Below are 1,153,433 nucleotides of genomic sequence, written 5' to 3'. Positions count from 1 at the left end.
CCCTAGGGTGCCTAATGCCATGAACTGTGTGTGCCCCCGGTGGCTGGGGGGACACACTTGCACCGTGGGAGGTGGGAGCCCAGCGGCAGTGAGTGGGGAGCTCCTGGAGATGCCGCTGGCACTGTCAACGATGGGGGTGGGGGGTGGCGAGCGCCAACTAGAGGTCAGCAACCACCTGCAGGTGCCACCGGCAGTGGCGGCAGCAGCCAGGGGTGATCAGGGACTGCCTGCAGGCAGTGCTGGCAGTGCTGGCAGCAAGGTGGCGAGAGGCGACCGCCCACAGGCACTGCCAACAGTGTCCACGGCAGGACACTGTTGGCAGACTGCCATGTGCCGGGGTGCATGTGGGTGCACATGCACCCCCTACATGTCACCCCTGCCTAACTTCGGCACCTCTCCTAGGAGAAATAAGGGGAGGGTTCCAGTACCTTCTCAGCCCCTGATGGACCCCCCCCCAGTCACTGATCTCTTGGGACCCCCCTCTCAGGACTTCCTCTCCTGTGGGGACCCGTTCCCTGGGTACTCACAGATCCAGGGAGCAGACTGGGAGGGGTTCCTGGAGCCACAGGTGCCTTGTTGGGGCCACTCGGGGCCCTGCGTTCTGTCCTCCATTGGGGATTGGGCCGCCTCGTGAGGGTCCTGAAACCCAGGCCTTGCCTTCTGCCCTTCATCGGGGCTCAGGTTACTTTGTGTGGGTCCTGAAACCCAGGCCCACATGTGGCTCCCGGGGTCAAGTGACCCAAGCTGCTCACAGGGTCTGCCCCTTGCACTGCGCTGTGCACTGGCAGGGGCTGTAGCCGAAGCTGCTTGCTGCTCTGGGTCCCTCTCAGGGAATCAGTGGGGGCTCTTCTGGGCTACAGCTGGTGGGCAGCTCTCCCCAGCTCTTCTTAGCCCTTCTGCCACTTCTCTGTCCCTCGATGCATCTGCCACGTGCTGTTCACTCAGCTCCTTTTATTCACTCCAGAGGCTCTGCCTCTGAAGGCTTGCCACACCTGCAAGATGCAGGCTTTAATTAGGTCCAGGAGGCTCTTTCCTCACCCCACCCGTGTAAGGGGCGGTGCTGCCCCTGCCCAGCCCTTACCTGATTGATGGAAGGGCTTCACCAATCCACATGAAGATTTTCCTAGCCCATTCGAGCCAGGCTGAATTGTTAAGTCCGCCACACAATATTTTTTATACTTGGTAGTACAGGTTGCCCTTGCTTTATGTTGTACGTGTTCCTGGAAAACAGCACATAACTTGAATTCGCATAAAGGGAGCCCACTTTACAATGTAACAAATAGGGATACGTTCCAAGACCTCGACTGTACAGACCGCCAGACCCATTTCTACTGCTTTTTCAAGACAGTTTTGGTACTCGCCAACAGCAGACAGTACACACAAGCCCAGGGTGGTGGTGAATGTTTCCATAATGGGGATGGCAACTACAGAAATACGTGTCACAGACAAAAAGTGAGGAGCAAGGATCCACACAGGAGGGTATATTTTGGTGTGCATCTTTCCCACAATGCACCACACAAAGCAGCTGACTGTGGGCTTCCACCACACCAATCACATGAGAGTGAATTTACCTCACATATAATGAATTTTTGGTATAAAAAGGGTCATTGCATAAAAGCGATTTCACACATACAGAACCTACATAAAGCAAGGGAAACCCGTATACCCAGAGAGTAAAGCCCCTCATCTGTCAGGCCTCCCACAATTGTGGAATTTAGCTCCTGGTGGAGTGGACTATTTTTCTTTCCTTGTCATAATTTACACACCTTTTATGTGTTGGAATACAGGCACAGAATGAATTTTCTAAACTATATAACTAAGTATATGTGTGTTTTCAAATTCTTGCTCATTGTTTTTATTATTCTTTATATAGCTATAAATTACTGAGCTGAAGATAGTAAAACTTTAAATTGAATCTGATTCATTCTGAACCCAGCATGTATAGGTATTAGATTATATTTCTTTTTTGTTCACATTTTATAATCTTAGAAAACAATGCTAATGCTGTTGTATTATGTATTATGGTATTTGTCAGATAGCAAACTTTAGAAAAGGTTGAGAATTAATTTCAACTTTCTTTCTCCCAGAAAAGAAACCAAACCAAACCTTTGAAATACCCAGGACTTATTATGAGCTTGATAACTTTAGGGTAAATTATTTTCATACTTGTGTGATTGACGAAAATACACCTTTCTTAAATGCTCTATTTGCTTGTTTGGGTCAAATATTTGTGAAGAGAATGATGAATACATGCCATCTTCCATTTATTCCTACTCTCATATTAGTTTACCATTGTCTGTGAATGAATAGTTACACAAAGCAACTGAAGTGTTTGAGAGATTTAGAAATGTCACACAAACAGTACCCTACATTGCATTCTTAAGCAATTACAAGGGGGAGGTGGTGACATAAACCACAGGCAAAGCCATCAAGATAGCATTAATGAGTTTAATTATGCATAAAATGACAACTTCAAATGTTCTCCAGTAGTTTGCATATTGTGTGATTATATAAATCAGGTAAATCAAATAGGGAAAAATCTCATCTACCCATCTGTGTCGGAGATACCTGTTCTTTGTGATGTTGCATGGCATGTTGGTTAGAATAGTAGTTAACAAAAATAGCCCTTCTGACATTGATCTATATTCTATTTACCATAGTACACTAGACCTTAACAGAAATTATACTAATAATTTTAGCTGCCATGGATAATTAGCTGATATTGTAGCATGGATTTGTGTAATAATGTGATTTCAAATGAAAATGCATTCCATTTTATATATATATATATATGCAGGGTGTCTTTCTCACTATGGAAAAACACTTACTTACTGAGTCCAAGTTAAAAGAATCCAGTATTTATAATTATGAAGAAGAAATATTGATTGTTAGATAGAAACTTGTTATCCTTTCCAAGATTCTTTTATAGAGTGGTCTAGGCTAGAGAGTTGCTCCCAGTAATTGACTGTGGGTCTGATGCAGATGTTGGCAGTCTATAGGTGTCTCTACTGGGATCTGTGGAAGCAAACTACATCTTTTGAAGACAATTTTTAGCCTTACAGGTAGAATGAAGACATTTGCTGAGAGCTCAGTAAGCCAGAACAGCAGACCGAAAATGAGCAAAGTGTCTATTTCTAAGTCTGTTACCAGCTTACCAGTCCCTTTACAATTCTGTGCCTCAGTTTTACCATATCTAAAACAGGGATAATGTTACTGGCATGCAAGGTGAAGTCTCTGATATCCACTGATGAAATACAAATAAGAGAGCTCAGTGTTCTTGCTAATTACTTCAGCCATTTAATTTGGGTTCGCTTTCCCCAATTTTTTACTTCCAGGTTGTATGTTACATCGAATACAGTGCTGAACAACTGCTAATGGTTCAAACAAAGTTGAACTGGTGCTAAAACAGGTGCTAAAAAAACAAGAACCCTGTTTTGATTCAGTTTCACTGTCCAAACTGGTCTGCTGAAGGTTCATATAGACATCTGAACTAACTTACTTATACTTAAGGGAAGCAGATTCCCTGGATTCCTGAGGTCCATCCATCAGTATTCTTGATTTTGTTTAAAAAAACCCAAACCCCACAAAAACCTCATTAGGTGAGGCTTCATACAAATAACTGTTGAAAAATAATTTTAATGAGGGAAAAAGAGTTGTTTGGAAATTTGTGATAGAACAACACTTGTCCTTCTTTAAGCACGTTTAACTTTAAGCACATTGATAAGCATAACTTAAATTTAAATACTCTAAGCCAGCATTTCTCAACCCGTGGGTCACAAACCAAAAGTGGGTCGCAAGAATATCTGAAAGGGTCATGATCAAACTTTAAAGATGGATTCTCCTTTAAAGGAGAAAAACTTGGGAAACCCTGGCTTTGCCCTTGCAGGCTGACAGAGCTCCAGCCTGTGAGGGGCTGCTCAGGGCCCCCCTGCCCCACACACCTACCTCTGCCCCACACACTGGGGGGCTGGGGCCTGGAGATGGAGGGATAGTGGGTCGGAAGTGAGGAGCATTGGGTCGGGTCTGGCCACTGATGTTTACAAATGGGTCCTGGTACAAAAAAGGTTGAGAACCACTGCCCTAAGACAGGGGTGGGCAAAATGGCATATACAGAGGGCATCTGGACTCCATTTTCCAGCAGCCCCTGCCCGTATCACTGCAGCCAGTTTCCACGGGGACCGCAGCAGCAGCAGCATGGCTGTGACAGCATGAGGCCAGGGTTTCCCTGAAGCCTAGCCCCAGCAATGCTAGGAGGGCATGCAGCTGGGTGGGGAGCTGCTCCAGGGCTGGGGCCAGGATCATGCAGCAGTGACAGCATAGTCCAGATCCAGGTCAGAGCTGCAATCCTCTGCCTGCACACCCGTGCTTGGGGCATGTGGGCAGTGGATCGCAGTCTGTCCCGGCTCTGGACCACACTGTCACTGCCACAAGATCCTGGCCCTGGAGTAGTGCCCTGCCCAGCTGCATACCCTGCCAGCACTGCTGGGGCAGTCTCCATGGAAACCTTGGCGCTGCACTGCCATGGCCCTGCTGTTGCTGGGGTCTCCATGGAAGCCAGCTGCAGTGACATAGGCAGGGACTGCTGAGAAATGAATTTCGCCATGGGCCAGACTTTGCCTGTACCTGCTCTCAGACCATAGCCTTGATTGGGCAAAAATCTCAACGAACAGTTTTCTGAGGAGGATTGGACCTTTTGTGAGCTGTTATAAATGAAAGTTTAATATTTTAAACAAGAAAATATAAGTGGATTATTCTACATTGGTAGCAGCAAAGTAAACCAACATGTGATTAAACTATGTGTAACCTGGTAGAAACTTTTTCTTCAGCAAGAACCTTCTAATTATTCCCCTCTATTCAGCAGTGGTGAGGCCACATCTGGAGTACTGTGTCCAGTTTTGGGTCCCCCACTACAGAAAGTATGTGGACAAATTGGAGGGAGGCTAGCAGAGGGCAAGGAAAATGGTTAGTGGGCTGGGGGACATGTCTTCTGAGGACAGGCTGAAGGAACTGGGCTCATTTAGTTTGGAGAAGAGAAGACTGAGAGGAGGATTTTATAGCAGTCTTCAACTACCTGCAGCGGGGGTTCAGAGAGAATGGAGCTAAATTGTTCTCAGCGATGGCAGATGACAGAACAAGGAGCAACCATCTCAAGTTGCAGCAAGGGAAGTTTAGGTTAGATATTAGGAAACATTTTCTCACTGGGTGGGGTGTGGCCTTTGGGTGGGGGGGACCCAAAAGGTAGGAAGGGGAGAGTGTGATCCTTTCTCTCACTTGTCCACAATGAATGACTTACAACAAAAAGTAAAAATAAAGGAGGCTCCAAAATGACATGTTCTTCCCTACCTTCCAGACATGGGTCCCCAAGGGCATAATTAATGAGGCTCCACCTACACCTCTTCCATATGCCAACCCGGATGTTAATTCAGTAGTGCTTCCCAGCGTGAGGTTTCAAGGACACCTCGCCACTTCGAACATACAGATATCTCTGTCTTATGCTTTTCTTTTATACTGTCTGTTTAAGGGCACTTAACAGGTCTTAAGTATCTAAGTATGTCAATAATGATAACAGATAAAGGGAAACAAATATTCCCTGTTACCCCGTGGTTCCATGCATCTGGCATGCAGGGAGGATCCATTCACATGACCAATTGGGCTGGGATGATATAGTTGGGGATGATCCTGCTTTGAGCAGGAGGCTGGATTAAGTGACCTCCTGAAGTCCCTTCCAACCCTAATTGTCTATGATTTTAATGTTTGAGAAGAAGGTGGATCACAAGAGAAGTGTGTTTGTACAAATAATTAGATCAGAGAAAATGCATGCAAAATTCACACTATTGAAAAGTACCAGTGTTGCATCCTGTGTTCTATACTAAAACAGATTTAAGGACACCCATTTTGCAATGTGTTGTGCATATTTATATCCTTTCTAGCCAGAAAAAGTCTAGGCTTCCTCAGGTTGTAGGTTAATGCAAAAGCCAGTCCCAATTATGCAAATGGCCATCATACAGATGCAAGACCAAACAGACTTTAATGCTCAAAAACACAAAACATTCTGAAACAATAATACCCAGGAAAAGTTCAATTTACCATGCAGGATCTAATGCCACGTCTAATGCTTATTAATGACCACATTCTGACAGACCATAATGTGGTGCCTGTCACGGAGCTTTGCAGAGATCTTCCCCTTCGCACCCAAGGGCCTCTCAAAATGAAAGTCTTTGCTCCTTTAGTGCTCTTCTGAGGGAGGAGGACAGGGAGTAGCCCGCTTAGTTTCTCTTGGTTCTGAGTAGCAGGTGTAACCCTGCCTGAGAAGCAGGCAGTAACAAAGGCCAAATTCACCTCAGGGGTTTTACACAAACTGATTATCTTGACTCAAGCCCCTCCCAGAAATATGAGAAAATAATTTCTGCCTGCGTGTTCCAATGTGAACAAGCTTCCCCACTCACAAACAGTATCAAAACTATAACAGGGTTTATTAATGGAAGAAAGGGAGATGGGATGCAAACAGATTTAAGAACCCCTTAATAATCAGTAGCCCACCTCAACCCACTACTAACAGGTCAGCACAGTAAATAGGTTCAGAGTTATTGCTTAGTCCCACACAGGGTGAACAGTGCAATCAGTAGTGTAGCGTTAGTGTGCTGTTCCTCGCCACTGTTGGTGGGGGGAGCTCTGCTCCTTTTCAGATTGCAGAGACAACCCAGCTCTTTCAGATGCAACCTCAGTTCTTTCAGGATCTGGCAGGTACAGGCACCCTCCTTGAACTAGCTGTGCTGTGGTCACACCAAGAGCTAGAGACTTGCATAGGTGCCGGAGTGCCGGCATGCCAGAAAAACAAAATGAGGGCAGGGGGTCCATGGCAGAATGCCCTGCATGTGCCTCTTGCCCCCCACCCAAAGCCCCTGCCCTCCAGCCCTGCTGCCCCTTGCCCCCCAGCCAAAGCCTCTGCCCCCCAGCCCTACTGCCCCTTGCCCCCTACTCAAAGCCCCTGCCACCCAGCCCCGCTGCCCTGTGCCCCCCAGCCCTGCTGCCCCTGCCCTTGTGGCTGGCAACAGCTACCCAGAGCCGGGGCCGGCTGCAGCTGGGAGGTTACAAACAGCTGTGGTGGGCTCCAGGCTCTGGCATCAGCTCTGCACCAGCGTGTGCTGGCGTGCCTCAGAGCGGGCAGTGGGGGAGGGGCCTGAGGCAACGCAGCCCCGGTCTCTCCCCCGCGCCTGGCACAGAGCTGGTGACTGGGTTCTGGAGCTCGGTGCAGCTGTTTGTAGCCAGCCTGGGCTCTGGGCAGCTGCAGTAAGCAGTGGGCAGTCTGCAAACAACTGCACCGGGCTCCACAGCTCCGGCATCATCTCTGTGCTGGTGACAACAGCACGGGCACCTTGGGGACAGCAGTGGGCCCAGCCCGGCCTAACCCAGCCCAAGACAACAGCTGTAGGGGGAGGGGAGGAGAGAGCCTCCTCCCTCTGTTGGGCCCAGGCCCACTCCTCCCCCACCCCAGCTCTTCTGTGTCAGCCCCGAGCCCACTCCTCCTGCCCCCCTGCTGCCATAGGGTTGGCCTGGGCCTGCTGCCCCCCTCTCCCCCCACTCCTTCTTCCCGCCATGGCAGCTCAGCTTCTCCCCACCCTTGGACCTGGTCCTCCCATCCCCCCCACTGCTGCGGCAGGGATGGGGGAGTGGGCCTGGACCCCAAGCAACAGGAGGGAAGGGGGAGTGGGTCCAGACAGGGGCGGGGCAGGGCAGGGCTCCATCGCCGCCTGCTCCCCCCTGTCATACTTGATGGGCAATTGGCTAGTGTGTGTGTGTGTATACACACACACACAAATATATATATATGTATATATGTATATGTATATATTAGTAGTGGTGTTTCATTTTAATCATGGAAACGTGGATTTGGGGTTACTTTTTTTAAACTGAAAATTGGGGATTTTTTTAAAATCAGAGAGAAAACCAGGATCCCTGGTGATTGGCAGGGGTAGGACCAGGGAGGTATATAAACACAGGCCTTGAGCCAGGAGGGTGGTCTGGCCCTGGAAGTTGCTGAGGGAAGAGCTCCAGAGCAAGACAAATGTGGCAACTCTCCTAGCTGGCACTGGGGCTGTCTTGAGGAAGGTGACCAGATTGCTTCTGCCCTACAGGGGAATATTACCTGGGGTAAGTGGAAGCCTTGTTATGCAGGCAGGTAGCCATATTTTTATATTTGGACCTAGAGGCACCTTAGTTGGTTTTGTCAGAAGGCTATACTTCTGGCTTAGTCTGAAAGGGGAGTGAGTGGAACCATGGTGGGGTTCCTGAGTGCATTGGGGATTTAACCTACAACAGAGTGCTAGGGGCGTGCCAGTGTTTAGGGCCCTACTAGAGGTCTTGATTCAGAGTACAGACCTGAGGGTAAGAAAGAAAGGTTGAAGCCTAGCTTGGATAGGAGCTGGACAAGAGCCATGGGGTTCAGTGGAGACAGCCCTAGAGAGGTGAGACTGGACCCAGGGGCCCAGATGGAGCCAGAGAAGGCTTGGTGCCCAAGGCAGGGCAGAGATAGCACTAGAGAGGTGAGATCAGGGACAGTGGCCTGGAGCCCAAGCACGGCACAACCTGGGAAGGCAAGACTCAGGCTGGGACCCAGAAGTCAGACCTGGCACAGTGGGCCTAGCCTAAGGAAACCAGCAAGAGAAAAGGGGCTGAGGCTGGGAAGGCTGAGGCCTTGACAAGGATGTAAAGGCCTGAAGTAGCCTAGTATCCGATTGGGACCAAGTGACCACCAGAGTCATTAACTGGAAACTTCTGGAAGGCATAGACATGGTGTAAGGCATGGTCAGAGCCATGTAATTAGCCATTAAGGCTACAGGTGCCCTGGGGCACAGATGGCCTGAGAGTGCCCAGTTAGTTTAAAGGCAGAATTGAGACCAGCAGGGTCCAAGAGCAACCTGCTGGTGGCTAAAGGAACTGGGGCTCACTCTAGGACCCTTAGGCAGCTGCCCTTCCAATCAAACCATTACATCAAATGAGTGGCAGGTGAGTGAGAAGGGGAGGGCACCCCAGAGATGTAACAGGGTGGCTACCAGGGGACATTGCAGGTACCCTTGGAGCACCAACTTGGTTATAGTACCCTAAGGATTTCAGCTCTTTAGGACCAAGTGGGTAACAGGCTAAGACTGAACCAACTAAAGAGTTTTGTACATCACTAGCATTTATTACTTTATGGTTGCATGGTGAAATACAATACCATCCTCTATTTTATTTATTTATTTATTTTAACTTCCAAGGCCAAATCAGTTCTGAATTAGTTCCGAATTTCAACTGAGCAGAGCTCAATCATTCAAGTCTGCATGACACTACCACCAGCAAGTATCCTACCTCCCAGGCTCTTCACACTGGGGCTTTAGATACACTCAAATCCATAGTAGGCATCTTACATGCAAGCCCCAAGCCTGGCGTCCTTGGAGTTCAGATGCACCCTATCTCACTTAAAGCAAGCTAGAAAGAAAGCCTGAAAGTAATCCCCAATCACAATAAGTTGTGTAGTGGAGATCCTCGTATCTGAAGGCATTTGTAGACTCTTGCAGAGGTCATCCTGCCCACAGTGCAAGGGACAGGCCTTCACCTTCTAACTATACCAAGTCATTCAAGGATGAGAAGAAGGGTATTTCCCCTGCCGGGTAAGTAAAACCACTTGGGCTGAAAACCACTTCCCCCTGCCACCTAGATCATGGCATTTATATATATATATATGAAAAATTGTTGTGTTCCAGGTCAAATTAGCCAGATCAGTTTCAAATCCTTTGAATCATTCAAAAAACCATACGTGGCCCACCTGCCAGCAAGTATCCTCCACCCTGGACTTTTCAGTCTGGGGCTTCAGATACATCCAAATCCATTGGCAGGCATCATACGTGCAGGCCCAAGCCTGGAGGCTTGGGGTTTGGATGCCCCCAAGTTTTGCTTGGCCTCAGCCAACAGCCGCAGGAGCAAGCTAGGGAGGAGCCCCCCATTCCCATAAAGTTGTCATGTACCCGAGATCCTCCCACTGAAAGCTGGCCTGTGGGAAGCTAACTATTAGGCTTTCGCAGGGAGTCCTGTCCGTATTTGAATCGGGGTGCAGCCTTCACTACACAGTGTCATTTTAAATCTGTCTCAGCTCAGGTATCAGACCAGTGTGCCTCCTGTGGGCCTAGATTATGCTTTTCATTTACTTATTTATTTTTAAGGAAAAATTTTCATGCCCCAAGTCAAATCAGCCAAATCAGTTCCAAATCTGTGAGTCATTCAAGAACCATATGTAGCCCTTCTACCAGCAGGCATCCTCCACCCCAACCTGGGGCTTCAGATGTTTCCAAATCCTTTGGTGGACATCCTACATGTAGGGCCAAGCCCAGAGACTTGGGGTTTAAATGCCCCCAGATTTCACTTGCCCTTAGCCATACAGCTGCAGGAGCAAGCTAGGGAGGAGTCTCCCATTTCTATAAAGTCAGAATATAACCAAGATCTTCCCACTGGAATTGAAAGTGGGAGGCTAACTATACATTACCTTGGTCAAGGCACTATCCCCACCAAGAAAGTGGTTTTCCTCTGCAACAAGGAAAACTACCTGATTAGTCACAGTATTTTCCCATGGTATCTTTTTTTTGGCTAAAATATTTATTTCTATATAGAGATATATAGAGATGGGTGCACAGTTGCACGGTGCAAACTGTTTAACAGATTTTTAATATGCTTTGAGATGCCAAGTGAACCACAAGGGCCACTTGGCAGAGTGTTGGGTGGGATATATAACCCACCCAACACTCTGCCAAGTGGCCCTTGTGGTTCACTTAGCAGCTCAAAGCACACTAAAAATCTGTTACACAGTTTGCCCTGTGCAACTGTGCACCCATCTCTATAACCTAAAACCTCTCTTCCCTACCTCTTGATTTCTGAGCTGAGGGTCCCTTCACCTTAAACTTCCACAAAAGTCATGGTGAGCCCTGACCCCTCAACTACATTTACTCAACTTTCTCTCACCACAGACCCTTATGAATTTTACAATTTTAGAAGGCAGGGCCAGCACACACAAGCTTGACTTCCCTAGCCTCTTATATTCAAAATTTAAAAGCTGTTAAAACATGTTATCGCAGTCAAAGCAAACACAGATGTGTTTTTCATTCCCTCACCCTGCATGCCAATAGAGGACATGCAGATAAGAGGTATAGTCCCCATAATCCAACCTTGCATACCAATGGAAGTATGCAAATAAGCACTCCAGAGAGGTTGTCACACAGATATAGTAGCAACAGGGTCATACAGGGATGTGTTCACCGCATCAACTATACCTCCCTCAGCTCTGAGCCACTTCTCAAGTGAATGAATAGGCCTGAACTGTACATTTACAAGTAAAGCCAGTGACCATACAATGTTCTTTATGGGCTCAGGCTGGAGCTGATCAAGAGTCTCTCCCTGGCAGCTGCAGAGGAAGGAGCAGCTGCCCAGGAGAGCCACCCAGGGATGCTAGGCCCACCACTTTGCTGCCTGTAGGAACAGTGAGGCCTGGGGAGCTCACAAGGAGCCCAGGCTAGGAGGTAGGCTGTATTAGGGAATGAAGGTTTACACTCTTAAAAGGATAACAGCCCTCCACCTCTTTATGTTTATGTTCTAGCCCAGGGGCTTAGTGTTTACATTACAGTTTGACCAGTGGTCTGGACTGGGAAAGGAGGTCCCATTAGTGCTTGTGGGGCATGTGATAGCCTGGAGTCCTGCCAGGGGTGGCTCAAGGTTTGAAGTGACTATGGAAGCCTGGAATGGGCTTGAAGCCTGGAATGGGAAGAGACTGTAAGTCCACAGAGCAGATGAAGGCCAGGGGCCTGGCACCTGAGAGGGTCACAGACAGATAGGGGCCAGGTGCCCGAAAGGAGCCAAACATCAAACAACAAGGCTTGGGGTGGGGTGTAGGGGAGGTTAAGGAGCCCCTAAGGTTATCAGTGCCCAGCAGGTACTGGGTCTGCTGGTCTGGGGCATAGGACCGTTACTGTAGGGACTCAGGGGGTGCCCAGTAGGGATTGGCATAGGCTCAGGCTTACATAGAGCTTACAGGAAACCTCCCTTTTATAATCTTTGTTAAGATCAAGGAGTGGGGGGCAAGATCCAAGGGAAGGACTGCAGCTGAGCCTTTTGTGTGATATATCTATCCAGGCAGGCACTGCAAGGCCACCAGGGGGCATCACAGCCACCCTGTGGCCATGGACCTGCTCCAGTAAGTTCTATTTAAGCTCGTTCAGATCACTGCAACTCTTTTAACTTTCACGTTGCTTTACCAGTTTCTCTCTGCTAAAGCTTTGGCCCACTGTAAATAACTAAATGACCCAAGAGATTATATTCCATGAGTGTGGAGGGGGCCTGAGTGGTGTCTGTTATGACAAGAACTTTCTCAGTAGAATAGCAGTTGCAAGAAGCACCACCTCCTTCTCTTATGTGATGCACAATCCTGAGTCCTGTCTGAGCTACTCCCTGCTTTACTCTGTTCTTCTTCATGAGACTTCCAAATTTTATTTCTCTTGACCCCCCTCACAAATCTTGCACCATTCTAACTCTTTTGCTTCAATTCACAGGTCACGTCAAGACAGCAAATCTACTGTGCTGAGCTGCAAAGTCCCAAACATACTTGTGGGCTGAATGAGTGGCCCAGGGTCACAAATGATATTTTTGCTTCTGAATAGCAAATTTGCCCTTGCTCCTCATTTTATCACCTGAAATCTGAATCCCCTTTGATTATAACCTCTGCATTGCAATCAGGAACATCATAAGCAGCAGGAGCTGACTTCAGGCATAGAACAAATGAAAAAAATCAAAAGCACAGAAGCATCTAAAACATTAAATGCTTACTTATTATATCTTACAATAAAAAAAAGTAAGGAAGGGAAATTTACCCTCTGGGACCAGTAAATCCAGGATTGCCTCTGGATAGAAGAATGATTAGTCTGTTCTTCAGAGTCCCCACCTTGAAGTCAATGAACAATCCTGTTTAAAAATATCAGTGGCACAATAGGGCTTTTGGAGCTCTTGGTGGCAGTGAAGTGTCACAAAATATTTCAGAGAAGAATTGGAATTAGAGCCTGCAGTTTGAATTTTGAGTGGTATCTAAGGAAGTATAATTTATGCCAGCTTCCTGACCCTTTTACATCTCTGTTACACCAAATTACACCCCCCCCATTGCTTTTTAAATGTATACTTCTGTCTTTAAATATCACAGCAGAAACTTCTCAGTGGAACACATTTGCTTAACACCCACTGCAGAGAACTGGTACAGCACGAAGAGCATCTAAAATAAAGGTATGACTTACATTAAGCTATGTGCACTTTTTGGCTGCTAGGTTACACCAATTCCTTACATGTGAATAAATTGACGTCTTTCTACATAAATGAACTCACATAACACATTCCAACTTACGTTATTTCTGAGTTTGGTCTTGAGCCTACACAGGAAGATATCCATATTCAAAAGAAAGTTCAGGGCCATCATTTGTGGTTGAAGGCTTTTAATTGTTCATGAGACTTCTGCATTTAGTGGGAATAGTATTTTAAATAGTGATGCAAATTAATGTTATATGTATACAACTAGTGCTTAGCTATGAAAGCTATTATTAATTCAGATTTCATCAGAGGAAAGACTCATTTTTGACCAGTTTTAAGTTGGTGGGTTCCACTTGTGCATATATCAAAACAACACGGGGGGGTGGGGAGAGGAAGGGGGAAGGGAATTTTGCTGTTTTCAAGAGATTTGCTAATTCTGCTCAATACATTCCAAGTAAAATGTCATGAGCCAATTCTAATTTATACTTTCTACTTGACACTTTGGGGGCTTGTTCAAAATGTGTTTTTTTTCTTGAATAGTATCAACCTGAAATTGTAATTTTTTTGTCATTTGGTGTCCTATCTCTGTAAACGTCAATACAAAGTAGAGATACCCAGGCTAGTGTTAAATAAGTTTGTTCACATACTGGACCAAAAATAGTCCAACCATGATATCATGGAAGTAGTAAATTAGCCTATGAAGAGGTTCATGCTACCATGGCTAGATTGCTTCTTGTACCTCAGCAAGCTCATTTACAGCTAACACAAGTACCTATAAACAGCACTGCATTGTGAAGTATCCACATTCTCTTATTCTAAATGGATGTCTGGACATTCACCTTTGTTTGCCCGCAGCAAATCAGTAGCATAGAAATATTTATATTTGTAGCCTGATCCAAAGCTCACTGCAAAAGCAGTTAAGGGTGTCATTTTGATTGTCATCCTTATTCCTGTGTAATAATCACTTACTCTGGTAGCAGTAAGAGTACTGGAATAATAAGGTGCTACTCAATAGTGTAGTAGTAAGAATTGCTGAATTGGATCCAAAATTATTCTATGGCCATGTTCACACTGAGAGAGATGCATGCCACTGGGTTCACCTTCATGCCCAAACCACCTGCTCAACCACATTGAAAGCTCCTGTTTACTTAAAAAAAAGTGTGATTTAAAAAAAAATTTTTTTTTGCAGCATAGTTGTTCATTACAGGGCTTGAATACAGGCAGTCTTGCACTGGCATTCCCACAGTTCCTCTGCTCCTGTGTCTTCCTTTTCTTCTGTATGCTTTCTCCTTCTTTTACAGCTGGATGGCATTTTAACTCCCTGTCATCCCTCTGTCTTCCTTGTGTAATGGTCCCAGAGTGCAAGCACAGTGCCAGCCAGCTCCAGACTGCTAACTAACTCCTCATTCTGTCAGTCAGAACACATGCTGCCCTTATGTGCAGCTATCTGACCAGAGAAGCAGAGCAAAATCTCAGTCTATATTCAAACAAAATGCATTAAATACCAAAATACCAGCCTCGATTTCAAGAACAGCCACCGTTACGCTATATGATTTCAAAGTAACTTGCCCCAGTGGGCATTCTATGGACTGGTTCACCATGTCAGAAGTGTATCAAACACCTGAAGCAGTGTTACCAAAGGCAAGAGATATCAAAAACGAAGCTCTGGACATGGCTCAGTTTTGTATGCCTGATCCATGGAGCATAATTTCTCAGAGCACCACATCTCATTGGGCACATCTACACAAGATGCATTAATGCACAGTAGCCTAAATTAATGCACATTGCAGGCACACATTTACACATGGACACCCTAAATGCACATTAACTTAGGCTATTGCACCTAAATTTGATACCTGAAAATGCAGGTATCAAATTTGGGTGCAATTAGTTAATGTACATTAACACACATGTAGATGTGACCTGGCACTAACTTTAGTGCTGGATCTGCCCTGCCACTAGGGGGCCAGCCTGAGCCCAGCCCCAGGGAACATCCATGGCCTGGGGTGCTGGGCACCTACCCCTTAGCCTCCCCCATGGCCCCCCCACTCTGGGCTTGAAGACCTGAAATATAGTATATAGTTTCCCACTTGTAATCGGGTTTTTTATTGTTGGTGGGTGGGAAGGGTGGTAGAAGGGCTGTATTGGTTGATGGGGGAGGGGTTCTGTTTGGTGAGGGGGGATGGGGAGGAATGGGGGTCAGTGGTGCAAGGGTAATAAAGTTTCTTTATTTTATCTATGTTTGTGTCCTGAGAGTGGTGCAGGGGGTGAGGGGTGTATGGGTGGTGGGGCAGGCAGGCTGGAGTAAGGAACGCAAAAGGAGGGGGTCAGGCAGGGCTTCCCACAGCCAGTGCCATGGCCCCCACTGGCAGGTGCACGGCTGTCCTGGGGCCTGGACAGTGGGGGGGCCTGCTGGGGCCAGTGGGACCAGCACCATGGCCAGCAGGAGTGCAGGGTGCTGGCTGTCACTGGCAGGGACTGGACTGGAACAGTGCGGCACTGGGCATCCTTGGCAGGGAGAGTGGCAATGTGTAGGGGTGCACGAGGGTGCACGTGCACCCCCTGAGAGCACTGGTGCGCCCCTTGACAGCTAGCATCGGAGGTCCTTCTCATGGTCCTTCTACAGATTCCAGGAGAAGCAACCCTGGCATGGTACTTGGGGCTCATCCAGGAGCCAAGCCACCTGCTCTGTCCCTCTCAGCTCCCTTCTCTCTTACTCTGAGAGCTCTTTTCTTTCACTGGCCAGCTAATTATCTTTATCAGCTGGCCAATCCCTCTGGGCAGGCTCGCAATTGCTGCTTACTGCCTGTAGCTGTGCTGCAGTCTGGAGGCATGCAGCCCGCTACAAACGACTTTTCATTAAACATTTTTTTTTGTTTAAAAGTATAGCATAATAAAATGTGAGGATTGATGTGTTAGAAGGACAATTTGGTACATAAAGGCATTATAGTATTACATTTCTCTCAGAACAATGCATTGTGGCTTGTAGAAATGCTTTTGCTCTGTGTTTTTATTATGAATAGATCTTTTCATCAGTTCACAAACAGTGAGATTGAAGGTAGCTAAAAAGGAAATGTAATAATCTCACCACTTCAACATAATAGATCAGAGCCTCATCTAGTGCAAATGGACAGAATATCATTTACATGCATTCAATTTAAATCGGGAAATCAGCATTGTAGTTTTCTGGTTTTATTACTAACTGGTAAATATTTTCATATTGTGCATACATTGTAGCTTGATTTAAGTTCTGTGACGTGCCAGCATCGGGGATGATGCTCAAGGGCAACCAGCACGGTTTCATTAGGGGCAGGTCATGTCAGACCAACCTGATTGCCTTTTACGATCAGGTCACAAAAGCATTGGATGCAGGTGTCACCGTGGATGTAGTCTTTCTGGACTTCAGCAAGGCCTTTGACACTGTCTCCCACCCCATCCTCATTAAAAAACTCAGTGACTGTTGCATTGATGCCTACACAGTCAGATGGATTGCAAATTGGCTGAAGGGTCATACTCAGAGAGTGGTGGTGGACGGGTCATATTCTACCTAGGGGGAAATGGGCAGTGGAGTCCCCCAGGGCTCAGTCCTTGGGCCCACACTGTTCAATTTCTTTATCAGAGATTTGGATGACTGGGTGAAAAGCAACCTGTTTAAATTTGCTGCTGATACCAAAATTTGGGGTGAGGTGGGCATGCTAGTAGGGAGGGAAAGACTGCAGCATTCCTGCAGCTTTCTAGGTTGCAGGGGTGGGCTAACAAAAAAAGGATGCGTTTCAATACGGACAAGTGCAGGGTGCTGCACTTGGGCAGTAGTAACCAGCAGCACACTTATAAGATGGGAAACTCCCTTCTTGAAAGCATGGAGGCAGGAAGGGATCTTGGAGTCATTATTGACTCCAAGATGAACATAGGCTGACAATGCAAGGTCATGGTCAGCAGGGCTAACCGGACCTTATCGTGCATCCACAGGTGCATCTCAAGTAGGGCCAAGGAGGTGATCCTCCCCCTCTACGTGACGCTGGTCAGGCCACAGCTGGAGTACTGTGTCCAGTTCTGGGTGCCCCACTTCAAGAGGGATGTGGACAACATTGAGAGGGTCCAGAGGAGGGCTACCTGCATGATCCGGGGACAGCAGGGCAGACCCTACAACGAGAGGCTATGGGACCTGAACCTGTTCAGTCTTTACAAGAGAAGGCTGAGGGGGGACCTTGTGACCGTCTATAAACTCACTAGGGGGGACCAGAAGGGTTTGGGGGAGACCTTGTTTCCCCTAGCGCCCACCGGGATAACAAGGAATAACGGCCACAAGTTGTTGGAGAGTAGGTTTAGATTAGACATCCGTAAGAACTACTTCACAGTAAGGGTGACTAGGATCTGGAACCAACTTCCAAGGGAAGTGGTGCTGGCTCCTACCCTGGGGATCTTTAAGAAGTGACTTGATGCCTACCTGGCTGGGGTCATTTGAGCCCAGTTTTCCTCCTGCCCAGGCAGGGGGTCGGACTTGAAGATCTACAAGGTCCCTTCCGACCCTACTTCTATGATTCTATGATTCTATGAAGTTAATATATTGATGTCTCTGCATCTTGAATGTTGCATCACTATCTGTGCTATGATACAAAAGGGGAAATTTACTTGGGATTAGAAAATGTATAAGTGAGGAGAATTAGAAAGTAACAATAGGAAAAAATAAAGAATAGGGGAAAAAACCCCCAAAATGAAACAGTGTAAAGTAGCCAGGTGCCATTTCAGTTGTCATTTCATTCTATTATAGCCATGAGAATTATAACAGCATAGCAAATTCATAGAGAAGGTTGGGTAGGTTTTTACGATAAAAGGCCTAATTTAAAATATGAGTAATAAAGCCTACTTAATTAGGGCAAGACAGTGAAATGCTTGCTCATATTTAGTAGCATCTTCTTCCACAAATAGTCTCGCTAAAATGAATGGGGCTATATTCTGATCAGATTGTAGTCAACTTGAATATGGATCTTAGAATAGGAAACTAATTTGCTTGGAACAGAAAGAAACTTTTTATCAAAATGTGCTATTAGCTTTTAAGAATTTGGGGTTATTTTAATATCTCTTCTTCTTTACTCCTTGGAAAAGAAGAAATGAATGTGCTCTGCATGTATAGGTCCTCAAAGTGCACAGATGCCAGTGTGAGCAAGGGAGAAATCATTGAGATGAGCCAATAAAAGTGAAAACCCAAGGACCAGACAGCTGACAAGAGAACTTAAACAAATAGCATGCAATTAATTCTTGCAGTTTTACCTAATGCTCCATGACATGCCTATCACTTGGACTGTCAGAAGCTATAAGTGAAGAGGGCTGGGATAATTTTCAGGCAAGACTAGGACCATTGCACAGTGAAAGTGTGATCTTCTACAATAAATGGCTCTGGCATTGTATATAACTCATGTATTTATAAAGACATAGGAGTTTAACAAGCTTAAGTTGTTCAGTATTGATTTTTGTCTCGTAAACTGCCACTTTCATTCCAAGCAACGGTATTTATTTCAGATGATACACAAAAATGTATTTTATGCTCTCAAGGGGAGTTTCTGACATTACAGAAATGGCCATAAAAACATTTTAATATGTGGTTTTGGTAACTTACTTATTTTCAACATTGTCTTTCCTTCTATTTGAGAGAGACTTACTCTGCCATTAATGCACTTAGGATTGATGTAGGCTATTATGAACACTGATAGGAGAATAAATTCTACATTTTCTAATTCACTAGGCACAACACATGTAAACATGAAAGAATGTCTGCTTTCCATCATTAGTGTACCCCTAAACAGATGCATACATATAAAGCTATTAATTATGAGTCAATGTGACAGCTTACCCTCTTTTATTGTTCTGTTGAATCTCTTGGGTCTGTTACCAAATTTGCCCATTACTTTGGGGTGTGCTCATTTATTAGGGATAGTTTCTAGGGTCTTGGTGATTCTGTCAATGTGCTGCTTGTGTTACTATATGGAGCTGTATTTCTCCCTTCTGCAAGCCCTCACCCCCAGTGGAGCTATCTTGCAGGACTCAATCTCAATGGGACTGGGTTCCTCCAGTCACCAAATCAGTTATACACACAAACACACACAAATTAACGTGACACGCCTGATCTGGCCAGGCTGATCAGCATGGACAGGCTGACACCCTCATATGCCAAGAATCAGTTCATAAGAGCAACAATAAAATGCAGTCAGACACAAGCACACAGGTAAACAGAATCCCTCTGAATCCGGCTGGGTGTCCAGATGACACCCTCATGGGCCAGCATTCAGTTCATAAGGGCACGTCTGAGTCAAACTGGGACAATCAGCCTGTACAAGCTGATCCCCTTATGTGTTTCAAACTCAGCACGTCCCAATCTTTGGCCTCTTGATGAGCAGACCCCACAATAATTTAGGCTTCACAGGGATCTTTAGCATAGGTAAAAGAAGCGTTGCTGCAGAGCACAGGAGGAAAAAGAAGCAGAGAAGGAAAAATATACCCAATTACTACCAGTTTGCCTATAAAAGTTATTTATTGCTAAGCATATGAAATATATAATAGTACTAGTAGTAATAGACATGCAAAAGAAAAACAAACACAAACAATGACAATAACATTCTGGTTTCACTAAGTATTTGGGGAAACTTAGCTCAAGCTTAACTAATACAGTGCAGGTTCAGAAGTTTATGCCTAGACAGACGAGAGAGAACGCTGGGAATCTCACCTAGTCCACGGTACGCAGGCTGCAAAGCTGACAGGCACAGTCTGTAGCACAGTCCTTGAAGAGAGAGATGATCTGTTCTTCCAGCATCCCAAGAATGACAGGGGATGGTGTCAGCACAGGAGTTTTCTTCTTCTTTTCTTTTCTCCCTCTTTCCTCCTGCTTCTTCTTCTTATTTCTTTCTTCTTTTTTTAAGCACACACACTTACAGATTTTTATACCCTCAGTTCAGCTGCTTCGAAGCACCCCCAGTAGTGTAAATCATTGTCTTTTCTATTGACAAGGGGTTATCTGGTTTGGACCATCTCAGGAAACTGATTGACAATCAGGAAACACTTAAGATTAGGGAGTAACCCAAATACTTGGGAGCCAGTTTGAGATTCCTATGGATGGCAGATATACTGATGGGATATCTCATGGTTTCTTCAGGAACAATAGATAGCTTGCAGCATCAGGATTTGGGATTTTTACTTGTTGTGCACAAGCCTCAGTTTAGCATGACTTTTCCAGATTAAAGCAATTATTGGGGTGCTCATAACCTTTTGTGGAGAGGACTCCCACCAGTCGTCTCGGGAAAGATACGACAACACCTGGGATTAGGGCTCCAGCAGGCTGGATGCTGTGATGAACCCTTAACCATTGTTCAAATGTTGCCCGTACCCCCTCGGACTCGGTCTCTTGCCTCAGCATTCCCTAACCCGGCAACCGAGTTTTAGTCAATCAAGTTTAAATAGGCCTCCCATAGTGGGACCGGGGAATGTATGGCCCGAGATGCCTATTAAACTTAGAGCTGTGTGTGTGTGTCTGGGGGGAGAAAAGTCCTTAGCAAATCCAGATTAGAACTGGTCTGATAAATGCTGAGCTGGGTGTGTGTGAACATGGGTTAATTAACATTGGAAGCACAGATTCCCCATCATGCAGCGCTCTCCTGCTTCTCTGGTCCCAGAATTCACTGCAGTCTCTGCTTCAGGCTTCCTGTTTTCCATCTCTCATGTAAATGAATGGTCATCTGGTTCCATCTCGGATGTAAATGAGACCTAGGACAGTTGTTTCACTCTTATCACCCTTATCTGGAGAGTTTTAGGTGCGTCTCTCACTGCATCTTAATCAGTTTCGTTTATGTAGAGGAGGGGAGGGAGGGGGGGTGAGTCCTTTGTGAGTCAGACAGACTGCATCCTGTGCCAGGGTTGACCAAGAATACAGAGCTGAGGCGTAACAGGTCCTAGCTATCACAGAAACTTAAGTGTCAGACCAGCAGTCAGTCAAATCATAGCTGGAACTGACAGCACAGCCTTTAGTTAAAGTTGTGCCACACTTTCCATTATAAGATGCAGTTGTTTTTTCAGTTGTCTTTTCAGTTGTTTGCAATTATGCCAAACTTTAACTATTTATGCCACAGTTTTCCAAGACAAATATCTTACTTAGCCCGAGTTCTTTTGGAAAATTTAACCTAAATGTTTCAGTCACTTCTGTGAATGAGGCTATTGAGAAGCATGTTGTTTTGTCCATGTTAAAACACTTCCTATTTTTGTTTTGTTGACTAGTTTGAGTGCCTTTTGCTTTCATGGATTTCATAGACATTAGAGCTGGAAGGGACCTCATGAGATCCTGCCCAAGGGGCAGGAAGTCAGCTGGGGTCAGCAAGATAAGCATCTAAGTGTTTCTTAAAGGTATCCAGAGTAGGTGCTTGCACCACTTTTGGGGGGAGTCTATGTTAGACTCTGGAGATTCAGACAGTAAATAAGTTTTTCCTTATGTTCAATCTAAAACAGTCTTCCAGCAATTTATGACTGTTGGGCCTTGTCTTCCCTTGGGGTGCCCTGGTGAACAGACGTTCTTCCAGGTCCTGATGCACTCTCCTTATGTACATATAGGCTGCCACCAAGTCACCCCTGAGCCTTCGCTTCTCCAGGCTGAAGAGTCCCATGCCGCTCAGATTCTCCTCATAAGGCCCGTTCTCTTGACCTCTAACCACGCACATGGCTCTCCTCTGGACTCTCTCAAGCTTCTCCACATCCTTTCTAAGTTGAGGAGCCCAGAATTGGATGCAGTACTCCAGCTGTGGCCTCACTAAGGCAGAGTAAAGCAGGAGGATGACTTCTTGGGTCTTGTTTGAGATGCATCAGAAGATGCAAGCCAGAGTTTTATTTGCTTTGCTGGCGCAGCATTGCATTGGTGGCTTATGTTCATCTTGTGGTCAATCATGATCCCCAAGTTTCTTTTGGTTGTGGTACTAGTGAGTGTAGCTTTGATGTAGGAACTTGAAATTTGCCCAAAAGGTGGCTTTTGTGCCAGGACTACACCTTTAGCCATCTCCATGAAAATTTGCCCAGATTTGGCCAAATTTATAAACCTTTGAAAAATTGTGCTCACAAGAGATTGGTTAAAGTTGAGTATCTAAATTATTTTAAAATGATACCTAGGAATTCTCCATCCCTTACAGTTCCTACATGCTGACAAACTTGTATATGCAACACCCCCACATGGATTATGCTATAGGTAACTGAGGCCCCTAGCACATGTTCTGTTCGTGTAATAGTGCTATGGGATCTGACTCCTGCCATTCCACACATTCATGTCAGGACATAGAATTTGATATCAGGGATCAGATCCCAATCTTATCATTTCTACTTGCCAGTGCAAGGGAAGTCTGAGATCATGAGCTTGGGCTCCCCCTTAACCAGCAAGTTGAAAGCTGTGTGCCTAGCCCTGCATGAAGGACTGATAGCCAGCCTGGACAACCCTGGGTGCAATTCCAGATGCAGCCCTGTGGACTGGGGCCAGAAATGAGGTGATTGTTGTCCCTGGTCAGACAGCCCCAGGTCTGGTTTTAAGAACTAGAGTTGGTTGGGGTCTGGGTCCAATAATCAACTGATTGCCAGCCCTGGCCCAGATAGCTTTGGGTTTTCAGCTCCAGTCCACAGTCATCCTTGGGTTTCAAGCCAGACCTGGGGCTGTCTGGTTGGGGCTGACAATCAGCTGATAGTCAAAATTTCTGCAACCTGCAGAATTTCTGCTCTGGCCTCACCAGCTGAGCATGGGTTCCTTGGTGGGGATGCCCTTCAGCTCCCCTCCACTCCCTGCAGCCAGAGCCAACAATCTAGTTCCTATGTGGTCCTAGCTAAAGGCTTCTGCATAACTAGATCAGCTGCATTTAATACACTAAGCAGACCCAGCTGAGCCCCAGCCCTTCTCTCTGATTGGTTGTGGGGCTGCTTTTAAGGAATGGCTCTAGCACCTGAGCCCTGATGCTCAACTTTCTGGTCTTTGGTCCTTGAGTGGCTCTTCTCTTAGTAACTCCTCTGACTTCCTGATTCAAGTAACCTATGGCTTGGTTTTTGGACTTTGGCTTGATCTTGGCTTGCTACCTGACCCCCTGATTCTGGTGAGTTCTCTGGCTTGGTTTCAGATCCTGCCCCTTTCATTTGGAACTCGCAATTATCCTTGGTTGCTTCCAAGCTACAGTTCAACCCCACCAGTTCTCACTCCCAGCTCTACCCACTAAGCCTGAGGCCCTTGTGAAACTTGGCACTGGCCCTGGGACTGACAATTGACTGATTGTATGCCCTGAGCACACCTTAAATTTAAAGTGCCACACAAACCAGCCATAAAACGTGCCACACAAACCAGCCATAAAAGGAGCCATAAAATGAGGAACTGCACCTGGGGAGGAAGAACCAGCAGTATACCTACAGGCTGGGGAACTCCTTTCTCATCAGCACAGCCAGCAAGGACATTGAGGGACCCCTGGCACAGCTCTACGAGCACTCGTGGTGCTCTGGTGAGGTGCCAGAGGATTGGAAAAGGGCTAATTGTGGTCCCCATTTTCAAAAAAGGGAGGAAGGAGGACCCAGGTAACTATAGGCCCGTTAGTCTTACCTCAGTCCTGGGGAAGCTCTTTGAAAAAATTATCCAGGAGCACAACTGTCAGGGACCAGCAGGGGAGATTATGCTTAGGGGCAATCAGCATGGGTTCATTAGAGGCAGGTCCTGTCAGAGCAACCTGGTGACCTTCTACAACCAGGTCGCAAAATCCTTGGACACAGGTGTCGCAGTGGACATAGTCTTTCTGGACTTTAGGAAGGCCTTTGACACTGTCTCTCACCCCATTCTCATAAAAAAATTAGGTGACTGTGGTGTCAATGCCTACACAGTCAGATGGGTCGCAAATTGGTTGGAGGGCCGCACCCAGAGAGTGGTGCTGGATGGGTCATTTTCGACCTGGAGGGATGTGAGCAGTGGGGTTCCCCAGGGCTTGATCCTCAGGCCTGCACTGTTCAACATCTTCGTCAGTGACTTGGATGAAGGGGTGAAAAGCACCTTGTTCAAGTTCACAGATGACACTAAGATGTGGGAAGAAGTGGGCACGTTAGAAGGGAGGTACAGGCTACAGCTAAACCTGGACAGGTTACAAGGGTGGGTGGATGAGAATAGGATGGATTTCAATACTGAGAAGTGCAAGGTGCTGCACCTGGGGAGAAAGAACCAGCAGCATACCTACAGGCTGGGGAACTCCCTTCTCATCAGCACAGAGGCAGAAAAGGATCTTGGATTCATTATTGATTCCAAGATGAACATGGGCTGCCAATGTGAGAACACAGTCAGTAGGACTAACTGCTACTCCTCTGGCCTGGTCTGCCCACCCTGGAGAAGAGGATGAAGGGAAGAAGGCTGTGACTGGTGGGTACAGCCACTCCTGAAGTGCCAGTTGCTGTTCCCACACCTCTCTTTGCCAAATCCTGGATCTGCTTTTGATGCCACACATGAACCCAACTTAAGGCACCATAAAGTGACAAGCAAGCCATTAAAAATATTCCTTCTATAGTGTACAACATTTTCAGTTTCTTAGTTGGTAGGGTCAGAAGGGACCTGAGCAGATCATCAAGTCCGACTCCCTGCCATGGCAGGAAAGAATGCAGGGGTCAAACAACCCCTGCAAGGTGAGTATCTAGCCTCCTTTTGAAGACCCCCGGGGTAGGAGCAAGCACCACTTCTCTTGGAAGTTGGTTCCAGATCCTAGCTGCCCTGACTGTGAAATAGTGCTTCCTGATGTCCAGCCTGAACCTACTCTCAGTCAACTTATGTCCATTATTCCTAGTTACTCCTGGTAGCGCTCGGGGGAACAGGTGTCTTTCCCGTTCCCTGCTGGTCCCCATTGGTAAGTTTATAGACGGCCACCAGATCCCCTCTCAGCCTTCTCTTGTGCAGGCAGAACAGGTTCAGGTTCCATAGCCTCGCCTCATAGGGTCTGCCCTGCTGACCCCTGATCATGCGAGTGGCCCTCCTTTGGACCCTCTCGATGCTGTCCGCATCCCTCTTGAAGTGGGGTGCCCAGAACTGGACACAGTATTCCAGCTGCAGCCTGACCAATGTCGCATAGAGGGGGAAGATCACCTCCTTGGACCTGCTCGAGATGCATCTGTGGATGCATGACAGAGATCACTCAGATTTTATGTCCCTAAAGCAGGTAAAATTTTTCTCCCTTCCCCTCACTGCATGTCCTCTCCTCTTTCTCTGCCTGCTGCCGCTACTGCCACTGTCTCTACTATCCTGGGAGTGAGGGGAGCTTCAAAGATCCATCTTCAGACAGGCTGCACAGGGGCTGGTCTCAGCCCAGGACAGGAGTGGTTGTAGGAAGGGTTACCATCCCTGTGCTTGCTCCCAGACTGGTGGTTATTACCCATGGGGAGCGAGCAGGGAGGGGGAATCTGCCCAGACTGCTGTCCTAGGGTGAGCCTGGGCCCTGTACAGCCCAGCTGGAGTAGGCAAGAGCAGCTCTGGAGCCTCTCCCCAAACCCAGATCAGCGGGGACAGTGGCTGTGTTGGGTGGCAGAGGGAGGAGAGGAGAGGAGAGGGGAGGGGTCATGCTTTTGATCATGGAGGGGAAGGGAGAGGGTAATCCTTACCTGCTTGGGGGGCTTAAAGTTCCTGGCTGCTTCTCCTGTGGTCTGATCAAAAAAGGAGAGGGGGTGTGGCAACTGCACCCACTTTGGATCCATCCCTACAGAGCATCCTTGCCATTTATGCTGCAACATGTACATCATAGTATAAATGTAACATATAGAGTTTGCCTGAATGGGACTTTTCCTGCAATTGCTCATGACATCTGCCAGGGGCCACTGTGGCAGTAGGTAAAATAATTCAGATCAGGGAGACTGTCTCTGTTGTGTTCCTGCTGCTGATGGCCAGTTAACATGAAGTACATAGCCTAACTGAATGCAAAAAGTTGCAAAGGTGTCATGAACAGAGGATGTTGAAGAAGCAGAGGGAAGGGATGGAAGCTAATAGAGAGACAAAAAAGGGAGAAGGGGAGAAGAGCCAGTGGAGTCACATGGAGAAGATCTGAGAAGAGATGGGGCTAGGGATTATAGACATAAAGGGCAGAAGCATAATGACAAGGGAATGGAAAGGTGAAAAAAAATTAAGGGTAGAAGAACAGGATCTGGGGGATAGTTAGAAGTGAGACTGAGGCAAGGGGCCAGAACTAGATAGGAGAAAAGGAAAGTATCAATGCATGTAAGTCTACTTAGAAGTGAAAGAGCAGAAGTTGGGGAGGATAATGGGGAGGAGCCAAAGTATGTGGAGCAGCCCCTATTTGCCTCTATAGGCAGTCCTCAGTTTGCAATGTTTCGCACTTACAGCATTTCTGAATTGACACCCTGTTTCAACTTTCTGACATCAGTTTCGACTTTACAACGCTTGATCTGATGTGATGCCATGCCAGAGAACAAGTTGCTGTGTCACCCATCTCCCTGGAGAACATCTGTCCAAATTTCCTTGGACACTTTCTTTAAGAAAGCAGACTAGACTCCAGAAAGATCTGTAACCAAGACTCCTGAGAAGAATCCAACCAAGAACCCTTCAAAAAGTCCAGCAAAGTCACCTCAAAGAAGTCCTTCCAAATCAATATGATTGCTATTTACAATATAAATACATTAATGTAGCTATGTTACTCATCTATAATTGATTGAGTACAAAATTCTGGGTTATTTTTGGTGAAAACAGGTTATCAGGCCTTGGTTCAGGAACCAATCCCCCATATATAACATTGTTTCCTATGGGAAAATTGGTTCCGAGTTATAACATTTCGACTTAAGATGCCGTTTTCAGGAACCAATTGTGCCATAAGTCCAAGGACTGCCTGTATATTTTCACAGAATAACAAGATGGGATCAAGAGGCACTCCCTGAATACCAACAAGGTCATAAATCAGAGTAGTAAATTCTGCCCTTTCTTACAACCACACAATTTCTATGTATTTACATAATGGTAGAATTTGACCTAGAATCTTGACTCGAGATGCCTGACAAGGAAAGGACCTCAATTCCCATGTATGTTGTTCAGGACAGAAATGGAATATTAGATTGTTTGCTAAACTTCCAGAAGGCAATTACACATTGTAAATTACAATTCAATCTTGATGACTGCTTTTTTGTCAGTCATGCACCTGACTATGAGGATATGATTGTACGCCCTGATTAATAAATGCTCATTTGTTTTTAGTGGTGGTTATAAAATAGGTTTTATTTATTTATTTTTTAGAATTGAAGCTTTTTAAAAAGTATATCTACATGGAACACACATTTTTAAAGATGGTGATTTTATTCATTTGCCCATAGGGTTGGGGAGAGTACTCACTCTTCTGTGCTAAAGGCCCAAAACACCACAATGGTCCGATTAGTTCCAACAGTAGTTTTTAAGACTAATGGATGGGATCTTTACATAGTGGAACCTAGTCTAAAGATGTCCTGAACTTGTAGGTACATGATTACACTTGGCTGAGGAGATATTTGGGTTGTTGTTCTCTCATTTATTGAAGTAAATCATTCATTGTCTATCACAGGGCTGTCCAACTGGTGGCCCACATGAAGTCAGCCAGGAGTTAAGTTGCAGCCCCCCAGGGTTTCTGTCTGTCCACCATTCCTCCCTATCTCTTCAGTTGCAATAGCAGCCGGAGTCTCTGGTATCCCCCTCCTCAGAATTTTGCTTTCTTCCCTTCCCCTAGAGATAAGGGCAGTAGAGTATAGCATGGACAGGGGAGCTGACGATGAGCATGGGGCCACATGGGCATGTGGTGTAGTGGAGGTGGAGGGCATCCATGTGGCATGTAGCCAAGGATGCCCACAGCTTGATGTGGAACAGCCCGTGAGTATGGGGCCTCCACTATTGTGGCCCACAGTGCATTTGGCCCCGGCTGCTTAGAAGTTGGACAGCCCTGGCCTATCAACCCAAAAAAGCTGTTGGTGGATGCCTACTTCATAGTTGGTGAATGCTAGTCTTTTAAGTGAGTCATTTGACTTTATATTTATACATTCATTCCAATACATGAGGAAAACATTGATGTTTCTATATTGTAGGATTCCTTGGTTATGAGCGTAAAAACTTAATTGAAAGCTCTGGCTCCAGCTGTATGGAGTAACTGAATCTATGGGATATTTATTGAAAATTAAGAATATTGGATTAGAGAATATTGGTATCGGCTGAATGGTCAGGAATTGCTAAAGAGACAAATTTATGGAGATATACAAGTATTGTAAAAATAATGTAAACTCATGTGACTGCAATAAGTCTAAACCAAGGCTGTCCATATGCCAGCCTGTGGGCTGCATGCAGATGGCAAAAAGTTAAATGATGGCCCACAATGTTGTTGGTACAGCTCCCACAGTCACTGCATTGGCATGGCTCTGGAACCCCCAGGGTGAATGCTGCCTCTTCTCACCCCACACCCACCTTGTCCACCACCAAATTCAGGGTCTTTGGTCACCGACGGTGGAAAGGGGGAGAAAGGGTATGAATGGCAGTTCATCCTCTGGGTTCCAGAGCCACATCAATGCAATGGCTCCAGCCATGTCAACAAGCTCTGCTCTGCCACTGGAGGCAAGTTGTCTGGCCCATGATAAGCCCTGCAGTAATCCAAATTATTTGGACATCCCTGGCCTAGATTATGTTTACACTGACTTCTTTAAAAATCCAAGAATGAATCCTATAGCACAGTATCAGATTTGGGAGAAAAGTATAACATTTTTGAAGAATTCTGGCTTAAAAGTGTCTCCACTCTGATAAAAGTAATTTTAAGTTGAGGTAACCCTATAGCCTAGGGTTTCTATTCTAAATAGCCTCATTTTCAATCGGTATAGGTCAACTTCATGGATGTGCACCAAGTAAGCAGTACCAATTTTTCTCAGAAGGGAATTTGTGTTAATGCCTAGAAAATATCTAGATTGGACACTTTGGATAACTTATACATCTGGCAAAAAAAAGTAATCTCTGTTCAGTTTCAGTTACTGCCATTTGCCCCGCCTCCCTCAACTCTAGACCACTAATGCTATCTCTTCACAATTTGCACTGAACATCTGAAAATGATTCTTAATTACATTCTAGCTTGAATTAAGTCCCCTTCTTTGCAAGAAAATGAGTCTTTAATCCACTTTTAAATACATCAAAGGATGAAGCAGATTTTTACAAACCATGGCAGAAGTCCAAAATAGAAGAATTTTTGCAAAATAAAGAAGTAGCCAAGAGAGATTGTATAACTATTGAAACCAATAATTACCATCAGGTGCACTGCCTACTGTATCCTCAGCATATTTGAAAAACATCCAGTAAACTGTTAGTAGGCAGTTTATAATTTTTGTGGAGAGCATCACAACTAGTTTTCTGATGGTATGACAACCACGCTTTTTGTGTCCCAAGGTCAACAGCAAGGTTTGAAATTCTCTATTCATGTTCTCATCTTTGGCTTAATACTTTCATTTTACCAAGTTTGTTGTTAAGCCACAGACCTCTAATGGAAACTATGCTGAAATGACTGTGTAGTAGTGCCATTGTGTCAATGACAGAAAAAAAATCAGAATTAAAACAACGGTCAGGTCAAGAACATCCAGTGAATCACACTGTGGCAATTCAAAGACTAGTGAAGTTACCTGTTCCATAACCACCGAGTGGGATAGTCCTTAGTAAAAGGAACCCTTTGAAGATGGAATAAAGATAGTTCAAATAAAACCATGGGGTGATGTGACAGCAGAATTGTATTAAGAACTATGCTTTGTGACAAACCAAATATAACTTTAAAGATGGCTCATACCAAAACTTCAGTCACTAGCCTCATCAGATAGAAATCATCCCTGAATTGGAGGGTGAAAAGGACATTTGCACCACTGGGCATAGTCAGAGCCACCAAATCCCATGTGTAGGAACTCAGTGATATATCTATCATTCAGGTTTAGCAAATAGCCATAAAATCTGTCCCTTTCCCTCAGTAAACTGTGAGATTCAGCAGAAAGTGAGTGCTTTTAAACCAGCATGGATGTAGCATGTCACAGCATCCCCTTCAGTGGCAATGGTCAGTGACTCTTTTCTCTGTAATCTAAAACCATGCAGGAGGGTGCTTATGCTGTGTTTGATCTCTCCATGCCTCTGGATGAAGCCATTGTGGAGTATAGGTAATGGAGATGTAAATATGAACGTGGAAAGATTCATTGAACCTATATATTATGCCACATTTGTATGCCAGCATGGTATGCCAGCATGATATCAGAGCACCATCCAGTAACTCATCAAGTGTCATGACTAAGACTTGTTATTTATGTCATTTTCTTTCTTGTTTTGGTTTCCCCTCCCCATGGTGAAAATATGCATGTAGATTATATCAAACAAATTACTCTTTATTTTGACTGTGCTGTTGTCATCATTGATAACAAGTCAAGAAAGTGTATTTTACAACTGGAAAGGCAGATAAGAATGTTTGTAAAGATCTCTTTCACCTTGATAAGGTTAGTTCATGAAATTATTCATGATATAACAGGGATATATTGATAGAAGTTTGTCATGGGCTGGATTGACCTTTTAAGGGATTTAGGCTCTGCTCCACCTGTGCCTCTGTCCCAAGAGATGGGCACTGAGACATCTTGAACCCTGTGTGGCTCCATGGTGAAAGATGTATATCTTGTAGAGCTGTGCGAAATTTTGCTGAGTGTTTCATTTTGAAGCTGTTTTGATGCATTTCGAGCTCAAAACAGCAAAATCAAAATGAAACAAAAGGCTTTGAAACAAAACGAGGGCACTTGAAATGTTTCAAAGACGGGTTTACTTGGCTTCAGCACCAGTCCCAAGCAGCAGCGGCAGATTCCTCTCATCCAGCACACAGATCCGGGGGCTCGCACCCCTGAGAGGAGTCCAGCACAGCTCCGCATCCCTCCTGAGGGTGAAAACCCCTGGGTCTGTGCCCTGGGTAACAGGAGGCTTAGGCTGCCTCTCCCACCTGGGACTGGAGCTGGGTGCGGGTCTGTGCCCAGCACCAGATGAAATTCCTGCTGCCACAGCCTGAGCCTCCTCTCATGTGGCACAGATCCAGGGATTCGCACCCCCATGGGGAGTCTATCACAGCCTGACAGCCCTCCTGGGGGTGCGAGCCCCTGGATCTGTACCCCAGATGAGAGGAGGCTCAGGCTGCTGCTGCTGCCTGCACCAGGCAGCAGCAGCAATTTTGTCTGGTACTGGGCGCAGCCCATGGCCAGCGCTGATCCCTGGTGGGAGAGGCATCCTGAGCCTCCTCTCATCTGGTGCACAGATCCAGGGGCTCACACCCCCGAGAGGGCTGTCGGGCTGTGCCAGAGTCCCCATGGGGCCCCCGGATCTGCACTGGATGACAGGAGTCCCAGGCGGCAGCAGCAATCTTCTCTGGTGCTGGACGAGGGCTACGCCCAGCACCAGTCCCAGGTGGTAGTGGCAGCCTCCTCTCATCTGGTATGCAGATCCGGGAGCTCGCACCCCCAGGAGGAGTCTGACACAGCCCTCCCGGGGTGCAGGACCCCAGATCTGTGTGCCAGATGAGAGGAGGCTGCAGCTGCTGGCGAGTGTCAGGACTTTTGGTTTGTACAATTTGAAGTGCAGTTTCCCAGAAACTTTTCTGCACCTATCTCCTTGAAACTTGGCAGGAATCATGCCCTCAGAAGGCATCCCTGCAATTGTCATCCAAATCAGGCAAGAAATTACAAAGTTTTAGGCATTTTTATGATTCCCCATTATAGCCTATCGGCAAAACATCAAAACTCATTGAAAGAGCAGAAATTTCAATGAAACGAAACAGGACAGTGCTTCAAAATGAAATGAAATGACAAAACAAAACACTGTCACTTCAAAACGGTGAAATGGATGTCAAAATGAAATGATGGTGTTTTGCACAGCTCTAATATTTTGCTGGTAATTGACTTCCCTCCTCCCTACAGATATTTCTCTCATTCTTACTGAAAAGTCAAAAGTGTTTTTTAGAAGGTGGTAGCAGACACTTTACAATGGACCTGGGAAAGTAGCCAAAAGAGTTCAGAAAGAGACTGAATAGGCCCACAGATAGGTGGAGGTAGAAACTAGAGTTGAAGCAGTGTCTAAGTAGATGGAATTTTATTGTTTTCTATAATGTCTCTGGACTGAAACATGGAATAAAAGACAAGCCTGGGTTCTTTGAGGAAGTCGGCATGAAAGCCTCTGACACAAAGGACTAGTTGTTTGTAGTCCTGCGTAAAGGGTGTTTGTAAACATTACACAGTAATGCAAGAAGTTTTACCAAAGTCCCCATATTGAGAAAATTGCTATCTGAAACAGAACCCACAATATTAAGAGATGTCAGTGGAGAGATTAGGAGCAGCTCCTGTCCATATCTATCATGTATGATTTCTGTAGCTCAGTCAGACAATAAAAGCATTTGGGGCCCTAAGTAGCATTGGGGTGATGTCATAGCCATGATGGTCCAGGAATTTTGCAAGAGGTGAGTATGTTTGTGGGGGATATCTTTTATAGGACCAATTGCATGTTGGGATAGACAAGCTTTTGAATGCAATGCATTCTTCTTCAGGCTGTTTTGAGGCCCTAAGTTGTTCATGAAACACAGTTTGCCTGCTGCATGCTCATCTGTAGCAAATATATATATAGCTGAGGACCATGGACTACATTTTATTGTTGATAAATGATAGTGTTTGAAAGCTTGTGGCATGAATATTTATACTATGGAAGGGCCTGTGTGGCCCACAGCATATTATTTATATACTCAGGAGAATGCTTGGTAAGAGACAATTGTCATTAGGTTTGTGATTGTAAAAGCTCTCCAAAGGTCATAATGTCTCAAGTTGAATACAAATATAGAAGCAGCAGAACAGGGAAAAGATTCATGAGAGTTACAGTATACTCTCTCTTCAGTTGTTGTCTTCTTTGCTAATGTTTTGCAGGAGAGTTATAATGAGGAGCAAGCCCAGAGCTTTCATAGATTTAAGATGCAAAAGGGATCATTAGATCATCCAGGCTGACCTTCTGTGTACCACACACCATTACATTTCCCCCAGACATTGCTATGCTGAGTCTGATGACTTTTGGTAGACCAAAGCATTTCAGTTCTTAGGAGGCTAAACAGCTGTTTGCCACAGACAGAGCACAAGGGAGACTGAGAAACTATTTGAAGAAAATATTCATTCATCCTTAACTGGACTTTTTACATAAGACAGAGTTGTATTCTGACTCTTCCCCACACACACAGTTAAGGGTGAAAGTGCAAAAGACAGATGGAGGAGAAGAAGCATGTGTAAACCAGGTGGTACATGGAAGTACCTCTTCTTCAAATGGAAGGGATGTTAGCAGGAGTGTGGATGCCCAAAGAAGAAATAACAACCCAAGCAAGGACCCCGTCACCTAATCGAACACCATTACCCTTTCTAGGTTACTCAGATAAGCAAGATCCTAAACCAGGGAACCCCTCATAACAAATAAGAGCCCAGGATTCCTCTTTATGTCCCAGGGTGACTAGTCCCCTTCCATCATGGGCCTCCCCTCAGCTGCTCACAGTGCGGAGGGCCCCCTTCTCCCCTGTGGGAATCCCCTTCCTGGGTGACTCACGATTCCCACAGCTTTTCGAAGGGTTGGACTCTTCTCCAGTGGTGTGTTGGGGGCAAGGCATCCCCCTCTCACTGCAGTGATCAACCCATGCCGCTCGCAGTGGGAAGACCCGAGCTGCTCCGTGCAGCTCTTCTGGCCAGTCAGTCCGCTGCCAACTCTGTGCACTGCCTTGTGTGCCGAAGGACACTGGCCTCATGCAGGGGGTGTAAAGGCCCATGCTGCTTAGTGCAGCCCCAACATCCCATCAGCTCTATGGCCCTATGTGCTGCTCTGTGCACCAATGGCCCCACTCCTGCCTCATGCAGGAATGGGGACTCGCAGTGCTTTGTGCAGCTGCCACGGTCCCATCCATTTCTGAACTGTCCTTGAACCATTCTGTGCACCAGCTCTCCAGCCCTGTGCAATGATCCATGCACCGAGGGCTTCTGCCCCTGTCTTGGGCAGAGTTGGCGACCCGCGCTGCCTCAGTCCCATCTGCTTCTGGATTCTCCATGCACTGTTCCATGCACTGGCTCTCCAGCCCTGGGCACCAGTCTGTGCACCAAGGGCTTCTGCCCCTGCCTTGTGCAGGATTGGGGACCTGCGTTGACTCGTGCAGCTGCTGTGGTCCCATCTTCTCCTGGACTGTCCATGCACCAACCAGTATACTGTCATCATGGCTTTCTCTGCAGCAGGGCTGGGATGCAGCTGCCTGCTGCTTTCCTTCTGGGTGCTTCTGGGGCAACTGCTCCGCCCCACTGGTCAGCTATACCAGCTCTTCGTCAACCCTCTTCATCATTCCTCATCGAAGCCCGCCATGTGCTGGGATCACTGGCTTTTTATTTCTTTTGGAGGCTCTGCCCCCAGATTGCAAATGGACCAATCAGGGAGCTTGAGGGTTTCATTCCCTTTCAGGTCCTCGTTCTCATTGTCCCTGGGTCAGGGCAGGGATGCCTTCATTCTGTCATTCCCTGATTGGTGCAGAAGGGAAACTGCCTCCATCAACGGGAGCCCGAGCCCTTTGGGCACAAGCTAACAATCTGGGCTGCTGGTGAGGCTGACAGCAAGTCTGCCACACTTGGGAATAATGAAAAATATGGCTTTATTCCTTATTGGTTGTCAACCTAGGCCACCAAAATTGACCTGTTCATAGGCTCAGGCAGCTGGCCTGCAGACAAATAGAGTTTTCACTAAATTTTTTGCTGCCAGTTCTAATGAGGTCATTTCCTGGATGGGCTAATGCTAGGCTGTGTGTAGATGAAATGAGGGGCATGTGTGCACGACATTTCCAAGTGGGCTAAATGCTTTGCACCACTTTAATGGTGTTGGTGTTTGCATGTCTTGGCAGTGTATTGTGCAGTAATTACAGCCATTGTAGCAAATTTGGTGGCATAATGTACCTAAATGACATAGGGTGCAGCAAACTAAAAATCCTCCAAGGTGTTTTAGTGTGCTGCCTTACTAGCTGTGGAGTGAAGCACCGGGCTCTGCAGCTCAGTGGCTCTGAAGGAAGCCCTGCAGGCAGCCTGGCAGCAGCCTGGGAAGACAGGCTCCATCCAAAAAAGGAAAAAAAGGCAGCGAGCCCCCTTTTGCCACCCCCGCCCCCAAGCCTGCCTGCCTGCCTGCCTGAGCTGCATGGGAGCCCAGTGCTTCCCTCCACAGCTGCGGTGTCCCTTGGGACTGCCCGAGCCGGGTGCCTGCAGGTGGGTGCCACCTGCGGGGGGCTGCCACTGCCACGGAGGGAAGCACCAGACCCCCCCCCCCCGGCAGCCCAGGGACCACTCTGCCCGCTGGCAGTTTGCCCATGCCCCCCAGAGCCAGAGAGACAGGTAAGTCGGTGGTATGCACAACATATCGGTTTAAATGTCCCTAAATTGAAGCAGTGTTTTTAAAAACCCACTGCTTCAACTTAGGGCCCCCATTTTGTCTACACATGCCCCGAGACTGCACAAAAGTAAATCAACCTGTACCAGATTTGTTTATAGTAGTTGGGCTAACACTTATTGGTCTTGACTGTAAACTTGAAATAGATGGTTAACATGTTAATCACACATTTAAAATTGAAGAAAGAGTTTGTTTTCACAAAAAATCAAATCTAAATTGGGCAGATTCACAAACTAGACTTTCTGCTATAAAGCAGAAGACTTCTACAATAGGAGGAAAAATACAGAAACATCTACTGGGAAAAGAGTCTGACTTTTTTCAAAACGTTTGAACAATTACAGTTTTCATTGCCTTTATTTGGACTCATGGGTATTCAGCACTTCTGATAACCATTTTGATTTTGATTTATTCTTTTTTAATGGAAAAAGAAGATGCACAGCAAGTAAGAGCAACATTTTACTTTGATCAGAGTATGGAAAGGGATAAAAGTTTAAAAGGTCAGATTTTTTCATGGGTGTCTCAGCCATTTGTTTTGTGAGTTAAATACAAATAACCATTTGTTTCTAGCTCATAAGGTAACATACCGAATGTTTTTGTTTATTTTTTAAATTTAATATAACCAGGAAATCCTTAGATATTGAAATTCCTTTGCTGTTGTGGGTCTGTATTGACCTTGGTTTTCCATTCTTATGAACAACGACAAACTGAAGGCTTTTTTTTATCATCCTATTTTTTTTCTTTTTTTTTTTACATTTTTTTGGTTGTTTGTTCACGTGACTTTTTGCTGTCACTAAGGAACTGCACTGCCAAGCTGATTCATACCTAGTGTTCAAGGACATTTAGGTTTCAGACTAAGAGAGCTCAGCACAGACCTATCAGTATACACTTATTTCAACAGCCCAGCCACCTGCATATGAAGTGAAAGTTAAAAAAATGCAAATTGTTTTAACTGTCTAAATTACTAGAGAAAATCCAGAGTAGATTTAATTACAAACACGGCATGAATGATGACTAAATAGGGAATGATTTGCAGGAACTAGAACATAGCTTGGCATTGATCAAATGCTTTTTTTGTTCTTTCAAATCAGATAACCTCAGCTACAAAATTTCAATCCAGGTCTCAATTTTAGATCTGTTCTCTCTGACACAACTGAATAGAGGATTTTGGTTTTCTTCCATCTTAGAGTGAGAAGGGAAGAAAATACCACTAAGTTTATACAAAGCTTTATTGTAGGCAATCTCACTGTAGCACATATGGGAAGGGTAGTACTACCATGTGAAGCAAGGCAAAATATAATGTTTTCAGTACATTGGCAAATATGTAGTACTCTGGAAAATATGAGAGGAAATTTACCCTTGTCACCTGTGGTTTATTCAATAGTTTGTTTTGACCTAAATTGGGCCACAGAATTTGATAGTAACAGCTTGTAAACATGGTTAAAGTGCTTATGGAGGGAAGGTAGATAATGTTTATATAACATGGCTTTTCTATGAAGAGTTTCTCATGCGCTATATAGAATATAACTAACTGCTGTAACAAGCTTCTAGTTTCTACCTGTAAGAAATGAAGCACCAACACTCATTTTTCAAACATCTTGTCAATTTTGTTGTGTTTTCTTTTTTCTTCTAGTTTTGTCACTATTATCTGTGCTTATCCAGTATGCCTCACTGCTTACTTTCTCAGAAGAACTGCAGTTTCTCTGTCTTCACTACACTGTGCAATAAGGGACTTTTTCCTGGTTAGACACCTAAATGGCATGTGTGTGGGCATATAACTTTCATTTTTGGCACTTATGCATGGATTGCAAGTCATGTCCGTCAGGCCAGTTAGGTATGTAACTGTTGAGCATGCTCAGTGGGGCTGCTCTGGCTGTGAAGTACACAAGTACACAGTGAAGTAGTATCACTCAGGTATACCTGAGCAAGTCCTGTAATGGTATCTGGGTTAAACCCCATAATTAGTGCATGTTAGATGGAGGAGGAAAACCAGGTTCTAGGCTCTCCTCATCCAAAAAGAATTTGAATCTCTTTCTCATGCCATCCAGCAGAGTGCTTCAACTATTAAGCTACTAGTTTGGCATCATTCAGATCTGGTTCTAGCTGTTGTTTTGAAGGTCACCTAGAGAGAGTTATGGGGATTGAAGGAAAAGAACAAGTCGTGGAGTGGATAATTCATTAAGATGGAATCTGCCTTGAACAGGTGGTGGTGGCTGTGGGTTCTAGTTTGGGCCTTTGCTACACACACACTTCCTCTCTGCTCTCTCTCTCTCTTATTTAGTTAATGTTAAAGGCAAGGTGCAGTGGGTCAGCTTGAAATAGAGGGTCCTGAATCATTCCTACCCCAGTAGTTTACAGGTTTTTTTCAGACTCAAAGCACCCCTCCATATCTTTTATTAATTTGGCAGCACCCTGGGTGACAACCGCTCTTCTAAAGTCTCAACTTACCTACCTTACCTCTAGGCTGCCATGCCCTTGCCACCAGCTGGAACGATTTTGTGTATGTCTGCTTCCAGAAAGGGCATGTGGAGATGGACCAGGAAGCAGCTGTGGCAGAAGTGGATTTCTCCTGTCTGCATGAGATTTATCATAACAGTTTCAAGTGGCCATGGCAGTGCAACACCCTCTAAAGGTTCTTGAGGTACCCCAGTTGAGCACCACTGGCCTAACCTGAGGCATGGTGGTTGCTGGGAAGTAGGGAAAGTTGGTTCAAATGTTCTCTGGGTGAGAGGGGCCTAGAACCTGGGTCTTATTCACTAATAAGCAAGCACATCAAGCATTTCATTACTGAGCTAAAATGTGTGTGTGTCAAGGGGTTCTCCTTCAGCCTTGGAGTTGCATGTATAGGTCAGATGTATTATGCTACAGTTGCACAGCTTCATTTCAGCATGTAAAGTGAAACAGGATTCTGCTCTAAGACTTTCAGAAGTGACTAACTTGCATTTTCAAGAGTCAGTTCAGAACTTCTGAAAATTTTTACCCAGGATTTTCCATCCTATTTACTTCCTCATTACTAATGCAAAAGACTAACACCAACAAGCTGCCTGTGTAATTCTGTAGATGTCCCAGTAGAAGAAGGAAATTTATTATAGGAAAATATTGTAATGTATTTAGGATTTGGCGCTTTTCTTTTTCTCTATCCCTCTCAACAGGCTTAATCATTTTCCATTTTTCTTATTTTTGTCTGATTTATGTTATTTTTTTCTGCATCTCAATTGCTCTCTTCCCTCTTTCAGTTGCTGCTTTTTCTGTTCCTCTGCTGCTCTCCTTATTTCCCAGATGTGCACTCTTCTTAAGGTCAGATTCTGCTGTTTAATTCATACAGTGCTCATGAACCCCAGTGAAAATATCTCAACAGCTTATGCCCATAATTCTTACTTAGAGACAATGAAGATGGAAGATGTTGTACTACTGTTGCCAGAAGCTCACTGATGAAAGGCTAACAGGGGTCTTTGTCCTGGTTCGCTTGTGGTAGATTTTGTCAGATGCAGCATATTTTTGTATACTCAAGGGATGGTGCACATATTCATAAAGTGAAATAGCCTGATCTGGCAGTCCTTATAATTCCCTTCCTTATGTGGATCATTCCTTATGCAGTTTTAGTAAAATGACTTTCCTTTGGCAGCACTGCAGGCTCAAACTCCATGAGATTTGTGCAAAAATAGCTAAGAAAAAATTATTTGCATTACTGTCTTATAGATGCACACAACTTTCAAAGGGCAAGATTTTGCTTGTAGTTTCCTAAGTAAAGAGCAATGTTATTTCCTGACTTCTAAAAATATAACCCTTCATATCATGATGCCAGTGTGAAACATGTAATGCAATACCATCTAATTTACAGTGAAGAATCATTACCTTCTAGTTACATTACAATAAGCTATAAATAATGAAGTCTAACTCTATGGCACTTAAACAGGAAAATGTTCAAAATAATGTGAAATATAAATTGACAAAACCAATAACATACATACTTAAAACATTCTGTCTATGGGCACATACAGACACTATGCTTAGATGGGCCTACATGAAGGTAGATCAATCTAAACCCGTAATCATACAGAAGTTCAGCGTGCATAGACCGATCTAAAAATGGTGCAAGTGATCTAAGATAGACCTGGTGAAAGGTAGGCTCTATGGAGATTGATTTTTAGGTTAAACGGATGCATTGAACATCTACACTATTTCCCTATTAACTCAAGTTAGATCACTGTCTTTTGGAATCCCATTGAGCTTTGTGGTCTCCTCTTCCCCTTCCTTGCAGGGAAGTGTGCTAGCATTTGGTCTGTACTCAGCTGCTCTGGCCCAGCACCCAGTAAAGCCCCACCTTTGGGCTTGTACCAGCCCTGAACAAGCACAACCCCTCTCCCTAGCCCCACCTCCTGCTTCCAGGTATCTGTCAACTGCAGGCAGGAGAAGAGAGGCACCTGTGTCCTCCACAAAACCCTGACACCTAGGCACCCAAGTCCCCAGGCCATGCCTCCGCACCTCCAACACCCTATTGTGAAGTACCTCACAACATACTCACAGACCCTAACACTAAGCCTAAGAGAATCCCCCCACTAGGCCACAGCCCTTCTGACCCTGACCCTGGCACTCACACCACATCTCAGTGGACAGAGGGTGGGTCTGGGTGGTGTGAGACACAACAACTGCACTGCTTGATAACACTGCGAGCTCTGTGGCTTGACGACTGCCAGTAGGTATCTGGATTATGTGCACCTGGGGTGCTGCAAAGGTGTTTTGGCTTGCAGCTACAGGGTCCTGGAGTACTAGTGCTGGAGAAAGGGGAGGGGGCACTGAACATTCCAGCTAGTCCAAGCAGGTGGATGCCCCTGGAAACTTAAAGAGCAGGTAGGGTATGGCCATCTGCCTTGGTGTTGCAGAGAGGACATGGAAAATTTCCAGGTGTGGGTATGGGCATTTCCAGCATCACAGGGAAGCCCCTGGAAAATTTAAGATCATGGGGGTGACCTAGCCAGTGGAGCCCTGGTTGCTCGGGAGCAGGGGCTGCACCCAGCTGCAATGAGAGGAAAAGCCATGTACTGGGACCTGCATCTATGAGTACCTATTGTTCCATCCATCCATCTGCGCAGCCAGACCCTTACCCATCCGTGGATGCCAAGACCCCACAGGCACCACAATCAACCATTGAAGAAACTATCCCATCCTCCTTCAGTACCCAAACACAGTCACACAACTGGGACTACAGGGAGATGAGGGATCTCATTACCATCTGCGACAAGGAGGAGACCCAGGACCAGCTCTGCAAAGGGCACTGCAACAGGGATGTGTTCAAGTGCATTGCCCAGCAGATGCAAGCACGGGGCTACAATAGTGATTGGGTGTAGTGCCAGGCCAAGATGAAATGGATAAATATCTAGTACAAGTGCATGGATGATACCAATAAAATGTCTGGGGCCATGAGGCAGATTATGACCTCATACAAGAAGCCATCCCACCTATTCACCATGGACAGGGCCATGGGGCACAAGATCTGCTGATGGCAGCAGTTCTTGAGGACTCTGGCCCATTGGTGCTAGTCCCCAGATCATTACAGGATCTGGAAGCAGAGATGCACCTGCAGCTTGACCTAAGCTCTCTTGACATATTTTTCAGCATTGTCAAGCATGGCCTGCAGGAACAGGGGGAAAACTTTAATGTCATGGTCACTGAGACCCAAGACCTGGACCCTGAGCCTATACCCTCCACATTTCCCTCCACCTTGTGGGACCCTCTCCCCCTCCTTCCTTGGCCCTATGGACCAAAGGCGAACACGTGGCCCTCAGGACACCACTGATGACACAGCTGCCATGGGTGTTCTGCTCCCACTCCTCCAATACCTCCTCACTGCCCCCTTTCCGGACATGCAGGGTGCCCCCCCGAACCCTAACTGCCAGCACAGTGGCCACTGCTGCAGCACCACCCATGGCATGCATGCCCATTCCTCCCCTGGTTTTGATGAAGACTCTGGCACCAATTGAGGATGCCATCCTGCCCAAGATAGTATGGCTCTACCCTGCTCCATGAAGCCATGATGGAGATCCAGACACCAGGGTAAACATGAAACTCCTGGAGGGAAGGAGGAGAGGGAGCAGGTGGGACATGCCCACAGCCAGCAGGGTAGGGAGGTAGTGTTCAGTCCCTGTGCATTCTGGGGATGGGCTAAGTCCTGCTGGGACCCCAGGTCCCCAGACCCTCTGAGGAAGTGGAGCAAGTGCCCACTACAGTCCTTGGAGAAGGACCCAGTCCCTCTGTCCTCAGCAACCTGTCTGAGAACCACTGCAGAGCCTGCAGCCACCTGCAGCATAGCTGGGACCCTGGTCTCTGTTGTGTCAGGTGGAGAGCAGTGGTATGGCTCCTGGCCCCAGGAGGGGTGGAAGTGCCAAGAAAGAGGATTTACCATAGCCACCTTGCTCTCTCCACGTGAGTGCCCGCCAAGGGCTGGGAGGGTCCAAAATGCCTGCCCTTATACTTCATTTTACCAGCAAAACTTGCAACTTCAGACAAAGGCTCTGTGTCTCCCCTGTCAAACTGCAGAAACACCACCTGTGTAAGGGAGGACAGCATGTAGAGGATATGATGCTGGCTCAAGGACAAGGGGCCGCAGCTGCAGCACACATGAGGGATGTCTAGATGAGGCATTCAAGAACCACAGAGGAAATGCTGCAGGCCTTGGTCACTGCCTCTGAGCACCAGGCATGCACAACTGACCCCTGGCACCAGAAGCTGTGGAAGCAGCATTAGGAAAGACTTCAGATGTGGAGGAAGGACATCCTCAGGCTGGGAGATGTCTACACCGGGGCTGTTGAGATGGCCACCCACTGTTTTGAGGAGGCAACCTGTGCTTCTGTGGAGCTGGCAGAGTACCAGTGCCAGAAGGTGGAGTTTGTAGACAGGATCCTGTACCACTTATGACACCCCAACTGGCACCAGTGCTACCTCTCATAGACAGCCCATAGTCTCCCAGGCTAGGGGCTGTGAGTAAGGCTACCACCTAGCCCACAATCATGTGCCATGCCCCACTCAAGGGAGGCTTCCCAGGGGTGACAAGAATGTGTCCCACAGGAGGGACCTCTCGATCCAGGTGGTGAGGAACAGTCCCCACTGCACCCTGACTGGGTGCAAGAGGAATGGGAGGTGGACCTGGAACAGAAAGAGTGGCATGCAGGAATTGATTAACTGTGGCCTGAGGAAGCAGGAAGGCCCCTGGTGTGGTCCGCTCTGGTGAGCAGTGATGTGCAATGGGAGAAGGACCTTGGTGCCTAAGGCCAGGACCATCTGTGCCACCACCCTCCTCCCTGAGCTGATTGTTGCTCCTCCCCGCCACCCCCCAGCTCTGGCAGTCACCCCACAGCCCACTAGGCCAGGCTGTCATTGGGACAGCAGTTGGCATCAGAGCCCACCTGCCTCAGCTCATTCACCTTCCAGGTGAGAGGTCTGGGGGGAAGTTTTTCTGCTCCCCGTGACCCATCTTCTAGCTCAGGTCTTGCTGCTGTGAAGCATCCCTGCCATGGTGGGAATGGGAAGCCCCCAGGCTCGGTACTGTTGTATTAGGTGGGGCCCTGGCTTGGCCAAGGGTCACAGAGTGGGATCCTTGCAGAGGGAGACTGGATGCCAGGGTCAAGGGACAAGAGGGTGGGAGGTCCACGAGGGAGCTCCAGGACTCCGTGGCCCCTACTGTACCAATGCCTCCCACCCCTTGTGACTAATAAACACCCAGGCACCTGGGGGCAGGCAGAGGATGGGGATAAGTGTACCGTTCATGCAGTGGTGGATTAAGATTTATTGAGGCCCTTGGCAAACAGAAAATTGGAGGCCCCCCACACCCTCCCCATTATAAACTTGAATGTATGGACTCCAGCTGGGGGAGGGGCCCCTTCCCCTCCTGGTGCTGCCACTCCCAAGGGCAAGGGAGGCTGGGTGGATCTGGCTAGGCTGGGGATGGGGTGGCAAATGCCCACCTCTTCTCCCTGCTTCCCATTCCCCCCTCCCCTCCCCTCCCCCCCATGGCCGGAGCAGAGCTGAGTGGGTCAAAGGCAGATACGAGCTGTTCATTGTGGACTTGGGGATCTCCACTTTGCTGTTTTTCCCTCAGGAGCCCCATGCCAGCTGTGTGCCCACTGTCCATCCTGCAGCAGGAGGCACAACTCAGTGGCCCTGCTGCTGCCGGGCAGGCAGGAGGCATACAGCCGGCACGTGGCTCCTGAGGAAAAGGCAGAAGAGCCAAGAGCCCTGAGCTCAGAGCACACAGCCCACATCCACCCCATGCACAGATCTGGGGGGCACATGCCCCCCAGTGCCTCCCCTGGGGAGTGTGCATAGCAATGGGGTGCTGCCCCCTTCCCTGCCCCTCTGCTCTCCCTGGACAAGCTGCCCATGGCTCTGTCCCACTCCATGCCCTGGTCCCAGGTCCCACGGCTAGGAAGCACTCCCTGCCCCAACCCCAGCCCCTACGCCTGCCCCATTCTCTCCCTCACTACGGGGGCCTCAATCTCTGCCCTGCCACATCCCTTCCCTTCCCCACACCCATTCCTCCTTTACCTGCAGGGAGATGCTCTCCATGCTGCCCAGCTGTATTCCTGGCCATGTGAATGCATGCAGCTGCACACATATACACGGTGCCCCCTGCGTCTCACTCCCGGCAGCCCCAACAGGACCCCTTGCAGGCTAGAATGCTGCCTTCCTGCAAAGGGAAACCTGCCATTTCCCAAGGAAACCCAGGCACCCAGGGGTTAGGTCCTGTGTTAATCAGCCTATGCACCCATGGTCCCCACACAGTTTGGTAAGCCCATGTGGCAGAAGCCAAAAAGCACCTCCTGTAGGACGATGAGTTGGATGAAGAAGTTGGCAAGAACATTTAGGATGTCCCATAGGAACCACTGCTGTATCGTGTCCAGATGATTTTCCACAGCCTCCTTTGAGAGTTGATTAGGGTAATAAGCAGAACATGCTACAGCTCCTGGGTCTGCATGTTTGGGCATGGGTGTTAGGGTGCCATGGCGGAGTGCGGGCAGGCTGGGACAGAGGCAGAGTACTCACTCTGGGGCTCCTTTGGAAGACTAAGGGCAGGGTGTTGGGTAGGGTTCATGATGAAGTGGTGGGACGTTGGGGGCAATGGCATGCCTGGCAGCCAATCGAGGTAGCCCAGGTGCTCAACAGTGCTTGGCTCTCCAGGGAGCACACCGGACATGCTGGGAGCCATTCAGGAGTGCCCCCTGCCTGTGGGCCAGCAGGCATAGACTGCCTATGGGCCCCCTGTCCACAAGGGCTGTTCACCCCCAATCTAAACTAGACTGCTTAAAGAAAATTATGTAATTTAGATTAATTCCTCCCCGGTTTTCTGAACCTCTGTATGTGGCCTATGACATTATAGATTATTTTATTTCTTTCCTCTTTAATTTTGAGAACGAGGCAGGCTGAAATTTCTTTGCATCAAGAAAAAAATATGCTTTTATTTGACAGGCTAGCTTAGAAGACAAGGATGCTTATAAAGATTCTTTTGTGATGCAAGACAACAGCAGGGTAGGGCAGAAGAGGTAATTCTGCACTTTTGCAGGGAAAAAGGTACAAAATGCTCAGCATCTCAGCCTACCTAGTGACCCTGAGGTGGACTGAGGTCTAACAGTTCATTTTAGAAACACGCCAAGAAGAGCCATATTCTTTCTCTTTCAAATTAACAAACATGTGGGCAGAAATGTTGCTAGCTCCAAGTCACTCTGATACATGCTCGTCCTCTGTGAACAGTTCCATTAACTACAAATAGCAGATTGAGTCTTAAAAAGACTGAGATATTAAAGGTGCTTCTACTACAAGTCCCACATTTAGGTTGTCTGTCACTTTTGATGGGAAACAATCACAACCATTATGACTAGCAGGCCTCTGAAATTCACCTAGGGCAAAGCCTCTCACTGCAGCAATACTTTTCGTTTGTCCCTTGAAATCTTGTTCAGGTTTGGCCAAGAGAAACTGCTTCTTTTCTCTCACTTGCACTCCTTGGGGACATTTTTGAAGAATGACAAATTAACTCAACACAAACATTCCCAGGTAGGACCTATACTGCTGCTCACTCCACAGTAGGAAGGCCTGGGAATTGTCAAGGTATCTCAAGAGATAGGTTAAAAGTCAAACTGGGCTTTCTTCAACCACCCCTTCTGCACAAACCACAGAGTCCAATAATCCACCCACAAATCTGATGACATCACATGGAACAAGAGCTTCTTCAATTTACAGGAAGAAGAGAACAGAGCACAAAATCATCCCTTTGTCAGATCCAGCATTCAGCCCCAACAGCCCATTTTCCCTCTGGATGCAAACCTTTTCCTGCTGCACTTAATGAAACTAATCCAGTTGGTACAAAACCAGTACTGAAGATTTCAGTGTTCAAATCCTGTTTGTGATATATCAGAAAGAGTTGTTGCACCTTACTTGTGACAGTGGGGTATTGCTTTTTTTCTTTTAAAAAATGACATGCAAAAATGTTGCTTAGCTTTCAAAGTACTTGAAAGTTAGAAAATATCAAATTTAGGATTGTCTGTGCATTTGCATTAGATTCCTGCATTAGTTTTGCAATCATGATCTATTTGCCCATGGATTTTTGCCTCCTTCAGTTCATGTGATGAGCATACACGGGTGAAGAACTGAGGTTGCAAGAATGCCCTTCAATCTGGCATTGCCTACATTTTGGCACCCCAAATAGTACTATGTTTTTTATAATAGGTTTGACACTGATGATGATGGGATAATTCAGTCCTGTTTCACTGTGCAGAAAAGAATGGGCATGACCCCATACAGAAGAACAATCAAATCAAGGACGGCCGTCTCTATCATTCATATGTATTGGATATTGAAGTTCTAAGCTCCTGAGAGTGAATTCTGATCACTGTGTCTGCCATTGACTGCTACAAACTGTTAACAAGTCTTAATTTTTGTCTTTAATAATGCTTTCCAAAAACACAAAACAGAACCTAAGTTTTCATGAAAACAGTTTCCTGTGGAAGGTATTAGATTAATTATCTAGGACCACATGGTATCATAGAGTGCCTGTTCCTGATTATACTCTAGGGAGTAAGAAAGATGCAATAACTTTTGTGAGAGAAGAAAGGAAAAAGTGAGGGCAACAGTAGCACTAATGCTGGCTCTTCCCTTCAGACTTCCTCCATCCTGGCAACAAAGCATCTGATCCTGCATATTCTTATGTATATTCTTACCTTTAGGCCTAGGAATATTCCCTCTGAAGTCAGTGAGTTCTGTACTCCTAAATTAGTTATATACTTTTGAAAATACCACTCTTATGTGTCTAACTGAGACAAATCAATGCTAGGGAGCCAGTGTACCAACATAACTAAACCCTCAACATGATGTAGCTGAGCTAGACTATGCCGTATAAGAAACTCTGCCTCTAGATGAACATGCCTTATCTTCAAAGTCAGCCATAAAACCGTTGAGCAAATTGCTGACAAGACTCTATTCAATGCATCTCCTTTGGAAATTGGGCAAGCTCATAAAGACTAGGCCAAAGCCTGTCTCCAGGTCCTACCCTAGATCCTGTCTATCCAGCTTCCTTCTTCCTGGCCTCACCTTTGGCTTCCTGTTCCAGTTCTATTTTCTGATTTCTGGGTAGATCAGTATTTCTTGGCCTTGACTTGCTCTTCAGACTTCTGGTGCTGACTCAGAGCTATGGCTCTTAATTGTGGTAACTGTTGCTCTCAACTGCCCACACCTCTGTTTCTGACAATTTTGGCCAAAGTTTCAAAAAAAAGAAGTGTAATGTGACTATTTAAACATATACCATAACCGTATGTATATAAGAGGCATGGGTAGACATGCAATATAAAAAAAGACAGGGAACTCTATATAGTGGTTGCTTTGCAATAGTTGCCTGTATAGGCACTCTTACCCCTGCCCTGACCCTGGGAAGTGAAAACTATACCATGGAAGCTTAGCTGTCAGCGAAAGTTGTGTTTTGGATAGGAGTGTAAGGGAACTAGATAGCTGGTTTGTGCTTGGGAGTAGCATACATACTAATCTTACTTTGATTATTTTATATTTAAAAATGGGTACCAAAAGTTCTTCTTAGCCACACCACCAGGTTTTGGCTGGGTCTTATGCAAGGTTTTAGCCAGGAATGATGATATGGTGTGTGTGTATAAGTATATGTAAATATAGATATATGTATGTGTGTGTATATACATACACACGTGCACATGCACACACACGCATACATACACTCACATACATACACACGAATACACATATACATACATACATATATACACACACACACACATATTTTAATCTCGACCTCACAGGTTTATAATAAAAATAAAGAGATGACTTTAATAAGATTGCAACTGCTAGCCTGAGTTCAAATTATATCAATATAGTAATGAAGAGTTATTTTTTTTACCTGGTTCCTCGATTCACTTTAAGAATTAAAAAATTAAATTCTCTGATCATATAGATCTATATTCTACACCTCATATCTACAAAGAGAATACATATTTGCATATTTCCTGCTATTAATTTCTAATTATGTGAATTAGAACTATAGTCATTCAGCAGCCTTATGATTGCACTGTCCACCCTAATTAATGAACTGCTTCCTTCATAAGGAGATTAATGGAGGTAGTCGTATTACCCAGTTATTTCAGTCATTGTGTTACAGTGTACCTCATTAGAGAAAGGTAAAATGAGGCAGCATTTCAATTAGCTGTTATACAGTATCTGTTTCTTTTCAGATTCTCAGCTATTTTTTAAATGAGTTTTTGAAAAGATTCCTGACCACTCTCTGTCATCCCAGTGTACACCAAATAGAATGGCTTTTTATAACATGTCACTGCACTTAAAAACAAAATTGAATGTGATCAATTTCTCACTGTGTTGCCAAAGAAAACTGTAAAATGAAATTTTAGGCTGCTGGCACACATTCATTTAAATGGTGAAATGGGATTTTATCCCCCAATCCCAATAACTGATGCACATGTCTGGCAGGATGTACAATTTTGGGATCAGGGATCAAATCCCAATGGCACCATTACTACTTGCCAGTGAAGAGGAAGTGCCAGATCACGATCCCGGGCTTCCTCTGCACCAGCAAGTTGAAAACTTGATGCCTGCAGCTCAGCAGTCCCAGGGGCCCAGATTAACCATCAGTTGATTGTCAGTCCCAGCCCCATCACCACACCAGGGCCTTGAACTGGCACAGGCGTGGTCCCAGGGCTGGGACTGGCAGCTGACTGTTGGTCCCGGTCCTGGGACCACATGTGTGTCTGGAACTGGCTCTGATTTGTCATTACCCTGCCACACCTTCATTTTTAAGGCACAATGGAAACAAACTACAAAAATAGTACATATATTTTGTGGAAAATAATTTATTTAATTATTAATTCCTTGAATGTGTGGCCAGGTTACCGTATTTGGTAACATCTGCCAGCAACTTTAGATGCATTTTAGCTAATGTAAAGAAGTGCTTCAGGGTTTGATTGTCCATGTACCTCATCTAATCAAAATGGTTGTACCATTTTAACCTAGTAGCGTCCTATGATTACTTTACCAAAGTGTACATGACCATTCATGATCAGTAAAACCTTGAAACATTGGATCTTTCATCTATGAATAATTTGTAGCTTTGACACACAGAACGTGAGAAAGATGGCAGATCAGGTTATCACATTCTGTGATTCTAGGGCCTGATTCTACTAGCATCTAACAACAGTTTGTCTGGTCCAGAATATCCTAGTCTGACACTGAATTTCAATGTAAATCACTTAAGAATGGGGTTAACTCCCAGTAGAATTTGAATTTAAGGACATGTTTACCTTTAGTCATGTATTATGTGCTTCGCTGAAGCACAAAGAAATCAGAGATTTCCCAAAGCCTTGTTCTGCAAGAGAAATACAAATTATTTCACATTTCAGCATGCTACAGCTTGCTACTGACAGAATTGGACTTATCAGAGCATGTGTCTCACATCTGTCTGATAGTTATAAGGCAGAATCTGCCTTACAGAACTGTTGTTTTCTTATTCTGGCAATTCAGTAACATTGAATCAAAGAACATATTCAACACATTTAATACATACTCGTACTGGTAGTCATCAAGGGCTCAAGCATAAACGTGATAAACCTAGTGGAGCTAATGGCAGATTTTTTTTTTCTGTCTGAGTTCTTCCTGTGGCCCCATCCATAATCATGGTGTCTTTAGCTGTTGAAGAATCTATTAACAAGCACATGGGATGCACATATATCTGTATGTGAGTGAATGTATGCGACTAACCTGAGGGAGAGACTAGAATGGTAATTGTTCTCTTCAGATGACAAAATAAGAGGAGGACACGAAACAGTAGGGGGAGGCAGGGCTGGCCCCCTGCAAGGCATAGCTTTGGGGCTCCCTGACATGAAGAAGGCATTGGTGGTGGTGGGGTGGTGAGTGCAGAGGTGGATCAAGGTGTACTGGGACCCTGGGCAAGCACAAAATTGGAGGCCCCCTCCCCCCATGGGGACTGGGCTTGGGGGGGGTGCTTCCCCTCCCCTCCTACCGTTGGCAGGGGAGGCTGGGTGGATCCTGCTGGGCTGGGGGGCACATGTGTGCCACTTTTCCCTGCTCCCTGCCCCCACTATGGCCAAATGTACATGTGGTAGACAAGGTTCTTTGGGTAAATCTGATATATTTTATTAGACCAACTAAGTAGTTGGAAACATTTTTCTAGCAAGCTTTTGGGTTTAAAAACCCTTGGTGAGGCTGAGGAAGCATCTGCAGTTGGTGCTGGTGCTCTTCCTGGATGGAACAAATAGTAAAGAGGCCAGAGGCTTGTATGCGTGCAAGGCAGTCAGTGAAAATGTAAATTAGGGAGTCAGTGGGTGAGAGAATCAGTGTGTGAGGGTCAGTGGATTTCATGGAATCAATCCTTAAACTGCTTGTTACTGAAAGAGCGAGTTTTGTCCAAGGCACTACAGACTTTCTACAAAAACTTAAAGACATGGACCACCTTCCCAGCAATACCCTCCTAGCCTCAATGGATGTTACCAGCTTATACACCAACATCCCACACCAGGATGGCATTCGAGCCTGCCTTACATGCCTACAAGAGCAAGATGACAACTCTGAGTACAGACCCAAAGATATTACTGAAATTATATGCTTCATCCTCACACACAACAATTTCATTTTTAATAACCAACACTTCCTCCAGATCACGGGCACAGCTACGGGCACCAAAATGGCCCCACAGTATGTCAACCTTTCTATGAGCCACCTGGAAGAAGAATTTCTCAGACTGTACCATCAAACCCTTGCTATACTTAAGATATATTGATGACATCTTCAACAAGTGTAAAAACAGGTTCTAGACCTTTTACTTTCACACATCTGCATTTACAGTAGGTTTACAGTAGAAAGGATCATCTTGATGCCCCTTCTGAAGCAAGAGTCTAGTATACTGAGAGCTAAAGGTACTCTTCCAAATCCCAGATTCAATCACTTGCCATTTTTATGTAACTTTGTGGCAAGTTACATTGCGATGAATCATCTTACTAATAATTCTAAGGTTGGTGCTCATGTATGGGGAGGAAGGTTGGTGTTCCTACTGTAAATGGGGAGTGTGCGGGCCGGGAGCGATCCGGGGCCCTTTTGCACACGCGGGCTGTGGCCAGCAGCCCGGGCACGCGGGGTCGGAGAAAACCGGCAGCGAGCTAGAATTAGTCACGGACGCTTAGTGGTTGATTCAAGATTGTTTACTTACACCGAAGATGGTCGCGGTGTAGGCTGGACAGTTTTCCAGGCACAGCTCCAATTAAATCCTCGTTTGAGGACTATGACAAGCTCGGTTCTCTCCCACGGAGTTGTTGAAGCTCCGTGGGTCCGTCTCTTTTGCGCGCAGGGGAAGGGATACGTCTAGGAATCAATCGGTGAAGGGGAGAGGCCAGAGGCTGATCAGACCTCTGTTGCCTGCTTGAAATGCGCTGGGTCCGATAGGCTCCGCTGTGCTTAGAGATCTTCACACAGCATGAAGATCCCTTCTCCTGGTGTTTGTGGAGTCCTCCAACTTGGGCGGAAACCACTCAAGCTTTTTATACGGCTAGCAAGCCAATCACTAGCCGCCACGTGTGCATATTTTAGAACTAGCCAATAATGGGGCTCGAATTCTAATACAAATGGCGGGAACTCTTTGCAACGAGCATTTCTCAGATGCAAAAAGAAATGCACACTGCAAAGAAAGCTACAAATTTGGCGGGAAAATAATTTAGCAGTGCCAAAGCGCACACAAAACAAAAATCACAACTTTGGGTTGTGACAGGGAGTAAGAGCAAGGGTTAGTTATATAATACATAGAAGTGGTGGTAGAATTCAGAAATAATAAGGCTGCAGTGAATGGTTGGATTTTTCTTCATTCCTTTCTATAAGGAGAAAATGTATTTTCAACTTTACAATTGTAGTCAGAGCTTGTAATTTAAGCAAAAAAAGTCATTCTACCAATTATATTAATTTTTTGGGGCAAGGTCTAGAAACAAATGTTTTTGGTTGTGGAAGGGATTCTATTCAAGTTGGTTATTTTTTTTCAAATAGAAAACCCTATAATTTACAAGAATTTATAGTCTTACTATAAAACATTTCTTTCCTTTGAGATTAGACAAAATGTATGAAAGTCATTTTGGGTTCAGAAGAAAATGATCAATCTGAGCTAAGAACCCAGTATAAATCTATCCTATACTAAATTCTGTTGCTCACTGATGCTTTTCAATTGCAGTCATAGCTTATAGTTTAAGGGGGAAAAAAGTAATTGTATGTATATGCATTTCTTGTAATGAGCAGACCTCTTCATCCATAAAATGAGCTAAGTAGAATGCAAACCATAAAAAAAATCTTTGGCTGTGGCCTCAAACCTGGATTTGACCTTAGTCTAGCAGCTCAGCCACTCATCTCAGCTTGAAGCCTCCAGTAGGGCCTAACCCTCCACCTACTCCCTGTCACCAGAGTCAGCTGAACCCCACATCCCCATATAAACCTGTAAGCCAGAACAGGAAGTGTCCAGGCAACAGGGCTCAACCTGATGCAAGACTGCTTTGCTGTTCCCTCTGACTTGCTTCTCAGTTTTGCTTTCTGCTTGCCCTTCCAGCAATTTGAGCTGGTTTGGTCCTGGATCTCACTCTCTGACCTTTAGCCTTTTAGATGCAGCTGGCTCTTAGACCCCACTTTTGGATTGATCTACTGGCTTATACCAAACTACTTATGTAAATTGAAGTCAATAAAGCTAGGCTTCCTCCAAGGGGCTAAGCCTATTTATTTGATGTGTTTGAGTTCTGTTAATTGAAAAACAAAAGAAAAAGTTTATTACTTTTTTTAAAATGTTGTTTCTGGAATGGATTTAAGTAAAATTGTTCTGATGTTCATGTGGAGTGAGATAAGTTTATTCAAGTGCAAGCAGTATGCTCAGTATTGTAGAAGACTTGAAAATGATAGGGTATCTCTCTGAAGACATGGAAAGATAGTGATACGAGAACCTGAAAAGAGATTGAGAGGACTAGACTATTCAAATTTAGGGCAATTTTTAAATAAATAGTTATTTGCTTTAGCATAGTGATGGAATGAACACCCATACTGATACATAGGTCAAATTTTAAAAAAATACATATTACTTTTTCCAGTTATAAAAACATTCTCAAGTTTATTTCCAAAAGTCTAGGAAGAATTCTGACAATTTGTGCATGGAAAGTGGCATGCAAAAATTAAGATGTTAATGTTTTTAGGGTTAGGAACCCACGTATTGGTTGATTGGTAGGGCTTTATTAGTAGGGTATCTGTTGCCATTTTTGTTACAATTGTTGCATCATCATATAGACAACTTGGATCAAGAGTTTAATCGAGGCAGTTCTTAGATTTGTAGGAAATTTAGTTCTTCCTTTTATTCCTGTTTGGAAAATGCAGCATGTTAGGCTTTACTGCTTAACATGGGTTCATTGTAGCTCCACATATGCTATTTATGATAAATTTTAGCTACCAAGTATTCATATCTCTCTAATAGGGAAGACAAAGATTTCTCCCGGACACAGTGCTCCAACTGAGGCCTCACCAGTGCCAAGCAGAGTGGAATAATTATCTCTGACTGTTTCAAAAGAGGTTAACCTAATCTGTTATAATATTCTAATATCTTTTAAGCAATTTTATACCACTCTGAGATGTTTTTCTCTTTTCTGAACTCAGAACATTTCTACTGCTGAGAAGTGCCACAAATGGATAGGCATTTAAGCAAAATTTTCCTCTTGCTTGAATAAACCTCCTAGACTTTCATTAGTCTGCAGAGGTCTACAATTGTAACTGGCTTTTAATATTTCCCTAAAATGTTACAGAAGTGGAACAAGGTTAATTATTTTACAATTGCTGCTCCCATTTCTTAGTCTAACAGCTCAGATGTGCAACATATTAGCGTTACAGTTTCACAGAGCTTACATAATAGTTCCTATTACAGTCCTTACCCACTTGCATTAGCTGCTTTGTTAATTTATTTAAATTTTTAAATAAATATCATCTGCCAAAGAACTCATTGAAATCATCTAATTTTTATGGCTAGCCAGGGATTTTTTATGTCACCTATATCAATTATTTCTTTTTTGACACCACTTACACCTAATATTTACAGTACACTTGGACCAAGACTGAATGATAACTTAACTTAAAGACAATCTCTGCCATGCTGTAACAGGATCCCACCTCTGAGGGTGACCATGGTTCCCCCTAGCAGCCATACTAATCCTGTCTCCCTTCCCACTTGCCTCTCAGGGTATCCACCCTGTCCTCATCTGCCATACCTTGATGATATTAGAAGTTTGGGATGCCACCCCAAGAAACCAGTGAGCCTTGGGGTGCTCCACTTTAACCTGCCTTAACCTGAAACAATCTCTGCCTTGAGTAAGGTGTTGATCTCAGCCTCTTCACTACCCCTGGCCCTACCTCACTGCTCTGGGCCCTTGGACCATGGGTCCAAAATGTGGATTTCCTCACTGGCACCACACCATGGCCTCCTACCTCCCCTTCAACCATGCCTCACAACTGTAGCTCAAACAGAGACAAGCAACAGTGGAATTTAGATTCTTACCTCTCTGACACTCCCTCTCTCCTTTTCTTGTGGAGTTCTGGACCAGACTGAGCCTTCAGTCCTCAGGTCAGGCTTAGATGGCCTTTTTCTCCCTGCCTGTCTGGGTGCCTGGCCTATGACTGCTTTGCAACAGGACTAGGTGTTGTTAATCATCTAAATTAGCAGCTAAAAATTCTTCTGTCTGCAGTTTCAAGGCTACAGCCCTGTAAATGAGTCATATTCCTTTGCCTTGGAACTGTGCCAAGTTATTCAGACCTCAGGGTATCCCCCTACACTCACCTGGCATGCCTTGATGGAATTTATGTCTGGGAGGATGGATGTTATGGCTTGCACATCTGTCTGATTTCATCACGGATCTTCTGCAGGGCTCCAACCTTCTCTATACCCAGGCCCTTTCCTCTCCAGTGGGTGTCCACTGTTCTCCCTGGATGGTGAGCAGAGACAGTTTAGGCCTGTCTCTCTCTCTCAGACCCTCAGGTCGTGGTAGCTCATCCTGGTTTCTCCTCAGCTCCATTGCTCTATGAAGATTCTCCTTAAATCAAAGAAGCATTATATCTCCGAGATCCCTTGGAGTTCTTCCTTTGTAGGTCCTTCAGTTATCCTCTTTTGGGTTTGTAGTTTCCTTTCCCCTTTTCTTTAACTCAAATCAAATTGATGGGCTAAGGGTTCTTCCCCTCCCCATTTCTTGCTATTACTCCTTAGTGCAAAGGGATTTAAATCAAAGGTAGGGCCCTAGCCGGGTCCTTTCTCACTCTGTTTTCTAACTCAAAATGAACCAGTACCTCTGTCAGGTCTCTTCTCCCCACTTCTGGGTCTATTCTGCCATTGGCAGCAGGGACACCCTGCCTCTCTGTTTTCTAGTTAGCAGCAGAGTTTCTTCTGCCTGCCATCCTTCTCCGCACCTCTCAAGTAACAGGTGTTAGAGGACCCCTATTACACATACCTTTAGCATAATCATATGCTTTTAAAAAAGACTTCTAAGTGCAAAAAATACCCAGCCAGTTTAAAAAAAAAATGAATAGTAATTCTGCAGTTTTTTAATTTCAATTTTGGGTTGTCTATTCTGAGACACTTCAAGAGTTTGTCAAGAAGCAAAATTTGGGTCCTATTAAAAAAGTTCTCTTTCTGCAAGGGCCAAGTCTCATTTCCAAAGCTAGTCTAGCTCCTAGTAATTTTTTACTCATGTCAAGTGATGTTGGATCAGGCCACAAATGCGAACCCATGTAAGTTTTCCTTTAGAGCAAAATACAATGCTGATTTTTTCACAACTTCATTGGTGAATGTCATTAATGTGCTGCTTACATCCTCTACTAATTCACTGTTGAAGATGTTAAATAAGACCATTACTAATACCCCTTAGATATATCACCCAGTTCAATATTTTGTAGTCAAGTCTCATATGGAATTTTGAAGCAATTCACTGGAACATCCTTAACTTTGTAGTTAATGGATTAGTTTCCTTGTGATTTTACATGCCTTGCTGCTCATTTGAAGATGACAATATAAAATTAATTACTCAAGGGGTGTGTCTACACATGCAAATGCTGCTGGATGGGGATCACTCAGAGCAGGGGCTGGGAGTTTCCTGCTGCCATTGTCTCCACCTGGGCCTCACCACCAGAGCCTTCCCAGCAGTAGGAAGCTTCTGGGGGCAGGCATTAATCGCCCAACCCCCTACTCTGATCATGGAGCCAGAGCCAGAAGCTCCCTGCTGCCAGGGCAGGGGGACATTGTCTGCACCCAGGCTGTACCACTGGAGTCCATCCCAGCATCAGGGACCTCCCAGGTGCAGGGAGATATCTCTCATCCCTCTGCTGCCTAGCTGGCTGGGAGCAAATTTGTTCACAGTCAGCCATCTACACACGTCTTTCTGCACAGTAACTATTCGGCAGTTAATTTGCTACCTGCATTTGGTAAATTAACTGCTGAGTAGAGCAAATTACTGCACAGTAAGGGTCTGTACATGTAGACAGTGATGCTTACTGTGCAGTAATTTGCTCTACTCAGCAGTAAAATGTCTCATGTAAATGCACCCAAGAATAGCATAATTTTTGATACTTTGGGCTCTGGCATACATTACATTTAAGACATGACTAAGGTGTTAAGTGTGCCATAAATAGTATCCTGGCCACACATTAAAGCCAATTTATTCCACATGTAATATTTACATCAAGCCACAGCTGCAAACCTGGGGCTTTGGCTGCTCATCTCAGCCTTCCACCTGTGGCTAGCTACCCAAGTTGGTATAAGATTGTGTGATGCTTCTGGCAGGTCCCAACCCTCTGCTGCCTCCCTGTCATTGGAGTGGTTAGCTGAAGTCAGCTGACCTTCTATTGACACTCCCATATAAAGTCCTGACCTGAGACAGGAAGACTCTGGGCAACAGGATTCAGCTTGATCCCATACTACTTCCTGTTCCCTCTGGCTTGTGCTCTCTGCCTCCCTTCTCTGCCTGATTCCCTAGCTGCCTGACTTGGCTTGTTCCTAGACCCCATTTTCAGATAGACCTCCTGGCTTCCTACCTGGCTTGTACCTGGATTCTGCTTGCACATCCTGAACCTGGTTGATACCTTGATCCCCAAGAAGACCCATGGCCCAGCAGAACAGTGTAAAATCTTTGTGGCTTGTTTGTATCATGCCTTGAATTGAACATGTGGCATATCTGGACTGGCCCTTGACAGATCCTAATGTTCAGCTGAATAGGATCTAGGATGGGGTGACCTAGGGTCTGGAACACAGCTGTCCCCCACTTGATCAGTGAGATCAAACTAGGGCAGGACTGGATCCTGGACCTGGTATCCTTACCCGATGCCTAAAGGCAGATAGGGGATGTGCTGTGAGCCTGATATCAGGGTGTGTCTCCTTGATGTTGGAGTCACTGTGCCCTGGGCCTTTTAAAAAGTGGGTGTGTAGCTGGGAGCACCAGCTCCACACCCACTTCAAGTTCCTGGGTCACCTGCAGCAGCTGGGTTGCTGAGTGCTCTGCTGCCCAGCCTCAGGTGTCACTTCATTAATGGGGTGTGGGCAGCAGGGGAGCCAGGAGTTCCCAGCTGTCTGTGCCATGCACCGTGGGGACATAGGGAACTTCAAAGAGTGTGCCTGCAGCAGGACTGCAGACATGCTTTTTAAATTTCTCAGGGTGCTCAGACCCAGACTGCAGGGAAAGGATCTCCAGTCTCTAGCTTTCCTGCCAGGGATTTTAAACCTCATACCCCTCAGCTACTCCCAGGCTGCCAGGGTGCAGGTGATCAAAGAGTCCTAGTAGGGCTTAAAGTCCCTAGTGAAGGAAGCTCTTTGGCTTCCCCCCACACTTCCCCTACCAAGAGCCTCTGATCCCTCACATCTGGCATCTCAGCCAGAGCTGCTAGGCATAGGGTTTTGACAATCAGCTGATTGTTGGCCTAGCCCAGACAGCCCCAGTTTCAAACTGGACCTAGAGCTGTCCCAGATGGGGCTAACAATCAGATGATTGTCAGCTCACTGCACTGAGGACTTGACCCAGCTCCAGACGATACCAGGGTCAGTTCAACATAGGTCCAGCCCCAACAATCAGCTGACCCTTCCCACCTACCCCCAGCCTTACTCCAGACTGTACCAGAGCCAGAAGCCCTCATGCAGTCCTGGAGTTGGAGCCAATGATCAGCTGATTTTCAGTCCCACTGGATCTGTGGGCACTCTTCTTTCAGCTTGCTGGGATCATAAACCCAGGTTCCTCCTACACTAGTGAGTAGTAATGGCAGGATTGGGATCTGATCACTGACTTCAACAATAGCACATCCTGCCATGCACATATGGCATAAGCAAAGACACAATTGTTGAGGTCAGGGATCAAATTCCATAACACCATGAAATGACCATTTGCTGGGGGCCTTTATAGTAAATGATGCCCTGACATAAAACAATGAAAATATCATACTATAGCCTTAGTTTTGTATTATCTGTGAGAGATATAGTGTTGATGAATCTCTCCATTTTAACAGACCATCCACATTTAATTGAAGTCACCAATATAAATTAGCTATATCTTTTATTTTAATTAACTGCTGGGATATTTATGAAAACATTCACATTTAAAAGGCATAGGAACGTCTGTGTTTTCGCCGAGTTCCAGCACCACCTAACTACCGTTTTTCCCCAAAACTTCAGGAAAGGTTGTTTTCCTTTTACTCTTCTGCAAAGCTGATCTGTTTAAGCTAATATTTTCCAATGGCTCTGTTAGATTCATCTTTATTATTCTATTCACAAATACACTCCTCTGTTAGCCCTTGATAGTGAACAAGTTATAGGAAATGCAGTATCATATTTGATTTGGTATGGTTTAGGTCTAGGTTATATATAAGAGGCAAGGATTTTTATGGTATCTTTTCCTGGATCAACTGTATGGGACCAAATGTCCTTCCTCAGGTCTGAAGGCACTTGATGCCCAAAAGCTTGTCCAACAGCTTTGCCAACTATATAGTTGGTCCAATGAAAGATGTCACAACTAATCTTTGCCTTTAGTAGGTTTACTGACATAATTGCACTATATGGCTATCTACATACTAGTGACTAAAACTCCTGTTCTCACATTCACTGTGTTTGATTAAAAACTTATTATAGAATATTTGACTGCTGCCTTTTCCCCAATTGTTCTTCTCCTAGCCTGGAATTTAGAAGAATTGGTAAAATACTGGATACCACTACAAAATAGTAGTTGGCAAACAAAGTGTGCACAGGCAGTCCTCGGACTTATGACACAATTGGTTCCTGAAAACTGCCTCTTAAGTCGAAACGTTGTAACTCGGAACCAATTTTCTCATAAGAAACAATGTTATAAATGGGGGATTGGTTCCTAAATCAAGGCCCAATACCCTATTTTCACCAAAAATACCCCAGAATTTTGTACTCAATCAATTATAGATGAGTAATATAGCTACATTAATGTATTTATATTGATTTGGAAGGACTTCTTTGAGGTGACTTTGCTGGACTTTTTGAAAGGCTCTTGGTTGGACTTTTTGAAGGGTTCTTGACTGGAGTCTTGTCAGGAGTCTTGGCTGCAGGTTTTTCTGGAGTCTTGTCTGCTTTCTTAAAGAAAGTGTCCAAGGAAGTTTGGACAGATGTTCTCCAGGGAGATGAGCAACGCTGCGAACTTGTGCTCTGGCATGGCATTGCATTGGATCAAGCATTTTAAGTGGAAACTGGCACTGTAAAGTTGAAACAGGGTGTCAATTTATAAATGTTGTAAGTCGAGGACTGCCTGTAACTTATTTTGAAGTACCTAATGTGATTAATTATTTGTGTGGGTTTTAAAACGGTGGTTTAGACATGCATTCATATTGATACATACTGCACAGGGAAGGCAGATTTCTATTTTCAGATGGTGCGTGTACCCCACTGAAGTCAGTGGTTTGAGTGGAACACATAGACAGGAAAGCAGAATTTTGCCTAGAGCAGCCAAGTTTCTAGCTACTGACTTTACAAACAGAAAAAAACCAAAGCTTAAATTCCTTTTATCTTGCTGTTACGGAGAGTAAATCACAGGTATTGTGCATTGTGATACAGTCTTTCATGATGACAAAAAAAAAAATCTCTCTCTTTCCTTTGGACCACACACTGCTGCACACTGCTCTCAGCTGACCTCAAAGACTGCTCTGTACTCTTTAAAGATTGTTTCAATGAGAGCACAGAAGACCAGTTCAGTGATACCTATGGGCCAAGGTCATTGTTAGCCTTTTGTAATTAAGAATTTGTATTGACTCTTTTGTACGAGCAGCTTTCAGTGAAGAAATCTGAAATCTCTGTGCAGTGGACAAAGGTAGACAAGGCATGTACTGTTCCTGGCATAGTGCTACACCATTTGTCAACACACCACACAGATATTATGATCCTGCTCAGAAGCACAGTGAGAAAAGATCACTAAACCCAGAATTGTCAGTGAAAAAAACCTAAGATGCAGTCACGCACAAGAGACCTTTAATTAGTGTCATAATAAGACTTCTAGGAGCTCTTCTGGAAACTTTACTCATTTTTAAATAGAAGGGAACAGAACTTTCCTCATCTGCTGCCTCTTATAAAAAAGTTGTGCCCAGCAATGAAAGAGAAATGGAAGTGGCCCTGGGAGTGCCAGAGGCAGAAACGATATGATGGCAGAAGTAATATTTGAAGTTGAGATAAGTTTTACAAAGACTCCTTCCTCCATTACCTATCTAGGTATGGATATGGCTTCCACTGGAGTAAGATCAGAGTTTTTCACAGTTGCACAGCAATTTATGTTCACCAGTATTCTTCTGAGACAAGGATGTATTAGGGACTTGATGTTACAGATAGGAAACTGAGACAGAGATAGTAAATGACCTGCCTGAGGTCACATGACATCTGTGACAGAGTTGGGAGTTGAATGTAAATATCATGAGCCCTAGTTCAGTATTCTAATTACAATGTTTTCACTCTTTCAGATTTGGGGATGTATGCTGGATTTTGCCAGATATTTGCAGCATATAAATCATACTCATTAGACTACTGTATCCCTAATTAGGTGCATACCTCAAATTCATGCATGCCCATATTTTTCTGTACAAGTTTAGGCCCCTCTCTAATTAGCTCTGGCATATACTCAAGAAGACAAAACAAAACTTGGACAAATTATCTCACCATTTTAGAATTTTTAAATCTTTTCATTCATGGATGCAGCAACAAACACTGCCATGGTTACAGTATAGCTGCACCGGAATGGTGACTAAGGAAAGCCTGAAACATGGAGCAGGAAAAAAAAAGTTCCATTATTCATTTTTGATCTCTACAGGCAATTTACTCTAGTGTTAAGTGACTGAGACGCACGTATATTTCATGTCCGTATGCCGCAGAAATAACTAATTAGGTACAATGTGCTAGGGCTAATTATAGGAATGATGATGGTTGGATATGAAAGGCTGAACAGAACAGCTCACAGCTGGCAGTATATTAGAATCCTTTACTCCGGAGATCTTGCTGAAAGTTATATCTTGCTAGTGATTTTTTTCATCTTCTCTTGACAAACCCGTGTAAATGTTTTTTCAACATTCCATAATAAATTACTTCAAGGCATGACCTGAACAAATGTTACCTCCTATACTCAGTGTGTCATATTTACATAAATTTCATTCCACAATACATCAGACTGACGCAGAGCTTTTTAATAGCCTCTGAATGTTCTGTGTTTTTTCTTTGCGGTTTCCTAGTGGAATAAATGAACTCTGTTTTGTTGTGCTTTTTAAAATATACTAAAAGACCCATTACAACTGTATCATGCCCATCACAATGAAGTTATTAAATCAGTCAGTTAAAGCTGAGATGTAGCTGGAATGTACTACCTGTATTCATAAATCACCCTTTATTCTAGGATCTCAAAGCACACTGTAAAAAACAGTCATTATCCTGCTAAGAGGATAATGAAAGGAAGGGGACTGTATATATGCAGTAATTGCTAGTCTGCCCCCAAACACTTATATGTCTTCACAGTTCTTTGAAGATGTACAGTGTAAGATAAAAGCTAACTATTATAGCTGTGGTCCCACTTTAATGAAACTTGCATAACATTTTCCATTCTGGCTTTCTGTTTTCAGGCACTCATAATGATCTCATAATTTCATCTCTTGGGTTGACATTTTCCAACAGCGTGGCCTCCATCTCAAGGTGAATATTTTTTCAAAAGTTTGAACAAAAACCATTCAACCACTTTTCAGAGGAGGGAAAAAAGAGAACATTCTTCCATTATAAGAATAAAGCATACTGCCTTATTTTGAAGCCCCCAAGAAGTGAAATAGCTGATATTTAAAAGCTGAAATTTGGCAGGGAAATGACTTTGTGGAACTGTGCATGACCTTATTCTGAAAGAATTGACTTTGATTTCTCAGTTTGAGGTATATGAAAAATGTTCACTGAGTAGGTGCGGTAGACTTCTTTCTCTCCCTCTGTGCTCTTTCAGGGAAAGCTGCACTACCTATGCACTCAAAACTACAGCAAATTAGCTTTGCCATCAAGTGGCTTGTCTTCTATATTGCTGTATTCAGCAGAGAGAACTAAGAATTCAAGAAGACATCATAAGCACCTTGTAAATTGTTCAGGAGTTGAAGAACTTGAATAATATGTTGATAGGTGCTAAAGCTTTGCATATGAGTAAGTCAGATAGACAAGCAAGGACTCCTAAAGCATCCTTACCTATGCCCATATACATCTTCTCAGGAGTCAGAGAGGTAAGGAGGGGCAAAGCTCCTAAAGTATGTAGAAGAATGGCTCCGTTCTGAGGACCTCGGGTTTAGTGAAAGATGAACTTCTTCCTGTGGGCCTAATATCAACTTCATAATATGTGAACCCTGTGTGAGATAATTTTAGATTGTATGATGATTTACCTATTGAGATGCTCAGGTGAACTCACCTATTTCAGCTTCCTGAATCTGTTTCTTAAGTGTGTAATATAGATATGCTGTTAACATTTTTCATGGTATGTTTTTGTATATGGCAGCTCCAGCTTTGAAAATGATTACAGTGGAAAACTCCTTGCAAAGAAAGATGCTGACAATACTGAAGTACACAGAACTCTATATTTACTTCATTGTTTGCTGGGTGAAAGATTAGTGCTCACCACTGCAGTCAACAGATATTGCTCGGTAAGCAGTACATTTTAACAAATGCCTTTTGCCTACCAGTCATCTAACTAAAGAGTTACGGGAGGGAGGGAAGGAAATGATTTAGGGGAAGGGGCACAAAAATAACAGGTGTCATCACAGCTGGCAGCCTAGCATCCACCACTGCTCCATGCACTGCCCTGCTATACCTCTGCTGCCTATCTTTATAGCCATCCTTGGCTCTAAACTTATGCTTACCGTACATGTAAGAATCTGAACCCACACAGATTTGCTCTTGCATTTACCTGACACAGCCATGTTTATGCACTGACCTGCAGTCAGACTCTCTGCTTTGGATCTCAGAATTCTTTTCAGTTAATTCAGGCTACTAAATATCATTAAGCAGTATTACAGTTCTAGGATAAAGCATTACCATCTCCATGTAGCAGTCTTGAGATTCACCCAATTTGAAGCTAACTGCTATACACTGAGTGATTTCTTATTTTATATCAATTGGGTTTAACCTTAACTGGATACTTCTTTCTTTTGGGAGCTTCTGACCAGCAATGTACACAACAATCAAAGCACTGTTTAACCTTAGCAACAAGGGCTGAGGGAAAGATGTACAGATGCAAAGATGTAGAGATGCAAAGAGTATATACAAACAGCCTGTTCAAACATCTATCTTACCTAACATTATATAGCATTATAATGAAGTAGCACAACCTGGATCTGTGGGAGTTGAGAATCAGGGTTGGGTGGCCTGGGGAATGAAACCTGAGTTTGAAAAGAACAAAAGGCAGAAGAAAAAAATGGTTAGAAGCCAAAAAAAATTGTATACCAAATCTTACCTACTTCCTTGCCCTGTGCTCACCCTTTGCCCATTCCTTTAGCCTATAGAAACTTCCATTCACTTCCAGAAAAAGTATGTATGATTTAGAAGTGGCACATCAAAAGGCAGAAGTACATGGATCAGGCATGACTGAGTCTGGAACAGAAGCCGAAGGTACTGCAAATGATGAGAGAATCAAGCATAGCAAAAGCATCTCACTTCAGTCACAAGATTCTCATTTTAGTATAATCTAGCAACACCAGTTGTATTAATCTAAAGTGTAAATGAGTAGACTGTGGGTACATCCACATGTGTCCCTATGGTGTCTTTGTTACTGCGCTGTCATTTGATACTTCCATTTAGGAATGGAAGTACCAAATGACAGCGCAGTAACAGCCCGTACTGCACTGTGTGTGCCACGCATGATTATTTTTAGCTGGTACATCACCATAGCAACACACTATAATGAGGGAGCACATTGCTATGGTGCCATAGCTGTAGCATCATGGTTTGTGACTGCCAACGCTATGTCACCATAGCGTGTTGCTGCGGTGATGTAGCATCATGTGTAGACGCGCCCTGTGAGAAGTATAGAATTAAACAACACTAAGGTCACTTATATATCTTATATTAGCAACTTCTGATTACCAAGCAGAGGTGCACCATCCATCAACTTTATTGGTCTGAGTCAGCCTCTACTACTTCCTTAGCTTCTGATGTCGATAGGTAAAGTGCTGCAAAGATGGCCTGGGTAATACTAGAAACCAACAGGGTACTGTTGATGCTGCATCAGTGGAAAGAAGTTGGAAAAATAACACTGTTGAGTCCATGATGATTTGCGGATGACTCTAGTACTGTGTTTTGGGTTTTTATTTAGTTGAGGACAAGGGACTATGTGAGACACTAGCACTTAGTGAAAAAGAGGTTTCCTAATTTAGATATAGGGCACCTAGATGCTGCAGTGATATAAAGCATCAGTGTTTCAGATGTTTAAAAGGAAACACCAACCTATACAAGTACTTCATTTCCTCACATATATAACATGCCCCCAACTACAATGTGCACCCTATATTTGAAAGGCAGCATGAAGAAAAAAAGGTTTTACCTGAGGTAAATAACTGAGTGGCAGGCAGCAGCAAGGAGAAAGGTGGGAGGGAGGCTTCCTCTGAAACTTTCCTGACAGCATCTGGCTTGACATACCAGCACAGCTGGAAGGGGCAGCCACTCCTGGCCATTTGTACACACCACGGGGGTTTACTTCAGTTTAATTCTCCCTAAATTGAAGTGGGTTTTTAAAAACACCACTTCAATTTAGGGTGAAGTAAATCCCTGTGGCGTGTACACAAGGGTCAGGCCCGATCCTTACCTGCCTCTCTGGCAGCAGGGAGGGGAGGGTGAGCTGCTGGTGGGCTGAGAGGTCCCTGAGCTGCAGAGGGGAGGCTGCTACTTCCCTCCGTGGCAGTGGTGGCTCCCCCGCAGGTGGCACCCAGCCCAGGCGGTCCCAGGGGGCACTGAAGCCATGGCAGGAAGCACTGGGCCCCCATGCAGCTCAGGCAGGCAAGCAGGCTCCAGGGAGGGGGAAAAAAAAAAGTTTAGGTTTTTGTTTTTCCTTCAGTGGAGCCTGCCTGCACGGGCTGCCTGCACAGTCCCTGAGCTGCACGGGGCCTGGTGCTTCCCTCCGTAGCGGTAAGGTAGCAAACTAAAACACCTCGGGCATGTTTTATTTTGCTGTATCCCAAAGTCATTTAATGCTCATTACACCGCCAACATGTGAAAACAGCTGCACCATTAAAGCGCATTACGCTGCTGATGTGTTAACAGCTGCGCCATTAAAGCGGTGCAAAAGGGCATTAAGCCTCCTTAAAGGCCAATTTTGTGGCATGTACAAATCACCCCTGAAGCCAGCCTGCTTGTCTCCCCACTCCTCCATTAATGTGCAAAGAGACCCAGCCTGCAGCCTACAGCCACAGGACAATCTAAGACAGAGTCACTCATAGGCAGTCTGGGGCTGCAGGCTGCTCCATCTGCCACCTTCTCCTCAGCTCTGGGGGTACAGATCCTGGGGAGAGGCAGGCAGTGGCAGTTGCACCTCATCTCCAGGCATCAGCCCTGAGAAGGTTCCCCATCTCTAAGCACAGGAATGTGCCATGTCCAGCCACTGACTGACCCTGTGTGCCTGCTGGTGTGTCCAGAGCTGTGCACCGTGCCAGATCCAGTACCACGTGCCAAGTCCAATCTGACGCATTGGGTCTGGAACCATACTCCACATCCAGCCTGGTGCATGCCCTGAATCTGGTACAGTACAATACCCCAGACCTGGCGCATACCAGGTCCAACCTAGCATACAGCACCAGAATCCAGCATGTGGTCCCACACTCAGCATGCCAGGTCTGACTTACATGTGGCTCTGGACCCAGCATAGGGGGTTGGACCCAGCATCATAGGTCTGAGGCCATGTGCCAGGTCAGGGTCAATATGTTGGACCAGTATGTTGGTGCACACTGGCTCAATTTGGTACACAGATGGGGAAGGGGGCTCCCCCTGGGTCCTGAAATTTGGCAGTGGGGGAGGAGGAAAATGGTGGCAGTGTTCATTGTCATAGCTCCCAAAGCCACAGTAATTAATGATGCCTTCATTCAGGGTCAGACACAGGCATGGGTGAATTGGGTGGCTGCCCGGGGTCCAGGCAGAAAGGGAGCCTGAAAGTGGTAATTTAAAAATTATTATTATTATTATCCTTGGCCAAGGGGCACCCGATAGTAAAAGTTTGCCCGGGACTGCCAGGAGTCTAGGTACAGTGCTCCCTCCAATTTACATCCCCACCAAACTCCCTGACCCTTTCCAACAAAGTTCGAGACCTGTAGGGATCCATTTTCTTTGCATATAATGCATGCCCCAACTTTCCCCAGGTGATTTCAGGGGAAAAGGTTATATGCAAGAAAATACAGTATGCCATGGCGATAGTTACGCTATCTCTTTTTTTTTTCTCTTTTGAGGTCACTCTTGCTAATCACCCTTCTCTCCTCTTCACTATCAGGGAAAATCATTGAAGGAAATGCCACTGTCTACATTACTAACCTGAGAAGTGCTTTTTTCTCTTAGATGTTTGTGCAATTACTTAGTGAAGATAACATTTCAGAAAATACACCAAATTGACCCTTGTTAAAGGAGACATAATTCCATCTGAGGTCAATTGACTTACAAACCAAAGATGAACAAGGCAAAGAAACCACTTTGCCAGAGCCCAGTTCTATAGGTCAGCTTGTTTAACTATGCAACCTGATCCTATAACATTACAGGCAATAGGAACAGTTTCAGAAACTTAGCTACAACAGCATTTTGTTGAAGCAAACCTCCATATTGTTTTCCCAATTGCATGAGGTCCTGTGAACCTGACATACCTATTAAAGTTTGTATTCTCCTTTGGCAGAAAATATATCACTATGATATTTAAGTGCAAAAATAAAAGAAAAAGAAATAAAAGAACTCAAATGCCTGCAGAGGACAATAAGACAGACAGAAGTAATAAGAACTTAAACCTCCCAGCTCAGGAGAAGTCAGTCATCCTGTATGTAAGCAGGGCCATCTATAGGGGGCGTGAATCAGGGCAACTGCCCCAGGCCCCACACTTTTGGGGGCCCTGCAGAGCTGGGCAGAACAGCAACTCCGTGCTACCGCTGCAGGCTTCGTGTCCAGCTGCTCGCTACTCCTCCTCCCCCTGCCACCAACATTGCTGCTGCAAATGGTGGCAGCAGCTTCTTTGGATCTGAGGCTCATGGGATGAGCAGGGGCAGGGCCCCACATGGACTGATTTGCCCTGGACACTGCACCCTGCTTGGGTCAACTCTGCATGTAAGAGATCTTGGCAAGTTGTCTATTAAAGTAAAGTAGTGCCGACACAGTGCATGTGCACCCCTTGAGGGTGCTGGTGCACCCCCGACAGGCAGCTCTCCCCACTTAGGCAACCAGCCATGGGAGAACCCCTCCCCCAGGTCGCTGACTGGCTGCTGGGGGGGGCACATGCCCCTTGACTCAGGTGTCACCAGTCACCCATGGTACAAAGTCAGTGAGGCTGCACAGCTGTAATTGAGAATGGAACGTGACCCAATATACTTTCAGTTCACAGTTTCAGAATGACAATTATTTATGCTTTAAGGGGTGTGTCTACACATTACAATTAATGCTCAGAAAGCTTTCTGCTCAGTAAAATACTATGCAGCAAGATTTCCCTGAGTGCTCATCTACCAATTTGCTCCCAACAGGAGCAGTTCAAGACAGGGATACTCCTGACCTGCCCTGCTACTATGTGGTATCCAGGGGAACCTCTAGGCTCCCTAGTCTTCCAGGCCCAAGCTGGCAGGGGGTACCCATGTCAGGCTTGGGCTCTGGGGTGGGGCGGGAGATAGAGTGAACTGTCCTGCCTCCAGGACAGCTGCCTCTCACTCCCACCCCTGCCCCAGGCAGCTCTCTGCTGCCCAATTCCTGCTCTATTTGTGAAGTCAGGTGGGGACAATGTCTGCTATCCCCATAGCAGGCAGGCCCTGGCTCCAGGATCAGAGGGGGATGGGACATTGTCCCGTACACCCAGGAGCTGCCTGCTGCCATGGCCAGCTCCAATCAGCTCCAGCAGCTGGGGAGCTGGTAATTGCCCAGCACCCACCTCCAATCTCAGAGCTGAGGCTGGAGCTGCCTGCTGCAGGGACAAGGGGACATTGGGGACATTTTCCCTGCCCCGGCTCTGGGATTGGAGTTGCCCCTGGCAGCAGGCTGCTCCTGGGGGAGAGGATTTTTTTCCTGACCCCTGCTGCCCAGGCTGACCAGGAGCAACTTGCGTCCGGTCAGCTATGTAACCATGTGCTACTGCGCAGTAGCTGCTGCACAGTAAAGCTACTACATATATGCACAGTAAAGCATCTCATGTAAAGACATCCAAAAAGTTATTTTATAGTCTTGCACTTATTGATCTATATCAGATTAACTCCATGTGTTAATTGATCCAAAAAGCTTTATATTTAAACAGCAAGTTATCAAAAGGAACACTTAGTATCAAACAGGCAGTTTAATAAATGCTTTTCCAAAATGAGCAGAACTGTAATTATAAAATAAGCCAAACTATGTATTTTTCTGAATATAAAAATGAATGTGTATTTTTGCTGCTAAGCCTCCAGGATCTGTGTCTGTTAAATGAATTCTGACAAACATTTCAGCCTTTAGATGCTAATATTCTATAAAGAACTCATTTGTGCTTACGTTTTTATCAGCATCTTGGCCTTTTGACATTTTTGTTATGATCACCAATCACCATTTCATAGTGCCAACCAACCACACATACCGTTACACTCAAATCAGCTATAATGAACCTACCTACAAAAAAGAAGATATCCTCCACATAGCTGTAACTCTTTTTCTCTAGATCAGCCAGGACTGTTTGGCTTCCTCTCTACCTTATATTTCTCTCTTAATTTTCCATTCTAGAAAAGTGGAGATGAGCTGTACTTGGGATTTGTCCAATCCTAGTTGTATTTAGGCTTTTGCAAGGGCAACATAAGACGGCGAGTGGGTAAGGTAACTAGTAGGGTGAAAGTGCTAGACTTTAGGAAAGCTGATCTCATTGCACTCAGGCGATTAGTCAAGGAAGTACTGCAGAGTAGGAGTTTTGATGGGATGGGTGCCCAAGAAGGGTGGCTGTGCCTAAAGGAAACGATCCTTTGGGCACAAAGCAAGACGATCCCCGAGCGAGGCAAAAAAGGGAAAGGGGCCAGGAGGCTTCCATGGCTGACCAGAGAAATCCAGGGCAGCCTAAGGGCCAAAAGGGGAGCACATAAAAAGTGGAAACAGGGTGAGATCACTAAAGATGAATATACCTCCTCTGCTCGTGCTTGTAGGGAGGCAGTTAGGCGGGCCAAAGCTACCGTGGAGCTGAGGATGGCAACCCAAGTAAAGGACAACAAGAAATTGTTTTTTAGATATATTGGGAGTAAAAGGAAGGCCCAGGGAGGAATAGGACCGCTGCTAAATGGGCAGAAACAATTGGTGACAGATAGGGGGGACAAGGCTGAACTCCTCAATGAGTTCTTTGCCTCAGTGTTCCTAAGCGAGGGGCACGACAAGTCTCTCACTGGGGTTGTAGAGAGGCAGCAGCAAGGCGCCAGACTTCCATGCGTAGACCCTGAAATGGTGCAGAGTCACTTGGAAGAACTGGATGCCTTTAAGTCGGCAGGCCCAGATGGGCTCCATCCGAGGGTGCTGAAGGCACTGGCCGACGTCATTGCAGAGCCACTGGCGGGAATATTCAAATGCTCGTGGTGCACGGGCCAAGTCCCGGAGGACTGGAAAAGGGCTAACGTGGTCCCCATTTTCAAAAAGGGGACGAAGGAGGACCCGGGCAACTATAGGCCGGTCAGTCTCACCTCCATCCTTGGTAAAGTCTTTGAAAAAATTATCAAGGCTCACATTTGTGAGAGCCCGGCAGGACAAATTATGCTGAGGGGAAACCAGCATGGGTTTGTGGCGGGCAGATCGTGCCTGACCAACCTAGTCTCTTTCTATGACCAGGTTACGAAACGCCTGGACACAGGAGGAGGGGTGGATGTCGTATACTTAGACTTCAGGAAGGCCTTCGATACGGTATCCCACCCCATACTGGTGAACAAGTTAAGAGGCTGTGATGTGGATGACTGCACAGTCCGGTGGGTGGTGAATTGGCTGGAGGGTCGCACCCAAAGAGTCGTGGTAGATGGGTCGGTCTCGACCTGGAAGGGTGTGGGCAGTGGGGTCCCACAGGGTTCGGTCCTTGGACCGATACTCTTTAATGTCTTCATCAGCGACTTGGACGTGGGAGTGAAATGTACTCTGTCCAAGTTTGCAGATGACACAAAGCTATGGGGAGAAGTGGACACGCCGGAGGGCAGGGAACAGCTGCAGGCAGACCTGGATAGGTTGGACAAGTGGGCAGAAAACAACAGGATGCAGTTCAACAAGGAGAAATGCAAAGTGCTGCACCTAGGGAGGAAAAATGTCCAGCACACCTACAGCCTAGGGAATGACCTGCTGGGTGGCACAGAGGTGGAAAGGGATCTTGGAGTCCTAGTGGACTCCAAGATGAACATGAGCCGGCAGTGTGACGAAGCCATCAGAAAAGCCAATGGCACTTTATCGTGCATCAGCAGATGCATGACAAATAGGTCCAGGGAGGTGATACTTCCCCTCTATAGGGCGTTGGTCAGACCGCAGTTGGAGTACTGCGTGCAATTCTGAGCGCCACACTTCAAGAAGGATGCGGATAACCTGGAGAGGGTACAGCGAAGGGCAACTCGTATGGTCAAGGGCCTGCAGACCAAGCCCTACGAGGAGAGACTAGAGAAACTGGACCTTTTCAGCCTCCGCAAGAGAAGGTTGAGAGGCGACCTTGTAGCTGCCTATAAGTTCATCACGGGGGCACAGAAGGGAATTGGTGAGGTTTTATTCACCAAGGCACCCCCAGGGGCTACAAGAAACAATGGCCACAAGCTAGTAGAGAGCAGATTTAGACTGGACATAAGGAAGAACTTCTTCACAGTTCGAGTGGCCAAGGTCTGGAACGGGCTCCCAAGGGAGGTGGTGCTCTCCCCTACCCTGGGGGTCTTCAAGAGGAGGTTAGACGAGTATCTAGCTGGGGTCATCTAGACCCAGCACTCTTTCCTGCTTATGCAGGGGGTCGGACTTGATGATCTATTGAGGTCCCTTCCGACCCTAACATCTATGAATCTATGAATCTATGAAAATCCTCCCAGTTTTATTTTTTAATTTGCCTTACACCTGAGGCATGTGAACAGTTCTTGTACTTGCAAGGTATCTTCTCTTTTTTGTTCTGAAAAAAGTTTAACTGAAGCTAAATAATTACTTTGCTTCTTGAATTAGTGGAGCAATAAACTTAAAATCTACATGCCCTGGGCACCACATTGCAAATCTACTTTTTACCTGGGAGCATGCAATAAGCTGAACCCTAACACTGCTTACTTATGCAATGAAGTGTACAGCAAACCAGCCTCCATCATTAGCTCAATAAGAAAAAAGCCTCACACAGTAAATGCACAAATAAAAATGCAGTACTATTAATAGGAATATTAGCAAGTGCACATAAAGTTGTAGCAAAAATCATGCAGTTTTGTTATGTAAGGGATAACTGCACTGTTTTGTATGAATTTTCTGTTTAAGATGACCTCTGAACTGACTCAAACATAAAAAAAAACAGTTTTCATATGTTGACCCTGGTTTATATAATCCTTTGGGCCCACTTGTTAGGGTGTATAGAAAAATAATCCCATCATAAGAAAATAAAGAAAGTTCATAATATATTGGTGCTTGTATATAGACCTGCAAGAATGGAGTGTGTAGGAATAATGCTAATATTCTCTTCTTCCCAAACTAAAAGCCAAAAATGGATTTTCTTGAATTTGGATCCAGTTTAAATCTGGGTCTCACATCTATCTGCTAAAACGGAGGTAGTTAGGATTAATTTTCCAGAGGATAGTGCTGAACAGAGCAGAATTCATGGTGACACGCTGTGGAAGTGCTGCTACTGATTATTGCCCAACATTTAGTTCCATGGTATGAATTACATTAATTGTTACATTTATAGATAGCCTAATCTAGTAATAACCTCACTTGTCATAGCTAAATAATAAAATGTTTGAGTCAGTTCAGTTGAAATTTCCCCACAGTATACATCAGTACTCCATGTAATTCAGAATAGAAGACAAGAACAGGAATGAGGAGCAAAAACAATGAAGGGTAGAAGATTTTATCTGAGCAGCTGCTGCTACTGGTCACAACCATAGGGAAAAATCTTGAGGCCTTTTTCTTCCCTTGTATTTGTTTGTTCCTCTTCTTTCTCATTCACCTTCTTGGCTGACTGAACACTTGAAAGAAGGTACCATTTTTCAACGTGTGACTCATACATATTCATGGAAGAAAAATGCTTATGCACAGAGAAGGGTGCGTACATGTGCAGCCTTTGCCTATGTACAAGTGACGTGCGTGATATACTGTAAAAGCATTTAATTTGCTAACTGTTTTTCAAAAAGGTGTGGTTACCACAGCAACTGCTCTATACTTGTGATTTACAGCATGCTACTTCTCGTACATTGTGCCAGGCGGATTTTTGTCATTCCAAAGGTTAATTTACAGAATATATTCTGATGTATATAGATATAGATATATTTATCTACCTATTTTTATATATAAATATAATCTGATCCACTTAAACAGGGTCTTCAGTATGCAAAACAAATTCTAAATTAGAGGGTCAGTTTAAAGGCACTTGATACACTTTTAATATTGGAATTGAATTTGGCTTGGATCAGGGTTCTTGTAGAATCCAGTATTTCAACCTAAAAACTCAGTGCTCATGCCATCTCCATGGTTATAAAAGCTTCATACAATGCAGCTAGTAGATCCTGATATGAACAGTGGACTCCAGTGGATTGACAGGCTGGTCAGATTAACAGCACACAGGGTTCAAACTGGATTACCACGAGCTAGAATGGTAGGTGTTTACAGTGTACCTAGAACCTGTTATACTCTCATGGCAATATTCTCATATTTCCATTGTTTTTATGGCAAAATTACTTTGTGTCACTGCCACAGTATATACGTATCAAACTGCTGCCTGAAGGTCATGAGGACAATGGACATGCGTTCTGATTAAGGCAAGATACATATGCATTTGCCTGTTTGAGCTATAAACTTACAGACCCTCATCATTGTAGTATTGTGTTATATTAGAGTAATACATAGATACAATGTAATTAAAAATATTTACTGATCATTCTCCATTTTCTATCAAAGATGAAAATTTTGCATGGTTTTCATGGTGTACTTCACTGTCAAGGTTTCCTTAGTGAAATGGAGCGAATGTTTTTTTGGTACCTCACACAGTCTGTCTTATTCATAAGTGTTTTTTGCTAAGGAGAAGCTTAGTCTGTAGTTTTTGTTTTAGGAAGTTATATCTTGTTCAAATATCAAAAATGCTAGATCAGAATATCTAAAATAACTAGAGGGCATGAATTTATGGACTGGATTCTTCCCTGTTGTGTCTTAGTATAGCTTGAAAGAAAGGAAAGTTGATTTTAAAGTATCATTAGAAAGTCAACTGTAGTTCTCCCGCTCTGCCTTACTCAGCCTACCTGAAGCTGCTGAATATTATGCTTCAAGGAGCTGAGCATACATCAAGCTGGTGTAAAATCATTTTACTTAACTTGGTGCAACTTTTTAAATATAGACAAATCCTAGAATAAGAAAGGAAGAAAGAAAAACTGAGACTAGAGAAGAAAGCAGAGACCATAGAGCTGACTTACTCTGGATTCAGAATGACCAGTATTCCATTATTAATTCCTTAAGGGAGCCAGTTCCTTCAGAGATCAAAACCACAGATTTTTGGTATTCTGGTTCAGGTTTTTTCATGGACAAAACAAAAACATTGTACAATCTAATAAAAAACCCCTTCAAAATAAAACCCAGAAGGAAAATAAGCAAGTTTATGATATGAAGCCAAAAAACTCCATAAAGGAGTTACTTTAATAGCAAGGAAATTGTTTGACATATTATTAGCCATCAGTAATATAATATCTAGGGAATACTCAAAATACAACACTACCACAGTGCTATTGCTATAGCATACATTTCCCAAGCCTCCTTGTCTCATTAGTGGTTTAGATTTCACATAAAATACTAATAATGTGACAAGCAACTGGGTAACAAGACAATTTTTACATAGCTCATCTCTGCCAAGATATAGAAATCAAGAGAAATAACACTAATTTTGTGTTTGTTAAAGTTTAAGAAATTCTGGCAGCTTTTCCCAAATTTGCTTTGGAAACACTTATGCTTTAAAGATTATGGCTGTAAATCTGATGGAGTAAACTCCCACAAAGTTAAAAGAAAAAATAAGCAATTGGCATATCCTGCATTATCCATTCCATAAATGCATACTTTCATGTACCAATATTACAAGATATTTATGTAACAATATTATTCATGCATTATACAAGAGTTATATTTCATGAACTCAAGGCAGAAAGTAGAAGGTAGAGCCAATTCTTATGCATCTTAGAAAATAAATAGAATTGTTTCTTTTTTATATAGCTTATATAGTGTCTTTTAAATATATTTATTTCCCAGTGCAATAGAATAGTATCTATTCTAAAAGAAGCTGTAAAAGAGGATTTCAAGTCATAAAGAGGAGAAAAAAAGATTAATAAGCTACACAAAATGTTTCAAGCAAAATGAACAAATTAATTTTTACAGCAGATGCTCTTAGACTATACAGCTGAAACATAGGTAGTACCAGTCCCTTGATCTCAGTTGTTTCCGGTGGATTTATGCAAGATTTAAACAGGTGTAAATGAGACCAGCATCTGGATGATTTTGATGGCATTATGAAGTTTTTTTTTTTTGTACACAGGTAGACAGCTTCCAAATATAAATAAGCTTAGAGATCATCTTTTACTCTTTTTTTTTTTATGATTTGGTTTATTTTGAGACCAGTATCTAGACTTTCTTAAAAAGAAACAGGGTGCCTGAAAAATCTGAAGTAAATAAGTAGTATTTTCCAGATTTTTAAAAAATGTATCTTAGAAGACAGCTTCTACAAATTTAGATGATCTCTTGCTGGTTTAACAACCATGAACAAATGCTTTTGTGTTTGTGCATGGAAAAACAGGAGCTGAATAGAAACAAATCTGAAAATAGTCAGTTTTTACATTGACATTTGGGGAAAGTAAATGAAGATAGTACATTTTGCAAAGTATACTATATTTTTTTATATCCATTGAGTTGAGATAGGGATGTCCAACAGGCAGCTCACAGGGAACACAGGGATTCATAGATTCATAGATTGTAGAGTCAGAAGGGACCACAATGGATCATCATGTCCGACCCCCTGCCCCTGGCAAGAAAGAGGACCAAGGTCAGATGACCCCAGCCAAGTGACTATCTAGCCTCCTCTTGAAGACATCCAAGCTAGGTGAAAGCTCTCTTGGAAGCCCATTACAGATCCTGGCCACCCTTACTGTGAAAAATTTCTTCCTGATATCTAACCTAAATCCACTCTCAGCTAGTTTACATCCATTATTCCTAGTAACTCCCTGGGGCGCCTTAGTAAACAGCACATCATCTATTCCCCGTTGACCTCCCCTAATAAATTTATAGGTGGCCACAAGATCTCCCCTCAGCCGTCTCTTGTGAAGGCTGAAGAGATTCAGTTCTCTCAACCTCCCTCTGTAGGGTCTTTCCCAAAGGGCACTAATCATGCGAGTGGCCCTCCTCTGGACCCTCTCCAGATTCTTTGCTTCCCTCTTGAAGTGCGGCGCCCAAAACTGGACACAGTACTCCAACTGCGGCCTGACTAGTTCCGCATAGAGGAGGAGCATCACCTCCTTTGATCTATTAGTCACATACCTGCTAATGCACGACAAGGTGTGATTGGCCTTGTTGATGGCCTTGTTACACTGCCGGCTCATGTTCATATTGGAGTCAATTATGACTCCAAGATCCCTCTCTGCCTCCGAGCTGCTGAGACGGACACTCCCCAACCTATAGGTGTGCTGGGAGTTCCTCCTTCCCAGGTGGAGTACCTTACATTTATCTTTAAATTGCATCCTATTTCTCTCTGCCCATTGATCCAACCTGTCCAGGTTGGCCTGAATCTGCTCCCTGCCCTCCGGTGTACTAACTTTGCCCCATAACTTGGTATCATCAGCGAACTTGGAGAGGGTGCTCTCCACGTCCTCATCCAAATCGCTGATGAAGATATTAATTAATACTGGTCCGAGGACCAAACCTGCAGGACCCCACTGCCCACCTCCCTCCTGGTTGAGAAGGAACCATCCACCACCACTCTCTGGGTGCAGTCCCTAAGCCAGGTGGCCACCCACCTGACTGTGTAGGCATCCACTCCACAGTCTGCTAGCTTCCCAATGAGGATAGGCTGCGAGACTGTGTTGAAGGCCTTCCTAAAGTCCAGGAAGATGACATCAGCCTCATCTCCCACATCCAGGCAGCGTGTGACCTGGTCATAGAAGGCTACAAGGTTTGTCAGGCAGGATCTACCTGTGACAAACCCATGCTGGTTTCCCCTCAGCATCGTTTCCCCTGCTGGGCCTTCACAAATGTGTTCTTTGATTATTTTCTCTAGCATTTTCCCAGGGATAGAGGTAAGACTGACTGGCCTGAAGTTACCTGGCTCATCCCTTCTCCCTTTCTTGAAAATGGGCACCACATTGGCCCTTCTCCAGTCCTCAGGGACCTGGCTGGAGCACCACGAGTGTTCACACAGCTGTGCCAGCGGCTCAGCTATGACACTGGCCAATTCTTTCAGCAGCTGTGGAAGGAGGTCATCCGGGCCTGCTGACTTGTACCCATCCAGCTCCTCCAGGAGCTCCTTAACTATTTCAGAACTAACTGTAGGCGGACTAATGCCATGTGGACATCTGTCAATGATCGAGGTGGGGGAATTGGCTTGGTCGGTACTTAGAAATACTGAAGCGAAGAACTCATTGAAGAGCTCTGATTTTTTCCCCGCGTCAACCACCAGCTGCCCTGATTTGTCCTGCAGGGGCCCTATGTTGCTCTGAGCTTTCCTTTTGCCCGCTATATACCTGAAGAAGGACTTTTTATTGTTGTTGATTGTTGAAGCCAGCCTGAGCTCAAGCCCTGCCTTGGTCTGTCTAACTAATTCCCTGCAATAGCGCACCAAGGAGATATATTCCTCCTTGGTGGCTGCCCCCTGCTTCCATTGCCTATACATCTCTTTCTTTGCCCCCAGACTCTCCTGGAGTTCCCTGTTCAGCCAAGGGGGCTTTTTTGCGTGTTAACTTGTGGCAAGTTTGCAAGTTAATTTGTGATGTGTTCATCTGTTAAGTTTGATTTATGCTGCACAGCATTGTATTCAGGTTGTCTAAATTAATGTACAATATAATGGGCCACAGTTTCCCTTTACATACCCTCATTCTGGGCCCAGCAATTTAAAGAAGAGACAGATGCAAATTATGGTAAAATGTGGATCTGTGAGTGTAGGTAAAAACCCATGAGGGTTGGAGGTATCTCAAGAACATGTTAATTTGTGGACTCTTGACTCCCACCCAGCCATCACTTCTCTTTACTCCAGTTACAGCAGCAGCTGGGGTTTCTGGGCTCTCCTTCCTTCCTCAAGGCTTTAGCTTCTTGCTCCCACCCCAGGGAGTAGGGCAGGGCAGAGCAGTCTGCAATGCCAGGGGAGCCTGCAGCTTAGGGTGCCTATGGAGCAGGGAAGCCAGTGGTTGAGGAACTGAGGGTGAGGCTGGGCTACCTCTGAGTCTGTGGCTTGAGTTGTTGCAGCCCATGAACCCCCCTCCCCATGTCCCGTGCCTCCTTGCCCTGGCCGGGCAGCTTGTCCTAGCCCCAGCCCCAATCCCTCCTTCATGGGGGTGTTGATCTGCCCCTGCCCCCACGCCCCTTCCCTCCCTGCTCTGCCCACCACCACAGACTTACCAGCTGGAGGAAGCTGTGTGCAGCATCAAGGACTGCTGCCTGTTTAGTCTATGGCTGAATCTCTGAATCAGTGCCGAATCTTTGAATCCAATTTGGCTGAATCGAATTGGGACAGTGACTTGAATCACCAAATTAAATCACTGTCCTTCCGAATCAACCAAATCTGAATGTGAATCGAATACTTGCCACTTTGCACAGGCTTAGTAGGTAATAACTGGCTGCTTATGCTGCTGACTGCTTGCATGGGGTTGCATCCCCTGGGGGAAGGATGGGGAGACTTGGTGCCAGTACCACTCACCGGGTAAAAGAGTTTGGGGGATGGAAAGTTTTTCCATGCAGAGCAAGAGGTAGAGTGAGGGAAGGGGTCAGTGCATCCTGGGGTGCTGGAGGACTGAAATGTGATTGTTTTATCTATGCAGAGCTGTCACACGTTACTGTAATACAAACTGAGTAACACAGCTCAAAGATAAAACTTGCCCAAAGTGACATAACTTTAAGAGGCCTAGAGAACGCTTAACACTAATTTTCATTCTTTACTGTGTGAACAATCTGGTATTAAGATCTTAGTATAGCCTGAGGGCACCATGTAACAGCAGCCTTATAGTGTAGTAGAGATTTTTCTAAATAAAAGTTTTAGATGAAGAAAGTATAAAAACTCATTTAGATCTGATACTGGCTCATTCAACCCTGAAATGCTGACCTTGATACATGAGGAATGTGCTTTTCCTGAGCCTTTTAATGTCATAACTCTTGCCAACAGTAGATTTTTCTTCCTGAAGTATTAGTGCACTTTAAGCTGAATCTCACTTCTCAGTCTTCTATGAAGAATGTTTCAAACTGTTAAGTTTGATTGACACTGCACAGCATTGTATTCAGGTTGTCTAAATTAATGTACAATATAATGGGCTACAGTTTGCCTTTACATACCCTCATTCTGGGCCCAGCAATTTAAAGAAGAGACAGATGCAAATGATGGTAAAATGTGGATCTGTGAGTGTAGGTAAAAAGCCCTTACTTTGAATAATTTTTAAATCAGACTGTTAGGATCTGATTCAGCGGGGGGTCCTTCATCAGTAATAAATGCTCAATGTTAGACATGTATAGAAAAAGAAAGCTAAGATTTTTGTATCTTAAAAACTAAATGTTTTATTGTACTGTGATTTTAAAAACATTGCAATTTTAAATTATTGTTTTAGAAAAACATTTTGTGCACTGGGACTGTGCCAAACTTTTAATCTTATAGGCTAGGGGTCAGCAACATTTTTAGGCAGAGTGCCCAAAACACCTTCAACGTCTACTTTTAAGATGTTGCTGTGCCAGGGGCAGATGGCAGGGGAGCCACAAGGGGGGCCCAATCCTTCTTATGGCAGTGCAGCCCCCGCTCCTTCCCCACTATTCATCTGAGGTGTGCATGCCATGTAAAATGTTTTCATGTGTCATGCCCTGGCACCCATGCCTACTGGGTTTCACTTTTAGATTTTGCTGCAGCTGACAATGAGGAGTTTTGTTGTGTTTTCTTGTTTTACTGTTTAGAGAGCTTTGGCCAGATTCTCTTGAAATAGAACTGATTTACACCCCGTGAGGATCTGGCTGATCTTATGCACTTCAAAATAGCCGACTCAGACACTGCATGGCAAGTCAATTAATCTTTTTGTGCCTTTATTTATCCTTCTACAAAATATTTCACATGTCTCATAGATATCCTTTAAAGCTTAATGAATATTTGTTAAGTGCTTTGAGAATCTTTGGTGAAAAGAACTAGATAATTGACTCTGCAGTTCACATGTATTTTATGCTTCAGAATTACACAATGCTTAATAACAATGATTTTTTGTGGATGATAACTTTTATTGGACCAGTTGCATAGTTAGGATAGACTTAGATAAAACTTCAGGGAAGAGCTGGATGCTCTCTCTGCTGCAGAGGAAACCGAAAAGGCACCACACATGTGCTGTACAGGGGCTAGACAGCTGGTCACCCCCTACATGGCATCTGGGGAACTAGCTGTATACCTCCTGGTGGAGACTCACAGAGAAGCTAGGAGTACTATGTCCACCAGGAGCACTTGAGAAATGCCACTAGAAGGCCACTTGGCAGGAGGAACTAACCCTAACCACAGCACAGCAGGGGCTGGGAACTCACCCAGGGATCCACACTTGAGGTCCTTAGCCCAGTGGGGCCGGAGGCAGGTGGTAACCAGAGAAGAGCTCCCCAAAGCAGCATCCAAATCTCACAGGCCCATTGGGGATTCCCACAAATCAGGAACTCACCAACAGGTGGCTGGGAGGGTTTCGTGGAGGCACAATAGCAGCTATGCTGAGGTGAAGCCAGACTTGGCCTGGCAACAGTTTGGGAAGGGTCTGCTCAGAGAGGGCATATTGCTAAGAGGCCCAAGGGACCCAGTAGGGAGACAAGAGGGGCATGCAAGGCCTGAAGTAACTCATACCCCAAGAAGGGGAAGAGGCTCAGGGCAATGAAGCACCAATTCACTGCCTGGCTACCAGGCCAAGCCATTTTGAGTTCATCTTATCCATTTAGTTACCCTTCTTTTTATGTTCTTGCACTAACATAAGCTGTGACTGAACCCACAAGGATCCAAGCCTCAATGTACTCCAGTGGGGCAAATCAAGTGACAAACACCTACAATGTCCCAACAAGATCAGCAAAAACACCCGAGCAGAAAGGGGGGGGGTGATAAGGGAGGAGGAGCCCTGCAGAAGATGCACCACCATGGCTTGCAGAGAACCACTGTATCACCTCCAGATGAGTACAGGTTCACCTTTTAGAACAGCAAGTCATGGAAAGAAAGTGGGTTAGGTATGGCATGGCCCAGGGGTGCAGGGCATGCCCACAATGTTGGAGCAGCAGTGCCAGGTATGAGCTGGTCACACACATGCTTATTTCATTTTTTGAGTATCAGATGTGATTTCCCCTACATACAGAGGGACTGAACAAAATGCACTTACATTTGGAAAGCACGCAAATTATATAAAAGACTGCCTATTGTAATATCAAGTGTACAATTGAGGCTGAGGATATGGCTGTATGAACAATTGACTGATAAATGGGGATGGGTTTTTTATGTAATTCTCTCCTTCAGTAACTGCCCATGTGCATGGTCATATACCATGGCAAGTGGAAGCTAAACCACAGAAACTTACCTCCCTTTTGTTGAGGTCTGTAGCTTCTGCTCACCACAGGATGAGAGTAGATATGTGGCGGGTACTGTAGAACAGCTGACATATAGCAAACCCCATTTTGTCCTGTCATGAATTGTTGATATATTCATAACCTGAGATGGCATCTTGCAATTCCAGACTTACTTTTCTACCTTGACATTGATTCATTTCAGGGGTGGAAAGAAAATTTATAATGCAGTCTTGATGTATCGTGTGCTCTTATAAAATCAACAGACTTGCCAACTGTTTGACACAAATTAAGATTCTTGATTTTTTTTCCAATATAGAGAAAATAGCCCCGATTCATATATGGTTTAACTCTTCTGATTTCAGCAGAATTAAACCATAAATGAATTAGGCCTATTATCTCTTTCTCAGTATACTTCATATGCATTTTGCCCTTCAGAGGGCTGGTTAGTTTTCCTTCTCCTCTGGTATATTTTGCTAATATGTTTGTCACTATTTGGCTATTTGAAGACTAAAGCCCATGCCTGCTGCTTGGCAACAGAATGCATCATTTTAACACATCTTTGATATGTCAATTATTCTCTTCCCAGCTGCTACAAAAAACATCTGCCAGTCCACCAAATATAGTAGAATTATTGAGTAATGATCCTCCTTACTTCTGCTGAAGACTGTGCTAATCTACCTACAGATTTCAGGTTCATAAGTAATGTCTCTCTGGACATGTGAACACCATGAAGGTTAAAGGCAAAGTAAGGCATGTAAGTATAGAACCAGATTTTTAATATCTACCTTCATTTCTTTTTAAATTATTTATTAATTTTACAGTATGATTTAGGGAAAAGCCAAAGAAGAAATAAGTATGGCATGAATTATATTTCCACAACAGAAAAAAAATGAAATTGAATGTAGTGCAGATTGTATTATTTTGAGTGAGAATGACAACAAGTGCTGTTCATGGACAGGTAAGTGGATAGTAAGTAACAACTGTTGGTAATAACTAGACATCTTGGTTTTCCATTAACCATGAAAAAAGTTGATAAAACCTGGTTTTTCTCATTTTAAGGAGAAAAACTTGGGAAACAGTGGGTTTCCCCTTGCAAACTAGCAGAGTTGCAGTCTGCAAGGGGAAATGGTGGGTTTGGTAAGTCTGGCAGCAGTAGCAGAGGTGGGGGGAATTGAAGGGCCCCATAATGAGGGAGGGAGGGAGGGAGTTGGGCTGGGGCTGGGGCTGCTGCCCAGCTGCAGTGGCGTATGGGGCTTGGGGCCCCTGGGCCAGAATGCGTGGCTGTAGGGGAGTGAGATGAGGCCCTGGGCAGTTCATCCAGGGGGTGGGAGCTGGTTCCCTGCCACTCCGCACACTTCCAGGGAGGGCATAGGGAGCACATGCCCCCCAGATTTGTGCACAGGGCAGGGACAGGTGTAGGCTACACACTGTGGGCTTGGGCTCTCCACTCTGCTGCCCTCTACCCGGGGCCTCCATGGCCCAGCATGTGAGAACCAGCGTGGCATTGCAGGACAGAGCAGGGCTGGGAGGGGAAGCTTGGTGCCACCACTGTGAGCCCTGTGCTTCCGTGGTGATGTGCCCCATGCCTGCCCAGCAGCAGTGGTAGTAGTGGCACAGAGTTGTGCCCTTGCTGCTGCTGGGTGGGCAGGGGGCACCTCACCATGGTGATGCTGGGCTCATGATGGTAGCACCAAGCTTCCCCTCCCAGCCCCACTCTGCCCTGCAATGCCACACTGGGTCTCACACACTGGGCTGTAGAGGCCCTGTGGGGAGGGCAGCAGTGTGAGGAGCCCTGAGGCCACAGAAGCCAGGCCACATCCACCCTCTGATGGGCTTGGGGCCTCCTGAAGGGCTTCACTCCAGCCATGCCATCTGTGGAGGAGGTAGAGCTGGGCTTTGCACTGTGCTCAGCCACAGCTGCTGCCTCCCACAGGTGGCAGCTGGGCTTTGGGCGCTGCTGTGGGGGGAAGGGGCTTTGGACCCAGATCCCTGGCCCCATAGCCCTGGCAGCTGGGGGCCCCTCTGGGAGAGCTGGGGGAGGGCAAGGGGCAGTGAGTGGAGAGTGACAGGCACTGACAGGGTCCAGGGGGCTGTGGGTGGAGAGTGAGAGGCACTGGCAGGGGTGTGGGGGCTGTGGTTGGAGAGTAAGGGGCACCAGCAGGGGTGGGGGGACAGTGGGTGAGGAGTGAGGACCACCAGGAGGGGCAGGGGGTGGTGGGTGGGGAGTGAGGAGTAATGGCATGGACAGGGCACCAGTATATCAGGGCTGCTTAGTGCCACAAAGCAGTGGGAAGTGGGGACAGCTACAGCTGGACCCATGTCCTGGTGATTGAAGGGGGCAAGGAGAGCTCTGATTTTCCATGATAAAAACCCCAAAATCAAACTGTTCAACTAATACATACATACGTACATACATACACACACACACACACACACACACACACACATATACATATATATAGTGGTGCTTCATTTTAATCATGGGAAAATGTGTATTTGTGGGGGGTGGGTTATCAGAGAATTTGCAATTTTTTAACAGAGAAAATCAGGATCCCTGGTAATAACCAGAACCAGAAACATAGGCAATGTGTGGGGGGACATGGGGGGGCATGTGCCCCTCCTGAGAACACTGGTGCCCCCGCTGAGCAAGCACTCTGGCTGGTAAAGGGGCATGGAGAGCAGTAGTCCCCCCCCAAAAATTGGGTCTGTTGGTGCCAGACCCCACTCCCCCTCTGTTGCCAGCTGGCCACTGGGGGACTCCCCCCGATCACGCCCCACTGGTGCCCCCCCGGACTTGGGCACCAGTTGCCCATGACCAGAAATTTCATGGATTACCCAAGTGCTTGACTCCTGGACAGGGAGCAACAAAGTTCCTAGTCCCCTTCTCTTTCCATTTTGTGTGTACTTATAAAGCAGCATATTACAACTTGACCCTAAATCAGCTAATGAGTTAGTGCCAGTCCTGAAAGACCTACACATGTACTCCAAACCCTTTCTTTCATAGCTAGGTCTTCACATGAATTAAGTTCAGCATATCAGTTTTGCAGGATCAGGGCCTTATTTGGGTAATTAACTTTTCTTGTTACTTTTCGAAATTCTGAGTGATGATTCTGTAATAATTCCATAGAAAAATGCTATTTCATTTTATGCACCTAACTGCTACTTTATGCATCATAGTATAGCCACATAAGTACCAGTTTAGGTACTTACGCAGTGTTTAGATTCTATTTCCACCTGTGTAGCTATGTTCCTGCCCTTCACATTTACTGTTTATTGGAGAAAATAAATAAACTGCAAGATAGCTAAACCTGCCTCACTAAACCTCACTAAAGTAGCTTACTATACTTCCTTTAAAGAGGGACCTAATTTGAGGCACTCTGCACTTGGGATTGCAACCGTAAGCTCTCCTGGCATCTCCACCAGCCTTTTTTCACAAAACACAGCTGAATGAGACAGTTGCCACCTTTCACTCAGTGGACAGAGCACACAACTGGGATTTCAACCCAGGGCCAAGTTCAACACTCTAGCCACTAGGAACTTACATAAAAAGGCGGTTGCTGCATCCTTCTACTTCAGTTGTGTTTCACTTTGGAAGAGGCATTTAGTTGCTCATAGTGTTGGGCTTAGGCAGTTTTGGGTATGCCTACAGGCAAACACTTAGCAACCTAGAAAACTTTAACTGGTACAATCTGTACATCTCCAAGCTTAGCAGCTGAGTATGTGGTTTCTGAAGACTTATATTTTGGATTTAGATAGCTAAAGCCTTTCATGGAGCCAGCTATATAATTTTTAAATGCATATTGCCACATTTCTATTCTAGGGAAAGAATTAGCCCAGTGAACCCCCTTTAATGGGTAATCTAAGTTTGAACCCAGTTTATAGGTAAAGTTTAGCCTGTATAATGGTATATCTCTTTATGGCTGCCATATGGCTCTAAGTTGAAGATTCTGTTAATGCTGTGAGTATCAGTGATTAGTACATGAGTTGAAGTAGAGTGGGAAGCAGACTGCTATATCTCTGCTAATAAAATAACACTGGACCTGTTTCTGTGCGTGAATTCATTTTCCCCACACCCTCCAACAAACTGTTTTTAACTTAATAAGTTTCCTTCTGTCATTCACACTTCCTCTGAGTCACTGTACTGCAGGCAAGATATTTCAAAATTAAATACCTCCAATATCCTGTAGAAGGTAATGTGAACATCTGCAGTTTTGTTAAGCATTTTAGTTCCAAGACTAAACCTAATGATCATGAAGATGAGAAAAATGATCTTGGGCAAAATAAAATGGACACGCTTTACCCATCTCTGAAAAACACAGGAACAAATTCTATCCAAGGAGACTTTTGCATTCTTCGCCATTCACTTTAATGGAAGTTGTGTGTGTGTATCTGAGGGTAGAAATATTCATCTCAAACATCCATCAATACTTACTTGATTAGTGTATTCTAAAGGTGCATTATAAACCACTTTCCACCTTCCTGATACATATGTATTCACAATTTCCAAAACAGGGGAGCTAATGAGGTTGTTAGGTTCTCTGTAGAAAATATGCATTTTTAAAATGAAAGCTGTATGCAGCAAATATACTGAATTGAGAAAAGGAACCCCTATGCTATCAAAAGTAATCACTCTGCAAGTATACACCTGAGAGATGATTAGATCCAATTGTGGGGTTTTTGCTGCTTTCTTTTTTTCTCCCCCCTATCCTCACAGGTGCTTACAATCAGTACTGTGAGTTAGTAGCAGACTTTCAACTGGAGAAGCATGACTGAGAAGGATTGAGGTAGGTAAGTATATTGGGGAAAGTCTCTCATAACATAATTTTAGGAAGGTTTGGGTTATTTTTCAACCTTGCTTTGTAGGTGTTTTGATATAATGTTGATCCTTTAGAAGCTGTAATTTGTCTAAGAAAGTTTATCCGTTTCACAGAGTTCTAAAGGCTCTTTGGTGTTTCGTAGGTGCATCCTTTTCTCCTGTTTCAATTTCTGGTTGCATCTTCAAAACTGTACAGTGCCTGCTTAGCATGAATGATCAAACCCAGGAAAAAGTTGTGCTGTAGTGCCAAATTTTTATGTCCTTGCTGTTGCATCCAGAACTTTGACTGGAATGCTTGACTTCCTTTAGTGAACATGGGAAAGAGTAAGGTGCCTTAGAGAGGGATCTGAAACAGCCAGTTCACTCCATGTGTAATTCCTTAGAGCATGTTGACTAGCAATGAAGCAACAAATGCAGGGCTGAGTATAAAATACTGCTACAGACACCTTACTCCTAACACCAAAGAGTTGCTTCTGCCTATTTGGAATCCACTTCCTGCCCTGTGTACCAAAGACTGATACCTATGCTCTTTCTTTAAAAGATTTGGTCAGGCTCACTCATTTGTTTCAAGACATTTGTTAACAGGGGTGGGTAAAATGATGCTGGTACTACCACCACCATTGTTCCCTCCTTATAATATGAGACGGTCTTATATAACCTAGAAACAAAAGTCTTTACCCAAAAATCGGAGACCAAGGCTCGTTTCCACATTGAAACACTAGTGGAAGCAAATCTTTGCGCTCCCAGATGAATGCCCTAACTATTAGGCCATGAAGGTGTTTTTACTTTGTCCCATAATCTCTTAAATTCTCTGTACCTAGGCCTAGCTTCAAAAGAAAGGGTGAAAAATGTTCCCACTTGGAAAAGTTTATAGTCTGCTGGTGAGGGTACTTTCCTGGGCATGGCAAATAATGATTTAATTCTCCTTCAGCAGCGAATGGATCAAAACTGAAGCTCCCACATCCTACATGACAAATATAACCATGAAGAAACTTCAGAAAAAGTTGGTGCTTTCCCCTTAACCTTCCCCCCTGTGGCTCTATTTTAAAAGAAAGTAGTGGATACCAGTGTATTTTTTAGAGTCCAACCTTGACATGGTGATTAGGCAGAGTAATGCCTAGTTTTTGGCTCTTATTTGGCCAAGCTGCTCAGCTCTGTCAAAACTGAGCTAGGGCTTTGTGTGTGCTGATATATAATGTTCAGGTGCCGTGGGAATAAAGTAAATAACTGCATTGCTTAATTATGGTGTTTAGATCAGGGTGCTCACCCCCCTCCCCCGTGGGCCAGATCTGACCCTCAGCGCCATGTCATCCAGTTTGCAGGGTTCCCCACAGATCCAGAAATTTGATGACAGGAGAGTGGAAGTACCATTCCCCCACCATCGAATATCTGGACCCATGGGGGTCTAATATGTTTGGTTGCTATGGTAATATAACAGTTACTTGAATTCATTAACCAGCAAGTCCCTACTATTTTTCTGCTTGCTTATTTATAAAATCATCTTTTTTTTCCATAGTGCTGGACAGGATGCCAGATGCCAACACACAGGGCTGGATGAGGATGGTGCCTGGCCCCCACAACCCAATCTCAGTACAAAGGGGTGAGGGCCCTCAGAGCCCAATCCAGTCTTGAGTTGTCTTCATCTAGGCCACAACAATTTGAGTAAGTCAAAGGCTTGGAAAACTCTGGCTTTAATTAAAAAAAAAGCCCCAACTAGTGGGGCCCTCAGCTTGTTTGTGAACAGAAAACTGGACTGCGCACAGCTCATCAATTGCTAGGACAATTGCTCTGCAGCTCAAGTGGTTTTGTAGCATAGCCACTCTCACTTGGGCCAGGCTAACTTCAGAGAAGTTAACTCTCTAGTAAAGTTGTGACCTAAGTGACTTGTCTGATATTGCACATCAGTGGCAGAGGTAGGAATGGACCTCAGGTGTCCAGACTCTACTCAGTAGACTCCTCTCTCTTCTCAAGCTGGCTGACCCAATGCAGCTGAGCTGCTCAGTATTTCTAGAATGTTTTCTCCATGCAGGCTATTTCTCTGACTCTGGGAGAATATGTACCAATGCTTTTATGACCTCTCATTATTCTTGCATGGTCAAAGGCCATTTTTCTTCTATTTAAACAGTTCAAAGCTCAAACACTTCAAATAGCTTACAAATTTAAAATTGTCTACCTTTGGTTTTCCTAAACCTGTTTAAAAACTAAGTTTAATCATTAAAATATTTTGGGCACTTCATGGAAAATGTGAAACACAGTCTTTGTTTTTGACACAGCGTGTTGATCCGTGAAGTTTCTGACAGCACAGGTTTCCCTTGCTTTATGCAGGTTCTGTATCTGCAAATTCACTCATATGCAGTGACCCATTTTATATGAAAAATTCGTTATATATGAAGTAAATTCACTCTTACGCGATTGGTGTGGTGGAAGCCCACAGTCAGCTGCTTTGTGCAGTGCATTGTGGAAGTGATGTGCACTGAAATATACTCTCCTCCATGGATCTGTGCTCTTCACTCTCTGTCTGCGATGCGGTTTCTGTAGTTGCCATCCCCATTATGATAGTGCCCTGTGCTTGTGTGTACTGTCTGCTGTTGGTGAGTACCAAAATTGTCTTGTAAAAGTGATAGAAATGGGTCTGGGGGTCAGTACAATCAAAATCTTGAAATATATCCCTATTTGTTACATTGTACAGGGGTTCCCTTCATGTGAATTCGAGTTGTGCTGTACATGTGTTCCTGGAAAACAATGCATAAAACAAGAGAAACCTGTATTAGTTTCCTGTTCACTGAAATCCCACCTTATTCCATTATAGAGACCCAGCAAGTCAGATGCGATCCACAGAGGCAGTGGTGAATTCTGGCTGCTGCTGTGCTGCCAGTGTGGCCATATGGCTATGGCAACAGCTGCTATTTTTTTGTGCCCCATCACTCCCTTTCATCCCTGGGTTGCCCCACCCTAGTTATGCTACTGTTCCATGATATTACTGTAATGAAGACAAGAATGCCTAAAATTCTCTGATTTTTTTTTTCTTTTGTCTAATTCTGAGAAGTCATTCAAAATTCCTGGCTGCAAGAAAGCTAGTAGTATCCATAGATGGCATTAGTTTCATTCTATTCTGACACCAGCCAATATTTGGCATCTTATTCAAGTATACTTGAGGGGAGGAATTGTTACTCTAACTCACTTCCATCTGCTCATTTATCTCCAAATGGAAGATTTCCTCACTGCATAAAAGAAGTCACTCTTGCCAGGTGCAGTTCAAAAAGCGCATAGTGTAAAGAAACAGATTAATGCAAATGACATTAGCACATTCTGTTACAGGCTGTAGTTGTAGCTTAATTTGCAGATTTGAATATCATCAGAAAGACTCCCTGCAAACCCTATGCTGGTTTTCTTATTAAAGTGAAGTAAAAAGTTTGACATGCAAAATACATCTGACAGATTAGCAAAACAGCTCAGAAAATTACTTTCTTGGATTGCAAGAGTAATGGAAAATTCTCCTGCATATGCCAATATGTGTTGCTCTGGAAAAAAAAAGTGTGATGCTTAAAAAATTCTTATCTTTCATTTCCCTTATCCTGTGCTCATTTGTCTAAAGGAGAGGGGGGGAGGGGAAGAGGACAGGGAATCCTGGAAATGACATCTCAAATAGCATCAGATATCCTTGTTTGGGGAGGAGAAGGGTGACCTGCAAGTTAACATTAAAGTGTGAACATACTTTTGTTTCATGATAAATGCACACAGAGTAAAAAGAATAGAAGAATAATACAACTAGATCCTAGGCTAGTGGGAAAACCCAGGCACAGTACAAACTTTAAATAAATAATTCCTGAACTTGGACTCCCTCCTCTTGCTCAAGAAAACATCTGGATAAATTATTCTGACCTTTTTATCACCATGTTGATGAAGAGCAAAACTTTATTTGCCATCAGTAGATTGTTGAAGCAAGCATTATCTAGAGTGTCCCAAACTGATCACAGGCAAAAATAATATTAACTTTGTCATGCAACAGGTTTCTAAATTGGACAGTAATGAAAAAGAGAAACAGAAAAACAAGGGAGTATAGGACAGGGCTGAAAATAAAAGTTACTAAGTAATAGCAATAGCAGAAGGGTTTTTTCATATCTCAGAAGGGAAAACAGTGGAATTGATGACTTATCCTGCTGCTCCTCTTAGTTTAATCTGCCCAGAATAGACTCAGTGCATCTTCTTCCAGCATTAGAAAGAGGTCACAGCAGCATCAGGGTGACTGTCTGGCACCTAAAGTGTGGTACCAAGTGATTCTGAGAATGGTTAAGGCAATATAGTGCTAGCAAAATTGGCAGGAGTTCTGAGAAAAAAAAAGACTGTATAAAGGAGTGTCCTCAAAAGGGTTTCAGCAGAGTAAATATCTCCTGGTAACCTTTGTAGACTGAGGTTGTTAATCATGCAGGTGAATAGTCTTACACTAGTCACTGTGAAGTGAATGGAGCTTCCCAGGAGTAGATGTTCCTGAAGACTCCATAATATCTGTGTTCAAAGAAAACTGGCTTGTAGTCCTATCTACCACTATAGTTTCACTGGAAGTCTTAAACTCCTAAAGAACAATATTTTTCTTGTTCAAACAAACTCTTTCCTACCATTTCTCTGACCCTATTGTGTACCATACATTGCTTATCATCAAGTTTAGCTGCTGTCATCTATTGAAGTTCAGATATTTTGAAAACACCCACTCAGCCTTAATGTAAGCATTACATAGAAAATGAAATATCCACAATGCAATATCACAAAGCTCCTAATTCGAGTGATTTGCAACACACTAAGCCTGCAGTTTTTCTGGACTCTGAATTGGCTGTTCTGCAAGTTGTCCTAATGCATTCTTGTGTGTGGAAATTCTGTGGGTTTTTTGGAGAAAGGCAGGAAGAAAAATATACCATTTATTTATTTCAACAAACAAAACCAGTTTCAAAGATGCTTAGAGATTTGATGTGTTTAAATAATCCTAGTAAAAACAAATTAGTGTATAGGATATGGGTTAGGACAGATGAGGGAAGATATAAAGTGCAGATTAAATGAAGTCATTATCATTGTATAATAACTCTGCAATTTATTTTTTGGGTGTCAAGAGCAAATATGTGCCATGTGTTTGTGCATTATATGTAGGCTTCCCTCCTGGAGCAGGAAGAGTCCGTTGCATGTAAAACAAGGCCAGCATGTCTTAGTGACCAGTGTAGTAATAGGTCAATTCATATATTGAATTTTCCTTTTTATTGGTGATTTTATAAATAAGCAAGCAGAAAAATAATAGCAACTGCTGGTTAATGGATTCAGCTAAATGTTATATTACCATAGCAACCATACATACTATAGCCACACTGGAAATGCCTGGCTTTTCTTGGATATTAAAAATGCAGTTCATTTAAAAAAAAAAAAACCCAAACAAACAGGCACAACAGACTAAGGATGTTTTTATTGCATGTGAAGGAATTCTTCATTTCAATTGCGTTGCCGAGACAAACATGCGAATATAACACGTGCTGCATTGCTATGTTGGCTTAGAGTCTCTGCAAGTAAGACCATATTTGAATTACAATAAGAGTACTGTGCCTTGCAAAATATTAGCAAAATTAATACCAGATGATATTTATGAAAGTTATTGTCTCCACAGTAAAGAAACATGTCCCTCGTACAGAGGTCCTTGAAATCAATGGGACTCCTTCCATTGACTTCATGGCTTTTGCATCAGGTCTTAAAGTTGCAGCCAAACTATTCTTTTTATAAATACTTTAGTATTTTGTAAATAAAATGGAACAGACATCCTGTAAAATTTCACGATGTGCCCAGAGCTAGGAAGAGCTGTAGATGTACCAGATATTTGCAAAATAAATGCAACCCAAAAGGGCTAAGCAAGCTTAAGACCCAAAAAGCAACCAGAGCTTTTCAGGTGAGACCCTTGCCCCAACATCTGCATGGTAAATAGTTATATTTACAATACAGCAGTAGAAAATTTGGCATGCCTGCTTATTGGCTATTCTTTTACAACACATTTGCTGTTCTAGGTGATGGAAACAAATGCAATTTTCTTACTGATTAACAAGAAGGGAAATTGTCATCTTAAAATAGTGTAAAAGTGCTCTACAGGACAAGTGCTCTACTTTCTTCGTTCCTTCTACTCACCTACCCCTCCCACTTTTGATAGAGTTGTCATTGGAATCTCCCAATAAAGAACAAGGAGGTAAAGAATAACTATGGTTTCCTGTGACTTAAGAACAGTTGAAGATCTATCCAAGACTTCCTCTGAGACCTTGATGTGCAGCTAACTCTATAAAAAATGTACACCAAACTTGAGTGCTTAAAACATCTTTGGCCTCATTTTCAGGGATACTGAAAGCATCTGTAAGCATCAGAATTATGAGCAGTGATCCAAGTTTCCCATTTGCCAAAGGAAAACGGATTTTCTCCTTTAAAGGAGAACAACACAAAAAAACCACAGGTTTCCCCTTGTAGGCTAGCAGACTTCCAGCCTAGCAGGGGCTGCTTGGGGCTGGGTGGAGTGGGAGGACGGCAATCGCAGGCAGGAGGCACCACTGCACCAGGGGGCACCAGTGTACTGTGGGATCATTTTGAGATGATCCCAGGTATACTACCTGCCAGCACTGTGAAAGTCAGATCAGCTGGGGCAAGAAGGTGAAACACTTCACCACCACAGCAATGCTGCTACATCTCAGGAGGCAGCACAAATTTGCTCTTCTTCCTCCTCAGCCTGGCACCAGTAGGAGTGTGCCCAAAGGGAAGTCCCCCTCATGCTTCAAAGCCCCCCACCCCTCCCAAAGCAGAGGCAGGACACACTGGAGTGGTGGGGGAAAGCCACAGACAAAGGGGGGTGAGTTGCAAGGGCAAGCAAGGTCACCCAGAGCATTGGGAAGATACTTGCTCTGGATGGCCAGCCCTTTTCCTTAGTTGACCATCCAGGGTTCAGGCAGCTCATGGCCCCATCCTACCAAGTGCCCACATGCACCACCTTTAGCACGATGGTGGTGCTTTCCCTGTATGAGGCATGCAGGGAGTACTTGAGGGAGGAGCTGTGCAAGGCAGGTCTGCAGGTGGGCAGGCCAACATTTGGAGCAGCTGGGGTCGAGACCACTCCTACATCTCCCTCACAGGGTACCGGTGTGATCAGTCAGGCAGTTGGTGGGCTCTCCTTCAAGCCAAAGTGATGGATCAGTCCCACATGGCAATGGAGTTCATGATGGCCATGAATTGCATGGTACAGGGGTGACTTGTTAGGCAGGGCAAGCTCATCTGTGGGTTCATGGTCACTGACAACAGGGTCAATATGGTCAAGGCCGTCTGTGATGCCAACTTTGTTCCCCAACGTGACCAGCCAGCTCATTTCAAAATGCAGGAAGTTGGCAGACTACTTCCACCGGAGCATCAAGATGGGCAAGATGCTGCAGGAGAAACAGGCAGAGCTGAACATCCCATTATACAAAATCATGCAAGATGTGGAGGCTCGGTGGAACTCCACATACCTGATGCCTGAAAGGCTGGTCGAGCAACAGAAGGCAATCCATGAGATGGCCTTGCTCAGGGTGATTGGGATTAGCGGCCCCCTTAACAGAACTGAGTGGGTGTAACAGGGGGCCTTCTCAGGTCCACTTTCCCTGTGGCCCACCCACCTGTTTCTGGGCTAACCGCCTGCCTTCTTGCCCACCATGCCTTGTTGGTATAATTAATTAACAGATGTTAATTAAGCAGGAGGCTGCCCATTTCCTGCCCCGATGCCAGGGGGCGCTATCTGCAGCTCCATTCCTCCCCTACACCGCAGCCCAAGCCTCACAGATGGCATCTAGGTGTTATCACAAATCACCAGCCCCCACTCTGGGCCCCAGAATCCTCCGAATTGAACCCTGCCTGGATTCCTCATATCAGGCGGTCTCATCTGCCTTCATACCAGGCAACATAGCTCCCTTAACCACTTCCCCTTTGGGTGTGATTCCCCCCACCGGGACCTTTGGCTCACTAGCCCTGGCCCACCTGCAGGCCAGTTGGAACCCCAGGTCTTCAGCTCTTGGGTGTTCCTCACAGTGGGTTCCTGGCCCTTTGACCCTTCTGGTCCTGACCCCAGCATGGACCAGTCAGGGGAAGTTCAGACAGGCATTGAGTCTATGGCCCTTTTTCTCTCTCCGAGGGTTCACCCTCTGGGCCCTCCAAACAAGGGGGTAACCCACCCAGTTGTGGGGACTAGGGGTTAAGGCACCCCTTAACTAGGGATTAAGGCACGTTTCACCAGGGTGGTAACTGGCCTGGCATTTCCTGGGGGCTCCCATGCCACTGGGAGCCCCACTAGGCCACCCACTCCTGGCAGGGTGCAGTTTTAGGTCATGCCCAGGACTAGGAGCCTCCTGACCATCCCCTACAGCTCCTCCCTTACCTCCAGATGACTACAGCAGCCCTCCAGCCAGGCAATGTTGTTGCCTGCCCCTCAGCAGCCAAACTGCCCTGTTTATATGGGCAGCCCCTGATTCCAAAAGAGCTGCCCTCATCAGGCACCTGGCAGCTGCCAGCTCCAGGCCCTTAAAGTGGCAGGCACAACCAGTGCCTACCACAGTGGGATACCATCTTCCAGATCTTGGTGGTCCTCAAGCTGTTCCTCAAGGCTACCGAGACCCTCAGTGCTGGCGACCCTCCTTAGCCAGGTGATTCCCATAGTGAAGGAGCTTGAGAATCAAATGGAGATGTTCCAGGGGATTGATGTTCCTGGCTGGGGCAAGTCACTTTCACCAGAGGTGCAGGCATTGGTGAAGTGGCTGAAGGAGGGCATCAAAAATGGCTAGATCCCTTGCAGTCCAGTACGGTCCACGTGCTGGCAGGCATGTCCAACCCAAGGGTGAAGGGGAACATTTATCTGCAGCAGGAAAACCCTCAATCACTGGATGGAGGTGATAGTGAACAGAGTTAGGGAGGCAGAAGGGCAGAGGTGGGGGGACGTGGAAGAGGGGGATCCTCTGTCCCATGCCAGCACTCCAAGCACCAGTCAATCTCCTCCACCACAGCGGTGTCAATGTGGGCCAAGGGCATGGCTTTGATGGTGGGGTACAGAGGCACCAGACCCCACCATCTGGCAGGTAGCTCAGAGGCCTTGGTGGCTACCTATCTTGCTGAGGATGTGGAGCTGCTGCACTGCTACCCCTTCACCTACTGGGCAACCTGCAGCCACATGTGGCAGAATCTGGCCACGGTTGCCCAGAACACCTGTCTTGTCCACCAACTAGTGTTCCAAGCGAGAGGGTGTTCAGCATTGCTGGTGATGTTGTGACACCCCACCGCACCTCCTTGGATCCTGGTTTGGTGGTACAGCTGGTGTTCCCAAAGGTGAACCTCCTGCCAGGTGGTTGCAGGAATGGTGATGATTCTGTTGTGGGGTGTAGAAAATGTGGGGGTACTGGAGATATGTTGGCAGGTTTTAGATTTCTTGTCATGGCATAGTCTGAATCCATTCAGTGTATTTTAGGCTGTAGGAAGTTTGCTTCTGGTGATGAGGTTAGTGAGGTTTGGTGCTTGTTTAAATTTACAAAATACCTTTTGTAGACAAGCCTACAAACGTCATTTCATAAATCTACTGGATATAAAAACTCATGGACTCAATACAGACATTAGATTTATGACAAACTATAACCTGCCTGACATCTGACTCCCTAGGTACCTCTCCACTTTTTCCTGGTTGCTACATCCCCCCTTCCCCCTCCCCCCAACCTGTCTCTCACCCTCTGACATCTGAATTTACACTTTTACTGACTGGCTTTCTTTCCTGCAGCCCAGCCTCTGGCTTCTTTACTATTCCAGGAAGAGCACACACACCAACTGCAGGTGCTTCCTCAGCCTGACAGAGGGTTTTTAAACACAAAAGCTTGCCTAGATATATTTCTCCAACTATTCAGTTGGTCTAATAAAAGATATCACATCTACTCAAAAACCCTTTCCTGCCTGTTCCTTAGTCCAACACAGCTACAACCAGAAACCCAGTTAACACACATAAATGATACGAGTTTTGCTTTCTACAGTTTGAGGTGCACTTTCAGAGAAGCCCCTGTACCTATCTCCTTGAAACCTGACAGGCTTCACGCCCTCAGAAGGGGCTACCATCCCTGCTGCTATCAACCTGCTTTGCCTTAACATACACATGAGTTTTACTTCCAATAGTTTGAGAGGCACTTGCACAGAAACCCCTGCACCTTTCTCCTTGAAACTTGTCAGGCTTCATGCCCACAGAAGGAGCTACTATTCCTGCTGTTTACATCCAATTCTGCAAAACAGTGACAAAGTTGTATGTATTTTAGTGATTCCCTATTATAGTCTATGGCTGAATCACTAAATCACACCTAATCAGCGCTGAATCTTCCAAATCCGATTTGGCCGAATCAATTTGGGACAGTGATCTGAATCACAGATTCAGATCACTGTCCCCCAAATTGGCCGAATCTGAATCCAAATACTGGTTGCTTTGCACAGCCCTAGTGCATACATTTATGTGGCATCCAGGCGGTGTGGTGGAGAGCAGTTCCCCTCAGGTAAGTTTATGGTGGGGCATAGGTGAGGTGTGGGGAAAGTGTAGGGGCATAGATTACATGTCAGGAGGGTATGGGAGCACATTACTCTCCAGATTTCTGCACCCACAAGGGGCTTCAGCCTGGCTGAACCAGGATAAGCAGAAGGCACCTCCACCACCCAGTGGGTGGGACGCAGCATAGAACAATGGAGCAGAGTGGCAAGACAGCCTATTCTTCCCCCTACCCACATCCCCTCTGGGGTTGAGCCACAGCCTGAGGGGAGCAGCAGTGGCAACCCAACCATGGCAACAGGATAGTGCCATGGCCCAGTGTCTGAGTGGCCGGCAGCAGGAAGAGGTGAGGGCAGCATGGCCCTTCCCCATTCCTTTACTCTTTGTGTTGCTGGAAGCAGAGCTGGAGTGGGGATTCTGGCAGCATCAGCAGTGGCAATGAGTCTTGCTGCCCTGCTCTGCCGTCATGCACTGGGTCCCACCTGCTGGTCCCTGCCAGTCCAGCCAGGCTGCAGCCCCAAGCTCTCTGTGGGCACACAGATCTGGGGGACCACATGCCCCACCTTTCCCCCTGCTGCATGACCTATGGTGTCACCTGTGGTTGGACACACCTCTTGCCCCACACACCTCCTGCCCCACATGCTGAGGGGTCTGTGGCCTGGGGGTAGGGGCAGCAGGTCAGGTGTGAGGGGCACCAGCAAGGCTTGGAGGGGTGGAGGGCTGCAGGTCCAGAGTGAGAGGCACTGGTGGGGACAAGAAGCTGCAGGTTGGGAGTGGGGGGCACCAGCAGTACTAGTGGGGGACTGTGGCTTGGGAGTGAGAGGCACCGGCCAATCAGGGCTGCTGAGCACCACAAAGTGGTGGCGGGAACAGCTGCATCTCGACTCGCATCCTGGTGAGTGAAAGAGGCAGGGGAAGCTCTGATTTTTCTATGAAAATAAAACCAAATCAAATGCAGAAGTATATAGGTATATGGAATTTATTTTATTAAATTGATTGAGGCACTGGTAGACTTCCAAACTGCTTTAAAATTGTAAATATATGAATAAAACATTGTGTTCAACTGATATCTATCTATCTATCGATCTATCAATCTATCTAGTGGCGTTTCATTTTAATCACAGAAAAATGCAGATTTGGAGGTTTAAAATCAGAGAATTTGGGATTTTTAAACAGAGAAAACTAGGATCCCTGATTATAAGAGCCCTATGAATTTGTAAGTTGTGTATAACTAAATGTCTAGGCCATGTTTCAAAATGTTGACTTTTGTCAGTCTTTCCCTCAACTTTATTATTAATAAAATAGACCACTAGTATCCTTTTCTACTGAAAAAAGGAGTTCACAATCACTGATACTTGGATGGGAAGTGCAAAGCATTACTTCAATTACATACTAGTAAGCATAACAGATTAGCATCTCTGAAGACACTGGCAACTGAATCAGGTGTTTCAGTGTGGCCCGTTGACTTAGTTGTGATATTTTCTAAATTGTAAGGTTTAAAATAACATTTAGTCTGTCATGTTTAGCTTAGTTACTTTGTTTTTTGTTCATAGGCACCTGGCAGCTAAAAATAATGCCTAGCTGGCCAGATGTAGCTCTGGGATCAACAAGGACAATTCTTCCCTCCAAGGGAAATCTGAGTTATGAAATAGCTGGCTTTCACTGTGCTCTGGACTTACTCTTGAAGAGGTATAACTCCATAGAATTTGGCCTGCTCTTGGGGAGTTGGGAGCAGCCCTAATGCAATGCAGGTGTTCTGTTTTCATAAGAAAGTTCACTTCACTGAGGATGTGGTTTAAAGTACAAGTATCAGGGGCCCTAACAGGCAGTCCAGCTTGAGCTAACTGCTTAGTGAGCCGCACCTGCATGGGGCTTGGACTGGCAGCCCTAACCCAGTTAATGACTCCAGTTGGCCTTGGTCTGGGCCTTCTGAATGACTGCTGGGAGATCAGTTTCTCCATTTATCTCCAGCTGTGGCAATAGCCATTGCAAGGGCAAGCGAGATCACTCAGAGCATTGGGTAGATGCTTGCTCTGGATGGCCAGCCCTTCTCCTTTGTTGAGCATCCAGGGTTCAGGCAGCTCATGGTGCTTGTGGCCCCATCCTACCAAGTGCCCACACACATCACCTTTAGCTGGACGGCGGTGCCCTCCCTGTAGGAGGCATGCAGGGAGTACTTGAGGGAGGAGCTGTGCTAAAGTCTGCTTTAAGTCTCCTTGTTCCTGTGCTTTCTGGTTTTCCTGGTCCTGCTTGGCTCTGTTCTTGGACTCCAGCTTGTAGACTTGCTTGGGTCTGGTAACTTGGTCTCAGCCTCCTGAACCTTGGTCTGGTCTATGTTTTGGACTCTGCCCCAGGGTTTCCCCCTTGGATCTAGTAACTTCGCTCCCAAACCCTGACTCAGCCCATGTTTTAGACTATGCTCCTGGTTCCTTTTTTCCCATCAGTGACCTAACCACTAGGATAGGCTACATATAACCCAGTCTCTCACAGTGACTAACACACAAGTTGTATAACCTGATACTATGACCCAATGTTTCTTTTAAATCCATCTTTCAGAGTTTTCCATGTATAATGTTTCTTGATATCAGCAAATTGGTGGAGAATGGGATTTCATGATGGGCTTGTAGGGCAAAAAGGAGAAGAGGGTTGCAGCCCTGACTAGAAGGCATTTTCATAGATTCATAGATTCTAGGGTCAGAAGGGACCTCAGTGGGCCATCTAATCTGACCCCCTGCCCCTGGCAGGCAAGAAAAGGGTCACCAAACCGGGAATCATGATCCCAGCCAGGTGCCTGTCCAGTCTCCTTTTGAAGACTCCCAAGGATGGGGTGAGCACCACCTCCCTTGGAAGCCCACTCCAGATCCTGGCAACCCTGACCATGAAGAACTTTTTTCTAATGTCCAGTCTAAACCTACTCTCCAGTAGCTTATGGCCATTGTTCCTTTTTGTTCGAGGGAGTGCCCTGGTAAACAGATCATCTCCTACTTCATGTTGCTCTCCCCTTATGAATTTGTACGCCACCACAAGGAGAGGCTGAAGAGGTTAAGGTCCCTTAGCCTTTCCTGATAGGGCCTTCTCTGCAGGCCTCCAATCAGATGAGTGGGTCTTCTTTGGACCCTCTCCAGGTTGTCCACATGCCACTTGAACTGTGGCATCCAGAACTGGACACAGTACTCCAGCTGTGGCCTGACTAGTGCTGCATAGAGAGGGAGAATCACCTCTCTGGACTTGTTTGTGAAGCACTTACAGATGCATGGCAAGGTGCGATTGGCTCTGCTGATTACTTCATCACATTGATGACTCATGTTCATCCTGGAGTCAACAGTGACTCCAAGATCTCTTTCAGCCTGGTGCTGAGAAGGTCGCCCCCCAGCCTATAGCAATTCCTGCTCCCTAGATGCAGCACCTTGCACTTGTCCTTATTGAATTGAATCCTGTTGCTCTCTGCCCACTTCCCCAACTTGTCTAGGTCAGCCTGGATCTGGTTCCTCCTCTCCAGGGTGTTAACTTCACCCCATATTTTTGTGTCATCTGTGAATTTGGACAGGATGCTTCCCACCCCCTCATCCAGATCACTGATGAAGATGTTGAACAGCACCAGCCCCAGAACTGAGCCCTGAGGAACTCCACTGCACACAGCATTTATTATTGGCTACTGTTTTACTGAATATACACTTTTATCTTATTTATTTATTTGTAGGACTGGAAAAAATCAGCTCTTCTGACTCCCCTTGCAAAAACCAGTGAGTTACTAGGTCATGCCCTCAATAACCATATATGGAGAGAGGTTTTCATGTAGAAGTCTCACTTCTTCCCACACACACTGTAAATTCACAGTATAATTGCTGGAATGATTTTATAATGTAGAAAGTTGCATTTGTCAGTGGCTTTGGAATTTGTGTTAATCTCTGTTTTACTGATGATATTAGATGCTAAAGGTAGCACACTCTTTCACCCATGAAACAATGTGAGAGACTCCCTGGAAGCAAATACTTACACACATTTCCTAACCTACTCCTCTCACCCCTTATCATTTTTATGGGCTTTGCTGTGGATTTCTGGCAACTTGTACCTTTGCTTTTAAAAGAAAACTACCAAAAAAAATATATCATTCAGTAAATTTATTATCCAGGAAAGATTAGAAAACTGATTTAGAGACTATTATGTTGTGTATAACAGGCCTTTTACCCTCTCTTTACCTTTGCTTATAAGTTTTGCTTCATACTTCCAATATTTTACATCTATCAAATTTAGACTATTTAAGGAGAAGAGGTTATATTGTAATGCAGGGATTGGATAGTGCTATTAACAACTGAGGTATAAACCCATAAAATGAGAAAACAGACTTTTAGGAATGTATGGTAGTAAAACCCAGTTAGCTAATGAAAGATAACAAATTGTGTTGTAGGTGGAAGCATTAGTCCAGATAGATTCAGTTGATTAAAGTTACACTCAGATGGGCATGATTGATGTAGTAAATTGTCATTGTTAACTACCTGAACAGCTCTAAATTTAAGTTAAAAACGCGTCTCCATCTTGAAAAGAATTCAGAAGCTGAATAAACCAAATGAAGTGAGGGATCAAACACAGAAGCAGCAGATCCAGATAATAGTTGTCATAAATACATTTTATATGAATTTTTAAAACATGTTTGTGAAAAAACATATGCTATACCAGTCACCCTCTAAACTTGCTAGCTATTTCTAATTGTCCTTTTCCATTGCTGTCCCTTCACTTTTTGACCATTATTTTCACACTCAAGTGATTATCTTCTCTTCCACTCCAGACACAAAAAGACTAGGTCTTGGAAAGGGGGTAAGAAGGAGATGATCACACTTTTTGTAAGTTATTTATGTTCAGAATGACTATTAGAAATGTTGTTAATTAGGGCTGTGTGAAGCTTTGGTCTCTGATTCAATTCAGCAAAGATTCAGCCCGATTCAGTGGCTGAATCTCCGAATCCAAATTGAATCAAAGGATCCTTTGATCTCTCTGAATCAAATCGGAATGCTCCAAATCGACTCGGAAAGAATCGGTGATTCAGACGTAGAGAGAGCTTTGCATGTTTTTTCTACATACCTCTCAGTAGCAGGCAGCATGTGAATGCTGCAATGGTGGGGCAGATGGAGCATCCCACAGAAGCGAAGAGGGCTCCCCAGTGCGCTCAGCAGCAGACCTAGAAGTAGACCAGAAGCACTTCCAGTCCACTTCCAGGTCTACTAGACAGCACGCTGGGGGATCCCCCACATGCCTCTCTGGCTTGGCGACTGGTGCCTCTTGGGTCTGGGGGTGGCACTTGGGGTCCCTCTGTGGCCAATCACCAAGGCAGGGGGGATGTCAGTGGAGCCCCCTCCCCCCCCCATGCTCCCTGGTGGACCCTGAAGTGGACCAGAACTGTTTCCGGTTCACTTCTGGGTTTGCTGCTGAGCATGTGGGGGACCCCCCACGTGCTACTGTGGGATGCTCCATCCACCCCGGCATCACAACATTTATAAGCCACACCTGGTACCTCGAGGTATGTAGAAAAAACATTTAAAGCTGTGTCTATGTCCAAATCACTGATTCTCTGAATCAGCATCGAATCTTCGTATTCATATTCAGCTGAATTGAACTGGGGACAGTGATCTGAATCAACAATTCAAATCACTGTTCCCAATTTGGACTGAATCTGAATCTGAATTGAATAGGGCCCATTCTGCAGACCCCTATTGTTAATGTATTACATAAATATAACGGGTACACCTTCTTTGGCAATCCTTCTCAGTTATGGATGATTGTCCTCCATAAATGTCTTATCTGTGTATCCAAAGATGGCTGATAATGAGGCCTATTTGGGACTGACAGACTCTACTGCAGCTCAGACATGTTTCTGTGTGGGGTGTGTGGCAGTGGATTCTTGATTGGATCTGTGATAGATTGTTTCTGCCACTCCCAATTTTCCATCTCCTGTTGTTGAGGTGTTGTCGAGGTTTCACAGTACTGAGACCCTTGCAGCAGGAGTGGTCCTGGGCAATAGTCTCCCATGAGTTGGTATCAGTGTTGCATTTTTTTATGTTGGCCTTGAGGACGTCCCTGAAGCACCTTCTCTGCCCTCCTCTTGAGCATACACCTTGGCTGAGCTGAGAAAATAAAACTTGCTTTGGAAGTCTGGAGTCGGACATCTAGATGACATGGCAGCCCAACGAAGTTCATAGATTTCATAGACATTAGGGCTGGAAGAGACCTCGCAAGATCATTGGGTCCAGCCCCCTGCCCAAGCATCTAAGTGTTTCTTAAAGGTATCCAGAGTAGGTGCTTGCACCACTTTTGCAGAGAGTCTATTCCAGACTCTGGAGACTCGGGCGGTAAAGAAGTTGTTCCTTATGTCTAGTCTAAAACAGTCTTCCAGCAGTTTGTCACCATTAGACCTTGTTTTCCTCTAAGGTGCCCTGGTGAACAGATGTTCTCCCAGTTCCTGATGCACACCCCTTATATACTTATAAGTTGTCACCAAGTCACCCCTGACCCTTCTCTAGGCTGAAGAGTCCCATGCCTCTCAGCTTTTTCTCGTAAGGCCTGTTCTCTTGACCTCTAATCACGCATGCGGCTCTCCTCTGGACTCTCTCAAGCTTCTCCACATCCTTTTTAAAGTGCGTGGCCCAGAATTGGATGCAGTACTCCAGCTGAAGCCTTACCATGGCTGAGTAAAGTGGGAGGATGACATCTTGGGTCTTGCTTGAGATGCATTGGTAGATGTAAGGCAGAGTTTTATTTCCTTTGCCAGCTATGGCATTGCATTGGATATTCATCTTGTGGTCAATCATGGCCCCCAAGTCACTTTCGGTCATGGTGCTAATGTGTGTAGCACTGCTGCGCCTTAAGTATGATGTGGATTTTTTTCTCCTGAGGTGGAGCACCGTGCATTTCTCTGTGTTAAATGTCATCCAGTTTTAATCCACCCACCTTGCAAGCCTGTCCAGGTCAGCCTGAATTGCCAGCATGACCGCACTTCCCCATAATTTAGTGTCATCTGCAAACTTAGCCAGTCCACTTCTGACACCCGAATCCAGATCATTTATGAATATATTAAAGAGTAGTGGTCCAAGTGCTGAGCACTGGGGAATGCCACTGGTCACCATGTGCCATGTTGACTCAGATCCATTGACTATCACCCTCTGAGTCTGAACATGGAGCCAGTTCCCCAGCCATTGGACCATAGGTTATCAAGGCCCACAGTTCCCCAATTTTACCATGAGGACATCATGGGAGACCAAGTCAAAGGCTTTTTTGAAATCTAAATATATGACATCAACCTCTTCTCCTTTGTCCAGGTGATGCATCACCTGGTCATAGAAGGAAATGAGGATGATCAGGCAAGACCTACCTGCAATAAAGCCATGTTGGCTATCTCTTAGAATGTTGCCTTCCATTAGTCTGTTGTTGATGGTTTCTTTGATGATTTTTCCAAGATCTTTCCAGGGATTGAGGTCAAACTTATTGTCCTGTAGTTCCTTGGATCTTTCTTCCTTCTTTTCTTGAAGATAGGCAACGCATTGGCCCTCTTCCAATCTTTTGGAACCTTGCCCGAGCACCATGAGTTCTCAAATATCCTTGCCATTGGTCATGCTATGATGTCAGGAAACTCTTTTAGTCTCTTGGGTGTATTCCATCCATACCAGCTGACTTGTGGGTGTCCAGTCTCTCAAGTTGTTCCCTCACAAGGTCTTCACCAAATATAGGCGTATGATTGCCCTTACCCTAGTAATCCTGCATCCTGTCAGGCAGGGTGATCCCCTTGGGCTGGTGGAAAACTGATACAAAGTAATTGTTGAAGAGATTAGCTTTTTCCTGGTTGCTGGTTGTCAGCTGCCCCATTTGGTTCATCCAGGGTCTGACATTGCCCTTGTTTGTTTTTTTTCCAACTTTCCACATGTTTGAAGAAGGACGTTTAGTTGTCCTTGATTTTTGTAGCCGGTTTGAATTTGGTTTCAGCCTCGACTTTTCTGGTCTTCTCCCTATAAGTGCAGGCCAGTGTTGTATAATCTTCCTTAGTGGTGGTTCCTGACTTTCATCCCTTATAAGCTTCTCTTTTCAGATTCAGGAGGTCCACAAGTTCTCTGTTGAGCCAAGGGGGTCTTCCATCCCTTTTGCTACCTTTCCTATAGGTCCGAATACACTTCCCTTGTACTTTTAGGATCACATCCTTAAGGAGAGGCCACTTATTGTGGACTCCCCTCCCTGTCAGATCATGGTCTCTCAGGGCATCAACAACTGACCTCCTGAGCTTGCGAAAGTTAGGTTTCCTAAAGTCAAGGATTTCTGCATTGCTGACTGATTTGCCAGCTTTGTGATAGACAGAGAAAGCGATCAACTCATGATCACTGTCACCAAGCTTCCCTTCAATCCTCAGGTCACTGACTAGATCATCCCCTTTGGCCAGTACCAGATCCAGCAGCGCTTTGCCTCTTATTGGCCCATAGACTTCTTGAGTCAAATACAGCTCGTCAATGCAAGTGAGGAAGCTTTGCAACCAATCAGATTTGGCTGAATGCTCTTCCCATGAAATGTCAGGGTGGTTGAAGTCACCCATGATGACCATGCACTGAGAGTGTGCAGCCTCTACCTCTGACCCTAATGAATTTGTGGTCAAACTCTTTCTCCTGGTTAGGAGGTCTGTAATAGACTCCTACAGTTATATCCCCATCACCACATTTCCCCCATATTCTAACCCAGAGGGTCTCAAGTTGCCCTCCTTGGGTGCCTATCTCTGCTTGTAGGAAAGTGTATATTCCTTCACATAGAGAGTTACCCCCACCCTTCCTTGTAACACGATGCCTCCTGTACAAGTTAGCCATCAATACCTGTGGTCCAGTTATAGGTAGAGTCCCACCATGTCTCCATTATCCCTATGAGATAATATTCATTTTTGCTTAGCAGAAGGGCCATTTCCTCCTGTTTGTTCCCCATGCTCCTGGCATTTGTGTACAGGCAGCTAAACCTGCCATTGGAAGCCCTGGGCTTCATAGATTTCATAGACATTAGGGGCTGGAAGGGACCTCATGAGATCATCGACTGCAGCCCCCCTGCCACAGGCAGGAAGTCTGCTGGGGTCAAATGATCCCAGAAAGATAAACATCCAGACACCTTTTGAAAGAGTCCAGAGTAGGTACTTGCACTACCTCAGGGTGAAGTCTGTTCCAGTCCCTGGGCACAAGGACTGTAAAGAAGTTTTTTCTTATGTCCAGTCTAAATTGGCCTTCCAGGAGTTTTGGCTGTTAGACCTTGTTATCCCTTGGAGAGCCCTGGTGAACAACTGTTCTCCCAGGTCCTGATGTTACCCCCCTTATATACCTGTAGCCTACCACCAAGTCTCCCATGAGCCTTCTTTTCTCCAGGTTGAAGAGTCCCAAGTCCCTCAGCCTCTCCTTAAGCTTGCTTTCTTGGCCTTTGATCATATGGGTAACTGTCCTTTGGACTCTCTCAAGTTATCCATTTCCCTCCTGAAGTGGGGGGGAGGGAGGCCCAAAACTGGGCATGGTACTCCAGCTGTGGCCTCACTAAGGCTGAGTAAAGTGGGAGGATGACATCTCTGATTTTGCTCAAGATGCATCAGTGGATTCATGCCAGGCTTTTGTTTGTTTTGCCCACCACAGCATTGCATTGGTGGCTTAAGTTCATCTTGTGGTCAATCAAGACCCCAAGTCTCTTTCGGTTGTGGTGCTAGTAAGTATAGCACTGCTGAACCTAAAGGTATGCTGCTGGTTCTTTCTCCCAAGGTGGAGCACTCTGCACTTTTCTACATTGAAGGCCATCAGGTTTTGGTCTGTCCACCTTGCAAGTGTGTCCAAGTCAGCCTCTAACCCCAGCCTGTCTTCCAGTGTGATCGCTTTCCCTCATAGTTTAGTGTCATCCACAATCTTTGCCAGCCTGCATCTGACACCCAAATCCAGATCATTAATGAAGATGTTGAAGAGTACTGGCCCGAGTACTGATCCCTGAGGGCTGAGCACTGGTCACCTTGCACCACATTGATTCGCTCCCATCAACTAGTACTCTCTGGGTCCAACCCTGGAGCCAATTCCCCAGCCATCGGACCATGTGATGGTCAAGGTCACAGCTCCCCAGCTTAACCAATGAGGACATCATGAGAGACCAAGTCAAAGGCTTTCTTGAAATTCAGATATATGACCTCAACCTCATCTCCCTTGTCCAGGCATGCATCACCTGGTCATAGGAGGAGACGAGGTTGGTTAAGCAAGATCTACCAGTGACAAACCCATGTTGGCTGGCATTCAGAAGGTTGCCTTCTGTTATCCTATTGCTGATAGATTCCTTGATGATTTTCTCCAAGATCATTCCAGGGATGGACATCAGCTTGATTGGCCTGTAATTCTCTAGATTCTCCTTCCTTTCTTTCTTGAAGATTGGGATCACGTTGGCTCTTTTCCAGTTTTCTGGAACCTCACTAGAATGCCATGAATTTTCAAATATCTTTGCCATAGGATGCTCTATGATGTCCTCCAGCTTCTTCAAGACTCATGAGTGCATTCTGTCTGGGCCCATGGACTTATGGATGTCTATGGCTTCCCTTTCCCTCAAGTTGATGTTGGATGATCATTGCCTCAGTACTCATGGTGTTTGCTTGCAGAAGGATGCTAACATTGGTGTATCTATCTTCCCATTGAATGTGGAGGATCGTCTGCAGGCAGGATTGATGGTACTTCTCCAACATCTTTAGATGTCTCTTGTATATTCTCCATGTCTCAGTTCCAAACAGCATGGTGGGGTTCATGACTTCTTGATAAACCATGAGCTTGGTTTCAGGTCTGATATTGTAATCTTCAAACACCCATTTCTTCAGGAGTCCAAAGGCTGCACTTGCACATTTGAAATTATGTTGAATTTCTTCTTCAATGTTAGCCTTCTGTGTGAGATGGCTTCCAAGGTATGGGAAATGCTCAATGTTCTCCAGAGTCTCACCATAGATCTGGATTACCGGAGCTGGGAACTGTTCATTTGAAACTTGTTGGTGAAGCACCTTAGTCTTTTGAATGTTAAGCACCAGTCCTATTTTCTTATACACCTCAGTAAAGACATCAAAGATTGCCTGAAGGTCTGCTGAGTGAGCACACACTACAGAACCATTAGCATTCTGGAGCTCAGTGGTTGAGGCTGGGGTGGTCTTGGTTTTGACTCAGAGTCAGCTTAGGTTAAACAGCTTACCATCCATTTGGTAGTTTATCTTCATTCCTTGTTGGTGGTCAGCAGGGATCCTGGGTTTTTCTGATTTAAAAAAAAAATCCCAAATTTTCTGATGTAAAAAACCCCCCAAATCCACATTTTTCTTTGATTAAAATGAAGTGCCACTTATCTATAGATAGATAGATAGATAGATAGATAGATAGATAGATATAATATATTAGTGGTGTTTCATTTTAAACACGGAAAAGTGTGGATTTTGGGGTTTTTTTACAACAGAGAATTCTGTTGGTCAGATGTAGCATTGTAGCAAAGAATATTGAGAAAAGCATTGGCGTGATAAAGCAGCCTTGCTTCATGCCCATTTTAACCTCAAAGGGATCTTGATAGGTCCATTACTGAGAACCAACCACTCAGAGCAGGGCGGATTTCAATGAGGTAAGGAGAGTACTCGGAGGGACACTGAGGTCCTGGAGGGGAAGGGAGTTGGGAGTCCAAGAAGAGTAGTCGTTCCTTAAGGAGATGATCCTCCAAGCCCAAAGGGTGACAATCCCCACGTGGATCAAAGGGGGTAAGAGTGCTCAAAAGCTCCCATGGCTTACCAAAAGCATCCAGGAACATCTCAAAGCTAAAAAGGAGGCATACACCCAATGGAAGGGAGGAGCCATCACCAAGAAGGATTATACCTCCATTGCTCAAGATTGTAGGGGGGCTGTTAGGAAGGCTAAGGCAGAGATAGAACTGGGACTAGTGACCCAGATCAAAGATAACAAGAAGTCCTCCTTTAAATACATAGGGGGTAAAAAGAAGGTACTGGGTAATGTGGGGCCTCTGCAGGACACACTTGGAAATCTGGTGGTCTCACCAGATGACAAAGCTAACGTCTTTAACAGATTCTTTGCTTCCATTTTCCTAAGGAGGGACCAGGATATCCCCGCCACCAGGATCCTGAACTGACCCACTGGAGGCACAGCCAGGCCCAGGGTCAGTGAGGACCTAGTCAGGGAACTTCTGGTGGGACTAGATGAGGAGGAGGAGGAGACGAGTGGTCGTCATAGGCTACTCCATCCTGAGAGGTATGGAAGGGCCCATCTGCTGCCAGGACCCCTCAGCACGAGAGGTATACTGCCTCCCTGGAGCAAAGATTCGGGATGTGACGGAGGTAATCCAGACCAGGATCAAGCCCACCGATTACTACCCCATGGTCCTAGTCCATGTGGGTACTAATGATGCGGCCAGGAGAACCCCCGATCACCTGATGGCGGACTACAGTGCTCTGGGCAGCGTGCTGAAGGAGTTTGGTGCACAGGTGGTATTCTCTTCCATCCTACCAGTGAACAGACACGGAAGACGGCATGAGAACTGCATCCGAGAGACCAACTGGCGGCTTCGGCAGTGGTGTCTCGAGGCAGGCTTCGGCTTCCTGGACAACGACCCGCACATTACAACGAGGGACATGCTCAGCTCGGATGGGCTTCACCTGTCCTCCAAAGGTAAGTGTGTGTTTTCTTCTAGGTTGTGGATCTCCTCCAGCGGGCTTTAAACTAGGCTCGCCAGGGGGAGGGGAATATGAGGGCGGGGGAAGCTGTGGACCTCCAAACCATGTGGCACCCACAAGGAAAGCCCAGCCTGAAGAAAGAGAGCATTGGGAACCTGAAAGCCATGGGGAGGCCAGCACTACGGCACAGGTAAGAAACGAGAAGGTAAGAAACAAAGGGCACCTTGGGACTCGGAGCGGGGGGGCAGCAAAGGCACCAGTCGCAGGGCTCAAGTGCCTATATACTAATGCTAGGAGCATGGGAAACAAGCAGGATGAACTAGCGCTCCTGCTTGCACTAAACATCTATGATTTAGTGGGGCTAACAGAAACCTGGTGGGATTCATCCCACGACTGGGCAGTACATACTGAGGGCTATAGATTGTACAGAAGGGACAGGGTGGGGAAGAAAGGGGGAGGGGTTGCGCTCTATGTCAGTGAGCAATATACATCAACCCTCATCAAGACAGAATCCAAGGTTGAGGAAGTAGAAGGATTGTGGGTTAGGCTACACGGGGGGCAAGGAGAAAGGGATTTGGTGGTAGGGGTCTGCTACAGACCCCCACATCAAGGGGAAGAAAGAGATTCGGGGCTCCTGAGGCAACTCTCGGAGACCATAAAAGCTAAAGAGGCGGTAGTCATGGGGGACCTAAACTACCCGGACATCTGCTGGGAGTCACAGACAGCAAAGTCCCACCACTCACGCAGGTTTCTAACCTGTGTACAGGACCTCCACCTGACACAGGAGGTACACGGTCCCACTAGGGGGAATGCCATACTGGATCTGGTATTGGCAATGGGGGATGACATGGTAGGGGACCTCCAGATCAGTAGCCATCTGGGGGACAGTGATCACCTAATAATAGAATTCACCATAAGACGTCGAGTGGGTAAGGTAACTAGTAGGGTGAAAGTGCTAGACTTTAGGAAAGCTGATCTCAGTGAACTCAGGCAATTAGTCAAGGATGCACTGCAGAGTAGGAGTTTTGAAGTGATGGGAGCTCAAGAAGGGTGGCTGTGCCTTAAGGAAACGATCCTTCGGGCACAAAGCAAGATGATCCCCGACAAGGCAAAAGAGGGAAAGGGGCCAGGAGGCTTCCCTGGCTGACCACAGAAATCCAGAGCAGCCTAAGGGCCAAAAGGGGAGCACATAAGAAGTGGAAACAGGGAGAGACCACCAAAGACGAATATACCTCCTCTGCTCGTGCTTGTAGGGAGGCAGTTAGATGGACCAAAGCTACCATGGAGCTGAGGATGGCAACCCAAGTAAAAGACAACAAGAAATTGTTTTTTAGATATATAGGGAGTAAAAGGAAAACCCAAGGAGGAATAGGACCCCTGCTAAATGGGCAGAAACAATTGGTGACGGACAGGGGGAACAAGGCTGAACTCCTCAATGAGTTCTTTGCCTCAGTGTTCCTAAGCGAGGGGCACGACAAGTCTCTCACTCGGGTTGTAGAGAGGCAGCAGCAAGGCGCCAGACTTCCATGCGTAGACCCTGAGATGGTGCAGAGTCACTTGGAAGAACTGCATGCCTTTAAGTCGGCAGGCCCGGATGAGCTCCATCCGAGGGTGCTGAAGGCACTGGCCGACATCATTGCAGAGCCACTGGCGGGAATATTCGAACGCTCGTGGCACACGGGCCAAGTCCCGGAGGACTGGAAAAGGGATAATGTGGTCCCCATTTTCAAAAAGGGGAGGAAGGAGGACCCAGGCAACTATAGGCCAGTCAGCCTCACCTCCATCCTTGGCAAAGTCTTTGAAAAAATTATCAAGTCTCACATTTGTGAGAGCCCGGCAGGACAAATTATGCTGAGGGGAAACCAGCACGGGTTCGTGGCAGGCAGATCGTGCCTGACCAATCTAGTCTCTTTTTATGACCAGGTTATGAAATGCCTGGACACAGGAGGAGGGGTGGATGTCGTATACTTAGACTTTAGGAAGGCCTTCGATACGGTATCCCACCCCATACTGGTGAACAAGTTAAGAGGCTGTGACTTGGATGACTACACAGTCCGGTGGGTGGCGAATTGGCTGGAGGGTCGCACGCAGAGAGTCGTGGTGGATGGCTCGGTTTCGACCTGGAAGGGTGTGGGCAGTGGGGTCCCACAGGGCTCGGTCCTTGGACCAATACTCTTTAATGTCTTCATCAGTGACTTGGATTAGGGAGTGAAATGTACTTTGTCCAAGTTTGCAGATGACACAAAGCTATGGGGAGATGTGGACACGCCGGAGGGCAGGGAACAGCTGCAGGCAGACCTGGACAGGTTGGACAAGTGGGCAGAAAACAACAGGATACAGTTCAACAAGGAGAAATGCAAAGTGCTGCACCTAGGGAGGAAAAATGTCCAGCACACCTACAGCCTAGGGAATGACCTGCTGGGTGGCACAGAGGTGGAAAGGGATCTTGGAGTCCTAGTGGACTCCAAGATGAACATGAGTCGGCAGTGTGACGAAGCCATCAGAAAAGCCAATGGCACTTTATCGTGCATCAGCAGATGCATGACGAATAGGTCCAAGGAGGTGATACTTCCCCTCTATCGGGCGCTGGTCAGACCGCAGTTGGAGTTCTGCGTGCGATTCTGGGCACCGCACTTCAAGAGGGATGCGGATAACCTGGAGAGGGTCCAGAGAAGGGCCACTGTATGGTTAAGGGCCTGCAGACCAAGCCCTACGAGGAGAGACTAGAGAAACTGGACCTTTTCAGCCTCCGCAAGAGAAGGTTGAGAGGCGACCTTGTGGCTGCCTATAAGTTCATCATGGGGGCACAGAAGGGAATTGGTGAGTATTTATTCACCAAGGCACCCCCGGGGGTTACAAGAAACAATGGCCACAAGCTAGCAGAGAGCAGGTTTAGATTGGACAGTAGGAAGAACTTCTTCACAGTTCGAGTGGCCAAGGTCTGGAACGGGCTCCCAAGGGAGGTGGTGCTCTCCCCTACCCTGGGGGTCTTCAAGAGGAGGTTAGATGAGTATCTAGCTGGGGTCATCTAGACCCAGCACTCTTTCCTGCTTATGCAGGGGGTCGGACTCGATGATCTATTGAGGTCCCTTCTGGCCCTAACATCTATGAATCTATGAATCTAGATGTGTTCAAGTCAGCAGGTTCTGATGATCTCTACCCCAGAGTGCTGAGGGAATTAGCAGAGGTCATTGCGGGACCCCTGGCACTGCTTTACGAGCACTTGTGGTGCTCTGACGAGGTGCCAGAGGACTGGAAAAGGGCCAATGTGGTCCCCATTTTCAAAAAAGGGAGGAAAGGACCCAGGAAACTATAGGCCCATTAGTCTTACCTCAGTCCTGGGAAAGCTCTTTGAGAAAATTTTCCAGGAGCACAACTGTGAGGGACCAGCAGGGGAGATTATGCTTAGGGGAAATCAACATGAGTTCACTAGAGGTAGATCCTGTCAGACCAACCTGGTGGCCTTCTATGACCAGGTCACAAAATCCTTGGATGGAGGTGTTGCGGTGGACATACTCCTTCTGGACTTTAGGAAGGCCTTTGACACTGTCTTTCACCCCATTCTTATTAAAAAACTAGGCGACTGTGGTGTTGATGCATACACAGTCAGATGGGTTGCAAATTGGCTGAAGGGGCCGCACCCAGAGAGTGGTGGTGGATGGGTCATTTTCGACCTGGAGGGATGTGGGCAGTGGGGTTCCCCAGGGCTTGGTCCTCAGGCCTACACTGTTCAACATCTTCATCAGCTACTTGGACGAGGGAGTGAAAAGCACCTTGTTCAAATTCATGGATGACACTAAGATGTGGGGAGAAGTGGGCATGCTAGAAGAGAGGGACAGGCTACAACTAGATCTGGACAGGTTACAGGGGTGGGCAGATGAGAATAGGATGGGTTTCAATACTGACAAGTGCAATGTATTGCACCTGGGGAGGAAGAACCAGCAGCATACCTACAGGCTGGGGAACTCCCTTCTCATCAGTGCAGAGGCAGAAAAGGATCTTGGAGTTACTACTGATTCCAAAATGAACATGGGCCACCAATGTGGGGACATGCTTAGGAAGGCTAACTGCACTTTGTCATGCATCCACAGATGCATCATGAGTGGGTCCAAGCAGGCAATCCTCCCCCTCTATGCGACATTGTTCAGGCTGCAGTTGGAGTACTGCATCCAGTTCTGGGCGCTGCACTTCAGGAGGGATGTGGACAGCGTCGAGAGGGTCCAGAGGAGGGCCACCTGAATGATCAGGGGTCAGCAGGGCAGGCCCTACAAGGAGAGGCTACAGGACTTGAACCTGTTCAGGCTCCACAAGAGAAGGCTGAGAGGGAATCTGGTGGCCATCTATAAACTTGCCAAGGGGGACCAGCAGGCATTGGGAGGGTCCCTGTTCCCCCGAGCACTACCGGGAGTAACAAGGAATAACAGCCATAAATTGACTGAGAGTAGATTCAGGCTAGACATCAGGAGGCACTACTTCACAGTCAGGGCAGCTAGGAGCTGGAACCAACTTCCAAGGGAAGTGGTGCTCACTTCTACCGTGTGGGTCTTCAAAAGGAGGATAGATAATCACCTAGCCGGGGTCGTTTGACCCCAGCGTTCTTTCCTGCCCATGGCAGGGGGGTTGAACTTGATGATCTGCTTCGGTCCCTTCCGACCCTACCAACTATGAAATTATGAAAATTACCATCACAGAGCAGGTAGAGAATGGTGACAAATTTTGGTGAGCATCTGTACTTCTGAAAGGTCCTCCACAACACTTCTCAGCTAACAGAGTTGAAAAATGTCATAAGGTCATAGAAGTCAGCTAGGTAGAGAGGCTTATGTTGTTCCTGGCATTTCTCCTGCAGCTGGCAAGCTGTGAAGATCATGTCAGTTGTGCCTCTTGATGCCCTAAGCCCACACTAAAATTCTGGGAGGAGCTGTTCAGCAAATGGAAGGAGATGGTTGAGGAAGGTTCTCACAATGATCTTTCCTGTAATGGACAGCAAGGCAATCTCTCTGTAGTACCCAGTGAGACTTGTCTCCTTTCTTGAAGATTGTCACAATCATGGTGTCCCTGAGGTCATCTGGGATTTCCTCATTATTCCAGTTCCTTAAGATGAAGGCATGGAGCTGTGATGTCAGCTCCTCTCCCCCCTCTCCTTGAAGATTTCTTTGGGGATTCCATCTGCTCCGGATGCCTTATCATTCTTCATCTGTTTAGTGGCTGTTGTGGGATGGAGTTAAGAATGCTCTTGCCAACAAGAGTCTCAACTGAGGTCTTCAAAATTATCTTTTCAAAAGGCATTGATGGCTCCCTTTTCCTTGATCAGGTATCCTCCATCCTTAGATCTCAAGGGGATTGGTCCCTGAGTGATTGGACCATAGATGGCTTTGGTGGCACTGAAGAAACCATACATATAATAGGTGTCAGTGAGAAGTTGAATCTTCTTAGCCTTGTCTTCCAACCATTTGTTCTTCATATTATGGATCCTCCTTTGGACCTGTTCCTTGGCTTCTTGGAGATTGAATTTCTTATGCTTGGAGTTGGTATCATTTTGCCAAACACAAAAGGCCTTGCACTTGCAATCTATCAACTCCTGGATCTCCTCATTGTTCCCATTAAACCAGTCTTGATGTTTCCTGGTAGAGAATCAAAGTGTCTCCTCACAGGTGCTGAAGATGGTGGCCTTAAGGGCACCCCACATGCTTCTGATGTTCTCCCATTGTTGATTGGAATTCACCAGTTACAAGAAGGTTGTCTAGAATTGGATGAGACAGGACCATGACTTGGCAGCTGTACCATGACTGAGCAGCATTCTTCAGGATATGCTCTGCTCACCCCACATGGGAAGGGGACTAGAAAAGGTACCCCAAACATAATCTGTCTAATACAGTATTCTGTATTTCTTTCTGAATAGATAACTGCATCCAGTGGGATCACCTTTACTGCAGTTGAAAATACCAGCAAAGACGAATCATCATTTTCAGGACCTAGAACATCAGGACCTGGATAGCCCTAACAGTGAATGCACAGAGTGCCGCACTTTAGTTGTGGCCCAAGAAATCAGGCAACACAGTATCTGTGAAGCTGCACTGAAGGAGACCTAGTAAGCAGGAGATGGACAGCTCAAATAATATGGAAGTGGCTATACCTTCTTCTGGAAGGGTAAACAGAAATAAAAATGCTGACTCCTTGGAGTTGGTTTTGCCATTTAGAGTGAACTCATAAACTAACTCAATCAGTTCCCTATTAGAATTAATGAGTGCCTCATGACTCTCCATCTTAAACTTGCAGGGATCCAATATGTTACTGTCATCAGCGCATATGCCCTGACTCTTGACAGCGCCAATGAAACCAAGGAGGAATTCTATGCCAACCTTGACCAAGTCCTTTCTGGTGTTCCAGAGGGAAACAGAATTGTTCTTCCTGGAAATTTCAAAGACAGAATCAAAAGGGACTCTAAACTCTGGAACAGAACAATCAGCAAGGAGGATTAGGAAAGGTCTACTCCAATGGCATCCTCCTCTTAACCAAATGTACAAAACATGGACTCACCATTAACAACATCCTGTTCCACCAGAAAAACAGGCACAAGATATCATGGCACAGACACAAGACCCCCATGTTCTAAACATTGGCACCAGATTAACTATGTCATCATCTATGACCAGGATCACAAAGATGTCCATATCACCTGACTTTTGCTAGGAGGTGATGATTGCTGGACTGATCCAGCAATCAGTCCACTTGGTTATGTCACTCAAACTGGCTCCCAAATGAGAGCTGTAGCAGAAACAAGGCCGACAGAAGATCAGCATTGATCTCGTACTGGTACACAAGGAACTGGTACTAAATGCTCTAGTGGATTATATGCAGTGTGCCTTAAAAATAAGGCCAATGAATCTTTCCCTGAACCTCTCAAACTAATTATGAAGCCAAAATAAGTATTTCTAAGTAGTAGAGTTAATGCATTTTTGTGATGTCTTTTCTAGTCTGGAATTCTGCAAATGGATAAACATCCCACTTTTTAAAAATAAGCTAAATTGGCTTGGAAGAATTCACGAGTATTTTCATCAACTTAAATGTGAGTGTGTGAGAGAGTGCACATGGTAGGATCTCTTGCTCAAGACAGCTATTTTACTGTAATATCTTTTGCCTATTTACTGTGGGTATAGGGTCCCCCACTCAAGTCATGGTGCATAATTGTAAAACAGATTCTTGATTTCTACTCCTGACAAGTTTTTATCTTTTATTTGCTTATCATTCAGTTTTGGAGTAGGGGGGGAGGCTAATGACCATATGCATAAATTCGATTAAGTTAGTTGCTTTTACCAATGGAATTGTATCGTGAAAATCTTGCTGCTGTTTCTCTTTAAAAATATTGCGCATTTTTCCAGGGTGAACATAAAGATCTATCCCAAAAAAGGAAATGTTAACGTTTGTGATGTTGATAAGCAAGGGGGGTGGGGTGGGGAGCGGGGGAAATAATGTATAATCCTTTGGACAATTCCCTATGTTGACTACAGTCATGAGCTAGAGGAGAAGTTAATGTCAAGGAAAGAGCAGCTATTACTATTTGTGTATTCTTCACTGGAGACTGACTTGTTTGTTTTCATACACTTATTTTTCTATAAACAACTGAAAACATGGTTATCATACCTAAAACAAGAAAAACAAAACAACATACCTTTATCTAGAGGTGCTTGCTGAAACTAGTAGAAGCCATCCTAAAAAAGCGTTCACCCTAACTTTCACTGATAAATGCCTGTGGAAAATCACTATATAAGCTTCCTTGCTTGTTCTACAACTTCAATAATTTGGGTCATTTGTCAAAAAATATATAAATTTTGAAGGTCATATTATCACCTGACTGAGGTATTTACAGTCATTTCCCCTTTTTAAAAAGGCAGCTCTTGGACTGTTTTTCCTAATCACAGTTGTCCTTCATTTTCTGTTGTCTGTTTTTACAGTTCCCAAGGGTTTTAGGGCTGATTTAAACTGAATTTTGCAGTGTTTGCTACAAATCTAAGGTCGTCTCTCTTCACTGTACCTATTAAAAGTACTTTTGAAACTACATCTACTCCATTTTAGCTGACCTCTGAGGTTCTGTACCACTCAGAACAGTTGCATCCCATATAGTATCATCCTAATATTACCATAAGATGTCTAGCCCTGATGGTCCAAGAATTATGGGAGGCAAGGATTTTTTTTGGGTAGGGGTGACATCTTTTAGTGGATCAACTACATCATTGGGATGAAGTTAGACAAGCTTTGGAATGTAGACCTGAAGAAGAATTCTTTGCATTCAAAAGCTTGTCTGTCTTTATCCCAACTATCCAATTGGTCCACTAAAAGATACCAACCAAAAAAAATCTTTGTCATAGACATGTTACTTCTTGCTGGAACAGCTTCCTCTTCAAAGAAGCCTTTGCTGCAATTATATTTATTTATTAAAAGGAGCAGAAGCCAATGATGCTGTTTAAGTTTCATGATGTAGGTGATAATAACTAGAAACAATTATAAGGAAGCTGCTGGAGTTGCTTAAGATCCTCTGTCATCTAGGTTCCCATAATTAGTACAATTATGTAGAGACAAGTATGTCCTTTAAAAAAAAATCTATTTACTGCCTAGCACAGCTGCATCAAATAAAAGGCTCATCCCATTCCCTATTTAGAACTGAGCAACCATGGCAACAGGCCTTTGAAGAGTAAGCTCTATCAGTAAGTCCAAAGCTGCATGATGGTTCTACGCTCAAAATGCCAAGGAATGGGAATTTTCCAGGGAAAGTCCAGATTAAAAATCATCTGTGGAAACAATGAGGCTCCTACCCTGAATATTTCAAACAAAAGTACCAAGAATTTTCATCCTTCTTAAAAATAAAGTAATGGAATCACAGCCCTTCCATTACTAGGGAATAGTAGGTAATTGTGTGTGATGGTGAGGTGATGCATATTTCTTTTTCTCTGATTTGTAAAAATGTTTGTGAGTAGTAATTTCAGTGCTTTGTATCCTCCAATGTATTCTGTATTCCTCATCTACCTCTCCCAGCAGTGGTTTAAAAAAAATCCCTGGCTTTCAAATATTTTCCTTCTATATTATAACAGTTATATGCTGGATGTTGTGCACGATGAAAAGGCAGCATTGTCCAGATTCCAACATCTTTTCAGAGATGTTATAAAATTCCATCAGAGTTGTCATTCAAAGCTATTTTATGATTTTCCTAAGATCATTAAGCCAGCACCTTTTCTTAGAGTGGGAATAACTCCTGTGTAAATATTAAAAGAATTTGAATATAGGATGGGAAGAAACCACCTATTTCATCGAACCTAGTTCCCTACAATATCAGGTAATCATGTAATAGATGTTTAGTCCATAATGTTTTGTATGATCATTGACTTTTCCTCTTGCTTTGCCTTCACTCCCTGCATACCACAAAGTACCTCTTTAATACCTGGAAAAAATTAGGAGCATTAGTAGAACAAACCTTGCAATGTGTCACAGGAAGAAAGCAGAAAAAGCAAGAGTGATTCTAATGCTTTGGGGCCCCAGGAATGGCAGGGTATTTGGTAGGTCAAATATGACTAAGTGATCTCAAGAAAGAAACACCATCCCTCTCTTTCCCTCTTCCCCTTCCCCACTTCCCACACCCATGTCAGAAAATGGCTTTCCCAATCCAATGCACAAGAAACTTTTCTCATGACACCAAATATGTGCTTAGTGTTAAACAGACTGCCAGATCTTTAGGCGTTGGCCAATATCCAGTGCTTCAGAGTAAGTTGGGAAAAAAGCCCCACAAGTCAGGTAACTCAATCAAGAAGGAAAAACAATTTCTTTTTAGACTCTAAATCTTTTTAAACAAACAATCAGCAGAAGCCCTGAAGCATATGATTAATACAGTACATAACAGAATGCAACAACTATTGTAACACATTAAAAATCAAGGGAAGGAAATCTAATACAGAAAGAGCTGTCACAACTACCCAGCCCATTCTCCTTTACTTGAACTTACAAGTCATAATATCTCCTGGGGTGCATCTCCACGAGTACGTACATGTAGGGGCATATGTTCTATTAGGGACAAATAGCAGTGGTACATATTTGTGTCACTGCTATTTGTCCCTGGGCACACCCCTGCATGTGCACTCTGGCATGCAGCAAAGTGATCCAGGCAGGGTACGGGAGGCTGGAGCCAGCACCTGTGCTGGCCCCAGCAGTCTTACTTGAGGTCTTGGGGGCCTCCCATGGAAACAGAAGTGCCAAGGCAGCTTCTTGGAGCCTGGCTGACAGCCAGAGCATGGCTCTGGTTTCTGGCAGCACCATGAACGGCAACCATATTTGTGGGGACATGCCCCGGTAGCCCAAACTTAAGCACAAATGTATTAAACTTGTCTCAGGAAACTTGTCTCAGAATATTGTAAGATTGTTACTTAAATACAAAATTATTTGAACACTTGACCTAAGACCACTTTTCTTAGTTTTGACATTTGCTACCAGATTCTTGAGTTTGCTGTTGGGGTGAATGTGGCAGAGCACCTTTGGGTGCCTGCCACTTTAAGGGCTTGAGAAGGCTGAAGATCAGCCTGCAGGTGAGATCAGACCCAATCAGGCAGTCAGGAGGCTGCCTGATTGGTGGAGGGCTGGGCAGCCTCAGTATAAGACCAGGCCCTGAGAGCAGAGCTGACAGTTGCTGCAGGGATGCTGCTGAAGTAACGTCACCCAGTCGGAGATCTGCAGCTCCCAGAACACCTGGAGATTAGGGTAGGAACTATGGGGAAGGAGGAGGTTCCTGGTCCTGGGATATGACCTGAAACTACACCCTGCTGGGCTTGGATGCTGTGGTGGGGCTGCTGGTGGTAGGGCAATCTCCAGGAAATGCCACACCTGTGCCTCTCCAGTGAAAGGAAATGATGGGGTGCCATCTAGCCTCAGCCTCCATGATCTGGTGTATTACCCTATAGAGGGGACAGGCATGTTGACAGACACCTGAGGCCTGAGTGGGCTGTAGGCCAAGTTTGAGACACTTGAGGCCAGAAAAGGACACAGACCAGAGTCCACCTGGAGTGTGGGGCAGTAAGCCTGGTGGCCTGTTATAGAGTAGGGCTTGAATTGGGCAGCCTGAAGGCCTGTGAGAGGCCAGGACCAAGCGTGAGAGAAAGGAAGCCTGAAGAGCTGTATGGAGTAGGGCCAAGGGGGCCTGAAGGGCCATACAGAGTAGGGCAGAGTGAGTGCATGTGGCCCATGGTATAGTGAGAATGAGTGGGACCCAGAAAAATGGGCAGTGTGAGTGGGACCCAGTTATGGGATACTAAAGAGGCCCAGAATAGGGGCTGAGTTCGGCCCTGGAAAGGGCTAAACAAGAGTCAACTGTTTGGATGCCCATGTATTATGCCCTTGGCCATCAAGGCATTAAATGGGCAGCCTCCTGCCTAGAAACAACTTTTCTAGTTACAACAAAGCTACAAGTAACAACAAAGTTACAAAGGCAAGGCAGATGAGTTGGGTGGCCAGACTGCCCTGGACAGGTGGGCAGGCCGATATTGTGACTGGCCCTGGGATGGCCCCGTCACAGTGAACAAGAGACCTATGCTACCAGACATAGTGATCAAGTGCAAGTAGTCCAGACACTGATCAAATCTCTCCTTTCAAGTTCTTCTTGGGTATATTGACCAACTGAACACTTGAAGTTCTATATCGCAGGCTGTAATTACTAAAGGTCACCCCTACCTTACCATATAGTTCCTTCCAAGATCTTAATAGGCTTCATTTGGAAACAACGCAGTTGGAACAAGAAACCCAAATTATTTGGAAATCCTTTGTAGAACTTCAGTCTTATGATTGGAAAACTTCTAATTTTCAATCTGTATCCATTTGTTTTTATACCAAAGTTATCCTTAAGCTTGAATAGTTCTTATCCTTCAGTATTCACTCCTCCCTCCCGGCACACAAAGTATATTTTTAAAAAGTAATAGTATGTCCTCCAAATTAGTGGTACTCCATGCTGGATCTGGCATGTAGGGCCATTTCACATGTGTGATCCAGTGCACCAGATCAGGGCATGTGCAATGGGGCCGAACTTGACCTAGCTGTGTGGTGGAACTGGTTGGCATTTATAGGTGTGCTCTGGGAGGCGGGGCCTTTGGGGCTTTAATTAGCCCAGAGCATCACATGGATCAGCATCCCTGTGCTGAAAAATGGCAGTGGAGCACTTTGAACTAAATCTCATCACACAATTTTTAGTTTAAAGCACCCTGACATCAATTTTCAGTGTGGGGATGATGATACATGTGATGCTGGAGCGCAGTAATTACCACGCTCCAGTAGACTTGATTAATAGTCTGCTCCAACATGCTGGAATTACAGCTCATCGGAGCAGCCTCTCTACAAGTGTAAAAGAGCTCATAAGTAATCCCATGCACTGGCCCGACCATGCACCAACATTATCTAATGCCTAGGGCCCTGTCATTCAACCTGTGGAGCTCTCCACAAGTCTGGAAATTTGGTAGCAGAGAAGCAGCAAGTGATACTGCCACTGTTCCCCCACTACCAAACTTTTGGACCTGTAGGGAGACACTTAGGATGGATGACTTTCATTTTGCTAGCCAAGTTCTTTAACTGGATAATCCTAGTAGCCCTTTTCTGAATGTGTTCCAGTAAATTAATCTCTTAAACATTTGGGGTCAGACCAGTACACAGTGCTCCAATGTGCAGATGCTAAAGCTTGGTAAATATTGGTTTTGATGGAAACCTCTATACTTTCAGGTTTTTTTTACCGATTCTTTAAAATGTGTCTGTACTGCTGAAGAGATTTGGAGCTAGAGGTAGCATGATGCAATTTAGAATGCATAGCAACACTTGTGTACTAATTATAATCTTGCCACTAGCAGTTGTCACAGTTATAAAACTGCCAGTCTGTCTGTTGGTGGGCACTGGCAGCACACTTTCACAGACATCTAGCAAGATCGGCAGAGGATTGGCTTGCCAGACTACTGGCTGTGGGAAGGAACAAATAATTCAGTGTCAAAACAGCATGGAGCACTAGTTGTGCTTTGCAGCTGAGGTGTCATCGTGTAATGAAATATCTTTTGGCGCTGAGCAAACAAATCTGTGAATGCACTGTCACGTTGGCTGTTGCAAATGCTGCTATTGTTCTCAAACTGCTGCAGCATTGCTTAGAGTACAAATGACTTGAGTTTCTTATTTATCTTTTAAAATGCATACTGTGATTTAATGCTAAGTGGTCAGTTTGTCTGTCTTTGCAATATGGCATGTAGGGAAGCATGAAGCCATGCTACTGTAGAAAACTGAGAAGCAGACTACGATTCAGTCATTTTTCCTTCTGGTTCCCATAGCTCTGGGGTTATGGGGATGTATTTTCCACCAGTGTTATCCTTACTTAAAGTTAACTAAAAATTTTCACATGGAACATTTTTTTTTCTATTGGAAAATGCTGATTCTGTAACATAAAAACATTTCCTGAAATGTCTGACTTTCATAGGAGCTTGACAGGAAATTTGATATGTACTTTCCAACAATTTGAAATACTGCTTTTCAACTCCAAATTTCATTTTTAATTTTATATTACAAACATTTTGATCGTGTCATTGTGAAATCTCTCAGAATATTTCATTTTGCAACAAATGTATGGTCTTCTCTCTTCTGACCTGAACAGGGACATAATGCAGTTTCCAAAAACAGAATTTTCTACGGCCTGGTAATGCCATTTTTCAACTAGTTCTATACCTGGTACCAGGGGCAGCACCAGCCTCTTCCCGGTGGGAGGTGCTGAGGTGGGCTAGACAGAAAATTGGGGGCAGGCTCAGCTGCATGGGATGGGTGGCAGTGGTCTGGAAGGTAGGGGTGCCTACAGGGGGGCTAAGGTGAATTTTGGGGTGGTTATAGCCCCTTCCAGCACTGCCCCTGCCTGGTACAGTATACCTCTTCCAACACACTTGCACAATTTAGAGTGGCGCCAAGCAGAATTATTGCTTTTCTCATTGTCTTGTTTCAGTCATCCTAGTTCAATTAATTAATTTCATTCTATTAATGTAATTGGTTAATTTACACTAATCTTTATTGTCATTGCCATATGCTAGGTGTTGTTCAACTGTCTGCATTGAAAGGGTTGCCTTGGCTCATGTTGCTCTATGGTTCAGGTTAGCCACCTGAACATTTACTCTGACAAAAAAATTACTTGTGTTCTTTCTTGGAGATGTTATGAAGTAACATCTGCCCTCCATGCTTTATCTGAGGATGATTTAAGGACACCTTGTTCTGCAATTTTCTTTACCAGATTATTAACTGTAAATGAAAAGATATAGGGCATGGCAGAGATTTGTTCTCCTAAAAGAGAGAATGAGCACAATGTGCCCCCATAACAGGCTGGGCAAGCAGGCACCACCCCTGGGTTCTGGGATCCCCCCATACTTGGATTTTCATTGGTGCCATTATATCAAATAGTGATTTTGGGGGGCAGTTTCCAGTGTTATCAAGGATCAAATAATGTATTGCAAACACTGTGGAAACACATGCTAAGAGGAAAGGGTTTCTACGAGAGTAAAAACTGAGGTAGAAATAGGACTTAGCTTATTCACATTCTGTATGGAAACAGGGCTTTGTTTTGTGTGCTTGGGTCCTGGCTTTTATACACCATTTCAGTACATTGTAAACTTCTGGCTGTTAATGCTACTACACAGAAATGTATAGATTAGGAGGACCTCCCTAAATTTAATTCTTAGGAAAATTAGAACACATCTTTTTAATTCAATTTTATTTTAAAAATTGGCTTCATCACTAACGTCATAAACTGGGGTAAGATTTTTGCCTGGTTAATTACTCTTGTTTAAAAAAAATCAGAAGAAATGTTTTTCATAAGTAATACAATCAATTCAAAAGTAATTGTTACATGAAAGTAGTCTCTACAAATAAAATGGTTGTATTGTCTCATCTGTAACTTACAAATTATATTCAATTAATCTCTCCTACTTAACATTCCAGAGCTAGCCTAGATAATAATGTTAAGATTATCAGTACATTGTAAATGCCAAAAAAAGATGTTGGTAGGTTTGTTTTTTCTCTGCATGATCTGTGTTGCTCGTTACTGGGTGGTATAAAAAGAAGCAATGAAACTTTCTTTGTTGGCATGGTGAATTGCAGTGAAACTGTAGAGAATGCTCCTCCTTTAATTGAGCACTCATGAACAGCAGATCTGGGTTTGCTTGAGACCTACACAGGAGAGATGGTTGACTAGGACAGAAATATAAGGACCAACAGCAAAGCAGTTTCTTTCCATAGAAAGCCATCCCTGGGTGTTTTGTGGCACTGAACAAATGGCTTGGTAGCTCAAATTCTTTTCTGCATTTCCTTTTCTGCCACAAAAGGGTGAATAATTTAACCAAAATGCAATGGGGAAAGAGGGAATAGTTATTTATCCTGAAGCATTCTCTGTTGTCCTAGTTTGCTATCAGTGGTGGTTCAAGGGAAACTTTTTGTGGGGGAAATCATCAACATGAGATTGTGAGGATAATACAATAAAACTGGTGCATTCTGATTCAGTGGACTTCTTGGCTACTCTGACACCACTACTTTCTCATTAACCCATCAAAAGTGTCCACTTCTAGTATTGGGTTGGTCCCTTGTGCTGATCTCTATGCCTTGCACACCAGGTAAGTGGTTATTAGATAACTGTTGCTGCAGCTTGACCCACAGATACCTGGTAGGAGTTATGCTTAATGTCTGAGACTGCATAGTGAAAAGTGCTTTTTTGATTTCTATTTGTCTGGAGCAATTTTTTAAAGTACCAGAGTTCATGCACTTATCAGAATTAGCTTCACATATAGCATGTTGATGCTTTTTTTTTTCATTTTTTCCTTCAGTCCTGATTCTTTTAACTTTCTCTCTGATATTTTTGTTTGCTATATCTTCTAGTATACTTTTCATCTGAATCGATTCCATATAGTTAGATACCTTTTTGGAATATGCTTCAAGGGACTAGATTAAAAAGTTGTATATTTGGATTTGTTTTTAAATTAATATATTTTGACCAAGTTGTTATCCAAAAACACTTTATAATGTTTCATGATTAATGCAATTAACTTGCCTACACAGGACCTCTAATTAAGAATAGTAAGAGATAATTATTTCAGTCAGGAACTAGCTTTCTACATGCTATTTTTATACCACTGCAGGAATTTCCCATGGAGAAGAGGGGCTACTAAATACACTTAGAATTCAGAAGTGGGAAACAACCCTTGTAGGGCTTCCTATGACCTAGTGAATATTGATGAAGGGTTATAGTCTCAGCTGGATGTGAAGGACTTTCATTAGCAAATATGGAAATTGCAACTTCAGTGTCCATTCACTAAGTTAAGTTAAACACCAAAATACTTTACAATAAAAGAAGCGTTTATGTGGAATTATTCCAGTTAGTCAACAGAAGAAAGGTTTGGGAGGTAATTCAGAAGAACCTAATGAAGATAGGTGACTGGACACCATAAAACAGATGAAAATAAATACAGACTTTATGCAGCTAAAGCATATTTGAAGGCACAACTTGGACTACGTGGATATCTTAATAGGTTTTAAATTAACTGTAACTACCTAGGAAAAATAACTAAGCGTCAGTGAGGGTAAGCAAAAGAGAGGAAAAAAATACTTCAGTATGCAAAAGTTGTTAAGACTTCAAACCAGCAGTTCTTAGCCTTTTTAGACTCAAGGCATCCCTCAGACGATGCCAGCTCTTAGTTTTCACTCTTTTTTTGACTATTGAAAACTAAGTTGCATATCTGCAGATGGAGGGGGTGGGGACAAACAGGCCATCTGCCCCAGATGCCAACTTAAACAGGGCAACAGAATGGCACTCCCTGCCCCTGATAATCTTTGCTATGGCAGCCCTGGACTGCCTGGCTGTAGAAACCATTTGCTGGTACAATGCAGGCAGGTAAGACCACCCCCCTTCTCTATACGCCTTTCCCTCTTCTGCCGCAAATGGGAGTTTTTTGCCTACGACATAAAAATCATTCGTTAAGCCTCTGGGGAAAAATAGTAGAGTAATTCTTTTGTCGCAAATAACTCTGAAAGACCACATCAGGTAGAATGTTTTTGACACTATGGATCCCTATTTAAAATCTGTGGGTATAGCTTGTGAATCATGCATACTTGTTTGCACATCTGACAATGCTAAAATTGCGTGGTGCCCTACTTGAGAATCCCTGCTTTGGACAGTGCAGTGGAATCTGGCTAATTAGTCACTGGGATAACTCATCACTATGGTCTGATTAGTTGCTGCACTGAATCCCCAGTATATTGATTTATATACAAAATACCTTGGCTAATTCATCATTTATTAAAGCATAATAAGTCATTTCAAAATCTATGTGCCTTCTAAATAACTACGGAACTTGCTTTTGATAATTAGTCAGCTTAAATGGTGTTCTCCCACAGCATCTGTCAAGCCAACTGATGTTTGCAAAATGCTGGATACTCTTCAGTTTCTCTTGGCTCCATAAGACACATGTGATCAACCATTCTGCAGAATAAACTTCTGTTTTGGTGATGTGTGTAAGAGTGCAAAGTAAAAAATCATTTTTTATTTTATACCATCATAATCATGCAGTTTTCATATACCAAGCATATTGTGCATTTCTCTGTTTAATTATCTTATAATAAGCCAAAGTGCATACAGTTTGGACTCAGAAGTTTGATAATATTTTTGTAATATATTTTTAATTTGTTAGAAATGTCAGAAATCATTCTTGGATTGAGAAACTAACCCCTGGATGGGTTTGTGACAACAAGTACCAGAGTAAACAATGAAAGAGTAATGGGAAGATAGCCATTTATGAGGAAGACTGGTAAACTTTGGTATCTGAGCATGAAATCCTATGGTGATATGTGATATAAGGAATAACAGAGACTCTGTGGGATAGCTCACATGACTGGAGAACTGTCATGGCTGGGTACAAACTGTTCAGGAAGGATGGACAGGGGAGAAGAGGAGGAGGAGTTGCACTTTATTTAAAAGAGCCATATGATTGCTCAGAGCTCCAGCATGAAACTAAAGATAGGCCTGTTGAGAGTCTCTGGGTTAGGGTAAGAGGGGAGAGCAACAAGGATGATGTCATGGCAGGGTCTACTATAGACCACCAGACCAGGAGGAAGTGGTGGTTGAGGCTTTCTTCATACAGCAAGTGGAAGTTTCCTGGTCACTGGCCCTGGTTCTCACAGGGGACTTCAGTCACCCTGACATCTGCTAGGAGGTCAATACACAGGCAATCAAGAAAGTTTTTGGAGAATATTGGGGACAACTTCTTGGTGCAAGTGCTGGAGCAGCCAACTAGGGGCCATGCTCTTCTTGAGCTTCTGCTCACAAACAGGGATGAGTTGGTGGGGAATGTAGTAGTGGATGGCAACTTGGTGATTTGCGTTCAGGATTTTGAGGGAAGGAAGGATGAAGAGCAGCAGAGAAAGACCCTGGACTTCAGAAAAGCAGACTTTGACTCAATCAGGGAACTCATGGGCAGGATCCCCTGGGAAGCCAAACTGAGGGGGAGAGGAGTCCAAGAGAGCTGACTGTACTTCAAAGAAGCCTTATTGAGAGTGCAGGAACAAACCATCCTGATGCTCAGGAAGACTAGCAAGTATGGCAAAAGACTAGCTTGGCTTAGCAGGAAACTTTTCAGTAAACTAAATCACAAAAAGGTAGCCTATAAGAAGTGGAAACTTGGACAAATAAGTAGGGAAGAATATAAGAGCATTGCTCGGGGATGCAGGGATGAAGTCAGGAAGGCCAAAGCACAATTGGAGTTGTACCTAGCAAGGGATGTGGAGAGTAACAAGAAGGGTTTCTACAAGGAGCTCAGTAGCAAGAGAAGGATCAGGGAAAGTGTGGATCCCTTATTGAATGGGGAAAACAACCTTGTGACAGAGGATGTAGAAAAGGCTGAAGTGTTCAATGCCTTTTTTGCCTCAGTTTTCATAGGCAAAGTCAGCTCCCAGACTACTGCACCAGGCAGAACAGTTTGGGGAGGAAGTGAATAGCCCTCTGTGGTGAAAGAACAGGTTAGGGACTATTTAGAAAAGTTGGATGTGTACAAGTCCATGGGGCTGGATGGAATGCATCCAAGGGTACTGAGGTAGTTAGCTGGTGAGATTGCAGAGCCACTAGCCATCATCTTTGAAAACTCATGGTGATCAGGAGAGGTCCTGGATGATTGGAAAAGGGCAAACACAGTGCCCATATTTAAGAAAGGGGAAAAAGGAGGATTCAGGGAACTACAGACGAGTTGGCCTTGCCTCAGTCCCTGAAAAAACCATGGACCAGATCTTCAAGGAGTCAATTTTTAGGCATTTGGAGGAAAAAAAGATGATTAGGAACAGTCAGCATGGATTCACCAAGGTCAAGTCATGCCTGACCAACCTGATCGCCTTCTCTGATGAGATGACTGGCTCAGTGCATGTGGGGAGACCAGTAGATGTGGTACACCTTGATTTTTAGCAAGGCTTTTGATATAGTCTCCCATAACATTTTTACAGGCAAGCTAAGGAAATACAGGCTGGATGAATGGACTGTAAGGTATATAGAAAAGTGGCTGGAGCATCAGGCTCAGAGAGTAGTAATCAATGGGTTGATGTCTAGTGGGCAGCTGGTATCAAGTGGAGTGCTCCAGGGATCGGTCCTGGAGCCAGTTTTGTTCAATGTCTTCATCAACAACCTGGAAGATGGCATAAAGTGCACCCTCAGCAAGGTTTCTGATGACACCAAGCTGGGGGGAGTAGCAGATATGCTGGAGGGTAGGGCTAGGATTCAGAGTGTTCTAGACAAATTGGAGGACTGGGCCAAAAGAAATCTCATGAGGTTCAACACGTATAAGTGCAAAATCCTGCACTTAGAACAGAACAATCCCATGCACCAGTACAGGCTTGAAGCAGACTGGCTGGGCAGCAGCTCTGCAGAAAATGACCTGGGGGTTACAGTGGACAAATAAGCTGAATATGAGCCAGCAGTGTACCCTTGTTGCTAAGAAAGCTAACGGCATACTTGGCTGCATTGGTAGGTGTGTTACACAAGGGGAATAATCACAACAGAAGTAATTATTCCCCTCTATTCAGCACTGGTGTGGCTACATCTGGAGTACTATGTTCAGTTTTGGGGCCCCCATTACAGAAAGAATGTGGACAAATTGGAGAGAGCCAGCAGAGGGCAACAAAAATAGTGAGGGGGATGGGTCACACGACTTATGAGGAGAGGCTGAGGAAACTGGTCTTATTTAGTTTAGAGAAGAGAAGACCAAGAAAGGATTTAAAAGCAGCCTTCATCTACCTGAAGAGGGTTCAAAAGAGCATGTGCTAGATTCTTCTTAGTGGTGGCAAATGATAGAACAAGGAGCAATACTCTCAAGTTGCAGCAAGGAAAGTTTAGGTTAGATATTAGGAAGAATTTTCTCACTAGGAGGGTAGTAAAACAGTGGGACAGGTTACCCAGTTAGGTGGTGGAAGGTCCATCCTTGGAGGGTTTCAAAACCTAGCTAGACAAAGCTTTGGCCAGGATGATCTAGTTGGTGATGGTCCTGCTTTGAGTAGGGGATTTGACTAGATGACCTCCTGAGGTCCCTTCCAACCCTAATTTTCTATGATTCTATGATATAGAAAACTCTAAGGACCCCTTTGCATGTGCAGGTAAAGACGTGATGGGGTCTAATGCATAATCCACACAATTGTGCCTCATGCCATCCCACACGTGTGGCAGGAGAAGTGATTGTGGGATTATGAATCGGATTCCAACATGCCTTATTGCCAGTGCAGGGGGGGCTGATCCTGAGTTCCCCCTGCACCAGCAAGAAGCAAAATCCTGTAGCTGCGAGCCCCATGCTGACAGAGCTCCCAGACATGGGGGTGCCCCATGTACCCCCATGGCTGGGAGACCATAACGCTCCCAGAGTGCAGGGGCACAAGCTACACATGCAAATCAGAACTGTTTAGAAACTAGCTATCAGGTTATTATACATTTTCCAGCAAAAACTATAGCTGGTTGGACCCTTTTAAGGCACCATCGTTAATTTGCACAGGCAGCCAGTTTAAATTATTTGCATAATTAACTAGGTAATTGCCTAATACGTGTAATGTATAGAGGGTAAGCAGGTTAGAGATATAAGTCAAATAATATGAACTGAGATGTAACATGATATAAGCATAAAGAACATCAATCACATACTTTTATATGTACTTTTCTGCATTAATGGGCACCTAGTGAAGCTTAAAAGAAATTTTGTGTAGAGGAAAAAGATTTCTTTACCAAAGCATGTAGAAGAATGGTTGCTCTGCTACAGTTAAGGTTGAGAGTTGCTTGTTTAAATAGAGACTACTATGTGCTCTAAAATTCATATTCTGAGTCAGAATGTCTCCAAACTTAATGTGTTTCATGGAAATGGAACACTGGCATTGGTCAGGCCACAGTTGGAGTACTGTGTCCAGTTCTGGGTGCTGCACTTCAAGAGGGATGTGGAGAATCTGGAGAGGGTCCAGAGGAGGGCCACTCGCATGATTAGTGGCCTTCATGATAGACCCTATGGGGGGGAGGTTGAGAGAGCTGAATCTCTTCAGCCTTCGCAAGAGACGGCTATGGGGAGATCTTGTGGCAGCCTATAAATTTATTAGGGGAGGCCAACAGGGAATAGGGAACTTGCTGTTTACTAAGGCGCCCCAGGAAGTGACTAGGAATAACGGGTGTAAACTAGTTGAGAGTGGATTTAGGTTAGATATTAGGAAGAAATTTTTCACAGTAAGGGTGGCCAGGATCTGGAATGGGCTTCTGAGAGAGGTGGTGCTATCACCTAGCTTAGAGGTCTTAAAGAAGAGGCTAGATAGTCACCTGGCTGGGGTCATCTGACCTTGGTCCTCTTTCCTGACAGGGGCAGGGGTTCAGACACAATGATCCATTGTGGTCCCTCCCGACTCTACAATCTATGAATCTATGAAATATGAATAGGTTAAAAATTCAAATTTGGGCTTATGGTGGCAAGGTTTCTCTCAGATATATGCCTCCTAGAAAACATACATGCAAGAATGTGCATGGCTCAGGGGCTAGAGCCCAGCTGCATGGGGTTAGGGGATAATAGCATACCTGCTTAAGAACACTGGATCAGCTGACAGAAATGATTGGGCTGGGCTCAGAGGACATTAAAAGCACCCAAAAAGGGAAGCCAGGTGAGGTGCCTGGTGTGAAGCACAGGACCTGTGTTGCTCTTTCTGGTCTGAAGAAAAGACCCAAGGTTTGATTTTTGTTTGTTCTTTGCACCTACTGCTTTTGTTTGCTGTGGAAAGAAGCTATCTCCTTGTATAATAAATGGACTGGCTTTTGTTAGGAAACTGGTTCCTGAGTTTGCCTAAGGGAGTGATAACCTGATATAATACATTGATAAATAATCTGGTGTTGCTTCATGAATACTGTTTTTGAAAACTTAATGACTAGAACTTTGTCTAACCTATTGGTAGAACTAATTTCCCAAAGGTCAAGCTTCTTCTCCTGTGATTCTAAAACAAATAAATACTCATCCTCAGAGAGACCTTCACTCTTTAGAAGCTCAGAAGTACTGACTGGGTGCATCTACATATTAATTAATGTGCAGTGGTTACTGTGAATTTAATTTAGTACTTATATAACCAAATACTAAATAAATGAGCAGTAACCAGAGTTTCTGTGCAATAGTGCTGTCAACCACCTTTTTAGTGATGCTGTTGCACAGTGGCCTAATAATACTGCAGTAGCATATTAGCACTGTCTGTGCAGTGACCCATTACTGCTCAGTGTTATTAGGCTACTGCGCAGTTAGTGTCTTGTGTAGTCACGTCCACAGAGGAGACCCTTAAGGGAAGAAAGCTGGGTACTTTTCCCTCCAGTGATGTGCTTGAGTGTGAAGGGACAGGGAAGGAAGAGAAATGGAGCCACCTCTACACTCTCCCAATTGCAGAAATCTTCTCTATAGTTTCTTCACAGAGCCAAAGGAAAGGGTTCTTCTTTCTTTTACTGTTTCCCATTGAAGGAATAGCCCATGTTTAGCTGGGTTTAAAGGGAAAATGAATGAATTTCCTCCTGTGCAGAGGAGTTACATCAGGTATATCCATCACGTGTCCTCTAAAAAGCCCTCCAAAAGGTTCTGGCCCCCAGCACAACACTTTGCTCTTTGAATAACTATTTCAATTACATTATGTAGTACAAGGGTTGTCAACTGGAAGTACTTGAGAAGGCCCCAGGGGGTATGTATGGGCAGGCAGGAACATAGTGCCACTATGTACCATCCCACTCTGCTGTGTAGGCACTGGGCGCAGGGGGAAGGGGAAGCTTGCCTGCTCTGTCCGGCCACGCACCACCTCCTCTCCCCTGCTCTGTGTCCGGCTGCTGGGGGTACACTGATCCAAAAAGGTTGAAAACCCCGGAGCTAGTATACAAGCTTAATGCTTATGCTTCAGGATATAAGGCAATAACTGTATGGGAAAAGGAAGAAAACCTTCCTTCCCTGGTGCAGTGCTCCATTTTCGTTCACTTTAGGATGTTGCCTTCTCTAACAAACCTGGCCCTCATCCTGTTGTAGATGACAAAAAACAGTATTTTAAAACTTATGGCAGGTTGTGGTCAGTAGGGCTTCCTATACTAAGGCTGGTTTGCACTCTAATTAGAACACAACAGAGCAGACTTGATTAATAGCAGACTTGATTAATAATTACCTAACCAATCTCCTTTCCTATGACCAGGTGACATATCATCTGGGACAAGGGAGAAGAAATTGATGTCCTATACCTGGACTTTAGAAAAAAGCCTTTGATCTGGTGTCCCACAATCTCCTCTTGGAAAAATTGGCCAGCTGTGGCCTCAGCTACATCACAGTCTGATGGCTGGGGAATTAGCTCTGAGGCCGGACACAGAGAGTGGTGGTTGACAGAAGTGAATCATCATGGTGCTCCATGACAAGTGGTGTCCCCCAAGGCTCTGTCCTTGGACCTGTTCTCTTTAACGTCTTTATCTATTACGTGGATACTGGTGTCAAAAGTGGACTGGCCAAGTTTGCCAATGACACAAAACTTTGGGGTAAAGCATTCACACCTGAGGATAGGCTGGTGGTCCAGGCTGACTTTGATAGGCTGAAAAAGTGGGCAGATACAAACCTGATGACACCGAATACCAACAAATATAAGGTACTCCACCTAGGGGGAAGAAAACCCCACAGCACACTTATAGGCGTGACAGTGTTACGCTCACTAGCACCAAGGCCAAAAGAGACTTGGGGGTGAACATGAGCCACCAATGTGATGTCACAGCTGGTAAAGCAAGCCAAACTCTGGCTTGCATCCATAGATGCTTCTCAAGTAAATCTCAGGATGTCATCCTCCCACTGTACTTGGCCTTGGTGAGGCCACAGCCAGAATACTGCATCCAATTCTGGGGTCCACAATTGAAGAAGGACTTGGAGAAACTTGAGAGAGTCCAGAGGAGAGCCATGAGCATGATCAGAGGACAGGAGAATAGGCCTTATGGAGAAAGGCTGAGAGCCATGGGACTCTTTAGCTTGGAAAACTGCAGGCTCAGGGGTGACCTGATGGCAGCCAATAAGTACATCAGGGGTGTGCATCAGGATCTGGGGGAACATCTGTTCACCTGAGTACCCCAAGGGATGGCAAGGATCAACAGTCACGAGCTCCTCCAAGGCTGTTTTAGGCTGGACATAAGGAAACACTTCTTTCCAGGCCTTAGGGGCTCAGACAATAATAGGCTCCCTCCAGAGGTGGTGCAAGCACCTACTCTGGACTCCTTTAAGAAGCATCTGGGCACTTATCTTGCTGGGATCCTTTGACCCTAGCTGACTTCCTGCCCTTGGGGCAGAGGGCTGGACTCATTGATCTCCCAAGGCTTCTTCCAGCCCCAATGTCTATGAAATCTATGAAATAGAGTCTTTTCCACCTTCTTATTAGAATGCTTCAGCACAGCCTCAGCATCATGTGTATAAGCTCCTGCATGTTTAAAAATGTCCGTAGGGGTGATTTATCTAAATGTTGTCAAATGAAGTTTAGATAAAGTGTCCTGAGGCCATTTTTAAACCTGTGGGGGCTAATACACATGATGGTGAAGCATTTTAATTAGAGCACCTCTTTGGAAACTGCTCTAATTAAAACAACTCTCCCCCACCTGCAAGCATGTATATAGGCAGCCTAGGAGATTAACCCCGAGCCTTTTTGGAAGGACAGCATATAGATCTGATAAACAATTTTTTTTTTTTTAACTCTGAAGAAAATTCCTAAACAATATTTTTCATTGTGGGGGAGAGAAATATTGATTAAAGAGTGATCTGTTCCCTTCTTTATGTACCTCACTAATAGAATTCTAGTTAGTGATAATGAAAGTAGTTTTTATTTACATCCCTTTCCACTTCAGAAATATGACTTACAATGGGCTGTAAGGTTTGGGGGTTTTTTGGTGGATTTATTAATTAATATTTTTTTTCAATCTATTTTTTAAATGTAGAAAAACACAAGAGCTTAGGAGCCTATTTGATAAGATTTCAAAGACCTCATTTAACTTTCTGTACTTGACAATTTCCTGGGTTGGGGCAGAAATTACACACAAACTGGTATAAGTATTGGAAACTGTTTCAAATCTGTAACATAAAAGAAGCTCAGTGCACATAAATCACTTTCAAAATGACCAAAACCAATTTAAAATAAATCTGGATGGATGTAGCATCAGACTTAACTGATTTAGGTTAAATTGGTTTATTGAACCTCTGTCCTAGATCCACTCCAGATTCAATTTAACTCTCAGTTCCCCAGCATCCTAGGGTGATTTGCACCTCCCCGAGAACCCCCTCCTCCCTTGCACTGGGGGGGAGGGGGGGGGCAGGAAACTAGGCTTGGCCTAAGCTGTCTGCTCCGGCAAAGCAGAGAGGCATGCTGTAGTGCCCCCTGACTTCTGGCCTGGGTGTTTGCAGGCATGTGGCTGCATTTTTGGAATCAAAAGTGAATGTCTATTTACTTGCTTAAAGGTTCAATCTACGCAGCTTAGACTACCCTGCAAAGATTGAATCGATTCAGCCTCACGTTTTTTGACTGTCTGTACTTAGCCCTGATCTCTAACCTAATGCCCTTTAAAATAACTCATGGAAAATTCTAGAATAGATATTTTTCAAAAGGTTAAATAAATTCAAACATTTTTTCTCTTGCATAGTGATGAATGAAAAATGTAAAAAAAGTAGGGTATTCGAATCTTTCTAGCATTGATTTTTGTTTTCTTTAATGTAAAAAGTGGAAAGGATAACTATAATCTTCAGTATAAATATAAAAAGTTGTTCTTATTGGATAAATGAAATATTTATAAACAGTAGGAGGGAATTTGGAGACTTCCAGTGTATGAGCACCTTGGGTGGGAATTTTAACTTGAACACATGTATGAAACTTTGTCACAGGACACTAAGGTGTGCCTGCTTCTTCAAGAGCAGAGGCAGCTTAGCTAGGGAGCCCTGAGAGCTAGGCAGGACTCCATAGTTGCAGGTTGCCTTGGCAGTAGGCTAATCAGGGTATTAGCTGACACCTGCACCTGGTCACCATTTTACTAGTGGCTTACAGGGCCCTGGGCGCACATAAGTCCTAGGGCTGAGGCTGGCAGGGAGTTAGTTCTCTGTCAGCAGCCATGGGGAATGAGCTCTTGCAGAAACACTATGCAGATATGCTTGGTTGCCTGTTCTGATGCTGGTAAGACTAATGGGCTCTAGGAGCTCCCAAGTATCTGGGGCTAGGAGGCACACATAATTGAGGGAAAAGTTTGCCTCCTTAAAGGGACAGTGTGTGACCTCCAATGTTATTGCTGTTATGTTATAGCCCAGGGGCTTGTATTTACATTGTTATTTGAATCTGGTGAACTGGGATGAGGCATTTTGGGGAAGAGGAGGCCTGATTAGGGCTGAAGTGAGCCCAGTGCCAGTGAGGGCACAATGACAGGGCCTCAGTGAGCCCAGCATCAGTGAGGGCACAGCATTAGGTCTCCAGGGACCCCAGTGCCAGAGGGCACCGCTACAGGGGGTGAAGGGAGCTCAGTGCCAAAGGGCGCTGCTACAGGGGGTGAAAGGAGCCCAGTGATGACAGGAGGCTGAGCTAGATGGCAGCCTCATCAAAAAGAGACAACATTTAAGTAACATTTATGAAGCATGGGGCATGGTAAAGGAGCAGTTTTGGAGCCACACATCTAGCCCATAAGGGTTAGGGTATCTCTTTGAGTGAGACGGGGCAAGGGATCCAAGATCAGCAGAATCTAGTGGGTTCAGCAGGACCGTGACAACACATACTCATGGGCAGCCTCCCAATTTATAATTTCAACCAACAAGACATGGCAGGTGATAGTAGAAGGTGCCCGCAGGGTGGAGCAGGCACGGTCATGGAGCCCTAGGGTCATCACGGCCATCCCTGGGGATGCCATGCCGTGCCACTTCATTTTCCCTAAAGGTTATTGTGAGCAAAACTTCATTAAGTACTATCCTAAAAACTGGTTACATGAGTGGTTTTTTTAGTAAATGATGTTATGTCTTCTATTTAATGAAAACCCTAACTCTACATTAAGTATTAGCATGTTTAAGATAAACTATTTTTAAACAGTGATTTTCCCCTCCCCCCCTTTAATTAGGCTAAAATCTTACTTAGTCAAATATTTTACTAAGTATTATGTAAACGTTTTATCAAATCATAAATATTCATGAATGGTAATATCTTCCTTGCAATAAAGAGTAAATTTTGTTTCTAAAATGAAGACTGAAAGAAAAGAGTCTCATACAATAATGTGATTCTAGGAGCTGGGGATTAAAAAAACAACTTTTATGAAAAAAAGTTAGCATGTATCATGAGTTCAAATACTTATTTAAAGTATTTCCTATTAGCATCAACCAGTAGTATTTTGGAATTAAAAAGTATGAATAAGAAAAAATTGTTTCAAATACTGTTAGCATAGCTTCTCTGTTATCATGATGTCCAGGACTTTGGACATGAGATTTACTAGACTTTACTAAGTATAAAGTAATCCTCTTTTGCAAGGTAACATGGATTCTTTACAATAGCTTAGATGGTAATTAGGTGAGGATCTTGGACTCACTGCCTGGATACAATTATAGCTTTGGGGAAGTGTCTGTCCTATGCTTCAGATCTAAATGCACCTTAGCACATACACTCTAGGTGTAAATCCATCAGAGGCTGACTCTCAGATTGGCTTTGTCAGTGATCCATTCTCTTCCTAAGTATTTGTAGTATTGTGGTTGTTGATTCTACCTGTTAGTGTTTGTTATTGCACACTGCGCTTGAGAGGTGGGTTTTAGAGGCATGGACTGTGAAAACATTTAGACTATAATGTTTCATTGTGATCTTAACTAAGACTTTAGTATTGTGTAAAAAAACAAAAACAAAAAACAAAACCTCAAAAACCTCCCACTGCATTCAGTTACTACCTCTAATCCCCAGGTGATTAATGCTGGTATTTTCACTCAGTGAATATTAAAACTACTGCATTAGCCTCTTACTACATGCTTAGCCATGTAACTGACAGCAAGAAGATTTTGCTTCACACCTCTGGCCTAGTTCAATATGGTTCTTTTTTCCCAAATCTTACTTCTACTTAAAAAAACCCAAAACCTCTGCTTAAGGACTGCTCAGTTGCATCTAGAAACTTTTCAAAAATTGTGCATAACGTGTTAAATCTTAAATGAAAGGTTTCTTGGTTAAAACTTCACTCTGCTTAAAGATTAATGCTATCTTATGTGCCATATCCACTGTACACAGCCTCTGAGTAACTTCTTTAGAGATAATTTCAGTAGGAAAACAGAAGACAGAATTTTTTTCTTTGTCCCTGGGGGTGTACTACACAGTGTAGGATGAACTGGCTTTCCAAGATGGCTGATATCTGTACAGTGCTTGCTCTTGTTGAAAAGATAAAACTTGCTGGCAACATTAGAAGCTCAGGTTTTCCCAAGTCCTTTAACTTTTCTACATTATACATGTCTGTACTGAAGTAAGAGAAAAGCCTCTTTCTTTTGCTAAGACATAGTGATGATGGCTCTTTTGGGAACAAATATGTATAGAAATGAGGTCAGTGTTTGAAATCCTCCATCAGATCTGTTCATGCTTCAAGTCCATCCAGGATTTCAAAAAAGAAAAATATATGAATCAGAGTTGACATGGAATTAAAAAACCAAAATTCAGATATATGGGATTTCCATTGTCCTGCAACCACTGTCTACCTGTCACTCTGCATAAAAGAGTTAAGGTCATTAGTTTGACTGGAAAGGAAGGTAGAAAGAGAAAGCATAAATGTTTTAGTCACAAGATGAGTATAAGTTAAGTAAGATTTCAATAAAATGACTACATCTTTGGTAAAAACAAGTTTAGAGCTTTTGTGAAGTTCATAGGGAATGTTTGGTTTATTAAGGGCATTGTGATAATATGAATTTCACTAGGTGTTAGATAGTATAAGCACACACTGTCAGTGTTTAGTAGCACTAATATTAAGTTCCCATCCTTTTCTCTGACCCATGGAAATAAGATCTAGGATCCCCGTGAAGGTCAACAGGGCTGTACAGACTTAGCTCACATGGATCAAAACCTACATGGAAGGGGGAGTCCTCTTATGCAGCAGACACTGATCTGAGGTAACTTAAGTCAATGAAGTGTAACTTTGGTGACAGGTTTGGGGAATAAAGAAACTTTTATTTGTGCTGCTACTCTTTCTGTTGAAGGTAAGTAATGTGTATAACAAAGTTTGAACAAGTAATGATTTCCAAAATGAAAGAAACTTGTTGGCATCCAAGGCTATCTTAGGACTCTTTTTTTTTTTTTAATGAAATTGGATTGTTTAATCTGTAAAGCTGGGGGGGGAGGGGAGTTCACCTACAAATAGTAATTTGCTTTAAAAAATGGTGTTCAAAACCATCTGTTAACTGGAGTCAAATTCATTAGATAATGTTATGGTTTGGGAATTTTTGTCAAGGGGGAGAGGGACTAGATTCACAGATATTCATAGTAGTAGTTCTTATTTACTAGAGCAATGACTAGAACATAAAAATCTCAACTCCCAGGTGAGTGCCCTAAACAAACTAAGGCTGAGGAATCATTCTTTTCCACTGTACTGAAATGGACCAGTTCCAAGAGAACAGATTCAGAGAGTCCCATTAAAACTACCTTATAGGATGCTTCCTTGGTAGGAGGGAGATACTAGGTTAAAATTCTCTCAGGCAAAGGTGTGGGCAGATCTAGGATTTTGAAATGGGGGGTGCAGATAGTGTGGTGTCTCATTGAATATAACATAACACCTTTTTCTCCAGGTAAAAAGAAACTAGAAGATTTGGTAATATGCTAGGGGCCTAGGGCTGCATTATGCAGATGAAGATTGAAACAAAAACAAATATAACTTTACTGGAATGTGCATTAATTTGCTATAGCTTCTATTATGTATAAAACACACCACGAATTAGGCAAAAGCAATTAAAAGACGGTTGTTTCTTTAGTCCTGTAGTCAGAATTAGATTTATAAAACAAATTCTGACATTTCTTAAACTTATCAAACAAAATCAAGTCTTCTTGAGCGTCTTGACAGTACATCCAATGCTTCACTGAAAGTTATTTCCATACCTGAGTTAATGTTTCTACCCTTGAATTAATGTTTTTAGCTAGAGTTAAAAACAGTCTGCAGGGCTATGAGAGAAGAGCTACATTACCAGGAACAGCAGTAGGGAGAAGAATTGCAGAACAAAGGATAGCTTGATTTGTGGAACATTAAGACTATTAAAAAATGTGAGAGGGTCACTGACACCTGCTGAATGAGAAGTTTAGAAGGAATCCAGATTATAACAAGCCATGAAGTCAAGTGACTCCCTCATTGCTGCCTGACTAGAAATGCTGCTGCCACTGCCAGGCAGTTTGTTTTTAAACTTTGGGTAAGGCAGGATTGGGGGAGGGGAAGGGGGGAGGGTAGCGGTGCGGTGCGGTGCTACTGCACATCCCAGCCAGACCCACCTGAGTGGATCCTTGGTGAGAGCTATTGAATCAAAAGAGACCTCTGCAGCTACCTGCTGTTTTGATGCTAACCATATATTTTGCTTTGCTTTTCTGATAAGTGCTTGAAACTAAATGTTTTGGGTCAAATAAAATGACATATTGGTTTTTATTTTGGCAGGAAAAACATTTAAATTTGATTGAATCCAAAATTAATTCTGTTTTGCTGTTTCTGTTCAGCATCTGAATTACTATTACAAGATTCTATTAAAAATTATATATTTTTTCGAGTTACTATTATGAAATGAATAACTATATTCTTTGAAGACTGTCATTGTAATATTTATTGCAGTATAGCCTGATGACATGTACAGTTTTAAATCTGAGAGAAGTTTGACAATCTGATTATTTTGAGTCAGGTGCACTCACTTTAGAAGGCAAATAAAAGGGCTCTAAAATAATTTTTTTTTAAAAATGTTGTATTATTTTTAAAATACTATTATGAGTCACCCTTTCCCCCCATAATCATATTTTTTGAATGCTTGGTTGGCAATACTGGAACAATCAGAAACTTAAACATAGAAAATAAATCAAAACAGCATTTACTAAGTGAATTTCTTACTGGTTCCTGACCTGGGATAGTTAAAATTAGCAAGAAATATATTTGCTAAGAGTAAGTGCAGCTGTAAAATAATCATTACAGAAGTACTTACAAGAAAACTTTTAAGAACACAATTGCTTTACTCTCTAAGCAGGAAGTCTGCAGAATCTTAGCATGGCAAGGATCAACGCTGGCTAATTAACTTCCATGTGAACTTTTGAGAAATAATTATTGCAAGGCACTGATGGGAAAACAGACAGAGGAGACTAGTTCTGAAGACAAAATAGTGAAATAATTGCTTTGCAGTAATGAAATATGAAGAAGGCTCTTGTCCTGTGCCTGTATAGGATGTTACTACAGTGGGAGAACAGATTTAAAACTTTCATTAATGAATGTTAAAAATTATAGCTATTTACATAGCTTTGTACAGCTGGAAGAGAATATAAATTCCCATGCCTGGTAGCTCCATGGTATGTAGTTGGTATCTGTTTATGCAGTCTGAGATATGTAGTTAGTCGTGCAGTCTACATTAGCCCACACTTACAATATTGCAGTCCCATACTATAATAGAGGTGAGCCCTACATATGATAGCTGCATTGGCAAAGAGATGTTTCCCAGCACTCGGGAACCAGCAGCGGGAAGCAGAGGAGTCAGCACACGTGTGTCCCACATGCATGTGTGCCCCTTTTGCCAACTGACTGACCGGAGGCAGCAGTGGCAGCAGCAGCAGAGGAATCGGCAGCGGAGGCAGCAGCAGCTGATCCCCCGAAGGTAAGTGGGGCGGAGGGACCCGGCACAGCTGAGCCGGATCCGGAGGGGAAGCCCCCCGGGTCCCATATAGCTGAGCCGGTAGGGAGCCGCGCTCCTGAGCCGCACGGCGCGAACAGAGCGCGCAAACAGGCGCGCTCTGTAAGAGCACGCCGGCATTTGCGCAGGCGTTCGTGCCAGCGGGCGGGCAGGAAGGGCTAGGAGTGGGACTCCTGTAGGGGTAGGGCGTAGACACTGCACAGGTCTACAAACAGCAGCTTATAGAATGGTGTCTACGAGGAGTGCTGCTAGGGCCTCTGCCCAGGGGGACAAGGCTAGCCGGGGCAGGTCTGAGGCCTCCACCCAGACCGACCCCATGGGGGAGCTGATGTCCCCCTAACTCCTGGCCTGTGGGGGATCCCCAGCAGGGCCGGGGGGGCAGAGATTGGGGGCCCCCACACCTGTCCGGCAGGTGCCCATCTTAGGGCTCTGGAGGCGCAGGTGAGGGAGCTCCGGGAGGAGGTTAGCAGGCTGAGGGGGATCAGGGAGGTGGAGGATGAAATTGACAGATATTTCCTTTCCCTGCAGGCCCAGGCACCCAAGGAAGAAGCAGCCCAGGGAATGCCCTCGACAGCAGAGTGGCAGATGGTCACAGCCAGGACCGGAGCAGCTCGCAGCGAACCGGTACCAGCTTCTCCACTCTGACGGGTGAACAGGTATGAGGCCCTGGTGACCCTGCAGGAGATGGAAGGGGAGGAGGAAACCCTTGGGCAAGAAGAAACACCACGTTCTTCACACTCCGAACAGATCAAGAGATCCACGAGGACTCAGAGGAGGAGGCAACGAGTGCTCGTCATAGGCGACTCCATCCTGAGAGGTACGGAAGGACCCATCTGTTGCCAGGACCCCTCGGCACGAGAGGTATGCTGCCTCCCTGGAGCAAAGATTCGGGATGTGACGGAGGTAATCCAGGCCAGGATCAAGCCCACCGATTACTACCCCATGGTCCTAGTCCATGTGGGTACTAATGATGCGGCCAGGAGAACCCCCGATCACCTGATGGCGGACTACAGTGCTCTGGGTGGCGTGCTGAAGGAGTTCGGTGCACAGGTGGTTTTCTCTTCCATCCTACCAGTGACTGGACGAGGAAGACGGCAGGAGAACTGCATCAGAGAGACCAACTGGCGGCTTCGGCAATGGTGTCTCGAGGCAGGCTTCGGCTTCCTGGACAATGACCCGCACATCACGACGAGGGACATGCTCAGCTGGGATGGGCTTCACCTGTCCCCCAAAGGTAAGCGTGTGTTTTCTACTAGGTTGGTGGATCTCCTCCGGCGGGCTTTAAACTAGGCTCGTCGGGGGGAGGGGAGTACGAGGGCAGGGGAAGCTGTGGACCACCAAACCATGTGGCACCCACAAGGACAGCCCAGCCTGAAGAAGGAGAACATTGGAAACCTGAAAGCCATGGGGAGACCAGCACTACAGAACAGGTAAGAAACAAGAAGGTAAGAAACAATGGGCCCCTTGGGACTCGGAGCGGGGGGCAGCAAAGGCACCAGTCGCAGGGCTCAAGTGCCTATATACTAATGCTAGGAGCATGGGGAACAAGCAGGATGAATTAGCGCTCCTGCTTGCACTAAACACCTATGACTTAGTGGGGCTAACAGAGACCTGGTGGGATTCATCCCATGACTGGGCGGTACATATTGAGGGCTATAGATTGTATAGAAAGGACAGGTCGGGGAAGAAAGGGGGGGGGGTTGCACTTTATGTCAGTGAGCAATATACATCAACCCTCATCAAGACAGAATCCGAGGTTGAGGAAGTAGAAGGATTGTGGGTTAGGCTACATGGGGGGCAAGGAGAAAGGGATTTGGTGGTAGGGGTCTGCTACAGACCCCCACACCAAGGGGAAGAAATAGATGCGGGGCTCCTGAGGCAACTCCCGGAGACCATAAAAGCTAAAGAGGCGGTAGTCATGGGGGACCTAAACTACCCGGACATCTGCTGGGAGACGCAGACAGCAAGGTCCCATCGCTCACGCAGGTTTCTAACCTGTGTACAGGACCTCCACCTGACACAGGAGGTGCATGGTCCCACTAGGGGGAATGCCATACTGGATCTGGTATTGGCAACAGGAGATGACATGATAGGGGACCTCCAGATCGGTAGCCATTTGGGAGACAGTGATCACCTAATAATAGAATTCAACATAAGACGTCGAGTGGGTAAGGTAACTAGTAGGGTGAAAGTGCTAGACTTTAGGAAAGCTGATCTCAATGCACTCAGGCGATTAGTCAAGGAAGCACTGCAGAGTAGGAGTTTTGAAGGGATGGGAGCCCAAGAAGGGTGGCTGTGCCTTAAGGAAACGATCCTTTGGGCACAAAGCAAGACGATCCCCGAGCGAGGCAAAAAAGGGAAAGGGGCCAGGAGGCTTCCATGGCTGACCAGAGAAATCCAGGGCAGCCTAAGGGCCAAAAGGGGAGCACATAAAAAGTGGAAACATGGTGAGATCACTAAAGATGAATATACCTCCTCTGCTCGTGCTTGTAGGGAGGCAGTTAGGCGGGCCAAAGCTACCATGGAGCTGAGGATGGCAACCCAAGTAAAAGACAACAAGAAATTGTTTTTTAGATATATTGGGAGTAAAAGGAAGGCCCAGGGAGGAATAGGACCCCTGCTAAATGGGCAGAAACAATTGGTGACAGATAGGGGGGACAAGGCTGAACTCCTCAACGAGTTCTTTGCCTCAGTGTTCCTAAGTGAGGGGCACGACAAGTCTCTCACTGGGGTTGTAGAGAGGCAGCAGCAAGGCGCCAGACTTCCATACGTAGATCCTGAGGTGGTGCAGAGTCATTTGGAAGAACTGGATGCCTTTAAATCGGCAGGCCCGGATGGGCTCCATCCGAGGGTGCTGAAGGCACTGGCCGACATCATTGCAGAGCCACTGGCGGGAATATTCGAATGCTCGTGGCGCACGGGCCAAGTCCTGGAGGACTGGAAAAGGGCTAACGTGGTCCCCATTTTCAAAAAGAGGATGAAGGAGGACCCGGGCAACTATAGGCCAGTCAGTCTCACCTCCATCCTTGGCAAAGTCTTTGAAAAAATTATCAAGGCTCACATTTGTGAGAGCCCGGCAGGGCAAATTATGCTGAGGGGAAACCAGTATGGGTTTGTGGCGGGCAGATCGTGCCTGACCAATCTAGTCTCTTTCTATGACCAGGTTACGAAACGCCTGGACACAGGAGGAGGGGTGGATGTCGTATACTTAGACTTCAGGAAGGCCTTCGATACGGTATCCCACCCCATACTGGTGAACAAGCTAAGAGGCTGTGATGTGGATGACTACACAGTCCGGTGGGTGGCGAATTGGCTGGAGGGTCGCACCCAAAGAGTCGTGGTGGATGGGTCGGTCTCGACCTGGAAGGGTGTGGGCAGTGGGGTCCCGCAGGGGTCGGTCCTTGGACCGATACTCTTTAATGTCTTCATCAGTGACTTGGATGAGGGAGTCAAATGTACTCTATCCAAGTTTGCAGATGACACAAAGCTATGGGGAGAAGTGGACACGCCGGAGGGCAGGGAACAGCTGCAGGCAGACCTGGATAGGTTGGACAAGTGGGCAGAAAACAACAGGATGCAGTTCAACAAGGAGAAATGCAAAGTGCTGCACCTAGGGAGGAAAAATGTCCAGCACACCTACAGCCTAGGGAATGACCTGCTGGGTGGCACAGAGGTGGAAAGGGATCTTGGAGTCCTAGTGGACTCCAAGATGAACATGAGCCGGCAGTGTGACGAAGCCATCAGAAAAGTCAGTGGCACTTTATCGTGCATCAGCAGATGCATGACGAATAGGTCCAGGGAGGTGATACTTCCCCTCTATCGGGCACTGGTCAGACCGCAGTTGGAGTACTGTGTGCAATTCTGGGCGCCACACTTCAAGAAGGATGCGGATAACCTGGAGAGGGTCCAGAGAAGGGCAACTCGTATGGTCAAGGGCCTGCAGACCAAGCCCTACGAGGAGAGACTAGAGAAACTGGACCTTTTCAGCCTCCGCAAGAGAAGGTTGAGAGGCGACCTTGTGGCTGCCTTTAAGTTCATCACGGGGGCACAGAAGGGAATTGGTGAGTATTTATTCACCAAGGCGCCCCCAGGGGTTACAAGAAACAATGGCCACAAGCTAGCAGAGAGCAGATTTAGATTGGACATTAGGAAGAACTTCTTCACAGTTCGAGTGGCCAGGGTCTGGAACGGGCTCCCAAGGGAGGTGGTGCTCTCCCCTACCCTGGGGGTCTTCAAGAGGAGGTTAGATGAGTATCTAGCTGGGGTCATCTAGACCCAGCTCTCTTTCCTGCTTATGCAGGGGGTCGGACTCGATGATCTGTTGAGGTCCCTTCCGACCCTAACATCTATGAATCTATGTATAATGGCAAGGTAGTGTCAGATTGAAGTAGCCATGATGGCCCAAAAGTTATGCAAGAGGCAAGGATTTCTTAGGTTGAGAACTCTTATTGGACCAGCTATGTACTTGGGATAAAGTTAGACAAGTTTTTGAATGTCTAACTTCTGAATATCTAAAGCAGTGGTCTCCAACCTTCTTAAGTAGATCACCTTTGGCATTTAAAAGCAACTCAAGATCTACCATGCAGTGCTGCCACCCCCTACCCTTGCCCCCCCGCCCCCCTCCACCCAGCAGGTAAGGAAGTGTGGGGGGGAAGGGGAGGCAGATTGAGGCAGAGGCTGAAAAAAATATTTGTGGGAGTGCCTCTGTGGTGGTACCGCTTATGTTTAAGGGTCTTACCCTAGCCCCTTCTTTCAGTGATCTTTCCAATCTTGGGGCCTTTGCTGTATATTTCAACTCTTACCTGCCATGTCTTCATTATTATTTCTTTTATTTTTGGTGTTATTAGTTGGGAGGTGTTATTTATTCTCTACCACAGTTGAACGCCAGCAATCCGTGTGTGGATTTACTTGGGCCTTTCTTGGGGAAACCTTTCCTGGGTTTCTTCCAGACGACCCCAAAATTTACATCATTGATTGAATTACAGTCTTATTTGGGTTAAACAATTTTCTTTATGTTTGTATTATTATTATTATTATTATTACATCTATTACCAACCCACAGTTAGCCAGAATGCAGTTATTTTACTCTGTTCAGGTAAATTGTAATTTAAACTTTGGAAATATTTGGCTGACTCCACTTAAGCAATATACGGTTTAGGATAATTTTTAATTTAACAGTTCAATCTAAACCATGCAGTGCTGGATCCCAGCTCAACAGGATCCAGTCGAGCTCTTTCCCACCCTAAGAACCAGTCCTAGAGGCTCTCCTTTCCTGAGCAGCCTTCTTGAGCTTCCTTCGATGGAGCTGTCCCCTGCTTCTGGCTCCCTTGGCGTGCCATCCCTCCCCTCCCAGGGCTGCTCTATCTTCATGAAACAGCTGCTCGGGAAGCAGCACTCTCCCTCTGTCTTCACTCGTCGCCGCTCGGTCTCATTTCCTGCTGTAAGTATTTGATTTATAGCCATCTCCTCTTCACAGCCTCCCCAGCAGGTAAGTCCCACCCAGCCAGGGCCTCACTCAACTTACCTCTGCTCCTGCCTCTGCAGCACTGTCCTTCACTGTGGGGGCATCAATCTAGCCCCTGCCCCTTTCTTCCCCCACGGATTGAGCTGCTAGGCTGGGGCTCATGCATGCTTGCATGCAGGCACTCAGCCACCCACCCAGGCTCAGATCAACTCCAAGAGGCTCTGAGATCTACTGGGGGATCAAGATCCACTGGTTGGTGACCACTGATTTTAAAATAAGACATTCTTCCTTAGGTCTCTGATTATAGGAAGCTAGGTACAGCAAGTTAAGCACAGCATAGAGGAAGAGCTGAGAGAAATTCTCTGGTGTAGCAGAAACACAGCCAAAGAAAAGAAGCTGAGTACTGGAAGATGAAGGTCTATCAAAAGGGTCATTGGAAGGGTGGGAGGGCCAGTTTCAGCATACTTTTCTTGTGTGGAAAGTATTCAGGAGTTGGATAAATTATAATGGGTCATAAATCCAACATCAGTGTTTAGTCCTTTTTTCTTAGTTTCCAGCCAGCTTATGAACTTTTGTTTCCAAATTCCTTTTGAAAGGTGTTAAATAGATTTCTCTTGAACTTAAGGTAGCGAGTCAGAGAAGGAGTAGTGGTTCTGTGAGAAATGTGCTCCTAGTGGTGGGCTTATGTCTCTGTCCTTCATAACTTTTTTGTGACAGTTGTACTTATGGAGTGAGAAGACATTCTTAGACAATGGCTTGAGCATGCAGTGTACAACTATTGGGGTACAGAATAGTTCCACAAAATAGAAGTTCTGGCCTGGATACAAGATGCTCCCCATGTTTGCCAGCAGGGTTCAGGATATACCATCTCCCTCCCAACTGTTTATCTTCTTCTTGGTTCTGGATGTGTATCCTCATCACCATTTTTTCTCTGCTTGTCCTTAACTTTCATCTATTTCTTTTTAGCATAGTCACTTGTCATGCCAGAGAAAGAGAAACAGGAAGGGAATTCAACAGCTGAGGTTTATGGTTTCAGCATCAGGAAACAAAGTAAACTGAGCGTGATATGTAACTTTGGATATCTCAAGCAAGACATGCAGTTAATTGTTCCTGTATTGCCTACAGATGCCATTGTAATATGATTTATGAATTGATTCCTTTAAGTGGCTAGAAAAGAGGCAATGCCCTAAGCTAATTTGTTTAAGTTAAGATTTTTTTAACTACCATCCAGAGATGCTTACACAATTCTACAGGTGAAACATGCAAAGAGGAAATATGGATTTTTCCCCTATTGTTTCAGAATAGTTTTAACTTCTTAAATGATTGAGAGAATCCATTTTTTTAGGGTGGCAGGGAGAATACATTTAAGTGTCTAGGAACAAGCCCACTCCACCAGCTATGTAGGTATCATGATTTTTCTCAAAAGAAATACCTTCTGCAGAGAAGAAAATTCCCTGTGCTCCCTTGGCTAAGTTCCCTTATGACTATTTAAACTTTGTCCTTCATTTTGCAAGAGGCAAGGATTTTTGTGGGTGATAGCTTTATTGGACCAACTGTATAGTTGGAAGGGATACAGATACATTTTTGGGTACCAAAGTCTGAAGTAGGGAACCTGATACTTGAAGGTGTATCTACATCCCTCCTAACTATATAGTTGGTCCAATAAAGCTATCGCCTACAAAAATCCTTGCTACCTCCATTTTTCCTGGGCCATCATCACTACAATATCACCTGAACTCATCCTTCACATTGCACTTTTGAAGATCAGGAAATTCCCAAACATGCTTTGTCTCTATTTTACTATCTCCAAAACAAAATTGAAATTTCCTTGCAAGTAGAGGATATCTCAATACATGGGTAATGGTGAGGAGAGCTGTGCAGACATAGTGTGTCACATTTGAACTTCTTTCCATCCCTTCAGAAATTCACTATGAGATCAGAAATCATGTTGTTTTTAAAAATAGCTTCTTCCTCTAAAATGAATACTTCAGTAAAAATTTGAGAGGTCTCAAAACTGTGGGGCTATATGTAAATTTAACTTGCAGGATTTTATACTTCTCTCCCCCACAAGCACCTACAGCCTGAATTTGTAAAGTACTATAGTAAACATTAAAAGTCCTAGCCAGCCATTGCCACTACCCTATGGTATTACAGACTCGTGGCACTCTTGATTGCTCAGTAACATTTTAAAGAAGCAGGACATTGGTTGCTGCGTTTTCCCTGATTTACCTGTGGCAGGCTAGCATGTTAGGTCTATGTTGTGTCAGGGTTGAGGGTAGTCTTATGTAGAATTTAGATTATGATTTTATGGGATGGTTTAGATAAGAATGATCTTGCCTCAGACAAAGGATTGGACTAGATGACCTGGATGTCCCTTTCAGCCCTACTTCTCTATGACTCTCTGACTTTCCTTATATGTTATCCCCTTTATTTATCAGTTTTTGAGATCTCATTCCTCCAAATATCCAACTTCAAGCATAGAACTGTGCACTCCCCTATGCACTGTTTTGAATTCTTCTACCTAAGTACAGGTCTCTAAGAATAGGTTTGTTTTTTAGAGGGTTTGAATCAATATCAGCTGCCTATACTAGAACCATCTCTTAGGAGCATTCTCCCTCTCCCTCTTCCCTTTTACATATAACTTGTATTTAAAATCATTCAACACTTGCTCTCATGGGAAAAACTGAGTGTTTTAACCACTTTTTCATAATGATTCTTTTCTTGTGATTGGTAAGTGCACATAGCTAGAAAGATGTCAATTGCACAATTATTTCATATTTGCATGTGTTTCATATGTACAATCTCTGCTTTGGTCTATGGAAAATGATTGAATATCAATCCCCTATTTGGCAAGCTGTATACCCAATTTAATAGATATGAATAGCAGTCAGATGTCCTGCACTTGTATTCTTCTTCTCCTTACTCCTAGCTCACATAGACATACTTCATAAGCTTCAGTTTCCCACCTTTGCATATTCCTGTAAGATCTTTTGGCTAGTTGGCAAAATATACTGGTACCAAAACAGATAAGGAAAAATTATGTTCATTATGATCATATAAATCACACAAGTAGTGTTTAGAGGGTTACATTAAACCTCCAAAGATTGTCTGAAACATTATCTATAATCAGGAAAAAATGGGTGCTTGAACACTCATGCTAAAAAAGCACAGATTTACAGTTTTACTCGTTAAACAGAACTATTCTGTAGCACAATGTCCATTCCTTGAACACACAGGATTAAAATGACCTTTTTTTGAGGCATAAGCCTCTTTGGTACAGTAATACACATGGATTCCTAACAACTTACATTAGAGTTGGTGAGCATTTGTAAATTCATTGACTGAATGCAGTTATGGCTGTCTCTTATCAGATTTTTCTAACCTAGACCTTAGATTGTCCGTTACCAAGAATCAGCTACACTCCTCATCATTAAATGATTAGTGATTATGTTAGTATGCTCGCTGTAGTATTAAAGAGGTTTCCTAAGCGAATGCTAGAACCCCTGTAAGTAAACAAATGTCATGGAACAGTAAATATCCATTTTAACAGCTCTACTATTTCCCCAGGAATTGGTGCCGTAGGGCTGAAGTCCAGAAAAGACTGATTGGCTCAGTCAAAGTACTATATAAAATCAGCTTGCACTTGTAAAGTACCACTCTGTGTTAATGGCCATTTAGAACTGTTTTCACTTTGCACTACTGTTCTATTATAAATTCTTTCCTAAGACTCAGGAGAGTCTGTTGATTTATAGTATTGTGGATACTAGCATGAGGAATCATTATGGATAATGCTTCTACTGTATTAGCTCTCTGAACTTTTCAGGTGCTACTTTTCTTCAGCGATGACACAGTTTCTGATTACAATTGCTTCTTTTAGTCCTATGTTATTTTTCTGAGAAACTGAAGGGAGACTCATTCTGGTTATGGTTGCTATTATTATGTAGTTGCACTTGGAGCTATTGCCTAGGTCTAGGAGCAATGGCTTAAAACTTCATCAGAGAGAATTAGGTTGGATATTAGAAAGAACTTCCTGACTATGAGGGTAGTAAGGCATTGGAACAGGCTACCTACTGCGGTTGTGGAATCTTCATTTCCTGGATATTTTCAAGAGCAGGTTAGGAATATACCTATGGAATATTCTTGATTCAGGTGGTTTAGTCAAGGATAATCTTGCCTTGAGCAGGGGCTGGACTAGGTAAGGTCCACAGACTCCTTTTTAGCTCTTGTTTACTATTAGCCTATGAACTAAGCAGGCTTCTGCTTGTAACCGTGGTCTGCCACACTAGGGGCATGCTGCTGCCAATTTTGGATCTCTGGAGTGCCAATGGCTTCGCTGTTTTTCCCAGTCCACCAAAGAAATGGTAGCAGCCAAGCAGCAGAGTACCTCGAGGTCCCCTCCTCCAATGCAAGACATGATTCAAACCAATATATACACAAACTTTAACACACACACACACACACACACACACACACACACACACACACACACACTCTAATTATAGGCACTTAACTTTATGAAAAACATAAAAAGAAAAATGCATAACTAAGCTCCTAATACTGGTTAATAACCAACAATAAACAGCCCAACATTCACCAATTTGACCACAACATACTATACTTCACATTGGTAACACAGCACTTCAAATGTATGAATAACTTAGTAACACAAAGCTCAGAGTGACAATAAAATGCATTTTGCAATCTCTCTAGCAGACAGCAGGGCAGCACAGCTTGGGGTCTGCTAGGCTTAGTACACACAACCTGGTCTTCAACTGAGTTTGCAGACAGCAGCCAGTAGAGGACGCCGTGCCCTCTCTCTCAGAGCTGACTCTGGCTCTAGATACCTTCACACAGTGCTGTCTTGCCCTGGTACAAACCTTAAGTCAAAGGCAAACACAAACAAGGCAACAGAAGAGCCACCGTGCTTCCCAACCCCTTTATCACACAGCTTTCCTGTGTGCCGCCCAATACCCCATTCCCTTCAGGCCAACCTGATCTCTCACAGATGCCTAAGGTGACCTGAATTATTGCCTTCCCTCACACCTCACACAAGTCTCATGGGGTCCTGGTGGATGGTCCCTGCGGCGATCAGCCTGTCACACACATCCTAAAACCCCAGCTTGGTTGTTCAGGTCTGTGTGCTCCTGGGTCCTCCAGAGCTCCCCTCTCAAGCTCCAGCCACCCTAAGGGGTGGATCTGCCAGTACCAGGCTCCCTCTCCCCTCTGGCCCTGCATTTGCACCTTCTCTTTTAAAGGATCCCTTCCAGCCAGTCAGGAGGCTGGGATTTTCTGTGGGCTTGCTGAGGGATCACTTGTTTTCCAGCCTCTTATCGGGACTTCCCTCTTCTAAGATGTCTCCACTGGGGCGGGTTTTCATTTGCCCTTAGTCTGACATCCTTAGAGAGACAAAATTCCTGCTCCCTGTTGTACTTGAAGGAACAACCCTCCTCTGCTGCAAGGCACACTGTGCCCAGTGTGGCTCTCTCTGCATCAAGGTACGTGCATGTTATGCTCGTTACATGTTAATGTTACTTTTGCTAAAAGGGTCACTCAAAAGTCCAGTAGTGGATTCCCTGTGCTTTGGCTATATTAAATTATAAGGGTTCTAGTGATAGCAAGGGATGGCATGGAGAGTATTGATGTTAATAATGTGCTAATTTACATGTTTTAAATTTGGTCTCTCTACTATGGCTCTTAACTAGTATGAACTTCATAAAAATCAAAGTGAACAAGGTGGGAATATAACTGATTAGTAACAAGGTTTTTCTTCCTTAGGTGTCTTTTCCTGAGAGCAAAATTTCAATGCTGATTTTTTTTTTTTTTTTATAAAGTATAAAATTAGTTTTACTCTAATAAGGATCCCCCCAGAAGGGGGATTACCAAAGCTTATTGAAACCTGAAACTCACACTTATAACTTTAAAGATTCACTGCCCCTTGAAGTGCTCTCAGCAGCTTTGACAAACTCCTTAAAGAAAAGCCCCAAAGTCTGTGCAAGGCACTGGGATTCTATGTTTCTGCACTACTTCTCAAAAGGGGTTGCGTGTGGCCTATATTGGAAGTCAGAAAATGTAGCTAATGATCAGAAAGAATAATGTGAACATTGAATTGTCATACAATCTGTCTTTACAGCAGTATGCTTAGTCAGAAAGGGCAAGATCATGTCACTGAAGCATTAATGGCGTGGGCAGATCCAGGGTTTTGTGAAGGGGGGTGCAGAAGCAGCAACTGGTGCTACGGGGGTGGTGGCACCCCTGCTCCCAGCTTCACACCTTCCCCCTCTGCCTGCCCCCGCAATCAGGATGAGCAGTCCAGACTGCAGGAACAGCAGCTGGTGACTTTAGGTTCAGAATCTTGCTCTCCATCCCCATCCCCCTCCATCTACTTTCTCTGGACTCTCTCAGCTTCCCCTCTTTTCCCTTCCATGTTCAGGGGCACATCACTACCCCTCCCTTCTGATTTTCCCCCTCCCCTGTCCACCACTGCCACTGTCCCTGGCTGTCTCAGAGGTGGTAAGATCTCTCCTGCTTCATTGCAGCCAAGTGGTAGGGGAAGTGAGGGATGGCAGCAGCAGAAGAGTGTTCCTCCCTGCTCTTGCTCCTGAGCTAGCAGAGATCACCTGGAGGGGGGATTGGGCAGGGAGAAGTAACCCATTTATTGCTACCACTGTCCTACGCGGAGCCTGGCTTCTCCCACAGCCCAGCTGGAGAGGGGCAGGAGCAGCTCTGGAGCTCCCCCACAGCAGTCAGGAACAGTGGCATCAGCCAGCAGGAGGGTGGGACAGGAGTGGAAATAGGAGAGGAGGAGCCATTGATCACAGGGGAAGGCGTGCTGAGGTGCAGAGTTGAATTCTTACCTGGTTGGAAGACTTTACAAAGAATAAAAATTACCCCAGCCATCACTCTCTTATGATGTGGCTTGAAGGGGGAGGGGGGCAGGGCAGTTTGTGCCATTGCTACCTGATTCATAGCAAAGTGCCTTGTGAGCAGTTTGAAGGAAGGATTGTTTACCTAAGAAATAGTGGTCAGGGATTTTTTGTTTGTTTTTTGGGTTTGGAGGGGCTTATTTTGGGCGGGGGCAGCGGTTGGAGGATTATAGAAGGAGAAATACTTTTTTTATCATTTCTTGGGGACCAGGGACTGTAATTGGGATGTGCATCTTGAGAAGGAAATGATTACGATTGAGGAGATGAAGGGTCCAGAAGAAGACTGCTTTAATATTTTTTATAATCTCATGTACCAGTCACAATGTCCCATAATGTGAAATGCACAGTATTTCTGCATAGCCACTTGAGGCTCTGAGACTGATAACAAAGGTACTTATAAAAGTGTATATGTACCTCTTCTTCCCTCTACACCCTTACAGAAATAACATGGGGGCCAATGGTAAATGTACACTTATTTTCTGTAGGAGCTCTACTGATATTCCCATGGTAGTTCCACGGAACACTAATCTTACTACATGTGACTCCGTTTTCAGAATTTCTGTTCATAATTTTAACGCTTAGGTACGTGAGGTGGGCTGAAAACAGACAGATTCAACCTGTATATTTACTGGTGTTTATAGTCAATACAGTAGATAAGTGATGAAACTGGAAGCAGAAATTAAAGATGACAGTCCTGTAAATGTTTTAAGCATGTGCTTACCTTTCCACATGTGACTAATCTCATGAAGTCAATGGGTATATTCCTAAAGGACAAAAGGGGAGCACATAAGAAGTGGAAACAGGGAGAGATCACCAAAGATGAATATACCTCCTCTGCTCATGCTTGTAGGGAGGCAGTTAGACGGGCCAAAGCTACCATGGAGCTGAGGATGGCAACCCAAGTAAAAGACAACAAGAAATTGTTTTTTAGATATATAGGGAGTAAAAGGAAGGCCCAGGGAGGAATAGGACCCCCGCTAAATGGGCAGAAACAATTGGTGACAGACAGGGGGGACAAGGCTGAACTCCTCAATGAGTTCTTTGCCTCAGTGTTCCTAAGCGAGGGGCACGACAAGTCTCTCACTGGGGTTGTGGAGAGGCAGCAGCAAGGCGCCAGACTTCCATGCGTAGACCCTGAAATGGTGCAGAGTCATTTGGAAGAACTGGATGCCTTTAAGTCGGCAGGCCCGGATGAGCTCCATCCAAGGGTGCTGAAGGCACTGGCCGACATCATTGCAGAGCCACTGGCGGGAATATTTGAAAGCTCGTGGCTCACGGGCCAAGTCCCGGAAGACTGGAAAAGGGCCAAAGTGGTCCCCATTTTCAAAAAGGGGAGGAAGGAGGACCCAGGCAACTATAGACTTGTCAGTCTCACCTCCATCCTTGGCAAAGTCTTTGAAAAAATTATCAAGGCTCACATTTGTGAGAGCCCGGCAGGACAAATTATGCTGAGGGGAAATCAGCACGGGTTCGTGGCAGGCAGATCGTGCCTGACCAATCTAGTTTCTTTTTATGACCAGGTTATGAAACGCCTGGACACAGGAGTAGGGGTGGATGTCGTATGCTTAGACTTCAGGAAGGCCTTTGATACGGTATCCCACCCCATACTGGTGAACAAGTTAAGAGGCTGTGACTTGGATGACTACACAGTCCGGTGGGTGGCGAATTGGCTGGAGGGTCTCACGCAGAGAGTCGTGGTGGATGGCTTGGTTTCGACCTGGAAGGGTGTGGGCAGTGGGGTCCCGCAGGGCTCGGTCCTTGGACCGATACTCTTTAATGTCTTCATCAGTGACTTGGACGAGGGAGTGAAATGTACTCTGTCCAAGTTTGCAGATGACACAAAGCTATGGGGAGATGTGGACACACCGGAGGGCAGGAAACAGCTGCAAGCAGACCTGGACAGGTTGGACAAGTGGGCAGAAAACAACAGAATGAAGTTCAACAAGGAGAAATGCAAAGTGCTGCACCTAGGGAGGAAAAATGTCCAGCACACCTACAGCCTAGGGAATGACCTGCTGGGTGGCACGGAAGTGGAAAGGGATCTTGGAGTCCTAGTGGACTCCAAGATGAACATGAGTCGGCAGTGTGACGAAGTCATCAAAAAAGCCAATGGCACTTTATCGTGCATCAGCAGATGCATGACGAATAGGTCCAAGGAGGTGATACTTCCCCTCTATCGGGCGCTGGTCAGACTGCAGTTGGAGTACTGCGTGCCATTCTGGGTGCCGCAATTCAAGAGGGATGCGGATAACTTGGAGGGAGTCCAAAGAAGGGCCACTCATATGGTTAAGGGCCTGCAGACCAAGCCCTACGAGGAGAGACTAGAGAAACTGGACCTTTTCAGCCTCCGCAAGAGAAGGTTGAGAGGCGACCTTGTGGCTGCCTATAAGTTCATGACGGGGGCACAGAAGGGAATTGGTGAGTATTTATTCACCAAGGCGCCCCCGGGGGTTACAAGAAATAATGGCCACAAGCTAGCAGAGAGCAGATTTAGATTGGACATTAGGAAGAACTTCTTCACAGTTCGAGTGGCCAGGGTCTGGAACGGGCTCCCAAGGGAGGTGGTGCTCTCCCCTACCCTGGGGGTCTTCAAGAGGAGGTTAGATGAGCATCTAGCTGGGGTCATCTAGACCCAGCACTCTTTCCTGCTTATGCAGGGGGTTGGACTCGATGATCTATTGAGGTCCCTTCCGACCCTAACATCTATGAATCTATAAATAATGTTCAGCATGCCCATGGGTTTGCACAGCAGGGGCCTAAACTATTCAACTACCAGTTTCTAGTGAAGTCATGAGAGGAAACAAATTACCTGTCTGAGAACTTGAAAAGGAGATGTATAATAAAATGAGACTCATGTTTGTGTTGAGCAGGCATTATATAATCCATATGATTGTTTGGTGGTAAACCCCCTGTCAACTTGTAAAACTATTGGTCCATTGAATAACTCTTTATATAAACAAAGCCAGCTAAATGCAGAAGTGCATAGAGCTCCATATTTAAATAATTTACTATAAGCAGATAGCGGAAACCCCTGTGGAGCCTATAGCATTTTCTTGCTAATGTATCAGTTCACTCAGTTAATAAGTGTTTCTGGCAATTTGGTAGATATTTGGAGGAAAATAAATCTGTTGACAAGCCCAAAGACATTTCTGTAGCTTCAGACTGCAAGAAACATGGCACATCTATTTACAGAGGACGGGATTGTTGAAGAAACAGATGAAGTGATGCTCCATCTTCAGTATCTCTCAGCTTGAAATATAGTGAAATCTGGAATATCCCTGTAGCTGCAACTGGCTTCCTCATAAATATTGCTGATGTGCTGAATCATGAAAAAGAATGGAAGTCATTAGGCTTTTCATTAATGATATAACCATTGGGGGAGAGTGCTAACAACTGCTGAAGACTAAATGACATACTAGTAACCTGTTTGGGTTTCCAAATGTGTTTTTCATTAGAAAATAAGTTGCAAGGACTTATACTGATGGCAGGGGCATGGAGCATTAAGCAGTAAAAGAACTTGAAATATGAAATTAATTCTTTTCCTAATTGGCATGCTACAAGATCTGCTATCTTTCAATGTTAAGCAACAGTTTTGGGCATGCTGGCAGCTTGTCATTGTCACATTTGAGTTCTCTTGATAATGCCATGTCCATCTCATTGTGTGTGCTTGGTCTTGCTAATAATGTGCAAGAACTACACTATAAACTACAAAAAATAAAAATAGTTTTTATGTCATTTGATTCATGTTGGCATTTCTGTTGTTTGTAACAGATGGTAAAAAATCTGAGAGAATGTCAGGATTGTGAGAGACAAAAGTAAACTTATTTCTAAATAAGTGAAAGGCCCTGTAAGAATTAATTACAGTTGAGGGATATTCAGTCCATAGCTGGAAGATTATTTCTATATAGTATGTGGGCACATTTGATGATGTAAATATAAAAATAGCTTGTGTGTGATGACTCAGATGCCTTTTTATTTTTGATATGCAATAACTTTTAAAAAATTCCTTTGATGTAAACCAAACTTTTTTTCCCCCCTGCATCATCAGTATGACTTATTTGGATGTTTTGTTGTAAGATATGAAAAAGTGGAACATGACTGTACTTTGACAAGCTGTCTACAAACAACATTTATCCTGCAATATGATGAAAAGCTGGTAAATTTTCACAAGAAATGGGAACATCTTTTTTGTTTTTTTTCCTGAAACTTACCTCTAGTCCTGTGAAAAAGAGGATAAATTTCTAATATCTTCCAAACAAACATAGTCCCTTAGTAAATGCAACAATTTAAAGCTTTTGTTTCATTTTCCTTCAATAAGGTCACATAGCATTTTTTGCTATTACAAAGGTAGAGGGGATATTCATTTAAAAATCAGATCCTCTTATACTAAAGACTATGGGTTAGAGGCTGAAAACACATACTCCTCCCCGCTTCAAGAAGTCATTGTCTACTGGTTCCCTTTTCCCTGAGAAATGAGGCCAGAGGTCATCTTTATCCAATGGGCAGTGTTTCATAAGAGCCTGGAAGTGGAGGGTTGTTTTGGAGGTGACATCTACTTGCCACTATCTCCTAGCTCTCCCATGTCCACTTTACAGACTGCATCACACATCTTTAAATCACATGGGGGAGCAGGGCTTTTGGGCACCCAGAACTCTGTATCACTACTACTCGTAGCAGAGGAGGGTTCTCATTTCCACCAATAGTTAGCCTACAGCCTGGGTTGTAGTTCCTGGTAGTGAATTGATATTGCTCTTAAAAATGTAGTCCATCTCTGGTTTATTTGCTGATGACGTTTCTGCAACATCTGACTATGGTCTGTAGTTACTCTGCTTAGTCAATCAGATTGCCGAGCCTTTCAAGAATAGAGCCAATGTCCCTGATATAAAAATATGTGCAATAGATATCTCTCCAAGGGCTGAAAAAAGTCTCATAATCATAACGGAAGAATATTCACTGAGGTAATGATACTCAAAACAAATAAATATTTCACTAGATAGCTTTTCAGTTTGTTTTTAGAGTATAGAGTTAACAACCCTATGCATACATAAATCATTGCCCCCCCCACCCCCCCAAGTATCTACTTGCTGGTTACTTTTCATGCTGCTTTGGTTCAAAGCAAATGGATAATTTATCTGGGCCTCATACATTAGAAGTCAGCATGTTTGTTCTTTTGTCTCCATTTGGTGGACGTAATGCCCATTTTCCAGACAAACATGATTAATGCAATTGTTTTATTAGTGAGTTAATTTGATCTGCTGTTCCACAGGAAACATTACCATCTTTTTTTATAGTTGAGAGCTCTTATTTACCTTAAATCCAATTTGTTTAAAAACAAAAAAGGAACCAACTAGTGTGACTGACAATTTGGTGCAGAGAGTGTAAGGTTTGACCTAGAAACTACTATGCAAAGCCTAAGCAAAAGTGAATGTTGTGTGTCAAATGCCCATCTGCAATGATAAGGGGCAGACAGTCTTAGATAGAGGAAGCTTGAAAACAAAAAACAGAATCAGAGGTACTGGAGCAAACAGCTCATTAAAATACTAAAAATCACACCCCGAGGCGGGGAAGATATATGCTAATGGAACATATATGTACGTTAATGAGATACATAGCTAAAACACAGGTATAGAGACATGCTCAGTAAAGAACTCCTTGCGTCACTCCTTTATAACCAATTAGCAAACAAGGATGCTTATGAAGATTCAACCTCTGGTATATAAGGGGCTCAGTATTGAATGTGCTTGTGCTTGTCTTGGGAGATTATTCCGCTTGCACCTTTTATTGCTAGCAATAAATCATTTTTATACTTTCACCCCTGGTATCTTTATTGGCCTTTGCATACCGGGCACGAACCCAAACTTGGGCTGGGGCCCAACAAGAGGACCAGTGGCACACATGCTTCCTTCAGCAGGCCTGATTCCTGGTTGTGGATATATATAAATATATTGAGAAAGACATGGAGAAAAAAGTAACTGAGCTTACTTTGCTTGTTATACAACCAAACAGGCTTTTCAGGCACACAGATCTTATGGAATACTCAATGAAATCTTGTTCAGAAGCTTCCTTCTGGAGTTTGGCAATGCGATAGAGAAGGGTCTTGGAGCTGCTGGCCTCTAAGGTTACTCCTCCACCTTCTTGAACCTTTCAGGCAAGCTGGCCTGTTGCATACATTTTTTTTTCCTCCCCTGCTCAGTGGACTATCACATACAAATTCTTACATTCAAATTTTAGGAGGTGTTTGAATGTAAGAATTTGCTGGAGGTCGGGCATCCCGGAGGCTAGGGGTGGCAGTCGGCTCCCCACTCCACTGCGGAGAAGAAGCAGCGGCCAGGAGCATAGGTATCATCCTTATCCGGAGCAGGGAGCTGGGCTGGTGAGTTGAAGAAACCCCTTACCTTCTCCAGGGAAGTGGGACAGCAGCAGGCAAAGCATGGGGATCCATGAATTTCCCCCTGTTGCTTGGATAAATCTCTCTTTGTATGGTGTATTAGCATGACATTTAGGCTTAAAAAAAGGAGTAATAATATATAGTGATAGATATGGGACTAATATTTGTACTTACAGGCATTCTTGTACTTTCAGTTTATTTGGGGTTTTCTATCCCCCCCCCCCCGCCCTCCCCTACACACACTCTAATCCAAGTTGCAAATATAAATGGAGAACGGGTTCAAATGATAGCTTGCCATGAAGATCTTTTGTTTGAGGGTCACTACAGGTGAGGCTTATCACAGGTCTGAGGTCCTGAAATTTATAAATGTAACAGACTGCCAATGTGGGCTCACCAGATTGGCTTGAGATACTTACCCTGGGCTAGAAACAGTGCCGGTGAACTCTGAGCGACCCCAAGGGTGGAGCAGGGGAGCCCCTCCCTGTGGAAAAGGAGAAGCCAATTGAAAGAAGGAGTTTTCAATCCCCTCATTCGCATGGAAGGGGGATGGCCAGGGTTGTGGGCCAGCCACCCTGAGCCCTGGTTGGCCAGTTTGCAAGCCAGGGAGGGACTGCCGGAGGAGATAAAAGCAGCAGCCGAACTGGCGTGGGGGCTGCTGACAGTGACTCCGGGGAATGACGCAGGAGGCCTAAGAAGAGCTGGGGTGAGCTGACCCAGCAGAGGGAGCAGAGAGACCCCTCTGAAGAGCCTTGAAGGCCCTGGGAGAAGAAGGCAGTGGCAGTCGGCTGTGCCTCCAGCACTGCAGCAGAGAGGGAGCCAGGGCTTGGGGCACAGAGCTGGTGCCTCAAGCCCCCATCATGGTGTGCTGGATGTGCTGGACATCCCAGAGGCAAGGGGTGGCAGTTGGCCCCCCACTCCACTGCGGAGAAGAAGCAGCGGCCAGGAGTGCAGGTGGCATCCTTATCCAGAGCAGGGAGCTGGGCTGGTGAGTTGAGGAAACCCCTTACCTTCTCCAGGGAAGTGGGACAGCAGCAGGCAAAGCATTGGGATCCTGAGGAGTGGCAGAGCACCAGGATGAGAGTCCCCGGGAGCTCAGGGTGCAGGCCAGCGCTTGGAGCAGGATTGGCAAGCCCACAAGGCATGTGGGGTGCCTGGCCAGTCATCTGGAGCAGGGGTTTAGAGCAGTGACCACTGGGAGCTGCCTGTGCTGCTGACCCCCTGCCACTGACTGCCCCAGAGGGGACTCAGTCCTGTCCCTTATTCTGCAGCTGATTGTCATCGGATGGAGTCCCTGAGCTTTGTGCTTGGGTCATGCTGATTGCTGCAGGAGCTTACTCTATTGCTTGTTGCTTGTCTTTTTGGTTGCCACAGAGGGTTACTCTTCAGACTCTTTGCGGGGTTGGGTTTGATACAATATGATTGCTACAGACCAGAAGAGCTTAACCTGTTGCAGTGTAAGCTTATTGGGAAGCCTGTGGGAGCTGCTGGAAAAGAGCACCCTGCTTCCTTGCTGTAGCATCTCAGCAGTAGCTGAAAGCTGACAGTTAACCTACCTGTGGTTCTTGAGTCAAGGGTTGACTAATGCATTCTGGTTTGTTTTGCCATTTAAGTTTACTTGTAAATAACCTTTCCTATTATTCATGTTTTGTAAATAAAGTGTAAATAGTTAAATCAGTTAAGTGTTAGACCTTCTTGGGACCACAGACTGCTCTCTGGGGAGCCAGAGCCGGCTGGAAAGTAAATGGGTGCTGGCCGGAAGCCCTGCCCCACTCTCACCACACCATCCCTGATATTTGGGCAGAAGTGGCAAATATTGGGCCACCACCCGGGTTACATAAAGATATGTCTGACCATGAGCCAGGTTTAAAATAAATTGACACAGCTCTTCCCCCCCTACCCCAAGCAGGTGCATTAGAATATCCTGATAGCCATGATAGGCCCCAGGACATAGATTTTTATGTCCTGAGCAAGGAAACAAATGACTCACACTCATCTTTCCTCAGTTGGCTTTTCAAGGATGGGGTCATTCAGTGCAATATTTTGAATTTTTTTGGCTTTTGATATTGTGGTCAGTGCTCTGTCACTGAAATGGAGAGAGATATTGCTAGATTTTGGATTCTTGTAAGGAAGACATGAAATGTCAAATGTCAGATGGGCTCCTCTGTAATAGCAGAGAGGAATTCTGAACGGCATCTAGATCTTTTCTCTTTTTTATATTGGTATTGTAGTGATGTGCTCTCATAATACACAGATTTTATCATCTGGGCCCTCTGAATTGAGATAACATCTTTGATGCAAAAATTTGCATAGGAAGTTTAAATCCAAAAAATTGGGATTACCAGTGTAGTTTTTCTTAAGACTTCATCTGGAAAAGCTAGCATTTTGGAAGATGTGGACCTGTGCCTGAATCATTTACTCAACAATAGCCAAAATTATAATAGAAAAAAAAATCTTTTGGAAAAGGGGGATGCCAGGCAGAACAAATCATTTTGACACATTAGAGAAGTCACTTTACTAAGTAGTCTTGATGGAAGTGAGTCATTTTGCATGTTGTGAAGCAAAGATGCTTCATAGAAAATCAAGGTCTATAATCCCCATGCCTGGTGTAAATTACATTTGAATGACAGCACAGAGACCCATGCTATTTATAAAGATGAGTAGAATGAGTTACCGTGTTGATTAAATGGTAAAAATTTCAAAGATGTAGATTAATTTCAGTGAACTGCAGAGTTCGGGGGAAACGCCTTTCAGTTTAATGGAGTTCAAAACTATGTAGTAGTAGCAAGAGATATATGTGCATTGGGCTCATCTTCCACAGGCTTTAACAGAAAATTAAAATGCTACTAAATTAGAATGGAGGCAGCATGCACATTTGCCATTGAAGTACATAACTGCACAATATGCAAGGCACATGGAAATCCCCTTAAAAATTGGTTCTAAAGTTAATAAGGCAACCTTAAATATCCTGCAATAGAATTACTTCAACCAGGGATGCTGTATAGACTCACATTATGAAGGTTATTTTTCCTTATCCAGTTTCTTGCACTCTGACTTGAGTATTGCTATCATATGCCCAGAATAAAAACGGCTGGCTTAGCTTCTCTGCTCTTTGCAGCTGCTGCCTGTTTCTGAGCAAAGGGTTATAACTTGAAGGAATCTGAAGTGCAGAACGAACTGGCTACACTTAAATTTTTCATTGCTGGCTGCCTTGTCAGTAGTGCAGTTTGTAGCAAACTGAGCCGCATAGTACAATCTCCCCCCTCCCCCCCCCACACAAACAAAACACAGCACTTTTTTGTTGTTTTGTTTTATTTGCTATGTTCACCTTTTTAACAGGTTTCTTCACAACCCTCTTCTGGAAATAATTTTTCTCCAGGGAGGAACGAGTGCAGCACCATAGGTGGCATTTGGGGACTGAATGCCACTCTTTGATAAAAATAAATGGGAAGAAACTTCCAGGGAGAAAATCTCAAAGAGGTATTTTTTTGGCCTGCCTGCCTGCCTTCCCTCCCTCCCACACAAGTTTTTCCACAGGAGAGTAATGTGGTTCTTTCCAACTTCAATACACAGGGCTAACAAATAACTAGACTTTTCTCCATTAGCCCACAATTTGATTATAGTCGGTTAACCTGAATTACTCTTTAAATGAAGTATGTTAAAACTTTCAAGTTTATAATTTTGAAGTAGTACAAAGTAGTAAACATTTTTACTATTGAATGGCTGGACAAAAAGCTTTGATAAATTAAAAAGAAATCCATTTATGGGATCCCATTTCATTTTATTATTTCCTCTAACTTAACTATAGCTGTGTCCCCAAGCAGCTGGTGAAGTTTTACGTTATACTTGTAATAACAGATACATCTTGTTGTTTTACGTTGATTTTCAGAACTGGCTCGAAAGGGGTGGCTGGGAATCAGTTTGCAAGGATTAACAATCTAGCTAAATCTCACTGTTATTCTCTGTTAAGAGTTTTGCTGATGTGTAAATTATAGGAATGCTGGACCAGAAGATGGTTTTGGGAAAGACTTTAAAAAATGTGACCTGTATATATAACATTTTCCTTTCCATTTTCTTTTTTTTTAATGTTGTTTTTCCATTTCAGAGGAGGCTTGAGAAGAGGGTGAATTGCTGATTATGGCCATGTGTAGATGAAACAAGAGGCATGTGTGCACGACACTTTAAAGTGAGCTAAATGCTTTTGCACCACTTTAATGCTGTTGGTGTTTGCACACCTCAGCGGCGTATTGCACATTAATTCCACATGCTGTTGAAAATTTGGTGGTGTAATGCGTCTTAAATGACTTGGGGCACAGCAAACTAAAACTTCTTTGAGTTCATTTGCTGCCCTACAGCCACGGAGCTCCAGGCTCCATGCAGCTCAGAAGCTCTGCAGGAAGCCCTGCAGGCAGCCTGGCAGCAGCCTGGGAAAGCAGGCTCCACCCAAGACAAGCAGTGAGCCTGATCTTCCCCTTCTCCCCACTCACCGCCACCTCCTGAGCCTGCCTGCCTGAGCTGTGCAGGGGCCTGGTGCTTCCCCCCACGGCTGCAGTGCCCCCTGGGACCGTCCAATCTAGGTGCCTGTGGGCAGGGCCATCCCTCGGGGGGGGTGCAAATCGGGGTGACCACCCTGGGCCCCATGATTTGGGTGCCCCACGGAGAGGGGCAGAGCAGCAGAAGAACAGAGCCAGGTAGAGCGGCTGGTCTGTATCCAGCCACTCGCTCTCCTCCCACCACCACTGTTGCCACCGGAGGGCGCTCTGCCTGCCAGCAGCTTGCCCTCCCCTCCCCGCCAGAGAGGCAGGTAAGTCGGTGGGGTGTGTGCACAACATGGGGGTTTAATCAGCCCTAAATTGAAGCGGTGTTTTTGAAAACCCACTGCTTCAATTTAGGGCCCCCATTTTATCTACACATGCCCTATCTTGAAAAAATTCTGAGTCTTGATGCTGCTCAGTGTGAAGTGTTCTACTGCAGTCATTCAGAAGTGACTCTTTAGAGTAGGATCTTGCTAACCTCTGGTTTGATGGTACCATATACCATCAAACCAGAGGTTAGCAAGATCCTACTCTAAAGAGTCACTTCTGAATGACTGCTCCATAGGAACTATAGTTGTAGATTATGGTCTACAAGATTTATGCAAATTCAATTATAATATAAGCCATCTAAAATGTAGCATTTTGTGTTTATTTTCAATGTGATACTTCCAACAGGAGCCACTATGTTGCATTCCTGAATTATTAGATCACATATACATCCTGATCATATTAAATTGTAACCTTGTGAGCATCTTTCTCTCTCTCTTTTTTTTTTTTTTACATGTAGCACAGAAAACAGTTCATTAAACTAGCTTTGCCATTTTCATTCCTTAATTATTTGTCTGATACAAAACAAAAGAGGACGAGTACAATGTGCAATATCCACAGAATTTAGATTATGGCAAACACTTTTTTTTTTTTAACTAATCAACATCTCTCTGAACAATATTAATTGAGCACTGGAAAATGCAGAGTGCTTGCTATGCAGCATGACTTACCAGCAGGAATAACAGAGACAATAAATAGGCCAACTCTGCCAGGAAGGAGTCATTTAGCAGCTGTTAAAGTTGCTGGGAGAGTCTCACAAGTCTGGGAGGTTTAGGAGCATTCCTAGCATTTTTAAAGACAGAATTCAGTCCTAAAGAACAGCAGCAAAACAAGAACAAAATGTCCTAGACATATAAATGTCATGTTTTTATTTTTAAAGTGACCATATTGCTTAGAGTGGTGGTTCAAATCAAAAAACCTTTTTTCAGACTGGAATATGACTCATCAAAACTGAAAATGTACTACTGATGTTTACCTCTTTGTGATTATGTATATATTGAGAGAAAAAAGCAGACACTAACCAATGGTTAGAATATTGGTAGGAGACAGAATTGGTAATTTTTTAAGCTGAATGTTCTGAAGTACCTAGTAGCTGCTAAACTTTATGGTTAGGCCCTTTGGGTTTCTGTACTGTGAACTAAGTGTGATCTTGACCTTTCAAGAAAGCAGTCATAAAGGACAACAAAGTCTGCAGGAAAAGTGCACTACCAAACCTTTTTGAATTGTAGGTGAATGACACATAATCTATGGGCTTGGCCAGATGTTCGGCTTCTCTAGAGAGAGTCCCTGCTCTCTCTGGGGAAAACATGAAAGTACAGAAGTTCAGAATTTTTCTCCCAGAGTTAGAGTGGATGCTTAGGGAGAAAAATACTTTGAGAAACCATCCAAGTAAAGTGGTTCCTCTGAGCATCTCTCTTGGGAGACGGAACTTCTGAACAGGCAGCAGATGCACAGCCAACCTCCGTGATCCCTCCCATTCTCTTCCTCCCTCTTCCTCTTCTCCACTCCATCCCACCAGAGAGAGGGAGAGAATGTATCAATTTCAGCCAAGCAGGGAGCATAACACTCCATCTGAGTACTTTGGGCTGCAAAATCCCAGTGATAAAGCAGGTAGGGGGCATATTATGCCTCTGATTTGTTCCCTGCCTGAATGTATTGCAGCACTTGTGTGCAGGGAAAGGGTGGAGGACTCTTTTGTGCATGGAACCTTCCCTGACCCTGATGATCCCTGCCTACCTTCACTTAAAAAACAAACAAACAAAAACAGTGCGAAGTTCTCTGGGTTGAATGCTCTAGGGACCTTTGGCAGCCCAGAGTCTGCATAGTAGGTTCTTTGCTTCTTTGCCTGAACTTCTGTGTAGGTGGTTGTTTTTTTTCTCCTCTCAGAAAAACAAACTGGACAAGTTGTTCTGGACAATTTTCAAAATGTGTATGGAGCCGATGTCATTGTCAGCAAATCCTAGGTTATCTCCTGGAGCATGTTACCTAGGTTAACTACTTCTAAGGCCAGCCTTGAATATTATGCGTCTGTCTACAGTGGGCATGTCTACACATGCACAGTTACTGCACAGTAGCTTAAGTTATTGAGCAATAACCAAAAATTACTGTGCAGTACAGGTGTGTGTCTATATGTGTATGCCCATACTGTGCAGTAATGATGGCGACTGATGCCAACTTGGGTGTAAATTTGCCACCTGCATGATGCGGGTAGCAAATTTACACCCAGGTAGTTACAGCATAGTAAGGCAAGTGTAAATGCCTTACTGCACAGTAACCATGTGTGGACTGACTTGGGACTCACTTTAGCCTGCAGGGCCACAGGCTTAGGACTAGAGTGAGCACAAGGTAGGGCAGCAGAGAGCCTGATCCTTATACATGGGGCTGATCAGAGGTGATACAGGGCCCCAAAGCCTGATCCCAGCACATAGGGCCCAATCCTGTGCACAGACTGGCCCCATGCCATTTATCTGGCCCCCTTGAGCCCCACTTTTGTACATCATCATAATTAGATACCACATGATCAAGACCACTGTAAGAACGTTTCCCATAGAGTAAATTGCTTCCCTATGTAGTATTTTTATTTTCATCTCATCCACACATGGCACTGGATACTACAACATTGCACTTGTTTTCAGTCTCCCCATCTGAGAAGTGAAGGTTTGTTTTTTTGGGGCGGGGGGAGAGGGGTGGAATAGCGTGACCAGTACTGCCCAAAGCTATTCTTGGTGAGGCAACAGTATCAAGTCATATAATGGCATAATTACTTCCATATTACCCTCTGTCCTAATATCTTATTTGACTACTAGTATCTTATTTGAGCAGTTCACAATGATGCCCAGGTCCCTTTCTTGAGTTGATATAGTTAATTCAGGATGTAACAATGCTTAGACAGTATTCACTTCTTCTCCCAGCATAATATAGCTTTAATGCTAGGGAACCACTCTAAAATGACCACTCTCAGGAAGCTGATCCTTTGGCACTCTTTGACCATGGCACTTTTTCTGGTAGAAGCAACACCAGAGAAGTGCTACTGCAATATTGCAGTATTGAGATCAAACAGTGGGTACAACAGAGCAGGTGGAAAATGTCCTGAGGCTATGACCATCCACATGTTCAAAGAGAGGATGGTACTCCACTGCAGTGGCCTATGTGTTTGCTCCTGGCCTAAGTCAAAAAGCCTAAGGCTGAATCAATTCAGTCTTTGCAGGTTAGTTTAAACTGCACAGATTAAATTGAAGCAGAAGTGAACAGACATCTACCTTTCATTCAGGAAATGTAGCCACATACCTGCAGTGGCTCAGGCCAAAAGCCAGGGGGCACTAAAGTACAGTTCTCTGGCTGTGAGTTAATTTCCTCTTCCTGCTGCCCTGGAGGTCTCTGGGATTTGCAGCCCAGAATTACAGCAGGAGGATACTGCAGGGTTGCCCATCACCAGGGATCCTGGTTTTCCCTGATAAAAAAAATTACAAATTCTCTGCTTAAAGTCACAACCCCCCCCAAATCCATTATTAAAATTAAAGGTCCCCCCACAGCCTGCCCAGCCCTGCTGGTGCCCCTCACTCCCCACCCACAGCCTTACTGGTGCCCCTTGCCCCCCATCCACAGCCCCTGCTCCCTCAGCCCTGCCAGAGGGGGCCTCCCACTGCCAGGGGTACCAACCCAGGTCTGTAGCCCCCTGCTCCCCCTCCTGCTGCCAGCTTGGGCAGGGTGGCGGGTGGGACTCACACTCCCCAGATCTGTACCTGGGGCAGGGGTTAGCTGAGGATGCTGCCCAGATGGGTAGGACTTGGGGCCACAATACGCAAATGCAGGGTCAGGAGTAGGTTGGAGTCACAGATGGCTTCTCCATGGGAGGGGGAAGGGGAGGGCCCACTCCTCACTGCCACAGGCATTCCCAGGGAGCAGAGGAGACCCGCACCACCCAGATCTGTATTTCGGGCAGGCACGGGCTACGGACTTGAGCTCTCACCCCGCTTCCCTCCCCTGGGGCCTCTGGAGCCAGTGAGCATGACCCAGTGCAGCTGGAGACAGCAGTGTGGCATAGGGATTCCTCCCCGTTGTGAGCTTCCCCCCCGCCACTGCACCTCCAGTGCCTGCTGTTGATTTGTGGGGCACAGCCCTGTGCCACTGCCCTTGCTGCAGCCCCACATGCAGCAGGCGTATTGCCGGGGCAGCAGGGGGGGGGTGAAAAGCAGTGAGGAGGTTTTCTGCGTGGCTCCTCAACTTACTGCTGTGCCCAGTCATGGGGGGGGGGGAAGGGGCCAGGAACTTCAACGTGCAGCCTGCCCCAGGTACAGATTTGGGTACAGATCTGCCCCACCCAGCTGGGCAGCATCCCCAGTCCTGCCCAGCTCCTTCCCTCCCTACTGAGGCCTCAATCCTCCTCTCGCCCTGCACTTACCTGCTGGAGCTGCTGTGCAGGCTGCCTGGAGCCACATGCATGTCCATGCATGTGGCGCCCCTTGTCCCACTGCCTTCTTCCTGCTCCCTGAAGGCTGGAACTCTGCCAGCCTGCAGGGAGCTCATTGGAAAATGGCAAAATCCACAGGTTTCTCTGCTAAAATGAGAAATTTACATTTTCCTCTGGTAAAAGGCAAAATCTGTGGTTTCTTCCATTTTTCTGTGCGGAAACAGAAAACCCAGATCCCTGCTCATCACTTCCTCTTCCTGTTTCCAGGTGCCATTGGGATTTGTAGTCCACAGTTGCAACCAGCAGTAAGTCTGAGCAGGGGAAGGGGTGTTTAACCTCCCTCCCTGACCCCCGGCCCCAGACCCCAGCCACGGTTTGCCTGGGTGGGGGGCAGTCCTGTCCCTCTGCAGACTAGGCTGCATCCCCAGCTGGGCTTGCACCCTGCCATCCCCTTGTCAGCCAGCCCTTATTGCTCCAGCTAGGGAGCAGAGGGGCAGGGTCAGCCCTGCTCTCTGGAGTAGACAGACCGACCCATCCCAGGAAAGCATGCTGGGATGGTGGGAGACTGTGATTTAACTTAAATCAGGAAGGGGTCTGGGACAGAAGTTTCATAAACTAATTTGACCCAAGTCAGTTAAGTCTGATACTACATTTAACCAGGTTTATCTTAAACCAGTGTCAACCATTTTGAAACTGGTTTATGTGCACTGAGCTTCTGTTCTGTTATAGGTTTAAACCAGTTTCCGATCACTTAAACTGGTTTGTGTAACTTCTGTCCCTAGCCTTAGTGTGTGGCAACTGAAAACTATACTGTGGTAGTTTAGCCTGCAATGAAAGACAACTTTAGGCTAATGAGTCCACAAGGGCAGTTACTATCAAGCAGCTGATCAGTGGCAAAACCCTCCCCCATTTTTTTTGTGCTAACTACTTCATGTGTCCACACCCTTTCCAATTGTTCTGTTCTGCCAACTGTTTGACTTCTGGCTTCTGTTGAACTCCAGAAGAAGGGAAAATGCATGTATATGTATGCATGAGAGATGGGATAGGGTAGGGACCATCATCCATTAAAAAAAATTAGTCTGACAAAAGGAAGCTTTTACAGAGTCTGAAGCTGACCAACATGTTCTCCAGGTATAGAGCTGTTTATAAGAGGCCTAAAAACTTGCCTGTGGGGGAAAAAAAGCATAATAGTTATAGTGAGAAATGAGATTGTATGTGTTTTAACATTTTTGTTGTTCCTACATGTTAATTGTTTTTCCCCATATATAAATAGAATAATAAGGCAAAATTCTGTTACTTTGCAAGAGGTACGGGTGAAAAATTAATTCTTAAGAAATTGTCTCTGTTCTTGCACAATGAAACAGTCTGTCCACTTAAATATTTAGTCTTGTCATTAGCATAGCCATAGAAGATTAAATAATCAACCAGGTTATCTCAGCATGTACCTGCAAATCATGGCAGGTAAGAAAGCTGATCATTAGTAGCTTTGTAGAGTACCCCTAAAGGACAGAGGGTGAATAAAGCTAGAGTAATGTAAATATATTTTTTTTTTTCTTGAGAGAGCAGTTCTTTAATTCAAAAAATTATCTCTCTCAGCAGATAGCTGAGAGAGTAACTTTTCTGAGGAAAAAAATAAGCAGCTTAATACTTCCTGGTTTGGCAAGGTGTATGAATTTCGCTGCCACTCATTGCACAGACTTCTGTGTTGGGATAACAAACTTTAACTTGATATGGACTTGGGGGTTTCCTGTCCTATATGCCCAGAAGTAACAGATGCCTGAGTTTCCTTCTGCCAGAAATAGTGAAATAATTTTGCTTTCTATGGACACAAGATAGAATTGTGGGTTCTTTGTGCATTTTTTTTGTTTCATCCTTTAACTTGATTGTAAATGTTTTTTTGCTGGGGATTACAGTTTAGTAATTTTTTTTGGCAAATATCAAGTTCAATAAATCTACTATTTGGGGAATGGAAGCTATTCAGTTGAACATTTTCAGCTGGGAAAAATGGGGAGGGGAATTGAAAATGTCAAAACATTTTGTTTTAGGAAACTTGAAACATTTTGTTTAATGTTTTAAATGAAATATTTTGACTTTTCATGTTGAAGCAGCCTTTTCCTTTGAATGTCTGAATTTAGGGAAGGAAGAAGTAAAGAATGGATCAAATAAAATGGAAACAAAATGAAACATTTTGCTTAAGATCAGACCAAATAATTTGAGTCAACCCAGAATGAATGTTGGGGGGTTATTTGCCCTCTGTTTTTATCTGGAAGAATGAAAAAATACCATTTTGAGTCTAGTTTTGTTTTTTGCTTTTTTTTCTCTGATTACTAAACCAAAAAATTCATTCTTTACAGGGCTCCCCAGGGGATATACTTGACAAGTTTGAAAGGTCAAGTCTATTTTGAGTTCTGTTTCTAGGCAGTAGAAATACTAACTTTTATAAAACGGGTTAAATTGTGGGATTGAAGTATCAGGAGACTCCAATGTATTTGAAAGCAACAACAAAGCAGAGCTAATAATTTAAGGGTAAAATTATATCTGGAATATGTCCTTATAATACTTATAACAGTGTCCTTTTTCTCTCTCCTGTGTGATTGTTTGTGCTAGATTCTGATCTCACTTCAGTGACGGGACAGGAGTGTGACCACCCCCCACCTCACCCACCAAAAAAGTGAAAACCCTGTTAATGCATTTAAGCCCATGGATGGCAATGCTTTTTCCTTTCTTTGGCAGAAAAGAAGCAATAGCAAACCAAATAGATGCATTTACATAGTTTGGTGAATCTTGCATTCAGCAGAGACATAATACTAGTTTTAAAGAATTTTTAATACCAGCCAGCCCAAGTTTGAAGAGACCAGCAGTTAAACATGTAAGTGGGTCTCCATTGTGCTTGCTTTCAAACCAGGAGATGCAGAACACTGATCCCTGAAGGGAGAACTGGAAAAGGCATTTCCTCATATTGCTCCTTAGGATATCATCTGTCTGTCTCCAGAGAAGTACTAATGGGCTCTGAGAAGATTATTCTAGATGTATACAATAACAATAATTTTAAATGATGTTAATTCAGACCTAGAATACACTTCCAGGGCCTTTCTACTTCCTTTTCTGAGATTTAACATTCAATTGCATTTTTACCTGGCAGAAATTATGAAACTCATACTTCCGTTACTTTGATGTGTACGCAAATGATCGAATGAGTGCTGGGATCTGAGGATGGACTGACCAGGCAGGTTGCAAAGAAATATTTGGATATATTTGGTGCCCTAATCCTGTATTCTTAACAAGTTAATTGAATGAAAATCACCTGATTGGGTTGAGAAACCCTCCTTCCCTATTTTCCACCCCTCCAAAAAAATTAAAAAAAAAAAAAAAAGGGGAAGGGGGGGAGAGAAGGGGGACCTGACTTCAGTGATGAGAAAGTAAGGTATATAAAAGTAAGTATATAAAAGAAAGTAAGTATATCCCAAATGATATTAGGTAATGCCACTGTTAGCTTTGTGTTTTCCATAAATGCAAATTTGTAATAATTGTATGATTACTTCTAGAAATTTCATAAACATTTTTAATATATTTGCTTTAGTCAGGTACCTGTATTCTGTTTGCTTTCCCTTAATGTTCAGGTAAGTGAATTTAGTGAGAAGGAATGTTCCCTCAAAGCAAATTGGTATTAGTAGCCATGACTATTTTTGCTATAAATTCATATGCTGTTATAATCAGTGTGCCATAGTCATGATGGCAGTGCCAGTGTTGGGCAGTGCAGTTGAATCAAGCTTAGTAGGCACACAGTTGCCTGTGTAAGCCTATGCATAGTAGGTAGCATTTGTCATACAGGCTGCGGTGTTGTTTAGTGTAGTGTTGTTTAGTTTGTGAGCCCATAAATGTATGCCTCCTGAGACTGGGGGGGGTACCATTTTGTAGGTCGCAGTGGGGACTGCCTGCAGACGCCAGCGGTGTTATGGGCGGCAGGGAGAGGAGTGGTGAGTGGAGAGCAGGGTGACCATGTTGGCAGTGGGAGGCAACTGCCCACAGAAGCCGGCAGCAGCTTTGGCGACGGTCAATCTCGGGGGGTGGGGGGGGCACATACCCCCCCATGTCCCTCCTACACATCACCTATGTGTGAGCCTGTCCATTCCTGCTGTATCCTTTTTAGTCAGCAAACAGAAACAATATTCCTGACTTCGACTTACTGCAACTACTTAATGAAAAAAATTTTCAGTAATTTATTTTGCAGAATTATTTATTTTAATACTATGTGATTATATATAAAGAAGGAATTTGCTGTAGTGGTAGTCTACTCATAGAAATTCTATGAACAGAAAGATGTTCTATTCAGAAAATTGGTTTATTTTGGGGGGATTTTTTGTTAGTTTCGTTTTGTTTTGGGGCTTTAGGGCTTTTTTGTTTTTCAATGATCAATCATTGTGTTATGTTGGGGTATGTCTACATTGCATTTGAAGGTGTGATTGCAACAAAAGGAATGTTTGAGAATTATTCTGGCTAATACAAGTGGAAATAGCAGTGAAGATGTAATTTTATGTACTTAAGCATTGGGTACCCACCAGAGTGGGTACAAATTCACCGTGGTCTATAAAGGACAGCTTATGCTAGTGTGTGTGTGTGTGTGTGTGTGTGTGTGTGTGTGTCTGCAGGAACAATTGACAAGGGCAGGGGGAGGGGTTGGTTCTTTCTTTTTCTTTCTAGGTAGTTGTCCAATTCAACATCTTAGTTTGTATTTTCAGCTTTGTGTATTGGCTACATTTGTTTGCCGATTTGCTTTTTCTGCTTTCTGGAGGAAAACTTATTTCTTACTGTTTCTGTATGAAAAAAACACTTTGATAATGTCACATTTTTCTTGTTTGAATTCATGCCTTTCATAGCAGGTGCCTAAAGTAAGGGTAATGTGACATTTTCATAGCTAGGTAAGAGGTAAAGTTTTCAAGATGGTTTGAGTGACTAACACCTTACTGAAAGCTAATGAATTGGGTCACTCCTGTGTGGTCAGCATTCTTGTCAAAAGCTTTCTTTATTGTATTTCATTCAACTTTTGCCTTGATTCTTTTCTAAATTGTCTTAGCCAATCTCAAATACTTGATGTCAATGAACACTTATGTGCATCAAAACAATTTTTAGAAGTAGTGTGTGGTCTTGATTCGTTGTTCAATTAGCACTGCTTTGTCTGTGCTGGTTTAACAAACAACCTGGGTATTCCCTGCATTTCCTGTGTGGGATACACAGTGTCATACTCCATGCCGCTTTTATTTCAGCCTGAGGATATTTACTCATAGTTATTCTCCAAGGCACTATCCTGCCTTGCCTTTTGCCTTATTTTTTAACTGAATTTTATCAGAGTAGGTAGAACTAAAAGTATTTCCATACTATAAGCAGAAATGTTAACTCTTATAGCTAACTCTGTTCAGTAATAACTCTCTCAAGTAATTGAAAAGAAGCCAAAGGGTAATTACTTACCATATTAAAATAATGCAATACAAGGTATTACAACTGGGCAGTAAGCACCTCTTCCATCCTGTTTAGTGTTTATGCAGTGCTGAAAAAAATATGGTCTTTTCCCTGCAGATCTGAATCAATATTCCTTGAATTTTTTACCTAGTCCCCAACTACCAGAAAAAAAGAGGAGACTCTTACATGTGAGAAATGGTCATCTAATGTGTGCCTCAATGGTTACAAATGGTAGATGAAACTTCACTTTCCCTTCTTAACCTAAAAAAACCCCATATAAATGCGTGTTCTGAGTAGATCCAGAAACAACTACTGCTTCTGGAAGGTATGGTATAGGTTATCCAGGGATACTTGGCACACCTGAATTTGCAGCTACTGGTGTTGTCCAACTCTTGGCAAACAATGAACAAGTAGACATAAGTGCTTAAAGGGTAGACGCTTTCTCTGTGATTTGTTGTTGTGCTCCCTATTCTACTTTTGCTTCAGTTCTTTGGCTACTACTTCATTTCCTCCATATCCTTGGCTAATATATTTGAAGTAGGGTATTTTGACACCATTCTTGCAGTAGTTTGAGTGCTTATCAGTAGTGCATTATGCAATATGACTAACATTTATCGTGTTTGTCTCAAACATCTTCCAAGGGAAGAATTGTGCAAGTTATTTAGTATTGGGGGACTATTCTTTTTAATGTAAAGACTGCTCTACATTTCTGTTTGAGAAAGCAAGGTGGAAGAAGTGTGCTATGCATTTGTCATTAGAAGGTAGTGATATTCGCAGTATTTTAATGTTCTGGAGGAGTACACTGTAAGGAATAGATAATAGGCTAGTGGTCATTGTGGTCTATGACTAGATCATAGAACAGTGATCATAGGCCACTGAGGGAGGGCAGAAGCCAGGGGGCAGAGTCCATATTGCAGGGCAAGTCAGAGGTCAGGAATCAGGGACTAAGTTGCCAGAGCCAAGAGGGAATTCCAGAGGCAGATTCCAAGTCACAGGCCAAGTCGGGATTCAAGATCTAAATTACCCAAGCTGAATAGAATTCCCAAAATCCAGAGTCCAGAGGCAGAGCCAATCAGGGTCAGAAGCCAGAAAGCACAAGGTCCATAGAGGCTTACCACATCAGACCTACGAACGGAACTGTTGGGTAGTCTGCAGTCTCCTGCCATAGATGGACTTAAATGGGGAGGCTACTCTCCCCAGTAGCCAATCAGGAAGCCCTAACAGTGGTCAGCTGGTTCATCAGCATGTGTGGGCCACCAGTTCAAGCCTTAGGTAGGTTTGACCAACCAGGCAATTAGTCTGGCTGGGCTGCCAGTTAGGGCCCCTGACAGGGACCAGCCTCCAAGAAAGTGTTTTCTTCTGTATAAACAAGCTTCAGCCTAAAAAGTCCCATTTTACCTTAGGAACAGAGTTGTTGACCACACACTTCATCCTGGACTTCTATGGGCTTTTAGATATTCTAGGCCCAGGTTACCCAGAAATAGACTGAGATTCCCAAAGTGAACACAGGATAGTAAAGTCTCATGTTAGAGGTACTTAGTGTTGTCCATGGTTCTATGGAGATGAGATGCAGTATTCTGTAGCAGTTGGAATTTCCTGAGAGCTGTAATATAGTTGGGAGGTGACACACATACAACTAAGGTAAGAATATTATCTGCCAGCGTGACAGTATACTACTCAGCCTATGATGGTAAAAAGCATTTCACAGAAATGCTGCTGTGCATGAACTTAAGTGAGGAACATGAGAACTTCAGTGTAATACTAGAGATTTCATTGGTCATGGAGACCACCCCATGCCTACAAACTCCCCCCAGAAATGGACACAAAGTCTCTTTTCCAGTATGGTTCCCTTGTCTGGAGACTCAACACCTTTAGGAGCTCTGTATTTGGATGAGGCTTCATAGGACAAGAACTTCTTCAAAAGCTGTACCCTAGTGCCCATATTTTTCTTAAGGACTCTCATTTTTTGCTGCCTTGAAACAAGCAGCTTCTCTTTCAGATCTGCTGGGATGATCACTTAAGTAGTCTGTTAAAGATTTTGTGAGGCAGTTTCTTAAAAAGGAGCCATGTGCAAATGCATGATCAAGCAAACTCTCTGGAAGTCATATATATTTTCCATCTCTCTGCAAAGCTGTCAGGATGAATTCAATGCAAGTGTTTTTTAATTATTGTGTAGTTCCATTATATTTTTTATTATTTGTATTAATAAAATTCATAGTTTTTCATTATCGTAGGGACCTCTGGAACACCTGCATGATTCTACATAAAAACCTCTGCAAACCTTGGGTGCTTAAAAAGCCTAGTATCCAATTTTGAGATTTTAAAAGATAAGTGGTGGAGTCTTTTTATAACACTTCTTTTTAGCTGTTTGTGTGCACTTGTGGCATGTTTTCAAGCTTTTCTTTACAACCAGAAATGTGCTCTTTTGAAAAAAATAAAAGCTAAGGTTCTCATGTAATCTCTGGATTTCAAGAGCTCTGGGGCTTGTTTGAAAATTAGTTTATTGTGAGATTAGGTAATATAATTGTAAGTTTCCAGTGCTACAAAGTAATTAAGTAGTTTGATATCAATGTTTTTTCTGTTATAATATGTGATTGAATGTTAGTGAAGTTCAGAATCAGTTGTAGAATGAGTAGCTTTTGGACATTGCATTTATTTACCCATCCTTTATTTCCCAGTTGTCTTTCACACTTGCATAGCTTTTCCAGAAGAACAAGAGAGAAGCCCCAGAGTTTCCCCAGCTTCTGGTTGGGATTATCCTAAGTAATGATGAGATCTAATTATTAGATGAGCCTTTTTTTAAAATAACACTTTTATTGTTGTATGCTTTAGAAGGCATAAGTGCTGTGGGATAAGCTTTCTTCTGTCTGATGCAGAGAGCTACATCCACAGTGAAACAGTTACTTTAATTAAAGTTATGCAGTTATCAATGTTTTACGTACACAAAGAACATTTTTAACATACAGGTGAAGAGACAACTATACCTATCTCAAATAATAGTTTGTTTTTTATTGCATATGTATGCTTTTCATGTAAGCATAGAAGAAATCTCTTGGCAAAAGCTTTAGCAAATTAGAGATGAACCTATTAACAAGAATATTGAATGAAATCATTTCCTTGGGCAAAAATATTTATATGTGAATAACATATTCCAATTTACGTTTAATTAGTTTTAAATGTACCTTCAGGATTACTGTTAATACCTGGATTAGTAGCAGGAAACCCTGAATCATGAATTGATTGGAAGACCATACAAAGTTCATAAAACTAGAAAGCTTAGTTGTGTATCTATGTTAAGTCTATCACATAGTGCTCCATATAATTATATAACCCTTCAGAAAAGGGTTGTACCTTTTTAAAGAGATGTCATCTCATTAAGAGCTGAATAAACCTGTTACACTTGTAGTTCCTGACAAAACTTATTAAATTCCACAGGAATTATAAATATATGCATACATTAAACTTCTTTATGTGTATGTGTGTGTGTTTCATTTTGCCGGGGGGTGTGTTAGAATGATAAAGTGTTTTAGAGATCTCACTTTATTTTGTCTTCATTCCCTGTACTAAAAAGATTATCACATCACGATGAAAAAGTATTTTGAAGGATTTGGGGCATACAAACATCTCGGCATAAAGAGGCAAGATGCATTGCACTGCTGACTCTTCAAAAAGATCAAAAAGTATCATTTCAAAGAGAGAATGGGGAAAAAAAAAAACCCCAAACCTGAGATTAAAATGCCTAGAGATAAAATGAAATAGTACTTGTGATAACTGAATGTAATGTTACTCTGTATGACTCCAAACTTCAAAAGACAATTGATTCCAGTGAGTTCTCAACAATAGATTAATTTTTATGGAGAAGTATATGTAGAAAAATAATTATAAACTGATAGTGTGATCTTTCTGTACACACTTTACTAACTGCTGCTGCTTGGTAATGGCAAAGGAAGTGATCTGCATGTACTATGTCAATATGTGAAGTGCAAAGGCCTTTTTTTTTTAAATTGAGGTGAGGCATGTATATCCTTAAGATTGGTAGCTGCATCCTGACTTTATAATTCTGCCAAGCAGGTACTTTCATGCACATATCCTGCTTTTCAAGAGGTAAAGGAATATTGAAAAGATATTTACCATATCTAGTTTGAAATTAACAGTTTGCCAAATATTTAAAACAAAGCACTACTACAGTGTGTGTGTGAAAGAGAAATCTTATTTTAAAAAGAGAAAGACAAAGAAAGCTCCATTTTGCCATTCTTCAGAACAAGCTAAGAATTCCATTTTATGCCTTGAATATTGCCTCATATTGTAATACTACCTGGTCAGTGGTAAAATATTGTATGTCAGCTATTTGTCCCATTATCAGAATTGCTTATCTGTGCCATTGCTGACAATCAAACCTTTGTGAGTGGCCAAACTCAGCTGGAAAAAAGAGAAGCAGTGGCTAAACTTTCTATAATATTTTGAGTGCAAATTCATGTTTGTAAAATCGCATTTGGATTAAAACCTGGAGTTACTGTTGGACAATTGTTAATTAATGTCAATTATTTTGCTTGTGAATTGTTTGAGAACAATGAAGACATATTGGATACATATGATGGCATGTAAGACCATATATGTAACGTGTAAAACAGTAACATCCTTTATAATTACAGTGCTGTTTTCTAGGTTTTGCTCTGATAGGTAAAAACTTTTAAAAATTTTGGTACATTAAATTTAATCTCATCTTATTTTATTGAATTTGAAAGCACTGCTTGCATCATTTCAATGTCCAGCACCATAACTTAACTTCTTTATTTTAAAGAATTAAGTTTTTTGCTTCCCTTTTGACTGTTTTAATTACAGTGACATAAGATGGCATGTGTTGAAATGAACTAATTAAACATTGCAACACCTTTTCTTCCATATGTCAATATGAAGGTTGTCTTGACCTCACTTGTGCTATTTAGATACTGTGTTTTCCAAATGTACTCTTTAGATTTTAAAATGGTGGTTGTGGTATTGGGAGGTTTTGGTGGCAATATGATCAATGGTCTGTACTAGTTTATCAAAATACAATATTAACTTCAATTAAATCTTATTCCATAACTGACTAATCAGCAGGTTGATGTTTTATGCTGGCCATAACTTGGCCAAATCTTTCTCTCTTTTTTTCTTTTTAATTCATCCTACTACTTCTAGTCTGTGTTTCCCTATGTACAGATAGTTTTAGAATGCCAAAGCCTAAAACTGGTTGAGAATATAGGTAGAATTTCTCCAGTTTTCCAGTAAAATTGATGTAAACTGTTTCCATCATTTGCCAGGAGGAGGGATGGGCTGGCAGCAGGGAGACCAGTAGGGAGGGAGGAAAAAACATTTGGATATATGACTGAAGCTTACAGTCCACATTTTAGGATGTGACACACAAATGTTTTCATAGTGAAGGTCACAACCCCATAGTATGTTCATGCACTACTAGATCTTTCATTTGTGGTAGCACAGATTTTTTGTTAAAGAAATTGTTTGTGGTGGGGAAAAATAACATTTGGCACATACTTAAGTCTTTAAGCCCCTGTAAGGAGGGTTTAAAGTCTTTTTAACCTCCTCCCCCCCCCCGCCCCCCCCCAGATGCAGGTAGATAGTAGAGCTGTGTGAAATGGCACCGTTTCATTTAGACTTCCGTTTTGATGGGACAGTTGAAACTGTTTCTCTGTTTCAATGTTTCGCCCATAGGCTATAATGGGGAAGCATGAAACTGCCTATAACTTTGTCATTTCTTGCTTGAGTCAGATGAAACTTGCAGGGATGGTAGCCCCTTCTGAGGCCATGAAGCCTGGCACATTTCAAAGAGATGGGTGAAGAGGTTTCTGGGAAACTATACCTCAGGCTGCTGACGAGCAAAACTCGTGACATGGGTGACACTGTGTGTGTGTGTGTGTGTGTGTGTGTGTGTGTGTAAGGTGCATCAAGGTGAAAGCTGCAGGGATGATAGCCCCTGCTGAGGACATAAAGCCTGACAGGTTTCAAGGAGATAGGTGTAGGGGTTTCTGGGAAATTGCACCTCAGGCTGCTGACAAGCAAAACTTGTGACGCATGACTGTGTGTGTGTGTGTGTGTGTGTGTGTGTTCCATCTCTCCCCCAGAGTACTGGGATTAGAAGGGATCTCAGGGAAGGATCAGAGTCACTGGCCAGCTACACAGTCAATATGAGAGCACTCCTTCCCCCTTCTTCCACCTCCATCTCCTTACTTTCTGTTTCCCTGACAGCAAGCCCAGCTTGAGCTTTAAACGTTTTGAAACTTTCAAAATGTTTCGACTGCCCTCGTTTCATTTCAAGGCTGTTTCAGAGCCCTTTGCTTCATTTTGATTTCGCTGTTTCAAGCTCAAGATGAGTTGAAACAGCGTTGAAACAAAACAGCCGGTGAAATTTCACACTGCTCAAGTAGATAGCAGTTAACAGTCTGTCTGGCTGCAAGGCTGGGAACCAGCTGCAACTCATGAATAAGAAATGAGGGTGGAGGTAAAAGAGCGTTAAAAGGTCCAAGAGCAGAGTGCAAGGGTAGAGAGGAGGTGGTTGTGCTAGGAGAGAAGCACAGAGCCTGGACTGCCCCTCGAAGTCCAAAGGAAGACAGCAGGTTTTTTTGTTTGTTGTCTGCATGTTTGCTTGCTTTGTTTGTTTCATTTACTCTGGGGATGAGGTTGTTCCACGTAAAATAAACAGACTGGAAACCCAAAATGCAGAGCAGAATGAACTAGATAAAGAAGCTGGATGAGTAAGCTACTTATACCACCCACCAAGCTGCTTCCCGCCCATATCCATTCCTTCTCTTGTCTTCTTTAGGTTGGTTCCACTCAAAATATAAGCCAGGTTGTAGTCTTTCTTTTTCTGAAAAGCACCCTTGTTCCACATACCAGTTGACATGTTTGCAGCTGTTGCTTGAAGCTCCTCTCCTTCAGTTCCATTCTAAATCTCTTGTAGGTCTCTCTTCTTTGGTTTCCCTGAATTTGATTGAATTAAAGACTAGAAGAACTTTAAGGCATTGGTTCTATCTTAGTCATAAAGAAGTTGGGCTGGAAGCGACCTCCATAGACCATCTAGTTCTACCCCCTACCTTGGGTACTATCATTCCTATTCAAACCATCCTATACGAATCCATTGTCTAACCTCTTAGCAAAACTACACAGTCAACCCTGATGTGACACAAGACATAGCACTCTAACCTGCCATAGATAAAGCAGGGAGACCATGGAGGCCAACCTCCTGCTGCTTTAAAGGTTGTTAATATTAATTCAAGAAATTGCAGGAAGAGGGCCATGCTCCACTACAGATGAAGGCAAAGACCCCACATATACACCAAGTAGACAGGCAAGACACTGTAGTCAAGAACCTCTTGGTTTAAGTCCCAGCAGAAGCACTGGCACACCCCAGTCAAAATCTCCTGCCTTGGCTATAGCCAACACCCAATGCTTCTGAGGAAGGCTTTAAAAAAGCTCTGTTACACGTGGCAGCAGGAAGGGGAGAATTCCCTCTAAACCCTATGCAGCAACCAGCAAAGCCCAGAAACATAGGACGTACCCATTAGTAGAACATAAATATAGCTATGCTTAGATCATCCCTGACCATTGGCTGTCCAACCTCTTTTTGAACACCTCCTGTGATGGAGAGTCCAAAACTTTCCTAGGAAGTCTATTCCACTGCCTCGCTGCTCTAACCATGAAGAAATTATTCCTGATATCCAATCTAAATCTAAATCTTGGAAAAGATTCGGAGAGCTTCGATGATTCGGACAGTCCCCACCCATTGCAGTACAGAGCTGCAGCCAGACTCGAAGCTGGTAAGTAAGGGGGTGGGGGAGGGGACCATGGGGGGACCCCTGCCAGGCCCCATCCCCTGCCTGCTCTCCCAGTCCCCCTGACCTCACCCCTCACTCCCCCAGCCCTCCCACAGCAGCCCCACCTGCCCCAGCTCTGGCCCTTTAACAAAAAAAACCCAGAGAAAAACCCGGGGCCTCACCACTCCTGCAGTGGCCTTGGAGTTTCATGGGGGCTCATGCAGAGCCCCCCACATGGTGGGGGAAAGTAGGGGGCAGCGGGGATTGCCTCCTGCTGGCAGGAATGGTGAGTCCGAGGTTTTTGTCAGGGGGGGGCGGGTTCTTAAAGGGCTGGAGCGGCAGGCAGGGCAGTCATGGAGGGCAGACTAGGGGAACAGGGGGGTGGTCAGGGGGCTTATGCAGAGCCTCCCCCCCCCACAGCATGGGGTAGTGGGAGGCAGCAGGGATCACCTCCCCTGTTACCTCTCAGCTCTCTGATCTTGGGGAACCCTGGTACAGTACACAGCCTGTCTGACTCACAAAAAAACTCTGCCCCTCCCCATCTTTGCCTGAACAAGAACTGATTAGAGGAAGGACTTACAGAAGACAAAGAAGATGGAGTGGGAGACGCACCTAAAGCCCTCCGGACAAAGGTGGCAGGAGTGAAGCAACTCCCCTAGTCTCATTTGCATCTGAGATGGCACCAGATGACAACTCATTTAAATGGGAAATGGAACAGGCATGCACCTTCACTAGCATTCAGGATGGAAAGCAGAGATTCCAAATCGAGGACTGCACTGAATTCTGGGAACAGAAAAGCAGGGGAGCACTTCATGATGGGGAATCCTTGCTCCAAATGTTAATCAACCCACATCTACACACACCCAGCTCAGCATTTATCAGACCAATTCTAGTAATAACTCCTCTATTGGTATCCAAAACACTGAATCTTCCTGTGTGTATTGTGAGCTCCCTCAGAGTAATACCACCTATAGCCAGAAGTGATCAATTCTTATTTTCCAGCATATGAACCATTGTTTACTCCTAAACCAACCTAGTGTTCTCCCTTGAGCCATTGTTAGTTCTCTACAAAAACCCCTACCCACGCTCAAGTGTCTGTTCTGGTGCTTGGATCCAAAGCTGTACCAGTTCCACTCCTTTTCTGCCTGGAATCTTTCCATTGATCATGCTGAGCACTCTGCCCGTCTGCTGGCTCCAACAACACCTGGGACCCTCGACTGGTTCAAGCTTCATTAAGTGGTGAGACCCCAACACTCGCTCTCTCTTCCCTGCCCTACCCTCCAGGCACAGCTTTCTAAACCTGACTTTTGCTAATCAAACTCAAGCTAGACTTCCCCAAAACCCTAATTGAAACTATGTAATATTGTAACTATTTATTTGTCTCTCTCTTGTATGGCTATTATTACTGGTATCATCATAAATTCATATACCTGGCAATAAATAACTTTTATGGTCAAGCTGGTTGCTATACGTTCTCTCTAAACCTCACTTACTCTTCCTTCCCCTTGACCTCCACATTTGCTCTGCAGCAACACTTCTTTTACCTAAGCCAAAGATCCCTGTAATGCCCAAAACCAGAGTGGGGTCTGCTCATCAAGGGGGTTACTACTAGGGCCATTGTGACAAGAGATTGTGACATGCTAAGTTTTGAGGCACATGGGGTATCGACTGAAAGTGCTGATCAGACCCAGCCTGCTCAGACGTACTCTGTTAGTCTGCGTGTATGCGTGTCTAACTGCATTTATTATTGTCCTAATGAACTGAGTTCAAGGCACATGAGGGTGTCAGCCTATCAATGCTGAATAGTCTGGCCTGACTCAGATAGGCTCTGTTAACCTGTGTGCTTGTCTGCCTGCATTTTATTGTTGCCCTGATGAAATGAGTTCAAGGCATATGGGGGTGTTAGCCTGTCAATGCTAAATAACCCGGCCTGGCTCAGACATATCCTGTTGATCTGCGTATGTATATGCGTATATGTGTTTGACTGATTCGGTGGTTAGAGGAACCCAGCCCCATTGAAACTGAGTCCTGCAAAATAGCTCCACTGGGGGGTAAGAACTTGCAGAAGGGAGAGATACAGCTCCATATAGAAACACAAGCAGCACGTTGACAGAATTACAGAGACCCCCAGAAACATACCCCTAATAAATGAGCACACCCCAAAGTGACGGGCAAATCTGGTAACACCCCCGCCTGGCAGCACCCACTGAGTTGGGACTTTTTTTTCCCCAAGTGCCTGTAGCTGGGGCAGGCAGGGCAGCCATTGCTGGGGTGGAAGAATAGACAGGGGGTAGGTCTGCCTGATTCAGAGATTCAGCCACAGCCGAATCTCCAAATCAGATTCAGCTGAATCGATTTGAGACAGTGATTCAAATCACCAAATCAAATCGCTGTCCCCTGAATCAGCCAAATCCAAAGCGAATACTAGCCGCTTTGCACAGGCCTAGTATTTCACCTTTTGTGCAGCTGTCTCTTAGTGAATCTGCAATCTCCCAAGAGTCTTGTAGCCTTCTCCATAGTTTTGACATCCAGCCAGGTGTCACCTGTCACTTAGTCTTCATGTGCTTGTAGTTTTTTATATTATTCTTCCTAAGGTGTATCTTAATACTTTTGACACAATTGATCATGAACACACTTCTCTGGTTTCCATTCCTTTCTTGAGGTCAGCCTGTTGCTCCCTAACACCTCTAATGGATTTGTTTCCACTAGGTCCATCATGACATAGATATACCTGAATGCTTGATTTCTTTTTAGTCCAAAAGTCTCTTGATAACTGTAACTGCTTTTCTATCTTGCTCTTAAAGAAATGAGCAAATATACTCTCCAATTACATGTGGAAGGAAGAGAAGTGTAATAATCTCATTAAGGAGTATTTATATCCTTTCTTCCACTTAAATGCATGTTTTCTTTTATTTTGGTGGCTTTTCCTTTATTATGACTGTGATTTCATATGAGAGACTTGGTATCAATAATCAGTTAAAGAAAAGTTTAGAAAATTGGAGGCATACCATAGACTATGAATTTTCCTTTGTTTACCTGCTGGTACTTCTATAAATGAAATTCTAAGGTTAGGGTCTAAGCTACTTTATTGTTAAAATTGCTGGGAGTGGGGGTTCACTTCAAAACTTCTTTTGAAAATAAGCCTCATGACGCTGTGCTGCTGTCTATTTTCTCTCTTGTTTTTCTATTTTTGTATGGTAGTTGAGCCACCTTTGTTCTTCTCTGGCTCTTCTCCACCATGCTCAGGACAGAGATATAGGTAGTACTTGGTTGCTTTTATTTAAGTGTTTTAAACTGGAACACAGTAGGAAGAGTTTCTGTTCATCTGCTGAATGTAACTATTACAAGAAAAGGTTTACTAATATAATAGAACTCAGTCCCTGCTTATTCTGGTAAGAGTCCTAGGGGAAGCGGCTAGGATCTGGAACTAACTTCCAAGAGAAGTGGTGCTTCTACCCTGGGGGTCTTTAAAAGGAGGCTGGATGAACACCTTGTCGGGGTAGTTTGACCCCAGTACTCTTTCCTGCTATGGCAGGGGGTCAGACTTGATGATCTCCTCAGGTCCCTTCTGATCCTACCAACTATGAAACTATGAAAAGTGTGTGTGTTGTGGTGGTTTGTTTTTTCAGGGCTTGATGTTACCCTACACTTATGCAGTTAGAACAGCATGGTTTGAGGAACAGATGCACAGCAGTGCGCTGGAGCTCACAGAAATTCCTACTTAGAATTATTAAGCTGTTAGGATCTTCCCTAATTAGAAAGAAGCAATTTTTTTTTATGGCATGTTTCATGTGAGCGGTGATGGGCTTCCAATTAGTGGTCTACTTACATGTTAATGTGAGCAATAGTGCTCCAAGGACTGGTGAGACTACCTCAGTACTTGTTTCCTGACTCTTTCATGTTCAGAAGTTCTCAGCAGGCCCTACTGCAAATATTACTGCAACAAGATTTGGTCAATAGTAAGGGTATTTTTTCTTTCTGTGATAGTGCATATGCCTCCTTATGAAAAAAAATAACTTTAAAGAGTGCTTTAAAAAGTTATAATAATTTTCTGCAAGTCATAATGCTATATCCTTCAAATACTTCCCATGAGCGTGATCTTCTTCCTTCAGCATGCAGTCTAGTAATATTTAAGTCTTTCAGCTAATAAATTAAAAAAAAAGCTTATAAAAAGTACCATGATTGTTGCATTTCAACTGAGACCTTCTTACTGTTACTTGAACATCTCTCAGTTTAAAAGTGTTGAATGTGTTAGGTCACCCACGCACACACACACACTTGTAATGCTCTAGGCATCACTTTGCACTTAAGGTAACAATAATTCTCAGGTCTTTAGTTCCAAATATTTATTTCACAAATACAAGATGCCTTAAGTTGGCACAAAGAGAACTTCAGTTACCTGTTATGACAAATGGAGCGTCAAATCATATCCACAGCTTTGTACTATTATATACAGGACAAGAAGAGGAAATGATGATTTTTTGGTCAGAAGCAAAAAGTACTTACTACCAGTAATCAATAGCAGAATACATCACTGCACATGTTAGGGTAATTCTGATTTGAATCTGAAAGCTATTTTGTAGATGGACTGGTAATGCAATCCTTTTCTTGCCCTGACATTTGTTACTAGTGTGTCAGTTTGTCTCATACTATCATAATCATAATCTACATATCCATAGTTGAGAGAGGCAGAAAATGTACTCACTATTGTATGCATCTGCAACAAAAAGATAAAGGTATTTAATTCATGCCTCTTTGTTTCTCTTACTTTTCAGTAGACTTTTCCTCTTCAGAGAACTCAATAAGGTCTTTAATTTCGCTCTTGAGCAAAGGCCTATATTATACCTAAAATTGCCATTTAAAGGAGTGTTCAAACCACAAAGGAAGAATGGCATCAGAAACGATGCTTGCTGCTTAAAATTATTAATTATATGTAGATGCTAAGAAAGTAGTAGCAATGACTTGGAGAAAGGTCACTAAATTGATTTTGACCTGGATACATCCCATAATATGGAAGTGGACTTGAACAGTACCTAATATGCAAGAGGAAAAACACATAATAGGCACTCTAAGGATTAGAAGGTAACTGTAATTAGTCTCTAATCTGCATGCAAAGCTATGATTGTACTCCAAATGGTAACAAAAGGGGTTTATCCAGCTCTCGTTACAATTAAAGCTGAAATTGCGAAGCTCTCAAAGAAAAATTGTAAATGTCCCTATAAAAGACTTACAAATTATCTCTAAAAATTGACTGTGGGACACACAATCACAAGTTGTGTGCCTTGGTAGTTAATGTAAATAAAACCAGTATCTAATATGGTAAAAATGCTCCAGTTGAAATGGGAAAAATTATGGTTCTATTTCCATAAAGTCTTAGTATTTCCTTCTCAGTTCAATTAAGTTAGAAATTGAAAGCAAAGGGGCAAGGTTTAGAATCTGAAGGAGAGGGGGCAACTTCCCAAACCTGGAATAAATTATTATATTAGGCTAAACCCAAACTTGGATTTAAGTGTTTTATCCAGAAACCTGTGCCTATGTAATTTTATCTGGGTTGGGATCTTTTAGCAAATTTGGCCCAAAGTGTGTCTGTGTATATGCATCTTTATATCCATAGCTCATTTCTGTGAAGAGATGTATCCAAGTTGTATAAACTGGATCAGATAATAGACACAATTCATCAATCTTCAAAAAGTGACTGCCAATGGCCTATCAGGCAATGCTTAAATGAAGTTTGAAAACACCACTGACTACTGTTTTATTATTATTATTATTATTATTATTATTTCTTACTTCTCATTATGTCTTTCTTTCCCAGGTCTCCAATTGTATTTTCTTATGAATGAGAAGTGAACATTTTAGATATATAATAAAGAAGTCTGTCTGTTCTAGAACTACCCCCTACCCCCAATTTTGCCCCTTATGCAAACTCCTGTTAAAATTAATCAGGGATACGTTTGCAGGGCCAGAGTTTTACCTTTAAAATAGATATGAACTGTTTTCTACAGGTACTTATGTACATTGGCAGAGAATTTTCTTTTAAAATAATAACTCTCCAAGATCTAATGAGAATATAGCTGAAGTAGTCACATACATAAAGGAATTTTGGGGAAAGACAAACACACAGAAATATAAGCGAACAATTCTAAGAAATGTATAAGATTTAAGATGTATGATGGATCACTATGGCTAAGTACAAATAGTCAAAAAGCCCAAAGCTGAATTGATTCAATCTTTGCAGGTTAGTCTAAACTGCACAGATTGAACCATTAAGCAAGTAAACAGACATTCAGTTTTAATTTGAGAAATATAGCCACATGCCTGCAGTGGCCCAGGCCAGAAGCTGGGAAGTGTTAAAGCACACCTTTCTGCTCTGCTGGAGCACACAGCTTGAGCCAAGGCTAGCTGCTTTGTTGGGGAGGTGTTGAGCATCCTGGAACGCTGGGGGACTGAGAGTTAACTTGTATCGGGACGATGGGATCTGAGACAGAAGTTCAATAAAACATTTTAACTTAAATCAATTGAGTCTGTTAATACATCCATCCAGGTTTATTGTAAACCAGTTCTGGCTATTTTGAAAGTAGTTTACATGCACTGAGCTTCTGTTGTGTTACAGATTTGAACTGTTTTCCAATCACTTATACCAGTTTCTGTCATTTCTGTCCCAGGCCTTTAGGTGAAATTCAGAGGCTTGCAATAAAACCGAGCAACTTAAAAATTGGAACAAATAGGAAAGGATCCAAATCTATAAATTGGCTGGTCAACACCACTGGTATCCAAGATATTTAAAAGGCATAGCTAAGGAACTCTGGACCCTTAATGTTGATTTTACCAAGTATTGGTTTTACATTGGTGAGGAAAAAAAACTATTATTGCCAAAAATAAAAAAACAGTGCCTAATGAAGAGTTCAGGTCATTGATATTAAGTGGTTTGGATTATTTGTAAACTGGAAACAATATAGACAAATAAAGGAACCTCTGCCAAAGAACAAAGAATAAAGGCCATGCTTTCCAGCTGAGACTATCTGGGTAAGCAGTAACTTTGAAAGACTTGTGCATCACAGTGCATAGTTGGCTAAACATGAGCCTCCAGTATGACTCTGTCACTAATTAAAGCTAATGTGACCCTTAGTTACAGAGGAAGAAAATTACCAAGTAGAAGTAGAATGATGTATATAACCTATATTTGTTATTGATTTGGCCAGTACTAAAATATTGAGTCCAGTTTGGGTGTCTACATTTTTAGGATGCTGAAAAATTGACAAGCATGATTTAAAAAAAGGAAAACATGCCTTATGATGAGAGACTTAAAGAGATTAATCCAGTAGTTTGATGAGGGGTGGGCAAGAGGGGCACCAGCCCTGGGTGCCAAAATCATCCTCCCACTGTGGAGTCCATGCCCTGACAAGAAGAGCAGCCCCACAGTGATGCTCTTGTCTGTGCATCAGCTTCTGCTGCTGCTTTTAAAGCAGAAGGTGGGGTGGGAGGGGCATGTGGCAGCAGCAGCAGCTGGGGACTGAGTAAGACTCCTGTATGTTCCCCCTCTTCCCCTTGTAACTTCACCCCTTTCCTCCTACCCTTTCCTGCAGAGTTCTCTGGTAGCTCAATCTCCTTAGATCAGTGCCTTTTAACCTGCAGACCCCTGGGGGTCCACAGACTATGTCTAGAAGGTCCATGAAAGATAATTATGTTCAATCAGAAGTATGTGAATACCCCCACTTACAATTCAAGGGGGTCTGTACCTCCATTTGAACAGTTTTAGAGGTCTGCAAATGAAAAAAGGTTGGAAATGACTGCCTGAGATGATAAAATAGGGTATTTGTTCAGTATATGGCAAAGAACAGAAATTGGATAGTTTAAGGACTGTTCAGTTTAGCAGGCAAAACTATAACAAGATCCAATACCAAACACGTTCAGACTAGGAACTGTATACAGACTTTTAACATTGAGGCTAATACTGGAACAAGTTCTAAAGGACAGTGGATTCTCAAGCATCAGAAACTTGTATTTAGGATACTTTTCTAAAAGATATGCTCTAGTTCAGTCCCAACTCAGACTTGAAGCAGTAATACAGTTAGAAGAGTCTTATGACCAAGAGAATCAGTGAGATGATCATAATTATTACCTCAGGCCTTAAGATCTATGAAAGTTCTCTTCCTTCTTACTTTGTCTCCAAACATGTTCATTTATAAGTAACTTCAAAATAGCACCAACCCAAAATTAAATTGCAACTAAATTAGCAAAGTAAACAAGAAACAATTGGAGGTGTGGGGAGAAATACAAATTCAATTTAGTGCCTCTTTTAAAATTAATTTTCATTTCCTTTTTGAGAGAACCTTAGCAATGTTATTTAGATTATACTAAATGCAGAATTACTGTATTTACTCAAACACCACATGTACCTTTCTTCCCTCTGACCCCAAAAGTCAGCCCTTCAAAATTGGGTTACATATCTTAAACAGGGAGGCAGGTTTTTTTCCACTGGAATAGAAGCAGGGAAGACTAGAAACAAGCAGATAATGTGCTCTAATGGCTGCCAAGATGGATGTTGCTTCTTTCTGGCTTCAGCAAGCAGAAAAATTGGAGTCCTGTGTTAACCCTCTCATAACAACTAAGGATTTTGCAGTAGCTATTAGCTGAGAACTGTAGCTTCCACCTGATGCAGCAACTGAGCTAGCTTAGGACAAGTGAGCTGCTGCATGCAGTCTGTATCTTGCTGAGGCTTGTGGCACAAAAACAACATTTTTTTATTTACAGGAACTTTATACAGAATTATTTACAGTAAATAATTTAGTCTTGCTATCATCCTTGCAAAGATCTGGGTCCTAATTTTGTTGTCCAGCTAAACCAGGAAGTTTCCACTGCCTGACTCAGATTCATTCTCTGTCTCTCTCTTTAAGTAAAGAGGTTACTTTACTTTTGGATACAGCTTTTGTTTTTATCACTGACAAAAATCTTCTTGGATAATTATCATAGAACCTTACACAGAAAAAAAATGTCATCTTATTTCTAAGTATATTCTTGCTAATGGCACCCATAATTCATAATTAGGCAATATAGGGCTGTCTAATCCACACAAAAGTGTAAACTTTTTTTTTTTGCTATGAATTCTGCCATCAACCAGCTCCCTTGGTACTTGGCAGAAATAGGAACCTGAATGACTATTAACTGGCTCAAATTCAACAGAAAAAGAACAGGAGATTTGATAGGAAAAGGTACATGGATATGCGTCTTGAAGACCTTTAAATGAACTACATCCTCACACTTGGCCCACCATTTTGCTAACCTGTCAGAGTCTGGACTAATAGTAAATGTATTTTACTAATTTCACCTTGCCAAAAGATTTAACCTTTCCCATTCTTGATATGTATCTGAATAGACCTATGGTTGAATATACTGAGCCCTTCACTTGGTTCATTGTGTAGGAGTCCAAATCCAGATAGACTGACTGAGAGGGCATACTACTGTCCTACTGAATTGAAATTCCTCAACAAGGTTCTCTGTTTCCATTTTAATGTATCCTCTGTCCAAAGTCTATTTTGATATTAGAGTCGGCACAATAAACCGCAACTGACTCTTTCCAATAAAATAGTACTAAACATCCTCCTATGCAATGATCTGCCACTGGAGAATAATCAAAGTCAAAATCTTGGTACCTTCAGAGCACACTATAAATATCTCCTTTTTCTTACAATTCTACTTTATTATTAAAATTGAGCGACAAAATGTCAGTCATATATGTGTAGCAGAGGGGGAGGGTCCCCATCTTCCCAACACCCTTAGTAGCTGCCTGGATCCTCCCCTTCCCATGCCCACTGACCTCACAGGGCTCCATGCTGCCATTTTGTCTGCCACATCTTGATGTTGTACTTGGATTGGGAGGCTTCCTTTAGAGGTCAGGCAGTTTTGCTTCAGGCCTTAGATTCTTGTTTGGGCTGCAGGCCCCTGGTCTTGACCCACTTTACTCTGGCTGGGCCTCTCCAACTGAGGTCTGCTGTCCAGGACCCTAGGCTCCCAGGCCCCTTTGTCTCCTATCTCTTGCCCTTATGGGCTCTGGGCTTGTGTCCTCTTTTCTGCTGCATGCTACAGTCCTCACTTGATAGCAATGCTCCTCTCAAAAGCAGTCTGTGGCCTATAAGCCTCTCAGGACTCACAGCTGGGCCTTGGGAACTCTTGGACTTAGTCCATTTACCCCTTTAAATGGCTTAGGACCTGGGGTGCCCCTGGCACCCTTCTTGGTGGCCTCCTCTTCTCCTACATCCACAACTCAGTCCTCCAGTTGAAACTTCAACAGAACAAAAGATACGAGCATCACCTTCCAAACAAAAGGTTTCCTCTCCACTCTGGGTCAATGACACATCATGCTAACAAGCTAAAACATAAGGGCAAAATTCTTAGCTCTGTTGCCCAGTGTTGCAATGGCATCCTTGCAGCTCCCTACAGTCTGGAGTCCTTCCTTCTTGGCAGGTCAGACCATCCATGCCTGACCAACTTGATTGATTTCTAGGATGAGATGACTGACTCTGTGGATATGGGGATAGCATAGACATGACATACCTTGACTTTAGCAAGTCTTTTGATATGGTCTCCCACAACATTCTTGCAAGTAAGCTAAGGACGTACAAGTTGGATGAATGCACTGTTAGGTGGATAGAAAACTGGCTGAATCATTGGACTCAAAGGGTAGTAATCAATGACTTGATGTCTAATTGGCAGCTGGTATCAAGTGGAGTGCACCAGGGGTTGGTTCTGGGGCCAGTTTTGTTCAATATCTTCATCAATGACCTGAAAAATGGGATGGACTGCACCTTCAGCAAGTTTACAAATGACACCAGGCTGGAAGGAATAGTAGATACACTGGAGGGTAGAGCTAGGATTCAGAGAGACCTCAACAAATGAGAGAGAAATCTCATGAGGTCCAATAAGGAGAAGTGCAAGTCTTGAACTTAGGATGGAAGAGTCCCATGCACTGCTACAGGCTTGGAACCAGGTGGCCAAGCAGCAGCTCTGCACAAAAGGATCAGGGGTTACAGTGGTTAATGAGCTGAACATGAGCCACCAGTGTGCCCTTATTGAAAAGAAGGCTAATGCCAATCGGGGCTGCATTAGTAGGAGTGTTGCCAGCAGATCAAGGGAAGTGATTCTTCCCCTTTGTTAGACATTGGCGAGGCCACATCTGGAGTAATGTGTCCAGTTTTGGGTCCCCCACTACAGAAAGGATGTAGACAAATTGGAGAGAGTCCAGTGGAGGGCAGTGAAAATGATTAGGGGCCTGGGGCACATGACTTCTGAGGAGAAGCTGAGGGAACTTGGTGTATTTAGTTTGGAAAAGAAAACTGAGGTGGGAGTTAATAGCAACCTGGAGGGTGGTTCCAAAGAGGAACCCTAGTCAAAACCTTGATTAGGATGATTTAGTTGGGGATGGTCCTACTTTGAGCAGGAGGTTGGACTAGATGATCTCCTTAGGTCCCTTCCAACCCTAATTTTCTATGATTTTATGAAGCGAAGAAGTCAAGTTTCAGTTAGTTAACTCTAAATCGTTCTTCAACTTACAGGTATAAAAAAATCACCATCTAAATTTTGTAATATTGTTTCTTAGACTTCAATTTGATACAGGCTGTCATATGTTTCTTCAGTACTCATATCTTTCCCAGTTATTTGGACAATTTAATAATATTGTGTATATAATGTAACCGACACCTTTTTATTTAGTACCCTAATTCAATAATTTAACTAGAACCTTTTAAAATAAAGATCCTGTCTTCCTCAGCATATTTTCCCTTATTCATACACTTTCTCTAGTATTTATTAGATATCAGTTCCATTTTAGCTAAAGGCTGTCAAATGTGCTCATATTTCCAACTCCCATGTTGTTGTGGCAAAGCAAATTTAAATGCTACAGGTACTGTTCTGGTGTTATTTTAAGAGACAGTCTTTATAAATATATTTTTGTTATATTAGAAATTAGTGGGCAATCAATGATGTTCATCAAAATATTCTTTATTTGCATTTTTATTTATTTTGCATGCTTAGCATGCTGTAGATATTATATTTAGTTTCAGAATTGACAATCTGTTGAATGAATTGGAGCAGTTACACCTTTGAGCGCTTGTCAAGTTGTCTTCCTGAAGTATTCTGTCTACCTCATGAAGACAACCTGGCTTCAGCTGCTTCTTTTTTCTCTTCTTCATATTTCTCAAATATTTCTGTACAACAAAGATTAGAATCATATATGCATAAATGTATTATTTCAATGGTAGCGAAAATATATTGGAGTGCAAATTTGAGGTTGTGTGAATTCTGAAGCCATCAGCCCATAGCATACACTGCTAATACTTAACTTCATTTTTTTCTCTTTGTCTTATGTTTTGTATTTAACAGAGCGCAATTAAAATTTTATTTTGTTTTTGCATAGAAGTTTTTATTTTTATTTTTCAGCAGGGCTGAGTATTCTGATGGCAAAAAAGAAATGGGTTTCCCCATATTTGATTTTAGTGGAAATGCACTGTATAATGCAAATTATGCTTTCCCACTTCTCCTGCAGGAAATAATGTCCAAACCTATGTCACAAATTTTTCCATTTTAGCACAAAAGTTAGTGGCATTTTGTACATTTGCGAGAGCCCGGCAGGACAAATTATGCTGAGGGGAAACCAGCATGGGTTCGTAGCAGGCAGATTGTGCCTGACACAGCACAAGTATTCTCTTTTTATGACCAGGTTACGAAGTGCCTGGACACAGGAGGACGGGTGGATGTCATATACTTAGACTTCAGGAAGGCCTTCGCTACAGTATCCCACCCCATACTGGTGAACAAGTTAAGAGGCTGTGATGTGGATGACTGCACAGTCCGGTGGGTGGCGAATTGGCTAGAGGGTCGCACCCAGAGAGTCGTGGTGGATGGCTCAGTTTCGACCTGGAAGGGTGTGGGCAGTGGGGTCCCTCAGGGCTCGGTCCTTGGACCGATACTCTTTAATGTCTTCATCAGTGACTTGGACGAGGGAGTGAAATGTACTCTGTCCAAGTTTGCAGATGACACAAAGCTATGGGGAGAAGTGGACACGCCGGAGGGCAGGGAACAGCTGCAAGCAGACCTGGACAGGTTGGACAAGTGGGCAGAAAACAACAGAATGCAGTTCAACAAGGAGAAATGCAAAGTGCTGCACCTAGGGAGGAAAAATATCCAGCACACCTACAGCCTAGGGAATGACCTGCTGGGTGGCACAGAGGTGGAAAGGGATCTTGGAGTCCTAGTGGACTCCAAGATGAACATGAGCCGGCAGTGTGACGAAGCCATCAGAAAAGCCAATGGCACTTTATCGTGCATCAGCAGATGCATGACGAATAGATCCAAGGAGGTGATATTCCCCCTCTATCGGGCGCTGGTCAGACTGCAGTTGGAATACTGCATGCAATTCTGGGCGCTGCACTTCAAGAGGGATGCGGATAACCTGGAGAGGGTCCAGAGAAGGGCCACTCGTATGGTTAAGGGCCTGCAGACCAAGCCCTACGACGAGAGACTAGAGAAACTGGATCTTTTCAGCCTCCACAAGAGAAGGTTGAGAGGCGACCTTGTGGCTGCCTATAAGTTCATCATGGGGGCACAGAAGGGAATTAGTGAGGTTTTATTCACCAAGGCACCTCCAGAGGTTACAAGAAATAATGGCCACAAGCTAGCAGAGAGCAGATTTAGATTGGACATTAGGAAGAACTTCTTCACAGTTAGAGTGGCCAAGGTCTGGAACGGGCTCCCAAGGGAGGTGGTGCTCTCCCCTACCCTGGGGGTCTTCAAGAGGAGGTTGGATATGCATCTAGCTGGGGTCATCTAGACCCAGCACTCTTTCCTGCCTATGCAGGGGGGTCGGACTCAATGATCTATTGAGGTCCCTTCCGACCCTAACATCTATGAATCTATGTATCGCAACTATTGAATTTCAGGAGCTGTGGTGGCAAAATATTTTAGGTCAGGCAGAGCTGCAAAACCATAAAGCTTATCTGCATCTCACATCTAACTTAAAAATAACAGAAAAAATTACTTCTGAGCAATATCAGGTCGTCTCTGCCGCTGCTCAAAGCAGCAGAATATACTAGTACCCTATGGGTATTTTAAATTACTAGCTTTTGTATTTCCTCTCTGGTCATTGCAAATATGTATCCCCTATCTATCTTGAATAGTAAATTCCTATACACCACCTAAATGGGGCCTTGATGATTCTTCTAAATAATCTCTAATTGCCTTTGCGCATATCTACATGAATTCATTGAGCTTGTTCTAGAGTAAGAACTGACTACAGTGATATGTGATGCTGGATGAACTTAGTTGTTTCCTCCCCGCCCCCCAAATTGCTGAATGACTTTAACTACAAGGTGGTGGCAAGGTGTATTAAACACCCATCATCCTTTCAGCTTTTCTTTCTGTATTTATCAGCAGGTTGTATGGTGTTTTTCAAATTGGTCATTTCACTACTATGTATCTCCATAATTACTGATCCAACATGGTTGGATGAATGACCTGGTGTTTGAATGAAATTGGGGTTGGGGTGAGAATTAGCTGGGTCAAATTTAAAGCAAGGTAAGACTGAAATAATACCAGTGGCTAGAGGAAACAGCAGAAAGAATGACACAATCATAGCACAGCCTGAGGGAGCAATGTGTGCATACATGTACTGTTATTGTTCCTTCTTTCTAGGACATAAAGTGATTCCCACAAATCCTGCATATCTTATGCACCTGTAACTCCTTCTGATATCATTGGCAGTTCTCTGAACATACAATTAATATTTCAAGTATTTAGAAACTTCTTGACTGGGGACCCAGTTTTCTGCTTTTTCTCTTTCAATGAATGTCAATGTCACTTAAAAATAAGATGAGCTCTCTGAATTACCCAGTTCCCTGATTTATTACAGCTTCCTGAAGTGGATTGCTATGGTCTCTCTCCCACCCCCCACCCTGCACATCATCCTCTTAATTAATGAGTTTTTGGAGATGAAAAGCTTTAACATAATTAAATAGTTATGCTACTAAAAATGGGGATGAAAAAAATTAGTCAAGATCATCTTCATTGTGAACAAGAAGCAGAACAAGAGAGGGAGAGACATGAAAGCCATGGATGTCTGGGATTCTAGCATCAAAATTCATTTTGTCTTATCAAATGAAATTTCAGCTAACTTCTGTATAAGCAACTGGAACTGGTTTCACTAAGTATTTCAAGGTTCGATTCATATATTATGAATCTAACCCTTCACATTCCAGCACTTCACATGATTTTCCAAACCTTCGACCCAGGTGCAAAGAGATAAATTACAAGACTTGCTAGAGATGTTTTCAAGGTCAGGCATTTCACTTAATACCAACGGTTATTTCATAGTGCACGAAGTAGATAATCTCCAGTACACAGCAAGCAAGAATCATCTAGAGAGCAGATTATTGTGTGATTTAATACATAGTATGGAGGAAACAAAAAGGCAGCAAATGTTGGGGGGTGTGGAGAAAGGGACATAGTGATGCAGGTGTTATAGGGACACAGGTGTCATAGGACACAGTCCTGGGTTAGGAGCCCATTGTGGTAAACACTATAGGTGTAACAAAATGTTGTATGGTACCTTATAAATATAAAAGACGTGTGGAAAGTGAAATAAATCTCTAGGAAGAGATTGACTCGCTACTTTCATGCTGCTACTTGTTTTCCATCTATCATTATCTGACACAGCACTTTTCAATATCGTGTGTCATGTAAGCATTTGAGGATTAGCATTTCAACATGGGAATCTTTGAACTTCTACATTAAATTCCTTATTTCAGAAACATTTTATCAAAGAAGCAATAAACTAAAAAGATCAAATGGAGGAAAATTTAATTTTGAAGTGGGGCTTTGAACAAAATGGTGGAAGCCTCACCATTAGCTATATAAATGAGAAAATAGCATTAAAATAAAATTATTAAGCCCCAGCTTGTAACTTGATAAGCTTTCATGAAGTTCCAGGAGCCCAAAATGCCTCCTGAAATGTAATAGAAGTTAAAGGCCTCTTTCAGGTAGTGACAGTTTCAGCGATATGAGAATGGAATTTGCTGAAACTCCAAGCAGAGAGAGCGTTTTATCTTGTATTACACACACAAATATTTTGTAAGAGAGTTACTTGAATGTTTGACTTCATAATGCTAAAGTTAGGAAATGCCAAAATTAAGGTTTTAACTTAGCCCCAGTGTGAACATACATGTTCCAATGCATGTGCTACCTATATCATTACATATGCTTCATTGGTGAGCTTGTAACATAATTCTATGATGTTTTGAAGACAGTATGTCATGAGCCTCTTCATACAGTTGAAATAGATGACAGCCTTTCCTGAGAGGCACCTACATTACCAATACTCTGATGAAATATAGTTTTCTAGGAGGTAGGGGGAAAGATTGACATGGTTGTGGGTGGAGATAGATCCATGCAATCTGTTCCCCTTGAAATCTACTGTCATCTAATGGTATATTTTACTGCAGATCTGAGCAGCCATTACACTATATTCTGTGTACGTAAACCTCAGAAGAACTGAATATATTGGGCATCTTTGGGGAAGGTGCAGCATAAGTTAATCACATCTCAGTAGGGGCTGGAAGCACCATGGTTACTAAATCTGCAAGATTGTCTCTGCTGATTCCAGTTTCTATAAATCTTTTGCAGGAAACTCTCCATCCTTGATTTGCACTCACAGATCTCCTATTTCAATCAGGACAATGTAGGAGAACAGCAACTACTTACAAGATATGACTCTGTTCTCACCTTCCCTGCCTTTTATCCTACAAAAGGAGAGAGTTGGTCTTGCTGTTTGCTTTATTAATGTGATTAATGTGATCTCTCCAAGAACATATGTGGACATTAATTCTGATTAGTTTTTATTGCATTGCTAGCACACCCTTAACTTTGTTCACTAATTGGCCTTGTTCTTTAGAGTTTTATTTCTTTTCTTAAAGAATAACTGTCCATGACTAGTCAGTATTGGCTGCCAGCCTTTTCAGAACTAGTCGCTGTATCATTTTCAGCCTTTCCTTACCATCTACCTAGAGTAAATCTGGGAAAATTTTCAAGGCCAAAATTTGGGCAGATGCACATACAAGCCATTTTGGAAATACACTTGCTATTAGAATTTGAATTATTTTGCTTAAATGAGAGAGGCTGTTTCCTGTTAATCATAATATTCCTCAGCAGTAACATTAGTGATCTGACCAGCATTGAAAAGAACTTCTGCCAAATGACTGACTGAGGCACTGGATATTTGGCCTTGATCCTGAAGTTTTTTCACATAGGCAGAGTGTCATAGAGTTTTACTCTCACCATTCCCTTGTACTCCCTTATTTGTGTTCATCTGTTGTCTCTTGTCTTGCACTTTTAAACTCGGTGGCATAACAGGCATGGTTTGCACCCTGGGGAAATGCTGAGGGAAATATTTGGGCAGGGCACATGTTCACATTCAGGAGAGCAGTGGGAGAGGGGTGGGGTCCACGTAGGTTTTGAGATCAGGTGAATGGAGCACAGTCCCTGGCAGCTGCTAATGCTGCTGCTGCTGTTACATGCTCTGCCCGTTCCTGCTCTTGCTCTTAAAGCAGCAGCAGTGTGGTGTCTGTGCACTAGGGGTGTGCGAAGTGGGCCCTATAGCAATTCAGATTTGGATTTGGCCCAAATTAAGGACAGTGATTCGATTAGTTGATTCGGATCACTGTCCCTGATTTGATTTGGCTGAATCCAAGTCTGAAGATTCAGTGCTGATTTGGAGAATCAGCAATTCGGACACAGACACAGCTTTATATGTTTTTTTCTACGTACCTCAAGGTACCAGCACAGACGTAAATGCTGCGATGCTGGGGTGGATGGAGCATCCCACAGGAGCACAGGGGGGCCCTCCACATGCTCAGTGGTGAACCTGGAAGTGGACCAGAAGTACTTCCAGTCCACTTCTGGGTTTGTTGGGGAGTGTGTGGTGGGCGGCACCCCCTCCCCCCATGGCCCCTGGCTCAGCGATCGGCCGCAGGGGGACCCTGGGTGTATCTATATCCAAATCGCTGAATCTTTCCGGTTCTCTCCAAATCGATTCAGAGGGTTCCAGTGCGATTCACAGAGATTTAAGGGGTCCTCTGATTCAATTTGGATTCAGAGATTCGGCCACCGAATCAGGCCAAATCTCCACCGAATCAAATCGGGGACCAAAGCTTACACGTCCCTATGGGGCACAGACTGCTTTTGAGGCTGTTCTTGCTTCTGGGTACAGACTACCACAAGCAAGAGCATGGGCATGGGGACAGGTTTGGCACCTCTCCTAAGTCAGCATCTGGGGCTGGTACCCCTCTTGCCCATGCCTATTTACACTTTGTTACTGCTTAAGCTTTCTAGGCACATCCAGATAACCAGGAATGTTTGTTTTATTGGGGACAAGTAGCAGTGGCATGCCTTGTGCCCCTGCTACTTTTCCCTAGGGAATGCTAGTGCCATGTGCACTCTGGCACACAGCAGGTTACCCTGGGTGGGGTAGGAAATGCTGGGGTCAGCAGCTGTGCTGGCCTCAGCAGCTTTACTTGGGGTCCTGGGGGCCCCTGGAAGCTGCAGCCATGGCAGAAAGTCTGGCCAGCAGCCACAATGTGGCTCTGGCTGGCCAGGCTCCAGTTTTGGATGCTATGCTGCCACCACATAAGCTGCCTGGTGTTTTTTTTGGAATAGATTTTTTTACCCCCAGATGTCCTGGGGTCAACCCCTCCCTCTCCCTCTCCCCCCAACGCTGCAAAGTAGTAGTGTGGGGAATGCTTGCATGTGCAGTGTGTGGTGCCACAGATGGATCTGGCTGCATGTCTGGATGCACCCTAGGAGGCAGAGGTCATCATTTTATTCTATGTTTGAGTCAAGCCTAGCACAGTGAGTTCCTGGTCCATCAGGGCTCCTGGACCATTTGGTAAATTGAATAACGGTTGGGTTATATTGTTTTTACATGCTGGCTTACTTAGGATATCACCTGTTAGCTTGATAACGTGAAGAATAGTAATGCTCATGTCATTTAGAGAAACAGCCTGATGCCTGTATTTTAATGAAAAAATTAAGAAATGCAGCCATACGTTTCTGGACCCCTGCCACTTTTCTTTGGTGAGACAAGTATCATGTTATCCTCTGTTAAGAAGACGTAGATCCTAGAGGATTATAGTGGATGTCTGCCTGCTATCCATTAGCAGCAGGAGACTGTTAATCATTCTTTCATTAGTGCCATTAAAGCTCTTTCCAACATAGAATGGTCTGGGGTCAGGTCAGGAGATGGTAGTCAGCTAGATGGAATGCACTAAGGTTCAGTCTCTTTGATAAGATTACAAGTTTGGTTGAAATAGTAATTCCATAAATATAATATCCTTAGACTTTGTAAGATGCTTGACTTAAAATCTAAATGCTATGTGGTGTTAAAAATAGAACACTGTACAGGAACCATAAAGTGCACATTAAAGGAATAAAAAAAATGACCAACACATTTCAAGCAGAGGTTGTGACTGGGAAAAGTTCAGCAATTGGGTGTGATTTCTAGCAGTGTTCTGCAGGGATTAGTGCAAGATTTGATGATAATGAATATTTTTATCAGTGATGTGAATTAAATATAAAATAATTGATGATAAAATTTGTGGATGACACAAGGATTGATGAAGTGGTAAATAATGAGAAGGTTGGGGTAGTTCTATAGAGTGATCTGAATAAGTTTGGTAACTACATGTACTTTTGATGAGGCAAGTGCAAAATTTTACTCTTAGGAATAATCTATTTTCCTTTTTCCCCACAGAATAAAGAAACCATATGGTGTATCATAAAGCAATAGTACCCAATTCATTTGGCCTCACAGGTGCCATCCTATCTGGCCAAAGGGGCTGGAATGTGGAGACAGTAGTGTTAATTGTTTTGGTTCTCAGAATGCTAGCAGCTGCTGCTCCTCCCACACCCAAATTTGCAACCCCATTGCCAGCCCTGCGGGCCAGATGATGTAGTTCCACACTCCAAATCCAGTACATGGGGCTCTTCACAGGACTGGAAATTTGATGGCAGAATGAGCAGTGGCAGCATTAATTGTGATGTTTCCGGCCCATTGGGTTAATGTTGCCAACACTTTTCCATGCCACCATGATTCCGGATCCATAGGGAGTCCTGCAGGTTGAATGATACAACTATGTCAGCTGTATGTTCGTCACCCTGATGTAAAACATTGATTCTGAAAAGCATTTATTAGTTTCTCGTGGGCAAGCAACTCAGCATGAGCTTCCACTGTGGTGCAGTAGCAAAATGCACTCATGCATTGACTATATAAACAAGGTAATGGTGTGTAAGAGCAAAGAACTGATTTCTGAAATTGGTCTCACCAATATTTTATATACTAAAAATAGTTCTGGTCTTCCTATTGAAAAAAAAAGGAGACTGTGAAGAAAAAAGCCACAAAACTGATTCAAGGGTTTGGAGAAAATTTTATGCCAAAAAAATTGATTATATTTATTTATAAAAAAACAAGAATAAAAGGCTTTAATGAACATATAAATACTGGCTGTTTATACATTAATGGAGAAAGGCATAACAAGAATCAGTTACCAAAAGATGAAGTCAGACAAATGGGAAATAAGGTAAGAAACCCAGCAACAAAAATATTAACTGTGTGTTTGATGAATCTTAGGGGGGGAAAAATCTGTTGTGGGCAAAAAAAAAATGTGGGGGAGGGGGAAATCTACTGCAGCTCCTCTATTTTATTTGAGGAGAGATGCCTTTCTGGAAGACTGGTTACCTGAGGATAGGATTGGCCTGTAGTCACACTGGACTTATGAAGCAGTTTGTGGCTTCTGAAGGCCCAATGACAATACAAGCTCTATGTATGGTAAGCACTGACAATTTATGCATCCATCCTAAAAGGCATATCACTCTGTCAGTTTATGTACACTTGTACCTGTCACATCCTTCTAAGCATAATCAATGTTTATCCAGTTATACTTGCAGTAAACATTTATTAATTAGTCTATGTATTTGACTGACCCTCAATAATAGGGTTAAGAATTTAGGCATGACTAAGTTGTATGTGAAATGAATGGTTGCTTGTGGATCACAAGTGAAGAAAATAAACAATTATTCCTGAGTTTAACAGTGAATTGGAGGAGCAAAATATACTCCCAAATGTTTAGCAGTAAAGGTTTACCACATGTGCTTCCCTAATGTTACTGTTGGCAAGAAACGTAATGATAACTGGCTCTTCACAACCTTGCCCACAACGTCCAGTGATTATCCTCAAAACAGAAACATGTAAAAAGTAAATGCAGAAAAGCTGAAAAGTAAACAAGTTACTTTTCCTAATTCTGGAAGTATTTGCTTGCAATGTTGGATTTTTTCACAATAGTACAAATCTGTACCAAAAAGAATAATAATTTGAAATATACTGACTAGTGGGAGTGTTTACTAGCAGCTACAGACTTAAAAATTTTTTTTTTTTTAAGAATAAATTGGAAATCCTAAAGATTTTGAAATTGTGCAACCAAGAACATGATAAGGAAGATTGAAGCCACATCTGTAGATGTTGAAGGAAAAATGAAAGTGAACATGAGTTCATCATTTTGTAGTTGGACGAATTTACATATCTGCAGTTAATAGTATTTATTAGAAGAAATAATTCCACTGAGCTGCAAGACTTGTGGAGAAGGCATTTACCAACAGTTCAAGAGATTCAGAAAAGAACTGGATGTTGTTGGCATTGGATTTATGACCCAGGTACCTTGTTTCAGGTGGACCCAAACCCTCAGACCAACCACGACTTCTTCCGTTCAATAGTAAGCAAATTTTACTGATACACAGTGACAGCCTAAAAGAGTAATGCAGGCAAGCAAACAAAATATTCCCACACTCCCCATTCTACTTATCTACCAGTTCCTAAGGCTTCACAAGGAGAATGGTATGCTTGGCCAGTACACAAATTCTACCCTGTGGTTCTTGCTTCAATGTCTTGAAGGTCGAGAGCCAATACCCCTCTCCCCAAGTGGGGTGGGTGATATGGACTGGTGGTATGCTCTCTGTCCATGGTGGCCTCAGATTCCCTCCCTTAGGGACCTTTTGTTGCTCTGAAGCCCCTCCTTTTGTATTCCTTATTATCTGATGACTCTCTTTCCATGCATAATTGATCGGTCTCCCTGTGGTCATCGTACCGTACACATTCTGTTCTGTCAGCATAATTCTTTGTTTCCCAAACCCATCAGATGCATACATCTTAATTTGGTCATTTATCAGTGTCTCAGTTTGGGGATGCTCAGCCTCCTAATTTGGTCCATCCACCAAAACTGGAAATCCAAGGGGCTTTGCAGCTGGTCACTGTGACCTAATGCCAATGCTGCAAAGTTATCTTTGTTATAGGTTTTCAGATGACACTGTGATACGTCTTTAATTTCCCAAGCTGTTTGTCTGCTAGCTTCAGACACAGTGACTGAGAACATGAAACTTTGTCACAGACAGATTTTTAGAAAACAATTAACCCTTTCCATTCCTCTGAACCATTGTTTTAATGCATATCTACCCTACCTACAGGCCAGTTCCTAAAAGCAAATCTCTAAATATCTTTTTCTAGCCATCAGATTCGTAATTGCAAAAAATGTTTTCAGTAACTGACAGTGGTACTGTTACATTTGGTGGCACTATTTGTTTTTCTTTTGCTTTGCAGGAAAGATCCTGGTTTCTCAGAATGCCCACATTTCCATTTCATTATCTACAATCAGTCATTTTGTATAAAGGTAGCTGTCAGGATGCCTTGAATGTGCTTCTGAAAATGGTGAAGTCCATCTATGCCAGATCTCTGCAACACAGACTTTTCAAAAAACCCTTGTATGAACTCTGTGTACACGATAGTCATCCAGTCTTGCACTTAGAGATACAAAAGGTGTAATTAAGGTAATGTATTGAAGTGTCTAAGACCTTCTTCCAAAATGCATCTTCTTTTGTAATAGAGGTGAACAGAGTGAAGTACTCATTGGTGGTCTGATTTGGCTTTTCTCATCCATTGGAGGTCTAAATTGTATTACCTTAATCTTAAAGTTCAATGTGAAGGGAAAAATGTAACACACAATTGGATCAGTAAATGCCTTCAAACGGATCTAGAGCTATAGATTAATCAATTTCAGAAAAGTTCTTTTTCTTACTTTCCTAGCCTTCAAAAAGAAGTTGTGAAAGAATTTTTATTAGGCTATATATTTCAAGTGTCTTGACAAGATCATGAAGGTCTTTGAAACAAGAACTTCTGATTTCATCCATACCAAGCCAGTACCCACCTTCATTATTAACTCGTTTGTTGTTAGTAATGCACAGCGCACTTTATTTAAAGACTGAAAAAAGCTAGGTACCTACCACATTTACTCAAATCCAAGATGAGATTTTCACCCCTCCGCAGTTGAACATGGGGGGATGGTGGTGGGAGAAACACCTTATCTTATATTCATGTACAACTATGGGGGGTATGTGCAGATGTGGCTGGATCTGCAGGTCCAATTCTGACCCTAGGCTTGGAGTCATTCGCAGTTGGTGACTCCCCACCACCTGCTCCCCACCACTTATTATCCAATTGCAGCTCTGGCTTCTGATCCTACTCTGCCTACTCTGCCCAGGGCAGGAAGCACAGAGCATGTACTGCCTCTGGCCGCAATCCAGTTGCATAGCGGCAGTGGCAGCTTTGGCCCCAGGACTGGGGCCAAGGCTAAAACTGCTACTGCTGCCACAACAAATTGCTGCTATGTGCTGGGCCTGGAGGCAGCACATGCTCCATTCTCCCTGGCCTTAGGCAGAGTGGGACCTGGATGGAGCCAGAGCTGTGAGGGGAACGTAAGTGGCAGTGGCAGGGTGGGGCAGCTCAGGGGGCAGGCAGCAAGGCAGGTGGGAGGTGTGGGGGGGGACAAGTGTATGGGGGAGGACAGGTGCTGGGGTTCCAGGCACTGTGGGGCAGGTGTCAGGGGGACAAGTCAGGGGGACCAAGCAGGAGGGAAGGCACTGGGGGGATTAGGTGGCAAAGGTGCAAGTGGTGGTGTAGGGGCAAAACAAGTAGCAAGGGGCAGGAGTCAGGCCACTTGATGGCCTGCCACCTGTTCCTCCACCACCTGCCCTGAGGTCACTACTTGCCCTGCTGCAGTGGTGGGGAGAAAAATTCAAGATGACTCTTCAAAAATTAGAGTCTAGACATGGAAAATGTATCAATATGTCATAGATTCTAATTATTAGGATCATCTTAAATTTGAAGTCCTCTTGGATATGGTCTCCGGATCATGTGTTTATCTGAAGTTAATGTAAATTATCAGTGCTTAGTAAGTACATGGCACTGTCAGTGGTATTGTATTAGTAGCCTGAGTACTCAGTAGCTCTCCATATTTTCAGAGCTTGTAATAGTAGGGAGAGTGGATATTAGGAACTTGGAAGTCAGTTTTGGGACTGCTAATATAGATGTGTTGCTAATGCTGTCTATTGAAGGAGCATCATTTACAGCATTGTCAGTACAGTGGAATTAACCAACACAAAACTGACTAGTTCCATTTGGCATGTAATTATCCATTCAGCTTTGACATGTTACATGCTCAGCTAGAAAAAAGTGGCTGAAAATATGACATTTGTACTCGAATTGCTCTGGAAAACTGCTTTTTTAAAATAGTTTGCAATAATATAGTAAATAACATCCTTTTGTGTCTAATGTTGCAATGTTATGTTTCTGTTCGTGTAGTACTATGAGAAATGTAAAATTATATAGATGAGTTGAATTGCCTTTTGACTGTTGTTTTATTTCTTAGATATGGCTAAACTGAAGATACAGTACAGGCATCATGATAAAATTAAATTGTTGTGGCTCATATCAATAGCTCTGAAATTTTAAAGTGGCTCGTGTCTAATGAAAGGTTGGATAACCTTATCTAAGCTATTAGACTCAATATAGTATTAACTGTGGAAACTAAGGGCCTGTGCTATATAGCAGATCAGATGAAATGAGCTAATGGTCCCTTCTGGACTTGAATTCTAGCCCTGAAAGAGGAATTGACAATTTCACTGGGCCATACTTTCTCCAGTCAGTAGGACCAGGAGCCAGAATTACAGGCTTTGGGCTTAAATTTCTCCAAGGATCATCTAAGTGAATGGAATTATATACGGGAATAAACACAAACTGTTGGCTCATATAGTCTGTTCTTTTCCCCGAAAGAAGTGATACCCAATGAGGGAAAAAAAGGTAAAATATTCTTTAGGATGGAGAAATGTCAGTCTCTCTTATCATAGGTCGGGGTAGGCAACTTCTAGCATAGGTGTCAGAGCATGATATGTGAAGGCATTTTGCTTGGCACATACACCTCGGGGTGGATGGTGAGGAAGGGGCCAGGACTGTGCTGCCACAAGGATAGGGCCCCTCGTGACCTCCTCAATGTCCACCCCAGCATGCCAACATCTTCCAAGTAGATGTTGCGGGTGTTTCTGGCACTCTACCCAAAATCGTTACTGATGCTTGTCATAGATAATAAAAGTTGATTATAAAATGTAACCACTTTCTAATCCTTAATTTTTACTGTAAGGATTTTAATAGTAATTTCCATGCATATTTACATTAAAGTTCATAACTAATTTTCTGAACAGACAGACATATTCCTACACTGTTTTCTTAATTAAGAAATAAAGCTTCACCACTTTCTTCATAAATCTGTTCCACACAGTAACAATAAATATGTATAGACTAAATATTAGGGAAAGCATATTGTGAGGTGTATGTTTCATCTCATTTACATTTCATCCCATTCTTTCCAAGGACTGTTTTGCAATGAATTTATGGTCAGAAAATAAAGCACAATTTAATGTTAAAAATAGCATTACTTTACACAATCTTTGTCCTTAGTTTGTATTTTCTAAGATCTCTTTAGTTTTCTGAAAAGTAAATGTAAATTTCTACCTCCTCCCCCTATAAAACAATAGAACAGTAAATTGGTTTATTCCTAGCTCAAATATAGAACAGAATTATTAATCAGGTTCCAATGGCATAATTGCTATTATTTGTGCAGTTCTGTGAGATAGAAAGAGCACAGTTTGACTTTCAGCCCCAGACTCAATTTGAAGGTATCGCAGCTTGTAAAGATAACTGAATATATATATTGAAAAGACATTGAAAGGAATAAACATGGGATCCTACCTTGCCATTCCTAAGAACTCTTGTACAGATAACTGTGGTTTAAAACACTTGGTCTCCTGTCTTACATTCTTGTACTAGGTTATCACATGCCTTTAATCACCACTTATTGAAGCTATACATATTTAATTATACTTTAATCTTTTCTCACAAATCCAATTCTCCCTAGTTCAAGACATGATTCCTCTGTGTATGCAACCCAAAACTCTATTAAAGGGTTTTTTTCCCTCTACCGTCTCTCCAAGGTAATCAATTAAGCCATCTTTATGGCCCCTTTGTGTCACCAAAGCAACTGTACTGTACAGAGAATTCCTCCCCCATCCATCCTGAGTGTAAGTGATTATAGAAATAAAAGAATTGCTCACTATGCCTATACTGCAGTGTTTTTGGGAGGGGGTGTTGTTTTGTTTTGGTTTTTTAAGTACAGGAATTAGATCTGGTGTCATTGAGCTAATTCTCCTTCCTTTCTTGTTATCCAGTATGCTGTACACCAGTTCTGGAACAGACCACATTTATATAAATGGCTGTCTCAGATTGGCAAAGTACCTTATTCAAGTCAGATTTCTATCCTTTGCCAAATACTGCTTTTTACCATATTTTCTTGCATGCAACAAGCCCCAGAATAAGTTATGCACCTTGTTTTTTGAAAGGCAGAATGAAGAAAAAAATCTTTCCTTGTAGTAATTAATTGAGTAGCAGCTAGGGAGCCCAACCTACTCACTGTTCTGCTCCCTGTGGAGTGTGCACAGAGTTATTTTTGTTTTCCCATAGCAGATGCTTAAGTGACAGAAACTGCTGTTACAACATTTACTTGCTTATAATGCATCATGCACAACTCCAGTTCCAGTAGCTGGTGGGGAGGAGGGGAGGGGGGATGTGTTGTAGATTTTAAAATACCATATTTTACAATACATTTAAAACATTTTAGAAAGACAGAAGACATTACATGATCTATGAACAGATATTTATCTCATTCATGTATTGTATATTGTGTCAAATAATCTTTTGCACTGGTACTCTGTTATGCAACAAATGGCATTGGCAACAGCAATTCATAACACTGTTGTGATATGAATGTTTCCAGAAGTGTTTTTATATAAGTCTCAAAAAACTGTGCAAAGTATGCTGGGCTGTATAAGAATTTCCATGTATCTACAGTTTCTCCATAGCTGTACAAATTCTTCAGTATAATGGAACCTGGCCCTATCAAAGTTGCCTGGTTCTGGAGGGAGTTCAACTTGCTGAGAAGAAGCTCCAAGTGCTGTATTTACCGTCTTATAGAAGTTGCAAGTTCTTTGACATCTCACAAATCAGGTACTAGTGTAAATCTGCCTCAACTGCTGGGAAGCAACTATTCAACAGCAAAAGCCGAATAGTTGAACCTGCAAGAGATAGGAAAGGAAGTTGTAATTGGAGTTATGTTGGTGGCTGTGCAGACAAGAGAGCTGCCATGGACAAGTAGGAAGTGCTAGCTTTCTTCCAGTAAACCAAGCATACTAAATGAATTGTTCCCTCTGCCTCTGCGCATTGAGAGAATGAATACTTAGCAGACGTGTCCAGCTGGGGCAAAGCAAAACCTCAGCTGCTCATGTGATAGTAGGTACCCTAGCTGCATGTCCTATATGGGGTCCTCATGTCCTCTCCTTCAGCAGTCAGCAAATAATCTGCTAAAAAATGAACAGTATATATTAATTCAGGTTTCAGTGTGTTAGGGGCTTATCAGAGTGATTAGCTAGGGATGAAGTGACAGAAGCCTGAGAGGCAGGATGGAGGAATTCTTGCCTTCTGGTAGAACCTGAAGGGCAGATGATTTTGGAGGCTGAAATCCTTTTTTCTCATGGCTTTTAAGGGACAAATTTCAGCCTAAAACAAATAATGATTGATGGTTGAAATTGTTGATGTTTTAAAACAGTTTGGTGTGAAATTTCAATTAAAGTTATACCTTTTTTCCTTCAAAATATAAATGAAAAATACATTCGGTTTTCAAGAAAGCTCTGGGAAGACCACACAAGGGGATCTTTGTAAACTTTTCCACCCTCTATTTTCTGTAGTTGTTTTTCCCTATTTAAAAGAAAAACCTGAACCTTGGTTATTGCTACCAAACTAATGCTGCAGTATCTACACTAGTAGTTAGAAAATTCTTTGCCTGTGCATAGGCATACTCACAGGTAGCATCAGAGAAGCATGCAGTAAGTAACAGATCATATTCCTAATGAGCAAAAGCTAAGGGATAGCAATCAGCAGAAGCCACTAAGGAGCAGATTTGAAAAAGGTATACAAGAATATGCTATGTTATTCCTAACATAAATAGAAGTGTCACACTACAAATAGTAGTGGATCCTGGTGGATGTCATGGTGTGGTCACACCCCATTTTGGCTGTGTGCTGCACATGCAGTGAGCTTTCTGAGCACACCAGCATGTCAGTGCCACTCCTGGGGGCTCTGTATGTGCTGTGATCTCTGAATGCAGGAGTTAATCAGCATGGAGTCTGGTCAGAGCTCCACAACCCAGGGGGTGAGTGCTGCTGCTGTTTGCCTTTCTTCTTCCTCTTCCCCCCACCCCGCAACTTCTTACCCTGCACTGAATTTAGTAGCAGGGGAAAAGAGCAGGCAAGCAGCATGACACTCTCAGCTCCAGAGGTGCAAGAAAGGAGGGACTGAATGCCACTGCTGCTTGTCCCCCTTTCTCCTGATGCTGAATGCAGGGTTGAGGGGAGGGAGAGAGTGGGTGAATGGTGGTAGCACTGACTTTCAGGACTCTGTGAAAGCAGGGACTCCAGCTAGACTCCTTCCTGACCAGCCTGAGCTCTGACTTCAGTGGCATCCAGATGACCCTGGATCCACCCATACAGGTGTGTCACACCATATCACTTAATTTAACACATTGATATTTTTGAAAGAGCAACTTCAATGTAGGAAGACTTCAGTCAGACTGGCTACATTGAAATAATGGCAGAATTTAGGTGCCAGGGTTCAGAAACCTGGTAGGTTTAGGAAGGAACTATTTTAATTCCTAATACTAATATTACTTTTGTATTCTTCAGTAGTACGTAGAGCCATTGGTGATATATAGGGGTGTACGTGCACCCCCTGAGCTTGGTGGTGCACTCCCTGCAAAAAGGCACTGCCAACACTGCCGGCGGCCCCTGCAGGCGGTCACTGCTCACTGCTACCCCCCTCCTTGCTGCTAACACTGCCCACGGTGTCTGCAGGCAGTCCCCAATCGCCACTGGCCGCTACCGCCACTCCTGGCAGCATCTGCGGGTGGTCACCAACCACTGGTCGGCACTCGATACTCCCCTCCCCCCGCCGCTGATAGCACTGCAACTGCCTGTGGTAGCTCACTGCTTGGTGTCACGACTGACAGTGCCACCACTGCCTGTAGGAGCTCGCCATGCCCCCCCAGCCTCCGGGGGCAGGCGGCATTCATGCCTAGAGCAGGAATGGGCAATTATTTGGGTTGGAGTACCACTTAGGGAGTTTGGGGGGCTTTTCTGGATTGGATCAGCATCCTACTCCTTCCCCCGCCACCTGCAACACCTCACCAAAACTCCTTAAGTGGGCCCTGTGGGCATGGCATGCTTAAGGATGGAGCTGCAGGCAAATTGGGAGTGACATCTGGGAGTGGGGTAGAAGGCAGGGTTAGCGGTGGGCTTGGGATCAGGATCATAGGGTACTGACAGCACAGGGCTGAGGACCAGGAAAGAGCTGAAATCTGCTTCTTGCATAACAGATTGTGACTGGCCTGACCTGGGTGGGAGTCAGAGTGTACAAACATAACCTGAACCCCTCTGCCCCCACCCCAGCACAGGTGTGCATGGACAGCCCTAGTACAGCACAGCTATGGAGCAGCACAGCCTGGCAGCATTGGGTGGCTCAAATGGATCGTGACTGGATTAGGCTGGTCACAATTTATTGTGCAGGGAGCAGATCATTGCTCAGCCCCAGGACCTGGCCCCACACTGCCACCACCTTGTGATCCTACCCCTAGCTCTGCCAGCCCGTCCCAATCCTGCATACCACTCCCTGCCCACCCATCCATGGCCCCATCCCATTCACCCAGCCAAATTCACCCTGCCCACAGGGATCCTGGTCTGGACTGGTCTCCACAGTGACCCCACCCACTCCATCCAGTGTGCCTGGCAGCAGGTGCAAGGTGGATAGGCCAGGATTCCCAGGCAGCAGGGATGGATCTAGCAGTGATACTGGTTGAGGCAGCCAGAACAAGCTGCTGCCACTGGAGCTGCCAGGAAGTGGACTCTGTCTGCTGTGCCAGCCCACCCCTGCTGTGTGCCTGGGAGTGGTGGGACCAGCTGCCCATGCCGTGACTGGGCTGCCCCAAACCCTGGGCTGGATGGGGTCAAAGGAACTGCCATGGGCCAGATAAAATCCTTTGGCAGCCCAAATCCAGCCTATGGGCCATATTTTGCTCACCCCTGACCTAGAGTCTTTGCTCAATACCAAGGTTTTGTTTGCACCAAGTTCCATACAACCATGAAGATGCATGTGTTTAAAAATCTAAGAAAATGACTGTATTTTCTTCTAGAAACGTTAATAGTTGAAAATTTTGTGCATGCTCTCACATATTTTTCTTTCATATCTTATGTAATTTGTTCCTATGCCACTAGAAAGTTACCCCTAATTTAATTACACTTATCCTATTTTAGGTAAGATATTTTTATGTGATGAAGTGTACATTTTATATCTCTGTTAGAAAATGAAGAAGTTAGAAAATGAAGAAGTTTAATTTATTCCCAAATTCTCTGATCCTTCCATTGAACTGTATTGCAAAACTCCTATTGACTTTCATAAGAGGCAGGAACAAGCCTGAAATATCATCTATGCCACCTGCACTGACGTTATCGGTTCTTCATTGCGCCTTAAAATAATCCCTTTCCCATGCTTGACTGACACCTTTATTGATGTAAGTCTTAATTATCGGTCTTCTCTGGAGTGTAACTCTGTTACAAGTTCCTGTTAAAAGCTTTCCTCAAAACTACCCTAATTGTGAGATCTCAGCATATTCTTCTGGTGTGAAATGGAGAGCAATTGAGCATGTTATAAAATATGTTTTTAATTTTGGATATGGGTCATTTTGACAGCTTGGTAGCATTTTCTTTAGGCAGATGCTTGTCATTTGATTTTTACCAAAAGTCACTTGTCTATGCAGTAATGTCAAATAATCACAAATAGTTTTCTTCCAGTAATGAACACAGGACATCAGTAGAATGAACAGCCTTATATCTAAAGCAACTGCAAGTTTATTTCTGTTTCAGAGCAGAGAGGCTGCTTAGCTGATTCTTTCCTGCCTCCCTTCTATAAGTTTAAGAAAAATCAAACAACTTTATATTCCCCATTCATGTCTTCTTTCCTATGTAAAATGATCTTTAACAATTACTACAGTAACAAAAATTACAGATCTGGATAGGTCATTGGCTCCCCTGTTTGTTCACATTTTCGTCACCCCCTGCAGGGGAAATGTTGCTTGAATTGTCACATCAGCATGTTGTAAACTCCTGTTAAATGGTTCAGTGCTCCTCTCAGGGCTGAGAATCATCATTCCTCACCATTGCTGTGAAAATCACTTGGTAATTCTGCTGGATGGAAAATCACCAAAACTCATTAAGGAGCCTTCCACCAGAAATAATTGCCCACCCCTGAGCTAAAGGCATGATGGGATCTGATGTGTGATCCCCACAATTGTGCTTCCTGCCATGCCATGTGCGCAGCAGGAGGTGTTGTTGTGGGATTGGGCATCAGATCCTATCACATCTTATTGCCACAGTTCCCCCATAACTGGGAGATCAGCTACTTATTCCTTACTTTATCATGCTATTAATTCCATTCATGTGTGGCTGGGTAACAATTTAAAACACAATTGACTTGTTAATCATGTCTTAAGTGTCATGTGCGCCAGGGGCCTCAAACTTCTTTTTTTGTCCTAGGTCTCTACCTCTAAAATCAAAACAATGCTTTTTTTCTCCTATCCTTGTTTTTCTCTTAAGATTAGATTTTAGACTCTTCAGAACAAGGACCATCTCCCCCTATATTTTTATGGACAGTGACCTAGTCTCAGACAAGGTTTCTCAGTGCTACTGTAATATAAAGGACCATTTAGGACTAATATTTACTTCTAAGGTTGTCAGTATTGTTCTGGTATGTTATCCCTAACACATGAACAGCTGAGCTGAACCTGTATAAACTGATCTCCTTGCTGACACAATAGTCCTTGTTAATTCTTTTGTGCTTCTTCTATATCCCTGTGCACAGGGATAAAAATGTATATTGTTAAGGGCCTGCAGACCAAGCCCTACGAGGAGAGACTAGAGAAACTGGACCTTTTCAGCCTCCGCAAGAGAAGGTTGAGGCGCGACCTTGTGGCTGCCTATAAGTTCATCACGGGGGCACAGAAGGGAATTGGTGAGGATTTATTCACCAAGGCGCCCCCGGGGGTTACAAGAAACAATGGCCACAAGCTAGCAGAGAGCAGATTTAGATTGGACATTAGGAAGAACTTCTTCACAGTTCGAGTGGCCAAGGTCTGGAACGGGCTCCCAAGGGAGGTGGTGCTCTCCCCTACCCTGGGGGTCTTCAAGAGGAGGTTAGATGAGTATCTAGCTGTGTCCACCTATATCTGTAGCTTATTGTCAAGCATGACCACGCTTTCCCATAACTTGGTGTCGTCCATGAACTTGGCCAGTGAGCTATTCACCCCCACATCCAAAACATTAATAAAGATGTTGAAAAGTACTGGATGAAGCACCAACCCCTGTGGGACACCATTGCCCACTGTTCACCAGGATGACACAGATCCATTCACTGTGACTCTCTGGGTCCTATCCTGCAGCCAGTCAGGTGGGTGAGAAACTGTCTCGAAGTTAATCCCACAATCCTCCAATTTTCTCTCAAGGACATCATGGGACACTAGATCAAAGGCCTTTTGGAAGTCAATGTCAACCTGCTCTCCCGTGTCCAGGTGGTAAGTTACCTGGTCATAGAAGGAAATGAGGTAGTAAGGCAACACCTGCCTGCAACGAAGCCATGGCTGGCTGTCATTCAGAATCTTACCTTCTGCAAGTTTATCGCAGATAGATTCCTTGATGAATTTTTCTAGAATTTTCCCTAGGATGGAAGTTAGGGTGATAGACCTATAGTTACCCAGGTCCTCACTCCTGTCCTTCTTGTGGATGGGCATAACATTGGCCCTCTTTCAGTCCTCAGGGACTTCTCCAGGGCACCATGAGTTGTGGAAGAGTTTCGCCAGAGTTTCCGCAATGACTTCAGCCAGTTCCTTCAGCACTCTCAGATAAAGATCTTCTGGTTCCGCTGACTTGTATATGTCTAATTTCTGTATGTCTAATTTTGGGTGGCATCTAAACTATTTCAGGTGGCATCAGACACAGGAGGTAAAAGCAAAGTGATCATCTTATTTGTGCTTCTGGAATCAATGCAGGAAGCAAGGAGAAGGACCTCTGTTACTGGGAGTAGTGCTGGGCAGGTGGCTATTTAATGCTGTGGGTTTTCCTCAGCAGAATAATTAAGGGGAGGTGACCAGAGCAGCAGCCGCAGGTGCACCATCTTTGGGTGGGGAGGGGCTGCAAAAATAGCTGCCATAAGAGGTTTGTGACTGACCGTGGCTCTGCTGTCAGCAGCTGGCTTTCTTCTGTGCACCAGCCACTGCCTGAAGTGCAGAGTTCTGCCTCTGGTCTGCCTACTTCCTTCTTTGCTTTTAAGGGCTATTTAAGAAGGGAACTGAGTGAGAAATGGCAGTTTTAGTCAGGCCACTATAGAGAAAAGAACTCCTAAAGCAGAGGTGTCAGGGAGACCACTGAAGCAGAGCAGTGGAAGGATAATGAGCTACAAGGTGCAATGGAGAAGACCAGAATAATGCTTCAACAATGAGGTGTTTAAGGTGTCGAGTACATTTCCTGTATCATGCAAGACTAAAGAACTGTGGATATAACAATAGGGGGCCTGACTGCTGCAGTCCAGCCTGGAGAACAAGAGATTAGCAGCCTACATAAATGTGATAAATGGGATGTGGGATCGCAGATAATGGAATAGCTGGAGGCAAGAACTGATCAGGAGCAAAGAGGAAAGGAAGGACCAGGAATTTATTTTTGGATAGGAACAAAAAGGTAGGAACATTAGGCACACATCATCATGGAAAATCTTGTCCCAAATAGGTTCTGTGGCAAAGTGAAAAGCAACTGAAGCCAGGGACTTAAGAATGAGTTGGACAACCTTAAACAACAGGTGGCTATTTAACTCCATCCATGATTAGTATCCCAAAGAACTAGTCATAGAGCAGCTCTATAGTGGACACACAATGTCAACACACTCCCAGGTTTTACATTTTTAAGGAATACTGTTTTCCCATTGTCATATGTGTACTAGGTTCTGTGTGTTTTACGTGGGATTAATGGTAATGATCCACATCTTTGTAACAAAAAGGAGACTGGCCCAGGGGAGTGAATTCCAGTTTTGGAAAGTGGTAGGGATAAAGTTAAAAATTAACACCAATCAATTAACACTGGTCAACATTTTCTCAGAGATGGGGAATTAAAATGCATTTTTCATTTAAATTAATGGAAGAGGTGTCTTATTATTTACATTTTAAGGTTCTTTTGTTTATTTGTTAGGAATAATTGCAGAAAGTAAGATTCATGAACAACTAGTTGAAACAATGTGTACAATAAAAATAAATCAATTGTTACAGAGGGTGGTCACCCAGAATATTATGGTTGGAAACATGGATAGTGGTAATATTCTTCAGTTACAAAGGATTGCCAAGACCTGATGGTATTAAGGCTTATGATGTAAATGAACAGTTCTGACTTTGTCCAGTAGAGGGCCAATGGTTCTTGAAAACTAACCATATATCACAAAAGCCTAGCTGCCTACAATATGAATTGCTAAATTCTAGCAATTTGAAGGATGGCCTCTGAGCATTTACACAATCATTTTAATTTGCCTGTAATGAGAACCTTTCTCCTCAGCAGCCACACAAAAGTGCTGCTTTTTAAAATATATGCGTGAAATGGAACATAAAAATAATAATTAAAATTGTCATTCAAACTTGAGATGACAGTACTGAAGGAAAATGAAAATATCTCCTCTCTCTAGTTTCTTGTCAAATCTGTGGTCACCTTCCCATTTTCCCATTCTTGATCTAGTCTATACATTGTTTATGATCTCTTCCTTTTGGATTTTTATTTTATTCCTTCTCTTCTTCATACCTTGTACACATCTATACCTTTCCTCTTGTGGCTTGCTCTTTTGACCACATTTATACCCCTACTTCTTATTCTGTGAGGTTTAGGCTCTTTTATAGCTTGGCCCAGAAAATAAACTTTTTATTTGGAAACTAAACCAAAGCCTAGTAAGGAAACTGGGAGGACTTAGAAAATTAATTCACTGTTTACAGAAACCTGGGAAAGCCACAGCACTGAAGCCAGTATTTGATGCAATGATAGACCATAAAGAAAGATAATCATGCAGGAAAGTCCACCTTTTCTTTCCAGCTGTTTTTAATCTTGAAAGGAAAGTAGATCCATCTTCTTTCCTGGAGCCCTATGCCAATTCTCTCTCTATTACCACATGGTACATTCTTTACAAATTTTCTCACTCTAGTGAATGGATAGAATACACATTCTTCTCTAGGCATACTGCAATAGATAACTCTGCTAACAGCTCCAGAGCTGTAGTGAAAGCAAAAGAGATCATAATTATTTGGGAAGATTACATACATTCTAGCATGAATTCTTTATATACTTTTCTCACAGTCATAACAACATTATGATGGGTTTGAAGCTAGCAGTAAAATACAGCTCATGATGAAATGTCAAATGATTCCTATTAAGACAGACCAGCCTATTGCATATGATACATGATTATACAATTTCATGTGACATGTGAAATTACTTAACTGATACATGTATAAGTAGGAAAAATCACAACAAAGCTATTATTTGTAACAATTTATCCAAGTTAGTTCAGATCAGATTCAGCATCAGGATCCCAGTTATACCAGCTCTTCAAGACTGCTGTGAGCTGTTGTTTATTTTAGTTTTATTGTGTTGACAGGTCTGAAAGGTTTTGTTTTAATTTAGTTTTGATTTATTACCTATACAGTATAAGAAATGTCAAGGCTCCAGTTTGTTGGTTTTGCTGGAAGGACCTTTGAGAGGCCTCAGAAACATATTGTGATCACTAAACCTTACTGAAAGTTCCTTTATCCAAATGTTAATTGGTCATTGACACCAATAAGTATTAAAAACAAGGTAAGATTCTAAACAGTTAAAACCTCTTTTTACTTTCTTGGTTCTTGTAATAGTTCCATTTCACTAATTTGTCTGGCAGCACAATCTTCTGGTCTAGATTTGACATGAATTTTTAACATAAAAAGCAACAGGGAAAGAGATGTAGGTACACGTTTGTCTGACAAAAAGAAGCCGCACTCCCGAAAAGGGTGCAAGTAGAATTCCTCTACCTTCACCCCTGTGCAAGTCCTCTGGCTGGTTGGTTATTTAACATTTGATACATAACACAATATCTGCTTACCTGATTTATCAGAAAGTGATATTCCACCTGGTGTGAAAGGCCAATATCAAATCTGCACGTATTTATGCATTGAAAATGCCACAGAAGTAGTTCCAATGCCAATCTAAGCATGCCTCATGTGCGTAAGCAACAGGAATAGGTTCACAATAGGGGGTATGAATGAAAAAGTTACAGGTTGTGTTTAACCAGAATCCAGTGGTCCTAACAATGCATACGTGGCATGAAAAGTTGCTGTGGCCTCTTGTATTCATAGTCAAAGAAAACAGCTGTGGGAGAGGCATTGTGTTTGCATCAGATTGAAGTGATGGATTTAACTTTCCTAGCATTTCTCATTCAAAAATATATATTTTTATTAAAGTGTCCCTCTCCATTTGGAGACAGGTTTAAAGTTGAGATGCAAGATGGGAATAATTGAAATTATCCATACAAAAAGAGATGATGAATGTAGGGGTTGTTAAACCTTATTCATCTACATAAATCTGTCTAGATATCAGTATTCCAGTTCCCATCCTAATAGGGTTGTATCAAAGATTGAAAATCCTAAAATCTAAGTAGGGTTTTTGAGGCATGAGAGGGGGTAAATGCTCCAATCAAGGGACAATTTGCTACAGACCTTCCACTCACAGAAATGTATTGGCAGGAATGTTGCAGAGTAATAGAGTATGAGTGATTATTGGCATGAAATGTTTTATTAATCGAATCTAAATTTCTTATGAATTTATTTTTGAATAGATCAACATTACCATGGATTTGTTTATTGTTGATTAATTGGAAAATGTTTAGTTTGCATATCCTGCTTTTCATTATATATATTTTTCGAGAATTCTTTGTTACGAGCATTAAGTACAGTACTTGAAACTTGAGCTCATCTGATTGACTCTGGAGGCCAGGGGCACAATTTGTGGGTGGGCCCTGGGGCGGGCCAAAAGCCCCATATCCATGCCTATACTTCTGTGCCACAGCTTACTGCCCGTCCTCTCCCCACAACATGCCTCTGGCCCACACAGCAAAAAAACTGCCCCGTCCTGAGCGGTGCTGAGTTGGGGGGCATGTACCCTCCCTACCAGTCACCTGTGCTGGAGGCTTTTGTAGTGTTTTCTGCTGCGGCATCCCATTTCCAGTGCAATGGGAAGGGGGTGAAAGAGGAAAATTTATCTAAAGAATTCTTATAAATATTCACCCATGACATGAGGCAGTTTTTCTAGAGCATTAGCCAGCACCACCTACCTCCTCTTTCTTACAAGGTGCTCAAGAATCAAACCCAGATAGAGCAAGAGGGGTAGTGGCTCTGGGTGTGTCCAGATGAGTGCTCACATGTGGTTTGTGGCGCTGCAAAGCTGTCTGACGCACTGCAAACTGCACGTGGTGCACATGCAACTGTTTGCCACGTGGCACCACAACTTGACACTGGGACATCATAGAGACAAAAAAACCTGCTGCTAAAAAAAGGGGTGCAGCTCATACGGCAGCAGCGTGCACCGCCAGAAATGAAGCCTGACTGGCCAGAGCCACATGCTGGCTGGTGGCCAGGCTCCAAGCAGCCAGAGTGGCACTGATGCTGCCCTAGGAGGCCTTCAGCTAAGGCTGCTGGGGCCCCAACACCACCCTGGTCAATTTGCTGTGTGCCAGAGTGCACAGGCAGGGGCACGACCTGGGACAAAAAAGCAGCGGCATAAACATGTGCTGCTGCAATGTGAAAACGGCAGAAAACACACACCCCTGCATGTGTGCGCTCACCTGGACCTCCGCTTTATGCGGGTTCTGTATGTGCAAATTCACTCTAGTGCGATTAACCTTTTTATACCAAAAATGTGTTTATATGTGAGGTAAATACACTCTTATGTGATCGGTGTGGTGGAAGCCCACAGTCAGCTGCTTTGTGCAGTGCATTGTGGGATTGACGCGCACCAAAATATAGTCTTCTGTGTGGATCTGTGCTCTTTGTTCACTCATTGTCTGCGACACGTGTTTCAGTAGTTGCCGTCCCCATGATGATAGTGCCCTGTGCTTGTGTGTACTGGGTGTCATCGTTGACCACAAGATGAACATGAGCCTTCAGTGCGATGCTGCCGCTAGTAAAGTGAGCAAAATGCTGGCTTGCATCTATAGATGCTTCTCAAGCAAATCCCAGGATGTCATTCTCCCCTTGTACTCGGCCTTGGTGAGGCTGCAGCTGGAGTACTACATCCAGCTTTGAGCCCCACAATTCAAAAAGGATGTGGAGAAGCTTGAGAGTCCAGAGAAGAGCCATGCGCATGATCACAGGTCAGGAAAACAGACCTTACAATGACAGGCTGAGCGCTATGGTGCTCTTTAACCTGGAAAAGCGCAGGCTCAGGGGTGATCTGGTGGCCGCCTATAAGTTTATTGGGGTGACCAGCAGTACCTGGGGGAACGTTGGTTTACCAGAGCACCCCAAGGGATGACAAGGCTGAATGGTTATAAACTTCTGCAAGACCGTTTCAGGTTGGACATAAGGAAGAATTTCTTTACTGTCGGAGCCCCCAAAGTCTGCCATCGGAGGTGGTTCAAGCACCTACATTGAACACCTTCAAGAGAAAATTGGATGCTTATCTTGCTGGGATCCAATGACCCCAGCTGACTTCCTGCCCCTGGGGCAGGGGCTGGACTCAATAATCTTCCAAGGTCCCTTCCAGCCCTAGTGTCTATGAAATCTATGAAGTCTGCTGTTGGTGAGTACCAAAACTGTCTTGTAAAAGTGGCAGAAATGGGTCTGGGGGTCAGTTCAGTCCAGGTCTTGGAGCATATCGCTATCTGTTACATTGTAAAGTGGGTTCCCTTTACATTAATTTGAGTGATGCGCTGTTTTCCAGGAACACATGTACAGCATAAAGAGAGGGGAACCTGTATATACTTTTTGGGTTCCTGTTGGCTCCCAAGGAGTAAAGGACCCCTATCCGTATCTCTCTCTGCACGCAGTCCTTCAGTAGCTACAACCAACCTTTCTTTATTATTTTGGGTGCAAGAATAACGCCTGAGGCTTCCCATCAGAATTTAGGTCCGGCTTGCACAGGGGCACTGACCGAAACCCGTGTTTGGCGGAGTCCCGGCCCTGAGGTCCGGCACGGCCTTGGCCAGGGCTCGGAGCTGGGTGCAGGTGGAGCGCCGGCCAAGAGCAGGGCGTGTTGGGGACTAGCTTTTCAGAGCAGCCCTGGGAATGGGGTCGCCAGGACCCGGTTCCAGCAAGGACTGGGCTTGGCTCGGGTTGCTGGGCAGAGGAGGGAAGGCCTGCACTAGCTCCCTCCCCAGGGCAGGCGCTGCCCTTCCACCCTGCGCTGCCCCGAGGAGCTGAGCGCCGGCGGCACCTGGTGAGCGCCCCGGGGCGCAGGAGCGGCCGGAGGGCAGCGCCGTGCCGGAGGCGGGGGTGCAGCCGCCTGCCTGCCCTGCGCGGGGCCGGGCCAGGCCGGGCCGGGGCGGGAGCGCGAGCCGGCGCCTCACCGCCACTCCGCGCGCTGCTGCTGCGGGAAGCCGCTCTGGGCTGGGATTAGCAGCCGCCCCCTCTCCGCTCTCTTCCTCTCCCTCCTGCCTCCTCTCTCTGCGCGGCGGCGGCGGCGGAGGTAAGTGCTCCCCGGCCGCATTGTGCTCCGGGAGCGGCTTCCCCGTCTCGGGGGCTGGGGGGCGGCGGGGTTGCTTTGTGACGAGCCGGGGAAGCCCCTGCGCCCCCTCTGCTGCAGCTGCCTGTGGGGAACCCCCTGCGCCCCCTCGGCTCCCGCCCCCGCGCCGGGGCTGCCCCTTCCAGCCCTTCTTCCCTCACGGGGCTGCGTCGCCTTTGCGGAGCGGGGCACTGCCCTCCGCGGGGACAGGGGCCCCGCAGGGCCCGGGGGCGCGGCGCGGAGCCGCATGCAGCGGGGAAGTAGAGCGAGACCCCCCCACCTCGGAGAGGCTGCCTGAAAAAAAGCCTGGATTGATCGCCGCTCCTTTGCCTGCTGCTGCATTGCTCCCCGCTCAGAGGGGCTGGGGGGCCTTGGGCAATTGCCAGCTGCCCTTTTGCCCGCCTACCCATCAAGGGGATGGTTCACCTCTGCCCCTGCTTGCGAGCTATCATCCCAAGCTCGCTGGGACCCCGTAGCATCTCCTAAGGATGCTATGGATACACGCTTGCATTTTGCTCTGGGGTTTTTAGTCTCAGCCTGGGTACTGATCAACCGCTGCACTTGCCTTTTGCTCTGGGGTTTTTAGTCTCAGCCTGGGTACTGATCAACCACTACACTTGCTTTTTGCTTTGGGGTTTTTAGTAGCAGTCTAGGGACTGATCAACCACTGCACTTGCCTTTTGCTCTGGGGTTTTGAGTCCCAGCATAGGGACTCATCCACCACCGCATTCAAATACTGTTTTGTAAAGGTCCTAAACAATAACCGAAAAGGCGGTGGAAATTCAGAGCTGCTTGGTTTCCCCCCTGCTTTGGTAAGCAGCCAATATTGCAGGACCATGTGGGATAGGACCACCGGAGCACAAGGCATTTGGAGCTGCACTTAGGGGACCACAAGGGGGATCTCATTTGTGCTATTCTGCTAGAAATGAATGTGCCTTTATTGCTTCAACGTGGTCTAGGAGCAGGGTAAGCATTCTCCTGACCTTCACCAGGAGGATTTTAAACTGATTTGTGTTTTTTTGCGGAGGACTGGTGATTATTCCGCTTGGGATTTGATGAGTAGGATGCTCAGGCATTCAAAGCGTTTCCAGAGCAAATTTTGGAGCCCATGCAAATCTTGCATGGATTTGGTCGTCTTACAGCCGCTTCAGAAATTACTGAAAAGGTAGAAAGTCATAACACATTTTGTTCTGGAAAATTATTCTCCTGCATATTTTGAGGAGGCAAATTTATATAAATCCATAGCTACCTTGTAGAGGGGGAAATGGCTGATTATGTAATTAGGTGTCTTTTGACAAGTACAGCTAAAGATCCCAACCCATAAATTACCTTATCATGCTTATTTTTGAATAAGATTTATATTTTTATTTGAGCTTTGAGGAGAGGGGGGAAAGTAATGTTGGGTTACAAACATTTTTCAGGAAATACTTTGATGTTGGTTAAGCTTATTTTATTCATGTTGTTTTTTCTCATTTATCAAACATGCACTCATTCTTATTAAAGATTTATGTAGCAATAGAAACAGACAAATTATAAGATCAGAGAAGTACTGTGAGTATTTGTCCAACAGGCTCATAATCTGCCTAATGTCAGGAGCATAGATGTAATCACAGGGAGAGCATATTTCTCACATATAATGCACTGTACAGTATTTCTTTGTTAATAATAATATAATCTGCCATTGTCATCAGCTATAAAGATGTCAACTAGATCTGTGAATATATCTGAGATACAATCAGTGCTCTTCAAAAGTTTCTCCTAACCTGAAAGATACTACTATTTCAATCAGTATTTGTTCTGTTAACGTAAGGAGTTAAGTACAGGTGGTATCTTGAAATAATTATAGTGTCATTAGTTGTTGTTAAGTATTTAACTTATGAGATTTTTTAATAGGACCCACTCTATTTCTTTACTTCTTTTTGCACTGTTTACTTCAATAATTCTGAAATATATGAGGAAAATGGAAGTCATGTCATCAACACTGAAAACAAATATCAGCAAAAATCTTGTTTAATAAACGGGTAATTGGGTAACTTTATATATAATTCTGAATTACAAGATTTTTATTCTCAGCAGAACTGGTCGTTTGATACTATTTTTTTGTAGAGACTTTGTTTTTAGAATCCATTCTAGTCTCTTGTGTTGGATGGATACTGTTGTCATGTATACCTAAAGAAAGAGTAATGTTGCCCTTGATAAGGACAGCCAAATTCAACCTGAACTAGTTAAAGTATCACCTGGAAATAAATACAAGTGTAGTGTGCATATATTGAATCTCAGTTCTTTACCAAACAGCATTTGAAAATACCACCAGCTTCATGTTGTGACTTTCATTCTATGGATTTGTATAGTATCCTGAATCAAGTTTCACAGTAATGAAGGGACCTAATGCTGCCAGAACTGTAGTACTATTTTGGGAAGAAATAGAGTGTGAGCTCAAGGATACGAGATGTTTTATCCAACCACAATCTTTATAAACTTTTTTTTTTTTTTTTTTTTAATAGTTCCTATGGTATTACCTTTCAAGATCTAAGAGGGATTTTTCTGATAAAATTCACATGTTTAGTCCCCTGTTAATTCTTACTTCTGGATCCCTGCACAAAGTTTAAATACAGACACCCACATAGGGAGATGCCCATGAGAACTAGAAAAGTGAAATACTTTCCCTTTGTCTAGGCCAGTCAAGAATACAAGTGTATCTACTCTTTAGCTTCTAGTAACCTTCTCTGGCACCTTCCTCTTCTGTGGAGGCATTTTAACTAATGGGCCTATGCCCTTGCTGTCCTCCTAATGCTCCCCCTGTATTATTTCAAAGAGACTGTATCTCTGTTGTGTATCCTGTCTCCTTGCATGGTCTCTTCAGAACTTGGATCACTCCTTTTTGGTCTTTTATTTAACCTAATTTTTTAGATACGAATCTACAAAATAGACCTTTGACAAAAGGTCTTATTTTCTCCATCAGACAGTTGTTTGATGATCTGTGGAATACTGGACCAAGCTATGTATGAAAACTGACAGAACTCCATTTATATCATTTCTTTTTATTCTACCTCTGGGAAGGGTGGATCTTTGTTCTCACTTTTCACAGAACTTTCTTGACCAAAGCATTTTTTATGCCCTTCCAGAGGATTTGAATATGAAATAAGCTATCCTGGTTTTTTTCTGATAAAGGAAGAATACCTTTTCTTTTTATATTGATATTGGATGTCCACATTTCTGTTGGGGATATCCAAGGTTAAACAATTAATTGTTTAACTGATAAGCCCAATGATAACCGGTTAGCTTACCTGTTATCATTTAGCACAGAGTGAGGTGCAGTCCGGTGGGGAAAGGAAGCCACGCGATGCCCCAGCAAGAACCGGAAGTTGGCAGGGCAGGCAGGAGGGAGGAGAGTCAAAGGGAGACTAATACCCCCCACAGCCTTCCATGAAGTTAAAGAGGAAAACAATGGGCACCCTGATGGCTTGTCAATTAAGCAATTAGCTGTTGGTTCACAGGTGTGGCCCTCCCTCCCAGCACATGGCTTCAGGTGAACTGTGCTGTCTGGTGGGGCTTGCCACCCTCTCCTTCACGCTGCCCCCTTCCCTCTGCAAAGGGCCCTTGGAGCAGCTCTCAGCCACAGCTGGGTCTGAGCTGCTGTATGATTGGTTAACTGTTTAACTGATACAATTAGAGTAGGTTAAATAGAAAAATTTTAAAATGATATTTACATCCCTAGTTTGTGTTTGTATATATACTGAATAGGTATTCCCTGCAGTGACTGTATTATCCCTATCATTTAAAATGTAAGAGAATCTAGACCAGTGATATAGAACTTTCCCAAAAAAGTTTTAGACCATTGTTTTCTTGAATAAAGCAGATTTATAGAACCAGAAAAAGCATGGACATATAGTAGAGTTCAAACTGAAATACACCTCTCACATGAATACTTATTTATTTATTTTTACCAGGTAGTTCTAGCAAATTTCAAAAAGGAAGACAGTTAGTTCTCTGTTTTTTTCTGTGTGCATCTTATGTAGCAAAAGGCCCCACAAAAGGATATGAAGTGACTATTTAAGATGTTCCCATAAGCTGCTGGTGTACCAGGTCTCTCTGCACATACTTCCAATTCTGCTGCCTATGACATGGCTTTGGATAATTTGAAAACATCTGCTAGTGTAACCACTCAATGCAAATCCCAGACATCATTTATGACCCTATAATTGGAAGACATGCTAATTCTGAGTCTGGCCTTCGCAAACTTACCTTGTCCTTGTGGCAAGGTGTTTGTTCTGCACTCTCTCAAACTGTTTAGAATGCTCTGCAATCATGGAATGTAATTCTGTCCCAGGAATTCTTTCTCTGGAATATGCTTTGGCAAGAACTTCCTTGATACCTGTTCTTTGGGAATATTTGTCATTTCTCTCATTTCAATACCTGCCCAAAAAGCCATCATCCCATTTGAAAACAGTCACATTTGCTACGAGGCCTACTAAGCACATGTGACTTTGCCCAACTATTCACTGTCTTCTAATAGGTAGCAAGCTTCCTTCTTTCTTCTTAAAAACTGAGGAACAATAATTGACAGGTTAGAAACTATTTTTAAAGGTACCCAATAGACTTTTTGGAGTTGCCCTTTTCATATAAGAGACTTTATCATTCTAGTTCCTTGTCATAGGCTTGTATGCGTGTCAGTGTTAGAATTTCAGATAAATGTGGAGTCTCATAGTTCCTCAACCACCTCAAACTCAGACCAGTGCATACACTTGTTATCCCTCTAATTTCTCATACATAAGCAAACTGGGGATCTGAGAGCTTTTCTGGACTTGTGAACATGTATATGATAGAAGAACTTCTAATGCATACTGTTTTTTCCATTCAAATTCTGAGTTGTGGTTTCTACACTATGTTTGAATCTCAAAAAGTGTGTATTGCCAGTTCAAATCTGACAAATCCACAAGTCTTGTCCCCCCTATATAAAAAGACTAGGGGTGGGAACAAAGTTGTATGCCTACCTGTCCTTTCCAGAGTTGCTAGGTACTAACATGAGCCCTAGCATAAGCTTAAACTGGTATAGCATATGTTGGTGTGTGACAGTTCCCAGCTTATACCTCTGAGGTGGGAATAAGATAAAAATATCTGAGGTAGAGTTTATAGTACATAGAGTATAAGCAGTATAGTGCTTATGCTGGCTGATACACAGTTTATCCCCAGCTGAGGATAGTTTAGGCTTTTTTTCTATCCCAGTCTAGTCTGAGAAACCTGCTTTGAAATCAAGTTCTTTTAGGCTTGAGTTTAACAAAGAGGTGGTTTAATTTAGACAGTACCGTAGCTAGTAAGATGGGAGCCCAGTGTTTTTTTTTTTAATTCTGCAATAGTGAGTGGAATTTCTTTGGTGGATTCCCCTGCCAATGCTAATTCTATAATAGCATATGTACAGGTTCTATGCAGCTTCCTAATAAGTAATTTTAAAGACTGAACATGTAGAAATCTCTGACTGGGGATACAGTTACCTGGAGGGCCTCATGTTTTACTTGCTTGCTATAAACTCATTTTTTTTGTGATGTCCATAGCACTTTGATTAACACGTTGAGAACTGCTGTTTTTAATGTTCTCACTTTTTCTCTATTTTTCCTTGAACAATACCAACCATCAGTTAATAAAAGCATGTTGAAGAGAAATGAAAAAGAAGCCGGGCTTCCATTTTCTGCTAAGTGGCTCAACAGTACATTTATGCATAATTTTAAAGTGGTATTTATAATTATATAGTTTCAGCAAGAGGATGAGGAGGTATCACGTCAAAGAGAAGCACAGTTGCCTAATGGAACTTGCAAATGTACAGGCAGATCATATATGTTGTGGTACCCTCTTCAAGGGGTCCAGAACTTTTTCCTTCTGTGTGGTATTGAATGGAATTACTTTTCCCCTTTCAGGTGGTTTGTGGCCTGGGGGATGCTAGCAGAGTTCATTTTATGCTTGATAGAGCACAGAGACTACAGTTGTGTGTAAGCACTTCATAAGGATGTTGAAGGGTGCTTGTTCTCACTAGCTTGTATCCACTCTCTGTCCATGGACCTGTGTTGTAACTAGGCAAAATCTCACCAATCATTTACAACTCTCAGCAACTGTACAGCTGCTTTATCTCTTTAGTTTCCTTTTTTGTGCCTTAAAATCTTTTAGAACTCAAATTTGTCCTTTAAGTTCTTACAAAAAGCAATCCTATTTTGTCTACTTGCTTGCCTCAGCAAGACCCAGTCCCCTTTGTTTTGCTGAGTAAACTTGTGGTCAGTGAAGATAGTAATTTAAATGCATTTTCTTGAATGTTCTTGGTAAATACCTTTATCTGGTGTTCAGTGTATACAGAAATGTTAGCCAAAGTTCTTTTGGTAAATGTGATATCTTTTATTAGACCAATTAAATACTTGGTAAAAACTGTCCTTTGCAAGCTGTTGGGTACTATGCCTGAAGAAACGTGTTTGTGACCTAAAGCCTGCAAAGAACAATTTTCCCCAACTATTAAGTTGGCTTAATGAAAGATGTCACATCTACCCAAAGAACCTTGTCTGCCTATGTCCTTAGACCAACATGGCTACAACCAACACCACAGAAGTATTACACATATTGAGCCATTTGGGGTGGGGGGAGGAGGGGAAGAAAAGGGGAAAAGAATGAGGAGAAGGTAAAATAACTATGAATAGGTAGTATTCTTGCTTTTTAGCATTGATTCAAATAAATGTGTTCCCAGTATATTTTGTTATATATGTATAATATGTGCAGTGCCACAATTAGCATTGACAATTGTTCTATTAGCTATTATGAATCCAAAAATATAGTATATATGAAATATTTGTTCACTGATAACTGCCTCTACTATTATAGGGAAATGTTTAAATTTATTTAAGAAAATGTTATTCTGAGTGGAAACGGTTGTTATTTATCTCGTCTTATCCCTTGACCACATCCATATCTTTATCCATATTAAAATAGATATCGGCTGTTGAAAACAAATTTAAAGAAATGGACATTGAAGAAGCCTTTTCTTTATACCTTCAGAATTTTTTCTTTCTAAGGGAGATGGGTAAAGCAAAAGTATTTATAGTAAAGATACTGATGTAGAAGTCAGGGAAGGCTAATGTGTGGTAAATGTACAATCTGGATGTCCATTTGTCCAAGGAATAGCATTTATAATTAACTACTAAAGATGTAATGATAAAATTATGATTTGGTAAAATGCTGTTTACTACTTCTATTTTGTTTCTCAGGTTTCCATTTTAAAAACTGTGCTCTGACCCTTATAGCTAGACCTACTTAATTTGCAATTTTGGGGATTTTTCACAAACTGTGAAATCCACAATTGTCCACAAAATCAACGTAAAAAAAAAACTTAATAAAAATAAAATATTGTCTCCCCAGTGGGAGCCAGCAGTCCTTGCTGCCTCACAGCCTACCCGGGAGGGGAAGGTGCTAGCTGGATGGGTGCCACCTTGTCCCTCCTCCTGCCCAGGGCCTCTGCACTAATCAGTGGCACAGGGTGGGACCAAACAAAGGGCAGCCAGCAGCCACGATGGCGGCCACCCCTTCGTTTTTCTTCCCTCCCTGGGGCCTCTTGGCCAGCCAGCTACAAGGGTTGGGGCTGCTGGGAAACGCCCATGAAATCAGCCGTTCGTGCTGTGACCAAGCCACAAAAATTCCTTTGTCTGGCTGTGAATTAAGTAGGTTCCCACTCATAGATACAACATATATTTTTTTAAAAAAAGACATACACTTTAAAAATACAAGTTTTTCTTTTCCAAGGAATTCTTTTGAAATGTCCATCTCGTTTCAATTACTGTATTTATCATGGAATTGTAGTTGAATAACATTTCACATGGCATAAGATTGTAAATTAAGATGTGTTCATTTAACATTCTCCCATTTTTTAAATCTTCAAATCTATGCAGTGTTTGTTATACAAATAATTGTCTCTTCCCATACATCTATGGCTTGCTCTAATATATTGTGAACTGTAGAATACTTGCATCTCTCCAGCTGAAATGTTGTCTGTGTTCTTCCAGGATGAGTTTTTACACTTTGTTTTAGAATGGGAGATGCATAGTAAAACGGCATGAACAATGGCATATGTACATGAAAAGCTGTTATTTTTATTTGATCTGTTAAGTCATCCAGTCAGCAGATAAACTGAGTGCCACACATATGACCAATTTTGCACTAAATAACAAATGGACTAGTGAACAGTCACCCTACTAACTCATAGGTATTATCAGCTTATTTTAGTTTAAACTATGTAGCAGCTTTTGACATCTCTAACTAGATATATTTGAGAAATCAGGATTAGTCTGTAAACACAAAAGGGATATATGTAATCAGATAATCAGTTTTCAACTAATATTTGTGCAGTTCTATAAATAAGAACTCTCCTATTAATAATAATCACATTGGTGGATTTAAACAAATATAAGTATCCTGAGGAGGAAAAGTCATATGCCTTCAAATTCATGTGGACAGAGACTCATTCCTGTGACTATTATAACATAGCACATAAGGCAAAAACATGAAAATGTTCTGGTGTATTTGACTAGCTCTAGTTATTGACAAGGTGCCAGTAGTGAGCAAGGTTCTCATAAAACCAGTAAAGCTTATTTTGAATCAGTCTGCATACTTCTAGATTTATAAAGACAAACTGAGAAAATAAGAAAAAGAGAAATTGGGGAGGAATATTCCACAAAAATCTTTCCAAAGTTTGAGACTGCACCTGACTAGTTCCTGATCCTGCATTCTTTTTAGTGGGAAATATTTTGAAGAAAAAATGTGCACCAGGTTCCCAGTCTTATTGAAATCAGGTGAATTTGTAATATGAGCAGCAGTTGATAGGTATTAGGCCTGTACGAAGTGGCTAGTATTTGCTTTGGATTTGGATTCGGCCGATTCAAGGGATAGTGATTCAATTCCATGATTCGAATCACTGTCCCGAATTGATTTGGTGGAATCTGATTTGGAGATTCAGCCGCCGCTGAATCTCCAAATCAAACAGGCCCCATTCCCCACCCGCTCTCCCAGCCCTGTCAATGGCTGCCCTGCCTGGCCCCAGCCCTGCACTCACTGGCTCCTGCCAGGTGGGGGGGAGCGATCCCTGGTGCCCCCCACTACCCTGTGCTGTACCCCTAGAAGCCCTGATGGCCACTGCAGCACTGGTAAGTGCGGGGCTTTAAAAAAACAAAAAAGGCCCACACACAGTTCTTTTTGTATAGGCCAGCATTACATTTTCCCAATTGTGATTTATGGGTGGGTCATTTTATAATTCAAGACAGATACATCTGTGGATATGACATGAAAATTAAGCTGAAGTTCTAAATTCTGCTTAACATATTATCTCACCTGTAACTTGGCCTGGAATATAATAATATTCCTTCCCTTTTTTTGAAAGGCAGCATGAAGGAAGAAAGATCTTACCTTGTACCACAGATTAATAACTTGAGTAGCAGCAGTAGGGAGCTGAGCCTGCTGCCAGCTCTGCATGCTGGATGGGGCCTGTGGACTGTGATAGGTCTGATCTGGTAGGCTGGGGTTGGGGCTGTGGCTGTGTACTGGATCTGGCCATGGACTGACCTCACATGCTGGGGTTGAATCTGATTGCCAGGTCTGGCTATGGACTTGACCTCATGTGCCAGCCCAATCAGCCAGAAGAGACAATTCTGGGGCTATGCATGGGGCCCTGTCATCCAGCTGAAGTGGTGCCCTTTAGATCTTGAAATCTGGTAATGGAGTAATGGTGGCAGCATTAATTGTCATGGATCCCAGAGCTGAGGTAGTTAATGCTGTATCTGGTCCCCCACTGCCATATTTGCAGACCTGTGGGGATCTGTATTCTCACATATGTACACCCCAGTTTCCCCCAGCTTGTTTTGCTGGGGGAAAGGGTGTGTGTGCTTTGTGAGAAAATATAGTATGTTCCATGTCCAGTGTTACTTTCACTTCATACCCAGTAAGCATGGGTCAGCAACAGGGATAATGATTATTGAGTATGTTAAAGATGAGGTTTTCTTCTCTCATATTTTGCAGTTTTATTAAAGCAGGATGGAATTTGGGGTTAGGTAACCTTTCTCAGCCAAGCAAGGGGTGAGTTTTTCACATCTGTAACCTCCATTTCTTCTTGGGCTGTACAGAGCTTGAGACTCCTCTTTGGAAAATCTGTAGTGTACAGAGAAAGGGTAAAGAGAGGCTTGGCATTAGGCTCAAGGGGAATATAAGGAGTACCTTTTCAAGAAACAGAGGAGCTTATTTTCTCCCTGGAAAAAGAATGGAGCAAGGGACAAACTGTGTCTGAATTTCTTCCCAGGGCTTCTTCTGGAGCAGGGCACTTTTGTGTGTTGCCCCTTACTCTGGCCAAAGGCTGTCTAGCCTTTCTTAGCAGCTTCTTCATACTACCCCATAAAACACAAAATCTCAATGTTAATAATTAACTCCTTTATTATGACTTTTAGTATAGTATTATAGTCAACCATATAGTGTCCTTGGACACTTCCATCTCAGAGAGATGAGAAAATTTGCTGTTTTTTTATTGCTCATTCTTGTAATAAAAACAGTAGTTTGGCAGTGGCAGAGAAACACTACTTTTAGAGAATTTTGTGTAGGCAGATGTGTGCCCCATACAAATTGTAAATAACTATTTTGTTATTTAGTGTTCCATGATGTATGATTGAATAAAAATTGATGTATGATTGATTATATATTGACTACATTTGTACTGTGCAGCCTAATATGATAAAGCTTTTTCTACCACCACCAGAGGAGCCCAATAATTTATTACAACAATTTAGGTTTATAGATGTGATTCATTCAGTCTTATCAGATACAAAAACAAATTGGCTTACATTTGTGTAGCAAATTATTATTCAAAGCCAGAGCTGAAGGTGTTCTTTATATTATGTTTAAAGGGGCACCAAACACAGTTTTGGTAAGAAGAAATTGTAAAATTTTCTAAGTAAACTATCAAAATGGTCAATAGCCTGTGTTTTAGTCTAAGTAATTAAAAGTCCATTCCTGTACCTTATCAAATGAATAGTGAATCTCTAACATTAGTTTCAGTAGGGATTGGTCCTAAATTATATGCTGTAACACAATATTTATAATCCCAGTGGTGCTCAACTCTTTGGCCTCACATGGGGTCAGTCTACGGGCTGGATTAGACCCCTCATGCCAAGATCAAGCCCTGAGGCCCCCTGCATGCCACATTTAGGTTCCATGGCCCTGTGCCAGTCCTGAACACCAGGATTGGACCCTGAGCATCCAACCTAGTATGCAGGGCCCAGTCCCACAAGGCTCCCCATGGACCCATGGAGAACTCTGCAGGCCACGTGGTATAACACCAGGGGCTGAATTGCCTACAGGCTGGGGTTGAGCATCCCTGTGTAATTCAGATATCTGGTCCAAATAGTTCATTCATCCTTACTAGGATTATTTTAAGGCTAACTGCCTCTGGTGTATTGTACATAAGACTAATAATAGATACCCCACAGTATAATAAACAGAATTTTTTAAATGAATGAAGGAAAGTGTGTATTGTGTTCTTTGAAATCTGTCTGAAATTAGATAAACAAGACAAACAAATGCTCCTATTTTACTTTGCTGTCTGAATTTTATGATAAGTGACAGGGTTTTGTTACACACTGTACTTACTGCTGCTCAAATGTTGATCAGTGTTAGTGCTAGCTTGAGTTGGGAGCAGTCGCATCTGAAAGCTAAAAGCTCCCTCACCTGCTAGCTGTGACTTGCCACTGGAAGGCTGGTGAGCAGAGACTGGACTAGGAGCTGGCTGGTGATCCAGGACAGGCTTCTATCACTGCTCTAGGTGGGGGTATGTGAGATGGGTTAGGGGGTGGGGTGCGAACATGAAGCTGATGGATATGGAGTTAATGGAATGGGAGGTGGAAAAGAAATGAGGGTGAGGGAATGTTAGTGAAATGAAGGAAGTCAGCCACTGAGGGACAAAATAAAAAGTTAAAAAAGAATTTTAAAAGAAATGAGGAAATAAAAAAGGTCTCATGTTTTAATAAATTGGGATTTGAGATTGGGGTGTGGGGGTGCTAGTCATGCTTTTTGGGGTGGCTGGGAGGTGGGAGCAGTAAGGAAAGGTGCTTTTGGGGGAGCTCCTGACCCAGGCCTGCAAGGGAAGCTGCAGTTCATGGGGATCCAATCTGTTCCCCTACCTTGTTCCCCTTGACCCCCCAGACCCTGCTCCTGGACCCTGCATCTGTGGCTTGTGACCTGGCTAGCTGCCATGTGCTCTGCAGGCTGTTTGTATTGTATTGCACCCCTGGGGGTAGGAAGGGGGAGTTGGTTTGGTGCCAGAATTGCCTTCTGGGTAGTAGAGTTCAGGGAGTGGAAAGTTTGTTCATACAAAACAGGAGGGTGCGGTATGGAACACTACATCCTGGGATTCTGGAGGACTGAGCAACTTGGGTGGTTCATCTCTGGGGAGTGGCCGCACATTAATGGAACATGACCTGGATAACACAGATAGAAATAAACCTGCCCTGAAGTGGTGTAATTTTAAAGCTGCCTAAAGTGTAGTTGAAACTAGTTTCAGTTGTTAATATGTGTGCAATCCAGGAGTTCAGAGTTCCAGGAACCACCTAAAATTAATGTGTGAAAAGGCCCATAGATTGTTGCCCACAGTTTTATGGAACTGAAAAAAGGTCTTTTGTTGTTTCTTTGATACATTTCATATTATCTTTATCCTAATTATACTCAGCAAACTCTTAGTTATCCTCAGTGGAGTTTCATTCAGTTTGTATAGATACTGAAATATCTTAGCGTGCCTAACTGCAGTAAATGTAGTTTCAAAGTATTTTCCCTGAGCACTTTTTGTGGAAATCATGTAAAAATACTCTCTAAAAGTTGGATTGATTTGGTTGAATAGGATAAATATTTTTTTAAATAAAGTTTCCCCATAATAGCAATATTTATTTATTGTCTGTTTTTTAACCAGCTCTGCCTCTGTTAAATATGAAGATTTGAGGAAACAATTCTGCTGAAGAGATTCATGGTCTAGTCCTAATATCAGAAGAGGTCTGACCCTATCTTCTTGTGCACTCAGAATCCATCAATTTGAGTTAAAATCCCACTGAAAGCTTCAAGAAAGTGCAAATTACATTGGTACTACTCTATATTATATAGAAAAGGCGAGGTTTGCTTCTGGTGTATGGTTCCTGAAGTAAATGGAGTTTTACCAGGGATGAATTTGGCATTTAGTGATATTCAAGTAGGTGTTAATTTAATGTGGCATCAAGTCAGCTCTTTTGTTTTTCCAAAGGTTTAACTTCTGGCATATATTTGGTTGTGTAATTCTTTCCTTGTCTAATGATTTCCTAAAAAAAGGGGGAAGAAAGGAAGTTTACAATTTCCCAACTAATGGGAAAACTTCACTTTCTCTAGAAGCTTTAGTGGCTGTGCCAGAGAAGAATTTGGCCCTAGAATATTCAGTAGGTGTCACATTATGCATCAGAGTAGACTGAGATTAAGGCAAACAAGGATGGAATGTGTAATGGAATCATCTCCCCTTCAGTGTATTGAATACCACAGTATGGCAAATCAACTTTATCATGCAGACTACAGTAATAAGATATATTTATTATCTCCTTGGTGACTAATAGCATATTTTTTCTCCCGACAGCTTTAAAGAAATGTTTGCTTTCTGGTACAACTATATTTTTAGGGTGATGAATTTGAAACAACTATGTACTTCGTAAAAGGAAAAGGATTTATATATCAATTATGACTTAAAACAGAAGAAGACTATATAAACTGAAACACTATGTATTTTGTGTTTCTTCTGTAGCTTAGTTGTAAATTAGTACATTGTTTCATAGTTGATAGGGTCAGAAGGGACCTGAGCAGATCATCAAGTCCGACCCCCCTGCCATGGGCAGGAAAGAATGCTGGGGTCAAATGACCCTGGCTAGGTGTCTATCTAGCCTTCTTTAGAAGACCCCCAGGGTAGGAGCGAGCACCACTTCCCTTGGAAGTTGGTTCCAGACCCTAGCTGCCCTGACTGTGAAATAGTGCCTCCTGATATCTAGCCTGAATCTACTCCCTGTCAACTTATGGCCGTTATTCCTTGTTACTCCCGGTAGTGCTCGGGGGAACAGGGACTCTCCCATTGCCTGCTGGTCCCTCTTGGCCAGTTTATAGAAGGCCACCAGATCCAGCCTTCTCTTGTCGAGGCTGAACAGGTTCAGGTCCCTTAGCTTCTCCTCGTAGGGCCTTCCCTGCTGCCCCCTGATCATGCGAGTGGCCCTCCTCTGGACCCTCTCGGTGCTGTCCACATCCCTCCTGAAGTATGGCACCCAGAACTGGATGCAGTACTCCAACTGTGGCCTGACCAATGTTGCATAGATGGGGAGGATCACCTCCTTGGACCTGCTCATGATGCATCTGTGGATGCATGATAAGGTGCGGTTAGCCTTCCTGACCGCGTCCTCACATTGTCGGCCCATGTTCATCTTGGAGTCAATAATGACTCCAAGATCCTTTTCTGTCTCTGTGCTGATGAGAGGGGAGTTCTCCAGTGTATAGGTATGCTGCTGGTTCTTCCCCCCAGGTGCAGTACCCTGCACTTGTCAGTGTTGAAACCCATCCTGTTCTCATCCGCCCACCCCTGTAACCTGTCTAGGTCTGAGCCTATTCCTCCCTTCTAGCATGCCTACTTCCCCCCACATCTTAGTGTCATCTGTGAATTTGAACAGGGTGCTTTTTACCCCCTCATCCAAGTCGCTGATGAAGATGTTGAACAGTGTGGGCCCGAACCCTGGGGAACCACACTGCCCATATCTCTCCAGGTCGAAAATGACCAGTCCACCACCGCTCTCTGGGTTTGGCCCTCCAGCCAATTAGTGACCCATCTGACTGTGTACGCATTGATACTACAGTTGCCTAATTTTTTAATGAGAATGGATGAGGGACGGTGTCCAAGGCCTTCCTAAAGTCCAGAAAGACTACATCCACCGCGACACCTGCGTCTAAGGATTCTGTGACCTGGTCGTAGAAGGCCACCAGGTTGGTCTGACAGGACCTACCTCTAGTGAACCTATGTTGATTGCCCCTAAGCATAATCTCCCCTGCTGGTCCCTCACAGATGTGCTCCTGGAAAATTTTCTCAAAGAGCTTTTCTAGGACCGAGGTAAGACTAATGTGCCTATAGTTTCCTGGGTCCTCTTTCCTCCCTTTTTTGAAAATGGGGACCACATTGGCCCTTTTCCAGTCCTCTGGCACCTTGCTGGAGCACCATGAGTGCTCATAAAGCTGTGCCAGGGGTCCTGCAATGACCTCTGCCAATTCCCTCAGTACTCTGGGGTGGAGTGTTAAAGGGTACTTTTTCAAATTCAGTAGTAAAAACATAAAACAATATAAAAAGTGTAGTACAAAGTATCCAGCATTCCTAGGGCTGTGCGAAGCTTCAGTCGATTTGGTGGAGATTTGGCCCAATTCAGTGGCTAAATTACCAAATCTGAATCGAATCAGGAGACCCTTTAATCTCTCCAAATTGAATCAGAACTCTCTGAATCGATGCTGAGAGGTTCAACAAGATTTAACGATTTGGATATAGACACAGCTTTTAAATATTTTTCCTACATGCCTCAAGGTAACAGGAGGCTTGTGAATGCTGAGATAGTGGGGTGGATGGAGCATCCCACAGAAGCGCAGGGGTCTCATGTGCACGGCAGCAGACCTGGAAGTAGACCAGAAGCATTTCTGGTCCACTTCCAGGTCTGCTGCCAAGCATGCGGGGCCCTCCCCGAACCTCCCCGGCTCAGTGACTGGTGCCTCCTGGGTCTGAGGGGGCACCTGAGGTCCTCTCACAACTAATTGCCAAGCCAGAGGGGTGCGAGGAGCCCCCCTGCTCACTTGGCGGTGGACCTGGAAGTGGACTGGAAGTACTTCCGGTCCACTTCTGGGTTCGCCACCGAGCAAGCAGGGGGGCCCCCTATGCTCCTGTGGGATGCTCCATCTGCCCCTGCATTGCAGCGTTCACAAGCTGCGCCTGGTATCTTGAGGTACGTAGAAAAGACATTTAAAGCTGTGTCTATGGCCAAATCATTGATTCTCCAAATCAGTATCAAATCTCCAGATGCAGATTCAGTCAAATTGAATCGGGGAAAGTTATCCGAATCAACGAATCAAATCACTGTCCCCGATTTGGGCCAAATCCAAACGGAATACGGCCTGTTTCATACACCTCTAATCACTGCCTTCGATGCTTAAAATATTTGGGATTTTATTTATGAAGGCAATTCCAAAATGAATTTTGCATTTTATAGATTAGTGGTACTTAAAGTGTGGCCTACAGGCTGGATTCCACCCACAGAGCCAAGTCATCCAGTCTCTGGGGCTCCCCATGGCTTGGAAAATTTGGTAGCAGAGGAGCAGTGACAATGTTAATTGTTGAGGCTTTGGGAGCCCCATGGCAATTAACACTACCACCACTCCACTGTTGCTAAATTTTTGGATTCAGGGGAGCCCCATGCACAGGGCCACATTATTTGGCCTGCTAGACTGGGCTAGTGTGTAGGGTCAGTCCACAGCTGGGCCCTGCACATGGCTTTGAATTGGTGCACAAGTTCAGCTTGTGGCCCTAGAGCTGGTGCTCAGGATTAGACCAAGCACATGGGAATAGAGCCAGCATGCAGCTCCAGACCAGGCATATGGGGCTGGTTTGTGGCCCTGGACTGGTTGGTGTGCAGGACCACTCCATGGCTGGATTTGGTGTGTGGCCCCACACCTGATCCATGGCCTAGCATGTGGCATGGTCAGACCCTGTATGCCAGATCTGGCTCATGGACCAGCTGCAATTTACTCATCTGGCCTGTGTGCTGGAAAGATTAAGCACCCCCTGTCACTGATGTGGGGCTGTGCATTGGGTCTCGCCATGAACCAACCCTGCGTGCCAGGTCCAGAGCACATCCTGGATCTATTCCTGTGTGCTGGGTCTAATCAGGCTGCAAAACAGGCTGCAAATTTACCCTGTGCACTGGTCTGGGAGTTTAATGGTAGCAGGTTGCTTAAGTTAATTTAAATGAAAATACTACATTGATTTGAAAATGGTGAACTTAAAAACAATTATAATTTATAAACAAGCCATGTAAATTATCTTATTTTCTACATAACTGTGTAAAATATGTAATAAATAGAATGCAAGATGGAAAAAACACACTCATTTCTAAGTCATTCATTAATCACAAAATATATCAACTACACTAAATCCAATCTATTTATATTAACTCGGTGTTCAGATATCATTGTAATGAATACAGAAGTAAAGTCCTTGAAGTCAGTGACAAAGCTGTGATGGACTTGAATGGGGTAAGGATTCTATCCCATGATTTTTAATGCATAAAAAGAAGCTTGTCAAGAATCCAACAGTAAAATATACATCTACAGTTTTTATTGTATGGAAATAGTTCATGGTTTGGTATAAATGTTACAATCCATAGCAGTCTGAATAAATACTGTTGAATCAAATGGTTCACCCTGAGGTGAACGGAGAAACTAGCTTTTACATCCGCAGGGATTGGGCCCTCTGTTCATATTTATTAAAGATCAGTGCCCCTTCTTAGAGTTTCTTTACTGATTAACATGTCACTATGTAATAAATGTATTTATTGAACTTCAGACAGAATATTTTTGAGAATTTTAGTGTCAGAATTGAAACAGCAATACTAGTGTGTATGAGTAGCAAGTTTGGTTATATGTCTCTGTGACATGGGTGGAATTAACATAAAAATCAAGGTTATGCTGAAATGGTAGGAAATAAGCCCTCAAATTTACTTTGTCAATAAATAAAACTGGTGTTGATTGACAAAATAAACACATTAAACCCCCCCCCCCACCTAATTAGGTAAAAATTATGAACACATCCAGAAAACCACGTAATTTTACCAAAGGACAATATATTCAGTATAAAATGGATGTATATAATAAAACCTTCTAAGCAATCTTAGCAGGATTATTGGATTCTAAGAAGACTAGTCTCTCATTCGTTTTGAAAATGGTGCCATTTTGTGACAGACACCAAACACCTCCCTGTTTTTGAGGTGGAAAACCTAAGTCTACACAAAATACTTTTTGCTGATACTTGATTTCTCAGGTATCTAAGAAGACAGACTTATAAGTAGGGATCTACTCAAATTGCAATTTTGCAGAAATCACAAAATTGGGTGATCTCTGTGAAACCTGTGGGGGAGCTAAATAAAAAAAAATAAATGCTGGGTCCCCAGTGCTGGCTCCCCACCAGGGAGAAGGGGGGAGGGGGCTGCCAGCATGAAGGTGAGCACGCAAGATGGCTGCTGCCCCACTCCTTGCTGATGATTGGTTGAGAGGGCTTCCTGTCATGCAGCTCTGCTCCTCTCCACCAGTCAGTGGCAAGGGGTAGGGTGCATGATGGGTAAACTCCTCTCAGCCAATCAGTATGGAGGGTGGGGCCACTGGGGCTCCTCAGCCAATCAGAGGTGTGGTGAGGCCCTGCCACAATAAGCCCTCAAAATCAGCTTGCCACTTCCTCCAGTTTGGGACACCCCTACTCATAAGCAGCTTCCTCCTTTTCCAAAAATAGTTATAAAACAGCTTGTCTTAGTTCTAAATGTGCGGGCCGGGAGCAGTCCGAGGCCCTTGGGGGTTTTTTTTCGCGTGGCGGGCTGTGGCCAACAGCCCGGACATGCCGGGTCGGGGAAGGCAGGTGGAATGCTAGAATTAGGCACTGACGCTTAGCGGTTGATTAAAGATTATTTTACTTACACCGAAGATGGTCGTGGTGCAGGCAGGAAAACTTGCTTGAGTTGCAGTTACAGACAGAAAAGAAGAGAAGCGGACTAGAGTTCCTTCCCGTGAACCTTCTAGCCCAATCCGGTTGAAAGCTCTAAACCGCGAGCCTGTTGTGTCAACCGAAGAAAGTAACTCGAAGCAAAGAGCTCTGAATACACTCACACGAAGTTTGCTAGGCTCCGTGGAACTTGTGTGCAGGGAAGGGTACGTCGAGGGATCAGGCGGCGACGGGGAGAGGCGAGAGGCTGATCAGACCCCTATAGCCTTCTTGAGATACACGCTGGGTCCGATAGGCTCCGCAGCGCTTAGACATCTTCACGAGATGTGAAGTTCTCCTTCTCCAGATGGTTGTGGAGTCCTCCCTTGCGGGGTTTTCCTCGGAGTTCTCCAACTTGGGCGGAAACCGCTCAAGCCTCTTATACGGCTAGCAAGCCAATCGCTAGCCACCACGTGGGAATAATTTAGAGCTGGCCAATAGTGGGACACAAATTTGCATGCGAATGGCGGGAACTCCTTGCACCGTGCATTTCTCTTTTGCAACCTAGAAATGCACCCTGCAAGGAAAGCTGCGAGTGGCGGGAAATAATTTAGCAGTGCCGAAGCGCGCACAAACAAAAATCACACCCTTGGGTTGTGACACTAAACAGTTAAGGAAATAAGTTGCAAAGGGTAGCTCTGTGCTCTACATGAGTTCCACTGACTTCATTGTGTCTTAAACACAAGCTTAAAGATATGTCTATATAGCACAAAAACACTGCTGTGCTGAGACATGCTGTGCTACTTCCTAAACTGGAAACAACATAGCAGCAATAGTCCAGTGCTCCCAGATGCAGATCTACTTGGCCCATATGCAGCACCACGCTAACATGCTATTCTGCTTCTAGTCTGGGAGCTAGTGTACACTCTGTTCTAAAAAGAGCTCCTCACTCATAAGCTCTTATGAGCTCTTAATGAGAATTGCTGGGTCCTGAACACTTATGAAAATCTGACCCTTAAGCAATATTCATTTTAGTTTGTTTGTTTTTTTATTCCTCAAAGCATTGTCCAGAGGCACTTTGTTGCCACCTTGTTTTCTTTGTTATTACTCTAGTGCTTGTGAGCCTCTAGTTATTCTTATCTCACTTAGAATATGCTTAAGCTGGTACTCATGCAAAAGGCATTTTTAACATATTGAAATAATGTGCAGGTGTGCACTCTGGATGCCAGTCTAGATTCAACTTTTGAACATGTTAGCTAGTGGTTTTAGACTTTTCAAAGCAACTAACTTAAGTGGGGTAAGAGTGAAGCAATATACTGTCCCTGATTTCTTCCAATCTTAAGATAAAAGATATCCCTGTGCAATGGGCTTGCATAGGTCCCATGCATGACATATGCCCCATATTAGAGGTGCTTTGAGGGCTTAAGTGTGGTTTAAGTAGTGCCTGGTGCTTTCTGTCCAGAGATGATTTTTTTTTTCCCCATCAGAATAAAATTCTGGTTTTTAGTCTAAATACCAGAAGATTAAGGTAGTATGTATATCTCTTGCTAAGGTCTTGTAGTAGTTAAGACTGTCAAACTCAATGTCGATTAAACTTCCAGGGGTGAAAAGTCAGCCAGCCTTCAAGAAGAATTTGCTAATTAAAGCAATGAATATTGCATTAATATTCCATTAGTCATATATGATAATTACACACTGATGGGCTGTCATTTTCAACCACATACAGAATAAGATCACAGAGAAATTCTGCTGTTGATATGCACTTGTCAGATTTTGGAGCCTATCAACAGTCAACATTATGCATGTGTCTGCTGTAACATTTCTGAACGACTCTTTCTGTAAACCTGTTATTTATTGCCACATTCCACACTTTGCCTTTTGATCTGATGTTTATCATTTGCTTCATTTAACTTCTTTTATACCTTTGACATTTGCCCCTTGACATTTTATTCTCTGGTTGTGCCTGTAGGGAACAAAGCTTCACTAGTCAAGAGATTTGGCAAAAGGATAAAATGTGATATGTTATGGAGGAAGAGGAAACATAAAGGGGAAATGAATTGTTTTTTCTTTTTAGGCATTAAGAAAAATCCTTAGAGTAGTGTGATTACTGAAATGTAATCCAGTACTGCCAGGGATCTGTGTTTCCTTCCTTATTACCTCACAAAGCTTCCCTGAGGGCATTTATTGCTTTGCATTGTTGTTTGTGCAGCCCAGTCCTGTGATTCTGAAGGTTGAAGGGTGGAAACGGAGTAGGTATGTATCTGAGATCTCTGTCTTCTAAAGTGATTCTTGGGTCCACTGTTGAGGTGAAAATCCTGAACGCACAATTAGGAGCTGTTTTTGCAGGAAAAGGGAGGTTTGTGAACATTATGTGCTTGGCATAGCATAGCATAAAATTGCATGCACCAGTGTAACTAAGGGTGGAGGGAGTGAATGGGACTGCATCCACAGGGTACCAACTTGGTTGAGGAGGGAGGTGCAAAAATAATAACCTTTACCACTGCCAGCTGGCCATGCTGTCACCTCTGGCAGCCGAGAGCCAAGCTGCCTTATTATGCATCTGATTGTGGGGCCAGACTGTTTTGCAGAACCACTTGCCTACATCCAGTCAAGTAGACTTTGTGAGATGGATTCTGTTTCTTCATGGAGTCTCTTTAGCCCAAAGCCCATTTTCCTAGATTTAGCATGCAGTTGAAGGTTCCTATAGGAAGGAGAGTTGTTATATTATTTTTGTTCCATAGCTGAAAGCAGAAACGTTACAATTTCTATGGGTGGATATGTTTGGGTAGACCAAACATTAAATGAAAGCTAAGGTTGTAAAGTTACACCTCCACATGTATAACAGCGCGGTCAAACTTTCTTTCAGGTACTTGATTTTTCATTTGTATTGCTCTTTCAACACAAGGGGGTGGGGGTTGGTCAATATAAAGTACTATTTTCTTTTTGATGAAACAGATTGGGGAAAATAGTGTTCCATCTTGCAGAATAATGCTGACTTCAACATAGGTTAAGAGCAGTGGTCAGATCTCTACAGCACAGACCTTTAACATGTGAACTAACAGAGAATAACCAGTTTTACCTACCAGTATTAGGCTCTTACCTGTTTATGTGGTCCAGCCATTAGTGAAGACTAAGGCACATGTTTTGCAAGTGCATTGAACAGGTAGCTGCTGATGGCAGAGGAATGCTGAGAATCCTGAATTCTGTTTCAAGTTCTGGAGGAGAATATGTTTCAGTGGTTCTAGGTCTTCTGCTATTGCTCCATCAGCTCTCCCTAACCTCGTCACTTATGCTTGTGTCTCCTACTTCCTAGGTTCTGTTCCTTCCTAGTCTGTAGTATTGCTGAGATGGCCTACCTAGTCTCTCTTTCAGTGCCTAGTATCACGGTGGCCCATACGATGCTGGTTAAGCAAATGCAGGAAAAGCCCTGCTCAGCTGCTGAATGGAGCATATTCAATCACCATTGTAGGAATGGATTATATGCAGTAAAAATAGAATGTTAGCAGAGTTCTTCTGTTCACTTCCAACAAACTTCTGTTTATGTGCAAGATCTGTAAATATACATGTGCAGTCAGAGCCTTGTATACACATTTAGGTGAATTTTCATATGGATAGTGTGTTGTTCTGAAAAGACCAAGGAGTTAAGCTTATAGAATGATAAAGCTTGTTTATTCAGAGAGTAGTGCCTTGTCTCCAATTCTGCTGTTCCCTCCTGCAATCCACAGGCAAATATAACCATTTATAACACTCTTAAAGGTATCCACACATCTTCCCGCTTTTACATGTAATGTATCCCCTATAATACTAACATTGGCAGTTTAGTTCAACCCATAGTTAAAGCACATTTTAACTGGTTTCTATTAGTCTTTGTGTTGGCTCTTTAGCTTTAAGTGATCTTCTCAGTTTCTCTGCGTTCTCCATCCTTATTGGTTCAGTTTTTATTTAATTTCCTTGTTCAAATGTCTCTGAAAATGACACAGAAGTAACCTCCTGTGTCATTTCTTGTTACTTTGATGTTAGCTCTGTTTCCTTTGGTGAGTCTTGTGATGCTGCTTCTTTTCTCCCTTTTTTGAGCTGCAAGTGTTGTCGGTTTCCTCTTAACACCTGTCCTTCTGGTATAACTACTTTATAGGATCTGGGCTTGATGGGAAACTAGTGTTTTTTGTTTCCACATTTGTCCATCTGAAGTAAGCACTGTATCTTTGTTGTGTAGTGGTGGTAACTCCCTGGAACCCCTTTTATAGTACCGTTTTTTTGTTTGAGTTTGTCAATTTTTAAAATGTTTGCATGTTTTGCTTCAGGTTTTTGCAATCTTGTAATCCTGTATAGTTCAGCTTGTTCTGTTTTTTCCTCCAGCTTGTGCAGCCTGGCATTTTTATCTCAGCTGCTTGGCACATTCTAACTGCCTTGTTCAAATTAAGCTTAGGATTCTCTAGCAGTCACTTCCTGCGGCTTGTATCCCTTATACCCAACACTATTTGGTCTCTGATCATAGGTTCTTTTAGGTCTCCAAAGTTGCACATGTGGCTCAGCAGTCTGAGGTCTTTGACAAACTCCTCTATTATCTCACTTTCTTTCTGCTGTCTCATGTGGAAAGTATACCAATCAAATGTTTCCTTTTGTTTGGATATACAATATTCCTTAAACTTTTATAACTGTGCCATAGGCTTTCTGTTCTGGACAGCTTGAACTCCTCTGAAATTCTGAGATGCTCCATTTTTTTTAGTCTTTCTTTTTACCCCACTCCTGGTATCATGTGTTGCTCTTAAAAGGCCAAGGAATTAAGCTCATAAAATGATAAAACTTTTTTGTTCAGAGAGCAGTATCTTGCCTCCAGTTCTGCTGTTCCCTCCTGCAATCTCTGGGCAAATGTAACAACTTATACATATCACTGTTAAAGGTATCCACACAGGTAGTAAAAGGCATCCCTCTGACAGAGCAACCCCCTCAATCAAGTTTTAGGCTCCTGATCTACACAGTGGAAGTATAGCAGTGTCTCAGTGAACAGTTTTAAGAATCTAACATCCCCAAAAGTTTCATTTTTGATAATAATACTTATCGTTTCCTCTATCACCTTTTTAACTTAACTAGTATTAGGAGCTTAGCTGGAATGTAATGAGACTTACTTAAAAATGGTAACAGCTGATCAGATTTTCAACAAAGGAATTGCTAAATTTGTCTGTGTGTTCATGCTTAAAATGTTATTAAGATACTGTCCAGAAACTAGCAGTTTTTAACTATTTTAACATAATTTTGTAGCAAAAAGATGAAACCAAGTTAAACAAAAATCCTTACTTGGCATTTTAAAATTATGTCTAACTTGTTATACCTTCCAGCTGAGCTAAACACTAATGCCCACTGTATCAGCTTGCTCTAATCTTTCATCTGCTTTGTATGTGCAAATCTCATGTAAGTTAACAGATTTTTTTGTGCATAAGGGTGTACTGAGAATGTCTCCACCAAAAGATGTACACATCTCTCCAATATATTGCATCAATTCTTTTTTCCTCATATATTTGTATTTTCTTAAAAGCAAGTGACTGCAGCTGTGGCTTTAGATGTTTTCCAGTTCTGTCTTTAGAGAATAGTTCAACATTCTACTCCTACAAAATACCATACGTCTTTCTCCCTGTCAACAACAGTAAAGTCTATATAACAGAAGTCTCTAATGTTCATTACTAGCATATTTCTTGTATCATGTTCAAAACTCAAAAGTTATTTCTCATGAACTGAATGCCATTAAATCATCATGACTTACTAATAACTACCATTCTTCATATGTGACATAATACAATAGTTCCTGCATTTATAGTTTAACAGAACGGTGGCACCTGATGTTGCAGCTATTGGAAAATATTTACTTTTTTTAATGGTTCTTATTTATTCTATAATTATACCTGCTTATAAGATCACAAGGCCTTATGAGAGAGCTCCTTCATTTACTCATTTGTGGTGGAAACGCCGCCATGAACCAAAACTTGCCTCCAATGTCAGAGTGGAGGGAGAGGCGGTGACCACAGAATGCCGCTGAAGATCAAAGGCATGGTGGCAGAGATGCCGGCACCAGAAGACCAGCCACACTGGTGCAGGAGTGGAGAGAAAAGCGGCAACCTCAAAGCGCTGCTGGAGATCAGATGTTTTCTCCTGCACCAGCATGGGCATGTTTTGTAGACGCGTGCTGATGTTGGTTCGTTGGTCAGCCCTCGGAGTGTGGGATAAAAGCACCACCAACCCACATTCAAGGAGGACCAGAAGTGAGGCCTCCTGAGAGCCCATTGTGGCAGGAAGCAAACTAATGCCCTGGCAGGGGTGAGTGGTGGTAACCCCAAGAGTTGGGATGCCCAGCTAAGGCTGGCTCAGAGGAGGCCAGGATATATACCTCTCTTGAAGCTGTGGATTCCAGCCGAAGCTGACAGAGTGGGACAGTGCACAGAGCTTGTGGAGAGAAAAAAAAAGGATACTAAAACCATGAGTTGCCCCTTGGGGGAGAGAGAGTGTCCTGAGGGAAGTAACCCTGGGGTGAATGCAGTAACGAGTCAGACCAATGTGAAGCATGAATAAGGATGATACAGTGTCTGAACCAGGACTGAGATCAGATAAGGGCTAAAGCCCACCTGTGACTGATTGACTTTGCGTTAGCCTCAGCCAAGGACTAACGTCATTGCTGCTTGGCGCTAGGTTGGGTGTAGGGGAGGCAGAGCCCCGAGACCAAGACCTAAGCAAGAGACTGAAGAGGAAACCAGGAGAGGCAGGATTAGAGAACTTCTTCCCAACCATAATCCTAACAACAAGATGTGGCAGGAAAGAACCCCTGGGGACCTTTTAGGAAATCTCGCTGAAGGGCAACTTGCTGACCCAGAAGAAGGCAGTTGAGTTCTATCAGCTCAAAGCTAAAGTGTTCAAGTGAACATCATGGGAAATTACAAATTGGTGCATTGGCCAGGAAACACGAAAAAGGTGTGACCCTGGAGGGCAGATGTAGAAATGGATGTGAATCTGGCACCCCAAGTCGACATATTAGGCCAGACACTACATGTTGTCATCAAAGTGTTGTCAATCCAACAGCAGCAGGCCATTCAGCAACAAGAATGGGAGATGAAATTGGACATCCTTTCAGATGCACGAGATGATGAAAGAAGATGACACAGAGACTTGCATACAATCCTTCAAGAGAATGGCAATACAAATGGGGATCAATATAATGCTGTGGGCTAGCCAGTTGGGATCCCTGTTAGTGGGGAAGGCACAAGCCGCATACTGTACCCTTCCTAGGGATGATGACTACGACAATGTAAAAGCCACCATATTGCACTGTTTAGAATTAGCATTGGAGCATTACTGACAATTGTTCAGGGCCAGGAAAGGGAAGGAAGATAGAAAGCCCCGAAAACTGATACAATTACTAAAAGATCTCATGAATAAGTGGGTACCACCTCAGAGAGTTGATAGGGCCACTGTAGCAGATCAAATTTTATTAGAGCAGTTTATAAGGGATGAGACCCAACTATGGGTGTAATGGCATCTTCCTAGGATGGTGGAGGAAGCCCTAAGGGTCGCTGAAGCCTTTGCAGCATCTGAGTTAGAACCAGTTAAGGAAAAGGGACATAAGATTATGGGAATTAGTTCTAGAAAAGAAGATGAATGTGTTGAGAGGCATTGAGATATTTGAGAAAAGTGATAGTGTGTTATAGATGCTGGAACTCAGGCCATGTATCCTGTGAGTGTACGCTTGGTGCTCAAGAACAGTGGAAACGAGAGCGATGCTCCTGGAGTTAAGGAGAAGTCAGGGGCTGGTAAAGCAGTCATAGATTCATAGATGCTAGGGTCAGAAGGGACCTCAACAGATCATTGAGTCCAACCCCCTGCCTAGGCAGGAAAGAGTGCTAGGGTCAGATGACTCCAGCCAGATGTCTGTCCAGCCTTCTCTTAAAGACCCCCAAGGTAGAAGACAGCACTACTTTCCTTGGAAGCCCATTCCAAATTTTGTCCATCCTTACCATGAAGAAGTTTTTCCTGATATTTAGCTTAAATCTGCTCTCTGTCAGTGTGTGACCATTGTTCCTTGTTACCCCAAGAGGTGCCCTGGTGAACAGAGCATCTCCGATCCCTTGCTCCATCACCCTAGTGAATTTGTAGGTGGCCACAAGATCATTGTAGGAGGAAATAGACTGCAGCTTTGGGTGGAGCAAAGAGGTAGCAGTATGGGATAGGCCCATGATGGTAGCCTGTGTGGTGGGCCAGGTAGTACAAACCACACTCAATACAGGCTGTTCCAAATGCTGTTGAGGGCCGGTAGAATGGTGTAGGCCAGTCAGACTGTGCTGCATCTATGGAGGGGCGGACCAATATGAGAAGGGCTATATTGATATGAGAATAGGTAACCAGAAAGGTAGAATGAAAGTAGGGTTTGCACCTGATTTGTATGGGGAAATGATCCTAAGAAGGGACTGGCCACCGTTGTGCGAAGTACTAGAAGAGGTCCATAGAGCAGAATTAGAAAGAAAGGGTTGGCTCAAGGTAGAAGGGTGGGTTGACAAAGAGGAAACATCATCCTTGGATGAAGAAGCTCTAGCAAACCTCTGGATAGGAACAATAGGACTTCAGTTCAAAACTGCTCAGGAAGATGAAGAAGAATTCCTGAGGATTCAGGAGGAGGAGGTGGCCAGTATACAGGACCAGGTACTACAGCCTGGACTAAACAAAAGTGACCCCCATTTTGAGATTCATAATGTGTTATTGTATAAAGAGATGTCCAGCCAAGGGGGATTGGACCCGACAGTTGATGGCACTGCGCCTTTTCTGTAGGCAAATATGGGACTTGTCCCATGCCACACCATGAGGGGACATTTCAGGAGGGACAAGACCATCGCTAAGATTGATCAATAGTTTTTCTGGCCGGGGTTGAGGGAAGAGGTCATGCGACATTCTGAGGTGTGTCCTGGATGCCAGAGGGTGCAAGAAAGGCAATTGCCTAAGGCACCTCTACTGGTGATGCCCCTTATTGATACTCCATTTGATAGAATTGCCTTGGATATTGTAGGCCCACTGACAAAAAGTAGTGTGGGATATCAGTATATATTGAGCATAGTAGATTATGCGACCCGCTACCCATAGGCTATAACTCTGAGGTTGGCAATTTCTCTCGGGATCACAGAGGAGCTGCTAAAATGGATATCAAGGGTAGGTGTGCCCTGGTAAATCATTGCAGACAAGGGCACGAATTTTATGTCTGGGGTTATTAAGGTAATGTGCCAAGTGCTAGGGATTTGGCAGTTACAAACCACCCTCTATCATCCGTAAACCAGTGTTCTGGTAGAGCACTTGAATGGGATGATTAAATGTCTGCTCTGTCACTGTTCCCAAAAAGAACCCAGGAAATGGGACTTATGATTGATACCTCTGTTGTTTGCATTGAGGGACACTCTCCAGTCGTCCACTAAGTTCTCACCATTTGACTTAATATTCGGGCATAATCCAAGGGATCTGTTGCAGGAAGTAAACGAGGAATGGGAGAGTACAGGACAAAAAGAAGTTGGGGCCCAGCAACACAGGAAAAATATGATGGAGAGGCTCAGTCAAGCAAGGCAGAGAGCACAGGAAAACTTAGCGAGTGCACAGCAATGACAGAAACAGGAGTATGATAAAAAAAACGCATGAAAGAGAGTTTCACATTGAAGAATAAGGTCCTAGTACTGCTTCCTATGACTGTGGATAAGTTGCTGAGAAGGTGGCAGGGGTCCCTTTGAGCTTATCCAACAAAGAGGCCCGGTTGATTATGAAGTTTACTGTCCAGGTCAGCAACAGGAATGTCAGATATACCATGTTAACTTACTGAAGGCTTGGCAGGAACCTGAGGGTTGGTTGCTTAGCCCAGAGGATCTACCTGAAGAGCTGGGGCCAGAAGTAGAAGAACAGTTGAGAGGGGTAGAATTACTAGGGAAGGTAAAGCAAGGACCTGAACTGAACAGGGACTAGCAGGAGCAGTTACAAGCCCTCATAAATAACTTTAGGGATGTGTTTAGTGAAATACCTGAGAAGGCCAGAGGAGTGAGGCATGAAATTAATACCCGAAAAGGGACAATTGTGCAGGAGAGGTGGCGACCGGTCCCTCATTTGCAAGCTAATGTGTACCAGGAGATAAAGAAAATATTGGCCCAAGGAGTAATAATACCATCATGTAGCCTGTGGCAGAGCCCCATGGTCATGGTACCTAAGGCCAATCACTCAGTAAGAATTTGCATAGATTTCAGAAGGGCAAATGAAATTGCCTGCTTCAATGCTTTCCCTATGCCGCATGTAGAAGAGCTTTTGGAAAGGATAGGTCAGGCCAAATATATATCCACGATTGATCTGTCAAAAGGATATTGGTATATCCCCATGGTGGAAAAGACCAGCCTAAGACCACTTTTGGCACACTTGGGGACTTTTTGATTTTATGTGGATGCCTTTCGGTCTCCATGGGGCCGCCGCTATGTTTCAACACCTTGTGAGTCAAATACTTACTCCCCATATGATGTATGCAGCTGCCTACATTGATGATATCGTCATTTACTTGCAGTCTTGGTCCCAACATATGCAACATTTGAAGACCATGTTACAAGAACTCTGTCACATAGGGATGGCAGCCAATCCTAAAAAGTGTTCATTAGGCATTCTGGAAACCAACTATCTAGGGTTTAGAATTGGACAAGGGCTCATATGGCCCTTGGCATGTAAAATAGCCCTAATAGAAAATTACTAGCCACTGCAGACCAAAAAGCAAATTAGGTCATTCTTGGGTTTAGCCAATTATTATAGAAGATTTATCCTGAACTTTACTGAGAAGGCAGCGGCCTTAACAGATGCAATACGAGGTAGGGTCTGCGGTTCTATTCAGTGGACATTTTGAATGGAAATGGCTTTTAAAAATATTAAAGAAGCACTGTGCAGCAACATTTTGGTTATAACGCATGATTTTTCTGAAACTTTTATCCTCCAGACCAATGCCTCGGAGACAGTGGTTGGAGCAGTGTTGTACCAAGAGCAAGAAGGCATGGAGCGACCTGTAGCCATCAGTGGTAAAAAATCGAATGCAGCTGAAAAGAGGTACTCCACCATTGAGAGGGAATGTTTAGTGATAAAGTTGGCGGTGAATTATTTCTGATATTACTTAATTGAGAGAGAATTTAGGCTGGTGACTGCAGTGCCACATGGTCAATGGTTGAATAAGATGAAGAAAGATAATACAAGGATAATAGCCATTCAAATTTTCTGTTAGCTATGGGCCTGGTTGTGGATTTCCTGTCGAGGTGTGACGAGACTGAGATGAATATGGGAGAGTGGCTAAGGGCAGGTGCCGGTGACAAATACAACCAGAATAGGTGGATTGCACCGCTACAATGCAGCTTAGGTAGGGGGATATGTGGCAGGGACGCTGCCACAAACCAAAACTTACCTGTGCCAGAAGACGAACCCCGTGTCAGTGCAAGAGCAGAGAGAAAAGTGGCAACCACAAAGTGCCACTGGAGATCAGATGCTCTCCCCCGCACCACCGTGGGCACGTTTTGTAGATGCAAGCCAATGTTGGTTCGTTGGTCTGCCCTTGGAGAGAGGGATAAAAGTGCCACCGACCCTTATTCAAGGAGTACCAGAAGTGAGGTCTCCTGAGAGCCCAGAATGGTAGGAAGCAAATGAATGCCCCAACAGGGGTGAGTGGTGGCAGCCCTGGGAGTTGGGATGCCCAGCTAAGGCTGGCTCAGAGGAGCCAGGATACATACCCCTCTCAAAGCTGTGGACCATGGACAAAGCTGACAGAGTGGGACAGTGGTGAGCCTGTGGAGAGAGGAAAAAAGAAAGGATAAGAAAGCTGTGAGTAGCCCCTGGGGGTAGGGAGAGTGTCTTGAGGGAAGACACCCCAATGTGAACAAAATAACAAGTCAGGCCAACGTGAGGCCTGAATAAGGACGATACAGTGTCTGAACCGGGACTGAGATCTAATAAGGGCTAAGGCCCAGCCATGGCTGATTGACTTTAGCCTTGGCAAGGGCTAACATCATCACTAGTTGGTGCTAGGCAGGATATAGGGGAGGCGGAGCCTCGAGACCAAGACCTAAGCGAGAGACTGAAGAGGAAACCAGGAGAGGTAGGATTAGAGAACTTCCTCTCAGCTATAAGCCTAACAGTAAGACATGGCCTGGGAGAACCCCTGGGGACCTTTTAGGGAATCTTGTTGGAGGGCAAGCTGCCGACCTGAAAGGTGGCAGCTGCGTCCGATCGGCTCAAAGGCAAAGTGTTCAAGCGAACATCATAGGAAATTACATCATTCAACAGAAAATATTAATGCTCTTCTAAAGGGGTCTTGAAGTGGACCTTTTTGTTTAGACTATAACTATGTTTTTATTTGGCCTAAACAGTGGATGAAATTGATATTTCACTTCAGAAGCAGAGGCCTGTTAAGGACTTCTCACATACTGTATTTACTTGATTACAGGACAAGGTTCCCCCAACCCAGTCAGCACTGGGGAAAAAAGTTCCTCACCTTGCATTTCCATACAAGGAAAATGTATTAAATACAGTGTCTATTTTTGAACTGCTACTAAAAGTAACAAGTGCTCAGTAATGAAAACCAACTATGAAGTTGATTAAATGCAGCCAACACTGGGCATGACTGTAAAGTACATGACCCACATTGGGCAAACATGCTGATGGGAACTACCACAAGAATAGGTCAGAGCAACCCATCTGAAAAAGATATATAATAGTGCCTACTGAGTGCAGTCCCCTTTAGCACCAACTCCTTTTCAAGTCATGGTGAGTCACTACATTGGATATATTCCAACTTCACTTCCACAGTTAAGCTGTGCCTTTCTTTTCTGTTTTCAATTATTCCTGTTTCTGCATCAGCCTTAAATGCCTGGCAAACATCACAAAATTTGCCCTAAGCAGTTCACACAGAATCCCTCTGTCACCTTCTCTCTCAACCTGTCATATATGATTAGTGTGGACCAGGTTGTCTTGCACCTCATCTGCATATAACTTTTTGGAGTATCCCAGAACTCATGACAAAAACACCCCCAACTAATTAGCACATGGATCCTTTGTGCGGGGGGTATCTGGACTACACATACACAATGAGCAGTACTGAGCTCAATGTTGTAACAGAATCATAGAAAATTAGGGTTGGAAGGGACCTCAGCAGATCATCTAGTCCAACCCCATTCTCAAAGCAGGACATCCCCAACTATATCATCCCAGCCAAGGCTTTTTCTAGTTGGGTCTTAAAAACTTCCAAGGATAGAGAGTCCACCACCTTTCTAGATAATCCATTCAAGTACCTGAGAGGAGACCTGGTAGCAGCTTACTCCTACACTAGGGGAGTACATCAAGGGCTCAGTGAGAAACCATTCACCAGGGTACCCAAGGGGAAAAGGAGGAGTAATGGCCACAAACTCCTGGAAGACTGATTCAGGCTCAATATTAGGAAAAACTTCTTCACAATCAGGAATTCCAGACTATGGAATAAGCTCCCTCCAGAGGTGGTGCAATCACTTACCCTGGAAATTTTCAAGAGGAGACTAGGTAGCCACCTTGTTGGGGTTACCTGGCCCCTCAGTTATCTTTCCTACTTGGTGCAGGGGGCTGGACCCGATGAACTTCCGAGGTCCCTTCCAGCCTTACAATCTATGAATCTAAGTGCTTCACCACTCTCCTACTGAAAAAGTTTTTCCTAATATCCAGCCTAAAGTTCCCTTGCTGCAACTTGAGACCATTGCTCCTTGTTCTGTTGTTTGCTACCACTGAGAACAGACTAGCTTCATCCTCTTTGGAACCAGCCTTCAGGTAGTTGAAGGCTGTTATTAAATTCCTCCTCAGTTTTCTCTTCTGCAAACTAAATAACCCCAGTTCCCTCAGCTTCTCCTCAGGAGTCATGTGCCCCAGCCCCCGAACCATTTTTGTTGCTTTCTACTGGACTCTCTCTAAATTATCTATTTACTTTCTATAGTGGGGGGGGGGGTGCTGTACAGTACTCCAGATGTGGCCTCACCAGTGCCAAATAGAGGGGAACAATCACTTCCCTTGACCCACTGGCAGTGCTTGTTCTAATGCAGCCCAGTATACCATTATGTTTGTTTGCAATGGGGACACACTGTTGGGTCATATTCAGCTTATTGTAACCCCTAGCTTGTTTTCTGCAGAGCTGTTGCTTAGCCAGTTGGTGGAATGATCCCACCGGTGCACTGGGATTGTTCTCTCCTAAGTGCAGGACTTGCACTAGTCCTTATTGAACCTCATGAGATTTCTTTTGGACCAATCCTCCAATTTGTCTAGGTCTCCCTGAATCCTAGCCCTACCCTCCAATGTACCTGCTACTCCCTCCAGCTTGGTGTCATCTGCAAACTTGCTGAGATTGCACTCCATCCCATCTTCCAGGTCACTGATGAAGATATCAGGGAAAAAAAACAGCTCCAGGACTGACCTCTGGTGCACTTCACTTGATAACAACTGCCAACTAGACATTGAGCCATTGACTACTATCTGTTGGCACTGGATTTACAACCCAGCCCTGATACCCTGCTCTGGGTGAGCAGAACCTTCAAACAGACCACAAATCCTCTGGTTGATAATAGGTGAATTATATTGATGCACGTGGATAGGAAATAAGAGCAATACAGGTAAACAAGCAAGATTATTACAATATACATTACCAAAATTGATTCTCCAGTGCCCAGAATACATACTAGGTGAGTGGTGTGTCCAGCTGGTCCGTAAATGCCACCTTGAGGTTCTTTGCTTGAATGTCTGATGTCAGCAATCTTGGAGGCCAGGGGCTGATGACAATGTGTTGTTCTGAAAACTCTTTTTGTATTCCTTCTCCTTTGACTCTTTATTCCCAGATATCATTGATTGGTTTTCTTGGGGATGCCATGCTGCTCACGTTCTGTTTTGTCAGCCGAAATCCTATCTTTATAAACCTATCACATGCACACACCTTAATTTGGTCATTTCATTTGAAACTGAAAATCCCAAGGGTTTTTGCAAGTGGATACTGTAACCCTCCCCTGAGCCAGGCCTATCTCTATTATGAAAATAAAGTTTGGATGTTTTTAATTTTCCAGGATGTGTATGACTAGTGGCATCAGATACAATGTCTGCCTTTGCGGCTGTGAAACTGTGAGACAGACAGACTTTTAAAAATCAATTAACCCTTGCTATTTCCCTAAACCGTTGTTCTAAAGCAATATCTATTTTACCTAGAAGCCAATTCCTAAAAGCAAACCTCTGAATATCATTTTCTAGCTATCACTACCCTTTGAGTGTAAAATGATCCAACCAGTTTTTTGTCCACCTTATATTCCATTCATCTAACCTGTACTTCCTTAGCTTGCTTGTGAGAATGTCATGGGGGACCATATCAAAAGCCTTGCTAAGGTCAAGGTATATCACATCCTTTGGTCTCCCTGCATCTGCAGAGTTAGTCATCTCATCACAGAAGGCAATCAGGTCGGTCAAGCATGACTTGCTCTTGGTGAATCCATGCTAACTGTTCTTAATCAACTTCTTCTGTTCCAAGTGCTTAGAAATGGATTCCTTGAGGACCTGCTCCATATTTATTTCTGGGATTGAGGTGAGGTTGACCAGCCTGTAGTTCCCTGTATTCTCCTTCTCTTTCTTAGAGATGGGCACTATATTTGCCCTTTTCCAGTTGTCTGATCACCATGAGTTTTCAAAGGTGATGGCCAGTGGTTATGCAATCACATTGGCCAACTCCTTCAGTACCCTCTGGTTCGTTCCATCCAGCCCCATAGGCTTGTACACATCTAGCTTTACACATCTAGTTTTTCTAAATAGTACCTACACTGTTTTCTCATGACTGTTGGCTGCTCACCTGCTTCCCAAACTGTGCTGTCAGGTGCAGTAGTCTGGGAGCTGACCTTGCCTGTGAAGACTGAGGTGAAAAAGGCATTCAGCATTTCAGGCTTTTCTGCATCCTCTGTTACTAAGTTGCTACCCCTACCTTTAGTAAAGGTCCCACACTTTCCCTGATCCTGCTCTTGTTGCTGATGTACTTGTAGAAACCCTTCTTGTTACCCTTCATGTCCCAACTGTGCTTTGGCCTTCCTGATTTCATCGCTGCATGCCAGAGCAATACTCTTACACTCCTCTGTAGTTGTTTGCCCAAGTTTCCACTTCTTATAGGCTTCCTTTTTGTGTTTTCCTTTTGTGGGTCACCATGGCTTGAAATGCTGTTGACTCTGTTGGGGCCCAAACCAATGAACTATATGGTAAATCATGAGCCTTTTGGCTTTGGACTAATATCATGCATTGTTTGTTCTATATATAAGTAGGTGCCAAAGCGCTCCTTAAAAAGTGTCTTTATGGAGCACCTGTGCTAAAACTTGCAGCAGTTTCAAAAGAGGTAAGATGTATCAATTTTGGATTAACTAAGTCTGTGGGTACTGTATGCAAATTACTACAGCTATGCTTATTTCAAGATAAGTTATTTCAAATTTGGTTTTCACTTCTTTGTGATCTGTAAGGGGTGTAGAAAAGGGCTGCAGTGGAAAGAAGTTGGGGGGGTGGAGCACAAAGGGGCTATTTGACCCCCCAGATTTATTTCCCCTGCTCTATAGTAGTGCGAGGGGGAGACATTCAAGACAAAACTTCATAAATTAGTTTCTATACCTGAAAATATACATAAATTCAATATAAAATTGTCCATATATAGAATCTAATTATTGGGGGGTCATGGTATAATCAGGTTGTCTTATATTTGAGCAGATATGGCTATTGTATAATTAAATGTTCTAAAGAGAACCAGATACCATCTAGTTAGTTAAAGCTTTGTAATGTTTCTTTTATTTAGTTAGGTAGTACACTGGGGCTTGTTGTTTTGTATGGAGCTTGGAAGTTACCTGTAGATTCAAGTCTGTTTTTATTAACTGTAGGCACAACAATAGCTTAGTTTTGTGACAGACTAATTAGATGTATTTGTTTTCCTAGCTGTTAAAAATGCTATATTGATAAGATTGTATTTAAGGAACATTGTTTTTAGGTATGAACAGAGTTATAAGGGACTAGATATACTGTTACTGAGAATACATGGATTTTATGCTTCAGCAGTTAATGCATATTAAATTTGACAACCACTAACATGGATTTCAGAACAGACCAAAATCAGGTGTATAACCATGCCTGTGGTTGTTGCTCTACGGCACTATTACCTTTCCATCATTTCATAGGCTTATCTTTCTGAAGGACAGAAAGTAAGTTAGCATTATTTACTTTACAAAGGAAACTTTTTGAAAATGTAATACTTTGGTGTGTATGAAGCAGCTTTGAGATATAGATGTAGGTAGAAATATGATTTGCATAAAATAAATGCATTGAAAAAATTGGAAAGTTGTTACTGCATGGAATTTGTGATCTATTTGCAGAGTTTTTTGTAATCAATTTTAGAGGCTTATTTTGATGGTAAACTTACTATGGTTTGCTCAGATCTCATTTGAAGACTGATTGTAGATAGATTGGAAGGGAGGGTAAATGGAATTAAGTGGTACTAAAATATTTCAGAGATTGGCTGAAATTCAGACTTCTTTAACATGAGTTGGATGTGAACAGTGACAAACTGTCTGTCTTTGAATACTTAAGGTCCTTGCTCCTGGAAAGCTTCAGGAAGAATAACTACTCAAGGTTATATTTTATTCTACTGAGTAGCAGAATCATGAAGGATTATTTGATTTCAGTACTTAATGTAATAAAGATTAAAATGGTACCTTATATAAAACAGATACTTTCTCCTACACACTTGCATTAGAAAATATAACTGATGATTCAATTTCAGATAAAAATGCACTTAACTTTGTACATGCTTTCTTCTCTGTTTATATCACCTATATTTAATGAAGCTGCTCCTTTTCATGTGTGTGTGTGTATTATTAGTTGTGACCTACAGTAAAATATACTAAAAAATGCACAGGCAGAAAATTGCACTAAGTATTATGGCCCATTGGATCTAAAATTAATAGAATATAATTGTAGGTGTTACTCTCCTAAGTATGAGTGCTTCAATTCGCTGTTTTTCAGGCAGGGGATGCCATGTGCATGTATATGTGCATGGCTGCCGGGCAGCCTGGAGAGCAGCTCCTGCAGGTAAGTGGAGTGGGGGGATTGAGGCCCCCTTAGGGGGGGAGTTGGGTAGTGGTGAGGCTGAGGCTGCTGCCCAGCTGGGCGGTGCATGGGACTTGTGGCCCTGGACTGCAATGTGCAACCGCAGGACCCCGGTGGGGAGTGGGACGGGGCTGCGGCAGCTCATCCAGGGAGAGGGGCTGGTTCCCTGCTGCTGTACACATTGCTGGGGGGCAGAGGGGAACCCATGTCCCCAGATCTGTGCACAGGATGGGGGCAGACACGGGCTGCCAGCTATGGGCTCTGGGTCCTGCCTTGCTACCCTCCCTGGGGACTCTGCAGCCTGGCAGGTGTGACCTGGTGCTGCAGGGCACAGTGGAGCTGCACGGTGATCTCATTGCCGCTGCAAGCTCTGTGCTGCCCTGGTAATGCATCCCCTGCATGTGCGCCTGTGGTGGCAGTGTGGGGTTGTGTCCCTCGCTGCTGCTGCATGGGCAGGGGATGTGTCACCAGGGCAGTGCAGAGTTTGCAATGGCAAGGAGATCCCCATGCACTTCTGCTTTGCCCTGCAGCACCGGGTCTCACCTGCTGGTCAATTTTTTATCACAGAATTTATGATTTTTTTTATCAGGGAAAACTAGGATCCCTGATAATAACTGACTATGTTAAGAAATACATCAGGATTTATTAATTTGAGACTACATTGAATGATGTGACTTAAACACTTACTGGTATTCATTCTCTTTTTCTATAGCTACATGAAAAAACACTCTCTTTTAGCTTAATTATAACTTTTTAAGGAACTAATACTATAAAGGAAAAGTGATGTTAAATTCAAAGGGAAAAATAAAATACTGTTGAAATTGAGTACAATCAGGAACAAGAATTTGGTGGGGAAAAAACGTAATGTTATCTCAGGAGAATCATAGAATAGTAGGACCGGAAGGCACCTGTAAGATCATCAAATCTGGTTCCCTGCCATGGGCAGGAGGTAGTTGGGCTCAAATGACCTCAGTGAGGTGCTTGTCCAGCCTCCTTTTGAACACCTCCAGGAATGGTAACTGCACCACCTCTGCTGGGAGTGTGTTCCAGTTTTTAGATACCCTTATGGAAAAGAAGTTTTTCCTTATGTCCAACATAAATTTTTCCTCAACTAGCTTGTGCCCATTGGACCTCATCTTTCTGAAGAGTTGCTCCTCTAGATCTTGGTGTTCGCCCCTGACATACTTGTAGGCAGCTATCAAGTCACCTCTCAGTCTTCTCTTACCCAGACTGAACAAACCCAATTCCTGGAGTCTCTCCTCGTACAGTCTATCCTTCAGGTCCCTGATCATATGGGTGGCCCTTCTCTGTACCCTTTTGAGCTTATCCACCGTCTTAGTTTCATAGTTTCTAGGATTGGAAGGGACCTGAACAGATCACCAAGCCTGACCCCCTGCCCTGGGCAAGAACGAGTGCTGGGATCATAATACCCCAGCCAGATATATATTCAACCTCCTCTTGAAGACCCCCAAAGTAGGGGAGAGCACCACCTCCCTTGGGAGCCCATTCCGGAGCCTGGCAGCCCTAACTGTAAAGGAGTTCTTGAAATGCGGTGCCCAGAACTGAACACAGTAGTCCAGCTGTGGTGTCACCAATGCTGAACAGAGGGGAAGGAGCACCTCCCTGGATCTATTGGTAATGCATCGACTGATGTACGCCAGAGTTCTATTTGCTCTGCTGGTGACTTCATTGCTGTGAAGGCTTATATTCATCCTCTGGTCGTTAATCACCCCCAGGTCCCATTCAAATGCAGTGTCAGCCAGGGGACCACCACTCATCATATAGTTATGATAAGGGTTCTTCCTACCCAGATGTGAAGGACGCAGCACTTGTCTCTATTGAACCACATCTGATTGCATTAAGCCCATAGGATCAGCCTGTCAAAGTCATTCTGGATCCTTACCCTGTCCTCAGATGTGCCCACATTTCCCCATAGCTTGGAGTTGTCCACAAATTTAATCATTGAGCTAAGAGGATGTTGAATCTGGTGAGAGAAAATCCTAATGGTTTCTGAGGAGCTAAAGAGGATGTAGTCATGTGCATTTCTGATCTCATTAGTTAACATTATTCCAGATGTCAATATTATTGACCTCTGAGGAGGAGCTGAGACAAACTGATTTGTCATATGCAATACTAAACCCACTGCAAGCTAGGATGTTATTTGTGTTGGCAAAATGCTCCTTTTTCAGAAAGGGAAAATGATTTATTTAATAAATGCAAAGCAATTAATACTGTAAAATATGCCAGCAATTAACTCATTGATGGGAGAGGCTACTTACTGAAATGATTTGGTTAAAAAAAAGCCCTTTAATGAAAGAAAAATGATTTCTTACAAAGCCAGAAGGGATTAACTAGAATTCCATTTCTAGGTCCTCCCCATCCCCCCCATTTTATAATGTCTCGTGGTTTCAAAATTAAAATACTTTGGGATCCAAATGTTTCAAATAGTTTGTGGCCACCTCTGAACTGTGGATCAGGGCATCCTCTTGGAAACATCATATTTTAGTGAAACAGATTCTAATTTGAGATGGGAGGTGAAGTATTAAAATTTTAATTAAACAGCAAAATTTCTGTTTTGTGCTCTCTGAATATTGATGGTTTAAAAAAAAAGAAAATGAGTTTTCACCAGAACGTTGGAAAAGGCGGTCCTCAGTCCTAATTTCAGTTTTGTCATTGAGACCATTGGAGTGTCACTTACCAGTTCCACTTTAATTTCCCTTTCTGTATAAAAGGTATAATTATTTTTATATTTCAGAAAGTGAAGTTGTGAGTTTTAATAGTTCATTATTATAAATCACTTCAAAGACAAGGCACTATATTTTACTTAAATTGCCTGCAAATATTTTAGTAGTGGATGCTGTGGTAAGTAGCAGTAGGAATTATTCTTCTGTGGCAGCTTTCCTAATGCCTGTGACAAGCCCTTCTTTGATGGAAACCATGGTCATTGGCAGATATTGCTTTGGGAGTTCTTGACTGGAAGAGTAGTGAAAAAGAGGACAGCCTTGAGGGGATCTAATTTTCCCTTTACTTATAAATTTTACTCAAAATCAGAGTAGTTTTTCACATGTATCAAGAGGGCAGTAGTAATGAATGTAAGAAATCATTTGTTTTAATAAGGAACTATTAATTGGTATTTGGATATAGTTTTGCATGGCACTCAACTGCCGTAGCATCTGGGAATTGGGTAATTGGAATGCTGTAAAGAGAGATTTTTTTATAGGGGTGCACCAATAGAGGTTTTTTGGGCTAATACTGATGGCTGATATTTAAGGAGATATATCAGCTGCTACCAATCTGATTCTAATATGCAGCTGGGCAGCTTGGAAACCAGTGTCAGGCTGGTAAGTCTGATATGAGGGAGGGGGTGAGGGGAGGGAAGGGGCATGGGGGGTGCAGATTGAGGCCCCCACGGTGAGGGAGGGAGTGGGGCTGGGGCAGATGCTACTCAGCTGGGGCAGGGTGGAACATGGGATGGAGCCATGAGCGGCTTATCTGGCGGTCGTGGGTGGCTCCCACCCTGCATGCACCCCAGGAGGGCATGGGGGGGCATGTGCCCTGGATCTGTGTGGGGCGAGGTGGACTGCCAGGGTGGCACTGGGCTCTTCCTGGTGGGTGGCTGGGCCAGGTGGTGCTGGGTGGGAGTTATAGTATGGGGGGCTGCAGCCACCCCAAAATTCACCATAGCTCCCCCCTGTAGACTCCCTACCAGCGTCACTGCTGCCTACTCTGAGTGCAGCCCAGCCTGACATCCCCCGGGAAGAGCCTGACACAGCCCCCAGGCCCAGCCTGCAGTGACAGCCTGCCCTGCCCCATGCACAGATCCAGGGGCAGCTCCTCATGCCCTCCTGAGGTGTGCCCGGTGGTGAGAGTTGCCTCCCCCACGCCCTCTGGATGAGTTGCTGGTGGCTCCATCCCACACCCCTTCATGCCCTGCCCTGTCTGTGCACCACCTGCCCATGCCCCAGTTCACCGCGGGGTCCACTGTTTGCCCCCCTACACTCCTTCCCTTCCCTTCCCTTCACCTTTCCCCCACACCAGACTTACCAGACTGATGCTGCACTCCTGGCCATATGCATGCTGCAGCTGTGCACATGCATGGGGCATATATTGGCCATGTTATCAGCCACATCAGGCAAAAAAAGCCAATTTCCAATACTGTCAACTTACCCTATATTGATGCCAATCTGATATGGGCCCAGTATATCAGTGAACCTTTATTTATTTAGCAGATTGTAATGTAGTTTAGTGAACATGAGAGTGTAAATATAGTAGTCTAATATACTCCAACACTTGTATAACTTGCTGTATTCTTACAGAGTTCCACATCTGAATAACTACTTTAATAGTCTTAGCTATGATAACAGTTCCTAAAGAACACACAAGTTGTGAAATGTTGTGTTGATACTGTGTTCATATTTCTTTAACGGAATCTTGCTTTTTCCCTTGATAACCATCTTCAGTAAGTCTCATCAACTATGCTGACAACTATGTGATGTTTAACTATTGTGAAGAAATGAGAAGGGAATGCATGGATCTGTTTGGGTCAAACTCCTTTTGGAGAAGAATGAGAAAAGAGATTCTTCTTGGATCCGGCATCTACTATACACCCTTAGATTTGGATCTAGAACTAGTTAAAGATCTGTAACATTTTTTAGAGAAATACTACAGGAAATTGTATAAATATATAGGAGACTTAAACTTCCCAGGTATAGATTGCAGAACAAATTCTGTTTGTAATGGTAGACACGTTTTATTGCTCAGTGTGCAAATCGGAAGTTTCTTCACCAAATTGTTCCTGAACCGCCAAGTGGTGATGTTATTTTAGAGTTGGTTTGGGTAAGTAGTGAGTAAATTAAAGTAGAATTAACAAAATAACCTTGGACTGAATTATTTCAATTTAAAATATGTAGAAAGATAAAGTATTGAAAACAAAAAAGGTTTACATAAAGGAGTTAGTCAGTGAAATCAACCTGGCTGAGGAGCTGAGAAACAGGAATGTAGAGATGTAAAGTAGGCTTGAATTTTCTTTAAGTCAGTTGTGTAAAAATGATCAGTAATGTATATTTCCAAAAGGGAGCAAATGTGCAAGGAAAAACTCCACACCACACTAGATGAGTGACCACCTCAAAGAAGAATATTCATTTTAAGTGGGAAGCCTGCAAGAAATAGGGGAAGAAGACTGATCAGCAGAGAAGGATATTTCTGGGAGGCTATTTGGTCTAAGTAAGGATAAAGTGAGACTTGCCAAAAACTCGAGCTGAGTTAGGCCTTGCAAATGATACTAGAACAAATAAGAGGTTCTTCAGCAATACAAATAAAATGCAAAGAAAGAAAGAAACAGAGTTGCTGAGATTATCCTTAATCTCTATTGTTGAGTAGAGATTGGCTCCAGAACTAAATTAATACTTTGCCCCAGTTTTCAGTAAGGATGATTATTTTAATAGTTGGGAGAACATCAGGAAGGCTAATCAGATTAACAGTTTAAGCTAAGGTAGAAGCAAAACTCAAAGAGCTAATGCAGTCTGGTCCAGGAACTGGAGAATTGCTATCCCAGAAATATAAAAGAACTGGTACAGTTTAAAGTGTTTTGACAATCCTGTGAAGATAAGGTAGTACCAAATGATTAGAATAGCAACTGGTAGTACCTGTGGGTGTCTATACATGTGCTCTGGGGCAAGGGGAGATGTTAGTTAAAGCAGCTCTCAGGAGCCGCTCTAATTAAAATGCCCACTCGTTCAATGAGCTTTACGTAAAGTGTCCCCCCCACTTCCATTTTGAAATGTGGGACACTGAATACATGAGACACTGCAGCATGCAGGAACGTTTTGATTAGAATGTTCCAGCAGACTCAATTGATTGATTAATTGATTAATTTAATCAGATAAATTTAATCGGAATGCATTGGAGCATGTATGGAGGCACCCTATATCTAAGAAAGTGGTGGTGGGGGGGGGAGGGGAGGTAGTGATCCTAACAACTGTGAAAAGCTTTAGAATAAATTTTAAAGGAAAGAATTAAGATCATTTTATGCCTGACCAATCTGATTTAATTCTGTGACAAAGTGAGAATTCTGGATGGGTGAGGTGCAGTGGATATGATGTACCCTGATTTTTAGCAAAGCTTGTGATACTGTCTCCCATGATATCCTCATGAATAAGCTAAAGAAATACAGTGTGGATGAAAATACTATACTTTAGGCCTGTGGGAATAGGGAAATATTCTATTCGCATTTGGATTTGGAGATTTGGATCACTGTCCCAAATCGAGTCGGCTAAATCGGCTTTGGAAGATTCAGCACTACTTTGGAGGGATTTGGTGATTTGGCCATAGGCTATGATGGGGAATCACTGAAATACCTATAACTTTGTCATTCTTTTGGCAAATTTGGATGAAAACAGTGGTATGGGTAGCCCCTTTTGAGGCTGGTAGAGTATGGACTGTATTCTTGAGGAAGGCATAATTATTTTACCTGGGCAGCTGGAATAAGACAGAAACAGAGGAGGAAGAGAAACAGGGAGATTTCAGTTGGTTCAGATAGGGATTCAGTTTTCAAATGCTTACGTGTTTCAAACTTCTGAATCCTCTGAGGTTTATCCTCTGTACTGTGTGCAGTAGTTTGGAAAGAAGACCATGTTGGGATTTAATAGTCTACATTATTTCATATCTAAAAAAAAGCTTGTCACTAAAACCTACTTTTTAAAATATCCAAATTATATTAAAATATTGTTGAGTACTGACTTGCCTGCAATTTTTTAGCCCTGAGTGAATTTTTGTAACTGATGCACGGATCCATGAACGGTCAGTGAAAATACTGGCATTTTTAATAGTGCATCATCAACTCTTATGAACTAAGTCTGGTTTCCAAGCTCTCAATTGTCTATGATTTTTCTATATTAAGTGTTTCATTCCAGTAGGCTTTCAGAAGCATATTAACTTTAATTAGCTAGTTAAAAGAAGAATTTTTTTCTTCTTATATTTGTGTAGATTAATTCGCTATTGAATTTACTTAATCCAGATAATTTATTAGTGAATACTGTTTCCATTACCAAGGGCCAAACACTGCAGTCTTTAGGGAGAATACTCATTTACTTCAGTGGGAGTTTTGCTTGGGTAAGTATTATGGGATTTGCCCCTAAATGACATCATGTTTACAAATGTAGTAAGTTTAAAGGGATAATTAGATATACGTGTTTAAAGGCATGGTCTTCTAAACTGATGGTACTATTAGTTAATGTCTTTCTAAATGATGGCACTCTACTTTAAAAATAACTTTCTCAAAAGATTATTCCAGACTTGTCTCCTTTACTTTAAATCCAATTTTAGATAACCCTTTTATATGTACCTCCAGTATAACTCTGGGAAGCTTGTGAAAATAGCACTTACAAAGTCTTATGACAGTAGATACTTTTTGTTGTCATTGCTTTAACAAAAGGTTTTGTTATGGTTTGCATTATTAACTGGTTTTAAATCGTTGTACTAAAAGCAATGCTTTATATCAGTGGAATATATTCAAAATTAACTGAGTATTATGCCTATTAATTCTCCTCCCCTGTCCCCTCCTCCTACCTCCCCCTTCACTTCTCCTGTCTAAACAGGGTCACTGTTGTGGATCCTGGCTATCCACCAGCTGCAGTCACATGTATCTTCTTCCAACTCCTCTCTCATGTCCCTTTCCACTGTCACGACCCAAAGGTCTGAATTTTTGTGTGTGCTTCGGCACTCGAATTATCCCCGTGGGTTTATGGCTTCATTGCACGGAGGAGTTCTGCTGCGCAGAGAACCCGCGTGCAAAGGAGTGTTCCCGCCACTTTGCAGCTATCTTTGCAGGGTGCGTTTCCCTTTGCAACACAGAAATGCATGGTGCAAAGAGTTCCCGCTTGTCGTATGCAAATTTGTGCCCCGCAATTGGCTAGTGCTAAATTATTCACACGTGGCAGTTAGCGATTGGCCTGCTAGCCGTATAAGAGGCTTGAGCAGTTTCCGCCCAAGCCGAAGAGGACTCCGCATCCATCTCGTGGGGACTCTGGGTGTGCGCGGCAGGGTAATAGAAACCCTGTGTGTCGCTCAGAGGAGTTTGGCGGCCTGATCTACCGCCCACCTCTTCCCGTCTTCAAACGGAGCCTACTATAAGACGTACCGACGAGTTTTATGCGCGCTTGTCCTGGACATCCGGAGTTCTGTCTGCGTGGAGCCTAGCAAACTCTACGTGATTGTTCGTGTTTTGTCTGCGTGGAGCCTAGCAAACTCCACGTGTGTTCGTGTTTTCTGTTGTAACCGCAACTCAAGCAAGTTCTTAGCCTGCACCGCGACCATCTCAGTGTAAGTAAACAATCTTAAAATCAACCGTTACGTGTCTGTGCCTAATTCTAGCTCGGCGACCTCCCTCTCCGACCCGGCCTGCCTGGGCTGCCGGCCACAGCCCGCGTGCAGAGCGACGAAAAGGGCCCGGGGCCTGACCCGGCCCACACATCCACTATATCTCTCCATCTCATCTTTGGTCTCTTTCTTCCCCTCCTCTCTGGTAGTGCCATTCTGGTAACTTCTTTTCCCATGTAACTTTTTTTCCAGACTCCTTTGAACATGCTTATACCATGCCAGTCTTCTCTGTCATACTTTCTTAGACTTTTCCACTACCTTCACTGATTCTCTGATGTAAGTATTCCTCACTTTATCCATTTTCATCACTCCACACATCTGTCGGAGCATTCTCATTTCTGTTGCATTGTCTTCTTTCTTGAATTTTCTTCAGGGGCCATGTCTCAGCTCCATACAATAACTCTGGATGCACACATGTCTTACAGACTTTCCCCTTCAGCTTCACCGATACTCTTCTTTTGCATAATATTCCTGTTGCCAATTTCCAGTTCATCCACTTTGCTGTTATTTGATTGGTTCAGCTCTTCATCTAACTCTGCATTCTCCTGAACAGTTGATCCCAGATACTTAAACTTGTCAACTTTTTGAATGTTTCTCATTGATTATCACATTTCCAACATCAAATACCTCGTAGAAATCACAGTGCATATATTCCAGCTTGTATTTCCTCTAGACTTGCAATGCAAGTGACCACATCGTCTGTAAATATCGCATTCCAGGGCGGTCTCATTTGTTCAGTAAACATATCCATCGTGACTGCAAACAGGAATGGGCTCAAAGCTGACCCTAGATGTATACCTACCTTTACCTCAAAACTCTCTATCTCTCCTGAACTGCTCCTTGCTCTTGTTGTACATTTCCAATACATATCCTTGATGGTTCTGCCATATTTCTCTGGCACCTCTTTAACAGGCAGTCCTATATATCATTCCTGGATACATAATTGTAGGCTTTCTTCAGGTAAATAAAAGCAAGATGGATATCTTTGCAGCCTTCCCTGTATTTCTTCATCATCTGTCTTATTGCCTTTATGTCTGTTAATTCATTAGAACTTAAACTGGCTTTCTCTTAGTCCTTCCTTTTTTGCATCCTTGTTACAAGGTATTGGCAGAATTCGCAAATTCATTAGACTATGACAGGCCATGCTGTGAACACTTCTGTTATAGCCTCAAATTTGTGATCTCTGGGCTGCCAACCATGTACATTAGTGCCTGCACCACCCCAGTTTCTTTTCTTAGTATTTTATATTTTAATGTCAAAAATTTAATTTCACAGTTTTAAGGTGGTAATCACCTATTTCAAAAAATCAGGGCTACTACTGCAGGAATGAACTGTGAAGACAGTTTCGTTAGTTTTCTGTTCTAGAAAGGAGCTTAAGTATCTGCATAAACAAATGATTAAGTATCAGCTGGCCTGGAACCTAACTCTGTCGAATCTCACAAACTTAAGGGAGAAGTCCTATTAATGCTATAATTCTAATATATTGCACAGTTATAATCTTTGAACCATATACATTCCAGAGGTGCTGGTAATGCCTGCTAAGGGCAAGACTCCAGAATGGTGTTGCTTCATCAGGACTATAGGGATGGGCTAGCACAGAGCTACCATCCTTATGGAGGGTTGGCCTTTCTAATGAGAGAGTAGGGCCAGGTCAACTCAGAAACATATTGTTTTTCTTTCCCTGGGATCCCGCACCAATAATTATAGCTTTCCTTTTCCTAAACTTTACCCGCCAGTGCTGCAGCAGCCTTAGTAGGGGTGCAGTCTGTACCTGCCACCTGACTTGTGACCACTGAGGTAAATCTGACTCAATAAGCCAAGATTCAAAGAAAGACTATTTTAAAAATAAGTTCATACATTTAAAAGGAATAATTTACACATTGCTAGGAATCCGTCCTCTTCTAAAGTCCTTTAAATTTCTCATGCGTTTAGACCAGGAGTGTGCACGTGCTTTCTGTGTGTGTGTGTGTGTGTGTGTGTGTGTGTGTGTGTGTGTATTTAAGAGAGAGATATATATAATCTCTTAAATGACAAAATCGGGTTGTGGTTCTTACGGTAAAATGGCAGCTCCCCCTGGGAGCAACCAACTTTCTGCAGAGTCATGAAGATGTGGAAGCATTAACAGCAATTGCTAAAACTGTGTACACACATTCAAATAATTTGGGAGAATTGTCCCAGGTTTATTCTCTTGGTAGAAAAACTTAGCCAGAGCCGCATCTACAGACATTTGAATGCTGAGGCCCTGAAGAGTGGAGAGCTTGCAGTGCTGACACTGCAGGCAGGGGGAAGGAGGGAGCACTCTGCACACATCTGTGTGCTCTGCAGGCTCCCTTAGTCTGCTTAGATGGAAGCAGTGTACAGAGCAGCTCTGATTGGCTGACCCAAACTGCCCATGGTTAGCCTGTATTGTCAGCATATAGTCATTTGCTCTCCCAGGAGAAACTCTCCTGGAAGTGATTTAACCATTGTTGTTCCCAAGTTATTTTCCCCCAGTCTTGCCATTTTTACTCTGCGAGAAAAAGCCTGAATGGTTGTAGTTTCTCTTGGGAGAGCTGTGATTCTCCCAGGAGAATCTGAATGTCTTTAGGAGACCTAAAATTGGTTTATACAATGTGTTGTGTAGAAAACCTTACACTTGGCCATCTAAGGTATTAAATAACTTCCTGAGCTTGTATCTGAAGTTCAAGACTTATACTTTAGCAAAACTTTGCTACTGAAGTAGTGAAATTCTTAATTTGCATATTGGTCGTGAGCTATTACCTTTTGTGCTGGTGTTACTGTTTCCATTTCAGAGATGTGTTCTTTGTTAAGAATTTCTCCTGTTTTGATTGCATAGAAACAGCAAAGTGATTGCCTAAAGTAAGAAGGTTGAAAGTTATATAGGAAACATTCAGGCATTTTAATCCAGTATAGGGCTAGTTATTAGTATCTGGCAAAAAAGGAGATATCATAAGTTGTATGACTGCATATGTAAAAGTAACAAAGCTAACTTTTGCATTTTTTATGGAAACAGGGATGATCTCTAGGTATACATCTGAGGACTGCTCTGACCTGCACGCATTACTAACACTCTTAATAGGCTACAACCACAGCTGAGAGATGTTTTCAATAAGTCCTAGACCTTATAATATTTTCATATGGTCAATTTGGTCAAAAGTTTGACCGTTTTATGTTCTGTGAGCAAAACTATTATTTTAAATAATAAATTCAAAATGGAGTTTCAGCTTAAAACATATGAAGGCAATATACTCAATCTTAAAAGAGATTTCTCTCTGAGCAGATATCAAATATAAAAATGTTCAAGCAGACAGGAGGATTTTTCAAAAAAGTCTGAACTTGTAAACTGGTGTTTAAAATAACAGTAGTTAAAGTCTTAACTAGTAATATTAATTAGTCTGATTCATAGCAATAAAACCTTGTACTCATTAATTAAATCTTTTGTAATACTAAATCTTTAGACAGAGATTTTCAAAGTTGCCTCTTAAAATTAATGGCATAGGCATCCAGATTCCTTAGCTGGATTTGAAAATCTTCATATCTGAAGTCTTGAAAAATATAAAGATACCAATCATTGGTTGTAGTGTTACTTTGGAATCTATATTCCATACCAACTGGTAAGTGAATCCTAATATGCAAACGTACAACACTTTTTTCCCAATGGAACTGTAAAGAATTTTGTATATTGATGAAAGTCCCATAGGTTCTGAGCAGTTATAAAGCAGCTACCATTCCCATTAATTTTCTGTTGGTTGGTTTTATTAAACCTGGAAAGCCTAAATTATTACAATTTAAACTATAAAAAGTAATTTAATATGCCATAAATTCTGTTTCTACCATGTAAATATATGTACTATACTGCCACAGTGAATTAGATTAAAATTTTAATCTGACAGAAGATAATGACTTCTAAATCAGATTTCTATTTGAATGTTATTCTCTAGGTAATATTTTCTCATATTTAGTTTGTTTGTAAATGATATCTCTGTCAGTCTTAAAGCATTTAGCATCTTAAGTAGGAAGCTAATTAGCTGCAAATTTCTTCTTGGTAAGCTCAGTTATTATGTGGATAGTATGTGTGTGGGGGGGAAGATAAAATGTTAAAATAAAAAGCAAACAGTAGAGAGAAACACTACCAGTCTTTTCCTTAACATTAATGAGGAATATTCTGTTGCCAGTGAGAACTGTCCATGTTCCTGGAATCCCCTGCCCCCGTCACATGGTATTTGGCATCAGAAAGTCCACCCCTTGTGTGGGAAACATTACTCCTCCATGGGGCCTGCCCTCATGGTGCATGGCTTTCTCCTGGGTCCCAGAAGTTCTGCCTTCTAGGCCACGAGGCACAGGCATGATCTATCAAGTAGTGAGGGGTTATGACCTGTCTAACAACCTGTTCCATCATCCTCAACCAATCGGTGCCTGTTTTAGGGGTGTTGGACCTCCGCAAGAATGGTGCCAGTTGAGTTGAGGGCCACGCACACAAAATTTTTCAGAAGAAATTATTTTACAGAAGATTCACAGATTTACAGAAGTTTAGGGCTGGAAGGGGCCTCATGAGATCATTGGGTTCAGCTCTCCTGCTTGGGGCAGGAAAGACGGCTGGGGTCAAATAACCCCAGCAAGGTGTGCATCCAGTGTCCTTTTGAACATCTCCAGGATAGCTGCCTGCACCACCTGTGCTGGGAGTCTTTTACAGACTCTGGTCACATGAACTGTGAAGAAATTTTTCCATATATCCAGACTAAAACCTTCTTTTAGGAGTTTATGACCGTTGCTCCTGGTTTTCCCCTGGGGCACTTTGGTGAATAGTTGTTCCCTTAGCCCCTGATGCCCTCCCCTGATATATTTGTAAGCTGCCACCAAATCACCCTGAAGTCTTCTCTTTTCTAGGCTGAACAGTCCCATATCTGACGGTCTTTCCTTGTATGGCTTGCTCTTCAGGCCTCTAATCATACCAGAGGCTCTTCTCTGGACTCTCTCAAGCTTCTCCACATCCTTCTTGAAGTGTGGCACCCAGAACTAGATGCAACCTCATCAGTGCTGGCCAGTGGTCCTGCAATGACTTCAGCTGTCATCTAGTCCTGCTGACTTATACATACGAAGCCTCTCTAGCTGTTCTTTCACCAGCTCTACATTGACTGTTGGTAGGTGATCATCCCTACTGTGACTATTTTGTAATATTTGCATTCGGCAACCTATCACTCTTAGACTGGTGGAATACAGATGAGAAGTACTAGTTCAGGACTTCAGTTTTCTCCTTGATGTCAGTGATCAGGTGTCCAGATGCATTGAGCAGTGATCTCACGTTTCAACCTGGTTTTCCTCCTGTTACGTACGTACCTCTAGAAGGACTTCTTAGTGTCCTTGATTTCGGCTGCTAACCTGAATTTGGGCACTCCATGTGGTAAAGTATTCCCTCAGCACTAACCTAAGGTTTGTCTTTACAATTCACCTTTTACCTATACCTTCTACTATGGATAAACTTTTCTCCAATGTAGTAGTAATATGTTTTATGTAGCAGAAATTTGTGTGGCTTTCATTGTATGTAATTAAAGTCACATCACTTTTATTTATCCTAATCCTATCCTAATTCACATAAACCTGGAAAGGGATATATATTGGAATGTTGGCTCTAAGTATGACTTTTGCAATCAGAGCTAATGAAATGGGAATTCAAATAGGTGCATCCAGGAGTCTAGGTCAAGGTAGGATGTCAGGTATTATAGCAGATGAATGAAACAGAGTCTTGTCCCCTGTGGATAGTAAGGGGAGGGGACGTGGGGATTGTACTACACAGTGACCAGTTGATTATACAGATATGTCCAAACTTTAGCAAAGTGAGGATCAACTGGACTTCATAACTAACTCTTATTTCTGTTGTGTTCCGGGCCAGAAACCTGGGTCTGAGCAAAGCTAAACTTTGAGTTAATTCAGATTCAGATATAAACTTTGCATTTAGGATCCATCTCCTCTATTCGTAATGATTGCAATTAAAGTAAACCCCCATATCTTGCATTTTGAAGAGATCTGTTTTCTTAAACTTTGCATCATGATAGACAGATGTAGGTACATCTGTCCCTGCAACAAAGCTTCACAGATAAATGGATATTCCAGTTCCTCCTTGGAAGGAACTAAATAACTTGTACAACTTACTTGTAAATGTTTTTATATGTTAGCGTAGAATAAGACTAATATATGCATCTTTACTATTAAGTTGTAGCTGCTGTATTAATGAAAATATAAAGTGATTTGGATGAGTAACTGAACAAGAATTTAATTCAGAAACCCTTAAGGGTACTTTCTCATTTCAGTGAGAGAGGTGGTTGATCCGTAATGATAGGTTTATGCTTAACTCTGTGCACTAAGATGAGAATATATCCAAAACTAGTTAAGCACAAACTACAAACAATCTATTTAAATGTTTTACAGTTAAAAGAGCTGGAATTTAAAAAGTAACTAGTTAGTTCACATTTGTATAACAAAATCAGTTGAAATTCAAGTCTCGGAAGAAACTTCAAAGGGTTATATCACTACAGCTACTTTGGTATCTGATCAAATCGGATGTGAATGCAAATGCCCTATTTTTTCCTATTTAATTCCAATTTACCTTACAAATTTGATTTTTTTTAAATTGTAAAACATTTTTTTTCAAGTTGCATGTCTCCTAATCTGGAGTATGAACCCATATGAACATTGCTTTTTCAACTGTTGACTAATATATTTCAAATGCAAGCTATTAGTAACTTTTGTATTTGTTTTAATTAAGTAATATCTATTTGTGAGTCAATCTGTTCTTAAGTAATGTAGTTAATATTTTAACGAGTCCCAGTAAGGCATGTCTATGTCTTAGTTTGCATTAAAAAGAGAATGCATGTTAAAATGGAGGTACTGATTGTGAAATGATCAGATTTATAACAGGGACATGAATCCTTGTAATTTCAGCACCATGGACAGGAACCACCGTGACTTTCCTAGTTCTCAGTCTCTGCTCTGGACAGGCTTTGAGAAGGTTTCCTGTCTACTCAGTCTTGGTGTCTTTGTTGAGACCTAGCAAGACTGGTGTCAGGTGTGATGCTGATTATGTGATCTAGATAATATCTGTCAGGAAGTACACAGAGACAACAAACTTGTATCAGAGAGGTCAATAAACAGCCTTCAGAGGACTATAAACGTTAATTATGATAGAACTGAGGTAATGACCAAGCAGTGAAAGTCTTCTTAGGACGATACCAATCCCAATGCACTCAATTCCTGCTTTTTAAAATTATGTCAAATATTAAAATATTGAATATCCTTGTAGCAATATAAACTTCCACTAATTTTTATCCATAGTCAAAATGAATTGTTTGTACTATGTTCATTGGGGTATAATGGTTTTCCAATTATATTTTTTTTCATCTACTATCAATGAACTGGCATTTTACAACCCCATACACACAAAAAAGATTTGATTCAGACCAAAACAGTTGAAACAAAAGACAACAAGTGGCGGCATAAAGTGCACCACTGCTAGTTTTCCCCAGGGAACCAAACGTCCACACTCCTCAGATTATGGGCTATGATGTGGCTAGCTGAAGGAAAGAAGAAAGGGGACATTTTACAACTTCTAGTATCTCTGCAAAAGTTGGATCAAATTTTGGTTCTAAACTCTAAATTGTATGTTCTGATTTAAGGACCTAAATTCATGGAATTTAGTAGAAGTGCTTTGACTTCTTTGGGTTTGGGATTAGACTCCAGCCTTTTCCCCCCTTTAAAATTTTTTTTTTGGTACTATGCACAGATAATTACAAGAAGCAAAACCCACAAATTACCCACAATAACTGAATAATTCAGTGGGACTAGTGAATCTTCTTTGAACTATATTGTATTTGCATGCAGTATATAACATAATACAAAGGAAGGCAATGCTGAAGTCTCACGTCTACAACAAATAGTTATTCTAGACTTGACCAGTTTGGAATTTAGCGTTTACATATTCAGTGGAATAAAAAATATGGATCTGTAAGAGAAAAAAATATTTAAGGTCCATTTTAATTTTTTATGTACAAAAAGATAAAAATGATTTAAGGTCCGTTTTAATTGTTCATGTACAAAGTACATATTTTATAGCAGCAGGAGAATAGTCAAATTAGAAGAAACTGCTGCTGAGATAATAGAGAACAGCCTTATGAAATAACACCATGTACCAAAAGAATCTACTGGCAATACTGGAAGAAATTTATTTTAGAATGTTATGTAGGAGACTACCACATTTTTAACAGCTGGTTATTGCTTATGCCTACGTAACTGTTTAAAATAACTGAATTGTATGCAGTAGGTTTATTTAGACTTCAGATTAATCAAAAGAGCCATTTGGTGCTTTTTATAGGTCTGTATGCAGTTCAATATTCTCATATTTATACTGAATTCTAATACCACTTCCTTAAATTTCTCCTTCCATATTATGCTGTGTATATGAATATCTTTTATTTTTCTAGTAATTAATTAATGAAAAACATTCAATTGTATTTACAGAGGTTTCATAAAATGTACTCCTAAAAATGTAGACAATTAAGTAAATACATTAAGGCTTGTCTAAGTTTTTAACAACTGATCAAGTAATAATGGCTAACTGGGCATAACTAAAAATTCCATCTTGGGCAATGGGAAGCTAAATATAGTTCTTTATTTCACAAATGTAGGTGAATAACAATATATTTTTCCATCTTTTCACATGGTAAAACTTCTGTTGACTTCAGTAGGAAAAGTTAGGCTAATATTCTGCACTTGAGAAAACCTTACTCAGTTTATATAAATAGAAATACTCCTCATTTTACTGCAAGTGTTCCAAAAGTCATTTGCAGAGAACCAGAAGTATTGATTTTTTCCATTTGAATCATATTATCAAGACTTCTAATTTTATTTTGAGTGAGTACATCAAGGCTCATTCTAGTCCTGCTCTTACTCAGATGCAGGGTTTGCTATTTAAGTTTTAAAGCCCAAATAGAGGCCTATCTAGCCTCATCTCTAATGAAGCAGATTCTGCAACTTCCTTAGGTAGTTTCTTCCATTGTCCTATTACTCTTAGGAAGTGCTTCCTGAGATTTGATCTAAAGACTTTCAAGATTGCAGACTTTCAAAGATGTCTATCGTGTCCCCTTTTAGCATACTTTCCTCCAGGCTATATGTACTTGGTTATTTCAGACATTCCTCACACGGATTGCTTTTAAATCTCTTTACCATCTTTATCAATTATCTCTCTCCAAGTTTCTCTGCATCCTTTTTAAAATGTGATCCACTAAATTATACACAGTACTCCAGATGAGGGCTAACTGGTACTGGCTAGAGTAATACATGTTTCCCTCGCTTTACGCTGTCCATACTTTCCTGGAAAACAGTTCACAACTCAAATTCGCATAAAGGGAACCCACTCTACAATGTAACAAATAGAGATACATTCCAAGACCTTGACTGTACTGACCCACAGACCCATTTCTACAACTTTTACAAGACAATTTTGGTACTTACCAACAGCAAACAGTACACACAAGCACAGGGCACTATCATCATGGGGATGGCAACTACAGAAACACGTGTCACAGACAATGAGAGAGGAGCACAGATCCACACAGGAGACTATATTTTGGTGTGTGTCACTCCCACAATGCACCACACAAAGGAGCTGACTGCGGGTTTCCACCACACCAATTGCATAAGAGTGAATTTACTTCGCATTTAATTAATTTTTGGTATAAAAAGGGTCATCACATAAAAGCGAATTCGCAAATACAAAACCTGCAGAAAGCGAGGGAAACCTATACTGCCACTTCCTGTCTCTTGAGTTCAGTGCTTCTGTTATTGCAGCCCAAAATAGCATTTGTTTTACGACAGCATCATACTGCTGACTTGTGTTGAGTTTGTGATCCATTATGAAATTTTTCTCAGCTGTGCTACTACCAAGCCATTTATCCCCCATTTTTGTTTTTGTGAATTTGTTTGTTTCTGTCCCATGTGGTTCTTATCTTGCCTCTTTATTAGAATACCTTAATGTTAAGCCTCTAATATTTTGCCTTTCAGGAAGTGCGATTCCTCTTGTATACCTCCTTCTTTTTAATTTTTTTAGCCAGGGTGCCTACATAGTTTTTTGCTGAATCACTTGAAATCTGCTATTCCAAAGTCCAAGTTCCTCACTTTGCTATCCTTATGCCTTCCTTTCCTTAGAATAAATAATTTTACCATTTTCTGTTTGCTTCTTCCCTAAGTTAATTTCTTTCACAGTTGCCTTTGTTGATCAGAACTAGATATAAAATAGATAATCCCATATTTATTTCCTCAACTTTCTGTTCTAAAAAGTTGTCCTCTGAACATGTTAAGAAGTGGCTGAACATTTTGGTATCCTGTATTTTCCTTCCCATGTGGATTGGGGAAATTAATCTCCCATTATAACTACCTAATACATTTTGGATATGCTTGTTAGCTGCTGGAAGTATGCCTTCTCTGTTTCTTCTTCCTGCTTTGGTGATATATAGCAGATGAATACCACTATAACATTACTACAGTTCCTTTCCTTTATCTTCCCCCAGCGGCCATCAACAGATAAGTTATATTCTTGCTCTTGGATTGTAAAGCAGATGTATGTGTTCCTGATATGTGGTCTGCTTGATTCCATACCTTTAACTGTCCCTCTGGAAACAGATATACCCCTTCAAGTTTATTTTTCAATTATGGGAATCACCCCGATAAGTTTCTACAATGGTAGTTAAATTGTTGTCATCCTGATGGAATTTAAAAAAACAAACAGATTTTTTCCCTAATTTAAAATTCCCTTGCCAAGAAATTGTGTATATCCTCATTAGGGTGCCAAGCCGTGCCATAGCGAAATGGGTCATGTCACCTCCAGGTGTGCTTCCTTCTAAATCAGGAGTATAACCATACATGAAAATAAGTTCTCCTGAGAGGCAGAGGCTATCTGTACCAAGGGCAGTGTTGCACTAAGGCAGTGATTCTCAACCAGGGCATTGGATCACCCTGGGTTACTGCCAGATTTTTTGAAGGGTGCTGTAAGGGGTGATGAGCTAAGTGAAGCATTAGGAAATAAGCAGATAAACTAAGCAGATATGCACAGGTTCAGGCTTGTTCCTGCCTGTGATCCCCTACCCCTTCTGCAAAGAAGTATTGTAATATATAAATTAGTTTTTGAAATTGCGTGTCACTCAATTCACAAGTCATGGAGGGATGCCAACAGTCCAGGGAGGGGTGCTTCTAGTCTAGTGAGGGGATGCCTTGAGTCCAAAAATTTCGAGAACCTCTGCAGTAAGATGACTGTGCTACTTCTGGTTTGCGTTGTCTCACCAACTGGAGATATTACAACCATCCTAAGTTAGCTGTCTTTTACCAGGTAAACTACTTTTAGAGTGCAGTAGTATTGACTGGTTTGTAGCTTCAGCCATATCAGAAATTCTGATATTGTGATGATTTTATACTGTCAGTCAGTGTAGATATTTCATTTCAACTTGAAATGTTTTCTTTCTTTGAATCTACTCTCTTCCTCTTGCTTTAATGTTTTATCCCCAGAATAGTCAGACATGAAGGGCATATGTCCTTTTAATAAATGCTTTCTTCTGTGCTCTTAAATTCAAGAGACAGAAATTGAAGGCTGATCCAAAAGTGATTGAAGCAAAGCATAAAATACACTTAAAATAGTTTGTGGTTCATTTTTCAGGTAGGTGTGTACAGGGCCAGGTTATATCTGGAACAAATGTCAGAAGTTATAAAGGAGTGTTAGTGAATTGATATACGCACCAGGCTCTGAAAAGAATCCATGCATGCTATAGTTATGAATACTCCTTTCCTGGTGTTTAGTTCTATTAGAAATTGAAATACACACAGCAAGACCATAAATCTCTGGCTGTGCTTTCTTCCCAGTCTTGATTGTTCTGAGGGTTTCCATGAAAGAGCAGTCTTCCACCTTGACCTCAATTTTCTATCCTTAAGCAACCATCTATCTTAGGCCAGTGTTAATGACCTGTATCTACTGAAATGCTGTCAACTCTGTTTTAAGCACACCTGCTTGTGGAGTGTATTAAAAGAAAACCCTTATCACCATGTTACCGGGGTGTAAGAGCAAAGTCTATACAAAAGTTGTATGATTTTGGAATGGTTGGTATAATAAATACACAGTATGGGAATGGGAAATTTAGCAGAACTCATACAAAAATGTGTACATATAATATTTTAATGTCTAGATTTAACCAGATGGCACTGTTACAGTAACATTTTTATTATTCTTGCTTCAAATGTTAATGGCAGACAGCAGTCAAGAGAGTAGAACGTGAGGAGAGTCCTCACCAAAGGAAGGGGTAGAAGAAAATATCTAATTAATATGTTGATGAGTATTTGCATAGCCAAAAGAATTTCAGTGCTACCTCTGAATGTCTGGAAGAATCTGTTCTGCAGGATGAGTTTGCAGTATAAACTGCACCCTGTGAAGGAGTGCTTCCTTGTATTCCCCACGGGACCCATTCATATGCAAATGTACCTACATGGTATAACTGAGCTCCAAGTAAGGATTTTACCAAAATGGATAGCATAGTTTAAGTCAAAAGGAAACCGTCACTGTCATCTGTCTACCTCAGATGCTTGTGAGAGTGTCCATCAGTTTAGCACGTAAGCCTTAATGAGCACTCCCTTTTTTTGTATAGATGGGCCCTCTGAAATCTATAAAGTAACAATGTCAAATAGAATCAGATGGGGCATGGCACAGATGAACCGTATGAAAGTATCCCTTTACCAGATAACAAAATACATGTGCCAGGAAAGAAAAAGGGTGGGAGAAAAGAATCTCTCTTTTTAGGAAGACCCTTACCAAAAAAAGTGTTTTGCTAATCATCTGAAATCCCTGTGTGTAGTACTAGTTGTATTGTAATGTAAAGTTAGAGGAAGCTAAGAAAATACCAATGAGAATAATTAGACCCCGAGACGAACCATAATGAAGAGAAGTTGAAGAGGATTGAGGTGGTTGTAACTGACAAGAGGGCACATGATAAAAGCACAAAAAATAACAAATGGTATAGAGAAAATATACTGGGGACACGTTTTCTGTTTTTCTTTCATACAAATGCATGGATTGGCATGCTCTATGGGACACGGTGTTTAAACCAGTTGGCCAAGCTCACTAAATGACCTGTGTAGGAGAAGAACCAAAAACTTTCCATTGTTTTTACCACAACACCTGACCACCTTTCATATTAACATAGAAAAGTATTTAATATATTTAGTGTATGTGGAGAGTGTGATTCCATTGCAAATTACAAAACAATGATAATAACATGAATTTCTGTACTGAAGTGGTAAGTGAATCAGAAAGAAGTTTGTTTTTTGTAACTAGACTACAAAAAAAAGATATATGTGAACATAAATACACCATTTAAGACTTCTGTAATTATGATATGAGTATTTTTCTAATATATCTCTAATGCTTTTCTGCTGGAGACCTACTTACAGAATGTATTCCACTGAGTATTTGAAATTTATTTTTTATTTACTTGAAGTTGGTCTCTCATAATTTAGGTCAGGAAAGAAAATGCATGTATAAGAACCAGTGCAGGTTTTCAAGCTCTTGCAAGAAATGGATCTCCACTGTGACCCTAGAGACAGAATTTTTGTAATATTCATTAGAGCATTTTTCAGGTGGAGGATAGCAGAAAGCAATACAAAGATGCTTTGGGGAAAAAGTATATTTTAATAGTACCTTGTATAACCATAAGGACTATTTATCTATGATTTCTTTTTCTGCATAATCTGTTTTCTTTAGGAGGCAGCTTTGGAAATGAAAATGAATGACTATTGATATGATTATAAAGTAGTTTTAGAAATGTTTCATTCATGTATATCTAGTGATGGTAATGGAAATTGCACAAAGGCACTGAAGGAAAATTAACCCCTTGTCTACAGGTTTTATTAACACCCAAAAGTTAAAGAAAAACTTCATACTGTTTGGGATATTGGCTAATGTGGAACATGTATGGGTTCAATAGCAATTTCTGTGCCAAATACAGATGAAATTACATTTGTTTTTATTCATTGCTGATGCTTGGTCATCCAGAAGTAAGTGGATATCTGTTATACCTCCTAGGCTGGAGCTGTCTCTTGCAAACACAGGGCAAATTCCTCAGGCTAAGAATTTCAGGTAAACTCTCTCATATCTTTTTTTGTTTTTTCAGAGAAGAAACATTACCTCAGTCTGATCAAGACTGCATCCAAGTAGTCTTCATCCAGCCTTTTCTGTAGTTTTTGTGTGATATGTTTGCTATCTATGACTTAATTTGGAAACTCTTTTTAAATTTGTACTGCAAATAGTTAATGCATATAGTTCTCTTCCTACTTGTCTTAGTCATATGTGTCCATGTGTTGTGTGGTGTCAGGACTGAATGATGAATAATTTTGTTTTCCTTTTATGAACAACAGTTTTTCTTTTTTAATTGTTATGACACACAACTGTACTTTCCTTAGAGGTAATGCATTCCATAATATGATGGAATTTGTGTGGTGTTCAGCTTGAAAGCCCAGACTGGGAGATTTGGATTGTCTGCTCAAAGAAATTAGCACTGGTATCAGATGGATAAGGGGAAGGGGGAAACTGTAGTGATGATGGCAAAGTATTTTTGGGGGGAAGGAGGTAAGCAGAAGGACAGATGGGAAACAAAAGCATCAAGGTCTATGACTGCTGTAGGGAAGATAGGGAGTTGGGGTTGTGTAGTGAAGAAGACTTGTTTATAAGACCCCTTCCTCACATTTACTGTGTAAGCTGGAATATTAGTTGTGAATGAGGCAGAGGACTATAGGAAGAGAGAAGATGATTACATAGTGAAGGAAACTGAATGGTGTTCTGAAAAAAGGTTTCTATTAGGGATGTGCAAAACAGGCTGTATTCAATTCAGATTCAGATTTGGCTCAAATCGGGGACAATTATTTGATTCGTTGATTCGGGTCACTGTCCCCAATTCGATTTAGGTTTATCTGAAGATTTGATGCTGATTTGGAGAAACACCGATCTGGCCATAGACACAACTTTAAATGTTTTTTCTACATACCTCGAGGTACCAGGTGCAGCTCATAAATGCTGTGATGCTAGGATAGGTGGAACATCCCACAGGAGCGCAAGAGGGGGCCTGTGTGCTCGGCAGCAAAGCCAGAAGTGGACTAGAAGTACTTCTGGTACACTTCCGGGTCTGCCACCAAGTGCGCTGTGGGGCCCCCCTGTGCCCCCCCGGCCCAGTGAATGGCGACAAGGGGACCCTGGGTGCCCCCCCCGACCTAGGAGGAACCAGTCACCGAGCCAGGGGTGTGCGGTGGGACCCACGGTGCTCTCCCCAGCAGACCCGGAAGTGGACCAGAAGTGCTTCTGGTCCACTTCCGGGTCTGCTGCTTAGCACGCTGGAGAGCCCCCTGCACTCCTGTGGGATGCTCTATCTGCCCCACCATCGGAGCATTCATGAGCTGCCTGGTACCTTGAGGTATGTGTCATATTGTATCATTTATAGTTGTGTCTGGGTCTGAATCATTGAATCTTTCTGATTCGATTAGGAGAGGTTAAAGGGTCTCCTGATTCAGTTTGGATTTGGAGATTCAGCTGCTGAATTGGGCCAAATATCTGCTGAATTGAATCGGGGACTGAAGTTTTACACAGCCCTAATTTCTATCGCTTCTGCTGACCCAGTATAGTTGTTTGATGTTAGGGCAAGTCAGTGGAGCTGGTTCTATTGGATGCCCAACTTGAGAACCTGGGTTCTGCTTTGCAGAAGTTCTGAGCACTCACATCTTTTACTGAAATCAAGGGTTACTGGCAGCCTTAATTCTCACATTTCTTAACATTTTAGTATTTAACTCTGCAGCCTTAACATGATTTTTTAAGTGTAATGTCTCATACACATTTCTATTTTGCAGTTTGCATGTTAGCAGATTCAGTGCAGCTGACCGAACTGGAATCTGTTCTGTTTTCCTGTATTGTCGTTGGTATGGTCTAACTTGCTAGATGCTTAGAATGACTCTTAGTTCCTAGATTGAGTTTCCAGAAGTGATAGAAGAAAGATAATTCAGCTTAGAAACTGAAGACTCCCTATATATGGGAAGAGTATTAAGAGGTTGTGCAGAATGCCATCTTTACAAGTCAGACCAAAGAAAGAAGCAAATTCCAGGTTGAAAGTCTTTCACTGGCAGCACCTTCTTTGTCTATGTGTTTTCTGTGTATATATTATAAAGTACACTTTGATTCTTTAAAAAAAAGATTTTTTGTTTATATGCCATATACAGTAGACTTAGGCTATTATTAATGCTGGAGAACATAAACAGATTGAATGCTCTAGAATAGCAGTTGGTAACCTTTTTACGATGGTGTGTTGGAATGACCTGGCGTGGGTCCAAGGTGGGCTGACACTAAGATCTGGCTGCTGCTGCCTGGCCATGGCATAAGCAAAGCTCTCTCATGCTGCCAAAGCTCTGCAGTTCTGCTGGCCTGATCTACTGGCTCCATGATCTTCTGTCCTCTTCTCTGGAAACCATGCGCCCTTAAAAGAGTAAGTGAAAACAGGTAGGGCAGGAGAGGTCACCCAGAGATTCATAGATTCATAGATGTTAGGGTCGGAAGGGACCTCAATAGATCATTGAGTCCAACCCCCTGCATAGGCAGGAAAGAGTGCTGGGTCTAGATGACTCCAGCTAGATGGTTATCTAACCTCCTCTTGAAGACCCCCAGGGTAGGGGAGAGCACCACCTCCCTTGGGAGCCCGTTCCAGACCTTGGCCACTCGAACTGTGAAGAAGTTCTTCCTAATGTCCAGTCTAAATCTGCTCTCTGCTAGCTTGTGGCCATTATTTCTTGTAACCCCCGAGGGCGCCTTGGTGAATAAATACTCACCAATTCCCTTCTGTGCCCCCTTGATGAACTTATAGGCGGCCACAAGGTTGCCTCTCAACCTTCTCTTGCGGAGGCTGAAAAGGTCCAGCTTCTCTAGTCTAAACTGCAGATGTAAAGCATAAGATGATTTGTGGTCCTTTTCTATAGAGATAGTTAAGATAGTTAAAAGCATCTGTACTGCGATAAAGAAAAGTACTTAGCAGTTCCAGTGTATGGCTACCCACAGGTACCATTAGCAATGATTGTATTATGTAGCACTGTTTTATTAGAAATGTACATTTCAGAAAAAAATTAATTACTGGCATTTGTAGTACATGAAATATTTGCATATTGATAGTGTTGTACTGATGCTGCAAGAAAAGCCAGTATGAGACTGGGTTGTGTTAAAAGGAAGAGGTAGTTATCCATGTTAGTCTAGAGCTTGGTAGAAGGCAGAGTTGATTTGCACTTTACAGATAAACTAAATCAGAGGCCTAAGCTTCCATAAGCAGCAGGTTGCTTCATCAGATTCTGTGCTTTCAGGTAGAGGTGCACTGGCATATCACTCACATATTGGATCGGCACCGATAAATGAAAAATTAACATTATTGCCAATCAGCTTTTTTTGCCTGGTGTACCCGATAATGTCATCAATAAATGCTGTGTGCATGTATGCAGCTGCAGCATGCATGCAGCCAGGAATGCAGACCAGCAGCTTGGAGAGCAGCATCCAGCTGGTAAGTCTGTGGGAAGAAAGGGGTGTGGGGGGGAGCAGATCAAAGCTCCCACGGTGGGGGAGGGAGTGGGGCAGGGGCAAGTGCTGCCCAGCTACGGTGGTGAATGTGACTTTGGGGCCAGAAGTGGAATGGAGCCACAGGTGGCTCATCCAGGGGCTGCAAGGTGTGTGTGTTGGGGGGGGGGGGTTCCCAGCTGCTGCATGCAACCCTGGACCAGGCATGGGGTGCATATGCCTCCCTGGATTTGTGCATGGGGTGAGGGAGGGCTGCCTGCTGCAGGCCTGGGGTCAGCGGCTGTGTCAATCTCTTCCTAGTGGGGGGCCAGGCCAGGGCTGGGCTCTGAGTGGGTGGGGGCAGGGTGGGCAGTGGCAGCAGTGCTGGGAGGGGTGACTATGGGGTGGGCTACAGTCACCCCAGAATTCCCCATAGCCACCCCTCCCAGTTCTGCCATTAACTGCTCTACCCCTGCTCACCCCAAGTACAGGCCTCCCCAGCCCCACTCCACCCTGCTGGGAAGAGGCTGGCACAGCCCCTGGACCCAAGCCCACAGTGGGCAACCCTCCCTTGCTCTGCAGACAAATCCAGGTTAGACGTGCCCCCTGTGTCTCCCTTGGGGGTGTGCGCAGCGGCAGTGAACCCCCCTCTCCCCACACCCTGCACCCCCTGAACGAACCACCCGTGGCTCCTTCTTGCTTCCAGCCCCAGGGTCACATTCACCACCCTGGCTGGGCAGCTGCTGCCCATGCCCCACTCCCTCCCTCACCATGGGGGCCTCAATCTGCCCCCACACACTCCTTTCCTCCCCCACTTCCTCCCCACAGATTTATCAGCTGGATGTTACTCTCCAACATGCCAGGCTACATTCCTATAAATTGGCTATTGTATCAGTATTGGCCAATATGGCTGGTTAATAATTGGTATTGGATAAGAAAATTTTTATTGGTGCATCCCTACTACCAGATGCATTTATGAAATTTGCTGCTTACAAAAGCTTATGCCTCTGATTTAGTTAGTCTGTAGGTTGCAAATGTACTGCGTCTTTTCCCTGTATTAAACAGGAGAATTACCTGCAAGTCAGAGGAAGTGATTTTTCTGTTCTATTCAGAACTGTTGAGGTCTTATTTGCAGTATAATGTCCAGTTCTGGGCACCACAGTTCAAGAAAGACACAGACAAATCAGAAAGAGTCCATTAGAAAACAATAAAAATTATTAGAGGTCTGGGGAGCATAGTTTATGAGAAAAGGTTGGAAGAATTGGGATTATTTGGTCTGGAGAAGAGAAGATGGAGCGGGGATTTGATAAATCCTAAAATACCTGAAGTGCGATTATAGAGAGGATGGTGATAATCTACTCTCTCGGGTTTGAGATGACATCTGGATGTTTATCTTGCTGGGATCCTATGATCTCTGCTGACTTCCTGCCCCTGGGGCAGGGGGCTGGACTGGATGATCTTCCGAGGTCCCTTCCTGCCCTTATGTCTATGAAATCTATGTCAGCTATGAGATGAACAATGGGCAATGGTCTTAAATTGCAGCAAGGGACACTTGAGTTGTATATTTAGAATAATTTTTTCACTATATGATTGGTTAAGCAGTGGAACAGGCTAACAAGAGAGGCTGTGGAATATCCATCCTTGGAAGTTTAAAAGCAGGGGGTTGGACCAGGTGACCTAGTACTGCCCTTTTTCTGCATGATTGTGACACTATATTTAATAGTTTTTTTCTCATGTGTTCATTCCTTTCATTTGTTTTTGTGTTTATATTTGATGGAAATTATATATTTTAAATTTACTTGTGGTTTATCTGTTGCTTTAATTAGTTTATGGTCACTAAAAGAACTTATGGGAGAACATTTAATTTGCTGTGTATGTTGAAATTGATGAGTGCAGTTAAGTGTTTCAGTTGGATGAAAGACCCCCAAACCTCTTGCAATGATGATAAGAAGTGTAGCTAAAATTTTGATTCAGTTGAGTAGCTGGGCTAGAAACCATATTTTTTCAAATAATTGATTACCTAGCCTTAGAAATTTACCACAAAATAATTATTCTTGTTGCCAGATATAGCCAAAACTTCTTGTGAAACATGCAAAGTTTATGTAAATAAGCTTCTTGCTGGGAATTTTGTGGAAACTGAATTCAAAGATCAGTAGCCACTACCATATGCACTAGACCTGCTATGTACCCCTCATGTGGGAATCTTTGACAGCTGAACTGTGGACACTTTATATGGTTTGGTACCTCCTGTAACAAGAGAAGTGAGAAACATTTGGTCTATGTTTCCATGGTAAGTGATGGTGCTGATAGACATGGGGGAAAAAAAACAGCAAAAAATGTGCTTTAGCAGAAGAAGCAGTGCATTAGTTCAACCCAACTCTGCAGCATCTGCATAGATTGGGTGCTTCAGCAGGGCTTTTTGGTGCTTTTATCTAATAGCTGATTCAATCACCTATTAGATAAAAGTGCCAAAAAAGCCCTGTTGAGGTACCCAATCTTTACAGACATTGGGTGAGCTGGTCCAACTGAAGCAATGTCTCTACTGGGTGTGCATTGGGCTCAATGCGGGGGTGCACAGAGTTAAAAGTAAAGTGCCGTGGGGGGGGGGGGAGTGGGGAGGGTTACATCTGTAAGCAGCACAAAGTCCAGTGCATGTGTGAAGCTAGGTATAGTATGGACATTCTCTTTCAAATATCCTCTTAATCTTCTGCTCACATGCTCTGCCCACTTTTCTGCTTATAATTCTAAGGCAGCTAAGGCCAAAATGTGTGTTGTTTGGAGTTTCACTGTATAAAGGAATGTATTTACATTTTTTCTGAGTGGTTTTTCATTTGTTAGCTGATTGATTTGGTTCTTTTTTTTTTTAGGGTACTTTAAAAAAAAGTATGTTTTGCAGTCCCAAATATTCAATGGGTACTATTAAAGAACAGCAGATTCCAAATAAATAAATTCCTAACATAAGCAGCATTTCAGAAGTGATTCTCTTAATTGCATCTGCATAATCCACAACTTGCACCAAAATTTCCTTCTGGTAAGGTGACAGGCACTGTGGATGGAAGAGCAATGGATGTAATATACCTGGATTTCAGCAAGACTTCTCAGACAGTCTCCCATGGCTTTTTCATTAACAAACTAAGGAAATACAGACAAGACAAAAGCTTGATGTAAGGTGGATCACAAGTGGTTAGATCATTGTACTCAGAGGAGTCATCAATGGCAATGTCTAGTGGAGAGGAGTTATTGAGTGGGCTTCTCAAGGGTTTACTTCCAAGTCCAGCATTTTTTAACTTTGGTATTTTCAATTGTTGATAATCAGTCACTGCCTTGGCAATAGCCTGTGTGAGGTATAGATGACTGTAGAGTACAGGGGTGGGAGGGTTGTTTTCTGTTGGGGGGGGGGGCGGTATTGGGATTTTAGGAAATGGGAAATGTAACACTGACAGATCAGCTTGTCCAGGCACTACCAATCTATTAAAAAACATATAGGTGCCTGAAGCTGATCCTGCTGTTACCCTGAAAATACATAGGTCCAGACACTGCACAGAAATTCTGAGTATTGACAGTGTTTCCAGGTAGATTTTTTTTTTTCTAGAGGGACAAGCCAACGTAGACGGGTCTGACCTATTTTGGCAACAGACAGATCATAGAATCTGTTTGATCTGTTACACATAAATGTTTAAAGTATTACTTTGATGAAAAAGTGTGTACTGTGGCAATATCAGTACTCATCGAGTCAATGGCAGCTCTTCCATGAGACAAGAGCTTCCCCTTGGTTTACAATTTCAGTTGTATGTAAATAGAATTAGTACTTACTGGGGAAACCAGAAAGCTAGGTTTAGTGCTATCTATCATACAGCGCTTGTCTAGGGATTTTTACCTCAATTTAATTGCTATCCAGGGAATCGAAGAAACTTAACACACATATAAGCCTAGCATTGACACTATACTGCTTACATATTCAATCTAGACTACAAACGTTTATTCTTTACCCTAGACTGCTTCCTAAATTAAGTGCCTTGAGTTAATTGTCAGTCAATTAACTCAAGGTAAAAAGGGCATATTCTTAGCATCATCTGCTGTTTCTGGTGATTACCTGGCAATAATCCCAAAACTGCTGTTAGTTTAACATGATGAATTGTTGCCCTACAGTATGTATTTCAGACAAAAAAATGTAGTTAAATGAACATTAAAGATAAACAGAACTACTCTGAAGTTTTTTTTTTTAAAAAAAGCTCTTTAAATCATAGGATCACAGAAAAGTGGGGGTGGAAATAACCTTTGGGAGGTCATCTACCCTCCTGTTCAAGGTGGGATCTTCCCTGACTAACTCACTGCAGCCAAGTGTTTGTCTAATCTGCCGTTAGTAACTTCCAAGGATGGAGATTCCATTTCCACAGTCTTTCTGGGTAGCCTGTTCCAATGCTTAACCAATTTTATAGTGAACAAGTTCTTCTTACTATCCAACTCAGATGTCCCTTGCTGCAGTTTAAGACCTTTGACTATCATTGTTCTCTGCAGCCACAGAGAATAGACTATCACTGTCCTCTTTGTAATCGCTTCAGGCATTAGAAGACTGTTATCAAATCTCCTCCTCCCACCACCGTCTCTTCTGCAATAATTCCAGTTCTTCCAACTTTTTCTCATGAGCTATGTTCCACAGTTTCTAATTGTCTTTTCCAATTTGTCTGTCTTTCTTGAACTGTGATGCCCAGAACTGGACATTGTACTCCAAATGAGGCCTCAACAGTTCTGAACAGAGCAGAAGAATTGCTTCCCTTGACTTGTAAGTGACACTTCTGCTAATACAGACTAGCATGCTGTCAGCTATTTTGGAACAGGAGCCACACTGTTGGCTTATGTTCAGCCTCTGGCCCACCATAACTCTCAGGTCTTTTTGTGGTATTGCAGCCTAGTCATGTATCTTTATTTCGTTTTTTAAAGATACGTTTTAAACCTCAAACCTTTTTAAATTGTGGAAAGGCAAGGACATTGGAAGTGACAGAACTAATGTAATCCAAACAACTTTACCTTTGCTCCTTCCATGCTTCAAGATTTATGTGCATTTCACACATTTAAGTATATTTACAGTCATTTTGGTGCTCCAGAATTTTACATAAGTTTCATCTTTGCAGCAAAATGCAGATTGAGTACTGGAAGCAGTGTAGCTGGACTAGCATAGCGCTCCGTTTGGTATAATATACGCCTTTCAACATTACTCTACATTATTACATTTATGCTCAATTGTGCCATTATGTACACCAGTGATTCTCAACCTCATTAGAGTTGAGGCAGCTCTTGGAAAATCTCAGCTTTTAGCTCTCATTCCTTTTTTGTCTGTGGAAGAAAAAAAAACAACCCAGGAGCAAATTTTGTGTTGCAAGAAACTCAGAAATACTACAACAGGTCAGAATGTTTTTGAAACCGTGGATTCCTATTTGAACCTTCTGGGTTTATTTTATGAATCATGTGCAAGTGTTTACACACTTAACAGTACTAATATTGTGAAGTACCCCAGGATGCCATAGCATATACTGGTTGAAACTCACTGGGATATGCTCTTCTGATTGCCTAATTGCCTTTGTGTGCATGTATGCTTGCACTTGTAACACTGCTCCTGTTTAAAGCAGGGGTCAGCAGCCTATGGCCAATGGAGCCCTGGCTTTGGTGCCTTTTGGGGCCGTGGGGTGCAGCTCTGTTTGGCCCCACACTGGGATCCAGGACTTCAGCAGAGGGGGAGTGTGACAGGGGTGGGCTTTCATGCCCGGTGCAAGCACTGGCCTGCCCCCTGTCTATGAGTCAGCCACCCACCTCTCTTACCTGCCATGCCTTGATGTAATAATATTGATGTAATAATTAGGTGGGAGGCTGCCCATTGTAGACCCCAAAATTGGGGGGCTATCTGCAGCTTCGTTCCACTCCTACACCATGGCCCAAGCCTCACAGATGGCATCTCAGGTAGCCAACTCAGTTGTCCCCTTCGCCCATTAGCTGTGGCCCCTTTCCCTGGGACCTTTGACTTCCCTTTAAGCCCTGGCCCCATCTCAGGCCAGTTGGGAGCCTGAGCTTCTCTGCTCTATATGGGCATCCCTTGTTGTGGGCCCCTGGTCCTTTGGACCCCTATCTGGGTCCTGGCCTCAGCATTGACAGGTCAGGTCCCTCGGGTTAGGCCTAAGCCCCCTGCATGCATTCAGGGATTGGGATCCCCCATTCCTGGCTCAGGTGCTTCACCCGTGGGGTTACTCACCCCAGCAGGCTCAGGCGCTTCGAGAAGCTTATTTGACTTTCGCTGGATTGGATGGATCATATAACCCACCCAAAGGTAAGGGCTGGGGTTAAGGCACCCCTACCCGCCTTTCACCGGGGTGGTTACTGGCCTGATATTTCCTGGGGACTCCCACACCACTGGGAGTCCCACCAGACTACTGACTCCTGGCAGGATGCAGTTTTAGGTCATGCCCAGGACCAGAGCCTCCTGCTCCTACTTGCAAGATAATTCCATGCAGCAGCTCAGCCAGACAATGTTTCTTGCCTGGCTCTCAGCAGTAAACTGCTCTTGTTTATATAGGTGGCCAGAGTTCTAAAATGGCCACTGTTATCAAACACCTGCTGAGTGTTTGATCTAGCTCTTAAAGTGGCAGGCACCACTGGCCTGCCCTTAAAGTGGCAGGCCATATCATAGTTGGTCGGCATGGACCCTGTAGCAGAAGGTGTTCTCCTTGCTGCATGCCACAGCTGGGCAGCAAGTGAAGTAGTGGAGGTGGCCAGGTCCTAGTGGCTGCTCATTTTATTCTGGGATTCTTCTTATTTCCCCTGCTGGGAAATATTACCAACCCCTGGTTCAAAGGGTGTATTGTCTTAGTTGCTTTGCTCCACACATCCCTTTTTGCAATCATTTACCAGCCAGTCATATCTCTTTCCCAGTATCTCTAGAGCAGAAGATCAGGGCAAAAAGGGACCCTTATCCTCTGACCTTGCTTTATGTATACATAGTATGTGAAAGCCCATACCAATATAGACAGAAGGGGAAGACTTAACTCTTCATTGGGTTAGCAGTTCCTTGTCTTTTCATATTTGTTGGGACTCAGCACCAGCATTCTCTAGTAATTCTATTTGAAGAGGAAGGGTGGAATTTTCCCAGAGCTCAGTTTGTCAGGGACAGAACTGCAATTCACTTCTTTGCTTTGGTGGTGGGGTCTGGAGTCTGCTGACTAGGGCAAAGGACAGCAATTACATATAAATTGGTATAAGTGATTGGAAACAAGTTCAAATCTGTAACAGAGCAGAAGTTCAGTGCATATAAACTGCTTCCAAGTGCCCGAAACCAGCTTAAAATAAACCTGGATGGATGTAGTATCAGACTTTACTGATTTAGGTTAAATCAGTTTATTGAACTTCTGTCCCAGCTCCCCTCCAGATTCAAGTTAACTCACAGTTCTCCAGTCTCCCAGGATACTTTGCGCTTCTCCTGCAAACCTCCCCTCACAGGGTGGGCAGACTAGTCTTGGCCCAAGCTGGCTGCTGCAGCTGAACAAGGAAGTGTGCTCTAAGTCCCTCCAGCTTCTGGCATTGCAGGCATGTAGCTGCATTTCCAGAATCAAAAGTGAATGTCTGTTAACTTGCCTACTAGTTCAATCTATGCAGTTTAGACTAACCTGTGAAGATTGATTCAAATTCAGCCTCAGGCTTTTTGACTCTTTGTACTTAGTCTAGGAGAAAGACAGAAACATTTTTCTCTTGATTATCTCTGCAAACATATGGATGGAGAAGGGTAATGGTCTTTTGACTGTTATTGATGTGGCCAAGTTAGAGGAATGAAGAGGTTGCCCTATATTAGGCTTGTTTGAGGGCAGACCAGCAGGTGAAGCAGTTGCTTTGTGATCCATGCTGCCACAGCTGTGGAGCTGAGCTGCTGCTTAGCTGTATTGTGTAGGGCTCAACTGCTGAACCCACCTCTGTGGTAGCAATCTGGAGCCAGCAGCTCTGCTTTTCCCAGGGTGAGAGGCATGTATGTATATTTTTGAAAATCTAACCTTCATAAACAGTTTATTATTGATGTTTTTAATGCAACATTATACAGATACTAATCTTAAATTTTGTTCTGCTATGCTTTCTTTAGGTTGATTGATAGCTACGCCAGCCTTAGGTAATTTATGCAAAAAAATGCACAGAAAAGTGGCTTTATCTTAACCATTCATCTTGAAACCTGCGTCATTCTAGAATAAGCCACATACCAAGTGAACTGACAGGAAACTAGGGAGGGTTTTTTGGTAGACTCCTGCCTACATTTCTTTGAAAGTTAATAGTTATTTTGTTATGGGTTTTTTTGCATAAACACATTAATGCCTCACCTTTTTCTAAGAAAATTTTCTCTGTGTCCAGAAGTTCTGGACCCCTTACAAAACAAGGAATGAATGTTAACCAGTCTAACTTTTACAAGCCTGGATGTTATGGAAATATTTTCTGAGAAGCCTATATTAAAAATAGAAATGACGACAATGGCTCTGTCTAGAGAACTGAATATCAATGTTAGAGCTAATCTGCTGATTTTGAGTATGTGTTATGTTAAAAAAAATATGCAGCCTATCTCAGCGATAGTTCCTTAGAAGTTATAGATGTGATTTTTGTCATATGTATTAAGATTTATATAAATGCTACTAAATTGTAGGATCCCTTCCCCCAAAGTCTGTCAAATTTAATTTTCTGCTCTGTGAAGCACAGCTAGTGAGACAGTGAAGCCAAGTGACATTTTACACAGTGTTTGCTGCCAGCTGCTAGAAGCCTATGGCAGTGGATGAATCCACAGTAAAGTAGCTACCAATTGGTCAGAAGAATAGATTATGTAATTCTTTCTTAATATTCTTTCTCTTGGAATGTTCATCTTTGTCCATCAGAATTATAAAGGCAAAAGTAACGAGACTCTGAGGAGCATGATGGAGCTCTATCTAGCTTCTTAAAGATTAGTTACGAACAGGGATCCTGGTTTTCTCTGATTAAAAAAAAAAAGTCCAGAATTTTCTGATTTAACCCTCCCCTCTCCAATCCATATTTTTCCATGATTAAAACAAAATGCCACTTCATATATATTTATTTAGTGGTGTTTCATTTTAATCAGGGAAAAATGTGGATTTGGGGTGGGGGGGTTTTAATCAGAAAATTTTGGATTTTTTTTTTTTGTCAGAGAAAACCAGGATCCCTAGTTTATAATTACTTGAGGCTCCTCATAGACTGTTTTGGATTAAACATTGCATCTTTTTAATAGAGTAATAATCAGTGGACAATGGGATGTCTGGATATAATGCTTATTCCTGGCCATTAATAAGCTGCCTTAAAGAACTGTTGAAACTTTCTGAATTGTTATTTATTACTTTTTTGTTTTATATTTTATTCAGTAGCAGAAAAAGACTATATAAATTTTGCATCTTCATGGCCTTTTTAATTTCCCTTCATGTTTCATTAAGATCATTTTGAATACTTGCTTATATGAAACTGAAAAGGAATATAGACATTCTGAATAGGTCAACTTTACACAAATCTAGATCTTCAGCTCACATGCCTAGAACTTGATAGATCTAGTCTACAATGCTCTATTTTCTTAACTGAGTTAGAACAAAAATCAGAGATAGGCCACTGTGAATGGCAGCACATCAAAACACCACGATAAATGTGATTCCACAAACAATTTATGCTGTTTTTGTTTTTTACCCATTGAGGAACATTTTCCCTACTGGCTGAAAAATAGGTCTACCTGTCATGTCTCGCAACATATTGCATATGTTAATCACAGCAGAGCAGACAGGTAATGTATTTAATTTGGATTTAGTTCAATCAAAAAGCAGTTATATCTTTTTCATTGTGCTGCTTGCTGTGGAAGAGCTGAGCTGCGTATAGCTGATTCTTTTGTACTTCCGTCAGTAAGAATTGAAACACATGAATAAAACATCATTATAAATATGCTAACATCAAAGTTACCTTCTTAGCAATTTTTCTACATTTGACTCGGTATAGAAATAAGCTTTTTCTTGCTTTTTAAAAAGTTGAGAGCCATTTAAAGAACTACTCTAAATTTCTAAACTTGCCATGTTCCTCTCGTATCTGGTATCTAATTCTGACATGCTTGAGAGAACCTGCCTTTTTTTTAGAAGAAATGCAATAATGCAAACAGAAGTCCACAATAATTTGTTTCTGAATTCTGGTCTACATTAGTTTGCATCCTCGGTTTTGCAGAAATAAGAAGCTGTGCTACTTCAGAAATCCCCAGAATAGCCCCACAGAAAATCATGGGGAATGTCTTTGTCCTCTTTGTCCTGAGAGGAGGAAGCACAGATGCTACATAGGGGTGTCAGGAAGCTGGGTTCCCTTCCATCTCTGCTACTGACCCTGCTGTATGAGTTTTTGGACAAGTGATTTCATGTCTTTGTGCTTTGATTTTCCCCAGTTCCTCTTCTTGTTTTTCTTGTCTAATTTAGACCTTAAGCTTTTTGAAACAGGAGTTGCCTCCTACTAGTTGTTCATTCCATGCCTAATGTGGTTGGGCCTCTGGACAAATAAATAACATTCTTGCAGCAGAATTACTTCTCTTGGTTTAGGTCCAGATGTTACACGTATTAGATAGGTGTGCAGGAAGCACCATACAGCTGTAACTGAACAGAACCTGATGGCAAATAGTCCTTAAAAATGGCAGATCCCACTTTAAGTCAATGTCTCAATGTAGTATCAGACTTAAGTACTTTAGATTAGAGTATTTTATCGAATGTCTGTACCAGATCCCATCACAAGTCAAGGTAAGTCACATTCCATTGGTATCCCAGGGGCTCCTCATGGTGTGGCCTGCTAGCATTAGCCGGTGCTTCTCTGCCCCAGGTGAACACTGGCCCAGTCCCACCCCACTCCCAGGCTGTCACAGAGAGGAGACAGAAAAGGCTGTCTCCTCTCTGCATGACTGGACAGGCATGAGGGAACGGAGCCCCCCTGCCACATGCCTCCCCCCTTTCCCCCACAGCTTGCTGGCTTGGCTCTTGGCGGTGGGGAACTGGGCCAGGTCTATGTGACAGGGGGCTCCATCCCTCCCCACCTGTTCCAGACTCCTGACACCTGCATCTAAGAGCCTCACTGGGTACTAGGTGTGGGTGGGTATAGGAACAGAGACCCCTTGCTGTGCAGGCCTCCCCCTGCTTGCTGGCTTGGGTCTTGGGAAGGGATGGGCCAGGGCTATGGAACAGGGGGACTCTGTTCCCTTGCCTGCCTGCCCCCAGTTCCTGGCACAGCAAATAGCTGCATGCAGCTCTGAGCTGCAGCCATCAGGAGGCTGGGGCATTTGGGTTAGGGAACAGATTGCATGGCCCCAGCTTAGCCTTTCCCAAGACCTGAGCCAGCATGCTGTAGGGGAGAGCCCATGTGGGAGTGGGGCTCCGTTCCTCCCCTCTGTTCCTTGTGCAGCAAAAAGCCTGGCAGTTCCAAGCTGCAGCTCAACCAGGAGGCAGGGAACAGAGCTCTCCTGCCATGCTTTCCTGCCTCCCCCCTCACCTCCCCCAGACCTGAATCAGCAAGCTGGGGCAGGGGGGGCATGGAGCAAGGGGTCCCCCCTCCAGCCACCAGCCTGGAGGCTGGACAGTAGGCAGGTGGTGTGGGGGTGGGGCTGGGATCAGGGGCCATGCTGGCCAATCAGGGGTGCTTGGCATTCTCTGGCCGCCTCCTGGGAGGAATGCAGGAGTGCCCTCAGCCTGCTGGCCTCAGCCAGTGCAGGGAGACTTTGACAGCCTCCCATCCACCCCCCCCAACAGCAAATGTCTGTTCTCTTTGAGTAAAGCGTGATACTTACAGTGCTTCTGCCCTTGGCTTTTTGAGTACTCGTACTTATCCTTGGTTGTTGTGCAAAAAACCTTTTACAGGATAATGGCTACTGGAGCACATGGACCCACTAATTGATTCTAATATAACAAATGCTTACATACTTACATGACTTTGCTTTTTCTTAATAAACCAGCCTCATTTGTGAGCAAGTCATTCCCATGATAAATTTGTTTCATGCTGTAATATTCCCTCGGTAAGGAAACACTTCCACAATATCAGTTTCCTCTATCATTTTTTAAGATTAATTCAACTTCAGGACTACAGGACACAACAGTCCTCCACAGTGGTCTCACCTATTCTTATTTTTCTCGAGTAAGTCCAAGTACTTCTCCTGCCACAAATATGCTAGTAATTTGGCAGGCTTTATGATACAGATCTTGATGAATTTTTAATAAGTAACCAATATTTAATGAAGCTTTGTGCTAGAATTTTTAGTGCAAAGAGGATGAACTGTTTAAAAAGTTCCAAGCTATGGTTGACATTTATTTTCAAATATGTTATCCCAATTATAGCAGGAAATTCTTAAACGTGGCTTTTATTTTAAAGATTTGTAACATATCTTAATCATAGCAATCTGCTGTTTAATATGTTCTATTTGGTGAAGGGTTGGAGTGGAAAAGACTGCACAGGTGCTTTTCATGCTGTACCTGTTCTCTAGGTAAATAGAGAAATACATTATCCTGTGTTATCAACACAGAAGCATTAAAATAAAATGCCCTCCCTTCTTCCCCATCTTAAATTCAAAAGGCAAAAATGGCTAGTAGATTTACATTAATATCGTCATGTTTTATCTACTGTTAATTCCACCATATGTAAGTTACTTGTGGGATACACATATAGGATTTTGGTTTCTGCTTGATTGTGTCTATTATAGTCTATTTATATTCTGGCAGTAAAGAGACTTCAAGATGTTTGTAAATAGTGGCATGTGATTTAAGCAATTTTATGTGCCAGTAGTAGAAATGAGATATGGATCCTTGAGGTTTGATTTGATTTTGTTCAATACTCATATTGAAAATGCAAACCCTTTTTGTTTTTTGTGGGGAGGAATAGAATATAATACTCTTAAACTTTTATTGTTGGAATGTTACGTTATATTGCACTACTATTATGGTGCACAAATCTATTTATAATTTTTGGGTTATCACATGTAATTCAATTGATCTGATACTATAAAACTGAAGGAGATGGCATAATGTTTTGTAATCACATTATTAACTCTTACTGTTTAAGCAATCTAAAGTGGTGCTGATAAATTTGCTGATACATTTCTTATCTCAGTAACTTTTTGCATGAAGAGAAATAATACTACTAACAACAAACTGCTTACAGTGTTAACATTTTCAGCTACCAGTTGTATGAGAGTAGTGTTCAATATGCATGAGATATGATGGCTGTTACTAGTTCCTGATAAAATCTATGTTTTTTATAAATTGAAGAGAGAGCTTGTTTGGTAATAGGTCATTATTTTAACAGATATCAAACATCAAGGTTATGAGCCCTTCTGACAATCTCGAGTACTTCAAGTTTGGTATTTTCTTTAAAAATAGTTATCTGTATACCTAGCTCTCTCTTTAGGTTTAGTATGACTCATCTTTGTCACAATGATATGTTCTGTCCACACACACACCAGCAGGTGGCTGCCTCACGTCTATCATTAAATATCAATTGATACATATTTAATCTGAAGTGGTATTTTGGGGTTGGTGGGTCTTGAATTTTAATCCTCTATATGTTCCCATCTGATTGCTTTGACTAAAGGAAAAGAGCACTTCTTGCTCTACTTAGCAGAGATTCTTTCCTATATAGAACCATAGCATCTGAAAATTAGGGTTGGAAGGGACCTCAGGAGGTCATCTAGTCCAACTCCCTACAAAAGCAGGATCATCCCCAACTATATCATCCCAGCCAAGGCTTTGTCTACCCAAGTCTTAAAAACCTCCATGGATAGAAAGTCTACACCTTCTTTGGGTAACCTGTTCTAGTGCTTTACTACCCTCCTAGTGAGAGAGTTTGTCCTAATATATAACGTAAACTTCCCTTGCTGCAACTTGAGACTGTCATCTGCCACCATGGACAACAGTCTGGCTCCATCCTCTTTGGAACCACCCTTCAGGTAGTTGAAGGCTGCTATTAAATCCCTGCTGAGTCTTCTCTTATGTTTGTTGCCTTCCACTGGACTCTCTTCTATTTGTCTACATCATTTCCGTAGTGGGGGCAAAAAGACTGGACACAGTACTCCAGATGTGGCCTCACCAGTGCTGAATAGTGGGGAATAATCACTTTCCTTGATCTGCTGGCATCACTTCTACTAATGCAACCCAGTATGCTGTTAGGCTTCTTTGCAGCAAGAGCACACTGGCTCATATTCATCTTATTGTCCACTGTAACCTTTTCTGCAGAAATGCTGCTTAGTCAGTTAGTGGAACAATCCCACTGGTGCATGGAATTCTTCCCTCCTAAGTGCAGGACTTTGCACTTGACCTTGTTGAACCTCATGAGATTTCTTTTGGCCTAATCCCCCAATTTGTCTAGGTTACTCTGAATCCTAGCCCTACCCTTCAATGTATATACTTCTCCTCCCAGCATGGTGTCATCTGCAAACTTGTTGAGGATCCACTCCATCCCATTTTCCAGGTCGCTGGTGAAGGTATTGAACAAAACCAGTTTCAGGACCAACCCCTGGGGCACTCCACTTGATATTGGCTGCCAACTATTCTAATCTGTATTATAGATTACTGCCAACTGTACTAATTGAACCATTGATTACTACCCTTTGAAGCCAATGATCCAGCCAGTTTTCTATGCACCTTACAGTCCATTCATCCAACCCATGCTTCCTTATATAACAAATAGTGAACTAAATTACATGGAAGACAGTGAGAAAAACTAGATTTAAGGTTCCTTTTCTGTCCTTAATCTTTATATTACAGCACATAAAAATCACTTATGGCCTTCCATTCCCTATAACAGGTAAAGAAAGGTGAGTATAGGATCAGTTTGATCTTGAAAATGCCTATGTTTAGGTATCTTAATGCTAAAATCTAATCACTGTGGCTTAAGCAAGTGATCCATTTGATAATTTGGTTTAAGTGCTGAGGATCTCTACACAAGCAGTGAGGGGAGATATGCCTCAGAACAATCTAATTTCCCTAAGTACTTTTACAGAGAATGAAGAGTTAGGCTCCTCTAACAGGTGATCCAGGTAACCCAGAGCTATCCAATAAAAAATGCCAAGCCAGGGGGGTTTCTCACTCTGCCACTTTCAAGAGCATAGTAGATGCCTCCATTCACTTGTGAACTATTATGCGTCATTCCACGTCTGAATTTGGACACCTAATTTCACTGGCTTGTGAGACAGAGCTATGCATTATTACTCTTTGGAACTGAAATGCCATTATGGTGCACCTCTACCTTGCATTCTGCCTGCCTTAACTCTGTATAACTCCTGCTTCAGTGCCTCTGAGGCTACAAACAGATGTTGTCTTTGGAGTGGGGTCAGAGGACTGGAAAAGGGCCAATGTGGTCCCCATTTTCAAAAAAGGGAGGAAGGAGGACCCAGGAAATTATAGGCCTGTTAGTCTTACCTTGGTCCTAGGGAAGCTCTTTGATAAAATTATCCAGGTGCACATCTGCGAGGGGCAAGCAGGGGAGTACATGCTTAGGAGCAACCAACATGGGTTCATTAGAGGCAGGTCCTTTCAAACCAACCTGGTGGCCTTCTATGACCAGGTCACAAAATCCTTGGCTACAGGTGTTCCAGTGGATGTAGTCTTTCTGGACTTTAGGAAGGCCTTCGACACTGTCTCTCACCCCATTTTCATTAAAAAATTAGGAGCTTGTGGTGTTGATGCCTACACAGTCAGGTGGGTTGCCAATTGGCTGGAGGGGCACACCCAGAGAGTGGTGGTGAGTGGGTCATTTTTGACCTGGAGGGAGGTGGGCAGTGGGGTCCCCCAGGGCTCGGTCCTCAGCCCGCAGTGTTCAACATCTTCATCAGTGACTTGAACGAGGGGGTGAAAAGCACCTTGTTCAAATTCGCAGATGACACTAAGATGTGGGGAGAAGTGGGCACGCCAGAAGGGAGGGACAGGCTGGAATTGGATCTGGACAGGTTACAGGGGTGGGCGAATGAAAATAAGATGGTATTCAATATTGACAAGTGCAAGGTACTGCACCTAGGGGGAAAGAACCAGCAGCATACTTACAGGCTGGGGAAATCCCTTCTCATCAGCACAGAGGCAGAAAAGGACCTTGGAGTCATTATAGACTCCAAGATGAACATGGGCCGGCAAATTGGGGCTGCAGTCAGGAAGGGTAACTGCACCTTGTCATGCATCCACATTTGCATCACGAGCAGGTCCAAGGACGTGATCGATCCTCCCCCTCTATGTGACATAGGTCAGGCTGCAGTTGGAATACTGCATCCAGTTCTGGGCGCTGCAGTTCAGGAAGGATGTGGACAACATGGAGAGCGAGGAGAGGCTACGAGACCTGAACCTGTTCAGCCTCCACAAGAGAAGGCTGAGAGGGGATCTGGTGGCCATCTATAAACTGGCCAAGGGAGACCAGCAGGCAATGGGAGAGTCCCTGTTCCCCCGAGCTCTACTGGAAGTAACAAGGAATAACGGCCATAAGTTGACGGAGAGTAGATTCAGGCTAGATATCAGGAGGCACTACTTCACAGTCAGGGCAGCTAGGATCTGGAACCAACTTCCAAGGGATGTGGTGCTCACTCTACCCTGGGGGTGTTCAAAAGAAGGCTAGATAGACACCTTGCCAGGGTCATGTGACCCCAGCATTCTTTCCTGCTCATGGCAGGGGGTCAGACTTGATGATCTGCTCAGGTTCCTTCTGACCCTACCAACTATGAACTATGAAACTATGAGTGCCGGGATGTGCCCCGTAACAGCTGATACACTTTACTGGCATCTTCAAACATTGGCCAAGGATGTTGTCCTGCAGACTCAGGCTCCCAGCATTCCCAAGGTTTCAGGGACCCAATCCCCACTGCCATGCCCCAACCCATAGGGGTCCCCTGCTTGCAGATGTGTACCTCGAATTGGGGCACAGCAGCATAATGTGTGCCATGGGAACCCCCTGCAGGTATGCATGGGGAAGTGCCCCAAGCTGGAGCAACAGCATGAAACAAGCTGAGAATCCCCATGCAGGTTCACTTATCCAGGGAGGAAATAAGGGAATCCCTGAGAGATAAGAAGGGGGCAGAGAGATATGACAGAGCCATAAAGGACATGTACAGGAAATATACAATGAAAGTGAGGAGCAGTTCAGGTGAGACAGAGTTTTGAGGTGAAGGTGGGCATATATCAAGGGTCAGTTTTGAACCCATTCCTGTTTATGGTTATGATGGATATGTTTACTGAACAAATAAGGAAACCACCCTGGAATGATGTTTGCAGGCAACGTGATCATTTACACTGAGAGCCTATAGGAAGTGCAAGCTGGACTGGACCAATGGAGAGAAGTGCTAGAGGGAAGAGAAATGAAGATTAGTCAATCCAAAATGGAATATATGCGCTGTGATTTCTCTGAGATACCTGATGTTGGAAATGTGATAATAGCTGAGAAACATGTTCAGAAAATTGTCAAATTCAAGTCTCTGGGGTCAACCAGTGGAATGCGGAGTTAGACAAAGAGTTGAACCATCAAATAACAGCAGGGTGGATGAACTGGAAAATGGCGACAGGAATATTATGCAAAAGGAGAGTATCAGTGAAGCTGATGGGGAAAGTCTACAAGATGTGTGTGTGGCCAGTGCTATTGTACAGAGTGTAGACATGGCCCCTAAAGAAAACTCAAGAAAGGAGGCTAAACATGACAGAAATGAGAATGCTCTAATGGATTTGTAGAGTGATGAAGATGGATAAAGTGAGGAATACCTGCATCAGAGGGTCAGTGAAGGTAGTGGAGGCATCTAAGAAAGTACAAGAGAGAAGACTGGCATGGTATGAGCATTCAGAAGAATACATGGGAAACGAAGTTACCAGAATAGCACAACCAGGAAGACAGGGACTCCCTACTTGTGGAGCATACATTCTCATCATTGGCCTCCATTGTCCAGTTTCAATCTCATGCCCCTGTTGTTATTCTTTTCAACTTCCAAAACTTTGTCCTTCATTTCTTTGTGCAGGATGATCCCAACTCCATTTCTTCTTTTGTCTCCACCACTGTTGAAGAGTTTTTAAATATTCCTCCAATCTATTTTGCTTTGTTTCCATTCCATTTCTTGTTTCCTGCACACACGCAATATGTACTTTCCTCCTTTCCAACAAGTCTGACACTTCTCCACTTCTCACTGTCATATTCCCTGCATTGAGCATCACAACTCTCAAATCCTTTCTTTGGACTAGCTTCTTCAGCTGCACGCATCCTTGGTGTGATAACTCTTGCCCATTTCCCTCAGAATCCAGACATTGATCCTGTGCATCACCTGTGAGGTACACCCTAACTAGGTTTTTTCCTTGGATCCACATCATGATGATTGGGCAGAGGTTTTTACAGCTGGATGCCCTTCCTGGTGCTAACCTCCTCCTTTATCTGGGTGTGGATGGCTAGAATTGCTCAGCCATGGCAGAGGAATTGGATTCTATATATGGGACATTTTATAAATTTGTTATATCTACCACATATAGAATCTAGTTATTGGAGGTTTGCCTTGAATGTGTCCCCCTCCCACTGCTATAGCAGGGAAAATAAATCTGGGGGGGCAGGTAGCCCCTTTGCTCTCTGTCCCCCCACAACTTCTTCTCCTGATGCCCCTTCCCCTACCTCCTTATGGTCAGACCCTTTTTTCCCTGAGCACATAGAAGTAAGGGGAAAATTTGAAAACACTGAAATAAACATGTCTATAGTAATTTGCCTATAGACATATTTCTACAGGTACTTGTAGACTTAATTCATCCAGAATTGATATATTTTACTTTTTTTGAAAATTCTGCAATGTTTAGCACAGGTACTCCAGAAACACACTTTTAAGCAGCATTTTTGTATCTACTTATGTAGTACAAACTGCATGATATTAATCCAAAGCCAAAAGGCTCATGATTTACCATCTAGTTCATTGGGCTGGGCCCCAGCATAGTCAACAGTGTTTTAAGCCATGGTGACCCCATAGCTCAGCAGTACTCAGGAAGTGTGTATACTCCAGATATACCCCACACAATGAAGGATCCATGTGCAAATGGAGGGAACCGGGAGTGCTTTTTACAAGTCCTAGGATCCTCCAAAAATGTATATGCAGATTTCACAGATTTCATAGACATTAGGGTTGGAAGGGACCTCGGAAGATCATCGAGTCCAGCCCCCTGCCTGAGGGGCAGGAAGTCAGCTGGGGTCATAGGGTCATAGGAGGGTCAGATGAGGTGCAAGACAGCCTAGTCTGGCTTTACCTCCTAGAGGCAGGGCCTCACTAGTCATATAAGATAGGCTGAGAGAGGGGGGTGTCAGAGGGATTCTGGATGAACTGTTTAGGTCCCTGTTTGGTGATGTTTGCCAGATATTTAAGGCTGGTAAAGAAAGAGAAATCACTGGAAATGGGAAAGAAAAGTGCAGTTCAGTTGTGAGAGTGAAGCGGAAGTCAAAATGTATTCAAAGTAGTGGCTCACCATAACTTTACAAGAGTCAGCACTGAGAAGAATTTTGATCAATGGGCATTACCATATATCTTATTTAGATGTGCTGCATCTATCCTTTAGGTAAGTTTTCATCTGTATGTCTGCCCAATATGGGCCATGTGTTTTAGTCATGCTCGGTGTGGGCTGAATTTAATCAACTTCCTAGTTCGTTTCCACTACTGAGCACATGCTGCTTTTGGCAGCAATTTAATTATAGACAATGTGTTTAATGAGTATTTCTTGTATGTGAATATAAGACAAGGAGCTTATTTCCACATGCTGATTGGGAGAAAAAAACCTCATCTTGTATTTCAGTAAATATAGCCCAACAAATTTCACTAATGTTGGAATGGATTTGTGTGTCTCTTGTAGCTCTGTTATTACATAATACTACCATCTAGCTTTTTTGTCTATGTTTATAAAGCATACTTTATAAAGGAAGGAAAGCATCATTATGTGCATTTTACCAATTGGGAAACTAGGGCACATTGTAAAGATACAACCTTGGGAAAGGGACAGAGCTGGGATTAGGCTTTGGGTCAACAGATGGTTATGTAGGTAGCTGCTTTTACCTGGCACATGGCTTTCTGACCCATTTTCCTTAGATTTCTGTGATTTTATTCTTTGCACTGGTTAATGGTTGTTTGACCTCAATTGTGAATGCCTCCCCCACCAAAAAATGAAGTAATTCTTCAAGTAAATTCTGAGAATGGGAGTGGGAAAAAAGTCTGATATCAAAAGATGTTGTAGAATTTTCATAGAACAGAACCTTTCCAAACAATCCGCCTGATTTATTAAAGCGATGCCATAAATTCTAGGCAGTATGTGGTGATGTTACTGATATATCAGGAAATGTGTTGTCCTAAAGCTGATTGTCTCACTGAGTTATGCCTTGTACCAGAGATACAAACTGTACTTACAGGTGCTATCTTTACATTATGAAGCAAACAGGGAGGGTGAAGACATGTCATGGGATTCAGTCCATACTGTCCAAGTACAGATGGTCAAAAAGCCCAATGCTGAATCTTTGCAGGTTAGTCTGAGCTGTGTAGATTAAACTGATAAGCAAATGAACAGACGTTTACTTTTGAATCTGGAAATGCAGCCACATGCCTACAGTGGCCCAGGCCAGAAGCCCAGGTGCAGTAGAGCACGTCTTCTTGCTCAGCTAGAGGAGACAGATTGGGCCAAGGTTAGCCGGCCAAACCCCGGCTTGCAGGGGAGTTGCAATGCATCCTGGAGGCTGAGGGACTGAGAGTTAACTTGAATCTGGAAGGGATCTGGGAAGAAGTTCAATAAAGTGATTTAACCTGAATCAGTTAAGTCTGATACTGCATCCATCCAAGTTTATTTTAAACTGGTTTTGGCCATTTTCAAAGTGGTTTACGTGCACTGAACTTCTGTTGTGTTACAGGTTTGAACCGGTTTCCCATCACTTATACCTGTTTATGTGTAATTTCTGTCTCTAGCCAGTTTGTGTTTCTCTACTAAAAACCCCTAGAAAAGTCTTGGTCAGCAATAACTGTAGGGAGAAGATGTTTGTGCTAATTTAATTGACTATTATACCATGTGTGCATGTGTGTGTGTGTGGGAGATCAGGAACTGTCTGATTTATACAAGAGGCAGGTCATTTATTCCGTTTCAGAGAAGAATCACCACTGACCACAATTCTGTCTGGTGCCCCCTCTCTTCCTTCTGCCTCCTTCCAAGAAACAGGAAGAAATATGAAGCCTCTTCTCTATACACACTCAAACATTTTGATTCCAAATCATCAAAATACAGAAATGATATTATAATCTGCCAAATATGTTGTAAACTACAACATATCCAGATACTTCATGTTGTGCTCTTTTGTCACTTTTTGGGTAGCTTTAGCAGTTTGAAGATTGAGAAATAGGTTCTAAAATACCATTGCCTCATGACAAAGTTGCTGGGTGCTACCATAGTAACATACAGAAGAAAAAATAGCAGCATTATATGTTTAGTATCACGATCAGTATGTTGTAGGCACTAGAGCTCATTACTTAAAATGTAAAGTGATTATCCATGGCTAAAATATACATGTAGGAATCCTACTTCAGAGTGTCGAGTAGCTATTTGTTTCTGAACGTGCATGGGCATATGAATAAGAGTGCATAAGTGCTTTCTGGATGCACATTCTTGTTTTTAAAAAAGGAGATATAAACATATATTAAAAATAAATTTGCAAAACACAGTAAATCAACCCAAGCTTTCTTTCCTTTCCTTTACTTCTTCCCCACTCAATTATTTTTTTGTTTACTTTTTGCATGCTGGCCTAAGTTTATGGGCTTGCTCAACTGTAATTGAAAAGAGGGCAGAACAGTATCTTGACTGCCTAGCTAGCAGACTATTCACTGGATCAAATTGCCTCTAAGACTGGGAAGCTAATTTTAAATATTCAATACTTTTTATTATTGCAAACTAGTGAAAGAGCCATTAACATTCTGTCTTATGCTTCTAAATTGTTTCTGTTTTCTGCTATTATTTTTATCTAATTCTCAAACTTACTCTGCCTATGAAAAAAGTTGCATGGAAAGGACTGCACATTCATATGATCAGCATTAACATCTGTATTAAAAAAAAGAAAGTAAGTACAATCCTGGACAAACCAAGATGCAGGTAGCAAGAAAACTCTTTTGGAATGCACTCTTATGCTGATGGTACCAAGCAAATCCAGTTCTGCTCTCTGTGATATAGCTGTATGCCACACACTGAAAATTTAAGCATCTCTTGTGATTTCACTTGAAGCTTTTATAGCCAATGTAATGAGCCCTTCAGCATTTTTTTTAAAAAAAGCACATTCAGCTGTAGTATACTGCAAGATGCACATCAAGGGGGCTGTTAATTGATAGCAGATATCATAAATTCATTCCATATGAATGAACTTATGATGTTTCAGCTATTTTATTTGATACAATCTCAGATGAAAACCAAATGTATGAGAGAATACCTATAATATATAGTAGTTAACCATCCATGCCACTCTTTCTTTTTTTTTTAAAGTAGTATATAACTATAGTAATGTTGAGGGGATATTGCCACAGTGGTCCAGGGAATATGTGAAAGGCAAGAATTTTTGCAGGTGATATATTTTATATTATATATTGGGGTAGAAGCAAGCACAGCAGATGGAGCAAAAGCTTGTTTAAAACTATATGTAATAAAATAATGAAAACAGAATATAAGAAAAGTTAGCAGGTAGCCAACAAGCAGGAGGGATGCAGTAAAAGCCTGATAATGGAAAAACAAGATTGTTTAGGAGGGTTGTTATCCCCTGTGAAGTCCAGAGATTACTGAATATCATCAGGTACAGAGTATAATGGACCATGAAGTCCATGTCTGTGTTAAGTCACTGGTACTTAATGTCCAATAGGCTAATGGATTTTTGCCCCCCACGCTCATCTTGTAAAGGTGTTGGGTAGATTTCCTTTGAGCATAAGAATTGTGAGATCAGACAGGGAGTGATTTCCTGTCCCCACTTACCCCCATTTCCCCCCCCAGTGAAAAACCTGTGTTCTAGTGCCCGTGTCCTTTATTTTCTCTTGGTGATCATTATTTTGGTGCTCAATTGTTGTCTGGTTTCACCCACATAGTTGCCATGAGAGCATTTAGTGTACTGGATGAGGTATACCTTATTCTGGGATAGATATATATATATGATTAATGGATTCTGATAGTTTTGCTATGGGGATTATTATGGCAATAGAGATGTCTTGACAGGTCCTGCATTTGTTTTTAGGCAGATCTGGGTCCCACTGGGTACCTGTTGGTCAGCAGGGGTTGTGTCTACATGAGATGCTCTACTGAGCAGTGGACTAATTTACTGCTCAGTAAAGCATTACCATCTACATGTGTGCAGAATTTACTGTGCAGTAAATCATTGTACTGCACAGTTAGGTACTACCTGTAAATGCAGGTAGTACATACTGTGGAGTAGATTCATAGATTCATAGGTTGACTATATGAGGGTTGATGAGGGTTGATGAGGGTTGACTATATGTCTATATGAACTCTCCAGGTTATCTGCATCCCTCTTGAAGTGCGGTGCCCAGAACTGCACGCAGTACTCCAACTGCGGTCTGACCAGCGTCCGATAGAGGGGAAGTATCACCTCCTTGGATCTGTTCGTCATGCATCTGCTGATGCACGATAAAGTGCCATTGGCTTTTCTGATGGCTTCGTCACACTGCCGACTCATGTTCATCTTGGAGTCCACTAGGACTCCAAGATCCCTTTCCACTTCCGTGCCACCCAGCAGGTCATTCCCTAGGCTGTAGGTGTGCTGGACATTTTTCCTCCCTAGGCGTAGCACTTTGCATTTCTCCTTGTTGAACTGCATTCTGTTGTTTTCTGCCCGCTTGTCCAACCTGTCCAGATCTGCTTGTAGCTGTTCCCTGCCCTCCGGTGTGTCCACTTCTCCCCATAGCTTTGTGTCATCTGCAAACTTGGACAGAGTACACTTCACTCCCTCGTCCAAGTCGCTGATGAAGACATTAAAGAGTATCGGTCCAAGGACCGAGCCCTGCGGGACCCCACTGCCCACACCCTTCCAGGTCAAAACCAACCCATCCACTCTCTGGGTGCGACCCTCTAGCCAATTCGCCACCCACCGGACTGTGTAGTCATCCAAGTCACAGCCTTTTAACTTGTTCACCAGTATGGGGTGGGATACCGTATCGAAGGCCTTCCTGAAGTCTAAGTATACGACATCTACCCCTACTCCTGTGTCCAGGTATTTTGTAACCTGGTCATAAAAAGAGACTAGATTAGTCAGGCACGAACTGCCTGCTATGAACCCGTGCTGGTTTCCCCTCAGCATAATTTGTCCTGCCGGGCTCTCACAAATGTGAGCCTTGATAATTTTTTCAAAGACTGTGCCAAGGATGGAGGTGAGACTGACTGGCCTATAGTTGCCCGGGTCCTCCTTCCTCCCCTTCTTGAAAATGGGGACCACACTGGCCCTTTTCCAATCCTCCGGGACTTGCCCCGTACACCACGTGCATTCAAATATTCCCGCCAGTGGCTGTGCAATGATGTTGGCCAGTGCCTTCATTACCCTCGGATGGAGCTCATCTGGGCCTGCCTACTTAAAGGCATCCAATTCTTCCAAGTGACTCTGCACCATCTCAGGGTCTACGCATGGTAGTCTGGCGCCTTGCTGCTGCCTCTCTACAACCCCAGTGAGAGACTTGTCTTCCCCCTCTCTTAGGAACACTGAGGCAAAGAACTTGTTGAGGAGTTCAGCCTTGTCTCCCCTGTCCGTCACCAATTGCTTCTGCCCATTTAGTAGGGGTCCTATTCCTCCCTGGGCCTTCCTTTTACTCCCTATATATCTAAAAAACAATTTCTTGTTATCCTTTACTTGGGATGCCATCCTCAGCTCCATGGTAGCTTTGGCCCGTCTAACTGCCTCCCTACAAGCGCGAACAGAGGCGGTATACTCCTCTTTGGTGATCTCTCCCTGTTTCCACTTTTTATGTGCTCCCCTTTTGGCCCGCAGGCTGCCCTGGATTTCTCTGGTCAGCCAAGGAAGCCTCCTGGCCCCTTTCTCTCTTTTTCCTCTCATCAGGATCATCTCCCTTTGTGCCTGAAGGATCATTTCCTTAAGGCGCAGCCAGCCTTCTTGGGCTCCCATCACTTCAAAACTCCTACTCTGCAGTGCATCCTTGACTAATCGCCTGAGTTCATTAAAATCAGCTTTCCTAAAGTCTAGCACTTTCACCCTACTAGTTACCTTGCCCACTCGACGTCTTATGAAGAATTCTATTATTAGGTGATCACTGTCCCCCAGATGGCTACCGATCTGTAGGTCCCCTACCATGTCGTCCCCCGTTGCCAATACCAGATCCAGTAAGGCATTCCCCCTAGTGGGACCGTGTACCTCCTGTGTCAGGTGGAGGTCCTGTACACAGATTAGAAACCTGTGTGAATGGTGGGACTTTGCTGTCTGTGTCTCCCAGCAGATGTCTGGGTAGTTTAGGTCCCCCATGACTACAGCCTCCTTATCTTTTATGGTCTCTGAGAGCTGCCTCAGGAGCCCCGAATCTAGTTCTTCCCCTTGGTGTGGGGGTCTGTAGCAGATCCCTACCACCAAATCCTTTTCTCCTTGCCCCCCATGTAACCTAACCCACAATCCTTCTACTTCCTCATCCTTCGATTCCGTCTTGATGAGGGTCGATGTATACTGCTCATTGACATAGAGCGCAACCCCTCCCCCTTTCTTCCCCACCCTGTCCTTTCTGTACAGCCTATAACCCTCAATATGTACCGCCCAGTCGTGGGATGAATCCCACCAGGTTTCTGTTAGCCCTACTAAGTCATAGGTGTTTTCTGCAAGCAGGAGCGCTATTTCATCCTGCTTGTTCCCCATGCTCCTAGCATTAGTATATAGGCACTTGAGCCTTGTGACTGGTGCCTTTGCTGCCCCCCAGCTCCGAATCCCAAGGGGCCCCTTATTTCTTCCCTGCTTAAATAGAACAGATACTGACTGGGAGCAAATTTGTTCCTAGTCTGCCACAACAATAGGGGGGGTACAGAGGATGGGGAACTCCCCTGGCCAGCTGCTGGTTCCCCCAGAATCTGGGAGCTGAGCAGTGCCTAGACAGGGTAGTTCATGTGTTCTCCCTGAGATTGGCCCCCGAGTTGACACTGCTCAGGATGGGACAGTTTTTTGTTGCGTGGGCCAGCGGAGTGTTGGGCAGGAGACACTAAGCCACAGCACAGAAGTATAGGAGTGGATATGGGGCTTTTGGCCCACCCCTGGGCCCACCCACAAATTGTGCCCTCCTCCAGGAGGCACCAGTTACTCCTGCCGATCACTTAAACTGGTTTATGTGTAACTTGTGAACCTAGTCTTTTGATTCCAAATAGCAGAATGGAATCAAATGGTGGGTACTCTTTTGAAGACTTAAATGCTACTTCAGTAATTTCTTGTTCTCATCTTTTACTTGTCTGGAATGTGAATATCACAACATCTCTCCTGAATTCAGGTGTCATGTATTTTAGATACTTGCACAGGGCTAGCTTAGGCTTCTGCTTTAAAATGTCTTCTTGATTTCACCTGGGCTAGGGACAGACATTACACATAAATCAGTTTAAGTGATCAGAAACTGGTTTAAACCTGTAACAGAACAGAAGTTCAGTGCACATAAACCAGTTTGAAAATGACTGAAACCAATTTGAGATAAACCTGTTTCAGAGTAGGGTGGGGGTAGATTTAGCCCCCAGTGTTGGGGGAGGGAGTGGGGATGGGGCTGGAGCAGGGGCTGCTCAGCCGGGGTGGGGCACCAGACTGAGCTGTGTGGAGGGTGGTTCCCACCATTGTGTATATCCTGAGAAGGCATAGGTGGGTATGTGGCCCCAGATTTGTGTGGGGCAAGGCAGCATGCTGATGCAGGCTGGGGCCAGGGCTGCATTGGGAACAGCCCAGCCCTAGCCCCAGCCCACCCTTCCCCATGCAAATCGAGGGCACATGCCCCCATGCCCTCCTGGAAGTGTGTGTAGCTGTGGGAGCCACCCCACATGGCTCAGTCATGTGCAGTCCTTGCCTCTGCCGCAGCCCAACTCCCTCCCCCACCACTGGGCCAGTCTGGCCTTGTCCCACATGCAGATCTGGGGGCACATGCCCTCATTCCCTCCTGGGGTGTGAGCACCAGTGGGATCCACCACCCCCTCCCCATGCTCCCCTGGATGAGCCTCTTACAGCTGTGTCCCATGCTCTACCCCGGCTGCACAGTCTCAGCCCCACTCCCTCATCATGGGTGCGTCAATTTGCCCTCCCCTCCCCCACCCCTTAAAAACAAGAAGACAATATAAAGGGGTACCTGAGCTGGAACTTCAAGGGAGAAGGAGTACACTTGTTAAAAAAAGGTTGAAAACCACTGTGCTTGCTAATGCTGAGAGGTGTCTGTGTAAGGCAGACAGGACAGTGTCCGCTTAGGGCTTTTTGGAGCTAATTAACAGGTAATGTCCCTTCATTCTTTCCTTGGAAACAAGCTGTTTAAAAAGAGCTTGAACTAATGAGAGAAGCTTTTGCTGTCTTGATGGGGTGCTAAATTCACTGTTATCAACACCATGCTGGCTCCCTTGTTGGTCAGGAGCAGCAAGGGGGGAGGGGACCCTTCTCTAATCAGAGCATCCTGCCTGGGCCTGTCCATATCCCAACTCAGCTCAGCACTGTACAAGGGAAGGGAGAGATGCTCCCGCGCCCCCTGGCTTCTACCCATGCGCCTGCATTTCTTCAGTCCATGTCTATGTACTTGCAAACCAGTTCAGCCTAGCTAGGTTAGACCAACCTGCAAAGATCGAATCAATTCAGGCTCAGGCTTTTTGAATGTTTGTCCCTAGCCTTGTTGCCTAAATCTCCATGAGTGCCAGCACTCAATAACAATTAAAATGTGAAAAGTATCCATGGTAAATTTTTCAAACATAAGACCAGAATAGAAACAAATACTTAAAAAATATTTTAGGTCGCTAAATAAGCATTGATTTGATTTTAATTTTTTTTTTATTTCTCCCTGCAAATTTCAAAACTGTAGGCATTGTTTGGCATTTGCATTGTCATGGCAAATTCTTTGTAAATATTCTGCTCCTTCTATGATCATAATTATTCACATTTAAAAATGCTCTGGAAAATGGAAAAGTATGTTGTGGCTCAAATGTACCCCCTGGCAAAGACTGTGTTTTTAAGAGTGTTGATTCTGAGATCTATCTAAATAAATAGCTGAATGACTCTTTACTAGAGTGTAGGGCCTGATATTATTTTGCTCCATTTTACCCTAATTTTAAATATTAGAAGGCAGAATTAAGAGTTCTGCCTGTAAAAATCTGATATACAGTTGAATGTGATAGTATAGATGTTTTGCTGTCACTGCTTAGATCCCTTATAATAGAAGGAACTACAAGATAATTTAAAGCATCTTGTTTATGGGAGCTGAATCCTTGAAGCTAAAAGTGGCTTTTGAATGTATTTCAGGGAGTAATCAATGATTGGCAAGGTTTTAACAAGAAGATCTGCTAGCTCTTTCTCATCCCAACTAACCTCTCTATCTTAAGGTCCCTTGACCCACAGGGGTGCTGGATTTGTCCTAATGTGGATAATTGTTGGAGAGTATGTTAAAAAGAAACAAGTCTTCAGTGGAGTGAACTGAATAGAAACATAGTGATTAAATAAACTGTCAATAAGAATTTGTGTCAATTACAAGAAGATACTTGAATTATCTAGTCTCTGACTGAAGTCTTTTCGTTGCCCCATAGTTCATTATGAAAATGACGGTGACAATTTATATCTTTTGAGTATTCTCCTTTCAAATATAACAAAATACTTATTACATTTTGAGACTTCTTTTTTAGTTAGACTGGTGTATGCTTTTAACTATGTATGGATCCATTTCACAAAGAAAGAGAGCTAGTACCATTAAGGTGAATAGTGTTTTATGACTTTTGTGTGTGAGAACAGAGATTTCTGATTCTAGGGAGTTCAGAGGGATGGTTATAGACTCTATTCCTGGTGTACAGAACATCTGTGTTCCACTGCTGCCTTTGAAAGGGCTGAAAGCAGGAAACTATCTTGAAGAGGAAGCAAAAATATGTCAGCATTTGATAAATACTCCTAAAGGCTGAAGTGCAGCACCAGTCATCAGAGCATCCGTTTCACATGTTTCTAACTACTCTGTAAATAGTCCTGAAAAATATTTATTTTAAAATAATTTATTTTCATGAGCCTGGGAGTTAGGGCTACAGCCTCTGAATTAGAACTTCCTCAACCTTAAATGCCGAACGCTGCAAGTGAGAGAGGAACAACAGGGGGAGAAAAACCTGAATCACACCCAGCTCACTCCCTTTCAGCCTTCAGTCTCCGTCACTGTGTTCCACAGGATACTGGGGAGGATAGACCTCTGGGTCTGACCCAGTTAATGGCCATTCTTATCTTCTTATTTAACTCTGTTAACAGCTATTAGTATTTATATATTATTTATTATTACAGCTGACATGAAGTAATTATATGTATGTGTGTATGCATGTGTGTGAGTGTATATATATCAAAAGTTCATAAAATATTTTAATAACTATATTTTCTTGTTTAAGTAGCTGTTTTTGAGAGGGACTTCATGAGTAGTTGAATACAAAGTAGTACCCTTTTTTATGAAAGCAGAGTTGAATGAAATGTACTTCTTCAAAATCCCTTTTATGAAGAAAATAGAAAAGGGATAATATAGTGTGTGTGTGTGTGTGTGTATATGTATGTATGTATGTATTGATGTGTAAACACACACACCAATATTTAAAATATTTAACTTTTTTTTTAAGATTTGGAAAATGTGAAAATATTGGAAGTTTTCTTTGTGACTCAGAAATGTTGGCAAGATCCATAGCTGACTGAAACCCAGAAAAACTGGCAGATTAATTTTTTGGGGTGAGGGAGGGAAGTTTTTTTGTTTGTTTGTTTGTTTGTTTTTAAATATAACATACCAGTCCAGTTTCTTACGTCAGAATTCAGTTCTGGAAACACTGTGGGACTAACTTAAGTCAATGAGGCTACTCACAAAAGTGATGATGGAGCCAATAGCCAGGAATCTTTCAGCTAGGCAACTTTGTGTACTCCTCATTTAGTTCATAGTTTGGTTTCAAGTCTCTCTACCAAATCATTATTGTGTTCTTTGTTTAAAAAAAAAAGGAATATTGTTGTGATATAATAATTGAATTTTGTTTGAGGTATGGTAACTATATCAGCAATATTAACCCCCCTCCCGTCTTCCCCTCCCCCCCCCGATTATATTGGTGTCATTTCTGACTAGCTATCTTTATCTGAATGAAAAAAGAGATTCGGAATCACAGATGTAAATTACTGATTTATGAAATGACTACTTAAAATATCAAAATAAGATGAATTGCTGAGCTGAAAGGTATTTAAATTCTGAGTGCACATTTGGTTTTTATGGTGCTTTTTTTTCTTCTTTTAAATATGCCAGGCATTGGCTTGGTGGGGGAGACAGGAAAGGCAATGGAAGCCAATGGATTTGATAATAGCACAGATTTTAGTTTAGATTTTATTAACTCTGCTTTTTATGTTATAATTGATAATACAACATAAAAGCCAGAGCAATCAAATCAAAATGAAATATTTTGACTTTATATAAATGAAACTCTTTGACTTTATCAGAGTAATTTGTTTTTCCATCTGAAAATTTCAGTCAGCCCTAGTCAAACAGTCCCTTTGACTGACTTCATTTCTTTTTAATTCTTACCACTATTAGCATTGTTGTCACGTTTCCTTATGGGCTACAGCATGTTGCTGTGTGACTATAACTGTACAAGGTGTTTCAAAAGTAATGGAAAAATGGCTGCCCAAGCTGTATGTCTGCAACAAAGTGGGAAGCTATACAGCAGTGGCAACATTGATGGCAGCCTTCTCAAAGATTCTTGTTGTTTTGTGCTGAACACATGTGATGCTAGTGAGCATGTAAACAACATGGCTACACAGATATTAATGTTCATCAAAAAAAAACAGTGTTCTATCACTTGTTTTTGTGGGGGGGCAAAAGTATGCTGCCTAGTGAAAGTTGCCATAGGAAAACTATGGTCTATGATTAGGTGGAGAAGTTCAAATACAACCAGAGTAGATCAGCCAATTTGTGGTGCAGGAGCTGCTGTCACAAAACCCATAAAACTTATCTGAGGATGATGTCAAAAACCTTGTGACTTACTGGAACACCCATGCTGCAAAGCAGAGTGACTGTGTAGAGAAGCAATGTGAGTCAGTAAATGATCATTGCATACAAAATAGCTTTATTATGAAATTGCTGTTAGTTTCTGAAACACATTTGTCTGTGCATGTGGAAGATATCTAAATACTTGAAAAACAAGGGTGGTCACCTGCCTTATGATACTATACTGGATCTTAAATAAGCTATGTCTTATGTGAAATTTTTTTACTATAATAGGGAAAGGACATGATTGTCTGAATGTTGGTCTTTGCTTCATCTCAAAATGTCTTGTATAGACTTCATAAACATTAGGGTCTGGAAGGAACCTCATGAGATCGAGTCCAGTCCCCCTGCCAGAGGAAGTCTGCAAGGATCAAATGATCCCAGCAAGATAAACATCCAAACGCCTTTTGAATGAGTCTAGAATGGGTGCTTGCACCACCTCTGGAGGGAGTCTGTTCCTTGGACTGTAAAGAAGTTTTTCGTTATATCAAGTCTGAATCAGCCTTCTAGAAGGTTGTGGCAGCTAGACCTAATTAACCCTTGGGGAGCTCTGGTGAACAAGTGCTCTCCCAGATCCTGATGCACCTGCCTTACATACTTATAGGCTGCCACCAAGTCCCCCCTGAGCCTTCTCTTTGCCAGGCTGAAGAGTTCCATGTCCCTCAACCTCTCCTCATAAGGCTTGCCCTCTTGGCCTTTGATCATATGGGTGGATCTCTTCTGCACTCTCTCAAGCTTATCCACATCCCTTCTGAAGTGGGGGGCCCAAAACTGGATGTAGTACTCCAGCTGTGGCCTCACTAAGGCCGAGTAAAGTGGAAGGATGACGTCCCTGGTGGATGCATGCCAGAGTTTGGTTTGCTTTGCCAGCCATGGCATCTCATTGGTGGCTCATGTTCATCTTGTGGTCAATCAAGACCCCCAAATCTCTTTGGGTCATGGTGCTAGCAAGTATAGCACTGCCGAGCTTTGGTCTGGCCACTTTGCAAGTGTGTGCAGGTTGGTCTGTATCCCCAGCCTATCCTCCAGGGTGACCGCCTTCCCCCATAGTTTAGTGTCGTCCGTGAACTTTGCCAGTCCTCATCTGACCCCCAAATCCAGATCATTAATGAAGATATTGAAGAGTACCGGCTCAAGCACTGAGGCCTAGGGGACTCCACTGGTAACCTTGTACCACATTGATTTGTTCCCATCAACTAGTACCCTTTGGGTCTGACCCAAGAGCCAGTTTCCCAGCCATCAGACCATGAGATGATTGAGGCCACAGTTCCCCAGCTTGGTCATGAGGACATCATGGGAGACCAAGTCAAAGACCTTCTTGAAATCCAGATAAATGACATGAACCTCGTCTCCCTTGTCCAGGCAGTGTGTCAGCTGGTCATAGAAGGAGATGAGGTTGGTCAGGCAAGACCTTCCAGTAATAAAACCATGTTGGCTGGTATTTAGTAGGTTGCCTTCCATTAGCCTGTTGTAGATGGATCCCTTGATAATTTTCTCTACGATCTTTCCAGGGATGGATGTCAGACTGATAGGTCTGTAATTCCCTGGATCTTCCTTCCTCCCTTTCTTGAAGATTGGGATCACATTGGCTCTTTTCCAGTCTTCCAGTACATGACCCAAGCGCCACGAGCTTTCAAATGTCTTGGCCATAGGGCATGCTATGATGTCCGCCAGCTCTTGTAAGACTCTTGGGTACAATCCATCTGGGCCCGTAGACTTATGGATGTCAAGCCTCTCAAGGTATTCTCTCACTTGATCTATGTCAATTTTGGGCCCATCTCCTGAGCCCTGGATGCTTTGCACCCTGCCTGGCAGTCTGACCCTTTTGGGTGGCTGGAAAACTAGCACAAAGTAATCATTTAGGAGACTGGCCTTTTCTTGGGTGTCAGACATCAGCTGCCCCATTTGATCTTGCAGGGGTCCAGTGTTGCTTTTGTTCTTCCTCTGGCTTCCCACATATCTGAAGAATGACTTTTTGTTATCCTTGATTCCAGTGGCTAGCTTGAGTTCTGTTACTGCTTTGGCTTTTCTGGACCATTCCCTACAGGTGCGGGTTAGCACCGAGTAATCCTCCTTGGTGATGATTCCAGTTTTCCATCATTTCAATTTCTCTTCCTTTCATTTTCTTTGGCCCCTGGCAAACATTAATTTAAAGATGCGACAGGCTTTGATCCCAGGTCCCAAGAATCATGTTTCCTGCAATGCAACACATGCCTGGCAGGATGCATGATTTTGGGGATCAGCTCTCAGTTGCATGCTAATGTCCCAGTCAAGCCCAGGAATGCAGTTTTGGTCCCCACATGCACCAACAATTTGAAAGTTAGGCATGGTGCAGCTCAGCTCTGTAACTGTTGGATGGGTGGGGGAGAGCTTGGGGAGTGAAAGGGAAGTTCCTCAGTCATCTTGGGCTCTTTCAGACTCCTGAGCAATGCTGTCCCAGTTCAGGCTGCCCATTCTTCCTGCTGACACTTAACTGATTGTCAACATGTGGACCCAGAAGCCCAGGGTCTCAAACTGGGCTGATGCTGTGCCCCTTCTGATTGGATAATCATTGATTGTTGGCATGAGGAAGGGCATAATACACACTGCCACAAATATGTGGAACATCTTTGTGATTGGTTTGCCATTTTATACGGCGGTAAATTGACTGAATGGTAATTGAGACATAAATGCAATGTCTGCCAGGGGCCTTTGACTCTGATTTTGGTGAATCTGACTCATGTTTTGTATTTCAAAATCTGAAGATTTGGTTTTGTGCTTGTTTGGGCCTCTTGTGTACCTGTTTTCACCTAAAGATCAGGTTGCTAGACAGAAGTCAGAAGCTGTACCTGCATATAATTAAGGAGAGAAAATATGTGCCACCTTTTCCTCTGGCTCCTTTTGTTGGAACACATTCCTATCTGACATGCATTGAGCTCCTACCCTCTCTTCTTTCAAGGAGCTTCTAATCCACTTCCTGTTCTGTGAAACCTTCTAAGTGCAGTGATTACACCTTTCTTTTTTCGTTTCTGTTCTTGTTGTTCTGCACCCACTCATGCTTCTAAGCTGCAAGCTGCTTGTACTAAGAATTTTGTTCTTTCTGAGAGATTTGTCCTGTGCCAAGAGTCATATGCACTTAATAGAACAACTGGATAATAGTATTTTTATATAAGTGGTTGAAAATGAAAGAGCTACAGTTCAAAATAGTTTTAAATTGATTTATAGAGGCAGCTTGTATTTATAATCCTTTACATTTTTTAAGGATCTTTTAATTTTTGTATTTAATACCACATATTTTGCATGTCAAACGCATGCAGAACTTGGGGTGAGTTGAGACTAACTTGATGTCGTTTCATAGTTTCATAGTTGGTAGGGTCAGAAGGGACCCGAGCAGATCATCAAGTCTGACCCCCTGCCATGGCAGGAAAGAGTACTGGGGTCAAATGACCCTGGCAAGGTGTTCATCCAGACTCCTCTTAAAGACCCCCAGGGTTGGAGCCAGCACCACTTCTCTTGGAAGTTGGTTCCAGATCCTAGCTGCCCTGACTGTAAAGTAACACCTCCTAATATCTAGCCTGAATCTACCCTCTGCCAGCTTGTGACCATTATTTCTTGCCACTCCTGGCAGTGGGGCTGTCCAACTTCTGAGTGGCTAGGGGCTACAAGCCCCCTGGTCACATATCACATGGGCTATGTGCCCCAGACCTGCATGTCATATGTGCTATAGGCCAAGCCATGGCAGCAGCTCCATGGTGCACCATGTGGGCACCCACCCACCCTCTGCAGTGCACTGGCATCCTTGTACTGAGTGGTGTCCCTGGGTCCCCTGGCTGTGGGCTCCCTCAGCCATGTGCTACTGTACTACTCTGCCCTGCCAATGGGGGGGGGGGGGAGGGGGGGGAGGGGCAGGCTGCAGAAGCTAGAGGAGGAGGTAGAGCTGGGAGATTCCAGCAACAGTAGGTATTTCAGCAATAATACATCTGGGTGATTCCAGTAGGAGAGTGATGAAGGGAGAGGTGCTTGGTCTGGGAGCCTGGTGGCCATAGGTTAACCCCTCAGTGGCTGCATACAGCTGGCCACCAGTTGGACAGCCCTTGTATAAATAAATGAGCAGCTTTTTAAATCTCCCACTGTATTTTTACAGGCATTTTATTTTCTTTTATCTGGACTTCAGAGCAAAAACAGCGTCATTCGAGTTAGATAAAGGGCAAAATTATTGTCCATAACCCACAATCCCCATTCCTGTTGCAAATCATCTTGGCCCAGTTACAGATGAAGTGTGAAATGTTTCAAATGAATAGTTGTTCACAGTTGAAGTAGCGTGCCAAATTGAGGCTGTGAAATGGAGAAGAGAGGGGGAAACAGTTTTAACTGTACAAGTTCAGAAGTCTTCTAATATCTTAACTTTATTGGAACTGTCCCTTCAAATTCTGTAATTCTGGTGTCTTTATAAACTGATTTCTTGATGGTATCTGCTACTTTTTTAGATATATCAAAAGTTTACAAAATATTTTAATAACTATATTTTCTTGTTTAAGTAACTGTTTTTGAGAGGGACTTCTTGAGTAGTTGAATACAAAGTAGTACCCTTTTTTATGAAAGCCGAGTTGAATGAAATGCACTTCTTCAAAATCTCTTTTATGAAGAAAATAGAAAAGTTATAATGTATGCATTTTAATATGAGTGAAAAATCTGCCTGTGGATTGTTTTTTAAAGTGTAATGCAAATGTAAATCTGTTTTTTAACGTTAGAAGTGTTGGAGATATTGTAATGGATGCTTCAACAGATGTCCAGGCTTGATTAAACAATTTTATATTTAATATTCAAGCAAAAATGGCATAGTTTGTCTTCCTTGTGAAAAATTTATAAAGTTGCCATTTTTCTTTGACTCTGGTGGTTTGTAGGCTTGTACATCCCAAGGTACTTCTTTGAGCCATGTTCTGATTTCAGCAGCACAGTTGTAAATCCATAGGGTCTATCTCATTTCCTTGAGGTGCCTTTATACTACACCTGATAGTATTAAAAGGCATTAAAATGGGTGTCACACAAGTACAAAAGAGAATGTAGCCCATTAAGCTTATTGGGCTGAGAAATGGAAACATCCTAATAACTGAGCAACATGTGCATGCCTACAGTGTTACTGAGATGCTTTCTAGTGTAGGATGGGTAGTGAGGCATGTCTCCCTTCTCGGTAATGGCATTTAGGTTTACACCTCACCTTCTCCACTCTTGCCTGTTTTAGTGGCTCTGAGACTACTTGCAGTATACAGATCCTTCAGTAGAATGAATCAACCTCTAGTCTATCTTTATTCTTTTGACTCAAGAGTAAAACTCATCTGTCTATGGGAGAGAACCAGGTAGCCCTTGAGAAAGCTCTTGTTGGAGTTTCTCCTATAGTCTTTCAGGACTAACACAAACTTCATCACCTTCCACTCTAAGTACAAAAACTACTTTGACTTGCTTTCTTTTAATATACTTAGCTGCATGTACTTTTTCTTTTAAAACACATACACGCATCAAAACCAAAACTACCAAAACAAAGTAGTACACTCCCATTAAGTTCACTCTGAGATCATAGGGTCAGAGAAAAACAAACATCGTAAACAGATATTAGTCACGTCACTTACCATGCACTGCTGGAAGGTGTTGAGAAATTATAGTGAAGAAAACGCTGAGAATATAGGAGAAGATAGTGCAGCAGTGTGCTTAAATGAGATAGTGCTTAGTTTGTGTTGACTGATTATTATAGTTCAATCAGAAATTCCATTTTTTCTTATGATGGGAGATGAGAGTAAATCACTGTTGGTTTCCAGGTTTCATGGCTAACATTCAGTGCTAAGTCTTTACAAGACCTATGCAAATTATGCACAACCTTAGTTCATATTTAAACTGTATCCACAAATGAGTACCGGTTTGCTCAAATTTATCATCTCAAATTTGTATGAAAATTACTGTGATGAAAATGTATTTTCTTTACCTAGCTACCTGCAAGTTTGCCCTGCTGTGCTTGAAGATCTGTTTACTTGCTGGAATAGATCACTTGCTACAAATCAAGAGATAATTTTCCTTTGTTTAAGATTCCTCATGTGGTCCAGAGGCTAGATCTTGCTTAATAGAAGTCATTTTCATTAAGATACTGAGAGGGAAGTCTCAGCATTTTAATTGTTCTCTAAGTCATTCGTAATGATGTAGTAGGGAGTGGGAATTTTAAAAAAGAGCTTCTGCTTTTCTTCAAGTCTGACAGGATGTGATCTAATACACTGATTTCTGCACTTCACCTATTATGGGACCTGTAGGTAATTTTTGTACAAATATGTGCAAGTGCTGTATTACTCTTCTTTTAGAACTTTTGTTATATCAAGGAGTCATGTCTCCTCTCCAAATCTGATACTTTTGTGGGTAGACACATATTCTTTGCATTAGGCACATCAGTCAGGGTGTGACTACAGCACAATAAAATGTTTTTACCTATGTGTCTCTCTTGATTTTTTTGTTTTAAATGTAAATCATTGCTATTTTTAGATGAACCATTTGATATATATTGCCAGTTGATGCCACAGTATAAATGTGGCAGTACAATTCCTTTTAATATACAGTAAATTATTTCTGTGTTAGCTGTAAAGGATGATTATAGTGTTTTCTGAGACGGGCATCTTTCTTATTTAAAATGTACTGTATTTCACAGTGTATAGGTTGACTCCAGTTTTCCAATGTGAAAAGTTAGGGTTTTCATAGGCACAGTGTATAAGTTGACCCACATTTTATTCAGGCCCAGGTAGTGCTGCTTGCAGGGGATGGGGTTGTGCTAGCCAAGTGCTGAGCCCAGTCCTGCTCATAGGGGATAGGGCCAAGCTTCATGCTTAAGCTGGCACAGCCCCACCCCCAGTGAGTGGTGCTGTCTGGACTGTGCCAGCTGAGCACTGAGCCTAGCCCCATCTACTGCGAGAAGTGCTGCCAAGCCCAGCCCCATCCCCTGTGAGTGGCACTGGGCTCAGCGTTTGGCTGGTGGGGCCGGGCTTGGCACTCAGCAGTGCTGCTCACAGCAGACAGGGCCAGGATAGTACACCCCCATGCCCTGTGAACCTGGCACCACTCAGAGGGGATGGGACCACGTGAAATGAGCGCCAAGCCCCGTGCCGTCACAGGGAATGGGGGCGGGGCTGCACTCAGCAGTGCCACTCACAGTGGACAGGACCAGGCTTGGTGCTCAGCTGGTGAGGCCCAGGCACTGCCACTTGTAGAGATGGGGCTGCACCAGCTGAGTGCCAAGCCTGGCCCCGTCCCTGTCCCCTGCAAGCAGTGCTGGGCTCGGTGCTTGGCTGGCATGGCCCTATTTCCTGTGATCAGCATTGCCTAGGCTGCGCCAGCTGAGCACCAAACCCAGCACCACTCACAGGGGATGGTGATATGGTATATAAGTTGAGGTTGAACTTTAAGAGTTAAAAATTGGGCTTCATACCTCGACTTATACACTGTGAAATACAGTAAGTCAAAATGAGAAAAAGCCAGAGACTGCTATGATAAATGTATCTCATTCTCTTTTCCCTGTTCTTTGGTAATTTGTTTTAAATAATGTCAAACTTTATAAACATTGACCCATGAAATGATCTACATCTGTAAATTTTCTCATTAATCTTCATATCTAATGAAGGTTGGGACCAGACTAGACTGTCCTTCATTGTGGTTCATCAAAGACCTTCCCAGTGTCTGGGGAAACTTGCGAAGGCATGGTAGTTCCTCCTGGAGCTCCATGTAATGCTGAGTCAGTTCCTTGCACCTTTTTCTCACCTCCACAGTATATCTGAAACAATTGTTAGGCATATTCCAGCTCCTAGTGAAGGAATGATATGCTACATTGTGACATCAGTGAGATGAAATTTAATAAAGGATAAGTGTAAGTATAAAGTTTAAAGATTATGTTTAGAAAGGAAAAATAACCTATAGAAATACAAAATAGGGATTAACTATTTAGTAGAAGTAATGATGAAATATTGATCTATGGGTTACAGTGGTTTACAAATTCAACATGGGATGCAATTACAAAAAGGCTAATATCAAATTATTAATGGACATTAACATAAGGTTGTATGCAAGACACAGGAGATAATTATTCTACTGTACTTGATGCTGGAGAGACCGCAGCTGGAGATCTGTGTCAGTTTTAGGCATTATGCTTTAAGAAAGATATAGGCAAATTGAAAAGTCCAGAGGAGAGCAAAAAGAATCATAGGGGTATTAGAATACTCTGTCTGTGGCCCCTGGCAGAAATTATACTTCACTTAAGATATGATTAGCCAGTTAATCACACCTTAAGTAGTAACCCAGCCACACATTCATGGAATTAATAGCCCAGTAAAACAGGGAATAAGCCAGAAATTTATTACACAAAATATGTGCAATAAGCTTTGTGGCTGGTTCATCACACCTTAAATTGAATGTATCGCCAGAATCAGCTTTTCAGGGCCATCAGCCTCTGCAGTGTCAGAGTCAAGGGATCCAATGCACCCCTGAAGCTGGGAGCCCTGATCAGCTGACTGCCACTACCAGCCTCAGGGGTGCATCAAAACCCTTTTCTCTCGTTCACCTTCAAGCCTGGGAGTGCTGATTATCTGACTGCTGCTCCCAGCACTTGGTTTGCTACTAACCAGTACTGGGGGAGCCCTGGGTTCCCTGCGCACTGGCAATAGGGCATGATTGGGATCTGATCCCAGATCCCACAATCATACCTCCCGCTATGCACATATGGCATGGTAGAAACTAGAAAGCACACTTGTTGGGATTGAAATCAGATCCCACTGCACCTTTAATTGAACATCTGCCACGGGCCTATGAGAAAAGTTGAAGGATTTGTGTTTAGCAAAGAAAAGTGAGGACTGAAAGTGGGATATATAATTATATGTAAAAAGCTGTTATCAAGATCATGGTGATTAATTGTGCTCCATGTCCATGGAGGATAAGAGAAGAAGCAATTGACTTAATTTACAGCAAGGGAAATCTAGGGTAGATATTCAGAAAGACTTTCTAATTGTATGGATAGTTAAGTACTGGAACAGATTACCAAGGGAGATTGTGGCAGCCCTGACATTTTGATTAAAAAAAAAAAGTTAGATAAACTTCTGTCAGAAATGTTATTAGGTCTACTTGATCCTTTCTCAGATCTAGGGAATGAGCTGAACGATCTCTTGAACCTTTCTAGCCTTACATTTATATTGTTTTATTTGCCTTCATATTGCAGAATAATATTTCTTCTTTCATTCTTTGCATAACAACCAGCCCCCTATGAAAATACAAAACTCTCTTGCTTCTAAAACAAAAATGCACTGTGCTTAAATGCTTTACTTGCTACTGGTACATGGTATTTTCCCAGTAGAGCAGCAGATTAAAGAGAATCAACATATTTTTAAGGATATTATTAGTATGCAGAAGAAGGTGGAATGATGATCCATGAGAAGACTCTCCACAGATTTCACTATTTTTCTGCAGTAGAATAGGTAAAATGTTAGGTGTGCTAAAAATACATTGCCCTTTTGAGAGTTTCCATGGATGTCAGGGGTTTCCACGGATGTCAAGAATTTTCATGAACACAATATTAAGCCTATTAAGGGCATCTTGAATTGTTTATAATGAGGGAACAAGAATGAATTTAAAACACTGGCTTTGATTGATTATGTTAGTAGTAGGGAGAGAAGAAAGCATATGCAAAATAGTGAATCTCACATTCACCAAATCATCCATTCTCCACCTGCTTATTTATCACTATTTCTTTGCTAAAATTCATCAGAAGAGGAGGAGGGGTACATTGTAGAGGTGTATGAGAGAAGAAGAGAAATGAAAAGCAAGAAAAAAATCACAATTAATTGCAAGAGAAAACACAATCCAGAAAATTGGGGAATCTTATATATAAAACCTATTTAAAACTCCAGGAATTTTGGCTGTAATTAACTTTATTATAGGCTTTCTTTAGTGGGTTTTTATTTTGAATGTAATCTTAACTGAAAGTAAAGTGAAACTAGCTCATAAATTGGTATACTCCTTGGCTAAAGAAGAATATTGCTCTTTTCCAGTGTTGCCTCCAAAGGAAAAAAGAGTGCAGCAGCAATATATTGGGTCAGGATCGTAAAAGAAAAGGTGATTGTATTCTACATTGCATCCAAACAACTTTGATTGCTTTTGGTCTGTCTTATTCAAGGCCATACCCTCACCTTTGCTACAAGGCATGGAGGGAAATAAACCAGTGCTATATCAGGCTGGAAAAATTATGGAGGGTTGGGGGCAGAGAGAAGAAGCTGTGAGGCATTCTGTCTCTCTCCCCAGAGATGGCAGAAATCTTGCATACAAGCACAATATGGTAGGACTTCTATGGGCTTTTTAGGTGAAGTGGGGAATGGCCAGCTAGAAAAAGAAAACAAAGTGATGGGCTGAACGCATTTTTAACAATGGACTCAAGCAGTCATGTATCCTTCTTGGTTTATAATTTATAATTAAACCCATGTTTGGGATGCACATACTTACAGAGTGGCAAGGAAAAAGACTAGAAATCCATGATATACTTTTTCCTTTAAAAAACACTGTTTATGATTATAACAAAAAGTGTTAATATGATGAGGCAGCACCATTTGCCAGACCAATTGATATTAAATGCACTTTGTAGGAAACATTAGTCCTTTATAGTTGGAAAATGTAAGATAGCAGATTTGTATATTTCTCATATAATATGACATGAAGATTCATTTTAAGGATATTTTTTGGAATTATTATATTAAGGAATCCAGAGTTCTCCATTCCTTAATGTTTGCTGCAGTCGGGACCATTCTGCTTACAAAATACTTCAGACAGGAATTAATAAAGGCTCAGCATAGTCATAAGTCTTCTAAGGCTTCTGTTTCTGAGCTTGTGGAATGGAGGGGGAGGCATATAGCACAGCAGCAGGTGGGAGAACTGAAGGCAGACTGATTCTGAAGCACAAAAACAAGCCACGACAGATCTGTTGGTTCTATGAGCATAAGCCTCAAGATTTACAAATTGTCCTGTAAATGATAGGATTGTCAGAGGGTCCTGCAGCGACCCTTTCTGCATTGCTACAAACCACTTCTGTGAAATGAATAATCTGTTAAAAATAACAGAGCTATCAATGTGAATTCCCCCTGCCCAGTTTTTTTTTTTTCTGTAGAAAGGGATGAAAGGACTTTAAATTACAATTTGGGGGCAGAATCAGGTAAATAAGGGCAAGGTGAGTTGTGGGGAGGGGCTGAAGGGAACAGAGATAAACAGGAACCTGTGGGAGGGAACATGAAAACCGAAGAAAAGTGGAAGAGAATGGAGAAAACAGGGACTTGAAGGGCCTCTAACCATTAGATTCTTTACAGAGGGTTGTTCAGAGATTTGGAGTGTTAAATGTACATGGTTTCCATACTGTCCCCCCATATTGGATAACCCCTTGTTTGAGCTGGTCCTCCATTCTCTCTTTATCAGGTAAGGTATTAGTAGTACCCATTTCAGATTATTGACTTTCCAGTAGGGCAGATTTGATTTGCAAACCTGAGGCCTCACATTATGTTTTAGCTTAAAAAAGGTAAAGAAGTGCAAACAAATTCCTACCACTCAGCAGCCTCTGCTCACCCAGGGTCTCCAATTCTGTTACTGTACCTAGATTACAGGTAATCTTGTGGGTAGGCTACTGATAAGAGGCAGAAACAGGTCTACAGCCTAACCTTCTATTTGCTTGCACTTGGGACAGACATTTAAAAAGCCTGAGCCTGAATTGATTCAATCTTTGCAGGTTAGTTTAACCTGGCTAGGCTAAATCACTTTGTAACTGAACAGACATCCCAGACATACAGGCACATGCATACAGTGGCTCAGGCTAGAAGCTGGGTAGAGCTAGAGAAGCCCTCCCTTTCCTTCCACGGTACTGAGCTGAAGGGGATTGTGGCCAGGCAGGGAATTGATAAGTATTTATCACACCTAACTTAGTGTTTATCACCCCATTAAGAAAACAACAGAGGGACATTACCAGCGACCTGTTAATTCTGCCTGTTGTTTCTGTCTGTTGATTCATCAGAGACCATTGCCAGCATGTAGTATGCTAGCTAATACACAGACACTTACTCAGCAAGGCGGAAGTGAAGGGGGAATTCCTGCTTAGCAGGGAGTGGTGAAGGGGAGTGGGAAGAGCTGCAGCCAGGGAGGAGAGGGGAGGGGCCAGCCCTGCTGTGGAGCAGAGAGCTTTGCCCAGCCCAAAGAGCATGCTGGGATGCTAGGGGAGCCTGGTGTATCTTAAACTGGAGAGGGGTCTGGGACAAACATTGCATAAACCAGTTTGACCCAAATCAGTTAAGTCTGTTACTACATTCAAACCAGTTTCAGCAATTTTCAAACTGGTTTATGTGGACTGAACATCTGTTCTGTCACAGGTTTAAACCAGTTTCTGATCACTTAAACCAGTTTATGTGTAATGTCTGTCCCCAGCCTAAAACATAAAAGCAAACATTTATCCCAAAGTCTAACTGGTTACCTGTGACAGCACAACATAAATTCACACCTATGCTGGCTGTAGAGAGGTGGGAGGAGGGTGGCACAGATTGGCAGCAGGTCTTCTTGAACTTACTGAGTTCTCCACATTTTCCTCCAGCCTATACCCAATATTTATAGATAGCTGGTTCTAATATTCTAATAAATATCTCTGATTGGTTTTATTTAAATTTCTTTGTTTCACTGAAACTTTGGGAACAGAACTGAAACAGATTTCATAGACATTTGGGCTGGCAGGGACCTCGCAAAATCATCCGGTCTAGCCCCCTGCCCAAGGTGCAGGAAGTTGGTTGAGGTCATATGATCCCAGCAAGATAGGCATCCAAGTGTTTCTTGAAGGTGTCCAGAGTAGGTGCTTGCACCACTTCTAGGGGGAGTCTATTCCAGACTCTGGGACTCGGACAATAAAGAAGTTTTTCCTTATGTATAGCCTAAAATGGTCTTCCAGGAGTTCGTGACCGCTAGACCTTGTCTTCCCTTGGGGTGCTCTGGTGAACAGACGTTCTCCCAGATCTCTTTTGGCTTTGGAAGTTGTCAATTAGTTGGGATTTATATTCTAGGGAAACTAAAAAGGAGGGTTTCTTATCTCCTTTCTTTCCCCAATGTGGAATGCTGTTCAACACTTGGCTGTTTCTTCTTTAATTTATGGTCTTCTCTGACAAGGCTGCTTTGTGTTTATAAATTAAGCATCTTAACAAAATATATCTGTTATAGTGAAATAACATCTAATACATTTGGTTACATCAATCACTACTACTATTATTTTAAGATTAAGCTATGATATACTGGATTTGGATTATTTAATTTATAGTATTCCCTTATAATATCTTCTTTCAGGCCTTGTGCCCTGTTTAATTGTGTTTAGTTAGACATGCGGATGGCTGCAAAAGTTCACTCTATGGTCACTCAGAAACAGGTTTTGAGGCCTTGTGCTTAGCCATACATCTGCAGTCTGGCCTAGGCTCCTTGAAAATGTTCAAGGCTGGCACCAGGGTGCAGTGAAAGGAACAGAGATAAATAGGAACCTGGGATAGGGAACATGAGAACAGAAGAGAACTAGAAGAGGCTGGAGAAAACAGGGACTGTAATCTAACAGCTAGATTAAACTCTCATAGACTCCAGTGCTATCAATCCTGAATCTCAGCAGTGCTTTGTTCCCTGGCAAACAGTTGTGAAACCCATTTGAAAGGTGCCCCCATTCTGTATCTGCTGAAGACCATTGTGGGAGGTTGAGTATGGTTTCAAATCACTGATTTTTGTTTTCAGTTTTTTTTAATTTAAAAATGCTGGCAACAAATTCTATAGACTCTTAAATTTGCAAGGTCAAGTACTCACAAATTAAGACTGCTTAATTTTGTTCTTTTATATGTGTGAATCATGATGCAGCTTTTAATTAGATGATCTTGTGCCCATTTTTCTCCCCACAAGACCTCAGCATAGTAGCCTTTCTTTGGACATCAGTGTTGTATAGTAAAAGATGCTTTTTTCTGTAGGACCTGTTCCTCGTTTGTTGTAGAAGATGATGTCCAATGAATAAGGTAAGGAATTGCAGGTTGAGAAAGGATGGTCTTGTGATTAAACTAGTTAAATGTCACAGTGAAGAACTGGATTCTGTCCTTGGCTCTGCCACAGTCCCTATGTGATGCTTGACTGCTAATTGCATTGTTTCTTTTCTGGGTGTTCAGTTTCTGACGACTTTGGATCAGATCTGCAGAAATGCTGAGCGCTACCAGTTACAACTGAGGATAGTTTATTGTGAAATACCCTGAATATATGAAACATAGTGCAGTGCTAAGTACTTTGAAAAATCTAGCCATAAGCTTCTCAAAATGTGCTGTCTAAAGCTAGTTGACATTTTTGATGTGCTTGACTTCCTTGTATCAAATAGGTATAATGTCATCTTTCCCTCTCACAGCTATGAAGATAAGTTTTTTAATTAGGAAAGAAACTAAGATAATGACAACATTACTTCTGGCATTAGAATTCTGGTAGAAAGTACTTTGCCTTGAAGTGCAAGTATTTTGGCTTATAAGCAAGTATTTTAACTTATTATTCATTGGTGATGTAAAAAAGTGAGTATTTTTAACTTGGATTTAAGCAAAAAGAGGGTTTGTTTGCATGTTTCATACATAGGAAGAACCCTGGGAAGAATCCTGGGTAGATTGAATGGCATGTGGTTGGATGCATTGCTCTGGGTAAATGTTGTAGGGCTCTGAAAATAAGCACCAAATTCTGGAACCCACAAAAGACAGTTAAGAAGGCTTATAATAGGAAATTATGTCTGATGTGAATTCAAACCACTTTTGTTCTAGGGGGGGAGGTGGGACATTTGAGGAGGAAAAGCCTACTCATACTGATTTTTTTTTCTGTAATATTAGTTCACCCACTTCCCAACTTGTAGGGTGCTTACAAACACAGCTGACATGTCAGTTCAATAAAAAAAAAATCTTGTTTAACTTCCTTGAAAAATTTTTAGGCAAAAATTGCTGAGGACAAAAAAATGATAGCGAGCATGTGGACAGCCATAGAGTTGTTTTGTTTTTTTTTCTGGTAGAACTAGTAGAAAGTCACACTAATTTTTTCTTTCAACTCTTTTTTTAATATAGCAGTCTTGTGCTAAATACAGTGTTTATTCATATTATACAGCAAGTTGAGGGAGGTTGATTAGAAAATATTTTTTGTGTCTGCCGAGAAATAGACCAGTGTATTTATAATAATGTAGTTGATTTTAACTACATCCAATTTATTTAAAATATTGATTAATTACTTTTCAAATACATTGGTTGACTTGCTAACTTGTTTTTAATTAAATCCTTGTTAAATTGATTGACTTAATTGAATTGACTGTAACACCCTGGTGAGAACTGGGTTATTTTGAATCCAGTTAACCTTCAAATGAAGGTGTGTGGGCTTTTTTTCTGCAGTGTAATTATGACTGGGATTAGGTTATGTGCATAATGGGTGACCTTTTATTTCATGCAAGGTAAATAAGTGATCTGAGGTATTTATAGTATGAACAGAAAGCACATGAGTTTTAAGGTAAGTTTTATAAATATTACTAACTGTTTAGACCCTAAAATATTTTTTTTAATGGTAAAGTGCTGAAAGGTATTAATCAGGATTGCAGCCGAATTTTGTTGGGCACTCTATAAAGCTTTTAAAATAATAGTTGAGTACAACCCCCAAATCTGTCTTCATTTTCAGAATGAATTTTAGGCTGTCTCTCATACACTTGGGCCATGCCTTAAATAAAAACAAATACAATACTTTATAATTGTAATTTTTCATCATTTCTCCTACCATTAGACTTGTCAATAATATTTGTTACAATAACTCTGGAGGGATATGCACATAGGTTTCAAATGCAGAAACATCCCTGTCAAGGCTTCTATGTTTTCCAGGGCTCCATTCATCAGGAATGCTTCTGTTAATTTTTTTTATAGTCAGAATTATACATGTTCATATTTCAATTAAATAGTGACATGGGGTCTAATAGTGCAGGTTTTTAATGAGTGCAATAATATTTCAGGCACATCAAGTAAGTAGAAGGAGTAACAATGAAGAATATAATTATGCCTTAGCTGATGGTGGATCATAATAGAAAACATCATGGGGTAACATCATAGTCTAGTGACTGGATCAGGAACCTGTAATTCAGGATACTTCTTTTCAGCATAATGTCCTTCAGTTTTGCCAACTGTATATTAGGGGATATTTCTTCTCATTTAGCTTTGCAAAATAACTATTTAAAGCTTCTATATAACTACTTTAGCACCAGTAATCATTCTTTTTTTAGTGATATGCTCTGAGAATTAGAAAATAATAACCCCAAAAGGTCATGCTTCACTGGTTTGTCTGAATACCAGAAATGTCAAAGATTCTTATATTGCCCTGTGGGGTCAGGCCAACTCTCAGGATCTCAATATTGCGCTGTTAGACAGGAGGGTGCGACACAATTGCACATATACAAACACACAAATCAATTAAGTGCATAAACACACACACTACCAGCTCATACACATCTAAACCAGCCTCGGCACATGCATACTTATCACCAATTCGAGCACATTCACTATACACCCCAAAGGTTAGACACAGATCACTAATTCGTATATCATGCACACAATGCCACACACACACACTCACCAGTTCATACACATTCAACCCATCTACACATGCATACAGGTAAGTTCCTAACTTGGATGGTATAGTGTGTGTGTGTGCGCTTGGGGTACCTGGGGGAAGGTTCAGGTAAGAGAGAGTTAAAGTGTAGGGAGTGAAAGTTGCCAGAACCGGGATTAGAACCAGTGGACTACAGAGAAGCTGGCTGAGGAACTGAGGCTTGGGTTTACTTAAGGTAGACGGGGGCTGGAAACTGAGACAGACAGCTGAGATATTGGGCGGGGACAGATAAGTGGTGGCAAGGAGGAGACAGCCAGGAAAGAAACTGAGGCAGAAACCTGGTTGCTCAGGGGAAAAGGAAAAGACAGTGGGGATAAGACAATGACAATGAAACAGGGGGTTTGGAGGCAGAGAGGAGCTCAGGATAGGTGTTGGAGGCGGCAGTGAGCCAGAAGCAGGAGAGGGAGAAATGAGACAGAAGTTAGAGGGGCGAGGAGCAGAGATTGGAGCAGGGCCAAACCATAGCAAAACCCAACTTAGCAGTTTTATTAAACAGACAACACACTACACAGCCCCGTGAGGTTATTGGTACGCACACACGCACGCACAATGGCAGCAGGAGAAAGAGACTCAGTGGAAGGGCTGGAGTCCAGGTAGGGAAGAGAAGCAGAGTAAAGTCCTTGGTTGAAGAGGGGATGGGGGGTGATAGCTACCTATCCAGGCTGGAAAGGGGTCCAGTAGGTGTTGTCCAGAGGGGGGTCGCTGGCAGGGCCTCTGGGTAGATAGGTGGTGTGGCATTGTGCTGGTCCAGATGGTGAGGGCATCCCGCTGGGTCTGTCTTCACTGCCCCTTTTTATAGGGGCAGACCTTGTGTGACCCTAGTGACCGGAGGCATGCCCAGGCAAGGGTCAGCCCCCTGGCGTACTGAGTATGTGTGCTCCATGCAGGGATATGCAGTTTCGGGTGTCTGTAATGGTGGGGTACAATGGTAGAGTTTCTGGTTCTGCAGGGTCTTTTGTCTTTCAAATGCTGGGTTCTTGTCTTTATTCCTGGGTGAGGTCCGTGGTTCCTGGATGAATCAGTGCGAGGTGATGGCCTGGTTGTTACAGGTCGTTCAGTAGAGGCCTGCTACAATTGTATTTCAATCATTCCCAATCACTGTCATTCATCCAGGAACCAATTTACATGGGAGGGGTACATGACTCATACAGTTGCGACACAGGGGATGCCCGGGCAGAGGACACAAGATGGAGGCTTGACATACAAAATGGAAACTTGACATTACTTATGCTAACTTACATATATAGGCCTAAAACAGTAATAACACAATATAAAAGCAGTACAAACATAATAATTATCACTTATAAAACAGTGGGTATCAATATCAAAATAGCAGGGAACTTATTTGCAAAGTGGGGAGAGAAAAATAAAACTTACTACCTAAAATAAAACGTTAAAGCTTATCTTACATCTTAGCTTACTTATACTTATCTATAGGGAATAGAGAGGGAGAGAAAAAGTCAGAAATGGTTGGAGAAGAGGAGGAAATGCATTTTAAAATAAATAAAAAAAGAAAAAGTGGGGGTTTTGCTACACTTAGATTTGTCTAGCAAAAGGATATTAAGTGTCATTGTTAGTAATTAATTTTTCATAATTAATGAATTGGGAATTATAAACAAAAATGATGTGTTAGTATATTATGGTCTGTGAGTAATTGTGTAGGAAAATATTTCTCCTTTATCTTTTCTTATATGTTTCAAGGACTCTTTCCAGCCTCCAAATGAAAATATAACAGTCTATACTATAATACAATATATACAATAGTTATCATTATAGAGCTGCTTACAGTGAAAACTCAAGTCAAGAGCTCCGTTGCAGATAGTATTTTAATGTTTAGTATTTACATTTCTATTAGTATTTCAAGGCTCTTTCATGATTCCTGTTGCTATTGGAACCTGTGGTTGTGGATGTTCTTGATCCACATAGTTATAATCATCATAGATTCATGTTTAACAGCCATGGCATGCTCCACTACATCACTGGGGACCCTCCCAGTGTGCTAATCTGATCCTGTTTCTCTGCCTGACATGCTGCTCTGCTTTCTGATTCCTGACCAATCTGCTGTTCTGCTTTCTGCCCTGCGTTCTCCATTTGATATGCTTCTCTGCTTTCTGCTTCCTGCACTATCTGCTGCTGTGTTGCATGTCCAATCTCTGATCTGCCATAGACACGCTGCCTGTGCCACTTATGGTATGTGTACCATAAGTTGGCTACCGCTGCGCTAGGCAATCCACAGCTTCCCTCCTGATAGCAATTAAATGATTCTGTTAGTCTTCATTAAGGTCAAGTTTGTAGCTGCTGGAAAAGAGGTAGGTTTGAAGTCTCCTTGAGAGCACTTGAGATGGGAGTGTGTGTGCAATCTTCCTCACATTTTTTAAAACAAAACTTTTTTCACATTTTTAACAGCAAGGTGACAGTCCCATACATACATGAATTCTTTGCTATTTTCACCTCCCTTTACTAATCAGGTTTTCGTTTTGAGGTGGCATTAAGTTGTTAAGACATCATTCAAAGTTAGATGAGAAGAGACTTTTAGGTGTTGATTAGCTTATAAAGTGACTAAATCCATATGTGATAGTCTGTCTATAAGAACATTTATTAATGCAAAAGTGTCAGCTAATAATTTCATAAGATGAAAAAGGCACATTTTCCATTTAGTTGTCTGTGGCAAATATTTCTAAGAATGTATCCTGAGATATCCTTTATGTGGTTTTTTTTGTTCCATTGTCTTACCGTGAATTGCAAAATATGAAAGCAAAGTTTTGAATAGACAAACTAAAGAGTTGTGTGTTGTGAACTATGTATAATATAATAAAATAATACTTATCTAAGTGATAAGTAATTCATATCCAATAAAATGACAAAGAAGACAACATTCAGGATTATAAATGAATCTCTAGTATTGTTATGAGTACAAGAATATCTAAGATGAGAAAAATGCCTGATGAGGCATCTATCCAATAATCACTCTTGCAACCAGCTGTTAAAAAGTGATAATTTGTCTAATTTGTAATTTATTTAGGGCTGCTACTAAGCAGTTTTGAAGCATTAGACTTGATTTCAAACCTCAAACTTAGCACTGGTTCAGCCTTAGATCCAACATACTAACTTTGCCCTACCACTGCTGCTTCAGTCAAGTCTTTGTTTAGTAACTACTCCCTGTGGACAAACTTTGTCTGGCCTGATTTTGAAACCATAGTATTTGAATGGCTGGATGAAGCCAGCCATTGTCAATATCTTGAAAACTATCACCTTCCTCTTCTCCAAATTCCTTTTTCAAAGCTCACCTTTTCTGTGATGCCTACAGGATGCCTTAATCTAATAAAGGCTATGCAGGTGATAAGGTATAATTATTCTTAATTACATTTTATTATGGTCACCTCATAAGAACACAAGAAATAGCATCTATAGCAGTGGTCTCCAGCCTTTTTAAGTAGGAGATCACGTTTAGCATTTAAAAGCAACCCAAGATCTATTGTGCACTGCCGCTGCCACTCCCCCGCCCAGCAGGTAAGCCTGTGGGGAGGGAAAGGTGGGGGGCAGATCGAGGCAGAGGGAGAAAAAAATATTGGAGGTGCGCCTCCCCAGCGGGTCAGTCCCACCCAGCTGGGGCCCCATTCAACTTACCCCTGCTCCTGCCTTTGCGGCATTGCCCCTCATCACGAGGGCCTTGATTTAGCCTCTGTCGCTTCCCTACCCCACGGACTGACCTGCTGGGCTAGGGCACGTGTGTGCACGCACGCAGGCACTCAGCCCACCACCCCAGCCTCATATCGACTCCAAGAGGCTCTGAGATCTACTGCAAGAGCCTCTGAGATCTGCCGGTGGATTGAGATCTACAGGGCCAGAAAATAGGTCCTTTTAGTTTAGTATCCTGTCTTACAGTGGCATTGTGTGGATGCCTAGAGGGGACGGTGAGCATGACATGTCCAGGATCTTCCACCCCTTGATCCTGCCCCATTGCAGCTTCCAGATTTCAAAGGTTTAGGGAGCTCTGATTCAGAGCTTCTGCCTCTATTTACATATTCAGTGCCTACTCATGGGGTTAATATCTACTCGTGGCTCCTCTTCACTTACCCAAACTGCATATTTAGATTGTTTTCTCGTGGAAGAGAAGTGTCATTCAGTGTAAGTTTGTTCAGTGCTTAATACAATGGTGCCCTGGCCTGTTTGAAGCCTTTAGATACAATTGCAATACAAATAGTAAATATGAATAATAGCAATTAAAATTTGTTACCATCTGGCTGCTGGTAGAGGCCTTAGTGAATTATTTGCTGACTGTCACAAAATCATTACTCTGTCTGGCACTGATTTGTGCCTTTGGTAACATTTTGACAGGTCAATGTTGAATTGGAACGATGGTTGAAATTCTTGTCATTAGAGGTTCTTCTAGGTTGGGGATGAAACACATTGCATGGACAATTTTGGGGTGGGAATATATATATATATATATATAAACTGTATTGTACTTGTTATGGAAATAAATAGAGGACTTTTCATCACAGCCAATCCCCTACTGCAGAAGAGCACCAATCTCACTTAAAAAATGAAAAACAACCAAGTAACTCCTCCCTCCCCCCACCAGCAATAGTATTTAAGAAGGAAAGTTTTATAGCATTATAAATGCTAAGTGATGATGGCCCTAATCATTTTGTGAAAAACAAATTCATTTGGAAGCAAAAGATAAACCATTAAAGAAAACCATCAAAGCTAAAAATTTTAATGTTTTACATCATTTAGATCTCAGCTGACTATGTATGACTTTCAGTTGTCCCAATAAAAATACATTATTATTTTAATTCCTCTGTGGTAGGCAATAAATTAAGCTATTATACCTGTCAGTTTGCCCTTGGTTGTTCTAAGGGGCTTTTATTTAACTTTTCTTGGTGCTTAATAACTTGGTTCTGCTTGGCTGAAGCTTTGAAGAGGTGAAATTTCTTATTTCTTAAAAAGGGTATGATCAAAGTTTCCCTACCTTCAAGCCTTGATTTCCCACCCCCCCTAATTGGAGCAGTTGCAGGTTTTTTCCCTTGTCTTGTTAAAAGTTTCATACAGAAATTAAAGTGCATTTTTCTCTCCTGCCACCTTCTCCCTCCTCCCCTTCCAATTATCTGATCTTCTGGAGAGAAAGAACAACAGTTACAGGTCTGATTAATTTGCAAGGCTTCAGACTTGGTGTTTTTGCACTATGGTCGGATGATCTTCTTCTGTAAGATCTTTTGTCAAGGAGACCCTGGGGTGGGAGGTTGAGCCCTGTTTTTCTTTCACAATCAAAATGTTTTAGAGTTTTTTCTTGTTTCCGTAAAGGAAAGACTTCCTTCTGTTTTGGCCAACTGAACAAACAGCAGCTAATGTCACTAAATGTTCATATCATCATGTGATAGGATCTGATCCTTGATCTCAACAGTTGCACATCTTACCATGCCACATGTGCATGGCAGAACAAAAGATAATGGGAATCGGGGACATATCCCAATCATGAATCATGCCAGCACCTCAGACTTCGCTGCCAGTTATGGGACACTAGAAGCTCTCCTACGGGTGGGCTTTCCCTGCAGTGGAAATTAAAACCCTGGTGCTGGGAGCATTCGGAGGGCTGTCAGGCACTGGGGAATGTTGAGAATTAAGGGCTTTGTGGGATGTCTTGCATGATTTCTTGAGTTTTACTGAAATGGCATGTGTTGCCTCTACATAAAGGTAATGTTAAGCTTTATTTAGCCATATTGTCCTAGTATTTATATGCCTTGCGGTATCTGATATAAAATATATTTCTTATGTGTCATATTAAGGCCAGGTTTGCACAATATTTCAGGTACTAAACAATGAGTGTCTCTGACACCTAGGGAAGACTTCAAGCTTAAATAGCTGAGAGTAATAATGCCTTAGAATTAGCATTTGACTTGTGTTGTTTACTCATCTCTCATGCCAACCTGTGCTGAGGTATGGGAGCAAGGCTTTGCCAGGCAATGATGAATTCACTTTTTTAAAGAAGGAGCTTGAAGAATAGTGAAACTAGTGTAGTCAAACTATTGGGGGAAGATGAGCAGTATATTGTATTAGCAAATCTCCATGTCTGGAAGGATGCATATGTTCCCCTGGTCCTAATTAGATCAGGAAAGATTTCTGCTTTGGCAACCATGTACCTTTGGAGTGGGGAAGGAAGATTACAGGTATATAGCATTGACCACCCTCCTAAGAATCCAAGAGGTAACGCATGTGAGTAGCCACGTAAACAACTGTACATAAGCCTGCCTCAAGAGCATGGTTTTGTCTTCAGTCTTCCCTTGTACAGGGGAGGCTGTGATCCTTCAGCCCAAGAAGCTGAGTAAAGTAAGCTGGCAGGGGAAACTGCAGGATGCTCTGACAGAGGTTGGAGATGTAAACTGCTTCTTAACCTGTTGAAGCTGGCTAAGGATCCTGAATCCTGGGATTTAAGGTGCAAAACAGATTTATTCTTCTGATATTTTCTGTCCATATCTCAACATATGGTTACTGATTTCTTATGCTTGTTCTTCTTTTATAACGCATCTTTCTGTTATCTTTTTCTGCCTCACTTGTGATTCCAGAGTTTTTGACTACAGATGCTGCCCCATTCTATGGAAAAGGGGATCCCTCTTTTCTGAGCGAGACTAGTAAGGCTGAGGCACCACAGGCCAAGGAGTTGGTCCCTGGCACATCTCAGCTGGTTCTCACTTGTTGAGCAGCAGAGAGCAGGAAGGGGTTTGCAGGTGAAGAGAACCCCTGAAGGTACAAGAGCACCCTGGGAAGGTCTCAGAGGCATTCCCAGTTGCACCTGGGGCCAGGGTGTGTCATAGGGGGTTTAAACTCCCTCAAGGAGGGGAACCCCTTGTCTTTGCCAGCTCTGGACTGGATCAGCCCATGGAGACTGGGGGCTGCCATGGGGTCTGATGTGGACCTTCAGGTGATTGTCAGCTCTGGCTGGTTCATATTATCAGATTCCAGGCAGTCCCAGTGTGTGGATATACCACACATTTAATTTAAGACTACATACACACCAGTCACAAATATGTTCTATATTATATGTGGAACAGCTTTGAGACCAGTTTGCCATTTTATGGAACAGTAAATTGGGTAAACACATGGCACCATTGCCATTTATGGCATGATTAACATGTTAATTGTCATAAAAGTAACTTGTTTCAGGGACCTTAGTCATATTGTTGGAAAATGTCAGGAAGGATTTTCCTGCTTTATTTTTTCTTAAATCCATCTCTCAGTTTTGTGGATCATAGGGATGCTAATCTAAAGATTCACCTGTTATGCTACTTTGGGTACAATTAACAATCATAGTATGTTGTCATTTTTAAGGTGGAAAAGATCTGTGAAAGATGCATATCTGTATAAAAACAAGAATGCTTAATCTAAATTGATATAAAATTTTCAATCTGAAGATCACAGGCTGCTAGTATAAATTCTCATTCATTTAGATTCATAAAACTGTAGGGTATGCTTGTTCACAGTTACTTTCTTGATGAATAAATTGAAGCTCTGAGTTGTGATTTACCAAAATTCATAATGCATGAGTGTGGACTTTAAAAGGAAGGATGGATTTCTGATTAATACACTGGTCTAGGACCAGCTGCATTAAATTCTCAGCTCTGTCACAAACCAATTGTTTGATAGTAACTAGATCACTAAGAATTTTTTTTGGCATAGGTCTTTCCTTTCTCCTCTCCTTAGTCAGTTTTGTTTGTTGAGACTAAGACCTTCAGGATGGGAAGTTCTTTGCATTATGTGCATTTATTTACATGTCCTGCCATGGTGGGACCTCTGATCTCACTTGGGTTGTTTACACTCTCGCTCTTGTCATTTGGGTTTTGATAAGAGCAGCAGTCGTCCTGCTTGAAATAGAAAATTAGAAATAACAGAACCCCAAAATATTGAATTTCAACTTGTTGCATTATCCCCTGGGGGCAGCCAGTACAGAATACTTTTCACCTTCTATGGTAAATACTGCACTTGTTTTGTTCTCGGTTCCAAGGAGATGGTGGGCTTCTTTGAAAAAAAATCAGTTGTCTTTTCATATGCGTACGGCATGTAAACTATTTACTAGAAGCTAAGTTTTTTTTCAGAAAAAAATTTGAGTACATTCACGCTCAGATCTCCTCTACATCAGCAGAGCCATCCTATACTACCTCTGCCTGACAGTATCCACCAGCCAGAAGAAGATGTATCTCTGTGTGTGTAGGCACTCCTACACCATTAGCTAGCTATAGCAGTCCATTCAGTAATGGAAGGTGCACTTAATTTTCTGGTATCACAGCTGCTGCAGTAGAGCTATGGGGAACTGCCAGAACTGTGTGGATGTGGATGTCTTGTATTTTGTAATCTGCCTTTCTTAGCTGGATATAAACATGTGTGGGCCGAGCCCCGATCCCGCCGCCAAGTGCGAGTCGGGGGGGGGGGGGGGGCGATCCGCGGCCCGTCTTTTGCGCACGCGGGCTGTGGCCAGCAGCCCGGGCACGCGGGGTCGGAGAAAACCGGTGGCGAGCTAGAATTAGTCACAAACGCATAGTGGTTGGTTGAAAAGATTGTTTACTTACATCCAAAGATGGTAGTGGTGTAGGCTGGACAGGTTTCCAGGCGCAGCTCCGCTTAAGTCCTCGCTAGAGGACTGTGACAAATTTGGTTGCTCCCACAGAGTTGTTTAGGCTCCGTGGGTTCAGTTTGGTTCCCTGGTCCCCCGGAGTTGTTTAGGCTCTGTGGGTTCGAAAATTGGGTTTACAGGAAAGGGATACGTCTTGGATCGCGATCGGTGACGGGGAGAGGCTAGAAGCGAAAGCTCCGCGGGTTCGGTTATTAAGCTTGAGAGAGGCGCGTTGGGTCCGCAAGGGTCTGCAGCGCTTGAAGATCTTCACACAGTACGAAGTCTCCTCCTCCTGGCGAGTTCTATCTCTCTTTCCAGTTTTCTCTCTCTCTCTCTTTCCCTCTCCCTCTCCCTCTCCGACTTGGGTGGAAACTACCCAAGCCTTTTATACGGCTAGCAAGCCAATAGCTAGCCGCCACGTGTGCCTACATTTGGAACTGGCCAATTATGTGGCGCGAATCCAAATACAAATGGCAGGGACTCCTTTGCAACGTGCATCACTAGTATGCAAAAGAAATGCACCCTGCAAAGAAGCTGTAATTTGGTGGGAAATCCCCCGTTGCACCAGAGTTCTCTCCCGCAGCAGAGAACTCTATCGTGCAAAGAAAGCTACAGTCGGCGGGAAAATAATTTAGCAGTGCCGAAGCACACACAAACAAAAAACCACAACTTTGGGTTGTGACAAAACACAGTGAAGAAAGCAAGTTACTGAAAATATGTTGTATTTGGTGGTAGTGGGAGAATTTCTTTCACTTTTCTCACATAATATTGGACTACCATTTTCCCTCTATTTAGTGATGCAGTTTGGTTATTACAGCCATAAACCACTCTGAGTTTATTCCAGCTATACACAGTTGTATTGAATCTGCTTGCACATTCGTAGGTTGCATGCTGTTCAGAGCAGTGGCTTTTTATTTATTTGGTACACTTCACATAATCTACACCCCCAGCTGTGTTGTGTAAATAATCAGACCCATGAGAAGAAGGGCCTGAAATCAAGAAAATTTATGCTATTAAAAATATTTTTGTTACTTTAAGATTCTGTCTGTGTGGAGCTTGTAACCTTTGCTAGAACAGTATATGCCACTGACCATTAATGCCCAAGGTTTAAAAAAACAGCTGAGAACATAAGCAGTAACTCTGGTACTTTATGTTGAGCCTGTTAACCAGGCTTGCAGGTCATCATTTAAACATGTTTCTTGTAAGTTTTTGGAAAGGTATTCATTAAATATTTATAAATTAGAGAGCTTTCAGGATCAAGGCTGGTGCATAAAGCCACAGACATAATGCACAGTTGAAACCTTTTTGAATATATAAGCGAAATAGATTCTCCTCTCTCTTTTTTTCCAGTGCCTGATTTACTTTATTTCTCTTGTGTAAAAATTAAAGGTCCATTTTTCCCATTAACTTGCAGGAGACTTATGCATATAATTCCCATTAATGTCAACAGAAATTACCTGCATTGCTCCCCTACCCATAAATAAGAAAGCAAAATGATCTTAGGTGGCAAATAATGTTACCTTTGTAATGCCATAAATATTTTTATCGAGGCACAAAACCAAAGTGAATAGACATCTAAGCCCTTTGTCAGCCCTTTGACACAAATGCCAAAATTTGTGAGCTGGGCTATTCCTAGTCAGGGTTTGTGCTGCCTTTTTGTGGCTGAGGTCTGTTCATGTCCGGAGAGACATTTGCTTATGTCTCCAGCCATTCTGGGCAGGTACTCCCAGGGCTTCGGAGGCCCAATCATGTGCACCTTGGGAATCTCTTGGGAGGAGAATTTCCCAGGGTGTATGTCTGCTGTGTGGACAGGGAACCCCCATGCAGGGGATTCCTGCAGTGCATGTATCTCGCTGCTGTGCCCTGACTCGGGGTGCACATCTACAAGTGAGGGAACTGCGGTGATTTCCCCACTTGCAAATATGCCCTGAGTTGGGGCATGGCCACATGGCTGTTCTTCCACAGTATTGGGCCTCTGAAGCCCCAGAAGTGGCCCCACCCTCTGGGACAACAGCTGCAGTAATGACTTTAGATGCATCCTGACACAGCTGATCCTGCTTCAGACATGTCTGTTTATACGCTTAGATGATTTTGTCATTGGTATTTTATGTACAGGATGTCTCTTACAACTATGTACTGCTGCTACAAAGCAAACAAAACCAGAACATCATTTATCGGTGAGTTCTGTTAGGCAGAAAAATATTCTCCGAAAATAAAGGTAAAAGGAAAATTGTAATTATTTGGTGTCATAAAACTAAATGGGACAAACCAATAGGAAATGTACTGTAGAGATCAATTCAGTATTGACTGGGAGTTAGATTAGATAATTGTTGGGCTGTTTGTAGATAAGTAAAAGCATTCATTAAAGTAATTTGAACCTCTCAATAATAGATGACATTCGCTTAAGGCTTCTCTACCACTTTACCACCGTTACCATTTCATTTTGAAACAGAAAAATGAGGGCATGTATACCAATTCTAATACATCTAGCCTAGCATTTACTGTTCTAGTGTTAAATCCTGGGCCGTTGCAGTCAATGGAAAAATTCCAAATGGTTTCTAGCACCAAGATTTCACCCCTTATGAAATCCTGAGATCTGCATTCCAGTTTGCTGAAGTGACCCTTATAGATTTCATAGACATGAGGGCTAGAAGGGACCTCACAAGATCATTGGGTCCAGCCCCCTGCCCAAAAAGCAAGAAGTCAGCTGGAATCAGATGACACCAGCAAGATAATCATCCAAATTCTTCTTTAATGTGTCCAGAGTAGGTGCTTGCTCCACTTCGGGTAGGAGTCTATTCCAGACTCTGGAGACTTGGACGGTAAAGAAGTTTTTACTTATGTCCAGTCTAAAATGGCCTTCTAGCAGTTTGTGACCATTTGACTTTGTCTTCCCTTGGGGAACCCTGGTGAACAGACGTTCTCCCAGATCCTGATGTCACACCCCTTATGCATTTATAGGCTGCCACCAAGTCCACCCCAAGCCTACACTTCTTCAAGATGAAGTGTCCCCTACTGAAGAATCTTTTATGTAAGCCACTCAATATAGTCATCCTCTAAAAGGAAAAACCTGCTATTCACATTAGTTTGTTTTTTTTTACTGACTGTGATCAAACCTCCAAGTCTGTATAATGGAGGAGAATGGTGTTTGCAGCTTATAACGGGGAAACTGCAAACCATATAAATAGATTCAAGAACACCTCACAAATTGAGCTGTATTTTGACATAATAAAATAGCATTTAAACCCTGTCTAGTATTGCAGTTGATAACATTTTCTGCTTGGTGTCCAGGCACAAGACTTGAGTCCCTTTATGGACTATACTATTGTAAATAAATAAAATAAATCCTCAGAGGCCGATTTGTGCCATGTGAGTAGAAGGATTCTTTGATTTTTTTAAGACTAGAAGGCACCCCTTTTGATCATTTAAGATCTAAAACTCTACGTAGTACATGTCAAAGAATTTCATCTAGCAATTCCCTCATTGTGCCAAAATTCTGTGATTTAAGCAAGAATACTTTTTTTAGAGATACCGTCTTGATTTAAAGACCACAAGTGTAGAATTAACAAATTGTTTTACAGTTTAATTACCCTCATTGTTCAAACTTTGGAAAATTATCTGTAGTATGAATTTATCTGTTTTCAGCTTCCATCTGTTGCAAGGGTTTCAAACTCACCCCATTTTCCAGGCCAAATTGGGACCCTGGGGCTCCATGTGGGCTGGATATGGACTTTGGGCCTCCTTGCTGGATCTGCGGAGGAAGTGGTGCAGGCAGTGGTAGTAACAGCTGCACTGGGGCTGGTGTCAGTGGCAGGGCAAGCTGTGGCAAGGTGAACAGCCACAAGCCAAGTGGCTGCAGGGCAAACAAAGCTATGTTAGCACCATCTTCACTCTCCCCCCGGCCACCAACAGCCATATAAAATTGGGCCCCAGATTTCTCAGCCAACTCTGCCGTTCCCTGACCTATGTTTCTGGCCCAGTAGGAGACCCATGGACTGAATAGAGTAGGTCCAAAGGTATCTGGACAATGGGCTGTGCATTTTATACCCGTGATCTGTTGGACCTGTTGTTATGCCTCTTTTGCTAAATAAAGAGCCATCCACACAGGTACACTCATACATGTAGGGTGCAGACAGAAGTTACAATTTTTGTCTGATCTGGCCACAGAAAGCAGTTTATAGCCATGACAAAACACAAGCTGTGACCAAACATTGCATGAGGGGTCAGATGAAGATGTTTCAAAATAGTGGAGACAGAAGTTACAGAAGATGCTCTGTCTGCCAGGTTTGAGCTGTTTTGAGAATGGGAGTGGGGAAAGAGAACAGAGAGAGTTCAGTCTGGGGGCTTTTCGGCCCTTGCTGGAGGATGGGATGGGTGTATTGAAGCCCCCCACCCTGAGGTGGAAGGGCTCCAATTCACCCACCCCGCCCTCCAGTATTTTCTGGGGAACCCTTAGGACAAGCTCCCTCTGCTCCCTTTCCCCTTCTCCTATACTGAACCACGAACAGGTGGGGAGAGAGGAGGGGTTGGCTGGCTCGCAGACAGCAGCTTGATTCCCCTAACCCCTGGAACCAACAGTCAACTTCCATTTGTTTCAAGAGATCGTTGCAACTCAGAATGATTCCTGCAAAGCGTTCTCAGTTCCAGCGGGAAGCTGCACTTCTGTCTGCACCCATCAACCAACCTTTTGGGAGCATGCCACAAGTTAATTGCAGAATATGAAATAGTGTCATTCTAATAATAAGCCACCATCATTGCCCAGTGCTATTGAATCCCATCGCAGTCAGGAAGCAGCAACCCTGAATTCAGTGGAAACCCCTGCAGCTCCTGTGGGGCCAAACTCTTGAGCTAGCACCAATCTGCAACCTCTGTCCCCTCCCTAAGTGCTGCCCCAAATCCCATTGCCAGTGCCCCTTTAATTTGGTACTTGGGGCTTGTGCGGCAAAAACACTAGCTTTCCATATCACTCGTGGCAGGCCATAGATTGGCCACCACTGGTATGGACTATGATGAAGCCACTATTTAACTTTCTCTTTGGTAATCTAAGTATTAAGTTCCTAAGTCTTTCAATGTAAGGATTTTTTTTCCAGACCTCAGATAATTTTTTATAGTTCTTTTGTACAGATTCCTTTCAGCATCCTTCTCTGTTTAGACTCTAGAGGTAGACATCTTACTTCAGTAATGATTTTCTGAACACTGTATTTAGAATAGTGTCATCTCTCTACTGTTAAATTACCCTGGAAGGACGTTGCAGGATTGTATCAACTGTCTTAATCACAGCATCACTCATAGGGGTGATTCTCAGCCAGGGTAATATGGTACCCCTGGGGTGCCATGAGGTCCTTTTAAGGGTGCCAAGGGGAACCATACAATATTAGCACTGTTAGACATGCAAACACCTACGTGATTCACAAGAACCCAGGGATTTCAAATAAGAATCCATAGTGTCAAAAATATTCAGAACTGGTTATGGTCTTTTTGAGTTCTTTACAACAAAAGAATGCTCTATTCTTTTTCCATAGTCACAAAAACAAGTGGGTGCCTTGAGGCTAAAAAGATTGAAAACCTTTACATCAATGTAACCTTCAGTCTTTGTTGCTTTGTCTGTCCTTGCAGTTGACTGTACTAAAATGCATGGTATTCAGATGAGCCTAACTTACTAAGTGATCCAGACCTATCATTCCACTTCCAGTCCTTTAATCAGTTTTAGAATGCAGAAATATATATATCAAAAGAAGATGCACTAAAGCAGGGGAGGGTTTGGGACACCCCCCCCCCAACCCATTAATTCCTTTCCTTTGAGTCAGTGGTTTAGACTCTTGATACTTGGGGTCCTAAATAACCAAGCTGAACCTTTGATAGATCTCCCTATAGTATTATAAAAGAGAGAGAGGGAAGTTTCCTGCTTTAGTTTTCAGAATGCCTCTTAGAAAATGGCTTCACTTTTAAAGGGATAAGGTATATTGTTGAGTGAACTATTGCAATTCCCTCCTCCCACAAATAGCCCAAGTTCCACAATAACGTTTTTATTTTTATTTTTTCATGTGCATGTAACATAGTTCTTGGCAGGTCATTTTTGCATTGTTTTAAAGTGAATGATTACCCCTTATTAGAAATGAGCTATTTTTGTGTTGAATTCAATGTGCAATGTAACAGAGAGGTGTTTTCAAACTATAATTAAACTTCCTGATCAAAGTTCCAGATGACACAAAACTGGAAAGGGTTGCAAGCACTTTTGAGCATAGAAGTAGAACTCAAATGGTTCTTGATAGATTGGAGATTTGGGTTACACACAGTGGAATAAAGTTCAAGGCAGACAAATGTAAGGTGCTCTACTTAAGGGGAAATAAGCTAACATACTAATACTGAATAAAAGCTGAATGAGTTGTTGCTTTGTTGAGAAGGATCTGGGGGTTTTAGTGGATCACAGACTCAACATGAGTCATGGGTTGCATCAACAGGAGTATTAGGTGTAAAACATTAGAGATGATAGTATCACTGTTTTGGTGGTGGTTAGGCCTTCTGTTCTGTTCTGGGCTCTACATTTTAATAAGGATATAGAGAAGCTAAAAGGAGTCCAGAGGCAAGAAAGAGTCCAGAGGCAAGAAAGAAAATGATAGCAAGGTTATAAGGTAAGCTGTATGAGGAAAAGTTGAGAGGTCTTGGCATTTTTAGTTTGAAGAAACAGATTAAGGGGTAACAAGATAGCAGTCTTCAAATATTTGAAAGGCTTTAGTAAAGAAGAGGGAGAACAACTGTTCTTTTTCACATCAGAGGACTGGACATAAAGCAATAGTTTTAATTTACAGCAAAACATATTTAGGTTAGATCTAAGGAAAATTTTCTATACTGTTGGAACAGTAAGGGAACCATGATAGACTGTCAAGGAAAGTGGTAGAATCTTCTTCACTGGAGGCGTTCAAGAGGCGGCTGCATAAGGATTTAGTAGAGAGAGTTTAGGAATAGCATTTCTGCATTCATGCAGAGGGTTGGATCAGATGACCCTGGAGGTCCCTTCCAGCCCTGATTCTATAAGCACATACTTTGAACGTGCTTTCTGTTTTCTATATACTTGTAATTTTGCAATAAACATCTCTGTAAGACAACTTAAGCCCAGAAATAAAGTGAAGATGTAGTATGCCAGCTTCATATTGTGTTAGTATGTGATACTTACTGTATTTACTTGAATCTAAGATGAGGTTTTCTCCCCTCAATCAACAGGGGAGATTATGCTTAGGGGCAACCAACATGGGTTAATTAGATTCAGGTCCTGTCAGACCACCCTGGTAGCCTTCTATGACCAGGTCACAAAATTCTTAGATGCAGGGGTAGCAGTGGACGTAGCCTTTCTGGACTTCAGAAAGGCCTTCAACACTCTCTCTCACCCTGTTCTCATTAAAAAACTAAGAGACTGCGGTGTCGACACCTACACAGTCAAATGGGTCACTAGTTGGCTGGAGAGCCACACCCAGAGAGTGGTGGTGGACGGGTCTTATTTGACCTGGAGGGATGTAGGCAGTGGGGTTCTGCAGGGCTCGGTCCTTGGGCCCGCACTTCAACAGCTTCATCAGTGACTTGGACGAGGGGGTAAAAAGCACCCTGTTCAAATTCACAGACGACACTAAGTTGTGGGGGGATGTGGGCATGCTAGAAGGGAGGAATAGGCTGCAATCAGACCTAGACATGTTACAGGGGTGGGCAGATGAGAACTGGATGGGTTTCAACACTGACAAGTGCAGGGTACTGCACCTGGGGGGGAAGAACCAGCAGCATACCTACAGGTTGGGAAACTCCCTTCTCATCAGTGCAGAGGCAGAAAAGGATCTTGGAGTCATTATTGATGCCAAAATGAACATGGGCTGACAGTGTGGGGACACGGTCAGGAAGGCCAACCACACCTTGTCATGCATCCACAGATGCATCTCAAGCAGGTCCAAGGAGGTGATCCTCCTCCTCTATGCAACACTGGTCAGGCCGCAGTTGGAGTACTGCATCCAGTTCTGGGCACCGCACTTCAGGAGGGATGTGGACAGCATTGAGAGGGTCCAGAGGAGGGCCGCTCGCGTGATCAGGGGTCAGCAGGGCAGGCCCTACGAGGAGAGGTAAGGGACCTGAACCTGATCAGCCTCCACAAGAGGAGGCTGAGGGGGGAATCTAGTGGACTGTTACAAACTAGATTTGGAACCAGCAGGCATTGGGGGAGTCCCTGTTTCACCAAGCACTCCCAGGAGTGACTAGAAATAACAGTCACAAGCTGGCAGAGGGTAGATTCAGACTAGACATCAGGAGACACTACTTCATCAGGGCAGCTATGACCTGGAACCAACTTCCAAGCGAAGTGGTGCTGGCTTCTACCCTGGGGGTCTTTAAAAGGAGGTTAGACGAACACTTTGCTTGGGTTGTTTGACCCCAGTACTTTTTCCTGCCATGGCAGGGGGTTGGACTTGATGATCTACTCAGGTCCCTTCCGACCCTACCAACTATGAAACATGGGGGCATGGGATTCTCTCATCTTAAATTCACATACAAAATGGAGGGAGGGGCAGGTAGCTGTTGCAGCTCTGGCTCTGACCCTGAGTTTGAGTTAGAGTCAGATCTTCAGGAGCTTCCTGTCCCCAGTTCTGTTTGCCCCCTGCAGCTTCTGCCTTCTCCCTCTGCCCCTTCCCTCCCCCACTCCCCATTACTGTCAGGTGCAGCTTGGCTCCAGCTGGGGCTGGGTTCCTTCCTGGACATGGAGTACATAGAAACTCCTTCCCCTGCCCAGCCAATCAGCAGTGCCAGCACTGCTGCATGCCTGGACAAGGGCTGAGCTTCCACTTGCTGTTCTTTGTGAGTGAACAGAGCCCAAGCAGTGTCTGACAGTAAGGAGTAGGGGAAGAGGCAGAGAGTGGGATGAGTGGGGAGGGAGAGGTAGAGACTAGGAGGAGCTGGGGTTGGGGGGAATGCAGAGAGCAAAAGTGGAGGTGGGGTAGAGTGCAAGGGTGAGTACCACTGCTTACCCCACCATTGCTTGCCCTATTGTACCAGTATGTGTGTGTGTTATGGGTGGGGAGGGAGGGAGCAATTTAAGAAAACCCTCTAATACTTAGATTCTATACCTGAAAAATTAAAATAAATTTATACATTTTCCATGTATAGCTCCAAAGTGAAGTCAAAGTACATGTCATCTTAAATTTGAGTAAATACTGTAATTAGGTGATTTCAGATCATGTCTTCAAAAGTGGTGATGGTGATGGACTTTTCTAAGTTGCCTTGACAAATTGTTTTGCAATTTTAATAGCTTTGGCATAAGATCTGCTCTTCAGCTTTTTTGTTGAAGATTTATGACAATGAAAAAGATTTCTGAATTCACTGCCCCATCACAATAAATTGCTTACTTTGGGTGAATGCAGAATCTGATGTTTAAAAGCTGACTTTGGTAGACTACATTTTTTCAGTAATAAATGCTTTATTTTCATTTAAAACTTCTGGTACAGTTGTCTACCACTTAATAAACTGATTTTTTTCCACTGGATTCCAAAGATATGTATGGCTGAAAATGTTTTACTGACATCTAGAGCGTGTGTGATTGCATAGTGCAATATCCAGTTTTACAAGATGTAGGAGTGTGTGTTTGTATTAAGTCTACTTGACTATATTTGCATTATAATGGTGCATTTCAGTAGTTTTCCAGGATTTTAGGAAAAATTTAATAGAGGAGGACAGGAATACTGTATTCATGAATACAGTAATTTATATATGATGGCCCATACTGACATCTTACTGATAACACTACGAGTGTGTGATATAGATATGCTATCTTCAAAACATTTTGTGTGTTTGTGTATGTTATTCTTTGTGAACTATTTGTGAATCACTGTTTTGCACTGAATGATTTACATGAAACGTTTCCATTTCCATATATATTTATTTATATTATTTGTATATTAAAAACAACAACAACAAAGAAATAGGGTTTCAGGTGTTTGTGATGTATTGTGACACTTTCCCCCCCATTCTGGAGGATACTACCAGATAAGAGTTTATGAGTAGCAGTTGCATACAGAATAGCATGTACATAATACACAGTTTAGTACTAATTTAACTATTTAGTGGTGAAAGAGAAGGAAAATGTTTAGCATGCCTGTTCATCTTGTTTCAGAGCAAAAGAAAAATACATTTTAGGCTACTCAATATTTTTGTGTATGCTTTAAAAAACTAACAAAGTCCTTAAAATAGAAACTCCCTGAGACTCTCACACTGATGTCACAATTGCAGAGCTGAGACCAGTGTCAGAAGGTCTGCAATAAGGAGCAGTGGTTATAGACACACTTTAATGTAGGTTGTTCATGAACTTTCCTTCTTCTGTGTTGCACTAGAGAGACAAAGTAATGGAAACAGTATTTTAGAATAACTGCTTCTATTAGGTTATAGTTACTCAAGCAGCATATTAGCTCACCTAAACAGATTTTAAAGAGTGAAAAAGTGCAAAGAAGCCATGCCAGAAGGGCTTTATTTTATTCTTGCTTTAGTTTAGTATGTAATAATATTAAAGAGGCAGGCCTTCTTGGCTTTAATAAAAAGATTAATTCTGTCACAAAGATTTGCCACACAAAAATCATGCACCCAAACTGGAAAATTATATAAGAACAGCAAAACACTCCAAATAAATATTCTTCCTTGTTATGGGCAAGAACCTCTCCCATATACTTCCTGGGATAAGTAGAGGGATACCTCAAAAAGTCAAGTCTGGAGTACCTTTCTTATTGCAGTGTTTTCAGATTCATCCCAGGCTCATAAGAAGTAGTGTTTCTAGGGCAGGGCAAACAAGGCACCAGTACTGGGCACTGACTACAAGAGGATGCCAGAACTCTGTCCCAACCCCCGCCCTGCAATGAGTCTTTGCCACAGCAGGAGCAGCCCATTGGAGATGGGTAGGGCAACACTGCACCAAGCAGTATATCTGGGGGAAGAGGGGTGGTAAGTGGAATGAGCAGAAAGGTGTTCCCCCCACATTCCCCCGGTACTTGCAGTAGTAGCCCAGGAAGGTAAGCTTTCTTTCACTCACACATATCCCTCCTTCCGCACCAACTACAGTGGTCAGCATACCCCTTCACCCACTTCTCCCCCAGCCCTGGGTGCTCCCAGCTTGCTGTGCTTTGGCTCCTCTGCATTTAATTAACTATGTTCTGAGACAGGAAATGTGTAAGAAGTTTACAACACATTGAAAGATTTTGTGCTTACTAAGTAGCAATGATACAATAATAAGAGTCAAAACCAATTAATGCTTCTCTCTGCAGTAACACTGCTGTGAAATAACAACTTGCCAGGTTTAATTTATTTTGAATTTTTCAGGAGCATACTGCTGCTTTATCTGAATAAGCTATGAAGCCTTGTACTAGATAATTATACAAGAGCCACTTAGATTTCTATAGGATGTGTGAGAATAAGCCACCCTAAACCACTTTTAAAACAAGTTTTAAAAATTAACACCATGTGTTAATGACATTTGCAGTACCGTTGCTAAGTTGAAACTGCCTTCCTATTTTAACCCCTAGGTTCAACATCCCACCAAAAGAAACAAATCCCTTAACTTCTCATGTGGGATCATATCCAAGAGTAGAATTTTTCTTGGAAGTCTATAGAAATTAAGAGTTTAAAAGGTTCTTTCGCTTCTGACTCTGACCTCCTGAAGATTTGTCTATGTCATGCTTAGGTGTTCATAGCTCCAAAAAACTTGGCCTATAACTACCAAGTACATTTTCTTTAATTGATCTCACTGATAAGTCCTGCCCCCCCCCAACAAAACAAAACAAAACAAAAAACCAAAAAACTCTTACTTTTTTTTCCAGGTGGCACTAAATTATGAATATTCTGAATATTGTCTTCAGGTATACCAAACTTCTGAGCTTGCCTGTATTCTGTGCTAAGACAGACAGAAAAGTTTAGCTAGAGATTCATTAGAGAAGAAATCTTCTGTCTCCTCTTTATGTATTTCTCTTTCGTTGCGCATTTAGGAAATGTTAGAAAACTTTAGGGTTCAGATAAGGCAGGAGGCAAGGGCTTCCCAAAAACGACCATTAAGATGAGGTCAAGAGACAGATCATTGGTACTGTTTCATGTCAACCATTTGCATCTACTTATGAGGAAAAGAAGAAACTCATGGTCAACCCACACTTTACAGTGGGCCTCTATTCCAACTGCATGCTGTTTTTACATGGAGAAATAGGAAGTATGATAAAACTTGATCCACTTTGGGAATATGGATGATAAATAGAAAAAGAAAGATAAGAGGTCTTGTGGAGACCAGAGGTCCCTAGGCAATGCGTGTATACAGAGAAATCTTGTCTGTCATTGTATTTACATCTATATTTGATATTAAGAAGCACTGGATAGGCACTTACTGAAGTCTAATTTATAGCACTTCTGTTGGATCTTCAGCAAGTGTCTCTAAATTTGTGTGGCTAAGTATCTCAATCTATCTTTGATTGGCAAATCAGCCACAAAGATGGTCTACATTTCATGTCAATTCAGTGCTATTTAACGTGGACCATCTTTGGTGCTGTTTTGAATTCTGCTTTAAGTTGAATATGTGATGGGCTCCCTCTGCCCAGGAAGTTTAAACCTGCGCACAGGTCAGCCCTACGCTAATCTGTGTCACACATGCCTTTCAACTTGCCAATGCACAAGTATTCATGCCAGCAAGTTAAAAGGGTGCCTCAGGAAGTGCAGCATCGGAGACTGGTCCCTGTCCCATGCTCCCTGCATTAGCTCTTGTGCCATTAGGATCTGACAGTTTTATCACTGATCCCAAAAATCAAGCCTCCTGCCATGTACTTATGGCATGATAGGACACTCAATTGTAGGGATCCAGTTCAGAACCCATTGTGTCATTAAATTAGTATCTGCCAATGCTGTTCATTTACTCTTTGGGGCCTAGCATATTTCCTACTCTGTGTCTATAGGATACCAATTATAGTGGAGCTTGATTTGTTTTGTGGGCGCTGATAAAATTGTGATACAAATAAGATCTAAGAGAACAACATGGAAGATGAATGGGATGTATCCAGTGGCATGATTCCTTAATAGAACAAAATGAAAGGGAAAAGTTCAGAAAGAATCTGGGATGCCATATTGGCAATAAGTTCCTCTTTTGCGGCCAGCAGAGTTTAGGAGATCTCTTAATTATGTCTAAGCAGGTGCCAAGTTTAACCACAGATGACACCCTTTATCTTGTTTGCTTACATCTTTAAGAAAACACAGATCTTGATCATTCAAATTGGCTCTGTGCATAGTTTCCAAAAAATCACACCTTGTACTGTTGTAACTGCTGTCCTGCTTTCTCTGCTCCCTCAAATTGTATTCCAGCTTGTTAAAACTTGATTTAATTTAGATTGTCTATTCTTTGGGGCAAGAGGGGATGGGGCGGAGGGGGTGGAACTCTCTTATTGTAGTGGGCTATATCATTACAGTCATTTCTTGGTCATACAGAGGGGTAAAGAAGACCCTCCATCAGTTGTTCTGCTTATCTCTGATCATACTGTGATTCTGATAGTGGTAAGGAGAGGAGGAGCTTTTCACCTGATACTCCCTGCATGAGCAACTGGAGAATATTTTTGGCTCCACTCTACAACTTACTGGCAAGAGCAGCTGACTGAGAACACAGTGGAAGTATCTTCTGCTACAAAAAGGAACAGTAACATACTCTGTCTTGGGAAGTGCCGGGGAAGGAGCCAGGGATGGATTTTGACCAAGTCACAGTAAGATTTCTGGTTTTCTCCTGCAGCAGTGAAGCTACATACCATTCCTTTCAGGTTGTAAAAGTCATAGTTTGGCTATATATGTTTATTTAGTATCCAGTAACTATTAACAGGCTAAATGCCTGCTAGAATAGATTAAGCATATAATGCATTAACCTGGATTCATGGTGTTTCAAGTCCTTATTAGCATTTCTGACAGATTCCATATGGAGACCCTGCCATTTCTTCTGCAGGAAGCTTTTCCTCTGACAGCACTACCACAGTGGTGACATGTTTATCTTCCATGCCCAAACAAAACCAAACCAAAAAATCAGCCAACTGATAATGGGAAAAAGAAAATACAGTATTCATGAACACCTCAGGCTTATGGTAGGGAAACTCATTTGGATTATGCAGGGAGTCAACTATGAAGTTTTGTGAATGTACATCCTTCAGGCCATCAGAAGGAGGATGAATGGCATGTAGGCATTGGATTGAAGTTAAGATTCACTGAAGTATCACCTAGGGTCTTGAAGGAGCTCATACCCAAAATTGCCAAACTCTGAACTGCAGTATGTAACCTAGCATTAGAAAACAGTCTCGGAACCAGAGAACTGAACAGTTCCCAGTGTGAGTCCAGTATTTTAAAAGAGCTGTAGAAGGTACTTGGGGAACTACAGGTCAGCAAGTCTGACTTCTGTTCGTGGAAAACTGGTAAACACAAGACAAAAGAATTGTTCAGCACATGGATTAACATGATTTGCTGGGGATGGATCAGCATGGGTTTGTTGAAGGGAAACTACCTCACCAACCTACTGGAGTTCTTTGAAGGCATCAATATGCACGTGATCCAGCTCACATAGTATACTTGGACTTCCAAAAACCCTTTGACAGTGTCCCCCATCAGAGGCTCACAGGGTAGGTCTGCTGTACTCAGTTTTGATTTAATGAGTGGCATGGATAGAATAAACTGATAATTGAAGCAATTCTGGCCTCAAATTCAAAATTTATGACACCTTTAAGCAGTACCAAAACAAAACTCCAAACAGATTACAAAGGTATCCTTAAGTAAGTCTTCTAAATGATGTGGCCAGGTGTCGTCACTGGACCAGGGTTACAATCACAGCAGCAGGTTGTTATTTCCTTCTCTGGTTTTTCAAATGTTGAGCTGCTGCTTTGACTATGTATGTCCTTACAACTTTTTTTTATCTTTCACGTGATTGACAAGCTCCCACTGGTAGTTACAGGCTCCCACCATTCACCCCTTCATAGCAACTATCCCTGTTACTTTGTTACTCACAGTCTGTGTCTCAAGTTTCTTATTGCTGGGTATTTCATTGTTACAGCCAAATAGGTCATATAAGTAGGTCACCCTGCCCAGCAGCTACATGCTTGCCCCATATCCAGCTAATGGCGTTAGTTATGTCAAGGCCTCAAAATGGCATGGGTTCTATCAAGGCATACAGGCCCACTTATGGATTAGAAATTAAACCAAGGTGGACTGTGAGGAGCTACAAAAGGATCTTGTACTGTTGAGCAAATGTGCAGCTAAATGGCAGAACACATTCAGTATAGGTAAGTGTAAAGTTGATACACATGGACAAAAATAACCCAAATTATACCTACACTTCGATGGGCTCTACATTTAGTTGTTAGCACATAGGAAAGAGATTCCCCCTCCCCACACACACACATACTTAAATTTTGTGTGCTTTAAACAGTTTACAGTCTAGATCCAATACAGGTAAGGAAAGGTTTTTAAACTTGCATGTCTTGGATCTGGACTGCAAACTGTTTAGAGCTGGGACTGTTAAAAAAAAATAAATAAATAGCTTGCTTCTGATGTCCCATGATGCTCCCAGACAATATTGCTCCTTTGAAACTGCCCAGGCATGGTGTTTCTGTTCCAGTGGTCTTCTTGGGTCCTCCTCAAGTGAGAATTTTCCTGTGTCTGACCTGAAACTGGGAAAACCTCAATTTTCCTGCCTAATCTACACAAGGCTGGTAAAAGCTTATATGTAAATAATTATTTATCCATTTAATTTATGTTAAGGAAAATCCTTTATCTGAAATTATTCAAATGTTTTCTCTGCCATTTTTAACCTCACTCCTTCTTCTTCACTTTGCTTAGTGTGTATGGGTAGGTGCTTTGAGAGTAGTCATACCAGAAAATGTTGGAACTGATGCTGTTAGGGGTGCACCACTAAAGATTTTTTGGGCCGATACCGATGGCCATACTGACTGATACCGATCCGACTGCCAATATGCAGCCCAGCAGCTTGGAGAGTAGTGTCTGGCTGGTAAGTCTGTTGGGAGGAAGGGGTGTGGGGGAGGGAAGCAGCGGGGTGGGGGGGTGCAGATTGAGGCCCCCATGGTGAGGGAGGGAATAGGGCTGGGTCAGGGGCAGGGGGTAGTGCTGCCCAGCCAGGGCAGGGTGGGGCATGGTACAGAGCTATGAGCAGCTTGTTCAGGCAGCACAGTAAGGGAGGGGTGGCTCCCGCCACTGCGCATACCACGGGAAGGCATGGGGGGCATGTGCCATCCAATCTGTGCGTGGAGCAAGGGTGGGCTGGGGCCAGGGGTGGTGCTGGGTTCTTTTAGGCAGGGGTTTGGATGGGGGCTGTGCTCAGGGCAGTCAGCAATGGTGCTGAGAGGGGGACTATGGTGGGGGGGGCTATGATAAATTTGGGGGTAGTTGTGTAGCTCCCCCTGCAGCTCCCTCTCCCAGCACTGCCGGTTCTTGCCCTACCCTGCCCAGCCTGGCCCGAGTGCAGCCCCAGCCCGACCCCCCCACCCCCCCTTCCCCTCCCCCAGGAAGAGCCTGGCACCACCCCTGGCCCTAGCCTGCAGCAGCAGCCCACCCTTGTCCCACACACAGATCTGGGGGGCACATGCCCCCCCTCAAGCCTGCTGAATGAGCTGCTCATGGCTCTGTCCCACGCTCTACCCTGCCCTGGCTGGGCAGCCCCTACCCTGGCTGGGCAGCCCCTGCCCCAGCCCTACTCCCTCCCTTACTGTGGAGGCCTTGATCTGCACCCCCATGCCACTTCCCCCCTAGAGACTTACCAGCCAAATGCTGGTTTCCAAGCTGCTGGACTGCACTCCTGGTAATGTACATGCTGTGGCTAAGCATATGCACATGACATTTATCAGTGACATTATTGGTTACATCAGCCAAAAAAAGCCGATTGCCAATAATGTCAATTTTCCTTTTATCAGTGCTGGTATGTTATGGACCGATGCATCGGTGCATCTCTAGATGCTGTATTTATTATTGGCACTACAAAAACACCAGGTAGATAAATAGAATAATAAATTGAAATCAGTTTTCTGGAACCTACATTTTCTTTTTACCTTGGAATCTTTGAAAAGGTCAATAACTGAAGTGTACCAAAATGACTTTAGCAGTTTGGTTTCTGTAAGCACTAACAATAAATATTAGGTATTACTTTAAAATGATCTGAACATATTAGTATTTCCCTCTTCTCCTCCCCCCCTCCCCACCCCAGCCCCAATTTGGACCTTCTATTTCGTAGTGCACACCATGAAATAGTGAATGCTCTTGAAGGTATCCTCTTTCCTATTTCACAGGAGGAAAAACTAAGGTATAGAAAAAATAATGCCTTGCCCAAGGTCACAAAAATCAGTAGCAAAACTGGGGATAGACAACAGATTTCTTGGCTTCTTGAAACTGCCCTGTCCACTGACACATGCAACCACCTACTCCATGTAATCATCTATTTTGAATCATTTTTATAACAATTTATACCATAGAATATATATAACAAACAAATTATAAATATGTATTTATGTACCTGTGAGCTATTATGATCACAGGTAAAGTACTTCATTATTCCTTAAGAAAGATGTCTCTGCCCACACTTCTGCACTTTATCTCTACTGTTTAAAAGATAAATTAAAACATGATGGTTTTGACACAACCTAGTCAAAGCTAGAAGATTAAGGCTTTTGATCTTTCTTATGATAACTAACCTCTTCATTTCATCCTCCCCCTTAGTGTTTAACTTGATCTTTGTGAATAAGTGTTAGTTTGAATTGTATTGTTTCTGTGAACATAGGCCTGGGACGGTCAGGTCAGGTTACTGAGTTCTAGTTCCATTACTGTCGTGTCAGGTCCTAGGCAGTCAGGTCTGCGGGTTACCTCAGGGCCAGGGGTATCAACCAAGGTGTGAGGTAAGCGTGATGAGTCAGAGTGTAGGGAAGCCAGAAGATCCATGTGGAGAGCTGAGTCAGAGATCCAGAGGGTCAGGCAGAACATGGGGTCAGAAGGCTACACAGGTCAGGTATCCAGCAAATCAAACCAGAACTGGGTCAGGCAAAACTCAGGGCACATGGGCAAGCCAGGTCAGGTGTCTGGAGGGTCTGTCAGGAAGCCAGTAGCAGCACAAGCCAAAGCTTCGACAGCCTGGGTACAAGATTGAAAGTCATTGCCCAGACACTTCCTCTTCCACATCAGGGGTTTATTTGGAAGGGATGAAGGGTCAGCTGACCCTGGCTGGTCACTTTGGGGCAGGGAGTGAGCATCTGGCTAGGCCCAGTTGGAGGGTTCTGGCCATCTGTCTGCCCCAGTGCTCTGTGGCGGCCCAGATGAGTGGCTCTGCCAGGTTGGCTGAGGCCCCAGGTTCAAGGCTAGAGCTGATAATTATGATAGCAGGAAAGCATGTGGTAGATCAGGGGTAGCCAAAATATGATCTGCAGGCTGGATTCAGCCTGCCGAGGGTGCTGCCTGGCCCATGGTGCATCCTGCTGTGCCCAGGCATGCAGCGGGGTTGGGGAAGCTCCATGACAGGACTCCATTTCTAGGCTGCCCCACAGCTGGCCCTGGCTCTATGGAGACTGGTGGGTACCTGCTTGCTCCAGGCCCACCCCAACTGGAGTGGACCAGCTCCAGATCGGCCAGGACCCACACACACAGCCTTGGGCCTGGTCCGGACCCTTCTGGTCATGATGAGCAGTGGCAATGGTGGTGGCCAGGCAGAAGCTACTACTAGGTGCGGGCGGGGAAATGGCCACCTCTCCTCTCACTGCTGCTGGGTCCTTCTTGCTGTAGCTACCTGAAGCCTGCACCTAGGCTGCCCTGCAGCACCTCTCTGCCACCACCTCCAGGCAGCAGCAGTGGCAGTGGAGAGGAGCTGCAAGGCACAGACTCCAGGCAGCTGCAGCAAAAAGGGCCCAGTAGCAGTGGCCACTTTTTCCCCATGCTCAGTAGCAGCTTCTGCCTGGTTGCCACCACAGCTTGTTGTTCACTGGTCAGTCCAGAGGAAGCGCAGGGCTGGCCAGGGTCAGGGCTGTGCACGTGGGGCCCAGCTAGTTCGGAGCTGGACCACTCTGGCTAGGGCGAGTCTGGAGTGAGTGTGGGCTGGGGTTGGGGCTGAGGCTGTGAACTCAGCTGCTGCTGGGTGCTGGTGGCGGTAGCAGGGAGGAGATGCAGGGTGCATGGGCTGTAGGCTGTTGTGGGGGGGGGGGGAGGGTGCTGACTGGTTTGAGACAGCTCCCCAAAATTGCCTGTGTGGCCCACAGGCCCAAATAATTTTCTGCCCTTGTAAGAGATATTTTGTCCAAGAAGGCCCATGAGAACACCCACATTGGCCCCTTCTACATATCACAGCCACAAAGCATCCTAATTACAAAACTTGGGTGCCTGGATGCAGAAACAAGCAAACAAACAGCTCTACAAGAACAACAATAATAACCAGACCCTCAAACATATAGTGTCTCACAGGAACAGAGAAAAAAGTGCTACCTCCACAATGTCCGGAAGTTTGTTAGGTAAAAATATACGAACATAATGGTTCTTGCCAATCTGACCTGGAGAAGTTTCCTTGCTGTTCTCAAATTTGACAATCCATTATCCCTGAGCATGAACAAGATACACCAGCCACAAACTGAGAGTTTTCTGAGTACCCCAAAATCACCATTACTCTTGAGCAAGTCTCCTATAGTAATTCAATAACTTATGCCACAGAGGAAGGCAAAAATACACTCCCATAAACCAGGAAGCATGTTCAGGGAGAAAATATAAATGCTTTTTGTCTTGTGCAGGTGATAGGCAGAAGCTCTGAAACATAGAATTTACATACTACATTATCAAACAGTTTCGTGAGCCATCAGTAGTGTTATCCCTGGATAGAAAGTATTCTACATCTCTTCAGTAATTCCTCCCTGACTGAAGAAATACCCAATGTCCTATCACAAATATTTCCCATAGGACCCTGGAGAGTGGGAGAATGTTTTTCATCCCATCATTAATAGGTCCTCAGCTACTGTCCTCTTGGTGATGAGCTCCAAGTGCCATTATTAGTGTTCCCCCCAGAAATGGGATAGGTTCTATATCCCAATAACTATGCTCTGCATCTCATCTCTGACCTCTCAGAAAAAAAGTGTGACCTGTGTTTTACTACTACTTCAGGGGTGGGGAGTTTTTTGAGTTGGCAGGCCACTTAATGAGTTTTGGTGACGTGTCAGGGGCCACACCTCTCCCTCCCTCCTAGGGCTACAACCAGTGTGGAAGCCTGAACCCACCTGCAGCATTAGCATATCTCTCCCCTCCCAGCTTCTGAAGTCCACCCACCTGCAGCTTTAGTGTACCCCAGACCACACCTGAGTCTGGACCCAGCAGCTGCTGGCTGTGTCCACTGCCCAAACATGGCCAGCATCTTCTGGGTTGGGGCAAGGGCAGGGAGGGGCCATGCTACAGCTGCAAGCTGCAACCAGTGTGGAAGCTGAGCTCTCCTGTAGCTGTAGCATACCTCCCTCCTGCCACCCTGCACACAGAACTCTAGCCAGGAAGCTGCCAGCTGCATTTGGGTAACTGCTGGATCTGAACTTGGGGGGGGGCGGGGGCAGGTGTGGGGCATACAGCAACTGCAGGCAGGTTCTTGCTTCCACTTCCATGCTGGTGCAGCCCTGTCCTAGAGAGGGAGAGCACCCAGCATGCTTGAAGCAGCCCTGGCCACCCAGTACTACGCAGCTGCCAGCACTGCTGCCCGCCCATGGGCTGAATCCAATCAGTTGGTGGGCTAGATATGGCCCGTGGGTTGTATTTTGCCAACCCTTTACTACCTCATGTTGTGTCAATAGTATCCTCACAAACAGAAGCAATCTTCTGTCCCTGCCATTATGTACTGCCCAAAAAAATAAACTGTTTTGTATCCCATGAATAATTTCCCTCTGGAAGCACAAGAACTGCATGTCTTAGCAGTAGTGGTCCACTCGAAATGATTTCAGTTTTTCACAATCTTTTCAGCATGCTGTTTTAAACATTTTTAAAGGATTTAATACAATAATAAGGATGGGAATGCTGATTAATGGTTAGAAACAGGGATGTAGAGCCATGACTACCTGGTACTATTTTACTGTGTCATATTGAAATGAAACAGAGATCTTTCAAAACCAAGAGGCGGCTAGAATAGACAACAGTCTGGTGTTAGACTGCTTGCCTGATCCATGTTCAGGTTTCTGCTTTGAAATTGGATTTGGATCCAAGGTAGTTAGGTGTGTTAGTCTGAAGTCAGGCAGAAGGCAGGGAAGGGTGGTACCTTAGAGACTGAATTGTTCGGAGAGGCATAAGCTTTTATAAGCCATGCCTTTTCTCTATATTTCCAGAGAGTGCTGTAACTACCATACTACTGGCTACTTTGTGAGGATGGAGGAAGGATGTCCCCATTCTTTTTAATTCCAAAAAGATTAATTTTTTTCCATTTTGGTGTGGCATGATAAACTATTTTTAATTTTGGAACATTTTGCTCAATTTTATTTTCCATTAAGACCTTTGTTTTCTGGCAATGCCCTATATAGTACCCATGCATTTTAGATCAAGCAAAGCTTTCCTTCAGTTCTAATTCACAGGTTATAACCAATGTTGTAGCGCCCTGTCTTTGTTGTTGTTCACAGAAACATTAAACTTAGGGCTTTGTCACAGGTTGATTTAACCATCATAAAGACACTTGAAATGAAACCGTTCACCTGTTAAAGCATGTTAAACTGACATAAGTACCCTCTACATGTTTTAACGATAAGCCACTGTAAAGGAAGTTTATTTTGGAAATGTTTTACCCATGCCATTCCAGGGTATTGTCTGAATGGTCAGGGGAGGTAAAACACTTCACTTTCTCATTCCTCCAGCATCCCAGGATGCACAGCTCCTAGCAACACTACTCATTCCCATCCTCACGTTCTGGTGGTGTCCCCTGCACCCCATTGAGACCAACTGCTCTGAACAGCTTAATTGCAGAGAGTCCATGGAGCTGGGGAACCTGCTTCCTTCCCCTGGCCACATGGTCTCACTGTTGAGAGGCTCAATTTTGGTGACACCAGAGAGCCATAAGGAAGTGTGCTTCCCTGAGGCTCTCTGGTTTAGCTGAGCTGCAGCTCTGCACTGAAAGCAGAGTCACCACTGCAGCAGTTTCAGTGAGACCAGAGAATGCAGGGGAAACAGCTTCCCTGGGTCTCTCTGGTCTTACCAAGGCACAGTGGCTCTGCACTGACAGTGGGGCTGCCAGAGCTTAAGCTAGTTAAGTAAGCACTGATAGAAGCATTAGAAATTCTGCTGATGGTTATAAAGTTGCACTGGTCTTTTTAATAGGCATACTGGGCAACTGGTGAGCTGCATGCGTCACAGTAACCCGTCTACTATTGTGCTTCACAGGGATCACTGAGGAGGATAAGAAATCATGGCTCAGAACAACCACACATGCCCACAATGTGAGTGGCAGCACCAAACAGCAGTGATTCATTCCCTTGATGCTCAAATTGCCAGCATCCAGAGGAGAAGGGATTAGTTTTGAACAAGAAATGTTTTATCCAACTGAGAATGTGGACATTATAGAGCTGTTAATCAGGGCACTCGGCCTGAAAGTGGATTCAACTGTAGGATTTAGTGTAGAGGGAAACTGGAATTAGACTTTGAAGTGGTTGAGAATTGTAGGTAGTAGATTGAATTGCATATTTTAGGTACTCCTCAAATTGCACCTAGGAAAGTTTCACTCTGCAAATGCTAATGAAATGTTTGCATGGTTTGGTATTTTCTTCAAATGACTTCCCCCTCAGTACCACTACTGAAGCTGTAAAACAGGAAAACAGCCAGTTTAATTTTCTATGTGTTTTTTGCAGTACTACCACCTCAGGCTGTTGTTTTACTAAATCTTATAAATTAAGCAGAGTCCAGCCTAGTCACTAGCTAGGAAAACTCAAAGGAAAACCTAGATGCCCTAGGCAGTTATATTGGTGATTTCAGCAGGTGGTGATCTTTCCTCCTAATTGCTACTGAATGTTAGGTCACAGTCTCAAACCAGGGGCCTCAGGCTGGCCAGTGCAACCATTTGTCTCAGCCTGCTGCCCTTCAGCAGATCACCTGGACTGGTCAAGGGTAGCTTGAAGCCTCCATCAGGGCTTTAACTCTCTTCCCACTCATTGCTGGCCCAGTATGCCAGCTGGAGTCAACTGACTCTTCCCCTTCATCCCCTTAAAGCCTTAAGACAGAGCAGGAAGTGTCTCAGCAACAGGGCTATACCTGATCCATGACCCATGCTGCCTCTGACTTGATCCAAACTCTCCTCTCTGATTGACCTCTCAGCTCCCTGACCCTGTCTGTCCCCAGAATCTGCTCACCCACCTTGATCCCTGAGTGGTCCCAGACCCAGCTGCCCACATCCCATCATGATACCAAATTATATCTAAGCTAAGTGTTAAGGACGTTATATTGCTGGAATTGGGTGTTGTTACACACTACAATTTGCACACGTTAACTCTCATCTCCCTGTTAGGCGGTATTAAATTTAGCACGTGCTACAAGCTGTCGCGCTTAGGGTTACAGCTCTGACTTGCTGTGAGAGGGCTGGCAAACAGGGGCATGGCTAGGAGCCGCCAGATTTGCTCTATGGCTTTCCAGCAGTTCCTGCTCACTTGTGGCTCCCTGGCAACTCCCTGCTCACCACCCCATCCTCTGGCTCCCCACTTACCTGCCAGTGCCTGACTTTCCTCTGGTCTTTGTCAGACTGGGGCAGTAGAGTTCTGGATGATAGATTGTCCGGGGGGAGAACATGCTGGGGGCAGTGTATCCTGGGATACTGGGAAGACTGGTATTGGTCCCATGTAGCGGATTGATGTTACTGCAACATGAGCTGCCTAACACCAGCTAGAGATAATCCTTTCCTGAAAAGATGCAACTTTGAGGCTCTCAGGCCATGTCCAAACAAGTGGGAATCTGTTTCCCCAGGGACAAATAGTAGTGGCACACCTTGTTCCACTGTTGTCCCTAGGGAAAACCTGTGCCATGTATACTCTTGTGCACGGCTGATTACCCTGGGTAGGGTAGGTGAGGCTTGGGCCAGCAACTGTGCTGGCCCCCACAGCCTTACCTGGGGTTCTGGGTGCCTCAGGGAGCTGCAGCTGTGGCACTCCTGCATCAGGGAGCCTGGCTGGCAGCCAGAGTGTGGCTCTGGCTGCCAGGCTTTGGTTTTGGGTGGTGTGCTGTGCTGCCATGTGCACCGCCCCTCTTTGTTTTGGCATGGGTTTTTTTTGACCATGGGATCTCCCAGTGTCACAACCCCCCCCCCCCCCCCCCCATGTTCTGCAAGGTAGCATTGCAGGGTGCTGCAGGTGGGCCTGCGGCACCTAATACCACACATCTCCACTTATCTGGATGAGGCCTCAGAGGGCCTTTTCTTACCTTATCTTTTCTTACCTTAATATGTGGACACTCCAATTTTAAGAGCATTTAACATGGAGCGATGGTAATAATATCTAGCAATACCCTGTTATATAGATAAGACATAAGGTATGTTCACATTCATTTATGGTCATTTCAAAACAATTCAAATGATAGGACCCAAATACAGTATATTAGCTTTCTGGTTCAGTGTCAGTTCTATCTACTTGCATTTCTCTCTTTCTCACGTGCTCTCTCTCTAATCTAATTTGAACTGTAGCTTGGGAAGCTGATGTGCACTATATATGTTAATACAGGTGTCTGAATTTCACTAGAAAGGGAAATGGTCTTTACCTTAATTTTGTGGTTTGCTTTATCAAGTTTTCAGGTAGATAAGATTTGTTTGTTGTGTCTTTCCTCATTATTACTTTTCCTTAATTATGTTTAGATGCAGGGACTTATGATTGAAGTTCATACTTTCTTGTCCTTAGTACAGTAATGATATCAGTGGGGTTTTATGCAGGTGCCAGGGTGTATCTGCAAAGAGTTTGTTGAAGGTCTGGGACCTTGATTACAACTGTGTGCCCCAAAAGTTCTCATCACTGTAGCCATAACCGTAGCGGAATCTTTGGCTGTATGGAATGTAAATGAATGCCTGTGAGTGCATTGGTTTAGTGTGGTACAAGAATGTGTGCAATAATACACTACAAATACTAAAATAAATGTAAAAAATGGTCATAATAATAGATTGGTTGAGAACCATAGAAACTTTAATAACTAAAAAACTTTAAAAACTAAAACTGAAGCTGAAACTCTCAACTATAATTGCTGTTGTGATACTGCAGATATATTCATAGAAAACTAGGACTGGTGTTTCAGCTCAGGAGATCATCTAGTTTAACCCCTTATTCAAGGCAGGATCCGTGTCTAAGGTATTTCATCCAAACGTTTGCCTGACCTGCTCATAGAAACTTCTGAGGATTGAGATTTCACAGATTTTCTAGAGTTGGCAACCTGTGGCTCCTGGGCCAGATCTGGCCCAGAAAGCTCTGATATTTCCTGGAGGATTGAGAGCGTGCAAATGCATGGATCCACTCATCCCCTCTTCAGCACTCTACTCATGAGCCCTCTTTGTTGATCCCTTTGCCCATGCTTGCCATCACTGGAGGGTGGTTGGGTGTCTGCAGCAAGTATAAGAGTAGGCAACTTGAGCTCTCGCAGGAGCCAGGGGGTGCCTGTAGCAGGGGGCCAGGTCAAAAGCACCAGCCTGGGGTGAAAAATATTGTTGGCCTATGCTCTAGGTATTCTGTTCCAGTGCTTCATTACCCTCATAAAGAGAAAATTCTTCATAATAGCCAACCTAAATTTCCCTTGTTGCAATTTGAGATTGATGTTTGTTGTCCTATATATCTTGATTTTAAAATAGCTTTCGATCTGGTATCCCATGATCATCTCATAGAAAAACTGGCCAGTTACAGCCTCGGCTACATCACGGTCTGCTGGCTGGGGAATTGGCTCCACAGTCAGACCAAGAGAGTGGTAGCTGATGGAAGTAAATCATCATAGTGTGCTGTGACCAGTGGGGTCCCCCAAGGTTCCGTGCTTGGACCTATTCTTTTCAACATCTTCATTAATGATGTGGACATTGGTGTCGGAAGCAGACTGGCCAAGTTCGCTGATGACACCAAACTTTGGGGTAAAGCGTCTACACCCAAGGACAGGATGGTGATCCAAGCCAACTTGGACAGGCTCGGAAAATGAGCAGGTGAAAACCTGATGGCGTTCAACACCAAAAAATGCAAGGTACTCCACCTTGGGAAGAAAAACCCGCAGCATGCTTATAGATTTGGCAGTGCTACACTTGCTAGCACCATGGCTGAAAGGGACTTGGGGGTCATGATTGACCACAAGATGAATATGAGCCACCAATGTGATGTTGCAGTCAGCGAAGTGAGCAAAACTCTGGCTTGCATCCATAGATGCTTCTCTAGCAAATTCCAGGATGTCATCCTCCTGCTGTACTCGGCCTTGATGAGGCCACAGCTGGAGTGTTGCATCCAATTCTGGGCTCCACAATTTAAAAAGGATGTGATGAAACTTGACAGAGTGCAGAGGAGAGCCACGTGCATGATCAGAGGGCAGGAGAACAGGCCTTATGATGAGAGACTGAGAGCTATGGGACGTTTTAGCCTGGAAAAGTGCAGGCTCAGGAGGGACCTGGTGGCTGCCTACAAGTATATAAGGGGTATACATCAGGATCTGGGGGAATGTCTGTTCACCAGAGCGCCCCATGGGATGACAAGGTCAAATGGTCATAAGTTCCTCCAAGACCATTTCAGGCTGGACATAAGGAAGAACTTCTTTACTGTCTGAGCCCCCAAGGCCTAGAACAGACTGCTGCCAAGGTGGTGCAAGCACCTACTCTGGGCTCCTTTAAGAGGCATTTGGTCATTTATCTTGCAAGGATCCTTTGACCCCAGCTGACTTCTTGCCCCTGGGGCAGGGGGCTGGACTCGATGATCTCCCGAGGTCCCTTCCAGCCCTAATGTCTATGAAATCTATGAAGTGATGTGTGCGTATGTGTGTCTAGAGCAGGGCTCTCCAACCTTTTTGAATGTGGGGCCAGATCATGAACTTTTTATCACCCAGTAGGCCGGTGAGCCATATTCAAAGACCTCACAGGAAGCGGTATCACATCAGGAAGTGATGTCACGTGACCTTTGACACCAATGAAGTTGCAGGAAGTGAAAATGAAATGTGGTTAAAATCCAAAATAAAAACAATATAAAAGCAACAATGAAATAATACCAAACACTTGACTAAAATAAACACTTTCGCATCTACTCACTTCTCAATGAATGAAAGAAACATAATGCAAGTCGACAGATCAAATGTGGAAAAGATTATCAGCCAGAATGGAAACTAATCAAAGCAACAAAATATGGGCATTTTTGAGAATAATCTTCAAGAAGATTTACTTTATTGAATTAATAACTTGTTAGTAACACATCTTTAACAAGTAGTAACAAGTTGAACCCCCAATCCTGCACAAAGAGAAACAGAAGCAAACACAATCCAAACACTGGACAGTATTTTTACAAAGATTTTTACCTGCTCCAAATTTACATTGGAGCCCAGATCATTCATGCTCTATTCTTAAGCATATTGTTCAGTCTTAAAGGAGCATACAGCACAGCTGTAGGTGGTTCAGCCACAGCTTTACCTCCCCTGGTGTGGCCCGGCCAGCCTATCCTGTCCCCTATCAAGCAGTGGCTTCCCCCCATGCTGCTGCACTTTCCCCTACCTGCGCCAGCTGGTCCCAAAAGGCAGGAGGCTCCACCGCCACTTCTGCTGGCCAGTGCCAACCCAGCCAGGCATCCCCAGCAGCACGTGGGAAACCAGCTTCAGCCACTTACTGCCCTGGATGGGATGGGCCCAGCCGGGTCAGCACCAGCCAGCAGAAGCTGGGGACGGGAGGAGCCTGACCGGGTCTGCACTGGCCAGCAGAAGTGGCGGCGGAGCCATGTGCTGCTCGGGACGGGATAAGCCTGGCCAGAGAGGCAGGGGCTCACCTGCATTTTCCCCCCTGCCTGCACCAGTCAGTCCTGAGTGGCACATGGCTTCGCCGCTGCCTCTGCTGGCTGGTGCCAACCTGGCCAGCCTCCTCCCATCCCCAGCAGCATGTGGGAAGCCAGCTTCAGCTGCATGCAGCTCCGGATGGGACAGACCCGCCCGGGTTGGCACCAGCCAGCAGAGGTGGCGGCGGTGGAGCCGTGTGCCACTCAGGACTGACCAGCACAGGTAGGGGGAAAGTGCAGCTGAGTTCCTGCTGCTCCGGCTAGGCTCATCCTGTCCTGAGCGACACATGGCTACTCCTCTTCCCACACGCACTGCATTGGCAACGTCAAGCTGACGTGGTGCATGTGGGAACTTTGTCCCTTCCCTAGCCCTTCAGCAGCCATTAGGAAGCTGCTGAGGGGCTGGGGGAGGGACAAGGGGTGGGAACAAAAGTAAACAGTGTTTACTTTCATTTCCCGTCACAGCACCTCGGGCCTCAGAAAATGCCTTGGCAGGCGGCATGGCCCCCCACAAGCCATATGTTGGACAAGCCTGGTCTAGAGAATCCATAAATTGGGTTCACACAGCAAAGCAAGTACCAAGTAGCTTAGGAAAAGTCACAATGATAAGATGATTCACAAACTGTTCAAGTTTTTAAAATCAGCAGATACTGCAAAACATTGTATTAATGGAGGTCACAGGGAAAACTAGATAATTCGTTTGTAATAACTGTTTTCTAAAAAAATTAAATGACACCAATTCATTCACTCCTGTCTCTCCAGTGCATTGTCCCATGTTTCATACTAACAGCAGGTGATTATGATGGATACATTCTCTTTCATATTTTATTGATTAACTTATTCTTTTGCTGTGATGGCCTATTTGGCATATTTTAAAACAACTATATAACACAGTATTATGAGATTCTAGTCAGATTTAAAATATAATGTTTAATCGCTGAAGGAATGGAAGAAACAAAGAGAGACTGGGATAAATTTTGAGCCACAGCATCCAGCAATTTTAAGTAATGGAGGGATAATTATTGCATTTAGAACTCGTTTTAATGCCACAGGTTGCTGTTTCCTCTTTTTTTTTTTTTTTTTTTTTTTTTTTTTTTTTTTTTTTTTTGGTGCATTTCAGATAAGATATTAAAAGAAACATAATGTAAATATCAGTGGATAATTAATAAAAAGGATCTTACCAGAGGAGGAAGGATATTATGCATTCCATATCAGAGCATGTGTGTGTATGGGGGGAGGGGGAGAAATATCCAGATAATATGGAATTTCTATATTCCTTCTCTGTTTTAGAAAGAGGAAAGCCCCAAAAGGTTTTTTCTTCAGGGTTCCTGGACTTTGTCATAGTCCAAGGAGGGTTCATAACATCTCTGGCCACAGTTATACATGTTTTCAGTTTCCATATATACTGAACCAAATCTAACTTACACACTTCTTTCCCACTTTTGATGACACAACGTGTCTAAGGTAGACAAAAGTTACCTGTATGGAAATATAATATCACAGAAACTAGCAAATAGTAATTAGTAAAGAGCTAGGGGATCTGGATAAGAACCCAGTTACAGGCAGTAATATCAGTATCTTTTATCAGTGTTCTCAGGGAAGAATTAGTACAGTTGGTTACTACCTGAAAGTTTATATATTAGTGTGAGAAGCTGTTGGCTACAAAGTACCAACTCATGGGATCATAATCTAGTTTATTGGACAGGATGTGAAGTTACATATAAAATCATAAATGCAAACTTTGAGTTATGGGTGGTACTGGTCACCTTAGCACGACACACACACACACACACACACACACACAGCGCCATGTAGTATAGTGTATAGTAGCTGCTGTAGTGATTGTGAGAGCGTTGGTGTCAGTATATCTACCCAAACGAGGCCCTGGAGTCTGCTGTTGATGGTCAGCTTCCTTCAAGATGATGTCTTCTCCAGAAGGGGTTTGCCTGCTTGTCCTTCTGTCTCGGTAGGTCAGATGCTGGATGAGAGGGCGCCCCAAGGAGGTCACGCTCTACCACTCCATTTATAGGGGTGAGCTACCTGTGACTTCAATGGGAAGGACATGCCTAGGCATGGACCAGTTCTGTTCCGATGAGGTTATGCAGTTCCAGGTGTCCTCATTGTCCGGTGGGATACAATGGTGGAGTTGCTGGTTTCTATCCATGTTGCTGGTTTCTTGGAGGGTCTTTATCTTTCAAATATTGGGTTTTGTCTCTGGTTTTGGGAGTAGGTCTGTGGTTTCAGGGAGAGTCAATGCAAGGTGGTGGTCTGGTCATTAAGTTGATGGTCTGGTCATTCAGCAGGAGCTATTTTTAGGCCTGCTACCATTATGTCTCAAGCACTCTCATTTATCCAGGAACCAATTTACATAGGACAAATAGGTATGAATCATAGTTGCAGCACAATTACAATGGGGTGTGCCTGGGCAAGGGACACAAAATGGAGACTTGACATCTCAAGATGGAGACTAGATATTACTTTGGCTAACTTTACAGAAACAGGCCTAAATCATAAAATATCAATATAAAACAGTAAAAATCAATACAAACATAATAGGAATACAATATAAAACAGTAAAAATCAATAAAAAAATGATTTACAGTGATATATGGACAATATAAAAGGGGCTTGTTACAGTAGTGGCATACAAAACTTGTCCTATGTTTTAACTTAACTATGGCTTATAATAACTACTTATAAGGGATAGACAGGGCAGAGAAAGAGTCAGAAATGGTTGGGGAACAGGAGGGGGATGTATTTTTAAATTAAAAAAGAAAAACTGTGGGTTTTGCTACAAAGCATGGGGAATAAGGAGGAAGAATTGGAGGTTCTAGTACAGTCATGGGATTAAGATGTAGTTGGGAAAACACAGATGTGGTGTGATAGTTCACATGACTAGAGTACTGCTGTAGATGGATTTAATTTGTTCAGGAAGGACAAGCAGAGGAAAAAGAGAAGTGTTCAGGTATTGTCCTATATATAAAGTTTTTGTTGTAGTCATGTTCGGTCTAAGGGCATAGGCAGACAAGGTACTTTAGGTAGATGTGATATCTTTTATTAGACCAACTAAATAGTTGGAAGAATTGTTCTTTGCAAGCTTTTTGGCACAAACACCCTTCTTTAGGCATAGGGAGAGTTTTGAGTATAGTAGTCATTGCGTATCCTTCCTATAACACCAGCTTTCACTTCTAATAGCAGGCAGGATACTCTCTACAGTTCCCACCTGATTTCCATGTAAATAAGATAGCAGAGTTTGATGAGATGTTGAAGATGCGCAGTCATTATTTGATGTTCATAAATTGACTGAGTATTAAAAAGATGTATAAACAGGATGCAGGCATGATTATTTCCCAAAATATGACATTATAGAATGCATAAGATGGGACACACATTGTAAAGCGCACAGCTATTCTGAAACAGCACCACATTCAGAAGTTTCTGAGTTTGAGGACTGCTGCCATTGGAGACATGTGGGGGGTGCATGTGGTACACATGGTGCACCTGAGATTGGCGGTGCACCCCCTGCAAAAAGTGCTGTCGACACTGCCAGCGGCGCCTGTGGGCAGTCGCTGCTTGCCACCCTCTCTTGCTGCTGATGCTGCTGGTGGTGTTTGTGGGCAGTCCCCAATTGCCACTGGTTGCCGCCGCTGCTGCCAGTGGTATCTGCAGGTGGTCGCCGACCACCGGTCAGCACTCAATACCCTCCCCCTGCTGCTGATACCAGCGCAGCTGCCTGCAGGAGCTCCCCACTTGCCACCATGCCCCCACTGCTGACACTGCCGCCGCCTGCGAGCAGTCACCATGCCCCCCCAGCCTCCAGGGGCACATGGTGTTCATGACTGCTGCAAAAGAATTTTGACCAAACAGGCTGCCTAGATTCAGACCAGTAGAAATTCATTGCTGGATTGTATAGATTTTGCCTTTTAAATCTATAACTGCAGAAAATGTGTTGTTGTGGGGTTTTTTTGTAAAAACATGACTACAGATTCAAGCTGTATTTAACATAAAGCACAATAGCAAAAATATCTATTTGAAGCTGTGTCTATAGCTATGGTTATTTTCCACTTCTTGACTCTTTTTCTCTCTTTAGATGTAGCACAACAGAGACACTGATCTTCAAAATAATACCAGAAACAGAACATATATTCATATGAAAAAGTAAAAAAAAAAAAAAAAAAAAGCCTTAGTTTGTGACAACCACATAGTATTCACACAGAAAGCTTACCCTAAGGATCTTTGTAATAACTTGATTATAAATAAATTGTTGGCTCATGACTTGCTTACACCAGTAGGCTGAAGAATCTAGACTAGAGGCTATTCAACAAATAATTTAACAAAAGCAAATAGGGAGAGCAGAGAAACTTCAAAGAACAATGCACATATACTGTAGCTGTGAATACGTGCTATGGTCTCAGTTTTTGCTTAAGTAACACATTTCCTTGGTTTCACAGTCTCCATGAATTTCAGTGGAAACCAGTCCATTTATCCAAGGATGGAATTTAACCCTTCAGTTATATTTTTAAAGCATATTATCCAATGCCCAAATCACGCAACTAAAAATATTGCCTGGCTTGTCCCAAATATACATGTATACACACATACATGGCTTTATATAGATACATATACACACACATTTATACATCAGTGAGTGCGTGTGTCTATATGTACAGATGTTTTTGGGACACAGCAGGCATATTGTTAGTATTATGTTGTGTGTGTGTGTGTATATATATATATATATATATATATATATATATATATCATATTTTCAGTGGAAAAAAACATTCCTAATCCTTCAAGTTTTTTCATAAGTTTCCCTGTTTGTATCAAATGCTATTTTTTCAAAATCTTACCTTTATTTCTTTTTTCATTAATTATCTAGTTCTGTAAACATCTAATAAAAAAGGCCTTGTTACTGAGATGTTCAGATATCATATGCTTTAATTATCTACATGGATGAGTATAAGTATAGTATAAATACCTAGATGTGGATCGAGAGTTTCTTGATTCAGCAAAGAATGGCAGCGCATTGTTAAATGTGACAGGCAAGAGTTTGTGTTTAATGTCTTTTATTGGGCCAACTACATGGTTGGGATAGATTTATTTGATTGATAGCTAGATAACTCTACCTTGGGATAGATTTAGACAAGCTTTCAGGTATCTCAGTACCCTTTCTCATGTCACATTATTAAATGTCATTCACATACATCAATGGCTGCTGCTTTGCTATTTAGTTTGACATTCTTTAATACTTTTAATGAAATACTCTTCCAGATTTTGGAATCATATGTCTTAATGACATCCTTTTGTAGTTTCAAATTAAGTTGCAGTTATCTAATCTCTTTTTGTTTCAATTGATTCTATGTATTTATATTTTTTCCTTTTATTTCTTTATCAGGCACCTTTCCTAGGAGACCACAAGGATCGTTATTGTTCAGGATTTCAAAGAGCCATCATTTATCTTTGTGGACACAAGTGAATGGACAATGGTGCCCCAACCATCTGTTCAAGCTGTTTGAAAGAGAGGCTTCTGTACAAATGGCATAAAAGGTAATTTAACCTCAGAAGATCCCTTGGAGAGCTTTAGTTCTACTTAATATCTTATTCTTCCACTTCCTTAAACAAACAAATATATATAAAAAAAACCCTCCAAACCCAAAACCTCATAGATTCTTAGTTTGAAGAGCTGTTAATCATACTAGCTAGTTCTGGTTTCTAAGTAAAAAAGGTTTATTTCTTCTCTACTATTTTTCTAAGTAGAAAAGAGCTCTCTGAGATAAATGGGAGATGTCTTATAAGTGGTCTACTTGCTGTAGGGGGTCATTGTGTTTAATGATTTGTTTCTTAAAACTGAAGTAGTAAGTAATCGGGAAGTGCTGAGTAGTGGTGTGGAAGATATACACTTTCATCACATTGAATCCCTGTTAGCCATGACACTATTGTTATCCAAGTAAAGTATTCAGTGTACTCTTAAAGTGAGGGAAGCTTTCCCTGGTGATGGAAAAGAATGCCCTTTATACTGTCATGAAAATTATGAATTCTCTCTCAGGCTGTTCTACTTTTCCCTACCATCGTCAAGTAATAGTTTTGCAATCTAGTCTTGTATCCCCAGCTGACCTAGCCTAACATATTTTATAAGCTGAATCCACCTTCAGTTTATCTCAGTAAAGGATCTAAAATAGTAAGAGTTAAATCTTTACAGTAACAGTAAGAGGGGCAGATGGGATGTTTCTTTCCAAACATAAGTGTTTCAGGGACAGGGAAGAAGAGCCAGATTGTGAGCTCGTTGGATGTAAACTGGTGCGTCTTTGTTGACTACAGTGGTTAACAGCATTGTCAGTAGAAGGTGGCTTCAGTTTTGTGAGGCATACCACAAAAAATATACTCCAACCTTAACCTCTTTCCCTATTAAGATGTTTGTCTTCTAGCACCTCTATTCCTAGTTTCCTGAATTTCCACTGCAACGTATTAGAACAGTCTCTCTCTCTCTCCCTCTCTCTCTTTCTTTCCTTCCTGTCTCTTATTTCCTTACATCTTTTCTTCTGCATAGATCTGAATCTACACTGAGATTTGAGGAGAGTAATGCTGGAAGGCTGGTATCCCTTCTGGAGCAGGATTAAGGTGGCAGTACAAGTAGTTTGAAATATGGTGGTTGTAGAGTTGAACTATTATGTGCTGTTGGAAACCTCATTTTTCATTTATTTTAAAGTTGTGCCTTACGTTATGTTTAGACAAACCTTAATTGATGTACAACTCAGTGGGGTTTTTGTATTCATTTCTCAGTGTTTCTTAAAGACAGAATTTTAAACAGTACAGGGTTTTCTTTAGATAGATCTTGTTCTGCAGCAAAGGAGCTGCTCTTATGTTAAGGATCGTGCTCATAATTAAACATATCCATTAGTTCAACAGCTCAGCTCCTCAAAATATAAGTGAATTTTTTACTCGGGTTCACTAACCTAAATTAGCTAACATGAGTTAAAATGTCTGTGAAGGCAAGGTAAATTCCTTCACTTTAAATTCACTTTTACCTCACATTAACCTGAGGTAAAACTCAGCTACCATGGCCTGAAAAACTGTTACTTTTGTAGCATGTCTTCGATTTAAGACTTTAAGTCACAAAAATGGGTGATAAGGAGAAGGACCCGCCTACTTTATGCATTATTGGATTTTCATGAATGTGTGTCCAGTGAAATAGGACTGTATTTAAATTCACCGGGGGTGTCCAGATGAGTGTGTATGTGTGCCTCTTGTGACGTCTCAAACCAGTTTACCAGTTTGAGACGCCTCAAGGAAGGCTAACAATGAAAAAATGTTCCCCACGCTGCATATTTGCAGTGCGGGCTCAAAATTTGATGCTTGGATTTCCAGGGATCAAATAAAAACACCCCAGAGAAAAGCAGTGTAGGGCACAGTTCACCACCGTGCTCTGAGGCAGGCTGGGCCTTGGACCTCCAGAGACACCCTGGCATCTGGCCAGAGCATCTCTATGGTACCCCCTGCTGCCCTAGCACACTGCTTTTGCATGTGGGGCAAGCAGGAGCGGCATAAGGCTGTGACCCAGGCGCTGTCCTCGGTAAGTAGGGACTGGGGTGGAAGGGGTCTGGGGGGGAGATGTAGATTCATGGGGGTTGTACGGGGTGGGAACCTGGTCGGGGGGTGTGGGCCCCCCGCAGGACCCACAGCCCCCCCCTCCCCCCACACCAGCAGCGGCCATGGGGTGCTTAGGGCCCTCTGCAGCCAGAGCCCAGAGCAGTGCGGGCCCAGTCACCTTGGAGCCTATGCCGCTTGTCATTGGGCTGGCGCGGCACGGTGCGGGGCCATGTGGCTTCAGGCAGCACCAGGGCCTCTCGGACTGTCACCCAGGAACTGACCCCACTTACAGGGACTGCATGTTGCGCCGGGCTGGGTCCTGCCTCCATGGAATTGGCCTGGCCTGACAGTGTGTAGGGCCAATGGAGTCAGGACCTGGCCAGGCATGACATGCGGTCCCTGTGAGCAGGGCTGGGCCCCAGGTGACAGCCTGAGCAGCTCCGGTGCTGCCTGAAGCTGCACGGCCATGCACTGTGCCGCACCAGGCTGCCCCACACCAGGCAGTACAGGCAGCGCTGGATCTGAGGCGATCAGGGTCGCTCTGCATCGCAGGGGGCTCTGGCTGCAGTGGCCCTGAGTGCCCCATGGCTGCTGCTGCTGTGGGGTTGAGCTGTGGGTCCTGTGGGGACGGGTGCCGTGGGCCCTGTGGGGGAGCAGACCGTGTGCTGTGCAGGGGATCTGTACCCTGTGGGGGGGCAGGAGACCAACCCCTCCTGAGCAGCCCCCCCCACACAGCACCACACACCCATTGTTCCCCTACAATCCACCCACAGCACCCACATCTCCAAGCCACCCCCACAAACTCCTCACCCATATACTGAGCTACAAGCCCCATATTCCCCCCAACCTCACCCTATACCCACCAACAAACTCCCCGAACCCCCAAAATTGCTTTACACTTTTAAGTATATCAATAAAACATTGCTCAGATGATCTCTCTATGTATAGTGACATTTCATTTTAATAGCGGAAGAAAGCTGTTTTGGGTATTTTAATGAGAGAATTTGGGTTACTTATCAAAGTATTTGCAATTCATAAACAGGCAACACCAGGATTTCTGCTGGTGAGACAAGTGGTGAGACCCAGGCAGAGGAGCCTGTCAAGGGCCAGCACTGGGGACCCAGCTGGAGGGCAGATGAGGTGGCTGAACTCTGGGCCATTTGGGGCCCAGAGGACATGCTTTGATAGTTCAAAGTGGGCCACCACAAGAAACGCATCTTCTGGGCTATAGCTGCCCAGATTGCAGAGCAGGGGCACCCCATCTGGGTCTGGCAAGGGAGCAGCCTTGGGGCCACAGGTCCAAGAGGGTGGATACTGACACAGGTGGCAGCAGGTCACAGCCAGGGAGCATTCCCCACTGCCAGATTGCTGCAGTGGGTAGAAGGGGCAGGGGCCACTCCAGGTTAAGGCTGCTTCAGCAGTCCAGCTGGCACAAGGGGTTGTGTCCCCAGATACCAAGTGGTTCGGCCTCAGAAGCTCCTGAGGGTAAGTAGCCCTGAGCTGCTCTCCAGGAAAGGTTTTTCTATTGCTGAGGCCAGCACAGGACAGTTTTTTATACTTCTGGGGCCAGCACCTGTGCTGGCCCCAGGCTCTAGCTCTCTGTAGCTGCAGATCCGGGAGGAGCTGGGCAGGGTTTTTTTGCCCAAAGTGGCACAATTTGCCCCACACCAACATGCATGTCTGGGCATGTGAGCTGAGGCAAAAGTCCCTAGCTCCAATTTGTGCCACTCCTATTTGAGCTGTTGCAAGCGCACGTGCCTGCATGTGCGGACGTGCCCATAGGGTGTGTCCAGATGAGGGCGCACGTGCATTTCCCTAGGGATAAGTAGCAGTGGCATGTAGTTGTGCTGCTGCTCCTTGTACCCAGGCAACACCCCTGTATGTATGCTCTGCTGCGCTGCAAACTGCCCTGGATGGGGTAAGAGAGGCTGGGGCCAGCACTTGGGCTGGCCTCACCAGCCTTACCTGGGGTTCTAGGGACCTCTTGGGACTGCAGCGGCAGTGATCCAGGTGTGTGGAGCCTGGCCAGCCGCTAGAGTGTAACTGGCTCACCAGCCTCCGATTTTGAGTGGTACGTGCTGCAGCCATGTGTGCCACCCTGCTTGCTTTTTAACCCTTTTTTTTTAGATACTGGGATTTCCTGGTATCTAATTTTGGTTCCAACCTTTTGATGCACGCCGTGTGCGTTTTGCCATGCCTCAAAAGCCTTGCACCTGCGCACTCATCTGGATGTGCCCCTAAGTGCCTCTTAGATACCTAATAGCTGGAACAGGATTTGGCCCATTGTGCTTTTCAATTAAAATAAGCAAGTGTTGAAGTCCTGCGTTAAATGTGAAATATAATGCAACCTTCATAATTACATCACTCCTACTGCACAAAATTGATCCAGATTTTGCTTTTCCTTTCCCCTTAAAGAACTCTGAACAAACCCATCTCTTAGATATTTTTAAAAAGATCCAGAAAAGGTGGAACATGACAGATTTGAAAATGTTTTATATAACTTTCAACAAGAAGCAATTTATAGCAACTCAGACTTATGTAACTTCAAACTGAGATTTTTTAGTGGCATAATTCAGAGCTGCTTTGGTGCTTTCATGATAATTCAAAGGGATATGCAATCAGTCTATCTATCCAAACTATTTTCAGCATTTCTAAGGTAACCATCATTGTAGTTTCTAGGTGCTAAATCTGAAAGTAAGTGACAGCTTGCCATAAACTTGTATTATGTAGAACATCAAAAAGGAATATGTCTTTATTTGTTTTTCAAGAGAAGGCTGCTGGCTCCAGTTGAGAATCTACAATGCTGTCATACACGTGGCCTGTATTATTAAGGAATCTGTATTAATTTTTTAATCACATTCGGTAAGGTGGGAAAAACTGAATTTGTCAAGGAACGGTGATCTATTTGGTCTCAGTTAGCCTTGAGGTATATAATACCCTGGAATGTAAGAAACATCAAGCAGGGCTGATTTCATTTCTCCTTAGCTGAAAAAGAGCATGCAGGCGACACATTGCAACACACTAGATTGGGGATATAATGAACAGCATGCACTTTGGAAATGAAAATATACCTAGCACTTCAACTACAGCCTAGTATCTAATACATATACCTAAAGAGTATTAAATTATATAATTGAATAATTTATTCAATGAATTTTGAGTTATTATTCAAATTATTCAGATATTTTTCATAAAATTTGCTTGGCTTATGGAGCTGGATGAATAGTTCATGTACACTTGCATTGCATAGTTTAATTGAGGGATCATCTAAATTTTTTCATTATTCACTATGCTCTGGATATGGCCACATCAATGAAACAGTTTAATCAAGCAAACATCTTAAATATTCATTTATTAATATTCTGCTTATCACCTCATCAGCCCATTAGTAGTTGCTAGACTTGCAATATGCTTACTCTACTTTGTAGCTTGTAGAGTTTAAATACTCTTTGGCAGGGCACACTACCCATTTGGTTCTTTGGAGAAGCAGGAAAAAATGTGATTAGGAAGCCTAAGGACTTCCCATTTAAGTTCCATGCATAGGATATCTCATATGATCAAAACAAATATTTTAAAATAGCTTATTGATTTGTAATTGCCGTGTTCAACATAAGCCATTTTAAGGGAATTACATTTTTAAAGGTTTGGCCATTTGAATCAAGTATAATTAAAATTTTAAATGGCATTCTGAATAAGGGCTAGTTAAAGAATTTCTTGTAGCTGCTAACATACCAAAACAAAATAAAAAGCACACGAATACTTGGTTAAGTGTGTACATACAGATAATATCAATATCATTTGTTGTATGATTTACTTTGTGCAATTCCTCTATACTACCTTTTTTGTAATTAACAGTTGTCACCCCACTCTTCCATCTGTTTAAATGAAACAAAATATAACGAGATAGTTGAATATTGAAGTGTGAAGCGATAAAATGAAATAAACCTAATTGAAAAGCAGATTAACAACTCTCTTTGTGCCAGAGTTCAACAGTATTTTAAGCAGGGTTTTTTCTTTTTCAATTCGGTCTTTACTTATGTGTCCTGTTTTATAGACCTCTGATAACTTTTGTTCTTCCTCTTTGGATTTTTTTCTAATTTATCTAGATCTCTCGTAAAGTGCCCTGTCCAGAACTGCACACAGTTATCCAGATGTGATCTTACTAGTGCTAAACAGAATGGAAGAACCACTTCCCCTGATTTGCAGATAATACTAATGTTAATTAAGCCCACTATACTGTTAAGACTTTTTCTTAGTTTCAGTTCATGATTCCTGTTCAGATTTTGTTCCACCGTGACCTCCAGCTCCTATCCAGCTGTACTGCAACCTAGCCAGATTGTTTCTGCTGTGTACTTAGGAGAAGAATTAAGGAGCTTGTTACTTTACGAGGGGTGTGGATAGGCTTTATGGAAGGACTGGAGATATAACAAAGGGAGGGGGACCAAACAATGAGCACATGAGTCGGTGGCATGAGAAGAAGGAAGGAAGCAGAGCAAGTTGCGGGGTGCCTGGTTGTTTTCAGCAAGAAAAGAGGAACAGTGTTGGGAGATACAGAGGATTGAGGTATTGTGGAATGAGGAATAGTCTGGAATTGTTTGGATGGGTCATTTGGGAATCGGAATTATTTTGAAGAGAAGGGTTAGGGAAAAGATTGTATTGAATTGCCAGCTCACCACTTCCTTTCTGTCATCAGTTGCTTGTACCCGGGCCTTCAATCAGACATGATTCATAGATTTTAAGGCCAGAAGGGATTCTTGCTTGTCACAGGCCAGCTGGGCACTGTGAGCGTATCAATTTTATCAGAGGCCAACTGGGCTGTTTGATTCAGTTTTGGATCGAGGAGGCAAAGTTGGGAGTAGAATAAAGGCAAATTTATTATAGCTTACACACACACAACAGTTAACAGAAAGATAAATGCAATAAGCAGATAAGACAGTATAAAAGAGCTAATAGTACATAATAACAACAGATAATAATAACAGATAGATAGATCAATCTGTCACAGGCCAACTGGGCACTGCACGGGTATTAGCTACACTGGGCTGTGTGGCAGAAATGCCACCATCGGTGCCCCTCTCCAGAGATCTGTCTCAGCCAGCCTGGGAGGCTGCTGTTGAATCCCTCAGAGCAGGAATCTCCCACCTGGTCTGCATGACAAAGGCCTGGCACCTGGGAGGCGGATGCTCTAGTCACCTGGGCAAGGGGGGGAAAGACCCGGCCCTGCGCGGGCCCAGGTAGCCAGGGATGCTTTGGGAGATTGGTCGGTTTGTAGCCAGTATTGGCAGCTTCGATTGGACCGGGCTGCTGAGGTCAGAGAGGTTATTTAAGGGCTTTGTCCAAGAAGAAGGCAGCCATTAGCCATGTGGTCATCCAGGTGAATCTGAACCTGGCTCTCTCCTCATCACCGCATGCTCCAAGAGTGCCTTGCCTCCAGAGGAAACAACAACCACCTCTGGATGATGCGAGTGAGTAAGCTACCAGAGATCCGATTAGATATTTAGCTTCAGTAACTCAGATGCGTGTTTAAACGGCTACCTCAGCCACCCTGGTTTGCTCTATGGGATTCCTTTGATATTCCTGTAAGATTTCTATGTTATTGCTCTACCTTTTACCCTGTTTCCGCCCTACCCCCTGTAATCAATAAAGTTCTCCTTTGTGACCGGTGTGGGAGACTTATTGAGGGGTGGGTCTAAATTATGCCGAGGAGGCCCCTTAGGTCTGTGGACTAAGGGAGACTTTCCTAATAAGCCCCTGACTTGGGGAAGGGCCCCAAGTGCTTATATTGGGTCTAGGACCCATTGGACGATCAGGCCTGCGTTTTCCAAGGTGCGCAGAGCCAGAAGTGAGTCCAGAGCCTTGGATGGTGGCAGCGGGAACCCCAGGCCTAGCGGGTGTGCTCCAGGGAAGGGGTCGGCCGGACAGGAGGCACCCCAGGGAGGCACTCGGAGCCTGGAAGGTGGTCGGGCGCAGGGAGGTGGGCGGCTCAACGCAGGAGCGCCCCCTACTGGCCCGCCACACGTGGTGATAGTGGTGGGATCCGAATACCCTGCTGTATTTGAGGCATAATTTGGGGAAAGGAATAGAGTCACTGGAATCCCTTGAGCAAACAATTTCTAATTTGACATCGGGTTGACTGGATAGGTAGAGAGTCAGGATGGCGGACGAGTATGTCCGGATGACTGTGCCCAAACTGAAGGAACTGGCAAAAGAGAGAGGCCTTCACGCAACAGGAAGGCTAAAGAAGGATGAGCTGGTTAAACTTTTGTGTGCCAGTGAGTCAAGACCAGCGTCAGCTTCATGCTTGTCAACTCCTGGGCCTGACCCAGGACCACACTCCCGCTCGCCAAGCCCAGAGGCTGCCGGGAGATCACTCTCTGAGAGCGAGCGACAGAGACTCCATGAGATAGAGCTGAAAAGGATGGAGTGGGAAGAAAAGAAGGAACAACGACGGCTGGAGGAGAAAAGGTTGGAGCTGGAGGCCCAGCGTGAAAGGGAACAGCGGGAAGAAAAGAAGGAACAACGATGGCTGGAGGAAAAACAGCTGGAGGCCCAGCGTGAGAAGGAGCAGATAGAATTGAAAAGGCTGGAGCTGGAGGCCCAGCGCCAGCGTGAGAAGGAGCAGATAGAATTGAAAAGTATGGAGCTGGAAGAGAGGAGGTTGGAAATGGAAGCCTGGTTGGAGGCACAAAAGCTGGAAGCACAGCTCCATTTGCAGACCATTGGGGGAAACGCGAACCCTCCGCAAGCGTCCGGGGAACAGCCCAAACTGGACGTCTCCGCCTTCGCTCGCTACCGAGAGGGAGACGATCCTGCGGTGTTCCTAAGCAACTTCGAAAGACAAGCCCAGCGGTGTAAGGTGCCGGAGGAAAAGATCATGATGTACTTGTCTGCTCTGGTAGAAGGTGACATGGCGGTGATCCTGAACAGCCTGCCCCCAGATGCAGCTGATGACTATAATGCCTTCAAAGCTGCTGTGTCCAAACGGTTCAAGTTAGGACCGGATTATTTTCGGAAAAAATTCTGGAATACGCGCCCACAACCCGAAAAGTCATTGAATGATTATGCGGTCATGTTGTACGACACATACTTTAAATGGTTGGCTGAAGCCAAGGTTGACAATTTAGATAAGGCAAGCCATCTCCCGGTGCTGGAACAATTCTATTTTTGGTGTCCGAGAGAGGTTAAGACCCTGGTCAGGGACAGGGACCCCAAAGATGCTTACGAGGCCGCAGACATTGCAGACCGACTGTTGCTAAACCGTGAGAAGCCTCCCTACTCTGGGAAGGAGCAAAAAAGGTTCCAAAGAGGGGGGAAGGGAGGCCCAGGTCAAAGAGGGGAAAGAGGGCCACCTCCTGCCGAGCGCAAGGCGGCCCCAGATTCGGACAAACCACCCAATTCGGAAAAGAGGGGGTGCTATAACTGCGGGGAGCAGGGCCACATCAAGCCCAACTGCCCAAAGCTAAGCAATAGACCCAAGCCCGTCAGGCGTGCAACAGCCGTGAGCAGTGAGGGGGAGGGCCAGAGCCCCTCTGAGGGGAGTGTCTGTTGCTACAGGATCACAAACTCAGAGGAGGTGATGGCCCCCCACCAGACCATGATCACGGTGAAGGAGAGGACCCTTGTGGGGGAACTGGACACGGGGGCCAGTGTGACACTGATTAGTTCCAACCTGGTCTTGCCTGCAGACATAATCCCGGGGAAGACCCTCACTATTCACTGAGTGGGGTCCACACCCCTGAAGGTACCGGTATTCCGTGCCCCTGTCATGTGGAACGACTGTGCAACGTACCTGGAAATGGGGGTACTGGAAGGGGCTGCGGTCCCCATCCTGGTGGGACGGGATCTTATAGAGCAGGAAGCCCAGCTCCGGAGGTGGGAACAGATCCAAGAGCCAAAGCCCCGCACCGTTCATGCGGTGACTCGCCTGCAGAGCAGGAAGGCTAAAGAAGGGGGGTTGGAAAACTCCCAGGAGAAAGCCAAACCATTGGCCACAGGGGAAGGGACCCCTGCAGATGGTGATCGCACCCTGGTCCCGGAGGGAACCGGTAACCCCGAGGGTGGGTTAAGTGACAGTCCCGGGGAGGTGTGTATTCCGTCAGTGGCAGAGGGAGGTGACCCTAGCAGGGAGGAGACCCAGGAAGTCCCTGTGGGTGAGTGTGCACTCCCTGCTGATTGCCTAGACGGGCAAGAGGAGTTCAAGCAGGAGGTTTGGGAGGACCCCAGCTTGGAGGGACTCCGGCAGATGGCTCAGGAGCAAGAGACAGAGTTCACTCCGGACAAGAGGGAACAGGTGGTCTGGGATAAGGGGCTTCTCTATCGGTTGTGGGTGCCAAAGAACCATGCCGAGACCAGGGAGCCCCAACGCCAGCTCATAGTACCCCGAAAATACAGACAGCAATTGCTTGCCCTGGCTCATGACCTACCGTGTGCTGGTCACATGGGCAGGGAACGGACACGCCAGCGGTTGCAGGTGAACTTTTTTTGGCCCAGAATTGCCCAGAATGTGACGGACTATTGCAAATCCTGCGAGACATGCCAGCGGACGGGCAAAAGCGGGGACAAGAGAAGGGCTCCTCTGCAGCCCCTCCCTATCATCGACCAACCCTTCCACAGGGTGGCAGTGGACATTATGGGACTGCTGAAGCATAGGACTCATAGGGGAAAGAAATACATACTGACTCTGGTGGATTACGCAACGCGGTACCCGGAGGCAGTTGCCTTGACCTCCATCGAGGCACCCGTGGTTGCTGATGCCCTCATCAAGGTTTTCTGCCAGCTGGGTTTTCCCTCCGAGATCCTGACGGACTGGGGTGGGAACTTCATGGCGGAGGTGATGGAGTGCCTGTGGGACTGCTGTGGGGTGCAACACCTTAAGACCACAGCCTACCACCCTCAGACAAATGGGCTGGTGGAAAGGTTCAACGGGACATTGAAAGGGATGCTCAAGGCCTATGTGGACTCCAACCCCAATGACTGGGATGAGAAACTGCCGCATCTGCTCTTTGCCTACCGGGAGGTGCCCCAGGAGTCCACTGGGTTCTCGCCCTTCGAGCTGATGTTCGGGAGGCGAGTGCGAGGTCCTCTCGATTTGGTGAGAGAGGAGTGGGAAGGGAAGATCGCTTCCACCAAGACCTCCGTGGTGGAGTATGTGCTTGACTTTCATCAGAAACTGACTGCCATGATGAAGGTGGCACGGGACTCCCTCGGACAGGCCCAGGAGAAGCAAAGGTCCTGGTATGATGAGAAGGCCCGCTTACGTACCTTTGAGCGGGGTGAGAATGTGATGGTTTTCCTGCCACTAAAAACAGACAAGCTGCAAGCTGCTTGGGAAGGTCCTCATGCTGTCCTGGACAGACTGGATGATGTGACCTATGTAGTGGGTATTAAGGGTAGGAAACCTAAGACAATTCATGTGAACATGCTTAAACCCTACTACGACAGAAAGGAGATGGTATTCTGGGTCCCCTCCATTGAGGGAACTCCGGAAGACCCCGAGGAGCCGGTCATGTATGGAGACTGGGATGGCGAGGCAGGGATCGAGGAACTCCGCCTGCCGGACCATCTGCCCTCCCAAGACAAGGACCAGCTGCTTGCAGCGCTCAAGGACTTTGAGATGGTGTTCTCTAATAAACCAGGTAGAACGGACCTGGCGGTACACTCGATAGAGACGGGGAGCCATCGCCCTATATGCTCCCGGCATTACCCAGTCAATGAGAAGGTGAGACAAGAAATAAAACGGGAGATCACAGAGATGGAGGAGTTGGGGGTAATCCGGCCTTCGACGAGTCCCTGGGCCAGTCCGGTGGTACTCGTCCGGAAGCAGGACGGGACCATCCGGTTCTGTGTGGCCTACCGGAAGCTGAATGCCATTACCACCCCTGATGCGTACCCTATGCCCAGGATGGACACGTTGCTGGATCGCCTGGGCCCAGCTAAGTTGATCTCAACTCTCGATCTGTCCAAAGGATTTTGGCAGATGGCCCTGGACCCAGATGCCATAGCCAAGTCTGCCTTTACCACACCTACGGGACTATACGAGTTCACAGTTTTACCTTTCGGTTTGCGCAACTCTCCCGCCTCTTTCCAGAGACTGATCAATAATCTGCTGCAAGGATGTGAGCAGTTTGCCATGGCTTACATCGATGACATCACCATATTCAGTCAGGATTTCAAGTCGCACCTTACTCACCTGACCACCGTGCTAGGTAAGATCAAGCAAGCTGGTCTTACGGTGAAAGCCAAGAAGTGCCAGTGGGCACTATCGGAGGTAGTGTACTTGGGTCATCGTGTGGGTGGAGGTCAGATTGCTCCCTTGTGGGACAAGATTGAGGCCATCAAAGACTGGCCGCCTCCACAGACCAAGAAGCAAGTCAGAGCCTTCCTTGGCCTGGCGAGTTACTACCGAAGATTTGTCCCGGGGTTTGGAGCAACCGCAGCCTCGCTGCACGAGCTGACCAAGAAGGGCAGCCCAGACCCGGTGATCTGGAAGCAGGGGTGCCAGGAAGCTTTTGACACCCTCAAGGCTGCCCTGGCCAAACAACCGATCCTGAAGGCACCGCTCCAGGATAAACCCTTCTACGTGGCAACGGATGCCTCCGACTTAGGACTGGGAGCTGTGCTCTTACAGGAGCACCAGGAGACATGGCACCCCGTGGCGTACCTCAGCCGGAAGCTAATCCCTTGGGAGCGAAACCTGTCCTCCATCGAGAAGGAGTACTTGGCCATCGTCTGGGCCCTGAACAAGCTGAAGCTCTACTTGTGGGGACAACAGTTCACCATCCTGTCGGACCATGCCCCACTGCAGTGGCTGCAGACCATGCACAACACCAATGCCAAGCTGCAACGTTGGTCTTGGCAGCTGCAGGAATTTAATTTTACTGTCCAACACATAAAAGGAAGCCAGAACGTGATAGCGGACGCCTTGTCATGAAAGGACTCTGGATAGTGGGTCCTTGGGACTCGGGACTAGTGAGGAGATCACTAGTGTAAGACTGTCATCAAGTTTTATGGTTTCTGTATGTTAATGTTTTAACTTGTTTCATGTTCCAGGTTTTTCCCTTTTCCTTCTTCTGGCATCCCGTGGGAACTCCCTGACCTGACACGCCCGGACCCACGGCCCTGAGAGGCCCCGTGTCCGAGCTTGTAAAGGAGGGGGGGGAAGTGTGGCAGAAATGCCACCGTCGGTGCCCCTCTCCAGAGATCTGTCTCAGCCAGCCTGGGAGGCTGCTGTTGAATCCCTCAGAGCGGGAATCTCCCACCTGGTCTGTATGACAAAGGCTTGGCACCTGGGCAAGGGGGGGAAAGACCCGGCCCTCCGCGGGCCCAGGTAGCCAGGGATGCTTTGGGAGATTGGTCGGTTTGTAGCCAGTATTGGCAGCTTCGATTGGACCGGGCTGCTGAGGTCAGAGAGGTTATTTAAGGGCTTTGTCCAAGAAGAAGGCAGCCATTAGCCATGCGGTCATCCAGGTGAATCTGAACCTGGCTCTCTCCTCATCACCGCATGCTCCAAGAGTGCCCTGCCTCCAGAGGAAACAACAACCACCTCTGGATGATGCGAGTGAGTAAGCTACCAGAGATCCGATTAGATATTTAGCTTCAGTAACTCAGATGCGTGTTTAAACGGCTACCTCAGCCACCCTGGTTTGCTCTATGGGATTCCTTTGATATTCCTGTAAGATTTCTATGTTATTGCTCTACCTTTTACCCTGTTTCCGCCCTACCCCCTGTAATCAATAAAGTTCTCCTTTGTGACCGGTGTGGGAGACTTATTGAGGGGTGGGTCTAAATTATGCCGAGGAGGCCCCTTAGGTCTGTGGACTAAGGGAGACTTTCCTAATAAGCCCCTGACTTGGGGAAGGGCCCCAAGTGCTTATATTGGGTCTAGGACCCATTGGACGATCAGGCCTGCGTTTTCCAAGGTGCGCAGAGCCAGAAGTGAGTCCAGAGCCTTGGATGGTGGCAGCGGGAACCCCAGGCCTAGCGGGTGTGCTCCAGGGAAGGGGTCGGCCGGACGGGAGGCACCCCAGGGAGGCACTCGGAGCCTGGAAGGTGGTCGGGTGCAGGGAGGTGGGCGGCTCAACGCAGGAGCGCCCCCTACTGGCCCGCCACAGGCTGTTCAAAACAACAAATAGACAGACATGGGTTGGCAACTTATCGATTGTCCCTCAATGCCAGGTGTGAGCCAAGTGATTCCAGTGAAGTCAGGCATCCCTGATGATCGACGCTGTCAGAGGGATTACCGGGGAAGGTCCCTTGATTAGGATCCAGTCCTCACTCACACCTGGAGTCTGGGGTCCGGGTATGGAACAGAAATCACTGTTCTGTTCCCTCCTTCCTGCTGGTTACCTGATGCATGTGATTTTTATACCTAGTCTCATCTGTTGGCCTCAGGGCCACTCACAATGTTGCCCTATAGCTGTTACCCTATGGGATTGAAAGGTGTTAAAATTATCATAAAAGGTTACTACCCAGACTCACGTTTATCCAATAAGCAAATTATGATGTAGCACCTTTAGGTTTGAAACTGATATCGCTCCACCTAAATCCCAACCCCTTTTAGGCTTTATTTGAATATGCTTTCTTGGGATATGCTTTCCTGGAATGTGTTGGGTGTGCCAAGCAGTTATATCCAGTTTTTATCACTCAGGCTGAACCCTGAGCAAAAAACCATTAGGCCAGCTAATCTCACAGCGACAGCTTTGCCTATGGGCCCAGTCAGTTCCATGAACAGTTAATTTATCATTTTGGTTAAACTTATTGAATTGTGTATATTTTATATTATGTGTGTATGTGTTATATTTCAATCAGAGGACGTCTGGAAATTTATTGCTTCAAGACCTATAGCTGTGTGTGAATGAGGTCATGTCTTCTAGGGGAAAAAAAATTTAATTTTGAAAACAGTAAAACAGTCTTTTGTCCCCTTATCACACATACAATACTCCAGCCAACTAGCACTAGTTCTGATCCAGTGAGCCCTCTCTTTAGAACTGCCTATGTTGTGTTGCACTTAGTTATGTACATATTTACCATATTTATGCTAATAGACGATGACCATGATTATAAGATGACCCACCAATAATTAGATTCTGTATAGGGAAAATGTATAAATTTGTTATAATTTTCAATATATAGAATCTAATTTTTGGAGTCTTGCCTTGAATTTGTCGCTCTCCCACTGCTGCAGCAGGGAAAATAAATCTGGGGGGTCAAGTAGACATTTGCTTTCTGCTTTGTCCTAACTTTTTCCCCTGGCATCCCCCTCCCACTGTTTTTTACTGTCAGACCCTGTGCTCTCTGAGCCTGTGGAAATGAGCTAATTTGAAAGCAATAACCTTGGAGTTAAACATGGCTATAGCAATTTTCATATAGTACCCATGCACATAGTTTATTCAGAATTGATGCATGTTACCTTTTTTTGAAACTGCTGCAAGGTGTAGCACAGATTTAGCACATGGACACACTTGAGCAGCACTTTGGCACCTACATATATATTGTACAAACTGGGTGCATCTATACATAAAATTAATACAAATGAATAAACTCTGGTGCATATTGTGCCAGAGTTTATTGTTCCCAGGAGCCGCATCTTCATAGGCAGCCAGGACCGCAGCATGGTGAGCCGCGTTGGAGCAGCCCTGGCTGGTATGGGGCCGCAGGTGTCAGCTTGCCAGCCCAGAGCTTCTCCTCCCTGGGTCAACATGCTGTGAAGGGGTTAGCTGGGGCACGAGCGTGCTCCAGTGTGGGGCTAATTGGCAGGCACTGAAGCACCCTCACACCCCAGCCAGCACCATCCGCGTCTACACATGCATTGCTGCGCCCTAAAGAACGCCACTGCAGGATAGTACTTGTATTTACTAAGCTGCAGCAGAGTTACTTATTTTCCTGCAGTTTAATAAAGCCACTCATCTAGATGTTGAAAATTTACTGTGGAGCTAATTAGGCAGCTCCACAGTAAACTGCATGTTCTTATCACAAGTCCTGGGATGCTCCAAAAATGTATATGCAGATGAGAGACAGGGCAACCTGGTCTGGTTTCATCTCTTGGAGAGTTGGGCCATAATAATTACATGCAACGGGCTGAGAGAGGGTGCAGTAGAGGGATTCTGGGTGAACTGTATGCAATGCTGTCGCTCACCATGACATAAAATACTGTAGTGTCAGCAGTGAGGGGAACTGTACTTAATGTGCACTACCATATGTCTTATTCAGGTGGGCTACACTAACGTATTCTTGTGGTAGGTTCCCATCAGGATGTTGCCAACAGCATTTCCTAATGTGGGCCATGTGTTTTACAGTCATGCTCAGTATTGGCTGCATTTAATCAACTTCATAGTTGCTTTTCATTGCTGAGTGCATGCTGCTTTTGGCAGTTTAATGATAGAGAGTGTATTTAGTGAGATTGTTGTTGTATATGATATGAGACAAGGGGCTATTTCCCCCATGCAAACGGGGTGGGGGGGAGGAAGGGGGGAGGGAAAGAACCTCATCTTGTATTTGAGTAAATATTGTAAGTACTTGTTGAGAGTGAATCCATTGTTCCTACCTTAGCCAGATCACAGTCATTCAGTAATAGTATCTCCAGTTGTATACATTCTTTAATTCCTTGAAGTGTTTTGTGGATAAGTATCCAAGGAAGTACCTGGAAGAGAACCTCTACCTGTCTGTTTTGCTGGTTCTCTGTTAGGAATAATGTTAAAATATAAGTCTATAGTTTATGTATATTCTTATTGGAACTGCTATCCCTTTTCATAATTGACCCTTATAGTGGCTTGATGATTGAGGTATTTAGTATTATGAAAACATTTACCATCTATCAAAGGGCATCTTTCTAGTCAGGATTTGTAGTTCCTGGAGCTGTCTAACTTTTCTCAACTCAGCCTTTGTAATTTCCATTTCAGAAATGATTACTGAGCTGCCAACTCCATTTTTTAGGACCTTCTATGATTGATTCCTTTATATTAACAGTAAAACATTCTAGAAGAAAGGGAGGGTTATCGCATAATACAAATACTTTGGGATTCTTTTATGTTAATGAAATTGCAGTGCAGTGGATTTAGGATAATGTATTAAGAAAAAATAGGCACTTGTTTTCAAAAAGGTCAAGAAGGAATTTTGCCCATGGTCAGATTGGCAGGGACTCAGGGAGGGCAGGAGTTGCTTTCTTTTGTAGTGGGATGTTGCTCTCTTCTTTAGATTTCTTGAGCATACTTTAACAAGACTTTCAGCAACAGGACACTGGCTGCCAGTGTCCCCCCTGCCTTACTCGTGGCAGATTAGGTGCTATGTGTTGTGGTTGTGTGACAGGGTTCACTGTGTCATTTAGTAATAGATTCATAGATTCATAGACATTAGGGCTGGAAGGGGCCTCGGAAGATCATTGAGTCCAGCCCCCCCGCCCAAAGGCAGGAAGTCAGCTGGGGTCATAGAATCCCAGCAAGATAAGCATCCAATTTTTTCTTGAAGGTGTTCAATGTAGATGCTTGAACCACCTCCGATGGCAGGCTATTCCAGACCTCGGGGGCTTGGATAGTAAAGAAATTCTCCCTTATGTCCAGCCTGAAATGGTTTTGCAGTAGTTTATAACCATTCGGCCTTGTCATCCCTTGGGGCGCTCTGGTGAACAAATGTTCCCCCAGATACTGGTGGTCACCCCTGATAAACTTATAGGTGGCCACCAGATCACCCCTGAGCCTGCGCTTTTCCAGGCTAAAGAGCCCCATAGCTCTCAGCCTGTCGTCATAAGGTCTGTTTTTCTGACCTCTGATCATGTGCGTGGCTCTTCTCTGGACTCTCTCAAGCTTCTCCACATCCTTTTTGAATTGTGGGGCCCAAAACTGGATGCAGTACTCCAGCTGTGGCGTCACCAAGGCCGAGTACAATGGGAGAATGACGTATCGGGAGTTGCTTGAGAAGCCAAGGATGAGACAAGGATTTATATGGAATGGTTTAGGGTGGTGGTCTCCAACCTTTTTATGGTGAAGATCACTTTTTATAAGTAAAGGGCACCCCAAGATCTACTGCCTCCACCCCACGCCCCCCACCTCCCAGACAAGCCACCCAGGCTCTGACCCCACTCACCCAGCCCAGCCTGGGCGGCAGGGGGTGTGGCTCAGCCCAGCCACATGTGCGCTGCCGCTCCCAATCAAGATCAACTGGTTGGTGACCACTGGTTTAGGGGGTTGGACTAGATGACCTCCAGACATTTCTTCCAGCCCTACTTTTCTATGATTCTATGATTTCTTTCTCATAGGGAGTAAGTGTCTTGTTTTTTTTCCAGGAAGATAATGTTCTTCTGCAGAATTCACATAGTTCAGAGGAAGGAATTAATTGACTGCACAAAAATGGTGCATGCTGTAAACAGTGTTTATATTCTTACTTGGATGTTTTAATTTTTTTAAAGTATAAATAGCTTAATTTGGGAGTTAAATGTCACAATTAACTTCTGCTTTAAATACCAGCTTTTCCTTTTCATTTGTTAATTTGATACAAAGTCCTTAAACAGGAGGATTAATTTGTCATTGGAGTACTGATCCTGAATAAGAAAGCAGATCCTGGAGAGAGGCCATGTACACTGGGTTCCTTAAAAATGAAGTCTGATAGCTGCGTTTGGATTTTATAGGAGGTGATTCAAAATATTCTATCCAATCATTTCATACATGATGTAGTGACATACACTAGAAATGTGAATAGAGCCTTAGCTGTACCAGTTTGTTTCTGAGTATGACTACAGTTAAGTAACAAGGCATGGCAGATAGAGCATTGCTAAACAGTTTTAGTATGATTAAAACAGAATGCTGATACTCAAGGGTCCAAATTTGCTATTAGTAGTCCTCTGATTTCAGTGTGAGACCATTTACATAATAAAGTACCATTCTGTGCAAAGGCTGATAAAATTGGACCTCAAGTGATTTTAAATCACATGACAGTTATTATTTGACCATCTGAGAATTGTACTGTTACCAAGAAGTGTGCTGATAATGGAAGCACTTCTCTGCATTTAATATGTTGCTTATATGACATCACTGACAGCCAACTAGAGAAATCTATTGACGTTGTCAATTTTAATAATTTTACAGTAAAAGTTTACTATGCCGTTTAAAATGCATGTCTTGTTTTTTCATTATGGTAAAGATTATAGCTTTTTGTTTCACCTTCATGATTTGCTTTATTTTTAAGGTTCAGTTCCACCTGTTTTATATTGCAATATTAATTCTTTCTGGTACCAAATCCTTTTATATTTTACAGTAATGTTTTTTTAATTGTTTCCTGGTTTTATTCATGTTTGGATTAGTCAAAGATAAGATTGCTAGATTTGATACATCAAAATGTGTGACTTTGTTCTGATACTCAGTCCCAAAAGGAGAGAATCCCCAAGGCATTTTTCAGCGTTCCCAGACTACTTGTCAGCACTGAAAATGGAAGTCAACCTCACATTCCCAAGCAAAAAAGGATTGTAGAACAAATGTTTCGACTGATACCTACTGCTTTGCCTACAGCAGTATCTTAAAGCAAACAATGCAGTAGGAGAGCAATGAGCTTGAATAATGTGATGTAGAAAGCACATAGAAAATCTGGGCTGCCTCTAAAGACTGGATTTTTGACCACCTCTCTCAGATGCATGCTTGTAACCTGTTAGAATTGAATATGGTTACTGTATTCCTGTACTGTATGTTTCCTGGGCTTGTTTTGGTTTGTTTTTTCCCCCATATTGTGCATAAATTTCCAGGTTAATCTAATCTAATCTGCTCTCTTGATATTAGGATACAGCACCGTCCTTTGAAACTGCACAGTTCTGAAGAACTATATCACATGTTAGATCTCTTTTGGTATTTTCACCGTTTGAACAATTCCTAATCTTTTATAGCAGCTTACTTCCTGTTTCCTGATTTTTATATATTTATTAGAAAACTTTAAAAAGGTACCAAAAAACACATTAGAAATAAACCATTTAAAAATCTCAGAGCTGAATAACTTTAAGGAAAGGGATAGAAAGAGGGTTAAATTTCAGTTCTCCAGATCCATAATGATAGTGTGAATTGGTAAATGAAAACATTGTAGAAAGGCTATTTTTTTTCTAACCAAATGTCATTTTTTAAAAGCTTCTAAAGATGCCTCAGCTGATTTTAGCAGAGACATTTCTGTGCAAAAACTAGCTGCAGATGCATTCATTTTACTGTTTTCATCCAAAAGAATAACAGCATAAGCACATACCTGGGGTAGAAGGTAGTCAACCAGCTGGTTACTTGGCCACTGCCATAGTTCACAACAATAGAGGGAAGGGAAATGTTTGGCAAACACTTCCCTTCCTTCTATTGTTGTGAACTATGCCAGTGGCCAAGTTTTAAAGATCCGGCTTTCTCAACTCACAGATATGGCAAAAACCTCCCTCTGGATGGGGGAGGAAATCTGACAGGAGTATGGTGAAAATGGAATTAAAGGAAGAGTTACTTTCTTTTTCTTTTTAAAGTTTATTAAAATGTTGCAAATCAAGTTGCAACAGTGTAGCTGGGCATGACACACTTGTCAGGAACAATCATCATCACCAGAACTTGAAACCCCCTCCCCAATGCTCTTCATGGGATCACATGTTTAAGACTAAATATCCATTTTCCACCATGCAAAGTGTCTTCTCAGTGGCCCAGCACAACATAAACTGAGCCATGATCTGTTGTAAAACGAAGTGTCCAGACTCAAGGGAGAGACTGTCTTGGACCACGAAGCAGAACATGTGAGGACATCATCAGAGACATCTCCTGTGAACTGATTCTTATGGCTCTTCTGGGGCACCATCTTGGCCTGACCCAGCAGAAAATTGGCCAAGCAGATAATATTCCCTTCAGGCATGTGGTATGGGAGACAGAAAATATAAAACAGTTTCACAGACAACAAAGTCCAGTGCCCTAAAGAGGGTGATGAGGGCAGCAAAGAGTGGATGCAGCCCGGGGTAGTCCAGGGAGGCATGGAAGTGTCATCTCTACTTCCTCTGTGCATAAAGTGCAGGCTTCAGTTCTGTTAGGTGTAAGTGATTGACAGAGATGCTGGTGGCCAGGGCCCCTTGCAGGAGTCACCACTGGAGATTGCTGAACCATCTGGTGAGGGGCAGCTTGTACAGGGTGTGCCAAGCCAGGTGGGCTTGCTTTGTTGCTGCTGCCATTAAGCACCACCTCCACGTCATGCCACGGTAGATGGCAAGGACTCAGGTGAGATGCACCTTGATTGTGCACATGTACAGTGCCTTCCTAGACAGGACCGCAAAGCAGATCCCACTGCTAGTCTTGTTGGGCATGAGGAACAGCAGGGTACTAGGCTTGCCACTTTTATTGTTATCCATGGCAGAAGTTAGGCAGTAACAGCATTGCTTGCCCAGTACCCTACCATCACTTGTGTGCAGAAGTGATTCTCCAGAGCAGTGACAGCATCTATGGGAAGGGCCACCTTCACCATGGCCAAGCGGTATGAAGCAAAGAAGACAGGAGTGCAGACCCAGTTGGGCTGTCAGAGCTACAATCAGAAGCCAAGTAGACTAGTCAGGGTTAAGAAGGTGGATCAGTTTGATGATGTGTGATGGGACCAAGGAGGAAACAAGGCTTCCAGAGGCTTGGCTCACTGTTTCCCACTGCAAGGCCAGGTTGTGGACCAGGGGATCTTGCAACAGCTCTGGAAATCACAGGTGCATGGCCTGGGGTCTCAGGCAGAGGGAGACCTGGCAGGCCTGTGCAATGCTGCAGTAGAATGGCAGGAAGGTGTCCCAACCAAAGTGATCAGATTCCAAAAGGAAAAGTCCCCAGTCAAAGTCAATGCCCCACCTGGCGCAGGAGCACAAAGGCTAACCATTGTCCAGGGAAATGGTTCACCAGGAAAGAGCAGATGCTGAAGGGCCTGCAAGCAGAATTCAACCAGCCTACTCTCCAAGTCTATCAGGCCCTATCACACACCTCACTGGTTGGCAAGTAGAAGATAGCTCACTGAAGTCAGTTTTACCCATCCCAAAATAATTCCACGAGGAGCTTCTGGAGCTTCTTAAGCAGGGTCACTAATGGATCCAGGATGGCGCACACATGCCACAGCACAGCAACTACGAGGTTCTTGATTGCATGGACTGAGGCATAGTAGGAGAGGCTGGGCAGGCACCAATGCCACCTCTAAAATCAGGTCTTAACCTGATGGCCTTCCCAGTTCTTGGCTAGATAGTCCAGTGGGCCTTGGAATATACCCCAGTCTTTGAAGCCATAGCAACACTAGGACAGACCTCCAGGCAGGTCACAAACTGATCGTTGGCTCAGGTGCCCAGGAGAACTGTCTCACTTCTGGGCCAGTTGATATGGGCTGAGGAAGCATGCTTGTAGGTGTCCTCACAGTCTATCAGGGACTGGACATTGTCTGATGGGAGTGCCATAGGCTAACATCAAGAAGGTGGATTAGATAGAATTCAGCATTTACATAAGATTATATAACGGAATACAAATATGCATTTGAAGACATTTGGAGAAGCAATCCAGATTTTCTTTGTGCAATTATGGCTCTTGGAAATTGCTAATAGACAAATCAAGCCATACAGAAATATTTTTCCCATTTCATATAACTCTATTTAGGGCTATGCACTGCTTACCAGTTTTGTTTACAGTTGTTTTATGAGGAAGATAAGGAATATGTAGCCATTCCTTCATTATCATTATTATTTCTATATTTATACAAATCTGGAAGAGGCACACAAGAGAAGGGAATTTTGACAATAGTTTCTGTTGTTTGATAAAGCGTTGCTGATTATTAAAAAAGCAGCTTACTTTATGATACAGGATTTTGAAGTATTGTGTATGAGGACAAAGTAATAGTTTCATCCATAGTTGGTTATTCAGTAGTTGACTGCACAGCTGAATCGAAAGTCAGAGATCTTAATACTACACATCTAAAACACTGATTGCTAGCTATCCATTATTGCAAGCAATAATAATGCAAGAATTAATTTTATGGCAATTTTAAGGATAATTTTAAAGCAGAATTGCAAACTAATTGTTTTGGCAAACTTAGCATGTCTTGCACATTTTGATTATTGCCTGGAGGAAAAAAGAGATGACAGCAACCTCAGGGGAATGCTTTTACCTCTTCCAACTTTATTACTTTAGTTACCAATGTAAGACATGGGCTGATTGTTCACATACAGAAAAAGTTTTCTAATGTTGGTTTTTAGATGAAAATTACATTTCCCACAAGAAGTATCTGAAGCATCTTTGTCCCTAAATGGTAATGGAATCTCAATTGTACTGCAGTTTCCACTTCGTAAACCCTATGTGTACAACAAAGCACTTGCCCTTCTACTTCAGCTGAGTGCATCCATGGACACTAATGCTTCTTTCTTTAAGTAAGCCACATTTTATGACTGAGTAAACTGTGTTTTATAATCTATACTACATAGCTTTTACTTTCCCCACTGCTATGTACTCAGCTTGCACTCTTTTCACTCCAAAAGAGAACTTCCATCTTCATCTTTCTTGCCAGTATTTCTGACTCGATTACAGTTTTGATTAGAACACATACCCCATTGAGCACTGTTGTACTGAATGTTTAATAGCAGAGATGTTGTAGTATTTTTCTTCTCTGAAATATTTTCTTTTATAATCAACACAACATGCATTGTTAGATAGAATTGTCTTTCAGATCTTCACATTTTGTCTTTGAAATTCAACAATAAGGGACCATTTAGAGGAAACCTAGTTCACATGACATCAGTTCTGTTATATTCTTCATCAGTGGATTTTTTGTTATAGAAAATTCTTAGAATGTTGTGTTTTATCTCTTTTCTAGGTACAAACTCTTTGCAGTTGGCTTTAAAAGAGTTGGGGGGAGGGAAGCTGAAAGAAGACAGAACCATGCCCTAAGGTGCATCTGAGTGTACTTGAGAAGAGTGCAGATATTTATAGTGTGACACAATTACTTTCAGTGCTAAGATTTATTGGTAATCTGAAAGTGTAAGCCTCAACTGCGGAGGATAAGTTCATATACTTTATATATAAAACAGAGCTGCTGCTCTTCAGGTAATGTCCTTATGTGAGCCACGGAGGGATTTTTGCAGCTAATGTCAAAGGAAATCAGCCTTATATCTGTATTGTCTGAGAAGAACTGGATTGTAATCATATTTATCATAATTTTGGACACTGCCTGGTGATAATTCCAACAATTTACTATCACAGATTGTTTTCAATGTATTTCTGTGGTCTACCTAAATGGAGTGATAAATGAAGTGGACAACACTTTTGAGTACAGCACAGAAAGATATAATAGGAAGTTGTGTTTATGAATTCTTTTCATACTGACAATGCCTGGTTTCTGATTTTGTGCATATAATGAGAAAAAATAGTAATGTGTATAATTTTTCATAATAGAATACAGCTTGAAAATGTCATTAGAAAGCCATGAGCTACTGTTTCTTTCTGAAGATTAAGCTTTCGAGTCGATACTCCCTTTGTTCATTGTTTTCTTTCTTTAAAGATGGCTATTTTATTTTCATTTTATTTTGTTTTTATGGGGTAGATACATTCCTGATGTAAGTTAATTGCACAGAAGATAAATAAGCAATATTTAATTGTTAAAGGGACATGACTGGCTAAAGAGCATATACTTTAAATAAACCAGTTATTACGAATAATACTGCTAACCCTGGATATTGTCAAAGTGAAAATAAGTGTATAAATCAAATCTATTTTCTGTCAATTTTTGCTGGTCTTTAGTGCTGGTTGGTTATACTTTCTGCTTCTGTTGCTATTATCTTGGGGTTATAGCATTCTAGTGAATGTTTATATTTTAAAAATATAGATTTTTAAATGTCACAGCAAATATTTATATGAGTTTTAACTCTTTTCCTCTGTTTTTCGAGATAATGGTGGATGCTGCATACAAACAAGATGATAGTGTCCAAGTAAACAGCACAAGCCTTTTGAGTAATGTGAAGGGATAGGTATTTCAGAAAGATACACTTGGGCTGTGGATGTAACTGTATGTTGCACATCTAGCCAGGAGTGTGAGTGAATTTGCCTGGTTTCTAGAGGATATGCTTAAAGAGACAATTCTCACACAGCCAAAGCAAACAAACGTTGTGTGGATTACCAAGGGAGTTTTGTAGAAAGGAAGCAATCCTGCAATCTGAAGGTACAGGCCAGGTACCTGTGCAACCAGACTGCAGCTGCCTAGTACTCGTTGGGCACTTCTGTGTGCACTTAACCTACAGAATCTGTAGATGTAATGACTTACAGCTATTACCTTACAAACTTGACTGCCAAAGCTTCTCTTCCCACATGCTGCCACTGGGAGACCTACAACAGATCTTGGCCCTTGGTATAGATGGTTGTTTTCAAATTTCCTGAAGTCATGGAACCCTTTCATATCACTTTGCCACAAATCCCTAACCCAGGCTCCACAGGCTGTGAGTGCAAGCAGGGCTAAGCAACTGGGTCAGCAATGGAGGTGCACCACCTCCCACTCCTTTCCATAATTTACCCCCAATCACAATTACTTTCATTCTCAGGAGGGCCTATCATGGTGATCTATCATAGAACTTCAGCTTTCCACAGAAGAAAGCTTGAAAAACACTAGAAAATAGGAGGTTGTAGAGTTCCCTCTTCAGTCTCTTAATGCCCACCTTCTGTCTTGGATCTAGAATCTACTGTTTCTACTGCACATTAGAGCTTCCACAGCTTTGAAAGCCCATGTGAACTTTGCAGGGCTACTTAGATATTTTGTACCAAAAAGCCAAATAAAGTGTTTGAATTTATCCCTTTAATTTGTTTGTCAATAACTTGTGTTTGCCAAATAGAATGGTAGCTGATCACTGCATCTGTTCATCGTTGTTTCTTGGTATGTGATTAATCACCTAAATTCCATGGTACTGTTTCTGCTCCCTAGTATGAATTACTGAACAATTTTGAACTGCTGAATAATTCTGATGTGCAAAGAGAAAATATAAGAGTGAAAACTTATTTTTGTGCATAAGTGTCTTGGTTGTCATGCTAGAATTGATAAAATAAAACACAGTCTCATACAGAGGACCCACACAAGACCTACCCATCACTTCAGGCCTTTAAAGGTATGGCATAAACAACAGAATAGGATCCCTTTAAAGTACAAAATAAATTTAATAGCAAGGAATAGATATTCCAGAATTATACACGTGGGTAGTACATGTAAGTGAGAAGTTGCACTCATAGGAGTGAGTATATTTGTCTGGTTGCAATAGGGGAGGCTTAAGGGGCAATTATTAAACAAAAAGCCAAAGCAAATGGATTTTGAGTGAGAAGAGCAAGCAGCTACTGTAGAAGATAAATCATCATGCAAGCTGAAGATACAGCCCAGGTGCAACTAGATTGCACCTGCTAGACTCTCAACATCTAAAATTACATGGAGAAACTGGCTTAAATGGTGCTTTGGCCTCCTTCCAGACTTTTGCCCATGCTGCTGTAGGTGAAGTTCATCCTTGAAAAGAAGTCATTCCTCAAACACGCATGTTAACAAAAAACCATGTCTGCCTGTAAATATTTACAAATAAAAAGGTGCATGGTGAAAGAGGTGGAATGCGAAAAATCACTGCCTCCTGCCCCTTCCATAGACCTGAGTTACCCTGGTTTGTGAAAGGCATAGAGGTATATCCCCACCACTCAGTTCTTCCTGAAGAATGGGAGACAATGAGCTGCAGTTACCCCTGCACTTTCCACAGAGAAGGGTGATTTCCCCAAGGCCAGATCTCAGACCTGATTTGCCCACAGAAGAAGGGGGATTGCTGCAGACTGGAATGCTTGTATCCCTCCCACCAAGATTTCTAGTGCTGCAACTTTCCTGGATATTTGCAGAGCTAGAAATGAATACCTTAGTTAACAATCAGTCAGAAAATACTAACACCTACAGGGGGAATAATACAAAAAGCAAAGGCAAACAAACAGACAATGAAAGGCTAACCTGTCATGTTCAAAGTCATATGGGGAAGTTAAGAGGGGCTTGCCCTTACCCTTTCCTGCAGGCTACCTAGATACTAAATCCAGGTACACAGGCTTAATGTGCTGTGCACAAACCTCTACATTCTCAGTGAGAAGAGGGATATAGTAGGGAGAAGAGTAAGCAAGCATGGACTTGTTCCCTTGAGTAGAGCTGAGACACTGGAGAAATAATAGTTTGCCACAGATATCCAGGTCAGTAGCAAATTACTATTTTCTTGAAATAATAGGTAGTAGGTAATGATTATAATCTGTACCTGGGTGGTGCATGGATGTGCTGTCCCTTGCAAATTTGGACCATCTCCTAGGAGTGTAATTGGTCACTAAGCAATAAATGGGGAAAATGGGGAATAATTCAAGGGCTATATGTTGTAGCTGTCAAATACTATTATAATTGGAATATTGTGAGGGACACTTGAGAATGTATGTACTATATTAATAAAATCTTTATCCATGTCTGATCCAATGCTTATTCAGATGATACATTCATAGAGCAAGAGCCTAACCTTTATATAAATATGCTATTAGATTTCAAGTACCTACAGAAAGGTTGCCACCTTCACCTTTACAAATCTAGACCAATCTGTCTTGATAAGTCCAAGCAAGCATGTTTTCAGCGTGCTCTCCAAAAAACTGACAGAGGAAGCGAGATGTTTTCACTGTGGTAATAGAGTATGACAGCATTCAAGGGCATGAACTGATCCTCCTGGAACCAAGGGGTTAACTGAAGCTCAATGTACCACTCCTACACAGAAAATTTCAAAGGGGTTAATACATATTAGGCCTCATGACTGTACAGTATGACTCCCTGACATCATTTAATTTCACCTGGATTTTCATATGTTGAGCCCAATAATTTCAGTGAGACCACAGCATTTCAGTCCGTAGGTGAAACTGCTGTGTGCCATAGGCAACATAGAGGTATCACCAGTGCCTAAAGCTCCTATGATGGCAGGATATTGATTAGGTGTTATATGTCCAGATAATCCCAGCAGGCCATCCATACCCCATGCTGCAAGGAAGGCAGAAAAAAAGCCTCAGGAGTTGGTAGGATCTGTACTCATTCATATTAGCTGAAAAGCTTATCAGAGAATGGAAAATAACATTTGACTGCAGAACTCCGCACCCAGGGTCATAGGACTGAATTTAATGCATTCTGAGGGGATTTCTGGTTACTGATTTTCCTTTTGTTAACTCGTTTTTATTTCTTGCATATTGTTACCCAAATTACGGGTAATCTTCCAGGCAAGCTACTGATGAAAGAGGCAGAAACAGGTTTACTGCTTTCTGTTTGCTGGACTATCCAGTTCTCCAATTTTCCCTCCAACCTATATGCCATATTATAGATGACTGGTTCTAATATTCTACAAAATTATCTCTGATTGGTTTTATTAGTATTTCTTTGTTTCACTGAAACTTTTGGAACTGGATTGAACCAATTTTTGGGGGGATGTGAAACGCATCAATTAGTTGGGATTTATGGACATCTATACAAGTGCTCTGGGGTGGGGGTGTTTTAATTAGGGTGGCTTTTGGGAGCCTCCCAAATTAAAAACCTGTAGTGTTTCATGTATTCAGCGCCCTGCACTTAAAAGTGATGGCAGGGATGTTTTAACTAAAGCTGATTAGACAAACTTTACTTAAAACGCCTCCGCCATCGTTTTGAAATGCAGGAACGCTGAATATATGTGACAGCAAGGCTGCTGGAGTTTTCTAATTAGAACGGTCCAGCAGACTCGATTAATCAAGTCTGCCCTGATGCATTCCAATTGGAATGCGTTGGAGCAGGTGTCACACACATGAACTGGTGCCCTATGTTTTTGTGAAAATTACACTTCTGGAGGGAAGAATTCCTATCTCCTTTCTTCACCATTATAAAAAACTGCTTGCCCTCATCCTGTTTTTCTCTTTCCCAGAAATTATAGTATTCTGTAAACAGGGCTGCTTTGTTTTCTTTACAACTTACCTAGAAACTTAACAAAAATATATCTATCATAGGAAAACAGCAATTAATATATTTGGTCACATCAATTACTATAAGATAAAGCTACAATATAGTGTGTTTGTATTTTCTTGTATTGTTTCCTTTCAGAGCTTGTGCTTTATTTACTTGTATCTCATTACTGGCTTAGTTAGGCATGTCAATGGCTTCCTTTACTTTCCTGATCAAACTGGTTGTCATGTCTGCAAAGGTTCACTCTATGGTCGCTCAGAAAACAGGCTCAGAAAACTCCTACACTTCTGCAGCTTGAACTAGGCCTCTCCCCTGGAAAATGGCCAAGGCTGGCAACAGTGTTTGTGTATGTGTGTGCATGTCCGTACACACGTGCTATCATTTGCTTCCTTCAACTTTGTGTAAATTATATATATATTTTTCTTTTTATCTCTCTATAGATAGATAGATAGTTTGTACAAAGTTAAAAGAGAAAAGGAAAAAAACTGATAATGTGTATGTCTTAAGGCTTGGTCAGTATGTTAATTGCTATGCAGCTTTGAGCCCAGAATACCTTCCTGAATTCATTCTGATCAGGTAAGTATGTGCCCATACTCTGATCCATAAAATTAAGTGAACAAAGCTTTTAATTCTACAGTGGTGCCTCCTAATCTATCAGACTGGGTACATTTTAAGGGTCAAATTCTGTCCTTCTTGGCTGCTGATGTTGAATTTAGTAGGAGTCCCTCTTGTGCTTGGTAGGGCAATGGACCGAAAGGATTATCATCATGCTGACAAACCAACTAAAGGTCTCCTCGGAACACACTTCACTGTAGTGGAATAATGGGGATAGCTTAAATGTACATGCCAGCCACAGATAAAACATCCATTATTTTCAGTTATTAAATAATTACTGAACTCATTGACCTTGAGCTATCTGAAAACAACAGAATATATTGATTCTACGTCCTCCTTTTCCCTTGTGAAATCAGGCCTGATAAACATGGGTTTTTGCTTTTTATAAAGTAACTATGATAAGTTTTACTACTCACCTCCTGCATAAGCAACTAAAATAAATATGGTATTTCTTTTAAGGCTAACATTTTCTGTAGCTCGCTTTATAACAGAGTTAAATTTGTGGTCCTGAAGATAAAGGGTTTTTCCATGGAAGCATTAACAAACTTTTATTTATATTGCTATAAAGGACAATAACATACCCTGTGGCCATCACACAGACTCTCTTGAAGGAGCGTTACTGAATTTGCTGCCCAGGCTGAAATAGCGTAGCATGCAGGTTTAACAGTTTCACCTCTGGCAGTGCTGTAGGGCATCCTCTAAGCCTTAATGCTAAACTCTAATTAGTGTAGACAGGATTGCAGTGCTGGATTTTGAAGGAGCATAAGTTAACATGCAGACAACTTAAATTTCCAGTGAAGTAGCATGACAGGCTTTGACACTACATTCAAATGATTTACAAAGAATACATCTGTCCATTCTATCACTTCTTAGTAATTTGGCTACCAAAACAATTTGCACCCTGAACTATAAGTCACCAGACTTTTGGGTAAGCACAGAACTAGGAATGTAGCTGGAGTTTTTATGGTAATTCTGTAAGCAGTGAAGTGCCTCTGCAAGGAAGAGATAAACAGCTAGTAATCCTCATAATTCCCTACTGATAGCCTATCCATCTCTGCTATAAATTAGAAAGCTTAAAGATTAGGAAACATAGGCTGGGTATAGCTCACAGCATTAATCACAGTATTAGGACAGCAGTGTGCTGAAATACTATGTCCAGGGGGTTGATATTTTACTTCAGGTTAAAGTGGCATAATGTAGTTTAGAATAAATATTGATCAAGCTGACAAACTTTGGCAGAGATGATTGCATGAAACATGGTTACACATTCTTTAGAACTAAAAGATCAACTACAATCTCCATAACAGTTGCAATATAAAAGATGTTACCATGTTGTACTAATATTCTTCCAGTGTGCTAAATTACAGGTACTTGATTTTTAACATGCAAATTTTCATTTAAGCATGCAGAATTCCCAGAATATATCTAAAATATGGATTTTAGTGGTAGAAGCAAGGGGATGAAACAAATATCACACTTAGAGAGCGCAGATGTTCTTTTAAAATGGTAGAAATTATTTCAGAAATACTATTTAATTGCATTCAGATGCAAAATAAGTAAATAATAAAACTTTCAGTGAAATAAGGAAATGGTTTACTTAGCAGAAATGTGCCATGCCAATGTGTTTGATGATAGCAATGCAATATTGATACGTGAAGGAATTTACAGTCGCATGAAGAAGGAAATCAAGTCAGGTGACCAAACCATGACGTGCACAGAATGAATGTGCATATAAGGACAGTTTTCACCTTCTAAAGATTAATTTATTTTGGTTTGCTTTGTTGATATATCACACTTAGCACTATGGCATCGTATAGCCTAAACCTAATATGAAGTATATTTATTAAATAAACTGCATACTTTATAACATTTAATATATTATAAAATTGATATTTGAAAATGATATATTTATAATATGTCAAGAGTCCCAATTCTTTCCCAGATCTTTCCCTTAAATATCCTTTTGCTCCTGGACATAGATCCACATTTTATTTTAAAACTTTTACAGCTGTAATGTGAAAGCTGTATTTTTCTATATGCTTCATTTAAATGTTTGCAATTTAATGGGAAGACTGCAGTTTGATACTTCTGAAAATATCCACGTTTCATAAATAGTTGCTTATCCATTATGGAAAGTGAAATGTTGATAAATATTGACATACAGAGTAAAAATGTGCTAGGTATGTCTGTGTGCCATAGTGGACCACACTGGGGAGCTCTGCCATGAAAATGTGCCCTGCCCACTATTACCCACTATGCATACTGAGTGCCAAAAATATGTAATGTAGTCACTTTTCTGATGAAAGCCTAGCACTAGTCTGTCTCAGTGGTGCTGGGTACAGCTGGCACTACTCTGCTGGCAGCTACATCATATTTTTCAGCAGCTGAAACACATGGTATAAGTGGGAAGGGCATGTTTTCATGGCAGCATTCCCTACCACTGTCTGATGCAATGTAGACGTGCTAGCCGGCTCTTCCTGTGGCACTCCCTAGAAGGATACCTCTACCTAGATTAGCCCTACACTGAAGGAATTATTGAAAATCAAATGCTGGAATAGAAATCTGATGACTGAAAAGCCTTAATGTTCACCCCCAAACAAAAGTTACTACCTGAATTAAGACCAGAGAACATAGGCTGGCTCAGAAATTCCCATGTGATTTAGATTGCTCAGAATATGTTGGTATCTCGCAGGTCCTGTCCTGAGGAGCAGTTGCTTTTGTCTTCATGAGATGCGCATGCCCCTTACAAATGCATGAAGTTGATCCTAAAGTGTTTGACAGAAAATCACCCTTGTTTTCATATAGGATTCCATGAATGATGCCAAAGTTGCATAGTTAGAAAGGCTAGATTTGGTATTGTGGGCCAGCTTCAGACTGAGATGCAATATAACAGGCCTTGAGTGAGAGCTATTAGATGCTGTGTCACAGGAAAAGTGGATAGAAAAATAAATAAAGCTCCCAAAGCAAATCAACCAATTAAAACAGGTTAAAAAATCTGTAGCCACAAATATGGAACATTCACATTATTATAGAAGTCCTCAGAAAAAGGGATAGGTATTATATTACATTTTAAGGGAAACACTGCATTGATCAGATTATATCATTTTAGCATGGTAGTGATTCCTAATGGCTTTAACATTCCTCTAAATATGCTCAATAAGAATCAGATGTTCCTCTAAGATTAAGTATGCAGAATCAGATGCTCATGCATTCCTCAAAAGTGTAATGATCAACCTGTCTTTTTAGTGTTTATTAAGAGTTTTGTCTATCTGCTGATACTTGTCTTGTATATCAGCTGTAAGGTTAAAATCTTGGGTCACATTCTGTCATTAATCTACCTTGGATAATACATTAAATGAGGGGTCAGTGATCTATGGTCTGCAGGCTGCATGCAGCCTGCAAAGTAATTTTATCCATCTTGTGGGCACACGCATGCTGGGATGTTTCCAGATAGGGGAATCCGTGGTGGTGGCAGCAGTGAGAGGATTGGTGGCCAGTAACATGCTGAATGCTGCTGGCCCAGCCATCCTTGCTCTCTTTTGCACCCCTCAATGTAGCCGTTGCTTCTCTCACTGCTAAATTGGCCCTTGGCAGCAGTTGGGGCAAGGAGAAGGGTGGCTGCAGTAGGGAGGTGAGAGAGCAGCTCTTGGCACAGAGCAGAGAGGTCTGGAGTGGCAGCAGGTGGCTTGAGCAGAGCAGGTTGGAGGAAGGGGTTGCTGGCCTAGGGCATACCTTCAGAACCATCGCCAAAGCTGTCACTTTGGCATGTCATTCTTAAAAGGTTGCTGACCTCTGTGTTAGCTTAAAACAAAAGCCTTACTTAAGTGTCCATTAGCAAGTTTGGTTACTAAACCAAAAAGAATTTAAAAAATCTAAACTTTTTACTGCAACGCTACTGATATTTTGTATTTTGTTCACCTTGGGCAATGAAATCAGGTTAGCTGTATTCACTTTCATGTTATTGTTGTGCTCTAACAGAAAGCTGCTCTGTTCTCACTGGACATGGAATAAGCATGTTGTTTTCCAAACACATGATCTAGCCTGAATATTATTCTTCTAAAGATGAATATTTCCCAAAAGAGGGGATGGGGCATGTTTCAAGGTTTTTTTTTTCCATCTTTGTATTTTCTCTCAATAGTTTCTTGTGTAAGAACCTGGATTCTTTTCAGATACAACAGATGATGAATTAAATCTATTAGTAGATTCCAGATAATGAACTTGAGCAAGGTGCTACAGCAAATAAGAGCTGTAACAGATGGTGGATTTTGTATCATCTTTGCAGTATCAGGTTTGTCACAGTCCATATTGTCATACTTTAGTGATCATAGCATGTTTTGCTTACTGCCACTCTAAAAGTGTTTCCACCCTGTTGTCCCATGACTGGAGGCAGACTCTAAAAATTCTGTAAGACCACAGATTCTAGTGATGTCTGCCAGAGATGGCAGATTTCTGCATGGTCCTGCTGTCCTGGTCTGGATCTCAGTACTTTGAGAGTGGGCAGACAAATTAATATTCTAGTACAGTTTCCATTGGTACATCCAAGATTGAAGTGCTCAATGCCTTTTTTACCTCAAGCTTTACAGGCAAGGTCAACTCCCAGACTACCACACCAGGAAGCACAGTTTGGGAAAGAGGAGAGCAGCCAGCAGTGGCAAAAGAACAGGTTAGGGACTATTTAGAAAAGCTGGACATATACAAGTCCATAGGGTCAAATGGAATGCTCCTGAGGGTGGAGTTGGCTTATGTTGTTGCAGAGCCACTGCCACTTTGGCCACTTTGAAAACTCATGGTGATCAGGGGAGGTCTCAGATGATTGGAAAAGGGCAAACACAGTGCCCATATTTAAGAAAGGGAAAGGGAACTACAGACCAGTCAGCCTCATCTCAGTCCCTGGAAAAATCATGGAGCAGATCCTCAAGGAACCCATTTCTAATCACTTGGAGGAGGAAAAGGTGATTAGGAACAGTCAGCATAGATTCGCCAAGTGCAAGTCATGCCTGACCAACCTGATTGCCTTCTGTGTTGAGATGACTGGCTCTGTGGACACGGTGAGACCAGTGGATGTGGTGTACCTTGAATGTAGCAAGGCTTTTGATATGGTCTCCCACAACATTCTTGTAGGTAAACTAAGGAAGTATGGGCTGAATGAGTGAATGGTAAAGTGGATAGAAATTTGGCTGGAGCATCGGGCTTAGAGAGTAGTAATAGATGGCTTGATGTCTAGTTGGCAGCCAGTATCAAGTGGAGTGCCCCAGGGGTCAGTCCGGGGTGTCAGTTTTGTTCAATGTCTTCATCAATGACCTGGAAGATGGCACAGAGTGCACCCCACCAGGTTTGCAGATGACACCAAGCTGGGGGTAGTAGTATATACACTGGAGGGTAGGGCTAGAATTCAGAGTGACATAGACAAATTGGAGGATTGGACCAAAAGAAATCTCATAAGGTTTGGCAAGGACAAGTACAAAGTCCTGCACTTAAGATGGAGCAATCATATGGACCCCACCAGTACAGGCTGGGGACTGACTGACTAGGCAACAGCTCTGCAGAAAAAGGACCTGGGGGTTACAACAAACAACAAGCTGAAAATGAGCCAACAGTGCACCCTTGTTGCAAAGAAGGCTAATGGCATACTGGGCTGCATTGGTAGGTGTGTTGCCAGCAGGTAAAGAGAAGTGATTATTCCCCTCTACTCAGCTCTGGTGAGGCCACATCTGGATTACTGTGTTAAGTGTTGGGCCCTCCACTACAGAAAAGATGTGGAGAAATTGGAGAGAGTTCAGCAGAGGGCAACAAAAATGGTGAGGGGGTTGTGGCACATGACACATGAGGAGAGGTTGAGGGAACTGGGCTTATTTAGTTTGCAGAAGAGAAGACTTGTGGGGAGTATTGATAAATGCCTTCAACTACCTGAAGGGGGGTTCCAGAGAAGATGGAGCTAGCCTGTTCTTAGTGGTGGCAGTTGACAGAACAAGGAGCAATGGTCTTTTAAGTTGCAGCAAGGGAAGTTCTGGTTAATATTAAGAAAAACTTCCTTACTAGGAGGGTAGTAAAACCCTGGAACAGGTTATCCAGGGAGTTTGTGGACTTCCGAATCCTTGGAGGTTTTTAAGACCTGTCTGGACAAAGCTTTGGCTGGGATGATCTAATTAGGGATGGTCCTGCTTTGAGCAGGGGGTTGGTTGGACTAGATCTCTTGAGGTCCCTTCCAACCCTGATTTTGTATGATTATGCCAATGTAAGTTGAATTGAGATCATGAACAGACATATTTACAGCTATCCTGGGGTAGTTGCATGTGGCTATTACTATGCCACACGATTAGGTGGCTGGAGGAGCAGGTTCTAGCGTGTTTTCCCTTAGCACAGGGGTTGTCACGGGGGGGGGGGGGGGTACGCATACCTCTAGGGATACTTAGAAAGACCATAGTGGGTACACATGGGCGGGCAGGTGGACGGGGACAGAGCACAACCCAGGTTGTGGTGGCAGCATCTCCCCTGGCATTCCCATACTTCGCTTCTTACTTGCGGGAGGGGGAGGGTTGTGCCAGGCGCTGCTGGCTCTACACAGTACACTGTAGCGCCTCCCTGACCCTGACTTCTCCCTCTCTGTGCCCTCTCCCAGGAGCAGGGCTGGGGGGGCAAGGGAAGCAGTACCCCTCTGCGGGCCGCACACATGCTGCCTGGCCAGCTGGACGGGGGGGCTTGCATATGGTAGGTGCCACCGCCACCATCACTGCCCCGTGCTGCCACCACTGCCATGCCCTGTGCTGCTGTCTCATGGCTGGTTGCACGTGCAGCTCCACGTCCGTCCATCCATCCAGGCGGTGTGTGTGCGGCCCACAGAGGGGCACTGCTGCCCTCGCCCACCTGGCCCTGCTCCTGGGAGTGGGCACAGAGACGCACTCCTCCCCTCCTTCCTGCCATTCTCGATTTGTCCCCGCCCTGCCCTTTCCTCTTGCCCCACAAACTTCCCTGCTGGGGGGGTGGGGTCTGTGTGTGTCTGCATCTGCATTTGTGTGCATCTGTCTGCATCTCTGTGTCTGCATGTGTCTGTCTGCATCTAAGTGTGTGTGTGTCTGCACCTGTGTGTCTGTGTGTGTATCTGTGTCTGTATCTACGTGTGTGTCTATCTGCATGTGTCTGTGTGTGTGTCTGTGTCTGTATCTACGTGTGTGTCTATCTGCATGTGTCTGTGTGTGTGTCTGTGTTGGCATGTGTGTGTGCCTGCATGTATATGCATGTGTCTATGTCTGTTTGCGTCTGTGTCTGTGTCTTTGTGTATGAGTGTGTGTCTGTCCCCTGCCTGCCCAGAGACAGCAGGCGCATGGCACTGAATGGCTCTTGGGGCAGTGGGGTGCAGAGTCCAGCCTGCAGCAGTAGCTGCCTCTACCCCACACACAGATCTGGGGGGCACATGTCCACTGGGCCTCCACCAGGGTGCGTCCAGTGGTGGGAGCTGCCCCCCGCCCCACCCATGCCTCCTGGATTAACCGCTCTTGCAGCTCCATCCCACACCCTGCCCCAGCTGTGCAGCGCCTGCCCCAGCCTCAGCCCCACTCCCTCCGTCACCACGGGGACTTTCATCTGCCCCCCTTCCCCACTTTCTGTAAAAACAAGAGAAAAATATAAAGGGGTATGTGAACTGAAACTTTGAGGCAGAAGAGGTACACTTGTTAAAAAAGGTTGAAAACCCCTGCCATAGCATATGGCTATCTGAGGATATATGCAGGAGCCATACCTAGCCAATAGAGGGCACAGACAGAAGTTCAGCTCCTCTCTGTAGCTGAGAAAGCTTTGCAGGAAGTGTTTCAAGTTACTAAGGATCGTGTGGACCAAACAGAAGTTTACTGTTAGTCCCAGGGGGGAGGGGAATCTAGCTGCTGGCCTGAAGCCTGCATCTGGCTTCCATTAGCAATGAACCCTCCTCTCTCCCAACCAGTGCTGTTTTCAGAATGGGATTTGAGGGGCAAAGGGAGCAGAGGGAGCTCATACTAGGGGTTCCCCAGCCAGTATTGGAGGGGGGGGGTGTCCAATACACCCATCCACCCTCCAGCGGGGGCTGACAAAACTCCAAACCAAATTCCCTCCACTCCCTTTTCACCCTCCCATTTTGAAAACAGCCACTGACTGGGAGGCAGTGCAGACAGAAGTTATGGAAGACACTGTGTTTTGAAACATCTTCATCTGAATCCTCATGCAGTGATGTTTCAGATTTTTGCAGGATCAGGCCCTTGTAAAGTGCTTTGCAGCCATGCACTTCTGTTTGGTCACAGCTAAAGTTTTACCCTGATTCTTTGAGGGGTAATTCTCCACTACACTGGACAAATGTTCTATAGGTTAGAGCTACTTTTACACACCAATGTAACGCTGATTACACTAACGTGTATGTGTTATGTGAAAGCATACCTAGTGGGGAGGCTGAATCTAATGTTTATTTATATACAATTTTCAAAGGTAGATGTGGACTGTATTTGTCTTCATAGGTTGTCGATGGTAGAATCTTAACTGTTTATCTCACTGTCTTGGTCATCTCAGCATTTTCATTGCATTATATAGTATACGCCTGCCCATATTAAGAAGGCTTGCAGCTATTTTCAGTTGAGTCTTGAGAGTTGCATTGTATGGCATTACCAAAGGAAAAACCCCAAATCTCCTTTACTGCCAGGATTCCAATATTTCAGCTATAGTGAGGAGAAATTAATACAGTTATGTCCCATCTTATTTTTCAGATCTTAACTTCTTCACAAAGGCAGCTCTTGTATAGGGTGACAAGGGATCTGAATGGCTCTGAAAAAGGAAAATACAGTATAATACATTCATTTTCATTTGAAGCCATGTTGTCTGTCAGAAAAAAAAGTTGTTCTGAATTATGTGCTTATAATTCAATGAAGCATAGTCTACATGAGCATTTTTTTTAAACTCCACAGACAGGTAAATATGTAATTGATATGTCTGAAATTTCATAGGACAGAATTCTGTTCATTGTTACATGTATGTAGTTACACCAGAAGTTAATAAAAGTTGCACATGCTAATGTACGAGCAGAATTTGGCCCAGAATTGGCCAGGCTAAATCCAAACATTGTCATAGTAAATAATATTGGAATTCAGGCATGAATGTGCATTTTTAATGTTGAATGCATATATCTCAGGAATAAAATCTGATCTACATGTTTTTTTATTTTATAGTAGCTTGCACAGGAAAAAAATACTTATGCCAATTTGCAGCCATGTCATATGTGGGTATTTTTTTGAAGAAGAAAAGAGAGATTTAGAGAGAAATTATGGTTTTTCAGCTACAGTTTTCTAGAGATACACCATTTTAGCCAAAGTCCGTGGTGTTGTGCCTGACTAAAGGACAGTGATTCTGGGAGTAAGGATGAGAAATTATTGCTGTCTTCCTGGAAGTGTTTAGTGTATGCTATTCCAGCTAAGCTGGTTAATATGAAGAGTGAGAGGGAATGTAGTTCTATTCATTCCCCTTAAGGTCACTTTTGGAACTTGCCTTTAAATTCTCTAGACTCCTTGAACACAAGGTCTGTACTTGTTCTTGGCCTTTTATATAGACTTTCAAGAGGCTAGGGGAACTTTTCTTGTATTCTCTTCCACTTTTTTGGGTGTTTACCATATATGTATCCACTATCTAATCTGTATGATTTGAATATGTAGAGGAGCTGTTTTGAGCAGTAAATTCTGGCTTTATTATAGCTGTGAAAAATAAATTTATGTTATACTAATGCTTTGCACTGTCCAGTATAGTAAAAGATGGAACTGGTGGTCTTTGTGATATTGATTTCTTTCTATAGAATCATAGAATATAGGGCTATAAAGCACCTCAAGGGGTCATCTACTTCACCCTCCCCTCTGCAAACCCAAGGCAGGACCAACTATTTCTAAACCATTTCTGACAGATGTTTGTCTAGCCTATTCTTAAAAATCTCCAATGATCAAGTTCTACGTCCTCCCTCAGTAATTTTTCCAGTGTTTAACTGTTCTTAAGTAATGATATTTTTTTCCTAATCTCTGACCGTAATATTTATATAGGCATGGAGCATAACCCTCCTCTTTAATCTTTTACACATTTGAAAACTCTGACTGCTTCCCCTTAGTCTTATTTTGTCTGGACTCAAAAAATGCAATTTTTTCAGTCTCTCCTCATAGATAATGCTGTCTAGACCTTTGATAACTTCCTCTTTTGACTGTACAGTCAGTCCTCTGCAGATGGGAAGGGGGGAAATTGGTCCTGCCTAGCACAGGGCCGGGATGTTGGGGTACTTTGTTAGTAAGTGGAAGAAGTAGATTCAAACCCTTCTCTTAGTGAAGAGGGGCTGAGAATGGGGGTCTCCAGCATCCTGGACAAGTGCCCTGAACATAGGCTAAAAGATGAGTGGATCCTCTTCTTCCGGGGCTTAACACAGAATTATATACTTTCTTAGATGAAAAAGTATTGCCAAAAAGTATGAGTAGCAATAGAAGACACTTTCGATATTCAGAAAGGCCAGCCTCATTTTAAAGCTGAAAATAGCATCTAAATCTGTGCCACTTAGATATCTAGAGGTGAAACAGAATTTGGGCCTAAGTTGTTTAACCCTTTTCCTGTTAACTATGAACAATTTTGGGGTTGCTTCAGTCAGTCCCCTAGGGGGACAGTAGGGTGAATTTTATTGAGCCGAGATCATTTGAAAACATCTAATTTTTCTAAGGTCCCTGGCAGATGTTGTACATAAGACACAGTCAAGCTGTTAATCATGCCTTGAATAGTAACCTGGCCACATGTTCCCATCAATTTATGGCATGATAATACCACAAACAAGCCACAACATTATTCCACAGATAATGTGTAACAGTTGTGGTTCATTTGTATCATGCCTTAAGTTGAACATGTGGCAGGTTGGGGCTGATTTTTATTTATTTTTCTTTTTAATGGGAAATTTTTCATGTTCCATGTCAAATTGGCCAAATCAATTCCAAATTCACGAGTCATTCAAGAACCAAATGTGGCCCTACTACCGACAAACATCCTTCACCCCTGCCTGAGGCTTCAGATGCTTCCAAATTCTTTGGCAGACATCTCAGCTGACTGGTAGGATCCAGCATGATGCAGCCTGCTGGTCCCGGACACAGTCGATCACTATCCAGTCAGGGTAGGGGCAGAATTAGTTCCTGGACCCTGCCCCACCCTCCCCAGAGACAGATAGGGTGTGGAGGTGGGAGCATGAGTCCAACATCAGGGAGTATCTCCCTGAGCTGAGCTGTACACAGATTTTAAAGGTCCTGACATGCTGGTACCCCAGGATCAGGAACCTCTTTCTGATCCCAGGGTGCTTATGCATTGGGGATATCTGAAAACTGTGCATGCAGCCCAGTCACACATGCAGGTTTCAAAGGGCCTGGGGGAACTGGACCCAGGATCAGGGAGAGGCTCCTCAATCCCAGGGTTCCCAGGTATAGCTGGGACCCCACTGGAGCTGGTTTGAAATACCAGTGCATTTCTTGGACTTGGCTGGCAAGCAGCTAATTGTCAGTCCAGTGGGGACTACACAGTTTCAGATCCTGGTGCAGTCTCTAGAACCAGCTGACAACCGATTGTCTGTCAGTCAGGGACTGCACTAGGCCTGGTTTAAGACCCTGTTGCAGGCACTGGACCTGGGCAACATTCAGCTGATTGTCAGTTTGGCAGGGACCACACCAGGGCCAGTTCCAGTCCCTGGCCTGAGCTGACAGTCAGCTAAATTGTTGGGCACTTGGCTTTCAACTTGCTGGTGCACGAGGAGCCTGGGATCGTGATCCTGGGCTCTCCCTGGACAGGCAAGTAGGGTGCAATTTGGATCTGATCCCCAATCGCAAAATCAAACATGCGGCAGGGTCAGGGATTAGATCCCATTTCACCTTTAAATGGATGTCTGTCAGTAGCCTAACGGGAGATTTTCTTTTCTTTTTTTTTTTTTTAAACCTAACTTGTTCATTCCCTCTTCTAGGCTGAGTACTTAATCAGTTACTGATACCTCTTACTGCTAATACTGACAGCATGACCAACTTGATCATGTGACCACAGTTAACCTAAGTAAAAACTGAAACAAAAAAGACATTAAACATTTGACATTATTTCATTAGCTTTTTTTCCTCACTGGGCATGTCTACATGTGCATTTACATTGGCTTATATACACTGTGCAGTATATTACTGTGCAGGAAGTGGGTTTAGGCTGGCATCTACACGTACAGATGTTAAAGTGCATTAATGCTGTGTATAGACTGACTTGGGACTAAAGCTAGTCCCAGGTCAGACTACACACACGATGTTACTGTGCAGTAAGGCGGCTACACGTGCATTACTTTGCAGTAACTAATCGGGCGGAAATTTGATACCTGCGTGATGCAGGTATCAAATTTACGCTCAAGTTGGCATAAGTCATTATATTTATTATGCAGTATGGGTGTGCACGTGTAGACGTGTACCTGTACTGTGCAGTAATTTTGATTAATGTGCAGTAAATGTGCACGTGTAGATGCTCCCACTAAGTAGTGGACCAACTCCCTCCTTTTACTTACTACTAATGAACTTATAGAATGTTTTCTCTTCACCCTTTATCCTTTCTAAATGTATCTCGCTTTGTGCCTTGGACTTTCTAGATTTGTCCATACGTAGATGTGGTATAACTTCATACTCAACCTTAGTAATTTGACATAGTTTCCACTTTTTGTGGGATTCTTTCTTGACATTTTGGTCATAGAATAACTTGTGATTTTTACATTACTTTGCACATATCCCCTAAATATTCTTTTTTCCTTAAGAAACTTCCAACTCTGTTGAATAACTTTATCCTTTTAACTTCCTTCCCATGGCAAATTACTTGCCAACTTTCTGACATAATTTAAGTCTGCTCTCTAGAAGTACATTATCTTTATTTTGCAGTGTTTTCTCCTTTCTTTCCTAAAAATCATGCGCTCTGTCATTTCACAATCACTGTTACCCAAACTGCCTTTCTCCTTCACATTCTCAAGTACTTTCTCCCTATTGCACATTCAGATTTAGAGGAGCCTTCCCTGTAGTTGTTTTCTTACCTTCTGTGTCAAAAGTGTGTCCCTGATGCATTCTAAGAATGCGCTGGACATCCTGTGTTCTGAAGAATTACTTCCCCAGCAGATGGCTAGGGGTTTAAAGTTCCCCATTACCACCAAGTCTTATGTTTTGGATGCTTCTCTTAGTTTTTAAAAAAACTCTCTCACCAAATTGGTTCCAGTCTTTCCATCATGAGGCTGACAAAATACTGGAAATAATATAAAATAAATTCATTAGCAGTTGTACAGAAGTAGGTTCCTTACACAGTTACACAATGCCATTGCCTCACAAACATGGAGAGAATTTTAAGGGGGGAAGTTCCTCCCAGTTCTCTTAGTGAGCTGTGATATTCTGTGGTCCTGAGGTTTGGAATGTAAAGTGAGAGAAATGGGATCTACAGACTAAAAATCATTCCCAATGCAGTGTGGATATCATATTAGCTGAACAGACTTTTCTTTTTTCCCAAGAAAGGGAAAAAAAATCTTTGGAAAAATGGGAGGATATCATTTGTGGCAAAATGTCTGGTAAAAGTATATTGCTATTAAATGTTATTTTTTACTGATCCTTGCTGCCTTAGAGAGACTATTTATTGTAAATCTAGAACTGTGAGATATTTTAGAGTTAACACATAATACTGTACTAGTGCTTTGATCTTTCACGTTATTATTTTATATTGCATCTGGGGACCAGCCCTTTCCTTTAAGAATTTTTTTTTCTTCCTTTTTAGAAACAAAAATTGGTGGTTTCACTCATGTTCCTCAGTCTTCTTCCTTTCTTTCTCTCCTGTGCCATTCCCTATTACTCAGTTATGGTGACCTTTTCTCCAGGGAGGGTGAATGGCTATACAGGATCTGTCAGTGATATTTCTTCAGTCATCCAGAGGTGACTGCTGAAGAGCTGTGTAACACCCACACTCCCCTCAGAGATTGGATGCGTTTTTTCTATACTAGGCAGCTGGACTAGATGATCTTCCGAGGTCCCTTCTAGCCCTAATGTCTATGAAATCTATTCGCTGCCTGGGCCAGTGTAGGGATGGGGGATTGATGTGAGAAGCAAATTTTTATCTCCATTATGGCAACTTGATACAAGGGACATCTCATTAGTACTGATTTACACCTATACGCTCATTTTCTTTAAAATATCTTCAGCATTATTTTCCCTGCCTCATATGCCAATAAAAGAAATGCATTTATTAATTTTATAACATACACACACACCTAAATGTTCATAAAATTACCAACCTATCTTTATTAACATCTAATGAAATATTCTCTTAATTAATGCTAAAATACAGTGCTCATACTGGAAAAAAAAAGTGATGGGTTTGCCAGAGAGCCTTAACCACAATCTAAATCCTACTGTTTTGTGATGGATCAACAGGAAGCCAATCACATAGGATCATGAAAACCTTTGAAGATATGACACCTTATTTTAGGATTAGTATTGTTCAGTATAATAATGTTGACATCTCAGTTGTTCTTGTCAAGCCTGAGTGTTAAATGGGAGTGCTTTGAATCTCTCATATATGCCGCTTCAGGCTTCTGCAAACTCAAACAGGTATGAAACAGACATAAAGTTATGGAGCAATTCTTTGGAAATTCTCTGTAGAGCCATAGGGGTAGGAGTTACTTTTAATATAATAAAAATGAAGATTCTGGAGGACAAGATGGAGAATTGCCAGATTGTTGACCTGCTGAGAGCCAGGACAGTCCAATCTCTGAAGGCCTGACTGGAAACAATGCTCAAAGTACATTTTGTGATGCTTTATATTTGCATCTGATTGTTTAAACCTGTAACAGAACAGAAGTTCAGTGCACATAAACCAGTTTCAAAATGGCTGAAACTGGTCTGAGATAACCTGGTTGAATGTAATGTCAGACTTAACTGATTGAGCTCAAACCAGTTTATGCAACTTCTGTCCCAGACCCCTTCCTGGTTTAACTTAACCAGAGTCCCCCAGCATGCTCTGCAGCCCTGGTGGAGCTGTGCTCTCTGCTCCAGTGAAACAAGGCTGGCTCCACCCCTCTGCTCCCTAGCTGGAGCATGGGTGGGCAGGGGTGGGGGCATGGCCAAATACTGGCCCCATTAAGGTGAGGGGGGCAGGGAAGAAGTTTATTCCCCCCTCCCTCCCTTGCACCACCAGCACAGACCCCATGGGGTCTGACAGTCAGGTCACACCTGCCCCTGCCAGGCATCTCTCTTCTCGCTGCCCAGCAGTGGGGGCATGGCCAGCCCTGGTAGTTGCCTGAAGTGAACTGGCAGGGAGGAGATTTAATTCCCCCCTTCCTGTCCCCATGGCATGGACCCACACTGGGGTCTGCCTGGTGTTTCCCCCTCACTGCTCTAGTGGCAGGGATGGGGGCATAGTCAAAAGCCAGCTGACATGGCCACCTGAAGCAGAGGGGCCAGGGAGGGGGTTTATTTGCCCCTCTGCCCCCAAGGGACCACAGCCAGGATTTGCTCACCCTGACCGCTGCTGATCACTCCCTGCATGGGGTGATTGGTGGGATAAACACCCTCCCTGCCCCCTCTGCCAGATGTCAGAGGTAGGGGGGACCTCTGGCTATGCCCCCACCCCTGCTGCTGAAGTGGTGAGGGGGCAGGGACCTTGATGGGGGCGGTACCCCCTTTCATGGTTTCCTGGGGAGTGCAAGTCTCTTCCTGGTGGGGAGCTGTGCAGTGGGTGGGAGCAGGGCACAGCAGGGCAGGCAGAACTGCTGCAGACTGCCATGGTCAAGTGGCAGAACTGGGGCTTGGAGGGGTGGCCATAGCCCTCCAAACCCACCTTGCACCACTGCCTTTCACCCCACGTTGTCTGTGGCAGCTCTGACCACCCTGCAGTGCAGTCCTCCTGCTGGGAAGAGGCTTGCAGTCCCTGGGAAAACATGAGAGGGGCCTCATCAGGGTTGCTCCTCCCTCATCACTCCAATGGTGGGGGAAGGGGGGTGGCCAGAGGCCGACTGGCATGGCTCCCTTAGGCAACAGGGAAAGGGGTTATTTCCCCTCTGGCATCTGGCAGAGGGGGCAGGGAGGGGGTTTATCCCACTTCTCACCCCGCACAGGGAGCAATCAGCGGTGGTGGTGGCGGTTTGAGATGGGAGACCCTGGTTGTGGTCCCTCAGGAGCAGAGGGTGTGGAGGGGATCATCCAGGGGCCATCCTGGCCAGCCTCTGGCTGTGCCCCTGCCCCACTGCTGCAACAGAGGGGGGAGCACCAAACAGGGAGCAGAGACTTAAACTTGAGGCTACTCTCAGGATTGCCCAACCCCACAGCACAGCTTCCCTACAATCAAAGGCATGCTAGCTAGCACCCCCTAGCTTTTGGCCTGAGCCACTACAGGTCTGTGCCTGCATTTTCTGAATGTCTGTTCACTTGAAAATTGATTCAATCTGGGCAGGTTAGACTGACCTGCAAAGATTGAATCAATTCAGGCACTGTTCTTTTTAATGTCTGTCCCTAGCCTGTATGATTTGAGCCCATACACACAAAGTAATTTGCAATATCCGCCAAGTGAGAGTGGATTTTTATATATATATATATATATATATATATATATACACACACACACACACATATATAGTGAGACAAATAGATAATTTACTTATTTTTAGCTGTAACACGATCAATTGCTTAGGTTGTGTGCTAAGGACTATAATTCCAGGAAAAGCTATGATATTACAGTGACTTTCTTCTTCTGTAAAATCAAATTTATGGGGAATTTTGTTTTGGGGCCTGATCCTACTATATTCGGCTAGGGACAGACGTTGCACATAAATGGTTTAAGTGTTCAGAAACTGGTTTAAACCTGTAATAGAACAGAATTTCAGTGCACATAAACTGCTTTGAAAATGGCTGAAACTGGTTTAAGATAAACCTTGTTGAATGTAGTATCAGACTTATCTAATTTAGGTCAAGCCGGTTTAAGGAACTTCTGTCCCAGACTCCTTCTTGGTTTAAGTCAGGGGTGGGCAATTATTTTGGGTGGAGGGCTGCTTACCAAGCTTTGTCAAGCTGTCAAGAGCTGTATGAGTTGCCCCATCCCTTGACAGGTGCCCCGCCCCCTGATCACTATCTTGTGACCTGAAGTTGCACTCTCTAACCCCTGACTTTTACCACCAGAAGTCCCTTCCCTTGCCCTGGAAGTACTCCTTTCAGCAAAGGGTCTTGCTTTTTCAGAACCAGAAAAATATCAAATTATATACTAAAAATTGAACATCTACAATATTCATTAATTTGATTTCAAAATTGTTTTCCTAATTTACATGCGTTTGTGTAGTGTACATAGAGATGATTGCACAATAGCTTAAAATGAAGTCTTGCTCTTGTATGTTCTGGGGGGGTGAGTATAGGTTTGTGGGGGGCTGTGGGTGTGTGGGTATGGAGGGTGTGGGTGTCGGGGGGGTGGATATGTGTACGGGGTGTGGAAGTGGGGTGAGAGAGCATGTGGGTGTATATGTGGATACATGGGGTGTAGGTGGGAATGGGGTTTTTGGTGGGCTGTATGTGGGGGAAGGGTGGCTCGGGTGTGTGGGGGGTGTAGGTGTGGGGGTCTGCATGTATGGCAGTGTGAGGGGGGTGCATGTATATGGTGGGATGTGCATGTGAGACTTGCCCAATGAACATACCTACACACTCTGTCCCTCTCTCCCTCATTGCACACACACATGCACACACACGCACACACACCCTTCTACTCGTGACCCCAGGGTACTGATGTAGGCCCTGTGCTCCTGTAGTCCACCCATGCAGTTAGGAACCACCTGGTGCAGGAGTGGCCACCGGTCAGGAAAGCAGTGAAAGTGGCAGTGGGGGAGAGAGAGACAGCAAGTGGGGGCATGGAGTGCAGCAATAGCTGGGTTGGAGCACAGAGGCCTGGACCGGTGTTCTGGGGCCAGTGCTGGTGGAGCCCAGAGCAGGGCACCAGGAGCATGGGGCCCAGATTGGCAGGGGCTCTGAAGCTGGGCCGGCTCCCCCGTCTCCCTGCTGTGCAGCTTGGCCCAGCTCAATAAAGCCCTGCCTGCCCAGGCCCCGTGCTCCTGCTGCCCTGCTCTGGGTCTCACCGGCGCGGGCCCCGCACTCCCACCTAGCTGTGGCTGTGCTCCCATGCACCTGCTCACTGTCACCCAACCCCACCTCCAGATGCTTTCACTGCTTCTCTGCCCTTCACCGGCTGCTCTGGCACCATGTGGCTCCCGGCTGCATGGCCGGACTACAGGACTCAGAAGGACCCAGACTGGCCCTGAGGACTGGGACAATGCCCTCCACCCTCCCCTGCCTCTCCCCCACTCTTATTTGAATTTTCCTCTGGCACAGGGAGGCAGGAATAGCCCCAGGGTCCCAGGTCAGAAGCCTTCTGGGTGGTGGAGTGGGGGTAGGGTAGGGCCAGGTGGGCCTGGCTGCTGGGTCCTGTCAGCTTCCTTCCTTCCTTGTCATCTTTGACAGGCAGCCAGGAGCAAATAAATATTAATTTTCTAAGTTTTTTAGCAGGCCTGCAGACTGGATAGAATGGCTTGATAGGCTGAATTTGGCCTGTGAGCTGTATTTTGCCCATCCCGGTTTAAGTTAATTCAACCTCCCAGAATCCCAGGAGAGGGGGTGTGGGCTGGGTCTACTGCAGGGGCGGGCAATTATTTTGGGGGGAGGACCGCTTACCTAGTTTTGGCAAGCTGTTGAGGGCCGCATGGGTAGCCCTGCCCCTTGACAGATGCCCCGCACCTTGACAGGTGCCCTGCCCCTGGTCACCATCTTGGGACCAGTGTCCTAATGTCATGGGACCAATGTCTCAGGGCCAGCACTGGCAGGGGTCTGTGGAGCTGGGCTGGGTTGGGCTGCACCAGCAGGGGGAGTGGGGAGCTGGCCCGGCTCTATAGAGCCCCTACTGACAGGGACCCTGTACTCCCGCTGCCCTGCTCTGGGCCCCACTGGTGCAGACCACTGGACACTGGTGTGGGCCCCATGCACCCACTCACTCCCAGTGCCCCCCAGCCATGTGGTAAAGGCGGGGGGCAGTGTGCAGCCCTGACCCCTGCTCCATGGCAGGGAATGAGCTGGTGCTGAGTGTGGGGAAAAACAGTCCCTCCCCCAACACGTGGCTGGCACTTCTTGCTGCAGCCGCTTGCAACCCATGCAGGGCTGTCCTGAGCAGGCACAGGCAGCCCAAGACAGGCTGCCAGTGGCTGCAGCACGGGGCGGGTGAGGGGCTGTTTTTCCCTGAGCTCAGCACCAGATTGTAACTCACCCCTGCTGCCAGCCTGGGCCCTGCACCGGCTCTGGGCTTGCCCGTTGGGGCTGTGCCACAGTGGCAGCAGCTGCCTCCCCACTTGCCACACTGGGCAGTGTTTGCCACTGCTGCCTCTGGGCTGCCCAGCACATGAGTTCTGGGCAGGCAGCAGCAGCAAACACTGCCCAGTGCAGCAAGCGGTGGGGCTACAGCTGCTGCCACCGTGGTGCAATCCTGATGGGCGAGCCTGGAGCCGGTGCAGGGCCCAGGCTGGCAGTGGGCATGGTTTACAAGCTGGTCTGGAGCGCAGAGAAAAGTGGCCCCTCAACCGCCCCATGCCCGGTGCCCCGCTCTGCAGCCACTCACAGCCCGCATGGGGCTGCCTGTGCCTGCTCAGGACAGTCCCATGCAGGCTGCGAGCGGCTGCAACGGGGTGCCGGCCACAGGGCTGGGGAGGGGCCATTTTTCCCTGGGCTCAGCTTTTCCCCGGGCTCCTTCCCTGCCCACGGTCCTCCCTGCCCCTCACTTACCTGAGTTTCCAGCACGGTGCAACCAGATGGTCCCAGGCCAGAAGCCCCTGCTGGGGCTTCTGGCTGGGGGAATGGAGCTGGGTGGGCCCTGCTGTTGTGGAAGCCCACTGTGCTTCCCCTGGGTCCTACTGCCCCTGGTTCCTGCCATTTTTGACAGGCACCAAAGACAGATGCATATTAATTTTCAAAATTTTTTAGGGCCCCGTGGAATGCATCTGGCCTGTGGGCTGCATCTGGCCCATGGGCTGTATTTTGCCCACCCCTGGTGTACTGTGTGCTCCAGTGTAGCAGGATTGGTCCCACCCCTCTGCTCCTTTACCTGGAGCACAATTACTGCTCTGGCTGGCTGAGAAGGGGGTGGGGGGTGGGAAACCCTGCTTGGGACTGCAGTTGGGGTCTGCCTGGAAGGGGTGCAGCAGCCCCTGCCAGGCTCCCCCCCCCCCACATGGTCTGGCCATGCCCCCAGCACCCCTGCTCCCACCACTCAAGCAGGGAAGAGGGTAAAAGCTTGACAGGGGCTGCTGTGCTCCTGCCAGGCAGACCCCTCTATGATCCCATGCCAGGGGGAGAGAGGAAGGGAGGGGGAGATAAACCTTTCTGTCTCCCCCCACTTCACCTCAGCAGGCCAGGACCCAGGGTCTGGCAACGCTCCTACCACTGGAGCAGCAAGATGCTTCCTCCTTCCCCCTCCAGGCACACCCTGGCTGTGAACCATGCAGGCCAGGGTGGGGGATTAAATCCATCCCCAATCATACTTAGCGGCCTGACCATGTCCTAGTTGCCTTCGTTCCCAGCTTCCCTGCAGCCTTCCAGCCACTGTGGAAGGAAAGGGAAGGCTTGTTGTAGCACCCCTCAGCTTCTAGCTTGAGCCACTGCAGGCATGTAGCTGCTTTTCTGGAATCAAATGTGAATGTCAAATTTGCACATTTCAAATGTGAACTTGCTTCTTGGTTTAATTTATGCAGTATAGCCTAATTTGCAAAGACTGAGTTGAATCAGGCTTGGGTTTTTTGGATGTCTGTACTTAGCCTTGGAGTTTCTTTGATATTAGAAAGAGCCAGTAACATATCCTTCATGTTAACACAATTTAAGTCATCGAGAGAAAATGTTTGAGAAATAAGTGAAGAAGAAAGATAACACTTGAAGAAAGATAGTAAATCTGCCAAATACAAATTAATTTATGAAATAAAATATACTTCTAGGACACTAACATTGCAGCACTTGTAGCATACTAGAACTGCAGAGATATAATTCAGATTTATATTAGTCTGAAAAATACGCTAAATAGTATCACTGATGAGGAAATGCATTTGAATTTAAAACCTCCTGAAATGTATATGCCTCATATGAATTACATAGCCTGCTGTACATGAAAGAATTGTGACACCGATTTGTCCAGATGACAAGGCATATGGCAAGCTCTTTTATGGTGCCTGTGATCTGTAATGATAGCTGTATGTGTAGCTGTACCATTCACTGAGTGAGGATGGAATAGTGATGTAGCACACCCTGCTAAATGGAGCAAGTTGCTTTTATCAAGGACAAAAAAAATTGAGGAGCAACATTTCAGAAAGAGGAAAGAAGAAGAGAAGCAATGCAATCACCCAAGGGGGTTGCTATAGAAGCAGTAATCTGAAGCATCCAGGCATATTGCCAAGAGCTCCAGCATGTTGTGTTAATCAAAACTTCCAAGTTTCCTGCCAGTCTATGGTGCTGCTTTTTAACAACTCTGTGCATCAAAAGAAAAAAAAAAGCTGTGAAATATTATGTGAAGTAAAAGTATATTTTAATTTTGTGTTCATGAGCATTATTACCTTTTAGAGTTTTCGTTTTCACCCATATCAAAAAATTTCTCTAATATCAGGCTTAAAACAGAAGTTGTGTGCTTTTATAAAGATACAGGATAACTTCAAATACTCTCATAGATGATTTTTTCTTTATTAGTTGTAGTTAGTAGCAATAACATACAGTTTCTGTAGTGCGCTATAGAAACAGAAAAAATAGTGTAAGAGTCCAGTGTATTTATACAAGAACACATTTTGATTTTGGTATATATAGCTTTCATATATATTACATACAACCATTTCACTTATCTGAGTAGTTATTAATTTCTGTCTTCAATTTGGGCATTAAACAAATGTCTTTATATTAATCAGAATAAATAGAACTATAAATTGCCAGTATATATAGGTGTAGAATTAAAGTGTTTTGGTTTAATATTATCAGACACTAGATGCTTTACTTTGTAATTACTTAAGATGAGCATTGCATCTAGAAAATATTTCTTTAGGATAGTCTTATCATACTGAAGAGGTGAATTGTACCATTTATATATTTTCCACTAACATTTCTGATGGGAAATGCTTTTTCACTACACTCCTAGCAATAGAAAGTAGAGGAATGATAAAAGGGAGAGTCTGTGGTGTGATTCTCCCATCCTGTCTGCCAGACAGGTTCTGTGGGAGAGGCTGCACACAGAGAGGCAATCCAAAGGCTAGAAGGGATACGGTATGAGTACCATCATTCTTTGAGATGACAGCCTTCCAATATCCCTCTGCAGTTTCACATAATTTAGAGATTATGGGATCTGAACTGACACACAGTGAGTCACATCTGTTTTGTAGCAGTGAGCTTCTTGGGAAGCCTTTTTGGACCCAATTCTGCTCCCATTAACATTTGTCATTGGTTTTACAGGAACAGGTGAGCATCCTTCATATTAACATAATCTGAATCGCATGAAAAACTGTGGGAAAGAAATGTATTGAAAGGCTACAAATCTGCTCACCACAAATGGGTGCATGAAACAAAATTCAGCATTAAAGGATCTCTGTGTTACCGCTAGGACATTATTAACTACAGTTAATAAAAGAGGATGAATTCTCTGAGGAGACCTGAATTTATACTGTTTCTTTATAAAAAAAGCAACACATGACTTCTTCTAAAACTCATTTTACAGGGGTGAAAAAGAAAAAATGGGAGTGTAAGAAATGCATTTTATGATTATGTGGTCTGACAAGTTTTAAAATGTAATCCTTCATGAGCATGTGGGAAGCCTGCAAGCCTAAGGAATAAGGATTTTTGGAAGCTATGCTGCTATGGAAACTGAGATGTTGAATTGAAAGGGTATTGGCTCTCCCAGTGGATGGCCCTGGCTCCCGAGATGTAGATCACAGGAGAGGTATGCATTTATGTGAATTTAAACCTGTTTCCTCTAAAATTCCCCTTCCACATCATCGCATAATGAAATTATTTAAAAGAAATTGTTTGAGTCTGGATTAGATCTCCCACTGCCTTTTGCAGGGTAGCTGTATAGAGAACATGATTTAACCCAAAGATTTCATCAACAAATATTTAATCCTGGCCCAATGAGCCAGGGATTTTTTATGTGAAAATATGATTTTGTATATTATAGGATGCACCTGTAAGGTCATTTTATATTTAACTTATTCCTGAGATTTCCACTCTCTGAAACTTCAAATGGTGATTATACTGACAAATAGGCCTATTGATATCATAAACATGTTGGGCATCATTGTAGATCAGTTTCCTTTTCTAGGCTTGTCAATTTTCAAGAAAATCAAGGCAAATTAAGTAAAGTTGCAAAAGTGGCTACACATAGGTTAAAGTGTGTGGTACCCTTGTTTTGGAAATTCCTTCATTCAATTTGTAGTTTGCTGAAGTTTAATTTATCCTGTATCTGTATAAAAAACAAAAAATGACTTCTGCTAGGCCCTCTCTACACATTCAGGTAAAGGTACGATGGGATCTAATGAGCGATTCATGCAGTTGCACCTCTTACCATGCCACATGCCTCAGCTGACAGGGCTCCCAGCCGCTGGGAAGACCCAGTACATGTGCAAATAAAAGCTCAATAGTAATCAACTATAAAGTTAATACACATTTTTGAGGTCCAACTTTATACAGGAAACCCTCGGTATTCACAGTTCAGCATTCAAGGTTTCAAATATTCATAAATGCTGATGCCACCCGGGGCACTGCGTTCATGAACACAGTTCCCTATTCATGGATTTTGCTCTTCATGGGCATCACGGGAACGTATACCCTGCAAATGGCCAGGGTCGCCTGTTGGTTGGAGATTTTTATGGTGTGATAGCTACTTCGCATATGTAGTTGGTCTCCAGATAATTGCACAATTAACCAGGTAATTTCATGATACCTGTAACATGTAGAGGGGACATTAGTTCACTGTTGCTGGTTAGTATTCTAAAAGAAGTCATTTTGGACAAATGCATGATAAATAAAACTACAGTAAATAAATACCATTATTTCTAAACCGAACTGTCATAGCTGTGCTAACTTTACAGCTTCAGTTGATTTGTCTTAATTTTCCTGAGGGCATGCCCAGATTGGAGTCAGAGGTATAACTCCATATTGGCACCCCCAGGCTGCTTTGTAATTTGCCTCACTCCATTTCCAAGAGCAGCAGTATAGCTCTGGTGGCATGTGTTACTAGTGTAAAGGCTTTCTGAGCAAGTAAATAGAAGTGGCCTGAACCAAGTAGCCCATACAGAGGCAGACCCTATTTTGATGGCTTCATTGCCATAACAACTGAGCTAGCTAAATTAAAGCTAGCTTGGATATGCCCATATATGATTCAATCAGTCATGCACCCTAATGTCAGTGTAAACATATCTTGCCTGTCTCATTCTCTTTTTAAGTGAGAGATAAAATGGTTTTTTGGTGGATTGAAGTTTGGCAAAACTGGATTCTGATTTTGTATTCAGTATAACCCTAAATCCCCAAGCTCTACCTCTAGAAGCAGCATAATCATACTAATTATATTAGTAGTCTATTACTTTTTTAGAATGTTTTACACTTTCCAAACTAACATCTAGAATAAAATAATTTCTGTGCCAATACTATTTCATATGTCTGTGTTACATAACCATTTTAAGCTCTGAATTGGCATCCGTTTTTTTCAGAAATATATGAGAGAGATGTTCATTACGTCTGCTCGATCTTCTAGATTGCTACATTGTGTATGAATTCCATAGAGGGTGGGGAGAGGAAGACAAGTATATAAACAAATTTCACTAAAAGAGAACAGTCAGCAGTTATGCCTGAGCTATTTTCAGTGATGATTTGCTGAACAGCAAATCAAGACACTGGAAAACTGTTCTAAAATATTGTTTCTCTTAGAAAGTTTTTTGCCTTTACAGTCTTGGGTTTTTTAATAACACAAGTGTTTCACTAGTGATTTGGTTTGATAAAGTGCAATAGCTACTGTTAATTTTAAATGCAGTTTCAAATGCTTTTTACCTGCTTGTTTGACAGAGGTTATTGATTTACTTTTTAATTTAAAATAATCTGTCCTTTCATCAGGTGTGTACCCAATTAAAAATGGAAATCTCACCATGACAAAAGTCAGTCAGTTTTTGTCTTGCAATCAGCCACACTGCATTTCATTCATATGACAGTTTATTTTGTTACCAATTTGGGCCTAAAAACACGGGGAAAGCAATTAGCACAGATTACGAGACTGAAGCTGCCCAGGAGGAACTTTTCATTAAAATTAGATATGATCTGTTTTTAATAATATTTGCTGTAATACCATGAATCAGCAAATCCCCAAAACAGCTTTAAAACTACTTTGCTGCATTTATCAGGGAAGCACCTGGTGACTGGAAGGTCATCATTCTGGATCATTCATTTTTCAATAACATTTTTGATTTTGCTATGTTAATGGTAAAAGAACATAAACAGTCACTGTGATCCTATAGTCCTAGAAAAGCCAAATTTTGCTCCTAGATTCACATTTTCAATTTCAGCTGACTCCCGAGTATATAGAATCATAGATTCTGACTATGCTTTTATTGCACGTCTTTCTACTAACAGGAAAAGGGTCTTTTCTCTGAACATCATTTAATATACCTTTGCTAATTTGCACCACACTCAGGCCACATGCTTCAGTATCTGAATAAGTGCAGGTTTGCTTGGCTTTTTAAGCCAGACACTGTCTGAATTCTACATGCAAAGAAGATCTGTATCAAAGTTAACACCTCCTATAAGCATGTATTTTCGCTCAAGAATCAGGCCCTAACTGCAGTTAGGAAGGAGCTATATATATATATTTTAACCCTTTCACATATTATGTCATGTGGCAGACTTTCCCATTTTAGAGTTGGTAGTAATACCCAATTCTGATGGGCCCAGGATGCCACTTTTCTGCCAACTTAAATAAAACATTAGTCCTACTTAATAATAAGTATGAATGAGTGTTTACCAGATGCTGGGGTAGTAAAGAACCAGTAGAGGCTTTGAATATAATATAAAAAGATTACTTTTTATTGGATCTCAACCATAGGAAGCTGAGAAAAATGCGTGGTGTTTAATTATTAACATTGCATGTAAATCAATACTAAAATAGACTTTGATGGTGATCTTCAAAAGGGTTTTCATCATTACTATCCCAGATATAGAGAAAGCAATGCTGAACACTAGAGGTTTAGATTGTTTCTGCTAACTGTATTAGAAGGTTACAGCTGTGGGAGATTATGCTAACATTGATATCACTAATTAGTTTAGCACCAGGCTTTAAAAAATATCAGTATCTTGGGCTTTATTGTTACTTCACTGTACACATGGGTAACTCCTAAAGAACAGATGACAGCCTAATGACTACCACTCCATTAAGTCCCATTGAAATTAATGAAATTATATAATGGGGAAGTCACTGTAGAACTTGGCCCCATGTGGTTTAAAGGCAGCACACAAAAGTGCACTGCAAATAATTAAAATATTGAACACAGTTTTAGAATGATGTATATAATCTACTTAAGCCTGGCTAGACTTCATTGGCTCCTATATGAAAATAGATGTCTAGGATTATCCATACATTCTGATACTATATTGAACTTTTCACAGCGCTACTCCTGTATTATAAGTTAAATTCCTATGCTTTAAAACATAAAAATCACTGCTATAGAGAGTTGCTGCACTGACATTTCTGGAGATACCAGTCTTTAATTTATAAACAGAGAAGATGCAAGGGAACTGGGGGTAGGAGAGAAGTTTGAGAAACACGGCAAAAAGTTTTGAAAGTGTTGGTTGGTATGCTGCTTAAATAAGGGAAGAACTGTTTAGCCAAAAGGCTGATGATAAAAGAGAAGGAAAAAAATCTATAGTGAAGTGTCTGCAAGATGTCTAGATTTCTTCCCAGTGTGTGGAGGCAGAATAATTTTGATAAAGGAAATCAGTATGCTTTCTATTTTACCATGTGGATCCTCCAACAAAATTTCCATCTAGTGAGTGTTTCTGATCCTTTTTATTTTTTCTGATGATGTTACACAGAGGAGAAATGAAACATATCATTTTTATATGTTAGCTTTTATGGTCTTTGGTGAAATCAACATATTGTTATGTTTGTGCAATTGGCCCAGCAGGACTTTGGTGTCTGTTCTCTTGTGTGATAACATTAGTAGTATAAAAAGATTCCCTCCACTTTTTCCCTCTGCATAGGGAGCTGTAACAGAGGCAATATAAAATGCCATTCCTTTTTCTTTCCACCTGCCGTGAACTTTGCCATTGCTCTGTTGACTTCAGTGTACTTTATTTCAGCAAGTAAATGAGCTTCTGTTTCAGTTAACATGGGCCATGTATTGATTGGTCTGGGGGTAGTGGTAAAAACTGCTGCTGGTGCTGCTTCTTTTCTATTACTAAGCCAGCAGATTAATTGAAGCACCATAGGATCACTCTCTGTGGCTTCAAAATTGTAGATTGGTTCCTGGATTTAAAATTTGGGTCTTCCAATGAAAAGGACAAGACACTTCTACCAGGATATAGAGTTTTAATAGGCTAAATCATCTAGATCATCCTACCCTACAACTCAAACTGATAAATCTTCTAGAGAGAAATTAACTTTCTGTTCCCTAGAAGACTCTTTTATCTTGAAAATGTTTTTCAGGAGAGTTTTACGCTACTATAAATTATTCTTCTGGCTAGTGCCATTTTTCATGAGTTATCTATCGGTATGAAATTTTATTTATATGTTGTTTGTGAAATAATTTTCTTTATACTTTTCTTATGTCATCTTAAGTGCAGTATTTGAATATCGTAGTTTCCAAAATCTGTATTTCTTAGTTACTCTTTGTATAAAGTTACTAGCTTTTTTATCAGTGTCATTCCCACCCCCCTTTCAGTTAGTTTTTCACAGCCCATATCCCATGTATACTGGCTAAATTATAGACTATTATATCAATACTAGCCAATTGCCCATCAAGAATGATGGGGGGGAGCAGGTGGGGATGGAGGCCCGTGGCCTCCCCCCCCACATCCGGGCCCATTCCCCCTTTACCTCCTGCTGCTTCGGATCCAGGCCCACTCCCCTCCCTTGCCACTGCAGTGGTGTGGGGAGGGGAGGAGTGGGCCCAGGGATGATGCAGGGGGGACCGGGCCCAAGGATGGGGAAAAGCTGGCCTGCTGTGGCAGGGGGAGCAGCAGGCCTGGGCCAACCTGGCAGCAGGGGAACAGGCAGAGTCAGCTCAGAGCTGATGGTGGGAGGGGGGTGGGGGAGGGCTGCATGGGCTGGGCCCACTGCTCCCCCCCACTGCTGCGATGTGCCTGGTTCTCCCCCGGCTCTGGCTTGCTTCTCCTCCCCCCCCCGCATTGGGCCAGGGTCCCTCCCCCTGCTGCTGCCACATTGGTCCAGGGCCCGCTTCTCCCCTCCTACTGCTTCAGCGAGCCAGCTTCTCCACCCCCTGCTCAAGCCTGATCCTCCTCCACACCCCCCCTGCATCAGACCCAGGCCCAGGCCCGCTCCTCCCCTCCCCGCACTGCTACCACATCAGCCCAGGCCTGCTTCTGCCCCCCCTGTTACTGTGGGCCCGCTCTCCCACTTCCTCTTGGGGTCCAGGACCTTTCCTCTGTTCCCTGCCGTGGCAACAGGGGGATGGCAAGAGTGTGTGCAGGCCTGCTCCTCCCTTCCTTGCTGCCATGGCCGGTCCTGCAGGCAGCGACAATGGAAGAGGGGAAGGGCGGGCCAAGGCCATCAGCACTGCCCTCAGCCCCCACAGCATCCCGACTCCACTCCCCTTGCCCCCCCTGCTCCATCATTGCCACCTGCAGGGAACGGGGGGGCAGGGCCTTGCCCCTTCCTCCCCCCTGTGTCCCTACCATCATGGTGGTGGGCTGCCACCTGTCCAAATGCTTCTTCACACTCTGATTGGCTGTTTGTCAGCCAATCAGAGTGCAAATAAAGCATGAGAGATGGACGGATGGACTTAGGCTTTTATAATATTAGAATGTATAAGGCCCTTTTCTAATCCTACATTCCTCTTAGAAATGACAGATCTTTAGACTCTTCCTAAATATTTATGATATGCTTATGAGAAGAACTCAAACTATTGGGAAGGGTTCACAAGCAATCTTTATCAACCTAGGGAAAAAATCAAGTAAAAATATGACTTTATAAAACTAATATTATAATATTCAGGAATCCAGAAAGAAAATCCCTTTCTGTTTTACATTGTGAACTCCTTGCCCAGAGATACATGGTGAGGTAAAAATGCACAGTCCAAAACAATTATATATGAAATACTAATGTGTAGCAGTGAGGCACAGATAACCAATTAGCTATGCATCCTTTTTTTTGTCCTCAGATAGACTTTAAATGACATACAGTATAGTAATAAGATCAGACCAATCCATACAATAGTACAGTTTAGTACAGATTACTGCTAACAGAATTATATTTTATAACCCCAAAATGTGACATCTGATGTTTGAGTCTTGGCCACTTAAAATTTGGATCCAATCTGTATCTTAAACTTGTTGGAATGAATGCAGATTTTGCTATCACTGCCATAAACTGCAAGTACAAATCTAATGAGAACAGGTGCTCTATAGAACATAACTCTTAAGTGTTTATGCTCTGTTGAACAAGCTTCTTGCCTGAAAGATTATGTATGGTGATTTTTCCAGCATATGTGAGGAATGACTGTTCTATTTCTCTTCTCTGAGAAGCTGGCTGACATTCAGAAAAGTGTTCATCATAACTCTCTTCTATGGGTTCTGGGAAGGTTTAGAAAGGTATGAATCAAGTTGTTTCCAGTGTGGGTTAATTTGTTCCCAGTTAATCTGATTTCTTGAATTTGTGAGGATATGGTATCTACTAATTCAAGACTCCCATATTTCTTTGAACCCAGTGAATCCAGGTATACCATTTATGTATTTATTATGTTTTAGTTATGGATTTCAGTCATTTAAAGGAATCATACTAAAATGTGATTGGACCATGTAAGTTTTCTTTGACTTGATATGCTCACATCGATTCTGAGCCCTTCCTCTGCCCCTTTCTTTTTTGGAGGTGCTGAATTGATTGTGCATAGACTTGTCCCCTGCCTGAAGATTCCTTAGAGTCCATATTCTTCAAAATAGAATTTGGATACTGATGTGGTTTTTTTCAGATGTGCATTTAATCCATCAGATATTGTACAACTTGTAGCATATATCACTTCCTCAACATTTTTATACATATACAGTTATTGAGTGGTGCATTTATATTTGGAGGAAAAAAACCCTCCTGACCCAGCAAAATGTTCATATGTCTAAATCCACTTTTCTACATGATCATGTTGATGTAAAACACCTTTCTGAATCGTATTGTTTGTCACGTTCATTGCATTAGATGTTAAGCTCTTTTGGAAACTGGTTATGGTTTTTTTGTTGTTGTTTTCTCTAAAGAGAAAATGCCCAGGACATTTTTTGAGCTTAGAAAATAATAGTAGGAGCAGCTGTTTGCAGTAAGAGAATTAGATTTATCACACTGGCAGACTGTTCAGGATATTTTTTCTATTCAGTGCTATGGAAACAATAGCACTTTCTGTCCACTTTAATGTAACAGATGGTATCTCTTCATTATCAAATAAAATTTTAAGTAATAAAATGTAAAGTAATTGGTTTATAATTGTTACCCTGTAAAACACATGGCATATGCTTAATTTTAAGCATGTGAATATTCCTTTTTATATGCTTAAAGTTAAATAGTATATTGAAATATTTTCTGGATTGGCATCTAATTCATATTTGTCCATCCTAAAATATGAAGATACCTGTCAAGGCAAGGCTTAATTCAGAAAGTGATATGCAAACACAGACATTGATGTGGGTTTTTTTTGGTGAGATTCAGACCCAATATAATTCAACCATACATTGGGATTACCTGCTGAAGGTCTGCCACCATAACTCTTCTAGTAGAGAACTGGATTTTAATATCCTTTAATTATGTACTCCTTAAACGATAATGCTAAAGTTGTGTAGTCTTTGCAAAACAATTAGTTAGAAGTGCATGATAGGGAAAGATATCTTCATTACAGTTGGAGGTCAAGGACTTTGAATATATTGATTATTTGTTCTAAGTTGTGGCATGTTACCATAGCTGAAATTGTATAAAACCTGATGATTGATTATGATTAATCTTCATTAGATTAAATTTCTAGGAACTGCCACTTGCCATTATCAGGGTGATTCTTATCTTCCAAATATACAGAAAGCTTTCCATAAAGATCTCTTTTCCTAGTTTCAAAATGTATATCCCTTCAGCCAATTTAATGGCCAAACATGCAATCTCATTTAATAAAGATTGCTTTAAAAGTTCTCAGTTTGACTTTCCCAGTCTTTCCAGATGATATGAGTCATATTGGCATAATTTTCATTTGTTTAGTTCTCTTTCAGTGCTTGAACATCAGTTGTTTAAGTAAATATTTTTATATTATACTCAGTTCTTGCAATCTATTTTTAGTTCTTAATTCCTGTATTTTTCAGGTTTTACTCTGTATTTTAACAGATAAGGTAAATCATACTATATTTCTTAAAATTCTTGACCAAAATGTGATGATTTTCAAAACTCTCTCTTCATTCTCGTTTGGTGCTCCAGGATCATCATCATTTAGATCTTCATAGTTATCGAATACATAGATCTTGATTCCTTGTTCTCAGTGAAATGAACAAAGTCTCATCAAGGAAGTGATAAAGTCTTATAAAATACATTTACTGTAAATGTAGAATGAAGCCTAATAGAACCACTAAAATATGATGGATATTTATCTCTAAGCATCTGCTTTTTCTTCTACTACTTATGTTGGCAGTTCCCAGATCAGGCAATGGTCAGCTGATATTTACTGCTGAGCATTTAAGAAGAAAACTTGCACATTATCCCCAGTATATTTCCATTATTATTCCAGGAGTCCTCATACATGGGAGCCTAGTCTGTAGTAGGCAGACATGCAAAAATATAGCTGACCCTTGTAAAAAGCTTTTTTTTTCTTTTTCTTTTTTAATAAAATAATTTTTCAGTGTAGCTTGACACTTCTTTGTAAAGACAACAGAACTGAAACTCTGTCGAGCTTGTGCTGGGCTATGTGTCAGGTCTGTAGTCATTAGGGCTGTGCAAAGCTTCGGTCCCTGATTCGAGTCAGCAGAGATTCAGCCCAATTCAGTGGCTAAATCTCCAAGTCGAATCAAAGGACCCGTTAATTTCTCTGAATTGAATCAGAACCCTCCGAAGCAATTTGGAGAAATTCGGAAAGATTCGGTGATTCGGACATAGACACAGCTTTAAATGTTTTTTCTACATACCTCTAGGTAGCAGGTGGCTCATGAATGCTGCGATGCCAGAGCACAAGGAGTGTCCCACAGAAGCATGGGGGGCTCCCCAGCGCACTTGGCAGCAGACCTGGAAATGGACCAGAAGCACTTCCGGTCCACTGGGGAGCATGCTGGGGGCCCTCCCCCACCCCCTTCCCCAGCTTGGCGACTGGTGCCTCCTGGGTCTGGGCAGGGGCACTTGATGACCCCCGTGGCCGATTGCTGAGCCAGGGGGGCCCCCCAGCGCACTCCCAGCAGACCTGGAAGTGGACCAGAAGTACATGCAGGAGATCCTGGGTTGCACTTTCATTCAAAAAGTGATCTTGTACTTAAAAAGGTTGGAGACCACTGGACTCCAGCTATTCTGGGATTGCTGGTCATCTGTCTGAACCTGATCCTGGTCTGTTTGCATCAGTTTCCAAAAACAATGTAAACTCCCATTCTGTTAGTGTTGTGTGTGTCCTTGTCAGCCATTTTATTTCTTTCTGTCTATATGCTGGTGATAATTTTTTGGGGGGTAAATCTTAGTAAAGCAGTACCATGTCTGCTTGTTCAAGACCTCTCTGAATATCTTTGTAAAAAGAATACTTTCTAACATCAAATCCTGTCAACTCTTCTTTTCTAACCTCTATTGACTTCAAATGTAGTTTGGCTAAGTAAAGTCTGTACTGCAGTGTGTGAGCTTTGTTCTGCAGTAGCCACTATTCTAAGAGCTGGGCTTATTGATTATGCTAGTACATGCAAAAAAAGAACTGTGCAATGAAAAACATTACCAAATACAGCACTTGCCAAACAGAGAGGAGAATCACTAAGAGAGCAATTTTAATTTAAAGCTTGAGAATACATTGCCAAAGAGCTTTTAAAACTGTTTAAACCAAAAATGCAAACTATAAAAAAGAGTGCTTTTTAATAAGGAAATGATACTTAGTAATTGAATCCGAAGAATGAAATCAGGGAAATTTCAAATTTTTGTAAAAGTGTTGTTATGACTCTGTGCAAATTATTTAGCATCTCTTTGCTACATTTCTCATCCATAAAATGGGATGATGATATCTACATTAAAGAAATACTGAGCCATAATTCATTAAAGATGACAAAGTGCTTGGAGCCTTGAATCAAGTGAATCTTTCTATTCAGGATGTGCCTAAGTACTTATCTAAAGAAGGATAGACATGAGCACTAACGTAAGTGCTTTTCTGAGTCAGAGCATTGGTAATTTTGGAGTGCAAGGCATTATACATGACAATTTTTTTTGTTGGTTTTTAACATGTACAAATGTTTCTATTTTCATAGAGAGCAGGGAGGGAGATGGGAAACCAACAACTTTCAAGCACCATCTTACTTTATGTGGAAAAATAACATCTGTAGTTTATATTTTTGCATTGCTAAGCTTGTGGTCTACATAATATGAAACAGTATGACATAGGTTGGAAACAAATGTTAGAGGTGAATAGTGCAGATATTTTTCACTGTACTTATATTGGTGACATGAGTTAATTACATAGATATTTCATAATAGCAACAGCACTGGCATAGTATTTGCAAGTGGAAACAATAGTATTTGCAAGTGAAGCCTCTTAATGCCATTTCTTATTACCCAGTAAGTTTACAAGTTTCCTTTGCTGCAAAATATATTTCCTCAGGTAGTTCTAGCAGTAGTACCTTATCTCTTCTGTAGATGTCATTTTTTTCTTAGGTGAGAATGGTGTTAAGCATCTGAATAAAGGTTCCTATCAGGCATCTCCTTTCTGTTTTTATTTGTAATTACCAATATCTGGCACTCTAGATCTAGGCTGCAGTGTCATTGTGTTGAGTGCTATATGTTCCAGGACATAGTCTCTATCTGAAGTCTGTTAATAATACTTAGTGTTTGTTAAGTATTATACAAGTTCTATCTAAGTCTCTCAAAATACCTCTGTGAAGTAAGTTAAGCCCAAATGAGGCTGAGAGGTTAAAGGGAAGGCCATAGACCGTAGAGTCAGATTAAGGAAATTTCTGGCATTTAACCCTGCCATCAGACAACTTGCATGATGAGTTTATTTGTACTTCTACATTATACATTATCCTGGACTGGCCAACGTCTCCTTTCATTCTCCTTCATTCTCTCCTGTATTAAGAGTATAGAGTAATTTATGTTAAGTCTGGTCCAAAGAAAAAGAAATAATACATTATACTGTAACACATGTACAGATATTTAATGTAATTTTGTATTGTTATTTTAGAGTGCATTTATGGATCTTCAGCCAGGGGGAGCTAGAGACTGGGGCCAGTACCTGTGCTAGCCCCAGCAGTATAAAAAGCTGCCCTGGCAAGCAGCTTCAGGAGCAGGAGCTTCTGAGATTTGGCCAGTTGGTCTCTGGGGACACTAGGCCCTTGTGCCAGCTGGGCTGCTGAAGCAGCTCTAACCTAGAATGGTCCCTGCACCCTCTACCTACGGCAGTGGGGGCTGCTGCCTAGCTGTAAACTGCTGCCACCTGCAATAGCATCCACCTCGTTGAACCTGTGACCCCATGACTATATATGTGGCAGATCCAGGTAGGGCCCACATGGCCTCCTGTGATGTGGAATGGGCACTGCAGCAGAGCTGACTGCACCTCTGAGCCAGCTGACAGGGGCTGTGGCTACACAGTTGGCCTTCAGGAAGCACTGCAGTCATGTCTTCTGGTGCCTCCACTCTGCCATCTGCACAGCTGTGGCCCATAAGATGTGCTTCTTGTGGTAGCCTACTTCGAACTGTTGAAGTGTGTCCTCCTGGGCCCAAATGGTCAGGTCAGCCACCTCGTCTGCCCTAAAGCTGGGTCTTCGGTGCTGGCCCTTGGCAGGCTTCTCTGCTCGGGTCCTGCCACTTGCCTCACCAGTAGTGATCCTGGTGTTCCCTGTTTAAAACTTGCAAATTCTCTGATACCCCCCCTCCCCCAATTTTCACATTAAAATACCCCAAATCCTTGTTCTTCCATGATTAAAATGATATGCCACTATATAGAGAGATCAGTTCAGCAATATTTTATTGATATATTTACAAGTTTAAAGCAATTTGGAAGCCTACCAATGCCACTGTCATCATAATAAAATGAATTCTAAATATCTATACACTTTGGTGTTTGCTTTTGGTTTTTTATCATAGAAAAATCAGAGCTGACCCTGTCCCCTTTGCTCACCAGGATGTGGGGTGCTGTGCAGCACTGATATGCTGGTGTCCTGCACCTGCTCTTGCCTCTCACTCCCAACCCAACAGCCCTGCCAGTGCCCCTTAGTCCAGACCTGCAGCCCCTGCCTGCCCCCACAAGCTTCCTTCTGGCAGCAGCTCAGTCCCAGCACCAGGACATGAGTCCAGCTGCAACTGTCCCACCTGGTGCTTTATGGCTCTGAGCAGTGCCAGCCCTTGCTGTTCTGCTCCCTGCACCTGTGCCCAGGCCTCAGCAATCCCCATGCTGTTCCTGGGAAGCCCTCAACTGGGGCTCAGGGACTAGGCTGGGCAAGCCCCTTCCCTTCCAAGCTGGCCTTCCTTTATGCAGGCAGCTTTAGGGAGTCAGGGGGGCTCTAAGCCTGGCTGTGGTGGCCTCTCCTGTGTGGAGCACTCCCCCAACCCCCTTTTCTCTGTCTCTCACACACACCCCTGCTGCCACCTCCACCCCTTTCCCCAACCCATGACACCCCACTAGCGGTTCCTGGGACCAGGAGCCCCCACAGGCTGGGGGCACATGTCCAAGCATCAAGGTGTGGTCATAGGGCAGGACTGCACTGTGGCAGTTGCCCCTACAGCCACAGGTCCTGTCAGCAGTTCCCATCCTGTCCTGTCTGGCAACTGGGCATGCAGGGCGTGAGATTTGTGGGGGGATGTGTGGTATGGAGGAAGGTGGGGTGTGGGGGGGGTTTATGGATTTTGTGGGTAGGGATGAGGTTTTTGGGGGGATATGGGCCTTGTACGGGGGGCTTGGGGGGTGTGGGGTTTGTGGCTGGGTATGAGAGTGGAAGGGTTTGTGGGGGTGGTTTGTGGGTCCGGGGGTGACTGTGTGGGTGGGGGGCAACTGCCCATAGGGTGCACAACTGCTCCCAGCCCCCCTCCCCCCTCAGCAGCAGCAGCAGCGGCCATTTGGGGTGCTCAGTGCATATTTCTGACAGTGGCCAAAAAGAGCTGAGCATAGAGAAAAACATTGATTGGCTGACTTTGTCACTGAAGATGTGAATTCCAATCCCTTCTTGGCCTGACCCAGGATCTCCAATCCCTCAGTGACTGATTGTCCCATCTGGAATCAGATCTTCAGCAACTTTCTGAAGAGGGCAGTGGTGGAACTGAGCAAATCCTTGCTTTGGCCACTGTAATCTACAAGCGCTCTGTGCTTTGGTAGCATGAGCTCCTGGCCCTGATGAAACACTACTTTGAGCGCTGTGATGCTGCCAGGGACATTATGTTTAACCGCTTGTAGAAGGCACAACACAACATCTTAAAAGCTGCAGTAATGTGGCTCGATATCGGATGCCACCTCACTGCTGCTGGGCATTAACAGCAAGCTCAGGCTGGTGGGATCAGCCCATGCTTGAAATCTGGGATGATCATCAGTGATAGCAGAGCTTTAAGATGTCCTGTGGCATGTTTGCACCATGCTCACTACCTGCTGTAACACAAGAATATTGGGCTTTGGAGCCCCATGCCCATCAAAAGACATTTGGACCTGGTGATTAGGAAGTTCGTGAACACTGACAGCCTGTCACCAGCTAATTTGACATGGAGCAGACAATGGCAACAATAGCCATGCACAACATGTGCAATACCAAACTTGAGGCTTGAGCCTTGAATAATCTGACTCAGTGGTCTGCAGGAGGTCATTTCTGGGTTTGAGCAAATGGGCTTCCTGAACTGTGTGGGGGCCATTGATGGGACTGCCATACCATTCTGTGCCTCCATATCTCATATTACTTAAAACGTAATGGATTATTTTCAGTTTTACTCCAAAGAGTTGTGGAGACCAGGGGTGCTTAACCAACATCAGTGTTGGGTGATTGGGGTGGATGTGTAATACCCATGTATTTAAGAACTGTGATTTCCTGGAGATGCTGCAGCAGAGGGGTTTGTCTCTGGTGCTCCCACCATGGATTTGAGTGTCTGACCATTCCCTCCTTGGTCACTAAGGACCCAGCCTATATTGGGAGTTTACAAGGGCTGGCTGAGAGGAGGAAACTGAGGCACAGGCCACTGGGTGGTTCAGAGTTGTGAATGACTCAAGTTAAAGACTGGACACAAGGAACACATTTCATAATTGTGAAAACTTAATTTTTTCAAATAAATCTGAGATAAGCAGTCGAAAAAATAAGCCATCTCACAAACGGGTTTGCTAATAAAACTCTTTAACACTGTGCAAACTGCACTCTTTGTGCAGTTGGGCTAAATGTACTGCAGGGTGGTTTGGGGTCCACCCAAGTTCCTTGTCTCTAGACCTCCCTGCTGGAGGAGGAGAGCTATGTGGTGGAAGCATGCTGCCCCAAGTCTGAGCCAGGTGGTTGCAAGGAGCAAAATAGCTGCATTTCCGACAGTGCATCCAACTCCGTACTGCTGGCAAGCTGGATGGGGGCAAACAGTGCCAGGATCTGTCCTCCTATCTCATCATTGAAATTCAGGTACCTTTTTGTGATACTGCCCCCTGCTGCTGCAGTTTAGGGACCTGGGAGGATAGTGGCATTCCTGTCACTTGAGGAAAGGGAAGGACTCCCTCTACCGGGACATTCAGTGGACCTCCATGGAGGCCACTCAGACCTCCATGGTTTGTTTAGCATCCAGGCATGCCAGGGGGTGCAAGACTCTGGCCAGCCAGGGCAGCTGGAGAATAAGGAAGTGCACCTGGACAGCTTCCCTGTACTCCCACTGACCATTGAGGGATGTGCTTAAATTCCCCACTGACCATCTAGGATGGAGGTGCAATTGGGAGTGCAGCAAGAGTGTCCTTTGTCCTCTTTTTTATTTTTATGTGTAATGGAACCACTGTTTGAAAAGATAAGAAGTGACTGGGTGATGAATGGAGTTCCGGTACCTAAGAGAGATGGGGACCAAGCTAAATGTGTGGCATATATGAACAATTTTAATGTTATCTGTCAGGATCACCTGTCTGTGGAAAGGGTGCTGAGGCATACAGGTGAATATGTGAAGATGGCAGGAGATAAATTAAATATTCCAAAGAGTACGCACATGGTATGTGGTGATGCGGGAGATTTAAGCACACTGGAGGTCAAGATTGTTAAAGAGAGATGGGTGTTGGGAATTGATTTTGACCCAGGGCTGGAGGGACAAACCACGTGGAGGAAAGTAAGCAGTAAAGTGATGTAGTTACTGGGGCTCTGGAGTTCACAAAAACTAGCTTTAGCTGGAAAGGTGAAGATAATCAAGGCATTGATCTTGTTGTTACTGCTCTATATGGGGATAATTTTTCTACCTCTGTGGAGGTTGGTATGCAAGATTCAGAAGGATTTATGTGCCTTCTTTGGCAGTCCCATAAAGAACAATTGGCAAAAGAGATGCTATATAGGATGCTATATACAGAGCTGTGTGGGATTGGGGTTTCCCAAATGTATTTTTGTTTGTCTTTGTAAAATACCATATTTACTTGAATATAAAATAACTCTAATAATTAGATTATATATATGGAAAATGTATAAATGTGCTATAATTTTCCAGGTGTAGAATCTAACTATTGGAGATCTGCTTAAATTTGTCCCTCTCTTACTTCTACATTAGGGAAAATAAACCTGGGTGCTCAGGTAGCCCCCTTTTCCTCTGCCTCCCCCCAACTTCCTCCATGAAGCCTCTTTCCCTCCTCCTTACTGAGAGACCTTGCTTTCCCTGAGCACTTGGAGGACAGGAGCAAATTTAAAAACAATTACTTTGAAATAAACATAGCTGTAGTAATTTACATATTGTACCCATAGACTTAGTTCACCCAAAATGGATGCATTTTACCTTTTAAAAGCAGTTACAGGCTTTAGCACAGGTACTCCATAAACATACTTTTTAAGCAGCACTTTTGTACGTACTTATATGTAATGCAAACTATGCGTGGTAGTCCAAAGCCAAAAGGCTCATGATTTAGTATAGTTCACATGTATATACTGCAGATAGCGCCCCCACAAAGGAAGAGTGTGTATATGTGTGTGTGTGGGGGGGGGGGGGGTTGGTACCTGGTGAAACACAAAACTGGGCACTACAACTGCCAAAGTGTTACGCTATCTTTGAGGCCTTCAAGAATAAAGGTAAGTCTCAGCCAGCAGGACAAGAAATATTGAGCAAATGCTGGAAATAAGTGTATCTGATCCAAGGGCCATCTCACTCTGGTGGGTTACCTGAATAAGGAGAGATCATGATTGATATAAAACAACATTTTTTAAGATGGCCTTGTTGAAAGAGCACAGAGATTTTGAATGGCTGATGGGTATTTCCAGCTTGGCACCTGCAAAAGGCTTGGGAACTGGATAGTGCAGTTGACTGCCCAATGGCTAACTGTGGGGAGGAAGAATCTCAAATGCATACCTTCTGGGGATGTCATGTTATAAGGAGGGTATGGGCAAGAGTGGAACATTCTTGAGATACTGGTGGGAATGCAGAGTGTGACACAAACGATGGTGCTGTGGGGTGAGTTCCCAGAAACTAAAAAATTGCATGCAAGAAAAGGACAGAAATTGATATTTTTTTTAAAGATATAATTTGTAAATTTGAGACATTTGATTCCAACATATTGAACTATCAATTAAAGGTATTTTAAAGATAGGGTAGAATAAGTTAAACATTTACTCTATAAGGGACCAGGAAGAATTAGGAGAAGAAAAAGCTGAAAGTGTGTGACAGAGGGCTAAGTGGTTGATTCTGTCTCTATGAACTTTATGCATAATATACAACATTCCTGACTCAGGGCACTTTTTTTGTGCACGGTATTGGCCTACACGATTTTGTGGATTTTATTTTGGTTTGTTTACTTTCAGTCCCTATGTTTTGAATACTATATTGTGTTAAATTAGGTTTTGGGTAGGAGAATGAATACATTTCTAGTCTTTTGTTGGAGTGGGAGAGAGATATCTTAATGTTAAATGTAATGGGTTGTTGGGTTTAGTGGAAAGCTTTTCTGAACCAAAGAAAAATATTTGGTTTTGATTCTTTATAAAAAAAAAAATCCTGTTGTTTCTATGTACCTGTTCCCAGATTGTAAACCTGATGTCCCATTGTCAACCCTGCCTAGAATCTGACCTCTACCTCTGCCACACAACTCTGTTTCATTCTGATCTCCAGATACCTGATGCAGCTTGCTCCCTGACTGTGCTCTGCCTATTATCTCAGCCTTGTCTCAGACTGTGACCCCTGTTTTTGACCCTGCTATTCCTCAGATCTCCGATTCTTATCTTGTACTAGCCACTGGGCAGACCACCCATGCCTCAGTGCATGATAATTTGTTCAGACCATTCTTGGGCAAGGAGGCTAGTGTCTGTGGAATTAATTCTGCAGACCAGCTTGTAACCCCAGACTCTTCTGAGTGGGAGTTAACAGTGGTGCTGAAGCAGGTCAGTCAGTTAGCGGTGGAAAACCAAAACTCAGGTAGCCACTTCCCTCTGACCAACAGCATTTGCAGAAGTGCATACAGCTACTGCAAACAAAGAATTACTCCCTCTGAGGGCATCTGTCAGAAATGCACCTGATGGCTTCCCTGTTCTCCCAGATCGATGGTGATCATTGTCACTTCTAGGGCTTTATTAACCACTGACATCTTTTGTTTCTGACCTAACCCATACTTGTGCCAATGACCAAACAAAGGCAGCCCTAGTTATCAACCTGTTGTCTGGGATGCCCTGGAGTAGACCTCCCAATCTTGGGAAAAAATAGTCTGATAGTGAGATACAGGGAAACATTTCTTGGGCCATGGCTTTCATGTCTGATGATTCCCCATCATTCCTGAACAGTGGGCTACAACCACCCCAAAATTTGCCATAGCATCCTCACCCCCTAGCACTGACACTGCCCACCCCAAGAGCAGCTCTGGCCCAACGCCCTGCCAGGAAGAGTCCGGTGCTGGCCCCAGCGCCAGCCTGCAGTGGCAACATGCCCTTGCCCCATGTGCAGATCTAGGTGGCACATGCCCCCCATAGCTCCCCCGGGAGTGCATGTAGTGGCAGGATCTGCACCCCCTAGACAAGCCTCTTCCAGCTCCATCCTGTGCTCTGCTCTGGCGGGGCAGTGCCTGCCCCAGCCCCACTGCCTCCCTCACTGCAGAGGCCTCGATCTCCCCCCCCCGCCCTTTCCCCCACAACAGACTTACCAGCTGGACACTGCTTTCCAAGCTTCTGGGCTGCATATCAGCAATTGGATCGGTATCAGCTGATATAGCTTGTTAATAATTGGTCACCAGTATCAGCCCAAAAAATCTTTATTGGTGCACCGTTACTTTTGTACAGTGGAAGTTGCAAGAGGTCTGTTTTATCTTGGACTACTTCCAGTGACACTGTTGGAAGGCCTGGAAACTAGTTGCCATGAAGTTTTCCTCAAGGGTGTCTAGGACCTTGATGTGAGGACAGAGTGCTCCTTAGATGATGACTGGCCTTCCCTTCAAGTATGGGGGCAAGGCCAACATCTTTCAAAAAAGAATGTGGCTATCCTATCCCGGGGAGGGGGAGGGGAGGGGCAAAATACGGCCTGTGGGCCAGATCCAACCTGTCAGGCTGTTCTGTCTGGTCTGCAAGGCCCCTAAAAATTTAGAAAATGTATATTTATCTGCTCCTGGCTGCCTGTCAAAGATGACAAAGTCCAGAGGCAGTAGGACTCGGGGGAAGCTGGCAGGATTCGCCAACAAGGTCAGCCCAGCTCCACCCCACCCCCCTCCCTCCCACCCCCTCCCACCAACTGGAAGTCTCTCCTACTGCAGCTTTCAGGCTACTCCAGCAGCACCTGGCCCCCAGCTGCATCAGCAGACTGCGGGAGCACAAGACCTGTGCCAGTACCCTGGGGTATGTGTGTGTAGGGAGAGAGAGAGTTCATAGGGTGAGTCCCACACACACACCCCACCATACACATGCACCCACACCCCCCCCACACTTCTGTATATGCAGACCCCCACACCCATACCCCCTCACACAACCCAGCCACCCTCTCTGCACACGCCACATATCCACACACCCACATGCTCCCTCACCCCACACTCATACCCCCATACCCACATCCTCTTCCACACCCCATATATCCACACACTAACAGCCCCCCACAGATTCTATACCCATGCGCCTCCCCCCCCCCCACAATATACAAGAGTAAGACTTCATTTTAAGCTATTGTGCAGTCAGTCACCTCTATGTACACTACACAAACACATGTAAATCAGGACAAAAATATTTTTTGAAATCAAATTAATAAATGTTGTAGATATTTGAATTTTAGAATATAATTTGGTATGTTTCTGGTTCTGAGATGGCAAAACCCCTTGCTGAAAGGAGTATTTCTAGGGGCAAGGGGAGGGACTTTGGGTGGCAAAGGTCAGGAGTTAGGGGGTGGGACTTCCAGGAACACAAGATGGCGACCAGGTGATGGCACCTGTCAAGTGGCGAGGCTATCAGTGCAGCCTTTGACAGCATGCCAAAACTCAGTAAGCGGCCTTCTGCCTGAAATAATTGCCCACCCCTTTCCTGTCTGTAAAGAAAAAAGATAGAAGTCTCTGCATTTAAGTAGCTTATTGGGCACTAAAACAAGTATCTGATATCCCATGGAGGCTGGAACCACCTCCCTGGGTAGATGAGTTCTTACAGGTGGATAGACTCTCCCATGGAGCAGGAGTGAGGGGGCTGGGAGTGGTGCATCCTGGGATGCTGAACTACAAGTTTCTTGTACTACCTCAGTGAAGCAGTCTGACAATAGCTGCACATATGTTTCTTAATATGATCTGGAGATAGTCCTCACGCACAAAGTCATAACTTTACTAAAATATGAGTGAACTTAGCATGTGTTTAACTGCTTGAACAAACAGTTGCTGGCACTTTAAATGCATTTAACATATACTAAGTGTAACATGCAACACAGCCCTAACAGTGCAACATGAGCATGTAAGTATGTGAACAGAAAAATTCTCATATCATCTCCAGAACTGTGGTTGTATTATTGGAACTCTAATATGTGACATCCCTACTGTTTTCTATTACTCTCAATGGCTTAATTTTTAGGAATATTCATGAGAAAAATATTTTATATTGGTTTGTTTGTAGTAGAACAGCTGCACTATATTAAGCATTTGAATGGCAAGAATTCATTATAAGAATAATTCATTTTAACGAGAATTCATTATAAACTCATAATAACCATAAACTGTTTTTTCTGTTTTGCTTGAACTTTGAGGTCCTGTTTTTCTTTCATTTTACCTGACTGGCCATCATTCAGATTGTGAAATTCCTAGAAAAGATGTAGAATTGTGTTTTCAGGTCATCCATTATCTCCGTATGTTTAGTATATAGTTGTGCACGGCAAACTATATTTTATTTGTGGAAAAATTGTTTTGAGGTATTATTTTGGTTGTACAAACTGAAATTAATATGCTGTCTTTTCAAACTTAAACTTTACAATCATAGTTGCTATGGTACAGCCATAGGAAGAGACTTAAAGTAGCTCAGTTTTGCTGCTGAATTGAAGTACAGCCTTTTAAAAATGTTAGTACAATTTCTATCAGAATATGTAGCAACAGCAAATATTTCTGTAATTAAAACCAGTATGCCCTGCTAGCTTTCAATTTTTCCTTGCTTTCAAAGAAAATAACATTTTAAATCAACTGAAGTAGAAATAGTGCTAGGAATACAGAGGCTACCTTGTGTTAGCTCTTGCATTATGTTTGAAAAAAATTAAAGTATGTTTGCTTGTGCTAATGAAAAAATCTTAAGAGTAAACACTGTTCATTTTCATAAGGGCCTGGTTCTGCACCTTTCAACACCTTGAATTCAATGAAGTGTTACACAATTTTTATGTAAAATAAAAATTCAACTTGCAGTGTGTGATACTTAAATATTTTGAGACTGATACTAATCTGGCATAAATGAACATAGCTCTGCCTATAGAAGTATGCCAGTTTATTTCTGTGGAACATATATTCAATATCAAATACATAATGTATTAACAAAAACAAAGCATGCAGATATTTTGAGCATTTATTCCTGAGTTTTGATATGTTTTCTAGCTCCCTTGGTTTAAAGAAAAGCCTTTAATAATTCACTACAAAGCTGCAAGAACACTGGGACAGCATTGAAACTGCTTCTCAAAACTATACTACTGACATCTAAGCTGTCAAACTTTGCACTTTCAAATGAATCAAAAATATCTAAAGCTTATAATGAATATAAAATTAAGGCAGAGTAAGGAAATGAGCCATAGTAAGTAAAGAAAAGGACCATAGGTTTCTTTCTGACATCAAATGCAAAATGACACTTATTTGAGGAAATTTATCTTCTGGCAAAAATGTATTTATAGTTCTTTCTCTTCTGATACTATAGGTCATTGTTCAATGGTAGCTTATGAACATTCAGACATAGAAAAATTTAAAAAGCTATTTGCTGTGAGGAGCACATTCAAAAACATAGCTAAAAAAGGTGCTGATTGAGTTGCTTAAAAAGAAAAGTATGGTTAGGACTCAAAATGGGCCACGTTTTGAGCTTACTCCCATTTGCATTATATACCTATTTTTGTTCATGTGATTCATCCCATTAGAAAAACAAAAGATGGATCAAGTCAGAGCAACACTGAGCTGTTTCATGGCATGACTTTTTTAACTTGCATGTTAAAACTAAACGTTTATATATACAGTTTGGAAGTCTTTTATTCCACTTAGTTCTATATGTATGTATGTATGTATGTAGATGTATGTATGTGTATGTATACATGTGTATATGTGTGTGTGTGTATATGTATTTATGTATATATAATATACATATAGATATATTCTAGCCAAAATAGTCCTAGAAACCAAATTAGAAACTCATGTAATGGAACCTCATGTGTAATGTCTTGTTTTAATGTTGAGTGTAATGGTTATTAAATGTTGAATGACAAGCTGGTTTCCTTGCTGTTTTCAAATGGAAGTACAAATTAAATGTAGCAGGAGTTCTTGAGTGTCTATACACTAAAGCATTCTAAATTATCAATAAAACAGATAGGACGTGTCATGCCAATAGAAACAGAAGCTAGGATCTGACTGTATACATTATTTTTTAGTGTGGTCTATGAACCATTCTAATACCTGTCAGGTTTTCAAGCATACCTCAGAACAAAATTACATTTACTGCCCTTTAGAACTCTGGTAATGTTTCCCAGTTTCATTGTATTATATCTTCTCCATTTCCAGTTGAATTGGACTCTGTACCCAGGGTACTATTTCATAACAAGAGTCAAATCCAAAGCCATATGAAACACATCTGGTGTTTCATTATACGTTTAAGATTTCAGTTTCACAAGAAGTTGTGACCTTTGAGTAAAAACTGTTTATCCTTGAGTTTGGGGACAAAATTTATGTAACTATATCAAACTCTACAGCTCAGCTCCTCTGGTGGAGATTCCTCCTCTGGTGGAGCTGTAAGAGTTATTGTCTTGCTTCCTTAATGAAATAGCCTCCTGTTTTAAACAAGAAGCATAAGCTTTTTATGGGGTCATTTAGAAATCTGCTAAATTTAATTCTCTAAAGTATTGCCAAAAATGTTTCCTGTTGCTGGCAATGTGTATAGAAAATTACAAATATGCCTTTCAAAAGATTTTAAAATCCTTTGTACTTTATATTGTAAACCAGGTGTATTTAGCATTTCACTAGCTGCTGCATTATGTCCTCCTGGCCTGTTGCTTCTAAATGAGATGCACTACTTTCATAGATTTCATAGACGTTAGGGCTGGAAGGAACCTTGGAAGATCATCGAGTCCAGCCCCCTGCCCGAAGGGCAGGAAGTCAGCTGGGGTCATAGGATCCCAGCAAGATAAGCATCCAATTTACTCTTGAAGGTGTTCAATGTAGGCGCTTGAACCACCTCCGGTGGCAGGCTATTCCAGACCTTGGGGGCTCGCACAGTAAAGAAATTCTTCCTTTATGTCCAGCCTGAAATGGTCTTGCAGTAGTTTATAACCGTTCAACCTCGTCATCCCTTGGGGCACTCTGGTGAACAAACGTTCCCCCAGATACTGATGGTCACCCCTGATAAACTTATAGGTGGCCATCAGATCACCCCTGAGCCTGCACTTTTCTAGGCTAAAGAGCCTCATAGATCTCAGCCTGTCATCGTAAGTTCTGTTTTCCTGACCTCTGATCATGCGCATGGCTCTTCTTTCTTTAATAATGTACAAAGTGTCCTTAGAAGAGATTTATTTTGCTGCACAAGTACATCCCTCTGAATCAATGCAATGTTGAGCCTGTTTATGTGTTTGTGGTATAGTGAGGAAGCACTGAGTTTATATCCAGAGCCCTTTAATGCACGTAAATGGCAGGTAAAAATCTGTTAAACTATAGTTTTTGGCACTTGCAAACAATTCAGGATTCAACATAGCCTGCGTTTCTTACGAAGCATCCTTAGGGCTTGTGCTCTGGGGCAACAGAATTACTCAAACACATGCATAATGTCAGGTAAGTCCCAAAACTTTAGTTAGAGAAAAAATGCAGCTATAAGGTGTTAGATGCTGAAGGAGGAGGACCAGGATCAACCAGAGGTTGAACTGATGATTTCTGCTGCAGGGGAAGATGTCACTTCCTTTTTTTTTTTCTTGTGACATGTTCAGTGGCCACTTAAATACTGCTTTTCAGCAACAGAAAGGAAGGTGACATCTCCCTCTGCAGCAACCTCTGTCCTCTGCTTCTGTGCCATGCATCACCTCTTTTGCTCTGCCCTCCCTGCTGCCAGAGCTGGAGCTGATGCACGGAAGATGTGGGTGTGTGTGGCGGGGGGACAACAGGATAATTGCATGGGAGAGGCATGTGTCTCCCCAGATTTCTGCAATGATGGCAGGGCAGGGAGCTCCAGCCTGGCTGGGCCCAGCACCTGGCAGGAGTGGGAGTGGCGGTAGTAGCATGGACTTGTGCTCCCCTCACTGTCACTACTGACACGTTGTCTATGAACTGGAGGAGGCATCCTTAGCTCCATTCTGGCCTTTTCCAAATAGGGAGCACCTAGGTTTTGTGCCCCACTCACCCACTCATTATTATGCTAGTGGGATCACCCCTTGTGTGTACCTGTCGCAAGTAAAATAGAGTTGTCCTACTTTTTAGTTCAGTAGCCTAGTAGCCAGGGCATTTGTCCAGGAAGCAATAGACCTGTGATTTCTGATGCCTGTCACCCATGTAGTTTGAATCTGAATCTCCTACTTTCCTAGCACCATGCTCTAACCACCAGGCCACGAGGTAGAAATTGTCCAGAGTGCCCTCCAGGCTTCCTTTTGAAACTGGCCCACTGGACAGCCAAGTGAGAGATGTGAGGCCAAGAGAAAGAAAGTAAGATACAAAGGGACCAGTCAGACAGATGCTGCTTTGGGAGGGAGGACCCCATATATTCTAGCCTGGTCCCAGTTTCCAGTGGGTCAGAAACTTTCTCAGTTTTGCTTATCCATTTTATCACATGAATATTCAAGGCAAGGTACAGTAGAGCAGTTTCAAAGTGAGAGCTGGAGAGTATTCTGGTTAATGTTTGGCTGTGGCCAGGTGGTCAGAGTCCTTTTCTTGGGAAGAACAAGATTCAGCTTCAAACCCACTCTGAGTGAGGAGGGGGCCTACCTGAGGCTCCTGCTTTCTCAGCAAGTACCCTATCACTAAGTTGAGCTAAAAGGCGGGAGGCCACTTATCCTCCATTTTACTTCTGGTAAGTATACATATGCGTGTACCAGAATGCATTGTGTCCCATCCTATTCTGCCATGGAGGAAATAGAAACCCAAACCGTGCAAAAAGACTAAGAACTGAAGTTCCATAGTTCCGTACTTGCCACATAGGTGCATTAAAGGTAAATAAGATCTGGCCCAAAGTTATCACATAGTAAAATTCATGTCCTGGTCTAAGTGCAAAGAAAATTACTGTTAAATCATCCACATAATTATACACAGACATTAATCAAGATTTGCAAAAGTACCTAGGGATTTTGAGTGGCTGTTTTTGGATGGCCAAATAGGATAATACATTTCAAAGACTTCACTTTCAGAGGATGGGTGTAAACCAGACCTCATTAATGTGCACTGGAGTAGGCTGCCAAAATGGGACACAGCCTGTGCACACTCAAATATCTAGTTGCATGTGAAAATGTTCACTTGTCTTTTTGTAAATTCTGCTGTATATTCAAGTTACAGTGTTATCACTTGGAGAGTTGATAATGTCCATAGGAGCAGTAAAATCTTAGTACTTCTGTCTAGAAGTACTGTTAGTACCTGCTTTCTTTACCCACAGTAAGCAACATTGTGTTCTGTTTCCTGAGTGGAAATAAGAGTTTTAAAGTAACCAAAAAAAGGTTACTCTTGGTTTAAGAGCAAATTGTCCAATTTCCTGTGACAGCCAAAAGCTTACTAAAAATATAAGTGAAGAGAGTATCCCGCTACTTGTACTTGAAGTATTTACCTTTTGCTTAAAAAAGATAACAACTGATGCTACACATTTTGATCTCCCTTTTTTTCAGGTAATCTGAATTCCAGCACTTTAATAGTGCTAAAACCCCCAAAAAGAACAGATCCACTGAAGCAGAAAAGCCTCATTAGTGGAGAGAGCTATGATTCCAGCTTTGGAATGGTACTTGACCGCTCAACTGTAGTGATTCAATCATTCCACACAGCTAATTTAGCATGTTTCTCAACTCAAGTCATAGAAGATTGTGAAGGCACTGACCATTGTTTTCCTGTATAGTCAAATTGAGATAATCTGTGCTCCTATGTGTGAGGAGAAAGGTGCTAGATTATAATCAAACTCATTAGCCTCCAAATGGAAGACCTAAGTGTGATTGGAAAAATAGGATTATATTGAGAAGTAGTAAAGCTGCTTATTTCATGAACATAAAGAATGTTTAGTCCTAATTTCTAAAGGTCTTTGCATCCTTTCCCAGGGGCAAATTTAGCTTTATGACAAGTAAATAATTTTTCTTGATCATGTATTATGCTGTACTTTAGTACATGTTTACCATTTTTTAAAATTGAGCCACTTGTTTAGGCAGCTGATGTAGATTTAGCTGATGAAGATGGAGGAACTTTAGATGTTTGATTTTGAAAATCTTGCCTGCTTGGTAGGTAGGTTACTACTCAACATCAGTAATTGTATCAGAATCTATACTGAGATACTGAACCTGAACTGCCTGTGCACAAAGAGGAAACCATGACACTGACAGAAATCAGTCTTTTTTTATGTTCTGTTTTTTACATTTTCTGACCTCCCAGCCTCATCACCTGTAGTCAGAGCCTGTAAACAGCTATTAAAAAGAATTAACAGAAAATTTCCAAGTGCACATATTGCAGTTGCAACCCTGGATGTTAAAAATGGATTATGAGACCCCAAATTTATCAAGTATTTTGAGATAGATGCTATGGATTTCAAAAACCATTAAAACTTGAAATACAGTAAAAGGTCAGAATTAGAAAACAGCCTTTTTATCTTACACTGTTAGTGCAGTTAGAAAACAGAATAAAATCTTCAACTATAAAGTTGAACCTCATACTGGCTAAAAATTTTAGATGACTTTTTTCAGATGGTGAAGATGACTTGCCATTATTTATGGAGCAGCTGGCTTCTGAATTACTGGATTTAAACATTAACAAATGATCCTATTCATGCTGAAAAGCTTATGTCACAGTAAGAGTACCATCCAAAATTCTGAATGACTGTATTGCAGAACAATTATTTTTAAAGTTGCTGAGCTATAGGATAAATATAGGTTTTTACTAAGATTCAGACAAATGAGAGGTCCTCTGTTAAAAAAAAAAAAAAAAAAGCTGGATTTTATTCTTTCCAGACTCAAGTTCAAATACTCAATAAAAAGATACTGCACATTAATCAAAAAAGTTTTTTTAATAGGAAGCAAGTTGAAGCTGCACTGCTTTTCCTACACAATACAGGCAGATGTTCTAGAAGGCTCTTAGTTATCTTAAGTGCAGAGGGCTAACACAAAGGAGGACCAAGGTATGAAGGCTGTCTGTACATCTACCACTAAAATGGTCTCATGAAGGACAACATGAGATGTTGCACAGAGACTGGGCCATGGTGGGGCCAAAATCCATTCTTTGTAGGCATAGCACAGTGGGTCTCAATCTTGTTAGATCCAAGGAACTACTCCAAAAATACCAGGCCTTAGCTTTCACGTATTTTTTGACTACATAACAATAATAGAGCAATGCTAATGCAGAGAACTCAGAAAGACCACAGTAGATCAGAATGTTTTAACATTGTGGATTCCTATGCCTTAGGCCATAAGGGCAGACTTCATCCTTCAAACCACTCTTCATCTGTGTAGAGCTCAAATATTTAGTGTTTCTGTGAATAGAACTGATCTTATCAAAGGGAAGTCTTGTATATGCTTATTTGTTATTTTCGGCCACCTAAAATTACTGGCAAAAATGATCAAGGTTACTAGCTCAAACACTAATTAGGAATTTTAGACACATGGAGAGTTGTACTGTATTTATTGGGACTATGAACATACTTAGAGCTAAACAGAAGCTTAAATGCTCTACTGGATCAGTGCCATTACTGAATTACTAAATCAGTAGCTCTTGGGAACTTTTTCTAACAGTTGGAATTGTTGTTGGTCTGATTTTATCCATCTTGCACAACCAAAGGGCATCTTATTCTATTGGTTTTGAATAGATGATCTGGTTCTGACTGGCCTGTGGCAAATGTAGACGTCACACTGGAAAAAATGGGAAGGTTGCAATTCATGTTTCAGCAAAAGCAAGAAAGAAAAAGAAATGATTGTGGATATAAAGAAGTGGAGAGTTTGATAATCTGCATATGCTACCAAAATTGTCTTTAATTAGATTTATCAGGAGAGATAAATGAAGACACAGGCATAAATAGATAAGGTTTGTCTTTTAAAAAGCTTATTGGCTAGAATCGTCTTAAATTGCTGGGTGTTTCTAGCATTCTCTGTAAAACTGTACTAACTAAGGGCCTTGTTACATGGTAATTTTGGGTGGCTCCTGTAGTTCTTACCCCCTGGATTGTCCACACATGAGCACTTTAGAGTGGTTTAAATCACTTATTATGTGGCTCAAATTACACCACTCCAGGGCAGGATTATCCCTGATCCGTACAACTCGACTCCTGTTCCATTTCATAGATTCATAGATGTTAGGGTCAGAAGGGACCTCAATAGATCATCGAGTCCGACCCCCTGCATAGGCAGGAAAGAGTGCTGGGTCTAGATGACCCCAGCTAGATGCTCATCTAACCTCCTCTTGAAGACCCCCAGGGTAGGGGAGAGCAGCACCTCCCTTGGGAGCCCATTCCAGACCTTGGCCACTCGAACTGTGAAGAAGTTCTTCCTAATGTCTAGTCTAAATCTGCTGTCTGCTAACTTGTGGCCATTATTTCTTGTAACCCCCGAGGGCACCTTGGTGAATAAATACTCACCAATCCCCTTCTGTGCCCCTGTGATGAACTTTAGATGTGGCCACTCCCCATCGCTGTGCTGCTCAAGTTCAATTCTTCCAGTATCCCATGATGCAGTAGCCCCTCCCCCACCCTCTTTTTCTGATGGCTCTTATACCCCTGGCTGCTTAGTGGAGCAGCCCATGGACTGGAGCCAGAGATTTTCTTTTTCCTTCAGCCTCCTACAGCATCCTGGGGCACCTTTCTCCAGCATTAGCCTGCCTGGCCGGGTGGCAACTGCTAGATCCCCTGCTTCTACACCTTCTTGCCAGGCCCTGGGGAGCAGAGGAGAATATGGCCAATCTGAGAGAGTCCCCAGATCTGGCCAGGCTCTAGCAAGCCACAAGCTCCAGCCCCATGGCTCCAGCAGTGCCCTGCTCCATGCACCTGACCCATATGCAGCATGGTGAGAACTGATGGCATCTGCTGCAGGGTGGGAGGCAGCCTGCTGCTGGGGCAGCCATGCCTCTGGAGCAAGGGTGCCTGTGGGTGGATCTTGGCTGTAGGTGTAGGGCCTTGCTACTGCCCATGTAGATGTGGGAGCTGGCTGCAGGTGGATTCTGCTCCCAGGTGTGGAGTGAAGCCAACCTGGGAGGGAGCTGGCATGCCTTGGCCATCCCTGCTGCCTCTACAATGTTCCCTTTTTGCTTCTCCACATTGGAACAGGCACAGCTGTCTGCCAGTGAACTACAGACCAGCCCTGAATCCCAGGGACAGCAACCCACAAGGGAAGCTGGGAGTAGTGCAGCCATCCTGCCAGGCCTGGGTGTTCTGGACCACCCAGTGAAGCGCCCAAGCCTCAGCCCCATGGAAATGGTCCCAGGGGCCAGCTGCTACTTCGGTTTTATGGGAGGTGCTTTGGATTTTACCTCCATCAGCTCCCATCCACCTTGCAGCAAACACAGCTTCAGCCTCCCACTTCAAGCCCAGGGGAGCTAGGCATGAACACGTCCAACCTCAGCCTTAGAAGCATAGAGAATTATAGAAAAATAGGATTGGCCTCTAGTGGCAAGTCACAGCTGTGCAAGTGAGGCCAGTCAGAGAAGGTTTCTAGACTCAGAGTTGACTGCTCCAAACTCTAAGCTAGCACTAAGCCAATCAACATTTGTATGGCTCAAAGTACAATGTGTAACAAGGCCCTAAGCTCTTGAGACTTTCCTGCCTAAGCAACTCTGCAAGTGTTGGCATAATAAAAAATAATAGACTGTCGAGTGGTAGGATTGTTAGAAATATGGACAACTTGTATGTGTCATTAAGGGATTTCATTGGCTCGTATCAGGCTATTAATTCTTTATGCCTCACTTTATATCTCCCTCTCACTATCCCTGCAAAGTAATATTATAACATGTTAGTGATGATTTATAATAAGGCTAAAACTTTATGGGACTAACCATTTGTCTTCTTGAAAAATTCCATGCATTCTTTTTTTTTTTTTACTTGATGAAAACTAGGATTGTGTTCTATACAGAACTGGAAATCCATTTTGTTACAGGACTTCTGTATTACGTGCCATAATGGTTTTACTGTTTGTCCTAAAACAAGATTTGTTAGCATGACTCAAAGTAGCCTTGTATTCTGAAACAGAGCCATGGAAAAACACAGTATCTTACTAAATGGATCTACTTGTCTATGAATTTTGGTTGAAACTTAATCTCAAGGCAAAAATATATATTTTTAAAGCCAATGCAGCTAAGAGAAAGTAATCTAAGTTATGTCATACTGATTTGTTTACTTGGTTCTGATCAGTTACATTTAGGCAAACTCACTGAAGATAATTGAATGGCCTGGAATGATAGAAAGAAACTCAGCTTAACTCTGATCATTCATGTCCAGTTTCCAGTAGTAGTGATTAAGTAAAAATCTTTTTACATCAGATTTCAGTAAATTTGAAATAAGTCATTGAGCAAAAATAAACATTGAGCCTCACTTGTATCAGCATTCAGATAAGAGTTGGAGTTAAAGCTGTAGAATCTGTAGCAATAAATTCCTACCTCTCTAAGAAGTATTTCATAAACACAAAACCATTCACTAATCTCAGCAAGAAATTTCTTCTCGTTAAAAAGGAAAGTACATTTTCAGTGAAACTACAGATAGGCAGTGAATTTGGAGATGGCAGATTATTGACATGACTCTTATGTGAAAAAAATTAAATGAATGCAATTACATCAATTAACTCCTTTAAGTAAATAAAAGCGACACAGTAGTCTAAAGGGGAAACACATGTTCATTGTCCCATTGCTGAAATCTTCCATCCTTACAGGATAATAATTGTATGTGTTTATATATATTGCACAGTAATGTTTTGTGCCAGTCAAACAAGCATCAGCATAGTCACATCAGTTCAACTTCTCCTGTTATACTCAGGTATAGATCTTCTATTCTGAAGTTCTCATTTTATGTTATAACTAATATTTTTTATCTTAAAATATAAAACAAACGAAGTAGATCTAGTGGGACTAACTGAAACCTGGTGGGATTCTTCTCATGACTGGGTGGTGGGAATAGAGGGCTATAGATTGTATAGGAGAGAGAGAGTAGGGAAAAAGGTGGGGGAATTGCTCTATATGTCAAAGAACAGTACACATCTTCCCTAATCAAATTAGGGTCAGAGGGTGGTCAAGCAGAGACTCTGTGGGTTAGGATCCAAGTGGCTTGGGGTGAAAGGGATCTGGTGGTGGGGGACTACCACAGGCCGCCGCACCAGGACGATGAACTGGACCAGGAATTTTCCAAGCAGCTGAAGAGGCTATGAGGTCAAGAGATATGGTAGTCATGGGGGACCTTAACTACCTAGACATATGTTGGGAGGAGCAGTCAGCTAGATCTAACCCCTCTCACAGGTTCTTAACCTGTATTCAGGTCCTCCACCTAACACAGGAGGTAAGGTGTCCCACCAGGGGCAACGCTTTGCTCAACTTGGTGTTGGCCACAGGGGATGATCTTTTGGGGGACCTGCAGATTCAAGGCAACTTAGGGGACAGTAATCACCAAATGATTACATTCACTATCCAGTGAAGGGTGGGCATTATACCCAGCAGGGCACGGGTGCTGAACTTTAAAAAAGCTGACTTTAATAGACTCAGGGGATTGGTTAGCAGGGTGCTAGGAGCTAAGAACTTGGATGCATAGAGAGTCCAGGATGGGTGGACATTTCTCAAGGAAACCATTCTTTGGGCTCAGAGTGAGTCAATCCCATGGCAGAGGAAAGGAGGCAAGGGGGCCAGGAAGCCCCTTTGGCTAACCAGGGGCATCCAAGATACCTTAAGGGCAAAAAAAGAGGCGTACAGGAAATGGAAGCAGGCGGTAGCTAGCAAAGAGGAGTATACTTCTTTGGCCTGTACCTTCAGGGAGTCGGTCAGGAAGGCCAAGGTAACTCTAGAACTCAAGCTAGCGTCAGGGATTAAGGACAATAAAAAGTCCTTCTTTAGGTATGTTGGGAGCAAAAAGAGTGTGCGGGGTAGTATAGGACCCATACAGAATGAGCAGGGGGGCTTAGTGACAGATAGGAGGAACAAGGCAGAGCTCTTCAGTGAGTTTTTTGCCTCCATCTTCTTAAATGGGAATCTAGATGACCCCTCAACATACATCACGGACACCAACAAAGGGAACATCAGCTGACTAACTCTCAGTGCTGACACGGTAAAAAGATACTTGGAGGGACTGGACGTATTCAAATCACCAGGGCCGGAGGGACTCCACCCATGGGTAATGAAGGAATTAGCGGGGGTCATACCTGATCCACTGGCAAGGATATATGAGTGCTCATGGTGCTCAGATCAGGTTCCGGAGGATTGGAAGAGGGCTAATGTCATCCCAATCTTTAAGAAGGGGAGGAAGGAGGATCCAGGGAACTGAAGACCAGTCAGCCTTACCTCTATCCCTGGGAAAATCCTAGAAAAAATTATCAAGAAGCACATCTGTGGGAGCCCGCTGGCTAATGTGATGCAGACGGGTAACCACCATGGGTTTTTAGCAGGCAGGTCCTGCCTGACTAACCTAGTTTCCTTTTATAACAAGGCCACCAATTGTTTAGATGCAGGAGCTGAGGTGGACGTTATCTATCTGGACTTCAAGAAGGCCTTTGACAAGGTATCCCATACCATCCTTATAAATAAAATGAGGGGATTTGCCTTGGATGATTACACAGTAGACTGGGTAGCAAATTGGCTCAAGGGTCACGCTCGGAGGGTGGTAGTGGACGGGTCAGTGTCAACCTGGAAAGATGTGGGCAGTGGAGTCCCTCAGCTCAGTTCTGGGGCCGGTGCTGTTCAACATCTTCATCAATGATCTGGATGAGGGGGTGGGAAGCACCCTGTCCAAATTCACAGATGACAAAATTATGCAGTGCAGTTAACACCCTGGAGAGGAGGAACCAGATCCAGGCTGACCTAGACAGGCTGCGGAAGTGGACAGAGAGCAACAGGATGCAATTCAATAAGGACAAGTGCAAGGTGCTGCATCTAGGGAGGAAGAACTGCCATCAGACCTACAGGCTGGGGGGTGACCTTCTCAGCTCCACTGAGGCAGAAAAAGATCTTGGAGTCACTGTTGACTCCAGGATGAACATGAGTCGCCAATGTGATGAAGCAGTTGGCAGAGCCAATCGCAGCTTGTCGTGCATCTGTAGGTGCTTCACAAACCGGTCCAGGGAAGTGATTCTCCTCCTCTATGCGGCCCTGGTCAGACCGCAGCTGGAGTACTGTCCAGTTCTGGATGCCGCAGTTGGTGCCATGACCCCAGGGTTGGTGACACTTTTCTTGCCTGCCAGGGACGGGGGGTCAGACTAGATGGCCCACCGAGGTCCCTTCTGACTCTATGAATCTATGAAATAAAATATATTTCTATTGGTGTAACTATAATAAGCTTGAGGGAGATTTACCCTTGAAACATTAGCCTTGAAAGAACTATTTAGAAAAGTTAGACATATACAAGTCTATGGTGTCAGATGGGATGCACCTGAGGGTGGAGTTGGCTAGTGACATTGCAGAGCCACTGGCCATCATCTTTGAAAACTCATGGTGATCAGGAGAGGTCTCAGATGTTTGGAAAAGGGCAAACATAGTGCCCATATTTAAGACGGGGGAAAAAGAAGGATCCAGGGAACTACAGACCAGTCAGCCTCACCTTAGTCCCTGGAAAAATCATGGGGCAGATCCTCAAGGAATCCATTTCTAACCACTTAGAGGAGAAAAAGGTGATTAGGGACAGTCGGCATGGATTCACCAAGGGCAAGTTATGCCTGGCCAACCTGATTGCCTTCTATGATGAAATGACTGACTCCGTGGATGTGGGGAGTGGTGTACATTGATTTTAGCAAGGCTTTTGATATGGTCTCTCATGACATTCTCACAAGCAAGCTAAGGAAGTATGGGCTGGATTAATGGATTGTAAGGTGGAGAGAAAACTGGCTGGAGCATCAGGCTTAGAGAGTAGCAATCAGTGGCATGATGCCTAGTTGTTAGCCAGTATCAAGTGGAGTGCCCCAGGGGTCAATCCTGGGGCTGGTTTTGTTCAGTGTCTACATTAATGATCTGGAAGACGACATAGAGTGCACCCTCAGCAAATTTGCTGGGGGGAATAGTAGATATTCTAGTGACACAAAACTGTGGGGAGAAGTGGACACGCCGGAGGGCAGGGAACAGCTGCAAGCAGACCTGGACAGGTTAGACAAGTGGGCAGAAAACAACAGAATGCAGTTCAACAAGGAGAAATGAAAAGTGCTGCACCTAGGGAGGAAAAATGTCCAGCACACCTACAGCCTAGGGAATGACCTGCTGGGTGGCACGGAAGTGGAAAGGGATCTTGGAGTCCTAGTGAACTCTAAGATGAACATGAGTCGTCAGTGTGACAAAGCCATCAGAAAAGCCAATGGCACTTTATCGTGCATCAGCAGATGCATGATGAATAGGTCCAAGGAGGTGATACTTCCCCTCTGTCGGGCGCTGGTCAGACCGCAGTTGGAGTACTGCGTGCAATTCTGGGCGCCGCATTTCAAGAGGGATGCGGATAACCTGGAGAGGGTCCAGAGAAGGGCCACTCATATGGTTAAGGGCCTGCAGACCAAGCCCTACGAGGAGAGACTAGAGAAACTGGACCTTTTCAGCCTCCGCAAGAGAAGGTTGAGAGGCGACCTTGTGGCTGCCTATAAGTTCATCACGGGGGCACAGAAGGGAATTGGTGAGGATTTATTCACCAAGGCGCCCCTGGGGGTTACAAGAAACAATGGCCACAAGCTAGCAGAGAGCAGATTTAGATTGGACATTAGGAAGAACTTCTTCACAGTTCGAGTGGCCAAGGTCTGGAACGGGCTTCCCAAGGGAGGTGGTGCTCTCCCCTACCCTGGGGGTCTTCAAGAGAAGGTTAGATAAGCATCTAGCTGGGGTCATCTAGACCCAGCACTCTTTCCTGCCTATGCAGGGGCTCGGACTCGATGATCTATTGAGGTCCCTTCTGACCCTAACATCTATGAATCTGTGAATCTATATGCTGCAGGGCAGATCTAGGATTCAGAGTGACCTAGACAAATTGGAGGCTTGGGCCAAAAGAAATCTCATGAGGTTCAACAAGGACAAGTACGGTGTCCTGCACTTACAGTGGACTATAAGCTGAATATGAGCCAGCAGTGTGTCCTTGTTGCTAAGAAGGCTAATGGCATAGTGGGCTGCATTGGTAGGTGTGTTGTCAATAGGTCAAGGGATGCTCTACTCTTCACTGGTGAGGCCATATCTGGAGTACTGTGTTCAGTTTTGGGCCCCCTACTACAGAAAGGATGTGAAGAAATTGGAGGGTCCAGCAGAGAGCAGCAGAAATAGTGAGGAGGCTGAGGGACATGACTTCTGAGGACAGGCTGAGGGAACTGGACTTAGTAGTCTAGAGAAAAGAAGACTGAGGGGGGATTTAACAGCAGCCTTCCACTACCTGAACGGGAGTTAAAACAAGGATGGAGCTAGACTGTTCTCAGTGGTGGAAGATGACAGAACAAGGAGCAACCATGTCAAGTTGCAGCAAGGGAAGTTTAGGTTAGATATTAGAAAGAATCTTCTCACTAGGAGGGTGGTAAAACACTGGAAAAAGTTACCTACAGAAGTTGTGGAACTTCTGTCCTTGGAGGTTTTCAGCAAATTTATTAAAGTTTTAGATCAACTAGAGTACACAATGCTAGACTCCAACATAACCACAATCCAGCATGATACAGTGCTCAATCCAATCTTCCATCTCCTTGAAAACATTTCCCAGTTGCTCTTGAGTTACTGCACTAATTGCATTGGTGATACTAGCCCTAAGTTCCACCAAAGTAAACTACACCTTTAACATGTCCCCATAAAAAGGAGTCCAACTGCAACAGGTCAGGTGAACCAGGTGGCCAAGCAATTGGTCCACCTCTGCCAATCCACTTCTCTGGGAAAACATAATTTAGGAACTGTCATACATTCAGAGAGTAGTGGCACAGAGCTCCATCTTATTTAAGAAAAAATTTTTATTATTTATGAAGTCTAGCATTGTGTACTCTAGTTGTCCTAAAACTTTAATAAATTTGCTTTTAAATGTAATTTATGTAATTTGCTTCTATCATACCTACAACCTAAGTTATTAAAGTTTAAAAGTGCACAAGGAATTTATGAAGACCCTGTATTTATGGCTGAAAAATAACAGTGCTCTTTACAGTTTAACCCTAGAATCATATTATGCTTATCAGTACCCCTTTTTGCATGTTCACACTTGTTAACTAGTGCTAAGTAGCCTTTAGGCATCTTAAATGTTTTGCCATTTCAGGGGAGGATTATTATTGATTAGTGTTAACTACAGTGGCAAGGACGTGCCCCCTGCCGCCCCCCGCCCCCCCGACTAAGGCGGCACCAGTCACCCATGGTTAACTAGCTAGTTGTAAGCAAACTTCTAACCATTCCATTGACATAAACTGTTAACCCTAACTCCCTTCCTCCAACCCCTGGCTCTCCTGAAAACTGCAGCCACTCACCTGCTGAGAGGGAAGACACTGTCCTTTTAAACTTGAAGTAGCATCTGGAAAGACTGCAGGAGGAGAGATGCTACTGGCCCTGACCAAGGCTTGAGCCCCATTCCCTAGTGGGAAGGGTATCAGGTAGCAAGCACTGCAGGGTCTTGGCTTGCAGCCCCAGGTCCCCTCTCCTGAGCCCACTGACAGGAGCTGCCTCTCCTGCAGCCAGCCGATGGTGTGGGTTACCAGGGACTTGGGGTACCAGAACCAACCCTCCTCCTTCTCCCCACCAGGAGAGAACCATAGACGGGGCTCTCAGCCTCCTCTTGCAGCTTCCCTTCCACCTACCAGACCTGCATCAGCCCCTACTTGCAGCCTATTCTGGCCTCCCCCAGTCTCAGGCCAAAGAGGCTGACTGTTCTGGGGGCTCAGGTGAGCCTCCAGGGGCCAGCCCTCACCCACCACCCCCAATTTATTGAAACAAGTGACAGTCTAGGATCTTTATTTGTTCTCTTTCCTCTCACTTCAGTCAAATAAAAATGCTTTTAACTAACTAAACTTTACATAAAAGCCATGCCCTATGTCCATGTTTTTCACCTCCTGGCATGTTGCTTCCCCTCCTCACCAAGAGACCCTGGCTTCCAGGCTCAAATATGCCCCTACTTCCCGACCCTCTAGTGGCAGGTCTAAGCAGTGCATGTTAGAGAGGGTATTAACTCTTAATGTGCCACTAAACATTAGCTAGTAATAACCTTAACACCAACTAACATTCCTTGCAAACTGTAATGTGTAAGCTCACCCTCAGACTCTAAAGTGAGAAGTCACTGGGATAAATTCACCTTCCAGCTCAATTGTTTGATAGTACAGAATTGCACTGCTGCACTAGCACTATGAAGAAACCGTTACTTTGGCCCCTCAGCTTGTGTGAATCATTCAGTGTAGCTCCACTAAAAAGAGTGAAACCTTGTTGAAAGGGTTAAGTTTCTATCTGTGAAAGGGTTTCACTTTCTATTATGATGCAGGGCTTGATGCTGAGACTGTCTATTGCCAGGTGTGCCATTCTGCTAGCTAAACTAAAATTCATGGGAAATTACTATCCAGAAAAAAGTTATGAAGTTATAATTAATAGTGTTTAAAGCTTATACAAATATTGTATTTTAAAGAGCTCAGTTCCTATGAGGCCGCCTTGATTCCCCATGTCAGTTTATTACTTCAGAGCCATACACCCTGATTAATGACAGAGTGAGAAGTGACTTTCTGGGCATCTGTTTGATTTGGTTTTGCTTGAAATAAAATTTTCATTTTGATAGTTCCTTTGCCTATTTTTCATGCATCTTTTACTGCAGAATCATCTGTAGCTCATAAACTTAATAGTTAAGTCAATAAAAAGAGCTTTTTAAAAAGTGTCTTATCCTTCATATCCCAAAGTACATTTCTGATCATATACATGCAGAAAATGCTTCATAACAGAAATAGAATGATCTTTACAATGGGCAGCAGTAATCAACATAATTAATATTTTACAGTAATGTGGAGGGGTGAGCTCCCTAATTGTGTGCAGGCTTTCATATCTAACTTATGAAGTAAGGCTAGTGGTCCAAGTACATTTTAAAGTTCTGATATGTTCATGAACAGGCTTGCCATGACTCATAGTAAATACATTTTATTTGTTAAATATAAACGTATCAATAGCTCATGCAAGTGCTAGTTTTAGGGTTACAGTCACCATAATTATTTTTAAATGATTCTAAAAAAATCCTTTATGCTTTAGGCTACACACAAAACAAGCAAACAGGCCCTGGCAAACTGTATGTTGTTCAACCTCTCTGGGAAGGAAGTATGAATAGTTGAATTAAAACTCTGGTTATCTGAACCTGTAACTCAGGAAAGGGTAGAAGTGTCAAGCCTGCTATGAGATTGTCCACTGACATTACAATTTTTAGGTCATTGTTTTGGCAGATTGCTTGTTGAACCTTTAGAAAATATGCTATTATAGAATGGAATGAAAAAAAAGATTAGCTTGGGATTTTCAAAGGAGCCTAAGGGAGCCAACTTGGTTATCATCTCTATTTCAGAGTTCTTTGATAGAAACTTGGAGAGAGAGATCATTTTATCTGTAATTGCTTTCTTTATCGGACAATTTAAATGACTAATTCATGTCTCATATGGCTGCTTTTTTATTTATTACATCCAGAAGAACTATGCTAAGAGTGTTAAGGTTGCAGAATCAAATATTATTCAGCCTTCTTGTTCATTAGTGGCAGGACATCATACTGTTTTTTTCATAGGAGTATTATCTTGTTTTGGGAGGACAAAAAATTCTTACGGAAAGAATCAGAGTCTGCTGATACTAATGTACAAGGGAGCTGTGCATAGAATCTCTCTCTGTCTCTCATTTATTGCAGAACTTGGAAGGTGATTAGTGAATGACAAAAAGAAATAAGTGCACATTATTTAAGTGCAGTCGTACTTTTGAGGGTAGTACCTAGATGTACTGCCCTGATAAAATAACTTCTTATGGGATGCTAGGCACATCACTTCAATCAAACTTCTTGTCAGTGCCTACTTCTTGTTTGTTTTTCATTTTCTGAGAGTCAAGACTGAGATGAAGAAGTCTGAACTGCAGATTTGCTGCACACTCACAGCTGCAATTGAAGTCAATAGAAACTGTGCTTTGAATAGATTAATTCCTAACAAAATGCTAAATAAATATATGATTGTAGGCATCTCAAATTACAAAGCCAAAATTAGTGGAGATTTTACAATATTGGCATTAATCTTCTTATGCCTCAGATCTATTAAATACAGTCTGTAAATAACACCTGACCTCATAGGGGGCAAGTGTGAAGATAAAATCATTAATGTTTGTTGTGAAGTCATAAAAATCCTATACAAAAGCTAATAACTCCAAAGCAGTTTGGATGGTGTAAAATAAATAAAAGGTTGGTGGTACATGTTGAATAATAAGGGTAAAAACAAATATTGAATAGCTATAGGTACCTGTTGAATAGCTGCCAGCAAACACTATCCTTTGCACTGAATGAGGCATGGGTCTTGTAGTAGAATAGTATGTGATCATGTAATTAACATTTCCATTGTAATTTGTATGTATGAGGAGTTTGAGCAATATTCTGGCATTTCCTAATTTTGAGTGCTTGTTTTTACAACCTAAGGACCCATCTACACTGCCTCTGACAGTGCTAGGGAACATTGTCATTGTAGCAGGGCACTAAGGTGCCTGCTACTTGGAGAGCTGGGATAACTCCTCAGGTGCCAGTTGCTGAGGCAACTAGAGGGAACTAATGACCTACACCTGCCTAGCCAGCTGACAAGAAGGGGCAGGGCCTGGCTCCTATATAAATCACAGGTAGGAGGGGAGGAGGTAGTTCCCTACCAGCAGCCAAGGAGGCAGGAGCTCTCGGTAATAGAGGAGAGGAGAAGCCTGATGCAGGAGCAACGTCTGACACTGCTGCGAGATGAAGAACCCCCGGTAGGCTTGAGCGTGGTTATAGCCAGGCTGCTTCTGTTTGTGTTATAGCCCAGGGGCTTGTGTTTGTGTTGCTATTTGTCACCGGTGGTTTGGGTGAGGCTACTAGGGGTTGGAGCAGCTGAGAGGCCCCAGGAAAGGGGGCAGCGCTTGAGAAGGCCCTGGAGAGAGGGCGGCATTACTGAGACCAGTGGTTTGGGTGAGGCTATTAGGGGTTGGGGGAGGCCTCATAGGGGACCTGCAGCAGTGTGGGAACCCCAGCACCAGCAAGGGCACAACATTCGAGGTGCACAGACCCCAGCCCCAGAGGGGCAGTTGAGAAGCCCCGGAGAAGGGGGCATTGCTGAGAAGCCCCAGTGCAGGTGTGGTGAGCCTCGGAGAAGGGGGTAGCATTGTGGTGAGCCCCAGGAAAGGGGGCAGCACTTGAGAAGGCCCTGGGGAGAGGGCGGCATTACTGAGAAGGCCCTGGGGAGAGGGCGGAAAGCCTGAGTGCCAGAGAGGGCTCAGAGACAGAGACCGAACAATGTCAGTCACATCTGCGATGCTTGGGGCATGGTACAGGGGTGGTTGGAGCCACAGATAGCCCATAAGTCTAGAGTGTACAGGAACACTCGCTACTGCATAGAAACTAGAGATAACAGGAGAACTGTGGACCAGAAGATGAAAGGCAGCCTCCCTATAAAGTGTGTGTGTGTATAATATATATATATGATCAAAGTTGTGGCAGGTGAGAACTGGAGGGTGTTAGTTGGCAACTGGGCACGGTAAAGGAGGCGGTAGGGGAGAGCATGGCGACCATGACTGCCCTCCTGTTACAGTCATGAACAAAGCCGTGCCCATTGACTTTCTCTCCATGCATGCCAAATGACAGATAAATGTAATATTGCTACTATAAAAGCAGTGCCAGTGAATGCAACCGAGTCAAAGAGCAGTGCTAGGTATGTATCAGCAGCAGTTTGTGTGGGGTTTTTTTGGTATTTAGTACACACAGGGCGCATTCACACATGCAGGCATGTGTGCTTGTAGCAGCTCAAATAGCAGTGGCACAAAGTTGTGCTGGGGATTTTTTGCCTCAGTGCATGTGCTTGGACATGCACTTTGATGTAAGGGTGGTGTGAGGTTTGCAGAAGTTGTGTGCAGGGTGTGGGTGGGGTGGGGTTTGCAGGAGGAAGTGGGGGAATGTGGGAGAAGGTGTCAGGTTTGTGGGAAAGGCATCACATGCCCGCCCCCTCACCCCTTGTGGCGCCAGCCGTGCTGTGCTGGCAGCAGCACTATCAGACCCATGGTCTGTGCGGGGAGAAAACATGGTGGGACACAGCCTGGCCCACTAGCACACCTTTGCTCAGGACTAGGACGAGCAGATCCTGTGGAAAAATGCACTCTAGCTGCGTGAACTGGGCTGGGTCGCATCAGGCCAGCTGGACACATTTTCCATGAGGGTCAGGCAGTGACGCACCATAGCCCATTGTAGGCACAGTGCCACGGCCATGCATCACCATCTAAGCCTCATGGAGAGCATGCCTGATGCAACCCAGCCCAGCCTGTGCACCTGGTGCATGCCTTTGCACAGGAGCCATGCCTCCTGGTCCTGTGCAAAAGTGCACTAGCAGTCCATACCAGGCCGGGTTGGGTTGGGTCCTGCTGCGCGCTTTCTTTCCACACAGACCACAGGTCCAGCAGCACTGCTGCCAGCATTGCCTGGCTGGCTGCTAGCACTGGGTGTGTGCAGTGTGGGTGGGCTTGAATGGGGGCCAGCATATGGCACTGGCTGCTGCCCCCTCCCCCCCACTCCCTGTGGTGCCAGTGGCAGCAGCCAGTACAGCTGTGGCCCGGCTGTAGGCAGAACCCCGTGGTAGCATGGCACTATGTGACACAGACTCTATGCTGAATGGGCCCGGCCTGCTAGTAAACACCTTCCCTGGTCCTGTCCAAAGTCATGCACTAGTTGGCTGGGTCGGGGATGGATCCATTCAGCATGTACAGAGCCTGCGTCAGGCAGTGCTGTGCTGCCATGGGCTGCAAACAGCAAGTGGGGGGGCAGGTGTGTGGCAGCCCCTGCTCATGCCCCTCCACAAAACCACCCATAGACCGCACCCCCACGTCCCTAACTTACCTGTGACAGTGCCTGGGTCCCGGTCAGGCTGCATCCTTGCCCCGTTCTTTTGTTTGCCCCAACAAGCTTAGGGATCATGCCCCATGTGTTGGGGCAGCAGAAGCACCAGAGACGCTCTGGCCAGGGACCAGAGCATTTCTCTGGAGGACTGGCTTACCAGGTTACCCTGCTTTTTTTCCTTCGTGAGTTTTTTGTTTTGTTTTGTTGTTTTGTTTTGTTTTGTTTTTTGGATACCTGGATTGCTAGGTAGATTTTATGGCTGGAGGGATACTCAAGAAGTTATCTAGTCTGGCTCCCTCTTCAAGGTAGGATTTATACCTATCTAAGCCCTCCCTGGCAAATCTGTAGTTCAAGGCTAAGTACAGACCATCAAAAAGCCTGAGGCTGAATCGATTCAATCTTTGCAGCTTAGTTTAAACAGTGTAGATTGAACTGTTAAGCAAGTGTACAGATCCTCACTTTTCATTCTGGAAATGCAGCCACATGCCTGCAGTGGCCCAAACCAGAAGTTGGGGGGTGTTAGAGCACACCTCCCTGCTCAGCTGGAGCAGACAGCTTAAACCAAGGTTAAGAGGGGGTTTTCAGGCGAGGTGCAAAGCATCTGGGGATGCTGGGGGACTGAGAGTTAACTCGAATCTGGAGAGGATCTGGGACAGAAGTTCAATAAACCAATTTAACCTAAACCAATTTGTCCCAGGGGAGAGCAGTGGAAAGGACCCAAACTATAAATGGGGACTCCCGGGGATGAGAACTGCATGAAAAAAAGAAAGTTAACACAAGGAAAACACTTAACTGCAACAGGACTCACGGCGCAGCTGGAATGAGGGAAGAAACCCACGCGGGTTGTGAGCTGTCCCTTCATACAGCTGAAGCCGGCTGGTGACATCATCGGCAATCACCGGCCAGCAGGGATAAAGCGAACCACTGGGGAAGGTGGAGGGAGGAGGGAGAGCGGAACCGGAATCCGCTCACCACCACCGGACACTGCCCGGGATTCTCTCTGAGAGAGAGAACCAGCAGCGGCTCTCTGCTCCAGTGGAGGACAGCTTGCCGGTAGGACTAAGGAGTCAGAAGAGGCTCCTGACGCTGGTGAAGGCAGCAGTGCCAGAGAGACAGGAGAGCCAGACGAGGCTCTCTACTCCATTGCAGGTGGGATCATAAGTGACACCTGGGAGGCGGAGGAGACACTCCCTCCAGGAGGTACTGGGCAGGAGCAGCGAGAGGGGCTGTGAAGCAAGGCAGCAAGAGGCTGGGTGCTGACCCTTAATGTAAGAAGCAACCAGGCTTCTGTGGAGGTGCTGCGAGGCACCGGAAGAGAGACATCCCTAACAAGGGAGAAGAAGAGCAGTGCCACAACCCTCAGAGGGCCGAGTAAAGGGGGAGACAACCTGAGTGAGAGGCCATGGGCTACCCCAGCCACACATAGGGTCTAACCCCTTGCAGGTTCATAAGGAGTAAGGCGTCCTGTACCCCTGGCGGAAGGACCAGAGAGGGGACCGCACATGTTCCTTGTGACTGGGTTTTTTTTGTGTGTTCTTTGTGTTTCCCCCTTTTGGAGGGGTTAAGGAGTAGGACAAGGCGACACTGGCTAGATAGCTGCATCAGAGCTCTTTTTGTGCTCCACCTTTGTTTTGGGGGCATGGGTCAGGCGTTCTGACCCAGGTAGAGTCAGTCTCGGGCCCAGAGTTAGAGATTGCAGGCAACTCAAGGCTAACTAAGCGAGTCTCCCTTAGAGAGTTAGTACTCAGGATGGGAGAGGTCTACTAAAGCTATTGTAACCAGGAGTACAACAGTATCAGGAGTATGGCCAGGAAGATTCAGTGATCCACCGAGGGTTGGAGTGAGGCTGGGGTGTAGGGAAGATGGACCCCTGCAGATGACTGCCGGATGGACTCCACGCCACAGAGGGACCCCGAGTGGTCGGACCCCGAGTGGTCAGCCCCTTCACTAGTATAACATTCAAAGTTGTGGCAGGAAAGATTGGGGGAGGCTGCTCCAGGAATAAACATCCACTCAACAGCCTACAGGAGACCATAGGGTGAACACCACCGGCCACTCGGGCCAAGGCCGCACGTGACCGGATGTTTGAGACTGGGCAGTCACATAGTTAAATCTGATACTACATCCATCCAGGTTTATCTTAAACTGGTTTTGGCCATTTTGGAAACTGGTTCATTTCTGTAACACAACAGAAGTTCAGTGCACATAAACTACTTTCAATCATGTTTATTGGTTTATGTGTAATTTTTTGTCCTTGTCCCAAAAGTTAGTGCTGGAGATTTCAGTCTCTTCTTGATGGCAAGTTGATCTATTTAGTCATGAAACTCCCACTCTCAATTCCATTTTCCAAGGCTGTGTGAAATTACCCCTTTGGGCTTGGTCTGTAGCACGTCAAGGATGTGGGCTTACCAAATTTCTTGTTTCCTATGCAGAGGAATTAAACTACATCTACTAGTGAGCAGGAACCTTCATTCTTGTAGAGATAGGATTTGTTTGGTTTCAACATGTTCTCAGTGACGCATTAATTACAACCCGGGGAATTATGCACCCACGCAGTTTTGCGCCTAAAACGTATGATCGTGCATAATTGCATAATTTTGCAAAATTCAACCCAGGCAGGCTCTGTGCCTCCATCTCCGCAGGACTCCCGGCACTTCATCTGGGAGCCCCATGTGGCAGTACCAAGTGCAGTGGCACACAACTGGACAGATGGTGAGTGGGGAGAGGAGCTCGTGCTTGAAGGAGTTGGGGGTAGGTGTGTGGGGTTTGTGGGTAGATGTGGGGGGGGTGGATGGGTGGGTTTGGGCCATACACCCCCCCCCCCCAAGTGCACAGCCTTTGTCACTGCTGGCAGCAGCAGCTGGTAGCAGATTCTCAGGGCACCTATGGCCATGGCAGGCATGTGGCTCCAGCTGAGTCCTAGATGCTACACATGGTGACATGGATCCAGCCCAGGTAGCCTGCTGGCATGTGTCTTCAACCCAGACCAAGGTGGCTTCATGCCAACACGTGTTGCGTCATGGCAGGCGGGAGTCTCGTGCCATCTGGCTGGAGTGGGCTGGGCCAGTTCCAGCAGGAAGCCGCACATGGTGGCACAGAGCTCACCCAGCCCAATGGCACATGACTCCCCACAGTTCCCAGTCCATGTGCCATTGGACTGGGTAGGCTCTGTGCTGGAAGCCCCAGGAGGCACGGAGCTGGCCAGGCCCAGCTCAGTGGTGTATGGCTCCTTCCTGCAGTGCCACAAGCTTCTTTTTCTGGCACAGAGCCAGCCCAGTCTGGTTTGAAGGCGCTCACCAATGGGCCAGGCCATGTTGGCTCCATGCTGCCACATGTAGTCCCTGGGACTTAGTGCATAGTTTTGAATTTTTCTGTGCATAAGTCCCTGGGATGTAATTAATTCCTCTTTTCCAATGTGTATGAGAGGGAGAGATGCTGCATAGAAGGATAGAAATGTGAGAAAAGAAATATTCCTGCCAAAAAAAGAAAAAAACAAAACCTTATTTTATAAGAGCAATCAAATAATGTGCGTTTGTTTATTAGATTCATATGGCACGCTTCCCAACAAAGCTCAGGGCAACTTACAGTAATAAAGCAAAATAACTTATAAAAGGGAATAGAGTATAAAATTAAAATATAAAACAAAACCTCTCTAAAAAAAAATCCCAGCTTAAGCTTGCTGGGTTTCGGCTGCCTAACTAAAAGCCTGTCCAAATAGTTCTCCTGTGCTTCCAGAAAACATCCATGCTCAGTCTACAGGAGGCCTCAAGAGAGGAAAGAGTTACAGAGATGAGGAGTGACTTTGGAGAACAACCTCCTACATGCGTTTGTGAAGTGAACTTAGCACGTTAATGTTCATTCAGTTAATGGTAGGTTGCTCTCAGCTCGCCTTAGGGATTGTAACATAAAGGAGAAAGGTGGTCCATTAGATAGGAAGGGCCCAGGCCATTTAGGGCCTTATAGGTTGAAAACAGCACTTTGAATTGTGCCCATAAAGTTATTGGAAGCTATTGCAGACTCTGGAGAATGGGTTACATGAGTCTGGTGACCCAGCCTGTCAGCAGGCGAGCTATTATGTTTTGCATCAGCTGCACCTTCTGGACAGTTCTCAAGGGGATTCCTATGTATAGTGCACTTCATTATTTCAGCCTCAAGATTATGAAAGCATGGATGATTGTGGATGGATTCAAATTTGAAAGAAATGGTTGCAGCCTTCTCACTAGATGGAGCTGGTGAAAGGTACTCCTAGCCACCATTGCCACCTGAAGATCCAGGTGCAGCAGAGGATCCAAGAGCTCCATGAGGCTATGAATCTGAGTGACAAGGACAGATTTAACCCCATAAATGATAGATGCCACAGTCCATCCTAGGCCAAATAGTCTGCCCACTACCTTCACCCCTATCTTGTCTAGTTTCAGTTTCAGGTGGTTCATTTGCATCCAGTCCCCAGCTGCTGCCAAGCACCAGGGAAGAACCAAGACTGTGGGACTCAGGTTAAAGGAGAAAGAGAAATGGAGCTGGATGTCAGTGAACTTATTGATGGTACCTCAGTCCAGATCTGCACACAATCTTGCCCAGTGGCTTTATATATACATTGAACAGGAGGTGTGACGAGATGAAACCCCATGAAGACCTCACAAGAAAGATCCCAACTGGACAAGGAACTCCCACCACTCATCACCACCCTTTGGGATCTCGTTAGGAATGGGTGGGACCAGTTTAGAGCTGTCCTTCAAATATGTATCAGGACATATAAATAATTTATCAGCACTTCTTGGTTAACTCTGTCAAAGGCTGGTGAGAGATCTGATAAGAGCAGTAGCATAGACTTTCACCTGCCAATTTAAGCAAAGATTGTCCACTAAGGGCACAAGCACAATGTCTATAATATATCCAGGATGAAAGCCAGAAAGAGCTTCAACAATCCAGTAATGTTTAGATGTGCCTGAAGCTATCAAATGACCACCCCAAAATGGGCATTCAGTGACTTTCCCCAAAAAGGGGTCAAGTTGGAAATGAGGCAATAGCCAGCTGGTGAGTCAACATCAGATAGTCTCTTGAGTAGGGGCCAGAGGATGATAGGTTTAAGAACACCTGTCACTCTGCCCTCCCAGAAGGAGGCCTTGACACCCCCTGCCAAGCAATGGCCCTAGTCTCTCCTGGCTGGATTTTACAAGCCAGAATGAGCATGGTTCCAATTCACCTTCTGCACCCTTATGAGCACATCTCCATCAGTGGGTGATAGTGACTGAAGAACATCCGTATAAGCCAGGGGTGGGCAAAATATAGCCCACAGGCCAGATCCGGCATGTCAGGCCATTCTATCTGGCCCATGGGGCACCTACAAAGTTTAGAAGATTAATATTTATCTGCTCCAGGCTCCCTGTGAAAGCTGACAGGAGACAGGGGCAGTAGGACCCAGGGGAAGCTGGCAGGAGTCCAGAGAAAGGTCAGCCTCTGTCTGCCGGAGCTTTCCCTGCACATGGCTGCTGCAGCACCACGTGGCCCCAGCTGGACCGCAGGGGCAGGGTGGGGGGTGTGCGGGTACCCCGGGGCCAGGGGAAGCAGGGAGGGGGGGGGTTGTGTGATTGTGCAATAAGGGAGGGAGAGAGAGAGAAAGAAAGAATGTGTGTGTGGGGGGGGTGAGCAAGCACAGTGTGTGCACAGTGTGTGCAATGAGGGAGGGAGAGTGTGCGTGTGTTCAGAGGGTAAGTCCCAGAAGCACCCCCACCATACACATGCACCCACCCCCTCTCAAACTGCCATACATGCAGACACCCATACCCCCTCACACACCCCAGCCACTCCCCCCATAAACCCTATATCCACCCACACCGTACATATCCACACACACCCACATGCTCCATCCATACCCCATACAACTATCTACCCCCACATACTCCCCCACACACCCACAGCCCCCCACAAACCTATACCCAACCCCTCGTGCCCCCCACACCCCCGTAGTATATAAGAGTAAGACTTCATTTTGAGCTATTGTGCGATCACCTCTACGTACACTACACAAACACATGTAAATCAGGACAAAAGTATTTTTTAATCAAATTAATGAATTCTGTAGATGTTTGATTTTTAGAATATAACTTGGTGTTTTTCTGGTTCTGAGATGGCAAAACCCCTTGCTGAAAGGAGTGTTTCTGGGGGCAAAGGAAGGGGCTTCTGGTGGCAAAGGTCAGGGGTTAGAAGGAGGGACTTCGGGTCCCAAGATGGCGACCAGGGGGTGGGGCACCTGTCAAGGAGCAGGGCTACCCATGCAGCCCTCGACAGCTTGCCCAAATTCAGTAAGTGGCCCTCCACGTGAAATAATTGCCCACCCCTGATATAAACAAAAAGCCATGTAAATCCAAGAATAAGCTTCCACAGCCCTGAATTTCAGTTCTGCAAGTAAACTGGTGGTTCCCAAGCTGTGTTGGATATGGGTAATTTTGCTTGCAGAGCAGATGGCAGACATGTTATGGCATACTGTAGAAGGCTCAACTGCTCGGTGGAGACAACCCAGATTGACCAGGTCATTCACTACCTAGAGCAGTTCTATCAGATGGCCCTTTGCAGATGTAATAGCAGTGAAAAAGAAAAGCTTCTTTCCTGCTGCCACTGCTACATCATAGTCCTTTAACAAGGATCTATGCTGCAATCAGTTAGCTTTGGCATGGGTCAAAAGCCACCTGTGTTATAACCACCTAACCTACAGCTTCAGCTGCCTTAGCACCCATATACCAAGAGGATCTGTATCACCACTGCAGCAGGAATAGGTTCCTGGGAGCTACTGTATTTATGGATAAAATCAGCATGCTATTCCACAAATTAACCAGGCTGTTCACAGAGTAGTGATCAAGGTCAGTGAAAATGTCTGCAAGAGAGTTCTGGAATCACAGTCTCTGAAGGTGAACCAGTTTAGCCAGTCTACCACCCTGATAGGGGCATAGGCACAGGGATCTGTGCCTTTAGAAAGTAGTGGTCCAACCATATCAGAGGTGTCTTGATGAACCCCCAATAATTGGAGGCCTTATATCCAGATAGGGGGAGAGCACTGGGTCCAGCTTGTGCCCTGACTCATGTATCAGTCCAGTTACAATTTGGGGTAGTCCCGTGGTTGTCTTGGAGGCCAGAAAGTCCTGTTCCAACTCTGAAGAGCTTGACCTGAGACAATAGGTCTGCATGTTCTCAATATCACTTCTAAGACCAGTTCAACTAGTTTGGGAATCCACTGTTTAGTGAGGTGGATGGTACACCAATAGAATCCACAATCTGTCTTTAGCCTTCAGCATGAGGTAGACACACTCCGCTGTTGGACGAGTTTGGCAAGGAATATCTTGCTATACTGCTGGCTTGCCATACTATCCACTTTGCTTTCCATTTCTTCCTGGGGCAAGGCAGGGGGGAGAGGAGCACTATTGGCTTCTGGAGTACCTATAGGTCCCCTGTTCTTATGTACATATAATACAAAGTAGAATACTCCAAAACATTCCCTTTAAAAGGTACTATTTTAGAGTGCATCAACCACTTTGAAATGTTTCGAAGGGGCATGTATAGTTAGCCCATTGATACGTTTCAGAAGCATTTGAAACATTTAAGTTTTACTTCTTTGTACAATCTAAGTGCTTTTGCTTTTTGTTAAAGGTAGCTTGTAGTGTGTGTACATTAAACTACAGTAATCCCAGTATTGACTGTACTGGCCATAACCAATGGTATACTTCTCATTTATGTCAAAGAGAAAAGTTAGGTCAGCACCTAAGCCTGACTTATCTTGAGTCTATGCTAAATTTGGGGGTGATTTTCTGATCTAGCTAGTAAGAGAGAACCTCTGATCTTTGTCTAAAAAGCTAACTTGATTTTTTGGGGGTGTTTATTCAAAATTCTAATGTAATTTCTCAAAACAGTTATCATTCCACTATTCTTTTGTCACCCCTCTTTACTGTTGAACCATTTCAAAAAGCTCAACAAATTTGCACACGAGTCTTCTCATGGATATCTACATGTGCAATAAATGTGGCTGAATAAACTCTAGCACAGTTTGTGCCAGAGTTTGTTGCTCCCAGGCACAGTGTTTGCACATGTGCCTGGGACTGCAGCATGTTGAACCAGGGCAGTGCAGCCCTGGCTGTCAGGGGTCCGGAGGGTCAGCCTGCCAGGTCAGGGCTGCTCTGACCCAGCTCATTGTTCTGCAGAGGGGCTGGCTGGGGCACAAGGGTACTTCAGTTTGGGCTAACCAGCAGGCAGTCCCTACACTGAAGCACCCTCATGCCCCAGCCAGCCCCATCTGCATCTGCACGTGCATTGTGGCAGAGTAAATAACTGTTGGAGGATAATACTTGTGTGTGGCAATACTCTCCTACAGCGGAGTTAATTAGTTTACTCCATCCTAGTAGCACTGCACATGTAGATGGTGATGTTTTACTACAGAACTAATTAGTCAACTCCACAGGAAACTTTGTCTAGATGTGCCCACAGAGAACTACACAAGTAGGGAGATTGCATAGTGAAAACTGATTCTGGTTTCTTTTTCTGGAGGGTGTGTGTGTGTGTGTACGCACGCGCGTGCACACACACACACACACACATACACACACACACCTGTATAGTAATTTGCAGTGCTGCAGATGAATAGTTTTTCTTAACTCCTGCTTGTGTAAGAACATCTTCTTTAAATATACAGATTATTGCAGTACTTTGGGAAATTATTGTTCTGCTTGGTTTATGTGCACTTGGTGACTGCCGTCTGCTAGACTTTCCTCCAGAAATTGTTAAACATTTGCTGTCTGACCTCTGAGAAAGGTCAGGGAAAGGGAGAAGTGTTTGTAATAGTTGTCTGTAAGAGGGTATGGGAGAGAGGTTTTCTTTATGTTTTAAAAGCACTTGAAACAGTGTAATAATGGTATTTTAAAAACTTTATGTGAATTTTGAGCGCTCAAGAAAAGTGAGGGGCAGCCTGGACATTGGTATCTTCTTTTAGCCCATAAGGAAACAGGTAAAAGGGTAGGGAAGCACAGAGTAAAGTCACCCATGTTAGTCTATTCCTCCTTTTTGTGGAGGGAGCACTGCTGGAAACAAAAAGGTAGCTCAATCTCCATGCCTACTCAGAGTTTAGTCATCTTGCGAAGATGACAGCATCTTGTCAGTTGTTTTAATGGTATCCTTGCAAAAACACCTACAATCTCAACAGGTACAAGAAAGTTAGAACCAATCCAAGATGAATTTGAGCCAGTAAACAAAAAGATTCAAAATTATTCTCATTATTTGACTGCACAGAGAAAGCTAGAAATTTGCATCAGATTAATTTCTGCAATTTACCGATGTTTTTTAAAACTAGTGTAATCAACCAGGTGTTCATAAAAGCAGTACATTCATAATTTGTGCACAAATTTGTCTGCTCATAGCAATGTTGGGTCACCCTACATTCAGTTGGAAAACTGCTTTACGTTTCAGGGCAATTACTGCAAAGTAATGCTGGCAGCAGAATATACCGTAAGAAGTGGGAGGAAGACTCCTTGGGAGAGAAGGGAACTAGGAACAGTCCATCTTGTAGAGAAAGCTAAGCTGTGTTGTTATATTTGAATTATCAACAAAGTGGTGGGAGAGAGCTTTTAGGCATCTAAAGATTCAGATGTCTAGTGGACTTTTAAAAGCAGTAAGACAAGCTAGCTGCTGAACACCATTGATTTTATTAGGTGATAAATGAAATGTAGTGCCTAATCTACTTCTGTGTTTATAAAAATCCTGCTACACACCTATCTTCATCTTCAGCCACAGAAACACCTTTGGAAATCAGTCACCAAGGCTAGGGACAAAAGTTGCACATAAATTGGTTTAAGTTATCAGAACCCAGATTAAACCTGTAACAGAATAAAAGTTCAGTGTGCTTAGACCACTTTCAAAATGGCTAAAACTGATTTAAGGTAAACTTGTTTGAATGTAGTATCAAATTTTATTAATTTAGGTCAAACTGGTTTATGGAACTTCTATCCTAGATCCCGTCCCAGTTCTGCCCCACTGCACTGTTCCCTAATCAGAACACTATCACTCCAGATGGCTGAAGGGGAGAAAAACTCACATCTCTGGCCTAGCACCAGATCCCCAGCCAGGTGCTGCTGGTTGGAGTAGCAGGGCAGGGCGGGAGGGAACCAGACCCCCTAGCTGGGTGCTGCTAGCCTGCCCCCGCTTCCACCCCTCTCCCCTCAGTCCACCCAAAGGCTGAGGGATCTGAGAGGCATGACTAGGGGACTCCAGCTCTGTGCCCAGCTCTGGGAGGGGACAGAGCCAAGCCCTGCTGCAGGCTTTCCCTCCATCTAAGTTTGATGCTGAGGAATGGCTGTGACTCCTGGCTTCCAACTCTGGGGGCAGAGCCAAGCCCTGCTGTGGGCTTCCCTTCACTCCTCCCCTCAGCCAGCCCCAGGCTGTGGAGGGGCATAACTCCTAGCTCTCTGCTCTCAGGGCAGAGCCAAGTCCAGATGCAGACTTCCCTCCCCCACTGCCTCCCCAGCTGGCTGGGAGACTGAGAAGGGGGCATGTCTAGGAGATTCCAGTCCCACTCCCAGCTGGGCATTGCAGAGTAAAGCTCCCAGTTTGTCTCCCCTCCCCACCCTCCTAAGCTGTTCCCAGCTGGGGATCTACTGCCAGGGAGAACTGATGGATTCGTCTCCCCACCCGCCACCCTCGCCATTGCTCAGCCGGCGGGGAAGCTGAATTGGGGGTGTGGTTTGGCGATACAGGGGGGCTCCAGCTCTCTGCAGTGGCCAGCAAGCTGGGAAGTGTGCTCTAGTGCCCCCCTCCCCTGGTTATTAGTATGGGCCACTGCAGGGGTCTGCCTGCCTTTCCTGTTTGCTTATTGGTTCAATCTATGCAGTTTACAAAAACCTGCAAAGACTGAATCAATTTAGTCTTGGGCTTTTTGACTGTCTATACTTAGCCCAAACGTCTGTGATGTGTATGCAACTATGTACCATGGCTAGAAACAAATGTTGCATTTATTCCTCGACAGGTTGTGCTTGTGTTTATCCTGGAACAGAAATATCTCGGGATTGGCTTGTACATGCATCACCCTTGAATCTGGGTTTAATGAGCGGCTGACTTAATTGCCACCTTTCTGCCATTGATTCAGTGATACAGTCCCAGGATAACCATTCAGATGCACTTAGCAATATCGCAGGATAAACTGGTATCTGTGAAACTTTGTAGGATTTATCTCGGGATAATGGATATTAATGTCTGAACAATTGCACTTTGTCCTGGGATAAAATGGTTTATCTTAGAATAAATGCAATGTCTATGTATAGGTAACTCAGGATATCCTCTTACCTTTAATGTATGGATCCATTCTGACTATAGAAGTTACAAGGTGTGGGCATAGTGAAAAAGGGATGCATCAGAACCATTCTCAGTTACAGAGATACTGGAGGAGCTACATTTTCTGGGATAGATTTGGACAAAGTTTTTGAATGGACTGCACACCTGAAGTGGAATGTACTACATTTGAAAGCTTGCTATCCCAACCATGGAGTTGATCCATTAAAAGATACCACCCACAAAAATCCTTTCTTCTTGCATATTTCATAGACCAGGGTTTTTCAACCTTTTAAAATCATTGTACCCCCTGGTAGCTGGAGGCCAAGCAGCCGGGGGGGGGGAGGGGGGGGGCAGGGTCTGTGGCCAGATGCAGAGCAGCAGCAGCCACCACGTATAAGTTTCCTGTGCTTCCGGCCAGGTGGGGCAGTGTGGGATAGTGTGTAGTGGCGCTCTGTCCCTGCCTGCCTGTGTATACTCCTAAGGGCCTTCTCAAGTACTCCCAGGGGTACGCGTTCCCCTGGGTGACAACCCCTGTCCTAGACCATCATAGCTACAGCATCACTCCAACACTATCTGTTTAAGTACTAAAATTAATCAGTACTCAATTTAGACCAGGGCATGTATCATGTAGGACTTGCATGGGGCATAAAAATCTCCCTCCTTTTGAGCTTTCTAAAGTGATGTGCGGCATCTGCAACAAGCTTGAAAAATATTTTGTTGATATTGATCATGGTCTAGTGGAATGGTGTAACTTTTATTGATCCTATTAAATGAAAGTTATTTTAATCAGGATCAGTCCCTTTGTCAATTTGCAGTAGCAAACCTATTTAGTGTTGTTCCTGTCATTGTTTTCTGGTTACAATCAGACAAAGTTAAATTAAGATTCCCAACTAACCCTTAACCACTGTGATTCAGCCCTGACTGAACTCTCACTGAGCTCCCATGAGCTGGACTGACTGAACTCCCATGACTGAGCTCCCATGAGGTGGAGTACCTTGTTTACATTTTATATTCAAACTTATCACTCTTCTCTTTAGATACATAGAATAGTTTTGTATCTCAGCTTCATTTTCTCTTATATCTGTACTCTGAATCACAGATAAGCTTTTAGGCCTGTTGGGTATTTTTTAAATTTACTAGTTACATTGTAGCAGCATGGAGAAACCTGATTGCATGAGGAATAATACCAGTGAGTAAAAAAGAAGACAGCCCCTGGCACAGAGAACTCACAATCTACAGATCCAGTGCAAAAAACTCCCAGAAGACATATATATTTGCCTTACCTAATAAAAGTATTGGTAGTCCACAGTACTAGTGCATTAACCAGCCCAGCAGGGCTTCTAGACTGTTTAGAAGAAGAGATAAAATAAAAACATAAAATTGGTAGCTTCATTTGTCAGTCTGCAACACACACAGGCACACACACACTACCATTTTGATTTCAGAATGTAGGGTAATCTGGCACTTGGAGTAAGTGAGGTACCCCACCATTAAACCATATGGTAGGCTTGCAAATGTAATTCATGAGAACAAAACTAATCAGGAAAAGGAGAATATGAGAACTCTAAAGAACCCTAGGGAGCAGAAATTTATTCCCTGTGCTGGTGGCCAGATGCAAATCCTACTTGGGTTCAACAAGTATGTCAAAGTTAAACCAGAAGGGGTCAAGGAGCCACTTCTGTTTTCCTATCCCATTAGATCTTACAAGTGTATGTGAAAGCACAAGACAGACTTTAAGGAATGATAATAGTCTTTTGGAACATAAACTCAAGGGAATGTTGCACAGAATTTAAATAGCTCCAACTGAGAAAAGCATAGTGTGTGTAAAACATAGGGAGTATGTGATTCAGAGGACATGAATGCTGCAGTTCAGATCCATACAGAGAGACCTAGTGTACCATCTGGTGGTAGAAGAAAAAGGATTGGTACCTTTGGCTGTTAGAAGTTTAGTTGAAGGTTAGATTAATTTTATGCACTACATAATACATACCTTATTTTAAAAGGTACAAGTTGATATTTTAAATGATATACATACATTATACTATACTTGATAACATGCTCTATTTTGCCTGTGTATTGTTTGACCTTGTTAAAATGTTTGCATATTATTTATAGACAAAGCAAGGATCTGATATTGCAATGGATAAATGCACAACAGAAGCTCCTTTTTAAACACACAATTTAACCTCTGCCAGTGTGCCACACAATATCAGTTGCACTTGTGTGTCTGGCCAGTACTTGAGAGAGAAGCTGCTTGACCATCTAGGCTACGGACATAAATTACACATAAACTGGTATAAGTGATTGAAAACCAGTTCAAATCTGTAACGCAACAGAAGTTCTGTGCACATAAACTGCTTTCAAATAGCTGAAACCAGTTTAAGATAAACCTGGATGGATGTAGTATCAGACTTAACTGGTTTAGGTTAAATTGGTTTATTGAACTTTTGTCCCAGAGCCCCTCCAGATTCATGTTAACTCCTAGTCCCCCAGTATCTCAGGATGCTTAGTACCTCCTTCACAAACTCCCCTCAGAGTGTGGGTGCGCTAGCCTTGGCCCAAACTGTCTGCTCCAGCTGAGCGGGGAGATATGCTCTAGTGCCCCCTGACTTCTGGCCTGACCCACTGTAGGCATGTGGCTGAATTTCTGGAATCAAAAGTGAATGTCTGTTCACCTGCTTATCAGTTCAATCTATGCAGTTTAGCCTAACCTGTGAAGCTTGAATCAACTCAACCTCAGGCTTTTTGACTGTGTAGTTAGCTCTAATGGCCCTGCAGTGTCATCTTTATTATGCCACCAAATATTTCTCCAGTTGACTGTTATGTTTTCAGTAGCTTCACTTCAGTATTAAAGCTGGACTAGATGGCAGAAGAACTTCAGCTGCATCTCAGTATGAAATTGTCTGTTAATGAGTTGATTTGAGAATAAATGTAACAATCACTTCTCACCTCTTGTGGGATAAGATCAAGTTTAGTTTAATATCATATATGAAAAGCCCTCTATAATGGCACGTTGATCATTTGGGTCTTTTATATTCTAACAAGCATGATCTGAAGACTATTTCAAGTAAAAATGTGATAATTGTCCCAAAATAAGCTTTCCTTTTTCACTTTTAAAATTATACTCTACTGAGTACCCAAGTACTGAGATAATTGGTTCATTGAAAGAGAATTGAAGTACTGAAAAGGAGATATTCAGTTTTAGGACAAATAAGAGGGAATATAAAAATGATTGTCATAAATGGTGTAAATTGCATGCCTCTTCTCAAAAAATAAAACATAATTCAAAGAAATACATTTTACACAGCTCAAAACTAATTTGCAACCAAATACTCAGGTCAAGTAGAATTAGAAAATGAGACATTTTGTCAGAGAATAAGAACTGCCACAGTTATATTAGAAAAGGGGGAGAGGAAAACCCTCATAATTCAGGGGATATAACTGATCTGATTAGGAAGAACCATTTTCATGGGAAGGTTGTTGCATGATTGTCCACTCTGGGCTTGCTTGTGCCTTCTTGAACTCTCTACTACTGAGCACTGCCACAGATACGATACTGAGGTAAATGAACCCTTTACCTGGCCTGGTAAGAAATACTGCGTTCAATTTTGAGTACCACACTTCAAGAGAGATGTGGATAACCTGGAGAGGGTCCAGAGAAGGGCCACTCTTATGGTTAAGGGCTTGCAGGCCAAGCCCTGTGAGGAGAGACTGGGGCACCTGGACCTCTTCAGCCTCCGCAAGAGAAGGCTGAGAGGCGACCTTGTGGCTGCCTATAAGTTCATCACGGGGGCACAGAAGGGAATTGGTGAGGTTTTATTCACCAAGGCGCCCCCGGGGGTTACAAGAAATAATGGCCATAAGCTAGCAGAGAGCAGATTTAGACTGGACATTAGGAAGAACTTCTTCACAGTTAGAGTGGCCAAGGTCTGGAATGGGCTCCCAAGGGAAGTGGTGCTCTCCCCTACCCTGGGGGTTTTCAAGAGGAGGTTAGATAGGCATCTAGCTGGGGTCATCTAGACCCAGCACTCTTTCCTGCCTATGCAGGGGGTCGGACTCGATGATCTATTGAGGTCCCTTCCGACCCTAGAATCTATTAATCTATTCCTATGGAACATCTTGTCTTAAAATTAGCCAGCTAGTCATTTGTTCCAGGTCTCAGAGTGCAAGAAAAAGGCTAAAATTATGAACAAGACATGATGCTTACTATGGAAAGTTGAATTCTTTTAAAAGAAAGTAGACTCTTGCAATGCTGGTTGGCAGATCACTAATTTGTGACTGTATGGTCAACATAAACAGACAGAATTTATTGAGGATATGTCTCAAGGAGGATGCTGCAGCACAATTCTGAAGAGTTTTGTAGCAAGGTTCAGTCTGATGTCACTAAACAGGCTATTTAGAAAAGTATGATGCAAATGCTGCTTGTCCTTATTTATATTAGATGTTTTCTTAGCATATCTGCAGCATGGCAGATATGCTTCCCCTTGGTGTAACCCTTGTTTTGAATTTTGACTGGAAACTCTATCACCTGTTTCAGTAGTTAATCTCTCATACTTTCCAATATATGTATGTTAACAAGGGACCGGTTTGGAAAACTAATTATATCACTGTGACACTTAAGAACACCTTGCCTAAGCAACTAATATTAAACTATGCTACAAGTAGTGCATAATGCATATACTTAGTTCCATTTAGGAAGTAATCTATCTCACGTAATAAGGTTTGAAGCTCTGTTGGAGACCCTTTTGGAAAAAGGGCTATCTTTATTACAGCAGAAGAAAAATCTACTCTGTAATGCCTGAATGCTCAGAAGAGACCACAGCTTGCAGTGTTTTAACCACTTATTTATGGGATTCTAAAGAGGTTTTTTCCAACAAACATATCCAGAATTTTCATCCAGTGCTAGAGACACCTATAATCCTTCTTAAAGGCAGGACCTTTAAATTCAAATTTCTGTCTGCTTCCTCAGCAGCATAAATCTATTTGACAAGACAACAAATTATAGTTTGAAACTGCTAGTGGGTATGCCACCTTACAACTAGTCACCTCTTCTACAAGAAATAATTGGTCTTATTTTTTCTAGAACGCTCATCGGAGCTAAGTTACATGCACAAATAGTCACAAAACTTCAGCTGAAAACATTTCAACCTGCTTTTTTAATTATAGAAAGGCACAAAAAATATGAATCACAAAATACCTGTAAATTTTATGTGCCCTGGCAACCTAAAATCAGCCCTGACTCATTTTATAAGCACCTCTGATGAGATTTCTTTATAGCAATGTTTAGTTTAAAGCAAACTTTCCTGACAGTTTGTCTTATATGCTATTATATTGGTCTATAAGGAACTTTGATTATATTACAGTGAAAAAATGACAGTACTACTGTATCTTATGTAAGGATTGTATTAGGAGGATCAGTCACTATGAGTCACATTCCAAATGCAAAAGTTAGGGTGGTTCCTTGTTGCCATACCATGAGCCAATCAGAGAAATTATTTAATAAGAAAACTTTGTTTTAATTATGCATATTCATACATACACTTAGCCATTAATATCCTTTATCATTATTTTGCAAAATCACATCTCAGAATTATTCCTGTATGATTTCTTTGTTCTTATACCAGCATACTTTCAAGAACAAATGTCTTCTTTTTCAGAAAAACCTTAATACCTTCAAAGGATTCTGTACATTTTTAAATGTTTAACTACTCAACTAGGTAGTTCACGTAGACAGAACTAGACCAAGGATATGGTGCCCAAAGAATTATTATGATGTAATATTTAAAGTAGACTATAGCCTGAAATTGAACAATAAGTTGTTAGTGACTGACTCTGCCTGGGAAATCTTTGGAAAACATTAAGTGAGAGAAACTTGCCCAGCAAGGGAAAATTAGGCCTACTGTACTCATGTTAGTTTCTTTCTTTCATAGATGGTTAGTTCATGCCTTACCTGGTTACATTTTAATTTGTCTAGGTGGCTACATTTAGCTAAAAAAATGCCATGCTGTGCAGACTTTGGACTTTATCCAGATGGCAGCAGGAATAAAGTCTTTGTAAAACTTACTTACTTTTTCCACTAAAACAGATATAGACATATACAAGCCATTTACAAAGTTGGCAGTAGCTACAAGAAGCTACCAATGCAAATAAAATATATTTTTTAAACCAAGGAGAAGTTGAAGGCATATTTTGCCATGTATTTTTATCTGAGCTAAGTAGTGATTAGCTGGGTTAATAAATGACAAATGTAAAGTAAGCTTCTCAGAGTATCCAAATGTATAAGAAGTAAACAATTGAGTACCATAACATCAAATAGAATCTCTTAGGTAGACTTTTTCAAGAAACAAGGATTTCTTAGTATGATATCTCCTACTGGGCCAACTATGTAGTTGGGATAATATTAGACAAGCTTTTGAATGCAAGACATTCTTCATTAGATCTGTCTTGCATTCAACAGCTTGTCTAACATTGTTGCAGCTACATAGTTGGTCCAATAAACTATATCACCCTAAGAAATCCTTGCCTCTCTCATAATTTCTGGACCACCATGGTTACATCACTCGTAAACTACTGTAGACTTTTTCTGAATTTATTTACGTTTTCTTAGTATAGATAAAGGGCTAGATCATCAGCTTGTGTAAATCGAAGACATTACACTGACTTAAAGAGAGTTATAGATGTTTTTACTTGCTAAAGATGTGCCCCAAATATAAGTAAAACTAAGAGGAAGACCAAGGAAAGTGAAGGGCTCTTAGTGAATGGGGAGGCAGTTAGAAATGAATGAGGCAGAAAAGGCTGAATAATGTTTTTACTTCAGTCTTTATGAAAAAAAGGTCTATTATCAGTGGATGAGTATAGTTGGCAGCATAGAGAGGGGTGAAGATACTCAGCCTAGAGTAAGGGAAAAATAGATAAGAGATTACATTGAAAAGTTGAACCTTTTTGAATCAACAGGGCTGGATGAGATGCATCCCAAAATACTCCTCTTTGCAGACATGTGAAGGTCAGAGAAGGTTCTGAAGAACAGGAAAAGGGCAAATTGAGTATATATTTTTGAGTAAGAGAAGGAAGAGAATCTGTGAAATTACAGACTGGTCAGCCTGACTTCCATTTGTTGTAGAGGTATAATCCATCAGACAATCTTTCTAAGTGCCTAAAGCAGGACTGTTCAACCCCCACCCCACAGAGCCATGGCATCCAGCCTGTGGGGCTCCCCATGGGTGGTGGGGGAGTGGTGGCAATACTGCCACCCCTCCCATGCTGTCAAATTCCCAAACCCTGCAAAGCTGGGCCAAGAACCAGGCCATGCCCCCTTTTCCCTATGTGGCTTGATCGGGGCTGGGACACGGCATCTTTTCCCCTGTGTAGCCAGCTCATGACTGGCCATACCCCTCGTACCTTGTGCAGCTAGATCAGGACTGGCCTTTCTCCCACCTCACCTCTGTGCAGCTGACTTGGGCCTATCAACTGGATCCAGCCCATGGAGGGACTTGGCTGCCCATCAAGCCTGTGGGGCAAAAAGATTGAGCATCACTGACTTAGAAGTCAGTGGTGCTCAAGGTTCATGATAACAAGGTGATCAGGAACAGCCAACATATATTTGTTAAGAATAAACCATTCTTGCCCAACCTGATTTGCTTTTACAACAAGGTGTGGCATGTCTGTGGATGGAAGGAAGGGAGCAGTGGATGTGATATACTTGACTTTATCAAGATTTCTGACACTTTACTTATGAGACTATCATGGGAGAATCTTAAAAAATTAGTCTAGATGAAACTACTATAAAGTGAGGGCATAACTGAGCACAATGGTCCAGTTTAAGAATGGTCAGTGGCTTGATGTCTAATTGGAAGGAGGTATTGAGTAGGGTGCCCCAGAGGTTTGTCCTGGATTTGGTACTATTTAATGTCCTCATTGATGATTTGGAAGGTGGAATCTTCTGCACAGTTAAGTTAGTAAATCTGGAGGTGGACATCACACTGGGTGGAATTGCAGATACTCCTGGATTAGGATTCCAAATCACCTTAAACTGGAGAAATGTTTGAAATAAATTGAAGAACTTGAACAAGGACATTGCAGAGTTCTGCATTTGGGATGAAATGTTTGCATGTCCAAATGAAGAGTGCGGAATGACTGGTTAGGCTGCAGTACTGCCGGGGGGGAAAAAAAACTTTAGGGACTGTGAGAAGAATCTGACTCAACACTATGTTTCTGTTGCAAAAAAGCTCGTAACATACTGAGTTATATTAAAATGGGTGTGACTGGCAAGTCAAGGGAAGTGATTTTTCCATTTTGTTCAGCATTGGTGAAGCCTTGCCTGGAGTCCTGTGTTCGGTTTTGGGCACTACACTTAATGAACAATGTCGGCAAATTAGAAAGAGTCCAGTGGAGAGCCACAAAAATTATTAGAGATCTAGGAAATAAGACTTACAAGAAACAGTTGAAAGAATTGGAATTATTTAGTCTGAAGAAAAGACTAAAGGGGGATTAAATAACAATATGCCACTTGGACCAACTAGGTGAGCTCTTGAGGCCCTATTTTTCAATGATTCTGTAAGTTATTGCTTCTAGTTTATATAGAATAATGCTTTCATCCTGATAACTGATGTTTAAAAAGATTTTCCCTTCAGACTTTTCTTATTTTGAATTGCAGTTACTGGGTTTAAACACACTCTTAAATCATTAAACTGTTAGACAATGGAGACCTGATTCTTTCTTAAAGCTGCATTTAGCTTTACTGTAAACTTTTTATAGTACTCTAGTATATGTGTTCTTCTGTTCTGAAAATAGACCTAATAGTATAAATTAAGCTTATTTTTTAGAGTTTTCACACATTGAAACTTGCTACATATTACAATGACCACAGTTTAGCTAGGTTTTCTTTTATTGTGACTGTTTAGGGACAAGTTTCTCCCTTATAACTATATACAAGTTTCTCATTGATACATGTTCATCCAAAAAAGAACTACCCTCCTTTATATTAGTATATGTCCAAGTAAAGTTTTGGATTCATCAGTACTTGCCAATTGCTTTGAAACCTTCAACAACTCTAAATCTATGAGTCAGTTAATTTGGGTACATGGCTGTTTTGTTGTGCAGCAACAGTACGTGTTTGGGTGAGTTTGGCCTATTGTTTTTTTAAATAACCCAGGCACATGGATTATTTAAAAAATGTGCACAGTTAAGTTAGATGTGCATCTGCAAATAGATGACTGTTTGGAGATCTTATTAGCAGAACTGCAGCTAAAAATCCTTACTTTCAATTCTCTTACTATGGGAGGCCAGCTATCAAAATATTTGACAACTGACCAAAGTATAATGTTTTGTCATATTTTCCACCGTAATCTTTAGCTTAAAAGAGGTTTTTTCCTTTTAAACACGTTGTAAAATTAAAGGACATTTTAAAGTAATAAAATCATCATGAATCATAAAACAAAAGCATCTTAGAAAATCAAATTCTGTCTCATACCACCATAAAATTAACCTTTCTCCTACTACCTGTAGTATTTTAAACACTGGATCTTCAGATACCAGCACAGAGCTATACCTATACAGGAGTAAAAGTATCCATTGTATGCAGGACTTTGAGTTACTCACTAGAAAAAAAAATCAATATTTTGCTAGACAACACACTAGAACAGGGGTAGGCACCCCCAGCGCAGGAGCAAGAGTGTGGAATGCAAAAGCGTTTTGCTTGGCATGCACATCTTGGGACGGGTAGTGTGGAAGGGGCTGGGGCTGCACTACTACAATAAGGATCAGTCCCCTCATGGCTCCCCCTCCATCTGCCTCTGGCACACCAACTTCTTACAAGTTGAGGTTGCCAGTATTTTTGGCACTCTGCCCAAAAGCATTGCCAACCCCTGCACTAGAACACTGAAAATCAGGTATCAAAGGTTCTGTGCCAGACTGGTAAGAGCATGAGGCGGTGACCAGATATAGGCTTGCCAAATTGTTCTATATCCATCATTTGCAAAATCAAAGATGGCTTTTCTGAGTGGATAAGAAATGGAGTTGAGGCTTCAGATCTATTGGCAATTCTGCTTGATACAGAGCTAGTGTTGGTATGTGTGATTCCTGGTACAGAAATAGGAGGGCTGCAGTAGTGATATGCAGTCTCTGCCCAAATGCCAAGCTCCATGGTTAGTTCAATTGTAAGGCTTATTTCACAGGCACTGCAAGCACTGGATATTAGTCATGTGCTATCAGACTTGGCTTTCTTTTAAAAACACGTTTCTCGCCCTTGTGATTTCAAAGAAAATTTAAAAATATGATTTGAGTCTAATGGTCCATTCTCTCTGATGGGAAATGGAACAGGCAGCCAAATTTGACATAGTGCTTCCCAAACTTTTCCTCAGCATGGCCCCTCACTCCCAACCCACAGCTCCCCACCCCCGCAATCCCATCTGCTCATGTTACCACACCATTTAGGGTCACGACCCACAGTTTGGAAACCACTGATTTAGCAAGTCAGTTTCTGATTACCTTAGAACATGTATCTGACTACTTTCCAGTAGTAGAACACATCTTTGATTGTAAGTATGTAGGAACTGTAAAGTGGTGTACTGTTGAAACGGAAGAGCAGAAGCAAAGAAAAAGGTCTTCAGTCTGCCTTGGACCTGTGTATGTGTAACTTCCAACAATGTTAATCAGAGAAATATTTATGTATTGAAAAGAAAATAGCCACTCAAGACTTTCTGAAATCCCACAAATATTATGTTTAATATACAAGCATTGAGCTATTAAAATTCTGTTGAAGAAAATAACAGAACAATCACTTCTCCTAACAAAACAATGGAATTCTGCCCATGTGCTGCTCCATGTCCTCAGAAAACGAAATAAGCCTATTGTATATAAGAACTCCTGTGGGATTCATATTAACGAAGGGCAAGTATATTAATTATCTATCAATAACAACACAAAAGGTGTACGTAACAAAAGATACTTGCATTAATGACATATGCAATATTAAATATTATAGAAGTAAATTGAGATAATTATATAAAGGATACACAGTATGATGGAGAAATTAATCTGATTTATCTTTTCTTGTTCCATAAACTTGTCATACCTTTATGTTAGGTATATGTTAGTACTAGCTGGTTGGTTAATTATTTTTCCCCTTGAATTCAACTATGGTTTTTTGGAAGTGTTTCATTTCTACTTGGAAAAAACATATATTGTTCATTATTATACCATCTTGTATATATGACATTTGTTATGCATCACATAACATACTCTTTTCTTTTTTCTGCTTGCAAGTGTTTCCATGGTCCCCAAATACATTTTTACTCTTAAAGCAATGCATTTTATCTGTTTTCTAAATTCTTCATACAGCCTGTCCATTTTCCTCGCCATTTTCACCATCAATGAGTAGAAATCTATTCAGTTTGCTTCATCCATTTATGCATGATCTTACTCTCAGTTAGTGATAAATTTACTGTCTTTCCTCTACTGTTCAGCTCTTTAGTCATTCTGATAGCAGTAGCCAATGTTCCAGTTGAAGAGGGTTCATCAGGTCATCAGAAGTGCCTACTAAAGCACCTTTACACCATCAAACTGACTACCTTAAGTATCATTGTATCATATCACCTAATTTATGAGATGGTCTACAATAGTGTCCAGCTAAACTCATAATAATATAAAGAAGGATCCTGTCACACTGGTTAGTGGAATTATTGCTGCTAAATTACAATCGAGTGACAGCCATTTTTCTCCACTGTTTTGCTTCTTTTCTACCATATGTTCTCTTAAATAAAAGCACTTGGGTAACAGTTTTATGTGTCTTCCATTTATATCTTCTCTTTTTCCATTTCTTATAGCTGATGCAGTGCCTGCTTCTTGTTTGCTCTCTATGACTATTTCCTAGTTCATTGTTCCTGATAAACAGGGATCCTGTTTTTCTCCGACTAAAAAAAATCCCCAATTTTCGGATTAAAAAAGTAACCCAAAATCCACATTTTCCTGTGTTTAAAATGAAACACCACTACTATATAAATATATATATATGCAGGGTCTTCATAAAGTGCTTGTGCACTTTTAAACTTTAATAACTTAGGTTGTAGGTATGAGAGAAACAATCTGTGAATGGCATTTAAAAACAAATTTATTAAAGTTTTAGGACAACTAGAGTACACAATGCTAGACTTCAAGATAACCACCATCCATCATGATACAGTGTCCAATCCAATCTTCCAACTCCTTGAAAACTTTTTCCCAGGTCCTCTTGAGTTACTGCACTAATTGCATTGATGATGCTAGCCCTAAGTTCCACCAAAGAACGTGATTTTGACAAGTAAACTACACTTTTAACATGTCCCCATAAAAAGAAGCAACAGGTCAGGTGAACCAGTGGCCAAGCAATTGGTCCACCTCTGACTATCAACTCCTCTGGGAAAATGTCATTTAGGAACTGTCATACATTCAGAGTATAGTGGCACGGAGCTCCATCAATCGTTATTACTTATGAAGTCTAGCATTGTGTACTCTAGTTGTCCTAAAACTTTAATAAATTTGCTTTTAAATGCCATTCACAGATTGTTTCTATCATACATACAACCTAAGTTATTAAAGTTTAAAAGTGTACAAGGACTTTATGAAGACCCTGTATAATGGTGTTTCATTTTGATCACAGAGAAATGTGAATTTTGGGTTACTTTTTTAAATCCAATAATTGGAGATTTTTTTTTTTTAATCAGACACAACCAGGATCCCTGTTAATAAAACAAGCTCCTCAAGCAATATAAGATAATTTTTCCAGTAATGTATTATATTTACTCAATTTCAAGATGAGACTTTTTCTCCATTTAACATGTTCCCATTTAACATAGGGAGAAAAAAAGCCCCCAAAATCCTTTGTCTTGGTACAAGGCAGCAGGGGGACAGGGGAGGAACAGCTTCTTTGACTCTGGCTCTGGCCCTGCCACTTTTGCCCCCTTACCTTCTCACAGACTATTTCCCTTACTGCCTCTGCTCTCCCATGACTTCTTTCCTCCCATAGCTTCAGATCTGCCTGCCCCCTTTCCATCCTCCCCCTACCCCCACAGCTGTGCTCCCTGCCTGTCTCCTCCCCCATCACCACTTATCCTCACACCATCTCTAGTTTTGGTAGGCTACCCTCCTGCAGCCTGGGGGACAGAGCATATATTTGCTCTGCCCCTAGATTCATAGGGGACAGAGCCAGAGCTGGACCCAGAGATGGAGCATGGGTAAGTGGCAAGGAGGAGGAGAGAGGCAGGGCAGAGGCTGCAGAGTGGGGCAAGACAGAAGGATGGAAAAAACACAAGGCTGTTGGGGGAGCCTGGGCAGAGGAAGAGGCAGAGGCAGTCGAGGGCAAACAGTAGGGGGGGCAAGTGGTAAGGGCAAACAGATGGCAGGGTGTAGGAGGGAGCAAGGAGCATGAGTCAAGCCCCACTGTTTGCTCCCTTACTACCTGCCCCACAACGACTTCCCCTACCATTTGCCCTACATCCACCTCCCCGTCCCCCCATACCTCCTCGTCTGCCTTCCTACTATTTCCACCCCTGCCTGGGCCCATACTGCCCCTCCCCTCCCCCCGCACTGCATGCCATCCACCAGTGCTTTCCCCACTGAAGTGGTGAGGGGGACAAATTTAAGATGATCCTCCAATAATTGTATATTTTGTACATGGAAAATTTTAACAAATTTATACCTTCTTCATATATAAAATCTAATTATTAGGGGATCATCTTAAGTTCAGGATCATCTTGGATTCAAGTAAGTATGGGGGGGTATATTATTCATGAACAAATTGCAATTGTGCTTGTACCTTACATAAATATTATTAATTAGCACATATACTGCTTTACATTTTCTAAGCACTCTGCCAGCTAACTAATCATGCTGTTAATAATGTAATTAATCAAGCAATTACAGTGTTACTGCCTCTGCATTGGTATAATAAAAAAAATCCTTGTTTACCAGTACATTATAAATACAAATACAATACAGATTCCTAAACCTGATGTGTTTAAAAAAAATCCAATGAAGCTAATCCAGTCACTGGTGCAATGCATGTTTCCAGTATTTTTACTTGCTAGTCCTGCTTGTATCATGGACTCTTGAGCTAGGGACAGACATTCAAAAAACCTGATCCTGAATTAATTCAATTTCTGCAGGTTAGTCTAACCTGGCTAGGCTGAACTGGTTTGTAATCACATAGACATCCCCTCAGGACTGAAAAAATGCAGGCACATGCCTGCAGTGGCTCAGACTAGAAGCTGGGGGGCACTATAGAGCAGCCCTACCTTTCCTTTCACGGTGCTGAGCTGAGGGGGCACATGGCCAGGCCCTGGCAGGATGCTCTGGTTAGGGAGGGGTCCCCCCTCCCCTCGCTGGTCAGTGTGGGATCCAGCAGGGATTTACACAGTATTTAGTTACACAGCAGGGAGTTGCACAGCATTTATCACTCCATCACCAAAACAAAAGGGTCTCGCTCTTCTTAACTTTTTCCAAGGAAGGAACAGAGGAACATTACCAGCTGACCTGTTAGCTCCAAAAGGAGTAGAGAGTAGAGCGGAGGAGCCAACCCTGCTGTGCTCGAGCAGACAGCAGAGCCCAATTCAGGGATGCTGGGAGACTGTGATTTAACTTGAACAAGGAAAAGATCTGGGACAGAAGTTCCATAAACTGGTTTGACCTAAATCAGTTAACCCTGGTTGAATGTAGTATCAGACTTATCTCAAACCAGTTTCAGCCATCTTCAAGCCGGTTTATGTGCACTGAACATCTGTTCTGTTACAGGTTGAAACTAGTTTCTGATCACTTAAACCGGTTTATGTATAGTATCTGTCCCAGCCTTCAAAGACGTAAGGAAGCTATTGCTGGTAACCACTTTTTTCCATCAACACAGTGCCACATCCAGAACATTGTGCAGTAGTTTGGAGACTTGATTTGTGAAGCCATAAAATGAGCAAAAAATGAACATTTTTTTTCTCTCTCTTTTCTGGACATTACCCACCAGTCAGAGTAGAATTTCAACTCTGACTCAATGCAGTGTTATCTGCAGGCATACATATAAAATGACATTTTAATTTGCCAACAGCTGTGATCTGAATATGGAAATATAAGAGCCTCACAAAGAGATAAGCAGGAGGAGATTGATTACCGGAGAATAATGAAATTAAATACATTTTAAAAATGTCTTTGCCTAATGACAAATATGCTTCTTGATGCTCTGAAAGATATTTATTTGCATATATATATTATTGCATGGGTTATTTATTACAAAAAATCACACTGGGTAAGTAGAGTATCCCCTAGTCTGCTGGTACATAATTCTGATGTACAAGTGGAATGTTACTGCATCATCTCTTGTTCACTTCTCTAGTGTACTTTTCAACCAACTGTAAAATTAAAAAATTCTTCATGCAACAGTAGGATGCAGTTTGTTAGTTCGTATGTTATCAGAAACTATTTAAATGCATCTCATGCTATTTCAGCAGTAATTGAATACAGGCTTTCAAAGTTTTGGAGTGACGAGAACATATCAATGATTACATGACTTTACTGTAACTGAGGAAAGGATGTAATAATCCTTCCCAGGAAATAATATGGCCATGATTTCTATGGTTGGTTGGTTTTATCTACCTAGGTACTCATAATTGATACTAATTTAATGAAGGTGCTTGTTGGTCAACATGACTGTGAAAGCCTTTGTACTATACATAATCTTAGCAAGTCAAGTTATAGTGTAAAGAAAATTTATGCCACATCCTTATAAAGTAATCCTAGGTCTAAGTTCCTTTTAACATTATTAAGCTAGCTAAAAAAGTTAATTATACCTCATTTCCTAAAGGAAGACTATCATCCCTCTTAACTATTTTTTAAATGAAGAGATTTGAATCTCTTTCAAAATGCACAACTGAGATTCACAATTCCAAAGAGCATATTTAAAATTTGCAGAGTAATTAAAAAGAAATGTTAAAATAAGTCCAGCCACAATTTTATTTTTAATGACAAACTGCTACAATGTTTAAAGGATTATATAAATTCATTTACAAATTATAAGAGAAGTTATGTAGATTCATAAATTTTAAAGGTATAGGGACCATGGTTATGATTTAGTCCTAGATCTTGAATAATTCAGGCCATATAATTTAAATCAGCAGTTGAATTCAAGCTGTTCAGTCCTTGCACTGGCAAGAATTGTTTTTCCCTGCTCCATATGTGACTAGTAACAAATCCTGTCCTTTGGTTGGATTAGAACAGGGGTGGCCAACATGAAGGACGAATGCCACAGCTAGCATGGGCAGTCTCTGTCTGTAGCATGTGACAGAGGACAGGCAACAGAGTGGCAAATAAGAAAAAAGGAGAGCAGCAGGTTGGCCAGGAGAAAGGGATCATAGTGGCATTTCAGGATGGTGTGGGGCTAATTTGTGACACACCTGCCAAAAAGGTTACCTCCCAACACCCCGAACTTGACTTCATCATTAGAACAGCATCTAATCTCAATTTAAAGAGAGATAAATGAAGTGATAATGAATTTACCATATCCACTGGTAAACTGTTGTAATGATTAATTAGACTTACTGTTAAAATTACCTTCACTTTTGTTATTCTGAGTCTGATTTTTTTTTTAACTTCACCTTCCTGTAATTTGAAATTTCAGGGTGTTTTGGTTAATTAAAAAAAAAACACATCCTTTTAAAACTAGTTTTTCAACCATAGAAAGAGTAGAATCCAATAACTGATGTTTGATTATCAAACATTTCGTATTAAGCTGCATTTTATTATTGTTGTTGTCTTTTAGAGTTTTGGTCTGGGCTACCTAGAACCTGTTTGAAATCTTTTTCCTCCGAAAAGCATTCTGGAACCAAATAAAAATGTACCTATGCTTCTCTTCCGACAGTATGAACCAGTCTAAAGCTATTGTAATTACAATAGTTTTACATCAATTGCATACTTAAACCAAAATTATCTTCATTATGTATTTATTTTTGTTTTCAGAGGTTAGAAACTATAACTTAGTTACAGTTGATCTTGATGAATACCAATGTCAATTCATGCTTCTGTCCTTAATTTAAAAAATGCTAATGACATGGGTACAGTTTGGTCCAGATGAGCATGCTGAAAGTCAAAATTAGAACACATCTGGAAAACAGAATAAATACACACCAAAAATGTGCTGCCTTTACATTTCTTTTTAGTGCAAATTAATCTAAAATACCATTAATATATATTGCATGGAAGCTGTATGAACGTCACACAAAATTATAAGACGGCTACAGTTTTAAGTCTTTATGGACATAAGATTAGGATGGCCAAAATCCTCACTCATTATATGTATCTATATGTATATTATACAAGTACCACGGGCAAATTTGCACAGTCTACTCCATACCATTATGTATTCTGTATAGAAATTGCAAGAAAGTTACATTAGAGAGTTTGAAGCACATTATTTTTGTATCTTTCCATCTGTAAAATCAAGATACCATTGTATGTGTCCAACTGCATGAACATCTAAAGGGAGATGGAAAATGGTTTAAAAAAACAAAACCAAAAACAATTAAAAAAAACAAACAAAAAAAACCATTTTTCACATATGTCCATCTACCTGAGTTAAGTGTGATGAGAAATCTTTACTAACAGCAGTAATTGGGACTATGCGTGATTAAAATATATAGTAGATAATAGATGCAGTATTTTTCTTTTCTTAGTTTCTCCTATGTTACTCTTACACTAGAAGTTGGCTCTCCTCCTCTATGGTGGTGGTTTGTTTGTTTCATGACTGGGGAGTTGTTCAAAACTTAAAATGTTGCTTCCCAAAATTGTCATATTTTAAGTTTTGTTTTTTATTTCTGTTGAGAAGAATATATTTTTATGACATCTTATTCTACTTTTCTGCTCAGCTCCAATTGTATTGCAGTTCATGTATTTCACTTTAGGCTCATGGAAATCTTACTTTTTATTTTGAAATATTTTAGAAATATTTACTCTTTAATGACTTCCTTCCTTCCTCATCAAAGAACAAATTAAACCTGTCTTTAGTTCAGAAATAAAACTGCTTTTGAACATACAGGGATATCATAGATTCATAGATGTTAGGGTCGGAACGGACCTCAATAGATCATCGAGTCCGACCCCCTGCATAGGCAGGAAAGAGTGCTGGGTTCAGATTGAAGACCCCCAGGGTAGGGGAGAGCACTACCTCCCTTGGGAGCCCATTCCAGATTTTGGCCACTCTGACTGTGAAGAAGTTCTTCCTAATGTCCAGTCTAAATCTGCTCTCTGCTAGCTTATGGCCATTATTTCTTGTGACCCCCAGGGGTGCCTTGGTGAGTAGAGCCTCACCAATTCCCTTCTGTGCCCCCATGATGAATTTATAGGCAGTCACAAGGTCACCTCTCAACCTCCTCTTGCGGAGGCTGAAGAGATCCAGGTGCCCTAGTCTCTCCTCGTAGGGCTTGGCCTGCAAGCCCTTAACCACACGAGTGGCCCTTCTCTGGACCCCCTCCAGGTTATCCACATCCTTCTTAAAGTGTGGTGCCCAAAACTGGACACAGTATTCCAGCTGCGGTCTGACCAGTGCCCATTAGAGGGGAAGTATCACCTCCCTGGTTCTGTTTGTCATGCATCTGCTGATGCATGATAAAGTGCAGTTAGCTTGGCTGATGACTTCATCACACTGATGACTCGTGTTTATCTTGGAGTCCACTAGGACTCCGAGATCCCTTTCCACTTCCATGCTGCTGAGCAAGTCATTTCCTAGGCAGTAGGTGTGCTGGACGTTTTTCCTCCCTAGGTGCAGCACTTTGCATTTCTCCTTGTTAAATTGCATTCTATTGTTTTCTGTCCATTTGTCCAACCTGTCCACGTCTGCCTGTAGTAGTTACCTGCCCTCCAGTGTGTCCACTTTGCCCTGTAGTTTTGTATCATCTGCAAACTTGGACAGAGTACACTTCACTTCCTCATCCAAGTCACTGATGAAGACATTGAAGAGTATCGGTCCGAGGACCGAGCCCTGCGGGACCCCACTGCCCATGGCCTTCCAGGTTGATACTGACCCATCCACCACCACTCTCTGGGTACGACCCTCTAGCCAATTTGCCACCTACTGGACTGTAATCATCCAAGTCACAGCCTCATAATTTGTTCACCAGTATGGGGTGGGATACCGTATCGAAGACCTTCCTGAAGTCTAAGTAAACAATGTCTACCCCTACTCCTGTGTCCAGGCATTTTGTAACCTGGTCATAAAAAGAGACTAGATTAGTCAAGCATGATCTACCTGCTACGAACCTGTGCTGGTTTCCCCTCTGCATAATTTTTCCTGCTGGGCTCTCACATATATGACCCTTAATAATCTTTTCAAAGACTTTGCCAAGGATGGAGGCGAGACTGACTGGCGTATAATTGCCTGGATCTTCCTTCCTCCCCTTCTTGAAAATAGGGACCATATTGGCCCTTTTCCAGTCCTCCGGGACCTGGCCCATGTGCCACAGGTGCTCAAATATTCTTGCCAGTGGCTGTGCAATGACATCAGCCAGTGCCTTCAGTACCCTCAGATGGAGGTAATCAGGGCCTGCTGACTTAAACACATCCAGTCCTTCCAAGTGACTCTGCAACATCTCAGGGTCAACGCTTGTTAGTCTGGTGCCCTGCTGTTGTGTCTCTACAATCCCATTGTGAGACTTGTCTTGCCCCTCATTTAGGAACACTAAGGCAAAGAATTCATTGAGGAGTTCAGCCTTGTCCCCCCTGTCTGTCACCAATTGCTTTTGCCCGTTCAGTACTGGTTCTATACCTCCCTGGGCCTTCCTTTTACTCCCTATATATCTGAAAAACAGTTTTTTGTTATCCTTAACTTGGGATGCCATCCTCAGCTCCATGGTAGCTTTGGCCTTTCTTACTTCCTCCCTGTAACTGCGAGCTGAGGAGGTATACTCCTCTTTAGTAATCTCGCCCTGTTTCCACTGCTTATATGCCCCCCTTTTTGCCCTTATCTGCTGTGTGCAATATAATAGACCCTGATTCTACCAGCTCATTAAAATTATGTGTTACCCTTTGGACCTAGGGTTTCCTCTGGTTAACTAAATAGCAGAGTTCATCTGCTTTTAGAACTTCTATAGGTTTTTATGAAGGAATATTTTACAGCCTGTTCTTACTTGCCAGCTGACAGCAGAGTAAGACCTTTGTTTTGATTTCTCCCTTATGTTATGTATAGAGTAAACTCAGTTTCATGTGTAATAAATATTTATGAGGTCAGACAGAATAATACAGTTGCCATGGAAAAACCAGGCAAAGTGAAATATGTGCTATGGAAACACTATCCTATTATGGCAGGAATACATTTTTAAAATGTGAATGAATGAAATTATATATAATCTTTTTTTTCTGTGAATGTGTAAACAGATACCAGGGTACGTCATCACTGGAATATATTGTTAGTAAGTGACAAGTGCTGTCAGCATAATTTTAGACACATTTCTCTCCTTGCAGACTGCACAGCTGAAATCTTGAGTGATTCAGAGTTTTAAAATTTCTTTCATAGGTGTGCTAGACACTGAAATCAGTAGGTTTTCTTAAGATATGAATCACTTTAGCTACAAGAAAAACTGGTTGCCCATAATGATTGTATATTGACTTCCTAAAATAGCATAATTAAAAATCACTCTTTGCAAAACATTTTAATCCTCATGGATTTGGATCCTTTAACTTTAGGTTAGCTCCTATTCAATTTAAAGTAAAAATAGTCTTCAGCATATGTGTATAATTGGTGGCAAATTGTGATAGAAGATACTTGTAGTTCAGGTTGGTAATGCAGTGCCACGGTTGTCATGGGGAAAAATAATCAGTTTGCTTTAACTTGGAACAAAATCTATCTGCATTATTAATTCTGTACTTCAGTGGCTGTGCTGTAGACTGAAGTATTACATTAATATTTTCTGTGAATGAATTAGTTGAATTGTCAGAAAATTTAAGTAGGAGCTTTCACATTATTTACTCAGTTATATTTGTACTTGATTGTGGTTTGGCATGCAGTATAATTTTTAATTGTCAGAGGGAGACTTAATTGACAGATGAAAAGTAGGAGAAACAGAATAATAGTGACTGTAATATTGCTGTCTCCTCTTCATAGAAAAATGATTGGCTTTTTATTGTTGTTACATTTACAGCATTTCCATTATTGCCAAAGTAGCAGGATACTGCCTAGTAATTGAATACATTCTAATTTCCCAGTAGTTGCTACCCAGTATCAATTGGGATTGCTATTTTTCCATAAATAGGTACTTCAGATTTTTTTAATCCTATCTGGTAAAATTTTAAAGGTTAAAAGTGTTGTTGGCTCTCTCTCTGTAAAATTATGTTCTTAAAAAAGAACTGTTTTTTTAATATATGGGAATATCTACAGTGTACAATATCCTGGATCTCCCAGCTCATTAAAATTATGTTATCCCTCTGGAGCTAGGGTTTCCTTTGGCTAATATCTTTTTCATAGACAAAGCAGCCATATACTTCATTATTATTTATTTTATTTTATATTAATAAAAACAACATTGGACAAAATTGTCTCTAATCACAACATTAAGTTTGAATCTCTTATTTCATACGTCTTATCATCTCAAAAAAGCAGAAGAGAACAGTCCTTAAAATGTAAAGTTACAGTACACGAAAAGCAGAACTTAACCGTATAACAATTCAGTTGCGGTACATAATTTTTCTGCTGAATTTAGCTTAACAATCATGGTAGCACTGTGAACTGAGACTCTCTTAGAGTCTCCTGTCAGTGTCCTACACAAAATTAAAGGGGCCCATATATTGATTGGTAATACCTTAAATTTTCTGCCTTTTGTTAATAGGCACCAAACAATGATAGGATGATGTGACAGAGATTTTGGTTACCAGCGTGTGTTGAAATCAAATTAATGCCTCAGAGTTGTAAGATCCAGTACCATAAGAATGAATTTAAGTTCAAATTCTTCTGAGTAGTAGGAGGAGGAGTTAGTATGGGTACCAGTTGAACTACACTGGAGTATCCCTACTAATACATGGAGATAGCTAGCAAAGTTGTATTTTTCTAACAAAAGGAGACTCTGAGAGAGAGGCAGAGGTATGGGGAGGGCAGGAGGGTAAGAGACAGAATATTCTTGTGTGTGTATACTTAGAGGTTAGGAGAAGAGAGATATCTGAAAACAATACGTTGAAGTTCAAAATGTTTAAAATGGCACTAATTCAGTTTATTCTGTTGACTTCAACAGGGTGCTGAGCACAGAATCAGTGGACACTTCTGAAAAGAGGGTTGACTGTACCTAGAATGTATGTAGCAGGATTTGGGCTGAGCTACACCCCCTCACACCCCTCCCCACAGTGGGATTATACCTGGGCCAATACCTGCTCTGCACCACTGTGACTAGATTGGGTCTGGGCCACACCCCAGCCCCTATGGGGTTGCATTGGGGCCATACCCATCTTCCCCACTCCCAGTACAGCTGATGGGGTCCTGCTGCAACCACCTCAGATGCCAGATTGGGACCACTAGATGGATCAAGCCTATGGATGGACCAGGCACTGCCCATCTGGCTTGCGGGTCAAAAAAGGTTGAGCACCACTGGGTTAGAGTGTTGTTGTAGTTATTATGGTGAAATAGGTGACAAGCAAAGTTTTTCCTAGTGATATTTCTAGACCAACTATACAGTTGGGAGAGATGTCAGGCAACATTTTGAGACACAAAAGGTTTGAAGAAGGGCACTTCAAGCTTGTCTAAAAATGTTTATGGTGGCACAGGTTGCAAGAGAACAGACATCTTTGTATCTCGACATGCTTGTTGCCCAAAAAGTTTGCATGACCAAGCCTAGTCACAGTTTGTGATGCCTTAAAGGGGAGGGTGTCTGTTTGTCATTCCGCTACCTTGTAAGGGGAGTCTGGGGGCATGGTTGCAGATGTGCACCCTACGATTCCCTCCTCCTCCCCCCCGGGTATTGCATTTCATGCTGCCATGCCCCAAACAATGGCACATGTCTGCAGTCAGGGAAACCCCTGGAACTCACCTGCCTGCAGGCATGTGCCCAGGTCAGGGCAAAGCAGTGTGAAACATGCCCCAGGAATACCCTGCAGGGGGGTTTCCAGAGTATGTCTGCAGGCATGGAGCAAGGAATGCATGAGGCATAACTGGGTTGGAACCAAGCATCCAAAGCCATTGTCCTAAAGGACTGGCCTCTGAAGCCAATCAATCAGGGCAGCTGTGCCAAAACACATCCTGGCACAGCTGCTTCTGCCACAAAATCAAATTCTGTTTGTTGCCAAGGTATCACCAAAAACCTTGCTTCTCTCAGGATTTAAATTTATTTTATATTCCGTGTGAACTGCAACCCATTCATTGAATTATTGGGTCTTTCAGTACTCACTACATTGTCATGTAGGTGACAATTCTTTGTTTCCTTCCCTTAATCTTTTTTTTTTTTTAACTCACTATTCACATGGTAATTTAATCAGGCTGTAATTTTCTGTCAGCCTGTATTCCTGTAATCCCCAACTGAGCAGTGTCTTTAAGCCTGTGCATATGTTCAAACATGTTAACTTCTGTGGGTCAGTTTCACATGCTTTACTTAGACAATCACTTAAACAACTGGTTGACTTTGGCCCTTAAAAATAATTGTTGACAGTTTCCAAAAGGAATCCTACATTAAAGTAGTATTCTTTATATGACTAAAACATTTTCAGCAGTATTATATTCTGAAAGAACTTAAAATTTAATTACAATAAAGTCAGTATGGTATTTAAACTGGATTTCTTAAAGGAACGCTGTCAACTTGAAATGTACTGAATTTCCAAATACAATCTAAAAGTAGTTTCTCCATACTATACGTACCTGTAGTTCTCACTGCCAATTTTTGTGTTACATTTTCTTGTTTTTAATTTTTTTCTCTCTCCCTGATGATATCTGAAAGATTCAAACAACTAACACAGTATAACTGACTGAAAATTTAACTAACATAGGAGACAACCACAAAAGCTGATTCTACCAAAAATATTGAAAATTGTATTCTTAATGGAAGAATACATTCTTGTGAATACAATACGCCTTTATTAGTATTGAAACTCATGCCTTCCTGAGAGTTGGATTTATTATTAATTCAGAAGATAATAATAAAACATGAACTGCAGCTTTTTGAATAGGCTGTATCTAAAGGTACCTGTCCTAACTTACCAGGTTTCCCCCACCAAAAAGCATTCCTTACTCCCCAACTTATTTGTAACATTAAGGACCCTGGCACTTGTTACATTTAAGACATGATTAACATGTTAAGTGTTCCTTAAATAGTAACTCAGCCACATGTTCAAGTTAATTTATGGAGTGGCAATACAGCAAATGAACCACAAAAGTATCCCCCTATAATGTGTGATATCTTTGTGGCTCATTTTTATCATGCCTTAAACTGAATACATAGCAGTTTGGGGCTGATCCATGACGGATCCTGATGCTCAGCTAATGGGACAGCTTCAGTGTCTGGGCCACACATGTTGCTTATCAAACTCCACTGAAGGCGGAACCAGTTCCTGGAAGTCTCATCTCTGCTTCAACACTGAAGGCAGATTGTGGAGGAGGGATGGAGGGGAGCACTGTGGGCCCAATGTCAGGGAGTGTCTCCCTGATCTGGGGCTCACTGCTTCCCAGATCTTTAAAAAATGTCTGTCTGTATCTGGTTGTCTGGTATCTCTGGTGCGTGGGGTCTCAGGATCAGAGTGAGGTTCCCAGATCCTGAGGTCCCAGTGGACTGGAGATGTCAGCTGCACACATGGTTTATCAAGGTCCTAGTGCAATGGGGACCCTGGCATTGAGGAAAGGCTCCCCAGTCTTGAGGTCTCCATGTGCCAGGGCCTATAAAAACCACTGGTAGCCCAGCTGGGCTGCACACAGTTTTTACACATCACAAAAGATAGAGACCCCCAGGTTCAGGGAGTGATGGCCTCTGATCATGGGGTCTGCATGCACCACAATGTATAAAAACCCCACAGGGCTTAACATCCCCAGTGTGGGGGAAGTCCTTTGGCTCTCCACAAGGAGAGCCTCCAATTCTCTTCACCTGAGCTTCCAAACATGGGGGTTTTGACAATCAGCTGATTGTTCGTGCAGCAGGGACCATGCTGGGGCTGGTTCGAGACCCTGGTTCAGTTCTTGTACTCAGCCATGTCAAGAATTTAACTTTTAGTTTGCTGGTGCAGGGTGTCCATGCACCTGCAAGTAGGGTGCAATTGGGATCCAATTTCTGATCCTAAAATCATGGGTCCTGCCATGTCTGGTATGGCAAGCGGCATGATTATTGGGATCACAGATCAGATCCCATTGCACTTTTAAATGAGCACCTGCCAGTGGCCTAAGAAGCTGTTCCTGTACCAGCAGTAGCTGCTAAAAAGACTTTATTTCTTAATTGGATGTACTTTCCAAATGGAACTATTTAAAAGAGCAACTGATTCAGAGAGATCCTATGGCCTGCATTAGGCAGGAAAGCTTACACACAGAGTACAGTGGACTCCTCCGGCTTTTTGACCCATGAATCTATGATGTTATCAGCTTAAAGAAACTCATACAGCAATGTAAATTTATTTACTTCCAGTGTGGAAAGTAATTCCTGATGCTAAGAAAACAAAACGTTAAAAGATACTATTTTCTCTCTCTCTCACATTTTCTTATTCTGCAAATTGTATGTGTGTGTGCTCTCTCTCTCCCTCTCCCGACCTCCCGTGCATTACATATTGTTCACACGTGAAAAAATATAAAATAACAGTTATAGAATAACAAACCTGTACCTGAAGAGGTATAAATTTTAAATGGCATTAGGTTAATATAACTCCTTTAATGAGGAGTGGAAGGTAGGCTAGGGTGACAACTTAGGGCATTTTTACACATGCTCTGGGGGTGGGGGGTGACACTTTAATTAGAGCAGCTCTTGGAACCGCTCTAATTAAAGCATCACTGTATCTCTTGTATCAGTATCTCTGCACTTCAAAATGGCAATGGGGATGCTTGAACTAAGTTCAAGCATCCCCATTGCCATTTTGAAGCATGGGAATGATGATACACGAGACATGGGAGGCTGCTGTAGCACAGTAATTACCATGTTCCAGCAGACTCGATTAATTGAGTCTGCTCTGACCTGCTGTAATTACACTTGTGTCAGAGCAACCTCCATGCTCAAATACAGGCCCCCATAGAGACTAACTCGCAGGTTGCTGCCTTCAAAAGCTCAGGGCTCCCTGAACCAGTTAGTCTCTATGGATGCCTGTACACAAGTGTGGAGGCTGCTCCATCAGTGTAATTACAGCACATCAGAGCAGACTTAATAAATCGAGTCTGCTGGAAGATGATAATTACTGTGCTACAGCAGCCTCCCATGTCTCGTGTATCATCGTTCCCACACTTCAAAATGGCAGTGGGAGCACTTAGGATTTTAAGAGTTACTTGTTTGGCGGTGGAGATGTTAAAGATATCCCATATTTAGCAACCTTCTGTTGGGTGATCTGTAAAATTGTTTTGATATTATTTCAATTATCTCTCAACTAGAAAAAAAATACTTATATGACTGTTGCCTGGTGAGGAGGAAAAAGTTACAGTAAAGAGAAAGGGATAGGGGAAGGAAGGTAGTAGTCAGTATGTCAAGTGTGGCTGGACAATTGAAAGCAAACATATATATCTTTATATGGGCTGGTTTCGTAAAGAAAGAGAAAAGTAGCTTGCCTGTATGTTGTCCAAGAAGATAAGAAATGTGGCATATAAATGCTTCAATTTTTATTTATTTTGTTTTTCTTGGAAGCAGAAAAAAAGATGTAGAATGTAGTACCATGTAGAAATCTTATTTATGCTGCTTTGGTATAAAATTTGCCCACATTGCTACAGTGACTTTTAACAGTTGAACGCATATCTGCTTTTGAGGGGGTTGTTAATTTTCATCTGGTTCAGGCTAGAAGATTAATTGGTCCATTTTGTTTACATTTCAGAACAGTCAAGCATCAAATATCACAACTGACGTGTGAATTCAAGACTCCGCTAAACTCTCCTCCCTTTTAAGCCTTGACTCAAACTAAGATGGAAAACTGACAAACGGGGTAAGCTCTTCCTTCTTTTTATATATGGTTTTTCCCTGATTAGTCTCTTAATTTGTTCTTTCAGATGCTTTTCTGTAGCTCTGCACGTTTTAGACAGACAACCATAAAATCAATTGACTCCATAATTAGGGGCCTTATTAATGGAGATGAAGCTAGCCTGGTGACTTGCTATATTTTGGTTGTCTAAGTATTTATACTTGGTGCCTTCCTGGTGGATCCAAGATTTAAAAAGTGGGGTTCAAGAGCAAGAACTGGTACTGTAGGGTAGCTGCACCTGTACTCCCAACCTCTTCCCCCACACCAGGATGGGCAGCCCACACTGCAGGAGCATCAGCAGGGACTTTTTTTAGTGTTCAAATCAGGTAAAAATTTCGCCCTCTCTCTCAGCCTTCCCTCCTCGCTGTGCTTAGCAGCATGACCCCTTCCCACCCATTCCCTCCCAACCCACTTGTCCACAGCTGACCTGGGGTGGGGAGATCTCCAGAGCCCTTCCTACTTGCATCTTTGGACCCACCTGCTGTTGCCACTGTCCCAGCCACTCCTGCCCCAGTGCAGCAGGGGTTGTAGGAGGTTGCAGAGAGCTAGGCTTGGTCAGGATCAATGACAGTGTTGGGCATATTCCTCTTCCCTGAGCATGGTTTTGGGCTGGCAAGGAACACCTGTGGGGACTGGACAAAGAGGAGGAATCCACTTGCTGCCATTGTTTCTGCTGTCATCAGCTGAGTCTGGCTCTCTGCATAACTCAGCTGGAGTGGGTCAGGAGCAGCTCTGGAGCTCCCTCTGCCCTGGGTCTGCAAGGAACAGCAGCAGCGGGTGGGGAAGCAAGGAAGTGGAAGAGAGGGGACATTCTGCTGAATACAGAGCAGCAGGTGGTGAGGTGGCAGTGGCATTCGTACCTGCTTCAGGGACTTAAAAAAAATCCCCAGCTGTGGCTCTCATAGCATGGCCTGAAAGAGGGGTGTAACCATGCCACTAAACCCATTCTGGGTCTGCCTCTGCTTAGTGTTTGTCTCTGTAGATGTCTTGCAAGTGTTGGGTAGAGCCCTAACAGGCTGGATGTACTATGGCTATGGAGCCAGATTAAGAAGCTAGAGAGAGAGGATTGGCTTGGCCAGGAGTCTAAAGGAAAAGATCAGAGCAGAAAAGGGAGTGCAGGAAAAGCATGGGGGGAGGAGGGTGTAAGGCTGAGGTATCATGGTGAAAACATTGCAGTGGCCTAAAGGAGCTCTGTATGTGAAGGAACTTCTTGCTTCACAGATTTTTTCCAGTGAAGGCCACAGACAAACAACACTTATAGACCTCATATATCTGTAGAAGATAAATAGGCCTTTAACAACTCTACCCTATTGGGAACAATGGTTTGATGGTAAAATACAGCTTAACTTGATTTAATCTAACATATTTCCTCTTTTTCAATTGCAAAAATTGTCCCAATTTCCCTACTCTGCAAAAACTTGGTATCAACTTTAGCAGAGGTGACAGAATTATTTCAGAGTGTGTACTGCTCACCATACCAATCCAGATGCATTATGTCAAAAGATGAGGCAAAGGAAGAAAAACTAGATTGCCCAGTAGTAATTTAATGGAGGCAGCAGAATTAAGAAAGATTGCCATGTAACTATGTTGATAATACAGACAGTAGAGAGAGAAACTATTTTTTAAAAATTCTTCTTGGAACATTTGCTGGTGGTCCACTGAAGTAATTTTGCAATACACCTGTCTGCACATGCTTTTAGTTCACCTATGTATAACAAATCCCTAAGAAACAAAGGACTTTTAATTATGCTTACATATATTTAATTATATTAGACTTGTAGGTGGGAACACATCAAAATTGGCTATGTGTCATGCTTTATTTCAGCACTGTTAGAGATTTCTTCAAATCTACAGTAAGCTTGATTTATGAAAGGCACTCATATTCATCTCTGGGGCATTCTTTAGATGAGTGATGATTGGTAATTATTTTATTCTCCTTTATTGAACAAGGTCTAATATATTATCTCAAAGTAATTGAAAAAGTAACTTTCTATTAATGGGCATATTAGTGTCCATTTTTAATGCTAATTTGTTCTCTTTAACAAATGGTACTGCCAGCAGATGCAATTATATTGCATTTTAGTAAATTTGAAAGAAAAGAAAATATAACTGCTATCGGCAGTTTTTCTGAAACTGCCAAAATTCATCCTTGATTAACAGTCTTAAAAATAAAACTTATGAGACTAGAGGACTTGGAACTAAGTCCTTTACCACTGACTTATGTCAGTTCATCTCTCCTTGACTCAGTTTACCCTTCTATAAAACAAGTCTTACTTACTGCAAGATTTAATATTTATGCAATATTTTTCAAATTTTCAAATAAATGTAACATAGCATTTCTATGTAACAGAACAATATGTCTTGGAATAGAATTTTAATAATTGCTTGTAAGTTTTTTATGACAGTTATAGTACAATTTGGCATTTAAACTTCTTTTCCTGTTTCTCTGGGGTGAGGATGGGCAGGCAGTACAGGTAGTAGCAGGTACAGTTATGGAGGTTGCCAGACACTTCCCATAAGATCTTGTTTTCAGTTTCATATTTTACTTCCATTCTTTAATGCAGACTTGGAATTTGGCAATGTCAGAAACGGTGGTTTGATCAAATCTCAGGATTGTATCCTAAATATACATGTGGTAACAGGCACCTTTTTTGTTTTCCCTGTAGAAATGCACTCATATTTGGCCAAATTTTGCATGTTTGAAAATGTCTATCTAGACATTAGCAGTTTCAGTAAAGTTTGGCATAGATAGCCTGGAGAGACAGGCAGATTAATGGCTTGATGTAATGAGGGTGGCAGTGGGTATCAGAGATAGAAACTGGTTGGGTATCGTGGATGGGAAATAGTTGCTGAGACAAGATTAAGAAATTATCTGTAGATGAACAATAAACTGAGGAGAATAGAAGGGAAACTGGATGGTACAGTTGCTGAACAAGCTCAATAAAGTATTGATATTAATGCATTCTAAAACATGTTAATTAATTCATGGGTTTAACACATAAAGGTTATTGTAATTTAAGTCCTTATCAATCTGTGTTGATTAGATAGAGCTCGTATTATTGGAGCTTGTACTAAGCTTCTCTCTTTCACATCAACAACTTTGTATTAGGGTTGTGCGAAGCTTCGGTTGATGATTTGATTTGGAGGAGATGTGGCCCGATTTGGCAGCCAAATCTCCAAATCTGAATTGAGTTGGGAGACCAATAAAAAGGTCCAAATTGATCTGAAGCCTCTGAATCTATTTGGAAAAGATTCAGAGGAGCTTTGGAGATTTGGGCAGTCCCTGCTCACCCCCCCAGGGAGCTGGACCTGGACTTCATGCTGGTAAGTAGGGGGCGGGGGGAGGGGACCATGGGGGGATCCATACCAGGCCCCGTCCCCTGCCTGCTCCCATAGCTCTCCTGAGTGCCCACCGATCCCCGCCTGCTCTCCTAGTCACATCAATGGCTGCCACATCCAGCCCCAGTGTCCTGGTGCTTTAAAAAAAAAAGCCTTGCACTCACCAGCTGCTGCAGCTGCCATTGGGGCCTCTGGGGGCTCGTGGCAGGGCCCCTCCCATACAGCGTGGGGCAATGGGGATTGCCTCCACACCTGGCAGGAGCCAGTGAGTTGGGGGCTTTTTTTTAAAGTGCTGGGGCCAGGCGAGGCAGCCATTGACAGGGCTGGGAGAGTGGGTGAGGGATGGGGAGATTCGTAGATTTGGCCGATTTGACGATGGCCAAATCTCTGAATCAGATTTGGCCGAATCAATTCAGGACAGTGATTCAAATCATCCCTGTGCACCTGTAGCAGGGCAGTAGGTGCCTGATACTTGGAGAGCCGGAATAGCTACTCAGGTGCCGGCTGCTAGGATGACCAGAGGGAGCCAGTGTCCCACACCTGCTAGCGGTCAGCTGACCGGAAGGGGAGTGCCTGGCTCCCATTTAAACACCAGGACTGAAGCCAGGGAGGCAGTTCCCTCCTGGCTGCCAAAGGGGAAGGAGCTCTCCTAGAACAACCAAAGGGGAGAGGACGGAGTATTTCCCGGAAGGGTGAAGGTTGTTAAAGCTGGGTGGCTCAAGTTTATGTTATAGCTGAGGGGCTCACATTTTGTTTACTGTTTAAGACTGGTGGTTTGGGTGAGGCTATTAGGGGTTGGAGGAGGCCTTATAGGGGACCTACAGCCATGTGGAGACTCCAGCGCCAGCAAGGGCGGAGCATTCGGGGTGCACTGACCCCAGCCCCAGAGAAGGGGGCATGTGAGAGAAGCCCTAGAGAAGGGGGCAGCATTTTGGAGGAGCCCCGGAGAGGGGACAGCGAGGAGCCCCGGACAGGGGGCAGCGAGGAGCCCCGGAGAGGGGCGCAGACCCTAGTGCCAGTGAGGTGCAATCTTAAAGAAGCCAGGGAGCTCAGGTGCGCCTGTGGTGCAGTTTGGTGTTGGTAGTTGGATTTTTTTGTGGCCTGGGAGGCTGCTGGCTCTGGGTTGTCCCCTGGTTTTGAGCTAGTGACCCTCGGGCTATGGGGCTGGCGCCCGAGCCTCTGGGCCAGGCTCTAGATTGGAGCAGGAAAAGGGGCCACGGGCCTCAAGACAATGGAAAAGGCTAGAGCCTCAGAGTCAAACCCTGTTTAGTGGGTTTAGACGGGGAGGCCTAGCTAGAGAAAATCGGGAGTCAGTCTCACATAGGGAAAAGGCCCCAACATACCCAATACAATAGGCAGCCTCCCGCTCGCAAGAACATCATCATAATTTCCATCAAGATGTGGCAGGAAAGTATAGGGCGGGACATAAGAACCCTAAAGAAGGATCCAAGGGCGCCCCACACAAGGCACGGAGTACTAGGAAGATGGCACTGGGAAGGGTGACTTGTTACAGCCATAAATCGGCCAAATCTGAATCCAAAGCGAATACTAGCTGCTTTGCACAGGCCTACTTTGTATGGCTGATTTCTTCATGGGAAATCGGTTGAACTGGGAGGAGATAAATGCCATGGCATGCAGCAAACTACATTCTCCAAAGATCCTATCTGCACTAGGCAAGTCTTGTTTCTTCATGGGAAAGAGGCACATAGACAAGTTGCCTTGAGATAAAGGAGGGGTAGGGCTTTGCAGAGCATCAGTTACTTTGCTACAGTGACCAGTGTGCAGAGTCATAATATCTGAATAATATGCCTGGGGCACACTGCTCTCACCCTTCTCCCTATAAGGTAGCGCATGAAGCAGCAGCAATCAGTAGGCATGGGCAGCATGTGTCGTAGAGTACGAGACCTCTTGGAGACTTGTAGTTCTTTGGAGTGTCAGTGGACTTCACTGGTGCTGGGGGAAACTTTCACCATATTTTTTTGCCACAGAAGCCCATGTTGAGAGGGCAAAAATTTGATTTTTATCCATATGTTTGTGTGTGTGTGTAGAGCTGAGTATTTCCCTCTAATGCTATAGCCTCTCTTTATTTATTAGGAACAAAATAAAAGTCACTTAAGTGTAGCCAAGAGTTCCTCTTCTATTAGACTATGAGAGTAGGAATGTCATAGGGAAAGCTTTTCAGAATATTGGGCTATTTGAATAATAGACAGTGTAGGGGGAAAAGAGCACAGCAAGAGAGAAGCTATTTTAGTTATGAATTTATCACGTTATTAGAGAATGAATTGACCCATAAGGAAGTAATCTAAGAGGAAATCTGAGAGGGAAATAATTCTGATAAAATAACATTACTGTAACAAAATCTTCATGGGGACTTCATTGGTTAAATGAAAAACATTTAATGCTCAGATCTTAAGTTAATGTGAGAAATGAAGGAAGGCTGTGAATAAATTTAAATATTCCCATCAGGAGATAGGAACATGCAAAAAGACTTACAGTGTTTGAAGGCATATGAAAAACCCACTTGTTTATGGCTAGTTTAGATGTATTTGCCTGCAGCAAAAGAAAGTGTAAGGGAATACAAAATCTCTTAACAAAAGCAGTACAACATGAAACTTTACATAGTCAAAAAGGGATCTTATGACTAGAGTATCAATTCTGAAGGAAAGGTGCCATGGTTAATTTATGTGCCAAAATAGAGATACACAATTATTTTGCTAGTTAAAGCAACAAGTATAATAAAGGGGCAGAGCATTGAAATATTAGGGAGGTTGATGGAGGAAAATGTATAGGAAGCAGGCTCTAATATATATGGACAGAGACATGGGCAGATCTATAATTTTGAAATGCGGGGTACAGGTGGTGTGCTGCATCATCACATATAAAACAACACATTTTTCTCCAATTAAAAATAAACTAGAAGCTTTACCAATATGTTAGATGCCTAGGGCTATGTTATTTAAGATTGAAGGAAAAATAAATATAACATCATTGGAATAAGCTAAAAAAATCTTCAGGGCTGTGAAATAGGAGCTTCATTACCTGGAGCAGCAGAGAGACAGCAAAGCAAAGGATAGTTTTATTTGTGGAACATCAAGACCATTAAAAAGAAGAGAGGGTTGTTAACACCTGTAGAATGAAGAGTTTGGAAAGGATCAGGTATATTATAATAATGAGCCATGAAGTCAATTGACTCCCTCAGCACTGCCCGACTAGAAATGCTGCTGCCACTGCTAGGCAGTTAGTTTTAAACTCTGGGTGGAGCAGAAATCAGAAAGGGGTGCAAGTGCACCAGTACTCCACCTGGATTCACCCCTGGACACAGATGAATCTTCAGCTCACTCATGTCCCCATTCTCTGTATGTGAGAATGAATTATTTTTAGTTTCTGCTTCTCTTGACTTTAGAGAAGCAGACTATCAGAGTGAGGTAATATCTGATATCTAGTATGATCCAACCATGCCATAGTCTGGTACAGACTGAGCTTGAGGAAGGGTGGCAAAGGATCTAGAGGATAAATAATTACCAGTTAAAATATATGGTCTTAGATACAAGAGGAAATAAAAGGTGATTCTGCTAATAATGCTAATGTGGAACTTGAAGATAGAACTGTAATGATAGAAAAATTGATAAATGATGCCTCAGGTAAAATTCACATGAGAGTGTCCAAGAAGCTCAGATACCCAGTGAAACAAAAATATAAAAAAGCATGGCTTTGAAAAAATATTCTAAAGTTTAAGAACTTTCAAGTGTTCCCCGAATATTGGAAAAATATGGAGTACACTATTGTAGTATTTCTGAATGGGGAAACAAAGCCCACGAGGTTGTAACATACAAGCTTTGAATGGGAAATAAAGAAAAACAAGCTGTTTTGTAATCTGTGAAAACAAGAGATATAAAATACCGTACAAGTAACATAAAATATTCCAAAATTCTATTCCCAGCCCAGAACAAACCCAGGGACTTAATCTTTAAAGAAAATATGTCCTGACACAAAAACAAGGTTACAGAAATGACTTAATGGAATATAAAAAATTCAAAATATAATTACGATTCCTTTTGAAAGCATATTTTTTCAGCTAGCACTATGCTTTAGACCAATTTTCTACCTTTATGTAAACAGAAAAAAACTTTTTTTGCATTTTTGACTCTGTGTCCAGCTTTAGATGAGTCATGAAGAACACTTCAATCTTGTGGGATCCAGTAGTAACTAAAACTAATCTTTATCTTCTTAATTTAAAGTATAATACCAGTTTCCTCTCTTGCAATTGTTATAACTCCCTCAAAGTATATGAATATATAAGTCTAAGAGCCATAGCAAAATAGGATAAGTATAGCAACTTATTAAAACTATGTAACATAGACAATGTAATAGATAAAGGCAGGGATCTGCAATTTAATGTTATGTAATTATTAACAAAATTAAACATTTCCATTCCATTCACCAGGTAAAGATATAGTTGTTCCATGACTGGATATTATAAGAACTTAATCTCTAAACTGTATGAAAACCTGATTCATTTGGACACAGAACTTAAATATGACTATATGATAAAATGAAACCAGGGAGTTGATAAAGGAGGATGGAATTTGATTTGGCAAAGACTGTCATTTTCTTTTTGGGTCTCTTTGAAGCAAATCCTAATTAAATACCCTGTAATTGATAACTCAATCCAGTATCTTCATTAACATTTTATAATTTTCTCATGCATGTGCAAATGAATCTGATGATTCTCTCTGTACAGAATCAGCTTATATGACTGTACCTTTGATCTTCTGTCCTTCTGGTGATTGGTGTTATCCCAAAGCTCTTCGGCTGTACTCTGGTTGAGGGGACTTCTTCTGCCATTCATAATATATTTCTGTGCAATATGAGAAACCACTAATTGACTACCAAAAAACACTTCTTTTGGTAGAACCTTTCTTCCCCTTTTGTAGTATGAGGAAAGGGCGTCATTTCTGTAACTTTCAAACTTTTATTGCAATCTGTTCTGCAGAACACAGCTGCCTGACAATTTAAAGAGAGAGAGAAATGAAGAAATATCCTGTGTTTCAATAACTCTTATTGTGCATGTGTACAGTTCTCCAAAAAATTACTTGAAAACTAAATATGATGAAACAGTATTCTCTTGATGCTGAAAACCAACAGCTGCCACAGACAGCCATGGGATGGTTCCAGTTCCATCCCTGGGAGAATGCCCTCCACTCCTTCCCTTTCCACATTTCACCAATGGACAGATTGACAGAAGTGGAAGGACATTCTCCCATGGTGGGGACCCTACAGGTACTGCTGCAGGAGAATAGCTCCCGCTCCTTGCACTCCTCTGGGCAGATCTGGAACAGCGCTGGGTGAGGTGGGGTATGGCGACAAGGCTCTCCAAGTTCTCATTGCTCTTCTCCCAGTACAAATGGAATATCTGTTCATGGCCTTACCCTGCAGATGTGGAACATGCCCTGATAAAACTGTGCTTATTTGGTGGAGCAGAGATGTGTCCTCATAGAAATGAGTCTCCCACCAATAGATCTTTGAATTTAAATCAACATTAGTCCTGTTTTCAACTGGCTCAGCTGTATTCAAGTGGAAGTTAAACTGAATTTCTGACTACATAGACAGTTTTGTATGGCCAGTCAAACAAGTCCTGTGCAAGCAGTCCGCCCTCTGTCATCACACGTGCCAGTTACTGCAGAATTGACCTATTTTGTTTACTGTTCTGTACTCTGCTGCCCCAGGATCAGCACAGCTGAAAGCCACACGTCTGCTAAAGAGCTCTGGTAAACCCATATACATAGTATTTGCAGGCTGTTTTCCTTATGTATAAATATTACTTCTCAGAGACATGCAACTGAGAGTGGCCAGAAGGAATGAAACGACAATTATGAACTGAATATTAGACCTGAAAAGAGACTTCATCTCTTAACTGAGGTTTGGGTTCTTTTGTGGCTCAGCTTTTGAGTTTTCTGAGAACTGTGCAACACTGAATTTCAGCTATATAGCCTTTCTATATATATAAAGATAACCTGGAAGAGAGAAAAACAGTTTTCTGTGTCTCATCCTGAGGGAATATTTCAATACCAATTCATAAGTCAACAATATGAAAACCAGCCAGATAGAAAACAGTATAGCCTGCTTGTAGTTACTACCACAGGATGAATTTCTCAGTACTGTGTCTTGTCACTCCTGAGCTGTTCTAAAAGGTTTTTCATTGTATATTCAAAATTGCTTCTTGATCCCAGTGTTTTAAATATATAGTATAAATAATTTGTATATTTTATACTTCTAATACATACCGTTTGTTATGGATATTTTTGGAATCTGACCATACAAAGCATCTGCTTGACAACTAAGATCCACTAGTAGATTGTTAGGGCTATGTCAGTGTTATGGAGGCTATTTGTCATCTTCAAGGATGATACATTATTATCAAAATGAAAATCATACTGACGAGATTGCTTACAGTTCTCGTTGCTGTTGTGGAGCTGAAGCAATATGTATTTGAGACAAATAGCAACTGACAGTGGCTGTGTATATAAACGAGCTTATACAATGATTCTATGAAAAATTGGAACTGTAAGTAACCACTGAAAGGACATTTAGACTATATGATGATATGATTTTGGAAAAAATCTGTTTAGCAAACATGGCTAAAATATGTAAAGTGTCATGATCAGGTTATTCTAGCCAAAATTTGAGTAATATAAGCATAGCTCTAATGGTGATTCTGTAAATTTATTAAGTACAAAAATAGAAGTATAACTGGAAGCAGACTGCAGATTATTTTTTATGAATGTTGTATTTAAGGGCTAAGATTTAATAGATATGCTTGTTAATTAAATTAACTTTATAGTAATAAACTGAATCAATTCATTCTTTGATTTGGTCAAATGCCTCTGAAGTATTTTCACAAGCAACAGTATACTCCAAAGTATACTTTTATGATCCTAAATCATTTCACAAACTCTACCTAATATGATTTTCTTCTAATGTCAGGTTTGAAAGTAGATATAATTGGAAAATTGTGATATGAAATAAATAAGGCAACCTATCCTTCCTAGAAGGTACAAACTGGCCTGGTTAGATCAAAACATATTTTCTTTGATATAAAATATGGAGTTTGCTTCTAAGCAGAGTAATGCCGGGCAAGACTGAAAATATTCTTAGATAACATTAGAATGGAAATAACCCCATCTGGTTAGAATGTGACTTTAAATCTTGGGGTTTAAAATCAACAGCAGTCCAATGTAAAAATGTGTGCAGCTATTGCATCTTAAGTACAGCTGCTTAACATGTATTTTGTTATACCAGCTGCAAGCTGGCTATTATAAAAAAATAGGCACCTTTACCCAAATGCTATTAGATTGCTTTAGGATCATTTCCTTTTGGCGGAAAGTTGTAACAAGGATCAACTTCATCCTGCAGCAATATTTCCAATATAACTGATTCAGTGATACTTGGTGACACCATTCAGTCAGATCTGTTAAAGTATCATGAAAAGAGTCAGAGTCTTAGAGCCACAATGGCTTCAAGACTTTTGTGCTATTGGAAAAACATAACAGGCCCAGATGTAACACATTGGTTCAGTGAAGTTTTACATTTTCAAGTTTGAGAGAATGGTTTTAAGGCTGGACAGACTAATGCATTTAGGCTATCTGAATGATGAATTTTGGCCATCTTGAGATGTATGCGAGTTGAATAGAAAACAGAAAATCATTGTTGATTAAGTGTTCTGATATGATGAGTACAAGAATTTATGAATCCAGTGTTAACTGTCTACTGCAGTGATACTCTACTAGGATACCAGGGAACCCTGGGATGCCACAAGATTATTTGAAAGGTGCCACAGGACGTGTTAGGAGATAAGTGAGGTGTGAAGAGATAAGCAGATAAGGGCATGCTCAGGCTCTCCTTGCCTAGCGGCTCCCCTGCCTCCATTGTCTGCCCCCTCTGCAGGAAAGTACGCCCTGTAATAATAAATTAATTTTTAAAATGGAGTTCCAGTCATTTCATACAAGTTACAGAGGTGTGCCTCATCCAACAAGGGGTGCCTTGAGTTTAAAAAGGTTAAGAGCCACTGGTTGACTGTATCCTTGAACTACCTTGTTGTTTTTAGTAGGTTTCCCTTTTAAACTACTAAGCTTTTTACACAATTATATATTGGTAAATCCCAAAATGTTGTGTGATGTGGTATGTCCTATATAACTATACAGTGTGAGAAATAAATTATACGGATGTTTTTATATGTAACCTGTACATAAATGTGATGTTTGAAACCTCAACCAGGGTCAGCCTTAGGGAAAATGGTGCCCTGGGCAAACTTGTATTTTGGCAGTCCCTTCCCTTGCCCCGCCCCCCCAGCACACCCCCAAATCACTGGTGCTGTGTGTGGAGGGTGTGGTGAGAATATGGGGTGTGGGAGTGGCTGTGTACATGGTTGTATGTGTGTGGGGGGAGTGCATGCATGCGTGAGGGGCACATGTGCCCCAGTGACTGTGGGTAGCAGGGGACCCTGTGTGCTATCATGGAGCAGTATGTATCTGCTTACCCAAGATGCTGGCCTGGTGCTGGGCGGTGGGGCCAGGGAGTGGTGGGGGCTCAGTGTAGGGCGACAGGAAGGGCAGGCATGTGGGCAGCAGGCAGGGTGGCCCACACAGGAAGCCCAGCCCCAGCGGTAGGGTGCTGCCACCCAGAGCCCCCCACTGGCAGGGTGCCACCACCCAGAGCCACCCAGCCGGCCATACCCTTCTCCTCAGCAGTGGTGGTGGTGGCCAGGATGGGGGCTGCATCTCTGCCTCCAGCCCCAGCACGTCAGTGACAGTTAAGCCCTTGGTGTACAAAGCAGGGCCACCCAGCTGTGCCACCTCTTCACTGACACTGCCACCTTGCTCTCAGCTCAGCCCTCAGCACCCTTCTCTTGGCCTATCATGCTGCCTGGCAAAACCTGCCACCACCTGGGTGCTTTTTATCCCATTGCCTCAGCCAGCTGGCTCCAATCAGTTCTAGGTGCAGCTGCGGGGAGGGGGGGCAGCCCCACTGCCTACGCTTCAGGATTAATTGTCACCAGTCTCTCAATGGCTCCTGCCTGCATGAGCAGAGGGGCAGGACAGGGTGTGTTTGGGTGTGTGTGTTGTGCTCCCTTGACCATGGCGCCCTAGGCAGTCACCCACATCACCCACCCCAATGGCCAGCTCTGACCTCAACAATCTTTCACTGTATACGGGTTTAATAGGTACAGTTCTGTAAAATTATATTTGCATTCCAAATAGTAACATATACTTAATTAGCCCAGGTAAATTACTGCTTTCCTTTCTAGGTATCCTGTCTCCATTCCAACTCTATTCTATTTACTTACATGGTGCATAATGTTTTTATATTGGGGCTCTACATACTAGACTCAATGGGCACTTTTACACATGCTCCAACACATTCTGATTAGAACACATTGGCAAAGAATTAATCGAGTCTACTTTGACTTGATTAGAGTCAATTCATCAAGTCTGCTGGAGCCTTCTAATCAGAACCCTCCAGTGTGCATGCATTCAGTGTCTCTGCATTTCAAAATGGCAGTGGGGGCGCTTTAACGAAAAGCTCATTGAACAAGCTTTTCGTTAAAGCGCCCCCCCATTGCCATTTTGAAACCTGGGATGCTGAATATATGAGATGCTATGGGTGTCTTAGAGTGGCTCCCGAGAGCCACTCTAATTAAAACATCCCCCCACCCTGTCCCAGAGCATGTGTATAGGTGCCCACTACCCAGTACATTTTGGTTGAAATTATGAAAATGCAATCCTGTTTACAACATACAGTGCCTGTAGTTTATGCTCTTATATTTTCTTATGATTTATGATATAGCTGAGAAACACAAGCCTGTTTATTCTGCTACAGAATCTTGAATTCATTTAAAGTTTTACTCCATAGAAACATGCAGTAGTGGAGTCCTAGCTGAATAAAATGGCAGGGTCTGCTTTTAGGAAACTCCTGAAAAGAAATGATGTTGTTGTTTTTATGAGTTATCTTTCTAAATAAAGAATATTCGCTAATGGCCTCATTGAAACAAAGTCACAAAAACAAAGGAAACAAATACAATATTGTTCCCAGGGAAGAAAACATTGTAAAAACCAGGACATATATGCTAACCTTGTATTAGTTATACATCAAACATTGGCTTTAAAAATTCAGATGAAACTCATGTGCATTGCCATAATCTATTCAGTTTTCTTTCTCCTGCTGTTTTAGTAATTGTTCAGACTCTGAAAAGTATAAGGCTGGGATTTTCATATCCCAGAGTAAATAAATATCATTCATATCCCCAAATGTGCAGGTATTCACCAAATGCAGGGTTTTTTCTTCACCACAAATATTTTCAATTTAAAATTACCTTTTCATAGCTAATAAGAAATTACTATTTTATTATATTGATTAATCACTCAATTTATTCATTAATTTTTTCTGTGCTCATCATCATAGCATCTCACCTATTTGCAAACATCATTGGATTGATTCCCTAAACCTTCCTGTGAGACAGTGAAATAATGGCCTTACAAGAATGACTGGGAAAGGTATTTCAAATGGAGATACCTGTCTAGGAAGTGTTGGACATGTAGGTGTCACAATGAAGGATACATTTGTTCTGGTTTTGTGATGTTGAAATGCTTGTAAGCCTGAATGTGGAGAATTCTCTCTTTGTTAGTGTTTTTTTCAGTATTTGGAGTGCCAGTGAGGAAAAAGAGAATATAGAGGAGTTCCTAAGAGACTTGATCTACCACCCTCCCCACCTTTGCTTCTATCAATTATGGTTGTTTGGAAAGATCCATTTATCATTAACACTTTCCTGTAGCTGAGTTTGTTTGTAGATGTATCTCTCTCCCTCTCCACTTTTGTAGCTGAAGACTTTTAGTAACTTTAGGAATAGCATAGTTTATATTGAGTTGAATAATAAGAAATAATAGGTATATCAGCTTGATATCTTGCCTGGACACAATTGCTTACCACCAATATTTAAAAATAAACAACAAGTGCAGGCACTGAGTTATTATTTTATTTTGAGCACTGATTTGGTGCTTCTAAAAGTCACAAAATTTAATGGGTGCAGCTACCTGTTTTCAGTGGGGAGGCAATTGACTTTGGGAATGTGTTTTTCCTTTGAAGGTATGTCCCTTTACATGAGCATGTACAGTATTTGAATTGAGTTATAGGAGCCAGCAAGATGAAGAGTATTTCCTATTATAGCATTGAATTTTTTATGTTGTTTAAATTGCATATAATTTTACACAGAGGCTGTAATGACACTTTATTTTCCCTGTAAAATGGTAATTACCCATTTCAAAATATAGTGAATTTTCGTCTGTCAGGCTAATAATGCCTTGATTGCTATCAATTGCATTAGTGTTTTTTGTTAATTTACCCCTCAAATATCAGTTTACAAATTTATTGTCATGAATGTTGATGAAGTAAATGTTTCATATTTTGTCATGTGTCCTCAAATAAAAAATGTTTAGAAAGTAATCTGATACAAGTCAAACACTTACATGGTTTAAAGCAGTAGAGAGCAACCTTTTTGACAGGCGTGCCATAAATTAGCCCCACACCTTCCCTGAGGGCGCAGACAGAACTGACAATTTTTTCCTGATCTGGCCCCTGAAAGCACTCTGTAGGCATGATCTAACACAAGTGCACAGCTGTAGAGTGCTTTAAAAGGACCTGATCCTGTGACAGTCTGAGCCCTCATTACAGGAAGGTTCAGACAAAGGCACTTCAAAGCAGAGCACCTTCATTAACTTGTGTCTGCACACACCAAGACACATCCCAGCCCTGCTTCCAGTGCTGTGTTCAGAATGGGAGGGGGGAGGGGGGAGGGGGGGAAGGAAGCCAAGGGAGCTTGTTCTGGGGATTTCTAAGCCAGCTATGGAGGGTGGAGTAGGTGGACTGGAGCTCCCCCAAGCTGGGGGGCTCCAATCCCCTCCTGCTTCCCCTACCTTCTCTCCCTCCCAGCCTGAGACAGTGCCAGTGGGGGGCGAGGCTAGGAGAAGAGGTGGCAGGGATGTTGCCTCTCTCCCTGGATTGACTTCAAATTGAAGCTTGATCCTCCACCCTCCCAACCCAACTGCTAATGTCTTTTGGGTCAGGAGGATCAGTTTAACTCATGCCACTTTCTGTGTAGTGCCATGCGTTAGACTAGGCAGCTGCACTTCTGTCTGTGCCCTGAGTGTCACTCTGATCCACTTTCCCTACCTAATTGGCTGCTTTGCTTTCTGCTCCCTGCCCTATCTGCCACTGTGCTGCCTGTCCCCTCCCTGGTCTGCTGCTTACCACATACACAGGCTTCCTGTGCCACTTTTGGCACGTATGCCACAGGTTGCCCACCCCTGTTTCAAAGCACTTTGGCTTAGAGGTAGTGGCCATTTGGGCCAGCTACAGACATTACACTTTCACTGGTATTAATGCTCGGTACTTGGTTTATACTTGTAACAGAACAGAAGTTCGGCACAAAAAGACTAGTTTAAAATGGTGGAATCTGGTCTAAGATTTGCACTCCCCCACCAAAGGGAAAGTTCTGTTTGCTACTGATTTAAACTATGCCGCTTACAGAAAACAACATAAATTAGATCAATTCTGCCTTAGGCATTTTGAATGTCTCTACCTAACCTTGATGAGTAATGCAGAGGAAGAGAATGTATAAATTAGCTGGCAGACTGTAAGTAACTCTAGTTGCTTGTGGTTTTCTCTAATAGGCAACCTCTTGTGGCAACCTACCATTTTATCAGCTCCAATATACGCCAGTTAACAAATTTGATGACATATGAGGTTGCCTGTAAGTGTTACCACACAGCAAGGAAAATTTATCTTGAGTTCCTTTCCTTTGCTGGAAAGGAACAGGAAACCACAGACCTATAGCACTCATACTATATGACTGTGTGTGTTTTAGTCACTTTAGAATAGAGTGCACCTGATGTGTAATTCCCATCCATAATAAATTGACTAGAAAAGGTATGTTGTGGTAAATTACTGCATGATTTGAGGGATCGATCCTAAATGGTCTGCAGTGTATGGTGCCAAAATTCAGAAGGCATTGCTCAAAGGAGATGAACAGTAAGGATCATAGGAAATCAGGGCTAGAAGGGACTTCAAAAGTCCATCTAGTCCAGCCTTCTGCTCAAGTCAGGATCATCCCTGACTAAACCATCTCAGCCAAGAATCCATCCAACCCATCCAGGGATGTGGGGAGCCCACAACTCTTCTAGGTAGCCTTTTGCAGTGTTTGATTACCCTCAATCAAAAACCTCCTAATCTCCAACCTAAATTTCCTCTGCTGAAGCGCGAGTACATTGTCCTAGTCCTGTCACCTACAGCCACAGAGAAGAATCTGTCTTCATCCTCCCTATAATCACTTTTCATGTTTTTGAAAACTGTTATCATATGTTCCCTTGGTCTTCTCTTCTCCAGGTTTAATAATCCTAATTCTTTCAGACTCTCGTCAGAATGATCATGGCTTCCCAGGCCTCTTCATTTTTGTCAGTCTCTGCTGCACTCTTTTGCAATCTATTCACATCTTTCATGAAGCATGGCCCAAAACTGAACACAGTACCCCAGATGAGGCCTAACCAGCGCTGAATAGGATGAAAGAAACATTTCCCTTCATTTGCAAGTGACACTCCTGTTAATACAACACAGTATGCTTTTGGCCTTTTTTGCAACAAGAGCACAGTATTGGTTGATATTCACCTTATAGTCCACTGTAAACCCCATGTCCTTATTGGCGGTCATTCCCCAATCTGTTCCATCCCAAATGTAGGACTTTGCACTTGTTCTTGTGGAATGTTACACTTATCTTCATTGCCACTTGAAGTTTCTTTTAGGGCATTTCTGTTTTGTCTGTGTGTGTTAAAACCAGCTTTTGTTTTCAATATGGGATCTCTCTTCTTCATATGTTTTCTTTATAAAAAAACCTGAAACGTTATCAGTGTTCTTTGTTGTTTTATTTATACATCATCTTCCTTACATTGAAAATCCATAACATCCTTATCAGTTCAGCTTTCCTTTGTTAAGGAAGAAATAAATGTATTTAGGTGCTAAGACTTTTCCCTGTAGGGGAAACGAAGAAGTAAAGAGAAGCAGAGATTAACTTGCAGTGACTAAACTGAAAAACTGCATTTTCTGTCAAGCATGGGAAAATTGGAGGCTTTCAGGTTGTTGTCAAAGGACGTGTACTTTAAAAAAAGATTTACATTTAGAGTATTCTGTCTTTTATACCTCTCATAGTAAAATTTACTTTGCAAATCTATAAATACTGGTTCCTTATGTAACTTCAAAAAATGATGTTAATGTTTTAAATATGATTCTTAAAATTCTATACCAATTTAAATCTCATTTAATTATAAAATTAAAAAAAAATGCAAAGGTATAAGACATTTACATTTCCCTGTGGCCCATAGTGAACTTTCATCTACTGGTAGAGAGAGAATTCATATTTTGACTAATTTTACCTCTATTTTGTATAAAGAATATGTAAATAAACTACAAAATGTTATTACACTTTTTCAAATTTTGTCAATAATTTGGGGTCTGCAAATGTAACATTACTGTAAATGTTACATTCAGATATACAATATATGGTAAATTAGGTCATTATAACTGTCAAATGGTACATTTGCATGCACGGATCTAGAATTTTGAAGAGGACAATGCAGATGGTGACGTACATCATCAACACATGTAAAACATAACACACATTTTCCTCCAATTAAAAATAAAGTAGAAGATTTACAAAAAAGCTAGAGGTGTAGGGGTGTATTATTCAGTTTAAGATTGAAGCAAAAAATAATAGTAATTTCATTGGAACGAGCTAAAAACAATCTGCAGGGCTGTGAATTAAGAGCTTCGTTGCTAGGAACAGCTAAGAGACAGAAGAACTGCGGAACAAAGGACAGCGTTACTGGTGGAAAATTAAAAATAAGAGTGGTTCATTAACACCTATGGAATGAAGAGTTTAGAAGGGTTCAGATAGATTATAATAAGCCATGAAGTCAGTCTACTTCTTCAGCACTGCCTGACTAGCAATGCTGTTGCTGTTGCCAGACAGCTGGTTTTAAACTTTCAGCGCAGCAGGAATCAAAGGGTGGGGGTGCAAGTGCACCAGTGCATCCCCACCCTTGGATCTGCCACTGTACATTTGACTATAATATTCAGAATAGTGGTTTAAGTGGGATATAAGTGCTTTGAAGTCTGGTTTTAAGGTCTGACTTTGGGGAAGAATTTAATCCATTTTACACTGAGTGGATTTACTTATAGAAAGGATTCATCATGGTAAAACTTGACAATCGGTGTTCATGGAAAGTCAATGTGAAAGCTGTTGATATAACGGCAGAGAAATTTACTTTTGAATTTGGAAATAAATCATTAAAATATTCTTTGTTTTTAACTGTATTAGTTATATTTTTCCATGACCACCAATTTTCCCGTTTTTTATTGCCCTACTTTCTTTCCAAACCAAAACTACTATTTGTGCATCATTAAAAGAAAAATCTGGCAAATAAATATCTTGTTATCACAAATTTGTAACTGATTATTAAAAACAGAGCAACCCATGATTTATTTCTAAAAATTACTGCAGTGGGCTGTCAAAATACTTCTGTACGATCTCACTGCAGATGTACTTTAATTCTTGACCAGCCAGCCAGTAATGATAATTTTTATACAAAGATAAAAGACATAGAGTAAACTCCATTTGTAGGTGTCTTTATTTCTTCCCTCCACTTATTCTAAATACAGTTTGTCCATTTAAGCATGCTAGATGCATCTGGCAGAATGGGCAAGAAAAACAGTTTAATTTACAGGCTGATAAACTACTTGGGTTACTGCTTCCGATAATCCCCAGGCCTGCTGGCTACTTATTGTTCATAACATACAGGGGGGAGGAGGGGAGTAAAGAAGTGGCACACTTATGTGACAATCCTATCTCTGTACTTTTCATCAGAACTAAATTAATGTAACAGCTTTTAAATGAATTTAATTTTAAAAGATTCAATTGAAAATAAAACAGTAGGTGACTGGTGAAAAGGCAAGTGCAGTGCATGACTTGCACATAGCCTTTTCATATCGACTTTGTGTCAGGTTAAGAATTAAACACATGACCTTTATTGTTTGACTGCCCCATTTACAATGAGGATAAGAATCTACTTCTAACTGCTTTATTCAATCACTAGCATTCTTTGATGGCCTTTAACAATTTAATTGGGCGGTTTGATAATGCTTCCTGGAAGCGTAAAGCCTTTTGACAGTTGTTAAAGTAAATGCCAACTGTCAAAAAGACTTGTTTTCATCAGTGTTCTTCAAAAGTAATGAATACTTTAAAGATTCTTCATAATACATTATATTTTAATAGTGGTTAGTTTACAGACTTAGTAAATATCTATTTTCTATATACTGCCTGTTTTTTTGAGAGACACATTCATATTACAGGTTAGAACTCATTCGGCCTTCTTTCATTCAGGCAACTCTACTACTTTTCATCATCAAGGTCTTTTATGCTGCTTCTTAAATGAGTTTTTTTACAGTGTTTCTAGCTCAAGGGACTATTAAAATTCCAAGTCACTGAATCATGCAGATCAAGAATGTTTTTTGTCTCTCATGCAAGTTAATAAGCAAGAAAATGTATACAACCAAAAGATGTCTTGTTTCATAAGGAAATAATCTGAGATCTTCTACTTCGTTTTTACCTCTCAGTAAATCTTGCATTGTGAAATAATTTAAGTAATGACCTTTTATCTTAGAATTAAACAAATAACAATGTTATGCTACAGTTATATTATTGCAAGCGAAAATATGTAAGGAAATGTAATCGATCACAACATGCCCATTTCAATGGAAATAAAGACTGGGTCAACAATGTCTTACCATTACAGTTACAGAGATAGGAAAACTTTGTATGGGCCATCAAGAGAAGAAATCTTTGGCCTTTTTTATAGATTTCTCCATGTCTTTTTTCCATCTCCTCTTCACGAGATAGTAATTTTCCTTGTGGGCTTTTGAAGGCTGTCTCTGGAGCAACTGGCTTTCTAGATAAATACAATGTAAGCCTCACACATACGAGGAGGTTTTTTTCTTTCCTTGGGAGCCAAACAGCACCCAAGGACAACAACTCTTCCCATGCTTTCTAATCCCCAATATAGAATATAGAATTGATATATGTAGGAGCCTTGTGCTAGGCTTACCATTACTGAGGGGCTGGAAAATAAATTTCCCCTCATTTTTCTCACTGCCAGATTGTCTTGAACAGTGTGTATGGATTCGGGGGTGGAGGTGGGGGTGCAGAGGAGTGCAAGGGAAGAGGAAGGCAGAAAGGGATTGCTATTTTTAATTTTTACTTAATTTCAATAGCTTGAGGACCTAATAACTAGTGGAAGGATGTCATGTTGTATATATGTGTGGCCTAAAATCAAAGAAGAGGTGAATGGACATAAAGCAAGCCACCTACACCTTGTTTGCACCTTCTTTCTCATTTTCTTCAAAAATCTTGTCTTTCAGTTTTTAAATAGAGTGGGGGAGGGAGAAATTCTTTACTGCATGTTTGGTACTGCAGGAAGGGCTAAATCCATCAAGATCTCTAGGCACTAATGTGATATAAATGTATTATATCTTGCTTAATGCTGTGATTACATATGTCTGTCTCTATCTTGTTTGATTCTCATGAGGCTGAAAGAGATGAAAAAACACCTTAAGTGTCCTACATATGACTAGCTTTAATATGCTTTATTTACTAAGTTGTGCTTTCATTTTTTCTCCTGTTGCACCACTTCCATTCCCACATAATAAATATTTAGTAACTTCAAAAGCATAGCCAATGGCTTTACAAATGGCATGGTCGCATATCATTGCCCATTCCATTAATTGCTTTGGTGGAAAGGTTCTAGTTAGGGACAGGCACAACACAGGTCCCACCCATCATGTTATAGAACAGCAGGAACTCAACTTAGTTAGTTGCTATCAGCATGCTCTGAGTGAGCATTATCAGTTCTCCCACAAAACAGTGGATGAAATGCCTGTTATTGTACAAAAGGAGATACAGATTTCTCTCTCTTCTGGTTTGTGATGTCAGACCATGTACAAAAAGTCAGAAAACCCAGGGTGGAAACTATTTTCCATATTTTTTTTTATCATCTATAAATCATAGGAAGTCTCTCTCTTTGATAGGGGTTTCAGACTTTGCAGACTTAGAAGTCTTAGGCAGGAGGCACCCTAAGGGGGCACCATTTGCTGCGCTGCTAATTTGCAGCACCATGCCAAAATTTGACACTGGAGATCCTGGTGTCAAAAAAAAACCTGCTGCTAAAAAAAGCAGCATCTCACACATGGCAGCAGCATGCGATGCCAGAAAGAGAGCCTGAGCTACACTCTGCCTGCCAGCCAGGACCCCAGGTAAGGCTGCTGAGGCCAGCACAAGTACTGGCCCCAGCCTCCCCTACACTACCCAGTACAATTTGGCACATGTTGGAGCACATGTGTAGGGGTGTGCCCTGGAGCACAAAGCAGTGGCATAAATATGTGACACTGCCATTTGTGCCGTGGCAAATGTACACCCCTGCACATGAGTATTTGACTGGACGCTCCACTAGAATCTAACTGCCCTGCTTTCTGCCTGATTTCAGACTAACTCAGGTAACTAGCACTTAGAAGACTCAGAGAACCAACTTCACATCTTCCTGGCTCGTTCCCTCAATTATAGACTATAGTCAGATTTCCTCAAGGCTGGCTAAATGAAGAAAAGGCAGTTAGCAATCTAAAGACATTGAAGCCATTAGGTATTGATAGACTTCAGTGCGTGGGCAGTCAGACTTGATGACCACAATAGTCTATTCTGGCTTTATAATCCATTAATAAAGGCCATCCAGCTTCTAGTTTTTATGTATTCAAAGCCATTTCCTTTTAAAATGACATTTCTCTGACACTATAAGAGTTGTATGAAGGGTTGTTGGTTGTAGTCGTATTGGTCTAAGGACATAGGGAGGCAAGGTTCTTTGGGTAGATGTGATATCTTTTATTAGACCAACTGAGTAGTTGGAACAAAGTTGTTTGCAAACCTGCAGGCACAAACACCCTTCGTCAGCTTGCAAAAAACTTTTTTCCAACTTTTTAGTTGATCTAATAAAAGATATCACATCTACCAAAACAAACTTGCATCCCAGAAGAGTTGTATTGTATTGCATTTTTAAGAACCTGTTGATTTTATTTTATAGTAATCTTCGTAGTACTCTCAATCAAGATATAATGGATTCAGTATTAGTTGCATACTTAAACTTTCTGTGAAAAAGCTTTAATAGAAAAAATATTTTTAAAGGCTTTAAAAATAATTAAAATGTCTTTAAAAATGGGGTATCTTGTTTACTTCCCCCCCCCCCCCAGATTTGAGATCAATAATTGAGAGTTTTTCAAAAACACTCCAGGAAAATTTTGAAATAAATAATTCATTTTAAAAATTTGTTCAGTTAAGATATATATTTGCAAAAAGAAAATCTAAATTTTTTAGCTACAATTGTTCAGATTTATGTTTTTTCAATAAAAAAACAAGGAATTTCCATAGAGATTTTTTTTTTGTCAAAGAAACCATGTTTTTATTTCTAAAAAGTTGACTATATTTTGACCATTTAAAATATTCAAAGCCAAATATTCGACTATCTCAGGCACATTTCTATGTGCTTATCCCCTTCAGACAATAAAGTGGTCTCTTGTACAAGAATAAAAAATGTTAGTAAATTCTAAAATTTCTAATAGCTAGAGGAAACTTTCTCTTTTACAGGTCTGAAATGTTTGAAAAGCAGCCTTTTGTGAGGAGTCTGCTTTTGACAGTCTCCCATTGCTCAATCTTTGTGTTCAAAGAGTAATTATCAATAACTTGATGTCTCAGTGAGTGGAGGGGAGGAGATTTAAAGTGGTGTTCCCAGGACTCTTCCTAGGAACTGTTTAATATCTTCGTTAAGGACATGTAGGATGAGATTGAATGCACATTTAAGAAATGTACACGTGACACCAAGTTGGGCAGAGTTGCAGACACTTTGGAAATGGTTTGAATTTAATCAAATAAAAGTCTGTGCATTGGACAAGTACAGAGTCTCTGACTTAAGACAGAGCAATCAAGTACACACATATGAATTGGATAATGAATGGCTAGGAATTGCAGTGCAGAAGAGGACCCCCAACGCTTATAGGGGGCCACAAAGAACAGCATGCTGTTGTTGCTCACAAAGTGAATTGCATATTGAGTTATATTAATAGGAATGAGCCTGCAAGTCAGGGGAAGTGATTCCTCTACTCCATTCAGCACTGAAGACCCTTCACCTGTCCAGGTTTGGGCATTACTTTTAAGGAAAGATGTAGACACATTTGAAAGATTCTGGTTGATAGCAATACAAATTATTAGATCTCTCTGAAGCATGAATTATGAGAAAAGGGTGAAAGAACTGAAATTATTTAGTCTGAAGAAGAGGAGACTGGGTTGATGGGGAAAGGGGAATTTGATAACAGACTTCAAATATATGGCTATAAATACAGTGGTGACTTTTGTCTGTGGCTTCAGGAGACAGTACAAAAGGTGTTACACAGTCTTAATAGTTTTAAATTGCAGCATGGGAGATTTAGTTTGGATATAGGAAAGAACTGTTTAAAAATGATGGCAGTTAAGCACTGGAACAGAATACCCGGAGAAACGACCTATATATCCTAACAAAAACATATTAAAATAAAAGCTGTGCCTATTTAATGGTCAGTATTGTAAACCTAGAATCAAACAGCCCGGACGGTGTCTGAGTTTGGACTTGAAGTGTCAGTCATGATAGTAGAATTAAACTCTTAGTGAAACATAAACCCAGTGAACACATTTGTACATTATATATCCTGACAAGCCATTTACCCAAAGCAATAGCACAGAAAAATGATTTTACTCATTTTGCTGCCCTGGGACTCTTCTGTAAGAGCTAGCTTAATAATCTTAAGCGTGTTTGCTCCACAGTTAAATCCACTGAAGTCAGTAGAGGCATTTGTGGAGTAAGATGTTGTTTGTTGTAAGTAAAGATATCTGAATCTGGCACAAAATAAGGGTGACATTCTAGCAGAATCCCTCAGCCTTTACTTTAAAAGCACGTCTCTTAACTTCTTCCAGACGGTTCACACAAGCCTGCCTCTCCCAGGTGAGGATCCTTTTTTCTTCTCCATTAACAGCTGTTGTGTTAGTTGCAGGCAGGCAGGTCTGTGATGAGCAGACATATCGAGGCTCATGCTTTTGTAACAGGCTCACTTCTGTCACAGAAGCATTTGATACAAAGCTTGTCATAGGCAGAATTTTCTCTTTAATTCTTCATTTTGTTTCTGACGTGGTTAATTAACTATATCCTGTTATAATCCAACCCATGGTCTTTCGGGGTTTGGCAGCTAATCCATGAGGTATGTAGCTCTGAATATCTAAAGTTGGGTTTAGATAACTATACTACCTCATGCCTAGTGTGTTGAATCTGTAACATTTGTCTGGAATCCTGTGACCACTGATTTCTCATGAGTGTGTAGTGAATTTTGGGGATAGGTTGTTGTTGTTATAATTGTTGAAATATAGGCTTTCTAAGGTTATTTTGGCATACTTTATGTGCAGGTTTTGAGTTAAAATTGACCTTCCTCCTAGATTTTTTACTTATTTGAGGCAATTTAAATTTCAAGCCCAGTACATCAGATAGGCTAAGCAGCTCTCAGAAGATGAGAATAATCTTGCCCCAAACGTATATATATAAAGGTATTTTTGAACATCAAAATTAAAATGTCGAGCATTTCAGCACAAATGCTTTGTTGGGAGTTCTTTACTAAGATAGATAACTATACTTATGTGCAAGCTGCTTAGTTTGTCTGATGTAGGCAGACAGAAATTCTGAATTGCCTCAATGAGTTAACATTTTTAGGAGGAAGGCCAATTTTCATTCTGAACCTGCACATAAAGTATCTTTTGGAAGACAACACAGAAAGGGCTCATTCAAATGAGCGTGAACATGCGTTTCCCCAGGGACAAATAGCAGCAGCACATAGTTGTGCCACTGTTACTTGTCCCCAGGGAATACCCCTACATGTGCACTCTGGCGCACAGCAAATTATCCAAGGTGGAGTAGAGGAGGCTGGGAACAGCACCTGCGCTGGCCCCAGCAGCCTTACTTGGGGGCCTCCTGGGGCTGCAGCAGTGGCAATCCAGGCACATGAAGCCTGTCTGGCAGCTGGAACATGGCCCTGGCCGGTCAGGCTCTGGTTTTGGGAGGTGCACAGTGCAGCTACGTGCACCGTGCTGCTTTTTTTTAAACCATTATTTTTTTAGATACTGGGATTTCCTGGTATCTAATTTTGGCTGCACACTGCAAATATACAGCACAGGAGCCTTTTCACATGCACTGTGTGCATTTTGCAGTGCCTCAGAAGCCTTTGCATAACGAAATACTAAATGACTGTGCAGTAACCAGTGTTACTGTGCAATAGTGTCCTGGCATGGTTGCCTGGTGATGCTTACTGCACAGTAGCTCATTATTACTGCCCAGTAGTTTGTTACTACTGCACAGTAGGCCTGTGCAAAGTGGAAAGTATTCACTTCAGATTTGGATTTGGCAATTAGGAGGGACAGTGATTCGATTCGGTGATTGGAATCACTGTCCCGATTCGATTCGGACGAATCCAAATCTGAAGATATTTAACACTGAATCTTATTTTGCCATAGACTATACAGGCAGGCAGTGCTGGTGGGAGCAGTTGGGGGGAGCAGCTGGACAAGCCCCGGCTTGAGCTGGCAGCCCAGGGAGAAGTCGCAGCTTGTCTGGCTGTCTGCCCCCCCCCTCCCCCGGCCAGGGTGAGGCAGGCAGTGCTAGCAGCCCTGGGAGAAGCCATTGGGGTTGGGAGGAATGATTGGGAGCTGGGGGACCAAACCAGGAGTTTGGGGGAAAGTCCCTGTTTGTTCCCACAGCTCCCAATTTGATTCCCCAATTCCCAATTCAATCCTCCAGCTCCCCAATTATTGTTCCCAGCCCCCACAGCTTCTCCCGGGGCTATCAGCACTGCTTGCCTCACCCTGGTGTGGGCGCAGCCAAGGGAGCAACCAGAAGAGCCACGGCTTGAGCCAGCAGCCTCGGAGGAAGCCGCGGGAGCTCAGGAGAATGATCGGGGAACTGGGGACTCGAACTGAGAACTGGGGGATCAAACCAGGAGCTGGAGGAAAGCCCTTGTTCATTCCCCCAGGTCCTGGTTCAAACCCCCAGTTCCCTAATCATTCCCCCAGCTTCCCAATCCTTCCCCCAGCTCCCCGATCATTGCCCCCGTAGCTTCTCCCGGGGCTGCCAGCACTGCCTGCTTTGCCCCACTGGGGAGAAGCCAGATGAGCTGCGACTTCTCCCGGGACTGCTGGCTTAAGCTGGGGCTCATCTGGCTGCTCCCCTAGCTGCCCCCATTGGCACAGCCTATTGCCTGCCTGTACAGTCTATGCCTGAATCTCTCCAAATCTCTCTGAATTGATTTGGAGGTTTCCAGTTGGATTTGGAGAGATTAATGGGTTTCCCAATTCGATTCAGAGATTCAGCAGCTGAACTGGGCCAAATCTCCTCCAAATTGAATCAGTTACTGAAGCTTCGCACAGCCCTACTATGCAGTAGCATCACATCATGGTTTGTGCCCAGCAACACTACTGCTCAGTAGTACTGAGCTACTGCACAATGTCTCGTGTAGATGCAGCCACTGACATTCACAGCTGCAACCAATCACTGACCTAAGCCATACATTTTCAGTAAGTCTCCTATGGAACCTGTTGGTTTACAGCAGTGTAATGATCAGTGATAAGAATATAAGAACATTAGGAATGTGATTTACTGGGTCAGATCATAGGTCCATCTTTCCCAGTATTCTGTGTCACATATTGGCAGAGAGCGAGTGGAGTATGACCAGGGTTTGTTTGTTTTTTCCATTGTTCCTCTCTCATTTGCAGCCTCCAGCATTTAAAGTATAGGAAGTTCTAATTCAGAGTCCATATCCTGAACTCACATGCTCAATAGCTACTGATTCCCCTTTCCTCCAAGAATTTGTCCAACCCCTTTTTGTATCTGGCTGAACTATCAACTTCCACAACATTTGGTGGCAATGAGTTTCACACTTTAATTGCACGCTGTATGAACAATAACTTCTTGTTAGTTTTTACTTACTACCTGCTAGTTTAATTTTGTGATCCCTAGTTCTTGTACTGTGAGAGACAGTAAATAATAAATGCCTATTTATTTTCTCTTCACCATTTAGTTTTTTGTAAACCCTTATTATGTTCCCCCTCAAACACCTCTTTTCTAAACAGAATAGGCCTACCCTTTTTAGTCTCTCCTCATATGGAAGGAGAGACTGAAGTCCATAATTAGTCCATACCACTAATTATCCTTGTTTCCTTTCTCTGTACTGTCTCTAGTTTTCTTGTATCTTTTTTGAGGTGTGGGGACCAGAACCTAGACACAGTATTCAAGGTGCGGATGAACCATGGATTTATAAGCACCATGGATTTATCGCCCTGATCTACCAGCAAGAACTGTAGTAGGTTGGTAAGGCATGATTTCCCTTTGATGAAGCCATGTTGATTCCTCTCCAGTAAGTCACATTCATCCACACGCTGAACAATTCTTTTTTTTTTAAATGTTTCTACCAGTTTTCCAGGAACAGAAGTGAGGCTGACCAGCCTGTAGTTCCCTGCATTCCCTCTAGAGCTTTTTTATATATGGGAGTCACATTGGCAACCCTCCAGTCCTATGGTACTAAGGCTGTTCTGAGAGATAAGTCGCATGCTACAGTTAGAAGCTCAGCAATTTCTGTTCTGAGCTCCTTCAGGACTCTAAAGTGAATGCCATCAGATCCAGGTTATTTGCTACTGTTCAGTTTATCAATTTCCTCTACCACCGTATCTATTGAAACCTCAGTATAGTCACCTCCAGTGACTTGTCCCTAGAGAGAAGTGGATCTGGTGATGGAATTTCCCTAACATCTTATACAGTGAAGACAGATGAAAAGAATGCATTTAGTTTATTGGGAATGGCCCTGTCATCTGTTAGCACCCCTTTTACACCCACATTATCCAAAGTCACTACTGACCTGACCTGGCAGGTCTTTGGCCTCTAATGTACTTAAAAGAAATTTTTATTGTTACCTGTTGCGTCTCTAGCAAGTTTCTCCTCAAATGTTCTTGGCTTGTCTTATTAGTTTTACATTTGAGTTGCCAGTGTTCATACTCTTTTTTTTTATTTTTCTTATTAGGATTTGACTTCCATTTTTTACAAGAAGCCTTTTTTCTCCTTATTGCCTCTGCAACTCTGTTGTTAAACCATGCTGACTTGCTTTTGGTCCATTTTCTGGGTGGTTGGGTTTTTTTGGGGTTTTTTTTTATTTGCAGTATGCATTTGTTCTATGCCTCCAATATAATGTGTTCTTAAACAATGCCCATATTGCTTGCAAGTTCTTTACCTTCTTAAGGGCCCCTTTTAACTTGTGTTGAACTAGCTTCCTTATTCTGGTGTAGTCTCCCTTTTTAAATTAAAGACTACTGTGGTAGATTGTCTTGTCTCCCCTTCTACATGGATGTTAAACCCAGTTGCATTGTAGTCACTGTTGTTGAGCAGCTCATTAGCCCTTACTTTTTGCACCAAATCCTATGCATTGCCTAGGACTAAGTAAAAAATGAATCATAGAATCATAGAAGTAGGGTCGGAAGGGACCTTGTAGATCTTCAAGTCCAACCCCCTGCCTGAGAAGGAGGGAAACTGGGCTCAAGTGACCCCAGCCAGGTAGGCATCGAGCTGCTTCTTAAAGACCCCCAGGGTAGGAGCCAGCACAACTTCCTTTGGAAGTTGCTTCCAGATCCTAGCCGCCCTAACTGTGAAGTAGTTCCTACGGATGTCTAATCTAAACCTACTCTCCAACAACTTGTGGCCATTATTCCTTGTTATCCCGGGGGGCGCTAGGGGAAACAAGGTCTCCCCCAAACCCTTTTGGTCCCCCCTAGTGAGTTTATAGACTGTCACCAGGTCCCCCCTCAACCTTCTCTTGTGAAGGCTGAACAGGTTCAGGTCCCGTAGCCTCTCATTGTAGGGTCTGCCCTGCTGTCCCCGGATCATGCAGGTGGCCCTCCTCTGGACCCTCTCAATGTTGTCCACATCCCTCTTGAAGTGGGGTGCCCAGAATTGAACACAGTACTCCAGCTGTGGCCTGACCAGTGTCGCGTAGAGGGGGAGGATCACCTCCTTGGCCCTGCTTGAGATGCACCTGTGGATGCATGATAGGGTCCGGTTAGCCCTGCCAACCGTGACCTCGCATTGTCGGCCCATGTTCATCTTGGAGTCAATGATGACTCCAAGATCCCTTTCTGCCTCCGTGCTCTCAAAAAAATGGCTTTTTTTCTTTTAGCTTCCAGGACTAACTGCTGCAGGAAACAGTCTTTTCTAACATCAAGAAATTAGGTCTCTGCATACCAACCTGATGTTAGATTGACCCAGTCTATTTGTGAATAATGTAAGTCCTCCATTTTAACTGTGTTTTCTACAGTTGCAGCCTCTCTCAACTCCCTTAACATTTCCAGCTTGCTGATACTGTACTGGTCTAGGAGTTGATAGTATATCCCTATACATACTTTTTTTTCTATTTAAACTCAGGATTTCTATCCACAGAGATCCTAAGGTATCTCTCTTCTCAGTTGAAATATCTACTGTATTTGATTTGATGCAGTCTTTGATGTAGAGTGCTACTCATCTACCAGTACAACCTACTCTGTCATTTGTGTATAATTTGTATCCTGGTATTCCAATATCCTGTTGACTTTTCTCATTCCACCATGTTTCAGAGGTACCTATTATGTCCTCAGAAGGTGGGGAGCAGCCTGGTCCCAATCCAGATGCGTGTGGGTGTGTAAGCGGGGGGGGGGAGGGGATTTCAGGGTGGAGCAGCCCCAACCCTAATGTGTGTGTGTGGTGGAGGGAAGCCCTGAACTGAATACCAGGGAGCAGGTGGAGTTAAGCAGCCCCTATCTGGATATGTAGAAGAGACAGGGTGTAGCCCAGTCATAACCAGAAACTTGTGGGGCAGGGTTGGATACCACTGCACAGAGCTTCCCCATACCCCACCTGCTAATTTTTTCCAGTCCATGGGGATCTCCACAGGCTGGATGCCATGGCTCCATGGGCCAAATTTAGCCCATGGGCTGGAGGGCGGGCACCCCTGAGCTAGAGGACTGCCTGTGGCTTTGGTAGCAGAGGAGTACAGAGCAGCAGCAGTAGCAGATGGTGTAGGAACAGTGGCTGGTGGTTCACCATTGGAGGCAGAGATTTCACCTTCTTTTTTGCCACTGAAAACTGGTGTTTAAATGGCTACTTGACCCACATCAACAGCAAGAAAAATGAGGTGACATCTCCCTCAGTAGTAGGGAATCTCCAGTCACTGGTCCTATACTGTGCGCTGCTGCCGCCCAAGGTACAGTACTGGTTGGTTATACCTCTGTTCACTTAACTTCTGATTGCCTTTGAATGTGGCCTAACACCTTAGCGTGTGGCTGCTTTTGTTACATAAATTGCCAATTGCTCAAATCACAAGTGCGACTTTATAAAGGGGGATAAGGCAAGTTGCCGTGTTTATTGATTACAGGTGCACCATTCATACAAACACACAAATCATTATACACATCATTACACACAGGCATACACATACACAAAACAACCATTTCATCCACACCTATACCAGATATAGTTACCAGCAATAGTTGTTCAATATCAGCCCAGGGTGGCCAACCCGGGCTTACTGACTAGATGATAATGATGATTTGAAGATACCAGATTTAAAGATAACAGCTGGATCGGGGTGAACAGATGCATCTGTGCTCCGATGAAATAGCAGTAGAGAAAGAGATTCACCCAACTTGGCATTTTCAAAGTGTTCTTTTATAGTGGTTGGCATCCTTTGTTCCAGTGCTTTGGGGTTTTTCCACACTCAGCTTCTGTTTTTGTGGTTGTTCTTCTTTTGTCTTCAGCTTATCTTAGCCTTGGAGTATTCTTGTTGCCCATCTGATCTGACAGAATTTTTTCTTCTGTTATCTCCTTTGTGCCCTTGAGCTTCAAAGGGATTCTTCAGCCGTTTATTAATTAGTTTACTGACTGGTAACTTACATTTGGCGCCTTGTTGCTTACATAAACAGTTAAATATTCTTCCGTCTCTATGCCATTCTCTCACCATTCACCCTTTTACACACACTCATACATAAAGGTTATACAGAGTTCATTCACTTATGTCAAGCAGAAGGATACAAAATGGAGTTTTCAAGTTGCTTACAGTACAAGACTAACAAGGTTATATTTCGCTATTATTACATTCTATGTTAACATCAGCTACATTAGTTCAATTCATGCTACACTTTTCCTTAGCTATCTGACATCATAAAGGATCTTAACTGATTCACTCATTTAACATGAATGAAGAGAGATTTTACCAAGGTCTTGGATGATCTACAGCTCAGAGACATGCCAGATACCAGCCATTATCACTTTCTAGCTTAATTCAATTTATTAAAATAAAAATTGCATTCTAGAAGCTGATAGCTCATCACAGCCTCCTTCAAATAGCAGCACCCTTTACTTTATTGATGTATAACCTCTCTAAATATATGTTAAAAAAATTCATTGTGTTTGCCCTCTGGCAAGTAGGTTATTTCTCTTGTTCTGTCTCACAAATTATTATACCATCTACTTTTATTCCGTGCTATATTTTTAACTATTGAATAGGGTATTTTCTTAATCTCTCTTCTTTGCTAGAAAAAAGCATCTAAAAAAAGCAGAGATTCTTGAGCTGATGTGAACTTATACTGTAACATCTTTACAATTCTCTTTTCAGACACTGACTATAACACTGTTCCTTGTCTAATGCCTTCTGCTGAATTATATTTTTATTTTACCTACTTAATCCAAATGTGAAATTACTCATCAATCCAATATGACCCATACTGATTTTGAAATGTTCACTTCCTTCTTGTAATTGTTTCTATGTGGATCATCTTGAGAGTGATATATGAGATCAGTGAAAAAAGAAGACACTAATTTTGTTATATTGCATGATAAAAGTACCTTTAAAATTTAATTTATTTTCTCCATATCATTATGAAAAGAGATTAGTATTGGAATGTATTTAGAGGTGTTACCAAGAAACTGTATATGAACTGTATATGAACATAATGTATATTATGTCTTAATTCCTATAGAATTTGTAAACTGCTGCTAGACAGGTATCATTATACAGTTTGTAATTAAAATTATACTATTCTTTTACCATGATTTAAAGGCCTTTAAAAACTGGTGGTAGGCTAAAAATAAAACGGTAGTCTAATTTTCATAGGTGAGGCAAAGATAGTGGTTTACGCTGTGATGGCAAAGGGAAGAAAAGCCTTGTTATATAGGATGAGGTGATGCAACTGGGTTCTTATAATATAAACAAAGGAAATGTGCTGTCTTCAGCAAAGATAAAACTATTAATTAACATAACTGAATTGGAAGTTGAACCCATAATCACTGCTGTGTGTTAGATAATCAAAACCCCTTCCACAACTCCAGCTTTTTTAAGAGTTCCAACTATGCAGTATATTATTAGTTACTTGATTGTAAAAAAGCTGCCATTTTGAAAAGACTGAAAGCATTTCAGTAGTTCAGTTTTTTTTCAGAGAAAGTTCCAAGTCTTCCATTTACTCATTTAGTCTGCATGCAGGGGGCAAAGTGTCATCTTTGTGTGCTTCAGTAATTTTGTACAGCGCCCAAAACAAACAAATACTAAGTTACTGAAGTCAAAGTGGTGTGTAGGTAGCTATGTCCTATTTTGCCTGTATACCTTTGAATAAGGAGTAGGAACCACAAATGTCTTAAGTATATGTAGTAAACAGATTTGCACATGAATTGTATACATCTATCTCAATAAAAGTGAGTATATGATTTATTGAAAAATGTTTTTTAAAAATTTGCTACTGTGTGTGTAATAGATTCATAGATGTTAGGGTTGGAAGGGACCTCAATAGATCATCGAGTCCGACCCCCTGCATAAGCAGGAAAAAGTGCTGGGTTTAGATGACCCCAGCTAGATGCTCATCCAACCTCCTCTTGAAAACCCCCAGGGTAGGGGAGAGCACCACCTCCCTTGGGAGCCCGTTCCAGACCTTGGCCACTCGAACTGTGAAGAAGTTCTTCCTAATGTCCAATCTAAATCTGCTGTCTGCTAGCTTGTGGCCATTATTTCTTGTAACCCCCGGGGGCGCCTTGGTGAATAAATACTCACCAATTCCCTTCTGTGCCCCCGTGATGAACTTAAAGGCAGCCACAAGGTCGCCTCTCAACCTTCTCTTGCGGGGGCTGAAAAGGTCGAGTTTCTCTAGTCTCTCCTCATAGGGCTTGGTCTGCAGGCCCTTGACCATACGAGCTGCCCTTCTCTGGACCCTCTCCAGGTTATCCGCATCCTTCTTGAAGTGTGGCGCCCAGAATTGCACGCAGTACTCCAACTGCGGTCTGACCAGTGCCCGATAGAGGGGAAGTATCACCTCCTTGGACCTATTCGTCATGCATCTGCTGATGCACGATAAAGTGCCATTGGCTTTTTTGATGGCTTCGTCACACTTCCGGCTCATGTTCATCTTGGAGTCCACTAGGACTCCAAGATCCCTTTCCACCTCTGTGCCACCCAGCAGGTCATTCCCTAGGCTGTAGGTGTGCTGGACATTTTTCCTCCCTAGGTGCAGCACTTTGCATTTCTCCTTGTTGAACTGCATCCTGTTGTTTTCTGCCCACTTGTCCAACCTATCCAGGTCTGCCTGCAGCTGTTCCCTGCCCTCCGGCGTGTCCACTTCTCCCCATAGCTTTGTGTCATCTGCAAACTTGGACAGAGTACATTTCACTCCCTTGTCCAAGTCACTGATGAAGACATTAAAGAGTATCGGTCCAAGGACCGAGCCCTGAGGGACCCCACTGCCCACACCCTTCCAGGTCGAGACCGACCCATCCACCACGACTCTCTGGGTGCGGTCCTCTAGCTAATTCGCCACCCACCGGACTGTGTAGTCATCCACATCACAACCTCTTAACTTGTTCACCAGTATGGGGTGGGATAATCATTCAAGAAATACCAGATAGAATGTACCTTTCAGTGAGTTAGAAATGCTGCACTATGTTCCCATCCCAATCTGAAAGCTGTTCGTGTTGGGTTTTTTTCCCATTGTCATTTTATTGCCTTATCTAAAAACCCTATCTTCGAATGCTCAGTACAATGCAGTAAAGATTAGCATGAAGAAATTGTCTCAAACTCCTGCTTTCATAGACTTTAAAAAAATACATCCAAGTAAGACCATACAAAACTGTAAGTATTTTTAGAAGCTAAAAGCAGAGCTTGAATCTATTATTGTCTTAGTTCACATTCCCAGCAAATAAGAATATAAGCCCTTTCACTAGATTAAATACAAAGTATTTTTAAGGGAAGAATACAACATACCAGTTTTATATAGGAATGCTATGCTGTCAAAATAGGTCTCAGGCTGTTTCTGATACCAAAAATTATTTTTCATTCTGTCTTCTAAACAGTTTATTTAATGAATAAGATCTTGATGAGCACAAATACAGTTGCTAACGTAAATGAAATAAAAAGCTAATTTAAGAAAAGGAAATAATGCTAATTATAAAATACAATTCATAAATAGTTTACTATAGAAAAAGATCATGAAGAAGCTTCATGGGAAAATCTGGCATCATTTGATCTATTCTTCAATTCGTCACAGACAAGCTGCTTTTTGGTATTAACATATCAAAATGTCTACATATAATTCTGAAGTAAAACAACAAATGTATGTTCATTTTGTTATAGAATATAAATAACATAATCTATCACTAATGAATAATTATATATTTGGGAAGAAATATTTAATATACCAAACTGAAATTGTGGATTTGGGTGTTTTTTTTTAATAGCTACCAACACGTAAGGGCATATGGATTCAGGGTTTTGTTTTTGACCTATTAGAAAGAATTAGGTCACTTAAAAAATTTGGGTCAATTTATTTTTTAAGGTTTTTATTCTGGTCCTTCTCTTGTACTGAGATTACAAATTGGGATGCTGGTCAGTAGGATAAATAATAGTTAGAATTCCACATTTCTGACTGAATGTATTGGGAACTTTACTGATTATGAGACCAAATATGTTTAAAAATATCTGGACATAGCATGTTTCACATGTTTCAAACAAAATGAAAGCAAGAGTAATTACTGTTATGGTCAGTTTTTCAAACTTTTAGCTTAGAACCTTTATTGACCGGAAGCATGTTAGAGACATGACATTGTATCTGAAGTATTATTACACCCAACATCTTTCTGACATACAGCACTATTATGCTTTTTAAGGTTTCGTTGTTGTTCCTGGTTTCATATCGCAGCAGAAATCGACCATGATGTCTCAGCAGAACGCTGTTATCTTCTATCTTTTGTGCCCTGTATATTTTTCAGAATCACTCACTATTGTAATTGCTGCTCTAGATATACATTTAAGTTCTCAGTCTGTTTCTCTGTACATTTCAAGTTATCTCTGAATAAGTGTTTCCACTTCCAGGGGTGTGCCTGTATGGTCCCCATCTCCAGGAAACAAGTCCTGCCTACTCACTCCCACTCTGCATATGTTACATACTGAAAATTATAGTTGTTAGAGCAATGCCAGGTACATCTAATGAAGATCTCAGTAGCACACCCAAAACAGAGATCATAAGGGCATCCTTGGGCATACTTCACATAGTGACCACACAGTATTTTTCAGCAAACAGCACTTGCAGAGCAGAAGTGAGCAGGCTGGGGTTGTTTCTTGGCAAGTTTTCAGATTGCTGTGAAGATGTTATAGAAGTACTCTTTGTATGGTTGATTATACCAGCCTGAAGCCAGCTTGCCGTCTTACTTATGTTTGTGTTTTAAGACACGGGACCTATATTCTAATTCTGTATGGGTGAAATTCTTTAGAAATAGGATTTATTCCATTCTTAAGTGCCCTTGTGCTGGATTTAATAATAGGGGGTTAGTTTACTTTCTTAGCCTTAATTCTGTTATACATTAAACATGAACTAGTGTGACAGAGTGATGTTGGTTTGTTGATTTGTTTGTGGGTATGGGAGAAGGTATTTTCTGATGAGTATGGAAAATGGAGAGTCAGTGAAGCAGAAAGATTCAAAGAGGCGGTTTTCAAATGACAGTGACAGAAGAAGGCTCAGGCACAGCATGGTAGAACTGTGTGAAGAGAGAGCAGGCTAACATTAGCAAGGATTGGAGAACAGTAGAGGTGGGGGGTCAAATGAGAAGTCCTGACCAAAACATGCCCAATCTTTTGGTGTTCACACATCTATGATGTTGGGGGTTACTGCAACTTGTTCAATCTTGGATTAAAATGGATTCATAACCATGAGATTGCCAATTTCTGCATCTTGGGCAAGGAAGCAGAATTTAAGGCCAGAATTTACTCAACTTTAGTGAAATGTATGACTTATTGCTGCTTTATACTGGAAGTGGGGCCCCTCAGTACTCAGCTCTTCTTCTGTGGTATATTAGCTCAAGCTGCTTTCCAGGAAGTGGTAGACAATTCAACAAGTTCTGCAATATTTAATTTTTATTTTTGTAGCCTCAGCTCCGTGAATCATATTATTACAGGAGTGTCTTGGCTTTTTTTTTTTTAATAGAATGTAGCACAATTTGTTCCTTCTGAAGACTGAGATCACTGCACACACCAAGAGCTCCTGTTACGATTTTTGTGACCCAAATTGTAATTCTCAGGACTGGCATTATCATCTGTGACACATGTGAAAGCATAAGTAAGTACAAACTTTCTTCTTTCTTTGGCATTCCCTTGCAGTCAAGGATGATAGTGTTCTATGAATGTCCTATCCTTGTGTCCTAAGATGACTAATGAGGCCAATCCAGGATCATCAAACTCTGTTGCAACTTGGGCATGTGTTTCCATGCAAGGTGGGTGACTCCGGATTCTTGATTTGTTCCATGACGCACTGTTTCTGCTGCTCCCGCTTTTCCATCTCCTATTATCATCATAAGGTTTCAAAGTACTGAGATCCTTGCAGTAGGCTGTTCCTTCATTTGTGGTGGTCCTGCTCGATAGTCTCTTGTGAGTTGATGTCAATGTTGCATTTTTTTCAAGTTGGTTTTGAGGACATCCTTGAAGCACTTTGTCTGACCTCCTCTTGAGCATGTATCTTGATTGAGCTGGGAGAATAAAACTTGCTTTGAGAATCTGGAGTTGGACATTCAGATGATGTGGCCAGCCCAGTGAAGGTGATGTTGGATGATCATTGCCTCGATGCTCAAGGTGTTTGTTTGTGAGAGGACACTAATGTTGGCACATCTAGCTTCCCGCTCGATTCGAAGGAGCTTCCACACAAAGCTTTGATGGTATTTCTCCAGCAACTTGAGGTGTCTTCTGTATGTTGTCCACATCTCAGCTCTGTACAGTACGGTTGGGATTATAACTGCCTGATGAACTATGAGCTTGGTTATGATCTGACATACTGTTGTGGGCCAGTAGGGGGTGCTCCTGAGCTGAGCCACCTACCTCACTGCACCTGACCACCTTCCAGGCTCCGAGTGCCTCCCTGGGGGTGCATCATATCTGGCCACCCCACTTCCTGGAGCACACCTGCCAGCCTGGTGCCACCACCTAGGGTCTGGAGTGATCCTGGCTCTGTGCCCCCTGGGAAACACAGGCCTAGTAGCCTTTAAAGGTACTCAATCCACTTCAAGAACTTGGGGTGCTTCCCTCAGTCTGAAGCACAAAGAGTGGTCTCCCTTATTCACCCAAACCAAGGGGATCCCCCCAAGGCATAATCTAGATGCACTCCCAATCAGTCTCCCATGCTAGGTACAAAGGAGAACTTTATTGGTTACAAGGAGTAGGTTTTGAAAAGGGTACAGGATAGAGCAATATCAAAGAAATCCCATAGAGCAAATGGAGTGGCTGGGTAACCCTTGATCAGGCATCTGAGTTACTGCAAGCTATATATCTAGTTAGATCTCAGGTAGCTTACTCACAAATATCATCCAGAGGCAGGTGGAGATTCCCTCTGGAGGCAGGCAGTTCCGTAATCATGAGTTTCAAGAGAGAGAGCAAGTTTCAGATGGTCCAGCTCTTCTCTCTCTGAGTTTTCATCATGGCTACTGCTCCTCCTCCTGGGCAGTCCTTAACTTTTATAGACCTTATGACCTCATTTACCTGGTCCAATGGAGGCTAGCACCTGTTGACTTCCAGCCAACCAATTTGAAATGTGTCACTGATTGCTGGGTAGAATGGCATTGCTTAGAACAATAGGGAGCCTAAGCCCCCCACCCAGGCATGTGATGCCAGTCACGTAGGTAGAGGGAGCAGGTTTCCCCCCTCCTCAGGAATGTATCCAACTCAGGTTACCTAAAGAGATGGGATGTCTGCCCTCTGCAGGGCACATGTTAACCAAATTGTTACATAGCAGAGTTTTGGGGGAGACACAGAGGTGGCATTCTGCCACAATTACCGTCTTCAAACACCCGTTTCCTCAGGTATCTGAAGGCTGCACTTGCACATTCAAGGTGATGTTGGATTTCTTCATCAATGTCAGCTTTCTGCGAGAGAAGGCTTCCAAGGTATGGGTAATACTTGGCACTCTTCAAAGTCTCACCATGAATCTGAATTACCAGATCTGGAGACTGCTCATTAAGAGGTTGTTGATGGAGGACCTTAGTTTTCTGAATGTTAAGCATCAGTCCCATTTTCTTATATGCCTTGGTAAAGAAGTCAATGATTGCTTAAACATCAGCTTCTGAGTGAGCAGATTACAGCATCATCAGTGTACTGTAGCATGATAATTGAGGTCAGGGTGGTCTTGGGTTTGTCTCAGAGTTGGCTGAGATTAAACAGTTTACCATCTATTCAGCAGTTTAGCTCCACTGCAACTGGGAGCTTGTTTGTGGTCAGAAGTAACATCATGGTAAGGAATATAGAGAACAGTGTTGGAGTGATACAGCCTTGCTTAACTCCTGCTTAACCTCAAAGGGATCTGTGATAGACCCATTGGTAAGAAACACTGTTCGCATGCCATCATGGAGCAGGCAGAGAATAATGACAAATTTCAGTGGGCATACACACTTCAGAAGGAACTGCTTCTTGGTTGACAGAATTAATAGTTTTTGTGAGGTGAAACAATGCCATGTAGAGAGGTTTTTTGTTGTTCCTGGCATTTTTCCTGAACCTGGCAAGCTGTGAAGATCATGTCAGTTGTGCCTCTCGATGCCCTAAACCCACACTGAGATTCCGGGAGGAGCTCTTCAGCAAGTGGAAGGAGATGGTTCAGGAGGGTTCTCGCAATGACCTTTCCTGTGGTGGACAGCAAGGCTATCCCTCTGTAGTTTCCACAGTCAGACTTGTCTCCTTTCTTGAAGGTTGTCACGGTCATGGTGTCCCTGAGGTCATCTGGGATTTCCTCATCATTCAAGATCCTTAAGATGAAGGCATGGAGCTGTGATGTGAGCTCCTCTCCCCCCTGCTTGAAGATTTTGGTAGGGATTCCATCAGCTCCAGATGCCTTGTTGTTTTTCATCTATTTGATGGCTTTCCTCACCTCATGAAAGGTTGGGCTCTGACTGGGTGTTGCAAGATGGAGTTGAAAACACTATCATCAAGAGCAGAGTCTTGATTGAGAAGGTCTTCAAAATGCTCCTTTCAACACGTGTTGGTGGCTCCCCTTTTCTTGATCAGGTCTGCTGTATCCTTAGGTCTCAAGGGGATTGGTGGCTGAGTGCTCAGACTGTCAATACTTTGGTGGCATTAAAAAAACTGTGCATATTGTGGATGCCAGCAAGACATTGAATCTCTTCCACTTTGTCTTTTCACCATTTGCTTTTCATATAGCAGATTCTTCTTTGGACCTCCATCTTGGCTATCATTCTGCCAAGCACAAGAGGCATTGAGCTTGTGGTCAATCAACTCTTGGATCTCCCAGTCACTCTCATCAAACTAGTCTTGATGTTTTCTGGTTGAGAATCCAAGTGTCCCTTCACAGTCATGGATGATAGTGGACTTCAAGGCACCCCAGGTATTGCCAACATTCTACCATTGTTGTTGATTGGAATTCACCAGTTTTTCATTGAGGCTGTGGTGGAAGAGATCTCACTTGATTGGGTTCCTCAAGTCCTTCAGCAGTGATCTGTCACTATTGCTTCTGCTGTAGCTGTCATTTAGGAGCCAGTTTGAGAGACATAACCAAGCAGATCAGTCAGTGATCAGTCCAGCAATCATCAGATCCCAGTGTAGCTCGGGTGATGTGGGCATCTTTGCGATTCCGGGCACAAACAATGTTATAGTCAATCAGGTGCCAATGCTTAGATCACAGGCATTGTCATGATGCCTTGTGCTTGTTTTATTGGTGGAACAGGGTGTTGGTGGTGGTGAGTCCATGTTCTGCATATTTGGTCAAGAGGAGTTGACCTTTCCTGCTCCTTCCTTGCTGATGGTTCCATTCCAGAGGTTTGAATCTCTTCTGACTCTGGAATTGAAATCATTGAGAAGAATAAGTCTCTCTCCCTCTGAACTGTCAGAAAAGACCTGGTCAAGGGTGGTGTAGAATTCCCTCTTGGTTTCATTGGTGGCATCAAGACTTAAGGTAGATAGAAAACTGGCTAGAGCATTGGGCTCAGAGAGTAGTAATCAATAACTCAATGTCTAGTTGGCAGCCAATATCAAGTGCAGTGGCCCTGAAGTTCATTCTAGGTCTGGTTTTGTTTGATGTCTTCATCAGCGAACTGGAAGATGGCATAGTGTGCACCCTTAGCAAGTTTGTAGATGATACCAAGCTCGGGAGAGTAGTAGATATGCTGGAGGGTAGAGTTAGGATTCAGAATGACCAAGATAAATTGAAGGATTGGGCCAAAAGGAATCTCACGAGGTTCAATAAGGAAAAGTGCAAAGCCCTGCACATAGGATGGAACAATTCCATGCACTAGTACAGGCTGGGGGCTGACTGGCTGGGCAGCAACTCTGCAGAAAAGGACCTGGGACAATACATTGGACAATAAGCTGAATATAAGCGAGCAGTGTGTTCTTGTTGCCAAGAAGACTAATGGCATACTGGGTTGCATTTGTAGGTGTGTTGCCATCAGATCAAGGAAAGTGATTATTCCCGTCTATTCAGCACTGGTGAGGCCTCATCTGGAGTACTGTTTTCAGTTTTAGGCCTCCCATCCCCCCCCCCCGCCACAGAAAGAATGTGGAGAAAATGGAGAGAGTCCAGTGGAGGGCAACAAAAATAGTGAGGGGGCTGGTGGACCTGACTTAAGAGGAAAGACAGAAGGAACTGGACTTATTTAGTCTAGAGAAGAGGAGACTGAGAGGGGACTTAATAACAGCCTTCAACTCCCTGAAGGAGGGTTCAAAAGAGGATGGAGCCAGACTGTTCTCAGTGGTGGCAGATAACAGAACAAGGGGCAATGGTCTCAAGTTGCAGCAAGCAAAATTTAGGTTAGATATTAGGAAGAATTTTCTCACTAGGAGGGTAGTAAAACAGTGGAACAGGTTACCCAGAGATATGATGGAAGCTCCATCCTTGGAGGTTTTCAAGACCCTGGCTAGACAAAGCTTTGGCTGGGATTATCTAGGTGGGGATGGTCCTGTTTTGACCAGGGGGTTGAACTACCTGAGCTCCTGAGGTCCCTTACAACCCTAACTTTCTATGATACTCTGACTCAGGGGAAACACACTGACAGTGATAAATTGGCTTCCTGCCGGTTAAAGACAGAGAGTCACAAGGTGCTCATTAATTCTGATAGGGAACTCATTGAGTTGGTTTATGAGTTTAGACTTGATGGCAAAACCAACTCTGAAGCCAGTATTATCCTTCTTGTTTATTCTTCCAGAAGAAGGTGCTTCCATGTTACTCGGGCTGCCCATCTCCTGCTCTCCAAGTCTTGCTCAGTGTAGAGATGTCGATGTTGTCACCTGAGTTCTGGAGCTGCAATTGCAGTGTGGTGCTCTATGCATTACTTTTATGATTTTCCATGAGGGACCCAATGTTCCAGGTCCCATCATTGATTATGTGTCTTCAATGATTTTGATCGCAGTAAAGGTGATGCCACTGGATGTGGTTATCCAGTCAGGGAAAAGGTAGGTAGACTCTGTTTAGGCACCTCTTTCAGTACCTTTCCCATATGGGGATGAGCAGAGCAGATCCTGAAAAAGGCTGCTCGGTTGTAGTTAACATTGCCAAATTACGCTTTTGCCTTGTCCAAGTGCTAGATGACCTTTTTGTAACTGCTGTCTTCATGCCAGTTCATGACTAGGAGCCTCCAGATTATCACAGTCCTACTCCTGTCAGCACTAGCTGGTCACCAAAGGTCTTAAAAATGTGCTGGAAATGCTGTTTTCATGAAAGGCAACTGTATGATTTCTTTTATCATGGAGAAGCTGCTGCACATCACCTTCCACATGGTTCTTGACAGAATGGGACCTTAATCCAATGGCAAGAAGGCCCAGACAAGTGGAGATCTCGTCCGCTGCAGCCTTTGCCTGCCTTTGCAGCTGTTGAGATTCTAATGTCTTCTTCCACCTTCTCTACTGTTGAGGACTTGTAGACCCATGGCTGGGGTCTCTGCAGACTTTGGTGATCTGTACTCACCATGTCACAGCACCACCAAAAGATATATGTATCTTTTTGGAAGGGAAACCATTGCCATCTGCTGTCCCCACCACATCCTGGTAGTGCTGCCCCTGCTTGGTTCATGACTGCTTATTTGTCAGAGCTACGCCTGCTTATTTCACAGTCCACCTTCCCTGAAGGTCATTTCTCTATCCACCACCTGTGGATGCACTGGGCAGTAGTACAGCTCTGCCACCATCGAGTACAAACACAGAATGAGAAGAGTAAAGTTTAGTTCCTTGCTACTGATGCTTACTGCTGAACCTGCAAATCCTTGAAGCTGTTGTGCAGTTACTAAGAAAACTTTGGCAGGCCTCTAACATTTGCTTTCCACTTTTTCATACCTGCTTCTAATGATTCAGTGTTCTTTAAAGGTGTGAGTTTGTAAATATGTAGAGCCCTTAGGTATTAACATCTCACTAGGGGTATTAGATTTGTGAGCAGTTATATAACATTTTTGTATGTCTGTTTTAATCAGGACTGAATTTTAAGTTATACCTTTCTATTGCTTTTGAAGTACTCCAATATTGCTATTGCCCGTCAGTTTACGGAGATAAAAATATAACATTAAAAGAAAATGAAGTGATTCTACATTGTAGGAAAAAGGTAAGCTTGATTCATTAGTCTCTGAAATGTGACTAAATGTCACTATACTTAACCTGATATGAGAAGCTCAACAATGTTCTGGATTTAGGATTGATGTCCCCATGCAATAAAACTTGAAATAAGAATTTAAGTGTTTCTGTGTTGTTTGACTATAAGTATATGTGTTGTGAAAGTGTGTGGTAATTCAAAGTTACTGGGCTATGCTAACCAAAAGTAGCACATTGAAAAACATGGTGTTTGATATGTGCTGCCCTGTAATTAATTTCTGATGTACATTAATATTAATTCTTATCTCCCATTTTATTTAACAGTGTTAAATCCTGTTGACTGATCATGACAAAAATAACAAATGTCCTTTGTTGCTTTGTCAAATGAGATCCTTGTAAATTAATGTATAACAGCTAGAATTTAGCAATTTATTTGCAACTGAAATGAGTAAACCAATCCCATGGTGGTTGCATGATGTGTTGCACCTCAACAAGTTGGGATTAGTTGATAGTTAAAATAGGAAACCTGTTTGGTATAACATTAGTCACTTATTAGCTTCTTTTTCTTCACCAGTTTACTTAAGATGCAGCTGTTTTAAGAGAAACTGGCAGAAATCTTAGTCACATTTAAAGTGTTTGAAGATGTTCAGTTATTTAGTAGTTCCATGTGGCATGAAAATAAGTCAATTTGTCAAAAATACTGAGAATTGATTACATTCCTGGTGTGTACATATATAATATATGGAAAAAAAGCATTTAGCACTAAACCACTGGCCCCATGCAATAAGTAGTTGTGAACTAGTTTGATAATGTATAATGATAGATACTGTGCATGAAAAAAATGTCTTTTGGTTTGGCCACGGTACAATCACTATACATAAACAGGACAAAGATAAACTAGTGTTAACTTACAGATTCTACTGTAGAAGGCAATGCCCAAGGGAAAAATAAAAGGGAGACAGTAGGCAGGAAAAGACATAATTCTTATACAGCTTAAACACTTAAATTAATGTTGATGCATTGTAGAAGGCCCAGTGGCATATCTTAAAATAAATCTGGTGGGCTAGGTACAAGAAGGATGAAAAAGGAGGAAAAAAGTCAAGCTGCATGATTTTATTTTGTAATGAAAACACAAAATTCACTGGCAAATGAAACCCACACATGAAAGTGTCTTTAGCAGCTTGACAGAAAAAATATCTGAGCTACAAGTATACTGAATTACCTCTTAATTCTGGTTAATAAAATCTGTATTATATTTTTTTTCACTAAATCTATAGTAAAATTCTTGAAGCTTTATGTTGATACATTATAGACTGTGAATACGTTGTTGCAAACTGCACAAATGAAGCAATCATTATCTCTGATATGTAAAATTTCTTGTGAAATACTGCAGATTTGCAAATTCTTTACAACCATTTTTTGAAGGCAGTATTTGATGTATGAATTTGGGGCAAAAGTAAGAATGGGGTTTCCCTTCCACATCCATGCAGTTCCAAGGCTTCAGATAAAGACCTAACTCCCCCAGTCCAATGTGTAGGGCAGGGACTTTCCCATTCTCCATGGGAAAGACACCTCAAGTCAGTGTCTACAACAGTGACAGACAGCAAACTTTCAAAGGTCTTGTAGCCTTTACTTCTGTCATCAGCAATTGCTTGTTCATACTAATGAAAGGGATCCATTTAATTGAGGTTGGCAGGAGGAACAGAGGGGACAAAATGATAGAATAGTTTGGATGACAGAGAAGACTGATAGATGGCTTGAAGGACTTAAGGACTTTAAAAAAATGGAAAGTTAACATTATACATCAAAATATTTCAATTTATTTCAAGTTTAAACCCTGTATAACTCTTGGTATTAAAAAATAGGACCTTTGATTTTAATTTCTGGTATTTCCATATGTATTCACTGTTGATAGAACTGCTGCCTCTTTGGGTCCTGCAGGGCAATGCCTTCTGATACAAGGGCCATCTTCTGGTCCTCCTCCCTGCCCCCAGAATGTACATTATGTGAGACTGGGCCTAGGTGGAGTAAAATACTGGCCAGCTGATAGCCCCTGGTCTTCAGCAACTCCTGGAGGGTTAGAATGAGACCCACAGATTCCTCCCTGGCCACCACTCCCCATTTCCAGTTGCTTCTGTTCTGGTGGCCATTGTCACTTGATTTATGACACAGATACCTTGTTCTGGAGGGACCCAAACACTCAGACTGACCACTACTTCTCCATTTGATAATAGGCAAATTTTATTGATACACAGTGTTAGCAGGTAAGAAAAATGCAGGCAAGGCAAATGAGATAACCCACCCCAAATCTATGTCTATCAGTCCTAGGGCTGTCATAGAGGGAAGGTACATCTTAGCTTCACCGCGTAGTTCTTTCTTGAATGTCAGATGTCAGCAGCCTGGAGGTTGAGGGCCAAGGGCCCCTGCCCACAGTGGGCTGGGTGAGATGGGTTGGTGGTGTTCCCTCTGCTCATGCTGGTCTCCAGTTCTCCCATTATGGACCTTTTGCTGCTCTGAAATCCTTCCTTTTGTATACTTTCTCCCCTCTGATGACTCTTCATTTCCAGGCATCATTTATTAGTTTCCCTGTAGTCATCATACTGTCTATGTTCTGTCCTGTCACCATATTCCTTTGTTTCTCAAACCCATCACATGCACACATCTTAATTTGGTTATTTACTGGTGTCTTAATTTGGTCCCTCCACCAAAACCTAAAATCTCCGAAGCTCTGCATTTGGGCCCTGTGACCTGGTGCCAATGCTGCAGAGTCCCTTATCTCTCTTTGGGTACACTGTTCATGTTATGGAATACTGTGATATGTGTCTTCAGTTTCCCAGCTTGTGTGCCTGCTGACTTCAGATACAGTGGGTCCTGAAGGAAACTGTATCACAAACAGGCTTTTAGAAACCAATTTACCCTTGCTGTTCCCTTGGACCATTATTCTAAAGCATATCTACTTTACCTACAAGCCAATTCATAAAAGCAAACCTCTAAATATCATTTTCTAGCCATCAGTAGCCAGATAGATTATGTTGAGGTAACATTTCAGTTTACTATGATTTGATTTAGAAGTCTTCTGGCAGTCAGACCAGTTCATAGATTCATAGATTGTTAGGGGCTGGAAGGGACCTTGTATATCATCAGGTCCAGCCCCCCTGCACTAGGCAGGAAAATACAACTGGGGTCAAGTGACCCCAACAAGGTGAGTGTCCAGTCTCCTTTTGAAGATTTCCAGGGTAGGTGACTGCACCACCACTGGAGGGAGTTTATTCCACAGTCTGGACACCCTGACTGTGAAGGAGTTTTTCCTGGAACTGACCCTGAAGCAGCCTTCCAGGAGTTTATATCCATTGTTCCTGGTCTTCTCCAGGGGTGCCCTGGTAAACAGCTGTTCAACAAGTTCTTGATGTACTCCCCTGATGTAGTGGTAAGCCACTACCAAGTCCGCTCTCAGCCTTCTTTTTTGTAGGCTTTTTTGTAGGCCCAAGTCCCACAGCCTCTCCTCCTATGGCTTGTTTTGCAAGTCCTTGATCATACAGGTGGCTCTTCTCTGGACCCTCTCAAGTTTGTCCATGTCCTTGTTTGAAGTGCAGTGCCCAGAACTGGATGCAGTACTCCAGCTGTGGTCTCACCAGTGCTGAGTACAGTGGGAGTATCACTTCCTTAGTTTTGCATGAGATGCATGCCAGCGTGTTGTTTGCCCTGCTGGCCACAGCATTGCACTGCTGGCTTATGTTCATGCAATGGTTGATCATTACCTCTAGGTCCCTTTCAGCCATGGTTCAAGTCAAATTGTTGCCAATGAGCCTGTAGGTACTTTGGAGATTGTTTGCCCCAAGATGGAGCACCTTATACTTCCCCTGCTGCTGCTTCTGGTCTACACCACAATATGGCAATTTCTAGAAATTTGTTAAAAGATTCTATGCTATTGAGGCAGAGCCGAATTGGGACTCTTTGTGTAAAGTGAGTTGCAAATTTACTTCTCTTCATCTTCTTCTTCTTCTGCTAAGTTTTGCCTTTTATCCTAGCCCAGAAAACAACGGGTGCACACAGAAAAGTCTATATACAGGGGCATTCTATCTTGCTTTGTGGGACAGAGGAATAAGGATTTCTGCTCTGTTTGTAGTAGAAACATTGATAACAGCCACAGCAAGTAAAGTTAGGGGAGGCCTAAAAAGGCATGTGTAGGCAGGGGACTTATTTTGAAGGGAAAAGGGATAAAGGGATAGACTATATAGGCAAATCAATGTGGAAGAGTATTGAGGCCCCTCATTAAAATATGTTGTGAACATACGCCCATATTCAGGGATCAACAGATGCATTGTAGCCACATAGGCAGACAAGGTTCCTTGGGTGAATCTGGTATCTTTTATTAGACCAACCCAAATAGTTGGAAAATATTTATTAAGCAAGCTTTCGGGTTCAAAAACCCTTCGTCATGCTAAGGAAGCTTCAGCAGTTGGTGTGTGCTCTTCCTGGATGGAATGAAAAGTAAAGAAGCCAGCAGCTGGGCTGGTATGCATACAAGACAGGTAGTCAGTGAAAATGTAGATTGAGGAGTCAATGGGTGAGAGACAAGCTGGGCGGGAGGCGGGGATGAAAGTGGAGAGATACCTGGGGAGTCAGATGTCAGGCAGGTTATAATGTGTCATTAACGGGTGTAACTAAATCCAATGTCTATATTTAGTCCATGATTTTTAGTATCCAGGAGGTTGATGAAGTGGAGTTTATAGGCTCATCTCTGGGAAGTGTTTTGTAAGTTGTAGCCACATAAACTGTTAGCCATATTTGATATAGATATAGATTTTCCTTCCATGACTTCCAACAGCAGACTAAAAGATAAGACCTTCTTAAAGCTTTTAATGTTTCAACTAGAATTTTGTTCTCTCTCACTGAGTCAGCCTCTTCTTTTATAGAGTTTGTGGCCTATCTGACTTGCTTGTTATATCTTGTGCTTATAACATAGTTCTGTGGAAAATGTAGTTTTAATATTGAAACAAAGAGACAAGACTCTTTCAACCATATTTTTATCCTTGACCAAGGAACTTAAAGTTTTTGCATGTCTTGGAAGTTCCTCACAGTGTCTGTCTGTGAAACAAGTGCCCTACAAATACCTGCTTTTTACCTTCTCTGCTCATGAATAAATTTAGAATTTTGTGAGTTCAGTGGAATGAGTTATGCCGATGACAATGTACAAGTGTGAACCAGGCAACTCCTAGCTTGATAAAAAGGATTTAAAAAACTATCGAATGGAGCTTATTAAAAAAAAACAAATAAAGTCAAGATTTTTCTATAGTTTTTGGTGTCTTTCTAATTATTCTTCAGGAGATTGCTGGTTGAGCACAGATGAGTGCAAGTTTGGTGAAAAAGGAAACAAATATGTCAGCTTTCTTTTTTTATGAATATTTCTTTTGAATAATTGTTCAAACTTAAGTTTTCTTATCAAATTTTGAAGCACATAGAAAATATGAGATTTTAAAATCTTTTTGGTGTTGCCTTTGGGCCTATTTTTAAAGAGAGAATATTTCAGTCTAGAATTGACTTTGTCACTGGGGTTTCAGATGGAGCACAGGTGAAAGTCCATTAGGAAAACACCTTTTTGAACTCCATCCTTGACATACCAAGTATCATATGCAAGGGGAATGAAAAAAGAAATAACTAAAGAAGAAATATGGAGCAGGACAAGTATCAGGTGGAAAGGAAAGTTAGAGGAGAGTTTCAAAAAAAGGAAGCCAAGCTGAAATAGAAGAGTAAGAGAAAGGAAGGAGTAAGGGCAGAGGTTAGGATAGTACCCTGTAAAGAGTGAATAGGGGAAAAAAGAATGTATTGACCAAAAGAACAGAGTTCTCTAACTAATAACACTGTTTTAATGCATCATATTTAAAACCACCAGAGATCTAAATAGCTCTTTAAATTTAATTTAATGATTTTCCACAGCATGTTTAACCTGAACATTTAAATGAGAAGTGAAAAATCTAATCTATAAATTGTGTGGAATTCTTTATCCTTTTTGGTAATAGAGACTTAATTAGTGTTGCAGTTCAGCAGTCTGCCAAATACTGAGCCTGTAGCTAACAGTTCAGGAAATTCACATTTGACATATGCATCTGAGCTGTCAATTTTCAATGAAAAAGCCAGACAGGTCATGTTTCCAGTGCTAATTTGGATTTGACATCTCATTTAAACTTAAGAAAGGTTGATAGAAAATCTTAGAATGCAAATAATGCTATTACAGCAGGGGTTTGAAAAAGAGATTGTGTTGACTGACTTTGCATGAAGATGTAAATACATGTATAAGTATAAGAAATGTATACAGTATCCAAAGAAAAATATCATACCAGACAGTTTGGTGAAAGTGATCTGATAAGACCAGTCATTCACTATAGCTACCTCAACCACTCAGCAACTTAAGTGATATTTTATGATTTTTATTTTATTGAATTTCTGTGAGGCATGTGAAATGACTAAATCTGTACAGACACAGAACAAGAAGGTATTTTTAAACAATTTCTCAGTGGGAGACAGGACATAATGATCTTAAAGTATACCAAAAACAAGTATATTGAAATGTAGAGGTTTAATTTTTCAGATGGTGGAAAGTGGCATAGCTCCTTCAGAGCTGTCACAGGGTGTGAAGTTTGAGCTTTATCCTGGTGGGCAATAACTTATATAATGGAAGACACAGACAAGCCTAAAGAAGCAATACCAGTATCAGCAGGCTTACCAATCTGCATTCTGGGTATAATGGCATTCTATAAAGGAAATTACAGACAGGAAGCAGCCAATACCAATGTTACAAAAAATAAAGCCACTTTCAATTATAATACCTTTGCTAATTTCAGTATCATTTCTCTGAATACTCGAATCTGAAACTTTGGAAAATTTTCTGTCTTCAGATGCATCTACACATGCTGTTGACATGCAGCAATAAACTCTGGTGCACATTGCACCAGAGTTTATTGCTCCGAGGCGCCCCATTTGAACATGTGCCTGAGACTGCAGCATGTTGAGCTGGGTCAGAGCAGCCCCACTGGGAAGGACCTCTGGGGGTCAGCCTACGAGCTTGGGACTGCTCCTGCCCAACTCAACATGATGCGAAGGGGCCATCTGGAGCATGAGGGTGCTTCAGTACAGGGCTAGCCAGCACGTAGGTCTGTGCAAAGCGGCTAGTATTCGCTTCGGATTCAGATTGGGCCAACTTGGGGGACAGTGGTTCAATTCTGTGATTTGAATCACTGTCCCAAATTGATTCAGCCAAGTCTGATTCAGAGATTCGGCCAGGCCAGGCCCATCTCCCGCTCCTCTCCCAGACTGGCAATGGCTGCCCTAGCTCCTGGCACTTGTTAAAAAAAAGCCTCGGTGCTCGCCGGATGGGGGGGCAATCCCTGCTGCCCCCCACTGTCCCACACTGTGTGAGGGGCTCTGCATGAGCCCCCCAACCTCCCCTTGCTCCCCCAGTCCCACCTGGGCGAGCTCTGGCCCTTTAAGAAAAAAATCCCCTGGATTCACTGCTCCTGCCAGCGGGAAGCAATCCCTGCTGCCCCCCATTGCTCTTCATGAGCCCCCAGAACCCTGAGGCTGCTGTAGGAGTGTGAATTTGGGGCTTTTCTTGGCTTTTTTTTTCTTAAAGGGCCAGAGCTGGCTTGGGCAGGGCATCTGTGGAGGGCTGGGGGAATAGGGGGGGAGTCAGGGGGTTTCTGCAGAAGCCCCCATGCAGCATGGGACAGTGGGGATTGCCCCCCACCCAGCAGCACCTAGTGAGCACCGGGGCTTTTCTTTAAAGTACCGGCAGCTAGGGCAGGCGGGGCACCCATGGGGGGGCTGGGGGAGCAGGCGGGGGTCAGGGGGGCTGACAAGGGTCCCCCCATAGTCTCCTCCCCCCTCCCACAGCCACCCCCCCTTCTCTGCCTCTAGTACTTACCAGTTCGGAATCAGCTGCAGCTCCCTGCTACAGCCACCGGGGACTGCCTGAATCATCAAAGCAAAGATTTTCCAAAGATTTGGAGAGCTTTGAATTGATTCAGACCTTCAAATTGGTCCCCTGATTTGATTCAGATTTAGAGATTTGGCCACCGAATCAGGCCAAATCTCCTCTGAATCAAATCACCACCCCACCACCGGAAGCTTCACACAGCCCTACCAGCAGGTAACCCCCACACTAAAGCACCCTCATGCCCCAGCCAGCTAGGTCAGCATCTATATGTGTATTACTGTGCATGAAAAAAAGTCTGCAGCAGGATAGGACTTGTATTTACAACTACTACCCTGTTGTGGAGTTTATTAGCTTACTGCGGCCTAATAGGGCTATACATGTAGATGCCGAGATGTTTAGTGTGGAATTAATTACATAAATTTCATAGACATTAGTCATCTCTGCAGTAAATGTCTTGTGTAGATGCACCCTTTGGGTATTAATGTATAATTACATAGTTTGAATGTTTGCAAAAAGTTCATATAGAAAAGCTACAAGCATCTATGAATAAAATTCATTGAAAAAAATCAAGAATATTTATAGTGAAATATGTTTTGTATAATTTGTGCAGTACATTTTTACATTACATTTTAATTTGAAACACAAAAATATAAACATTCAAAATGTCTCAACGTTAGATCTAAAATTGCAGGACATTCGTTCTAATAAAATCCCCTAAGTGCCTTTAGGTTCTTCTTCCATGGTGCTCTCAGTCTCATGAGCACACAGATAATCTGCTGGTATATGTCAGTCTGAAGTCACCAGAACAATGATATTTACCCTACTTGAGATTTTGAACCATAACACTGTATTTACTGGAATAGAAGATGACCCTGAATATAATACAACCTCCAATAGTTAGATTTCATATATGGAAAAATTATACATGTGATAAGATTTTTACAGGTATAGGATCTAATTATTGGAGGTTTGCCTTGGATTTGTTCTCCTCTCACTGCTACAGCAATAAATCAGGGTGGGGGCGGCAGGTAGCCCCCTTGCTGTCTACACCCCTGAACTTCTTCCCCTTGCAGCCCCTTCCCTGCCTCCTTACTGTTAGACCCTGCTCTCCCTCAATACATGAAAGTGAGGGGCAAATTTGTAAACACTGACTTTGAAATAAATATGCCTGTAGTAATTTGTATATAGGCAAGTTACTACAGATACCCTATGGTTATTTATACACATACATTTGTCTGCTCTGACGCACCAGAGATCCAGCGTGTCGGAGATCAGCTCTGCATGTGAGCTGATGCGCCCGGTGCTGCATTGCATACATTTGTATAAGTGGTGAAATGCGTGTCAGCACTAAGAAAATGGCGGCAGTGCACTTCTGAACTAAAACACCTTCGATGTGTTTTAGTTCTAAAGTGCTGCCATCATTTTCTCAGCAATGACGCACATTTTGCCATTTATACAAATGCATGTGCTGCAGCACTGAACGCTTTTAAAAGCACCTGGCACTGCAGTTCAAGCATGTCTACAAATGCCCATAGACTTCATCCAAAAGTGATGTATTTTACCTTTTTTGAAAAAGGTGCAAGTTTTAGCCACAATAGTCATATGTGACAGGCTGAGAGGGCAACACGGGAATTCTCGGTGAACTGTTTGGGACCCTGTTTAGTGATGTTTATCAGACATTTAAAGCTGGTGAAGAAACATGGATGATCAGAAATGGGAAAAAAAGGTGCAGCTCAGCTGTGGGAGTAAAGAGGAAGTAAAAATGTACTCAATGTAATGGAACACCGTGACTTAAAGAGTTGGAGCTGAAGGGGACTGCATGCAATGGGCTCTGCCATGTGTCTTGTTCAGATGGGATGCCTAACAGATCCTTGGTGTGGTTTCAGCATCTCAGCCTTTTAGCTAAGATCAAGCCTTTTTGGCACAAAACAGAAGGTGTTCGGGTTGACTCTGTCCCTCCAAGTGCTGACCTGATGTTGAAGTACCTCCAGTGCTAATTTCCTGTGGAGGAAATACCTGCCTATTTTTTTTAGGGTCAAAAAAAAAAGGTTCCTATCAGCATTTTTGATACCAGGAGAAGGTATCAGAGCTAGCTCTGGCATCTTTAAGTGCTGACCTGGTATTGCTGTACCTCCAGGCTCGGTACTCATTCCCTCCTGGGGGAGCAACTGCCTTTTTTTTTTTTTTAAGGGCCACACTAAACAAATAAAAAAGGATCCCATCAGTATTATGCCTAATATGAGTTATATATTTTATAGTAATGCTCAGTGTTGGCTGCATTTAATCCACTTCATAGTTGGTTTCTATTATGGAGCACTTGCTACTTTTGGCAGCATTTTAATGATAGACAATGCATTTAATGAGATATCCTTATATGTGAATATAAGGTGAGAGGCTTTTTCCCCATGCTGATTGGGGGAAAAACCTGGTCTTTTATCCAAGTAAATATGGATGCATGTAAGCCAGGATGTAGGATGTAGCCAGGACCTGCAAGTCTGAAATCATTGAGCAGGCCATGGAATCAGGGGACAAGTGTAGAATCCACTTCCTCCTCACCATTATGAATTCCACCAGTGACCTTTTTAGACTTCATGTGATGCTTTAGAGGATATTGTAGAGGGGGATGAAGGAGAATGGTATTTAATTTATTTAAATGAAAACCAATAGCTAAGAACATTAATATCCCAATTTTGTATGGGGTGTACCATTTAAAGATTGTCTTTACCATGTTCATCTGTCTAATGGTAACTTGCAAAATATGTGATAGCTCCCCATGCAATTAACAGTGTACTACAAATCTTCATAAAACAGACAATATTGATACATTTAAGTAAGAATATTTTTTTTTATATTTTCTTCTAAAATTGGTGATGTCATCTGTAAAAGTACTTAATTTCCTATTTATCTTGAGTCTTACTTGTCTACCCTTGAATGGAAATATGTGTGCTTGTTAATAGTTTACAGGCATGATAATACAAGAAGATTTTCTGAGCAGCTAACTAAGCTTTAAAAGGCTGATCAGGATATCACAATGAATTTATTTTTATGACTATTTAAATATGTGACATAGTGAATATTGCCAGCTTCCAAAACATGAGTCATCTACAAAAAAAAGAGCTAAACAATATATTTTTCTTCATTTGTTTCCCTGTTCTTGATTCTCTAGGGTGCACTTGAATCTCATTTTCATGTATTTGCATAATGATTAAGGTAGGAAAAGACTTTATTTTTAACATAGGCTGAGATTCTCACCTAATCACTTTTCCAGGAGCTAAGTCTTAAAGAAAACCCCAAGATTTGAGATGAAATATTGGCAGTACTGCAGAGTTCACAATGATTTCTATTGGAGGAAAATTAGATATTTTGTTTTCTATAAAGAGGAAATAAAGAAGGTCACTTATAAGGTATGAATATTACCACTAAACGAAGAGTATTGTAAAGTATAATCACTGATACAACCTGTGTTCCTTTGGGTATGTTGGAGAACTTCTTGTAGAAGGCCTGGCTTATGAAGTATTGGTGATATACTACCCCCCACCCCTATTTTCAAAGGTAAAATTTATTTTGCTTCCTTTATATAAGGAGATTTGTCTAACTGTTGAGATAAAAAAGCTTTAGGAAATTGACAGATCTCACATTTTTCCTTCCAAACCAATAAAGAAAATGTTAACAGATTCACTTCGATATATGTGCAAACCCACCCTCTCCAATTAAAATCAGGTACATAGTAGAAAACTAGTCACTGTAAATAAATTGAGTTGTCTTCCAAATTTCCATTAGATGGCATGAAAACATTCAAAATGATGACTAATTCAGCACAAAAGGGAACCAAAAACTGAAACTATATGAAGTATTTAATTTTCAAAATTATGTACAGTAGTTATGGGTATCACTATAACTGTAGAGCAGTAATTCTCAAACAGGGTTTTGTGGGAGTCTGACCAAACTTTAGTTAAAGTGCCCCTACCACCATTTGGAAGTGTGGGACACTGAATACATGTGATGTTGCAAACACTAATTACATTGGCTCTGAAAGCCACTCTAATTAAAGCGCCCCCTCCCCTACACCTCAGAGCACGTGTATAGATGTCCAGAGATTTCAAATAGGAATCTGTAGTGTCAAAAACATTCTGACCAGTTATTGTCTTTCTGAGTTCTTTATAGTAGAAAAAATTCTCTATTATTTCTCTAGAAATGAGTGAGATTGAAATGCTGCCTTGAGTCTAATGAGGGTTGCCTTGAATCTAAAATGTTGAGAACTAGTGCTGTAGATGTACTTTAGTCAGGTAAAATCAGTAGGATTTTGACAGGTGCAATTTTGTGTGCCATTAGACAAAAAAGGGTGCCTATTCACCTCGATCATTGACGGATGTCCACATGGCACCAGTCCAACTACAGTTAGTTCTGAAATGGATGGGTACAAGTCAGCAGGCCCGGATGATCTCCATCCACAGCTGCTGAAAGAATTGGCCAGTGTCATAGCTGAGCCAGTGGCACAGCTGTTCGAGCACTTGTGGTGCTCCGGCCAGGTACCTGAGGACTGGAGAAGGGCCAATGTGGTGCCCATTTTCAAGAAAGGGAGAAGGGATAAGCCGGGTAACTTTAGACCAGTCAGTCTTACCTCTATTCCTGGGAAAATGCTAGAGAAAATAATCAAAGAGCACATTTGTGCAAGCCTAGCAGGGGAAACAATACTGAGGGGAAACCAGTACGGGTTTGTCACAAACCAGACGGGTTTGTCCTGCCTGACAAACTTTGTAGCCTTCTATGATCAGGTCACACACTGCCTGGACATGGGAGCCGAGGCTAATGTCATCTTCCTGGACTTTAGGAAGGCCTTCAACACAGTTTTGCACCCTATCCTCATTGGGAAGTTAGCAGACTGTGGAGTGGACACCTCATTAGTCTCATTGGTCAGGTGGGTGGCCAACCGGCTTAGGGACCGCACCCAGAGAGTGGTGGTGGATGGTTCCTTCTTGGCCTGGAGGGAGGTGGGCAGTGTGGTCCCACAGGGTTCGGTCCTCGGACCGATATTATTTAATATCTGCATCAGCAATTTGGATGAGGGCGTGGAGAGCACCCTCTCCAAGTTTGCTGATGATACCAAGTTATGTGGCAAAGTTAATACATCGGAGGGCAGGGAGCAGATTCAGGCTGACCTGGACAGGTTGGATCAATGGGCAGAGAGAAATAGGATGCAATTTAATAAAGTTAAATGTAAGGTACTTCACCTGGGAGGGAGGAACCCCCAGCACACCTATAGATTGGGGAGTGTCCTTCTCAGCAGCTCGGAGGCAGAGAGGGATCTTGGAGTCATAATTGACTCCAAGATGAACATGAGCCAGCAGTGTAACGAGACCATCAACACGGCCAATCGCACCTTGTTGTGCATTAGCAGGTGCATGACTAATAGATCAAAGGAAGTGATGCTCCCCCTCTATGTGGCACTGGTCAGGCCACGGTTGGAGTACTGTGTCCAGTTTTGGGCGCCACACTTCAAGAGGAACATGGGGAATCTTGAGAGGGTCCAGAGGAGGGCCACTCGCATGATTAGTGGCCTTCGTGATAGACCCTATGGGGGGAGGTTGAGAGAGCTGAATCTCTTCAGCCTTCACAAGAGACGGCTGAGGGGAGATCTTGTGGCTGCCTATACATTTATTAGGGGAGGTCAACGGGGAATATGGGAAGCGCTGTTTACTAAGGTGCCTCAGGGAGTAACGAGGAATAACGGGTGTAAACTAATTGAGAGTGGATTTAGGTTAGATATTAGGAAGAAGATATTTTCACAGTAAGGGTGGCCAGGATCTAGAATAGGCTTCCAAGAGAGGTGGTGCTATCACCTAGCTTGGAGGTCTTCAAGAGGAGGCTAGATAGTCACCTGGCTGGGATCATCTGACCTGGGTCCTCTTTCCTGCCAGAGGCAGGAGGTCGGACACGATGATCCATTGTGGTCCCTTCCGACTCTACAATCTATGAATCTATTATAGTTCAAAGGAAGAAAATAAAATAATTATTTATTAAAGGGAAAATTAAAAAATTAGTTTTTGGATTCAGAAGTCAGCAAGAGCCACCAAAAAAAGCTGTTGTTCTTAAAATTACAGTCAATAGCCTATATTTTATTCTCTCTGAAAAATGTTTTCCCTAGTTTCTTTGAAGACATCAGTCAAGTGATATGATCTCTATGCTTCCCTGGCAGGGTAAGCAAGCACAATAACAACATTTTGTGGTGTTTTCCTCAGCATTAGTAAGATCCTCTTCTTATGAGGTTAGCTCCTGTAATTCAATAGAGTTACTTCTTATTTATCCACCTCTTGCTTGTACCAGGGTAAGACCCATTCTTCTAATGATGCCATTAAGGGTACCTGTAGACATATGGGGACTCGGCTCTGATGCACTGTAATTACAGTACATAAGAGCAGACTTGATTACTTGAGTCTACTGGAGTGTGATAATTAGTGCGCTCCAGCAGCTTCTATATCTCATGTATTCAGCATGCCTGCACTTCAAAATGGTGGTAAGGGCACTTTAACTAAAGCTTATCAAACACGCTTTAGTTAAAGTGCCTCCCCCCCACCATTTTAAGTGTAGGACACTGAATACACGAGATGCTGTAGGCACTTCAATTACAGTGGCTCTCAGAACTGCTCTAATTAAAGTTCCCCCCTATGACCCTCGGAGCATGTGTAAAGATCTTCCCTAAGAGCCTACTAAGTCTAGGGGGAGAAGACATAGATTTCTTCTAAGGAGATGGCATAATTCAGGGGTGGCCAATGTGCATCACATATCCCACAGGTGGCAAAGGAAATACCTGTGTATGGCATGTTGCGGATCAGCAAGGGGACAGGCAGCACAGTGGCAAATAGGGTAGGAAACCAAAAGAAAGTACATTGGGCAGGGAACACAGGGCAGAGAGCAGAAAGCAGAGCAATAGATTCAACAGGGAAAGGGGATGACAGTGGCACTCAGAAGGAGCCAGGATAGGTTGTAGCATGCCTGCTAAAAAGGTTGGCCCCCACTGGATAATTGATCACTTTGATATGCATTAAAATTTCCACAGAAGTTAACAGTTCAAGCTCCAATTTAAATTTCTCGGTGTTCTTCATTCCTGTCACATCACTGCTGACTGTAACACAGCTAACACATCACTGCTGGCTGTAATGCACCATCATCCACATATAATAATATGACATGATTCATGTCTAATAATGCTTCTAAAATTATACTGAATGAGATGACTGATATTGGATATTATATAGTTCTATGTATAATATTGTAAGAGAGATAAAACAAAAAATTGTAATAATAAAATATATTGGTATTACAAAATATATCATTTTATATTTCTATAGAAATTGAGTCTCTACATACAGGCAGTCCTCAGACTTACAACACAATTGGTTCCTGAAAACTGCACCTTAAGTCTGTAACTCAGAACCAATTTTCCCATAGGAACAATGTTACAAATGGGGGATTGGTTCCTTTACCATGCTGGGCACAGCTACATCAGGCTAGAAAATTGTGGTGGGAGGGAAGGGGAGAGGGCTGGGGTTGCACTGGGCTGTGCTTCAGGCAGAAGGCACTGGGAGCGGGAACTGTGCCTCCCCACCACTCACCTAGCAGGCGTGGGGCAGGCACGAGACTGCATGGCTGTGTTGCCTCCGGACAAGCATCGAGCAGTGGTGGGAGCCATCCCAATGTCCCAGCACCTCCTGGATGAGCAGCGGCTTTGCCCCAGGTGGGCGAGTGGCAGCAGGGCATGGGGGGGGGGGTGTGTGCCACCCGAAAACTTGCTATAGCCCCCACTCTGCCACCTGCCTCACCCTGATCCGAAGGCAAATGCCTCCCCCATGCCCTGCCACCACTCACCCAGCTGGAGTAAAGGTGCTGCTCGTCCAGGAGGTGTGGGAAGGCTGGAATGGCTGCCGCCACTGCGCACCACTTGTCTGGAGGCAGTGCAGAGGCTCAGTCTTGCACCAACCCTTCAACAGCTGGGTGAGTGGTGGGTGGGGCATAACACCCACTCCCAGCACCTTCAGCCCAGAGCACAGCCCAGTGCAGCCCTGGCACACATCCTGGGGCACACACTTCTCCCATGCCCTCCCAGACCAGCAGCAGGGATAGCGGCAAAAGCCACCAGACAAGCTGCCACACAAGCAGCTCCAAGACTGGTGGTGCACAGCTGTATGAGCCACCCCACCCCCTTCCTGGGCTGTGTTTGCCCCAGCCCCAATCTCTCCCTCACTGTGCGGCTTTGATCTGCCTCCCCACACCCCTTCTTTCCCCACTCCCCCTCACCACAACAGACTTACCAGCTACACGCAGCTTTGTTGACTGTCATAAAGGTAAAACCTGCATGGGAACTAAAAAACAGGGTGTGAATTTACAAATGCCATTTGTTGTAACTCAAAAAGTCATAAATTTAGGACAGCATGTACTAGTTTCATAGTTGATAGCGTTGGAAGGGACCTGAGCAGATCATCCAGTCCGACCCCCTGCCATGGGCAGGAAGGAATGCTGGGATCAAATGACCCTGGCTAGGTGATTATCTAGCCTCCTTTTGAAGACCCCCAAGGTAGGAGCAAGCACCACTTCCCTTGGAAGTTGGTTCCAGATCCTAGCCACCCTGACTGTGAAGTAGTGCCTCCTGATGTCTAGCCTGAACCTACTCTCATTCAACTTGTGGCCATTATTCCTAGTTACTCTGGGTAGTGCTTAGGGTAACAGGGCCTCTCCCATTCCCCGCTGGTTCCCCCTGGTGAGTTTATAGACAGCCACCAGATCCCCTCTCAGCCTTCTCCTGTGGAGGCTGAACAGGTTCAGGTCCCATAGCCTCTCCTCGTAGGGCCTGCCCTGCTGCCCCCTGACCATGTGAGTGGCCCTCCTCTGAACCCTCTCAATGCTGTCCACATCCCTCCTGAAGTGCGGCACCCAGAACTGGATGCAGTACTCCAACTGCGGCCTGAACAATGTCGCATAGAGGGGGAGGACCACCTTCTTGGACCTGCTCATGATGCATCTGTGGATGCATAACAAGGTGCGGTTAGCCTTCCTGACCGCGTCCTTGCATTGGCGGCCCATGTTCATCTTGGAATCAATAATGACTCCAAGATCCCTTTCTGCCAAGTGCTGATGAAAAGGGAGTTCCCCAGTCTGTAGGTATGCTGCTGGTTCTTTCTCCCCAGGTGCAGTACCTTGTACTTGTCAGTATTGAATCCCATCCTATTCTCATCTGCCCACCCCTGTAACCTGTCCAGATCTAGTTGTAGCCTGTCCCTCCCTTCTAGCATGCCTACCTCTCCCCATATCTTAGTGTCATCCATGAATTTGAACAAGGTGCTTTTCATCCCTTTGTCCAAGTCCCTGATAAGAATGTTGAACAGTGCGGGCCCAAGGACTGAGCCCTGGGGGACTCCACTGCCCACATCCCTCCAAGTCGAAAATGACCCATCCACCACCACTCTCTGGGTGCCACCCTCTAGCCAATTTGCAACCCAACTGACTGTGTAGGCATCAGTGCCACAGCTGCCTAGTTTATTACTGAGAATGGAGTGAGAGACAGTATTGAAGGCCTTCCTAAAGTCCAGAAAGACTATGTCCACCATGACACCTGCATCCAAGGATTTAGTAACCTGATCATAAAAGGCAACCAGGTTGGTTTGACAGGACCTGCCCCTAATGAACCCATGTTGGTTGCCCCTGAGCATAATCTCCCCTGCTGGTCCCTTGCAGATGTGCTCCTGGATAATTTTCTCAAAGAGCTTCCCCAGGACTGAGGTAAGACTAACAGTCCTATAGTTACCTGGGTCCTCCTTCCTCCCTTTTTTGAAAATGGGGGCCACATTGTCCTTTTTCCAGTTCTCTGGTACCTGGCCAGAGCACCACAAGTGCTCATAAAGCTGTGCCAGGGGCCCCACAATGACCCCTGCCAATTCCCTCAGCACCTTGGGGTGGAGATCATCTGGACCTGCTGATTTAAACATGTCCAGCCCCACCAGAAGTTCCCTGACTAGGTTCTCCCCGACCCTAGGCCTGGCTGTGCCTCTCCTAAGTCCGTCCAGAATCCCAGTGGGAGAGAAGTCCTGGTCCCTGATCAGAAAAATGGAGGCAAAGAATTTGTTAATTAGGTCAGCTTTTTTGTCTGGTGCAACCACCAGATTGTCAAGCGTGTCCTGCAGTGGCCCCATTTTACCCGGTTCCTTCTTTTTACTCCCTATGTATTTAAAAGAGCACTTCTTGTTATCTTTGATCCTGGTCCTCTAGTCCAAGCTCCATCTCCACCTTAGCCTTCCTAACAGCCCCCCTGCAGTCTCGAGCAATGGATGCATAATCCTGCTTTGTGATAGCCCCTTCCTTCCACCGGGTGTACACCTCCTTTTTAGCTTTCAGATGTTCCTGAATGCCTTTGAGCCATGTGGGCTTTTGAGCACTCTTGCCCCCTTTGACTCGCATTGGGACTGTCACTCTTTGGGCTCAGAGGATCGCCTCTTTAAGGAACGACCACTTGTCTTGGACTCCCAACTCCCCTGCCCTCCGGCATCTCAGTGCATCTCCTACTAATCTCCTTAACTCGTTGAAATAGGCCCTCCTGAAGTCAAGGGCTACTGCCTTGCTGCAGACCTTTGACACCCTGTGCTGGATAGTGAATTCCAGTAGGTGATAATCGCTATCACCCAGGTGGTCAAGAACCCACAGTCCCCTCACCAGGTCATCACCTATGGCCAGGACTAGGTCCAGCAAGGCATTTCCCCTGGTTGGACTGTGCACCTTCTGGGTTAGGTGGAGGTCCTGTATCTCGGCTAGGAACCTACGTGAGTGGTCAGACCTGGCTGACTGCTCCTCCCAGTGGATGTCTGGGTAGTTTAAGTCACTTATGATGACCACATCCCTTGACTTAACTGCCTCTGAGAGCTGACCTGAGAATTCCCAGTCCAACTCTTCCCCCTGGTTGGGTGGTCTATAGTAAACACCCACCATTAAGTCCCTTTCCCCATGACCCCCTTGTATTCCTACCCAGAGCACTTCAGTCTGCCCCTCCTCTGACCCCATCTTGTTTGTTGAAGACGTGTATTGCTCTTTGACATAGAGTGCCAGACCCCCGCCTTTCCTCCCCATTCTTTCCCACCTGTACAGTCTGTATCCCCTAATGTTTACCGCCCAATCATGGGTTGAATCCCACCAGGTTTCAGTGAGCTCTGCTATGTCCGGGTTTGTGTTAATTAGCAGGAGGGCAAGTTCCTCCTGCTTGTTCTCTATACTATGAGCATTAGTGTAGATGTATTTAAGGCCTCCTATGGGTGCTTGCACCACCCCCTTGATCCTAGGACTATCTGTACCCCTGCCACTTACCTGGGTACTTCTTGTGCTCATCACCTATCTTGGCTGGGAAGTGTCCTCGTGTTCCTCTGTGGCCCCATCTGGAGGCGTCAGAGGAGCCCAGGGTAGGTGGTGCACCGGGGCACGGTTCCTAGCAGCAGCTCACTGCATCCTTACCATGTCTGTGGAGCTCCGAGTCTTCCTCTCTTTCCTGCTGGAGTCTCCCTCCTGGCTTACTCCTGTACACCTGCCTAGCATGAATGCCGGCGTGCCCTTACAGAGCACGCCTGTTTGCACACTCTGTTCATGCAAGGCTCCCAGCCAGCTTAGTTAAGAGGGATCCATGGGGCTCCCCCTCCAGATCCTCTACAGCTGTGCTGGCTCCTCTGCCCAACTTACCTTTGGAGAATCTGCCGCCGTTGCCTCTGCCTCTGCTGCAGCTGCTGCTGGTGAGTACAGGGGGCACACGTGTGCTGGAGGCACATGTGCGCCCACTCTGGTCTCAAGCCCCAACTGCCGGGGCTTGATAAAACTGTGGCCTTTAAGGGCCACGGTTTGAATTACCTGTGCTGGCCCAGCAGCCAATCAGGCCACTCCGGGCTTCCACAGAACAACCTGCCAGCAGCCCCACTCCCTGTCTCCCTCCCACAGGGAGAGCCCCGGTTCCTGGGGTGGCCACAGCCACTTGTCCCAAGGATCAGCCTCAGGGCAGTCCCCCCTCACCTGGGGGGAAGTCTCCCCCTAGCCTGCCTGTGCCCCACAAAGCACACCTGTTTGTCTTAACTCAAAAAGTTGTAGATTGAGGACTGCCTGTACTATTATTTAAGATGTTCTAGTGGAAAGCAGACTCTATCTAGCTGTTATTTCTATAGCTATACTAATTCCATAAAAGATCTATGTTACTTAAAAGCACAACTCTTAAAATTGATAGTAAAAATAGCTTTGTAGGATTCCATACTTAGTGCGTGTCATAATTTCTAAATCAAATGTAATTTTTTTACAAATAAAAGTTGGCCAGTGCTACTAACTCAAACTGTGCTCTGAGTGAAACTAGTTTCTTTCCTTCATATTTATTATCACCAATAAGAAATGGTTCTTCAGGACATATTATACCGTCAGTTACTTGAGTTACCCTGTTATCGTCAGATTATTTGCACAATCCTCTTGACTTCATTGGACTTTCACAGTTTATCTTAAAAAAACCACTCTAGATCCTTCCAAAGAAGACAAGAAATAGTGACAAGGATCATGCAAAATAGAGAGAAACAGCCAAAGCAAACAAATTCCTAACTAAACATAGCACATAAAAGCTGCTAGGCAAAGATAGTAGTATTTCTGTATCAATGAACATTTCCTTTGAAGTATTCTGTAAAAGGCAGAACCACTCCAAAAATTTCCTAGAGGAAACAGCTACAATTTAGAAATACTTCAAAATGCTGTATGGAACATGGGAGGGGAATATTTAGTCCCATGATTTGGAATAAGCATGTAGATCAGGGTGGTCAGATTGATATAGTGTATTTGGACTTTAAAATGCTTTTGATAAGTTTCTGCATCAAAGTCTCTTAATGAAATTAGGCTGTTATGGCATCAGAGGCAAGGCTTCTATTGGCCTCACAAGTAGATCAGCAGCTAGCTAAAGGACAGAAAATAAATAGTGAATATAAATGAGACACTGATAAAGATTTTGGGGGTTGATACTGATAACTGATATTTAAGGAGGTATATTGGCTGATACCAATCCAATATCCAGTACAGCTGCCTCCAGGTAGTAAGTCTGGTGTGGTGGAAGGGGAGTGGGGAGGGAAGGGGCATGGCGGGGGCAGATCAATGATCTCCATGGTGGGGGGAGGCACTGGGCAGGGGCAGGCACTGCCCAGTGGGGCAGGGGCATGGGGTGGAGGCATTGCTCATGGGGGGGAGGCAGCTCCTACCACAGCTTGCACCCTGGTAGGGCAGGGGGGGTGTGTGTGTGCCCCCCAGATCAACATGGGACAGGCGAGCGGGTTGGAGCCAGCACTGTGCGACTCTTCTTGGTGGGGTCTGGGCTCAGTGCAGGCGCTGGTAGTGCTGTGAGGCGGCTGCAACCACCCCACATATCACCACAGCTCTACTCCCAGCATTGCCACTGCCACCAGCCGCCTGGCGCAGCCCCAGTTCTTTCCGGCAAATGGGTGGAGGCAAGACATGGAGTAGCCTGGGACTGAGAGCAGAGCTGCAGTAAAATTTGTGGTGGCTGCAGCACCTCCCAGCACTGCCGGTGCCTGCTCTGAGCCCAGCCCCCACCAAGAAGAGCTGCGCAGTGTTGGCTCCAGCCTACCAACCCTGCCCCAGGCAGATCCAGGCTGGTAATTTAACCAGGTTCAAAACAGGATTAAACAAACTCCTACAGGATAGGTCCATCAGTGAGTATTAAACATGAAAGCTAGGGATACAACCTACAAATATGATTTGCAGGCTAGGTCTCCAAATGCTAGAAACTGTAAGGAAAGAAGGGCAACTGACAGATCAATCTGGATAGGTCCTTCATATGTACTCTTCCTCATAACATACACACACTACTGTGAGCTATAGGACACAGGGCTCAATGGAATTGTGTTCCGATTTAGTATGGCATTTCTTATTTTCGTAATTTACTGGAATTTAGAAAACAGTAGCCTGGAATGTTCTTTGAGTGAGCAAAGAAAGCTTGTTGGGCTACCTTGTGCCACTACATCTGTTGCACCTGCAGTCTGAGGGCTCCTCACAGTGCCCTTATGAATTTGCTCTTGATTTCAGAGCTAAGCCATTCAATAAGGCTTCTTAAACTGACTTTTAAAAGGTTTTCAAAGGTTAAGATTAGATATAAGTTATATTCCAATCCTATCCCCCTCTATCGAGATGCCTCAAGTAGGTGCTTTCAAGGGGCTTTTACTCTGTTAGGGAAGGTGATGTATTTTGCTTTAAGATCTTGATTGAAAAGATACAAAATTATCTCATCTAGTTTGCTTAAAAACTATATAAACTGAATGTTTCCTGTTATCAATGCAGTTCCTTTAAAATTAATAGGGTAAATAAAATGAAAACAATTTAAATTGAAAACCAAACTTTATAACCATGTTTTCTAGAATCACAAAAATAAGGTAAGTGGTGCTACTGAGAATGATCTGTGCCTTCCCCCATTTAGCTTTTTAAGGTGTTTGTTTTCACACTGTAAATCAACACAGTATAGCCAACTTCCACGATTTATGTCAAGTAACGCCATTGCAGAAAGCAATAAAGACCCTTGCATTTCCTTGCACTCTAAGAGAAGGTACACTACATTGCAAGCCCAGAAACCATAAATTCTAGCCCCAGGATTTCTCCCAATTGTTGTTAAATGTCTGTGCAGGTTTTATTTTGCTTTCTTGGGCAATAACTATCATTTCCCCATTTAAAAAACAATATAGCTAAGAACTTGTGAAAAGTCACTTCAGGTAAAGCTGGGAACACAACCCAGGCTTCTAATATAGCAGCACAAACTCTTGTCCACTGTGCCACACAGTCTTTCATTAGGAGCATGGTAAAGCAGCATGTGCTTCAGTATCCTGCATGAACACATTGGGGATCTATGTCACCCTTTAACAGCTAAACCACAGATTGGGGTATGATTCTTTTGCTATTTCCAACATGGGAGATTGGGTTCCTTATCTGAAGTGGTAGATGCTATACTTTTACATCCAGAGTCATTGTTACATTAAGCTATGTTGTCTGTATTCCCTAGAACACAAGTCCTCATGTCTGGGGTTTTGCTACTTCACAAATACATGTGTAACCCACTTGGAATAAGGGTGTGTTGTCTGCCAGCCTGGGCTGGTCCATATGGAATGATTCTCATTTCATCTCTTCATTACTGTGTTATTCCTGTAGTTCAGGTGTTTTCAACTTTTTTTAGTAAGGGTACCCCTGGTGGCCAGGCATGGAGCAGGGGTGGGTGGGGTGGCATGTGGCCGAACGCTAAGTGGTGGCAGCACGGGGTGGTGAATGGCGGCAGTGGTGCAGAGGGGCGCCACTGCCCTCACCCTGCCCCGGTCCTGCTCCTGGGAAGCGGTTGCATGGGGTGGTGGGTGGCAGCGCTCCGTCCCCACCTGCCCGCGTATACCCCCTAGGGCCTTCCCAAGTACCCCTAGGGGTACACATATCACTGGTTGACAACCTGTGGTGTAGCTGAAATAGGAGAGGTCAATGCCCTGGACTTACCGATTGACTGCCAGTGGTCTGTGTGGAGTTTATACACCCACAAACTTTATACACGCACATATGTGTTTGTCTGTGTGTATATTACAGTTTGTGTTGGGAGCCTTATATGATCAATGAAATGGTTTTACAGGAAACAGGGTGAAATAGTTTTATACTGTGAAATATTAGAAGAAGTTCTGTGAATCTGTGTGTATTTTGATCTGATGGTAATATATGTATGTCACGATTTATTGGACTAACTAGAAAATAACAAACAAAAAAAAATCTTTCTTTGCAAACTTTAGGGCACACGCATCCTTCTTCAGCCTGAGGGAAACCAAAGATTGTAAAAGTCCCCTTAGGTAGAAAATAAACTTCATTTTGCACAGAGGAAGCTGAAGATGGATGTATGTTCCTCTGGGTCCATGAGCGTCCCTTTCTGTGAGTTGCTCTTTAATGTGCAGATCTCTTCCCTGGTGGTGTCAGATGGCAGAAAGGCAGGGAGGTCTAGAAATCTTTCTGTCTTATTTAGAAATGAAGTTTATAATTCCCAAAACAGCTAAAATATGGTGTCTTCCATGTTTCGAGGAAAGAATTTTCTAGTTGGTCTAATAAAAGGTATCACCTCTGAACCAAGAGTTTTAAAGTTTTGTATTCCTCTTTGTCTCAGACCAACACAGCTACAAAATAGATCCCTGTACTTAACCATTGCATTTTCCTTTTTTCCTTTTGTTTTTAATATGAAAACTGTGCACTAAACTCAGAGTTTGGCAGGTATGTGAGTGTCACCGAGATTATTGCATGGGACATTTTGCCCCTGGTACAAAAGAGAAAACCTTTGCTGTGTAAGCTACAAAAAGTTCAGAACTTGATTTAACAAACTTGTTCTTCCACACATTAAGCTTCATTCTCACAGGTGTGCTATGTGTGCTTACAAGAGACTGAATGCCTCAAGATATTGTTAGGGAGCCACAGATGCTTTCATTTAGAAGTCAACAGTTTGAATCCTGCCAGGGATTAGGTAGCCTTACTTTAAGTCTACAAAGGGATAGGAAGACTATTATTGTCACACATGTACTGAGAGAGAAAAAGGAGCATTAAAAAAATGAAAACACAGACCAAAAATCATGAGGTTGGTTTTTTTTGTTTTTTGCTTTGAAAGCTGAATGCTTCTTTGTCTAGTCTCTCAAAATTTGGGATTTGACTCAGGGATTTGGAGGTTTTGGCAGGGGAGGTGACAATACCTCAATTGCCTTAATTAAACTAAGATATGTGGCCCAAGTTCAGAGCTCACTGACTCCAATAGAATTGCATATGTTACACCAATTTCTATGCATCTCTCATATACAAATTAGACGTAAGTGAAAAGAATCCATGTCTTTGCATTTTTGCAAGAATATTGCTTTTATCAGCTCGAGTAATTTGACATAACTTCTTTTAAAAAATCACAAGAAGAGTAACTCAGTCTCAAAGCTAACATATGTTTTAGCAATTTTTAAACGTATGTAGTTTAAAAAGAAAATAAGACCCCATGGTCTCTTGTGTTAATCTGTATTGAGGTACTTCAGTGCTATTATAATGGCAGTCTGCAGAATAAATTAGTGAAGAGATCCCTACAATATGTGGGGATGTTCCACTGTGTTAATCTGTAACATGGCAACACTTTGATTTGATGCAGATAAGCTCATTTTAAAAAATTAGTAAAAATGCAATGGGTTTCCAAAGTAGCAGGTGTTGAGACATTTTATTGAAATTACATGCCAAGAGCCAAATTCTGTACTATCTTTTTTGCTCACTGATTTCATTGGGTTGCACAGAGTAGAAATCTACATGGATTTGGCCCCAGGTATTTAGAAGAAAAAATAAAAGCACAGGCAAACAAGGAGCAGCATCTTTCCCAAGGGAGGTGGTGCTCTCCCCTACCTTGGGGGTCTTCAAGAGGAGGTTGGATAGATATCTGGCTGAGGTATTATGCTCCCAGCACTCATTCCTGCCCAGGGTAGGGGGTCAGACTTGATTATCTGTTCAGGTCCCTTCCAACCCTAGAAACTATGAAACTATATAAGCAGATGCATGGCGATGCTAATTTATTTTCCTTAACTTAGTACACTGCCGTATTGTACGACAGATGCTGAGGTGTTTTTCACCATACATACTGCTCTCATTGTGACAGTGTGCTGTGTGAGTATGAAGGGAAACAGGCTTTGGAAATCTAACTGGAAGGGATACCGTTTACCAGGAAAGTCTCTGTTTGTGGGGGTGAGGTTATTATTCATTATTTTAGCTTCTGGGGTATGGGTGGAAGGAGAAAGAGGAGACAGCGGGTAAAATAAGCCGTACTTCACACTTGGATCCATTTTGCTCTTAGTATTCAGCAGCCACTCAGAACTACATCAGCAGCATCTTTTCAAAATACTTTAAGAGAGACTAGGCTGCAGAAAATACACGTAGACATTAAGGTAAACAATCTTTCATTCTCTTTAAGCATACCTGTCAGCAAAAAGATGTTTTTAAGTGTCAGCCCTGGAATGCAGGGGTCATACATTTGACAAGTTGTCACATGAGTAGGTCTGCTTTCCAAGACAACAGATTCTTCTTCCCAATATCTTTCTGGAGTGAACATAACTAGCTACTACCTGGATGTCTGATTTTTTTTTAGTACCATTCTATATGCTTAAGTCCACTCTGAATAAATAGAGTAGGGTTGGCAAGCCAGTCAATTGACCAGTCAAATATTGTCAGTTGACTAGTCAATTGAGTGCATATTTTTGACCAGCCAAAGATTACAGCAATTTTGCAAAAAAAACTACTTGTTTTTGTAGTTTTCTTAACAGAAATATTTTTTTTAATCTTTTGACACGTTCCTTAATGAAAAATTTGTGCTTTTTCTGTGCATTATTTGAAGACTATTGGCAATGTGTTTTACAATTTTTGACTGATATTTGACAAACAGTTGGCCGAACTTTTTTTCACCAGCCAAGTACCCAACCCTAAACTAGATTACTAAAGTGTCAGATTCATATACAAATTGCACTGATGGTATTTCTTAGTGGTTTTACTCCATGTTGAAGTAACATGTTGCAAGAAGCTTCTTCTGTTCAGTCATAGGAAATGAATAAATAAATAAAATGCTTACTTTTTTAAATTTTGTACTGCACTTACATGGAATATTCATGAAGTGACAGCAAAAATAGAGGACCATTCTGTGAAGCTGAATAAAATAGGAGGCTTTACTGTTAAGAAATAAAGTTTAAAGGTAATTAATTTTCCAAGTATTTTCACGCATCTTTTATCCTGAGAGCCTCTACAAGGAGGGGTGGGAGAATGCATGTGAGAATTAGAAGTTCTACATGTTACACAACACAATATGTTTAGGAGACTTTAGAAAAGGTACATATGGAAAATCAATTGGTATCCAGGGATAACAATATCTTATGCCTCATTTACTTGGCATTTTTCTTTTGCACATTTTACTTAATTGCTTCATAAAAAAGAAAGAAACCTGAAGAACATAACATTATGGTACACAGAGCTCTGTCCTTTCAATAGAAGCGCAGAATCTTTAAGAGAAATGTCCTTTTTATACACTTATACTATCCTTGATCTTCCACATTCATCTGTTGTTTTATTTTATTCTTCTGAAAATATGTTACATTTTGTTTTTAAAACGCTGACATGTTTAGGGTTATAATTGTCCAGACCACCCATTATTCAGGGAAAATCAGGGAAGTACAAACTGAACTTAGATTGTGGATAGCACTGTTAACAAAAAGAGAATTTGTTAACTATGAAGTGAAGTAAAATCAGGCCTGGTTTTGATAATATAAAAATAGGTGTGTAAGAAGTCATTTCTGGAATGGCCAGGGCAGTGGTGATAGCCAAACCAGTGGTGTCTGGAGTGGCAGCAACTGTGTCTGTGAGACCAACAGTGACAGTGGCTGCCATTCTTGCAGGTGTTCCCACCAAAATTGGTAAATGGTTCTGACTGTAGAAGCCCTAGACTCTCTTGAATGTAGTACATTTATTGTAGTATATTCTCTAAAGCAAATATTTATTACAGATCAAGAGTAAGGATGAATTTGTGATTAAGGCATAGGACTGGGACTGTCCTGTAGATAGGTGTAGTACAAGTCACCTATCTTTTTGGTTCCTTATCTGTAATGGGTACAGTACTTCCTTTTTTCTTCATCAGGTTTGTCAGTTATCAGTAAATTTACTGTCAGTAAAAAGTCAGGCTAAAAATGCCATCAGTAAAGTCTGTAAAAAAAACCCCAAAACTTCAGCTATTAGTAAAAACCCTAAGCCTCTGCAGCTTGATTAAAGCTTTGACAGACAGAACATAGAAGTGCCACCTGGTGTCCTAGCAGGTGCACTGTACCTTGCAGGAAGCATTCTCTCAGTAATGTGTTGCTGCTGCTGCTGCATCCCAAGCTGCCTGTAATACTGTTGGGCTGCAGGTAGGCTTCTTTGGGGGTCTGTGCCTGGATGCAAGAGTGGGGGGGAGTCAGGCTGGTAGGATAAGGTTGCAAGGTGAGCTGGCCAGCATGATACAAGGGTGCAGTCAGGTCATCGGGGGCCATATCTACATGAGATGCTGACGCTACTGCACAGTCAACATCATGAAAAATTTATTAGGCGGTGTTACTCTGCAGTAACTCAAGTAGCGACTGCACAGTCAGTCAGGGTTTTGTGTAGACACAGCCAGGGTGTAGGGGCTAGTGGGGGCCCCTGGAAGGGGGGGTAGGCAGGACAGTATAATATAATCACTGCACTCAAGCAGGGTTGCCAACCTACTGTTTTTTTACCGCAAATTTTACTGACAACCAAACTTTTTGCAATGATTGATGATAAACCCCTAAATTTGAAGCCAGCCCTTCTAACTGGGACCTGGTAGAAGATTTACATTTACATTATGTAAAACATATATCAGTAATAACATGTATCAGTTAAAAAGTTTGGCTGTCAGTAAAAAGCTTGCAGATTATCAGTAAAAATAAAAAAATTCTTGAGTTGGCAACCCTACTCTTCATGCTTATCGATCTCATCTAGTTCTTCATAGCAGAGAGAATCTCTGTGTTCATACACAGAACTTATAACTATGTAGCCATGATCATAGTTGGGATCTATACAAACGTCTCTAATACAAATAATGATAATCCAAAGAAAATACATTTTCTGTAGGAGGAAAGGAGCTCTTCCTTTGACATCAACAGTTGAAATCTATATGTGTAGTAATTGTCTATCATATTTTAAATGAGGTGCTTTTTGAATAGTATACCAGTAGCTTAAATGAGAAATGATTTTATGTAGGCTGGTACTAAATATACAGGCATATCCTTAGTTAAAGCAAAATGGATATTCTACTGAGGAATTTTTTTTATTAGGACAAGAGACTGTCAAGTGGACTCAGTTGCATTGTGCATTTTGTACATGCAATTTTCATTTCAATATCTTTTTTCAAGGGGGGGGGGTGACAGACATAGCCAGAAGAAATTGTTAAAAAAAACCCCAAAACCTAGTTATTTGAATACTTTTTAATTGATTATCAGCATAGATATAAAAACTATTGTCAGATTAAGAATGCTCCCTGTGCCAGCAGGATGGTAACACTTGTATTTTTATCAGTCTTGCAAATTGTTATGGTGATTTTGCAGCATATCTACAGTTTTTTACTACATTTAAGTATGATGGTTGATAAAAATGTTTTCTCCTCTGTGCCACAGCCTACTCTTTCTAAAATGAGCCTAAAATTCTTGTTGTTACAGGTGTTTTTAGGTCAAATAGATTAACAGTAGTGAAACGCTAAATTGGAAGGTGCTATATTTATGCTCATAATTGCTGTCAATATTATTACCAATAGATTCTTGAATATAAGCTATTAACTTGAGCTAACAAGATGCAAATTATCTCACTTCAAAATCCTGACTACCTCTATCAAGCATTAAATAATTAGATTACAGCTGCTAGCATTGTATTAATTCACACATTTGTTAATTTCTAAAATTCAATGCACAGTTGAATCTTAACTTGTGTGAGCATTTTTCTAATAGATACAGCTTTTAAAATCAAAAACAGGTATATTCTGTACATTTTTGTAACAACCTATGGAATATAAATGTTCATTAAAACACTGTTTCAGCAAGAGACTTCAGCATATGTTTAATTTTAAGCACATACTTAAAATCCATTGACTTAAGTATATGTTTAAAATTAAAAATAGGCTTAATATGTTTACTGACTGGAAATTATTTTCTAAATCCAATCCAGTTTGTTTGGTTCACTAGGAAAAAAAATTGTGGGTGAGATCCTCCAGCTTCTTTATGCCAAGTAAAGAGATGGAGTAGGATAAAGGTAACTCAAAGCCATATGTTGCTGGGGGACCACCACAAAGCTACCCTCCAAAGACTTCCAGGAAGTCCTAGTACAGGGCATGTGCAAGGGACAGGGAAGGGGAGGGAGTTATGGGGCAGGCCACAATACATAGAAATATAGTTTGTGTAACAGTCCTAAAGGGTTCCCATAACCTATATTTCCCAGGGCTGTCAAAGTCACACTGCGGGGCTCTAGAACAACCAAGAAGTGGAAAAATACAAAGGTAGCTCAAAGCCATTTTGTAAAATTATACCTTGTGGGCTGCAGGTTTTGTTCTGTGTTTCATAGAGATGCAGGTTTTAACCATAAGTAACAGGAAAGGAAGCATGTCAGATAATATCCTGTCCAGTCAGTAGTAATGAGCTATACCTTAATAAATGAGACTTACTTTAAGTCCTTCCAGTGCAAGTCCTCACTGTTCTATTTGCACCTGTCTTTTGTTTGATCACACCTCGTTTTTTATAAAAGTGCCTACAGTGATGACCTGCTGTGTTTCTTACAGCAGATTGTGTATATAGCTTCCTTCATGCAGTAGTGTCTCACTGAGCTAATAAGAGAATCCCTTTTTTCCCCAAAGACCATGGCAGCTTAGCAGTTTAATTATGGAAGACCTTTTTTTAAAATTCTGTTACAGGGAAAAAAAAAACCTCAGAAAAAACTGAAACGCTGTCAAAGTGTCTAATTGTAGAGACCTTAACAACTAAAGGTATTATTTACTGAATAAATTGTAGACCAGAAATAGGTAAGTGCTATATTTTGCTATTAGAAAGAATGTCAACTTAATTGAAAGTTGCTGGAAAAAGTGGTTTGATATTTGGATTATGACAAATTGCTAAGTAGGTTTTTTTTTTAAGGGCTATAATAGAACAGTTTGCCCTTCGGCAGCCAAGAGCTGTCCAGCCCTATTTATGTAGCCCTGCTTACTACACATGAAGGACCCTGGTTTTTGGAGAACAAAGCCCAGAAGTTAAGAAGATGGCTGGGGAGAAGGACGGAAAAGAGTAGGAGATCTAGTGGACTAAGGTGGCTGTACCTGCTTGAAGGCTTACTACAGGTGGTGTTAACTAGACCTCAGGAGAACTGGTGAACCAGCCAGCAAGGATGTACCCACTTTTACCACTTTTATCCACTTATAAAAGGTAGAGCCTGATTCTTGGTCTCAGAGAAGCTAAGGAAAGTACTTACTGTAATGAGAGACTGGCCAGAACCTGTACACTGAGAAAGGTGAACTCAAATGAAGAGGAGAGAAGGTGCCTCCAAGAAAATGTGAAGTTGGTGGTGGCTCAAAAAAGCATCAAAGAACAAGATGAAAAGTTGCCCTTAGTTGCATTTATATCAAACCCCTATTTTGGAACGCAGAATTAGGTGAGCATGGGTTTTTCCCCTTCACTGCAGGTGAAGCAACATCCTCTCTGACTGCTTTGGTGAGAGCTTCTCAGCTCTAGTTAACACAATTGGAACCAAGCTCTCTGACAGACTGCAGCCTGCAGCCAGCTCGTAGTCCACTGCGGTTTTCTTTGTTTTTTATTTAATTCCCTTCAGAAGTAGCAGTCAGGGCTAACTGAACAGGATGGATGGGGCAGCCGCAGGCCTCCTGGCTCTAAGACGTTCAGGCCATCTTCTTACAAGGGTAAATCCAAATTCTTCCTCTGGTCCTACTTGTCAATTAGTTGCAGTAGGTTGCCAAGAGCCATGTGCTGTGGTTCTTTGCTCCATGGTGAGCTTATTATTTTCATCAGAGTATGAGTTGAGATTAGTGGAGAAGAGGGGACAGGATGGGTGGATCTGCAACTCCGCTGATTCTACTCTCATTATCTTGTGTGAGGACAGAAGTTCTGCAAACAGTACTACAGTTTGAAGGCAGGTGCCACTTCATGATCTGATAAAGGAAAGAGTCTCTCTCTCTCAACCTTTAGTAATTAAAGTGAAAAAATTATATCCCTAGTTAAGGCTATTAGAAACTTTGATGGTCTCAAGTGAGTCAATTGTGTAGTAGCTATGTGACGACTCGTGAAAATGTGCGTAACTCAAAATACAGCAGAACTTATATGGGATTTGTGCTAAGGTCTAAAGCTGGAGGACAATAGCTTAGTGTCATATATCTTCATAGATGATAAAATGTAAACATCCTCAGCAAACAGACAGCTCTTACAATGGTCAAAAATCAAAATATATCCATTTTGATCAATATCTATAAACGCAGGGCACACTGAAGCACACTTCATCTTTGAGGACTGTTTTATTTGCATTTTAGTTGGAGGGAATATCCTTAGCTTTAACCCAAAGACTCGGATGCTAAAACAGATGAGAGAGAGAGAGAGAGAATTAGTTCTGCAATGTTACTAGGCAATATTTTTGCTGTGGTTTCAAAATGGATTTAATTCCAATGTATGAAAATTTCTGGGGAGTCCAATAAATGAAATTCATATATAAATCTGAATGACCCACAGAGTAAGGGGAAATATTAAAAACCTGTTTATTACTAAAGATATGTGTGTGTATTAGAGTCACTCTCTTCAGAAGCTGTTTTGTAACATCACAAAACATTGAATTTGACAGTGTGGGCATTCTCATCAGTTTTAGAGATTTCTTCAAATGAGTGGTGTGTTTTGTTTGGTTGCTTTTCTTTTTATAATTTTCCAGGCATGGCAGAGAACTTCTCAGCTATTAAAAACCACTCTCCTTTCTGACAGTAACCAGGTATTGGTAAATACCCATACTATATTCTTTTTTACCAGTGAGCAATTGGTCTTTTACTTTTCTTTGTTTTAACAATGTTTTGCTTGAGAACACCTCTATAATAAGTGTGCATAATAACAATGAGGAGCTATATAGTATGTTTCAGGAAAAGGGAATCAAGCTGAAAACAACATAATTTGTAGCAGGAGAAGGAGTCTGGCAATGTGAGTTTTACTCGTTGGACTCAAATCCATCTTTATTATACAAAAATTTGGAAGATCCTTATGTGGTTTTCCCAAAGGTGTTATTTTAATCATGCATTTCCATTAACAGTATCTGGATAAGATTTTCAAACTCTCCTGAAGTCACTTATGAGAACAAATGACATTGACTTTGAATGGGGCATGTCTGAGATCACTTGAACTGGAACATTGGAAAATGCAGCATACTCACATTTGTCTCTTTTTAGAACCCAGTTCACTTCAGATTGCATCAAAGTAATATTTAAATGCATTTTACCAAATGGAAAGATAGAAAACTAGTCACCATATTTTCCTATAAACCACATGCCCCTTTTCCCTCCCCATGCCAGTAAGACACTTACCTTGATTTGGGAAGGCAGAATGAAGAAGAAGAAGAAAAAAAGATTTTTCAATCATGGCTGTGGCTGTGAGAAGCTGTGAGAAACTCTGTAGCTCAAACACTTAAGGGTGAACTTAGCCCCCTCCCTCCCTCCCTGAGCCTGGCAGAGGGAGAAGCATGACAGCCATCTTGCAGAAGTGTCTCCCAGCTTCTATTCTTCCATTTCCTGGAATTTGACATAAGATTCTGAAGGTGGACTCTGAGATGCTAATTATAAAGACAGTAAAGGAAATCAAATTATTACCAGTGGACTGGTCTTCACTTTGCCTTTCACTGCTGCTTCTTCCTCCAAAAGGAATGTATCATTTTATAGCAATCAATTCTTTGAGATGGGGATATAAAAATAATAATTCAGGTTGGAATAAAAAGTCTTCTCAAGGCTTGTAATATAGCACAAGGTGCCAGCACATCAACAGTAGGTCAAAGTTCATATTAAGGTTTTGATTAAACATCTTCTTTTTTTGTAGCTCAAAATATATCAAATTATGATCATGTCCTTTTCTGTTATAAAAGTATGCTGACCTTTGATTAATTATTGGTACTTTGTTTCATTAAAGTTCTTTAATATTATTATGCATTTCTAAAGAGGCTTGTCTCATGGTCTTTACCTAGACCCTAGGGAACTTGCTCCTTTGAAATACAGAAAACAGGATTTGTACATATTTTCTAATTAAATCTGCCCTGTATGTACCTTACAAATGCATCAATAACTTTCCAGTAGCAGAACACAATTAGCATGTCGCTCAGGTTTACCCCATATGGTTTAGTCCTGTGTATACCAACACATGTCTGAACTACAGAGTAATAGTGAATATAACATTGGGAATGATACACAAAACTGCATACATTTAATATTGATGAAATTGGCCATGTTTTTTTTCACAATACAACATCGTTCGGTGTATGTCAGGCACAGGTGCAGTATAATTGTAAGTCAAAATCATTTGTTATTTCCAGGGGTTTTGTTTCTTTCTTGCAAGCATATTAACTAAAGCCCTAGAGGTTTTTGCACCAGTCTTGGAGCTACTGAGCTTTTCTACATATCTCATCCTTGTGTTTTGTCTGATACATCTCAAACATAGTTTCAGACAGGCAAACACTAAATAAGTTCATAAATACATGGTCTAAACAGAATATTCAAAAGCTAATCCAACTAAACCCAGCTAAAAAGGCAAGGGATTGACAAAAAGTGACCAACCACTAGTGAAAAAATAAAAATATTTAGGGGGAAATTTTCTGTCCTTTTCTTGCTATTATCACAATGAACAAATCTAAACATATTCTTCAAAGCATGCTGTGGTTGAAACATTGCTGTTGCCTAAAGAAAGAAGGAAAGAAACAAAAACAGGTCCTATTAGTGGCAAATTACTTGATAGAAAACATAGGAAGTATACCCTGGTTTCATAGACATTGATCATTCTTGTAATTGACGGGCCGGGTCAAGCCCCAGGCCCTTTTCGTCGCTCTGCACGCGGGCTGTGGCCGGCAGCCCAGGGAGGCCGGGTTGGAGAGGGAGGTCGCTGAGCTAGAATTAGGCACAGACGCGTAACGGTTGATTTTAAGATTGTTTACTTACACTGAGATGGTCGCGGTGCAGGCTGAAAAACTTGCTTGAGTTACAGTTGCGGATAGAAAAGAAGAGAGGCGGACTAGAGTTCCTCCGGGAACACTCTTCTAGCCCATCCGGTTGGAGGCTCTAAACCGTGAGCCTGTCGGACCAACCGGAGAAAGTCCGTCCGGTAAAGAGCTCTGAATAGACTCACTCACACGAAGTTTGCTAGGCTCCGTGGATCCGTCTCTTTAGCGCGCAGGGAAGGATACATCTAGGATCGTACGGCGACGGGGAGAGGCTAGAGGCTGATCAGACCTCTGTTTCCTGCTTAGAATGCGTTGGGTCCGTGAGGATCTGCAGCGCTTAGAGATCTTCACACAGCACGAAGTCTCCTTCTCCTGGTGTTCGTGGAGTCCTCCAACTAGGGCGGAAACCACACAAGCCTTTTATACGGCTAGCAGGCCAATCGCTAGCTGCCACGTGTGAATAATTTAACGTAAACCAATAATGGGGCTCGAATTAGAATACAAATGGCGGGAACTCTTTGCAACGTGCATCACCATGCTGCAACTTAGAAATGCACACTGCAAAGAAAGCTACGAATTGGCAGGAACTTCTTTTGCACCCGGGGTTCTCTGTTGCAGCAGAAAACTCCACCGTGCAAAGAAGCTGCAATTTGGCGGGAACAATTTAGCGGGGAGCAATTTAGCTGTGCCGAAGCACACAAAACAAAAACTCACAACTTGGGTTGTGACAGTAATCTTGGAGGAAAATTCATTTAACTTCTTGAGGTTGTATTCCAAGGATTTGTAGTTGCCAGTAGCAACTATAGCCTCTGCTAGATCCTGGTTCACAGTTTTACTTTCTGTTGCATCCACGCACTTTTCAAAATCTGATGGTGATTTTAATAGATCAGCACATACTTGAATAGAGAGATTAAAGTGAGAATAACGAACTGATGGAAAACACTAAATTAATTGTTGCTTTCAACTTGTTGTATAATATAAGGTAGGAGGAAGTTAATTTCATGCTCCGGTGTGTGCTTTGGACTTTAACTATTCCTACTCCATTATATAGCTTTATGAGACGCATCTGTTTCTCTGCCTAAATTACTGTGGTCATTCAAGTGATATGCAGAGTTTATGAAACCATCCAATATGATGAAGATGTAACATATAATTTACCATAGAAAAATGAAGATAGATATTAGAGACTATATTGCTTGGACTTTTCAATTTTTCCTTCAATTTCTTTCTATTTCACTTTTGTTTTTTCAGAACTGCTCACCAAAGCATTTCAGTTTATTTCTTTCGAAGTGTAATAACACATTTTATTAAGGGTAACACAAAGGGAGCCAGCTTGATTTCTCAAAGCATGTTCTTTGAGTTAGGTTCCTGCTCTATTCCTTTGTTCCAAATCCCCCCAACCGTATGAAAAAAATGGCTATTCTAGTTTCAAGCAGCCCCATAGCATGTCCATTGATGGTCAAGACACAGCTGTTAGTTAAATGCTTTCTGTTGTCCCTACTCGTGGGTAAATGATGACAGCCTTGTTGAAAAGGGAAATGCACATTGACAAAAGCATTTATGATACAGCAATATTCATGGTGACAGCTGCGTAATAATATTAAAATATTAGCTGCAATTTGTAAGTTGTATATGGCTTTGTTGGGCCATTAACATCAGAACCAAACTAGTCACTGACCAGCCCTGACATCAGCAGGGGGGGAGAGTAATGCTGACATAAAGCACCTTTGCAATCTTTGAGCTTTACCAATGATCCATTCCACTGATTTGTACAGAAATTTTCAACATTAATGTTTATTGACCAATAGGAATTTCAGAACATTGAAATGGCAATTTTTAATTTGGAATTTGAAAGCTTGTGTAACGTTGTACTGGCAGAACATAATTGCTACTTGGACGTATTGTATTCAGAATACTAGATGTAAATGTGTGTCTACTGGGACAAATGTTGTTCCGAGTTGTACTCGGTGCTGATAGCACTCACAATCAAACCATTTGGGATAACTTTTGAGTAATATAAAATACTCTCATGTAGATACAAATAACAAGGATTATTTCTGCAATGACCATCTTAATTTACTTATGCAGCTCCAGTAATTAGTAGAACCTAAAAGTTAATGTAATCTGTGTCATGCTGAGTGTATATATGCTGCTTTGCAAAGTGAATTTACTTGTATTAATATTAATTTTGGACAGGCACAAAATTTACCAAGTACTGAAGGGGAAAACAACCCCCATGGATTTAAGGATTTTCTTTCCTTTTGCCAGAACCACTCATCACTCCTGCTCAGGCAGCTATCAGGTCTTGATCCAAATCCCACTAAATTCAGTGGAACGATTCCCATTGATTTTAGGGAGACCAAAGAGATGATTTACTAATGTCAGTAAATCATCAACATTTCCACAAAAATCAATATCAGCTAAAATTAATAATAACATGGACAAAAGGTGACAAGGTAATTTTGAGAATATTACTGCATTATAGATTTCTGAAGAATATTAGTATTGCTAACATGTAACCCAATCATAGACTGTGTAAGTATCTGCCTACAAAAAAAAAGTTTTTAAAAAAGTAGGGGAAGGAAAAGGGAGAGAAGAAAAGGGAAGTGTGGAATGAGTGACAATCTAGCAAACAAAACATTGCAAAAATTCCTTACAGATTGCATGGGCGTAGGTTGTAGCCGTGTTGGTCTAAGGACATAGGCAGACAAGGTTCCTTGGGTGAATTTGATATCTTTTATTAGACCAACCCAAATAGTTGGAGAATAGTTATTAAGCAAGTTTTCGAGTTCAAAAACCCTTCGTCAGGCTAAGGAAGTTTCAGCAGTTGGTGTGTGCTCTTCCTGGATGGAATGAAAAGTGAAGAAGCCAGGGGCTGGGCTGGGGAGTCAGTTGCCAGGCAGATTGTAACGTATCAAAAATCCAGTGTCTATGTTTAGTCCATGATCTCTAGTATCCAGGAGGTTGATGAAATGGAGCTCATAGGCTTGTCTTTGGGAAGTGTTGTGTAAGTTTCCCTTGGGGATCAAGACTGAGAGATTGGAGAGAGAGTGGCCCTCCTGTGAGAAATGTGCCCCCACCGGTAATTAGGTATTTCTGTCTTTGATAGATTTCTGGTGTGCATTTATTCTGGTGCGCAGTTGTTGTCTGGTCTCTCCTACGTATTTTCCATCAGGCATTTGGTGCATTGGATGAGGTATATTACATTTCTGGAGGTGCAGCTGTAAGATCCTGGGATGGCTCTGTTGTGGGGTGTAGTAATAGTGGGGGTGGTGGAGTTGTGTTGGCAGGTTTTGCATTTCTTGTCATGGCACGGTCTGGATCCTTTTGGTGTGTTCTGGGCATGAGGAAGTTTGCTTCTGGTGATGAGGTTGGCGAGGTTCGGTGCTTGTTTGAAGGCTAGGATGGGTGGCTCTGGGAAGATCTTTTTAAGAATAGGGTCTCTTTCTAGTATGGGTTGCAATTTTTTGAGGATTTTCTGTACAGGTTCAAGGGAGGGGTGATATGTCATAACCAGCGGTGTGTGATTTGTGGGGGGGGTTCTTCTGTACTGCAGCAGTTCTTCATGTGGTATCCGGGTGGCTCTTTCAAACGTGCGATCTATCTCTCTGGACGAGTGTCCTTGCTGGGTGAAAGCCTTTTTAAGATTGCATCAAACTTTTCAAAGCAGTTAAGCCTGCTAAACATGACTCTTTCTTCATAGCTGTGGGATCTCATTGTATGATATTTTGACTTTTGGAGATGTTCTGCGCTTCCGGTGCACCAGTGGAATTACTAAGTCCTGCTTTAAGAGTGCAATTTCGAGATTCAGTTTAAATTCCTTGGGTATCAGTGTTGTGTTCAAACTATGTTAACTGTAGTTATAATTTCTTTTTAGAAAGAATTAATAATAGGTCATGACCAAAACTTGTGACCTTGCAGTGCAATCATGTCTCCATCATGTATCTACTGGCAGCATATTTAATTTTTCTAAGTTTACGGGGAGCCCAGTGCAGATAAAAAAAATGATCTTTTGTTGTGTACAACTAAGTAAGATTGTCAATGTTCGAATCTTGTAAACTGCTGATTTCTACTAGGATTCTGTCATCCAGATACCTAAGTCTCTATTCCATTTCAGTCTTAAATAGCTTGTATCAGGTCTGTTATATCTCATTCTGTATCCATCAAGTGATGGCACAGGATGGGGAAAAGAAGCAGATTTTAAGGCAAAAAATAATATATCCAGAGTATTTGCTATAACTAAAGCCTCAGGTCCAAACTGATTTTCTAACACTTGATGCACCTGTATATATTGCAGTCGCAACTCTTGTGGTAGAGGTAATGTATTTTATTAGACTAACTAGATAGTTGCAAAACATTTTCTTTATTTTCAAGCTTTCGAGGTCACACGCCCTTCCTCAGGAAAAGGAGAATGCAAAAATTGTAAATTTATTCCAGGTAGAAATGAAACTTCATATTACACAGGAGAACTGAAGGATGGTATAAGTTCTCCTGGGTGGAAAAAAATATTTTATGCAAATTAGGCTCGGATAAAAGTTGGAGCAGTCTGTTTACCTCAGAGGTGTCCGATGGCAAGCAGGATGTTGAATTTTGCTTCTTTCTTGCTAACGTCTCATTTTGCGTAGGAGGATTGATGATGAAATGTTTCTCCTGGGTAAGAAACACAATCAAAGACTTTCTCTGAATCAAGTGCTAAAAGAGCCATAGGGACTTTGGAATTTTGTACTGCTGGTACTCTATCAGCAAGGTGATGTGTGCACATTATCTGAACCATGTCTTTTTTGGTAAATCCTGCTTAATTTTTGTGAATTAATTTAGGGTCTGTTCTAATCTGTGTGATAAGGTTTTAACTACGATTCTGGTAGCTAACTATAGACCATTCTTTAAAGAATTTGGTCTATAGTTAGAACTATTAATAGAATCCTTGTCTGGTGTAGCAATTGCAGACATAATAGCTCACGTAAGTGGTTGGTAGTGTACCTTGGTTTTTACTATCATTATATCTGTTCAGTAATTGAGGTAACAATATAACTGTTTTTTTTTATAAAACTCTACAGTAAATCCATCACTGCCTGAAGTTTTATTATTGTTCATGAAGGCCAAAGTTATTTTATCTAATAATAAAGGAGCCTCTAAGATCTCCTTCTCCATCTCTGAAATCTGTTGTATGGGTATAAAGTTCAGGGACCTATCTGTTTCCTCACTAGTAACATTTAGATTTTTGGTGTATGCATTAGAATGGAATTGACTGAACGGTTGGTTGAATTGTCTCTGTCATATCCATATTCCCAAGAGTTTAGAGCTGATATTTTATTATGGTTGGATTTACTCTTTAATCTATAGGCTAGTAACTTTCCCACACATTCCCCTGATTCCCAGTAATCTTGGTGTAATCTATATAAAGCATACTCGGCCTCCTGGGACAGTAATTAATTCAGTTCATATCTTATATTGGTAATAATGTGTGGTTTATTAGGCAAAGGATTCATAACATAATCCTCATCTAAAGACTTAATTTTTTTTATTAAAGTGTCTATTTCTGTATCTAGAAAAATAATTTAATAAATACCAAATTGCTTTAAAATCATTATTTCTGAGTTCTGAAAACCTTTGCAAATCTTTTTATCCTCTCTGCTTTTAAAGTTTTCAGTAAATGTAGCTGGAATGTCACAATGTATTATAGACAAGACAGTCTCTCTTTGACTTCCTCTGTCTTTTGTCTTCCCACTGATATCTCCCAGCAACACCTTTTCTTGTCCCCCATGCTATTACTTTCATAACCATTTTTGGCTTCAAACATCTCATTCATTCTTACTTTTCCTTTTTCCTTATTAAGCCCTACCTCTTTTTGTCTTCTTATCCTGCTAGTATTAAACTCTGCCCATAACTTAGTCATCTCTTGTATTGCCCTTTTTTAGTAATTTCTACTCTCTCGTATTTATGTCTCCTCTTACACTTTCTGTCCATCCATACCTGGTATCATCCCTTATCTGTCTGTCATGTCTTTATCTCCTTCCTTTTTATCATAGTTTCTCTAACTCCTACCAACACTTTTTTCAGAGGCACTAGGTAATGAATCATTGAGAGTTAGAGGCGACCACTCTTTACCTATGTTGAGGCACTGCAGGTAGAAGAGCACTTGTAGAAGGAGCAAAGTATCTTGCTCCTTGGGGTAGGGAGGCCGCTTTAATTAGAGTGGCTTTGAGAGCCACTCTAGTTAAAGCGCCCACAGCATCTCGTGTATCAGTGTCCCCATGCTTCAAAATTGCTGTGGGGGCACTTTAACTAAATCTCATTGAATGAGCTTTAGTTAAAGTGCCCTTGCCACCATTTTGAAGTGCAGGGATGCTGATACATGAGACAAGGAGGCTCCTAGAGTGTGCTAATTAGCATACTGCAGCAGACTCAACTAATCAAGTTAATCGATTAATCAAGTTTTCTCTGACATGTTATAAATACATAAATACAAGTGCATTGGGGCAGCCTTCCCACACATCTATAGGCACCTGCATGTCTTTTCATCTTCCCTTGAGGTACTAGTATGAAGGGCCTGATTGAAGTAGCTACTGTTTCTTGTGAAAAGACCAGAACAAGGCCAAACTTGTAAAATATCTTCTACAGTGCACTATTCATAAAAGAAAAGGGCTAAAGTGATATAATGATAAAATATACCTGCTGCCATCATGTACATTTAGTTAATTATCTGAACCTTTTCTGGAAAAGCTTTTCTGATTTTGAATATGCCTTCCTCGCCATTTATAACAAACATGTTGATTTATCACTATATACCTGCTACAGTAAAAGCCGTGTTAACCATCACTTCATTAACCGGCATGCTCTATTAACTGGCATGCTGGTTGATGTGGCAAAAGGGAAACCAGAAGTGGGACTTCTGGTTTTGTCGAATCCCACAGCCCAGAGGAAAGCAGCCGGCACAGGGTAAAGCAGCCTGCGTGGAGCCCCCCTCCCCCCCCCCTTTCTCCCAGCACACTGACACCAGGGGAGGGGCAGGAGGGGCGGCACGGTTAATCTGAGATGTGGACACGGCAGGAGAGGCATCTTTGTCCGACCAGGCAAATATGCCTCTCAGATAACCAGCACATTTGGTTATCTGGCACCCCCCATTTCCCATGGGTGATGGATAACGGAGCTTTTGCTGTATATGAAGTGAATGATAAAACCACATTCTGTAACAATAAACCAAGAACAGTGATGTGAGTCCAAATTTGGGTTTCTTACTTTGAAAAGCCCTATCATTTGACACTGGTCAGATTTAATGTTTTAAATTACATTTCTAGTAATTTTAGAATTCCATCCAATGCTTCTGATGGGTTCAATGATGTAATTTCTCAAGGCTTCTAAACATCCATACAGTTATTATGTTACTGTTTACTATATTAAAAAATATCAAAGCACTGATTGTCTATTCCAAATTCCTTTGCCAAACTAATTTGAATCATTAACTATCTCAGTGTAGCAACCACAGAATTCAATAAACAGAGACATACATGATTGAAAGCAACAATCTAGAGTCATCAGAGCTGGCCTTAGGGATAGGCAATGTTGGCAACCATCCAGGGCACCATGGTCAGGTGTAGCAGTGCCCAGCTGAGCCCAGCAGGCACCAGCTGAGCCCAACCACTGTCCCCCAACCCCATAGGGTCCCTTCATGCACCCCTGGCTCATCCATGCAGGGCAGTTCCTCTGTCCCCACCGCCATCACCCATACAAGTTTCCCCAGGGCACCATTTTCCCTTAGACTAGCTCATAGATTCATAGATATTAGGGTCGGAAGGGACCTCACTAGGTCATCAACTCTGACCCCCTGCCCTGGGCAGGAAAGAGTGCTGGGGTCAGATGACCCCAACTAGGTGCTTGTTCAGTCTCCTCTTAAAGACCCCCAAAGTAGGGGAGAGCACCACCTCCCTTGGAAGCCCATTCCAGATTCTGGCAACCTTTACTGTGAAGTTCTTTTGAATGTCCAACCTAAGTCTGCTCTTCGTCAATTTGTGGCCATTGTTCCTAGTTACTCCAGGGGGTTTCCTAGTAAATAGAGCATCTCCTATTCCCTACTGCCCTCCCCTGATGAATTTATAGGCAGTCCCAAGATCACTTCTCAGCCTTCTCTTGTGAAGACTGAAGAGATCTAGGTCCCTCAATCTCTCCTCATAGGGCCTTGCCTCCAGGCCTCTGACCATATGAGCGGCCCTCCTCTGAACTCTCTCACGATTCTCCACATCCCTCTTGAAGTGCAGTGCCCAAAACTGGATGCAGTACTCCAACTGTGGCCTGACCAGTGCCGCATAGAGGGAAAGCATCACCTCCCTGGACCTGTTTGTGAGGCATCTAATGCATGATGCATCTGCTAATGCATGAATTAACTCTGTTAGTTGTAGAGCAGTAAGCAACCACTGCAGCCCCTCGGTCTGTCTCTAGTCTTTTCTAGGGATAAATCTCCCTAATGCAGTATTTTTTCTTGTAATACAGTGTCTGCAAATCAAATAATCCTGCAAGAAGCAGGGATTTCTTATGGTGATATCTTTTATTGGACCAACTATGTACTGGGATAGTTAGACAAGCTTTTGAATGTAAAACATTCTTTCTCAGGTCTCTGATTACAGGAAGCTAAGTACAGCAAATGAAATACAGCATAGGGGAGGGGCTAAGAGAAATTGTCAGATGGAGCAGACACAATTAGCACAAGAAAAGAAGGTAATTACTGGGAAATCAAGGCCTATCAAAAGTGGGAAGGGGGGTCAATCTCACTTTCCTTTTGTGGAAAGAATTCAGGATTTCAATAAATTATATTGGGCTATAAATCCAATATCAATGTTGTACCTGCCTGGTCTCAAAAATATGCTTATGAGCCACCTTGGCACATGCGCCAGGTATTGGCCACTGCATGGATTCCAGCGACCTCTAAATGACCCCACGATCACCCCGAGGAAAGCCCAGAGACTTGCCTGCCATGACTTCGATATTTTCACTGATCGGCTCCCCTTCAGTGGGCTCACTCAGATTGACTGCAACCTTCAGTGGGTATCCATGGGGTTCCACCTCCCTTACAACCCATCCACACACCAGCCTCTAGGATGGCCCTCAGTGTTCACAAGACTCGCCCTCCAATGTTGTCTCTTCCCACCCCTCTCGTGGGGAGGGAGGGGATGTTTCGTCTCAGCCTCTGCATTCCTGGGGTATCTTGAGTTGCCCCCAGCTTCCTGATGGACCTTTGGCTAAGCCTGTTTGCTGGCTGCAGCCCTTCAGCCACTTCTACCTTTGGGGTGCCACCTCTGCCCCTGCCCTTACCTCAGGGCCTCTCGGGGCTGATCCCCATCAGCAAGGGGTGAAACAATGAAATAACAAACAAAAAGAAAACATTTCAACAGTAGTCTGGGGAAGGGTCCTGGCCCATCCCCTTCCCACTCACGGATGCAATGCTTTATGATCTTTGTCATCCCTCGACATCATCCTCTCCCCTCCTGGGGACCTCCCTCTGCTGCTCCAACTCCATGTCCCATGCTACACACCGGCATTGTGAATGCCCAGTGTAGGAAGTATCCTCGGTGTATGCCTCCTGCTGTGCCTCCCTGGTGTCTCCCTTGATGCCAGCTGTTATCCTGGCTGGGCGGCATCCGGGGATGGTGTCAGCCACCTGTGCGGGCTCAAGCCAGAAATAGGCGCAGCTCACAAACTGTGCAGCTGTTTAGTGCTACCTCCTCTCCTCCTGCAACAGGTAAGTTTTCCCTGGTTTCAGGACTTTTTGTGTAGTGGTGGGCTGTCCTGTTCCCTGTCCCACCATGGGGGGGGGGGAGCCGAATCCCCCATCTCCTGGTGGCTGTCCTCCTGGTACAGATGTTTAGTCCTTAGTTCTCAGTGTCCAGCAAGCTTACGAATTTTGTTCCCAAGTTCATGTTTTAACAGTTCAGGGTAAATTTCCCTTGAGCATGATGATAATGAGGTCAGAGACAGAATGTTTGTTCTGTGAGAAATGTGCTCCTAATGGTGAGTGTATGTCTCTGTCTTTTATATTTTTTCTGTGCAGATTCATTCTCTTGCATAGTTGCTGTTTAGTTTCATCCACATAGTTGCCATAAGGGCATTTGGTACATTGAATCAGGTATATCACATTTTGGGAAAGGCATGTATAGGAAGCATGGAATCTGATGGTTTCTTTATGGATGATGTTGATAGAAGTGGCAGTGGAGATTTGCTGATAGGTTAAAAATTTCTTGCCAAGGTAAGGTTGTGTTCCACTTGATGTTTATTGGGCAGTGGAGAGTTTGCTTTTGAGTGGGGCAAGGCTGGGAGGCTGTTTGAAAGCCAGGAGCAGAAGGGCTGGGAATATTTCTCTCAAGGTTTGATTTTTATTGAGTAAAGTCTTTAGGCCTAGGGAAAGACATTACACAGAAACCCGTTTAAGTGATAAGGAACTGGTTTAAACCCATAACAGAACAGATGTTCAGTGCACATAAACCAGTTTGAAAATGACTAAAACCAGTTTGAGATGAACCTGGTTGAATGTAGTATCAGACTTAAATGATTTGGGTCAAACCGGTTTATGCAATGTCTGTCCCAGACTCCTTGCTGGTTTAAGATAAACCAGACATCCCCAGCATCCTGCAATGCTCTGTGAGCTAGGCGGGGTTCTCTACTCCACAGCAGGGCTGGCCCCTCCCCTCTGCTCCCTGGCTGGAACTCTGGCAAAGACTTGCAGGTGCAGAGCATCTGCCTCACTTTTCCCTGCTAAGCAGGGATTATTTCCCCCTCCCCTCTGCCTTACGCAGATGCCTCAGCATTAGCTAGGAGACCACATGTTGGCTACTGTTTGAGTTGTGGGAGATGACAGGCAGACAGGCTTTTTGGAGCTAATCAACAGGTAGCTTAATGTCCTTTTTTGGAAGAGCTGTTTAAGAAGAGTTCCATTTGTTAATGGAGAGAAGCTTAGGAGGTGGGGGACTAATCAGAGCATCCTGCCGGGGCCTGGCCATGCCCCACCTCAGCTCAGCCCTGTGGAAGCCAAGGGAGGGCTGCTCTAGTACCCCCCCACCCCGGCTTCTAGCCTGAGCCACTGCAGGCATGGGCCTACATTTCTGGGATGTCTGTCTGGTTACAAAACTGATTTAGCCTAGCCAGGTTAGACTAACCTGCAAAGATTGAATCAATTCAAGGTCAGGCTTTTTGAATGTCTATCCTTAGCCTAGTTGATTGGTGATTCTTCTGATTGGTTCCAGTGTAGGATGGTAGGTGACCACCATGGGTGTGTGGTCCCGGGGGATTTCTTTGTGTATTGTAGAAGGTTACTGCAAGGTATCTGGATACCTCTTTCAAATATACAATGTGTTTCTCTACTGGAGTATCTTTGTTCTATAAAGGCAGATTTTACACTGCACAGGTTGGTATCCTGGGTGTTCTGATCTGAGCATATGCAGTGGGTATGTGAGCACCTGGCTGTAGACAACAGCTGTTTTGGTGTGTTTAGATGATTGCTGGTCTTGTGAACATAAGTATGGTGGTCTGTGGGTTCTTTGTTTATAGTGGTTTGTATGGTGCCATCCTGGATGTGGACTGTGGTATATAGAAAGCTGATACTGGTGTCGGAGTAATCTATCTCTAATCAGAGAGCCTAGTTTCATATTACACTTAGTAGGTATTGTATTTAGAGCATAGTAAGCATTAATATGACTTAGAAAGTTTTATGCTTACTAGTATCTAACTATAGATCATAGTACCAGGTGGAGTCTTGAACCAGTTTTGGTGGAATACCAGGGCTGAGACTGAAGATCAGCTGATTTTTGGTCCAAGCCCTGGGATTCCACCAGAGTCAATTCAATACTCTGGCATGGTGTAAGGAGAAACACTGCTGCTGGGGAACTGGTCTCAGCCCCAGGCTGTACGGGAATTGGTTCAAGGCTCTTGGGCAGTGTGGGGACTGGGAGTGACATTGGCACCTAGCCCCTGCACTGCATAGGAGCCATTTCAGGGGTCCGGTGCAGTGCAGAGCTGGGAATGATATTGGCATGGTACAGGAGCTGGTCCAAACCCCCACACAACACAGGAGGTGGACCAACAAGGAGCCTTGAACTAACAAGGAACCTGGGAGTCTGACAAACAGCTCTGTCAGAATTCTATTACTTCCACCACTGGACCAGAGCCTCCTAATCATATTACCTTTGTGGACCAATTCAGTGTTAGCTCAACACATATTAAATAATACAATCTGGAGATACTCACTGAAAGAGGCCTAATTTTACTACACTACAATAGCACTTAGCACATGCTTTACTGTTTAAACACTTGGGCACTGGCATTGTATACTCAGTTAGCATGTGCTAAGAAACATGTAACAAGGCCCAGAGATTCTGTCAAATTCCCAAAAGCACAGTCTTACTCATCCTCTTTCATAGATTCATAGATGTTAGGGTCGGAAGGGACCTCAATAGATCATCGAGTCCGACCCCCTGCATAGGCAGGAAAGAGTGCTGGGTCTAGATGACCCCATCTAGATGCTTATCTAACCTCCTCTTGAAGACCCCCAGGGTAGGGGAGAGCACAACCTCCCTTGGGAGCCCGTTCCAGACCTTGGCCACTCTAACTGTGAAGAAGTTCTTCCTAATGTCCAATCTAAATCTGCTCTCTGCTAGCTTGTGGCCATTATTTCTTGTAACCCCCGGGGGCGCCTTGGTGAATAAATCCTCACCAATTCCCTTCTGTGCCCCCGTGATGAACTTATAGGCAGCCACAAGGTCACCTCTCAACTTTCTCTTGCGGAGGCTGAAAAGGTCCAGTTTCTCTAGTCTCTCCTCGTAGGGCTTGGTCTGCAGGCCGTTAACCATATGAGTGGCCCTTCTCTGGACCCTCTCCAGGTTATCCGCATCCCTCTTGAATTGCGGTGCCCAGAATTGCACGCAGTACTCCAACTGCGGTCTGACCAGCGCCTGATACAGGGGAAGTATCACCTCCTTGGACCTATTCGTCATGCATCTGCTGATGCACGATAAAGTGCCATTGGCTTTTCTGATTACTTCGTCACACTGACAACTCATGTTCATCTTGGAGTCCACTAGGAATCCAAGATCCCTTTCCACTTCCGTGCCACCCAGCAGGTCATTCCCTAGGCTGTAGGTGTGCTGGACATTTTTCCTCCCTAGGGGCAGCACTTCGCATTTCTCCTTGTTGAACTGCATTCTGTTGTTTTCTGCCCACTTGTCCAACCTGTCCAGGTCTGCTTGCAGCTGTTCCCTGCCCTCCAGCGTGTCCACTTCTCCCCATAGCTTTGTGTCATCTGCAAACTTGGACAGAGTACATTTCACTCCCTCGTCCAAGTCGCTGATGAAGACATTGAAGAGTACTGGTCCAAGGACCGAGCCCTGAGGGACCCCACTGCCCACACCCTTCCAGGTCAAAGCCGACCCATACACCATGACTCTCTGGGTGCGACCCTCCAGCCAATTCGCCACCCACTGGACTGTGTAGTCATCCAAGTCACATCCTCTTAACTTGTTCACCAGTATGGGGTGGGATACCATATCGAAGGCCTTCCTGAAGTCTAAGTATACGACATCCACCCCTCTTCCTGTGTCCAGGCGTTTCGTAACCTGGTCATAAAAAGAGACTAGATTGGTCAGGCACAATCTGCCTGCCACGAACCCGTGCTGGTTTCCCCTCAGCATAATTTGTCCTGCCGGGCTCTCGCAAATGTGAGCCTTGATAATTTTTTCAAAGACTTTGCCAAGGATGGAGGTGAGACTGACTGCCTATAGTTGCCCGGGTCCTCCTTCCTCCCCGTCTTGAAAATGGGGAGCACATTGGCCCTTTTCCAGTCCTCCGGGACTTAGCCCGTGCGCCACGAGTATTCAAATATTCCCGCCAGTGGCTCTGCAATGATGTCGGCCAGTGCCTTCAGCACCCTCGGACGGAGCTCATCTGGGCCTGCCGACTTAAAGGCATCCAGTTCTTCCAAGTGACTCTGCACTATCTCAGGGTCTACGCATGGAAGTCTGGCGCCTTGCTGCTGCCTCTCCACAACCCCAGTGAGAGACTTGTCGTGCCCCTCGCTTAGGAACACTGAGGCAAAGAACTCGTTGAGGAGTTCAGCCTTGTCCCCCCTGTCCATCACCAATTGTTTCTGCCCATTTAGCAGGGGTCCTATTCCTCCCTGGGCCTTCCTTTTACTCCCTATATATCTAAAAAACAATTTCTTGTTGTCCTTTACTTGGGATGCCATCCTCAGCTCCATGGTAGCTTTGACCCGTCTAACTGCCTCCCTACAAGCACGAGCAGAGGAGGTATATTCGTCTTTGGTGATCTCTCCCTGTTTCCACTTTTTATGTGCTCCCCTTTTGGCCCTTAGGCTGCCCTGGATTTCTGCGGTCAGCCAGGGAAGCCTCCTGGCCCCTTTCCCTCTTTTATCCCGCATGGGGATCGTCTCGCTTTGTGCCCGAAGGATCGTTTCCTTAAGGCACAGCCACCCTTCTTGGGCTCCCATCATTTCAAAACTCCTACTCTGCAGTGCGTCCTTGACTAATCGCCTGAGTTCACTTAAATCAGCTCTCCTAAAGTCTAGTACTTTCACCCTACTAGTTACCTTACCCACTTGACGTCTTATGGTGAATTCTATTATTAGGTGATCACTGTCCCCCAGATGGCTACCGATCTGTAGGTCCCCTAACATGTCATCCCCCGTTGCCAATACCAGATCCAGTATGGCATTCCCTCTAGTGGGACCATGTACCTCCTGTGTCAGGTGGAGGTCTTGTACACAGGTTAGAAACCTGCGTGAGCGGTGGGATTTTGCGGTCTGTGTCTCCCAGCAGATGTCTGGGTAGTTTAGGTCCCCCATGACTACCGCCTCTTTAGCTTTTATGGTCTCTGTGAGCTGCCTCAGGAGCCCTGCATCTATTTCTTCCCCTTGATGTTGGAGTCTGTAGCAGACCCCTACCACCAAATCCCTTTCTCCTTGCCCCCCATGCAGCCTAACCCACAATCCTTCTACTTCCTCATCCTTGGATTCCGTCTTGATGAGTGTTGACGTACATTGCTCATTGACATAGAGCACAACCCCTCCCCCTTTTTTCCCCACCCTGTCCTTTCTATACAATCTATAACCCTCAATATGTACCGCCCAGTCGTGGGACGAATCCCACCAGGTTTCCGTTAGCCCTACTAAGTCGTAGGTGTTTTGTGCAAGCAGGAGCGCTAGTTCATCCTGCTTGTTTCCCATGCTCCTAGGATTAGTATATAGGCACTTGAGCCCTGCGACAGGTGCCTTTGCTGCCCCCCCCGCTCCGAGTCCCAAGGGGCCCCTTCTTTCTTACCTTCTCGATTCTTACCTGTGCCGTAGTGTTGGCTGCGCCACATCTTGCAGGTTCCCAATGTTCTCTTTCTTCAGGCTGGGCTGTCCTTGTGGGTGCCACATGGTTTGGTGGTCCACAGCTTCCCCCGCCCTCATCTTCGCCTGCCCCCGGCAAGCCTAGTTTAAAGCCCGCCGGAGGAGATCCGCCAACCTAGAAGAAAACACACACTTACCTTTGGGGGACAGGTGAAGCCCATCCCAACTGAGCATGTCCCTCATCGTGATGTGCTGGTCGTTGTCCAGGAAGCCGAAGTCTGCCTCGAGACACCACTGCCGAAGCCACCAGTTGGTCTCTCGGATGCAGTTCTCATGCCGTCTTCCGCGTCCGTTCACTGGTAGGATGGAGGATAATACCACCTGTGCACCAAACTCCCTCAGCACGCTGCCCAGAGCAGTGTAGTCCGCCATCAGGTGATCGGGGGTTCTCCTGGCTGCATCATTAGTACCCACATGGACTAGGACCATGGGGTAGTTGTCGGTGGGCTTGATCCTGGCCTGGATTACCTCCTTCACATCCCGAATCTTTGCTCCGGGCAGGCAGTATACCTCTCGTGTTGAGGGGTCCTGGCAACAGATTGGCCCCTCCGTACCTCTCAGGATGGAGTCGGCTATGACGAGCACTCGTCGCCTCCTCCTCTGGGTCTGCTTGGATCTCTTGACCTGTTCGGAGCGTGAAGAATGTGGTGTTTCTTCCTGCCCAAGTGTTTCCTCTTCCCCTTCCATGTCCTGCAGGGTCGCCAGGGCCTCGTACCTGTTCTCCAGTTGGACAGGAGGAACTGGTACCTGTTCGCTGCAAGCAGCTCCAGTCCTGGATGTGACCATCTGCCACTCTGCTGTGGAGGGCATTCCCTGGGCTGCTTCTTCCTTGGGTGCCTGGTCCTGCAGGGAAAGGAAATAACTGTCAATTTCATCCTCCGCCTCCCTGATACCCCTCAGCCTGCTAACCTCCTCCCGGAGCTCCCTCACCTGTGCCTCCAGATCCCTAAGATGGGCACCTGCCGGACAGGTGTGGGGGCCCCCAATCTCTGCCCCCTCTGGCCCTGCTGGGGATCCCCCACAGGCCAGGAGGTAGGCGGACATCAGCTCCCCCATGGGCTCGGTCTGGGTGGAGGCCTCAGACCAGCCCCAGTTAGCCTTGTACCCCTGGGCAGAGGCCCTAGCAGCACTCCTCGTCGACACCATTCTAAGCTGCTGTTTGTAGATCTGTGTGGTGTCTATGCCCTACCCGTACAGGAGTCTCTCTCCTGACCCTTCCTGCCCGCCCGCCGGCGTGAACGCCGGCGGAAACGCCGGCACGCTCTGTTTGCGCTGCGCGGCTCAGGAGCACGGCTCCCTACCAGCTCAGCTATATGGGACCCGGGAGGCTTACTGATCTATACTTTGCTCTTGTTTGCACATACAAAATTGTGTCTTGCAAAGTCTCACTCTTTTTAGGCATTCATTATCCATCATATTTAGAGAGTATTATATTTAATTTCATTTCTTGACCTTTTTTGGAGGTAAAGGTGTTATAAACTACCGCGGCTTCTTTCCCCATGATATACAAGAAGATTGAGGATTTGACTCTGTTATTTTTCTCTTCTGCCCCTATGACTGCTAGACACCACTCAAACCTTTCTCTGACTCCCCTCCAGGTCTCTGCTATATTGCCCAATATCAGAAGGGCAGGTGGCTGTTGTAAAACTTCCATGACTAACTGTTATGTTACATAATTGTGCAGTCAAGTCACTTGCAGAGGTCCTTGTCCTTCCACATGGTTGCAATACTCCATTTGGTCTCAGCTTCCAACTTCTTTTTCAGTTTCAAACTCAGGGGTTTTTTTTAATTTCTTTCTCATTTACCATTTTTGACACCATATAGTGATCACTGGGTTCAATAAACAGAGGAATACATGAATGAGAAGAACAACAACAATCTTTAACCATAGAGCAGTAAGTGACCATTGCAGACCCTTGGTTTAACTAACTGACTTTTTTAACTGAGGGACTATCACCCAATTACCAATTCAGTCTCCTTAGTTAGGGATCATCTTTAAATTATACCTTCTATCACTACACCCAGTGAGGTCACAGTTCAGATTTTTTTTTCTTTAGACTGTTTTTATTAGTCTTTTAAAGCAAAACCATCTTCTCTGCATTCAATTTTAAGAATCATTCAATTCAACCAACACACACTGTGATTTTTTACAGAGTCAAATGTCCCCATTGAAACCTATAAAATAAACATTTTTTATCTTTAAATGTTTGAAATGGACTCAGGAATGTTAATGATGACTAACAGAATTAAATATTTCATCTCAAAGATCTTTATAAGAGTGGCAAGCATTATCATCACAATTTAAAAAATGAAAAAACTTAGGCACAGATGAGATAAGGGTCATGCAGTGAGATAGGAACAGAACCCAGGTTTCCTGAGTTCCAGTCCAGTGTCCTACCCATGAAATATGATCCCAGGAATTACAGGCCAATCAGCTTGACCTCAGTCCCTGGTAAGATTCTGGAGAATATCATCAAGGAGACCCTTCTGGATAAGCTGGCTGAGGGTAACATCCTGAGGGACAGCCAGCACGGGTTTGTTGCAGGTAGGTCTTGCCTGACCAATCTCATCTCCTTCTATGACCAGGTGACATATCACCTGGACAAGGGAAAAGAGATTGACTTCATATATCCGGATTTTTAAAAAGCCTTTGATCTAGTGTCCCATGACCTCCTCATGGAAAAATTGGCCAACTGTCACCTCGGCTACACCACAGTCCAATGGCTGGGAAATTGGCTCCGAGGTCAGACCCAGAGAGTAGTGGTTGATGGTAGCGAATCATTATGGTGCTCCATGACCAGTGGCATTCCCCAAGGCTCTGTCCTTGGACTGGTTCTCTTTAACATCTTTATCAACGATGTGGACATTGGTGTCAGAAGCTCACTGGCTAAGTTCGCCGATGACACTAAACTTTGGGGCATAGCATCCACACCTGAGGACAGGTTAGTGATCCAGGCTGACTTGGATAAACTTAGTAAGTGGGTGGATACAGCCCTGATGACATTCAATACCATAAATGTAAGGTACTCTACCTCGGCAAAAAAAAACAACAGCATACTTATAGGCTCGGCAGTGCTACGTTTGCTAGCACCACTGCTGAAAGAGACTTGGGGGTCATGATTAACCACAAGATGAACATGAGCCACCAATGCGATGTCGCAGCTGGTAAAGCAAACAAAACTCTGGCTTGCATCCATAGATGCTTGTCAGGTAAATCTCAGGATGTGATCCTCCCTCTGTACTCGGCCTTGGTGAGGCCATATCTGGAGTATTGCATCCAATTCTGGAGTCTACAATTCAAGAAAGATGTCAAGAAGCTTGAGAGAGTCCAGAGGAGAGCCACGCACATGATCAGAGGGCAAGAGAGTAAGCCTTATGATGACAGGCTGAGAGTCATGAGACTCTTCAGCCTGGAAAAGAGCAGTCTCAGGGGGGATCTGGTGGCTGCTTATAAGTACATAAGGGATGTCCATCAGGACCTGGGAGAATGTCTGTTCACCAGAGCACTCCAAGGAAAAACAAGGACCAATGGTCATAAACTCCTCCAAGATCATTTTAGGCTGGACATAAGAAAAAATTTCTTTACTGTCCAAGCCCCCAAGACCCAGAATAGACTCCCTCCAGAAGTGGTGCAGGCACCTACTCTGGACTCATTCAAGAAATGTTTGGATGCTTATCTTGCTGGGATCCTTTGACCCTCTCTGATTTCCCGCCCTTGGGGCAGAGGGCAGGACTTGATGATCTTTGAGGTCCCTTCCAGCCCTAATGTCTATGAAATCTATGAAATATGTTGCCAGATACTGTCCAACTGTCCCAGTATCCATTAAGCTATTTCCAGGTACAAGGAGAATGCAAGGTTAGTGGAAGGCAGATGATCTTGGATGAGTATGAGCTTAATTTCAGAGAAATTAGGAAGGATAATCTGTAATTAACAAACTCCTCAATGCAAACTCTGAGAGATCCTCCTAACCTATTCTTGTATGTTTCTTGCTTACCTTGAAGAGTCCACCATTACTTCTCCTCATTCCCTCTCCGTTAGCCCTGATTATGTATGCCATGAATGAGCCAATATTGGGCCCAAGATTCCACTTAAACTTTGATACCAGTGTGATAGGAGCCAAAGAGCATTAATATGTATGCATACAAACTCTGGCCTTGAGGATTAAACCATATAGCAGAAAAGCACTACTGAAAAAGCAAGCGAGTCAGAAGAATATGTGGTGTTTTCTGCATTGTTCTTGCAGTCACAAGAACCTTATGGCAAGATGGCATCTGGTATTAGAAATACTGTTGGGAGCGATTGGCCCTACAGCACCAAATAAAAAGTACCAAAAAAAAAAGAGGGGGGAGGAAAAATGTCTTAGATAGGCAACCCCTTTGTCATGTTCTAGAAACAGCAAAGGGAAAGATTAACTTAATCCACCTACCTTTATTTTTAAATAGATATCTACTGTGTACATGAAGGGGGGAAAAAAATCTATGACTACAAAGTATCGCATAAGGATTAATGATTTAAAACTGGGGCTTGGGTACCATATTCAGATACAAGATGACCCTGAATATAAGACAACCCCCAATAATTAGATTCCATATATGGAAAATTTATAAATTTGTTCTAATTTTCCAGGTATAAAATCTAATTTTTGGAGTTTTGCTGTGAATATATCCCCCTCCCACTGCTACCAGGAAAAATATATCTGGGGGGCCAGGCGACCCCACAGCTTAGCATTGCTCACTATATGTGTGTACTCCATATACCCCCTGCAAAAGATCCATGTACTAATTAACTCCCCCATGACTGGAACTGGGTGTTTTTATCACAAATCCAGGGTTCCTCCACACAGTTATATGCAGATGAGGCACAGGGCAGCCTAGTCTGTCTTCACCTTGTGGAGGGCAGGGCCACACTAATCATATGCAACAGGCTGAGAAAGAGGGTGACAGAGGGATTCTGGATAAAGTGTTTTGCATCCTGTTTCATAATATTTGCCAGACAGTTAAGGATAGTGAAGAAACAGGAATTAATGGAAATGGGAAAGAAAGGTGCAACTTAGCTGCGGGAGTGAAGGAGAAGTCAAAAAGTATTCAAGATTGTGGTTCACCATGACTTGGAAAAAGAGTCAGTGCTGAGGGGACTGCACACAATGTGAATTAGCATATATCTTATTTAAATGGGCTATACTAGCCTATTGTTAGCACCCAGAGAGAGTGCCAGAGCTTGTTCTGGCCTCTCTGAGAGCTAGCCTTGTATTGCAGTACCTCCAGGACCAGTGGAGCAACTGCCTATTTTTTAAGGGGCGCAAAAATAGTTCCTATCATTGTTTGCCCAGCATGGGCCATATGTGTTATAGTCATGTTCAGTGTTGGTTCTATTTAATCAGCTTCAAAATTGTTTTCCATTACTGCACACATGCTACTTTTGGCAGCTTTTTAATGATAGACAGTGTACTTAGTGTGGTTTCCTTTTATGCGATTATAAGACAAGGGGCTTTTCTCCACATGCTGACTGTAGAAAAGAACCTTGTCTTATATTTGAGTAAATATGGTACTATGGTAAGAGGAGAATTAAAATTGTACAATAGATACCTCTGGGGAAGCTGACTCATAATAAACTAATATTGATATGTAATGTAAAAGTGTCTGCACAGTTATGAGACAAATGAAGGTACACAATTGCAATGAGACTTTAATAAAAGGGAAAGAAAGACATCTAATGGTCAAAGGGAAATTAACAGAACAGAATTTAGCACAGCCCTAAAAACAGATGAGAAGCCCATTTGATGTCATAACTGTAAATTGTATAGGGTGGATAATCTGATCAAAATATTAAACATTTGACAAAATGGCATTGGTACATATGCTCCAAGAAACACAGTTACAACACAAGAAAAAGTATCACAGGATGTACCAGATAAATCCGAAGTCAGACTGTGGAAGTAAACTTTCTCGTACCCATTAACTACTAAAGGACTTGGGGAATGGTCTTCTAATATTAGAAGATATTAAATGAAGGAATTTCCCCCTACATATTTTATTTCTTTTTAATTGATAAGAAATGTGCCCAGGTGCAAGTAGCACAATTATTGCAAATGCATTCATAAGATACTAGAAAAACTAGGCTTGAAAATAGAATATGTTAACCTCTCTAGGTAGTGTTCCCCTCCCCCACCAGCCCAGTCTATCTCCTTGCAAGAAGGTGGAGTGACATCTAAGGATATCAAATAAAAAAACTCTATATTTGAAATGTATCTGAAAAAAATGCAAGAAAAGTGCGATACAAAGCAAATCTCAGTAGTTACAAGATTGGTACAAGTACCTCTGGGGTGTTAGCTATCTTGCTGGCTAAAAAATAAATAATGACCTGGAGTTAAAATGACACTGCACCAGTGCTTGACATACAGAGTAAACAACACCCTCAAAACAGCCCTGCATAACCAGCGGATAACTACTTGCTTATATAATATCTTACCCTGCCACTTCTATGCTTATCTGCATACATGCACATTACACTAAATATTGATATATCACTTTTGCATCACTGAAAAGCTCTTCCTCTTGTATAAAACAGTAGTGTATCAAAAACTTATTTTTGCAAGTGTAGCTGCTTGTGTACATTAAGTCTTAATAAATAAGTAATTATATACTTTCAGATAAATATAGTGCACCAACACTCCTCAACACAGGTAAGTCAAATCACTGCTAACCCATAGAGTGTGGTTTCAGAAAAAAATAAGAACTAAACTGTATTGCAACATATACAGAGTGCTAGAAGTAAAGAGAGTGGTTTTATGGTATAACCCCTCAAAATAATATAGGTTTTCCTTTAATAGGGAGAGAGAGGCAAGTATAAAATTTAATTATTGAAGAGTCCTTGATTGATAACAGGAGCACCATGAAAATGATAGGTTTCAAATAAATGAAGTGACACCAACATATAACTTCAGTTATAGTATAGTGATTTGGGTCCATTATATCAGTCTTTTATATCTTTATAGCAAGAAGCAAAAATCTTGCTCCTTTTCCTTCCCCCCAGACTCTCATGCTGTTTCTACACCAATAGCCAGTACTGGCCATTAGGACCATACTCAAGCCTAAACCTGCCTGTCACAAACCCATCCATTGGGTACTTTCAGAGTCTCTAGTTTCTCCCCACTGCTTGTCCCAAGGAACAGATCAAGGTTGCTTGGGTATAACTCCTTATTTATGCAAGCCTTACTTCCACTGCCATTAGGTTGGATCTCACAACTGCAGCAGGGGAATCTCTACTAGCTCCAGGTGGCTTCCTTTTGGGTTGTGAAAGAAATTTTACGTCCCTCTTTCCTTAGAATGGGCTAGCCTGGAATTTCACTTTCCCAGAGTTTAGTCTTTCTATAGGCAATCAGTGAGGACACAAAACAATAAAAAGATCTATTATGTGGGAGAAGGGAATTTTACAAGCACAAATGACCATAAATTTAAAGACAGAACAAAAAAATAAATAAAGTTTCTTACATGCTCATCTGGCTACCACCTAGCCTCATCCTGCCATTATCTCCAGAAAACAGTTTTTCTGCTGATTCTGCCAGTCCTGGCTGCTTGGGACTTGGACCCTTCTCTAGTGTGGGAAAAATCTGAAGACCCCAGCCACAGCTAGCCCTTAAAATAGATTGAAGGCAGCCCCTCCTCAGCCACATCAGCATTGTCCCAATTCTTCCTGAGTTTCAGAATCCTCCAGAAATGTTGTTACCTGGGGCATCTGGTATGAGGCTCACTGATGAGCCCTGTATGCTCAACTCTATAATATTTTCTTCTACCTGTGTCTGGGAGTGTCAGTTCTTCTTGCTGCTATGGCACACCAGCAAGAGATATTTAGCAGTGCTGCCCTCTTGCCTATAAATGCATGCCTCAGTTGCCTGGCTAAACCATGTCCCAAATCATAAAGTTATATATGGACAACATAATATAATCTATACAGTGGTAACAGCAACATAAATGGATGCAGCGTAACATGAGGTCAACCCCACTACTTTTAGCCTACCCCTTTCTGTTGTATGTTTGGAACTTAGGTGCACATTGCAGGCCTCAAGCAAAGAAAGTCCTTCACCAGTGATGCTACAATTCTCTGTTGATGACTTCCAACCCTTCTGCACCCCTCCTCCTCTCTCTATTATCTGGAGATAGAGAGATGTCCAGAAGGAGAACAAAGTAATCCACAGACTGATTCCTAGAAGAACTCTGCTTTATATGGTGCAATGGAAACTAGAATATATCTTAGTGCCATGCTCAAGAACTAAGAATACATAAAGTGGGTGGAATTAATGCGGGCTACAGGGTGCAATGTGAATGGGGAAAGGGCAAATCACACTTCTCAGCTGACAGAAGTCAATCTTGAGGTCAACCTTAATGATCAGTAGACATATGTTAATATACATGTGCGTCAGTTTTTTTGCATACCTTATTTTTTTCAGAAATATAGCTGTGATCTGATTCATAGGTAGGAGTACCTGCAGCTATTGTCCTTTCATATAAAGAGACATCTAAATCTACATTAAACACTTAGGCACATGTAGTAGCAATCTCACAGATAGTTACAAGGCAAGTCTTTTTTACACAACCAAGCGTATAGATAATAAACCTAAGCATTGTATGATTGGACATTCAGATTTTCCTTTTAGCATACTGTGAGAGAAATTGATCAGATATACTGACTCCTGCGTAAAATTAACAAGAGATGTGAATAGAAAAGAATGAAAACTATGCTAAAGATTTTCCTGTCACACATTTTAAAAGTCATTTCACCATTTTTGCTGCTTGTGTAGAATCACAGTAGTGTTCTAGATCAGGGTTGTCCAGCTTGCAGCCTGCAGGCCTCATGAAGCCTGCAGGGATTTAACTCACAGCTCCCAGTCTGGACCCTATGGCCCCTATCACTCTCCTGCGGAAATTGCCATTGGGGTCTATAGGATTCCCCTCTCTTCTCCAGCTTCTTCCTGCTCCCACCTTGGGCATGGTAGATGAAGGGGAATCAAGGCCTGAGGGTCCCATAGCCTCCTTAACATGTGGTCTGGGGCTGAGGGGCATGCATCCACCAGCTACTCAGAAGTTAGACCATCCTGCTTAAGTTAAAAGGCTAACATAGAAGAACAAAGAAAACTTATACAAATGCCTATCAGAGGCAGAACCAGGATATTGAGGCAGGCAGACCATGTTGTGAGAAAAGCAGATGGGAACTTTAAGTCCCTTAAGCACAGGGGTGGGCAAAATGGCAGATCTGGCTGGTGGCAGGACTATTTCCCTGCAGCCCCTGCCCATATTGCTATGGCCTGTTTCCATGGAGACCCCAGGAGCAACAGAGTTGTGACGGTGCAGCACCAAGGTTACCATGGAGGCCTGTGCTGGCAAGGCGTGCAGCTGGATGGGGAGCTACTCTGGAGCTGGGACTGGGATCTCACAGCAATGACAGCATGGTCTGGAGCCGGGGCAGAGCTGTCATCTGCTGCCTGCACACCCCTGCTCAGGGCATGCGGGCAGCAGATTGCAGCTCTGCCCCACTCGAGAGCACTCTGTCATCGCCACAAGACCCCAGCCCCAGAGCAGCTCCCCACCCTGCCAGCATACCCACCCCTACCTAAGCAGGTAAGAATACTCCCTTGCCTCAGAACCCACTTTCTTCCCCACCATGCTTAGCAGCACCTCCTGCCCATTCCTCTCCTTTGCCCTCTCTACTTATGCCTCTTGGTGCAGGAGGCAGAGACCTGCCCACCGCTGCTGCTGTCCTGACTACTTCTGCCCCACTTCAGCAAGGGATGCAAAGACTGGCTGAATGGGGAGCCAGGCTCAGACAAGGACAACAACAGCTGTGAGTGCGTTCCTTCTTCCTAGGCCTGCTCCCAGCCAGTGGGGAAAAGTGAAACTGGGCAGGGAGTGGAAGCCCATTCACTGCCACCACTGCTGCTGCCCCTGGCCAAGTGTGGCTCCCCACACAGCTGCTTCCTGCAGTCCTCCCCTTCCTGCACCTAGTGGTGTAAGTAGAGAGGATGAGGAGTGGTGTCACCAAAGATGGAGGGGAAAGGAGAGAGGGCCCAGAGTTGAGTGGGGATTTTTCACTGCTTCAAGGACTTAAAAAAGTCTCCAACTGCTGCTCCAGACTGCTCCAGGGGACCCAGGTTTCTGAGGCTGTGGGGAACTGGGGCCATCAAGCTCCAGTGGAAAGGGCGTGAGACCATGCCACCCTCTGGATCTGCCCCTTCTGCCTAGGGTTCAAATTTGTGTCTTGGTGTGGATGATTCTCAATGAGAATTATTAATCTCAAACTAAATATATTTCCAAATACAGATGTTGTTGACAGCAGTGTCTTTTTTCTGATCCAAATAATTGTTGGTGATATTTATGCCTTTGAAATCCATCCTTCAGCACAGCTTTCCCCCACACAGGAATTATTCATCCATCCATCAAGAGGTTTGTGTGGGTGATAATGATGCACGCAATAAAATTAAGCTGCAGTACCTCACCTTCAGCAACACACTTTCAGTAGATTCCGACAAGGTTCTCATTTCTGAGTATTTTTCGTGAGCCCTGAATATTGTTTTCCAAAACTGTGGTGAACATTTCCCAGGTGGGGGGTCTTTTCAAGGAAACTCTGCTTGGGTAGAGGGAACTGCTATACAAATTAGAGGCCATGCTGTTTCCCTGCTTTCTTTTGCTTCTCTGCTTGCCTCCTCTAATATGCTGTGCACTGCTCTCATGCAGCATTATCAAAAAACACAGTCCTAGGCAAAAGAGCAAAAGGTATATAGAATCCATACTTTTTCTGTAGCTCTGAGACTGCACAGGTTTTTCCAAATGTTTGTATTCATGAAACCAATGCGTTTCTTGTGCTCCATCCTGACTTTTTTAAGCTATGTTCAGACATTCAAAAAGTCTCCTGTGGAAGTGCTCTATCATGCTTTACTTAAGGCAATATAAGTCAGAGCATGAGCAAAGCAAAGATATGTTCATTGTTGCAGGGAAGGGTTGGCGGGGAATGGCTCATAGCCTTCCTGTACTGGCCCTGGAGGGTATTTCTGCATGCTATCCAGGAGGCTGCCAAGAGTGGCCTCTTTCCCTAACCCTGCCCCTCCTACCAGCTGGTGACAGCAGCACCTGGGGGAGAGAGACCCCAGACCCCTTCCCCACAGGCCTCCCAGCCAGGCAGTGGTGCACCATGGGGATGGGGCTGCTGCAGGGTGAGAAACCCTGGTTTCCTTCCCCAACCTCCTGGCCAGACCTGAAGGGCTTCAGGAGAAAGGAGCCTGGACTCTGTCCCTGCAGCAGCCCTGGCCCCACAGCATGCCACTGCCTGGTCACAGGGACTGCTAGGAAAAGGGATCTGGGCTCTGTGTCCCTGCAGCCACTCTGGCCAGGCAGCAGTGCACTGTGGGGCCAGGGATGCTGCAGGGAAGGGGTCTGGGCTCTGTGTCCCCACAGCAGCCCCAGCCCTGCAGCACACCACTGCCTGGCTGTGGCTCCTGCAGAGACATAGAGCCCAGCCTCCTTTCTCCCACAGCTCCCCTAGCCAGGCAGTAGCACACCATGGGGCCAGGGCTGCTTCAGGGATACAGAGCCCAGACCTTTACCACAACAGCAGCCCTGGTCCTGAAGGGCATCTCTGCCTTGCTGGGGGAAGCGGGCTGCAGGGACAGAGAGCCCAGACCCCTTTCCCCATGGCCCCCACAGAAGGCAGTAGCACGCCACAGGGCCAGGACTGCTGCAGAGACTCAGAGCCCAGACCCCTTTACCCAGAACCACCCCCAGCCAGCCCATGGGGGTTGTGGGGGAAAGGGGCCTGGGCTCTTTGTCCCCAAAACAGCTCCAGCCCTGACACTCACTGTAGCCCACCCAGAGGAGCTGTGATGGAAAAGAGGTCTGGGTGTTTTGTCCCCACAGCCCCCCCACACCCCCAACCAAACAGCAGCAAGCCATGGGGCCAGGGATGCTTCATGGAGAGAGACCCCGGACTCCTTCCCTCATGGCCCACCCTGGCTGAGATGCAGCATGTTGTGGGGCAGCTACAGGGAGAGAGACCCCCTATGTCTCCCCAGTCAGTGGTGATTCACAGCTGGCCAGAGGGATGAGGCAGGGCTGGGATCAAAGGCTGTCACTGACTCAGCTCAGTGAAAACCAAGGGGGCGGATCTAGCCTGGCACTTGGGCAGAGCAAATGAGCTCTGCCTGGCTAGAGCTCAGTCCTGCATATCGCCACATAGGATGGCAACAGGTGTGTTCTAAGTTAATCCTTGATGGGATCTGACACAGATGTTCAATAAAGTCCTCTAACAGAAACTGCTTTAGTCTAATAACTCATTTATCAAGGGTTAACTTAGAGCGTGATCCACCACTTTTAAAGTGCTCTAAGATCCATGAACATCTGTTTAGTTATGGCTGTAGATCTCTTTCTGAATGCTTAAAGGGCAATAGGTGTAACATTTGTACCTAGCCTTAGTGTCAAAAGATGGCAAGGCATTGGATGGAATTCTAACAGTAGTAAAATTGACTAAATGGATCTGATCACTTAGAGAATTATTCTCTTTTGGGCACAGGAGGTCAGGGTTCCATCCCTTGCTTTACAATGGGTTCCCTCTCTGACTTTGAGCAAGTGACTTAAGGACAAATCCAGGTTCATCCTATAGGTACCTACACAGGGCTTAAGCAGAATTTAGTAGGGCTGTGCGAAGCTTCGATTCAATTTGGAGGAGATTCAGCCCGATTCGGTAGCTGAATCTCTGAATCCAAATTGAATTGGAAGACCCATTAAAAGCTCTGAATTGAATTGGAAGCCTCCAAGTAAATTCAGAAAAGATTCAGCCCTGATTCAGAGATTTGGCCATAGACTAAACAGACAGCAATCCTAGAAGATTTTGGACACAGCTGCCTCCAGCTGATAAGTCTGTTCTGGTGGGCAGAGGGGGAAGGGAAGGGGTGCGGGGGGTGGGGGACAGATCAGTGCCCCCACAGCAAGGGAGAGATTGGGTCTGGGGTTGGGACAAGATGCCCAGCCAGGGGGAGGGAGGGGAGGGGCAGATCAACTCCCCTGCGGTGAGGGAAGGATTGGGGCTGGGACCCAGGCTGGAGCAAGCACTGCCCAGGGAGGGGGTGGGGCAGCACACCTCCCTGTACACCGCCAGTCTGGGAGCTACTCATGTGGCAGCTTGTCCAGCAGCTCTCTCCGCTGATCCCGCCACCAATCTGGGAAGGTATGAGGCCGGGTGGGGGAGCATGTGGCCCAGGATCTGTGTGGGGCAGGTAAGGCCGGGGCTGTGCTGGGCAGAAGGAACTGGGAGTGGGGACTGTGCTCCCCTGCTGCTCACCCAGCCAGTGCGAGGCCGGTGCAAGACTCAGCCACTGCACTGCCTCCAGACAAGCTTCACACAGCAACTGGAGCCAGCCCAGCCTCCCCGCCTCTCCTGGGTGAGTAGTGGTTTCGCCATGGCTCAGTAAGTGGCAGTAGGGCATGCGGGGGGCAGGGGGGACTTGTGCCTCCAGATCGGGGCCGGGTGAGCGGCTGAACAGGGGCTACACGGGAGGGACTTCAGCAAGTTTTCAGGTGGTACATGCCCCCCCATGCCCTGCTGCCACTCACCCAGTCAGGGCAAATCTGCTCATCCATGAGGTATGGGGAGGCTAAGTCAGCTTCTGCCGCTGCAAGCTGCTTGTCTGGAGGCAGCACAGGGGCTCAGTCTTGTGCTGGCCCCACACTGGCTGGGCTAGTGGTGGGAGGGCATAGCCCCTGCTCCCAGTGCCTTCTACCTTTCGCCCAGCACAGCCCTGCCCCCCGCACAGATCCTGGGGCACATGCCCCCACCCCATGCCCTCCTGGGTCAGTGGTAGAAGCAGTAGGGAGAGCTGCCGGAGAAGCTGCCACACAAGCAGGTCCCAGACTGGCACTATGTGATGGCACAAGCTGCCCCACCCTGTCGCTGGCCAGAGCAGCACTCTGGGTGGCAAGCTCCCACTGCTGCCTCTGTGGGGCAGGCTTAGCCAGGGCTGTGCTCCAGGAGACTAGCCCCAGTCATCTGCTCCCTGGTTCCACCCACCCTGCCGAGCACAGCCTGCTGGTGGGTGGCTGGGGCTAACCTCCTGGTGCACAGCCCAGCCCACCCTGGGCAGATCCAGGGGCAAATTCCCATGCCCTCCCGGACCAGCAGCGCATGGCAGAGCACAGTGGTGGGAGCCCCCCTCCCTGGGTCCGACGACCCTCTGCCCCAGCTGGCCAGCTTGTCTCAGCCCCAATCCCTCCCTCGCTGTGGGGGTGTTGATCTTACCCCCCCACGCCTCTTCCCTCCCTACTCCGCCCACCACAATAGACTTACCAGCTGGAGGCAGCTGTGTCCAGCTTCAAGGACTGCTGCCTGTTTAGTCTATGGCTGAATCTCTGAAGCAGTGCCAAATCTTCACATCTGATTCAGCCGAATCAAATTGGGACAGTGATTCGAATCAAGTCACAAAATGCTTAGAGTACAGGTGAACGTCGTTTTCTTAGATTTTACAAAGGCCTTCAATACCCTATCTCATCCCATTCTTATAAATAAATTAAGAGGCTGTGACTTAAATGCTTACATGGCAAATTGGCTTGGGGGTTGCACTCAGAGACTGGTAGTAGATGGGTCAGTATTGACCTGGAAAGATGTGGGTAGTGGGGTCCCACAGGGCTCAGTCGTTGGACCTGTACTCTTCAATGTCTTCATCAGTGACTTGGATGTGGGCGTGAAGTGTACTCTGTCCAAGTTTGTGGATGATACTAAATTATGGGGTGAAGTGAACTCTCCATAGGGTAAGGAACGACTGCAGGCAGACCTGGACAGGTTGGATAAGTGGGCAGAACACAATAGGATGCAGTACAACAAGGAAAAATGCAGAGTTCTGTACCTAGGGCATAAAAATATCCTGCACACCTACTGGTTGGGGAATGACCCTCTCAGCAGCACAGAAGCGGAAACGGATCATAGTGGACTCCAAGCTGAACATGAGCCGTCAGTGTGATGAAATCATCAGCAAAGTTAACCGCATCTTATCATGCATCAGCAGATGCATGACAAATAGAATAAAGGAGGTGATACTTCCCTTCTACGTGGCATTGGTCAGACCACAGTTGGGGTACTGCATCCAGTTCTGGGTGCCGCACTTCAGGAGGGATGTGGACAGCATTGAGAGGGTTCAAAGGAGGGCCACTCGTATGGTCAGGGGGCAGCAGGACAGGCCCCATAAGGAGAGGCTAAGGGACCTGAACCTGTTTAGCCTCTACAAGAGAAGGCTGAGAGGGGATCTGGTGGCCATCTATAAACTTACTAGGAGGGACCAGTGGGGAACGGGAGAGTCCCTGTTCCCCTAAGCATTACCAGGAGTAACTAGGAATAATGGCCATAAGTTGACTGAGAGTAGGTTCAGGCTAGGCATCAGGAGGCACTACTTCACAGTCAAGGTGGCTAGGACCTGGAACCAAATTCCAAGGGAAGAGGTGCTCACTCCTAACCTGGGGGTCTTCAAAAGGAGGCTAGATACTCACCTAGCTGGGGTCATTTGACCCCAGTACTCTTTCCTGCCCATTGCAGGGGGTCAGACTTGATGATCTGCTCAGGTTCCTTCTGACCCTACCAACTATAAAATTATGACACTAAGGGTTTACAGGCCAAACCCTATGAGGAGAGACTAAGAGGCCTGGACCTCTTCAGCCTCCGCAAAAGAAGACTGAGAGGTGATCTTGTGGCTGCCTACAAATTCATTAGCAGGGCACAGCAAGGAACCAGAGATGCTCTGTTCACCAGGGCACCTTTTAGGGTAACAAGGAGCAATGGTTACACACTGACAGAGAGCAGATTTAGGCTAGACATCAGGGAAAACTTCTTCACAGTAAGGTTGGCCAAATCATAGATTCATAGATGTTAGGGTCGGAAGGGACCTCAATAGATCATCGAGTCTGACCCCCTGCATAGGCAGGAAAGAGTGCTGGGTCTAGATGACCCCATCTAGATGCTTATCTAACCTCCTCTTGAAGACCCCCAGGGTAGGGGAGAGCACCACCTCCCTTGGGAGCCCGTTCCAGACCTTGGCCACTCTAACTGTGAAGAAGTTCTTCCTAATGTCCAATCTAAATCTGCTCTCTGCTAGCTTGTGGCCATTATTTCTTGTAACCCCTGGGGGTGCCTTGGTGAATAAATACTCACCAATTCCCTTCTGTGCCCCCGTGATGAATTTATAGGCAGCCACAAGGTCGCCTCTCAACCTTCTCTTGCGGAGGCTGAAAAGGTCCAGTTTCTCTAGTCTCTCCTCGTAGAGCTTGGTCTGCAGGCCCTTGACCATACGAGTTGCCCTTCTCTGGACCCTCTCCAGGTTATTCGCATCCCTCTTGAATTGCAGCGCCCAGAATTGCACGCAGTACTCCAACTGCGGTCTGACCAGCGCCCTATAGAGGGGAAGTATCACCTCCTTGGACCTATTCGTCATGCATCTGCTGATGCACGATAAAGTGCCATTGGCTTTTCTGATGGCTTCGTCACACTGCCGGCTCATGTTCATCTTGGAGTCCACTAGGACTCCAAGATCCCTTTCCACTTCTGTGCCACCCAGCGGGTCATTCCCTAGGCTGTAGGTGTGCTGGACATTTCCTCCCTAGGTGCAGCACTTTGCATTTCTCCTTGTTGAACTGCATTCTGTTGTTTTCTGCCCACTTGTCCAACCTGTCCACGTCTGCTTGCAGCTGTTCCCTGCCCTCCGGCATGTCCACTTCTCCCCATAGCTTTGTGTCATCTGCGAACTTGGACAGAGTACATTTCACTCCCTCGTCCAAGTCACTGATGAAGACATTAAAGAGTATCGGTCCAAGGACCGAGCCCTGAGGGACCCCACTGCCCACACCCTTCCAGGTCGAAACCGACCCATCCACCACGACTCTCTGGGTGTGACCCTCTAGCCAATTTGCCACCCACCGGACTGTGTAGTCATCCAAGTCACAGCCTCTTAACTTGTTCACCAGTATGGGGTGGGATACCGTATCGAAGGCCTTCCTGAAGTCTAAGTATATGACATCCACCCCTACTCCTGTGTCCAGGCGTTTCATAACCTGGTCATAAAAAGAGACTAGATTGGTCAGGCACGATCTGCCTGCCACGAACCCGTGCTGGTTTCCCCTCAGCATAATTTGTCCTGCCGGGCTCTCACAAATGTGAGCCTTGATAATTTTTTCAAAGACTTTGCCAAGGATAGAGGTGAGACTGACTGGCCTATAGTTGCCTGGGTCCTCCTTCCTCCCCTTCTTGAAAATGGGGACCACATTGGCCCTTTTCCAGTCCTCCGGGACTTAGCCCGTGTGCCACGAGCATTCAAATATTCCCGCCAGTGGCTCTGCAATGATGTCAGCCAGTGCCTTCAGCACCCTCGGATGGAGCTCATCCGGGCCTGCCGACTTAAAGGCATCCAGTTCTTCCAAGTGACTCTGCACCATCTCAGGGTCTACGTATGGAAGTCTGGCACCTTGCTGCTGCCTCTCCACAACCCCAGTGAGAGACTTGTCGTGCCCCTCGCTTAGGAACACTGAGGCAAAGAACTCATTGAGGAGTTCAGCCTTGTCCCCCCTGTCTGTCACCAATTGTTTCTGCCCATTTAGCAGGGGTCCTATTCCTCCCTGGGCCTTCCTTTTACTCCCTATATATCTAAAAAAACAATTTCTTGTTGTCCTTTACTTGGGATGGCATCCTCAGCTCCATGGTAGCTTTGGCTCATCTAACTGCCTCCCTACAAGCATGAGCAGAGGAGGTATATTCATCTTTGGTGATCTCTCCCTGTTTCCACTTTTTATGTGCTCCCCTTTTGGCCCTTAGGCTGCCCTGGATTTCTGCAGTCAGCCAGGGAAGCCTCCTGGCCCCTTTCCCTCTTTTACCCCGCATGGGGATCGTCTCGTTTTGTGCCCGAAGGATCGTTTCCTTAAGGCACAGCCATCCTTCTTGGGCTCCCATCACTTCAGAACTCCTACTCTGCAGTGCATCCTTGACTGATCGCCTGAGTGCATTTAAATCAGCTTTCCTAAAGTCTAGCACTTTCACTCTACTAGTTACCTTACCCACTTGACGTCTTATGGTGAATTCTATTAGGTGATCACTGTCCCGCAGATGGCTACCGATCTGTAGGTCCCCTACCATGTCATCCCCTGTTGCCAATACCAGATCCAGTATGGCATTCCCCCTAGTGGGACCGTGTACCTCCTGTGTCAGGTGGAGGTCCTGTACACAGATTAGAAACCTGCGTGAGCGGTGGGACTTTGCCATCTGTGTCTCCCAGCAGATGTCTGGGTAGTTTAGGTCCCCCATGACTACAGGTTAGAATCTTGGAATAGGCTTCCAAGGGAGGTGGTGCTCTCCCCTTAGGAGTCTTTAAGAGAAGGCTGGATAGGCATCTGGCTGGGGTCATCTGACCCCAGCACTCTTTCCTGTCCAGGGCAAGGGGTCAGACTCAATGATCTGTTGAGACCCCTTCCGACCCTGGCACCTATGAATCTTATGAATCACTGTCCCTCTGAATCGGCCAATTCCAAATCCCAATTGAATACTTTCTGCTTCGCACAGGCCTAGAATTTAGGTGTCTGAGTTCCAGATAGTGATCTCAAGTGGCTGCATTCCAGTGCCCACTAACCCATTCATGCCCTAACTTCATTCAATACCTCCATTTTGGACTGCAGAATTCCCCATGCACCTGTATGTGAACTTTACATCCTCAGTAGTGATCCAGATTGAGCACCTAAGCACTTAACTCCTGCTGAAGCTCTGCTCCATTCAAACTGGTGCTAGAAAGATGCCTGTGATAGTCCATGACCCCATATGTGGCCAGGTGTATCTTGAGTTGCTCACACATCTTTATTTTACCCTTCTGACCCAAACTTCTCCTTGTTGTCTGCTCTTTGACCACAGAGAACCAGCTGAGGTGTGCCAGAGGGCAGCCCCTTGGCCTGGGACACCAGAGCCTTACCCGTCTCACCCAGATCTTGCCAGCCTGTACCAGAAGGGATTTTCATCAGCTAGAAGAATCACACCCATGTCCAGTCATGTGCTCACAAAACATAAATCCCGCCCCCCTCTTCCAGAGAAAAGGCCAGCCTGTATGGTCAGATACTCTGAAATCATACTTACCCTGCCAATAAGTAAGTTATAAAAGATAACAGATTTATTATAAAGAGAAAAGTAAACATAAGAAATCAGTAACCATATGTTGACATATAGATAGAGATATAAGAACAAACAAAAGTAAATATGAGAATGATAACTGGTTCTTATCCTGCATCTTAAATCTAAGAGTATAGTTTCTATTCAGCCTGCCAGCTGAAGGACTCCTGTGTTTTCTTATGCCCATGGAAAAAACTAAGGACCAAAACTTGCTCTCAGGGCTCATTTCAGCCACCTCTCAGAAACATAGTTTAATTAGCAGATGATAGTGATATGCATACAGCATCTGTAGGATTCTTGGGGGGAGCCTACAGTATACATATGACTCCCCCACACCCAGTATATTTGTTTACCAGAACAGAAGTCTTTCCTGATCTAAATAAGACCAAAAGAATATTTGCATCCTTTCATACAAGATTTCTAATCCAGTATCCTAAACAGACTGAGCACATCTACATGAGACACTATGGCTCATTGCTGTACCTCATTGCTGCTGTGCAGTAGCACTGTACAGTAATGGTACTGCACAGTACTCTGCAGTCATTTAGTACTTGGTTAAGCAAGTGTACTAAATGACTGTGCACTAACCAGTAGACTGTTATGCAGAAAGTGAACATGAAACCACTTCCATCACCAGAAGCACCTACCCTGAGAAGAGGATCTAAGTGCCCAAGTGACTGAAGACAGCTCTGGTTCAAGCATCTAAATTCTAATGAAGGCGGGAATTCATAGAAACCCACATGCCTAATTTTTTTTGTTGTCTAGCTCTGTGTGTCTCTGGGCTTCCAGAGTCACTTTTCAGGACTGCCTAATTTTCTGTCTGTGCCTAATTCTAAATTTCTAACCTAAACTTGCTCTCTACGGATGCCTTGATGTCCCCATTGTCTGTATAGGAATTCTAGACACCTCACTCTTATCAATCTGGATTGCCTGACAGAGCCAACTGCCTAATTTTAAGTGATTGCTTTTTTAATTGGCCTTAGGCACAGAGAAATTAACTTCCCCAAGTGTGAAGTGAGAATAATAGTTCCCTCCCTCACACTTTTGTTGTATAGATGAATTCATTCATTTTGGGACTATTATCAGTGTAAATTCCATCAGTTATTCATTTAGGTTAACTTTAAATATACAGATAATAGGGCTGTGCGAAATTTCACCAAGTTTTGTTTCAAAGCTGTTTTGATGTGTTTTGAGCACGAAACAGCGAAATTGAAACAAAACAAAAAGCATTGAAAAAGCTTCGAAATGAAATGAGGGTACTTGAAACATTTCAAAAGTTTTGAAATGTTTTGAGTTTTGAAGCAGCCCAGTGGTGGGAGGCAGGGGAGAGCCAGGGCTGTGCTCCAAGCAGCTCTGCAGCCCCACGTAGCTCAGCCTGGTGGGGAGCACAGCCCTGGCTCTCCCCGCCTCCCACCACTGGGATGTACTCCATGGGGCTGGCAGAGCCGATCAGAGGGCAGCGTCAGCTCTGCCCGCCTCCCACTGCTGGGATGCACTCCGATCGACTCTGCCAGCCCCATGGAGCGCAGCCTGGTGGTAGGAGGCAGGCAGAGCCAGTGCTGTGCTCCAGTCAGCTCTGCCAGCCTCACAGAGCACAGCACCAGCTCTGCCCGCCTCCCACCACTGGGCTGTGTTCCGTGGGGTTGGTGGAGCCAATTGGAGTGCAGCACCAGCTCTGCCAGCCTCCTGCCACCAGGCTGCACTCCAACCAGTTCCACTAGCCCTGTGGACCTAAGCCTGGCAGAAGGAGCCAGAGTGCAATGCCAGCTCTGTTCACCTCCCGCCACCAGGCTGCACTCCATGGAGCTGGAGGAACTGATTGGAGTGCAGTGCCAGCTCTGTCCGCCTCCCATCCCTGGGCTGCACTCCAATCAGCTCTGCCAGCCCCATGGAGCTCAGCCTAGTGGCAGAAGGCAGAGCACAGCCAGCTCTGCCCGCCTCCCACCTCTGGGCACTGCTCCGATCAGCTCTGCCAGCCCCATGGAGCCCAGCGCTGGGTGCGGGCTACATCCAGCACTGGTCCCAGGCAGCAGCAGCAGTCTCCTGTCATCCAGTGTAGATCCGGGGGCCTGCGTTTCCCAGAGGACTCTGGCACACCCCAGCATCCCTTCTGGGGGTGTGAGCCCTCAGATCTGCACCCCAGATGACAGGAGGCTCTGGCTGCCTCTCCCACCTAGGACCGGTGATGGGCACAGGCTGCACCCAGCACCGGACAAGATTGCTACTGCTGCAGCCTGAGCCTCCTTTCATCTGGCACACAGTTCACACCCCCAGGAGGGCTGCTGGGCTATGCCAGACTCCTCCCAGGGGTGCGAACCCCCAGATCTGCATGCCGGATGAGGAGAAACTGCTGCTGCTGCCTGGGTACAGTTTCTGAGAAACCTCTACACCTATCCTCTTGAAACTTGGCAGTCTTCATGCCCTGAGAAGGGGCTACCATCCCTGCAATTTGCATCCAAATCAGGCAACAAATGACAACATTTTAGGCATTTTTATAATTCCCCATTATAGCCTATGGGCAAAACGTATAAACGAGTCAAAACAGCAAAACAGTTTTGACGAAACAAAACGGGACGGTGCTTCAAAACTAAATAACAAAACAAAAAACTGTCCCTTCGAAATGGCAAAACAGATGTCGAAACAAAACAATGGTGTTTTACACAGCCCTATAAGACTTAGAAGAGTTTATAATAATTTTATTGTTTTTTAAAAGATGTAGTTCCTTGGAGTGAGATATCTTCTTTGGAATGCAAGGGGTTATTAATAAGGGATGAGAATAAGCAAATGAAATGGAAATGGAATATCAAGAAAATTCTATTTGATATTTGGAGATTATATTCAGTCTGCAAACCTTGAAACAAGTCTTTGAATTGCTCTTACTTAATTCATTTATAGGAACTGAACTAGGCAAAATCTTCAAATGTATTGTTTTTAGTGAATACTATTGTTTAGTAAACAGGGAGATGGAACATATGATATATGGTATCTTTTTCAAGTTTTATATTATATTTTATTATATCTTATCTCCAGTTTTTATATTCAGAGCAAATTTTAAAGTCTGGTGCTCAGATTATGACAAACAGTTCCTTTCCCTCTCTCTTTATAACTAAATTGGTTATTATCAGAATCAGAGAGAGCTCTACTGAGAGCTCTACTCATATCATAGAGGTCTCGCATTAGGAGGCACTGTTCAAATAGATTATTCTAAAGGGGAATACCCTGACACATCTTTTAGAAAGAGGAAGTGAGCCTAAAGGATTTGAATATTCCATGCTGCCTAATTGTCTGTTTTGGCTGGATGAGAAATTGCCAAGGTGTTATTATGACTAAATGTTATTCATTTAAGTTAACTTTAAAGTTTACATTCCAGGGAAGAATGAAACCAGGAATGCAGCTGTGGTGATCAAAGCTGACAGCACGATCATCTTTAATATAGAGAGCGGAGACAGTTATACTAAGCACTGTAGGCGAACAAAAATACCACAGCTGAACAAAAATATTGCAGTTCCTTCAAAAAATGTCAGGCTTCTTTAACTGGAGCAGTGAGCACTAAGATGACATTTTATCAGATATTATAAGGAGAATAATTTTTCTTGCTTGCTTGCTTAATTGGTAGAAATAAAGTTTATCACCTCAGGAGATATGCAGGAAATGAGAGAAAAATACAGCTGATTTTAAAACATTGGTAGTTTTTCCCCTCTGAAACAGAATCCCCAAATGATTATTTTTTAAATACTGAAAGAAATGTACAAAGATCATATAGTTTGTAAATAGAAGGATTAAGCACATCTGATGAATACTTACATAGAGCTAATAAATATATATTTGAAACAAGTTCTAGGAAGGGTTATGCTGCTTTAAGGCCCTCAATCTGCAAGGTACCAAAGAAATTAAACAATTTTTTTAGCACATTCCATTTAGTGTGTCCATCTTTTACTTTTAGTTTAATTGAACTAGAGGTCTTAATGAATAGATCATAAGACACAGAATACAATATGTGATAAATAAGGCTAGGACATATATAGGGATATTCTGATTGACAGGACGGGACAAAATCCTGTGGTATGGCAATTAGTCATGCTTAATATCCCATGCCAGTAGTTTCCATTATTTGTTTCCTTCTTTTTTCTCAGCTAAATTTGGTCACTGTCTATCTATATCAATGTTTTAGCTTCTGTCTTCAAGCTACTTCACAGAAATTTAATATCCTCATAAACACCAGTGAAAGGCACATAAATAGTAGTGCCTCATTGTTAGAGAAGTTTAAAATAGAAGAAAATGGGTAATTAAGGCCCAGTGTTTCAAAAATATCTGTTCCCAGCTCCTCTGAATATCAGGCGGTAGCTATTACAGGTTAGATATTAAAAAAAAATCAAGGTACATTTTACAAGTGGCTATTTCTAAAAATTGTTGACTTATAGGAACAAATAAGTCCTATTTTATTTCTGACTAATGCAAGTGATTTCCATTGAAGTCAATTGGAGTTACAGATAGATCTCAGGAACTGTTGCCTACCTCTTGTACTCACCTGCCCCTCTACTCACTCACCCCCACTATTTTTCTCTGTTGACGAGGCTCTTGTTTCCTGACAGTGTTAATCAGCAGACCTGGTTTAGATGGAGTTTGAGGGGGGAAAAAATCCTCTCTTCTTTCTTTTCCTCAAACTAGTAGATTTCGTTTTCTATTTCAGTAATTACTACACTCACTTACAATATGATTTCTTCAAAAGCTCCTTGTCATTGACCTATTTAAGTGTCTGCTGATGAAAACTGACAGCCTGGTGGTCTTAATCATTTGCTGTCACATCAGATATCTGTAATTAAGAGAGATGAAAACCTTATGAATGACTCATGTTTTTCCTCACATGACTCACAGGCTATTTTGTTATTGAGTGTGTTATGTTTTCCAGAAAACTTTTCCCTTGCTCTCTTCTGGAGAAGCAGATACAATAATGACCTAAATTTATACTAAACTTCATCCCTCTCTCTTGCTCCCATCGCCCCTACCCTTGCTGTTCCTTGTCTAGATTCTCAAGAACCTGTTCATAAATCACACTGTATGTTTCTGTGTACTTCAAATAGATTTTTCACTTTCGTTCTTCAGATTCTATTGAAAAATCCATGCCGCTTTAAACTAGATATGAATTTTAATGAAGTAGCTGCCAATATTTTGAATGTACAAGGTGATACACTATTATTTGCTTTCACGTTAAATTAATACTGTGAAATGCAGTGTTCTTAGTCATCTAAAACATATATTTTTCACATTCTGTCATGCAGACTCTTCCTGTTTCTTCCATCTCCCTCCTTGCCTCCCCACCCCACCCCCTTGGCATAAACAAGAAAGGACAATTTAAACAGGTGTTTCCTGTCGCATCTAGCACCTCTAAGAACACTGTCATCATGTTATCTAGTTTTCTTATTATTATTTAAATTACATGAATGCCTAAAGGGCTCCCACTGTAGTGTGCACTGCACAGACATAGTAAATGTCAGCCCTTGTTCCAAAGAATTTCCAATCTAGAAGACATTTGGATAACAAATGGATACAAACAAACAAGCTAGGAACACAGAGTTGCAAAAATCACAGGATGGTGTAGGACAGAGCTGTCCAATTTCTAAGTGGCTGGGGACAGGCCACACTAGCAGGGCCCCCAAGCACCACATGATCCCCTGTTGCATCCTGCACCTTGGTAGTTCCTCATTGCCCTGTCGCCCCACTGCATTCAGCAGCCAGGTGTCCCACTGCACCCTAAGCTGGCCAGCCATGGGCTTTCTTGCTGCATTGTGCCTCTCAGGTGATGTGGGCTGCGGGCTTCCCCAGCACTGCAGGTTGTGTCATGCTGCACTGCCTCAACCCCTGGGTTGCGGAAAGAGAAGCCAGAGGGAGAGGGAGTCAGAGTCCTTCCCCACTCTTCCTCCTCCTCTGCCCTCCATCTCCCCCCACTTTCTGCAGCTGGAGCAATGGGAAGTGCTGCCAGGTAGAAGCCCAGGGGGCTGCATTTTAACCCCACAGAGGTTACTTGCAGCCTTCAGACAGCGTTGGACAGCTCTGATTCAAATGATCGTGCTATTATTAATAGTCAGCCAATCCGTGTTCTCATAATTGCACTCCTGCCATGTGGTTAATTTGTATCCACTATTTTCAGGTGGCCTTACAAACTGTTATCACAGACGCAGAGTGAGTTTTCATAATATACCTAACATCTCTCTCAAGTTATTGTCTAGACTACAAATGTGAAAAAGGTTCCACAAAACAAAAACAAAAAATACGGTAGTGTCATTAAATATCTGTCTTCATTTAGCTTCATTTCTAATTCTTTTCAGTGTCATGGCAAAGCTCCTGTGAATTGCCCTTGATACTATGGTAGATGGTTTGTTCGTGGTTTCTGTGAAATGGGATGGGTCCGTGCAGCTTTGTCATTAAATACTGTGTAACAGGATTGGCAATGGAACACATTTCTTTTTAGAGAGTTGTTTCAAACAGAAGTACAGTAAAGGGCATCTAGACTTTTAAAAACCTTGAACAGATACCTCAGATATGCAGGGAGCAGAAATGGACAGATTTGCAGCTATTGTGGGGAAGCTTATGCAGGAGGCAGCTTTTACTATACCCATCATGCAGTAGGGCATAGTTAATGAGAAGGCTATTGCTTAGCTCTGCAGATCTGCATTTGCTAAACAATAGTGGGGGAGAAGGTTAGTAGCCTGTTTGCCTTCAGAAAATGGCTATCCCAAGATTAATGCACATAGACAAAATACAAAGTGGGGTACAGTTTTACCTTTGATCCCTTAAGGGATAACTGTTCACCACTACTTCATTTGTCTGCTACTTTATTTACACTGACATAATGCTGATTACACTGATGCAAATGTTTTGATCTATCCAGCTTCCCAGATAATGCAATGATATTAAATAGATATTAGATTTGACCATCTGATGCCAAATATGTGAAGTGTCAAGGATGAGGAAAAAACACTTTAGTTAGGGGAAGTCCGATCCTTATTCTTATGGGTTTAACAAGAGCTTTCTCCTAACTTGACACTTTTTAAGAATCTGCCTGGTATTTAGCTGGCATGTAGATGTTAGAACAAACTCTATACCCAGGAAATATGGAGTACTCATAAAATGTAAGATATCTTACTTTATAACTTTTTAGGCTTGGAACTAACGATTTATTTGAAAAAGAGTATTGTCTATTCAGAAACATTAAAGCTTGTAATTGAGTAGAAACTTATTCAGAAGAACTTCACCCAAATACCAGTCTTTTTATACTATTTTCTAATATTTTCAGTTCACATTTATGACTCACTATTAGTAGCTTATGGATGTTGATTTATGTAGAAAGTAATGTATATACAGCTATAACAGCCCTGGAGCCAAAGTGGAAATCTATTGAGTCCTGCCAGTCTTAGAATTCTGAGTTTACATGAGTCATAAGGATGAAGTGACAAGATAAAGCCAAATGTTGTCTTTGAAAGTTAATATTTTTGCTCTAATATCATATCTTTTCATTTAGAAAATTTAGTCACAAGCTGTTTCATTTGTAGTAGACTTAAGACTAGGGGTGCACTGATAGAGATTTGGGGGGCTAATACCAATAGCCAATTTTTTAAGGAGGCATATTGGCCAATACCAATCCAATTTCCAATACCAGCCTGGCCTGGGAATGCACTACATTACTGTCTTAATTCAATTTATAACACTGGAACATTATAATGTTATGGTATGTTCTTCTTTTTGCCTTCTAATTTAAAACTGAAAATAAACCTCATTTCACTCCTGCAGAGAAGTTATTTTCAAATGGCTTGATTGATTTGTTTGCTTTGGGCTGCATATCTGTCTTCCAAGTACCTAATAGAGAGAAACTCAAGGTGACTTTAGATTCAATTTTGGACTCCTTTTCTGCAGATAAAGAAGGCAAATCTAATTGTCACTGTGTCCCTTGGAGAGACTAACCTTGGATCGTAGTTTCTGCATTTTTAGAATATTCCAAGTGAAATAGTCACGTCATTAATTTGCAGAAATAATAAAGCCATCTGTATAAGGCCTAATTCCTTCCCCAGGTCTTGCTGTTAAGTTTGCTACAGGAGAAATAATTAAAATTGACTTGGAACAAAGTCCTTTTAATCTTTTCATTATCTTTAGTGGGTACTGGATCAGGTTCTTTGTAGGCACCAGAGCATCCTACTTCCTATAACACCTGCACACTGCATCTCAATTGCTGAGCACATCTCTCAGATACCATGCCAGTTCTTTGTCATCTGTAATTTATCTTCCTAATCTCAACCACTCAGCCTGAAATGTCAGGAACCAGTGGCATAGGTATGAAGTATTTGACGCTTCAATTACCTATTAGCCAGTTAGTAGGTTGCAGGAGACAATTTTATCATTTGAACTTGGTCCTCGCAAGCATCATAACTTGACCTGCTTTCTACTGGTCTTGAACCTTTCTTCCTTTGCAGTATAATACTTGCTCTTTGCCATGGTCATGACTGGTTTCTGATTGACTTCTCTTCACCACCATAAATTGTGTGTTCAGGGTATTCTGTCTCTTTCTTCCATCCCCTTTTCATATTCTTTGTTCTCTTTACTTATTACCCTTCCTCTATCCTGTTGCCCAAATCAAGTTTTTGGTAATAAAATAAAGTCCAAAAGTAATAATACTGAGATCCTGCTCTCCAGATGGCTCTAAGTCAAGTCTGCTTTTGAAGTGTTTGATAACTATGCCATCTATATATGCAGTAAAGGAGCTAGAAGTGGCTGACTAGATAAATCCTTGCTTTGGAGAGGACCTGCTATAGGAAGAATGAGACACCTTTTGAGGCAGGAAGATGTTCTTGTTGGTTCTTAGGAAGGAAGGGGAATTTGTGTGTTTAAAAAGTATGGTTTGTGATTCATGAGCAGGACAAATAATTTTATAAAACCATGAGACCACTGACTGAATCATGGGTTTTGGCAAAGATCAGAGACATACCAGGTGAATGGTGCAGTTTATTTTCCCGTTGAACAGATGGCATCTGCAGGTTTTGATAACAAATGTTGTCCTGTGAATTCTTAGCTAAAACAGTCCAGGTGCTATTCAAGTCATTTCAATATACAATATCAAGTTAGTGAGCAGGAGATAAAATCTCCTTTACTTATGCCAGCATATTTTTGTAAAGAAGGAGGAATGGAATTTGTTACAAACTACATCTTTTAAACTAATTCTGATTGGAAGCACATATAGAACCAGGAAATTTCCTGTTCATTCTTTTCTGCAATAGACAGGAAGCTTGCAAAAGTCATATGTATTTCATAAAAGGGAAGAAAAGTCACTCTTATCCTGATCTTTTAGAAATACCCAGATCCACAGCTGAAGTTGAAGTCAATGAAAGCTGTAAGTACTCATCTTCTCTGAATATGACAATTTAACATTGAAAGGCAGAGAGAGAGATTAGGCAGGTGCACACTGCTCAGAAATTACAATATTAGTCATATGAATGGTGTTTGGGTGCTTTTAAATTTTGGATAGATTTTATTATATTATGTAACTGGATAAATAGATGGATCAGTCTCGAATTTCTGAACTATGCGGAAGGTGGGTGTACTTAAGTGTATGTAACTCCAAGCTTCAATACTAAACCACTGATAATGGAATAAAACCAACAACTACTAGAAGTTCATTTCAGCTAGGGGCAGACACACAAACCAGTTTAAGTGATGAGAAACTGATTTAAACCTGTAACAGAACAGACATTCAGTGCACATAAACCAGTTTCAAAATGACTGAAACCAGTTTGAGATAAACCTGGTTGAATGTAGTGTCAAACTTAACTGATCGAGCCCAGACCGGTTTGTGCAATGTCTGTCCCAGGCCCCGGCCTGGTTTAATTTAAACCAGCATCCTCCAGCATCCCAACATGGTCTCTGAACTGGGCTTCTGCTCCAGCGGAGCAGGGCTGTCCCCACCCCTGCACTCCCCAGCTGAGCAGGGACAGGCAGGGCATGGGTCTGGCAAGAGAAGGGTTTAATTCCCTCTTCCCTGTTCCACCAACAGGGGTCTGAGACAAGTCTGCCGGGTGCTCCCTCCTCGCTGCTGCAGCGGTGGCCCAGCATGGCCCCTGAGGCAGAGGGGGCAGGCAGGGGGGTTATTCCCCCCTCTACCCTCACTGCCCCCAGGGACCACAGATGGGTCTGCCCGCCCCAGCTGCTGCTGCTGCTGCTCACTCCCTGCTTGGAACTAACAGCAAAATAAGCCCTCCCTCCACCAGATACGGGAGGGAGAGGGAATGACTCCTGTCCCTGCCCCCTGCCTAAGGGGTCTTGCTGGCCAGCATCTGGCCACACCCCTGCCCCGCTGCTGCAGTGGCGAGGGGGCAAGGCCCTCAATGAGGGCAGCAGCCCGTGTCATAGTTTCACCAAGCATGAGTCCCTTCCTGGTGGGGGGACTCTGCTGCTAGGACTACACATAGGAGCACCAGGGCCCAGAGGGAGCCAGAGACCCCCATGGCACTGCCACATGCAGTCTGCCACAGCTCTGCCTGCCTTGCTGCAGGGCCCCCTGCTGGGAAGGGGCTTGTGCTCCTCAACACTGACAGGAGCTGCTGCCCCTATCAAGGGCCCTGTCCCCTCACTGCTGCAGCGGCCAGGTGGGGGTGCGGTTAGACGCCAGCTGGCAGGGCCTCTTGGGGGAGGGGGGCAAGGACGGGGGTTATTCCCCTGGTGTCCAGTGGAGGGGGCTATTCTGCTGTTTGCCCCAAGCAGAGAGCGAGCAGCAGTGGTTGGGGTGGACAGACCCAGCTGCAGTCCCCCAGGGGCAGTGGGTGTAAAGCGGGGAATGACCCCCCTACCTGCTGGGGCCATGCTGGCCCCACCACTGCATCAGCAAGGGGGGAGTGCCTGGCAGACCTGACTCAGGCCCCTGCTGGTGGAACAGGGAGGGAGGAATTAAATGTGCCTCCAGCACAGCTTTCTTGTAGTTGGGGGCACGCTCTATCATCCCCGGCTCCTAGCCTAAGCAACTGCAGTCATGTGCCCACATTTCCTCAGTCCACAAGGAGTGTCTGTACTATTACAAATCGGTTCAACCTAGGCAGGTTAAACTAACCTGCAAAGATTGAATCACAGATTCACAGAAGTTTAGGGCTGGAAGAGACCTTGTACGACATTCAGGTCCAGCCCCCCTGCTCTGGGCAGGAAAGACTGTTGGGGTCCAATAACCCCAGCAAGGTGCAAGGTGTGCATCCAGTCTCCTTTTGAAGCAATTCAGGCTCCAGCTTTTTTAATACGTGTCCCTAGCTCTAGTGGTAAAAGCGGGGCTCAGGGCTCATAGTGGCTTATGGTAGAATGTGAAAGTCCATCAACAACTGCTCTAAAATAAGGTAAAATATTTTCTAAAAACTGTTCAAATTTACTTTTTAGTCTTCATTGTGAACATAGGACTAGAGGGACTCCTGGGTCACTGAATCAGGTCCTCTGCTGTTGCAAGAACTCATGTCACAAAATCCCATTTATAGATTTATCAAGCCAGTTAAATTTATACTTTGAATAAGTAGCAGCACAATAGCAGTAGCTGTTTCTGAAATGAGCTTCATGAAGTGACTGATGATGACCTCATGAGCTCTTCTCTACTAAAGACTGAGTAAACAAAGTAGAAATATGGAAAATGCTATAGACAAATTCTGTTTTAGTTCCTTCACTTTCATCCAGCCCATTTGTTAGGGATTTATTTTATAAATACCTTTCATTGTAGACCAATATCTTAGATTTTAGTCTTGGTTAATTATAAATTGTTTAAATGCCCCTTACAGTCTGCAGGTTGGAGGTGGGGAGGGGGAGAGGAAGGGAGAAATATAGACCCACAGTGTTTCTAGAGAAAAGATTAAAATGCTTCTAACCAAGAGCAATATCTCTATCATAGTTATGTTAATACCATAATCTATTTATCAACCAAAACACAGAAGTAGACAGTGATAAAACAAAGATTCTGGTGAATATTTTTTCTTTGTTAATCCAGTTTGCACATTTTTTACTGAAAAAGTCATGAGTCTAGTATGTTAAGCAGAGGATTCAGGCTTCTTAGTTTCTATTCCCAGATCTGCAAATGCCTTGATTTGGGCCACATTTACAATGGTAGCTCGGTACCCAAAGCTGGAGATGCTTTGGTAAATCTAGCCTGTTGTGTCTTTGAAGAGAATGTAAGAGAGAGTGCTGATTTTCAAAAATGTGTTTCTTTGAACATTCCAGCCTACATCTCTCTCTTCTGTGTACTCTTTCAAAAATGGTTGTAATACTCTCCTGGAGTCTTAAATTTCCATCAGTCATGCAGGTACTCCTGGTATTCAACTCGCAAAGCAAGACAAGTGGGATAATAAACTCCAAAGTGAAATTGTACAGAAGTGCAATTCTCTATTTGAGAGAGGTGATGTGAGATCTTGGGATGGAAAGTGCTGTGTATGTGAACTGACTTGATCCATAAGGGCAAAAGTCTTGGAACTAACCAGAATAGATGGTCTTTGGGTGGGCAAAAAGGGGTCTCTCTCCCCCGAATGTTGGGCAGTTGTTGGATGTATGTTCAGACATTCACAATGGTAGAAGCTAGTCTTGCCTAGGCTAGCATCAGGGGATGTTACGTCTTTAGGTAAGATAGATATCCAAGTGGGCTGTTTTAAATCCTTTTTCCCTTAAGTGTGTTATTCCCTCCTCTTGAAATTGAACAATACTCTAATTTTAAGAGGGCTCTTTGGTCTCTATATATCTGGTACGCTAGTCACAGGCTCCCAAAGTAAGAAACTTCAAGTTTCCAAACCCAGTTGGGCCTGCTGTGTGAGTATGTTTGTTACACAGAGTACTGTAGTCCAGGTTCAAGACTATCAGTGGGGGGAAATTGTGGAATGTCACCCCAGAAGAAGCAAAGGCCTGAGACCTGGTAGCTGAAGAGAGGTACCCTGTTAGCCCAGAACAGAACAGAGGTTGATACAGCCAGCTCTACAAACCTGATTGTGTCATCTGGCTTAAAGAGCAACTCATGGGATAAAGCATACATTCTTATGCCAGAGATGTGCCTAGCAAAAGATTCTGAATACCATATTTACTTGAATCTAAGATGACCCCTTACTCTTGTTCTGCATTAGCAGGCTCCTTTCCTGTTCTAGCCTGGAGCACTGAGCCCAGCCCCTGTAGCAGTGTGGGCTGTGTGCCACTGCTACAGGGCAGGGCTGCAGCCATGTTCAGTGCCCCAAGCTGCAGCATAGACAGAGCCTACCAGTATGAAGCAAGGGCAAGTGGGGGAGGAAGAGGACAGGCAGGAAAGAGGAGACTGTGTGAGAGTGGGGGGGGGGGAAAGTGGGGGTACAGAGGCAGGGGGGAGAAGGTGGGGAAGCAGCAGCTACAGCTGTGGCACCAACCCCGAACCACCCCACCACCACCCTCATACTTCATACTTGACTCTAAGATGAGAGGCTTTTCCCCCCCATGTGAATCAAGTGAATACGGTATATTGCAGGTGGGAGAATAAACCAGCCAGGCCCATATGGTGGCAATTAAGGACTGTTATTGTTGCATATGTGTTCAGAAATAATTGTTACATTCATTTTGGCTTGGAACTTGGGCCAAATTATAGTTACACCACAGTGAAGAAAAAATGACATTTGATACATGGGAACACAGGCATTGAGTCCAATCCCTTCCTACTATAGACAACCACATCAGATAATTTCACAGGTGGCTTTTTTTTTTCCTTTGGGAAAGTACATTTAATTGGTTGGGATTCAAAGTTTTAAGAATAAAATAAATCACTATCCTTATGTTTAAAAAGGTGTTCAAATAAATCTAAGTGGATCTATCCTTTCAAATAACTCCATATGAGTGCTCAGAAGACAGTGACATGTAACAATAATAACATGGGAATTCCTGTACTAGGTCAGATGAGTTGTCCCTTTTGCCTGGTATTCTTTTTCTGACAGTGGCAAGATAGTGGATGCTTTAGTGAAAGAGGATAAAAATATAGTGGCGTGATCCACCCCGCTTTCATACCTAATAGAAGTACTATAATATTGTCCATTGGAGGCACTTTGTCACATTTGCACTTACTGCCTAGTAAAGTACAAATTGCTCTGTCTTTCCTCCTAGGAGCATAGGATGGTTTGTAACACACACAGAGAAGCAGGCCATAGTAATGACCTCTACAGTTTCCTACTAATGGAAAATCTGTGCCATTTCAACTTAGTACAAAAGCTTCTGCTCTTCATTTTTCTGCCTGTTGCAGGGTGTTCATTTAACTGTATGATTTAAAACGAAGAACATTTGGCTAATTAGCAGGCAGCTGTTCACTTAAGTAAATGACTCATACAGTGATATTTATGGTGCATAACTATTTTCAAGCCTGCAGAAACTTAAAGAAAGAAAGATGGAAAAGCAGATGTTTTTCCTACTGCATCCATGAAAAATGTTGTTGAAAATTGATTCCTGCTCTTGTTTAGCAGCATCTTTTTCAAAGCTGAGTGATCAGCAGGTAAATCAGAACTTTATCAAGTACCCCTTAAAGAACAGTAGTATAATGTCTCACTGTAAACAAAATCTGTACTTCCTGTCTCAAAGATTTTGTGTATAGTTGTACTCAGTGTATAAAGTGAGTGATTTGCAATCAAGCACACTATCGGGAGACCTTAAAAGTTACCATAAGCTAGGGCCAAATTAGCTCGTCAAATGAATCTCCTAATTACCTTTCCTTTAATTTTTTCATCCTATTATGAGATGTTACTTTAACAGGTTCAAACAGAAAGAACTCAAAATAGAAAAAAACATTCTGACCTCCCCCCTTTATACACTGTAGAGTCCATTTCATAGTGCTATTATTACAATCATATGTAAACAGTTTTGCCTTCAAAACCAGGATCTAGCCCTTTGATTAGGGCTAGATTACCAAACATCAGATTGGTAAATTGATGGGATTTTTTTTTTTAATTTCATGCTGTTCTGTTTCAGCACATATCTCTTGCTTGCTTGTTCATAAGCTGAGTTGTGCCAGCATCTTGAGGATGCTTTTCTTTTTTCTTTTTAACCCACGTGGCCTTTTTCAGTTGTATCACAGAACAGATGTGTTTCTTCTGCTGTCAGGTACTTCTCCTCAGTTATTATTGTCTTTCTCCTGCTTGGATTAGTGCAAGATCTTCTGGGTACTAGATCAGTGAATCATGCCCCAGATGCACTGTAAGCATAATGGAAAAAATATTCAGATCAAACAAAGGCAAAACTAAAAGGATAATATTTCTGTTCCTTTTTTTGTTTTCTGTCTCTCACTCTGTCTCTAGCACGTATTTGTAACAGCGTAGTACAAACAGTGCTTGCTCATTTAAGATTTCTGAGCCTTTAGTGCCACTTTCTAAAGTAGCACTTTAGAGGATTAAGAAGCTGAGTACTCCTATTTCATTCTTCACTCATTGTGCTTAGGCTCCTGCTTTCAGCTTCCCATAAGAATATTTGTCAATGCTGTTGCTTAAAATATGTAGCCTTTAAATACTTCAGGCTCTGCACCAGCTGTTCAAGTTATATGCTGTGAAAGGGCTGAGGCTTCTTCACTAAATGAGAACTTGTGCTCTGCAGAAATTATATAGATGCATTATACTACTGCTTGCTATTTTTCTCTTTCACTGGGGCAAAGAGGGGCTTTTATTTCATTTATGTAAAAGTCAGTTACTTTTAAGAAAATGTTCAGATGTTCAAACAAATACTAAGTAAAATTGTGACTTGTTACTATAGATTAAAAGAGACGCACCTTTCTATAATTCATTGTATTTGTTATCATAGAATAATAGAAAATTAGAGTTAGAAGGGACCTCGGGATGGTACCTAGCCCAACCCCCTGCTCAAAGCAGGACCATCCCCTACTAGATCAACCTAGCCAAGGCTTTGTCTAATCAGGTCTTAAAAACCTCCAAAGATGGAGATTACATTTTGCCTTGTTCGGACCTTGGCCTTCTCAGTGTCTATCCCCTCTCTCGCTGGTTCTTTTAGCCCAGGCCCACTGTGCTGGACCTGGATTCAGGGCTCCAGTTCTTGTCTCAGCTATTATGGCTCTGCTCCCTGCTTTGGGCACTGGACTCTCTAGCTCTGTCTCTGCCCTGCTCAGAGTTCTTGTCTGCTTTGGCTCTCTCTCTAACCTGCTTTGGGCACTGGGACCCTTGGCCCTGTCTCCACTCTTCTCTGGGCACCAGGCCTCTTGACTGTGTCTTTATCCTGTTCTGGGCACTGTTGGGGCCTCCTCTACCCCTATAAGCCACCACCCTAACCACCAATTTTAAACTATAAGGAACAAGCCCTCTGGCTATTAGTAAGAGCATTAGCAGCAAATCAAGGGAAGTAATTATTCCCTCTATTCTGCACTGGTGAGGCCACATCTGGAGTATTGTGTCCAGTTTTGCCCCCCCATCTCCATTACAGAAAGAATGCAGACACGTTGGAGAAAGTCCAGCAGAGGGCAACAAAAATGGTTAAGGGGCTGGGGCACATGAAGAGAGGCTGAGGGAACTGGGCTTATTTAGTCTGCAGAGGAAGAGACTGAGGAGATACTTGATAGCAGCCTTTAACTATCTGAAGGATGGTTCCAAAGAGTTTGAGCTAAACTGTTCTCAGCGGTGGCAGATGACAGAACAAGGAGCAACAGTTTCAAGTTGCAGCAAGGTAAGTTTTGGTTGGATATTAGGAAAAATTGTCTCACTAGGAGGGTCGTGAAGCACTGGAATGGGTTACCTAGAGAGGCAGTGGAATCTCCATCCTTGGAGGTTTTTAAGGCCTGGCTCAACAAAGTCCTAGCTAGGATGGTCTAGTTGGGGATAGTTCTGCTTTGAGTAGGGGGTTGGATAAATGGCCTCCCGAGGTTCCTCACAACCCTAATTTCTATGTTCCATAACACAACATATAGGCAGGCTCACAACTTGACTAAACCCTCCCCTCAGTGATTAAGACAACACTGTAAAGAAAAAGTCATGCTATCACTTTAATGCAGGCAGCCTCACTCAGGCAACCATGCAAACAGAGAATGGGCCATTGATTTAATGCAAGAAAAATCCTCTCTTCTCAGAGTAAATGAATCTCTCTCCAGGCATTTTCTCACCCAGGTCTCTCACCCTGCTCCCAAGGGTTCTGACTCCTGCGGTGGTTACTTTGTCACACCTGGAACTGGTGAATCTGCCATCACACCTGGAACTGGGGACTCTCTGGCTCTCTGGTGTTTGCCCTTTTTTGCTAATGAGCCTCTCTCCCCCCCTGTGGCTGCCTATATTTATAGTCCTGGCTGTTTGTTTACACTTAGAGCAGCCTTCCTGGTGTGTGTTCCCCTTGTCCGTAATGGGAGTCTGCAGCTTCATGTTACATCTTCCCTTGCCATTTGTCCAAGTTTTCACTTCTTGTAAAACTTCCTTTTTGTGTTTTGGGTTACTGAAGAGTTCCCTGCTAAGTCAAGCTGGTCTTCTGCCATACTTGCTAGTCATGGGATGGCTTTGGGCTAGATTTTCTGCAGAGATAAATTTACTTAGTACAGCCTGAAGTGGGTACCAACAAGCAACTATTAACGGCTTCCTGATTTTCACTCTAGACCTGGACCCAGTGTACTTTAGAGAAGATCAGTGAGACCAGTTTGATTTGTGCTATTTGCAAAGGATCTTCCCAGGGTCTTCTGTCAGCTGGGCATAGCCAGAAGAACAGCATGTCTCTATAGGCCCCTTTCTTAGTGTCCACTTGGCATGGTGGTATAGCTATGCAAGTTTTACCCCTGCTCGTAGAGCCTTGCTACCCCTGTACTACTTGCTGGGGACACATGGGGTACTTCCTTTCCTTTTTTCCATTGACAAAATGGCACAACAAGGTATACTCAGTCTGTGAATTTTCCCCTGTGGTTTTATATTCCCTTCCTTCCTTCCCTGCCCCTCCTCCTCCCCTCCACCCCAGACAGTGTGGTCAGTCTGTTGGTCCCACCTGTGTGCACCTCTTGTAACAAGGTAGTCTAACCATTTCTGGTTAAGGAATTCAAAAATTGCTTCTTCCTTTCTGGGGTTCCTGTATCCATTTGCATTCAGTGAGCCAAGGGTAAAGGTCAGCAATGTGAGAGGTTTGAGAAGGTGATAGCAAAAACAGAGAGGGAAAATGGAGAAGGAAGGAAGGACTTTAAGTCAGGAAGTAGCCCAGAAAGTTGCCCTTGGCAGTTGAGGGGTGCTGGTGAACAGGATGGCTGTCTTCCACTTGCAGGCCATTTGGTACTTGCTCTTTGCTGGTGAATCCCTCCCCAGGCAATGGCTGGCCTTTGCTTTCCTGCATCAAGTAGGGAAATTCAGCCTTGATCAGGAACTTTTCCTGTTAGATCTTGATCTCCTTGGCTGGGATGTCCTGTTGCCTTCTGCTGCAGCCTTGCCTGGGCCTGGTGGGCCTATTTCCAACTCAGACCCCAAGCAGATGCCTATGATTTCCAGAGCTTCTGCAGGAACCCCTGGTCCATAAGATGACCTTGCAGCAGAGGGCGCCACGCCTCTGAAAGCCTCATTGCTTTCTTGATTTGGTTGCATACCATCAAGCTGGCCTACTTCAACTCAGCTTGGTCTGCCCGGGTCTTGCCCAAAGCCCTATCCAATTGGCTGGGCCTTCACTTTGTTCATTTTGCTTCACACCTCTTGGCTGAAGTGAAAGCTGCCCTAGAAGTCAACCTCCATACACGACGCCCTCACTGATGGCACCTCACTAGGCAGACCCCATCTATTCCTGCCTGTTTCTCCACCTGTTGACAATGATGAGAGTGATCGTCCTGGTACCCTGCTGTCCATCCTTGTACCTAGTGATGGGATGGTGGGAACTGTATTGAGATCCTGTGTGGGAAAGCAGCGTACATGAGGACAGTCTAAGTGTATCATGCCCATGTCCTCACCACCTTTCTTGACATGACTTTGAAGCAGTACCTAATGACAGCAATACCACAGCAAGCCCATCTGGTCTGGTGCACCTCCAGTGACAGCTGATGCATGGGGCCCTGGCCACAGGCATCTTTGTCTACCACTTAGACCTGGCAGGATAAGCAACCTGCCCTTTCTGCAAGGAGGAAGTGGAAGAGACTCTTTCTGGGCTGCCCCTGGCTGCAGCTGCTGTTTGCTGCCCTCAGCACCGTCTTTGGTGCATTGGACTTGGACTTTTCTGAGACGATGTATATCTTCTCTATTCCTTACTGAGCAGCAAAGGGGAGCTTGATCTGCTTGGCCAGGCCAAGATGACAACTCTGAAAAGCCACAGAAACTAGCTCAGAAGGACCAGGTTTGACGACTCCTTCAAACTCTTCACTTCTTGGTCTAGGTGTGTGTCATTTAAATTTGGACACTTTACCTTGCAACAAAATGTGGACTGCTTTGTGTCACACTGGGCCATTGAGGTGGAAGGTGGAAGATGGACAGTTGTTCCTACCTGTGGAACCCCATGAGGGGTGTGGTGGAAGGCATGGGGTGTCAATCTCTGGTGATATGGCATTTTTTGTCATGGCTAAGTGCATCATGCTCAGCCCCTTCAGGAGAGCCACATAGTTTTGCACTTAGACCATTTGTTTTTAATATTTTCGTAATAAAAGTTTAATAAGTCAAAAAAATCTGCCTGCCTGCCTTTTCAATGTGTAAATCAAGCAAAGGCAATTAGAATTTTAAAGCTTATACTAAAATTATTACTTGAGCATGCTAGAACGTTGAGTTGAACCGTGATTTTAATGACCTCTCTAACGGGAAACTTTTTAGGATCTCAGTTTTCCTTCGCAGTGGTTTTGCAGCACTTTCCTGAATAAGGCTTTAATACTAGCTTAGTATGGATAGATATTATTAACCATATTATTTTTAAAGTATTATAAAAATATATTCTGTATCAAGCAATATTTCTCCTGAATGGCAACCCAAACAGATAAAGTAAAATTTGTGAGGTGAGGTTTTGTAGGACCAACTTGTATAGTTGAAAGAGATGGGAGAAAAACTTGGGGGCTTGTAGCACCCTTCATCGGGTCTTGTTTCTCTCATAATTCTTGGCCATTATGACTATACTAGTACAACTAGTTCACTAGTACAACACAACTTTGCACTTACTTGCAAAACTGATTATATCTAGCATACACTAGCTATCCTGGTCTACCTAAGGTCAGTAGACTTTGCGAATTGCCCCAAGGGGGGAAAATATTCAAATAGCAAGAACCAGAAATATTCTAAATGGTTGCCTGTTTAAATATTAATGCTGTTCAGATTGTTTACCTGAATTTCTGGATACTTAAGAATTGTTTCTCTCTCAACACTTCGCATACACTCATCAATCCTTGGAGCAGGCTATGAGTAGAAGATTTCCTAGGGAAATTTAAAGTCCATCTTATCCATTTGTAAAGAAAGAACAGAAACTCTTTCTGCTATGAAAAAGGAGATGGTTGGCAGACAACAATTTGGCTAAAATCAACTTGGGGCTATATTTTAGCCAGACAATAATAGGACATTTTACGGTAATCAAGTTATATAAAAGCTCTGCATATATCCCATTTGAAAGCATATCAAGAAAAGTACAAAGCTGAATACATAGCCGAAGTTAAAATATTTTGGTATGAAGCGAAAACAATGTGTTGTCAAATGTAGCAAAGACAAGGATATGAACAAACAAGGAATACAAATACAGGTGGAATTTAAAACAGGTTTAAATGATTTTCAGCACTGTGTTTTCAGTTCACTTTAGTTTCATAGCACGTTACCATTTCAGCAACGATATACAATTGGTAGAGAGAATTCATTTTTTGTTAGTTTTGTTCTGTACATATAATCTCTTTATAGTGTGTCTCTGCAAGAATATGTAATATATATGCATGCTACATTACTATAATCTTTTAGAAATGCAAATTTAGTAGTTATGAGATAATGTCATTCAACCCTTGAAATTCTCTAACAGAAGAAATCATAGGCAGTAAAAATGAAAGCTTCCCTAAAGTGCTTTGCTAATGTGCATTAAACCCAACCTGTAGCAACTAGGTATTTAAGGAGCAGTTTAGTCTCAATGTGTATTAAATCTTTGTTATTTTTGCAGAGACTGTCATTTGATGTTTGTACCTCATTACCAAAACACTAGATTTAAGACCAGTAGGCTCATTTTACAGAGGCCACTAGATGGCCATCAAAGATTAACAACCTAGTTAACTACCAAATTTGACGGCATTTGAAGTGCTAAATTAAGAGTTGAGAGTCTTTCTCATATAGCGTTTTCCTGAACATCTCCCTTATTTCTTCATGATGTTTATAGAATGTAATTAGTTCCTTTTTATGTTGATCAATCCAGTTGAAGTCATACAAGCTAAAATTCAATTATTTGGGATTATAGCGTGAATGGAATTTGGGTGAGCTAAACATTGCTCTTTGAGAAAAAATAATATTACTGATCAGTGCACTGTGTACATATAACAATGACCAGAAAACCTCACAATTCCAAATATGAAGTTAAATATTTGGATAGACAAATCTGGCCCTGAGATTGACGAGAGGGAAAGATTTGTAATGCTACAGGGAACTATAGCTTACATTCTGAACCTATGAATGTACAACCTATGTTATGAACAACAGCAACCTTAAAAAAGTTCAGCAATGCCTTTAAAAGTGTAGGTAACGTTCCATCCTGATTTACTGATTTTTCTTTATTTTCAGTTGTATGAGTCAGATTAAATGTTTTAACAATAAACATTCTTCATCCACTGGAAGTAGCAGTAGCTTCTTTTTATTAATACATTTTGCCAACTTCCTGCATATTATTAAAGGATTTTTTTTTTAATCTCTAGCATTTAATATAGAATGTAGCCTTCATAATTCCAAAGTATAATGTGCATTTAAAAATTTTCAACAATGGGTATTAGCAATCTTTTTCTTAGAGCTTTAAAGGATAAAGCATCCAGAAGAGAAGGAATATTATTTTTCTATCTTGATTAATTATCTGAAATGGACTGGCCTGATTTTCTGTGCAACAAGGGAATTCATTCATTGAATTGGCCATGTAGAGTTCTTAGGCACAGTTCTCTCAGATCACTTTGCATTATTAATGAAAATAAATTGGATTTTGGAAAATATGCATCTTGAACTATCAAGATCCATAATATCTTCAATATGCATCTTATACAATATGTATAATATTTTTATCATGAAAGCTAAATTATAAACCAGAGGATTTTTCCTTAAAATATAGGAAATGGATAGTTATATTTTAAGGAAAAATCCTCTAGTTTATAATTTAGCTTTCTGTGGGAGGAATGATGACTACTGAGCATCTTTGCAACTGACGTTATTGATGCTATTTTTGTTGAATATCATATTCATGCTTATTCAAGAGAAATCAAAAAGGAAGTACCATAGATAAATTTCCTGGGGGGAGGGGAGGAACAATGCATGTTTGATATAAAGAATCCAGTTTCACAGGTCCTGTGAAGTTTAAGCACTGCACTTTACTGTGGTAGATTTGAATTCAGATAAATGATGTATAATCTAATAAAAGCCAGGAATCCAGAAGCACGGCATACAAAACTAGAAAAGTACAAACCCGGTTGATCAGAAAAAGGAATAGTTGTTCATGTAATGGAGAGGGACTGAAAATAATTGCTTCACAAAAAAAGGCTTACAAAATAAAATTGCCTGAATACATTTAAACTCAAATATAACAATGACATTTGCACCTATACATGGCTGTGTTCACAAAGGCAGATATTCTGTTATTTTAATCATAGAATTGTGATGAGAATAAGAAGGAGGAATTCGATACTGAGAGAATCAAACAAATGGAGTTTTGACATTTAAAATTAAGAAACATTTGCCAAACAAATAAGAGCTTCCCGCCTTGATAAAAAGGCAGAGGCTTTGATTGGTTATCCAAGGAGCATGTGATACATTTGTGATGTTTTTTGTGTGTGTTAGGAAAACATTAATTTTAAGAAAGCCCAAATCTGTGTCTATGTTATACTAAAACTTCATTACTTTAAAATGGTTTTAAATATGTAACCAAAGAATTTATTTGTTTCCAGGGATACCTGCTAAACACATAGCTGTGTACTACAGATGTAAACAGTTAAATGACAATTATATTTATACCGTTTACAACTTACCAATTACTGTTTAGTGACCTCTGGCAGAAATGGCCCTGGGCTCTTATGCCTTCACCATGGCTCCTGGTGCTGTTTGCGCCCCAGGCCACTGGCAGGGAGCTGTGGACAGGGGGCAGTGGGTATGGGCGAGCCAGTAGGGGCAGGCACTGCCCAGCTGCAGAGCCCTTGGCCCCCTTGGCTTGGGGATGGGGCTGTGGACAAAACCAGAGCCTCAGACCTCTCCCATGTCCAGACTCCACTGTCACAGGATGGAGATGGGAGGGAGGTGCCGGGCACCCCACAAGGATCAGGCAAGGCCTTTGAAACAGCAGCAACGCTCCCAGCCCCAAGGTGGGTCTGCCCAGCCCCCCTGCAGTGGCGGGGCCTGGGCAGGGTGACAAGCTTCCTTCATCTCCCACTGCACTTGTGCAAGTAAGGCCCAGGCATGGAAGCCTCTTCCATGCTGCGAGGCCAGGCCCTCCGCACCTCCTCACAGGGCAGGGGGCATCCAGTCCCAGTAGGGCAGCCTCTGCCAGGTACACTGCATCTGTCCTCCTCCTGCTGGTGGTTCTGGGGCCACACCAGGCCTGACCCAGCCCTGAAGGTGCCAGTTACCTAGGAAAAATCCTATCAAATGTGCCTATATTTAGTCAGACAAGGTTCCTTGGGTGAATTTGATATCTTTTATTAGACCAACCCAAATAGTTGGAGAATATTTATTAAGCAAGCTTTCGGGTTCAAAAACCCTTCGTCAGGCTAAGGAAGTTTCAGCAGTTGGTGTGTGCTCTTCCTGGATGGAATGAAAAGTAAACAAGCCTATATTTAGTCTGAATTTACCTTGACAGCAGGGCTACAGCAGTAAAAAGGGCTCTGATCGGGAGGTGCTTGTGGTACAAGGTCCCTACAGATCATCTTTTCCTTAAGAGCAGTAGGTGAACAGTACTGTACTAAAAAATGTCAGAGATCATCAAAAAATGTGGTAGGGCCAAGGTGTACACAGACAGAGTGCCTCCTTCCAATATCCATGACTCATATGGGTAGTAGGTAGGTTTCCAGTAACTTAAAAACTGTTTTTCCTAGAAGAAAACTGCAGGAGTGGCAATACTACCAACTGTTCTCTGTTAGGATAAATGCCATTGCGTGGTAGATATAGGGAGGCATCATCTGCTCTTCCCTGGATGACTTTTTTAGGAAATCTGACCTACAGAGTATTTTTATGTATATCAACCTGCCCACTTGAAAAAAAAAAATAACATTATTGCTAAATGATTGGAAAGAGCTATTGGAAAGAGAGTTTTCCTTAATGAATGCTATTTCTATATGTTAGGAGAGAAATATCTCTTAAGAGAGTCTATCCAGTGCTCACTGAAATCCACTAGAATGAAACTGGTGCTGTATGAAGCCTCATAAAAGTATAATTGCAGTGCTCTGCTTTTTGTATAATGATGCTGTTAGAACACAGGTTTGAATTCACTCAAGAAATACTGAACTTAGTGTAGCAGAATAAAACACTTTAAACTTGTTTAGGATTTTGGTATTTATTGGCAAATAAATTCAATATCTTTCCTTTGATTTAGTAGCAGTTGTAAGCAACTATTCTCTATTAACTCTTGAATCATAAACATAGCCTTCTCTTTGCTTACTCTTTCATTACTGTATTAGTTCCTTGGAGAAAGGCTAGGGATTTGAATTGCAGAATCCACTTCTTTTTCACAATAAAGTTGGCTTTAATGAGACTGGGAATTTCAGTCTCACTACTCTTTTGGGAAAAGGTTATCTCTTTTGGATGAAGCAAAACTACTTCTTCCTGAATTCTTTAAGGCAGTTAGGCACCACTCACGTTATTATGATTAAAATAAAGCCATAGCTTTTATAACATGAAGAGATATAAGTAAAGATTGTAGAACAGTTCCTCACAAAACTACCTACCAGGGCAAAGCACAGATGATTCTCAGCTATTCATAATACCTAAGAGAGACTGTTTCACCCACCTGGACATATAAAATCAGATACACCTGATAAAAGCTTGAGCCCAAGTCACCTTCATTTTTCAAGGAAAACAAAGCATATCATACAATTCCATGTTAAGGGTAAAAATGCTTAGCTTCTGAGATTCAGCTGTAGAATAAATTGCTCATGAAGTACAGTATCAATAAAGAATCTGCAGCAATTGACCAGTCCCAGTGAAGTGAATGTACATTCTGCTTCTACCCTTTTTTATGTCCTACACCCAGAAGGAACCTTTAAGGACAGCCACTCATATGACATCAATCCTGCTGAATAAGGCCACTATGGAGTCTGCATCCTCCCATGCCAGCCAGCATCCCAGCTGTTTGTCTGCACTGCTGCTCCAGCCACCTCTGCTCTTCCACAGGCACTCTAGCAGAGCTGGGGAATGTCCAATTATATGCAAGGAGAAACATTCAACCTTCTAAAACCCTTCGCAGGGACTTGCAGAGTTAGACACTGTTGCCAGCCAATGCATCTCAGTCGTAATGAGTTTTCCACTAGAATAATTCCCTTCTTTCTGTTCCACTGGGCACACCTACACATGCATGTGATCCAAGATCAGTTTACATACAAGTAAACTACTTGTGAGTAAATACTCCCAGGTAGGTATCTGCAAATGCAAGGACATGGCAGCAGATTTGCTGTTCTTAGCGGGAAACTGCTGCCACTTCCTGTAGCCCTGCAATGGGCCCCTGCCACCACTCAGGGGAGTTTGATGCTCCAGCTCCCCCAGGGGTCTCCTCCAGTGAGGCGCCTCAGGGTCAGCTGCCCCCGTATGGCTGATATGCCCCAAGTGTACCCCTGCTGTGTGTGTCCTGGGCAATGCATAAGGAGCTGTTTGTGTGGACCAAGGGGTGCCTGACCCACTACACTCTGCTGATGATGATAGTCATGGTGCCCTGGTGCATTCCTTGGCACATGAGAGACCCATGCCCACCTAGCTGCAGGGGCACAAGCTGCTCAATAAAGTTTTACACTGTCTCCTGCCTCCCTGCCTGCTGGGGGGAGGGGGGTGGGCTCCCAGGGGCGTGCAGCCAGGCTGGGTGGGGAGGGCCCTTCCCCCAGTGTGGGACTTACCACATGACCAGGGCTGGTGTGGCCAGTGGCTCTGCTTGGTCCTGGATGGTGGCAATGGCATGCAGCTCTGCGTGGACTCCAGACAGCGGGGCACAGTGTGCAGATGTCCAGGTAGGGGCCCCTCTGGGAGGAGTTGGCACTGCTGACAGCCAGCATTGACATTGCTAGCCATGCCTTGTGGCTGGGGCTGAGGCTGCAGAGCTGTCAGGGCAGGCACTGGCCTGGTTTCCCCAAGCTGCTGGTGGAGGCTGCAGCTGAGAAGCGAGGCTGGACAGGCTGCTGGTGCCCCAAGGGGCCCTCCCATGGCGACATGTCACCATGGGTGCCAGGCCGAGGCAGGAGCTTGGGCAGCCCACCCATGCTGCTATACAAAGCATGTCTGCAGCCTGGGTCCTGGGGTGTGAAGCTCTCTGTCAGTTGCCACATAAAGGGCATGGTCTTGCAGGCACTTCCCAACTAATGACTGTAGTCAGTGATGGTGACCCACTGTGCCCACAAGGCCTTGACCTTTATGCAGCACTGCCATGCCAACCAGTCATGCCCACGCTCCCCCATGCATATTGGCAGCCCCTCATAGACACGGGCATTGAAGTGCCCACCCCACACAGACTGGTTCTGTACCTCTGCCTCACCCCACAATGCCATGAAGTCGCCAGCCTCCTCCATGGAGCAGTTGGGGCCCCAGGTGTCTGGCACTAGCATTGACGATGACAAGGCCATCGGGGCTTCTGCACCAGCTCTCTGGGCTTCTGCATGACTATCCCTGTGCTGCTGGGCCTGGGCAGCTGCCTGCAGCACCCAGAATGGGGGCACAATGCAGGATTGCCAGCCTCATGGCAAGGTGATCCCTCAAGGCACCTGCAGGCTCTGGGCAGGTTGGGGGTGGGCTGTGGGCAGCTGGAGCTGGCCCTGATGGCCAGGAGCTTCCAGCCCACACTTATGCACAGTAAACTATGCTACTGTGCAGTAAAGCATCTCGTATAGATGTGCCCACTGTGTAGGGAAAAGCTCCAACCTCTGGGATTTGGATACAATCTGATTTAGAGGAAGACATAATTCCTCTCCCCCAGAACCTGGATCTAAGCTAAATATGAATCTGATTTTTAAAAATTTGGATTTTTCCTTTTGCATGTGAATAATTTTAAAACACTTTTTTTTCAACTTCTAATTTCATACAACTGCCAGGAGAACAAACAAGCTTTATGAAACTTTGAATAAAACAAGCTTTATGGATTTGCACTAACCTCCAGTTCTAAATTCATGCACAGAAAAAGAAGGTTATAATTTCTAGCTCTTAATGAAATATGTGGTTAATAGAAAATATACCATTTTTCTTAGAAAGTGACCTGCAGCGATAATGAGCTTTGGCTCCGATATCCCTTACTGCTTCCATACAGCACTTTTAAATGAAGTGTGTGTGCAGGGAGACACAAAATGCATTTTTATATGATTGTAAAATGCATTAAGTGGTATTAAAAGGCATCACTCAGACTCCCTTCTTACCCCTAGTGGACAACAATTCTTTAAAACATAGAATAATGTGTTAGACAGAAATAAGAATTTAAATGATAAGATGTTTATCTTCTTTGCTTATTTTTATATAAATTACTAATGTTAACTGAAAAAGGATATTTCATATGTGGAATTGGTATTTTTTTTTTGTTCTGTTCCTTGAGATTCTTTACACGCCTTGTGTGTTAATGATTGTTATTGTATAACCATGTTCAAAATAACTGTGTCAGACCTGGGTTTAATAATGTAAATAGAATTTGTGCCAAGTGTTTAGTTTGACACCATCCTCACTGAAATAAAAAAAAAAGGGCCAAAATCTGACCCTGCGTTATAGGCCAGCCAGTAGGACTCATCTAGAAGGAAAATAAAAGGTTTTCCTATTGTAACTTGTCTCCAAGTAGAATTCAGACACTTTTAGTACTTTTCACAGCAACATATGTAAAGAGGTTAGGAAGTTAAGACAGGGTCCAAAATCTTTCATAATTCTAATTTTTGTTTACGTCTTTGGCTTTTGTAAATGGAGAATGTCTTAAACCTTCAGGAATACTGAGTTCTTTTATTTACTGGCTTTGCAAAGAAGCTTTTTGGGTTCCATAATATTGAATATAGAGAGGATGCTGACATTTTCAGAGTACTTCCTTATTAGTATCCATTTTCTCTATCCTCTGGGGAGAAATGAGCAATAAGAAGTTCCAGGACTATGTACGTACTCAAAGTTTGAACAGGAAGTAGAGCAGCATTTTTATCATTCAAGTATATTTTATTGCAAATTAAAATAAGGTGCTCAGACTCTTTCATGATGAAGCAGAAATCTATGAGTTTGGCTGGAGTGGGAATTGACATATAGGGAACACAGCTCAGAAATGTGTGCAGAGGATGGGTGACTTGAATAGGACCAAGGGAATAGCAGAGTGAATCAGATAGTTTTTCAAATGTAGTCTCGGTGGAACTGATGAAACTGTCCAGTTTTGAGCTGTCTAAGGTGGAAGAAATGTACTCCTTTTATTTCATGAAGATCATTTTAGCTGAAAGCTCGTCACACTTGAGAAACATTGGTTGGCAAAGGTGTCAAACTTATGCAAGGCTGTCACCTCATTGACATTACACTATCACTTAGCTGGTTACCCTTTTCTGGTATCAGTGTTCAGTACTTCATCATACTTTTCCCACGAATTTAGTGTTTTTGTCTTCTAGCTCCCATTTATTTTTAAAACACAAATTTATGTGTTAGGCAATATCTGCAAACAAACAAATTCTGTATTTCTCTCATTAGAATACCAGAAATCTAAATACTCAGGACCACTTTGAGAATTAGCACAAATGCAATTGTTGATATGAAAATATAGCTCGCAAGTACTTGACAGTAATTATATACTTTTTTGCCATTTGCTTTCACACAAATAATTTGGTCCAGTATGTTCCAAATTTAGAGAAGAGAAGAAAAAAAAAAAATTAGTGGTTCATGAAGCAACTACAAAGTGAGAGCAATATTACCTGTACAAATCCTTTAATAAGGACTTCAGAATGTTTAACATTGAAACACACAGAAGCAGCAGGAGAACTGGATTAATATTATTATTAGATTCATATATGCATATAATTCTTTATATTGAGGACTAAGCAGAGGCCTACATATTAGTGATCACTTCCAGCCCCACAGACTGTCAGGAGTCTGCCTGGAAGGTGAAGAGTACACACAATCCGCAGCAATCCCGCTTTGCTAGTTAAGGTGGAGATGGGCAGGGTCATTTTTCTTACACTAGTTTTCCTTGCCACCACTAGTAAGTATAATGCCAAAAATAGAGTAACTGAGATGGGTGGGCAATAAGGACAGCAGCCCTGGGGGCTGCTTTTGTGGAGGGGGCACAAAAGCAGCTATTACCATAGTGGCAGCTGATCATGCTGTCACAGTCGCTACAGCAGGAACTAGCGTTGCCCTAGGCACTACATAGCTGCTCCAGGTACAGAACAGCCCAGCTATGCCTATAACTGCCAATCACTTAAGGGACCTGACCCAAAACATCCACTGAAATCAGTGACCCTTGGATTGGACTCTAAGGGTAAAAAAGTGTTGTGCTGTGTTGTGTTGTAAGTCTTCTTGCTCCCCAATCCATTGTACCTACTAACACCTCTTCATCACTGTATCAGGCAGTGAGTCTGTGCTTCTCTATGTAGTTTCTCTCTGATTTTGTTGGTACATGGGAGGAAATAATAGTATAAATAACATTCTACTGCATGTTATGCCAGAAGCAAATGTATAACTAGTTTGTGGTCAATTAGCAATTTTTTAACTTTCAACTGTGATTAGTTCCCTTCAAATATATCTGATGCATTTGTTTGCAAATATAATTATGATTTAGTTTACTTTGAAGCTCCCTACTTGTAGCACTCTGTTTCACACAGAATTAAGTGCTGAGGATAAGATGCTTTGAAAACCATGTTATGAAAATGTTATATATACACACTTGATTGTAATGTTTAAAGAGTAGAGAATACTGTTTTTATTTTAGCTAGTCAAAATTCCTTTTAAAACTAAATACTTATGTCAAAATTTTATCTGCTCTTTTCAGAAAGGTTTAATCTTTTGAAAAAGAAAAGAAAAATGAAAGGTATTTGTTTTCAGCCAAAAACTGAACTAATTTTAATTCTTGACATGAGATGTGACACCTCTTGAAAATTGTAACTTAGAGTTTTATGACCCAGAAGTAAAAAGTATTCCACAATTGATGTTTTTGATACCAAGTATCCTATAGTTTATCTGAAAAGTGAACTAGGGATTCAGTGAGAAAATAGTCTTACATATTATAATTTCTTTTCCATTTTTTTTTTGTAAATAATTGCTATTCATATAATACTTTTAATGTATTTTTTGTTCAGAGCAAGTTGCTTAGATTCCAGCATGACAGACAGTAGGTAGCCCCAAGGCTAGATTCATGCCAGGAGACTGACATTATTCCCAGCTCTCTTTACTAGTTTGTGTCCTTGGGTTGTCTTTCAATCTCCCTGTCCCCCAATTAATGAGAATAAATTTTATTACAACTGAATGGTAGTGTTAGAGTGATGAAGTAGCCAAGATGGTCCAGGAAATATGCAAGAGGCAAGGATTTATTTGAGAGATATCACCCAAATCCTTGCTTCGTGCCTTATTACTGAATGTAAGGGAAAGCAAACTATAAAAGGTAGCTTACATTGTGAAAATAACTATGCAACATCACAGGGTATAGACATGTATTTTTGAAAATGTGATTGTTTATTTATTTAAACATATAGCCTTAAATGCAAAAACTTCTCATCTTCAGGTACACTAGTCTCTTGATTTGATGTTATACATATTTTATTTTTAAATGTCTTATATGAAATATACATATGAAACACAGTAGTGACCATCAGAAACTGACTTTCAAAGCTGAAGGTCTGTACATTTATATGCATGGTCTGATGATGAAAGATACTTGCGTCTTCCAGTGTTTCCATTAGGATACATCAGACATCTTGACTTTAATCTGTTATCTAATATCCATAATGTAAGCAGATATACAGTTATGCCAAGCTATGCCATGGTGAAATTCGGTTTCCTGCCATGCATCTAAATGGTAGCTTTCTAACCACATAAATGGTACTTCTATAGGTTTGGCAGAATTCAATTTATTTTTTTTATAATTTTGATGGCTAAGATTGCTGTTAATTTTTAAGCATTTGCTTTGGTTTATCAATTTAAGTTTTCAGGATTGTGTGAAATTAAGGGTGTGGGGGGCAGACAATCAAGTAATGACATTATACTGTTAAAAGCTTTATAAAAATCACATATCAAAATATAAAAAGTAAGTACCAATAAATCAATAAAGCATACCTTCTTTAAATCATTCTGCCCATTTGGTAGTATATTCATACCAGGATGGAGCCTTCATTTTCATGTATCAGAGTTCAGGGGAGGGGCCAAGCTGGGCTTAGTGAGAGTTTCGTGCCCTGCCCTGAGCACCCAAGTGCCGGGCAGGACTTAAAAAGAATTTGGCACCCAATCCCTGACTAGGACCTAGGCAGAGAGAGTGACCAGTGGCACCAGGCTCCTGGCTACCAACAACCCTGCCCCTCGAGTGACTGGTGCCACCTTAGGGAGAGCATGTGCCACCCCCCCCCCCCAACTGACAAGCCGCCACGGTACTCCTGGAAGTGGCTGTGGTGCTACATCCAGCGCTCCCACTCCCTCCTGGCGCTTGCAGCAGGGGCCCCAGGGCTCCCGCCTGCTCCCCCTGCCCATCACCTAAGTGGGGAGTGTGGCCAGTCAACGGGTGCACCAGCGCTCTCAGAGGGTATATGTGCACCCCCTATGCATTGCCACTGCTGCCACTCGGTGGTGGGACCCTGCGGCAGTGTCCCCCCTTCCAGGCTCTGTCACTAGCAGCTGGTATCCAACCAGCCCCCCTTCCCAGCACAGCCCCCAGCTTCTGCAGTGGTTGCCCAAGCCACAACCAGCAGAGCAGTGCCCAGGCAGCACAGCTGGGGTTTCTCCATCTGCAGTGTATGCATACACGTGCGTACACAAGCCTAGTACCCCTGTGCACATGTGTGCATGCTTATGTAAGCAGGCATGTGTGCATGTGCACACAAGCCTGGTACCCCCACATGTATGCGCATGTGTGCATGCACAAGCCTGGTACCCCCATGTTTGCGTGCACACATATGCATACGTGCCCAGGCAGCAGTGTGTGCGCGCACACATGCCTGGTACCCCCATCGCGGATTTCCTTACTCCCATCTCAGATTTTTTTTTCTTATGTCCCCTTTCTATACATTTTGATTATTATCCATGGAAATATTTTTTCAGTCTGTAAGTGTGAGGTGACATCAACATTTAGTGATAAACAAACAAAATTGAATCCAAACCTATACTTTGCCATTTACACATGCTTTGCTGTGCTCTTACCCCTGCAGTATAGAAATAGATGTACACATCTGTAGCCTAAACGTGTGCAGTACGCCATGTACTGGCTGAGTATTTATACAGCTTTGTTCATGCACCCATTGCAGGCGTGCACCTGCATGAAAATCAAATATAGGCAGTCCTTGCACTTACAGCGGGTTATGTTCCTGGAAAAGGTGCTGTAAGTTGAATCTGATTTTCCTATAAAAACAATGTTATAATAGGGGGTTATGTTCCTGACCAAGGGCCTGATGCCCAACTTTTTATAGAAGTGACCATAAACACCATATGTAAATCAACTATTTAATTTAATGTAATCAGAAGGTGAAGGAACACCTTCACCAGGGCCACGAAATGGGCTTCTTTGGGGAGATTTTTGGGGACAATTAGGGCCACTTGATGGCTTTTTGAGAAACTGAGCCAGGGATGTTTGTTTTACTGCCCTCTTTTTCTCATTGTAAATTTCCCTGTAGCACACACCGGCATTAGAGATCAAGCTGTTGGTCTTTGAGCTGCTTAACTCTAAGCACTAAAAATCCAAAGCATCTTATGCGCTGAAGCACATCAGGAAGCAGGACCATGCCAGACCACATGAGGAAACAGACAGACTGGATGACGTATGGCACTGGATCCTCGCACTTACAGCATGCCATAAGTGCGAGGATCCAGAGCCGTAAGTAATAACATATGTGTAAATGGTGGAGCGCTGCAAGTGCAGATCACCGCAAGTCGAAGCACCGTAAGTCGAGGACTGCCTGTGTGTAGCAGACCAGAAACCCAGAACTAGTGGGTGTTAGACTACAAAAAAAGATCCTCCCATATTTTAGCTCTTTGCCCAAGAACCCAGAGACCCGGGTTCTAGGCCCCACTCACCCAAAGTGAGAGGGTCCTTCCCATTTTGGGCAAGTACCTCACCCAGTCAGCTGTTGAGTATGAAACATGAGAGAACCCTCCTCCCCTTCATCATTTATCCAGGACTTACATGCAAGCATGTGTGCGAGTAGCCACATATGCACTGACTCAGTGCCTAGCTCTAATGTGCATGCTCACAGTTACACATACAGAGCATAAGTCAGGGCCAAAAATTGCCAGATGGAAAAAACTGCCATTGAGACAGAGAGAAGTTGAAAGAGTGTGGATAGAATTCTAAGGAAAGCTTGGAACTTTTTCTATAAAACACTGAAAAATTAGACTTCTGCCTTTTGAATAAAACCTCTATATGCAGGGAAATTAAAATACTGAATATATATATAGAATCATAGAAAATTAGGGTTGGAAAAGACCTCAGCAGGTTATCTAGTCCAACCCCCTGCTCAAAGCAGGACCATCCTAAACTAGATCATCTGAGGCAAGGTTTTGTCTAGCCTGGTCTTAAAAACGTATAAGGTTAGAGATTCTGTAACTTCTCTGGGTAACCTGTTCCAGTGTTTTACTATCCTACTTGGTGTCTCCTACTGAGAAAGTTCTCCCTGATATCCAACCTAAATTTCTCTTGCAGCAGCCAAAGACCCTTCCTCCTTGTTCTATTATTTGCCACAACTGTGAGTAGTCTAGCTTCATCTTCTTTGTAACTACCCTTCATATTGAAAGCAGTTATTAAATTCCTGCTTAGTCTTCTCCTCTCCAGACTAAATAAACCTAGTTCCCTCAGCCTCTATTCAGAAGTCATGTTCCCTAGCCTTCTAACCATTTCTGTTGCCCTCTACTAGACTCTCTCCAATTTGTCTGCATTCTACCTGTAGTGGGGACCCAAAACTGAACACAGTACTCCAGATATGGCCACACCAGTGCCAAATGGAGCAGAATAATCATTTCCTTTGATCTGCTGGCAGCATTCCTACTGCATTAATGCAGCCTAGTATGCTGTTAACCTTCTTCACAAGAAGGGCACACTTTTGACTCATTCTGCTTGTTGTCCACTGTAACCCCTTGGTTCTTATCTGCAGAGCTGCTGCTTATCTAGTCAGTCCTCAGTCTGTACAAGTGCATGGGATTGTTCTGTCCTACATGCAGATTTTTGCACCTGTCCTTATTGAACTTTTTTGGCACCCAATCCCCGATTTCTGGAGGATTGGACCAAAAATTTTGTCTAGGCAATTCTGAATCCTAGCTCAACTCTCCAGTATATCTACTACTCTCCCCAGGTTGGTGTCATCTACAAATTTGCTGAGGGTGCACTCACAGGTCACCGAGGAAGATATTGGAAAAAAAGCGAGACCAAAACCAACCCCATTCTCTGGCAAACCTAATTTAAAGCCATCCTCACTAGGTTAATGAGCCTGTCTGTGAAGATGCTCTTCCCTCTGTCAGGTGGATCCCATCTCTTCCTAGTAATCCTTCATCTTGGAACAACTTCCTGTAGTCAAGGAAAGTAAAGCTCTGTAGGTGACACCATCTGTGAAGCCATGCATTGATCTGCAGGATGCACCCACTCCTGCCCAGGCCTCTCTCTTTGACTGGAAGGATCAAGAAGAACAACCACCTGAACCCATCTCCTTCACCCTTGCACCCAGAGCCCTCTAGTTATGTTTGATCTGCTCAGGTCCCCCCCTGGCTGGCACCATGGGTGCCAACATGAATGAGCAGCATGGGGTAATAGTCAGAGGAGTCATGGAAGGATTTCCAAGACATCTCAGGCAAGCAGCAGACCTCCTGAGACAACAGGTTAGGTCAGCATATAGCTACTTCTGTCCCCGACAAAAGGGAGTCATTTACCACCACCACATCACTTCCTTTTGGTGGCAGTAGTCTTGATCATTGGAGATGCCTGGCCTGGACTCTTCCACTGACAGAAAGTGCTCCTCTGTTGCTAGGTTTTCATAACTGTTCTCCAGCCAATCCACTACAGGTAGGCATGAAGACTTCTGCTTGCTGCCAGAGGTCACAAACTTCTACTTTTCTAGAAGTCTGTGTCCTTTTCTTTTACCAGTGCCACCTCTGGCAGTCCTTGTGCAGTCCTAGAGATCTCCTTTATCATTGAATTGATGGATTGGCTGAGGATGCTTGGGAGCCTTGCCACCTCTTCCTGAAGCTCTCTTACCTGGTCCCTGAGGGACACCTACTAGGAGGCACCACTCATCTCAGGCACTCCCCCACCTGGCTATCCCTGGAAAGAACCTGGAAGCTGCAGTCCCCACAGCACCTAACCAACCAACACTTGGGTGGAAGCCTTGATAGTGAGCAGTTCTGCCTGGTGGACAGACACCTCACAGGTGCAAGCAGAGGAAGAACTGGCAGTGGCTCTTGCATTGCAGTGTCCTCCAGCCATCTCTCTGGGTCCCTTAAATCCACCACCTACTTCTTCCTGCCCTTCTCTCCAAGTAAACTTTCCCTAGCAAACTCCCCTGTAAGCTGGACTGCTTGCTGCTTCTCAGTCCTGAGAGGTAGGGCTGTGCAAAGCTTCAGTAGCTGATTTGATTCAGAAGAGATTCGGCCCAATTTGGGGACCAAATCTCTGAATCAAAATTGGGAGACCAAGTAAAAGCTCTGAATCAATTTGAAGCATCTTAAATCAATTCAGGAAAGTTTTGGAAAAGCTTGACCAATTTGGAGATTCGGCCATAGACTGTATGTGGTAGCTGCCTCTAGCTGGTAAGTTTGTAGGGGAGGAGGGAGGGAGAGATTGGGGCTGGGGCAAGCTGCCCAGCCAGGGCCAGGGCTCACTCCAGGCAGAAGGGGGCAAGTGGCAGCAGGGCATAGACCCTGCTCCAAGCGCTGCCACACTTGCATCCCGTGTCTCCCCACACTGGCTGGGCAAGCGGCAGCAGGGCAGAGCCCCTGCAGCTCCTCTAGCCAGGTCAGAGGCAGACACAGCCAGAGGAGCCACAAGAAAAGCCCCCATGATTGCACTGCCTGGGGCCATCCCCTCCCAGTACCAGCCTCCCTGTACTTAAAAAAAAAAAAAAAAAAAAAAAAAAGTCCCCACACTCACCAGCTGCATAAGCAGCAATTGGATAGCTCCACGTGTCAGAGAGCTAGGAGAAAGTTAAGGAAGCTGGGAAATTGAACCAGGAACTGGGGGAAATGTTCAGGGATCTGAACACTCCCTCAGCCACCGGTTCGATTCACCTGAGAGCTGAGGTGGCTCCACGTGTCAGCCAGAGCCCAGCAGCCCCAGCTCCCAGACAGCATGTGGCACCCTGCTGAACTGCACTGCGCCTATGCCATGGGGCACCTGCCACATAGGTGCCAGGCAAGGCAGTGGGGAGGGTGTGATCCCACTATCCTGTGCTCTGCGGGGGTGTTCTACCATGAGTGCCCAGAGGCCCCAATCACCACTCCTGCAGCCAGTGAGTGCAGAGCTTTATTTTTTAATTATAATTATAACAGTAATGCTATCATAATATTATTATAATAAAATAAAAATATTATTATAATAATAATAAAATAATAAAAATAATATAATAATGAAATAATATAATAATGATGATGATGATGATAATAGATGATGATGTCATCTCAGGACTAGGCTGGGGATGGGGCCAAGCCGGGCAGCCATGGGGGTTCCCCCCGCCTGGAGAGGCGGGCACAGCCAGAGGAGCCACAGGAGAACCTACAGCCCCCCAGCTGTGCTTGCCTCTCCCCGGCTGATCCAAATCATCGAGTCTCTCCAAATCAGCACTAAATCTTCCAAAGCTGATTCAGCCAAATCGATTCAGGACAGTGATACAAGTCTCCAAATCGAATCACTGTCCTCTGAATCAGCCAAATCCAAATTCATATCCAGTACTTCCCTATTCACACAGTCATACTGAAAAGCTCCCTTTTCCCTGATAACCTGCTTCCTCTCACCAACCTTACAGTGAGAGTGAAGGTGAGAGAGAGAATTTCCAGATAAACTGCATAGCAAACTCCCCACTCACTCTGGCTTCTAATTAAACAAGTGACTTAAGTATTGATCTAACTGGTGAGTTATAGCTACTTACGCTAAATATCTATGTTAATTACTCTTCATTAAAGAAAGAACTTACTTTAAAGGCTCCTGTTCAATGAGGTGGGGGGCAGCAAACTGGCCTGTGAACTGCTTGCAAACTGCTATGTTTACTGTCCTTGGTTGCTCAGGGAATTTCCTTTTATATTCTCCTGGGCATGGCCTGGCTCCACCCCCTTGTTTGAGGTTTTGTCAGACACAGGCAGCAATCACTCAGCTGACAGCACTCCCAGCTGCTCAGAGCACACTCCCTAACACAGAGCCAGCCAAACGAATGCTCACCAAGCCAAACGGCCTTGGCTCACTTACCTTCCAGGAGAAGCATCTGGTGCCTGCTCCTCTTCATCTTCCTTCTCTTGTTCCCAGTAAACTGCTTGCAAACTGCCCTGTTTGCTGTCCTTGTTCACCCTGTTTTATACAGAGTAAAATCCTTCTGTCACTAAATTCAATGGAAGTCCTGCTGTTAATATAAGTGGAATCAACTGAGTTGTATGTGTGAAAACCTTAATCTTGAGCCTGTATTTGTTTACTAGAAGGCAGGCTAGATTTGCACCTTGCTAACTAGGCCGCAGGTGAAGCAAACTTATGTGTGGACAGAATCGTAGGGTAAAATAGAAAGTCTCAGAGCTTGTTGTACAATTTGTTCAATGTGAGCAAAAAGTTTTACCAGAAATGTACTGCCTGTGCCTAACTGGAAATACACTTCAGCTTTGATTATCCAAAACTCCGTTTTATTACAAGCTCTATTAGGCACTGAAATAGCCTCCAAGGGTAAGCAGTTAGAAACATATCATGAGAAGATGTTCAAATGGACCTGAACACAGTGTTCACTAAACGATGGCAAGGGTGGTACTACATGACAAGCTGCATGAAATTCAGTGACTCTCATCATGTGGGACTTTGGACTTATTTTCCCTGGTTTCAGTCCAAGTAGGCTCAGACACTTCTCAGGTTTTTCTTGCAGTTTCATGTCCAGAAAAGAAAGCAAAGCATATTTTAGTCAAAAACTATAAAGTTCACTCAATAGGAACAGAGCAGGTACAGTTTAAGAGCTGGAGAATTGTGTTGCATACTTCCTGTCTTTCACAAATGCATGCCTTGCTTGAGTCATCCACATCTGTATCAATACAGGTCACCATGCTAGAGGCAGTTTAATAACTCCACTGTAAATGGAGTCTTGAAAGCTCAGACACTTGAAAGCAGGCAAAATATTACCTGTCCAAGTAGGGGATGTCTCTTTACTAGTCTGTTAACCTAAGGGTCTTCTGATAGCAACTTAATTATGAACATTAAAAAATCCTTTTTTGTTTAGGAATATTGAAACTATGTAAAAGGAATGAAGCTAGAGAGCAGTTGAAAGCAAAAATTAAATGTATTGTGTGACAGACAAGGGTCCCTCCCAACTGTACAATTAGTCAAATAAAAGTTATCACCCACAAAAATCCTTGCCTCTGCCATTCTTCCTGGACCATCACAGCTAGAACATCACCCCACTGCCATTTACCATGTGATCCATGTGTCTCAGGACTTTAGTATGTGACTAAGCAGAGCACTATCTGCAGTCTCTTTCCTCTTACCTCTCAAAGGAGGAATTATAGCCTGAATTCAAAAAGGATAACTGCTAAATGCTGTGATTGCATTTAAACTATAGACATGAAATATGCTGTCTGGATTTCAATAAAATCCTTTCCATTCCTACATTAAGTCACTTAGAATTTCAGATATGCAGAGGCATCCTGACTAATGCAACTGTAAAAAAAAATTATTAGAGCCTATAAGCTAAACACTGGACTTCTCCCCTCCCAGCCTGCTCTTTCATGAACTGTGAGTTGCACTTTAAAACGTATCAAAAGTTTCTTTAGCTCAGAAGTGGCACTGAAATCTGGTGATCATAGCAATTTTATAAATTTAAACAGAATAGCACTTTCTTTTCATGTGAAATTCTAGCTTCTTTTCACTTCTTAGCCCAAGCTCCCTTTATTGTGCTGTGCTTTTAGAGCACTTAATGTTTCTCTTTTCAGAAGAGCATCACCTGTTATTTATTTGTAGCCACAAAGGGTTTCTTTACAAGTTATGTAAAATGCTGATGCAGCCTTCTCTATTTCAGCAGGAAAGTGTGTTTTACAAAACATAGGGCTGTTTATTTAAAAGCTTTAAAATAGCATCTAGTTGTTATGTTCAGGGTTTTAATTACACTTCGACTCTTGGTGAGGGAGAGATGGGTCTGCAAAAGAAATTGGCTGGGCTCAAGGTTGTGCACACAGGTCCCTGCCAGTACTGCGAGGCTGGGGCCAGTGGCAGTGGCAGCTGAAGGAGCCACCACTGCCACCTGGGCTGCTTAGAAAGGCATGGGACGGGATGGGGACTGACTGGCCCTCAGGGGGTTCTTGTTTCTTCTGAGGGGTTGAGCTCCCCCATACTTCAAGCCCTGGTTATGTTTCTAGTGTTTGATTCTTACCATGCTTGCAGTGACATATTTTCCCATGCTTCAACTCATTTGCATTTTTTCCTTTCCTTATAATTTGTAAAACTAAGCATCCAGTATTGTATCACTTGTAATGAATTTGGAGAACTCTGACAATTTAGAAGAGCACACAACAAGGGATTTTACTTGTGCTTTTAAATTTTCATGTCAAAACCTGAAAATAACATTTTGTAAGAAAGATTTTTCTTCTGTTTAATAAGTACAACAATAGAAACATAAAGCAGTACTGTAGTATATTTGTTATAGACTAGCAAAAATTACTTAAAGCATACCACCCTCTTAGCAGGTGTTGACCTGGGCTGAAGGGGAGTAAGTTGGCTCTATTGGCTCAGGAGGCTCCCACCCAAATAGGACAGAGGTAGAATCAGAATATGGTGGAATAGCTGTCTGGAGATAGCCTGTGGGCTAAGCAATCCTGCTGTAGGAACACCAGGAGCAATTAGTCCTGTGGAAAGGACAAGTTACATGCCATTGTTTTGTTGCATTGCATGTAACAATGGCAGGTAACTTAGCTAACACTCTTATGTCTAAAAAAGGGGACACTGGAATGTAAAATATACTGTCATGTACAATAAAATATATCCAGTTATAAGCATGTGATAATCACAAACCTTTGCTCTGTGTACTAATCCTGCTCTACCTGGACTAATTCCAGCTTCCAAAGATCTGAACATCTTCAGACATCTGCCATTTTTTTTCTTTTACTTGTTAACAAAAAGTTTTTCCTTCCCCTTATACTGGAATTTCCTCCCCAAATTTACCATGTTCCAAAATCCAGAATAGGAAATACACAGTCCAGATTTAATGTCCAATATTTTGCAGTTTATCAGCAGGGATCTGGGTTTGCCATTAGCTGCAGAAAAATGCGGATTTTCTCTTTTAAAGGAGAAAATCATGGATTTTCCCCTTGGAAGGAGAAAAACATGGGGAAACTGTGGGTTCCCCTTGCAGCCTGGCAGAGTTTCATAGTTTCAGAGTAGCTAGGGTCAGGAGGCACCTGAACATATCATCTAGCCTGACCCCCTGCCACAGGCAGGAATGAATGCTGGGTTTACAAGACCCCAGACAGGTGATCATCCAACCTCCTCTTGAATTTGCCCAAGGTAGGGGCAAGGACCACCTCCCTGGGAAGTTAGTTCCAGATTTTGGCCACCCTAACTGTAAAATATTGCCTTCTGATCTCCAACCTAAACCTATTCTCCATCAGTTTATGACCATTGTTCCTTGTCACCACAGGTGGTGCTGGGGAGAAAAGGGCTCTGCCTATTTGCTGTTGATCCCCCCTGATGAGCCTTGTAGGCAGCCACCAGGTCCCCCCCTCAGCCTCCTCTTGCTGAGGCTGAACAGGTTCAGGTCCTTCAGTCTCTCCTTGTAGGGCCTGTCCTGCTGCCCTCTCACCAAGTAAGTGGCCCTCCTCTGAACCCTCTCCAGGCTGGCCACATCCCTTTTGAAGTGCAGCGCCCAGTACTGGATGCAGTACTCCAACTGCGGCCTGACCAAAGTCGCAGTTCCAGCTTGCAAGAGTTCCAGCTTGCAAAGGAGAGTTTGGGGCTGCAAGGAGTGGGATACGGGGCACCACGTGCGTGTGTGTATGCACATGTGGCAGCCAGGCAGCAATGGAAAGCCACTCCTTCCAAGCATGTCTATGGGGTCAGGTAGGGAAGGAACACAGGCCATATGTTGGGTGGGGGAAGGGGACATAGGCCACATGAAGCAGGGGCAAGGCTCACAGGCCATGCAAAGGGGGAGGTGGCAGAGGCCATGGGGGGCAGGTGTTACACATATGACCTGTTGGGGGCAGGGGGCATGTGCCCCCTCAAAATTTCTGCACCCACCAGGCTGCAGCAAGGCCACCTGCTACAGAGCCACCTGCATGGCCTAGTGTACAGGACCTGGCATGTGAGGAGGGAGTGCCATGCCACCATAGCCACCAAGGGGTGGCACCCCCTGCCCACTTGACAGCAATGGGGGCACAATTCTCTGCCACGGCCAATGCCACTGGTGCACCTTACCATGATGATGCAGTGCTTCTCCAGCCCCAGGCCCTGCCTAGTGGACTGCAGACGTGACTCCTGCCCAGAGCTGGTCTGGCCTGGGTGCAGCCCCATGTCCTGCTGTCAGTGCAGAATTCTCAGGGGGCACATGCCCCCCTGCTGCATTTCCTATGTCCCCTCCTCCACCTTCCCCACACAGCCACTCCTTTCCTCATGCACTGGGAAGCTGGGGCAGGGGAGAGCAGGTTGGGAGTTCGGGGCACCAACAGGCCCATGGGGGCTGTGGGTTTAGAGTGAGGGGCACCAGCAGGGCTGGGAGACTGTGGGTCAGGATGGAGGGGCACCAGCAGGGCAGTGGAGCTGTTGTTAGAGAGGGAGGGGCACTGGCAGGGCCAGGGGCCTGTGGGTCGGGAGTGAGGGACACTGGCAGGGCCAGAGGGCTGAAGGTTTGGAGTGAGGGGCACTGGCAGGGCCAGGAGGCTGTGGGTTTGGAGTGAGGAGCAACAGTAGGGGCAGGGTACTGGCATATCAGGGCTGCTGAGAACCACAGAGCTGGGGTGGGAGGGAGCAGCTGCAGCTGGACCCATGTCCTCATGAGCAAAGGGGGCAGGGGGGAGCTCTTATTTTCCATGATAAAAAACCCAAAATGAAATGCCAAAATTTATAGGTATTTAGAATTTATTTTACTATAACTATTGAGGCACTGGTGGCTTTCCAAATTGCTTTAAAATGGTAAATATACCAATAAAACATTGTGTTTAATATATATATAGTGGTTTCACTAGTTTCATTTTAATAGTGGTAAAACGTGGATTTTGGGGTTCTTAATCAGAGAATTTACAACTTTTTATCAGAGAATTTGTGATTTTTAAAAAGAGAAAATTAGGATCCCTGTTGATCATCAGCACTAGTAATAGCTGCATGTCAGTGCCAAGGTGAAAAAATACAACTTCAGAAGTGCTGGTTATGACATCTAGAATCTCTTGACATGTCAGACTTCAAAGTTTTAAAATTTTAGGAGGTTTGAAAAATCCTATTTACTTTTTTTTTCTATCTATCCCAGTCCCGGAGAGCTGAATTTAACATTAATGTATTACAGGTGAAGGTGCCCAAAGGTTGAGCCCCAATACAAAAAATGTTAATGCTATAATATATGAAAATGTTTCTCTTATGTACAATATATTTCATATGCCGTACACGTGCTGGCTTAGTGGGTTATGGAATTTGTCCTCAGACGTTTGGGATGAACAAATCTCACTCATGGTTTTGTTGTTCATGAACAAGAATAATTCAGACTTCCCAAACTTAATGATAAATCCACACCAGAGTACCATAACCATGGGCATTTTGTACTTCTCTTATATTTACAGAGACCAAGAAACACCCATTTTACATTTGAGAAATTAATTCAGCCACATATAAGAATAGTCAGTGTGCCTATTACTAATTTAGTCTGAGATGCTTACAAATGTCTTATTATCAAAAATACATATCTGTCCACCCAGCAAAATAAAATGTTGAAGATATTTAAATGTAAAATTATTATGGCCAGTTTTATGCATTCATAAAACATGAAAGCAGTTTCTATTGTTTGCCTCTCTAACTAAAGTATAATGATTTTTTAATTTCATGGCCTTTGGTATTAATGAAAGTAAGATGGAGTGCACACAGTCATGTATTTTTTATAATGCCTTTCTGAAGGAGTTAATTTCTGAGGTACTGCCCTGCACTAACTTGTATTCTTTGTGAATAAACAGGATTACCCTAATGAAATACCTCATTTGCATAAATAATTTCTTTTCCTAACAGGAAAAAACTTTGCAAGGTCTCAAATATTGGTTAATAGCTTAGACCAATGGATAACAGTATGCATAGTTCTAAAGTCTCTAAGGCTTGATTCTCTTGGACACTGAGACCCTATTATGCAATTTTGGTGGTATACAGAAGCCCTAAAATGCTTGTACAGTGTGAGCAGCATGGTAGGACCTTAATATAAATGTGAATGGTGCCTTATAGCAGGACTGCCCAACTGCTGGCCCTCAGGCCACAGGCAACCCATGAGGTATTAAGGTGCAGTCCCTAGGCTCCCTCCCAGAACCTCTCTACTGATTGTTCCAGCTGTAATAGCAGCCAAATTCTCTGAGCAACCTCTCTGTGAATGGGTCGTGGGACATCAAAGGGAGGCACCAGAAATGGTGATAGAGTAACCCCACCCTACCGAGTCTTGGAGCCAATGAGCTGTGCCATGCCTGAGCCATGGTGTTTTCAAACCAGCCTCTCACTCTGGATTGGAGGGAGGGGCTCCAGCACAGCTATTTCAAGCTCCAGAAAGGGGCTGTTTGGGGAGGACAGCACCGGACTGAGGTCTGAACACACTTCTAGAGCAGCCAGAAGTGAAAGTCCTCCAGGAGACATGAGCCAAGGAGTCTGCAAGCAGGTGGTGGCTGGAGGGCTGCCAATTAATGCTGAGGAGCCATCCCAAGGAAGAGGAGATGGCTCTTTAGACAATCCTGGGGAGATTTGAACCCTGTGAGACCCAGGATTAGACTAATCTGGATAGGTGCAGTGACCAGCCTCACTACAGGTGGGTGAGTCCTATGACAGTGAGATAAGACTGCATTTTATTTATTTTCTCCGTTAATGTTTGCTTTGTGCCACCAGGAAAAGTTACCCTTTTTTGCCTGGACTAGGGACTTGACTTGAGACACCTGCTTGGGTGAGTAACCCAAGAAGGGGCAGCGTTGCAATGAAGACTCCCAGAAATAATATAGTAAAGCCCATGTGGGACTTCAGAGCGGTGGAGAGCCGAGGACTGTTTTTCTTTTGTTGTTAGTGTTTATATGTGAACCAATTAATTCTACAGTCCCGGTCAGGAATTGTGTGCTTTGTGAACATTGGCTCAAAAGAACTGACAAGCACAGTATCCATTGCCCTGCTTTTGGAGAAATGGCACAGTACTGGGACCCAGTGGACTCAGGTTAGAATCAGGTCTGTGCCTTTGTCTTCACTGCCTAGGCACAATATCCTTCATGTGACAGAAGAAGGTGGAGGGAGGTACAAGAGCTGGGAAATTTATGCTGAAATACAGTGATGTGGTAAGGGTGTGGTGAAGGGCTGCTGGAGTCCCATAAGAAGACTGGCCTACAGCTCTTGGAATTATTGTCAGTCCACTACCTACAGTTCCCATAAATCTACATGATAACATCAAGACATGGCAGGAGAGACCACTCCATCTGTGTGAAATGGACCGCAGTGTTCCTAGACAATTCCAACAGCACAGCCCTGCTGCATCCTGGGAAGGTGGGGACTCCCCAGCCCTATAGAGTGAACAAACATACACTTTCTTTCTTGGGCTTCTGCTTTTGGTGCTTAGCCCAGGTGGTGAGATGCTACAGTGTAGTGTGGTGTGAGGGGTTGAGGGTGATCCCATTGCAGCCATGCGGGAAAGGAGAGTCATGGGTCTGTGGTGCCACGGTTGGGGGTACCACTGCATGCACATGGTGCAGGAGTGGACATCCATGTGGCCTGGGGGCTTGTGGCCCCCTCTGGTGCAGCCCAAAGGGTTGTGCCAACAGCCACTTAAAAGTTGGGCAGTCTTGCTTTGGTTTTTTTTAATATTAAGGTACAAGAAATTAAATTTAAAATAATGGAAAATGGTGCTCATTTTGTGCTTCAGTAGTGGTTTATTACTATTGAACAGTGAATTGCAATCTGGCAGACTCCTAACCTGTATGAATATAAGTTTGATATCTCCATGGCTTTGAGCCTTTACTACTCGCTCAGTTTTCAGTATATTTTACAGGTTTCCTTCACTTTATGTGGGTTCTGTATATGCAAATTTGCTCTTATGCAATGACCCTTTTTATACCCAAAATTCATTATATGTGAGGTAAATTCACTGACCCAGCCCCACTCCCTCCTTCACCACTGGTGGGAGGGGCAGATCGAGGTCCCACTCACCCCAGCCCCTGGGGCCTTGCTCTTCCTGACTGGGGGGTTGGGCCGCGCTGTGCTTGGAGCAGGTGGCAGCAGTGCTGGGAAGGGTGTTGGGGTGGCTACAGCAAATTTTGGGGTGGCTGCAGCCCCCCCATTACCTCCCTTCCAGTGCTGCTGCCACCTGGCCCAAGCACAGCCTGGCCCAGCCCCCTGCTGGGAAGAGCCCGGCACTGTCCCAGCCCCAGCAGACTTACCTCCTGCCAATGTAATTGAGGTCTTGAAACATATCCCTATTTGTTATGCACCATTTTTTAGGAACACATCTACTGCATAAAGCAAGGGAAACCTGTACATCCTTTTTTAATAATCCAAATAATTGTATTATATAGTATTGTGGCTAGAATTTTGAGCAATCTAATTACCTAAAATCTGTTAAACAAGGATCCAATAATGGTTAGGCTGCAGTACTCCAGAAAAGGTTCTCCGTATTACAGTGGAATATAACCTAAATACGAGCCAACAATGTGCTTTTGCTTCTAAAAAGGCCAATAGCATACTGGACTGTATTAATAAGAGAATCATTTGAAATTCAAGGGAAATGATTGTCCTGATGTATTTATCACTATTGAGGCCTTACCTGGGGTAGTGTGTCCAGTTTTGTGTCCCTCACTTCAAGAAAGATGTGGACAAATTAGAAAGAGGAAATAAGAATGAGGAAAGTCTGAAAGAACTAGGAGCATTTATTCTAGAGAAGAGAAGGGAAGGGGGAAGGCAGGGGAGACTGAGGAAGGTAGGTGTTGATAACAGTCTTCAAATAGCTGAAGAATGGTTATTTGGAGGTTGGAAATCAACTACTCTGTGTGGCTACAGGGGATAAGACAACAATCAGTGGTCTTAAATTGCAACAAAGGAAATATAATTTGGATATTGGGAAAAGTTCTCTCACTGTAAGGGTAGTTAAGCATTGGAGTATGCTACCTAGGTTGGGAAAGTGCAATCCTTGGACATCTTTAAGTGCAGGTTAGACAGACACTTGTCAGGGATGGTTTCATCAGGGATGATCCTTCCTTGAGCAAATGGTTAGACTATATTACCTTGTGAGATCCCTTCCAGCCCTACTTTTCTATGATTCTATGACACATTGAATAAAGTGCATATAGGTTGTTTTGCAAATGCCTTCAGTTCATTCTCTCCATAGTAGCGTATCCTCAGGTTTTCCCAGCCTCTTTCTAATAATAGATCACTTATCTTACACAGCTTGGTGACTGGTAAATGGTTAGCCCGCCTTCATGAGCAAAGGGTGAGAATGAGGCATACCTCCCTTTATGCATTGCAGGGAGGTGATCAGGTCTAAAATGTTTCTACTTCTGTAATCAAATGGTTTCTTAAAATAATCCTGACTGTAGGAAAGAGCTTAGTTTAGTACTTACTCTTTACGCGACATCCAGATTCCATGTTTTATCCACCCAGTTTAAAAACCAACTTTAAATAAATCTGTTTAAGGAACTTAAATTAGGCTGATGCTATCACTCAGCAAACCTAGTAAACCTGTGTCATCATGTGTCCGCTCTCAGCAGCCCCTGGAGAAAAAGAGAGAATTTTAGTGAGCAGTTCTTATATACCTGGTGTCACATCACCCAAGCCTTGTCCAATTAGGGAGGGCCACATTTTAGTCTTTCTCCCCACCAATCTGCTTGAAGAGTCCCCTGCTTCCTCTGCCCAATGAAGCCAGAGGGTTTTACATAGTGTGCCCAGATACAGGCCCCAGCTTGCCATGTTCTAAGCACATGGCCAGAACAACAGGGGCCATCTTGCCCATATCAAAACACAAAAAACCCCACAATATGCAACCCAGTGTGTGTGGGAGTGTTACACAAACATTAATTTATGAGCTGAAAAAGTCCTTTCTAATCTGCTACTGTGGCAATATCTTCAGGTTAAGGCCTTAAATAACAGCCATATCACCAACTTATGTAAATACTGTAGATCCAAACATTTTGAATGTTCTCAGTAAACTAATGAAAACTGCATGAGAAGAGTAAGCATGAAAAAGAACTTAGAATAACTTGAAAGGAAGTATTTTTTCAAACTTTCCAAATTAGAATCGTTGCTTTAATTGAGAACTCTCAGAAAGCAGAATTTTGGAAGGAACAACTTTGATGAGGAAATGCATTTTTTTCCTTCTTCCAATCAAAGCTTAGATGACTTCAGATGCTCTGCAACAAAATCTTATGCTGGTTTTTCTAGCTGGTACCATCTGTGTTATGTATTTTATGAAGTGAAGTTGTTTCCATGAACAAAACAAAACATCATTTGGGCTAAAAAACTGAGTAGACAGGTGGTTTTCATAAAAGATATTTTTTCCCATTGTGATGTATACCCCCATTTGGTCTAATTATCTCTATCATCTCACCCTTCCTATTGTGATTTCTCAGAGGCAAGCAAATAAAAATCTTTTTTTTCTTTGGAAAAAAAAAAAGAATTAACTCGGAAACCATACCCAAAAAAACAGCAGTGCCCATTGGTAGTTTTACAAAATATTGCTGGCAACAAAATAAAGGACTTAAAGGGCTATTTAAAATCTAAATGATTTGAAAAAAAATTATTTTCAGATTTTCTGCCTGCCTTTGAGTCTCTCTGCCAACACATGCTTGTTTTTCATGAACCATTTGTTCTAGAATCCAGGGTATAAGTGTTACAGAATTCTAGTATGGGAAGGAAAAGGAACAATGTCAGAAATGAGCCACATAATTTTTTAACAGCAAGTTGCCAAATTAGCTACCTTCATGAAAAACGCTGTCAAATGCCTTCATATAGTTGAATAGATTTAAGAGGATCACAATATGTTTGTGGATATTCCATGAACAATGTTGGTGAAATTTTTCATATAATGTGTTCTATAGTAACCAAGTGTTGATTTTAGATAACTGACATCACAAAAACAGTATCTAGCTTGGAAATAATAGTAAAAAAAACCCCAGACAATGTAGGCTGGAATGGTCATTTGATCACAGTTCAGATGGGCTAGCATTTGTGGATATGCTTAGAAGTATGAATGAGTTTTCAAGAGAGATTAGGGGGGAAAAAGGAGTATTCTTCTAGAAAACTGGGATAAGGCAGTTGTTTCAAGACAAGGGACTAATATGAAGAAGAGAACAAGAGAAGGAGACCCAGGATTCAGTGAGGTCCTAGCATCACTGGTGCAAAGAGGACAAGAGGACATGTAATAAAACCAAGTAGCAGAAGCAATGTGGGGATAGCATTGTCAGAAGTTTGAAGGTGAAGGTGATTCTTCTGAACTTGATTTGATGAGCACAGAGCAGCAGTTCAATGGATTCATAAATAGGAGTCTGCTCATCTGAGATTACTGGTCCAAGGAATGTGACTGCAGGTTGCTTAATGTTAGGGCTGTGTGAAATTTCAGCAGCCATTTCATTCTGGATGTGTTTTGGCCCATTTCAGTGCCCAAAACACCAAATCTGCAATGAAACAGAAGGCTCCAAAACATCTCCGAAATTAAAAGAAACCATCCGAAATGTTTCGGAAATGTTTTGGAGGAGCCCCCCTGGGAATAGTCTGGCACAGCCCTGCAACCTTCCTTTTAAAGTGTTAGGGGGGAGTGATCCCTGCTGCCTTCCGCTGCTCCACACTGCACGGGGGGGCTCTGCCACGAGCCCTCAGAGACCCTGGTCACTGCTGTTGCAGTGAGTGCGGGGCTAAAAAAAAAAAAAAGCATCACACTCACCAGTTGTGCAGTGGCAATTCGGGCCCCTGGGGGCTCATGGCAGAGCCCCCTCACTCAGTGTGGGACAGTGTGGGGGAGCAGGGATCCCCCCCCCCAGCACCCGCGTGGCAACTGCCCCATGGCACAGGTGCAGCATGGCTTGGCAGGGCACTGCGTGCTGTCTGAGAGCTGGGGCCGCTGGGGCTGAGCAGTGCCAGACTCCAGCTGACTAGCTGCTCCCCTGTCTCTGTGTGTCTCAGCATGCTGCAGCATGTGGAGCCTCTGCGCTGAAGCACCCTGTATCAGGCACATGGCACTTTGGCATGCCTTGTGCCACTTTTTTCCAGGGGTTTTATTTGCTACCAGGAAATCCCAGTAGCAAATTTTGCCCCAGAACTGCTAATTAGCAATACTAGGTATGCAACATGCAGTTTGTGGTGCTGCAAAGAGTTTTTGGCTGGATCTGGCCAGATGAGGCAGAGTGAAGGCCAAGAAGATGTGCAGCAGTATGGATAACAGTGTTTATTTAAAAACAAAAGTAAAGACATATTAAACACTTCTGAATAATTCCTCTCAATGGTTATATTTGGTTATCTCAAGGACTTTGGCTGTAACTGGACAGTAGATTGTCAGGTAAGTATAACCTTAAAAATATGATGTGTTTTGCTGATGATGATGTACACCCAGATTGCCGTGTTGTGCACTGCAGTACGTATTATGACTGAGAAGATTCTCACAGCTTAACTTATTATGATTTTTTAAATCTCTCTCATCCCTCAAAGCCTGCCACAGTAATCATTTAGTACTGGTGAAATTAGAGGGGATTAAATCCAGCACTGTATTTCTACTAATTATATCCAGTTTCTAATCCATTACCAAAGAGAATTTTCCAGAACACTATCATTTCTTCATAAAAGTATGCATGCAGTAATGTATGACACCTAATGAAATACCTACCTGATGATCTAGTTTCTAATATGAGTCATGGTTATTGAGAGAGCCAAGAACAAACCCTGAGATGAATAGTGCAGAAGTTTTCCATTTGGCTTTATATTTTCATTTATAAATTTGGAACAATTTCTCCAAAAATCACAAAGGTTTGTTCCTTTTTGTAGGTTTAGATAGAGATTTGGGAAAATTGTTGCCTTCACATCCCATATAAAATATAGGTATATGTACTGAAACTAGAACGTGTCCATATTATTTTTAAAATGCCATCCACAAATATTTGTACTTAAACTGTTTTTATTACCTTGTGAGAAAATTCACTCCAATTCTTGTGAAAAAGTGAAAACATTAGGAACACAAGCCTGGCTGAAGCAAATTTGAGAAAATACTAGTGCAAGTGTTGGCGTCATATTTATCAAGCCCATATTAATAAATTTCACCATGAGTAATTGGAGCAATTCTCAGCTCATGGCACATCAGTGTAATGGCTAAGAAATGAGAATAACAACATTTTTAACAGAGCATAACTTGTTATGATGTGCGAATTGCTGAGAGACAAGACAGGATTAAAAGGAGAACAATTGCAATGGGAGTTCAACTCCCTTTTTAATGAATTGATCAGCATAATTTACAAGTTATTCATTTACACACATGAAGGAAGAAAATACTGCACATTTTTGGTCATAGCACGCCTGTCTTCAGTACTGTTACCGTGGGCAAGCAGCTTCTAGTGCATGTGCTTTGCAAGTAGTAGTGTTATTGCAAAGATCCTAGGGACAGGGAAAGATGCATCCATTACTAGGTTATGTTGATTCTTCGTGGTCCACCACTAAAACAAAGTAGTAAATGAATAAGCAATATTTTTATAAATGCAAACTTCCTTTCTTTATAGAATATGAACAGGATTTGAAGAAGGTGGCAGCAGCAGGGTCCTAGTGCCATTCCATTCACTTCCAATGGCACAGAATGCACTGTGTCATTCTGGCCCACAGGCAGAAGTTGCCTACTCCTACACTAAGGCATCTTTTATGCATATTGGAGATAAAGTAGGATTTAGATCCAGGATACCAATGTCAATTAATATGGTCATAAATTACTTTTTCTTGTAGACAGAAAAACAAGAGATTTATAGTTCTTAGAAAAAAATTATTAAATTTACATCACAAAGATTATCACTAATAATTTCATTAGGATCTCATGTCCATCTAATTTGAGAATTTCTGAAACAGATAATGTTTCTGAGAATGAAAGTGTGCTGAAGGTTTTAAAAGAGAGAGTGAAAACAGGCAGTTGAATAAGTAGAGAGAGGAAGTGAAAACAATCAAACAGAAGTCAGGCCAGGAGTTTATACATGTGATTTCTTTCTGTCATTGTTTCATATTGTTTTTGGTTCATTTGTGTCTGAAAACTACATGGTTGATCTGGGCTCCTTGAGGCTGGTAAGTGGTAGCAAGTAGGTTTGGGGTTAATGAATAACCACAACTGAAGTAAATGCTTCTCTTGATGAATGCAGAATGCCAGCTACCTGGCATCTTTGATGCTAGTGACCATATGGTTTTGTTCACTCACATCAGTCTTGTGGGAATGAATGGGAAAAGCATTCAGAAGACTCATCCCTCCCACTCTGAAGTTCTTCAGAATAGCAATGAACACTTCTTTTTTACTTTCTTAGTCCCTGGCATGAGTTTCATATGGTAGGTTCTCTCCTTCCTGTACCTGGGACCTGTAATTGGGAGGATTGAGAAGAAAACTACCTGCGCCCCCAACCCTCTGAGCCCAACCCCCAGACCCCTGTCATCACTCATTACCCAGCCGGGCTTGCTCTGAGCTGTGTCATTTGTGCCCACAATGATGAGGAGTGGTAGTGGTCATAGGGCTGGACAAGTTTAGGGATCCTCTCAGCTACATCCCGAATACAGGCTCCTGGGAGGCAGCAGACCTCATGGGCAAAGGGGTCAGGGCAAGAGATCACTCCCTCTGTCCCCCTCAAAAGGGAGTCTCACACAACGACCACTCTATGTCTTTTCTTAGGGGTGGTTGCTGGATGCCTTCCTTCCTCAAGTGCTGGAGCTGCTGGCTCTGCTGGTGCTGTGAGCAGTTCATATCTGTTGTGAAGTTCCAGGGGGGTGGTGATCCTGGCACAGCATGCCTTGGGGTTGGATATGACCTTTGTCCACATGACCCCTGACTGGACTTCACAGTAGCTCTTCTTGTCCACCCTCATTCTTCCCTCTTCATTATTCTGGTGAAGAGCCTGGCAGTAGGTGTCAATCTCCTCTTCACCATCCCTGATGGTATGCAACCTCTGCACCACAGCCTGGAGCTCCCCTATCTGGGACCCAAGAGACTCTAATGTGGAACATACCCCACAAGGGGAGGTATCTTTGCTCCTGATCCCAGGTGCCTGCATTCATGCCAGGCAGCCCCCACAGCTGAGAACCAGGGGCTCCGTCTTGGTGGAGGCCTCAGTGGTAAGCAGGGGGAGGGGGGGGTGGCGCTCCATCTGCGGGGTGGATCTTCAGGGATTGGCACGTCACCACCATTGCACAGGTAGTAGTCCGGCCTACTGCTGTGCCGACCCTTGTTTTCAGGCTCGCCACCTAGAACCTTGTGCCCCTCCTGTTCGCCTTCCTGTCTTAACTCATATACTGGGCCCAGAGCATGCCTGTTTGCATGGCTTTAGTCACATGGCTCCCTGGAGGGCTGGGCTAAGTAGGAGCTGGCAGGGGGAGTGATATGACCCTCCTCAGCTCCGCTTAGCTGCCTTCCGCTCCTAACTAGTGCCCATCCACTGCAGGTCCCATTTACCTCCTGGCTGTGCACTAGGGACCAGGGTTGGGATCCATTGGGGTCCTGTACTCACAGGAGCATGACAGGCTTTCACCCATGCATCTTGAATCGGAGCCAGGCCCAACTGATTGTCCATTTTGGATCTATCAGTGCTTCAGGCTTCCCACATGAGCTATTGTATATTGTATTTTTTTTTTTCTGTTAATGGTTGGTCAGAAGCTAAGACCATTCCTCTGTGAAGGAATTAAGTTTCAGAGAATTCATATCTTTGTAACCTTTAGCTTGTAATATTGCTACTTGAAGCTACCCTTGAAAAGGACTTAAGTGATTGGTGTAACACATCAGCTCACATTTTAAGTGGGGCAAGTCATTATAACTCAAGTGCTCTATGACCTGCACAGGTTACATCGTGGCTGCTTCCAAAGAAGCGCAGCTGTGCGGTATGTGGTGACACGGATACATCTGTGTCACCACATACAGCATGTTCAGTTGCTCTCCTCACTGCAAGGGAGCAGCACAGAGGGTTTTTTTGACCCCTGGATATCCAATCCCATTTAAAAACCTGTGGGGAAAAAAAAAACTGAGTGCACATGGTGCACATGGTGGCAGCATGTGCCAGCCAAAGCTGGAGCCTGCCCAGCTGGAGCCATGCTTCACTGCCAGTCAGGTTCTGTGTGGCAGGATTGTTGCTGCTGCAGCCCTGGGAGACCCTCAGAACCCCAGGTAAGGCTTCTGGGGCCAGCCCAATGCTGGCCCCAACCTCCCCTACCCCTCCCAGGGTAACCTACTGTGCACAGAGCGCACATGGCACAGGCATTCCCCAGGGACAACTAGCAGTGGCACAAGGTGCACCACCATTAGTTGTCTCCAGGGAAGCAAATGTGCACGCATGTCTGGATGTGGCCAGTGAGCTCTTTTTATGTTCTAAGTGGTCCTCAAATGAGGGATCTCCTCTAGCCCTTTTTGCTTCTCCATGGAAATTAAAATCTTCTGCATCACTCTTACTCTCTCCTTTTCAACATCCTGCAACCACAAAGCAGAACACTAAATACAGGAACGATGCCTCTAGAAACTGATTCACCAGAGCCCAATTTTAGCAGCTTTCAGGACATAACATAGGGCTTATTTGCAAATCAAAGAATTGGTGGAGGGATGAGATTTTTAATGAAGAGGCTTGTTATCTTCTATTGATTTATAATTGGTATCTATCCATGCAAGATGCCCAGAGGTTTGGATAAGAGGTACCAGTAAATACAAACTTCTTCCATTCTGTGAAACCCTTTTTTTAAACTTTCATCTGTATTCTTACTGCTCCACACTCAGTAAAGCACACTTTTTTTCAATGTCTAACACTTACCATTTGCATATCAGCTGTAGCTGAGAGATCTTTTTCTTGATTCAATCTGTGATGGAGCATGCCAAAATTCCTTAGAAACTTTCATTTGGCTTTTATATTCCTCAGTTTCAAGAGGCAAGAGGCATTGCTGTATTAAATTATTAAATCAGTTTAGGCACCAACTAAAATTTATCATTTTCCTTGTAGTTAATCAAGTGGAATGCTTCAAATGGGAGTGAGGGGTAGCTTTCTTCTTGTCAAGTAAAACAAAGTAGGAACCACTGTATGCTACTTCTTGTATTGTAATAATCGGCTTTTACTATTGTGCTGTCATGATCAAGGTCATATATTTTGACCATATACAGAAAAATGAAGAAGTTTCAACCAAATAAGAAAGTATTTTATCACTTGATCTTTCAAAATACTGTAGTTTAAGTATTGGCACAATGCCCAGCTGCAGGGCAATACCTGGTGGGAAGGGAGGGTGAATCGGGGCGACCGCCCCAGGCCCCGCACTTTGAGGGGCCCCACAGAGCTGGGCAGAGCAGTCACAGTGACTCTGAGACTGGACGTGGGATTGGAGCAGGGGCAGGGCCCCTCATGGGCTGATTTGCCGCAGACCCCACACCCTGCTTGGGTTGGCTCTGCCCAGCTGTCACTTGTATCATATCCATTTTAGTTTCTCTTCACATCACTAACTTTTAATAGATACCCTGAAATATTTACAGAATTGTCAGGCATGACTAGTTCCAAAATGTTTCTCAGAAGCTGTTATACAGTTATATACTTAGTATTCCTACTTCCATTAAGATAGGACTATTTTAATGAAGTTTTTCATTCATTTTTTCTCATTTTCTATATATTACTTCAAAACTGTGAATTATTATTTAACCAATATGTTGATTTCATCATAATAAAGTATTTTAAAATACCCTATGTTTTAAAATCATAACCCTGATTGCCTACATTTGCAGCCATGAGTGGTTAGAGTTTTGCAGCTCAGGACTCAAGGTCACAAAATAGAAACCTATGCAACAAGTAAACATTCACTCTGTGAACACCTGTGAAGTCTGGGTAAATGCCATGCTTAGCATCAGCCATGATGTTTATAGAAAAAAGCAGGGATGGTATCCAATCCTCTGGGACAATAATCAGCTTCCTTAATGATCCTTTCTCTTCATGCAGTGCCCTCTGTGACAGGTCCCAGCCCCCAGTGGTGGCCACAATGCCCCTGGTGGCCACACAGCCCCTGCCCCACTTGGACTCCTCAGGGTACCCACCCTTTTCCTGCCACGCATTGGTGTTTCTGGAAGTATATAAGGAGGCTGCCCCCAGGGTTCCTAAGTGAGCCTCAGTTCCTCATCTGGCTGGTCTTCCTTTTGCTCAGCAGCCCCAGTCTTACCCATAGGGCACTAAGTTCTGGCCCTCTTGGCCCTATCAGTGTCCACAGCAGTAGTCACCTTATGGGTTATATTTGTGACCTCCCTTTGTCCCTGTAACCACTCTTGTGCCTCACAGATGTTACTCATGATCCATATACCAGCCTGTACAGGCTTCAGCCCTCTTGGCTTTGGCCCACTGGTTGCTCTAGCTGTGGACTTCTAAGGCTAAGCCCACGTGTGCTGGGCCTCGTGCCTCAGTCCCAGTCTCCCTCACTCTCAGGGCGTGGGCCCTGACTCTCAACTCTCACCCACCACTGTTGCTCCCTCTCCCTCACCTCTCTGAAGGGCCTGAAACCCCAAGTGCTCAGGCAGCCTGGTATGTGGCCTCTGATCCTCCCCTACAGTCACAAATCCAGTCATTTCATGTTAAACGTAACAGCAGTGCAAATACAAGCACCACTTCCAAACAAAAAATTTCCCCCACTCTGGGCAATGGCATCCTGCAAGCCTTCCTTTGAGCTCTCGCGTCTCTCTCCCAGGAGCTCCACTCCCTGCAGTACCAGAGCCAGACAACCTGTCTTGCATCAGGTGCTGGGTTTATATGCTCTGGAGCACCGCGCTTTGGTCAGGTGACTCCCTCATCAAGCACAGAGGTGTCCGTTTGTGCCTAATGGCCATCCTTCCCCTGCTTAATCCAGCTGCTTGCAGCCTTTATTCTCAGGCTGCCTGGAAATCTGCCCCACCCATCAAGCTTATTGCAGTGCAGCTAGCTTTGACTCAGTTGCCTACCTACACAGCAAGGGTGGCCTGCTACACTTTCCCCGTGAAGTAACAGGAGCCTCTAGATCCCTGTAACAGCCTCCCTTATTCACTACAAACTTACCAGTGAATGTAGTGATATACAAGTCCAATTCATTCCAAGCATAGGTCTGTCCTGTACACTGAATGTGCAGGGTCTTGTGGAAAAAAGAACAGTATCTGATTGTATAATTAAAGACTCTGTCACATCACAGGATCTGTTTCTTTCTCCCAGCTATCCTTCAGTCACCCTCACATCTCTTTACTTTCCCCAGTCCTCTGGCTCCCAATTCCAATCTCACTTCCTTGGTTTCTTGTTCATAGCAGTGTTCCTGTCCAGTACCGTAGCTGGGGGGGGAGGTGACCGCCCTGGGTACCAAAGCAAAGGAGCACCAATAGGTGCTGCCCAGTTGGCAAGGGGAGGCAGGCTGTGGGACGGAGCCATGAGTGGCTCATTTGGGGAGTGCAGGGTCAGGAGAAGGGTGGCTCCCACCTCTGCATGCACTCCCAGGCAAGCATGAGGGGGCTTGTGCCCTCTAGATCTGTGCATGGGGCAAGGGCAAGCTGCTGTTGCGGGTTTGCCCTGGGTGCCAAACTTCCTTGCTATGGTACTGTCCCCTTCCTCCCTGTCCACAATACTCAGCCCAACCCCTTTCCCCAGCATTCTTAGGTCTCTCCCTCTCTCTCCACGCCCCAGCTCCTTCTTTGTGTCTTCTCTCCCATTTCAGTGTTTTCTTTTCCCTATTGATATTCCCTTCCCTCCTTTCCCCATCTCAAATCCAAGTCCCAGTTTTTCCCCCTTTACCTCTGGCAGCGTCCAGGTTGTTTTCTTCCAAGGATCCTTGTCCAGTCTATTTCTCAGGTACCCACCAGGGAGGTATGGTTCCCTCCATGTTCACCTTCTATTCCAGGCTGCCTGAGACTAGCAGAGGGACTACTAAGAACCTGGAAGAAACAGTCTCACTTCTCCTAGTTTAGAGAACCAGATTTGGCATAGCCCACAACAGCTCAACGTTCTTCTCAGCCTCAGGAAGGACATGTAGCAACTAAAATCTAAGATGTCTGTACTGAGTGTGTGTGTAAACTGTGATTATTTTCAAGGCTTAAAATTGGGCAGATTTTACAAGAATGGAAAAGGGCATATGCCTTGAGCCAAGGGCCACCTTTTCATTGCCCTGCTATATCTTGAGTCTCAACTTGAAAGAATGGAAGCTTTCATCACACTTCAAGCTTTTCAAGGAAATGATCACCAGATTTTTTAGAAAGTAGGAAAACAACATAATTCTATTCTCTGTGTTAGTTGTACTAATTTAACTGAAATTTTCCCCAAAATATTTTGATTGAGGCAAAAATGTGGAAGTGTACAAGGCAAATACTTAACATGGAGGAGTTATAAGTAACTGTGAGAGCTTATAGTGGGAAGTGCTATAATGGGAAGTATTTAGCAACCTTAATATTAGGTAAGACTAGTAGCATCACCTATAATACACCTTTAATTTTGCTAAATGCAAAGCTTTTACCACCCTAATATTAGAACTGTGCTTGATTGACCATTTGAGTCTTTTTTAAATAGTTCCAGATGGATTCTACAATTATGTATAAGCAAATGGCCCGATTCTCTCTCACTTGCATCAGTTTTACTCTAATGTAATCTCACTGCATGGACTTACTGAAATTAGTTCCTGACTCAGTTGATTCATTGGGCTTTGAACCAAGCCTGTTAACTGGTGTTAGAAAGAAAAAAACTCAAGCCATTTGTTTATATGCGTGCTCCACAGTTTTGATTTTAATCCTGGGATTTTTTTTTCTGAACATATAGATAAATATGAAGTTTGTACTGCCTTGGGGTATTACTTTAAGCACTATTACAAACAACAACAAAGTTTGCACTACAAGGGGCTTTATTTCTCCTACAAACACAGATTTCCAATCACCACACTAAAAGTTTAAATAACCTTTATTTATGAACAGGTGTTAATGCTTAGAAAAAAGATAAAGAATCCCAAATGGCAGCTTTGAAAAAATATTGAGATAAAACCTACCATACACTTAATTGAATCTCAGTCTAGTTTTGTATTCTGATGATTACAATTTTAGAAAATATTATTAATTTAGGTTACTACAATATATCCCTTAAAATATAACACATGATGCCTTTGAAAAATTTCTAAAATGTTATCTAGTTATACATATGTTTATATCGCCCCTATATACTTAGCTCATATTCTATGACATACCCAATGGTCTCTTTTTTTATTAGCCACTCTTGCAGGATCTGATAAAATAACCTTACGTGCTTCAGTGACCATGAACCTATCCTTCTGCCTATCTGAATTCAATGGTGTTCCTTTAATTTTAGAAGTTTATAAATGAAGCACAGATGAGGACCTGAAATTCTTCTTGAAGTTCTGATAAATACTCTTCTAGTAACTGAGAAATTCAGCAACCTTCTGTTATCATCTGTTACTGTTCACTACTACTCCCTTTTTATATATTCTTAAATTGGAGCTGATTGTGTATCAAGGTTTTACCTTTGGCAGTGCTGGTGCCAATAATCTCTCTCTATGCTGCTCTGCCGCAGCTGTGAATCATGTCATAATCTACTTGTGTTACTTTTTAGATTTTAATGTCTCACATGGCTCTGTCTAAGTGTATACTTTGGATTTTTTACCCTGTGCTCTATTTTATAGCCTAAGCTTGTTGGTAGCTGTGCTTCTGGGAGAAAATCTAAAAAAAAAATTAAAGTTATCTCAAAGACTAGGAGCATATATGTTACTGATTTCAGTTTAAAAATAGAAAGACTTTCTCAGGTTTTATCCATCGAAGTTTAACATTGGTTTGTACATACCATGTTTTTTGGTTTTTTTAGCTGAAATGCATGTTAGCCTTACAAAACTTAGAGCTGAAGCATGAAATCCTTCATAATGATAGTTTCATGCTTGTTGGCTCTTCTGGTTTAAGCCATGGACTTCAATGGGACTGTGCAGCCAGGAGAGTTCACCTGCATTGGCCCTTTGCAGACTTGGGCCCTTAGTTTTATACAGAGAGTTGACCCCATAAAAACCATTTTTCATGTGCTGTGATTGCAGATAGCGAACATTTCTGGGGTGAGATTGCATTTTCCGGCATAGGGAGCCTCTACATTCCTTGATACAATTCAAATGATACAATGACATAACCAGCAAGGATCATTTCTAGGGCTGTGCGAAACTTCAGTTGCTGATTCAATTCAGAGGATACTCGGCCTGATTTGGTGGCCAAATTTTGAAATTCAAATTTAATTGGGAGACCAATAAAAAGGTCCAAATCGATTCAAAGCCTCCAAATCAATTCAGAAAAGATTCAGAGAGATTCAGAGATTCGGGCAGTCCCCATTTGCTACCACAGGGACCTGGACCCACACTTCATGCTGGTAAGTGGGGGGAGGTGTGAAGGAGGGGGCAGGGGACCATGGAGGGACCCCCACCAGGCCCCATCCCCTGCCTGCTCCCCCAGCCCCTGTGAGCACACCCTGACCCCTGCCCACTCTCTAGCCTCATCAATGGCTGCCCTGCCCAGCCCCAGCATCCTGGCACTTTAAACAAACAAACAAAAAAAACAAGCCCCGCACTCACCGGCTGCTGGACCAGTGGGGTCTCTGGGAGTTCATGACAGAGCCCCCCTCCTACAGTGCAGTGAGGCAGAGCCCCTTCCCCCCCCCCCCACCCCGCGCCGGGCCTGGTAAGAGCCAGTGAGTACAGGGCTTTTTTTTTTTTTTTGGAAAGTACCAGAACACTGGGGCAGGACAGGGCAGCCATTGATGGGGCTGGGAGAGTGGGCAGGGCATGGGGCCTGTTCGATTTAGAGATTTGGCTGATTTGGCACCAGCTGAATCGATTCAGGACAGTGATTTGAATCTCTGAATTGAATCACTGTCCCCTGAGTTGGCCAAATCTGAATCCAAAGTGAATACTAGCTGCTTCGCACGGGCCTAATGTTTTCTATAAACTACACTATATTCTGAATGGCAATCATATATATACCTACTACTTACATATGTAGTGATTAAGTAAATATTTTAGGATATTGGTAGATTGAATCTTCTTTCTTACAGCATTTTTTTTACAAAGGTAAAGAGTTGATTCACTGCATTCCACCTGAATGTCACATTAAATGTCATTCCAAAAGCAGGAAAAGGCTGAGAAAAATTCTGTTGCTTCATATTTTATGTCATCTTAGATATTGAAAGGTCATTATTTTTATGTATATTTCAACTGTTGACGTGCAATATTAAATCCACATTTCACTTAACAAGTTCTTATGATCTAGCAATGTAAATTTTTCGGCATCTTAATTTTTTTTGCCTTTGCTGGTTGAGTGGACAGGGCAGAGCATTTAAAAATAGCCTTTAACAGTATTGTATTTCACACACTAATATATACAGCAAAAGCTGTGTTAACCGGAACTTTATGAGCTGGAAAACTCTATTAACCGGCATCTGAGGGACGCGGCAAAAGCGAAACCAGAAGTACCACTTCCGGGTTTCACTACCGCGAGCAGAGTTTTTCTTTGCCACTTCTTCAGCCCACAACCCAGGGCAAAGTAGCCTGTGCAGGGCCCCTCTCCCTGTCCCCCGGCACACTGACGCAGACAAGTGCACCAGACAGTGTACGTTTGATTAACCGGAATATTTGATTAACCAGCATCCCCCATTCCTGGGGGATGCTGGATAACAGAGTTTTTACTGCATATATAGGTTGTTTTGTTAGAATGTGTGCCCGGGAAGATTAACACACTTTATTATGATCATAATCTCACTTCTAAGTATGAGCTTTTAGCGGCACACTCCCATTAGCTGCCCATTAACAGGAAATTTACCTTCCTTATCAGGGAAGTCTGTGGTTTGACTCATAGAAAAATCTGTTTATGTTAGATTTGTTAATATATATTTTGGACAATATTTGCTAAGACAAAGGAAGGAGAGGGTGGGGGAAATGTATATAAAACAGCTTGGGAAAAACTTGATACATGATTTTCAGTCTGGCCTGAATCCTTTGTCACTGTGTCATCATATGAGGGGGCTGCTTTGCATACACCCCAAGTCAGTGAAGGGAGTTGGAAGTGTAGAGATGATTCTAGATAAACAGGGCTGGATCTAATTGAAAACTGGATTGTTACTAAAAGGAATGTTAAAAATAAATACATATCATTGTGCTGCAAGCAAGGGCCTAACCCCAATTACAGCCTGAAGTTCTTAGCCACAATTCTAGCTGTACCACCACAATACCCAGCATCATCAGGCAAAGCTGCAATTTGCAGATTAACTCAGAGGTAACCTCCACTGGTACTAATAGTAGTTTTGCCTGTCTGTGCCACAGCTTTGTATTGAGTAAGTCCCTAGTGTACATAAGACCACGTTGTCAATGACCTAATAGAAAAATCTTTGCTTTTAAGCCTAGGGTTGAATCTAAAGTCCACTAAAGTCGACAGAAAGATGAAACCATTAAAGAACTAAAGAATTTATTTTCTGTCTTACTCTAGAATGTTATTTGGGAAACTACCTCATCCTTAGACTGAGGGACAGTTCATAATGTCTACATTATCGGGTACTCGAGGTCCCAAATGACTAAATAAAGATATTACATTTAGCACTGAGCACTTAGGGGTATAGTGAGGTGGTGTTCATTTCACAAGTTATCCCACAACAATTTGATGTTCATTATAAAAACATATTCAGGAAATATATCTTTAAATATGTTTATGGAATGGGTGTGAGCATTTGAATTTTGAATGGTATCACTTAGCAGTGATTGGTTAATTTATGTCACCTGGTGTAGCTTCTATTGAGTTTGGAAGTTCTGACAAGCATCTGCCAATTTAAAATGCAGTTTCCATGAATATTTGCACATGCAATTTTAAAATGGAGTTTCTGTAATTTGTCAATAAAACTCAATTGCTCAGATAGTCAGACCCCAGAACAGAGAAGATATTCTATCCAATGAATGCATTTAAAAATATTATGAAATATTTGCAGAAAATGTTTTGCATTATTCACACTACACAGTTATTTCAAAGGTAGGATATATATGCTTGGCAAGGCTAAAATCATTTGAAGTCAGTTGAAAGAGTACAGATGTCATGTACAAAATGTAACTATTTTACTAAGATCACTGAAAATATTAGGAAAGAAAATAAGTACAGGAGGTTATCACATTAAATGTAGGTGGATTTGTATTTTTTAATTGAACATATTTTTTTGTAAAGATTATGGTTACTATGCATAAATTATTTCACTATCAGTATGAAAATAATGAGCCTTTGTTTCATCCATTTCTTCCTTTTTTACAAGTAAAATTATGTTGGTCTTGAATTAATCCCTAACAATGAGATTTAGTTTTACAGCATTATTCTAAAGCAGCTGCACATTGATAAGTTAAAAAAAAAAAGCGGGGGGGGACTTCTATTTCAGAGTACAAAATTCCCTGATTAGTTATCTTAGCCTTAGAAAGCCAACATTTTGAAAATTCCCAGATAAGTGAATATTCAAAAAAATAATGACTCTGTGGTACACATTCATAGCATGATGGGATTCGTTCCTGAATCCAAACAGTCAGGCCTCCTGCCATGCCACATGTGCATGGCAGAGTGTGCAATTTAGGGATCAGAGATCAGATCCCAATTGTGCCATTACTATTTGCTGGTTCAGAGGGAGCCCAGGACTGTGATCCTGGACTCCCCCTGCACCAGCAAGTGGAAAGCTGCGCGCTCAGTGATCGCAACCCTGGGACCTCTATTTTAAAGCCCAGTGACTCTGCCAGAGCAATACAAAAATGTGTTACTGAAAAGCCACATACAAACATTGCATTTCTACTGGGAGAATCACTGCTCTTCTTGTAGAAACTAGGAGCATACAAGCATTTGTTCAGTATCTCCCCAGAGTAAGCATGCCCCTTTCAGGAGAAAGATCTTCCAGATTGTTCTCTTGCAAGAACAAATGCCTGTATCCTGCTCTACTCCCCTCCTTGGCCTGAAGGGGAGTAGAGCAGAGGGGCAACGAACCCACCTGTTCCCCAGACCAGTTCAAGAAGAGAGTGGTGTAGCCACTCCTGCTCCCTCCCCCATCATCCCAATAGGCTGGGAGGAGTGGAACAGCCAGTGCTCTCTACATCTTCCCTAGACCAGGACCACCCCAGAAATGTCTCATAAATTTCCACTGCTAAAAACAAATGCCTGCTCATAAGGTCAGCATAGGCATGGACTGTCTTTAAGGCCTGTGGCAGATGTGCAATTGCAGGTGCAAAGGGATCTGATGTGGAATTCCCACAATTGTGCTTCCTGCCATGCTGCACATGCATGGCAAGAGGCATGATTGTGAGATCCAGCATCATATGCCATCATGCCTTATTGCCAGTGGAGAAGGGGTCAGGATTGTAATATTGGACTCCCCCTGTACCAGCAAGTAGGAAGCTCTTGTGACTGGGAGCGTTGTCAGTTAATGGGGCTCCTGGCCACAGGGGTGCACTGTGTACTCTGGTGGCTGGGAGTCTGGATCAGCATACAGGGCTCCAAGCTGTGGGAGCATTCAGTTAATGGCATGATAGTAATCTTTTGGGTAATAACTTTGTAGCTTATTCCTTGTTTTATCACACTATTAATTTAATTAATATATGGCTGTCTAATAACTTAAGACGTGATTAACCAGGTAATCACGGGTTAGTCATGTGTTAAGTGTAAGGTGTGCCAGGGGCCTAAGATGACTGAATGTATAAAAGTTTATAAAAATTTCAGATGCAAGAATCCAGTTGCTTACAAGCACGTACACATCATTTCTTATACAACCTCATAATTTTCCATTGTTTTAAGGGAGCAATGGACTCCATAAATTTGTCTTTATGTGTATAATTGACCATAATGCTATATAAGAATTGACAAACAAAAATATGCAAAATATATCCATAGCAGTATGGTCAATTACAAACATAAAGACAAGTTTATGAAGTCCATTGCTCCCTTAAAGCAGTGGAAAATTATGAGGTTGTATAAGCAACGATGTACGTGCTTGTAAGCAACTGGATTCTTGCATCTGAAATTTTATCCTGTGGGATTATCAACATGATCTACAGATAAAAAAGAAACATGTTTTGATTTATATTTATCTTAATTAACAGAGTTATTTAGTGTATCTGCAATTCAAGTGTATTCAGTTATCAGGGTAAAATTTAAATCTTCAGGAATATGTTGCTTCATGACATAGCACGGTCATTTAATAACTGTAGGCACTTCTGTATAAATCCTACTTGAATGAAAGCATATGGCAAGTGTTATTTAAGGACAAGTATAGCAAAAAGTGATAAATTGCTTGATTCTACTTTTCATTTTCACTTAATGTTCTACATTCAGATTTCAAAATAAACATGTCAAACACAAATGAAATCATTTAGATAAGTCAGATACGAAGACTGGTCAGAAGCTTCTAAGATGTAGTGAAACCAGTAATGGGAACATCGACAGTAATAAGTGCACCATTATTAAAAAAACACACGCCCCATTGATCTGTACCAGATCAGCCAGACATTTAAGTCTGTAGAAATAGCTCCATAGATGACCTGAGATTAAAAGTAATTCTGCCTCAGGACCATTTCTTTATATTTATTGAAAAGGTAGCAAATTTGTTATGAAAAATAGTAGTTGGTTTATACTGTCACTACAGATAATGGCTAGGGACAGAAGTTACATGTAAACCATTGTAAGTGATCAGAAACTGGTTTAAACCTGTAACAGAACAGAAGTTCAGTGCACATAAACCAAAATTGCCAAAACAGGTTTAAGATGCATCTGGTAGGATGTAGTATCAGATTTAACTGATTTAGGTCAAACTGGTTTATTGAACTTCTGTCCCAGACCCCTTCCTGGTTCAAGTTAAATCACAGTCCCCCAACATCCAAGGATGCTTTGTAGCCCTGAGGTGGGCTGTGCTGTCTGCTCAAGCACAGCAGGGTTGGCCGCCCTGCTCTGCAGACTAGCCAGAGCAGTGATGGCTGGCTGACAAGGGGTGGGGGTAGGAAACCAGGCTGGGGATGCAGCCTGGTCTGCCTGGTGGGAGTGCAGCAGCCCCTGCCAGATGTTTCATCCAAGTAAGTAGAGAGAGTGGCAGCCAGCAGGCTCAGGTGGAGGGGAGGGAGAGGAGTTTAAACCCACTCCATGGCCCATGAGACCCCCAGCTTCTGCCACACTTCTGCCCCCGACGCTGCTTCAGCAGAGATCAGGGTGTGTAGCCATGTCCCAGCCAGGAATGGCAGGGTGAGGTGAGGGAGGGGGGTTTAATCTCCTCCCCCCCACCCCTCCCAATGGCAGAGGACCCCAGCCAGGGTCTGCCTGGCTTTCCCCCCATTTGCTGCTTGAGTGGCGGGGGGGGGGGGCAAGGCCAGATGCTGGCATGAGGTGAACAGAGGGGAGGGAGGGGGATTAAACCCTGCCCCCACCTCCCCTCTCCCACTGGCATGGGACCCCAGCTGGGGTCTGTCTGGCTTTTCCCCCCAGTCAAGCTGTCTCAGGCCAGCACGTGGCCATGCCCTCCACTACTTGAGTGGGGCAGAAAGCCAGGCAGACCCTGACTGGGGTCCTGTGCTAGTTGGAGAGGGGAGGGAGGCAGGGATTTAATACCTTTCCCTCCCCACCTTCACCACAGGTCGGCATCTGGCCAGGGCCCCCACCACTAAAGCAGGGAGGAAAGCCAGACAGACCCCAACTTGAGTCCCGTGCTGGTGGGAGGAGGGAGGGTTAGTCACACACACACCTCCCCCACTCAAGCAAGTGGGGAGGGGAAAGGCAGGCAGACCCCAGATGGGGTCCTGTGCTGGTGGGAGAGCAGAGGGAAGGATGATTCAATCCTCCTCCCCCCCCACTTAATCTCAGGCTGGCATTTGGCCCCACCCCCTGCCTCTTGAGCTGGGGGAAAGCCAGGCAGACCCTGGCTGGGGTCCCATGCTGGTGGGAGAGGGATAGGAGGGGGGTGTGGCCCCTCTCCCCCCTTTGCCTCAGGCCAGCATCTGGCAACGCCCCCTGTGACCACTGAAGCGGGAGGGGAAGTCAGGCAGATCCTGGCTGGGGTCTGTGCAAAGTGGGGAGGGGGATTAATCCCCCTCCCTACCCTGCATCACTTCATGCTGCTGCCTGGGGGGGCCAGCATCTAACCATACCCCTCACCACTTGGGGACAAGCCTGGCAAAGGCTGCTTCCCCCTCCACACACACCCGGACTGGGGACTGTGCAGGCCAGGGTGGGTATTTAAACCCCTCCCTAATCATACTCAGTGGGGCCTGACCACAGCCCCCACTCAGCTCAGCTTCTCTTCAGTTTTCCAGCCACTGCCAAAGGGAAAGGAGGGTTTGCTCTAGTATGCCCCAGCTTCTGCCATGAGTGACTGCAGGCATGTAGCTGTATTTCTGGAATAAAAAATTAGTGTCTATTCACTTGCTTCTTGGTTCAATCTGTGCAGGTTAGACTAACCTGAAAAGATTGAATCAATTCAGGCTCTGACTTTTTGAATGTCTGTACTTAGCCAATGTGCTGCTCACTTTAGCAGAACTGCAGAAAATAAGCAATACATATGTATATATCTGCATTGTAACAGGCAAGATTCTTTTTCAGAACACCTCCAGTTGACTGTTAATATTTAAAGAGTTTTTGATCAAATCTTCCTTGCATGTTATATGTCAATCAATGCAAACAAAAAGTGAATTAATATGCTGAAAAATGGAAAGCAATCTCTAAAAATGTATTCTTACCATGACTGGGTTCTATTGCTGGGAAGTTATGAACAATTTGACCCCAGTCTGATAAACACGTTAAGCATTTTCATAACTTTTCTGAAACAAGCAGTCCCATTAATTTGTTTTAGATGACTTGGGTTTGTAAATTTGATCACGTGTTAATGTTTTCAGAATTGGAACCATGTATAGGAAAATATGGAATATAATCTGATTTCATGACTGTACACTGTAACGTGGTTGGTGTCCCAGGGGTGGCCGTGATGCCTCCTGCAGGCCACACGACTGTGTCCCTTCTTGTCTCACCAGCTACGCCTTGATGGAATAATGGTAAATAGGGAAGCTGCCCCCAGAACTTTGCATAGCCCCGGTTCCACTGAACCCCCACTAGGGTCCCTGCCACCCTACTATTCCTCACTGATCCTCAGCCCCTCGCTGGGCCTCTATAGTCAACCGTGCCTGTCAGGGCACTGAAAGTCTTTAGGTTTAATTGCGTGACTCCAAATCCTTCCCTACACCACACCCCATGCCTCGTAGATGGCACTGTAACCTTGTTCCCTCTGTTGGGGCCTTGGCCTTGGCTTCTGCCCCTTTACTCTAGCTAGGCCTTCTGGGTTCACTGTATTGGACCTGACTTTGAAGCACTATCTCTGGCTTGTCCTTTCTGGTTGTGGGGCCCCTGGCGCCTATCTGCCAGGCCCCAGGCCCCTGTGTGTCTGCCTTCCTCTGGCACTGGGACTCTGGCCCCTGCCTCACTGCCCCCTTGCACTCTGTGCCCTCTCCGGGCTCAATAACTGCTTAAGCCTTGAGCTGCCTCTGGCAGGGCTCAAGGCTATCGCATGCCTCTCAGGCACTAATGAGATCTTCTTAACTGCCCCTTACAGTCCCATCCCCAACCTCTAGTTTAAACAGTGTAAACTTAAGCCACTGGGCTACGACATAACATAAAGGAATAACAGCTCCTTCCTTATCCCTTTAAGAGGGCAAACCTTCTTTCAACCTTAGGCCAGCATACCTCCCAGCCTGGCTCCTTGTGAACTCCCTAAGCCCCACTGTTCTTGTTGGCAGAAAAGTGGTCAGCCCAGCATCCCTAGGTGGCTTGCCTGAGTAGGAGCTCTTTCCCTTGCAGGTGCCAGGGAGATACTCCCAGGGCCCTGCCTACCTCTGGTCAGCTGACCATCTGCAGGTGCCTGCCAATTGCCCAGTAGTCTGTTGCCTCAGCAACCTGCAGCTGCTGCACTCTACCCAGCCTGCAGAACTCCCTGGCTGGGCTGCCTTTACCTTAAAGCAGGAGTGGGTAAAATGCGGCCCACAGGCTGGATGCGACCCGCCAGGCCATTCTATCTGGCCTTTGGGGTCCCTAAAAAAATAGAAAATTAATATTTATTTGCCCCTGGCTGCCTGTCATGTGGCCCTCAATGACTTGCCAAAACTGAGTAAGCAGCCCTCCACCCAAAATAATTGCCCGCCCCTGTCTTAAAGTAACAGGGAGCCCCAGGTTCTGTGTTACTTACACTAACCGCAAGTAATGAACTGAGGTTTCATAATAGAAGTGGCCAAACTGTAGCACACATACTACAAGTGGCATGTGCAGCCTCTGTTTTTGGCATGCAGCAGATCAGGGAGGGAACAGGAGCACAGCAGCAGATAGAACAGGGAGCAGAAAACAGAGCAGGCAATGAGGCAAGGAACATAAGGACAGAAAGCAGAGCAGCAGATGGAGCAGGGGATGGGGACTGGATTGGCACTCGGGGAAGGAGCAGAGCTAATTTGTGGCACACCTGCAAAAGGGTTAGTCCCCACTGTTTTATAACATTTTATATTCTCTGCTTCTCATATTAAATGGATCAGGATTTGCCATTAGTCCACAAGCAGAATATTGGCATTGACATATCAGTAGGTAACTAGATAGTAGTCTTCCTAAAATCAAGTAATATTTGGGATCATGTATCACAGATTAAATAACTGTGGTCAGGTGTATAAAGGGAAAAAATCTTTTATAATTTCTTCCTTAATATTGTTTTAGAATTTTTTTATGTTGAAAAAGTTAGCCAGTTATACTGCTGACAACTGTTATGTTGGATAGTATCAATTCCCATGTATATCTCTGTAAATATGCTACAAACGTGACCTCAAAATATCTGCTAGCAAATATAAAAAAATTGTATCAAATGGCATGATAACTTTCTGACACAAATAGTGTGTCAGGATTTGAATTTATTTCTAGAAAAGTCAAAGCTTAGACCATTTATCCAATGTGGCATTGCCCCCCACATGTATTTTATATGAGCTTGAGATTAATATTTTTCCAAGAAAATTGAAACTTTGAAGTGTGTTGCTAACAATTCTGCCTGCTCCAATTCAAGATGCAGGGTAATATCTTTCTTATACCAAGATCTGTACTAAGAGCCTATAAAGGTTGTTAAAAGCAGTGTACTTGTATCAGTACTTTTACAGCCTGTATTAATTGTGACAAAATTAAAAGCCTCACCAGTGTCAACTGTATGCAGAGACTTTGTGGCCCCTTCAGTCTTATCCAGGCTACAGAAGGCAAGGACTTTCTGTTTCACACCTTTTTTCATAACTTCAGATGTGTGATCATTCATCACATACCGCAATTACTAGGATGGCAAGGTTCTTTGGGTAGATGTGATATCTTTTATTAGACCAACTAAATAGTTGGGAAAAGTTCTTTGCAAGTTTTCGGGGAAAAACACCCTTTGTCACATCCTTTGACTGCTGGTGTTATGTGTTCTCCAAGGTAGAAAAGAAGCTAATTTACGACATGCAGGTCTGTGAAAATGCAAATGAATGGAAGCTTGCATTTTCAGAGACTTGCATGTTGTAAATTAGCTTCTTTTCTACCTTGGAGAACACAAAACACCTATGCCTGATGAAGGGTGTTTGTGCCCAAAAGCTTGCAAAGAACTTTTTGCCAACTATTTAGTAGGTCTAATAAAAGATATCGCATCTGCCCAAAGAACCATGCCTGTCTGGGTCCTTAGACCAACATGGCTACAACCAGCAACCCTGCCATTAATTACCAGGAAGCATTGAAGATGCATCAGATAGTGGTTATCTTTGGTGGAGGATTGCAATTATACTAGAACTTCACACTCTGCTATACCCTTTTTATCTGAATCCATTAGGCTATTCACAATGAAAATATTTTTCCATGAGCAAAGATCCAGATTGGATTTGCATGAACTGTGTGCTTCCCCACTCTAAGTTGATGGCGTAAAGCCTAAACTGTCCATATGCTCATCCATGCTCTGGAATTGCCGAGGCATGCTGACAGTTTGGTGATTGGTACTGTTCCTGTGGGCGTCACTGAGACATTGCTGCTTCACTTCAATTCTTTTATATCATATGATGTTCTGGGAAGTTGTGTACATTCTGTTTCTTCATGCTGCAATGAAAGCTAAGTCACATAGCCTGAATTCCAAGAAGGTAAGAAATCTAATCTCATGTGTCATGAGAGATAATTGACCTGTATGTGATTCAGAGGATCCAGAGTAGACATTTTCCAGGCTGGTAATTTAATGTCACCATCCAATACTGTACTTGCTCTTGGCTTCTGAGCACCAGTATGAGGTTCCATGTTCACTGGGAGGCAGCCAGCAGTCTGTCTTGGTACTCTTAGTTCTGATAATTCCCATGCCTTTGCACGAGTCCTTAGGGTAATTTGCTGCTTCTCTTTTTCCTACTCATATTTATAATTTTTTCCTCTATTCTCTTGAGGAAAATCATCTCTACAGTACACAGGAGCTTGACTACATGCTGAAAAATTGTAGAAGAGCAGAGAAGGAGTCACAAGGGAAAGAATGGCTACTGCTTTTTAATGTTAGAATAGCTCTTGTAGTATTTGCATGCTGCCTCATAATTAGTTGGTGGCAAGTGGTTCATTACAGATCTCTTGGCCCTGTTCCTGTGTTGCTATCAATATAAAATATTATATAATGCATTTCCCAAATAGTGCTAGAGACCTGGAAGTATTCCGAGCAATGTAGGGCTCATCTTGGAACAAATTTAAAGTTTACATTTTCATCAACAGGCTAAAATATCATTTTGGGGTTTTTTCTTCATTACAATTCTGTGACTTTACTATTGATAATGCTAGTATAGTTACACTATCATGGCAAAACCAGTATGTCCAGATACTATAAATTTCCTAATTCAACAGAAATATACAGTTGTGATTTTCAAGGTGGCATTGAGGTTTTATTTGCACATATTTCCAATTTGTGTAAAACATATGCTAATTACTACATGAGGGGAGACTTAGGGTACATATAAGCATTACATTTAGATCAACCTAAGTAAAGTTAGTGCTGTCTAAATGGCAAAACATGCAGATGTTAACAGAGCTTAAATCACCCTAAAAATTGCACACCTGATCTAAAATTGGCACACCTGATCTCAAAGGTGAACTAACTTTCAACCTGGGTTAATCCAGTCTAAAATGAGTTAACTCAGTCTAGTGAATGCCTGTACATGTTCGGAGCACAGCCCCAGGGCTCAGAAAGCCCAGCCACTTGCCACAGCCCCAGAGCTTCACTGTTCCTACCTCCCTAACCATGACTGGGCTTTTTGTTGTCCCCTGACTACCTCCCCTTGGACTGGACAATCCCCCCTGAAGGCCACCAGCAATATCTGCCCAGATCCCAACAGTCCCTTCCTTGGCCATGAGTTACTTCACTGGGACTGCCCATACTGCTTCTGGCAGTGGTGAACACCTGCATGCACCTTTCCAGGCTTAGGTTTAGGTGGCTTAAATATTCAGTAATAGATAATTTAGCATTTATATAATTAAAGATATATACGTTTGTTTATATAGGTAGTGATGACAATTCTTTGCATGCATATATTTCATTCCATCTTTCCTTCTTACAATGTTTAAACACAAGCTAATTGATTTTTGCATTATTCAGAAGTGAATAGTCAATTTGACATTACAGTTATCATCTGAGACTAAAGATTATGCCAAATATATTCATAGTATTTATTTAGTACATTCTACATGTTTTATAATCTCTAGCATATTCTAATTCTGTAGTAGAAAACTAGGTATTAGTTATTCATCCCGTTGGCATCTCAAAATCCAATATGATTCAGTAAAAGACTAAAAGGGTTATTTATTTCAACTTCTCTTGAATATTTCATATTAGAGCTATCAGTCAGTTTACTTAGAGGCACTGTAATCTTGCTAGCCTGGATGATTTTTCCAAATGGACATCAAAAAAAAAATCGTAAAACATTTTTTACCAGCGGAGTTTACTTAGTAGTGAAAAATAGTGTTAAACATTATCATGCCACCAAGCATTTCACTATGAGTTATTCAGGGAATAACTTATATGGGAAGGCAAATAACTGTTTTCCTACGTCCGCCAAATATTCTAATCGGTCATTAGAAACAGCTTAAAATGGAGACTTTAGGCTATACTCATCCTTGATGTTCCATTAAAGACAGTGGAGCTATATGCCAGATGAATTTGATCCATAACCTCTTATTTGTAATAATACTGTTCATCACACATAGGGCAAATTCATGTGGACTGTATGGGAAAATTAAACAAAAGTTCTTGTTGTTAAAGCAATTTTAACAAAATTGGATTTTGCTGGTGGATTAAACCATGCTCTCTAGAATTAACATACACCTCCCCTCCAGGAAGAGAATGGAAAACCTTTGCACAAAGGCCAAGCATAATAAATTTCAAAAGTGACTATTTCAGATAGTTAAGAGTGCATGCTCAGTTATGAGCAAATGGAACATGAGGTTTTAAAGTTTTGTTTCCTTTATTACAGTGGGGGCAACCTAGACTTTAGATAATAGCTAGGGAGGTACCGAAATCATGATTTCACAATTTTGTGGAAAATTTAAAATCAGGCATTTTCCACAAAAATCAGAGAAAAACATGAAAAAAGGGCCCCACAAAACAATGCTTCATGTAAAATAAAAGGTTTTCCCCTTTTTTCCCCTCCCCTGGACAGCCCAGGCAGACAGGAACAGGCCTAGCCTCCTTTTTTTTTTCTCTGCAGCCACAGCTGCCCAGCCCAGCTGGGCCCATCCCATGGGCAGTGGGTGCTGCACAGAGTGGGGGACAGGACCGGGAGGAGTGGGCTTTTTGAGCATTCTACATATCCACTGCTAGAAAGCATAACAGGATAGATTGAAGCTACTTATGAAATAGACCATATATGTATTTTGTATAAGTTAAATTTCCCTTTGCTGATTGTACAACAGAAACCTGAAATGAGACAAAGTAATCAGATAGGCTTTTCTCCCACCTTACTTCTCTCACACATTTTATCCTAAAAGTTGTTTTCTGAACTTGAAGAGGGCAGGTGAAAGCTAGAAGCATAGTATGCAGTGAACAAAATCTTTCCTATTGCTGAAGTCCCATTGAAGTCAACAGGACAGTGTCAGTGTAAACCAATATTACATTTAGCTTCAGTTCTTTCCTTTCCATTGCTATTTTGTTTAACTCTGATGAGCAGGGGGAGTTTTTAATTACCTGTAGACTAAATTCTAGCTTGCTTTATTTTTTCTTAGAATGGCAGGTACAAAATCCTACCTTGCAAAATATATACAGTGTGCAGACAATGTAATCAGAATTTTCCTGGGGTACATCTGAGGTGGAATGAACAGAAACTTATTCATTAATTTATATTATTTCGGCAGCTTTTGTCTGGGACCCAAAAAAGTAAAATAACTTCTTCTAATTTTTAAAAATGCCTTGAATATTAAGAGACAAGGTTTTTGGGGATATCTTTGTACCAACAGTACCTCTTTGTACTGATACCTTTTTACGAGCAGTGATATACTGGGCATGTCTACACATGTGCTTTAATGCACTGTAGTCTATTTTACTGTGCACTAAAACATCACGTAAAAAAACGTGTGATTACGCTAATGTGAAGTATAATAGACTACTGCACATTTAACATCACTTAACATGCACATTTGTTACTACTGTGCACTAAGGCAGCCTAATGCACATTGGTTTAGTACCTCACATTGGAAGTACTAAATTTAAAGTGTGTTAGGAAGAGCTCTTTAATGCACACATAGACAAGCCCACTGTGTACCAGCAGTATAGTTAGAACAGCTGTTGGACAAACTTTCAAGCATCAGGTACCCTTTCTCAGGTCAGGTCAATTGTGAATAACCAAATTTAACTTATATCGTTGACCTGTTTTTTGTTACTTTTCTTGGATATAATATACTCCGATTCCATATTTTTCAAGGGGAAAAATTTGGCTTTATGAAGTTTGAAAGAACAACTAATTATAAATGTTTCAGAAAGTTATCTAGGAATGGTGGGTTGAACTAGAACTTTTACTGTTTGATGCTCAGTTCAAAATCTGACTGAGAAGGCAGTAATGAAGATTTTAGTTGTATATGTGTTGTAAAAGTGTGAAAGTTGTATAAGTGAATTGTTTGTTGCTACTATTACTTTTTATTATCTATTGCATTGTGATAGAAGTCAGGCCAATCACATTTATAGCGCACATTTAACAATCCATAGAAAAACATGTACAATATGTATCTAATGTTTCAAAGGAAGGAAAAGATTTCTGTTCAAAGTATACATGTTGTTTGATGCTATGTATTTTAAGTCGGGCAGTTTGGGAAGTTAAACCTTTTCAGTAGATGATAAAAACAGTGGTATGAGCTTCCTCCCCCTTACTCCAAAAATAAAATGAAATAGAAAACAATGGTGATAGAAACAGATTATCCTAGTGCTATGTGTGCATATTAGTTTGATTAATGCACTGTCTCAATTATTAAGTTTTATCTTTTCCTTATAACCATGGATTTTCTGAAGCCATTTGAGAGCCATGAAATCACTTAATACCAATATTAGAGCTGCACTCAGTTTTTCAGAACACAGTATAATTTTAGCTTGTATAATTTAAAATATTCAGGACAAGCTATTCTGCAGTGGGACCTAAAAATGTAGCACTTCACTTCACAAAGAGATTCATGGTATCCCAAAACTATGTGTACTTGATTATTTGGTCATAGTTCAGAAAAAAAAACCTGATAAACTCCTTATACTGTAGTTTATAACAGATATTGTATTTATGATTGTTTTTGTGATGCATTGATTACTCACTAAATTACTCTTCTAAGAGAACAAAAAGTGTGTTTACCAAATGTTTTAAAAATCTATTATTATGTTCAAACTAGTACGTCTTCTAAACCTTAAAAACAGAGGTTCTAAGATTATATTCCATTCCCTTTCATTCTCACTTACACTGGTTTCAATCAGAAGTAAGTCCACTAAAGCCCGTGCAGTTATATCAGTGCAAATCTTCAAAGCAAAATCAGAATCCATGCTTGCTTGCTTTTCCTGCTTTCTAAGATCCCCTCTACACATGACAGGTATCACACAAATAACTGGTTAATTGCACAGTTACCTTGAGACCAGCTATACATGCAAAGTAGCTATCACACAATAAAAAGCTCCAACCAACTATTAAGTTAGACCTCGAAAATATATGCTAATTTTATAGCTGGTTGCTATCAAGCTTTGATTTGCAAGTATAGCAGGGTCTCCTCTGCAGCCTTTCAGCCCCAACAACTGCTGACTCTGGGTCCTGGGAGCTAAGGACCCAGAGTCCCGCAGCTGTGGATACTGGTATGCCTTCTGGTGCTGGAAGCCAGCTGGGTCCTGGCAGACATGGGATGCAATTGCAGTGTCAAGTCCCAGGGACACATAGAGCTCTTGGGGCTGGGAGCTTCCATGATCTAGCCTCGGGGGTGCATAAAACCCCCAAAGCTGGGGGATCATGGCTGTCACAATATTTCAGGAGTGCGTGAAACCCATGTGGCTAGGAGATCACAGCAGCTGTGATCCCTCAGCCTCAGGGGCATGTGAAACCTCAAGGGCTGGGGAACTGTGGCTTCCCTGATCTCCAAGCTTTGGTGGTTTCACCTATCCCTGAGGCTGGGAGATCACGGGAGCCATGATCCCCCAGTCCCTGCAGTTGCACATACCCCTGAGACTGAGAGTTCACAGCAGCTGTGATCTCCCAGCCCCCTGAGGTGCATGGGGCTCCCCTGCAGCGGGGAGACCCTCAACTGAGGAGACTCTCAGCCCTGGGAGCTTGCTTCTTACTGATGCAAGGGGAGTCTGATCCTTGTATCGGGCTCCCCCTGCACTGACAATAAGGCACAGTGGGATCTAATGCACAATCTCACAATCATACCTCCTGCCTTGTACATGTGGCATGGCAGGAGGTGTGATTTTGTGGATCAGGCATTAGATCCTATCACACTTTTATCTGCATGGGTAAAGGGGCTCTATTTAATATATTTTCCATTCTGCTTCTCCATCCCTATTTCTTTGGCTGTCCCTCAAAACATGAAAGCTCATGGAACTATTCCTGAATGTATTCTGTATCTACTTTTTACTACGATGGTTATTATTCCTTATTAACTTTAGCATTAGCAGTGTGGTAGGCACTCTCCAGACAGATATACAATATAGGAACTCAATGGCATTTTGCGCCCATCCTCCAGCTGTGCCGATTACTCTTCAGCATGTAGAGCTAAGTACACAATATATAAATGCATAATCGCTTTGGAATGTGAGAATATTAAGTATCCTTCAGTAATAACATGCTCATTTATCATTTTTATAGTATCACAACAATTTGCCATGCAATTCTAGAAAAAATGTAGTCAGTGACTGAGACTACACTCCTTAAATTATATTTGCCTTGTAAATATGTCCAAGTAGTACAACTCAGAAGCCTAGGCTGAGGCTAGGCTCTATCTTTTTCTTCCAAGAGCCAAAGCTTCAGATGTAACTATCTGTGACCTCATTAATTTGATGAAAGATCAGTCCCAGACCGTACAAATAAAAATCAATCAATCAAGTACACAAATAATTTTGACTATACACACATTATAGAGGGGGTCTGTTCAGTCCTGGATAGCTGATTGTTTGCGTATTCATTTTTTTCTGAGCTAAGCAATATTAGCCAAACATTCCTATGTTCTTAATTTTGTCAAATTGCCATAGGCGGCAGAAGGCCAGGGCTAATGGGGCTCAGTCCCCACAAATGCAGGGCAGTGGATAGGGCCACAGGGCAGTCTGGCCACGGGCTCCAGGTGGCTGCAGCAGATGTGGGGAGGGACACGCATATAGCCAGGATCACAGCCCAGCATGTGGATCACTGTCTGCCCAGCACGGCAGGCAAGTGTCAGTCGATTCTGTGAAGGGGAAGGGGGTGGCAGGGGAAGCAGTTCAGTGCCACTGCAGTGAGGGAGGGAGTGGGGCACAGGTAGGGACCAGGGCAGGGGCTGGGGTGAGTGGGGCCCAGGCTGGGCTGGATGATGGGACAATCAGAGCCCAGGTGACTCATCTAGAGATGCTGGGGGCTCCCACCTCTGTGCACATCCCTACTACTACTGGGCTGAGCCACACCCCCTTCCTTCCCAGCAGCAAGACACACATGGCATTGCACTGCTCCTAGGGCCGCTTAAACGGGGAGCAAATCCCAGAATGCAGCAGCAGCCACCTTTGCCCCACACACAGATTGGGGGGGAACATGCCCCCCAGACCTCCCCTGGGATGAGCACAGTGGTAGGAGCCCCCCACACTCCTGAACGAGCTGTCCAGGTTCTGATTGACCTGCAACCCAGCCCAGTGAGGGCCCCACTCCCCCCCAACCCCTGCTCCTGCCTGTGTCCCTCTCCCTCCTTCACCATGGGGTCCTTGATCTGCCCCTCTCCCTTGATCTCCCCTTCCCCCCATAGACTTACCTGCTGGAGGGGGCATGCTCAGCCCCCCCCAAATATTATTTTCTCTCTCTGCCTATGCAAATTGCACAAATATTTTTTGGCCAATAACTTATTCAATGAATTTTCCTTTTTTGACTTCACTAGCAGTTTCTGATTTTTTTCATACCTATTTCTTATTCTAAAGTATTTATATTTCTATGAATATTTTTTAGATTATTTGCAAATACTTCCTTTGAAGTATTTAGAATCTAATACTGGATCTTTGTTAATTTTCATCTGCCCTGTGGTTTAATAGTATTCCCTGATATGTACCTGGATAAGTATAATCCTTAAAATCAGGTTCTTATTGTCAATGCATGATTTCAGGATTAGTGCTTGCTTAAAATGTTGCTTGTTTAAGATTATCCATTCCCACATGCATCCTAGCCATTGAACAAATTCACTGAAATATCAGTGAAAATTAAACACAAAAGTTTCATGAACAAGTTGAAGTAAATTATAGGTTTTTTCTGGAAAAAATATTGTAGAAATATTGAGGTATTTAACCAGATTTTAATTTTTTTCAATTAGCATCATTTAAAAAAAAATCAAAATTGTTATTGTAAAAGGAATTTCTTTTTAAGAGCTTTTAAATTATTTTATCTCAAATATTTTGTCTCAAATCATGATTGTGGTTCCATAGTTAAGATGGAGTTGAACTGAGCTTTGACCTTAAAGCAGGGTTTCATGCATTTTGCTGTAGAGTATAAACTACACTTACTCTTGAATACAAAAACACTTTCAGAGATTTTAGAAATAAATCAGTTAGGTAATTAAAATTAATTTGAAAAACGTGTTCTCAAAGAAAATTGTCATCTGTGATTTAGGGTATTTTTGTCCCAAATAATCTTAATAACAACACAACTGAATCTTTTCCTGTGTACTTAGATATCACTGAACTCCTATGCATTAGCTACATTTAAATAATTTCTATTAACTAATGGCCATTTTTTCAATTCCTCTTTATAACTTCTTCAGCAAAGGTGGACAAATAATGTTGTCCTTCATACAATTCCATGAATTAATTTCTTCGATAATGGCTGTCAACTTCTGTTGTTCTCAATGACAGTAAGATTAAAGTCATCCTTAGCAAAGATCCTTTCCTTCAAAATGCAGAGCCCTTTTCCCATTCTCAGTGGGAGCCATTCTGCTCCCAAGGGCAGGTATAGTTAAGACAATAAAAAAGCATTTACCCCACCCTATAACAACATCAGACAGGGAAATATTACAAAAAATTTCCTCTGTGGGAATAAAAACATTAGTTTGTACTAATCGTAAATATATGGTTGTTGCATGGCATCAGAGAAAGTTAAGGTTGTCTGAGTTCCTTAATTGTGCCATTCCATACCTTTAAAATATGTTTAATTCTTTAATATTTATTCTTATATTTGCTTTATACTGCTTGATTTGGAAATGATTGCAACAGCCCTATTATGTTTTAGCTTTAAATCGCTAATATTTATTCAATACCGACTCCAGTTTTCCATAATTCTTTCTTTCTTTTGTTCTTTCTTTCTTTGTTTCTTTCTTTCATCTGGAAGTATTTTAAAGGTGTTAAATTTGTAAAGTATGGAACAAATAAACCAAGCAAGGGCAAATCTCAACAGTTCATTAAAACGAATGAAAAATTCCTTCATAAATTAAAGATGTTTAAATTCCTTAAAATAAAATTATTTGTTTAACTTTTATGACACATTTGCCTGTACCACTGCCTGCCTTTAAAAATCCTGGCTGAAATCTTCTTTATATGGGTCACATGAATCCCAAGACATTTTTTTAAACATCTGAAAAAAAGAAGAGGTGTGGAAATTAGCTGAGGGAAATGCCAGGCCCTTTCTGACCTTGAGGTGTAGATGCAAGTGAAATGAACTGAGCGTTAATTATTTTGACTCTTGGTACTTTCAGAATGCTCACCCACTGATTGGAGAATATAAAGCGGGAGCACAGAAGTGGCAGGAGTATGTATACCACTTTAAACCCCTTCCAGGCTGCCTTGCAGCCTGATATGGTTGGTGACTCTTATGTAGGGGCAATTCTCCAATTTCTTTTTCTCAAGGGCTGAACACAGAAGCAGTAGTCACTAGAACACTTTCTTGGCTGTGTATCATTACCCTCCAGATATCTTGCAGCTAGGTCTGTTAGGGTATTTTAAGCAACTCTTAGAAGATACTCTCAAAGGGCTGGCCCCACTCTTAGGGTGACTGGGCTTCCTTTTACCCACTACAGAAATCTAATCTGGATTTCCCAGATTTGTAAGGAGGTGCATTAACTCCTTAGGCAGCCCTCTTCCTTATACATTCCAAATTGGGCAGAGTCCAGCAGTGGAAGTGGAGAGGGGAAGAGTTTCTTAATCCAGCAGTTCTTCCACATGCCCTTGGCCTCAAGTTTATGCCATGGAGTATGTAGTATTTCTGGGCAGAGGCTAACCAGACCTTGTACCAGCTCCAGGTATGGACTATGGACCCATCAGGTCTTCAGGGACAGGGTCCTCATTCTTATGGGCACCAGGTTTGGCTCCAATGTGACAACACATGATTCTGAGTACAGGATGACCTATGGAGGGTTGCTTCCACCTTTTCTGTTAACCAACCAGGGTTTGTCTGAATGAGGAAGCCTTATTTGGCCTACCCTCTGGGTAGCAAATTATTGTAAACATCCAAATTAAGCATTTGGAATGGGAATTTGAAGAACCTTTTAACTGCTGATCAGGGAAATGCTCCCAAGCTCAAAGGATGTGGGGGAAGGGTCTTAATGACAGGGGTCCAAGTAGACAAAGTTCCCTAGAGAGCTGAACAATTGGATTTTGCACTTTATTTGACTAAATTGTGACTAAACCTTGTGCAGAAGTACAGCCATATATAAATATCAAGAAACAATTCGCAGGGTTTGGTTTATTTTTGAGGGAAAGTTACAGAGGGATTATGATAAGCAATTCTGTTTAAGAGCTTCAAAACATCATGAAATCAATTGGTATTTTCCAGATCTAGCTGACAATTCTATCTTGTCCCCAATATGACAGTACACTGAGTATGATGGTACAGCATGGCAGGAATTTAACACATTGACCGTACCCCCACTTGCAATGGAAAATAGTTCCATCAATTATTACAGATTATAATGATTACAGATTCTGGAGGACCCAAATCCCAGACATGGGAATTGTATTTTGAAGGTGTTTTTAAATAGGTTAAAAAATCTGAAACAAAAGAGAGTGTTGTAGTTCTGGCTAATGGCTGAAAACTGCTCAGGACTTTCCAAGTATTATTTACTGGAAAATCTAAGAGGCTTTATAATGGTCATAATCTTTTGACCATTTACCAGTGTGCATACACTAACTGCTGGTAAATGGTAGTTCCAAAAAAAGTTTGTGAAATTTCATTTATTCCATTATTTCTTATTCAAATTGGAACTTTATGAATGTTGTTACTGATCCTGCACTTTCTGTTCCTACTTTGATTCCATAGCCAAAGTAAGGATATGTGAAAAAGCACCAGATGGCCAAAAGCGATATAATCTTGGCTTTCAGAGTGTTGTTGATGAATCTTTCTGCTTCATGTTTCTGGGATTTAAATTCAATTGGCATTCTTACTTTGACAAAGTTACGCCAATGTGATGCTCAGTCCCCCATAAAGCTTGTCAGAAGACTGCCACAATATAGCAATAGGCAACGGGTAAGGGAATCTGAACTTTACCTATTATCTCATTGACTTTTTTTTTTTAAAGCAGGGATAGATGAATGAATTTCAGACTATGTACAAAAAATGGGAGTCCCATTAGAAGTGCATGGGTATAGAAGGAATAGTTACTGCAACTGTGAGATTTGTTATCTATCGTGCTAGTGTCTAAAAAGTATGTCTGACGTATGTTTTAGACACCAGGATATCAATGTTTATTTAAATTTTATTTGCAGACTAATGGTTCCTGGTGATATGCTTAATACCTAACTAGCAGTAGCCGCAGTGGGCATCAGTAGGCCTCACCACTGTATTAGAATGACTAAGAAGATAAGAGAGACTCTGTATTGTTAGAATACAATGTAGTAACATTTTACTATGAAGACTGATGGTTAAACACTGACCTGCAAGTCACATGGATGCAGCAAGTGGTTTGGTCTTCAATGGGTAATTCCAAGATGTGCCCAAAAGTGGTCAGAGGGATTGCTTACAATGAGTCATTGCAAAAGAAAATCATATTTCTGCAGTGTTTTTCTATATGAGTGGCCATCACTATTTGGTGTATCAGTTTTAGGATAAGCAGGTCCACTCTGGAGTGACAGTATGGAAGGGGTATAGACTATTAACATGCAGCCTTCCTAGTGGCCTTTGTAGGGCTGTCCCCTGGGGCATGGAGCTAATTCTTGCTTCTAGCTTACTGTTCAAAGAAATGTTCAGTCAGGCAGGGCATTAGCCATTGAAGATGTCCTGAAGTAAGAGGAGAAAAGGTCCCCGCTCCATCACTATAACTGATCAACTCAGCAGTGGTATAAAGATCAGCATCAACAAGAGTAGGAAAGTGTGCCTGAATTTTGTTCAGACATTAATAGTCATCCCTATCCAAGTCCACTGCTTATCCAGAAGTATTTTTTAACAAGGTTTCAGTTTAGAGTGGGCTGAAGAAAGAAATTGAGTTTATCATCTTGGCTCTCTTTCACTTATAATAGGGGCAGCTGCATTTGCAGCAATATTAGGTATGGGAGTTGATGAAACACCATCTCTTGGGTTGTGGCAGGGAAGGTGTTTCTCTTCTTGCATTTGGCCAAACAAAAGGAGCTAGTAGGCCAAGATAAAACGCCATGATTAATTATACTGTCCACCCTGTTTCGGAAACCCCTCCATCCCAATGGCAATCAAGATCTGCATACACAGTACTGCATATCATGTGAAAAAAAGGGCATCTAACAAGTATAGGGGAGCATAGCTTCCCCAGTTTGGCTACCTTCCTGAATTATTAGTAAGGAAAGAACTTGCTGTGAGGTCAGCTGACCCATCTGTTCTAGGGTAGATGAATCCCACTATCTGTTGGTAGCAAAGGGGTCAAAGAAGTCTTTGAGGTAATAAAGGCCACAACCAACTTCTGCACTTCTCCATAATATTAGTCTGCACTTATCAGAGATGCTTCCCAACAGTTTCTCAAGGAATTTCCAGACAAACAGAAAGGGAAATTAGTAAATATGCTGCCCAGAAAGCAGGGTAGTGCAGTGATTGGATTTGCAAATATTGGGAACATCCTGACAAGCTCATGTGTTGGGGTACACATTTCCTGTTGTACAAATAGCACATATTTGTGCCACTGCTATTTGTCCCAGGGTATACTCTGGCACATGACAAATTGACCCATGTGGGATAGGGGAGGCTGGAGCCAGCACCTGTGCTGATCCCAGCAGCCTTACCTGGGGTCTGGGGGACTCCCAGGGAAGCAGTGACACTGAGCTGGCTGCTTAAAGTCTAGCAGGAGCTCTGGCTGGCCAGGCTCTATTTCTAGCTGTGCGCACTGCTTCTTTGTGTGTGTCACAGGCCAGCTGGGCACTGTGAGTGTATCAATTTTGGATCGAGGAGGCAAAGTTGGGAGTGGAATAAAGGCAAATTTATTATAGCTTACACACACACAACAGTTAACAGAAAGATAAATGCGATAAGCAGATAAGGCAATATAAAAGAGCTAATAGTAAAATAATAACCACAGATAATAATAACAGATAGATAGATAGAGAAATCTGTCACAGGCCAACTGGGCACTGCGAGGGTATTAGCCACACTGGGCTGTTCAAAACAACAAATAGACAGACATGGGTTGGCAACTTATCGATAGTCCCTCAATGCCAGGTGCGCGCCAAGTGGTTCCAGCAAAGTCAGGCGTCCCTGAAGATCGACGCTGTCAGAGGGCTTACTGGGGAAGGGCCCTTGCTCAGGATCCGATCCTCACTCACACCGGGAGTCCGGGGTCCAGGCGTGGGACAGAAATAACCGTTCTGTTCCCTCCTTCCTGCTGGTTACCTGATGCATGTGTTTTTTATACCTAGTTTTATGCTAATCTGTTGGCCTCAGGGCCACTCACAATGTTGCCCTATAGCTGTTACCCTATGGGATTGAAAGGTGTCAAAATCATCACAAAAGGTTACTACCCAGACTCAGGTTTATCTAATAAGCAAATTATGATGCAGCACATTTAGGTTTGAAATTGACATTGCTCCGCCTAAATCCCAACCCCTTTTAGGCTTCAGTTGAATATGCTTTCTTGGGATACCTCTTCCTGGAATGTGTTTGGGTGTGCCTAGCAGTTAGATCTAGGTTTTATCGCTAAGGCTGAACCCTGAGCAAAAAACCATTAGGCCAGCTAATCTCACAGCTACAGCTTTGCCTCTGGGGCCCAGTCAGTTCCATGAAGAGTTAATTTATCAGTTTGGTTAAACTTATGACAGACAAGTTACATTTGCAAACTTACAAGCTTATATTAACTAATATTACCTATTTAGGCAAAATACCAAATGCCTCCAAGAAGCACACATTATTGCTTATTAATCCCTCTGGTTCTGGCTGTCACAGTGTGCTGTGCCACTTTTTCTAATGGTGGGTTTTTTTGACACCAGGATCTCCCAGTGTCAAAAATACCAGCTGCGCTGCAGATTAGCAGTGTGGCAAATGAGTGCAAGTGAGGGCTGTGTGAAGCTTCGGGTGCTGATTCGATTTGGAGGAGATTTGTCCTGATTTGGTGGCCAAATCTCTGAATCCAAATTGAATCAAGGGACCATTTAAAAGGTCTGAATTGAGTCAAAGCTCTCCAAATCAATTCAGAAAAGATTCAGAGAGCTTCAGCAATTCAGGCAGTCCCCATCTGCTGCAGCAGGGAGCTGGACCCAGACTTCAAGCTGGTAAGTAGGGGGTAGGGGAGGGGGGGGCTAGTGGAGAGGGGAGGGGACCATGCGGGGACCCCCACCAGGCCCCATCCCCTGCCTGCTCCCCCAGCCCCTCTGAGTACCCCCCGACCCCTGCCTGCTCCCCCAGCCCCCACCCCTATGGTTGCCCTGCCTGCCCCAGCTCCCAGCCCTTTAAAAAAAGCCCCACTTACCAGGTGCTGCCAGGTGGGGGGTTAATCCCCGCTGCCCCTCACTGACCCATGGTGCATGGGGGGGCTCTGCCATGAGCCCCCAACCCGCTGTCCTAGCCCCCCCCATGGCTGCCCTGTCCACCCCAGCTCCAGCCCTTTAAGAAAAAAAAACAACACCCCCCTGGACTCACTGGTTGCTGCAGTGACCCCAGGACTTTTGGGGACTTGTGCAGAGCCTCCCACACAGCGCCGGGGCAATGCGGGGCAGCAAAGATCACCCCCCTGCCAGGCAGCACCCAGTGAGTCTGAGCTTTTTTTGTTTTGTTTTTTTCAAAGAGCCGGGAGCTGGGGCAGCCAGGGCGGCCATTGAAAGCGAGCGGGGGATGGGGCCTGTGTGATTAGATAGTCAGCTGATTTGGCAGCAGCTGAATCTCCGTATCCGATTCAGCTGAATCGATTCAGGACAATGATTCGAATCACCAAATCAAATCCCTGTCCCCCAAATCAGCTGAATCCGAATCCGAAGTGAATACCAGCCACTTCACATGGGCCTAGTGCACATGCACCACGTGGTTTGAGGCAATGGAAATTGCACATGCACACTCATCGGGACATACCCAGTAAGTATACTTTCCCAAAGCTGTTTAGAGAGGACCAAATACTGCTGCCTGGGATAAGGTGAAATTATTTCTTACAAGACTTCAGTCAACCAACAATTAAGTAGCCAAGGAGGGTCAGAGTGGATACCTAAACTAATTACTGGTCACCTGACTGTTTGTAATGAATTCTGATACAATAGGAGGATTAAGAAAGAATCTGATATAAAGTATCATGTAATCTAACGTACTGCTTAGCTATAAGCTTCAAAACAATGCTGCCTAGTAAGGCAGTTTGCCTCCATGTCTTAAAATGAAGTGAGCGCCACACAGTCCATCTCATGGCATGGATGACAGGAATAAGTTGGGACTCCATGTTCCTGACAGAGTCCTTGGGCAATTCACTTACCTATCCTCCACATTCATTACCTGGGGTCCAGTTAAATTCCACACTTGCTGAATACTTCAGGGAAGAACTTCTCTGTCTAATAGATTTTAAAAAGCTGTGTCCTCTGTGCTTATTCATACTCTGGAATGTGTATCCCATGGATTCCATGTCCACACCAAGCATGACTTTATAGAAGCTGATTTTGAAGGAACATCCTAAAACTCCAGTTCTGAATTAAGTAGAAGTGTTTCCTACCTATTCCAACAGCTGTCTTTGCTGCTAACTGAACTGATGTGTACAAAATGATTGGAAAAAGTCCTTCATGTTGTCCTTGGATTAGTACCCAAACATCTTTAAATCAGAAAGTGTTCGACCTTTGATGTAAATGAAACTTTCTCCAGTGTATATCTCTTACTTGCTTTTCCTACTGCCATATTGGAAAAAGTGTGGTCAGGGCAGATAACTGGTCAGAACTAAATTTGACAAATTCTACATACTTAATTCTACATATTTCTACAGACTACAATCCAAACTAGATCCAAAAATGGTGCAGCTGTGAATCATATAATGTTGGTTTATGCTCCATGCAGGTGTTGAACCATCTTTACTGCTATAAAATATTTCCTAATTACTACAGTTCTCCGTACATGACATCTTAGTACATGACATCTTTACCATTTGAATCAAATGCTCCTTTTGGTAAAGATGACCATTTGATTTATAGTCAGGATTTGAGAACATCAAGATACTTGACTTTCACAAGAACATTATTTTACATTATACATACTGTACATAGTTTTATGTTGCCTTTTATTAATATAGCAAGAATCTTCAACAATTCAGAGGTTAATAAGATATATGAAATGATTCCTTTCATATCTCTGTATGTACTTCGTCATTTAACGATTTTTATTTTCTATATTGTGACTATGCATCCATGTTCAAAAGACTTTCACTGCTGTTGAGATATATTAGGCATACCTAAATTCCTGCCGCTGTTGATAATGCAAGAGATTCCTCCTCTATGTGATCTTATGCAAGCAGTTTGTCACTCAAATGCTGTGAGCTCAACAGAAAATAATATTAATGCTCCATTCCCTGTCTTCTTCCTGGAAAGTAATATCAGATAATTTGTGCTGGTACAGACAGTAAAAGATCTCTAGAGCCCCAACCAAAAGCAGGAGCTCTGTAATTACTTAAGGAGTTGATAAACTACATGGGACAGCCCATCTGGATAGAATGGGCTGTCCCATTCTATGGACAGCCCATTCATTCATGTAAATTCTACATGAATGAATGAAAAAAGAAATTCATGTAGAATTTCTTTTTTCTTTCCCCACTTGCCTCTCCCTGCCCCCTCCAAAGAATCACTCTGGAAATTTTGTGTAAACACCATTAGCAGAATGCTAAAGCACGTTGTTCAGCATTCAAAACCAGGAATAACAAAATTAGTTTTAAACTTAAAGTATATACATAATTTTATAGTCATGACTGGATCCAGAATCTTGAAAAGAAGGTGGTGGGGATAGCAATGAGTGCTGCAAGAGTGGCCGCACTCCTGCTTCCAGCCTTCCTTCCCCCACCAGGGAGCAGAAGACTGGACCTTTTATTAAATCTCCAAATCAGGTAAGAATTGCCCCCCAAAACTCCTTGCTCTTGACACCTCTTCTCTTCCCCACCATGTTCTCCATTTCCCCACTCCTCTGCCCACCATTGCTGCTATCATTAGCTGACCAGGTGGGTGGGGGGAACTACAGAGCTGCTTCTGGCCCTACTTCAGCTTGACTGCATGTGGAGATGGGCTCAGCCTGCTCCCAGGCTGGAGGGAAACACCCAGGGGGACTGGGGAGGTAGAGGGAATCTGCCCACCAACACTGCAGCTGCTGCTGTTTGGCTGCATGTTGCAGCATGCCCTGCCCCCCCCCAACCACGTTGGAGCAGGACAGGAATGGCTCTGAAGCTCCTCCTGCACCTGGATCTGCTGGATACAGTGACAGCAGCTGGGGAAGAAGGAGAGGGGACTTGCCACTGAGCATGGAAGGGAAGAAAAATTCTTACCTGCTTTGGGGATTTTAAAAAGTCCTTGGCTGCTGCTCCCATGGCAGTGTGGTTTGAAAGGAGGGGGAACACTACTCCACTGCACCTCTGGATCCATCCCCATATATAGTCTTTATATATAATTCACATATTATTTCCCAAATGATTCAATTTAATATACTTTCCAATCCATACTCTCTCACACATACATGCATATCTAGGTGTGGGTACAATAGTATATACATTATGTGCTTAATATATATTGTAATGCTTAGCTAGACACTTTTCTGTGTCAAAACCAGAAGGTAAGTGATTCTTTCTTCAGATATGAGAATACAAAATGACAGTTGTGAAACTGTGAGAGAACCCACCATGGATGCTATGTAAAATATGTTGCATTTTCCCTTGGGAGACAAATTGTAACCACAGAAAATGCATGAGTACAAGCAAGCTTAGTGCTAGGGACCTACCAAATTCGCAATTTCTCAGATTTGGTGGATTCTGCAAAATCCGGCATTGCCTGCAAAATCTGGTCAATACCTGTGGAATCTGTAAAATCTGCAGGGAAAAAAAAAGAACTTACCAAGCACTGCAGCAGCTCGGCAGGGCAGGAAAGAGGCGATAGGGAGGGGATGCTGCCAGCAAGATGACTACCACCCCTACCCCTTGCCAGTGATTGGCTGCAAGGATTGCCTGCCATGTGTCCCCACGCCTATCCAATTGGTGGTGAGGGGGGGTGTCTGTGTGGCAGATAGCCCTTGCAGCCAATCAGCCGTGAGGTGCGGGGACACATGGCTGCCCAGGCCCATGTGCTGCCCACAAACTCAGGGGGCAGCCCCCATAAATTAGGTTGGCCCCTACTTATTGCACAATATATCATTACTGATCTTACTGAATCAGACTTAAGAACACACAATTGATCCTTAAAGTGTTTAAATGAGGTAAATAGAACATGCATGGCAGGTTATCAGTTTGCCATTTTTACGTGTAATTCCTTAAATTTGTAACTGATTGAATCCCAGATTTATACTTGCATTCCCAATAACTGCACACCTAATGTGATTAAAAATCAGTCTCAATATGTCAAATGTCATAGAAACATCTCACTGCTGCATGTTTTCCAGACTTTATAATGGTATTTAGGTATGACTCATAGATTAATTATGTGTTAGTTTCCTGCAGTGATACCATCTTAGTAACACTCTCAGTGAAGAATTTGCTTGTTCTTAGCTATAGAAAAGAAAATAGTGCCAGCAGCAGGTCCAGTGCTCAATTTAGAGCTCCAAAATCACCAATTTAGGTGAGAATAGGGGTCCTGTTTGTTAACCTTAGACTTCATACTGTTTCCATTAAATTCATCTGATGCAATGGATCATTTGTGATCACATTCTAGGATATGTAAATTTGTATTTCCCTTCAAGACAGGCATCTGTTAGATACCAGGATGTGATAATGCTCAGAGGAAAAAGAGACAAACACAAAATCATTTAATTTTGTTTTTTTTAATACCATATTTTCTTGCATATAGCATACCCTGGAATATAATATATACCTTTTTTTTTAAAGGTAGAAGAAAGAAAAAACAAGAGTTTTCCAGAGTTCTGGCTGCACAGAGCAGGGACAGAGCCTTATCTTCAGCTAACTCACCTTTTAATTTCCTCCTTAACTAAAGCTGTCCAGGACTGGTCTCCATGGGTAGATCTATTATTTTGAAAAGACCTAAAGCATCTCCAAGGCTATGAAATAGGAGGGAGATCAGTAGCAGCTAGCAGACATCAAAATTGCCATGAGAAAGGTTAGCTTAATTAGTGGAACATCAAGACCATTCAAAGGAAGAGACCATCACTAACACCTCTGGAGTAAAGAACAAAGAGCCACTAAGTCAGTTGACTTCCTTCAGATGCTTTAATAATAATGTATCAGCTTCTGCACTGTAGCGCAGGAATCAAAGTAAGGTCCTTCTGTTCCAGGCAGAAATTCAGCTTCCCTGCTTAATGCATGCACCCAAACTTTTGGGGGAAATGTGTGTTGTGTGTGAGAATATATCATATTCCGCTACCCTAATTAAATTACCCTGTTGTTTTCTCTGTTGGTTTTCGGCACTACCATCAATTCCAAGATACTTCTCAGAGATCTTCCACAGTGTAATTACTTCTTTTTCAAGTTACACTTACATATTGATCTGTCTGTAAAACTGGAAAAAGTGTGCACTCCTGCCCAGAACAGTTCCCTTGATGATTCTGTTTCTGCTGTTCAAAGCTAGAAATATATTTTAGACATGATTTGCCTGCCTGATCTGACTGCCTGGCATAGATGCAAAATCCACAAATACTTTAAGATTTTGACCCAAGGTGTCTTAGCTTCAACATATGCTAAACAGATTTGGAAAATTAATGAGGGATTTTGTTTTCCTTTTGATGGACCCTAGACAAGCCTAATAGAGTATATGATTATATTTTTACACATGCACCCTGTTCTTTATTTATTGAGCTTCATTACTGCATTGTAACATCATAACACTGACATTATTAAAGCCAACAGAAAGGCTGCACAGAATAATTGGTTGTGAAATATCAAGGTTGGGAAGATCAGTGATCTCCATTGCAAGGAGCAAATGGCAGTTTTATTCCCTTTCCAAATACAACTATTTGGGCTACATACAGACAGTCAGAAAGCCCAAAGCCCACACAGACAGGCAAAAAGCCCCTGTTCAATCTTTGCAGGTTAGTTTAAGCTACTTAGATTGAACTGATAAGCAACTGAATAGACATTCACTTTTGATTCCAGAAATGCAGCCATATGTTTGCGATGGCCCAGGCCAGAAGCCAGGGGATGCTAGAGCATGCCTCTCTGCTCTGCTGGATCAGACAGCTTGGGCCTGGGAAGTGTGTGTGTGTGTGGGGGGGGGGGGAGTTGTGGGGAAGGTGCAAAGCACCCTGCAATGCTGGGGGACTGTAAGTTAATTTGAATCTGGGGGGGTTCTGGCACAGAAGTTCAATAAACCAATTTAACCTAAATTAGTTAAGTCTGATACTGCGTCCATCCAGGTTTATCTTAAATGATTTTTGGCCATTTGGAAAGTGGTTTATGTGCACTGAACTTCTGTTGTATTGCACATTTGAACCAGTTACACATACACACACTACAGAGTTTTTTATTATGCACTTGACACTATTGTTACATAATTAAATCATTAAATGCAGAGAGAGGTTATCAGTGTTTGCTTTGTATAGCATAATGTTGACATAATAGAAGTTTCTATCCATTATGAAATATTTATAAGATGATAATGAATACAAGCTGTTTTGAATATTTTATTCAGTATGTCTTCATGGCATTCTCTAAAATATGAGAAATGTAACTTTGCAAACTTTAAGATAAAGTGGAAGAGGCATCACTAATTTTTTTAAAAAGTTTTGTTTTCCACACACATTAAAACACAACACATATTGTTAGCAATAAGTATGAATGGATTTTCACACTCATTTTTTGAGACATACTTAAAACAATGGTGGCAAACTAATGTGAATTCTGAATGAATTAGCCTTCCCCAAGCCTAACAAAATAATGTGTTATCTCATCTATCACCAAGCTATCAAGTGCTTTTGTTCTTTTGGTCACAGAGCTGCTATTTCTGTTGTTTATAAACATGTAATTTATTCAGCAATTATCCTGCATTATTTTATGAGTGATTAAATGTTCTTCATTTGGCCAGGAAACAACAATATAGTGAAAACTCAATTTTCCTCCTCTCAGCTACTCATGACACAGTCAAATTTCCTACTCACTGTTAATGACTGAAAAAATTCTTGACAGGTTTGTCCTATTCTTTGATGGAAATTATATATAATCTTTTAAAATCTATTTCTGATTCGATGGATGATGATGGGAGGATGTAGTTAGATACATTCTTGCTACTTACAAGTACTCTCTAAATCAACTTAATATACTAAAGGAAACAAGTGTACTTTTTTATTGTGCAGGAGGACTTCCTATGAAATATTTAATAAAACTACTATAGATCTTGTAGAGTAGGAAAAGTACATCACTTACTATATTTAATGAAGTGCATGTTATTGCACTAACTTAGCCTGATGTTTTTGTGTTTTGTTATAGCTCCCTTTCAGTAGCAGCAGCAGAATAGTTAAAGTACAGTGGTGTATATTCTTGTTAATTAGATAAGGATATATAATTTATATATATAATTTGATATATACCAGTAACAAAATGATGTCCATTTCTCAGCAAATGTTACTGTCGTTACTATTTTGAAACAGAGGGAACATTGTAAGGGTCTTTAATTATATAGAATACATTTCTGGAAATCAGGGGCATATACAGAGCAGGGGCAGTGGTATAGTCAAACCCCTGTTTTGAACTACTCTTTGGGAGTAGCAGCCAGGGACTTTTTCTAAGTCCCAAAACAGGGAGGAATCCACCCCTTTTGCCCCCTCCACCCTGCTTTCCCTTCTGTTTAGTGACACATCCCCTCTCTTCCCTTCCCATCCCCCTCCTCTGCTTGCCACTGCTGTTGTCCCCAGCTGACCTGGCAGACAAAGGGGTGGGGAAGCTCTAGAAGTGTTCCTACCCTACTCTGGCCAGGCTGCATGGGGAGCTGGACTCAGCCAGGAATAGCAGCAGTGGCAGCCAGGTTCGTCCTCCCTATCTGGTCCCCCAGGCAGAGAGGAGCAACCAGGAGCAGGCCCAAATACAGAAAAACTGACCTGCTGCTGCCACCTCTGCCATGCTACTGTTTGCAGCTAAGCACATCTACCCATGCAACTACTTGCTACAGACCTGACTGTAGAGAGACAGGAGTGGCCAGGATGGGCGGGGGGAGGGGAAGCATATTGGCAGGTTTCTCTGTACTCAGAGGTATAATGGGAGGAGGGAAGGGAGATAGGAGGATTGGGAAAGGGAGGTCCAGGCAAACATGGAGGCTAAAGGTGATAGTGCCAAAAGCAGGAGAGAAGAGCAGATTCTTTCCTGCCTCATGGATCTAAATCAGACCTCCAGCTGCTGCTCCCATGGTATGGTCTGCCCACCCTGGTGGGCAGTGAAGAGAAGCTGGGAACAGAGAGTGGAGCCATTCCTACAGTGCTGGTCACTAATCCTGCATCTTCCTTATAAAGGTCCTAGATCCACCTATGCTGGCAAGTCTTTGGGCCTTTGCCCATTCTGTTCATTCTGTAGCTTTTAATACTATTGTTCACTCCATTCAGCATTATTCTCTGTTTTCCCTTGGCATTCATGGGACTCCTGTTTCTGGTTCTCCTACCAATCTTGCATCTTCAACACTTGAGATAGTTGTTTCTTCTGCTTCTTCCTATCTCCCTCTCTCTGTTCATCCTGCAAGATTTGAACCTAAACTGCCTCCTTTTCTTTATCTTCCCCATAACCCTGTGTGATCTTATTCCTTGCAGATTTACCTCTTTAATGTTGTCAACAAGGAAATCATCATGTGGAGTTTATTGGCACTTAGATATTTGTTAATCATTATATAATTTCCCCATTTTCTCCTTTTCCTCTGACAGGTCTTCTGTACTTTGACAACTCAGACTTAATAGAGATATAAAATTGTTTTTTATCTTTCCTTCTAACTCTCTCCACCAGCCCATTTGCCATCCAAACTCACAAACTTGGAATTTTCTCTTCTTTTGACCTCCATATTCAGGCCTTCTGGCTGTGTCTTCCTCCAGAACATATTGAAGTGTTTTACCTTTTCTCCCTGTCCTGATATCTACCCCTTTTTCATGTACCACTTTTTTATTCTCTTGATCATTAAGACATCTCTCCTCCATCCTTCTTAACACCCACATTACCTTCTTCTCCAATCTGTCCAAAACATTGCTTGTAAAATTATTCTCCTCTACCATCCATCAAATGACATCACACTCTTTTAAGCCATCCACCTTGCACAGTATTCAGTTGTCTTCAAGATCCCACACAGCTCTGCCCCAGCCTACATATTTGCCTGAAACAATGCTCCTTTTTCTCCCCACGACCACTTCACCTTACCAGTGGTACCAGCCTGTATATGTCATTCATATCCTTCACCCACCATATCTCCATTACTCTCTTCCTGTTCAGGCCCTATCAACTTTGTGAACTATCATCCCCCTCAGCTCTCATTCTAACCCCTCATTTACAAATTCACTTCCACAATAACCTCAAATTATGAGTTCAATTACAAAAATATAAATAGCTAATTCCCTCAACCAACTTTTTTGCTGTGCCCTGTCTTCTTTACATCTTTTGGATGGTAAAATATTTGGGATGGAGGTGGTAGCTCTTTGTCTTTCATGGCACACTTGTATTTTGCTATCATTAAAATCAGTTTAATAATTATGTAATCCTAAATTCTGTGATATTATTAGAAAAGGATTTTCATCTAAATGATATAACGTTTTCATAAATTTTAGAGTGCAAAGCCATATTGAAGATATTTGAGAGCAGAAGAGACATGTTTGGTCGTCAAGTGCGTTTTTGCAAGATTGTTTTTAATGGTATATACATCATTAAGTCACATTATAAATGACTCAAGTAAGGGAGTTTCACTTGGGAGATTCAACAATTGCCACAGTTTAATAAAGCGGGGATGCAGAGGAGTTGGTAAAGCTGTAAAATATTATTTGGATCTCCAGATAATGTAAGTCAGTGGTGTCCACCCCCTTTAAGTAGGAGATCAGGTTTAACATTTAAAAGCAATCCAAAATCTACCCTACACCATTGCCACCCTGCTCCCCACAGCAGGTAACTGTAGGGAGGGAAGGGGGGGGCAGAGATCGAGGCAGAGGGTGAAAAAATTATTTGGAGGCATGCCTCCACAGCAGCTAAGTCCCACCTGGCTGGGGCCCTACTCAACCTACCTCTGCTCCTGCCTCTGCGGCACTATCCCTCACCGTGGGGGACTCAGTGTAGCCCCTGCACTTTCCCTCCCGCATAGACTGACCTGCTGGACTGGGACGCATGCACGTGGGCACTCAGCCCCCCCACCCCAGCCTTGGATAGACTCCAAGATACTCCATGATCTACTGGTGGATTAAGATCCACTAGTTGGTGACCACTGGTGTAAGTGATCACTTTCAGGCTTTTAAAAAAGCTTCAGGCCATGTCCATATTTGAGCAAATCAGTGAGCCCATCTTGTTTGAATATTTCAAATGCCATTTGTGATATTTTGAAATCTCCTTTTAGCATTGAAGGCCTCCTGATAAAGAACATTTCCTGCATTGCAGGAAGCTAGTGTGGGAGAATGAAATGTAGGCTATCCATGCTGACTCTGTAGAATATTGAAAAACTGCTTTGGCTTCCTAGGGGTTGAGAGAAAATACTAAATATGTTCTGCTTAAATACAAAACAGGTTTTTGAAATGCTGACAGGTATTTAATGTTGTTTCCGAAAGTGTTTTCATGGCTGATTTTCTAGTAGGTTTAATTTCTACAAATCATTAAAATATGAGCACTTATCTGAAAGAAATACCTTAGTAATACAACTGCAGTACCAGTTGCTATGCAAGCCTCTCCACACTTCCAAGGAAACCTCAGACTGAAATAATGTTCCAAGAGGTACAACACATAATAGTCCCCATGAAAATAGCATAGCTGAGTGAGTCCTATTTCAGTTATTTTGAAGCTGCAAAGAGATTGTATTACTCCCTAAGTCCTCTCTATACATTAACTCCCTACATTAAATTCCATTCAAATATTTTTGGAACATTAGCAATTCATACATTAGTAGTCCGGATACTGAAGCAACGTCAAACCTGCTGATCCCTGGTCCACTAAATTTGTCCCTGGTGAAATCTAAATTAAGAGTATCTCTTGTCAGACCCACTGTTACTGCTCTACCTGAGCTAAAGGAAAATTTCTAATTGCCAGTTTGTTATAGCCTGTACCATAAAATGCTAAGAATCACTGTCAGGCCAAACAATTCCAATCCAATGTCAATTTTCAAAGCTATGTGCAAGATTTGGCAATACAAATCCGATTGACATTAGAAGGCACAATGATGCTACAACGCTGCTCAGTGCTTTGGAAATGTATGGGGATAAGTCAGAACAGTCTGTTATCAATGTAAAGATTTTTTTCTGGTAAATAGTAGGAGAAAGTAAATAGATCTGCAATCATCCCAGAGATGCATACTGTAAAACTGTTACAAGTTTGGCTTTGTTCTTCCAGAGTCAGCAAATTTTATTATTTTTCTATTTTCTGTTCTTGATTTCGTAATGTGCTTAGTGTTCTACGAGAAGGAAAAGAAGGTCTCATTCTTGCCCTGAGAATGCTTACAGTCACACAACAAATAAAACACAAAATTCACTTGAAGCCTGATCCAGTGTGCTGTGAAGTCAGTGGAAAAATTCCCGTTGTCTTCATTGTATTAAGTGACCCAGAAAATATTTCTATAAGAGCATGACTTTGTGATTTGAGGTCCACTGAAACAGCTTCCATGAGCACTTGTTTGCAGGATTGAGGTGTGTGGGTCTATAGCACCTTTTTTAATACTGTGCATTATATAGCCATGGTGAACTTTACAGAAGAAAATATTTTTCTTTCTAGTTTTCAGGGGATATAACAGGTTCATTATGCTTTTTGTAATGTGCTAAATTATCTATTATATGATGCTATAAGGCCATGGGTAAAGGAACAAAAAATAGTTAACAGAAGAGGCTGATATGATTTATACCAAAAAAAAAAACCCCCCCAGAAAAAAGGGAATTCATGTTAAAAATATGCATGTTAATACCTATCATAGGTATTATGCATGTTAATACCTGTCATAACGTAATACCTTAAATATGTCACATATTCTGTTGTTTTCCATTCTTTTAGGTATTTCTCTGCAACCTGTCTCTAACATAACTATATGTGTTAGATGCCTTTGGGACTCTCTTTACATCAGCCATGAAAGGATTATCTAGCAGCCGCAGTCATCATCATGGGGTTACCTGTGACCCTACATGTGACAGTCTGCCACATCACCCAGACAGGAAGCCATATTTATTAAATCCAGTGGACCCTCACCCTGCAGATCATCCTTATTATACTCAAAGGAACTCTTTTCAGGCAGAATGCATGGTGCCCTATAATGACCAGCTTGCTAGCAGCACATTTCCTCGGAGGCATTATAGCTCTAACCATGAACTGAAAGATGAGTGTGCTCTTGTTCCCCATGGAACTTCCAATAAAACTAACCGCATCCCTGCCAATCTTTTGGACCAGTTTGAAAGGCAGTTGCCTCTTAATCGAGATGGCTACCATACCTTACAGTACAAACGAACTGCCGTGGAACATCGGAGTGATAGCCCCGGGAGGATCCGCCACTTGGTTCATTCTGTTCAAAAGCTCTTCACAAAGTCTCATTCTCTTGAGGGACCATCTAAGGGAAGTGTCAATGGTGGCAAAGCAAGCCCAGAAGAGACACAGACGATGAGGTATGGGAAGCGTAGCAAGAGTAAAGAAAGGAGACCAGAAGGGAAGCCCAGGTCCAATGCATCTGGGTGGTGGAGTTCAGATGACAATTTGGACAATGATGTTTGTGTTTATCATGGTCCCAGTGGGGTTATGACTATGGGAAGATGCCCTGATCGTTCCTCTTCCCAGTACTTTATGGAAGCCTATAACACTATTAGTGAACATACTGTGAAGTCATCCAGAAGCAATAATGATGTCAAATGCTCTACCTGTGCAAACCTGCCTGTGAATTTGGACTCACAGCTAATGAAGAAAAGCTCTTGGTCCTCTACGCTAACAGTGAGCAGAGCTCGTGAGGTTTACCAGAAAGCTTCAGTTAATATGGATCAAACAGTGATGAAGTCAGAGACATGTCAACAGGAACGGTCTTGTCAATACCTCCAGGTACAGTATTTAGCACTGATTGCTGTTAACTATGCTGTCCCTTGTTGCTGGTGTTCTGGGTCCCCCCATTCTGGTCCTTCAGAGGTAATTTTCTTTCATACTTCTAAAAGGTCATTATACAGAAAAGAGGATAATCAATATAAAAAAAATAAAACTGTATTTCCTTGCTAAAATTCACGGTTTCAAATGAATGCTTCAGGGGAGGAGGCTGATTTTTTATGTGGGAAGAATGAGAGCTTTCTGTGTAATCTTTTGGATTAAAAAGGCAGTCTCAGTGGGGGCACAGAGAACAGGAGGTTGTAGTGTTTGCATTTAGCATTACAATGTCAACGAACAGGATGTTACCAGTATACAAATTCTTTGGTTTCTGTAATTTCAGGATTTGTCTTCATTTACAGCTTCTTTTATTATTCAAGCTTTGAGACCTTTTGAAAACTTTGAGATGTCTTAATTCTCTGTACAGAAGGGAAACAACCTGCTGTCTATTCTTTTTTTGCCATAGAATATAAATCCTTACAAAACAGTTACTATAAAGCGTCCGGATTTGTGTATCTGGCTATTGCTCTTTTTGATGGCATTGATTCAAAAATACCAAATAGAAATGTTGAAATTATTGCTTGTTCTGATTATACACTTTAGGAGTACATCACCTACTCCCTCACAAGCTGTTTGCAGTTAATACAACGTCACTATTTTTCACCAGTATTGTATCTTTAAATGTCAAGAATCAGATGTCTGCTCTTGGAGCTATCATACTGCCGGTGAATGGTTGTGGCAGAAACATGGATCAGAAAATTTTAAAACCGTTTCATTCTTAGAAGAGCGGTGGATAGCTTTTTTGCATTTTAAACAAAGCAGTTATGGCACATCTAAGTGTATGTGTGAGATGGAATAATGTTACCCAGAGAAGAGAGAAGACCATGAGGAAAAAAGAGGTTTGATATAACTCTGTTTTTCTTTAAAATAATGGGACTACTGCCTATTTGTGCCTATTGATTTATTTGCTTATATGTAAAAACATATACAGCAGCCCAGTTTTATAATGTGGATACATTAATGAGGCATTGAGTTTCCACATTTTTCTGTTTCAGTCAGCACCTGGGTAAAGTACAGGATTTGGATGCTTTGGAAAAGTACCCACATTGCTAAATTGAGCTCAGTAAGCATGATAAAATGGTATATAAAATCCTTTAGAATACCAACTTTTGAATTTCTCAGTTTTTAATGCGTAAACAGACATCCATGTTTTCTATTAATTTAGAGCAGAGTGGGGCAAAGGGAATGGGTAAAATGTGTATGGGCAGCATGTATGTACAGATGTACATGTAGAGTGGGGAGGGACTTCAGGCTGGAACAGCAAAGTGTTTCAACTTTTTAAGATTTAATACATTAGATTTCTTGGGTGTCTTTAAAAGACCAGAAGAAATATAAATTTTTGATGTAATGTTTTAGATTAATTTGAACTTTCAGGGTTTCTTTGTTGTTTTTGTTTACTCTTTCAGCTTCCAGGCAGATTTTGATAAAATAGCTGATAATTCAGTTAACAACCAGATGGTTAGGAAAGAGTGAAAAACTGTGCCACCATCAGCTTCAAATGAACACCTCCACGGGGACTTTTAGATAATATTTAATTGACGGGAATTGGTTCTTGAAGAGGAATTAGAGGACATTATTTGTGTCTTAATGAAACTATACCCAACAGTCATGTAGGGCAGAAATTAAAATAACTAAATGTTCTCCTCTAAGTTTGCCATTCTATTTATGTCCAAATTATTGTTTTGTGTTTGTTTTCCTCCACAACCCCTGCCAATTATGTGGATGGTTTTAAAAATATTTAGTGGAATATAATTGTTTCTAAGTTGTTAAACAACAAAGGAAAACCTTAATCAGGCTTTAATTAACATTGAGAATGTTATGAGACAGTTAATGAAGGCTAGTTTAAAGTGTGACACTGGAATAACTGAAGTCTATTTTTCTCTATTAATAATATAGCAAGATCACACATGCACACACACATATGTATAGTACCTGTAAAAACATCATGAATATGTTGGTTCCCTTCATGTATCAATTTCCCTTTGTATATTCCTTACCTTCTTAGACTATAAACAGTTTAGTGCATAGGCATTATCATTATCTTCCCTGGTATATGAATAGTGCAAAGCCTAATGAACCTTGACCCTAATTGTGGTCCTTTTGGTGCTGTTTCAACCTAAATATTTTAAATAATCCAGTATCTGTCTCTCAATAGGATGTAGATATAGTTCAGCTGGCTTTAATTTTCCTGATGAACTTCTGATCCTGTCATAGAAAGCCTGTTTTCCTATGTTGTTAGGACAATTTGCAATGTAATAATTGAAATTCAAGCTAGTTAACTGCAAATTCATGACACTTTTGGACTACTCTGATAATGACTTTGAATAAGGGGATACTTCTTTGTTTGTTTGTTTGTTCATTTTAAATCACTGACCAAATTACTAGATGCTCTGATCACTTGTAATTTAAACTGCTGTTGATGACCCAGCAAATGGACTATGCAATCCTTAGAAGAGCCTATTGTTTTATGCAACCCTTTCTTGTGATATTAATATTGAAAAGATTTTATTGAATAAATGTTGTGTGCAGATATTAAATATTAAATACAAATTCTTTCTCTAAAGCTGAATGGCTGAGTCTGAAATAGGTCATGGCTGAAATTCTGTTGGTACCTGCCTGCTTATTCTAAAGGCCTTTTCACCAGAATATCTGGATGACTTCTAAGAATTTAGAAATGGAAATAACAAACAGGAGTAATCTCACTTTGGTAACTTTAGTATGGTCCCCAGTTGGTGTCTACTAAAATAGAGAAGTTAGAGATGCTATTTTCTCAAGGTTTGGAGTTTTGATTCAGGGCAGAGTTGCTCACCTGTCATACAGTCTTTTCTAATGCTAACAGATGATCCCTGTAGGGAATTCCACTTATCTGAGCTTCAGTGGCAGAAGTGCCAAGCAGTACCCCTCCTATATCCAAACTCTTTTGAACAGTAGCCACAAATTCCCTGTTCTATTTTAGGAGGATGGCTGATAAATCTCTTTTCTTACCTGTTTTTCTCATATGATATAGATTCATAGATTCATAGATGTTAGGGTCGGAAGGCACCTCAATAGATCATCAAGTCCGACCCCCTGCATAAGCAGGAAAGAGTGCTGGGTCTAAATGACCCCAGCTAGATACTCATCTAACCTCCTCTTGAAGACCCCCAGGGTAGGGGAGAGCACCACCTCCCTTGGGAGCCCGTTCCAGACCTTGGCCACTCGAACTGTGAAGAAGTTCTTCCTAATGTCCAGTCTAAATCTGCTCTCTGCTAGCTTGTGGCCATTGTTTCTAGTAACCCCCGGGGGCGCCTTGGTGAATAAATCCTCACCAATTCCCTTCTGTGCCCCCGTGATGAACTTATAGGCAGCCACAAGGTCGCCTCTCAACCTTCTCTTGCGGAGGCTGAAAAGGTCCAGTTTCTCCAGTCTCTCCTCGTAGGGCTTGGTCTGCAGGCCCTTGACCATACGAGTTGCCCTTCGCTGTACCCTCTCCAGGTTATCCGCATCCTTCTTGAAGTGTGGCGCCCAGAATTGCACGTAGTACTCCAACTGCGGTCTGACCAACGCCCTATAGAGGGGAAGTATCACCTCCCTGGACCTATTTGTCATGCATCTGCTGATGCACGATAAAGTGCCATTGGCTTTTCTGATGGCTTCGTCACACTGCCGGCTCATGTTCAACTTGGAGTCCACTAGGACTCCAAGATCCCTTTCCACCTCCGTGCCACCCAGCAGGTCATTCCCTAGGCTGTAGGTGTGCTGGACATTTTTCCTCCCTAGGTGCAGCACTTTGCATTTCTCCTTGTTGAACTGCATCCTGTTGTTTTCTGCCCACTTGTCCAGCCTATCCAGGTCTGCCTGCAGCTGTTCCCTGCCCTCCGGCGTGTCCACTTCTCCCCATAGCTTTGTGTCATCTGCAAACTTGGACAGAGTACATTTCACTCCCACGTCCAAGTCGCTGATGAAGACATTAAAGAGTATCGGTCCAAGGACCGAACCCTGCGGGACCCCACTGCCCACACCCTTCCAGGTCGAGACCGACCCATCCACCACGACTCTTTGGGTGCGACCCTCTAGCCAATTCGCCACCCACCGAACTGTGCAGTCATCCACATCACAGCCTCTTAATTTGTTCACCAGTATGGGGTGGGATACCGTATCGAAGGCCTTCCTGAAGTCCAGGTATACGACATCCACCCCTCCTCCTGTGTCCAGGCGTTTCGTAACCTGGTCATAGAAAGAGACTAGGTTGGTCAGGCACGATCTGCCCGCCACAAACCCATGCTGGTTTCCCCTCAGCATAATTTGCCCTGCCGGGCTCTCACAAATGTGAGCCTTGATAATTTTTTCAAATACTTTACCAAGGATGGAGGTGAGACTGACCGGCCTATAGTTGCCCGGGTCCTCCTTCCTCCCCTTTTTGAAAATGGGGACCACGTTAGCCCTTTTCCAGTCCTCCGGGACTTGGCCCGTGTGCCATGAGCATTCGAATATTCCCGCCAGTGGCTCTGCAATGACGTCGGCCAGTGCCTTCAGCACCCTCGGATGGAGCCCATCCGGGCCTGCTGACTTAAAGGCATCCAGTTCTTCCAAATGACTCTGCACCACCTCAGGATCTACGCATGGAAGTCTGGCGCCTTGCTGCTGCCTCTCTACAACCCCAGTGAGAGGCTTGTCGTGCCCCTCGCTTATATATTTCTTGCCTCCTCCCTTATGTCTTATTTGCCAGTGATGAGTTACAAAGAATTTTTCTCTAGCTATGTCCCCAATTGTAATGATATTTTATGCATTTGGATGCTTCTTACCTCATCACTTTTACAGTAGTAGAACTCAAAATTCATTCTTAACTCTTGTGGCACTTGGGCCTTTAAATCTCACAATATTTTATGGCTGATGTAGATTAAGATCAGTAGATTGTTAGGAATTTTCTGTACTCAGTAATCCTCTGCAACAGCACAGAGAAGGAAATCATACCCCAAGGCTTGCTTCCACGTGAATTTGTGTAGATTAAAATTCTCATCTGCAAGATCAGGGCAAGTTAGAATTATATGATTGCTTCTCTGAAAAGTGACTGTATTTATGTTGGTGGAAGGAAGATGGTGAGTGAGCTGGTAAATTTCTTTATGTCAAGAAAATGTTCAGATTTGTTTCAAGTTTAGGAATAGTCTATAATTTTCTGTCGGAGACAGGTGGGGAAATAGTGAGGATGGTTCTTGATTCATTCTAGATAGTTTCCTATTTCTTGAAAGTGAAATTCAAGAAGTGAATTCATGCACTTCTTGAAGTGATTCATGCATCAGAGTTATTGCAGTGCACAGTTCATCTCTAATCATGTATTTGCTGCTTGATGTTCTCCCTAATTACTGTATGCCACTAGGCCTTGGCACATCTGTAGAGTGAAAGAAAATTTACATAGATTTTTTTCACGTTTCTTTTTTTTTCTTTTCTTTTTTTTTGGTATCAGTCATGTTTTCTCATGAGCCACTGGATGGCTCTGCAATCACTAATATACTAAGAGTTGGGGAAATAAGTTTACTTAAGGGCGTTAATTACAGCTCAGAAGAAATGAGGATGAAACTTAGAGTTTTGGGAAGCAGAAATTGTAGATCTTTTATTGCTGGCAACTACTGTTCGGAGAAGATTCAGCAGTGAAATGTTGCCACGTCTGAAAGGAAAAGTGTGAAGTAGGTGAGGAAGTCTGAAGCATGCTACAGTTTGCCCAGCAGTCCATCTGTAGGAAACAAGGAAAACATAAAAAAACCCTATAAGCCAAAAGTCTTGAATCGGTACCCATTTCCTGGTTTATTTTGGTTTGGAGCTGCCAGAGAAGGGATCTGATTTGTCCCAGATCCCATGCTTTATCTCCTAGTTTAGGTTTTGCTGGAGACTGGCTGCAATGTCCATAATTTCTATAAGTATAAAGACACTCTTCTTCAATAACTCCTATTTTTTTTTCTTAAGACTGGTTACTGTACTTGATTCTTTAAATATTCATTAGATATTCCTTGACTTCTTGCCTGATTTCTTTGCATGGCCAAGTCAAGAGCATACGTAATTTTAAAGAAAATCCAGGTGCTAATCTGTATTGTGATCTATCATATTATCTAGTACATTGTTTGTTCTTCTGGCCTAGTAATGTGTTTAAATTACATTTTGCTGGATTTAGCTGTATATACCCATCTGCATTTGCAGTCATTCTTGACTTGTTCTTTTTTGTCAACTTTGTTTACATGTCTTTCACAATGACGTGAATACCATATCCAAGTTAATTTATCCAATATCTCCTCGTCTTGCATACGTATGCAAGGTACATTTTATACCCCATTAATACTTATCTTCCAGCCTACCTGATTCTTTACTCATGCCACTATAAATAAGAAGTGAATCCACTGACTGGCAAATATTCCATTTCAATTGCAGTTTGCTAATCAGTTTTGTAAAATAGAGAGACCTTCAGTTACTAATTTTTTCTGAACTCTGTTTCCTGTTCCCCAGTAAAGCTAGAGACATACTGGAGAGGAAAAATATTTTTTAAATATGTTTCCAAGTAAAGCACTACATTTGGTACTAATGTTGGGACTATACGATACAAAAATATTGTAGTACGGTTGGAGTGTTGTTGGAGCCATGATGGTCCAGGAAATGTCTGAGAGGCAAGGATGATATTCTTTACTGAACTAACTTTTATTGAGATAGCTGTTGGACAATCTTTCAGGCATCAAGTACCCTTCCTTTGACTGGGCACTTGTCCAACAGCTCTTTGAACTATACAGTGGGATCAGTAAAAGATATCACAGACAAAAATTTTGGGCACTCTCCAGGTGCTTTTGAACATATTCGTGAATCCCCAAAGTTTAATGAAATGTTGGAATTTGCAAGTCATTGTAGAAACTGAAATATTTTGAGGAGGATATATTTAGGAAGATATATTTAGGCACAATTGATTGTTTAATAATATTTCATATCAAAAGCATATTATTCATCTCTAATAATTTTTCAATAGTAAAAATTGTTCGTCCAAACTGGCAAATGTTTATGAATAATGTGTGGATTCACAGAGCTATAGACAGGTTTGTAAACAATTAACAAAAGGAAAAAAAAGAGCTAAGTTTGCAACAAATATATTCAGAATGAATAATTCAAGCAGAACTACATTCTAGGCAGTCAGCTTCATTCTGTATGTATCCAAGATATCTTTATTGCATGATGGAAAATCATTCTATTAAAATAACCCTTACATGTAGCAAAACATTTCTAGTTAGCCCTCCATCCCCTCTCAACCTGTTCTTTAACATACACTAAAACCTTGTAATCACATCAAATATTAATGTTGGTGAGAATGACCATGCTGAACTCTTGACTATAATAAACAGCATTTTCTCATATAGTTAATAAATACTGGTCATTGATGTAGCTGCCCCATCTTAGGTGCTCAGATACTACAGTGAGGGAAGCCATACTTAGGATCATAGGGAAAGTAGGACTGGAAGGAACTTCATGAGGTCACCTAGTTCAGCCTTCTGGCCTAGGCAGTGACACCCCTGTTAATACAATCCAGTATTTTTTGCAGCAAGAGCACACTGTTGGCTCTTACTCAGCTTATGGTCTATGATAACCCCTCTGCAGTATTGCAGCCAGCCAGTCATTCTCAAGTCTGTATTTGTGCATGCCATTATTTCATCCCAAATTCAAGACTTTGCATTTGTCAGTTAGGGACTGGGTCATGGGCACTCTTGCCTAGTGGTTAGGTACCTGAAGCACAGGTACAGTCCAGCTTGGTTTCCCAGGAACTGGGGGAAGGAGGGGCATGTAACTGGGAGCCAGAATGGAAAAAAGACAGATCAGGGTCAAAAGCCAGAACCAGAGACAGGGTAAGCTGAGGGTTAACCAGGATCAGAAACCAAAAGTCAAAGCCAGAGGTCAAACCAGAACCAAGAGCAGAAAACGAGAATCAGATTGCCAAGGATCCTTCAAGAATCGGAAGCTGAAGTTTGAGTCAGGATTCAAAACCAGAGAACCAGCAAGGAAGCACGCAGAGGGTCAGGAACCATGAGGTTAAAATCTCCTATGAGAACCAGCTGTGCTATTTGAAAGCTTGTCAGTGGTTTAAAGAAGGCCTCATCTACCTCTTCCTTGTGGCTTGCTGGACTACAGCAGATGCCTACCATGATGCCCCCCCCTGCTGCTCTCCCCTCTTACCTTTTACACAGAGGCTTTCAATGGGCCTACCTTCCACTTTATACTGCACCACAGAATAAATGTACATCTCCTTTATATACATAGGGCAAAACCTACACCTTTTTTTCCCAAGGCTATCGTTCCTAAACAAGTTACACCTGTCCTGGTGGTGCTCTAGTCATGTGGATTATCCCATCACATCTCTATAATCCCAGTTGCTTCATAATTCCTTGATTATACTAGGACATCCAGTTCTTCCTGTTTATTTCCCAATTTCTCATGCTTCTTGCATAAGTATATAGATGTTTTAAGTATCTAATTGCTTGTCCCTTTTTCTCCCTGAGAACATTGCTAATGGTTCTGCTATTACTCCCCTTCAGTAAGTTTTATCCAGAACCCCTGGCTTTTTACATGCTTCTGGGCTTTTACCTCCAACCCCCAAGGGAACCTTATTTAAAGCCCTCCTCACCAGGTTAGCAAGGCTGTATGCAAAGATATTCTTCCTTCTCTTTGTCAGGTGGACCCATCTCTTCCCAGCAGTCCAAATTCTTGGAATACCACTCCATGTTTGCAGAAGTCAAAGCTCTGCTGGACAACACCATCTATGCAGCCATATGTTGATCCCCATGATGCAGCTGCTCCTGCTTTACATTTGACTGGAAAGCTCAATGAGAGTACCACTTGGGCCCCTGTCCTGGTCACACATGTAGCCAGAACCATGTAGTCACTTTTAATCTTCAGTATCATTATTGTCCATATTGATGAGAAGTATGGCATAGTATTTAGACAGCTGGATGGGTCCAAGTATTGTTTCCATGTCATCTCAGATAGAAGCTCCTGGAAGGCAACAGACCTCTTGGGCCAGCAGGTATACCAGTTCTTCAGCTGGGCAACCACAAGTTGAGAAGAGGAGTGCTCTTTGTTAGCTGGAGGTAACAAGTTGCCAGCTTCCACCTTCCTGAGTATCTCTGTCTTTTCTGTGTCCCAGTGCCTTCACAGGCTGCCCCTGTTTCATTATGCTGGAGGTCTCCATGCATTGAGCTGACAGATGATGCTATCATGATGACAGTTCTTTTATGACTATAGCTTCAGTCTTATCTGTCACATGAAAATTTTCTGTTTAGGACTCTAGTCTTCATCCACAAAAATCCTGATCAAGGCAGTCCTAACATAAAGGACAGTTTGGAGCCAAGCTAGAAGCTCAGCATAAGTATAAACTCCACAACATTTCTAATGGAGACATGTACAATACACTACAAATATTTGAGGTGCATTATTACAGTGAAGGCAGATTGGTTTAAGCTAAATACACATATGGTCTGGCTCAGTCTTTTATCGTATTCTTCATAGGTTTTAATATCATGCTGATTATTGAACTAACTGGGTACTTCTACACATTCATTAATGTGCCGTGATTATGGCACATTAAGTTTAGTACCTGTAATTACAGGTACTAACTTAATACACCACAATCAGCTGGCGCACACTTTGTTTGTGATGCTAATATGCAGTAGACTAATTCTACTGTGCATTAGCATGGTTTTTGCCTGCTGTGCTAACGTGCAGTAGAATAAGTCTACTTTGCTGCTAGTGTCTTGTGTAGACACGCCCACTGAGCATCTCCCACTAGTCCATTAGGTGGCAAAAGTGTGTGTCTTTCACATTTTTTACTCTCAGGAGGAAAAGGATATGAAATGGATTGCTTTGTTTTGATAAGGAAATTAGTCGTTTGTTTGTTTTTAAATATACAGGTTATCATGTATTTACTTGAGAGAAGGCAAAGTCAGACACACTTTGCATTTGGTGCAGAAAATGGGAAAGTTCTTAGGTGAATTCATTCCACTGTCTTATACTGGCCACTGAGAAAGTTCTGTCTGCTATACAAATGAACTTCCACCTTAGTGTAGAGAGTTCATTGTGTCTTTATCCAGGTACTTAGACAGCCTTTCAGATAATTGGGGCCCAGCTTATGGGGGGGCTGGAAGATAGGAATCAAGACTGAACCTGAATTTAATTTCTATGGGAAATTAATATAGAGATAAGTAGCAAGTTTGATTTACTTGCAGTAATCTGAGTTGCTAAGGAACCACGTTGCACTGTTCAGTTCTAGTTGGTGAAAGATTCTGTTCCCAGGAATATGCTTTACTATAATCCTACCAGAAAAGACAAATTTGTGAATAATAGAGACTAGTTCATGCACCAGGATGGGACAGAATCTGCTAGCCAAATAGGGAAGATAGAAAGCATCACCTGCCATTGTAGATATGGAACGCTTATCATTAGCAAGAGATCCTAAACTACTATTTGACTGATTATGAATGTAAAACTTGTATTCAAGGAGACAGCAACTTAACTGCAGATTCCTCAGACTTTTCAAAATACTCTCCTCTGTTGACTCTGCCTTATTTGTATTCAGCTTTATCCAACCATTCCTCATTCATGCTGAGATCTCATCCAAATAGTGAATCCTGGTTGGGGGAGGTAGAAGAGTTATGTGGTCAAAGACAGGCAAAACTAGAAATATGTTATGTTGTCTTCCTATTACTAGCACTTGAATCCATGTCTCATCAGTTCGCTATACAGATGATTGCATGAGTGCAAAAGAGTGGAGAGAATTTCTCTTTGTGAGACTCCTCAAACAACACATCTTGTGATGAATGTGCAGTTCCCATTGTTGTCTTCAGAGTGGTCCTGGAGGAAGAACTCTAGTACTTTGGATGTCTGCCACCATTCTTGGTTGAAGCAGCAGCATCTTATGGGTCAGCAGCACTGAATGCTGCAGAAAGGTCAAGGAGAAGAGAATGGATGTCTTCTCTCTATCCATTGACAGGAAGATGTCATCCATCAGTGCCACTACTGTGGTTTCAGTTAGGGGTCCTAGCCTGAATGCAGATTATGCTGCACGCAAAAAACTGGCTTTAATTAGGTGAGATTTTAGTTGGACTTTGTCTATAGCTTTTCTGTGTGTTTGTTTAAGAATGGAAGGTGTGGCACTGAGTAGTAGTCTGAAACAAATGTATTCAAAGATTTTTTTTCAGTCTTGGTTAGACATTTATGTATCTAAGAGGAAAAGAGAAGGATTCCTTCCCTTAATTGTGCATTAGCTATTCCAGTCAGAAGTGGTAGCTTATGACTCTTTCAGATGCATGGGTCAAATACACAAGTCTTAGGTTGAGCATACTTTAGATTATCCAGAACTACCTGGCAAATGAAAATACTGCACTTTAGAAATACAGGCTGTCTATTGGTTAGTAGGTTTAAACAAAGGATGCATGCTGCTAGTGGAGCCTTCCCTAGGTTAGTGCAGGGAGATTTGCAGTTCTGGTAAAACTGAGGGCTAAATACTATTTCAGTTTATGTACCCAAGTGGCAAATACCTAGCCCCATAACTGCATTTTGGGGGATTTGCACGTGCTTTGCAATTCAGCATTACATAGATTAGTCTAACAAGCATAGTGAGTGGGTTTGGATAGAATCATGCAGTTATGTGCAAAAAGACAGATAAGTCTCAAAATTTTAGTCTGACAAAAAACAAAGCTAATGGGCTGTGGGTGAGGAACATGATCAGACCATCCTAACACTTTAACCCAATATGTTAGTAGTTAATGGTCTTTGGCCAGGGAATCAGAGACCCAGTTTCTAGACCCCCACTCACCCAAAATGGGTTTGAACTTGCATCTCATGCTTCCCAGCAAAGGCCAGCTGTTGTTTAAATCCTTGTCTAGAAGCTGGGTCCACTGAGCAACCCAGAGAGGGAGACATGTGACACCAGGAGGAAGAAGACAGGCCAGCAGGTACACGCGTCAACTAAATGGACAGTGCCCCAGAAGGGATTGGAGCAGAAATTCTAGCCTGAGACCTTTCTGTTCCCAATGGGGCAGGAAGTTTCCCATGGATGTTTTTCCAGTGAACTTTAAACACAGTGTGAAGACATTGTAGGCTCAAACACATCTGGGTGAAGGAGGCTAGAACCCATATATCCTGTTTCCTGGGCAAGTGCCCCAGCTATTAGGCTGTTGGGCTATATGCCCTCTCCTATGTTTTTCTTCCAGGAGGTATACAAGTAGGCATGTGCAAGTAGCAAAAACTGCAGTTATGTAGCTATGGATGCACCACTTCAGCACATCAAATGAAATAGGTTTTAGCCCTTAATGTTCAGCTGTAATCAGGATTATAAAAACTCAAGCGCAATTTGCCACCCTGGACAGCTCCTTAGTCTGTTTCACTGTTGTTTTTATGAGTTCTTCCAGATGGAAAATGCATGCAGATACCTCAGTCAAATGAACTGAGTTTAAAATAGAACTTGATTGCTAAAATCCCCATAGGTGAGGCAAATATTGTCAGGGATCTTTCAGATCTTAAACTTACCCTAATGGAAATAACCTGAATATCTGCTTTTCTGAAAACAGCTAAAGGTTATTTTTAATGCAACATTTACAGCATTTGTTAAAGCTTAGGACTTCCTTTCTTCCTTCAATGACTTCTGAAAGCATGTATGTTGATAGGATACACAGCTACTCTTTTTTATTGGTCTAAGTAATTCAGTATTCATGATTGCCAAGAATAGATCTAGAAAGCAGAAGATGGCAATTGAAATTTCTCTAACAACATGCAAAACAGCCATAATAACTGCTAAGGAAACCAAATTGCATGGGTTTGAAAATCTGCACTGAGCAGTCATTAAGTATTGTTCTTTAGTTGTGTGATTTCATTTCATTAAGTATTTGCATACTAATAGAAAGCTAAAGTTACAAGTATACTGCTGTGAGTGATGCCCAACCACTCCCTTCCAGCCCTTGTGTTTACTTCCATAGTCATCCACATTGCATTGGCAAAGCAGAGGGAAAAGCTTTAATGCTCTCAGCTTCAGTAAACCAAATCAAATTTGAGATGAATAATGAACTTAATTTGCCATAAAGACAGTCTGTTTGGTATTTCATCCAATAAGGTAAGTTAATAACAATTTTAGGGAAAAAAAGGAAAAAAGATCCTTATTTTCTTTGTTGTTTTCTTTTAAGCCTAAATAAAATCCTAATTTTTTTCTTTACATTCTGAACTTTGTTTCACATTTTATCCAATATATGAATTTAAGGTGAATGACATAGCACTGAGTACTTCTATATGTCTGACTTCTGTTTATTTGGGGACCCAGAAATATATATTAGAAAAAAAATCCAGATTTCTATATACATATATATACAAAAAGCATGCTAAATGAAATGTACTTCTCAGTGCAAATTGGCTAATCATAAATTGTTCACTTCCAGAGCAAAGCAAATTTAGATCAAAATTAGGGCATGTAACTGATACAGCAGATGTGGCTGAATCCAGTTAAGGCATTAGGTATTAACTAGATATTATTTGCATGGTCTATTTTATTTACAGTATAGGCATTTGAGCAGAAAGAAAGAGAAGCACAATCAGTGTTGTGTTTCATAGCTATAAGGAAAGTTGTGTGTTTGTAGTAGAGGTGTTTTGTACAGCAGTTTTTCTAGCTCAGAGGCCTTGGTGAGATCTTACTTATTTCAATTTGTTTAAGTAAAGTACATTCATGATTATTAGTTCTATAAAGAAGAAAAAAATCACTTTTTAAAAATCACATTCATTATTTTAAAGAATACTTGCAAAGAAAAATGTCTTTAGTTTGTATGTGATTTTAATAGCTCAATAATAAAAATGATACTTTATTAAAGACAGTGATTACTGTAGAAAGATTTGGTTTTTATTTTTTGCTGTTCTCTCTCCCTTCCTTGTCTCTGAGAGTAAAAATATTCTGTACAATACAGGATTATTTTGTTTTAGTCATTCTGCAGAGTAGCACTTGTAATGCTGGCAAAAGTATAGATCATTGAGGAAAATGGATGTTATGAACAGGGATCCTGGTTTTCTCTGATTTTAAAAAATCCCTAATTTTCAAATGAAAAAAAGTAACCCAAAATCCACATTTTTCTGTGATTAAAATGAAACGCCACTATATACATATCTATATATAAGTTGTGTTTCATTTTAACCATGGAAAATGTGGATTTGGGTTACTTTTTTAATCCAAAAATTGATGATGTTTTTAAATCAGAGAAAACCAGGATTCCTGGTTATGATTTACTTAAAAACCTTAAACAAAAATAAAGGTGGCTACTCTCTCAGCTCTGTAGGTCTCACTGCTATGAGTCTTCAAAGGCAGCAGCTACTATCTATGTTCACTTTCATGCAGCATTGACTATGACCTTGTAAGGTACAACACTGGTCATTCAAATGTAGCAAGAGCCTGTGGGAAAATTTCTGCAAACCTCCCAAGCCAAAAAGCTGAAGACTTACATTGGCATTATTCCCCAACATTTTCTCAGTACTGTTGAATTCATAGCACTGTTAAATATGACAACATATCGTGGAATGGAATTAGGCCCTAGAAAATATTATGGTCAGTTTTACCAATTCTTTGTTTTAGACTAGGGACTCAGTATATTATTTCTTTTCAATCTGAAACATTTTGCTGTGATAGCAGATGACAGGTCTAATATTGACCAAAGATGCTTTAGGAGCCTAGTAAAGACAATAAATAAAAAACAAAGCTCAGCATTATTTAAAAAAAAATGCATACACAAAATTGCTGCTTATTATTCTAAAGATGTATAATGTCAAGTACAGAAATATGTGCAAAGTTGTTGAGTTTTGAAAATAGTATTCTGCCATGTCAAGGGAGCTTGTCCAAGAGCTTACAGAAGAAGATTTTAAATCAGGAAGACTCCTGGGTTCTGTATCCATTCCACCACGCCATGCTAGATGTATCCATATTAGGAACCCATTAAAACAGAAGTGTAACAGAAGTTGTGGCATAAAAATAACCACTATCACAGCCGGTGGCTGGTCATGCCACTTCTGCCAGCAGCCAACACTGCCCCATGCACAGCTGCTGTCCATTGCACAGTGCTGTCCTGTTACATTTGGAAAAACTGACCTAATATACTCTCTACCTGTTTCCCCAACAATAAAATGTGACTAATAATGACAATGATGATAATACTGAAGAACATATAGCAGGGTCATGTGGCTTAATAAAATATTTGGAAAGGAATTTGTGAACTTTTGGTAAATGCTTTTACAGAAATACTGTTAAAAATAACTGCAAATATAAACTATGTGTTATATAGTTTTAATGTGGTGTAAATATTGAAATCAATGGAGCTACCATCATAAAATTGAAGTAAGCTAGTGAGGAATCAGACATATGTTTTTTAAAAATAATATTGTCTTACAAAATTAAAAGATCCCTTTAAAGCAAAAACTGACTTAAGCATAGACTTCAGCAAGCAATTTAAGCAAAGTGTGTAAGCACTCTCCACAGACAAAACGTTGGACCTAGTACTACCATTTTTTAATTAATTGTTTCCATGAGATTTTCTTTGTACTTCCTCATTCATTGACGTTGTAATAGCACATGAAACGTCCTGACTTCTCAGATGCTATAGACTTAAATTAGAATTCTATTTATAATGTTGAATTCTGGGTTAAATATGGGATTTTCCTAACCAGTCCTCTTCTCTTTGACAGATATAGACCTTCCACTCACAACCTGAGTGTAATATGAAATTTGACATTTTTCTGGATTATTTAATTTATTTCCCTATTTCTGGAGCTTCAGCTTCCAGGATTCTAGACCTCTTCAAATTAAGAGTGACCAATTGACTTTTTGATGCCTTTGGACTTCTGTATTCCTGAGTTCTTCCTTAACACCTCTATTCTTATTCTGAAAGAAAATGGTTGAAATAACAAAATGGATGTTACAAAGATAATTTGTTCATTTTCACTAAATGAACCTGCTTCACTGAGCAAACAGAGATCAGACCACTGACTTCTGAGTAGGGAATTAATGAAAGATATGCCCACAAACATAAGTGCACAGTCACATGCACACACATACAGAGTGTCATATACCAAAAGCTGCAGCAATAACTAAATTTTTTGTGTATGCCTATTTGAGGCTATAAATTGCATGTGTGAATATAAAGCTTTGTGACAAATTTATTGCAACCAGCTCCAACTTGTTTAATAGTATCTAAATCACTTTGAAAGTCTGCACTAAAATGCACTGTATGCACACTGCAACATTATTAACAACACAACTCAAAAATTCAAAGTTATAGATCCCATAGGAAGTATAGCTCATCTATATTGCGGCACTGTACTAGAGCATTAAATTTGACAGTGCATTTATTTTTTCAAAAATTATAAGTGTTCCACTTGGCTGAATTATGCATAAGCATTATACTTTTAAATGCCCTGATTTTTGTTCAGTTAAAATATCAGCCTCAGTGTTGCGTTCACATAGTTCTTTTTAAATTTACTGTAGTAGTTAATTTAGGTAAACCTGAATAAGGTAAACCTGAATAATAAAGTCAAACAAATGGAGAAAAATCTATGAGATGCCTGTTCCTCAGAATATCTAGATGTACTCTTTAATCCAATACTGAAGATAATATCTATGTTCTGAGTGACTAGAAACAAGTTTTATTGTGCTTGCCTTGCATATTTTAAAGTTCTGGGTAGGTATCCCACTTTTCATTCAGGATGTCAGCAAGTCCTAACTGTGAGGCTGTGTTAATTTCAATTTTGTTTCTGAATGATTTTTGCTCCCAACATGAGCAATACAATGGACTGCTCTTGGATATATTTGAGAAATGCTAAGGGAATGGGCTGAATGTTTCCATGTTCATTTTAATTGTATGTGCCTATAGTCCTAGAACCAATGAAATAGCTAAAATAGAAACGGAGATTATTTTACTGGTTGTCACAAGTGACCTGCAAAAAAAGTGTAAAATGTCCCATCTTCCTATAAATTGTTAACATAAAACTGCATATCTGTTTATACACTATAAATAGTGCTGAGCAAGAACCAAAACTCCATCCCTTAAATATGGTGTTAGCTGTGTCCAGATCTAAATTATTAATGGGAAACCCAACTAGATACAATTCCAGTTTGGTTTCTTGACTTCTGATCTCCAGTGGACACCTCCCACTCTACCATCTTGTCTTTTTCTTTATTCCCTGTTAAAAGGGTCCCCTCCACCACAGCCCTTCTCCCATTACCAATGGAAAAAAGGATGGAAAATATACTAATTTAACTAAAGTATTCTATTTTTTTCATATGTGAATGCATTTGTACATAGCATTATTTAGTAAGGAAACTAGACCCAACTAAACCCATTCCCCAATCCTGGAGATCTTGAATTCCTGAAACAAAAGTAGATATATTAGAGTATACAGCACACCATCAACTTAGTGCATGTGCTTCACAGTGCATGTGCTTTACAGAACAGTCATTGGAGAACATTTCAAGTAGTCAAGATAATATAGAAGAGGGAATAAAAAATAAGTAGATAAAGAAGCTTGGGCAGCGAGAAGAAATGATGGCAGAGACATAGACAAGAACAGACTTGGGAGATGAAATCCAAAATCCATTGAAATCCAAACTCTGTTGAAGAAAAAGACCAAAGCTCTAGTAACTTTTAGGGCATGTCTTCAGTCTCTATGATGAGCCCAGGAACACTGCCGAGAGCAAACCCTGCCACATGCTCATACTCACTGTGTGCCAAACCCCAGAAATTAGGCAGGGTGCTGGGTTAGGACAGCCCTGAACAAGTGGGATGAGCTGTCCTCAGGCATACCATTGTGAACATGTTTTTGGCATTGTTCATATACACAAGTACTAAATTGGCTACATAACCTAATTTCTGGAGTGGTAGTGAATGAGCAGGATGTATGGTCTCAGTAGCACTCAGAGGCTTGCCAGAAAGCCAGTGCAAACATGCCTTGAGTAGGGGAAGGATTGTTTCACGGGAGTACTTTCAAAATGAATGAGAAGCTTGAATTTAATGCAGAATTTGTGAAGGAGCTAGTGCAGAAATTCAAGAAAGGGAAGCCAGTATTATTTGTCCTTCACAGCAGCAGGAAAGGAAGAAGAGATGAGAAAGGAGGTTAAAAAGAAAGAAGATGCAATCAGCAACATAAAAATTAGAATAATAGAAAATTAGGGTTGGAAGAGATCCCAGGAGGTCATTTAGTTCTAGTCCAACCCCTTGCTCAAAGCAGGACCATCCCCAACTAGATCATCCCAGCCAAGGATTGTCCAGCTGGGTCTTAAAAACCTTCAAGGATGGGGAGTCCACAACCTCTCTGGGTAACCCATTACAGTCTTTTACTACCCTCCCAGTGAGGAAGTTTTTCCTAAAATCAAACCTAAACTTCCCTTGCTGCAAATGCAGATCGTTGCTCCTTGTTCTGTCATCTGCCATCACTGAGAACAGTCTAGCTCCATCCTCTTTGGAACTAGCTTTCAGATAGTTGAAGGCTGCTATTAAATCCCTCCTCAGTGGGTGCATCTACACATGCATTTACTCTGGCCTTGATTTACTCTGATATAAACTAAGCTGAAGTAAGGGTTTTCAGGCAGGTGTCTACACATGCAGGTATTAGGGAGAAGATTTGCATCCAGTTTTCTGCAGCTCCACAATGAGCCCGTGTGGCCACCAGGAGGAGCGCTAGGCTTTGACTGCAGCTGCCAGCACTTGGCAGCCCTCTTTAAAACCCAGCCCAGCTTGCTGCTCTCTGGCCAGCCTCTTCCTTGTCCAGGAGCAGCATACCAGTAGCAGGGACAGTATGCGTCAGCTTTCTCCTTGGCCATTCTACCTCCCGCACTATGATTGCTCAAGCCCCTGACCCTGGCAGCAAGAACCAGTGCCCCGGGCTCCTCCTGGCCACCATGATCACTCTGCTGGCCCACCACACTGACTGTCACCTTGTCCACAGCTCTCATTCTACCCGGCTCCCCCACAAACTGGCTGCCTGGCCACAGCATGCCACCGCTGCCACTGAGAAAATGCCACTGCCAGGAACACCAGCAAGGGGCTACACAGTGCCACCACTGGGGCTGCAAACACCCACATGGGCCTCCAGCTCCACTACTTCTGGGCCTGCTGTTCCAGCTAGGATTGGTGGTGGCACATCGTCCAACACACCTGGGATGATGACCAGTGGCTGGATGGCTTCTGCATGACCTGGGCCACCTTTCAGAACTGGCTCCAGCAGCTGTAGCCCCACTTGGAGCATCAGGACACTGGCATGTGCCTGGCCCTCCTCACAGACACCTGGCTGGCCCTCGCCATGCTGAAGCTGGCCATGCCTACCAGTCTCTTATACATCAGACGCCTGTTCAGCATGAACAAGGCCACTGTTGGGGAGGCAGTCCTGGTGGTGTGTGGGACCCTCCAGGATGTGCTGGGGCACACTGTGCTCCATGTCCATGACCCCCTGGTGGTGGTGTATTGGGGTCCTGGATGGGACCCACATCCCTATCACCTATCCACCCCATGGAGACCACCCCTATTACAGCTGCAGAAGATTTCACTCCATGGTCCCGCAGGTCATCATGGACCACCACAGCATGTTCACCAATGTTAGCACCAGCTAGGTGGGCAGCACTCACAACACCCATGTGTTTCACAACTCTGGCCTTGTGGTACTGGTGGAGAGTGGGCACTTTACACTGGGGGTGCCACACCTGCAGCTGGGTGCCATCATGTACCTGCCCCCATTCATCAGGGACCCTGCCCACCCACTCCTGCCCTGGCTGATGCAACCTTATACCTGGACCCCTGCCAGGCCACCTGGACCCCTGCTAGGCCTGCTTTAACCAGTGACTGCGCTGGACCCATGCCCTTGTGGAGTACACCTTTTACTGCCTCAAGGGTCACTGGCATGCCCTCACTGCCTAACTTGAGATCACCAAGGACAACCTCCCATGAGTCATTGTAGCAGCCTGCATGCTGCATAACATCTGTGAGGCCTGGTTGCAGGAGGTATGACGCATGGAGGATGCCTGGCAATGGAACACCACCTGCAGTGGCAGTGACAGCAGCGGACCCCCCCCCACTGAGGCCCCAAGAGAGCCACACACCTGCCAACAGGGGCCAGGGCATGGGTGCAGGAGGCTCTAGCTGACCACCTCCTCCTGCACTCCCCGCTGTATCCCACCTGTCCTGCAACCCATGGACCTCACCACCTCCCCTGTTCACCCTCAGGACCATGTTCACTACAGACACATGTCAGAAGAACAAGCCTTTATCCCCTTCATATCACATCACACAGACCCCTCTCCCCCCCAACACACAGAGCCTCCCTTCTCCCTCCTTCCCCAACAAACAAAGCCCCTCCACTTCCCACTCCACCCACGAACAATAAAAAGCCCTTGTCCCTATGAAAACTATTTACAAAGTGACTTTTATGGTGTCCCAGAGTGGGGGGCCATGGGGTGGGGGCACGTGGGAGGTAAAGCCTGCAGGCAGGCAACCAGCACCATGGCATCTGGCCAGTCCCCCTTGGGTCTGGAAACTGCGGCGAGTATGGTGAATGGGGAACTTTCCCAGGGGTGACAGCAGCCAGTGCGCCTCATGGCATGGCTTGCTTCCTCTCCAGCAGGCAGAGTCCAGGCATCACTCCAGGCAGCTCTGGCTCCATGTGGGTATGGAGCCAGAGTGAGTGGCAGGGCTAGGCTGAGGCTGGGGATCTGAGTGGTGTGGCGCCCAGTACAGGGGCCAGGCCAGGGGCTCCTGGCAGCTGGTGGTGGCAGAGGACCTCCTTCCAAGCCTGCTGCGGGCCAGTGGGCAAGCACCAGCAGGTGGGTGGGGCTAGGGATAGTGGGCAGCTGTGACCCTGAGCCAGCATCCCCACTGCCAACTGTGACCTTTCCCCAGCATCCAGATGCAGGACCAGCAGAGCCATGAGACAGAAGCTTTTTGTGAGACATTGCAATATTTCAGAGATAAGATGCTCTGTACCAAGAGCCAGATGCAGTGCCCAGCTTCAGATCAGGGGTCAGGTATGCACGGGTGCCCAGGGTCCATGATAAGTTGACCATGATAAGTTGGCACCTGATGCCATGGCTCCAGACCAGGGGCAGGCAAAATATGGCCTGCAGGCCAGATCTGACCTGCCAGGCCATTCTGTTCAGCCCACGGGGCCCCCTAAAAAATTTAGTGAATTAATATTTATTCGCTTCTGGCAGCCTGTCAAACCTGGCAGGAACCAGGGGTAGTAGGACCCAGAGGGAGCCCTCCGCAGGCTTGAGCAGCCCAGTCCCACCCTGCCCCCAGCCAGTTCCCTGCTTTCCTGCCCCCGCCCTGCTCCAGCACCATGTGGCTCCCAGCTATATCACCAGAAGGCAGAGCACAGGACCACACTGGTATGGCGGGGGTGTGTGCATATATGTGTGTGTGTGCAGGCACAGTGTCAGAGTGTGTGTGTGTGTGCAGGCTCAGGGGCAGAGTGTGTGTGTGTGTGCAAGCACAGAGGCAGAGTGTGTGTGTGTGTGTGTGTGTGTGTGTGTTTTCATAGGGTGAGTCCCACATGCATACCCCACCATACACATGCACCCACACCCCCTTTGCAATGCCATACCCTGCCACTCTTCACCCACAGACAGGCCACCACAAACCCCATACTCACCCACACCCCACGTGTCCACACACATCCCCACATGCTCCCTCACCCCACATACCCACACACCCATATCCCCCCACAAACCTATACCCACCCCCACAACATAAAAAAAAACTTAATTTTAAGCTATTGTGCAATAACCTCTATGTACACTATACAAACACATGTAAATCAGAACAAAAATATTTGTTAAATCAAATTAATGAATATTGTATATGTTCACTTTTTAGAATATAATTTGGTATTTTTCTGGTTCCTAGATGGCAAAACCCCTTGCTGAAAGGAGTACTTCCAGGAGCAAGGGAAGGGACTTCTGATAGCAAAGGCCAGGGGCTAGGGGGCAAAACTTCTGGTCACAAGATGGTGACCAGGGAGTGGGGCACCTGTCAAGGGGCGGGGCTACCCATGCGGCCTTCAACAGCTTGCAAAAACTCAGTAAGTGACCCTATGCCCAAAATAATTGCCTGCCCCTGCTCCAGACCCTGCTGCCCTCCCGCTTCTGCTGCAGGCTAACTGATCTGCTGCATTGCTGCCCAGCCCATGGTGCCTGTCTTGAGGGGCACAGATCTCCTGGACAACTACTGGGGCAAGGAGCTGCCCATGCCTCCGCTCTCCCCGCTGGGGTCTTCTGTGGAGAGGTACCTCGGGGCTGTACTGCTACTGTGCCAAGAGTATGCCCCTCCTTCTGTGTATGCCCTGGGCAGTGCACAGTGAGGTGTTTGCATGGGCTAAGGGGTGCCTGACCCACTTCACCCTGCTGCTATTGATCCTCATGGTGCCCTGGGCACATCTGCACTCCTAGTTTGGGGCCCAGAGCTTCGACAGCACAGGGGGCAAGTCTAGGCTGGCCCTCAAACTCCACCCTACATGTCCCTGCCCACTGTTGCTGAGGAGGACATGGCCACTGACATCAATGGTTTCCTCAGTATATGAGAGGCCCATGGGTCATGTCTACATGTGCACTACTGTGCGTTAACTAATCTCACTTAAATTTACTGCTTGTATTTCCAAGTAGGAAATTTAAGTGGGATTAAGGGTTTTTATGTCTCAGTAAGTGCACGCACTTGTAGATGCATGCGCTTACTGTGCAGTAAACTGTGCTAATGCGCAGTAACGTGTCTCATGTAGACACGCCCAGTCTTCTCTTTTGCAGACTAAAAAAGCCCAGTTCCCTCAGCCTTATGCTCAGAATTCATGTGGCCCAACCCGCCAACCATTTCCATTGCCCTCCACTAAATTCTTCAGTTTTTCCACACCCTTTCTGTAGTGAGGGGGACCAAAAGTTAATTAGGTAATTAAATATCATTATGGCATTAGAGAAAGAAGAGGAAATGGATTTTAGAAATATTTAAAGGAAGAGTCTTGGGATTTGAGATTGGATGTGATTATTGGCACTGGTTTTATGACCCAGATGCCTTCTTTCAGGAGGACTCAAAACCCTCAGACTGACCATGACCTTTCCATTCAATAATAGGGGAAATGTTTTGATACACGGTGATATCAGATAAAAATAATGCAAACAATTCTATATCTCCCAGTCCTAGAGCTGTCATTAGACGGGAGGTATGTCTGGCCACTACACGAGCTTTACCCTAAGGTTCTCTTGAATGTCAGATGTCAGCAGTCCGGAGGTCAGAGGCTTGGTCTTTCAGTGGTTGTCATACTGTCCATGTTCTATCCTGTCAGCATATTCCTTTGTTTCACAAACCCATCACATGCGCGTATCCTAATTTGGTTCTTTCTGGTGTCCTCCTTATTTGGTCTGTTCCCCAAAACTGGAAATCCCAAGGGCCCTGCAGTTGGGCACTATGACCTGATGCCACTTTATCTTGTGTTATAGAATAGGTAACATGGCTTCAATTCCCAGCCTGTGTGTCTGCTTGCTCCTTGCCTGTATCAGACACAGTGGGCCTTGGAGAAACTTTTTCACAGACAGGCTTTTTAGAAATCAGTTAACCCTTGCTGTTGCCCTGGACCACTATTGTAATGCATATCTACTTTACCTGTAAGCCAATTCCCAAAAGCAAACCTCTAAATACCATTTTCTAGCCATCAGTGATGAAAGAAGGAAAAAGAACACCATTTTTGTTTACAATTAGCTTTACTGGCTAATTATAATAATTAGCAACAATCATTATAATCATTGGTGAACTGGTGGTCAAGATTGTGGAATATTTTTTTTCTTTGTCTAGCACAGTATTTTGTTGGGTTTTAGCAAAATTGCTAGACTGTGCCATAAAAATTAAAATACTGGCAATAGTTACATTTGTAAGGGTTTATTTACCTTCCAGGCTCAAGTTGGTGATTGGAGTGAGGTGTTGGCAGCTGAGGAGTAATTTAAATTTAATAGGTAATTCAGTACTTGACTTCTCATTATGAATGTGTAAATAAACTAAAATCTAGGCACTATCATAATATATGAGAAGCTATGAATGTATGATATGCTGCATTGAAAGTTCTATATGTTGTGTTATGAAAAAATCTTACATTCAAAAGATTGTCTAATTTTATTCCAACCATACAGTTGTTCCAATAAAAGAAATGTCCCCAAAAAATCCTTGCCTCTCATATGTTCAGGGTTACATTTAACAATTTATAAAGGTCCAGATGCCACAGTGATGCACTCCTAATGGTAATCTTAATAGGACAACATGAATATTCACAACATGTAAATCAATTTTTGACAACCCTAGTTTGGCATTAGCCATAGCATATAATGGTCACTATGTTATATAAATAATTCGCTTTACATATCGCTCTCAATAAAGTGAGAGTGAAAAGAATGGGTGGGGAAACAGTTAGGAAATTTATCATTTTTTCTTTAAATTTTTCTTTGCTTGTTTTTATAGTTTTGGAGTTTCTCCTCAAACTATAATAGAGAGGTACAGTGAATGAGTACATTGTGTTTATTTCTATAGGTTCCTCAGGATGAATGGACTGGGTACACTCCACGAGGCAAAGATGATAAGATTCCATGCCGGCGAATGCGCAGTGGTAGTTACATTAAAGCCATGGGAGATGATGACAGTGGGGACTCAGACACCAGCCCAAAGCCATCTCCAAAGATTGCAGCACGAAGGGAGAGCTATCTCAAGGCTACCCAGCCATCACTTACAGAACTCACCACCCTCAAGTAAGACGTAGTCAAAATTAACCAAGGAACTGTCCATGTTTTCTGTTCTTGTCTGCCCTTTTCAGATTCTGGGTACCCGTTAACGAAACATTTAAATCCCAATGATTTCCTTTTAAATGTTTTTTTTTAATACAGATAGACTTAAGCATGTACTTTCCTGAACAGTTGCCTAATATTTAGGACTCAAATGGCAGAGGATCAGTTTGTTGATTACAGTGAGACTGACCACATGCTTAAAGTTCTTTTTTTTCTTAAGTAGAAATGTATTTAAATAACTATGTATATTCTTTAATCGTCATTGCATTAGTGGAAAACAGTAGCAAACCAACAAAGCAAGCTCTAAGTCTGGTGGTTTCACTCCAATCTGTTAGAGATTTACTACATAAAAAATCAGAGGTAAAACTCTGCCTGTCTAGGTAATACCAATTTAGGTTTGTCTGTCTGCTTTCATTACAACGGAGTTAAAGGTAAACAGGATGCTCCCACAACACATAGTGCAAGGCACAGTAGTAGTCACCAGCTAGGTGAATTAGCTGTATATTTGTCCATTCCTTACTCCATTCTGATTTATTTTGGAACACTGATGTAAATTACATCAATGTGTTCATCTGCCCACAACCTCAGATTACAAAATGCAGTCACCACTGAGGAAGGTGATGGAATAGATATTAGTTTGGTTAGGATTAAATAATGTGTATCCAGTTGAATGGAGTAGTTGCAAATTATTTGGAGTAGCTAAGGCACTCGTTGAATTTCCCTGTGATCGTGATGGTGAAAAGTGTTTCTAATAACTATTATGTCCAGGGAAGGAGGAGCATTTGTCAAATTCAGAATGTAATCCCAAATATCTCTTAACTTGGGGCAGTAAAGTCATGTCCAGGTCAGCCTACCTTGGCCTTACCTTAAAGCAGTGCTTTTCAAACTTCGTTACACCAGAAGTACGCAACCTTCTGGCCCTGTAAGCCAAATGAGTGGTGCAGGGTCAGTCCACAGGATGGATTCCATACATATTTGGTCCATGGACCCCATTCTACATCCCTGGATCTGGCCACATACCATATGTTGGCCTATACAAACATGTGCTGCCCTGCCACTGGCCTAATCCAGCTATGTACTGGCCTAATTCAGCTATGTGCTGCCCACCACCCCAATCCAACTGCTCACCTACCTGATCCCACATGCCCAGATCCAGCTGTATGCTGGTGTGATCTGATGCACAGCGCTATGTTATCGTGCCTGCAAGAATTCCCAAGAATCTAGAAATTTGGGAGCAGAGATGTAGCAATTGACTTTGCTACCATTTTCTCACCATCAAATTTCTATGCCCTTGAAATGTCCTGCGGGCCAGATGACATGGCTACATAGGCCAGATCCAGCCTGTGGGCTGGGGGTTCAGCACCCATGTGTTAAACTAAAGGCCCCTTTCAGAAAATACTATCTCTTGGTTTTATTCATTCTTTTGATTGTGAAAATATAATAGTGTAATTCTGATGCTGCAAAGAACTTGGAAAGACCACAGCAGATCAGAATATTTTTGAAACTATGGATTCCTATTTGAAATCTCTGTCTTGTGAGTTACATGTAGGTGTTGCAGACCAAACAGTGCTCATATTGCACAGCATCCTTAGAAAGATCTTACAGTAACCCAGAGTGCCACAGCACTCCTGATGAACATGGTGTAGAGCATGGTTGTAGAGCAATTCTAGCAAGTCTCTTACTTCTCAATCTTTATGCAAGATCCTGAAGTGCTAAAGCACATGCTTTGTTATAAGCATAACTATGTGAGTAGTTCCATGGACAACAGTTATACTACTAATACTAGAAACAAGAGAGAATAAACAGCATAGTATAAAAATACCTCACTATCTCCATGTAAACAGATGGCAAATGTATACATGGAACCTGGTTTATGAATCATTACCTGGTTTATGAATCATCCTCACCAGATACCTTGGTTAAACCCTGGTGTTTCTTGAGTTAGCGGCACTAAACCTGATCAGTCAATGTCTGTCTGTTTTCTTAGCATCTGATGCTTAATCATACTATTCAGGGGCATTTATATATGTACCTTTGTCTGCTCTGGTGCACTGAAATCCAGCACATTGGAGCAGACTTGATTAATCAAGTCTGTGGAGCATGCAAGCTGATGTGCCCAGTGCTGCATTGCATGTATTTATACAAATGGTAAAATGCACATCAGCACACAGAAAATGGCAGCAGTACACTTTTGAACTAAAACACCTTTGATGTGTTTTAGTTCAAAACCACGCCGTCACCATTTTCTGCGTGCTGATGGACATTTTGCTGTTTATACAAATGCCCCCGATGATTACATTTTAAACCAAATCAACTGAGAGTCAGTCCTACTGCAACTAGGCAAGGAAGTGGATGTGAGGATTAAAGACTGGGCACATCTACACGTGTACTTTAATGTACATTAGCCTATTATGATGTGCATTAAAGCATCACAAAAAACATGTGTTTTTGCTAATGTGCATTAAAATAGGCTAGTGCACCCTTTTCTAGTACCACACAATGGAGGTACTAAATTTAATGCACACTAGCAAAAGCACAGTAATAAATATGTAGACACACTCTTTGAGTCCACATACTGTTCATGGGGCAGGAAACAAGCAGGGCAAGGAGTAGACTGTCTCAATGCCAGAGTTAGGTAGTCTGAAGGAAAGTAGCCTGCACCTTTTTCAGGGCTGCAACCAGTTATTTTTCTTCAGGTATAAAAAATGTGCCCTGGGATGAATTTTGATACTCGAAGTCGCAATTCCACTTGTGATTCACCCTGTGGCTAATCCAAGAGTTATGCAGTTTATGACCTTTCTTAGGGCATTTTGGTAGCACCAACTTGAAGCATTCAAAAATCATGAATCAGACCCCAAAAAACCATGTTAGACTTTAGATTTTGAGATTTTAAACACTTGACTTTTGAGACTATAAAAACAATATAACTGGGGTCCTTTTCATTCCTTCTTGTATAAACATTTAGGATTTACTTTTTTCAAGCTTCTCTCTTCATATGTGATACAAATCTATATTTTTAAATGTAAGCTGAGATTCTCATTTCATTTTATGAAGTCAAGGTCTGAGGCTTTAAAAAGTCCCATGAGAGTCGCAAAAAAATTGCAAGAGTTGGGAAAGCAGTGTATTAAAGTGATTCTAGAATGGAGAATTGGCATGGGATGCTCATCCTCTCTTTTCCCCTGCCTCTGGGTGAGGTGGATGAACAGTGGCAGCACTCATCCACTGGACTCTAGAGCTGCATGAAAGCAGGGGCTGCAGCTAAAGCCTGTGATAATCAGCTGGTGACCTCAGATTTCATGGCACATATGGACAGGATCTGAGCTGACAATTGGGTAAGCTCCGAGCTTACTGCACATTTGTCCACATCCACAGGGGGGATGTGACCATGTGGCCTTACCCCTCCGGATATAGCTCTCCAAAAAGGAATTTTTCATTTTTGTTCTTATTTGTCTCATATTTAAGTCAACATTTGTTTCAGTCTGTTCTCTGCAAAAATTTCAATTGCAGTAGTGAATTAGTGCTCACTGAAATAGAAACTAGCCTAAATATAATTTAACTGTAGCCTAGCACTACAGCTTTTAATATTTTTTCTTTGTCTCCATGATTAGTAACAGAAGACTCCTTCTGCACTTCCTTCATCAATTTTCTCTCCTTCTTTGTCCTCCTCTCCACTGCTCAGAGACCTCATCTAAGGAACAGGCCATAGAATAGAGTGTTTTATCATTGTTACCAATGTCACATTCTTAGTTTCTGCAGACACTTTCAGAATATGCCTGCACAGTGCAGAGCAGCTATTTGCTGAGCTATGCCGTGCTGGGCATGCTAGCTCCTGAACCAGAAACAGCATAGGCACATTAGAGCAGGGCTCTGTGCAGGATAATAGCTCTGCTTCTCTGAAGAGCTTATTGCTCTGTGCACAGTGCCACACTAATACAGCCATACTGCTTTCAGTTCAGGAACTAATACACACAGATCTGCTCAGCACAGAGATATCTAAATGCTGAAAGCTGTGGTGGGAGAGGAGCCAGAAAATTCTGGACATGCACTATTCATTCTCCTCCAGCATCTACTCTGTGCCACTTTGTGAAACAGGATGCTGAACTAGACAGACCTACCGTCTGGCCCAAAGGCATGTCTTATGTTCTTATGAAGGCTCAGTATAAACTGCTCAAGGGGATGAATCAGCACATTCCTCAAAAGTCTCTCATATCTGACCCTAAATGGTCATATCTGGCCCCACCTTTGGAGGCAATGCCAGTTACCATAGGGTCCCCACCAGAGAGGTGAATCTAAGCACCTTTCACCACCACAAAGCCCATACACATAAACTAGAATTATAAGGTTGAATGGGACCTCAAAGTCTAACTGCACAAATGCAGGATGCCCTAACCCTATGTTATCCCAGAAATATGCCTATGGTTTCCTCTTATGGGAAATCTCCCATGAAGGGGATTCCACAATTTCTCTGAACAGTCTGTTCTGCTCTCCTACTGTTCTGACAGTAATGAGGTTTTTTCCTGAGATTCTCTTTATTCTGGAGTACCTGCTCAACCTGGGTGGAATTCTGCTGCTGGAGGCCCCGGAATATAGATATCTTGGGTTCCACATCACTTCTATGACCATTGCTGTTTGGTGGGAGGATCTAAAATGCTAGCTCTTGAACATATGATGATTTGTGATGACAGTAGGTGAAGTTAGGGAAATAATTTAAACTAATTAAAAATGAAAAAATAAATACCTAAAAATAAGGTCCAGAAACGGTTTTAGTTACAGCAAGGTGCCAAGTAGAAAAAATATATGCAACAGCCACAGGCAAGAAAGGAAGGAGCAACTCCTTTATCACTTTGGCTCTTACTCAGCAAAGCACTTTTAGGCAGATAGGGCATTTTTACACATACTCCAGGGGTCTGGGCAGGGTGCTTTAATTGGAGCAGCTCCAGGTGCCACTCTAATTAAAGAGCCCAGAGCATCTTGTGTATCAGTGTCCCCATGCATCAAAACGGTGATGGGGGGCACATTATCTAAAGCTTATCAAACAAGCTTTAGTTAAAGTGCCGCTGCCACCATTTTGAAGTGTGCGGATGCTGATACACATGACACGGAGGCTGGTTGGAGCAAGGTAATTACCATGCTTTAGCCAACTCAATCGTGTCTGCTCTGATGTGCTATAGTTATAGTGAGTTGGAGCAGCCTCCTGGCTTATGTACAGGCCCCCCATAGTTTTTAAAATCCCTCCAATTTAGGGGGGTTCTTAAGAGCATATTTTAACTTTCACATTTTTTAAGTTCCATTTGCATCATTTTAGGTGCTTTGCTGAAGTGAAACCTATGTCACACTAGGAAACAACTGTGACGTGGAAAGATTGTTTAGTAAATACCATATTTTCTCATATAAAACATGTACCTTTTATCCCAAAAAAATTAGCTGCTGGAAATCGGGGTGTACATTATAAGATAGGAAATATGGTAACAGCAGTTTCTACTGCTTAAGTTTCTGCTGGGTTAAAAGACAAACAATGCTGCTCAAGATCCACAGGGAACAGAACAGTGAGCAGACTTAGCTCCCTAACTGCTGTTACTCATTTACTGACTATGAGGAAAGATCTTATTTTTCTTCATTCTGCATTTCAAAAACAAGGTGCATGTCTTATTCTGGAGCATGTTGTATGTGGGGAAATATAGCATTTTTTCTTTGTCTCCTACTTTCCAAAAGGAAATAAAATTAAGTAGAAATTTTCTCTCATGGTACTGGTTGAAATTTTGTCTGAGTTTAGACCACATCTGTTAGAAAACATTTGTTTTTAAGGCCCTAGTATATGAAACATAAACCTATCATATATATAAAAACACTTATTTTTGTATATTTTTGTGAAAAATGTCCAGGTCATCTCTCAAGGAAGCAAAATCTCCTGTTTATATACATAATGAGCACAGTCAGGCCCAGCAAATCACAATACAAGCTTCTTCACATTGACTCACTAATGTGACTCAAGGTTGCCCTACAGGAAACCACTAAATTATTTTGTTTCCGTATCTATTCATTCCTAGGCCTCTCTGATTGGTCTACCATGCAAATCTATAGTTCTGATGATGTGAGTTTTGTGAACATCTGCCAAAGACTGGACTTAAGTCCCTAACTCATTTTCACATAGTGAAAACAAGTTAATTCCATTGGTTACCACTGATATAGCCTAAATTTGTATGTAAATCAGAGTTCTATGCAGCTGATCCAAAATCCATTCAAGTTAGCATGGTATTTTCTATTGATATTATTAGAGAGCTTTGGATCAGATCCTAATCTATATCCAAAAGCTGAACCTTTCTCTAGTTCTCTGTCCTTTATTTTCTGACTATGAAGAAGGAACTGTAGTGTTATGACAAAACTGTAGTAGTAAGGTGTCCCAGGGGGATGAAGGAAAAGAGGCAGGAGACCCCTTCCATGGCAGGGCTCGAGGCAGAAACAACCTGCCACCACAACAAAAAGAAAAGCCCTGAAGACAGGGCAAACTTACCTTTTTCAGAAGCAGCGGGGCCGGACAAGCCACAGTGAAACAGAACACCCACATGGTTCATCAGCTGCTTTTATCTGCAGCTGAAACTGGTGCGGGGAGATGACATCATCCATGAACACTGTCCGGCAGAGATAAAAGCCGATGGCCAGGAAGCAGCTGAGGGAATGCTGCAGAGAACAGGCTGTGAAGCTGTCCCCTGATCTGGGCAAGGACTGCCCGGCCAGAAGCAAGAGAGGCCGAGGAGGGACCTATCAGAAGGGTCTGACAGTAATTAAGGGAATGTAACCCCGGATGGCGAGGAAGCCAGAGGAAGACGTTGAGGGACGAGAGAGTCCACAGATGCCAGAAGCGTGAGTGGTGTGAGCTGAGACCCTTCCCCAGAGTTTCAGTTTATTGTTTCTTTTCTTAATTTTTTCCCTGGGTCCCAGGGCTGGCAGAAGTGGCTGCAGGCACTCCTCAAAGGGCAGAGCGGACTGGGGCCCTGCCGGGGATCTCGACTCAGAGAAGAAGATCCAGCACACTATCAAGGACAGCCCACCATCCTGAGGGCACTGGGGCGAAGCAAGGAAGACCGGAAACAGGACGAATGGAGAGGACACAGGAGGCAACACCAGGAGAGCAAGCCAACTGACCATTGTTTGGTTGCCCTAAGAGGCTGGCACATGGTTGGGGTGCGGGGGGGGGGGTATAGCCCCAAGAGCACTAATTAGGAGTGACACCTGACCCACAGAGAGCAATTGGAGGGAGCCCCACAACTGAATGGAAGATCTAGATCGTGGCAGGCGAATGTCGGGGCTTCCATCAGGGAAAACGTGACCTGATATTGAGACCACAAAAACAGTCTCTGCGGTAGACCCCGGGCACATGCTCCAAGGTGGCCAGGGTGCATCTACACAAGGCCAGGCGGGTGCATAAGGTTTCATGGATCCTTTGCTTTCTCCTTATGATCTCTTATGTGACATCTACTCAACTTCAACTTTATCTCTGGGAGAAAAATGAGCTTGTTAATTTAAAAACATCTTCCCATTTGCTTTCACTTTTTTCATTGTGTGGGATATTATTCTTTCCAAATACATCTCGCCTCATGTTGGTCCCACAACCCACGCTCTCCCACCCACATACCTACCATTCCTCTCACTACTTCTTTTCCAAGAAAAGGTTTTCATTATCAGTGTTTCTTTTTATGTAAGTAGTAAATTTTTAAAAGCACAACTGTGTCATATCCACTTTATGTAATGCAAAATATTTCCTGGGTTTTTTTACTGAATTTTTTTCTTGTTATACCTTACAATCTCCCTCCTACAATCTTCTTCCCATGCCATCGTTTCCATGTGGTTACAGAACATGTTTCATATGCTCTGGGTAACATTTTGAATAGAGCACAGCTTGCTGTGATCTTGGAATCCACACCTCCGCTGCTACACTCCCATTATCCTACCAGGGAGTGAGAAGCTTTTTTTTTTCCTTGCTGGCAGTATCCCCTTGGTTTTTAGTTGATCTAGCAAATCTGCCCCAGCTGAAGAAGTGTCATTTTTCTGTCCCTTACTGAAAAGTGACAAAAAGTTTATCTTGTATTATTAAAGAGAGAAACAGGACATGTTAATCTGACCTTTAAAAGATGTGCGCAAAATAGGAAACTGAAATCCCCTCGAAGCTGTCCTGATCATACCCTTTACAATGTGCATTTCCTTTAAATTCTTTTAGTTCTGCTAAGAAAAACAGTATAAAAGTATAAGGTGAAAGACAGTCTTTATTACCTATGCCTTGTTTGAGCCAATAGACAGTTACAGTAATCTGACTGGACTCGCTTAGTGCAACACACTTACTAGTTCAAGAGCCTAGGGGCTACTGAAGCTTTTGGATTTTTCTTAGTCTATTTATAAAATCATTCATTAGTCCTTTGGGACTCATTTTTAGGCCATTTACTCAAAATTCTAGTTAATATATAACCAAAACTGCTGAACTAAGGATAACAATTTTGTGGGGAAAAAGTCTATCATCTTGATCAGCAGTACATTTCTCTCTCTTGAGATTTTGATACTTACGTATTTTCTGGTGTTTTCCCACACCTTGAAAAAATAGCCCTTACAAAGAGATGAGAACGGACATTCAATCTAACAAATGTATATTTTTTTCAAAATATTCTATGAATCAGCTATTTTTCCTCCAGTTGTATACATTCCATTCATTACTGCCTTGTACATTTCAGAATAACTCACATCAATGGCCATTAGTGTGGAAGTATTAGATAGGATATACAACCTGCAGAATTATTTTACGTAACTTACTTCATAGAACTCTTTCTGTGACCTCCCACTTCCAGATCTATGAGTATGTTATAAAGTAGAATAAGCTATTATTACATTTCCTTGTGCTAATCACAGTCACCCAGGAACCAGTGTATCATAATTTCATAGTTTCATAGTTGGTAGGGTTGGAAGGGACCTGAGCAGATCATCAAGTCTGACCCCCTGCCATGGGCAGGAAAGAATGCTGGGGTCAAGTGACCCCAGCAATGTGTCTATCTAGCCTCCTTTTGAAGACCCCCAGGGTAGGAGTGCGCACCACTTCCCTTGGAAGTTGGTTCCAGATCCTAGCCACCCTGACTGTGAAGTAGTGCCTCCTGATATCTAGCCTGAATCTACTCTCAGTCAATTTATGGTCGTTATTCCTTGCTACTCCCTGTAGTGCTTGGGGGAACAAAGACTCTCCTATTGCCTGCTGGTCTCCCTTGGCCAGTTTATAGACGGCCACCAGATCCCCTCTCAGCCTTATCTTGTGTATCAAAATGTATATATTTATCAATATATATTATTTTCTTATCTAAGATATTTTGTATGGGAGTCTGATTTAGGCTACAATCTCAGAAGGAGATGAGATGAGATTGCAAATCTCTGTGCTCTTTCTTATGAGGATCAATCCAAACACAGCAAGTGAAAATACTAAATTAATGGAGAGAAAGAGTGCAGTCTGACACATTGAAATGGCAGTGACAAATGAAGATTAAAGCATAGATTAACCTGATTCCAGATTACAAATTCAGATTTCTTACCAACTATACACAGGTTGCTACATGGTGTATCCCCAGGGAACCAAATTATAACAGTTTATCTTGCAAATCACACCTTGCAAGGGCTTTGGATAAGTAATAGAACATGGTTTCTGGTGGCATGGTCTTTTCTCATTGAGACCTCTTTGCTTTAGAAGCTTATCCATAGGGCATGGAGGAGAGTTTGACTGTATTTCTCTACCACCCATATTTTGGGGATGGACTCCAGAGCACGAGCTTTGTCCTGAAACTTGGTGACATTTACATAATGATATAAGTTGTGTTCAAATTTAGGATGCATTAAACTATAAGAAGGAACCAAACCTTTTGTGTTCATCGATCCCTGCCTTATTACAATTGAACTAAATACCCTTACTTTTATAAGCTGAAAAAGCCACTTCAGTTAGAGAGGACCCTGATGTTGTGCAGTAATAGCAGAAGAGTCTGCCTAAAATACCCTCACGGAGTTTGCAGCAGCTGTTAATTGGGAGGGAAAGAAGGGTGTGGCAAGGGCAGATACGTACACACAGAGACACATACACAAAGGTAAGGAATACGGTGCATTCACACCATTGTGATGCAATTGCAGTAGGATTATTTGAATTAGCATGTGAAATGTATTTTGATGTTTAGGCTGCTGCTCAATGAAAAGCTGAAAAATGGAAAACAGTGACAGAAAGATATCTCTCGTCACAAGGACTTTGATACCTAGAGTTGTGTTTCAATTGTATTGTGTACAAAAGGAGAAAAAGTGTACAGTAAGAACATGGTAGTATTGAAGTAATGTTGTTGCCAGGATGGTCCAGGAGATATGCAAAAGACAAGAATTCTTGTGGATGTTATCTTTTATTTGACCAATCAAATTGTTGGTATAGACATAAACAAGTTTTGGGGTATCACAGCACCCTTCCTCAGGCCTCTCAGTTCTTGCCATGTTATCATTTCTATACATCAAACTTGTTTTCTATACTGGGGTAATCTGTACACACAAATATTATGTTATACTCTCTTTGTTTGAAATTATTAGTAGCTGGTGCATGGGAAACATCTTCCTGCAAACAGTGGGACCACTAAAGTAAGTTCACTCTTTTGGTCAGCTCTAGTGAAATGGTCTCTTAGAGAATGTTTTTACTTCAGACTGCCATGCAGTAAAGGAGTACCAAATATAAGTTTGGACAGTAACATAATTTAGGTACCAAAAGAAGTCTACCTGCAACAGCATGAATCCCAGTGGGCTATTTTACCCTGCTGAGGACCAGTGTAAGTTAACCTGCTCTGAGCTACTGTTAGCTCACTTAAAGCTACTTCAGGTCTCTATACTGCACTGCATTCTGAAGGACAACCATGCCTTTCAACATAGAGGGAGAGATTTTCAAAAACACTTAGGGAAGAAGAAGTCCCATGATTTTTTAATGGGTTTCATACTTCTATATTCTTCAGGTCTATTTGAAACTCTCTCTGGACAAGCTTCTCAGGTCTAAAGCAAATAACACATTTTCAAACATTAAGTATTACATACCCACCACACTGAAATAATAATAGTTTCCCATTAACTTAAATGGCTGGGATTTCACCCAAAATGAGGGGAGAATTAGAATTCAAGGAGCAAGGAGTTCTATCTGCACTTTGTATATATTTAGGCCTGTAGGGTGCATCCAAATGAGCCCTCACATGCCTCTTGCTGCATCTCAAGGCAGTTTGAGATACGGCAAGAGGCACACTGGAAACAAAAAAATGTTCCCTGCACTGCATATTTACAGCGGGGGCTCCAAATTTGATACCTGCATATCCAGGTATCAAAACAACTCACAGAAAGATAGTGGGCAGGACATGGTCCACGACCATGCCGTAAGGCAACTGGAGACTGGGGTCCTCCAAAGGCTGCCCCTTTGGCTGCCCCTTGCCCTGGTGCTGAAGCATGCTGCTTCCATGTGCAGGGCAGCCTGGACCTGGTGCAGGCTGCAAGGACTATGGCTCCATCGGAGGTAAGTGACTGGGGCTGGGGGAGACTGGAGCTGGGGGGCTATGGGGGTGTGGGGAACTGTGGGTGTGGGGGGCAGGAGGGGTAGGTCCCCCTCTTGCCCTCTGCATGGCCCACAGCCCCTCCCCCCCCCCCAGCAGCAGCCCATCAGGGCACTTGGAGCCATCCTGGCAAAGCTTCCCTGCAGTGTGGGCCAGCACAGCTCAGCCCTGGCCACCTGGCGCTGCTTGTGGCAAATTGTGCAGGGCTGTGATCTTTCAGGCAGCTCCAGGCCGCAGGCTGTTACCCAAGGCCCTGTGCTGCTCGTAGGGACCGCCTGTCACACGGGGCTGGGTCCTGCATCCACAGGCCTCCCCTGAGCCGGTTCCACGCACACAGGACCCAGCCCAGTGCAACAGGCAGTCCCTGTGAGCCCGAGTGGCCCGAAGCTGCCTGAAAGCTCATGGCGCCAAGCTGGGCCAGGCCCACATAATATGGCACAGGCAGCGCCAGGTGGCTGGGGCCAAGCCGCATTGCCCCATGCCACATGGGGAGGGCTGTGCCAGGAGGTCCCAAGTGCCCTGATGGCTGCTGATGCTGCGGATGAGCTGCGGGCCCTGTGGGGGGGAATGTAGTCCCTCCAAGGGGAGGTTGGGCCCTGTGGGGGGTGGGAGGAGGCTGTGGCCCTTGTGAGATGGGGGACAGTCCATGAAGTGTGCAAGAGGGCTGTGCCCTGCGTGGAGCATGGGACCCACCCCTCCCAAGCAAGCCCCCTACACACAACTCCTGCACACCCACAGCCCCCTGTCCCACAATCCACCCACAAACCCCACACCCCCAAGCCACCCCCACAACCTTCTCACCCACACCTCACCCTGTGTGCCAGGAGTAAGGGTACTGGGGCAGGAAGCAGGCTGTGGGTTGAGAATGAGGGACAAGGGCAGGGGCAGGGCAGGGGTAGTGCTTCTCAGCACTACACATCCTGATGAGCGAAGGGGGTAGGGGCAGCTCTGGTTTTTCTATGACAAAAAGGCCAAATGTAAATGCCAAAGTGTATAGATATTTAGAATTTATTTTATTATAATTATAGAGGCATTGATCGGCTTCCAAATTGTTTTAAACCTGTAAATATATCGATAAAACATTGCCCAACTGATCTCTCTATATATAGTGGCATTTCTTTTAATAGCAAAAGAACACTGTTGTAATGAGAGAATTTGGGTTTCTTATAAGAGAATTTTCAATTTTTAAACAGGGAACACAAGGATCTCTGCTGGTGAGACAAGTGGTGAGAACCGGGCAGAGGAGCCTGTCATGGGCCAGCACTGGGGACCCAGCTGGAGGGCAGATGAGGTGACTGACCTCTTGGCCATTTGGAGCCAAGAAGACATGCTTTGACAGTTCAAAGCAGGCCACCACAAGGAGCACAAATTCTAGGCGATAGCTGCCCAGGTGGCAGAGCAGGGGCACCCCATCTGGATCTGGCAGGTGTACAACCATGGGGCCTCAGGTCCAAGGGGGCAGGTGCTGTTGGAGGTGGCAGCAGGTCACAGCCCAACAGCAGCCCCCACTGCCAGACTGCTGCAGTAGGTCGAGGGGACAGGGGCCACTCCAGGTCAGGGCTGCTTCAGCAGTCCAGCTGGCTTAAGAGGTAGTGTCCCCAGATACCAACTGGGTGGGCCTCAGAAGCTCCTATCTATTTCTAACATTCAAATACCATGGCCTTAAGGCCCACCTGGCTAACTAGTAGCCCCTATTGTCTGGGGGCTAATGGGTGAATGCTACAACAAAATACTTGGGACAACAAAGGCAAAAAACAGGACAGGAGTGATGTGAGGGTCAAAGGGTCAAAACATAAAACTGAGTGCGCCTGAGGGGGACACCGAGCAGAACCCCCTGGGTGGCACCCACCGGTCCTCAAAGGCATCCAAGGAGCCAGTGGATGCCACCCAATGGTGCTTTTCCTGGAAATGTGCACAGACAAGTGAAAGGAAAGTGGCCCCACAGTCTCCAGGCACCTTCCCTGCCAGAACCTCCTTCCTGGTCAAATACAGGGCTCACTTGGCAAGGGCCAAGAGGAGGTTGACCTGGTCCTGGGACTTGGTGGGACTGCAGATAGGGTGCCCAAAAATAAAAAGGTGGGGGGTGAAATTCCACCAGAACCTCAAGAGGAGGTGGAGGTGGAGGGGCTGCAGCCTGGCACACTTGAGTGTCATGTGCATCAGGACCAAGAAGCTCCTGAGGGCAAGTGTCCCTTAGCTGCTCACCAGGGCAGGTTTTTATACTGCTGAGGCCAGCACAGGGCAGGTTTTTATACAGCACAGGTGCTGCCCCAGGCTCTAGCTCCCCCTGGCTGCAGATCTGGGAGGAGCTAGGCAGGGTTATTTTGCCCCAAGTGGCATAACTTGCCCCACACCAAAGTACAATGTCCAGGCACGTGTGCTGAGGCAAAAATCCCTGGCTCAAATTTGTGCTGTTCCTATTTGAGCAGCTGCAAGCACATGTGCCTGCATGTGTGGACATGCCTGTAAAAGGCAAGCTGTTAATTTGCTTCTTTCTCAGGTGCTTATCAGTACAGCTCAATACAAGAGGAATATTCTGCTGAGTGTTCAGTATTACTAACATTTTACGCTAGGTTTCAGTATTTGTCAAATCATTAGCAAATGAGAGGGACAGGGAAGGAAAGACAATTTTTTGTATTTTCTTTAAGGTTCTTTGGTCCTACCATGAAAGACTAGTGGCCTCCCAGAGAGGCCAGGCACACAGCCAAAGAAATAGTGATCTTGATTTATTGCTGATCTAAGCAATCACTTTCCCAGCCCTCAGTCACTGGCATAGCAGTCTATTATTAACCATTTACCTCCCTTACTACTTTCTTACTTATGGCAAACACCTCTTCTCTGGAAGCTAGAGATGGACCTGATTGTAAGCTTTCTCATTTTTCAGACCTAGAGATAGCTCAATTAAGGTCAGTGGATAATTTAAGTCAGAAGAGCAAAATATAATTTGAAGGCAAGACATTTAAAAAAAAATCAAGGTGCTGAAATCAGCTCTGAAGCCAGTGTTTTCTTGATGGCAGTTCTCATCAGTTTTATATATAGTATGATATTTAAGGAATAGAAGATATTGATTTATTGTGGGAGCTTTGAATGAGCCAGCCCTGGCAATAGGAGTCTAACAACTTTGACTTCCCACTGACAGATGTAAAGCATCAATTACTCAATGTTACTAATAGGAATGTTGGGAGTACTGCTCCCCAGAGTAACTTTACTTCTTGGCTTTCTCTTCATTGGCACAGAGGCGTGGAATTTTTGCAGCAAAATAACTAATGTTCAATAGTTAACTCTCCATAGTATCCTACATGACAATAAGAGACTTTTAGAATTTATTGCAAGGGATTTGGGGGAAGTTATTCCTGCCCCCATCCATACTTCACCTTGTCTATTTTATTTCACAGTAAAACTAAAGTGGCTTGTCACAAGTATGTTTTTAGAGACCAATCACTCTAAAACACCTTTTTTTTTCACTGAAGACCTTCACAATCCACTGCCATTTTTGTCACATCTGTGAAAATACAACCATGTTGCTTTTATTCATTAACTTAAGACAAGTTTGCTGTGGAGTTGGTTGATTTTAAAAAATGTTTTAATAAAAAAGTTATTTTTTCCTAAGACTTCATACAGACCCAGTTTTTTAAAATATTCCTGAATATGTTTCATATTTTTTTCCAAAAGTGTTATTGAAACTACTATTGAAATGCTGGACAACTTCTGCTTAATTAAGACCTTTTTTCCATGAAAATAGTGCGGGAATCTGGCTTACCAAAAGTGATGCTTTGAGGAAGAGCGATGTTGGCTGCTCTTTATTTTCTGTTTACTTTCCAAATTGCTTTGAAGAACAGAGACAAAAGCCTGGGATTCTCCAGTTTGCCATGTAACACTTCACAAATCTCACCCTTCAGACATGTCAGTATTTGAGGAAGTTTTCACCTTTTTCTCTTGGGGATTTGTGACACTGTAGACACTCTGATCCCCATCCTTCTCATCCACAGTTCAGAGGAGATTCTAGATTTAGGAGCAGCATAGCAAGAAATAGAAAAACAAGCCTCTCTTTGTCTTCCCTAGCGCTAACACTTAAGACCTGGATCCTGAAAACTCTTGTACACTTGTTTAAATTTATTCAACAGGACTTATGCAAAAATTTAAGCACGTGAAAAAGTATTTGTAATGATCAAGAATGGAAATTAGAAAATAATGGAGCAAAGACTTCTTAGGGTTTCTGTTTTTCTCAATTTATTAATGCATATATTTAATTTATATTTAGTTAATGCATATATAGAACATATATATAGAGAGAGAGTTAGGAAATTATTTCAAAGCTCTAATATTTATATCATACTCTGTTTAGAGTTCAAAATAGACTGTAAGAGATTTCACAGTAATGAATTGGACAAAGACAAGCATTTCCTCAGTATCTAGCATTCAAGTCTTTCTGTGTTAGGGATGTTACAGCACCAAACATATTTTTTGTGGAAAATTATCTTTGTTTGTTAGGAGCTCTGCTCACATTCCTATGGTATTATAGGCTATTTAAGATGTCCAGCATCATGCTCCATATTTGTCCTTTCTGAAATATCCTTATCAAGACCTCATTGCTGACAGCCTGTTGTTGAGTAGTAATGAAGATATTCAGCCTACCTTTTGACCCACACTGTTTCTGAATATGCATTTGGAAACTGTGCTCTTGAAGGCTGCCAGCCACACTCACCTCCTCTGTGTGATCATGTGTTCTCCGGTACAGTTTGCTAAAGGGAGTACAGCTGATGTATTAAACCTGCCATGCAGAAAATTCATAGGCATAAAAAGAGATGTGCACTTACACAAAATTCAGTGCAGAGCTCTTAACATCCAGTTTAATGAGATGAGCAAACAGGCAACAATAGGGAAGTTAATTATTCATGGAAATGTTCTGTTTGGAACAGATAAAAGTATGTATGCTGTGGAACATTAGTTCATCGTGATGCTCTAGAGCCCTTTTACAGTAAAACAGCACAAGTTAGGTATAGTGGGTTGTACTTTGTTTTGTTTTGTTTTTCATTACCAAGTTCCTACAAGACAAACATGTGTCTCCACTTCTGGACATGCTTTAATATGAAGTAGAAGATAGGGCAGATGTGCACCTTATATACTTAGTATATATACTTATATCATGGACAGACATTCACTCTCCGAGGAGTTGTTCCCTGGTTATTCCCAGGTTATTTTTCCCCTGGAATGTCCATTTTTTCTCTAGGGATAGTTACAGACATTCAAAAAGCCCAAGGCTGAATCGATCTAAGTTATGTGGTTTTCTGTAAGCAGCATAGTTTAGATCAGTAGTGAACAGAACACACATTCGCCCTTTGGTGGGGGAGCAAATCTCAGACCAGGTTCCACCATTTTTAAACTAGTCTATGTATGCCAAACTTCTGTTCTGTTATCCGTATGTAATGGTTTCCGATCACTTATACCAGTAAAAATGTAATGACTGTATCTGGCCTTGGAGAAAAGCCTGAACATCTGTACACCCATGGTTTCTTCTAGGAGCGCAGGAGAAACTGAATGCCTGTTTGAGGCCTTATTCTATAAGGTACAAATCTAACCTGGCTTTTACTTGACTTCAGGCTAACACAGATAACTGCTTCTCTGTGCTTTAATACAGGGGTGAGCAAAATACTGATTGCATCCAGCCCACTGGAGGGTGGCTGCAAAGTCATAGGATCCAGCCCGTGGTGAGCTGGTGGCTCCAGCTGTGTCATGCCAGGCAAGCGAGCACATCCTGGGCCTGTCCGCAGGTTATGCCAGTTCCTTGCCCATGCACTGGAAGGAGTGCCAGGCACATGCCAGCATCAGCCGTGGACACTACCAGAAGGTTTCTAGTGGAGATTGAGGTGATGCAGCAGTGTCACCTACAGAGCCAAGCAGACAGCCCAATCTTCAGTAGGAACCTGCCAGCTGTGTTGATGTTGGTACATGCCTGGTGCTGCTTCTGGTACATGGGCCAGGAGCTGGTGTAAGGGACATGCGGTAGATGCAGGACAGTTTGGATGGTGGTTGAGGGGGAGGAAGACAGAGAGAGAGAGGTGGCCCTGCCCACCCCCTCCCCATGGTGGGTAGTGGCAGTTGGCATTGGAAGCTGGGAAAAAGCAGGACCCAGTGGCTGGTGCGCTCACCACTGCTGGGGCCCTTCTGCCTGCAGCCACCTGGAGCCTGTGCTGAAGCTGCCCTGCAGCTCCTCCCCAGCTCTGTCTGTCTCTGTCTCCCTCTGTGCTCCTTCTATTTCCCCCGGCCCCAAACCATCCCACACCTACAACATGTCCCTGCAATTTACATGAGCTACCAACCTACTCACTGGAAGCAGCACCAGGCAGGCACCAGCGTCAGCTGTGGACACAGCCTGCAGGTTCCCACTAGATACTTTGGCATCTGCCCGAGCCCCTTCTTGGGGTAGAAGGCGGCTTAGAGGCAGTGCTGGTAGTAGCAGGATCCCTGGCTGAGCTGCCCTTGCTGAAGCTGCTTCCCACACCCACTCCCATGCCAGTTCCTTGCCTACCCACTGCCCCGTCCCATATAGAGAGGTTTGGTGAGCTGGGGGGCCTTTGGACCTAGCCCATGACAGCTTCCCAAAACTCCCTAGGTGGTCAATGGGCCCAAATAATTGCCCACCCCTACTTTATTATCTCCAGCCCAGTAGGAAATGTTAACTTGCACAGGCTTATGATATAACAACCAGTCTGCACCCTGAGCAGCAGCAGCAATCACTGGGTTAGCAGTGCTGGCAGCCCCCCCCCCCCAGTGGGTATCTGGACTGCACTCTTTCCACCCGCCCACAGTTATACTACTGAAATGAAAGACACCCCAGAGAAATTATGAGAAATGATGCTCCCCATTGAAATATAGAGAAATATGTTGTTATGAGATACATTTGTGGACATCCATTTATATATATATATATTTTTTTTTTTTACATGGCTATTTCATATAGAAATTTGAAATAGTGATTTTAAATATTCTGGGAACAGAAAGAAAGTGTCTGACAGCAGGAAAAGACACTAAAGTATAGCATCAAGTATTGGTCTGCATTGGAGGTAGATATGTGAGTGCAAAGTTCAGCTTATTGGATTTGACTTTCTATTATCTTCTCTTTCTTCCTAACTGTTTTATAATGCTCTTGGGGAGATTCTCTCTTTCTCTCTCTTTTTTTTTGTGGGGCAGGGAGGGGGTTCATAAGTTGTGCTTGCTTTCTGAGTAAATAGATGCTAACAAGTTAGGGAATTATCTGTGTCTGTTTCTTAATACGATCATTATTTAATTATAAGTAAAAGAATAGGTGCTCATCAAAAAAATAGTATTGCCACAGACATTTTCCTCCACTTAAGAGATTTTTGTTATTGCATCCAGCTGAGTTGCACAGTAATTTCCAGCTGCCATCCAAAAAGTCTATGATACCTGACAAGACTATACCCCTGCTGCCCAACAGCCTTGCCTGTGGGAAGCCCATACAGTCTATCCAGCACTAATTGACTCTGTCATGCCCAAGTGCCAGAAGCCAGATCTAGAACACCTAGATCCTTACCTTTTATTTTAATGAAGCTTGAATGGTAGCCATGTTTGTTTTTTGTCTATGTATGTCTTGAGTGTGACAGTGATGTATCATGCTGGAAGCAGGTTCCGGAGCCTTCAGGCCTGGCATATAAATCTCTCCTATTTCATATATGACAACTGGGATTGCAGATCTGCACTAAACCTTCATTACTGCACACTAGAAAGCAAATCTTGAAAAACTCCCAGTGAGAGGCACTTATTTTTCTCTTGGGCTCATTCCCAAGAATATTATACTCTGGCACTAGGAATTTATTTATGATTTTGTCATACCAAAATAGGGATAATGCAGTCAGATACTAGGTCAGAAGCCTGTAACAACTGTCACTTTTTTAAAATAATGGATTGCCCATTCATTGTCTGCTCGACAAAATTTCAGAACTGTAATGAAATCCAAGGTAGGGATCTGACATGCTTCTGCTTTTTGGCATCTGTTTTTCAAAACTTAAAACTGCTTCATGACTTTTTTACCACAGTTAGTGAAAAAAAATTCTCCTAAGGCTTAGATTTTCCTTGCTGCGTGTTAATGTCGCAGGACTCTTGGAGAGTCTAGGGCAGGGGCGGGCAATTATTTTGGGTGGAGGGCCGCTTACCAAGTTTTAGCAAGCTGGCAAGGGCTGCATGGGTAGCCCCACCCCTTGACAGGTGCCTGACCCCCTGGTCACCATCTTGTGACCAGACGTCCCACCCCCTAATCCCTGACCTTGCCACCAGAAGTCCCTCCCCTTGTCCCCGGAAGTACTCCTTTCAGCAAGGTGTTTGCCATCTCAGAACCAGAAAAATACCAAATTATATTCTAAAAAGTGATCATCTACAATATTCATTAATTTGAGTTTTAAAAATATTTTTGTCCTGATTTACGTGTGTGTGTGTGTAGGGTACGCAGAGGTGACTGCACAATAGCTTAAAATGAAGTCTTATTTTTCTATATTGTGTGGGGTGGGTATAGGTTTGTGGGGGCTGTGGGTGTGTGGGTATATGGGGTGTGGGTGGCTATGGGGGGAGGATGGCTGGGGTTTGTGTATGACAGTGCAAGGGGAGGCATAGGTGCATGTGTATGGAGGGGTGTGCCTGTGGGACTCACCCTATGAACACACACACTGCCCCTGTGCCTGCACACACACACACTGCCTGCACATACGTGCATGCATGCACACACACACACACACACATATACACACACGCAGTTTGCCCCTGTGCCTCGCGTGTGCGCGCACACACACACACACTGACTCCCCCTGTCTCCAGCCAGCTTTGACAGGGAGCCAGGGCGAATAAATATTAATTTACAAAATATTTTAGGGGCTCTGTGGGCCAGATAGAATGGGCTAGTGGGCTGCATCTAGCCCACGGGTGTATTTTGCCCACCCCGGTCTAGGGCTGCCTGCAGTCCTCTAGAGGTCAGCTCCTGCCTTCCTGCCCAACCACCCACCCACCCAAACACCTGCCACAGCTTGATGTCAGTTTGCGTGTAGGCCCTCAGTCTGGTCAGTGTCTCGCTTATCTCATTGTCCCATGCCCTCACTGTGTCCTGTCTTCGAGGACCCCCCACTCCATCCACCAAACAGGCCACGTCGCCTGCCAGTCCCAAAGCCACACAGCTGGCTAGCCCCCTATAGTCACAAATGGCATTCCTCGCTGAAGCCTCCCTGCTCTCTCTCTCAGCTTCTCCATGCCTCTCAGCTCACAAGCTTTTGCTAGGTTGCCTTGTAGTCAGTTCAGTTCTCACAGGATGCCTTCCTACTCAGGCCTCTCACTGGATCTCTCTAAATGCAGCTGAGCTTCACCCAGCTCTGCCCCTTCCCCCAGCCCTGGTGATGGTCATGGTCATGGTCACAGTCTCTGGGATCGACCTTTCCCAGTTTTATCTCACAGGAATTCATCTCTTTTCCACTGCCAGGTCCCTTTTGTGTATAGATCTCAGCTGGGATAGTGCTCCTGACCAGAGCCCTCTGCCTCTGTCTTTCTCTCTCAGTAATAGAGGGCTCCCATTACAGTTTATCAAGAATACTTATTATTAAGAGCTTGCATGGGTGTATGTAATACACAAAGACTGTAAAGATTAGAGATGCAATTTTGCCCCCATTGACTTCAACCAAGCCAAGATTTCATTCCATAAATAGTCCTGCTGTAATGCCAGGAAGATATTGACAAATATCTTAAGTTTTTAATGGCAACACCTCAAAATTGAAATTGTACCTCTGAATTTCAAGATAAGGGAGAGTAGCTCAATTTCTAACTCTAATTCTATCTTCTCATTCTCTTGGCAATGAAGCTAAAACATGAGAATGGCCTTTCTTAAAGGTTTCATTCCAGATGTTCTCCTGTCTAATCAGAACATGCTGATTAAACTTAAACTTTAAATGCATAAACTTAAACTTCTAGCCATACCTTAAGTCTGCGCCACAATAACTGTTATTCCTCTCAAGCACATACCTGCAATTGCTCTGAAACATAGCTTCAGTTCTTAGGCAAGAATCAGTATTTCTTGCTCAGACCAGTTTGAAATTCTGGCGAGTCAGCCTATTCTATCACAGCTGTCCTGTCATTTACTTATTGGATAGATCATAATTTCTACCATAACAGTAACTGTTTCTTTCTATTTCTATTACCTATGTCCTTTTATTTCAGTAAGAAATGGTATGAAGAGCAGCACAAGTTAATTGCAATTTATCTTGTCCAAACAGTAGTATTTGAACAGGGTGGGGACTGAGGTGTGTGAATTTGTGTATGATGTCGTTATAGTAACAGGTTGCGGGCCTGACTCTTTTGTGTATTGTGGTTGGTTGCTGGTTTCTGTTTTCTGTAATGTTTTTTTTTTCTAATGCTTCATTATTTTTCTATTAATACAATATCAGGATTTGTATGTAGATTAGTCTCAGTATGATTTCATCATTCCCTCACAGAACGACAGAAAATCTTTTCAGTGGGCTAATTTCTGTATTAGTATAATCCAAATCAGTTTGTTTTCTTTTTATTAAACTTGTTTAAATTAATTAGATGCTTGTACAAATAGCAAGCCTTCTGATCTGTACTGCCTTAAAAATCCCCTTGAAAGCTCTTTTACACTAAAGCAATTTCATTTCCATTTAAGACATACATCAAAATCATACATGTTAATGTTTTACACTACTTTGCAAGCTGTATTCTGTCTAGACATTCTTGATGTCCAAAGTCAGTGGCTTTATTCCTGTCAACTCACATTGTCTCTTCTGCAAATAAGTTAATCAGATTTGTTAAGCAGGCTTATCTTTCCCAGTTTGTTTGTCCATATATTATCCTTTGTCCACAAGACCTATTGACAAGATCTAAATTTCATATTGAAGTAGCATGTATCTCTGGTCTTCCAATCTTCTTTCTCCATCATTCAAAGCCAGTAAGTTCACATAATGATGCAGTTCATTTTTTAATTTATACTAATTCAGTTGAAGACAGTAAGTGAAATCACAGCTAAGGTATTTCAAAATTCATATATGCATGGAACAAAGCACCTAGAAAATTATCTTTTTCATAACAGACTATAGTTTTCTGGTGGTCACTCAAGGATTTTTGAGTTTTCTCACACATTTATATGTTGGATGATAATAGGTTATAATGTATATGAGAAACAATAATTTTAACAAATATTTTATTTTTGAGAAAACAAAATTTACCAGTAAAATATTACTCAAGGCGTCTGTTTCGGAACTCCTTGGAATTTATTCACCATGCTGAAGGGGGAAGAAAAAATGTATTTTAAATGATCAACACAAGGTTAGAATGGTTGTCAAGAGTTGTCATATGGCCCAACCCCCCACATAGACTATATAGCTTAATTTTTTTCTCAGAGGAGGTTCCATGGGTAAATTACACATGCTTGCTAGCAAGGGAGCACAAAAGTACCCATCACAGATAGCTGTTGGATTAGATTTAGGCAAAATTGGTGATTCTTAACCAGGTTGCCGCAGCACCTTGCGAGCCTTTCAGGGGTGCCACTCAACATTAGCACCATTAGGTGTGCAAACACGATTCACAAGATAAGCCCAAAGATTTCAAATAAGGATCCGTAGTGTTAGAACTAATTCTGGCCTTTTGTGGTCTTTCTGAGTTCTTTGCAACAAAAAAATTGCTGCATTATTTGCCAGGGTCAAAAAATGAATGAAAACCAAAAGTTGGCATTTTCCAAGAGACATCTTGAGTCTAAAAATGTATATGTGTGGTGAGGCTGCTCCGACGTGCTGTAATTACAGAGCCTCGGAGCATACTCGATTAATTGTGTCTGCTGGAGCATGGTAATTACTATGCTCCGGCAGACTCCAGCGTCCCCATGCTGAAAAATGGCGGTGGGGACATTTTAACTAAAGCTTATGGCCGCAGCACATGTATAAACACCTGTTGCAACTTGATTAAATCTTCGGAACCAGGACTGAAACCAGGCTCTGGCTCAGCTTTGATTATACTGAGATTTTGCAAGCTATTTCTGCAGTTCTCCTGCAGTATTGGGGTATACTGCAATCAGATCTAGAAGCTAGGCTCTCTTCCAGTTTGGATATCAGGACTTTTATCCTCTCTTTCTCCTGAAGAAAAAGTTGAGGACAGGAATTGCATTTCAGATTCCATTTGGTTGGTTCCCCACCCCCCAAAGTAACCCAAATGCTTCCCTTTTCTTAAACTGATGTAAACAATGACCTCTCTTCATGAAATATAAGTTTAAAATTCAAATGCATGCTCATGGAGAAAAATATTCGCATATTCCTCTTGCATATATATGGTTTTATTTGGCTTTTAAATTGTACAAGAGCTATGTTTTCTGATACATGCACATTCTGTTCAAGCTTTTAATCCACCCCAGGTGTATTCCCTTCTACTTCATGAGCTTTAATGATGGTAGACATTTGGCATACGTTCACAGGCCAGAATCACTAGGGTCAAGCTGTAAGTTCTCTCCTGTTCTCAGTGAAGTCCTTGGAAATGTCAGTGTAGCCAGGCTTCAGGCCCTCTGCCCTTTACAGCATATGGCTTAGGAGTTATATCAGATATAGTTTATGAGTTGTTTGGGGGGTGGGGTGAAGGTAGAGGTGGAGGAGGGGATTCAAAGTAGGTTCAAATTTAAAAGATGTCAGCCCTTTCCATACGGATTCAGTGGTTCTAAACAGATAACAACATCTACTACGAAAAAATCTAGTTGCTAGTTAAAAACACAGTCTTGCTGCTATTATTCTAGGTTCTTTTCAGTGCAGCCACATTTAACAGCTTCCTTTTCCATAAAATGATATACTAAGGTTAATTATAGTGCAGGAACACCACAAGGTATGATTTGTCTGCTCAGCATTTATCACGTCCAAAAAAGAACATAAGGAGTGCACCTGGAATAGAACACTTGGATCACAACACTAAAGCTGAGAAGGAGAAGGAGTCTAGCGATTAACGTAAAGAACTGGGAGACAGAAGATCTCAGTTCTGTTCCTAGTGCTACCACGGAATCCCTAGGGACTTTTGGAAAATGCTGCTAAACCTGTCAGTGCTTCCATTTCCCAATGAAGGGGAGGTAATAATACCTGCTTTATACTGGCGTATTACAAAGATTGATTCATTAATGTTAGCACAGCAGTTAGAGAATTGTGTTAAGACGAGGCTACAGAAATGCAAATTACTGTTATTATTAAACATTATACTAGATGCTTAGTCCTTGTTTTGTATTCTTAAAAGAATATTTGCAGTAATATTTCCTTGTGTTGCCTAAGATACAAGTGAGGGAAGGGGGAAGAACAGTATATTCTATAACAGTTAGCGCATGGCTGCAGGAAAAAGGTGAAATCCTCTACACATGCCTCTTGGCGACAGAGCTGCTAGGGTTGAAGAATCAGCAGGGGGCAGGTCCTTCAGAATGAATGTAGGCAGAGTATCCACAGGACCAAAAGGACCAATTTTTGTAATCATCTCTGCTTCCCACATATATCCCGTTGCCAAGCTGCCTTCTCCTGCCTTTCTACCCGCTGTGTATATGATGTTTAAAATCCACAAAGGGGAATGTGCCATTGCTTAGAGTAGCTAAGACTTATACTACATTTTGCAGCATGCTTTGGCAGGAAACCCATAGCTACATCCTTCTCCAAATTCAGCATGTCTCCCCCTCCCTTACCGTTGCCCCTCTGCCCATGCCAATGCAAACATATGTCACAAAAATCCTACAGATGGTTCCCCGTGGGGGAAAGCAGGTATGGTAGATAGACACTTCATCAGAACCACCCCCACATCCCTACCAACAGATTTTCTTTGAGATCACTTCCCTCTCCACTAGCAGAAAGGAATAGCCAGGCCAGATTTAAAAAAATAAAATAAAATAAAATAAAGTTTTCAAAGAGGTGATCATTCTTGTGCAAAGACAGAGCCTCTCAGGTCTGCATTGTAGATGGAGCAAATGCAGAGTGTAGGAATAATTAAATGTGAGTGGTCGGGAGGGAATGTGCAGGAAGTTCTCCTTGGAACCCCTCTGGATTTTCTGACAGGGAGCCCAGTGAAAATTGCACCTGCTCACAGCAAGGTTAATTTCCAAGCTGTTGATTTTATCCTCTTTAGGGAAGGATAGAGGGCAGTAGGCAAGCCAAGATGCCAGTAATAACCCTGAGTTGGCTGTGCTGTGAGGAAGAGCAACTCAAAACAACTTAGAGGGGCAGGGTTCAGAAGCCCCAAGATCCCCAAGGAATGGTCGGCAAAGCAAGCCATGTCAGTGGCCATGGGTTTGTTTTTTTTATTACTGACAGTAGTTCATTTTCCTCCCAATGAGTTTAAGCATGCTCTTAAGGCCTTGTAACATGGGAGAATTAGTATGTATTAAAGCTGTGGAATGTTATGTGGTATTAACATTAGAGCACATTCTGAGCAGTCTTACCTTAGTGCTTTCTATGAACCCTACGTGCACAGCCCATGCTCCACCACTAGACGGTCAGCAAGCAGGCCTCCTGGCATGTCATGCCTGAGCCTCTTTTTCCCAGTTTTCCAACAGTGGCTGAAAACAGGTGAGGACAGGGGAAAGCACTGATTGGCTGACCATCTTGCTTAGGTAAGAAAAGAGATTGTAATCCTTCCTTGGCCTGGAATGCTATCTCCAACATTACCTCTGAGCGTTACATGTCAGGGAGTGCAACGCTCCGGCCAGCCAGGGAGATGGCATATAAGAAAGCATGGACACAGTGCACCTGGCCAGCTTCTCCTTACTCCCACTGACCATCTGGAGGCAGTTGCTAGCCAGGGAAGGGTTGAGGACGACAGATGGGAGGTGGCTGGTCTCCATGATAGCCCAAGCTGGCATAAAGCTGATGCCATTGCTTCTGGTCAGCTAGGTACCTGCTTCCTTGCTATCATAACACAAACATACAGTAGTAGCTACTCTGACCAGGAAGAACTTGCATGACTGCAGTAGACTGGAAGGATGCAAGGGTGTGGAGGCCCAGTTCCTAGACCACTTATGAGCCTGTGGTCCTGAGTCTCAAAAGTCTGCTGAAGAGTTCTTAGCAGCTCCTCTCACTGATTCTGCCCGCACTTGTAGGAGGTAAGCTAGCTGTCATTAGTGTTGGCTTGGTATTAGAAAGACTCCACAGCTAGGGACAGACATTCAAAAATCCAGAACCTGAATTGATTCAATCTTTGCAGGTTAGTCTAACCTGCTAGATTGAACCAATTTGCAAGTGAATAGACATTCACTGTTAACTCCAGAAATACAAGCACATGCCTGCAGTGGCTCAGATCAGAAGGGGGGTGCTAGAACAGCCCTGGATGCAGAGAAGCTGTGCTGGGGGGTGTGGCCAACCCCAGGAGTAGCCTGGAGTGAACTGGCCAGTGTGGAGGGAATTACAGGGTTTTAATTCTATCCTCCCTGTCCCACAGACCCGGGCTGGGGTCTGCTGAGCACTTCCCTCTCGCTGCTGCAGCAGCAGAGGTAGGGGTGTGCCAGACTCCAACTGGCATGGCCCCCTGAGGCACAGGGGGCAGGGAGGGGAGTTATTCCCCCATCTACCCCCGGGGGACCAGCTAGGGACTGCCAGCCCTGACCGGTGCCACCATACACTCCCTGTGCAGGACAAATAGTGCAATAAGCCACCTCCTGCCCCCTCCACCAGATGCCATGACTGGGGCAGCACCTGCTATCCTGATGTCCTGGAGTGTGAGCCCTTTCCCAGCAGGAAGGCTGCACTGCAGGCAGGGATGGGGTGCAGTGGAGAAAGCTGCCACAGACTGCACAGGGTGAGTGGCAGAGGTGCTAGGGGGGTTTGGGGAGCTATGGCCACATCTCTGAGCCCCAGGTGCTGCCACTTGCCCCATGCAGTCTGCAACAGCTCTGATCCCCTGCCTCTGCCCACAGTGCACCGCCCCCTCCCCCCAACACACACACACACCAGGAAGATGTCGCGCTCCCTGGACACCATGACAGGGGGTACTGCCCCCATCAAGGGCCCTCCCCCCTTGCTTCTCCAGCAGCAGGGGTGGCGGGGGGGGGGGACATGGCCAGAGGCTGGCTGGCAGGGCCCCTTAGGTCATGGGGCAGGGAGGGAGCTTATCCCAGCACTTGTCTCACGCAAGGAGCAATCAGAGGCAGCAGTCAGGGCCGACGGACCCCAGCTGCGGTCCCCTGAGGGCAGACAGGGTGGTGGGGGGAAATAACCCCCCTCCCCGGCTCCTCTGCCTCAGAGGGACATGCCAGCTGGCATCTGGCTGCACCCTGAATGCTGCAGCAGCAAGGGGGAACCTGGAAGACCCTGGCTTTGGGGGAATTAAACCCTTTTCCTGGCCAGTTCACTCTAAGCTAATGCCAGGGCTGGCCATGCCCCAACTGCTGGAGCAGCCAGTGGAGAAATGCCTGGCAGGTTTGTGCTGGTGGGACAGGGGACGGAGCGGGGAATAAACTTCTTCCCTGCTCCATTCTGGGGCAAATGTCTGGCCAGGCCCCCACCCTTGCCTGTGTCTTCTCCAACTAGGAAGCAGAGAAACGGGGCCAGCCCTGCTCCACTGGAACAGAGAGCACAGCCCAGCCCAGGGAACATGCCGGGATGCTGGGGACTTCAATATAACTAAGACCAGGAAGGGGTCTGGGATAGAAGTTGCATAAATTGGTTTGAGCTTGATCAGTTAAGTCTGATACTACATTCAACCAGGTTTATGTTAATGGAAACTGGTTTCGGTCATTTTGAAACTAGTTTATGTGCACTAAACTTATGTTCTATTATAGGTTTAAACCAGTTTCTGACCACTTAAAACTGGTTTATGTGTAACTTCTATCCCTAGCCCATAAGGTCCTCCAGCATCCGGTCTCGCTGGTCCCACCAATATTTTTAGCTACATGACATCCTTATGAGCAGAAGTATCTTTTCACATCCTTGAGGCAGGAACCTCCCAAGCTCTCATGGGCCAGAGATAACACTAAGGACTGAACATAGTAGAAGTGACCTGGAGTATGTTTCCATAGTTAGCAGATAATTTGTGTGAGGATGTCCCCCCAACATCTACTGAAGTACACCAGTGCACATGGGATGTCTGGAGACGGGGAAGAGGGCTGCAAGCTGTCATTTCTAGGGAAGGTAGTCTGTGGGTGGTTTGGAACAGGTGGATCAGGTTTCCACTGACCAGTTCATACTAGAGGTGCACCGATACATTGGTCCAATATCAGATTGCCACCAATATAAAGAAAATTGATCCTATCAGAAATTGGCCTGATGCAGCCGATAAGTTGGCTGATAAATGCCCATGTGAGAAGGGAGAAGGGATGAGCCGGGTAACTTTAGACCAGTCAGTCTTACCTCTATTCCTGGGAAAATGCTAGAGAAAATAATCAAAGAACGCATTTGTGCAGGACCAGCAGGGGAAAAGATGCTGAGGGGAAACCAGCACAGGTTTGTCACAGGTAGATCCTGGCTGACAAACCTTGTAGCCTTCTATGACCAGGTCACACACTGCCTGGACGAGGGAGCCGAAGCTGATGTCATCTTCCTGGACTTTAGGAAGGCCTTCAACACAGTTTTGTACCCTATCCTCATTGGGAAGCTAGCAGACTGTGGAGTGGACACCTACACAGTCAGATGGGTGGCCAACTGGCTTAGGGACCACACCCAGAGAATGGTGGTGGATGGTTCCTTCTTGGCCTGGAGGGAGGTGGGCAGTGGGGTCCTGCAGGGTTCGGTCCTTGAACCGATATCATTCAATATCTTCATCAGCGATTTGGATGAGGGCGTGAAGAGCACCCTCTCCAAGTTCGCTGAGGATACCAAGTTATGGGGCAAAGTTAGTATACCTCATGATGAGGTCCAGCACCTTGTCATGAGTCCAGTTCATTGTCCTCCTGTAGAGGTCCAAGCAGGACCTTATCTGGTTTGGTCCAATTCATAAAGCTGTGTTTGTGGTGTTCAGTGTTTGCACTGGAGCACTTGAGCAAAATTGGAAGGTGTAACAGGGGGCCTGCTCTGGGCCGATTTCCCTGTGGCCTACCCACCTGTTCTGAGCCAACTGCCCGCCTAGATCCCTCCATTCAGGCAGCCTAATCCACCTTCATTCTAGGCTGCATAGCTCCCTGAGCTGCTTCCCCCTTGCGGGTGTGGTCCCCCCGGGACCTTTGGCTACACTGGCCCTGTCCCACCTCGAGGCCAGTCTGAACCCCAGGACCTCAGCTCTGGGCATCCCTCGCGGTGGGCCCCTGGCCCTTCGACCCTTCCGGTCCTGGCCCCAGCATTGACCAGTCGAGGGATGTCAAGACAGGTTTCTGAGTCTATGGCCCCACTCTCTCACTGGGGTCCACCTTCTGGACCCTACAAGGGGATAACCCACCCAGTTGTGGGAGCTGGGGTTAAGGCACCCTGACCCGTCTTTCACCAGGGTGGTAACTGGCTTGGCATTTCCTGGGGGCTCCTGCACCACTAAGAGCCCCACCAGGCCACCCACTCCTGGCAGAGTGCAGTTTTAGGTCATGCCCAGGGCCAGGAGCCTCCTGACCATCCTCTATAGCTCCTCCCTTACCTTCAGAGTGTTCCATGAAGCCTCGCAGCCAAGTGATGTTGCTGCACCTCCAGCCAGCAGCAAAATGCCCTGTTTATATGGGTGGCCAGAGCTCTAAAATGGCCACCACAATTAAGCACCTGCTGGCTGCTTCGCCCCAGGTCTTAAAGTGGCAGGCACAAACAGTGCCCTGCCACAGAAGACCTCAACAAACCTTGAGGCTTTCAATAGGTGTTTGGGGTGATGTGATGTAAGCTGGGACCACACTCTCCTGGAGAATGTTGGGGTTTCATACTTTCATAGTAGCTAGGGTCAGGAGGGACCTGAACAGATCATCTAGCCTGACCCCCTGCCACAGGCAGGAATGAATGCTGGGTTCACGAGACCCCAGACAGGTGATCATCCAACCTCCTCTTGAATATGCCCAAGGTAGGGGCGAGGACCACTTCCCTGGGAAGCTGGTTCCAGATTTTGGCCACCCTAACTGTAAAATATTGCCCTCTGATCTCCAACCTAAACCAATTCTCCATCAGCTTATGGCCATTGTTCCTCGTCACCCCAGGTAGTGCTGGGGAGAAAAGAGCTCTGCCTATTTGCTGTTGATCCCCCTTAATAAGCTTGTAGGCAGCCACCAGGTCCCCCCTCAGCCTCCTTTTGCTGAGGCTGAACAGGTTCAGGTCCCTCAGTCTCTTCTCGTAGGGCCTATCCTGCTGCCTTCTCACCAAGCGGGTGGCCCTCCTCTGAACCCTCTCTAGGCTGGCCACATCCCTTTTGAAGTGCGGTGCCCAGTACTGCATGCAGTACTCCAACTGCAGCCTGACCAAAGTTGCACAGAGGGGGAGTATCACCTCTCTGGACCGGCTTGAGATGCACCTTTGGATGCATGAAAAGGTATGGCTGGCCTTGCTGGCTGCGGTCTGGCATTGGCGCTCATGTTCATCCAAGATCCCTTTCTGCCTCTGTGCTTTCAAGAAGGGAACTCCCCAGCCTGTATGTATGCTGTGGATTCCTTCTCCCAAGGTGCAGCACCCTGCATTTGTCTACGTTGAACCCCATCCTATTCTCGTCTGCCCACTTCTGTAGTCTGTCTAAATCTAGTTGCAGCCTCTCTCTCCCTTCAAGTGTGTCCACCTCACCCTTACATCTTAGTGTCATCAGCAAACTTGGACAGCGTGCTTTCCACCCCCTCGTCCAAGTCGCTGATGAAGATGTTAAACAGTGCAGGCCCGAGGACCGAGCCCTGGGGTACCCCACTGCTCACATCTCACCAGGTTGAGTACAACCCGTCCACCACTACTCTCTGGGTGTGCCCCATCAGCCAATTTTTTACCCATCCAACTGTGCAGGCATCAATGACGCAGTCACTTAATTTATTGATGAGGATGGGGTGAGAGACAGTGTCAAAGGCCTTCTTAAAGTCTAGAAAGACTACGTCCACAGTGACACCATCATCCAACGATTTAGTTACTTGGTCGTAAAAGGCAATCAGGTTGGTCTGGCAGGACCTGCCTTTGGTGAAGCCATGCTGATTGCCCCTGAGCATGATCTCCCCTGCAGGCCTCCCACAGATATGCTCCTTGATGATTCATAGATTCATAGATGTTAGGGTCAGAAGGGACCTCAATATATCATCGAGTCCGACCCCCTGCATAAGCAGGAAAGAGTGCTGGGTCTAGATGACCCCAGCTAGATACTCATCTAACCTCCTCTTGAAGACCCCCAGGGTAGGGGAGAGCACCACCTCCCTTGGGAGCCCGTTCCAGACCTTGGCCACTCGAACTGTGAAGAAGTTCTTCCTAATGTCCAATCTAAATCTGCTCTCTGCTAGCTTGTGGCCATTGTTTCTTGTGACCCCCGGGGGCGCCTTGGTGAATAAATCCTCACCAATTCCCTTCTGTGCCCCCATGATGAACTTAAAGGCAGCCACAAGGTCGCCTCTCAACCTTCTCTTGCGGAGGCTGAAAAGGTCCAGTTTCTCTAGTCTCTCCTCATAGGGCTTGGTCTGCAGGCCCTTGACCATACGAGTTACCCTTCTCTGGATCCTCTCCAGGTTATCCGCATCCTTCTTGACGTGCGGCGCCCAGAATTGCATGCAGTACTCCAACTGCGGTCTGACCAGCGCCCTATAGAGGGGAAGTATCACCTCCCTGGACCTATTTGTCATGCATCTGCTGATGCACGATAAAGTGCCATTGGCTTTTCTGATGGCTTCGTCACACTGCCGACTCATGTTCATCTTGGAGTCCACTAGGACTCCAAGATCCCTTTCCACCTCTGTGCCACCCAGCAGGTCATTCCCTAGGCTGTAGGTGTGCTGGACATTTTTCCTCCCTAGGTGCAGCACTTTGCATTTCTCCTTGTTGAACTGCATCCTGTTGTTTTCTGCCCACTTGTCCAACCTATCCAGGTCTGCCTGCAGCTGTTCCCTGCCCTCCAGCGTGTCCACTTCTCCCCATAGCTTTGTGTCATCTGCAGACTTGGACAGAGTACATTTGACTCCCTCGTCCAAGTCACTGATGAAGACATTAAAGAGTATCGGTCCAAGGACCGACCCCTGCGGGACCCCACTGCCCACACCCTTCCAGGTCGAGACCGACCCATCCACCACGACTCTTTGGGTACGACCTCCATCCAATTCGCCACCCACCGGACTGTGTAGTCATCCACATCACAGCCTCTTAACTTGTTCACCAGTATGGGGTGGGATACCGTATCGAAGGCCTTCCTGAAGTCTAAGTATACGACATCCACCCCTCCTCCTGTGTCCAGGCGTTTCGTAACCTGGTCATAGAAGGAGACTAGATTGGTCAGGCACGATCTGCCTGCCACAAACCCGTGCTGGTTTCCCCTCAGCATAATTTGCCCTGCCGGGCTCTCACAAATGTGAGCCTTGATAATTTTTTCAAAGACTTTACCAAGGATGGAGGTGAGACTGACTGGCCTATAGTTGCCCGGGTCCTCCTTCCTCCCCTTCTTGAAAATGGGGACCACGTTAGCCTTTTTCCAATCCTCTGGGACTTGGCCCGTGTGCCACAAGCATTCGAATATTCCCACCAGTGGCTCTGCAATGATGTCGGCCAGTGCCTTCAGCACCCTCGGATGGAGCTCATCCGGGCCTGCCGACTTAAAGGCATCCAGTTCTTCCAAGTGACTCTGCACCGCCTCAGGATCTACGTATGGAAGTCTGGCGCCTTGCTGCTGCCTCTCTACAACCCCAGTGAGAGACTTGTTGTGCCCCTCACTTAGGAACACTGAGGCAAAGAACTCGTTGAGGAGTTCAGCCTTGTCCCCCCTGTCTGTCACCAATTGTTTCTGCCCATTTAGCAGAGGTCCTATTCTTCCCTGGGCCTTCCTTTTACTCCCAATATATCTAAAAAACAATTTCTTGTTGTCTTTTACTTGGGTTGCCATCCTCAGGTCCATGGTAGCTTTGGCCCGCCTAACTGCCTCCCTACAAGCACGAGCAGAGGAGGTATATTCATCTTTAGTGATCTCACCCTGTTTCCACTTTTTATGTGCTCCCCTTTTGGCCCTTAGGCTGCCCTGGATTTCTCTGGTCAGCCATGGAAGCCTCCTGGCCCCTTTCCCTTTTTTGCCTCGCTCGGGGATCGTCTTGCTTTGTGCCCGAAGGATCGTTTCCTTAAGGCACAGCCACCCTTCTTGGGCTCCCATCCCTTCAAAACTCCTATTCTGCAGTGCGTCCTTGACTAATCGCCTGAGTGCATTGAGATCAGCTTTCCTAAAGTCTACCACTTTCACCCTACTAGTTACCTTACCCACTCGACGTCTTATGTTGAATTCTATTATTAGGTGATCACTGTCTCCCAAATGGCTACCGATCTGGAGGTCCCCTATCATGTCATCCCCTGTTGCCAATACCAGATCCAGTATAGCATTCCCCCTAGTGGGACCATGCACCTCCTGTGTCAGGTGGAGGTCCTGTACACAGGTTAGAAACCTGCGTGAGCGATGGGACCTTGCTGTCTGCGTCTCCCAGCAGATGTCCGGGTAGTTTAGGTCCCCCATGACTACCGCCTCTTTAGCTTTTATGGTCTCCGAGAGTTGCCTCAGGAGCCCCGCATCTATTTCTTCCCCTTGGTGTGGGGGTCTGTAGCAGACCCCTACCACCAAATCCCTTTCTCCTTGCCCCCCATGTAGCCTAACCCACAATCCTTCTACTTCCTCAACCTTGGATTCTGTCTTGATGAGGGTTGATGTATATTGCTCACTGACATAAAGTGCAACCCCCCCCGCTTTCTTCCCCGACCTGTCCTTTCTATACAATCTATAGCCCTCAATATGTACTGCCCAGTCATGGGATGAATCCCACCAGGTCTCTGTTAGCCCCACTAAGTCATAGGTGTTTAGTGCAAGCAGGAGCGCTAGTTCATCCTGCTTGTTCCCCATGCTCCTAGCATTAGTATATAGGCACTTGAGCCCTGCGACTGGTGCCTTTGCTGCCCCCCCGCTCCAAGTCCCAAGGGGCCCATTGTTTCTTACCTTCTTGTTTCTTACCTGTTCTGTAGTGCTGGTCTCCTCATGGCTTTCAGGTTTCCAATGTTCTCCTTCTTCAGGCTGGGCTGTCCTTGTGGATGCCACATGGTTTGGTGGTCCACAGCTTCCCCTGCCCTCGTACTCCCCTCCCCCCGACGAGCCTAGTTTAAAGCCCGCCGGAGGAGATCCGCCAACCTAGTAGAAAACACACGCTTACCTTTGGGGGACAGGTGAAGCCCATCCCAGCTGAGCATGTCCCTCGTCATGAAGTGCGGGTCATTGTCCAGGAAGCCGAAGCCTGCCTCGAGACACCACTGCCGAAGCCACCAGTTGGTCCTCTCCAAGAGCTTCCCGAGCACCGAAGTGAGGCTTCCAGGCCTATAATTACTTGGGTCCTCCTTCCTCCCCTTCTTAAAAATAGGGACCACATTAGCCAGTTTCCAATCCCCCAACACCTGGCCAGATGACCATGAATGCTCATACAGCCGGGCCAAAGGCTCCGTGATGACCCCTGCCAGCTCCCTCAACACCCTTGGGTGGAGGGCATCTGGACCTGCAGATTTAAAAATGTCTAGCCCTTCCAGAAGATCCTGAACTACATCTGCACTGACTAAAGGCTTGATAGAGCTATCCCCAAGATTGTCCCTACCTCTGGTAGATGGGATATCCCGGTCCCTGTTCAAGAAAACAGAGGCAAAGAAACTGTTAAAAATGTCAGCTTTCTTGTCTGGCGTGGCCACCAGAATACCGTTTGTGCCCTTGCGGGGGTGTTGCATTGTGGTTGGTATCACCCCCTAAGCAGTAGATCTTGGGTGGGTGGTTAGACTGGCCCATGGAGAGGGAGTGGGGGCACTGGGAGTATATATTATCTCTGTGGAGCAGGTCAGTGGTAGCTGAACACATGCTATCTGGAGATACTTGTCATGACCCAAAGGTCTGATTTTTTTGTGTGTGTGCTTCGGCACTAAGAATTATCCCTGTGGGTTTACAGCTTCATTGCACGGAGGAGTTCTGCTGCACAGAGAACCCGCATGCAAAGGAGTGTTCCCGCCACTTTGCAGCGATCTTTGCAGGGTGCATTTTCTTTGCAACACAGAAATGCACAGTGCAAAGAGTTCCCGCTCGTCGTATGCAAATTTGTGCCCCGTAATTGGCTAGTGCTAAATTATTCACACGTGGCGGCTAGCGATTGGCCTGCTAGCCGTATAAGAGGCTTGAGCAGTTTCCGCCCAAGCCGAAGAGGACTCCGCATCCATCTCGTGGGGACTCTGGGTGTGCGCAGCAGGGTAATAGAAACCCTGTATGTTGCTCAGAGGAGTTTGGCGGCCTGATCCACCGCCAACCTCTTCCCGTCTTCGAACGCAACCTTCTATAAGATGTACCGACGAGTTTTATGCGTGCTTGTCCTGGACATCCAGAGTTCTGTCTACTTGGAGCCTAGCAAACTCCACGTGATTGTTCGTGTTCTGTCTGCGTGGAGCCTAGCAAACTCCACGTGTGTTCGTGTTTTCTGTTGTAACCCCAACTCAAGCAAGTTCTCAGCCTGCACCGCAACCATCTCGGTGTAAGTAAACAATCTTAAAATCAACCATTACGTGTCTGTGCCTAATTCTAGCTTGGCGACCTCCCTCTCCAACCCGGCCTGCCCGGGCTGCCGGCCACAGCCCGCGTGCAGAGCGACGAAAAGGGCTCGGGGCCTGACCCCGCCCGCACAATACTATTTGTACAAAAATTCATAAATTTGCTATGACATGAGTGCACTTGGTACATGTTGTACTGCTTGAGCATGTGGATGCTCACATTGTAAGTACATTTAACATGTACTAAGTGTCCTGTGCAGCATGGTCCTTACTTGATGTCAGAGGGAACAGGATTGGTCCCATTTATTCAAGCAGAGTTTTTCTGACATTGGTCAGGCCGTAGTTGGAGTACTGCATCCAGTACTAGGTGCCGCACTTCAAAAGGGATGTGGCCAGCCTGGAGAGGGTTCAGAGGAGGGCCACCTGCTTGGTGAGAGGGTAGCAAGACAGGCCATAGGAGGAGAGAGTGAGGGACCTGAACCTGTTCAGCCTCAGCAAAAGGAGGCTGAGGGGGGACCTGGTGGCTGCCTACAAGTTCATCAGGAGGGATCAACAGCAGATAGGTAGAGCCCTTTTCTCCCCAGCACCACCTGTGGTGACGAGGAACAATGGTCATAAGCTGATGGAGAATTGGTTTAGGTTGGAGATCAGAGGGCAATATTTTACAGTTAGGGTGGCCAAAATCTGGAACCAACTTCCCAGGGAAGTGGTCCTCACCCCTACCTTGGGCATATTCAAGAGGAGGTTGGACGATCACCTGTCTGGGGTCTTGTGAACCCAGCATTCATTCCTGCCTGTGGCAGGGGGTCAGGTTAGATGATCTGTTCAGGTCCCTCCTGACCCTAGCTAGTATGAAACTATGAAGCAGAGAGAAATAAAAAATGGGATCCAGACTTTGTCATCTCTGTTTTGAGGAGAGTTCGCCAGTCAAGACCTCAGGATTGGTCTCTTGGAAAAACAGAAACTCTGCATCTAGAACTTCACATTCCTTCACATAAAAGTAGTTTTTTTCAGTTTATGCTCTATTTTCCCATTTTGTATATCTCTAGTTATTGGATACCTACACATGGATGAAAAGTGCATATATGAATATGAAGGGGAAAAAACCTTCTTATATCTATCCAAATTACCAAACCTCCCTGCTGTTAAACATTACAACATTGCAAACATTACAAATGGAAATTCAGCCTATTACTCATTGGAACTTTATTCATTTTCTGCTTTCATGTAGCTTCTTTGGTCAACATGTGACAATTCTTGCAAGTCTGCCAGATTCTGCAGAAGAAAATCTGTTCCTTTCTCATCGGCAGCTTTAGTCTGGTCTTTCTGGTCAACCAGAAGAATTTTAAATAAGTGAAGTTCAGTTTTTGTGAAGAGTAAATAAAAGGCTATGAACATTACAGTTATATAAACAATAGATTTAATCTTATTTTTGCACTGTGGTTCAGTATCTATCAATATTTTCAACCCTAAATGCTTAAAAACCAGAAGCTGTTCCCAACCTTTCCCCCTCCGTGTTGAGGTTGGCATAATGTTAGGACACTACAAAAAAAGGGAGGGAGGCAGGGCAAGGTTCTTGTTATTTTCTTTCTGCTTTTTAAATTCTTGGCATTTATATATTTCAAGTTTTTCTCTGAAACCGCAGAACTAGAAACTTTTTTAAAAATGAAAGTTGGGATTCTTTGCCTCCATGATCTGGGGCTTCCAGGGAAATATCAAATATTGTAGGATAAAATTGTAAGAGCTGTAACAACCTTGTTTTTCACCCTACCACAAACCCTACTGGAGAGAGGAGGGAAGCAAGGTGGTCAGGGTCTTACCTGTCTCAGGAACTCAGAGACTCTGGCTGCTGCTGTCAGGGTCACTGTCTGCCAACCCCCAACTGCTGCCAGGGAGCTCTGTCATGTCCCCTCTTCTCTGCCCCCCACCCACCTGCTACTCCTGATACCTGGGGCTACAGTGCTGCAGCAAGGGGGCCACCATTTAGATGCTCCCTCTAAGTCGACACCAGTACTGGTGCTTAGCTTGCCCATTCCTAGTTATGCTACTGATTGATAACACCAGATAATTTCTCTCCCAGGATGGTCTTACTGAACATAGCAGGACCTACTTATTTGACATCTAATAGAGTAATTTGACTTCTTTAGCCTAGCTATTAGGGGCTTATGCTTTTGATGCTAAAGTTTACTAGTTCAGTGCCTGCTTAACAGCTCACGGTTTCCCTGCATATATGGCCATAGCTCCATTACGCCATTATCTTTCACCTTTATGAGCAGGGATCTGGGTTATCCATTGCCTGTGAAAAAATGTGGATTTTCCCATTTAAAGAAGAAAAACATGGATTTTCCCCTTTGAAGCAGGAAACCACAGATTTCCCCTTTTGCAGACAGCTTTCCGCAAGCTGGCAGAGTTCCAGCCTGCAATGAGCTGCTTGCAAAAAGGGCGCAAAACCCTGAGCCCTGTCTGGAGCGGGGGCTGGCAGGGACTACAGGTTGGGAGTGAGGGGCACTGGCAGGGCTGGGGGAGGGCTATGGCTTGTGGGAGGGGAACTGTCATATCAGAGCTGTTCGGCACGACAAAACAACAGGGGGGTGGACAGCCACAGCTGGACTAATGATTGAGGCTAGTAGGCTTCCAAATCACTTTAAAGTTGTAAATATATCGATAAAATGTTGTGTTCAACTGATACATACATATACATATATATATATATATATATATATATATATATACACACACACACACATACACACATACACACACATATACATACATACATACATATATATATATATATATATATATACACATACACACACACACACATATATAGGCGTTTCATTTTAATTGCAGAAAAACATGGATTTGGGGAGGAGGTATTTAAATCAGAGAATTTTGGATAGTTATCAGAAAAATCTGGATTTTTTAACAGAGAAAATGAGGATCCCCATTTATGAGACACCTTGGACTTCAGTGCTATTGGGTTTTGCTCAACTCAGTTAAATATGATAAATCATCTAATTTCAGGGAGGCAGAGGAGAGCAGCACATCAACATGCTACTAACATTTCTAAGATTTACTTGACATAATTTAAGCTATGATCAGCTAATTTAGTATGCTGTATAAACTTAAACACAAGGAACATATATAGTGTCTTGTGTAGCATCATAAGATTGACTGGCTCACTTGCCTAGCAGTAGTGTAACACTGAGTCATTCCCTGAAAATGGGTAGTGTTAGCGGTGATCCGAAGTCTGCAATTGTGTGGGTGAGTTCCTGAAAAGAACTCCATCTTTATACTATCCATATAGCACAGACTGGCTTTTACCCCCTTGGTGAAATGCAAAGGATTCAACTCATTCCATCACAGCTGGGACCAGAAAGATTTAGAAGCAGAGGGGAAGCAGCAGGCTTAGTCCCACGCAGGAGGGAGATCATTTCACTTTGCAGAAACTCCTCATTAGCTCAAAAGCAAGATTAATGCTTGAAGCAAGAGCTGCATATAGTCCTTCTTGGCCTATATGCCTATATGCATAGGGCGCATCCACACATGCAAGCAGATGTGCTTGCAGCAGCTCAAATAAAAGTGGTGCAAATTTGAGCGGGGGCTTTTTGCCTCAACACACGTGCTCGGACATGCACTTTGCTGTGGAGCAAATTGTGCCACTTGGGGCAAAATAACCCTGCCTGGCTCCTCCCAGATCTGCAGCCAGGGGGAGCTAGAGCCTGGGTCCAGCACCACCCTGGAGGGTCCCAGCTCCACCCGTCCAGGGCCCATAACTGAACTTTCACTGCAGTAGCGGGGGGACCGAGAGCCAAGCCTCCAGGTCCTGCCGGCCCTGGGGCTCCTCCTGCTGACCCAGCATGGCACGTGGGGACAGCATGCCAGGCCCAGCCGGGTCCTGCCACCCTTGGGGCTGCTCTGCCACCCAGCCAGGCCAGGCCTGTGGCACCAAGACCTGGCGCCGGACCCAGCCGGACCCTGGGCCCCTCTGCCACCCGGCCAGGCTGGGCCCATGGCACCAAGACCCAGTGCAGCACGCAGTCCCCACGTGCTAGGCCCAGCTGGGTCCTGCCGCCCTTGGGGCCTGCTCCGCCACCTGGCTGGGCCCTTCCTATAGGGGCAGAACCCAGCCTGGTGCACGGGAGCCATGTGCACTGGACAGCATGAGCAGCCCCAGGGCCAGCAGGACCCAGCTCGGCTCCGTGCGGTCCCCACATGCCAGGCCGGGCTGGGCAGCACGAGCAGCCCGGGGACTGCACAGAGCCCAGCTGGGTCCTGCCAGCCCTGGGCTGCTCATAGTGCCCTATAGCAGCAGGACCCAGCCCGGCGCATGGCAACCACGCAGAGCCGAGCTGGGTCCTGCCAGCCCTGGGGCTGCTCATGTTGCCCGGTGTGGCCGGGGGGCACAAGCAGCCCCAGGGCCGGCAAAACATGGCTCAGCTCCACACGGTCCCCACGTGCTGGGCCAGGTCCTGCCGCTATAGGAAGGGCCGGCCGGGCAGCAGCACCCAGTGCAGCACACGGGCACTGCGTACCACGCCAGGTCCTGTCACCATAGGCTGGGCGGCACAGGCCCCAGGGCCAGCTCCTGCCTCTGGCCTGCTGTGCCTGGAGGGGGGCCGGGGTGAGGACCTGGCCCAGCTGTGTGTGGCTCTCTAGACTGGCTTTGCACTGGAGTGGGTCACATGGCTGCAGGAGGCACGGCTCCTGTGCACACCTCCCGGAGCTGTGCAACCCACTTTGATGCAAAGCCGGACTAGCGAGCTGCATAGATCTGGGCCAGGTCCTCACCCCCCGCAGCCCCGGGGACATCCCCCCTGCCACTCCCTAAAACCACCCAGACCCATGAGCCCCCCCACCCCTCCTGCACTTACCTTGGACAGTGCCGGGGGCAGCAGGAGCACCAAAGAGACACACTGGCCAAAACCAGAGTGTCTCTTTTGGAGGACCGGCTCCTTGCTGACTCTGGGCATGGTCTGGCACTGTGCCCTGCTCCGCTCTATTGCAGAGTGGTTTTTTTAGACCCCCGGATATCCAGGGGTCTAATTTTATCCCCACGCTGCAAGTTTGCAGTGTGGGGAACTTTTTCCGTTCCCACATGTGCTTCTTGCCCTGCCTCAAAGGGGTTTGTTCATCTGGGCGCGCCCATAGTATACATTTGGCATACCACAGTGCCCTGAAGTGGGATTGTCAAGGCTCTGAACAGAGCTGGGAAGATAGCCTTTGATCCCTGTATAAACAAAGGGATGTCCAAGTGTTCAAGTACTACCACAGCTTTAGTCTGTTTTTGTTGATAAGAAATGGATTTATACATTATCAGCATTTTGTTATTTTTGACATGCACAAAGCATCAACCTAAAGAAAGGAAATGATCAAGTGCTGCAGGCCATTGACAAGGGCAAAACTGAAAAGCCTTCCATGTACTCCAAGGTTCAGAGAAGTAACCTGTCTCTCACTGTGTTTAAGTCCCCAGTTTCAATGTTTAACTCTTTCTTGTCTTTTCCAAAAAGCCACCATATCTTCCTAAAGCTGACCTTTTCAAAGCTCAGCAAAAACACTGATTGAGAGGGTATCAGAAATCAGCACCTCCACAGTTAATCGTGTCTTTAATCTAAAGGATAGATTTTTCCCGAGGCATCTTTTAACCAGCATCCTACACATTCTTTTCTCTTTAGTAACCAACTAGTCGTCTACTGCATTGGTCCCAGTGGTTGAATTTTATTATTTCAGTCATTTGGTCAGAATTGCCTCTGGTTAGTAATAAAAATATTTCATTGCTATCCCCTCTGTCCAGGAATCTGAAGCACTTTTGCTAAGTTTAATTAAACCTCACAAACCTACCTAAGAGGTGTTGTCATAAAGCATTTATTTGCACAGTTAGAAAGACCATAAGCAGCTTTTCCCTACATCACAAAGCCAGCCTTTGATGGGAACAAACTAGGAGTCTTGCCTCATCCAGGTTTTGACCACTGGAGAGTCATTTAATACCCTAAAGAAATCAGGGTTGTTTCTCACCTTCTGATAATGATATAAACAAAAGACTAGGAGCCCTAGTGTTTCATGCTTCTTTGATTTACTGAGACACCTGAACATTTTCCATGTCATCAAATAGCCTCACATTATATCGTGTCCAAGAGTGCTCTATTTAACTCATTCACTGGTGGTTGATTGACATCTGGCTTCATGATATAGCTTATAACTGCTATTTATCATCTCTGGCTAAACAGATAATTTTGTTTTTCTGCTGCTTGACCAGAGGAGTTTTAACACTTTGCTGATGTTATAATAACTGTAGTTATTCAATTCTCAGTCTCTGTTCTGCTATTTCTGTTTCCACTTTGTTTTTTTCCAGTCTTAAGGCATCTGGGTTTTTCCCATGACTTTTCCTTTTTTAACAAACAATGTTCTGATTCGTCAAGGGACAGAATTAATTTTAAGCATGGTGCTTATTTCCTGACTATCAGTGGGACTTTTGTAGGAGGGTGAGGTCAGTTAGATTTGTGAGGTAGCTTGCAGAACCCTTTTCCTACCAGAAGTCTTTGTATACAGTTTTCATATTCAGTTTTATTCCTAGCTCAATCATATGATTCTAGCAGATGATTTTTTTTCCTGTTGGAACTGGCTCTTAAAAATTCACCCCCGTTTTTCTTTTTGAGTGCACTTTCTGTGTATACTCCCAGTTCCAACACCCAGTCTCCTACATTTTAATAGGATTAAAAGTTATATCTTTAAATGATTGCATGGAAAGTCCTTAAGTCTATTGGTGGCTTTGGCATTTTTAAATAAGTCTGCAAAGCCATATTTTGCTGTACTCCCTCTCATTCAAATATGTGACCAGTTCCTGTCTATTGTGATTCACTGTGCCACAGGGTAAACATGGAAACAGCATACATTGCAGAAAATATCTAGTATTTTTTAAATGTCTTAAAACTTGCTTGTCAACTGCAAGTATTGAGTCTTCCTGAGCACGTTCTACTTTCCAAAAAAACCTATGCAAAGTAAAAATCAGCTTTAAGGATGTTAAACAATACAATGCTGTCTCCTTATCTCCCAGCCCCCACTTTGCCATTGCAATCAGGGAGCATGGGGCTAGGAGATCTTTATTTCCCAATGCCAGCTCCATGTTTGTGGAGCTGGAGCTGGGAGATCCTTATTTCCCAGCACTGGTCCCATGACTGGGGAGCTGGCATTGGGAGATAGGGATCTCCAAGCCCAAGCCCCACAACCATGGAGCTCAGGCTGAAAGATAAGGATCTCCCAGCACCAGCCCCTCAATCACTGAGTTGGTGCTGGGAGCTCCCTGCTGACAGGGGCAGGGGACCCTGCTCCCTGCCCAGCTCTGTGATAGCAGAGCTTGGTGGGAAACAAGCTGGGGAGCTTGCGCAGAGCTTGCACAGCTGAAGTGGGAACAAATTTCCCAGCCTTCTCCCCACCCAGCTCCATGCTCACAGAACTGAGCGGGGAAGAAGCTCCCCAGCCTGTTCCCCACGCAGCTCCACACCTACATGCTTCTGCAGCCCCCACCCTGCGATCAAGGAGCAGGGGCTGGGATCTGTCCAGAAGACCTTTCATAGTGTACCTGAAATAAAACTTTCAAGAAACAGAGAAGATATCCAGTAGGTGACTGGCCCCTTCTCCCAGCACCCTCTCTTTTCACATATAGTCAGTGGCAGCTGTACCCCAGTTAAACTCAACAGGTCACAGGTATTCATAGGAAAACAAAATTTACTAAATCAAAACCACTTGCTTAAAAATAAAAACAAGTAGACTTCTCCCTGGGCACTTCAAACTAATGCTTAGTGTTCTTCAAATACAAACAGGCTAAAATGAAGGATACTGCAGCAGCCACTTAGTAAAAGTGCACACATGTACTCTCCAACTGAAACCAGGGAGGAAGAGGAGAAAAAACCCACACTCTGCATCATCAGTAGCTCACCCCAACTCAACAGTTTGTAGGTGTTAACCAGAAAAAATGCATATTCACAGCTGAGAGCTAGTCAAAATAGTTTTTACAAATAACAGTCATTATATATCCGAGTCCTCTTTCTTCAAATAATCATTTGACGTAAATGAATCCACTCACAGTAGTTATATACCTCACCATGTTGTATCACAATTAGGCCCTTAGCCTATTCTTTTTTTTTTTTTTTCATAGAATCACATGCAAGCTAGTCCTGATAGACTTCACACGTTTGCATTTTTCAGAATTTCTCAAATAGCTTGACTGGTGGTTATACTATGCAGCTAATCACCTAGGTCACATGACATTGTCTCTGCTCCTTGACTAGACAGAAACTTTTTAAGATGGAGAAAAGAGAGTATCAAACAAAGGCTAATACAGTTGTGATGTACATTTTCATATACATAAATGTCCATGTTACAATTTATAAAATTTTCATTAGTGGCATTGGCTTGTGAGGCTAAAAAATACTCCTAATTTCATTCATTAAAAACTAAACCAAGAAGGTGGTATTCAGCCATTTGGCCCTGTAAGCCAAATGTGTGACATAGGGTCAGTCCACGGCCTAGATCAGACCCCGTGTGCCAGGATCGGGTTCTGTGCAGGCTTGATTAGCCCCTCCCGTATGACAGGATCAGGGCCCTGGGGCCTCACATTGCCTCAGCTCCATCCTGTGGGCTAGGATTCAGCCCAAGGGCCCATGCCACTTCTATCTGGCCCCACGTGTCAGGATCAGGGCCACAAGGCCCCATGTCACCTCAGCCTGGCCCCATGTACTGGAATCGGGGCCCTGAGGCTGCATACCACCTCGCCCAGCCCTTCATGCCAGGATTGGGCCCCAGGACTGTGCTACCTCAGTCTGGCCTCACCTGCTGGGATCAGGGCCCTGAGGCCACACGCCATCTCAGCTCAGACCTGCATGCCAAGATTGGGCCCCAGGATCCTGTGCAACAAAGGACTTGGTGCTGGGGACCCAAGGTGGAGCACCCCTGAACTGGGGTGTTTAGAAATTTCTTCCTCTGTAAAATAAGAAACTAAGACACAGAGGAAGTAGCAGGTATGCGGTGTCATGATCATGCAGTGCCCTTGCGTTTGGGGAATCCCTATTTGTTTCTAAGCTCCTCTGAGAATGCTGGACTGAGAATGGTGCACGGAAAGTATACTCACACGAAGAAACTGTTTTGCTTTGCTCCGAGGTAACCACAGACTTGGACTGATTGTTTATTTTTAATATTAAAGAATTTGCTTAGCAAACACTGTTTGCCAATATATGCGCAACAAAACATAATTGGCTGGCATGACACAGTAATACCGCTGGTGGGCACTCTGCCCAGAAGATGTTTTCTGTTACCCATACCAACTAATGCTTTCTAAAAGGTGGGTGATGCTCACCATAGAAATTTGCAAGACAGGGAAAACTCCCAGTCCCACAATACAAACACCATCTCCCTTCTCTCATCCTTTCTGATGAGTTGGCAGGACAGTGCACTTTTCCCCAGAGGTAAACTGAGCCTCTAGCATGTGAAGCAGAGAAATCGGAATATTAAATTTAAGCAAGTGAAGAGAAAAATAATGAAAATGTCTGAATATCCCATTTTGAAATTACATTGAGTAGCAGATTAGGACTACTGTATCCACTGTAAAATTAAAGGAATGAGTACAGTTGTGTCACCAAATCTAAACTTATCTAAAGAATCCCTTGGAAAAATAATTCAAGCCTAGTTTTCCTTGTTGCTAGGATAACAGAAACAACAGTTCATATTGTAGAGATTATACTGTTGCCAGGTACCTAAGAGACAAGGAAATGCCTGCATGTGGGCTGGATGTTCTTTTATTATGACAGCTCCAGATTACTGTGATAGTGACGGAGTACTGTACTCGTGACTATGGCATGGCATAGACCCCCATGAAAAGCTATGTTTGACTACAGGTGGGAAACCACCTTCCAGTCTGGATAGCAAGAAGAGAATGGCAAGTGGAACAAAACAATTTTCTGGAGGAATACATCTGAGCAAAGGCTAGAGGTAGGCTGCCAGTGACTTCAGTTTCAACTGAGAGGACTGAGGGGACTCCAATAACCAAGAGGAGATTCTGTAATTGGGAGTCACCCCAAGTGACTAAGCCTACTGACTGGTCATGAGGAGAGGCTGGAGAAGATGCTGCTATATCATGGGGTATTTGGTTTGTGTGTTGGGAGGAACTAAGATGGAAATTACTGCAGAGGGGGTTGATCTGTGCAGCAGTTGGACTGACCCAGTAGGTTCAGAACAACCTTATAGGGATGGGGTTAGGCAATCCAGGCAAAAAAAAACCCATATCCTTCAGGGGTGACACAGCAAACCAAGAACATAAATGACAGCAGCACATGGTTGATTCTTAACTTTCAGGATGAAGAGAGGTCAGGTTAGGTTTTACTGGAACTTTTCATTAGGTCAGAGTATATTACTTGGTATATTTATGTTCCTGAAGCTGGGAATATTGGATGATTGCTGGGAAAAGTGTAGTTTCCCTACAAGTCCTTTCTTAAGCATGGGAACTGCTTAAGAACACCATATTGGAGGCACTGAGCAAATGCGTATTGCAAATCAAAAAAACGGAAAGTGGACCAAAAGAAAGCCAACATGGTTTAATGGCAGAATTGCAGAAGCAATAAGCAGAAAAGAGGTTTTGCAAAAAGTGGCAGTCTAATCCCAATGAGGAAAAATTTTAAAAGGGTATAAACACTAGCAAATCAAATGTAAAACTGTAATAAGCCAAGCCAAGAAAGAATTTGAAGAGAAACTTGCTAGAGACACAAAAGGCAACAATAACAATTTCTTTAAGGTCATTAGAAACCAAGGACATGCCAGGGAGTCAGTAGGGTCTTTGGATAATCAGGGTATCAAAACAGTGCTAATAGATGACCAGACCATTGCCAAGAAATGAAATGCATTCTTTGCATCCATCTTCGCTATGGAAGTTGTTAGGGAAATTCCATCACCAGATTCACTGCTCCTTAGGGACAAGTCAGTGGAGTTGACCCAAACTGAGGTTTCAGTAAATGATCTTGTAGAGGAAACTGATAAATTAAACAATATCAAATCACCAGGACCTGATAGCATCAACCCTAGGGTCCTGAAGGAGCTCAGATTGGAAATTGTCAAACTCCTAACTGTAGTATGCAACCTATCACTAAAAACAGCCTTGGTACCCCAGGACTGGAGGGTTGCCAATGTGACTCCCATATTTAAAAAGACTCTAGAGGGGATACAGGGAAATACAGACGGGCAAGCCTAACTTCTGTTCCTAGAAAACTGGTAGAAACAATAATGAAAAGAATTGTTCAGCACATGGATGGACATGACTTGTGGGGTCATGTTGTGAACATGAATTGTGGGGTGGAGGTATGGATGAACATGACTTGCTGGGGAGGAATTAACATGACTTTGCCAAAGGGAAACCATTTTACTAGAGTTTTTTTGAGGGTACCAATAAGCAGGTGGATCAGGGTGATCCAGTTGATGTATTATATTTGGTCCCCTCTTAGAGGCTCTTAACTAAGTTAAGTAGTCACTGAATTAGAGAATGTCTACCCATGGAATAGAAACTGACTTAAAGATGGAAAGCAAAGAGTGAGTGTAAATGGTCAATTTTCAGGATAGAAATAAATAAATAGCAGGGTCCCCCAGGGATCTGTGTTGGGACCAGTTCTGTTTAACATATTCATAAGTGATTCGTAGATTCATAGATGTTTGGGTTGGAAGGGCTCTTAGCAGATCATCAAGTCCAACCCCCTGCCCTGGGCAGCAGAAAAGAGCGATGAGGTCATATGACCCCAGCCAGGTGCATGTGTAGCCTCCTCTTAAAGACCCCCAAGGTAGAGGAAAACACTATCTCCCTTGGAAGCTCATTCCAGATTTTGGCAGCTCTTACCGTAAAGTTCTTCCTGATGTCTAACCTAGATCTGCTCTCCGTCAGTTTGCGGCCATTGTTCCTAGTTACTCCAAGGGGTGCCCTGGTAAACAGAGCATCTCTTATTCCTTGCTGTCCCCACCTAATGAATTTGTGGTGGCCACAAGATCACCTCTCAACCTTCTCTTGTGGAGGCTTGTCGACTCTCAATCTCTCCTCATAGGACTTTGCCTGCAGGTCCTGAACCATATGAGTGGCCCTCCTCTGAACCCTCTTGAGGTTGTCCATATCCCTCTTGAAATGTGGCACCTAAAACTGGATGCAGTACTCCAACTGTGGCCTGACCAATGCCACATAATGCACGATATAGTGCGGTTAGCTTTACTGATCACTTCCTCACATTGACAACTCATGTTCATCTTGGAGTCACCAGTGACTCCAAGATCCCTTTCCACTGCTGTGCTGTTGAGAAGGTCCTCCCCTAGCCTCTAAGCGTGCTGGTGGTTCCTTCTTCCTAGATGCAGCACCTTGCATTTGTCCTTATTGAACTGCTTCCTATTCTGTTCCACCCACCTTTCCAACCTGTCCAGATCCACCTGGATTCATTCCCTACTCTCTGGTGTGTTAACTTTACCCCATAATTTGGTATCCAAGTCACTGATAAAAATGTTGAACAGCACTGGTCCAAGGACTGTGTCTTCTGGGACTCCATTGCCCACGTCTTTACTGGTTGATACCAAGCCATCCGCCGCCACTCTCTGAGTGTGACCTCTAAGCCAATTTGCCACCCACTTGACTATAATCATCTATGTCACAGTTGCTCAGTTTATCTATGAGAATACAATGAGATACTGTATCGAAGGCCTTCTTAAAATCCAAGTAGATGACATCCACCTCAATTCCTGTGTCTAAGCATTTTGTAACCTGGTCATAAAAAGAAACAAGGTTAGTCAGGTAGGATCTATCTGCTGTAAATCTGTGCTGCTTGCCCTTTAGCATTGCTGGACTCCCACAAATGGGATCCTTAATAATTTTTTCAAAGGTTTTCCCGAGGATAGAGGTGAGACTAACCAGTCTATAGTTACCCGGATCCTCCTTCCTCCCCTTCTTAAAAATAGGGACCACATTGGCCCTTTTCCAGTCCTCTGGGACCTGACCTGAGCACCAAGCGTGCTCAAACAGCCTTGCCGGTGGCTCTGCTATGACACTGGCCAATTCCTTCAGCACCCTTAGATGAAGATCATCCGGCCTTGCTGACTTAAACACATCCAGCCCCTCCAAGTGTCTCTTCCCTAAGTTGGTGTTAACAGTTGGTGGGCTGGTTTCCCCTTTATGCTTGTCTATGATCCAATCATGAGATTTGTCCTGATTCGAGTTCAGGAATACAGAGGCAAAAAACTCATTGAAGAGCTCAGCTTTGTCCCCCCTATCTGTCAATAATTGCCCTCATTTGTCTTGTAGGGGGCCAATGCTACCCTGTGCCTTCTTTTTGATCTAGAAAAGGGGATATGTAGTGAGGTGGCCAAACTTGCAGAGGACACAAAATTATTCAAAGTGGCAAAGCCCAAGGCAAACTGTGAGGAAATATAAAAGGATTTGGCACTACTGAGCAAATGGGCAACTAAATGACAGATGAAATTCAATGTATATAAGTGTAAAGTGATGCACATGGGCAAAAATAACCCAAGTTATACTTACACTGTGATGGGCTGGGCATTAGCTGTTACCACACAGGAAAGAGATCTGAGAGTTATTGTGAATATTTTACTAAAAACATCAGCTCAGTACTCAGCAGCAGTCAAAAAGCAAACAAAATGTTAGGGATTATTAAGAAGGAAATTGTAAACAAAACAAAGTATCATTATGTCCTTTTATAAATCCAGGCTGCATCCACACCTTGAGTACTGTACCCAGCTTTGGTTTCCCCACCTCAAAAAGAATATAGGAAACCTAGAGAAGGTACAGAGAAGGGTGACAATGATGATTAGTGGTATGGAAGGGCTTCCATATGAGAAGAGACTAAAGAGGCTAGGCCTATTCAATTTAGAAGAGAGACACCTGAGGGGTGACATGATAAGGGTTTAAAAAATCCTAAATGGCAAAGAGGGATTTATTATTTATTATCTCGCAGAATACAAGAACAAGGGGTCACAAAACTAAAGTAGTGGGTACTTAATTTAAAAGGAAGTTCTGTTTCACAGTGTGTAATAAAGTGTGGAACTCACTGCCCCAGATGTGCAAGCTGATAGTTTAGCCAGATCCTAAAAGGGGTTGAACAAATTCTTGGAGGGAAGGGTCATCAGGAGCTACTGAGCATGAGAGTTAGAGATACGGCCTCTGAATCACAACTTCCTAGCCCAGGAGTGAACAATTATTTCAGCTAGAGGGCCACTTAATGAATTTTGATGAGCTGTCAATGGCCACACACATAAAATTAGAAGATATCATTTAAACAAATTATAGATAAAAAGGAAACTGTATATTAAGAATCAAATATCTACTATAACAGCTTAATTTAATTTCAAAAATATTTTTGTCCTGATTTATGTTTTTTTGAGTAGTGTATGTAGAAGTGATTGCATAATAGATCAAATTAAAGTCTTACTCTTGTATATTGTGAGGGGAGGAGGTGTGGAAGGGTGTGTGTGTGTAAGGGGGTATGGGTAGGCATGTGGGGTGGGAGTGGGGGAGTATGAGGGGCATATGGGATGGATGTGCGGGGGATGGGAGTGCACATGTGTGTGAGGAGCTGCCTTCATGCTAGGTCCTGGGAACTGGCTGGGGGTGGGGAGGAGGTATGGAGGGGAGAGCAGGGGGCACATGCATCAGAGCTCACCTGGGTTGGGGGCAAGTTCAGGTATAGTCAGCCCCCCTTGGCCCATGGCTGCCCTGCAACACTCTGCATGGAGCCAAACCCTGCCTGCTCCTGCCTGGGGCAGCCTACACTGCAGATAGCAGTACTCTGACCCTAGCCAATGCTCACAGCTTCCTGGTGCAGCTGCAGCCACTCAGGTACTGCTCAGCTTCTGCCACCCCCAACAGCTTCTCCTTCTCTTCCTCCTTCTGTCCCTACTGTGCTACTCTGGGCAGCAGGTACTGCAGGCAAGTGGTGGTGGCCATGGAGGCATGTGCCGGACAGCAGATGCCCAGCCAGGTGTGATTCATGTGCCCAGCCAGCTGAGTAACTCCTGCCCCAGTGCCTGGGGCTGTAGCTCCCAGGCACCTTGCACCCAATCAGCCACCCACAGGTGGCTGCTAATTGCACCAGGCAGACAGAGTAGATGGAAGGTAGCTGGGGGCTGGAGCTGGAGCCCCACACACTGGGGCAAAAGCTGCCCTGCCGCAGCTTCTTCCTACCTGGCTGAGCTTGTGGAGTCCGGCATGCATCCCCGTGGCTTCCTTGCATTGCCTGCTGCCCAGAGTGGCACAGCAGTTGCAAGAGGAAGAGGCGGAGGAGCCACTGGAGGCATGGGGAACCAAGCAGTACCTGGGTGGCTGCAGCTGCACCAGGAGCAGCCCCACTAGGAAGCTGCATGCATTGGCCAGGGCAATGGAGTTGGCAGGTGCAGGTTGGGTGCATGTGGGAGTGCAGCATGGGCTGCCCCAGGCAGGAGCAGGCAGTGTTCGGCCTCACGAGGAGCACTCCTGGGGAAGCTGGACTGGATACAATCAATTGGCAGGCACCAACCCACAGGTGAGATCCAATCAGTTGGTGGGCTGGATCCAGCTCATGGGCCATATTTTGCCTACTCCTTTCCTATACCTTAAATACTAGAGGCTGCAAGTGAGAGAAGAACAGTGAAAAAAAACCTTGGTTCAGTCTCCTGTTCAGCATCTACTCTCTGCCAGCTTGAGACAGGATACTGGGCAAGATGGACCTTTGGTTTGACCCAGTAAATGTCAATTTTTATGCTCTTATTGTTTAACATATTTGTTGGATATAAAATAACCTGATCAATACATCCTTTTTGGTAAAAACAGAGTTCCCGATCCCAGTATCTGTGCCAGACTTTTGATTAATAAACTGTGGTATGCCTGTCTAGAGTCTTCCCTGAATTTCATTGAAACAAAGTACTCCCTCTCACTTCCTGTCTGTTGCTGTTAAACAGAAGTCACATTTCACTAAGGGCTGCATTCTACTGAAGGATGAAAGGTTCCTTATAGGTAGCCTGTTTGTTCGGTGCTTGAGGGGTTTTTGAGATAGCAGGCAGTATTTTAATATGGGCTATGGCAAGACATGAATTTGATAGTGGTACCAAAATCAAGGACTGATAATACCACTGAATTTGGCCCTTGATCTTTACAGCATGGCCTCTGAAACAAGGAGTTCATAGGTTCTCTGTTTGGGGAACAGAGAACACAGGTAATCATAGAAACATGTTCCTAGCCTGATTCTGGGGCTGATCAGCACTGAACTCCATGACCAGTCAGACACAAATGACTTTAAAGGAAATGGGGCTTTTAAGAAGTTTTTACAAATATAAAATGTTGATCAAAGTCTTTTTGGTCTCTGTCAAACAGACTCCTTGGCAGAACTCCATTGCTCACACAAGAAGCAGCATATTTTACCAGCTAGAGATAGACACGGCTGTGGCAGCTGTGTGGCATTTAACTGTGCTACAGGCTGCATAGCATTTAAGTAAGCTAAATCATGGATTAATTCTCTGATATCCTCATTAGCCTTTTTGATGAACAAAAAAATCAGGCGGGCAGACATATATAAAAAGATATACCACAGCGTCTACTGCTTCTCACCCTGTCTCTGTGTGACACATGGTCCACCTTAACAGGCTACCAAGGGTTAATAAATGAATAACTCTTCCCATGGTTATCAGGATGCATGCTGATTGGTCCAAGTAGCTAGAATGATTAATGGAGACTTTTATAATTGAAAGAGAAACAGATGCCATTTTGGTCCTATTGCTGTTGTATTTCTGCTCAGCTTTTCTGGTTATATGCAAGTTTCTGTTTTGCTTTCTCCTGACTGGCTCCATAGCAACTGTACTAGGACTGGTACAGAGATTTTATCTTTAAGGTAGGAAATTCCTATCAAGACAAGCTCATTATTTTAAATAAAATGGACAGGAAGATTCTAAATAAGGTCAGTATTACATAATGTAAATGCAAAAGCAATAAAATTACCCCCATTTGGTAATTCACATCATGACTTGAATTCTTTGTTGATGTCCTTCAGTTTTCAGTTAGCATCAAACTGCCATTAATTACTTTACCTTTAAGCAAAACTAAAATGTACATAGTATGAAATGTAAATATGTTCTGGATTCTAACACCAGCCAGGCTTGGAGGCAGGGTTTTTAGTGTAGAAATAATTAATCCCATAGGAATTATTCTCTCAGTGATTGCCTAGAAAAGAATTATCCTGGGATAGTTAACTGATAAGAGGCAAATATTTTTTTAATGAATTAAAGCATATTTCTTTCCTGGATAACCTGCTGTTGTGCTTCAGCGGTAGGATCCTTCTCTGCTGCATGGGAGACCTTGGTTTGATTTCTGGACATGTGTATAACTGCAGCCATTGAGATACCGAATGTCTGGACTCCGTCTGGCCTTTGGATTCTATCTCAATATTCAATGGGATGGAAGGTCTCCACTCCTCCATGCTCTTGCCTAGGTCTATGTTTTGAAGGTCCTGGTAACCTCTCATATATGTACCATGACATAGAAGGATCAATGGTTGCATACTGCTATGATGAATGTTCTTCACAACCTGGCTATCAGTACCTATACACAGTACCTTCATAACCTGGCTATCAATACCTGGGAGTATTCATTGCATATTTCTGGACTCACCTCCATTGTATTTTTACCTTGCTCACCTATCATGCTTTATAGTGACATGTCAAGGTTGCCTTCTGGTTTAACACTGAATGTTGGGCTATAAATCTGAACACTGAGGTTTCACAAAAAAAATATGTTCTCTAGGATTTATTTCTTTTTCATGTGACATTTTCTCCTTTGAGCCAGGCCTTTAGGACTGAAGTTAAGCATTGCTGGAATATCTTTTCCCTTTTCATCTAAAATAAAGTATAATAAACTTATATTTTCCCTAGGGACTGAAAGTACAATATAATCCATTCTTCCTCATAAATAAAACGGAAGTATTCCTGCTATCCAACTTGCCCTCTCTTTGTAAATACTTGAAGTCAGATTTTTCTAGCCTGTCACGTTTTCAACTAAAAGTAATTTTGAAGTCATAGGATCTCATCCTAAAACCATTCGGAAGCATTCCATTCAGATACAGTTCCTCTAACACAGTGGTTCCCAAGCTTTTTAGACTTAATGCATCCTCCTTAATTTTGAAGCATCCCTTGGAAAATGTCTGCTCTTTATTTTCACTCAGTTTTTGACTACAGAAAAATAATAGAGTGATTCTTCTGTTGCTGAGAACTCAGACCACAAAAAGTCTGAATATTTTAAACACTATGAATTTCTATTTGAAATCTCTGGGTTTACCTGAGGTATTATGTTTGCACACCTAACAATAATGAAGTTAAATGGTACCCCACAGTACCCTTGAAAGGATATCAGAGGCTGCAGCCCACTGGTTGAAAATCACTGTTCTAATATATTTCGAACACATTTACATTTGAATGATACTAGGTAGTCAAGTCAGGTCTGACCAAAATGTATAGAACATAAATTACAAGATGGTGTCCAAAAGTTTCCCCGATTCTGGATTTATATACTAGAATTAAATCATGGATACACAAGCAAATTATACTTAGTTAAAAATGGGAGGGAGAATTTACAGCTCATCAGCTGCTGCATGGAAACTCTTGTGTGTGCCTGAGCCTATCCCACAAAGTAGGAGCTAAACTGTGGTATGAACAGAAGTTCAGTGTCTCCAAAGAGAGTCCCTGCTCTCTCAGGAGAAAACATAAGTGTACAGACATTTATAATTTCTCTCTCAGAATAAAAGAGACCACTCAGAGAAAAATAACTTGGGAATAACCAGAGTGACCCTGCGATCTCACGAGGACCCTTCCAGCCTTAAACTTCTGCGAATCTGTGTGAAGTAGGTCTCAGGATAATAATATCTCTCAGAAGACCAATTGTCTGTACAGGCAGTTAGTCCTGTTTTATTCAAGAGTAAGATGGCTAGATTCTAGGGTTAGATTCTCCCACATTTACTTTTGGGCACTTTTGGGCATGTCTACACAAGACACTACAATACACTACATCACCATAGTGATGAACTGCAGCATGTAGCTCATCACAACAGAGATGTAGCGTCAACAGGCACTAAGCATGATGCCGCCACAACTGCGCAGTAGCAACAATGTACTGCGCAGTAGAGTCGAAAATGACCTGTGCACCACCGGGACCGCACAGTACTGGTGGATACTGCGCAGTCATTTAGTACTTGCTAAAAAAAATTCAAATACCAAATGACTAAAGCAAGCACTAAATGACTGCACAGTACCAACTACGCAATCGGGGCATGTGTAGACGCACCCAGTATGGAGCAACATATTACACAGTCTGAACAAAAATGGTAGAGTCCAGCTTTATTTTTCTTGTGTCTTAGGTTTGCATCTGTATCAGTGGTCTAATAACACTCATACCTCATATAGGTGATGATTAGATATTGTAGATAGATGCTATCCTCCCTTTTCTGTATCAAAGCAATGTAAAGGCTACTTTAACTCACTACATCATATAATAATAAGGATAAGCACAGCTAGGGACAGACATTATACATAAACCAGTTTAAGTGATCAGAAACTGATTTAAATCTATAACAGAACAGATGTTCAATGCACATAAACTAGTTTGAAAATGGCTGAAACTGGTTTGAGATAAACCTGGTTGAATGTAGCATCAGACTTAATTGATTGGGCTCAAACCGGTTTATGTAATGTCTGCCCCAGACTCCTTGCTGGTTTAAGTTAAACCAGACTTCCCCAGCATTCTGGCATGCTCTCTGGACTGGGCAGGCTCTGTGCTCCACAACAGGGCTGGCTCCACCCCTCTGCTCCCTGGCTGCAGCTCCAGCAGAGACTGTAGGCTGCTCCTCCTCTTCCCCCTCACCACTCCCTGCTAAGAAGGATTTCCCGCTCCCCTTTGGGGAGAGGTGTCTGTGTATTAGCTAGCAGATGGGACAAAGGCAGAATCAACAGGTAGCTGGTACTGTCCTTCTGTTGTTTTCTTAATAGGGTGATAAACACTGTGTTATCAATTGCCTGCTGGGCTGGTCAGGAGAGGGGGGGAAACCCCTCTCTAAACAGAGCATTTTGCTGGGGCCTGGCCATTCCTCCCTTAGCTCAGCACTGTGGAAGGGAGGGAGGGCTTCTCTAGAGCCCCCCAGCTTCTAGCCTGAGCCACTGCAGTTACAATACACTGCATGTCTGGGGTGTCTGTACAGTTACAAACTGATTTAGCCTAGCCAGGTTAGACCAACCTGCAAAGATTGAATCAATTCAAGCTCAGGGTTTTTGAATGTCTGTCCCTAGCCATGGAAGTTAAGTGAGTTCCCAGATGACTGGAAAAGAGCAAATATAGTACCCATCTTCATGGGTGGATCCAGGGGGAGGTACAGGGTATGTGGCTATGCCTGCTCCACCTATACAGTGCTCTCTGAACTCTCTGAGCTTATTGTCTCATCAGTGCAGCTGCTGCCAGAGCTTGCACTGGTACAACTCGAACCCAGGTGGTGAATGCCACTTCTGCTTACCCCTTTCACCCCCTATACTGTCTTGCCTGCCACTAAATTCAGCAGCAGGAAAAAAGTGGAGGTAAGTGGTAGTATTACCTGCCCCTACCCTGGATCCAACCCTGCCCATCTTTAAGAAAGGAGACAAAAAGCACCCAGGCAATGACAGGCTAGTCAAAATAACCCTGATACCCAGAATAGTTATGATGTATATCATCATGATTTCTGTTTCTAAGCACTAAAAGCGTAATAAGGTGATCAGGAACAGCCAACATAGATTTGTCAAGAGCAAGTCATGCTTCGCCGACCTAATTTCCTTCTATGACAGGTAATGGGCTTTGTGAATTAGGAAAGAGCAATGGATGTAGGTCATAGGGTGCCAACCTCTAATCTAAACTGTGTTTCCTTAGCTTGTTAATGAGGATGCTGTGAGAGATTGTCAAAAGTCTTGCTAAAGTCAAGATATATCTCAGCCACTGCTCTCCCCACATCCACAGAGCCTGCCACCTTATCAAATTAAATCAGGTTGGTCAGGCATGACTTTCTCCTGGTGAATACATGCTGGCTGTTCCTGATCTCCTCTAGGTACTTTACAGTAGATTCCTCAAGTACCTTCTCCATAATCTTTCCATGTATCAACATCCAGCTGACCAATCTATAGATCCCTGGATCCTCCTACTTCCCTTTCACCATATTTGTCCTTTTCCCATCATCCAGAACCTCAGCATGACCTCCACAAGTTCTCAGGGCAGATAACCAATGGCTTGAAAATGACCTCAGCCAGTTCCTTCAGCACCCTAAGGCATATCCCATCCAGCCTTACCACCTTGAAAGCATCTATCTTCTCTGAGTAATTCCTAACCTGTTCTGCCATTACTGTAGGCTGTTTGTGTCCCTCCCTATCTTTGCCACCAACTGCACTCATCATCCAATAGCTGCCTCTGTTTGTGAAGACTGAAGTAAAAAAAGCATTAAATAATTCAGCCTTCTCTGCATCTATAACTAGATTTCTTTCTGTGTTCCATATGGAATCTATGGTTTCTCTAGTCTTTTTCCTGCTCTTAACATTCTTGTAGACTCCCTTTTTATTGCCTTTTATGTCCCTTGCCAGCTGTATCTCAAATTATGCCTTGACTTTCTTAATTTCCTCCCTGCATGCCTATGCAATACTCTTCCCTAGTACAATGACCAAGTTTCCACCTTTTATAGGACTAATTTTTGAGTTTCAAAACTGTCTAGCCAGGCTGCCCTCCTGTTCCCATTGTTCCATCACATCAGGATAGCTTGCTCCTTCACCCTTAAAAGAGCCTCCTTAAAGTACAGCCAGAAATATTTCAGAAATATATTGGAATGTAACAGTGAAAACTCATCTTCATTATACAGGACAAAAACCTGTATATACTGTTTGCACCAGCGTGGCAAGAAGTTGTTGGAGTGAGAGCCTATTGGGTTACAGACAGGCTGTTTTATGACTCTGATCACATTTTGTTTGTGTGGTACAGATAATTGATTTACTTGACATTACATTTACCCTTAATTACCTTTGTCTCTTTAAGAGACAAACCCCTAAAGGAAATGAACCCCTAAAACTCCTTTCCGCTGTTTTCAGTATAAGTAAAGAATGCTCAGTAGCTGTGTGCATGCTGAACCTGTCAACTTTAGGGGCTCCTATACACATGCAGGGAGCTTGCTCCAACACGCTGTAATTCCAGTTAATTGAGTTGCTGGAGTGTGGAAATTAATGCACTCTAGCACTCTCCAGCATCACCAGGGTAGGATTAGCCTTTTAGTGAGCCCTAGGCAAACAAACTCGTGGGGTCCAGGCCAGTCGAGACCCACCCCCCCCACCCATGGGGAGTGGGGCTCAGAGCCGCTGGTAGGAAGAAGCTGTGGCAGCAGCAAGGCTGGCAGAGGGGAAGGGAAGGGAGGTGGATGGGGCCATTTGCATCACAACCGCAGAGGGAAGGACCAGGCCCCCCACAGCTCAGGGCCCGAGGCACGTCCCTAGTTTGCCCATGTATTAATCCAGCCCTGAGCATCACGTGTATCAGCATCCCCACCTGAAAAATGGCAGTGGGATGCTTTAAACTAAAGCTTGTTCGATGAGCTTTAGTTCAAAGGGCCCCACTGCCATTTTTCAGCGCAGGGACGCTGATACATGTGATGCTCTGGGTACTTTTAATTAGCGTGGCTCTTGCAGATGCGCTAATTAAAGCACTCCTCCCCCTCCCCCCCAACTCACACCTCCCAGAGCACGTGTATAAACACCCCATAGTTTTCCACTAGGTCTTTTCTTTGCCACTGCTTTCTGTGCCTTCTCATGTATTCTTTTGATGGTTGTTGTAATAGTATTGGTTGAGGATATTATGTCTGAGACAGCTGTTTCTTTGATTGCACACACCTGCATGTCTTTACCACTCTTTTAATAATGGACTTTGTATCTTTCAGCAGTTTACTTTTGAAGCAAGCAATACTAATCTCATTCTAATTGCCTTAAGAGTTGCACACATTGCACTACTTGCCATATTTCCCATAAGGCTAAATTTTCCTGTTGTCATTGCATCACGACCTTTTGCTTTGGACTCCACTATAAATAAATATCATGAAGATTGTCTTATAATGAACCCTAAGCTTGTAGTAAGACAAGAAAGGAAGTAAGTTTGAGAAAGTGACCTGGAAGTGAACCATTTCCTGAATTTTATACTGAATTTACTATATTGAATTTATAAATGGCTAAGGATTATATAGTCTGATTTGAGTTTTTCTAACTAATTTAAATCTCTTTCAACTGAACTATTAATTAGCATTCTCAGTTGCAGCTAAGCAACATGGAATTGATTAAATGTTTCTTTCCTGCTGTTTCCTTCAAGGATATCCAGTGAACATTCTCCAAAGCTTCAGATCCGGAGCCACAGTTACCTGAGGGCTGTGAGTGAAGTCTCTATCAATAGGAGTTTGGACAGTCTAGACCCTGCAGGTCTGCTTACTTCTCCCAAATTCCGTTCCCGGAATGAGAGCTACATGAGAGCCATGAGTACCATCAGTCAGGTTAGTGAGATGCATGCACAGCTAAGAAAACAAGATCAAACTTAGTCCCTAGCCAATTTAAATATTTATGCAATGTATGGAGTCCTATCATTCTCACTACTGTTGAAAGTAAACCAGATCTGCTACTAATTATGCATTCAAAATAAATAAATAATGCCATGTATTTATCTATACTTTCAGTGAAATATAAGGTTTTGTAACACCAAATCTAAATTTTTTTAATTGACAACTGATTCTGATTACACAACATGAAAGTGCGTGCTCAATACTGTTTGATACTCTGATCACTTTAAAGGGTTTCATGTTTGGCATCCAAATATAGGCTTCTAAAAACGTAGGCATTGGAATCCTAATGTGAGCAAGTAAAGACTTCCAGTTTTCCTTTGAAGTATGGAAACAAACAGTTTGAAGAGAAAAAAACAAAGATCACTGTTCTTTTGTATTTCACAAGCATCATTATGAAGTGGACTTTAATAGACAATTTTAAGAAGGTTTATTAATTCCATTTTACTAACATTTTTTAACTTGCAAAACTATAAAGTAATGGCCTTGACTGACACACGTGTATGGTTCAGATGCTAGTTACAAAAATGTGTCTCATTTTCCTGAAAAAAATGTATGCTATATATAGTCTGCAAGATAAACATCACATAATTTGGCACTTTGGAAATTGTGAGTTTTGGCACAGTGATGTAGCCTAGTCTTGTATACAATATGCTTTTGGAATCAACCTACAGTTATGTCTCTCTAGCTACCATTCATTTTTTAGATTTGAATCAACTATTAGCAAACTTATAAAGTATATCATAAAGTAAAAATGTTGCAGGTTATTTGTTAAGGTAAATAAACATCAAGATATTTCAAAAGTATAGGGCTTCAGACTTACAGGATGAAATACTGGCCTCACCAACATCAGTAGGAAGTAAAAAAATAGGTTGACTGTATCCTTGAGTCCGTACGAGTGAAAAAAATGGACTAGAAAAGTGACTTCCATTGTGGATGGAGTCTTCAGTGCTCAGGGATTGCTGTGTTTGGGCATTACTTTCTCAAAAGTGCAACCTGCTCATTACATGCTGTGAAGTCCATGGCACTTAAAAAAATCAATTTGGAGGAGACCAAAAGAAGACAGCACCCCAAAATGTTAAGCATGGGATACAATTCTATACAAGACTGGTTGGTTAGTTTAATAGTTTAAGCTTAGAAAAGGCCTCAGAACAATTAAGTTTCCTATATCAATAAAAATAGGGAGGCAAAAAATATCAGAGCAATTAAATTTGAGATACTTGTTTGGCAATTTAAGCTATTGTCTGCCAGTTAGGGTTGATCTTTACAACAGGGTTTATCCACTGTTTTTTCTAAGCAATCCCCCTTACCTCCCTTTGGAAATGATTTCACATCCTAATGGATTTCACTATACAAAAATATTCCCTGACACGTAGCCTAAATTTTTCTTTCTTAGAATTCAGCCCAGTATAGAATGGGTTGTACTCTCACAGACCACACTAAGCACTTCTAATCTTCCCAGCACCTTCTGAATTCCTGAAAAATAATGAATACTTCTACACATTAAAGTTTAGGATATATTTTTTTCCTGTGATGCTTATCAACAGTGTAACTGAGCGGGGTGACTGGGGCAGTAGCCCCAGGTGTTGCCAGCTGGGGGACAGTGCAAAAACAGGTGCTGCCACTACACCACTGGGAGCTGGTGCTACCATGTGCCAGCCTGCTGCCCTGTTATGCCTCTGGGGATTACTATAATTCAGTAAGGCCCAGTTTAGGGCTCACTCTTGAGTATAGAAACACGAGTTGCCCAGTTTGTAAGATATGCAGCATAGCCTTGTGCTTTTTAATGTAACCCAGGTTATGAGTTATCATTATCATCTAACAACTCCAGAACAAAGGTAAGTAGGTCTGTTCTGGCTACTAGCCAGGGTAGTCAGTCCTTTAATTCCAGTAGTAGAGGCTCTATCCAAGGCCCCAGGTTTAATCCCTGTTGTTGGCCCAGATGAGTTTGGAACTGAGGTTTTAGCATCCATAACTCAGTATTCTAAGTAGTAGGTTTTTTATTTGCTTTTATTTTATAAAAAAATTAAAATTCTGTGATGCGTAATTTGCTTTTCATTTTCAAAGCATCTCTTATTTGGGATTATAGGTATTGCACCACTTTTTGGGCTTGTTTGTTTTTTAAATGTGAAAATAGGATGGATCTACAAAATATAATTAAACTGCCTGTGTTTTGCCTGCAGGTGAGTGAGATGGAAGTAAATGGTCAATTTGAATCAGTCTGTGAATCGGTGTTCAGTGAACTAGAATCTCAGGCAGTGGAGGCCCTGGATCTGCCAATGCCAGGCTGTTTCCGCATGAGGAGCCACAGCTATGTGAGAGCAATCGAGAAGGGCTGTTCCCAGGATGATGAATGTGTGTCGCTAAGGTCCGCATCTCCTCCACGCACAACCACTACTGTGAGGACCATCCAGAGCAGTACCGGTGAGTAACAAAAGGGGGATTCAGGACGGGGCAAAAGAAAGACACCAGTCACCATAACATATAACATGCAGGGTCACATTCCAGCTCCCTTTTGTCAGTACACAACATCTGAAATGCATGGAGATGCTATATTCCATCTTTATACTGGGGTTAGACAGTGGGAAAGACTTAGAGCTGTCCTCTACATGGGAACATGAGAATCAATGACAAAATGAGTTATGTAGATCCTCTGGCCCAAAATATATCCAGGAGAGCACAGAGGCCACATTATCTATTTTCTCTTCTGTGGTTAGCAACTGCAGGTTGGCTGCATAGGAGCAACAGGGGCTAGATTCTCAACTGTTATAAAGTAGACAAGTAAAGGGGCTGTGCTGACTTAAGTGGATTTAGATTAGATTTATTCAAGCCTTATAATGGAGGGGGTTTAAGAAATAGATTTGAATATCCAAGGTCAAGTTTTTTTTTATCTATTCCTGGTTTGAAAAACCCTTGTTTGAAGCAGAAAGAAAACAATGATGAGTACTACATATAGCTATCTGAATTCTCAAAGAAAAAAGTCAGAAAATCAAAATAAAATAGATATTTTCATAGGTCTTTTAGAGAAAAAAAAGAAACAAAGGTTATTAAGTATACACTGTTATCTCTGGAGTGGGATGGCAGGAGCTCCCTCTTCTGACTTATTCCTCTCCCTCCTTTACTCAAGCACCATTTAAATCTCGATTCAAGTCATTAGAAGCTATTTTAAAGTCCACCGTTTCTTTTCCCCATTCTGTATATTTTATATAGTCTGAGTTTTCTCTTTTTATTGTATGTTATTGCAGTCTTGCAGTGTTTATATACAGTATAATGAATTCCTTTGCCTAGTCCTTTCACAATGATATTTAACAACAGATTTGCATCATCAAAAGACACTTTCAGCTCTTGCATCAAATCTTTTCATTTGAATTCATGCTGTTTTAAAGTATCAAATGTAAACATTATTAGAAATATGTTGACAATGCTCAAGCTTCAAAGCTCTTTAACAAATAATATGTGAAAAAGTCATAACTTAATGAATATTAAGATGCATATTCAAATAACAATAATGCTAATGTTCAAGGTCATTTTGTATGTGCAGCATTTGCCTGTGCAGTTTGCAATCAATTGCAGAGGAAGGCTTGGATGTGTGAGTTTATCATCCAACAGTAGCTCATGACAGATAGCTTGTCTGAAGAGTGTTTGAATGCTAAGAGCTTGCGGTATGCAGGTGCCATTACTGAACTATACTTGATGCCTCAGAGCATTTTTTTTTTTTTAAACCAAAACAGCATTTTGAAGAACAGGACAACAGCTATGTTAAAACTAGCCCTGTTTTAAAAGAGAAAAAAAAGTATTCCAATAAACATCAATCTGCATAAGATTAGATAATCATTTTAATTTAAAACAAAGTTGTGTTGGCATATAAAAATTTCACATGTGTTTAGATATGATGTGGGGGGCGAGTATGAGTAAGAGGGAAAAAAATGACTGCAAAGGTAGCCCAAAAGGTTGAAGAAAAAAAGGAAATATTTAGGTATTTTAGGCTGCCATTTGGTTATGCTTATTTTTGTTTTTGGCAAGAGTCCACAGTGTGCTGAGCCACGCAAATAAACACAAACCCAGGCATGATTCCTTCCCTTAAGCTTATAGTCTAAAATAAATGAAGTCAGCAAAGGATGCAGTGAAGGAGACAGTCCTATGTCTACAGGGAGAAAACTTCCTCAACCTGCTACTCCTTTTGCAGCGGCTCTTTTAAAATGAAGAGAAGAATGCACCTTGCAGGCCTATTAGCTGTGTTATATTATCTTTTATCTTTAATTTCCAGAATTCACAATGCCTGTCCCTTGGAGGGAAGCCACTCGAGCCACATTTTTTGTGGCTCAAATTTTAATCTACTAGATTAAAATACTTTTTTCTGGGGTTTGAACCTGAGTTGATTGTTTAATTTCATCTGTCCTCCCTTGTTCTTGCCTGATAAACAGTGAAACAGTAAACATCTTGAGTAGTTCCTATTCATGTACGGTTCAGTACAATAGTGGGGAGACACCTTGCTGGACATATAGGGAGAGGAGGAAAAAGAATCTCAGAAATGTCTGTACAGATAATGTAAGAAATAATAATAAATGATCAAACTAGCAACTGCTCCAAAAACATGGTTCTCTCCCACTTCAGCCAAGAAGGACACCTTTCATTATCAGTAGTTTCAGCTAGTGTCTCAGTGGGCCAGCCACTCACACAAACACATGATTGCACATTACTGTAGGAATTTTCTTTATTGTAACTGGTTACAAATTAAAGCAGTTGAAGTAGTGGTAATCTGTTTTCCTATTCCCACAAGACAAGTCCAAAGTGAGCTACCTAAATACTTATGGCACAATCCTTGTCTTAGGGTGTATCTACATGTGCACTTTTCTGCAGAGCAGACTAAATAGTTCCGCAGTAAATCATCACCACCTGCACATGCACCCGTATTAGGGCTCAGTAAAATAACTGTGCTATAGGACAGTACTATTCGGGACAAGTATTATTCTGTAGTGGAGTATTTATGTGCGCCAAAACTCATGTGTAGATGGTGACTGGGGCTGGCTGGGGCACGAGGATGCTACAGTGTGAGAGCTGCCTGACAGCTAGCCCCACACTGGAGCAACCTCATGCCCCAGCCAGCCCCTCCGCAGCATGTTGAGCTGAGGCAGAGCAGCCCTGGGCTGCGGGCTGACCCCTCCAGGCCCCCTGCCAGCTGGGGATGCTCTGCCCTGGATCAACGTGCTGTGGTCCCAGGAGGATGTTTAAATGCAGTTCCCAGGAGCAATAAACTCTGGTGTGAACTGCTAATTGCACATGTAAATGCACCCGTAGAGAGCTAAAATGGACAGATTTACTACAGATTTTTGTTTTTTCAAATATTTAATTTTTTTCCCTGAGAATGGCATTTCAATGTACAGTCTTTTATCCAATCTTTCACACTTTTGTAGGAGCAGTAGCACATTCTTAGAGATCTCAGCTACTTATCTATAGATCCTTTTTAGACTGCTGGCTGGCCATTGCCAAAAATATTTGGCCTTTATGCTTGCTAGTTCTGTTTATTGAGACCTGTAGAATGCAGGAGATTGTTACTGAGGAGTTTTTCCATTTATGTCAGTGAAACCAAGTAAATACGAAGTACCTGGAGAATACATGTAGCAATATCAACTTTTTCAGGATCACTGAAAACTATCTTAGTGGCTTTTTAATATACATTATGTCCGTAACTATTCATTTAATTCCCATTCAGCTATAAAAGCTTAGACACATTAGACTATTTTCTGGATATGTCCAGCTATCACTGCCGGGTCATGGTTAGAGCTAAACCAAAGCAGTCCTTTTTCATGTTCTAGAGTATTTCAGATTTTCCTTTCCTAGATATGTGTTGAAACAGCACTTGTCTTGCTGACATTGTTACTGAGCTTCTGAAGATATTGCTAACCAAGACAGAGATATTTTAAGACTAACATTATGAATTGTTTAAAAAAGCTTTCATAAATTCTTAATTCACATAATTTGAAGATTATTAAGCAAAAAAAGAACAAGAAGATGAAGGAGCAAAGACTAAATTCACAGAAAATACTATGCTAAAGGAGAATGAAAAGATTTTATATTTTTTAGATTACAAATTGTAATCAGAGCATTTGGATGTACCTAATCCTATAAACATTCACAACTATATTAAACCTCTTTTTGAGATGAGAAAAAGGCACAGACCACTCCTGCAAAAGACAACTCTCCTCTCTCCTGCAGTCCTTCCCCCTCCCCTTATCCCACACGCAAGTCAAGTGCCTGACAGTTGAACTTTCAGCACAGCCTAGAGGTCAGCCACTGTATGCTGTTAGAAGAGTTTAGGCAATGCCTACTAGAATACACTTCAACCAAGACAACAGGATTTCCCAATTCAGAGAAATGATGACTTAAGTGCCTTTGCTAACCAAAACTCAAGTGTTGTCTCTCCTAAAGCCTTCATACAAATAATTTAGGGCAGAGGCAGGAAAAATATGGCCCACCAACCCATTCTATCTGGCCCATGAGGCCTCTAAATTTTTTTTTTAATTAATTTTTATCTGCCCCTGGCTGCCTGTCAAAGATGAGAGGCAGCCAGCAGCAGAAGGACCCAGTGGGAATCTGTGGCTGAGCAGCAAGACCGGCCCATCTCTACCTTGACCCCAGCCCCAGACCCTCCTTCTGCCCTCAGGCCCCACTGGAAGCCTCTGTGGCTTCTGGCCTCACAACCCCAGAGCAGTTCCTTCCCCGCCGTCTGAGTGGAAAGTAAGGTAAGATTAGACAGAGGGAGGAGGGGGGAACCACTGTGAACAACCCAGCAGCTGGGAGCCCCGTGGTGCTTCTTAGGCCAGGCTGGAGCCAGAGTGAGAAACAGCAGGCAGGGGGTGGAGGGAAGTGGCTGCAGCAGAGGGGGAACCGTGAGAAGCAGTAGGAGCTGCAGGGAGCAGTGCAGCAGTGGAGGGAGCCATGGGGAGTGGCACAGGAAGTGGTGGTGGCTGCGAGGAGTGATGGGAGCTGCATGGGCCACAGGGACCAGTGTGGGAAGTGGTGGGGGATGTGGAGAGCAGCGTGGGAAGTGGTAGTGGCTGAGGAAAGTGGCGGGGGCTATGGCGAGCAGTGGGGGCTGCAGGGAGAGGTATAGGAAGCAGCGGGGGCCATGGGGAGTGGTGCGGGAAGCATTGGGGGCTGCGGGGAGCACCAGGAACCACAGGAAGTGGCGCAACAAGTGGTAGGGGCCGTGGGAGCCACAGGGAGTGGCACAGTGAGTGGTGAGGGCCTCAAGAGCCATGGGGAGGGGCACAGGAAGTGGTGGGGGCTGCAGGGAGTGGTGCAGTGAGTAGCGGGGCCAACAGGGAGTGGTGAGGCCAATGGGAAGTGGCATGGGAAGTGGCGGGGGCTGCAGGGAGTGGTGTGGCGAGTGGCAGGGGCTGCAGGGAATGGCGGGGAGAGCAGTGGGCAAGCATGCAGAAGGGAATGCAGAGAAATGGGTGGTGGGCAGGAGCCAGGGACCTAAGGTGGGGCAGCAGGAGCGCAGAGCCTGGGCATGGGTTCTGCTTGGCTGCATCATGTGAGGCTCGCATGCAGTGTGCTAGAGCCACACACGATGGAGATGGCAGCCCAGCCCCATCTCTCTCTCTCCCGCCCCACCCACCATAACCCCACACCCTACCACAGCTTCCAGCCCAACCACATACCCCACACCCACCCACCATACCCATGCCCCACCACATACACCCACTCACTGCTCAGACACAACATACAATAGGACTATTATGCAGTCACCTCTAGATACACTTCATAAACACATAAATCAGTACAAAATATTTTTAAATAAAATTAAAGTAAGTTATAATAGATGTTTTATTTTTTTGTATGTAATTTGTTTTTTTTCTGGTTTCAAGATTGCAGCTCTCTTCCTCCCAAAAGGAGTACTTTTGGGGCAAGGGGAGGGACCTCTGGTGGCAAAGGTCTGGGGTTGGGGGAAGGACTTCCAGTCCCAATATGGTGGCTGGAGGCAGGGCAAGTGTCAAGGAGTGGGGCTACCCATGAGGCCCTCAGCAGCACGCCAAAACTCAGTAAGTGGTCTTTCACCCAAAATAATTGCCCGCCCCTGATTTAGGAGTTTGTGGACTAAACACAGCATCTTGAATCTCACTCAGAAGTAACCAGAAGAGTCAAGAAATCAATGTAATAATGTGTTCCTTCAGCTGACAGCACATAATAGGCCACTTCATTCTGAACCAGCTTTATATACTGAGTAGTCTTCAAGTGTGGGTCTGTGTATCATTATTTGCTATAACAAACAAAAGGTCACAGAAGCATAAGAAGTCTGCATCCAAAGTGTTGCAAGGGCCTTGTCAGGCTTGTTTATTCAACTCCCATTCTCCACTGGCACAGAACATTATCACATACAAATAGACTCTGCCCACCTTGGCACTTGTGTGGGTAGAGCTTTCATCACTCTTATCCAATTTTCCACACACATCAATCAAGTTCCTTAAGAGGCAATTCCATCAGACAGAGCAGTGAGTCAGCACCATCCTTCTTCATGTAGGCAATATAGCAAAAAAAAACCCCAAACCAATGAAAACTCTGCTTTAAATTTCTATCACAAAAACTGCTGTCTTAGGAATAGCAGTCTGTGAATGGGAGCCTTAAATTGATAAGATTTATTCCTGGGGCAAACAAGAAAAAAAATTATAAAATAGCTCAGCAGTGTTTTAGTTAAAATCGTCCATAAGTAAAATTTGGTGCTGCTGAGGTGAATATGGAGCACACCTCCAAAGTCACTTCTTTATTCATTGAGGAGACCACATTTTTAAAACCTGATTTGAGCAATTAGATAATAGATCCAAAGTGCTTCCTTGAGCAGAGAGAAGGAAATAAACCATGCAAATCTTTTGACAAATTATTTTCTACACTTTTCTAACCTGTCTTAAGGTTCAGTTTCAACTTGCATTAAGGCAAGCTACTACTTAGCTTCTTTTTAACCAGCCCTTTTTTGGAACTGTTTTCCTCACTTTGGGCATAGACCCTGTAACTTCTTCCGCTGTCCTGACTCTAATTGAAAATCAAACTTCAAACCTAAAACTTAAACTATACCTGAATTACTCAAAGTCCTTGTTTCTTTATGGGCAGATTAGCTCTCAGACAAACAGCTCTGAAAAAGCACAAAGAACTTTGAAACAGCTGGTTGCAGTCAGTTCCAACTTCCTCCTCCATGTGCAGTGATTCTCCCCCCCGCCCTCCCAAATGCCACCTGGCACAAGCCCTGTGTTTATTTCAGTTGCAATGTTTCTATTGTGTATGCAAGCCTCTTGATATCTGTATATGAAACACTAGACCCGTCTTGGTTAGATATTCCAAAGAAGAAAATAAAAGCAGTCTGAATGGTTAAAATCCCTTAATCATTGTGTATTGAATAAAGGATTTTTAAAATCATGTGTAATATCTCTTTCCAAAAAACCCTGAAAACAATCCCCAAAACTATCAAGACTATAGTGTCCTAAAGTGTCTTAAAGAAACCTTTGAGATAACTTTATGGTCCTTTCTATTCTGCTGTCCGCAAACATAACTTAGTTGAATTGCTGTCTATTTGTTTGTTTCTTTTTTTAATTGGAAGACTAATATTCTTGGGATTTGCTAATGGTGTTACTGCAGATAATCTTCCTATTTCTGTTTTTCTGAATGTACACCAGTCAGATCTTGTGGAAACACTTTCTGTCAATTACTGTATAGCTTTCAAAATTAGGCTTATTTCATTCAGAAGTTTTGTTCAGCCTAACACATACACTAATGATTGACTAAGGCCTTGGACACCTGTTCATTTGCAGCACTATCCTCAGCACTTTCTAGCATTACAAAAATAGAGTGCTATGGGTCATGCATATGTGCAAAGACCCTTCCCCACTACTGGAGCGGTGCAAAATTGCTGTAAAGGTATCCTCTCAAGTCAGAGGGGCTATGGGAGATTGCTCCTTTGACAGCCCAGTCCCTGGCAGTGGCAGGAAGCTGTATTTGATAGCTGCTGCTCCTTGGGGGGAGGGGCTTCTCTCAGGAAGAGAGAAGGAAGTTTGAAGCTCTGCTGCCTTCTGGGGCTAGGTACAGACAGTCAAGAAGCCCAAGGCTGAATTGATTCAGTCTTTGCAGGTTACTCTAAGCTACACAAATTAAATTGAAACAGAAGTGAACAATATTTACCTTTGATTCAGGAAATACAGCCACATGCCTGCAGTGGGGGTGCTAGAGCATGGTTCTCTGGGTGTGTTCACTTCCTCTTCCTGCTGCCCCTGAGGTCTCTGGGATTTGCAGTCCAGAATTACAGCAGCAGGACTCTGCAGGATTGCTCATTACTTCCTCTTCCTGCTTTCAGATGCCTCTGGGATTTGTAGTCCACAGTTGCAGCCAGCAGTAAGTTTGAGATGGGGAAGGGGTATTTAACTCCCCCCTCCCTGGCCCCAGACCCTAGCCAGGGTTTGCCAGGGAGGGCAGCCCCCCTGCAGACTGGGTTACATCTCCAGCTGAGATTGCCCCCTGCCCCCAACCCTCTTGTCAGCCAGTCCTCACTGCTCCAGCTACAGAGCAGAGGAGCAGGCCCAGCCCTGCTCTCTGGAGCAGACAGCCCAGCCTAGGGCTGGAAAGCATGCTGGGATTGTGGGGTCTGTGATTTAACTTGAACCAGGAAGGGGTCTGGAACAGAAGTTTCATAAACCAGTTTGACCTAAATCAGTTAAGTCTGATACTACATTCAACCAGGTTTATCTTAAACAAGTTTCAGCCATTTTCAAACTGGTTTATATGCACTGAAGTTCTGTTCTGTTACAGGTTTAAACCAGTTTCTGATAACTTAAACTGGTTTATGTGTAACTTCTGTCCCTAGCCTGGCTGCAGGTAAATCTATAGGGGGCAGGGGTTGGAGGGCCAGGGCTTGGAGACTGTCGGGGAGGTAGGGAGTGTGTCACAGGGTGTTGAGGGGATGGGTGTGTGAGGGGGGCAGGTGTCTGCTGGCGCTGGCGGAAGCTATCTGGGTGCTAGGGCTGCAGCAGGGCAGGGGGTGTAGGGAACAGGTATCTGCCCCTCCAACAGGGGAAGGGGGCAGGGGGGCCCTTTGAGGGCAGCGGTGCTTTGTGGCTAGACTGGCAGCACAGGGGCCAGTGCCTGTGCTTACAGGGGCTGAGTGGCCAAGAGACACTGCCCAAGGTGGGGAGCGGGGGGACATGGCCAAGCTGCCTCATGCAACACAGGAGCCCCAGCCCAGGGCAGGGGGTGCCACAGGCCTCCCCTCCTCTTTCCTCCCACCTACACCAGTGCCAAACTCACTCCATCGCCAGGCACACGAATCAGAGTCACCGTGGTCTTGCCTGGTCGGGATGGGATTGGCTGGAGGCCCACTCCAGCAGGTCTGGGGGAACTGTGGCATGGAAGTCTGGGCATGGCAGGGAGGGCAGTAGGCTATGGGTCAGGAGTGCAGGGCACTGGCAGCACCAAGGGGCTGTGGGTCAGCAGTGAGGGTCCTGGGGGTGGGGGCAGGGAACTGTCAGTTGGAAGTGAGGGGCAATGGCAGGGCCAGGGGTCTGTGTAGGATTACCATATGTCCAGGTTTTCCCAGACATGTCCTCTTTTTTGGACCCCTATGCTGCATCTGGGTAGGTTTTTAAAATAACAGCAAATGTCCAGGTTTTCTGCTCTCCCAGGCTGGCTGCTTGGGGCTGGGAGCAGCAGGCAAGGTGATTGGCTGCCAGGGGTCATGTGCTCCCCACCCAGGCTCCGGCAAGTGAGAGAGAGAGAGCAGGTGTGGGCACAGTGTGGTAGTTGCCTGGGCAGCAGGGCTGGGGGTCAGGGCAAGGGGTGGCAGGTCAGGAATGAATAGCATTGCAGGACTGGGCGGAAGAGGGCTGCAGGTCAGGAGTTAGGGGCACTGCAGGGCTAGGGGGCAGGGCAGAGGGCTTCAGTGGTGCTGCTTTCCTGACCTGGGGGTGAGGGGCACTGAGAGGGGGACAGAGGGCTGTGGATCAGGAGTGAGGAGCACAGAAGACAGGATGGGTGACTGGGTTGGGTGTGCAGGGCACTGGCAGCACCAGGGGGTTGTGGGTTGGGAGTAAGGGGCACCAGCAAGGGGTGGGGGGAAGGGTACTGCTGTTTGGGAGTGAGGGGCACTGGCAGTGCTGGGGTCAGTGGGTCTGGAGTGAGGGGCAGCAGCAAGGCTGGGGGGGGTGGGCTGTGGCATGTCAGTGAGAGGCAACAGAATGAGCAAGGGCAGGGCACTGGCATGTCACTGCCCCCCACCCATTTGGCAATGCATAGAGGGGTATGGGGGGGGGCACATACCCCACCTGAGATTGGCCCTCGCCACCCATGGAGTGAAGAGTGTCAGCCAGTGCCCCCCAAGAAGTGCCGGCAGCACTTCCAGTGTCAGCGATTGGGTGCTGGTGGCCGCCCACAGTCAGAAGGCACCAGTGGCCCATGCCCCCACCATAATACTCCCCCTGCCCACCCCACCCCCTCCATGATAAGTGTCCTCCTTTTTAAGCTTGGAAATATGGCAACCCTCGGTCTGTGGGTCAAAAGCGAGGGGCAGCAGCAGGGGTGGGGGGCTGCAGGTTGGGAGTGAGGTGTCCCACCAACAGGTGTCCTCTTTTTTGGAACTGGAAATATGGTAAACCTCATTAAATATAAGATTAAATGTATGTATGTGGAATCCTAGTAGTTTGTCTCCACTATTCACAACTGTGTGTTACAAAACCAAGAAGTAATACCATAATGCCTAAGAATATGTTTTTGGGGTTTTTTTTAATTTAAAAAAAAAAGAAATTTCTGTAGCTTTCAAGATGCGATAATGATGTGGCATTTGCCTCTTTAAATGACTCTGTTTCCATATAAAGTGTTAAAATCACGTTCTCAGTTTTTCATTTAAATAAGGCTACTTTTAAAAGCAGGGATAAAGCAGTTTTATGTGCAAAGCCTGTTTCAACTACAAATGAATTCCCCACTCTCAGAATTCACAGAAACTGTCAAAATTGAGTGGCCTAAGTTTTTCTCTTTCATCTATATCATTAAGGGTTAATATGTCTCCACTGTGGTCATTTCTGTGCCTGCTGCTCTTGTTTATGTACCCTGGCTTTAAACTAGCTAACTTGTGTGCTGTTAATAATATAGCCACAGCAGCGTGGAGTTCAGCAGGGCTGCAAAACCCATGCAAAAAGCTGGATACACAGGCAATCAGCCCACGCAGCTCCACCTACACTGGTTTAAAACTAGCTAGGTAGGCCTGTGAGAGCTGCAGTAACTGCAACATAGACATCCCAGAATTTAAAATGTTCAGGTAACTTTCTGTGTAACTGTGTTCTGCATTTCCCTTCTTCCCAACTCCAGAGTATGTCTGCTAGTGTGTTCATAAACTGGGTAAATATAGTATTGTGTGTCCTTTCTCTTATCCTTTTCCTCTATTGGTTCTTGAGGTCAACTTGCTCTTGAGCTAACTCTTTAGTTTTTTGTTTAGAAATGCTTAGAAAGTCTTTTCCTGTATTGTACTTTTTGCCAGGTCCTCTGAAAATAAAGCTGTCATTCAGATATGTGGTCTGTATGGAAAACATCCTTCATTTTGGTGATGCTAGCTATATAATACTCTGTTAGATTATTGAATGGTTATGGGCTTGACAGAATAAGACGAAATTGGAGAAAGTATGGATTTTGCTTGAGAAGATGATATTAGGGATTCATGTATAATCAGTTAATTTTACAATCTTAACTTTCAGGAGGATTCAGTCATATATGGGTGATACAAACAGCACAGTCGATGCAATACGCTTATTATAAATTTTCCTCACAAAATAGGAAAGTAATCTGGCTGCTTTACATAGGTCTGTGTGGGATGTATTTAAACAAACATTAGACAGTCTTGTTCAGCAATAAATTCCTCTACCCTGCATGCATCATACAGGCTTATGTTAATTTATGTGCATCATGATGTGATCAGCAGCACAAAGCCATCTTGAACGGAATCCGAAATCACAGTTTGGTTTGATTATAGGCTTTTTCATCAGAACACAAATGTGTGGGTTTACCTCTATGCATGTTTGAGTGCCAGCATTTATTACAACAGCACCCAAAGCCCCAGTCCAAAGGGGATCTTATTGAACAAAATTCTATACAAACACTGTCAAATAGTCTCTGACTCCACAGGCTTACACAGTCTTGTAAGTATGTACTTCACTTATGTGCAGTCTCTCACTAAAATCAACAGCCCTACTTTACTGAGCAAAATGAAGGACGTGCATAAGAGTTAACAGGGTCAGAGCCTAAACTGAGAAAATATAAGGTGATATAACAAACAAATCAAGAGAGAGATAAGGGCACTGTGGCATAAGGGTGTTAGCTGTTATGTCAGCTGGCTATATGTATTGTTATAGGTTTGTGGCCTGATTGCTTGCTTTGGTTGGTGGGGAGGGTTTTGATATAAAGAAATATGAAATTTACATTATGTCAGTTGCCTTCCAGAGTAAATTTTGTTGCAGTTTCTTTACTAGTCCTGAACTGTAAATGGAACTAGGTATCTGCAGTGTTATAATAACAGAAGTCCTATCTCAAGGAAACAAATTCCCCTACTAAAGCCGGGCTATAGCTGTTATGTGGAGCTTAGCTAACAGAGGGTGAGCGGGGCACCAGCTCTGGGCGTCAAGTTAGGAAGGGGTGCAAAAACAGCAGCTGCTGCACTGCAGCAAAGCCACTGACATTGCTCTGTGCACCACTGCTGCCCAGCACACAAAAAGCCCAAGTATGCCTCTGATGTGAAGCAAAGCAAGTAATAAAAACAAGACCATTTCCAGTTACTAGATGAATAGCAGATGATATAGGTCTTTGTCAAGAAATACTGTATGCAACCAAGTAGCCCTCAGCTCTGGAACACCAATTTTTACAGCAAATATATACTTTGACCTGACCCTGGATGACTATTACAATTAAACAGAGAACCATTCAAATTTCATCTTATATGAAAATCTTACCTTATTCTGGCTACATACATTATTAAGCAGTTTTCAAAGCAAATTAAAAAACACCCAACTATAGCCATTTCTGTTAACCTTTTTGATTTCTACTGTATCCTTTTTAAGATGACAATGGCCAAAACTAAACCTAATCTTCAAGGTTAAGATGTACCCTAGATTTATATAATTAAATTACAGTTGCAGTATTATTTTCTGTCCTTTTCTTAATACAGCCCAACTCATTGTTCACTTTTAACTGCTGCACACTGAACAGATGGTTTCACTGAACTGTCTACTGCTATATCTTTTTCCTGATTGGCTACGGTTAATGTAGAATCCATCAATATGTAAGCATAATTCAAACTTTTCTTTTCAGTGTGCATACACTATCTTGCATTTTTAGTATTCATGTTCAGTTGCCATAGTGTTATCCAATCACTTGGATTTAAGTCCTTCTGGAGTTTCATATAATCCTCTTTAGCCTTTATTAATCTGAATAATTTTGCATCACCTGCAAATAAAAATTTTAGCACTTTTAGATATTGTCATACATTCCAAAAACTAATTAAAAGGTTTGTTTGCTCTTTGAAACAACGGAGGGCTTTTGGTCTTAATCACAAACGGTGTAATCATATTTAATGAGCACCAGCAGCCAGCGGGCCTCTATATACTGGAACCATTCATTTGAAGCCATTACATTTCTTCATGTCAGTAACTCCAATTTCAAAACTCCCATATTCCATATTTATTTACCAGAGGCCATATGTATTATGCATCTTCAAGCCTCCTAAACTTGTATTTATGTAACAGTCCATAACCATAATTGGCTCTTTGAAGCTTTGGTGGACTATTGGGTGCATACATTATTAAGCAGCTCTCAAAGCAAAAAATCTCCTTTTCTTGTGATAACATAGAAGAAAAATCCAAAGGGAATGCAGCAGCACAGTACCACACGCCTTTAAAAAAAAGTGATAAGGCAATGACATCAAAATATAATTTACTGTATTTATGCTTACATATTGAAGTATATCAATACTCATTTCATGTCACTGATCTCATACTCTGTAATAACAAGACAATAGGATTTAAACATCAGGATGCAGAAAATGTCAAATACTGTTTTCTGTAAAGAAATAAAAAATAGCTATCTTATTAGATCTTTTATCAAGAACATTAGAAGCGGATGCTGGCATTTTATTCAAAAACTGAGAGCTTTGTTCTGGCCTAAATCTCCTCTGGATGGGTTGAGTGGATATTATGGTCTTTAGAAATTGCTTTCCCTTATTGGATTTGATATTGGTCAGTTTGGAGTGCACTAAAATTGCATTCCATTTAAAATTCAGTAGCCCATCTAATCAAAATAATTTATAGCATTCAGATCAAGGTTAAATTAAGATAAACTATCAATGAAGAAATAGCAATAAATAATCCTACTAATCCCTCCAGTATCTCCTGTTTTGTCCCACTGCAAAAAAACAAACAAAAAACCTCCTGTTTTCTGTCTTGAAACTTTAAGTCATTGGCAGGAGGGAAGGGAGAGACTTGATTTGATTAATCATCCCTTTTGTTTTAAGGATTTTTCAAACTGTGTTAAAATGTAGGTCTCTATGTCCTTGGAAAGTTTCCCCAAAGAAGATAGATTGTGGCAATATTCTAATAAAATTGATATTGACAGACTTTCTTTTAAAGCCAGTCAGGATGTTTTGCCTTTGAAAGTTGTAGCTCTTTTTTGGCTTCCTTGAAGTCTGTTAGCCAAAGTCTTGAATGGTTTTTTTTGTAAAGTGCCTGCCTGGCAAAATGATCTATGTAAAAAAAAAATAAAAATCATTAGTATCATGTGCTTTTTTAAATGCTTCCAGTGTAGTCAAGAATTACCAAGTTATGTATAAAACTAAGGACTGCCCTCAAATTACTAGAATTAATCTGGCTACTGTAAAAAGACTTTAAATAAATCTTACACCCTCTATCTAATATAGAACATGAAGAGCAATTTGTACCTTAGAGACAGAATCAGTTGAAGCCTGTCACATTGTTGTACTCTTAAGAGGGGTTACTTCTTACTTGGCATTTTGCCTGTAAGTCATCTGAAGTTTAATATTGTAAAAAAATGGACTAGGAATCAAATGTGTAGGTATGGGTATTATGGTAGATGTTTTTCTGTACAGGTTTTGTTTTAATACTCTGTCTAATTAGACTATTGTACCTTGGCTATCAGCTTGGTCAAATTCAAGCTGTTATGGAGGTAGTTTAACTCCCATTAAACCCAATGGGAATCTGACCAATTACTCTGAAGGAAACCAGATCAGGCCAAATGATACACTCTTTTTACATTCAAATTACATTTTTCTTTTAAATGTTTCTGTAAAGAAGTAAAGAGTCCATACAAACTATTGACTGCCCCTTCAATAAAATGTTGATGCGTAACTAAGGCAGTATGTTATTCTCCTTACAAGGAAGAAATTGACTATGGTCTTTAAGTCATGAAGGTCTCGGTTATTTTCCTTCATCAATCTAATGCTTAATATTTAATATTTACTTCACCCTTCACTTGCACCTTGTCTACACTTAAGAATTATACCATATCAGAACACTTACTCATGGCAAAACAGATTTATATTTACCATCATGTCAGCTTGTTATGCAGTGTTGTAGAGTTGTTGTCTACACTGGGTGTATCTACACATGAAATTAATGCACTGAATTTTCTGCACAGAAAACTCATGTGCAGATGGTCTGAGGTCAGATGGCCAAGAAACCAAGAGAACTTGGCCAAGAGGTCAGGTGGCCAAGAAACCAAGGGAGCGTGGAACACATTTTGCAAAACAGAAATGTAGCCAATCACTCAAAAAAGAGCTTGTCCCAAAAACATTTTATTTTTCCTACATGGACATGCAATAGAGAGAGAAAAGGGGTCATAAACATGACTTTTACTAGTCTTGCCTTGCCCTGACGTGTGTTTACTGAGATACAGAAGTGGCTTCTTAGGTTTCTGAGACACCCATGGGCCACGCCTACACTAAACAAAGAAGTTGCACTTAGAAATGTGTTACCTAAAACATTTTAAGTAAAAAACAAATTAATAATGTAGCAGTGATTTAACATCTTTAAAAATGTGTTTGCTGGTTCTGATGAATCACAGGTTCCCCTCAAGTAGATGCACAAATATGGGAAGTCATCAAAACAGTCTCATCGTTGCTTTGAAAAATCAGAAGTAAATAGTGAATGGAAAATAGTGTGCACGGTAGATAATTGTAGGTGTGGGGTGGAAAACCTTTAAATGGCTTTGTGAACTTGTGAGGACTACAGCTGCATTAGCAACAGCAGCAAAGCAATTACATTTCATCAAATAAGATGCAGTGAGTTGGTTTATTCTCTTCCTCTCCCCTCACTTGCTCTGTCCCCAGTATGTTTAATAGATACTTTTTTTATTTAAGTACAAAACTGCAGTTCAGTGTGTTCTCTGTCATGCTGCAAAATTAGCTAGATTTTTCTTTAAGGAGTTTGCATTGAAGGCGTTGCTGTTTTAGGGCCTAATCTTGAAAGGTGCTGAGTGGTCTCAGCTGCCAGCACTATAGAACTGATCCATCATTTTCATGTGGCTGGTGTCACAGAAGTATCTTGCTCTTTTCTTTTGTTATAGATGGTTTTACAATGAGAAGAGGGGATATCAGGGGAATAAATCCATTGGAATCCAGCTTATGATGTCTTTTAAAAAGATAAATCTAAGCTGTTGTAGTTCTGGTGCTGATGAAAGCTTAAATCTCTGATCAAGGTTTAAGCTTTTACCTGTCTCCCTGTGAGAAAAGTTTCCTAAGTGGTGAGTTAAAAGGAAAAAAAAAGGCTTGTACTCCTTCTGAGACCTGCAGGAGTCTTTAGGATGTCACTTTCCTTTTTTTTTTCTTTTCCCTCTAGAAAATAAGACTGATATAAAAATGTTTTTAAAATACAATTTCTGGGCAGTATCTTCAAATGGGATTATTTGTTATTCATTATGGTACTGAAAAATGTATATACTTGGAAACAAAGGTGTTGCCACCACTGCAAAGATTTACTCTTCTCTCAAAGCAGCCGTACATGTCTGAGGTATGACCCACTGATATTCACCTCTGACTAGATCATCCCCTTTGCTTATATGAATGAATGAGGCCCCAAGCTTTATATAAAACTAAGGACTACCCTCAAATTACTAGAATTCATCTGGGTACTGCAAAAAGACCCCAAAGGGAGGTGGGGAGTGAAAGGGCAGGCCCTATATTGCCAAGCCTCCACTATCACTATCAAAGACTGCGGCGCTGGTGTTGTCAGGAAGGCTTTGGCTTTCATGACCACAGCCCGCTCTTTGGCAAGAGAGGCAGCGAGCTGCTGGGAAGAGATGGTCTCCACCTCTCTCCCCTAGGGAGGAGGCTCTTCTCAGCCAGACTGGCTGACCTGCTCCACCGGGCTTTAAACTAAGCCCGTTGGGGGACGGGGGGACTACCGCCACTGCTGGCCCGCTGAGCAATCCTTGCAAAGCCAGTGGATCACAGCACTCAAGGGAGCCCACCCCAGCCCCAGCCCTGGTAAAATCTGTGGCCAAGGAAGGAGCCCCCCAGGGGGCATTTGCCTGCCTGTACACTAATGCCAGGAGCCTGGGGAATAAGCAGGAGGAACTCATTCTCCTGCTCAGTGCAAACAATTACGATGTCATAGGGATAACGGAGACCTGGTGGGACTCCACCCATGACTGGACCATGGGGATAGATGGCTATACCCTGTACAGGAGGGATCGTGTAGAGAAAAGGGGCGGGGATGTAGCTCTCTATGTTAAGGAAAGCTACGCATCCCTGAAAGCCGATATTGGCGACCAGGGTGGACGGCTGGAGACCCTCTGGGTTAAAATCCGTGGGGAACACGGCACAGGGGACACAATGGTGGGAGTCTATTACAGACCTCCCACCCAAAGTCCTGAGCTTGACCAGGAGTTTGCCCAGGAACTGGCTGAGGCAGCTTGCTCCAGGACCATGGTTGTCATGGGTGACTTCAATTACCCGGACATCTCGTGGGAGGATCGCTCAGCAAAATCTGAGCGGTCGCAGAGCTTCCTCTCATGTGTGGATGACCTCTACCTGACTCAAGAAATCTTTGGGCCAACGAGAGGCAAAGCGCTGCTCGACCTGGTGCTGGCTACTGGGCATGACCTAGTCGGCGACCTAGTGATCGATGGGAAGCTGGGTGACAGCAACCATGAGCTGATCACCTTCACCATCTGCCGAAAAGCTGGCAAGTCAGTCAGCAACACGCAAGTCCTTGACTTCAGGAAAGCCGACTTTGACAAGCTCAGAAGGCTTGTCAGTGAGGCCCTAAGGGACTGTGACCACAGGGAGAGGGGAGTTCAAGAAGAGTGGTTGCTCCTCAAGGGAGCGATCCTCCATGCACAAACCAAGTCTATTCCATCTCGGAGGAAAGGCAGCAAGAGGGGACAGCAGCCCCCCTGGCTCTCTAGGGACCTAGCAGACCTCCTGAGGCTAAAAAGAAAGGCCTACAAAGGATGGAGGATGGGAGTCACCTCCAAGGAGGATTATTCTGCACTGGTCCGGTCCTGCAGGGAGCTGACCAGGAAAGCCAAGGCTGCAACTGAACTCCAGCTAGCTTTGAGCATCAAGGACAATAAAAAGTCCTTTTTCAGATACGTGGGGAGCCGGAGGAAAAGCAGGGGCAACGTTGGACCCCTGCTGAACCAGATGGGGCAACTGACAACTGACGCCCAGGAAAAAGCCAACCTATTAAATAGGTACTTTGCGTCAGTCTTTCATCAGCCCCATGGGACGCCCATGCCCGCTACAGGGCCGGGAAGTCCGGGTGAGGGTGATCCCCTGCCCTCCATTAATGCTGACTTCGTGAAGGAACATCTTGAGAAGCTGGATACCTTCAAGTCAGCCAGCCCTGACAATCTTCACCCCAGGGTACTCAAGGAGCTGGCGAGCATCATAGCCCAGCCTCTAGCGCGGATCTTTGAAAACTCTTGGCGCTCTGGTGTAGTGCCCGAAGACTGGAAGAAGGTCAATGTGGTGCCTATCTTCAAGAAAGGGAGGAAAGTGGATCCGGCTAACTATAGGCCCATGAGCCTGACTTCTATCCCGGGGAAGATCTTAGAAAAGTTTATTAAAGAGGCCATCCTTAATGGACTGGCCGACGCCAACATCTTAAGGGATAGCCAGCACGGGTTTGTTGCGGGTAGGTCTTGCTTGACCAATCTCATTTCCTTCTACGACCAGGTGACCTATCACCCGGACAAGGGAGATGAGATTGATGTCATATATCTTGACTTCAAAAAAGCCTTCGATCTGGTGTCCCATGATCGTCTCTTGGAGAAACTGGCCAATTGTCGTCTTGGGTCCTCCACGATCCACTGGCTGGAAAATTGGCTCCGGGGTCGGACCCAGAGGGTAGTAATTGATGGAAGTCACTCATCGTGGTGTCCGGTGACCAGTGGGGTCCCCCAGGGCTCTGTCCTTGGACCCATACTGTTCAACATCTTCATTAATGATGTGGACACTGGAGTCAGAAGCGGACTGGCCAAGTTTCGCAGATGACACCAAACTTTGGGGAAAAGCATCCACACCAGAAGACAGGCGGATGATCCAGGCTGACCTGGACAGGCTCAGCAAGTGGGCGGACGAGAATCTGATGGTGTTCAATGCCGATAAATGCAAGGTTCTCCACCTTGGGAAAAAAAACCTGCAGCATCCTTATAGGCTCGGCAGTGCTATGTTGGCTAGCACTATGGAAGAAAGAGACTTGGGGGTCATCATTGACCACAAGATGAACATGAGCCTGCAGTGCGATGCTGCGGCTAGTAAAGCAACCAAAACGCTGGCTTGCATCCATAGATGCTTCTCAAGCAAATCCCGGGACGTCATTCTCCCCCTGTACTCGGCCTTAGTGAGGCCGCAGCTGGAGTACTGCGTCCAGTTTTGGGCTCCACAATTCAAAAAGGATGTGGAGAAGCTTGAGAGAGTCCAGAGAAGAGCCACTCGCATGATCAGAGGTCAGGGAAGCAGACCCTACGATGACAGGCTGAGAGCCCTGGGGCTCTTTAGCCTGGAAAAGCGCAGGCTCAGGGGTGATCTGACGGCCACCTACAAGTTTATCAGGGGTGACCACCAGTATCTGGGGGAACGTTTGTTCACCAGAGCGCCCCAAGGGATGACGAGGTCGAATGGTCACAAACTACTACAAGATCGTTTCAGGCTGGACATAAGGAAGAATTTCTTTACTGTCCGAGCCCCCTAGGCCTGGAACAGCCTGCCACCGGAGGTCGTTCAAGCGCCTTCATTGAACACCTTCAAGATGAAACTGGATGCTTATCTTGCTGGGATCCTATGACCCCAGCTGACTTCCTGCCCTTTGGGCGGGGGGCTGGACTCGATGATCTTCCGAGGTCCCTTCCAGCCCTAATGTCTATGAAATCTATGAACTCACCAGTGAAGGGACTCATGCTGTGGAAAATAAGAACAATCCCTTCCCCACTATGGGTTCTCCATTAAGATGAGGCCCTTCTCTGTTTATAAATAATGCATGTGAGGTCTTGTAATATGAAAGGACTTGTAAAACTGAACTGTCTTCCCCACCACAGGCAGCCCCTGTGCCTGCCCTCCTTCCCCCCACCTCCATGGTATGAGCAGGGCACAAACCAGGGGGCCGCCAGGGACAGTGGAAAGAGCAGAGCACAGCAGGCAGAGGCAGATTAAGGTGTACTGGGACCCTGGGCAAACACAAAATTGGAGGCTTCCTCCCCCCCATGGGAGCTGGGCTGTAGGGGGGAGGGGCCCCTTCCCCTCCTAGTGCTGGCTGGGGAGGCTGGGTGGACCCCACTCTGCTTGAGGCGGGCATGCCTGCCTCTTCTCCCTGATCCCTGCCCCCCTCTCGCTCCACCGTGGCCAAATGTACACACACACATGCGCACACACAGGCACTCACATAGACACAGGCGTGCACTCCTCTCTCACTCACTCTCTGCACATGGACACAGACACAAACACACTCTCCCTGCCATGAACATGGGTGTGCACACACACACTTTCCCCCCAAAAGACCTCCTCCCTCCCCCACTCTTGATCACTCTGAGGCAGCCGCCCCCTCTGTCTTCCCTCCACCATGAGCTGCCTGGGGCTCCATTTAGCTCCCCGCCCTGGCACCTATTACACTTACCTGCAGGGAGCTGCTTTCTGGCTGTTTCCCATGTGGCCGTGTGGATTCATAGGGCCAGGCCGGGAGCACCACACCACTGTGGGCAGGCATCAGAGCTAGGAGGGATGGCTACAGGGGGACTAAGATGAATTGGGGGGGCTATAACCCCCCAATGCCCCACCCCCCAGCGCTGCTGCCCAAGTGCCTGCAGAGACACAGTGCAGCACTTCCGGCCCAGCCCCAATCCTGGCCGTCCCCCCTCAGGCATGGCGCTTCTGGCCTGGCCGGGCCCCAACCCTGCCCCCTCACCATTGGTGGAGAGGCTCCACTCCTAGCTCACAGGGAAGCAAATGCAAAAGCCGCAATTTTAAACTTAGCGCCCTTTTTGTCTCCCTGCTGGGAGACAAAAAATGTGCCAAGTATAAAACTGTGGCTTTTGCTTCCCTGCTGATGAGGACCCCAGGGGCCCCTGATTTGGTAGTGGCCCCTGGGCCCGGGCCCAGCTGGCCCATGTGTTAATCCACCTATGGCACCAGAGTAAGGTCCTGAAAATTCAGAAAAGTTATGGAGAGGTGCCTTGAGGCTGAAAAGGTTGAGAACCACTGATATAGAAATGAATGCTCTGCTTAAAGAAAGATGCATCTGATGTCATTTCTTTAACAATACATAGCAGCACTGGTATGACTTCCTCTGGCAGGAGAACAGAATATGTTATATGTTTTACACACACACACCTTTTTGGGTGTCAGAGTGAAGTGTGCCACCATTTTTAATCCAGAAAAAAGTGTGCCCCAGGTACCAAAATCTAGGAAACATTATTTTCACTGACTGCCTTTCCCCCATGCATACTGGCCTCTGGCTTCTTTTCTGTTCCATCCAGAAAGAGTACAGATGCAGATGCTTCCTCAGCCTGATGAAGGGTGTTTGTACCCAAAAGCTTGCAAAAAAGAATGTTTCCAGCTATTTTAGTTGGTCTAATAAAAGATATTGAATTTACTCAAAGAACCTTGTTCTATACAGTGCTTTCTGAATGATTATCAACTTTCTCCCGTACATGTTTACTCAAAGGTGAATTGATAGAATTATTCCAGTCCAAAGAGTACAAATAATTGCTCCCTTTTTTCTCTGGTGACCTCTCCTTTCTGCATCAACATTTGCAAGCAGAGCCCTGGTGATGGGGATGCTGGCTTTGTATTAGCATTGGGTTTAGGCCTTCTCCTGCGGCATCAGTTACACTGTAGCTGTACTTGATCTCCAAGATTGTAATAGTTCAGGAAGTATTGTGTCTAATTTTCTTTTCTGACTTTTACTTGAATCTCTGACCGATCCAGTAAAGCATCCTTGTGGGTAAATGGCCCTTTAGGATTTATAGTCTTTTTCTAGGTAGGCACAAAATCAAGAAAAGTTGTTTGCCATTCCAATACATTGTTAGACTTCCTTGTCATCTTTTGGTTTGGGAATTTTCTCAGTGGTGCTCAGTTTCTCAGCGGGTAGCTAGAGTCCCTCAGAAGTCAACAGATGTCCAGCACAGAGAACCTTAATTTTCCTCAGCTTCAGTTCATCCAACCAAATATTGCTCCCCTAGCAACTATTTAGGATTGTTGCAACTTAGTATCATGACCTTGCATTGTCTTCTACTTAATACCATCTACAAGAAGAAAGCCAGCCATGACACTTGGGAGTCCCTCTAGCATCTACTCCACATGACAGCAGAACACCTCTAAAGCTAAGCTAATGCCCCAAAATATTTGTATCCAACAACACCTGGCAGATATTATCAGGTAGCTGAACAGATCATCTAGCTCAGTATGGCAGAACTTATTCATGACACTACAAGCAGTGAGTACTTTTGTTCTAGATAAATTGGGTAGGAGGTCCTCAGCCACAGGTAATGCGTAGGGGTGCTTTTTCTGGGCTCTTTTCAGTGGTTTCAGACTAATGATGGTCCTCAGTTTATCTCACTGTTCTCTCCTCATAGGCTGATGATCTACTGGTTTTAATTAGCATAATAATAGCCCCCCCTGGAGGCTTGCTGATTCCCTCTTGATTCACTATGGCTAATAGAACCCTGTTTTTTGGTACTGCCACTTTAATGGGAGTCTCCTTTAAGCTCAGCTTTCTCTCCAGGTATTCACTTACCTGAAATCCATTCTTGAATTCAATCATACTATTGGAAAGGGGTCAGGGAGACTGTTCTCTCTCCTTTCTCAGACCAGTGATGTTCTAGTGTATATTGTGAACAACTCCATGTCTAGCACTGCCCTCTCATGGGTCAACTACCATAAACTCCAAATGGTAACATCTCACACTTCGTAAGTTTCTTTTTAACAACCTGAATTTGCTCACTAACTTAATTATCGTCAGTACCTGGTCATGTTTCTCCTGATAAATATTGCGCTTTTCAGCACAATTGAAATTACATTGCAGATGAGTCTGCAATGCACCCAGAAACAAAATAACATTTCATCCCACGCTGCTGCCTGTTTGCTATTGGTTGGTGCTGCTTTGTCTTCTTGCTACTTGTGCTCTCTTTCTACCTCTCCAAACTTACCACAGCCACCACAGTTCATCAACAATGTACCAGGTAATAACATGAAAGGGTTCTATGATTGTAAAACTAACCTGGTACCATATTTACAGAGATGCTGCAATTGTGGCTAGATTGGGTTCCTGGTGTGTCTTCTATAGTCTTTGTTCTGCAACCCCTATGTCTCTCTCCAAGTTACTAAATGTCCCTCTTTAAAGAGGTTGCAAGAATCTAATTTGCTAACCACTGCAAAAGGTCAATCTCCAAGTTTATATGCCACTTCCTAGGAACACGGAGTATTTTTACACGTGCTTCAGGAGGTATGGGGGGAGGGGTGCTTTTATTAGCGAGCGCTTTTAATTACAAGTGCCTGAGCATCACACATATCAGCATCCCCCATGCTGAAAAATGGCAGTGAGGCACTTCGAGCTACAGCTCGTCAAATGCTCATTGAATTAATGGGGACTCTAATACACATGATGCCAGAATCTGCTGGAGCACGTTTATTTCCATGCTCCAACAGACTCGATTAATTGAGTCTGCTCCAATGCGCTGGCTTTCCAGTGCATTGGAGCCTGTTCTCTGTGCATGTATAGGAGCCCATAGGTTCCACGGGATTACATTGGGAACAAGTGGGATTAAGAGATCACCCTTACAACTTGGATACTAGCCAGTAACTGTGCAAAGGACAAGGATGGACAGAAGTTCTTAATCCAGGTAAGGATGTGGCCTTGTTTAAGAACAAAATATTGCTTATTATTATTAATAATCTCTGAAACATAAAAGCATAAATTTAATAGATTTCACAGACATTAGGGCTGAAAAAGGGACCTGGCAAAATCATCAGGTCCAGCCCCCTGTCCAAAGGGCAGGAAGTCAGCTGGGGTCAGATGACCCCAGGAAGGTGAGCATCCAAGCGTTTCTTGAACATATCCAGAGTAGGTGCTTGCACCACTTCTGGGGAGAGTCTATTCCAGAATCTGGAGACTCAGACGGTAAAGAAGTTTTTCCTTATGTTCAGTCTAAAACTGTCTTCCAGCAGTTTGTAACTGTTAGACCTTGTCTTCCCTTGGGGAGCCCTGGTGAACAGATGTTCTCTCAGATCCTGATGCACCCCTCTTATATACTTATAGGCTGCCACCAAGTCCCCCATGAGCCTGTGCTTCTCCAGGCTGAAGAGTCCCATGCCTCTCAGCATTTCCTCATAAGGCCTGTTCTCTTGACCTCTGATCAGGTCCTGATATTGTAGTACAGTGGTTGCATATAATCCAGCAAAGTCTTCCACATTTTTTTTTCCTTCTGAAATATGTATCATTTTTGTTGAAGCATGATATGCTAGTCATTTAGGAAAAAAAGAAAGCCAAAGGAACATACATATTAATTCCAATATCTAACTCACTTGTATTGTCATGGAAAATATTTTACATATAAAATGAAACTGGCACATATTTACCTTTTGACAATTTAGCAGAAATACATGGTGCCTTGCAATGTCGCACAATATTAGGTGTGCAAACACCTACACATTTCACTAGATAAACAAAGAGATTTCAAACAGGGATTCATAGTATCAAAAACATTCTCTGCCCTCTTGTGTTCTTTCTGAGTTCTTTGTAACAGATGAATTACTCTATTATTTTTCCATAGTCAAAAAACTAGTGAAAACTAAGCGCTGGCATTCTTTGAAGGGTCTACAAAAGTTGAGAACCACTACTCTATTGACTCCCCTGGGTAAGAATGAGATGGTCAGAATTAAGTCAAGCACGCTTTAGAGAAGTAGTACATACTGAAGTTAATTTGGTTATGAATTTCAGATAATACATGCCAGTTTAATAAACCTTTCTGTCTCCCTCCCTTGATGTCAGTGTAACTGCAAAGTCATGTTCCTTTGGTCACTTAGGTGCCTGGCACATGTTACACTTAAGACATAATTAACCAGTTAATCATATCTTAAATTGTTACCTAGCCACACTTTAATGCAATTAATGGTGTGCTAAAACAAGGAATATGCCACAAAGTTATTGGCATCTCCTCTCACAATGGCATCTCCTAACAGGCACTTATGGCATAATAGGAAGTGTGATTCTGTGGAACATGCATCAGATCCCAGCATGTCTTTGTTTGCATGCCTGCCAGGGGCATCAGTTGCCTTTTTACTGATACATGTTTTCAGTACATTAGTATTGCTATAGTGTTGCCTGTGCCCATGCCCCAGTATGTAAATTCCCATTTCACTTTTTATTGTGAAATGAGTTCAGAATTCACCTCTTCTATGAATTTGCCAGCTAACAATGCCTTCAGATAACCAACTGATTTCAACAGCCTTTTCCTTTAAACAACCTATTTTATTGTATATTTTACAAAAATTGAGAGGAAAAAACCATCACATATCAGACAGCAACACACTGAAACAAATGTTAAAGGAAGCATTGCTTGTCTGCATTTAATTTACAGGACAAATAAGAGCATAAAAATTACCTTGTGGAAAAATGGCTGGTCTGTCCCTGCCTGTGTCATATACATGAAGAGAGACAGGCATCTCTCAGGAGGGCCTTCCATATGATGTCTGTGTGCAAGACTTACCCTTCAGTTACAGTGAAAAGAGAGATATAGTCAAGCCAAAGGGAAGTAAATATATGAAGTTCTTGCTTTCTCTGCTTTCACTTTGAACATAACTGCTATATTTGCCTGAATCCAAGATGACTCTGAATTTAAGACAACCCCCCAGTAATAAATTCTATATATGGAAAATGAAACCTTGTTATCATTTTCCATGTATAGAATCTAATTATTGGGGGTGGGGAGTTGTCTTAAATTCATCCCCCTCCCATCTCTGTGGCAGGGAAAGCAGGCAGCAGTGGGGCAAGCAGCAGGGAAAGAAAGGGCAGGGGGACAAGCAGCGTGCTCCTTGGCCTCACATCACTTGCCCCACCAGTGATTGCACCTGTCCCCCTGCAGTTTTCCCCCCTTCCTATGACCACCGGCTTGTTCCCTATGTGGCAGCTGTGGCTATTGGCTCCATCCCAAGGCATGGAGCATGTGATGGCTTTAGCCAGGTAGCAGCAGCTCCAGCCCTAGCTCCACCTCAGAGCTGGAGCCACAGCAACTCCCCTGCCATTGCATGGTCTCTCCACTGCTCCCCACAGGCCAGACACCACATAATATCCCTATCTCCCCAGCTTTCACCTTCCTGAAACACTGTGCAATCTCCCATGTGCTTCATCATGCAGCCTGTGACCCCCCACCTTGTACTGTGATCTCCCTTGCACACACCCTCTGCCTCTACCTCACATGCTCTCCCCCCAGGTTGGGGTTGGGACTGGAGTCACAGCCACAGCCGTAGCAGCCACCTGCCCAAGGCTGTACTCCAAGATGATTTATTTTTCTCATTTTGAATGGGGAAAAAACCCTCATCTTGGATTCAAGTAAATATCATAAATGGCTGTTTCCATAGGGTGACATCAGAGAAGAGAGGAAGAGACTGTAACAGGAGGGATACCTGAATAAGTCACAAAATAATAGAGGAGAGGGCTTTATTTCTAGAGCCCAACTTCACCAACTTGTCAATTTTCTATGAATATCATACAGTAAAGAAGATTTTTTGCTGCCTTTTTTAATGCTTCCATTAGGGCTTGTTTTAGCAGTGAAAAATGATATGTTGAAATGGTGGACTGCACTCTGTATTATATTAATCTCAGATATCTGAATGACACAAATACTGCAACTGACGTAACCCATCCCATCATGGACTATAACATCACACTTGCAGTCTCCAAAATCGAACGAGAATCAAAAGTGTGTAGAGTATTTAATGAAGGAATAGTAATAATTTAAAAAGCTGTTTTAAAATGGTATCATCATTCTCAACCTAATATAAAAGTGTTTTAGATGAGATGGTCTTCTATCATGGTTTCTTGCTCTGGTTTTCTCCTTTTATTCACTTTTGTAGGGTTGATATAAGTAGTTACATAGTAGCTTCTGATTTTCAGAAATTACTGGGCTTGACTGAGGAACCCAAAACATGACATAACATGTCATCCTTACTACACTTCATGGTCAGCACTTCCTTAATGAGCAGATGGTACCTTGATAGAACTATTGTTTTAGCCTGTGTTTCCTTGGATTAGACTCCTAGTCTTCGTTGCTTTAATTGCCTGAGCAATCAGTATTACACTGAATAGCACTCAGAAGCTTTTAGTCTCAATAATATCTTGTGTAAGTAAATAAAAGCATACACTAAAGTACAAAGATACTGTCTTATTAGTGGAACTGCAAGAGTCTATTCCACCCTCTTAACAGTACTAGCACTCTATTAGGCTTGCATTAGTTCTTGAGTTTTTGTCTCAGATTATCCCAAGATAGTGGCGTTAAAGAAACATACTTTTCTAAATGGCTTGAGATAGAAATGTACTGTTTACTATTCACCACTGTTGCCATCAAATTAAATGATAACTGTAGATAAAATTAGACAATTCACATTTTGAAAATGAAAATTTATATTCTGCCAAAATGGCTAGAGCATGGGTATTCTCTGACTGGTGACAATAATAGATACATGAATCAAAAGCCATCACCTAAACACTCATACCTTCCTTAACATAGGAGCTTCATTTTGCATAATTAGGTCAAGCATACAGCTCGTGTGTGTTTTTTCCTTCCATTTCAGGTTGCACAAAGAATTTAACTGTAAAATAACAGCTAACTCTTCTCCATGCATATAATTATACCAAGTTCAGATGAGAGGATCAGTTTACTCTGGTATCCATTTTCCCCCTATCTAATCATAATCAGCACAAAGCTTCACCAGTAATCTGACTGGCTCAGTTCCACATTATGATTGTCCTTTCATTAGAATTCTCTTTGAACAAGTTGTTACAACCACAGCATACTTAAAACACTGTATTTCTTCAACTGCTAGATTGGAAAATGGGAGAATAAGAGAGCTGATGCTGGGTAGGACAGAACCTGGACTATGGCAAACTTTTGGATAATGAGGCGCAACACGGTGTATATTTATGAGAGCATTCAGGACTGCCAGGGCAGATGTGTCTCAACCACAGGGAGTAGTGATTTCATTACTGCTACAGCTCATCATTAAGGAGGATACAATACTGTTTAAAATATATAAAAACATCTATTTTTTAAATATATGGAATGATTCATAATCATGGCCATAGGTGAATTAGGTCTAATTCCAGTATTCAACAAATTATGGATTAAACACCTTTTTTCGTTGTATTCATGTTCTGAGTTGAAATAAAGAAATAATCCCTCCTAATTGTTAAGGGCACGGTATACAGTAGCTGGAATTGATGGAAATAAAGGGCACCTCTGAAACATCAGAAATTATGTTTTTCTTCATATCTTTGAAACTGAGCAAATGTGGGTATCTGTGAAATCAAAATGAAATCAAGCAAGCGCGGTTCATGTTGGCCCTCCTATAGAGTGAATGTTCTGCAGGCTGTGATGCACAGTTGTACAAGAAACTTTGGACTGCTGTGGCCAGGGTATAATTCAGAATTTCACACATAGCACTAGTGTTGAGAATAGATAGTTCCAGTGTGTGAAGTTGATCTGGATTTAAAATGCAACACAGCATGAAACCCTATCAGCATCTCCCCTGCCTTTCATTTGCTGGAAGTTGTAGAGTTGCTGTGATAACATCACCCGTTCCTTACTATTAGCCTAACAAAAATGAGTGTTGTTTCCTTATAACATTTAGCAAGGCAGGACATACTCACAAAATAGGAGCTGTTTCATGCTGTGTTGAAAATAAAAAGGCAGAGGTTATTTTCTGGTCTTCCTTCTGCTTCTAAATGAATGGCCATCTGATCTGAGGAAGTAAAAATTCAAAATTAAGATCTGGAATTTAACTGGTGCTACAATATTTAATAAACATCTCCTTGCTTCAAATGTTTCTGTTCTGAGACAGCATGTGCAAACTGTAGGTTTAATAATTTATTACTATACAATAGTTATTTCCTTCTCTTTTGTTAGATTTTTATCATACTAATTTTTTTCAGTCCAGCACTTCATTCTTGGGAAAATCTGTAGGGATTCTCATTAACAGAAGTTCTCTTTCTTTTACGTCACCTGATAAAATATATTCCATTGTTTTCTACCTTTAATTTGGAATAGAGACATAAGTTCCAACCTAAATTTAAATTCTTGCAAAATATAGGGGGAGTAATTTGGCTTTGGTAAAAGATGGACTCTAATTTAAAGGATAAATATAATTAACTTTAAAAATAATGAGAACGATCTTTGAGGCAAACACAAACCTACAATGATGAGCGTTCTACAACAATAAGCAAACTTACATAGTGCTGCCTTTTCTTCCAACACCAGTGCCCCATTGCTTGTACCAATTTAGTCTTTCTGCTAAGTGACAACAGACTTCTCTGTCCTTGAAGAGTTGCTTATCAATTAAGAAGAAATCAGCACTTAAGGTTCTAGGTGTAAGTGAAACTTGTTTTCTTTACACACTTACCTCCATCCTGGAACAGGCAGTCGTAAACAGCCTTTAGGCAATCCACTCTTCCTTGATCTCAACCCATTCACAAGATCCAGTTCCCACAAATTACATTGTTTTAGGAATTGCTCCTTCTACACAGAATAAAGCAGAGTGCACACTTCTGCTGTATACCAGGACTTTCTGTAAAAGGATAGTGCAGACCAAAACTAACAACTTAATTTCACTTCTTCAAAGACCTAAAACTTGTTCACCTGCTAAGAAAAAGAATTTAATCAGGTGCGTAACAAAAGCTATTTGGTGACTACTACCATAACAGTATACCTTAAAATTTAACAGTGACATTTACACAGGGGCTTTGGAAAGACAAGTGCCCAAATCCCGTTGAAATTAAATGGATTTTTGATGCCTAACAATCTTAGACTTTATTAAATCCTATCCTAAATTATTTGCAAAAAATGTTTCATTCCAGACAGTAGGATATTCCAATGTTGGTATTTCAACATAGAATCTCTTGAGCATTTTCATCCCTTATAATGATGTGTGCTCTTGTACCTTATTATTTTCAGAAGAAAATTCAAAATGATTGTGCTATGGCAAATTTGCAGAAATTGAAAGCATAATTCATTAAGTTTTTTAGCATTAGTGTAAGCTATGTGTAGGGTGAGGATCATAAATGCAATTCATGAAATCACTCAACTGGAAAATGTTTTCTACAAGGTAGAAAATCGGATTGAACGATGCATCATGAAAGGTGGCAGTTATGTTGAAGTGTAGAAATTTGAGCTGTATTGTGTTAAAACTTAATGAATTATGCTTTCAGTTGCTGTTTATGGTTTGCTTCTATCATGTGTGCATCCACAGTTGGTAAAGTTTAAAGTTGAACAAGGGCTTTATAAACACCCTGTATATCCTAGAGCCAGCTCATATGCCTGCTTACTGCCTGGCTCCATGGTGTCCCCTGCTGGCTCAAGGACTCCAGTCATGCTTCATTCCCACTCCACTTCTGAAGTGTCCAACACTATGCTGGCTGGAATATTTTCAATATACAGAAAGGGGGCCTGTAAACATAAAACACTATACTGTGTTGTAGTGAAGGCAGCCATCTGGCATGAGGTGAACCCTGGTTCAAATCTCTGCTCTGAATGAATATAAACTGTTCTGAATCATGCAAGGTCTCCACCAGTTTGTAGAGGTCATACCTACCTGGCTATAGAGAGAAAAACTCTCCTACTGCCCTACAAACTTTGGTTGTAGGTGGGTAAGTATGTGTGTGTCTGTGAGAGAGATAGCATCATTTAGAACAGCAGTTCCCAAACTGTGGTACATGAACCACTGGTGGTATTCAGACAACCTACAAGTGGTACATGGAAGGCTGCGGGGAGGGGCTGCACACGCCCAGAGCCCAGCAGCAGCCTGCTGTACACAGCCAGGAACACAGCACCACATGTCAAGCAGCACACAATAGGTAAGCGTGTTGGGGGAAGGTGGGGGCAGATCAAGGCCCCTACGGGGACAGAGGTAGTGGGACAGAGGCAGGGGCTAGGGTGAATGGGCCCCTGGGTTCGGTTGTGTGATAGTCAGAGCCCAGGCAGCTCATCCAGGGGCATGGGGGGAGAGCTCCCTACCATTGTGTGCATCCCAAGGCAGGCATGGATGGCACATGCCCCCCAGATCTGTGCGTGGAGCAGAGGCAGGCTGCAGCTGTGCACTGGGCTCTGCACTCCTGCTAGCCCGGGAGCCTCATGCGATACCATGCACCTGTTGCGTGCTGGCTGTGCTGCATCCTCTGCCCACCTGACAGCAGCAGGGACATAACGTCCAATGCAGTTCTGGCGGCAGCTATAGAGTGGTACAGAGAAAAGCAGCAGCCCACAGGGGTTTTCTCCACTTGGGCTGCCTCGCCACGTCCCCATGGCAGGGTCAGCACAAAGCTGACCTGGGCCTTTTCGGGGGGGGGCTCCCCGCACTGTGTGCATCCCAGGGCAGGCATAGGGGGCACATGCCCCCTGGATCTGTGTATGGGGGAGGCAGGCTGCATACTGGGCTCTGCACCACATGGCGCTGCCTCCGGACCTGCTGTGCACACTCCAAGGCAGGCACGGGGTACATACAGCAGCAGGAAACACTCCCCCCCTCCCTCCACCCCAAACCCCACTACCACCAGAGCTACACAGGATGCCATATGCATACTGCCCACTGGCCAAGTGCCTCTGCCCACTCGGCAACAACAGGCAGATGGCGTCCCACGCAGGGCTCTGCCCCACTCGCACTGCACCCGGCGTGCATAGGTCAAGCAGGGAGTCCCCTGAGTCAGGTGTCCTGCTCCAGCCAGGCAGTGTTCCCCTGAGGGCAGGGCAGCTGTGCCCCACCTCTACAGAGCTGTGTGGCCCCCACCTCCAGGGCTGCTGAGCACTCCTGCTGCAGCCCAAGTCTAAGGAGCTCCGGGGCAGCTCTTGCTCCCCACCTGGCCGCCACTCTGCCCAGCCCCCACCTTCTCAAGGGTCCAGTCGAGCCAACTTGCCCACAGCACCTACCCTATGTCTGCTTCTCCCCACACCTCTCTCCCTCTCTGTCTTCCCTCCCTCTTTATTCTCTCGCTTCTCCTCTCTCTGTTCACTCTCTCTCTTTCCTCTCTCCCTCTTTTCTCTCTTCTGTCTCTTTCTTTCTTCTCTTTTCCCTCTCTCTTCTTTCTCCTCTCTCTCCTCCCTTTTTCCCTCTCTCCTCTCTATCCCTCTCTCTCGTCTCTTCCTTCCCTCTCTTCTCTCATTCTCCCCCCCATCACAACATGTTTAACAAAAAAGAATGCATAATATGAAGTTTTATTTATTGTCACTGGGTTTAGAATTTTTAGAAAATGTGCTATTTACTGTAAAAACAAAAAACACCAAAAGAAGCAACATTTATGATTATTAACTGTATTAATATGCAGTGTGTCCTGCCATGTACCCTCCGCCCACTTTTGTTTTTCTGATGTGCCCGCACTCTGGCACCTTACAGGGTATACATTGCAGATACTTTTGGTACTCTGGCCAAAAATGTTGCCTACCCCTAGTTTATACTGTCTTTTTCCAATTTACAATTGTTTTATATGGCTACAGGAAATGATAAAACAATATTTTATGATTACTAAATGTTTTGATGTTGTTTTAATACATAGTCTGTTACCTATGTGTATCAAAAATTTGCTGGTGGTACTTAAGGTTGTATCATTTCAAACTGATGGTACTCAGTAGGGCTGTGCGAAGCTTCGGGTGCTGATTCAATTCGGAGGAGATCTGGCCCGATTTGGTGGTCGAATCTCTGAATTGAATTGGGACACCAATAAAAATGTCCAAATCTATTTGAAGCTCTCTGAATTGATTCAGAAAATTCAGAGAGCTTCGGGCATTCAGGCAGACCCTGCTTGCTGCTGCGGGAACTCCATGCCGGTAAGTAGGGGATGGGGGGGACAGAAGGAGGGGAAAGGGGACCATGGTGGGGACCCCTGCCAGGCCCTATTCCCTGCCTGCTCCCCCAGCCCCCCTGAGCACCCCCAACCCCCACCTGCTCTCCCAGCCAATGGCTGACCCGCCCAGCCCCAACCTCCCAGCTCTTGGGGCGGGGGGAAAGCCCTGCACTCGCTGGCTGCTGCCAGGCCCCATGCTCTGTGCGGAGCTCTGCCATGAGTCCTTATCCTCCGACCACTCTCCCAGCCCCTCCCCCCCAGCTGCCCTGCCTGGCCCCAGCTTCCAGTTCTTAAAAAAAAAAAAAAAAAGCCCCACGCTCACTGACTACTGCAGTGGCCATCAGGGCTTCTGGGGGCTCATGGCAGAGGCCCCCATGCAGCATGGTGTAATGGGGGGCAGTGGGGAACGCCTCCCTGCCTGGCAGCAGCTGATGGGGGCAGAGCTTTTTTTTTTTTTTTTTTTTTTTTTAAGAGCAGGGATGCTGGGACTAGGAGAGCGGGTGGGGAATGGGGGTTCATGATAGAGCCCCCCATGCAGCACACCCCCCAACCCCACCCCTCCTGGTAGGAGCTGGTGAGTGTGGGCTTTTTTTTTCTTTTTTAAGAGCTGGGATGCTGGGGCCTGTTTGATTCAGAGATTCAGCCAATTCAGCGGTGGCCAAATCTCTGAATCAGATTCAGCCAAATTGATTCAGGACAGTGATTCGAATCACCGAATTGAATCACTGTCCCCCAAAATTGGCTGAATCTGAAGCAAATACTAGCCACTTCACACAGGCCTAGTACCCAGTTGGTCAGAGTTTGGGAACTCCTGATTTAGGATATATGCAGTCTACTGTTCTGTTGATCAGGATCCCTACTGTATTCTCTTCTCTTATGGTGGAATTTAATTTGTTATGCCTTTACAGTTAATTGCCCATCATTTAATTTGAAATGTATCCCTTTGGGTGAATTCATTTTGTTATTTTAAAGCCAAAAATTAATTGCATTTGTTAGCAGCTTTACAAATTCTGATATCAAGAAGCATATTTGCCAGAATGCAGCATGTAGTGGAACACCTAGCTGAAATTGGTGACTGACAAAGTGTCATAGGCAGTATGTGTGCCTGTACGGCATTAAAGACATGTCCTGTCAAATACAGACAGGGTACTTACAAAGCTAGTATAAATGCAACGTTAGTTTCACATGTTAGCTGCTAATTAATCAGAGTAACAAGCTCTACTTAACTGTAATGCAGAGATCTTCAGAAGGAAGACACTGAAAATTAGGTGCTTTCCTATTCCTTTTGTTTGTCTTCTACATTTCCCATTGTGTGTTTTTCTAGCTGTCACTGACTTGGTTATAATGTTTCAGATGAACTTGTCCAGGTTTTTGAGCTAAATCTCCCACTAATTTTTACCCCTCTGAGAATATCAATTGTAGTAGTATTAAATCAGCTTCAGTTCCTTTTTAGAACAACATGTAGTAAGCCTGGCATATAACTAGAATGGGAAGTATAATATTTCCCTCATGATCTGGATGGAAGAAATTATTTTTGCCCTCATCCGCATTCTGTTCAACCAGAAGAGCACACGATCTTGATCTATGTCAGTCAGCTAACTAGTTGATGAGCCTCAACCAGCATCATGCCTGCAACTAGATGACTTTCCACACAGCTAGTTTATACTGCCACTGATCCATACTGGTCTTCAACTCTTAGTCCTCAAAAGCATCAACAAACCAAGGTGGAGTTTGCACTGAATTGAACTGGGAGAAATACTGGGGCAGCTTAGAACACATCAGTATGACAAACCCTGCCCTCCCTGTCACATCCCAACAGAGGAAGAATACAGACATTTCATCAATGTCATCTTTAAGGCATCCTATATCTCTGTCGCTCGTTGCTATTTGAGAAAAGGTGTCAGGCAATAAGTTCTCCATGCCTGGCAGCAGTTCCATTTAAAGTGACCAACTCAGAATTATCCATAACCATTTGAAATGTCATAAATGGACCACATGCTAAATAGCCTACTAGGTATAAAACCTCTTCAGAGTTCCTGAAAAACATTGGTCCACATGCTTATTCTTGATTAGTTCAGTTCTTCACTCAGCTCCAAAGATCAAAGGCTTGTTTAAGGTCACTGTCCTAGGGAAAGAACCACATCAGCAAACTATCAGCCAATATCATTGTTATTTGTATGCCTTAAAGGATTCCATCATAAACTATCAGAAGGGGAAGACCACTTTGGAATTTGACCAAGCTGGACTTTGATGAGTTCTTGCCTCCAAGTTCTGGCACTGACTGCTTATATTAAAAGCAGGTTTCAGCAAAATCTTAAGTCATACTTCTGAATGTCACAGCAACATACGACACTATTCAGCACACTTGTCTTTCAGACAAATGTCCCAAGTTTTACGAAGATGGGTGGTAGACATTACAAAACTGCTTCTTCATTACGAATAATTTATGGTCTACGAGGGAAATAAAACAAGCTCATGGAAATGGTAAGTCATCTTCCACTGGCCATCCCCAGGGCTCTCTGCTAGCATCTGTGTTATCAACCTGTATATCAACAACCTCCCATTCACTCATATGTGAAAGTTAATCTATGCAGTACAAAGCTCGGCACCCAAGTTTGAGTTCTATCTGACTTTGATGATGTTTTAAATGCCAACATGGATAAACTAGATGAATACTGCAACAGGTAGCATCTTCAGCCAAGTACAACCAGAGTACTGCAGTGTATTTCATTTGCACAGTGCTCTCTCTGCCCATGACCTAAATGTAACTGGTTTACACTTAGTACTTCCAGTGTATATTCAGTTTGCCTTGATGTGACTCTAGACTGAACTTTTGCCTTTCATGAATGTATGAAAACACCTGACTTTTTAAGTTTGCAAAGTCAAGCACACTCAAGTTAATATGGCCAGAATTAATATGGTTTGCTCAGTCTTATTTCAACTCCATGGCGCACACATATTATGATACAGTCTTTAATTATGTGATCATATGTACTCTGTCATGCAGTGCACAAGATAGACAGTGCTCTAGCAATAAATCAGGGGCATGTAGTTTCTGAGGTTGTAGTCTGTAGGACTCCTGCTTTACACGTTGCTAAAGTTAGAATATATATAGTGAATGAGGCCAGGGATGGCAGGAACACAGAAGGTGGTCTAACAATTAAAACAATTGAATCCTGCCCTACAGATCTGGATTCTGTCCCTGCCTTTGCCATGAAGCTACTGTGTAATGCTAGACAGGTCACTTAGAAAGATATATTTTTCAGGTAGTCACTAATTTCATGTTCCTATTTAATGGCTGCTTGGCATTAAATGCTGGGACCTCCAAGTGGGCCCTCTATTGTGAACAAATTAAGTGTTTATAATGCTGTGATTTCTGGAAAATCAGGATATTAAAAAATTGGGCACCCAAAATGATCTGATACCTTTGATTTTAATCACTCTGTGCATCTCAGTCCTGTCCCTTTCTCCTCCTCCTTCCCCCTCCCAGTCCCCACCATTGTACCCACTTACTTCCTGGCATACTGTGAAAATAACCTAATGTTCATGAGGCAAAAGAAAAGTCCATTAGGAAATTAATAACTATGTACTCCAGGCATGGTTTGAACTATGTGTAGCAAATGAGACACTAAACTATACATTGAACAAGGAGGAAGAAACAAAATATTGAATAGCCACTCATTAAGTGAGGCTTCTTCATTCTGTACAATGAAAGTCAGAGGTTCTGTGGGAAAAATAGTGCATTCTTGTGTAATTTAATATTGTATTAAAGCATTCACTCAAAGGGCCCATGTTCAGATGGCAAGGTCTGGAATTTCTTAAATGTTGACTTTTCATCCAAAATGTTCTTGTAATACGGTTGTTTGTATTCTTATTGTCCTGTGTGGGTATGGTGTGGTGTGTATGTATATGTATATAGTATCTGACAGTTTCTTTCCACATTTGGTTTGGAAATCAAATCTGTGTATGTGTGTTTCCATCTGGAATCACCTGTAAATCTTTTTCAGTCTCTTGGTCTCCTAGTATTTCAACAGTTGCACAGAATTCTTATTCAGACAGAAGATGCAAATCCAGATAAGTACCACTAGGGGTCCCCTATTACCAACTCTGCTTTTCAGAATTATGTTGACCAGAATTTAAACACTGGAATTGAGTCTACATATTGAATGCAAGTTATTTCTGTAATCCAATTATGCAATATTTAAGGGTCTGCAGTGTGTCCCAGAAAATAACATAATGCTGATAAATCTGCTGGTCAAAGGAAACAAAACAACTATTATTAAAAACATATTGCAAAATGAATGTGAAATATATTGGAGCAAGATGGCTATAGTTTTTATTTCACACAGATGCATTCAAGTATATTGTGATAGCTGTAAACAGAAGCTAAGGAAAAGGTAAATACAGCAGGTGAAAATGGTTCAGGTATATTTATAATATTCTAGATATCTGCACTGCATCAAAATATTGTAATTGTTTCAATTAATACAACCCCAAAATGATTCTTCTCCCCCTCTAAAGGAACTCCTGTGCATAAGGGTCAAGACAGCAGAGATAGTTGCTTTACATACTAAAATGTCACTGCTTCACATTATATCTTGTAGCACTACAGCTGCAGAAAGTGGAGCTTTTTACTAGTGGAAGAAAAAAAATCACTGCTAGTGGTTCTTAGCACCTGCTTCTTTCTAACCCTAAAAAAATCTGACATATCAGACTTTGGGTTGTCAACTTCAGACATAAAACAGTCCTCTGGAGCACATGATAACTCCAGCCTGGCCCTGCCCCCAATCCAGACCCAGACCATCAACCAGTCCCTGACCTGAGCTGCTGCCCATCCCAGGACCAGCATCACTACAGCCAGCTCATGCTGCTGCCTGACCCAGGCCACCATCCAATTCCTGACCCATGCTGCCACCCAATACTTAAAAAAAAATGTTCCCCATCTGTGTTTGGGTGTCTCTGTCTCTTATCTTTTTCCTATGATTATAACTTCGGATACATAGTTTTTGTTTAGTTTTACCCACATGCATTCCATGGGGGCATTTGGTGCACTGGATGAGGTGTGCCACATTCTGAGATAGAAATGGGTGGATCCATGGATTCTGATGGTTTCATTGTTGGAAATATTGTTTGTTGTGACAGTAGAGATGAGATGAGGTTTTGCATTGGTTAAGGCATGGTTGAGTCCCATCTGTTACCTATTCAGCACTGAGGAGTTTGCTTCTGATGATGAGTTTGCAAGGGTAGGGAGTTGTCTGAAAGCCCTTGAGCAGAGTAGGGGACTGGAACCATCATGGCTACAACATCACTGCAAGGGCCCCTCCACACATTACATTTATGCTGCAATTAAAGTATTAATCATGACAAAAAATGGCAAGGGTGATACACATGTACCCAATTTAAGACACCATAAAATGGCAAACCAGCCATTAAAATGTTCCACAAATAATGTAGAACATTTTTATTTTCTACATTAAATGTAAAACATTTAATATAGAACAAATAATGTCCGACGTGTGTGCCATGGCAGGAGGCATGATTGTTGGGATCAGGACCCAGGTCCCATGGTGCCTTTAAATTAATGTGTGCCAGAGGGCCAACACTATCAAGTATATGTCTCTTGTAACCTGCCCAAACAGTAGTATTTTGGATTAAGTGAGAGAGTACGTTCAAGAGTCCTCAAATCCTCACAGAGAAAGACCCAGTGAGTCATCCCTTCACTTTTACAGTGAGGATACTCCAACTTGAGCACATCCACCTAACTTCAGCTCTGATTGAATAGTTTGGCAGAAATGTGGCTTGATGTTAAAGTATGAACTTGACAAGGTATAGACCTGTGTGTCCTGACTAATTTAAGATTTGCAGGCCTTTCAAGTGATTTGTTTTGGTGTCATTGATACACGAGTGGGATTTTATGTCTCTCATTTTCTCCAAAAAAGTAAAAATAAAAACAATTCTAGATCAGAGTCTACAATCAGCTTTATTAAAATATCTATTATATTAACTGAATTAGTAGTTAATAAAATAATTATTATGAGCCCTTATGGCAAGTGTAACCTTCCAATGCTATAACTTATTTTTTTTTTATATACAATTTCACCTGTCAGCTTATACTACTTGTGGTATGTTTTTTGTATCCTGTAACATAAAATACATTATATACCTAGTACTTTAAACAATGGATACATTTTAGGAATAATTAGAGCATAGAAATGAAGTTCATGATATCATTATGATCTCACAATGAACCATAAATTAAGCTTCAGGTATTTTACAGATAATACTTCCTTTTATACTTGTTAGTTATACAGTGGCCACGTCTATATGAGACACTGACTGTGCAGTAGCTTGTTACTACTGCACAGTAGCATTGTGTGGCATAAAGCATGATGCAGTGCTGCTGTGCAATAGTAGTAAGCTACTGCACAGTCAGCGTGCCCTGAAAGTCATTCAGTGATGCTACTGTACAGAAACTCTGGTTTCTTTTAGTACTTGAATTTAGTACAGTCATTTAGTACTTTGGCACAGAGTAGTATGCTAAATATTAGCCTTTTGATACAGTCTTTTTTTCCACCCCATTTGACAAGTATTCTAAGAAAACTTCAGGTACTTGTCCATAAAGCTTGTCAATCTCTATCTCCACACACCTTTTTTGGGAAATTATTGCACTTCTGAGAGCGTTTGCTGGCAGCAATAAGTTTGAACAACTTTTTAGTGAAGACATTGTATCACTGTGGCTTAAGCAGTTAGAATGTTTTCAAGTAATGGTTTTATAGGTAGATAGCATGACTTTTCATTTCTGACCATTGCTGATTGATCTGTCTGTGGTTGTCATACTGTCCACATTCTGTCCTGTCAGCATAATCCTTTGTTTCACAAACACATCACATGCAGATATCCTAATTTGGGTTTTACAAGTCTTCTTCTAATTTGGTCTGTTCCCCCAAAACTAGAAAGCCCAAGGGCCCTGCAGTTCGGCACTATGACCTGGTGCTACCTTATCTTATGTTATGGAACAGTGTGGTACATGTCTTTAATTTCTCAGCCTGTGTGTCTGCTCACTGCTTGCCTGTATCAGACACAGTGGGCCTTGAAGAAACTTTACCACAGACAGGCTTTTTAGAATCAATTAACCCTTGCTCCAACCATGCACCATTATTCTAATTTACTTTACCTATGAGCCAGTTCCCCAAAACAAACCTCTAAATACCATTTTCTAACCATCAAGAAGAGAAAATAATTTCATTTTCCCAATCATATTTTATCTTCTCCTGCTTCATATGTATTCTTAATAATGATTGTTTATATTAGTATTCAAATATGAATGTGATTTTGAGATTTTTTAAATTAACAACAATAGTTCAAAATAATAATATCAAAATTCACACAACACTTTTCATCTTTAAAGCACCAAAAACATTAATCCTTTAAACAATTCTATGAACTAGGAAGATAAGGGATTTTTGCCTTGTTTCACAGCTGATGAAGTTGCAATAAGGTGGGAATTAGTTTCAGAGCTTTAATTTGAACATCCTGATTTCAGTCTGGTAAGCACTAACACCATTAGACTTCTCATTATACATGTTAAGTTACCTCTTCCTCATACTGGTTCAGAGGGTTTACTTTGGCTTCTTTTCTAATCCCTTTTCATTCCATCTCCTAGGGCCATTAATTTACATATTACTGTAAACATTTGGAATGGCATAAGAGGGCTATTTCCTTTCCTCTTCTAGGAGGAAATGTTCACATTTTCTGCAGTTTTGTATAGTTATAAGGGCTTGTCAGTGCTGTTCATCACTGCTGTTATCACAGGTTGCAGTCCTTGGTTTGTGAGTCTGTGTATGATTAGAGAGGGGGTTGAAGCCATTGGAGGACAGATTCCCCTGAACTTTGTGATTAAGGCATCCCTCCAGGATATCCTGTACCAGTGTAGCAGGCCCAGGAACCCTCAAGCTTTGTAGAAGTTCACATTCAACTTTGCAATTTAGGTCCTGTTCTCATTAAGATATAGAAATCTCAAATGAACTAGAAGTGACCTTGTTTCATTAATATTGTAGTTCAGCAGGATAAGTAGTGGTGCATAAGGGGAGCATGAGTCCTGGCTTCTAAGGGTGGGGACATTGGAATGGAGGTATTGGGGCACTGGATTGTAGGCAGGGAGTCCAGCAGCCAAGGGTTTTAACCCTCTCACCTACTTTCACAGCCACTGTTGAGCCTGGAACACAATTTGGCAGTGATTGAAAGGAGCAGACAAAAGGGTTAACTCCTTGGCTGCTGGCTACCCTCTTCTAGTCTATGCCTCCCTTCTACTCTGTGCTGGCCATGCCAACGCCTCTCCTTGCAACAGCAGCTATTTCCTGGGGTCCCAGAACACAAACAAACCAGGTACACTTCTGTTGTAGTTTCTTAGGTCCTCTGAAGAACACCTAAGCTTCTTACAAATAGACGATCAAACAGTACATAGTATGATGATGTGTAACTAAGGTTCATCTCTGATATATACCACAGCCAATCTACACCAGGGCTGCTGTCACAAGATAGCAGCAGACTAAGATCCTCTGACCTGCTTGGTTTGCTGAACCAGAGCAAAGGAAAGGAGAGAGCACTCATCCAGCTCTAATGAAAATCTAAGAGTGAGAGAACAAGGCCAGAAAAGTGGGCACTGCATAATATTCATAACTACAAGCTGAGCTAGGCTACAGAATAACTACTAGTTGTAACAGATCAATTAACTTTCACCTAGAGACAGGAACAGAAGGAATAAAAGACCACAAGACTGTACCTTAAAAACAAGCTTCTAGGTACCTGTTTGGAGTTTTGGAGAGTGGAGGACACAAACTGATTAGGGGTCAACAACGTTATATAGGACAGTTAGCTAACTGTTAGAACCTCTAGAATCTATATATCAGCCTGTCATCTAGACTGAAAAAATAACACATCATCATCTGCAATTGTCAGAAAGGAAAAAAAATCTTTGAACTATAGTAGTGGTGGTTGTAATCTCATTTTATAGTGGTGATAACGAATTCATAAGCAGATAATTTTCCTTTAAGGCATGGTTTTTGGTAAAGTAACTGCACTCTAAGTTTTCACATTCAAAATAATGCAGTAAGTACAAATGTCTAGAATAGTAGTGCTCAACCTGCTAGCCCACAGGCCAGATGAGTGGCTCAGAACTGGTCCACAAGGTAGATGGAGCCCTCAGTGCCAGGATCAGAGCCTGCAGTCCAGCACCACCCCCTCCCAGCTCTGCACAGAAGTGGGCCTGGTGCTTCCCCCTCCTGCCAAGACTGGGTCCTAGGGCCCTGGCACCACCCTCTCCCACCTTGATGCACCGGGATTGCGCCTGCAGACCCGGTGTCGCCCCCTCCCAGGCTTCCACACGAGGATTTAGCCACCACAGGGGAGTGATGCCACTCTTCACCTGCTACCAAATTTTCAGACCCATGGGCTTCAGGCAGTGAGGGCTAGGTTTGGCCTACAGGCCAGGGGTTGAGCACCCCTATTCTAGAATCATAACAGTACTGAAACCTAGATTACTCAATAGATTTTTCATGTAAGCTAACAAGTATCTAACTGGTAGGATGAGGGCCATATCATATCCCCCTATTCCAGTTTGTTATTGTCCAACAAAGGAGGAGAAGTTTGTTACTTTGGACATAGACTCCTTCAGAGTTTTCCATTCTGTGACCTACATCTTTCATATGCTACCTGCTTTCACAAAATCTTAATGCCCCGGTTCTTACAAGACAAATAGTGGATGTGCTATTATTTTCTTGACAACAAAAACTGTTAAATTGATTTAGCCAGCCACATATTGAATCCAAAACAATGTCATTCATTTTGAACATTCAAATTCTAGTGCTCAGAAAATTGTGCTCAGAAATTTATGATGTTCATAAATTCTAGTGCTCAGAAATTTATGATGAAAAAGTTTTAAAGAGCATAGGGGATTTTAGGAGGATTACCATACAGAAAAAGCATTGCTATTTGAGAAACAAACAAACAAAAATAACATAGTGTAAGTGGTATGACACAGAGACGTACAGAGATATGATCATTCCTATTAGGCTCTTGGCAATGGAAACTTCTGCCATTGAGTTATTTGTAAAACAATTTAGTGTGCCAGAGAGCTAGAAATTAATTGAAACTTTTAGAGCAGAACTCATTTTAACTTTTTCTTCTGTGACTTAACTTTATACAATAGCATTCAAAGTGATCAGAGATCAAGATGTTTACTTTTAGAAGTGAATTGACAGTAAGAAATTTATTTATGTATATATTCCTAGCTTGTGTATGTAAAAAACAAAAATACCCCAGATGTTTCAGGTAATATTAAAAGCTTCTCCATTAATAAAAGAATATCCAACTGAAAAAGTATTTGCACTGATCTTTGAAAGAACCGTCATTGATGGTCAAGCCAACAAATAATATGCCTATTTCTGGCAGTAGCTTCATCTTTAACATCTGAATTTTCTTTTTTCATGTGTATTTTTCTCAACTGATTGTTGCAAGCACCTGAAACATTAAATGGTAATAGACTGATTAATTTACCATTGTAATACTAGTAATTAAATAGGCATGTGCAAACTAGCATAATGAATTCTTCAAAGAGCAGGATTCTCCTCTGTTTCATTTTCCTACCTCTGCCAGCAGGTGCATTTTGAAAACAATTTGTAGATCAAATTCTATGCCAGGGGCTGCTGTCACAAGATAGCATGACATGTATAGATGAGGTGAAATTTTGTGATCGTTTCCAACAGCCAGTTGATAATTCTATATCCTTTTAATTCTGGAGAGCACCGCAGTGCATTAACTACTTGAACTGTTTGTAGTAGCTTGCATTTCCTTATGGGTATGAACAGGAATTTGTCCTGAGAGAAAGCCTTTTGTCCTGGGATAGTACAGACATATGTGTCCATTATCCCACTTTAAGTCTCCCTGAAAAATGCTGGATTAAATGCACTAATAACTTTTCCCAGGTTATCCTGTTGGGCATCTTTATGGTTACTGCAGTTCATTCCAGGGATAAGCCAATCCGGCCATGCATTTTCCCTACTGGTGAAGAAGCAGCCGGACAGCTTGGACGGGCAACATTTTTAAGGAACCTGGGGGTAAAAATAGACATCAAGCTTATCATGGACTTGATTGTCCTCAGCTTTGACTTGCATCAAAACTGAGGCAGATAAGAAGTGGGGGTGGGGGACAACAGTCATGCATCTTGAATGTTAATTAATTCCAGTCAGCCTCTTTTTGTCCTGGGAAAAAAGTGTTATCATGGCTACTTCACAGGTACTTAAAGTGGGACAATGGTTTTGTAGGCCTGTAGGATCCTAGAATAAAAGACTTTGTCCCAGAAGAAATCTGACATCTGTTTTTAGCTTGTGCTGCACCAGTTTTAATCCAGGTCACATCCCAGGACAATTCAACCTGGATCAGATGAGAGGTCTGTTTACAGCCTATGTCTATGCTGGGTCCCCAGGGAGTAAATGGTGTTGTTAGGTGCATCAGACAGAGAATGCTGCCATTTCCATAATGTTTAATCGATTCGCCTATTTTATTTCTATCTGATTTCTCTGTTTTTTACATATCTGTAAATTTGGGGCTAATTTTCCTCAGTACCTATCTTTCTCTTTGTAATATTTAATGAAAATTGGTCTTTCAGCTGAACTCAAGTGAAGTGGTCTTTCAACTGAACTCGAGTTAGCCTCCTTTAGAAGTTGCCCTGACAGCATCATGGCAAAAAGTAACAGTATTTTTTATTCACACATAGACCTTTTATAATTAGCAAACTTTTTGTATAATTAAGCAAATCCAGGGAACACATTAATAATTATTTTGACAAGAGAACTCTTTAGAAAGCAAGATGATTTTGTCATCAGTATTGCTGTCAGTCAGCTTTTAAATGTAAAATGGTGCTCACTTTCAGCTGTGCATGTATTTGGGGTGGCATATACACTTGTCATCTGTCCCTGGTGTAGTAGTCATATATAATATGTAGTCAGAGAAAATGCTGTTCACTTTGCATTACATAAATTATCTGGCAACATTTTGTAGTGCTGTGCATGCTGAAATAACAATCGCAGCCAAACACCAGAGGGAGTTGTAGTTCCACTGAAAAATAGCAAAAGGAAAGCCATAGGTTCTGGTATTTTAGAGGATTCACTCAGTGTCTGTGATGGAAGAAAATATTTGTGTTGATGGAGCACTACTAATGACAACACTCTTGACTAGAGAATGACAGAAGTTACATTTTGCTTGGGCCTGTTGTTTAGTGTTCTAGTCGTTAGCTATTATTTACATAGTTGATTTTGATTTTATTTCTCTAGTTATGACTTCTTATTGTCTTATAGCGTTAAAACAGTATTGCAGTAATATAGGTACTGACACTTCAGTGACCACAGCCAGAAACAAGATAATCTTTTTTGTTTATTTAAATAAGATTTTTGTTGAACAATTTGACTGAATCCTTCCTTTCTATATAATGGTGCCCTCCACATCTCCAAATATTTATATGCATACCCTACACCTGACCTTAATTAATTATAAGTTAATTGGACGTTAATATTTCCATATTATATTCTAAGTGCTTATTCTCTCTCTCTCTCTCTCTCTCTCACACACACGCACACACACACACACTTTTCCTTTACATTAACACAGATATAGGTCCAGATAGTTTTTCATGTATCCACACGTGGAGCTCTTTCCTTGCCAGCGGGTGCCCTTGCACCACTCTTCCACATAAAACAAGATCCTTGCTGTTTCCAGGATATACATTGGCCCTAGAAGTGTTGGTCTGTTTGGCTATCACTCCCAGATTCTCTGCTGATTTTCAAAGTAGTTAGGCGATGGTACCACTAGGCCCCACTTGCCAGCTCACCCCCAAAGCTGAGACCACACAAGGGCTAGCTTTGTTGTTTCTAATGAAGTGAACTTAAGTTCATGAAAGCTTGTGCTTTAGATCTTAGTTAATCTATAAGGTTAATTTTTACCCTAACTTTTTTGTTGTACTGGAAGGCAGCCTACTCATGCCAGAGGATTTCTGAGTTGACCAGATCAAGGAAAAATGAAGTATTGGCCTCTCTGTATTTCAGGTTGGTCAGTGTAACCGATGATTTTCCAGTGTAGTTGAAGGAGATGTAAAGCACACTGTCCTAAGATGAGTCTGTATTTATTTACAAGTTTCCCTCATTTTATGCTGTACATGAGTTCCTGGAAAATGGCTCATAACTTGAATTCTCATAAAGGGAACCCACTTTAGAATGTAACAAATAGGGATACGTTCCAAAATCTCGACTGAACTGACCCCCAGACCCATTTCTACCACTTTTACAAGACAGTTTTGGTACTCACCATCAGCAGACAGTACATGCAAGCACAGGGCACTATCATCATGGGGATGGCAACTCCAGAAACACATGTCGCAGACAATGAGTGAGGAGCACAGATCCACAACAGAGACTATATTTTGGTGTGCATCCTTCCCACAATGCACCACACAAAGCAGCTGACTGCAGGCTTCCATCACACCAATCGCATAAGAGTGAATTTACTTCTCATATAATTAATTCTGTATATAAAAAGGGTCATTGCATAAGAGTGAATTTGCACATACAGAATCCGCATAAAACGAGGGAAACCTGTATTAGAAAGAAGTTTCAGTTCACAAATTGATTTAACTACCAGCAATGTACATACCACCAGGATCTGATGCAGGGCTCCTGGTAGTTAAATTTGGACTTACAAGGCAATTGCATAAGGATAGATTCTTTCTGCCCTTGTCCCATATGAAATTGCTGCTTTTACACTGACTTTTCATCATTTATGTTATTTACAAGGTACTTAGCATCCCAGAGCCATAAAACTGAGTTTCATCTACAAAATCAAAATAGTGCGTTTTCAAAGGTAAGACCTCAAACTGCAGTTCTAGTCTGAAAATGGTATTCTGTAAAAATAGCATTATGGGGTTTGTTTGTTGTCTCTCAATGGTTTTCATAACTTTACTCCTTTTGCAAGAACCAAGATAATTTTCCCAATAACTAGCACTGCTATTCCAGGCATCCAACCTAATGTCTGAAAATCAATCTGTATTCCCTCTGGTTCACATATCATCACTAGAAATAAAAATTCTGCACTGGAGCTTTATTAACAATCTTATTGGGGTTGTGTGTAATAAAATATAACCTAGCTTGATCTCTTTTTCAGCTCTAGAGAGCAGTAGTTAGCCATGTTAGTCCAAAGTCAGGCAAAAAACAGGACAGGAGTAGCACCTAGGACTAAGGGGTTCAAAAAGGCATAAGCGTTCACAGGTGGCAACTATCTGCTGTCTGCCAAAATACACTGTCACTTACAAAAGCTTATAGCTCTCTAAACCTGCTAGTCTCCAAGGTGCTACTGCATCTTCTGTCGCTTTCAGTCCTAATGTCAGTAATCGGTACATACAGTATTGCCAACCCCAGCCTGTCAAAAATCATGGGACAAACCTTAAAAATCAAGAGATTTGGAGGCTAAATCATGAGATGGTATTTTTGAAGTGTGTGTTGGGGGAAGTTATTGAAGGTATGGGGGGCTATGAGTGTGTGTGTGGGGAGTTTGGAGCCCAGGGAGGGGGGATCCCCAGTATGCAGGGTACTGTGGGTCAGGAGTGAGGGGCAGCAGCAGGGCGAGAGGGGTGGGCACCTATGCATGCACCCCCAGGGGAAGCATAGGGGACATGTACCCCCAGGATTGTGCTCGGGGCAGAGGCAGGCTGCCTGCTGCAGGCTGGGGCTCTGTGCCCTGCTGCCTTTGTCCTGGGAGGCGTGCAACGCCACCAGGTGGGCAGGGGACACAGCACAGCCAGCACACAGCTTCTGGGGCAAAGCCAGCAGGGCACAGAGCCCCGAGCCCACAGGAGGCAGCCTGCCTCCACCCTGGGCACAAATCAGGGGGGCATCTGCCCCCCATTCCTCCCCCAAGGGGGCATGCAGTGGCATGGAGCCACACCCCACCCCTGCACTCCTGGACAAGTTACCTGTGGCTATGTTGCATGACTCACCCTGGCCCCAGGGCCACATTCACCCCAGCCCCTGCCCCACTCCCTCCCTCACCATGGGGGCCTTGATCTGCACCCCCCTTCCCTCTCCCCCTGACCCTTCCCCTCCACAGACTTACTGAACAGTACACTGCTCTACATGGGCCAGAAGGGAAAAAAAAACAAGATTTGATGTCTCTGTCCAGAAATCATGAGTTAGAGTTAAGTTGGTCTGGAAGTCAGGAGTCTTGCAGTTGTTTCGCAAGAGTTGGCATTCCTGCAGGTAGATCTTAGTCATGTCATTAAAATGAGTAGGTAAAGTTTTACTTCACACAAACTCTGGTGGCAGAGCTGTACTACTGCCCAGTGCATCTGCAGGTGCTGGATAGAGGAATGACCTTCAGGGCGTGTTAGCTGCAAAATAAGCAGGGGTAACTCTGACGAATAAGCTTAGTTGTGGACCAAGCCATAGCAGCACCACCAGAATGTGGTGGGGACAGCATATGATAACACTTTTCCTCCTGAAAAGTCACATCCATCCTTTGACGATGCTGTGACATGGCGAGTCCAGGTCGCCACTATAATAAGCTTGCCCAGCCCCCAGCCATGGGTCTACAAATCCTCAGGAGGTGGAGCAGGAGGAAGATGTTAGAATCTCAATGGCTGCGAAGGTGAATGAAGCCTGCAATGCAATGAGATCGCCAATGTCTTAGTCTCCTTGCCATTGGATCAAGGTCCCGTTCTGTCAAGAACCGTGTAGAATCTGATGTGCAGCAGCTTCTCCACAATAAAAGGAATCATGTACAGGCATCTTCCATGTAAAAGGCTTTTCCCATAATTTTTCAAGCCCTTTGGTGACCAGCTAGTGACAACAGGAGCAGGATTATAAGGTCTGGAAGCTCCTAGCCTTAAACTGGCATGAAGGCAGCAGTTACAAAAAGGTCATCTAGCACTTGGACAAGGCAAGAGTGTGATTAAGCAGCTGTAACTGCAGCTGAGTAACCCTCTTCAGATCCACTCTGCTCACCCCACATGGGGAGGAGGCTAGAAAAGATGTTCTTCATCAAGCAGATGAAGAACAACAAGGCATCTGGAGTTGATGAAATCCCCACAAAAATCTTCAAATGGGGGCAGAGGAGCTCACATCATAGCTCCATGCCTTCATCAAGGATTTTGAATGATTAGGAAATCCCAGATGACCTCGGAGACACCGTGTTTGTGACGATATCCAAGAAAGGAGACAAGTCCAACTTTGGAAATTACACAGGGATCATTTTGCTGTCCACCACTGGAAAGATCTTTGTGAAAACCCTCCTGACCTGTCTCCTTCCACTTGCTGAAGAGCTCCTCTCTCCCAGAATCTCAGTGTGGGTTTAAGCCATCAAAAGGCAAAAGTGACATGATCTTCCCAGGTTTCCAACTGCAGGAAAAGTGCCAGGAACAACATAAACCTTTCTGTATAGCCTTCTTTGACCTCATGAAAGCCTTCAACTCTGTCAGCAAAAAAGCAGCAAAGTACAGATGCCCACTGAAATTCATCCCCATTCTTTCCCTGCTCCAGGACAGAATGCAAGAGCGGCATCATAGCTCCAACACTCTTCTTGATATTCCTTACTATAATGCTATATCTGACCACCAACAAGCTTCCAGTTGGAGTGGAGCTAAATTATGGAATAGATGGTACACTGTTTAATCTCAGAGAACTCTGAGCAAAAACCAAGTCCACTTGACCTCAGTCATCAAGCTCCAATAGGCTGGTGATGCTGTAGTCTGTACTGACTCAGAAGCAGATCTTCAGGCACTCATTGATGTCTTTACTGAGGCATACAAGAAAATGGAACTCTTAACATTCAGAAGACTAAGATCTTCCATCAGCAAGCTCTTCATGAGCAGTCCCCCACTCTGGTAATTCAGATTCACAGTGAGACTCTGGAGAACACTGAGTTTTTCCTGTACCTCAGAAGCCATCTCTCACAGAAGGGTGACATCAACAGAGAAATCCAACATCACTTCAAATATGCAAGTGCAGCTTTTGGACACCTAAGGAAATGGGTGTTCTAAGATTGCCACATTAGATCCAAAACCAAGCTCATGGTTTGTCAAGCAGTTGTAACCTCCATCTTAATGTATAGAGTCAAGACATAGATACTTGAGGGAGACACACCTCAAGACACTGGAGAAGTACCATCGATAATACCTGCAGAAGATCCTTCCAATGAGAAGGCAGATGCACCTACATTCGCGTCCTCTCACAAGCAAACACCATGAGCATCAAGCTGATGATCATCCAATATCAACTTTTCTGTGCCAGCCACATCATCTGGATACCTGACTCCAAACTCCTGAAGCAAGTTTTATTATCCCAGCTCAGTAAAGGCATATGCTCAAGAGGAGGGCAAAGAAAGCTCTTCAAGGAAATTCTCAAGGCCAGCTTGAAAAAAATGCAACACTGACATCAATTCATGAGAGACTATTGCCCAGGACTGCCCCACATATAGGAAGAGCCTTCTGCAAGGATCTCAGTACTGTGAAACCTCACAATGACAACAGGAGACAGAAAAGTGGGAGCAGCAGAAACAATATGTCACGGACTAAATCAAGAATCTGGAACTACCCACCCCACACAGAAACATGTGCCTAAGTTGCAACAGAGTCTGTCAATCTTGGATCCGCCTCATCAGCCATATTAGGACCCACAGATAGGGCAGGCTTGGAAGACAATCACCCTTGACTGGGAGGGACTGCCAAAGAGATCTTAGTTTTGTCATTAAAATGAGTAGGTAAGGTTTTTAAATCACATTTCCAAGCTCTGAGCTGGATTTGGACCCACTTAGTCAAATGGAATAGTACCTTAGGGCATTTATAAATGTGCTGGGGGGGGGTGCTTTAATTAGCACAGCTCTGAGAGCCACGCTAATTAAAAGCGCCTGGAGCATCACATGTATCAGAGGCGGATTAAGATTCATAGGGGCCCTGGGCAAACAGAAAATTGGAGGCCCCCCACACTCCATTATAAATACAAATGTATCAAAAAGCATTAATAAATAGACTCATTAAATGTTGACATGGTATATTAATAAATAAAGCACAACACGCAAAGTCAAGATTAAGTACTCAGTTTTGCTCCACGCACAACTGAATAAAACAACTGCCTTAGGGAAATTACTCAGGTGCATGGGATCACCATAAACATAATAACACAAAAGCATCCCGGTGCTTCAAAACTGTGGTGGGGTGCTTGAACTAAAGTTTGGTAAATGAGCTTTAGTTCAAGTGTTGCCACCACCATTTTTAAGCGTGGGGACACTGACATATGAGAGACCATGGCACTTTAATTACAGCAGTTCTCAGAGCCGCTGTAATTTAAGCGCCACCCCCGACACCCAAAGCACATGTAAAAGTGTCGAGGGGCAGTTGCCTGAGCCTGTCCAGCAGGGCAGAGGAGGAAGGTGTGAGCCATCCTGGCTGCCCAGGGCTGGGTGGTCTCTGAGCCAGGCTCTCAGCATGACCTGCGACCCGACCCATCTGCGTGTCTGCTTCTGTGTGTGTCTGCCCCTCGCTCCCAAGCCACGGCCCCACCCCCAGGCCTAATGTTGCCCCTCATTCCTGACCCATAGCACCCCACATCCTGCCAGAGTGTGCGGGGACCCCCTCCCTCCCCAGGCTCCAACCCCCTCTCACACACCCACGGCTCCCCCCACACACCTTCACAAATAACTCCCCCATACACACAGTTCAAAAAATAACCTCTGATGATATACATACCAAATCTCTTGATTTTTAAGAGTTTGTCTAATGATTTTTGAGAGGGTGGGGTTGGCAATACTGCATGGATTTTATGCCCCCCCTCCCTCCCTCCCTTGGTTTACATCTGATACCTGCAGGTAAACAACCTCCTATATTTGCATTCCTGCAGAACAGGTTTCTAAAGACTGGCTTTTTCATACCTGAGGGATTTCTGACCATCTTTCATATCTCTCACCATTTTTTATTTCTTTTATTTTTTTTTGCCTGAGAGAGGATGTGGGTGTCCAAAAGCTTGCAAATAACAACTTTTTTGCAACTATTTAGTTAGTTTAATGAAAGTTATCACATCTACCCAAAGACTCCAGCTACAGGTCAGCATTCCCCACCTCCATCCCTACCTGTTTCTCACCCATTGTCTGGTGTCATTTTTATTGACTGACAAGGTTTTTTGTGAAAATCTGATATCTTTTATTAGACCAACTAAATAGTTGGAAAAATTTTTCTTAGTAAGCTTTTGGGTTTAAAAACCTTTCGCCAGCCTCAGGAAGCACCTGCAGTTGGTGTACAGTCTTCCTAGATAGAATGAATAGTAAAGAGACCAGAGGCTGGTCTGCATGCAAGAAAGGCAGTCAGTGATGATGTAAATTGAGGAGTCAGTGGGTGAGAGACAGGCTGGGGGAGGGGGAAGGGGGATGAATGTAGCAGGTAAATAGTGTAGAGGTACCTGGGGAGTCAGATGCCAGGCAGGTTATAGTGCGTCATAAATCCAATGTCTGTATTTAGTCCACAGTTTTTTGTATCCAGGAGGTCAATTAAGTGAAGGTCATAGGCTCGTCTGTCAATAGCTGTGCCTATGGTCTGGAATAAGTGTTGGTTATTAGAAGTGAAATTGCTGTGTGTGAGGATGAAGTGTATAAAGTCAGTAGTATCTTTGTGTCTGTACTCGGAGTTGTCGTCTTGCTCTTGTAGGTATGTAAGGCAGGCTTGGATGCCATTCTAGTGTGGGATGTTGGTATATAAGCTGATAATATCCATGGTGGATAGGAAGGTGTTACTGGAAGGTGGTCTATGTTTTTAAATTTTTCACTTTTAATAACCAACACTTCCTCCAGACGATGGGAACAGCTATGGGCACCAAAATAGCCCCACAGTGTGCCAACGTTTTTATGAGCCACCTGGAAGAAGAATTTGTCAAGGACTGCACCAGCAAACCCTTGCTATACTTAAGATATATCCATGATGTCTTCATCATTTGGACTGAAAACCAGCAATCTCTGAGTTCCATTAGAAATTCAACAGTCATCACCCTTCCATCCGACTATCTCTTGAGTACTCCAGAACATTTCCTTTTTAGACACGATGATCAGTATCCAGAATGGTAAAATACAGACCATGTTACACAAGAAACCCATAGACCAACATACATAGCTGCACAGAACCAGCAATCACCCTAAACACACCAAGAAAGTTGTGCTTTACAGCCAAGCCCTCAGATACCACTGGATGTGCACTGAGAAAAACTCCCAGGATTGCCACCTCAAAAATCTTAAAAAGGCTTTCACGCAATAAAGACACTCCCCCAGAAAGATAGATCGTATGTTTGAAAGAGCCACCTAGATACCACATGAAGAATTGCTGCAGTACAGGAGGAAGAGCCTCACAAATCACACACCGCTGGTTATGACATATCACCCCTCCCTCAAACCTATACAGAAAATCCTCAAACAATTGCAACCCATACTAGGAGATGCAATTCTTAAAGACATCTTCCCAGAACCACCCATCCTAGCCTTTAAACAAGCACCAAACCTCACTAACCTCATCACCAGAAGCAAACTTCCTGCGGCCCAAAACGCACTGAATGGATCCAGACCATGCTATGACAAGAAATACAAAGTCTGCCAACACATCTCCACCACCCCCACAATTACTACACCCCACAACAGAGCCATCAGCATTCCTGGATCTTACAGCTGCACCTCCAGAAATGTAATATATCTCATCCAATGCACCAAATGCCCTGATGGAAAACGCAAAGGAGACCAAACAACAACTGCGCACCAGAATGAATGCACACCGGAAATCTATTCAAGACAGGAATACCCAATTACTGGTGGGACCACATGTCTCACAAGAAAACCACTCTCTCTCCAGTCTCTCAGTTCTGATCCTCGAAGAGAATTTACAAAACACTTTTTCAGATGTACACTTTTTAAAAACACAGAACCCTAAAGTTAGGCTTTAAAGACTTTGGGTAAGTGGCCCAAAGATTTTTCAAGTATGCTAAGCACCCCATCACTTAGGAGCCTATCTTCAGATATGGAGATTTTAAAATAATTTGCCCAGCTGCTTGGAGTTGTACTAGTATTTTGCTTGGAGGTCTCTGCAGTGTTGCCTTTGCTCCAGGGGCCCTACACCTTGCCTAGCAGGGCAGGGAGGGGACACAGAGCCCAGGCAAAGGCAGCAGGCACAGACCTGAGCAAACAGTGTGCAGCCTGCCTCTGCCCTGTAATCTGGGGGGCACTTGCCCCCGCATGCCTCCCCTGGCCCAGGGTGCATGCAGTAACAGGGAGATGCCCCTCCTTCCATCCCCATCCCCCCCTCCCCTAGACAAGCTGCCTGCCCGCACCTCTGCCTTGCTCCCTGCCCCAGGCATGCACTGCCCTGGGTGGGGCTGGGCAGCACTATGGCCCCAGCCCCTGCTGCCCTGGCTCCAGTGTCAGCCCCCTCCCTCACCGTGGGGGCTTCCACACCCCATTTTCCCTACCTCAAACTTACCTCCAGGCTGTAAGTGGGCTGGGCAGCTCTGCTGAGCTGCTCTGCTCCCTGCTTTCTCCTCTCTGTCAGCCAAGCAGGCTCCTGGTCAACAGTGCCTGCAGCCAGCCTACATATGCAAATATGCATGCTGCCCTCACTGCCTGCCTCTCCCTCCCAGGGCCCCTATTTCCTGAAGGGCCCTGGGCTACTGCCCACCTGAGCCAGATATTAATCAGCCTATGACATGTACCAGTATCTCCATCCTGCATGGCTCTTTGAATTAAAGCTTGTTGAACAAGCTTTAGTTTAAAGTGCCCCACCACCATTTGTCAGTGCAGGGACACTGATACACATGACACTGGAGTCTGCTGGAGCTCCAAATCGAGCTTGCTCCAAAATGCTGGAATTACAGTGCATCAAAGCAGGCTGCCTGCATGTGTATAAGTGCCCTTAGTCTACAAATAATCCCACTAAAATCATATGAATAAGGCTGGGAGAATCTGGCTGCCTGCCTTGACTAAACTCAGAATGCCCCTTGTCTCTCACTCTATGACAATAATGTATATTCCCCTCAATTTTTTACATTCTCATATACAACCTAGGGAACTATTGTTCTGACAAAAGTACTATAATACAGATATATAACTAGCTTCCAAATTGTACTCAGAGAGCACAGTGGTTCATTGTCAGAGTAGAAAGCCTACAAAGCGGAGTTCCTCAGCTATCTGTTCTTGGGTACTAGTCAATATTTTTATTAATAACCTTAATAGAGAGTCCATATATAACATTTGCAGATGATATTAAGCCAGGTGGGGTTGCCCCATTAGGCTCCGTCAACAAGTATCGCATATCAATATTTTGTCAAAGATCGGCTGGTAAGTTGTTATTATATCCATGACAAGATCTTATTAGTTTCCTTTATACGATGTTTGTACAAGGTTTTCTTTTAGAAAAGCTACATTAGAATCAGGTCAGGATTAGCTGTCTCTTTTCTGCTTAGGGCAGTTAGATTTTGGGTTACTGAATGAAACAATTTTCAAGTTACGTGAGAGCAGCCGAAGAGATAGTTCCATTTTGTTCCTGCCACATCCAACCTAATCTTTCATACTTTGGAAACTGGGTCTGTATTCAGGTCATAGCAGGGCATGTCTAGTAACCTGTGCAACACTTAAATAAATTGTCTCCTAGGCAATAAATCTATATGAGTCCAATTTACCACCTCACACAGGGGACAGGAGTTTTTCCCCCTCTGTCTCTGATGTGGACTGGTTGAAAGAACAAAGCACAGACAGTGCATGAAAATATAAATAAGCATAAGTAACTCTTTTACATCAAGATAAAAGGCAGTTCAATAAGGATCTGCATTTCACTTCATTTTTTTGCCTTCCCTTTTCCTTTAAAACAACATACAGAACACCCACTGTTAAGAAGTTAGTGCATGCTTCACATTAAAGCTTGCTCAGAGCCAAGCCTGTACTTGATAATTTTTGTATTTTGTAGGCAGAGGATTATCTTAAGAGGGGAGAATAACCCAAGCCTGAGGCTTCTTGTATATACAAATGTATATTTCTGGGCTAGCAGCTCCTTGCCTGACCTCAGAAAAACATGATAAAACACAGCACTAGCAAATGAGCCAATTGAGCTCTTTGAACTGATAACCATGCCATGTCTTGTGATGTGGTTTGCCTGGAAATACATTTGTTTCGTTTGAAAATACCAAATAACAAAATGACATCAATACTAGTGTGCATGTAACATGACTGTTTTATTTCTTAAAATGGTTGCAGGTGTGTGTGGGAAGGCTACAAAACATGGAGCTATGGAAATGGGCAGATTTGGCAGATGAGGCAGGGTCCTATATAAGCACCAGCATCTTTCTCATGCATACCGTTTGGTCACATTTCAGAGTGGCATTAAATGCATTAAAAAAGAAGTGAACAATATAACAGGAGCAATGCATATGGGTTTAGGAATAGCTTTTATTGCTCATTATGTAGATTTGCCTCAGATGGATGTCAGCCATGAACTAAACCTATGGAACTGTCACTTGTCTGAAGGAGGCTCACGCTGGGTTGTCCTGGTTTGTGGTTTATTAAAGGCTGCCAGGTGCTGTAATCGACCACTAGATATTCTATTCATCTCAGACCTGATGCCCAGATTCAAGAAAACATCTTTGTTCAAGATACCACTGTTTTGTGTTAGCATGGGCTTAAACAAGTTTGGTTATTTCCAAAACAGGTCGCAGGTCTTTTATACTTCATGAAGCTTTGTAAAGACTTCAAGAAGGTCGCATATTTCTTTATTACAAAATATTTTTAAAGGAAGTATTCTTTAATATTTCAAGCTAAATTGCCAACAAGATACTGGCATTTGAGTTATGAGGCCTATACCAACCTATACACATTTACAATTTTTCTTAATTTACAGATGTATGGTACTCTCTCTATTAGTCCAGTATTATAATCATCATCATCACCACCATCATCTGAGTCCTAAGGCCCCTCTACACATGCAGGTAAAGGCACAATGGGATCTAATGCACAATCCATACAGTCATGTCTCCTGCCATGCCACATGTGAATCACAGGAAACACGAATGTGGGATCACACATTAGATCCCATTGTGCCTTATTGCCAGTGCAGGGGGGAGCTGAATCCAGGGGTTCCCAGCTGTGGAGGCACCCCATGTAGTCCTGCAGCTGGAAGATGCAGCAACTGCTATCTTCTAGCCCTGGGGGGCAATGTGGAGCCCACCACAACTGGCAGATCACAGCAGCTGTGGTCAGCCAGCCCCAGGGATGCGTGGAGCCATGCAGCGGCTGGGAGATGGCAGCAGCTGCAGTCTCCTAGTCCCGGGAGTGCATAGTGCACTCCCACAACTGGGAGATTGCAGTAGCTGAGATGTCCCAGCCACGTGGGTACTCCATGCACCCCCAGGGCTGAGATTGCAGCCGGACCCCATGGCTGCTGGGACCCATGTGCAACATGTGCAAGTTAAAGCCAGGCAGCAACCAGCTATAAAGTTATTACACTTTGTTGAGGTCTAACTTTATAGTTGGTTGGAACTTTTAGTGGCGTGATAAGTACTTTACATGTGTAACTGGTCTCAGTTAATTGCACACTTAACCAGTTAAATGTGCAATACCTGTAACATGTAGAGGAAGCCTTAGAGTGAAAAAGGGTTTACTACTGTGTTTTTCCACTTGATCAGCAGAGTTACCTCTTGTTATATTAGCATTAAGTTCTTCTAAACCCTGATGACAGTTTTATAGCTCATGTGTTTATTACAGATGACAAATTAAAACAAGTTTCTGTGCAACAGAAAATCTCTTTTTCACATCTCTTAAAATGAAAGTGTCAACTGTTTTTTTCAAGCAGTTTTCTTTTTAACAAACTTTTAACAAATCTGGAACCCATCATTTCTTTACCAGCCCCTTTGGTCCTTTTCTGTTTGCCAAATATCTTAGTTTAAAATGTTTGGAGTTCGTAAGTTTCTTCCTTCTCTTTATGTCCCTCACTCCATACTTACCAGTAAGGTTTTCAGTAGATGAATAATTCCAGGAAACTGAAGCAAGGAGGGGAATACACGCATTACATTTTGGTATGATCAGCTTGTACACCACCCAGGGTGCCAGCATGGTTTACCCACTTTTTTGGACTTCTTCCCACTAGCCTACTCTTTGGTTTCCTTGGGCTCTTCCCCTTCTGTACTCCGGCCTGCCGTGACTTGATGGAATCGGTAGATGGGGAAAGGCCTTTCACGGGTGAGGAGACTCTCAGGCGTCAGGTCCATATCTGGGCTGGGGCCATTCTGGCCTCAGCCCAATTTTACTCTAGCTGTGCCTACTGACCTGCTCAATTTTACTCTAGCTGTGCCTACAGAGCCCACTATTGAAGGCTGCAAGCTTTAGATGTAGCTGGCATGTTGCAAGCTTGAGGGTCTCCTGCCATATATCATGTCACCACCTTTCATCTGGCTTCTTCCTGCTAGGCCCAGAGTTAACCACCCAGTCTCTGTTCTCTGCCTTCCCAATCATGTTTGAGGTCTGGAGTACCTCACACCCATCTCTTTTCCAAGGTCTCTGCCTCCCCTACAGCCACAGTTCAGACTACTGGATTGAGGATCACCCACAGCCCTGGTTGTCAACTCAACTCAAAACAAAAATGATCTGCCTCAAGTTTGTCTCGCCCTGGGGCAGCACTCTCCAAGCCAAAACCAAAAGAATAAACAAGTTCTGGAACTTTTCTGGTTCCCAACACAACATTGCCAGTCTTCTCCGCCCAGCTGCCACCCAGAGCCACTTCTCCCTGGTTCTGAGGTCAGTTCCTCTGCCTCTCTGCAGGGAAGCTCCTTCCCCTGGGACTCCTATAGCCAGACTGCCTCTCTGACCTGAGGCTTGAGTTTATAACAGGTGATTCGGGTCACCTAACTCTTCTACTTCTGTCCTTGGGTCACCAGGGGCTGACTGCACCTGAACCCAGCAGCTATCTTGTTTCAAAATCCTCAGCCTGCTAGTGGGCAAATGTGTGCTAGTGGGCAGTGCAAGTAATGCACTGGGGGAGGGAGGGGAGCGGGGTGTAAGGAGAGAGCATGTGAGAGCAACAGGGCATAAAGGGGGAAGGACTACCCCCAAGGCAGTCAGGGGGACACCCCAAAGGGATAGGACAACCCCATAGGCCCTAGTGGAGGGCAAGTGAGGGAGTGAAAGGAAAGAAAGAGTGGGGGAAGCCCAAGCATACTTGCTCCTCTAGTAACATCATAGGGGCCCCTGTACACTCATAGGGGCCCCCGTACACAGCTGCCCTCATGCTAAATCCACATCAGGTGACACAACTGTGAAGTATCTAGTCATTTTAGTTGGGAAGCCAAAGTCTTCTGGGTGTGATACTATCCACATCACTCCTTCACTGGTGTGCCTTAACCACAACATCCCTATAGGCTGTTAGGCTGAGGTAGAACTTTTGACTTTTTGATTATTTGTACCAAAATAATAATAATTTAATTGTATGTTGATGCTGGAGAAGAAAATGTGCTTATATCCCTGTATGTATTTGTGTGTTTGTAGTTTATGAAATAATGTTTAAGTATTTAGATGCATGGACATCATGGTCACGAGTGAAGTAGCTTGTTAGATTTGATAACAATGAGCGTCATGTTATCATGTCAGCATGGATAGATTCTAAATATGAGCTCCATTAATTACACTAGGATAACCCTGCAGGTAAGTCCATGTGGAGGAGTCAGGAAGTGTCACAAGTGTTAAAATTCAAAACAAACAACATACTTTGAGTCAGAATCTATTCTCAGGCGCATGCACATAGATTCAGCTGAACTCGGTGGGAGCTGATTACACATAGCAGGAGGTAGAATTTGGCCTTGTGATTTCAAAACATGCTGCTCCTATTTTGCAGCTTGGGGTTCTGCTTTTGTAGTTATATTGTCAGCAAGATCTTCACCTGAATTCATTGCTTTATTGAAAACAGCAGTTACTGAAAGCAGAGAGCTGTTAATTTAATGAAAAATGCTGGAGCGCATAGGAGAATTTCTCAGGTATCCACATTGTAGCCGTATTGGTCTAGAGGAATAGGCAATCAGTAGAGACTCATAGTAGAGATATTTTTATTAGACCAACAAGATTTTTGCAAAAAAAATTCTTTAATTGCAAGCTTTCAGGCACAAACACCCTTCATCAGGCATTGGAGAAAAGATTGTAAAAGTTCTCCTGAGTAGAAATGAAAGTTCATATTTCATAGGATTTCACAGAGGAGTCAATAGATGAAAATCTCCTCTGGGCAGTCCGTTCATAGCTGGTATAGAGCCTCTCACCTCCTGTGAGTATCTGTGATGATGCAAATTACCTTGAACCAAAGGCATGAGCAGGATCTCAGGTTTCAGGTGGCCACAGTTGCTTCCTGCTTGGGAAAATATGAAGATTTCATTAAAAAAATTGGCTAAAATTCAATCATTTTTGGTCAGATTTTTCTGCAGAGCTGTATTGACCATCAAGTGTACTTAGAACTAGATAGGCTGTTAATATAGATGTACAACTTCATACATGGATATCTGTATCTTTAAGGCTAGGGACAGAAGTTACACATAAAGTGGTTTAAGTGATCAGAAACTGGTTTAAACCTATAACAGAAGTTCAGTGCACATAAACCAGTTTAAAAATGGCTGAAATGGGTTTAAGATGCACCTGGTTTAATGTAGTATCAGGCTTAACTACTTTAGGTCAAACCAATTTATGGAACTTCTATCCCAGATCCCTTCCTGGTTCAAGTTAAATCAGTCCTGCAGCATCCCAGCATGCTTTTCAGCCCTGAGCTGGGCTATGCTATGCTGTCTGCTTGAGTAGAGCAGGGTTGGCTCCACTCCTCTACTCTGTAGCTGGAGCAGTGAGGGCTGGCTGACAAGGGGGTGGGAAACCTGGCTGAGGATGCAGCCCAGTCTGCCTGGTGGTGGTGGAGCAGCCTCTGCCAGACTTTTCCCTGCTAGAATGGAGGGGATGGAGGCATGGGACAACATACTCAGGCAGAGGAGAATCAAATGCCCTGCGTCCCCTCTCCTACAGGCACGGGACCCCAGCCAGGGACTGCCTGGCTTTTCCCTGCTGCTCACAGCTCAGCACATCCCAGGATCCCCACAGCCCCCTCACAGCCAGAGGGTGATCCTGCTGCACCTTCCCAGCCACTGGGGCAGGGGTTTTGCTTAGGGAAGCCCAGGAACAAAGGCCAGATCGGGGGAGGGAGGGGAAAGAAACCAGCCCCAACCCCAGGTGGGGACATGCACAGAGCAGAGCACAGTGGGATCGCAGTGGTGGCAGCTCCATCCTGGACATAAGCCCCGCCAAGCAGTGGGACCCAGGCTGGGGAGGGGAAAGGGGTGGAGTGTGTATCCGTGCTAGCCTGTGGCAGAGCCAAGTTGAGCTGAACTAAGCATGCAGCTGGGGGAGCAGTTCCTGCACAGTGGTCCCTTCTACCTGCTGGAGAGCGGCATCCACACTGGCCCCAGCCCTGTCCCCCATAACTATAATGCCATCAGTACTTTCTCCCTGAGCTTAGACCCCTAGTAGGGGAAGGTATAAGTACTTAATGCCTACACAATACCAATGTAGCCAGTGACAAGGCTCAGCTGCTTTTCTGCTCCTCACTCATCACAGTAAAGCTCCCAGGCCATGACTTCACTCAGAAAGGGAGAGGCAAGGGCTTAAAGAACAAATCATGGTTATAAAACTAATTTCATTTTTCTCTCCTAATTTGGGAGTTATTCTGAAGATGGACTTCTTATTGGTTAAATCAGCATAACAGCCAGAATTTAAGGCTAGGGAGAGATTTTACTAGAGATGCACTAATATATTGGTCCATATCGTATCAGTACTAATAAAAGGAAAATTGACATTATCATCAGCAATTGGGTTTTTTTGGCTGATATGGCCAATAATGTCACTGACAAATGCCATGTGCATGCACACATCCACAGCATGCACTCAGCCAGGGATACAGCCCAACAGCTTGGAGCCAACATCTAGCCAGTAAGTCTGTGGGTGGGGTTAAGGAGAGTGGAGGAGAGAAGGGGCCCAGGGGTGGCCAATCAAGGCCTCCATGGTGATGGAGAGAGTGGGGCTGGGGCTGAGGCTGAGGCCAGGGCAGGGACAGGTGCTACTGAGCCAGGGTGGGGTGTGGCATGGAGCTGCAGGTGGCTCATCAAGGGTATATGGGGTAGGGGGCAGAGGGGAGGGAGTGGCTTCTGCTGCTGTGCACACCCCTGGGGGAGGTATGGGTGGCTTGTGCCACTTGGATTTGTGTGCAGGGTGAGGGCAGGCTGCCTGTTGCATATTCAGGACCCGGGGCTGTGTCAGCCTCTTTCCATCAGGGGGGATGGGCTGGGGCTGCACTTGGGGTGGGCAGGGGCAGGGCAGGGCAGGCAGTGGCAATGCTGGGAGGGAAAATATGGCGGGGCTACAGCGAATTTTGGGGTGGCTGTAGCCCACCTCATAGCCTCCCCCCCCCCAGCACTGCCACCACCCACCCTGCCCCTGCCTGTCCCAATGCAGTTCTGACCCAGCCCCACCACCAGGAAGAGGCCAGTGCAGCCCCTGGCCCCACGTATGTAGCAGGCAGCCCCTTCTCACCCCATGCACAAATCTGGGAGGTGTATGCCCCCCATGCCTCCCCCAGGGGTGTTCACAGCAGCGGGAGCTGCTCCCCCCAAGATGAGCCACCCACAGCTCCACCCTGCACCCTGCCCCACCCTGGCTGAGCAGTTCCAGCCCCAGCCCCACTCCCTCCCTTGCCATGGGCGGCCTTGATCTGTCCCCCCAACCCCCCCCTCCTCTATGCCCCTTCCCCCCAACAGACTTACCAGCCAGATGCTGCTCTTCAAGCTTCAGGGCTGCATATACACAATTGGATCAGTCTCAGCCAATAATTGGCCATTGGTACTGGCCAAACAATCTTTATCAGTGCACCCCTAGAAATTACGTATAACTGGTATAAGTAATCAGAAACTGGTTTAAATCTGTAACAACAGAAGTTCAGTACACATAAACTGCTTTCAAATGGCTGAAACCAGTTTAAGATAAGCCTGGATGGATGTAGTATCAGACTTAACTGATTGAACTTCTGTCCCAGATCCCCTCCAGATTCAAGTTAACTCACAGCCCCAGCATGCCAGGTTGCTTCGCACCTCCCCTTTGCACTTCCCCTCACAGGGTGGGGGTGGGCTAGCCTTGGCCCAAGCTGTCTGCTCTAGCCAAACAGGCATTCATGCTCTAGCTTCCCCAGCTTCTGGCCTGGGCCACTGCAGACTTGTGGCTGCTTTTTTAATTGAAAGTGAATGTCTGCTCACTTGCTAATCGGTTCAATCTATGCAACTTTGACTAACCTGCAAATATTGAACTGATTCAGCCTTGGGCTTTTTGACTGTCTTTACTTAGCCTAATAGTCTCCCCAGGACCCACCTCCTCCCCAAAGAATAAATGTTGCTCTGTGTGTGTGTGTGTGTGTGTGTGTGTGTGTGTGTGTGTGTGTGTGTGTGTGTGAAAGGAGGAAGCCTTTCACACATACATGAAAGGCTTCCTCCAGATCTTTTGCTTCTCAGTTGGTTAACGTTCTTTTAATGATTTCTGTCAGGTCTGAATGAAAGGAGGTGCAAGTAGGGAAGTCTGAAAATAGGACAGCATGTGAAATAAGGTGTTTTGTTCTTTATTACAGTGCAACTTCTCATTTAGTTAGAATGCGGGTTGCTAAATGGTTATTTTTAACTGTACACTAAAACAGAAAGTTTCAAAGGCATCCATGGCAGTTAGGCACTAGCCACTGAAAATCAGTGGGAACAAGACTATTTCCATTAAGGCTAAGGGTTATGGTTGTCTTATCATAACTTCTTCCATGCTGGTTGTGTGAATCTAGGCTCCATGGCCCCCAAAATATTCACCCCAAAATATTGGCAAACTTAATCCAAATTTACATATAGCTTTGAGTTTAACTAAAACAGTGTTTTTGGGTGAATAAGCTATTCACTGAAAAAAAAAATGTCCAGCTCTGCTAGGAGTGTTTGAACATCTCCCATGAATAGTTTTTCTTGGTGATGTTGAAACAACAATCCAGCATGGAATCCCAGCTGCAGCTGTGGGTGCTAATTTTCCACACTATGCTAAAACCTGCAGATCCTTCTTGCTTTGAAATAAGAGGCATCAAAGCAGTAATTTAGTGACTAATAATACACTTTACTAGAGTTACTGTAAGAGTGTGAATGGTTGTAGACTCTTTAGGCAGTAGCATCATTGGGCCACGAATGTCTCTCACTGTTTTTTACAATGCTAATAAGACCCTAATCTTAGCTGGTTTCTAGGTACAAATAATAATATCCTATAAGACAGCATCAAATGAAGTTAAAGCAGGTGGCTGGGAGTCAGTCAAGTCCACCGAGTTCTATTCCTGACTCTGACTCTGCCTCTTACTTGGTTGGTGCCATTAGACAAGTAATTTCACCTCTGCCTCACTTTCTTCTTCTCTAAAATCAGGATAATGTGAGGCTGACTTCACTGATGTCTGTATATTTCTTAGATATGTCTGGATACAAGGTGCAGTATAAATGTAGAGTGTTGGTGATACAAGGTATTATGGTGTTTAAGTAAAGCAATTTATGGTAGATAAGTAGGGACCTACCGAATTCATGGCGGAAGTGGAGTACACTGTGGCTCTTTTAATCTTGCAAGTTTCCCTGCAAACCCCACCCCCTGCCACTGCTTGGTGGGAAGAGCCCTGCTTCTGGCTCATTCCTGCTCAGCAGGAATTGGTAGGTCCCTATAGATAAGGAATCGGAGAAAAAAGGAGTTCCATAGCTTTCCGTATTGTAGCTGACACTATTATAACATACAGTAGAACTTTATTTTCCAAGTCCAAGTGTCTTACACCATACTAGAATGTCACGGTAGAAGAAATTAGGACCAGTGGGAAAATATGGACTATAGTGTCATCATCACCAGTAATACATACTACTATTAATTATTACAACTCGCCTTAATGAGGTGCAGTTATTCAGTGTTTTTGCTTGTCCATGTTGTTTGTTCTTGTACAGGTTTGGTACTTTGTAGGCTCTTCCTTCTATTTATTCATCCATTATTTGTATGGTTATAAGTGCCAAGAACCCAATTCATGAATCAGGACTTCAGTGTTCGAACATGAAACAACAGAGCAGTCCCCAAAGAACTTATTGTCCCTTTTTTTCACTTCTACTTAGTCTTTACCATCTGCTTACCTCACTACCTCTCCAATCCTCTCTCCCTTCTCCATCTCTATTTCACAAATATAAAAATATATTTTTGTACATATAGTGCCTGAAATAATTTATCATCAGAAATGAATATAATATGAAGAGAGAAGCTAGTCACACTCATGTGTTTGGGGGTTACAGGTTGTAGACATATTGGTCTACAGGCAAAAGGAATCAGAACTCATGGTAGAGATAACATCTTTTATTAGACCAACTATATATTTGCAAAAAAATTCTTTATTTGCAAGCTTTTGCGCATACTTGCCCTTCTTCAGGCATAGGAGAATGCAAATATTTTAAAATTTCTTCTAGGTAGAAACAAAACTTCATATTTCACAGGAGAGCCAAAGGTGTTGTAAGATCTCCTGCTTGGAAAAGTTCATTTTGTGCAAATTCCACTCAGATAAAAGTTAGAGCAGTCTAGCTCTAGATAGGCTGCTCTAACTTTTATCAGAGCCTAATTTGTACAAAATGAACTTTCCCAACCAGGAGATCTTACAACACCTTCATCTCTACCATGAGTTCTGATTCCTCATGTTTGGGAGTTTTTTTAGGATACACGTGTTTTAGTTCATATTATTCCAGCGACATCAGACATGTAACTGTCAGGTTCTATGCCCTGGACAGGAACGGTGATAGGGGCAGCAGCAGCTGCTGTTACTGAGCCCTCCCTCCCCAGTGACTGCCCCTAGTCCACCAACCCTTGTTACTGACTAACACTGATCGTATCACAAGCTTTCAGGTTAAAAAAAAAATCTAATTTATGATGTCCATCTGTATTTGTTTGGATCCAAACCCAGAGCATCTAATAGCATCTGTCACAATGAGTGCAGTATAGAGTTAGTAACCAACCAAGTTTTTAAACAGACATTGGAATTCAGCAACATTAATCATTACAAAAAGTTTTAAAAGTGCTTCAAAGGGGTTTGGGCTAGCAATTTAAATAGTCTGAGAAACTAATTCAGCAATTTTCTTGATGTTTTTACTGACTTGGTAAATCATTTATTGGCCCAGCCTGAAAGCCTTGAAGACCTATAAAAAGATATTTAGCACAAAATACAGTCCTTCTAGTAGTAATATTCCAGTTTGTGTTTATGCTTCCCAAAACAAGCTGTCAGTGTCAGAATGTTATGGGGCATTAGGGAATGGAGTGGGGGTATCTATTGTATTTTCTCTGAAAACTTATTTAATGACTTGTTTGTAACTGTGAGGCCTCTCATTTTGCATTTAACATGAAGTATGCTTATGTTTGTGTTTTCTTTTAATGATTTGCTAACTGCATGCAGTAGCTCTAAGAAAAAATGTTGCATTTTTTTTCTTTTTACAATGAATGGCCATGAATATATTGTTGTTGGTGTGTCCTATCAAACTTTTCTCTTGATTCTGCTGAGTTTAGCATGGTCATGTAAGTGGAAAGTCTCAGATTTTAAAAAATTGACTATCCTCCAGTATCCTTGAGAGTCTGCCTCTGGTTTCAAGGGTGAATTTGGCCTTATGTTTATAGACTGTGAGATGTTTCCTATGCCATACAGAACCAGTTGTACATAGCACAGTGCAGTATTGCCAACTCCAAGTATTTAAGTATCCTGAGTCAGTCATTCCCAAGTCATGAGATTTTAAATAGAAAGGCACATTTCAGAGATTCTTTTATTCTCGTATTTTATCCTTTCAGGAATTGGATCACATTTTTTAGTTTATTTCAGTTGATAAGAGGGCTAACACCTTATAATTTTTCATGAAAGGTGAGGATTTACATATTAACCTGGCTCTAGGAACTACGGCTTAGAGGGCGAGCCCATATATCTCAGGACTCATAATGGAATTTCAAGATTTGGCATTACTACACTGAGCAGAGATTATTGGGAAGCCTGGATAAATTATATAACATTTTCTATAGTCATGTCAATTTTCTAGTAATTTGATCTAGCGAAGGGTAAAACTGAAAAGTACAAACTGGGGTGAAGAGTCGCTAAAAGATTTGTGCAGATGGTGGATGACTTTTGCTATAAATCCAGTTTCACAAAGAAAAAAAAAAGGCAGGATCAGATAAATGTTTGGAAGAAGGCAAAATTATGCCCAGAAATCACAACCAAATTTTGATGGAATGTGCTTTTCCTGCACATAACCTCAACCAAGAGATTTTGTAATGTTCCCGTGTGGTGCATAGACAATTAGCCTTTTTTGCTGCAATTTGACACGACAGCAACAAATAGTACCATGGAAGAAAACTGTCATCCCATTCTACATGGAGCTGGAAAAACATGCAAAAAAAGTATTTGCAAACATTTGTTTAGAAATAAGTCTAAGGTGGCTGCTTCAGTTCCACAATAAAGTTTGTTTTCCATTTAAAGCAGGGATTTAACCTCACTATTTTAAGTATTAAATCCTCCCCAGTATTACATCACTTACTCTGTGAGTACTGAAGGAATTTTCTGAATAGGTACAAGTAAATCTATTAAATAGTTTAGAACTAACATAAATTTTAAAATGGATCCTTTCAGAAATCTCGAACCTGACATTTGCCTATTTTTTTGTTTTTTGAATGAACTTAACAATAAAATAATACTGATGCTTTGGCCTTCCCACAAAGTATATACTAATGAAAATGTTGTGAATATGCTCTCTTGAAAAAAATATTGTAGGATTACTGGTATTTTTTTCATATTATTCTTAGAATTGTGAACCCCAGAAATTCAAAACTGATATGGTTGTGCCAGAATAATGAGCTTTCTAATAAATAAATAAATAACTATTAGGTGGGGGGGGGTTGATTTTTTTAACTCCCCTGCCTACCCACACTATGTAGGAGAAAATACAATATTATTTTCTGACCGTACCCTCAGCACCTCATAAAATTGTCTGTTTCTCACTAACTTCACTAGCATTTGAATCTGCATACATGTTATAAGGTGATTTTAGCTATCTCTAGGGGTAGGTACAGACATTGCACTTCAACTGGTATGAGTGATTGGAAACCAGTCTCTACCCATAACAAAAGTTTAGCACACATGGACTGGTTTAAAAATGGCAGAGCCCAGTTTAAGATTTACCCCCCACATATACACACACACACACACACCAGAGGGCAAATGTGTATTCTGGCTGGTCCTGATCTAAACTTCACTGCTTACAGAAAACCATGTAACTTAGACCAATTCCACCTCAGGCTTTTTGAATGTCTGTGCCTAGCCTGGAAAACCCAACTAAAATCACATTCTAGTGGCTGTCTAATATACAGTTCCCAATTCCCACTTCTAAACCACAGAATATTAATTAATTCTGGCCCCACAGCTGCTTGTCCCTCAGCCCAAGAATGGATTTTGTGCCTACCTCCCACATCAATTTAACCCTCTCTGTACACCACATCTGTCCTGTGCTCTTCTGCCACTTAAGGGGTGGTTCTCCCTTCCTAGCTACAGTTCTATGAATGAAAGAGGAGAGAGCAAAGAACAGCCTGATCCATTTTTTTTACAGGAGGGAATGGGTAAGGTGAGAAAATAACTTTTCTAAGTTGCTAGGCAATCTCTGCTCCATCCTTTATTCTCGATCATTATCAGAGAGGTGGTTAGTCTTGGTAGCCTGAAGTCAGGGAAAAGGTAACACCTTGCCCTACCTTCTGTCTCTCCTCTATTATATAAACATAATTAGCTACTTCTATACTCCAAAACCTCTCTGGCTCTGGGAGGAAAGGCCAAAAGCAGTGTCTGCCTTTTGCAGTAGCTCTCATTGGCTGCTTTTCCCTAAGAGGTGGAGAAGTAGGCGAGGCAGCCAAGCAGAGTTTGCATTCCTCTTGGCAGAAGAATGTTAACAGGATGAACATTATGAAGGTTGGAGCCTCTTCTGCCATCGGGACATTGCTTTCAATTAGATCCTAAAATCACAGTTGGAAAGCTGGAGAAGCAGTATCCATCATAACTGAAATATTCTCTTTCAGCAGAAGTTCACAAATAATCATCAGTTATAAAGAACTTGAAGAAATGCTCTTTCTCTAAATGGCTGCTCCCAGGTATCCATTTTTTAAAAGACATATATTGCCTATTTTTTTCAACAGGACTGCGTAAGGACAGTACAAAGTAGGCAGCTAGGTAGGTGGCCATTTTGAAAGAGATCATCAACCAATGAGCTCAGTTCCTTTGAAAACACTAGAAGATAGCAGCTGGTTTGAATAAGGACAGCTTTTTTCAAGTTACTCTGAAGAAAATGTACCAGCCTGACAGATAAGGGCAAAACATAACCAGTCATCCCAAATATTATTAATTATTCTTGCAGCTATTTTGAAATTTCTGATATTTCTCCCCTTTATAGATGTTCCATTTATAAGGAGTAGGAATACTAGTCAAACACCACTAATACTGAATATTTACTGAAGTAAGTTGTTTGTTAATAGAGTAGCACATTAACTCTATTTTAAAAGAGGTCCACAGATTGTTCATGGAGTAATTTTGAATAACCAACAGTCCCACAAATGCCAAAGTATTTTTGTGAATAGTTCATAAAAAGGAGGAATTCATCAAACATGATTTGTTATGAATACTTTTCCCAGCTCTGTTCTTAATGTTGTTTCACTGACCTGCACACCCTTCCAAATTCCAGCAAATACAGTAGTCCTCATTTTTTCTTACCTTAGAGCGTACTTTTGAAAACCAGAAAACTGGTGTCTCTAATGAACTATAATAGATACAGTCATTACGTTCTTAAAGTTGGTGGCCAAAGACATTGTATTTTTAAAGAGCTGAAGTCCTCATGATTATCTTAAGAGATGCCATACTGCTGAAGGACAATCTCAGTCATATATGACAGGAATGCTTTGTACATCCTGATTTAGATTCATAGATTGTATTTGTTAGGCCCAAAAGTGGTTCTGAACAATACATATCTTTAACAATATCAGGCCTTACTAACTCCCTGTTATAACTTACACCTTTCTTCACAATGCCTGCTTTTTTGTTTTTGAACTAGCAACAACCAGTTCACCTCTGAAATATATCAAAGGAAGCAACGCAGTGAATCAGAAAAGAAAGCACCAGGTGCATTTAGTCCTATGGAGTCCTTGGAAGTGGAAGCTCTTGTATTTTTTTGTTACCATTATTATTTCAATGTACCAGATCAAGGACAGTGGGAGTGTATGTATATAGCTGTTTGAATAAACGGCTTGGAGGGAATAAGGTGATAGACTAATGATCACTGTGCTACTAGCAAAAAGCTGGTTTATATGCTAACAATGCATTTTTTATGGGACTGCTTCAGTCAATGCCATTTTTGAGCATCATGTCTTGCAGGCTAGAGACTGGGCTTAATTAGGGGCTACCCTTGAAAACCAGATGTAAGTTGCAGTATGTAAGCATGTATTGCTCAAGGGCCTCTATCCTCAAATAAATGATGCCCAGCTCTACAAGCTGCCTGTTTATCAAGTGTGATTCACGTCTTTCTTTGAAAATTTAGAAGCATAAGCAACATAGAACTTGTTCATGAAGCATGATTTGGTTTTGATCTGTTTGGTTTTAATTTTGGAGGGTGAGCCAAGTGGACAGGGGTTTGATCCAGGAGACAGAAGACTCAATATTAAATGTGCAAAGCAACCCCCACTCTTACTGACTCATTTTACTCTTCCTACCCCTCTGGCATGTTTTGTCCTCCTGTCAGGTTGTAAATCAGTAAGCCCAACAGGGCATTCATTTCTTTAGCTGTGTTCACATGCACACATACATGCCCCAGTTCCTGTTGTAACGTCAGTATGTTGGGGTCAAATATTTGCTTATCCTACATTCAGGAAAGACTGCACTTTTTGGCTTGGGTGTTTGTAGGTTAAATTATGATGATTTTGTGAATGTGCCGTAGAGGGTTGTTGTTTTGCTCATACTCTGGGCTTCTTTAGCAGTGCTTATTTGTTTGAAAGTTTTATATTTTCAGTTATCCTCAGTAATGGTGCCCAGCTACTAAAACATACCCGTCACATTTGAATGTGTATCACGGTTTCATAGGAGTCTGCTTTTTAGTGTTCTACAGAGATCTAAATCCTTGAACTTGCTAAGCTCTTTACATTAAAATAGTAAATGCCAGTTTACTACCTTATATATCCTGAGGCTGATTCTGATTTCCTTAGGTCAGTTTACACTGGTGTAATTCCCAGGTGTACATGGAGCAAAATCAAGGCCTGCTCTAAAGTGAAAGTCAAGAATGGCCCACTAGCGTACTAAAAAAAATGCATGACTACCAAGAGAAATTACTTGGCAAAAGTTGAAGCACCAGATATACAGAAATGTTTGCTTTGAAATTCCAGAGACTTGACTGGTCCTTTGGTTTTCTGGAATGCTTTGATTTAGTCATGTGGGGTGGAAGTAGTCTGTAACCTCAAAGGGGCACTTGGAATAATACCTCTTGTGCAGTTACAGGATATGTGAAGTGAATTAACTGTCAGTGAGTCAGTGAGCTTCAATCTGACAGCTAGTTTATACGTGGTGTAGCAAGTATAACAAATCAACTAGGAAATATTAAGTCATCTTACATTTATACAGCACATTTCTTCCAAAGAATCTGAAAGCATTTTTAAAAATATTTACCAGTTATCTCTCAATGTGGAATATACAATAGGATATAGTGAAGGAGGTGGGGAAATGGGAAATTTATTGTAGATACAAATCTACATCATTTCACTTCCAGCTACTTGATTGCAGGATGAAACCAGGCAGTTACAGTTTTGTGAGCAACTCCAGGCAAAGGGATTTACATGTAAATTTAAAAATATAATTAAATAACAAAAAGCCATGTCTCTTGGTTTGAGGGTTCAGTTTGCAGGCACACACCTCACATCTGCAGAATGAACTGTCAGCACAAATGTGATGACTATGCTTGAATATCTCTGTGATTGTTGTGCAGTAAGTAGCTGGACCTGGTCTATTCAGATTTTGTTCCTGGATCTACAATGACAATGCAAATGTTGTGAGTGAAGTTTGCCCCCTCAAACTGTGAAAATGTGAAATGTGAAAATGCAGGAACCTCATATGTGTATAAAAGCATATAGCAGGACTAAACAGCAGGAAGTAAGAGGATCCTTGTGTTCTCTTGTGATTGGGAGGGAAGTGCTGTTAAGTTCCCAGAGCATGGGATTAAATATCAGAAGTCCTTTCTTCCATTTCTGGCTCTGTCACTGGTTTGGTTCAGCTATTTCTCTGTACTCCTCTTTATCCATCTGCACAGTGTCATTACAAAGTCAGTTTATACAAGCAAAATATATTTATCCAAACTAAATTTGGCCAGATGAATATGACCTTATCTTTTGTGAAAAGGGCCATCGGATCCTTAAAGGTGACAAATGGGAAGAATTTGTGTTATGTGCTTCATCCAAAAGCCATGGCATGGTGCCCCTAAAACCATGCAGTGGCCTTGCCTGAGTTTTGAAAGCCAAATATTTGATCACTTACAGCAGGAGTGACAAACTCAGCTTACACCCCAGGCCAAATCCAGCTTGGGGCACGCAACAGCAGCAGCGGGAGCTCTGGCTCCAGACTGGGGCATGTAGCAGCAGCTCCAGCAGGGGATGGTTCTGAGGCCAGTGGCTGAGAAAGTTGGGCCACAGGCAACAGGCAAAGCAGCTGGAGGGAAACCGGGGCTATATCAGCTTTCGTTTGCCCTCCTGTCATTGAGTGACTACCATGTCCACCAGAGCCCAAGAGCCCTGGATTCTGCGGCAGGCCACTCCTCCCGGACCACCCCCCACAACTTCCAGTGGCTCACCAATAGCCCACCAGGCCAGATAAAGCACCCCTATGGGCCTGATCCAGCCAGCAGGGTGTGTGCACAATTAACCTTTACCGGTGAATGGATTGAGCACTTCAAATTTCCCTTAAAAAACATTCCAGCTCACTCAAATTAAGCTTTTCCTGCCAAGACTTGTAAAGTGGTCCAGTGAGGTAACTCGGACTTAATGACACAGATCAGAGGTATTTTGCTTTATTTTCCTTATAGGGCAGACACTGCTGTTTCTGGAATGATGAGTAGGGGATAAAAGCCTAGAAAAAACATGGTTTAAAAGCTTTACGCTGAGTGCTATATCAGAAAAACTGAAAAAGTATGCTAATGCCCGGAAATATGTGCTAAATGTCCTGACGCCTTCTCATATTGTGGATGGCGTTCAGTGGAAAAAATGTTTTAAATGACACTTTTAAAATTATTTTTCCCTCTGAGAATCCTCTGGTGCTTGCTAAGAGTATTGCACATCTTCTATCTGATGTCTCCCTTTTGACTGTATGTGGGATATATTGAGCAAACTGAGATGTTGTTGAAGGGAAAAAGAATTTTACAAGTGCTAGTTTGATATAATTTCAGTGTTAGTACACTCATAGGCTTGGGAGGGAAGGCTTGCAGCATGCAGTTTTGAACATCACTTGGCTTTCATTTTAGCTTTGTGTTTTGCCTTTAAACATATGTTCTGATTCAGACCTTTGTGAAAACATAAAATGTGCATTTTAAAAAAAGGTTTTAAAGGGTATTAGGAAGCCCAATGGGAGCTCTGTTGAAGTTGTTTGCCTGAAGGGCTTTGAGAAATGAAGAAGTATTTGTAAAAAAATGGAAAATGAACAGTTTGTTTTCAGTGCTTTCAGGGTCATCTTAGCTGTGTCTTTGAGCAGAATATGCTCAGCTGTGTGACTAAGTACACAGGGCTTATGTATAGTGGATGGAAAATGTTCATCTCATACATAATCCAAAACTTGCTACAATGATCCCATAAAGCCAAGGTATGTTGTCAACACAGAGGAAATCAGAAAGGAAAGAAGGGTGTGTTTGTTCTTGCTGATCTTAGAAAGAGCTGTCTGCAAGCCCCTGATTTTATTTCCATGCTATTGCACTAAAAGCAAAGTGACTTGAACCTCTCTTGCTCAATTGTAATGACTGCATCTGCATGGCTCTTATTTTCCTGTGACACCAAGAACATTACAGCTAGTATGACAGCTCCTCTATTTTTCTAGAATTCTTCATCTGGAAAGATCCCCACACCTTGTAAAAACTGAGCAAATTGATAACTTGCAAAAATAAATAAACCTAGCACAGCACCAAAACAGTCATTTACAGGTTTCCCTCACCAACCAGTTTTGAGTATCCACATTTAATAGTCTATATACCATATTGGCTACCATGGTATATAGTTTTGAGTAACCACAGTTTTCCGTGGCCATGCATCAGCCCACCACCTGCCAATTTTTCCCATAAGCCTTGTGTTTTGCCAACCACCATTTTGCCAACCACAGGAACTTTCAGGAACCTGAAAGTTCCCCAGCAGTTGGCAAGGGAAACCTGTATATCACAAAATGATCGGGGTGCACTGATAGAGATCTTGGGGGCCGCTACCAATAGCCAATTTTTAAGGAGGCATATTGGCCGATACCAATCTGATTTCCGATACAGCTGCGTGCAGCTGGTAAGTCTGTTGTGATGGAAGGGGAGGGGGCGGAGGGAGGGAGGAGGGAAGGGGCATCAGGGGAGTAGATCAAGGCCTCTACAGTGAGGGAGGGAGTGGGACTGGGGCAGTTGCTGCCCAACCAGGGCGAGGCAGGGCATGGGACAGAGCCTTGGTTCATCTGAGGGGCAGGCAGGGGTGGCTCCCACTGCTGCGCATACCCTGGGAGGGCATGGGGGGTGGGGGGCATGTGCCCCTAGATCTGTGCAGAGCAGGGTGGCTGCAGCTGCAAGCTAGCACCAGTGCTGTGCAGGGCTCTTCCTGGTGGGGACTGGCCTAGGCTGTGCTGAGACCGGGTGGCAGTGGCGTTGAGAGGGGGCTACAGGGAGGGCTGCAGCCACACCAAATTTCACCATTGCCCTCACCATAACCCCCACCTCCACCCCCAGTGCTGCTGTCAACACACACACACACCAGGAAAAGCCCAACACAGCCCTGGCCCCAGCCCCAACTGCAGCCCAACCCCCCAAACAGATATGGGAGTACATGCCATCCCCATGCCCTCCTGGGGTGCATGCAGCAACGGGAGACCTATGTATCGGTGCACTTCTACAAAATGAAAATATGTACTAACTGGGCCTGTGTCACAGCTGAAAGTATAAAGCTGGTTGGTAGGGGCAGGGAGGCTACTTATGCTGGGCTATGATGATGAATTTGCAAGTTTTTTTTTAAATAGCTAGTAATTTGGATGCCCAACTTGAGACATTTAAAATCCACCTGCTCTTCAAAAAGCACTATAAAAATTAGGCTATTTTATCTATCCTTACATTGGGCATCCTAAAACTAGTAGGCAAAACCACTAGCCACTTTTGAAAATCTTGGCCTTTTAGTTTCTCCACTTTGAATGAACTGAAAAAATATGAAATGAGAATTAGAGAGGGGAAGAAGCTGCAGTATTCGCTAGAGGGTTTAAGTAGAGATTGTGCTAAGATTTTAGCTGAAGAGAAGAAAAATCTATATGATGTCAAGGAAAGATAAAATGGGATTTGGTACAAGCTGGATGTATGTGAAAGAGGTAGAAATTTGACTCCCAAGTTATGAATCTTGATGTTAGAGATAACAGTTGTTGAGTCAATATCCATGGTGTGCTAGGAGGAAGAGAAAGGAAAGGAAATGGGGAGACCATTTTCAGAGATATTCACTTTCACAGGAAATAGAGTAAGAAGTGGACACTGAGGTAGAGATACTGGAAAGAAAGGAAGAGATGGTTGCCTGGGCAAAGAAAGAGAAGTCAGGTCAACTGATTGGTCAAGCCATGAAAAGAATGTACTGTGTATGAGCCCTTGGAAGAAACAGACAATACCACAAACTTACAAGGGCTGTTGTAGCTGAAACAGAGCATTGTTGTCTTTTAAAAACGTTATTAGGGTGGGGAAACCAGACTCTTGTCAATAATATTCAGAAAAAAAGGAATGGGTATGGCTTTGTGGGCGAGAGAGAGAAGGTGATACGTTTGTCAGTGGAGCCCTATAACAGATATTCAGTGTCTAGCAAAATCAAATGCCAGTATTTATCTGCATGCAATTTGCAGAAAAGGTTATTAATTAAATAATATAGTGCTGCAAATTATTTTAAATATGTTTGTTTTAAATATATTAGGATGTAAACAGTTGAATAAGAAATACTCATGTTTTCTTTTTTCTTTTTTACAGCAAAAGGAAGAAATCTGTGTCTTCCTTTACACCTCTAAAGCCTTTTTTGTTTTCCTTTTTAACATTGTTTTCCTTTTTAACATGTTATAATGAATATAGATGGAGTATTTTAGAAACCTCTGCTATATGTAATAGTTGTATATGGATGTAAAAATATACCAGTGCCGACTTCTACTGACTTCCCTGGAACTCTGCCCAAGCAGACCCTTATATCTGCCCAGTGCCCTTTGCAGGATCAGAATTGCAGGGAGAGCAACACAAGGAGCACTTGATTTTATATCATTATATCCAGACAAGGATATAATAGCTTTGAGTGAAACCAGCTTTTTGCTGGTGGCACACTAATCAGCTCTATTAACTACTGAGGCCTTTTTCTGATTTGCATTGATGCAGAATTCTTCAAAAAGCTACACAAAACCCCCACAAATTTTTGGATGTAACCTGTTCAGAAACCAATTACATATTCAACCCAGATTCACCTGTGTGCTTTAGCTGCCTTGTGTGCCATTGCAGTAATCCAGGATAGCTGTGAATTCAATTTAAGCTACCAGTTCCACAGCAAGGAACATAATAGTGATCTGGCCTTTAACACTTTTTTAAAAAGTAAAACCTTTTCTCATCTTAAATCTATAACAGAAAAACCAGAACAGGCCTGAGACAAAATGTCAGATATTTTCCAAAATGGAAAACTGTTGAAATAAAAATCTGTTGCCTCCTTATATAAGCAACAAGCAAATATTTCCTCTGTGAGAGTAACATTTTCTAATTTTGAGAAGAACAATGATTAAATCTCCAAGACACTTGGGGTGCATCCACACATGCAGGCACGTGCACTTGCAGCAGCTCAAATGGGAGCAGCACAAATTTGTCCTGGAGATTTGTACCTCAGCACACACGCCTGAACATGCACCTTGCTGTGGGGCAAATTGTGCCACTTGGGACAAATTGACCCTGCCCAGTTCCTCCTGGATCTTCAGCCAGGGGGACCTAGCACAGGCAGTCCTCAACTTACGTTTCGAGTTGCAGTGTTTCGTACTTACAATGTTTCTAAATTGACACCCTGTTTCAACTTTATGACATTAGTTTTGACTTTACAATGCTTGATCTCATGTGACGCCACACCAGCGAACAAGTTCGCTGCGTCACTTATCTCCCTGGAGAACATCTGTCCAAACTTCCTTGGACACTTTCTTTAAGAAAGCAGACAAAACTCAAGAAAAACCTGCAGCCAAGACTCCTGAGAAGACTCCAGCCAAGAACCCTTCAAAAAGTCCAACCAAGAGCCTTTCAAAAAGTCCAGCAAAGTCACCTCAAAGAATACTTCCAAATCAATATGATTGTTATTTACAATATAAATATATTAATGTAGCTATATTACTCATCTATAATTGATCAAGTACAAAATTCTGGGGTATTTTTCGTGAAAATAGGGTATTGGGCCTTGGTTCAGAAACCAATCCCCTATTTATAACGTTGTTTCTTATGAGAAAATTGGTTCTGAGTTGCAACGTTTCGATTCAAGACACGGTTTTCAGGAACCAATTGTGTCATAAGTCCGAGGACTGCCTGTATACAGCAACAGTATAAAAAGCTTCCCCAGTGAGCAGCTCAGGGCTACTTGCCCTCAGGAGCTTCTGAGGCCCGGCCAGTCAGTATCTGGGGACACTACCCCTTGTGCCAGCTGGACTGCTGAAGCAGCTCTAACCTAGAGTGGCCCCTGCACCCTCTACCCACTGCAGCAGTCTAGCAGTGGGGGCTGCTGCCTGGCTATGACCTGCTGCCACCTGTGACAGCATCCACCCCCTTGGACCTGCTGCCCTATGTCTGCCCACCTGGCAGACTCAGACTGGGACTGGACGGCTGCCTGGGCTGTGGTATGGGCACTGCAGCAGAGCTTCCTGCACATCTGGGCCAACTGCCAGTAGACCATGGCTGCACAATTGGCTTTCAGGCAGCACTGCGGTCATGTCTTCTGGTGCCACTGCTCTGCCATCTGGGCAGCTATTGCCCAGAAGATGTGCTTGTTGTGGTGGCCCACTTGGAACTGTTGAAGCATGTCTCCTGGCCCCAAATGGCCAAGAGGTCAACCCACCTCCAGCTGGGTCCTTCTTGCTGGCCTGGGCAGGCTTCTCTGACTAGGTTTCACCACTTGCTTCACAAGCATTCCCTGTTTAAAAATTGCAAGGTCTTTGATTAAAAAAAACCCCTAAATTCTCTCTTTAAAATACCCCAAATCTGTGTTCTTCTGCGATTAAAATGAAATGCCACTATATAGAAAGAGATCAGTTCAGCAATGTTTTATTGATATATTTACAATGCTTAAGCAATGTGGAAGCCTACCAGTGCCTCTATCATCATAATAAAATGAATTCTAATTACCTATACACTTTGGCATTTGCTTTTGGTCTTTTTCTCATAGAAAAATCAGAGCTGCTCCTGCCCCCTTTATTCACCAGGATGTGGGGCGCTGAGCAGCACTGGGATACCAGTGCCCTGCCCATGCCCTTACCCCTCATTTCCAACCCACAGCCTCACCAGTGCCCCTCACTCCTGACCCACAGCCCCTGCCTACGCCCACCAGCTTCATCCTGGCAGCAGCTCCATCCCAGCACAAGGACATGAATCCAGTTGCAGCTGTACCACCTACTGCTTTGTAGCTCTGAGCAGTGCCAGCCCTTTCTGTTCTGCTCCCTGCGCCTATGCCCAGGCCCCAGCAATCCCCATGCTATTCCTGGAAAGCTCTCAGCTGGAGCTCAGGGACTAGGCTGGGCAAGTCCCTTCCCTTCCAGGCTAGTTGGCCTCACCCTACACAGGCTACTGTAGGGGGGCAGGGGAGTTCCAAGCCCATTCTGGTGGATGTAGGATTTGTGGGGGTGAGGTTTGTGGGGGCAGTGTGGGGCTTGTGCGGGAGTTTGGGGGTGTGGGGTCTGTGAATGTAGGGTCTGTGGGTGGATTCTGGGGGGTTTGTGGCTGTGGGGGGACTATGTGGGGCTGGAGGGACTGCGGGTGGGGGGACTATGTGGGAGGGGTGGGTCCCCTGCCCCCCCCGCACGTCGCACAGCTCTCCCATGGCACCACAGCAGCCATCTGGGTGCTACTGGCCCACTCCTGGCAGAGACCCCGGCAGCACTGGTGCGCACCCTTACACAGAACCAGGCCATTCTTGCTTTCACCCAGGGTCCCAGAACCACACACCAGAGCTGTATACCCTTGGGCTGGGCCAGGTCCTGCCTCCATGTGCCCCACATGCCATTGGGCCAGCCTGGTTCCATGGAGGCAGGACCCAGCCTGGCCCAGCCCAAGGGTGCACAGCTCCAGTGTGCGGTGCTAGAACCCTGGGTGACAATAAGAGTGGCCTAGTTGTGTGTGAGGGCATGCACCAGCACTGCCTGGGGTCTCTGCCAGGACCCCCCCAACAGCCACTACTGCTGCTGCTGCAGGTGGGGCTGTGTGCCATGCAGGGAGGTAGACAGGGTACCCACCACTCCCACATAATATCACCAACCTAGTCCCCTCCACCCCCATATCCATAGGTGGCAGAAGGCCAGAGCTAATGGGGCTTAGCTCCACCCTAACTGGGGGGCAGTGGGTAGGGCCACAACGTAGCCCAGCTGCAGGCTCTGGATGGCTGCAGCAAGGGTGCGGAGGAGTGTGCATGCAGCAATGAGATGAAGTGAGGCTGGGCTGGGGCAGAGCCAAGTGCTGCACAGACGGAGTGGGAGGTGGGTCGGAGCCACAAGCGGCTTGTCCAGGGGCACGGTTCCTGCTGCTACATGCACCCTGAGAGAGCATGGGGGGCATGTGCCCCTGGATCGGTGCACAGGGTGAGAGTGGGCTGCCACTGCAGGTTGGGGTCAGGGCAGTGCTGGGCTCTTCCTGGCAGGGGGCTGAACCAGGCTCCGCTCACAGCGGGCAGCAGCAGTACTGTGAGGGGAGGTATGGGGGGGGCTGCAGCCACCATAAAATTTGCTGTAGCCCCTCCAACCCCCCCTCCCAGCACTACCAACACCCACCCAGAGTGCAGTGCAGCCCAACGCCCCCATGGGGAAAAGCCCAGCACAGCCCCCCAGCCTCCACCCACAGCCCCCCGTGCCCTCCCAGGGTGCATGCATTGGCAGATGCCACCAATCCCTCCCCACGCCGGGCACCCCTCACACAAGCCACTCAGCCCCACCCTGGCTGTTTAGGGCCTGCCTCTGCCCCAACCCCATTCCCTCTCTCACTGCTATGGGAGAGAGGGCAGATCAAAGCCCCAGAGGTGTGGGAGGGAGCAGGGCACAGGCAGGAGCAGGGACTGGGGTGAGTGGGGCCCCAGCTGGGCCGTGTGGTGGGACTAGTGGAGGCCCGGGGGACACATGTGTCCCTGATCTGTTTGCGGGATGGAAGTGGTTGCCACTGCACGCTATGCTTTGCTCCCTGCTGCAGCTACCCAGGGAGCAGTGGGACGCACATGACATTGTGTGGCTCTTGGGGTAGCAGGGCTCAAAGCCCAGCATGCAGCAGCAGCTGCCTCCACCACATGCACAAATTGGTGGGGCATGTGCCCCCCAGGCCTCCACTTGTCCTACCGCCTGGGCTGACCAGGGCCCCACTCACCCCAGCCCCTGCTCCTGCCTGGGCCCCAGTCCCTCAGTCCCCACTGGGGCCTTGATCTGCCCCCTCGCCTCCCCCCCCCCAACAGCCCTTATTCCTTATTCTTCCCCCCACCTTTTCCCCCACAGACTTACCTGCTGGGGGGGAGGGGCTGCCCACATGCATGCATGCACACCCTCAGCTTCCCAAATAATTTTTTCTCCCTCTGGCTATGCCCATATTCCTGCTTACCTGGGTCAATCTGCTGCTGCAGCCTTACCCTGCTCCTTTTTGCCCCAGCACTTGCTGGGGCACCATGGGCACAGGGCAGCCATAGAGATGCTCTGGCTGGGTGCCAGAGTGTCTCTCTGGAGGACTCAGCCCCTAGTTGCTGCAGGGCATGCTCCAGGAGTGGCAGTGCCCTGTGCTGCTTTTTTCCAGCATGGTTTTGTTTTTTTGGTTTTTTGATACCAGAATTTCCTGGTATCAAAATTAGAGTCTGCGCTGCAAATATGTGACGGGGAACATATTTTTAGTTTCAGCGTGTCTCTTGCTGCATCTCAAATTGCTTTGAGGCACCGCAACAGGCATGTGCTCACTCATCTGGATGCGGACTTGGTGTTTGTCTCCTCTTTAACTCTCTTTACTGAAACAAATGCGGAATGGCCACCTGTTGTTCTGATGCTATTGGAATCTTTGATCTATGTACACACTGTACAGCCCAGAACCCAGCTCTGTCTCAGAAGTATGTAAGTAAAAAAACTCTTTTTAAGCAAAACCTCCAAATCTGAACACCTGTAAAGTCGGAGACATTAACACTGGGGCTTTAATTACAGCCTCTCAGAGATAGTAACCAAATTGCAGAGAATTCCTGATTCCATTTCCTCAGGTTATACATAGATGACTAATCTGAAAGTTAAAGAAAAAATCTCATTAAGGAAAGAACTCTCCTATTTAGATGAGTCATTCCACTGATTTAGCATCCTGTGAAAATGGTAATCTGCTGGTGCTACAATACTAGTGTCCAGTGAACTATAAAGCTTGCAATCCACCACTCCAGGGGTGAATACTGTTAGTTATGGGATTGGGCTAAAATAAGTAGTGAAGTAACATATTATTTTTCATTTAAGCAGGACTTTTTTTTTTAACTCACAGTAAGCAGGTTCTGTTTGTAACCAGGATGCAGCTTTCGGCTTTTTTCCCATGCACAAGATAGTGAATCACAGAAGAGGACTAGTTCCTCAATATTGTTAAGTGAAAATCCACTTGTCAAATTTATCACAGATCTCATCATATCTCAAACCCCAATCACATCCCAAAAATTAACCGCCACTTATACATTTATCTTAAAACTGAAAGAGATTCTATGTTCATTAGTATTATCTTATATCATCTACAACTCATTTAGTTTGTTGTATGGAGAAACAGAAATATTGCAGAACATTTTTTATACAGAATGCTTCATATATTTTTCATAATGTGTTGCTGCTGCTTTTCCTTTCCAGGATAGCAAAATATTTATAGTAGTGTCTTTCCTTTCTGAAAATAGTTTTAAACTATATGCTGGGACATCTATTTTGAGTATAGCCACCTCTGAATTGAAAGGCCACAGCCAAACAAAAAAATAACATTGATACCAGCAGAGCAACCCTCCTCTCTTGAAAACCTGCCAGGGACCATTTAGTACTTTCCCAGTGCTGGGAGGATGTTGGTTTTTAAGACCAAATGACCCATAGAACTAAGAGAATCCTGCTGTGATCTGACCCTGTGGCCACAGAGTAGGCAAGTATTCCAAGTCTCATGCCCAGTCCTTTCTCCATCCCTTTCTGAAATATTCTCTTCCAAAATGTTTTAAAAACAAAATCAATTTCTCTATACCTTTCTTATATTCAGCAAGTATTTCTTCTGCATTTTCAGTTCAGCTGGCATTTACAACTGCCAAGGATACCGAGTTACTATATTGTCCTTCCTCCATGGAACCTCACCCAGGTTACAGTCCCAAAAGTTCAGGTCTTGAGCCTTTAATTCTTCTCAGGAGATATTCAGCAATTCGGCTGATCCTAGACTAGGACCTTGGTTACTGGTCCCCACCCCCCAGTCTCTCTGGGGAGACCACAAGAACGGTTGATTAAAGTGACTTTGAAACGGCTTCAAAACAAGACATTATTTAATGTCAGCCAAAGATACAGAGGACATAGGGCTAAATCTTATGTGTGTGTTCCTTTACCCAAGTCTAATCTCACTGTCCATAACTCAAGTGAGTCCTGTTTACTGAGTTGGGACACAGACTACCCTGTTTTCTGCACATTCCCTCTCTCTTAAGTTTGCAGTGATTTAAAAAGATACAACTCTACAGCAACTGCTTGTGTGGACACTCTTACACCAGGCTATAGAAAGCTAAGTTGCATATCCCTGTAACTTAGTCCTTCTCCACTGAGAAATAAATTTATAATGGTTCACATTCCACTTACCGGAGGATAAAGGCATGGACAAAGAAAGTTACCGCAGAGGAGCTGATAGAGGGTACAATAAGTAGTTAGCCATGTTAGTCTGATCAGGCAGGAGGCAGGGTAGAAATGCACATTATAAACTTACTAAATAAGCTATATTTAGAGTGTAACCTGGACAAACATTGAACCAAGGTCATACTGAATATCAGAGTAGGCAACCACATCCTTCCTCATGACCATACCCAACCTACCTAGGAGTCGCATTAGACCGTTTCCTCACCTATAAATATTACATTCAGAAGGTCAGAAGGAAAGTCCCTGCATGGGTAGCTGTCTTAAGATATTTAGCCAGCACAATATGGGGTGCCGACTTCAAAGTGCTCAGAACCACCGTACTCACAATGATATATGCCCCAGCAGAATACTGTGCTCCTATATGGTCCAGAAATTGTCACACTAAAAACCTTGACACTATACTTAACAGTGCACTAGGACTCATAACAGGGTGCACAACTTACACACGCAGAGATACTGAACTCCCTGTACTCTCGGGTATTAGACCAAGTGATATAAGAAGACAGACCCTAACATCATGACAGCAGAGGCAAGAGATAATGAAATCATTTGTTCCATCAACTGTTAACTGAAGACCTGAATAGATGGAGGCTTAAGAGGCTTAAAAGTCATAAACTGTTTGCACAAACTCCTGGAAGAGATTGGGGATGCTGAACCAAACCCATGGGGAATGGAGTGGGCCAACCACTGGGAAAGGTTAGACTTAGTCCCACAGTGTTTTATACCAACACCAAACAAGTCCCCCATTGGGCAAGACCTTGACAGAGGAGCATGGATCAGGCTGAACAGACTGAGATCTGGATACAGATCGGACTGAGATCTGTACGGATGTTTATCTTGTGAAGTGTTGCTTCAGAACAACACTTCAAAGGATGAACATCTTGGACAGTTCCCTGTGTAAATGCGGTATCTAACAAACAGCACAGCACTTGATGGAAAGCTGCAACCTTTACAAATCCGTAGATAAGTAAATGGAATCTGCACATTGAGTGATAATACCAGACAGTGGCTCATAGATTTGGAAGCTGATATCTGATGTCATACAAAAGAGAGGGCGTAAGCTTTTGTGAACTCAAGCTCATTTCAGGGGATGCTGTGAAAGGACAGCATAGAACAGTGTATAAAGTGGAGTGAGTGATTTGAATACAAAAGGTAAGGGAGGAGGGAGAAGAAGCAGGGCAAGGAAAGGGGAGAGGTAGACAAGGAAAGAACCCATAAGAACAGAGGGGTCACAAAAACTAATGCACATTTAAACCATACTTTATACAATCCAATTTGTGAATTTCTTTTTCTGCAATTTCCTATTTAGACTTGTTTTAAAAATGTTGCTGCCTGAGAAGAGCAATCCTGAGGTCAGCAGCGGAGTATCCAGGGAGGTTAAAGTGTTCTGTTGCAGACCTTTTTTTTTCTTCAACTGATGTTAGACTGGTATTCATTCATTCTTACACATATAATTACCCTGTCTGTCTGACCTCTCCCTCCTCCCTTCCTGCATCTTAGATATATCTATATATGTTATATATACCTTATTTAGTTAGTCTGTACGGTGCAAATCCACAGGGTACAATTCCACTCCCTTTCACCCTGCAATAAACTGTCAGTTTGTCTGCACCCAATAGTCTTCTTAGTCTGTCAGCTTTTCTACTGACAGTGCTCAGGTAGGCTCTGGCCACTCTTTCAATCCCCTTCCTTTTCTGCAGGCTAGCATCTGCAGTGGAGCAGCATAGTACTGGCAGTTCCAAATTAGCTTTAAGCTGGCAAACTCAAGTTCCTGTAGCAGTCCAGCCAAGATAAGACAAGACTTAGCATGGGCCAATTTGCCCAACTTCTCAGGCAAGTTTTTTGCAGCCTGCACTGAGCTTTGGGCTGCCCGCAGCTAGGCTCATTGCACGGCTATACTACTCTGCTATAGGGGTGGACCCAGAGGAGGTGTGGTGGTGCAGTCCACACCCTTTTTTGGACCACGTGGATGGAGTAGAACTTTTTTGAGTCCCCAAAGTAGTTAAGAAATCCAACCCCTCTTAGCAGTCCCTCCTTTCCCCTCCATGCTCAGCGATCCCTCCCCTCGCATTTCCCCCTCCCCACCCACCACTGTTGCTGCCCCCAGCTGATCCAGGAGCAGGGGGAGCTCCAGAGCTGCTCCTACTCTACTCTAACTGGGCTGCACAGGGAGGCAGGCTCAGCTGGGGACAGTGTCGGTGACAGAGACAGCTAGGTTCCCTTTCCCAACCCAATCCCCCTGGGTATTCCCTGCCATGCCAGGAGCAGGCACAGGGGAGGGAAAACCACCCACTGCCACTGCTGTCATCAACTGATCCCAGTTCCCAAGACAGCTGCTCCCTGTAGCCCCTGCTGGAGCAGGGCAGAAGCGGCCAAAACAGCCGTGGCAGTAGGAAGTCTCCCCTTACTGAGCCCAGAGGCACAAGGAGAGAGAGAGAGAAGGAAGGGCAGAGGAGGTGCTTCTCAGCATAGAGAGTGTCAAGAGCAGGGGTGAAGAGATTCTTACCTAATCTGAGGGCTTAAATCCTGCTCCACCAGTGTGATCTTCTTGCAGCAAAGGATGTGGGAAGATGCTGGGAGCAGGGTGGTACAGCCACCACTGCAGACCTAGTCTCTGCTCCCATACCCCCCTTTTAAAATCCTTGATCCACTTATGCTGTGCCATCACATCTGCATAGACGTACTTTCATAAGGGTGTGTCTACGCCCCACAATGTAGCGCACTGTAAAAGCACACAAGCACATGAGTGTTACATGAAAGCTAATTTATCCTGCTGCTCAGTCTGCATAAAGTTCTGCACAGAAGGAGCTGTGCTACTTCCGGTATCCGAGCTTGTTTGGGCATCTCTACATAGCACTTTATGCAGTGTAGATGTATCCTAAAATACCCAACTATTCTCTTCCCCTTTGAAGCTATGGACCTGAGTCAGGTCTTATCTGTATGTTTCATCTTCCCTGCTTTGTTCTTTAACAACCTCTTTACAGCCTCTTTTGGTTCAGCTTTACGCACTCAGGCTTACTAAGGAAGGACAATTTTGCCTGAAAGCTTGTCTAACATTCACCTCATTATAAATTTGGTCCAATAAAAGATATTACCTCCCCTCACAAATCTCAGACTCAGACAAACAGCTATACAAAACTGAGTCTCACATAATATTCCTAAAAATGCTGGAGATATTTTACCTGTTAGTCACAATAACTTTCTCTTAATTTGTGGTGGTCCCCGTTAACACTTGTTTTGTGGGATAATAGTATTGATTAGGCCAGAACAAGAGGAAATTAGTTTTGAAGGCCTCTGCAGAAGTTTACTCTGAGACAACATGAAACTTCAGCATCTCACTGTAAGAGGCAGTTGTATTCTGATTCATACTTTTGTATTCTGGGAAGACAGAGCTCATTAGCTCCAATTTGTAGTATGAAAGTATGTATTTCTGAAAGAAGGACAGTTGGAGCTAGAGGCAAAAACAGAAGGCCCTTGCAGTGGAAAAATAAAACTATAAAGCCATTCTCAAAAGAAAGAAAACATTGAAAGCCATCTTGTCATGTTAGTTAAACATAAAGACAAAACTCGAAAAAAGGTTCATTTTGAGCTTTGGCTCTGTGTATGTGTGTGAGAGTGTACATGTGTTTAGGTTCATGTGCTCACACAGGTACTGAAGTTAACAATATTGTTCTGTGGACATTGCTTGTTCACTGCATGTATAACTTGAGGGAACTTTTACATATGTTCAGGGTATGGGGGATGCCACTCTAATTAAAGCACTACCACCTCTCCTGTATCAGTGTCCCCACACTTACAAATGGCAGCAAGGGTTCAAGGGCAGACAAGGTTCTTTAGATGAATCTGATATCTTTTATTAGACCAACTTAAATAGTTGGAGAACAATTTTTAAGCAAGCTTTCAGGTTAAAAAACCCTATATCAGATTCACCCAAAGAACCTTGTCTGCCTATGTCCTTAGACCAACATGGCTACAACCTACATCCCTGTAGCAAGGGTTCAATGAGCTTTAGTTCAAACGCCCCCGCCACCATTTTTAAGGAAGGGGACACACACAAGATGCAAGAGGCTGCTGGGGCATGGTAATTGCCTCACTCCAGCAGACTCGTTCAATCTAATTAATGGAATTCCAGTGCATTGGAGCAGCCTCTGCACTCATGTGTAGGCGCCCTGAATACCCAGCCTGTTTCCAGTCCCATCTCCTGTATGTTGTACAATAAGTTTTTCCTAGTAAATTCCCAAAAATAATATGATACTGAGAGCTACCTATATTGCTCTTCATTAGAAAATTGTATTTACATAATAGCAATAGTTACACAGTCCAGTTTTCAGTTAGTTTAGGAAACTGCAGGAAAGGATGCATAGACGGGCATGTGTGTTAATTATGACCTGACTCAAAAATGTCACAGTGGTCAGGTTTTGTGCATAACAGGTGTACATTCACTTGAGCTCTCAATTCTGAGTTGACATAGGCACGCAGCATGCAACATCATGAAGAGCTAGATCCCATGCATGAAGCATCATTTTAAAAAACTGTTTCCCAATTGAGAAATTTGCAACAACAATAAAACTGCCGAAGCAATATGAGACCTAATTTTCCTCAGGGGCACCACCAACTTCAATGGTTCTATTCTTGATGAACCCCAATATACTTTAGGAAAATCAAGATCAAGCCCCTGGAATCTGAAAAACAACCCATAGCAGCTTATAGCCATTTTAAAGGCAAAACACTGAGTGTGTTACTAACTTACAGGTTTACTTGACAGTGACTTCTAAAACTGCATTAGGCTTTTCAGACTTGAACCTGTTTTGATGCCTTTGAGGATGTCCCACTTACAGCAAGCATGTCTTTCAGAATAGATATATCATATAATATAATCTCATATAATACAATATAATGTTTTCCCTGTCATTTATGCAAAATAAAAAGGTTGAAGTGCCCCAGGAGATTGAAATGGCTTTGTCATTGCAGTGTCTGAACATTGGCTTATCATTGTCCAGTTGCTCGTGATCACAAACCTGCTGACTTTTATTTATTATTTTAGGGGACAAAAACCCCACTTAATAGGTCCTAAAAAGCATATAAAAAGAAATAGATGGGCTTTGCAGAGAAGTGCAACCAATGTAATAGGTCAGCTTTTCTAACTTCCCAGTGTTGATTTTTAAATAAAATGGAAAAACTGTTTCTATACAAAAGATTTAAACAATCTGGAAGTTAGTCATTGTAGTGGCTTCATGTTGGTTTATCATTATTGAGTTGCTCATGAGTATAAACCTGTTAACATTTTATATATTCTTAACAGGGGACAAAACCCAACATAATATTTTAAGGAGCAGGCAGGGGGGAAAAAAAGATGGACTCTGCAGAGAACATAATGAAGGTTACAGTTCAGCTTTTCTGACTTAAGTGTCCATTTTTAAATAAAATGGAAAGACTTGTTTCTATAAGTTTTTCTTCAGCAGTATCACTCTAGAAGGAAAAATGTCTTGTCCTACAATGCTTTGTTTCTTATCCTGGCTCTACAGTTCAGGGTTAAAAAGAAATCACCCAGACATGGGAAAATAGGAAAGGAAATTTTAAAACAATCTTGTCCTGTTGAGTTGACACTTTTCTCCTAATAAACAGGTCAAATCAGCAGGTTCCCAATCTCAGAGAAAGCTGCTGTGATGGCCTATTTGTCTGTTCATACACAGTATATTCATGTCATATACAGAAAAGTCAACTAAATGGGATAAAGGGGAAAAATTATTTATACTGTCCCAAATGTGTAATGGTTATAAAAATCTACCAAAAAGATGTAATTGGTTGTACTAGTAATGTTTATTCTTGGTTTACATTAAATAGTAATTTTAGCCAATAGACTATATTGTTTTATATATTCCCTTTTATTTTGTAAATATCTAATTATTTATGCTTTTAATAACTCCGTTGATGGGGAGTTTTCTGTGCTGAGAGTTCTAGGATAGACATTTCATTGAATTTTTTATCTGTGTTCAAAAACCCTTGGCTGGTTTTTGACACAAGCTATGCTACCAAACCACCTTGAATAGTTGTTCTTATCAGAATTGAAAAGCTAAAAAAGTTAGCTTTAATTAGCACTAAAATGGGAGATTTCTAAAGAAGGCAAAGGTTGATGGCAGGAAGGCTGCATTGATAAGCCTGGTCTATACTTGGAAATTCCCCAAAATGTCAAAATAATTCCTTTTGTAGGCACTCTTTATTTGTTATAAGAGCATTTTGTTTTGTTTAATCTTAAATTTAATCTTAAAATTAATCTACTTCCAAAGTAGTGAATTACTCTAAAATAGCTATTTTGAAAAATATACAAGTATGGACAAGCTCTAGTGAATCAGTGTCTCAGCATGGTGCCCCGAGGTACGTTTTATCTGGAGATGACACTAATGTGACCCATTGATATGTACATGGAGTATATCCTTTTAGATCTTTATGATAAAACATGCTAGACAATGTAAATTGCATTACATTTTACCAACTAAAACTGACTGAATTATTCATGGCGACTGACTTCCATTGCAAATTTATCCTTTATCCAGTTCATGAATCCTTCTTGAACTGACAGACTTTTAAAAACCTATTTTTTTGCTTTTAATTATCAGTAGTTTATAGAAAACAAAATTAAACCTGTTGTTCAGTCATCAGCTATTCACTTGGACTATATGTTCTTTGTGTTATGGGATTGTTGTCTGACAATGGTATTGCTTTAAGAGTGTAACTGGAGGAAAAGAACAAATAAGAAATGAATGCATGCTTTTATCTATGTCCTGCAAGCAAGGGTTGGCATGCAGGCACAGGTATTGGTATGAAGAACAGCCATTCCCTAAACACTAATGCAAACAGATGCAGGTCATACACATGTTTGCAAATAGCAAATGAAAAGGGTATAAGCAAAGTTAAATAAAACAGCTGCTTAAAATCCGAATGCATGTTCCTTACTAATATTTGGCAGTATTCTACTACCTTTGTCAATATTCTGCCAATTATTTCTGTTTCTGTAAGGACTTTAAAAAAAAATGTTAAATTATGTTACTAATTGTGGTTAACTGGTTTGGACAACTGATTCAGACGTGAAGGTAGAGAGACTTTCTCTAATCCTGTGTACTCTGGGACTTCATCCATCAGAGGTATAACTTGTCTTCTGGAGCACCACTGCGCAGTGAAGTCAAACTACCTGAAATTTTGATCCAAAAGAGAACCCAGAGCCAGACAGAACAGATATAAATCAGTGGTTCTCAACTTTTTTAGAGCTGAGACACCCCTCATTAGAGTCAAGGCACCTGAGGCACCTCTCAGAAAATGCCCTTTGAGTACAGAAAAATAATAGAGCATTTTTCCATTGCAAAGAACTCAGAAAGACCACAACACATCATAACACTATTTGAAATCTCTGGGTTTATCTTGTTTGCATAACTAACAATGCTAACATTGTATGACACCCCAGAGCATCCCTGAAAGAATCTGAAGGCACCCCAGTGTGCTGTGGGACTCTGGTTGAGAATCATTGGTATAGTGAGATCTAGGAAGAGCCAAGGTAGAATATTTTAGAGAAAGAAAAGAAATATGGGAGCCAGGAAAGGTGTTTCTGACTTGATTCGAATCTTCCATCCACTTCAGGCAGTTTGGAGCCTAGATGGATTTGTTTCAAGCATCTGTAAGAGTCTCTGAATTTCTTGGACTGCTTCTGTTGGAGTTGTGAAAATGTTTTTTGATTCCCAAGAACGCTTTTATAACCCTGAAGTTGAATGGTCAAAATAACTCAAACTGTCCAAATTCAGCCTATATGGGCCAAGGATGTTTGTGGGTGTTATCTCTCATTGGACCAACTACATGATTGGAATAGAGTGAGACAAGGTTTTAAATGTAGTGCATTTTTCTTCAGGTCCTGAAGATGATCTAAAGAAGAATGGATGGCAAACTGAAAGCTTTCTAACTCTATCACAACCATCCAGTTGGTCCAATTAAAGATATCACCCACAAAAAACCTTTCCTTTTTTATATTTCCTGGAGTATCAGGGTTACAGTATCATTCCTGCACTACCAATATTCAGTCTAGTTTAATGGCCCAGATTAGCTTTTAATTATGCAAGCACAAATGCACCTTTACATTCAACTTTTATATTAAGTGCTGGTGAGAGTGAACAGCGTTAGTTTTCTCAGACTGAGACCTTGACTGCTAATTCCTAAACCTCTGCACAGAGCAAGTTGCAGTTGAATTATAAATCCTGGGAAGAGAAAGAAACATATAATCAAACCAGAGACAGTCTCTTTACTATAACAATGCTACTTTGTAATGCTGGAAACTGTGTTAACCCACTGGGTTTTGTCACTGGAATGATGAGAGAGATTCAACCTTGAGGGCAGCATGCTTATCATCTTGGCAAGAGTTAAGATCATTTTGTTGTGAAACTAACAAGTCTTTTAAAAATATATCAGAATAACAGAATAAAGAAGGTAGATTAAAGTAGCTAGCATCCTGTCATCAATATGCAGCTGAAACTGAACAAGTAACCTGCATGGAAGTTTTTTGGGCTTGTGCCTGGCATCCCTTACATGCAGTGGCTTAGAATTTTTTCAGGAATCATAGCCCCCACATTACATAACCCATTTTACCTACATTTCTACATTATGTCTAGGAATAGGTGGGGTTAGGAAAATTGAGAATCTCTCTTACTCGATACCTACTTGTATTAAACAAAAGATTCAGTTACTCTTTTGCTTTTTGCTAGGGCTTCCTTATCCATTTTACCTACATTTCTACATTATGTCTAGGAATAGGTGGGGTTAGGAAAATTGAGAATCTCTCTTACTCGATACCTACTTGTATTAAACAAAAGACTCAGTTACTCTTTTGCTTTTTGCTAGGGCTTCCTTGTCTAAATCCTTTAGGTTTTGAAACAATACGAAATGGTTACTGTCCTGGTGGTAGCCTAGGACTTTGAACAATAGGTGATTTCTGAGCTCTCAGTTATTGAAATTGTCTTATCTGTGTCCTGGAATGATTGTAAATGAGATGTCAATAGAACCTCTTTGGTGCTGAAGGTTAGGAATTTTTCATGCTGGGCTAGTATTTTCAACTGATTTGTTGTCATGTTAACTAGAAGTCTTGTCAAATTTGTTGCACACATTAAAGAATAGTAAGGTTACTCATAGTGAATTAACTATCTCATGCAACAAGGTGACAATTAATAAATTTGCTTTGGGAATACAAAGTTCATAAACAGTGTAAGGGGTTTTTTTGGAGTTGTTTTTTTCTTGCATATTCATACTTATAAGTTTTTGGCGGCAGATTCTTATCTTTAGAGAATACATGTGATTTAGTACATGAATTCAGACCTGTCAGCAAAACAATACTGTCCTCCTAGTTTTTCACAAAGCTAGTTTTCTGAGTCTTGCAGTTTGTCTTGAAATCAGTCTAATTTAGATGGATACAACTGCTTGCCTTGCACCTATTGTTTATTTTTCCTTTCTTTAAAAGACAACGTTTACTTGAAATTTACTTGAAATTTGACATATTTACTCTTCTCAGCTGACATTGTTAGTTAACTGAGGATGGTGAACTCTGTTGTTTTTACTGTCTGATAATGTTATCAGTAACTGTAAATGACTGAACTTATGACCTGTCAGAATTCTCTCAGGTAACAATTTACTGTTCTGCCCAAAGCCTAGCTTGCTTCTAATTTGCCTTCTTCCCTTTTCTTCTAATGTCAGTTGTTTTATACTCCACATGTGGATGGTAAATATGAAACTATGAGATGCTGGGAAGGTTCCCAAGCGCTATGTGGAACACCCAAAAAGTGATAGATGTGCTAAGAACCTTAGGTAAATGAGTACTGCTCCAATTCAGTGAGCATCAGTAATTCCTCAATTCAAGGATGATTTCTTATATGGCTCATCGATGGGTCTGGAGATGACTTAAAAGTACAAACCTTGAGCCACAGATCCATTTGCAGAAGTTGCAGGTCTTTCTGCAGGAGAGGGTAGGGCATAAGCCTAGATTTCTTTTTCCTTCCTCCACTCTGCTTCAAGAAGAAGACACTTTACCTCGAAGCAGGCTGCCACTTGGTTGAGGTTGCAGCACTATTGGTTAGCAGCCAGCTCCTCCCAGCTCTTGATGTTGACATCCATTTTTGGAGGTGTGGGTGACCAAGCTTGGGATCCGGGAAGAGTCAGCTGGGTTGTAGCTACAAACCCAGAATGAACAGATGGGTACTTGCGACCGCTGGAGTAGAATTAGGCACAAACGCGTACTGGTTCAAACAAAGATGGCTTTACTTACACTGTCGCTATGTACAGCGCAGGAAGAAAGTTAACTTCAAACTCCAACTTCTGTTACAATCAAACCAAGGAGCTCTTATAAGACGAGATATCTTTAAACCGGGTCTGAACTCGAGCATGCAGGACACGGGGGTACGTTGGGGGGGTCGGCGACGGGGAGTTGTCGGCGGGTGATCAGACCACCAGGTTCCACTCCGAGACAGGCACGGAGTTCTCCAACCTGGGCAGAAACGACTCCAACCCTTTATACAGCTAGCAAGCCAATTGCCAGCCGCCATGTAGGAATAATTTGAAACCGGCCAATTAGAGTATGTGCATTTGCATATGAGTGGCGGGAACTTTTCCACGCCGGGGCTCTCCATCGTGCCGAGAATTCCCCTGTCTCACCGTGCCTTGTGCTAGAAAGTTCCACTGTACCGAGGCACTCAACTAATCAGTTCTGACATGCCCCCTTGCCGATGGTACAGCTGGAATTTGAAGCACATGCACGCCGTCTAACTCGTCACTCCTCTCGAGGGGTAACCGGCTATATAAAAAAACATACAACGAAAAAAGTTCGTCCTCAACGGATCGAATCAGATAGTAACCAATACAAACACAAACACACATAAGTACATTGGTTACAAAAAGTTCAATCACGAGGAGTTCAATAGGCGTCATGGCGAAGTCACGCGCCAGACCCCTGCATCTTCTCTTCCTCTCTCTGGGTCCGCCTCTGACACGTATCCCGAACCTCGAACAAAAAAAAACTGCAAAGAAAGAATTCTTTGAACAGTTAGTTAACTTATATTACACTATTTATATGGAGTCGCGCGCGTAACGGGACAGCTAATCAAATCCCCTTCGCGGCTTCCCACTCTCTCCCAAGCACACGATACAAGTGCTCGGACACAACTCAGCTCTGGACGATTCTCGCACACCTGCAGATGCACCGTCACGAATGACAATCCACATGTGGACGCTGCATGATCTTGTCCATGCTCAGTGAGATGAGGACATCCCAGACTCGTCATCTGGCTCCCCCAGACACTGGAAACCTAGTTCATAGGCCAGTTGCCATTGGCCCTCGTCTCCCCGGATCCATAGCTGTCGCTTCGAGAGCCTAGAATGTTGCAGAAGGAATCCAAACATGATCCTTTCCTCTGGCGTTCTTTGCGGCAGTTGCCATACTCGCTCTAAGTCGCTTGAAGTCCCTGTGTCAGACTTCATGAGCACCTGTAACCGCGGAAGCTGTCGTAGAAGATTACTAGCAGGTTGACCAGCTAGCGGGTTGAGGAGGATTCGAAGAATGGCAGCATTCCTTCCTCCATAAACCTCAACACAGGCTTCTACGCCATTGAAAGTCACTGGAACAGTCCCGGGGTTTTGCAGGTGGCGGTGAGGCCACGGTCCTCGCTGCTGGGGCGGTGTTAGTCCCAGTGCATGCGCTTGGGAGTTCCAGGAACCGTATGAGCTTCCCATTATCGCCAGTAGAACCTGTTCTGCGTTGACCCTCGATGGGCGACCGTCGTGCCATACGTGGGATTTGTAATAGACCTGACCCGCGACAAGCGCTGGAAGAGGAATGGGCCAGTGAACATTGCACGTCACTAGGTCCACATCGGTGGCGTGTCCTCCACTCCACGAGGCTTGTCGGGTTAGGAAACTAGTCTCTTCCAAATCTAGCAGGTCAGATCCGAATTCCACGACCAGACGTCCTAGCCATATAGCCAAGGTCTCATCAGGCTTTATCTTCGACCCTCTGCACAATTCCTGTAGCTCAGTCCAAGTATGGGTGCGATAGGTGGTGCGGACTGCATCCTGCACATTAATCACTCGGCTGCTTGCTGCTGCAGGACACGCTGCTGTTGAGACTGCTGCTGTATCTAATGGGAGGGGCGGATGTAACTCTCCACTCGATGCCCCCTCCCCGTGGTAAGGAGGCGGGGCTGCCAGGAGCAACGTCACCTCGGTGGGCAGGGTTGCTGGGTGGATTCCCGCCGATTCTCCCGAAGCTCCGCCCTTCTCTTCCGGTTTCTCTGGGCAGCTCGCTCCTTCCTCTGCGCCATCTTGGAGTGGCGTCAACTCGGGGCTTTTCTCCACTGCTGCTTCTTTTGCCGCCTGCACGGCCATGAGCAGTCGGGCTTCCAAATCTGCATTCTTCCGCAGCAAAGTTGTTACGGCGCGGAACAGCACATTCAACATTTTCCCCTTGTCTCTCGGGCCTGTCTCAGCGCAGCCCCTCAACCCAAATGCCAGTGGGGGACTGAACCGGTCGGTCATCATCGGTTCTCCACCCTCCCGTGCGAGTCGCATGCAGCGGGCAAACTCCTGGCTGAGGGTCGGGCTCACTTCGCTCGACTCGAATCTGGCGAAGGATGCAGTGCCCCCTTCCTCCCGGGGCTTAAACAAGACCTGCTCGCTGCCCATCACACCCCCGAACGCTTCAGGGTGCAGATGTGCTTCCCATTCTTCTGAGTCTTCTTCTTCCCCTTTCAGCAAAAGGTAGCCACTGACAAACCTTTCACTTATTCCGCCCGCCTGGTGATAGGCGATGTGGGCGCCTAGCTCCACGGCGTTCGACACGTGGCGTCTCCCACTACACCAGGGACAGCTTCTAACTAACTCTAACTCCATCGGGTCTTCCCCAAATCCCAATTCCAATCCCGATCCTGATCCTGTCCCCAATCCTGTTAATCCTGATCCTGTTCGTGACGCCATGTAGGTGACCGAGCTTGGGATCCGGGAAGGGTCAGCTGGGTTGTAGCCACAAACCCAGAACAAACAGATAGGTACTTGCGACCGCTGGAGTAGAATTAGGCACAAACGCGTACTGGTTCAAACAAAGATGGCTTTACTTACACTGTCACGATGTACAGCGCAGGAAGAAAGTTAACTTCAAACTCCAACTTCTGTTACAATCAAACCGAGGAGCTCTTATAAGACAAGATATCTTTAAACCGGGTCTGAACTCGAGCATGCAGGACACGGGGGTACATCGGGGGGGTCGGCAACAAGGAGTCATCGGCGGGTGATCAGACCGCCAGGTTCCACTCCGAGACGGGCACGGAGTTCTCCAACCTGGGCAGAAACGACTCCAATCCTTTATACGGCTAGCGAGCCAATTGCCAGCCGCCATGTAGGAATAATTTGAAACCGGCCATTAGAGTATGTGCATTTGCATATGAGCAGCGGGAACTTTTCCACACCAGGGCTCTCCATCATGCCGAGAATTCCCCTGTCTCACCGTGCCTTGTGCTAGAAAGTTCCACTGTACCAAGGCACTCAACTAATCAGTTCTGACAGGAGGTATGCAGACTGCCATGAGATCTCAGGCCACAACTAAGCTGGAAATAGAGCACTTGTTTCGGGAGTCAAAAGTCAGGCATCCATACACAGTCTCTGGTCCAAAAATGTTGGTGCTTGAGGATCATTGATTCAATACTGGAAACACTGGCTTCAGTGAGAATGTGGAGAATTTTCCACTGGTGGTGTGATCATCATTGGTGATACCTCTCTGGGCTCTTGAGATGACAAAGGTAGGTCACCCCCATTTCACATCTGTGGAGGAGAGGGGAGATGACGACCGCATTTTAGACCTAGATCTTTGTGTCTTTCCAGAGATTGATTCCAGAGATCAATAAAAGCACTCCCTAGCAATTTCCCAAAGGAGGCAGTTGTGCACCAGATCCTGTGCTGGATTGTCTCATCAGTGTTCACACTCTGAAACAGGTGGCTACTGAAGTAAGGGAAGTGCTCGACTACCTCTAGAGTCTTTCCCTTGATGGTAATTTGAGGAGGTAGATTGTTACAATCTTGTCTTGAAGGTCAAGGATCATTGTTTTGAATACTTTGGCCTTCAATTGAAAAAGTCATCCATCATTTCAGTATTCAGAGTTTTAATTCTGGAAAGGAGGCAGTCCTTGACAAGAACCAAGATAACAGTCAAAAATGGAGAACAGAATTGGGACAGATACTTGCTTAACCCTAGTTCAGATAACAAATGGATCTATCTCTGACCTGCTACAAAGAATGGTCATAGTCATCTGGTTGTAGAGAAGCTTCAAGACCTTCATGTATTTTTCAGGACATCCAAATCTGGTCAGTATTTTCCACAAGGCTTCACAACTAATGGAGTTAAAGACAGCCATATACAGGTCCTGATGTTGTTCATGACACTTTTCTTGGACTTGGTGGGCAACAAAGATCATGTCAACTGCCTTGTGGAATGGTGTGAAACCACAATGAGATTCTGGCAGGACTTCCTCAGCAAGAGATAGAAGGCAGTTCAGGAGGATGCAAGCAAAATTTTCCATGCTGTGGAAAGGAAGGCAATACCTCAATAGTTCCCACACACAGACTTGTTTCCTTTCTTGAAAATGATTACAGTGCTGGTGTTCCTTAGGTCCCCAGGGATCTTCTTGTTGTTCCAGATTTGAAAAATAAATGTATGGTGTCTCAGTACCAGTTCCTTGCCACCAGCATTAAAGATTTTAGCTGTCCTGCCATGCGGGTCTTGGTTTCCTTGATGGCATGCCAGACATCTTCTAGGATGGGATAGTTGGTAAGAGATCCCCTTTTAGGGTTTTGAGGAACTGACTATATGGTGGCACCTTCCAAAGTTGACCCATGGTTCAGCAGTACCTCAAAGTGTTCTTTCCATCCAGCTTGGATAGATTCATTGTTTCTGCATAAAATCCTGCAGTCAAAGGAAAGTAGGATTTTAGGAGGCTGGAACACAGATGGCTTTCATTTCCTGGAAGAAAATGTGAATGTCATGTTTGTCAGTATAGAGCTGAATCTCCTTGGCTTTATCTTTGGGATTTATCTCCTTTTATGGCCTCCACTGGTTTTTGATTTCCTGGACACTACTTTGAACTTCAGCTTTGAGGAGCTGACATGTCTCCTTCTTCTGCTTAGATGAGGTGTCATCTTGCCAGGCAGAATAAGCCCCTCTCTTCTGGTCAAGGAGGGCTTGAATCTCAGCTTTGTTCTCATCAAACCAGCCTTGGTGTCAACAGGTGGTATAGAATAGACAATGGATTCAAGACCATGCTCTGTTCATTTGTACAGGAGAAGGATGCCTTTGGAGTTGGCTTCCCTTACTGCTTGCTTCCCAGAGTTCCAGGTCACACCCAACTCTGGCACTAAAGTCACCAAGGAGAATGATCTTGTTCTCCTTGGGAGTATTAGTTAGAACATGGTCAAGGTTGGAGTAGAATTTTTTCTTTGATATCACCATCGGCATGATGGGCTTTATTATACTATACACACCTGACACTTGCTTTCTAACATATTTTATTGCTACATTTTCAAATTATTGGCCCCATAAAAAATAAGCAGAGCATATTTATTTGATTCTATCCTATTATGGTAAAACAGAGACAGATTCTTAAATGATATAAATCATTTTCTTTTCTAACAGTTAAGGATCAATCATCATTTTCCTCATTTTCATTGGCTTTATTATCTTGTCTTTTACATTTAGACAGTTTCCTTCTGCAATGCCTCAAAGAAAAAATGCTAGTCTTTCATTTATTTTACATTACTTCAAATGGAAGAATATAATTTGCAAATCAAACAGATTAAATATTTTATACAGTTTTCAGTTTACTAAAGGTTCAACTTCCCAAGCTGCTGAGCACTGTAGCCTGGTCCAGAAATGTGTATCTTCAAATATGTAAGGAGTCCATACAAAGGATTACTCAGATTCTTAAATCTTTTGCTGAATTAGGGAACAAAGTACTCTGCACTGTGAAGGACTGAACCCTAGGGAAACTTACTTTTAACACAGGTAGTTTTTAAGAATATCAAGGCAACTGTTGAAAATATTAAGCTGCTGCTTTCATATTTTGTACTAAATAACTTTTAGTAAGTTTATTTCAAATCTATTGTTCTCTTTGTCATTAAAACCATCAGAACAGCCTCAGTACTGACTAACATGCAAAGGTTATGGATAACACTTAGCACAGCATTGCTAAATAGATTCAGTATAAATCTCTCTCTCTCTTATAGGAAAGCTTCCTTAAGGTTCTTCTCTGAAAGCAAACTTGTGGAAGTGACATCTCTGGAGTCCATGTTTATTATGGCTCAAAGATTTCTTGATCAAATGTTAAAATATGCCAGCTTTGCAAACTCTAGGTAGCCCCTAGAAAATTAACTGGGTTGTCCATCATCAATAATAAAGGTTCCCTGATCCCTGTATAGCCTTCAGTAACGTTACAGTTATAATTTATTGGTATTTAGGACTTGCCTACTCATATGAGTTATACAAATAGAAATAAGTCTATTTAGAAAACACTAGACTGATGCAAGAGTATAGATGTGTTCAATTTGCCATGGAGTCAAAGGGGACATGGGCCTTACTGTGTACCATCTGCTTTGAGGTAACTGTGTAAGTGCATGTTCTCAGCAGAAATGAAGATACCTATATTAGCCTTCAGTGAGAGAGGGGTAAATTGTCTTGTTTTCATTTCCTCAGTTAGTTGCTAGTATGTCCAAACTTGGGTTAAATGGGGGTGAACCTTTTGGTAGACACACTTTTTTTAGCCCTATTTTCATTTATCTTATTTTTAGCACTTAATCCTAATCAGTCTAGTGCACTCTTAATCCAAAATAAATTTGAACTAACCAAGGGGTTGTCAACATATTTTGAACACTCTTCTAACATTATGCCAACTACATCATTGGTCCAATTAAAGATATCGCCCTAAAAATCCTTCACAATCATTTTTTAACTAGTTTAGTTAAAAGAACATACCAAAGTATGTGTAGATCAGCTCCATGAAAACAGGTCTGTTGATGACACACACAGTAAAGTAAAATCTCGCTTATTGTAGTTTCAACGTATGTAGTCTACACGCTAATAAAAGTACAAAATAAAAAAAAGCATAATGTTATATTTTGCTGCTAATATCAGCAGCAGTCTCTCCAAATTCATGGCAGGATCATAGGTATAATTTTCACAGGTTTTTTTTAGAGAAGAACTGTACTTTAGTAGGTCAATAATCAATAGCTGAACATTGCTTCTTAAAGGTTAGTCACAGTGTTATAGCAAAAGCAGCAAAAGCTTGAAGGGATTCAAATGAAGTTGGTCAGGGATGTTAGGTGCCTTGTTATACGTTATACTTGGCACGTGTTATATTTAGATCATAGCACGTATTAATACAATTTAGTAAGTTTTGTGAACATTCATATTTTAATGCTTACTATGATCTAAATGTAGACTGTGGTGCTGCATTGGAGCCTACAAGCTCCAATGTGGTCCCAGGTCTGAGTCAGAACATCAGCTTACAGCAGCATGGCCAGGAAGCTGGTCCCAGCCCCTTCACCACGTGAGAGCCAGTTCATAGCTCTGGTATGGTGTAGGGGCTAGGAGCAGCACCAGCCCAGCATGAGATCTGGTCCCACCCCCTCCCTCACACTGTACAGGAGCCAGTTCAAGGCTTTCCTGCAGTGCAAGGGCTTGATGCCAGTGTTGCTGCAAGACCCAGCAGTGCACTATGGCGTTGGACCAGCTCCTATGCAGTGTTGGCATTGCGACTGGCTCCCACACCATATCGCTGTTGCTCTCAGCCCCCTGCACTGCACCAGAGCCTTGAGCTGGCAAGGTTGCAATGCAAAAGGGGGGGGGGGGGGGGGGCTGGGAGCCCAACAAATAGCTCAGCAACAGCTTCCCTCCACCACCACACCGGAGTCCCCTGATCACATTACCTCTGTGACAGTTTAGGTCAGCATGTGTTAGGTAATACAATCTGTTAATACTCCTCACTGGAAAAGGCCTAAATTTACTACATTATTGATGGCACTTACCATATACTTCGCTCCTTGAATGGTCGGATACTAGCATGTGCTAAGTGTAATGCGTAACAAGGCCCTTAATAGGAAGCAGGGTAGATTTTCACTTTATAGACTAACTAAACAAGAACTATATATAACTCACATTTTAATGAGCTGGAGCTCACTATCCAGTTTAACTAGACATCCAGCTTAACTGGTAACCATCTGACCAAATTACTCATAACTGGATAACTCAGATCATCAGAAAGATACACAGGGCACTATGTTTCTATGCAAAGATACTACCCATAGATTCATGGATGTAATAAATACCATTAGATTACAAGGCCAGAAGGAATCATTACAGTCATATGGTCTGATGGCCTGTACAACACAGGCAATAGAATTTCACCCAGCAATTCCTCCATAAAGACCATAACTTCTGATTGAACAAGTTACTTCTAAATTGACTGGTTGCTTGGGCTGTTTCATTGGCATTCAATTCCTTTGTCACAAGCATAAGGTGGAGAAGATCAGCAAGAACAAATGTTGCTCCTTAATTGAACTGTGAAGGAGGCCATGACCTGCTATGCTTTCTTTGTGAGGACTTTAGTAAAACCGATGCTGAGCTCACATGCCTACCTTGGTATAGCTCCAGATTTCACAAGCTTGAAGGTGTGTGTATGTTATGGCCGCTGTCATTATCCTTTCCTGTATACACTGGACAGAGTTTTTAAAAATGATACCTACCTAAGTTTGCACCTGCACAGAAATCTAACTCTGTACTTGCAACCATCAAAAGGTGTCTGTGGAAACAGGAATTTCCAGACTTGGGTATTCCAGACTTTCAAAAGTTCTTAGTCCCTAAAGTTGGGGTCAGGTTTTCAAAGGGGCCCCCTTTGAAACTAAGCTCTTCCTCTTGTGGCATCTCATTCACAAATGAGGACAAAACTTGAAAAAGCCATGCAAGTTCAGCTCCTATTTACTGCCAATTCTAGGCACTGAGCATTTTGAAAATAAGTTCAGTCCTCAGTCTTTGATGTGCACAAGCACCAGTATTTTATACTTGTATGCTTGGTTGCTCATGTGTATATATAACTGGTGAGTTCAACTAAGCCAACAGTTTTTTAGCCCATTCCATCTTATTCACAATAATATTGAATAGAAAGTACTGAGAATGTTCTTAAGTGCTTCATAATAGAACAACAAATGCAATGCCAAAGTGTCCAGTAAAGTGAAGTGCAGTTTCCTAGAAATCATATGGGGAAAGGATCTCACTAAATTGCATGTTATTTAATTTATTCGCCATTAATAATCCATGGTCTAAATGTAAAAACTGCCATTTTCATGTCGTTTCTTCTCTTCCCTGTAAAAGCTTTTTAAAAGAATAAGTTTATGGTAGTCAAAAAAGTTTATGAATTTCCTACTGTTTTAATTACATTTAAGTTATGCAATAATTACATTTAAGCTGAGTTATGCAGTAATTACATTTATGGTGAGGACTGCAGCCTGTTTAGTCTATGGCGGAATCTCCAAAGCAGTGTGAAATCTTCAGATCCAATTCGGCCGAATTGAATTGGGACAGTGATTCAAATCTCCGATTTGTATCGCTGTCCCTCCAAATTGGACAAATCTGAATCCGAAGCAAATACTTGCTGCTTCGCACAGGCGTAATATAGATGTAGATATAACCTGACATAAATCAGTTTTAAACTGATTTAAACTGGCTTTCTTTAGAGATGATCTGTTTGAAATAGGATCACATTGTTACTTCTGCTGTTATAGAATCATAGAATCATAGAAGTAGGGTCAGAAGGGACCTTGTAGATCTTCAAGTCTGACCCCCTGCCTGGGCAGGAGCAAAACTGGGCTCAAATGACCCCAGCCAGGTAGGCATCAAGCCTCTTCTTAAAGACCCCCAGGGTAGGAGCCAGCACCACTTCCCTTGGAAGTTGGTTCCAGATCCTAGCCGCCCTGACTGTGAAGTAGTTTTTATGGATGTCTAATCTAAACCTACTCTCCAACAACTTGTGGCCGTTATTCTTTGTTATCCCGGTGGGTGCTAGGGGAAACAGGGTCTCCCCCAAACCCTTCTGGTCCCCCCTAGTGAGTTTATAGACAGTCACCAGGTCCCCCCTCAGCCTTTTCTTGTGAAGGCTAAACAGGTTCAGGTCCCGTAGCCTCTCATGGTAGGGTCTGCCCTGCTGTCCCCGGATCATGCGGGTGGCCCTCCTCTGGACCCTCTCAATGTTGTCCACATCCCTCTTGAAGTGGGGTGCCCAGAACTGGACACAGTACTCCAGCTGTGGCCTGACCAGTGTCGCGTAGAGGGGGAGGATCACCTCCTTGGCCTTACTTGAGATGTACCTGTGGATGCACGATAAGGTCCGGTTAGCTCTGCCGACCGTGACCTTGCATTGTCGGCCCATGTTCATCTTGGAGTCAATGTTGACTCCAAGATCCCTTTCTGCCTCTGTGCTCTCAAGAAGGGAGTTTCCCATCTTATAAGTGTGCTGCTGGTTACTACCCTGCACTTGTCAGTATTGAAACGCATCCTGTTTTTGTTAGCCCACCCCTGCAACCTATCCACGTCTTGCTTCAGTCTTTCCCTCCCTACTAGCGTGCCCACCTCACCCCACATTTTGGTATCATCAGCAAATTTAAATAGGCTGCTTTTCACCTCTTCGTCCAAATTGCTGATAAAGAAATTGAACAGTGCGGGCCCAACAACCGAGCCCTGTGGGACTCTGCTGCCCACTTCCCCCCAGGTCGAATATGACCCGTCTACCACCACCCTCTGAGTACGACCCTTCAGCCAATTTGCAATCCATCTGACTGTGTAGGCATCAATGCCACAGTTGCCTAGTTTTTTAATGAGGGTGGGGTGGGAGACAGTGTCAAAGGCCTTGCTGAAGTCCAGAAAGACTAAATCCACGGCAACACCTGCATCCAATGCTTTTGTGACCTGATCGTAAAAGGCAATCAGGTTGGTCTGACATGACCTGCCCCTAACGAAACCATGCTGGTTGCCCTTGAGCATCATCCCTGATGCCGACTCAGCACAGATGTGCTCCTTGATGATCTTCTCAAAGAGTTTCCCCAGGATTGAGGTATGACTGATGGGCCTATAGTTGCCCGGATCCTCCCTCCTCCCTTTTTTAAAGATGGGGACTACATTGACTATCTTCCAATCATCTGGCACCTGGCCCAAGCACCACAAGCGCTTGTAAAGCTGTGCCAAGGGCCCTGCAATAACCCCTGCTAGCTCCCTCAACACGCTGGGGTGGAGAGCATCTGGACCTGCTGATTTGAACACGTCCAGCCCCTCCAGAAGCACTCTAACCCAGTCCTCCTCAACCATGGGTCTGGAGGCGTTCCCCTCGAGTCCACCTTGAATCCCGGTGGGGGAGTCCCGGTCCCTGAACAAGAAAACGGAGGTGAAAAATTTGTTAAAGAGGCCTGCTTTCTCCTCTGGCGCAACCACCAGATTGCCCAGCGCATCTTGCAGGGGCCCCACGTTTCCCGGTGCCTTCTTCATCCTCCCTATATATTTGAAAAAGGACTTTTTATTATCTTTGATCTTGGACTCTAGTTATTAGACCTCTTTTTCCAGGTGGTTTGCCAGTAGCCAAAGGTCAAAAATAATGTAGTAGACAAGTCAAAAATAATGTTTTGTTTCTGACTTAAGCCTCAGCCTAAGCAAGTTTCTGTCCAGTTGTCTGTTGATGTATGTCAGTTATTGACTGATTTGATATTGTCTATGGAACCCTGTGTAAAGTAAAACTTCAATATTTATATATTTTACAGCTTGAACTTACATAGAAAGGTACAAGTTAAAGAATGTCAAAGCAGATGTACGATGCAACTCTGGAGCTCTTTGTTTCTTCACTAGGCAGTATATAAGAAGACCTGGGCACATACTCATTCAATGAGACAAACTTTCTATTTTACCTTCTGCACCAGGGGTGGTCAACGTTTTAGCAGGTGTGCCACAAATTAAATGCAAGTATGCCACAAGTGAAGGTCTGTCCCCTCCCTCCACATTCCAGTCTGCTCCCTGCTCCCTCCTCAAACTGCTGTGTGCCAAACAGCAGCTCCTTGTGCCCCTTGTGGCAAAGTCTGAAAATTAGCCACCCCTGACCTACAATGCACAAGTTTGTGTACATCGTTCCCATAAGCCAAATCTTAAGTTCAAACCATTTGAAATGGTTAATGATCACAAGGCACTTTGCTCATGATTAAAGTATTACTCTCTGTCCTGGTCAAGTTCTAATTTGGATAATTACATTCAGTCTATTTAACATTCTCCTTATAGTTTCAGTTTTACATAGGATTCAGGCTATTCGGTGGTAACCTGCTGCTGTTCTTTGTAAGCAGGTGTACAGAGATGGTGTATTTCAGTAACAAGTGGAGTGATTTCTGTGAAAGCACCATGAGCAGTTTATGGACCTATGTTATATAAAGGTCCATTTAGGGTTATAGTTTATTTTAATACTTATTTTATACAATATAGACCTAAATGGACTATATAAAATGAAGTCCCAGTAATAAGCTCTAAATCTCAGATCAAGCTTAAGGAAACCAGTTCGTTCTATAATTCGTTAGTAATCAGTTTTGTCTGATTCTCAATTCTGTATCTCTTAGATTCATGGTAAAGATGACACTTTTATTCTTATTTATTAGATTAATATACTGCCCTTCCCAACAGGGGCTCAGAGTGAGTTATAGAAGATAGCTAAATAACTTTAAAATACAAGAGAATAAAACAGGAGAAGTAAAAAAAAATTATAAAAGCCAGTAGAGTATTAAAATATACCACAGAATAAACACCCTGAGCAATATCCCAGCTTAGACTTGCCTGCTAAACACCTCCCCAATTATGAAAGTCTTGAAAGGAGTGCTTCCGGAAAATGTCCAGGTCTGGCCTTGGGAGGGCCTCAAGAAGGAGGGAGTTCCAGGGCTGAGGGATGACTACTAGGAACAACCTCCCATGTGTTTTCACAATGTTAACTTGGTACATTGATGGTACTTGCAGGAGTTTGTTCTTTGCTGATCTTATTTATTGCATTGAGGCATAAAAGGGAAGATGGCTCACTCTGAATTAGGTCATTCTTACCTGTGAACACCAAGTGTTCCCTAAGAGGAGACTCAGTCTCGTCAGTCCTCCAGGCATTCCACACCGCATCACTCCTCACCTCTACCCTGTTGTAACTGGCTGCTGTCATATGTGGCTGGAACAGTTATGCCCATTTTCCTTTTGTTGCACTTCTTCATCAATGAGCTCTCTTTCTAATAACCAGCTCTGTCCTCACTCTCTACCCAAGTGTAGACCCTCATCATGCTCCTACCCCCCAACCCTGGGCTAGGGACAGACATTCAAAAAACCTGGGCCTGAATTGATTCAGTCTTTCCAGGTTAGTCCGACCTTCAGAGCATGAACCAGTTTGCAAGTGGATAGATGTTTGGCTAGCTACCCTCCCGTCCACAGGGAAGATGAGCTGAGGAGTGGGTCTGGCCAGGCCCTGGCAGGCCCACCTCAGCGGCTCCCTAACAGCCGGGAACAATCCCAGCACACAGAACTGCCCAGCCCCAGAGGGGAGCTCTTCCCCCTCTTCCCTCTCCCACACTGACATGGGGCTGGGAGGGGGGCCTGCTTGGTGCTGAGGGGCTCTTCTCTCCCTCTTTCCCACCCCATGGGGGGGGGGGAGAGCTCTGTGAGGATCCCTGGTAGGGCTGCGTGAAATTTCGCCACCAGTTTTGTTTCAATGCTGTTTCGAGGTTGAAACAGCAAAATTGAAGTGAAACAGATATTGTTGAAACAGCCTCGAAACAAAACGAGGCAAGTCAAAATGTTTCGCCATTTTGATGCTGTTTTGATGTTTCACCCATAGGCTATAATGGGAAAGGTTGAAACAGCCTATAACTTTGTCATTTCTGGCCTGATTTGGATGAAACCTGCAGGAATGGTAGCCCCTTCTGAGGCCATGAAGCCTGCCATGCTTTAAGGAGATACGTGCAGGGGGTTCAGGGAAACTAAACCCAAAACCTTGAAAACAAAACTCATGTTACGTGTATGTGTTAAGCCCCAGCAGGGTCAAAACTGCAGGCATGCTAGCCCCTGCTGAGGCCACAAGCCTGCCAAGTTTCAAGGAGATAGTTGCAGGGGCTTGGGGGAAACTGTACCTCAAGCTGCAGACAAGCAAAACTCATGACATGGGTGACACTGTGCATTCAGGCGCAGTAGAGTGAAAGCTGCAGGCCTACTAACCCCTGCTGAGGCCACAAAGCCTGCCAGCTGTCAAGGAGATGGGTTGAGGACTTCTAGGACCCCAGAACCCTTGCACCTATCTCCTTGACAGCTGGCAGGCTTCATGGCCACAGCAGGGGCTAGCATGCCTGCAGCTTTCACCCTACTGCGCCTGAACACAGTGTGTCACCCATGTCATGAGTTTTGCTTGTCCACAGCTTGAGGTACAGCTTCCCCAAAACCCCTGCACCTATCACCTTGAAGAAGGGCAGGCTTCATGCCCTCAGACGTGGCTACCATTCCTGCAAGTTTCATCCAAATCAGGACAGAAATGACAAAGTTATAGGCTGTTTTGACCTTTTCCATTATAGCCTATGGGCAAAACATTGAAACAGGGTTGAAATGGTGAAACTGTTTCAACAGAACAGAATGGAGCAGCTGTTTCGAATCAAAACAAAATTTGAAATGGAACATCGTTCCATCGAAATGTTGAAGCACTGGTCGAAACAGAAGGCTGCTGTTTCACACAGCCCTGCTGCCTAGCCCCAGAGAGAGACTCTTCAGACTCTACTCAGCACTGCTGAGACCGCACCGGGAGTACTGCATCCAGTTCTGGGCACCACACTTTAACAAGGACATGGACAAGCTTGAAAGAGTCCAAAGAAGAGCCACCCATATGATCAGAGTCTGAAAAGGCAAGCCATACAAGGAAAGACTGAGGGATCTGGGACTCTTCAGCCTGAGGAGAGACTAGAGAAACTGGACCTTTTCAGCCTCTGCAAGAGAAGGTTGAGAGGCGACCTTGTGGCTGCCTATAAGTTCATCACGGGGGCACAGAAGGGAATTGGTGAGGATTTATTCACCAAGGCGCCCCCGGGGGTTACAAGAAACAATGGCCACAAGCTAGCAGAGAGCAGATTTAGACTGGACCTTAGGAAGAACTTCTTCACAGTTCGAGTGGCCAAGGTCTGGAACGGGCTCCCAAGGGAGGTGGTGCTCTCCCCTACCCTGGGGGTCTTCAAGAGGAGGTTAGACGAGTATCTAGCTGGGGTCATTTAGACCCAGCACTCTTTCCTGCTTATGCAGGGGGTCGGACTTGATGATCTATTGAGGTCCCTTCCGACCCTAACATCTATGAATCTATGAATCTATGAAGAAGAAAAAGGCTGCGTTGGGACCTGGTAGGAGTTTACTGCTGCACTAGGGGAGTACATCAAGGGCTCGGTGAGCAACTGTTCACCTGGGCACCTGAGGGGAAAACCAGGAGTAATGGCCACGAACTCCTGGAAGATTGATTCAGGCTCAAGATTAGGAAAACCTTCACAGTCAAGGTGTCCAGACTGTGGAAAAAGCTCCCTCCAGAGGTGGTGCAGTCACCTACCCTGGAGATCTTCAAGGGGAGACTAGACAGTCACCTTGTTGGGGTCACCCCATTATCTTTCCTGCTTGATGCAGGGGGCTGGACCCGATGACCTTCCAAGGTCCCTTCTGGCCTTACAATCTGTGAATCTTCCCCTGCTTTCCCCATTGCAGGGTGGGGAGGGAAGCTGCATGGGATGCTGCCCAGCCTCAGAGGGGGACTCTTCCCCCCACTCCTCCCCTCCCCAGGGCAGGTGGAGGCTCTGTTCCATGCTGGAGGGAACTCTTCCCCCTTCTCCTCCCCTAGGAGGGGCAGTGGGAGCACAGAGCTCAGCTGGGCAGGCTGTAGGTATATGGGTGTGAGGGGCACCCACACAGTCCCCCCAAGGCATGCAGCCCCCACTGCCTGGCAGCAGCAGCAGGTAGGGACATCAGGATGCTCGTGCCCAGTGCAGGAGTGTCTCCAGCCAGCACTGCATGGAGGGAGGGAGTGGAGCCTCCCTTATCCCCTCAGCTCTGCTCCCTAAGCCCGAGCCTACAGAAGGGAAAGCCCCACATTGGAGCCAGCTGCTTCCCTCACTGCCCACTGTGCAGGTCCCACACTCTGCCAGGAATGGTGGGAGCCCTGCCCCCTGCTTCCCTGCAGAGTCACACCCCACACACCCACACCCTGCCCAGCTGAGCTCCACACTCCTATTTCCCCTCTGGGGTGAAGAGGGGGAAGCGTTTTCCCCAGCATGGAACAGAGCCTCCCCCTGCCTCTGCTCTGGGGTCAGGCACCATCGCATGGAGCCCCCCTCCCAGTCCCACAAGTGCTGGCACGGGAGGGGAGGAGGAGGAGTCTCCACCCAGCACCTCACAGAGTCCCCCTCCCCACCCTGGGAGGAGGAGAAGGGGGAAGAGTCCCCCCCAGCATGGAACAGAGCCCCCCTCCCCACCCTTCAGGACAACCAACCCAGCATGGCCCTGTTAAGGTGAAGGGGGCAGAGGAAAAGGTTAATTCCTCCCTCCCTTCCCTGCAGCAGGGGTCTGCCAGCTCCAGGGGCCACCACTGCAGCCCCCTCCTCTCTGCTCCCCAGCAGACAGGCTGACCCTGGCTGTGGTGGGGGAAGAGGGGAACAAGGGAAGAATGAACCCCCTTCCTGCACACTTTGCTTAATAGGGCCATGCCGGCTGGCGTCTCTGCTAAGGCCTGTCCCTGCTCTGGCTAGAAAGTGGAGGAGCAGGGTCAGCCCTGCAGCTGGAGCAGAGAGCCCTGCCTAGCCCAGAGAACAGGCTGGGATGCTGGTGGGTGTCAAGTTTATCTTAAACTATCAAGGGGCCTGGGACAGACATTGCATAAACTGGTTTGAGCCACATCAGTTAAGTCTGATGATACAGGCAGACAACGTTCTTTGAGTTAATCTTATATCTTTTATTAAATCAACTTAAATAGCTGGAAAAAAAATTTTAAGCAAGCTTTCAGATTTAAAAACCCTCTGTCAGGCTGAGGAAGTTTCTGCAGTTGGTGTGTGCTCTTCCTGGATGGAATGAAAAGTAAAGAAGCCAGAGGCTGGTATGCATGCAAGACAGGCAGTCAGTGAAGATGTAAATTGAGAAATCAATGGGTGAGAGACAGGCTGGGTGAGGTGGAGAAGGGGGATGAATAGTGGAGAGGTACCTGGGGAGTCAGATGTCAGGCAGGTTATGTGTCATAAATCTATATGTGTCATAATCGATGTGTCTATATTTAGTCCGTGATTTTTAGTATCCAGAAGGTTGATGAAGTGGAGGTCATGGGCTCATCTTTGAGAAGTGTTTTGTAAGTTTCCTTTGAGGATTAGAACTGAGAGACTGGAGAGAGAGTGGTTTTCTTGTGAGAAATGTGCCCCCACAGGTAATTGGGTATTCTTGTCTTTGACAGATTTCTGGTGTGCATTCATTCTGGTGCGCAGTTGTTGTTTGGTCTCTCCACCATATTTTTCATCAGGGCATTTGGTGCATTGGATGAGATCTATTACATTTCTGGAGGTGCAGCTGTAAGATCTGGGGATACTGATGGCTCTGTTGTGGGGTGTAGTAAATTGTGGGGGGGGTGGAGAGGTGTTGGCAGGTTTTGCATTTCTTGTCATGGCATGGTCTGAATTCCTTCAGTGTGTTTTGGGCCTGAGGAAGTTTGCTTCTGGTGATGAGATTAGAGAGGTTCAGTGCTTGTTTGAAGGCTAGCATGGGTGGCTCTGGGAAGATGTCTTTAAGAATGGGGTCTCTTTCCAGTATGGCTTGCAGTTGTTTGAGGATTTTCTGTATGGGTTCAAGGGAGGGGCGGTATGTCATAACCAGCTGTGTGTGAGTCATGGGGTTTTTTTCTTCTGTACTGCAGGAATTCTTCATGTGGTATCCGGGTGGCTTTTTCAGATGTGCGATCTCTCTCTGTGGAGGAGTGTCCTTCTTAAGTGAAAGCCTTTTTAAGATTGATGAGGTGGCAATCCCGGATGTTCTACTCAATGCAAATTCTATTAAGTCTGATACTACATTCAACCAGGTTTATCTCAAACTGGTTTTGGCCATTTTCAAACTAGCTGATGTGCACTAAATGTCTGTTCTGTTACAGGTTTAAACCAGTTTCTGATCACTTACACTGGTTTATGTGTAATATCTATCTCTAGCCCCAAGCACCTGGGAATCCAAAAGCATGTGTTGAAGCATCCCCACCCTCCTGGGTATGAATCACAAGCACACTGCAGAGGTTGCTTAAGGGCAGGCTACTGAGCTTTATTAAATTCCACGTTTAGGAAAGAAGGGAAAGCAAAAAAAGTGAAAAGTCCCCCAAATGCAGGTCACCTACCCACTGAGAACCTCAGAGCATGGTGCAAGCAATCACTTTCCCTACACTCCTGAATATATAGTAATTCCTGAAGAACTCCACATGTAGACATTCTTATTCTGAAATAGCTATTGCTGAATATCTAAGTGGATGCAAAATTGTTTTCCACATTATTGTACATGGAACATAGTCTTCTATAGCAGGAATATATTCTCTTTTTGAAGAGTGTACATAAGGTCCCTTCCAAAATCTGTGAAGCCAGTGGAAAGATACCTGCTAATTCCAGTGAGCTTCAAGTCAGATCCATCATTTCCATTTGTATTAATGGACTAACAAACTCCTGTTAGTTCTGAACTCTTATTTTTACTTTGATCCCAAACGCATGGTAGGATAGCACTGGGTGCAGACAGAGGTGCAGCTACCAGCTGTAACTCAGAACCTGTTCTGCAAAGCAATTTGAGTTACAACGTTACCCCAGACCAAACAGAAGTTCACTGGTGGTTCCGAGAGGGGCGGAGAATTTGACTGTGGGTTGGGAGCCTGCACCCAGGTTCCCATAGCAGCAGCCACAGCTCTCTGCCAGTGCTCGCTGTTTTCAGAATGGGAGGGGGGACAGGCAGCAGAGGGAATTCGTTTTTGGGGCTCCCCTGCTGGTGCTGAATCATGAGATGGGTGAATTAGAGCTCCCCCACCTCGGGGGGAGGGGGGAGGTTTCAATTCAGCTGTCTCACCTTGCAGGAGGGCTGAAAAACCCTCAGAGTGAACTCCCTCTGTTCCCTTTCTCCCCTCCCATTCTAAAACAGGGACAGACTGGGAGCTCCACAGACACAAGTTATTGAAGATGCTACATTTTGAAATGGCTTTATCTGATACCTCATGCAATGAGGGGTCAGATTTTCACCCAGTCAGCCATTTTTTAAGCTGTCTGCAGCTGTGCACTTGTGTTTGGTCACAGCTATAGGCTGCTTTCTGGGGCCAAATTGGGTAAAAACTGTCACTTCTGTCTGCTTGTCCCTATGGGGGGAAAAGTGTGAGAGCATTTCTATTAGCTAATGTTTCCAAAACAACTAATTCACCCCAAAAGAATCTGGAACAAGGAGCATCAACCTCCCAGTTCAGAAGGATGTCTAACAATAAAAAAAAGCTATAATACAGCATTACTTAATATTAAAGACTTCAATTATAATGTTTCATTATAAGAGTGCTTCTGTTTAAACATGTTTAGTGGGGAACAAACATGAATGTGCAGTCACAGGCCTTTTATATAAGCAGTGATGGGTAAAACATCAATCTATGTGAGGAAATCTTATGCCTTACTCTGGATTGTGTAAGTGAGAAGACGTTGAAATGTCAACATTTCAGAGTGAAATATATTAATCTCATGTAGCACTTTTATTCCTGAATAACTCCATGTGTAAACATACTCTGAAAAAAGTGCCTTGTCCCTGCTTAGCTGAATATTCAGTTTGAAAGTAGATTATCATTTCTTGATCCAGAATAAAAGCGCTTATTCCCTGTTTAGTTTATGATGTCTGCATGTAGTTATTCAGAAATTAATATTTCAATTAACAACCTCCCTTAATCCAAATTACCTTTCAAATGGAGTTAAATCCACAGCACATTTTTGTGTCCAAGGGAAGAATTTACTGTCCTTTTCACTCTCCCCTCCCAGACAGTAATCTCAAAGTACACCTTCATGGTGGTCTCTTTCTGGCAGACCAAAGCAGGTTGGGATTCTTTGGCACCCTCTGACATAGCTCCTGGCACAGCCAGGACAGCAACACTGGTGAAACATGCTGTCTCTATTGGCCTGGGTAAGGAGAGTGCCTGGGTTTGTTGTTTTTTTTAGCAGTTTTAAACGCTTTTAAATTTGCTACAAGATTTTGAATAATAAAAAGCCAAATGCCTTTTCAAGACCCTACCAGTTACCATGTCACAAGTTGCCAGGTTCTTGAAAGTGCTTGGAAAGAACTGTGGCACGAAGTCCATTTGGTTGTTATGTTTCAGCTTCTGAAGGGCTCAGTCAGTTATGACATTTAGAGAGCAGCTGCCACAGACTGCAGCTTTCTCATTGTTTTGTTGTAGTTTCTGCAAAGGAGTGGCAGCCGCTTACATCATTTCCAGTAATGAAGTGCCTGGGGCTCTTTTATGACTTGCACTCTCTGCCTCTCTGGATTTGTACAGTATGTGCTGTGTGACTCCAGGAAACTGAGTATTTGTTTTGACATGTGAAAGCAACTGTACTGTTCCTTTTCTACACATTTCACCATATGACTTGTCAGTTTTTTTCTCCACTTAATAACAATGTTATTCTTAATTAACTGGGTAGAAACATGTTCACAATATGAACTATTTTCTCTGTTGGGTGCATTTACCAGAAGGTCGAAAAAACATTTACATTAGAGTGATTTAGCATTAGAAACTGTCCAAAATGCTGTTAGATACCAATACTCAACAGATATTGTTTATTGGCTTCCTTTGTAGGATGAGGTGACCAATGTTATTACTACCTGAGATCGACTATAAAGGGCCTCACCACACATAAGACCTCTAGGTCCCTTCATGCTGGCTTCCATATGTGTTAAATAGGAATAACGATACCCTTGCTTTGATGGCATGTTCTGAGAGTTAATTATTTAACGGGCTAAATTTACACCCACTGATTCACAGAAATACAAATTGCTGTGCCTCAAGGGGAATCATCCAAAGTACCATCACCTGTCTATTTGGTGAGAGCTGTTTCTGTCCTCCAAGAACACAGAAACCCTGCATGGTAGGTCTAAAAGGAGACACAATATGCTTCATCAAATAGTCCAATATTGTTATAGTATTGTACATAAAACTTTTCTGCGCTAATACATTTTTAACATCATCTGAGCAAGCACATATTCAATTTCATCATCCCAATAATTTTCAGGGCTTGTACTTCAATATGCAAAGAATACTCTCAAGACCATTAATCTCCTCAGTCACTTGTGGTGTTTGTGTACTGATGAAACATGCCAGCTACATTCTTGATAATTTTTTTAAGTCCTGGTATAAAAGCTGCTGTATCACTAGTAGCAGATTCTCCCGAACATCAGCATCTGTAACAAATGCTTTTTTGTTACATCACACCCAGTCAAGAGACTTGGACAAAATTCAGAATCCTGTTCAGAAAGGACATTTTCTTATCTCCAGATATTTTCCCTATCATGAGCTTGTTAAAACAGCACCTTAGTCTGCATCTCATTTAAAAACTTTGCAGATTTTGAAGGTTATGTGAGGAGTTCATTTTTAATCAATTCCTTCTACCCCACCCCCAAAGCTGATTTTTCAGTTTATTTTATGGCACTTTCAAAACCCTAATTATTTTAGTGAGCTTTTCTTTTTCATCATTGCTTAATATGTTTGAATCAACCAATGCAGAATTTCACATTCACCAACATCTAATCACAAACTCATACCGGGATCTTTAGAAAAATAATTCATGTGTGATTTCATGTCTTTGTTCAGCCTTTATTCCACAGCCAAGTAAAATGCATTCCTTCAGCAGTAAAAAGACATGCAGTGTAGACCTGAGGTGGCCAAATTAATGCCATAATGGCTTCTGGCTCAGCAAGCACATACAGTACAAAAACAGGCAGCAGAACAGCTGTAGTGTAGTGACCTTTTATGTGTGTGGCACAGATGTCTGCCAGTTAAAATGACCTGATAAATCATCTCTTTCCTTATGATTATTGTTAGACCATTGCTGACATGTTTGTGACCTGACTTATGCATACATTAATGTCTGTATTTACTTTCCCCAAAACATTTTGTGATTGGATTTGGGTTCCTCCTTTTTCAATTGAAAGCATTTCAAAAATAGCCAACTAACCCTGAAGGCTAGATTTTCTTAAATCTCTGTGCTGTGCTTTACTAATGTAATTCTGTGTTCAAAAGGTAAAATTGTCCAAGCTGGAAATCTAAAGTTAAGCTTCAAATCCATAGTCAGATAAGCTGAGCTGATGTTTAGAGCAGTGGACCATAGAGCCTCTTGAAGCACTGTTTTTCCTTAAAGGCCCTAACACTGCAAAAGATGTGTGCATAGACTCAACTTTATATGCTGTCCCCTTGACTCGAGTCTCCCATCACTGAATTCAGGGAGACTATTTACAGGAGTAAAATTAAGCATGCACATCAGTCTTTTCAGAACTGAAATTATATATTTAGTATAAGACGTATCCATGATAACTGTTGGCTATTACTTTAAATGGCTTACATAGTTATTTTTCATGTTTACAGGATATTTTAGCGTGACCTGACATCCCATTACAATTTATAAGACACTTGTGGCATTCAGAAATACATAGGTTTAAGTATAATTCATGGTAAACAGACTTTAACATGAGATGCTCTCTGAATTTCATGAGCACAGTAAAAGCAAATACCATCTTCACTAGCCATAGAACTGACTTTAGATATCCTGCTTAAATTTTGGTTTATGCAGTAATTGATGTTGTAATGCCTAGATCAGTGGTTCTGAACCTTTATAGACTTAAGACACCCCTTGAAATATGCTAGTTAAAGTTTTTACTTCCTTTTTGACTATGGAACAATAATAGAGAAGTTTTTCTCTTCCAAAAAAGTCAGAAAGCCCAGAGCGCTCAGAATGTTTTTAACACCAGGGATTCCTATTTGAAATCTCAGGGTTTATCTTGTGAATCATGTTTGCATACCCAATAATGCTAGCATTGCATGGCACCCCAGGGCACCCTTGAAAGGATCTCAAGGCACCCCAGGGTACCATGGCACCCTAACTCAGAATCACTGGTGTAGATGGTATCCAGGTTGTAAATGAATTGCTCTACAGGCCAAAGGAATCAGAACTTGTGGCACAGGTGACATCTTTTATTAGATCAACTGGATATTTGCAAAAAAAAAAAATCTTTATTTTCAAGTTTTGGGGCCCTTCTTCAGGCACAAGAGAAGATTGTAACTTTTCTCCTAGATGGAAATGAAAATTCATATTTCACAGTAGAGCTAGGAGAAATGTTACAATCTTCTGTTTTACACTCTCCTATGCTTGAAGAAGGGTACGTGCACCCGAAAGCTTGCAAATAAATATATTTTTTTGCAAATATCTAGTTGGTCTAATAAAAGATAACACCTCTGCCATGAGTTCTGACACCTTTGGCCTAGATGAAATACATGACAACAGTAAAATTTAGCATAAGGTACAGTTTTGCCTATGTGAGTTTGTCCTAAGATCAACCTATGTCAATGCTGTTTAAAAACTATGGCAAAGGGATACATACATAGAGAATACTTGTGACACTTATAAAAACCAGACTGGTCCAGAGTAGAAAAGATACTGAAAACAATCCTGACAAGGTGGGAGAGGGACTAGATGGCTGTGTATTTTCCATCCCCTGTATGGGTAATTTTGCCATTGGCATTGATATGTACAGAAGTAGCCAATAAACAAGGTAACAGCCTAGCTCTTTCATTGGAACCTGCTGTAGCTTGTTGTCAGACAGTTCCTTCTCACCTCCCATTTCCCCAGTGCCAGCTGATGCCTTACAGTCAATTCTGCAGGTTTGGAATCTGTAGGAATTAGTTTCTCACATTGCTCTGCAGCTACGATAGCAAAACGAAAATAAAAACCAAAGACTCTTTTTGTTTTTTTCCAGTGTCATCCTGTATTACTACCTATAAGAAGACACCACCTCCAGTTCCACCAAGAACAACCACCAAACCTTTTATTTCCATCACTGCTCAAAGCAGCACAGAGTCTGCCCAAGATGCATATATGGACGGGCAGGGACAAAGGGGAGATATCATCAGTCAGTCTGGACTTAGCAACTCTACAGAGAGCTTGGACAGCATGAAGGCATTAACTGCTGCTATTGAGGCAGCTAATGCACAGATCCATGGCCCAGCTAGCCAACATGTAGGTAACAATACTGCCACTGTCACCACAACCACCACCATAGCCACTGTTGCTGTAGAAGACAGAAAGAAGGACCACTTCAAGAAAAACAGATGTTTATCCATTGGAATACAGGTAAGATAAAAGGTTATAGTAGCAAATAAGTGTCTGTTGCTCATTCAGCTTTCTATATTAGTTTAAGAATGAGCCATATATCTCTCTTTCAACCCTCCCCTTTTCTATTTCAGTCAGGTTCCTATGTAGAGATTTCAATAGTACTTATTCTGGGTGCTGCTGATGACATTTTACTAATTAATCTTAACTATATCAGATGTAAGGCTTTGCTAAGTCTGCTTGCTACCAAACCAATTCAGTTGTGTTAAATTATACATAAGCACCAACCCATGAGTCATAACACAGCAGGGGTCAGAAAAGCCTGAATGAAGTCATTGAAAGAGAATGTGTAAAACAATGATTTACATTACACTACCACCAGAAAAATATTTTCAAGCAGCTTAGCTGAATTGTTACTGCTTATTCATGCATTTCATAGCAACTGTTAGTCACTTGAATGAGGTGGCATTGTTCTATATGCCGGTTATCTCTGCCCCAAGAGTGTAAGATAAGATCCTTCCAATTTACCCTAGCTGAAACTAAATTAAAACTTTGTTACCTCTAGTTGCATGAAACAAGATTAAACTAACACAACCAAGAGCTGCTGAAGCTTACAGAAAGGGGAGGAGTAAATAATCTCTATTTCATTGTGGATTTGCTATATGTTTATGCTGTAAATGTGGACTCCAACTCAGACAACAGAGGGATCTGTGAAACTTGTAACAAGCTGTGTTGCTCTCCAATTGGGTTTGTCAGCCACAAACAGGTTCATCAGGCTAGACCTCTGACTAGACCTCTTATGTGTACACCATGATCCAGAGAATCAAGGGCTGCCTACTACTACTACTACTGTATTTGTAAATATGTATGAGACATGCACACACACACAAATCTCTCTGATGACTCTCTTAAAATATTACTGGTAAAACTAGAACATGCTCATAGACACTTAAAACGTGCTGGCTGGACTATGTTTTCAAAACCAGAATTGGAGTTAATTGAGAATCAACTCGTTTTCTGGAGAAAAATAAATCCCAAGAAAACAGGTCATAGAACCATAAATTAATCATCCCTCCTGAAAATGCAGTTAGTCTTCTCTTTGAAGATAAGTACACTTGATTTCATATGAATGATCATGGATCAGATGATGATTGTTAATCACAAAGCTTTTCAATGAATTGGTCAGGAAGGCTGGTCTAACTACTGCGGACTAGACAGGCTTCTGGCTGAGTACAGTAATGTGTGGGATGCTACTGTGCCACCTCAGGAGAAGCTCCTGCAATTCTACCTCTGCTCCCCTCTTGCTCTGAGTAAACGTGAACTACTGCAAGCCTTGAAAAAGCATAACTTATTGCTTCCTTGGTGCCCTCACTTTCTCTTCCCCAACCTGTTTGAGAGAGGATATATTCAAAGAGGAGAGCCTGGGCTCAGCTTCAGAGCTGGAATCCTGATCCAAGTAGGCTGAACGAGGTGGGGAAGCCTCTACTATTGTTAATGCCCATCTCAGATCAGTCTGTCACTCGTTTCAGTGAGGATCTTTACTAATGGCAAAGAACATTTGCAGTGTAATAGACAAAAAGGATTTAATTTTTGCACAAAACTGAGAAAATTACAAAGCTAAAGGTTGTTGTAAAGTTCTTGGAATAAGAATAGAAAGTGTAGAAATACTACATGTGAGGAAAATTGAATTAATGATACTGTTGTAACCATAATTCCTAAAGGGAAATGTAGGGTCTCACTTTTGTCCATTCTTAAAATGGATATAACTTTAAATAAAATATGCTTGGAATTAATAGTCTACTGTGCCAATAGAGGTGAAGATATTCAAACTATTTTTTGTGTCTCTAAATACTCCCCTACAATATTTTACATTTCCTGATTGCAAGTAATATTATTCCTTATTCCAATTCCAAGCAAAATGTTTCAGGAATGTTAATTACTTATATCCATAAGAAGTTAAGACTGTCAGTGACCAGGGAACCTATGTCTCAGGCAACATGTAAAGATGCTCCCTTAGAGAACAAAGCAGGTTACATTTGTCACATGCTTTTGTTTTATCGTATTTTCTCACTCTAATGGATGTAGTTTGAAGTACACTTATCATTAAACTTTTATCACCTCACCAAGACTTCTTAGCTTCAGAGCTGTCTTTGGTTAAAACAAAACAAAACAAAACTTTAAAAAACCCAACACAAAAACGTTGCCTCCTTTCTACCAGTTGGCAGATTTCTCTATAGACTTGAACCAATGAAGGGCTTAAGATGTAAAATTTCACCAAATGTTAAGAGACAGCAATAGAAGTTATATTGAAAGACTGTGCAACTCTGAACCTTTCCTTTCTGATATTATATTTTCCTATGTTGGTATACTTTAGTTTAGTTTGTAATGTTCTTCAGGGCACAAACTAAAGGGCTCCTACTGAAAATCATTTGGGTCCTGAGTCTCCTCTTTATGTTCAATCTTTATAGAATTACATGCTTATGTAGTATAGTCAATTGGGAGAGACATTCATTATAGTATGTGTTAGCACTGTGTTTTCCACTTCCAACCCTCTCGGTCTAAATATTTAGGTGCTCATATTCCACAGCTCAGAGTAGGAATTTTTAGATCACTTCTTCACATTACTCTAGTTTCCACAGGAAAATGTCATTTGCTGTTAGGTGCTGAGTTGTTATTATAATAACCACTCATAATATTGTAAATTTACACCTTAAAACACCAAGGTCCAGATTTTTTTTTTTTGAGCTTGAGTAGTGCCTAACTGAATCTGATTCAGAGAAGAAAATGATTTCTACCCCAAAGAGTTGTTTTGGTTTGTTTTGTTTTAATAGTTCCATGTCAGTCCAAAATAACTAAGCTTAATATCCATATCCTGGACAGCCATCAATTCCCCACCCACCCCAATGTTCTGCTGGGCTGGTATCATACATGCAATGCCTGGGCCAAAACAACCAGGAATTCAGATGCTACCCAAAACACCCAATCATACTTACCTTCAGCTTAGTTTGTAAAATCAGGTCCCAGCTGAACTGGAAAAGTATCAAATATGTTATGATGAATGTTGACATGAATCAATTCGAAGATTAATAGTGCAGATAAAAAGCACATATAATGTGTTTTGAATCTTGTATTGGTAATATTCCATTCCAGAATGCTAATACGTAAACAAAAGTAATTCCTTTAAAATATATAATTTTCAACATCACTTCACTTCTCATGCACTTTCACATTAGTTAAAAATAAATCAAGTAATCAGAATCTATCATATGTTGGAGAAACTCCATCTGCATATTGCAAGTCCATCCTTGCCTATACAAACATTTTATACATTAGCAAGAATCACAGGTGTGTATATAGTCATAAATGTGCATGGTATTTTGTAGATAAATAAGCATCTGAATGAATAAAGGCAGCTATGGTAGAAGCATAGACCTTATATCCCTTGGTAAATAAGATACAATAACAATTTAAGTAAATGAGCTGCATTAAATATCTTTATTAAAACACGTGCCATGTATATCTGGTTTGTTTAGTTTTTTGTTGTTTTTTTAGGTGGATGGCGCTGAAGAATCCACCAGACTGGGTGAAAATAAAGCAACCAGTAAGTTCCAATCCATAGGTGTTCAAGTAGAGGAGGAGAAGTGGTAAGTACACAGTTGATTGATTTCTTGAAGCAAAGGTGTAGACAGAAGTGACAATTTTCAACTATCTGGCCACAAAAAACAGTTTATAGCTGCGACCAAACACAAGTGCATGGCTGCAAACAGCTTAAAAAATGGCCGATTGGGTGAAAATCTGACCACTCGTGGCATGAGATATCAGATAAAAATATTACAAAATGTAGCATCTTTTATAACTTGTATCTGCTGAGCTCCCAGCCTGCTGCTGTTTTCAGAATAGGAGTGGGGAAAGGGAGTGGAGAGAGTTCAGTTTGGGGGGTTTTCAACCCCCCCTGGAGGGGGGGACGGCTGTATTGCAGCCATCCCCCCAAGGCTCCAATTCACCCACCACACCCTTCAGCACCAGCTGGGGAGCCCCAAGAATGAGCTCCCTCCACTGCCTTTCCCCCTCCCCTCCCATTCTGAAAACAGGGAGCACTGACAGAGAGTGCAGACCCTTGCTATGGGAACTTGGCTACAGGCTCTGCAGCTAGATTCCCCTCCCCCCTGGCACCAACAGTGAGCTTCTGTTTGGTCTGGAGTAAGGCTACAACTCGGAATGCTTTGCAGAACAGGTTCGGAGTAGAGTTCGGAGCTGCACTTCTATCTGCACCCTAAATTATTATGTATGATGTTCTTTTCAGATGCAAAACACCACCACAATATTTTAAGGCAAAAATCACACCACCTAGACAAGGTGTCCAAGAGCCTGCATGCGAAAAATCACTTTTTTCATAGGATTAAACATTTTAGATAAAACAGAAACTAGATAAAGATAATGCATGTGTGCTTCCACAATTCATTATGTTCCTGTTTTACAAGTACATTTAAAGTGGAATGTCATAGCTTATAAATGAGGAATGGTACTTGGTACCCTTAAAGCTTGTTTATATCCTTCCCAGTTAGTTCAATAAGAGAGGCCACCCACAAAAAATCCTTTGTATAAAAGCAATTTGAAAAATCTCTTTGAGAAAAAAGACAAAAAATGCATAGTTATACTTAAAATATAAACTTTACTATAGAAGATAATTTCTTCCAATGTTGTCTCTCAGCAGGTTGTCTTGTCCACAGTCATATGTGAACTGTAGCTGAATTCAAATAAAATTTGTGGTCTATTGGTCATAGCACTGGGTATCAGGCTGGAGTTGATCTTGACTCCATGTCTGGATAAAGACAAGTCAATTAGCCTGCCTATTTGAGTTTCCCCATCTTCAAAAGTGACATAGTGATAATTACTTGCTGACATGGAGAGGGTTAATTTTAAAATACTATTTATAAATCACTTTAAACAGATTATTGTTGCTATGCTGTTACACCAACAGAGTCACAATATACACTGTTAGCACTTCCAGGGTAACAGTTGAGGCTGGAAGGCCAAGAATTAAGTCCACTGGCTTTGTGAGGACATGAGTGTAGTCTGTAAGCTGATGTCTTGACAACTTCATCCTGCTACCTGCTCACAAGACACAAAATGCAGCATGATGGAGCTGTATCTGTAATCAAACCAATATCTACCTCACAGATGAACTGTTGATGGGTCACCCAGGTGAAAAGCTAGGTTTGATAAAGTGTTTGGACTCTTTATTCAGGAGCTGGTTTTTCAGGCTTCACAAAACAGTTGAATATCTGTTTTAAAGAGCCATAAAGCTTTAAATACATAATTCATGACTGGGATTTATTAACCCATTGCTTTATAAAGCACTTGAAGGCACCTGGTTCCTTTTTTGATTGCTGTCTAATTAACTGTGCCCACTATCAGCACTCTCAGAAAGACACCATGTGGCTCTGTGCTACCAGCCCACCTGATACAGCAAAACCAGATTTATCTGTGCATCACCAGGGGTGAGTAAATCAAGCCAAGCACAGTAAGTCTGTAGTCTAGACAGGGCTCTAAAGCAGTGGTTTTCAATCTTTTTTATTGATGGACCCCTAAAAAAATTTGAATGGAGGTGCAGACCCTTTTGAATTATCGAGGTGGGTATTCACATATTTTTGATTGATCATAGTCATCTTTTGTGAACCCCTTAGACATAGTCTGCAGACCCCCAAGGGTCCGTGGAGCACAGGTTGAAAACCACAGCTCTCAAGTATGTACTGCCAGGCAGATGCTTGGGGTAATAGCCAATTTCAGGGCTAGCTTGGGTATCTCTATACAGCACTGTAAAAAGTATATCTATGAAATAAATACTCTCAAATGAACACAGAAACACTGTAGGTATTTTTGCATTTTAAACTTCCTGGATAGGCATGTGGTTACCTACATGCGGTACCTGAGTTAAATCCCAGAAAAAGCACTCAGGAATGGGGAAGAGACAGCCTCCCTTATTGTATCCTCATTAGCTGACAGCTTAAGGTATTAACTTAGGACCGGGGTTTTAAGCTGCCCTTGCCCAGAGATGTTTGAATCTGGCTTTCTCAAGTACAGTGCTAGAAAGTCAGAATTACCACATCACAGGTTAGGCACTTTCTGATTCTTCTCCAGCACTTCTTTTAAGGCTGACTCACTTCCCACTGCATTTAATAGTTAATGGGTAAAATGTTTTAGTAACAGCTGTTTCTGCCTCATGGGGAACAAAGTCCAGGTTAGAACAGAAGGCCTGATGTCTTCTAAGCCACTGAGCTACACATCCTCTAGCTCACTTGCTTCCTTCTAGTCCTACATATATCATTGTTTGGGCTGCCCAATGGTCCAGCTGTAAAAGAAGTACTAATGAGGAGTCTGAGTAGTGCCTGACCCAGGGGTGGGCAATTATTTTGAGCAGAGGGCCATTTAGTGAGTTTCGGCAGAATAATATTAATTTTCTAAATTTTTAGGGGCCCCACGGGCCAGATAGAATGGCCTAGCGGGACACATCCAGCCCCTGGGCCGCATTTTGCCCACCCCTGGCCTAACCAGTGGTGTTATGGTTAGAATATTATGCTGGGAAGTTAGAGAGATGCTGGTTCAAGTCTCTACTAGATGAGTAAGGACTTGAAACCTGGGCTTCTAGCTTCCTGGACAGGTGTCCTAATCACTAACCTATTGAGACTAAAATGTGGAAAGCTTCTTCTCTGGAATCTAACATCCAGCCATGGATTGTTAGCTGGGTTTTTTTATATATATATATATATTTTTTTTTTTTTTAACTTTGACACAGGTACATGTCCAGAATGGGAGCATGTGCATAGCTGTACCTGCCCAGCCAGCTCGTACCAACTACACACATTCAGTCTACATGTAGGCATAATAGAATCTAAACCCGTGTGTAAATAGCTAAAATGGCACTTGTGCAGCCAGCAAATTGCCACTTGAATGCACATACGAAGATAGAATTCCACACAGCATTTGACTCCAGGGTTTTTCGCATGGATTGGAGCAAACAAAATTCCTCCCTCTCCAAAGGGGTGGAGCATCTGCCAAGCGGACTCTGATGACTGCAGCAGTACTGTCTTCTTCCTTGTTGGGGGCGCATTTTTAGCTAGTGTAACTGCTAAAAATTGTGGATTTAGTACAACACTGCCTGACACCCACTGTGCTGTGTGATAGATAGTGCAACAGTGAACACAGTGAAGTACTGCTTCATGCCAGGCAATAAAAGAGAGAGAGAGAGAGAGCAAGCTACACATCCTCTAACTTACTTTCTTCCTTCTAGTCCTACACATATCATTATTTGGGCTGCCCAATGGTCCAGCTTCAAAAGAAGCACCAATGAGGAGTCTGAGTATCTTCTGCATCTTCTCCCTTACAGGAAACCGCACACACAACAAATCTGAGCTGCTTCTACTGGGCTTCCTGAAGTCTACAGGATTTTTCTCACTGATAGTAGTTAGAAGTAGATCACAAGACCATTTAGTGCCAATTTTTTATATTTTGTATGTGCTAAGAAGATTACTAAATAATAGAGAGTGTATGCTGTTACTAAATATACCAGAACATCCTCCTTCTCTAACTTTAAAACCATGAGAGAAAAGGGACTTCAGAAAAAATATGAACTGCAGTGACCTTGCTTATGTTTTTTTCTGAGCAGGTTCCTCATTACCTGTTAAACCATGGATCTGGCAGACCTTATTTTACATATTGGTCTTCAGCACCCTACACCCCATAGCTTCTCTAATGTTAAGTAAATGAGCTCATTTAAACAGGTGATGAAGGCCCATTTACCTTCTCCCTAATAACAAAAGAAATAAATATCCAAAGTAAGCCAACTGCTGGTGATGAATATCCTATTTACACAGTCTTTTTTCCTATTACTTTTTTATTGGTCTGGAGAACAAAATCAAGAGGTAAGATTTGCCTGTCAAGTTCTGTAGTGAGAAAACATTATTTCTGCATTACCTGATGACAGCTATTTTGGGATTCCTTGCTAATAAAGTTGAGGCTACTGCTGTTTTACAGTGGCAGACAGTAATCCATCATGTACTTCCAAAAGTGAACTGACTGATAAAGGACAACTACCAAATAGTCAGCAAATGAGGTCACTCAGGACACAAAAGGCATATAATCAGAAAAGGCCTTTTAATGCAGGTGCACATGTGTATTATAAAAACACCTATATTATTGCATTTCTAGGGGGAAAATGTGAAGAATAGACAAGTATCTTCAAAAGTTACTAGAAGAAAAGAAAGCCCCTTTCCACTTTGGGTATGAACACATGTTCATTTGGAGCCCTTTCAAAAGGGCAGCAACTGTTATGTTCCAATTGTAACATGTTACAAGCGGGAAATGATACGTATGTAGCAAAACTAATACCATACTGGATAGAGCAGTATATAGGCTCCAAATGTACAAGTGTCCATCTTCTCAGGCTTCTTGCTAGCTTTTGCAACCTATTTCCCACCCCCGCTCCCGAGTGCAACCTTTTTCAATTAGTCTTTCTTTTAGTTTAGATGGTCTTGCATTAAACAATAACACATACTTAACATGGCTTCCTGCTTGGGCTACTATTTAAACTGCCAAAACAAGATTTTACAATCTTACCTTTGCAGTTATTCATCTGTTGTCAATCGACCTTCTCAAATTTCAGAATTCTAGGTAAGACTTTTGAAATGTGTACTTCCCCTAAATTATACCCTTGCACTAGGGCTGCCTGACTTCGCTTGGATATTCAGCATTTTTTGTCCCCACACATTCTCTACAGTGCATTCAAAAAAATATCTAAAGGATTATACTAACATAGAACAATAATAGGGAAATAGTTTCTATTTTAAGGCTACATAAGGGTGCAAAAATATATGAATGAATAAAGAAGAGCCATGAACATGAGATTCTCATTCTATAACCTCACAGCTCACTTAGTCTGCTGCCTATTTGACATGAATTCTTGAAGATATATTGTCAAGAGTCCTACTGTTGCAAGACTCGCATGTCAGTGATATTGAATCTGCTAGCCATTTGTACAACTAGTTTCACTCTGCTAAAACCATCATAACCTTGGCAGACAAACCAAATACAAGCAGCAACAGAACAGAGAGATAATGAAGCAGGCTGGAATTACTGTGTCATTGCAACTTGCCATCTGTAGGTTCCTTTGCTGTTTAAAAAAAAAAAAAAAAGCCCCACAATAGAAACAAACATGTTTCTCAGAACGAACAAGCAGCAGCAGCAGAGAGATGAGTGACCCTGCTGTTGCTTTTCAGAACAGACATTTTATTGTGCTCCATACTGGTTTATCCAGTCTGTGGTTTCATGGTTTTCTGCACCTTGGGCCAGATATCTGTTGTAGTTCTCTGAAGTTGTAATTATTACACCTTGTGCCTACAGGGCACAAACGAGTACAAAAGCAAGGAATCTAAAAGCAGGTGAAGAGGCAAGACAGAGAGTTCATGTTTTTAGCTCTTTACCCCTAAAAGTCATCTTTTGTATAAAAGCTTTCTCAAGAAAGATTTACCTACTTGTAAATGTTCTGTACATGTAAAGGCAATGTAAACTTTGTTGTATAGATTTAGTAGATCTCCTGCTAGATGTGGCATGGACCTTTAATTGACCTAAACAGATCTTTGGGATTCAGATAGCATTTTGTTAGGATAGATTATTTTAGAAATGGGTGGAGAAGTTACCTTGGGGAGCAAACTACCATTAACTGAGGCACTCTGTATAAGTGTGCATTGAGAGGCATTTTATTTCATTTAATTTAACTTCTATTTCTTTGAATTCCTTAATTCTAAGCTGATGCTGTTTTCTATCACCAAATAATTTTTTTTTCCAAGGGCAGATACATTACAGAGCCCGGTATCAAAAACAGAACAAGAAGAAGTAGGTCATTCTGCTGTATATGTTGAACAGAGTCCGTCATTAGAAACACAAGTTCATATTGAAAATAGTAAGGGTATACTTCTGAAAGTTTTGAAATATAATGCTTCTGGTAATACATCATCTTGGTTAGGAGAGCCTAATGTTTTCACGTTTGGGATTTGCTTTGTTCTGGAGAGCCAGGAAGTTACCTGCAGTACAAACAGTCAGTTGATTCACAGATATGCTAAAATAAAGGCATATAACCATCTGGTTAAGTTTCACAACTTGGGGTAAATCACAAGAGAGCAAAGGCAGGCTCTGCTGCAGTTAGACTTCCTTAGAGCCATGAAAAAGAGAGCTGCCGGTGCTTTTTCCCTTCTGCCCACAAAGTTTGTCTTAAGAGGAGTATACTGTTTATTGATTGTCGTGCTTTCTTTGGTTTCTGAATAAAAGGAGTGTGAGTGAGAGAGAGTGCACATGCATGCATGGATTGTCTAAATAATGGGTTTTTCAGTTTGGTGGCCGAATTGATAAACAAAACCAGATCAGTGTGAAGTGAAATGTTTCACTCAGTTGAAAAACTTCAGATATTGGGTTATCTCGTATTTTGTAGCTTGTCAATGCAACTGGAGCCTACTGTGAAAAAACTATAATGGTATCACCATGACTTACATCACTTAACCACCTGTTTCAAAATAAGTCCAGAGCAACAGCTGTTACAATAAAAATACTGTCTTATGCTGTTGTTAAAAAAAAAGTGAGAGAAAGAGAGAGAAGAAGAAGAAGAATCTACATTTAGAATAAGGTGCACAAATACAGATAGGAAAACTACTGAGAAGATAACAACTAAAATACTGCCAGCTCTTTTCCTCCCCCCAACCTCTACATCCCCCCTCACTGTAGGGGTATCCCCTTCTAAACTTCCATTTTACCATGCTTTGACTCACTGAGAGGCCACATCAGCAGCCATGAAATGTCAGCCTAGTGAACTGTTTTATTATTCTACCTCTCTCTCTCCCTGCCCTCCTCTAAAGAAGGAAGATAGACAGCTCCCATTCTTCCTCTGAGGCTACAAACAGATGTCGTTTTTGTTGCATAATCAGCAGTGCTGGGATGTGTCCAGGCACAGCTGATCCAGGTGCAGACGCTCAGAGCCAGCCTTAGGACTGGGTGTAGCTTAGCCATTGGTCCTGTTTTATACTGCACCATCCTGTTTTTAAACCTTTGTCCCCTATCCATTTTGAAATGAGGAACCAATGGCAAAACGGCCTGTTTCTCAGTTCATTGGTGGCAATACATGTCAATCATTTATCCTCATGGTTCTATTGGCTGTGCCTAGATGTTGGGCAGTGCACAGCCAGGGGAGCAGCATGGTTCTAAGACAGCCAAGCAGGGAGGTGGCTTTTTGTGGTGACCCTGCCCCCTGCTGCCAAATGGCCAAGTGGTCCAGTTGCTCCACCCTCACTGCTGATTGGCCAACAAAGCAGTTGCCCTGCCCCTCACTGCTGATCGGCCTAGGGGGGCAGTGGTTTCCCACCACACCAATGAGATGCCCTGTATTCTAGGGATGCCTCTGTCACTCTACATGGGTGACTCCACAGGGCGCCATGGTCGGGGGGCCAAACACAACATAAGAGTGAGCAGCCTGTACTCACAGCAGCACTGTCCCCATGCCAGCTGATCCCCAACCCAAGCAGGAAGAGTGGTGCCCATCCCAGTCTGCCTTCAGCCACTGCAGGAGGAGCCGAGCCAGGCACGTGTAGGTGGGATGGTGCCTGCTGCAGTCTGCCGCCTTGCTCCTGCACAGCAGCAGTGATGCCTGCCCACCTGCCTGCCAGGCACACCATGCTGCTCTGCCTCCGTATCAGGCTGCCCCGGGCCCCCGTCTGCCTGCTTCTGCCTGCAGCAGTGCTACTTACTGGCAGGGGTGGGGAAGAAGACAAAATACAAGTTTGCCCAGAGCACTATTTTCCCTATGGCCGGCTCTGAAGACAATGTCCAGGGCCATTGTCCCACAAGATTGGGAACCTGCTATTCCCAACACTTCAGGGCCCTGATTCTGCAGAGCAACAGCCCTAGCTGCTTGGCCAAATCCCAAGGTGCGTGTCTGCAAGCATGGGGCAGGCTAGCCCATGGGATTCCCTTTCTCTGCAGCGCAGAACACACACTCTGAAATAATCTGCCAGGGGCACAGGCACTGACTCCATGTGTGCTCCAGGGCTCAAGCAACCACCGAAACTCAGCATCCATGGAGCCACGCTTGTAGATGTTTAAAAAAAAAAAAAAAAAAAAGCACTTTACTGGAAGAAGCACCACATTACTTCAGTCTGACTCTGCAGTATCTGTAAAGATTGGGCACTTCAGCAGGGCTTTTTGGCTCTTTTAGCTAAAGCTGAGTCAATCAGCTGTTATATAAAAATGCCAAGAAAGCCCCACTAAAGTCCCTGATCTATACAGATGCTGCAGAGATGGGTAGAAGTAACTGGCAGGGTTGGGCATACGCAGATCTCAGCACAGAAATACGCCGAATTAAAAGTAAAGTGCCATTTTGGGTGTTGGTTTTGGGGTTTTTTTCTTTTTTTACTTTTGTGATCACCCACCAGCAAAAAAACAAAGTCGGTGCCTATGTACCTGGAGAGTGCAGGCAGCCCCCACTTGCAGGGACTATTCCGTAGGCAGTATGGTGCACCAGACAGACATGTGGGCAGGCACCACTGCTACTGTGCAGGAGCAAGGCAGAAAGACTGGAGCAGGCACCACCCCACCTGGACATGCCCAGCTGAGCTCCTCCTAAGCAAAGATTCACCACAATCATGTGGCACAAGCTACTACTAGGAATTATCAGGCTTACATTTTGGGCATTTTGTTCATTTGCGTTATGTTCCATAAAACATTTTCTGGCACAAGGGCAATGTCTGTTTGTAGCCTGAGTTCCTCTGAGAGTTATCAGATCCACACATACCTACTGGCCTCTGTATTTCTCTACTCCTTTCTTTCCACACACTTCCAACTTCTGCATTCACCCTTGCTGCCATATCACATTCCATTGCAACCACCATTAGTTGCTTCTGCACCTCCTAAGTCGGCCTTCTACCGTTTGCAATCCCTGCAGCCCTTCTGAGTCTGCCTCCTGCGCTGACCGCACGGGTTTTTTGCTCTGTTTCCTTAATGCAGTTTGCTGACCTCCTCCCCAATCGATGCCATTCCTGGCATCTGCACAATCCCTTAAATGGTGACAAAAGGATCAATGTCTCCTCTCTTAGGCCTCTGCCATATTGGAAACAATGCAAAATGAAGACCATATATGTGGAGGGAAGCCTCATTTTCAGCTACAGGGTAGCCACCTTAGTGAGGGTAGCCTTCACTTAATCCTATTCACAATAGCAGGAGATAACAACTCATATGGATACGGGTAGATTGTTGCATGATTGATGACAGGCATTATAAAAATTGCAGAACCACTTAGAAATATTGTGATGCTCGCAATAAAATCATCCAAGATGGCAATAATATGTTTGGAGCAGAAGCAAATTATTTATGAGAAATTAAAATAAACTGAGACTACTTTTCCCTTCTTCCCCTCCACCCCTTCATAAAAATTCCATATATAATGAATTTGTAGCTTATTGGCAGAATTAGCAAGAGGCAAAGAGTGAATGGGCATGAACATCAAACTCCCCTTACAGCCATCTGCAGGTGACTTTCAAAAGGTCAGAATCAAAGTATCCCTAAAGGTTTCAGTGGAGACGTACAGTATGTTACTTACCTTGCTGTACCTGCTCAGTGCATACATAACTTAAAAACAAGATTTTTCAAAAGTCATAAGTGATTTCAGGTGCTTCAATTTCTGGGTATCCAACCTTAACATAGTCTGCGTTTCAGAGTGTGGAAGCTTAATCACTTCAGAAAGTCCATTCCTCTTAGGTGCCTCAAACTGGGCACCCAAAAATCTGAGGCACTTGAAGCCAATATTTATCATCTGATCTATTCTCCAGGTCATCACAAGCACTAACTCAAAGTAAAAAGTTGAGTAAAGTTGTTTTCTTTCCTTAAAGCTAGCCAATTTTGGTGATTTATCAAAAAAACCCCAATGAAACCAGTCTCTGATAAAAATTGACAGCCATGACTGCCATTCCTGCAAAGCTTCCAGGAAGTAGAACCTTAGAATATCCTTGTTTCTTGAATTACTAGTTTATCACAGTGTGTCTGAGTATGTTGTTTTTGTGTTCTTCAAAGCTTCCGCAGGTTTACGCGATCTAATAGTGTAACAGCAGCTGTGCAAGCAGATCTGGATTTCCATGAGAACTTTGAAATATCACTGGATCCTCAAGAGGACACTTTGTACACTGGGCAAATATCAAGACAGTTTTCCCGAGATGCAAGCACCTCCACCGTTAGCATACAGGGGTCAGGGAACCATTATCATGCATGTGCGGTGGATGATGACTTTGATACAGATTTTGACCCTTCAATTTTACCTCCTCCTGACCCTTGGATTGATTCTATAACTGAAGATCCTCTGGAGGCTGTTCAAAGGTCAGTGTGTCACAGAGATGGACACTGGTTTCTGAAGCTTCTTCAGGCAGAGAGAGATCGCATGGAAGGCTGGTGCCAACAGATGGAAAGAGAAGAACGGGAAAACAACTTGCCTGAGGACAGTAAGTAATTGAATATAAAAATATTGCTGGTAAAAAATATTCTTTTAATACCAGATCCAACCAGTCCATAGAAGTTAATAGGTATCTTTCCACTGACTTTGGATCAGGCCACTTTACAAGTTCAATAATCAGACAGGTGTTAATACTTATTCTGCCTACCATAAAAAATGAAGCCCAGGACCTTCAAGTGCAGATTCACATATCCCAGACTTGGAGCTGTATTTAGATACAGTGTTTTGTTTGAGCCTTACCTTTCCAATGTATATCAACAATATATGTTATTAATACATATATATTAGAGCACATGCCAGTACAATATTTTTCTCTTCAAGGAATGCAAATAATGAATGTCATGAATTAAGGAGTTTAATAGTGAAAGTGGAATGCATGCACAAGCACACACGAAAATATTTTAAAACATACAACCGTTCAATCTGTGTGCCTGCCATATATGGTAATGACAGATGGCAGGGGAAAACCTAATAACGTTTTACATGGCCATCAAAACAACTAGTCATCTAGGGAAACTGGACAAATAGAAAATTCATGGGGCTGATATATACAAAGCTGTTACATTTCTGTACTAGAATTTCCTTGAAGTATTTCACAGTATTTATACTTACAAAAGCTTTTAAATTGAACCGCCCATTAAAAATAAATTGTTCTGGCCATAGAAAGTAGGAGTTATGTAGGCTAGTATCAGTGCCTCCATGTGAAGCACAAAAATCACATGGTATATATAACCTGCAGATTATTTATCTGCTTTTTAAATCTTTTTTTTAACTGTGCTTGGTGGCAGCAGGAGGAGGAAAGGGGTCGACCTTAACAGCCCTTAGTGAGTTATCGGTTGCTTTGTGATGTCATCCGAGATTCTTGAATGTGACAGCTGTTTCCTGAGGACATTGTTTGACATTCCACTGCTGGACAGCAGTTTCCTATTCTACCTGCTGCCAAATAAAAGCATATGGTGAAAGTCACAGTAGCCAGCTCACTAATGTTGGGAACAAAAGCTTGTTGTTGTAAACTCAGAACCAAATCATGTCTTTTATAAACTCGGCAGAGTCGGAGGATTTCTTTTTTAACTGATAAAACATAAGCAGAATAAGGAATGCATCTTTTGTTTTCAGCCTTCAACTCTGACAGTGCACAGTGCATGTTTGACCTAATAACAAAATAATGACAATCTGCAACGAGCAAATTTTCCTCAGTGCCATGGCAGCTGACAGAATAATGCTTGTTCCCTCAGCACTTGAAGTAAAATGATACAAGCTTCTTTCAGACAATGCAGCCCTTGTGTGAAACAGCTGTCTTGGGGAGACGGCTCACTGCTATTGACAGTAGCTTGTATGTTACATAGATACGTTCAGTATTATCTAACTAGGAATGAATCTACCAGATGGGACTGAATGTTTCTAGCTAGGAATGCAGTCTACTGCTGTGTATAAAAACAGGTTAAGGTTCAGCTGTTCCAGGGGGAAATACAAATATACAGAGAAATGTCTTTGGTCCTCTCTCTCATCTTGAGAAATAATTGTACGAATATACTGGTTTTACTTGACAACATTGTCTGATAAAACTGTAGCATGTGTAGTAAGCAGACTGATACTCATTCTTTAAACCAGGACACCCAATATGCCTCCACTATAGTTTATTTTTTTGTGTATACCCAAGTATTGTTTCTAGGAATTCTAGTGCTCTCTCTTTATGAAAGGAAAGAGTTAAAGATGCAAGCTTAAGTATGCAATTAAGGACTTGATCTAATGTTTATTGAAGTTACTAGGTTTTTGTCAATTCATTTCAGAATAGTTTGGATTTATCTATTACATGCTTGCTATTCTCCCCCTCTCCCCTGCCCCCAAAAGCAAGATATCACACAGTAGGCCATTAAGGAATCCTATCCATAACAAACTCTGACTATCCTAAAATCCTTTCCTCATATTGGTATTAAATCAGTAGAATATGATCTCAGGGTACATTTGTAGCCAGCTGAGGTATAGGAAAAAGTAGTATTCTTACAATCCTTGGTCTACATTCCATATTCATGTACAGCTTCAATATTTCAACTTGACTTCATTCATCCTAAAAAACTGCAAATAGTTCTGATTCACCACAGGTCATGGCTAGTTTGCAAGTGCATTGGTAGATGTAAATGGAGAAATTAGTCAGAACCCAAATAGTTAAAACTGCAATAGAAAACAAAGGAGCTCAGAAGACAAATGCCCACCATCATCCTGATCACTTAGCCTGAATACTTTATCCCTCTGGGCTTGTGCATACACAAAAGGTGACGTCAAATCTTCACTATCCCAATTATTTAAGTCAAGAGTCTCTGCTTGCAGTTATGTTGGGTTTACACATTTTCATGAAAATTTACTGTTTAAAGTAAAATATAAGCAGTGCAGCCTAGGAACAAGAGCATAAAGTTTGGGCAAAGGTAAAAAGACTTCTCCTATCTTAACTGGCTATATATGAGAAATGGAAACTAGAAGTAGTCAAAGTTCTGACTAATTTTACTCCCACTATCCTCCCGTACTTCTGTTTACTCTGGTTTCCTATAAATATTCTCCCCTGACCAGCGCTCTCTGCATTCAGTCTGTTTTTCAAAGTCTCGGAAGACACAGGTCCCATATATTCTCTCCACCGGTATTTGAAGAACGAAATACAATAGCAAAAAAAAAAGAAAAAAAAATCTACAAGCTACAAGATACTATAGTTAGGAAATGTCAATTGTACTATTAAAAAACAGATATACATTTAGGAATTGATTCTGCATCCCTTACTTAGATTAAGTAGTAGTCACCTATCAACATAAACCCAATAACTTCATCAAGATTATTTATATAATTAAATGTTATTCAAAGCAAGGATTGTAGAATCAGGTCGTCTTAACTTGCTCCATTGAGCCTTTATTCTCTTTAATAGCTGACCTAGGGGTATTTCCTGCCTTTTGTCATGCCTTGAGTTATTTAAATGCTGGCCTGTCAACATAAATAGGCTAGAATATTGGTCTATGCTAGTTTAGAAATAGATTGTGACAACTCCTATGGCAGGATCACTTCATATGCACAAGATGCTTCCGACATTTGTGTTGAAGTTGTTAGTCTTGGTCCCAGTGACTGAGTCAATCATTCTTTTCTGTGTTATTCTGTTTGGGCTTTTTGCCTTTACTTCTTTAGCCTTGCATTTATTTCTATATCATTCCAAAGAGAGGACTGAGCAATTTATAGACCTAATAGAATTGATAGTCCCTGCCCAAAGGACCTACAATTAAGCTTAGACATACAAATGATGAGAAAAATCAGTAACTTAAAGGCTTCTCTCCACAAGGAGATTGATCTGTATAACTGATACAAAATAAGTGTCCCACGTGGATGTTTTTCTGGAAGAATAATAAAAAACACAACAGTAAGTGTTTCACATTTTGAAATAATGCCCACATGGTGGAGTTATTTTAGAATAATTATTGCAAAATAGCTATAGCAGAATAGTTATTCACAAACAGCTATGACAATAGATTTCCCCCCCCAGTAGACCAGTTCAGGAAGTAGATTTAGAAGAAAAAGTGGATCACAGCAAAACAGATGACAACTACCAGTATCACCACCCTTCTGAAACAAGATACCTCACTGCACACACTTTTCCCCAGAGGGAGATATGAAGGCAACACGTGACAGATGTTAGTCACATTACTTAATACACTTCTGTAAAGTCATTCACGTCTGACAGTAATGAGTGCAGTATGAGAAACTACAGATTAGAAGGTAACATGAGTCAACTTCTGTACCCGTTTCCAACTGTTATGACTGCGTCTTGGATTCTGGTAGTTTGCCATTTGCTTTGTAAATGTCGATGTTCTATGAATTGAAGGTGTCGGTTTAAGTATTTTTTGTCTCCTGGATCCCCCTCCCCTGTTGCAAAGGGCTTTATCTCTGATTAATATATTTTGACTCTTATATTTTCACTTTCCTGTGTTTGGCCCCAAACTGTTGTGGTTTTTTTGCAAGTGCAGAGCCTCTCAGGATTTTATCCAGAGAAAGAGTATGGCAGCACGTTTCTTTTTTTTTTTAATTGTTTCTTAGTTCCTTTCTTTCTGGCAGCAGAAATTTTGTCTGAATTAGAGAGAAGAGCATTCTGCCTTCAAAATTAAAAGCAACATATATTTTTGAGGCAGAGCTGGAAAGACTTTGCTTTCTGGGAAGATTCCTTTCAGTCTTTCATGTTCTTTGTCAACAGCTTAAAAAAATCTTCTGCGCCAGGGTTGGTTGTGCTGGCTGGTAGAACATTAATAGACTGCTTGTTTTGAGGGGCAAGAAATCAGCGACACTTGACTAGATACATCAGCAGCTATAACAGAAACAGTAACAATGGAGAACAGCATCAGCATGCACCTCACAGTCAGCTGGGATGGTGATTTTCAGAGAAACAGCCAGTCGCTAGGCAGCCAGGCCTTCCTTTCTTCCCTAATTCTACCTCATGATAATTTTGAAATATTAAAAACTTTTATAGCTTGAAAAAAAGAAAGAGGAATGATTCCCTACCCTCATGGCAAAAGTTATTTTTACTTCATTTGGGAACATGCTCCCAACATGATTTCCCACAGTCACTGTCCATCCTACAAACAACACTTTCTTCATTTTTAATAAGAAGTTTAGAGCCCATTCTCTCCCCGTCTCTACTCTTGGGCTCTGTTGCGAAGTGTCGGATGGCCACGCTCCAGATGAGGCAGCTGTGCTGAAATGTACTCAGTGGGAAGAGTTTTCATAACAATGGAAACCACATGAAAGCTCTCGGAGTACCTCCTCCCTACTATTGAAGCCTCCTTTCAGTTGAGTGGTTTGCACATTGGGTTGCATAAATGACTAGACACACCAAGGGGTCCATTTTCAGCACTGTGCGCAGGGAATTAGACACGCAAGTCTTATTAACAATAATGAGACTGGTGTGTAGAATTCCCTGCGCAGTGTGTTGAAAATATCCCACTTAGTGAATCTTCCAGTTCACAGCTATTTCTTGGTAGTGGTCATCTGAGCTATGGGAACAAAGTAAAAGGCTTGGGGTGGAGAGAGGGTGTATATGACTCTTTTCCATACCTTCTAAAGATAAAACTGGAACATTTTTCCCCAGCCAGCTTTTTATTCCTCCTTCCTACTCTACATACAGCTTTGCAACCATAAGGCCCATAAGCATAGCAGTACAAATTAGAAAGCAAAATATGGGTCTGTGATTGTATACGTGCTTTCAATTAAGCACACTTCAGCATCGAATGATAGCTTTATACCTACTTGGTCGATTTATGTAAGTGTTCTTGGCTATTCAGAAAAAAAAATTGGCTTATAGTTATTTTGTGGCAGCACTCTGGTAGCAAATGGATAATATGGGCCCTGCTGGGTCACCAGAGTTCTTGGCTTGTTTTACTAGTCAAATATGTTCATGGTATTTTCCCCCAAAGAGGTCTCCAAACGTTGTGTTACAGTGGAGGAGAGAGGCAGCATGGTCCATAGACATGGCACAGAAGACCTGGGATCTATTCTAGATTGTGCCAGTGGTCTGCTGCAAAGCGTCATAGCCGAGGTCACATTGCTCTGTGCCTCCGTTTCCCCTCCTTCATGTGTCCATCTCATCTATTTAGATTTTGACCTAGTTCTTATCTGGGGTTTCTGTGTGTTACAGAAATACAGATAATTAGTGAAAATTAAAGCAGACCAAATTGTGTTTGTGTCTTTCGGTAGTGAAGTGATAATAATATTTTTTGGTTTGAGATACTACCTAAAAATTCAGGGTTTAGTAGCTGATTCGTTAGAAGGGAAAATTGGTGATGAAGATAATCTTGTTGGTTTACAAACATGCACTTACATGCGAGAATGTACACAATCCCACTTTTCTGAGCAGAAAAGGAATAAGATAAACCAGAGCCAGGTTTTTTTTGTTCACAGCACCAAATCTCTTTAAATCACCATTCCCCAAAGTCTGCCTTTTTCACTTTTCTTTCCTTCCCTTTCCCTCTCCTGAGGATTGCATTTTTGGTGCTAATTTAAGTTTAATTTTCAGCTTTGTTTCTGTGCGTTTCTTCTCTCTTCCTTTTCCAATATGTACACCTACACCCCCCCCCCGCCCCAAATAAACAATAATCCTCAAAGCCTCAGTTACCCAGCTACTTCCAATTCTAGAGCAGACTGCCTTTGTTTTAGATGGTGACTTATGCTTAACAGATTCCTCAGCTGTTTCACAGCCCAAGCAGTAACAATAAAAATTCAAGTTCAGCCAACCTGTTATAGAACCATATGCCAAGATCTCTGATGTGCTGCACAGATCTTTATATACTGTTCTGATGGTCCATGGAAGCTTAGCTTAGCTGGCCAGATGAAGACTCTCTTAGTGGGCCTGAGTCTTCAAGAGGTAAAGAACTAATACAGAAGCTCCTTGATACCTTCCTTTAGGATCTGGCTGGGTCATTATCTGCTGCTCAAATGTCTATGGCAGCTGGATAAAACTAAAAGCAACCCTGAGACTTCTACAAGTTGTGCTGGTGGCTGAAAAAAAAGCTTCTGGGTTGCCTTTGGGCTCTGACCTAAAACCCTACTGCCTCTTTTGGGGACCAGCATAACCTAGCAGCCAGTCCCTAGAATTAAGCCTTATATTTCTAAGTGAAATAGAGGTATTGGTAGAAGTAGGGTTTCCCAAGTACTGAATATGTTGTCTTGCAAGTTTGTAACAATTTCTTCAAGCTCTTTGCTAATCTGCAAGTGGGCCAGTTTACCATAAAAAGTTTTGCCTCTATTGCCTGTTGCCTAGAGATGCAATTTTCTGCAACATTTCTCTATGAGCAAACCCCTTAGTATGATTGCAGTTACACCAGCATATTTTCCAATTCTGATTCATTTCATTTGGGGAAACCAGTATAAGCTATACCAGCAAAACTGTGGTTTAGCCTATAAAAGTTGCATATGTACACACTAATAGGGTTTGTAGTAGTGCTGTAATGTTATCTATAATGCCAACTACTACATAGCTTTTCATTTGCTTATATGTTTCAATCTCTGCAGTAAAGGGGACTCTAACACAGTGGCTGACCAACATTTGCTTTCCTTTCAGTTCTAGGGAAGATTCGAACTGCAGTGGGCAGCGCCCAACTTCTCATGGCCCAGAAATTTTACCAGTTCAGAGAACTGTGTGAAGAAAACCTGGTACGTAGCATGTATTATAGTTATGACTGTGCATCTATCACTGCTAGGGAACTGACTCTGAGTTACTACATCCTAAATTAGACGAGATTTTTTTTCCCTACAACTTGTTTTTCTGAAGGACGTGATTTTGGCTTCCTGCCAATGCAAACGGACTAATACAATTGCAGTTAATGTAGTCACACCAGTGTAGAAACTTTGTGATGCCTGGGATAGAAAAAAAAGAAAGACTCTCAAAAGGCTTTGGATGAAAGCCAGTGGATGTTTTGCCACTGATTTCAATGGAGCCTGGATTTTACGTTCAAAACTGGAGACTGTTCAGATAAACACTCATGGTTTGGATACTTTTCCATGTTGACTGAACCTTGAGTCTTTAAAGTTGGACTGAAAATCTCATGAAATGAGACTCTCATATGGGATTTCCAGGGCTACCTGCCTTCTTGTGAACAGAAGTGCAAGGAGACTAGTAGTACTTATAGTATTATTTTGGCTCTTTTGCTTCTAGTACTAGGAAGCTGTGTTAAAATAAAAAATAACAAGACATTTTTTCCAAACCTCAAAAAGGAAAAATAGTTTGTTGTGTTAGTCAACGCTTATCAAATATCTCAGACCATGCTTTTAACTAAGATTGACCCCGTAAAAGTAGGTAAGCACAAGCACTCCCAGTTTACTCATGAGGAAACAAGCAGAGAAAGGTGGACAACAGAACAGGGAATGGAGCACAAAACTCACTCTCTGTCCTGTGCTTTAACCACTGTATTATTAAAACCTCCAGGCAAGCTGAGGTAGGGAAACTGTGGTACAGTATTGCCAACCCCCACCACATCAAGAATTGAGACAAACTCTTAAAAATCAAGAGATTTGGCATGTAAATCATGAGATCCTCTTTTTGAAGTGTGGCAATGGGGTTATTTGTGAAGGTATGGGGGGGTCCCTGCACACCCTGACAAGATATAGGGTGCTGTGGGTCAGGAGTGAGGGACAGCAGCAGGGCTGGGGGGGGCCGTAGCTTGGGACACAAACACACAGATGGGCCGGGGTGGGTCATGCGACAGAGCTGCACGCTGCTCATCCAGGAGCAGCAGAAAGGCACAGCTCCCTACAGCTGCTCACACCCTCAGGGGAGGCATGGGGGACACATGCTCCCCAGATTTGTGCACAAGGCAAAGGCAGGCTGCCCACTGCAGGCTGGGGCTCTGCTCTTTGCCCCGGGAGCTGCGCGGCAATATTGCTGCCTACTGGGTGGGCAGGGGATGCGTGGCTCTCAGGGCAGAGGCAGCAGGGCACAGAGCCCCAGCCTGTAGTGGGCAGCCTGCCTTTGCCCCATGCACAAATCCAAGGACACGTGCCCCCCATTCCTCCCCTGGGGTTGCATGCCACTGCAGGGAGCCACTCACCACCCCCCACCCTCGATGACCCATCTGTTGCTCTGTTGCATGACCTGCCCTGGCCCCGGGGCCCCCATCTACCCAGCCCCTGCCCCACTCCCTCCCTCACCGGGTGGACCTTGATCTCCCCACCCCCACCTTTTCCCTCTCCCCTGCCCCCTCCCCTCCACAGACTTACTGGCTCAGTGCTCTCTACGTGCGCCAGAAGCAAAAATCCCAAGATTTGAGGGTTCTATCTGGAGATCATTAGTCAGAGTTAATTTAACTTGGAAATCTGAAGTCTCTCGATATTTTTTTGTTGTGAGAGTTGGCATTACTGGTGATACCACATTACAATTGAATGGATTTTATTTTCTGTTGTTAAGAAAATGCTTTTTTTAAAGTGCTGGTTTCACTTTAAGGGATAGCGTGAATTTGAATGTGACATGCGCTTTCATTAAAGCATTAGGAGAATCTCTGTGAAGTTTAAAAGTAGCTGGGTAAAAGACATTAAAAATGACCATATCCCTGTAAAAACTCCATATTTAACTCTACTTTGTAATCAAAGACGCAATCTTTTAGCAACATGCTAATTTCAAGTCCCGCTCTTGTTAAAGAGAGATGGAAGTATTCAGCACATCACAAAATCAGGCCTCATGGCTAAGGGCTGTGAAAAGAGCCTACCTCCTACCTATGCTGGCAAGACCCCTAGACTGAACACAGCTCTGCCAACAGAAGAGGGCTCCTGCCAGTTTAGCTGATGTTTTCTTGGGGAAGACATGCCATACCAACAAAAAAGCCTTTCTTCTGTTGAAGAAAAGCACACCCTGTATCTCCACTAGGGGGCTCTGCCCCTATAGCTATGCTGCTGTAGCAGCAGTGAGCCGCCCATAATGTAGACAATCCATCTGTTTCAAAATGCAATAGAAAAAAAAACCCTCTGCGTTGCTGCAAAGAATGAAAAAGCATTTTGCTAATCTAATAATGTCTGCAGTTAAGGATTAAGAATCTCTTTATAGTTGATATCCTTTCTATGTAAGAAAGTCATTTTTGGTTTGTTTTTTCCTACAGCCACTGCTTTGGTGGTATACACATCCTTTTAAAAATCACTTGCCAGCGATGCTGTGAAATACATGTCAGGAGACAGTTGTTGAGGGAAACAGATTCATACCTGTCTCTTAAGGGTTTACTTTTGCTAATGAGAGAAAAAAAAAACAAAAACACACTTTACACGAATGTAAAAATAAAACCATAACCTCAACCAAGCCAACTACTGCACAGAACCGTGGGAGTAAATTATACAAAGCCTTTATGGATCTGCTTTTAAGAGGCACTGAGCATTCACAAATCCTACTGATTCCTACTGGAACCGCGGGTGTTCAGTGCTTCTAGAAAAGCAGATACCCAACAGCTCATTTCAATTAGAAACTAAATTCCAAATAAAAATTGCTTATCCCATGGGAAGTTATCCCTGAAATGCATTCTACCAGAGCAGTGCTCAGCATTAAGGCAAAAAAAAACAAACTTGCAAGCCAATGGCATATGCAGAATTTCAAGGGCTACATTCTGGTTTAGCCAATTATTCTTCCTAAAAGGATATACTGCAAAAAGCAGGATTAACAAGCATCCTTTCCTCCCAGACTTTCACTCTTCAAAGATTCTTCTTGCCAATAATCTGCCAAGGACACATGGCACACTATTTTTTTTTCTGGAATTGTAGTCTTTCCATAGTCTTTATCAAAGTGCGTAGAAAAGTTAATTAATGCATTGCTAAATTAATAGATGCACGTGCAGTTATGTCCGGTAATATCCTAGCATCCATGCAGTTAAACAGAGTTTTGCCATTGACTTCAGCGCGGTCAAGGTTGCACCCAAGCATACCACAGTGATCATGCCCAAGAATACTCCTACATAGCTCTTTTTACAGAGGGCCAACAGCAAGGCAAACTTTCTCCGCATTTTGGCATATAGTCAGAAGTAAAACTTTTGCCTTGAAGTCCCTATACATACCAGAATTTGGCCCCAATTCTTTACAAGTAAAAACCTGATAAATAATGTTGTGTTAACTTTCCTTATGCAGCTACTAGATCAGAGAAGTCTGATTAAATTTCTATGCTGCTGAGTTTTGTAGCTGTTTGTACAAATGCTTTACATTAATCAGTACTGAAGCCAAAATTCTTTTTTCTTCTGTTGTACAGAATCCTAATGCACATCCAAGGCCGACCTCCCAGGATTTAGCAGGGTTTTGGGATATGCTGCAGTTGTCCATAGAAAATATTAGTATGAAATTTGATGAACTTCATCAGTTAAAGGCCAATAATTGGAAACAGATGGATCCTCATGACAAGAAGGTAGAACAATGTAGATTTTGTATGCTTCATTTAAAACCCTGCACAAATACTGGACAAATTAAATAGGCCTCTGCTTACAGCACTGATGTTAAAATGTGAAATGAAGCTCATATCAGATAAATTTCATTGTAATAACAATGTTTACATAATAATCATCTGGGATATTATCTGTAATATGTTTCAGGCATATTTTTTAACCAAATCTGTCTTTGTGAATCAGATAATGGGAATGTGGTACTTTGTTAAACTTTACATTTAATCATATTAGATGATCAATCGTTGGAAGGAACTGCCTTATATATTGACTCTCAAAATTTAAATAAATCACATACGGTGCATATTACTGCATAGACCAAGAGTTCAGTTTAATTGCACACTCTAGGCTGTGTGACTTAGAGGAGTAGGGAAGTATTGTAATCATGGGTAACCAGCTCATAAATAGAGCGAGAAGCTGCTGTTTTACAGACCTGAAAAACACTTCTTAGAAATTACATGTCATTTTTTGTTTGTTTGTTTTCTTTTTGATTTTATTTAATGAGAAGTCTTGTTCTTGGGTTCACTATGCTGGCAGTGTCATTTACCCATGATAATCAAAACTCATCTGCAGCACTGGTAACTTTTTTTTTTTTTTAATGTAGTCTTTTGTTGTTCCATAAGAGAAAACTAGTTTCCAAATGTGAACTGTGTTCCTCTTTTCATTCTGGTATAGTACCATGTATGTATTTTTTCTCCTTACCATCTGCCTCAGGACAGCAGATCAGCTGGACAAACTGCACCTTGGGTGAACACAATGCAGAACTGAAAAACTGCCATTATCAGCATTTATAGTTTTATAGTGCCCAAAGGTGTATGCTACATGCTTTGCAGTAAATGCTTAAAAAGACCGGTCCAAATCTGGAGGATCTTTCAAACTAATGGCTGTGTTTACATTAGCCTCATTAGAAGCAAGAATGGTCTCTGCCTGATAAATGTGACATCTAGACAGGGATACAACAAACAACAGAATGGAGGGTGGGACAAGAATCACACCTTGATCTGTTAATATATGGTGGCTCAGGCACATACATGGTCTTCCAGTTTAACCTGAGCTGCGATCCATCTTGTTGGTAAAGCAGCATTTTGTCCTGGATAAAAACCATATTTCCTCACATAAATTACACCCCTGAATAAGAGGTGCACCTTGCTATTGAAAGGCAGAATAAAGGGGGGGAAAATCATTCCTTGTAGTAAGTAACTGCATAGCAGCAGCTAGAAAGCCAAGCCTGTTCATCGTTCTGCTCCCTGTGGATTAATGTAGATGATTTTTCCTTTTGCTTGGAAAACAGCAGAAACTGTTCTTACCATATATTTGTTGCATATAATGCACACTCCAGTTTCCAGCAGCTGCTTCTTGGCAGGGGGATAGGGGGTGTATTGTACATGAGAAAATACATCCTACAAATCTTCCAGTAGGAAGGTTTGAAAAAAAAAAAAAAAAACACTGCTGCCATGTGTTTTGCAAACTAAAAAAAAAAAAATTCACCTCTGTTATTCCCAAATTGGGAATGGCAGGTTCCAGGTTAAATCACAAACCATCAGGAGAATGCCACTTGTGTACAAAGCAGGGGATTTTTTTTGACACGGGCTGATTCCAGAGATGTGGTTTTTTGGCCAAAACACAAAAGTCAGGTAATCATTTGTCCTGGCATTAATTGAAAAAAACAAGGGCTCAAAACCTGAACACATGTATGCTAAGGCACACTTTCATTAGCTTCTAGAATAAAACCTTAGGAAAAGTGTTTTCACTTTCCACTACAAAGAAAAGAAAGCTCACCAAAAAACATCCCTCTTATTTGCATTTGAGAACATTTCAAACCGTTCCCAACAAAAGGAAGACTCTAACAGGATTAAAATAAGTTAAGCAGTATTGAAAAAGGATCATACGCATCATACAACCTATAGTAGGAAAGCAGAGCTTAGGTGTTTTAAAGAATTAGATTGACTTTGTTCCTCATTTAAATAAACATTTGTCTGGGATTTTAAATTAAACTGTTGAGGAGGTTGTGCAGCCTGTATGCCTTTTAAGACAGGAGTGCTGTGGCCTGCACAACTTCATAGCCATAAGTACAAACACACAAAGCACATGTCATGAGTTTGTTATCGGAGTAGCCTTTAATCACGGTCAGACAGCTCTTTGGACTGCTGGCTGCAGGGAAAAATGAAGGGGACATTAATTCTTACAAAAGAAAGAAAAAGAAACTGCATATGGAATCACTTTTGCATTTGCCTCCATCCTTAACCTTGGAGCCTTCTTTAAACAATATGGTTTAATCTTTGGAAAAAGAGGGAAACTATACGTAAGTGTAATGAGGCACCTTTATATTTCATGCAATGGAAGCTGTTGTGACCAACATGAGACAAAACTAAAGACTAGAATGTAACCTTTGTAGTGTAATAAAATCCCTTGTCTCAGAAGCCATGCTCGCAGTTGGAAGAGAGGTAACTTAAAAGACAGTCTAATTAACTTGACAGAGACTTGTGGCTGCCTGAAATTCAGAACTAATTCATTCCCACACCCCCCAAGATACCACTTTGTGTATTTTTACACACACACACATTCTCCTTGTTAAACATATATCTTTGGCTGCCAAAGTGATGATTAGTGTGTGTTATCTCAATGATTTTTAAATATTTTTTTCAGTTTGTAGCTGATTGTTGCTCCTTATGCCCACCCAGCACACTGCTAAATCTAAAGAATTTTTATACTGAGACACCAAACGTGGATTCTGTGAGATATTACCAAGATCAACCATCGCTAAATGCAATTTTTTTATTCTTACTCTGGTACACTAACTCCAGGCAGGTAGTTTACATTACATTTACATTGTGAACTATATCCATGAAGTCTCGGTGTCGTAAGCCCATCTAGTGCTATGTGTGTACTGTATGTAAAGGACAAGGTCATTTGTGTATTTCAGCTCTATAACACCAACTGCTGCTACAGTAAGTTAATTTTATTAATGAATCCTAAGAGTCTTATAGGAGTTGGGCATTTCAATTATATAGTGAAATTTATACATGAGGATTATGAAACTGTATTAGCTTAAATAGTGGTAAAAAGTTCTGTTTAAGATGCTCTCCTTTCTAATCCCTGGCACCAGGAGGAGGAATCTGGATTCCCAAATGGGAACCACATTAAGTCGTTAGCTATGGGAGCTTCAGCCCTTTCAGCGCCAGGCGTTTAATAAGCATCGTACCTGAGGAGAACTAGCACTGCTGTCAATACTATCTTTTTCTTTAAGCTTACATTATTTTTATGAACCTTTGAATACAAAAGCCAGTTCAATGAAGAAAAAAATGCAGATAAGAACTAACAAACTTTAGGTAAAATGTGTGTTCTAACTACTGACATATCCTAGTTTTTCCAACCTTTCCCTGAGAATTTGTATAATGTCATTAACCTTCTGCTTTGATCAGGAGAGAAGGGTCCCTCCTCCAGTGCCAAAGAAGCCAACGAAAGGCCAGGTGCCACTTATACGGGAACGCTCTCTGGAGAGCTCACAGCGTCAAGAGGCCCGGAAACGGCTGATGGCTGCCAAGCGAGCTGCATCTGTCCGTCAGAACTCAGCCACTGAGAGCGCCGAAAGCATTGAGATTTACATCCCCGAAGCCCAGACCAGGCTATGAAGGGATCCTACCAGGAGGACTCTCACTGGCAAGACAAGTCTCCTGTATAATCTGCCCCTCTAGGTCCCCGCTCAAAGCCACCATTAAGTATTTGTATTTTCCTCTCTCTCTCTTCCCCCCTTCTCCCCCACACTCCTCTGTACACAATCCCAATGAATTCCACTTTTGTGGTGTAGTTGTCAATCTTCCAAGAGATGTCCTCTAATAACCCTTGCTTTTTAAAGGTTTGCCCATATCATCATAATGCTTGGTCACATGTACTGACGCTACCATCTTGCCTCACGTAAAAGGTACAATCCTTTTTTCAGTTTAATAAAATAAAAACACCACATTCACACACATACACACAACTGTATAGTAGATGTTCCATTTAACTCATTCACGATCTTTAGTTTATCTAAAGCTAGTCTGTTACCTAGTGTACAGCAATATAAAACTATAGGGTATTTTGGAAATCCAGTAATGCAGGGTGATCCTTTTGGACTCTGCTGTCTTCCTCATAAAAGATGGAAAGGAGCTATGACTTAGATTCCCTTCTTTTTATTAGTATTCTTTTTTAAAGCAGATGGCGCACTTTATTCTGAACCTCCATATCACAGCTTCTCACCTGACCTTCTCACCTGTAATGGTCACAAGGGGGTGGGGAAACAGCTGTGTTGAGGTGAAAGGAAGGGGGGGGTAAGATAGTAGGGATAGGAAAGACCTTATGGAAAGAAAACTGAACTCACAACTGCACGCTCACAGCTGCACAAACTGCCTCATTTTTATTTCCTCAATCACTACTTACACATTTGATCAGCAGAAGATAGTAAATTCAATCTTCCAGGGAAATAAATCTATTTTGAAAGGCAATAAAAAGGTGAAAAGAAATGGTCAAAGAGAACATAAAAAAGATGAAGGATTTTTTTTTGGTCCAAGAATTAAGAATTAAATATACACATACACACACCTGTACCATATTGTCAATTCCTATTGTATTGCATTGAATGGATTATATTGGTTTAAAAAAAAAGGAAAAAGAAAAAAAGCTTGGTTTTGTTACCGTCTTAATCTTGGTGAGACTATCCAATTTCACACAGATGCACACAGACACCTGTTACTGAAACATTGTAAATGGAACCCATGATACTTTTCAAAGCAAAGTTTTGTTTGTTTTATATGCAGCTGGTTGTACGCTACAGGTTAGACTGCTTACCATCAAACGGTTCATACCTAGGAGTAAGTTTCTACTTCAGTCTCTTAATACTACCCTGTTTTTTAAAAGCAAGGATTTTTCACAAGTTGTGGGACCATAACAAGTCTATGTTTTTTCACTACAGGGCTAAAAGGCTAACTTTCCTACACTAGCTTTTCCTGTCATTTTGAAATCATGACTACTTTACATTCCCAAGTTTTCAGCAGTTCATTTAATACTTAGGGTAAAATCTTGCCCATGCTGCTAGGAGGTGTCTGCCATGTATAAGTGACAATAGCCATTGTGCCATTATAGGGCAAGATGTCTCAGGCATAGCACTGGAAAAAAAAAAGCAATGCAGCTCCTTGCTTGGCACATGCACTAGAAGGCAACACTAGTTGGCTGCAGCAATCTGACCATGCCCTATAATTAGCACACCATGCACTCCGGGGACTGATGCGTGTCAGAAGGTAACAGCATTTTCCCTACATAAGTGTTGTCTGCAGGATGAGGGATGAATCCTCCCTTGCCAATTCCTCTTACAATCTCTTCTTCCACTGGGGCACCCATGTAGCATGGGCAGAACGTGGCCCTTACTATGAGACACATGTACATAAGGAAGGAAACTAGAAATGGTCTGGTGACGAAGTCCACTGATTGAGGGATGATGTGTACTTTGTACCACACCAGAGTTGGTCTTAAATGCCCTAATTCTTTAAACAGTTTGAACATTCCAACTGTGACAATCCCACTGCATGGTCAACATAATTGTGTAGCTCACATTTAAAAGATACCATCAGAAAGTTAAGCTGTTTCCAATTCGTACATCAAAGATCACGCCAGACAGCTTTGAATATAACATTATGGCCAGGTGCTACTTTAATTTTATTCAAGAAATTAGGAGAGGTAATAGGTTCTAGCACCAAATCTGTTTTCATGAAAACATTCTAAAACCACTTTAGAATTGCTACCTCTCAAAGCCATTGATATCTGAGCTATGTCTTTATAAACAGGGCACAAATATTTACTGCTGTGGTTTATAAAATAAGGGCTAATCATTTAATATTTAAAAGACTTTTAACTAGAATAATCAGAAATCCAATGTAACCCAAGAATGCTTCATGTGAAGGGGGCTTTAAAAGGTTTGACCCTAGAAGCATTTGAAGACCAGTATATTTGATAGTTTTGAAAGAACACACTTCATTTAACTTTTAGCAGCAGCGAAAGATCAGTGTTTGCAGTACGTATGGTGCCAACTGCCACTTTTGACCATGTAATCATGTTAAGAATTAAATATTATTTGGAACTCATTTGTATTAAGAGATACAAAGCAGCATCCCAGTGAGGGTCCACAGTCACATATATGTTTTGGTTGATTTATGAAAGAAGAGTTAAGACTTTGGTTGACAAGTGGCAAGAGAAATTTATTTAAAGATTATGCTGTAGTTAGTTCCAAAAAAACAAAAACAAAAAAAAGGCAGAAAACTGAAGACTTGTTAGTCTTGCACATGATAAATCATTGTATTTGTATAACATAGGATATTTTTTGTAAGTATTTTAAATGAATCTATTCTTAGTGAAATGCCTGTTAGTTCATATTGACTGTGGACAGGGCATTATAACATTTTCCTAGCTTTCCAGCACTGAAAAGTATGTTCAGCCTTGAAACTGGTTAATATATGACTATACTTCCACCCCCAGACTGCCACTGGTTAACCACTTGACTCCTTACTTACCACTATGAATATACTTTTTCTATAATTTATTTTAGTGTAATTTGTAACTATTTGTTCTTGGTCTAATCTGCCCAATGTAATCTAAAAAAGTATTATTTTCTGTTGATCTTTGGTACAAAAACCGTTGCTTTTTCCCTCTTTGGGAAAATTGACAAAAAAAAGTTGTTTTTGTTTCCGGCTTCAAAAGTTAAAAGAAAAGTATTTATTATATTTTTTGCAGATGTTTCCATAAAATTATCATAATCTTTTTGTAAAGAAAGATGAAGAAATGGATTAAAGATTTTTAATAATTGAAAAGGTAAATAGAAATAATTTATTTGTAATATATCTCCGTTTATTTATTGGTGTTTCCCTTAATGTTTTGGTGTGCACTATCACTTTAATTTACAATTTATCTTTGTGACTTGACAGTTTCTTTAAAAAAAAAATTAAACACATTTTAAATAACTGGAATGTACATCACCGGCCTACCTATATTCCCAAATGAGATTTTTAAAATGTTTTCGGTTGGGGTGGGGGGAAGGGAAATAAGGTACAAATTTGAATGCCTTTAGACTGAGGGGTAGAGCACATTTTTATGGCTTTATGAATTGGGTTCATAGGATTATCTATCTAGTTTGTGTGTGGACAGAAAAATGTAAATAGATGAATGTTTCCCATAATGTAAAAAAATAAAAAAATAAAATAAAAAAAGCAAATTAATAAAATAATTAATGCACTGCTTGTAAGAGCTGTGGGTTTTCAATGCAAATTCACAATCCCAGCACAGTAAAAATGTTTCATTTGATGTGGTCAAGGATAAAAGCCAAACCAAGAAAAAGCTTCTCTTAAGTTTTCAGAGCGTTAGACTTCGCAAAGATTTTGCTTGAGCAACTTTCATCATATGAAGAGTTCACCTGAACTCACTGGAATTGGTCAAAGGTTGGAAGTTATTCTCAGGTGTAAGTAGGGTAACCACCTTTTCAAAATGGAAAGGCGGGACACATGCCCACCCAACCCCCCTCCTCCAGTGGCATGGCCAGAGCAAAGCCAAGCAGAACGCATGGGCAGGTGAAGGTGGATACAGACTGCCCGCTGCAGGCTCAGGGCTCCCTGCCCTGCTGCCCCCACCAGAAGCCCTGTGCTGGCTATACTGCCATGGTGAGGTACCCCCTGCCTACCCAGCAGCAGCAAGGGGCACAACTCCACACCTCCACTGCTGCTGCTGCTGAGCTGGCAGAAGTAAGGGTTTTTCACTTCACCATGGCTACGCAGCCAGTGCGAGGCTCCTGGAGGGAAGGCAGCCGAGCAGGGAGCCCCAGACCCGCAGCAGGAAGCGTGCATCTGCCCCTGCCCTGCACACAACTTTGGGGGGCATGTGCCCCCTCCCATGTCCGCCTACCTGGGGGTGCACACAGCAGCAGGGAACTGGCCCTCTTCCCCCCACTAAACCCTGGATAAGCCACCCATGGCTCTGTCCCACTCCCCACCCCAGCCCTGGACCCCATGCACTTCCCTGCCCGGGCAGTGTCCCCAGGACCAGCTCCTGCCACTGCCCCACTCCCTCCCTGACTGTGGGGGCATCAATCTGCCCCCCCCCCCCCCATTACCTGCAGGCAGCTAGGGGAGCTGATCTTCACCGCTGCCTGGGTGGTGCCCCTGCATCCTGCACATGGCACCCCATGCCCCCTGCAGCTTCTTGCAGGCTGGAACTCTGCCACCTTGCAAGAGGAAACCTGCTGTTTCCTGTGTTTTTCTGTGATGAATGGAAAACCCAAATCCTGGGACAAATGATGTCCCAGAGTCATACAGCCCAGGACCAGGACCTGATGTTCCCATTTTGGGACTGTCCCACCCAGTTAGGGACAGGTGGTCACCCTAGATGTAATGGTTACCAGGAGCAGGGTCTTCATCCTTAGAAATACTTTCAAAGACAAATTCACCTGGTACCAGACCACTCTCTGCTGAAGACAACAGAAATCATGCTTCAAAGGAAACAAAAGCCTTATGTTTGTTTATTTTTCATCATAGTTTCTCACATCATCTTAATTATCTTCAGTTGTGGTTAAATCAAGATAGATGGGTCAAATTGATCCTTAGTATCACCAGGGGAAGCTGTATTCCCTTCAGTGGATACTGACTAGTTTATTCCAGACTGAATTTTGCCCTGTAGTATAAACTGTGTATAAACCAATGATTTATCTATATGTTACTCTTACAACAATGCTTGTCTGAATTCTAAACCCACCTATTTCTGCTGTAGCAGTACAAACCAATACCAACAGTTTAAATAAGACTGGGAATTTGGGGTGTTGACAATAATTGTTTTACCTATACACCTATTTGACACTAAGGACCTTATGTTAATTGGGTCAATGACATCTGAATTTGCAGCATACAACCATGCTAACCACTTGATGTGCATATGGAGTCTCAGGACCAGGAAGAACTGAGCAGAGATTTGTATCAATGATGTGCTAAACGGAAGAAAATTTTACTACCAAATGGGTTGGGGACAATTTCTCTGCCTCAGAGGTCATTCCTTCTCTGGGTAGTGCTATGCTGTCTCAGCAAGACATGATGTTTAAACTGGACCAGAGTACACTAAATAGCTTGTATTTCCAAACCATTTTCTAGATGGAGAATTCATTCACATCTCTCGTGCAAAATCATTGTCCACCACCTGAGCTGCAGTTTCAAGTAGCTGTGTTGTAATGATCAGTTAAAGTTCTGACCATTTTCTACAAGCTCAGTTCAGTGTCGGTTTGTTTACTCACCATTCTTATCTCCCTCTTTGTCCGTGGTTCTGGAAATGCTATTTTGTTTATGCTAAATCAGAAAATAATAAAATAAGAGATTCCCACACCCTCATCCATCGTTTCTGAGGATCCACCCTGGCAACACTGGTATTGGCAGCACGTACTAAACTCTTTGGTGTGGACTTGTTCTCAATGGACACACCACACACCCACATACAAAAGGGACAGCTCCTTGAACAAGAGGTACTGATGAGTTTGTATTTTTGAATCATTTGGCACTGTAAAAAAATTAACAAAGTTGGGTGAAAACAGGTACCTCAGTAACTTCTTTGGCAGCTGTAACTAAGCTTGAGGGTGTTCGAGCAATGGTGCAGTCTGTTTTCCTTGCTCTTCAAGATACTTCAAAGGAAAATGACTGGGTAACAGGATCCCTGGCAAAATGGCAGTGATCAAATTACCTTTACTTAGCACATTAAGTCAGGGTTAATGCAGCTGTTCAGCCAGTCAATACAAATGCACCTGGGCTAGGACATTCCTTGCTTCACATAATACACAGAGCTAGACTCACCAGTTTCTCATGAAAATGCTGTTACAGTGAACAAGTATATCCCCAACGATGAGTATCCATCCTAAAAAAAATTTCCCTGCATTGTTGTGCTATGCAAAAGTTAAAACACTACTGTCCTTCCACGTGTGCTCGCCCTCTTTAAGAGACTTTTGTGCAGAGAAGAAAGATGTTTCACAGTGTCCTTCTGTGTTCTTGTGATGCCGCTATTTGTAGCAGAAAGGTAGTCGCTATCATTTAATTCAGTAGGATCTATTTGAATTGCAGCTGCAAAGCATGACGCGGTTGGCCTTTTCAGCAAATGCTCAGACTTTCCCACGCTTAGGACTGATCTTCATGCAGCAGCCTCTCACTACCACAGATTAATACAGCAGATCATCTACTTCTATTTCTCTGGGAATCACATGCAGAATAGCTAAATGACAAGGAAAGAAACCAGGGTTCCTGGTAATTGTGTTTTTCATGGTTCTCTTCACTGATCCAGCAATGATATAATCACAGAAAAGCTTTAGGTCATTGTGTTGATCCCTCTGCCAATGTAAAATTGCTATCTACTGTGTTGTCAGGTAAGTTCTCACTTCAGTGACTTAGTTCCACCCAGCAATAGCAAGTGGGAAACTGAGCTGTGACACAAGTAGAAACTGTTTTGCATGACTCCACCCAACATCCCCGAGCTATAACAATCCCCATAGCTGCCTTGCCTTTTTTATCCAAGAAGAATGGAAGCAATTATGGACTTTGCAAGATCCTGTGTGAGAGGTATGTTCAAGGATTTTAGATTCTTTGGAGGATACAAACAACACAGAGTTTCCAGGTTTCTTATAGTGCTTCCATTCTTCACAAAAACTACGTTTAACAGCTGTCAAATATTCAGGGCAATGGATAGACCTTGTTTGGAGAGAGAAACAGGAACAGAACAGAATGTGAAGGTTATTCTGAGTGTATCGGCTGTAAAACCATACATCAAGAAAAGACATTTGGATAAACAACTATCTGCTTAAGAACAAACCAGCCAATATTGATATCAAAATACTCCAACAAGGGTAAACTGAATGATAAACACTGATGCATAAGGGAGAAACTCTTCCTATGGATTGCCTTTATGTCCTATTTATTGCTACAGGATAAATAATATTCTAACCAGGCAAAGATTAATTTACCCTTACCTAGTTCCCTTTGCAATTGAATTTGTAGAGCCAGAAGTTACACATAAACCAGTTTCAGTGATCAAAAACTAGTTTAAACCTGTAACAGAACACAGAAGTTCAGTGCATATAAACCAGTTTCAAAATGGCTGAAACAGGTTTATGATAAGTGTGGTTGAATACAGTATTAGTGTTAACTGATTGAGGTAAAACTAGTTAATGCAACTTCTGTCCTAGACCCCTTCCTGGTTTAAGTTAAATGCCCAATCATATTCAGGCCTGCTGGGGTCTGGTCACACCTCCCACCCCTCAGTTCAGCTTCCCTTCAGCCTTCCCGCCACTGCAGAAGGGAGGGCTCACTCTAGCACCCCCCGGCTTCTAGCCTGAGCCACTGCAGGGATGTGGCTGTGTTTCCAGAATTAGAAGTGAATGCTCTTCACTTGCTTGCCAGTTCAATCTACAAAGGTTAGACTAACCTGCAAAGACTGAATCAATTCAGGCTCAGGCTTTTTGAATGTCTGTACTTAGCCTCATACTCAAAATTGTAAAAGGCAGGCCGTGTTTTCTTAAAGCACATGTTATCAGGCTCCTCCTACACAAGCATGGATTTCTGAAGTATTCTGAATTCAACTGCCATTACATTAAAAATACACAATATAGGCAAATATTTGAAATAAAGATCTTAAGAAACAATGCATGGTTGAGAGTTTATACAATTCATAAACATGGTATACCATTTGGTTTTTATTTTTTGGATAATCACTAAGGGTAAGTGCAAGTAGAACCATTCTTGTGTGTACCCAAGTCCTAAGGGGAAGTGAAGCAAGTCAATATCCCCATGATGCCTCATCCTTCCATGAAATAATGGACATTGGATAGGAAAACTGGTGTAAGAACAGAGGCAGATCATAGATAATGTATGTAAAGGCTATGATAGAGCCTCCCTAGCTGATGCCAAAAGAGCACACCTGACACTGAAATGAAGTGATGGCATTAGTGTGAGCAGCTGAAGCAGACAGTTTCCAATGACTGGCTTGAGAAGGGAGTGCCACTGAAACAGAAAGCGAGAGAGGAAGTGAAGAGACAGATTGAAAGGCAGGAAGCAAAGAACAGTAATGCCATTAAAGGCTAACACAGGGTTCTTGTAGTAGTTTCATTTTTGACCCAATTATTAGTCTCCACGGGTCTGCAATTGCAGCTGAAGGCCAAGTAGCCCTTCACATTCTTGAACCATGTACCAGAGATGCAATATCCTGTTTCACTCATTTCCTAAGCACTTGTTTATTTGCCACAAAAAAATAGTTAATAAATATCCTGCTCTCCTGACGAAAATCCCACCATCAAAAACATCAGTGCCAGCCTAGTGCAAATTATATTATTTATGGGTTCATAGCATGCCTTTTGTAAGCAAAGTTCATTAGGAGTGCTGAGAACTCAAAATAAATAAATCACCTTGGTAAGTCAATGGGAGATCTAAGTGCTCCATACATTTGAAAACCAGGGCATGTTCACACAGAGACTTCTTCATACACAACTAAGATACAACCACTGCTGGTGGGAAGGAGCAGGAAGGGGATAGCATATCTAATATTATTCAGTTTGAAGACAGTAAGTGAAGAAAAGCAGTGTATGTACACCTAAGGCACAAGGGCAGTGGCAATTTCTGGTTGCTACCACATCACAATCATGATCATGTGTTTTTCTTCTCTCTCTCCAAGTTAGTGCCCAGTTGCCTCGTTCACCCTAACCTAGTTATGCCACTGGTGAAGAGTACAGTTATCTTCAACTGAAACAGCGTGGAAGGAGAATGTAGGTAGAAACGTTTGTCCCACAATCATCCCACGTAGAGCAGTTTCTTGCTAGTGAAACCCCAGTGCTATAGTTCAGTGAAGTTACTTTTAACATACAATACCATAAAAAAAAATTCCTTGTAGTGTAATGAACCATCTTGGAAGGTAGCCATCACAATGAAGCAGCATATTAGTTCTTCCAGCTGAAAATGAGTATTCATCAACTTCCAACTGAACATAAAGATCTGTATCTAAAGTGTTTGTATTTCAACTCGAGGTCATATACAGTGGAACAAGTTCACCATCTTGATTCTCCACTCAAAACACTTTTATAATAAAGAATATACACACGGGTAGTGCGTGTCAATTCTGCTGTATATATTAAAGCAGAAAATACCTCATCTAATCTAATCCTTTAATTGACAAAGCAACTTCCCCTTTCCTAGGAACAGCCTCACAATGACAACAGTGTAGCTGCAGGAACATACATATATGTGGAACCCAGCCATACGTTTGCAAACTGCTGTGTCCAATACTCGTAATTTCTCTTCTGTTTAATAGCAGGATGCCTGTCTAGCAATGGAAAACCACCATGTAAATGCAAAGTGACATTATTACTAGGTTTTTGTTGGCGCGCATAACAATAAAACCAAGCAGCTTCTCCCAAGAAACTCTAGCAAATTCAGGGAAAGGAAGGGATGCATAGAAGTGGCAGCAACGCTCAGCCCCTACTTCCATGAAACCCAGGGGCTACGTGCCACCACTCATCCCTTCCTTTCCTCTGGTGCTGACTTGCAGGGGGAAGGGGAGGAGGACAAGGAAGGGGAAGATCAAATAGCAGCAGGCTTCAGACCTGAAAGCAGGTATGAAACTCTGGCAGGAGCTCAACTGACATGCTGGTAAACTCCAAGAGCCCACTGCCATCCAGAGCTACAGCAAGGGGCTGAGGCCACACCCCCACCCATGGCACTAGATACTGGGTTTTCTAAACAAAACCACAGTCTTCACAGGGCAGACTGGACTCTACACCTGGGATTTTAGCAGTGCATCTTACTCCTGTGTTCCTGGTCCTAGGAGCCCTGCAGGCTTGATGAAACAGCTTCATACATTTGACATCCCTCCTATAGTCAAACCATTTAGAGGGCAATCCAAACACCAATAAAAGGAGAAATAACCAAGATACCACTTTTTTGTTACCAACCACCCTTTCCCCTTCCCTGTCAACATACTAGGGTGGCATTGCAGCACATTAAGTCACAGAAGACCAACATGTTTTCTAGTTTTTCCTTTAGTTATGCCAATTTAAAAAATGTAAAAGTTCAAGTGACCCACTTCCAAGTAACAACAATATTTCCACCCAAGTGTATTTGAAAATCATTCAGCGTTTCAGAATAATAATATAGAATTATAGCAAATTAGGGTTGGAAGGTACCTTAGGATGTCATCTAGTGCAATCCCTTGCTCAGAGAAGGACCACCCCCAACTAGATCATCCCAGCCAAGGCTTTGTCTAGCCTGGTCTTAAAAACCTCCAAGGACAGAGATTCCACAACCTCTCTGACAGCCTGTTCTGGGGTTTTATTACCCTCCTAGTGAGAAAGTTTTTCTAATATCTAACCTAACCTTCACTTGCTGCAACTTGAGACCATTGCTCCTTGTTCAGTTTTCTGCCACCACTGACAACAGTCTGGCTCTAACTCTTGATCCAATTCCTACTCAAGCATCTTTCTGCCTCACCAAAAGTTTGCACTAGGCACCTTGGAAGCTTGGTCTGTTACACCGCTGAACAGACTTTTTCCATTTACTCTGGATTTACAGCAATATAAGGAAAGACCAAAATCAGGATATCATGAAAATTCCGAACACAAAAAAAAAAAATCTCTCGATTATGCCTGTCTAAACCTAAACAGTAACATAGCAACTGGCTTTTTTTACATGTTTCCTCTTTTGGATGCAGAATACTTTGATGTTCCCTCAGACAGCTAAGTTCTGTATTTTCTCCCCTCTCTTTGTAGCAGTCTTTGAGTTTATTCCTAGTAAAATTTACTTACAATGCCTGAAAAACTTTAGAAATCCAAGCAAAACAATAGAAATGCGGTAAGATGATGAGTGGACCATCACATGAGGAACTCACACAATGTTTTGTTTTGTCAAAAATGCAATGAATCCTCCAAACATCGTTTCTTATGGTACATAGCAGAGGTGCACTGATACATTAGTCCAGTATCAGATCAGCACCGATATAAAGAAAATGTACTATATTGGAAATCAGCCATATCAGACCGATACTTTGGCCAATAAATGGCCCGTGTATGTGTGCAGCCGCAGCACAGCACAGCCCAGCAGCTTGGAGAACTACCTCCAGCTGGTAAGTCTGGTGTGGTGGAAGGGGAGGGGGGAGAGAGGGGACGTGGGGGGGAGGGGACAGATTAAGGCCCCCATGGTGAGGGAGGCATGGGGCTGGGGCAGGGGCTGCCCAGCCAAGGCAGGGCAGGCATGGGACGGAGCCGTGGCTCATCTGGGGGGCATGGTATCGGAAATTAGATTGGTACTGGTTGATATGCCTCCTTAAAAATTGGCTATTGGTATCAGTCACAAAAATTTCTTTGGTACACCCCTAGTACATAGTTCATAGATTTCTAGAGTCGGAAGGGACCTGGTAAATCATTGGGTCCGACCCCCTACTCCATGAAGGAAAGAGTGCTGGGGTTAAGTAACCCCAGCCAGATTCCTATCTAATCTCCTCTTTAACACCTCCAGGGTAGGGGAGAGCACCAGCTCCCTTGGAAGCCCGTTCCATATTTTGGCAGCCCTCACCATAAAGAATTTCTTCCTTATGTCCAATCTAAAGCTGTTCTCCTTTAGTTTGTGGCCATTATTTCTGGTAACCCCAAGAGGCGCCCTGGTAAACAGAGTGTCCCCTATTCCCTGCTGACCCCCCTCCATGATGACTTTGTAGACAGCCACAAGATCACCTCTCGGCCTTCTCTTGCGGAGGCTGAAGAGATTCAGGTCCCTCAGTCTGTCTTCATAGAGTCTTACCTGCAGGCCCTCAACCATACAAGTAGCCCTTCTCTGAACCCTCTCAAGGTTATCCACATTCCTCTTGAAGTGCGGTGCACAGAACTGGATGCAGTACTCCAGCTGCAGCCTCACCAGTGCCGCATAGAGGAGAATTATCATTTCCCTAGACCTGCTTGTGATCCTCCCGCCGATGCAAGAGAGTGTGGTTAGCCTTCCTTATTACCTCATCACACTGGCGACTCCTGTTCATTTTTGCGTCAACCAGGACTCCGAGATCTCTTTCCACTGTTGTGTTACTTCATGTTCCATAGTATTATGTATAAGTATATGTAGAATTAAATGAGAACTTGTAAAAATGGCAAGTCATAGGTATTAAATGTTAGTATTTATGTTACCATAGCTCCCCAAAATCCCCACTAAGGATTATGCTATCAGTGGGCATGTCTACATGAGATGCTAACTGCACATAGCCAAATAGTACTGTGCAGTAGCACATCACAGCACCAACAGTGCTAAAACACTACTGCACTGTATTATTAGGCTACTGTGCAGTCGCGTCCCTTACAAGGTGTTCACCAACACTACTACGCTGTAACTCCAGTACTGCGTATTTATTTAGTACTTGATTATACAAGTACTAAATAAACTCACAGTAACCACTGAGCAGTAGTGTCTCTTGTAGACATACCCAGTATTGATGGTCCCAGTCTTCAAGTGTTTATGGTCTAAGAAATATTTCTGTACCTAGTTAGAGTGTTATGATTTGATCTTTAAAAACAAGCCATAGGATTTGATTGTCATTTTCTTACCCATATAACTAATGGGCTGCTGCTCCCCAGAGCACTAAGCATTTTATGGAGCACTATGAAGACCTACTTTGCCCTAAGCAGAAGTCATAATCTAGATACAATTCTAACATTTTGCTATACAATTAAATCCAATACTTCCACAGAGCATCTAGTCATGCAAATTTAAAAAACAAAAATAAAACACGAGCACATGTGAGGCCACTGCCCAGTAGCAATAATTCGCACATGCAGGGATAAGATAGTGCTCTGCTGTTCCTCAGTAAGGACTTTATTTATGCCATTTGAGGAAGCTGCAATTAGTATAATCATTGATGAAACCCCTAAGCCCCCTAAGCCAGGGGCAGACAAAATGCAGCCCGCAGGCTGCATGCAGCCTGTCAAGCCACTCTATCTGGCCCGCAGGGCCCCTAAAAAATTTTGAATATTCATATTTATCTGCCCCTAACTGCCTGTCATGAAGCCCTTGATGGCTTGCCAAAACTCAGTAAACGGCACTCCGTCCAAAATAATTGCCTGCCCCTGCTCTAAACAGTCCTGGGGGTGAAGCAAGCATGGGTAGCTGTAGAGAAATCCACAGCGGGAATCAGAGGGATCCATGATCTTATCTGTGCTATGTGTGCAAGCACCATAGGAACCCCACAAAGGATTTTTTTCATTGGCCCAATGCCAACTGTAGGACAAACTGTATTGGCACAGTGAAAGAGTCACTGAAGGTATTGTAGTTTGCGGAGGAGATGACAGTTTCTGCAGCCATGCATGTCTGGCTTTATGCGCGAGCTGGATTTCCCCCAGCTACAGATACAACCTTTGGACTGGTATCTGGGAGCCACATTGCCTTAGATCTGGGAGCATCTAAATACAACTGCTTCAGTGCTCAAAAGCAAAGTTACGGAAATCTTGCTGCTCCCCAGAGCACTCCCAAGTTCTATATTCCATCATCTCGACTGGCAACAAAAGATGTTTACCGACACTCCGTGTAATTCAAGCTCAGGGAGTAGTAATATGATTACAACACCTTCACATTCAAGATTGGTTGGTGATTTGTCATAGCTTTGTGCCTGATCTGGGGAACTATTCTTTGCTTTTAAAATAGGATTATAAGGGAAGGTTTTCCAAACGGAAGATATTTCTGTTTATTAAAGTAAGGCAACAGGAGGAAAAAAGGAACCCACAATATTTTTCTAGGTACAATCTGTGCCTAAGCTTTCTAAAATCCAAGAGCAAGACATTCTCACTTAGACTCTCAGCTTCTCACAGATCTGATGCTGCCCTTTCCAGGAAAGATCAAACCCTTTTATTACTGCTGTTATGACAGTGCAGAGTTATGCACCACCGTGAGGAGAGCCAGAGCCATTGTGCAAATACAGCTATGCCCTTTTCCACACAATAAGGTGACAATTCTTGCTCCTCGTTTGCAATAGTACAGTTGTGGACATGAAATGGCAACTACTGATCATTTCCAAAGGTCTGGTTAATGTTTCAGTACCTACTCATCACAGATCGTACTTTGATCTTTCATATGGCATGTTATTGGTGAAGTCAGCATTCACATGTCTGTTCCCATCACTTGTCAATCTCTTCCTTAGGCAAAGCAGAGACAAGGGATCTTGTACACAGGTGCTGATTTCCACCTTTTTAATCTTTCAGCAATAACTAATGAAGGACACACTCTCATGGAACACAGACATAAGTTACAGTTCCCCTTACAGATAACAGACTGAGCCACAGTTGAAAAGATTATGCCGCATGGGTTGTTGTTTCACTGACTACATGACTACATTTTATAATGCAATCTTTTTTCTTATCTAGTGAAAAACTTCAGGCCACGTTTTTGTTTTTTTTTGGTTTTAACAGCTTATTAAAGCAGACAAGCCTGCATTCAGTTGAGCTGCTGCTTGTTTTGGGAAGGAAGGGGGTATGTATAATTTCATTATAGGCACAGAACCCACAGGTAACTAATAAATAATGATGATCTCTAGGATCAACAATGCAGCCCCAGACCCAAAAGGGCTGACAAGTGGATTTATGAATAGATGCTGTACTGATTGCAAAGTGCTGCACCTAGGGAGGAAAAATGTCCAGCACACCTACAGCCTAGGGAATGACCTGCTGGGTGGCACAGAGGTGGAAAGGGATCTTGGAGTCCTAGTGGACTCCAAGATGAACATGAGCCGGCAGTGTGACGAAGCCATCAGAAAAGCCAATGGCACTTTGTACTGCGTGCAATTCTGGGCGCCACACTTCAAGAAGGATGCGGATAACCTGGAGAGGATCCAGAGAAGGGCAACTCGTATGGTCAAGGGCCTGCAGACCAAGCCCTATGAGAAGAGACTAGAGAAACTGGACCTTTTCAGCCTCCGCAAGAGAAGGTTGAGAGGCTACCTTGTGGCTGCCTTTAAGTTCATCACGGGGGCACAGAAGGGAATTGGTGAGCATTTATTCACCAAGGCGCCCCCGGGGGTTACAAGAAACAATGGCCACAAGCTAGCAGAGAGCAGATTTAGACTGGACATTAGGAAGAACTTCTTCACAGTTCGAGTGGCCAAGGTCTGGAATGGGCTCCCAAGGGAGGTGGTGCTCTCCCCTACCCTGGGGGTCTTCAAGAGGAGGTTAGATGAGTATCTAGCTGGGGTCATCTAGACCCAGCACTCTTTCCTGCTTATGCAGGGGGTCGGACTCGATGATCTATTGAGGTCCCTTCCGACCCTAACATCTATGAATGATTAGGAATGCAGTTTGGTTTCTAATGCTCCTTTGACAAAAGTCATTCATTGCCTTTTCTAGGCTAAGTACAGACATTCAAAAAACCTGAGGTAGAATCAATCTAAATTATGCGGTTTTCTGTAAGGGGTGTAGTTTAGATGAGTAGCAAACAGAACACACATTTGCCTTTGGCGGGGGCAGGGGAAGGAGGGGACAAATCTTAGACTGGGTTCCACCATTTTTAAACCAGTCTATGTGCACCAAACTTCTGTTACAGGCATAGACTGGTTGTGCATGCTGAACTTCTGTTCCCTTATGGGTATAGACCGATTTACGATCACTTATACGGGTAAAAGTGTAATGTCTGTATCTGACCCTATAGACAAGTGTATTGTGCCTAGTTCTGTACACCAAATAATCTTTCTTGTTCCCATTCTTGATGATAATCAGAGCCATGCTTGATATGTAAATTAATTACAACCTTGAATACAGCAGTGGCTAGCCTTAGCAATACAACATGTGTCCGTATTTTAAATATTGTTTTTTAAAAAATCTAGAAGGCTACTCAAATCTCATGAAAACTAAAGTTCTCATTAAAAGAATCTGTATCAAAGAGTTGTTACTGAGTCTTCAGTCAGTCTCCCCTGCAGCCTTGGCAACTTCCAAGGTTCTCAGCAAAATTGTTGTGTCTCTTACCATCACAATCATCCACCCACATGCAAAAAGTGCCTAAATGTCAAAAACCATGAGGTTTAAGCAAAGAATGTGATAACTGCAATATCCATGACTCCCAGGTCAAAAGCAGCCAGAAAAGAAACTTCATTCTCCTTACTCATGAATTCCATTTAAATCAATGGAATTCCTCTGATAAGTTCTTACCAACACAAATAAGCCTTGCAAAATTACAGTCTTACAAGTTGCGGTCATCAGTATTAAGAAAAAAACAGATTCAATGGAAACTCAATTACAATATAATTACATATCATGCAGTATGGGAATTAAATAATCTAGCTGCAAAACACAAGTTTATTATTCCATGAATGGATATATTATGTGTAGAGCTGCAGTCCAAAAATAAGCAGATCATTCCATTTTGAATACATTTGCATAAATGTATGTAAATACATATGAACTTAGAGCAGCAGTCTGGCAATATTGTCATGGATTAAGAATTAAATGATCAAAATCAGATTATGAAAAGTAGCAGTTTTACATGTAAACTTCACACATTTAAATATTGCCAAATGTGGGTATTGTGCAAGGGTGTAGAGTTAAGTAAAGGGTACGGCTGATCATTGGGCAGGTTTGGTTTTTGTATAGAATTTAGATTTTTTTTATTACACTGTTTAAAATCATCCCTTTCTTCCTATGCACACACAGACAGTAATTATTGAATACGGCTTAAAAGGACTGAAACCCACTGGTAAGTCCCCAGGGTATATATTAGGCCTACAACTACAAACAGCATTTTTTTTTAAATGCTTCTATATAACCAGAAAGAGATTTCTGGGTCAAGAAGCATGCTCCCACACAAACAAGATAAAATAAGGCCTTACCTAGCAATTGCATTGAATCCAAAACTTGATTTGTGCTGGCTCTATGAAACTGATTCAAATGTGACACCCAAGCTCACTCCCCAAGCCAGCAGCAGCTGGAAAGAAAGTACTAGAGCAGTGGAGTAATTAACTCCCAGATGATGGAAGTGTCTCCAATTGCTCAACAACACCTAAGCTGACCATTAAGAAGCAGAGCTTGTAGAGGGAAAGGAAGAGAACCCATATGGTCTTCAGCTGAAACTGCTGGTCACAGCCTGCAGATGGAAAAGTGAGTGTGATATAATAATAGGAACAAAAGGCGATTCGTGAGGGACAAGGAGTTTTGTTCCCCAAGAATTAATACACACTATAACAGTCTGTGTTATACTAGTGTTATGTTTCCTGTTCCATTAAAATATCTCATAGATCATTTCAGAAAGCCTGAAATTCTGACTAACCTAACAAGCCCTTGCTAACAGAATTATTCTTTTTGACCCTCTGGAGAACCTTAGCTTCTCCTTCTCCATATTTATATATGCATTTAACACTTTTCCTTATAAAAGAAGCTGTGAAAAGCTGCTAAGATTTAAAAGAAAAATGCAGAAGGAAGAGATTTAATGGTCCACCTCAGCATCAGAGTTACTCCTTGAGGGGGACCATCTTGCTGGCCCTCCCCAGGACCATTTGGCTGACTTTATGCATGCATAATCATCCATGATGTGATAATCACCAGCAGGGAACTGCTTGTAACAGAGGACAGCCAGTAAAAATCTGTTTTGTTACTGACCCAGAAGTGGATCATCTCTGTTAGTTAACCTTTTTCAGGCCTCTCTGAGTGCCAGCTGCTGCAAGTAGACCATGCTTCAGCTCCTGACCTCTACCTCTGGACAGGAATGAAGGATCCACAATGTATTCATCAGGTGGATTATTCTAACAGCCTACAAAGTAGAGGCGGATATAGAATGAGATGCTGCTACACTGAATGGGAGTCCCTTCATCTGCAGGAGCCTCTCCTCCAGATGAAGCTTGGCTCTAAATTCAGCCCAGAACCCAGATAAATGGTATCTAATACCTGTTCCCTCTCACAGCAAAGTAGCCTGGTTCCTTACTGGCATAGGTGGTATAAGCACACGTGTACCAGCTGCACCACCTTGGGGAATCTATTCCTCAACTGACCACACTGGCATACATGTAGCTCATATGTCTGACCAACCATCCCAAAGCAGGGGACTTCAGAATGATCCACCCAGCAACTGATACTGTTATGAGACACTTGTCAGACAGGACTAGAGTCTCAGTGGGGCAGAGTGTTTCAGGAAGAGAACAGGGATTGGTGGACTAGGAGGGTAGGAGGACTGATGGATTTTGCGGGGGAAGAATAAAAATCAAATAAAGGGATATTTTTATAGAAGAGGAGCCTTCTAGCCAGTGACTGTTGCATGGTTGCTAACTGCAGAAGAAATTTTTTCAGGGAGTCCCTTGTTAACTTCTGGTTGTGCAACACTAAGCCTAAGTGTAGACAGTCAAAAAGCCCAAGGTTGAATCAATTCAGTCTTTGGAGATTAGTCTAAACTGTGTAGATTGAACCAATAAGCAAGTGAACAGACCTTCACTTTTGATTCATAAATACAACCACACGTTTGCAGTGGCTCAAGTCAGAAGCCAAGGGGCGCTAAAGCACACCTCCCTGCTCAGTTGGAGCAGACAGCTTAGGCCAAGCTAGCCTACCCACCCCGTGAGGGGGCTTTGCAGGAGAGGTACACAGCATCTTGGGATGTTGGAGGACTGAATTAACTTGAATCTGGAGGGGATCTGGGACAGCGGTTCAGTAAATCGATTTCACCTAAGTCAGTTAAGTCTGATACTATATCCATCCAGGTGTATCTTAAACCAGTTTCAAACATTTTGAAAGCAGTTTACATGCACTTTAGTTCTGTTGTGTAACAGATTTGAACTGGTTTTCAATCACTTATACTGGTTTGTGTATCATTTCTGTATCTAGTCTAAAAATACTTCAGCTGAATGCAAACTGAATGAGTTTAAAATGTGAAGTGAATAACAGCAGCTGCTGCCTGCTAACATCAGTAGTGTTTACTTGATAATCTGAACTAGCCTTTTAGTCAAGTTTGGGCTGGAATTTCTATGGCATACCTTGTCTCATTGTTACGAATTAAAACAGAGTGAAATCTTGGCACGTGGCTCTGCTATCCAGGTGGAGCATTGTTTATTGAAACTAAAAGGCCACAAGGCACTGTTTAAAGTCAAGCTTGTTGTTTTGGATGCATTTTTACTGGGCCTATCTTTTCTTTATGGGTTCTTTCCCTCTTGTTCTAGTATTAAAAGCAAAAGATAGAAAAAACCAAAGTAGCTGCACTGGTAAGAAAAGCAAGCTAATTTCCCTGAGTAATCCCCTCTCAGACTGGATGTGCACTGGTTTATGTTTGCTTCCTAGCAAGGCAGGGCTTTGATCTTTCTGCTAATTTAGTGAAGCAGCAAGAAGCAACTGACTTCCAAAACAATGCAAGTCCAGTCAAAATAATCTCTCAAGCAGTTAAATGGACTCTGTTTAATATTAGGCAAACATTCTAAAGTAAAAGAGAAGAGAGAAATGATAGGGGGAAGTATTCAACCAAGTAGTGATATCAGAGCTAGGAAAGGAAAAATAAAATCCGCTTAACACAAGGTCAGACAATCAGAACATTGTGGGCTAGAAAAGGAAGTGAAATTACAGGGTCTGGCAAAATAGCCGAATGCTTTCTCAATCAAATTACAAAACAGTTCCCATCCTGACACTGCATGGGTATCTAGGATCCAGCACAACTTCAAGAGCAGCCAGGCAAATTCATAAAGCAGGCTGGAATGTCTCAACACCAACAAATCTCACCTAAGAACAGGAGGAATTCAGCCAAATGGTTTTATTGAAAAAGCAATCACGGCTGAAATCTAACTCCAGAAGTTGCTGGATATGACTGTGAAGATTCTCCCCTTCACTGACAAAGCCTGTAGGACTGCTGAAGGCGCTGCTGGCCAGAACACTAACCCATATGCACCATGTACAACAGGTCCAGCGTTGTATCTATAACTTACAAAATGAGGATACCAAAAGTCTAGTGAAGGTGTAGAATACTACATTTTTTTCATAGGACAGAGGAAGTGAAGTTCCATTCTACAGGGACTTTATTTGCTGTGTTGGTGATAACACTTTAAGGCTAGGCATACAAAAAACACTACATGGGCAGATCTCCCCATTTCCTCTTAATTCTATCCTTGACTCCACAAAAGACAAGGATAAGGATCTACTTGTCTGGAAGAGGCAGGAACAAGCTTGAACAGCATGCTTCTCTACTACCTAGATGTATTCCTTAGGGAACTATATTTCCATATATATTTTATGTATTGCTACTTTTAATGTGGTAGCACACCAGACCTCACAATCAGATGCTGGAGACTCTTTGTGCTCTTGGGGAAATACCTAGCACCAATGTCTTAACTGTACCAGGCAAATATTAAATAATAATAAATACTCTCAAAAGTGAATGGAAACCCTTCCAGGACATCTCACTTAAGGAGGTTTAGGGATACCTGTTAGTGGGAAAATCCATTGCCTTGGAAAACAAGAAAGGGAGACTTGGAGAGGACAAAGCTTGGTCTTTTACACTTGCAGCAGCCCTGCAGGACTTGGGATTTGCCTGCTCTACCCTGGAGCCAATACCTCTGGTTTGGGGGGGACTACCATTGGATGAATCATGGCCTGGGGCTTTGAGTTTGTAATATAATGGGGAGACTTTGGTATGATACAGGGTGTCCTATTCGTGATGTGGAACTGAGGATTACACTAGAGAATGGAAATGTACAGCACACATTATTATTATTATGACTAGAATCCCAAAGTGCTTGACATATCACCAGAGTGGCTAATCCATTCACTGTCATTTTAATCCAAATTCTGCAGCCACAAAAAAAGATCCAGCTAAATTAGTGAAACAGGAGAGACATAGCCAAACTGGTAAGCAGACATAAAACAGATAACATTCTACATAAGGAAACTTTGTTGTAGTTGTGGCGCTTATAGCTGGCAACAACTCAAGGAAGTGTTAACTTATTTAGTACAAACCGGCTCCAAAAAGCAATTACAATTTCAGCAGCACAAAGTTTTGAAATGGACCATAAAAAGCTTTGCATCTAAATACATTTGCAGGCAGTCAGCAAAGTCACAATGCAGCACAATACACAGACTAATAGCCTGAACAAAATGCACATGAAAGTTATGCAGCTTGCAATTAATTGTAAATGACACAACTGCAATGGGTGTAACACTATGTTCCTGCTACACACAGACCCTAGGCTTTCTACCTTTCTGCCTATTTCAGGCAATCTCAAATACAGTTTTCCCTCTCCAGGCTAGTTTTGCTACGCAGCGTTTAACTAGCTCTCTGTGTGTGCTGCCCCAGCATGTTCCATTTTTCCCTGGGTTCTGCTTCCATTCTTCAAACCTCTTCCTGCTGAGCACAGTACCTGCTGCACCTCCCCTCCTCATTTTCCAAGTCTGCATGGCTGGAGCAAAACTCCAGAAGCTGAGTCAGTGCCACCCAGAAGTGTGTAAACATGCTACTCTCACTTCCTGACCTGAGCTAGCCCAACCCCAGCTCCAGCTCCTCCCTGTAGCACATAAAGCTGGCTATTATGTTTTCAAACTCCCAACCTCATAAATTGAATTTAGTTTATCAACAGATCAGTTGGCAAGCCCTTACAGGACTTCAAGGCTTCAGCCTTTGCCTTGCAGTCCTCACCTGATGTAATCATTTCTGGATAGTGGAGAGTGAGTGTTAAGTGTTTACAGACACTGAAGTTGTTCACTATCTATGCAACAGCATTTCTTTGACTTTTGATAAATTAATGAGTTACCTGGTTTTGCTGGCATAGCTTTGTCATGCTTTTCACATTGTTTATTCTGTGCCAGCAGGCCACATTACTGTTCTCTATTAAAACGTGGTGGATAACTGTGGCAAGTGCTCACCTCCTTCATTGCTTGCATTGTGCTGTTTTGGTCTGTTTGTGTGTTTAACTGAGGCAGGGTCTCGTACTTAACATAACTTCCTTTCAGTTAGCTTTTACCACTAGTTACCCTAACAGGAAAACTATCGAACGCTATTCTTCTTGTCTTATGGTTTCTTTTTACTCTTCTTTTAAAAATGATTCTTGTTACAAGCTATAGCCAATGTTTCCAGAAATAAACTTCCTACAGAGGCTAACTCCCTAGCTAGTTTTCACAATCCATTTTGAAAACAGGTTAATCAGAATCCACCTCCACTTTTCCCTTTTACAGTCACCTCAGGGTGCTTAAAAGCTAGCTAGTCCCTCCTTGACTGCATTTTCGTCCAGGTCCAGTGACATTTCTCCAACATTTAGCAGGGCTAAAAGTACCTGAAACTCCCTTTTGATATGTTGGTGGGTGCTTCAGTGTGACTTGCATTGTTCCCAAATTAAATAGTAAGATCCTTAGGGCAGGGAATGTTTGATTCTGTGGTTGAGTAGTACATAGCACAAAGGAGTTCACTTTTACATATTGCCTTAATACAAATAATTTTTTTTGGCCTCAAGCGTTTCTGGAGACTTAATTTACAGCCTAAATCACAGAGCAAAAGGGAATGTGAGCTATTCAGCAAAGATATATGTGCTTTTACACCACATGGGGTGGCCTTAAATTAAATGAGAATCAGGCCCAAAGTACAGGTTTATATTTTCCAGCAAAGGCTATTTTAGTTTTAAGTAACATTTTTCTCCCTCCTTCTGTTTTCATCCGCATCTTTGTAGCTGTTCCAGTGGAACTAGGAAAGAGGCCAGCAAGTGAAACTCTTTATATTTTTTCAACATGCTGACATTTTAATTTAAAAGGATAGCAGAAATGAAGAGCAAGGATCTCAAGAAAAAAAGAAAGATATTAAGGCTTTCTTTCCCTGTTCCCTTCTTCATTCATCCAAACTTCAGTGCACAATACCTTAGAAACTACTGCCAGTGATAGGTAACACAAGAGAAAAACATATTATTTGCACATTTCAGGAAAACACAGCTTATGTGCTTGCTTGAGGTCAGTTTTCCTTAACCCAGTGTATCAGGGATAGGAGTCAGAATTGTTAAAAATGCACTGTTCTGTGCATTAACAAGTTAAAAATCACATAGAACTGCAGAGGAAATGGGCACCAAATAAATTAGCCTCTAGAATAATTGAAAAACAATACCCATTGCCCAACAGAAAAAAAAGTTTCTATGAAGCAGGATTTTCTTCAGTCAACTTCATGCCCTGATGTACCCAGATCCATTTTATACAGTTATAAAACTGAAACTAAAGCATTTTGTACAGGTAATCCAATAAAAATAGCATAAAAGGAGATTAACACTCGGGTTTGGACAAGCAGGAATATAAACAAAAGAAGCAGTTTCAGAATTTGATGTTTCTTGAAACTGTATATACAGCTGTGTCTGTTTTCTGAGCCTAAATGTGTTTTTGATTTTACAGAAGTACAAATTACTTCTATATTGTCCTTCAAACATAGTTAGTATTTTTTAAACATGCAGTATATGAGATGGCCCTGGGGCATCGCATTTTTCAATTGTATGGCTTTATTGTTCTTTAAGGTGAATATGCTGTGCTTTTAAAGATGCAAGTCAAAGTAATCATGAAATGTAACCCCTTAGAATTCCAGTCTTCCAGGCACAAAAGTACTCAAAAGGACCAAGATAATGTCAGCCTCCAACAGATTAAGGACCATTATAAAGTATACCAAAGACAGAGACACACAGAAAACAACCAATCTTGTCTTCCTATTAGATATAAAAATGTTTGCGAAGTTGTCTCCTTCCCCGTTTCTCCTCTAATCACCCTACAAAAGCATTACAGTGATTTGGGTACTTTGTTTTAGTTGCCTTTGGAGAGACATTCAAATATTCGGTCTGTACTGCAGGTCCCCTAAATTAGTAAAATAACTGAAAACACCCATGTCAATTTGATGCATAAGTCTCATTTTCAGAAATAATTTAGGACTGTAGATCCAGATATTTAAACAACCTAAACATATTGCAAGGTGCCTACTGAGATTTACAAATGCTCCTACCCGCATAGGAAGCTACTGAAAGACCTGTCTTTTATGAGCTTATGTCCTAAAGGAAGCAAAGCGTTTCCAAAAAAATTTACTCCTCATCCAAGACCTAGAGAAACTACAACTCAGTTGCTGTTTGTGGGAGGAGTGTTTTATTATGATATTAAACTCACCCCAGTCCACCAGCTAAAAACAGGAAGCCAAGCCTTGACAGTTCCAATGTAAGAAGAGAAGCAGGAAGCGTGTAATTTGATTCTTTAAGGCTATCTTCCAACATGGAATCCCTTTAAAAGTTCCAGCCTAGCTGAACACTGTCAGGTAGTTCTGGCCCTATTGGCAATGTCCTTCAGCACCTTATTTACAATAAACTTATAGTTTGCTAGTGTTGTTTGCACACTAAACAGAAAGGAGATACAATTTGAATGCCCCAGCTGTTTTTTTTATTTCACTTCTTTTTGGGAAGGCACTCTGTATCCTCAGAATTTCCTGTTCAACAAAACACTCTGTATACAGCTATTTTTAAAGAAAATATTTTATTACATCATGGAAAAAAGCATAATCATCCAAGTTCATATTGTTTAAAAAAATGTAAATTTTAGACAGCGTGTCGGTATATTCTGTTCCACATGGGAATGATAAGAAGACTCTATATCATTACTAGATATTGCACAGTCTGAAAGAAACAAAAACAAATCACATGATCTTGGGAACCATCTCACATTATGAAAAACCTACTAAGAAACGTTAAAAAAAAAACAAAACAAAAAACACAACCATTTCTTTCTACAGTAGCTTTACGTTTATAATTCTTGGAATGACCATATTCCACTGAAGACCATCTCAGTGACAGGAAGCTTCATTTCAGCAATCCCTTGTGCAAATAAGATGAATAAAAAAATAATGCATTTAGTCTGTTGATATTATGTGGGCAACAACCACCACACATTTGTTAGATCCCTGCCTGAAACAACTGGATTTAAGCCATAGGTTTTGCCTGCAACTCCATCTCTGCAGCCCTTTTGAGTGCAACATCCACCAGAAGCTGAAATCCACTAAAATCCTGGTTGAGATCTGGCGGAGTAGGAGGAGGAGTGTTAAAAAGCCCACTTTGTGCATTCACACCAGGTCCCAGTTTAGTGGGATCCTCATTGTATGCGAGGGAGTTTTCTGTGAAGCCACTGGCTAGTGCATACTGCAAGTCTGTGGTCTGGCCTATGCCAGCTGGCTGGCAGAAATGGAAAGGGGTATCTTTCAATGAAGTTACAGTTGTATGGCAAATCACTGAAGGCCGAACCAAGATAGATCCTGGGGAAGAAGATTTAGAAGACAGATTCTTGTTTGGTCCTGTAGTACCGGAAAGGAATGAGCTCTCCTCCAACAGTGGAATGTAGTTTTTTGTGCCTATGGAAGACTCCACTGGATTGCTTTCAGAAATCTTGGTCCCTCTTCGTGATATAGTGAACTGGTTTGGGTCCTTGCCATCCTTCCTTAGCATGTCAGGTAAAAGCCTGCGGCGCGCATTGATAAACCAGTTGCAGACCTGGGAATATAATGACATCTTAATTTCTACCTTCATTCATTTCCGACTATGTGCCATTAGAGTCATTCAGTTAGATTAATAAATACCTTCAAGACGTTTCCTTAACTACAGGACAAAAGAGACACTGACAGGCAAGTTCTGACACACCCAGCAAAGACCTTTCCCTTTTAATTGTTCTATACCAACTCCTCTCTCCTTGCACAAAAAGCCCCAAGACATCTAAGGACTGCTAGCCTGAACTGAAAAGCTAAGCTTTTAACTCTGCACATATATTAACCTGTTAGCTATTGTTCTCTGTGTCTAAGTTAATTAACAACAGGAAAACCTCTCTGTGAAAAGAGCCACTCCTCCCACAAACAGTTACTGATTTTCCTTGTTCAACTGACTGTGTCAACAGACATAACATGAATTACCTCATTTAAAAGTTTGTCCTTGTTTAAATATCAAACCAGTTTCCTGGGCAATAGTGGACAGCTTAACGTCTTTTAATGTTTACTATATAAAGTAGTTTTTCCTTCTGATGCTACATTAAAAAAGTTTTACTCGATAGGTAGTTATGCACTATACACTAACGTACAGAGCTAGGAAGATAAAGCATCCAGTAATGCTCCCCACATGCCTGCAGTACTTTCCAATCCCAAGAAGTTTAAAATGCTATGGAAACATTCATGCATTAAGTTCCAACATTCTTCTACTACAGTTACACCCATTTTACAGGAGAGGGAAGTATGGCAGAAAAAAGCTAAGTGGTGCACCCAGAGTCACTAACAAGGCCCAGACTAGAACCATACTCATATTCCAAAATACAGGCTTGATATCCCAAAACATATGCATGCTGAATGCAAGTAGTTTTATCTATGCAAACTGTCCTACAATGACTTCAATTAAACAAATTAGAGGTATGTATGTTTAAGCATTTGAAGGATTAAGCCCTAAATTACTATTTTAATAGTGAAAAGAAAATATATAGTGTCAATACCTGACCTCATTACTATGATCATTTTGCTTATATGCATGCTCCCTGTCCCCAGTGAGTATTTCCAAACAGCCTTGTTGTATTTTAGCCACTGATCTTGCACAGGCTAATGTCTATGCTTAACTCTGCTTGCTGTGAGAACAGACAGACAACACATGAAGTTAAGTATGTGCACAGGACTTGCAAGATCAGAAGCTTCAACTCTAAGCTTATCTCCATGCATAGAAGCTTTTGGCTGCCAATTCCACTCACATCTTTGGGTAGTATAGCACTTTATTGAGCCAGGGGGAGGAGAGGGAAGGAGGAATGCACATTTCAATGCCCATACCTGTAGTGTGGAAAGGTGTGTCTGTCGAGACAATAGTGCTTTTTCTTGCTCTGAGGGATAGGCATTATACCGGTGTTCATACAGCCAATCCCGAAGAATCTGCACGGACTCCTTAGGCAGGTTACCGCGTCTCCTCCGTTTGCTCAAGCCAGCAGAAGAGGAAAGATCCAGTGGGACATCCATGGTGTCATCATCCTCTGTCTCACTGCCAGATATTGCAACTACACCTACAACAATAAATAAGCAAGAACAGTCATTTCAGTTCAATAAACTTGCTATTCTTTCCTCCCCCTCCCTCTCTCCTCCCCTTGGCTCAGACACTTTATTGTATTGGCTGACTTCACTGTGAATCAAGCCACAGCCTCATGTTTAGAAGATGTGTACTATAGCTACAGCTTGACAAGCTGTAGCTTCCCTGTCAATTGAATAAAAGCGGCACCAACAACTTGTTCCTTGGAGGATTCTTCTCCAGATATCCTCACTTTCTGGTTCCCTTAGCAAACTTTTTTTTATCTGATCACCTACAGCAGATGACTTCCACTTGATGCTAATGTCACACCAAATGTTGACCAGCAAAGGGTGGTATGCACTCAACAATCTTTTCTTCAAGGCTAACTGTCTCACAGCTAGGCAAAAATGCTAATAGAAAAGAATGTAAATACATACACTGAATGTAAATGCATACATTGAACCTTGGGTGTATTAAATTATAGTTTTAACATGCTGCTGCTTCTCCCTTGATGAGGGGTAACTTGTAGGTTTTGTATGTTATCAGATCTTTCCAGAACTATTAATAGAAAAAGCATGGCATAGGAAAAGAACAGAAAAGCAAGCTGTGGCTGGTTTTCCTGAAGTGTTACAGAAATTTACCCATTAAGTAAAAAGTGTACAGAAAGGTTAGCACAAGTATCTAACTAGCATCACAGATAGGACAGAATTTTATTCTTCTGGAGAACATGCCCTACTTCAACTCTGTCCTGATTAGTTATGCTTTGAACCTCACTATTTTCTTCACACTTTGACTGGTTTACTTACTCAAATTTTGACATACATTTACAGGAAGAACTCCAAATTTACAGTTTGCACATCCTCCCATTGAACAAGGAATTTATTTTACTAATGCATTTAAAATAGATTTTACAATTGATTCAGTAAATATAGTACAGTGGAACCACAGTATATAAACAAACAAACATTTTGATGACTGAACAAACAAGTCATCAATTCTGCTCCTTCAGTAAAGTGTACAATATGACCGAGGAAGCAAAACAAATAGCACTGTAATCCCCAGAGGAAACCATGCTCTGGCTTTAAGTACTTTAATCCCAACAGAAATTTAAGGAATTTTACAAGCCATATATAAACCTAAATCACAGATGCCCCAGCTGCAATCAGTTTGGTGACTCTTGACTTGCAGTGAATTTGCTTCTGAAAAGCATTTTCTAGAAATTACCAAAGTGAGAACTTAACTTATATTTCCTTTGTTTGAACTTCCATCTTACTATAAAAAGCCTGCACATTTATAATTACTATCCAAGTTAAATGCCAAACAATAGTCATATCTGAAGCTTTTCTATTTCACAGATAGCCTAAAACTCTACATTTATGTTCATACTTAAAGATGGAGAGTGGGGGGGAAGAGAGAAAACACTGAGTTTTTCCAGCAGGAGTTACATAAATGCACATGTAGGACTTTTGAGGTAGTATGATGCTCATCTATGTTAAGTTTTTCTTTTTTGCCTTTTCATGGGCAAATTATAATATTGTTAAATTTGAAAATATTCAAATTTATTCTGCATGTTTTCACAGGCAGATTGTTCATGCACTGTGAATAATTACAATTCATTCCATGATGGTTACTTAAGTAACTTGAATGGTATTGTTTCCAATCTCTGAATGGATGATTTATGTAACTAAACAACACTGAACTGTAGGTGTAACAGATGCATAACAATTTATGCTGTGACGTTTAGTTACTTAAGTTACCCAGTCATGAAACAGAAACATGAAATTAAAAAGTCCAAAGTAAATTCTGAATTTTGACTTGATCCTTAACAAACACAAACCCTATTTTACAAGGCTTTGTTATCACCATTTCAAGTCTTTTTTCCTTTAAATCCACAGTAACATCATACTACTTTTTTTTTTGCTTAGGCAAATTAAATTTACGATTTGATTTTCATCACAATTAAGTTCTTCTACAAAGCAGCTGGCAGTGGTAAGCAAAAACTTAAGACTTACTAAAACTACTTCACAGGATTCACCTAATATTTTCCAGGGTGCTCCTACTGCTTCACAGAATGTATTAAGGGTTGCTGCACTGATTCTTACTTTTTTTTTTTGGTTTTCAAAGTATACTAGGCTCCAGGGATCCTTATCAAATCAGAGACCTTGGGAAATAGAGAGAGGCAGATGGTGGAGACTGAAAACCAAGAACTAAGATAAGTCAATGAAACTGCTCAAAGGAGTAAAATTGTGTACGTAAGTGTTTGCAGAACCAGGCTCTACCAATGAAATCCCTTTGGCTCCCTCTCCCAAGCTCTAACAAACAATTACAAACGTCTCATGCAAGCATCTTGCTAACCAAAGCCTTGGTTTTTGAACTGTTCCTTTGCACCGTCTAAAATTTTACATAAAAAACTATCTGAAATTCAGAAAGGTCAAAATGTTTTTGAAAGTGCTATATTCTCATACCCCATTTCTTTTTTTTTTTAAAGTAAGAAGTTGTTTTTCAACGAAGTTGTCTTACTGTAACTCAGTAATAAAAGAAATGAAACCACACCAGAGTCTGCTCTTTGATCTGCTTGCTTAGTGTGACATGGTCCCTGAATTAATAGGTTAGTGACACAAAACAAGCTTTGGTTAAACTGGAACAAACTGTATTACAACTTCTCATTGAAATGAGCATCAGCTTTCTAAACCTTTAGCAAACATCTCTAGAAAATGTACAGATAATGCAGCAACAGGAAGTGAAGGCTGCAGATCTCACTCCCCCAGTTGATAGTCTACTACAGCAGAAGCCACTGGTGCTGTCAAGGCTCTGTTTTCATTAGAACATTCCTGCTGATTACAAGCCAGCTTTGTTTTTTCTTCTTGTTAGTAATCAGACTATACACTGCTGGTTTCCTGTTTTAACAGGGCCCAACTGAAAGGCTTCCTGGCTAGGCTCCATGTCTGGACCATTAACTAACGGTTATGTACACCCTAGAATAAGGACACATACATAGGTAGAGCAACTCTGACTTAGTTTAACTGGTTCAAAAGACTATGCTGACATTAAATTTTGGCATAAGCTAAAGTTTACATCATGGTAGCTTAAAGCAATAGGAGCAATTAAGATAATTTGATACCAGTAGTGGAGAGAGTTAGCTGTGTTAGTCAGTTGGGCAGAAGGCAGGGCAGGGTAGGGTAGCAAGACTAACAGCTTCTGCCTCACAGAAGAGCATCTACACAATGCTTTGCCCCCATAGAACTGTCATAAATATATATGCAGAGAAGGCCTGAGAACCAAAACAAGACCCTGACTCTGATCCTATGATTTTTGCTTTGATGAGCTAGTCCTTATTCACTTGTCATCTTATTTATTTCAATAGGATTACTGCTTTAAGAACCACCTGTAAAGTTTATAAGATCAGCTCCCCCTTCAGATTATATATACTGATTTACCTGCCCCCCGCTTCTTATCTATCAACATATGAAAAATTCAAACTACTGTTGTATCATATCACAGGCTAAAAAATTCACGGATCATGGAAGATCAACCCTGTCTACTTCATAAAATTTTGTCCTCGATACTTGAAAGTTGCCAAATATTTAGCCAAAGTATGGTTAAAAGTATTTTGTTTTTTACAGACTAGAGGGATAAATCTGATGGGAAATAAAAATTGATTGTGACTAGTTTTGCATAATAATGAGTGTAGTATAACAAGTACTTGGAAGTATGGACCCAAGCAGAGGAGCTGACAAAAAATGAGGCAGGGTAGACTAGGATTTATACACAAGAAAAAAAAAACTGAATGAAGTTAAAGCAAATGTACATTTAGGCTGCATATCAGAGAAAGATATCCTAACATATGGCAGAAGACTTTCACAAGGAAAGCAGTTGCAGCCAACTGTTGTTCAAAGTGCGCTGCACAGAACTGCCTCCCTTCTGCAGAAGTAGACTAAATCACCTCCGGCACACACTCTCCGCTTTTATTCGAGTATCTCTAGCTCAGTTTTTATACAGGTATAGTTCAATTGAAGAATTTGCAGACTAAGCCCACCCCCCCACCCACCCCCAGCTGTAATTGACTGCACACAAGTGAGCAGTCTCAAAGAACAAATGCCTTAATTTTTGCCATTATCTTTGCAAGATTAGGTCCTAAATTGTATAATTGACAAATTAAAGAAGGGAAGTTTATAAATATCAAACTGGTCCCATCAACTGAAGACCAATTATCATTACCATCATTTATCAACTAAATTCTTACCATTCACTGAGAAATTTAACTTAGTACTGTACATGCAAGTTCCAAAAAAAGAAAAAAAAAAAAAAGGATTGTAGTTAAAATCTGATGTGAATTTTGGACAGGGGGGGACATAATCAGCTTAAATAGTTTGCATAATGAATCAGGTCTAACAAAGGAGCTATGGGAATGTGTGAGGGAATTTCCAGAACAAGGAACTGAAAGTTTTCCTTATTCCTTGAATGTACTTTTCACAAGTGGAGGAACCAGTTTTCTTTCCTGTGCTTTTCACAGCTTGAACTTTCAGAAAACAGTCACACTTGGCTATTCTATAGAATACAAATATAAAAACCCCTATAGAAAACAAATATTCTAGAGAAAACAAATAGAAAAATATAAAAATACGGGGGGGGGGGAAGAGTATTTTTAAGAGTACAAGAAAGAAATATGAAACAAGGTCATGCTTTGAAACTTCTTGAATGGAGTTTTGAGTGCCAGGCCACAAATGCAAACTGCAAGTCCAGACTTTAATAAAAAAACCCTTTGTAAACATATTTTAAACGTTTTTAAAGTTTCATTCCTGTGTAAGCTTCTCAACTTCTAATATCTGCCACATGAATTCTAAACCCACAGTCTCAAAAGTTCTCCTTCCACCATGTCACCTTTCATTGTTTCCATTGTTTCAGAAACAGAACTCCCAATTCACAGGGCAGATCACTCACACACATGCACACATACTTGTTAACTTCATCAGCCTTTTTCCACACGCATGTATTTGGGAGGTGGTGAGAATAACCAGTTAGAAAGTGTACAAAGTTTGGTATTTCAACAACCAGTAGCTGCCCTCAGGGAGAGGAGTATGAACAATGGAAGCAACAGCAGACAGGAAACCAACTCACCACTACTGTGCAAATAGGGAGCAAAGGAATGTTCTAAAAATAACTAGTCTAAATAATTCAGTTAAACCATATAAAACCACTTTCAATAACATTAAGACTCTGAACAAACCTCCGATGGCTGAGAAATTTGGAGTCCCAGCCTGTAACTCTCTGGGAATATAGGGCTGGGTTTGGTATGCAGCACATGTTATCTAAGATACCATTCCAGTTAGAAGACTAAAATATTTGAGCAAGGGAGGCTGGCTTATAAAAACTCCAAGTTTCAGTTTGAATTCTTAAGTCCTTGCTTTTGGTGGGACAAAAAAAAAAAAAAAAAGAAAAAAAAAGATCACGAGTGTTCCGTCAACTTAGTATTTATGTTTTAATGTCCTTCATATGTTTCGTTTCCAATCAATGGAGTGCAAGACTTTTCATGAGTGCCAAAAATACATTATGAGAGCACACATCTGAAATTGCATAGCGAGCGTTCAGAAGATGCTTAAAGATGTGTATAAATGTAGGTGCCGAGAGCCGCGGGAACATTAACAATGGAGTAGATATCTGTACTTTGGATCCACGAGAACGTGTAGTAAAAAAAAAAAAAGTTCAGTATAGTGAACATGCGCAGTGTTGTCTCTCTCAATTCACTCTTGGCTGTTTTAATGGTCTTTAAATACAAAAAAAAAAAAAAAAAAAAACCCCAACCAACCAACCAACCCCAAAACTTTTACTTCCTTTCTGGAGTATGGACCTACAACTGAAAAAATAAAGTTCATAGGAAACAAATGTGTTAAAAAGCTGTCCTTAAATGCACTCAAAATTGTATCTTTATAACAAAATTGTGTTTTGTAGGTACTCCAGCGATTACATGCAAAGAGTGACCATCTGTTGGCTATAAAGTCTGTCTAAATTCATCTCCTGAAAACTTTTCCGAGTGTGTTTGCCACCTCCCTCCACGCTGTGGAAACTTTTATATCACTTTTAGTTTTAAAACAAAAAAACAAAAAACGCCTAAAAACAATCAGAACAGGGACTTTTGCCAAAAGGGGAGAGAGAAATCAGATTTTTTAAAATCTAAAGATTGAAAAAACCACCCAAAGCCTGACTTGCAATTCCCTTCCAAGCCCTGCGTCTCCCATGCTCTCTCTCAAACAAAGAGTTGAGGGAGCCTCCTTGCCTGCCCCTTGTCCCGAGACCTGGCTTTGGCTTTTCCTGGGAAAGTTGAAGAAAAGGATCAAAGAGCCCCATCCTGGGTGACCTGCCTGGAGACATCTTGGAGGAGCAGGAGAGAGGGGTCGGTTTGATGGGAAGGGAGAAGGAGGGCGAGGGGCAGGAGGCTGGTGTGCACACAAAGCAGGAGCCCAACATGTTTCTTGACAGCGAGCCAGCGGCATGGAGCGAAGCCGCGGCCAAAACAACAGCCCCGCATGTTTTGTCTGGAAGCGAAATATCATCCGCTACCATTGCGGGCAGCGGCTCCAGAGAGGGGCAGCGGGACAAAGACAAAGAAGAGAGGGCGGAAAGTGCGCGCGGGGGGCAGCGACGTAAACTCCGCGGAGAAGTTTTAAACCCCCGGCAGAGCACGAGGCGCAGGGGTGAGGCGGCCGCGCTCACCTACCTCGCTTCGTTTTCATCTTGAGCTCGGGGCGCCGCGGCGCGGGGACCCTCCGCCTCCACGCAGCCGCCACCAGCCAGCCGAGCCGCCGCCTCCCCGAGCCCCTGGGCGGAAGGCGAGGGGCAGCGATCGCACCGCCAGCGCCGCGTGCCCTGCGCCGCCGCCGCCGGCCCGCAGCTCTGCCCCCGCCCCCCCCCTTTCTTTGTGATGCGTCTGGCTGGGAGCCCCCTTCCTCCTCCTCCTCCTCCCCCCTCCCTGCGCCAAGCCGGAGTGAGACGCGGCACCGGGGAAGCGGCGACACGCGGTCCGCCCTGCCGCGCTCCGAGCCACTGCAAGCCGCACCAGCGCCGCCTCCGCGCCCGGACTGCAGGGGGGTGAAAAGCCCTTACACACACACACCTTACTACCCTTACACACACACACCTTACTACCCTTACACACACCTTACACCCTCTCACATAGTACCCTTACACACGCTTGACATACAATCTTTACACACCCTCCTATACACACGCCTTACTACCGTCACACACCCCTACACACACTTTGCACGCGCACGAGGCAAGGCTGCGGGGCAGGGGGAGTCGGGTGCCCCACGGCAGGGGAGGTTGGACTTGACACCTCCCCGCACCCCGCCGGCTCCTGTGGCTGCTGGATGAGCCGCCCACTCCCGAGCGTGTCACGGCGCCGGGGGCTGGCGCTGCGGGAGACCCCCGGAGGGCCGGGGCTTGCCGGAGGCGCTGCTCTCAGCCTCACATGCTCTGAAACCTCTCACTGAAACTGATTCGGCCCCAGCTGCAGCCGCCGCCTCCCCTCCACCCCGCGTGCCTGGCTGCGCCCAGGCTTTACACCCGCCACGGCAGGCCTGCCCCTCTCCCACCGCGCGCGGGGAAAGCCTCCCTGTGTGAGGCGCAGCTAGCGCCCCCGACCCCGCGGCTTTGCTGAGAGACAGAAGCGCTCACGACTCTAAACAAACGAAAAAAAAAAAAGCATCTCGCTCCCAGCCTGACTCATGGCTGCGAGACAAGCACGTGGTTCAGCAGCAGTTTATTTTGCTCCGAGCCCGAGGGGCGGGAGGGACGCGGGGTGCCCGAGTGCAGGGCCCGAGGGAAGTTGCCACCCCTCCCCCCCTTGCCAAAACGGGGCCCGGCAAAAGCAGCGGCCACACGAGAGGCTGCTTGAGCCTGGGAAGGAAAGTCCCCTCCGGCCCCCACGAACTGGTGCCTGGGCCAAGCTGGGAGCTCGCTTCAAAGAAATTTTCCAATCCCAGATCCGCCATACGCAGCCGATCCCTCTCCTCGCAATGCGCCCAAACCCAGGAGTCAAGGAACAGCATGCTAAAAAATAAACACATCTCCCAAGTCCTGAAACCATCTTCCTGTAACTATTTTTTTTTTTTTTTTTTTTTTTTTTGCACGGGGGAGCCGCACTGGAGAGAGAACAGCTGTTGCCTTGTGCACTGGGGACAGATGTGAGGGGGGGGAGGGGAAGGCAGCTGTTGAGTAAGTTCAGTTAACAAGGCTCCAATGTTTGCTGCTGCGGGGAGTCGTGGGTCTCGTATTTACCGTGAGGCTGTTTGGGGCAGGGATTGGTAGCTCATATCCGGTGGTGTCTGTCTGAGTGCGGAGAGTGAGTCGGGAGTGAGTGAAGCGAGACCCGGCCCAGCCAGACGCGGTGACTCAGAGGAGCTTAGGCCAGTGCAGAGCGAGCAGGGGAGGAGACAAGCTGCATGGGGGGAAGCGGACCTGCTTGTTGTGTAACTCTGGAAGCTTCAGCAAACGCAGCCTTTCCCACAAAGCAAATCGTGTAGGCTAGCTTTCCCTGTGTCCTTCCTCCCTCTGGGACTCAGATCAGGGGCGAGGGAAAGCAGCAGCCCTGCCCAGCTGGGCCCTTTAAACTTGTCCTCACAATGGCTTCTTGCTGCTCCAAATCTGCTGGAGTCGGTGACTCAGCTGAGGTCCAAGTGTGCCGATAAGGATCCTGAAGCTTTAGCGCGGCCCTGCCCCACTTAACTTTCCCCCCTTCTTGAAAGGAAAAAGGCTCAGTCCAGACTTGGCATTTTTAACCTGACGTGAAAAGACACAAAATAAAATGTGTTTCCAAGGGACTGGGGGTGACTCATGGGATTTTTTTTTTTTTTTTGAAGTTGTTTTGCTACCAGCTGTGAGATCTGAATTTACGACTGGGGTTTGGCCCATTTCTTCCTAAGTACTCTCAGAAGGCAATTGAGTGAGGCAACAATAGGCTGCGCCAAGGGACCTTCCCCTCTTTGTGTAAATTTTTTTTGTGGAGTTCCTTTCTATATAGCAGCCCAGCCAGCTCACATTCTCCCGCTGCTGTTGCTCTTGAAGTTGGTAACTGGCTGGGAATTTCAATCTTATTTTGAGGTGTAATCTTGCTCCCGATTGAAACACTAAACAAGATTATTTTATTGAGGCTTTTGTCCTCCCAATCTTGCACTGATTTCTGGGTGGATGCATTAATTTCATGACGGAATATGAAGAGTTACAATGGAATATATACTACTAGGATCTTTCTGGAGGACAGATTAATAAAAATGGGTATATAAACAAGATGTTTTACTGGGAAAAAGATATTTGGAGTTTCTACAACAGAATTGGTTCAGAAAAACTTTCCTATACCAGCTGGACCCAACAGGGTGAATATTAGCAGACATTTTTATGTTACTTTAAGTTCCCCATTTGTAATGTGGGGATATCATTTCACTTTACAGGATGTTGTGAACATGCATTAGTCTTTGAAGCACTCAGCCTAAAGCTGAGCACCATAGGTAGGCATGCCAAAAAGGAAATTAATAATTGTACCTTCAGAGTAGGGGTAGATTAGTGTGTAGTAAATTAAGCATGGGGCGACACACTGAACACTGAAGATAAACCAATACAGTGAATAGCTGCTCAGTCAACGAAAACCATTTATTTTGTGCATAGAAAAACAGGAACAGCCTTTGTGGATTAGTCATCCACCTTGTCCAGTGTCTGTCAGTGCCCAGTATCAGCTGTTTCAGAAAATGATGTAATGACCCTGCAGTAGGCAGTTGAAAAATAATCTCCTTTTCTCAATCATCCCACAGTACAGGTTTCCCTCGCTTTATGCGGGTTCTATATGTACGAATTCACTCTTATGCAATGACCCTTCTTATACCAAAATAAATTCACTCTTATGCGATTGGTGTGGTGGAAGCCCACAGTCAGCTGCTTTGTGCAGTGCATTGTGGGAGTGACATGCACCACAATATAGCCTCCTGTGTGCCTCCTTGCTCATTGTCTGTGACACGTGTTTCTGTAGTTGCCATCCCCATTATGATAGTGCCCTGTGCTTGTGTGTACTGTCTGCTGTTGGTGAGTACCAAAACTGTCTTCTAAAAGTGGTAGAAATGGGCCTGGGGGTGAGTATAGTCTAGGTCTTGGAACGTATCCCTATTTGTTACATTGTACAGTGGGTTCCCTTTATGCGAATTTAAGTTATGCACTGTTGTCCAGGAACACATGTACAGCATGCATGAGGGAAACCTGTATTCCCGAATATATTTAAGCCATGAAGCAATGCTTTCATCTACTTTTCAAATTTTGCTCTTCATAAATTTCATAGGCATTTGGGCTGAAAGGGACCCCAGAAGATCGAGTCCAGCTCCTCTTAATTAAGATATCTCTGGACATTATATACATATGAATGTTTGACCCCTTAATAAATCTTAAATTCTTGTCCACAATGACTTCCAGTGGTAGCAAGTTCCACACACTTGGTATATAATCATATTTCCGTTTGTTGCTTTGGAATTTCTCCTCTTTTAATTTTATTCAAACACAGAAAACACATTCTGGGTCCACCTTATCTGTACCATTCATTATTTCATATACTATTCCTTTGTTACTTTTAAAGATAAAATTCCTTTTTTTCCATAAGAATTTTTCTGTGCCCTGGATCATTCTATTGGGTATCTTTCAAACATCACCGTGTTCTACAACACGGGTGCTTGACCCCTGAGTCCTATGCCATCTGACCAGTGGAGTTCCCCAAGGGCCTGGAAATTTGTCAATAGGGGAGTGGTGGCAGTATTAATTGCCATTCCCCCACTGTCAAATTTCTGGACCCAATAGCACACACATGTATCCAGGTGCAAGAGATTGGACTAGCATGCAGACCAACCCTAGGCTCCAGTATTGCATGGGATCCACCCTGCTGATTAACCTCACACTGCTCATCCAGAAAGTTGAGCACTACCATTCTACAAGTTCCTTTTTCTGAAACAGGGGGGACCTATACTGTGTGCAGCTTCCAGATTAGGCTGCACAAATCTATAAAGCCATATTGTATTACTACTACTAATAGTACTACTCCCATGCCATTACTCAACATATTGTTAACTTTTTTACCATAGCTGTACATTGAACAGAAGTTTTCAGTGAACTGGCTACAGTGAAACTTGGGTTTCTTCCTTATGCTTCCTTGTACTTTGTACATTGAATTCTTTAAGCTGTGGGAGTTTATTTTTTTTCCTTTAATATTGGAGGGAACCACGCATGTGTTGACAGTAAATGTAATTTCACATCGTCTTGTCATTTACCTATTTTGTTTAAAGAATCTCTGAAACTAGTCACAGCCCTCTTGTCCTGATTAACCTGGATAACCTTGAGTCATCTGCCAATTTGAGTCCCTCACTATTCACTCCCTCATTCAAGATCCTTAATAAACATACTAAACAATGCTGGGACTAATATGAAACCTAGAAACACACTGCTGTTAACCTTTTGCCATGATGAAAATTGACCACTTAATCCTATTCTTTGTTCCAGGCAGTTTTTGATCCATGACAATAATTAGCTTCTTCCTCCAGTGTCTACTTAGCTTCTTTAGTGGCCTCTTGCATGGGACCTTGTCAACAGCCTTCTGGAAGTCTAAATTAATTACGCCTGCCAGCTGTGATCACATAATTAAAGGCTATCTCAATGCAGATGGGTAAGAAGAATACATTAAGACTGCACAGACAACCCATTCTGGCCTCTCTTAACTTTTGAGTGCTAGACTTCGTAACTTTAACAGCCTTTGCATGTTTATGTCTGTAAATTCCTAGTGTTTTCAAAGATCAAGGAGAAATAAAATAGAAACAGAAAATCCATTATATGGAGACATACTGAGTTACACATAGGTATCATTTAGGATTGGGACATTTGGATCCACAATATGAGTTTCTTCTACTCAAAGTGACGGAATAACTGACAACAGGTCATCATTCTCCTTGTAGGCCAGAATTAGAGTAGGGGTTTCCTAAAGTTTTCTTCATGAAGGAGCACTTATGGGTTAGGCATCATGCTGGAGCCACATGACAAAATGAATCTACAGTCCAATACCTTTATGTTCAATAGACGTAAAAAAATATGCTTTACGTATACAAAGCTACAGTAAGGAGAATCAGAGGGCTGCTGCTAAGGTTTGTCAGTCAGTTACTCCTGAGTAGCTTGTTCTGCCAAAGACAGCCACCATTAAGAAGTCCATTGCAGGCTGTATACAAATACTTTGTAGGGTTGTACTTTGGAAGCCACTACATTAGAGAGAAGCAACATATAGGACATGTCTAGGCTGCAAACTTACCATACCATGCAGTAGTGTGCTCAAACACACTTTGCTGCTCTATACTGGCTCCCTTCTGAGCTGGAAACAGTGTAGATGCGTTGCAACCACACTAATTAGCCTTCCCACAGCACTAGGTAGATGTGGCTATCTTATTTTTAAAAGCTAGTCTCGCTTTCCATGCATTTTGTTTCCATTCTTTTGTTTCCCTTCCCAAGATGTTTTACCTGCTCTCTGCTAGGAAGGACTGCCCATCTGGGCAGAGGACAGAATACTAAAACACATGCTTCTTCTCCTGTTCCGGAGCAAGACTGAATTCTTGGACACCTGGAGGAAGGGAGGTATATTAGTTGGCTAAAATCTAGTTGGCTAAGCAGCATAGTAACATTCACCTAGTGCTATAGAAAGGCTAGTCAGTGCTGCCAAAACAAAAGTACCCTGTTTCCAGCTCAGAAGGTAGCCCATGGAGAGCAACATGATGTGTGCAAATGTGCCTCTGCCTGGCACAGATACTTCGCAGTGTAGACATTAACATATCTCACAAATATTTATCAACAGCAGAGGAAACACAACTTGTAGTTCAATTATGGTGGTGAATGTTTTAATCCCTCTCCCCTGTTCCTTGCTGATGTCTTCTACTTACATCTCTCTCTCCCTGTGCCATGCTGTTTTCCTCAACTGCACTTCTATCCCAGTCTCTAGGCATCTGGAAAGAGGGGCTTATTATTAGATGTGTTGGGAAATGTTAACTATAGGCCATGTTGCTAACGTCACTTGACATGACCATGTAGCATCTGATGAAGTAAGCCACTGCTTACAAAAGCTTATGCATCCCTAATTTAACTAATCTATAACAGGGGTGTAAAATATATAGCCTAAGGGCTGGGTACAGCCTTTGGAACCGTTTCATCTGGCCTGGTGGTTGTCCAGTGGGCTACCAAAAGTTGGGGGGTATGGCCTGCCACACAATTTGGGGTCCTTGGGGTCCCATGTCTATTGACAGTAGCCCCCAAGCCTGTGCAGGCCCATGCCACCTCATGCCCCTAGACCTGTGCTGCTAACCCCAGACCCAGGCTGCTGCCCAAACCCAGCTTCATGCTGCCACCTAGTGCCAGACCCACTGCAGTTGCTGCTGGCCCTCTGGGTCCAGCCCAGGGCAGGGGTGAGTTTGATATTCTGGCTTTTGCATACGGGGCAAATCCACCCTGCCTTTTACCTTAGATTGAAAGCCTTATAGATAGCCTGGGGAGTGGTTTATGGAACTTATGAAAATTGAATTTCTCCACTACAATTTGTAATCAGATCATCGTGTGAAATAATTTTTGTTTTTAACAAGTGAATTATTACATTTACTCTCACCTGGGGTAATGGTACTCATTGTCCCGAATTCATTTAAAAATGAAAAATAAAACTTGACAAGGAGTTGGATACATTAGGAACAAATTGCTTCTAGGTCTTTGTTAGTGACAGTTTTTGTTGTCTTCAGATACATCTTACAGCTTTTTAGTTTGTATTCTTTATATAAAAGGTTATCTACATCTACAGTGTAAGGCAGGACATAGATGTTAGTATAAAAATCACCATTACAATGAATATGCTTGTTGACAGACTCAGCATAGCTCAAGCACTTGGAGCATGAAGAGAGAAGTGGGAAAACATTGCCCCCATTCTGCAAGCACTTACTTCTTCCTGACTGCTTCTCTGAGTAAAGTTTAAGCAAGTAAGGGCTTGTCCTACAGACAAAAACAGTTTTTACCATGTTTTACTGTGAGTTAACTGCCAGGCATTAGCTCTCATAGCCTGCATCCAGAAGAGCAAGCACATGCCTGTTACAGCATCTCAAAGCAGTTTTAGACGCCGCAAGAAGTACGTTAGGAATGAAAAAATGTTCCCCGCGCTATGTATTTGCAGTGTGGGCTCTAATTTTGACACCAGGAAATCTCAGTATCAAAAAAACAAAACACACTGGGAAAAGGTGGTGCAGGGCATGCTCCAGGAGGCTGGGTCCTCTGAAGAGAAGCTCTGGGACCTGGCCTTCCCCCTTCCCCTGCTGCTGCAGCATGCCACACATGGCACCAGCCCAACCCAGCCCACACACCCTTGGACAGAATCAGGCCAGCTCTTGCTATCACCCATGGCTGTTGGCACTGCAGGCGTGCATCCTCGGGCCAGGCCGGATCCTGCCTGCATGGGGCTGGCCTGGCTTGACAGCATGCAGGACACTTGGAAGCAGGACCCAGCAGAGCCCAAGGGTGCATGGTTTCTGCCTGCAGTGCTGGCAGCCATGGGTGACAGCAGGAGATGGCCCAGTTCTGTCCAAGGGCGCACAGCCTGGGCCAGGCCAGTGCCATCTGCAGCCGACAGGTATGAGGTGTCCCCGTGCTGCCGGGGGTCTCTGCCAGGAGCCCTGATGGCTGCTGCTGCTGCTGCTGCTGCTGCTGTGAGGGCGCTGTGTGCTATGAGGGGGTCTGTGTGCCATGCAGGGGGACAGGCGGAGGTCCCACCTCTCCCAAGCAGCCATCCCCACCTCCACACAGTGTCCACACTCCCACACAGCCCCTGACAATCCACCCGCAAACCCCACACCCCCAAACCACCCCCACAAGCTCCCCACCCACATACCTACCCACAGACCCCACAACACCCCAAACCGCTGCCCCAATCCACCCCTACAAACCTTACCCGAACAAACCCCACACCCACTCCCCACACCCAATGCCCCCTCAGACCTCACATTCTGCCACACATCTCATACCCTGCATGCCCAGCTGCCAGACAGGACAGGACCTGCTGGCAGGAGCTGCAGCTGCACAGGCAACTGCCACACTGCAGCCCTGCCCCATGCCCACACTAGTCCTGGACCATGGGGCCCGGGCCTGTGGGGGCTCTTGACTCCAGGAGCCACTTGGAGAGTGTGATGGGCTGAGGGGAGGGGTGGGGGTGGCAGCAGGGGTGTGTATGAAAGAGAAAGAGATAGAGGTTGGGGATAGGGGAGAGCTCTGGGTAAGAGAGGCTGTCAGAGCCAGGCTAAGAGCCCTCCTTCCCCCCTAGAGCAACCTGTGCAGGGGGAGGTCAGCCTGGAAGGGAAAGGGCTTGCCCAGCTCAGACCCTGAGCCCCAGTCGAGGGCTTCCCAGGAACGGCATGGGGATCACTGGGGCCTGGGCACAGGGAGCAGAACAGCAAGGGCTAGCACTGCTCAGTGTCACAAAGCAGCGGGTGGGACAGCTGCAACTGGACTCATATCCTGGTGCTGGGCTGGAGCTGCAGCCAGGATGGAGCTAGTGGGGGCGAGGGCTGCAGGTCAGGAGTGAGGGGCACTGGCAGGGCTGTGGGTTGGTAGTGAGGGGCAAGGGCATGGGTGGGGTGCTGGCACCCATGCTGCTCAGTACCCCCCATCCTGGTGAGCAAAGGGGACAGGGGCAACTCTGATTTTTCTATGAGAAAAAAAAAACCAAAAGCAAATGCCAAAGTATATAGATATTTAGAATTCATTTTATTATGATGATAGAGGCATTGGTAGGCTTCCAAATTACTTTAAACTTGTAAATATGTCAGTAAAACACTGCTGAACTGATCTCTCTATATATAGTGGCGTTTCATTTTAATCATGGAAGAACACAGATTTTGGGTATTTGAATGTGAGAATTTGGGTTTTTTATAAGAGAATTTGCAATCTTTAAACAGGGAACACCAGGATCTCTGCTGGTGAGGCAAGTTGTGGGACCTGGGCAGAGGAGCCTGCCCAAGGGCCAGCACTGGGGACTCAACTGGAGGGCAGGTGAGGTAGCTGAGCTCCTGGCCATTTGGGGCCAGAAGGACATGCTTCGACAGTTTGAAGTGGGCCACCACAAGGAGCATATCTTTTGAGCCATAGCTGCCCAGATGGCAGGGCAGGGGCACCAAAAGACATGACAGCAGTGCTGCCTGAAGGCCAACTGTGCAGCCACAGTCCACTGGCAACTGGCCCAGAGGTGCAGATGGCTTCGCTGCAGTGCCCGTACCAGAACCCAGGCAGCCATGTTGTCCTTGTCTGAGTCCAGCAGACATGCAACCAAGGGGCTGCACGCTGTCACAGGTGGCAGCAGGTGACAGCCAGACAGCAGCCCTGATTGCCAGCCTGCTGCAGTGGGTAGAGGGTGTAGGGGCCACTCTGGGTTAGGGCTGCTTCAGCAGTCCACCTGGCACAGGGGACTAGTGTACCCACAGACCAACTGGCCAGGCCTCAGAAACTCCTGAGGGCAAGTAGTTCTGAGCTGCTTGCCAGGGCACCATTTTATGCTGCTGGGGCCAGCACAAGTGCTGGCCCCAGCCTCTTGCTCCCCCTGACAGCAGATCTGGGAGGAGCTGGGCATGGTCAGTTTGTGCCAAGTAGCACAATTTGCCCCACACCAAAGTGCATATTCAGATGCATGTGCAGATGCACAAATCTCCAGCACACATTTGTGCCACACGTGCCAGCATGTATGGACATGCCCATAGGGTAAAAATATTGTGAGGACAAGACACTAGCTTTAAAGAGCTGACCTTACCTAGATTAAATTACAAGTTCTTTGTCTTCATTTAGGATTTGGCAGCAATACATCTATTTCATGTTTGTTACTATAAATAGTATTTTAAAGCTATGAAGACAAAGCCTAAGGGCTTGTCAACACTTGAAAGTTGTTTCTAATTTGAAGTGGGATATGAATTTAAATGCAGTAATTATATCACCTGTGGGCATTTTTATTTGGGAATAAGAGTGCCTTGTTATTGTTTAGTTTAATCCACCTTAAAAGGAATAGTTTTATGGATAGACAAGCCAAGTGTATGCAGAAATGTTTGTTTCCTGGTTAGGTCCTTCTAATAATATTTGCCAAATATTCTTACTGGCAGGATGGTACTTTAAATCTCATTGAAGCTGTGGCATTGCCCTGTAACAGTAAGGTTAAAGGTGACCTGCAAAAGGAGTAAAAATATGCTTACATCCTTTTTTGTTATTTTATGCTGCAGGGTCTGAAAGTTATTTTATTTTTTAAACGTATTTTGTTTCTTTCTTTTTACATTCTATATTTAGGTAATATGGAGCCTGGACTATTTTGTGATAGCTGGAGAAAAATAACACACATTAAAAAAGTAGAAATTGAACAGTCAAGGAGAGAAGGAATGATGGGTTATATGAGATCTAATAATACCTATCCTCTGAGATATCAAGTCCTTCAGCAAAATCAAGTAATAAACATTTTATGTTTATAGAATAAAAAGCAGAAAAATAAGAAGGCACTCAAATGCTTTTTTACTTGTCTATCATAAAAAAGCAGAAAAATGTACAAACACAATTAAGGAAAAATAACTTTTACATTGGGTCATGATTAAATCACATTGACTAGCCAATTTAGAGAACCTGTCATCACTGTCTATGTTGTACCTGTTCTGTGTATAAATTGAAAGCTTTTGTTTCCAAAGTTGGTGCCTTTTTCTTACCATGAATTTAGTTTTCAAATTAATAGTGGAGCAGCACAATGAATAACCATTCAAATAACATACTTTGAATTCATATACTAACATTTAAAATATATTTTCACATAACTGATATCAGTCTTTCTTTCAGTATTATATACATGTATGTTAAAAAGAGTATGAGCTTTACTGACTGACCAACCAGTCTTGTAGGGAAGTGGCTGCAAAAGGAGATTCCCCAATCTGTGGTTTAGAAGTGAGATCATATACAGGAGGAAATATTTAAAAAAATGCTCAATAACAAGAAAAATGAAAGTGGTATGTGCATGTGAGTATGTGTACTACTTTGTCTGGACCTGAGTGTTTCTTGTGCTATCTTAAGTAAAGAATTATTGTGTGTTTATGTCTTCAATTACTGTGCCACTACAGAGAAAACTGAAGACTGAGTCCCTACAAGGCTATGAAAAGGTGTGTATAGATACTAGTGTCAGCACTGATCTCGTGACTCTAGGGCAGTTGGGCCTTTTCTGTCGGAGTAACAGAAGAGCTGAATCCAGAAAGGGTATGTCACATAGGCCGGGATAATAAACTATGCTGTGACCTACTTAGACAAAATGAGCTTTAAAAGGCAAGGATGAAAAGCAGTGCTGCTCAATGTTTTGCCCTCATGGATCAAATAAGTGGTGTGGGACTGCTTTGCAGACTGTCATGCTCCCATGTACGTACCTCTATTGATGCACAAGGCATTTTGCCCACTGCACCAAGGCTCCTCTTGGAGTGGCAGTGCTCCTGCCTCACTTGTCCCCATGCTGTTCCACACTGCCCAACTCAGCTCACACTGCCCAGCTCTACTCTGTGGCACCCTGCTTAGGCTTGTGCCTCTACATTTGGCCCTGTGTGCTCAATTGAGCCTGCAGGGCCATGCTATCCAGCCTATAGTGTTCCCACCAAGTCTGGAAATTTGACAGCAGGAGAGCGGCAATTAGCTGCCATCAAATTTTCAGACCCCTGGAGAGTCCTGCAGGCTAGATGACATGGCTCTGCAGGCTGGATCAGGCCTGAGGGCCAGGGGTTGAGCACCCCTAATCTAATATATGGACTTCCAAACACTACAGCCAGAGGATTTGTATGCATACTTAACTTTGATGCATGCTCAACTTAGCTTCATATTTATTTTCTGGCTATGCTTAGACTGTGAGCTTACCGTGTCTGGCAGTGGTGCCCTCAAATATGCCATACTGCTCTGCACAGGTTGTCACCTGAATCAAAACACTGTTGAATGTTAATTAACTTGCCCACAGCACCAAGCTATGGCTGTTCCTGGTTCAGGAGCACAGTATATGGGGCCAGAGTATGCCTGTCCTCTGGCACAATGAGATTGTGTCTTAGAGATGGCCTATAAGTCATGTCATTGATGTGCATATATGGTACAGGCACAAGCTTCTGGGAATTCTTTCAGAAGGCACATTTTAAAGATGTGTTTTTGTAGGACTGGGGTCTTTACCTTTTTTTCTTCAGTAAAGTCCGAATTCCTCTTTCAAGCAGAAGTAAACCTTGTGATTTCATTTTCATTTATGGGTAAGACTTCATTATACATTTAGCCTGGGTGTGTATAACTACACTGGGAAGCCTTATTCATATATTCATAGATTGTTAGGGGCTGGAAGGGACTTTGCAGATCATTGGGTCCAGGAACTCTAAGCAGGAAGACAACTGGTGTTAGGTTGTCCCCAGCAAGGTGAGTGTCTAGTCTCCTCTTGAAAACCCCCAGGGTAGGTGACTGCACCACCTCTAGAGGTAGTTTATTCCACAGTCTGGACACCCTGATAGTGAAGGAGTTATCTGACTTATTGTGTTGTTTCTAGTATTGTCATCCCTTGCATGGACTTTTAGGGGTAATATCCCATGTGCATTCTTGCTACTGAGTTGTAGGACAATATGCCTGTTCTTCTGTGGAATTGTTGATAGGCACTGGAGAACACTCAGTAGTTTAATCTTCATCTTCATTACAAAGCAGGTAGGTGACCAGCCCCACAAGAAGCAGAACACTAATCTAACTATAGCTGTGCTACTTAGTTTGAATTGAAAGGATTGCTTTATTAGATTGGGCAGGGAAGTTAGTGGTGATGATAACTACCCTGGGTCTGCACTAATTCAGCTTTGTTCATGTGTTAATGGACAATCAATTAGTTTACTTGCACTTAAAAAACAACAAACAAAGCCCAACTCCTTCCTAGTCACACCTTTGCAAATCTTGACCCCTCCCCACCCCCAAACCATGGCATCCTCAGGGTTTCTTGCATGTCCTCCAGAATCATTGTTAACTGTGAGAGTACCAAACAGTTATAAAGTCAGTAGCTTCCTGATAAGTCTGTGTCAGACTTATCATAGTCTGTGTCATAGATTTATATATTGTTAGGGGCTGGAAGGAACCTCATAGATCATCAGGTCCAGCCCCTCCACCCCACTCTATGCAGGAAGACAAGTGATCCCAGCGAGGTTACTGTCCAGTCTCCTCTTGAAAATCTCCAAGGTAGGTGACTGCACCACCTCTGGAGGGAGTTTATTCCACAGTCTGGACACCCTGACTGTGAAGGAGTTTTTCCTGGTATTAAGACTGAACTGGCCTTCCAGGAATTTGTATCCATTGGTCCTGGTCTTCCCCAGGGGTGCCCTAGTGAATAGCTGTTCACCGAGCTCCTGATACACTCCTGTGATATAGCGGTAAGCCACTATCAAGCTGCTATCAAACTGCTATCTTCTCTTCTTTAGGCTAAAGAGGCCCAGGTCCCTCAGCCTTTCCTCATATGGCTTGCCTTGGAAGTCCCTGATCATAAGGGTAGCTGTTTTCTGGACTGTCTCAAGTTTTTCCACATCCTTATCGAAGTGTGGCTCCCAGAACTGGATGCAGTACTCCAATTGTGGTCTCACCAGTGCTGAGTACAGCGAGAGTATCACTTCCTTAGTTTTACACAAGATGCATCAGCAGGGGCAGGCAATTATTTTGGGCGGAGGGTCGCTTACCCAGTTTTGGCAAGCTGTCGAGGGTTGCATGGGTAGCCCTGCCCCTTGACAGGTGTCCCACCCCTTGACAGGTGCCCCACGCCCTGGTCACCATCTTGGGACCAATGTCTTAGGACCAATGTCCCAGGGCCAGCACCGGTGGGGCCCAGAGTGGGGCGCAGGCTGGCAGGAGTCTGTGGAGCCAGGCTGGACTGCACCAGCAGGGAGAGGGGGGAGCTGGCCTGGCTCCTTAGAGCCCCTGCCAGCCAGAATCCTGTACCCCTGCTGCCCTGCTCTGGGCCCCGCTGGTGTTGGCCCCGGGACAGACCGGTGCAGGCCCCAAGCTCCCGCTGGCTCCCTGCCCACTCACTCCCAGTGCCCCCCCAACCCTGTGGTACAGGCTGGGGGCAGCATGCAGCCCCAATCCCCTGCTCACAGGCAGGGAAGGAGCTGGTGCTGAGCATGGAGAAAAGCCTTCCCCCAACCTGTGGCCAGTGCTCCCTGCTGTAGCTGCTTGCAGCCCATGCGGGGCTGTTTTGAGCAGGCACAGGCAGCCCCACTTGGGCTGCGAGCGGCTGTACTGTGGGGTACCAGCCACAGGGCAGGTGAGGGGCCATTTTTCCTGTGCTCAGCACCAGCTTGTAACCCACCCCACTGCCAGCCTGGGCCCCATGCTGGCTCCAGGCTCACCCGTCAGAGCTGCACGCAGTGGCAGTAGATGCAGCCCCCCAGCTTGCTGCGCCAGGCAGTGTTTGCTGCTGCTGCCTGCCTGGAGCTTGCACTGGGCAGCACAGAAGTGGCAGTGGAGCCCAGCACGGCAAGCCAGGGGACCGCAGCTGCTGGGGGGCTGCTCCACTAAACCGTTGAGCTGCTGAGCCCACAATCTTCCAGTTTTCCCACATGGATATTGTGGAATATCAGATCAATGCTGAATACTGATACTAGATCAATGTGCTGAATGCTAAGTGTTTCATTTTAAATCATAAGACAGCTAAGGCTCCAATGTAATTCCTCTAGGATAAACAAGCCTCATGAGGCCTGGGGTGCCTAGTCCACCCTGAACAGTATCATTAAAGATTGATGCAACCCTCCATTTTCATGCTGAATTTCCTAACACTCCCCAACAAACAGCCAATACACTTGCTTGTGCAGGTACACCCTAACCAATTCCAGGATTACCAAGAGTAAGTGTTCAAAAATCATTAGTTGGACTCCCAGGGCATCTCCAGACAAGTGTGGTTGTGTGGTATGTGGTACTGCACAGTCCAGTGTTCTCCATGCTGCAAGGGCATGCTGCCTGAGTGTGCACTGCACCAGGCTTTTTTCCTGCATTTTTTTTTGACACTATGGATATCGAGGGGTAAAAAATAAAACTTGGAAAAAAAACCTGGAGCAACACACACTCGGCCAGCATGTGCTCTGAAAAGTGGAGCCAGGCTGTCCAGAGCCCCGCTCCACTGCCAGCCAGGCTCTGCATGGCAGAATCGCCAGAGCTGAAGCTCCAGGAGGCCCCCAAGCCCCCGGGGTAAGGCTGCTGAGGCCAGCCCAGTGATGGCCCCAGCCTCCCCTACCCCATCCAGGGCAACTTGCTGCACGCCAAAGCATGCATGGCATGGGCATTCCCCAGGGACAAGTAGCGGCTGTGCAAAGTGCATTGCTGCCACTTGTCCCTGGTGAACGAAATGTCCATGCATGTCTTGATGCGCCCCCAGTGAGTAAGGAGTGGGTTTATTATTATTTGCATTCTAGTTCCCACATCTTTAGGGATCACAGATTTATATAACTGTGAAGGTTAGAGAGGCAAGAATTTTTGTGGGTGATATCTTTTATTGGATCCATTGCAGGGTTGGGACACACTTAGACAAGGTGAGACATGGTGATATTCTGCTACGTGTGAGCTCCAGGAGCTCATGCTTAGGAACATTAACTATTGCGAAGTTCATGAAAAATTTTCAAAACACTGCCAAAGCAGACACATTTTTGTTCCTCTAAGTCAGGGGCGGCCAACCCATGGCTCCAGAGTCCAAACTTCCAAATCCAAATTAAGTAATGTGCTTCCTAAGAGCAGTCGCATCACATGATGAGACGTAATGGCTATGGAAGCTGATCATTGTGTGCTTGTGCAAAGATTCAAAGAGACGCATATTAACTTCTGAAGAGCCATATGTGACTCCGGAGCTGTGGGTTGGCCACCCCTGCCTAAGTATTTGCTTTCTCTTAAAAATCTAAACCTGCTGAATTTGCAGATCTCTATCTACCACTTCTTTTAAGAAGTCTATCTAAAAAAAAGTATTCTTAGTTTGAAATCCAAAACCAAAGAACAATCAAAGAAAGCATACTAATCAATTTACAAGATTTGTTAGTAAAGTGAGATGTCATAAATAATTCCTACTAAAAATTAAATGCAGTTAGTATAAACTATTAACCTGATTTTTGCCACTTGCAATTATGCCTATAATTTAAAAAATGCTGGGTTATGTCATTTTCACTGTAAAATCAGATCTATGGTACAATTCTGACTAGTTCTCAAACAAGTTTAATGGAACTAATATTTAAGATTATTAGAATGATTAGAAATTTTCCCATTGGAAATTGGCAGGTCTTGATGTTCCTTTATTTGAAAAAGAAACTACAACACCAAAAATGTGTACGATTTACTGCAGAATAAATAATGCATGTTTGTTATTCTGCAGCAAAATCCTTGTGGAAACAAAGCTCTGCACTTTATATCATGAGGTTGCTTGGTGAGGTCAGCACTATACCTCTTCCTGTCACTGACCTCACATACTTACCTCATTAAAAAAAAATATAGCTGCCTTGTCTCCACAAGGATTTTACAACAAGACAGCTAAGGCACATTAGGTACATTATCTCAGTTTAAGAAATATAACATTTTTTTGTATTGAAGACATAATGTAAAGCTGCAAATATCATACATTAAGTCAAATATATAACATTATTTGATTAAAAGCAGTGCTTACTTTTGTCCCTTAAGTGGTACTTGAAGTACCAGCAGTCCAAAAATGTTGGATTTTCATCTATAGCTTTAGGTATTTTGTGGGTTTTGCCTGTACTTTGGACCAGAAGCTCTTGTTAGTTCATCTTAAAACTAAAGACTTGAATTTCTCCGATAGAGATAAATCCAAGATTTATTGTTGATTTTAATGGGACAAACCTGGGTCTGCAGTAAAGCCTCAGTGTCTACATATGTAGCCCTATTAGGCCACAGTAAACTAATAAATGCCGTCCTAGGATAGTATGGCCCAACACAAGTACTAGTCTATGGTGGCGTTTAGATGCAGACAGGGCTGGCTGGGGCATGACTGGGGGGGAGGGGCGGGGGGGTCAGTCTGCCAATCAGACCTGCACGGAAGCGACCTTGTGCCATGCCAGCCCCTCCACAGCATGTTGAGCCCAGTCAGAGCAGCCCTGGGCTAGCAGGCTGTCCCCCTGGGCCCTTTGACAGCCAAGGCTGCTCTGACCAGGCTCAATGTGCTGTGGTCCCAGGTGTGTGTAAACATGGCACCCAGGAGCATTAAACTCTGCCATGCACAGCTGCCCAAATTGTAGGTGTAGACATGCCCAGTGAATAACAATGTTTGAGTATGTCTCCTCCACAGAATTAACTCAGAGCAATTGAACTCTCCCAGCTTATCTGCAAAGCTATACCTGTGCTCTACTACCATACATTAAATACTAGACTTCTGCAAGTATATGCTTTAGTTCTTCATACTGCAGGATACTGAGGTGCTCTTGTTCTTCCACTGTGAACTGTAGAGAAATTGCCTGTCCTTATGAGCATGTGGGAGAACTGTGAAAGGTAGTGGAAGATACTTAGCATGCAAGTGATTTATCATGTGTATACACTGCTTAGTGGGTTGGTTTTTGGAGCATAAGCAGCCCTCAGGCTTCAGGCCAGTGGTCTCCAAACTTTTTAAGTAGGAGATCACCTTAGGCATTTAAAAGCAACCCAAGATCTACCGTGAATCACTGCCACCCCCTCTCACCCCCCCCCCGCCCCACCCAGCAGGTAAGCCTATGAGGAGGGAAGTGGGGTGCAGATCGGGGCAGAGTGAGAAAAAATTATTTGGGGGTGCACCTCCCCAGCAGGTAAATCCCACCTGGCTGGGGCCACACTCAATTTACCTTAGCCCCTGCCCCTTCCCTCCCCCATGGACCGACCTGCTAGGCTGGGGCACACGCATGCATGCACGCGGGCTCTCAGTCTCCCACCCCAGCCTCAGATCAACTCCAAGAGGCTCTGAGTTCTACCTCAAGAGGTTCTGAGATCTACCGGTGGATCAAGATTCACTGGTTGGTGACAACTGCTTTAGGCTATAGTCTAGGAAAGGCTGCCTATCCTTTTAAGAGCTAACAAGAGATTTTTGTGTGGAGACAGGAGCAGCACCAGAGTAAGAGCTTGCATTTAATTCTGGAGTGAAGACAAGCCCTTCCTTGTTCATTACTTAGACTGATGTCTAAGTCTAAGGTCAAGAACACTAAAATACCTACTCGTTTCTAGTAGGCTTGGAGTGTTGTTTGTAGCTGTGATGGTATGGGAAATATGTGAGAAGCAAGTTTTATTTGGTGATATTTTTACTTGACCAGCTATATAGTTGGGAGAGATGTTTGACAAGCTTTTGGGTACTTAATGTCCCTTTACTAGCAGAAAGCCATTTTGTGTCTGAAAGCTTGTCAAACATCTCTTCAAACTATACATTTGTTCCAATAAAAGATGACATCCAAAAAACTTTGCTACTTGCATACTCCCTTCCAAAGACATGGTAGATCCTGGGATGATGGGAATATAAGGAAAATCCTAGTATATACTTTATGTAGATTAGAAGTCTTCAGAGTAACAAAAACATATTTTGAGATTGCATACTTTTGTCCCAGATTAAATATATTCAAAGCAATAAAAAACTGTTATTTGGCACTCAGTCATAATTTGTGTTCTAGGTATATGGGCATGAAACTGCAGATACCTTAAGGCTTCTGGGTGATTTCCTCACCTCCCCCCCTCACATCCCCCTTCTTACTCTAGGCTTTTTTCTGCTTCTTTGACACAGACTATGGGACCATACATTTCAGAAAAAGTCAGATAAGGGTACATAAAAGACAGAGCATTCATTGCTGGATAATGAATCTTGTGTTATTAAATATCATTTTACAAAAGAGGGATCTCAAAGTAATTTGCCATTTAGAAGGGATATAGCTTTACATTCATATGACAAAGCAGACCACTTAGAAGACAGCATTAGAATAGCCAGGTTAAAATTCTAACAATGTTTTTTATTCTAGACAAGGAGGCTGCTTTTTACAAGATATAAGATAATATAAGGCTTAAAGATCGTTACAAGCTGCTAAATCAAGAGACTTTATTTTATCAAAGCCCTATTAACATACCATGACATTTCACAGGATGATCTTAACATTATAAGAAATGTGTGTGCGCACACTCTGCAGAAGGCAAAGCATTGGTGCAGAAGAACACAACAAATTGTTAAGAAAAAGTAAGTTAATTCAGGGGATAAATCTTACCAGGATAAGGGAAGAATAACTAATTTCCAGGAGATGTGTGTGTACTCAGTTTTGTTGCAACAATGTGTGGATACAAATATTGCCATGGACAGTTGATCAGTATGCTCTATAAATGAATCCCAGGATTTAAAACAGAAGTCAGGCCCAAGAAGAATTGCTCTCATTGTTATTTTCAGGGTATTTGGAAATATTCTCAGGTGCTATTCAGATGGAAATTATTCTTTTTGGCTTGTATGTTGAGAGGTATAAAATATATGTGAATTAACAAGCATTTTGGTTATATTCGGCACTTGTCCATGTGATACCATTAACATGTAAACGTGATGAAAATGTCACTTTGTGTGGCTTAATGGTATCACAGTGTACACATACAAGATTTTGGGTTTTTTTTCAATGACTTTGCATAGTTGTAAACTAAACTACATCCAGCTTTAGTTTGCAATATTGCAAATTGCTGCAATGCAGCTGTCAGCTTGCCCCTCCCCCTGCCCCCCCCCCCCCTCCCTGCCCAGTTGCAGGAGAGGCATGCAGGAGAGGCAGAAAAAAGGGATCAGGCCCCTCACCACTTCTTCCTTCAACAGGCTCCTGCAGCTGGCAGGACAGCTGGGGCTGCCTGGGAATGGGCTGGCTTGCCCCTGGAGCAGTGCAATAAGTTGGCAGCAGGGTAGCTGTGTTTGCTGGCAGCTGGAGAAGGCAGTTGGGATGGTGCATGGGGTGCTGGAAGCCCAGGCAGGATGCTAGTTAGCTGGGTGCTGCCCTATCTTGGAGACACCTTATCCAATGCTTCCCCAAGTCTGCCCAGGCTTCCAGTGCCCCGTGTACCATCTCCACTGCCTTCTCCGGCTGCCAGCAAACCCAGCCATCCTCCTGCCACCTTCCTGTGCTGGCCCAGGGGCAAGCCAGCCTGTTCCTGGGTGGCCCCAGGTGTCTGCAGGAGCCTGCTTTCAAGCAGAAATGGTGTGGGGCCCAATCCTTGCTGTTGCAGATCCTGCCTACCCCTTCCCTGTGGTTTGGGGGGTGAGCTGCTAGCAGGCTGAGTAGCCCCTGAGCTGCAGGGGGCCCTGGTCCTTCCCTCCATGGTGGTGGCATCCTCCGGGGCCAGCTGGGTGGGCTGCCAGCAGACCAGGTGATAGCCCAGTTCAGAGGCAGTACCCAGCTTGATCCAACTGTTCCTTGAGCCCACCTGCTGAAAGCCCACCATGCACTGCTCCCCAAATAAGCTCAGGGAATGGTTGGATTGAACTGGGTGCTAACTGTGATCTGCGGAGGGGGAGGGGTGCCACCACTGTGGAAGGTAGGACCAGCGCCTCCTCACAGCTCAGGGGCCACTCAACCCTAGCTATGCGGGGAGGTGGACAGGCTCTGCCAGAAGCAGGATTGGGCCCCTCCCTGCTTGTGCTTCTAGCAGCTTGCTGAATCCAGCTGGATGCCTGGGTCCATACCGTAATGGGTTGGCTTGCCCCGGGGCACTGCATGGAGGTGGCAGGAGGGTGGTTGTGTGGTGGGAGAAGCTGGAGAGGGCAGCATGTGAGGTGGGGAAGTTGGATCAGGCACCTCCAAGCTGGGGAAGCTCCCAGCCGGCTACCACCTCACCCAGGCACCCCTGGGGGGCACTGCTGCTGCAGAGGGAAGGACGGGGGCCCCCCACAGCTCAGGGGCCACTTGGACCTCCGGCACCTCACCACCCCCCTCCCCCCCCTCCAGCTATGGGCAGGCTCTGGCTCTGACAAAAAAAAAAAAAAAGGGTCAGGCCCCTTGCCATAACGTGACAGAAAAATTGAAATGCTTTAGTCCTCATGTTTTTATTCTATGCCCCACTGTTTCAATTTAGGAGGTAGAGAATAAAACCTTGGGGATTAAATCCCTGTCATGGGTACAAGTGCCCATTAGTAATTAGGCTGTGATCCTTCAATGACTTACATTTATGTAAGGATTACGCCGAGTAATCCTGTTGAGACAATGAGATTACTCACTAGTATGTGTAAAGCATAAGACTTTTACAGGATCAGGTCTCTAGTGCCCAGTTTGGCAACCCTTACTCATACAAATAATTTCTGCTCGTGCAAGCATAGCTCAGGACTGCTGGCCTACTTCAGGACTGCTTGCACAAAGGAGGTTGCAGGAAGTGCTCAAATACCATAGTAGTGAGACCAACACAAGTTCCTGGGTGGAAAGAAAAAGTCACATATTTATGTTGCAAGTGCAGTTAGTTGTTTATATGTAAGAACATGTGTATCTGTACATATATAAAGAGGCAATTCTTTTACATCTAAATCTGACTCGCGAGGGTGGTGTTTCATCACTATTCACTGCTGTCTTGTTACAATAACCATGTTTAATATGTAGCCAAGGGCATTTTCGAAAGATACAATTTTCTAGGCATTTTTAGCCACCAATTTATTTTTAAAAAAAGATTCAAATACTGGATGGATTGCCAGACGTAATGAACATCCAGGTGTATGTGTATTATACTGACCTCTACTGGGGAGCCATGGATCTCATTGTATTAGGTTCTGAAAAGGATGAAATAGAACTGGACTAATTTTCAGTCATGCAGTTTAGCTGTCCCAGTATTTAAGATTATTTAAATTTAGCATAAATGAAACAAAATAGTCTCATTACTGCTTCAGAAGGTATGACAGCCGGTTGGAAGAATATGGCACAGTTTGAAAGGGAAGAAATTCATGGAGACAGAATAGGTTATTCACTCATCGTTACAATGCCAGTTCTAGTATTACAATCCAGAGGAGAAAATCTAATCTAGGTCAGATTAACAGTAAAACTCCCATTGATTTCACTGGAGCAGAATTCTGTAAAATCTAGTCCTGTGCTCATACTAATAGGCAGCTCTTCTCAGTAATTTAATCTCTCCAGTATCAATGGATCTGATCAACTGATTAATACAATTTAACTTGTTTTGACAGCCCAAAAAAGAAATATAAAAGATGGTTTATTAACAGAGAGAGGAAAATTCTGAGCTGTGCTAGGGAAGAGAAACAAGATACCCAAGAATGCCTTACGATGGGATTCTTTGCTTCACTGTCAGGCTGTGGGTTCACCTATGCTTAAAAAAACTCAGCACCCATGTTAAAAAAATATTCCATGATGTAGTATCAAAATCTATTTCTGTGTTGTACTGCAGATGGAGTCAAACTATGCTTAGTGAGTTTCTACAGCATAAGCAGAAAAGTGTCCTATTACTGCAAAACAGAAGGATATTTTAACCATGTCAAGAGATAACTGTGTGGTTCCTGACAATATGGGAATATGGGACAATGAGAATATGGAACAACTACCTGACAGTAGGGAGTTTCTGATAATTTTTGATGTTCCATGTGGATGCACAAGCCTCAAGTGTGCTACTTTTGACTTAAGATATATTTTTATAGGGAAAAATCCACAACTAACAGGAGAGTCAAGGATTCTTGTGAGTGATATATTTTATTACACCAAATGCATGGCTGGGAAAGGCATAGGGAAGTGATCAAAAGAAATGATCAAGGGAAGTGATTCTTCCTTTCTATTCTGCATTGTCACCTGGAATACTGTGCCCAGTTTGCTTCCAGAAGAATGTAAACAGATTGAAAAGAGTCCAGTGCAGGACAACAAAAATTATTAGGGGTCTGTGAGGCAAGCCTTATGAATAAAGGTTGAAAGAACTAGAGTTATTTAGCCTGGTCAAGAGAAGACAGGGGGAGGTAGGGATTTGATAATAGTCTTCAAATACCTGGATGGTGATTATGGAGAGGCTTGAGATGGCTTTTTTGTGGCTGTAAGGGACAGGAAGGACTGGAAGCATTGGAGTCCAGCTGCAGCAGGAGAAATCTAGGTTGGAGATTGGGAGGAACTTTCTGACTTTGAGGTTGGTCATGCACTGGAACAGGCTACTTAAAGAAGTTGTGGAATCGCCATCCTTGGAAACTTTCAAAATAAGGTTACACAGACACTTGGCTAGGATGGTTTAGTCATGGATGATCCTGCCTCGAGCAGCGGTCTAGATTAGATGACTGTAACAGAGGACCATTCCTGGCTTCTGTTCTGAGGGTAGAAAGAAAACAGAGGGACACTCACTTGCAGCGAGCCCATCTTGTCACTCCTATGCCTGATGATGTCAGACACTGGGGGAGAGGTTGCTGCAGGAGCCATTGCTGATTGGCCCCTGACTCGGAAGAACCTGTTGAAAAGACAGTCACTGATGAGTGCTGTTGCCCTGGAGAGGGGACACAGGAGCAACTGGAGCAAGCTGCTGTGAATCCACGTGGAGGTGCAGGGATCTTTGAGTCGATAGTGGAATGCCGGCTGAGTGAGGAAGGCCAGGACATACTCCAGCAGCTGTGGTGAGTCTTCTGGGGATGGAGAACACTGGGAGGAGTGATGGGGGCAAGGCTAAACAGCCTCACTTGAAGTTTATGCGGAAGACGTTTATGTGAATAAAGACTGGTATGCATAGTGCTCCAAAGGGAAGGAAGGTTCAATAGTAAGGTTTGGCGGGGTGGGGGCAAGCATACAAAACAGAAGGTCCTCATAAGGGCATTCCAGTTTGACTAAGAAGGTGAAGGGAGAAAGAGCCCCACCTAGAGAAAGTACTGAGTGAGAGCCAGCCCACTGAGTAAATAAGCTGGGTGATGGTCCTTGTATCTGAAGAGGAAAAATTGTATGATGATCAGGATTGACACCAACTGGACACAGGTGAGGTAAGGACAGAGTATATGGGAGGCAGAGCCCTGCGGTGGAGACCAAAGCACCAGCTATCTGCCATTACACAAGTCATTGTCAATACGTTTCTATATTTTCTTACTTTCAACAAGGTGTGGCAAATGGGTGAGGGAGACAGTGATTAGAGTGGCAGGCACCAAGAAGACACTTGCTCACAATGTCTTTGTGAGGTCCCTTCTAGCCCTACTTTCTGATGATCCTATAGACAAACTTATGGTATCACAGTTCCCTTTTTAGGACTCTGGGAGAGAAGCAGGCACAGCAGAGCTAAGTAGCAGATGGACCAAAAGATTGCGTAAAGCTCCATATGTAAATCAATATGGCCAATTCCTCCTAGATTCGGATGCCTAGGTATCCATCATCTGTAGCTGGATACAGGAGCAAGCTATGGCAGAAGCAGAAAGGAACCTTTGGCCCTGTGGACTAGTGGTCAAAGCAGCCAGAGTGGAATGCAACCATTGACTTCAAAGCCTCCAGCTGCCATGTAAATTCCTCATCGCAAAGAATGCCGATCAAGATGCGTTGTTGGGCACTGACTTCCTCAAGAAGAAACTTCAGGTTACTATTAATTTTGCAGACTGTTCCTGTTTCTTTCTAAGACATTGTTTCCCCCTGTATACCACAGATGGACAAACTGGAGTATGTGAAGATTCAGTGGGAAACAATCTAGCAATTCCTTCTCAAAGTGAGATTATGATTACTGGCAAGCTGAGGAGATGGTGTAGTGGAGACAAGGAGGGTTTATTTGAACCTAAGCCCAAAGAGGAGTCAGTTGCTTAGAGAGTACTGAGCTCAGCCAACAACCAGAATCTTGGAGAATTGAGTGATGACCTCCAATGAATTGCAGAAAAATTGGAACACAAGTTCAGGGTAAGTCATTGTAGCCTGGAACCTGAGAACATGAGGGCAGCACAGGAAGTCCTACTGGAGTATGCAGATGAATTCAGCCTGGGAGACTATGATCTAGGTTGTACAGGCCTGACAAAACACCAGATCAACACTGACAGTGGCAGTCAAACAGGGCTCTAGAAGAGTACCCATTCACTTCCAGTGGGAGTTTGAACACCAGCTGCAAGAGATGGAAAAGGCGTCATCAGGCCCACTGTCAACTCATGGGCTGTCCCTGTGGTACTAGTACAAGAGAAGGGGAGAGGTGTGTGAGTACATGCGGATTATCATAGCCTGAATAACATCACTGTTAGGGATGCCTATCCTTTTCCTTGGCCTGATGACATGCTAGACCTCCTGGCCAAAGCCCAATGATTTTCCTCTCTTGATCTGGCTAGTGGATACTGGCAGGTGGAAGTGCACCCAGAGGACAGAACCAAGACCACCCTTTGTACTTATAAGGAATTTTTAAGTTTAATATGCAATGCTCTTGGCACATTTTAGAGACTCGTGGGTATCATGCTGGCAAATTTACAAGGGACTGCCTATCTGGTGTACCTGGATGATATCAATGTGCTTTTAGGAGCACTTGCAGAAGCTGAAAGCAGTACTTAAGTGGATGAAGGAAGCCAATCTAAAAATTAAACCTGCCAAATGTTAGCTTTTCTGCAAAGAAGTGAACTTTTTGGGATGTATGATTTCCACAAAGTGCATAGACCCAGATTCAGAGAAAGTGGAGGCTGTTAAAACCTGGCCAGTACCTTGAAATGTTAAAGAACTGCACAGCTTTTTGGGTCTGGCCTCCTATTATAAGAGATTTGTGGTAGGCTTCGCCACCATTGCAAGCCCTTTACATAAGCTGTCTGATAAGGGGAAGTTCACCTGGCCTAAGAAATGTCAAGATGCATTTCTCGAGTTGAAGAGGCAGTTGATATCATCTCCTATCTTAGCATATCCCAACCCTCAGTTACCCTTCTCATTGGACAGTGATGCAACTTCAAGTGATGTTGGCATTGGAGCTGTTTTGTCACAAGTTGAAGGAGACCGGAAGGCAGTAACTTGTGCAAAATGAATCCTGGACAAAGCTGAGCATCAATACTGAAACCATGAGAAAGGAATTGCTTGCTGTAGTGAACTTTACCAAACATTTTTGATAGTTCCTCCTAGAGAGATGCTTCATGCTAATAATAGACCATGGTTCTCTCCTGACAGCTACACAGTTTGAAGGACCACTGGCTAGGTGGTTGAAACAACTATTCAAGATTGATTATAGTGCATTGCCCTGGGTGGCAGCACCAAAATGCCAATGCCTTATCTCGTAGGCCTCCTACAGTGGAAGTTGAAACTAAAGTGGTCGGGGTACAACCACTATCCACAGACAAGAGCTTGGACTGAATCAATCCAGGGCACCAAGGAAGTCGGTGAGTTGGCAGATTGGGGTGGAAAATGACAGGAATGTGCTTATATTGAGAAGCTGATAAGGTGGAAGGAAAGCAATGATGAGGATTTCCCTGAAGCTGGGAAGCATCATCTGTGCCTAAAATGATATCAGGGAGTGTGGCCTGAACTAAGCATTAGGCAAGGAGTTCTGATGTAAAAACTTCCAGAATTGGCTCAAGGACCCAAACATATTTGGATAATGGTACCGGAGAAGGAGATACCAACAGCAGCTCTGCATGATTTCAATACTGGGGAACATTTAGGCACGAAGAAGTCTTGCATAAAGTCCAGTCTTGGTATTTTTGGTTGGGCTGGAGAAAATCTGCCATGGACTGATATAGGTCATGTGAGGTGTGTAGTGCATGAAAAGGGATGGGGAGTTACTCTAGGGCTCCCATGGTCTCCATGCTGGCTGGAAGACCCCTGGAAAGGATAGCCCTGGATCACTAGGAACACCATGTGGAAACAAATATGTTCTAGTAGAGGCTGACTGTTTTTCAAGTGAGCAGCAGCATACCCATTCCCTGATCAAGAGGCTCAGACTGTGGCAGAGATGTTTTTTTGAGAGATTCATGTCCTACCATGGTGTACCTCGATTCCTCTACACTGACCAAGGGAGAAATTTGGAATCTCAGTTATTCTACCACGTTTGTCCTTTTTCAACAAAACAAAACAACATTGTACCACTCCCAATCTGATGGGCTGGTGGAATCATACCTTGGTTGACGTCGTAGGTGGAAAGAGAAAAAAGATTTGGGGAGTGGACGGCTGAGCACATGTGTGCATGCACATACCCCCCTCCCCAGGTGGGAAAGTCTATGGGGGAAAGGGCTGGGGATCATGGGGGCTGGGGCTGGGACTGGGCAGGGATCAGGAGGGAGTGGAGCTGAGCTGGGCCCAGGATTGGGATTGGGACTGGGGCCAGGGCCTGCTGGCCACCCCTTCCTCCATGCCCAGGGTCATTGCTTGGCACCTCCTGCACCAATAATTCTGCCACCCCTCAGCCCTGCCCCAGTCCTGCCTGCCTTCCCACACTGGCTCCAGCCCTGCACCACCTGGGGGGACCCAGAGCCAGGGGCTGAAGTGGAGCCAGCCTCAGCTGCACTTCCGAGCTGGAAGGGATGGAGCCCTAAGGACCTCTGCGCCCACCCCATCCCAAGTCAGGGTGGGGTGCAGGATGAAGCTGCAGCTCATCCGGGGGGCACGGGGAGGGAGTGGTGGCTCCTGCCGCTGCATGTGTCCCAGGTCATATGGGGGGCTTGTGCCCCCGGATCTGCATGGCACAGGGCAGGCTGCTGCTGTGGGCTGGGGCTGAGGCAGCACTGGGCTCTTTCCAATAGGGGGGGTTGGGCTGTGCTCGGGGCGGGTGGCAGTGGCACAGGGAGGGGGGTTGGGTGGGCTATGGTGAATTTTGGGGTAGCTGCACCCCCCCATAGCTCCCTCCTTGCACCACCACTGCAGCCCTGGCCCCAGCCCACAGCGGCAGCCTTCTCTGTCCCGTACAGATCTTGGGGGCACACGTCCCTTCATGCATCCCGGGGTGTAGCAGCAGGAGCCAGACCCCCCAAATGACCCACTCACAACTCAGTCCCATGCCCCACCGGCTGTGCATTGCCTCCCCTCCCCTAGTCCCAGCCCCAGCCCCACTCCCTCCCCACCCCTTCTGCAGCTACCAGAAGCCCTCGGACAGGCTGCCTTGTGGACCTACTGCTGCCTCGCATTTGGGGGTGCTAAGCCCCGTTAGCCCCCACTTCTGCCACCTATGTTTGACATGCTGTCCTCCCCGGCCAAAGACAATCAGATGACATGGGATAAGGTACTCCCTTATGTTATGATGGCCTACTAGAGCAGCCTCCAGTCATCTACAGGGTATACACCATATATAGTTTTGTTTGGACAGGAGCTCTACCTATGTTTCAATGTCATCTCTGGGATAAATGTTTTGGAGGAATTTAACAACCCCTCTGAATATGTTATAAGGGTAGCAGGGTACCTAAGCTGTTAGCCAAGCCAGTAAGAACCATCAGGCTACAGCCTCACAAAGGCAAAACATGTACTATGACCTTGGGTCATTGGGCAGGTGTATGAATTGGGATATGGAACCAGACCAGGAGGTGGGGGACAGTGTGAAAAGCTATGTAAAAGGTTCAGTGGCCTCTATACTGTCGTCAAAAAGTTGTCGGAAGTGCTATATGAGCTGGCAAGCAGGCCTGGTGGACAAATATCAGTAGTGCACTACAATCAGATGAAGGCCTATGTGTACTCAGAGGACAGAGACCCTAGCCCAACAAGAGAGCTAGGGAGTCCTGCCTGGCAACAACCAAGATGATGTCAGGGGTTTCACACCTGAATTTGCACTAATACAGTTCTGAATAGGGTGGTGCCAGAGGGAGCTTCCAAATCCAGAATTATAGGGTGGGATCCATGGCTCGATGGAAATGATGATAGTGAAAATCAATGAGTACAGGGGGTAAGACCAAGGCTGGGTACACTTGAGGGTACCCAAAACCCAGCAGAGTCAGTGGGGGCCCCCGTTCCTGAACTCTTCGGTACATCCCAGGGACAAGCAAAGATATCCCGAGTATCTTAGTGATTATATGGTGTAACTTCAGTTGGATGTGGGGGTGCATCCAGTTAAAAGGAGGGTGGGAAAATTTAATGTATTGTGCAAGCTAATTGTAATATAAAGATGTGACAGCAGGAGGAGCTGCTCTGATAACTGAATTGAACTCTAAAACTGTGCTGGCTGTGTGAAAACTACAGCTCCTGGAGACTCTGGGAACAGAGAAACAAAGAATGAGGAAACCAGAATTGGTGGAAAGCACAGGAACGGTGCCTGAACATAGGAGAAGGAGCAGAAGAGCACAGTGGCAGAGGATAGCATGGCCGGAGACTCCAGAGGAACCAGGATCGTTGAACTGTAGCAACTGAACATGGATGTGCGAATGGCAGTTGAGTGCTCTCAGGACTGGCCACTGGTTTGGGGCAGATCCAAAGGTATGGAAGGGTACCAAGTTCTTTGAGTGAAGATATCACAGTCTTATTGCTTGTTATCTGTTATTTAGTGATTAAGTGTATGTACTTTAATGTTAATGTTTATCTATTTGTATTTGTTTCTCTCTCCCTAGTCCATTGGCTTGTGATCTTAACCCAACACTTTCATTATAACATGAGGAATTCTCCTTTTGGCTTCCTGTGCAGTTTCTGGGGTTGCAAAGTTCAGTACACAAGGTATTAGGGAAATTATCAGGTAGAGAACAGGCAGGAAAGATGCAGTAAACCTGAAAAGGAGTAACAAGATTGTTTGGGAAGGTCATTATCATCTGTGAAGTAAAGAGGTTAGCAAGTATCAGGTAAAGTATAATAAACCATGAAGTCATTGTCTATGTTAAGTCCCTGGTACTTAGTGTTAAATGAGCTAATGCAGGGGCAGCAACCTACAGCCTGCAGAACCTATGGATCTGGCCCATGAGTATGGGGCTTCAGTGGCATTCAGAGGTGGGGGGTGCCTTCTGCGGGCCCCCTTCTTATACTACTGTGAAGACAAACCCCATCTGCAGGTGCTTTCCCCATGTGGCTGGGAAGACTAGTGGCAATATTGGCAGCAGGGTCCTAGAGGCCACCCTTTTGCCTCTGTCCCAGTGTGGGGTCATTCCAGCCCACAGCTAGAAACATTGCCTACCCCTGAGGTAGTTAATTTGTTTCCCATGTAAGACAAGCCTGGGAAACAGAAATTAATTAGCCTTTTGGACACTAAATACCAGGGACTTAACATAGACAATGATTTCCTTTCAGGGGGAGCGTCTACACATGTGTTTAATATGCAGTAGCCTATTTTACTGCGCATTAAAGTGTCATATAAGAAAAACGTACAATTACACTAACGTGGTGCAAAATAGGCTACTGGGCATTAAGTGTAACTTAAAAAATGTGCACTTTTGGTACTTGGAGGTACTAAATTTAATGAGCATTGGGAAAAGCTCATTGATGCACATATAGATGCACCCAGTGACTATTTTCCTGGAAATGCATCTCAAACATTACCAGCCCCACTTCTAGGTATGAAAATTCTCTTTATTCATTCTTTGGATTATTTATTATTCTTTGGATCATTTATCATGATTCTTTGGATCATTTATCATGATTCTTTGGATCATTTATTATTCTTTGGAATAATATTAGCAAACGTTGTCCAACATTGCCTCAAACACGTTAAATAGTTCTAAAGGGAAGTCAGGGCACTACAACCCAGAGTGGTGAATGCTCAACTGAGCAATCTTCTGTGAAATTGCTTTATGATGATAAATAGTCTCACTACATCAGCTGAAGTCATGGTGCTGGCCCAACTTTTTCAGAATACTGATGAATATTTGACTGTGCGCCTCTGGCCAACGTATCAGGAACACAAACTCTGACTGGAAGATCAGCTAGCAGGGAGTGGTTAGGGGCTATACTGGTGATCTGGGAAAGTTTGAAAGGAAAATAAAAGGTTAAAAGATAAACCGTCTTACACAGTGTTCTCTGGACCATCATGGCTATAATAACAATCCAGCCCCATCTAGCTTCCAGGCAGCAGAGGGAAGAGAAAGGGCCAGAAAACAGAGGTTGGAGAATTGCATGCTGGTGGAAGACTGCCCATATTCAAGCCCTGTAGCTCACAGTGTGCTGTAGATTGGCTGTGTAAAAGTGGTGGGTGGGGGCTGAGGTACACACCTACCCAGATGCCAAACAGAACTTGCAGAACTCAGCCTGTACTTGTCCCAGGAAAAGAGTTTAGGGATTTTCAGTTTTGATAATTGGGTGATATGGGCATGAAAATGGGTCTAAGCACAGACTACTGTGCCATTCAGAGACAACCACTCTCATTCAGGTAATCAGGAGCAAGCCAGGGTGGAGGACTGTGCTAATGCAGCTATACTGCTAGTGGTACCCAAACTGCTTGTTCAAACATAGCTTGAGTATCTCTGCATAGTATGTATCATGCTATACAAGTTATACTCTGAAACTACCACATACTATGCCAGTTATGATGATGAGTGATGGAATATGGTCTATACAGCATGAACTATATACTGAGATCATGAGTTAATTTCTTATGTAGTATTTATCAGTGGTAAATACCCTTTTGTCATTATTAACTAATTTCATTGCTTAGTATGTTGACTATGGTCAAATGTTGGAGCCTAGATAGACAGTTAGCTACACGGAGGTAGAGAATTAAAACTGCAATGACTTCAGTATAAAATTGGCTTAACTGGGACAGGAACTGTCTGTTTTTTTATCTGTATATCTAGCACCTGGCACAATAGGTTCTCTGCAGCCACTGCCACTACACAAATACAAATTTCCCTCGCTTTATGCTGTACGTGCATTCCTGGAAAATGGTGCATAACTTGAATTTGCATAAAGGGAACATACTTTACAATGTAACAAATAGGGATATGTTCCAAGACCTCAACTGTACTGAAACCCAGACCCATTTCTACCGCTTTTACAAGACAATTTTGGTACTCACCAACAGCAGTCAGTACACACAAGCACAGGGCACTATCATCATGGGGATGGCAACTACAGAAACATGTATCACAGACAACAAGTGAGAAGCACAGATCCACACAGTAGACTATATTTTAGTATGTGTCACTCCCATAATGCACTGCACAAAGCAGCTTCCATCACACCAATCACCAATAAGGGTGAATTTAACTTGCATATAATAATTTTTTGGTATAAAAACGGTCATCGCATAAGAGCAAATTTGCACATACAGAACCCACATAAAACAAGGGAAACCTGTAACAACTATTTATTGAATAAACGGCAACATATAATGGCTGCTAATACCTGAATATTGCAGGTTCACATACAGTCAAATTACTTGCATAACAGCAGTCATGTATGTAAAATTACTTGTGTGCACAAGTATTCATAACATTAGAACTTAAGTAAAAAACATTGAACACTAACTATGGCCCAGTAGAATAACATTTGATTGAGCTTTCTTGTTCATAAAATATCTTTGTGATGGAAACAGAAGTGTTTAATTGCCCAAGTACTGTGGTATGAAAAGAACCTGCTATAATAAGATTCTGTTTCTTAATGTGATGTTTTAAAACATCGGTTTATTTTTCACACAGGTAGAAATCTTATCCATCTTAAGCAAATGCCATTTTCCTCACTCCCGTAACTTCACAGCTAAGTGATTGCAGAAATCTTTTTAATTTTCCTTTTTATCCTTGCTTGGCCTTCACTGGATTTGAAGTGTGGTTTAGGTCAAATTGTACATTCATCTATTAAAGTGTCTGAAGTGGTAACCTCAGTTTCTCCTTTAGATCTTGAAAGCTTACACTTTTATTCTAAGGTAACTTTAATTCAGCTCTTGAAAGCCTGTAGCTGGAATGATTGGAAGCAATGAGTAGCTTTTTTAATGAAAAAAATATATATAGTGCTTCTTCAGGAACCTTGCTAGAATTCATTTTGAATAGAAAGAAACTCTTTCTTTGTAAATGTCTCTAGTAAAAAGTATTTTCTAACAAAATGTGAATTATTTAATCAAGAGAATTTCTATTAATTATTTTCATGTCTCCATTATGGGTTCTTCTGCCTCCCTGTCTGCAATAACAATATTAAATTAGCCAGGTTTCCTGACGTAGATGAAGCTCTGTCAACAGAAGGGATTCTTCTGTCAGTTGTCCCAAACAACAAAACCCCTTCACCAGCAGATCCACATGCATCCTAGCCTTTTTGTTGGCAGAGAAGCACTAGATATAGGGTATGACCCCTCCTCCCCCAGTTAACACAGAACTCTGCAGACCTCTGTAGAGTAGATACGGACTTGGCCTACCCAGGGCCTGATTAATGCATAGGGAAACTAGCCACATGCCTAGTAGGCCTGTGCGAATCAGCTAGTATTTGCTTCAGATTCAGCTGATTAGGGGTACAGTGATTTGATTCAGTGATTCGAATCACTGTCCTGAATCAATTTGGTCGAATCTGATTCAGAGATTTGGCCACCGCCAAGTCGGCCAAATCTTCAAATCAAACAGGTCTCATCCCCTGCCCGCAGTCCCAGCCCCATCAATGGCTGCCCCGCTCAGCCCCAGCATCCTGGCTCTTTACAAAAAAAAAAGAAAAGAAAAGCCCTGCACTCACTGGATGCTACTAGGCTGGGGGTGGGGGGCGATCCCTGCTGCCCCCCACTGCCCTGCACTGCATAGGGGGCTCTGCCATGAACCCCCATCCCCTGCCTGCTCTCCTAGCCCCTTCCCCTCCCCCTCCATGGCTGCCCCACCTGGCATCCCGGCTCTTTTTAAAATAAAAAGTCCTGCACTCACCAGCTCCTGCCAGGTGGGGGGCAGGGGGTGATCCCTGCTGAATCCCGCTGACCCACACTGCATGAGAGGACTCTTCCACGAGCCCCCAGAAGCCCTGACAACTGCTGCAACATCTGGTGAGTGTGGGGTTTGTTTGTTTTTTTAAAGAACCAGGAGCTGGGGATGGGTGGGGCAGCTATCAATGGGGCTGGGAGAGCAGATGGGGGACAGGGGCTCATGACAGAGCCCCCCATGCAGTGTGGGGCAGTGGGGATCATCCTCCCCCTGCCCCCACGTGGCAGCAGCCAGTGAATGCAGGGCTTTTTTTTTTTTTTTTAAAGCACTGGGACACTGAGGCCAGGTGGGGCAGCCATTGATAGGGCTGGGAGAGTGGGTGGGGGTCAGAGGGTGCTCAGGGGGGCTGGAGGAGCAGAGAGGGGGTGGGCCCTTGCAGGGGTGCCCCCATGATCCTCCCCCTCCTCCAGTCCCCACTGGCACAGAATCTGGGTCCAGCTCCCTGTAGCTGCGAGTGGAGACTGCCCGAATCTCCAAATCAATTTGGATGCTTCAAATCAATTTGGACCATTTTATTGGTCTCCCAGTTCAATTCAGATTTGGAGATTCAGCCACCAAATCAGGCTGAATCTCCTCCGAATCAAATCAGCACCTGAAACTGCACAGCCCTAATGCCTAGGGCCCTGAGTGAAGAAGGGGCCCAGTTGTACTTATTTACATATTATAATTATTGAGTCAAAAAAGAAGGGGCCCGCATATTTGTTTGGCTAGGTTGCACTAGAAGGTTAATCCGACCCTGGGCCTGCCACTTCTTAGGAACAATTAATTATTCATGGAAAATTTGGGTTGGAAGGAACCTCAGAAGGTCATCTAGCCCAACCCCCTGCTCAAAGTAGGACCATCCCCAGTTAGATCATTCCAGCCAAGGCTTTGTCAAGCCAGGCCTTAAAAACCTCCAAGGATGGAGATTCTGCCACCTCTCTATGTAACCTATTCCAATGCTTCACCACCCTCCTAGTAATAAAGTTTTTTCCTAATAGCCAAACTAACCTTCCCTTGCTGCAACTTAAGACCATTGCTCATTTGTTGCCACTGAAACCAGTCTAACTCCATCCTCCTTGGAACCCCGCCTTCAGGTAGTTGAAGGCTGCTATCAAATCCCCCTTAGTCATCTCTTCTGCAGACTAAATAAACCCAGTTCCTTCACCCTCTCCTCAGAAGTCATGTGCCTCAGCCCCCAAACCATTTTCATTGCTCTCCTCTGGACTCTCTCCAACTTGTCTACATCCTTTCTATATTGGAACCCAAAACTGGACATGGTATTCCAGATGTGGCCACACCAGTGCAGAATAGAATGGAATAATCACTTCCCTCAATCTGGTGGCAATGCTTCTACCAATGCAGCTCAGTATGCCATTAGTTTTTTTTGTCAACAAGGGCACACTGCTGACTCATCTGCATCTTATTGTCTACTGTAACCCCCAGGTCTTTTTCTGCAGAGCTGCTGCTTAGCCAGTCAGTTCCTAGGCTGTATTGGTGCATGGGATTCTTTTGTCCTAAGTGGAGGACTTTGCACTTGTTCTTGTTGAACCTCATGGGCATGTTTGGACGAGTGCACACATGCCTGTTGTGGCATCTCAAACCAGTTTGAGATGCTGCAAGAGGCATACTGAGAACGAAAACATGTTCCCAGTGCAGGTTCTAAATTTGATACCTGGATTTCCAGATATGAAAAAACAAACCCACCTCAGAATAAAGCATTGCAGGGCATGGTTCTGCAGCATGCTAAGCCAGGGCTTGGACTTCCGGAGATGCTCTGGCATCTGACAGTGTTCTCATAAATAGTCTGGCATCCAACATTTCTGTTCTCATAAATAAACTGACATGCTGTGCTGTAGATGATTACACAGTCAGGTGGGTGGCAAATTGGTTTAGGGATTGCACCCAGAGAGTGGTGGTGGACCGGTTGATATTGACCTAGAAAGATGTGGGCAGTGGAGTCCCACAAGGCTCGGTCCTTGGACCGGTGCTATTCAATGTCTTCATTAATGACTTGGACAACGGTGGGGAGAGAGCACCCTGTCCAAGTTCACAGATGATACCAAATTATGGGGCAAATTTAACACACCAGAGGGTAGGGAATGGATCAAGGTGGAGCTGGACAGGTTGAAAAAATGAGCAGAATGAAATAGGATGCAGTTCAGCAAAGACAAGTACAAAGTGCTGCACCTAGGCAAAAAAACCCACCAACACACTTACAAGCTGGGGGGTGACCTTCTCAGCAGCACAGCAGCACAAAGGGATCTTGGAGTCATAGTTGACTCCAAGATGAACATGGGTTGGCAATGTGATGAAATGATCAACAAGGCTAACCACACTTTATCTTGCATTAGCAGATACATGACGAGCAGGTCCAGGGAGGTGATGCTTCCCCTGAATGTCAGACTGGTCAGGCCACAGTTGGAGTACTGCATCCAGTTTTGGGTGCGCTTCAAGAGGGATTTGGAGAATCTTGAGAGGGTTCAGAGGAGGGCCACTCATATGGTCAGAGGCCTGCAGGCAAGGTCCTATGAGGAGAGACTGAGGGACCTAAATCTCTTCAGCCTTCGCAAGGGAGTGGCTGCCTATAAATTCATTGGGGAGTGGGAGGGAGGGCAGCAGGGACTAGGAAATGCTCTATTTACTAGGGCACCCCCTGGAGTAACTAGGAACAATGGCCACAAATTGATGGAGAGCAGATTTAGGTTGGACATTTGAAAGAACTTCTTCACAGTAAGGGTTGCCAGAATCTAGAATGGGCTTCCAAGGGAGGTGGTGCTCTCCCCTACCTTGGGGGTCTTCAAGAGGAGACTGGACAAGCACCTAGCTGGTGTCATCTGACCCCAGCTCTCTTTCCTGTCCAGGGCAGGGGTTCAGACTCAATGACCTACTGAGGTCCCTTCTGACTCTCACATCTATGAATCTATGAGTCTCTATGGTGCTCCTACTGCACTAGCACACTGCCTCAGCATGCAGGGCAAACAGAAGCGGGGCAAGGCTGCAGTGTGACCCATCCCCAGACGCTGTCCCAGGTAAGCAGGAACTGGGGGCGGGGCGCTGTGTGGTTTCTGGGGTGGTTGGTGGGTGTGGTGTGTGTGGGGAGTGGAAAGGGGTGTGGGGGGGCTTGAGAGGGGATGCCACATACCCCCCACCCCCTGTAGCACACAGCCCCCAGTGCTAGCAGCAGCAGCCAGCCATGCTGTGCCTGCTGCAGAACTGTCTGACCTACAGTCTGTGCAGGGAAAATGGGCCCAGCCCAAACTGACCCAGCTTGGCCCGGCCTGGCTCGGCCTGGCCTGGCCTGGCCCAGCCCACCCTGATAGCATGCCTGACACTTGGTACACTAGCGGGGTGGGCCAGGGCAGGCCTGTTCTTCCTGCACAGACCACAGGTCAGGCAGTGCTGCAGCAGGCATGACCTGACTAGCTGGCTGCTGCTGCCAGTGCCAGGAGCTGTGCACCACAGAGGATGGGGGAGGTGGGCATGTGGTGATCCCCCTCAAACCCCACATCCCAGCCACCCCCACATCATCCCACATCTCCCTACCCCTCTGCTGCAAACCCCATATCCCCCACACCTACCCACTGCCCACACATCCCACACCCTCCAACATCCCCCCACATCACTCCCACATCCACCTACATCCCCCACACCCACCCACACCCCTTCCCACCCCCTTTTGTAAACCTCATCTCCGCCCCATCACACACCCAGCATGCCCAGCTGCCAGACAGGATGATACCTGCTGGCAGGAGCTGTGGCTGCAGGGGCAGCTGTCCCCACATCCTGGTAAGTGAAGGAGTCAAGGGAGCTCTATTATTTCTATGATAAGAAAACCAAAAGCAAACATCAAAGCATAAAGATATTTAGAATATATTTTATTATGATGACAGAGACACTGGTAGGCTTCCAAATTGCTTTAAAATTGTAAATATATCAATAAAACTTTGTCCAACTGATCTCTAGATAGATAGATAGATAGATAGTGGTCTTTTGTTTTAATTGTGGAAGAACATGGATTTTGGAGTATTTTAAAGAGTGGACTGGGGATTTTTTTATCAGAGAATTTGCAGTTTTTAAATAGGGAACACCAGGATTCCTGCTACTGAGGCAAGTGGCAGGATCCAGGCAGAGAATCCTGCTCAGGGCTGGCACCCAGGACTCAGCTGGAGTGCAAACAAGGTGGCTGACCTCCTGGTCATTTGGGGCCAGGAGGACATGCTTTGACAGTTCAAAGCAGGCCACCACACTGAGAACATCTTCCAGGCAATAGCTGCCCAGATGGCAGGGCAGGGGCACACAATGCAGCAGTGCCACACAAAGGCCAACTGTGCAGCCCCAGTCCATTGGCAGCTGGCCCAGAGGTGCAGATGCCTCTGCTGCAGTGTCCATGATGCAGCCCAGGTGGCTGTGCGGTCCCTGTCTGGGTCTGGCAGGCATGCAGACATAGGGCTGCATACTGTCGCAGCTGGCAGCAGGTCATAGCCAGGCAGCAGCCCCCACTGCCAGACTGCTGTAGTTGGTCCAGGGTGCAAGGAACCCTAGGTTAGGGCTGCTTTAGCAGTCCAGCTGGTACAAGAGGCTAGTGTCCCCAAATACCAATTGACTGGGCCCCAGAAGCTCCTGAGAGCAAGTAGCCCTGAGCTGCTTGCCAGGGCAACATTTTATACTGTTGGGGCTCGCAAACGTGCTGGCCCCAGGCTCTAGCTCCCCCTGGATGAAGATCTGGGAGGAGCTGGGCAGGGTCAGTTTGCCCCAAGTGAAATAACTTGCCCCCCTCCCCCCACCCCACCTAAGTGCATGTTCAGGCACATGTGCTGAGGCAAAAATCCCCGGTTCAAATTTGTATCGTTCATTTTTGAGCTGCTGAAAGCACATGTGCCTGCACGTGGATGTGCCCTATGAGTTTTTTTCTGGCCCAATCCTCCAATTTGTCTAGGTCACTCTGAATCCTAGCCCTACCCTCCAGGGTATATACTACTCCACCCAGCCTGGTATCATCTGCAGACTTGCTGAGAGTGCAGTCCATTCCATCTTCCAGATCCTTAATTAAGACATTGAACAAAATTGGTCCCAGGACCGACCTCTGGGCCACTCTGCTTGATACTGGCTGCCAGCAAGACATTGAGCTATTGTTGCTACCCATTGAGTCTGACACTCCAGCCAGCTTTCTATCCACCTTACAGTCCATTCATCCAACCGATACTTCCTGAGCTTGCTTGCAAGAATGCTGTGGGAAATACTATCAAAAGCCTTGCTAAAGTCAAGGTATATTATGTCCACCACTTCCCCACATCACAGAGCCAGTTATCTCGTCATAGAAGGTAATCAGGTTGGTCAGGCATGACTTGCCCTTGGCGAATCCATGGGGACTGTTCCTAATCACCTTCTTTTTCTCCAAGTGCTTAGAAATGGGTTCTTTGAGGACCTGCTCCATAACTTTTCCAGGGACTGAAGTGAGGCTGACTGGTCCGTAGTTCCCTGGATCTTCCTTCTTCCCTTTCTTAAAGATGGGCACTAGATTTGCCCTTTTCCAATTGTCCAGGACCTTCCCTGATTGCCTCAAGTTTTCAAAGATAATGGCCAGTGGCTCTGCAATCACACAAGCCGACTCCCTCAGCACCCTTGAATGCATTGCATCCAGCCCCATGGACTTGTACACGTCCAACTTTTCTAAATAGTCCCTAACCTGTTTTTTCACCACAGTTAGCTGCTCACCTTTTCCCCAAACTGTGTTGCCCAGTGCAGTAGTCTGGGAGCTGACTTTGCCTGTGAAGACCAACATGGGCAACTAGTGCCTCTCAAATCTGTGGGGGCACCAGATTGCCAGTGGGGGTGGGGTTCCCCAGTGGCTGATCACTGACTTGGAGGGAGGGGAGTCCCCCAGCGGCTGATTGCCGAGCCAGCAGCAAAACCGGAAGTGTGCTTCCAGTTTCGTGGCTGATGCTTCCAGGGGGTGCACAGCCAATCTCAGGGGCTGCATGTGCATCCTTGTGCACCCCCTACACATTGCCAATAAAAACCAAGGTAAAAAAGGTACTGAGTAATTCAGTCTTTTCCTCATCATCTGTCACTAGCTTGCCTCCCCCATTCAGTAAGGGACCCCCACACTTTCTCTGACCTTGTTCTTGTTGCTAACTTACTTGTAAAAACCCTTCTTATCCCTTGCTAGCTGCAACTCCAATTGCACTTTGGTCTTTCTGACTTCATCCTTGCATGCCTAAACAATATTCCTATACTCTTCCCTAGTTGTTTGTCCAAGTTCCCACTTCTTGTAAGCTTCTTTTTTGTATTTTAGCTCACTGAAGAGTTCTTTGCTAAGCCAAGCTGGTCGCTTGCCACATTTGCCATTCTTCTTGCATATCAGGATGGTTCGTTCATCAGTTTTTGTGTTGTGCTTATTCCAGGCAAAATCTGAACCACAATTTCTTCTTTACGTGAGAAAGTTTCTGGTCTAAATGATCTGTTTTCCTGTCCCACATATAATTACTTACACTTACTTACACTGGTGAAAAAATGGCATAAAATGACAACAAGTCACTTTGTACAGGAGTAAATGGCAACACAAGAGACATTGAAGTAGAAAACCTTCTTTAGGTTTTTTTAATTACCATGCTGTGCGAGAACCTTCTACCTCATGATCTCCATTTTGTTTTATGCACATAACACATCTGTTCTCACAAGACAAGTACCATACTACATTTTGGACAGGTGCCTTACCCAGGAAAATGAAGAATCATTACAGAGAAGACACTGGGCAATCTTGAGCTCATTTTTTTAACTGATGGCCCAACCCAAGGAGTAATGGATTGTCTACAAGGGGTTGTCAGGATGGCTGATACATGTTTAGCTTCTCAGTTCAGGTACATAGCAGAGCCAGACAGCCTTTCCTGGAAGAAGGATGGTTTTCAGTGAAGATGGCAGTAGAGGGTCACCATACTAAGCTAGAATGGCTGGAGAGACTGGTAGTGTGAGGGACTGCCTAGCCTGAAACACTAACAAATCCTGGACTCATAGAAAGAGAGGAGAGATCAGACTGATAGAGAAGAGTGTCTCAGGACTTCTGTTATTTTTCAAAGATACATAACTCTAATGCTTTTTAAGATTAAAGTGAGTGCAGTCAAATACTTCCTTTGATAAAGCTTTGTTTCTAATGGAGTTAAAACACAGAATGAAGTGCACACTTCATAGGCTTCTGAGGGAGTCTGAGTAAGCTTAAGGGAGAATTTGAAACTCAGAAGCTCTCAGGTACCTAGACTACGCACACTGGTCTGTGCCCCAAGGAAGGGCTCTGAAAAAGGATCCACATCTGGGAGTGAGCCTTATAGATCTGGAGCTAGAAACAGTGTCCAGATTCTGTGCAGGTCCAGTTAATTTAAAAATGCATGGGACTATATGACTGAGTGTTCCTGTATTACCACTGCAAGTGAAGTCTGGGAATGTTTAATAATGATGTTCAGACACTGGATTTGCAGTGGATTCACTCCTCTTGAAGGCTGTTTTGTATTCAGTACCAAGGGTTGAGAATCTAGCCCCTTTGCTTAACAAAAAATGGCAGGGAGAATAGAAATATAGTTTGTTTTCAATAACTGTGTTGCAGCCTTTTATTCTGCAACCTTTAGTCCATGAATAATCCTGACTTCTATGTGAGAAAATCTACAGAATTGGACCCTATGTCTTGTCTGGTGGGATTTCAGTGGGCTGGGAATCCAGAGGCCTAGCTATACCTGGATACACTTATTGTGTGATCTTGGATAAGCCACTGAAAGTCTGAAACTCTCAGGTACCTGGATTTCACAGCTTGGAAAACTGAGGCATCAATACCAATGTCTTCAAGCTAAAATACCTAAAGTTAGCTGCTTAAATTCATAAACACACTCTAAAGCAGAGCTTAGTAACAAATTTATGTATTTGTCTTGTATTCTGGAACTGTAAATATATTGGTTTTTAGGGTTACCATATTTCCAGGTCCAAAGAAGAAGACACCTGTCACTGGGGGGGGGGAGGCCGGGGAAATATGATGGTGGGGGGTGGGGGCAGTGACATACTGGTGCCCTGCCCCTGCCCATTCTGTTGCTTCTCACTGACAAGCCACTCCCCCCACCCCACCCTCTGCCCATAACTCCAGACCCACTGACCCCACCCTGCCAGTGCCCCTCACTCCCAAACAGCAGTACCCTGCCTCCCACCAAGGTTCCCTCTAAGGTGCACACGTATATGGCTGTGCACAAGTAGAAGTCTGGCTGTGCACCAACTTTTTAAGGCCACGCACCCAACGGGAGAGGAGCTGTGGTGCATCGTGGGACACTTACTAAAGGTAAGCTCCTCCCGAAGGTGAGGCGGAGGCTAGGACAGGCTCTGCCAGCTCCAAGGAACTGCTCCGCTCCCCCACATCACCTTGGGGAGCGAGGAGGCACATGGCATCAGGGCTGGGGAGCAGAGCACTTCCCCAGAGCTAGTGGAGCCCACGCCAGCCCCCAGCCCCAGCCCCCAGCCCTGCCTTGCCTCACCTTGGGGAGGAGCCACTGCCTGCCCCACGTGAGGCTCTGCCAGCTTCGAGGAACTGCTTCTAAGGCTCTGCTGACTCCGGGGAAGTGCTCTACCCCCCAACCCTGATGCCACATGCCTCCTTGCTCCCTGAGGTGATGCAGGGGAGTGGAGCAGTTCCACAGAGCCAGTGGAGCCCAGGCCCCAGGCGCCAGCCCCCAGGCCCCCAATGGAGCCTGCCCCAGGTGCCAGCCCCCCAGGCCCCCGATGGAGCCTGCCCCAGCCCCCAGGCCCTAGCCCCCAGGCCCCCGGCGGAGCCCACCCCAGCCACCCAGCCCCCAGGCAAAGCCAGCCCCAGCCCCCCAGGCCCTAGCCTCCAGGCCCCTAGCACAGCCCACCCCAGCCCCTAGCCTCCAGGCCCCTAGCCCCCAGGCCATAGCCCCCGGCAGAGCCCACCCCAGCCTCCAGCCACTACCTTCCAGGCCCCTAGCCCCCAGCTCCTAGGCCCCAGGTGCAGCCTGCATCAGGCCCCCAGCAGAGCCCTCCCCAGCAACCCAGGCCCCAAGTCCCTGGTGGAGCCCCCAGGCCCCTGGTGGAGCCCACCCAAGGCCCTAGCCCCCAGGGCCCCAGTGGAGCCCTCCCCAGTCCCCAGGCCCCACTGCCTGCCCTGGGTGAGGAGTGAGGAGCTTGCCTTTGGTAAGTGTCCCATGCTGCACTGAAAGGGGGAGGCAGGACCGAAATGGCATGCTCATGAACTGAAGCGACGCACTCACAGACTGCTACTCTTTAGAGGGAACATTTCCCCCACCCCTTGCTGGTGCCTCTCACTCCCAACCTGCAGCCCTCTGGTACTGCCAGTGCCCTGCGCACCCAACCCACAGTCACCTATCCCGTCCCCCATGCCCCTCACTCCTGATCCACAGCCTCCTGCCCTCTGCCCCCCTCCCAGCCCTGCCAGTGCCCCTCACTCTTGACCTGCAGCCTCTGCCCCCCAGCCATGCTGGTGCCCCTCACTCCCAACCCATGGACCCCTGGTGCTGCCAGTGCCCTGCACACCCAACCCACAGTCACCCATCCCGTCCCCCATGCCCCTTACTCCTGATCTGCAACCCCCTCCCTCCCTAGCACTGCCAGTGTCCAAGCACTCTGGACCCGCAGCCCCTGCCTGCCCCCCAGCCCTGATGGTGCCCCTCACTCCTGACCAGCAGACCCCTGCCTCCCCAGCCCTGCTACCTGAGTGCGCCCACTTTCTCTCTGTCACTCTCTCTCTCTCTACCTGGCTTGTCAGAGGCCGTCCGGTGAGCACATGACCCCCGACAGCCAATCACCTTACCCGCTGCCCGCAGCTTGGAGCAGCCAGCCTGGAAGAGCAGAAAATCCGGACATTTGCTGTTATTTTAAAAACCCACCCGGACACAGGGGTCCAAAAAAGAGAACATGTCTGGGAAAACCTGGACATATGGTAACCGTAGATTTGATTCTGATCTCAACTCATTTTTAACTGTTTTAACATTTGTGACGGGCTAGGTGGCAGTGACTTAGCCCAGGGATTGCCTTTCCTCACCAATCAGGCCCCAGAGACTCACCCTCCGTGTCCCCTGATTGGCCCCTTGGGTCATGTGGAGGGGGATTAAAAGGGGCAGCGCAGCTGACTCAGAGGAGAGACCACAAGGAAGGAGCTTCGAGGAGCTGAGCCAGTGGGGCAGGAGCAGTTGCCCCAGAAGAGCCTGAAGGTGTGGGACCTGCAGGCAGCACTGGGGTCCTCAGCAGCACAGCGTGTGGCCAGCAGGAGAGGCTCCCCACTGGGCTCCAGGATCCCCTATGAGAGGCTGTGGTCAGCAGGAGAGGCTCCCCAGCTCCAGCAAGATCTGAGCAGTGACCTGAGAGGTTCCCAGCTCTGCTTCCAGCTCCTCCAATCAGAGGCCAGGCAGCTCCACGTGAGGCCAGGGCTCCAGGAAGGTCAAGACCCCTAGCAGTATAGAGCAGTAGCAGCACTGCTGCCTGTGTGGCAGCGTTTCTGCTTACCAGGTGGGAGATCTGAGTTCAAGTTCCAGCTTTGGTGACTTGGGGTGAGTGAGCTAACAAGGAAAAATTCCTCTTGCAGTGGAAAGGGGCCATTGTGTTTTCCCCCTTTCTCCCCCTCCAGGTACCTAGGCCCTATATTCCTTGTAATTTGACATTTTATATTTTGTGCCTTTAGTATTTCCAGTAATACCAACCAGTATTGTTTGTGTTTTTACGTTTTGGTTAACCCTGTCTTTTGTCAACTGGATGAATATGTCTGTGATTGTAAGTGTCTAACCTGTGTTGAATCCTGCCCCTTTGGGGCATTCTAGTGTCCCCTATACCCCCCTGGTTTATACTGGTTATGTTCCCAGTATTGGTCCCTCATTAAAAGATATATGGTTAAGTCCCCATTGGTGGTCTGGCTCTGCTCTATAGGGGGAGGAGAGTCCCTACACCTCCCACAGTGCTTGTGCACCTGCTTTGATCCCTTCAATTGGAGAGGGGGTACCTCTTGGAGTACCACCCGGGTTACACATTTAACTATTTCAACTTTTACAGACTTTGGAGCAGTTATCACTCTTAATTTACACTCTCATGAGAGAAGAGAATAAGGTTCTTGTATGTTGTTATTCCCAGTAACTCTGGTGAGGCTGCAGTCAGTAGTCTCCTCACAGTTCTTCTGCATTGATGTCTAGCTACACCCTCACTGACAAGCCTGAGATACTTCTGGAGCTTAATTACAGTGAATCTGTGCCAATGTCTTGTACTATGATAGTGGATAAGATGCCAAAGTCCTGCCTTGTTTAGAATCACTCCTCTTCCTCTGCTTCAGAGAAAAATCACTATAATTAGCAAATCGCTTTCACAGATGCATACTGGCCTCATGACATCATCACATGTACAGCTGCCCAGGAGGCACTTCATGTTTGTCTCAATGCAGTTTTGCAGCATACCAGGAAGCAGATGCAGTGCTTTTCGTAAGTAAATGTTTTCTTAGCTTGGTTTTCAGCCCTTCCTAAAGTCCTTAATTGATTCTTGCAAATAAATGCCCCCTTTCCCTCAACTTTTTTAAAATGGTTAAATAAAATCATGTGCACTAAATACTCAGTTGTTGCAAATTGGTGCAGCCTCCCCTGAAATCAATGGAGTTATGCCACTTAGCACAATTTTACCCAAATCCTAGTGATAATAGCAATGAGTTTATAGGCCTGTATGTGTCTGTGAAAGTGATTTGCTAATTATAGTGATTGTTCTCTAAAGCAGAGGAAGAGGAATGATTCTGAAGCCAGCCCATTCCTGGGTGGCCTCAGGCATCCTGCTGGCTGCCAGCAAACAGGGACTGGCAACAGGGGAGCAGTTTGCAGGCCAGTCATGGGTAGGAGTACATGGGAGCTTCTGACAGAGACTTCAAGTAAGTGAATGAGGAGGGGGGCTACTCTGGAGGTGGTGACATGGAGAGCAGCCAGGGCCCCTGCCATGCTGCTGCCTCTGGCTCAGAGTTCCTGTGAGGCCTCCACCCAGACACACCACTTTGATGGGTCAGCAGTGCCCTGGCCCCCTGTCTGCAGGGGTTGCCTGGCAGGACCTCTAAGACCTGGGGGTAGCATGGGGGCTGGGGGTTCCCTTACCTGCCTCATACGTGCCTGGATTAAGGCCCTGGAGGAGCAGGTGAGGGAACTCCAGGCAGAGGTAATCGGGCTGCGGGGAATTGGGGCAATTGAAGAAGAGATTGATGGCTACTTTCATTCTCTGCAGGACAAGATGCCTGGTGGAGAAGCTGTGAGGAATGCCCTGAAGCCAGTGAGTGGAAGACTCTCATCTCAGGGGCCTGATCTCTTGCCACAGAGACGGCTCCCCTAGTGCAGATGGGGAACAAATATGAGGCCCTGGCTGCACTGGAAAAGTGTGTGGTGGGGGAAAGTGCACTGGAGGGGCCTGCTTCTATCACTGAGTGAGTTGTGGGCCAAGCCAGGTAAGCAAAAGAAGAGACATCATTGTGGGCAACTCCCTGCTGAGAGGAACAGGAGCCATCTGTTGTCCAGATCCCATGGTGTGTGAGGTCTGCTGCCTGCCTAGAGCCAGGATCAGGGACATCACAGTAAAAATTCCTGACCTCATCCAGCCCTCTGACAACTATCCCATGGTCCTCATCCATGTGTGAACAAATGATGCAGCCAGGAGTAGTCTAGACCATATCATGGGCTCTACAGGGGCTCTGGGGATCAAGCTTAGGAAGACGGGGGTGCAGGTAGCCTTCTCATCGATCCTCCCAGTCAGCAGTCACAGTAGGCATCACATCACCTCTGTCAGAGAAGTCAATCCGCGGCTCTGGAGTTGGTACCATCATGCGGGTTCTAGCTTCCTGGACCCTGATCCGCACTTTCACGCAAGGGACCTCCTGGGACACAATGGGCTTAATCTCTCTGCAAAAGGTAAGAGTCTCTTTTCTTACAGGTTGGCTGACCTCCTATGTCGGGCTTTAAACTAAATATGATGGGGGCCAAGGGGGGCAGAAGATGGAGAGAATCTAGAACCTACAAACTGCGAGACATGCAACAATACACCCCAGGTAAGTAACAAGGGGCCCATTGGGCATCAGAATGGGGGGGGGGGGGGCACCAAAGGCACCATTCAGAGGTCTCATGTGCCTCTGTACTAATGCTAGGAGCATGGGGAACAAGCAGGAAGAACTCGCACTCCTGCTTGCAGACAATAACTTTGATTTAGTGGGGCTAACAGAAACCTGGTGGGACCCTACCCATGACTAGGCAGTACACACTGAGGGCTACAGGTTGTACAGAAAGGACAGAGTAGGGAGGAAAGGGGGTGGGGTTGTGCTCTATGTAAAAGAGCATTATACATCTACCCTAATCAAAATGGGATCAGAAGAGGAGAAAGTTGAGGCATTGTGGGTTAGGATACATGCAGATTGAGAGGAAAGGGACTTGGGGGTGGGGGTCTGCTACAGACCACCACACCAGTAGGAAAAGCTAGACTTGGAATTCTTATGGCAGCTCTCAGAGGCTTTACAGTCTAGGGATGTGGCTGTCATGTGGGACCTAAACTACCCTGACATCTGCTGGGAGGAGTCAGCCAAATCCAACCATTCACATAGATTCTTAACCTGCATGTAGGACCTTCACCTAATGCAGGAAGTATACGGTCCCACTAGGGGAAATGCCTTACTGGACTTGGTGTTGGCTACGGGAGAGGACCTGGTAGGGGAGCTGCAGATTCACCTTGGGGATGGTGATCACCAATCAATCAATTCACCATACGGCATAGGGTGGGTAAAAAAACTAGTAGGGTGGAAGTGCTTGACTTTAAGAAGGCTAACTTCAGTGTGCTCAGGAGTCTAGTCAATGACGCACTGCAGGATAGGAGTATCGGTGAGATGGGAGTCCAGAAAGGATGGTCATTTCTAAAAGAAGCGATCCTTCAGGCACAGAGGAAGACTATCCCAGTACAAGGGAAAAGGGGGAAAGGAGCTGTGCCCGCCTCCGTTCAACTAAGCGCTCCTGCGCAGCCTTCGCCCAAACTATGGATCGTGTCTGTCCCGGGTTCGTGGGTGGACCCCCACAGGCTACCCCTGCTGACATCAGGGGGACCCCTTAACTCTTCTGCCATGACTTTGTATGTTGCTTCAGTGGAGGGGTTCCCTCTTGGGGCAGCCTCCCGGATTGTCGCACCTTCCGGCGGGCACTCGCAGGGCTCCGACCTCCCCTACACCCCGGCCACTTGCCACCTCGGGCTGCCAATCTTCGGGCCCCTTTGGTGCCCTCGGCTCCACCCCAACTTCTGCCTGTGGCTTGCCAGCCGCGCATCTGTGTCTTCGGGCCTGATGTAAGGACCACGAAGCCCCACGGCTTAGTCCCTCCAATAGGGCTCCCTATCGCCCTATGCTAAACACCCTGTGATGTCTGACCACCACCGTGATAACTAAGGCCTCTAAACTACTGGGCCGAGAGACCCGAAAGGGTGCCTCTGGCCTCTGCGCCGTGTGGATTGCCCTGGGCTCGGGTTCCACCACCCTAGCGGCTCATCCACTGGGGTGTTGAATCACCGCCTCTCCATAAGGCTGCTGTGGGCCCCGAAGGTCCACTGTCCAACCCCACTCAGGGTCTTCGTCCCCCCTCTAGTGTGGCCTAACGAGGCCCCGTTGGACTCGCCCCACTGTTACCTTGTCTCCGAGGCCTCTGCGCAGGCTTGCTCCAAGGCCTCAGCGCCGGCTCGCCCCGACGCTGCTCCCTTGGCTCCTCCTTCTGGTTCCGAAGGTGCTGCTGCTGGCTCCGCTGCGGGTGCAGCTGCCGGATCTCCCACCGGCGTTGCTCCCACCTGCACTGCCGCCTCTGTGGCTGACGTCGCTGCCAGCTCTCCTGCTGACTCCTCTGCCGGCGTTGCAACTGGCTTGCCTGTTGGCTCCGCAACCAACGCTGCAGCCAGCTTCCCTGTTGGCTCTCTCGGAGCCCCTCCTGGCTCTGCCCTCGGCTTCCCACGCTGCCAGGCACGGCGGCTGATCCCCTCCGAGTGAGGGCTCGTTCCTCCAGCCTCACCCATCAGCTGCCCCGCTACATTGTCGGGGCCGCTTTTTATTTCTCCCAGGTGGCGTCTCCCGCCCATGCTGCTCAGCCACAGCTGTATAAATGCGCAGCTAATCGCCTTCACCGGTGGTTTCACCGCGTGCCTCTCCTCGGGCTCCGTGAGAGGTAAGTGGGGCTCTCTTTTGGCCTGGGGTCCTCCTGCCACCCCAGTTCCCCTGGGACAGGAGCCAAAAAACTTCCTTGTCTAAACAGGGAACTCCAGGGGAGTCTAAAAGCAAAAAAGAAGGCACATAGGCAGTGGAAGTAGGGGTAAGCTACCAAGGAGGAGTATGCTTACTTGGTCCGCACTTGCAGGGAGGCAGTTAGAAAGGCCAAAGCAACTACAGAGCTGAGGCTGGCAACACAAATTAAAGCCAACAAAAAGTCTCTTTTTAGGTATGTAGGGAGTAAAAGGAAGGTGCAGGGCAGAGATAAGTCTCCTAATGGGTTCTTAGATGGGCATCAGAGGGACACCAGCCCACCAACTGTTGATGATGACTTGGTGCAGAGTCACTTAGATGGACTGGATGTGTTCAAGTCGGCAGGCCCGGATGAGCTTCATCCAAGACTACTGAAGGAATGGGCCGGTGTCATAGCAGAACCACTGGCATGGCTGTTTGAGTGCTTGTGGTGCTTGGGTTGGGTCTTGGAGGACTGGAAAAGGGCCAATGTGGTCCCTATTTTCAAGAAGGGGATGAAGGAGGATCCAAGTAATTATAGGCTAGTCAGTCTCCATCTTTGGAAAAGTCTTTGAAAAGATTATGAAGGATCGTATTTGTGGGAGTCCAGTGGGAAAAATAATGCAGCAGGGCAACCAGCATAGATTCTTAACAGGTTGATCATGCCTGACCATCTGGTTTCATTTTATGACAGGGTTACAAAACACTTAGACGCAGGTGTAGAGGTGGATGTTGTTTTCTTGGATTTTAGCAAGGCCTTCTATTTCACAGCCTCTTTATTTATTGATGTTTACATGGTCCAGTGGGTGGCAAATTGGCTTAGTGGTTGCACCCAGAGAGTGGTAGTAGACGGGTCGGTATTGACCTGGAAGGATGTGGGTAGTGGGGTCCCACAAGGTTCAGTCCTTAGACCTGTACTCTTCAATATCTTCATCAGTGACTTGGATGTGGGTGTGAAGTGTACTCTGTCCAAGAATGCAGATGATACTAAATTGTGGCGTCATTTCAGTGCTCACTCTGGAGGGTAGGGAACAATTGCAGGCAGACCTGGACAGGTTAGAAAAGTGGGCAAAACACAATAGGATGCAGTACAACAAAGACAAGTGCAGAGTGCTGTATCTAGGGCACAAAAATATCCAGCACAGCTACTGGCTGGGAAGTGACCCTCTCAGCAGCACAGAAGCGGAAAGTGATCTTGGGGTCATAGAAGAACGTGAGCTGTCAGTGTGACGAAATCATCAGCAAAGTTAACCTCACTTTATCGTGCATCAGCAGATTCATGACAAAACCAAGAAGGTGATACTTCCCCTCTGTGCGGCATTGGTTAGACTGCAGTTGGAGTACTGCATCCAGTTTTGGGCCCTGTACTTCAAAAAGGATGTTGATAGACTCGAGAGGGTCCAGAGGAGGGCCACTCGTATGGTTAGGGGCTTACAGGACAAGCCCTATGAGGAGAGACTGAGGTACCTGGATCTCTTCAGCCTCCACAAGAGAAGGCTGAGAGGTGATCTTGTGGCCACCTACAGATTCATTAGGGGGATGCAGCAAAGGATCGGAGATGCTCTGTTCACCAGGGCACCTCTTGGGGTAACAAGGAACAATGGTCACAAACTGACAGAGAACAGATTTAGGCTAGATATCAGGAAAAACATCTTCATGGTAAGGGTGGCCAAAATTTGGAATGGGCTTCTAAGGGAGGTGGTGCACTTCCCTACCTTGGGGGTCTTTAAGAGAAGGCTGGATAGGCATCTGGCTCCTGCCTAGGCAGGGGAATGGACTCAACCATTTGTTGAGGTCCCTTCCAACCCTAGCATCTATGAAGGCAAAAGTGGCGAGGGGCCTGATCCTTTTTTTTTTTTTTTTTTCTGCAGAGCCTGCCTGGTTTTCCTATGGCCGGGGGTGAACTGACAGGTTAATGGCACAGATTAATGGCCCACCAGCCATGGGGGAGTTGGGATGGCTCTACCAAAAAAAAAAAAGGATTGAGCCCCTCACCACTTCTGCCTTCAGCAACCAAGACAATAAAATATGTACAGCTATAGAATAATAAAACCCACCGCCCAATATAGAAGGCATAGCATGCAAACTTAAGGACTAAAACCCTGTCACATGTACACATTCCCCCTGATTCTAATTTATACCAGTCTTAATTTTTAAATGGAGTTATTCTTGATTTGCTTTTGTATAAGGAGATTCAGATCCATGAAATTTAGAGACCAGCAGGTAAACTGGGCTGCCTCAGGTCCAAGGGGGCAGGTGCTTTTGGAGGTGGAGATCTATCTCATTTCTTCCAGCACCCTATTCAAGAAAAGATTGTTCTTAACCTGTCATCCTAGCAGAGGGATGTAGGTAGCAGAGTGGGAAGGGCAGGGATGTATTTAGTCCACCCACATTCCCCAAGTTAGTCCAGCCAGCACTACTGCCACCAACTGGGCCAGGAGGCTTGAAGTCTCCTGCACTGTGTCCTTGAGGGGTTATAGCAATGATAGGGACAATCCTCTAATTGGATTGCAGGAGTGAAAACGTAATGATCTGTGGTATCTTAATTCAGTCCCTGGGTGTGTATGCATTATGATTAAGTTCTTAAATACACAAGCACCAACTATTTATTTTCCATAACATTTCAGAATCATTTAATTTAAAGGATACATTTGTTCAGGGGATGAATCGGGGTTGTGTAGTAAAGGAGGCTGCTTCCTGTGGGACGCGTGCCTCATTTGCTGCAGAGTTGAAAGATACACAAAGAATGAGGCAGGGGATTTCAGGAACAGTAATCAGATGGTTTTGTAGTTAGGGTACATCAGTGTTATGATGGAGATACAGATTCTATCACCCCCTCTGCCACAAATTTCTCGAGTAATGCCAGGCAAGATTCCTAGGGTCAAATCCAAAAGAGGAGTTGAGTATCTAAAACAGGACTCTGGTGGACAACTGTAATCCAACTCATCCCTCTACCACCACTCAACCGCTGCCTAACATAACATGTAAGCTTTTTAAAAAAAAAAATACAACCAAGGTCTAATCTGTGGCCCCTGGCTGATGTTATATATGAAATGCAATTAATAGAGCAATTTACAGCAATAATGAGTGAATAATGAGCCACAAATTGTAATTCAAAGTGTAATTACTATTTATTTTATAGCAGTGTCTACAGGCCCAGCGCAATCAGCATTATCACCCAATGAGCCACAGAACGGTGATCCAGCTACAAAAATGTTAGATTTTAAATTTAGAATATCTTTGCAGCTTGCTTGTGTCATTGTTTCATTTTGAACAGTATGGCATGTTACACACATGGTGACAATGTTTGTCCGTGTCACCCAGCATTCCAGAGTGGACTGCACCCCTTCCTGCAAGGAGACTCAGTGACTCACGCTAAACTCTGCTGCCCTAGGGTGGCTCAGCAGGAGATGTCATGCTTCATAGCCCCTACTCCCTTTCCCCAACCAACTTTCAAGGATCTTCTATCAACTCTTCCCAGTGAAAGCCAGAGTTACTTGCACACAGCAGGAAAGTGTTGGGGAGAGAGGAAAAGCTAGGGTTACCATATTTCCAGTTTCAAAAAAGAGGATGCCTGTTAGGGAGGGGCTGTAATATGCTCATGCTATGCCCCTGTCCCTAACTCCCAAGCCACAGTCCCGCCACCAGCCCTGCTGATGCCCCTCACTTCCAACCCATGGTCCCCTGGTACTGCCTGTTCCCTGCGCTCCCAACTCACAGTCTCCCATCCCCCAGGTGCCCCTCACTCCCAAGCACAGTCTCTTACTTCCCTCCCCCAGCCCTGATGGTGCCCCTCACTCCTGACCCACAGCCCACTACTCCCCCCCCACCCAGCCCTGTAAGCATCTCCTAGTTGTCCTACCCCTGTAAGCACAGGCACTGGTGGGGCACAGCTCAGACACGCAGTTCCCTGTTGCCCCTCCTCCATGCTTTTCCTCCACTAGAGGACCAGGCGCCTCCCCTGCTATGCTGTAGCCTAGTGCTGGGGAAAACTTTGATGCTGAGCAAAGCAAAATCCCAAATCCTGGACATTTGTTGATATTTTTAAAAAATTTCCTGGACAGAGATGGGAGGACCCAAAGAGAGGACATGTCCAGAAAAACCCAGACGTGTGGTAACCCTAGGAAGACCACGTGCACAAAAGTAGGTCAGGAGGTATATATTAATCAGGATAAAATAAAACTTCTTCACCATATGGTGGAACACAAACTTATATAGCGGTTTGAAAAAAGAAAAAAAAGGGTGTCAATGCTTATACTATTATGGTTTTCAGTCATTTCTTACTCTGGATGACTTCCAACACCCTTTTCAACCCAATATGAGCAAAACAAAATAGGCACAAGTGAGCACTAATTGTATGTTCTTTAGTCTTGGATGCCCAACATGAGACAGCTTGGGCTAGCTTTGCAGAAGTTTTAAGCACTCTCAACTGCAGCTGCACTCAGTGCCTGTCAAGCTTTGAATGTATCAAATGCTGTAAAAATGCCAAGTACTTGGAAAAAGTCAGGCTCTAGGTCCCTCCAGGTGGGTACCCAAAATTAATAGTCATTTTTGACAATGTTGGCATTACTCTCTCCAGGTCTCAATTCCCCAACTATAGTAAAAGTGAGTAATAAGACTACCTGATCTCACAGGGATACTATGAAAATAAAGTCCTGGATATTTGTGAAGCAATCGGGTACGATGGTGAGAGCACTGTGGAAATTAGGAATTTATATTCAGTATCTGATTTGAATGGTGTTTTTAAGTATGACCACAGGTCAAAAATTGCATATGGAGATAAAGTGAAATATTATCCCATTCACTCCTGACTCTGGAAAAAAAGGTTATATTATTATCATGTACTGAAAGACTCTGCATAATGTATATACACAGGGGGGCTGGATTAGGCTGCATGAGTAACCTTAATTTTGCATTCATTAACCTTTGAATGCTTGACAGTGCAAATTTAGTCATCTTTTAACATGGAGTTTTTAGCTCCCCTCTTTTCCTTGCCCTGTGTGTAATTACTGTTTATTTTATAGCAGTGTCTACAGGCCCAGCGCAATCAGGGTCCTGCTGCAGAAGTTAGTCCTTCTACAGACACATAATAAGATATTTCTTTGCATATGTGTTCCTGGACATGAATACAAACATGCATCCGAACGGGACTTTAGGTAAGTGCAAGATAGATACCAACCCCCCAACTGTTAGTGCTGGCCCAGTAAAGGGGCATCTGGAAGGGTTGAATGTATTTAAGTCAACAGGTCCTGATGATCTTCATCCTAGGGCACTTGCGGAATTAGCTGGAGTCATAGCAGATCCACTGGCGCAACTGTTTGAGCACTTGTGGCGCTCAGGACAGGTCCCAGAGGATTGGAAAAGAGCCAGTGTGGTCCCTATTTTCAAGAATGGGAGGAAGAAGGAACCAGGTAACTATAGGCCGGTTAGCCTCACCTCTACCCTTGGCAAGACCTTTGAAAAAATTGTTAAGGATCACATTTGTGGGGGACAAGCAGGTAAAATAATGCTAAGGGGCAACCAGCATGGGTTCACAGCAGGCAGATCCTGCCTGACGAACCTGGTTTCTTTTTACGACTAGGTCACAAAATGCTGGGATGAAGGAATAGTGGTAGATGTTATTTACTTAGATTTTTAAAAGGCCTTTGACACGGTGTCATACCCAATTCTTATAAATAAACTAAACAGTTGTAATATAGATTATTACACAGTCCAGTGGGTGGAAAAGTGGCTTATCGGACACACTCAGAGAGTGGTGGTGGATGGGTCAGTTTCTACCTGGAGAAAGGTGGGCAGTGGAATCCCCCAAGGCTCTCCTGAGACCGGTACTATTCAGTATCTTCATTGGTGACTTGGACAAGGGAGTAGAAAGCACCCTGTCCAAGTCTGCTGACGACAACAAACTATGGTGGGAGGTACAGAAACTAGACGGCAAGAAGCGAATCCAGGCAGATATGGACAGGCTGGGGAAGTGGGCAGAACAGAACAGGATGCAGTTTAACAAAGATAAGTGTCATGTGTTGCACCTAGGGAGGAAGAATCATCCACACTCCTATCGCCTGGGAGATACCATTTTAAGTAGCAAAACTGCAGAAAGGGATCTCGGAGTTGTAGTTGACTCCAAACTGAACATGAATCACCAATGTGATGAAGTAATAAGTAAAGCTAACTGCACTCTTTCTTGCATAACTAGGTGCATCACAAATAGGTCTAGGGAGGTGATACTTCCACTCTATGCAGCATTGGTCAGGCTGCAGCTGGAGTACTGGGTCCAGTTTTGGGCACCGCACTTCAAGAGGGATGTAGATAACCTGGAAAGGGTTCTGAGGAGGACCACTCGTCTGGTGAAAGCCCTACAGAAAAAAAACCCTACAAGGACTGACTGAGGGACCTGAATCTCTTCATCCTTTGCAAGAGAAGGCTGAGAGATAATCTTGTGGCCATCTATAAACACATCAAGGGGGCAAAGCAAGAAATAGGGGATATGATGTTTACTAGGGCACCCTTTGGGGTAACTAGAAACAATGGCCACAAACTGAAGGAAAGCATATTTAGACTGGACATCAGAAAAAAAATCTTAACAGTGAGAGTTGCCAAAATATGGAATAACTTCCAAGGGAGGTGGTACTTTCCTCTTCCTTGGAGGTATTTAAGAGGAGATTGGACAAACACCTGGCTGGGTTCATCTGACCTCAGCACTCTTTCCTGCCCAGGGCAGGAGGTCGAACTTGATGATCTAATACGTCCCTTTCGACCCTAAAATCTATTAAATCTATTTCCTATCCCAGAAAGCACACAGTCTACATTAGTGATTCTCAACCATAATGCTGTGGCACCTTGGGATGCCTTGAGATCATTTCAGGGGTACCACAGAATCTCAGCATGATTAGAGGTGTGTACAGACATTCATGGATGTTAGGGGGAAGTTAGATCGAGTTTAAAATGGCCACCCAATCTAAGACAAGTTAGAATGGGGATGTTGGGGGGGGGGGGGAGACTTAGTTAGATTGGAGGGGCAGGCAGGGTCTGCAGAAGGAATGGGAGGGCAGGCAGTATCCGCAGGGGGGGGAAGTCAGGGAATGGCATGGGCGACTGCTGCTGCCTTAGTCAAGGGAAGCACATGCCCCACCCCAGTGACCAGTCAGCAACCAGGGGGAGTCCCCAATGCTGCCAATCTTGCTCACCAGGGATGGGGGCAGGGAGTCCCCCCGCGGCCAATCGCAAGGTGGTTGATCACTGTGGCCACTTCCAGAAGTGGTTGTGGCTGCTTTTGGGAGCATTATGGCATTCCCACTCCCTGGCCGGTGCTTGCAGGGGGGGAACTGGTGCTCCCACCTGCCCCCCCCACCCATCGCCTAAGCAGCAAGTGTGGCTGGTCAGGGGGTGCACTGGCACTTTGTGGGAGGAGTAAGTGGAGGGGATCCGGAGACACAGGGGGGCAGATAGAGTCTGCAGGGGGGGGCTTACGGGAGCAAGCAGGGTCTGCAGGGGCTGGAAGGGCTTGGCAGGGTCAGGGGGCTCGCAGGGTCTGTGGGGATGTGGTGGTGAACTATTCTTAGCCCCCTGACCACTGCAACCCCCAGATAAATAATACTCTCTATCCTGCCTGCCCCTTCCCCCACCCCAACTTACTTGCTTGGCTCTAGTTATCACTAAATGCCAATAAATCTGGCACTGGGGGTGGCTTGCAGAGTGCAGGGTTCAGTAGGCTTGGTGGGGGGGTGACTGGTCTACAGCGGGGCTTGTCTGTCTGGGGGTAGGAGGGAGAGGCCAGGCGGCTAAAAATAGCCTGATGCCAGGTAGGGGGTAGGAAAAGCATGGGCCTGGGGCCGGGGCCAGCAGTTGCACTATCTGAGCCCTGGGGCTGTGCTGGGTTCTGTACAGAAGTTCAGGACAGTTAGATCAGTCTAAAAATGGCCAACCCTATCTAAGTTAACCCTAGTTCTGTGTCAAGTGCAACTCAGAAGTAGGGTTAACTTAGATGGGTTTGGCCATTTTTAGACTGATCTAAATGTCCTGAACTTCTGTACAGTTTGCACTTAGATCCATCTAACTCGTGTGAGCTCTGCACCTCAGTTAGATTGTTAGATTGTTGGCTGTTCTTAATACGATCTATGGTCCCCCTAACCTCCAAGATATCCAAACATGATTCACAAGATAACCCCAGAGATTTCAAATAGGAATCCATAGTGTTAAAAACATTCTGACCCAGTGGCAATGTATAGGGGGTGCATGTGCACCCCCTGAAAGCCAGCGTTCCCAGGCAAGGGAAGCAGCAAGAGTGGTGGTGCTCTCCTCTGAGAGCGTCGACTAGGGCGTGGGACACCAGAAAAAGTTGTTGGTTGTTCTAAACAATAAGCCTTTTGGGCTCACTGCACAGGCTAATGCCCTTCTTGGGCTTTGGATTCCAGAATCAGTGCTTCAGCCTTCCTGAGCCCCAGTTTATTAGACATGTTCAGCAAAGGTCAACCTGACTATGAGGCTCTGGTGTCTAGTCTATAAGTAACATCAATTACTCAGTCCTCACTACCCATAAATTCTATCACAGAACATTTACTATAAGATAATAAACATGTAAAAATAACTTTACCCATATCAGATCCTGAGCCTTCCTTCACTTTGATCAATCAAATCATTATTATTCCTTTATGACATTATATGCGAGTCTGTTGCTAAACTCATGTCTATAATGACAGAAGAAAAGATATTAGCTTAATAGCCTGAATAAACAGGAGGGGATAATCCATGAGTGATTGATTAAAATTCCTTTCACACATCATTGTCGTATATCACAAGTTTAAAAAAAAAAAGACGACAACGTGGGAGATAAATGGATCCACATTTGGATGTTGTTTTAGTCTTCAGCTATGCAGACAAAGCTTATTTAAGTTTTGGGAGTTTAAATAAAGAAACTATTACACAGCTACTTCTCCATTCAGGCAAATGTTCAAAATGTAATCAAAACCACATTAATCATTAGCAATTATGTTTCCCGTCTTCTCACCTCTCCTGCCAAAGATATTCTGTGTAAATCAAACATTCTCCCCTTCAGTCAGAAATGGTGCCATGACCTAGCTGTCTATACAGAAGACACTAAGCCAGCAACTCAGCAACCCCAACTCCTCATGGAGTTCCTCTGGGACTTTTGAACTTCTGAGTGCTGTGGGGGGGGTGGTAAAGTGTAATGGCCTGTCTGTTCAGAGGGATGGGGCCACCTGACAGGGATGATTGCCTGGCCTGGGAAGAAGTTAAAAGCTCCCAGGGAGGGAAGGCTGTGGTGCTGATACAGAGCTGGGTTTACCCTTTCCAGGTCTGACAAAGCACAAAGGCCCTCAGGTTTTGAGTTAACCCTTTTGTATATTATTGATGGTGTTTCCTGTGGGGACAAGTTTGCCCCAGGGAAAACAGAAGCTGGGGTGAAAACCCTGCTACAGAACCTTTATGTACTCACCTGTAGCTTTCTCTCTCCCAATCTGAGATGTGATCAGAATTAGTTTTATGGTTTGCTCTTGCTAGGGTGGCCATCATAGAGGACAGTCCAGTTGTCCTCTGTCCTCTATTGATATGAAACTGGGTACCTTTATGTCCTCTATTTTCCTCTTGAAGAGAAAAATAGAGGACATAAAGGAGTTAGGTTTCATATCAATAGAGGACAGAGTAGCAGAAAACTGAAATGTCCTCTATGATGGCCACCCTAGCTCCTACCCTAGGTTTTTGTTAAATAGTGCAAAGCATGGCTCAGATTGGAGAGAAAGTGAAGTGCACAGGAGATGAAGACTTTTGGCACTTCCTCAGTAGTGGAGGAGGAACTGTTCCCATGTGTCCCGTAATAACTCTAAGAAGCAACATGAACTTTTGCTTAGAAGACATAGGGCATTTCCTCCAGCATGTACCTGCAGGAACCACATCCTCAATCCTGCTTTAGAGTTTTCTATACTAGTGGCAGCATAAAGCCTTCTCCCCACTATTCCACTGAGCTATAGCAGTTTAAAGAAGTGACAGGATAGTTGCTGCCTTTATGGCCATGGAGAATTAGGAGTCAGAGTCCCAAAAGCCCATGCAGGACAGAATGACTTAGTTCCAACCCTCCTATCACTTTTGCCCTGTGCATGCAGTGATGTTGCATTATAGCATTTGACTTGTAAACCCATCACCAAGATAGGCAATATCCCTATTTTATCTTAGAGACCTGTAATGAGAATGGGGAGTTGTGGGAACCTGCAGGACCTGCCCTCATGCTAGAAGAACTAGAAAAAATGTCATAGGCTACATTGGGGAATGGAGAGTGGAATTTCAATCAAGTCTTTTCCCAGTGAAGGGTTCAATTAGATTTAAGTTAGGTTGTTGTGGGTGGGAATGGAATAAAATGTAAGGGGAGAAAGCTTTAAAGTGAATGGACAGAAAAGGAGCAGGATTTTTAAAAAAAAAAGTCTTAGCAGAGTTTTCCTTTACACCACTAGCACTATATTAGTAAACTGCTTTTAGGTCCATATTTCTGAGCCCTTCCTCCTGTCAATCTGTCTCTTGCCCTCTCAATTCAAATGCAGAGTAAGGGTCACATCACATGGCAGAGCTACTCTAGCACCCTCAAAATGATTTGGGGTGACACAGGTGATTTCACAAAGAGAAAAGACTTTCTTTTATATGCACTGCTAATTAGTAAAGGCTGGAGAGGAGGAAAAAAAAAACAAAGGAAACCCCTCAGAACTGAATAGGGCTTTTTCAAAGTTCAATTTAATGTGGGTTTTTTGTAGTTTATCTTATGTGTTGATCATATTAGTGCTCACTTGCTGAAATGGATGATATTAGCAAGTCATAGAGCCTTCATAGTTCAGTATCACATGCACCTGCATTAAATATCTGACTCCACTGAGCTGTGGAAGGGTGGGAAGTGACAGCATAGTTGCTTCCTGTACAGCTATGGAGAAGTAGGAGTCATGTCTGGTGTTGTTAATGCTAAGCAGATAAAAAAAAAAGGTGAGGCTCTATTCCCCCGGGCACCACCTGGGATAAAAAGGAATAACAGCCACAAATTGATTGAGAGTAGTTTCAGGCTTGATATCAGGAGGCATGACTTTACGGTTAGGGCTGCTAGGCTCTGGAAAGGGCTCCCAAGGGAGGTAGGTGGTGCTCTCCCCTACCTTGGAGGTCTTCAAGAGGAGGTTGGATAGGTATCTGGCTGGGGTATTATGATCCCAGCACTTGTTCCTGCCCAGGGCAGGGGGGGTGGATCATTCTGTTGATGATCTGTTCAGTCCCTTCCGACCCTAGAAACTATGAAAACAGACCATAAAACAGAAATATTGAAACCAATTCAATTCTTATAACATTTCTCTCCCAACAAACAAAACTCTCAGTGAACCAAATAAGCTGACCTGAAGCTTAGTTTGATTTGACTTCTACCTCTTACCTAGCTCTTTCATTCTCACTCAAGCTCTACTTTTTTGTACTCAATATCCAATTTGGGGTGAGGCCATGCCCCTAATTTCACTGTGGACCATTCTCTGCTTTTCTCCCTTGCAGCTCATGGCCTCTTCTCCCCCACCTTACGCTTTCCTTTTGCTTGAAGCAATAGAAAAGTGTTCTCCACTCAGAAAAATCACCATCTCGCTGCCCTCTCATACACTTCAACCTGATTTGCTCTCTTAATATATCATTTGCTAACCTCTCTCCTTCAGCCTCTTGTAGTGATACCAATATTCTGCCTTGTCTGTTGGTCTTATTCATCTAGCCCTCCTTATGACCTGCAATCTCCCCCACTGTTCAGCTTCTTTCAGCCATATCAGCTAGCTCAGATCTTCAAGTAGACAAGTTGAAAATGATAGTGCATCTCCTTTGTTAAACATGAACTTCTGGAAATCTAATCACATACACAGATTTCAGAAGATACTGTTAATCTTTTTTCCTTTTTCAATACAATTAACTCTACTCTCAGTCTCTCACCTTCTTTCCCACTCCCCCAACCTTCCCATGCTACACAAAATATTTGCTTCCTTAAACTAATCAAGAGTTTATTCCCATCCCCCCTCCACACTTCAAATATCTCATCCAGTCACATTTTGCCTCTTATTAATGCATAGCAAAACATGCCTTCCAGCCCTTTAAGGGAATGATTTAGATGCCCCCTTCACTTGGTCGTTATTAATGTCTGTAATACATCATTAGTAATGTGATCTAGCTCTTTAACAGAAGCTCCTTTACAATCTCCTCTGATCAAACATAAAAACATCCCATTTATGTTCATGCTTTAAGAATCACACAACTGCCACTTTTATAGAGAACAGAGTGTGAAAGTACGTTTGCTTCATCTTTCCCATTGCTTTTCATGTAATAGTATATTTGGAAATGGATTTCAACACATCAATCTGGCTGTAACTCAGAAACCACGCTGCCCCCATGTTATTAACAACTTCCTTTCTACAGATACTTCCTCTTTTGCACACATTCTTTTTGCCCTCAGTACAGCCTTGAAAGTCAAGCATCATTCTGTTGCTAACCAGGGCATGGGCAGTCTGCCATAATACTTTGGGCCAGGTCATAAACTTGGAATGCAAAGCCAACAGTCAGCATGAAGAATCAAGCTGAGATTCTGGAGACAAGAACCTTAGTTCAACACTGTACTGAGAGTTAAAGCGAAGAACTAGCAGAGAACTAGAATCAGGACAAAAGCAGGAGCTAAGGCAGGGGTGGGCAAAGTCCAGCCTGCAGACTGGCATCATTTCCCACCAGCTCCTGCCCGCATGGCTGGGGCCAGTCTCCATGAAGACCCCAGATGCACCTGCATTTTGATCATAGACGGAGGGAGAAAAAATTATTTGGGGGGACTGAGCACCTGTTGCGCATGTGCGTGTGCCCCGCCCCTCCCCCAAGCAGGTAAGTCTGTGAGGGAAGGGGCAGAGGGAGGGGAAAGGGCCATGAGGGCAGGGCAGATTGATGTCCCAGCAGTGACAGAGGAAGTAGGGCACAGGCAGGAGCAGGGGCTAGGGTGAGTGGGGCCTCCGTCAGGTCAGGTGGTGGCACAAGTGGAGGTCCAGGGAGCATGTGCCCCCCTCCCCCCTCATCTGTAGGCAGGGTGGAGGCGGCTGCGAGTGCACGCTGGGCTTTCAACCCTGCTGCCCTGAAAGCCCCATGACACCACATGCGTCCCACTGCCAGCAGGTAGGAGGAACGATGCAGCCCAGCAGCAGCAGGCACATGGTGTCAGCTGGTCCTGGGGCAGCTACAGTAGGGAGCAAAGCACAGCACAAAGCAGCAGCCACCTCTGCACTGCACACAGATGGGGGGAGCACATGCCCCCAGGCCTCTGTTTGTCCCACCACCCAGCCCAGCAGGTGCCCCACTCACCACAGCCCCTGTTCTTGCTTGTGCCCCCCTTCCTCCCTCAGAGATCCCTTGGAGCTGTTTCCCCAGAAGCCTGAGCACAGGACACCGAGTAGAGCATCAGTGAAACATACCTCCCTCTGCCTAGCACTCGATTTAGTCTATCTGTATCAGGGGTGCTCAACCTCTGGTCTGCACTACCATGGTATCTGGCCCACAGTCTCACTGCAGGTCAGGAAATTTGGCAATCAGGGAATGGTAGCAAGTAATATGACCACCCTTCCACACTGCCAAATTCCCAAACCCCAAGTCCTACATGCCTGGGTTGGGGATGAGCTACAACTCCTTTCCACCTGTGCAGCCAGATAGGGGCTGGATCACTCCCTGCCCCCAACATGAAGCTGGATTGAGGCTTGACCATGCCCGCTTTATCCCTGCTGAATCAGGGCTGGACCATGTTCTCTTTCCCCATGTCTGGGTCAGGGTTGGGCTTTGCCCCCTTCTTCCTGTGGCTTGTTCAGGGCCAGGCCATGCCTCTTCCCCACCAGGCAGCTGGGTTGAAGTCAAGTTAATCCCCTTGCCCTGCATGGGGCCAGGTTGAGGCCAGCCTTTCTCCCCAGAAAGGCCAGATAGTGTCCCACTGTGACTGTCCCAGATGGATTCCACCTGCAGATGGACTGGGCACTGCCCATCCAGCCCACCAGCCAAAAAGGTTGAGCACCACTGGTCTATATTATTCTGCTTTGGGATAGGCTAATATGAAAGAAGTAAATTTAGGATGGATCACTTAAGCTAGTTCTGTAGAGGGATCCACATGCAGTAGGGAACAGAGCAGACAAGCTCAGAGCATGGCAGAGATATACAACCCTAGACCACTGAGGCCAAGTAGGGAATATGTTTAGGCAACAGTGAAAAGACTGGGACAGGGAACTGAGAAAAGACAAAGGCCACGTACAGATATTCAGGTTTTCTGGAGAATGCTGTTCTCCCATTAGAAAACACATGTGTACAAACATTTGTGCTATTTCTCCAGCACCAAAATGGTTGTTCCAGGAGAAAAATAAGCTGGCTCCAAGCAGATAGAAGTCACTCCCAAGAGAGTTTCTCTGGGGAGGATGAATATTTGTACACTTTCCCACAGCTTAATTTCTCCCTGGAACCAGGAGGAATGGAGCTGTGAGGAAAGGCTCCTGGGAGCAGCAGCCGCCATACCCTGCCTCTTCCCCAAGCCAGGCAACCCCATTGTCAGGAAGAGGCCAAGGGGTTTGTCAGCTTCCTCTGGCTTCCCTTTGACCCTCTACTGCCTAGTTGGGCAGCAAGGGTGGGGACTGCAAAGCTTCAGGGGCCAAGGAAATTATCCCTGACCCAGCTGCCTACTCCTTCCCATGCTGCCCAGCTGACTGGTGAGGCTGGGATTGCAAAGCCTTAGGCCTGGGGTTCTTGGCCCTCTGGCTTCCCCTTGCCTCCCATGTCATCCAGCTAAGCAGTTAGAAATGAATATTTGCACATAAACATAGGCAGCAGAAAGAGGGGGCTTACAGGGCTTAGTCCCCTCACAAATGCGGGGCAGTGGAAGGGCTGCAAGGCAGCCTGGCCACAGACTTGTGAAGGCTGCAGCAGGGGTGGGGAGGGGCGCATACGTAGTGGTTAGGAAGGGAGTGGGGCTGGGGCTGGGGCAGGTACTCAACAGCCAGGGCAGGTTGCAGGATGGAGCCATGAGTGGCTCACTCAGGGGGCACAGCTCCTGCTGCTATGTGTTCCTCAGGAGGCAGGGGGGCATGTGCCCCCAGATCTGCAATGGGCAAAGGTGAGCTGTTGCCGAAGGCTGGGTTAGGGGCAGCGCTGGGCTCTTCCTGGTTGGGGGCTGGGCCAGGCTGTACTTGGGGCAGGCAGTGTCTGTGCTGGAAGGGGGCTATGAGGGGGCTGTAGCCCTCCCAACTCCCCCCTCCCAGTGCCACCACCTGCCCCAAGCACAGCCAAGGCCAGCCCAGCCCCACACTGGGAAGAGCCTGCAGCAGCAGCCTGCCCTACCCCATGCGCAGATCCAGGGGCACATGCCCATCATGCCTCCCAGGGTGCTTGCAGTAGTGGGAGCCGCCCCCTCCCCTGTGCTCCCCAGGCAAGCAGCTCACAGCTGTCCCATGCCTTGCCTCAGTTGAGCAGGGCCTCATCCCCACTTCCTCCTACATTGCTGTGGGGGAGGGTAAATCAAGGCCTCAGCAGTGAGGGAGGGAGCAGGGCCCAGGCAGGAACAGGGGCTGGGGTGAATGGGGCCCTGGCAGGGCCAGGTGGTAAGACAAGGAGAGGCTGGGGAGGCGGGGAGCCCCCGCAATCTGTGTGTAGGGAGGAGGTGGCTGACACTGTGCTTTGCTCCCTGCTGAAGCTGCCCTGCGCCCCTGCTGGCCCAGCAGCGGGATGCATGTGGCATTGCACAGCTCTTGGGGCAGTGGGGATCAAAGCGGAGTGCACAGTGGCATCCACCTCCATCCCATGCACAGGTTGGGGGGGCACCTGCCCCCCAGCCTCCGCTTGTCCCACCACCTGGCCTGGCTGGGTCCCGACTCACTCCAGCCTCTGCACCTGCCTGTGCCCCGCTCCCTCCCTCACTGCTGGGCCCTCGATCTGCCCTCCCCCCCATGACCCTTTCCCCTCCCCCTGCCTCTTCCCCCACAGACTTACTTGAGGGGAGGGGGGGAGCATGCATGTGCACCCTTAGCCCCCCCAAAAAAATAATTTTTTCTCCCTCCACCGATCCACATAACCATAAACATAGCACTGAGAGTAAGGTAGGAAACAGAGAGCTGGCCATACTGGCAAATGCCTCACTTTCCCCATCTGGAGGAATATTGGCTCATCAAGAGCAGAGTCAGCCTACTGTGTTTTCTTAATGCTTAGAGGCAGCTGAAGAGCTTTGCAGGATTGCAGGAATCCCTTACTATCACTGCTCTGCTGTGGGCACATGGAGCACTTGGTAGAGGACACCCACCAGAAAGAGACCTAGGGGAATGTTTGAAGATATGGTAGGTCTGAGACCCATTGCTTAATCATTTTTGGCTAAGTAGAGAAGAACGAGCAGAACCCTGTGACCCTTGCCCCACTGAAGAGACAGACTCCTGGGGCACACCCCCACATGAAGGCGCATGTGTTTGCTACAGCACAAATAGTAGAGGCACATATTTGTGCCGCTGCTTTGTGCCCCAGGGCACACCCCTGCACAAGCACTCTGGCATGAGCCAAATTGACCCAAGTGGGGTAAGGAAGGCTGAGTCCAGCACCTGTGCTGACCCCAGCAGACTTACCTGGGGCCCTGAGGGCCTCCTAGGGCAGCAGCAGCACTGAACCTGCTGCATGGAGCCTGGCTAGCACGGAGCATGGCTCTGGATAGTCAGGCTCTGTTTCTGGCAATGCATGCTACTGCCACATGCACCACACCTCTCTTTTTGCAGCAGTTCTTTCTGACACTGGGATCTCCCAGTGTTAAATTAGCAGCATGGCAAACGGTTGTGTGTGTGTCATGTGCAGTTTGTGGGACCTCAAACCGCACATGTGTGCTCATCTGAACACACCCCTGGAGTGTATAGCTGCAGATAAGCTTCATAAAGGAAGGATTCTGTGGATTCCCCCCTCTCCTTCCCTCCCTCGTCCAAAGCATTTGCTATTCCATAGTTAAGGCTGCAATAGGGTTACTCAATGTAACAATACTCAGTGTTGAAGCTGAGAATGTAGGCAATACTCAATACTGCAACACAGTTACTCAATGTAGGCAATACTTAATGTTGAAGCTGAGAAGAATCCACAGTAACTGGCTTGCCTCAGCCAACAGTTGCATGAGGGGCTTTCTGAATAGGGCCATACAGTAAATGATATGTAACCAGAAGGAGGAAAACCAGTGGCCCTGTTGTTACAGAAATAGGCTATGAATTGGGTTTTGTCCTGAGATTGCCCACAGATTTGTTTTCTGATGTATTGATTATTTCAAAACGCACCTGGGCTCTTCCTCCTTCTTTACATCTTTTGATGAAAAATGATTAACAATGCTTACACTCCTATTATCATCACGGGGCACATGAATGACAAGACCCCTGAGGTAAATGGGATGTTTCACACCTCTCCCAGGATTCCAGCAAAAAGCTGGTGTCAGTTTTTTTCATAACTATCTGGGCTAGAATCCTACTTTGAAAAAAATGAATGCTAATATTATGGAGACATGAAATCTTTCTGAAAAGGTCACTCATGCAGCATGACCTGGTCCATGTCAAACCCAAGAGAGAGCAGTGGAGGAGCTGTGACGAGTACCTTGGCAGGCCCTGAACACTACTTGCACCTTCTCAAAAATCATGAGAAATTTGCTAACTTTATAATGGAGTGAAAGTGAATTATATACATCATCACCTTCTGCTCTCCACACTCTCCCAGTACACGTATCTTCCAAATACACACACAAGAAAACACAGAGAACGCAGAGGTAAGATGAAACAACAGGCCTTAAATCTACCCCCATGAGGATGGCAAAGGGAATAAAGGATAACAGCTCCTTGCATAACCCTAAGTAAAAATAACATATTTTTTGTACCCAGAACCACTCCATTTTAGAACCTCTTTAATACTCTCCTCTATTTCAGGTGGCTTCTCTGGAGCTTTAGTGTCTGGGAAATACTTGCAGCTGGTGGCTGGCTATCTCACTGCCACCTCAGGTGAGTAGGTTGGAGAGACCACTAGATAGTGGAAGTGTCAAAGGTCCTTCCTGCTGTTAGCAGCCTCTTCAATTTTCTCTGCACTTACCCCAATTCCAAGTCAGGATGCACTTGAAATAGTTAGAATAACTCGAATAGTTATCCCTAACTATGCATCCTGGCAGATCTCCACAAGCAGGAAGGGGAAGAGAATAATCAATGGCTTGATATGTGTTCTTGAAATAGGAAATGTTTAAAGTGCAAGTGTCTCTCTAGAAGTTATGCATAATCTCTGAATGTTTAGTCAGTTGTTACTGCACTGGCTCATTCATGATCTGAAACAGAAGCTCCTTTCAACTGTGATATAATGAAAGACATTGCTTTGTTAAAAGTGAAGACTCAGACCTAGTCCAATGCTTGCTTACCAAATGTGCACAAGTAGTGAAATTACATGCATGAGTCTAGGCAGGCATGCAAGCTTGGAACTGCACATGACCCATATTCATGTAGCTGCATCCATGTTGGTGCTTCAGTTAGCTGGGTTAAAGACTAGATTTTCCAAAGTCTATCCCAAGGCTTTTGGGGCAACATTTAATATCTGTAAGGGTATAACTGTATATTAATTTATTGGTGAGACTTACTGACAAAGAGAGCAGTATGTGCTGAAATATGCACTTGCACTTGCTAAACCTGTACACTCAGTTCAAATTTTTTTCCTTAGAAATGGTGCAGATTTAGTAAGATTGAATCCTGAGTTACATGGACTAGTTTTCTTTCCTCCCTTCAGAATTTATCTTGCATATGGTGAGAAGGAAAGAAAGGCAGCCAGGAAAATGGTATGTCTTTTTTTCTCAGCTGATGCTAAACCCGTCCCATTGCACCTGATACTCTCCGTAACAATAGTTGTATTGCTCATGACCAGGGAATCCTTTATACTTATGCTACTTTTGCCTGTATAATAATAAAGATGGCAACAGCTTAAGTGGGTAGGAGTGATACACACTCCTACTCTGGTGTCTATTCTGCTCTAGTCTATTCCCTAGACTCATCCCTGAAAATGGCTCCATACCGCCTGCTTCAGAGTCTCTTCTATCACTGCAATCTGTCCAAGGAACTTTCCCTGCTCTTCTGCCTGTGGGGTTTCCTTTGGTGCAGCTATGAACTTTGGCTCTAGTCTAAAACTCATACTGTCTCTTCACAGAAGCCTGTCATGCAGAACTATGAGCTATGTGCTCAGGGTCATCAAAGGACTTGGTCAAACTCCTTGCAGTCAGGGCAGGGAGATGCGGACTGGTAGAATTTGGTGCTATATAGGTTTTAAAAAGACTCCCTGCACTTATGGGCCATTTGGGTTGGGCAAACCATTCTGACCATATTAACTTCACTGATTGTATATTTTACCAGCCACTTTGAGATATCAGGTGCATCTCTTATCATTGGCCTTTTTATGTCTGTGGCTGTAGGCACACAAAAGGTTAATCTGAACTGTGTATGATCCTTTTAGCCAGCAAGGAGCACACTGGGGTGGCATCATCAAAGGCCGCATTACGCAGAAATGCAATGAGCCCCGAGAAATGAAGGGCTACATATCAACTGGCAGGTACTGTAGGTGGTGTGCTGGACGCAGTACATAGAAGGCCCAGAAAACACAGACCCAGGGAACCATAGGCTGGAACTGGAGATTTATTAAGACCTAAGCTTTATCTACATCTTTATCACTGGAAAGTGGACAGCTCACCTTAAAGAGAGAAACCAAGGTCATTTGTACATGCCACAGGGGTTTACTTTTGTTTAATGCCCCCTAAATTGAAGCAGTGAGTTTTTAAAAACACTGCTTCAATTTAGGGTGAAGTAAATCCCCGTGGCGTGTACACAAGGATTGGGTCCAATCCTTACCTGCCTCTCCAGCGGTGGGGAGGGAAGGGTGAGCCGCCAGGGGGCAGAACAGTCCCTGAGCTGTGGGGGCATGGCTGATGCTTCCCTCCACGACAGCAGCAGCACCCATGTGGCACCTGCCCACAGTCACCCAGAGGGAAACACTGGGCCCCCACTGAGCTCAGACAGGCAAGCAGGCTCCAGGGGAAAGTGAAAAAAAAAGATCAGGCTCGTCGCTTTTTTTTTCCTTCACTGGAGCCTGCCTGCACAGTACCTGAGCTGCATGGAGCCTGGTGCTTCCCTCCATGGCTGTAAGGTAGCAAACTAAAACACCTCAGAAATGTTTTATTTTGCTGTGTCCCAAAGTCATTTAAAGCGCATTATGACACCGACACGTGTAAACAGCTGCACCATTAAAGCAATGCAAAAGGGCATTAAGCCCCTTAAAAGCCAATTTTGTGGTGTGTACAAATGGCCCAAGACTCTAACCCATATCCCAGATGGCTAAACAAGTTCAGGTTCAAATCAGGGATTTCTGAGAGGGTGATCAGGTGATGACTAAAAACAGGTGGGAGTCAGGGAAAGTTTGCAATGTAGACATAATCTGTAACTATGGGCTAGTGTGCTCTACAAAGATATTTGTATATGTACAGTAAAAGCTATGTTAACCAACAGTTTATTAACTGGAATACTTTATTTACCATAATTTAATACATCTGCATGGGGCAGGGAGGGCTGCCAACATGGGCTGGGACAGCACCAGGATCTTTCCAGCAGGGGTGGCCGTGCTCCAGGCGGGTGGCAGGGGTGCTGGGACTGGCCTACCTTGCTCTCCATCCTGCCCAGCGGTGGGACACACATGGCACCGTGCCGCTCTGCTTTCAAAGCAGTGGCAGTAAGGCGGAGAGGCAGGTAGCAGAACCCAGCCCACAGCTGCAGCATGCCCTTGCCCCATGCACAAATAAAAGAAAATAGATTGAAAGAAACCTACCTGCCTGCGATCCTGGCTGCACAGGGTATAACTCTCAGACAACCGGAATTTTTACATAACCGGCACACCCCTTACTCCACTGATGCTGGATAACAAAGCTTTTACTGTATAACTATACCAGCTAATGCCTTTAGCAGAGATGCAGCATATGCTGGCAAAAAGAGGGGGCTTTGCTAGCGTAGTTAAAACTTCCTACATGTCTGTCAGACATTAGCAATACTAGCTAGCTATCATATTTACTCAAATACAAGACAAGTTTTTTCCCCAAGCAATGTGGGAGTTGGGGGGAAAGGCCTCATCTTAGATTAGAGTAACGGCCTGGTTCAGAATGTGGCTTGGGGCTGAAGCCTAAGCTGAGCTTCTACCTGTCCCAGTCCAGGATGGCTTGTGCAATAGGGGAGGGGACTCATGGCAAGGGAAGCATAGGGAAGGCTGCATGGTGGGGATGGAGGTACAAATGGGGGAGATCTGTGGTGGGGGTGGGGCACACAGGGAGACCCCATGTGAGAGACCCATGGTGGGAGAAAGGAGCATAGGGGAGATCTTACAGCCTGCCCCCTCCCCTGGATACTTTAGATTTAGGCTTAGGGTTAAGCTTCAGCTCTGAGCTTCAGCCAGGCTGGGCCAGGGCTGAGGCCACTGGTACTGTCTCTCCTGAAGCTGGAGCCAGAGCTGCCGGAAAGGTAAGGAGGGGCGCAGATGGAGGGGGTAGTACGAGTGTGAGGCTAGGTGGCAGGGGGGGCAGGCACAGACACAAGGAGGGTAAACGGTGGGGCAGGCAGGGGGACAGGCAGCAAGGAAACAGGCACAGGCATGGGAAAGCAAAGTGGGGACAGGTTGCAGGGGGACAGGCATAGGCCTGGTGGGGGAAGAAAGTGCAGAGGGACCAGACAGAGAGGCAAGGGGTGAGAGTCTGACCCCTTGCCCCTGCTGCCACTTTCTCTGCCACAGCTGTGGGGGGACTAATTTAAATATGACCCAAGCCAACATGCACATTAGCAGTGGGTCCAGTCTAGTCTTTATGGGCATATTAATTATCTTGGGTTAATTGACAATCAATATTTTACTATAGACACAGGCCAGATCTATAGTACAAAGTTTTGATACAAAAAATAATACTGCTAACCAGTATACTTGAGCCAACAGCCCTCATCTGCATCCTCCACAGCTGTAACAAAAAAAGAATCCAAGATGACTTTGATAATAATAATAAATTTGTTATAATTTTCCATGTATAGAGTCTAATTATTGGAGGGTCACCTTGAATTCAAAGTCATCTTTGATTCTTTTGTTGTTAGGGGTATAATTTTTCAAGTATACTGGTTAGGAGTATAATTTTTTCTGGCAAAACTGTACTATAGATCTGGACTATGTCAGCAGTAGAATAAAGATTGTCAATTAACATAATTAACATGTCCATAAAGACTATTCTGGACTCACTGCTAACATGCATCTTGGGCCAGCTATATATATCTTCATTGAAGATAAGACTAGAGTGCCAACCCAAACGAAGGTTACTACAAAAGATATGTGTTTCAGTAGATTCACTAAAATTTCTAGAGTTTGTCCCCTTTATCTCCAAGTGGCAGTGCACTAGATTTTAGTCCTATTCTAGACTTTTCAGCTGAATAAATTCCATCATAGTTTGCTACTCATGACCCTGTGAGAATAGCGCTAATGGTGTCAAATGTGTGGCTATGTTGGCATGGAATGTGATTTTTCAATTGAATTAAGCTAGTTTAATTGAACTAACTCCTTGAAAGAAGCACCTGAAAAGAAGCCTACATAAGGCTTTGGGATACTTTATTGAGCACACATTAATTCATACATCCTTTAACCCCTAGTCTAGATGGACAAATGGTTTCATGACACATTAGAGAGGGTAGCTGTTCCAGTACAGCTGCTTTGATTAATTCTGTTGTGTTATTATTTATTATTCCTATTATGGCAGTCTTGAGGGCCCAGTTAAATTTTAGTTTCCATTATGTTAGATGCTGTACAAACATAGTGGTAAGCATAGTTGTTCCCTAAAGAACAGAGTATGGAGTTCTGAACACAGAACTGCACATGTAAATTGTAAGTAAACAGTAAAGGCGGTAGTAGTGCTTATCTTGAATCAAGGTAACAAGATTTACATGAACAGTTAATAGAAAAAGCCATTGGTACATTAGCTATGAGTATGACAGGCATTGTTTCCAATAGGGAAATAACTGACTTTAAAGATCCAAACAATTCCTGACACTAAAACCCAGCACTATATATCTTTGCCTATAATTTCTTTTTTGCTCCACTATTACTTATGTTTGGCTAGATTAACTCTGTGGGGCATTACATAAAAATCAGATTGTACTGTGAAAAGTACTGTAAAGGGCTTCCATGCATTTAATAAATGCATTTCCTGGTTTCTGGATGATTTTGTAAAAAATGCCTAAGGTAGAAAAGCAATAAGAACAGCAAGACACTAGAGGTGTTGTTCAGGGGACTTTGTAATAATCGTAAGCAATTTAATTTTCTGTGTTGAAAGTTAATTACTTACTTCAGGGAAAGACCAATTTGATGTCTTCAGTCAAATAAGTGAAAGTGATTCCTGAAGAGCAGCCAATATTGCAACTACCTGCATACCATGTTTGCTTTATTTTCCAGGGGTTAATTTCCCCACCCCTTCTCCCTTCTGTTTAGATTCTTATACAGTCCTTTCCCCCAAGAGAGGAAAACTTGAAATCAATCCCTGCAAATTATGTAAGAATATATACAGTTATAATAGGCTTCTCACATCAGCTTGTACAAGACAAATGTAAGAGGATCAGCAAGTAAGAATCTCAGCTATTACAGAAAAGATATATGGGACAAACTGTGTAGGAATTTCAATGAGATTCCTGTTGACTCTGTTGACTCTTGAAACTTAGCAAACTGATTTTTTTTTAAATAATTGTAATAGACATTATCTAGAATGGTGAAGTCGGCAGTAAGAAGAAACTATGGGTATTGGCACTGTAAAGATAAATTTCAGAAACTAACACATGTCATTGTGATAGCCTGTCGACAGCAGTCTTTAAACAAGCCATAGATTTAAGCAGTAATTTGTCTGTGTAAAGAATATAGGGCTATGCTGTCCATTAGGTATCAGAAGGAAAGGAAAAAGATATAATTAAAGTAAACAAACCTCAACCTTGATCCTGAATTTTGATAATGATGCGATTCTCCCCTAGTGCTTTGAGCATTTTTATAGTAGCTAATGTTAATGCTTTTAAATCCATCAATAGATGACAAAAAATAATCTTGCTAAGTGGGACTGTGACTGCAGGAAAAAAATCAATACTTTAAAAACCAGAAGTCAGAACAGGTCAGAACACTGTAGAATTAGTCAGTGTTAAGTGCAATTCTGATTTAAAAAGCAACTCTGAAAAATGGAATGTTGGTTCTTGTTAATTTCTATATTAAGTATACTAGGCTTAGGGGTACAGGGATGGAGGAGTCCTGGATCCAGACTTGTAAACTCAGCCAGGGCTCTCCTTTCCAGATAGCACCAGTAACAGGTTGAATGGTCAAAGTAACCTCTTATATACCCTGTGCAATCCTAGCCTTTAAACAATATCTTTGTCTTGCTGCCCTGGGGTATTGAATTTGGTGATCTTTCTGAGATTCTCACTAAGTTTTCTGGGCCAGCTTCCTCAAACTACTTGAGCACCTGTCTCTCTACCTCTACAGGTACACCAGGCCACCATTTAGGCATCGCTGGCTGCATCTACATGAAACGCTGACCGCACAGTTGTTACTGCAAGTCCTGTAAACACAAGGACTAAATGACTACATAGTAAACAGTTACTGCACAGTTGTGCTGAGGAACGGCTCCTTCATGATGCTGACTGAGCACTAGCTTGCAACTACTGCATGCTTCCTGACACGCAATGGTATTGGGCTACTGCACAGTCAGCATCTCATGTAGACGTAGCCACTGACACTTTAAAAGCCACCATTCAACAACTATCTAATCCAGTAGATGCCAACATTTCTATTGATCGTAAAGCTGCCACCCTATATCGTAGAAGTTGCTTGGTGTCTCTGTTCAAGTTGAAGTTTGGAGACCCTAAACCAGGGTTCTCAAACTGGGCAGGTGAATACTTATCTTCCCATAAGGCCTGGCCCTGCAGACCTGTTGAGAGTATATCTGACATAACTTGCTGCCATCCAAATAGCAGGCCATGGTTTGGTGGATGACTAACTGCACAGATGATGGACAGCAGGACAGGAAAAGTAGTACCCTGCATGCAAGAGGTATCAGGCTTGAGCAGGAGACAGTTTGTTTTGGGTGCTAGGCTGTGAGCAACCTACGGTGCTGATCCAGTTTAGATACTTAACTCATGGAGAAGGCTTGCAGCTCTGAGGGTCATTATTTGAGGGGGGCACTTGTTTTTAGCCCATCAGCTGTATTGGCATGTAAGCCCATTACCCTCCCTACCCCATCATCTAGACATACTCCTGGACAGTTTAGATGCCTTTATTTCTTAGGTATACAGCTATTCCTATGAATTGTGTGGGGAACCTGTTGCTACACCTTGGGCCTAAAAATTCTGCTAGACAATAGATGACAGAGGTTAAATGCTGCACCACTATGTCCAAGTTCCATTGTCTTTTCATACCTCTCCGCAATTATCAGGGTGGTTAGCTTCCAATAGGCTTTGTCTGTCCACATCACAAAGTTGGAACCTGCAAACTGTTTTGTTGTTTGCAAAGTTGTTTTGGTGTTTTGTTTTTGCTAGTGGTCCAGGGTTTGCCTACGATTATCTTCCACCGAGGAGGCCAGCTTGGGTTTTTGTTTTGTTTTGGGGTTGCTGTTTTTTTAAAGCAGCTGAGGCCCACTAGTAGTGAATGTGGTTAATCTTCATCCTCCAAACATTACATGTGGTAGGACATTTCAGAATACATATGCACTGCTTCTTTGTGGGCATATGCAACTCTGGGTAAGTCACTGCCAGGTTTCCTCAGAGAACAATACAAATATCATTAGGTAATGAAGTAAGTACAGCCCTACATATATACAACTGACTATAGAAGACAACTTGTTTCTTGGTGACTGCATCTAAACTTGCAAAATTGTATTTTAATATTTTAATGCAGGTATTTAATACAAGACCTAAGGAGAAAGATTCAGCTGCTTCTGGCAACTTTAATACTGTTTTGCTCAAAGACCGTACTAGCTATTTTGAGATTACTAGAACTCTTATTTCATCTGGTCATCTCTGAAATATTTCTGTTTGCACAGTGGGCTAATAAAAGAAATGACAATTGAATCTTTCTACATTGCACCCTAAATTAAGAGCAGTGAAAGGAATCAGTGTAGGCAAATCACACTTGAAGTTTAAATTGTCATTCTCTTTCTCTCTCTCTGAGACATCACCAGTTTTACTTGGTTTATACAAAATATTTTTACCTCACCTTTTTAGCTGGCTCCACTTCCACAAAGTTGATTAGTCTGTGGCAAGACAGTGCAGATACCAGAAAAACACTACATGCTAATAACCTTCCTCCCTCCCTCCACCAAGAGGTATCTCCTGTATATTTTCAAGTTTGAAATGTCATGCTGACCTACAGAGGAAGTTTCCACCTCCAGGTGTCTTTAGGCCATAAACATCTGAGAAGCTGCAGCTGTCATCCACCTGGTGGAGGAAACATGCCAGGGCTGATCCACATCCTTATTGAAGTCTTCTCATTTTTCACTAGATAACCCTAGGATTTGATAACAAGTCACAGCTACTATCTACTTGTGGAGGAAGCCTCACTGCATTTCCTTTCCCTGCAACTCAGTGCTGCTAAATGACCCTTGATGCTGCTGCAGTTGTGGAAAATTCCTGGTGAACTTCAGTTTGCTGCACCCCTGCTATTCTGAAGTGCAAGAGACCGATCAGGTAATAAAGGCACCCACAAAGCAAATTAGGGCATGGATCTACAAAGGGAATTAAGTGTTACAACAATGAACACCTTTTAGGACCTCGGCTGCCTAGCAGAATTTACAATCTCAAGCTAGACCCTTTCCTAAATGTTATACACAGAATTAGGTATCCAGGTTGTAGCAGTATTGGTCTAGAGGAAAAAGCAATCGGGGCTCATGGACAGAGGTGATATCTTTTATTAGCTGGGGGTTTTTTTGGGGGGGGGTTTTTGGGGGGGTTAGCCTATTTTTAAAATTAAATCTTCATATTTTCCCAAGCAGGAAACAACTTTGACCACCTGAAACCTGAGACCCTGCTCCTGCCTTTGTCTAAAGTAATTTGTATCATCGCCGCCTCACCGGAGAGCTGGGACTCCTTACCAGCTAAGAACTGCTATCCATCTATTGAACCCTCTGTGAAATCCTATGAAATATGAACTTTCATTTCTACCCAGGAGAACTTTTACAATCTTTTCTCTGATGCCTGATGAAGGGTGTTTGTGCCCGAAGGCTTGCAATTAAAGAACTTTTTTTTCAAAAATCTTGTTGGTCTAATAAAAGATATCACTGCCCACGAGCCCTGATTGCTTTACACAGGATTAGGCATTTAAGAACTGGATCCACCATGAACGCCATGTGCCCCCAGAGGCTGGGGGGGCACAGCAAGCTCCCACAGGCAGCTGTGGCACTGTCAGCAGCAGGGGGTAGGGGGTGGCAAGCGCCAACCCACAGATGCCGCTGGCAGCATCAGCAGAGCCAGCGGCGATCAGGGATCACCCACAGATGCTGCCAGCGGTGTTGGCAGCGAGGGGGGGAGGGTGGCGAGTGGTGACTTCCCACAGGCGCTGCCAGCAACATCAGTAGTGCTTTCTGCAGGGGGTGCACCACCAAGCTCAGGGGGTGCACATGCACCTACTACACATCTCCAGTGGGATCCATCCACTAAAGAGGGAGCTGTTTAATGCACAGTAAGTTGGGGGGCAGGGTGGGGGTTTTAAACCTTGCCTCTTTTTGAAACTTAAGAACCTTACTCCAGACTCCCTCTACCTGAACCGTTTCAGTTTTTGAATGAAAAGCTTAAGTACAAAATTCCAGGTAAAGTGGGCCAGTCCTCTACTGCAAAAGACAACTGGAAAAGAATCCATCCTTCACTTCCCCTTCTATAGCCAATAGCTATCCTGGGAGAATGCCCAAAGACTAATCTAGTGAATAAAAGTAGGAGCAATGATCACATCAGCGGCAACTGTGTTTTGCCTAGGACCATTTCAGTAACCAATCTCTGAGCACTCCTGATTTGTGAATCTTGTTAGGGCTTAGGTGTGACATGATAGCTGTCCAGGCACAGGCACCTTTGAACATGTCTATCAGCAAAACTTAAAATGGCAGAATCATGGGTACCTATGGATTGTAGGCATTACCAAGGATAGGTGATAAAAGAGGCTATATATTTATTAAAATAGAAGATGACCCCCCAATAATTAGATTCTGTACATAGAACATTTATAAAATTGTTATAATTTCTAAGATATAAATCTGGAGGATCAGGTAGCTCTTCATCCCCTGCCCCTCCCAGCAACTTTTTTCCCTGGCAGCCACTTCCACTTCTACTTCCCCTTCCCCCTCTGTCAGACCCTGCACTCCCTGAGGATGGAGAAATGAAGAATGCATTTGTAAACAATAACCTTGAAAGTAAATGTGGCTGTAGCAATTTGTAGACTAACCTATAGACTAAGTTCCTCCAGAATTGATGCATGTTAGCTTTTTTTGGAAACTGCTACAAGTTTTAGCACAAGTGTTTCATAACATACTTTAGAGCAGCACTTTGCCACCTACTTATATCTAGCATAAACTGTTGATGGCATTACTGCAAAGGCAAAAGACTCATAATTTACTACAGAGGTCACTGGGCTAGGCCCCACCAGTGTCAGCAGCGTTTCAAGCCACTGTGAGCTATGAAATTGTATACAGTTCTCCCAGATTCTCTCTGTCGTGTCCACTCTCAGCCTGGTGCATATGTTTAGTATGGCCTCCCCCTCCAGGAAGTGAAGCCAGAACAGGTTGCCCTGTGCCTCATCTACACACAAATTTTTGAAGCATCCCAAGACTTGTGACAAGAACAGCCAGTTCCAGTCATGAGTGAGGGCTAATTAGCACATGAAGCCTTTGTTGTGGGTATCTGGAGTATATACACATACTGAGCAGTGCTGAGTTATGGGGTCACTATGATGTGACAGAGGGACTCCAGGTGAACTGTATGCAATTTTGTGGCTCACCATGACTTGAAAAAAGAGTCAGCAGTGAAGGGGATTTCACTTAATGGGCTCTAGCATATGCCTTATACAGATGGAGTATTTTTCCAGTGCAGGCCATGTGTTTTACAGACATGCTCAGCATTGGTTGTGTATAATCAACACTATGGTGGGTTTGCATCGCTTAGTACATGATGCTTTCAGTAGTAGTTTAATAGCAAACAATGTATTTAGCAAGACTTCATTATATATGATTAAAAGACAAGGGGCTTTTTCACCCTGTGCCAATAGGGGGAAATCTTGTCTTGTATCTGAGTAAATACAATATATTTATAGTTTCATACACATCTATTCAGATGTATAGATAGGAAGATATAGATACGAATTGATAGCTTAGCCTCCTCTCAGCCTCAGGAATTTGTTACTTACTGATGTAGAGGGAGACAAGGCCCATAATCCTAGGCTCCTCCTGCAGCAGCAACAAGGCGTGATAAGATCCGATGCTGGATCCCACAATCACACTTCCTGTTATGCATGTATGACATGTCAGGAAGCAAGACTATGTGGACCATACATGAGATCCCATTGTGCCTTTACCCGCTTGTCTGGCAGGAGTCTAAGAAAATAGAATAACTTAAAAAGGGGAGAATGACAAGAGAACAAAAATTACTTAAGGAAACTGGAACATAAAGATAAAACAGAGAACCCCTAAATAACTTCTCATCCTAGCTTTGATTGGTTAGTGCCTACCCAAATAGTAAGTTATTACAGTGTTTCAGAAAATTGTCCAGGCTTTAACTCTGGCAAACCTCAAGAGGGAGAGAGTTCCAGAACTGAGAAGCAACTGCAGAGAACCATGTCCCATGTGTTTCTATCCAGCAGACTTGAGATATTGATGGTACTTGTAAGTTGCTCTTGGCTGACCTTAGGAATTGTGATGGGGCATAAAAGACAAGGCCATTCTTTTAGGTATGTACAGCCCAGACAATTTAGAGCCTTTGGTCTCATATACACACCACAGTTTTTGCCCTTTCATGCGCTGCAACTGCATGTCTGTTTGTACAAGCAGGATTTCCCAATGCTTAAAAGTCTTTCTTATGCATTAAACTAAAATTCTTCAGACGTAGTTTAGTTTGGCTCACTGGGAATTAAAGTGTCGCGTCCATGGATTCGTTGCATGCAAACACAAAGGCACTCAAAGACATGTAATGAGTCTTTATGTCCACCAGATGGTGGTGTGACGTTTTTGTAGTTCACCCCTTCTAATTGCTTTCGCTTTCAAATTGCTTCCACTTTTTTTTTTCTTGCGTGATTTGCCGATTCCCTGCTTCCACAGCTGTACGGCAAGGCACAGGCACAGGGTGTGTGGGGGGCCCCAGCCCACAGGGGCAGTGCCAGACCATCCCACTCTCCTGCAGTGCCGGCTAGGGACCCGGCTTAATTCGTTTGAAAACCTAGTATGTGTAAACACAGATGCAACACTCCAAAATAAGCCAGTTTAAATTTTATAAACCTATTTAATTTAATGAGGGTTAAAACCCCTGGTGTGTACAAGCACCCTCGGAGATTAAAACTAACACCTTGAATTATGTCCAGAAAGCTATTGAAGGCCAGTGCACTCAGTTATGCAGATTTGAAATTATCTGCCTACCGCAAATCTCATCCTAATCCTTAACACTTATAGATTGCCTTAAATCCTACTGCATAGTTATCTGAAGGGACAGATAAGGATAAAGGACAATAATTGTTAAGGTATTTAGGCACCTAAAGAAGCAAATACGTATTTGGGATTTTCAAAGCATCTAACCTAAAAGTATATTTTAAAAATTCTTAATATGCATCTCCATGCATCTTTAGGCACCAAAATACCTTTGAAAAATCTTGGTTTTGCTGAACATAAATAAACACACTTGAACCATATGTCATCTTTCACTTTTGGTTGTCCTCCCCTGATGAATAAGCTTTACAAAAAGCCAAAATTCAGCATACATATAAACTATAATCTGAAAATCCTGATGGCTTTAGTGTTGTTTTAATTATGGTGGAAGTTCCTTGGGGAAGAGACCACAGCTTCCTCTGTATACAGTACAAAGCATGTTTTTGGTATTTAAAAAGAAACAGAAGGACTATTGTACAACTATATATGCTTCATGGCTAAATTAGTAATAGGAATAATGCCACCTAGTGATTGTTTAAAAAATTGTCCACAAGTTGAAAACCTAAGTTTTAGCATTTTTATATAAATAAGGCTACTTTAGAAATTCAACAGGGGTAGTGGTATTGTATATATCTTCTGCATCAAGTCAGATTAAAAATTCAGATAATTTTGCCCCCATTAGAAACAGCCCAGTTTTTCAATTAGCAGTTACTCTAACATTTACTTTCTTTCCATTTTTTTCATATTTCTAACATCTACCTTCAAAAATTGGTGCATGTATTTTCAGCCATAAAAACTAAATTATGCTGGAAAAAAAGCAAGAGTGAAGTTTAAAGAAAAAAAAAAAAAAAGCACATCTATAGCTTAGACTTCAGGAACCTATGTCCAAGTAAGGAATCCAGGGAAATTGCCTAACCAGATGAATGTTTTTTTGCTACTAGAGAAGCCTAAAGCAATTCTACTGCACATTTTCACAACTGATACCAAGTCAAATGGAGACATTTAAGACCAGGACTGTGCCACCATGCACTTTTAACTGTACAGATATTGTGGTTTTTGAAGTATTACCCTTCTTTTGCAGCTCAAGCAATACTGTACTATCTATTTGCGTAAGTAGGATAATTAAGACTAGCCACCTATTATGGAGAATTAAGACCAGCCACCTATTATCACTAGTCCTCCCAGGAGTCGATTCATACTAGTAGAACAACAGCAGCCAGCATACACTACTTGTGCTCCCAGAAGCAGTAGTGCCAGGGAAACCATGTAGGGCCCTGATGCAGCTGGGGAGGTACTATAAGAACAACCTGAAAGATAAAACTATGGAAGCAAAGTACTTTCTGCCATGGGGAGCACCATGCTTGCTTTGGTAAATGCTATATAGCAGTTGCACTTGAAAAGTATTTAATAGATTCATAGATGTTAGGGTCAGAAAGGACCTCAGTAGGTCATTGAGTCTGACCCCCTGCCCTGAGCAGGAAAGAGCACTGCGGTCAGATGATGCCAGCTAGGTGCTTGTGCAGTCTCCTTGTGAAGACACCCAAGGTAGGGGAGAACACCACCTCCCTTGGAAGCTTATTCCAGATTCTGGCAAGCCTTACTGTGAAGTTCTTTTGAACGTGCAACCAAAGTCTGCTGTCCGTCAATTTGTGGCCATTGTTCCTAGTTACTCCAAGGGGTGCCCTAGTAAATAGAGCATCTCCTATTCCCTACTACCCTCCCCTGATGAATTTATAGGCAGCCACAAGATCACCTCTCAGCCTTCTCTTGGAAAGGCTGAACAGATCTAGGTCCCTCAGTCTCTCCTTGTAGGGCCTTGCCCGCAGGTCTCTGACCATACAAGTGGCCCTCCTCTGAACCCTCTCAAGATTCTCCACATCCCTCTTGAAATGCAGCGCCCAAAACTGGATGCAGTACAGCAACTGCAACCTGACCAGTCCCACACAGAGGGGAAGCATCACCTCCCTGGACCTGTTCATCATGCATCTGTTAATGCATGATAAAGTGCAGTTAGCCTTGTTGATCATTTCATCACATTGCCGACTCATGTTCATCTTAGAGTCAACTATGATGATCCCCAGCCTGTAAGTGTGTTGGTGGTTCTTTTTGCCTAGGTGCAGCACTTTGCACTTGTCTTTGTTGAACTGCATCCTATTTTGTTTTGCCCATTTTTCCAACCTATCAAGATCCACCTGGATCCATTCCCTACCCTCTGGTGTGTAAACTTTGCCCCATAATTTGGTATAATCTGTGACCTTGCACAGGGTTTTCTCTATGCCCTCGTCCAAGTCACTGATGAAGACATTAAATAGCACCGGTCCAAGGACTGAGCCTTGCAGGACTCCATTACCTGCATCTTTCCAGGTCGATATCGACTCATCCACCACCACTCTCTGGGTGCAACCCCTAAGCCAATTTGCCACCCACCTGACTGTTAATCATCTCCATCACAGCCTGTCAGTTTATTTACAAGGACAGAATGCAATACCGTATCAAAAGCCTTCTTAAACTTTAGGTAGATGACATCTACCTCAACTCCTGCATCTAAACCTTTTGTGACCTGGTCATAAAAAGAAACAAGGTTAGTCATGCAGGATCTACCTGTAATGAACCCATGCTGATTTCCTTTCAGCATTATTTTCCCTACTGGACTCCCACAAATGTGATCTTTAATGATTTTTTCCACCGTTTTTCCAAGGATAGAGGTGAGACTAACTGGCCTATAGTTTCTCGGTTCCTCCCTCCTCCCCTTCTTGAAAATAGGGACCACATTGGCCCTTTTCATCCTCTGGGACCTGACCAGAGCACCATGAATGCTCGAACAGACATGCCAGCTGCTCTCCTATGACCCTGACCAATTCCTTCAGCACCCTTGGATGAAGTTTATCCAGGCCCACTGAGTTGAACACATCCAGCCCCTCGAAGTGCCCCTTCACTAAGCCTGTGCTAACAGTTGGTGGGCTGGTGTCCCTACTGTGTCTATCTATGGTCCAACTGGGAGATTTGTCTTGGTCTGTGTCTAGGAATACAGATGCAAAGAACTCACTGAAGAGCTCAGCTTTGTCCTGCCCCTCTCCCCCCCGCTCACAAATTGCCCTAATTTGTCCTGTAGGGGTCCTATGCTATCCTGCACGTTCCTTTTGCTCCCTATATACCTGGACTTTTTGTTGTCCATAATTTTTGTCATCAGCCTAAATTCTAATCCTGCTTTGGCCTTCCTGATTCCCTGCAAGTGTGAGCCAGGGAGGTATATTCCTCCTTGGTAGCTACCCTGTTTCTATAGCCTGTATTCCTCTTTCTTTCCCCTTAGGCTTTACTGGACTGGTTTGAAAGAGCTTTTGTTACAATGAGTAGTGTTTCTTTAAAGAAACATCTATAAAACCAATAAAAACAATAGAGAAGAAATTTCTCAAGAGCACTTACTTCAGTTACTTCTCTATGAAGCATTTCTAATATATATTAGGGAAGGGTTAACTCTTGGCAGTGACACCTGACACCTCCTTTCACAGTAGCAACCTGCCCCCACTCTGGTTTGAGGTTAGGTCAGTGTCCCCCCACCCACTTCCTTTCCCCCCACTTCTAGTGCCTCCCTTACCAAGTGCCTGGGGCTCAGGCAGCATGCACAGCTGCTATCCATGCCACATGCTTCTTGGCCTTTTGGTTCAGATCAAGTGTCTCGGCCTCTTGTGGGCTAAGATCAAGTGGGGGCATCCAAATCCCAAGACCTCCAGGATTGGGCCTGCACATAGGATGCCTGCCAATAGATTTGGGGGTATCTGAAGTCCCAGGATGAGAGCCTGGGACAGAGAATGCTTACCATTTGTAGCACCATACATGGTGTTTAGAATGATTGAGTTCTGCCTGCTCGATCAATATGGTTTTTGGAATGATTGAGTTCTGCTCAATCAGTATGATTTGGAACTGATTTGACCTGGAACACAAAATATACTAATAAAAAACAAAAAAACCCATGCTGCATGTTGACCACCCCGGTCTAAGGCCTTGCCTATGCTTGCCAGCATAGCTCTAGTATCCATCCCCCAGTGGAGATTTAGCTTATTCTGATTAGCTTAAATCAGTTCCTTCTGAGCGAATCTCTTTTCAACTAGTAAAACCATAGACAGTAGGGGTTTTTGCCAGCCTAGCTTTATCCAGTTAGGAGTATTTTTTTCTTAGCACAGCTGAGAAGAAACCTAAGTGGAAATCACTGCACACAAGTTGTGGCATCATTTTAAGCAGACAAGATTATTGATTACAGATGCAATATCTTTCATCATGGCACAGGAACAAACATTTCTATATAAGCAAAGCAGACCAACTGTTTTATTAACTTACTTTGGACAAAGAAGTTGGCTAAGTATTTAAGAAAGCAGGTGTCTCAGAAATGCTTTTAAAAATAGAGTCAAGTTTAACCAAGCAACTTTTTTTAGTTGGCATCTGAAGAACTTTTAATATAAATTTTTGACCCACAAAGATTCCATCTCAAATTCAGATTGTTACTGTTTACAGAAAATTAATGATCACAAACAAAGCTATGAATCTGTGAAAATCATGTCATTTTTACCATAAGGTTAGCTTTTGGGTCCCCCCCCAAGAGTATGTCCTCCCCAGAGTAGGCACTCCTTCAAAAATAAGCTAACAACTGTTTTGTAATGAAAGCAAGATTCATGTGTTTCAAGTTAGAGGCAGAAAGTATATTTAAAAAAGACCTCAAATCTCAAATACTGTCAAGACATCATTCATCACAGAATTTTGCCCTTCAGATCCTTACCCACTTTGTTTTGAGATAATGGAAAGAGGAGAAAAAAGAAAAAAAATGAAAATTCTATCAATAGTGAAAACATCTGGTAGTTCTGCAGCTCTGTATCTGACAGATACTGGGCATGTCTACACAAGACGCTGACTGTGCAGTAGCACTGTGTGGCAAAAGCCATTCCAAGACACTAGTGTGCAGTAGTATTAGGCTACTGCACAGTAGTGTCACTTAAAAGGCATTCGCTGGTGCTACTGCACATTTATTTAGTACATTGCTTATACAAGTACTAAATAAATGCACAGTAACCACTGCACATTAGTGTCTTATGTAGATGCGCCCACTGTATCTGAGGCCTAAGTAGCAGGTCTCCTGTCATTCACCATTAAATAGTTTTCTCTTTTAGAAAAGCAAGGATGTTACTTTAAAAGCAAACAAACAAAAACCCTAATTAGCTGTGTAAAATTAATGACCCAATAAATCACTTGAGAAATGGAGGAGTTAAAATTGTGATGCATCACCTCAATTCTTAGGATTTTTTGTCCCATAATTTGTGACAAATCTGACTTTTAAAACCAGAACTGTTCATTTACTTTGAACCAGAAACTGAAATATAGCTTTCTCAATACATTATCTAAAACTGTAACTTCACAGTACATACAAGATCAGCACAGACTAAACAAAGAATGTCCGTTACTGTCATAAAATCACTGCTTAGTATTTTAGAGCTGAAACTGAGGTCAGTAGTAGATGTCCTGACTGCTTTCGTTTGGAGAAATTATTTAGATAAGGTGGGAGAAACCTTTCCTTCTCTGCAAGTAAAACAATGTTTAATGAGCTACTTTACTTAAATAGCAATCTTTATTTCAAAATGACATTATAAAAAACTAAAACTAAACATGGAGATTTTTTCCTGGGCCTTCACAGTCACTGATTTTTTTATTACCAAATCTGTATTGCTACAATACAGATCTGCCATTTCCAATATGATTATATTGATGCAAGTTTGCCCAAATGGCCTGTAATCCATAAATACATGAAGAAACATAACAGCTGTAAAGCTAAATGCATGCAACAGATTACCAGGAAAAATACCCTGAGAAATAAACATGAGTGGAAAACAAAGTTATCTAGCTGCAGGTGTCTGGAGTTTTGTTCAGTCGTCTTTGTCTTTTGCTCCATGTTTAAGGATGCGCGTGAATTCGATGTAATTGAAATTGCCCTTTTTGTCTATTGGTGCTTCTCTGTACAGCTCATCAACTTCTTCATCTGTAAACCTGTCTCCCATTGTTGTCAGCAACTCTCTCAGGTAATCTTCTTGAATAAACCCTAGAATGTAATATAGATAGGGAATCAACTAAGAAGATTTGTTTGCAGCAAATCTTCCAAAACAAAAAAGTGTCAACAGTGAGGGGGTTCACAGTTATATTAAAGATAATGTATGCCATAATAGACTGCTACAGACACACATTTACACTAAGAAGCCAGAATAAATTTTTAGGGTGTTACAAAAGGTTCAAATTCACTAAAAAACAAAACAAAAAAAACAACAAAAAACAACAACACAAACTTACTCTGGTGCAATTTACACAGATTCCTAAAGGTGGCCATTTACAGATATATACTGCATAACAAAAAGGTGGTTAAATACCTTAAACAGAATTAAAAGGAAAATCAAGCAAGTTGCAAAGACAAAAATAGAGTCACTTGCTTTTAGGATCACATTTGTCTTGACTTCACTACTATATTTTTTATCTTGAATAAAGAAGTTTCCTCTGGGAACTGATACCCATTCTGTTACCACTGGGTATTTATTTGGATATAGAGGAAATCAATGGCATGTGCCTAGGAAGAGGGTTTATAACTGAAAAAAGACTTTTAGACAGGACTGAGCAAGTTAACTCAGGAGGAAGAAAGAAGGGGAATAGAATGGAGGGGAAGCCAGGGAAGATGGGAGAACTACAGCTATTTATCTTGTGATAAAAAGGGATAAACAGAAGAATGGAGGAAATTGTTAACAGAGGTACAAAAATGTGAAGTCAAGGTTTTGGATCCTGAAAAGAAAGTTCTGTTAATTTAACTGAAGCAGATGAGAGCAATTGGCTGCCAAATGATTCCAAAGAAGTTCAGAGACTATAACGTACAAATAGATGCCAAACTGACTGTAGAAACAACCAAAACTCGATTAAATAGATTCCATTTTAAAAATGGACTTAACCTCAGCAAGCAACGTTTGGAGGAGACTAAAGGACAAAAAACCGTATGAGCAAAACAACTAGCACGTGTAAAAAACTGTTATGGGGTTTAATCTACACTCTGAAGAGATGCATTATGTGTGCCAATTAACAGGTTGTTATATCTCCACTTATACGAGGCCTTCATTGCTTACCCAAAAGAAAAAAAATCAGTGTCTCAGTATCTTGCATAAAAGCAGAAGAGCACCACCTTAACAGGGTTAGGGAAAGACCATAGTATTGCACTGAGCAACCCAAAAACTGAAGACAACCATTTGTTCTAAGTGTATAAAGATAAGTCCATTTCAGAAGAAGGTATAGGGATTAGCATTCAAGGAAAGCTCAATTTCTTGGTGGTAGGAGTTTTGTCTGCCTGTGCCTCAGTGGGCATGTCTACACATGCAATCAATTCATAGCAATGAACTCCAGTGCATACCATATTGGAGTTTATTGCTCTCAGGTGTGCCATTTGAATTCACACCCAGGACCACAGCATGTAGAGCCAGGTGGAGCAGCCTCAGCTCGCAGAGGGCCTGGGGATTCAACCTGCCAGCCTGGGGCTTCTCAACTCAACTCAACGTGCTGCAGAGGAGCTGGCTGGGGCACGAGGGTACTCCAGCGGGCACCACCCACAGTGAAGCACCATTCTGCCCCAGCCAGCCCTGTCAACATCTACAAGTGTGCTGCTGCGGAGTAAAAAAATTCTGCAGCAGAATAGTACTTCTAAATACATTTATAAGTACTATCCTACTGCAGAGTATATTTGTTTCCTGTGGCCTAATAGGGCTGCATGTGTAGACTCCGAGACGTTTACTGCAGAGCTAATTGGGTAACTGCAGTAAATATCTCCTGTAGACACTTCCAGTACGTATGTAACAGCTGGGCCACTAAAAAAAGATATCACCACAAAACCCATGTGTCTTGCTTATTTTCTGGGTCACCATGGCTACAACACTTCAAACCAACTGCATGTGGGTAGGCAGTTTGTAATCAAACCTATGGAGCTAACTGGGTATGGTATCCCCGTACCCAGTGCTGGGATATCAAGAATATCAGGGAGATAACAGAACTCAAAACATATTGACAGAATACCCAAAAAAGCCTTGTTAACACACGTGGAATAAGTAATCAAGCCAAAAAAAAATCCTCAGACTGATTCTGGAGCACATAGAAGTGAACAAAAGATGTGTGCGCATGTATGAAAGAACAGAGACAGTTGAGAAACTAGTAGGCCAGTGCAATTAAATATAGTTCCCTGTGCTAATCATAAATACTCTAGATTAACTTGACAGTTATGCTACAATAGCTTAAATAAATGAAATGATAAAGAATACAAACTGCTTGGGAAAGAGAAAAAGTTGTATTACATTGAAGAGATAGAATTCATCACTGCCATAGTTCTAGTTCACATCAGAAACATAATCAAGTTGCATAACTTGGCCTTAGTCACCTTAAGGGAGCCACACTGATAAAAATCTAGAGTAACGTTATACCAAATCAGGCTCAAAACAGTTATCTGCTATCTGGTGTAAAATGCTAGAAGAAGCTGTAAAATCATTATAATAGAAATTGAAGATAAAATTAAAAACCTCTCTAGGAAAATCTAAGGATAACAAGAGTCAGTCTTGTTATTAGAGATGGTCTGAATTAGAATCACCTTCCAAACTAACCGATGATATTTATTACAACTACAATAACCTAGGAAGCACCATAACACTAGCATCATTATGCTAACAATTCTAAGTAAATTTTTCTTTCCATCCTAATTCATACACCTCTTTTGGCATACACAGAGAACTACAGGCATGATGAATCCAAGACTACCTGTGCAGACAAAATAATTAGCTCAACCAAACAGGCAGGGTAGAAGACAACAAGAGTATTTCCCTAAGGAAGGAAGAAGTAAATTACTATCTGAAAAGACCTTACAAAAGAAGGGCTGTTTATTTAAAAGACTGTAGAAGGAAGGGGATATCCTTCCTTCTAGAAGATGCTAAAAATTATATATACATATATATATATATATATGAGACTGAAATACTATAGTAGACAATCTGAGATAAGCTTACAGGTGTGTTAACGTCTGTGGTACAGAACAGAGTACGCTAACGAAGTCTAGACCTTTCTTTTCAAATAACTACAGGGTTTTGTTTTCTGACTAGTGAAGCCTATATTCTGACTAGTGCAATATCACAGCTGCAGAATTTGCTGCGAAGTCATTCCTTACTGTCAGTTATTACTGTAACACTGCAGCTTTCATTTGGAAAAATAAAAGAAAAAATGGTAAATTTCCACCTTTATAAACAACTTTGAAAGAATAAACCAAACACAAATCAAGGCAGGGATTTCTGTCTCAGTTGGCAGAAATTTTGAAAGAGTTCTGAGAGGTGTGACCTCTTTAATTCTCTCAAACAAGACCCTGGGACTTTGATTCTGTGGCTGAAGAATCTGTCACTTTGCTAAGAAGCCACAGAATTCCCAAAGTGGGGGATAATTTCAGAGCAACAGCTCAGGGAGAGGATTATCAGATGGTACAACATGACCGGCACCTAGGCCAGAGAAGCGGTTACTGTAGTCTAGATGACTGCATGAACAAAAGCCTAGGCAGCTCAACAAATGTCTCATTCTTTGAAATCCCATACTGTAGAAGTTCCAGGCTATGTGGAAGACCTGCATGTTTGGCAGTGGAGAGGGGGCCAGGTCCATTATGCTCAGACAGCAAGCCTCACATTTCACCTTTCGAATACTAAAAGGTTTTGCCTGAACAGCCTCCTGTTGTGCCAAATTCCTCCTCCTCAAGCACTTGTATTTATATCTCTGACTACACTCTGGGGAGCTGGCACATTCCCTAGTTACATATATTATTCTCCAGGCCCATTCTAGGAGACTACTGCTGGTATGAAATGCTCATTTAATAAGTGAAATTCTTATTACTACTTGTCATCCAGGAGTTGGACGATTTACTGAAACATTACTTTGCTTTTTGCCTTTTTTTTAAAAGTGTTAAGATGCCCCTTACAGACTAACTTGTCTATAGACCAACTTTTCCATATGGTGCATTTCTACCCTGACTGTTGCCTAACTTCAGACTAACACAGCTTTTGAACCAGTGCAGAAATAAGCCTGTAATCCAAAAAGATCCATCTAAATGAAGTTTAGATGATAGGATTTTACAGTTCAATCCTAGCAGATATTTTGTTCACTTACCAGTTGCCTCTTCATCAAAACAAGCAAAAGCATTTCTGATGACATCTTCTGGATCTGTGCCATTTAACTTCTCTCCAAACATTGTAAGGAACATAGTGAAGTTTATAGGGCCTGGAGCCTCATTCATCATGGCATCTAGGTATTCATCAGTTGGATTCTTCCCTACAAGTAAAAAAAATAAATATTTTTTTTAATTTAAAAAGCATGGCAGGCATTTGTTAACCTATACAATATTCTGTAATTTGAAATACCTTTCATAACAATTCTCACTTGATTTTTTTTTACATTCATTCAATTAGAATAATTTGAGACAACTGTTAATAAAGCAACAATTTTATAACTAGAGAACATTACCAAGGGAAGCAAGCATATCATGCAAGTCTTCTTTGTCAACGAAGCCATCTCTGTTCTGGTCAATCATGTTAAATGCCTCTTTGAATTCCTGAATTTGTGACTGATCGAACATTGCAAATACATTGGAGGTGGCGCGCTGAGGGCGCTTTTTGGCAGTCTTTGTCTTTGCTCTTTTGCTAGACATGTTGATTATTGGATTCTAGGGGAGAAAATAAGTACAATGATTAAAGCACAAACTTAATACTTGCAGTAAAATTTACAGTTACATATTATATAGCATAGAAGTGGATAACTTACTGGTAACTTTCCACATACACCCTTCTCTACTAAGTGTAGAAAAGCAGAAAAGAAAAATGAGTACATAAAAATGATAGCTAGGGTCCCAACCAAAAGGTTATTCAAAGACTTTAGCTTAAAAAAAAATGAGAGGGGTCTGATTTACACAGAAGCTGATATAATTGGATCCTCTCAATTCTCAAGACTGGAAATGATCTGATAAAGGGTTAAATCCCTTCCCCTGTACTATATAACATTTCACTATCATCCTAACAACCTTGTAACAACTTTAAGAACAAAACAAGTAGACAAAAATAAATAGAAATATACTGTGAAACATGCACAAGCAAAGTTTATTAAATGTGCTATGCCAATATCGAACAACACTCCCAGGGATCAGTAGTTACAGTGAAGATCCCTGGTTTCAAACCCTATGACAATTTGAAATAATGTACTTTCATGAACTTTTCAGTTTGGTGTTACAAAATCTGTTGATTATGTAAGATGAAGTAAGTGACTAAGCATCACATAACTAAAGAGGGAAACGTATACCTCAGTTATCCAAGTGACAAGAAAGAAACTCAGATACATAAATAGAGCTCACAAGTTTAAATACGTAGTTATATTGTCTAGCAATTAATATACATTTTAATAGACAATGCATGCCACTGTTACAGTGAATCACACTTGATCTGCACAGTATGAAACGAATCTCAGTCCTACACTTTACTTTTTTGACCTCTGTTAGTATTCTTGAAAACTGTAGTTGCTAAGTTAAAGGTTGATGTGCAACATAAGTCAAGGTAGGGTGGGATTGTACAACAAAAAGAAACAAGGTTCCTTTGCCAGATAGCTTCCAGACCTTGAAATATTTGCAATCAAATATTTCTTTTTCTTTTTTTAAACAACAAAGTTGTGCTTGCTGGAGACACGGGGGCTGAAATCTCCTAAACAATTTCAACCTTTGTGGAAACACTTATGAGTTGGGGATTTCAATTCTTGATACTTTAACCTGTAGGTAGAGAGCTCTACTGCTATGGACCTGAGATTCATCAAAGCAACATTCATCTTGCTAAGACTTCCCCAAAAGTTCTGTGTGATTAGAACAGAAGACTTGCACTTCAGTTAGCCAGCTAATGGAAGAGAAACTTATACACAAAGAAAACTTGAAAGCACCTGAATTTCATACTTGGAAAGTGTTATGCATTTAATATTTTGGACTTGGATAGCAATCTTTGTTCCTTCTCTCTATCCCTTTTTCAATTATACACCTGGTAGAAGCTGCATGTTATAGATCCATTAACTAAAATAGGTGTGGCAGATATCTATTTGGTTTTATCATTTTAAAACTTGCTGCTTATAGACAGGTCTAGCATACAAGAAAAAAAATGAAGCTCCCTACATTAAACAATCATCTAAATCAGGGGTGTCAAAGATACAGCTCAGGAGCCAATCACTCAGCCCACAGTGCTGTGTGTGGGTCTGAGACCAACCCCAGATACCATATGTAGCATGCACCAGTCCCACCCCTGCACGTGGAGCCCATCTGGCATGGGCTGCATGTAGCAGGGGCTGCAGCCAGCATGCACACATCACAAGGGGTCAGTAGGGTATGTCCGCATGTGGTGCTTACACCAGACCAGCCCTGCATGCTGGATCTGGGCCAGTCTGGATCAGGCCCACAGACCAGCTGCACATGCTGAATCCAGAGTGTGGGGCTGGTCTGGGCTATGTACTGCATGCAGTGCCCATGCCAGTCTGGCCCTCCACGCTGGAGCCAGGACCAGTCCAGAGTGGAGCCAGTCTGTGGGCCCAGTGTGGTATAGGTGCTACATGCAACACATGCCCCAAACTGGCCCTGTGCCTACCCTAGACCTGCCCTATGAGCTGCATGTGAGGCTGGTGCATACAGCATACAGGTGCACAGGCTGAAATCAGTTTGTGAACTGCAAGCAGCACACTGTACATAGTATCCAAATCACACTGGCCTTGTATGTTGGATCTGGCATGCAAGGCCAGTCTGTGGACCCTATCCAGCCTGCAGACCAGGCCTGCTCCATCTAGCCTGTGAGGCCAGATGAGTTTGACACCCCTGACCTAAATACAAACCAGTTACCAATATGAGCAACATGGGAAAGCACTCTTTCAAATGCTTTCACTAGTCTCCCAAGCAAAATGTTCAAAGCAATAGTGCAGATACGTCTTCACTGGATAATTAACTCTGGCAGTCTTCACCTGGAATCTGAACCATACTACAAGATGAAAATTGAGTTAATTCACTTTCCATGCTCTTCACTTGTGTCCTTTCTAGTGCTGCATTCAACCATGCATCTTGCTATGACTTGTGAATAAATATTCCATGGCTGCAGTAAATCAAGCAGGTCTAGGCTTCTTCCCCATTCTTTTCATGTATGTGCATGTGAAATTTGTGGGGTGGCACTGAGGACTGCCAGACTTTCATTAGCTTAGCCTTCAAAGCGGGTTGGTTACCAGCACAACTGGCAACAACATCTCAGCTTTGGTCTGCAGCCCCATTCAACCCCAAGCTCACAGAAGTACTAAACGTCAAAGGTTTATGAACGTGGTACTACCCTCTCACCTCCATCCTGTCCAAGTGAGAGTTCAAGTTAATTCTACAAACAAAACAATCCTAAACTGAACTTCAGTGGGAGCTGCTGGATGCTCAGCACTTTGTTTTCTAAAGCAAAATCAGGTTTCATAAGACACACATATATAATAACACACACACCCACTTAAAAACCACTCCCTCATTGACCTCTCACAAACTAACCAACCCTACTTTGATGGCAATTTGAGGGAAATGAACTTTCAGACCTTTAGAAATGTTAAAGTACTTCACCCAAGACAGAGGAATAATTCTTGTATGACAATGCCCTTTGGTCACTTTCAGATTAATGCAGAATTAAACATGTGGTCTTTAAACAAACTACTTTCAATTAGTTTAGCTCTGGGGTTCATCAGTTTTGAGTCATTACAAGCTAGAGGCAGGAACCGGCTGCACCAGGCCCCATGCTGGTATGTGCTTCAGTAGCTCCACTGGTAGGCTCTAGCTCCCTTCGGAAGCCAAAAAGGAAAGGAGATTAGGGATAGAGTTTCCTGCATCAGACACAAGAAGGTTGTACGGTTGTACCTGGCACATGGGTTCCTCACTAACTGAAACAAACAGTTTCAGGTTTTTTTACATTAAACCTTGCACGGAGATAGCACAACAAACAGCTCCAGTTGTAACAATTCCTGTTCCTGGCAGGGGCTGTTCTGAACCAGCACAAGAGACAACAAGAACCACAAGGAAGAACAGGAGAAGGGAGTGTGTGTGGGGGGCAGTCTTCTCCCCTTTCAGTTTGAAATGTTTCCCTACAGCCAGGTTGGCATCAACTGCGGGGGCTTTTGCTTTCCTCTGTAGCAGGGCTGCTTCCCTCTACCTGGGCCTTCTGGAGTGTATATTAACCACGTTTCATAGAAGCAGACATGGGCTGCCGTGGTTCTCTGGCTTCCCTTGTGACAGGTTAGGTTAGGTTGTTAGATTTGTTTCAGTTGGTGAGGGGCCCACGCGCCACGTACAATTGCAGTCCTGAGAAACTAGGGGTGCACCGATAGAGATTTTGGGGGGCGATACTGATAGCCGATTTTTAATAAGGCACATCAGTCAATACCAATCCATAGTTTCATAGTTGGTAGGGCCGGAAGGGACCTGAGCAGATCATCAAGTCCGACCTCCTGCCATGGCAGGAAAAAGTACTGGGGTCAAACGACCCCAGCAAGGTGTTCATCTAGCCTCCTTTTGAAGACCCCCAGGGTAGGAGCCAGCGCCACTTCACTTGGAAGTTGGTTCCAGGTCCTAGCCGCCCTGACAGTGAAGTAGCACCTCCTGATGTCTAGTCTGAATCTACCCTCTGCCAGCTTGTGACTGTTATTTCTAGTCACTCCTGGTAGTGCTCGGGGGAACAGGGACTCCCCCAATGCCTGCTGGTCCCCTCTGACTAGTTTGTAACAGGCCACTAGATCCCCCCTCAGCCTTCTCTTGTGGAGGATGAACAGGTTCAGGTCCCGTAGCTTCTCCAGGGGGCAGCAGGGCAGGCCCTACGAGATCATGCGAGTGGCCCTCCTCTGAACCCTCTCAATGCTGTCCACATCCCTCCTGAAGTGCAGCGCCCAGAACTGGATGCAGTACTCCAACTGTGGCCTGACCAGTGCTGCGTAGAGGGGGAGGATCACCTCCTTGGACCCTGCTCAAGATGCATCTGTGGATGCATGACAGGGTGCAGTTCGCCTTCTTGACTGTATCCCAACACTGTCGGCCCATGTTCATTTTGGCATCAATAATGACTCCAAGATCCTTTTCTGTCTCTGCACTGACAAGAAGGGAGTTCCCCAGCCCATAGGTATGCTGCTGGTTCTTCCTCCCCAGGTGCAGCACCTTGCACTTGTTAGTATTGAAACCCATCCTATTCTCATCTGCCCACCCCTGTAACCTGTTTAGGTCCAATTGCAGCCTATTCCTCCCTTCTAGCGTGCCCACTTCCCCCCACATCTTAGTGTTGTTAGCAAATTTGAACAGGGTGCTTTTTACCCCCTCGTCCAAGTCGCTGGTGAAGATGTTGAACAGTGCAGGTCCGAGGACTGAGCCCTGAGGGACCCAATGTCCACATCCCTCCAGGTCAAAAATGACCCATCCACCACCACTCTCTGGGTGGGGCCCTCCAGCCAGTTAGCAACCCATTTGACTGTGTAGGTGTCGACGCCACAGTCCCCTAGTTTTTTAATGAGAATGGGGTGAGAAACAGTATTGAAGGCCTTCCTGAAGTCCAGAAATACTATGTCCACTTCTACCCCTGTGCCTAAGGATTGTGTGACCTGGTCATAGAAGGCCACCAGGTTGGTCTGCCAGGACCTGCCTCTAATGAACCCATGCTGGTTGCCCCTAAGCATAACCTCCCCTGCTGGCCCTTCGTGGACGATCCGATTTCTGCTACGCAGCCCAGCAGCTTGAAGAGCAGTGGCTGGCTGGTAAGTCTGTTGTAGTGGAAAGGGAGGGGGCAGATTGAGACCCCTGTGGTAAGGGAGGAAGTGGGGCTGGGGTAGGCGCTGCCCAGCTGGGGTGGGGCTGGGCGTGGGATAGAGCTGCAGCTCATCCAGGGGGCGGCTCCCACTGCTGTGTGCACCCTGGGAGGGCATAGACAGCATGTGTTCCCCAGATCTGCTTGGGGCAGGGCAGGCTGCAGCTGTGGAATGGGGCCAGGGCTGTGCCAGACTCTTCCCAGCAGGGGCTGGGCCAGGCTCTACTTGGGGTAGGTAGCAGCAGCACTAGGAGGGGACTACGGGGGGGCGTAGCCCCCCCTCGACCCCTCTCCCAGTGCTGCCACTGCCTGCCCCAAGTGCACCCCAGCCCAACCCCTGCCAGAAAGAGCCCAGTGCAGCCCCAACCCCAGCCCACGGCAGCCTGCACCCCCCAGACAAGTCACAGCTCCATCCTGTGCCCTGCCCCTCCCCACCGCAGCTGGGCAGTGCCTGCACCAGCCCCTGCCCCACTCCCTCTCTCATGGGAGGGGCCTTTATCTGTCCCCCCATACCCCTTCCCTCCCACAACAGACTTACCAGCTGCATGCAACTCTCCAAGCTGCCGAGCTGTGCTCCTCACTGCCTACGTGTGGTGCTGCAGCTGCATGCATGCACAGGCCGTTTATTGACCACATCAGGCTAATTTCCGATACAGTCAATCTTCTTTTTATCGGTGCCAATCCGATATCGGACCGATGTATCGGTGCACCTCTATGAGAAACAAGAGCACGACCTTCTTGTGCCTGGTGCAGGAAACTCTCCCTCTAATGTCCCTTCCTCCTTTACTTCCTGAAGTGGGCTAGAGCAGTGGTTTTCAATCCTTTTTGAACCAGGACCCATCTGTAAACATCAATGGGCAGTCTCAACCCAGTGCCTCTCACTCATAACCTGCTGCCCCAAGCCACCCCAATGTGTGGGGCAGGGGGTATATGGGGCAGGGGTGGGTGTGTCAGGCAGGAGGAGCCCCAAGCAGCCCTTTGCAAGCTGGAAGTCTGCCAGCCTGTGGGGGAGGGGGAGGGGGGAGAGGTTCTCATGTTTTTCTCCTTTAAAAGAGAAGCCTTTTTAAAAATTTGTTAATGACCCTTTTCTATAGTCTTGCAATCCACTTCTGGGTCGTGATCCACGGGTTGAGAAATGCTTGGCTAGAGCCTGCAGGTGGGGCTACTGAAGTGCATCGCAGCACAGGGCCTGGTGCATACAGTTCCTGTCTCTAGCCTGCAGTGACTCAAAATTGACAAATGCAGAGGCTAAACTTCTCACGAAAGGCTTTTCCTTCAAAGAGCACATGGTTCATTCACTCTGCCTTGTTCTGAAAGTGGCCAACAGGCACTGTCCTGCAAGCAGCACTTCTCTGGGGTGAGGAGTGCAGCAGCTGCATTAGCAGGAGCGCTGCCAGCAGGTCCAGGGAAGTGGCTCTTCCCCTCTAAACAGCAGCGGTGAGGCCACATCTGGAGTTTTGGGCCCCCCCACTACAGAAAGGACATGGACAAGTTTGACAGAGCAGTGGAAGGAAACGAAAACAGCTCTGGGTTAGGGGACATGACTTGCCAGGGCAGGCTGAGGAAACTGGGCGTGTTTAGTTGCCGAAGAGAAGACTGAGGGGGCACTTCGCAGCGGACCCCAGCAGAGGCTGCCACAAGGGCCGGCCCACGACGGCCATTTTAACTCCCCCCGAAGTTGACGACAACGATGACGTAAGGCTACCGTCCGCGCATGCGTTCAACGAGCGGACCCCTGAGCTTCGCGGCTCGCGGATTCCCCCGCTCCCCCAGCTCGGCCCCGCCCCCACCGGCGCGCCACGCGACCTCACCCAACTGCAGCGGCGGAGAATCGGGTCCAACTGCGAGCGCTAGCACCCGGTACAGCCGCCACCAACCTGCGCTTCCGGAGCGCACCACTACCCAATGCGCGGGAGGGAAGGGGAAGGGGAAGGGGAAGGGGCGGGCTCAACCATTTGCGAGAGGAGCGGGGCAGGGATACAAGCACACCAGGGGGCAGGTCGGGAGCTCGTCAGCAGGGCCCTTGCTATTTACTCTGCCCCCCCGCGTCCCAGGGGAATTAGTTCAGACCGCGCCACCCTCCGCGGTGCTTTGGTACAGTCCACTGCCGCATTCCACCAGCGTGGGGTGGGGAGGAGGCGGGGCCAGCTGGGATGGCCCCGCCCCCTCCCAAGCCCCGGACCGAAGTGGGCGGGAGACTCAAGACTGGCCTCTGAGGAGAAGCATCCTGATAAATAATGCGTATATCTACAGAGGTGGCGAGAGCTTTGCCTGTGGTAGTTTTAAGTGCAGGTTCTATAAGCCTCTGTCTAGAATGGTTGTTAGGGGCGGATTAAGAGTCATTGGGGGACTCTGGCTCAGGGGCCCCCCACCTATGTGTTGCCCCACCACCACGGACCTCATCCCTGGCCCGCGTAGCAGGAGCAGGACGTGATACTTGCCCAGGCCTGGGCCCAGTCAGTCCGTGAATTAATCCGTCTATCTCAACCTGTGGGTCGCAACCCAAAAGTGGGTCACAGGAATATTTGAAAGGGTCACCAACAAACTTTAAAAATGGATTCACCTTTAAAGGAGAAAAACGTGGGAAACTGCAGCTTTTCCCTTACAGGCTGGCAGTTTCAGCCTCAAGGGGGTGCTTGGAGCCCCCCATGCTCCACACAACCTCCCTGCCCCACATAACCACCCCCTGCCCATGCACTGGGGGCAGAGGCCAGCAAGTCTGGAGTGAGGGGCACTAGGTAGGGACCGGCCACTGATGTTTACAAATGGGTCCTGGTACAAAAAAGGTTGAGAACCACTGGTTAGATTATCCTTTACTGAGGTGGTTGGACTGCTAGTCTGCTAACGCAGTGCTCTAAATGTCTAGGGATGCAGACCAAGGGATCCTGCATTGAGGAAGTGGTTGGAAAATAGTCTACTAATGCAGACCAAGGCAGATGAAGGCTGAAGAGAGCTTTCATTTTTTTTTTTTTTGAAGAAAAGTTAACTTTTATGCAAAAGATTAAATAATTTCAATGGAAACCTTTGGAAACCAGGTTGTAATGAGTAACAACTAGAACTGATAGTCAGCTGAGTTTAAGGATGACTTACAGAAAAAAAAAAACTATGTTTCTTCCCTTTTTAAACCTGTAGTGCAAAGGTTTTGAGAGGTTTCTTCACAACATTGATGCTTTTTACACTTATTTTTCTTTTACACTCAAAATTAAAACCTTACCAACCTTTTTTTTCTGGAAATCTCTACAGGTGATTGAAGAAAGAGCTAGCAGGTTCATGGATACTATGGGAATAAAACCTGAATACCACAAGGGTCATGTAATTTTTATTTTTTTTTCAGACTTTTTTCCCATTTCTTCCACATGGGAGAAAAGACCTCTTTGTTAAAAGAATCAGCTCCCACCAATTCAGTTAAGTGCTGAGAAACAGTCTCACATGTCTGGGTCTTCCAATTAAGAGTCCTAAAATAAGCAAGATTTAGGAATACCTAAAAAAAATTAAAAAGGGGGGGGGTAAAAATGCCTTTCAAGCCATGTTTGTAGTACATAAAAATAGAAAGTGAAAGAGCATAAACTCCTTTTATTGCCTTAATGAATGCTGTTTAATGCTGACACAATCCCTGTAACAACCTCTTTAAATTGAAGGATTGTTTTTCATGTTAGTACTCCCCTGAGGCTAGGAACTAAAATGTGGTGGGGGAAGTTGGCAGCTAATATGGGCTCCAAATGCTTCTGCATTTTTGGAATTTTTCTAATGGACTCCAAGGCTGGATATTTACATTTTGCATATTCAACTCAAACAACATGATTGGATTTCAGGAAGTTGTTGAGTGGGATGAAAATAGGAATTATACACAAAGAGCATTCTGAATCATTGTTATAGCTGAACAGTACATTGTTAGGAGGTTATTACCATAACTCATTTTCTATGTCTTCTTTAATTTTCATCAAATGCATCACTAAGTTGTTTCTCATTACTGTATTTGACAGCATATTGCTAAAATGACATCCATAATGTCAGGAAAGGAAGTCTGACTTAATTGTATGAATAACATGGAGGAGGTGGTCCATGAGTGGTTGATAAAGATTGTTTGCTGAAATATCCATTTACATTTCAAAGTAGAAAAATCACTCCCAAATCACCAAGACCTGATGGCATTCAGAATCCTGGGGTCCTGAAGTAGCCTAGATTGGATATTGCCAAACTCCTAACTGTAGTATACAACCTATCACTAAAAACAGCCTTGGTATCAAGGGACTGGAGGGTTGCTAATGTGAATCCCATATTTAAAAACCGGCTCTAGAGGGGACTTAGGGAGCTACCGGTCAGTGAAATACTTGTTCAGCATGTGGATGAACATGACTTGCTGGGGAAGAATCAACATAGTTTGTCAAAGGGAAATAATGCCTCACCAACCTACTGGAGTTCTTTGAGGGTGTCAGTAGGCAGTGGCAACATGAAGGGGGTGCACAGGGATGGCCATGCATCCCCTGAGAGCGCTGGTGCACCCCCCTGATCAGCCGTGCTTACCGCTTAGCCCCCTGCAAGCATCAGCCAATTGCTGCAGCTGCTCCCAGCAGCTGCAGGGGGACCTCCCCCTCCCCGGGCAGCAAGACTGGTCGCAGGGGGAATATGTGCCCCTCCTGACTAAGGCGGCACCAGTTGCCCATGTTATTAAGAAGGTGGATCAAAGTGATCCAGTTGACATAGTATGTCTAGACTTCCAAAAAGCCTTTGACAAGGTCATTAAAGGCTCTTAATGAAGTTAGGTAGCCATGGGATTACAGGGAAGGCCTACTTATGGATTTGAAATTGGTTTAAGAATAGAAAACAAAGAGTAGGTTTAAAAATAGTCAGTTTTGGGGATGGGAAAAAGTAAACAATGAGGACCCACACGGATCCATGTTGAGACCAGTACTGTTTAACATGTTCATAAATGATCTGGAAAAGGGTGTGTGTAGTGAGGTGGCCAAATTTGTGAATGACACAAATTATTCAAAGCTGTAAAGACGAAGGTGGACTGAGGAAATACAGAAGGATCTGGTGTTGGCTACAAATGTCCAACTCGGGATCCTTAAAATTCTAATTTATTAGGCAGATTGAAACACTGTAATCATAAACCTTGGGGCTGGTCCCCACACACACACACATGCACACACATACACACACACAGTACCAGGCTACAGAGTCAGGTATACCTATCCTACAAGTGCTGGAGTCTGCCGTCGATGGCCAGTCGAGGCTTCTTTCAGCATGGTGTTATCCTCCAGAAGGGGGTCGCCGGCTGGTCCTTCTGGCTGGACAGGTCTGGTCGAGTTGGAGATCAAGAGGGTGCCACTGAGGGTCACTTTTCAGTGCCTTTTATCTGTCCCTGGCAGACTTTGGTGACTCCCCAGTTTTCAGGTTTGCCCAATCCAGGGGTCGTTGACCCTCATGGGACTTCCCCCCTGCTCCGTGGCTACTGGACAGCATCTGTCAGCCCCAGGGGTCATCCGCATGTACGTGCAGGTTTGGGAGTCCGTTGATGAATTTAGAATAGGGCTCTGGGAGTGGTCGATCTGGAGATATTCAGCCCAAAAGTTGGTCCCCTGCGTTGATTAACTCAGGCCAGGGCTTCTAGCCCTTGATCAGTGATGTTTAGAGATTTCCCACTTGTTACATTGTCTTCTATTGAGTTCTTCCCCTGGTTGATCTGCAGCTTCCAGGTGATAATTGCTGTCTGCTGCTACTGTGTTACACATTCAATCACGTTACACATTCAATCACTGATTCACTCACTCTTTCAGGGGCCAGCCTGATACAGAGAAGGACAGTTTGATTCCTGCCCTTGCTAACATTGTTACAATGTATAACTTACTAAAACACATTTAGTTGAAAGTTGAAAGGTGAGGAGTATAAAATATAAGCTACAAATGCCATGGCACACAAATAGATAAAAATACCAAACTACAAGGGGAGATACAAAATGCACACACACAAATTTTAAAACACAATTCCTTATCTTAAAGTGAAAGAGAGAGGAAGGAAGAAAAGGTAGAAAAAGAGAAACATATCCAAAGAGGGGAGAGCAGATGCAGGCAAGAGGAAAAGGGGGCTTTCTGCTACATTATTCCCCCCCTTGACATCGGCCTTACACAAGGGTGATGTCACTATACTGTTTGAACACCATTGTTCAGCTATATAGACAGGAGGTGTGTCATCTTCAGCTGGTTTGAAGTTAAAAAAAAACTTAGGCAGTTAAAAGATATTGACAGAGAAAAGCCTTGGGGGGCGGAGAGAGAAAATAACATAACGATATTCTAAATAGCATTTAAATCCTTAAGAGAAGTACAGAGAAAAAAACAAAACAAAACCCCCAAAAAACAAAGTACACATGACCCTTAATAAATATCCTTTTGCTAACCAAGTGGAATATAAAACCTTTTGAGAATTGCTGCCCTTGTTTCAAATATCAGAACAACTTTCCAGTCCAACCGGACGGAAGTGTTCTGGTCTGGGATCCACAGACAGGTCCAATTTTTAGAGGAGGTATTACCAATTACCCTTATTATATCTTTATGATATCATATGTATTTAAACTGTGACAACTTAAAACAAACCAAACAAACAAACACAAAACATATAACAAGACAACACAAACAGACAAGACAATTTTTGCCATGGCTGTAATGAGGAAGATGCTGCTGATGCTAGTGAGGCCTCATGGTTTGTCGGTCACCTTTGACTACACTGTGGCTTCTGCAAAAGAAAACAAACACACACAAGCCTGCCAAGGAAAACTCCTTGCAGTGGCTGATTATTCATATTTACAAAGTGCAATGCTGACATGTGCAGTGGCAGTGCACACATCATTTTCCATTCTTGGGGTGCTTTTCTTTTAAAGTGAAAAAGTGAAGCAATAACCTACAGGATGGTGGCCATCCTAAGTTGAGGATTTTTCTGGCCTTTTCCTGCCTCAACATCAAGGTGGGCACTGATCAGCCTGTCTGATGTGTATTTTCCAATGGCTCAGAGCCGTTCCTTCCTGCTAGCCAAGAAGGGTGGCCGGCAGGATTAAGAGATTGGTTACTCTGTTCCTCGAGGGTCAGGTGGTTGATGGCTCACTTTTTTTTTTTTTTTTTTTCTCCAAGCTGGGTCACTGGCATGCTCTCCTCATGACACAAGGAATTCTATTAACAAGGCTAGATTCAGGGTTAGATCTGTTCTGCCCCCTTAAACAGTTTCTTGGGACACATGTACCCATTTTCCTGATTTAGGTCCCATTTCCTCCCAAATACATTTAGTGCAGCTCCGGTGTTCAGGAGTGCACTGGTATACCCTTGAGTTCCCACCGTAACAAGTATTTGGGGTCTCCCTCCTGGATCCCAAATGAGGGTCCCCAATTTCTCCCATGAGCCAGGGCTTTGCTCAGAGGTCCCATTACGGGGTCTCCGTCAGTGCTCTTCAGAGACCGGGGCTGAGGCTGCTACCCTGTTAGAAAGGGCAGGTGCTGCTCCCTCCCCGGTCAGCTCTACCATTCTGATAAGCAGCTCGGCTAGAGGCTTTCCATGCCATCTCCTTTTTGGTTCCCCATGCTGCATTAAAAACTTCCACACTGCTGACCGAATCCCATTTTCCCCCTCTCTTTCCTTTGATACCCTTGGGTTAACCCAGTGTGGGCTGGGGCAATAATTTGGACCCCCAACCCCCCTATCAGGTTTGGGGTATGCACTTTCATTAGAATAGGTAACCATATAATTCGGTGTGTCATTAAGCTTTTCTCTGAACTGGGTGGCTGCAATCGCCCTCCCTTGACGTCCAATTAACCTCTCTGCATCCTGAGACCGGGCTAGGACTTCTCCCAGCACATATCTCCCGGTCTCTCAGAGCGGCCCCATCAGTCCAATTATGAGCTGATGCATGCCCTCCTGTACCTACTTCCAAAACCCAGGAGGGTAATCTATACTTCTTATGTCCGATGTCCGTTTGTTCTCCTTGTCTAGGGGCAGAACCGTCCCTGACAGCAATCCCAATATAACACACCGGATCACGTAGTCCCTAACAGGTTCCCCAGGTGTCTGGTGGCTAGCCCCGAACTGTCCCTTAAATGTCTTTCTTCTCAAACTGATCCCCAAACCCACTATGCTCCGGAGAATATTGTCTCCCCCAAAGCTGTCCTCCTGATTCATAGCTGCCTGAATCTCTGGGGTGGCGCAAGCCCTTAGTAGACGGTGCCATTCCCGAACACTCAGAGTTTCACACTCCACTACATTCAGGGATTTCTGCAACCACTATCCCAAATTCCTAATGTTAGCAGATCCCAGGGTCTTGCCCAGGGCTGCTAGATCAGCTCCACTGAGGGAAACCGTTACCTGTGTGGTTTCTGTGAGTTTTCCCTGAGCATCCCGAGTGACTGAGGTCCGCATGATTGCGCTTACCTCAGGCACCAGGGTCCTTTCCTGATCTGACCTAGGGTCTTCAGGAGAGGGCTCCCCTGCATCCTCTGGGTCTCCCCATATCTCCCCACCCCAAATCTCTCCTGGATTGAAGGGGATGTCTGGATCCCTGGTTTGGTCTCCCCGGATGACAGCTGCTACTTGCAGGCTGTGCTCCTGGAGTTCCTTTTTTAAACGGTTAATGGTATTTAGACAGGGGCCATGGTTGGCCTTGGCTCCCTTCTCAGCTTGGTCTTTAGCCATTGTTTTTACCAATTTTTGCAAGGCTTCTTGGCTAGCCTTTTCTTGGTCCAGTAATTCCAATTGTTGGGCATTGTCTTGATTTATTTTTCTCAATTGCTCATTTTCATTTTCCAAGTTCTGAGACAACCCCTTTAGAGTCTGATTACTGGTTTCCAATTGAATACATCTATCTTTTAGAATTTGGATTAGCTCCTCCTTTTCCTCAGTTTCAGAGGCTCGCTGAGCTTTTTCCTCAACTGCTGTTTTTACAGCATGCCATAGTAGCCAGACCAAGGCACTGTGTTGCCTTTGAACCGAGGGTTTTTCACAAAGGCAAAATCTTTCAAATTGGGATTCAGTGTCCCTTATGGAAAAGCCTGGGGTGCACACATCGTCCCTCCATGGGCTGGGTCCACCCTTCAGAATCTCCCTATGGAGAGGGGAAATTTCCTCCCTTCGTACCCACTTATCTTCTTGGCCTCCTACTCCAACCTTAGGGGTTTTTTTCCTAAACAAAGACATTTTCCTCAACATGCCTCAAGCCTGTCAGTTTCCTTGAGCCCTCGCACTCCCAACCGACTCTGTCCCTGCCCCTGCAGTTCTACAACCAAATCCCTTCCTTGAGATATGTCTACCCCCTTGGGTGACAACTAAATCCAGACCTTCCTTGAGTCTGCCCACCCCCTTGGGTGAGTCTAAATCCTAATCCACCCCCTTGGATGACTACTAAATCCAGACCCTCCTTGAGTCTGTCCACCCCCTTGGGTAAGTCTAAATCCTAGTCCACCCCCTTGGGTGACTATTGCCCACCCACCTCCGTGGACGTGGGTTCTATCTGGAGGCACAGTCTCCCCAATTACCAATCCGCTAATAATCCTAGAATAATGCCCACATTCTCCACCAAATAATGTTGGCTACAAATGTCCAACTCGGGATCCTTAAAATTCTAGTTTATTAGGCGGATTGAAACACTGTAATCATAAACCTTAGGGCTGGTCCTAACACACACACACACATGCACACATGCACACACATACACACACACAGTAGCAGGCTACAGAGTCAGGTATACCTATCCTACAAGTGCTGGAGTCTGCCGTCGATGGCCAGTCGAGGCTTCATTCAGCGTGGTGTTATCCTCCAGAAGGGGGTCGCCGGCTGGTCCTTCTGGCTGGACAGGTCTGGTCGAATTGGAGATCAAGAGAGCGCCACTGAGGGTCACTTTTCAGTGCCTTTTATCTGTCCCTGGCAGACTTTGGTGACTCCCCAGTTTTCAGGTTTGCCCAATCCAGGGGTCGTTGACCCTCATGGGACTTCCCCCCTGCTCCGTGGCTACTGGACAGCATCTGTCAGCCCCAGGGGTCATCCGCATGTACGTGCAGGTTTGGGAGTCCGTTGATGAATTTAGAATAGGGCTCTGGGAGTGGTCGATCTGGAGATATTCAGCCCAAAAGTTGGTCCCCTGCGTTGATTAACTCAGGCCAGGGCTTCTAGCCCTTGATCAGTGATGTTTAGAGATTTCCCACTTGTTACATTGTCTTCTATTGAGTTCTTCCCCTGGTTGATCTGCAGCTTCCAGGTGATAATTGCTGTCTGCTGCTACTGTGTTACACATTCAATCACGTTACACATTCAATCACTGATTCACTCACTCTTTCAGGGGCCAGCCTGATACAGAGAAGGACAGTTTGATTCCTGCCCTTGCTAACATTGTTACAATGTATAACTTACTAAAACACATTTAGTTGAAAGTTGAAAGGTGAGGAGTATAAAATATAAGCTACAAATGCCATGGCACACAAATAGATAAAAATACCAAACTACAAGGGGAGATACAAAATGCACACACACAAATTTTAAAACACAATTCCTTATCTTAAAGTGAAAGAGAGAGGAAGGAAGAAAAGGTAGAAAAAGAGAAACATATCCAAAGAGGGGAGAGCAGATGCAGGCAAGAGGAAAAGGGGGCTTTCTGCTACACTGGCACTATTGAGCAAATGGGCAACTAAATGGCAGATAAAATTCAGTGTAGATAAGTGTAAAATGATGTACATGGGCAAAAATAACGCAAACTATACCAACATTATGATGGGCTCTGCATTAGCTGTTACCACACAGGAAAGAGATCTGGGAGTCATTGTGGACAGTTTGCTAAAAATATCAGCTCAGTGTTCAATAGCTGTCAGAAAAGGCAAACAAAATGTTAGGAATTATTAAGAAGGGAATAGTGAACAAAACAGAAAGTATTATTATACCTCTTTATAAATCCATGGTGCATCCGCATCTTGAAAACTGTGTCCAGTTTTGATCTCCCACCTGAAAAAAGGATATAGAAGAACTAGAAAAGGATGATTAGTGGTATGAAGGAGCTTCTGTATGAGGAGAGACTAAAGAGGCTAGGCCTAATCAGTTTAGAAAAGAATTACTTGAGTGGGGAACATTATAAGGGTTTGCACAATACTTCCTTTCTCATGTCCTTGTGACAAGGTATTTAGCAGAATTCACAGAATTGTTGGAATTGGACATGGTACCATGTGTACTTCTGCAATGGCCTCAAACTTGCAACTTCTGGGTTGTCAACTGTGTGCCTTAGTGCCCATGCCCCCCCAGCCCTTCACGAAATACTAAATAATAAAGAAAAAGTAAATAGGAATGTATTATTTACTTTCTTTCACACTATAAGAACTAGGTGTCAAAATGAAACTAGCAGGTACTAAGTTTAAAACTAACAAAAGGAAGTTCTTTTCCACACAGTATATATTTGAAATGTGGAACTCCATTGCCACTAGATGTTGTGGAGGCTGACAGTTTAGCCAGATTCAAAAAGGGATTGTAAAATTCTAGGAGGAAAGGTACATAAGTAGCGCTTGAACATGGGAGGTAAGCATGCTATTGACAGTCTCTGAATTAGAACTTCCTATACCTTAAATGCTGAAGGCTGCAAGTGAGAGAGGAACAGTAGAAAAAACCCTGGTCATACTCTGCTCCCTCTCCCTCTCAGCATCCACCCTACCACTGTGTGACTATGACACAGATGGACCTATCACAAGGGTGGGCAAAATGCAGCACAGGGTCCGGATGTGGCCCGCCAAGCCATTCTATCCAGCCCCCAGGGCCCCTAAAAAATTTTAAAAATGAATATTAATCTGACCTGGGCTGCCTGTTATGTGGCCCTCGATGGCTTGCCGAAACTCAGTAAGCGGCCCTCTGCCCAAAATAATTGCCCGCCATACTGTCTTTTTTCTAAATCCTTTGTCCCTTGTCCATTTCTAAATGAGGAACAGACTGCAAAAAGTCCTGTTTTCCAGTTCATTCGTGGAAATACTTGTCAGTCATTTGTCCTTACAATTCTACTGGCTGTGCCTAGAGGTAGGGCCAGTGCCATAACAATGAAATTTGGCACCCGGGTCAAAGCCTGCAACAGCAGCCTGCCCTCACCCTGTGCACAGATCTGGGGGGCACATGCCCCCCCTTGCTTGCCTGGGGGTGCATGCAGCAGCAGAAGCCACTTTTCCCTCATCTCCGCACTCCCCCAGACAAGCTGCTTGTGTCTCCATCCTGCACCCCATGCAGGCTGGGCAGTGTTTGTGGGCACCCCTTCACTTCGGTGCCCGAGGCACTTGCCTCCCCTGCCGCCACCCCCCCCTTGCTGTGGTACTGGGTAGGGTGGTTCACAGCCAGGAGGAGCAGGGTTGTGAGCCAGACAGGGAGGGAGGCAGCCCTTTTATGGTGGCCCTGCCCCTTGTTGCTGATTGGCCAAAGGGGGCAGTGGTTTCCCCCCTTATGAAGGGGATGTCCTGTATTCTGGGGATGGGTTAGTGGCCACCCTACTGTTCTAGTAAATGGCAGTTATTTTGTCCTATGTTCTAAAACAGGGGTAGGTAACATTTTTTGGCTGGAGTGCTGAAAAAACCACAATGTCTACCTTGGAAAGTGCTGGACTGCCGACATGTTGGAGCCTGGAGCAACTGTTTGCAGCCTCCTGGCTGCTGCCGGCCTATGGAGCCCAGTCTGCTTACAGCAGGGCTTGCAGCCTCCCAGCTGCCTGCTGGGAGCAGCCTAGGTCCATGGCTGGCAGCAGCTGCTTACAGCCTGGGTTGTGTGTTGAGCAAAATGGCTTTGCATGCCATGCTCAGCACGCATGCCGGGGGTTGCTGACCCCTTCTCTAAAAAGTTTTAAATTGTCTGTTAATGAAAATTAGGCCTATTGTCAAAGTCTTTGACCCAAGCTATTTTAATTATGAAATAAACACCCCTTTAATCATTGCAGAGATAAAAAGGAGGATTGAGGATTAGGTCTAACTTATGTATGAATAATAAATGCTCATAAATATCCATTTTATTATTAAATAAAAATCTGAATTTTATCATTAGCCAGTTAATAATGTTCCAGAATTAGAGGGTGCAAAACTATTAAACTTTCACCAAAACAAATAAAATGTCACAGAAGAATGTTGGAAACTGCCTTTTTGTATTTAATAAGAATGGCGCATACTTTCAGGGTGATTTACATACAAAACACCAGAAGCAGAAAAGCAATGGAATAACTAAGGCAGTCATTTTTTAAGAGCATGTAGTAATAATCTTGAACAACTTAATTTTATGTTGAAAGTTAATTATGAAAATACTTATTTGCTATCTTCAATTAAAGAAAAAACTCATCCATTAATGAAAATAAATCAATAGACCAATACTGCAGATGTAACAAGTATGTATTATTCTGTTTTTCAGCAATCACATATATAGCATATAATACTTTTTTAAGGGGAAAAAAACTTGTAAGATACATGTATTTGAAATAGATTCTCTTTTGATCCTGACATTTACCTTCTGGACATGCCACAGCACATCCAGTAATATTACTCTCATTGCTCAATCACAGCCTCTGTTCCAAAGTGGTGAAATTTCCTTCCATTCAAACATCTTCAACTGTCATTTAAGAAAATGCTGTGAAAGGAAAATTATCTTGTGTGTGATGTAAAACTGAGATAAAAGTTAATAATCTTAGGAGTTTTCAAAAACAGTTATTTTTTACACTCTACTCTTTATAGTAAAATAAAAAAATCTGATCTTCCTTCTTGTCACTTAAAGTTTGGCAATTTTTTCTTATGCCATAAAGAACTTGAAAATTAATTCAAAGTGAAATATACCTGTTCTGTGATTTATTTATTTCTATACCTCTTCTTGTAATTTGAGCCTGGGAATTATCCCAATTCTGGGGTTTTTTTTACCCTAAATAGTTAAAGGTCTGAGTCAGACCTACAATTCTGGAACTGGTTCAGAATCTAGAGATTTTTTTTAATTAGTCTTTGATATTTAACTCCTCTTATTTGCCTCCATGTGTGTTTACTTGACAGTATCATAAATGCTCCCAAATTTACTGAGACGAGTTAACTTTGGTCCTGGCTGCAGAAGCTCTGAAACCCACATCTGCTTCAAACATCACATTATTAATGTTTCCCAGACCTGCATTAATTCTGACCCTAAATGATTTGTTTCCCCAGTTTCTGTGTCATATTTTCTCCTCTATCCCATATTAGTTCTACCCACACAGCCTCACATCCGTTTTTCCTACAGTCCCAGGGAATTTTCACTCCCCTTTCTCAGGCTTCAGGAGCTGCAATTTTAGCTTTAAGAAATAGTACCACTTAAGTGATAGATTTAGTAAAGCAAAACAGTGCTCCTGTGTGGATTAGAGAAAATGAACTGAAATTCCAAATAACTAAGCATGCATTTAAACAGTATTTCCTCCCAACAATATGCTCAACAATATTTCCCTCAGAACAGAAATACTTTCACATTCTGCCCCCCCACCCCCACCCCAGACCATTAACAGAAGGAAATTATTTCATGCTAAGCACATCTTCCTGTGTTCACTCCTCTCACTTTGCTCTAGTTTTTCTGTTGATGACTCCTTTTCTTCTTTTAGCCACCTCCTTTATGCCTTCTTGCCCATGTGTGTGTGTGTCCAGATTCGGAGGAATTCTCCTGTTTTTTATAGCATACTTTTCAGTTGTTCACTCTGCTTACATGAAAAGTTCTGTATTTTTATTAGAAATGAAATATGTATCTCCATTTTTCTCCACAAAAGTCTTATTTATAGCAAGTTTAATGATTTGAAGCAGTATGCCAACTGAAGTGTAACTTTTTACACTTGTAAATTTACAGCAGAATGGAGATACTAATCATAGCAATATGCATGAGACAAAATTTAAATGGTCAAAAATGGGAACTGCAGAGTTGGTTGACAGGAGAGAGAACATTTAAAATTTCTCAGATAGGTTAGGGATAGACATTCAAAAAGCCTGAGCCTGAATTGATTCAGTCTTTGCAGGTTAGTTTAACCTGCAGAGAGTGAACCGGTTTACAAGTGGATAGATGTGTGGCATATGCCTGCAGTGGCTCAAACTAGAAGCCCAGGGGCACTAGAGCAACCCTCCCTTCCACAGGGAAGCTGAGCTGAGGAGGGGGTCTGTCCAGGCCCCAGCAGGCCTGCCCCAGCAGCTCCATGAAAGCTGGGAGCAATCTGGGCACACAGGGTTGCCTGGCCCCAGAAGGGAACTCTTCCCCCTCCTCCCTCTCCCCCACTGCCTCGGGTCTGGTAGGGGGGCCTACATCAAGACAGCATTGAAACAGGGAAACAGTTTCAATGAAACAAAACAGAACAGCGGTTTTGAAACAAAACAAAACTCGAAATGAAACACTGTCCCATCAAAACGGTGAAATGGAAGTCAAAATTAAATGGTGCTGTTTCTCACAGCCCTACTGTGGAGCAGAGAGTCCCCCCAGGGCAGAGAGCATGCCAGGATGCTGGGGGTGTCTGGTTTATCTTAAACCAGCAAGGGGTCTGGGACAGACATTGCATAAACTGGTTTGAGCAACATCAGGTAAGTCTGATACTACATTCAACCAGGTTTATATCAAATTGGTTTTGGCCAATTAGAAACTGGTTTATGTGCACTGAATGTCTGTTCTGTTACAGGTTTAAACCAGTTTCTGATCACTTAAACCAGTTTAAGTGTAATGTCTGCCCCTAGCCATTAGGAACCAAGAAAGTAGTAAACAGTTCAAACTGAAGAATATATAGGATATAATTTTTTTTTTCTAAACATGTTTTCCCTGCTTAAAAAACAACCAAATGTTGCAGCAATGAGAATTCAATAACAATTCAGTGAAGAACGTCTTGCATTCAGAAGCTTCTCTAATGCTATCCCAACTACATAGTTGGTCAAATAAAAGAGATCACCCTACAAAATCCTTGTTTCTCACATAATTTCTGGACCATCATTACTACATCATTTTTACAGTACCATGAAAATGTATCTAACCCCAGATTTTAGTCAGAATTGTCCTCGCCCCTCTTCCCAGTTTTCCAGTGATTTTCAACAAAAAATATTTAAACTAATTTTTAAATGTGCCCCCTTCCTCCCACCAGTCTTCTCCCACCTCCCTTGTCCAATCTATGAGTGCCTGGTTGTGTAAAAATAAATAAAAAAATGCATCATTGTATAGTATGGCAACTACTAGATGTCTCATTTTAAACTGTGGCATTAATGATATTCTAGAATCAATTTGGAATGTCACATGAGGAGCCTGAGAGAAAAAAGTGCTTAGCTTGGATGTTTGATGGCCCTGGGGATGGGCATTGTGCCTGGCAGATGAAGGGTGCAAGTTCAGGGCTGTCTGTGGTCCCCTCTGTTTGTTCAGAGGAACTTGGGTGTGGTCCAATTTTTTTTTAATTCCTGGTTCCAGTCGCAGGGCAATATATCATACACAGACTCAGAGAGAAATTGCTTCTCCACTGTTCTCCTGAGTGGCACTGAGGCTAGGTGTTAGTGGTGGAACGGTACAAATTGAAGGCTACGCACCAACCCTTCTAGCTATGTAGAGACCCCTACTCTTGGACAACTGGGAGCTTTTCGTTTCTCCTGATGCAAGCCTAGGTCAGATGGGCTCCTGAGCCCACCTAACCAGTAGCAGGGCTCCAATGCGCAAAGTTTCAGGGCTTGGCATGCCATGCCCAAACCACTTTGCGGGGGTGGACATGGCATACTGAGCCCTCAATTCAGCCCTGTGCTTCATTTGACCACTGGGCATGTTTATATGGATGAGTCTGGCCAAAATGTCCCCATGGCACTGAGCAGCACCTGAGGCCCAGCCCCTTTCCTTTCAAGGCTGCTGGGCCAACAAGATAGCAGCATTTTATTTTTTTTTAAATTTCTGGGCTACCAGGATCTTTCAGGCCATACCATATACAGACTGAGAGAGGTGGCTGCTCAGCCCCTCTGGGGCTGGACAGTGCAGCTGGGAGGTTGATGGGTGTGAGTTCAAGGCTGCCTATGCCCTACCCTGTATGGGCAGAAGTACCTGTCCCTGGGCCACCAAGGGTTTTTTTTAACCCTGATGAAAGATGAGCTCCTGAGCCCATGTGCTCAGCCCCTGATTCTGATCTACGATTTATTCTGGCTGCTCAGCCCACTGGTGCTGGACACTGCAACTGGGAAGATGATTGGTGTGAGTTCAGGGTTGCCTGCACCAGGCTTTGTGTGGGTAGGGGGATCAGGCAACCTTGTTTTTTTAACTTTCCCAGTGCAAGCGTAGCTGAGGGGATCCTGAGACCCATGTGACCAGAGGTGGGGCTCTGGGGCTCAAAGGTTGAAGGGTATGGAATGCCATGACCAACCCTTTGGGGTTAGGCATGATGTGCCATGCCACCCATTTTGGCTCATGCTCCATTCTGAGCACCCTGAGTGTCTACGGAGTCTGGCCCAAATGGGACCGGAGCACCAAGCAGTGTGTGTGGCCCAGCCACTTCCCTAGACTTAATTGTCGTCGGTGATTCTAGAGAAACATGCTAATTGAGCAACTGCATCTGTCTGCCTTTCTGAGGTCACAGTACCATGTATTTTTTGTTGCAAATGTTTTATGCTGTTAAGACTCTTTTCACAGCATGACTTTCAAAATAACAGACAAAAGTAGAGAGATAAATAAGTACCTATAGATAAGGGCAGTCATACTGTTCATTATAAGAGATCTAGGCTCCAATCTGGCAAATGCTTAGATGCTAATATAGATGCTTACATGTTGTAAACTTAAGCACGTTATTTGTAGAATCATAGCCTACTCTTGAATCAGAATTCATACATATTCAGTACTCCATAAACAATAGGTATGAAAACATTGCCCATTTAATTACAATCCCTCTTCCTGTTTTGCATGGATAGTATGACATGCATTTAAATTACATTATTCCTTTTATTTATGTTACACAAGGCCCAAAGTTCATTCAGAGCATAGGATAGATCTGCTCTGGTATGAATGACTGGTGTGCAAAGGTGTTTGTATGCTTTATTAAGCAACTCTGATTCACTCCCAAGAGCATATTGCCTGTAGGTCTCTGCCTCGCCTGTTGTAGAAGCTGAAACTTGCAGTGACAGTGCAGGGATCCACAAGAAGAAACAAAGAAAAGGTCAAGCATGTTCACAGATATAGTGGAAATCATTAAATTTTATTGCAAGAAGAGTCGTTTTGTTAAGTTGACAATATAATTTGTAGAGGGAAAAAAATGAAGTCATGTAACTTAATGGAGTCTTGCTTTATCAAGACACTTAAAGACTCTAAAATTAATGTCTACAAAACCCCTAATACCGGTAAATTTGTAGCAAAAACAGTGCTTGATACAGAACATGTAGGCTGTTACACGAGCCCCATGGGAAGACAACGTGACGATGACATAGTATTACAATTCAAGTTTCCTACTCCACAGTACTAGATCAAAAGCATCAGTATCTCAAACTCTTCTTTAGTGACCAAAGTTATCTTTATTTTTGGAAGTGGATTACTGATGACATTGCTATGGGCTCAGGCATGCAGACTCAGCTGTTCATACATTCCTGGCCAGAGCTAAAAAAAACTGATCTGATGCTTTTACATGGTCTCTTGGATGCTCCTGTTCATAACCTTATGTTGTTATGGTATTGTGCCTATGCAGAAGTCAACTGCAGTAGAGGTACCAAGCAAAAGTGAACTTCATAGAACATCATGCAATACCAGGACATCTCCAAAAGCTCTTCTTCACTATTAAAATCTTCCAGTTGAGATTTTCTTCTCTATAGCTTGTGCATTAAAAGATTGTTTCATTTTTTCTTTGCTACACCATGCATAAAGTTGATACACAGCAGCATCTTCATATTTCAACAGGCTCCATAGAAATGTAGAAAAAAGTTTATCGAAGTGTGGCTTATACAAAACGCATGCTGTGATGCCATACTCATCTCCCTTAAGAACACTGCAAAACCCAAAAATGTGTATTCTAAGAAATGGGGAGAAGTACTAAGCTTCATTGCATCCTATGCTCTTCCAGTGCACCACAGAACAAATGTTTGTTCTACTTAAGGTAGAAGTTTCCAAATCAAGGAGTGCTGAACAAAAGAAATCCAAAAGGACTGTGCCTGACACTTTAAATTGAAACATCCCAAGAACTAAGGTGCAAGAGATTTGAGTGCTGACAGCATAGAGGGACCATCAAAAGTCATTGCTCTATGATACATCCATTAGTAAGTGGCTGAGATAAAGCAGGTAGCTACTGGCATGCATAAACAAAGCCACATGGGCTGTGTTTCATGACATGTGACATCATATATGGACTTACACAAAAACTTATGGGACAAGTTGAACATAGAGCGTAAGTGGTTTATTTTGTATCTGTTGTTACAGCTTCAATATTATATAGCTATTTTTCAATAGCTTATGTTGTTTCTTAAAAAGCTAAGTTATTGGTCCCCCTCCCATCCCCAACCTGGATAGGCCAAGTTCTTAAGTACAGCATTATGTTTTAGACTTCATCCTCCCAATAGCTACCACAGCACTCTAGCATTGTTGCTAAGCACATCTTCTTAGAACATCTGTAAGATTTCAGCAATAACACATTTTTTTTGAAAGGCCATTTGCTGAATATGCAATCCCAGTACCTCCTTTTTTTGCAGAACACTACCATGGAGGGCAGGGGGAACAAACCTACAAGAGCAAAGGCAAAGGATTTAAAAGGAAAGAGTCACCACAAGGACTGGTTTTAATTAAAACATTGAATAAGAGAATGAAAGACTGCCCCAGGGTCAAATAAAAAAACTTTAGGAATTGCTATACTAAAAACGTGAGTTAGATTAGAAATGAACTTTACATATATATATAAAGTAGCTGTGAATAAAAACAGCATTTCATAGTGCAATTTTCATCTTTAAAAGATCCCTTTTACTTTTACTGAAAACCCATCAGAATAAGAATCTAGAAAAAAAATGGAAATCCCATGTTCTTTAACTTTTGTTTAACATCATATCCAAGTCCCAGTTCTTTCAGGTAAGCACAAGGAATCCCACTCCCAAACTCTGAAAGCTCCTGCTTAAAACTAATTGCACTGCTTGCCCCAAAGAATATTGGTATGCTCCAGCTGCAAAGGAAGCCAACAGGACTGCATAGCAGCAATATTTGTAATTTTTTTAAACATAGCCTTAGGTAATGACAGCATAGAAATTTCAGTCTGGAACAAAGTTCTTTTTGAGGGTACTAGTTGCAATGGAGCATAGATATTAATATATGCCTAGCTTGTACGTAGGCTACAAAAGCACAATGTTAGTCTTGCCTTCTATATTCCTGTTCACCAAATTAGTATTCTGCATACAAAAAAAATATTCCCAAGATCCTCAATAATTATGAGGAAAATAACAGATTACACCATTACAGTCATCTTCTCCAGCCATTCCATCTGAATACCATTTATGCCAGCCCAATTTCCTTTCAGGGACTAAAACCATTACTTTCGTGTACTTAGGCAACATAATTTCAAAACCACACCTTCAGAGCACAAAGAAACAAAACAAGCTTTGTTTTACAAAATGCTATGAAGTGGTAAACTCACTGGATCTTACCAGAAATAAAAAATTAGGTAACAGTTCTTCATTTGTAAAAGCCTATTTAGTAATAATAAAATTGTCACCCTTCACAAAAGTTTGAGGTATTTTATTTATATAGTAATCTTTATTTCAAAATGGCATTTTTATTACAAAAATGTAAAAATCCAGCTAAACCAGAAACACTGAGATTTTTTTTCCCCTGGGCCTTAAAATTCAAACTTTGTCCCCAATCTTTTTCATTATAGGGGACAAAGGCCCCTCATTTCCAGTCTGATTACACAGGTGCAAATTTGCTGGAATGGCCTGAAATAGATAAATATACGGAGATAGGCAAAAGCTGTAGCGCTAAATGCATGCAACAGGTTCTACCAGGAAAAAAACCCTCAAAAATAAACACAAGTGGAAACTAGAGATATTTGCATGTGCCTGGAATTTTGTTCAATCATCTTTGTCTTTTGCTCCATGTTTAAGGATGCGTGTGAATTCAATGTAATTGAAATTGCCCTTTTTATCAATTGGTGCTTCTCTGTACAGCTCATCAACTTCTTCATCTGTAAACCTGTCTCCCATTGTTGTCAGCAACTCTCTCAGATAATCTTCTTGAATAAACCCTAGAATACAATATACAAGGATTCAGGATGAAGCAGAAAAAGTTCTATAGTGCATCTTCTAACAGAAAATTCTAAATGTGAACTTAATGCACCAACACAAAAAGGCAAGCAAAGCATATGTCCCATAAGATGACATTTACAGGCCTATTTACACATTTACTCCATGGAGAAAAAAAAAAAAAAAGATACAAAGCTATCAATATAAGCTTTCAGAAGGCTAGAGCTAATGCTTTAGCTGCATTTAATAAAAGGCCAGATTATTTTAATTACTAAAAACTATATTGTAGTTACACAAGCAAAGTTAGTAGTCAAGTTTCAGGCTTCAGAGTCAAGCAACTACTCCCATCATAGTTCAGGTAACAGTCATTTTGGGATGTGTGAATGGTCTAATCCAGGAGTGTCGAACTCAACTGGCCACCTGGGCCAATGGCGCAGGGGTTAACAAAGTCAACACACATCCCTAACTCCGCACGTGGGAATTTGGCAGCAAGTCCTGCCCCCAAATTCCTGGCCCTTCTAGGCACCCTCTGGGCCAGGTGAAATGGTTCCATGTACCAGATTCAGCTCATGGACAGTATCTTTGACACCCTGGTCTAATCTACTTTATGTGGTGCATCCTGTCAAAAGGCCAGACCTTAAGAACTAGCCCACTCACCAAATGGATAAACTAAACAAGAATTCTGTTTAACCCGATACAAGAATTTGCTTGTATTAAGCACTTCCCAATTAAAACTATGAATGCCCAATCCAGCTCAGACTGAATGGAGCTTAACTGGCAAGGCCAACATATACATAAAATACAAGTATCAGTATATCTGCATTAAGACTTTTAAAGCAATTCAATGAAAGCCTAAGCCAGGAGTTCCCAGAGTCATAAAACATGAACTATATCTAAGACTGCTTACACAAAAGCTGTTTTTTCACCTAAGAAAATATATATCTCTCTATAATCTTCTTAGGTGAAAAAACAGTTTTTGCAGCTTTTAAAAACAGACCACATGGCAAGTGTTTCATGGGCATGGTCTTACAGATCAGTTTGAAATGAGTACCCTATGCTTTACGTCAAGGGTGGCCAGTCTGTGGCAAGGGCTGCCTCTGTATGGGGCACACACCAGTTCAGGGAGCAGATAGGCAGCACAGCAACAATTACGGCAGTAAGCAGAGGAGATCAAACAGGATGCAGAGAGTAGGGAGCAGAAGTAGAGCAACAGATTGGGCAAGGGAAGTGGGGGGAGAAGGGGGAGTGGCACTCTGGGACAGTGCAGGGTTAACTTGTAGCAAACTTGCCAGAAAGATGACTTCCCACTGCTTTAGATCACAATTTGTGACAGTAGTGCCCAACCTCCCAGCCCTACAACCTAGCCCCATGACCTGGCTGTGCACTAGCCTGATCCAGCTGCACACTTGGATTTAGTCATGGAGTGACCATGCACACTGGGGCTGGGCCATAGATATTATCCAGCCTGCAGGGCTCCCCATGGATCTGGAAACTTGGCAGCTGGGGAGTGCCAACTAAAGATGCCACTACTCCCCCACCCCCCATCTTTCCAAACCCACACGGAGCCCCATTGAGCAGACAATATGGTTCCATAGGCCAGCGGATGAATGCCATTGATTTATACTATTGTTTATAAAGGTCTTATCCAGCGAGCCAGCTTAGATTTTAAACAATGGCATAAATTGTTTAAAGTGACTTAATGATTTCAGCTGCATCAAAAATGATATATAGCTATATATCTATTCTTAATTGCAGAAGTCATTCCACCTGCTCACCTGTCGCTTCTTCATCAAAACAAGCAAAAGCATTTCTGATGACATCTTCTGGATCTGTGCCATTTAACTTTTCTCCAAACATCGTAAGGAACATAGTGAAATTTATGGGGCCTGGAGCCTCGTTCATCATGGCATCTAGGTATTCATCAGTTGGATTCTTCCCTACAAAGAAAACATTCATTTTTTTTTTTTTTTTTTATACGTACACTCTGACACTGTCAATTTATATGGTCAACTGTCAAAAGGCTTTTAACATTTCAAAGGTCATGCATTTGGCATTAATAATGTTTGCAGTACAAGCAAGTATTTCATAATGATTTATAAAATTATAATTTTATTATAATACAAGCAACATTTTATAATGGTCAATTCAGAGTGATATATTGAGCAGCTAAATAGAGAAAAACAGGACATTACCAAGAGAAGCAAGCATGTCATGCAAATCTTCCTTGTCAATGAAGCCATCTCTGTTCTGATCAATCATGTTAAATGCCTCTTTGAATTCCTGAATCTGTGACTGATCAAACATTGCAAATACATTGGAGGTTGCACGCTGAGGGCGCTTTTTGGTGGTCTTCGTCTTTGCCCTTTTGCTAGACATCTTGGCTGTTGTTTCTATGGAAGAAAAAAACCCCAGTGACTAAAAAATATGCTAACTTCGGTTCCATATACAAGAGAAACCAAGTGATCAATGTTTGTTTGTTTTTAAAAGAGACACCCACAATACCCGGGTCTGTATTTCAGAACTTCACCCATGTCTAGCAGGGGTGAAACAAAGGACTGTATTTGACTCTGCTCACCCTGCTTGGATATATGCAGGACAGCACCCCAAGAAAGATACGTGGGTACTACAGTTTCTTCTCCATAGTCATAACAAATATTGACTTATTCTCTCCTGCTAATGAAGTAATCCCTTAACTAAAGGAATAATGGGGGGAGGTGGGGGGTGTTAAAAAACTGGTTTCAAATATCATATAAGCCCAAACCCCTGGTATTTCTGTATTTTTAGAGTAAGTTTCCTATATAGCAAAGGTAAAATACAAAAAACAGTGAAACTGGCATAAAACTGTTTTTAAATGAACAGGTCGGGGTGTCATTTTATCTGTTACATCACCTGGAAGTAAAACAATTTGAAGAGATGTAAGGATCTGAAGTTCCTCATTTACCACATTGAGAGTTAGTGATCCACAAGAGTGCTAATTTAGTGTGTCACAACTCTGGAATATAACTAAACAATTCTAGCACACATGCCACAAATTTGTTTGGTACTTAAATTAGGAGCTTGAGACCACGTGCCTTCATTTTAAAGTAACTGAAAATAGAAGATCATTATCACAGCCTTGTGTCTACTAGCAACACAGATTCTGTTAAACATCAGCATTTGATCATATATTGGGATGTTAACTTTTAAAAAGTATCTAATCTGAAACTACATTTCTAAAAAAAACTACTTAATGAGTCACAAAAAGCAGCCTTAGTGATTCCTTAAGCAGTTTGATTCACAAGGCTCCCTTGAGAAGTTATGTCTATCCATATAAATAACAATTAAAAAGACAACTGTAATCTTTGTCCATTTTAGAAGGGAACCAACATTAATTTGCTTTAATTAATACAGCTAAGTAATTACCTTAGGCAAAAGGATCAGAATGAATGCACATACATAATCAGCCAGTTAGCTCAAAGAAATCACCGATCTTTCCCAACATAACAAACCACATTTTACCTTCCATGTTTCACAGTGTGCTTTACCAAGCCTCTAGATGGTAAAAGGGGGAGACTGCCTGGTTATATTCTTTCCTGTACATCTACAAATAGCATTACTGATTTCATCCACTGATTAATTCAACACTTTTAAAACCTACGTTCCATATACAACATTCTTCTGACACATAAAAACAACCCATTATACCATGAACTAAAAATAACAAATGAAATGCAATGTCACTCAGCAACAATGAAGTCTCTTCATTCCACTTCCACAACTAATCTCCCTACAAGCGCTCGGACTAAAACACTTTCCAATTAAAGTGTCAGGAAATCAGTTTTGTTGTTGAAGTCAGTCAGCTCACAATGAGGTATTAAGTTGCTTTCAAGTGAAGAGAAAGACCTGAACTCAGTATACTTATGTTACCAAGCCAATACAAGAAATTCTTACAATTGGAAAGTTCGTTCTGAAATTCTAAGACAGGTTATCATTAGGGATCCTAGTCTTCTGTTTAAAACCCCCAAAATTTTCTGATTAAAAAACTCCAAAATCTGCATTTCTCCATGAATAAAATGAAACACCACTATATGGATATCAGCTGAACACAATGTTTTATTGATATAGTTACAATTTTAAAGCAATTTGGAAGCCTACCAGTGCATCAATAATTTTCATTAAATAAATCCTAAGTACTTATATTTTGGCCTTTTATTTTATTCATTTTTTTAATCACTGAAAATAACAGCTTCCTTTGCCCCCTTCGTTCACAAGGACATGGGTCCAAATGCGGCTGCTCCCCCCTTGCCCTTCCCTCCTGCTGCGTTGTGGTGCTGAGCAGCCCCGATGAGCCGATGCCCCTCACATAACATAACATAACTGAATCCAACATCATTGAAATCAAAGTCTGATAGATTTACGCATTCAACTTGTTAAAATAATAATATAACTATATGAAAACAGCTCAAATAAGGCAAGTTTGGGTTTCTGTGGAGGAGCTGGAACATACTACACTGCACAGAACAGAAAAAAAAACCTGTTGTCAGAACAAGAATGATTTTAATGTGAAAAACCATACTTCTGATTACAGTAAGAGTAACAGCAATCAACAATCCTCAACAACCCACACTGATTTGTCCACTAGCTCCCATATCCTCATTTAATGTGAAGAGGCAAGCAATGCTACTTAAGGATAAAACAACATCTACCTTGTTGTTTCAGTCATCAGAAAATTTTAAGTACCAACCTAAATGCTGACTCAAGTTTCCAAACATGTCATTTGTGATTATCTGTTTGTTCAAAACAAAGCCCTAACAAATTACTAGCTGAAGTATGTTTTGTAACAGCTTTGCCCAACAAAAGTAAAAGTACTTCAAGACTAATAAAGGAATTCTAGGTATGGGATATCAACTGTTTACGCAGCAGCAACATGAAAAAGGCCCCGACGCAGTGTCTTAGGTCCTGGACAATCATATTACAAAATGACAGTACCCACCTTGGAAACAATAAAAAAAAACAAAAAAACAACTCTGTCTTATAAAAGCCATCCCTGTTCAACTCCCAGATTCTTTTCATTTTGCTATTTCCACAGTAAAGAATATGTATTAATGTGAAACCATATTCAGAATTTGTATAAAAACTAAACCAGACTGGGTCTTTGTTACTATGCATGGTAACAGAGTGCAGATCTGCATGGTTTAGGCATTCTTTATTTTGGAAACTGGGAAATGTTTACTATAAAGACCTTGCTTATGAGAAATTGCAGGCTTTCAGACAACAGCATGTTTATTAAGGTAGGCTTCTTCATAAGTTTTGAAAACTGATGTGGGGAAATATGGATAAGTGAAGTCATTGGGCTACAACAACAGCAGCATAACTTTCTTACCAGGATTTAATTCTGTTATTGAACAAGCAAAAAGCTACAGCAATGGACATCATAACTAACTACAGAAAGATACTTTAATTGCCATAATTGGGTTAAAATAAAATAATAGAATGATTATGTACTTAGCTTAAGCTGTATCTGTTTCTTTCCCAGAGTTGAGGGAAGGGCATTTTGTGCCTGAAAGCTTAGCTAGCCTCTCAACAATAAAACTGGTCCAGTAAAATATTAGCTCCCCTCATAAATCTTGCATCTTACAAGGGACACAGCTAACAATCTCTGTAAGACACAGTTAGCCTTCTTATATATCTACTTCTATGAGGAAATAGAAGTCAATCATAATGACTAAGTAACTTATATAGTGGTAATAGGATGGCTGAAGCCTTTCATCTTGAGAACATTGATGAAAGTCAGGATGCACTAACCAAAAGTTATTGCCATTTGATGAACTGTGATATGCAGTGGAAAGCAGTTTAGTTTTTGGGCCTGGGCACTTACATCACTGGAAAGCCTATCAAAATAAAAACAATGTGGACCTTCACATATGGCCAAGGAAAAAATGTTGTATTTTAACATATGCATCAACATACTATTGGGAAGCCTACTAAAATTGAGTGACATTTTTTCTTTTCATTGATTACTCTTAATCATCAAACCTTTGGGATTACCTTTCAGGATAGCTCATTCAGTCCCTTGATCATCCAGACTTACTCATTCAAACTGGTTTCAGTGGGATATTGGGAGGATCATACATCTTTTTTTTTACTTTTCTAGCAAGAACCAATAATTAAGGATGGATTCAATCTAAAAGATATCCAGTATCTCCTGTTTTCAACAGGCACCTTAACATACATTCCCAACCCCATGTATAAGTTGCACCATAGTAGAACCTAAGTTTTTATCCTTAGTTGCTGCTTTTTGAGTTTTTGCTCCTATGCTGAATATCTCAGTTTGCTTTATTTTACAAGTGTAAAGAGGATGTTTGGATGCTGAACAGAGTAACTCAAATATGGTTGCAGGCTTATCAACTCTGTTTGAGAATTCCTCCATAGAAATAAAGCATCAATGAGGACAGGCTCTGACTCACAGATTGTACTAAAAATAAAAGTTACCTGGGCATATATAGGTCTAACCTACTGAAGATAAGACATCTTTTGACTAGTTTATTCCATTATGATTCCTCCGTATTTTTGGTGTTAGGTATTTGCATAAATATTCACACCTGCTTTCCAGTTATTTAGCTCTTCTGCCTGACAGCATGGCTATCCACATGCTAGAGAATGAATGCTAAAATCTGAATTATATTTGGCTGCAGCTGTCCTTTAGCATGACTAATGATCCAGGACAGCAGTGCTCAACCTTTTCTGGTGGCAGCCCAGATGGGCACCACCCAGGCCATCAGCAGGCCAGATCTGGCTGATGGTCCCAATCCAGTGCAGGACAGTCATGCTGAGGGGGGCAGGGGGCATCCTGGCTCCAACATGGCCCCCCAGAATTGCTCCGTAGAAATGAAGCATCAGTGAGGACAGGCTCCAAGTCGTGGATTGTACTAAAAATAAGTTACCTGGGCAAGTGGGAGCAAGGCCCAGCCCCAACCCAGTCCCACAGGAAGGGGAAGGGGAGGGAGCAGGGCCCAGCCCCAACCCAGTCCCACAGTGAGGGGAAGGGAGAGGAGGCAAAGCCCAGCCCCAACCCAGCCCCCACAAGAAGGGGAGGGGGAGAGAAGGAGGAGAGGGCATGACCTGGCCCTAACCTGCTGTGCAGGGCTTGGGAATCTGGCAAATGAGAGAAGCTGGCCATAGCTATTGCTGCTGCTCCCCTGCCACCAAATTTCCCAATCTGCAGAGAGCCCTGTGGGCTGGATACCTATGGCTCCATTGGCCACATTTGGCCCACAGGCCAGAGACTGAATACCCCTGATCCAGGATGCCCTACTAGAATGAAACCTGTGCAACAACAAAAGGGATGCATTTGTTCTTCATTTCAAATTTTTTCACCATAAATTACCTGCCTCCTACTCTGAATATCACTAGGTTTTTCCCTTCAATATAAAACTGTGACATATTTCAGCCTGACAAGTAAGGAATCACCCACCCAGGCACTAAGTTCCACTGCAGCACTGAGCCTCAAAGGAAAAAACATTCAATGTGACTGTCAAAACACTTGACTTGCCCCAGGCAGATGCTATAAGACCTGTGCGTTTGGAAGGTGGATGTGGGGCATTTCAAGCCTCCCTCCTCCTCTCCCTCTCTGTTATCAGTCTCTGAATTTATTCATTTCCTTATGCTGAAGAGTTAACGCCCAACACGTATCACATGAGCTCAAAGGCAACCTAAGACTTAGACTATTTGTGTAGGAAAACTCAGCTCCCTGTGACACGTTGAGTGAACAGAGAGGCCAGTGGGAAGGGAAGACACAGGAAGAGGAGGAGGAGGACGACGACACTGGGCCCAAGTGGGCACCGGAAAAGGCTATTTCCTGCCAATCTCTTAGCCCCAGCACCTCCTGGTCAGCCTCCTCCCCTACATTTGTGACATGTCCAACCAGAGGAAGGCTTTGGCTGGGAGGACCTGTGGAGACTGCAGGACAGCTTTCCTGCCTCTTGTCTGTTCACGCCTTGGAGCAGAGTTTCACTGGGCAGCGTCCCCTGGCTCCTTGGAAACGTCTGAGGGACAGCAGGCACTGCCTGGTGCTTGGAGCCCCCCCTCAGTACACTCCTTCCAAACCTCCGGCCTTCACTCCTGTCCCTGCTCTGCATTTAACACGTCCCGCCAATTTGGTTTGCCGCATCCCCAGCGCCAATACTTCTATCAATGAGGGAAGGGGGACCACTGCTCTGTGGACACCGGGCCGTGTTCCCCACAAGCGCCGACTAGGCCTGGCCCACCCCTCCCGGTCCCAGCCAAGCCCGCCACGCACTTGCGCAGGCAGGATCCCCCCGGGGCCCTCTCCCTTCCCATCTCGGGGCCGTCTCCCCGGGCAGCGCCCATGGCTCCCGGGACGCGTCCACGGCTCCCGGGACGCGCCCACTGGGCTCTGCTCCGTGTCCCCCTTGTTCCCTCTCCACCCGCCGCGCGCGCATTTCCCTCGTCGCAGGCAACCCCCTCAGCGCCTCCGCCCGACAAAGAGCAGCGCGCGGCCCCCGCCAAGACCCCCCGGGCCTCACCCGACAGCAGCAGCGGAGAAACGAGTCCAATCCCAAGCGCTAGCCCCGGCACTTCCGGAGCGCTTAGGCAGGGCGCTACCACCGCCTGGCAGGGAAGGGAGGGGAGGGGGGACGGGCTGAACCATCCGCGAGACTGACACAAGGAGAGCGGGGAGGGGCACGTGGCTTCTTGACACAGCCCCTTCACCCGGCACTCCCGCCCGCAGGGCGTTAGTTCAGCCAGTCCCCGGCTTCCCCTCCCCCCCCGCGGGGTGTTGGTACAGCCCGGTGCGTTCACCACATTCCAGGGAGAGGGGGGGCGGGGCGGGGCGTGTGCGCAGGCCGCTGTGGTGTCCTTATTAGGGCATAGCGGGAGTTTCCTGTGCGCTACGGGTGGGGTTTGGGGTTGGTGTTTTCTGAGCTGGGCGGAAGTAAGCGCCCTCAGGCAGGGGCCTTCAGCTGCAGCCTGTGGTAGTGCCCTGCCGTTCCCCAGCCCCGGTCCCGGGATCTCCCGCCCTCCTTGGAGTCCGTCGGCCCCCGCTGCAGCCAGGGGTGGATCCGGGGCAGGGGGCTCTCTGATGCCTGTTGCCCCCTCGGCTTAAAGCAGGGCCTGGCAGTGGCAGCAGAGCAGCATTTCTAGTCAGGAGTTGCTTGTCTTCCTGGCTTGTATGAGGGATCCTGGCTTTCTCTTATTTAAAAAAAAAAAAAAAGAATCCCCAATTTTCAGATTTAAAAAAGTAACCCAAAATCCAGTTTTCCATGATTAAAATGAAACACTACTAATATACAAATATGTATCTATTTTAGTGGTAAGTGGTGTTTCATTTTAATCATGAAAAACTGGATATGGGGCTCCTTTTTTAAATCTGAAAACTGGGGGATTTTTTTTTTTTTTTTTTTTTTTTAATATGGGAGAAAACCAGGATCCCTGGTTATCATCTACCTGGTCTGTTCTGAGCTCTTCCTCCCACCTGTGATGATGACCCTCTCTGCTTTTTAACAGCCTTCATGTTCCACCAGTGGTGCTGCCAGGAGCTGGTCCTTGGCTGCTCCTGGTTATATATATATTTTTTTAATTTCTATTTCCAAGTCATAAATAACAGTGGTTTTGTTTTTACCATGGATTGGTTATTTTTCTGAACAGGGTGTGGTAGGGCAGTGCCAACTCTGGAAGACCTGAGAAAAGCCTGGAGATAATGCTAATTAAATCCTAGACCGACAGACAAACAAACGTGAGGATCCATCTTGGGAATGCATTTGCCCCAAATTGCTGAATATAACTTATTCCTGCTCCTGATTGTGAAATTCTCACTTCCAACAAATCATATGAAGCTCCTATTTGCAATGAATCAGAGAGAAGTCAGAGCTAGAAGAAACCTCCAGAGGTTGTCTAGTCCAACCCCTGCCTGAGGCGACAGGATCATCCCTATCCAAACCATCCTTTACATTCCCTAATCTAAACTCTAGGAAAGGCTACAGTCAACCCTAATGCAGCACAGCCCTAACACCCTAACCTGCCAGAGGTAAAGCAGAGGAACCACAGCAGCTATTGTCCTGCTTCTATGAAATGTTACCAGCAGATGTTCAAGAGGGCCCAGGTAGAGGGCTACACCCTTGCTATGGAGGAAGGCAAAAACCCCCACAGTCTGTATCAATGTGATCAATGGGTAAAATTCCTTCCTAGCCATATGATGATCAGTCTGACCCTGAGTGGAGGGGCCAGATCCTCTAGCCAGGAACATCCAGCTTTTGTCCCAGCAGGAGAATTGGCACACCCCAGTCAAAGCCCCCAGCCTTGGCTGTAACCAGCACCCAGTGCCTCTGAGGAAGGCTTACAAGCATCTTGACCCATGTAGCAGTAGGTGTGGGGGCAAACAACAAAGCCCAGAAGCATTGCAAATTCAACTTGGAAGTAGGACCTAGGCATGGCTTTGTCCCTGACCAGTCCCCATCCAACCTCTTCTTGAACACTTTGGTGATGGAGAGACCACAGCTACCCTGGGCAGTCTATTCCCCTGCCTCCCTGCTCTAACAGTGAAAAGGTTTTTCCTGTTATTCAATCTGAACTTATTTTGCTGCAACTTCAAGCCATTGGTCTGTGTTACATTTGTTTTTGCTCCAATCTCAAACTGAATAATGCAGCCCTGACCCCTAGCATATTAGTAAAGCTTCCGGTTTATTTTTAACCGGAGAAAAAAGTTTTGTGTTCTATGTGATGATGGGAGCTAGAAGCTTTACTAAAATGCTAGAGGGCCTGAGGTTGTATTATTCAGTTTAAGATCAAAGCAAAAACATGGGAGTGTGCTTTAATTTCCTATATTATGTATAAAAACACAACAAGCTAGGTAAAAATATGAAAAGCGTGGTGTTTCATTAGTCCTGCAGTCATTAGAATTAAATGGGCGTCTCTTTTTCAGATTCATAAAGCAATATCTAGCCTTCCTAAACAGTTTGACAGTGCTCCACTGAACGTTTTTGCCACACTTGCGTTAATGTTCTCAGCTAGATTTAAAAAGTAGGGCTGTGAAATAGGAACTACGTTACCAGGAGCAGCTAACAGATAGCCGAACTGCAGAAGAGAGCTGAACCTGATTGGTGGAACATGGAGACGAATAAAAAGGAGAGAAGATCATTAACAAATGAAGACTTTGGAAGGGATCAGGGGGATTATAATGAGCTCTGAAGCCAACTGACTTCTTCAGTCCTGCCTGCATAAAAATGCTGCTGCCACTGCCAGGAAGTTGGTTTCAAACTTTGGGTGGAGCAGGAATCAAAGGGGAGTGTGACTGCATCACTGCACCTCTCCTGGATCCACCCCTGGTCCCAAGTGTCCCTTCCCACAATCAGGGAACCTCTTTTGCCCAGGACCTCAACTGTCGCAGATCCCTGAGGGCAGGATCCTAACTGCCGTTCCCAGCTGTCACTGAATGCCAGCTGCCACAGTCCCCCTGCTGCTCAGGAAGTATGTGCGTAAGCACAATTGAACATTTTCGTGGCCAAAGCACTGGTGTCGGAAGTGTTTAGAGCAGAATCAACATCCCGTGATTTATCAATCAGTCTAATCGCTAGGGCTTGTGTGTCAGGCCATAGAAAATCATCAACTTGTGGATTTTGTTAGGCTGTCATACCAGGACAACTCCCCATGTGGATGTTCTAAATAAGCTATAAAAAGTGTCTTGTCTTATGTCCTTTTGAAACACCCCCGTTCAGGAATGAGTGTCCACACAGGCTGTAAACAGATGTCATATCTGTCCCCAGAGATCCACTTTTATCCTGGGGATTGAACAGACATCCACATCCACAGTCCCGCTCCACGTCCCTCTGAAGAATGCTGGATACAACCTGGCAACACTTCTGGGCCGTTCTGTACAATCAGTACAGTTTGTTTCAGGGGCAAGCCAGCCAGCTGTGCACTCTTGCCACCTACCCACTGAAAAAGGAGCAGCAGTTCAGCTTGGAAGGGAAATGTGTTCCTGTTTTCATGCAGGTCAAACCCTGGGACAGCCAGTCCTGCGTCAAACAAGACATCTGTTCATACAGGGTGTAAACTGGCATAGAAATCCTACAGCCTAAGAGTCCATAGCTGCTCTTTCTTGTCCCTTATCCCCCTTAAATGTTCCTTGCATGCTGGAAGATTGATTCACTATGAATCACAGCTCCATCATGGTGCACAGGATTTCAATGAGCTGAGATCAGCAGTAGTACTATACAACAATTACACAGAAACAATTAAAATACAGTTTCCCCTGTTACAATTAATGCTATTAGCATTATTATTTTTTGTATCAGTTGTGAAGCCTGGTAGCTGCTCTCATGAGTGTTTTTGGGGAAAACTGGAGGGTCATTAGGAGTTTTTGCAGACCTGCCATTTCTCACTCACTTGGAAAGACATTTCATTTTCAAACAAGGTTCTTTGGGTGAATCTGGTATATTTTATTAGACCAACTTAAATAGTTGGAAAACAATTATTAAGCAAGCTTTCGGGTTCAAAAACCCTTCGTCGAGCTAAGGAAGTTTCAGCAGTTGGTGTGTGCTCTTCCTGGATGGAATGAAAAGTAAAGAAGCCAGAGGCTGGGCTGGTATGCATACAACTCTCCACTATTCATTCCCCCCCCCCCCCCCCCCCCCCCCCCCCCCCCCTCCGGTCTCTCACCCATTGACTCCTTAATCTACATTTTCACTGACTACCTGTCTTGTATGCATACCAGCCCAGCCTCTGGTTTCTTTATTTTTCATTCAATCCAGGAAGAGCAGACACCAACTGCTGAAGCTTCCTTAGCCTGATGAAGGGTTTTTGAACCTGAAAGCTTGCTTAATAATTGTTTTCCAACTAATAAAAGATATCAGATTCACGCAAAGAACCTTGTCTACCTATGTCCTTAGACCAACACAGCTACAACCTACACCCCTGATTTCACTTTCAGTTCATTCTAAGGTGTTTTTCATGGGAACTAAGTGATACAGAAGAATTTTGCAAAGCATTTCAATTAGGTATTTCTTCCTGATTCTTCCTCTATTAATTCATTATAGCTTGTGACATCTTGTTGTAGGCTTGGAAATCCTTTACTTCCCCATGTCGCCTAAAATATTGTGTCTGTTTCTTTCTTTACCTTTTCTTAATTTTTTTAACCCAGTGGAGTCAATGGCAAACTACTATGAAATTTAATGGAGATTGGTGTGGCACTCCTTTACAGTTTATGATAGATCTGAGCATATATAATGCACACATTGACTGTTGGAAATGAAATATTTAAAAGAAAAAAATTCTTGCAAGAGAAAATTAAAATAATTTTTATTCCTTGAAAAAAACTGCACAGTTGTCAAATTGAATGAAGTGGTATTATAAATGTTTATCTTTCCTTATAACCCTCGCCACATTTTTTGTAATAATTTGTAAATGGTAAGATGTATGAGTAAGCTTGCAGGGCTATGGCCCTTGTCTAAAGTGCATTAGATATAAGTGACTGCCAGATTTAATATTTAACATTGTTAGTCATACAAGGCAGAGTAACAAAAGGGAACTTTAGCCTACAGTCTATGTTATTCTAGCGAACTGTGCTCATTGCCCTTTAACTATAGAAATGATTCACATCATTAAAATTACTAAATATTATATAATTTTTTAGGGAAAAAAGAGAAATTTCTTTTAAATAATATCCTTCAAAAGAACATGAAAGGAAAAAAGGAAGAAACAGATTTCTAGAAAAGAGGTAAAAAGATTATTTCCAAAGTTTCTTTTGTTACTTTCTCCTCATTGAGGAAGTTCACATACTGAGTAGGAGAAAGTCTACACACCCACTTAATCTGAGAAAATTTAGGAAATGTAGAAGGCAGCTGTGTGGATATACAAGCCTAACATTCTTTTTTCAAAACAGCACTTATAGATTCATAGATTCATAGATGTTAGGGTCGGAAGGGACCTCAATAGATCATCGAGTCCGACCCCCTGCATAAGCAGGAAAGAGTGCTGGGTCTAGATGACCCCAGCTAGATACTCATCTAACCTCCTCTTGAAGACCCCCAGGGTAGGGGAGAGCACCACCTCCCTTGGGAGCCTGTTCCAGACCTTGGCCACTCGAACTGTGAAGAAGTTCTTCCTAATGTCCAATCTAAATCTGCTCTCTGCTAGCTTGTGGCCATTGTTTCTTGTAACCCCCGGGGGCGCCTTGGTGAGTAAAGCCTCACCAATTCCCTTCTGCGCCCCCGTGATGAACTTACAGGCAGCCACAAGGTTGCCTTTCAACCTTCTCTTGCGGAGGCTGAAAAGGTCCAGTTTCTCTAGTCTCTCCTCGTAGGGCTTGGTCTGCAGGCCCTTAACCATACGAGTGGCCCTTCTCTGTACCCTCTCCAGGTTATCCGCATCCTTCTTGAAGTGTGGCGCCCAGAATTGCATGCAGTACTCCAACTGCGGTCTGACCAGCGCCCGATAGAGGGGAAGTATCACCTCCTTGGACCTATTCGTCATGCATCTGCTGATGCACGATAAAGTGCCATTGGCTTTTTTGATGGCTTCATCACACTGCCGACTCATGTTCATCTTGGAGTCCACTAGGACTCCAAGATCCCTTTCCACCTCTGTGCCACCCAGCAGGTCATTTCCTAGGCTGTAGGTGTGCTGGACATTTTTCCTCCCTAGGTGCAGCACTTTGCATTTCTCCTTGTTGAACTGCATTCTGTTGTTTTCTGCCCACTTGTCCAACCTGTCCAGGTCTGCCTGCAGCTGTTTCCTGCCCTCCGGTGTGTCCACATCTCCCCATAGCTTTGTGTCATCTGCAAACTTGGACAGAGTACATTTCACTCCCTTGTCCAAGTCACTGATGAAGACATTAAAGAGTATCGGTCCAAGGACCGAGCCCTGCGGGACCCCACTGCCCACACCCTTCCAGGTCGAAACCGACCCATCTACCACGACTCTCTGGGTGCGACCCTTCAGCCAATTTGCCACCCACCGGACTGTCTAGTCATCCAAGTCACAGCCTCTTAACTTGTTCACCAGTATGGGGTGGGATACTGTATCGAAGGCCTTCCTGAAGTCTAAGTATACAACATCCACCCGTCCTCCTGTGTCCAGGCGTTTCGTAACCTGGTCATAAAAAGAGACTAGATTGGTCAGGCACAATCTGCCTGCCACGAACCTGTGCTGGTTTCCCCTCAGCATAATTTGTCCTGCCGGGCTCTCGCAAATGTGAGCCTTGATAATTTTTCAAAGGCTTTGCCAAGGATGGAGGTGAGACTGACTGGCCTATAGTTGCCTGGGTCCTCCTTCCTCCCCTTTTTGAAAATGGGGACCACGTTGGCCCTTTTCCAGTCCTCCGGGACTTGGCCCGTGCGCCACAAGCGTTCGAATATTCCCACCAGTGGCTCTGCAATGATGTCAGCCAGTGCCTTCAGCACCCTCGGATGGAGCTCATCCGGGCCTGCTGACTTAAAGGCATCCAGTTCTTCCAAGTGACTCTGCACCATCTCAGGGTCTACGCATGGAAGTCTGGTGCCTTGCTGCTGCCTCTCTACAACCCCAGTGAGAGACTTGTCGTGTCCCTCGCTTAGGAACACTGAGGCAAAGAACTCGTTGAGGAGTTCAGCCTTGTCCCCTCTGTCCGTCACCAATTGTTCCTGCCCATTTAGCAGGGGTCTTGTATAACATTTTAGTTTTTGTATAGCATTTTCGTTAGAGAAGCTTACAAAAAATTTAAATGTCTTATACATTAGATCATTATTATTATTTGCACTCAACAAATAGGAAAAACGAGGCACAGAAAGGAAGAGGATAACTTACAAAGAAATTTAGATGCCTAAAGATGCAAATAGGAACCTACTACAATTTCCAGAAGCAACTAATTAGCTTATGGCTAGGTATAGAGGTTACACTTATTGTGTGATAAGCACGCAAAAAGTGCCCTACAGTCGTAACTGAACAGATGCTCATGGCACATAGAGTGCTTTAAAAAAGGTGGGTACTGCTCTAGGTTAACCATGGATGGGTGCGGTATCGGACTAAAGCTCTTCTGATTAGGATGCTTTATTGAACATCTGTACCACATCCCATCACAAATCAAGGTAGATTGCATTCCCCTAGCATCCCAGGGCCCCCTCGCAGGGTGGCATGCTTACCTCAGGCACTGCTTGTCTGCTCTGGGCGAGCACCAGCCCAGCCTTGCCCCTGGGCCATCACAGAGAGGAGATAGAAAAGGTTCTGTCTACTCCCTGAGTGGCTGGGTGGGGGTAGATGGGGGAATGGAGGCCCCCAGCCATGTGGCCCCCACCCAGATGCTGGCTCAGGTCTGTTGAGGGTTGTGCCATGCTTGCATGGCAGGGGGGCTACATTCCCCTGCCCATCTTCCCCCAGTTCCTGATGCAGTGAAAAGCTGCATGCAGTTCCATGCTGCAGCCATCTGGAAGCTGGAGCAGAAAGTGGGGGGGGCTAAAGCCCCCTTCACATGACCTGCTCCCTCCAAGACCCAAACTAGCAAACTGGGAAGAGGTCTGCCCGTTAGATGGACTCCATTCCCTACCCATAGTTCCCAGTGCAGTGAAAAACCAGGCTGTTCCGATCTGCAGCTGTCAGGAGGCTGGAGCAGGGAGGAACAGAGCTCCCCTACTATGCTTACATGGCTTGGGGTCCCCCCCAGAGCCTGAGCTAGCAAGCTGAAGCAGGGCCCACACAGCAGAGGGGCCTCTGTTCCCCCTCTCACCCTCCAGCCATTGGGGCTGACAGCAACCAGCTGGCGGGGCAGGGGGAGGTGCAGGGAGGCTGTTTTGGCCAATCAGGGGTTGTCTGCTGTTCATCTGCTTGGCTGGGTTCAGCATTCTCCAGTAGCCTCCTGGGAGGTGTGTGGAAGCACCCCCTTCCTGTGGCCTCAGCCAGTGCAGGCAGGCTCTGGATGCGCCCCACCCCACGAACAGCAAACATCTGTTCTGTTCACTCGCTACCTAATCTAGAGAGCTCCAAGTACAGGGTGATACTTAGAGTGCTTCTGCCTCAGGCTTTTTGAATGTCTGTACTTAGCCTATATGCCTAACCTCTATTAATTAGGATTTACATGCTTAATCTGTTTAAACACTTTTGAAAAGCTTACTAAATACCAATCTACAGCTTTTAAACATCTAAATAACTTTGAATATGTAGTCCAAAGTGACTTGTCTAAGGTTATTTAGCAGACCAATGGCAGTCAGAGCTCACAAATCACAGTTCAGTGTTGTTTCCTCTATAGATAACAGCCATTTATTTGTAAACTGATGTCACTAAGTGGAATCCATGTACGTGAGGGCAGATACTAGTTCTGTCATTCTTAAGACTTTCCAGTATTAAAGTGAATATACTATCATCCCCTCTCCTGCTTGACTCCCCTTCATGTTCCAAAAGCAACCCTTTTTTTGCTTATTTTTGCACCTATTAGCAGATGAAGAGCACAGAGACCTTTGTTAGGTCAGTTATCTACTTGGAAGTTTACGAATGAAAAATTACGTTGAAAATGTCTGATAACTTCAATATAACTTTAGAATATTTATGGGGAAAAAAACAATTCAATACTATTCTATTCTTGCTGTGCAAACAGAAACAGACAAAAACAATGGGATGTAGCACATGCAGGAAGGAACTATGACACAAGTTTCTGAAACATGAGCAAAGAGAGCTTTTGTGGGTTGGGTATGTTGTTTGGAAATCCATGTGTACAACATAGTTATGTCCTCTGAGAGTGACATGCTGAACAAGAAACAGCTTGAAAACAGTAATTTTACAAGAATTGTCCTCTCTGGAGTATGCTATGTTACTCTAGATCCTATATTTTCCTTCTTCGTTCCGTCCAAAGATTAGTGCATATGTATAATTGTACAGGCCCCTAGAGAGTTATTTCTTTCTTTCTTTTTTTTTTTCTTCAAATTATGATCCATTAACAAGCTAACTAGAAAAAATTCAGCTTGAACAATTCTTTAGCATTCACTTCCTTTTAGTTTTGCTAATGTACATGTTTTTGTTTTGTTTCACTTGACAAGGGCCTAGACTAGAGCAGTGGTTCTCAACCTTTTTTGTACTAGGACTCATTTGTAAACATCAGTGGCCAGTCCCAACCCAGTGCCCCTCACTTCCAACCCACTGCCCTGCCTCCAGGCCCCAGTTCCATAGTGTGTGGGAGAGGGGGTGGGACAAGCATCCCCAAGCAGCCCCTTCCAGGCTGGAACTCTGCCAGCCTGCAAGAAAAAAGCTAGTTTCCCACATTTTTCTTTTTTAAAGGGGAATCCATTTTTTAAAGTTTGTTGATCCATTTTTAAAGTTTGTTTGTGACCCTTTCATATATTCTTGTGACCCGTGGGTTGAGAAACACCAGCCTAGAGGACCTAGCACTACATATATCAGGTGCCAGAAATAATGGTATATGCCACTAAGATCACTTTGTCACCCTTGATGTATAGTAGCATCTGTGCATCTAGTTTCTCTATTCTACAACAGAGAAATGTCTACTGTGGAGGAAGTAATGCCAGATGCAGCACTAGAGAAGAGAGAGGACACGGACACCCAAGAGGGCAGAAGCTGTAAGCTTGTAATTTCTGGCAGCAAGCAGAGATCTTCACTTCCACCTGCAGTCATTCATCTGAAGAACAGCTATGCAGCCCTAGCAGCAGAGAGGGAGGAACATGTTCCAGTGGTAGAGGAAGACAGGCCAGGCCTCACCGAGGTAGGAAGGATCGAGATGACTGCCACCGAGAAGAAGCGATGAGTGGTGGTCATCTGCAGGGAAGGGAGGGAGCCATCTGCTGACCTGACTTCTTGTCTCGGAAGGTCTGCTGCTTGCCCGGAGCCCAGATGCGAGAAGTCACTGAGGGACTGCTGAGACTCATCTGGCCCTCTTACTACTACCCCATGCTGCTCATTCATGTGGGCACCAATGATACTGCCAGTGTAGACTCTGAGCATATCAAGAGTGACTACAGGGATCTGGGTGCAAGGGTGAGGGGGTCTGGGGCTCAGGTTGTGTTCTTGTCGATCCTTCCGGTCAAGGGAAAGGGCCTGGGCAGAAACAGGTGCATCCTGCAGATCAGCACCTGGCTGCGCAGATGGTATCACCAGCAGAGCTTTAGCTTCTTCGACCATGGGATGTTGTTCCCAGAAGAACATTTTCTGAGAAGACATGGGATCCACCTAATGATGAGAGGAAAAAGCATCTTCGCATACAGGCTCGCTAACCTAGTGAAGACGGCTTTAAACTAGGTTCACTGGGGGATGGAGACCAAAGCACTGAGGTAAGTGGGGAAGCAGGAGACCTGGAGGAGGACCAAGTAGGAGTGGGCAACAGGGGAGGTGCTCTCATACTTCCTGAGAAATCAGGGCAATCAACTAGTTACCTCAGGTGCCTGTACATGAATGCATAGAGCCTGGAAAACAAGCAGGAAGAATGGAAGTCCTTGAATAGTCACAGAACCATGATGTAATTGGAACAACAGAGATGTGGTGGGAGCTCACGTGACTGGAGAACTGTCATGGATGGGTACAAACTGTTCAGGAAGGACGGGCAGGGGAGAAGAGGAGGAGTTGCACTTTATGTAAAAGAGCTGTATGATTGCTCAGAGCTCCAGTATGAAGCTGGAGATAGGCCTGCTGAGAGTCTCTGGGTTAGGTTCAGAAAGGAGAGCAACAAGGGTGATGTCATGGTGGGGGTCTGCTATAGACCACCAGACCAGGAGGAAGTGGTAAATGAGGCTTTCTTGAAACAGCTAGCTGAAGTTTCCAGATCACAGGCCCCCAGTTCTCATGGGGGACTTCAATCAACCTGACATCTGCTGGGAGGGCAATACAGCAGTGGGCAGGCAATACAGGAAGTTTTTGGAGAGTATTGGGGACAACTTACTGGTGCAACTGCTGGAGCGGCCAACCAGGGGCCATGCTCTTCTTGACCTGCTGCTCACAAAAAAGGAAGAATTGGTGGGGAATGTAGTAGCAAATGGCAACTTGGGCAGCAGTGACCACAAAATGATTGAGTTCAGGATCTTGAGGAAAGGAAGGATGGAGACCAGCAGAGTAAAGACCCTGGACTTCAGAAAAGCAGACTTCAACTCACTTAGGGAGGATGGGCAGGATCCCCTGAGAAGCCAGACTGAGTGGGAGAAGAGTTCAGGAGAGCTGACTGTACTTCAAAGAAGCCTTAGTGAGAGTACAGGAACAAACCATCCTGATGTGCAGGTGTAACCCAGGCGGTACTCCAAGAGGTACCCCCTCTCCAACTGAAGGGATCAAAGCAGGTACACAAGCACTGTGGGAGGTGTAGGGACTCTCCTCCCCCTATAGAGCAGAGCCAGACCACCAATGGGGACTTAACCATATACCTTTTAATGAGGGAACCATACTGGGAACATAACAGGCATAAATCAGGGGGTATAGTGGGCACTACAATGCCCCAAGGGGGCAGCATTCAACAAAGGTTAGACACTTACAATCATTGACAAAAGACAGGGTTAACAAAATATAAAACACAAACAGCAGAGCAAACAATACTGGTTGGTGAAATATAAAAAGGCACAAAATACAAAATGTCAAGTGACAAGGAAATATAGGGCCTAGGTACCTGGAGGGGGAGAAAACACAATAGCTCCTTTCCACTGCAAGAGGATTTGCTTCTTGTTAGCTCACTCACCCCAAGTCACCCCAGATGGGACTTGGAGTTGGATCTCCCAAAGGGTAGGCAGAAGCACTACCACACAGTGACCACTGGTAGCACTGCTCCAAGCTGCTAGGGGTCTTGACCTTCCCAGAGCCCCGGCCTCATGTCAAGCTTCCTGGCCTCTGATTGCAGGAGCTGGAAGCCGAGCTGGGAACCTCTCAAGTCACTGCTCAGATCCTTGCTGGAGCGGGGGAGCCTCTCCTGCTGGCTGCAGCCTCTTGTAGGTGATCCTGGAGCCCAGCAGGAAGCCTCTCCTGCTGGCTGCATGCCGTGCTGCTGAGGGTCCAACTGCTGCCTGCAGGTCACGCTCCTTCAGGCTCTTCTGGGGCAACTGCTCTTGCCCCACAGGCTCAGCTCTTGCAAGCTCCTTTCTCGTGGTCCCTAGCTGGTCTCCCCTGAGTCAGCCGCACTGCCTCTTTTATCCCCCTCCAGGTGACCCAAGGGGCCAACAGGGGACACAGAGGGTGAGTCTCTGGGGCCTGATTGGTGAGGAAAGGGAATCCCAAGTCCTCCAATCATCTTTTGCACTTTAAAAACCCCTGGGCTAGGTTACTGCCAGCTAGCCCGTCACACAAGAAGTATAGCAAGTATGGCAGAGGACCAGCTTGGCTTAACAGGGAACTCTTCAGTAAACTAAATCACAGAAAGGAAGCTTATAAGAAGTGGAAACTTGGACAAATAACTACAGAAGAATATAAGAGCATTGCTTGGGCATATAGGAATGAAGTGAGAAAAGCCAAAGCACAATTGGAGTTGCAGCTAGCAAGGGATGTGAAGAGTAACAAGAAGAGTTTCTACAAGTATGTCAGTAGAGGAGGATCAGGGAAAGTGTGTGTCCCTTATTGAATGGGGAGGTCCTGGATGATTGGAAAAGGGCAAACATAGTGCCCATAATGAAGAAAGGGAAGAAGGAGGATCCACGGAATTACAGACTAGTCAGCTTCACCTCAGTCCCTGGAAAAAATATGGAGCAAATTCTCAAGGAATCCATTTCTAAGTGTGATGGGCTAGCTGGCAGTGACTTAGCCCAGGGATTTTGCAGGGTAAAAGATGATTGGAGGACTTGGGATTCCCTTTCCTCACCAATCAGGCCCTAGAGACTCACCCTCCATGTCCCCTGATTGGCCCCTTGGGTCACGTGGAAGGGGATAAAAGGGGCAGCGCAGCTGACTCAGGAGAGACCAGTGAGGGACCACAAGAAATGAGCTTCAAAGAGCTGGCAAGAGCTGGGCTAGTGGGGTGGAAGCAGTTGCCTCAGAAGCACCTGAAGGAGTGGGACCTGCAGGCAGCAGTTGGACCCTCAGCAGCGCGGCGTGTGGCCGGCAGGAGAGGCTCCTTGCTGGGCTCCAGGATCCCCTACGAGAAGCTGTGGCCAGCAGGAGAGGTTCCCCAGCTCCAGCAAGGATCTGAGCAGTGACCTGAGAGGTTCCCAGCTCGGCTTCCAGCTTCTCCAAGAGGCTAGGCAGCTCAACGTGAGGCTGGGGCTCCAGGAAGGTCAAGACCCCTAGCACTTATACCAGTACTGGTGACTGTGTGGTAGAGTTTCTGTCTACCACATGGGTGATCTGAGTTCATGTCCTAGCTGGGGTGAGTGAGCTAACAGAGAGAAATTCTTGTTGCAGTGGAAAGGGGTCATTGTGTTTTCCCCCTCTCTCTACCCCTCCAGGTACCTAGGCCCTATATGCCTTGTTATTTGACATTTTGTATTTTGTGCCTTTCATATTTCACCAACCAGTATTGTTTGTTCTGCTGTTTGTTTTATATTTTGTTAACCCTGTCTTTTGTCAACTTGATGAATATGTCAATGATTGTAAGTGTCTAACCTTTATTGAATCCTGCCCTCTCGGGGCATTGTAGTGTCCCCTATACCACCTGGTTTATACTGGTTATGTTCCCAGTACTGTTCTCTCATTCAAAGGTATATGGTTAAGTCCCCATTGGTGGTCTGGCTCTGCTCTACAGGGAGAGGAGAGTCCCTATACCTCCCACAGCGCTTGTGCACCTGCTTTGATCCCTTCAATTGGAGAGGGGGTACCTCTTGGAGTACCGCCCATGTTACATAACCACTTTTTGGAGGAGAAAAAGGTGATTAGGAACAGTCAGCATGGATTCACCAAGGGAAAGTCATGCCTGGCCAACCTGATTGCCTTCTATGATGAGGTGACTGCTGGATCTGTGGATGTGGGGAGACCAGTGGATGTGGTGTACCTTCATTTTTAGAAAGGCTTTTGATATGGTTTCCCACAGCATTCTCGCAGGCAAGCTAAGGAAGTATGGTCTGGATGAACGGACTGTAAGGTGGATAGAAAACTGTCTGGAGCATTGGGCTCAGAGTAGTAATCAATGGCTCGATATCTAGTTGGCAGCCAGTATCATGTGGAGTGCCCCAGGGGTTGGTCCTGGGACTGGTTTTGTTCAATGTCTTCATCAATGACGTGGAAGATGGCATAGAGTGCACCCTCAGCAAGTTTGCAGATGACACCAAGCTGGGGGGAGTAGTAGATATGATGGAGGGTAGGGCTAGGATTCAGAGTGACCTAGACAAATTGGAGGATTGGGCCAAAAGAAATCTCATGAGGTTCAACAAGGACAAGTGCAAAGTCCTGCACTTAAGACAGAACAATCCCTAAGGCTGGGGGCCAACTGGCTGGGCAACAGCTCTGCAGAAAAGGACCTGGGGGTTACAGTGGACAATAAGATGAATATAATCCAACAGTGTGACCTTGTTGCCGAGAAGCCTAATGGCATACTGGGCTGCATGGGAAGGTGTGTTGCCAGTAGGTCATAGGAAGTGATGTTACCAAATTTGCCCATTACTTTGGGGTGTGCTCATTTATTAGGGATAGTTTCTAGGGTCTTGGTGATTCTGTCAATGTGCTGCTTGTGTTACTATACGGAGCCGTATTTCTCCCTTCTGCAAGCCCTCACCCCCAGTGGAGCTATCTTGCAGGACTCAATCTCAATGGGACTGGGTTCCTCCAGTCACCAAATCAGTCATACACACAAACACACACAAATTAACATGACACGCCTGACCTGGCCGGGCTGATCAGCATGGACAGGCTGACACCCTCATATGCCAAGAATCAGTTCATAAGAGCAACAATAAAATGCAGTCAGACACAAGCACACAGGTAAACAGAATCCCTCTGAATCCGGCTGGGTGTCCAGATGACACCCTCATGGGCCAGCATTCAGTTCATAAGGGCACGTCTGAGTCAAACTGGGACAATCAGCCTGCACAAGCTGATCCCCTTATGTGTTTCAAACTCAGCACGTCCCAATCTTTGGCCTCTTGATGAGCAAACCCCACAATAATTTAGGCTTCACAGGGATCTTTAGCATAGGTAAAAGAAGCGTTGCTGCAGAGCACAGGAGGAAAAAGAAGCAGAGAAGGAAAAATATACCCAATTACTACCAGTTTGCCTATAAAAGTTATTTATTGCTAAGCATATGAAATATGTAATAGTACTAGTAGTAATAGACATGCAAAAGAAAAACAAACACAAACAATGACAATACTACCCTGGTTTCACTAAGTATTTGGGGAAACTTAGCTCAAGCTTAACTGATACAGTTCAGGTTCAGAAGTTTATGCCTAGAAAGAAGAGAGAACGCTGGGAATCTCACCGAGTCCACGGTACCCAGGCTGCAAAGCTGACAGGCACAGTCCGTAGCACAGTCCTTGAAGAGAGAGACGATCTGTTCTTCCAGCGTCCCAAGAACGACAGGGGATGGTGTCAGCACAGGAGTTTTCTTCTTCTTCTTTCTTTCTCCCTCTTTCCTCCTGCTTCTTCTTTTTCTTTCTCTTTCTTCTTTTTTTTTTAAGCACACACACTTACAGATTTTTATACCCTCAGTTCAGCTGCTTTGAAGCACCCTCAGTAGTGTAAACCATTGTCTTTTCTATTGACAAGGGGTTATCTGGTTTGGACCATCTCAGGAAACTGATTGATAATCAGGAAACACTTAAGATTAGGGAGTAACCCAAATACTTGGGAGCCAGTTTGAGATTCCTATGGATGGCAGATATACTGATGGGATATCTCATGGTTTCTTCAGGAACAATAGATAGCTTGCAGCATCAGGATTTGGATTTTTACTTGTTGTGCACAAGCCTCAGCTTAGCATGACTTTTCCAGATTTTACTATAGTCTTTTAACAGACTTAAAGCAATTATTGGGGTGCTCATAACCTTTTGTGGAGAGGACTCCCACCAGTCATCTCGGGAAAGATACGACAACACCTGGGATTAGGGCTCCAGCAGGCTGGATGCTGTGATGAACCCTTAACCATTGTTCAAATGTTGCCCGTACCCCCTCGGACCCGGTCTCTTGCCTCAGCATTCCCTAATCCGGCAACCGAGTTTTAGTCAATCGAGTTTAAATAGGCCTCCCATAGTGGGACCGGGGAATGTACGGCCCGAGATGCCTATTAAACTTAGAGCTGTGTGTGTGTGTCTGGGGGGGGGAAAGTCCTTAGCAAATCCAGATTAGAACTGGTCTGATAAATGCTGAGCTGGGTGTGTGTGAACATGGGTTAATTAACATTGGAAGCACAGATTCCCCATCATGCAGCACTCTCCTGCTTCTCTGGTCCCAGAATTCACTGCAGTCTCTGCTTCAGGCTTTCTGTTTTCCATCTTTCATGTAAATGAATGGTCATCTGGTTCCATCTCAGATGCAAATGAGACCGAGGGCAGTTGTTTCACTCTTATCACCCTTATCTGGAGAGTTTTAGGTGCGTCTCTCACTGCATCTTAATCAGTTTCCTTTATGTAGAGGAGGGGAGGGAGGGGGGGTGAGTCCTTTGTGAGTCAGACAGACTGCATCCTGTGCCAGGGTTGCCCAAGAACACAGAGCTGAGACGTAACAGTGATTATTCCCCTCTATTCAGCATATGTGGAGTATTGTGTTCAGTTTTGGACCCCCCACTACAGAAAGGATGTGGAGAAAATGGAGAGAGTCCTGTGGAGGGCAACAAAAATGGTTAGGGGGCTGTGGGACATGTCTTCTGAGGAGAGGTTCAGGGAACTGGGCTTATTAGTCTAGAGACGAGAAGACTGAGGGGGGATTTAATAGCAGCCTTCAACTACCTGAAGTAGGGTTTGAAAGAAGATGGAGCTAGATTGTTTTCAGTGGTGGCAGATGCCAGAACAAGAAGCAATGGTCCCAAGTTGCAGCAAGGGAAGTTTAGGTTAGATATTAGGAAGACCTCTCTCACTAGGATGGTAGTAAAACACTGGAACAGGTCACCCAGAGAGGTGGTGGAAGCTCTATCCTTCAAGGTTTTTAAAACCGGGCTAATCAAAGTTTTAGTTGTGGATGGTCCTGCTTTGAGTGAGGGGTTGGACTAGATGACCTCCTGAGATCCCATCCAACCCTAACTTTCTATGATTCTATTTCCACCTAAATATCCAGCTAAATTTTGTATGAAACAGACAAGTGTAGTATTAGTAAATTTTTATTCTTCAAAGGAATATTCAGAAGCTTAATTATTCAGTATTAATTGTTGATACATCCTGGATTTTAAGGCATTGGATGACTGCAGAATTACAGTACTATTAGTTGCAGTACTACTAGTAATATACAAAATTTACACAGAAATACAACTAAAATGCAGTTGCTCTTGTCACTGTAAGCACTATTGACATTTTTGCATCAGTTATGAAGACAGGTAGCTGCTCTTTTCTGTCCTCCTACCCTTCCTTACATGTCCCTTGCATGCTGGAATACTGACTCCCTATAGACCATAGCTCCATGCCGTACAGGATCTTAGATTCCCTATTTGGGTTCCTGGGATTCGTTGTCTGAGCCCCTGTACAGGGAATGCAGAACAGTTTTGCTGCTGTCAAAGTCTTCTGTAGCTCTATAACAAGTAAAGCAGAATTTTCATTTTGATGCATTTCAGAGCTTTGGTCTTGGTTTAACCACATTAATGCATGATTTTTTCCTTGAAGTGTTCTTCAGGAAGATTGTCAAAAAAAGAAACAGGAAATATGAAAAGCACAAAAGGAAATGAGCTCCAAATAGATAATTCAACCCTACTATTATTAACTGTCATCAAATTTCTCAGTTCTGTAGAACTGATACCAGTCAGAACCAGCAGGAGGAGCTCCTTACTTAATTTGAAAGAAGATGCAAATTGCTGGTGTATCTGTACAGTATTGTAGCTATGAAACTTAAATTAATACAAAGTTAAAAACTTGCAAGGCATATATAGAAAAGTGGGGGGAGAAGGATATCTGCTACTCGATGCTCTTCAGCTGAAAATGGGTTTAGGGGACAGGATCTGAAACATGTTTGATTTTTTTAAAGGAATGAGTGGTTCTCTAATTATATGAATGCTATAAAAACCTGCTGTTTTTTTTTTATTTTGCTACACAGGTACCAAACAGAAACTGTTGGGCATTTTTTTAAAGAGCAAGTGCCATCTTACTATTTCAGTCCCTATATTTCCCTACTTTCCAATACCATGAAGTAACCAACCGTCCTGAACTTTTAAGGTCAGCCTGGGGGAGTCAATTCCAGGTCAGTTAGTCTTGGTGTTTGTACAAGAATTTATGCAATGTAAATTTTGTCCTGATTTTGGAAAATTGATCCTATATCAGCTGAGCCCACAACTGATCTCTTAGCAGTGGGCAGTATGATGATATGTTTGCTGATAGGTGGTAATGATTAACCCACATAATGCTGCATGTATATGGCTATACTGCTTCATGTTCAGGATTGCACCTGCCCCAGGCTACCCCCTGGACTGGAAGCAGTATAGCTATCTTCATACTAAGTAGCCTGCCTACAACACTGCATTAAGGCAGTTGCGCTAAGTAGAAGTGGAAATGGTTTAGTTCAGAGGTTCCCAACCACTGGGCCATGGCCCAGTACCAGGCTGCAGTGGGTTGGATTCAGGGTCGTGGTATGAGCTCCCTGTTTGGAGCCCTGTCTGTCTGTCTAACCCTGAGCTTCCAGGGTTAAAGCCAGGTGGTGAGGGAGCCCCAGGAGTGAGGCAGCTGGCTCCGCGCACCATGTCCCAGTCCTACTGGGCTGCAGTAAAAAAAAAAAGGTTGGGAACCACTGGTTTAGACCATTTTTTGTTCCAGAGTCTTCACACTTCTGGAGTAGAAATAAATAGACCTCAAATCTGTGGAGTATCTAGGACTGTGTCCTAGATTTTTGATTGCAGACCTGAACCGAATATATGTTCAAGGAAGGCTCAAGTTTTCTTCTGTATATGGAAAATTCAGCATATGTGGAGTACTCCACATATTTGGCCTGCTCCCACAATCTGAACTCCAACTTCATCTTCATTTTGTCTTCATTTTCATCTTTCTTCTCATTGACTTCAAGGGTGGTACTTGTTGGCACTGGATTTATGACCCAGATACCTTGTTCTGGGCAGACCCAAACCCTCAGACTGGCCACAACTTCTACATTTGATAATAGGTGAATTTTAGTGATACGCAGTAATAGCAGATAAGAGTAATTCAGGCAAGGCAAACAGATTCTATATCTACCAGTCCTAGGACTGTCACAGAGGAAAGGTATGTCTGATCAGTATGCAAGCTTCACTCTGAGGTTCTCTCTTGAATGTCAGAGGTCCGCAGCCTGGAGGTCGGAGGCTGAGGCCCACCCTCCCCCAGTGGGCTGGGTGAGATGGTCTGGTGGTATACCCTCTGTTCATGGTGGCCTTGGGTTCCCTTCTCAGGCACCCTTTGCTGCTCTGAAATCTCTCCTTCTGTATCCTTTCTCCCCCTCTGATGACTCTTCATTCCTGGGCATCGTTGACTGGTTTCCCTGTCATACTGTCCATGTTCTGTCCTGTCAGCATATTCCTTTGTTCCAACAAACCCATCACATGCACACATCTTAATTTGTTTTTTTACCAGTTTCCTAATTTGGTCCATCAACCAAAAGCAGAAATCTCAAGGGCTCTACAGTTGGGCACTGTGACCAAATACCACCTTATCTCATGTTATGGAACAGTATGGTACATGTCTTCAATTTCCCAGCCTGTGTGCTTGTTGGCTTCAGAGACAGCAGGCCTTGAAGGGAACTTTGTCACAAACAGGCTTTTTAACCAATTAACCCTTGCTGTTCCCCTGGACCATTGCTCTAATGTAATAGGAGAACTACACGCCGCTGGCCAACATCCCGAGGGGCCATGGCTACGATGTGATGGTCAACGCACTCATCATGGGAATGCTCAGAGCCTGGGACCCCAGCAATGAGAGTGTCCTGCATGCCTGCCACATCGCCCACCACTACGCCAAGCTGATGCGCTGCCTCACGGTGTCCGACACCATCTGCTGGTCCCGCAACATCTACGTGGAGCACATCATGGGCCACCACGAGTACTCCGACCCCACCAGACGAACTGCCACCAGACTGGACCCAGAGGGGACCACCTGAACCCCCCTCTGCACCAGATAGACTTCACTTCGAGAGGATTCTTCAGCAACAGAACACCCTGCTCCACCCAAAGAGGACCCCCGCGATGAGACTCTATATGGACTGAGACACTTTCTTCAACCTACTTCCTCCACCATTCCTGACCATTGTACGGGTTTGTGGACATCTATCTTCTTTCTCCCTCAGTGTTATGAACCCCCTCTCCCCCCACCCCCGGACTTAGTTGGCTAACACTGTATTTTCTGTAACCTAGTTGCATTTCCCCTCCTCACCCCCATCCCTCTAATGTTAGTTCCTCACTCGAGCAATTTGTATTTTCCTATGGCTTTGTCATCTTTTTGGATTCACAATCCTAAACATCTACTTTACCTACAAGCCAATTCCCCAAAACAAATCTCTAAATATCATTTTCTAGCCATCAGTGTTCAGGTGAGCAGACTAAGCCAGAATTGATCTGTAAAATATAGTCATATTTGCAAATCTTCTTCTGAATTGGGGTTGAGCCTAAAACAAGCCTGAACCATTCTGAATTTAGCTGTGTTGAATCTAATATCCATCTCTTTATTGAAATATTTACTTAATTAAATATTTACTTGGAAAGCAAATAGCATAGACCAACATCTGGGCAAATAATGGATGATTTTCATTCAAACCTAAAAGTCAAAGCAAAAGGAAGACTGAAAAAGGTACATATGAACCACTGCAATAGGAAACCCTGCAGTTTCACACAGATCCAGTTAACAACCTCTTTGCAGCCATATCCCCTTTCTGTTAAAAAAGTCTTTAACAAATCAGAATCAGCTTTAAAAATTCTTTTACAACTTTGGAATAAGATATATATTCCTCTCTCTTGTGTACATAAGAGAAACAAGTCACAATAAACCTGTGGAGACTGTAGTAAAGGCAATAGAGTGATACATTATAGCATCTCTCATATGTAACTAGCCCCCTCATTATGTTCTACAGTCACTATGTTTTGCAGTGGCATGGTGTTAAATCAGGTATGGCAGGTGAAAGGAGATAGGGAAATAACCTTTTAATGTGACATGTCCCTCTCTGATGAACCTTAGCCTTCCATCTATTTTGTAGTCTTAGCTAGCTGACAGGTGTTCCTAGAAGAATGTGTGTTTAAATTGATCACTGATGAAGGATTGATGGGGGACACAAATGCTTTTAATATTAAGGCTTTACAAAGCTGCTCATTTGTAAACCTATCCTGCTGAGTGCTATCTGAATGTGTGAGCTTCAGTGTCTTACTTGAGTCCCATTGCCAAGTATGGAAGGAAATATTTTTTTCCACTGATGACCTGGAGGGAGCTGTCAAAAATCCTCTTGAAGGAAATCAGCTTTTGTGCCTTTGAAAAGGAAATATCACTATCCATGAAAAAATATTAAGTCTTTGGCCCATGTGAAAAGCAACCTAGAGAACAGAAGCTGTGCTAGATGGAAAGCCATAAACAGCTTCATTCAACTTGTGTAGCATGAAGCTTGCGGGGGGTGAGGAGTCAGAATCATTTACTAGCCCATCCTGAAGTCCCAGATAAACAGATGGTAGACTGGAATGAATTATAAATGGTGGGACATAAACAAGTATTTTTCAATCCATCCAAAAATGTTAAGGTTAAATCATTTTATTTTTATCAATGTGGCAATGATTGCTATGAAATGCTATTCTTTTGTTCCCTTATGGCAGAGGCATGGCATATGTTAATTACTCCATTTGCTTACAACTCAAGCTTATTTGAGAAAGAAAATAAGAGCTGTAACCACTCTATGGGCCTACTACTGGGAGAAGCACTATTTGCTTACCACCATTCTGAGAAGATTTATATTTCCTCACCATAAAAAAAGCTACCAACTTTGGGAGATATGCCTTCCATCCTTACAGCAGGCAGGGGAACATTTACAAGAGCAGAAAGGGAGCAATTCTTTTAATAACTACCCAGCCCATTTTAGTGGAGACCCAAATTGATTAGCTGCTTTGCAGCCTGAGACTATAGACTACTTGCCAGCCACCCACATGGCTAATCAAGGTGCAAGATACTGTATGGCGTGTCAACAGTTGCCAAATAACAAATAAGAGAACTCATTGGCTAAGTACAAACAATCAAAAAGCCTTAGGCAGAATCAATTCAGTCTTTGCAGGTTAATCTTAACTGCACAGATTAAATTGAAACAGAAGTCAAGAGACAATTACCTTTGTCTCAGGAAATGCAGCCACATGCCTGCAGTAGCTCAGACCAGAAGCGAGGAGGTGCTAGAGCACAACTCTCTGGCTGTGTGTTCACTTACTCTTCCTGCTGCCCCTAAGATCTGTGGGATTTGCAGTCCAAAATCAAAGCAGCAGGACTCTGTAGGGTTGCTCATCACTTCCTCTTCCTGCTTCCAGGTGCCTCTGGGATTTGTAGGCCACTGTTGCAGCCAGCTGTAAGTTTGAGCATGGGAAAGGGGTGTTTAACCCCCTCCCTGGCCCCAGACCTCAGCTGGGGTTTCCCTGGAGGGGGCAGCCCCCACCCCCTGTAGACTGGGCTGCATCCCCAGCAAGGCTTGCTCCCACCCTTGTCAGCCAGCAGGGAGCAGAGGGATGGGGCCAGCCCTGCTCTCTAGAGCAGGCAGCACAACCCAGGGCTAAAAAGCATGCTGGGGGACTGTGATTTAACTGAACCAGGAAGGAGTCTGGGACAGAAGTTTCTTAAACTGGTTTGACCCAAATTAGTTAAGTCTGATACTACATGCAACCAGGTTTATTTTAAATCAGTTTCAGCCATTTTGAAACTGGCTTATGTGCACTGAGCTTCTGTTCTGTTGTAGGTTTAAACCAGTTTCTGGTTACTTTAACCAGTTTATGTGTAACTTCTGTCCCTAACCCTTGGGTTCCAGAGAAGGAAAGTGGGAGACAGGGTTTTGATTAGTGCTATGCTTTAGGCTAGAGAGAAGGTGTATCCATACCTGTTGGATAAATCCCTTAAAGGTGACAGCAGGCATTGTTGACTGAGGAAGACATTTCTGGGCAAGAACCTTGTTAAAATGTCAGTAGATCACCGAATATTTATTTAGATGTAATGTGCACAACAGTTCACTATGTTGAGGAGGGACTGTAAAGAGAGAAATGGGGACAGAATCCAATTTCACTTCTTGTACTCAAATAGACTTACCCAGTTGTGTTACTGTTGTTTTGGGGACTTAAGTACAATTTTCCATTCTATTCCATGTACCCTGTGGCTGTGCAAACACAGTAGCATAACAGAAACAAGAACAACAGTCCTAGGTGACAACTTAGGAGAAGGTGGTATAAGGAACTGCACAGCCTGACACACAGCTGCAGGCATAGGCGATGCATGGAGCACATGCCCCACCCTGAGATTGGCTGCCCCTGAAGCTGCTGCCAGCTTCTGTGGGCAGTGGCCTTCCTCCTGCCGCTGACACCAGCTGCGGGCTGTCCCCACTTGCTGCCGACACCATGGGAAGCAGCTGCGGGTGGTCCACTTGGGCAGTGTGCTGCACTTGGGCAGTAGTAACTGGCAGCACACTTATAAGATGGGAAACTCCCTTCTTGAGAGCACAGAGGCAGAAAGGGATCTTGGAGTCATCACTGACTCCAAGATGAACACAGGCCAACAATGCGAGGTCACGGTCGGCAGGGCTAACCGGTCCTTATCGTGCATCCGCAGGTGCATCTCAAGTAGGTCCAAGGAGGTGATCCTCCCCCTCTACGTGACACTGGTCAGGCCACAGCTGGAGTACTGTGTCCAGTTCTGGGCACCCCACTTCAAGAGGGATGTGGACAACATTGAGAGGGTCCAGAGGAGGGCCACCCGCATGATCCGGGGACAGCAGGGCAGACCCTACAATGAGAGGCTACGGGACCTGAACCTGTTCAGCCTTCACAAGAGAAGGCTGAGGGGGGACCTGGTGACCATCTATAAACTCACTAGGGGGGACCAGAAGGGCTTGGGGGAGACCTTGTTTCCCCTAGCGCCCACCGGGATAACAAGGAATAACGGCCACAAGTTGTTGGAGGGTAGGTTTAGATTAGACATCCATAGGAACTACTTCACAGTTAGGGCAGCTAGGATCTGGAACCAACTTCCAAGGGAAGTCGTGCTGGCTCCTACCCTGGGAGTCTTTAAGAAGCGGCTTGATGCCTACCTGACTGGGGTCATTTGAGCCCAGTTTTCTTCCTGCCCAGCCAGGGGTTCGGACTTGAAGATCTACAAGGTCCCTTCCGCCCTACTTCTATGATTCTATGACACTGTGGGCGGTGGCTACGGGCAGTCCCTGCTCATTGCTTGCGACCATGATGCTCCCTCCAGTTGCAGGAGACACCAGTCATTCATGGTGCAGGTAGTCAGCAGTTAAGAGTCTGCCTAGCTGAAAGGCTGACAGCAGCTGAAACTGGTGAGTGAAATATAGTTGAGCCATAAAGTTGTGAAAGCTTTAGGAACAACATGTAAAGGATAGAGGAGGAAGGTTGTGGTGTTGAGGGAGAAGTACAGAGCCTGGGTTGCCTTCTCAGGGTCTGAGAAAAGACTCTAGGTTTTGGTTTATCTGTCTGTTGTTTTGTGTACTTTGCATTGTTTCTGGGGGCAAGTTTGCCCCATGAAAATTAAACTGGCTAGAAACCCAAGACAGATCTGACTAGCATTGAGAAGGAAGCTGGGTGAGTGTCCTGCTTACAATGGGGAATAAAAACTACTGCTGCAACTACACTGTAGCAATAGCAAACAGAAGTTCCTACTGCCCCTGTGTGACAGGTCTACCCTGGGTGCCTAGATGCCCTGTTATACCTCTGACTATATATCTACATGACTACTGAGCATGCACAGTAGACTCTGGGGGTTTGGGGCTCCAAGTGCTTGTTCCCAAGTAGATCACAAAACTGGAGCCTAGAAAGATGGGGTATGGTAACACCTGACCTGTAGTAAATATGGTACTAAATCTATGACCTGGTGGCTAGAGCACAGTGCTAAAAGGTCAAAAGGGGCAAAGGTTCAAAACCCTATCTGTATGGGGCCAAGAATCTGGGTCTCTTGCTTCCACTTCGAATGCCCCCTTGGGTTAAAACTAGGAAGCTTCTACTACCTTCTAGTTATGTGATTGTGTAGCAAAACCCCCAGTTTTTCTTTTTTTTCTATTTAAAAATACATTCCCTCTCCTCCCCCTAACCATTTCTGACTTTCTCTCTGCCCTATCTCTTATAAGTGATTACAAGTAATACTAGGTAAGCTAACCTAAGTTCTTGTATACTAACCCCCTTTTTGTATTGTAAATGGTATTCTGTTATGTTTGTATAAATTTTTACTGTTTTATATCGTATTATATTGTATTCTTATCATTTTTGCATTGATTGTTAATGTTTTATATTGAATTTAATTTAGGCCTATGTCTGTAAAGTAATGTCAAGTTTCCATTTTGTATGTCAAGCCTCCATCTTGTGCCCCCTGATGTTGTAACCTATGACTCATACCTACCCTCCTATGTAAACTGGTTCCTGAATGAATGGGGATGAATGAGGGTGCTTGAGAGACAATGGCAGTAGGTCTAAAAATAGCTCCCTCTGAATGACCAAACCATCAACTCAACGACCCAACCATCACCCTGCATTGACCCTCCCTGGCTCAAGATTTGGAAGACAAAGACCACTGAAGAAACCAGCCAACCCACCATTGTGCCAAGGCTGCACATGCTCAGTATGAATATCTGGAACCCTCTGGAACATAGCTGACTTTGCCTGGACATGCCCTCCCCATAGGAGATCATAGGTAGTTTGCCCCATAAAAAGGGGTAGTGAAGACTGACTCCTTGGTATGCCCTCTCCATCTGGACCAGCACCATGCCACACCACCTATCCACCCAGGGTCCCTGCCGGCAACCCCCTCTGAACAACACCTTGCTGGAGAAGACCCCGACTGGCCATCGAGGATCAACTCACAGCCCAGGATAGGTAGCTATTGCCTACCTTCCTTCCCCAAGCAAAGGACCTGGACTATGTCCCTATACACCTTGACTTCAATCCCTCCACCAAGCCTTTTTCTCTCCTGCTACCATTGTGTGGGTGTGTATGTGAGTGCTTGTGTGTGTAGGAACCAATAACTTCGTGGGGCTGTGTAGTGTGTTGTCTATTTAATAAACCTGTTATTTTGAAACCCCGAGTCGGGTTTTTGTCTTATTGACCTCCCAACCCTCCTCCTCCATCTCCCAGCTTTCTGCCTCTCTGTTTCCAGCCCCAATCTCCCAGCCTTCTGCCTCTCCCTTTCCTGGCTGTCTCCTCCTTGCCACTGGGCTTTTTCCCTTACTTCCACTCCAGCACCAGTGATATCAAGTAACCCTGGGGCCACTTGACCTTAAATAACCCCAAGGCTCAGTTCCTCAGCCCAGCTTCTCTGTAGTCTACAGGTTCTAATCCCAGTCCTGGCAACTTTCACTCCCTACACTTCCACTGTCTCACCTTAACCTTCCCCCAGGTACCCCAAGCATACACATGCACACCGTACCATCCAAGTTAGGAACTCACCTGCGTGTATGTGTAGGTGGGTGGTATATGTGTGTACTGGTGAAAAATATATGTCATCATGTGCATGCTATATGAATTAGTGATCCATGTATGCGTACTGAGTGTGTGGGTATTGACAACTGATTGTTGTCTAATTTTCAGTGTGTATAGTGTGTATGAGCTTGAATTGGTAATGGGTGTGTATGTGCCTAGGCTGGTAATTTTGGATGTGTGTGTGTGCCTGAGTTGGGGGGGGTGCCTAGTGTGTGTGTATGCACCTAATTGAATTTTGAGTGTATATATGTGCAACTGTGTCTCACACTCTTCCATCTAACTGTGCAATTTTGAGATCCTGAGAGTTGGCTTGACCCCACAGGGCAACAGTTGTGCCCAATTACCTTTGTGTGTCTGATGCTTGCCCAAGCATGCACGCACAGAACCATGTATCCTCTTTGCCAGTGCACAGCATATTGTGCTTGCTCAATAGCTGCATAGACACTTGTGAGTCTTCACTATGCATGGAATAGGATTGGAAATTGTGAAGGTACCAAAATGACAGTCGGATGGCTGAGTAACTGCCCTTCGGGGGTCCAGAGTGAAATAAGAGTCTGCACACAGTATTTTTAGGAGGGTGTTCTATATATAAGGAGAAATGTGGAAGAAAGCAAAAAGATGTTTGGGCGGCCAGGGGTAGGGTGAGGCTGTGCAACTCCATAAGCAAAGTTGAGGGGAAGTAGGGGGCAATAAAAAACAAAAGCAGATGAAGAACTGTGGAGGCTTTTAAGGTAAGACAAGAGCTTGAATCATATATCATGGAAGAGGAATAACTAGTGGAGAAAAAATTTTTTTTGAGTAACTGATGTGGTTGGCATAAGTACAATGAAAGGAGTGGAGGAGAAAAATGTGGTATTAAGGAGAACAAATAGAATGAGGTTACATTAAGTGAAATGGCTGTAATGGATACAAGGATCTAAGGCAGTAGTTCCCAACCTTTTTTTTCTGCACCCCACTGTGGGGAGCAGAGTGCAGCAGCTGCGGTAGCCCGGGGGCGGTGGTGGACCCAGCACATGCAGTTCCTCTTTTCTGTTTGGCACCACTGGTATTGCCCCATGACCCTCATGTGGGTCGTGACCTGGGGTGGGGAACTGCTGATCTAAGGCATCTGATATCCACCCATTAAAAGCCATTATTGCAGGTAGGTAGGTACCGCAGCAGCACTTAAGTTACTCTGTACTAGGTATCCTCATCTAGTGGCAGGAAAAGGACTGACCATCTTGCTCTGGGTTCTAGTGAGCATTGGCTGGTCTAATAGTCCCTAACAAGCCATTATGAAGTGGTAAAATTGGAAGCAGGCACATGCATTGGCAATGCATAGGGGGTGCACATGGGTGCACGTGCACCTCTGAGATCAGCCGTGCACCCCCTGGAGGCACCAGCCATGAAACCGGAAGTGCTGGCGGAAGTGCACTTCCGGTTTCATTGCTGACTCGGCTATTGGTGGCTGGGCTCCGCTCCCGTTGGTGATCTGGTGCCCCCCGCAGACTTGGGAGGCACTAGTCACCCGTGGGCACATGGTAACAAAGAAGCCGCCTCAGATTGGGGAAATCACAGGTAACTTGCTCCCCTCTCAGATGTGCCTTACTGTTCACAACGTGCAGCTAACAATTATGTAGCTATCTTTAAAATGTATTTTTTTCAAAATAAAACTAATTCAGGATTTTAACAGAAATTTTTAAACCTACATAAAAAGATGTAAAAATATTGCAGGAAAATCTAAGTATGCTATTTTTACGTAGGCACAATTAGAAAAGTGTGATGTAAGTTGAAACAAAATTCAGTGCCTTTATTTTTAATGGGTTTTTGCAAAAAGAGGAAATACGAAGAATTTGTTTTTCTTCATTAATGCTAGTGAAAGCTATGTTTTATTGCATAATTCAAAAGAAAATAGTGGCATAATTCTTAAAGTAATACACGTGTCTGTTCCAGAATCTTGGCAATCTTTCCCAATATGGACTATTTGCAAAGTGTTTCCACAAAAATCCAGCTGAAGATGAAACATTAATAAAGTATAACCTCTGCAAGTTAACCAACATAAGGCTTCAGTTCATAAAAATAACAACTGTGAAAACAGGCTTGAAGTCTTGCTTTCGGCTTTGCTTTGTGGTTAAATTTAGGTATTCTGTCTCTCTATTAGTCTCCAACCAGAACTAAAGTGATTCTTTAGCTAAGGAAATCTTATTGCAAGTACAAATACAGTAACAGTGCTATGCTTCAAAGAGCTGCCATTAGGTGATAAATGGTGAACAGATGGTTGCAAACTTGGACCATCTGATAAAAAATAAAATGTATATCTGGTGGTCAAATTGTTCCCCTTGATCCTCATATATTAATAGTGAACAAAGATGCATACATTATGTTTTTCATGCATGCTGTGCACACTTTTTTCTGGATTGTTGTTAACTTTAAAACTGAAATAAACAAAATTTGTCTCTACATTTTTCACTGTATCCTATAATTTATAAATTCCTTTGTCTTTATGGCTCTAATTACTCTGAAGAAAAAAATTCTTAATAACTAATCTAACAAGTGTATTTAGTTGCAGATAATTCTAGAAAACATCTCCTTTCACTCCTTTTTTCAAGAAATGTTAACTTCATAGATTGAGTTTATGAGCTTTAACAAAGCAGTGGACCAGGCAGTTTAATGTCTCTGGTGTACTGTGTTCCAGAAATATGTTATTGGGTATTATGGGGATCACTCGCAGTGCTTTCCTGTAAATTCAGAATAGATTTCTCTATGTGTAAGTCCCTAGAATTAAATTACTTAAGCAGCCCTTTTTAAACTTGTAGAATGTAAATGTTTGAAAAACACATAGCTTAAGCAGATAAAAAGTGGAAAATAACTCAAGAAAAGGCTTTTCTTTCTACTTGCCTAAATGTCTACAAAAAATTGTAAGGAAAAAAAATTGAGAATGCTGGAGATGGAAATAATACATGTAACCTAACGTGTGGACAAACAAGTATAATCAATACTTTATCAAAATTCCCTAGTTCAGAAACTTGTGGACTAAAGCCCAAAATCTTGATGCTAGCATCTAATCAACTTCTTGAAGCAAAGAGTTAACACTTGTTAAGTAGAACAGAAGACATTTTGCGAGGAGAATGCCAAATTACTGTGTCCTTCTGCAAACAGCAGAGAATTTTAGACTTCAAACAGAAAACAGCTTGCATTCTTCCAGCTTAACAGCTTTACCAGCTGCCTTGAAATCAAGCATTATACCTACTCCTGAAGGTCAGTCCTAGAGGAGGAACAGAAAAAATCCAAACAAATCAAGAAGGACACTGACTCTGTAATGAAGACAGACTGAATACTATTGTCAGAAATGATACGTGGCCATTCAGTTAGTAAACATGTAAATCTCCAACAGTAGTGGATTCATAACCATGGAATAGGCAGCTGTACAAGAAACTGTTTTGGGAACAAGAATTCCTATGGGATAAGAAAGTCATGGAGGTTCAGAGATTGCAGATATGGATTAGTATGTGAATGTTGTTAGTGTTGGTATTATGTTGGCAATTATTTTAATTTTAGGCTTTTTTAAAAACAAAAAAAGAACAAGGTACCAAAATAATTAGTCAGTTGACATTGACCCCTCTTTGGTGGCTGGGGATTTAGCTTTTGAAAACTTGACTTGGGTCAATCATCTTTCATGACTGGATTCTCTGGTATCTTAAGGTTACTTTGCACCATATTTGCTTCCAGTGCCAGCTGCCATCTCCTTTTTCCCATAGGAAAAGGAGGTGTCTGTCATATTGAATGAAATAGTTTGAATGTTTGTAATGGTTGCCCATTAGCCAGTTTCAGGAAGAAGATAAGATTTATCTCCTTATCTAGGTCATTGTTTTGGACTACGTGTGGAAGATCCAGACTTTGCTTAAAGTTTTAACTCTTGAATTTTATCTTTAGAAGTCTTTAACAAAGAGAACCTAACAATGATCCTTAAAGCAAATATCCTGAGTTCCGAGAGATCAAACCCTAGGGCCTTTTGAAAAAATTGGAAAGAAAAGGTTACTTGCAGTGGTATGGAAGTTCCCTAAAGTAATTAAAATGTTCAACAAAATAAACTAATTACTAAGCAAAAGAATCTGTTGAGTAAGATCTGAGCCCAAATTTGGGGGTAGTGACAGGTTTGAGTAGGAGGAGCCCAAGACGGTAACTCACTCAATAAAAACTGTAACTTACTCTCCCAAATTGGAGGTGACTATACTTGCAGAACAACGAAGGAAGAATCGCAAGTGTAGGCCGGATCAGACTGATCACCTGAACCACCCTCTCCATGAACACGAATCTCTTAGTTCACGCTGAAGCTGCAGAGTGCCCGAAAGGGACTGAAAGAAGGGGACTTAGTCCTACCAGTATTGAGGCCAACCCATTAAATTGTACTACTGAGGAATGAAACCATATTTAGGTGTTTGGCTTCTCGGAATTCTAGGATTGTAAGTATATTATGAAAATAATAGTATTGATTCAAATTTAACTTTTAGTTGTAATTGTAGTTGTTTTTGTAATACTAATTCTTATAGCATTGTTTGGGAAGGAAGTACATTCGGAGCATTGTTTCTGATATATGTAGTTATTGTGTTCTTAATGTTTGTGGTATTTCTTAAAGCTAAGCAGTGTTATATGCGTAGCAAAGAATTTTAAAATAAAATTGTGTTGTATAAATTAAGTGTGTAATCATTGTGAAATCGTGCAATCACTACTCCCCCAGCCAGTGCATCAAAACAAATCAGTAAATTATGTGGGATTTTCTCTATTCCATAACCCACTAGAAACAGTGTCAAGATGCAGGTAGAAAGAGGAGGTATGGAGTTTACTATACCTAGTCACTGACAGTATAAGGTTCCTGAGGCTACCTGTCTGCCTTCCTAAGTGATGTTGGGGTCAGATGGTCCTCAGTTAGGGAGCTGCCACTGACTACCTGCAATGGCTAGGCATAGCTTGTACATTGTGGAGAACTTTGGATTTGGTTCCTTATCAGCCAGTTCAAACCCTATTACAATGGACAGTCTATTGACTACCTGCATGTACAGCACAATAGGTATATTTACATTACATCTTGGAATAAAAAAATGTACTCTCATGTAGTCCAACTGTGCTTGCAGTGTTGACCCCACAGACTGGATGGATGGCATGGACCTGGTTCATGGGCTGGATCAGGCCCTGTGTCACTTCCCTTGGCTAGGACTGGGCTCTGGGGGCCTCATATCACCCCTGACCAGTCTGGATTGAGCTCTGGGGGCCCCACACAGGCCCCTATGCACCCTGCCTAGATGCTATGTGCCAGAATTGGGCCGTGTGCCTGATCTAGTGCATAGGATCACAGCCCATGGGGCTCCCCACAGATCCAAAGGGAGCTCCATGGGCCTTCTAACACAGTACCAGGGGCTGGATCTGGCCTGTGGGCTGGGGGTAGAACAACCCTCGTGTAGTCTAATCACTTCACATCTCAGGATGTTTGAAAGGTTTATTTACCCCACAGGTGTTTTTCCTAGGCAAACATATTTTCCTAGTTCAAGCTATACAGCCTTAAGGTTAGTGCCTCATATTGATCATGAGCTTTCAGGTTAGCTCATCATATTAAAACTGTTTTCAACTCATACATTTTATACTCATATTTAACGCTTGGAAAGAAAAAAAAAACAACAAACTTTGCAGTGTTTCACAAGAGGCATCATGATACTGCTTTCAGCATTTCACACTGACATACTGTAATGCAGATGAACAGTTGATTAGCTAGTCTTACACTTGGGAAACAGAGATTTTACTTCCAGGCATAATTTGAAGATATGGTCTATTTTGAAGATTATTGTTGTTCAGTGGTTTTCTTTTAACACATTCTAAATATAAAATGACTTTCATGGTTATAGTTCTCTGTTTCTAAAGCTTGCAACATCATCTTATTACTAAGGTAGTTAATGTAAATATACATTCAAATGCCCTTACATCTCATTCATCACCAGTCTTACTGCCACACTCAATCTTTCATTGCCACAATTGAACCTGATGCTATTATCCATCCTTCTTGGAAGTTATTGAAACCTGAGAGCCACATTGACTTCTGTGGAGCAGCACCACAGCTGAAGAAACAATGCTTTCTTCCAGCTTCTTTTATCTTAGGCAGGATACTGAGCTGAGGATTTATGTTGAGCCATGTTTATGGGCACAATATAAGTTCTTATGTTTAAACCCTTGCCAAATTTCCAACTCTCATGACATTTGGAAATGATGCAAGTTTACCCCCATGCAAAAGCACGTATCCCATGAAGAGAGATACTCTACTTGCTCACCAGAGTTTTTCAGCCTTGCCTGGGAGAAAGCCCTTATCACTGTTCTGGTCCTCGGAAAGACCCATTAGAATTTATATAGGAAGGACGGGACAGGACTATATGGGGAGGGGAGAAGGAGAAGAGGTTGAGTGGAAAGGAGTAGGAAAAGCCCAATAGGTCCTCTGCATCCTCTCTTTCATGGCAAATGGATTTGTCCACTCCTCCCACCCTCCTATACCTACAAAGAGAGAAGGGGATGAAGAGGTCCTGGAGTTCTCTGAACCTTGCTTAGGTCTGGGATAAGGGAACCTTCACTGCATCAGCTCCCCAGGTCTGGGAGAGCAGTGAAGAACTGTGGCACTTAATGAGGAACTGAGGTTAATGCTGGGGAGGTGCAGAATTAATTTCTGGGCTGTGGGACCAGCAGATGTGCAGCAGTTGAGAATGGGGAAGAGCAGAATTTAATTGGAATGCTGAGATTTGGGGGAAGCTTGAAACTTTACAACAAGAGATAGGCAATGAGAACTCTTGTAGCAGGAACCAAATCACCACCATTAATTCAGGAGCATTCACAACATTTCATAGCTTTCATAGAGTTCATAGACATTTGGGCTGGAAGGGACCCCAGAGGATCATCGAGTCCAGCCCCCTGCCCCAGGGGCAGGAAGTCAGCAGGGATCATAGGATCCCAGCAAGATAAGTATCCAAATGTGTCTTGAAGGCATTCAAAGTGGGTGCTTGAACCACCTCCGGCGACAGTCTATTCAAAACCTTGAGGGCTCGGACAGTGAAGAAGTTCTTTCTTATGTCCAGCCTGAATCGGTTGGGGCGGAGTTTGTGACCGTTCAATCTTGTCATCCCTTGGGGCACTCTGGTGAACAGACATTCCTCCAGATCCTGGTAAGCTCCCCTGATAAACTTATAGGTGGCTACCAGATCACCCCTGAGCCTGCACTTTTCCAGGCTGAAGAGTCCCATGGCTCTCAGCCTCTCATCATAGGGCCTGTTTTCCTGACCTCTGATCATGCGCGTGGCTCTCCTCTGCAACCTCTCAAGCTTCTCCATGTCCTTTTTGAATTGTGGAGTCCAAAACTGGATGCAGTACTCCAGCTGTGGCCTCACCAAGGCTGAGTACAATGGGAGAATGACATCCCGGGATTTGCTTGAGAAGCATCTATGGATGCAAGCCAGAATTTTGCTCGCTTTACTAGCTGCAGCATCACACTGAAGGCTCATGTTCATCTTGTGGTCAATCATGACCCACAAGTCCCTTTTCATCTGTAGTGCTAACCAGTGTAGCACTACCGAGACTATAAGCATGCTGCAGGTTTTTCCTCCCAAGGTGGAAAACCTTGCATTTTTCGGTGTTGAACACCATCAGGTTCTTGTCCGCTCATTTCTTAAGCCTGTCAAGATCTGCCTGGATCACCCTCCTGTCCTCAGGTGTGGATGCTTTACCCCAGAGTTTGGTGTCATCGGCAAACCTGGCCAGTCCGCTTCTGACACCAATGTCCACATCACTGGTGAAGATGTTAAATAGTATAGGCCCTAAGACAGAGCCTTGAGGGATCCCACTGGTCACAGCGCACCAAGATGATTGGCTCCCATCAACCACCACCCTGTGGGTCCTACCACGGAGCCAATTCCCCAGCCAGAGGATCGTGCTGAGGTCAAGGCTGCAGTTAGCCAGTTTAGCCAAGAGGTGATTGTGGGATAGCAAATCGAAGGCTTTTTTAAAGTCAAGATATACAACGTTGATCTCTTCTCCCTTGTCCAGGTGATAATTCACTTGGTCATAAAAGGAAATGAGATTGGTCAGGCAAGACCTACCCGCAGCAAACCCATGCTGGGTATCCCTCAGGATATTGTCTTCATCTAGTCTGTTACGGATGGCCTCTTAGATAATCTTTTCCAAGACCTTCCCCAGGATAGAGGTCAGGCTGATGGGCCTGTAGTTTGCTGGATCCACTTTCCTCCCTTTCTTGAAGATAGACACTACATTGGCCTTCTTCCAATCATCGGGCACTTCACCAGAGCGCCAAGAGCTCTCAAAGATCTGTGCCAGGGGCTGAGCTATGATGCTCTCAAGCTCCCTGAGTACCCTTGGGTGTAACCCATCAGGGCCGGCTGACTTGAAGGTATTCAGCCTGTCAAGATGTTCCTTCATGAGGTCAGCTTTGATGGAGGGCAAGGAATCTCCCTCAACTGGGCCTCCCTGACCCATAGTGGGCAAGGCTGTCCCATGGGACTGGTGAAAAACTGATGCAAAGTACCCCATTTAGCAAGTTCACTTTTTCCTGGGCATCAGTTGTCAGTTGCCCCATCTGGTTTAGCAGGGGTCCAATGTTGCCCTTGCTTTTGCTCCGGCTCCCCACATATCTAAAAAAGGACTTTTTATTGTCCTTGGTTTTTATAGCTGGCTGGAGTTCCACTGCAGCCTTGGCTTTCCTGGTTTGCTCTCTTCAGGTCCAGACCAGAGTAGAGTATTCCTCCTTGGTGGTGGTTCCAGTCCTCCATCCTTTGTAGGTCTTTCTTTTAAGATGCAGGAGGTCCGCCAATTCCCTGGAGAGCCAAGGGGGTTGCTATGCCCTTTTGCTGCCTTTCCTCTGAGATGGGACGGACCTTGCTTGCACATCCTTGAGGAGCAACCACTCATCCTGATCTTCCCTCTCCATTGGGTTGTGGCCTTTTAGGGCCTCTCTGACAAGCCTCCTTAGCTTGTCAAAGTCAGTTTTCCTGAAGTCAAGGACTTCTGTATTGCTGACTGATTTGCTAGCTTTATGGCAGATGGTGAAGGTGATCAGCTCATGGTCACTGTCACCCAGCTTCCCTTCAATCATTAGGTCGTCCCCAGTCGCCAGTAAAGCAGCACTTTACCTCTTGTTGGCCCGTAGACTTCCTGTGTCAGATAGAGGTCATCCACACACAAGAGAAAACTTTGTGATTGCTCAGATTTGGCCGAGTGCTCCTCCCATGAGATGTCTGGGTAGTTAAAGTCTCCCATGACAACCATACACCAGGAGTATGCGGCCTCAGCCAATTCCCTGGTGAACTCATGGTCAAGATCTTGACCCTGGGTAGGGAGTCTGTAGTAGGACCCCACCATAGTATCCCCAGTGCTGTGTTCCCCACAGATTTTAACCCAGAGGGTCTCAAGTCGTCCACCATGTGTGCCAATATCAGCTTGCAGGGACATGTAGCTTTCCTTGTAGTTGTTCCCCCACACACTGCAGGTAGCAAGGGGTGTTCAAAAGGCACAATATAAAAAAACAGCATTATCTAATCTTAAAAACAGAACTCAAATTCTTTGGGTCAGATTCATATTTGTGAATATTTAAAGGAGGCAGTACTGCCCCTGTGTAAAGCATATTGTGAGACGGCATTGATTGTTGTACAACACAGATTTTATTGTATTTTAATAGCAGATATATTAGTTATCATATAATCATGATAATATAATGATAAAAATATCCATTTGATATCTTAAGGCTTGGAAAATGGTATCTGGGACACATTTATACAATTTCTATTCGAGCAAAATTCCCATTAATAACAAAGGGTGTTTTTGCTGCAGTAAATAGTACAAGTTTTGGCTTGTTTTTCTTAAATGAAAATTCACAATAAGCAACTTCTGAAATAGCAATCAATAATTCTTGCACTCAGCTTAAAATTCAGCATTAATTTTTGCAAGATATTTTTCCTGTACCTGCAGTCTGTTATGACTCTTAGAGGTGAAGTGTTGCTCCAATGTCCCAGTTCACACTGACATACTGTAGTACAGATGAATGGTTGATTAGTTAGTTTTAACTTACACTTGGGATACAGAGATTTTACTTCTAGGCCCATTCCTTGAAATATATAAATGAAGTCTAAAAGAGATAATGATTGCTTTTTACTGGAGTTCAGATGTTCAAGCTATGGGCTCTTATAGTATCTCAGACACTAATGTTACACTGCTGCATACAATTGAGCTTCATAAGAGGCTAGTTTGATTGAAAACCACAACTGAAGTAGCACTAGATTTAGATATTTTGCTAGTGGTGCATCGTTTGAAATAGAAATTCCCTGTGGTGCATGGAAAATTTAGAAAAGGCTCCAGGCAGCCAAGAAACACTTTGATACTGTAGCAAAAAAAAAAATCAAGAGAGAGCGAGAGAGAGCAATAAAGGAAGAACACAAAATAATAAGGTGGAACTTTTGTAAAAGAAGAAATTGGAAACACAGATAGTTCTGTCTATGATGCAGCATATTAATAAACTGGAATAA

General features: G+C 43.5%; 4 protein-coding genes, 5 long non-coding RNA genes and 1 pseudogene across 18 annotated transcripts; 4 read left to right on the top strand and 6 right to left on the bottom strand.

Moving 5' to 3' along the window:
- Positions 1-86,658: 86,658 nt before the first annotated feature.
- On the top strand, positions 86,659-88,990 carry LOC132249089 (uncharacterized). The gene is made up of 3 exons (XR_009460484.1): positions 86,659-86,726; positions 87,686-87,757; positions 88,271-88,990. It is a non-coding gene; the product is annotated as an uncharacterized LOC132249089 (long non-coding RNA).
- A 134,852-nt stretch (positions 88,991-223,842) lies between these two features.
- DLGAP1 (DLG associated protein 1) lies at positions 223,843-959,812 on the top strand. 6 transcript variants are annotated; one of them, XM_059724192.1, is made up of 15 exons: positions 223,843-223,981; positions 253,768-253,874; positions 376,788-376,939; positions 510,340-510,447; positions 547,559-547,690; positions 720,773-721,798; positions 746,461-746,675; positions 806,306-806,483; positions 808,730-808,970; positions 926,734-927,107; positions 930,639-930,730; positions 941,193-941,614; positions 948,707-948,798; positions 952,361-952,513; positions 955,970-959,812. In XM_059724192.1, exons 6-15 carry the CDS (start codon positions 720,845-720,847, stop codon positions 956,177-956,179), a joined length of 2,931 nt encoding a protein of 976 aa, XP_059580175.1. In that variant the 5' UTR covers positions 223,843-223,981; positions 253,768-253,874; positions 376,788-376,939; positions 510,340-510,447; positions 547,559-547,690; positions 720,773-720,844; the 3' UTR covers positions 956,180-959,812. The 6 variants fall into 6 exon arrangements, with proteins under 6 accessions (XP_059580175.1, XP_059580179.1, XP_059580180.1 ...); XM_059724195.1 differs by lacking the exons at positions 223,843-223,981; positions 253,768-253,874 and adding exons at positions 294,782-294,916; positions 332,128-332,172; XM_059724196.1 differs by lacking the exon at positions 547,559-547,690.
- Positions 563,955-564,225, top strand: LOC132249720 (U2 spliceosomal RNA; annotated as a pseudogene).
- On the bottom strand, positions 588,510-661,047 carry LOC109283881 (uncharacterized). 3 transcript variants are annotated; one of them, XR_009460765.1, is made up of 5 exons: positions 660,983-661,047; positions 604,957-605,084; positions 604,183-604,865; positions 593,408-593,503; positions 588,510-589,248 (listed from the first exon to the last, which is right to left on the bottom strand). It is a non-coding gene; the product is annotated as an uncharacterized LOC109283881 (long non-coding RNA). The 3 variants fall into 3 exon arrangements; XR_009460764.1 differs by lacking the exon at positions 588,510-589,248 and adding an exon at positions 591,152-592,637; XR_009460763.1 differs by lacking the exon at positions 588,510-589,248 and adding an exon at positions 593,166-593,245.
- On the bottom strand, positions 727,392-753,309 carry LOC109283880 (uncharacterized). Its single transcript, XR_002091190.2, has 3 exons — positions 753,223-753,309; positions 747,577-747,631; positions 727,392-727,604 (listed from the first exon to the last, which is right to left on the bottom strand). It is a non-coding gene; the product is annotated as an uncharacterized LOC109283880 (long non-coding RNA).
- Positions 819,038-863,750, bottom strand: LOC109283879 (uncharacterized). Of its 2 annotated transcripts, XR_002091188.2 has the most exons (5): positions 863,661-863,750; positions 838,690-838,854; positions 837,941-838,032; positions 834,678-834,783; positions 819,038-823,305 (listed from the first exon to the last, which is right to left on the bottom strand). It is a non-coding gene; the product is annotated as an uncharacterized LOC109283879 (long non-coding RNA). The 2 variants fall into 2 exon arrangements; XR_002091189.2 differs by lacking the exon at positions 834,678-834,783 and having other exon boundaries at positions 863,661-863,747.
- Positions 959,813-981,010: 21,198 nt separating the features above from the next.
- TGIF1 (TGFB induced factor homeobox 1) lies at positions 981,011-990,452 on the bottom strand. Of its 2 annotated transcripts, none has more exons than XM_006272321.4 (3): positions 990,283-990,452; positions 983,339-983,565; positions 981,011-982,034 (listed from the first exon to the last, which is right to left on the bottom strand). In XM_006272321.4, the coding sequence occupies exons 1-3, from the start codon at positions 990,296-990,298 to the stop codon at positions 981,471-981,473; spliced, it is 807 nt and encodes a 268-aa protein (XP_006272383.1). In that variant the 5' UTR covers positions 990,299-990,452; the 3' UTR covers positions 981,011-981,470. The 2 variants fall into 2 exon arrangements, with proteins under 2 accessions (XP_006272383.1, XP_019346148.1); XM_019490603.2 differs by having other exon boundaries at positions 990,279-990,451.
- Positions 990,453-1,074,500: 84,048 nt separating this feature from the next.
- On the bottom strand, positions 1,074,501-1,088,013 carry LOC102560494 (myosin regulatory light chain 2, smooth muscle minor isoform). The gene is made up of 4 exons (XM_006272320.4): positions 1,087,921-1,088,013; positions 1,080,756-1,080,954; positions 1,080,402-1,080,563; positions 1,074,501-1,076,289 (listed from the first exon to the last, which is right to left on the bottom strand). The coding sequence occupies exons 2-4, from the start codon at positions 1,080,937-1,080,939 to the stop codon at positions 1,076,117-1,076,119; spliced, it is 519 nt and encodes a 172-aa protein (XP_006272382.2). The 5' UTR covers positions 1,080,940-1,080,954; positions 1,087,921-1,088,013; the 3' UTR covers positions 1,074,501-1,076,116.
- LOC132249339 (uncharacterized) lies at positions 1,087,879-1,109,113 on the top strand. The gene is made up of 2 exons (XR_009460762.1): positions 1,087,879-1,087,969; positions 1,109,034-1,109,113. It is a non-coding gene; the product is annotated as an uncharacterized LOC132249339 (long non-coding RNA).
- LOC102569016 (myosin regulatory light chain 2, smooth muscle minor isoform) lies at positions 1,105,439-1,115,923 on the bottom strand. Its single transcript, XM_014606656.3, has 4 exons — positions 1,115,804-1,115,923; positions 1,109,471-1,109,668; positions 1,109,054-1,109,215; positions 1,105,439-1,107,280 (listed from the first exon to the last, which is right to left on the bottom strand). Exons 2-4 carry the CDS (start codon positions 1,109,652-1,109,654, stop codon positions 1,107,108-1,107,110), a joined length of 519 nt encoding a protein of 172 aa, XP_014462142.1. The 5' UTR covers positions 1,109,655-1,109,668; positions 1,115,804-1,115,923; the 3' UTR covers positions 1,105,439-1,107,107.
- Between the last annotated feature and the right edge of the window lie 37,510 nt (positions 1,115,924-1,153,433).

This window comes from Alligator mississippiensis, chromosome 3 (genome assembly GCF_030867095.1).
Source record: "Alligator mississippiensis isolate rAllMis1 chromosome 3, rAllMis1, whole genome shotgun sequence".
In the NCBI taxonomy this organism is placed as follows: Eukaryota; Metazoa; Chordata; order Crocodylia; family Alligatoridae; genus Alligator; species Alligator mississippiensis.
Note: the sequence above shows the minus strand (reverse complement) of the source record. Positions and strands in the feature narration are given on the sequence as shown.

Excerpts from the sequence above, each read along its gene's own strand:
- LOC102569016 (XM_014606656.3), bottom strand. The coding sequence starts at position 1,109,654 with ATGTCTAGCAAAAGGGCAAAGACGAAGACCACCAAAAAGCGCCCTCAG. Across the intron at positions 1,109,216-1,109,470 it reads TGACATGCTTGCTTCTCTTG|GGAAGAATCCAACTGATGAA; the intron begins GTAATGTCCTGT and ends TTTTCTTTGTAG. Across the intron at positions 1,107,281-1,109,053 it reads TTTTGATGAAGAAGCGACAG|GGTTTATTCAAGAAGATTAT; the intron begins GTGAGCAGGTGG and ends ATTGTATTCTAG.
- LOC102560494 (XM_006272320.4), bottom strand. The coding sequence starts at position 1,080,939 with ATGTCTAGCAAAAGAGCAAAGACAAAGACTGCCAAAAAGCGCCCTCAG. Across the intron at positions 1,080,564-1,080,755 it reads TGATATGCTTGCTTCCCTTG|GGAAGAATCCAACTGATGAA; the intron begins GTAATGTTCTCT and ends TTTTACTTGTAG. Across the intron at positions 1,076,290-1,080,401 it reads TTTTGATGAAGAGGCAACTG|GGTTTATTCAAGAAGATTAC; the intron begins GTAAGTGAACAA and ends ATTACATTCTAG.
- DLGAP1 (XM_059724196.1), top strand. The coding sequence starts at position 720,845 with ATGAAAGGATTATCTAGCAGCCGCAGTCATCATCATGGGGTTACCTGT. Across the intron at positions 930,731-941,192 it reads CAAGTAGAGGAGGAGAAGTG|CTTCCGCAGGTTTACGCGAT; the intron begins GTAAGTACACAG and ends TGTTCTTCAAAG. Across the intron at positions 941,615-948,706 it reads AAACAACTTGCCTGAGGACA|TTCTAGGGAAGATTCGAACT; the intron begins GTAAGTAATTGA and ends CTTTCCTTTCAG.
- TGIF1 (XM_006272321.4), bottom strand. Across the intron at positions 982,035-983,338 it reads CACACCTTTCCACACTACAG|GTCTGCAACTGGTTTATCAA; the intron begins GTATGGGCATTG and ends TTATATTCCCAG.